Source organism: Heterodontus francisci, chromosome 17 (assembly GCF_036365525.1).
Source record: "Heterodontus francisci isolate sHetFra1 chromosome 17, sHetFra1.hap1, whole genome shotgun sequence".
NCBI lineage: Eukaryota > Metazoa > Chordata > Chondrichthyes > Heterodontiformes > Heterodontidae > Heterodontus > Heterodontus francisci.
Window position 1 is genome coordinate 42,667,928 of NC_090387.1, and position 1,137,589 is coordinate 43,805,516.

At 43.2% G+C, this 1,137,589-nt stretch overlaps 2 protein-coding genes and 1 long non-coding RNA gene across 18 annotated transcripts; 1 reads left to right on the top strand and 2 right to left on the bottom strand.

The window, feature by feature from the left end:
* The first annotated feature begins 16,249 nt into the window (after nucleotides 1-16,249).
* Nucleotides 16,250-124,034, top strand: LOC137379189 (uncharacterized). Of its 2 annotated transcripts, XR_010976755.1 has the most exons (6): nucleotides 16,250-16,335; nucleotides 61,339-61,426; nucleotides 96,838-96,886; nucleotides 119,373-119,617; nucleotides 123,020-123,076; nucleotides 123,951-124,034. It is a non-coding gene; the product is annotated as an uncharacterized lncRNA (long non-coding RNA). The 2 variants fall into 2 exon arrangements; XR_010976756.1 differs by lacking the exon at nucleotides 96,838-96,886 and having other exon boundaries at nucleotides 119,526-119,617.
* A 9,714-nt stretch (nucleotides 124,035-133,748) lies between these two features.
* Nucleotides 133,749-732,905, bottom strand: znf536 (zinc finger protein 536). Of its 15 annotated transcripts, none has more exons than XM_068049335.1 (11): nucleotides 732,807-732,905; nucleotides 722,345-722,461; nucleotides 526,345-526,459; nucleotides 470,025-470,116; nucleotides 462,301-464,475; nucleotides 307,464-307,616; nucleotides 252,937-254,598; nucleotides 246,212-246,316; nucleotides 242,369-242,445; nucleotides 233,555-233,634; nucleotides 230,261-233,266 (listed from the first exon to the last, which is right to left on the bottom strand). In XM_068049335.1, exons 5-11 carry the CDS (start codon nucleotides 464,471-464,473, stop codon nucleotides 233,254-233,256), a joined length of 4,263 nt encoding a protein of 1,420 aa, XP_067905436.1. In that variant the 5' UTR covers nucleotides 464,474-464,475; nucleotides 470,025-470,116; nucleotides 526,345-526,459; nucleotides 722,345-722,461; nucleotides 732,807-732,905; the 3' UTR covers nucleotides 230,261-233,253. The 15 variants fall into 15 exon arrangements, 14 of the variants coding, with proteins under 14 accessions (XP_067905441.1, XP_067905436.1, XP_067905434.1 ...); XM_068049333.1 differs by lacking the exon at nucleotides 732,807-732,905 and adding an exon at nucleotides 732,112-732,417; XM_068049336.1 differs by lacking the exon at nucleotides 732,807-732,905 and adding an exon at nucleotides 730,253-730,455.
* A 296,189-nt stretch (nucleotides 732,906-1,029,094) lies between these two features.
* Nucleotides 1,029,095-1,092,687, bottom strand: uri1 (URI1 prefoldin like chaperone). The gene is made up of 11 exons (XM_068049347.1): nucleotides 1,092,312-1,092,687; nucleotides 1,076,991-1,077,025; nucleotides 1,070,286-1,070,364; nucleotides 1,068,873-1,069,008; nucleotides 1,049,092-1,049,174; nucleotides 1,046,835-1,046,895; nucleotides 1,045,683-1,045,863; nucleotides 1,034,818-1,035,094; nucleotides 1,032,377-1,032,519; nucleotides 1,032,020-1,032,263; nucleotides 1,029,095-1,029,796 (listed from the first exon to the last, which is right to left on the bottom strand). The coding sequence occupies exons 1-11, from the start codon at nucleotides 1,092,396-1,092,398 to the stop codon at nucleotides 1,029,602-1,029,604; spliced, it is 1,521 nt and encodes a 506-aa protein (XP_067905448.1). The 5' UTR covers nucleotides 1,092,399-1,092,687; the 3' UTR covers nucleotides 1,029,095-1,029,601.
* Nucleotides 1,092,688-1,137,589: the final 44,902 nt, after the last annotated feature.

Sequence of the window (1,137,589 nt, forward strand, 5' to 3'; positions counted from 1 at the left end):
ACTCTCATACTCTATTTTCCCCGTTTAATCAACCTCTTTGTCCTCCTTTGCTGAATTCTAAACTGCTCCCAATCCTCAGACTTGCTGCTTTTTCTGGCAATTTTATATGCCTCCTCTTTGGATCTAATATTATCCCTAATTTATTTTGCAAGCCACGGTTGAGCCACCTTTCCGGTTTTATTTTGTAGAAAACGTGGGGGAAAAGACCATTTTGCCAAGAAATGCAGAAGAAAAGAGTGGGAAGCCTGGCAAACCATGTAAAGGAAAGAATGATGAAAGTAGTACAACTGTGGGACGAGTTGGAGAAGATGCAGTGAGTGAGGACACAAATAGCAATCATAGGAACGTAGGAACATAGGAGCAGGAGTAGCCATTCAGCCCATCGAGCCTGCTCTGCCATTCAATACGATCATGGTTGATCATACACTTCAATGTCTTTTTCCCACACTATCCTCATAGCCCCTTATGTCATTTGTATTTAGAAATCTGTCAATCTCTGCTTTAAACATACTCAATGACTGAGGTTCCACAGTCCTCTGGGGTAGAGAATTCTAAAGGTTCACAACCCTCTGAGTAAAGAAATTTCTCCTCATCTCTGTCCTAAGTGGCTTCCCCTTATTTTTAAATTGTGTCCCCTGGTTCTAGACTCCCCAACCAGGGGAAACATCTTAGCTGCATCTACCCTGTCTATCCCTTTCAGTATTTTGTAGGTTTCAATGAGATCACTTCTCATTCTTCGAAACTCTAGAGAATACAGGCCCAGTTTCCCCAATCCCTCTTCATAGGACAGTCCTGCTATCACGGGAACAAGTCTGGTGAACCCTCTATGGCATTAATATCCTTCCTAAGGTAAAGGGACCAAAGCTGCACACAGTACATCAGGTGCGGTCTAACCAAGGTTCTATACAATTGAAGCAAGACTTCACTACTCCTGTACTCAAATCCTCTTGTGATAAAGGCTAACATACCATTAGCCTTTTTAATTGCTTGCTGCACCTGCATGTTAGCTTTCAGTGACTTATTGACAAAGACACCCAGGTCCTTTTGTACATCTACACTTTCTAATCTCTCACCATTTAAGAAATACTCTGCACATCTATTCCTCCTACCAAAGTGGATAACCTCACATCTTTCCACATTATATTCCAGCTGCCACGTTCTTGCTCACTCACTAAGTCTTTCCAAATCCCCTTGAAGCCACTTTGCATCTTCCTCACAATACTCATTCCCACCTAGTTATGTGTCATCCGTAAACTTGGAAATACTACATATGGTCCCCACCTCCAAATCATTGATATGTATCGTGAACAGCTGGGGTCCAAGCACTGATCCCTTCAGTACCCTACTAGTCACAGCCTGCCAACGCGAGAATGACCCGTTTACTCCTACTCTCTGTTTTTTGCCTGTTAACCAATCCTTCATCTATACCAGTATATTACCTCCTATCCCATGTGCTTTAATTTAGCTAACCAACCTCCTGCGCGGGACTTTATCAAAGGCCTTTTGAAAATCCAAGTATACCACGTCCACCGACTCTCCTTTATCAATTCTGTTTGTAACATCCTCAAAAGACTCCAACAGGCTTATTCAAACATGATTTCCCATTCATAAATCCATGTTGACTATGCCTAAATCAGATCATTATTATCCAAGTGTCCATTTATCATATCCTTTAGAATAGATTCTAGTATTTTCCCAATGACTAATGTAAGGTTAACAGGTCTGTAATTCCCTGTTTTCTCTCTCCCTCCCTTCTTAAATAGTGGGGTGACATTTGCAACCTTCCAATCTGCAGGAACCACTCCAGAATCTATAGAATTTTGGAAGATGATCACCAATGTATCCACTATCTCCATAGATACCTCTTGCAACACACTGGGATGCAGAATATCAGGTCCTGGGGACTTATCAACCTTCAGCCCCATTAATTTCTCCAATACAACCTTCTTAGTAATACTAATTTCCTTCAATTCCTCATTCCCCTTAAACCCTTGGATCTCTAATTCTGGGAGATTTCTTGTATCGTCCTCATTGAAGACAGACACAAAGTAATCATTTAGCTTCTCTGCAATTTCTCTATTCCCCATTATAAATTCTCCTGACTCTGCCTGTAATGGACCCACATTTGTCTTAGCCAAACGTTTCCTTTTTACATACCTGTAGAAGCTTTTACATTCCATTTTTATATTTTTTTCTAGCTTACATTCATATTCTATTCACCCTTTCTTTATCAGTTTCTTCATCCTCCTTTGTTGTATTCTAAAATCCTCCCAATCCTCAGGTTTACTAATATTTCTGGCAACTTTATAGGCCTTTTCTTTTAATTTTATACAATCCTTAACTTCCTTTGTTATCCGCGGTTGACTGCCTTTACTATTGGGGTTTTTGTGCCTTGAAGGAATGTATAGTTTCTGTAAACTATGTAATATTTCTTTAAAGACTATCCATTGCCAATGTATTGTCATACCTTTTAATGTATTTTCCCAATCCACCTCAGCCAATTTGCCCCTCATACCTTCATAATTTCCTTTGTTCAAATTTAACAACCTGGCTTCAGATTGAACTACCTCACTTTCAAACATAATGTAAAATTCTATCATATTATGGTCACTCATCCATAAAGTTTCTTTTACAACAGGATTATTAATTAACCCTTTCTCATTACATAATATTAGATATAAAATAGCCTGTTCTCTAGTCGGTTCCTCAACCTACTACTCTAGAAAACCATCCTTAACAGACTTCAGAAACTCATCCTCCACAGCATTGGTGCTCATTAGGTTTACCCAGTCTATATGCAGATTGAAGTCACCCATGATTACTGTATTCCCCATGTTACATGTTTCTCTAATCTCCGGATTAATGCCATGCCCCACACTACCACTACTATTTGGTGGCCTATAAACAACTCCTACCAATGTTTGCTGCCCCTTTCTGTTTCCTAGCTCCACCCAAACAGATTTCACATTTTGTTCTTCCGATCTGAGATCCTCCTTTACTAATGTACTGATCCCATCCCTTATTATCAGCGCAACACCACCTCCTTTTCCTTTTTGCCTGTCCTTCCTAAATGCTAAATATCCTTGAATATTCAGTTCCCAGTCTTGGTCACCCTGTAGCCACGTTTCCGTTATGGCAATTAGATCATACCCATTTATCTCTACTTGGGCCTTTAATTCATCTACCTTGTTGCGAATGCTTCGTGCATTCAGGTAGCGTGCCCTTAACCTTGTCTTCTTGACATTCTGCATTCTAGTTGATGCTTGCATTTGTTTTGCCTGCCTTCTAATTTCACTTGCTACTTTTCTACCTCCTTTTACCAGCTTTATTTCCTTCCAATTTGAGCTACCCCTCAGGTTTCCATCCCCTGACAAGCTAGTTTAAACTCTCCCCAACAGCACTAGCAAATCTCCCTGCAAGGATATTAGTTGCAGTCCTGTTAAGGTGTAGCCCATTCTTCTTGTACAGGTCCCACCTGCCCCAGAACTGGTCCCAACGCCTCAGAAATCTGATGACCTCCCTCCGACACCAATGCTCCAACCACATGTTCAAATCGATCAATCCTCCTATTCCTATTCTCACTAGCACGTGGACTGGGAGCAATCCTGAGATTATTGCTTTGGAGGTCCTGCTTTTTAATATTCTTCCTAACTCCCTAAAATCTGTTTTCAGGACCTCATCTCTCTTCCTACATATGTCATTGGTACCAATGTGGACCATGACCTCTGGCTGTTCACCCTCCCCCAGAAGGATGTCCTGCAACCGCTCCATGACATCCTTGACCCTGACACCAGGGAGGCAACACACCATCCTGGGATCATGTTTACTGCTGCAGAAACACCTGTCTGATCCCCTGACCACTGAATTCCCTATAACTATTGCTCAACCACTCTTCTTCCTCCCCTCCTGTGCAGCTGAGCCACCCGTGGTGCTACAGACTTTGCTCTGGCTACACTCCCCCAAGGAACCATCGCTCTCACCAGTATCCAAAATGGAAAACCGATTAGCAAGCAAGATAGACTCGGGGGACTCCTGCATTGCCTGCCTGGTTCTCTTTGACTGCCTGACAGTCACCCATTCCCTCTCTGCCTATATGCTCCTAATCTGTGGTGTGACCACCTCCCTAAATGTGCTATCCATGTAGTCCTCTGCCTTAGGATGCACAACAGTGACTCCAGCCTCCGTTCGAGTTCCGAAACACGGAGCTCATGCTTCTGCAGCCGGTGACACTTCCTGCAGGTGTGTTCGTCTAGGACACGTGGTGCGTCCATGACTTCCCACATACTGCAGGACGTACATTCCACTTGACCAAGCTGACCTGCCATAACGTAACTTTTTAGTACAATGTGAAGTAAAATAACTTACCAGTTACTCACTAGTCAACTTCTTCCCCTGGACCAAAGAGAGAGGCAGCTACTAGAGGCTGATAAAAGGTAGAAGAAAGAAAGGACCCTCTCCCTCACGCACCAAACTTCCACTTTACATTCTAGGCACTCAAATTTATTTTCTTCTTAATTTATCATTCCCCTCCTTACCAAACTCCCTCAATTACCAAACTCCCTTCTTCACACTCTGTGCCCTCTAGCAGCACTCAGTGCAGACCAATCATGGATATCTGTTTTCTGTCAATGGAAGCAACCATGAGAAAGTTCCAGTGATTGCTGGGGGTGTTGAAGTGAGCATTATTGTAGATTCAGGCAGTGACAGTAATGTCATCAGCAGAGCACTGTGGGAGGAACTGAAGACAAGAGAATCAAGTGCACATTTTGAAAATGTGTCAAAAAGCTTTATCCTTACACACCTAAAACCCCAGTTCAATCTGTTGGATGCTTCACAACGAGTGTAAGAGCTGGAGATCAGAGTGTGGAGGCAAAATTCATAGTGATTAAGGAGGATGGTGAGCCTCTTCTGATTAGAGAAACTGTTCAAGCCTTGGGGGTGCTACACATTGGATTGAAAGTGAATTCTGTGAAATTCTATGTGGAGCTTTGAGAGGAGTTTGGATCAGTGTTTCAAGGAATTGAGAAGTTGCACAACTGCCAAGTGAGATTAACAATTGACGAGAACATAAAGCCTGTAGCTCAAGGAACTGGTTGATCGAGACATCGTGGAGCCAGTTGAAGGGTCAGGACCATGAGCCCTGTTGTGGTAGTGCCTAAACCAAATGGTGACATCAGACTCTGTGTTTATATGCGACAAGTAAATGAAGCGGTGGTGAGAGAACATCACTGTGAGAGAAAGTCCCACTGTGGATGAAATCTTTTAAGAGTTGTCAACAAGCAAGGTATTCTCTAAATTAGACTTAAAATGGGGATACCGCCAGCTGGAGCTTCATCCTGATTCAAGGAACTTGACAATTTTTATCACTCATTATGGACTTTACCGATACAAGAGATGGCTATTTGGCATCAATGCGGCACCAGAGATTTACCAACACGAAATTCATAAGGTGATGGAACGGATTCCAGGAACAACCAATATCTCAGATGCCATCATTATTCATGGTACCAATAGAGAGGAACATGATGAGAAGCTGAGATTATTATTGGCTAGATTGCAGTCAGCAGGCCTTACGGTAAATGCAGACAAGTGCTTGTGACAGAGCTAAAGTTCATGGGCCATAAACTCATGAGCAGTGGAATCAATCCTGCCAAAGATAAGATAGAAGCAATAGCAGAGGCATGTGAACCACAAAACGCTCCCAAACTTCGCTACCCTGGCTGATCTATTGAGGATGTTAACCAGGAAGAACGAATGGTTCAGATTTGATGAAGAACAGAAAGCAGCATTCAAAGCTTTGAAAGACAGTTTGACAAGTGCTCGAATGCTGGGATACTATGATCCAAATGTACCAACGAAAGTCATTGCAGATGCTAGTCCAGTAGGATTAGTGCTGAGGGCCCAAGAATCATTGCTTATGCGAGCAGATCTCTGAAAGATGTGGAGAGGAGATATTCTCAGATGGAGAAAGAGGCTCAGGATTGGTGTGGGCATGTGAAAGATTCCGTGCATACTTGTTTGGCATCGAGTTTGAACTAATGATGGATCACAAGCCATTACAGATGATTTTTTTCTACCAGATCCAAACCATGTGCCAGAATCAAAAGATGGGTTTCGAGACTCCAGCAACACAAGTGCAAGGTGGAAAGATGAACATTGCTGATTCACTGTCACAACTACTGAGGGAGGATCAAACACACAGATCTTCACTAGAGAAGGAAGCTGAATTGTTTGTGAATTTTTGGCAGTTCATGCTACATGGAGAGCAATCACAACTAGACAGACTGAAAGAGAATCAGACAAAGATCCAGAATTGAATTATATCAGACAGAGAATCCAAGCTGGAAATTGGGAGAATTGCCCTTTCAGAACATACATTATTGTACAAGATGAACTGTGCACAATTGGGAAGTGTATTCTCAGAGGTAGCAGACTTATAGTGCCACAGAAGCTTAGGCCTAGACTAGTGATACTGGCTTTTGAGAGCCATTTGGGAGTGGTTGGTACTAAGCAAAACTTACAAACCAAAGTATGGTGGCCAGGGATGGTGAAAGATGTGGAACAGTTTGTCAAAACATGTCATGGATGGCAACTTGTCAGTAGACCCAACCCACCAGAACCAATACGCAGTACACTGTTACCAGCTGGACCATGGAGGATGTAGCAGTTGATTTCTTAGGTCCATTTCCATCAAGAGAGTCCATACTAGTGGTGATTGATTATTACAGCCGTTATTATGAGTATGTGGTAATGAAGTCTACAATGGCAGAGAAAACATTGTTTGCATTGACTGAAATATTTGCAAGGCATGGCCTACCAGTTATTTTGTATTCACACAATGGACCACAATTCATTTCACAGACCTTTGCCAATTACATACAAGTCACAGGTATTCACCATCACAGAGTAACACCTAAATGACTACAGCCAAATGGGGAAATGGAAAGACAAAATCAATCCTTAGAGAAATGGATGAGGATTGCTCAGGCTGAGGGTAAATACTGGAAGGAGATGTTGTTGTCATATGTGGCCATATATAGAGCAACCACACACACTACGATGGGAAAGAGCCCATCTGAGTTGTTATTTGGATGCAAAATACCAGCGTTGAGGAACATTGGAGTTGATTAGGAGGTTTGAGATCATGATCACCAGGATGTTGCCTGGTATGGAGGGCGCTAGCTATGAAGAGAGGTTGAGTAGATTAGGATTATTTTCATTATAAAGATGGAGGTTGAGGGGGGACCTGATTGAGGTGTACAAAACCATGAGAGGTATAGACAGGGTGGATAGCAAGAAGCTTTTTCCCAGAGTGGGGGATTCAATTACTAGGGGTCACGAGTTCAAAGTGAGAGGGGAAAAGTTTAGGGGGGATATGCATGGAAAGTTCTTTACGCAGAGGGTGGTGGGTGCCTGGAACGCGTTACCAGCGGAGGTGGTAGACGCGGGCACGATAGCGTCTTTTAAGATGTATCTAGACAGATACATGAATGGGCAGGAAGCAAAGAGATACAGACTCTTAGAAAATAGGCGACATGTTTAGATAGAGGATCTGGATCAGCGCAGGCTTGGAGGGCCGAAGGGCCTGTTCCTGTGCTGTAATTTTCTTTGTTCTTTGTTCTTTGATTCTGAGAAAAAGGGCACTGCAAAGTTTTATGCAGACCACAGAAGGAGAGCTAGACAGTCTGTTGTGATCACAGGTGATGAAGTATTGCTGAGATGGTGAGAGTCTGAGTAAGATGGTTACACCATATTATCCCAAGCCGTACATGGTTATTGCCAGGAAGGGAAACAGTGTGACTGTACAGTTGCCAGAAGGAGTACTCTATGACAGAAATTCTTCATGTGTTAAAAAGTATGATGGTGATAAAGACACAACAGCAGATGAACCAGTTGAAGGAGCTGAGGCAAAGCTAACATCTGGCAATTCAGATGTCCAAGCCAGTGATGCTGTTGGCGGGCAGACTGCTTGCTATCCAGAGGGAGAAACATCAGTTCCAGAGGGGCCGACGACATTTCCTAATCCTGAGGTGGTGACCAGAGTTCCTGAGACAACAGGAAAACCAAGGCATGAGAGGAGACTTCCAAAATGATATGAAGATTATGTGTTGTGATTATGTTCAAAAATCATGGACATGTTTTGGTTTGATAAGTGAGGAATGTCATGACTTTATGTGTAGGCTTGAGTATTAGAGAATATATGGTACTTGGAAGGTAAACTGAAAGTAACTTTGTGCTTTGGGGAAACACCTACCTGGGGTTTGTTGTCAGGTTTGATAAGCTTATGCTGCTGTATTAAGAACAGTGAACAGAACTCTACTGAAGTCTTTAATAAAACACTTGTTAAATCTTTGTTAAAGTTAAAGCTGTGATTTCAAGTGTGATTCATTTCAGCCTGAGATGTGACAGTGGCCAACTCCATTACCACACTTGTGGACCCAACCACGATGTCAGGTCTGATGACTGATGTCTCAGATTCCATCGCAACACAGACAGAAGCCACCCAAGATCCGAGGGCTTCATTGCAAGATTGAAGCCCAGCTTGCTGCCACAAATGCTCAGACAGCTACCATCATGGCTGCAGTTACCAATGTTCAAACGGGCTCGCAGGGTCTCACACCAGTCCAGAGATCTGTCCTCCAGCATATTGCTAAGATGGTTGAGGCACCACTCCAGGGGAGTGGCAATGGGACCATGGAGCACAAACCTGCTCTTCTCTCTCAGAATGACAGCATTCATCATTCCACCACTGTCACTCCACCAGTGCCCGTGCTGTTGCTTTTCAGCCAGGCAGCCAGACTGTTGCTGCCCATGTCGAGATGGTGCAGTCCAAAGTCAGGCCTACAGGATCAGAGCTGTATGATGTTGTCCTGAAAGGCCATCTGTTGTCTTCCCCACTGAAAGTCAGCAGCTTAAGCCAGTCCTGTTGCAGCCATTTGGGTAGTGCTGCACAGGAGCACGTAACCAGGAAAAGGCACATGGAAGACAGGCACTAAGGGAATGCACAAGGGTGATTATTTGACTTTTTGATTGATAAAGTTGATTTGGATTGATTGATTTGTGGTCACTTTTATTTCAGCATTGTGACCAAGAGGACACTGTGAGGGTCCATAACAGAGGGAAGGGAAGGTGTGAGCCTGTTGGTGAATGAGGAATTGGGGCTGTGTTCACTGGTGCCACAGTCGGATGAGCTGATCACGGACAGCCCGACTAGAAAACGGCTGAGTTGGTTGCACCCTCCCTTCCTCCTGCTCCTCTTTAGCTGCTCTCCGTTCACCTATTAGTTGGGGCTGTGCCCTCATAATAAGATTGTGCAGGATGCAGGAGACCACATTGAATTGTGACACATGCTCTCACGAGGTCTCCTTCAGAGCAGTCCAGGCAGCTGCAGCATTGCTCGAACATCTCAATGGTCGACTCGATGACTTTTCATGTGGCAGCATGGTTCTTGGAATACGCATGCTGCCCATGTGAATAAGGGTTGTGCGCCATAAGCTAGCTGGTCAGTGGATAGCCCTCATTGCCCAGTAGCCACACTCTGGTTTCTTATAGTGGCTCAAATGCTATTGGTATAGCGGACTGGCACAGAATAAAGCCATCATGACTGCTGTCAGGATATTGGTCATTGACCTGCATGATGCTCTGAGTATGGCTGCACATCAGCTGGCCATTGAGAGAGTGGAACCCTTTGCTGTTGATGTAAACTCTGAATTTCTATGTGACACCTGCAAAGTGACGTGTGCAGTCAATGGGACCCTATAACATAGGGGAGCCTGTTATCCTGGCGAAACCATGTGCTTGCTCTGCCTGCTTCTCTATGGAAAGAGAGAATGAAATGTATTCCCCTTAAAGGCCGGCTACCTGACCCAAACCTGACGGGACCTGACGACATGTGTTGGATTCGGGTCGGGTCGGGTCGGGTCACAATTCCGGGTCCGGCATTCGGGCTCGGGTCGGGTCAGGCCAGGTCGGACACGCTCTATCACAATCTCAGGTAAGTAGCTCCAATGTTAATGTAATTTTTGGACTAGAAAGTTGGTTTTGTTACAGTTATTTTAAGCTTGTGCAGATCAGCGACAAAGTGAAAAATGGAAGGGAGGTTAACTGATGGTCGGGTCGGGTTGGGCGTGGGAAAAAATGAAAGGACTCGGGCCGGGTCAGGCGTGGTTCTGTTGGGCTCGGGTCGGGTTTCATTTACAGACCTGAGCCGACCTTTAATTCCCCTCTGTTTGCATACAGTGCATCAGTCACCTCCCTTATATGACAGTGGATGCCAAACTGAAAGACGTTGGAGATATCACCTGCTCCAGCTTGCAAGGAGCCCAATGAGCAAAAAGAAGTTCAGACACTGGCAAATGCCACCCTTGCCCTGTTCTGAGGCTGTAGGCCTGCAATTTGTGGGAGATATCTGTGAGTACATCCTTAGTGAAGTGAGATGTTGCACACACTATTCATCACTGAGATTGAGGAAGGAGAAATGCTCCCTGAAGACCTTGGATGGATATGTCCTCCTACTGTGAGCCGATCCCCTCCTCCTCTTTTCCCACCTTTGAGCAGCTTGTCCTCCTCACTGTCAACTCTGTTCATTCTCTCTGTCAAGCTGCAGACCAAGGGGGATGAAAACTACAACACCCATGACTGGGAGCAAGTGATGTGAGCAGAACCCTTGAAGTGAGAACTAAGACCTTCACCATGTGCCACACCATTCCCTGTAGACTTCCCCAACTTTAAGTAGCAGTACAAACTCAAAGCATTTCTACTAGCTCAACAACAGCAATAGAAATCATTCAGCATGGGTTGGCATGGGTGGGGCCTTGGTTGGTAGGGCAGATGTGAAAAGGGGCCCATCTCCTGAATGGAATTTTGCTGAAAAGTAGCCACAGCTTCATTTAAATATCATAATACATTTAAATGAATTTTGGCACTATTTTCCGTCTGCAAAAGCTGAGAGCTCACTTCTATTTAGAATAGGTCTAGAATAAATGTTCCATGAGTAACAGTGCTCTTGAATGGTCCAAGTCTTTTTAACCATTATTTTTTGTTTTGCAGTACATTTTTAGTACAGGCTACTGTTATTAATCTTTCCATTGCTGAGGATGATGGTGCAAGGAACATAATTTCCTCTGTTAAATAAAAACAGGAGAAATGCTAAATATTTCATCAGAATTTATCACCTATAACAAAATTGCAGGAATGCATGGTTTTGGAACATATGATTCTTAGAATGTTAACTGTAATAAAAAGCTAGCAGTCATTCCAATGCAGCTGTAACAGCAATCCTTTAATGCTTTTGAAGTTGCTAACCAGCCACTTAAATAGTATAAATGCCCCAACGTTTATTAATCTAGCTGTGCCATGCGCAAGTTCTGTTGTAAATGGCTCAATACAAATCAAGAAGATCCTAGTTTACTAAAAAGGCCCTATATATGTGCTCACTCCATAGTTGCATTTCTAACTTTCCTTATTAAAGATTATTCAAAATACACTAATTTATTATTATTGTGTTATGGTACTTGTGGGCTATCCAAATCCTTGATATAACAAAGAGGAATATAGCTGAGATTATCTTCCAGTTTCTTTTATCTAGATCTGACTAAACAAGCTCAGCACCATACTCTGCTGCTTATTCATACATTAGTCTGCCCAGTTTTTGCTCTGAGTAACACTAACACTCCTGCCTATCTTTACACTATCATTTGAGAGAACACTCTTTGATGTTTATGTGACAGGAGCCATCACCAGCTCCAACTGCCTCCTCGAGAAGAGCTTCAATTAATTTGAAATATGAGGAGAGATCAGATGGTTCAACACAATGATCATAAAGCAATGGTATGAATTTCTCATTTAAAATAAAGACAAAATAAAATAAACTACCATCGGAGATGAGAGATTCCTTTAAATATTTGAATTAAACCTTTAGATTATTTTACAACAAAATAAACTAACACAGCATGCTAGTAATAGTCTAAGAAGAATAGTCACAGTTTAATTCCACTTTATGAACTATTACACAGTACATATAAAAATTCTGCCCTGCTCAGGCTTCAGGTTAATATTGCAGTCGAGCCTGGGTGATGTAATTGGATACTGATTTGCATATTTAAAGAAGGACCGCATTGGCTTCAAATTGGCATCCTTGTCACCTTGTTAGCCAGATTGTGGCGGGAAGACAGTGGGTAAAACATCCCTGCCCCCCATCCCCCCCCCACTCAATTCTATCTGCCCCCTCTGCCCCGTTTCTGCCGGAGGTGGTTAAAATTCTTCCTTTAACTCTGTAAAACTGATAGAAAGGAAACAAATAAAACTGTGATTCCAACCCTTCCTCCTCACCACCTCTTCCCCTATACTCATGGATAAATCTCTGACCAGACGTATTGTCCTGGAGTTGGAGGTTCAGATTTATGCTTGTGGAAATATCCCACAAACAAACACACAGGGGGTAATTTTTACTTTGGGAGCTGGGAGAAAACTAATGGTTTCAGCTCAGCCGCCTGTTGCAGACCCTAACTGAAGTTCAGTGCAAAGGATAATTGGTCGGGGTGTATAACGCACGGCTGATCCGCAACCATCAGTTTTCCGCTCTATTTGGCTGTTTGCAGGATAGGCTTAAAATACATTTTCTTTGCTTTGCTGCCTTTTGTCATCCCTCCCTGTAATGGAGTTGACTCCAACCCACTATGACACACAAAACATCTCATCCTGGGATGTATTCTTCTATTTCAGAAGATTTTACTTTATCACTGAATTTACAAACTGCCCTTGCTCTTGACAGGCAGTGAGTACTCAGTCAGAAAGTTACCATTTGAGGACAAATAATCTCTGAGCTAAATGGTAGTCTGGAGGACTTCAGTTGGTCCAGGAATATTCTGCAAGCAGTATTATCTTGGATATGATTGGCAGCCATGCTGCTGGATTCTTCTACAACCCCTCCCCCCTGCCCCCTGCCCCCAACCCCCAATTGTTTTGACGGTACTTCCTTTATCATGTATGGGTCTATTGCTGATACTGTATTTTTCTCTGCTCACCACTGGCTATTGGAGTGGAGACACATTTATCTGCACTGTATGGGTGACTGGCTGTGTCTCTATGATGCAGGCTTGTCTCTGTTATAGCTTCTTAAAAACTCAATAAAATGTTATTTACAATCACAAAAAAAGAAATTGAACCTTGTAATTGCAGTTTTCAGAGACATTAGATTTAGAATTTTTATTGCATCTATTTTCGCTTTCACACTTACCTTACCTACAGCTGAAGTGCATGACAGCAATTCTACTAACTATATCAGTTGGTCTGGGCTGCTAATTAAAGCGACTTTACAACATTTGACTACTATTGATTCAGACTAGTTCAAACGTTTATAAAAGGTCTCACTATGAAAACATATGAACTACATATAAGCTTACATAAAAGAAAATCATTTATAATGCAGAGATATAAGTTGCTATTGATTTTTCAGCACACCATCTGATTAAGTTGTTTTTGTTATGTAAATGTCATAGTTATAGGCCTTTTCTCTATTGCTGCTAAAACGCTCGTTACGGCATCAAATCCGTTATGAAGTGGACATTTTCTGTGTCAGATATGACAAAACCGGATATTAGACAAGGTCAACTCTTGAATCTTGATTATGCGTTTTCAATCCCTCGAGCCATGAGAAATTGATTCAAACACCTTGTTTAACTTGTTTTCTTACCCATTTGTGACATGTAACAACATCTCACATCGAAGAACATGTCATTTTAATAAATTGCCAGTTAGGAAGTAGAAATTAAATAATTTAATAAATGAACTTAAAAAATGAGGAGTAAATAATGCCACCAGTGGTTTCTGTGGTTCTACTGATTATTCTGTCACACGAAGTGTAGTAGATCCCCAAGTGTGTTGTCATTAATCAACAGAACCAATCGGCTAACTAATTTAGGCAATATTCTTTACCACAGGACATGAATGTCAACAGAGACACATTAAAATAGCATTAGATCAATACCAGACATCAGGTATCTGCTGTCTTCCGTATTGTGGGGTCTACCATTAGTGCATCACATAATCCTATAAGGTTCGTTAACTTTTTACCAATTGGACCATATTATGTACTGTATAATGATAGATTTTTCATAAGATTTATTTATTTTTTTTAAAGTGCTTGTACCAAAAATAAAGTGGGCCATGAGTATAGCAGCCCTTTTTGCAAAACAATATCTTACAAAATAGTTTATTGAAGGTATTTGTCACAGTCAAACTAATGTATTCAAGATTTCTGTGGAATCTTTATCAAATGTTTTGGTTCATTACAAAGCACCGCAATACAATTTACTAACTACATGTGAAGCTGTTGTACGTGTGCTAAGAGAATGCTTTTCAAATACAGTATTTTAATTGTTTTTCTGCTCTGCTCTGCTCTGCTCAAAGAAATTCACTGACGAAACAAGATAAGCACAAGTGCTGTTCCCTCTGGAGCCTCTTGTGGTGTTTTGCACTGCAGAAGAAAAGTTGGTGCAGCTGCAGACTGGGAATACACTCTAAGGTCAGACTACCTATTGTTCTTACTAACTCACAAAAACTGGTAAAGTACTTCTTCTTAAAGACATGCCTCAGCGAATCCCTTAACTAATATAATGCAGCTTTCTCCAGGACCAAGGGAAACGTTTAATAGAAGATGATTGTAATAGCAGAATTTGTAATAACAAAGCTCAACTGTAGCACTAAATAGACTGCTGCCCTTGGTTCCAGCCATCAAGATGATGGACTTTTCTGAATATCTCACTTCTAAATTTCAGATTCAATTTACTGGTTTTATATTGTTTATAACGTTAGCTTCAGAAATGTACCTCATATGTATTAGAAACTCCAAATAAATATATTTTATTTTAACTCTAAAGCTACTTCTTTTGATGAAAACACATGAACTAGATATATTAACCATAAAATAAAAAGGATAGATTGCTACCCATGTAAGTGGTTAGGTTTGGAAATGCTTACAGTGGTGCATAGTCTGGAAATGCATATAGCTGGATCTAAGTTCCGAGAATGAACTGGAAGTGGTTGCTAATGAGATTCAGGCCTGGGATGTGGGGGTATCTCCATGAGGAAAATAACTTTTAGTCATTTGGTAGCACAGAACTTAAGAATTGCTGAAAATAGAGACATGTTGTCAAAGCTTTTCATCTTGCACTCATCAGGACAATACGCAAGAGTAACATTGTTGTTTTCCCTTACATTGGTTATTCTTGCGTATTGTTCTGATGAGTGCAAGATGAAAAGCTTTGACAACATGTCTCTATTTTCTGCATATCTTTAGTATCACAACCCTTAAGATGTAATTGGTGTTAGATTTGGAATAAGAGTAAACACACATAGCTTGAGTATAATGAATATCTGTAATATGACTAGAAAAATTAAACTTGAACTGAATATCTGAAGTATGGCTGCTTTATGACTCCTGTATTAAAATAACTTTGCAGAAAGAATGAGATTTGAATCAAACCTGCTCTAATTGAACAATTTTAGGCCAACTTATCACTACTCATCTTTTGCACAGTTTGGGTAACTGCATTTGAATTGGTCAGTTCCTTTTAAAATTCATGCTGTTCATACACACAGGCATAAAGTGGCCTCTGTACCTGCACAATGCCCCTAAAGGAGGCACTGGGTGAATGGCTATCAGCTATTAATGGAACCACACTAACAAAGGTAGCTGTTTTTTGTTTGCTTTTATATTGATTTGTGGGAAGCCAGATTCTAACAGTCTGTCGAAGGGATATTATCTCTTATACATTGGTATGCATTAGCTTTTCCTAGCTTGACTTTCTTAGTAGTTGTGTTCGCAAATAAACCCATTCAATGGTTGTATCGGGAACCCCTCCACCAGATCCCCTCAAGTATAGAAATGTGCATGAGCCTATTTTGCCTACTAAACAACAGGGACTATACTCCAAAAGTAATTCATTGATTGCAAAATGTCTGAGACATCCTGAAGACATGGAAGAGGCTACATAAATACAATTTTTCTTTCTTTCTTACAGTACAGCAGGGAAATCATGAATATTGAGATCACATCATCAAATTTTTGGATATTTTAGACCAAATGGGAAGCTGAAGCATGAAGGCAATCAGTTTCACTATTGTGCATTCTGTGAAACATGAATCATCTGATACGAAACACAAATTTAAACTGCCCAAAGAGGAGCATAATTGTTGCTGACAGACTGAATATTTTGAATCTGTTCGAGAAGTTCTTCCCTTCCAGGTTAAGCTGCTACAAGATACAACTGCTCACTAACTGTATCATCGCTCAACAGCAAACTAATAAAACAAGGAGCCTGGAGACAGAGCTTGGTGAGTCGCAAACAGAGTGGAAGCTGAAAAATTGGTGATAGTAGGAAGTTGGTGGAGAGAAGGAAGCAGTTTCTCATGCCTGACCCAAAAGGAGTGGAGCTGCAAAACCTATGGATTCTAATGTAACTATCTAGTTAAGTAGGTTCTTTGTATTTAGTCAGTGGTTCTTGTTAAACTTGAGTAAATAATTTAATCTTTGGTTACCTTGCTTTGAGACGTGAATAGAAAAATAGAAGTGTAGTTTAGACTTGGTTAATAGCAATTGTATCAATAATCACCTTATTTTAAGTTTCTAATTTTTTAAAATTTCCTCATGGGGTGTGGGCGCTGCTGGCTAGGCTAGCATTTATTGCCCATCCCTAATTGCCCTTGAGAAGGTGATGGTGAGCTTCCTTCTTTAACCGTTGCAGTCCCTCTGGTGTAGGTACCCCACAGTGCTGTTAGAAAGGGAATTCCAGGATTTTGACCCAGTGACAGTGAAGGAACGGCGATATAGTTCCAAGTCAGGATGGTGTTTGGCTTGGAGGGGAACTTGCAGGTGGGGGTGTTCTCATGCATTTACTGCCCTTGTCCTTCTAGATGGTAGAGATCGCAGGTTTGTAAGGTGCTGTCTAAGGAGCCTTGGGGCATTGCTGCAGTGCATCTTGTAGATGGTACACACTGCTGCCACGGTGTGTTGGTGGTGAAGGGAGTGAATGTTGAAGGTGGTAGACGGGGTGCCAATCAAGTGGGCTGCTTTGTCGTGGATGGTGTCGAGCTTCTTGAGTATTGTTGGAGCTGCACCCATCCAGGCAAGTGGAGAGTATTCCATCACATTCCTGACTTGTGCCTTCTAGATGGTGGACAGGCTTTGGGAAGTCAGGAGGTGAGTTACTCACCGCAGATGTCCCAGCCTCTGGCCTGCTCTTGTAGCCACTGTATTTATTCGGCTGCTTCAGTTCAGTTTCTGGCCAATGGTAACTCCCAGGATGTTGATAGTGGTGAATTCAGTGATGGTAATGCCATTGAACATTAAAGGGAAATGGTTAGGTTCTCTCTGGTTTGAGATGGTCACTGCCTGGCACTTGTGTGGCGCGAATGTTACTTGCCACTTATCATCCCAGCCCTTGATGTTATCCAGGTCTTGCTGCATCTGGACACAGGCTGCTTCATTATCAGAGGAGTTGTGAATGGTGCTGAACATTGTGCAATCATCAGCGAACATTCCCACTTCTGACCTCAGGATGGAGGGAAGGTCATTGATGAAGCAGCTGAAGATGGTTGGGCCTAGGACACTACCTGAGGAATTCCTGAAGTGATGTCCTGGGACTGAGATGATTGACCTCCAACAACCACAACCATAATGAAGAGATAGCTGAGACCTGTAGCCTTTAATTCTCAAGCCATGTGGAACTTCAGGATGCTTCACGTGTCTTGGAGGCCCATAATTGCAGCAAGTGCCTCCAGCTGCTTGATTTTACATTGAAGGTTTCTGAGCATGAAGGGAAGCTGGATTCACTGCAGGGTATATATGGGCAGCTGAATGTTTTCTGGATCACAAGTACCAGGAAGTGGTCACCCCACAGAAAGATAGAGTTCAGAATAGCAAATGAGTGGCCACTTGGAAGGGTGGGAGAAGCAGAAAAAGTCCTTCAGGAGTGTGGCACTCTCAAACTGATATTCAGCATTGAATACCAGACAGGGTGATGACACCTCGAAGGAGTGCAGTCCTGAACATGGCACCATGAGGCAAATGACTGCACAGGGATACAGCAAAGTGTAGGAATGTAGTAGTAATTGGGAATTCAATCATCAGGGGGACAGACAGACTGACAGAATGTTCTGCTATCATCGACATGAGAACCATAAGGTATGTTGCTTTTTTGGTGTCACAGTAAGGAACATCATGAAGGGGGTGCAGAACCTCCTGTGGGGGGGAAGGAGAAGAGCCAGAAGTTGTGCTCCATGTTGTAATTCAGCGTCAGGTGGTGAAGGATATAACTAGAGCCTAGGCTTTATACACTTACAAGCTTTATTCAGAGACAGCCATTACGTATCGTGCACCTCCAATCCAACAATCACAGTTTCAGCCTGCTGATATATCTTTGAGCACAGCTGAGTCTCCAGCTAATGTCCACCATCTAAATACAAATTAACACCCAATTAATATACAATTAATAGTCCATGTCAGAAACAATGTCATAATGAGGAAGAGGGTTGAGGTCCCATAGTCAGAGTTTAAGGAGCTAGGGAGGAAGTTAAAAAGCAGGACCTCAAAGATAGTAATCTCTGTATTACTCCCAAGTATAAGTGAAAGTGGAAAAGTACTTTAATGCATGGATAGAAACATGTGCAGGAGGGAGGCTTCAGATTCCAGGGATATCGAGACCAGTTCTGTGGCATGGTATTCCCAAAAGATAGTGAAGGAAAAAAAGGAGAGGTAGCAGTTTTGATTAAAGGAAATATTAGAGTGCTAGAAAGAGGTAATGTTCTTGAGGGCTCAAAGAATGAATATATTCGGTTGGAGTAAAGAAACAATCGATGCGCTACTTGTGTATTTTATAGGCCACCAAATAGTGGGTAGGAAATAGAAGAGCAGATTTGCAGCCAAATTACTGAGAGATGGAAGAACTGCAGATTACTGATAATGGGAGACTTTAACTACCCTAATATTGAATGAGCCAGTGATTGTACTAAAGACAGAGAAGGGAAGGAATTTCTGAAGTGTTTCCAGGAAAATGTTCTTGATCAGTATGTTTCCTGCACAATGAGGAAGGAGGCATTGCTGGATCCAGTTTTAGGGAATGAAATGGATCAAGTCGAGAATGTCACAGTCAGGGAGTATTGTAAGGTTTAGATTAATTATGAAGAAGGACAAGTAGCAATCTAGAATAAAAATACTTAACTGGAGGAAAGATAATTTCAGCAAATTGAGGAAGGAGCTGATCTGGGTAAATTGGAGTCAAAGACTGGCAGGAAGGAATGTAACAGAGAAATGGGAGACCTTTAAAGAGGGAATGGTTTGGATGCTGTCTTGTTGCATTCCCACGAGGGCGAAAGGACGGGCAACCAAACCAGGAGCTCCCTGGATGACAGGCAAACCCACACCTAAAAAGACTGAGGAACATTAAAAGTTAAAATTGCAAGCCCCTGACTGGAAAGATATTTGCATGGTAACAGACAGTGTTGGAACAAGGGACAAAGGACCATGCCCTGACTCATTCACCCAACAATGGACTTTTGATTACAGACGGAAGGTGGGGGAAACTAGCATTCCAGGTTGACTGCCAAGATAGCAGAATCCACAAACACAGAAGAAGTGGTCAGACCAGTTTTAGTCACATGACTAGCTGGCTGTTGAGATTTGAACTTCCAACAAGGGATTTGAACTCAGAAAGCTCCTGGCTCCTGGTTTGAGAAGGCGTCTCTTTTGTCTGCTCTCATCCAGTTTCTCACCAGCTTTGGAATCCATTGAAAACATGTGAACCTCAAAGAGAGAAAAGTCTCCTACGTGAACAAAGTTTAAGAAGAACACTGAGTCCCAACGAACAGCAAGACTACCTACAATTAAGTGAGCTCGAAGCACAGTAAACAAGAAACTCTTCTGATAATGCCTCAAACCCCTCTCTAGTATATTTTCCTCTCCTCTTTTCTGCCCCTATTTGCATGTTTATATCACGTCTGCACGCTAGCGTGGGTGCATCGTATATCTGTAGGATTTAACTGTATTAGAGTTTAAGTTTTAGTAAATTACACTTTTTCTTCTTTAAACCTGAGAAAACCTGGTGTGTTGGTTTCTTTGCCTTATAATTGGAAAGCTGTGAACAAGGATTCACAAAAGGGGGAGCTCAAAACACAGTGTGTTCAAAAATAAAACCCTGTTACAATAAGACCAGGTAAAGACAGCAAAAGGCCCCTAGACACATTTCTCACCTGGTCATAACAGTTAGCGAGTAGGATCAAGCAGAAAAAGGGGGCATATAACAGATGTCAGCTTGAGCATCAGGCTGAATATGAAAAGTACAAAGAACAAGTGAAAAAGAAAATAAGAGGGTCAAAGAGATGGTTTAAGAATAGATTAGCAGTTAATATAAAAGCGAATCCAAAGGTAATATTCCCACTGAGCTGTGGACATGCATGGCTGCACACTTTGTCCCATATTAAATACTGCACAACAGCCACCCAAAAATAAGGTACTGTGGACTGAAAAAAACGTCCATGCACAATAACAAAATTTTCCTGGGAACATTGTCCAAAGGTCTTCTGTAGGCATATTAAAGGTAAAATGGTTGTCAGAGGAGCAGGGACCAATTAGGGACCAAAATGGAGATCTATTGGTAGAGGTGGAGGTACTAAATGAATACTTTGCATCAGTGTTTGCCAAGGAAGCGGACTATAGATTAGTACAGCACAGAGGAGGCCATATGACTCATCAAGTCTGCAAGGCTCTTTCAAAGAGCAACCCAGTTAGTCCCATTCCCCTACTCTTTCCCCATATCCCTACAACTTACAACTTCAAGTATTTATCCCATTCCCTTTTGAAAGTTACGATTAGCTTTGTTTCCACCACCCAATCAGGCAGTGCATTTCAAATCCCAACCAATCAAAAGGTTTTCCTCATACCACCTCTGGTTCTTTTGCCAGTCATCTTAAGTCTGCATCCTCTGGTTATCAATCCTTCAGCTATTGGAAACAATTTCTCTTTATTTACTCTGTCTAAATCCTTCATGATTTTAAACACCTCTAACAGATCACCTCTTAGCTTTTTCTGCTTTAAGGAGAATACCCCAGCTTCTCCAGTCTGTCCACATAACTGTTATCCATCATCCCCAGAACCATTCTGGTATCACTCTTCTGTATCCTCTCCAAAGCCTCCATGTCCTTCCTAAAGTGTGGCACCCAGAAGTGAACACAATACACCAGGTGAGGCTGAACTAATGTTTCATATAGGTGTAACATAACTTCCTGGCTATTGTATTCTATTTATAAAGCCCAGGATCCCATATGCTTTACTAACTGCTTTGTTAACCTGCCCTGTCACCTTCAAAGATTTGTGCATAAACACCCCCAGGTTTCTCTCTTCTTGCATCCCCTTTAAAAATGTACCATTTAGCATGTATTGTCTCTCCTCAATGTCTCCTCAATCACCTCTCACTTTTCTCTGTTGAATTTCATCTGTTATGGATCTGTCCATTCCATAACTTACCTCTTCTTTAAGTCTATTACTACCTTCGTCACTGTTTACTCCAGTTCAAAGTTTGGTGTCATCTGCAAATTTCAAAATTGTGCCCTTTAACCCAAATCCAAGTCATTAATATATACCAAAAACAGAAGTTGTCTTTGTACTGAAACTTGGGGAACACTGCTGTATATGTCTATCCGGTCCAAAAAACAACCATTTGCCACAACTCTCTGCTTTCTATCCCTTCGTCAATATTGTATTCATGCTGCTACTGCTCCTTTTATCCCATGGGCTTCAATTTTGCTAACACGCCTATTAAATGGTATTTCATCATATGCCTTTTGAAAGTCCATATACACAACATCACCTACATTGCCCTCAATCTCCCTCTCTGTTACCTCATCAACTCAGCCAAATCAATCAAACATGATTTACCCTTAACAAATCCATGCTGGCTCTCCTTTATTAGTCCATACTCGCCCAAGTGGCTGTTAATTTTCTCCTGGATTATTGTTTCTGAAAGGTTCCCCACCACCAACGTTAAACTGACTGGGTTTAAAGCCTTTCACATTTCTAATATCTGCTAGTTCTGAAGAAGGGTCACTGACCTGAAACGTTAACTCTGCATCTCTCTCCACAGATGCTGCCAGATCTGCTGAGTATTTCCAGCATTTCTTGTTTTTATTAAACTGACTGGGCTTCAATTGCCAGGTTTATCCTTCTTCCCTTTTTTGAACAAATGGTGTATATTTTCAACTATTCAATTTTTTTTATTTCCATCAACTTCTCCATAAATTGTGTGAAGCACACTGATAAAATGGCACAAAATTGAAGTTTGTGAGAAATAGTCAGTCATAATGAAGTGAATATTTAAATATTAAGTAACAAGACTGCTTAAATATTAAGTAATATAATTTCTTGACTTTCAGCTTGAAAACTGCATTTTTAATGGATTGTTCTATTTCCCACTCAGGGGTTATACAAATAGGTGTCTTTCCTGTGGCCTTTAAATAGCGATTTTTGAAAAATTAATAAATACTATATTTATTCAACATATATTAAAATTGTAGCAATCTCTCTTAAGGCATCTTAAATTTTTCGTCATGTATGGTAAATAAAGAATGAAAAAGCATTTAAGGATCAATAGAAATTAATTGATTATGAGTCCGATATTTGATATCTGGCAGGTAATCAATGTCACATGCTTTTTTCTTCACTGCTCACGTGGATTATCGGGGTGGGGCGGGGGGAGTGCAATTTTATGGTGCAATTACATTGCTATTAAGGAACTCACATATCAGACGTCAGTCTCTAGAAATTAAGTTCAAAGTTCAGCAATTCAACTCAGAATCACCTGATGCTTCTCACTCTTAAACATTGACCCATAATTTGCTGCAGTCGGGCATCTAACGGCATCTGCTGTTAGTTAGATTTGTCTTTTCTTGTTTCTGTTTTTTAATTTTTTTTAACATAGCAAATTGCTGAATGTGTGAGCTGTTAATGTCACAGTGAAGGAAACAGGGCGACTGGGACCTGAGTGCACAGGGCAAGCAAATTGAAGGATTGGGATGCGACCAGTGCAAGATTTGAGCAGGGAGTATAAAGTGTAAAATAGAATGGTGAACTCAATATCAAATCAGGTATAGAAAGAGAAATAAAGAGAGGGTAAGAACAACTGGATTAAGAGAGAGAAAAAAGACAGAAAGAAAAGGTTAAATAAAAGTTTTAATTTTAAGTTTTACATTTGCAAAATCTCCAATAACAATTAAAATCTGATAAATGGGACTTCATACTTTTAATATGTTAATTTTCAGTGCCAGAGGTTAACTAGCAGTAATTAACATTTATCAGATCGTTAAAAAGGGTACTTAGACCTGAAATAACTTGACAACTTTATGTGGTGAGTTTAGTTCATTTCTACCATGCAAATACAGAACCTTTATGGCACTCAAGGCATTTCAGTTGTGAGGCCAACAGCAAGCTGCCATTTTGTGATGCTAAGTATCTCGGACAGCAACCTTTGGATGTTTAACTGGATATCTGCCCTCACCTGCAGTTGCTGCAGCATTGGTGCATAAATAATAGCCTCACCATTAGCCTCACCATTATTTTAACAGCAAATTATAGGTCATTGATTTCTATTACTTTTTAAAGTTATTGCGGGTTTGTTTTATATCACAATATAGCAGATATTTAGACATTCAAACAGCATTATTGAGACCTACAGCTGTTTTTTTGGCAATCTATGAGGATGTTTTCTACTTTCAGAAATCAGTGTTAATCTGTCTTCTTTTTACTTTAACAACAACAAGCAGAAGTGGTGGTTACTTCAGTTTTCAGTTGAGGAAAGTGAATCAAACTTACATTGTACGATCTGTCTGTACCAAAATATCTTATACACTTGCAATTTCTAATATATTAGCAATAAATCATGAAGTAACAATCTTTCAGTTGAGCAGATCTCTTATTAGTGCTTCCAAATGTGTTATATCTGCCCATGATTTTAATCCATGAGCAGCTCCGGGCGAGGTATCTGTTGTCTCTGTTCTGGATCTTCACTCTCATCCCTCTGCTTCCATTCTCTCAGAGGTATCAGGTAAAATTTAACTTCAACAAAGGTGAAAGATGGTGGTGGGGGTGGAGGACAGTGGGCGAGGCACCAGTCACCTATCATACACGCTGCCTGATTTTTCTTTTCTTTAAAGTCAAGGAAAGGAAAATTGAGTGGTGTAAAATAGGTGGACAAACCAATACTGCCAGTTTTACGTGTGTGCATGGTGCATTTTCTATTCAGTACAGTCCTAAAATGATAAACAGTATCCTATATACATTAAAAGGCCCTATTGCCAGACTCAGGTAGGTGCTATGTCCATCTCGCAGTAGTCCCTGGGGAGGATTTCAGCAGCTATAGCAATGCTGGGAGTGGTGGCATTATTGCCTCATTCCACCAGGTGGGGGGCCTCAAAATCTTCCTCATCATATCTATGAGGTTAGCAAATTATACGATTCTCATATCTTCTTCCGATATCAATGGTTTTTCTTTAACATCTGTCCACTCCCTGTAAAAATTTAAGAGGTAACTTTGAACCATGATGCTCCTAAATTTTTCAGTGTAAAGTTATGCAAGCATAATATTTTCATTAATCAAGGAAACTCATGTGAGCTGGCCTTTTGCACAAGGGTGGAGATATGTAGAGGTTTTAGCAGACGTATCTCAGAAGCGATGCAAACAATCAGGGTGTATGCCCTTCTCAAACCAGTACTCAGCATTGTAGACTGCTGGGAGCGACAACACCTTGGAGGAGTGCAGTTCAGATTATGGCACCAATGACTAAGGGACTGCATAGGGGGCAAACAGTAAAAATACAGTCATTATAGGAGATTTCGTAATCGGGGGACAGAGAGGCATTTCTGTAACTGTCATCGTGAGCCCCGTGTGGTGTGTTGCCTCCCTGGTGCCAGGGTAAAGGACATCACGGAGAGGATGCAGAATATTTTGCAAGGGGACTGGAGTGAGCCAGAAGTTGTGGTACATGTCAGTACCAACAACATACAGTGGGCAGGTCTTGAGATCCTAGGGTCAGATTTTCAGTAGCTGGAGATGAAGTTAAAAGGTAGTAATCCTTACCCTCACTGCTGTGTGCTAGCGAGAGTAGAAATAGGAAAATAGGCAGGATTAGTGCGTGGCTTGAGGCATGGTACAGGGGGAAGAGCTTCAGATTCTTGGGACACTAGGACCAGTTCTGGGGCCGAAAGCATCAATTCAAAAGGGACAGGTTACACCTCAACAGGACTGGGACCAATGTCCTCAGAGGGTTGTTCATTCGTGAGGATGGGGAGGGTTAAACTAAATTGTCAGGGCACCAGCATATAGAAGTAGAAGAGAGGAATAAGGTGCATAAAGTGAGTGTGTTGGATATTACTAGAAAAGGGAGTTGCACCAAATTAGATAGCAGCAGACTGAGAAGGACTATGAGGAATACAAAGACAGGTTTGCGAAGCATGTATGTAAACTCACAAAGTGTGGTGAATAAGATTGGTGAGCTACAAGCACAAATAGCCATGTAGGAATATGATGTAGTGGCAATAACGAAAACGTAGCTTAAAAATGGTGAGGAGTCGGTACTTACTATTCAAGGATATAAAGTGTTCAGAAAAGATAGAGAAGGAGAAAAGGGAGCTGAGGTGGCAGTACTGATTAGGGGAAACATTGTAGTGTTGGAAAGAGAGGATGTCCTTGAGGGGGCAAGGACAGAATCCATTTGGTTAGAGTTAAGAAACAGAAAGGGTATGATCAAGCTGCTGGGAAAACTCTATAGACCTTGAAATGTTGAGACAGAGATAGAGGAGCAAATCTGGAGGGAAATCACAGAGATGCGCAAGAACTATAGAGTGGTGATATTGGGGGACTTTAATTACCCAAACATTAATTGGGATAGTGTTAGTGCCATGCAGGCACCCACCTGCCAAGAATGAGACACATTTTAGGTGGCACAGTGGCGCAGTGGTTAGCACTGTAGCCTCACAGCTCCAGTGAGCTGGGTTCGATTCTGGGTACTGCCTGTGCGGAGTTTGCAAGTTCTCCCTGTGACTGCGTTTCTGGGTTTCTGCCGGGTGCTCCAGTTTCCTCCCACAGCCAAAGACTTGCAGGTTGATAGGTAAATTGGCCATTATAAATTGCCCCTAGTATAAGTAGGGGAATTGTGGGGATGTGGTAGGAAGATGGGATTAGTATAAATGGGTGGTTCATGGTCAGCACAGACTCAGTGGGCTGAAGGGCCTGTTTCAGTGCTGTATCTCTAAATAAAATAAATAAATTAATGTTGCCACATGAACATTGATTTTTAAACTGTTACTGGAGTAAAGAAAGAACTTGTTTTTAAAAAAACACCAGATCCTTGACTGGAAAGACATTTGCATTGTAACAGACTGTACTTGGAAAGGACAAAGGGGCCACTCCCTGTTCCAATTTAATCCACAATGGACTTTTAATTACCAGACGTTGAAGGTGGAGAAGCTAGCATTCCAGGTTAACTGCTAAGATGGCCGAATACACAAACAGATGTGGTCGGACCAGTTTAGTCACATGACTAACTGGCTGTTGGAGTTTTTTTTTAATTTGAATTTGCCAGAGTTTTAAAACTCAGAAAGCTGTTTGCTCCTGAACTGAAGAGACCTCTCTCCTGTCTGCTCTCATCTCGTTTTCACCAACTTCAGAATCCATTGAAGACATATGAACCCCAAGAGTGAAAAGTCTCCTACGGTGAACAAGGTTTAAGATGAACACTGGGCCCCAACGAAAATCAAGATCTACCTACAAGCAAGGACTACAGCAAGCTTGAAGCACAGTAACAAAGATCTCTCTTCAGAGATTGCCTCAAACCTGACTATTTTTTCTTCTGCTCTTTTCTGTCTCTATTTGCATGTGCGTATCGCATATGCATGCTCGCGTGGGGCACGGTGTATATCCATAGTCGTTAACCGAATTAGAGTTTAAGTTTAAATAAATTTCACTTTTGTTCTTTAAACCAAAGAAAGTCTGTTTGTGCTCATTTCTTTGCCTTATAATTGGAAAGCGGTGAACAGGGATTCACCAAGGGGAAGCTCAAAACACAGTGTGTTTAAAAAATGAAAACCTGTTACAATAAGACCAGGTGAAAGCTAAAAGTGACCCCAAGACACCTTTCTCACCTGGTCATAACTGTTAGAGTAAAGAGTAAGGAGGGGGAGGAATTTATGAAATGCGTTCAGGAGAACATCTTTGACCAGTATGTTCTCGGTCCAACTATGAAGGAAGTTTGCTGGATCTGGTGTTGGGGAATGGGGTGGGCCAAGTAGACCAAGTGTCTATGGGGCAACACTTGGGTAAGAGTGATCATCGTTTAGGCTAGTAATGGAGAACAGCAAGGATCAATCCGGAGTAGAACTTCTAAATTGGGAGAGGCCTAACTTCAATGGGATGAGAAGAGATTTAGCCAGGGTAAAGTGGAACCAAAGACTGGCAGGAAAAACTGTAACAGAAAAATGGGTGATCTTTAATGAGGCAATGCTGCAGGTACAGACTAGGTGCATTCCAACAAGGGCGAAAGGTAAGGGAACCAAAACCAGGGCTCCTTGGATGAGAGAGAGATCGAGAATATGATGAAACAAAAAAAGGTGTATAATGCATGTCAGGTGAACTCTTCAAGCGAGAACCAGGTCAAATACAATAAGATGAGAGAGGAGGTGAAGAGGAAAATAAGACTGACAAAGAGAGAACATGAGAATAGAATGACAGTCAACATAAAAGGGAACCCAAAAATCTTTTACTGACGTGTAAATAGCAAGTGGGTCCTATTAGGGACAACGAGGCTAGAATATTTCATGGGTACTTGTATCAGTGTTTACTAAGGAAAAGGATGCTAAAAAAAATATGGTAGAAGTGGAGATGGTAGAGGTAATGGATGGGTGAAAATTGAGTGGCAGGATCTACTGGAAAGGCTGGCTATGCTTAGAATGGATAGGTCACCTGGTCTGGATGGCTTGCATCTCAGGTTACTAAAAGAAGTTGGGGTTGAAATAAAGGAAGGGCTTGCCATAATCTTCCAAACTTCCCTAGATACGGGACAGATGCCAGAGGATTGCAGAGTGGCTTATTAAAGAAAGGGTGTAAGGACATTCCGAGTGACTACAGGCCAGTCAGTTTAATATCAGTGGTGGGTAAAGTTTTAGAGACAATAATCAGGGAAAAAAAGTAAACAGGCACTGGGAGACTTTTCAGTTAATTATGGAGAGTGTTATATGAGTGTGCTTTGTTGAAAGATAATTATCTTTAATCCACTGACTGGAGATCTGAGTTTGTATTTATTTTTAAAAAGACATTTGTAAAAAGGCATTTAAAACAGAATGATCAGCTTAAGATGATCACATAGTGTGCTATACTTTATCCTACATTGCAAAGGACTGTCAGGAGGGAGACAAAATGTCTGTGCATTTCCCAGCAAGGACCAAGACCCTGGAAGTTTAAAGGAACTATCAGTTCTTTTCAGCAAACAGAGAAATACTCACTGCGATGTTTGAATCATTGAGTGACTGTCATGTGACAATCCCTTCCCCATCTGTGTTTTTTTTTAAGCTGTTTTGTTTCTCAGCAACAGAGGAGAAGCAACTGGACACTGACACGTGCAGACCTAAGTGGGGGTCCCTCTCTCTTTATTCTAGCTTGAAAGCTTTAAAATCCTGCTTGTTGACTGACCACCTTTGCATACCCTGGCTATAATCAGAAACCCCATTGGAGGAAATCATCTGCATCGCTATCTCCAAGAGACCCACCAAACCAATCATCTTCCTCTTCAAACTAAAAGCCTCAGGACCACCAAATTCAGCTAAAAGCCAGCTGAATCACCAGGCTGTATACCTTTTTTTATGGACTCTAACTCAACCAATCTATCCTTCCCCACTCTGTAACCTATATATGTGTGTACAAAACCTCTAGTGTATGTGTGAGAGTGAAAGTTGGCACATTGTTTCTTATTTTATTAGTTCAGTTTAGGTACAATAAAGTTAACCTCTTTCTTTGTTAACTCAAGAAATCCTGTCCACTTACTTACTTGCTATGATCATAACAAGAACCAATCAAGCACCTACTGAATTGGCCAGTACATCTTCTTTAAGAAAGAATTAAACCTGTTGTGGTGTAACAAGGAGAGGGAAAAGAGGGAAGCTCTTCGATCCCTCCTCACTTGACTGTAACAAGAGCCAGCAAGGATTTGTAAAGGGCAGATTGTGCTTGGCTAATTAATTAAATTTTTTTGATGAAGTAACAGAGAAGGTTGTTGAAGGGAATTCAATCAATGTTGTTTATATGGATTTTAAGAATTACCACATAAAAGGCTGGATAACAAAATTGAGGCTCATGGAATGGGAGGGTCAGTGTCAGCTTGGATTTAAAAAAATTGGTTAGGGACATTAAACAGCAAATAGGTTAATTTTCTGTCTGGAAGATGGTAGACAGTGGTGTTCCTGAGAGTCAGTGATAGGACCACTGCTTTTATATAAAAATTACCTGAATATTGGAATACAAATTTCAAAATTTGCTGATGATACCAAACTTGGAGGAGTGACAAACAGTGAGGATGATACAAAGTGACTGCAACAGGAGATAGATAGGCTAGCAGGTGGGTAGATGAGTGGCAAATTGAATTTAATACAGAGAAGCGTGAGGTGAAGCATTTTGGCAGGAGGAGTAGGGAGAGGCAATAAAGACTTAATGGCACAGTTCTAAAGAGTGTGCAGGTACAGAAGGATCTGGGGGTGCATGTGCATTGATCTTTGAAGGTGGCAGGACATAGAGAGAATGGTTAAGAAAGCAGATGGAGTCTTGGGCTTCATAAATAGAGGTATTGAATACAAAAGCAGGGGAGTTATGCTGAACATTTATAAAGCTCTGGTTAGGCCACAACTAGAGTATTGCCATAGTTCTGGTCACCACACTTTAGGAAGCAATTAAGGGTCCTTGAGAGGGTGCAGAGGAGATTTACCAAGAATGGTTCCAGGGATGAGAAATTTTAGCTACAAGGTTAGGTTGGAGATTCTGGGGTTGTTCTCTTTGCAGCAAAGGAGATTGAGGGAAGATTTAATAGAGGTGTACAGGATTATGACAGGTTTAGATAAAGTAAACAAGGAAAAACTGTTCCCATTAGCTGATGATACGAGGACTAGAGGACACAGATTGAAGGTTTTGGGCAAGAGATGCAGGGGGAATGTGAGGAAGAATTTTTTTTTATGCAGCAAGTGCTAATGACCTGGAATTCACTGTACACGAGGGTGCTGGAAGTGGAGATGATCAATGATTTCAAAAGGAAATTGAATGGCCACTTGAAAGAAATAAACTTGCAAGGCAACGGGGATTGAGCGGGGAAATGGGACTGACTGATTGCTCTACAGAAAGCCGATATAGTCTTGAAGGACCGAGTGTCCTTCTTCTGTGCTGTGAATGACTCTGTGACTAGCATTATTTAAAGGGATCATTATGTAACTTTCAGGTGAGGTGCTTTTGACTTTCTTTTGCTGCTACAGAGTTAGTGGAAGTAGCATGTACTTTGTTGTTGGATGAGCTCACATAACTTGTTGGAGTCTGAAGACAGTGGTGCTGGACCTTTGCAAGAAGTTTAGAGGATTTTGAGGCCTCTGAGCAGAAAACTTGCTCTCTCTCATGGTAGCTATGGTTGCAGACCTTCTTGGATTGCAGTACAACAGGGAAATGGAGCACAGGCAGCAGAGAAGAGATGCTTCACACAGAGGGAAGAGAAGGAGGGCTCTGAATAGGTCATACCCACCTAAGGTCTTCAGACAGCACTTCTCCTACCTCCACCTCAGCCAGGAGCAGCATCTGTTGTGGCTACATTTCACCAAGTAGGTGGTCATTGAACTGTGTCACCTTCTCCAACCAGACCTGCAGCCACAGTGCAGGACGAGCACAGCACTGCCATTGGCCATCATGTCCACCATCACCCTCAATTTCTACACCTTAGGATCCTCCAGGGAGGAGCTGCTGACATTGACAACATATCTCAGTTCACCATGAATCGCTACATCTGGGAGGTTACTGAGGCTCTGTACTCGTGGAAAGAGGAATTCATAGTCTTCTCTCTAAGCAGAGAGAAGCAGGAGGAGAGAATACATGGTTTTACTAGGGTAGCGGGATTCACAATAGTGCTGAGAGCCATAGACTACACCCACATGGCTCTGTGGGCATCATATCTTAACAGGAAGAGGTACAGGAACGATTAATGTTCTGTTGGCATTTGACCATGCACAAAGCATCATGTTGGTGAACACCCGCTATCCTGGCAGCAGTCACTAAGCTTTTAACCTGCAGCAGTCAACCATTCCTGCCATCTTCAAGCCACTGCATTGAATCAAAAGGTGGTTTCTTGGCAATGAGGGTTACCCGCTGTACACATGACTAATGACTCACCTCTGCCACCTACGCACATGTGGACAATGCTCCTTCAGTGAGAGGCATGCTGCAACCAGGAATGTGTTGGAGCTGACCTTTGGCATCCTCAAACAAGAGTTCCACTGCCTTGATTGCTTGGGGGGGAAGCCCTACAGTACTCACCAATGTGTGTCTCACGATTCATGGTGTCTGCTGCATTCTCCACAGCCTGGCAATCAAGAGGGTGCAGGACTTGCCACCAGGGCTTCGGCAACTACCTCAGGATGAGGAGAAAGATAAAAAGGAAGAGAGGAGGTGCTGAGGATATCAACACTCCAGACAGGCTGTCCATGATTATCTCATCAGACTTTGGTTCCCATGAAAATATCCCTACATCACCACTACTCCACACTGCCCCACCTTACCATCCCTCTGCTGCAGACCTTCACAGCGTCCTCTTAGCCAAAATCCTGAATTAAAAGAGACCATAAACCAATCATTCCACAACAACTTTATCAAACAACACTTCCAATAATATATACGATACTCAACAATTTACCCTTGTGCTTTCCTTTGGTGTCTGTCTTAGAGTGTAGAGTTATACAGCACAGAAACAGGCCTTTCGGCCCATCGTGTCTGTGCCGGCCATCTTGCAGGTGCCTTTTGTCTGGCCTTGTGCTCCTACACAATGCTGCCCCGGTGACTGCAGCATGGCTGGTGGAAGGCTGCTGACTTTCACTGGGGGAGACTGTAGATGGCCTTACAGGCTGCCCTCTTTTAGCTCTGGGCCTTGAGGGCTTGCCTTGGTACTACCTCGGCATGGGCAGCAGTAGTCTGGGCTGTAAGGCTTACAGACAACAGCAAGGGCACTGGCAAAGTGGCAATGGTGGGAGCACAAATGCTGTCATGCTGAAAGAGCACAGCAGGTTGTGTCCCAGGAAGCCACTGCCACTCCCCTGGGGCAGCGCCTCAGCAGTCCGACTAATCTGTTAGAGAACAGATTGCTGGACTGCTGTGAGAGCCTGTGAACCACTTTGAGCCCTGGTATCCTCAGCCGTGATGGCAGCAGTCTGAGCCTACATGGCACCAAGCTGAATTTGCATGGCAACAAGCAAAAATCTGTGACCTCAGTCTGACCTTCCACTGCAGCACTCAAATGTTGGGTGGCTTCTGTCTTCGCTGCAATGGAAGCTGAGTCCTCGCCCATCAGACGCTGAAACACAGCTGGACACTTCCATGCTCCTTGACAGTTACAGGGGCTCTCTGGCGGAGCTGCCAATGCATTTCTGTGTGCATGCCCATCAGTCTTTTCCTGTACACCATCCATCAAAGTCCTCATCTGAGTTCCCTGCAGTAGAACTAGTCTGTGACCTCACCCTCCAGAGAGCTGGCATAAGTGCTGTCCTTTCCCCCGGCCTGGCCGGGGTTCAGCCCATGCTGATCCTGCCGATGATACCCTCTAAAGTTCATGCAGTGCCAGTATCTGAGCAGGTGGCTGTGAGTGCCAAATCAAGTGATGGTGCTTCTTCCTCAGAAGTGTGCTCATGTGTTGTCAGGCTGCACTGGCTGGCCAGGCAGCAGGTCTTGGATATCCTAAAGCATAAATGCAGAAGGGGAGAGTTGGGGTGAGGGAAGGGCGGGTAGGTGGAATGCAAGAGGTGCATGGTCACACCATCTACAGCATGTACATCATAGCAGATTGGGGGATGAGAGTGAAGTGGGATTTGAGAAAGTGCATAAGGCAGGAGCGCAGCCTCATCCTAGATAGTTTTTGCGATGGCATCAATGATTCCACCCTAATACTTCACAGAATCATCTCCTCCATTGCTGCTCCTTCCAGTTCTGTGCCACCTGGTCTGGCAAGAAAGGGAAGAGTGCCAGTGAGGGTGCTGCAATGTACCTGGGTGATGTGCCTGTCATAGCTGAAAGTTTGTGGAAGCTGCAAGATGTGGGCATGTGGCTTGAGGTTGTAAGCATGTGAGGGCGAGGTGGAAATTATGAATGTTAAGCATGAGTTCTAATTGCTTGAGATCATTGCTGGGTGAGTGATACAGGTTTGGTGCATTGAGCAGTGTGTGAGGTTGGTGGTGTAGTGGGTTGGTGTTGGCATTTGAAGATGCATTCACTGACCTTGACAACTTTTGTGAGGTCATTGAACTTTTTCTGGCACTGTAGCCAGGTCCTCGGGGTCAGATTCCTTGCATTGGCCTCCATGGCTACCTGCTCCCATTCCCTTTGAATTGTATGTCTGGAGAGTCTCCTGGCTACTTGTGGAAAGGTGAGCTCCCTCCTCCTTTCCACTTCAATCACTAAGGTCTCTATTACTGCATCAGAGAACCTGGGAGTCCTTTTTCTTTTCTGCTGCTCCATTTCAAAGCTTTTTTCCTGCTCATAAAGTCACTTGCAACAACTGCTGCAGACAGAATGTACCTCACCTTTAAGAAATAAAACCAGAAAGTACTGGAAATACTCAGCAGGGCTGGTCGCATCTGTGGAGAGAGAAACAGAGTTAACAGCTCAGGTCTGTGACCTTTCCTCCCCTTTAAGAAATGCAGGCCAGCTTTAACTTGTGCTGGCCTTGCATGAACCTGGGTCTCCTGTTGAGTGTCCGGTGCATTTAGTGCTGGGCTACACAGTCCAAACATAGAGTTCAGCAGGCAGCATGAAGTTTGTGTCCTGCTTGCATCACTTCCATTGGGCATGGGATAATCGCACATCACAATCCCTCTGCCTGCTAACAGGCTTTATCCATGGACTTGATGCCAAACACATCCAACCAAGACATAGCAGTAATTAATAAAGCCAATAGGATGTTCAGTTACGTAGTCAAAACAATCGAATATAAATCAGAGGAGGTAGTGATTAAATCTTATAATGCGCTTGTCAGACTGCACTTTGAATGCTGCCAGTTCTGACTGCCCAGAAACAAAAGAGATCTTCAAGCCTTAGCAGCCATGCAGACAAGAGCTATGAGTCTGGTGCACAGTGTCAGCAGTCTGAGATATTTATAAAGACTGGAACCATTTGAGCTTTTCAGCCCTGAAAGGAGATGGGAGAGAAACTGAAGTGAGAGATGGAAGCTGGGGAGGGTGGTGCCTGAAGCAGAGGCTTGACTTGGTTGGCAAATGTTAGGTGAGGAAAGCAGCAGAGACAGCTGAACAATTGACCTCTGTCTTGGTGATAGGAATTCATGGGCACCTTAGACATGTTGTTAGAGATGAGGGTATGGGGAAAAGAGTCTAAGGAAATAATTGGTAGTGGAGAAAAGACGTCAGAGCTTCAGGTTGATGTTAGAGTAGCAAGAAGTTTTGGCAGAGGATAGTGAAGCCTAGTAGAGCTTGATGTGAGCGAGTCAAATCTGATAATGGTCTAAGCTAGTTGTGCACCAGATAGGCTCAGGTCTGTACTCCTTGGACTTGATAGAGCAAAGGTGAGAAATACTAGGGGAAATAACCAAGATGGGAGATTATGAAGCTTTACCTGAAGAGCATTAAAGTGACTTATTGAGCAACTAGGCAACCGCAAACTAGCCAAATTCTAGGCGGTTGGGATTTTAAAAATTGAAATTCGAAGCAATTTTTAACCCACAGAGTTGAGAATATTTGAAATGCACCTGATTAAAGCAGCTTAATACCACGTAATCTTTGAGAAAGAGCTGGGCAAATATCTGGTTAGGATCAAGACTGAGGCTATAAGGAATAAGTATAGATAAGCAGATCGAATGCTGTATGGAACATTATTGTTTCTGAACTGCTGGGACCTTAGAAATGTTAAGTTCAAATAGATATTCTGAAGCTGTTTTTGATTTACCTTTGGGAGGACAGAGATAACATTGTAGAACCTTTCCTCAGGAGATGAAATAGCTTGGGGAGAGTCTATGACAGTTAATTGTTCAAAATGTCATTCTTTGAGTTTTAACAAACAGAGATCCTACGTACCCATGTACACTTATTGTCTTCGACTGGACAAAAACATAGATGTTTTCTACCTTAAAATCCAACTTGGTTGCTGTTACTGAATAACATAGCTTTTCTGGCCAGAATGACACTGCTAAGGCAATAGTCACAGAACATTTAAAGGAACTTAAACAGCATAATTAACTAAGAGAGGGGGAATGAATTGTTAACTTGCAGCCTCATCCTGGACTCGCCTTACCATGGACTGGTGTTAGATTATTGTAAGGATTTTCGTTCACGCTTTCAGACAAATTGCAATCACCATGGCTTCAAACAATGCCCCCTTTGTACAGCGAGATTTTTTTTATATCATCTTTAATGAAAAATTGAGGCAAGGGTTGAGTCATAAGGTTGTAAACCCATTATTGCTGAGAGAAATTCCATGTAGCTGGTATCAAATAAATACTAATTGATATTCTAGATTAAACTGTTGAGTTTATACAATCAGAACAAATTTTGAATTATATTCACTTTTGCTATAGATTATGGAAGTGCATATAATTTTTCAGAACAATTAGTTTTTATATACTTTTTAAAAGAAATTGATAGTGCTTCAAAACATTATTAAGGTCAGTTTTTAATAGATGATTTCTTTGAATATTTCTACATGGCTTTTCAGTCAATGCCCTCTAATCCTATTATAATTAAAGCATGAGTTTATTGAGGCATGGATTTATTCTTCCAGCAGCTCCATAAAACAAAGTTGTCAAACAGAAAAAAATACTCTTGGAAAGATAGACTTTGTGATGTTTTAATAATTGCTCCATTACACTTAAGATGCTTCTAGTGTACGATGTACCATGGTGGGGCATGTTATACTGCCAATAGCAGTTGGATTATGTACGTGTTTGCTTTTCTTCTTCCTCAATTCTGTAGATCGAGAAAAATGTTTAATGTTAATGTTCTATATACTCTGATATACAGTAACTTTTACTTTAAAAAGATATGTTTCATCGCATTGAAATCTCAGAGTCCAGTGCACAATTTCTCATATTGTTAGTAATCAAACGCAACCATCAGAATAGTTCCATTGTTACCATTCCGGTCAGAAACAATGACAGGGCCATTATTCAAACTTTCAGTAAACAAGGGGTAATCCATCTCAGCCTATCAGTGGATTTGTTCGGATGTTTATACAGCCAGGATTTGCATGCTGCACTAAACAAGAATAAATGTGAGTGGCAGAGGTGCAAGGTTCTGCTCCACAACAAGCTTACACTTTTACAACAGGCAAATTTGAAGTGTTTACATGGTTGCAGTGAACAGCCAGACAAACCTGAATCAAATCAAACTGCCCGTCAACAGACATAGGTCATTCAGCCCTCAATACTGAAGGTTATTTGCAGCTTTTGGAACAATTCTAGTCTTTCTTCTTATATAATGTAAAGTGATTTGCAGAACATTTTTAACAATTAATGTACAAAATAGAACAGCTAGCAGGTATAGAAGCATGGAGGCTTGGGTACTGGAAAACTGAGTGGGAGCAGAGGGTTTTGACTTGGAATGGCAGCAGTGAAGAAAACCTGCAGGAACAGTCCCACCCTGCAGAGATGCAGCTGCAACCATCAGTCCTTGATAGAAGCATTGACAGTGGCCATGAAGCAAACAATAGGCCAGAGTGCTCCAGTGTCACAACTAGAAGAGGAAACAGGACAGCAAGAGTCAGCCGAAGGGAATCAAAAAGTTGATGGGGGGATATGCAAATAATCTGTGTACAATTGTATTCCTCAGAGACATACATTATTGGTAAAGATCTCTTCATGTATTAAATGAGCATGATATGTAAACAGATGCAAAATTTGACAAGGCCCAAAAATGGGCACAGGGATCGAAGTTTACGATTAATCCTTGCCTGTTCCTTCTGGTCCAGGCAGCACACAAACTTCCTGCTGCCTGTTCTTTACCATGATTGCAGCAAGCAGCTAGTGCTAGCCACGCTGCTCAGTGACTGCACGCATGAGCAGAGGGTGCAAAGTTGCGAGAGACTAGCACCACTTGGAGCTAGCCTGCACGAGTTAAAGTCAGTATCCAGCTCTTAAAGGGAAGGTTCATTTTAGCTGGAACAGGTATTTGAAGTGTCTGGGGAAGAATATCCAAGGGGGAAGAACAGGGCAACAGGGAGGAGAGCATGCTCCAAGGTTCGCCGACACCATGTGGGGACCTTGGTATAGGAGGTGGACAGGAGAGAGTCACAGAGTCATATATGGCACAGTAGGAGGTCATTCAGCCCATTGAGCTCAAGCCGGCGCTCCATGGAGCTATCCAGTCAGTCCCTCTCCCCAGTTCGATCACCGTAGCTCTGCAAATTTATTTCCTTCAAGTGACCATCCAATTTCCTTTTGAAATCATTGATTGTCTCTGCTTCCAGCACCTTCATGGGCCGTGAGTTCCAGGTCATTACCATCCACTGCACCTAAAAAAGTTCTTCCTCACATTCCCCCTGCACCTCTTGCCTAGAACCTTCAATCTGTGTCCCCTAGTGCTTGTATCATGAGTTAATGGGAACAGTTTTTCCTTGTTTAACTTATCTAAGCCTGTCAATCTTGTACACCTCTAGTAAATCTCCCCTCAATCTCCTTTGTTCTAAGGAGAACAACCCTAGCTTCTCCAACTTAACCTTGTAACTAAAATCCCCCATCCCTGGAACCATTCTGGCAAATCTCCTCTGCACACTCTCAAGGACCTTCACAGCCTCGCACATATCTATATTAAACTCCATCTGCCACCTTTCTGCCCATTCTGCTAGCCTATCTATGTCCTGTTGCAGGTAATTCATATCATCCTCACTGTTTGCCACACCTCCGAGTTTGGCGTCATCGGCAAATTTTGAGATTATATTCTATATTCCAAAATCCAATTCATTTATATATAGCAAAAAAAAGCACTGGTCCCAGCACATAGGTGCTCTATCCACAGGGGACTAGGAGGTCCTCCAGACAGACACCGCAAATGCACTGGGAGCAGATAGCCATCACAGTCAGTGTGCCCAAAGGACTTGGATGCAGTGCTGCAAGAGTGGTCAAGGTCGGTGAACACAGCTTCAAATGCCATATCCTTCCAAGTGAACCATAAACCCACACACAGTTCCAATCACCACCTCCCCTTCACTCACTTATCAACAATCTCTATCAACAATGACTCACACCTCACAATCATAGGTTCACCTCACGCTCACAGTTAGTTATGTTGTAAGCCTCACACCCACATCTCACAGCTTACACACTGCCAGCTATTCAACCATGACAAGCACATCACCCAAACCAATTGCACTGCACTCACTGAATCATATCTCTCTCTCCCTTGCAGGATAAGGTGATGCACAATTGCAGGCAGCAGCACATAACTGGTGGGGGACAGGCACAGATGCATGTCCTCACCCTGACAGAGGAGACAATGCTCGCCATCATTGAAGTGGCCATGACTGAGTCCGTAGCCAATGGCAGGGTCAGAAGGATTGAAGACAATGGTATGTTCATACCTAATCCTCCTTCTCACATCCCACTTTCCCCTCGTCCCACAGTCTCTTCTGATTTACAAGCTGCAGATGGTGTAAATATGTACCTTTTGCTTTCCCCTCCTCCCCTCACCACACCCTTACACTTGTGCCTTTCTCCTTTCAAGAACTGTCACCTTCCCAAGCACTGATGCAGGAAGAGGAAGAGGAGGTCTCATACTCACAGCCACCAGCTCAGATACTGACACCGTAGGTACTCTAGAGGGGAGCTTAGAGGTGGGATCTGCACATGTTGAGTCACCAGGCATGAGGGTAGCACAGGTGTCAGCTCAGCAGAGGCTGAGATCGCACAAGAGTTCTGTTGGAGAGGACTCAGATGAGGACTTTGATGATGTGGTGTACAGGAAAAGGCTGATGGGTATGCACACTGAACTGCTTGGTATATTGGCAGGCCTGCAAGAAAGCCAGTGATCACTGTAAAGCAGCATGGTGGAGTCTGGCACCAACCTTGCACAGGCCTTTGCCAGAGCCTGGGGCTCGTCCTTTCCAATGCGGAAGTGGTGACCAACTCCATTAACCCTCTTGTGGACAAAACCATGATGCAGAATTTGATGGCCGATATCTCAGCTTCCATTGCAGCCCAAGCAGAACCAAGAAGTGTCTGTGTGTTGCAGTGTCAGCTCGGACTGAGGTCATGCAAGCTTAGCTTGTTGCCATGCAAAGGCAACTTGCTGCCACATATGCTCTGAGTGCTGCCATCATGGCTACGGGTACTAGTATTCTAAGGTCCTCTCACACCAGTCAGCAATCCTCCAACACATTGCTAGGATTATGAAGGCGCAACCCCAGGTGAGTGACAGGCGTTCTGTGCAGTATGAATCTTCTACCATCTGTCAGGATGATAGCATTCCTCCTCCCACTACTGCAACGCCACCAGTGCCCTTGCTGTTGTCTGTCAGCAAGCCAGCAGAGACTTGCAGCCACCCATGTCAAAGTGGCGTGGTCCTTAAGCTGGGCATTCTAGGGCCAGAGCTACTCAAGGGTAGCCTGAAAGGTCATCTACAGTTCCCCCAGTGAAAGTTAAAAGCCTTTCACCAGCCATGCTGCAGCCCCGGGGTAGCACTGCATAGGAGCATTACGGCAGACAAAGACAGGACACTGCTGCAGGAGTTCGTCAGGGTAATGTCCTAGGCCCAACCATCTTCAGCTGCTTCATCAATGACCTTCCCTCCATCATCAGATCAGAAGTGGGGATGTTCGCTGATGATTGGACAATGTTCAGTACCATTCGTAACTGCTCAGATACTGAAGCAGTTTGTGTCCATATGCAGCAAGACTTGGACAACACTGATAAGTGGCAAGTAACATTTGCACCACACAAGTGCCAGGCAATGACCATCTCAAACAAGAGAGAATCTAACCATCTCCCCTTGAATTTAACTGCAATACCATCGCTAAATCCTACACTATCAACATCCTGGAGGTTAACATTGACCAAAAACTGAACTGGAGCAGCCACAGAAGTACTGTGGCTACGAGAGCAGGTCAGAGACTGGGAATTCTGCAGCAAGTAACCCACCTCCTGACTCCTCAAAGCCTGTCCACCTTCTAAGAGGCACAAGTCCAATTGTGATGGAATACTCTCCAGTTTCCTGGATGAGTGCGATTCCAACAATACTTAGGAAGTTCAACACCATCCAGGACAAAGCAGCCCACTTGATCGGTATACCATCCACCACCTTAAACATTCACTCCCTCCACCATCACCACACAGTGGCAGCAGTGTGTACCATCTACAATTGCACTGTAACAACTCACCAAGGCTCCTTTGTCAACACCTTCCAAATCCTTGACCTCTTCCAACTACAGGGACAAGGGTAGCAGACGCATGGGCACATGACCATCTGCAAGTTCCCCTTCAAGCCACACACCGTCCTGACTTGGAACTATATCACTGTTCCTTTACTATTGCTGGATCAAAATCATAGAATTCCCTCCCTAACAGTTAGTGAGTGTGGAATTGGGGCTGCCTTCATAGCAGTCGGATGAGCCAATCATGGACAGCCCAGCCAGAAAGAGGTTCTGTTGTGTCACAAACATGTGATATGCTGAATGATGATTTTTTATTCCATCAGCTGGAAACCTGAATTAAAGTTTTTTTTAAAAGGAGAAAGGAGCACAAACAAATGTGAACTGCTAGCAGCTAAAATGGCCACCAAAATTTACATCAAAATTCCTTGCATTCCACTGCATTGACAGGGAGTCAAATACTCTAGCCAGTCCCCTCCAGAACAATGACTTGAGAAGTTTGGAGTGCCTCACCTGGCCCATCTCCATTAACAATACATTAAAGGCAATCTTGTTACATTAAACTGGAAATGGATCACTCAAAGGTAATCACTTTAACAATGGAACCCTGATGGAGAGAAGGGAAGTCCTAAACATGAACTAATTAAGTTGCAAGAGGAAATACTCATTGAGCCATCATGTGGCAGGCCCACCATCTGTGTGTTTTAAACTGGCTTTTATCTCTGCAGCAGACAGGCAACTGACACTGATCAGAAGAGACACAAGTGGGAGTCCCTCTCCCCAGTCCACCTGGCAAGTTTCGAACCCTGGCTGCTGGCCGTAACCACCTAAGGGTCACTGCAACAGACAGAGATCCCATGAAGGAACTCAACCACATCGCTGTTTTCCAGGAGGACTACTGAATCTGCCGGCCACATTTAAAAGCCGGAAGCCTCAGAACCACCGAGTTCAGCTGGAAGACAATCGAGTCACCAAACTCCACAGGCTGTTTACCCCTTTTTATTGCTCCTGACTCTAATCCGACCAATCTATCCTTCCCCACTCTGTAATCTATTTGTGTGCGTGTGTGACCCTTGAGTGTGTGTGTGTGTGTGTGAGAGAGAAAGTTGGAGCATAGTTTATTATTTTACTTAGATCGGTTTAGGTGCAATAAAGCTAACATCTTTCTTTGTTAAACTCAAGAAACCTGTCCATTTGGTTCTTTTATGTTCATAGCATGTAAATAGTAAAACACTCACTGAATTGGCAAGTACATTCACTTTTAAAAAGAAATAAACCCTGTTGCGGTCAGACAAGGAGAGGGAAAAGAGGGGAGCCCTTCGACCCCTCCTCACCTGATCGTAACAGTTGGTTTTCCCTTCCTCTTCCTCCTTCTCCTATTCCTTAGCTGCTCGCTGTTTACCTGGTGGCAAGGGCTGTTTCCTCATGAAGGCGAAGTTCCGAAGATTACTGCAGGCCACTACGAATCGTGACGCATGGACCAGAATTTTACATGGAGGCAGATGCCCTGCCCACCAGCTTAAAAGTTGGGAAGAGCCCGCCTTCCCTGGGCCTGGATTTTGCATGGCCCAGGTCCTTAATTGACCTAGGGCGGGACTTCCACCCTTCTGAGGCAGAGAGTCGTGCCTCCAGAAACTGCCAGCCAATCAGTGGGCTCTTCAGTCCCAGCAGCACCACTGGTAGCAGTGGGCACTGCTGGGACTGCACGCAGCATGAAGAGCAGCACGGATGCTAGCCCTGAAAAAGGTGAGTGGGGTTTTGGGCCTTGCCAGGAACAATCAGCTGGGCCCCAGCGAGGGGGGTGGGGTCAATCAGGAGGGCAGGGGAAGGTACTCTAGCGGGGGCAGCTTGTCCTGCTGAGGGGGGCCTTTGTGGTGCACAGGGTGCCCGATCAGGGTGCTCAGCCCATAAGGAGGCCGCCTAATTTTACTGGGTGGTCTCCTCAGCTGTCGGTGCTCGGCCGCCATTGGTATAATATCAGTGGCAGGAGGCCCTTAAGTGGCAATTAAGTGGCCACTAAAGGGCTCAATTGGCCTGGGACAGGCAGGCCATTTGCCACTTCCCCCATTGCTGGTAAAATGCAGTGGGGGTGGGTAGGTGACAGGAACAGCACTGCCTGCCTCCCACTCGATTATACACACCACCCACGCCTCCAGCCGGCTGCTGGGAAATTCTGGCCATGCTCTACAGTGTACTGCAGGGCTCCTCTAGAGCAGCCCAGGCAGTGGAAGTGTTGCTTAAGCACCCCAATGGTCTGCTCAATGACATGCTTACAGAGCACGTGCTAAGAACCTAGCCAAAATAATATGTGGTATGACCCACACCAGAATTGTCCACAGGGTCTGGATGCCATTTTTGTTTTACCCGAAATGGCCCCAGTGGCGCCAAAAATATGGGCCCTTCACAATCGAGTTTTGTGGCTAGTGAGTTCATTCTCAAGTTTGGTTCTGTGCACAAAGGTACAGCAGTCAAATGGGGGTGAGAAAACGGGAACGTTTTCACTCTTAGTATTGAAACAAAAAAGTGGTGACACGAAAGAAGACAAGATTTATTTCATCATTTCCAGCCTTTACTTCTAGTGCTGGCAGTAGCACTTTAAAAGGATCAACTGAAGAAGCTCAGTGACAGGTAGAAGTTCTGGAATCTCTGAACTGCTGTTGATCGCTGTTTCGAAGCAATGTCACAGAACATCGTACCTTTTCTCTGGACCACAGCACAACTAATTGCAGTTGGTTTGTATTTTTCTTTTGTATTTCAATTTGTATTTTTCTTTATAGTTTAGTTATCATCAAATAACTAGCAAACAATGAATTCTTCTGCAGATAATCCATTTTATGTTCAACACTATCCAGAGCCAATCAAAGCAATATTGCCAGATGAGGTCATTAAAGATTTGGTAAAACAAAACTATGCTGTTAAATTGTATATCAGACAGCCTGACACCAAATACAATTCAACATCACTCCCAGTATTGGTCAACCCACTTTCCAACACGAGCTTCATTAGGTGTCTGCCCAAATGGCACAGTGGCACAGTGGTTAGCACCGCAGCCTCACAGCTCCAGCGACCCATGTTCAGTTCTGGGTACTGCCTGTGCGGAGTTTGCAAGTTCTCCCTGTGACTGTGTGGGTTTCCACTGGGTGCTCCGGTTTCCTCCCACAGCCAAAGACTTGCAGGTTGATAGGTAAATTGGCCATTGTAAATTGCCCCTAGTGTAGTGTAGGTAGGTGGTAGGAGAATGATGGGGATGTGGTAGGGAATATGGGGTTAATGTAGGATTAGTATAATTGGGTGGTTGTTGGTCGGCACAGACTCGGTGAGCCGAAGGGCCTGTTTCAGTGCTGTATCTCTAAATAAAAATTTTTTTTAAATACAATTAAAAAATGTTGCACGGGCTGCTGCCTGATTCAGTGCCATTTCACCAATGGTCGGTTCACCCACTGCTGTTGTAAACATACTGGGAAAAAAACAGGATGGGACGATTTAATGAAAAACCTGAAACCTGTAAAGTATAATTTTGTCTATTCCTCAAAAGTGCTTCCCTGGTTCAATAAGATTTACATAAATCCAAAATGACAATGTCCAGGCTCTGTGAAGGAGCCCAATCTATACATCCGAGGTATTTTATTTTTAGCGGTCTGTGCAATATCTCCTTGTTCTCCCCACTATCCCCTTGGACACCAATCAAGATATAAATTTAGCACGAGAAGGGTTTTGGGTTTGAACTATCTGAATGTTGATGGAATTTATGTCTGAATTAATCTAAAAATGTAACCTTAGTTAGTCCATCATACTTCCTCAGATGTGATGATGTCATTCAGAAAGCTTCTACCACCCCACAGAAGTCAAAATGGCAGTACAGTTAATATAGGAAGAACAATTCAATTTTGGTTTGAACTGTGGTCTGATCCAGATTAAAGAGTCTATCACATATATCATGCAGGCCCCCACCTGCCAAGACTGAAGCACACATTATTTTGCCACATGAACATTAAAACTTAAAATTGTGGCTGGGAAGAAAAGAGGGTCTATCAGAAGGAATTGCCATGCCCCTGAGTGGAAAGACAATTTGCATGCTGGCAGACAGTGTTAGAACAAAAGACCCAGTCCCTGCTTCTCCAATACACAAAAGACCTGGTCTGGCCAGTTTAGTCACATGACTAAAACACATGGCTGTTTGAATTTGAACTTGCTCAGAGAAAGAAACTCAGAAAGCTGTTTGCTCCTGGACTGAGAACACCTCTCTCCTGCCTGCTCGCATCTCTTTCTCACGGAACAGAAGACCCATTGATGACATGTGAACTCAAAGAGAGAAAAGTCTCCTAAGTGAACAAGGTTTAAGAAGAATACTGGGCCCCAACGAAAAGTAAGAGCTGTCTACAATCAAAGACTCTATGGTGAGCTGGAAACACAGAAACAGTAATAAGAAACCCCCTTCAGAGACTGCCTCAAGCCTCTCACCTGCATGCTAGCGTGGGCACCTCGTATATCCATAGGCTTTAACTGAATTAGAGTTTAAGTAAGTTTAATAAATTTCACTTTTCTTCATTAAACCTGAGAAAACCTGGTTGTGCTAATTTCTTTGCCTTATAATTGGAAAGTGGTGAACAAGGATTCACCAAGGGGAACTCAAAATACAGTGTGTTTAAAAATTAAACCCTGTTACAGTAAGACCAGGTGAAGACAGTAAAAGACCCCTAAACACCTTTCACACCTGGTCGTAACACGTAATTTGAGGGTTCCAGTGTGCTCTGCCAGAAATGTCTTCTCTGAAAACTCTGTTCATTGCTGATATCAGCATTAGGACGAGCTTGTGTTGGAATGTGACCTTTTGCAATGACTTTGTTGGTAAGATGATAGGCAAGAATGGCTTTGGTCACTATGTGTAGTGAAATTGTAATTATGTTCTTATTGAATACATTTACAATGTTGCTGCAAACAGCAATCAGAGCAATTCTTTCCCCCCATTTCAAAATTTAAAATTACATCAGTAATACAGGTGACATTAAAATTACAAGACACTTTAGCGAAACAAACCTCTTCTTCAAAAAAGTCAGTAATTATTTCAAAATATTGCACATGCCATGTCCTAGAATGTTTAATTAGACCCATTTTGTGATGTGTACTTTCATTATGGTAGTTTAGATGTCCAAATGTTAGCCTGAAAAATATTTACCTTTTTTTATACTTCATTCAGCATATTGTGGTTTTGCTATGGTAGCAGTCTGCTTTAATTAATTTCTTCAGAAGCTTGTTCTGTTAATTATGCAATGAAATCATTATTTTGTTTAAGTGCGCCAAATATACGCTTAAGGGACAGGTTCTCATTCTTACCTTTCCAGCTGCTCATTTGTAAATAGTTTAAGTTAATAACTCCACATACCTGAAACTAGGTAGCTGAGTGGGCTAGGCCATTGACACTGTTCCAAAAGCAATACTTGTAGCAGAGTGAGACGATCAGTGTTAGTCTTTCCCTTCCCATGAAGTAGAACACTCTGCTAACCCAGGGTAACCATTCAAGTGTTGAGCTTGGAAAACCGACTAATCCCAAACCCAGTAATAGCAGAACGAAACATACTTCCCCTTGTTATATATTTTTTTTCAAATTCCATAAAGCTTTCTGTCTTTTGTCACAAGTTGGAAGCTTTATTAGGTTTTCTACATTGGTTTAGAATAGGGGAGTATTTCTACTTCATAAAATGTGTGAAAACAACAACATACAACAGCAATATTAAAAATGTTGCCATTTTGCTTTTATAGTGTCCTGTAAGAAAATCTGTATGGAGAAGGAAACCTGTAGTTTCTTATTCAATATGCAGATGTAAAAAAAAACATCTTAAAGTTTCTATTTCTGAACAGGAGACAGTGATGACCTTTGACCATCTATTGGTCTCTGATCATTTCACCACACATTGCTTGTGTTTTCAGCATGCAATTATATTTTGACACTTTCAATTGTTTTGGAAAAATGCCAGCATCTTTCTGATCACTGTGTATAACAATGTGATAGGGCACTGTTCAGTGAATTCTGGTGAAAAATTCAGCAAATTTGAATCATGGAATAAATAAGACAATGTAAAAAAAATGTACCCACTCTATAAAATTATATCAAAACCTTTCATATTTCCAAGAATTTGTTAGATTTTCTGTGATGGTAGATGGTTGGCAGGAGAGCAGGCTGCTATAATTGAGCTAGGAGACAGCTGGGAAAGAGCATTGCAATAGGGCTGTGTTTTGCAATGCTAATGGCCTGGGATTTGTCTGCAGCAATATAGTACAGAAATGCTTTTACAGGTTGTACTTTCTCCAAGCCAACTTTTACTTTCTTTACATGAGCAGCTGAAGTAACTCTGAAGTACTGTGACCAAAGTACAGAGGGCAGCCAGTGCAGGACATCTTGCACCACTAACGAAGGCATACATGGGCACGAATGAGATTCACACTGTGACGGAACATGAGATGAAGCCATTCGAACCTTCCATCTCCTGTTCATATCACTAAGTAACGCCAGAGGAAAAGAATACCTTTTAAATGCTTATACTGACCACAGTCTGGTGTAAAGCCAGTTATGGAGACATGAATCCTGTGGTGTGTTTTAATATCGGTTTTATGTTACTTTGGCAAGAATGACACCAGATTGAACCCAGATTCAATTTTATAACATAAATAAGGTAGACTCAGGTCCTTCTTGCCATTTGCACTGCAATCTGTGCAGCCTTTATCTTTAACATTAATTGAGCACACATTGGTCTGAGAGTAACTCATTTGAACTGCTGGTTGACACACCATCTGCAACAGTGAAATAAAATGCCAGAAATCCAGCATTAAACATTTTGAATAAAGGACCTTAAGAGATTATTTAAATAAAAACAAGTCACAACTACATCATCTTATGCCCTGCAGTGAAAAGAGTTTAAAATGAGATGTTTTCAAATAATTCAGATCCAGTTACCACTAATGGATTATAAGATTTATGCAGCAGGATTAAACCTGTGGTATATTTTAGGAAAATAGCTGTGTATTTTTCTGGTTCTGATGTCAGAATGTGCACCAGAATAAACTTGTAATTTTTGTCTACTGATGTCATTCATCCATCTTTTTAATTATAAGTACTGTCACTGTCTGCTCACCTGTGTAGTCTGCTCAGCCTGTATATTCTGCTTATTATGACAAACTATTCATACACTGCATATCAGTAAAACCATCACATTTCATCAAAATAAGCCAGCCAAAGGCTGCAAATGCACTGTGCTACACCCACAACCACCCAGGATTATTCAATATGTAATTATGTTCTTGTTATTAATTGCTATTGCCCTCACATACCAAACAGTCTATTTTTTCCAAAAAAATTTCATTTCATTTGTTAATTTTTCAGCAATATCGATGAATTTTTGGATTCTTCCAAAAATGAGCAATGACCTTTTGAATATACACTAAAGATCATTTACATATATAGTTTACAACACTTTAACACATCAGATGCTTGGAAATCTTGGCTGGTGTGATAAAAGACCTGGAAATATACCAGGCTACTCACATTTTAAATGATTAAAAACAAACTAATCAATCCTTAAGGAGTAAACACAAAAGGATTTTGCCAGTTTTTCTCTCTACTAAAATTTATTTCTAAAATTTTACCAAAGTACCAGATTAAAGGGTGATTTAATGGGGCTGTAAGTGGACCATCTTTTACTAAAGGTAAGGCTAAATATAATTCAGGAAATCAAGGCTTATAAACTGTAGCAGGGTCATGATTTAGAAGTGGATAGATTCTTAACTAAGCAGAGAAGCCTGTGTGTTCTGGGTCCCAGTGGAGTACAATCGATTAATCCCTCCTTATGACAAACATTAAGTGCAGCCAGTTGCGTTTACTCATGTTTTTTGCATCGTATTTTTCCGTGGGAGCTGTGAAGAGTGTGGCTGCTTCAGATACTTCTCCTCACCATGTCCTATCCTATCTGCAGGATATTGACAAGTCTGACAAGGCTTTGATTATCCAGTCAGCAGGAGTCTGAGGCTTGTCACTTACCGGGTGTGAGAAACTGGATTTTGGCTGATGAAACAATTGAAAGGAGATGGGGCTGAACATGGGGACTGGGGGGGTCATCAGGGACCTGACAATAAAGGATCTTCCCAAAGGACAGGCTGGGACACTACAAGCCTGGCCCAGTCTCCACTACCTACCTGATTAGAGACAAGCAGCAGGGAAATAGATTTGGCAGCGCAAAGCACAGACACTTACCTCAGTTTGATTGGTTAATGCAGTCTGAACATGTTTGTGCCATTTCTGATCTCTGGATATGGGACGCTTACTGCTCTTAATGAACATGCTTGTCAGGTAGGGTGAGGAGGAGCTTTAGTGGCACTTGGGAAAGTACTGCTTGAAGATGAATGATTGGTTAAGCTTCATGTGCATCTTTTTCAAGAGAGTCTGATGAGAAATGATGATAAAATTGATGTTAGTCCACAGAATAATGTTTCCCCAACCCTTCCCCAACCACATTTGTCCCTCCTTTATGCTTTTCTCCGTCTTCAGGGCCTGGAAAATAATGATGACATTGTGCAGAAAAATTGCTGCATTCTCCCATATTAGCCACGACTTCCCACTGTTCCATCTATCAGGCGACTGCTCAAGTTAACAGCAGAATAAACACTTGGTTAAGTGTTAATCTAGTTCACTTTAAAACTCGAAGATTAATCTGAACTTACTTAACCCGCAAAAAATATTTGAAACTGTTTAGGTGGTAGTTATTCAAAGACCAATTTTATTTAAAAGTATCAGCAGAAATTAAAACCAAGTAGGTTCATGAGATCTGAGCTACTGTTTATGGTCTGATGCTGGAATGAATGCTGAAATTCACATTTGATCAAAAGCAATCAATATCAAACTGCGATTGGTTAACAGTGTTGCAAAACCCCACTATATTCATTGAGAATGACAAATTGGAATCTTTCATTCTGTTTGAATTTTTTTTAAACAAAATCTAATTACAGGAATGAACTCTGAAGCATGTACTTATTCAAGGTTTTTACCACATCAGGAACTGCTTTACTTTTAGTCTTCATATTATGTTGAAACAATTATTGTCAAACTAGAGCTTCACTATATGCATGTCTTTTACATTTAGTTGCCATGTTTTAAGCACCACAACTGGAAGCACTTTGAAAAATTACTTTATTCTGGCTTAGAGGAAAGGGATGAATTTCTTACAATTTTTTTTGCTGATCAGCTGAGACCTTACACATGAGGACATGACTGAGGTGGTTGGAAGCTGTGCAATTCTCCTCCCTGCACCCTACCCTCAATAGTGGACGGCTGCTGGGGTTTTTGTCGACATGGGACATGCTGGCACCAGAGATTTGTCCCGAGTGGTACTTACAATTGCTGCCCCATGTTAATTAGGTTGCTTCCCACTGACTCTGCAAACTCCTGTGTGATCAGCGTAACTGCTGGGAATGTGCCCTGATGAATTTCAGGGCCTTACTGATACAAATGTATATATGTAAGTCTTAACAAAAAGGAAGCATGAACCATCAAAATTGTTAGAAGACTTGCCTCCTTCAAGTGAGCATCATGCAAATATCAAGTAACCAAAGAGAAATAGTTCAGTTTCTGGATTGAGATTAAGTGTGGCATAAAAATGTAACTTGGCTTTGAGACTCCAGATCACGACCAACAAAATGTATCAGAGCAGATGTAAAATTAGAGATGTTCGTCCAATGTGCCTTTATAGATTGTGTGACAGTTCCTCATGGCTATACTGAGCTGGCTTTAAATCATTGTAGAAATGTAATAATGACAGATTGTTATCATGGTTCATGCTTTGATAAATCACTTGGGAAAAATATCAGTTTGTTTTTTGTTTACAGAACTACAGATAAGCAGACATGCAATATGATTTTAGGGAGCAAAGCCTGTATAACAAAGGGATTAAAGTCTGGCTACCCGACCCGAACCCGACTAGACCCGACTCCATGCGTCGGGTTCGGGTCAGATCAAAATTTGTAATTTCGTCCAGCATTCGGGCTCAGTTCGGGTTGGACCGCACGGTGCTGCTTCCGGAAGTCACAGGATCAGGCTAACCCATGATTCCCCACAACTCCAGCTGCAGAATAGCCTGCTGCCGGAACGGATAAGGAGATTCGGGTCAGGTCGGGCACGAAAATAATTAAAGGACTCAGGCTCGGGTCGGGCCTGGGTCAGATTTTAATTTTATACCCAAGCCAGGCTTTAAAAGGGATCAGCTTATACATAAATAAGTTAGGCCTTTTGATTTTATTTTCAAATTATCCTGTTGGTTTTCAAAATAGTCAAACTCTATCCTTGGACAGTGCCAGTGTACACTCATACAGCTATTGAAAAACCTTGTTGGAATAAGGTTAGACAATTATACACATACTTGACATTTTGCACTTCAGAAAAGGAGCTGTCAGAGAAGACCATACAGCATCCATAGAACTTCACCTTTGTTTGCAGTAGTTTCAGCAGAGAAAATAAAAAAGTCTCTAATTGACTGTTAATTAATTCCCTCGGTGTTCTTATCAGCGCATCTTGGCAACAGGTGTTCTATTTTAGAGTTTTGCATTATTTAAGAAGTGAAACAATGCCATAATGAATGCTTTATTTCACAATGTCATGTCTATTAATAAAGATAGTTAAATATAAGGAGCAACTCCTTCACACCTGCCCTCACAAAATACTCAGTGGATTTTCAACTGTTTCTGACTGGTTTTGTGTCATGGTGCTCCCGAGTGATTCTTTCAGACAGAAATCCCATAAATCATTGCATTCAAAAATACACAGCTCTTTCAGGACAAGGTCAGACAGAAGAGATATGTTCCAGTTTCAAAGGAAAACAAAATTCAAGAACTTCCACCCATGAAGGCTTCTTGACAAGTGCATTTCAAGCCGTCCTGAAGCCTTGTCAGTGACCTCAGGATTGTGCTCTGATTGACAGCTAGCAGGTGGCAGATGAATGAAGTTGTCACAATGGCTGCTGATCAGCTCTGAGTGCATGTACAACGGCAGAGACAGGGCAGCTGCCCAAGGTGATCTCTTGTTTTACAAGCAAAGCATTCAGGGCACCCACTGATACTTATGTAACTGGTTTATTAATGGAGTAACAGCTTTGTCAGATGTGTTTAGAATCCTGTTGAAATAAAAACAGCGTCATTCTTTTTGAGTATTTGCGGCTCATTACAAGTGGACTGCAATCTATAAAGTATTCCTAAAAATCTTTTTGTTTCATCCTTCCTTCAACCATGCTTTTTATTTAAATTAGTAAATGCCCTGATTTTTCAGCATAAAAGATTACGCTGTGCAGAGAAATACAGCACATGTAAAAATGATTCAGCGTTCCTAATCAGCAGATTCTCACTTCAGTTGTAAATGACTAAAATAAAATAATTGATCATGAGAAATGGGTCTCCGAATTTTTCCCTAAAGGGATGGAATGTAAAGAGTGAAGGACCTGTAAAGAATTATAGTACATTAACAGTCAAGTGTCCAGTAAATTATCAACAGTGCTTCATTTAAATAATTGTTTAACTGTCATTCTGAACAAAATAGCAAAATAATTTACAAGAAGTGATCAATAAGGTTATATCAGATGCTGTTCTTGATTTCAGCAACACTACATGCTGTGCATTATGGTTAAGGAAATATTATGTAAGAATAAGAGGTGATCTCTGATCAATTAATTTCCCAATAACTAAATATTGATCATGTTCAATTATTTCATAAATCTAATTGTTGCACTGCTCTTTCATTTTTATATACTAACAAACTATTTTGATTAACTCTTTAAACCAGATGCGAAATACATTATTTTTCTTGACATTCTTTTTCATTGACGAAGCATCAAAATCCAATTGTAATAGCATAAATTGCAAAATGTACAAAGCATTTACATTGCTTTTCATAAAAGAACCTCAAATACCATCCTAATACCAGCTGTTCTCGTTATCGTAACATGTTCGTGTCATTGATCGTGGCTAATCTTTTGCAATACAAGAATATCGGGCATTGCTGAGTGCACGATGCCTGATTTTTTTTCTTTCACAATAAAATTTGTAGTGTTATTGAAATTAATAGGTAGGTGGGAGATCGAGCTATTAGCAAAACTTGCAGTGCAGATATTTGTACAGATAATGCTAATACCATCACAACCTCTTGAATGTCTCAGTGCCTTGTGACTACCCCTTAGTGGGCTTTGATTGCACGTGTAATGGAACGAGCTTCCGATTTCCTAATGCAATCAATGGAAGTGGAAGTCACCAATGAGAGCTCGTATGCATGAACAAACGTTGCAATCTGCTGTCTGTCTGTGAAATGTCCAAAAGGACATTATGTTTTATATGTTTATAATGACATCGCACAATGTTCTCCACACCCAAAAATAGTGCACCTGGTTTAAGCAGTGTAACGAATTACATGTAGAGACAAATAGTTTTATGTCTGAACGCAGTTATTGATAATGAAATGTTATTATTTGGAAATGTCCAATTTATTGCCAAATGGTTGTGAAGATAATTCTATTTACAAAAGTCCAGAAAACCTCAGGGTGAATTTGTTGGCTAATGTGTATTGTTCATGCGGCCGATACACTAACTGTATGTCAGGGTAGTTGACGATGAACAGTCACACGATAACATGAACAGTAACTTCCAGACTATAAAAGGTAAATGCTGCAAGACCCAACGCGATTGCCAGAACTTTGCATTCAGCCAACACGCATGAGAAATTGTGGTTTTGCGGCCCAGGAGCTGACTGTATACAAGGTCCAGGACCCGGGAGAATTCACCCAATAGTTTCAGCTGCATTTCAGGTCACTTTAAGCAATAATTCTTACAATCCTTACGAACTGCTAGCATTGGAATCCAAGATTAATTAAGTGTAAAATACTATGTATTTAGATAGCAGTCAGTGGTCAATATTTTTGCAGCCACATGTATCATAGCAAATTTGCACAGATTTATTTTCTTTAGACATATTTCTGAACGTATAAGCTTCACCTTCATTTAAAAAAATGCATTTATAGTTCTCGTCTATTTACCAGCCTCATTAGGAAGGAGATCTCGATTTTCTTGACTTTCCAAATGAATTGCCAGATTCAAAGAGAGAAAATGGAACATAAATTTAACACTAATGAAAATGTCAATTAGAAGTGCAGTCCATCACTGGTACAGCTGAGATCTTCAAATCTGCTTTAATCCCTAGCACCTTTATCATGTTACCTAACCAGTAATATTTGGATGTTACCACTCAAACGTCAATGCTGTATTGATCCTTAGTGATGTGATGTTGATTGAACCATTAGCTCCTCTAGTCAGCTTGCTCTCCTATTGTAGACAAAACTTCCCTGTTCTGAGTTTAATTGTGAGGATGGGACTATTAAAAACACATAGCAATTTGAAAAATAGCATTGTAGAATGAACATATTGTAAGTCATTTTGGGAATTCTCAGGAAAATATTAAAAATATATATTTTGGCAAAAAGATCAGTTTTCATCTAAAGTATGGGGAAAAGAGTATGTCTTTTGTGCCTAACATTGACTCTATACCAGACATATTAAACTGCTAAAGATTGTGTGATATGTTGCCTTTCAATGTCTTACATATTATGAACAATAGCTAAAATGTGCTGGCTTTGTGTAAGGAACACACAATGTTATTGGTATTCACTTTGTGAAGGGCGCCTACTGTGATCTTCGGTCACAACATGATAAATATCAACCAATATATTGCTTTGTGGCTACCAGATGTTGGCTGCTATCTTGATGCTTTAAAATGCATTACAATGGGGAAAAGGTCACACTTTCTGGTGTCAGCTGTACAAAGTGTGTATACAAAATAATACAGGGCCTGATTTTATATCATTCGCACTGGGACTAAACTACATTCTCAGACATATAGTGGTGCATTTTACAGCAGAGCAACTATTTTTGCAGTATTGTAAATATTTCTTGTACCAGTTCTAGAAAAAAAATATGCTTAGACAACTTAAAGGGGTGGCATACCAATAAATTCTGGGCAGTTCACCATAATCAGCACAAGTAGAGGTATTTTATGCACATTTAGCTTTCGTAACTGTCGGTGACTGTGCTAATAAAGCGATGAATCCCCCACAAAGAAAAAGACGGTAACCTCTGCCTAAAAAGGAGCACGAGTCCTTGAAGCAGCCCACACAATTTTTCCATTAAACCATTCATTATTTCAGAGTGATATAATGAGGTTGGGCCCATAGATTAGCAATGCAGTAGGCTGCCACTCCTTTCCTTTGGAACTGGAAACTTCCTGTTGTTATTTCATCTAAATATTCAAATGGTTTCGTGAAAAGTGTGATACTAAAGTTTAAAATATAAAAAAATGAAATTCAGCCATTTCATTGCCAAAATCAGTTCCAAATCATGGAAACGGTGATCTTAGCACTTAACATTTTAAAACCTATTGGCGCTCACTCAAATTAATTTCTGTAACTTGGCAACTGTATATTTGAAGTCCCTAATGGCGCCCATCACTAGGCCTCAGCCAGGCTGCTACATATATTACCTCTGGAGTCTTCTGATGGTTTACTGTTAAAGATCCAAGATATTAGTATTTTTACTCATTCTTACATGTGTGCATAACAACCCAGAATCCTCTAGCTTAATTACTTAATTGCTTTATCCTGATTTAAATTGTGGGTTAAGTCTAGGTTTCTTTAAGTGATTTGGTGAAATCAGCTAATTTGTTTGTGGGCAGCTGAAGCTGAATTCTTAATTCTCATCTGACTTAAAGTTGTGTGTTTTTATGTTGCTTTCTGTAATTCTGCCATGGAATATTTTGGAAAATAGATCCTTGTGACAATATGCAATTCACAAATGGTATTAGCCTGGTTCGAACCAGCATTAGGCCAGTTATCATCAGCTGATGTTCCTCAAAGAATTCAGCTTCAGAGTTCCAACAACTCAACAACTATCCAAAAACTGTCTCAACTGGGCTAGTATTGTAATTTTCTGTCAATCTTTATGCTAAGATGGACTGAAAATAAAGGTACTGAATTGGGAGAAGGCCGATTTTAAGATGATAAAACAGGATCTAGCCAAAGTGGACTGGGAGCAGCTACTTGTAGGAAAGCCGACATCAGATCAGTGGGAGTCATTCAAAGAGGAAATAGTGAGAGTTCAGAGCCAACGGTATTTTACGCTGGGCGGACGGGAGCCAGACTCCGATGTAAATGTTGGTGCCGATCCCACTCCCGCCCAGCCTGGGGATCCGTTCCATATTTTACGGATCCCCAGGCTTTAATTGGTCTGAGGCGGGACTTCCAGCCACTTGAGGGAGGAGGTCCCGCCTCAGTGGGCAGCGCTTAGTCTCAGCAGTGCCACCGGGAGCGGTGGCCACTGCTGGGACTGCAGCCCAGCTGACCGAGGAGGAGACCAAGGAGCTGGGACTGAAGGTAAGTTTGGGTTGCCTCACGGGGAATCCGTCGTGCCCTGGTGAGGCTAGGGTGGTCATTTGGGGAGGGGAGGGCATCTTGGATCCCGGGGTTGGGTTGGGATGCAGTGGCAGCCCTCAATCGGGCACCCTGTGGCCGATTGCCAGCTCCCCCCCCCCCCCCGGGGTACGGAAAGGCCTGTAGCTATAGCTGGGCGGCCTTTCACGTCCCCGGTACACCCGCTTGCCATGGGGAAAATACCCATGGAGGCGGGTGAGGGCCCTTAAGTGGCCACATAAGGGTCTTGATTAGCCTCGGGTGGGCCGCTTCTCACCCCCCGCCACCCCGCCAGACCTCCGTAAACTTGGTCGGAGGCGGAATAGGGGCGGTGAGGCCTCCCGAAGCCTGCTGCTCAATTTTACGCCGCCCCCACGCCACCATTCAACACGCTGGGGCGGCGTAAAATTCCAGCCAACATGTACCCATTAAGGTGAAGGGTCGGACTAACAGGTCCAGGGAACCATGGATTTCAAGGGATATAGAGGATTGGATCAGTAAAAAAAAGGAGGCTTATGGCAGATTCAGAGTGCTGAAAACAGTGGAGGCCCTAGAGGAGTATAGAAAGTGTAGGGAGGTACTTCAAAAAGTAATTAGGAGAGCGAAGAGGGGACATGAAAAAACACTGGTGGGCAAGATAAAGGAAAATCCCCAGGCATTTTATAAGTATATTAAGGGTGAGAGGATAACCAGGGAAAGAGTAGGGCCCAGTAGGGACCAAAGTGGCAATCTGTGTGTGGAGTCGGAGGACATAGATGAGGTTTTAAATGATTACTTTTCATCTGTGTTCACTATGGGGAAGGACAATGTAGGTGTAGAGATCAGGGAGGGGGTTTGTGATATACTTGAACATATTAGCATTGAAAGGGAGGTAGTATTAGCTGTTTTAGCAGGCTTAAAAGTGGATAATTCCCCAGGCCCAGATGAGATGTATCCCAGGCTGTTATGTGAGGTAAGGGAGGAGATTGCAGGGGCTCTGATACAAATTTTCAAATCCTCTCTGGCCACAGGAGAGGTACCAGAGGATTGGAGGACAGCGAATTTGGTACCATTATTTAAGAAGGGTAGCAGGGATAAACCAGGTAATTACAGGCTGGTGAGTCTAACATCAGTGGTTGGGAAACTATTGGAAACAATTCTGAGGGACAGGATTAATCTCCACTTGGAGAGGCAAGGATTAATCAGGGATAGTCAGCATGGCTTTGTCAAGGGGAGATCGTGTATGACTAACTTGATTGAATTTTTTGAGGCGGTGATGAAATGTGTAGATGAGGGTAAAGCATTTGATGTAGTCTATATGGACTTCAGTAAGGCTTTTGATAAGGTCCTGCATGGGAGATTAGTTAAGAAGGTAAGAACCCATGGGATCCAAGGCAATTTGGCAAATTGGATCCAAAATTGGCTTAGTGACAGGAGGCAGAGGGTGATGGTCGAGGGTTGTTTTTGCGAGTGGAAGCCTGTGACCAATGGTGTACCACAGGGATCGGTGATGGGACCCTTGCTGTTCGTAGTGCACACTAATGATTTAGATGTGAATATAGGAGGTATGATCAGTAAGTTCGCAGTTGAGACGAAAATTGGTGGTGTCATAAATAGTGAGGAGGAAAGCCTTAGATTACAGGACGATGTAGATGGCCTGATAAGATGGACGGAGCAGTGGCAAATGGAATTTTAATCCTGGAAGTGTGAGGTGATGCATTTTGGGAGGACCAACAAGGCAAAGGAATATACAATGGATGGTGGGACCCTAGGAAGTACAGAGGGTCAGACGGACCTTGGTGTACTTGTCCATAGATCACTGAAGGCAGCAGCACAGGTAGATAAGGTGGTTAAGAAAGCATATGGGATATTTGCCTTTATTAGCCAAGGCATAGAATATAAGAGCAGGGATTATGATGGAGCTGTATAACATGGTAGTTAGGCCACAACTGGAGTACTGTGTACAGTTCTGGTCACCACACTATAGGAAGGATGTGATTGCACTGGAGAGGGTGCAGAGGAGATTCTCCAGGATGCTGCCTGGGCTGGCGCATTTCAGCTATGAAGAGAGACTGAAAAGGCGACGGTTGTTTTCCTTAGATCAGAGAAGGCTGAGGGGGGACCTTATTGAGGTATACAAAATTATGAGGGGTATTGATAGGTTAGATAGGAAGAAACTTTTTCCCTTAGCGGAGGGGTCAATAAACAGGGGACATAGATTTAAGGTAAGGTGCAGGAGGTTTAGAGTGGATTTGAGGAAACATTTTTTCACTCAGAGGGTGTTTGGAATCTGGAACACACTGCCTGAAGAGGTGGTAGAGGCAGAAACCCTCACAACATTTAAGAAGTATTTAGATGAGCACTTGAAACGCCACAGCATACAAGGCTACGGACCAGGTGCTGAAAAATGGGATTAGAATAGATAGGTGCTTGATGGCCAGCACAGACTCGATGGGCCGAAGGGCCTGTTTCTGTGCTGTATAACTCTATGACTCTATAATATCATATAAGTAAAACAACATATGAAATATATCTTAAAACATAATAAACTACTTTTAACAAACTACAGAAATAATTGCACTCATCAATCTGATTTTGTTGCTCACCTGGTCTACATTTAGCTGTGTGAAGGTGTACTCTGTTACAATCAAGTCAGTCAAGTGAGGAAGGGTCAAAGGGCTTCCCTCTTTTCCCTCTCCTTGTTTGACCACAACCGGTTTAATTCTTTCTTAAAGTGGATGTACTGGCCAATTCAGTGAGTGTTTGATTCCTTACTTGCTATGATCATAACAAGAACCAACTGGACAGTTTTCTTGAGTTTAACAAATCAAGAGGTTAACTTTATTGTACCTAAACCAACTAATAAAAATAATAAACTATGTGCCAACTTTCACTCACACACACACTCTCGAGGTTTACACAAACACAAATAGATTACAGAGTGGGGAAAGGTAGATTGATTGAGTTAGAGTCCATAGAAAAAAGGGGCATGCAGTCTGTGGAGTTTGGTGATTCGGCTGGCTTCTAGCTGAATTCAGTGGTCCTGAGGCTCTTAGTTTGAAGAGGTAGGTGACTGGTTTGGTAGGTCTCTTGGAGACAGCGAACATACGAACATACAAATTAGGAACAGAAGTAGGCCATTCGGCTCCTTGATCCTGCTCCGCCATTCAATAAGATCATGGCTGATCTGTTTGTGTTTCGATTTTCACACTCCCATCTACCTCGATAACCCTTGATTCCCTTACCTAACAAGAATCTGTCGATCTCCGCTTTAAAAATATTCACTGACCCCGCCTCCACCACCTTCTGAGGCAGAATTCCAAAGTCGCACAACCCTCGGAGAGAAAAAAATGCTCCTCATCTCTGTTCTAAAAGGGCGACCCCTAATTTTAAAACAGTGCCCCCTAGTTCTGGACTTACTCACAAGAGGAAACATCCTCTCCACTTCCACCTTGTCTAGACTGTTCAGGATCTTATAAACTTCAATTAAGTCTTTCCTCACTCTTCTAAACTCCAGTGAAAACAAGCCCAGTCTGTCCAACCTTTCGTCATATGACAACCCGTTCATTCCAGGTATCAATCTAGTAAACCTCTGAACCGCCTCCAATGCATTTACATCCTTTCCTAAATAAAGAGACCAAAACTGCACACTGTATTCGAGATGTGATCTCACCAATGCCCTGTATAACTGAAGCATAACATCCTCACTTTTATTTTCAATTCCTCTCATAATAAAGGATAGCATTCCATTAGCCTTCTTTATTACCTGCTGTACCTGCATACTAACTTTTTGTGACTCTTGCACTAGAACACCCAGATCCCTCTGCACTTTAGAATTTTGCAGTCATTCTCCATTTAAGTAATATCCTGTTTTTTATTCTTCATGCTGAAGTGAACAACTTCACATTTTCCCATATTATACTCCATCTGCCAGATTTTTGCCCACTCACTCAACTCATTTATATTGGTCTGCAAGCTCCTTATGTCCTCTTCACAACATACTTTCCTACCTATCTTTGTGTCATCTGCAAATTTAGCTACCATGCCATTGTTCCCGTCATCTAAGTGATTGATATAAATTGTAAAAAGTTGAGGCCCCAGCACAGACCCCTTTCAGGACTCCACTCGTCATATCCTGCCAATAAGAAAAGGACCCATTTATGCAGACTCTCTGTTTTCTCCCAGATAGCCAATCTTCTATCCATGCTAATATGTTACCCACTACACTATGAGCTCCTACTTTGCACAATAACCTTTTATTTGGCACCTTGGCAAATGTCTTCTGGAAATCCAAGTACAGTATGTCAATGGGTTCCTCCAACTGGGATTCTGATTGTAGCCAGAGTATGCAAAGATGGTCAGTAAACGGGCAGAATTCAAAGCTTGTAAGCTGAAATGGGGGGAGAGAGAGAGAGAGAGGGGGACCCCCCCCCAACTTAGGTCCGCACATGTCAGAGTCCAGAAGTTTGTCCTCTGCTGCAGAGAAAACACCAGCTTAAAACCACGTATAATATATATAGCTTAACCCTCAGATGGGGAGGGGCTTGTCACATGACAGTCACTCAGTGATTCGAACATTCAAACAGTTAGCAATATTTCTTTCTTGCTAAAAAGAACAGGTAGTTCCCTTAAACTTCCTGGGTCTTGGGTCTTGGTTCTTGCTGGGGCATGTGCAACCATTTCATCTCCACCTCACAAGTCTTGCAAGGTAGGATACAGGGTTGCAAATTAGGTGGCCATCCTAAGCTGTTGGCAAAATCATCTTTTTTATCTATCTTTTTAAATTAAAAAAAATACAAATTCAGATCTCCAGTCAGCGGATTAAAGAAAATGATCATTCAACAAAGCAAGTTGGCGTCTGGGACACAGAACTTCAGGTGGTTAATACATTCAGAAGATCGCAGACTCAGTGTAGTTAAGCAAGTTATAGGGCGTAACGTGCAAAAATGTTTCAGTTGCACTAAACATTAATGCTACTCTACAGAGAAAACCATGAGTGGAAAGGTAACAATGTATGAAGGGGTTATTAAGGCAGTTCTGACAAAAGTATCAGCCCATCCATCCAAGGACTTATCAGCCGTGATACATGGCAATAAGTCAGATAAGTTAGCGATAGCAGTGAGGAGCTTAAGAAAATTATTGCTGATAATCAGCCTTATAAACCACCATAGTACTGCTAAATATTATGATTTTTTTTTTTAGCACAAATGAGCTTTGTTATATTCCTACATTTCTGTCAAAATCAGATGGGTGAAGGTGTCAGCAGTGCTTTTACCATCTTAATGAGAAGACAAGCAGAACAATGAATGTGATTTTAGAGGCACGGACCCACAGGTGAGTATGAAACAAAGAGAAAAAATTTAATCCTTTTTCAAATAACAATATCTATTGTTCTACTGTATATTTTTTAAGAACTGCTAATGCAGTATTTTGCACTGAAAGTTTCTGGTGTCGACAGGCTACAAGGCTATACATTTTGCATTTCTAGTATGTATAGGGCTGATATCCATAGAAATGGGGCACTTTTCTTTAGACTTGCTTTTTGATGACAACATTAAAATCAGTAAGGGGCACTGGATAGGTCACCAGTCATTTTGGCATTGCACTAACATTGTAACCATAACTTCGATCTTAGATAAAGCATCCAGAGCTGCATCGAGTTACATTTCCTTTAAACACACATTCACCTTGAATTTCTCATTAGATTTGTGGTTGCTGCACTGAATAACTTTGTACCACGATCCTCCTTTTGTCTTTTAACTCATTCCTTCGATTTAAAAAGAAACACTGGCCACCTATTTATGACCTTGATTAAAATTCAAGTTTGAAAAGGTGTGGGATTGCTGTATCATCTATATCTTTCATAACTTGAAATTATACTATAATGCAAGAATCCATTACATAAAAACCACTAGAGAAACAATGGTATTCTATGCACAATAATTAGACTTTATATGTAGAAGTATTGTACAGATGAATCTAACAGTTAAGTAATTAATTGTTGAATTTGCTCCTAAAAGGACGCAAATGCAGCGCAAAACCAGTTTCCAGCTCTCAAACGATACAAATTGCTTCACAGTTAGGTTGTGCTGTCCAATTAGTGTCTTCATGTAAATTATAGATCCATACATACTAATTGGCTGTAAATCATGCACTTTTTTTTGGCCACATAATTTCCTTTGTGAAAAGTGGTGAAAATAGTGGAATCAGGAGAAACAACTGTGAAAGGTAATGATTTTTTGATATAAACATGGTCCTGTTTTAGACAAGGTCCTAAGATGCATGTTTTAAAAAATTGGTGTCATCTGTTTCAGTTCTTCCAACTCAACCGCAACAACAGCTTATATGTATACAGAACCTTTAATGCAATTAAATGTTCTAAGGAACTTCACAGGAACCTTATAAAACAAAGTATGACCCCGAGCCACAAAAGGAGATATTAGGTCAGACGACCATAAGCTTGGTCAAAGAGATACATTTCAAGGAGTGCCTTAAAGAAGGAAAATGAGGTGGAGAGGTGTAGGGAGGGTATTCCAGAGCTTGGAACTCTGTAAAGATAAAGGAAACTTTGGAACAGGTGTCTTAGGGAAATAATTCATTGAGATGGATTTTCATATGACTGCTTCTACCGGGCAGGATGGAAGTGGTCCAAGGCCCAAACAAAAAAAAGGAGGTTATGATGGAGCTGTATAAAACGCTAGTTAGGCCACAGCTGGAGTACTGTGTACAGTTCTGGTCGCCACACTATAGGAAGGATGTGATTGCACTGGAGAGGGTGCAGAGGAGATTCACCAGGATGTTGCCTGGGCTGGAGCATTTCAGCTATGAAGAGAGACTGGATAGGCTTGGGTTGTTTTCCTTCGAGCAGAGATGGCTGAGGGGGGACCTTATTGAGGTATACAAAATTATGAGGGGCATTGATAGGTTAGATAGGAATAAACTTTTTCCCTTAGCAGAGGGGTCAATAACCAGGGGGCATAGTTTTAAGGTAAAGGGAAGGAGGTTTAGAGTGGATTTGAGGAAACATTTTTTCACCCAGAGGGTGGTTGGAATTTGGAACACACTGCCTGAAGAGATGGTAGAGGCAGGAACCCTCACAACATTTAAGAAGTATTTAGATGAGCACTTAAAACGTTTTAGCATACAAGGCTACGGGCCAAGTGCTGGAAAATGGGATTAGAATAGTTAGGTGCTTGATGGCCGGCACAGGCACGATGGGCTGAAGGGCCTGTTTCTGTGCTGTATAACTCTATGACTCTATTACCAGACTTTTGGTGAACGATGCATTTGGAGTAGCTCGGCAATCAGGGAGGGCTGATAAAACCAGCATCTCTACCATGAAGCCCAGCAAGTTCAGGTAAATTGGGGTGTGGAAGGCAATCTTCAGGTTAGATATTCAATGGATTATTCCAATACTCTTCTAGATGGCCTCCATTGTTAATTGTATATCAATTGTGTTTAATTATATACAGGTGAAGGGCATTAATTGGAGTTTCACTTGAACACATATAAAAAGACACTTACTGAAACTGTGGTGTGGTTGAGCTTGTAATGTTTCGCTCTGTAAATAAATGTCAGGTTGAGTAAAAAATGTCTCTAGTACTATACTTAACCAACTGGTTTTCTGGAGTATAGCATCTATCTTCCATAAACTTCAGTTCATTCAACCCTCTGCTGCTCGTACCCTATCCCATACAAAGTCCAGCTCGCCTATTGTCCTTGCTGACTTGCATTGGCTCCCTGGCCCCTAATCCCTCCAATTTAAGATATCATCTTTACATTCTTTCATGGTTTCGACCTGCCTATGACTCTACCTGCACCCAGCCCTACAACCCTTCCCGAATACTCCTCTGTTTTGCCAATTACACCTTTGTGTGAAACTCCTTCCAATTAGTCAACATTGGCAATGAGAATTCCCTCCCTAAGCCTCTTTGACTCCATTTCCCTCTCCGCTTTTAAAACTCTGCTTAAAATCCATCTCTTTGATGAAGCTTTTGCTAACTCCTCCTAATATCTCCTTCTTTGGCTCGGCATCCATTTATTTCTGATTACATCTCTGGGAATCATCTTGGGACATTTTTCAACATTTAAGGCGCTTTATAAATTCAAGTTATTGTTGTTTTGGTTGTCAAATATGCTGGACCAGTTCAAGGACGCATCTGCAATCAGCACTTTGCCCATATGCTAGTCATTGCCTATAGAGTCAACCAATTGCAGTAATGGAGCCTTTCAAACAATGCCACATGTAGGGTTGAGGAATTCATACAGTACAGTGATCCAGCAGCAAAAAAGAGAAATGTCAGAAAATTAATGCTAGAATAGTGGCAAAGTGGTGAAGTGTAGCCCTCGTGGGATGGATATTAGCTTGGAGGCGGGAAGGAATGGTGGGGGGTGGTGGTGTTGGTGGGAAGGGAAGGGAAGGGGAGCCTGTTTTTGAGGTCAGGAAACACAGACTGACAGGCTGGCTGCTTGTCGGGGGTGAAAGCCTGCAACACAAGGCTGCAGCCAAGCTGGGCTGAGAGCAGGTAGGTTTAGTTGGGGCTGGAAGAGATTGTGGGGGGGTGGACCTGGTGGCAGATGGTGTTCTGGGGGTGAGGGACAGTTGGTGATTGGGGGAGCAGATGGTAGTCATGACAATCTGATCGTGAGGGGGGCAGGCACATATCGGGGGGCATTTAATGGGCTCCTGCTCCTCCTGGCCCAAAAGCAGTGCTGTAAAAGCATTTACCTTATAGATTCAGCTCTTCTCACCTCCTTTCACCTGTCAGTTTTCTCAGGTACATGGAAACCTAGCTGAGTGGGGTTAAAAATAGAATCACTGCTAAAATGAACCCTCATTAAAATATTTAAATGACTAACCTGCCTCCTGCGAGCAGAATGGTCACCCACCCCTCGTCCTCTTCAGTTAAAACTGGAACTGAGCATGATCAAGGCTGTTGGGTTCCTCTTTCAAGTTTTTAGCTTGTTAATCTCCCACCCAAACCAAACCCACCCATTTTTGGGAGCTAAAATTTCCCCAGTGGTCTTCTTAGCATGAATTTGGTAGAATCTAATTAGAAAGGTGCTCAACTATTTTTCAGAATTTATTCTGGGCTAATGGCAGATATGTATCACTCCAGGCAAAATGCTGGGTATTACATGGGGAAGTCATATCGTGGTAGGAGGAACTGCTGAGTGGGATACCCCAGGGATTGGTATTAGGACTATTTATCTCAATGACTGGGATCAAAAACTGAAAACAAATTACTTACATTTATTGAAAATACCAAATTAGAAGGATCAGTCTATTCTGAGGAAATAGCTCAAGAATATAATATGAGTTGGACAATGAGTTGATGGGATAATACCAGATGAAATATAATATGGATGGTTCTCAAGTACAGTACATCAGAATGGACAAGTCAGCTTCTCCATGAACCGTATTGAAGTAGCTAAGGGTAAAGTTGAAAGAGACCTAGGAGTCTTAATACATCCAAGCAATGTAGAACAGCAATTAACAAAACAAATGGCATATTTAACCACATAGCCAACACAGTAGAGTGCCAGTCAGAAAAAGTCATTCTTAAATTATATAGTGTTCCGGTCACCTCGAGTGCTGGGTCTGGTTCTGGTCAGCAAGACATAAGGAACAGGTCAAACATTGAAGGCAATTCAGAAAAAAGCCATAAATCTGATCCTTGGTGCCAGAGGTACAAGAAAAGACAGGAAAAATCTTAGATTTTCAGCCAGAAAAGGCACTGACTGTAATGATCTTACTGATGCTTATAAGATAGTAAATGATATGGAAGAGGTAAATGCATAAAATTACTTCAAACTAAACTGTGAGATTAGAGTAAAGAAATACATGGTTAAATCATTAAAAGGCAAATTTAGGAACCGGTTCTTTTTCACACAAAGAGTAATCAATACCAATAGATGGGATAAACTTCTGGATACAGTAGTAGAAAGGAAAACCCTGGAATCATTTAAGAACTTATTGGATGCTGCATTGGGGATGAGGGAGGGGCACTGCAGGGCCTTTCTGGATGCATGAATTAAGATGGGCATTCTTACCTTGTGAGGAAGGAAATTTCAGTACAGCATAAACTTCAGCAAAAAGTCAATTTCCTGAATGAAAATTGTTTTACGGCAGTTCAAACTATAATTGTGCAAAAGCAAAACAGCTATCTTAATAGTTTATCAACACTTATTAAAGTATATTGAACAATATGACCAATGTATTAGCCATAAGTAGAAGGACTATTGGATCCAAGTGAACTTATTGTCTGAGGTGTGGCTGTTAATGTATGGTAAAAGCTTGCATTTCTGGGATGAGCTGAATTGACGGACTCGATAGTTACATCAATATCAAACTACCAACAGTCATGGTAAGTGTTCCTTTATGTCATGCTTTAACCAGCTCACTGTCCCCTTTTCCAGCATAAAGCATTCTGGAGTGTTCATTATGATTATAATATCAGATCTTTCAGGTGGGAATATCAAGCGTTCCAATAAATCACTAAAAGAAAAAAATATGTAGGCATCAGTTAAGTGCATAAAAAAACTCACATTCCCTTTCTTCCATTTGTATGTAAATATCTAATAGCAATCATCATTTTCTCTTAAGTGTGTAAGTTTATGGTACACACTCAGTTGTCTCATGTAAAAGCAACTTAATTGCTCCTTGTTAGAGTATAGCCAATGGAAATGGCATGTTTTAAGCTCTTTAAGCAATACAAAACTGGCACATCACTGTAAATATAAAACAGCATGTTATTGAATTAATTATTTTTGTCCTACAGAGTGTTTTGTATCAGCTTTCACATGAAAACTCCTGATACATATATAAAACTATTGTGGAGAATTATTTATACACCTAACAGGAGTGCACTATACCATGTAATTTTCAGACAACCTCCAGTAGAGATTGGTAATCACAACACTGCAAAATACTAAAGAGTGGAAAATATAAGAAATTAGTTGTAAAAATGTTGTCAGTGATTTATTCCTGCAATTTAAAAAAAAATCTCTGGCAGTGAAAAATAAGAAATCAAACTTAAGCCAACAATAAAAAGATGCTACCTGAAATGCAGGCAACAACATGAGTTGAAATTTTGATCTAGGTGGTGAGGTTTACTGCTGGATTTCTGAGCAGTTTGTATGTTATGGTACCAGCATCATTGGGTTTCAATTTTCTTGACTCCCATTGAAGTGGCCGTAGGGGGCGATGACTGAAGGAGACGTGGTATGAAAATGGGCAGTAGGGAGAAAAATTAGTAAACGGAATCTGAATTTTCCTTTCGATAGATGTCCAGCTGGATGCTAACCTTGGGCAGGGTTTTGCATTTTGGCTTGCGGCCCCAACATTGATGGTCGAATGGGGGTCCCAACCCCGCACTGTGTGGGGACAGTCACCCAGCAGTGATTTTTCCTGAATGTTTTTTTTATTCTTTCAAGGGATGTGGGCGTCGATGGCTCGGCCAGCAATTATTACCCATCCCTAAGTGCCCTTGAGAAGGAGGTGGTGAGCTTTTTCTTGAACCGCTGCAGTCCATGTGGGGTAGGTACACCCACAGTGCTGTTAGGAAGGGAGTTCCAGGATTTTGACCCACTGTCAGTGAAGGCGCGGCGATATAGTTCTAAGTCAGAATGGTGTTTGGCTTGGAGGGGAACTTGCAGGTGGTGGCATTCCCATGCATTTGTTGCCCTTGTCCTTCTAGGTGGTAGAGGCCACAGTTTGGAAGGTGCTGTTGAAGGAGCCTTGGTGAGTTGCTGCAGTGCATCTTGTAGCTGGTACACACTGCTGCCACTGTGCGTCAGTGATGGAGGGGGTGAATGTTGAAGGTGATAGACGGTGTGCCAATCAAGCAGACTTCTTTGTCTTGGATGGTGTCGAGCTTCTTGAGTGTTGTTGGCCCTGCACTCATCCAGACAAGTGGAGAGGATTCCATCACACACCTGACTTGTGCCTTGTAGATGGTGGAGAGGTTTTGGGGAGTCAAGAGGTGAGTTACTCACCACAGAATTCCCAGCCTCTGACCTGCTCTTGTAGCCATAGTACTTATATGGTTGGTCCAGTTCAGTTTTAGGTCAATGGCAGCCCCAGGATGTTGATCGTGGGGGATTCAGCAATGGTAATGCCATTGAATTTCAAGGGGAGATGGTTAGATTCTCTCTTGTTGGAGATGGTCATTGCCTGGAATTTGTATGGTGTGAATGTAACTTGCCACTTATCAGGCCAAGTGTGAATGTTGTCCAGGTCTTGCTGCATATGTACACAGTCTGCTTCAGTATCTGAGGAGTTGTGGATGGTGCTGAACATTGTGCAATCATGAGCGAACTTTCTGCAATCATGAGCGAACATTCACACTTCTGAACTTATGAAGGAGGGAAGGTCATTGATGAAGCAGCTGAGATGGTTGGGCCTAGGACACTACCCCGAGGAACTCCTGCAGTAGTGTTCTTGGACTGAGATGATTGACCTCCAACAACAACAATCATCTTCCTTTGTGCTTGGTATGACTCCAACCAGTGGAGTGTTTTCCCCCTGATTCGCATTGACTCCAGTTTTGCTAGGGCTCCTTGATACCCCACTTGGTCAAATGCTGCCTTGATGTCAAGGGCTGTCACTCTCACCTCACCTCTGAAATTCAGCTCTTTCGTCCATGTTTGGACCAAAGGTTTAATGAAGTCAGGAGCTGACTGGCCCTGGAGTAGCCCTAACTGAGTGTTAGTGAGCAGGTTATTTCTGAGTAAATGCCACTTGATAGCACTGTTGACGACATCTTCTATCACTTTGCTGATGATCGAGAGTAGATTGATTGGGCGATAATTGGCCATGTTGGACTTGTCCTGCTTTTTGTGTACAGGACATACCTGAGCAATTTTCCACATTTTCGCGTAGATGCCAATGTTGTAGCCGTACTGGAACAGCTTGGCTAGGGGCACGGCCAGTTGTGGAGCATACGTCTTCAGTACTATTGCCGGAATTTTGTCAGGGCCCATGGCCTTTGCAGTATCCAGTGCCTTCAGCCGTTTCTTGATATCACGCGGAGTGAATCGAATTGGCTGAAGACTGTCATCTGTGATGCTGGGGAACTCAGGAGGAGGCCAAGATGGATCATCCACTCAGTACTTCTGACTGAAGCTAGATGCAAATGCTTCAGCCTTGTCTTTTGCACTGATGCGCCTGACTCCCCCATCATTGAGGATGGGCATATTTGTGAAGCCTCCTCCTCCTGTTATTTGTTTAATTGCCCACCACCGTTCACAACTGGATGTGGCAAGACTGCAGAGCTTAGATCTGCTCTGTTGGTTGTGGGATTGCTTAGCTCTGTCTATCGCATGTTGCTTCCGCTGCTTGGCATGCATGTAGTCCTGTACTGCAGCTTCACCAGGCTGACACCTCATTTTTTGGTATGCCTGGTTCTGCACCTGGCATGCCCTCCACTACTCTTCATTGAACCAGGGTTGATCCCCCGCTTGATGATAATGGTAGAGTGAGGGATATGCCGGGCCATGAGGTTATAGATTGTGGTTGAGCACAATTCTGCTACTGATGATGGCCCACAGTGCTTCATGGATGTCCAGTTTTAAGTTGCTAGATCTGTTCAAAATCTATCCCTTTTAGCACGGTGGTAATGCCACACAACATGATGAATTGACCAATTAGTGGCCAGAGGGCGGGCTCACAATCCAATTAAGGATGGCAGGTGGGCTCTCGAAGCTAGAGGGCCAATTGGAGGCCTGTATTGCAGCTTCACCAGGCTGACACCTCATGTTTTGGTATGCCTGGTTCTGCACCTCAAAACATGCCTGGAGCACTGGCCTCCCCAGTCTGCTGCCAGGAAGCTGCCTGAAGGAAGCTCATAAGATGATAACATCATAAGAAATAGGAGCAGGAGTAGGCCATTCAGCCCCTCGGGCCTGCTTCACCATTCAAGAAGATCATGGCTGCTCTTATTGTAACCTTAACTCCACTTTGCTGCCAGCCCCCCCATAACCTTTGACTCCCTTGTAGATCAAAAATCTTTCCAACTCAGCCTTGAATATATTCAATGACCCAGCCTCCACTGCTGTTTGGGGAAGAGAATTCCAAAGATTAGCGATTCTCTGAGAGAAGAAATTCCTCCTCATCTCCGTCTTAAATGGGAGACATCTTATTTTGAAACTGTGCCCCTTTGCTCTACATTTCCTCATGAGAGGAAACATCCTCTCAGCATCTACCCTGTCAAGTCCCCTCAGAATATGTTTCAATATGATCACTTCTCATTTTTCTAAACTCCAATGGGTATGGGCCAAATCTGTTCAACCATTCCTCATAATACAACTCCTTTATCCTAGGCATCAGCCTAGTGAACCCTCTCTGAACTGCTTCCAATGCAAGTATATCCCTCCTTAAGTACAGAGACCAAAACAGTACACAGTACTCTAGGTGCGATCTCACCAATGCCCTTTACAGTTGCAGCAAGACGTCCCCATCTTTATACTCCATCCCCTTTCCAGTACGAACATACGATTTAAGAGCAGAGGTAGGCCGCTCCGCCCCTCCAGCCTGCTCCACCATTCAATAAGATCATGGCTGATCTGTGTGTCTCGAATTCCACAGTCCCATCTACCCCTGATAGTCTTTGATTCCCTTGTCTAACAAGAATCTATCTACCCCCACCTTAAAATTATTCAATGAAGCTACCTCCGCCACCTTCTGAGGCAGAGTTCCAAAGACGCACAACCCTCAGAGAGAAAAACTATTTTCCTCATTCTGCCCTAAAAGGGTGACCCCTAATTTTAAAACTGCCCCCTACTTCTGGACTCCCCTACAAGAGGAAACATTCTTTCCACAACCACCTTGGCAAGACCATTCACGATCTTATATACTTCGATCAAGTCTCCCCTCACTCTTCTAAACTCCGGTGAAAACAAACCTAGTCTGTCCAACCTTCCCTCATAAGACAATCTGCTCTTTCCAGGTGTCAATCTAGTAAACCTCCTCTGACCCACCTCCAAAGAATTCACATCCTTCCTTATATAAGGAGACCAAATCCTTTTGAGATGTGGTCCTACCAATGCCCTGTATAACTGAAGCATAACATCCTTACTTTGATTTTCAATTCCTCTCGTAATAAAGGGTAGCATTCCATTAGCCTTCTTTATTACCTGTTGTACCTGCATACTAACCTTTTATGACTCATGCACTGGGACACCTAGATCCCTCTGCACCTTAGAGTTCTGCAGTCATTCTACATTTAAGTAAAACTCTGCTTTTTTATTCTTCCTGCCAAAGTGAACAACTTCACGTTTTCCCACATGATACTCCATCTGTCAGATTTTTGCCCACTCACTGAATTTATCTATATCAGTCTGCAAGCTCCTTATATCCTCTTCACAACATACTTTCCTACCTATCTTTGTGCCATCTGCAAATTTAGCTACAATGCCATCACTCCCCTCATCTAAGTGATTGATATAAATTGTAAAAAGTTGAGGCCCCAGCACAACCCTTGTGGGACTCCACTTGTCACATCCTGCCAATCAGAAAAGGACCCAATTATGCATATTCTCTGTTTTCTGCCAGCCAGCCAATCTTTTATCCATGCTAATATGTTACCCACTACACCATGAGCTCCTCTTTGTGCAATAACCTTTTATGTGGCACCTTGTCAAATGCCTTCTGGAAATCCAAGTACAGTACATCAACAGGCTCTGCTTTATCCACAGCACATGTTACTCCTTCAAAGAACTCCAATAAATTGGCTAAACACGATCTCCCTTTCACAAAGCCATGTGGACTATTCCCGATTACCTTAAGTTTTTCTAAGTGCCCAGCTATAGCCTCCTTAATGATCGATTCTAACACCTTCCCCACAACAGACGTCAAGCTAACTGGCCTATAGTTACCTGTTTTCTGCCTCCCCCCTTCTTGAATAGAGGAGGTTATATTTGCTATTTTCCAGTCTGATGGAACTTTTCCAGAATCTAGTGAACTTTGAAAAGTTAACACCAACGCATCTACTACCTCATTAGCCATCTCTTTTAAGACCCTAGGATGAAGCCCATCAGGATCCGAGGACTTGTCAGCCCGCAGCTCCATCAGTTTGGTCAGTACCGCTTCCCTGGTGATTGTAATTTCACCTAGTTCCTCTCTTCCTTCCACCTCCTGATTTACAGCTATTACTGGAATGTTTTTGTATCCTCTATAGTGAAGACAGAAGCAAAATATTTGTTCATCTGGCATTTCCTTATTATCTACAATTAACTCCCCATTCTCACTCTCTAGGGGACCAGCTTTACTTACGCTTTTCCTTTTTAAATATCTATAGAAATTCTTGCTATCCATTTTTACATTTCTAGCCAGCTTCCTCTCATATTCTAATTTCTTTCCCCGATTAACCTTTTAGTCATTCTGACCAATCATCTGACTTGCAACTCATCTTTGTGCAATTATATGCCTTTTCCTTAAGCTTGATGCTTTCTTTAACTTCTTTCTTTAACCACGGATGGTGGGTCCTCCCCTTAGAATTTTTCCTTATAGTAGGAATAAATATATCCTGAGTATTCTGAAATATCCCCTTGAATGCCTGCCACTGCTTTTCTATTGATCTATCCCATTGCCTAGTAACCCAGCTATCTGTTATGACCTGGTGAGAAAGGGGTCTAGGGTTCCCTCTCAGTCTTCACCTGTACCGTAACAGGGTTTAATTTTAAGCACGCTATTTTTTGAGCTCCCCTCAGTGAATCCTTGTTCACTAACTTCCAATTATAAGGCAAAGAAACTAGCCAAACAAGTTTTCTTAGGTTTAAAGAAAAAACATGGAATTTTATTAAACTTAAACTCTAATTCGGTTAACGCCTACGGATACGCGACATGCCCATGCTAGCATGCATATGCGATACACGCATGCAGATAGAGACAGAAAAGAGCAGAAGAAATAAAGTGGAAAAGTTTGAGGCAATATCTGAAGATGGCTTTGATTACTGTTCTTCGAACTTGCTGTAAAGTCCTTAATTGTAGGTAGGTCTTGATTTTCGTTGAGGCCCAGTATTCTTCTTAAACCTTGTTTGATGTAGGAGACTTTTCTCTCTTGAAGTTCATGTGTCCTCAGTGGGTCCAGAGGCTTGTGAGAAAGAGATGGGAGCAGACAGGAGAGGTCTTCTCACTCCAGGAGTAAACAATCTTTTTCAGTTCCAATTCTTTGTGCAATTCAGAAAAACCTAGGTTGCCAAGCAGGTTAGTCGAGTGACTAGCTGGCCTGACCATGTCTGTTTGTGGATTCTCTTGTCTTAGCTGACGTTGGAATGTCTCTTCTTTCACACAATACCTGGTGCTGAAAGTCGATTGTGGGTTAAATTGGAGCAGGGAATAGTCCCTTTGTCCTTGCAGGCACTATCTGTTAGTATGCAAATATTTTTTCCAGCCATGGTTGATCTGTTTAATAAGTCATTTTCTCGCTCCAGCAACAGTTTTAAAATCAATGTTAATATGACAAAATTAATATGCCTCATTCTTGGCAGGTGGGCAGTCTGAATGATATATCTCAGCTTTCATGCCCACATACTTGTTTAAGTTTAAAATACTAATCTTATACTCGCTCTTCTCTCTTTCAGACTGGATGTAAAGTTCAATCATATTGTGGTCACTGCTACCTAGAAGTGCCTTTACTCTGAGGTCATTAACTTATCCTGTCACATTACACAATACCAAGTCTAATATAACCTGCTGTCTGGTTGGTTCCAGAACATGCTGTTCTAAGAAACTCTCTCGAAAGCATTCTATGAACTCCTCATCTAGGCTGTTATTGCCAATCTGATTTTTTCAGTTTATATGTAGATTAAAATCACCTATAACTACTGCCATCCCTTTAACACAAGCACCCAATATTTCTTCTTGTATACTTCTTCCTACATTATGGTTACTGTTAGGGGGCCTGTAGACCACTCCCACTAGTGACTTCTTTCCCCTACTATTCCTCATCTCCACCTACAGATTCTACATCTTGATCTCCTGAACTAAGGTCATCTCTAACTATTGCACCAATGCCATCCTTAAGGGTGCTACCCCTCCACCTTTACTAGTTTCCTATTCTTCTTGAACATCATATACCCCTCAATATTCAGGACCTAATCTTTGTCATCCTGCAGCCACGTCTCCATAATGGTTATCGGATCATATTTATTTACTTCAATGTGCGCTATCAGTTCGTCTGCTTTGTTATGAATGCTATGTGCATTCAGATACAGAACCTTTAGTTTTGTATTTTTGTTATTTTTGTAACATCTAGTCTCGACTGTTGGTGTATTCTTAGGTTTTTGCTCTCTGGCCCTTCCTGCCATTCTCTGACCTTCATTCCCCATATTATTATTCTGCTCTCCTGTCTTGACTATACCACTTGGTTTGCTATATCTACCCAGGCTTGATCCCTCACTAGCCTCCCCCCCCCCCCCCCCCCCCCCGCCCCCCGCTTGTTTAGTTTAAAGACCTCTCTAGAGTCATAGGGTTATACAGCACAGAAACAGGCCTTTCGGCCCATCGTGTCTGTGCTGGCCATCAAGCACCTAACTATTCTAATCCCATTTTCCAGCACTTGGCCCGTAGCCTTGAATGCTATTGTGCTTCAAGTGCTCATCTAAATACTTCTTAAATGTTTTCAAGGTTCCTGCCTCTACCCCACCCCTTCAGGCAGTGTGTTCCAGATTCCAGCCACCCTCTGGGTGAAAATATTTTCCCTCAAATCCCCTCTAAACCTCCTTCCCCTTACCTTAAATCTATGCCCCCTGGTTATTGACCCCTCCGCTAAGGGAAAAAGTTTATTCCTATCTAATCTATCAATGCCCCTCATAATTTTGTATACCTCAATCAGGTCCCCCCTCAGCCTTCTCTACTCTAAGGAAAACAACCTTAGCCTTTCCCGTCTCCGTTCATAGCTGAAATGCTCCAGCCCAGGCAACATCCTGGTGAATCTCCTCTGCACCCTCTCCAGTGCAATCACATCCTTCCTATAGTGTGGTGCCCAGAACTGTACATAGTACTCCAGCTGTGGTCTAACTAGCATTTTATACAGCTCCATCATAACCTCCCTGATCTTATTTTCTATGCCTCGGCTAATAAAGGCAAGTATCCCATATGCCTTCCTAACCACCTTAACTACCAGTGCTGCTGCCTTCAGATTTCTATGGACAAGTACACCAAGGTCCCTCTGACCCTCTGTACTTCCTAGGGTCCTACCATCCATTGTATGTTGCCTTGCCTTGTTGGTCCTCCCAAAATGCATCACCTCACACTTCTCAGGATTAAATTCCATTTGCCACTGCTCTGCCCATCTTACCAGCCCATCTATATCATCCTCTACTTCCCTAGCTATATGGTTTGCTAGAACACTGGTTCTAGCATGGTTCAGGTGCAGACCATCCCAATGGCACAGCTCCCACTTTCCCCAGTACTGATGGCAGTGCTCCATGAACTGGAACCCACTTCTCCCACACGTTAAGCCACATATTCATTTCAATAATCTTATGTGCCATCTGCCAAATGGCATGAGGCAAAGGTAATAATCCAGAGATTATTACCCTTGAGTTTCTGCTCTTCAATTTGGTGCCTAGCTCCTCATACTGTCTAAGCAGAACCTTTTTCCTAGTCCTACCTATGTCATTGGTACCTACATGAATCACAACAACTGGATCCTCCGCCTCCCACTCCAAGTTCCAAATGCTCTTGGCCGCACAGAACAGTGTCAATCCCCCTCACTATACTATCCCCTACGACCACTACATTCCTTTTTGCTGCCCCAGTGTAAATGGCTTCCTGCACCACAGTGCCATGGTCAGCCTGCTCATCCACCTTGCAGATCTCGCGTTCATCCACACAGGTTGAGAGCACCTTAAATCTGTTTGACAATTGCAAAGTCTGAGGCTCCTCCACTATTGTCTGCTCGGTCCCTTTACCTGCCTCACTCACGGTCACATTCTCCTGTCCCTCACTGCTGACCAAACAGATGACCCTGTCTGAAGAGGCGTGGCCGTCTTCTGGAAGAGAATGGCCAGGTATTTCTCCCCCTCCTTTATGTTGAGTAGTGTTTGCAGTTGGGCTTCCAGATCAATAATTCTGATCTGGAATTCCTCTAGCTGCTTACATTTTCTGCAGACGTGTTTGCCCTGGATCGCCTTGGCATCCAAAATCTTCCACATACCACAGCTGCAATGTAACATCTGTCCTGCCATTGTTACTTATGTTATTAGTGAATTCACTTTAATTACTTTCTTAGTTAACTCTCTCACTGTTTCTCAATCTACTAAGCTTGACTAGTATTACCAAATAAAAACCTTACAATTTCTAAAATTACCTGCGTTTTGAAAGATAAATGATAAAACATTCGCCAACCAATCACCTATGTTAGAGTCAAAGGAAGAGGACTCACCAGCTGCTGGAGGCTAAAATAACGATAGGAAAAAAGGCCCCTCTTTCCCCTTCTGCACCGTATTCCCATGTGCACCAAATTCCACCACTCTGGCAAGGTGTCACTTAGGCAAATGTCTCTACTCACTGCATCCCCTCAATAAAGGCCAACATTCTATTTGCCTTCCTAAATACTTCATGCATCTGCATGCTAACCTTTTGAGATTCATGTACAAGGACTCCCAGACCCCTCTGTTCCCCACATCATGGGAGTCCGCAGGCTGACTGGAAAATTCCGGTTGTCCTCGGCTCTTTACTATTGTCCTAACTTTCATGTGAACTGACAAAAATATTGCCCTAAAAGCTGAAGTATGTTGAGCAGACATCGAAATATTCAGAATATTATGGCCAAGCAGAAAGACAGCTCCGAGAAAAATTCAAATAAGGATATTTAATGTAAAGCATCATAAACCACATTAAAAATGTATTAATCTAGAAAAGAATATGTCTCAGGCCAGTTCTTTGTGCCCACCTGTGTATCTGTACCTCTATGTGAAAATTGGGTTGCTAACCAAATTATCAAATTCATCAAATAGTCCGACAGCATAGCAGATAGTTTTTGGTACAGATAATTAATATAGTAGCATGCACTGCAATAATATCCCAAACACTATTTTATTAATGAAGCTTAAGTCCATCCTGAGCAGTGGGAGCAGGGTGGAGGAGACTTTAAAATGGAGACTTCAGCCTTACCACTCTGTTCCCACTGGCCACCATTATAACTGCTCACTACATTTAGGTCGTTGAGGCCCCTGTCGGAAGCAGACAGGAGCCTCATAAATTTATGCAAATAAATTGTGGGTTATTGTCTTCCATCCCTGCCACAAACTCCATTCCCTCGCCACTGATTCCATCCCTCTCCCTAGCAACAGAGGTTGAACCAGACAGTTTACAACCTCAGTGTCATATTTCACCCCGAGATGAGTTTTCAACCATATATCTATGCCATCACTAAGACCACCTATTTCCACCTTTATAATATCACCATTTCCACTCCTGCCTCAGCTCTCCTGCTGCTAAAACCCTCATCCATGCCTTTGTTACCTCCAGACTTGACTATTCTAATGTCCTCCTGGCTGGCTTCCTATGTTCTACCCTCTGTACACTTGAAATGATCCAAGCCTTGCACCAAATCCCATTAAACCATCACCTCTGTACTCGCTGACCTACACTGGCTCCTGGTTAAACAATGCCTCGATTTTAAAATTCTCATTCTTGTTTTCAAATCACTCCATGGCCTCGCTCCTCCCTATCTCTGTAATTTCCTGCAGCCCCACAACCCTCCGAGATATCTGTGGTCCTCTAATTCCGGCGACTTGAGCATCTCCAATTTTAATCGCTCCACCATTGGCCCTAAGCTCTGGAATTCCCTTCCAACCTCTCTACTTCACTTTCCGTCTTTAAGACACTCTTTAAAGCCTACATCTTTGACCAAGCTTTTGGTCATCTGACCTTATATCTCCTTATGTGGCTCGGTGTCAAATTTAGTTTTATAATGCCTCCGTGAAGCACCTTGGGATATTTTATTACATTAAAAGTATTTATTTTTATTTATTTAGAGATACAGCACTGAAACAGGCCCTTCGGCCGACCAACAACCACCCATTTATACTAACCCTACAGTAATCCCATATTCCCTACCACCTACCTACTCTAGGGGCAATTTACAATGGCCAATTTACCTATCAACCTGTAAGTCTTTGGCTGTGGGAGGAAACCGGAGCACCCGGCGGAAACCCACACGGTCACAGGGTGAACTTGCAAACTCCGCACAGGCAGTACCCAGAATCGAACCTCGGTCCCTGGAGCTGTGAGGCTGCGGTGCTAACCACTGCGCCGCCCTATTATATAAATACAAGTTGTTGTTTTTAAAATTACTACATTTTAACCTATGCCTGAGTGTGGAAGATGCCACACAGGAGTTGGGTTAACACTAATAAAACTCATTGGGTACCAAAGTGGGCTTAGTAGTGCCCATTGTTTGGTGCTGTTTGGGGAACAAAGTGGCATCTGATGCATGTGCACATATTTCTGGCATGAATCATGCCAGATGCTGTATTGGTGAAGGTGTTAACATGTGTGCAGCTAACATCTGCTGGAAGTACACAGATTCAGCAGATCATGACATCAAACAGCATATAGAGTCATCGAGAGATGCAGCACTGAAACAGGCCCTTCGGCCCATCGAGTCTGTGCCGACCAACAACCACCCTTTTATACTAATCCTACATTAATCCCATATTCCCTACCACATCCCCCCATTCTCCTACCTACCTACACTAGGGGCAAATTACCTAGCAACCTGCAAGTCTTTGACTGTGGGAGAAAACCAGAGCACCCAGCAGAAACCCACGTGGTCACAGGAAGAACTTGCAAACTCTGCATAGGCAGTACCCAGAACTGAACCCGGGTCGCTGGAGCTGTGAGGCTGCGGTGCTAGCCACTGCGCCGCCCTTAATATTATGCTGGTTGGATGCTAGTGCTGACATTTTGGAGCTCAATACTCCAGCTGATGCTCTCTCTTAACCTCGCTCGGCTGAACACGCATTAAGCAACAGGAAATACCAGCGCTATTTAAAGGAATCACCAGCTACTTATGAGTCAGTTGCTGATAGAGTTCTTCTGACTGTTGCTTTGGGTATACTTGTGTTTGGCGCTTTCCATAGTTGTTTCAAGTTGTAAAGGTCTGCAGGGAGTGGTGTGGCAAGTGCTGAAAGACTTTTTCCAGACTTCAAACCAATTGCTCCCAGACATGGATGTATTAGTAGCCTTTCCCTTGGAATAGGGCATAACTGGGAGAATGAGCAGAGGCCACACAGTGCAAGACAAGCTGCGAGAATAGGTAGGAGGAGGAGCAAGAGAAAAAAAAGGAGGAAGTTGAGGAACAGGAAGGGAGGCAGCAACCTAGACAGCCCCTTTCTGCCCAGACTGCATGTGAAGAACTACTCCGAGTGACATACAAGTAACCACAACCTGCAATTTCCAGATTACCAACAGTACCACATTCCTTACCTTCCCTGTCACTGAACAGCATATCATTGTCTTGGCATAAAAATAAAACCCACCACAAATAAACATTCCAAACCAAATTTATAAAAGAAATCATGCCATTTTGGATACAAGCATGTATGTCCTCACCTGTCCTGGTGCTCCTATGCATACTATCCTAGTGTCTTGAGTATGGATGGTAGGAGATTACGGAAATTCAAGGGGGAAGGCTCCAGATTGCCTTGGAAAACAACCTCAGGCAGTCCTGGGCCTAGAAGGCCCAGCTTCTAACTGCACCTTCTCAAAATGGGTGGCAGCAGTCTGGACTGACTGGCTGGCAGGCAACAGCAGGGTCACTGGCAGACTGGCAGTCATGGGAGGACAAATGCTATCATCCTGAGAGAGCACAGCAGGTTCGTGGTCCATGGAGCCATGGCCATTCCCCTGAGGCAGGGCCTCAGTAATCCTAGCAAGAGGGCAGATGTTGGACTGCTGTGACACCCTGCAAGCCTTGATGCACTGCGATCTGCAACCATGATAGCAGCAGTCAGAGGTTGCACAATGACAAGCTGACTCTGCATGATGTCAGTCTCAGCTTCCACTGCAGAATTCAGACTTCTGGTTGAAGCTGCTTGTGTTGCACTAGAAGTTGAGACATTGGCCATCAAATGCTCCATCATAGTTGTTTCTCATGGAGTTGGCGCCACTTCCATGCTGGAAAGGATGGACTCCAAGCGCAAAGCCATGTGACAAGTTGGTTCCAGGCTCCTCCATGCCCCTTGACAGTGACCATAGGCTTTCTGGAAGGCCTGCCAATGCACCAAGCATTTCATTGCGCGTAATGCTCAGACATCTTCTGTAGCCTGCCCCATCGAAGTCCTCATCTGAGTCCTCCGCAGCAGAACTCATGTGCAATCCAGCCCTCTGGCAAGCTGGCACCTGCTTTATCTTTGCTTCCCTGGCCTAGCTGCAGGCCATGTCTCCCCATGTGCACATCCCACCTCTATGCTATCCTCTAAATTAAGTACTGTGACAGTATCTGAGCTGGTGGTTGCAAATGTGAAATCGAGTCAGGGTGTGCCTTCATCATTTGCTCCACTGCCTTTTCAGCATCTGTCTGGAGTGCATCCTGCGAATACAGGACATCTTTCCGCTTTTCCACCAAGACCTCAAGTGCAGCATTCACAAACCTTAGAACCCATTCTCTCTCATGTGTCATTCTATACTATTTCCCAGATCAGATTCACTTCTTGCACGGCTGCCAGCCCCTGCTCGAGCCACAATGCACCTATCTTTAAGAGGTCCAGGCCAGCTTTAAAAAGTGCTGGGAATTCATGATTTTGGGTCCCCTGTTGATGTGTCTAACCACAAAGCAATGCAGTTAGTGCTGGATACACGCAACAATCATTCTAATGAGCCGGTCGTGTGAAGTTGGTATGCTGCCTGCATTTCAGTCAATGGGCACGGGTTAATCACGCATTGTGATCTCTGTGGCCATTTTCGGCGGCTATTGAATTTAGTCCCCATTCACTGAGCAGTGAGTGCATTCTGTCATGTTATCTGTCAGGGCTCAATTTGAACCAAGGTTCCTGAAGTAAAAGCTCAGCATACTAAACCAACTGCATTAACCAGTCCTCAATAGTTAAGGGATGAAATCTATCTTTAGCGGTAATGCAAATCAGGTGGTTGTGAATTTGCAGACCATTTACATCCCATATAATTTCCTCTTCCATTGAAGTCGTGTGAGAAAATAAATCAAGCAGTGTGTGAAACAGGCTGCCAATTCGTCATCGCCCATTTGACAGGACTGTCAAAGTTGCGTTTCAGCCCTTTAGATTGTTAATAAATTTAAATGAATCCACACATCTTCTCTACTCCCATTTGAACAAGAATTGTGATATGAATGTGTGTGTATATGAGCATGAATTACTCTGTGGTATTGGTAGAATCTGATGGAAGAACCAGTTGAATTATTATTTCTTTCTGCGGTTAGGTACAGAATGCAAAACAAAACTCAGTGTTTTATTGAAAATCAGAGTGACCTCAGGTGCATAACTCACAAGGCCAACTCACTTCATGGTTTCTTTTCCTGTAAATCACCAAGTCTATTGTGTATCTTATAGCCCACAGTGACTGGTTTTACTTGTGCATTCTTTAAAGATTGGAACAAATGTGGGGATTCATCATTAGGGTAGGCTATTGAATACGAGAGGCTGGGAAGTTGGTAAGGAGATTGGCAGGCCAGTCTGCACAACATGCAACAGCAAAACTGAAAATGCCAGAAAACTTTTCATGTTTTATTACAAAAAGCTTAAATAATGGTAAATGCTGAAATAAGGAAGGGCTATTTAAAAAGTTGTCATTATTGGGTATCTTCATCCAAATATAATGCATGACGTTGCCCAATTTCAGGCCGAAAATCCTTCTGGGCTAAAAATTCAATATGGCCGAATTTCGGGAACAGGGATCATGATGCGTGCATGCCCAAAGCCCATCAAGGTGATGCAGGAAGCGTGCAAATGTAAACAGGCTCTCACAGCAGTCCAGCAATCTGTGCTCCAGCAGATTGCTAGGATTTCTGAGGTGCCATCCCAGGGCAGGGGCAGTGGCACTGGCTCCATGGTGCATGAACCTGCTGTCCTCTCTCAGGTTGACAGCATTCATGCTCCTACCTGCAAGGTGTTATGACTAGGTGAGAAATGTGTCTAGGGGTCTTTTGCTGCATTCACTTGGTCTTATTGTAACAGGGTTTTATGTTGAACACAATGTGTTTTGAACTCCCCATTTGTGAATCCTTGTTCACAACTTTCCAATTATAAGGCAAAGAAATGAGCACAAACAGGCTTTCTTTGATTTAAAGAAGAAAGATGAACTTTATTAAACCTTAAACTTAAACTCTAATATGGTTAACACCTATGGATGTATGGCGCGCCCACGCTAGCATGCACACGCGATACTTACATGCAAATAGGGACAGAAAAGAGCAGAAGAAAAGATAAGTAGAACAGTTTGAGGCAATATCTTGTAACTGTTTTTCGAGCTCCCTGTTGTCCTTGATTGAAGATATGGTCGTGCTTTTCGTTGGGGCCCAGTATTCTGCTTAAACCTTGTTCACGTAGGAGATTTTTCTCTCTTTGAGTTTACATGTCTTCAATGGTTTCCGAAGCTGGTGAAAGCGAGATGAGGGCGGACAGGAGAGGAGATGTTCTCAGTCCATGAGCACACAGCTTTTCTGAGTTCAAGATCCTTTAAATGCCCTGCCTTATTACAATGGAAGCACACAGGGCTCCAGGTCTCACTGTTGCTCACAGCGCATTCCTTTTTGGCTGAAGGAGGGTCCCCTGTGTCTCCTGCTTTCCATTCTCTTCTAGGACTGCCTGGGCGGATATCACCTTCCCACCCTTTGATCTTTTCAGATTAGTGGGGGTGATCAGGAAAGGTTCTCCCCTTGGAAACCGACTTAAAAATTAAAGCAAACTCATCAGCCAGAACGGCCGCTTTCCAGGCTCCCTGAATCTGCTGCTCCTCTACATGGGTTTTTATTGAGAATGGGAGAGAGTTTTTAAATTCCTCTAACAGAATTACTTCTCTGAGAGTCTCATAGCTGAGCTATATTTTTAAAGCCCTCAGCCACTGGTCAAAAGCCAGCTGCTTACTTCTTTCAAACTCCAGATAAGTTTTATTGGCTTGTTTTTTGAGGGTTCTAAACTTTTGGTGATAGGCTTCGGGTACGAATTCATATGCCCTGAGGCGAGCATTTTCATCAGTTCATAATTGAATGAACTCTCATCTGGCAACAAGGAATAAACCGCATGGGCTTTTCTGGTTAGTTTGCTTTGCAGTAAAAGAGACCAGGTCTCAGCTGGCCATTTTAGCTGCCTTGCCAGTTTCTCAAAAGACACGAAAAAAATCTTCCACATCTTCCTCATTGAATTTTGGAATTAATTGAACGAGTTTTAGCAATCTTGTACCCAGCCCTGAATTTGCTCCTCCATATTGGCCATGCTTTCACTAGGGTTACTCTGTCGCCCCCTAGTTAACTCAAGGCACTTCAGCTCTCTCTCTTCGGATTCTTTCTGGAATATTCTATCTCTCTCTCTCTCCTCTCTCTTTCCTACTCCAGTCTTTCTTTTGCTTCACATTCCTTTTGGAAGGTTCTCTCTTTCTCCCTCTCCTGCCTCTGTCTCTCTTTTACTTGTCTCTCTCTTTTTTCCTTTCCTCAAATTCAAGTTTCCTTTGTTCCAATTGTATCGTTGCTAACAATACCCTGTCAAATTCTGTTTCTAACACTGCTTCTGCTTCTTCTGAATCAAGGGAAAAATGGTTGGCCACTAGCCTTAGGAGTTCAGACTTCCTAACCTTGTCACGTACAGTGATCCCACACTGCTCAGACATTTTTCTCAACTCCACCATAGACAGTGCATTTAACTTATCCCAAGTTACTTCACCCTGGCTTGGAGAACTACGCACTTCAGTTGCAGACATGTCCGTATTCAATCACACACAGCCACAAGAAAACCTGTATTGATTTGCTCTTTTTGATTGGGAACAATTTGGCTCCCACTTCCAATTTCACTTGTTCGTCTGTGGGTAACAATCTGGACATTAGCACCAAATTTTTGTAATGACCAGGTGAGAAATGTGTCCAGGGGTAGTTCGCTGTCTTCATCTAGTCTTATTATAACAGGGTTTAATTTTAAACACATTGTGTTTTGAACTCCCCATTTGTGAAGACTTGGTGGCAGGGGCTGCAGCCTCATAATGGCCAGTTGTGTAGAATGGAGCAGACCACCACGAATTTGGAAGCATGCTCATATGAGTATTAGAGGGCTTCCCCTGAGCAGTCAGTAGAACCATTGTTTCAGAACACTGCTTGTTTTCTCATGATGTTACCGGTCGCAGCCTGGCTTTCATTAGACAAACACTGTCCGTGTATGGCTGACGGAGAGGAGCTGTGTGCCAGATGTACAGCAGGTAGCCCTTGTCACCAAACAGCCACCTTCTGGCACACCATGGTGGCTTGAAGATGGCGGGAATGGCTGACTGGTGCAGGATAAAAGCAATGTGGCCAGGATAGCAGGCATTCACCAACATGTTGCTCTGTGCATGCTCGCACACCAACTTGCACATTAAGGGAGTGGAACCCCTTGTGGTTCGTGTAGCTCTCCCCGTTGAGATGTGGCACTCGCAGAACCATGTGGGTGCAGTCAGTGCTTCTCCGCACCATTGGGAATCCCACTACCCTGGCAAAGCCACATACCCTCTCCTGCTGCTTCCCTCTGCTTAGAGAGAGGTCTATGTAGTCCCCTCCCCTTGTGTACAGGGCCTCGGTAGCCTCCCTGTTACAATGATGCATTGATGAACTGTGAAATGTTTAAATTGGTGCCTGCTCCTGCTGAAAGGATTCACTGGTGTAGAAATTGAAGGCCACTGTGACCTTGACGGCCCCTGGCAGTGCCTCCTGTGAGGTTGCAGGTCGGGTTGGAGGGGGTGCACAGTTCAGCGACCACCTTCATGGTGAAGCATAGCTGCTGCAGATACTGCTGCTGGCTGAAGTACAGGTAGGAGAAGTGTTGCCTTCAGGGCTATCCACCATCTCTCTCTGTGCATAGCTTCTCCTTTCTGCTGCCTGTGCCCCATCTTCATGCCATGCTGCAGTCCAAGAGAGACTGTGGCCCCCATGATTAAGAACATGTTTTCTTTCCAGGACCTTCAGACTCCACTCAACTCCTTGCAGAAGTCCAACACCACTTCTTGACTCCAACAATTTGCGTGAGCTCCTCCAAAAACATTGTACTCATTACCTCCACTAACTCTGCAGCAACAAAAGAAAGTCAAAACACCTCACCTGAAAATCCTCTGCTGATGCCTTTAAATAGCACTAGTGGCAGGTGGACCCTTTGTGCAGCTGAATACATGTTCAGATGGGTGAGTTTAAGAAAGGCTGGGTGCCAAGTCAGTGCCAGAAGTGGCCGAAAGCAAATCTGCTGCTAATTTTAGCCTCTCCAAGCTCACTGAGCCCAATTTTATGGCCTTTGTTTCTAAATAAACATTTGATACAATTTACAATTGTTTGGTTGCATTGATGTTGGCATAGAAAATGGTGTCACTTGTGAAGTTTCTGTAAAAGCTCATTAATTATTTTTTTAGTTCATTAAGCTGTCAAGTAGCCATTCACAAGTGATGATAAAAGAGTATGCGTGGTTGGTAGTGTTGGCCCCATGGGGGAGTATGTGTGTGGTGGGGGGGGGATAAAAGTTACTATTAAAAGTGAGTACAGTTTAGCCTAAAATATATCAAAGTCAAACGTTTTTCTTCTGAGGTGATGTCACCTCAGTCAAGTAAAGGTAGGGTGGAAAATGAAAGGACTTTCAGAAGAATCTGATGCGGTAATTTAAACTTTCAGTGATGGTGAAAATGTGCAATATCAGATCAGCCACCCATTGGAAAGGAAAATGTGACTGGCTGCTTAATGGACAACCACCCATTTTACACTATAAGCAGAAATTACAATTACCGCACAGATCCACGGAATGGAATGTAGATGACATTTTGAAATAAGTCAGAGGTTTAATAATATCAGCAAGTCATTTATTCCAGAGGAAGAATTTTTGTAATTTTTTTTTTGAGAATGGAGAAGCAACAGTGAAGAGTCAAGGTCCAGAGCAGGACAACACCAAGAGTGGAACAAAGGTTAAAGATAAAGCAGGAGGTAGGGACCATGTAAAGCCAAGCTTGTGTTTTAAAATCTAATGCCCAAGGGAGGAATGGAAGACTGATGTCATGGAAAAGATGACTTAACGTCAGAAATTGTGCACCGTGTTTTAATTTTGACGGAATGAGGAGGAAAAATATGATTCATGGTACACTGGCTACAGTAACACTGATAAAATAGACAGAGATAGGAAAGGCTGCAGTAGAGAGAAAGAGAGACCTCACCTACCACACAGCAAACTTTTACTTGAACTTTGCCTAGGAGTGTGTGAGAAGTGTTAGAACAGTATCCCCAGATATTGGAACAGCATACAGAAGTATTAACAGACTGTGGGTGGAATTGTCCCAGTCCTGCAGGGCAGTCCTCCAAGCAGGACCGGGAAGAATTTCTGAGATGGAAGCATCATGCCAGTAACCTGATTCCTTCCCATCTCAGAGCGATCTTCCTGGAGGTGGGTCAGCACCTGCAGAGGCTATCTGGCCGGCAGTGGCAGGTAGCCAAACTGCATAATTAAATGCCCATTTGTGGGCCAATTGGGCCAAGCCCAGAGGGTGCCTGGCAGCAGCTTTCCAGCAGCTGATCTGTTTGCGGGGCCCATGAGGCCTCATGTTCTAACCCTACCTGAGCCTCAGCCTTCAGTGAGCCTCAGCCATCAGCCATCAGCTGTCAGCTGCTGCTGCTGGCCAACCTGTGGAGGGGTTTCCCTCAAGATGGAGCCGCCCTTGCATTCTCCCTCCAACAATGACAGAGCCCATCCTTCCAAGGCTGCAGGCCCTCTGATTGGGCCTGCAGCCTCAGGGACCCAACTGCCATCCTTAATTGGCTGTCTCCAGGAAGATCTCACAGGTGGGCGCCCTAACAGGCGGAGTGGGGTCAGGGCCCAGAAATGGTCCCAATTCATGATCATAGCCTAAGGGCAGATGATTCCGCCCTATGAGTGCTAAAATTGTTGAGGGAAAAAATGCTTTGAACTCACACATTTAAATAAAATTCTTATTTTTCCACCTCTTTATTACTTACAGTGATAACTTCTAACCGATTAATCATTGACTGTAGACAGGGCTGGTATCTACACATTCTCTGTTCCTCCCTGTTGCAGCCATGCCATGTATAAAGCATGTGCAGGTCACTTCCAATACTCTGAATTATGTTTCTTTATATAAGAAAGAATAGGTAACACCTGAATGTGGGCTGTCCTGTGCTGTTCTGTTAGTATCACAGCCAAGACAGACTGTAGACTGGGGACATCTGAAATAGATACATTCAGATGTAATTAGTGATTAAATGTTGTAGCTGCTGAATGTTTAGAAAAGTAAACAAGAGACCGCAAGGTCATGAATTCCCTTGTTATTCCTTTTAGTTGGCTGAGTCAGAAATTGTAGAATTCTCTAGCTAAAAGTGATTATATACAGGCTATTGGCCTGTAACCAGTAGTCTGTAGCCGGAGATAGTTAAAGTCTCCCCATTAGAGAAGGCAATGGTGCAGGCAACACTCAAAATGTTCAAGATATGATTAATTCAGTCAGATTTTGAATCAGCTTTATGACTATGGGAAAAGAAAAGAAGCTGTTGGAATGCAACTTTTAAAATTAAATAGTGCCTTTTAATTGGGTTATATAGTTGGTATTAAAATTTAAAATTAGAGTGGCAGTCGACAAAATAAAATAAATAATTATGATCAGAAAAAAGATTAATTTTACTAAAAGATGAATCCTGGGTCTTGTTACTAATGTTACATGTGACTTTCTACAATATCATATGATTTTACTTTTGCTAGTTTTTATATTTACCATTGTTAAAGTGTAGAAGACATGCCAAACTGTGGAGGTTTTTAACAGATATAAGTGAAGGAGCCTGGGTTTGGAGTCTCAGTTCAGTTTGGCTTGACCCAAATTGCCCTTAACTCACTGAGCCTGAGCTCAGATCCAAATGACTAAAATTGCTGTCAGAGTCAATCATACAAGTAAATAGTGGCTGAATTCCAAGTTTTTTTGTCATTTCAGATCTTGTTGAACTGGGAAATCTGGTATTTTACGTTAAATCCAAATCCAAGCATGACCTAACGGAACCAACCATGTTAAGATGGTTTTTTCACCCTGGCTCAGCATTGTGATCAGTTTAAGATCATAATAACATCAGAAATAGAAACAGGAGTAGGCCATTCAGCCCCAGGAGCCTGCCCCGCCATTCAATAAGAACATGGCTGATCTGATTGTGACCTTAACTTCACTTTCCACCTTGACTCTCTTATAGATCAAAAATCTGTCTAACTCAGCCTTGAATATATTCAATGACCCAGCCCCCACTGCTCTCTGGGGAAAAGAATTCAAAAGATTAACAACCTTTTGAGAGAAGAAATTCCTCCTCACTTCCATCTTAAATGGGAGACCCCCTTATACTGAAACTGTGCCCCCTGGTTCTCGATTCCCCCATGAGGGGAAATATCCTCTCAGCATCTACCCTGTCAAACCCCCTTAGAATCTTTTGCGTTTCAATAAGATTACCTCACTATCTTCTAAATTCCAATGAGTATAGGCCCAGCCTACTCAACCTTTCCTCATAAGACAACCCCTTCAGCCCAGGAATCAACCTAGTGAACTTTCTCTGAATTGCTTCCAATACAGTATGTCCCTCATTAAATAATGTTACGACCCAGGTGAGAAAGGTGTCTAGGGGTCTTTTACTGTCTTCACCTGGTCTTATTGTAACAGGGTTAGATTTTTAAACACACTGTTTTGAGCTCCCCCTTGGTGAATCCTTGTTCACCACTTTCCAATTATAAGGCAAAGAAATGAGCATAAACAGGCTTTATTAAGTTTAAAGAAGTAAAGTGAAATTTATTATACCTTAAACTTAAACTATAATACAGTTAACACCTACGGATATATGATGTGCCCATGCTAGCATGCACACATGATATACACATGCAAATAGGGACAGAAAAGAACAGAAGGAAAATAAAATGCAGAGGTTTGAGGCAATATCAGAAGAGTTTCTTGTTTACTGTGCTTCGAGCTTGCTGTAGTCCTTTTGTAAGTAGTCTTGCTTTTCATTGGGGCCCAGTATTCTTCTTAAACCTTGTTCACTGTAGGAGACTTTTCTCTCTTGGGGTTCATATGTCTTCAATGGTTCCTGAAGCTGGTGAGAGCGAGATGAGAGTAGACAGGAGAGAGGTGTTCTCAGTCCAGGAGAAAACCGTCTTCTGATTTCAAATTCCTTGTTGGGAGTTCAAATTCAAAAAACTCCAACAGTCAGCTAGCCATGTGGCCAAACTGATCCAACCACGTCTGTTTATGTATTTGGCCATCTTAGCAGTTAACCTTTCCACCTTCAACGCCTGGTAATCAAAAGTCCATTGTGGATTAAATTGGAGCAAGGAATAGCCGCTTTGTTCTTTGACGTACTGTCTGTTGATATGCTAATGTCTCTCTCCAGCCAAAGTCTCCAATTGTTTTTTTAAAGCTAGTTCTTTCTTCACCAACAACTGTTTAAAATCAATGTTCATGTGGCGAAATTAATTTTCCTCATTCTTGGCAGGTGGGGGGCTTGCCTGACAATAAGGCAAGCAAAACTGTGTGTCGTACACTAGATGCGGTCTCACCAATGCCCTGTACAGTTGTAGCAAGACCTTTATACTCCATCCCCCTTGCAATGGAGGCCAACATTCCATTTGTTTTCCTGATTACTAGCTGTGCCTGCATACTAATTTATTGTGAGTCATGTACAAGGATACCCAGATCCCTCTGTATCGCAGCATTCTGCAGTCTCTCACCAGGTAAATAATATTCTCCTATTCTATTCTTCCTGCCAAAGTGGACAACCTCACATTTTCCCACATTATACGCCATCTGCCAAATTTTTGCCCACTCACTTAACCTATCTATATCTCTTTCCAGCTCTTTGTGTCCTCCTCACAACTTACTTTCCTTCCTATCTTTGTATCGTCCACAAAATTTGGCTGCAGTACATTTGGTCCCTTCATCCAAGTCATTAATATAGATCGTAAATAGCTGAGGCCCCAGCACTGATCCCTGTGGCACTCCACTAGTTACAGTCTGCCAATCTGAAAATGCCCCATTTGTCCCAATTTTCTGTTTCCTGTTAGCTAGCCAATCCTCTATCCATGCCAATATATTACCCCCAACACCATGAGCTCTTATCTTGTGTATTAACCTTTTATGTGTCACCGTATGAAATGCCTTTTGGAAATCTAAATACACTACATCTACTAGTTCCCCTTTATCCATTCTGCTTGTTACATCCACAAAGAGCTCTAATAAACTTGCCAAACACAGTTTCCCTTTCGTAAACCATGTTGACTCTGCCTGATTACATTATGATTTTCTAAATGTCCTGTGACTCCTTCCTTAATAATGGATTGTAGCATTTTTCCAATGATAGAAATTCGGCCAACTGGCCTATAGTTTCCTGCTTTCTGTCTTCCCCACCCCCCCTACCCCCGCAACCCCCCCGCACCCCCCCCCCCCCCACCCCCCACTGTTCTTGAATAGAGGTGTTCCATTTATGGTTTTCCAGTCCCCTGGGCTCTTTCCAGAATCTAAGGAATTTTGGAAAATTGCAATCAATGCATCCACTATCTCTATAGCCATTTCTTTTAAGACCCTAGGATGCAGGCCACCAGGTGATAGTGATTATTTTAAGTTCCTCCATCCCTTTTGCTTATTGATTTTCTACTATTCTTGGGATGCTTTTTGTGTCTTCTACTGTGAAGACAAATACAAAATACTTGTTCAAAGTCTCTGCCATTTCCTTGTTTCCCATTATTAATTCCCCAATTTCATCCTCTAAGGGATACTTACTTTAGCTACTGTCTTCCTTTTTATATATTTGTATAAATATTTACTGTCTGTTTTTATATTTCTTGCTAGTTTACTCTCATACTCTAATTTCTCCTTTTTTTTTAGTCATCCCACTAATCTTTGTAGAATTGTACATCTTTTCTTTCAATTTGATACCATCCTTAACTTCCTTAGTTCGCCACAGATGGTGCATCCATCTCATAGAATCTTTCTTTCTTAATGGAATATATCTTTGTTGAGGGTTATGAAATATCTCCTTAAATGTCTGCCACTGTTTCTGTGCTGCCTTACCTGTTAACTTATTTTCACATCCCACTTTCGCCAACTCAGTCTTCATACCCTTAATTGCCTTTACTTAAGTTTAAGACACTAGTTTCAGAGCCAAACTTCTCACCCTCAAACTGAATATGTAATTCTATCATGTTATTGATTACTCTTGTCTTGAGGATCCTTTACTAAGAGATAATTTATTAATCCTGTCTCATTATTCATTACCAGGTCTAAACTAGCCTGCTTCTGGGTTGGTTCCAGAACATATTTTTCTAAGAAACTGCCCCAATACACTCTATGAACTCATCCTCCAGGCTACCTTTGCTAATTTGATGAGTTCAATCGATATGAAGATTAAAATCGCCCACGAGTATTGTTGCACGTTTCCTACAAGCCCCCATTATTTCTTGATTTATACTCTGTCCTACACTGTAGCTACTGTTTGGGGGTCTATAAACTACCCCCACCAGTGACTTCTTTCCTTTGCTATTTCTTATCTCCACCTAAACTGATTCTACATCTTTATCTTCCGAGCCAAGATTATTTCTCACTACTGTACTGATCTCATCTTTTATTAACAGAGCTACCCCAGCTCTTTTTCCTTTATTCCTATCCTTCCAAAATGACAAATACCCTTGAATATTTAGGGCTGGATTTTGTACCCAGCCCAACGTCTGGTGCTGTGGCAGTGGTGGGGGGGACTAGAAAATCGGAATGGCAGTGACAGCCACGGAACCTGATGCTGGGATGGCCCGGCCCGATCTTCCTGGAGGCGGGGAAGCTCCAGCGTAGCCTCTCCACCACTCTGCAACAGGACCCAAGTTAGCATATATAAATTACATATTTGCATGAATTAAAATTAGGGCGGCACAGTGGCGCAGTGGTTAGCACCGCAGCCTCACAGCTCCAGCGACCCGGGTTCAAATCTGGGTACTGCCTGTGTGGAGTTTGCAAGTTCTCCCTGTGTCTGCGTGGGTTTTCTCCGGGTGCTCCGGTTTCCTCCCACAGCCAAAAGACTTGCAGGTTGATAGGTGAATTGGCCATTATAAATTGCCACTAGTATAGGTAGGTGGTAGGGGAATATAGGGACAGGTGAGGATGTGGTAGGAATATGGGATTAGTGCAGGATTAGTATAAATGGGTGGTTAATGGTCGGCACAGACTCGGTGGGCCGAAGGGCCTGTTTCATTGCTGTATCTCTAAATCTAAATCTAAATCTAAAATGCAAACCACAGTGATCTTACCTTCCGTTCCCAATCTTCGGCGCGACATGCGGAACTCAGATATCTTCACTTTCCTGTCCAGGGAAATCTGGCACTACCGAGGTGGGGAAGGAAGGAACTCTGCACTCTGATGGCTGGGGGGAGGAAAGGGGTGAACCCTGCACTCTGATTGAGGGGGGGGAGCGGTGGGGTGGGGGAAGGGGTGAACTCTGCGTTATGGTGTACTGTTTACATAGCTGGCAGCCTTTTAAAAATGGCACCAGCACCTGCTCCTTCAACAGGTAATGCCATGAACGACGATGCCGAGGCCACCCTTGCCATGTGATTGGGATGGGTGCCTGCCATCAATATGCAAAGTGGCCATCTGCTACGTAATCGCAGTGGCGTGGTGGCGCAGCGGTGCGGGTCCCATGAGGGACGACCACCATGTTCTGCGTCCGCCACTGCTCCCAGCAGCAGGACTATAAAATCCAGCCCTTAGTCGCCAGCGTTGGTAACCTTGCAACCATGTCTTTGTAATAGACATCTATCATACCCATTTATTTCTATTTGTGCAATCAATTCATCCATCTTGTTACAAATGTTGCATGCATTCAGATAAAGAGCCTTTAATTCTGTCTTTTTACTATTTTTCCCTACTCTGACCTTATTTGCTGGTGCACTCTAATGTTTGTACGATCTGTCCCTTTCTGCCACACTCTGGTTATCATTAACTGTATCGTTACCCTGCACTATTGCCATACCCTTTCTTGTTAACTTTCTAAATTTCCAGTCATCTGAACCCTCCCCCCCTCACTATTTAGTTTAAAGCACTCTCTACAACCCTAGTTATATGATCTGCCAGGACACTGGTCCCAGCGTGGTTCAGGTGAAGGCTATCCCAATGATACAGCTCCCTCTTTCCCCAGAACAGGTGTCAGTGTCCCATGAACCAAAACCCATTTCTCCCACACCAATCTTTCAGTCACACATTCAACTCTCTGATCTTATTTACTCTATGCCAATTTGATCATGGCTCAGGTAGTAATCCAGAGATTAGTACCTTTGTGGTTCCGCTTTTTAATTTAGCCCCTAGCTGCTCATACTGCCTCAGCAAAACTGCTTTCTTAGTCCTACCTATGTTGTTGGTATCCACATGAACCACAACAACTGGATCCTCCCACTCCAAGTTCTTCTCCAGCCCTGAGGTGATGTCCTTTACCCTGGCACCAGACAGACAACACAGCCTTTGGAACTCATGCTTTCGGCCGCAGAAAACAGTATCTATTCCCCTAACTATACTGTCCCATACTACTACTATTTTTTTTACTTCCTCCACTTGAATGGTCCCCTGCACCATGGTGCTGTGGTCAGTTTGCTCATCCTCCCTGCAGTCTCTGCTCTTGTCCACACAAGCTGCAAGAACCTCAAACCTGTTGGACAAGTGTAAGGGCTGAGGCTCCTCCATTGCTACCTTCTGGATCTCCATACCTGCCTCACTCGTAGTCATGCCCTCCACCCCGAGAATGGACCTAAGGAATGTGACTGCCTCCTGGAACAAAGTGTCCAGGTAACTTTCCCACTCTCTAATGCATTGTAGTTCCACCTTTATTATCTTGAGTTTGACTGTTTCATAGGTGACGCTTAGCATGCGCCAGTTTGGGTAAATGTAAAATGAACTAGAATAGCTATTTATTGAGCTTCAATAAAAAAGACTAGGAGTAAATCCTAGCCAATATAGCTTATTTAGACCTCTAATCAGAAAGTACACATGGAACCATTAAAGTGTTGTTATGTGGAACCATTTGGTTTGGCTTTATGTAAACTTTAACAATTGCCATTAAAGATATGCTTGCAGACATTGGATATTGACAATTGTGGAAACATTGGGCTGGTATTTGCTGAAAAGAAATGTGGTGTGTAAATGATGCACGCTGTTATTAATGTGCTAATCGGCCAGCAAACTGTGGTGCAGAAGAGATACTCCATGAATCGCAAATTGCCAAAAGTTGCTGTCTAATTTGCCCAGTTCCACTGTCAGCTTCATAAAAATGGTATCTCATGCTTAATCTCCCCATGAGTTTCAAGACATTGCTGCACTTGCACATTAATTGTCTGTTAAATTCACCACAAAAGTACTCTTTTATCAATGTGATAATTATTAATGACTGCCAATTAACCTTTCTCTAGAGTTTCATTCCTTCAGGTAGTGAATAGTTATTGGAGATTTTTAAAATATCAAATTTTATTTATTTTTTGTCTACTTACATTTCTTCTCTCTCTTTGTTCTCTCTCCTAATCCAATCTTTCTTTTCCTCTATTTCACTTTCTGTACCTGGTCTGACATTGAATTAACCCATTCTAAGTCACCCACCTTCTCAGTCCATCCACTGTTTAATTCTGAATCATTAAATCTCATTGGCTAAGCAGACACCCTATTGCTCTCGTCATTTACCAAGGTCCCAGATGCCCTGTTTCACATGCTAGATTATTATCAGCTCACGCTTCCAGCTACTTAGGCAAAACATTTCTGAGCTTAAGGATGCAGGAAAAGGTATAACTAACTGCTCTGCTCCAACAAATTGCTGCCCATAATCTACAAAGAACAAAGAACAAAGAACAGTACAGCACAGGAACAGGCCATTTGGCCCTCCAAGCCTGCGACGATCTTGATGCCTGCCTAAACTAACACCTTCTGCACTTCCGGGGCCCATATCCCTCTATTCCCTTCCTATTCATATATTTGTCAAGATGTCTCTTAAACGTCGCTATCGTATCTGCTTCCACCACCTTCACCGGCAGCAAGTTCCAGGCACTCACCATCCTCTGTGTAAAGAACTTGCCTTGCACATCCCCTCTAAACTTTGCCCCTCACACCTTAAACCTATGTCCCCTAGTAACTGACTCGTCCACCCTGGGAAAAAGCTTCTGACTATCCACTCTGTCCATGCCGCTCATAACTTTGTAAGCTTCTATCATGTCGCCCCTCCACCTCCGTCGTTCCAGTGAAAACAATCCGAGTTTTTCCAACCTCTCCTCATAGCTAATGCCCTCCAGACCAGGCAACATCCTGGTAAACCTCCTCTGTACCCTCTCCAAAGCCTCCACGTCCTTCTGGTCGTGTGTCGACCAGAATTGCACACAATATTCTAAGTGTGGCCTAACTAAAGTTCTGTACAGCTGCAGCATGACTTGCCAATTTTTATACTTTAAGCCCCAACCGATGAAGGCAAGCATGCCGTATGCCTTCTTGACTACCTTATCCACCTGCGTTGCCACTTTCAGTGACCTGTGGACCTGTACGCCCAGATCTCTCTGCCTGTCAATACTTCTAAGGGTTCTGCCATTTACTGTATACCTCCCACCTGCATTAGACCTTCCAAAATGCATTACCTCACATTTGTCCGGATTAAACTCCATCTGCCATTTCTCCGCCCAAGTCTCCAACCGATCTATATCCTGCTGTATCCTCTGACAATCCTCATCACTATCTGCAACTCCACCAACCTTTGTGTCGTCCGCAAACTTACTAATCAGACCAGCTACATTTTCCTCCAAATCATTTATATATACTACAAACAGCAAAGGTCCCAGCACTGATCCCTGCGGAACACCACTAGTCACAGCTGTAGCTGTGATGAGGGGACTGCTGAAAACCAATATTGGAGGATCACCTTCTTCATGAAAGAGTAATTTGCATTTGAAATTGTGAGCTATGCTATATAAATACAGGTTCTTTAAATTGGGTCATAGAGTCATTTATGGCAGGAAGGAGGTTATTCGGTCCATCGAGTTCATGCTGGCTCTCCGCAGAGCAATCCAGTCAGTTCCACTCCCCTGCTCGATCCCCACAAGTTTATTTCCTTCAAGTGCCATCTAATTTCCCTTTGAAATCATTGATTGTCTTCACTTCCACCACCCTTGGGCAGCAAATGTAATTCATGGCAAAATATGTCTGCATATTACTGAAAATGTAATGTCAGCTTTATGTGGTTGGACACATATCACAAACAAAAATGTTGAAAATATGCTTTCTTTTAAGCATTGAAATAAAGGGATGACCACAGAAACACTCAATACTCAAAATTCACAATAATATTAGGTACTATTTAAAAAAAAAAATACAATTGGAAAATTGCTGCTTTAAAGGGAATTGAATAGCAGAAGCTACAGTCTGGCACTTTTGCATTTAATTTTTACTCTATCAATAAATATTGTACTATTTTTATTCATTTCCTTTGTTATCTGGTGACTATTATTTAATGCTCGTATGACAATAAATGGAACAGACTGACAGCCCCTACTTCTTTCCTTTCCGCTAGGATGTCTTCAGATCGACAATAACTTTCAAGAACAGATGGACGTGAAGAGGTACAGGCTGAATAAAAGCTGGAATGCTAACATGAGCTGAAGGATACGTTAGCCTTGATTTTCTGCTCGGGTGAAATCCTTTGCGGAAATATGGCAGGGTGCAATTCCCTCACTTGACCAGAGACAGGTTAACCCCAACACTGTTGCCAGAGTCAGTCTGATTTAAATAATGATGCCAAGAACCCAAATTTATGAATGCTCGTCATTGGAAGTTTGTCATTTGAGGACAGCTTTGAAGAACGAGCGAATTAGAGGTATTCAAAAGCTTAAAACGTAAAGAGAAGCAAAAATGATTTTGGAGTCAAAAGTGATATTTATTTACCCAATGGCCATTGTGTTCAGTTCTGGGCACCCCACGCTTTAGGAAGGATGTTAAGGCTTTGGAGAGAGTACTGAAAAATTTACTGGAATAGTTCCAGGGATGAGGAATGATAGTTACGTGGATAGACTAGAGAAGCCAGGGTTGTTCTCCTTAGAGCAGAGGAGGCGAAAAGAGGTGTTTAAAATCATAAAGGATTTAGATAGAGTAAATAAAAAGAAACTGTTTCCGATGGCTGCAGGGCCAATAACCAGTGGACACAGATTTAAGGTGACTGGCAAAAGAACCAGAGGTAACATGAGGAAAATTGTTTTTACACAATGAATGGTTAGGATTTGGAATGTGGTGGATAAAGATTCAATGGTAGCCTTCAATTGGGAATTGGATAAATACCTGAAGGAGAAAAAATTGCAGGGATATTGGGAAAAAGCAGGGGAGTGGGACAAACTGGATTGCTCTTCAAAAGAGCTGGCACAGACTAGATGGTCTAAATAGCCTCCTTCTGTGCTGTATTATTCCATGATTCTATGAATGCCAATCTCTGATTCAAGTTCACTGATGAACAACAACAACTTGCATTTATATATTAAAGGTAATGTTGTAATGCATCCCAAGATGCTTCACAAGAACGTTATCAAACAAAATTTGACACCAAGCCACATAAGGTGATATTGAGCAATATTGGGACAGTCAAAGAGGTAGGTTTTTAGGAGTGTCTTAAAGGAGAAAAGAGAAGTAGAGAGGCAGAGAGGTGAGGGAGGGAACTCCAGAGTTTAGGGCCTAGGTAGCTGAAAGCAAGGCTGCCAATGGTGGAGCACTTAAAATAGGGGACGGGCAACAGCCAGAATTGGGGGAGTGGAGAGATCCCAGAGAGTTGTGGACTGGAGGAGGTCGCAGGGATAGGGAGGAATGAGGCCATGGAAGAATTTCAAAACAAGGATCAAAATTTTAAAATTGAAGCATTGCCAAACCGGAAATCAATGTAGGTCAGCGAGCACAGGACTGATGGGTGAATAGGGACTTGCTGTGAGTTAGAATACAGGCAGCAGAGACTTGCATGAGCTCGTGTATGGAAAGTGGAAAATCGGAGGTTGGCTGGGAGAGCCTTGGAAATAGTCAAGATTAGAGGTAACAAGGGCATGGATGAGGGTTTCAGCAGCAGATGAAATGAGGCAGGGGTGAAGTAAGGAGATGCCTTGAAGGTGGAAGTAGGGGTTCTTGGTGACGGCACGGATATGTGGTCAGAGGCTCATCTTGGGGTTGAATATGACAGGTTGTGAACTGTCTGGTTCGGCCTCAGACAGTTGCCAGGGGCAGGGAGGAAGTCAGTGGCCAGGAAACAGAGTTTGTTATCGGGGACTGAAGACAATGGCCATGCCCCTCTGCGGGGCCAGCTGGAGGAATGGGGTGTAAAATTGAGTGGGAGGCGGGGGCGGGGTTTGCGGGGTGCTGTTCCCATTGTCTTCCCGTTCCTGTGGCAATTTTTCAAGCGGTGGGGGAGGTGACAGACGGCCCATCCGTCCCAGGCCAATTAAGGCCTTTATGTAGCTAATTACATGCCACATAAGGGCTTTCTCCTGCTACCACTGGTATTTTACCAGCAACAGCCGGGAACTTCAGCACTTGAGGAGGCCGCCTGGTAATACCAGGTGGCATCCTTATGGGCCCGGAGGGGGGCCATCCTGATTGGGTACCCTGTGCCCCACAGAGGGCACCCCCAGCAACATAAGCTGTCCTTGCTGGAGCGCTACCTCCTGCCCTCTCAACTGATCCCCCCCACCTTGCCTCGCCGAGGTTCAGTGGATTGTCCCCAGCGAGGCCCCACACACTTACCTGAATTCCGGGGCCTCCTCCATTGCTGCTCCTCTCTCTGGGCACAGTCCCAGCGGTGGCCTCTGCTCCCGCGCTGCTGGGACTGAAGAGCTGTCGGCCCACTGATTGGTAGGCTCTTGTAGGTGGGGCCTCCTGCCTCAGAGGGGCGGAAGTCCTGCCCAAGGCCAATTAAGGGCCTGGGCCACATAAAATCACAGTGTGGCTTCCAGGCCTGGCGGAGGCCGGTTTGCCGTTGACATTTTGGCTGGTGGGTGGGGCCTCCACCCCAATGTAAAATCCTGGCCAATGGCTTTGGTCTTTCCAATATTTAGTTGGAAAACATTTCTGCTCATCCAGTACTGAATGTTGGACAAGCAATCTGATAATTTAGCAAGATTGGAGGGGTTAAGAGAGGTGATAGTGAGACAGAGCTCAGTCTCACCACCATACATGTGGAACCTGACTTTGTGTTTTTGAGTGATGTCGCCAAGAGGTAGCACGCAGATGAGAACTAGGAGGGTGCCAAGAATAGATTGTGAGACTTTAGAGGTATTGGTAAGGGAGTGAGAAGAGATTCTCTGGCTACGACTGGACATATAAGAATGGAATAAGGCGAGTTCAGTCCTACCCAGCTAGATGTCAGAGGAAAGGTATTGGAGGAGGATGGTGTTGTCTACCATGTCAAAAGCTGCAGACAGGTCAAGAAGGATGAGGAGGGTGAGTTTACCATGGTTACACAGTCATATGAGATGGCCTTTGTGACTTTCATAAGGGTCACTTCAGAACTGTGGCAGGGGCAGAAGCCTGTTTGGCAGCATTCAAACATGGAATTCTGAAAAAGATGGGTACAGATTTGAAAGGTTGTCCCGATAACACATTCAAGGACTTTGGAGAAGAAAGGGAAGTTGGAGATGGGGTAGTTCAGAAGAAGGGAGACATTGTTTGACACACAGCAATGTAAGTCTATAAGGAGAGCAGCACAGCGACAGTAGCAAGAGTTGGCTTGAGCATTCAGTGCAACCTTGATAACGTAATACAGTGACTGAAGAAGTTAAATGATCTTATCAGGGCAGACAAATTGAGAGATGGCAACCACACCTCTCAAAACTTCACTGCGGACATTTACCATAATTTCTCCCTCACATTGTTTCAATTGCTTCCCGCCAATGCCCAGGAAGCTGTGTGATGACCTTAAAAGCCCATGCCTTCATCTGGAAGTGTTCTTTCACTCACAACCTCACATATATTCACCCTAATATAAAATCAGAAAATGCTGGAAATACTCGGCAGGTCAGGCAGCATTTTTGGAGAGAGAAACTGAGTTAAAGGTTTATGTCGATGACCATTCATCAGAAGTGATCTGAAACATTAACTGTTTCTTTCTACGGATGCGGCCAAACCTGATGAGTATTTACAGCATTTTCTGTTTTTATTTCAGACTTCCAGCATTTGCAATATTTTGCTTTTGTGATATATTGACCCTAAATTGTTTGCTGCATGCAGATGTTATCACTGCAATTATGATCTTCAGAATAGCAGTAAGGATTTACTGGATCTCACTGGTACCATTAGGTCTGACTTCCGGCAGATTAGGGGCCCTGTGGAGACAGTACCCAGTACTAGTGCCATAGCAGGAATTGCTCGCTACATGTGATACTGTTCTCTCTCAGGGTGGCATAATTTGGGTCCTCCTGCTAGCCTCTTACAATGCCTGCTCATGGAGCCAAAACCTCAGGGTAGGCAACGTATGCAGATGCACAAGAGTTGCAGCCTGCAAAAGGCTCATCTTAGACTTAGGTCCCATGAAACAATGGCCATCTTTGCCCCAAGAGGACCCTGAACCAGTCCAGCAGTCAGCTACCTGCTACTGAGGTGGTACCTAGAGATTTGAAGGTTTGGACATCACACTATAGTACCAATGGAAAGCACAGTGATAAGAAGTAGACATGCAAGCATATGATAATGGGTTGTGAATTAAATTCTGGTGACATCAAAACTTTTGACTGCGAAATTGGGACCCATAGTGCCACTGGTGCTGGTGCTACTGAAGACCCGAACTGAGAAAATGGCACACACTGTACTTCTGGTGCAGTCTGCATGGTGCCCCATGCTGGGAAGGGCACGAATGCAACTTGCCGTGTCTGCGCTGGAAGCTTTTGCTTTTGGAAGATCGTGATGTCATATAGCTGTTCCAGCTGATTTGATGCTTGGATTCTGAAAACTTGGATTGAGCAGGTCCAGTGAATGCCTGTGCTAATCACTCACAGCTGCACAAGGAACCCCACTCCACCCCCCAACCCCACACTTGTATTATTTACAGGGCCAGCCATCCAACTTGCAGATGGGGTGCTTTTGATTTACTTCTGCTGTTGCAAAGTTTGCAACAGTGGCATGGTTTTGGAGCTGCTGTGGTGAGTTAATGGATTTGGAAGTGTTGCTGACTCCATTTTGTAAGAGCAGAGGAGTTTTGTGTCTTCCACACAAAGGCTGCAACAGTTATGGCGGCTTTTTTTTTATTCGTTCATGGGATGAAGGCGTCGCTGGCTCGGCCAGCATTTGTTGCCCATCCCTAATAGCCCTTGGGAAGGTGGTGGTAAGCTGCCTTCTTGAACTGCTGCAGTCCATGTGGTGTACATGCACAAACAATGCTGTTATAAAGGGGATTCCAGGATTTCGACCCAGCGACAGTGAAGGAACCGCGAAATAGTTCCAACTCAGGATGATGTGTGGCTTAGAGGGGAACTTTCAGGTGCTGATGTTCCCATGCAACTGCTGCCATTGTCCTTCTAGGTGGTTTGGAAGATGCTTTCGAAGGAGCCTTGGTGAGTTGCTGCATCTTGTATATGGTACAACCGCTGCTACGGTGGTGAAGGGAGTGAATGTTGAAGATGGTGGATGGGATTCCAATCAAGTGGGCTGCTTTGTCCTGGAGTTGCAATACTTCTGGGTTTGCAACACGACCAGAAAATGGAGCAGAGGCTACAGAGAGGAGAAGCTCTGTGCAGAGGGAGGAGGAGCAGGAGGAGGAGGGTTCTCCATGGAGGGGCACACCACCACGGATTTTCAGACAGCACTTCTCCTACCTCCACCTCAGCCAGGAGCAGTGCCTGGAGGGCCTGAGGTTCACCAAGGACGTGGTTACAGAACTGTGTCTCCTCTTTAACAGGATCTGCAGCCTCAGAACCGGGCAAGGACTGTGCTGCCAAGGTCACCATTGCTTTAAACATCTACAAAACCTGATCTTTCCAAAGGGGAGCAGGTGACATTGTGAACATATCCCGGTATGCCATGCATCACTGCATCAAAGAGATGACGGAGGCCCTGTATACAAGAGAGGCGAGTTCATGGTTAAAGTGCATTGGAATTATAGAATTTTTTAAAATAAAGGTATCATGGCAGCTAGCAAGAAGATGAATGTTCACTTGTATGATTGTGTGTTGCTCGTCAGATTGAGAACATAGTATTCTTTCCTGTTGATGTTCATCTGGGCATTTATGAGGGAAGCACAAATGATCGCATGGGTGTCTTCAATGACTTCTTGGACCTTGGGGAATCCGTAACAATAAAATTTCTGTGGTTTGTCATGCTGGCACCAGTTGACCATGTGGAATCTAGTGCAACTCCTAGTTCTGGAGGACAATGCATCTCTGGTTTGCTTGATCTATCTGTAAACAATTGTTCGGCTTATGTTATAGATTTCCCCAGTAGAAACCTGGAATACCCCTTGTATGGAAGTTAAGGATGGTGGTGATCTCAACATTGTTACGACCAGGTGAGAAAGGGGTCTAGTGGTTCCCTCTCATTTGGGAAAGTTTTAACAATTCTGTACCCAGCCTTGAATTACGCTCCTCCATATTGGCCATGCTTTCACTGGGGTTACTCTGTCATCCCCTAGTTAACTCAAGTTGCATCAGCGCTCTCTCTCTTTGCATTCCTTCTGGAAGGCTCTTTCTCTTTCTGTCTCTGTCTCTCTCTCTTTCTTCACGTTCCTTCTGGAAGGTTCTTTCTCTCTCTCCTGTCTTTCTTTTTCTTTCTCCTGTCTCTCTCTTTCTCTCTCATGTCTCTCTTTTTCTCTTTCCTCAAATTCAAATTTCCTCTGTTCCAATTGTATCCTTGTTAACAATAACCTCTTGGAGTCTACTACTAACCCTGTTTCTGCTTCTTCAGATTCAAGAGAAAAATGGTTGGTCACTAGTCTTTGGAGTTCAGACTTCCTATCCTTGCCACATACAGTGATCCCACACTGCTCAGCCATTTTCCTCAACTCCTCCATAGTCAGTGCTTTTAACTTATCCCAAGTTACGTCACCCTGGCTTGGGGCATTACTGACTTCAGCCACGGACATGTTAGTATTCTAGCACACACAACCACAAGAAAACCTGTATTGAAATCTTTTCTCTTTTTGATTAGGATCAATTTGGCTTCCCACTTTCAATTTCTTGTTTGTCTGTGGGTCAAACTCCGGATGCTAGCGCCCAAATTTCTGTTACGACTAGGTGAGAAAGGGGCTAGGGGTTCCCTCTCAACCTTTGCCTGGTTTAACCTTAACAGGGTTTAATTTTTAAAAACACTGTGCTTTTAGCTCCCCCTCAGTGAATCCTTGTGCACTGCTTTCCAATTGTAAGGCAAATAAATCAATCAGACAAGTTTTCTTAGATTTAAACAAGAAAGGTGGAAGTTTATTAATCTTAAACTCTAATTCGGTTAACAACTACAACTACGCGACGCGACCACACTAACATGCATATGCGATAAACACAGATAGAGAAAGTAAAAAGATTAAAGGGGAAAAGTTTGAGGCAATAGCTGGGTTCTATTTATGGTCCTTTGAGTTTGATGTGGAGTCTTTGGTTGCCGGTAAGTCTTGCCATTTAGTTGGGGCCCAGTGCACGCTTTAAAACTTGTTTTGATGTAGGAGTCTTTTCTCTCTTGAGGATTAAGTGACTTCAGTGGATCCGGAGATTAGTGAAAGAGAGAGAGCCAGACAGGAGAGAGGCTCTTGTTCCAGGTTCAGTTGCAATCTGCAGTTTGACCCGAGCTGTCCTCTGAGCAGTTCAAAACCAGACCTGGGCCAGCAGGTTAGTCATGTGACTTGCTTTTTTAACAAACTCCTGCTTTTGTGGATTCCAAAGCTTTCGGTGGGGGTGGTGTAGTGCTGTCTCTTATACTGATAAGAATTGGATCACCATTGCCCAGACAAATCTCTGTTAATTGAATCAGTGAGCAGTTCCCATTGTCTCTCCAAGCACTGCCTCTTTGTATGCAAATGCTTTCCAGCCGCTGCTGAACTCTTTAAACAAGTCATCTCTCCACTCCAGCAACAGTTTAAAATTAATCTGATGAAGGGTCACTGACCTGAAACGTTAACTCTGCTTCTCTGTACAGATGCTGCCAGACCTGCTGAGTATTTCCAGAAATTCTTGTTTTTATTTCAGATTTCCACCATCTGCAGTATTTTGCTTTTATTTTAGTTTAAAATTAATGCTCATGTGACAAAATTAATATGCCTCATTCTTGGCAGTTGGGGGTCTTCATGACATCATCCACTATTACCATGGTGGATACAGTGGAGTACAGGTCTGCTCGAGCATCTGAGTTAATGTTGCAACAACTTGCTTTGCCAAATGAATGCCAGTAAAAATAATAATATTTTAATAGCATCAATAACTGAATAAGCTTATCCCTTTAAATTTGCATCTGCTTTTGGGATAGTGCATAGCATCCTTGACCCCAGTTTTATGCCAAATTAATTAAGCTGAACTAATAATGATGAAAAACCGGGTGATATGATGTAATCGCATCTTTACCAGCTCATTACAAGCATTCACCCCAAAGAATGGCCAGGCTCTTCCACTATCCATGGAAGAAAATCCAATGGGTAAAACACAGTCATGGACATGATGTAACAGATCCCCATCCCACCCCATTTCCTTTTTAAAACATTATGAAGTGCTTTCTTCTCTATAACTTGTAAAAGCCTGTAGTCTGTCTATAGAGTCCTTGTTCTATCAGAAATATATTAATGGAATCTCTCATATGCAAATAGTTCCTTTTCAATCTGTTCATACTGAGCCTCAGTATCTGTTAGTTCTCTGCTTGACTGTCCAATCCATGTAAGTGCTGTGCAAAGGCCTATTTCTGAAACATTTATTCGCATGATGAATTTTTCCAGCAATTGCAGTATTTCAGCATTAGGTGAGTTGTAACTAGCTGTTTCACTTAGTCAACCACTTGGTCATGAATATGCAAACTGGACCATTCTGCATCCTTAAATGTCAGATTTCTCAGTGGCTGACATAAATCAATTCTGGTGACACTTAAGTATTTTGGCCTCCTCCGAACTGCCCTGATCTTATTTGGATTTCAGACCATGGGCTATAAGAACATGTGCTTAGAAGTTTAGTTTAGTTTTATTGAGATTTTAAGTTTCACTTTATGATCATAGCTCCAAGGATTCTCTAATGGTCACTCTTGGCTTCATCAATTGTGTCAACGTAACCAAACACCAGCATGTTATTGAAGATGGTCTGCGTCCCTGGCAGTTGTTTCTATATTTCTTGATGCTGGCTGTGCTGAAATTTGTCTGTTTTTGGTACAGTGGAGTCCACCCACAACCATCTGTAGTTGCCAAGTAGAACTCTGAAGAACAAACATGTTGTTCTATCTGAAATGAACACAAATTCTATGAGTTATTTTGATCATCTTTGCAGCATTTCAGGTGATTCAAGGAAGTCTCATACATTGCTAGAATGTAGTGCATCATATCCAAAGACTCTTGCTCAGATCTCCTAAATACTATGCTGTCATTACATTGGAGGGTGAACTGCAAACTAACAGGAATTTAAGTAGTCTGCTGTTCCTACCTTTAGTGGTATCAATCTGTCTGAAGTAGTAATTACCATTAACAACATTTACCTGCTCGGCTCTGGCATGAATACTGGCTTAATGATTACTGGTTCTTTCTCACTGTTCATGTCTGCTATGGCATGAACCTTGACCTTCCTATGTTTCTTGGCATATGGTGTGAGGCAGAATGATTACAGATGGGATGTTTTTAACACTGCCAGTCTGGTGAAGTTGGGCAGGCAGGCATTTAAAATCGCTGCAGGATACTAAACCACTCCATTCCTGCCACTTTCCCATCAGCTGCCATTTTAACAGCATGGTTTATTATGTCAACTGGGACGTCTGCCTGTGGCAAGTAGAGGGCTTATGAATTCATGCAAATTAGAACCCCAATCTCATTGTGCTGTTTGGATTGCCAGTACAATTCCCAGCTTCTATCTCAAGTTTTTTTTTGCCTTACTTAACCTCAGTACATGCTTATCTTGGAGCTGTTATATTGACACTTTTTTTTGCATGGAAGGCTCAGGTGGAGCAGCAGCCTCAGTAACCAGCACAAACAGCAGCTGCGCCCATGAGAAAACAGCATATAAATGAGGGTTTTCCTTAGCAGACCTCTGCAGCCCTGCTCCTGCTGACCCTGATTTGGGTCCAATCAATTGCACATGAGTCTCAGACCAATGCTCCTTGATATCAATCTGTTAGGTATATAAGGCCATGTCATTAATATGTATGTAGTTTACAAAACCACATAAAAATGGCTTCTTCTAACTACGTGAGGTGAGCATGCTTAAAATATGAGCCGTGGTTGTCTGGAAACCACAGAAGAAGGTAACAACTTGCTCCTGATTGGAAGATTTGAAATTTTGGCCTGGATTTTGCAGTTGAATTGACAGCGAAGTTGTCAGTATTCAGTATCATTATGCTGTGAAACTGGCAGCAACATCCAGCGTCCACAGTGCACAATTAAACGGGGAAATCCAAAAGTTGCTGTCAGTGATTCCCCTCTCCTCCATAGGGTGCACAATTGAAATCCGCACAGATAGCAATCTTATAAATCATATGAATGACATGAACTTCCACTTTTATGCTCTTAATCTCGCTGTTAAAAAAAACTCTTGAAAAAGTTACAACTTGTTGAGTGAGGTATAACTGGGATTTTAATCGCATAGAAGACATGATTACAACCCTGTTACCCCTGAAAAACTAATATCTATCTTCTATCTTTGGCCTCCTTGTCTCAAGAGACAATGGGTAAGCGCCTAGAGGTGGTGAGTGGTTTGTGAAGCAGTGCCTGGAGTGGCTATAAAGGCCAATTCTAGAGTGACAGACTCTTTCACAGTCGCTGCAGATAAATTTGATTGTCGGGGCTGTTACACAGTTGGCTCTCTCCTTGCGCTTCTGTCTTTTTTCCTGCCAACTGCTAAGTCTCTTCGACTCGCCACCCTTTAACCCCGCCTTTATGGCTGTCTGCCAGCTCTGGCGATCACTGGCAACTGACCCCCATGACTTGTGGTCAATGTCACAGGACTTCATGTCGCGTTTGCAGATGTCTTTAAAGTGGAGGCATGGACGGCTGCTGGGTCTGATACCAGTGACGAGCTCACTGTACAGTGCGTCCTTTGCGATCCTGCCATCTTCCGTGCTGCTCACATGGCCAAGCCATCTCAGGCGCCGCTGGCTCAGTAGGTTGTATATGCTGGGGATGTTGGCCACCTCGAGGACTTCTGCATTGGAGATACGGTCCTGCCAGCTGATGCCAAGGATTCTCTGGAGGCTGCGAAGATGGAACGAATTGAGACGTCGTTCTTGGCTGACATACGTTGTCCAGGCCTCGCTGCTGTAGAGCAAAGTACTGAGGACACAGACTTGAAACACTCGAAGTTTTGTGTTCTGTGTCAGTGCGCCATTGTCCCACACCCTCTTGGCCAATCTGGACATAGCAGTGGACGCCTTTCCCATGCGCTTGTTGATTTCTGCATTGAGAGACAGTTTACTGGTGATAGTTGAGCCTCGGTAGGTGAACACTTGAACCACTTCCAGAGTGTGGTCGCATTTCTGACGTCCTGTCCCATGATGTTCATTTTCTTGGGCTGATGGTTAGGCCAAATTCATTGCAGGCAGCCGCAATCCTGTCGATGAGTCTCTGCAGACACTCTTCAGTGTGGGATGTTAATGCAGCATCGTCAGCAAAGAGGAGTTCCCTGATGAGGACTTTCCGTACTTTGGTCTTCGCTCTAAGACGGGCAAGGTTGAACAACCTGCCATCTGATCTTGTGTAGAGGAAAATTCCTTCTTCTGAAGACTTGAACGCATGTGAGAGCAGCAGGGAGAAGAAGATCCCAAACAGTGTAGGTGCGAGAACACAGCCCTATATATATTTGTAGAATATCAAATTTCTCCCGTGTGATAAAAAAATTCCATAGATGGATCAATTTTTTAAAAGTTTGTTTATGATATTTCAGCTTCGACCTTAATCCTATGTTTATGTCCCAGTCTTTATTTCACTGTAAAAAAGGATTATCAGTATTTTCTACTGCCAGGTTTGCTCTCTGTGAGAATTCTTCAATGTGATTGGCTGCTTCGCCTGTTTCATGACATCACTGTTGCTGGATGCCAGAGATCCCCCGTAGCTGACGCTAGACTGAAATTAAAATCGTAAAAGGTGAAATCAGAGATTTGTTGGCTGTTTTCTTTGACGTCCGCGGCGAGTGCCGTCTATTCACCACCGCTCACAAAATCCAGGCCTATATTTTCTATAATCATCAAGAATAGCAGCCATCTTTAGACTCCAGGGAAGAAATTGCACCAGTCTTCTTAAAAAATTTGCAGAACCGTCACTTACGTATAATTGTATCACTCAAAATTCCACTGCAGCATGATTGTGAACCTACAGATTTTTCAGCAAAAATTGCGTTGATAATGATTAATATTATTTGGTAAACATTCCATAGTGCAAATTGTATTTGCAGAGAAGATAATTGCTTCAAACTACCAACTGGTAATAAATAGAATATTTTTCACTTGCCTGATAAAAGTTTATTTCAGGGAGCTCTTTTCCACAATTAGCAGTTGTTCTTCGCCACTTAGGGAATTAGAGCATCATGTCAAAGGCATAAAAGGCAGATTACATTATCAAAATGAGAGAACCTCTTCAGGCACCATCGATAGTCAGTTAATGCTCTCACTTTCTACTTTCCATCAGAAAAGCTTCAAATGTAATGAAAACGCCATCTGTGACAACTGGAACCAAAGGAGAACTAGGGCAGTAACAAAGCATGAAGCAACAAACTAGAAAATCTAAGTAGTCAATAAAGACAAGTCTCACAATAATGTCTCCTAAAATAAAGATCTGGAGTGAGCAGCAGCTTCAAGCACAGCCTAGAATAAAAAGGGAAAAGAACAAAGGTAAACCTGGGAACATGCACACCTCTAACCATTAAATGCAATACAATTGTGGGTCCAAGATAATATCGCCCATTCCCCCTATACAGCAGATCTTTTCCCAACTGGAGCATTGTCAAAATGGAGCTTAATGGATCAGAGAAATAAGTAATTCTTGTAATTTGTGAAGTCAAGTTGAAAATGAACCTTTTAATGGTCTCATTTTTTCATCAGCCACTCTAATGTTAATTACTAGCTGGTAGAAAGCAGTATGCAGGACCAAAGCAATTGAAGCCAAACAAAGTACAAGACTTTAAAAGCAATTTACATAACATTGCATTGTAATGTCCAAATTACATATAAAATTACATGCAAGTTACAACATGGAAACAGCACATTTGGCCTAACCAGTCCATGTTGGTGGTTATCCATGAGCGACAGTCCTAAACTCATTGTCTTACTTTGTTCCCATATCCCATGGACCAAAGACAAGGATTCATGGGGTTGATCTTAATCAGGATGCCTTATTTTACATGTTTGTACCTATTGTATAGTGGGTTTTAATCCAGCAAGGGCCAAGATCATTTTGAGATCCAAAGTCTATTACTATGAAGAAACACAACTAATTCAAAGTTATTTCATTAAAGTATCTATTTTCCTGTAAGAAAAGCAAATAGTTATCTAGATAACCTAAAATTATCATACAAAGATAGGACATACAAAATTGATGTGCGTGAAAAGATCAGTTGATCCATCACGCCTGCCCCAGACTCATGATGGCCAAAGTATCCTGACTAAACAATTCCTCCCTCCCCCATGGCTGACTCCCTGATCCAACCATGCCACAGCGATGTAGCCTCCTGGGAATATCAAACGCATGCAGTTTATTCACTAGGCACTGCACTGGCTTGAAACACAGAATGTGCACTATCAAAGGTTCACTGAAAAGAAATCGGGAAATGATGATAGGTGTATATTATTCAATCTGAAAGAAACTGGAAGCAAGAAAGGTACCAGAGATGTTTTGCGCTGTCCAAGATGTCTAACTGACTCTGCAGTTCTGGAAAATAGAGCCTAAGAGCTCAGAATCAGGTTTCACAACTGCACAGAGGACGAAATCAAAGTGTCTATAGTATCTGTATGAGTGTGAGAGTGGGTGTAGTTGTGTATATTTCAGATGTTGAGTAAAAAACATTTATCTTTCTTTTAAAACTTAAGAGAAAACCTGTCATTTGTCTGTCCTTGACAATTAAAGCACTCAGTGGTTAAAACACTTTTTTTAAAAACACCCTGGGCTGGATTTTACCAGCCTCCCGAAGTCGGGGGTCATGGCAGGGGGGGCCCGTAAAATACCTCCGGGAGAGGCCTGCCATGGCCTCGCCGCTGGGAAGACCCCACTCCATATTACTGGCAGCGGCGAGGCCTCATGGCGGCCCCCCGCCGCTCGGTGACAGGAACTTAATTTAAATATTTACATAAATTCTAATTAATGCATAATTACTTACCTTGTCGTGATGGCCGTCCCGCACTGACATTCCGGACAGTTGCCGGAAATCCTGCGCCTTCGGATCTCCATTCAGAGATCCAAGGTGGCACATTGGTGGGGAGGGGGGAGGAGTGAAGTTTTCAGGGCGCGGGTGGGGAGCAGGGAAAACTCTCGCTATTGGTTGAAGGGATAGTGGGAAGGGGTTGAAGGTCAAAGTTAATAAAGTTCGGGGGGGGGGAAGTTCTGGATCATAAGAAAAGTTTTTTGACGGGAGAGGGCAATTAATAAACTGATTCGTCATTGGGGGGGGGAGTGGGAGAGGGGATTGAAATTTGGAATAAAATTTTAATGTTAATTTTTTTTTAATTGCCCCTTTAAAAATTTAAATGCCTTGGAAGGGCCTGAAGCCCTTTAATAATGCCGCGGGGTCTGCGCGGTGGCGCGGGATGTCATTGCCGGGGACGGAGCACCTGCCCCCTCGACATCATCGGGAGCAGGCATTCCACCCCCTCTATGTAAATGAACCCCCTCGATAAATAGCGCGGCAGCTCGCGTGTGCGCTGCACTGTTTTTGAAGCTCACCCCCGAGATCGGTCTTTAGTCAGTTGAGAGGTGGAAAAGGGGGAGCTATCCCTATGATCTCTTATCTGTCCCTAACAATGTTTTCTACAGACAATGTTCAATCTACCCAATCATGCAACCTTAATTAATCTCCTGAGGATAAATAATTTTTCTTCACCTCTCAGTGACCACTAAAAGATAATTGAATCCAACTCTATAGGGCAGAATCTTAGCCATGTGCTTGTAGGTGGTGAGATTATTGTGGTGCAGGCTTTACTCTAGCCAGAATTATACCTGGGCAACCTGCAAATCCTCCCAGATCGGTCCGAATTAGAATAGTTAGATTTTCAATGAGCTCTCACTGTGGAATACAACTCCAATTGGAAGCTCACACAGTTAGGAGCAGAGTATTCTTTGATGCCACTATATCAGGGGTTCTCAAACAGTGGTATGCGTACCCCTTGGGGTGTGCAAGATATCTCTGGGGGATACATGGGAGAAATTGTCAATAGTAGATCCTCTCATGCGCACCCAATGCTCAAATTCTCTCGCGCACACTCCCTTGTTTGTTTTTCTCTCAGTCACTGGCATTGATGGCAGCGTGGGCAGTTAAATAAAAAAGCCTTCGGGGTTTGCTGGCAGCATAGTTTAAAATTAAAAGAAAGACTTGCAATTAAGAATGTTACCAAGGTCACTACTGACCAGACATTACGGGCTGAATTGAAGTGGGTATGCAAAATGGCAGCTCTCCCACCTGTGTCATTAGCAGCCGCGCTGCTGTGATTACACAGCGGACAGCCATTTAGCATAACTACAGCGGTCATCCCCCCCAATCACATGGCAGGGGCGGCATTGGCGATGCCATTCGTGGCGTCACCTGATGTTGGAGCAGCTGCTGGCACCATCTTTCAAAGGCTGCCAGCCCTGCATTTACTCTCTGCATTCATTCATCCTCCGGTTCCTGAGGCTAATAGTCTGTGCTTTTCAAGATGTTACTTTATCTACAAGCAGCACCCTGGGCGTCGTTATAACAATAGCAGATGTACAATCAAGGGTAGCCCATGCTTTAGTAATGCCTCCCTGCTGATTCTCCTCCAGGCTGCAAGGGAAAGGTCCCTTTCCCCAGCGATGGCAAGAAGTCCTCCTGCCTGACTAAGCAAGCCTGGATGGAGACCGCAGAGGAGGTTAGTCACCCTGGGGTCGCCATCATAACTGGCTGAAGTGCAGCAAGAGGGTCAATGACCTCCTGCAATCAACCACAGTAAGTTGCGCGATTCAGGATAACTTATTGTGATCTGCGTGCTCACAAGCATAATGTCGCACGCTTTCCCGAGCCATTCCAACGATAGGAAGGTCCTAGCAGAATGATGGCAGATGACTGACTGCATAAGTGAGACCAGCCTCCCTCATTTCTAACTCATCCCAAGTGAGACCCATGACAAGTGCTGATGAGGGGCCCATGTTAGTATTTCCATGATGTAGATACATTTGGAAATTGACAATAGCTGCATCCTTGTTATTTCTGGAGAAGAGGGCGTACAACAGCAAGGAAGCAGCCAGCACAAAGTGGTGGGATGCCCAACCTGCGGCCTTTGTCTCAGGCTGAAGAGGAGGTGCTTAAGTTAGCCAGGAGCCAAGGAGCACGTTGAGCTCGTGGTCCCAGCTGAAGAGAGTGATTATTGACAAACACAGAATAAATCAAAATTAAATTTTATTGAGAAATGCAATGCTGTCATCACTGGGACATGTGTACCATAATAGCTAAATGTCTGTTCTTTACATTGTATCTTGCAGGGCGCTACTCGCAAATGGTTCCAGACAATGATCAAACGACAACAACCCGGCAACCTCTGAGGACGAGAAACACTTAGAGGAAGCACCATCCAATGACTCTCCTGCACCTTTCACCAGTGCAGATACTCTCACCTTGGTGGGTAACTGATCTGCATTAGAATCAGGGTCACAAGCTGGTGAGAGCACAACAAATGCATGTGAGCAGTTGGCTGAGGCTGAGACAGCTGATGCTTCTGACAGTCAGAGAACTGTCGGGGTCCAGGCCCATGCTGAGCCCCAGACTGATATGAGCTCTGGAGTCGACAGCACAGGGCATGCTAGAGTTGCAGAGAGAGGTAAAGCAACATCTGGCGGAGGTGCCAGAGGCCATGCACCATGACTGCTGCCATGTCACAGGCATTTGAATGCACTGCTTCATCCATCGAGAGGTTTGGCAACCTTCGTGGAGAGCCATATTCTACAAATATGCCATGACCTGCAAATCCTCGCTTTGGCAATAACTTCAAATCAGCAGTGGCAGGGTGAGAGAAGCACTCGGAACCTGGAGAGCTTTCCTGTTCCTAATTCATTTCTGGACAGCAGGGAGCTTCCAACAAGCCTTGAGAGGGAGGAGGAGGGGATGCGCTCCACATCTGGTGTCTCCTCTCAGGGTGATTCGAGTGTGGACACGAGCTCCTCAGCCCCTCCACCAGTAAGTTCAGCTTCAGCAGCCGTGACACCTGAGGACAGTCCTGCACCAGTGCAGGAAGCCTTCAGGCAGCCGAGGCCTTCCAGGTGTCAAGCACCTAAAGGACGACCGCCAAAGTCATCATAGGCCAAGGGACATCCTGATCAGCTGCCTGTCTCCAGTTCAGCGTCTTGTGCAGGGGTGAACCGCGAAGGACCAGCCATAAACATATTAAAAAGACATTTTGACACATATGGATATTCATGGGTGAGACAGATATGCCGTGTTTAGTTTAATTAAATGTTCTTTAGTGCCAATCATCAGCCTTCATTGTTTGAAAACCACATTCCACCATGGCGTGATTGTAACTCCTGCAATCCCATCATAAGCCTTACAACATTGCCAATGTGACCACTGACATCATTAACATGCCAATATGCATCATGTTTAATTGCATGAATGATGTCACATAGACACTGGCTGAATTTCTTGTTGCAATTCATGCTGGAGAGACAGATAGTACAGAGGCAGAGGACTTGAGATTACATGCATGATGGTGAGTTTTTGTCGCAAGCATATCTATTGAAATCCATGAATTGTGTAAACGCAACATTATAAGTCTCTGCTGGAAATACTCAGTAGGTCTGGCAGCATCTGTGGAGAGAGAAGCAGAGTTAACGTTTCAAGTCGGTGACCTTTCATTAGAACAGTTCTGATGAAAGGTCACCAACCTGAAACGTTAACTCTGCTTCTCTCTCCACAGATGCTGCTACTCCTGCTGAGTCTTTCCTGCACTTTCTATTTTTGGTTTAGATCTCCAGCATCCATAGTATTTTGCTTTTATTAAAGGTCTCTGCCGTGCTTCCCTTGTGCGCTGCTTGCCATGTCTGGCCACCATCACTGTGCTCTGATCTTCTATGTATGCTTGGCCTTGTGCGCCCTGTGTGTCCTCTTTGTTGGAGGATGTCTCATGCTCTCGTATTTCTTCATCTTGCAAGGCCTCCCCATTCTGTACTGTTATGTTGTGTAGAATCCAGCAGACCACAACAATGTATGCAACCCTCTCTAGGACATAATGAAGGACTCCACCAGATCTATTAAGACAGCGGAAGTGCATCTTCAGCATACCATTGGCCTGCCCGATGGTCACTTGGGTGGAGCTGTGACAGGCATTGTAACACTCTTCCGCATCAGTGCTGGGGTTCCTTACTGGCCTAAGTATCCCCAAGAATCCACCCTTGAAGGCAAGCGGGGGGATTTAAAAGCTGTAGGACCTGGGATTTGTGAAGTATGCATGAGTGATGCCAGCTTCTCGGAAAATGAGCACACACTTGTAGGAAGTGCTTTCTGTGGTCGCATACCAGTTGGACATGAATTGAATGAAACCCCTTCCTGTTTATAAAGGCAGCTGGTTGGTCCATGGGAGCCTTGATTGCCACATGCGTGCAGTCAATCACACCTTGGACCTGTCGGAATCCTGCAATGGCTATCTCGGCCTGGTTCTCAGAGTCTGTACATAGTCGCCAAGCCTGTTGAACAGAGCATTGGCCCAGCTCCTTGATGCAGCAGTGCACTGCGGATTGAGAGACCCCACACATGTCACTGGTGGATCCCTGGAATGATCCAGAGACATAAAAGTCTTGGGCCATTGGCAAAGACCACCAAAACACATTGGTTGCAGATCATCATTTAGCAGTGCGCAGAGGTCTGTGATGGACTCTTTGGACAGCTGCAGTCTTCTCTGGAACTTTCGCTCAGACATCTGCAGGTATGTCAGCCAAATCCTATAGACTTGCTGGCAATCTGGGTTCTTCTTTGCCTTGGTGTTTGCTGCTGCTATGTCAGGGAGCTTCCACTAGAGCCGTTGCTGCCTCTTGTGCCTGCCTTCAGTGGAGATGCCTCGGCACCGCAAGGGGATCTGGGAAAACAGAGTTCATCATACCCATATTTATCCTCCTTGGACCTTTGGCATCCTTCAAAAAGTAAAGTACACCTGTCTGGGCAAAGATTTGTGTTAATTCTGGTTCTGCAGGATTCCTGCATTAGCTCTATGGTATGGATTGATGCTGGTCTCGCAACTTTTCAAAGAATGCGAGTCATCATGACCATTACCAACACCATTTAAGTACCCTGTACTGGACCCCGACAAAAAACACCTATATGGTTGCTGAGATCCCCCTTTCCCTCCCAACATTATACACTTGCTAAGTTCCCCCCTCCAACATTATACACTTGGAGAGCTCTCCCCTCCCCTCACACTCACATGAATCTGCAGATTGAGCTTAGCGACAATGCCCGAATTAAAAACCACTTCCCCTAGATAACAACAATTAACTTTAACTTACCTAACCTCTTGAGGCGCCTTGGTGGTGCCAGCTTTTCAAAGACATGAAGATACGTGAGTGCCGCATATCATGCACAAGATTGTGAACGCCTGGTAGGATCACGGCGAATTACATACTAATGTATGTCAAACAGTATGGAACAGATTTAAATAATGATGCCATCACCTCTGACAAAAGTGGGAAACAGCATTACAGCATCCAGTTCCATGGTGGACAACTCCGCGTAGATTCTCCAGCATGCTCCCCCACCCCCGCCAAAAAAAACTGCCCTTTTACAGGACCATAAAATCCAGCCCTACAGGTGGTGATGGAGGCAGATTGCAAACATGCTATTCCGTGGGTTAATAGGTCCAGCTTGAAAAAAAAATCTTTGCATGTTTTTGCCCAAGAATTCTCCTCCTTTGTACTGCCCTTTCCCCTATCTTTCAAAGTGCTATTTATGACTTTTATACTAGATTTTTGGGATGAATTCAAATCATTTCATGCCCTGAGAACAGTCATTTTATTGATAAAATCTTGATTTATTTTCACCAACTTCACAGGCTGACTGATCCAGATTCTTTGTAAAATTGACAATTAAGAATGCACTGATCCCTATTTAAATCTGAAATGCACAACGTGACTAAGAAACACAGCATCATTAAAATGTGAAATGTTTTAATTTACATTTTTAATACGTAGAGGAAACAAAATATTCAAAGTAACTGCGTAAGCAATCCTATTTTTAGATATGGTAGATGTTAAGTACAATAGGTTGCATTAAAAATAATGCATCTGGAGGAAGAGTAAAGTTCATTAAAAAAAATGGACATGTTATAGTTTGTAAATACAGTGATTACAAGACTAAATGACACCCAGTGCTGAAAATTGCATTTACTAAAACTGGCATGTGGTAAGTTAGCTTCTGGGAAAAATAACCCTCCATATTCTTGAACTTTGTAGTATCTGAAACTGTTTCTGAAGAATGTCAAATAGGAAGGAATGATCAAAATTAGAGTGAGGCCTTAATTATTAATACGAAGTTTAGTTGAAACTAGCAAGAGAGGTCTGCTGTCTACCCAGTGAAATGCAAACAGCTGGGTCCACTACTCTTTCGCACATTTTTCTGTAATATCCATGCCACAGACGTGTCCTGGACATCTCAACTGATGATGGATTCAAGCTTGGGTTCCAACCTGTTATGGTTAAGTGAGGAGTGGTTGAAGGGCTTTCCGCTTTTCCCTCTCCTTGTCAGACCACAACAGTTTTAATTCTTTCTTAAAGTGGATGTACTGGCCAATTCAGTAGGTGCTTGATTAATTACTTGCTATGATCATAACAAGAACCAATCGGACAGGTTTTCTTGTGTTAACAAAGAAAGAGGTTAACTTTATTGTACCTAAATCAAGCTAATAAAATAATAAACAGTGTGCCAACTTTCACTCTCGCACACACACTAGAGGTTTGCACATACTCACTATATGTTTACACACACACTAATAGGTTACAGAATGGGAAAAGGTAGATTGGTTGGGTTAGAGTCCACAAAAAAAGGTATACAATCTGTGGAGATTGGTGATTTGGCTGGCTTCTAGCTGAATTCAGCGGTCCTGAGGCTTTTAGTTTGAAGAGCTAAATGACTGGTATAGTGATTCTCTTGGAGGTAGTGATGTAGATGATTTCCTCCAATGGGGTTTTTGATTATAGCCGGAGAATACAAAGGTGATCAGTCAACAAGCAGGATTTGAAATCTTCCAAGCTGGAATGGAGAGAGAAAGAGAGAGGGACCAGCCGCCACCCCCCCCCCCCCCCCCCCCACCTTAGGGACTGCTCATGTCAGTTGCTCCTCCTCTGCTGCAGAGAAAATACCAGTTTAAAACCATAGATGGGGTGGGGCTTGTCACATGGCAGTCACTTAGTCATTCAAACATAGCTGTTAGCAGTATTTCTCTACTTGCTGAGAGAACAGGTAGTTCCTTTGAACTTCCTGGGTCTTGGTGCTTGCTGGGATATTAGCAGACATTTCGTCTCTCTTCTCACTGTTCTTTGCAATATAGGATACAGTGTTATAAATTAGGTGATTATCTTAAGCTGACTTTGCTGGCAGCTTGATATTTTTAAAAATGTCTTTCAAAAAATACAAATTTTCCAATCAATGGATTAAGGAAAATACATTGGCGTAACACAACCACTGTTTCCTTTAAAATTTTGTTGCTGTGCATGGCCATTTTTTTCAATGTGCGGACTCTAAACTTTTGTGCAGCCAGGCATGCACAGTATTTAAATAAAACAAGACCTGCGCAATACCTTCCAGACTGCTGCACAGCTACGCGCACATGCAGCTTCGCAGGAACATTGTTTCCAACAAAAGCAATTAGTTGAGTTTTGGGTCCAAATGCGAGCAGAGTTCCCTGAATTGTCAGATAGGGCTGTCAACGTTTTGATACCGTTTGTTACAACTTACCAGTGTGAAAGCAGATTTTCACTGGAATGAAAGTATCGTCAGCACCTTTCTACAGAAAGCAACTTAAGATTCAAACTATCACCTATCACTCCAAACAGTATGTGCATATGCTTGAACTAATTGCCCCATCTGTCACATTAATGGCCAGTAATACGAGTAAGGCATTATTTAAGTTGTGCTTGTGTGTTACAATTTGTACATTTTGTCCAATGTTTGACGATTAAAGGTGTTAAAATCTTAAGTCTGTATGCTGGCAGGTGTACGCGGGCTCTGGAGGGGATACAAAATAAGTAAAATTTGGCAACCTCTGTGCTTGATAAAGGGCTGCAGCAACTGATTAAGTGGTTACGGCCAATTTAAGATACGTGTTTGATTTTGGAAAGAGAACATTTGTGGACTACAAAAAGTGTCTGGCAGAGAAAAAAAAAATAGTGTGAGAGATGTATAACAAGAGCAACAAAAATGTAGAGGCAAGAAATAAGGGGGTAGACTTTTTTTTCTGTGCCAGACACTTTTTGTAGTCCACAAATGTTCCCTTTCCAAAATCAAATACTTATCTTAAATTGGCCGTAACCACTTAATCAGTTGCTGCAGCCCTTTATCAAGCACAGAGGTTGCCAAATATTACTTATTTTGTATCCCCTCCAGAGCCCGCGTATACCTGCCAGCATACAGACTTAAGATTTTAACACCTTTAATCATCAAACATTATACAAAATGTACAAATTGTAGTACACAAGTACAACTTAACTAATGCCTTACTGCTTGGCAGTAGTCTGAGACAGCAGATCGCCTGCACATCTTCTAACCTCTCAATTTTCATTCTATTAAGGCCAACAGGTAATTTGTTTCCCAAAGGCTCTGAGTGAGTGACGGAGGGCCAGATCTGACCCACTCCCTCAGCTTCCACTCACAGTTCATGGATGGTGATGTGGATGTACTTTTGCATAAGGTATGAGGAGTGTTGTACTGTTTGTCTCTCCAGGGTATCGTCCCAGAGAGGAGCAGGGCAGCATGACTGTGCAGAAGATGACAGATAATAAGAAGATGTGCCTACCCTTTAGTACTAAATACCAGGTAGGTAACCCAGGTATACATGCCGCAAAATGCTTGTAAACCTATTATAATCTCCTGGTGGAATCAAAGACCTAAGATGGTTATTCCTCAGCTTCGTATTTGGACAAAAGGTCTACACACAAAAGGTTAACCTGCCCTTTTTTCTTTACAGTTGCTGATGGACTTGCTGATTTTTTTTTTTACAGCATTTTGTGTTTTGATTTCAAATTTCAAGATTTTTTTTCTTTTTATCTGAACTCTATATTTGTCTAGCTCATTTTTGAAGGAGTCAGTCAATGCAGCATTAATCACATTCCCTGGAAGTCAATTCCATGTTTAGTGTGGAAAGAAATTCTTCTAATCTCCAGTTTCACTTCAGCTCATTAATTTTGGATTTATGTCTTCTAGTTTTGTTTTCAGAATCTAAGTTCAATACTGTGTTTGTTTCTTGGGCATAAGGTGCCATCAAAGGAGCATTATAACTTTCTTTCAAAACATGCAAACAAATCTAGTTATGAGGGGTGGTAGAGAGGGTTATGGTAGGCTGTGTGATTAAAGATCATCAGTAGCTTAAACCCATGCATATCATAAACTTATGACAATTTTGGGACCTTTGGGCTACTCACTGAAGTGAATCACAACCCACAACGTGAATTCGTGAAGCATTCCATATTTTTAAGCAGGGGGTGGAAGGTTATCTGGGGTAGGTGGAAATGTGGAGTAATCAGTTCAGCCATCAACTTATTGAATGGCGGAGTAGGCTCAAAGGGCCGAGCGGTCTACTCTTGCTCCTAATTCGTATGTTCATATAACCCACAACCAACATACTAAAGACAGATTATCTGGTCATTTATCTATTACTATTTGTCAGACCTTACTGAGCACAAATTGGCTGCCATCTTTCCTTCCATTAGTACACTGACTACATTTGTGACTAGTACACTTGTGCGTTGCTTTTAGAGATTCTGGGGTTATGGATGGTGCCATATAAATCTTTCTGTCAACCCAGAGAAACATCTGAAATGTAGCCCACAAGAAAATCAAAACTAAACCTTACTCAGAAATATTCTTAGATCCATTCCAACTATTTGAACACAGCCGGTTCACCTGCAGCAATGGCTTATCTTCCTTTCCCTACATTGTCACCTCCAGATTTCCCCAAAGATCTGTCCATGGGTCCCCTACTCTTCTTTGTCTACATGCTGCATCGGTGACGGCACTGAAACCACAGAGTCCGCTTTCACATATATGCTGATGACACCCAGTCCTAGCTCCCCACCATTCTCCTGAACTCAACTATCTTTCCACTATTAGACTCCTTGTCCAATACCCAGTCTACGTTGAGTCACAACTTCTTCCATCCCAGCTGATTGTAGAAAAAGGGAAAAAGTCTATGGCTGGAATATTACATTGGGCGGGAGGCCCCACTCACCAGCTGAAAAGTCAGTGGCGAGCATGCCTCCACTGGGCCTGGGGAGCCAGGCTGGGAGTTTTAGCTCCCTAGGCCCTTAATTGGTCTTGGGCAGGCCTTCCACCTCCTGAGGCAAGAAGTCCCACCTAATGGAGCTGCCAGCCAATCAGCGGGCTGGCAGCTCTCAGTCCCAGCAACGCCACTGGGAGTGGTGACCACTGCTGAGACTACACCCAGCTTCAGCAGGAAGGACAGCTCACGAAAGATGGTAAGTTTCGGGGGCCTAGCCGGGTAGGCCCCGGCAAGGCAAGACTGGTGGGTTAGGTGGGGGGAGGTGTTATGTGTTGGGGGCGGTTGGGGTTTCGGGAGCAACCCTCCATGGGGCACAAGGTGCCTGATTAGCCCCCCCTCCCAGGCCTGCAAGATGGCCACCAGGTTTCACCAGGCTGGTTTCTTGGGACCTTTGCCATCCGGCCACAGTGGGTAAAATACCAGTGGCAGCAGGAGGAGGTCCTTAAGTGGCAGTTCATTGGCCACTTAAGGGCCTTGATTGGCATGAGATGTCGGGCTGTTTCTCACTGCCGCCACCCCGTGTACAATTGCAGCAGAGGTGGGAAGGTGCAGGAATGGCCCCCTACCCACCACCTCCCACTCAATTTTTTGGCCCCACCCCCTCATGCCATAAGCCCGCTCGTTGGGGGTTGGGGGGGGGGGAGGTGGGTGGTGCTGTAAATTTCAGTCTATTGTCCTTCCCCTCACACCATGAACATACAAGAGGCTGGGTTTAAAGAGCCTGACGCCAATCTCGGCGGCGAGCTCAGAAAATGGCGGCCCACACTTGAGGGCCACATGCCAAATAGCTACCACAATCTCAAGCACAGTGGCTCATTTAAATAGCTGAGGCACCCCCCACCCCCCAAATCTCGTGGAGGGGGGGTTGCTGTTCGTTCCCGGCAATGGCGTCAGCTGCCTGTGTGCAGGAGCTGGTGCCATTTTTAAAGGGCAGCCAGTCCTACCACCTAATTTAAATTTTTAAACACATACCCACAAAATTAAATAAATAAATTTCTATGACGCTTTCCCACCCTCTCCCATAACGATTACATTAACTATTTGCCCTTCCCCCTCATCATCTGACCTTACCCCCCCCCCCAAACGGCATACAGTTTGATGTTCAACCCTTCTCACTATTCTCACTATCCCTTACACCCATGATGTGCATTTGACCCCCTTTACCCTTCCCCCCCACCCCGCACTGAAAATCTTACCTCCTCCCCCATCCCTACCTGTGTCGTGCCGCCTTTCCCCAGACGGGGATTTCAAGGCGCGGGAGTGTCGGAGATCGCTGCCTGCCCTCAAGATTGGAGATAAGTCTATGTTAATTCATTCATTTGAATATTTTAATTGAGGTCCCGTCACCCAGCGGCGGGGCAGCCGCCACAGAGCCTCCCTGCCGCCGGGAGGTTCAGGCCGGGCCCTCCTGGCATCGAGGCCCGTGGCAGGCCTCATCCGGACCCATCTTTAGGCCCCACCCCGTCACGGAACCCAACACCAGGGGGACAACAAGATCCAGCCCACAAGAACACAACGCAAGAAGTAGGAGCAGGAGTAGACCACCTGGCTCATTGAGCCTGCTCTGCCATTCAAAATGATCTTGGCTGATCGTAGGATTCAACTCGACTTTCCTGCCAACTCACCTTGATTCCCTGGGAGACCAAAAATTTGTCAATCCAAGCCTTAAATGTATTCAACGATGGAGCATCCACAACCCTGTGGCGTAGAGAATTCCAAAGATTTACAACCCTTTGAGTGTAATAATTTCTCCTCATCTCAGTCCTAAATGATCAGCCCCTTATCCTGAGATTGTGCCCCGGTGTTTTAGATTCCCTAATCAGCGAACATAATCTCTCAGTGTCTACCCCTTTAGAATCTCATATGTTTCAATGAGATCACCTCTCATTCTTCTAAACTCCAGAGAATACAGGTCTAATTTACTTTGTCTCTCATCATAGGACAATGCCCTCATTGCAGGGAGCAATCTAGTGAACCTTCGCTGCACCGCCTCCAAGGCAAGTATATCCTTTTTTAAATGTGAAAACCAAAACTGCACACAGTTTTCCATTTCCTTGTCACTGACTCCACTTCCCAGGGTAACAGTCAGAACCTCCATGCATTATTTTACCCTGAACTGAGTCTTAAATTTTTGCATCTCTTCCATTACCAACATTTCCATCTCCAAAAAATGACTTGCTTCTGATTCTGCCTCTGTCTCTCCAACACTGAAATGGCTATACATGCCTTTGTCACCTTCAGATGGGATTATTCCAATGCTTTCCTTTTTGGCCTCCCATCTTCCACCTTCCATATACTCTAGCTTATCCAAAACTGTGCCACACGTATCGTGTCACATGCTAAACCCTGTGGGTCATCAGTCCCATCCTCATGAACTTACAGAAGCACTCTGTCCTCCAAATCAATCATTTAAAAACCTCTTCTATGAGTCTCTTTTAACCTCATTCCATCCTATTTCTGGATTCTTTGCCAGCCCTATATCCGCTCCTGAAAGCTCCATTCCTCTGATTCTGGTGTTCTGTGGAACATAATCTCTGTTTGCCTCACCTTTGTTGGTAGAGTTCTCATCTACCTTTATCTTACACTCTGCAACTCCCTCCCTAAACCTCTCCACCTTTAGAAAGCTTCTCAAAACTCATCTCTTGAAAAATTTTGGTCACTCCTCCTAATTTCTCTCTTCCTGGCTTGGATCCATTTTTTTTTACCTATTTGTGAAATGCCTTGGACATGTTAAAGATATTCGCAGTATTTTGCTTTTATTATATAACTGAAAGTTGTTGTGATTTTTAGATGTCAAGGAAGAATTGTTTTATTTATATATTTTTGTCTTTCGGTTGAGATGTTAAATTGAGGTCCTGTTTGCTTTCTCAGGTGGACAGAAAAGATCCCATGGCAATATTCAAAGAAGAGCAGAATGATTCTCGTTATGGCCTGGCCAATATTTATTCCTTAAACCAATACCAATAAATTGGATTAAAAGGTTATTTATTGCTGCTGTTTGTGAGATCTATCTGTGTGCAAATTAACTGCCAATTTCCTTATGTTACAACAGTGACTCCATTTCAAAAGTACTGCATTGGGCTGAAATTTCGTTGGGCTGAGGAGACAGGACCTGAGGCAAGTGTGTGGGCGATTCTGTGCTGCAGGCCAGCGTGCCAGTCTGCTGACATGATCCCGCCTCCAGCATATTTTTGTGCAGGTTGCTTTGCAGGGGTGGATGGGAGGGTGTGACAGCTACCTGCCTGCCACAGGTGGGTAGCCAATTAGGCCAATTAAAGTGCATATTGAGGGCACTCATCAGAAGCTGTCTGGAAATTTTCAGACGGCAGATGGACCCCCTGCTGGGGGCAAACTCTGGCAGATGGATGGATACAGCCGCCTAGCAACAGAGCAGGAGGGGCAGTGATGACTCATTTAATTTCCACTCCGGCTGCCCCCCTTCACCAAACCCCCCCTCCACACAGCTGCGATTGCCAGAGGGTCACAGCTGCGCTGCAGGCCATCTGGTGGAGGGGCTCCCCCTCCAGACTGATGGCCTGGCAGATGTGGCCACTTTTCATTTTTAAACTTTCTAAACTCATCAGAGGGCACCATGATCTTGAGGGTGCCCTCTTGTTCTCCCATCTACATTGGCAGTACCCACCTCTCCCGATGGGGCTGCCTGCCGCCCAGAGCCTTGGGTGCTCCAATTGGTTCTCCCAGCTCTGGAGCCTGCCTGACGTCCTTAATTGGACAGGGCTCCTGGAGGTGGCCCGTTAATTGGCCGCCTCCTCGGAATTCTCCCTGCTGCCGGCATTTCTGGGTTCCTGCCTGCATTTCATCTCGAAGGTGGGATTAGGACCCAGGAATGAAAATCTAGCCCATTGGTTCTGAAGTGCTTTGGGAAGTCCTCAGATGTTTAAAGGTGCTATATAAATAAAGGTTGTATTTGTCTATCTATATTATGTGGCATAATTGTTGTAGACAACTGAAACGAGAACAGATGTCTCACAGAACTGATCATGGCTGCTACTGAGTCCTTGGTATCTAATGTCAAACCATGACTTATTGAACGTTTCAATGCCCTTTGCTCAACAGCTGCTGATTATTTCTAGAGCTACACACAGTAACACTGTCTGAGAAAGTTCCTCAGGCAGAGGAACAGTGTGGAAAATCTCATTGTTGGTATTGTGCAGATACTTTTGATACAGAATGTGGAGGCATAGCTGCAGCACCATGTTTGTTGCTGCCACAGACATGGAGATCTTAACTGCTGAAAATTCTTGTGTTGCTGATCTTGCAGAAGGCTGACTTGAGATAACAGCTGCCTGTTTCATCTATAGTTCCTGTGCACTCTGCCCCCACAACCCCCGACCCCCGAGACGGCCTGTTCATTCTTTCAAAATGATCATAGCCCTTGGGCTTGAAGTAATACGGTGAAAAGGAAAATGGGGAAGAGGAGACTTCTAACAGTAATCCTGAGTAAACGACTAGAATCTTTCACACATACGCTGTTGCCACCATACTTAAGACATTTGCCGGAGACTATGAAAAGCCGCACTACTGAAGATGATCATTACGGAATGGGCTTCATGAAGATGCTTCAAGGCTGCACAAGAAACAAACCTTTAGGACCTTAGATTCCTGAAACTAGGGGCTGGATTTAGCGAAGGTGGCAGGGGTCCCACAATCGGGGTCGAAAATGGGGGCGGGAGTGACCCCATTTACATAAGAATATAAGAAATAGGAGCAACAGTAGGCCATTTGGTCCCTCGAGCCTTAAGTAGCCTTAACTCCACTTTTCTGCTGCCCCTATTAATCCCTTGCAGATCAAAAATTTGTCTAGCTCAGCCTTGAATATATTCAATGACCCAGTCTCCACTGCTCTCTGGGGTGGAGAATTCCAAAGATTAACAACCCTCCTCATCTCCATCTTAAATTATTTATTTTGAAACTGTGCTCCCTAGTTCTAGATTGCCTCACAAGGGGAAACATCCTCTCAGCATCTACCCTGTCAAGCCCCCTCAGAATCCTCTATGTTTCAATAAGATCACCTCTCATTCTTCTAAACTCCAATGGGTATAGGCCCAACCTGCTCAACCTTTCCGCAGAAGGCAACCATTTCATCCCAGGAATCAACCAAGTGAACTTTCTCTGAACAGCCTCCAATTCAAGTTTATCCCTCCTTAAATAAGGAGAGCAAAACTGTACGCAGTACTCTAGGTGTCGTCTCGCCAACGTCCTGTACAATTGTAACAAAACTGCGGCAGGACTTGGGGCTACATTATGCCGGCAGCAGCTAAATCAGTGGCTGACACTAGGGCTGCTGTCCCTATTAAGGATGGCAGCCTGCCCCCAAGAGCTGCTGGCCTAATCAGAGGGCCAGCAGCTCAGCAGCCTCAGCAGTGTCATCACTATTGGTGGCCACTGCTGGGGCTTCACCTACAGGATGAAGGTGCATCGATGGCCATGCACCCTCGAAGTCAGGTAAGTGGGTTCTGCGCATGCTAGGGCCCATCAGGCAGGTCCTAGTGAGGTTGGGGTGCAGGCGGGAGCGAGGGCAGGTGGCACCATTGTCGCGGGAGCAGCCATTGACGCTGGGGGGCCCCTCCATGGGCCAACGAGTGCCCAAAAAAGAGGCTCCCCCACTCACTCTGGAGCCCGCTGGGAGACTGCAACTTGGTGGTCTCTGCACATGGTGGTAGGCCCCCCTCAGCCATGGGTAAACTGCCAGCAGAGGCAGGAAGAGGCCCTTAATTGGCCACTTACATGGCTCAATTGGGCTCCAGGCTGGCTGTCTGTCTGCCAGATTTCCCACTGCTGACAAACTGGCATGGCGGTGGGAAGACTTAGGGCATGCCACCAACACCTTCCCATGTCATTTTACAAGCCTTTTCGCATCCCAGCCCATCCCCATAGGGCTGGTAAAATTCAGCCTTAGGAATTCACATTAGCCCATTGCAATGCCAATATTGTAGCCATTCCCAGAAACATATATGCAGCATGTCTGTATGAAACCCCCTACTATTATGAGTATGTCAGGAGGGATTGTAACCTTGTGAGAAAGAATTGTTACTGCTATCTCTACCGATTTATTTATCATGCGACTCCTGTGGGAGTTTATAAATCTTTGCGAAGCCTGAGGGACACCAAGCTTTTTTGTCCAGCTGCTCCTACCTTTGTTTGATAACATTAAGTATTTGATATATGTAGCAGGAAGGAAAAACAACTTTGGTCTTTGATTTTGTACCATAATATATGTCTCCTCTAGAGCACTCCTTGGGTTTAGAGAGCTCAATGCTCAATCGGTGCCCAACCTCCAAATAACCGACTCAAATACTTAATTCTTTTAAAAACAAAGACACTCTGGGAATAGAAAGTGAGTCTGAGAATTAATAATGGATAATAAGGAGATGTCAGATGAATTGACCGGATATTTTGCAACAGCCTTCACCTATTGAGGATACAAATAACATCCCAGTATTAGCTTTAAGTCAGGAAGTGGAAGGGAGGGAGGAACTCAAGAAAATTACAATCACCAGGGAAGTGGTACTGAACAAATTGTTGGAGCTGTGGGCTGACAAGACCCCCGGTCCCGATGGACTTCATCCTAGGGTGTTAAAAGAAGTAACTAGTGAGATAGTTGATGCATTAGTTTTAATTTTCCAAAATTCCCTAGATTCGGGGAAGGTTCTGTTAGATTAAAAAAATAGCAAATGTAACTCCTTTATTGAAAAAGGGAGGGAGACAGAAAACAGGAAACTACAGGCCGGTTAACATCTGTCTTAGGGAAAATGTTAGAAGCTATTATTAAAGAGGTTATAGCAAGGCATTTAGAAAAATTCAAGATAATCAGGCAGAGCCAACAAGGTTTTGTGAAAGGGAAATCATGTTTAACCAATTTATTGAAGTTCTTTGAGGGAGTTACATGTGCTGTGGATGAAGGGGAACCAGTGGATGTATTTCCAGAAGGCATTTGATAAGGTACCAATCAAAGGTTATTGCAGAAAATAAAAGCTCATGGTGTAGGGGGTATCATATTGGCATGGATAGAAGATTGGCTAGCTAACAGGAAACAGAGAGTAGGCATAAATGGGTCATTTTCTGGTTGGCAAGATGTAGTGAGTGGTGTGCCACAGGGATCTGTGCTGGGGCCTCAACTTTTTACAATTTATATAAATGACTTAGATGAAGGGACCGAAAGTATGGTTGCTAAATTTGCTGATGACACAAAGATAGATAGGAAAGTAACGTGAAGAAGACATAAGGGGGCTTCAAAGGGATATAGATAGTGTTATGATCAGTTGCGAAAGGTATTTAGAGGTCTGTTACTATCTTCACCTGGTCTTATTGTAACAGGGTTTAATATTAAACACTCTGTGTTTTGAGCTCCCCCTTTGTGAATCCTTGTTCGCAACTTTCCAATTATAAGACAATAAAATGAGCACAAACAGGCTTTCTGTGGTTAAAAGAAGAAAAGATGAAATTTATTAACCTTAAACTTAAACTCTAATATGGTTAACGCCTACGGATATACGACGCACCCACGCTAGCATGCACACGTGATACACACATGCAAATAGGGACAGAAAAGAGCAGAAGAAAAGATAAGTAGAACAGTTGGAGGCAATATCTTGTTACTGTTTATTGAGCTCGCTTGATTGTCCTTGATTGAAGATATGGTCTTGCGTTTCATTGGGGCCCAGTATTGTTTGTAAACCTTGTTCACGTATGAGATTTTTTCTCTCATTGAGTTTACATATCTTCACAAGATTCAGTTCCGTGGGAAAGATGTGGAGGCAGGCAGAGAGGGTTCTGCTTCTGTTCCAGGAGCACAGCCTTCTTCACTCCATGAGCACCAGCTTTTTCTGTTCCAATTCCTTTGTTGGGAGTTCAAATTCAAATTTAAAAAAAATCTCCCAGGTTTCCCAGCAGGTTAGTCATGTGACTAGCTCCTTATATGGAACAGTTTCTCCTGCGAGGTTTGCGGATTGTACTTTAGCAGTCCTTGGAATGCTAGCTCCTCCCACCTTCAACGTCTGGTAATCAAAAGTTAATTGATGGTTGAATGAGTCAGGGCATAGCCCTTTGTCCCTCGTTCCAACATTGTTGGTTGCCATGGAAATGTTTTTCCGGTCAGGGGCTTGCAATTTTAAGTTTTAATGTTCATGTGGCAAAATCCTGGCAATCTTGGCAGGTGGGGGGGTTTGCCTGACAATTGGTTAAGTGAGTGGGCAAAGACCTGGCAAATGGAGTATAATGTGGAAAAGTGTGAACTCGTCCACTTTGGCAGGAAGAGTTTTTAAAAAAAGCATATTATCTAAATGGTGAGAGATTGCAGAGCTCTAAGATGTAGAGGGATCTGGGTGTCCTAGTGCATGAATCACAAAACGTTAGTATGCAGGTACAGCACGTAATTAGGAAAGCTAATAGAATGTTATCGTTCATGGTGAGGGGAATTGAATACAAAAGTAAGAAGGTTATGCTTCAGCTATAAAGGGCTTTGGTGAGACCACATCTGGAGTACTGTGTACAATACTGGTCTCCTTATTTAAGGAAGGATGTAAATTGGAGGCAGTACAGAGAAGGTTTACGACAAATACCTGGAATGGGTGGGCTGCCTTACGAGGAAAGGTTGGACAGGCTAGGCTTGTATCCGCTGGAATTTAGAAGTGTAAGAGGCGACTTGATTGAAACATATAAGATCCTGAGGGGTCTTGACAGGGTGCACATGGAAAGGATGTTTCTCCTTGTGGGAGAATCTAGAACTAGGGGTCACTGTTTAAAAATAAGGGGTCGCCCATTTAAGATAGAGATGAGAAGTTTTTTCTCTCAGTGGGTCGTGAGTCTTTGGAATTCTCTTCCTCAAAAGGCAGTAGAAGCAGAGACTTTGAATATTTTTAAGGCAGAGGTAGATAGATTCTTGATAAGCAAGGGGGTGAAAGGTTATCGAGGGTAGGTAGAAATGTGGAGTAATCAGTTCAGCCATGAACTTATTGAATGGCGGGGCAGGCTTGAGGGGTCGAGTGACCTACTCCTGTCACAGCTATCAATATGGAGGCTGACACAATCTGTCTGTGATTGTTGTGCCTACCAGTTGTACGAGAATCAAACCCGTGGACATAAGTAATTCTTTGACCTCTAAAGGCATTATGATCAAATTAAAACTCTTTGCTATCACTGCCTTGTAAATGAAGAGGGGGGAATGGGAGGGCTTACTGTCACAATCCCCTGGGAACATCGATTGTGTTATTATTGTGTTATTATTAATTCATGTCCCTAAGACTAAAGCAAAAATCAACTTGAAACTGCGCAAGCGAAAGCTAAGGAGACTTTAGACCATTAGTAGGATTATCCCTAGCCCTGTGATCTGGTAACTAATAGGTTTGCAGAGTAAATCCTGACCCTCACGACCCATGCTAACTGGTGATGAACCTGCAAAGCTTTCGTAGGCTGTGTCCCATCCGAGCAATATCACCAAAGTTTCCTGAATACTGTTGAGTTCCTAGCCCTGTGATTGCAGTGATGTTGGTCTTTTGTGCCCTGCTCATATTTTAAACCAATTTTCTGACTCTTCAGTAACTCTACGGCACCTAAAGCATCAGTGGTCATTTCTACTTCTCTTTGGTGACTTCTATTTGAGGCAGTCATGAACTTTAGGATGCTTTCTCCTTGACTGCTACAATACTAGTTTGTGGTACAGGAACTGCAGCTGTTTCCTTTAGAAGTATTTTTTTACTGTAATACAGGGAGTACATTTTGAATTGAGAATGCAAATCATATGCACCATACATTACTTAGGCAGGTCCATCAATAAGAACAAATTGACTATATGGCATGTGCCAAGTTAAAACATAAAAAGAGCTATTTTCAATGCTACTTTAAATTCAAAACCTTAAATTTTTGGCAAATTTCTTGCTCCAATTTCATTGTGGGAAAAACTTGTTTCCTGTTGGAGGTTTATGAATTCAAAACTTGTACAAAGGTCTGATACATTTCTACCTGACTTGTTAGGGAAATAAAAGGACTGACAATATGGAGCAACATCACTGGCTATAGCTGCTGCCTGAGGAGATCTTAATTTCTGATGAAGTAAGTTAGCCCCTGTAACTTTGAGGCATTGGTCTTGCCAAGAGCGATGGGCATCTGTGAACTGCAGAAAAGATCGGATAACCAAATACTAAAGGATCTTCTGATTATTTTGTTTTCCATGTTTTTAAAACTTGCCCCTAATTATTTTTTATTGCAAGCAGTTTTCATTATTAATATTGCTTAGTGTTTTACTCTAACAATTGATACAGATATCCATTTCATAAAACAAGTGCTGTTGATCAGAATGTTGAATTTCCATTAGCTTATTTTATTCACAATGCAGAATAATATTTTGTTTATGCTGTAAGCAGATGTGTCAAGCACAATTCTCAATGAGGGAAAGATTCAAAATCTGTCCGGATTTAATCAAAAAGCACAAAGTAAAATGAAGAAATTCGGAATAAATAAAGGTAATGTTACTTTCAACGTAAATAATGTAAGACTGTAACAATTTGTAGGAAAAACCTTAAAACAAAGAGGCAAAGAATTGTGATTCTCACTCTGCGTTATTTCTTCATCCTGAAGCATGTCATCCCTTTCTATTACAATTCCTCTTTGGGTATAACACACATTATATTCACACCACATGAGTGAGTAATGAGTTTAATGAGGTAATGAGTAGGCTTCACTGAATATCTTGAACTGAGGATCACTAATTTCAGCTAATGGTAGTGCCACTGTGCTTGCCTATTCTGCATAGTGGGTTTTGGCAGCTAATCATTTGGGCAGGGTTTGGGTAAACCTAACCGTGCTATTGACGACTTCCTGGAGCTCCCACGTTTCCTGACAGCAAGGAATCAAGGAGGACAATTCAGGGTGGGAAATGCATGAAAAAGTTGCTCATTTTCCCTCCCTCATTTTGGCTCCTCCTACAAACAACTCCCCCCCCCCCCCCCACCTCCCATTGACTATCCAGGAAGAAGAGCATGGCCATGTTGATGCTGGCCTACAACCTCGCTGCTGGGAGAGGCCAAGAAAAGTCCATGTTAACTCATTCTCTGACTTTGTCTCTTTCCTTGCAGGGATGTACCTCTGAATGTTGCCTTTCTTCGAAACTCTAACTGAGTTTGGGAACTCTCCATGTGAGGAATCTTGGAAGGAAGTCTTATATTATTCCACCACTGAGATTGCTAAATAATACCCTTGGAGACTTAAATTCCTTATATTTACATGTGAATTTCCTGGATTTACACAAATAATGCACTGACATAGATTGACCCAAAATATTAGCGCACTGCTGATTATTAACAGATTTACGATTTCTGGAGTTTGGTAGTACAGAACTTGAGTATTTCTGAAAATAGAGACATGTTGTCGAAGCTTTTCGTCTTGCACTCATCAGGATAATCCGCAAGAATAAGGAATGGAGAATGCACCAGTTTACGGTGATTGACAGTTAACAACCAAGCTTTGTTTGAAAGTTAAACCAGGCAGCTTGACTATGATTGGTCAATGCATTGCCCTGAGGAATGAACTAATGAATGACTGTCACTTATTTTGTTTAGCTGTAACAGACGCAATGTTTGTACATGTTCTTTCTGTCTGCAAAGAACAGGGCCCTGTGTATCAATATATGTAGCTTCCATTACATGCAAATGCGCTACACTGCAAGCCCTACTGGCGATCTTAAATTGGTTGTCATCGTAATTCTTAGCACTAAGGATTATATAGCAAATGTGCATTCTCCTTGGCAACACCTCTAGCAATCAGAGTTCACTTGCCAACCAATCAGCACTTTCTTCTCATACAATATAAAGTCGTTGTTTTCCCTTCCATTGGTATTCTTGTGGATTGTCCTGAAGACTGCAAGATGAAACGCTTCGACGATATTTCTCTATTTTCAGCAATACTCAAGTTCTGGAGTTAGATGGCGATTTTCTTTGTGTTTTCTTTAAATTCTTCTTACTAAGACCTGCACTATACTGAACCATAGTGCTGTCAGTCTCAGTGTAGGCGAGATGTTTTGGGCTCTTGTGCTACTTGACCTGTTCAGAAGGGCTAAGCAGCTTGAGTGGCCTTCCCAATGGGCATACCCCTGCTCTGCATAATAATGGAGAGAAGAGTAAAGATAGAGGAAAAAGCCTATCAGAATGAGGAGCCATGGCAGTAGAATGCAGCCTATTTTCTTTTAGCCCTATTGGATGTGTTGCATTTGCACTTATTTTCACGTCCTGTGTAGGCAAATGAAATCCACAGTCTGGGCAAAGCATTCCCATCTGCATGATTGGCGCAGAAACTGGCATAAATTTCAGTACAATTTCTGTATAAATACAAATCAGGAAATTAGGGGCCATCATTCAATGAATGTCCATGTACTGCAAAATTTGCATCAAATATATATATATAAAAAAGTAAAGCATACTGAATTTAAATTGCTCTGAAGGGAAATACAAATAACATCGGCTTTCAGAGTTATAAGGATTTAGATATTCTGTAAAAGCTCCCTGAGTCAGGACCCTAAGCAGGGTGAATCCTGCAGAATTACTAAGGCAAGTATTATACTTCGGCATTATACAAGATGTTAAGTTTTTAGAAGCACTTCTACAAAATAAGGCGGCAAAATCTGCTCTTTCAGAGGTAGAGGTTTTATTGCGTAAAACACTGGATAAAACTGTACTGCTTCAAAGACATCTTGCTTCTAACAGCGGAAAGAAAACAGTCATCGCTGAAAAACAACTTTTATACTTCTATACCAGAATAAAGTTCTGTCAACTGATGTATAATAAATAATGACCAAGAATAAACTTTAAATACAAAGTCATCTACTTGTTACAAGCAAGGCAACAAAATCCTCTACTCTATTGATCTCAGATCTCCTCCAAGATAGGAACTCCTTCATTTAGGAATGTAGACAATATCATGACCAGTTTCACACACTACAGAAGTACAGAGAAATGTTGACATGTTTAGATTTGTGAAGCATGATGTTATTCAGAATCTGACAATGTATCACTGCTGCTGTCACTTGTTTGTATTACAAGTTACAAATGTTCTGGAAAGGTCTATGTCAGAGGGAAAAAAAAAGAGGGACAGTAGCACCTGACTAAATGGAATCAACGCACACGTCACAGAAAGGGAAATGTTTCCAGTGTCACAAACAGAATTATTGCCTGTCATCTGAAATGCTGAAAGACACAGAAGAATACTGAAAGATTTCAAAAGTGCAAGAATGGAATGTGTTTGCTAAGATACTGTAGGCGGCACACACTCACACATACACACGCACACACACACAAAAGCAAGCGACTGACACAGTCACCAAACACAGTAGTGCAGTTAATATCCTAAAGCTTACTACAGTCGTTCAGAAATGTTTAATAACATCTCGATCCCTTACTAGGATCTTTAGAAACAGTTGCATTAAGTTTATCATCTGGGTTTAAGTAAGGCAGTGAGAACTATACTAGAAAACAATAAAACCAGCTTGCTATATGCCAGATAGGTCCTAGTTAGCGACCTCAATTAAACTGTGGCTTCAGTTGGATGACTTCCTAGTAGCCAGCATATGCAAACCTTACTTCTCTCTTAGCCTGAGATTTTATCCTTATCTCAGGTTAGTACTAAGCTTTTTTTCTTATTTACACAAATCATAGATTGCAGTTTCTGATTACTGTAAACTGCTTTAGGCAGAACAGAAGTTTTAAGGCCCTGGGATTTACTTTCTGCTCCCAGCCTACATGGAAAGATATTGACTTTTTAAGTCTGACTTTTTTTTCAGAAGACACTAATACTCATCTACCATTGGAAGAAGAAGCACCAGTTTTGCTTTTGATGAAGGAAGTAAGATTCCAAAGGCTATAAGCTTACTTGATTTTAATTTTCGGGCTGACTTTGTGTTGCTAAATGCCTTCATACATGTTTTTCTAGAATGTTATAATCACACCGTTCATCACAAGCTTCTACTTCCTCAAAAGCTTCCTATATCATGATGAAGTTAAACTCTGGAGATTCCGAATTGTACAAAAGCTAAAATTCATAAAAATACACCACAAGTTCCATTGTTTCTGTTTTACAAAAAAAACAAAGGAAAAAGACTGAACACTTTAACAGTATTTCTTAATACATACAGATCAGGAAATTATGGATGATTGGGCTTCTTCATCGTCTCTACTATTTAATAACATTTCAGGAGAAACTCCTGTTTTCTGTTTTTCACATTTACAAAAATTAGCAAATTGTTGCTGCTGGGGATTCTGTTCAAGTAAAAATCATGACGAACCTTTGCTACAAACATCCCACTTCCCACTAGTGCCCTCTACTGTCAGACTTAACAGCTTTCAGTGCTCAATAACACTCACCCCAACCCCCACCCTCCAACTTGTCTATAATTTGATTATTGATAACCTACTTCTCCACAGAAGAAAATTCTTTTAAGTAAAGAAAAAAATGCTTTCTTCCCTCCACACTGCAAACTGATAACAAAAAAAAAGACTAATACGTTTGCATTGTGTCTCATTCTCTTCCATTGATGCATTTGGCTATGAATTGGAAAAAAATGTGAAAATGTAACATCCCAACCCACTTTACTGTAGGTCACTACTGACCCTAGTTCATGGGCCGTCTAAGATTTCTTCTATAGTGCAGTTGCGACACCGCTTGAATTGATTTTTCCTGCAATGACAGCTCCAGTCAGACTGGCACCATGGCAGTCTACCAACACATCTCATTACTATGCTAAGCGAATGACAGCAGCTGGTGTCATGTTATAAAGGTGTTTTCAACACTGAAAACACAGCCCCAGATCTTCAAGGCAATGCTAAATCATTCAGATGGTATCATTTTTCTGTTAAGAGCATTATTTTTGGACAAAGACCACTTTAAACTTTTAAATGTCCTGCTTTTAAGTAACTGATGACCTCTTCCCACCTTTTAGAACCACTTTATCCTCCCACCTGTGATGTTTTGAAGTACTTGTTGCTAGGTAACAGTTTGGCAGCCATTTGGAAGGACTGGAAACTCCTGTTTTTATGTTCTCTACTGTCGATCACAATACTGGGGTGTTATTTTTATATAGTCCATAAGTTCTTTCCTTGGAATGCCATAAACATTTGCTCATTCTGAATGCATATCAAAAAAACTCTGTAAAAATGGATATTGCAAGTATTTATATTGTTCCACTGCATTACTCTTGGTCCTGACTGGTTTCCTCTGGCAGTTCACACGAGCTCCCAGGTTTCACAACACTTGCTTCCTCTGAAATCCCAGGAGCTTCCGTTTCAACTCGTGAGCGCTTGAACCTGCGATCTGGGTACTGGCTGTTGTCAAAAGGCATGCGATGCACACACATAACATGAGTCTTCAGGTTCCCCTTCTGAGAGGCACTGTATGGGCAGTATCTGCATTGGAAAGGCCTCTGACCTGTAGTGCAGGGAAAGACAAGAGTCTAGTTATAGTTCTTAATTCCTTTGATGGAAAGAAACATGTAAAGTACAGCATAATGTGGGGAGGCACTCCAAACCTACAAAGGTTTACAATATGTGCTTTTTAAATAAAAGTGAGCATCTTATTTTAAACCAACCTTTTTTAAAATTTTGCATCCAGATGAAAATAACTGTATGGGAGCAAACTTCACTGCTGTCAGATTTTGAGGAAACTGAGAAGGGCTATTCACTGCCAATAATACTCTAAAATACATCTCTTTTTATTTTTTTCTCACTCTGATATTCCAGTATACAAATATAGTAATTGCAATCGTAAGGGCAAAATGAAACATTGTAAGGCTGTACTGAAAAGAATGAAAATTTTTGCTATTATTGTAAATAAACTTTGGCTTCATACAGGTGCAGTCTGTCTTATTTCACATTTCTGTACTGCACTTGCAAATATTACACAAATACTGCATTTAACTTACATTATTTATCTTACAGCCTCTTGCTGCAAGACTAGTGCTCACATATATTATTTGTCAGGTCTGGGTTAGTACCCACTAAGCTATCAAAATAGATAGAGGTCTTACATATTATTTTGAGAACTAACCCTATGCTGTTCTGTAACATAACTTTCAATGTGAGAGTTAAATGTGCTGGCAATACCCTATTTTCATGGTCTATACAGCCTGAATTTAATCTTTTGTCTTCTTCATAAACAGCATTCCATAGAATCAATGGATTTGTAGTTAATAGAATCAATGTTAAAATGATGAAGGGAGGCCAAAGGGTGAGTGATGGCAATCAAAAGTTACATTTGCGCAACATTCATTTTTGCTACTCTGATCGCTGTCAAGTAAACTATTTTCTTTACAGTACGTAAATATAAATGGGACATTGACAGTGGCGCAGACTTTTTTATTGAAAATATATTGTGCAGATAATTTTGCACATATAGTTCAAACAATACAGAATCATATTTATTGAACAATGGCCATATTAACAATATAAGATAGACTGCCCAATATTTGAAAAATGCCTACATTTCTATCTGAACACTCCAGACATATGTTGGGAACAAGCAGCACCATTCCACCCATATATTTGTCATTGATGGCAGTCACTGCCTGCAGCCTATTCTACGTCGATCACATTTTTTAATTATATAAAAATTCTAAAATCTCCTTTTTAACTAAATAAAGAAAAAATAAATACAAGTTAGGATTTTGGCGTTGCTTTCCTTTAAGTCAGTGTTGTAGATCTGAGTGAAAGGCCCGCTTTGAAATACAAAGTTGTCTCTCCGTTGCATTATTCTATAAGAGGTTGTGCAAAATGAAAGGTGTCAGACTTTGCTGGGTTTTTTGTGGCCTGATACTGAAGCTGTAGCTGAGAAATGACAGATGTCTGCAACCAGCTGCAATGAAGCATGGTAAAGTTTCAGTCTAATCCACTTACTCCACTGCAGTCATGTGAACCAAAACAAATGGGCAGCTCCTTACATTATACAAAACACTGCAGTCTACTGATACTCTCTAATGTAACGTAGCTGATTCTCCATCTTTTCAAAATTCGAAAGAAAACCTTCAGCAAATCTTTTTCTCATATAGGTCATGTATTGACAAAGCAGTTTTTTTCCTCCTAATCTTTTGAGCACGATTCCCCAAAAATTCTTCTCACATCCAGATGGAAAACTGGAACAACAACAACAACAAAAACAAGAAGAATGTTGATGCCATCTCGATTTTAGACTCTGCAGAATAGGATTCACTAGATCTCTGAGCTCAGAATTGCTTTGAAATTCTGCGGTCCTGTGGTCTAAGGAAATGCTCAATCATAAATGTCACTGAGAACTGAGTGGCCTTTTGTAATATAACCCCATAAAGCAGCGGTCACAGTGCTTTGTTATTACAATGCCTTCTTTTTCTCGTCTGTTTCCTGCACAGTTTTTTAAAAAGTAGTGGTTTGGTTAAGTAAATTGTTTGGATTATTTTTGAATGTATTTGCCATGCCTGCAGTATCCCCAGTGTTTTTTAATGTGTCATGTTCTGGAGGAGTTCAAGTTTCCCTCTTTTTACCCAAAATGCTCCACGCGGAGACAAACAGAGCAGTGAAAGTGAATGAGCAAAGTATCACTTCCTGAGCAGCAAGCCCCCTCCACCCTGCGGCGTGTAGAGCAACAACCTTTTGAACCTTCCCTCCTCCAATCCTTGTAAGGGAAGAGTGAGGACATGAAGTCATATGGTTCTTTGTGCCAAGAGTTCAAACAGCTGTGAAACACAGTGTTTCGGTACACATTCATAAAAAAAAAACTACACACTGGATTTGGCCTGTGGCACAACTGAGTAGAATTTTGTTCCTTCAGGCTAAAACAACAAGAGCAGAGAGAAAGAAATCTTAAGCTTTTCCCTAAAACTTACCGCAACAACCTTTGTGAAACCACATGACTGCCCTCACACAATTTCCCCTGTGTCTCTCAGGCTACTTTTGGCAGGAAGTCAGAATTACTGTTATATAAATTCCATCTGATGCCAGCACGACCATCTGTGAGTAAAGACTGCTTTACCTATGGTGGACTGCAAAGCCGCTCTCTCCCAGAGATGAGTAAAAAAAAAATTTGATTAATTTGCAGAATGCTTGTGATTTGCTCATATATTATTATAACTGCTCATCAGCACATGACAAATTCCCAGCACTCTGCAAAGGAACCCATTCAGCTTCAGCAGATTTTCACTAGCACCTGACAGACTGCAGACCCACTAATGACTTTCAGCTGCTTACAAACAGTAATTCTATCTTCAGGATAGCATGGAAAAACTATCGAGAAAAAAAAGCAGCAGGGTTTACTGCATTTTATATACTCAACTATACAACAAACTGATTTAACTAGTTAAGCACTGGGGCATTTGACACACCTACATAAACGTTTCTTCCTTTACAACAATGGGTGGAGGGGTGGTTGGAGGGAACTGGCAACCTCTCCTTGTGCTCAGCCTGTGAAAGAAATATAACAATACAGCTAATACTGTCAGCAGACATCTTGGTCACTGAACAATGCGTTTTTTGCATGATATTGTCATAAAATATTAATTTCAGGACAACACCCTCTTGTGTTGGAGGCACCTCTGAAGATGAAAGTGTTAACATGCAATGCATCATTTCCTTAAAAGCAATGGCCTGTATTTAAAGGCGCAACACAGTCATTGTGTGAATTCTTGAAATTGAAATGAAAAATAATTCTTCTCCCTGAATATTAAACTGCCCTTTCAATAAAACAATAAGGCTCAAAATGTGAAACTGTCTTGCTTTAGCCATGCATAGCACGGGTATAGACTATTACCAATCTCCTTTAAAAACTGTTATCACACAAATTAAACATTAAGTGGCAGATCTAATTTAAGCTTTTTCAAACTGATGAAAAGAATTTTTACTTGATTGTTTGTAGCTGTTTAACTTTATCTTCTTCTGTGCAACATATAGACCTCGACACATGGCAGTGAATAGACCTTTTGTAATTGAACTGATTGATTGTGAGAACTTAGCACACTGTGTTTTCACTCAATATTATATGCTGTTCTGAAGAAAAAAAGCTGTAATCATTTTTTAAACTGGATCTTCATTATATTCCATATTTTATTTATACCTGCAACCACTAAATCATGCGCGTCCATCCAGTCACTGAAGATTCTGCTATAAGAAATCAACAGCAGCTTTGTGGGCCCTGTGGATTCAATACATACAGCTCAGCTATCTCAAAGCTGAAGGGCTTATTTGTCTGCTTTAATTGAAATCACTCCATTCTCGAAAGTCAGTGGAGGACTTTGGGGTGGGGGGGGGGGGGATGGAGGCTGGGAGAGGCCACTCCAAATAAGTTCCATTAATCAAAAAGCAGAGTCTAATGTAACTAATATTTTACAATTAGAGAAGACAAGATGGAGCTAAAAGCCATCTATCTCTCTTACACCACATGATCATCGATTCATAATCAGAAGATTGAGAGTCACAAAAAGATGCATTTACAAAAGGGGGGCTGGTCTGTGCACAAGATAATGAACAAGATGAGAAACAGCGGCTCTGAAGGCTGAGTAAAGATGACACAGTGCTTCAATGGTGACAGATGACACGGAGATGAGTACTGATACCTGACAGACAGCGAGTGATGACTGCAGTCCTTTCCCACCATTATGATCCTCAATTATCTCAGTAGGGCAAAAAACAGAGGCTCAGCCGTCATCTCACTCACAAGCTGGAAGAATATGCAATTGTGCCAGGCTGCTTGTAAAGAATACTTTTCCCCAATTTTATCAGTGCTATATTGGGTCTGTAGTTTTAATGTCAGTATTCATGATCGGTACGAAGTAAAGTGGGTGCAGTACTATGTATTCATGCTCTAGCACACAGCTCGACCTGAGATAGGACTGTGCTTTTTTCTTACAGCACCATCTGCAGGTATAAAGTCTGTTATGCTCTGCTCCTTCAGATTACACTTGCCATTCAATATTGCATAGGAAACCATCCTCTCAAGGAATTTAATCTGCTGACTACATTTTAAAGCAGAAAAGTAAAGAATCTGCTCAGCACTTTTAGAAGTGCATGAATAAGACTTACTTTCTTGCTTGTCCCTCTCTCTCGATTGCACCTCCCACCCACACAAAAAACAGTTTATTTAAAAAAATGAGATGGCAGCACTTGACCTCCCATCATCCTCCTTGAAGACAGAACAGCATTCTCAAGCTCTTGTCCTCAATAAGATACGAATGTTTGAGAAAACATGGACAATAATAAGCAGCAGAAGCTTACCAATAACTTGTTTGGCATGTAAAAATGGCATTTCTGTGGTGCTTCACATGGCAAATTGGTTAATACACTGGTTAGGATTTTAAAGCACCTCACCCACAGAGAATGGTGCATGGGAGAGGTTATTTTTTGAAAATTTTAGCTCCTGGCTCTAACTTGTCATTTTCCTGGCTGCCATAATTTTTATGACAGCAAATCATGCTGTCAGCAACAATAACTTGCATTTATACAGTAACTTTAAAGTATGAAAGTGTCCCAAAATGCTTCAAAGGTGGATTATCAAATGAAATTTGACACCAAGCCACATAAGATGATATTAGAATTGGTGACCAAAAGCTTGGTCAAAAGGTAGGCTTTAAGGAGCATCTTAAAGGAGGAAAGAGAGGTGGAGAGGTTTAGGGAGGGAATTCCAGAACTTAGGGCCTTGACAGCTGAAGGCACGGACACCAATGGTGAAGAAAATCAGCAAGTACAAGAGGTCAGAATTGGAGGAACGCTGATACCTCGTAGGGTTGTAGGCCTGGAGGAGGTTACAGAGATAAGGAGGGACAAGGCCATGGAGGGATTTAAAAGCTAGCATGCAAATTTTAAAATTGAGGCGTTGCCGAACTGGAAGTCAATGCAGGTCAGCAAGCACAGGGGTGATCGTTGAATGACACTTGGTGCCAGTTAAAATAAGGGCAGCAGAGTTTTGGGTGAGCTCAAGTTTATGTAGGGTGGAACATTGGAGGCCGACCAAGAGAGTCAGGTCTAGGAGTAACAAAGGCATGGAAGAGGCTCCTGTTAAAGGCAGGCAGTGATCTACTTAACATTCAGAAATCATTGCCTGATGATATCCTTTGCACTGCGATGAAATATTAACTTCACATCAGGGGGTTCCTGTGCTCTCTGCAGCCTAGCAGCAGAACAATGGAGTGAGGAGCGGATTAGCCAGAAAAGGCCACTTCATGGTAACTTCTAAAAAAGTGCTTCTTTTAGTCGTGTGTGTGGGCAGGAAGAACCAGAGTGCCCCACCCCAGCACCTGCCAGGAGTGCTTACACCTCTCCTGTCCTGACCTTCCCAGCAATCACACTGGAACCCTCCACCCAATCCCTGATCACCTTCATGCCCATTGACTGCTGGGGATCATTCCCACAGTTCCCTGATTGTGACCTGCTTCCAAATTCCTGCCCACACCCACTGACCAGGCACCGGATGAGACTCCAGGAACTTTTATTTAATTGAGGCCCTGCAATTACATTTGGCAGGACATCCACGTCTCCAACTCTCCGGGTGTACTACCCGCTACTGGGCTCCCCTGCACCCTTCCCGTACTCCCCATCCTCCCCCGCTGTCAAACTCGTGACCACTATTTTGTAAGATCAGAAACGCCATATTATGTAATGCAAAATGTATTCTACAGGCAAGGTAAAATTGTGTTGCTTTAAGGCCAAAATGTCATTCTTAAGAAAACAGACCGTCAGGTTATCCAGAGTTTAATTCTTGCTTATTCTGGGGACTTTGCAAATTGAAATGCGATTGTCAATTTTGGGCTCCAACTGAGAAACATGCAGCATTTTCAGATAGTTTTCCATCTGCAACAAATGTGAGCTCTGTGTATGCAGACATCACTTTTAATATATTGTTCGTCATTTTATTAAAGCATAATGCAAGTGCATTGTTTTATATTTCATTTTAGGGGATGTCATTACAAGCAGAACAGGGAGACGGCAGCATCGTGGTAATGTTGCGCAACATGTAATCCAGAGACCCAGGCTAATACCTTGAGCAACAGGTTCAAATCCCACCATGGCAGCTGGTGGAACTTCAATTCAATTCATTAATAAAATTTTGAGTGGATGCTGGTCTCAGAAATGGTGCCGTGAAACTATTGTCAATTTTTGTAAAAACCCATCTGGTTTTCTAATGTTCTTCAGGGAAGGAAATATGCCGTCCTTATCTGGTCCGGCCTACATGTGACTCCAGATCCACAGTAATGGGGTTGACCCTTAACTGAAATGGCCTAGCAAGCCATTCAGTTGTCAACGGCAATTGGGGATAGGCAACAAACGCTGGCCTTCCCAATCATGTCCACATCCCATGACAGAATAAAAAAAACTGCTAGGAATTCACCCACACTAGATCCTTCCAAAGTCTGCACAACATGAATCTCAAAATATTGCAAAGGTATTAACTTCTTAATACCAAAGTCTTTCTCTAGAATATTGCGATCCACATTTACCCAGTAATTTTATGAGGACTTTTCTGTGAGTCTTTTTAACACTATTAGTATCAGGCACTATGCTTTCTGATGGGAGTTGACACTAATGGAGTTAAAAAGACATTATTTTATGTCAGAGTACAAATGTAATGTGATGGAGCATGCCCTCAGATTCATCCATGGATGTTGAATGCACTATACAGTGCATTAATATACAAAAATACATAATAAAATATTTGCAACACACTTCCGGATAATTTTTGCCCTGACTTAAGATCAGACACAGTCGTCATTGTGTTTCACTGTGTAAAGGCTGACTTCTTTTACGAATGGTCTTTAGGGCCACCTTGTGGGAGTGAAAGAAATGCCAGCTACAGCACTGATGAAAACTACTGCTGAATAATTGAGTGAGGAGACAAGTTCACCCAGGGGTCACCATCTGTAGGGTTAATACTGTTTACACAGTTGGAATAAGGTTCATCACATGCCTGGTACCGAATGTATATAATTTTCAGCTTAAACATTCAAAGTTCGTCAAGTGTGCCCCATTCAGTAGCTTCATGACAGTAAAGAACTGCAGTTTAGTGAGGCCTTTATTAATCTACTTAAAATAGTCCATCCAATTAATTAGGATTAAAAGGACAAAAAGCAAAGCAGGTGTTAAGACATGAAGGCTGTCAGTCCATTGCCAGGGAACAACACAAGTAATAGAAGATAAGACTTGAACAAAGGGCACACATAACAAAAAACACAGTAGAATCAAGGATAACTTATAATCAGGAAAAAGCACAGAGGTGAATAAAGAAAGTTAAAATAAATGAAAATGAAAATTCTCAGAGCTATAAAGTGGAAAAATACTTAAGAAAGAAGAGTTATGTAAATGGTAAGGTGAGTATCACTGACTTTCCAACATCTTACTCCGAAGGACTCTGCAATTGTTTTCCAACTTCTAATAGTTCCATGACCAGTGGTTATTAGGAGGTTTAGTGGGGGAAGGTGTTGCACTTATTCAGCTAGTTGTTTAATCATTTGCATAGAAAAGGGGGTTAGCACAAAAATATTCTTGCAAAAGTAACCTTTTACACTATTCCATCTGATTCTTCCTCAACTAACTCAATACCTATATTGTCCACCATCATTCAGTCTAGATCACTTACATCTATTTCATTCAGTATCGTACATTGACAATGCTCTGCAGCATCCCACCCCACTTCTCCACACAACACTGGCTCAATGTGTTTTCCCAGTGAGTTTCTGAGTCATGTAGAGCATGGTAATCCCAGGGTCCATCACTGTGCTGTTATGTATCATAGAATAGAATTATAGAATGACTACAGCATGGAAGGAGGCCATTCAGCTCATGAAATCCATACCACCTCTCTGCAAGACCTATTTAGCTAGCCCCACTACCCCACCCTTTCCCCGTAGCCCTACATTTTTTTCCCCTTCAGCTGCTTATCCAGTTTCTTTTGAAAGCTATGACTGATCATAGCCATGGTGCAATATTTGGCTTTGGGACCACTGGGCTTAGAGGGTATAACTGGCCAGAAGTTTCAGCGTGTGATTACCGCCTAATGACTTCTGCTGGACCTATGCAGTTGTGAATGTCAATTGAGGGCAGAAAGTAACTTGGCTGTAATACCACCTGCTGGCACTCACCTTCAAACCTCACAGGTCAATAGTGGCCACTTGAACTGAGGTTCCAGAGGACAACTTACAGCTGTGGAACTATATCCCACAGAAGAGAAGAGAAAATTGCCAAGGAACAAAATGAAAACTCGATGGGAGCCAATCACAGTATTGTTCATGTGTCCAGATGATAAAAACAGATAACAGGGTGCAGAACTATTAAAAAATCATGATTAAATTTGCTCTCAACCTTATATTCAGCTTTTTGTGACATGTGGTTTACACCCACTTATGCTCCAATCAATGACATTCTTTGCTCCACGGATGAAAGTTTCTGTAAATTATACACAGAATAACAGATAACTGGAAGGAAGCTACAACTGATTGATTTTATATGATGTGTATCATTTGCTTCAATGCGTGTTTTTGCTGTTGAACGGAAAGGACTGTTTCGAGAGAGTACTTTTTGTTCAAAGTACTCTTCCTTTTTACAGAAGGACATTACAATATTATGATAAATATGTTTGACTTTTAGAAAATATATCATCAGTGCCATTCAGTAGAGATGCCCTCCCTGCAAGGGACTTCTCTATTGTCAACAGTAGGGGCATGACTTCATACTATCCTGAAGCCACTTTGGATTGGCCCAATCCCATGGTACCACATGGCAGACTGGGAATGTGGATTTTCCAGCTTGTTGTTCCTTTCCTGGGGTCAGGTGACCCTGAGGCAGTCCTCACGCTCTCTGTAATTGATGACACCAAGGAAGGGAGATCCTGAAGTAGAATTCCATAGTCACAACGAAATTGACTTTTTAAATAAACAAAATTTTGTTCTGTGTAAAGAAGGAGAACTGCCCCTGGAATATCACTTCCATTCAGTGCTTTCCTCCTACAAGCTGTAAACTGGTGCTTAGTAATAGTTCAGACAAGAGTGAGCCCATCAGTTTGATAATGGCACCATGATATAAGGAAGTGCAAAACATAGCATCAGGGTGTTACCATATTATGAAATGTAGGGCTAGGCACCACTATGGCATATGAAGAGTAAAAATTATAATGACAATAAAACGTGTTTATAACTGCTACACACGCAGATCATTTCATAGCTGGCTGTATTCTACTGATAACAGAATTGCGAGAATACATTGTGCAACACTGCCAGACATCTTTTATTTTATTTTACTATTTTTGTTGTTCTATTTGTGAGCTTTTCCTATTTTGCAATTTGTCTCTCAAATTTGTATCTTCCATTACAGCTTCAATATGGACCTGGCACTATCCATCACATGACGAATAGGAAAAGTTTTACAGGGAAAAAATGGGTGACCTAAGCAAGGAAGAGAACATTTTACTCAATAATAATCTGGTATGTTACCTGTATAATTATTATAATGTATTATAAATACAATGCACATGGAGATTGGAGTATGTTATAGGTGAGTAACACATTAAAGGAGTTTGTATCCTCACATAAGACTATCCCATTCACAGAGGAGCTATGCGTAAATTTTGATTTATTTTGTTTATACCTCCCATCTGAATTTGGCACTTATATGGCTATCTGACAGCTGGGAAGGGTACAGAACCTGACTTTAGGCCACTGTTAAACTGATAGAACAAAAAGAGAGGTAGGATCACTCAACTACTTTTTCTTTCATCCTCCATCTGAGGAGGTTCCTTGGCTCCTCTCAAAGATGACTTGGAACTAGTAACTAGAACCAGGGCTCACTGTGCTGGAAACACTAGAGAAATCTCATGCAATATCACTGCACAAGACACTGACTTGCTGTACCATTGCAGTCATATGTAATGGTTCAATCTTATCTTAAGAAATGCAACAGAGGCAAATGAGCAAGCATACAACCTCTGTGGTCACAATAAGTTTCAGGAAGCAGGATACTCCATTAGGTACCAGTCCTATCTTCTTAAAGTTAATTTATGACTTAATAAAGTAAAGATCAGACACAGCTGCCAGGGAAGTACTTTGGCAAATTGAGCCCATTTTACTGTTTTTATTTTTAAACAAAAAAAAATCCGGAAACAGGCAATTGCGACCTCCATCTTTGGTTTGCCAATAAATGAAGAAAGGAGGAAGGAGTGTTTGTGTGTGTGTGTGTTTGTGTGTGTGTGGCGGGGAGGGGGGTGGCGGGGGCAATCTGATTAGGTGAAGCTCCAGTAATGTTAAAATGAGCACTGGAAGGTTTGAGTAATAAAGTTTTATTCAAAGGCAAATTAGACTGTGATTTCTGATTGTGTACCCTCACTGCTTGGAGGGAGAACGGGTCTTCCCGCGTACCAGTTACAAATATGTCCTTGCACTCAGGTTAGAATTCAACCAAGGACTTTTTAAGGTAATATCTAGAGCTAAGTGACCTAGTGGGTCTGCAGGTTTATATGAATAATTAAAATTTGCTGCAGGGAATTATAGATTTTATGATGAACTAATTACGAACAATAACCATTGGTTGTATTAATAGACTGTGATGTTCCATGTTTGTAATGCAAATTACATACTTTTTTGTAATGCATATTATGTTGTAACCTTGCAGAGGATGAGTTCAGATAATTCAATCTCAGATAATTCTACCAAAAAGGTAGGATTTGTACATGATTAAATAACAAATTCCAACAGCTATTACTATGCATCTCTGTATGCCATTTGAATAATTAAGAGAGTTACATTCAAATGAAAAAGACTGAGAATACAAGGTTGTTACATTAACTAATATAAATGCAAAATACTGCAGATGCTGGAAATCTGAAATAAAAACAAAAAATGCTGGAAATACTCAGCAGGTCAGGCAGTATCTGTGGAGAGAGAAACAGAAATGTTTCAGGTCGATGCCGTTGAATTCTGATGAAAGGTCATTGACCTGCAACGTTAACTTCTGTTTCTCTCTCCACAGATGCTGCCTGACCGGCTGCCAGCATTTTCTGCTTTTATTATGTTACAATAACTAAGAAGCTTGAGTTGCATACAATTTTTCAGTGTAAGAAAAAGAACCAGCAAGTAATGTTGTCACACTAGAAGCTGAGCACTAAACACATAGCAGCAAATACAAAGTTAGCAACAGTACCGTCTTCAAACTATCACTGTTAGTTTTGTATACTATGGGCATACCAATGTGGTACTTACACCACAGCCTTCAAGTGTAATCATGGGATAGTCTGTTGCAAGAACTCATTGAACACCATGGCTGCATTTTAATAGTGTTGTCTGTGAAACACAGTTCATTTGCAACTTTTAAAGTTTAAATGGAATGCTTCTCAATTAGAGGTTGTTACCAGTGCTTAAGCCAGGGCCTCCTATTTTCACCAAGCGCTTTTTTTCCACACGGGAACTTCTTATGGACTAACAGCAGAGAAGATTTAGATTCTCATCATAGAAATCGGTATATTTTCCAGTGTTTTTAATCAGCTCTGAACTCAACTTTTACTAAATTCATTTGTCCTAAAGACACCATCAAAACTAACTGTGCAAATACAAGATTACTTAAATCTTAACATAACACTGTCAAAAATCAACAGGAATGGTAAGACGCCTTCAGTGCCCTAGGCAACTGGCAGCTGGGTAAGTTTTCCATCATAATTAATGACATCCTATTGCAAATGTTATTTACAAAATGACCTTACAATGCAAATTTTAAAAACAGCCATCAGCCAAGAACCCCTGTGCAGTGATTTGTAGATGTCAATCAAAACATTCATTCCAAGGAAAGCTCATTTTTATAATGGCAATGATATAAGGGATAGTGTGGAAATGAGTGTCTGGAATTCCAATAGCAATTGTTTTAGATAAGCATAAACAGCACATTAATTTTGCAAACCCCTGAATAGTTCATCACATTGTGACTATTCACCACAAAACAATATTATACTAAACACTGCAGTTGGAGGATCAGAGGAGTTGGCAACTAATTTTTTTTAAAACATACTTATATATTTCCACCTCAGTAAACTTCTGCTTGCTGTCAACAGGCATTTGTAAAAGAAGACAGTGTAATAACACTGCTTCACCAGTGAATTGGACACTTTCCTGCAGAATTCATCATATGTAACTCACATAGCCCACATTTCTAGTAAAGAACAAGCTGGTGCCATAAAAATTATGATAGCTACTAGCTACATCTAATTTCACCACTGTCACTGACTCAGTGCCCTTCATATCTAGCAAGAGAAAGGTGGCTTTTTATCTTATGACTGCCCTCTGGTCACTGAAGGATTTACCATCATTTTAACAGCTATGATCTTCTCGCTACTCCTTCTTATACCAATTTATATTGTAACACAATTCCACCATAAATTTAAGCGAGTTTCTGTTAACTCATTCCCTGTTGACCACTTTCTGTGTTTTCTTCTTGGAAAGGTTCACATTGTCACTGCTATGATCCAGACGCATCTTTTGCAAACAAGCTCAAAGTTGATGACTTAAAACACAGTCAGAGACAACTGGTGCAGAAGTTTTGAGTGTCTGATAATTTCCGAAGCAAGTAATTCCTTAAAACCTTGGTATGTGTAAAAGTTGAGTATTAAATGAGGACAGTTGGTTTACATTAACAAGTAAAGCCCCAGAACAGGAAATAACACTCTCCTTTGCAGTCATACATTAAATTGCCACAAACAACTTTTAATATATGCACTGTGTGGGGAACAAATGGATGGGTTTTTCTGGACTGAAATTTCTTGTTTAGCACCACAGTATCGTAGGTTAGAGCAGACTGTCATGCTGGCTAGATATAAGAAATGACAAAGGATGAAGTTCACAGTTGTCATGCGATATCTTTATTTTGACACTTGCCTTCAGCCAAATACCCTGTACCTCATATAAACATGAAATAATTCTGTAAATCAACAACTATCAGAGTTTCACTCCCACTGAACCAGCGATTTCATTGTGAAAGTGTATTGCTCACTATTCAGTTGGTTGTCAGACGCTGGTCCAGAATTTGCTGGAGCAGGACCTCTCACAGCGTGCCCCACATGTAGATTATTTTCCTCACCTTTCAACTTGAAATTTTTCTGTGTTCAAATTGGTGGAAGTGCAAGGGCAATAGGGCATTAGTGAATAATGGCACTAACAGTCCATCTCCTTAACCAAGGAGATTTCGGGAAAGAGAAAGAAACAGAGAAATGACAAAGAAGGAAATAGGATGAATTGGAGTCTAACTGGGTACAGAAAGAGAAATAAAGAGAGGGAACGCAAGATTGGATTTAGAGAGAGAGAAACAGAGAAAAAGGAAAAGTAAGAAAGAAGATAACATTTTAAATTTTAATACCTCGAAGAACCTGCAAGATTGAGACTCCACAGTTTGAATTGTTTCCTTTTCTGTGTTGAAAGGTTTGAGTGGTATTGCAGTAACATAAATATCATAATTAGAAGGGTTCTTACATTGTTATGCAATAGCCCTAACTTTCCGCAGTGAATTGAATTGATTTTAACAACAAGGATCCAGCAGTTTTGTGAAACTCATAGGGAGATTGATAGCGAACTCCCATTTTCGTGAGGCTAACAACAGAACACTGCAAATCGTCCAGCTATATGTTTCTCCCGGTGTATTTCTTCCACACCATAAATTGCTGCATTGTTTATGCACTTATAACAGCAAGTGCATTAAACTTGCTATTATTTTGCAAGCAAATTCTGGGCAGAAGATGCAACAAATAAACAATTCCTGTAACTGGAAACTATTTTGTAAATCATGCCAATTATTTGTTTCAACTGGGCTGTGCTCTTAAGATCTGTCAATTTGATTATTTGTGTGACCTCATCAGTATATTTTAGTGGCTTTAAGGTCTGAAAAAACAGGGTGGTAGGAAGAGACAGATTTTTTCTGTCTGTCTATCAACTGGCTGACTAAATATTGATCATCTTGTGAATCTTATGGCACTGAATATAAATCACAAGTCCATTAAGTTACTAAGACATTCAATTATGATGCCCAGGTCACATTCACATTAAAGTCAGCAACTAACTGATGTGCATCTCCTGATAATGCATTTGGCACTGTAAAATTTACATCAAAGGTTTTTTGCAATGTATGTGGAGGTATAGAATAAAATCCATAGAATATACCTAAAATCTGTTCATTTATTTATATGCTGTTAAGAGTAATTTGTTCAACTAATGGTTCCAGATGCCTCATACACTGATTTTAGCTGTCTCCTTCAAAATTGGCTGGAGTATATTGAATTGCAACACCAACTTGCATTTATGTAGTATCTTTAATGTAGTAAAACTTCCCAAGGCACTTCACAGGATCGTCATCAAACAAATTTTGACACTAAGCCACCTAAGAAGATATTGGGGTAGATGACCAATAGCTTGGTCAGAGCTAGATTTAAGTGTATTAAAGGAAGCCAGAGAGGTAGAGAGGTGGGGAGGTTTAGGGAGGGAATACCAGAGCTTTGGGCCTTGGCAGCTGCCAATGGCGGAGTGATTAAAATGGTGGATGCTCAAAAGGCTAGAATTGGACGAGCACAGATACTTCGGAGGGTTGTGGGGATGGAGGAGGTTACAGAGATAGGAAGGAATGAGGTTACGGAGGGATTTGGAAACAAGGATGAGAATTTCAAAATCAAGGTTTTCTTAACTAGGTTTGCTTAACCAGGAGTCAATGTCGGTCAGCAAGGGTGAAAGGGACTTGGTGTGAGTTAGGACACAGGCAGCAGAGTTTGGAAGACCTCGGGTTTACGGAGGGTAGAACACGGAAGGCCTGTCAGAGAGAATCTTACATGAAGTTTAGCCTAGTGGGCTAGGGAAGTGAGGAAAGTGGCACAGGCAGCTGATCACATGGTCTCAATCTTAGTGACAAAGAACACTTGTTGTTAGAGGTAAGAGTGGGGGGAGGGATTAAAGAAAATGGTGTGCACTAGAGAAAAGAAGACAGGGTTATCTTTGTTTTTCAGGATGATCCTGGAATAGTGAGCAATTTTAGCAGACGACAGCAGGACCCAATTGTGCTTTATGTGGCGGTGAATAGCTAAACCAGTTGTCCACTATATCCATTCAAATCTGCATCCCATGGACTTAAGGGAGTGGAGTTGAGGGCCATACCGGGAGATAGCCAGGATGAGAGAGAGAGATGGTTTTAATGGGAGCTAGTGCATCAAAGGTGGAGGTGAGGCTTTTCTTGAGCATATCAGTAGCTGCAGAAATGTTGTGGTGAATGGAGGGCCAAAGGCTAAACAGTTGGGACATTGAACATGCAATATTAAGTGAATTGAGGGATAGTTTTTTCGGGGGGCAGAACAGAAGGAAGTAGGGTTGGGAGGGGGAAGGGGGATGTGGGTGAAGAATGATACAAAAAATTGACCATGACATTGCTTTATCTGCGATTGACATGATGAGACTAGAAAGGCCACATGCGATGGCAAGGTCAAGGGGATGGGTGTGAATATGGGTAGCAGATTTTATATGGAGGGAGAGATTGGGAGGAAAGGAGGACAATGAACCCAGAAGAGTGAGAGCATGATGAATTGGTATGGAAACTGAAATCACTGAGGATGAGAAATCACTTGGTGCAGAGGCTCCAGCAGGAAGGCAGTGGAGATTTTTCGGTGAGTAATTCTTTATGGTATTTTGGTGGGCAGTAGAAAATGAGGATTTTAAATGGGAGGCGAGGGGACAGAACAAAATGAACTGCCCAAAGGAGGAGAAAGTGCCTGGAGTAAGAGGGCAGACAAAGCCCTGATTTGGTAATAAGAGCCACACTGTCACTTCAACGGTGTGGGCAAGGCAGTGTCTGGCTGGAAGGCTTCATCTATGGAGAAGGTGCCATTGCTCCTCAGCCCTGTTTCCGTCAAGGCCATGACGTTGATGCAATTGTCCAAAATAAGCTTATGAATGGCAAGGAGCTTATTCACAAGTGATTGGACATTTTGGAGGGAGATGCAGAGTGGGCCGGTGATAGTTGATCCACTGACAGAGTTCACAGAGCCAGAACTAGGAGGGATGAGTTGGCCAGGAGGAAATTGTTCAAATTAGCCCCAGTAAGCACACTGGCAGGAAAGTCAGTGAGAGGGTAGGATGGGGCAGTTGGAGTTGCTGCTCGTAAAGAGGCAGCAACGAGTGCCTGATGGGCCCTTTGGAGGATGCCAACAGAGGCACAGAGGAATGCTGTAGGCTTATCTAAGAGGGAGTCAAGCCTGGGATGGCAGCAGGCAAGCAAGATGGTGGAGGAGTGCTGAAAGGTTGGGGTAGGAATTTGGGAGGGCAGAGTGCCTGAGAGGGGAGAAATAAATGGAGGCATGATGAAAGGACAGAGAGTTTTATGTTATTGCGGTAGCATAAAGTGTATATAACAAAAATACTGTACTCTGTGTTACTCTGGCACAGTGGAAGCTCACCAGAAGTACCCAGATGTTATAATTCCATTTGCCTATCTACAGCAGCAGTGAGCATTGCACAAGTATTTTTGCATGCTTCTACAACAACTATCATTTGTAATGTTTCTCAACTTAAAAGTAAATAATATTTGCATTTATATAGTGTCTTGTCACATTGAAACATCGGCAAGTGTTTCACAAGAACTTGTATTTATGTAGTGCCTTTAAGTTAATAAAACATCCAAAGGCACTTCACAGGAGCATATAAAACAAAATTTGACATTGAAACATAGGAGAAATTAGGACAGATGTAGGTTTTGAGGAAAGCTTAAAGAAAGAAAGCAATGTAGAGATGCGGAGAGGTTTATGGAAGGAATTCCAGGGCTTTGGGCCCAAGCAGCTGAAGGCAGGAACACCAGCGATTAAAATAGTGGATGCTCAAGGGGCCAGATTTAGAAGAGCACAGATATCTTGGAGGGTTTTGGTACTGGAAGAGATTACAGAGATAGGGAGGGGTGAAGCCATGCAAGGACTTGAAAACAAAGATAGAAATTTTAAAATTGAGGTGTTGCATAACCAAAAGCCAATTTAGGTTAGTGAGCATAGGCGTGATGAGTGAACAGAACCTGGTGCGAGTTAGGACACAGGCAGCAGAGTTCTGGATGACCTTATGTTTATGGAGGGTAAATATGAAAGGCTGGCCAGCAGTGCATCAGAATAGCCAAGTCCAGCCAAAAGCATGGCTGAGGGTTTCAGCAGCAGATAAGCTGAGGCAGAGCAAAGTAGGGTGATGGAGGTGGAAATAGGCGGTCTTCATGATGGTGTAGATATGTGGTCGGAAGCTCATCTCGGGTCAAATATGACACCAAGGTTGTGAACAGTCTGGTTCAGCCTGAGACTTGGTCTTCAGTTGGAGGAAATTTCCATTCACCCAGTACTGGACGTTGGACAAGCAGTCTGACAATTTAGAGACAGTGGAGGGGTCAAGAGAGATGGTGGTGGTGAGGTAGAGCTGGATGTCGTCTGTGCACATGTGGGGCTGAGTTTTATCAGCACGCTGCACTCTGCGGTGGCGCGCTGTGAAGTCGGCAGACTTCCGACAGGGAAGCACCGCCGCAGAACCCCCGCAATATTACATGCGGGGACTCATTTAAATATAGAGGGCGGAACAGCTGCCCCCGATGATGTAGAGGAGGCAGCCACTGCGTTCCTGGCAACAGCGTCTGGTGCCACCATGTAGGCGCCAACACCATTTCTAAAGGGCTTCAAGCCCTTAGAAGAAATTTACATGTTTAAAGGTACCTCTTTGTTTCTGGAATGTAGTAATAATCCGTGCACACCTGCAATCCCCTCTCCCACCATCCCCCCCTCAATGAATCAACATTTAATTTTATGCCCCATCTCCCCACTGATAATTTGACTCCTCCCCCCTCCCCACCAGTGTCTCGCCTCGGAACTTCGTAAGGAGTTCCGAAGGTGCGCGGGTTGCGTCCAACGGCTGTAAAATCGGCGTGGGATGGCCACCATGATCAGGTACATTCATTTCAATATTTATTCAGCTCATTTTAATATTGAAATGAAGGCCCCACTGCTTGGTGGCAGGTGGGATGGGGGTGTCTTCTTCTCTTGTCCAAATGTGCAGACTTCCGGACTCAACATTGATTTTAATAACTACAGATCATAATGACTGATCCCATTTTTGGACAGCATATGCTGGTGATGGTTCTGCTGCTGCTATTTACAGCTCCTTTGGACCCATCTTTTGTTTCTTTAGTTGCCCTGGTAACATCCTCTTTTGCCTTCTACCATCATCCCTTCTTCCATTTACTCTCTCCTGCATCCAATCCTAAAACAGGACTTCCCTTTTGTTCTTTTCTCCCCACCATCCCCCTTTCCCTGACTCTGTACTTTCTTACAAGCTGTTAAACATCTACCTTCTCCCAGTAATGCCGAAAGATCATTGACCTGAAAGGTTAACTCTCTCTCTCCACAGAGGTTGCTTGACCTGATGAGTATTTCCAGCATTTTCTATTTTTATTCCAGGAGTGGTCATTGGTTAATAATCATCAGCAGAACCCCTGGGCAATTCTCCCCACCCTTTGGTAGCCTAGGGATGCAGAGGCCAATTGTTACCCCCCTCTGCCAATATAACAGAGCTCAGGCTATGTCTTCCCTGTCCTCACATGACACTGGGGGTAAATGGGATACTTTGTTATTTTATTGGACAGTGGAACAGTACAGTAATCCTGAGTTGCTGATAATAGGGAGCACTAAAGAATTTGGTTTGTACATTTCCATCTCATTGTCCTTGTAGTGTAGTGTAGTGGTAACTCTCCAGAATAAAATGTAACCCATGATGTTTAGTTGTACAAATACCAGATCTTACAGGTGTTATAAATGGCTAGAATTTGAATAGAAACTGGTACTTTTTACACTCTCCCATGAGAGATGTCCCTGAGAAATGTCACTAATCTTATCAGGATACAGCAATGAGAGATTTCTTTCATTTTAGCTAACACAAATAACTTAATTTAATGCATGGTAAGTGGAAAGTATTATGTTTGTAATTGATTTAGGCAAAACTGTTTTTCAGGAAAGTTTTGAAAACACAAATGTCGAGCTTATCCATTTCCCACGTAGTTATTGTAACTGACAGTAAAACAAATGTGCACTTATCTAGTCCTCAATGTATAACACATATCTCAATAAAATGAAGCAGCATTTATCTTTGAGTACTGTGTGTTCCTCTTGAAATACTCATAACATTGGACTATTTCAGGTAAAGTCTCTGCCAATTTTATGACATGTTGCTGTAAAAGACTGATGGTCTAATCACAATATTGTTTGGTGACAGCCTGGAAATTGCTGTGGATGTTCAAATTGATGGTTAAAAGTCCATCCCTGGAGTATTTTCAGGTGTAGGCTCATTTACCTATTTTATATTCTCAATTTGACTGACGGTGGGCTTGTGCTGACAAATTAGCATAAAATAGAGGTTACGTGCCCCTGCATCACCTGATTTGATGAAACGGTGACATTGCAAATACAGGAATTGTTGCAACAGGGAGTGGTCCACATGGGATACAGGAACTTCCTCCTCTAAAATGACTGGTACAACAAGCCTGGCAGGAGATTGCATATGGAATCAATACTGTTGCACCACCCAGATGACCTGGATCCAAAAACACAAGGAAATGGAAGAACCAAAAATAAAGCTGCCAAGATAAAGGTACAGAGCCATTTTCTATGGTGAGTAGCCACCCTAATTATGCATATGACAAAGTGTTACATGATATCCTATAACTTATTTGCTGCTGCTTCATCCAAATCATTCAATACAACATTATCCTGTGTAGTAATACCAGGAGATAAACATGAATCCTTATTGAATCATTAACATTCACAGCCATGCTACAACATGCCGGAAATACAAGCTGAAACTTATAATTGAATCTATCGTCACATGGAAAGCTTAAAGGGCTTTACACAGGAAATCCTCTGACATACCTAGCAGTATGATAAATGTACTGCATCGCAGGATGAGCTGCAGGTTGAACATTTGTCTGTCATTGTACATGTTTTGAACCACTGTATATGCTTCCTAAATTTGCAGTGTTACAAGGCTGCAACACATAATCAAAGAGAATGCATCTGAATTGGAGGATGGCTTAGAAACTACAAATTCTTGACTTCCATTGACAGGCTATCATGGACACAATTTGTCACAAGTGTGAAAGGTGAAGAGAGGGCCTCCACCAACTTTAGTGCCAGTACCATCCTTATCTTATTATATCTTTTCCCCTTATTCATTGAATAACTCACTCACTAAAATAAGGCATAAATTCAATCACAAAAACATCATACACAGTTATACCAAAACTAAAGGCCACAAATACCAAAGCTTGGTGCCACTAATAGAAGATAGTCACCAATAAATCTAACAAAGAATTCAGGAGAAACTTTTTTGTCCACAGATTGGTAAGAATGTGGAACTTGCTATCACAAGGAGTAGTTAAGGCAAGTAGCAGCAATGCATTTAAAAGGAAGCTAGATAAGCACATGAAGGCGAAAGAAATAGCAGGATATGTTGATTGGGTTAGATGAAGAGCGGTGGGAGGAGGCACTTATGCAGCATAAATGCTGGCTTAGACTAGTTGGGCAGAATGGCCTGTTTCTGTGCTGTACATTCTAGGTAATATTTGTAATACAAGCACGATCTGAAGCTGTTTCTTTGATCCCGCTTTATGATATATGTTCCTTTTCTTTTATTTAGACACAGAAGAAAAGCCTCCGAGCACCACCGATGTCCCCAAGAAAGCCAACACCTTACAACACTGTGTGTCATTCTCACCAACATTTGCAAGTATTAGCACAGCTGTACATACACTGGAGAATATAAATATTGAGCCTGAGGAGGTAGCATCAAGTGAGAGAAAATGCACTGGTGAGGAGGAGCAAGATGGAAATGAAGAAGGAAGTTAGCAATGTTCTCACACAGAGGTTTAGAAGAACATGCAATGACTTACAAGTTGCTACATATGAACATACGAATTAGGAGCAGGAGTAGGCCACTCAGCCCTTTCAGTCTGCACTGTCATTCAATCAGTTCATGGCGGAACAGATTACTCCACATTTCCACCTACCCCCGATAACCCTTCCACCCCCTTGCTTATCAAGAATCTATCTGCCTCTGCCTTAAAAATATGCTTCCACTGTCTTTTGAGGAAAAGAATTCCAAAGATTCACGACCTTCTGAGAGAAAAAATTTCTCCTCATCTCTGTTTTAAATGGGTGACCCCTTATTTTTAAACAGTGACCCCTTGTTCTAGATTCTCCCACAAGGGGAAACATCCATTCCACATCTACCCCGTCAAGACCTCTCAGGATCTTATATGTTTCAATCTAGTCACCTCTTACTCTTTTATATTCCAGCGGATACAAGCCTAGCCTGTCCAACCTTTCCTCATAAGGCAGCCCGCCCATTCCAGATATCAGTCTAGTAAACCTTCTTTATACTGTCTCCAATGCATTTACATCCTTCCTTAAATAAGGAGACCAGTACTGTACACAGTACTCCAGATGTGGTCTCACCAATGCCCTGTATCGCTGAAGCATAACCTCCCTACTTTTGTAATCAATGCCCCTTGTGATAAATGATAACATTCTATCAGCTTTCCTAATTACGTGCTGTACCTGCAGACTAACCTTTTGCAATTCATGCACTAGGACACCCAGATCCCTCTGCATCTCAGAGCTCTGCAATCTCTCACCATTTAGATAATATGCTTCTTTTTTATTCTTCCTGCCAAAGTGGACAATTTCACATTTTCCCACATTATACTCCATTTGCCAGGTCTTTGCCCACTCACTTAACCTATTTATATCCCTTTGTAGCCCCCTTATGTTGTCTTCACAAGTTACTTTCCTACCTATCTTTGTGTCATCAGCAAATTTAGCAACCACACTGTCGGTCCCTTCATCAAAGTCATTTATATAAATTGTAAAAGGTTGAGGCCCCAGCACAGATCCCTGTGGCAAACCACTTGTTACATCTTGACAATCAGAAAATTACCCATTTATACCTACTCTGTTTCCTGTTAGCTAGCCAGTCTTCCATCCATGCCAATATGTTACCCCCTACACCATGAGCTTTTATTTTTTGCAATAACCTTTGATGTGGCACCTTATCTGATGCCTTCTGGAAATCTAAAGTACAATACTGGTTCCCCTTTATCCACAGCACATGTAACTCCCTCAAAGAACTCCAATAAATTGGTTAAACATGATTTCCCTTTCATAAAACCTTGTTGACTCTCCCTGATTACCTTGAATTTTTCTAAGTGCCCTTCTACAACCTCTTTAATAATAGCTTCTAACATTTTCCCTATGACAGATGTTAAGCTAACTGCCCTGTAGATTCCTGCTTTCTGTCTCCCTCCCTTTTTGAATAAAGGAGTTACATTTGCTATTTTCCAATCTAACAGAACCTTCCCCGAATCTAGGGAATTTTGGAAAATTAAAACTAATGCATCAACTATCTCACTTGCCACTTCTTTTAACACCCTAGGATGAAGTCCATCAGGGCCAAGGGACTTGTCAGCCCACAGCTCCAACAATTTGTTCAGTACCACTTTCCTGGTGATTGTAATTTTCTTGAGTTCCTCCCTCCCTTCCATTTCCTGACTTACAGCTAATACTGGGATGTTACTTGTATCCTCAATAGTGAAGACTGATGCAAAATATCTGTTCAATCCATCTGCCATCTCCTTATTATCCGTTATTAATTCCCCAGTCTCACTTTCTACAGGACCAATGCGCACTTTGTTAACTCTTTTCTTTTTAAAATATCTATAGAAACTCTGACTATCTGTCTTTATATTTCTAGCTAGCTTTCTCTTATACTCTAATAATGTGAGACACAGACCATAATATCATTTAAAAGTGAATCAGTTAAGTATTTGAAAAGAAAGAAAGAAAGAAAGAAAGAAAGAAAGAAAGAAGAAATGAAAGAAGTAAAAGGATATGGGGAAAGGCCAGGAAATAGGGCTAGACTAGTGAGCTCCAGTTGAAAAATTGCAGGTCTGAGAGGCTGAATGGTAATAGGTATGATCCTACGTTAAGTGATGCCAAACGAGGATGAGCAGGAACCTGCTGTTAGAGGACAACTCAGATACCTCTGCAGCTGCAGGGAGTATGGATTCAGAACTAGCAGGGTCTTTCTACAAAAGAAGATTGCTATCCAAGTATCATCATCTGCAGTCTAAGTCTCTCTAAAATATCCTGCAAGGGTTTGGTTAAGAATTTGCAGGAGTCCACATCTATCTACTTATTGAGAAATAATTTTTGACATTGCAATCTACCATGGAGCTTGTACAATTGCAGGAACATCAGCATTGGAGCCCCCTACGTTGCCTGTATATAGGCCTTATTAATCTACAAGAAATTCTCTTGTTCAACTACAATGTGCTGGGGGTGTCAAGGGAAAGACCTTAATGCAAGCCATCAGAGACCTTATTGCTGCATTTAGATGTGCTTAGACAGTGAACATGCTGAGGAATTTCTAATAGTGACTGCAGTAGGCACAGACGATGCTGCTGTGTCTCAGGGTCATCCAGCATCCCGATAAGAAGTTTTAGGTCAGGGCTTAGACATTACACATACCAAGGGGGAGCACTGCAGGAAAATACTGTAGCATCACTGGCAAATGGCACCAAGTAGATTAATAAACTGGATGCCCTGAATTTGAACTTCATTTATGGAATTTGTTGCTGACTATGGGAAATAAGCTAGCAGCATAGCAAACAACAGCTGTTGATAGTGCTTGATGCCACTTTGTGGGTTAAAGGTGCATAGCAGAGTTCCTTAAAGGGATAACTCAGGTGCTTAGCTGAACCATTCTTGGATGCATGTCTGGTATACAAAATTTGGTGCATCTATGGATAGCAACTAGATCATACTGCAGTTGTCACATGTGCTAACCTGAAGGAGCTAAAACAATAAAAGTTTTAAGGCCATGCACACTCTCAACAGTCACTGAAGGTATTCTTTCTATTCTCGAGTTTGGCTGTGGGCCTCCTTGAAACAAATGCATTGCCACAGAAACTGAACTTTTAGAGGCAGTAAGTATCAGACTTTGCCAAGTAGCTTTGCCTGGGCCTGTAGATATTTTGAGTTGCAGGTGCACCCAGTCAATCTTTTTTACCACCAGACAATACTGACATGTTCATTCTGCTCTGTTAAACCAAGTGACAGATGAGAACTGAAAGCAGCCTCCACAGCTATGAAATACGTATTTTGGTACTGCTGCTGTTAGATTTCAAGTGTGTATGATTATTGCACTGCATGTGAGGTTGGTGAAGATTGAAATATTACAGTTACCCTCTTTGAATAGCGATAATGAGAAGATTTGAATGGTCGCATGCACAGGTGGGAAACTCATTGCTTGCTGAGAAGCCCTGCAGCAATTTAGAGACTGGTGGGAAGTTAAAGCATGCATTAACTCACTAAGTTGTTCCTCCCAACCGTACAAATGATGCTGGCGTAAGCCGTTACACCAAAGTACTACGAACAGGTGGAAAGGGGTGTGGGTGGTACTGCTGCTCCTGGCATGCCCTCCTGCACTCTTCATTGAACCAGGGTTGGTCTCCTGGCTTGATGGTAATGGCAGAGTGGGGAATATGCTGGGCCATAAGGTTACAGATTGTGGTTGAGTACAATTCTGCTGCTGCTGATGGTTCACAGCGCCTCACGGATGCTCAGTTTTGCATTGCTAGATCTGTTCGAAATCTATCCCATTTAGCACGGGGATAGTGCCACACAACACGATGGACGGTATCCTTAATGTGAAGGCGGGACTTCGTCTCCACAACGACTGTACGGTGGTCACTCCTACCAATACAGTCATGGACAGAAGCATCTACGGCAGGCAGATTGGTGAGGATGAGGTCAAGTATGTTTTTCCCTCGTGTTGGTTCCCCCACCACCTGCCGCAGACCCAGTTTAGCAGTTATGTCCTTTAGGACTCGGCCAGCTCGGTTAGTAGTGGTGCTACTGAGCCACTCTTGGTGATGGACATTGAAGTCCCCCACCCAGAGTACATTTTGTGCCCTTGCCACCCTCAGTGCTTCCTCCAAGTGGTGTTCAACATGGAGGAGTACTGAGTCATCAGCTGAGGGAGGGCGGTAGGTGGTAATCAGTAGGAGGTTACCTTGCCCATCTTTGACCTGATGCCATGAGACTTCATGGGGTCCGGAGTCGATGTTGAGGACTCCCAGGGCAACTCCCTCCCTACTGTATACCACTGTGCCACCACCTCTGCTGGGTCTGTCCTGCCGGTGGGACAGGACATACCCGGGGATGGTGATGGCAGTGTCTGGGACATTGGCAGTAAGGTATGATTCCGTGAGTATGACTATGTCAGGCTGTTGCTTGGCTAGTCTGTGGGACAGCTCTCCCAACTTTGGCACAAGCTCCCAGATGTTAGTAAGGAGGACTTTGCAGGGTCGACAGGGCTGAGTTTGCCGTTGTCGTTTCTGGTGCCTAGGTCGATGCCGGGTGGTCCGTCCGGTTTCATTCCTTTTTATTGATTCGTAGCGGTTGGGTACAACTGAGTGGCTTGCTAGGCCATTTCAGAGGGCATGTAAGAGTTAACCACATTGCTGTGGGTCTGGAGTCACATGTAGGCCAGACCAGGTAAGGACAGCAGATTTCCTTCCCTAAAGGACATTAGTGAATCAGATGGGTTTTTACAACAATCGACAATGGTTTCATGGCCATCATTAGACTAGATATAATTCCAGATTTTTATTAATTAAATTCAAATTCTTTATTCTTTATTTATTTGACTGAATCTCTTGCATAGCCTTTGGCTGGACTGCTTTCTGAAGGCATTGGGTTGATCTCCCCTCTCTCTCCAGAGGGCTACCTTTTTAAGGTAAAAATCCATCACATTAGTTTATGTTAGGAAACAAATGGCCCTCTCCCTTGGTGTGACCACACAATGGACCAGGATATAGCCATGATGTCTGAATGTGGACCATTCTGGTAACATGGTGCTACTGCACATCCCATTCATTTTGATTTGGGCTGTGAATCAGTCTGTCCACAGAATCCTTTGTAAGTTCATTCATGTCGATAAGAGTCATTAATATGCAATAGTGCTCTTTTCAATTTCAAAGGGGTTCTCCCCAGAACTATTTCAGACGAGGTTTATGAGTTCCATCTTTTGTAAACAGGTTTGTTGATTTCCAGTAGGGGTCATGTGACTGCCACTCCATTTTGACTGTGGCACAAGTGTCCATGTAATTGTGGTTTTGTTTAACAGTTGACTTTTTAATTCATAATTCTTCCATTTTATTGTTTATTTCAACATGGCTCCTTCCGCACATGACAAAAGGCAATTTCCAGTTTGGTGGTTGACTAAGTTAGTCTTTAAATTTTTTGTTCTGGGAAGCTGACTCACTAGTATGAATGACTATGCTTCAAATGCTCAAATACTCTCTTTATACGAAACATATCAGCTGGTTATCTGTGACATTGTGATATGTTACATATGGGGATGTGCTGGACTGAAATCTGTGACAATACATGGGGGAAGAATTGTTCTGGCAGTGACATTGTGAACATGCTTTTTATGAATGTATTTAAGATATCATTATATGTAATGGCCTCACTGTATGACATCACTGTATTTTTGTCAGTCATTATTGAGTGATTTCTTACAGAGGTACATTGGATTAATATTAATTCTGATCTACACAAGGTCCATTGCTTTACACAGTAAAAATATTGGAATCATTGAAGAAGCAATTGGATGTCATGATGGGGGAATTGTAGGGTCTTTCCAAATGGATAAGCTAAGATGAGTAAAATAGCCTCTCTCAAATGTATCTAACATGTGTTCTTGTGTATTACAGAATTTAAATAAAATGTCCTCAGCTGAAATATGTAGAGTCATAGAGAGATACAGCACTGAAACAGGCCCTTCGGCCCACTGAGTCTGTGCCAACCAACAACCACCCACTTATACTAATCCTACATTAATCCCATATTCCCTACCACATTCCCACCAAAACTTGGGGCAATTTACAATGGCCAATTTACCTATCAACCTGCAAGTCTTTGGCTGTGGGAGGAAACCGGAACACCCAGCAGAAACCCACACGGTCACAGGAAGAACTTGCAAACTCCGCACAGGCAGTACCCAGAACCGAACCCGGGTTACTGGAGCTGTGAGGCTGCGGTGCGAACCACTGCACCACTATGCCACCCTCAGCTGATCATTTTGTTTGTTTGTGTCATCTTCTTCTCAGAAGGTTGACTGTCAGGGATCTCCACCTCTGTCTGTCCTGTGCTGTCCTTACACATTCCATGTAGGTCAACTGCATCCAGTCCATTATAACCATCATCCATTTTATAGTATCTTTATACCTTTGTACCTTTATAATCACAGACGTTCCAATTAATTTAGACTCCAACATCACATTGTACCCTTCTTCAAGTGCCTATCCAATTTCCTTTTGAAATCATTGATTGTCTCCGCTTCCACCACCCTCGTGGACAGTGAGTTTGAGGTCACTCCCACTCGCAGCATAAAAAAGTTCTTCCTCACATTCTCCCTGCATCTTTTGCTCAAAACCTTCAAACTGTGTCTCCTAGTCCTTGTACCATCAGTTAATGGGAGGTTTTTCCTTGTCTAACTTATCTAAACCTGTCATAATCGTGTACACCTCTGACAAATCTCCCCTCAATTGTCTTTGCTCCAGGGAGAACAATGCCAGCTTTTCCAATTTAACCATTGTAACTAAAAAACCCCATCCCTGGAACCATTCTGGCAAATATCCTCTGCACTCTCTCAAGGACTCTCACATCCTTCCTAAAGTGTGGTGACCAGACCTGGATGCAATATTCTACTTGGGGCCTAACCAGAGCTATATAAAGGTCCAGCATTACTTCCCTGCTTTTGTACTCAATGCATCTAATTATAAAGCCCAAGATCCCATATCCTTTGCTAATCACTCTCTCAATAAGTCCTGCTATCTTCAGAGATCGATGCACATGTGCCCCCAGGTCTCTCTGTTCCTGCACACTCTTTAGAACTGTGCCGTTAAGTCTATATTGTCTCACCCTATCCCTTCTGCCAAAATGTATCACCTCACACTTGTCAGCATTAAATTCCATTTGCCACTTGTCTGCCCATTCTGCTAGTCTATCTATGTGCTGTTGCAGGTGGTTTGTATCACTCTAGCTTGCACCTCCTCCAAGTTTGAAATCATCAGCAAATTTTGAGATTCTACTCTGTATTCCAAGGTCCATGTCATTTAAATATAGCAAAAAAAGGCAGTGGTCCTAGCACTGGCCCTTGGGGATGACCACTGTCTACCATCCTCCAGTCTGAAAAACAACCATTTACCACGACTCGCTGTTTTCTGTCCTTGAGCCAATTTTTTTATCCACTTGGACACTGACTCTCCTATTCCATGAACCTCAATTTTGTTAACCAGCCTTTTATTTGATACCTCATCAAACGCCTTCTTAAAAGTCATATAGACAACATCCAACGCATTCTCTTCATCAACTTTCTCTGTTACTTCATCAAAAAATTCAATTAGATTAGTCAAGCATGATCTGTCTTTTACAAATCTATGCTGGCTATCCTTAATTAACTCAACCTCTCCAAGTGTCCCGCCACTGATGTTAAACTAACTGGCTCGTAGTTGCTAGGATTGTGCTTCCACACAGGGTGTCACATTTGTCACTCTCCAATCCTCTCACACCTCCTCTGTATCTGGGGAAGTTTGAAAGATTATGGCAAGCCCTTCTGCTATTTCCACCCACACATCCTTTTGCAACCTGGATTGCAAGCCATCCAGACCAGATGACTTATCTACCCTATGCATAGCCAGCCTTCCCAGTACCTCCTCACTCTCAATTTTTACGCTATCCATTGCATCTACTCTCTCCGATTCTACCAATATTTTGTCAGATTCCTCTTCCTTAGTGAAAACTGATACAAAGTACTTATTAATATACTAGCCTTGCCCTATGCCTCTTTAACCCTCTTTGTCCCTAATAGGCCCCACTCCACCTCTTACTACTTGCTTACTATTTAGGTGCTGGTAGGAAATTTTTGGGTTCCCTTTTATGTTGACTGTTGTACTATTCTCATATTCTCGCTTTGCCAGTCTTATTTTCCTCTTCACCTCCCCTCTCAGCTTATTGTATTTGGCCTGTTTCTTACTTGAAGAATTCAGCTGACATGCATCATACACCCTCTTTTTTTGTTTCATCATAATCTCTATCTCCCTCGTCATCCAAGGAGCCCTATTTTTGGTTCCCCTACCTTCTGCCCTTGTTGGAATAACCTAACCTGTACCTGAAGCATCTCTTCCTTAAAGATAACCCATGGTTCCATTACAGTTTTGCCTGTCAGTCTTTAGTTCCATTTTAACTTAGCTAGATCTCTTCTCATCGCATTGAAATTAGTCCTCTTCCAAACTAGCTGTTCTACACTAAATCAAGACTAGAATCACCAGGGTCCAGTACACTGTTGCTCTTGAATTGCAGGGCTGAATTTTGTTCTGTCCTTGGAGGCAGGCACAGAAGCAGGGGGCAAACAAAATGGCACAGGGCACCATTCCCAACATTGCCCGGGCCCCCCTTCATTTTGTTGGGGCTGGGAAAGGCTGACGATGACATTCCTGCCTCAGGCCAATTGAGGCCCTTAAATGGTCAATGGCGGCACAGTGGCGCAGTGGTTCGCACCGCAGCCTCACAGCTCCAGCGACCCGGGTTCAATTCTTGGTACTGCCTGTGTGGAGTTTGCAAGTTCTCCCTGTGTCTGCGTGGGTTTTCTCCGGGTGCTCCGGTTTCCTCCCACAAGCCAAAAGACTTGCAGGTTGGTAGGTAAATTGGCCATTATAAATTGCCCCTAGTATAGGTAGGTGGTAGGGAAATATAGGGACAGGTGGGGATGTGGTAGGAATATGGGCTTAGTGTAGGATTAGTATAAATGGGTGGTTGATGGTCGGCACAGATTCGGTGGGCCGAAGGGCCTGTTTCAGTGCTGTATCTCTAAATTCCTTGCCTTTCTGCCTTGCGAGTCTAAACCTTATGATACAATGATCACTCTTACCCAAGTGTTCTCCACAGACACTTGGTCTACTTGACCCACCTCATTCCCCAGTACCAGATCCAGCAGTGTCTCCTTTCTAGTTGGGCGGAGAACATACTAATCAAGGAAGTTCTCCTGAACACAATCCAGAAATTCCTCCCCTCCTTTCCCTTTACTCTAAAATTATCCCAATTGACATTTGGGTAGTTAAAGTCCCCCAATAGCACCACTCTATAGTTCATGCACATCTCTGTGATTTCCCTGCAGATTTGCTCCTCTATCTCTCACACTATTAGGAGGCCTGTAGAATACCTTAGTAACTTGATCATACCCTTTTTGCTTCTCAACTCTAACCAAATGGATTATGTCCTTGCCCCCTCAAGAACATTCTCTCTTTGCAACACCACAATGTCTTCCCTAATCAGTACTGCCATCGCACCTCCCTTTTCTCCCACTCTATCTTTTCTGAATGTTGTATGATTGCCTGAAGAGTCATGTCCCTTTAAAATCTCAATATGCAAATGAGCTAAGACCAGGATGTAGTCATGTGACTTGAAGCCAGAGTCACTCTGCAACTGTAACACCAATAGGAAGGTTCTGTAAATACTTTGCTCTGTACTGTGCATACTAGTTTAGCTGCAATAAACCTGTTTGAGATCTTCAGCATAACTGGACTCCACACATCTTATTTATGTTGCATCAGACAACATAAAGAACTCACTACACTGAACACTTTATATCCTTGCATATGATGCACCCAGGCCTCACCATTTGTAAGCCACGTTTCCATTATTGCCACTACTTAATATTCCCATGCTGCTCTTTGTGCTTGTACCTCACTAACCATATTCACTAGACTTTGTGTGTTTACAAACATGCATCGTAATCCTGTCTTTGCATTCCTCATAGCCCTTCTCGGTTTGTTCCCATCTAATATGGAACTACTTCCTTCTCTAATATTGTTCAACACTCCCACATTATGCACATTATTCCCCTTTTCTACTTATATATGCTGTTGTCCATTCCCCTGCCATTTAGTTTAAACCCTCTCCAACCACACTAGTGAGCCTCCCCACGAAGACATTGGTCCCAGTCCTGTAGAGGTGCAACCCATCCCTTTTGAATAGGTGCCTCCTGCCCCAGAATTCATCCCAATGCCCCAAGAATCTGAAGCACTCCCTCCTGCACCATGCTTCCAGCCACTCATTGATCCTGCCTATCTTCCTATTTCTACTCTTGCTAGTGTGTGGCACTGGGAGTAATCCAGAGATTATTACCTTTGAGGTCCTACTCTTTAACTTCCTCCGTAGCACCTGAAAATCTGACCGTAGGATCTAAATACCTGCCCTTGCTATATTGTTGGTACCAACGTGTACCACAATTTCTGACTCACTTCCTACCTCCTGCAGAATGTCCTGCACCCTTTCTGTGATGTCCTTTACCCTGGCATCAGGGAGGCAACACACCATGTGGGACTCATGATGACAGTTACAAAAATGCCTGTCTGTCCCCCGACTATGGAATCACGTATAACAACTCCATGTTCTTGGCTGCTTTCCTTCAGGGTGTCGTCACACCCAACAGTTTCCAATGCTGAGTACCTGTTTGAAAGTGGCACACACCCGGAAGACTCCTGCAACTCCTGTCTCTTCCTAGTCTTCTGGATGGCCACCCACCTAGTGGGCTGACCACGTCCTCGAAAGTATGATCCAGGAATCTATCCTGCTCCCTGATGTTCTGCATTGATTCCAGCTGCCCCTCAAACTCAGAAATCCTGAGCTTGGACTGAAGCAGATGGAGCTGCTTCCTACACGTGTGGTCGCCCAAGACACGTGATGTGTCCTGGAGTTCACATCTGTGCTATATTTTCTATATCTTTGAATGCAATTTTTATGGTATCAGAATCTGCTACATTTTTAAACATGTTGGGCCATAATTCACTGTGGCAGGTCATCTAACAGGGTAAATTGCCGTCAAAAATATTTGCATAAAATCCAGTGTTAATTTCAATGTAATTTTGGCTTAAACTGGATTGAAGAAATTACAGCCCAACTATCAAAGAACAGTTGTAATCAAATGATCTATGATTTGAAGTTGATTGAGGGAGTTTGAGGGACATAGATTCATTTACCAAAACAACAATGAACAGCTCGCTTTACAAAACTGCTTTTACCCACTCCAGGAGACAGTTCAGACTGGGCTGTGTTATTACAACCTTTTCCACAATGCATTCAACCTAATTAGTTTCATTTAGAAAATACTCTTTTGAATTAGTCCAACAATCAGAATCAGAATGCAACAGTCTCAACATTGCTTGAAGACATCATTGGGTCAACCACATTTACAAATAGTTACTGAGTATCCAAGAAGATGAAATAATTTCTATAAAAGGAAGTTAATGTGGCTATTGGTAATACTTACAAAAAATAAATGAACGTAAGCTCTACAGATGGAGGAATGTAACCTGGTAAATTAGTGTGACACCGAGCTGTGTTTGTTGGCTCTAAAAATCACCATGAACTCCATATTTGTACAAGTGAAGCATCACTTGAAAAGTGTTTTTGATAATGTTGGAGGCTGATTAGGACTTTTGGTCATGAGGTATTTTCATTTTTCTGTAACAGCAATTTGTTTTTCAACTTCTAATTAATGTCACTTTTAAATGCATATTTATCATTTTATAAAACTATGGCACATGCAAAGCAGAGCCAAAATTGAGAAGAAATTACAATTTGGTTGATCTTTGATTGTTATTGCTTTTCATTACATTAACTGGACCAGCAAGGTAAATACTACAGCTACAAGAGCAAGTCAGAGGCTGGGAATTCTGCGGCAATTAACTCACCTCCTGAAAGGTTGGACAGGCTAGGCTTGTATTCGCTGGAGTTTAGAAGAGTGAGAGGCACTTGATTGAAACATATAAGATCCTGAGGGGTCTTGACAGGGTGGATGTGGAAAGGATGTTTTCCCTTGTGGGAGAATCTAGAACTAGGGGTCACTATTTAAAAATAAGGGGTCGCCCATTTAAGACAGAGATTAGAAGAAATTTTTTCTCTCTGAGGGTTGTGAGTCTTTGGAACTCTCTTCCTCAAAAGGCGGTGGAAGCAGAGTCTTTGAATATTTTTAAGGCAGAGGTAGATAGATTCTTGATAAGCAAGGGGGTGAAAGGGTAGGCAGGAATGTGGAGTTGAGGTTACAATCAGATTAGCCATGATCTTATTTAATGGCGAAGCAGGCTTGAGGGGCCGAGTGGCCTACTCCTGCTCTTAATTCGTATGTTCGTATGACTCCCCAAAGCCTGTCCACTATCTACAAGACACAAGTGAGCAATGTGATGGAATATTCTCCACTTGCCTGGATGAGTGCAGCTCCAACAGCACTCAAGAAGTTCAACACCATCCAAGACAAAGCAGCCTGCTTGATCAACACCCTATCACCACCTTAAACATCCACTCTGTCCTTCACTGGCGCACAATGACAGCAATGTGTACCATCTACAAGATGCTGCAAGATGCAACTCACCAAGTCTCCTTCAACAACACCTTCCAAACCTGCGACCTCTACCACCCAGAAGAACAAGGGCAGCAGATGCATGGGAACACCGTCACCTGCAAGTTCCCCTCCAAGACACACACTATCCTGACTTGGAACTATATCGCCATTCCTTCACTATCGCTGGGCCAAAATCCTGGAATTCCTTCCCTAACTGCACTATGGGTGTACCTACGTGACATGGACTGCAGTGGTTCAAGAATGCAGCTCACCATTGCCTTCTCAAGGGCAATTAAGGATGGAAAATAAATTGTGACCTTGCCAGCGATGCTCACATCCCAAGAAAGAATAAAAAAAATTATGATCTATTCTGGTGTGAAATTGCATTATGCTGTTTTCATTGTATTATTAAACTGTTAATAACTTGGAATGCACTTCGTTAAAAAATCAGCTGCTGACTTGTTAATTTCTTTTTGAATTTTAATCTGCACAGGTTTAAAGTTTTAAAGTTTTATTTCTGAAATTTGTAAGTGTTATTAAATATATGCCTATTTTTTCAGTTACTAAATTGTGAACACGTTCTGTATAATGGTGTGGAATATTACTAACAGGAACAGAATATTCAGGTTATTGCTTACAGAATGAAACTTTGCAATATTCAATATTAAAATATAGGCATTTTCTCCTGTCACTCACCCTTTCCTGAACAGGGTTTTGGAATTGTATAACTCAATATTCAAATTACGCTGCACTATTTGACCACTAGATGTCTTACTAATACATAAAGGAAAAACATTTTTCGAACAAACGCGCTGTTAATAGAATATTTTTCAGTATGTTTTCTTTTAAAGTTTAACAAAGGTCCTTTCCTAAAGCAAACCTAGTGGAAACTGTATAACCATAGTAGCCAATATTTACAATTGTTAGAATGAGAGACATTTGGTGCTGTGCATAATGCTTAATGCTTGTAGTCTGAAACCTGGCAGGTGATACTGCTCCCAATGCCTGCGCCCAGATATGAGTTGTATTTTATTATTTCTTGGTCTGGATGTCATAAGAAGCAAACAGTCCTTGAAAATGCTCAACTGTGACTCTTTACCTTGCTAACTCATACGCTTGTTTGAACGGCTTAAGGATCATAATAAAAATGTTAAAGCTCAAAGGACAAAAATGACCAGCTTATAATCTTGCCAAACAGTAACATCAAGCTAAATCATGTAGGTGTGGCAATGTTAATGCTCCAGATAACCTAGTTATTTTAAAGAAAGTATTCATGGAGGAATGGTTTCCTAAGTTTCACAAAGCGGAGAAATTATTCTCTGCGGATTTGAAAAACAAAAACATTCAGTCAAGCTAATTTTGAGCATCCTGTGATGGATTTGACAAGCTGCCACTATGAAAAGAAAGTGACATGCTTCTGTCTAGGGTTTCTTGGCCTTTTACCCGTGTGATATTTACAGAATGGAATTTCAAGTATTTTTATTGAAAGAAATTTGAAATGCTAATTCCTCTTTCATTTTGTTGAGAAAATCTGAACGTTTCCAGAAAAGTTGTGACTTTGTAAACTTTTACTGTGGGAAGTGATTTAATGCACTTAGCATGATACCTCATCGTTCTGGTTATGTGTGTAACTTAGCAGCTGAAATCATATGTGATAGTTATTTTTTATACCATCTGCAGTAGAACAGCTATTTTAAAATATTTTAAGAGAAAAATATAATAATTAATAGTAATATATTAGTGAGATTTATATGTGGTTATAAGTAGTTTCTTCCTGTTGAGATAAAATGGTATTCAGTATATTAGAATTCCCTAGGTTTCTTTTAAAACATACCATATATTGCATTAATTCACAAGGCTCAAAACAGATCAGAAAGAGACCTTGTTTGAAAATTGGTGTCATTAGTCTCAAGAGCCAGTGTACACTCTTACATATATCACAACATTATGCATGAGAATTCTTAAATAAGCAAGATAGCGAAGGAAGGGAGAATCACCAACTGTAATTAAACCAAAAAGAAACTTTCTAAAATGCAATGTTTATGAATGAGACTGGAATTTTGTTCATGAATCAAAGCAAAGTTGGGTTTTCCTATTTAATCTATGTTCACCCAGAACAAACTCCAGTTTAAAGAAATTTCATTGAAGTGAACATACATTATTAAATCCTTGATTTATCCCATCACTGTGCAGTGCATACATACTTACAAGTGGTGTATTCATAATTTATGCTACATGCAGGGATAGAACTGTTGAGACGTCTTAAACAGTTTCTCACTTGGGCTTCAAATAGAATTTAAAAAGGTTTACATATGGTTACTTATATTTACCCCCATTCTTTCCACTTCTGTCTCTCCCACCAGCACAACCCAAGAGAGGACGATGAACTGTAGACATCTCCATGATTGCCTGAAAGGAGCTGCATTTTCCAAGAGTGGGCTCTGCACTGTTTTTTCCTCCTGTCCCTGAGTTGGAAGGGGCAATCTGAACGTAACCCATTTGTTGGAAAACTGAGATGATTTGGTGGGATGCTGGTTTTACCCCCTCTCCAATACTACTCTCCATTGAATGCTGGGCAAAGTGTAAAACCACAAGTTAGATTAAAATAACCCGCCAAATGTTTTGCTGCTACACCATCTTTCATTGAGTGAGCTCCCCATGTCCCAGCAAGACGGCACCCAGTAACAGCAGGCAGATCTGAGCAACTCAATGTTGGATTCACAGCCCTCTGCAGTCCCATTGTGCTGCTGCTAAAAGTGCTATTCTTTCCAATGTTTGAATGGTCAAGTTATCCAAACTGATCTTTTATTTTATAATGAATACATCCTATTCAATTTTTGTATCACACTTGTGATAATCACCTGGTCCTAGCCCTTTGTACTGAAGGGATTCTCCCATCATTCTTGTTGTGTTGCTAATGAGTAGTAAACCTCTGCCAGACACTGCTCAATGTCTCCTTTAAAAGCCTTCACTCATTATTTTTCCAGTCCTTTCCCACAGCCTGTATACCCTGTCATGACAGCTTAAATATAACACAGTATTAACATTAGGAAATGGCATTCGATTTCTATTTGATCTCATAATACGTGCTGCTGAAATGATAATTGCTGCAAGCTGTAAAAAAAAATACAAAAATACATTTCAATCACCATAAGGTATCATCTCAGCTGATGAATTCAGAACCAAAAGATACATTTAAAATAGCCCCATCTGCTAGCAACAACAGTTCGCAATTCTTTTCAGCTGACATAATCCAGATTGATTCGTTCAGCAGATAAAATTCAGGCCACTTCTGCCCTTTATAGAAGGAACATAATACCAGCCTTTATTCAGTAACAATGTAACATAATGGGATCGGAATGTGCAAAATGACTGGTTCTTAAATTACTGTGACACACAAGGGCCCAAGACAAGCTGCGGTTTAATGTAAAAAATCATTAGACATAAATTACTAAAGCGCTGTAGCATTAACAAGGTCAAGCCAAGGCTGTTTATGATGTTTTTCAGATGAAAATTATTTGCCCATATCTCCAGCTCCATGCTTTCTTACAGAAAATGCAGGGCTTCAAATAAACAAGATATTGTTACTTACAATGGCTGACAGTATAGTATAAGCTCTGTCTAAGAGCTAAACGACTGGGTCATGTTATGTATGGAGATCAGTCAGCAGAACATGTTTTTTAGTAATGTTTTTATCTAGATGGAGTATCCTGATTTAATAGCCCCCCTGATATAGGCTCTGACATGACATTTCACTTATAAGATGCTTTAGTGATGCACATTTCATGTTGGGCTTCACAGAAAAAATGACAACCACTGTTGTCCAGTGACAACGCCACATGACAGTAAAGTGTCACAGACAGGGAGTGCAGATGTATTATCGTTCTCCTATTTAGACAGAAATGACATCCTCCTACATCTCAAGAGACAATGTCACATACTAGCTAACCTTATTGTGCCAGCTGTACAGTCAACAATATTGACATCATCAACCATTTTCTTGTAAATCTGTAGCCTATGCATTTAGGCGTAGAGAAAACCACCAGATATTCATTTCAAATGCCAAAATTTGTTGAGAATACACATGACTTTTGAAAAAAGCTTGAAATGTAGATAGAAATTGGACCTCTGAGTGGATTTCTCAGGTTTATGGAGCAAAATGTCATTATGCTCATTTTAAGCCATCTAACTATTGAAAAGTTTGATCAATACTGATGCAAAAACACTAATTTAATTGTTTGATTCCTCTATTAATATATTTGTATTTGTGAAATCTACAATAATGTGATATCCAAAAAGAGTTGTCCCATTTCACTTTATATTTGAAATACACTTAGACAGAACATCGAATAGTTATTGTAGAAAACCATTAATTACTGGCCGGCCTCACAACCTTCTTGCAGTGCTTAAATTCAATTTTACTGTAATTGTATAAAATGTTTTAAAAATGCAAATTTTTCAATGGTAATGCTATTTGTCCCTCTGGAGTTTCTGTGTGGTACTTTAACACTGGTCATGATAAACATCCCCCTAGTGATTAACAACCTTGAATTTACTCATTGTTTGACACAGTTTTTATTTCCTATTGAGGCTGATCTGGTTGGTCATATTACGGCACCAATGAAACAGACGTCTTCATAGAAATGTCACGTTAGTTTTATCAGGGAACTCACATTCGTCAAGGCACAACTGGTGTCACTGTGAAATGGCAGTTTTCCTTCACTGGGCTTTTCTAGTCTCATGTATGATTTTGGTAAGATCAGTATTTTGAGACATCAGGGGGCAGAAAGCATCTCCTAATCACTGTACTGCTACATCACAATCTATTGATTTTTTTCTTTGTTAGTAAAGACTAATTACAATATCTTGCAGCAATTACATCAGAGATAAAGCAGCCCAGAATCCTTTTATTATCTGCATGCACGTGCAATATAATAGTGATAACCTACATTTTTGAGCACTTAATTACCGCAGTCCCTATTAGATACATTGTTGGTTCTCAGGGATCATTGCTTCCCATGCTCAGATAAAGTTATTGCTTATGAATTCCTCGAGAAGAACTGTAAATTGATTCAGTTTCCAGGTTGGCCTTGAAGGACACAATAAAAAAGCTTGTTAAATGGCTGAGAAGTCTACAACACATTAATGGATGAAATGGCGCCTGCTCTGCAAAAATGAATTTAATAAAAAGTATGTCATCTTGCCTTCTTAAGGGACTCTGAATAGAGCCCTTGTATCTAATTACCCATACTGCTGTGTGTATCATTTCCAGAGTATGAAAAGGAATAATTTTGGGTGACACACACTGAATACCTTCACTTACATGAATACATTTTACTTTTGATGAATAAGATTCTGTACCTTGTGGGCTCCAGACCTCTCAAATCAGCTTTTATTTTTCTTTTACTGATAAATGGAATATCAAGTTCTTTTAGCATCTGTAAAGAGGAGACAGCCCAGTACATTTCCTACATGTACACAATTCTCATCTACAACCAAACATAGGCCATTTTAAAAGGTCTATTACAACTATTAAATAATAGCTAATAATTTTTCATTGTGAAAAAACTTATGTCAGCTTCAGTTTTAGATGTCATAAAAGCTCACACTCCATGGGGAGAAAAAAACATTGGCTACTTGTGTAGTAATATCACAAATGTATTCAAGTTGCTGTGCATAGTTAGCCTATATGCTTTAGTAGGCACATTAGTTGGTATGACACACGTGATTCCATATAGTGCAAAACTCAGCTCACCAGTCAAATCCCAAATGCCTGAGGATGGTTTTGTTAACAGTTCCAATCATAGCACATTTCACTGGTTGAGTTGAAGGCAGAATGTTCCAGGGCCATGCACCACCAGTGGGACCTGGCATCTAGTGCTGTAAAATTTTTTTTATTAATTTGTTCATGGAATGTCAGTGTCGCTGGCAAGGCCAGCATTTATTGCCCACACCTAATTGCACTTGAGAAGGTGGTGGTGAGCTGGACCCTCGGCAAGTTGCACTGCATCTTGTAGATGGTACACACTGTTGTCACTGTGTACCGGTGGTGGAGGGAATGAATGTTTAAGGTGGAGGATGGGGTGTCAATCAAGCGGGCTGCTTTGTCCTGGATGGTAGCGAGCTTCTTGAATGTTGTTGGAGCTACACTCATCCGGGCAAGTGAAGAGTATTCCATCAAACTCCTGACTTCTGCCTTATAGATGGTGGACAGGCTTTGGGGAGTCAGGGGGTGGGTTACTCACCACAGAATTCCCAGCCTCTGACCTGCTCTTGTAGCCATAATATTTATATGGTTGGTCCAGTTAAGTTTCTGGTCAATGGTAACCTCCAAGATATTGATGGTGGGGGATGCGAACATGGAAATGCCATTGGATGTCAAGGGAGATGGTTAGATTCTCTCTTGTTGGAGATGGTTGTTGCCTGGCACTTTGTGGCGCAAATGTTACTTGCCACTTATCAGCCCAAGCCTGAATGTTGTCTAGTTCTTTCAGCATGAGTTCCTGGACTCTGAGGAGTTGCGAATGGTACAGAACACTGTACAATCATCAGTGAACATCTAACTTCTGATCTTACAATGGAGAGAAAGTCATTGATGAAGCAGCTGAAGATGGTTGGGCCTAGGACACTACTCAGGAATTTCTGCGTGATGTCCTGGGGTTGAGATGATTGGCCTCCAACAATCACAACCATCTTCCTTTGTCCAACCAGTTGAGAGTTTTCCCCCTGATTTCCATTGACTTCAGTTTTGCCAGGGCTCCTTGATGCCATACTCAGTCAAATGCTGCCTTGATGTCAAGGGCAGAGACTCTCACGTCACCTCTGGAAATCAGCTCTTTTGTCCATGTTTGGACCAAGGCTGTAATGAGGTTTGGAGCTGAGTGGCCCTGATGGAACCCAAGCTGAGCAATAGTGAGCAGGTTATTGCTGAGTAAGTGCCACTTAATAGAACAGTTGATGACACCTTTCATCACTTTGCTGATGATCAGGAGTCGTAATTGGCCAGATTGGATTTGTCATGCTTTTTGTGGTCAGGACATACCTGGGCAATTTTCTACATTGTCGGGTAGATTCCCCTGTTGTAGCTCTACTGGAACAGCTTGGCTAGAGGCACAACTAGGTCTGGAGCACAAGTCTTTAGTACTATTGTCGGAATGTTGTCAAGGTCCATAGCCTTTGCAGTATTCAGTGCCTTCAGCTGCTTCTTGATCTCACGTGGAGTGAATTGAATTGGCTGAAGACTGGCATCTGTGATGCTGGGGACTTCAGGAGGAGGCCAAGATGGATCATCAACTCAGCATTTCTGGTCGAAGATGGTTGCAAATACTTCAACCTTGTCTTTTACACTGACGTGCTGGGCTCTCCCATCATTAAGGAGGGGGATGTTTGTGAAGCTTCCTCTTCCAGTTAATTTGTTCAATTGTTCATTGCCATTATGACTGGATGTGGCAGGACTGTAGAGCTTTGATCTGATCCATTGGTTGTGGGATTGCTTAGCTCTGTCTATAACATACTATTTTCATTGTTTAGCATGCATGTAGTCCTGTGTTGCTGCTTCACCAGGTTGGCACCTCATTTTTAGTTATGCCTGGTGCTGCTCCTGGCATGCTTTCTTACATTCCTCACTGAACCATTGATCCCCTGGCTTGAGGGATATGCCGGGCCATGAGGTTACAGATTGTGGTTGAATACAATTCTGCTGCTGTTGACGGCCCATAACACCTCATGGATTACCAGTGTATGTCCCATGATTTTCCATCCATCAATAATAATGTGTGGAAAATCACAGGCAATACAGTTATGATTTTCCAATAAACTGCCACTGCTTGTATATCCTCCACTAGTGGTGCAAGGCCTCAGAAAATTCCACTCTCTATCCTGACCGAGAATAAGAAATATCTCTAGTAACAACTGCAGGATTGTAATTTATTTTTCTGTTTTTATCTGGTGTTTGTAATTTACTTCATTTTATGTTTCCACTGACAGCTACTTATAGTATTCTACTACTAACTGCAGTTTAAGTAGCTCGATAATATTTCAGCATAAATACCAGAGATCAGAGAAGGCAAACAGATTTAATAGGAAGAAACCGCTGACACAAATAGAATCACACATCTTCCAGTGGACATTCTCACATCTAGCCCCATGCTGCAGTTTCTCTTTTCAGTCCCTGCATGGCCCAGAATGTGACGTTGTTTATTTTTGAGACTATTGCACGTACAATAACTATGATTCACTATGTTCTGATGTTTCTGGCCAAACCTTTTTAACTTGAGAATCCATTATGAAAAATTAATTTTGTAACTAATCTCTAACCTTCTTCACTTGCACATGCACCAGATGGTGTTACGTTGTGCTTTGGAAGGTAATAAATATCGAATAACTGACTGAGAACGAATGATAACTGGGATCCTTCCAAACACATGAAAGATCCATAACTCATGGGTCTGCAGGGGCAAGCAAATTATGAAGGTTCCTGACAATGTACGAAAGAACCCTTATAATACCACACTTTCAGTAGGTTTCTCTGCATATGACATTCCCTGACAATGGAAAGTGAAGTCGGGTCACGTTTATCATGGATAACTGACCCTATACCACCAGTTTTCTGCCCAATGGTGAAAGTCAAAATCTACCCAATGTCTCTGAGCATAACTGAAACTGTAGGAGATTTGGGCACCTTCTCCTGACCTAATGCACCTGAGTTCTAATAACAGAATTCAAATAACAGCCTTAAGACAAAGCAGTTGCAACAGAAAATACCCAATGAGCCTATCAGGCTTGCTCATTCTAGTGCACTAATACTGCAGGCAACTTCCATGTCTTATTATCCTTTGATTTACTCACACCTTAAACCACAACCTTGTCTATCATCATCTTGCAGGTTGAAGTGTAAAACATTCTGTTCCTTTCTAGCAGATAACCTAAGAGTAAAAATCTTTTCCACTACCATAACTGTATTCAGTCAGAGAAGAGGTGAAAACTTTAACAGATACAAACAGGATTAAAACTGACAATGAGCAAGATAGTTCATATTTTTGAATGATTATTTCTTCCAAAGATTCACAAGGGATGACATGAGTAACACACCTTCCTCAGACCCAGCTAAACAAAATAAAATCCATGACTTTGAATTAAGTGAGATGGAGGTCCTCTCCAGGATAAAATGAGCTTAAAACAAATAATTCTTTGGAAATAGATGGTATTTATCTCAGAGTGCTAAAAGAAGCGAAGGAGAAGAATAATGAGGCTGTGGCAACCATTATTGAGGGTGTCACTGGAACCTGTAGCAGTATCAGTAGATTGGAAAAAGGCCAATGTGATGCCCACGTTCAAAAAGAGGATAAACCAGACAAAAGAACAAAGAGAACAAAGAACAGTACAGCACAGGAACAGGCATTTGGCCCTCTAAGCCTGCGCTGATCTTGATGCCTGCCTAAACTAAAACCTTCTGCACTTCCGGGGACCGTATCCCTCTATTCCCATCCCATTCGTGTATTTGTCAAGATGCCTCTTAAACGTTGCTATCATACCTGCTTCCACCACCTCCCCCGGCAGCAAGTTCCAGGCACACACTACCCTCTGTGTAAAGAACTTGCCTTGCACATCCCCTCTAAACTTTGCCCCTCTCACCTTAAACCTATGTCCCCTAGTAACTGACTCTTCCACCCTGGGAAAAAGCTTCTGACTATCCACTCTGTCCATGCCGCTCATAACTTTGTAAACCTCTATCATGTCGTCCCTCCACCTCCCTCGTTCCAGTGAAAACAATCCGAGTTTATCCAACCTCTCCTCATAGCTAATGCCCTCCAGACCAGGCAACATCCTGGTAAACCTCTTCTGTACCCTCTCCAAAGCCTCCACGTCCTTCTGGTAGTATGGCGACCAGAATTGCACCCAATATTGTGTGGCCTAACTAAAGTTCTGTACAGCTGCAGCATGACTTGCCTATTTTTATACTCTATGCCCCGACCGATGAAGGCAAGCATGCCGTATGCCTTCTTGACTACCTTATCCACCTGTGTTGCCACTTTCAGTGACCTGTGGACCTGTACGCCCAGATCTCTTTGCCTGTCAATACTCCTAAGGGTTCTGCCATTTACTGTATACTTCCCACCTGCATTAGACCTTCCAAAATGCATTATCTCACATTTGTCCGGATTAAACTCCATCTGCCATTTCTCCGCCCAAGTCTCCAACCGATCTATATCCTGCTGTATCCTCTGACAATCCTCATCACTATCCGCAACTCCACCAACCTTTGTGTCGTCCACAAACTTACTACTCAGACCAGCTACATTTTCCTCCAAACCATTCATATATACTACAAACAGCAAAGGTCCCAGCACTGATCCCTGCGGAACACCACTAGTCACATCCCTCCATTCAGAAAAGCACCCTCCCACTGCTAACCTCTGTCTTCTATGACCGAGCCAGTTCTGTATCCATCTTGCCAGCTCACCTCTGATCCCGTGTGACTTCACCTTTTGTACCAGTCTGCCATGAGGGACCTTGTCAAAGGCTTTACTGAAGTCCATATAGATAACATCCACTGCCCTTCCTTCATCAATCATCTTCGGCACTTCCTCAAAAAACTCAATCAAATTAGTGAGACACGAACTCCTCTTCACAAAACCATGCTGCCTCTCGCTAATAAGTTCGTTTGTTTCCAAATGGCAGTAAATCCAGTCCCGAAGAATCCTCTCTAATAATTTCTCTACCACTGACGTAAGGCTCACCGGCCTATAATTTCCTGGATTATCCTTGCTACCCTTCTTAAACAAAGGAACAACACTGGCTATTCTCTAGTCATCTGGGACCTCACCTGTAGCCAATGAGGATGCAAAGATTTCTGTCAAGGCTCCAGCAATTTCTTCCCTTGCCTCCCTCAGTATTCTGGGGTAGATCCCATCAGGCCCTGGGGACTTATCTACGTTAATGCTTTGCAAGACACCCAACATCTCCTCCTTTTTGATAATGAGATGACTGAGACTATCTACACTCCCTTCCCTAGGCTCATCATCCACCAAGTCCTTCTCTTTGGTGAATACTGATGCAAAGTACTCATTTAATACCTCACCCATTTCTCCTGGCTCCACACATAGAAAATGAAACTACAGATCCAGTATTCTGACTTGCATACCATTAAAATAAGAAGTTTGATTATCAAGAATATCTGTATAAAAGTAGTGTGGTAAACAGTAGCCAACATGGATTCAGAAGGGGAAGGTCATGTTTGAGTAGCCTCCTTGACCACTTTGAGGGTGTAAAGTGCTAAGTGGACTTAGTGGACTTATTCGTTCGGTGGATGTGGGCATTGCTGGCTAGGCCAGCATTTATTGCCCATCCCTAACTGCCTTTGAGAAGGTGGTGGTGGACTGTAAAGTGCCCTACAGCATGGAGTACCTGGAGTTCCAAAAAGCATTTGACAAAGTCCCACATTAAAGGCTGTTAAGTTCAAAGCTATGGGAATTCATGATGAACCCTGGCAATGGATAAGAAATTTCTTATAGTCAGAAAGTAATGTGCGCTCGTTTAAAGGAGTTATGTTGAAGTTGGGATAGCACTGATTGGTGCGTCCCTGGGTTTGGTGTTGGGGACCATTAAAGTTTTCATTTACATAAATGACTTAGACTCAAACTCAATAGTCAAATTGGCTAATAATAATAATAAAACAGTCGAATCGGAGGAAGAAGCTCAGAAGGGGCGGCACAGTGACGCAGTGGTTAGCACCGCAGCCTCACAGCTCCAGGGACCCGGGTTCGATTCTGGGTACTGCCTGTGCGGAGTTTGCAAGTTCTCCCTGTGTCTGCGTGGGTTTCCTCCGGGTGCTCCGGTTTCCTCCCACACGCCAAAGACTTGCAGGTTGATAGGTTAATTGGCCATTACAAATTGCCCCTAGTATAGGTAGGTGGTAGGGAAATATATAGGGACAGGTGGGGATGTGGTAGGAATATGGGATTAGTGTAGGATTAGTATAAATGGGTGGTTAATGGTCGGCACAGACTCGGTGGGCCGAAGGGCCTGTTTCAGTGCTGTATCTCTAAATCTAAAAAAAAATCTAAAAAAAAAAGTTCCAGAATGAGATGGAGAAACTAAGTTTGTGAGATCAATGGCAGATCAAATTTAATGCAGATAAGTGTAAAGTACCGCATATAGGATGGAAAAATAACTAACATATTCAGATGAGACATATATACGTTGTTGTATATGACTTGGGGAGAGAGATGCATGCAGAATTAAGTGGGGGGTTGAAAGAGGGTAGGTTGCTGTGTATGATGGTGGATTGAGACCACAAGAATAGAGAGGCCAGAAAGATGGTAAGGTCAACAGGGTGGTCATGAATTTGCGTAGGAGAGTTTGGGGAGGAGAGATTCAAATAGAACAGGAGGGTGGCGAATTCGGACATGATGACAAAGGGAGCTGAGATTGAGATGAATTGACAGAAGAGGATGTCAGTCACTTGGTGCGGAAGATGAGGGATGAATGGACAGAAGGTACTTTGAGGAGTATGCAAACCTTACCACCACATCATGGTGCAGTCCCTAGGGAAGACTACCTGAACAGGCAGACTTTTTAATGCCTGAAAAATATCACCTCTGACAATGAGGCACACCACTGAAGTGTCAGTGTAAATAGTATGCTCACATTCTGGAGTGGGGCTTGACCCCCACAACCTCCTGAATCAGAGGCAAGATTAATACTAGCTGAGTCAAACTGAGATTAAAATATCATTTAAAAGCCCGTTCAAAAAACTCTACAATCTCATCCCATGGAGTGGCAGATTTTCTGACAACAGTTCAAAGTGAAGTACAGATCTTGAAACTTTTAAGTTCTAATTTTAACTTCACCTGGAATGAGTCGGGTCAGAATCATTTGCTGAAGTTTTTGCTTTTTGTGGTGGGCTCTGGGCAGAGCAGAAAGCCTTAGTTTAGACTATTTACAGAATGGTGAAAGAGAAATACTCAGGATTAACCACCTTTATCTCCCATTCACTGTTTAGAAGTTTTATCATAATGTTTAGTCATTTGTGCACTTTCCATATATACTGTAAAATGGGATGTTCATGCCAATGTTAACATTTTCACTTTGGTGCAGGTAAAATCTATGGAAAAAACCTTTAGAAAATATTGATAGGCACTGAAATCATATAAACAGTTCCCTGTTGTAAGAACATACATGGAAGTAACACCCAGGGGCTAGATTTTACATTGGGCGGACAGAAGCTGGCCACTGACGTAAAAGTCGGTGGCGAACCTGCTTCCACTTAGCCTGGTGATCCGTCCCGCATTTTACAGGTCCCCAGGCTTTAATTGTTCCGAGGCGGGACTTCCACCCACTTGAGGAAGGAAGTCCTGCCTCATTGAGCTGCCAACCAATCCGGGCTGGCAGCTCTTAGTCCCAGCAGAGCCAACGGGAGCGGTGGCCATTTCTGGGACGGCAGCTCAGCTGAGGACATGGAGCCAGGAGTGCAGCTAGGTTTGGGTTGCCTCGTCGAGGGTAATCGGTTGGGCCCTGGCGAGACAAGGATGGTCATTGGGGGGAAGGATTGGGTCCTTGGGGTGGTTGGGGAAGTGGGGCCTGCCCTCATTCGGGCACCCTATACCCGATTGTCAGGGCCTAACCCCGGGGCACTGAGAGGCCACCAGCTTTTCCCGGGCGGCCTTTCCCTGCCCCAGGATGCCTGCTTGCCATGCATAAAATCTGCGTGGAGGCGGACAAAGGACCTTAAGTGGCCGTTAATTGGCAACTTAAAGGCCTTGATTGGCTTGGGGTGGGCAGCCCGTTTTTCGCCCCCCGCCCTACGTAAAGTGGGGCGGAGGCGGGAGCAGGTTGCGTAGGCCTCCCGGAGCCTCCCGCTCCATTTTACGCCACCACCTCCGCCACCACCTGTCTCGTTGGGTTGGCGTAAAATTTCAGCCCATGTCTCTTTCAGGATTGTATAGAGGTAGATAGATTCTTGATAGGCAAGGGGGTGGAAGATTATCGGGGGTAGATGGAAATGTGGAGTAATCAGTTCAGCCATGAACTTATTGAACGGCGGAGCAGGCTTGAAGGGCCGAGTGGCCTACTCTTGCTCCTAATTCATATGTTTGTATGTTCATCGCTTGAAAAGCTTGATAAGAAGAGTTTCCTTTGTGCAATCAGTTCTGGAACTAAAATATTGGCCACTGTGAAACCTTCTATTGCAGTAGATCTAGGATGAAAATTTTATCTCTGTAGCGCTGTGCCGTGGCCTAGCACTGATTTGCTGCGACATGCTGTGCAGTCAGCTGCTTCAGATGTGGCCCATACAGCACGCCCTCTTGAGAAGGTGCCAAAAGCCTGTGAAGGAGTGCTATACTGACATCACATAGCCCAACTGGTTGATGCAACACCAGGATACCTCATTTGGACCACGCAGGACCAGGTCATGAATTTGTGAATCATTCTGCAGACAACAGCTGCTGAGTTACAAGATGGGCTCTGCACCAGTGTTGCTTAAAGGACCAGGCACCCAAATTGCAGGTAAGGTCATTTATAAGAATTTCTGCTATCGAAAAGTGCTTGGAAGGACCAAGGATTGTTTTGGGAGGTGTTTTTGTGAGTTATTTGATTTAGCAAAGAGTGTTGCTGCATCCTCACCAGGAGGGCTGAAGATTAGGTGAGCTGCCCACACAGAGGCTTCAACAGGTATGGGGGCAGCAGTTACAATGCCTCTGGGTCTGCAGCATGACAGGAAGATGGGAACAGAGGTTGTGGAGAGGGCAAGTTCTGCACGATGTCTTCTGTCAACTTGGAGCCTGACTCCTCCATGCTCCTTAACAGTGGAAGGAGGCTGTCTGGCATGCTAGCCAATGCACTCAGCATCTCTGAGTGCATTCCCATCAGTGTTCTGTCTATCGCCCCATCGAGGTCCTCATCTGAGGCTTCTCAGCAGTACATTTCTGCGATCTCTCCCTCCAGTGAGCTGGAAAATGAACCATCCTCCTGGCTGTAGGCCACTCATGCCCAGATGGCTTACCACGTGCTGATCCCAACTCTATACCTGCCTCCAAGATACTTGCTGTGCCAGTATCTGACCTGGTGGCTGCAAGTGTCAGATCAAGTGACAGGGCCTCTTCACTACTGTTGTGCTGTTTCTCTCTCTCCTCCTCCTTGGGCTGCTGTGGCTGGGCAGGCAGTAATTAATGAATTAGAACATTACAGCGCAGTACAGGCCCTTCGGTCCTCGATGTTGCGCCGACCTGTGTCCAAAAGCAGGAAATCAAAAAGGGGAGGTTGGTGTAAAGGAAAGGGTTTGTGGTGGGAAGCAAGTCCATGGTCACACCATCAGCAGCTTGCTCTTCATGCCAAATAACAGGGTGAGAGTGAGCTGGGAGTTGAGAAGGGACAGGAACATGCCATCATCCTGAATGTTCTCCATGACGCCGAATGCCACGGGCTCTGTCACAGCCGGCCACATAATGTGGAGCACCATCTCCTCTGTGGAACTCAGGAGATACCAGCCTCCTTGTTCCACGCAGGTTCTGCTCTGCTCTCTTCTATTGTATGCAACCTTGTCCTGCAAGAGGGAGGACAGGATGTTAGTGATTGTGTAGCACTGTGCTTGGATAATGTGCCTGAATATAGCTGAATAGCTGGAGGTATGTGGAGGCAATGAGAGGTAAGTGTGAGGCTGGCAGTATGGGTAGGTGTGAGGTTGAGCTGGAGTATCTTGATGTTAGGCATGAGGCCTGAGTGCCAGGAACTGTTGCTGGGTGAGTGATGGTGCATCGATCAGCATGAGAGGTTTTTGGTATGGTGGGTAAGCGATGTCATGTGAAGATGAATTCACTGACCTTGACCACCCACATGAGGCCATTAGTCTTCTTGTGGACTTCTTAGACTGCGGTCACGTCCTCGGGTCCAGACCCTGGGAGTTGACCTCTCTGCCCACCTGCTCCCACTCCCTTGAGTGTGGTCCTTCAGGACCTCCTGCTACACCCACCCACCACTGGCAGAAATACAGCATCTCTTCTTCTGCCCACCTCCACCTCTAATGCCTCCAGTTCTGCATCGTCATCCTGGAACCCTCTTGCAGCCTTGGTGTTCCATTTTCAATGTTTTAAAATCCACAACATTATTCAGTGCAGATTCCCTTTAAGAGGGACAGGTTGCCTTTAAGAACAGAGTGATGACTGCACCACATGCTCTTAAGCTCAATGCTGTTTAGCCCTCTGCTGAGCGGTGGTAACCAGCAGTGAAGAAGATGCTCGTTACCACACTACAAACATGAGATGTATGTTGGTGCCAGATAAATATATATGTGTGAGTGTTTTTGGAACATCAACAGAATGGAGGCTGTATTTTGTTGATGTTGGCTGTGGCACTGTGTGGGTCAGTCAGAAGTAACAACGTTGAACGTGATTATCTTTTGCACATTGCCTTAGCCCTACCAGAGTCTATTTTCCAAAGATGTTTGGTAAAGTGGAGATTTTGTTGGAATGAATGAAATTAAAGGCTATTGAAGACATTTTATTCAGTTTATAGAAATTATTTTTGTTTTATATGTTTTCTTCTGGGGCAGGGTGGAAGGAAGATTTATTTTATTGAGATGTCCTGAATTTGTGAAAGGCACTATAACATTGATGATGCTTTGGGAATACTTTATTGGCTTAAAGCACTTTGGAATGTCCTGAGGTCATGAAAGGCACTATATAAATGCAAGACTTTTATATAAATGCATGTTTTTTTTAAACACTGTCCTGTGTGTTTAAATAAGTTGAAGGGACAAACACAGACTCTTTCAGGGAGAAGAACCAAGAATAATCATATAGGGATCATATTTTGCTAATAAATAACCCTTTAAAGATCTAATTTGAAGACCATTTAAGTCTGTATTCTTCCTGTGATGTATGTGGCTGACCCATTCATTGTTCACACCCTGACACCCCCGCCCTGCCACGTCCACCCCACCCCTCTTTCTCCCACACACCAATTTCCTCTTGGACAAAGCTGAGCCACATACGGAGCCCAGTTTATTTGTATTTTTAAAGGGAAAGTCGACATTAATTTTTTAATCAGGACTCATTTTTAGGATTTGTTTAGTTGGTAGCAGGTCTATTATACTCGAATCATTACTATAATTGTTACCTTCCAATCTTTTTTGGGTTAACATGGTAGCTGAGGTAACAATGATGATCAGTGCTCAGAAGAAGGAGATAACAAATCAAGTGTGACCATGGCCCATAATTCTACCCCTCTCCTTTTGTTTGGAAAGACTGGTATTCAGGTTGGTGCTTGAAATGGGGTTGTGATTTCCCACAGAATCAGGTCAACTGTTTTGTGGCTTGAGAGTCACACAGTGGCACAGTGGTTAGCACCGCAGCCTCACAGCTCCAGTGACCCGGATTCAATTCCGGGTACTGCCTGTGTGGAGTTTGACAGTTCTCCCTGTGTCTGCGTGGGTTTCCTCCGGGTGCTCCGGTTTCCTCCCACATGCCAAAAGACTTGCAGGTTGATAGGTAAATTAGCTGTTATAAATTGCCCCTAGTATAGGTAGGTGGTAGGGAAATATAGGGACAGGTGGGGATGTGGTAGGAATATGGAATTAGTGTAGGAGTAGTATAAATGGGTGGTTGATGGTCGGCACAGACTCGGTGGGCCGAAGGGCCTGTTTCAGTGCTGTATCTCTAAACTAAACAAGTCTTCCATAACATTGCTGCAATACCCCTGTTTAATGTTGAGCCATCTCAAATAAGTCAGGACATTTGAGAGGTATGAATTGGTCATAATGGTAGAGGTTGCAGTTTGACTGCAGTGGAAGAATGCAACAGGAGGCAGTGTTCAGTGAAAGAATGAAAGGATACAGAGGAGAATCCATTTTTCCTTTGCGGAACAACCTAGTATGCATACAAGGAAGAAACAGATTTATTTGGAGTTCCTATGTTGACAGCAATTAGTGTTAATTTTTCAGATTTTGACTGTCTTTACTCCTGTATGGGTTACAAAGGGTGAGTAATCCTTCGGCCTGGTGTGGTTTCCTTGTGTTTGGTGTCAAGATCAAGTGTTTGTTTTTTCTCATTATTAGTAATCAAAGCAGAGAGTATCTGAGAAAATTGCATCTCCAACAGGAGAATGGTCTGTGAAAGAAAGGAAGGAGAGAGGGACAGAGAGAATAAATTGCATTAATCAAGATCTTACGATGTTTCAAAGTGCCTCACATTCAATGAATTACTTTTTGATGTGCAGTCCAGTTGATGATGAAGTTTGATTGTGGAACTAAAACAGGGAATTCTTTTGGGCCTCCTTATCTCGAGAGACAATGGATACGCGCCTGGAGGTGGTCAGTGGTTTGTGAAGCAGCGCCTGGAGTGGCTATAAAGGCCAATTCTGGAGTAACAGGCTCTTCCACAGGTGCTGCAGAGAAATTTGTTTGTTGGGGCTGTTGCACAGTTGGCTCTCCCCTTGCGCCTCTGTCTTTTTTCCTGCCAACTACTAAGTCTCTTCGACTCGCCACAATTTAGCCCTGTCTTTATGGCTGCCCGCCAGCTCTGGCGAACGCTGGCAACTGACTCCCACGACTTGTGATCAATGTCACACGATTTCATGTCGCGTTTGCAGACGTCTTTATAACGGAGACATGGACGGCCGGTGGGTCTGATACCAGTGGCGAGCTCGCTGTACAATGTGTCTTTGGGGATCCTGCCATCTTCCATGCGGCTCACATGGCCAAGCCATCTCAAGCGCCGCTGACTCAGTAGTGTGTATAAGCTGGGGATGTTGGCCGCTTCAAGGACTTCTGTGTTGGAGATATAGTCCTGCCACCTGATGCCAAGTATTCTCCGAAGGCAGCGAAGATGGAATGAATTGAGACGTCGCTCTTGGCTGGCATACGTTGTCCAGGCCTCGCTGCCGTAGAGCAAGGTACTGAGGACACAGGCCTGATACACTCGGACTTTTGTGTTCCGTGTCAGTGCGCCATTTTCCCACACTCTCTTGGCCAGTCTGAACATAGCAGTGGAAGCCTTACCCATGCGCTTGTTGATTTCTGCATCTAGAGACAGGTTACTGGTGATAGTTGAGCCTAGGTAGGTGAACTCTTGAACCACTTCCAGAGCGTGGTCGCCAATATTGATGGATGGAGCATTTCTGACATCCTGCCCCATGATGTTCGTTTTCTTGAGGCTGATGGTTAGGCCAAATTCATTGCAGGCAGACGCAAACCTGTCGATGAGACTCTGCAGGCATTCTTCAGTGTGAGATGTTAAAGCAGCATCGTCAGCAAAGAGGAGTTCTCTGATGAGGACTTTCCGTACTTTGGACTTCGCTCTTAGACGGGCAAGGTTGAACAACCTGCCCCCTGATCTTGTGTGGAGGAAAATTCCTTCTTCAGAGGATTTGAACGCATGTGAAAGCAGCAGGGAGAAGAAAATCCCAAAAAGTGTGGGTGCGAGAACACAGCCCTGTTTCACACCACTCAGGATAGGAAAGGGCTCTGATGAGGAGCCACCATGTTGAATTGTGCCTTTCATATTGTCATGGAATGAGGTGATGATACTTAGTAGCTTTGGTGGACATCCGATCTTTTCTAGTAGTCTGAAGAGACCACGTCTGCTGACGAGGTCAAAGGCTTTGGTGAGATCAATGAAAGCAATGTAGAGGGGCATCTGCTGTTCACGGCATTTCTCCTGTATCTGACGAAGGGAGAACAGCATGTCAATAGTCGATCTCTCTGCACGAAAGCCACACTGTGCCTCAGGGTAGACGCGCTCGGCCAGCTTCTGGAGCCTGTTCAGAGCGACTCGAGCAAAGACTTTCCCCACTATGCTGAGCAGGGAGATTCCACGGTAGTTGTTGCAGTCACCGCGGTCACCTTTGTTTTTATAGAGGGTGATGATGTTGGCATCGCGCATGTCCTGGGGTACTGCTCCCTCGTCCCAGCACAGGCATAGCAGTTCATGTAGTGCTGAGAGTATAGCAGGCTTGGCACTCTTGATTATTTCAGGGGTAATGCTGTCCTTCCCAGGGGCTTTTCCGCTGGCTAGGGAATCAATGGCATCACTGAGTTCCGATTTGGTTGGCTGTATGTCCAGCTCATCCATGACTGGTAGAGGCTGGGCTGCATTGAGGGCAGTCTCAGTGACAGCATTCTCCCTGGAGTACAGTTCTAGGTAGTGCTCAACCCAGCGGTCCATCTGTTTGCGTTGGTCAGTGATTATGTCCCCCGATTTAGATTTGAGGGGGGTGATCTTCTTGATGGTTGGCCCAAGAGCTCTCTTCATGCCATCATACATTCCTCTGATGTTTCCGGTGTCTGAGGCCAGCTGAATATGACTGCATAGGTGTTGCCAGTAGTCGTTTGCGCAACGCCTAGCTGTTCTTTGTGCAGTACTTCTGGCTGCTTTAAGTGCTGCGGATGTTAAATCGCTGGGGGCTTTCTTGTAGTTCAAAAGTGCAATGTGCTTAGCGGCTATGACAGGTTCCAGCTCTTCATTATGAGATTGAAACCAGTCTGCATTTCTCTTCGCACTTTTGCCGTAGGTGGTCAAAGCTGACTCATAGATGGCGTCTCTGATGTGGGCCCACTTGGTCTCAGCATCCCCTGTGGGAGTGTTTTGAAGGGCTGTTACAAGTGAATTTAGAAATTTTTGTAACAGCTGTGGGTGAGAAATTCTGCTCGTGTTGATGCGCGGGTGGCCCTTCTGCTTGGAATGATGCAACTTCTTTGGTCTGAGTCTAACCTTGCTGCACACCAGGGAGTGGTCGGTGTCGCAGTCCGCACTGTGGAAGCTGCGTGTGATTTGAACACTGTTTAAGGCGGCTCGCCTTGTGACAATGAGGTCTAGCTGGTGCCAACGACGTGATCTTGGGTGCCTCCATGAAACCTGGTGACAGGGTTTAGTGTGAAAGAACGAGTTGGTGATGCAGAGGTTATGATAGGTACACAACTCAAGCAGTCTCTGCCCGTTCTCATTCATCCTTCCAACGCCATAGCGCCCAAGGCAGGAGGGCCATGAGTCATGGTCGGCCCCAACCCTGGCATTAAAGTCCCCCAGCAGGAATAGGTGTTCGGTGTTGGGGATGCTGCTAATGATGTTATGGAGTTGTTCATAGAACTGGTCTTTAGCACATTGATTAGTATATTAAAAGCACCTACTGCCTCTTTCAGGTAAGTGCCTCTGGGCACTAAGTAGTCACCAGCTTCCAATTTGGCAAGTGATGCACATTCAGAGTAGATCGAGCATGAGATATCACGGCCTGAAATTCATCGCTCCCAGTGGCCATCTTTTGCCTAAAAAATGGATCCGACAAGGTCCAGTTTCTCCCCCTCATGATTCTGAACATTGTTAAGGCTTCCAAATCACAGTTATTTCCCAAAAAGCTAAGTGTTTGTAACCTTCAGACTGTAGCCCAAATCAAATATATTAATAAAAAATGATTATTCAAAGTATATGTCTCTTTGGAGGGCAAAGATAAATAAGAAACCAGTCTGTATCATAAATCAATGTCAGAAGAAGGTAAGTCAGACCTCTGATTTGCTAATCAGATGAATTAATGAAGAACAAAGTTGTGCATCAATACATAAATATTATTCTCAGAGTATAGAGAATCACCTTTGCAAATATTTGCAGCATGATATGGTGAATTTGTCTTGCCTTGTTTAATATTCACTGTCATAAATGCATAATAACTGACCATGATTTTAAGTAATAAAAAGACATCTATGTTCTATAAATACCAAGAAATGCAGTAATTTAAGGATAAAGGTACTCCTGTTTATGGATTAAAGGTGCTGTGGTACTGCTTGAGGGAATACATATTAGATAGCGCAGACAGCAGCATCTTTAATCTTCATCATGCAAAAACAAAAGTAATTCATATAGCAATTTGTGACTTGCTTTTGTGATTACTTGTGTTACTCGCTCACATACCAGAGGATATTCAGCATCTAACCGACTGCTTTGTTCAGATGGCCTAGACCTTTATCCTTAAAATCAACTTAAAAAAGACAGAAGTTATGGCCTGGCCCAAACCTAGTCATCCATTCACAGGCCCTGAGTGAATCATTACCTCAGTAGAGTTCTTTTGCACAATGGCACAATTGGCGATGATGTCATTGCTAAGGTCAGGGCAGGCAATTAACCATTTCCACCTACACTGTTTATGGCATATCACAGGCACCCTATCCTGCCACTTGATGTCAAAAATTGATTTCCTCAAAGCATTGGAATTGAGACCATGGTCCCAAAAGATCCAATTATGTTAGTTTGGACACATCATTCAAAGGCCTGAATACAGAATTCCCAAAGCTGTCATCTACAATGAATTGTAGTCTAGATATTACAACAATTTAATGACACGTTGAGGACCACCTTGAAATCTGCCAGTATTAATGCCAATACCTGGGAAGATACAGTCACCAATGGACCACGTTGGCAGCACATCTGCCAGGTCACTAAATAAACTTGAGGTTGCGTATCCACAGCCCTAGGATCTATCTGCAGGCTGACTCAATGACAGAACAGGTGAGAATCCGTCAGTCCCTGACCACCGAGCTGCCTCAGAACACACAGGGAGCTCTCCTGTTTCACTGAAATGAGTCCCAATGCTGAATTTGGCTCGGGCCTCAAACCGGCAGGAACCAAAATGCCAAACAATCCCTTTGCTGACTTGCTGCCCATTTTGGGTATGGGTAATTTTTGTCCCACTGACTCCTTTCTCTCACAGACACTCTCTGCTATAGATAGCACTGACTGCATCCCGGGTGGGTGTCCCAAATCCTGCCACACGAAGCACCATAACAAAGTTATTGAGATTGGATTTCAAATTTGGCATCACATTGGTCTGGTTTATAATTCCTCCCCTCACGTATTATTTAGTTCCCCAACTGAATTATTGGCATCAGAGACAGCCTTGAATCTGCCATTTCCAGAGCCAAATCAAGGTGTGTTCTGCTTTTCCCCACTTTTATTGCTACCTAAGTTGGTAATGGATTGCATCACAGGATAAGCTCATCAAGCATGCCTTGAAATCTACTTCCCAAACTCAATAAAACCATCTGTGATGTTACAGAGTTGAATTGTTTTCCTAAAGGGAAAGGGGAAGAATGGTACCATCCTAGATCGCAGTTATTTACAAAGCAGCACTGGGAGTTGCTTGAAAACAGGTCACTGCCTTCTTGGGAGACCTGAAATGTGGAAATAAAATTAGAGAAACTACATAACAACAATCCATCTACTTCAGAAAAGACAACAAATAAAGGAATCCAAATCTGAAAATTCCCCAAAATTTGGCAAATGTTGTTTTGATTGCAATGCTCCTTTATGGGTGGCACAGTGGCGCAGTGGTTAGCACCGCAGCCTCACAGCTCCAGGGACCCGGGTTTGATTCTGGGTACTGCCTGTGCGGAGTTTGCAAGTTCTCCCTGTGTTTGCGTGGGTTTTCGCCGGGTGCTCCGGTTTCCTCCCACATCCAAAGACTTGCAGGTGATAGGTAAATTGGCCGTTGTAAATTGCCCCTAGTGTAGGGAGGTGATAGGGAATATGGGATTACTGTAGGGCTAGCATAAATGGGCAGTTGTTGGTCAGCACAGACTCGGTGGGCTGAAGGGCCTGTTTCAGTACTGTATCTCTAAATAAATAAATAAAAGTGCCTCCCAGCCTCTCCTGTTCTCTGTTTATAAACTTGCAATTGAAAGGAGGAGATTTAATGTGAGGATTGTAAGGAATCATTTTAAGAAAAGGAATGAATGTGTCTCTTTATGGTGCAGCTCACTACATTTGACTCAGAACTCAGAATTATTGCCCTTTTTGTAAAATATGTAAGTTATGTCACTCCACATGACCAGTCCATTCCTGGGCTATGTGCATAAATTACAATAGAAGGGTTTATCTTCCCCATTTCCAGCCTCACCAAACTTATTTTATTTTGGGTCCTTTGCCCAGACCTCACACACATATTTATCTTTTTGCTTGTCCTTATTTCTGTTTGTTCTCTCACAGTGGAGTCCCCCTTTCTCCTTTTGCACCTTTCAATTTGTTAGCAATTTTCTCCTGACACCTATTCACTTGTGGATAATTTCTCCCTTGTTTGCTTACCATCTCCCTAACTTTGCCTTATGTTATCACAGTGATCTACTCCCTTAATATGCAAAGAGCTGAATAATGTAGGGGGCATGATTCAAGATTTGGAAATCCAACCCTCCTACCCCATAATGCTCAGTTCCATGTTTCAATTCGGCAGCAAATAAGGCTGCAGGACCTTGAGATGAAATAGAGAGATAGAAAAAGGAAAAATGTTCCAATTCACTCTTGGAACATGAAAAATTTCACATGATAGCAACAATAGCAGAAAGGAACCAAAACGATTGGGCAGGTTTATATGTAATAATGCTTGTTTCATATTTAAGCATTGGTGAATAAAACAGTACAAATGCATTTAATTTAACTACATACATTATTACTCTTTTTAGTCATGCACAACTAGATCATTTTTCATATTTACTCCTCATACATCATAGTATCATATGGTTACAGCACAGAAGGAGACCATTCAGCACATCGTGTCTGTGCTGGCTCTCTGCAAGAGCAACTCACCTAGTCCTACTCCCCTGCCTTTTCCCCACAGTCCTGCAATTTTTTTTTCTCTTCTGATAGCTGTCCAATTCTCTTTTGAAAGTCACAAATGAATCTGCCTCCACCACACTCACAGGTAGTGCATTCCAGATCCTAACCACTCGCTGAGTGAAAGGTTTTTCTTCATGTTGTCGTTGCTTTTTTTGCCATTCACCTTAAATCAGTGTCCTCTGGTCTCGATCCTTTTGCCAATGGGAACAGTTTCTCTCTATCTATTCTGTTCAGACCCCTCATGATTTTGAACACCTCTATCAAACCTCCACTTAATCTTCTCTTCTGCAAGGAGAACAGTCCCAGCTTCCCCAATCTATCCACGTGACCGAGTTCCTCATTCTTGGAACCATTCTCGTGAATCTTTTCTGCACCCTTTCTAATGCCTTCACATCCTTCCTAAAGTGTGGTGCCCAGAACTGGACACAATATTCTTTTTGAGGCTGAACCAATGTCTTTACAGTTTTATCATAACTTCCTTGCTTTTGTGCTCTATGCCCCTACTTGTAAAGCCCAGGATCCTGTCTGCTTTATTAACCACTTTCTCAACCTGCCCTGCCACCTTCAATGATTTCTGCACATATACCCCCAGGTCCCTCTGCTCCTGCACCCCCTTTGAATTGTATCCTTTAATTTATACTTCCTCTCCTTATTCTTCCTACCAAAATGAATTACTTCACACTTCTCTGCATTAAATTTCATCTGCACATGTCCATCCATTCCATCAGCCTGTCTTTGTACTCTTGAAGCTTATCGCTATCCTCCTCACAGATCGCAGTACTTCCAAGTTCTGTTCTGTGTCATCTGCAAATTTTGAAATTGTGCCCTGTACAACCAGGTCTAGGTCATTAACATACATCAGGAAAAGCAGGAGTCCTAATACTGATCCCTAGGGAACCCCATTGTATACCTTCCTTCAGCCATTAAAAACAACCACTACTCTCGGTTTCCTGTCATTCAGCCAATTTTGTATCAATGCTGCTACTATCGCTTTTATTCCATGGATTGGTCTCAAATCCTTGTAAGCTCTAAAATATGGATCTGTCATGCAAGGAACTTGAAGTCAGCACTCCTTTATGCCAAGTGCTTTGGAGATTATGTTGAAATTATGAAAATAAAGACTCTTTGTATGACTGGTGATCTGTAAATATTCAAGGTTGCATGGTAGTCTTTTATCTGGTTATTGAATCTTGAAGTTAACTTCAAAAACATATCAATATTCAGCATCACATTTAAATGAAAAGGAATATCTTGCAAAGTAGTATTGTTTAAAACTATGAACACAATTAAGTGCTTCTAGCAAGCACAAAATCCATCTCATCTAACGGTTTAGGTTATAATTTTTGTCAGCAGTAGAAAAAATTAGGAGAGATGCCAAAGCGTGATAGAGGGGAGAGGCAGCTGAGACTGAGCAGGGAAAATGTCGAGAATTAGAATATTACAGCGCAGTACAGGCCCTTCGGCCCTCGATGTTGCGCCGATCATCTGACCTACACTATTCCATTTACATCCATATGTCTATCCAATGACCACTTAAATGCCCTTAAAGTTGGCGAGTCTACTACTGTTGCAGGCAGGGCGTTCCACGCCCCTACTACTCTCTGCGTAAAGAAACTACCTCTGACATCTGTCCTATATCTTTCACCCCTCAACTTAAAACTATGTCCCCTCGTGTTTGCCATCCTCATCCGAGGAAAAAGACTCTCACTATCCACCCTATCTAACCCTCTGATTATCTTGTATGTCTCTATTAAGTCACCTCTCCTCCTCCTTCTCTCTAACGAAAACAACCCCAAGTCCCTCAGCCTTTCCTCGTAAGACCTTCCTTCCATACCAGGCAACATCCTAGTAAATCTCCTCTGCACCCTTTCCAAAGCTTCGACATCCTTCCTATAATGCGGTGACCAGAACTGCACGCAATACTCCAGGTGCGGCCTCACCAGAGTTTTGTACAGCTGCATCATGACCCCGTGGCTCTGAAACTCGATCCCCCTACTAATAAAGGCTAACACACCATATGCCTTCTTAACAGCCCTATTAACCTGGGTCGCAACTTTCAGGGATTTATGTACCTGGATACCAAGATCTCTCTGCTCATCTACACTACCAAGAATCTTCCCATTAGCCCAGTACTCTGCATTGCTGTTACTCCTTCCAAAGTGAATCACCTCACACTTCTCCGCATTAAACTCCATTTGCCATCTCTCAGCCCAGCTCTGCAGCCTATCTATGTCCCTCTGTACCCTACAACACCCTTCGACACTATCCACAACTCCACCGACCTTCGTGTCATCCGCAAATTTACTAACCCACCCTTCTACACCCTCATCCAGGTCGTTTATAAAAATGACAAACAGCAGTGGCCCCAAAACAGAACCTTGCGGTACACCACTAGTAACTAAACTCCAGGATGAACATTTGCCATCAACCACCACCCTCTGTCTTCTTTCAGCTAGCCAATTTCTGATCCAAAGCTCTAAATCACCTTCAACCCCATACTTCCGTATTTTCTGCAATAGCCTACCGTGGGGAACCTTATCAAACGCCTTACTGAAATCCATATACACCACATCCACGGCTTTACCCTCATCCACCTGTTTGGTCACCTTCTCGAAAAACTCAATAAGGTTTGTGAGGCACGACCTACCTTTCACAAAACCGTGCTGACTATCGCAAATGAACTTATTCTTTTCAAGATGATTATAAATCCTGTCTCTTATAACCTTTTCCAACATTTTACCCACAACCGAAGTAAGGCTCACAGGTCTATAATTACCAGGGCTGTCTCTACTCCCCTTCTTGAACAAGGGGACAACATTTGCTATCCTCCAGTCCTCCGGCACTACTCCTGTCGACAATGACGACTTAAAGATCAACAACAACGGCTCTGCAATCTCCTCCCTGGCTTCCCAGAGAATCCTAGGATAAATCCCATCTGGCCCAGGGGACTTATCTATTTTCACTCTTTCCAAAATTGCTAACACCTCCTCCTTGTGAATCTCAATCCCATCTAGCCTAGTAGGCTGTATCTCAGTAATCTCCTCGGCAACATTTTCTTTCTCTACTGTAAATACTGACGAAAAATATTCATTTAACGCTTCCCCTATCTCCTCTGATTCCGCACACAACTTCCCACTACTATCCTTGATTGGCCCTGTTCTAACTCTTATCATTCGTTTATTCCTGATATACCTATAGAAAGCCTTAGGGTTTTCTTTGATCCTATCCGCCAATGACTTCTCGTGTCCTCTCCTTGCTCTTCTTAGCCCTCCCTTTAGATCCTTCCTGGCTAGCTTGTAACTCTCAAGCGCCCTAACTGAGCCTTCACGTCTCATCCTAACATAAGCCGCCCTCTTCCTCTTGACAAGCGCTTCAACTTCTTGAGTAAACCACGGCTCCCTCGCTCGACAACTTCCTCCCTGCCTGACAGGTACATACTTATCAAGGACACGCATTAGCTGCTCCTTGAATAAGCTCCACATTTCGTTTGTGCCCATCCCCTGCAGTTTCCTTCCCCATCCTACACATCCTAAATCTTGCCTAATCGCGTCATAATTTCCTTTCCCCCAGCTATAATTCTTGCCCTGCGGTATATACCTGTCCCTGCCCATCGCTAAGGTAAACCTAACCGAATTGTGATCACTATCGCCAAAGTGCTCACCTACATCTAAATCGAACACCTGGCCGGGTTCATTACCCAGTACCAAATCCAATGTGGCATCGCCCCTGGTTGGCCTGTCCACATACTGTGTCAGAAAACCCTCCTGCACACACTGGACAAAAACAGACCCATCTAAAGTACTCGAACTATAGTATTTCCAGTCAATATTTGGAAAGTTAAAGTCCCCCATAACCACTACCCTGTTACTCTCGCTCCTGTCGAGAATCATCTTCGCTATCCTTTCCTCTACATCTCTGGAACTATTCGGAGGTCTATAGAAAACTCCCAACAGGGTGACCTCTCCTCTCCTGTTTCTAACCTCGGCCCATCCTACCTCAGTCGACGAGTCCTCAAACGTCCTTTCTGCCGCTGTAATACTTTCCTTGATTAACAATGCCACACCCCCCCCCTCTTTTACCCTCTTCTCTGTTCTTTCTGAAACATCTAAATCCCGGAACCTGCAACATCCATTCCTGCCCCTGCTCTACCCATGTCTCCGAAATGGCCACAACAACAGGATCCCAGGTACCAACCCATGCTGCAAGAGATGTCACAACATTACAGAGGAGAAAATGGAGTGAAGCACCTGGGAGTGAGTGCAGAGAATGGGGGCGAGAAAAGATTGTGATACTTCATTAACCCTGTACAGGTGTATGCACAGTTCTGCCTTTACTCCGACATCCCCTGCTGATCCCATCACAGTGCTACCTGTCAGTTTCCAGACTCCTCTCTTTGTACAAAGTTTTAGCAAGAAAGAACCAGCAAAACATTATTTAAGTTGAAGTATTTCCTTACCATGGAAATTATCTGAAACTATTATACATCCAGACCAGGAAAAATAACTCAGAACGGAATCATATGCAGCCTTAATTAGAATATAAGCCTAGAAGTTATTGTTACGATATCAACAGACAAATGCTTAACATATGAGATACCTCTGTCCACTCTGTTAGCAAAAGTACTGACCTCTTAAAAATAAATCACTTAATGTTTGCATTAAAATATTAGACAAAGAAATATTATGTAAATGCAATAGGTGTTTACTAGTATCACCAACAGTAATTCTAGATTGTGCAGTTCTCTTTCACATTTCACTTGAGCAAGGAATTCAACGTTTCGGGAGCAATTTTCACATCAGTCCATTAGGTGGTGCTCTTACTGTTTGTGGCCAGTTCCACAGAGCAATAAAAAAAATCTTAATTTGCTGAAAGGTTATTGTGATATGTATTAAAATGGTGCCTGTTTAGACTTGGTAATGAAGCAAGGTGCTTTTGTACATCTAAGCCATCCTTTTAAATGAATCCTATCCTAGTTTAACAGAGAGATCTAAAAACAATTTCTGGTCAGTCAAACTCTATTGATTCAAAACATTTCACTGTAAGAAAATGACCACAATTTTTTTTTAAATCTGTGTTTTCTTTCTGGATTTCCAACCTAAGAGAAATGATCCATTTCCAGCATGTGATCCATGTCTTAGCTTGCTGTTCACAATGACTGATCTTAAAGCATATCATTTTACATATTACACACAGCTAATTCTGTAAAAATATTACTGAGGCACAGCTGTTGGTATCCTGCTCTTAACAGCCATATGATTTAATTAGAGCATGGCATATCAGATGGTCTAAATGCTTGATGCATTAGACTAGTTTTACTAACTTGCATGATTGTTCTGTTCTTTTATATTACTGCTCTGTGTTTGCAGCTAAACAAGTTGAAAAAAGTAACATGTCAAGGAGGAATTAACTCGTATTTCAAACAAAATAATAAAGTATAACTTCAGAAAGATCTCAGGTTCCACCCATGAGCTCTTTTCCGAGTTAACTGATCTTAACTGAAACAGCAGAAAGGGTGCTGCAATTGCTTCAGCATCCCAGGTAGGATGGCAAGCACAGCAGTGAGGGGCTCTGTTCTTGACTGCTAACCTATGACCTCTGCTGGAAAATGTACATGTATGGTGGTTGGGTGAGGACAGAAAGACCAGGCTATGCTGGAACCTCTGGTGGAACAGCCTGCTGACACTCACTATCTGGGCTCACATGTGAAAAATGGGTACTTGCACAAGGTAGCAGAGTCATGACCTGCCCCTTAAAATGTTGAGGTGTGTCAGAGGAAAAAATATATCAGTGGAAAATTGGAATGGAGAAATGTAAAATAAACAATGCAGCCTACATAGAGCTGATGTTTTAATGTTATAAATTTTTTGTGCTGCAATCGGTTTCATTTAAAAAAAAAATTCTCACACTAATGCATCTAGCTCTGAAACCTTAAAGACTAATGAAATAGTTTTATTAACACAATTTTCATTGTGGTGCAGCAATGCGACAGCAGGAGCACACAGTGCTGGTGTAGCGGTGGGATACAGGCTCAATCCCCAGAATACCACAGATTCGGCATTCTCAATTGACGGTTTATGAGAGCAGTAAGCACTTGTCAGGTAGTTCACTGCAGGGATAGAAGTCAACAGATGCCCCCACCGCCACCCTCGCCTGTTCTCACACACCTCCTTGAGGCTGGCGTGAGCAGTGACAGTGGGACACTGGGAGCAAATCATCTACCTCTGCTCTGCTGCAACTGGATCCTGGACCAGGAAGACTTGGGAGAAGGCTCAGGGAGGAAAATAAAAGAGAATTTAACTTTAATGACATTAATCATAAATTCTCACAGTAACCATGCAGTTTGCAAATTGTGGAAATTGTCACCACATGTCAGTTTGCTTTGATAATATTGTGAGGTTACTAGGACCGTTTGCCTTTTTAGATGGTAATTCAGGGCAATCGGTAAAGCAGAAATCAATGTCTGATTCTGCAACACAGTTCAATGCTAATGCTAATTTGTGAATTTTTAGAAATGGGAAGGAGATATATATTTATCAAGGGTACATTCTGTTGCCCTGGTTACAAGCTTAAGTAGTCACGAACAACACAGAGCAACTGTTTCCAAATCTCATAATTACAAAAAAAGTTATAAGACAGAAAAAATGATAATTAAACTCAGCTTTTTTTCAGTCATCACTGGCTTTCACTAACAAAACCATCAAATTATTTCCATGTAACAAATGTGTTCATTTACTCTAACAAATGATTTCTGGTATGTTTCTTCTGACCACTGGTGTCACTATGCTGTTTTTGCCGCTACCTCTGGAGAAGTTAGGTACAATTTCCAGTATGACTGCCATTTTCTGAGTTTTATTATTGAGTGAAAAGGAACTGACACTAAACACCCTTGTACAGGGACAAAAAGAAAAACCAGATCCTGCTTTGAACTAATGGCATCATTATCATTTCAACACAGAATTCGATTGCTTTTGCTTTCAACTTGAGGGTTCAAAGTAATATGCAATCTCAGGAAATTTATCAAGATTTAACAGTGTTTTTGTATAAAAACAAAATCAATTGTACACCTCAAAGGTTTAGAGGTACAGGAGCATAGTAGTTATACTACTGGACTACTAATCCAGAGGTCTGGACTAATGATCCAGATACATGAGTTCAAATCCCATTATTGTAGTTGTGGAATTTTATTTCAATTAATTAAATAAAATCTGGAATAAAAAACTGTTATCAGTAATGGTGACCATGAAACTACCAGATTGTTGTAAAAAGCCATCTGGTTCACTAATGTCCTTCCTTTCCATTCCTTTAGGGAAATAATTCTGCCATCCTTACCCAGTCTGGTCTATACGTGAATTCAGAACCACAGCAATATGATTGCTCTTAATTGCCCTCTGAAATAGTTCAGCAAACCTCCCAGTTGTATTCAGGAAGGTGGATCAGCACTACCTTCTCAAGGCAATTAGGGATGAGCAATAAATGCTGGCCTTGCCAGCAAAACTCACATCCTGTGAATGTTAAAAAAGGCACAAATGCTGCCCTATATAACACAGAACACGCAATCTTGTGTAAATTAAAGCAAAATACTGCAGATGCTGGAAGTCTGAAATAAAAACAGAAAGTGCTGGAAATACTCAGCAGGTCTTGCAGTATTTGTGGAGAGAGAAACAGAGTTAACATTTCAAGTCTGTCACAGACCTGAAACGTTACCACAATCTTGTGTTCTGGTTAAAGTCCTCTGCTGAAAAATAAGTTTTAACTCTCAAACTGGACTCTTACTAGTTAGAAATTAAATGAGACACTGGGGTAATTGTGTTGGATGCTCTATTTTTCATTTTCAATCTTTGTAATTCAAGTGTGAAAACAAAGTGAGCTGGTAGACTGTAAACAGTGCAGATCACATATAATCAAAGTTCAAGCAGGTGGAGCACACTCCTATGCCTAAATACACTGATACAGCTCCTTACATAGGCTCATTGTTAGTTTAAGCCCGATCTTGTATTACCTTAAATCCTATATAAATACTCTCATTATAATTTTAATAAATGGGATATTGGCATGATCAGATTTTGCTGACAGGGTGTATTTGAAGTGACAACGTTTGGAAAATAATGTTACATGTAGAGTGTATGGATTTCTTTCATAATATGTTTTTATTTTTAGAAATAAAATGGTTGATGAATTAGTGTCAGCAAATAATGAGGGAGAAGGCATCTGCAGAGTTTGAATTTAGTGCAGCATGATTTGTTTTTTTTCAGGATACCATGCCTGGTGTGAAAGCAGATTCATCAATGCTAAAACTTCACTACACCTTTCATGTTTATTGTTATGATTAGCTTACACTTACTTTGATATAATGATGGGATTTGCATGTGGCAAAAATCAGGAGAAATTTTTGATATGCCAGAATTTACTGGTGACAAAGGAATAAGCACAAAATGCGCAAAGTGCTGTGCTGTTATTGTAATTTTTAGCACAGCTGTCAACAAACACAACATGGAGCTTTGGCAATGTGTTATCTAATTGTGATTTGTTTTAAGTAACGACAAACATCTTCCGAAAATCTGTCAAGTTTCAAAAAGTTGCTGACTTTTTTCATGGTGAGTGTAATTAATAGAAGCATAATAAAAAAATACTTGTGTTGAGGCTATTTGTCTTTTTTGCTCACTATGTAAAAAAGATGCAAAAATAAAAATTACAACGCATTGTATAAGCTTTTCTTTTAAAAGGAAGTGTTGGGAATCAGGTTATCCTATCAGCTGAAATGCTCATGCTGGCAATGTCTCCCATAGGTACAGTATAGAATCAGACCCTAAGAAAGAGAAATCAATTGTCTGATAACAACTGCAATACTTATTTCCTTAGACCAAACTGATTTTTCACACAAATATAATTTACGAAGAATCAAAAATGGCCCAATCACATCCATTGATCCTGAACTGATCCATAACAGTAATTGCTATTTTGGTACTTTTACACTAAAGCAGTACAGCTAATTGTAGATGCCTTACAGCTGTACTCTGTAGTGCAACAAGCCCAAGCTCCAAGAAGCAATGACATGACAGACTCATGACAATGTGGGTCTGTGATTTGTCATCAGGATAAGGAAGTGGGTATTAGTTATGTAAATACAGGGAACCAGACCTGCATGTTTGCTGTCTATGGGTCACTGTGTAAAAGCAGGTCTAAGACACCAGCTGTTCAGCCTGAGCATAAATGCAAAAGAATGGCACATGGAAGCTGCTCTCCTAAAACAAAATATAAAGAGTACACTTTAATCATCTGATCTTCAGCACAGAAACCTGGTAATACAACTTCTTGTTTTGTTAAATTAGTAAAACTTTACTTGGAGGCTGAGCTTGAAAGGAATAGCATTAACAGATGTGCTATGGAAGTACAGTATTCTCATATTTTGCAAGCAACCTATTAACAAATTTGGAATCTTTTGTCATATAAGTGGGCTCATTAGTGACTGATTAATAAAACAGACTACCAGGTTAAAGTGTGTAAGTTCACTGGTGCACTGCACCTATACAATGAGGGATCATAAACAATGCTTTTATACTGGAGAACTGCTTCCTGAAGCATTTGTCTGGCACCAATTCTTGGTCCTCTGATGCACAACCAATCCTGTTTAAATTGTAGGCAGTTTCTACAGCAGTTAGGTTAACTTTGAACTAATTTGTTTGGTGCCTGTGCTACCCCAATATATCTTAAAATAAAGCACATGTTAAGAATCTGAAATAAAAACTGAGGCCCCAATTTTAACCCAATCTGCCAGGCGGGAACAGGGCAAGTAAGCTGCTAAAATCAACATCGGCAATTTTCCAATTCAAAGGCACAATTCCTCAATTGAGAGAGCTTTGGAAAATTATGACTAATGCATCTGCAACTAGCTCACATATTTCTTTTAATGGCCTGGGCTATTGATCATGGAGATTTGCCTTTCTTAGATTCCATTGTGTTCTCATTACCATTTTTTAAAAACTTATATTAAATCCACTAAACTTCCTCCCTTGACTTATTTTTTTGGTTCTCTTGTACTGCTGGTATTTTGTCCTTTTCTTTCACTTTGAAAATGGATATAAAGTACTTATTTAACAAGTCTGCCAGTTCCTCATTGCCCGTTATAGTCTATCTTTATCCATCTTTAATGGGACCACATTCCTCTTTACCATTTAACACTTTAATAAAACCTTTTGCTGTTAACTTTAATATCCCATACAAACTTTTTTTTCATATTTTCTTTTCACTTCTTATTGCTTGCTCCCCCAGACCACTGGATTTCCACTTTGCCTTGCATTTGTGCAAGCCTTTACTTCTGGCTGGCTACTGTCTCTTTTCCTAATTTCTGGGCCATAATTTCTTAACTATACAAGTGGTGCTTTTGCCTTTTAGGGATATATACTGGTTTTGTATGGCACAAAATACTTTGAATACTTGCAACTGTTTTGGCTGAACTATTAATGGAAAAACCTACAGTTTATTGTGGTTAATTCATTTCTTATCCTGATGGCATTAATCTTACTTAAATTAAAAACCTTGATTTGTGACTCTGCCTTCTCCCTCTAAAAGCTATTAAATGTAATAATGTAATCATAGTATAGTCACTATTTGCAAGATGCTCCCTTACCAAGAAGTACAATCTTGGATACTTCAAAGGAGCAGTGCAGGAGGCTGCATATCACCAGGTAGGCGATGCTGACTGATGCAGCCTGTTAATGCTTGCTGGACCAAGAAGTCATGCCTTGCTGGTGGCTGTCAAAGTCATTACCGCCCTAAACTTTACTGACATAAGCTCCTTCCAGGCTGCTGCAGAGGACATCACCGACATCTCTCAATCTGCAGTGCCCAACTACATCAAACAGGTCATGAACACCCTTCTTGCCAGAGTAAACCTTTGCGATGGTTACCAACAGCCAGAATGAGAGAGCTGTAGGTTTGAAGCAGCGTTTGAATTCCCTTGTGTCTGCATTCATGTAACTATCAGGGTACCAGAGAATGAGCCAGCAGCACATATGAGCAGGGATTCCACTCCATCAATGTTCAACTGGTGCATGATCATTGCTGAAGATTAATTCAAGTCTGTAATAGTTTTGCTGGCAGCTGCCATACTGCCTTAATTCTGCAACACTCATTTGATTCCCCCCCAACTTTTTTCACCCATCCAGGAACATCAGCTGTTAGAAGACAAAGAATACTCAGATGGCAATTGCGATCTCCCTGCAATGCTACCACATTTGAACACTGCAGGTATAAGGAGAGCCATGGAACTACCAGAACATCATAGAGCATACCATTGGCATTTTGAAGCAAAGATCAGGCACCTTGAATGCTCCCTACAGTAGGGTCTGGACAAATGGGCCGCATCATTGTAGTTTGCTGCCTTCTACACAGCCCGGCACTGCAAAGAGGATTGACGTTGGAAGAGGCACAAAAACATGCAGAGCATCTTTAGAAGAGGAAGAATAGATCAAAATAACAGACAACCACATGAAAAATTGGATGCACAATTTATTGCAGCTAGAGAGCCAATAGTGCAGTTGACAGAGCACCATTTCTGGTGATTTCCTTAATCCCCTTACCTGAACAGTCAGAAAAAGCCCCTCAGCATTAGCAATTCTTGTACTCTTTCACTACTCACTTGATACTGCATTAAAGAAGATTGAAACCATTCATCTAACTTCCCAGTCACTGGTGTTCTGACAACATACACTAAGAAGCTGTACTGAAAAGAAACTATAAACCAAAGGTCTAAATGTGATAAAGATGTTGATTTTAATTCCAAACATAAAATTGCAATGATCCAAATGATCAATCCACAGGGCATTTCTTAAAAGGTTTACTAACTCTACAACTCCCACAGGATGTTTTCTCCCAATGGTTTCAGCAGCACTGGTGGAAGGTTGCTGCTGTTCATGTGTGGACTCCTGAGATATTCAAGATGGAACTCCCAGATCTGGAAAGAAATCGGCTGCAGATTGTTGCTGGGGTGGTCTGGTCCAGCTGCCTTTGCAACAATGTGGTTGGTATTAAATGAGGGGACGGTGATGGAGCAGGCATACTGACATCTTGAGAGAGGACAACATGTGCTGCTTATGCTGCAGCACTGTCACTCCCATGGGGCTGGGCTCAGCACTTCCACTCATTTGTGGGAGATCCGATTGCAGAAGACAAGAGCTGTCTTTGATGCCCTTATCCATTTTCTCCATCAATCTATCCAAAGTGGACATCAGCCTCTCCAAGACGGGGCACAAGTTTGAGCCCAGACCCTACATCGGCAGCCATCTGCCCTTCTGACAAAGTTGCACACTTGCTTAGGTAGATTACAGAGCGCTGATGTTGTGAGATGACACCACAGGGGTGGCACAACTCCTTGGTAGACCTTCTAATATCTCATACAACTGCTTGTGTGAAGCAAATAGTTTTCTTATTTCTGGGTCCCATGATGTGCATATCTCTGGCCTTCTCAGCAGAGATGAGAGAGGGCCTTTGCTGGTGAGCTGCCTCCTGGGCTATTCCTGCTGTTGTTCATTAGCGGTAGGTGGTGTAGCATGTGCAGACCAGTCTACAACACTCTCTAATAGAGCTAGGGACTCAATCTCTGAGTTGGTGCTTAGGGCTGAATGAGTGCCTGACTGTGCCTCCTCAGAAAGGCACACCTCCTCTGAGGTGTCTTCCTCAGGGAGTTCTGGCTGTTCACAAGGACCGAGAGGAAACAGAAATGGGACACGAGTTAGGATAGCACTGAGATGCTGGACAAATAGTATGTGGCATCGCAATGCAGTTTGAAGCTTCGTGCTTGTGCATTTTTTAGAGGTCACGATGGGTGCGAATAGTAGTCAGAGACCCTATTCACAGATGCACCAGACCTTGAAATATCCTATCCTGACAGCTTTTGCTGAGCTACTGATCTTGAGCTCTTGCTGCTCCAACTCCGATAGCAGCATGATGTTTGGTGTTCCTTCCTTAGTCTTAATTTATGTCCCTGTTGTTATGCAGTGTCTTGTCCTGCAGAGAGAGAACAAGTTTCTTTTATTCATTCATGGGATGTGGGCATTGCTGGCCAGGCCAGCAGTTATTGCCCATCCATAATTGCCCTTGAGAAGGTGGAGAGAGCTTCCTTCTCGAACCGCTGCAGTCCTTGGGGTGTAGGTACACCAACAGTGCTGTTAGGAAGGGAGTTCCAGGGTTTTGGCCCAGCAACGGTGAAGGAACGGTGATATAGTTTAAAGTCAGGATGGTGAGGTGGCTTGGAGGGTAACTTGCAGGTGATGGTGTTCCAATGCATCTGCTGCCCTTGTCCTTCTAGGTGGTAGAGGTCACGGGTTTGGGGAAGGTGCTGTCTAAGGAGCCTTGGTGCGTTGCTGCAGTGCATCTTGTAGATGGTACACACTGCTGCTACTGTACGTAGATGGTGGAGGGAGTGAATGTTTGTGGATGGGGTGTCAATCAAATGAGCTGCTTTGTCCTGGATGGTGTCGAGCTTCTTGAGTGTTGTTGGAGCTGCACCCATCCAGGCAAGTGGAGAGTATTCCATCACACTCCTGACTTGTGCTATGTAGATGGTGGACAGGCTTTGGGGAGACAGGAGGTGAGTTACTCGCCACAGAATTCCCAGCCTCTGGCCTGCTCTTGTACTTTATGTGGCTCGTCCAGTTCAGTTTCTGGTCAATGATGACCCCCAGGATGTTGATAGTGGGGGATTCAGCGATGGTAATGCCATTGAACGTCAAGGGAAGATGGTTAGATTCTCTCTTGTTGGCGATGGTCATTGCCTGGCACTTGTGTGGCACAAATTTAACTTGCCAGTTATCAGCCCAAGCCTGGATGTTGTCCAGGTCTTGCTGCATCTGGACCCGGGCTGCTTCAGTGTCTGAAGAGCCACGAATGGTGCTGAACATTGTGTAATTATCAGCGAACATCCCCACTTCTGAACCTAAGACAGAGGGAAGGTCATTGATGAAGCAGCTGAAGATGATTGAGCCTAGGACACTGCCCTGAGGAACTCCTGCAGTGAAGTCCTGGGACTGAGATGATTCTCCAACAACCACAACCATCTTCCTTTGTGCTAAGTATAACTCAAACCAGTGGAGATATTTCCCCTGATTCCCATTGACTCCAGATTTGCTAGGGCTCCTTGATGCCATACACGGTCAAATGCTGCCTTGATGTCAAGGGCAGTCACTTGTACAAAGAAGAGGGCAGATGTCTGGGTTTCTGCTTGATGTGCAGATACTGAGGGTGAAAAGAAGCAAGAGGCAATTAGGATGAGGAGGTGTTGATTTGAAAGCAGGTGTGTGGAGTGAGTAGTCCAGAAGGAACCGTAAGAGAAGTTGGTGATTGTGCAAAGGCTAGCAAGCTTGAAAGAGAATGGTGCTAATGTGTTTGTGAATGTGTTGGCAATGAGAATGAGAAATAGTATTAGGTGTCCTTATGCTTGGTAGTGTCAGATGTGATGGAGGGAAGAGGCTGGTTGGGTGTGGCGGGGGAAAGGGAAGGCACTGTTTCTGTGTGTCATTGAGAAATATGGAGAAATGAAGAGTTGTACTCACTCCTGCTACTCTTGTTAGATCACTGATGCACTTCCTGCACTGCATCTGGGTGTGATGCTCCTGGAGCTGACAACCTCAGCAATCTCTCTCCATGCCTGGTAGACTTGATATTTGAGTTTCTCCAGGCACAAGCTTGGAAGAGAACTTTGCTTCTTGTCCTGACTTGTTACAGCAGAACCTCCAGGGGGGCCTCAGAGAGCCTGGGAGCTTGCCTGACACTCTTGTTCTCTCTCTGTTTCTTGCTGCACCTCTCCAACTGCAAAAACTTGCATAAAGCATTGCAACCCTGCTGTAAGAAGTACATTCCTGCTTTAAATTAACTCAATGGACATTGTGCTGCGCAAGTGGGTGGGTTTCTCGGTCTGTCAATGAACCTGGTATGAGATTACAATGACGCCCAGGAGTTAAAATACCTCAGGTTTGTTTTTAGCTGCAGTGGATAAGTTTTGACACCAAAACTGGCCTGGAGTTACAATGGGGCCCAAAATTGCTGGAAATACAGAGAGAGAATCCGTCAGCATTGGAAAAGGGAAAAGATGACCACTGTCTTAAGAGTAGAGTTTCCGTCAAAACTGAAATTGAATAATAAGTGTAGGACTGGATCCCATATCAAAAAAACAGTTGTATATGTTTTTAAATAGGTGAAAAATTGATAAATGTTATAGAAATATTTCACTGAGATAGTGATAAGGCATGAGAAATGCCATCACACTAAAATGTAGCTCCAAATGGAGGGGAATGATCTGGATAGTGAATACGTGAAATAAGCAAGTAAATGAGGAGACCACTGAAGTCTGAAGTTGCTAAAGTCGATGCTCAGGCTGCTGAATGTCCAGGAAACTAAAAATTAGAGCTATGCCATTCAGGGGTGATTTTAGGAAGTATCTCTTCACACAAAGGGGCGGCACAGTGGCGCAGTGGTTAGCACCGCAGCCTCACAGCTCCAGCGACCCGGGTTCAATTCTGGGTACTGCCTGTGTGGAGTTTGCAAGTTCTCCCTGTGTCTGTGTGGGTTTTCTCCAGGTGCTCCGGTTTCCTCCCACAAGCCAAAAGACTTGCAGGTTGGTAGGTAAATTGGCCATTATAAATTGGCCCTAGTATAGGTAGGTGGTAGGTAAATATAGGGACAGGTGGGGATGTGGTAGGAATATGGGATTAGTGTAGGATTAATATAAATGGGTCGTTGGTGGTCGGCACAGACTCGGTGGGCCGAAGGGCCTGTTTCAGTGCTGTATAACTAAACTAAACAAAGGACGGGGGAAAGAGGGAACTGTCTCCCCAAAAAGCTGTTGAGGCTAGGTCAATTAAACATTTCAAAACTGAGATTAATACATTTTTGTTGGACAAGGGTTATGAAACAAGGCAGGTAAATGGAGTTAAGATACTAATCAGCCATGATCGAATTGAATGGCAGAGCAGGCTCAAGGGGCTGAATGGCCTATTCCTTTTCCTATGTTTCTATGAGGAAGATGTAACGCTGGGGATGATACCATGAATTCATATACCCAGTGGGGAACCATAAGGGTGATTTTCAACATTGCTTGGGTTGCAGACTGGCAAAGAGGATTACACAGCCTTTATAGTACCCTCTACTTTTTGTTCAATTGACTAAAATGGAAATAAAATTGGTTAGGTTTTATAAAGGGCAGGCCACTGCCCAAACAGCAAAGTTGAAAATCGCCTTTCAAGTTTGCAGGAAGTGTAGTTAAGGAATCAATGCTGTCGCCCTATTGCTGATACTTCCTTCTTGTGAGCATGGTTTTGTCACTGGGAGAGCAGGATCATTAATTCACCCCTACAGCTCCTGAAGTTTACAATGAGCCTGGTTGGAGCCAATGAATGAAAAGTAAAAATTAAAAATCCTGAATGATTTCCAGCATTTGCAATTTTTTGTTTTCCATCTTTAGAAAATATTGGAAATGCACAGCAAATCAACCAGAATTTGAAAGAATGACAAGCTAATTTTTCTAATTTCTCTCTGAACCCATCTGGTCATGAGCCCCATTTCCTGCTCTCTTGACTTCATTCCCAGTAGATTGCAAATGACCCAACTTCACTTCCTGGCCTCCATGCTAGCTGAAATTGTAAATGGTTCTCTCTCTTCAGGTACTGTTGCTCTCCTTTCAAAACTGCTTGTATCACCCCTTCCTTAAAAAAGCCACCTCCACCTCTCTGTCACTGCAAACTACAGTCCCATCTCTAAACGTTCTTGCATCTTCAAAGTTCTTGAACATGATATCACCTCCAAAACCCATGCCCATCTTTCCCAAAGATTCTTGTTTGAATCAAGTTTCTGCCCCACCACAACATGGAAAGCTAATCAAAGACATAAATTACATCGTCTGTTTTGTGATCATGGTGCACAGCCCCTCTTCAGCCTCCTCAACCTCTCTGCAGCCTTTGACATCATTGACCACACAATCATCTTCAAATGCCTCTCTTCCACTCTCCAGCTCAGTGGGAATCGCCTCACTTGATTCCACTCTTAATTATACAACTCATAATCAGAGTATCTCTTCCAGTGACTTCATTTGAAGCCATCAAGCCGTGGCCACCTACTTCTGCTTCCACATTACCTGTCATTGCCCTTGGCTGAATTTACCCACTGCTGAAACCCTGCCTTTGTCACTTCCCAACTCAATTATTCCCCTGCTCTCCTGAATGGTCTCCCATCCTCCATAAACTCCAACTCATACAAACCTCTGCTCATATTCTGGACCAAACTAAGTCCTTGTCATCCATCATCACTGTGCTGATGACATACATTGATTTATGGTCCTCCAATAACTCATTTAAAATTCTCACCCTCATGTTCTTATCATCCCTTCTTATCTCTGCAAGATATTCCAGCCCTACAGCCCTCTGCATTCCTCCAACTCTGGCCTCTTGTGCATCCTGAAATCCTTTCATTACATCATTTTCACCACACCTTCAGCTGTCTAAGTCCTAAGCTTTGGAATTCCCTCCCGACACCTCTCCACCTCCCTCTCTCCTTTAAGACCCTCCTAAAACCCACTTATTCGATTAAACTTTTAATCATCTCTCCTAATATCCTCTCTGTTTCAGGGTTGATTTTTAGGCATGTTTTTCTACATGAAAGGCACTTTATAAATGGAAGTTGTTGTTGTTGCCCTTCCTGCAAAATTAAACAGCTTCTTCAATATCTACGGTGTTACAACCAGGTGAGAAATGTGTCTAGGGGTCTGTTACTGTCTTCACCTAGTCTTATTGTAACAGGATATTATTTTAAACATACTGTGTTTTGAGTTTCCCCTTTGTGAATCCTTGTTCACAGCTTTCCAATTATAAGGCAAAGAAATGAGCATAAACAGGCTTGCTTCAGTTTAAAGGACACAAGTGCAATTTTATTAAACCTTAAACTCTAATACGGGTAACGCCTACAGATATATGATGCGCCTATGCTAGCATGCACATGTGATACACACATGCAAATAGAGACAGAAAAGAGAAGAAATTATAAGGTGAAAGGTTTGAGGCAGTCTCTAACGGTTTTTTTTTTACTGTGCTTCGAGCTCACTTGTTTGTAGGTAGTCTTGCTATTTGTGGGGCCCAATGTTCTTCTTAAACTTTGTTTACGTAGGAAACTTTTCTCTCTTTGAGGTTCACATATTTTCACAAGATTCAGTTCTGTGGGAAAGAGATGGAGGCAGGCTGGACTGGAGAGGAGGTTCCGTTTCAACTGGGAGCACACGGCTTTCTGAGGTCAAATTCTCTGTTGTAAGTTCAAATACAAAAACTCCAACAGTCATGTGACCAAACTGGTCTGACCACTTCTTCTGTGTATTGGGGAAGCAACGACTGGGTCCCCATTGTTCCAACACTGTCTGTTATGATGCAAATGTCTTTCCAGTCAGGGGCTTGCAATTTTAAGTTTTAATGTTCATGTGGCGACATCATGTGTGCCTCAGTCTTGACAGGTGGGGGCTTGCCTGACACCTCTACACCCAGGGGAATGAAATGCGATTTGAAGAAAAATGTCGCATTTCATTACAGGGTTTGAGAGAAATATAAGATACAGAAATAAAGATCAGGTATTTCTCTCATTCACTTCCATTCATTCACCAATCCCAAAGCCTATTAAAAATGATCTTTTCTGGGTGCCAGGGCTGTTTTAATTTCCCCTTTTTTCAGGAGAGTTGGAGTGGGCGGGTCTATCCTGAATTCTCTGAATCATGCAAAGACATCTGACTTCAGGGAATGGGTGATTCCCTTTTCCTTTGACTGTGGGGAAGGAGTCTTTGTTACCCTCCTCTTTGTTCTCTGGGACACTCCTACCTGTAGGTATTTGTGCAGACTTGGCTGCACCCTCCTGTGGCACTTTGACTAGGCGAGGCATCACCCTCATGGTTCCTGTGCCCCCTAGAGGTCTCTCTTTGTCTCTGCAGGTTCCTGTAAATGCTGGTAGCCACTCTGGTGGGGTGCTTCTAGAGTCTGCATTTACATAGGAGGATGTGGGGTCTAGCTTTTTACATTTTCCGGGGTAGGTTGACCAGACAGTAAGGGTTTTCATCCAAGATTCTTCCCGAACTTCCTTTAACCTGCCTTCTTGGTCACTTTTGTCCCTTCTCTATCTAAACTTTTGCCAGCCGTCTGCCTGCCTGTCCCCTTTTGTTCTTGGCGGGGGTACCTTACAGTTCACCAGCCCTCTGCTGGAGGGTTCTCCTAACACCGGTACAGGACTTAAGGGTGCAGGTTTCACTGTAGATGGGGGTTTCCCCTCAACCTGGCACATGTGGCAATTCCTGCAGTACTCCACTGTGGAGTATTTGGCCAGTCAAACTGCTGTCTTATGCGCACTTTTGTCTTTCGTATACCGGCATGTATTGCCACTGTAGTCTTATGGGCCTGTCTTAATATTTCTCCCTGGTACCTCTGTGGCACCACTAACTGGTGAACCATTGTCCACTCCTTGCCCTCAGGTCTGTGAGGAGAACTCCTTTTCCTCATCAGTACCTCATTCTTTAAATAGTAGCAGTCAGGGACCCCCTCTGCTTCACTTTCAGACTGGGCAGCCTGTGCTAACTTTCTCAATATTGGGTCGGTTCGCTAAGCCTCAGCTAGGTAAGATTTATTTAATTTATTCCCTGGGTCTCCTAACTTTCCAAAGAAAGTCTTAGACAAGCAGACCTCATTATCATTTGTCTGCAGTGTCAAAGAACAAAGAACAAAGAAAATTACAGCACAGGAACAGGCCCTTCGGCCCTCCAAGCCTGCGCCGATCCAGATCCTCTACCTAAACATGTCGCCTATTTTCTAAGGGTCTGTATCTCTTTGCTTCCTGCCCATTCATGTATCTGTCTAGATACATCTTAAAAGACGCTATTGTGTTCGCATCTACCACCTCCGCTGGCAACGTGTTCCAGGCACCCACCACCCTCTGCGTAAAGAACTTTCCACGCATATCCCCCCTAAACTTTTCCCCTCTCACTTTGAACTCGTGACCCCTAGTAATTGAATCCCCCACTCTGGGAAAAAGCTTCTTGCTATCCACCCTGTCTATACCTCTCATGATTTTGTACACCTCAATCAGGTCCCCCCTCAACCTCCGCCTTTCTAATGAAAATAATCCTAATCTACTCAACCTCTCTTCATAGCTAGCGCCCTCCATACCAGGCAACATCCTGGTGAACCTCCTCTGCACCCTCTCCAAAGCATCCACATCCTTTTGGTAATGTGGCGACCAGAACCGCACGCAGTATTCCAAATGTGGCCGAACCAAAGTCCTATACAACTGTAACATGTCAATGCAGTCTTCTCTGGGGGAGCTAGTTTGACCCTTGCCTGACCCACTACACATTTAGGGACTCCGCAGGGGACCGTCTCCTGTCACTGCCCGGTCTCTCTGACCTCCTGCGGTCTTTCTTTCACTACTGGGGGGGCTACCACCTTCACCCCTGGCAGATCATCACCTAGGAGCAGGTCAACCCTGTCCACAGGCAACTAGGGACAATCCCTACAGTCACTGGTCCCGAAACTAGGTCACACTCCAGGTGCACCCGATGTACAGGTACAGGCATACACTGCTCTCCAATACCATTCACCACCATTTTGGTGTTCACTGCACTCTCTGGGGAAAAGGTCAGGACTCTACCCAGTAAAAGGGATCTGGTGGCCCCTGCGTCCGTGAGAATCACTATGGGCTTGCTTGCCCCACTCGAGGGGTATGGGGTTACTTTCCTTTCAGACACAAAACAATGATAACCTTCAGAAATCCTATTAAATTTTCATGTACTTGCAGCTGTAAGCTTCCTGGGTCTCACTCTTACTGCAGTTAAAGCCACAGCTTGTTCTGCTGTGCTTTCCATCAGGTTCCAATCTGTACTGAGCGGGTGTGTCCTGATTAACCCTATCGGTTCTCCTTTTAGTTTCCGGCAGTCAGCTTTTAAATGCCGTGTCTTATTACAATGGAAGCACACAGGTCTCCGGATCTCACTCTTGCTCACAGCAGCTTCCTTTTTGGCTGGAGGAGGGTCCCCTGTGCCTCTTGCTTTCCTTTCTCTTCCAGAACTGCTTGGGCTTCTATCACCTTCCCACCCTTTGTACTTTTCAGATTTGTGAGTGTGATTATGAAAGGTTCTCCTCTCGGAAACCGACTTATAAATTAAAGCAAACTCATCAGCCAGAACGGCTGCTTACTGGGCTCCCTGAACCCGCTGCTCCTCTACATGGGTCTTTATTGAGAATGGGAGAAAGTTTTTAAATTCCTCTAACAGGATTACTTCTCTGAGAGTGTGATAGCTGAGCTGTATTTTTAAAGCTCTCAGCCACTGGTCAAAAGCTAGCTGCTTACTTCTTTCAAACTCCAGATATGCTTGATTGGCTTGCTTTTTGAGGGTTCTAAACTTTTGGCAATAGGCTTCTGGTACTAATTCATATGCCCAGAGGATAGCATTTTTGGTCAGTTCATAATTTGATGAACTCTCATCTGGCAACAAGGAATAAACCTCATGGGCTTTTCCAGTTAGTTTGCTTTGCAATAAGAGAGATCAGATCTCAGCTGGCCATTTTAGCTGCCTTGCCAGTTTCTCGAAAAACACAAAAAATGCTTCCACATCTTCCTCATTTAATTTTGGAATTAATTGAACGAGTTTTAGCAATTTTGAACCCAGCCCTGAATTCTGCTTCTCCATATTGGCTATGCTTTCACTAGGGTTACTCTGTCGTCCCCTAGTTAACTCAAGCCGCTTCAACTCTCTTTTTTTGCATTTCTTCCAGAATATTCTTTCTCTCTCGCTCTCGTTCCTTCTCCTGTCATCCTTTTTCTTCACGTTCCTTTTGGAAGGCTCTCTCTTTCTCCCTCTCCTGCCTCTCTCCCTCTTTTTCTTGTCTCTCCCTTTCGTTTTCTCTTTCCCAGTCTTCTAATTCAAGTTTCCTTTATTCCAATTGTATCTTTCCTAGCAGTACCCTCTCTGGGCCTTCTTCTAACACAACCTCTGCTTCTTCAGATTCAAGAAAAAAATGGTTGGCCACTCGCCTTAGGAGTTCAGACTTCCTAGCCTTGCCACGTACAGTGATCCCATACTGCTCAGTCATTTTTCTCAACTCCTCCATAGATGGTGCTTTTAACTTATCCCAAGTTACTTCACCCTGGATAGGAGAGCAACTCGCTTCAGTTGCAGACATGTTAGTATTCAATCACACACAACCACAAGAAAACCTGTACTGAAATTTTGCTTTTTTTGATTGGGAACAATTTGTCTTCCCACTTCCAATTTCACTCATTTGTCTGTAGGTAAAATTCCAGATGCTAGCACCCAAATTTCTGTTATGACCAGGTGAGAAAGGTCTCTAGGGGTCTGTTACTGTCTTCACCTGGTCTTATTGTAATAGGGTATTATTTTAAACACACTGTGTTTTGAGCTCACCCTTTGTGAATCCTTGTTCACAGCTTTCCAATTATAAGCCAAAGAAATGAGCATAAACAGGCTTTCTTCAGTTTAAAGGAGAAAAGTGAAATTTTATTAAACCTTCAACTTAAACTCTAATATGGTTAACACCTATAGATACATGACGCTCGCTTGCATACGCAATATACACATGCAAATAGGGACAGAAAAGAGAAGAAATTATAAGGTGAAAGGTTTGAGGCAGTCTCTAACGGGGTTTATTTTTTACTGTGCTTCGAGCTCACTTGTTTGTAGGTAGTTTTTCTGTTTGTCAGGGCACAATGTTCTTCTTAAACCTTGTTCACATAGGAGACATTTCTCTCTTTGAGGTTCACATATTTTCACAAGATTCAGTTCCATGGGAAAGAGATGGAGGCAGGCAGGACTGTAGAGGAGGTTCTGTTCCAACTGGAAGCACATGGCTCTCTGAGTTTAAATCCTCTGTTGGAAGTTCAAATTCAAAAACTTCAACAGTCATGTGACCAAAACTGGTCTGACCACTTTTTCTGTGTATTGGGGAAGCAACAATTGGGTTCCCAATGACTGAGTCCCCATTGTTCCAACACTGTCTGTTACTATGCAAATATCTTTCCAGTCAGGGGCTTGCAATTTTAAGTTTTAATGTTCATGTGGCGACATCATGTGTGCCTCAGTCTTGGCAGGTGGGGGCTTGCCTGACAATGGGGTAAGCAGTACAACTGCTTTTACTGGATATAACTTTACTAACTGTACTTACCTTTCCCTTTCTATTCAATTCACAATACTCAAAATGTATCCATGTATATAAAGAACTGATCTGTATTTTGTCTCTGCCTACATTTTCTGAACTACTGAATGACTGTGGATCAGCCTTAGGTCAGTTGGTAGCACTCATGCATCTAAATTATCTAGGTTCTGGGTTCAAGTCCCACTTTAGGGCTTGAGCATAAAAAATCATGACTGACACTCCAGTGGAGTGCTGTACCATTGGTGGTGCTGTTACTTGAATGTGATGTTCAACTGATGCTGAATCTGCCTGCTTGGGTGGTTGTAAAAGATCCTATGGCACCATTTTGAAAAAGAGCAGGATAGTTATCCCCAGTGTCCGCCAATATTTACCCCTCAATCAACATCACAAAAACAGATTATCTGGTCATTATCACATTGCTGTTTGTGGGAGTATGCTGTGTGCAAATTGGCTGCCGTGTTTCCTACATTATAACAGTGACTATACTTCAATGTATTTCATTGGCTGGAAAGCTTTTTGAAATATCTGGTGGTCGTGAAAAACATTACATAAATGCAAGTTTTTCTTTCTAGTTTGGGATTTTCAAAACAATGTCTATTCCCACAAAAGCACCACATTGGGCCAAATAGCCTCCCACAATGCTGAAATTTATTTATTTAGAGATACAGCGCTGAAACAGGCCCTTCGGCCCACCAAGTCTGTGCTGACCATCAACCACCCGTTTATACGAATCCTACATTAATCCCATTACCCTCTCACATCCCCACCTTCCCTCAATTCCCCTACCACCAACCTATACTAGGGGCAATTTATAATGGCCAATTTACCTATCAACCTGCAAGTCTTTGGAAGTGGGAGGAAACCGGAGCACCCGGCGAAAACCCACATGGTCACAGGGAGAACTTGCAAACTCCACGCAGGCAATACCCAGAATTGAACCCGGGTCACTGAAGCTGTGAGGCTGTAGTGCTAACCACTGCGCCACTGTGCCGCCCTAATGAAAATCTGAAAATTATAATTAAATTATAGTTAAATTATATCAAGCAGAAGCAGTTGTAGTTTTCTTCTTGATTCACACAGAACTAGTCCAGTAACTTTATGTGACCTTGTTATAAACTACAGGTCTCTCTAGAACTAATCAATGTTCTTTGTCTCCAACTGATTCAATAGATGAAATGAGTACAATATATGTATCTTTGTGCTTTTGGATGATTCCCATCCACCTAAATAAATAGCACCATAAAGGATCATCTTTTTGAAGAATGTATTATATTTTATTAATAATAACTAGTATTTATATGGTGTCTTTAATATTGTAAAATGTCGTAAGTGCTTCACAGGAGCATTATCAAACAAAATTTAACATCGAACCATTTAAGGAGATATTAGGGCTGATGGCCAAAAGGTTGGTCCAAGAGGTAGGTTTTAAGGAGCAGCTTTAGGACAAAAGAGAGGTAGAGAAGCAGAGAGGTTTGGGAAAGGAATTCCAGAGTTTAGGAAATCAGCTGCTGAAGGCGCATCTACCAAAGTGGAGCAATTAACATTGGGGATGTGAAAGAGGCCAGTATTGGAGGAGCGCAGATATCTCGAAATGTTGTAAGGCTAGAGCAGATTACAGAGATAAGGTGGGGAAAGACTGTGGAGGGATTTAAAATCGATGCATTGCTTAACTGGAAGCTAATGTAAGTCAGTGAGCACAGGGGTGATGGGGAAACGGGACTGAGTGTGATTTAGTTTACTGGCAGCAGATTTTGGAAGAGCTCATGTATGGATGGTAGAAAATGGGGGGTTGGCCAGGAGAGAATTGGAATGGTCAAGTCTAGAGGTCACAATGGCATAGATAAGTGTTTCATCAGCAGATGACCTGAGGCAGGGACAGAGTCAGATGATATTATGGAGGTGGACAGTGATGATGCAGATTTGTGGTCGGAAGCTCATCTCAGGGTCAAATACGACATCAAGGTTGTGAACTGTCTGGTTCAGTCTCAGACAGTTACCAGGCTGAGGGATGGAGTTGATGGCTAAAAAACAGAATTTGTGGTGGGGACTGAGGTCAATGGCTTCGCTCTTTGCAATATTTAGTTAGAGAAAATTTCTACTCATCTCGCATTGGATGTCAGACAAGCAGTCTGAGATAGTGAAGGGGTCAAAAGAGTTGGACGGGTGGTAATGTTGCCAAGGGGCAGCATGTAGATGAGAAACAGAAGGGGGTCAAGTATAGCTCCCTGGTGGAAACCAGAGGTAATGGTATGGGAGTAGGAAGAGAAGCTATTGCAAGTGATTCTCTGGCTGCCACTGGATAGATAATAGATACAGTGTGATGTATCATCAGTGAATAAGCAAAGCAAGATTTTTTTGACAAAGCTTCAGAAGTAATTTCAGTCAACAATATCAAGCTATTGATTTTCTTTTCACTGCTGATATATTGTGGCTAACAGAAGTAGGCATAACAAGATCATGCTGTATCTTTATCAAGACCAAAAATGTGTGGTTTAGGGAATAACCTTTTTATAACATGCCTTTAAAATGAATTATTCATGTGGGTTTGAATTTGGCCTAACCATCAGCCTCAAGAAAACGAACATCATGGGGCAGGACGTCAGAAATGCTCCATCCATCAATATTGGCGACCACGCTCTGGAAGTGGTTCAAGAGTTCACCTACCCAGGCTCAACTATCACCAGTAACCTGTCTCTAGATGCAGAAATCAACAAGCGCATGGGTAAAGCTTCCACTGCTATGTCCAGACTGGCCAAGAGAGTGTGGGAAAATGGCGCACTGACACGGAACACAAAAGTCCGAGTGTATCAGGCCTGTGTCCTCAGTACCTTGCTCTACGGCAGCGAGGCCTGGACAACATATGCCAGCCAAGAGCGACGTCTCAATTCATTCCATCTTCGCTGCCTTCGGAGAATACTTGGCATCAGGTGGCAGGACTATATCTCCAACACAGAAGTCCTTGAAGCGGCCAACACCCCCAGCTTATACACACTACTGAGTCAGCGGCGCTTGAGATGGCTTGGCTATGTGAGCCGCATGGAAGATGGCAGGATCCCCAAAGACACATTGTACAGCGAGCTCGCCACTGGTATCAGACCCACCGGCCGTCCATGTCTCCGCTATAAAGACGTCTGCAAACGCGACATGAAATCGTGTGACATTGATCACAAGTCGTGGGAGTCAGTTGCCAGCATTCGCCAGAGCTGGCGGGCAGCCATAAAGACAGGGCTAAATTGTGGCGAGTCGAAGAGACTTAGTAGTTGGCAGGAAAAAAGACAGAGGCGCAAGGGGAGAGCCAACTGTGCAACAGCCCCGACAAACAAATTTCTCTGCAGCACCTGTGGAAGAGCCTGTCACTCCAGAATTGGCCTTTATAGCCACTCCAGGCGCTGCTTCACAAACCACTGACCACCTCCAGGCGCGTATCCATTGTCTCTCGAGATAAGGAGGCCCAAAAGAAAGAAAAAAGAAAGAAAATTCATGTGGGTACAAAATTTTAAAATGACGAATTTCTCAGTGGCTGTGATGAATTTTCTTCAGGAAAAGTTGGAAATTCTTTATGTAAATGGAAGTACATTGTCCTTCATATGCAAACATAGCACTCTGTTTACTTTGTAAGTCACCATAAACTTAGGGTTAGGGAGCTTTTCTTATGGTGATTGCCAAGGTGATGTTAAACTCTGATCTTAACCAAGTCTGATGTCACGAATGTTCACTCCTTAGTCCTTCCATTCTGTCTGACCTAGTTTCCTGTGTTTAATATATAATAATTTTATTAACAAAATGAGTCCCCTATTGTATATTGTCAATATATGATGATTAAAATGGTGTTGGTTTAGAACCTGTCCAAGCCATTGTGAAATGATGCTGCAAGTATCACTAGAGGAGAAGTTAAACTTACAAGCATCCATTTCATACATGCAAAATGGGGAGACGGTGGCACTGTGGTAATATCACTGGACTAGTAATCTAGAGGTACAGACTAGGGACATGGGTTTGAATCCCACCATGACAGATGGTGAAATTTGAATCGAATTAATAAATCTGGAAGATAAAAAAAAGTTACTCTAATGGTCACCGTGAAACCATTGTCGATTGTTGTAAAAACCTATCTGGTTCACTAATGTCCTTTAGGGAAGGAAATCTGCAGTCCTTGCCTGGTCTGGCCTTCATGTAACTCCAGACCCACGCAATGTCGCTGACTCTTAAATGCCCTCTGAAATGGCCTAGCAAGCCACTCAGTTGTATTAAACTGCTACAAAGTCAATAAGGAATGAAACTGAACAGGCCACCCGGCATCGACCTAGGTGCCGGAAACGACAATGGCAAACCCAGCCCTGTCAACCCTGCCAAGTCCTCCTTACTAACATTTGGGGGCTTGTGCCAAAATTGGGAGAGCTGTCCCACAGACTAGTCAAGCAACAGCCTGTCATAGTCATACTCACAGAATCAAACCTTGCAGACAATGTCCCAGACATCACCATCACCATCCCTGGGTATGTCCTGTCCCACCAGCAGGACAGACCCATCAGAGGTGGCGGTACAGTGGTATATAGTTGGGAGGGAGTTGCCCTGGGAGTCCTCAACATTGACTCCAGACCCCATGAAGTCTCATGACATCAGGTCAAACATGGGCAAGGAAACCTCCTGCTGATTACCACCTACTGCCACCAACCACCCCACCACCACCCCTTGGCTAATTAATCAGTGCTTCTCCATGTTGAACACTAATTGGAAGAAGCACTGAGGGTAGCAAGGGCACAAAATGTACACTGGGTGGGGGACTTCAATGTCCATCACCAAGAGAGGCTCGGTAACACTACTGCTGGCCGAGTCCTAAAGGACATAACTGCTAGACAGGGTCTGCGACAGGTGGTGAGGGAAAAAACCTACTGGATCTCATCATCACCAATCTACCTGTCACAGATGCAACTATCCATGACAGTATTGGCAGGAATGACCACTGCACAGTCCTTGCAGAGACGAAATCCCATCTTCACACTGCGGGTACCCACCATAGTGTTGTGTGGGAGATGAAGTCCGTTGAGGATACCCACCATCGTGTTGTGTGACACTACAAATGGGTTAAATGGGATAGATTTCAAACAGATCTACAAACTCAAAAGTGGGCATCCATGAGACACTGTGGGCCCTCTGCAACAGCAGAATTGTATTCAACCACAATCTGTAACCTCATGGCCCGGCATATCCCCCACTCTATCATTACCATCAAGCTGGGGGACCAACACTGATTCAATGAAAAGTGCAGGAGGGCATGCCTGGAGCAGCAACAGGCATACCTAAAAATGAGGTGTCAGCCTGGTGAAGCGACAACACAGGACCACTTGCATACCAAACGGCGGAAGCAATAGGCAGGGCTAAGAGATTCCACAACCAACGGATCAGATCTAAGCTCTGCAGTCCTGCCACATCCAGTCGTGAATGGTGTGGACAATTAAACAACTGACAGGAGGAGGAGGCTCCACAAACATCCCCATCCTCACTGATGGGGAAGCCCAGCATATCAGTGCAAAAGACAAGGCTAAAGCATTTGCATCCATCTTCAGCCAGAACTGTTAAGTGGATGATCTATCTCAGCCTCCTCCTGAGGAGCCCAGCATCACAGATGCTAGTCTCCTGCCAATCCGATTCACTCAACATGATATCAAAAGGCAGTGGATACTGCAGAGGCTGTGGGCCCTGACAACATACCGGCAATAGTACTGAAGACTTGTGCTCCAGAACTTGCCACACCCCTAGCCAAGCTGTTCCAGTGCAGCCATGTGGAAAATTGCCCAGGTATGTCCTGTGCACAAGAAGTAGGACAAATCCGACCCAGCTAATTACTGCCCCATCAGTCTACTCCTGATCATCAGCAAAGTGATGGAAGGGGTCATCAACAGTGCTATTAATCAGCACTTGTTGAGCAATACCATGCTCACTGAGGCTCAGTTTGGGTTCCGCCAGGGCCACTCAGCTCCTGACCTCATTACAGCCTTGGTCCAAGCATGGACAAAAGAGCTGAACACCTGAGGTGAGGTGAGAGTGACTGCCCTTGACATCAAGGCAGCATTTGACCGAGTATGACATCAAGGAGCCCGAGCAAAACGGGAATCAATGGGAATCAGGGGAAAATTCTCTGCTGGTTGGAGTTATACCTAGCACAAAGGAAGATTGTTGTGGTTGTTGGAAGTCAATCATCTCAGTCCCAGTACATCACTACAGGAGTTTCTCAGAGTAGTGTCCTAGGCCCAACTATCTTCAGCTGCTTCATCAATGACCTTCCTTCAATCATAAGGTCGGAGGTGGGGATGTTGGCTGATGATTACACAATGTTCAGCACCATTCGTGACTCCTCAGTTACTGAAGCAAGCCCTGTCCAGATGCAGCAAGACCTGGACAACATCTACACTTGGGCTGATAAGTGGCAAGAAACATTCGCGCCACACAATTGCCAGGCAACGACAATCTCAAAGAAGAGAGAATCTAACCATCTCTCTTGACGTTCAATGGCATTACAATTGAATCCCCCACTGTCAACGTCCTAGGGGTCACCATTGACCAGAAATTGAACTGGACCAGCCACATAAATACAAGAGCAGGTCACAGGCTGGGAATTCTGCAGCAAGTAACTCACATCCTGACTCCCCAATGCCTATCCACCATCTACAAGGCACAAGTCAGGAGTGTGATGGAATACTCTCCACTTGCCTGGATAGGTGCAGCTCCAACAACACTCAAGAAACTCGACAACATCCAGGACAAAGCAGCTTGATTGGCACCCCATCCACCACCTTCAACATTCACTCTCTCCACCACCAATGCACAGTGGTAGCAGCATCTACCATCTACAAGATGCACTGCAGCAACTCACCAAGACTCCATCGACAGCACCTTCCAAACCCATGACCTCTACCACCTAGAAGGACAAGGGCAGCAGATGCATGGGAACACCACCACCTATAGTTTCCCTCCAAGCCACACACCATCCTGATTTGGAACTATAATTCTGTTCCTTCACTGTTGCTGGGTCAAAATCCTGGAACTCCCTTCCTAACAGTTGGTATACCTACACTCCAAGGACTGCAGTGGTTCAAGAAGGCAGCTCACCACCACCTTCTTAAAGGCAATTAGGGATGAGCAATAAATGCTAGCCTAGTCAGCGATACCCACATCCCCTGAACGAATAAAAAAAAGGCTCCTTAAATAAGTAAATTAGGGTCCTTCTGCGTGTCGGAGCTCGAATGTGAAATTCAGGTACAGATGGGTGAAGCCCATGGTGTGCATGCTCCACCAGGTCTTGAGAGGCCCATGAGCAGTTCTTGAAGGGATCACTGGATACCGCTCAAAAAAAAACCTTCCTGTTTGGCATTAGGCACCTGTAGCTCACCGGTGGCATTTAAATGAGGTCCATCACCAAATTTGGCTCTGGCCTCAGGCCAGCATGAACTGGTACATAGAGTGTTATTACACTCTCTTGTTGTCTCTTTTGGACATACATCAAATTTCTCCACCCACTGATTCCTCATCAACTGGTAAGCAAAGTTATGTCCTTTATTTGCTGAGAAGAAACCAAGTGACATAGATCATAGTGAGATCCAGTTGTTCTTCTGATGCACGTCCCACATCTTGGTGAGGACTGCCGGCCTGGCCAAGTGGTCTAATTTTACATCTTTATTTCGTGCCTAAACAGTGCAAGTCAGCCCAAGCCACACAAACAGATGAGGACTTTTATTCCAAGATCATCCATCCACACCCCATAACACAACTGACAATAATCCGACATTTTCAACAATTCATGTGCAAACAATATCAAAATATAAATACTATCAGCAAGCACTAAATTGTCAGAATTGTACTGAAGCAAACTACTAAACTGAAGTGTGGTGTGCTTTTACGACTGTTAGAAAATTATTGTGTGGCAGGCAGCTCCTATATGCAGTACATAAATGTCTGCTTTAAATAAAAGTAGAATAAATCATCTTTCATTGTGTAACATTATTTTGACACAATGTGCTGCTCGAGCTGAGACTGACTTCACAATAGAAAACAGAGCTGTGATTAAAGTTTTTTTTAGCACAAAATGATATTTCTCAGCATGTGCACACATTAGACACTAATTTATATAGTATCTAATGTCACTGCACAGGAACTAACCTCCAAACAACTTGTTTTGGAATGACCTCATAGAGGTTTAATAAGCTGTTTTGATTCTCCAATTTAATCAACTATTCTATTTACAATGAGCTTTAGAGTACATGTGTGTTTTAGCAGTAATAAATTTAAACTATTAGAATTAACTGTAGAACCAGTTGGTTAAACACTACATCTGATGTCAGTCCTTTCATTATGACTGGTACATTTCATTTTGAATTAAATTGTGTTAAAAACAGCAAAATTATTTTGAAATTAGCCAGGACTAAACAGCCAGGTGAGTTAATTGAATGTATGGGGGGAAAAGAACATGTAATAGAATTTTCTGAATAAATACAATCTATTGCATTACAGTTCAACTCTAGTAATCTAGTTCAACAAGTAATTGTTGAAATAGTCACTTAAAAGTCTGATTGTAATTTATATCAATCATAGCTTTATTTGGCTGAATTGGCAGCACAGAGACAATGCGTTTACTGGATACCAATGTCTGTTGACTAGTTTATAGGAAGTTTTGCATTATTACTCACATTAAAATGATCTTACAAACTCTTGTAAAGATCATTACCCAATGATTAATATAGTTAATGCGGAAAAATAAAAATCGCACAATCAGATTAAATCACTACATGCAGGTGATTCACTAATGGTTCCAGTAATAACCAGATGCCAGTTTGACCTTGTACCCCTAATTTTAATGTTTTTGCAGCAAGCTAACAAGGGACAGGGGAGAGTTGAGTTTTCTCCACCTGTTCACACCACTGAGTTGGAGAAGGCGAAGCTTTGCACAGACATACTGAAACATATGAATGGAACTGTATGAAATGGCTCTGGACAGACCGCGGAATAAGATCTCTAATTGTTTAAAAGAGCTACTATTGGGCATTTTTCAGTTATTAAAACATGAATGGCACCACAGTTACTCTTTGCCTCAGGAACTTATTTTTGGCATTATTAATAGTGCAAGAACTGTACATCTGATGTTGAATTAGTGCCTAAGTAGATATCGCATCAACACCACGGGAGGAATTTAATATGCCCCATGGGAGTGGGTTGTGAGGCTAGGGGTGGGGGCCGTAAAATCAGGAGAGTGGGTTGAGTGGGGGGGGGGCCAGGGTGGAGTGCCCATCGCCTTCTTGGCGCCATGCAATCCCATCAGTGGCAGGGAAGGTAGAGGATGACCTTCCCGCCCAGAGGCCAATTGAGGCCCTTAAGTGGTCAATTTGCCCAGTAAAAGCTGGCAGCCTCCCTGTGAACTCGTCGTGGAGGGAAGAGGCCCTACTGATTGCCACACTGTGGTCCATGGAAGGGGCCCCCCACAGTGGCACTGGCCGCACCCTCATAAAGCTCCATGCTGCCCTCAACAATCACTCCACCCCACCACTCCCAACCTTTCACTGGGGCTTGCCTGTGTAGCCTCAGCGAGCCCTACAAACCTACCTTCATTCCAGGGCCTCCTCCATGTGGCTGTTCCGGGCCGCCTACAATTCCAGCAGTGGCCACCGCTCCTGGTGGCACTGCTGGGACTGAAGAACTGCCGGCTCTCTGATTGGCTGGCAGCTCTTCCGGGCGGGATTTCTGCCCTACAAGGAATGGATGCCCCGATGCCAGGCAATTAACTGCCTGATGGCCAATCACATCAGGGCTTCTGAAAATGGCCATGGTGGGGTTGCCCCAGGCTTTCCTGTCGGTGGATGTGGCCACCACCGCGGCCATTAAATTCAGCCCCACAAGTGCAACTACTGAAATGCAGAAACCTGAATAGTGTGTTTCATTTATTAAATAAATAGATAAAGGACCTTTTCAGTGTTATTAATTAAGGAAGAAATGCTAGTCAGGATAACTGTCTGCTCTTCTTTGAATAATACTATGGGGATCTTTTACATTCACACAAACCACCTGGAACGAGTAGACAGGACCTTGGTTTAACATCTCTAACAGCACCTCTGATAGTGCAGTATTCTTTCACTATTACACTGATGTGCCAGCCTAGATTACATGTTCTAAGTCCTGAAGTGAGGCTTGAACACAAACTTCTGACTTCGAGTTGTATGTGCTACCAATTGAGCCAAGCAGTCATTTGATTTAAAAGGGATAAATTCAATGAAGGCTGAGCTATTGCATCTGAAATATATGGGCTCAATGCATATCGATGGTAAATATAAAATTGTGATGCAACAAACATTTTGGATCATAATTCAGCTAAACAGTATAAACAATTCCTGTCCTCATTCAGCAAGCTCTCCTGTTTGCTGTACTTTCCAGAGGTGTAATAAACATGGATCAACAATTTTGTAGTTGCTTTGCCCATTTTTTAAATGCAATTTTTTTTTTGAAAGACAAAAGTTTGAACTTGTATTTCTTTGCATTTATCAGCTCAAAGCTAATAAATGATGAGCACTGAAGCAACAAAAGTAGATCAATTCAAAATGCATTAATTGTATTAAGCAGGGACAATGATGCTGAACAGTGCATTTTTGGAACACTCCAGTTTAATATTTCATTTACTACACAATCTACAAGTGAGTAACTTAAGTAACAAACACAGAGATATTCTTCCATCCATCTTGCTCACTCATCTCTTTTACATTTGTTTACCTTCCTGTTGCTTGTTTGCTCTACATCTTTCTTTTTTGGTCTTTTCATTAGTGGCAGCTTTCCTAACTGATAGATGAAACAGTTCCACACTTGTAACCTAATTTTCATTCACTGTTGCCCTTGTCTAAGAAGTCATACAAAATGTGACCTTTGAATCACCATTGGACCCATAAAGCACAATAACTGCCATTGTCCTGTCAAAAATTGAAGATGTTTTACATCATTACAAAATTTAATGTTCCAACTTTTCAAACGTAGTACTTTTCAAAGGCCACATTCCAATTGAAGCTCATTAAATTCAGGCTCGAGTTTCCTGTGGTGGGGATGAGAAAGAGTTTCTCATGCTTTGGAAGTAATATGAATCACTCTTTTAAAACAGATATGGTTACATACTAGTTTTGAAAGGTACAGTAACTGCCGAGCTCTTACAAGCTGCAACACTGAGGTTTTTGTCCTTACAAATCTAATAATTGCCTCTTGAACCATTGCACTTTAGTCACACTGCATTCTATTTACTTATGAATAAATCAACTTTTTAAATAAAATTGTTGCTTGAAAGTTCAAAGGTTAGCTTAAATGATAATTGCTGGCTTACAGCTTCTCAATATCAGAATTGAGAACATTATGAGGTTTGGCTACAGTCTTTGTTCCTGATAACAGAAAATTATTAATAATCTTGAGCTTTTAAAAACAGCACTGTTCTCGAAGTATGTAAGTTGAAAGACAATGAAACTTAACATTTGATAATTGAAATAAAGGCCCAATGGATGCAAATATACCATAAATGTGCTTAAGAGATGAATTGTTAAAAACTAAATTGATTGTATTGCTGACAGAGCTAACATGGGTTAAGGTTATATTTTCCATATCATTCAGTGGATAAAAAGTACTGCTATGCTTTTAATAATTGCTTTTGTGGATAAACATGAATGGCCAGCCTGAGTCTCTGTAATGGGCTCTTTTTCACATTCGTTTTGATGTTAAAGCAAGAGAAGTGAAGCTCTCAGAAACTGGTATAAGCTCATATGTAACGCTGTAGCTGTGAGAAGAGGTCAGAAAATTTATCTGATAGAATGTGGAGTGTCAGGTTATTAGCACAAAACCACTAATTACCCATCATTCATTGTCAAACATTTTTAATACATTATTCAGTTTTAACCTACATATCATACTAATCTTCAACAATTTTATAAAAGAAACTTGTTCGGGTTTTATTACCCTATAAACACATGTAACACATATTGAGGGAGAAATTCAACTTATCTTCACCCATTTTTCGGGTATAAAATGGTCTCTCGGACTGCACATTTTGGGTGGCAATGTCACATACCCGAACTGACACATAAGCAAGAGAGTTGCAATATTGGAAGCAGGCACCTTATAAGTGTCCAGGATGCCCACCTGAAACAGATGTTAGGCACCTGACATTTGCAAATTGGAGTCTTAACTCTGAATGTAGGACCCCAATGCAAAACTGAAATACAAATAGGTGGAGTTTGCGCCGTATAAACTCTGCCTAGTGGCACCAGATCTTCAGCAGTCTAACCAAGACTGCTGATGAAATGGGCACAAAACTTTTTAAAAGTTACATTTCTGGGGAGCCAGTAGGAGCAGGAGTGCTTACAGAACCTTCCTGCTAGCTGGCTCAGCATGGAGCTGATCTGAATTCGTCAGTCCTTGAGCAGCAGGCGAACTGGATCAGGACATCCAATTGGTGCCCGCAGCTCACCTGTTTCATTCAAATGTGGCCCGATGCAGAATTTGGTTTGGGCTTTTCGCAGCTCATTTCACACCGGAGAGCGCGCAAGTTGAATTTCTCCCCTGTTGTTCTTTAAAGCCATATTCTCTCTATAAGTGAACACAAGAGGGGTGGGGGAAAACAGCTGCTAATACTTATTATTCTGCACATATTAACAAATAGTAATTCTATTTTAAAATACTCCTTTACAAACTAAAAGTAATTATTTTTTTTAAAGTTACCAGGCACTGACTACAGCTTGCTAAAGTTCTAGGCAAGATGCTTTCCAGTTTAATCAGCTGTCCCAGACTGGTACTGGTCTGATATACACTCAGTCAAGGAAATGGGTGGCAGCATATCTTAGATCCATCCAAAGGGATTTACAATCTGCTAATCACACAGTTTGACACACACATAATGTAGGAAGTACAGTGATTAAAAACTGGGAATAAATTACAAAAATATACTGTACCAAAAAATGGCAAGAATTTAACAGAAATCATGAGAAAAATATGGCTTTAATTTCCATACACTTTATAGATTAGGTTTATAAGGTAGGAAGCTCCGATTTTATATTACGGAGGCTTTCCACTTACTAATTGCAGGTTATTGTGAATAGAAGTTAGCTCAAACATATATACAGTAACTGATTTCAAGATTTAAAATTGCAAGAAACAGATGCTGGTCCAGTTTTAATAGCAGCTACCAAAATTAATAATGAGAGGTGTCACTTGAACTGGCTACTTAATCAATGAGTTGTGCCATACAGACCAGAGGAAAGTCAGAGTACATGTCTGTGCAAAGTACAGGCACGTCCTTCATCAAATCACAACAGTAAGCAGGTGTCTGGCTTGTGAAGCTGCAGGCTGGTATATTCCATGTCTCTGGCAAAGAGTTTAGAGGCCCTGGTTGTGTTTTTTGAAGGAAATTGCTTTTGCCCAATATTTAGTACGTTAGCACACACATAGAAACTTAACTAGTGGAAAAAATTACAACTTCTCAGCTTTTTAGTGGCAGGTATTCTGCTATAATTATAAGGCATTACCAGCAACTGTGTTCTGTCCTTTTAAATTCACAAAAAATGTTATGTCTATTCTTGTACATAAAGAGATCACAGCAAAGTTGCATCAGTTGTACACCTGTTCGTAGAGAACATCCTGCATTCTAAGCACCATGTTACTATTGCATTCAATTTGAATATTGATGTTTGCACTACACTACATACAGCAGTAGACAGCCTTTAATACCACAAAGCTGAATGTGTGATGTGTTGTATAAGCTTGTGATACTTCACATTTTCTCTTGATATGACTTATTCAGGTGTAGGGCCAACCCCAGGACTTGACAGCTTACACATTTACAGTTTGATAAATACTTTTTTAAATTTATCAAAGGGAAGGTTTAAGATTCTAGCTTTGTGACTCACTTGGACTGCAAACATTACAAAAATATAAGTATAGTTTAACAAAGGCCCGGAATTTGCAGGGTTTTTGATGGCGTAGTGTCAGCGAATGCTGTCATTACGCCTCAGAATCTGATTGCAACTTCAGGATTTAGCGCAAGGGCAGCTGAACGCAGAAATCCTGAAGTTGCGTCTGCCATTCAGGGTTACACCACAGGCTGCACTGTGGACCCTCCAGCTCCGGCCCCCAGAGCCGGCAATCAGTGAAATTGATTTGGTGAGAAGTTCCTCTTTTCCACTAAAATATTGTTATTAGAAACCCCATTAAAAGTTAAGCCTTGCTCAAGGAGGTGCAACTGGGTTTTTTAAATGCCAATCTAAGTAACAACTACTTCTGAACAACTGATCAGACCCTGAAAAATAGTGGAGTATTGTTAAAAGTTTTGTTTAATGTTTTTAATTACTAGAATTTTTAAACTAATTTTTTTTAATAGTTTCTTCATAATGTTTCAGCTTCTACCTTAACCCTGTATGCCCCAATCTTTATTTAGCTCTCCATAAAATGTTTAAAAAGGATTGATTATCAGTGCATTTCATTTCCGAGTTGACTGTGAAAATTCTTTAATTTGATTGGCTACTTGATGACATCACTGCAACTCCACACTGGGAATCCCCATTAAACTACGCTACAAACAATGCAATGTCGAGACAGAGGTAAAGATCTCTCACCATAGAGTTCTTTAAGGTCAACTGTGAGTGCCGTCACTGTGCTGCTTTGTCATTAACTGCAAATTACGGGCCATTATCATTTTACTGATAACAGGCATTGTCCAAACTTCACTTTTGTACTTGCCATATACTTAAAAGAGTGTAATGTTGATATTTACTTTTATTACTCAATTTTCATCGTCCTACTGAGTCACAGAGCTCTTTGGAGTGATGTGCTTGTCCGTAGTTTCTAAATTCAAAGACTGTCAATGCAGGAGCTGAGACCTGTCCAGGGGCCCAGGAAATTGTTCAGCAGAGGGCCCTTTAACCTCAAACAAGCAGAAAATTTGCATTAGTTGAGAAGTGTACTAGTGTAGTGTTTTCCCAGCATCCCAGTGGGACAGTACGTTCTTGTAACAGTGCAATTTTTAAATTACCAGACAAATATCTCAGATCAGAGGTCAAAAATATCCTCAAATAAAGTGGAGAGGAATGATAAAGCACTGACAACACTCACCATCATATAATTGCAGACTAAATTACAATTGAAACACCTACATTTACAACAAAATGATATTGCATCCCATACTTGTATAATTGCAATACTCACCATTTAATGTCAAATGTGGAATTTAGAGAGAGCTGAAAGGATAGTTTAAGCAGACTGCAATTCAGTTCCATGTTTGATACCTAAACAATAAACACACTCTGTAGCAATTGTAGCTGAAAACAAACTGATTATTGGCGAGAATCTCCAAGCCACTTTCTGAGCTAGTTCAGTTGTGCAAAATTCCGATGGATTTTGTCTGCATTTGAATCTAAATAAATTCCTCAATAACAAAGAAACTCTCCAGCTGCTGCCTGCTCCATCATTTTATGCTAAGACTTCAGAATCAGAAATCTGCAAATTTCACGTGTTCTCAAGCCAAACCCCAAATTAATACAAATGTTCAATATCTATTTGTAATACCCAGCACATGATGCACATCCTTTAATACTTTGTTTCATTGAACCAGCTTACAAATACTTGTTTGAGTCACCAGCTTCTTTAAAGCAAAAATAACATTATGAAGTACTGTTAAAACTGGTTCCAGTTCTGCATTTGAGGCCTATTTTAAGCGTGCAAAGACAAGTACAGATAAGGGAAGTCATACAGCTATCTTATTCATAGAAACATATGATTTTCCTATTACAGCATCCAATTCTCTCTTGTGTAATTCCAGAATGTTTGATTCCGCTAGATTACTTGGAAAACCAATCCTGTATTAATCAGTGTGTGAAGAAGTGCTTCCTGACATCAATCCTAAACTTGCCTTTACTGGTTGATACCAATGGCTTTTTCTAATATTTGTCATCCTATCATAACACTCTTCTTTAATTGGCACCCAACCCTTTAAATCTGATTTAGGCAAAGCTTTCCTTTCCCATGTTAGACTCATCTGAATTTGCACTTTGGTCTGTGAATAGTTAGGCAAGCAAGTTTAAATTAAGAACTGAGCCCCATTTGCATTTAACTTTTGGAGTGTGATTTGCACCAGAATTTAACTGTCTTAGACCCAAAGTAGAAAATTGGCCCTGGTAGGAATTGAGTCTACTATCATTCTCAGATCTCCTTTCAGCTTCTGTCCTAGTTGGTTTACAGTACAATATCCCCATTTACCACCCCACCCAACCTGGCATTGTTCCATCCATTTGCAAATTTTATCTAGTTCATTTGCTGCTTTGTTAGACTCAAGTGTCCCCATTAACCACCCCCTCCCCCCACCTTATTTAGCACCAACTGCAAATTTAACTCACTTACTTTAGCTTTCTGCATGGGGTCATCTTGACAGATTAAACATTGAGAGGCCCAGCATTGACCTTGGGGTACTCCACGCAGTACATCTCCCAAGCACAAAACACTTTCCTAACTAGTGACTGCTGTTTCCTCTCTTTCATCCAATTACTTATCCACCTCTAAATTTTACCTTGGCTTTCCTGTTCCTAAGACTTTCATACAGGACTTTATTGAAGGCTAAAGTACCTTCCCTTACAGAACATCCAACATTCACTTGTCATTTTCCTCAAAAAAAGTTAAGGAAACATCGCCAAATTTTGAAACTATTCATACAGGTAGTGCTCAACTTAATTCCTAAAGATTACATCTATTATTTTGCCAGTTGCTAATAACAAAACTAATGGGTTTGTAGTGACTCGGTATGAAGTAAGTGAAACTCAAAGGTTGGTTTTGTAATGGTACAGTATCATTGGTAAGCTGTTTCTCTGACACAAATGCTCCCAGAATGACAATGCATATGTAAGTTGTGCTAATGTGCTGACAAAATCTTTATTGCAGATGTCATGGGAGAAAAATGTTCTTAGGAAGGTCTCCTGTATTCTCTGTAAATTAGTGTGAGGTTCTGCTTTTAGATCTGTTACAATTTAGGATACCTGCATTATAACTATTGCTTCACTTGAATGCCACAATGTTTCCATGTACAATGCTGTAATATTTACACAGTTTGTGTATTGTCCTGCCATCCCATTGTGTTCATCTCCAGGTCAGTGTAGTCAAAGTGAATTAGACAATTTCAAATTTATGGATTCATAAATTGATGTGTACTGAGCTTGGTTTATGAATTCAGTCTCAGTATAACTGAGATATCAGTGTTCACTATGCCAAAAATGGTACAAGCTGTAAGTTGTCTCCAAGTCCAGGTAATATTCACAAACTTTTATCTAAATGCCTTGTTGGGTTACTGAACTGTATCAGCTCGAGTATCTATTATTCTGTTTACAACATACTGTGATGCTAGTTGCTCTGTGTTCATCAGAATTGTTCAACTAGTATTTGGAGTGATTATACTTCACTACTAAATTGCAGCAAGCTCCTTTAGAATGTTGTTAGTCACATAAAATAGTAACACCTACTCCAACTGCCATTCTAAAGTAGTCCCTTTTAAATTTTGCATTGTTGTAGTGGCACAATAAAACTTATTTTAGATCTTTCTGTCAAAACATAATTTTAACCCACCCAGTGGGAAACTGATGAGATCGGATAAAAATAAAATACTGCAGATGCTGGAAATCTGAAATAAAAACAAGAAATGCTGGAAATACTCAGCAGGTCTGGCAGCGTCTGTGCAGAGAGAAGCAGAGTTAACGTTTCAGGTCAGAGACCCTTCTTCAGAGCTGACAAATATTAGAAATGTAAAAGGTTTTAAGCAAGTACAGTGGGGGTGGGGCAAGAGATAACAAAGGTGAAGGTGTTGTTAGGACAGGGTCACAGAGGATAACTGACCAGAAGGTCATGGAACAAAGACGAACGGTATATTAACGGTGTGCTGAAAGACAAAGCGTTAGGAAAGAGAGGGTGTGAATGACTGTAAAGCACAGAGCACTCCAAGCACTAACATAAAAAAACACATTAAAAAAACCAAAACAGTGAGTAAGCACAGTGGAAACAAACTAAACAAAGTGAAAAACCTAAAATAAAATAACCAAATAAAAAAGGAAAATGAAAAAAAGAAAAAATAATTAAGCATAAAAAGGGGGGACCCGTCATGCTCTGAAATTATTGAACTCAATGTTCAGTCTGGCAGGCTGTAGTGTGCCTAATCGGTAAATGAGGTACTGTTCCTCGAGCTTGCATTGATGTTCGTTGAAACACTGCAGAAATCCCAGGACAGAGATGTAAGCATGAGAGCAGGGGGGTGTGTTGAAATGTCAAGCAACCAGAAGCTCGGGGTCATGCTTACAGACTGAGCGGAGGTGTTCCGCAAAGCGGTCACCCAATCTGCGTTTGGTCTCCCCAATGTAGAGGAGACCACACTGTGAGCAGCAAATACAGTATACTACATTGAAAGAAGGATGGGAATAGAGGGATACGGACCCCGGATGTGCAGAAGGTTTTAGTTTAGGCAGGCATCAAGATCGGAGGAGGCTTGGAGGGCCGAATGGCTTGTTCCTGTGCTGTACTGTTCTTTGTTCTTTGAAGTACAAGTAAATTGCTGCTTCCCCTGAAAGGAGTGTTTGGGGTCTTGGATAGTTAGGATAGAGGAGGTAAATGGGCAGGTATTACACCTCCTGCGATTGCAGGGTAAGGTGCCGTGGGAAGAGGGTGAGGCGGTGGGGGTAATGGAGGAGTGGACGAGGGTGTCGCGGAGGGAACAATCCCTTCGGAATGTTGACAGGGGAAGATTGGATCCCTGCCTTCTTCACACCAAATCCAATTTTACTGTCTGTTGAAGTCAATGGAAAGTAAAATTGAACAAGATGTAAAATTAAGCAAGATGTAAAATGGGCGGGCAATCTGATTCCAGCAGATTGCCGCCAGGCAGGTTAAGTTAAAATCACCTTCAATGAGTGTATGTATATGTGCTAAAATGAGAGAGATTTTGCATTGCTTGGAATATGGGACAGTCCACTTTCTGAAAAGCAGATAGTCATATCTTAGTCCAGTAGGCATTTTCCTGTTCATGACAAAGCAGCAGAATCATTGGCTGCTCTGAAGGAATCCATGGCTTGTTTGTTTGTTCTCCAAGCCAGATCTGATGGATCAACCTCATTTTGGGGGAAAGGGAACTACAACAATGGTCTCAAGCACAGATATGGTTTCAAATACAACTCACATAATGCACTTTAGTAAAATGTTTGTAATTACATAGATGCCTTTATTACAAAGAACCAAAATCATATTATATTAGCAGTTGGGATATAAATGAGTGAATTATGATGTGAGATGCTAAATGCTGTTTGATGGATTTAATAATAGAAATACAAGTTTCGCCATGTGCTTATTTTTTGTTATCCATGTGTTTAGTCTTACTGAACATCCCTTTGTTCAAAAGAACTAGTCCTGTGTTGTATTGCTCAAAGAACCAGCAGTCAAAATGTTACATTTTACTCTATGATTTGCATCTGCATCTAGTTTTGAAGTTAGCTATTGACAACAAAATACTTTTGAGTTTCAAAGTGAATTCAGTTATCAATCCATATTGTCTGCCTGCCCAAATGCAGTATTGATGCCTTTATTACCAGCTTTCACATAATGCTGCTCTTGAGTCAGTAACAGCACAAGAAAATCTAGATTGTATCTGTATTACATAAAAAACTGCAAATGCTCCAAATCTGAAATAGAAACAAAAACTGCTAGGAATTCACAGCAAGTTTGTCAATGAAAGTTCTAAAGAAGAATTTACACCCAAAATGTTAATCTGTCTTTTCTCTTTCCAGGTGCTGATGGACTTGACTTTATTTTTTTGCACGTTTCTTGGTTAAGCATCTGAATCAAAACTTTTTGGATAACCAGTAGGCCGGAATTTTGCGTGACCCGGTGGGGCCACAATCCAGGATGTGGAAGCGTGTGCCGACAACGCTCTTGCTCCGCGCTCATTTGCCGCCGCGATCGAGCGCTAGGTAACCAATTAGCGTCTCACCGGCAGACTTTCAAATGGAAAAGGCGTGTGCTGGCAGGACGGTCAGTGTCAGAGGGGGCGGGACAAGAGCTGGAAGAAGGTGCTGACAGCCATTTTCAAGGGCTGTCAACACCTTTGGTGGCTCTGAGAACGCTGCTTGCTTCTCAGAGGATGGTGGGAGGAGCAAGATTGGCATCGCTGACACATACAGCAGGCTGAGGGGGAACAGGAGCAGTCCTCTGACTGAAAGGGGTGACCCACTGGAATTTGTCAGAAAGCAACCTGAGACCTTGGAGGACCAGAACCCACTTGCAGCAATGGCAGAGAGAACCAACTGGGTGGCCCCAAGCTTCTCAGAAGACTCCCTGTAGGTCTTCCTCCAGGCGGCTGAGGAAAGGCAGGATGTCCTCTTCCCACCAGACAGAAGGAAGAGGCCTCCCCATATTACGATGAAGGCCTGGATGGAGGTTGCGGAGGAGGTCAGCAGCCGCGGGGTTGTGAGGAGGACATGGCTCCAATGCCGCAAGCAGGTCAACGACCTTCTCCACTCTGCCAGGGTAAGGGGCATGTCTCAGTCCTCGTTGCTTTGTACTCAGATAGGTGGGTATCCAGGTGTTAATGCTGCAAAGTGGAAGCCATCCATCTGGAATGAATGGCTGCAGCCCTGTCATGGGCATATCTGACCCGCACAAGGAACCAGAAGTGTTCCAATCTTACACCTGAATAGCAATGGTCCCAAAGGCAGCATGCAGCAAGAGGGATGAGCAGGTGCTCCTTCAAGTCAAGTAAATGAAATGATTGTCATGTGTCTCCACAGGAGAAGAGGGCCCAGAATGCCAGAGAGAGGGCACAGACCAGTGACAGGGTGCCATCCTTGTCACTCTCACTAAGTGGAGGAGGAGGTATTGCTACTTGCTATAGACGGCGGAGGCTGGTCAGTTGCTGATGGTGAGGCCAGAGCACCTGGCTAGGAGGATGAGTTTCCCAGAGTACGGGCACGGGTGATGTGGCGTGGTGGGGTGGGGTGGGGTGGGATGGGGTGGGATGGGGTGGCTCAAGCAATGAAGGTTGCTCGTGAGTTCAAACTCACCGACATGTGGCCACACTGCAGTCTATGACATGTCCTTCAGTCCGGAGTGTAACTCACACCTGATTATTCCGTTTTCTGCTGCAGGTGAATCTCAGCTGCTGCCAGGTGACCTATCCGGGGCACATCCATCCACCCTCTGAGGAGGAGGAGTGGACCTCAGAGGGTGCAGCGTCACATCCTTTCCCCGTACCAAGCACCAGCTCAGATACAGTCACCTCGGTTGGGCTGGTTGCGTCGTCAGATTTGTGATCACAACCTGGTGCTAGCACCGCACAAGTGCTGGACCAGCTGCCAGAGGCAGTATTATCTGATGCCTCTGACACTTAGAGGACTGTAGGAGGCCAGGCCAGTGCTGAGCCCCGTGCTGATGACGAGCCTCTGACGGCATCCATTTGGCGGGAGATGCTGCAAGTGCAGCGTGAGGTGCGTGAAGATCTGACGGAGCTACAAGAGATAATGCATGCTCTGGCTCGGACTTTGGAGGATTCCATCCAGGCCATGAGTTCTGCACAGCCCTGGTCGTCTGACCGAGTGGCTTCCTCCATTGACAGATTGACGACTGCAGTGGAGAGTCGGCTCCAAGAGGCCTCCAAGATATGCACAGACCTGCAAACCCTCGCAGAGTCAGTCAGCTCAATGCAGCAGTGGCAATGTGAGAGAGGGACGAGGCACCTGGGGTCTCCTCCAGGTGCTCACCCCTCTCAGGTAAGCAAGGAGGCCCAAATGAACCTCATTGAGGGCACAGGAACAACACCAGTATGCGTCTGGGGGCTCCTCTCAGGGCGCTCCTGCTACGTACAGCGGCTCCTTGTCCCCTCTGCCAGTGACACTAGCACCTCAGAATCCCAGGATGACAGAGGTTGGTCCTGAGACTGCGCAGTGTCACCTCAACATGCCGGGGCCCTCACGGCCTCGGGTAGCGAGAGGACGCTTGCCAAGGTCATCCCAAACCACGGGGCATCCTGATCAGCCACCTCCCTCTGCCATAGCTGGTGGAGAGGAGTTGTCGACACGCGTGAGCACTCAAACATTTTGAAATCACAGTAACTGCACTTCGAGTTCACTGGTGCGATTTGGAATCATATTCATTTATGTGCAACTTTCCACAAACTTTACTAAATTTCTCATTTGGCTTATTTATGCCTCAAGTGACTGATGATTTATGAGGCGAACATTTTCTTCTGTATGAGTTGGAGACTTGGGCGAGGTGCACCATTGTGCCATGGTGTGTTAGAGGGAAAGGTGGACCGCAACAGCTGCGCTTAGCACTTGCAGGTGAGTGCTTTTGGGGTTCCAGCAGATGTGAATGCCGAAAGTTAGATTGACATGTCAGTCCCTGGCAGACTGCATGGGTCATGAACCTCAGTACAGGAGAAACGTCTGAGTATTAGAGCCTCCTGAGCCTCCCTTGCATCCAACTCCTGCAAACCTCTAGCTGCTTCCCCCGGATGTTCAGGTGGCTGCATCCCTTGTCTGAGGACACCTCATGATGAACAATTTCCTCGGCATCCAGGGCCTTCCCCCTCTGCAGCGCCAGGTTATGTAAGGCGCAGCAGACAACAATAAGGTGAGATACCCTTGCTGGCGAATACTGAACGGCACTACCTGAGCGATCCTGGCACCTAAATCTCATCTTCAGAAGACTTATAGTCTGTTCAATGGTGACTCTGGTGGTCGCATGGCTCGCATTGTACCATTCCTCTGCTTCATTCCGTGGGTTCATCGCAGGTATCATCAGCCATGTCTTCAGCGGGTAACCCCTATTGCCAAGTATCCATCCTTGCAGGGACTCAGGGGGGCTGAAAAGCGTTGGCGCCTGGGAGTTCCAGAGAATGAATGCGGTGTTCTGATGAAGGGTCACTGACCTGAAACGTTAACTCTGCTTCTCTCTCCACAGATGCTGCCAGACCTGCTGAGTATTTCCAGCATTTCTTGTTTTTATTTCAGATTTCCAGCATCTGCAGTATTTTGCTTTTATTTTAATAAATGCGTCGCGACTGCTTCCTGGATAATGAGCAGACATCTGCAATATACTCTTACGGTGAAAACAGACAAGTTGCACATTCATCAAATGAAACCCCTTTTGATTAATGAAGGCCCCTGACAGACATGCAGGAGCTCTGATGGCCACATGGTACAGTCAATCGTGCCTTGGACCACGGGGAACTCAGTGATAGTACTGAAGCCTCTGGCTCTCTCGGCCTGACCGGCGGAATCAGTCTTGAACTTGATGAACTGGTTGGCATGCCTGAATATGCCATCAGTTGCCACCCTTATGCAGTGCTACGCTGATGACTGTGAGATTCCGCACATGTCTCCTGTGGAAGCCTGGAATAAGCCTGCTGCATCGAGGTTCAAACTGTGGCTTTTAGAGCCACCGGCTTTGGATGGCCACCCATGCAGTTGGAGATGACATCCGCTGCCATCATCTCACACAGAGATGTGACAGTCTCACAGGACAGGTGCAGTCTTCTATGGCACTGGCACTCTGACATCTGCAGAAATATCAGCGACTGCCAGTACACCCTGCCTACTGGGTAGACTCGTCTCCTCACAGGTGTTTGCTCCCGGCGCACTCTGTGGCCTTCTGCCCCTCCCCCATAACCAGGCTGCAGTTGGCCAACAGGTCTCTGATTTCCCTGGCTACTTGTCCCCCTGTCCCTCCTTGTGCAGTTCTCCTCCTCGCTAGAGGACCCTCCTCCAGAGTGGACAATGCCTATGGCAGCAGTGTCCCAAAGATGTATTGGGGACAGCTATTTGCTGCCTGCTGCAAGGACAGGCACTCGCAACCCCCTTCCCCTACCCAGAATAAATCACTGATGCTGTGGCCTGACAAGAAGTTTTACTGACTCAGATGAGCCCTGGTGAGCCAGCAATATCAGCCCAGACCTTGGAATTAACTGATAAATACAACATACAGAACAGAAAATTCAAGTACCTCCAACTCCTTCACTGACACAGCGGTTGCCACTCTTTTAAAGATGCCGAGTCTGTGACCTTCCCCCCCAGTTTGACCTGTGCACAGAACGTAAAATTGAACGGGCAACATAAAATGGCTGTCAATTACCTTTTTAATCACATTAATTGGCCCTTAATTGCCTTAAATCGGATGGCGAGCGGCATCCCCATCTCGCCTGCTGTCCGAGCGTAAAATAGTGATTCGGCGTGATGACGTCAGGGATCTGCTCCAACGTCATCATCTGCCATCTTTTGCTTTGGCCACCTCCGAGGATGCCCAATTTGGCAAGGTTAAATTCCGGCTGCAGGCTCATGGTAAAGTTGTAATTCTGATAACATCTAACAGATGTGCACCAGCCAAGGCGATGCATTTGTTCTTATCATTGGAACTTGAATAATTTTTAGTGAAATAACGTTTGGCCTTGTTGATGAAGACCACTTCAGATAGAAGCAAAACACACCATATCCTACCTGCTTACTCACATAGAGACAATATATGGCATTTTAGCTAGCAATAGACGGATATACATCTATAATATATCTCACAGTAATAACGGGCCAGTATTATAGTTCTGCAAGAGAAATGTTCCTCATGTTGACTACAAAAGAGAATATGGTGCAGTATTTTGGAAGTTACAAATAAATCTCGGTTACTGGCAATGATAAACCACAACAAATTGCTTTGTCTCTTTTGGATCCTTTGGTAATTTAAACCAATTTCATTACACCAATGTTACAGAACATGTATATCTGCGGCTTCCCTCAGCCATCATGTGTTTTAAATTATACTAATTGCCCAAAAGAGCCTGTTAAACAACAAATCTGAATGTTCTATTTATTACTATGAGGCAGGAGTTTTTTTTCTACTGTTGCATCCTTGCCAATACTTGCCATATCCTCACAATCCCAGAACAAAAATACAGGGATTTGAGCACTTTGAGAGACTTCAGTGTAAAACACTTGATCTTAAAAGGGGCAGCACCATCTAAATTACCTTCTCAACTCCAAATGAACAATGACAAGTGATTCAGAAAGTAATACAGAAATAATTTGAATCAATTTGAATAATAGTAAGGATTGCAGTGATGCAGTAAAATTAAGTTAACAAAGAAGAGTCTTTAATTCATGACCATCTAGTCAATTGTCTGCTTGTGCAATGTCGTATTTCATTGAACTGGATCACTGTGTATCCTTAAAGCAAGTTATGGTTTACTCAATAACCGACACACAGCTCTATGATTATCCAGGGCTTTCCTCAGTAAATTAGACCCAGTTGCCTGCCAGACTTTCTCCATTCTTGTGAGAGAGTTCCACCTTCCAGGATGTCCGTACCTTTATTTTTCCATTCAGTTTTCTGTGTGCACGTAAATGGAACAGATGTAAACCACTGAAAGCCCAGCTTTTGTCACTTTGTAAGGAAATGCAAGTTATTTCCATTTGAAATTCTTGCAAAAAACATGCAAACATTCACAGTATTCCTTAATTCTTGGATATTCTGCTCTTGCCAGTGGTTCATTGGGCTCTCAAAACATATCTTCTAAGACTGTATCATAGTATTACATTATATTACAATGCATTACAATCTATATTTAGAAAATATAATTTAGGTATGACAGTTTATGATTTTAAAGTGATTGTATTTACATCTACTGTACTTCCCTGAACTATACTATCATCGTTGAATCTCCAAGCTGAAGCCCATGCATACTTTTTAATCAGCACTGAGAAACTTTAAAGTTCCTGTTTTCCTTCAGCATGAGAACCATTGCATGTACTGGTGTTGCAACTTAAAATAAATTTTTTCAAACGTTTGCATGAGTTAGGTGCTAAATCTGGTATTTTTGACAAAGCAGGAAGTTTGCAGAGACACTGTACTATAAAAATTGACAGCACTGATACCAACTATCATCCTTACACTGTTTGATCACAAGTGCTATCACTAATGTGCATCAAGTGGAGGGAGGGGGGTGGGAGTGATGGTGGGGTGGTGAATGAAGCGGTCTATGGCCCAAATCTCACACCAATGAAGATATTGATGTGTTATAGTAATTGTCTCAACAGAAGCATAGCTCTGCACGATGGATAGATTTTACCCACACTGCTCTGAAGCCCTAGACTGAGTGCTGAATTACAGCGGCGGACAAAAAAATGATAGCCTGCACAGAGCCACGATCTCCTGCGTGGCAGCTCATTTAAGTAGCCAGGGCGGCCCACCACAATCACATGGAGGGGGCAGGCTGTCCGACGCTGGCAATGGCAGGCACTGGTGCCTTTTTTAAAGGGTAGCCAGCCCTGCTGAAAAATTAAAATTTTCAAAGATACACCCTCCCAAAATGTATCAAATAAAATCCTAATGCCCCTTTCCCCCAAAATTACATTAGATATTTGCCCTTTCCCCCAAAAAACACCTAACCTTTCAAATCTGACCTTCTCCACCCCACCCCCGCAAACTGCACAAAGTTTAAAGTCCACTCCTTCCTGCCATCCCCTACACTCATTACGTTTATTTGACCCCACCCCCGCACTTAAAATTTTAATTCCCCCCACCCCCCACCAGTGTCACACCAGCTTTCCCCAGATGGGGAAGTGAAGGTCCGGGACTGCCAGCCACCACACTGAAGATCGTGGCAGACCCGGAAAATTGGAGGTGAGTGTATTTAAATTTATTCATTTTATTAATTTACATATTGAAATTCAGGTCCCATTGCCCAGTGGCGGGGGACTGCCATGGAGCCTCTTCGCCGCTGGGAGGATCGGGCCAGGACCTCCCACCTTCGAGCTCCATGGCGGGCCACTGCTGGAACAATCTTCAGACCACCCCCCCACCCCCCTCCACCCACCCTGCGATGAAGCCCAGCATCGGCAGCCCAGTAAAATTCAGCCTTGATCCTGTACTGCAACACGCAAATATATTTTCTGATAACCAACTTCCCTAAGCATTCATCACTAGCGGTAGAAGTCTAGTTAACTCATCTACTATGAGGAAAGAATGAATAACAGCAAAAGCTACATTACAGAAAGATATTTGAAGACACTGCGGCCAAAACAGAGAACATGGGACTCAAACAAACTAAGGCAAGCTGCAGCGGCCATCTTTTTCAAACATATAGAATTTATTGGGGTGATTTAAGCAGGTAAGTTAATATTGTTCTCCATTTCAATCTTAATTAAATATATTCAGTTGAGCATTTGTAATAAACCTAGTTTTTTGGAAGTATGCAATGCAGGCGTTTAATGACAAAGCACCGAATTTCATTACATGTGTCATTTTATGATCTACTTTGCTTGCATATATTAAATACATTTTAGTTTTAATATGAATTTTGTGATGTCTGAACTGGATCTTGGCAAAGCGTATTAGTCATTAGGTTTAGTGTTCAGTTCTTAATAAGGTCAATTCTCACTTAAAATCTAGTCAAGATTAAAATGATCAAATCAGGATTAATTGATCACATCAGGATTAACTGGGTGATTAAATGTTAAATATTAAAACTTCCTTTTTTACGGAGGAAAAATATAGATAAATAGCAATTTATAAATCAACATGATAGGTATTTCTTTAACATTAATAAAGTAAATTCAAGGTTTACTGATTTGTACAAAACATTTTCACAAAGGTGGAATGAACTATTTAGAAACTGTAAAGCTTAGAAGTAGACTTCAACTAATGTTATAGAAGGGAAATTCAAGTTAGGGAGTTTAAGGGGCACTGTATTATGAAATGTGCATTTCCTTGGTTTCTGTGTAGTTTAAAACAGAGTTTTTCAGTGCACCCTATTGCCTGAGCATTTTTGGCAAATCATTTTAATGCTGCAGCTCTTACCTGTATGTGACCTCATATGGGTCCTAAGGTGGCTGGGCTGGTTAAAGACTTTACCACATTCCTTGCATGGAAACTCAGTGTGTTTGCCTTGTGTCTTCCCCAAACCTAGGCATGCATATATTGTGAAAAAATTTAGTTAGCAGCCATAGCAGAAGAAAGAGTCATCAGTGAAAGTAAACAAGACCAGACAGAAAACCCAACGCAGTTACTGGTGTTTACATTCTCAACATCAAAGCCTCAAACAGTTATTTAATTTATGAAGCAGCTTGTTTGGACCTTGAGCATCAGAGGTGCATTCCGAAACACTATAGCTATGTCAGTCACTTTCCAGTGCAATAGCCAAATATTATATTTTAGTCTCCATGACACAACTGGAATTGACTTCAAGCAATGCTTCCTCTGAATTTTAAACACTACCTCATTATCAGCAGCAAATATATAAGAAATGAAAACATAACCCATAATAAGTTTGTGTCCCGACTGCTATTCTTTGGTTCTGCACACATTTGACCTATTCCATCAATAGCCTCACTGTAACAAACCAGTGTAGTTAAGGAGAATCAGAATCAAATAACATGATTATATTAATGAATTTCATGTATGAGGCCATTTATATCATCACTTTGTTACGCCAATTTTTTTGTTGAATGCTAATTTTCTTTGGTCCACTGGCTGGACATCTGAATTTATATTTTTTTTTAAAAGACATTTTTAAAACATAAGCTGCCAGAAAAGTCATCCTTTCAAGCTTAAGATGATCACCTAGTTTGCAACACTGTATCCTTCGTTGCAAAGGACTGTGAGGAGGGAAATAAAATGTCTGCATTTCCTATCAAGAACCAAGACCCAGAAAGTTTAAATGAATGGCCTGTTCTCTCAGAAAACATGGAAATAGTGCTAACTGCTATGTTAGAATGACTTGAGTGACTGTCATGTGACAAGCCCCTCCTCATCTGTGGTTTTAAGCTGGTGTTTTCTCTGCAGCAGAGGAGAAGCAACTGCTTGTTGACTGACCACCTTTGCATACCTCTGTCTACAACCAGAAACCCCGTTGGAGGAAATCATACGCATCGCCGTCTCCAAGAGACTCACTGAACCAGTCATCTACCTCTTTAAACTAAAAGTCTCAGGACCACTGAATTCATCTCGAAGCCAGCCGAATCACCAAACTCCACAGACTGTATACCTTTTTTATGGACTCTAACTCAACCAATCTACCTTTCCCCATACTGTAACCTACTTGAGTGTGTGTAAACCTCTAGAGTGTGTACGTGAATGAAAGTTCGTTGTTTGTTATTTTTATTAGTTCAGTTTAAGTTCAATAAAGTTAACCTCTTTCTTTGTTAACTCAAGAAAACCTGTCTGATTAGTTCTTGTTATGATCATAGCAAGTAACTAATCAAATACCTACTGAACTTTCCAGTCCATCCACTTTAAGAAAGAATTAAACCTGTTGTGGTCAAACAAGGAGAGGGAAAAGAGGGAAAGCTTCAACCTCTCCTCACTTGACAGTAACAAACTAGTCTACCAATCAAGGATTAAGGTGCTATAGGCACTATCCATAATGAAATAATTAATGGAAAGCCAAAAGTAGAAATGAAGACTTGCCTGCTGGATTCCTTTAGCCCCATTACAGGATGTTAGAATTAAAGATCTGAATGTGACATATTTACAACTACCTTCACAATAACAGAATTGATACAATTAATGTATGTTTTATAGATGTAATGTAAATTCTGATTTGGAAAGAATAATATCAAATAGGAGTAAGGATTGTATTGCACTACCTGTAGCCTCTGTATTTAAAATGTACACACATTTTTGAATAACAAAATGGCTGAAGCAAGAAAGGACACTGCATGTTCTAAACCTTTGCTGTCATTGCAATATTAATCAAAATAGACTAGTGATCATGTGTTCGTGATAATAAAGACTAGCTGTCAATATGAGCTCACTGCCACTTTTCGCCTGCAATTCATAGATGTTTCATAAATAAAATGCAAACTACCTTTAATTCATATTATGATATACTCCAAAAAATGGTTACATTTACTGCATCACTATCTTAGCATTCAAGGTACTCCTGTTAAATTTAACACACTGTCTTAGAATGGTATTAGATTGGCAATGGTATAGTGTGATGTAAAAACAATAGAACCAGATTATATTGATAGTTGCAATTCAAACTGTAAATTGTAAGAAGATCAGCAATGAAGGTCTACTGCACATTCATACTTGTATTCTTGCTTGGAGCTTCACTCCCCTGATGACTAACTAATAGCATTATGAGTACTGGTGGGAACAGTGCTTTCCTCATAACATTAAAAAAAGTAAAAAAATACATTTGAAAGTGCACCAGATCATGCAGCAAACTTCCTGCAGTTATTTAAAACATGGCTATCCATCAGCTTCGAGCTTTACACTCCGATATGAATCCATGCTGTGTGAGACGATGCAACGAGGGAGGGGAAGGGGGAGAAAGATGCATCTCCCTTGTTTTTTTCTGGTATGGATTATGTTTCCATCTCTCCTCAAATTAAATCCCAGATTCACCTCTGACGTACCCCCCTCTCATTTGTTAAATGCAGTTTCACCTCAGGGAGAACCACAGGGACAATAGAAAAATAGGAATATTGGAACAGATGTAGGCCATTCCACCCCTTGAGCTTTTCTGCCATTCAATTGGATTATGGCTTATCTGTACCTCAACTCCATTTACTTGCCTTTATTCCATAATCCCGGGATACCCCTACCTAACACAAATCCATCAAGATTATGAGCAGAAATATTCTCACAACTCTTGCTTCAATGTGCTTGGAAGTCCAATTGCTCGCCTGACTCCTGAGCTATAATTTCAATAATTGTCTAACTATACAAGAAATGTTTGTCTATATGTACATTAAAGCTAATATAAAAGCATTATAGATTATTGAAGATGTCTGGAAAATTTGGGACTTTCAACTACACGTTTTCCCAACCGACATATTCAACTGCACTAATTTAATTGCTTTAGTACAAGGACCAAAACCAAATTCACTTTTTATTACTGGACACTCTGGCTATCATTAGTTCCTTGGAAGCCATGTAAAGTACATATTACTGTAAGATGAGCAATAGATTATGAAGAGCTTTACTTACATTAATGCAGGAGCCACAAGAAAGGTTTACAATACAAGAAACTAGGGTACAACAGATTAAAGACTGAATGTAAAATGCAAGTTATCGGTAAGTTTTTAAAGGCTCTGCTTCCAATGTGTTATCTTGTTTGTGGGAGCATAGGCCAGAGAGTCATGTGCAGCGATGGGAGCATCCAACTCTATTGTTCCAAATTTTCTCGTCATTAAAATGAATGACCAGAAAATTGTGAACCCTGCAAATCAGGCACACTGACTTGTACCAATCCTGTAAATTGAGCTCTTGACTCTGCACTGGAATCAGTCTATTACAATTAGCTCAATTTTATCAAAAATGTAAGATTTTTTTTAGGAGTAGGAAAACAGGATTGGTTCACAATGCCTGTCTCTTTTTGATTGATCTCAGCCTGCCTTTTCACCATTTTCCTCAATTTCTTCTCTCTCAGAAAAACATATAAGTTGCCTTCAAGCCCAATCACATCCTCTGGTAAATTCCACAAATTACTCCATTACTCTATGGAAAGAAACTCTGTTTGACTTCCCTTCTTACTCTTAAATTTTGTCTTGTAATGACTGTTACTATCAATCTGATGAAAGGTCATCGACCTGAAACATTAACTCTGTTTCTCTCTCCATAGATGCTGCCTGACCTACTGAGTATTTCCAGCATTTTCAGTTTTTATTTCAGACTTCCAGTGTCAGCAGTATTTTGCTTTATGTGGATTCCTTATCAGCATGGAAATCATAAACAATCTATTTTACACCTGAGGTTATTGGATACCAGGAAACCTACAAGGGTTCAGTCAGTATCATAATATTAAAAAAATTGTAACACTTTGTTATATGGCACTATCATCTTATGTACTTTCATCTCAATTCCTTAATCATTCATGTTATTTGCCTTATTATAAATTATTGTGCATTTACCCCAAATCCCCACACTAACAATTTTACGCAGTTCGTGGGCATGTCTTTAAAATATATACCAAATAAAATGATATATGTATTTATAAATTATATCAAGCTGCAGATAAAAGGCTGTAACACAATCACAGAACTCAGACGATTCAAAATGTTTGAGTGTCACACTGTACATTATGTCCATCACCCCTTCTTGGGTATGTTTCTTACATGCAGTTAATGCATATGTACAAATTACATAGTGAGATGCACCTTCTCTTTTCATCTGTCCCTTTTCCACATGCTTCTATCTTCATGCATCTTCTTTCAGCTACTTCCAGTGCATGACTATTTTTAGAGTTTCCACTTGTCTGTTTTTAAGTTAGCCAGTCCAGTATTTGTTCAAGCCAAATTTGAATTTCTCAGATGTAAAGCAGAGTTCAAAAGACTTTTTTTTAAAAGTAACAGGCCTTTTTCTCTATTTATGTCAGTGTCTCATGATATGGAAACATTAATTATTAAGGTTAGTATGCTTTCCAATCAGCATCAAAATGAATGTCAGAACTCAAGCCATGGCCCCACTCCATCTGGTTTTGAGCTTGGCAAAAGTTGGCAACATTAGCCATCTTGGCCGTTGGCAAACAATAAGTACACTTCTAGAATGAGACAGAGAGGGTTTTTCTTTTCTCTTCTCCAGCCCCAAATGCTCTATTATCATGAGGTATATACTCATACAATAATCTGATAACAAAAAAAATCATCATTCATATGATTTGATGGATTAATGTGACAGCAAAGCAGGTCATTCCAACTTATGACTGCTTCATTGGGAGGTAAGTGCTTTAACTACAGTACTTTCAGTGACACCGTAGTAATACTTTCAATTGTAGCTGACAACTACCTTAGATGAAATCTATACTTTATGACTTTATAAAAAATAAAAGCAAGTTTTGGGAATGAGTTGACATCAGTACAAATTTAAATAGCACTAAAAAAACATGCTGGGCACACTATACTGATCCTATCTTGGTTCTTGCAGAGTAACTCTTGTGAGCAATAAATGTTTTGTATATGGAACTGACTTTACAGACTTAGGATTGGCTTGACTGCTGAAAGACAAGAACAAGAATTAAGTTCATCAATCGTTCTGCCTATTTTGAGTTTAGCAAGGCAGTGCATATCAAGCTCATTACTACTATTCAATTAGATCTTCCAAGAGAAAGAAAGAAACCATTTTTGCCATTTGCTTATGGAACAATTGGCTGTTTGGAGAGCACCACTTCCTTTCCTTGTAGTCAACTGCATAAGATTATCACCACTTCATTAATCAGTTAAGATAATCTCAACTGAACTCTACTGTCCAAAATTTAGGATGCACTTTGGTCATTGGCTAATTATTGAAATATAATTAAATCTGTACACAAAATTAGAGTCAAAGTATGCATGTATATGACAGAAGTATGATAAGGAATGAAAGAAATAAGAAAGGCTTGCATTCATAGTGTGCCTAATCACATCTCTCAAAGTGTTTCACATGCAATGAATTACGTTGAAATGCAGTGAGTGTTTTTATGTAATCAAGATCCAAACATTTCAAATTTCTTCAACAGTACCTTGCAAACCCGTGACCTTTATTACCTAGAAGGACAAGGGCAGCAAGTGTAAGTTCCCCTCTAAGTCACACACCAGCCTGACTTGGAAATATATTGTCATTCCTTCATTGTCACTGTGCCAAAATCCTGGAACTCCCTACCTAACACCACTGTGGGAGTACCTTCACCACACAGACTGCTGCAGTTCAGTAGATGGTTCACCAGCACCTTCTCAAGGGCAATTAGGGATGGGCAATAAATGCTGACATTGCCAGCAATGCTCACATCCCATGAATGAATTAAACATTAAATGACTTTACCACTGCAAAGTGAACACTTTCTGCCTGAAAATTATGAGTTGTACAGTAGGTAAGGAACACCCAAGAAATGGATACCTGTCTAAAAAGTACTTTGATCTCAAGTGTATACATGAATCATTTGAAAAAAAAATCCGTAACATTTACTCTCTGAACATTTTTTCCATTTGTTGCAAGTTCTTTTCTAGGCCAGTAGACTTTGTACATTATGCAAATAGAATTGCATTCAGGAGATAAAAGATATATAAGTGGATTGTATGGTTAGGTTGCTGATAATGCTGGATTAGTGCTGCTATATGTATTGCATTTACCAGTGCTGGATCTATTCTGGCAAAACAGGCATCACAGCTAAAGACCAACTGAAAGGCTATAGAGTCCTTAACTAAACTACTACACAATTCCCTAGTTGTTCAGTAGAATGTAATGCTGATGCTTAACCAGTATTAGTAGCTATCTGTCAAATGAAGTGTGTCCCAAGTCTACTTCACTTCCATGGATAACTCTCCTAATAATCAAGCCTCCACCCCATTCTTTTGAAACTAATAACACCTCATAAGCTACTAAATTTCTACTGTGAACATCTATAATTATTGATCTGAAAGAGAATGGCTTCAATTTGATATGAAAACTTGAGAAAACAGAGGAGTCGACAGATCAGCAATATATAGAGTACCACAATATTGTGAATTTTATGCTCAAATTCCTTGAAGCCATGTCTCAAACGGGTTTTGCTGGGCAATGTGTTCATTGTATTTTAAAAGTTGGATTTATTTGACACCCACCTGATATGTCTGATCTCTTAGTGCTGCTGCTGCTGCTGATTGAACTATTTCCAATACCATTGAAAGCTGCCATGTTGTCTGTGCTGTAAGCTCTCAGAACTGAGAGCATGTTCATCTGCTGGTCCAGAAGCTGATGGTCGTGGACGTACTCCTGTTTGACCAGCCCTGGTGGAATATCGTGAGATGGCAGAAGATTTAAATTGTGCCAAGGTCCACCTTGAGGTTTACCCATGGAGCTCAGAAGACTCTGTGATCCTTGTGAAAGAGCTGCACTATGAATCGGATCTTCTTCATCAGAACTTTCTTCATCAGAGGTTAACGGTTGGCTCATGTCCACTAATGCATCTTGATCATCTACATCTTGACCATTTACAGACCCTGTGTCATCGCTGCATAGTTGATTACCTACTTCACCAGAAGGGCTCATGCTTGCAGCTCCTGGTGAAACAAGATTCAGCATATTTGCAGGTGGACATTTCTGTTCAGATTCATGAGCTGTACTCAAAATAGGTGTTCCTGGACCACCGACATTTGAATATTTGTTGAATTGTTTGTAAAAGTCTGTCACTAGAGAGCTCAGACTAGAGTCCATGGGATTAACAAAAGATTTCTTGGGATCTCCCAAAGAATCACTAGATTGATCTTGCTGTGATATCTTATCAGCAGAGGAATCAGCCTTCTCAAGTGATTTTGCAGCTATCAGATCTTTCTTAGTAACAACAGGAGAAACTGTTAAACAGGTTTTTTTTGCAATAGACGAAGGCTCTCCTTGAAGATCATTTCCATTTCCAGCAATTCCTAAAAGATTTTCTTTTCGTTTTGATTTTCCAAGGTGATTTGCTTGAAGGTGAAGAACCATTAATTCCATTGATGAAGTTGTGAAGGAACAGAATAAACACCCATGCCAAGTAATGTTATCCTGAATGGTAATGGTTGCACCAGGGATTGAGGCAGAATCATGTGACGGAGGTCTCACAGACAAATCCAGAGGTTCATATTGAGATTTTTCTGCTGCTGATCCAGATTTGGCAACTGATTTTTCTTCAGATGGCTGACCTTCAGCTCTTCCTTCACAATCTTCAGAGCCTGCATTCTTTGTGTGTTTCTCAGGTGTTGGTTTTGAGTTAGACTGTTTTACACTTGTGGTTTCATTATAGACTCTTTCCATCATTTCTTTTTCTTTCTCCAAAGATCTCAGTCCAAAAGTGTCAATAAAAGCTTGCAAAGACCCTTGAAAATTGACTCCATTTCCAGCCAGGCTCTGGAAAGCTCTGCTCAGATCAGAAAGACTTGGAGTTTCTTCACTACATACTTCAGAAGAACTTTTAAGATTTTCAGATTGCTGCTGTGATGTGACACCAGGTCCAAGTCCATGGCGTTCTGCAGAAGAAAGCACTCCCACAGGCCACTGCTGAGGAACCAAGCCACTCCTGAGCTCAGTTCCTGGCATGCCTTTCGTTACTCCTCTCAGTATTTCTGGCCTAATAAACATCTGACTTTTGTTTGCTGGCTCTTCAGAATGCTCTTGTTGTGTGTGAGACTGTCCCAAAAGAGGACTTGTTCCATTCTGCCGCTCCCGATGGTGGCGTTCTAAATGATACTTCAGGGATGCTGATTGGGTTCCAGCATAGTCGCAGTGAGGACACTTATACGGCTTTTCCCCTAAATAATTGAAAGAAAGTAATAAGCTTTTGTTTTTACACACAAATGTTCCACTCCAGTCTTTACTAAGAACAAGAAACTATTTTCTTTAGTATAGTGAAGAAAGAGAAAACATGGTTAAAAAAATAAATGAGTTTGAACATAAATCATTTCAAAGACTAAAACTTTACAGCATTCTATATAATATTGAAATGAATGATTTAAGACTTACAATGTAGTAAATCATGGATATAATTAGCAAATGGCATGCTGCACAGTAATTTATCATTATTTGTGAAGCACCATTCAAGAATTAATTTAACAATTTTCAGAAAATAGCACTGGTTCAAAAAATACTTCTGTGGTTCAAAGTGCATTCAATGCATAGTGTAAATAAAACATTTTTAAACATGCAGAACAGTTTGTGCACATTTGTATCCATTTTCAATTCAGATTTGCATTTGCACTGGTTTGAAAAATGTTTAAAAGAAAAATAAAAGGAGCATTATACTGTGATCATGGGATTCTTAGAATAATCACCTCAAATTATCTGGTTTATGCATATATTTCCATATTTCTCTGTTTTGAAGGTATATGGATTTCATTCATACATTATGATAATGCTCATGTTATTGGATTTTTCAGCAGATCATTTTCCTCCACTTCCTTTTCCAATTACATTATTCTTTAAAATAGAATATTGTGGACTAAAAGGATATGGAATATAATCATTGCATTCCATCCATTACACCCTAATCAACCTCTGCCAATGAGTTTCTGTTGTGGTTAAAATCTCTTATAAATCAAAAACAAAGCAAAATGGATTGAATAGTCTCTAATTAAAACTCATCCTTTCATGTTCTCTAATCTGAAGCAATGGGAGTATAAGAACGCTGCCCTAGACTGAATGAATGCAATAAGTAAAGTCTGAACTCCAAACTCTTCCCCAGCCAATGAAACTGCAGTACATCTCAGTTGTTTACAGTAATAAAACCAGAAAATGTTGGAAACACTCAGCAGGTCAGGCACCATCGGTGGACAGAAACAGAATTAATGTTTCAAGTCAATGACCTTTTATCAAACGTTAACCTGAATAGTTAATTCTGTTTCTCTTTCTCCACTGATGCTGCCTGACATGCTGAGTATTTCTAGCATTTTCTGTTTTTATTTCAGATTTCCAGCAACTGCAGTATTTTGCTTTTGTGTCATTTGTTTACAGCAATGTATTTTTTTTAACATCGACTGCATGGTTTCATCTAAAAAAATGCTCCATGTAAAACACATAAAGATGGTCAGAATTTTTCCAATGGCTCATAAAGTTGCTACCCTATTCTTAATGGTTTTACTTTGCCATTCAATGTTAACAGATAAAGCCATTTGATATTTTGTCTAGAAATTCAATGGTACCACGTCCAAGCATCCAATGGTGCGTGGGCCGTGTACACACATTATCTGTGTTATGCCAATGTGCTTTGTTGAATGATAACTTTCTTTAATCCACTGACTGGAGATGTGAATTTATTTTTTTTAAAGACATTTTTTAAAGACCAGCTAAAAGGATGATTTTGCTAGCAGCTTATGTTGGCTACCTAATTTGCAACACTGTATCCTACACTGCAATGCTTATGAGGAGAGAGACAAAATGTCTGCTAATTCTCTAGCAAGAACCAAGACCCAGGAAGTTTAAAGTAACTGCTTATTCTTTTTTGCAAGAGAGAAATATTGCTAACTGCTATGTTTTGAATGATTGAGTGACTGTCATGTGACAAGCCCACCCCATCTGTGGTCTTAAGCTGGTGTTTTCTCTGTAGTAGAGGAGAAGCAACTGGACTCTGACATGAGCAGACCTTAAAGGTGGGGCGGGGGGGGGGGGGGGGGTGGGGTGGGGGGCGGTGGTCTCTCTCTCCATTCCAGCTTGAACGCTTTCAAATCCTGCTTGTTGACTGGCCATCTTTGCATACTCCGGCTACAATCAGAAATCATCCACAACGCTATCTCCAAAAGACTCACTGAACCAGTCATCTACCTCTTCAAACTAAAAGCTTCAGGACCACTGAATTCAGCTAGAAGCCAGCCGACTCACCCAAGTCCACAGACTGTATACCTTTTTATGGACTCTAATTCAACCAAACGACCTTTCCCCACTCTGTAATGTATTTGTGTGTGTGTAAATCTCTAGTGTGTGTGTGTGAGAGTGAAAGTTGGCGCGTTGTTTGTTAGGAAAAAAGGAACATAGGAAGATAGGAACAGGAGTAGGCCATTCAGCCCCCCTCGAGCCTGTCCCGCCATTCAATGAGATCATGGCAGATCTGCGGCCTAACTCCATATACCTGCCTTTGGCCCATATCCCTTAATATCTTTGCTTAACAAAAATCTATCTATCTCAGATTTAAAATTAACAACTGTTCTAGCTTCAACTGCTGTTTGTAGGAGAGAGTTCCAAACCTCTACCACCCTTTGCGTTAAGAAGTGCTTCCTAACATCTCTCCTGAATGGTCTGGTCCTAATTTTTAGACTATGCGTCCTAGTTTCAGAATCTCCAACCAGTGGAAATAGTTTATCTTTATCTAGCCTATTAATTTATTAGTTCGGTTTAGGTACAATAAAGTTAACCTCTTTCTTTGTTAACTCAAGAAAACCTGTCCGATTAGTCCTTTTTTTTTAAGAGATACAGCACTGAAACAGGCCCTTCGGCCCACTGAGTCTGTGCCGACCATTAACCACCCATTTATATTAATCCTACACTAATCCCATATTCCTACCACATCCTCACCTGTCCCTATATTCCCCTACCACCTACCTATACTAGGGGCAATTTATAATGGCCAACTTACCTATCAACCTGCAAGTCTTTTGGCTGTGGGAGGAAACCGGAGCACCCGGAGGAAACCCACGCAGACACAGGGAGAACTTGCAAACTCCACACAGGCAGTACCCAGAATTGTTATGATCATAGCAAGTAAATAATCAAACACCTACTGAATTGGCCAGTACATCCACTTTAAGAAAGAATTAAACCTGTTGTGGTCAAACAAGGAGATGGAAAAGAGGGAAGCCCGTCGACCTCACTTGACCGTAACACCTGCCAGAAGTGAGTTGGCCACCATATTGGTAAAAGTAGAAAAAGAGATGTCCAGGGCCCGCATTGGAAACAGAAGTTAGGGCCTTTGCATATGCTTATAGGGGGATTAAAGCCTGTTTTAAGGCACCCTTTGCAAAATTAGGCTGCCTTAACACAACTGGCATGGGAAATGTGATGTGCATTTGGCCTAACCAGCAGACCTTAAAGAGACCACTGGAGGCTCCCACTAAAAAGGTAAAAAAAAGCTTACTTGGAGCCAATGGCCAATTACCAGTTCAACAACAACTTATATTTATGATGTGGAAAATGAAGGGTTAATAGGGTTACTAAGGTTCACACAGCTGAAATTGTTTTTCTTTTCCTGAATCTTTTCCATCATGAGGCCTTGGTCTGTTTATCTGTTGTAAGAGATAGAATTAGGGAGGGCGAAATTGCAAAGAAAACTAGTATTAAAAAGTGTTGAAAAGAAGTGCATAAGCCATAGTAAGATAACAAAATATGGATTTATGAGTAACCAGCTATATTAGTTTCATATAAAGTTATTGTATAAATATCTCTGCTGTAACCATGACTTTTTTGAGAGACTTTGGCATGCTGAAGGCTGCCCCTACATGCTGGAAATAAAGATCTTTCCGAGTTCAACGCACTCCTGACTCTGAAGTGGCTTTCATTCCACAACAACTTGCCATAGTCGGCAGGATCCACTGACGGTCCCGACTAAAGGAGATCCCTGCGGACAGCAGACACCAGAGGGTGAGTACATTTTATTTAATACCACCCAACGTTTTATTAGATCTGACTGACTGCTGAGAATTCCTGGGGACCTCAGGGATCATGAACATTTGAAAAGGGTCAGAGCGACTGAATGAGAAAAAAGGGTAAGGAGGTAATGTTGTATCTAGTATCGCTGACAGCCAACGGACTGGCTGGAGGTGGGAGGCTTAGCAGGTACACCTCTCAGGTGAAGAGCCTCGTGAATTGTGTTTAGGCACCCCGACCGACTGACTGGTCATGGTGGGAATGCTTAGAAGGTGCCCCAAAGAGCTTTGTGCACGGGGTCGCGGATGCGGGAAAAGAGACAGGTTACAATAGATAGGTTACAAGTGTTCAAAGGGCGAGAGCCGGAGTAGGAAAGTGAGAGATATCAGGTTGAGGAAAGAGGGACAACTTAAACAAGAAAATTTTAGTGAACTTTAAAGTGAGCAAAAGCAAGTTACTGTGTCTTTTGTTCGAGTCTGTATGAACTTTGGAAGCTTCTATGAATTAACGTCCTTATCTGTGTAGCTTGTGTTCTGCAGAGCTAACAGTCATTAACCCTTTGTAGTCTGGCTTTAATGTTGAAAGTATAAGTCTGTTACTTGTTCTATTTTTGCATGTTTATATTACCGTGGGAACCTGGAGTCATGTTTTGGTTGTGAACTGGTTGAACCTATATGTTCCTTGGGCTTGGGACTGGGAATTTAATGCAGATTTTTGGTACTTTGAATTCACAACCCATTACAGGAATTTCGAAGTAGTTTAGAATTAAAAAGCGTGAATATGATCAATGAGTGTGCACCCAGAAATGGGGATATAAAAACTGAATTACATTTTAAATTAAAGATGCTGATATAATGTTTTATTCTTTTTTTATTCTTATTTTAAAAGTTGGCTTTGCAACTGTGAAAAAGCAATGAACAATTTTGTAAGAGATAAGCTTCAGCCTTGAAGGCTTGAAGATGCCTGGCAGAAATCCAATTTGAAGTTTTAAAACACTTTGCTTTAAAGTCTACTATTGCCTTTTTGCAGTTTAAATTCAAGACATGCCTTACTGACTTTTTAAGTAACAAACATCAGGAATTGGAAATTGGTTTAAGGAAGAGAAAAGATAAATAAAGGAGATATGGGAAAGATTCTGTCTATTTAAAGTTTGTTTAAGAGGCTGGTGTTAAGTCTTTTGTTGTAAGAATGTTCAATAACTTTTTCTTTAGTTTTTTTGGTTTTATTACAGTAATTTGAAAAGGCGCCTGAAGAAAGAACATGAAAAATGATGTAATTTACTTTGCTATTCTGTTGTGTGTGTAGTTAATAAGCATTGGTCTGAATTAAGCTTAAATTATTAAGGTTACCTGACCTGGAGTTACTTTTAAGAAACAAAGATGTCATCAAAGAAAAAGAGCAAGCAAACAAAATATGGTAATGTCTGGAATCAAATGGAAATGTTTGATTTCTGTTTGAAAGTTATTATAAATATTGGACTGCAGAGTTTCTCCAGGGCTCATGAATGTAATAGAATGATAATTAATGGGAATTGGAAGTTAGATCTGACTGATGCAAGAGCTAATAAAGGAACTTTGGGGACAAACAATGGTGAAATTAGAATTCAAACCATTAAATTAATACGGTGTAGAATTTCCAAGAAGTCCATAACTTTCCAGTGAAAGTCAGGAAAGTGTAGAAAAGAGTGGTAATTTGATAGCTTTCTCTTGGAGATATATGTATCCTTGCCTATGAATATTTTTTTAAAACGAGAACCGCATTTGATAGTCTGGCCACTGTCTGAGACATCAGGAGCATGCAGGGGGAGATAAGAAAAGATCTCAGACAGACACCACATCCCTGCTTTTTTTGATCTTGTGATAAGATCACCTGAGAGTCGAAAATGTGTGGCATGGTATTGGGATACCCGTGTAAGAGTGCAGATGTAATTTGTTACATGTGAAGCAACTAACATGCAAAATGCATGGTGAAATGCACTGAAGAACAGGTCTCAGACATGCATAGCAACTTGACCAACAGCATGGCATGAAATGGTTAATGTGGCCAGTAGAGTGAGATAACATTTTAAATTATCAAGGCATTTGACACATACTGCATAAGGAAAATGACTTTACAATAATCAGGATAAATTAAACACATTGGTAATGGTCAGAGAGAGTAAAATTAAAGTTCAGAGAGACAGCTGAGGGGCTAGGAAGATACTTAGCAAAATTTATCCACAAGATCTTCACAGAAACACTTAGTAAAAATGATGCAGAATAATGACAGTAGAATGCAGGCAATACAACGGCTAAGCAAACCACAATGGTGGGACGCTGTATATAATGTAGGACAACACTCATGGCTCTGGACCCTATCCATGTTTATGATATTAACACAGGCCATAGTAACAGTAGTAGAACTCTGCATGCTCTCCTATTTTAGGCGCCTTGTACGACAAGTCCATTACAAGAAACTGAGCTTGTGGCTTTTCTCGAAAATAGTAAAATAGTTAATGAGGGGTCGACAAGGATATCTTCCCCTCAACCAGAGGAACTATAAGATCATTAGGTTACTAAAACATTACTAACCAGAATACTAATTGTTAAAATCTAGCTATTATAAACTAACATTTAGCTTTATTAGAATCCTTCTTTGTAGTATCGTAAAGTGGAAAAATTGTATAGTAATACAGGAACATACAGGAGTAGGCCATTCAGTCCATCGAGCCTGCCCCGCCATTCAATACAATCATGACTGATCATCCACTTTAATGCCTTTTTCCCACACTATCCTCATATCCCCTTATCCCTAATAGATCATTTCACTAGGTGGGTAGAAGCGTTTCTGACGCGGAACTGCACAGCAGACATGGTTGCTGGGATACTGGCAGAAGAAGTGATACCACAGTGGGGAGCTCCCCTGCAGATAGATTCTGACCAAGGAACAAATTTTACAGGCAAGGTTATGAAAACCGCATGTATACTGCTGGGGGTAAAACAAAGATTTCACATACCCCACCACCCCCAAAGCTCTGGAATGGTAGAGCATATGAATCGGACTTTAAAAATTGCTATCTCAAAAGCAATTGCGATTACAGGTTGATGTAATCCCAGCAGTGCTGATGAGGCTACAAGCAACTCCTAACTGAGCATTAAGATTAACCCCTTATGAATTAATGACTGGAAGGGCTACGAGACTCCCTGAGGGAATTGTAAGAGGGAGTGGTGAAACAGGACCACTAAAAGATAGTATTACATGCTATGTGAGGGAACTGTGTAAGCAACTCCGAGGTATGAAAGCAGAAGTGAAACAGCAACAAGAGGTCACTGATACGGATCGACTGGAACCCAAGCATAAGTTGCCCAAACTCCCTGAGGTAGGAGACAGAGAAATGGTACAGGGTAGTGCCATCTGAACCAGGACTGGCACCCCGCTGGATGGGACCCTACTTTGTCCTGATGACCAGCGACATTTGTGTATGTTTGAACATGCTGGGAGGAAGCAGGTGAAAACATTGGACTCAGGTTATTCAACTCACATTCTGTTTCTGCCAACAGGAGAGCCAGCAGCAGATCTCTTGATTATTTCATTTCAGGTAAACCACTAGAGCAATGGCAGTCTTGTGGACATCAACGATGGTGATCACTCTCTTGGCAACTCAGCAGCATGGGAGGCGCCCTCCATGCACATCAACAAGAATACCTGTCTGCATCCTGGGCAGTACATACAACTGCCTCAGGGAGGTGAACGGGAATAGATAAAGAAACCTAATGTGTGGATCTCAGACAAGATCACCGCAAGTACCCACACGACCCAAGTAGTATGTCTACCAGATTCAGACCTGACAAGGAACAGCCCAGCAGTCACCGTGCAGCAACCTGGCATGACAGTCCGTCTACCAAACCCAGGGTGTGAAAAGGTTACAATATTTTACAATCAGGCAAAGGGTGATGTGTTAGGATGATCTTTTTCTACCGCAGGCATGTGAAGAACCAAAGGGTTGTTGCATACCTTTAGGCCAGTCTGATATAACATTTAGCGATAGTTCAGATGGGTTGGTAGATATAACTGGGATGACAGCAACTCAGGACTCGTAGAATATTGGTTTGGGTGCAGACTGAATTATGCTCCAAACATAATTTTTTTTTCACTGGAGTCGAGGTGCGATCAGGATGGACCAATTTGCCTCCATTCATATGGGAGCCAGGACTCGAAGGACAATATTGTCAAGAATTGTGTATTGATGTTATTAACCGGCTAGGATATACTAATGTAAGATGCTTTAATCTAAGGCTGCATTTGCTGACAACACTGCCACTAGGTGGCACTGCAGTGGCACATGTGCAAAGGCAGCATATGCCACGTAAACGTCACAGTCTGCGACTTCAGGCAGCTGCCAGGACTAAAGATGGTGCTGCTCAAATAATCACAGGAAGGCAACCTGACCTTAACACATGGCAGCACATAACGGGGGGAGGGAGAGCGAGCAAGCGAGCGTAGCGGGCCGGAGGGAGGTGAGTGGGCCGGGGACGGTGGGGTGGGGTGGGGGGGGGGGGGGAGCGGAGCAGGCTGGGGACAGGCGGGGGGTGGGGGGGTGGGGGAGCAGGCCGGGGATGGTGGGGGGGAGTGGACCGGCCAAAAGAACAGACTGGCCGGAGAGAGCAGCGAGGGTAGGGAGGTGGGGGAGCGGAGCGGCCGGAGAGAGCAGCGAGGGTGAGGTGGTGGGGGAACGGAGTGGCCGGAGAGAGCAGCGAGGGTGGGGAGGTGAGGGAGCGGAGCGGCCAGAGAGAGCAGCGAGGGTGGGGCGGTGGGGGAGCGGAGCAGGCGGAGAGAGCAGCGAAGGTGGGGTGGTGGAGGAGCGGAGTGGCCGGAGAGAGCAGCGAGGGTGGGGAGGTGGGGGAGCAGAGCGGCCGGAGAGAGCAGCGAGGGTGGGGTGGTGGGGGAGCGGAGGGGCCGGAGAGAGCAGCGAGGGTGGGGAGGTGGGGGAGCGGAGCGGCCGGAGAGAGCAGTGAGGGTGGGGTGGTGGGGGAGCGGTGCGGCCGGAGAGAGCAGCGAGGGTGGGGAGGTGGGGGAGTGGAGCGGCTGGAGAGAGCAGTGAGGGTGGGGTGTTGGGGGAATGGAGTGGCTGGAGAGATCAGTGAGGGTGGGGAGGTGGGGGAGCGGAGCGGCCGGAGAGAGCAGTGTGTGGGGTGGTGGGGGAGCGGAGCGGCTGGAGAGAGCAGCGAGGTGGGGGGGGGGAGGGAGCAGAGCAGAGGGAGAGATCAGCGACGACGGCAGCGGAGAGGCCGAAAGAGCAGAGGGGGAGGAGCGGAGCTTGACACATGCATGAATTTCCGTTGGCATTTCATTGCTGTATGCGTAAAGTGCATACGCAGAGGCCGACCAGGCGCGTTTCCCAAAACTGCACACCTCATGCGATGACGCCATCGGCGCGTGCGCTAACCAGTCCTGGCAAGTCGGAACGCAGCACACACGCAGAGAGCACGCGCCCATCTGTGCATGGGCGCACCTCGGCGCTGCCTGATGACATCAGTGGCCAGCTGTGTTGTTAGGAATCACTTTGTTAATCTAACGACATGTGGTTCTAGGAAGCCGACACAGTGTCCCCCAGTGTGTTGCCTCCGAGGACGGCATGATAAGGAACACAAAGATTTTAGTGCATGATGTTACCATGATTACATTAGAAGTGACTATAATTTAAGTCGTGTAATTCCCACATTAAAGGCCAACTGCAGTAACCACTCTGAGTCAATGGTCTGGGCAGAGCACAAATTGAAGTAGCTGATCAGTGATTATAAGAATTGAATAGCCCCTGGAACAAAGAACCCACTGAGGAGGAAGAAGTGGAGCATATTTGGCGCCTGTTCGGCAGTACTAACTTGGTCCTAAATTCAAGGGGTATGTCAAATATCAATGATTATGCCCTATGGGTGGCGCGAGAAAGTGCTAAAAGCTTGCAATTTATGGTCTGAGGGACAGAATATGCACTCATAGCCGTAGATCTGCAAGGAACAGGGTTAGTGAAAGGGTTAGCTTTGCTGGAATAAGCCATAATGAATTAGACTGGTTCACAGTCTAAGGGACAGGCCTGCAATGTACTGGCTTGAGACTTAATTGGCAACATAGAATTGGATATCGAGGATATTCAATTCGGCACTGTGCCCAGACACACACACACACAGGAAGGTTAGTGGCCTAAGTTTGATTAATTTGGAACCAGGTAGAGAAGAACTACTAATGACCAGACCGACTAGTGGTGGTAGGGAAGACAAGTTCAAGTTTCTGCTGATAATGCCACAAGGCACTAAGAACAGTACATATCCAAAGGCAAAATGGAACAGAATCTCTAGGAGTGGTCTAGGGTGAAACGGTGTATAAAGTGGAATCATATGCTTATGTAGCGAGTGGGACTAATGGCATTTTGACCACGGACAAGTGTTGTACTGAGTCACAACATTATATAGCGTGCACATGTAACACTCTAAGATCTATAGATGGCAATTCTGTGGTAGTGGTTACGGTTGAATCCATGAAGGGAGGGTTCAAGGCGGTTCAGGCGTCCCCAACCCAGGTGTTTCCTGACTGACGAGAAGAGTTACCTCTATGGAGGATAGGTATGTGCAAATAATCACCTGTTCTGTCCCCAAGTTGCAGACTCATTTACCTTGGGAGGCTATCACCTGGCAGGAAGGACCCTGACACATATGGTCTTCAGCCCTTGGTGGGATGATAAGCTGAGTGTAGATGATGCACCAGGGAAGACGGCTTGAAAAGCAGTCAAAAGGGCTTTGGCCACAGTCATTGGTCACATCGATTGAAGTTGGCAGGCCATCACACAGGGAAGAGTACAGGTGGACTTAGCCAAGGGAAATGCAAAGGTACTGGGGGACTCAGCCAGCGCCAGTGCCACAGCCAGAAATGTGGCAGCCATCCTCTTGCCACCCCCAGAAAAGCGAAATGAGAACGACATTTACACTCTCTAGTTTGACCAGTAGCATTCCAAACCAAGCCAGACATCATTGGGGTATCCAGTGAAATTGTAAGAGGACTCCAAATTGTTAGGGTTTGATGCCTTCAGAAGTCCAGTAGGGTCCCTGGGCAACTCTGCCGGTGGAGAATTTGGGGAAATGGTTTAGGTTGTGCCCACATGGATCAGATATAATCAGGTCAGGGGCCAACAGGAGAGAATGATGTGGAAAATGAAGGGTTAATAGGGTTACTAAGGTTCACACAGTTGAAGCTGTTTTTCTTTTACTGAACCTTTTCCATCATGAGGCCTTGGTCTGTTTATCTGTTGTAAGAGGTAGAATTAGGGAGGGCAAAATTGCAAAGAAAACTAGTATTAAAAAGTGTTGAAAAGAAGTGTATAAACAATAGCAAGATAACCAAATATGGACATGAGTACCCAACTGTACTAGTTTCACATAAAATTATTGAATAAATATCTCTGCTGTAACCATGACTTGTTTGAGAGACTTTGGCATGTCCCCTGCATGCTGAAAATAAAGATCTTTCTGAGTTCAGCTCACTCTTGACTCTGAAGTGGCTTTTGTTCCACAACACACAGATAGCGCATTTAACGTAATACAACATCCTTACGGCATGTCACAGCAGCATTATAAAGCAAAATTAGACACCAAGTCACATAAAGTAATATTAGGGTGGATGGCCAAAAACTTGGGCAAAGAGGTAGGTTTTAAGGAGCGTCTTAAAAAAGAAAGAGAGGTAGAGAAGCGGAGAGGTTTAGGGAGGGAATTCTAAAGCTTAGGGCCTAGACAGCTGAAGGTATGGCCACCGGTGGTAGAGTAATTAAAATCAGGGGTGCTCCAGAGGGTAGAATTAGATGAGCTCAGGTATTTCAGAGGGTTGTGGGGCTAGAGGAGATTACAGAGTTAGGGAGAGGAGAGGCCATGAAGGGATTTGAAAATAAGAATGAGAATTTTGAAATCGAGGCTTTGCTTAACCGAGAGCCAATACAGGTCAGCGAGCACAAGGGTGGTGGGTGAACAGGACTCCTGTGAGTTAGGACACGGGCAGCAGAGTTTTGGATGACTTCAAGTTTGCAGAGGCCAGCCAGGAAGAGCCTGGAATAGTCAAGCCTAGGGCTAGCAAATGCATGGATGCTCAGCAGATGAACTGAGGCAGTTCCCACTTGGCCCCCTTACCAATTGCTTCCCCCACCCACCCCCCTCACCCTTCCAATTGCCATATTCTCTCCTGAATGCTTCCCCACCTCTCTCAGGACCGAATAGGAAATTGAAATCCTCTTCACTGGTGAACTGTCTGGGAATGTTGAGCAAGTGTCTGCAGCTTGCCGGTCTCATATAAATGAAGCCCGAGGCCCAATATTCCAGTGTGTGTCAGGTCTACCTGTTCCAGCATCTAAATTGGTTGCAATATATTTACATATGGAATCACTGCCCAGGTTTGACTTTGCCAGTTGTCTGACTGGTGTGGTGGGTGCTGAACTATCCAGACTAGAAAGGTCACAAGTTTGTTGTCATGTCTGTGCTCAGTTCACCAATTTCAACTGGGGTAGCAGTAGAAAAGCCACGATTGGTCTCAGTATCACGATGCTTGGCCAGAAAAAAAATAAGCTAGAATTGTTTTCCAATGACTCCTGCTGGAAAGTGTATGCATGCAGGCACTGGATGAGGATAGGAACAGGGCCCGATTGTTGAATATCCATCAACACTCACTGATGTGCTCACACAACAACAACTTCTATTTATGCAGCACCTTTAACATAATAAAACATCACAAGATGCTGCACAGGAGCAATATAAAACAAAATATGACTCTGAGCCACATAAGGTGATATTATGTCACATGTCTAAAAGCTTGGTTAAAGAGGTAGGTTTTAAGTTGCGTCTTAAAGGAGGAAAGTGAGGTAGAGAGGCAGAGAGATATAGGGAGGGTATTCCAAATGTTATGGCCTAGGCAACTGAAAGCATGGCTATCAGTTGTGAAGCAATTAAAATTGGGGATGCTCAAGAGGCCAGAATTAGAGAACAGATATCATGGAGGGTTGTGGGGCTGGAGGAGGTTACAGAGATAGGGAGGGGCAAGACCATGGAGGGATTTGAAAACAAGGAGAAAATTTTTAAAACCAAGATGTTGCTTGATTGGGAGCCAATGTAAGTCAACGAGCGCAGGGGTGATAAGTGAATGAGACTTTGTGCGAATTAAGACACAGGCAACAGAGCTTTGGATGACCTCAAGTTTACGGAGGGTAGAATGTGGGAGACCAGCCAGCAGTGCATTGGAAAAGTCAAGTCTAGAGATAATGAAGACATGAATGAAGGTTTCAGCAGCAGGTGAGCTGAGGCAGGGGTGAAGTCGGGCAATGTTATGGAGGTGGAAATAGGCAGTCTTAGTGATGGTGCCAATATGTGGTCAGAAGTTCATCTCAAGGTCAAATATGAAACCAAGGCTGCGAACAGACTGGTTTAATCTCATACTATTGCCAAGGAGAGGGATGGAGTGGTAGCTAGGAAATGGAGTTTGGGGCAGAGACTGAAAACAATGGCTTTAATTTTCTCAATATTTGATTGGAGGAAATTTCTGCTCATCCAATACTGGATGGCAGATAAGCTGTTTTATAATTTAGCAGCAATGGAGGTGTCGAGAGAGGTGGTGGTGAAGTTGAGCTGGGTGTTATCAGCATACACGTGAAATTAACACTGTGCTTTTGGATGATATCACCAAGGGGCAGCATATAGATGAGAAATAGGAGGGGGTTATAAATAGATCTGTGGAGGACACCAGGGATGACAGTACGGGAGCAGGAAGAGAAGCCACTGCAATTGTAGCCACTCTGGCTACAATTAGATAGCTAAGAACGGAACCAGATAAGAGCAGTCCCACCCAGCTGGACAACAGTGGAGAGGCATTGGACGGGAATGGTGTGGTCAACCATGTCAAAGACTGCAGACAGGATAAGGAGGAAAAGTTTACCTTTGTCACAGTCACATCAGATGTCATTTGTGACTTTGATGAGAGCTGTTTTGGTACTGTGGTAGGAGCGGAAATCTGATTGAAGGGATTCAAACATGGAGTTCCAGGAAAGATGGGCAGGGATTTGGGAGGTAACAACACATTCAAGAACTTTGGAGAGGAAAGGGAGGTTGGAGATGGGACATGATGATTGGTTACTTGGGTGAGGTAGTGGAGGTAGCTGGTGCTCATTGAATATTACCTCATAAAAAAAAAATTCTGGTGATATGGGAGTAAGGGAAGATGAAATGATATTTGTTGGTAATAGACATAGCTGAAGTCATGCTCTCATCAGAGCAGAACTCCAGCCATTCATTTCATGGCAACTGGGAATAGGTTTAAAATACATGCTTCTACAAATAGCCTTCATTTTGTCCTGAAAATCCAAGTACCAAAAAGGGTACCGAGTGCATTTTTAAAAATTCTTTCATGGGATGTGAGCATCACTGGCAAGGCCAGCATTGTTAGCCATCCCTAATTGCCCTTGACAACTGAGTGGCTTGCTAGGTCATTTCAGAGGGCAGTTAAGAGTTAACAACATTGCTGTGGGTCTGGAGTCACATGTAGGCCACAGACCGGGTAAGGACAACAGATTTCCTTCACTAAAGGACATTAGTGAACCAGATGGATTTTATGACAAACGATGATAGTTTCATGCCACCATTACTGAGAGTAGCTTTCAATTCCAGATTTTTATTAATTAATTGAATTTAAATTTCACCTGCTGCCATTGTGGGATTAGTCTGGGCCTCTGGATTACTAGTTCAGTGACATTATCACTACGCCACCATCTCCCTTGCTGGAATGGCAAATATAACTGTGGTAGGATAGGGCCAATGCCTAATTAACATTGAGTGTAAAATGAAAGCTACACACAAAGCAAAACTGTGGCCAATATTTTGTCCAGTTTATGAAATCAAATGGCTGTGCTGCATGCAATGTCTACAAGCCAAGATTTTTCTTATTATAAAAAGCATTATAATTATCCCCAAATCAATTTGTGAGCTATGCTACTTTTCTAGTAATGAGGCTTTACATTAATACTGTTACATCCAGATATTTGAATGATGCACTGAATCATCCTTGGTTGCCATCACCCAAAATACAAGTTCATCAGGTTCAAGTCTAATAAAATGTTCTGCATCTGTGCAGGGCAACTGCGCTAAATACAATAACTGACATTCACAGCATACCAGATACAGGCTCATATCTTCCATAAGTCCAGGGTCACACAACATAGCTATATGACCTTGTGCTGGTTATAATTTTTTCTTAAATGCCTGTTTTATTAGTAATGAATGAAGCATACACAAGAATGCTTTATTCATGATGAACAAAGAGGGCATTGAATAACTTATTCAATGGGCGGCTCTCAATTTTTCATTATGCAACCTTGGATTAATATCTGCATAGATGCGTGAGGTGTCTGCTGGTTATTCATCTTCCAACACCTAACAGTAAAAACAGTCTATTTTTTGAAAAATTCTATATCTTTAAGTACCTGCAAAATTAATGCTGCAAAATTAAGATACGAATTATTAAAGGTTGGATAATAAATATAAAATTTAAACATTTTTACAGTAACAAAAACTTCTTTTGCTTTCAAAATCTTAAATTTGTCTTTTGGAATAAAGATGAATATACTAACCCCTGAAATAGTTAAGGCCTGTTTAACCATTTCATTATATTTATACCACATACGCTGTTGAACTCTGATGATTAAACCTGCATTATTCAAAATGGCACTTGGTGCAGTGAGAAATGTTCTGAAAAGGTCAAAGGTCACCCAACTGGACTAAATGACTTCATTTCAATATCGCAATGAAGCGTGGACTTACATTACAGGAAAAATTGAGAAGTGTTATAGTTTCTCCTCGTTATTTAAAGTGTTATCCTTGATATATATGATGCTGTTTCAAGACATCAGGTAAATGATTTCTATCTGATCAAAATTTCTAAATTAGTCTCAGTGCTTTATAAAATGTTTTTCAACACAGATTGCCCATTACCAGAGTTACTCACTTGTGATAAATAGATTGATTTTATAGGCAACAGAGTAACCTTTATCTTCAAGCTATGATGTGCGCTTTTTGGTTTAAAGAAATTTAATAAACTACAAACTCCTTTGTTATAATTTTATATTAATGTGTACATATTACCTATCATCTGATAATTAAGCACTAATACTTTAAAATGTTGAGTTTTTTTCACTTAGAAAGGCTGAAATAAATTTTCTTCACAGGAAAGCTACAGTGCATTAATATAAATTGTCCACATGATTCCCCTAAGCCTATATGCTGTAAATATGAAGACTATTGCACAGCTGCTTATTGCTAAACAGTGCCTTGTCTAGAAGCGGACAATCTGTGTTTCTAATTGCTGTCATTGAAGCCTAGATTCATTTTGTGACTTTCCCATTAAAATGTGAGCATTAATTTGTATAATGAAATATCACCTACTGCGGTATTCATTAGCCATGCCCTACTGTATACTTCACATTGTTAGCTAGCCAGAAACTGTAGCTAATTTCACTAATGGACATCTTCCTACTAAATCTTTGGTAGAAAATTAATATGGTAACATTATCCCTTTAACTTTTTGGGAATTTAAATTCAGTTAATTCTTTTTGCCAGTTTTGCTATAAGCTATTAATCTGGAGATAAATTCTGCCGTGACACTATTTAGGGAGCTCTGGATGTAGATTGGATGGGCTAGTAACACAAGCGCAAGAACACCTGCCTCCTGACCAGATGGTCACAAGTTTAGGTCCCACGTGCCGACTATTATTTGAGCTCAAGTTTTGCTAGTCCTTGGCCAGGCTGCTGAATTGAATCCCTCAACATAGTGGGATACCATCTCATGGGCAGGAATAACTGGTATAATTGGCCTTCCCTGCTGTAAGTGTACTGCCTATCTGCCAATCCCAGAGGGGCATTACTGAAAACTGTTCAGTACTTTGTGGCATGAACTCAACCAAAACTGTCCATAGGGCAGTACTCATAGAAGCTCAATGGAAGAGCAGGATTTAAAAATGGGGCTTTAGAAAATTATAAATCAATGTATTTAAGTCTTACTGAGGGAAAACATGATTAATTGGGTATTAATTGCCAAGGGAAAAATTCAATTGAGCTGGGCATAGTTAATAAGCTAACATTAATTTTGCTGGCTTCCTTTTTGCCCTCTCATATCTTGTACCAATTTTCTGTAATTTGTATGTTTGTTCATATCTGTCTCTCTATTCCATGAAAATATTGATTTGTGACACATCCTGAGTAACACCAGTCATTTAGTCCTGTGGCCCTTGCTGGTTGCTGTATTATAAACATACTCGCAAGTTCCAAACAGACAGCTCCATTTATTGTGCTAATTTAGAACAATTCTTCAAGGCAAGCTATTCCCTCTGTGTTTAATAATGAAGTTCCGAGCTTCTCAAACTTACAAAAGCCCAAAAGATGAACCTATTTCTCTGTTGATCTTGTACACAGCATTGTCTAACGAGAAGGGATTACTGTAGATAAACGTGGTAATGCATTATTTCTCCAAAGCACATGAGGCAATTATCTGATATTTTATCAGAAGATGTAATGCTGTTTCAAAACTAGTTATCTAGCAGTCATCAACTATAAAATGTCAAGAGAACTAATGTTATGTTATTAACCATAATAGGAAGTTCTCAGATTATAGTTAAATGTAATATCCACATTAAAGGATACTGCTGGAGTCCCATCCTAATAATAAACATTTGAGAATTCATCTGGATGGAATTGTTAAGTTCAGATCTCCTACGAGTATAATAAAGTAGATCAACACTGTGGGAGGGGCACTCCTTGGGTATTCCATAGCTTTCATGTTTAATAGATTTCTAATGTTACAGAATAATCCATAGAGGAAGGGCAATTCCACAAATCCCAGGAGACTGACATTTCATCCCATCGGAAGTGAATCTGATGTCCTGTGCTGACATCTGATTGGAAATGATCAGTTCACAGCAAAACGCAGCTTGCACAGCACTATAAAGAAAATTTTACAGCACAAAAGGAGGTAATTTGGTCTATTTTTCTGTGCTGGCCAATAAAGAACTATCCAGCCTGATCCCACTTTCCAGCCCTTGCTCTGTAGACCTGTAGGTTACGGCACTTCAAGTGAGTGCACCTCCAAATATTTTTTTAATATATTTATAATAATTTATAATAATACATAATTTTATACACCTCAATTAAATCTCCCCTCAGCCTCCTCTGTTGCAAAGAAAATAACCCAGTATATCTAATCTTTCCTAACAGCTAAAATTCTCCATTCCTGGCAACATCCCCATAAATCTCTTTTGTACCCTCTTTAGTGCAATTACATCCTTCCTGTAATGTGGTGACCAAAACTGTACACAGTACTCCAGCTGAAGTCTAACTAGTGTTTTATACAGTTCAAGCATAACCTCCCTGCTCTTATACCAGTCCTCAGCTTTTTTTTCCAAAAATATACTTTATTCATAAAAATCTGTAAAAAATACATTACAAAACAGTTCAAAACAGCACTGTTGACAATACAAAGAGTGCAAAGGAGATCAGTTTCCTTCAATACAGGAGTGAGTTGCCTCACAACCCTTCTATTTCATTTTACATGCCATGTATATTTTGCAGCAAACCCATATTTTCTGGATACAGCCTGAGGGGTTTTCCATGGATTCAGCCCCTCAGTTCACTTTGGTGGGGGGACCTTACACAGTGGTCTTTCCCCATTGAGCCTTTGCCGCGGCTGCCCCAAGCTTTAGTGCGTCCCTCAGCACGTAGTCCTGGACCTTGGAATGTGCCAGTCTGCAACACTCGGTCGTGGACAACACTTTGCGCTGGAAGACCAGCAAGTTTCGGGCAGACCAAAGAGTGTCTTTCATCGAATTGATAGTCCTCCAGCAGCAGTTGATGTTTATCTTGGTGTGCATCCCTGGGAACAGCCCATAGAGCGCAGACTCCTGTGTTACAGAGCTGCTTGGGATGAATCTCGACAAAAATCACTGCATCTCTTTCCACACCTACTTTGCAAAGACACATTCCAGAAGGAGGTGGGCAACAGTCTCTTCCCCACCACAGCCACCTCAAGGGCATTGAGCGGAGGGGGTGAGACTCCAGGTGTGCAGGAAGGATCTGACGGGGAGGGCCCTTCTCACCACCAGCCAAGCTACGTCTTGGTGCTTGTTTGAAAGTTCTGGTGATGAGGCATTCTGCCAAATGACTTTGGCAGTCTGCTCGGGGAACCATCCGACAGGATCCACCATCACCTTTACCCGTAGGGCCTTGAGGACATTCCGTGCAGACCAATGGATTGGTGGTCAAAGGTGTATTTCTGCAGAAACTTTTCCATGAAGGATAGGTGGTACGGCTAGGTCCAACTGGATGGAGCGTTCCGCGGCAATGTGACCAGGCCCATCCTTCGCAACACCGGGGACAGATAGAACCTCAGCACGTAGTGACACTTGGTGTTTGCGTACTGGGGGTCTACACACAACTTGATGCAGCCGCACAGGAAGGTGGTCATCAGGATGAGGGCGACGTTGGGTACATTTTTCCCGCCTTTATCCAGAGGTTTGAACATCGCGTTCCTCTGGACCCGGTCCATTTTGGATCCTCAGATGAAGTGGAAAATGGCTCGGGTGACCACCATGGCGCAGGAGTGGGTTATGGGCCAGACCTGCCCCACGTACAGCAACAACGTGAGCGCCTTGCACCTGATGACCAGGTTCTTACCCACAATGGAGAGAGATCGCTGCTCCCACATGCTCAGCTTATGGTGTATCTTGGCGACTCGCTCCTTCCAGGTTTTAGTGCACGCCCCGGCCCTTTCGAACCATATCCCCAGCACCTTCAGGTAGTCTGACCTGACGGTGAAGGGGACAAAGGATCGGTCAGCTCAGTTCCCAAAGAACATGGCCTCGCTCTTGCCGTGGTTAACTTTGGCTCCCGAGGTCAGTTCGAACTGGTCGCAGATGCTCATCAGTCTGCGAACGGACAGTGGATCCAAACAGAAGATGGCGACATCGTCCATGTACAGGGAGGTTTTAACCTGAGTGCTTCCACTGCCTGGGATTGTCACCCCTCTTATGCTCGCATCCTTCCTAATAGACTCAGCAAAGGGTTCAATACAGCAAACAAACAAGACGGGAGAGAGGGCAGCCCTGTCTGACTCCAGATTGGATCGGGAAACTTTCTGATTCACACCCATTGATTGAGACTGTGCTACTGATGTTTGTGTAGAGCAGTTTGATCCAATTGCAGATTCCCTCCCCAAACCCCATTTTGGAAAGCACGTCCATCATGTAGGTGTGCAATATCCTGTCAAAAGCCTTCTCCTGGTGCAGGCTGATGAGGCAGGTGTCCACCCTCCTGTCCCGTACATAGGTGATCGTATCCCTGAGTAGCGCGAGACTATCAGAGATCTTCCTGCCAGGTACAGTACAGGTCTGATCAGGGTGAATCACCAACTCCAGAGCAGACTTGACTCGACTGGCGATGACTTTGGCAGGAATCTTGTACTCAACATTAAGCAGCGAGATGGGCTGCCAATTTCTGATTTCTGCCCTCTCCCCCTTCCGCTTGTAGATGAGGGTGATGATGCCTTTCCTCATGGATTCTGACATGCTGCCGGCCAGAAGCATACTCTTGTATACTTCCAGCAGGTCTGGGCCGACCCAGTCCCACAGGGCCGAATACAGCTCAACCGATAAGCCGTTTGTGGACTTCACGTCGTACAGCCCAGCATAAAAGGATTTGCTGATCCTTAGTACGTCGGACTGCAAAGACGTTACCGAGCCATCCTCTTCCTTCAGGCTGCTGATAACAGAGCTCTCTGTGTGTACCTTTTGGAAGAAGTAACGCGAACACGTCTCATCCTGCTCAATGGAGCGGACTCTGGACCGGAAGATGATCTTGGAGGCCTCCGTGACAAAGAGCGAGGCCTGCTGGCTCATCACCTCTTGGAGATCCTCCTTGACCTTGACCCCCATCGACTGCAGCAGGAGCAGATTTTGCATTCTTTTCTGGAGTCGGGACATTTCCCTCTGTCTCTCTCTTGCCCTCTGAACACCTTTGAAGATAAAGAACCTCTTTATGTTCTCCTTGATCGCCTCCCACCAGTGAACTGGTGACTCAAAGAGGGGTTTCACGGTCCTACAACCTTTGTAATCCCTTTGGAGTACCTCAATGTTCTCTGGGGCTAGCAGTGTAGCATTGAGCTTCCATGTCCCCCTGCCAACCCGCTGGTCATCCTGTAAGTGACAGTCGGCCAGTAAGAGGCAATGGTTGGAGAAGAACAACGGCTTGATGTCGGTAGATCTGACTGTGACAGCACGGGACACAAACAGGAAGTCAATCCTGGAATGGGCAGACCCGTCCGATCTTGACCAGGTGTATCTACGCTGCGCTCCGTCTGCAGGTTTGCTGAAGACGTCGTGCAGTTTGGCATCTTTTACTGTTTCCATTAGGAATCTGGACGTAGCGTCCAGTTTGCTGTCGTCAGTGTTGGATCGTCCAGCTGCATCGATGATGCAATTGAAGTCACCGCCGAGAATGACTGGCCTGGACGTCGCCAGCAGCAGTGGGAGCTGCTAGATGATGGTCAGCCGCTCGCTGCATTGAACCGGAGCGGACACGTTAATCAACCAGAGCGGAGCATTGCTGTACATTCCATCTGCTGCAAGGAGGCGATCGCCCACCACCTCTTTAACTTCGGAGATGGTGAAGTTACCTCCCCGCAGCAGAATACCCAGGCTGGAGGAACGGGAATCATTAACCCCTGACCAGATCGATGGCCCGTGGGACCACCATCACAACCATTTCCTGTAGGTGCTGAGGTGTGGTATTCCACACTCCTGCAGAAACAGTAGGTCGGCTTTGACCTTGGCGAGGTAGTCCAAGGTTGAAACACATCGCGTAGTGGAGTTAATGCTAGGCACATTAATTGAAGCAATCTTTATACCCATTTTTAAGTTAGTTGTTGCTTCCCACACCATTTGTCCTTGCCAGCCCCAGTCCTTCGGGATGTTCCTGCATACCCATGGTGTACACCAACTGTTTCACGTTCATTGGGCTCCGAAACCCCTCCTGGTTTCTCATGCAGGGTTTGTTCTACAAGGGTGACATCACGGATGTCTTGTAGGCTGCAAGGATTGGGCTGTCCTCTTCTGTTGGTATCTTTCCCCTCTGTTCCTCCTCGAAAACATCACTGCTCCCGGAGCTGGAGTGTGCCAGACACTTCTTTGTTCTCAGTGTCCCGGTGCTGGGATGCGCTAGGCATGTCGCTAGGTTCGGCGCTTTGGGTTTGGGGCACGCTGGGCCCATCACAGCTTCCAGTGCCCGGGGGGCTGGGGGGCTTTATCTTCTAGCTCCTTTGAGTTCTGCCGCTTCTTTTGCAGGTGCCGTTGTTCCGGCCCTGCCTCGTCCAGCGAGGAGGAGCTGCTGTAGTCTATCTCTGACGGTAGTCTCCTCTTGCCACTGGTTTGGGTGGTGGCCTGTTCCATTTTTCGAGGTTTTTCCTTTGTGGTTTTCCTTTGTACCACTTGCCACTGGCCTGTTTGTCCATTTGCTGCCTCCTCCTCCAATGATTCTGTCTGTGGAGGAGGGGTTTCCAGGCACAGGGTAGGTGTTGGGTCACTGGTTTCAGCTGCCTCCCCTTTCTTCTCCTTCTGAGGTAGACTTTCCTCGTTGCAGAGAGGGTTGCTTGTCTCCTTCTCAGCACCAGACGCATTCGTCGTTCCTTCTCCTGGCCTTTCCTTGGACCTTGCTGCCTGAGCATAACTGAGGCAGCGTTTGGGGCAGGTTTTGTTGAGGTGGCCTGCCTTACCACACAGGTTTCAGCACTTACTCTGCTTACAGTCCTTGGTCTGATGGCCTTCCTTCTTGCAGTTCTTGCTGACGACTGTGCTGCAGTTAGCTGCCACGTGACCAGATTTTCCACATTTGCGACAAACTCTGGGCTTCCCTGCATAGACCAAGAAGCATCAACCTCCCCCGATGGTGAAGCTGGAGGGAGGATGGATGATGGCTGCGTTGGCATTGACCTTCAAGGTCACCTTGACCTGCCGCTTGCTGATCCAAATCCCAAATGGGTCCTTGACATCAGTGCTGCTGCCGGCCACCTCGACGTACCTGGCGAGGAAGGTGAGTACATCCACCACAGGTACATGGGGGTTGTAGAGGTGAATTGTCACCACCCGATCACGTTGTGACGGCAGCGTGAAGAGTGGCTCCATTGTGAGGATCAACAGCGGCGCCTGGTTTCCCTTCTCCTTGAACACCTTCAGGAACTTGATGCATCCTGCCACATTCTTGAATGTCACGTCGAAATATCCACTGCTGGGGTAGTCCTGCGGGCAGAAGATGTCCGTATCGTGGAATCTACAGCAATCAATGAGGATTTTCTTGTTGAAGAGGGTACGGTCAACGGGTGCATCTCCTTCCTTGTGCTTCACCACCACCCGAACGGTGTTACGCACTCCCTGGCCTGAAGCTCTAGAATTGGTTACAGCCATTTTACTCAAAACCTGCCTGGGACAGGATCAAAGACCACTGATCATGGTCTCTCCCCTGCCACTTAAGTATACCAGGCCTCAGCTAATACAGGAAAATATCCTGTATGCTTTCTTAACCACCTTATTTACCTGTCCTGTTACCTTTAGGGATCTGTGGACATGCACTCCAAATCCCTCTGTTCCTCTACACATCTCAGCATCCTACTATTTATTGTGAATTCCTTTGCCTTGTTTGCTTTCTCTAACTGCATTATCTCACACTCTTCTCCAGATTGAATTCCCTTTGCCACTCTTCTGCCCACCTGACCAGTCCATTGATATCTTCCTGCAGTCTACAGCTTTCTTCCTCACTATCAATCACATACCCCCTACATTCAAGTTTAAATCATCAATATATGCCACGAAAAGCAAGGGACCCACTACTGAGCTCATGGAACCCCACTTGAAGCAGACTTCCAGTCATGAAAACAACCATTGACTATTACTCTGCTTCCTGCCACTGAGCCAATTTTGGATCCAACTTGCTACTTTACCTTCGATCCCAGCACTTTTACTTCTCTGATCAGTCTGCCACATGTGGCTTTGTCAAAAGCCTCGCTAAAATCCATGTGGAGTACATCAAATTTGCTACTGTCATTGACCCTCCTTGTAGCCTCCTCAAAAAATTAAATTAGGCTAACAGGACATTCCCTTAACAAATCCATGCTGACTGTTCTTGATTAATACGTGGCTTTCTAGATGACAATTTATACTGTCCCTCCGAATTTTTCCCAATAATTTGCCCACCACCAAGGTTGGGCCATAATTACTTGTTCTATCCCTTCCTCCCTTTTTAAACAACAGTACAATGTCAGCAGTCCTCCAGCACCAAGCCTGTAGCTAGACAGAATTGGAATTTGATGGTCAGACCCTCCACTATTTCCTCCCTTGCTTCTCTTAGCTGTCTGGGAGACATTTCATTCGGGCTTGGTGATGTATCCACTTTCAAAGATGTTAAACCTCTTAATATTTCCTCTCTTACTAAGTTTATCCCATCCAATATTTCACACTCCTACTTAACTACAATTTCTGCATTGTCCTCCTCTTTTGCAAAGGCAGATACAAAGGGTGGACCTTCAATTCTGGGGTCGGGATCCCAACGTTATGTTAATTTCCAGGTCCCGACCCGTACCACATCAGTAACGTGCACGCATTGCGATTTCAATTGAAAAATCACTTAATGGGCCCTTCCTTGTAAGGAACTGGTTGTAAAAAAGTGCAAGGCCATTGTGACTGTTAGAGTCACAGGAAGGTCATGGCAACAGTTCCTGCGAACCCTCAGATGACCCTCAACGAGGTCACACAAGTCAGCAACATCTGACTGGACAAGCGTGGCCTTCTGTGGCACAGATGCTCCAACATGTCCAGGTAGCTTCTCATTTGGTGGTAGACCCTATGCTGAGGGTAAGACCTTTGTTGCCTTCCTGCCCTCGTTCCTCGTCCCTGTTGCCCAGTGGTCTGCCTCTGCTCCTGCAGATACTACTCCTCAGCACTAGTCGATCGAATTTCAGAGTAGCTTCATACCAATTGGAATGTGGAGTCTTCCTGAACCTGTCTCTCATGAACCCGTGAAGCCTGTATTCCGAAGGACCCCTCCGCCCCCAAAGCCACGCCCCAAAATGCCCTTGTCCAGAATGAAGACATATGACAGATAATTCTCCTGATGCTGTACAACTGGCTGCTTGTGAATGAGGGCCTTCTCTGCGCCTTTCCACTTTAATGGTGCCTTTTGCTGCTATCCAGCAGTTCTGACTCACTCCCCGTTGTGTTACCGCTTCCTCCTCCCTGTCGTGGTTGAGACCCTGCGTGGACCTGAGCCTCAATAAGAAAATTCCAAACTGCCTTTAATGAGCTGACAACAAGCTCATTAATAATCTTAACTAACCATTTATATATTTTGGGCATGTTGCCTCATCCTGCTGTCTTTGGAGTGTTTTGAACTTTCAGCTTTTCAGTTTTGTATTGGCAAACCGGCATGCTGACCTGAGGGAAGGGTTTAAGTGTCTGTCTACCTCCATTCTTGCCCTGTATTTAAATTGAAATCCTGACCAAGGTATTCATTAAGAACCATGCCTACACTACCGCCTCCATACATAAGTTACCTTTTTGGTCTCTAAAAGGCCCTACTTCTTCCTTAAATTTACTCTTGTTCGTTAAGTATTTATAAACCATTTTTTCCTTGATTTCTCTTGCCAATATTTGTTCATGCCCTCTCTTTGCTTTCTGACTTCCCTTTTTTAATTTTACTCATGCACTTTCTATACTCCTCCAGGCTTTCTGCAGTATTGAGTTGTTGGTATCAAACATAAGGTTCCGTTTTTGGCCTTATTCAACCCTGTTATGTTCCTTGACCTCCGGGGGGGGGGGGGGGGGGGGTCTAGATTTGGGGGTCCCATCCTTTTTCTTTGTGGGAACATATTTGTTCTGAACCCTGTCTATTTCCCCCGAATGCCTCCTTCTGCTCTGATGATGATTTACCTTCCAGTCGCTGTTTCCAGTCCACTTTTGCCAAATCACATCTCAGCTTAGTAAAATTAGCCTTTCCCCAATTTAAAACTTTTACTCTTGGTCTCTCATTGTCCTTTTCCAAAACTACACTAAACCTAAATGAATTAAGCATTCACTCCTTCCACCACTCATGCACAGTGGCAGCAGTGTGTACCATTTACAAGATGCATGGCATCAATTCGCCAAGGCTCCTTCATCAGCACCATTCAAACCCATGACCTCTACCACCTAGAAGGATAAGGGCAGCATGGGAGCACCACCATCTGCAAGTTCCCCTCCAAGTCACTCACCATCCTGACATGGAACTAGATCGTCGTTCCTTCTCAGTCACTGGGTCAAAATCCTGGAACTCCCTCCCGAACAGCACTGTGGGTATACCTACACCATATGGACTAAAGTGGTTCAAGAAGTTGACTCATTACTCCCTTCTCAAGGGCAATTAGAGATGGGCAATAAATACAGGCTTTGCCAGCAACGCTCACAACCCAAGAATGAATAAATAAAAATAAATTATCACGACCACCAAAGTGCTCTCCCCCGATACCCTTTTTGCCTGCCCAACTTCATTCCCTTAAACTAAGTCCAGAACTGCCCCATCTCTTGATGTTGGTTTGTAAAACAGTCATCAAAATGGTAATTAAAGGTGCTCATGAAAGTGCCAAAATGGAGGCAATGACAAAGATAGATATTAATGCCCAGAAATTCAAAGGATCTTCACAGGTTTGATCAATGGACGGAGAAATTTAATTCAGGGAAATGTGAAGTTAGTAGATTTTGGCAGGAAAGTTGATGCGGAATGTGCTGAAGCGGAATGTACTTGAGGTATCAAAGCAAGAGACAGATCTTGAGGTTTTAGTGGACATGTCACGAAAGTCATTAGCGCAATGTTCCCTGGCTGGTTAAGAAAAACGCAAACAGAACATTGGGATGCAGAGCAAGGGATATAATGTATAAATCCAGACAGGTCATTCTAAAACTTTATTTAGCCTTAGTGAGACCATATCCCGAATAGTGCATGCATTTTTGGTCTCTCTATTTCAAAAATAATATTCAGTTATTGGAGGGCTTTACAGTGAAAGGCTACATGGTAATGGGAATGATGTATGAGGGAAGATTGACGAAAATTATGGAAGACTTGAACAAATTGAATCCAATTAAGTATTTATGTTGTGTACAGAATTTAAATACAAGGCATTATATTCACAAATTAAGGACAATAAAAGTAACTAGAAAATAAAGGAGTGACTCTTCTCTTTCCATAAAAAAATGCTAATTATGTGGAACAGATTACCAGCATAGGTAATGGAACAAGAAACTTCAACTGGATTTTAGGAAGGATCCAGTTGATGTAAATGTCAGTTTCCTGGTTTCACAGAGCAACACTTCCACTAAAGGATAATCTCGTGTTAAACATTCATGTTGCTGGATGCTCCAAGTAATGGAGCAAAGTACTTTACACCGACAAGCCGGAATTTTATCCCAGCAACACCGCCTCGGCCCTCTGTCGGACCCTCAGTTGAATTCCCTGGTGGGCAGCCAATTAACTGCCCACCATCAGGGAGGCCGTCCATTTAAGGGACAAGCTCCCGTCTCCAGAGCTGCCAGCCAATCAGAGGGCTGGCAGCTTAGCAGTACCAGTAGTACCACTGGGAGTGGTGGCTACTGCCGGTACTGCAGGAGACCTGCAGTAGCAAAGATTAAGGAAACCTCGGGAAGCATGTAAGTGGAATCATGGGCCATGGATTGCCTCCAAAGGAAGGTGCCCCCTGGGCCCGCTAGGAGGCTACCCAGTCTCACCTGGCAGTGTTTCCACGTGGCAGTGGGCCCCTCTGACGTTAGTGAAATGGGAGCGGATCCATTTGCCTCTGGACGGGAAGGTTGTCCTCAGCCTTTCCACCCCGAACTAAATTCCATGGCATCAGGAAGGTAACAGGCACCCCCATGACATTTTGTGTGCCCTCACCACCTCCATTCAAGGGCATACTGGAGAGCACTGAATGGGCATACACACTTGGAGATAAAATGCTGGCTCCATTGGTTGGGTTGCCAGACAGCTTCCTGTCACTGTCCAGGAGCATGGAAGAATATGCCTTCAACTTGGCCCTCTCTGCAGCCTCTGCTCCATCTCCCAGTAATGTTACAGATCCAGAGGCACTGCCACTGCTGCTCCCATACCTGTTGCAGCCTTTGTGTGCACAGGCCACCTACTCCTCTGCAATTGCTGTGAGGATGCAGCAACACTTTCCAGCAAAAACACCTTGCAAAACACTCCCAAGTACTTTCAGACATTTTCCACTTGAAGCCGTTCCATAAATTTTACTTACCTGCAATCAAGGTACCTGGCCCTTTAAATAATAGTACTGCAGGCCCATTTTGCAGCCTCACATTCTTATTTTTATTTCAAGAGTGGACAACACAGACATTGCCAAGACCTGTGATGCCTAATTTTGGTGTCCTAGTGCCAGATCAGCCAGTTATACTGTGTGACATCAGGATAGTGTCATTTTCATGTGTTTGGGAGCACACAGGATCGCAGCTGCTTGTGCCCATATCAATGATGGATGCTGCACGAGCCATGCACATAGGGGCCCATAGTGCTGCCTGCCCTGAAGAATGGAGGTAAGTCTGCATAGTGCCAGTTTCCATTGAATTTCTTGTCCTGGTCTGACCATGTCTGTTTGTGTATTCGGCCATCTTAGCAGTTAACCTGGAATGCTAGCTTCTCCACCTTCAATGTCTGGTAATCAAGAGTCCATTGTGGATTAAATTGGAGCAGGGAGTGGCCCTTTTGTCCTTTTCAAGTACTGTTTGTTACTATGCAAATGTCTTTCCAGTCAAGGGTCTGGTGGTTTTTTTTTAAAACAAGTTCTTTCTTTACAGAATCACAGAATCACAGAATAATACAGTGCAGAAGAAGCCCTTCGGCCCATCGAGTCTGCACCGATGCATTAAAATACCTGACCTGTCTACCTAATCCCATTTGCCAGCACTTGGCCCATAGCCTTGAATGTTATGACATGCCAAGTGCTCAGCCAGGTACTTTTTAAAGGATGTGAGGCAACCTGCATCTACCACCCTCCCAGGCAGGGCATTCCAGACCGTCACCACCCTCTGGGTAAAAAAGTTCTTCCTCAAGTCCTCCTTAAACCTCCCGCCTCTCACCTTAAACTTGTGACCCCTCGTTACTGACCCTTCAACTAAGGGGAACAGATGCTCCCTATCCACCCTGTCCATGCCCCTCATAATCTTGTAAACCTCAATCAGGTCACCTCTCAGTCTTCTCTGCTCCAGTGAAAACAACCCAAGCCTATCCAAACTCTCTTCATAGCTTAAATGTTCCATCCCAGGCAACATCCTGGTGAATCGCCTCTGCACCCCCTCCAATGCAATCACATCGTTCCTATAATGTGGCGACCAGAATTGCACACAGTACTCCAGCTGTAGCCTTACCAAAGTTCTGTACAACTCCAACATGACCTCCCTGCTTTTGTAATCTATGCCTCGATTGATAAAGGCAAGTGTCCCATAAGCCTTTTTCACCACCCTATTAGCCTGCCCTTCTGCCTTCAGAGATCTATGGACAAACACGCCAAGGTCCCTTTGTTCCTCGGAACTTCCCAGTGTCAGGCCATTCATTGAATACTTCCGTGTCACATTACTCCTTCCAAAGTGTATCACCTCACACTTTTCAGCGTTAAATTCCATCTGCCACTTTTCTGCCCATTTGACCATCCCGTCTATATCTTCCTGTAACCTAAGACACTCCACCTCACTGTTAACCACTCGGCCAATCTTTGTGTCATCCGCGAACTTACTGATCCTGTCCCCCACATAGTCATCTATGTCGTTGATATAAATGACAAACAATAGGGGACCCAGCACAGATCCCTGTGGTGTGCCACTGGACACTGGCTTCCAGTCACTAAAACAGCCGTCTGTCATCACTCTCTGTCTCTTACAGCTAAGCCAATTTTGAATCCACCTTATCAAGTTACCTTGTATCCCATGTGCATTTGCTTTCTTGATAAGTCTCCCATGTGGGACCTTGTCAAAGGCTTTGCTGAAATCCATGTAAACGACATCAACTGCACTCCCCTCATCTACACACTTGGTCACATGCTCAAAAAATTCAATCAAATTTGTTAGGCATGACCTCCCTCTGATAAAGCCATGCTGACTATTCCTAATCAAATTTTGCCTCTCCAAGTGGAGATAGATTCTCTCCTTCAGAATTTTCTCCAATAGTTTCCCTACCACTGAGGTGAGACTCAATGTTCTGTAGTTCCCTGGTTTACCTCTGCAACCTTTCTGAAATAGTGGGACCACATTAGCTGTTCTCCAGTCCTCTGGCACCTCCCCTGTGGCCAGAGAGGAATTAAAAATTAGGGTCAGAGCCCCTGCAATCTCCACCCTCGCCTCTCACAGCATCCTGGGACACAAATCGTCCGGACCTGGAGATTTGTCCACTTTTAAGCCTTCCAAAACCTCCAATACCTTGTCACTCCCTATGACAATTTGCTCAAGAACCTCATAGTCTCTCTCTCTAAGTTCCATATCTACATCCTCATTCTCTTGGGTGAAGACAGATATGAAGTATTCATTCAACGCCCTACCAATGTCCTCTGGCTCCACCCACAAATTTCCCTCTTGGTCCCTAATGGGTCCTACTCTTTCCCTGGTTATCCTCTTCCCATTGATATACTTATAGAATATCTTGGGATTTTCCTTACTTTTACCAGCCAGAGCTTTCTCATATCCCCTCTTTGCTCTCCTAATTGCTTTCTTAAGCTCCATCCTACACTTTCTGTATTCCACTAATGCTTCCATTGATTTGCTCTCCTTGTATTTGCTAAAAGCCTCTCTTTTCCTTCTCATCATACCCTGAATGTTTCTGGTCATCCATGGTTCTCTGGGCTTGTTGCTCCTACCTATTACTCTAGAGGGAATATGTTGGGCTTGTACCCTCCCCATTTCCTTTTTGAATGCCCCCCACTGCTCTTCTGTAGATTTCCCGACAAGTAACTCTTTCCAGTCTACCTTGGCCAGATCCTGCCTTATTTTACTAAAGTTCGCTCTCCCCCCAATCCAAAACCTTTTTTTGCAACTTGTCTATTTCTTTCTCCATAACAAGCTTAAATTGTACTATGTTATGGTCGCTATCACCAAAATACGCCCCCACCAATACATCAACCACCTGTCCGGCTTCATTCCCCAGAATTAGGTCCAGCATTGCACCCTCCCTTGTTGGATCTTCTACATATTGAGCTAAAAAGTTCTCCTGTATACATTTTAAGAACTCCACTCCATCTAAGCCCTTAACATGATGACTATCCCAATTAATGTTAGGAAAGTTGACATCACCTAATATAATTACCCTATTATTTTTACACACCTCTGCAAATTGCGCACATATTTGCTCCTCAATTTCCCGCTGACTATCTGGGGGTTTATAATAAACACCAATGTGGCTGTCCCTTTTTTATTCCTAAACTCTACCCATAAAGCTTCATTTGATGCCCCCTCCAAGAAATCATCTCTCCTTACTGCAGCAACTGATATTGCAATGCCCCCTCCTCTTTTACTCCCTCCTCTGTCTCGCCTGAAGATTCTATATCCCGGGATATTGAGCTGCCAATCCTGCCCCTCCCTCAACTGTTACTCCAGTAACAGTTTAAAGATTAACGTTTATGTGGTGAAATTATGTGTCTCATTCTTGGCAGGTGGAGGCCTGCATGACAATCTCATTGTGGATTCTTCAATCTGGTTCAAGAGCCTTGCTGTTTCTTGCCCTGCTCACAGACACCACAAATGCCCTGTAGAGGGCACCATGCTGGATCAGATGCCAGATTAGAGCAAATCTTCGCTCTAAAGCCTGCAAAAACTTCGTGATCAGCTGCCAGCAAGGTGAATGGCGAGCATCATTCCTTCACCATTGACTGCAAAATATGGGTCAATGTTTTAGGTGGGATTCTCAATTAAGTTCTGGTAAAATACAATGACAAAAATCAAGCATCTGTTGTCTTGTAATCAAACATCAGAGTGAGGGCTGGAGTAAGGGCTTGTTGCTTCTCAGTGAAAGGGAGGGAACAGTAAAGAAAGAGTCAGCTGAGCTGTGCTGTGTACCCATGTCTTGTTAGTAACCACCGATATAGCAGCATTAACATAGGCTTGAGAACAAATCACCTTTGCATCCTTTCAAAACAAAATGGTGCTTGCTATGTAAAAGAGGACAAGATGCACATTTAAAACAAAGGGGAACAGAAAACATAAATGACTGCTTATAAAATGTATAACAAAATAAAAATGCATCGACCCTGTTTGAAATAATTCATTAATTTGTTACTCATTTTTAATCCTGCAACCTATTTATGATAATCTCCTAAATCAATCCAAGTTCAGCATCCTCTGGGAACAGTTCAAGATGAGCGTTAAATGACCAAAAATGCACTGATTGATCATTGCAAAAGGGTGATTGCAGCAGTAAGGTCACCTCTAATAAACTGTTCTTCCTCTTAATATCAATTGTTACTCAATTTTGTAATATTTTCAATATTGACTAAGATAGAGCAATGTCAAATTGTTACAAATACATTACATTTCCTTACAGAACAAGTAGAGCAAACTGGTTTGCTTAGAAATGGATCTAGTTATTATTGTTTATACATTATTGAGATACACTCAAACTGTTTAATATTAGGTACTAAAGTATAATTGAACATGAGAACATAAAAATAAGAGCAAGAATAGGCTATACAGTCCACTGATCTGACTCCTTCATTCAATAAGATCATGGCTGATCTTCTACAGCAACTACACTTTTCTGCACTATCCCCATATCCCTTGATTCCCTTAGTGCCCAAAAATCTATCTATCTCAGTTGTAAATATACTCAACATCCAAGCATTCACTGCCTTTTGGGCTAGAGAATTCCAAAGATTCACAACCCTCTAAGTGAAGACATTTCTCATTTCTAAATGGTTGACCCCTTATCCTTAGACCATGACCCCTAGTTCGAGACTCTCCAGCTAGGAGAAAAAGCCTCTCAGCATCTACCCTGTCAAGCTCTCTAAGAATTTGATACGTTTCAATGTTATCACCTCTCACTCTTCTAAACTCCAGAGAATATAGGCCCATTCTATGAAATCTCTTCTCATAGGACTGCCCTCTCATTCCAGGAATCAATTTAGTGAACCTTCACTGCATCCCCTCTAAGGCAGGTATATCCTTTCTTAGGTAAGGAAACCAAAACTGTAAATAGTACTCCGGGTGTGGACTCATCAAAGCCATATATAATTGAACAAGATTTCCTTACCCTTACACTACATCCCTTGAAATTAGCACTACAGTGGACCATTTCCTGGATCTGAGTTTGAATTCAGGCCTGACTGATGGAATTAAATGTTTTTTAATGGTTGTGAAACTAGTTTGACATGAATTTGAGCAGTCCTTATCCTATTTCTTGTGGGGGTGAATCCAAATAGAAAATGGTCCAACATTTTTCCATTACACTGACAATTTCACTTTGACAGGCCATAAGGGTGGCTAGGATTGGGAAAACAGAAATACCACATTAATACAGAGGGAATGCGCTTCATAAATTGCTATTAAGCAGTGTTTACATCATTTTGAATTTTAATAATTTACTGATTTGCACAATTGGTTTAATTCACATGATTCACAGAAACAGAAAGTAGAAAATTCATTTCCTGTTTCCCTTCTATCTCCAAGAATTTCAGTCACAAAAACAAATTCAATAAATCATTCGTCAAGTGATCAGATTAACGTACGCACTTCAAAAGTAAACTGCATGATAGTTATCATACCCTGATTGTATTAATATCAAAATGGACATATTAACCATTTAAAATTAAATCTTGCATTTATATAGCACTTTTCATGGCCTCAGGATATCCCAACGTGCTCTACAGCCAATAAAGTACTTTTTGAAGTGGAGTCACTGCTGTAATGTATGAAATGTGACAGCAAATATGTGCACACGTTGCTCCCACAAACAGCAATATGATAATGACCAGATAATTTATTTTAGTGATGCTGATTGAGGGATAAATGTTGGATAGGATCCCAGGAATAATTCCCCTGCTTTTCTGGAATAGTGCCATGGGATCTTTTACGTTCACCTGATTAGGCATGGTCTTGGTTTAACTTCTCATCTGAAAGATGGCACTTCTGACCGTGTAGCACTCCCTCAACACCACACTGGAGTGTCAGCCCTGATTCTTATACTCAAGTCTGTGGAGTTGGACTTCAACCCACAACCTCCTGACTCAAAGGTAAAGAACTTGAGAAAAAATGTTGAAATTTGCTTTCTTCAGGTTTTAATAAGCTTCACTGCCTTGTCATATTTTTCACATCTAGTCTGAAAGATGAGTACAGTAAGTACAAGCAAATTTGATATTACTAACAGTATAACTCCAGATAAAAAAACTAAATGTCTGTTTTATTCTTGCCCTTGACTCTTTTCCTCCCAGTTCTTGCTGGAATAACACTCTCAACAGACACCAGTAACCCTCAAGTACCTCAGCTAAGTGTCCATTATTTATGTATTATAGCCTCACAGGGAGTGTTAGCAGGTTCTTCATAGCTGAACCCAATCCTGTCCTCAAATAAAAACAGAAAATGCTAGAAATACTCAGCACATTTGGCAGCATCTGTGCATAAAGCTGGTCAGTTCTGAGGAAAGATCTAAAATGGTAACTCTGTTTCTCTCTGGCGGGGGTGTGGCGTAAAATTGAGCAGGAGGCTCCGGGAGGCCTTCCAGACCCACTCCCGCCTCTGCCCCACTTTACGTAGGGCCTGGGGTGGGGGGGGGGGGGTGTGGGGGGAGGAAACAGGGTGCCCGCCCTAGGCCAATCAAGGCCCTTAAGTGGCGACTTAAGGGCCTTCGCCCACCTCCACGGGGATTTTACCCATGGCAAGCGGGCATTCAGGAGACGTGAAAGGCAGCCCAATGAAACTTGGTAGCCTCTCAGCGCACTGTGGGGGGGGGGGGGGACAATCGGGCACAGGGTACCCCATTGAGGGCCGTCCTCGCTTCCCTAACCACCCTCAGGACCCAAGACGCACCCCCTTCCCTCCAAACAACAACGCTTGCCTCATTGGGGCATGACCGATTACCCCCGGCGAGGCAACCCAAACTTACCTGCAGTCCTGGCTCCATGTCCTCGGCTGGGTTGCAGTCCCAGCAGTGGCCACCGCTCCCAGTGGCGCTGCTGGGACTAAGAGCTGCTGGCCCAATGATTGGCTGGTAGCTCAATGAGGTGGGACTTCCTCCCTCAAGCAGGTGGAAGTCACTCCTTGGAATAACTAAAGCGTGGGAACCCATAAAATGCGGGAAGGATCCCTGGGCTAGGCGGAAGCGGGTTCGCCACCGACTTTTACGTCGGTGGCCAGCTCCCGTCCACCCGACGTAAAATCCCGCCCGTTAACTCTGTTTCTCTCTCCACAGATGCTGCTCAACCTGCTGATTATTTCCAGCACTTTCTGTTTTTATTTCAGATATACAGCATTCGCAGTATTTTGCTTTCATTTATCCATCTCAATCATAGTTCAGTGCTCATCCTCAGCTCAGCACTGATCTACACTGGTAGAATTGGTGGAGATGACTCACAGTTGTCATCAGAGACTGGTGAACGGTCTGGCAAATTACAAAAGGAAGAAAATATAGGTAAACTGCTGAAAAATAAAGACAAATTACTTGAAAATAATTTAGGGAGAGATCTCTGTAAATCTTTTGGTTTCAAAACTTTCTTTTGGTTCATGGGGATAGGGCAGGTGGGCCTTTTGTATATTTTATGGTAATTCTTTATCTTATATTATTTTATAATATCATCAGCTTTGTTTATGCTGCAGCACAGTGCCATAATCCAGGCTCAGTATTCAAATCCACTGGGTAGATTGAGTGGAGCTGCCCTGTTTGTAATGCCAGGCTGTTAAACAATTACATATATGTTTGTTAAAATGTGTTTGATCCTGTGCAAAATACTTTTACCATATCCGTACATTTTTTTAATTTAATATTGTTTTGTTTTGGTAGGGATTTTATACAGGCAGTGAAAAGTGATGGAGATCACTAGGAGCACTATATGCCAGATGGTGCGGTGCAGGGAGCTGGTTGCCAATAGTAGGATGGAACATGTTAGCCAGTATGGGGAAATTTGTTTCTGAATCTAAGTTTATACTGACATGCATAGCACACATCTTAGTCGGCATTAATTTGAAACTTAAACTAAGATGTGTCTCAGTTTATGCGGCCATTAAGTCCACAGAATGAAAATGATTGCAAATTAAGCACAGATGAATTTTATTTAACTGCAGGGTGAACCCAATCACTAACAGATAAATGCAGTAAAAGATTGCAGTTTTAATATAACATTAACATGGATCAATGCTGTATGGACATAGTTCAGCAACAGCAGGAGAAGACCTGCTGTCCAGACAGATTATGATGGATTTCAGTCCCACAGGGTGCCTGTCCCTCCATCTAGCTTTTCCCTCCTAAGAACGAGTTTCAACTGTTCACCTAAGCTGGACGGCTCAGCTTATCATGGAGCAGTATCACTTGTGGTCATCGGCAAACCCACACTCACAGACCTCTCAAGTGCCTTCATTGCACAGAACCTCTTCATTTACAGGTTAAAAAAAGCCCTATCTGCACAGCAATGCTGTTTTCTATTCCCCAAATTTCCAGTCCAGGATTACATTCATTATTATTGTGGAATTATTGGGCTGCATTTTATTATGGTGATGGCTTCCTGGCAGTGAAACGGAAAGCAGGAGGAGACACTGCCTCAGCCCTCCATCAGGTCCCTGAAGCCATTTAACGACAGGTAGGCAATTAATTGCCAGCTGTCGAGGACGCTGTCCCTTTAAGGGACAAACTCCTGCCTCCAGAGCTACCGGCCAATCAGAAGGCTGGCAGGTCTGCAGTACCAGCAGCGCCAATGGGAGCAGTGGCGACTGCCGATACTGCATGCGCCTGACAGTATGAAGATGGGGAGGGTGGGGGGGTGCAGTTTTATGCCCTCCCCTGTGGTGGGTTTGGAGGCAGGGAGAGCATACAATTGGGTGAGATGGTGGTGTGGGGGAGGACCCCGCCACCTTCCCACCTCCGCCAAAATTAAGTGCTGGGTGGGAAAGCTTGTGACTGGCCTTCTCACTCTGCCACAAATTGAGGCCGTTAGCTGGGCAATTAATGTCCAATTAAGGGCCTCATCCTGCCGTCATACTTAGCCATGCGACGGGCAGCCCTGTCACTGCACAGGAAGCATGGCAGGAAAAACCGTGTCGAGTGCTTGCCAGCTCTGGGGGGGTGGAGGGGACCATTGTTAAAAGGCATTTAGTGCCAGAATGAGGGACCCGGCTTCGGGAAAGAGGATGGCTCGCTGAGAGCCATACCCCCTGTCCTTGCTGCCGACCCGCTTACACCCCCTCCCCCACGTTCTCCCCACCCCTGGAGCCCCCTCCTGTCCTGACCTACCTGTGGCCTGGATCCAGCACCACGCCTTGGGTGGGTGCTCCACTGGCAGTAGCCACCACCTCCACAGCTGTGCTGTTCAGTGAAAGAGCTGCCAGCCTCTGATTGGCTGGCAGCTCTCAAGGACAGGACTTCAGTCGCTGAGGTCCTTGATCCTGTGGAAGGCCTGACGCTGTCCAGTTAAGTGCCTAATTGGCACTTGGTTCATCAGCTCTCTCACAGAACAGGTAACGTAGGGTTCTCGACGTCGCTTTTTCCAGACGTTGAGACCCCTGTCACCTGGATAAAATCCTGGCTGATGTCTGGAGACCCAGAAAAAGTGCGTGGGACCGGGTTCACCGGGGCCAATCAGTCAGGCTCTAGCGATGAGGTGGGGGGGTTGGTTGGTGAGGGTCAGGGGGTGTCTTCCTGCGTGGTGGAGGGGCGATTGCTGTGCCCACTTCCAAGGGCAGAACAAAATTCTGCCCAAATCTCTGCTGTTCCTTTCTTGCCAAGAATTCTAGGTGAACTCCGCCATGATAATCACTCTTCCTCAACCAGCAAGACTAAGGCTGATGCCTACTCACAAGAGTCAAAGCAGCAATAGAAGAAAAACACACCAGGTACCAAGTGGCAAAAAGGCAAAGATAAAGACAGATGGGAAAAAAATAAGTTAAAATGGAGATTCTATGAAAATTTAAGAAAGTTAGAGTGATATCAAGGACAGATTTAAGACTGAAATGTGAAATGCCCAATAGCTGGATGAGTTCATCCAGTGAATCAATATGCCATACAGATCAGAAAGGCCCAGGTGGGATACTTGGTCTATGCTGGGTTATGTGATCTCAGCCAGGTTGCAGTGGGAGTACTTCAGCACTCAAAGTAAGGGTGGGTTACATTGGTCAGTATTCCTGCTTCTGACTGCTGTTCAGTGAGCCCTGTTGGGAGGTTAGATGTCAGGTGAGGTTAGCATCAGGATTAGCTATCCTGCTCCATGGGCAAATAACCTGCTGACAACACCTGTCAAGGCTCATGGATTAATAATAACATTTCTATTGATATGTGGTAGTGATTTATTATTTCAAAACAACTGAAGATGCTTCACGTATTTATTTTTCGAGTGCAGGGGTTTCTGTTTTGTATGCAAACACAGTAGTCATTCTGTGGCAGCACCATGCCACAGATAGCGAGACATGAATGATCTATTAATCTTATTTTGGTGGTTTGGGCTGATGAAGGAGTGTTGCTCAGGTGATTCCCTGAACTTGTTCAAATAATGCCATGCGGTCTTTAGCATCCAACTAAACAACCAGATCGGACGTCAGTTTGATATCGTATTTCAATGGCAGCCTCTCCAGTAATGTGGCATTCGCTCAGCACTGTTGTGGAATGTTTAGCACAGATGCTGTAACGATTCTGTGATTTTGTGATGTGCCAATCCAGCTGTGGGACTTGAACCCTCAAACTTCTGCTCCAGAGGTAACAGTGCTGGCATCTGAGCCAAGCTGACAAAATGGCCACTCAGTCAAGATTTAGCAGGTGATCAGCATCCATGGAATCCTACCTCAACAATGAGTCAGTACGTTCGAGGAAGAGAACAGGAGAGAGAAAATGGGTGGAAAATAATATCGCAAGAAATAAAATGAGCACAAATAAAGGGGAGAAAGAAGTAGATATAACAAACAAGGAAATCAAATACACAAAAGAAAGTCACATCAAAATAATAAAATAGAAATAAAAGGGAGTAAAAATAAATACTAGGATGCTACAGTTGAAAAAAGATTAAAATGGAAATAATGAAATGGTTGAAAGCTGTAGTGCTATAGTATAGAGGGGTGCAGCTCATGGACCTCACTAACATAATGCTGTGGCACTCTGGAACATGAAGACACTGAGTTAGATTCAATGATAGGTCTTATCCAGGGTCTTCTATAGCTGGAGATAGCACTACAATTTTAACTGTACTGGTTGAGCTTTATTTTGGGAATTGTTCCTGATATATTTCTCTGCGTCTTCAGTTTGTTGGCTCAGGGATTGAATGTTGGGAAGAAGATTATGTGTGATGGTGAGAGGATATGAGGTGGGGTCAGCGGTGCAGGGTGGGGAAAATATTTGGGTAAGAAAGAAATTAATGTGAATTACATATATCATATCTTCCACATCCCCAAGTGCTTTGCAGCCAATTAATTAGGTTGGAAGCGCAGTCAGTGTTATTTTGTAAACAAATGTGGCTGCCAGTGAGGGCACAGTAAGGTCCCACACCCAGCAAATGACCAGTTATTCTCTTATGATGGTGTGGTGAAAGATAAAAACAGAACGAAAAGGAATTGTTAATGAGACACAAAGCACGCCACCCTAAAGAAAAAGGGAGGCTATAAAATTAATATGTTAATTATTCTGCTAATAGAGCTAATGTATGAGAGCCCACTTAAGATCAAGTATGATAAAACTACATTTTAAAAAATTTAACGGTCCACCACATAAAATTAGTTATGCATAATATTAATTACATCTTATGCTCTCTTCTCAAGGTTGCTTAATGATTACACATGAAATCTTTAACCCTCTTCATAAAGTACTCCTTCACTACAACTTGCTGACTTGCATTATAAATGTACTAAAATGCTACTTTTCTAAAGCACATCCAGCAGCAGACAATGAGCACCACATGAAATATTTTCTCCCTGCAATTAATATTAACATATTTCCTCAGTTCATTTTTTTTCCTTTTGGCAAATTGAAATAATCTCAGGGCTGCTCCACTTTACTCAACACATTGTGACACTGAACTAAAACCAGGGAAATTAAATAGATAGAAAGATAGAGAGCGAGAGAGCCCCTCCCTCACATAAGAGCACACACATGCCCCATACTTTCTGTTTGCATCTCTTCTGTGAGTTGGTTAGTACTGTGAATTTGTGGAAACTTAAGAGGACTTAGAAGTTCCAACCCCTTCATCAGCTACTTACATTCATTTGTGTCACTGACAGCTCATTAGTTTAGTTGTTCCATGTCTCCAAACATTGTTTTTACTCTTGTAAATATTGTTAAGTAAATTGTTCAAGCCCATAATTAGCCTTTGGTGACATTATAGATGAACACTTCAGTTTTTTTTTTATTCGCTCATGAGATGTGGGCATCGCTGGCAAAGCCAGCATTTATTACCTATCCCGAATTGCCCTCAAGAAAGTGTGGTGAGCTGCCTTCTTGAACTGCTGCAGTCCTTGGGTTGTAGGTACACCCATAGTGTTGTTAGGGAGGGATTTGACCCAGCGACAGTGAAGGAATGGCAATATAGTTCCAAGCCAGTATGGTGTGTGGCTTGGAAGGGAACTTGCAGGTGGTGGTGTTCACATGTGCCTGCTGCCATTGTTCTTCTAGGTGGTAGAGGTCACCTGTTTGGAAGGTGCTGTCGAACGAGCCTTGGTGAGTTGCTGCAGTGCATCTTGTAGCTGGTACACACTGCTGCCACTGTGCATCGGTGGTGAAGGGAGTGAATGTTGAAGGTTGTGGATGGGGTGCCAATCATTGGGCTGCTTTGTCCTGGATGGTTTCAAGCTTCTTGAGTATTGTTGGAGCTGCACCCAACCAGGCAAGTGGAGAGTATTCCATCACACTCCTGACTTGTGCCTTGTAGATGGTGGACAGGCACTTGGGACTCAGGAGGTGAGTTACTCGTCACAGAATTCCTAGCCTCTGACATACTCTTCTAGTCACTGTATTTATGTGGCTGGTACAGTTCAGTTTCTAGTCAATGGTAACCCCCAGGATGTTGATAATGGGGGATTCAGTGATGGTAATGCCATTGAACATTACGCGGAGATGGTTAGGTTCTCTCTTGTTTGTGATGGTCATTGCCTGGCATTTGTGTGGCACAAATGTTACTTGCCACTTATCAGCCCAAGCCTGGATGTTGACCAGATCTTGTTGCATTTCTACACAGACTGCTTCAGTATCTGAGGAGTCGCAAATGGTGCTGAACATTATGCAATCATCAGCAAACATCCCTACTTCTGACCTAATGATTGAAGGAAGGTCATTGATGAAACCAGCGGAGAGTTTCCCCCCTGAATCCCATTGACTCCAGTTTTGCCACGGTTCCTTGATGCCATACTCAGTCAAATGCTTTGATATCAAGGGCAGTCACTCTCACCTCACCTCTGGAGTTCAGCTCTTTTGTCCATGTTTGAACCAAGGCTGTAATGAGGTCAGGAGCTGAGTGGCCCCAGCAGAACCGAAACTGAACATCAGTAGGCAGGTTATTGCTGAGTAAGTGTCGCTTGATAGCACTGTCCATGACCCGTCCATCACTTTGCTAATGATCGAGAGTAGACTGATAGGGTGGTAATGGCTGGGTTGGATTTGTCCTGCTTTTTGTTTACAGGACATACCTGGGCAATTTTCCACATTGCCAGGTAGATGCCAGTGTTGTAGCCGTACTGGAACAACTTGACAGGGGGAGAAGCTAGTTCTGGAGCACAGGTCGTAAGTACTATTGCCGGAATGTTGTCGGGGCCCATAGCCTTTGCAGTATCCAGTGCCTTCAGTCATTTCTTGATATCACGCGGAGTGAATTGGACTGGCTGAAGACTGGCATCTCTGATGCTGGGGATCTCAGGAGGGGGCTAAGATGGATCATCCACTCGGCACTTCTGGCTGAAGGTGGATGCAAATGCTTCAGCCTTGTTTTTGCACTGATGTGCTGGGCTTCACCATCGTTGAGGATGGGGATATTTGTGGAGCCTCCTCCTCCTGTTAGTTGTTTAATTGTCCACCACCATTCACGACTGGATGTGGCAGGACTGCAGACCATGGATCTGATCCGTTGGTTGTGGGATCACTTATCTCTGTCAATCGCTTGTTGCTTCTGCTGTTTGGCATGCAAGTAGTCCTGGGTTGTAGCTTTATCAGGTTGACACCTCATTTTTAGCTCTGCTCCAGGCATGCCCTCCTGCACTCTTCATTGAACCAGGGTTGGTCCCCCGGCTTGATGGTAATGGTAGAGTGGGGGATATGCCGGTCCATGAGGTTACAGATTGTGATTGAGTACAATTCTGCTGCTGCTTATGGCCCACAGCACCTCATGGATGCCCAGTTTTGAGTTTCTAGATCTGTTCGAAATCTTTCCCATTTAGCATGGTGGTAGTGCCACACAACACGATGGTGGGTATCCTCAACGGACTTCATCTCCACAAGGGCTGTGTGGTGGTCACTCCTACCAATACTGTCATGGACAGATGCACCTGTGACAGGTAGATTGGTGAGGACAAGATCAAGTAGGTTTTTTCCACTTGTTGGTACCCTTTCACCTGCCGCAGACCCAGTCTATCAGCTATGTCCTTTAGGACTCAGCCAGCTCGGTTAGTAGTGGTGCTACCGAGCCACTGTTGGTGATGGACATTGAAGTCCCCCACCCAGAGTACATTTTGTGCCCTTGCTACCTTCAGTGCTTCTTCCAATTGGTGTTCAACATGGAGAAGCACTGATTCATCGGCCAAGGGGGTGGGGAGGGGGGGGGGGGTGATGGCAGTAGGTGGTAATCAGCAAGATGTTTCCGTTCCCATGTTTGACCTGATGCCATGACACTTCATGAGGTCCAGAGTCAATGTTGAGGACTTCCAGGGCAACTCCTTCCCGACTGTAAACCATTGTGCCAGCACCTCTGGTTGGTCTGTGCCCTGCTGATGGGACAGGACATACCCGGGGATGGTGATGGCAGTGTCTAGGACATTGTCTGTAAGGTATGATTCCATGAGTATGACTATGTCAGGCTATTGCTTGACTAGCTTGTGGGACAGCTCCCCCAATTTTGGCACAAGTCCCCAGATGTCAGTAAGAAGGACTTTGCAGGGTGAACAGGGCTGGGTTTGCCCTTATCATTTCCAGTGCTAGGTCGATGCCGTGTGGTCCTTCCAGTTTCATTCCTTTTCTTATACTTAGTAGCGGCTTAATACAACTGAGTGGCTTGCTAGGCCATTTCAGAGGGCATTTAAGAGTCAACCACATTGTTGTGGGTCCAGAGTCACATGTCGACCAGACCAGGCAAGGTCCAGGTATGGACGGCAGGATTCCTTCCCGAAAGGGCATTCGTGAACCAGATGGGTTTTTACAACAATCGACAATGGTTTCATGGTCACCATTAGACTATCTTTTAATTCCAGATTTATTAATTGAATTCAAACTTGACCATCTGCCATCATAGGATTCAAGCCCACGTCCCCAGTGCATTAGCCTAGGCATCTGAATTACGAGTCTAGTGACATTACCACTACGCCACCACCTCCCCATTGTAAAAAAAATGGGTTAATATCTGGCTTAAAATAGTGAATGAGGTTTGTCACAGTTTAAGCATTTGTCAGCAAGTATTGTCAACAGTAGTTTCAAAGATATAACTTTGTCAGATTCCTATCACTTTTTTTTACATAATATACATTTCACCCATAAAGCACTACACAAGATTTTATTTATTTAGTAACATTTGAGGCACAAACAAAATTCTAAGTTAACTATAAGGTAAATGGCTCCAGGGTACACATTATACGATAGTAGGCAACACTTACATGGATTTACTGGAGTTTAATTGAAACTACGGTTTTCTTCTTCATGTCATATGCAACGCGTTATGTCTTAAAACTGGCATGCCTAGCAGCTCCTAGATTTATTAGAAAGCATCGGGTCCTATTTAGAGACACAGGGTTGAAATCCCAGCTTTCACTGCCATTTGAACTAAGCTTATTCTCTTTGGGCAAATGTCACTTTTTCTTGGCTTGCACACTAGCGTAAACACCTCATAAAGGCTGATTTTGCTATTTTATCTGGCAGTAAATGTGCCAACATGGAGTGGAGTTGTTGGCACCGTTAAGGAGTCTGCAGTTCTGGTTCCTCTGTCAATGGAGAAAGGAGGAAGGAATTGTTGGGGTAAAATTAATTTAACAATGTCAAGACCTAAATTCCCATTGGTGGGTATACAGCTTTAGCACTTGTTGAAGTAATCTAGGGTGTCCCAACATTTTTACAACTAGAACACTGAGGCCATTATTTAAATATTTAAATTTGCCATCTGCAATATTCAAAGTGTTTAATGCCTGAAAAAATTAATACCAGCAGCAGCAGAACACTAATAGAAGGACATCTGGCCCTGTAATAAAAATCAGTCTCTCAGTTATCAGCTGCTCAGTTATCATTATTTGACACGGCTGGGATCCTGCTTGTGAAGAAAACTCCAGCCATTTTCAAGGAAGGATTTTCAAAAATAAATAAAAATGAAGTTGGCTGAGGACAGCTTCGAGTTCTTAATGCCACTGCTCATCCCATAAAAATCTGCAGTAGGTAGTGATTACTGCTGACCCGCTCCCCATAATAAAAACATAGTTACAGTCAGCCATTGCTGTCCCTGCAGATGCATAACATTAAATGACATACCAGTGGTAAGCCAAGTTTGTCCCTCTAAAAATGAGGTGTTAATCAAAATGCCCACCCGAACCTAGGTCACCATATTGATTGTAACTACCCTATTAAGACATTGAATAGTCTTTTTATGACGCACACACATGTCGTATACAGGGCTGAATTTTAACATGGAAGAGCATGTGGGTTTGGGAGTGGGTGGGTGGTTAAAACCGGCAAAATTGGCAGCACATCATGAAGCCAGCTTCTGCATTTAACTGCAGTGCGCTAGGATGTATGCGCGCAACCTCCTCAGGAGAGGTGGGTTGCCAATTTCAATATGCTGATCAGTCAATTACAGCAAATTTAACATGGCTTTTGCAATTTAACCAGAGGTCCATGGGTTTTTTTGGGCTCCCTGGAACTCACCAGTGAAAGGAAGGCAAGAACACAGCAACAATTAAGGCAGCTGAAGACATGATTGGGAAATATATTAATAAGTACTGTAACTTTATAGCTGCTTTCTTGCCTGCTTGTGTGAAAGGCTTTGTTAAAGTGCTGAGAGAACTTTGGAGGGTACTTTGACAACTTTGGAAGTTTGTGCACCTGATTCCCACTTTGGAGCTCTGATCTCTCAGATCAGCATAGATGCCACTTGAAGTGTGTTATTTTGGACCTCAGATGAGCATTAAGATGACCAGCAGGAGCAGGAGTGGTAACAGCACCAATAGGAGCAGGGACAGCACCAGCCTGCTCCTCATAGACCTGCAACTCCACAGGTGAGAGGTGAAGCTCACAGGATGCCATACCCAGCACATAGGGTATAAGAGCAGATAATGAGCTTCCTCAACATGATGCAACAGCAGCATGTCAAGAGGCTCAGGGTCATGTGTCAGGTTGTGGCAGATATTTGGCTGTTGGAAGGAGACCTGATGACCAGCAGACCAGGTGGCTACACTTTCCCAGTGGCAGTCAAAGTCACCATTGCCTCAACTACTTTGCCCCTGAGTCTTTCCAGGGCTCTACTGAAGACATCTGCAGGATCTTGCAGTCATCAGCCCACAAATGCATAAGACAAGTGACGATGGTTTATTTGCCAGGACCAGCAATTATGGCAACTTTGCCACTGATGATGCCAGTCAGGATGAGGGGGCACTCAGGTTTGCAGTTCTGACTGACTTCCCACAAGTGCAGGGCACCATTGACTGCATGCATGTGGCAATTAAGGCACCCCAGATCACCCAGGAGCATTCATTAACCACAAGGGCTTCCACTCTATCAATGTACAGCGTGTTTGAAACCACAAAAGTATGTTTATGCAGATGTGCATGAGCTTTGCGGGCAGCTGCCAGGATGGTTTTATCCTATGGCAGTCCACCCTCTCTGATCTCGTCACACCTGGAAACAGACTTAATGGCTGGCTGCTTGGAGACAAGGGATAGCCATTTAAAACGTGGCTAACTGACACCCATGAGGAACCTAAACAAAAAGGGCCAGGAGAGATACAATGAAAGTCATATAACAGCCAGCTTGTCTTTGAGCAAGCCATTGGCATGCTGAAGATGCACTTCAGGTGTTTGGACAGATCTGGACAAGTACCAGCAGGGTTTCTAGATTGTTTGTGCTCTACACAGCAACGAGGTTTGGTCCTTTTTTTTAATTCATTCACGGGATGTGGGTATCACTGGCAAGGCCAGCATTTATTGTCCATCCCCAGTTGCTGTTGAGAAGGTTGTGGTGAACCGCCTTCTTCAACTGCTGCATTTCGTGTGGTATAGGTATACCCACAGTGCTGTTAGGTAGGGAGGAACAAGGCACAGAGCACAGAGTCTCTTCAGATGATTCCAAGGAAGAGGAAGAACACGATGCAGCCAATGCACCAGAAGCGGCATACATTGCTGTCTGGGTTGCCCGGGAAGCCCTCATTATTGCAAGGTTCAGTTAGGCTCTACCAGTCTGACAGCCACATGTTGCTTGGTATCAGTTCATGTCTTACCATTCATCACAACAGCCAGCAATCAAAAACAGGTAAGATTGGAAAGTGGTGGAAAGGAACAGAAACAGAAACTTTCCAATCTAACATTGTGTAAAGATCCATGTACATACCCAGGTGAAATTACAACTCTTTACTCTTTTTTTCTGGCACTTCTATGTGGTGTAATCCATGTGGCTTCAGCAGAAGTAGAGGCAGGCTGCTCATATCGCTGCTCCACCTGGTGAGATGCTCTGGGTCGGTGTGCTCTGGGTTTTGGAGCCTGTGAGGACTCGAGAAAAGGTTGCTCCACCTGCACCTGTGCAGGGGCAGATTTGGCCATCAGGACAGGAGACAGGATGTAGAATGCTGATTGAGTTTTGGTGGGGGGATGGTGAGGTGGGGCGGTGTAATGGATGAGAAGTGGAAGTGCTTTGAGCCAAGTCCACCGCTTCAATGTCCCGTTTCATCATTCCTCTCATGGCCCAGCTGTACTTGCCTGCTAGCAGTGAGCTGGAGAACACTGCTGCAGATCAGTGAAGTTATGAACGGCCGAGGCTAGGGTTTCATGCATCCTATTTCAGATGGCATTCATAGCGTGCAAGGCATTGGTGAGGACCTGCATACACTCATGTGATTGCAGCAGTTGATGCTTCATGCTCACTCTTTCCATGGATGAAGAAAACATCACAAAGGCCTGCAACATCATGACGTTCATGCTTGAGATGGATTCCTCCAATCTCTCTGCAAGCATGCACCATACAGCTGGAACATCTGTCAGTATATCACTCTTTGCTGCTGCTCCAGACTGTCCTGCTTGTCGATAGCCTCCAAGATACAGCATCTGTATCCAGCTGAGCAGACCTTCGAGCATCCTGCAGTTGCTGATACGTACTCTCCGCTGCTGTCCTGGTATCCACCATCTGCTCTTATTCACTTGTGATGTGCGAGTCACCAAGTGAAAAACTAAATATCTGCCTTACCAGTCCTACCAAAGTGTGAGTATCTGAGCTAGTGCATGGTCTGGATGAGGAATTGTTCTCATTCTCCTGGACCACATCCTGCAAGATGCTTGAAGGCTTTGTTGGAGATGAAAGACATGAATTAGAACTGTTGAGGTAAGAATGTTTGAAATGATCATTATGCACATGGTCATATTTCACTTGCTGCTCACATCAAGTCAACATGAGTGAGTGTTATTTGCCACGTGGTTGTGTGTAGCTGGGAAACTCCCATCTTCCAGCTCCAATGACCAGGTATGCCAAGACTCTGCTGATATCCAGCACCTCCTCCTCTGCGTGCCATTTGATAGATGGCTGAAGGGCCACCTCCAGTTCTCTGTCTCTCCCTCATGTTCTGTGCTCTGTTCTCCTGCAAGGAGGGAAAGAAGAGACCTATGAGTGAAAGTAATGGCATATGTTGAATGGATAAATGGAGAGCATTTATTGAGGTGATTATGAGGTACAGGCATGACATTGCATAAAGATGAGGATGAGTATCAGTGATGGATGGACAGATGGGGTTGTGAGGAAGTGCATTGACAGAGCGGGATAGGTGTACCTGAAAGTCAATTTGTTGTGAGGAGTGATGTGCTGGTGTAGGCCTCAGAAGGCAGAGTGAGGGGTTTGAGGTGCTATGCACATCAGGATGTAGTTGAATGTGCCACTGCACTCACCTTTCCTGCCCTGCTTAGCTCATTAGACTGTTTTTGACATTGAACACATGAGCAAGGCACCACACTCCTGCTACTGAGCTCATGGGCAACCTCCAGTCATGCCTTCTTTGTTTGACCAGCAGGCTTCTTCCTCTATCAGTAGGGAACAGTGTCTCCCTGTGGGTCCCTATAGTCCCACTAACACATCCAGGATGGCACTAAAGCAAGGCACAGCCTTTGAAGTGTGCACTCCATTCTGTCAATTCGTGTGTTCTGCTCCCAACTGCAAAATCCAGCAAAAGTCATGTTTGGAGTGTCCCTTTAAATACAAGAGACAAAATGACTCAGACGGGGCATCATCATGTCCTCTTAAGCGGATTAGTCCAGAAACCCGGAATTAACATGTTAATGAAGTGGCTAGGTTAAAAAGCCACTGACTGACACATTGCCCTTAGTTCAGCCCTTTCCCACACGTTACCAGAATCACCCTCCAACCTGTTCCCAAAATGTTGGGAACTTAAAATCCAGCCCTTTCTATCTGCAAAATAACTTACATAGAATTGCATAGAAGTTACAACACAGAAACAGACCATTCAGCCTATGCAGATGGGTTTATGCTCCACATGAGCATTCTGTCAAGTTACTTCATCTCACCCTGTCAATATATCCTTCTATTATTTTCTTCTTCATCTATTTATCTAGCTTCGTCTTTTAAAAAAAATGTGATCATGGAATGTGGGCGTCGCTGGCAAGGCCAGGGTTTATCGCCCACCCCAATTGCTCTTGAGAAGGTGGTGATGAACTGCCATCTTGAACTGCAGCAGTCCGTGTGGTGTAGGTACACCCACAGTGCTGTTAGGGAGGGAGTTCCAGGATTTTTACCCAGCGACAGTGAAGGAACAGCGATATGGTTACAAGTTAGGATGGTGTGTGACTTGGAAGGGAACTTGCAGGTGGTGGTGTTCCCATGTGCCTGTTGCCCTTCTTCTTCTAGATGGTAGAGGTCAAGTATTTAACTACAAGAGGACCCAGAGTCACACCAGGTAGTGCATTAACTCACTGATCCATCTGAGGAGTGCAACGAAAAAAAGTGAAGGTTAAGTATTCTTATTTGAATGGATAACATCTGCTTTGGTTCAGATTACTTTAAAAAGGCTTTTGCAAAATCTCACACATTGAGCTGGATTTTACAGACCCCCCGATGTCGGGGGTTGTGGCGGGGGGGTGCAGAAAATGCCTCTGGCAGAGGCCCACCATGGGCTTCGACGCTGGGAAGGCCTGGCTCGATATTGGCGGCGGTGGTGACACCTCGTGGCGGTCCCCCGCCACTCGGCAACAGGAGCATAATTTACATGTTTTAAAAAATGCAAATAAATGAATTAATCACTTACCCACTCCCACCGTCCATCCTGCTCCGATATTGGTGCTGGTGACCGGCACACCCGCGCCTTCGAATCTCCATCCGGTTGGAAGGGAGGAGCAGGTAAATATTTCAGTGAGGGGGCGGGGGAAGTAGGGTCAAACCGATGTGGTTGGTGTAGGAGATAGTGAGAAGGGTGAAGCTAAAATTTTATTAACGTTGTGGGGGTGAAGGGCAGGTACACAAGGTAAATATTTTGTTAGGGGGAGAGGGCAAGCAGTGAATTATATGGTTATTGTGGGGGTGGGAGATGGGCTAGAAACATTTATTTAATTTTTTAAAATCCATTTTAAATGACTACCTCTATAAATATTTAAACTAAATGGAAGACCTCAAAGCCCTTTAAAAATGGTGTTGGCTCCTGCGCAGTGGCACCTGACGCCATTGATGGGGACGGACCGCCCGCTCCCTTCACATCTTCGCGGGTGGGGGAGGGGTGCAGTCCACCCCAGCAATTTAAATGAGCCGCTGGCTCCGTGACGTGCAGTCCACACGGGTGGACCGCCATTTTTGATATCGGGGGCGAGCTTATAAAATCCAGCCTGTTGCATTTTCTTCCTTCCATGGCATTTTATTCTTTGGTGTTAATGAATTGGCCTAATTGGTCTTAGGAAGGCCCTGAGGCCTATTTTTCTGTTGCTGGATAAGCTTTTCTGCAGTTTGGCAGGTGCTCGTAAATCCTCAGCTTGTCCACAGTAAAACTCTCCCAACACCTCCACCTCTTTCCCTCTCCATCAGCCTGCCCTTCCTCTTTCCTGCTTGACTCTCATGCTGCCACCAAGACTCCTTTCCAACTGCAAGTAAACTGACACTTACAGAACTGTAGTGCAGCTTTACCAGTGAAGAGCAGAGAGGAGGCATGGAAGCAATATGGAAATGTGAATGACAAGCCCGAAAAATGATAGACAAACCAGGGCTAGCAAATAGAGGCAGCAAGGCTGGCCTGACAGTGGAGAAGTGCAGAGAGGCAGGAGATGAGCAGGGAAGAGAATGGGTTGGTCCAGGTGGAAATGAGAATAGGCAGGCCTTAGCCCAATGGTGGAGAGTGTGGAGGGGCTGCACCCACTACGAGGCCTGGAAGTGGGGGCAGGAGTCCAGGGAAGACAATAATCCAAAATGAAAAACATGTAGCTGAAGTATAAAAATTTGAGGGTTTATAATTTCTATATGTAAATTGTAGGAACACAGGGGAAAGTGATGAGCAGATTGAGGAAGCTTATAATTAGAGGTCATCCAAAACTCTGCTGCCCATGTCTTAACTCGCACCCTCCCATTCCCCTATCACCCCTGTGCTCACTGACCTACACTGGCTCCTGGTCAAGCAATGTCTCATCCTTGTTTTCAAATCCTTCCATGGCCTTGCCCCTCCCTATCTCTGTAATCTCCTCTAGTCCCACAACCCTCTAATTCTGGCCTCTTGTGCATCCCTGATTTTAACCGCTCCACCATTGGTGGCTGCACCTTCAGTTGCCTATGCCCCAAGCTTTGGAATATCCTCCCTACACCTCTCCACATCACTTTCCTCTTTAAAATACTGCTTAAAACTTACCTCTTTGACCAAGCTTTTGGTCATCTGACCTAATATCTGCTTTTGTGGCTTGATGTCATATTTTGTTTTATAATGCTCCTGTAAAGCGCCTTGGGATGTTTTATTACATTAAAGGTGCTATATAAATATAAGTTGTTACTGTAAATTATTGTTAAATATATGATAGATTATATAGAAGTCTTGTTTCTTTACAGAACAAATTTATGTCTGACACAACTTGTATATGGAAAGTAGAAGAATGTTCTTTGGCAACAAGTGTCACAGCTAACTTAGATGACCAGGTTCACAGACTGAAATGTTGGCCGGAATTTTACGCCCTCCCCCCAAAGAGCGGGAAGGTGGCAGTGGCGGGGGCATAAAATGGAATGGGAGGCTGAGGGGGCCCTTACCAACCCGCTCCTGCTGCCGCCATCACTTTATGCAGGGTGGCAGTGGTGCAAAACGGCCTGCCCACCCCAGGGCAATCAAGGCCCTTAAGTGGCCACCACGGGATTTTACCCTTGGCAAGCAGGTGGCCCAGACCCAAGAAAAGCTGCCTGACAAAAGCAGATGGCTCTCTGACAGCCTGGGGGTGGGGGGCCCTCATGATCGGGCACCCTGTGCCCAACGGAGGGCCGCGCCCGCTGTCCCAACCACCCCCAACACACAACACGCCCCCTGTCCCGCCAGTTGACCACACTTGCCTCGCCGGGGCCTGACCAATCACCCCCGGCGAGGCAACAAGAACTTGCCTTGGTTCTGGGGCTCCCCGATGTCTTCTTCTTGAAGCTGGGCTGCAGTCCCAGCAGTCACCACCATTCCCGGTGGCACTGCTGGGGCTAAGAGCTGCTGGCCCGCTGATTGGCCAGCTGCTCCACTAAGCGGGACTTCCTGCCTCAAGCAGGTGGAAGTCCCGCCTCAGAACAATTAATAGCCGGGCGGAAGTGGGCTCGCCACTAGCTTTCCAGTCGGTGGATGGCTCCCATCCGCCGAGCGAAAAATCCAACCTGTTAACTCTATTTCTGTCTCCACAGATGCTGCCAAACCTGCTGAGTATGTCCAGCACTTTCTGCTTTCATTTGATGACCATGTGTTCCATTTGCCTAATTTATGTCGATATAGACACAAAATAATTGCATTTGTTACATATTCACTGCAAAATATACTGGAATTTAATCTCTGATGGATTGCTAGGACTCCATACTGCTCCAGATATCATATATATTGAATTTTTGTCCCCATAACCCAAAGCTGTATAATGCCATTAGCTGGACTGTCACGGTTAAGAATTGGCAAACCTAATGTTAGTGGCCAACCTCATGTGGAACAGTGAACTGGCCTCACAAGTGTAACATGATAATCTTTTACTGACACTAACTTGACGATGTGGTTGTTAACAATGATGATCTATATGTTAGATGTGGGGGATACAATGGGTACCTGGTAAACATTTAAATGCAGACCACATCAATATCCATCATAGTCAATGTTTATATCGGTACAAGAAACAAACATCATATATGTCAATTAGGAGTTATCTATATGGGGAATATCAAAAATGCACACGCACCTGTATGTATTCGAAGGTGGACTTTCAGATGATGGGATGTTCTGAATGATTTCCCACAGCAAGGGCAATCCCTCGTGGCCGATCCAGGGACTCGATCTCTCAGTAAAGAAGGCTGTTGAATTCCTGCAGGCCTTCCCACTTCCTCTCCTACATCTACAATGCATACAAATTATCACCATCATTACAACAGACGTTAGAGGTTTCTCCACTGATTTTGCTAACGCAACATAAAGTCAGTCTTGTCAATAGTGCATCTTTCTGTTTCACATTGGAAGCTGACAGAATGCTGACAACTCACATGTTTGCTTAGTTTTTCACCAAATTCTTTAGTTTCTCCTATCATCATCTTTTAGCAGCAGATGGCATATTTCATTTAAATGAATAACAGAAAAAATGAAACAGCTGCATCAGCAGCATGCCTGATTCAGTGTATTATTAAGGCTTTATACAGAACTGCACTGGGAAGCTGTGCAGGATACTGCTTTAGGCAAAAGCTGGAAGTAAAACAACAGTTGCTAAATGATCATCAATTTGGAAGCAATATTAAATAGTCTCCCTTCACACAAATATTTTTCGGTTTTCATGTGTTGTGCCTACTTAAATTTTTAATGTTTGGGTTGTGTGTTTTAGCTTCCATTTGATCCTCCCAAACCAAAAACAAACACTGTTCAAATGTAGTAGAAGCTGCCCAATGCCTACATTTTGAGTCATTGCAAACACTTAAAAATGATCTGATATGGAAGTGATATCACAGAGAAAATTATCCACAATAGGGAGGTGCAATAAAGTGATTCAGAATCATGGGAACTCTCCAAAGAAGCCAAGGGAAAAAAACATAAGTAAAGCTTATTCAGACCACCAAAGTTTGCTGCTCCAGTACTATTACTTAACTTATCCAGCTACACTTTGAATGAGCTAATGACTTTGACTCATACTTTACATGGAAGATCATTCTAAATGAATTAATTGAATTAAGAATTTTTTGTTCTCATGTTTTAATTTCCCATTCATTCATTTCCAGTTACAGTGCAACTAGCCTGACTTACCTTGAAGTAATATTCCAGGTTCATCTTAGCTAGACTTGTTAATTTATATACTTCTTGTGATTTAAGTTTAGGATATTCTAATGAGCCATTCTTACCGGGTTCTTGGTAAACAGACTTCATGTCCCCTACAATTTAGAAGTTGCAGCTTCTCAGATTCTGCCCCTGCAGAGATCTTGTACCTTTAGAACTTACAACAACCCCAGATTGCTGGTGCCTCCTCATTACTGCTTCATTTGATGTTGTTTTGAAAGGTAAAAGTATCAACACACCATCAACAAGGTCATATCAGGCTCCGAATTGAGCTACTAGTTTTTTTTCCAATGATAAAAACAATTACGAGACAACACAAATCTTACACAATTGCTGCACTAAACTGCCATACTTTTTGAAGCTCTAGTCTTCCCCTCAGGTGACTTTTTGCCTCCAGTCCAAGCTTTCAGTACAGTTCTTAAGAGCTCTCAGTCTCTTGCCGCTTTTCTGTATGGGTCAGGCTTTTCTCTTCAGTTCTCCTGCCAGGGCTTTAAATGTCCTATTTTGCTTTGAGTTGCCTGAAGTTCACAGTGAATTCAATATGACCATAAAATGTTGATCTTACTCTGTCACGATTGCTTGACTGTCACTTTGACAATCTTAGTTCCAAATTGAATGATGCACAGAACAGCACTGTTCACAGCACTGGACTGAGGTCTTAATGGTTCAATTAGTCCATCCAATTAGCCTGAATGCCATGAAGAAACAATACCTTTTGATAACCAGATGAATAGATTCCAGTCACTCATCGTAAAGGTCAATCTGCCATAACTTCTAATTTATACAGAAAGTATTATGTAATATATACATATATTGGTACTACTACTTCTATATGATCCCTTTCTATGCTTCTCTGCATTAATTTTGTTTCTTCAATGTTGTACCCATGTTGATCTTTTTACCAATATGTGATCTTTACATTTATTTGTATTAAATTTCATTTATTTGTCCAACCAACTGGATAATAATATTCCTCCTGTGTATTACCAGAAACATCCTGTCTTTATTACCACTTGCAAAGTTAACAGTGAGAGAATACACAATAAACGGGAGGATAATGAGAGGGGTAGAAGAAGTGAGAGACTTTGGAGTGTATGTCGCAGGTCCCTGAAGGTGGCAGGACAGGTAGATAGAGTGGTGAAGAAGGCATATGGAATACTTTCCTTTATTGGCTGAGGTATACAATACAAAAGCAGGGATGTAATGTTGGAACTGTATAAAATGCTGGTTAGGCCACAGCTAGAGTATTGTGTACAATTTTGGTCACCACATTACAGGAAGGACATAATTGCTCTGGAGACAGTACAGAGGAGATTTACAAGAATGTTGCCAGGGCTTGAAAGTTGCAGCTTAGAGGAAAGATTAGATTGGCTAGGGTTGTTTTCCTTAGAACAGAGGAGGCTGAGGGGTGACTTAATTGAGGTGTACAAAATTATGAGGGGCCTAAATAGAATAGACAGGAAGGACCCGTTTCCCCTAACAGAGAGATTAATTACCAGGGGGCACAGATTTAAGTTGATTTGTAGAAGGATTAGAGGGGACATGAGGAAAAATTTGTTCACCCAGAGGGTAGTGGGTGTCTGGAATTCACTGCCAGGAATGGTGGTGGAGGCAGAAACCCTCAATTCTTTTGGAAGGTACCTGGACCTGCACCTGAAGTGCTGTAACCTGCAAGGCTATGGAAAAGGTGATGGTAGGTGGGATTAGTTTGGGCGGCTAGTTTTTCCAACCGGCACGGACACAACGGGCTGAATGGCCTCCTTCTATGCCGTAATTTTTCTATGGTCCTATGTGGAAACAGCAACGGTTCAAACACCGACCCCTGCAGGACTCATATCTCCCACAATCTTATATTACACCTCTCATGAGTACTATTTCTTTCCTACTTTTTATCCAATTTCTTAACCAGTCCATTCTACCCTGGATTACCAATGGTTTTTACTTAATTGGAAGTCCATATCTGGGGCCCCTTATCAAAGCCTTTCTGAAAGTCCTAATAAGATATATTATAGGGAGTTCTACAACATGCCTAATTTGTAGCTTCCTTAAAGAAGTTGGGGAGTTTAATCAAACAAGATTTTCTAAATCCATGCTTGCTGTTTCTTATTAACCCATCTAGATACTCCTCCAATCTACTCCTTAGATTGGTGTCCATTATTTTTTTTCAGCTCGAGCTATTATACTAGTAATCCTATAGTTCTCTGGATCAATTTGTCCTTTTTCACATCAATGCTGCATTTGTTTGCTTCCAATCCTGCAGACCCTCACCAATACTTAAAGAATCCTTTATGACTGTAGCCAGTGATTTACAAACCTCCAGTGAAAGGCAAGGACCTTGGAAACATTTGAAATGAACCATTACACACAAGGCTATCATTACAGTATAGGACCACAGAAAACAGGAGTAGGGCAGTCAGCCCCTCAAGCCTGTTCTGCCATTCTATTAGATCAGGGCTGATCTGTACTTGAACTTCATTTACCAGTCTTTATTCTACATCAATTGATTCCCTTACCCAACGAAAGAGATTTACACTATCCTTTGTGTCAAAGCACAATCAGTGATTTAAGTACCACTGTAGACATTCTGATTTCCATTCAGCTACCCCAGTGCACATGTTATGTTATATGAGTAGAACTTACTTGAGGTTCCCAGGATAAAATCTAGTTTATTGATAATTATAGAGCATTACCTATTCTATAATTGCTCCTAGAGAAAAGGGCAAAAATTGATTCAGACTGTCCCCTTAGAAATGACAATCACACAAAATTTCCCTAATTTACATGTCTTGGCTTTGGGAGAACTGGGTTTGATTCTGAATTCATCTGTTTATTGTGGCATAATTATTCATCCCACTCATTAACAATTAGCATTTTGTCAGTAACCCCATTCTGAAAATTGCACTGTTTTTGAGTTTTTATAACAATGGACTTTTTGTACAAGTCTGTATCTTTTAATAATTTATTCAGTGATTATTCTAAAAATGCTTCAATTTGATTAGTTTAAAACTTTTGTACATTAAAAGATCTGTAAAATCACTATAGGACAATGTAGCAACCATTTCTCAAAGACAGTTAAGCATCTCTGTCCAGAACTTCAAAAGTAAGAAGCAGGAGTATTGACTAAAGCAGCAGAGGGAGCTGTTCTGAAGCCAGGAATAGGCAGCAGCAGCATAATCCCCTTTCACCTTTGCTTATCAATAGCCAACCATCAGGCCGATTTGGGCACACGTCAATGAAGCAGCCCTTTTCAAACATGCTCTCTGTTAGAAGCATCCTTTACCTGCGTTGTGACAATTCAATATGTTCCAACAATTGTACAACTGCATTCGATTCTCTTTAAATAGCAGAGGTATGGAGCACCCTTTTAATGGGAAAGAGAAATGACTATGCCGAAAAATCCCTGTGGGGAAACAAAGAAGATTTGGAGAAAAGCAGAACAAAACCTGTGAAATTATTTTGCTAGCTTTAAGAAAGTGTTCTTAAAAGACAATCACAAGTGGCCTCGGTCATAGAATGAAGGGCTCAGGTTTCTATCTGAGTTTCTCCAGATAGTCAGTCTTAGTCAGAGCTCAGTGAAGAAATTAGGAGAAGTGAGAGACTCCCTCCAAAGGCGACATGGTGTGAGGTAAGGTTTTCACAACAGAGAAGGAATTGAACAGAGATAAAGTGTTCCCTCTAGAACAGTTCAATGAAGCGGAAGTGCTCCCTATAGTGAAGGATTTAAGGAGGTAAAATGCTCACTCTAGAGACAGTATTGAGTAGAGCTGAGGCACTGCTCATAGAGAAGTAAAGTGCCCCTTCTGGACAAGTAGTTGAGTGGAGATAAAAGGTTTCCTCTAGAGAAGAATAGAAAGTTGACTTGTGTTGCTCATGTGAATCTTGTGGTAGCCATTAACAAAGCAATATTGTGGCCTGCCCATTTGGGTATAGGTGGCTGCAAGTTTCAGGGAACATTGGAAGAATAACACAGAAAATAATTAACAGAAGGACTCTACAGTTCATAGCTTCCAGTACACAATGCAACCTCTAAAATAACGCACTGTGCAGTAATACTAATACTCACAGTATTGATTATACTTGGTAAATTGATTATACTTGAATTCTGAATTGTGTATTAATTGCACTACATAAAGCCATCTTTGGAAAAACACAAGTTCTGCATGTCTATTTTACAGTTATTTAACTGCTGGATCTGAAAACACTGCTGGTATTTAAAGTAAAGGTGTAAAGGGGAATGGAGTCCCACATGTTTTCCTAGCAACGGAACATAAGAAATAAGACCTGGAGTTGGCCATTTGACTCTTTGAGCCTGCTCCGCCATTCAGTAAGATCATAGCTGATCTTCCACCTCAACTCCACTTTCTCACACTTTCCCCATATCCCTTAATTCCCTTAGTATCCAAAAATCTATCCATCTCTGACTTAAATATACTGAACGACTGAACATCCACAGTCCTCTGTGGTAGAAAATTTCAAAGATTCACAACCCTTTTAAGTAGAGAATTTATCCTCATCTTGGTCTTAGCCAACTCCTTATTCTGTGATGGTGATCCCTAGTTCTAGACTCCCCAGCCAGGAGAAATATTCTCCCAGCATCTGCCCTATCAAGCTCCTTAAGCATTTTATATGTTTCAATGATATCACCTCTCATTTTTCTAAACTGTAGGGAATATAGGCCTACTCTACTCAAACTCATCTCATAGGAAAATCCACTTATCCCAGGTCTAGTGAACATTCATTGCACCTCCTCTTAGGTAAGGAGACCAAAACTGTACACAGTACTCCAGGTGTGGTCTCACCAAGGCCATATATAATTGTACTTTCTTATGCTTATACTCCAATCCCTTTGTAATAAAGGCTAATGCACCATTTGCCTTCCTAATTGCTTGCTTTACCTGCATGTTAACCTTTAGTGATTCGTGTACAAGGCCACCCAGGTCCCTCTGAATACCAACATTTTCCAGTCTTACACCTTTTCAAAAATATCTGCTTTTCTATTTTTCCTACCAGAGTGGATAATGTCACACATCTCCACATTATATTCCATCTGCTATGTTCTATGCCCACTCACTTAACCTGTCTAAATCCCTTTTCAGCCTTTGTGTTCTCCTTATAGCTTACTTTCCCATCTAACTCTACATCATCAGCAAACTTGGACACATTACACTTGGTCCCTTCATCAAAGCCATTAATATTGATTCTAAATAGCTGAGGCCCCAGAACTGATCCTTGCATACCTGACTAGTTATAGCCTGCCAACCCGAAAATGTCTTGTTTATTCCTTTTTTCTGTTCTTTAATCAATCCTCAATCTATGCTAACAAGTTGCTCTCAATTCCATTAGCCCTAATTTTGTGTAATAGCCTCTTGTGTGGCATCTTATTGAATGCTTTTTGATAATCTAAAAACAGTACTTCCACTGATTCTCTCTTATCTACCCTGCAAGTTACATCCTGACAAAACTAACAGATCTGTCAAACACAATTTCTCTTTCATGTTTCATGATGAGCATTTGAAACGTCATAGCATACAAGGCTACGGGCTAAGTGCTGGAAAATGAGATTAGAATAGTTAGGTGCTTGATGGCCAGCACAGACACGATGGGCCGAAGGGCCTGTTTCTGTGCTGTATAACTCTATGACTATGACTTTATGACTGTGCCCAAACATATTATGATTTTTTAAGTGCTCTGATACCACATCCTTAATAATAGATTCTAGCATTTTGCCTACTACTGATGTCAGGCCAACTGGCCTATAGTTCCTTGTTTTCTCTCTCCCTCCTTTCTTGAATAGCAGGGTTATATTTGCTGCCTTTGAATTCATGAGCATCATTCCAGAATCTAGGGAATTCTGGAAAATTAAAACCAATGCATCCACTATCTCTGTAGCCACCTCTTTTAAAACCTTAGGATTGAGGCCATCAGGTCCAGGGGATTTGTCAACTATTACTCTCACTATTTTTTCCAATGCTATTTCTCTATTAATATATATTTTTTTAAGTTCCTCCTTCTCACATGACACATGGTTCCCCACTATTTCCATTTTTGTTTGTGTATCTTTTACCGTGAAGACAGATACAAAGCATTCGCGTAATGCCTCTGACATTGTCCTATTCCGCATTATAATTTCTCCTGCCTCTTTCTCAAAGGTGCCCACCTTTACTTTCACTAATCTCGACCTTTTCACATACCTATAGAAGCTTTTGCAAACAGTTTTCATGTACCTCATATTCTCTTTTCGCTTTCTTTATCATCCTTTGGTGAATTCTAAAATCCTCCCAATCCTCAGGCTTACTACTCTTTTGGTAATATTGTAAGTTGCTTCCTTTAATCTAATACTATGTCTAACTTCTCTTATTAGCCACAGTTGGACCACTTTTCCTGTGGTAAACAGTGAAAGGGGAAATAAGTAACATAGAAAGAACAGCAGTCAGTAATAGGAAAGGGACAGAAATATCACTCGAGGAAGATGTCATATAGCTCATCACCCACCATTGATTGACTGAATGTTTATGTTTTATTTTCCACTTTTAGGACTGCTTTACACGTGTCAAATATACCACAATAAGGTGGCATCAATACTTAGCAGTAATAGACTATTACTAACAGGACACAGGAAGAAGATAAATCAAAATAATCTGCATGTTTCACTCCGTTTACCTCATGCCATTAGTAGCTATGCATTGCTTAATTCCTCCTCTCTCGCATATTGAGAAAACATGAACATGATTCCATTTTTGCAGAATATGATGGCCCAGATTTTTCTAAAAGTTTGAGTCAAAACAATGACGCAAGTATGTCATACTGCTGATTTTTAGCGTAAAACATTAAACAAATTTGCTTACAGTATTTTTCACTACGCTCAAATTTCCTTGATCTTTTACGCCAATACTGTAAAACCTCCACTGCAGCTCTTTGATGCTCATTAACATAGCTCGACCCCCATGCAAAGGCACAGCTCATGCAAATTTCCTGCATTTATTCCAGTTCTGAGCAGGCTGTAAAATTTACAGCTAAAATTTTTAGGAGCTAAGAACCCAAAGCCATATTTCCAGTGTTTTATGTTGATTTTCTTCTGTTTTTTTAAAAATTTCTCCTCAATGCGACCTCTATCTTTGAATGCATCTTTAAAAAAGCTTCCATAATTGCATTTTCTTAAACCTAATTTGTCTAATGTGCACAAATAATACTTTCATTTCTTCAAACTTTAATTTTTGTTTTAAAAAGGGACTTTAGAATAAGGAGTAAATTTTACACTTTCCTGGAGCCCCAATTGTTTACGTTGATTCCCACTTGTTTTACATCAGTTTTTACCTTCTGTCAGACGCAAATGAAATTCTGAGGACATGTTGGTGTAATGAGATCGGCGCACATCTCAAAGTTACTTGTCGTTTCAGAAAATTGCAGGCTGAAATTTCCAGTTTAAATACCACTCTCATTTTGAGTGTTTATACTTAAAACATTCGTTCAAGAGCAATTGCAAAACATGATGCAGTGAGACAGGAGGTTTAAAATCCCAACAACGAATAGACGAAACATATTAGCTTGCTTAACCCTGTCTTCCTACCCCTCCTGCCCATGTCTAGTTACACTATAAGTGTATGAGGCATATACTACCAAGGGCCTGTGGGGCTACTGCCTCAGCTGAAGAATTACAAATTATGTTCCTCAGATGTTTGAAATGGTCCGAATGTTCAATGGTTAATATATCATAAACAATATATAAAACAAAGAAAAACAAATCTAAGAAAGACTAGTCTTTATGCAATCTTTTCTCACATTGCTATTTTTGAACATGACTTGAACCATTTTGGTGTCTTGTAATATTTTTCAGTGCACATTACACGTAATCAATCGACAGTCACAGCAATAACAGTACTCCTTTGTTTTATTTCTGGAAGAATAAAAGGTGCCATCTAAAACAGCCAGCAGTTTCTTCTCATCTATTAGCTGGCAAAAATAAATTTCCCTGATGAACAGTGAGATGGGTCACGTCTTTATCTCCTGCCAGCTGGCAGATCCAGGCTTTTAATATGGCTGTTCCAATTATTGTAAATGTCATTTTGTACCTTATAACTACAAATATTGACAGTTTATTGCACAATGCATGTTTGTCAGATGAAGGTCACATCATACACAATGCACTATCTTTTCTTAAAGTACATCTGACTGAAAGCAAAAAGACACAATGTTTAAATGCATTGTGTGGCATTTTATCGTCAATTTTAATCCTTTTTTTAAAAAAACAGAATGCATCTTTTCACATTTAAGCTACTGGATGGATCAATTTTTAACTCGTGATCCTTGCTTTCACAATCACGCTATTATTGTCAGCAGAATATGTAACACAGAGCAGAAGAAAATTAAAATGCACCCAGGTGGTAGTCACAATTGATACTTTTTATGTAAAGGCTGAAATGGATAATATCAAGAGAAATTATATGATGAAAAAGAATTCACCAAATATCACCTGTTATTTTAAATGTATTCTGAGTTTTTTTTTCTGTCACAACAGTAAATTCACTGGAGTGATAGGAAAAGAAAAAGAAAACGCAGTGTCACAGAATTCTTTCCAAACAAGTACGCTGCTTAAAAGAATCATCTTCTTAATCAAAGCTGATCTTATGAAAGCTTCACCTTTCTGCAGTATAAATTGGTACGTAAGGTAAATTGATCTTAAGTAGCACTTTTGTTCAGTCTCACAACCTATAAAGACGTGTGGTAAATTTTCAAAAGCCATGTTGCTTTATTTGATTGATAATGGTCAGTTAGCAGTCTGGGTACTCCTTGATTTAATAATATTCCAGTTACTGTAAATTTTGTGCACATTGCTGCAGTCTCCTCCCTCAATTGTGTCTTCATTTATTCAGCTCTGGAATTGAATCATTGTGATTTTTACATTTTTGCCAATTATCAAAAGATTAACATGGAAAGGCAGATCATTTTCACTTTTTGTTATTTGTTCGGGGGATGTGGGCATCGCTGGCTAGGCCAGCATTTATTGCCCAACCATAACTGCCTTTGAGAAGGTGGTGGTGAGCTGCCTCCTTGAACCACTGCAGTCCTTGGGGTGTAGGTATACGCACAGGGCTGTTAGGAAGAGAGTTCCAGGATTTTGACCCAGCAACAGAGAAATAACGGCAATATAGTTCCAAGTCAGGATTGTGTGTGGCTTGGAGGGGAACTTGCAGGTGGTGCTGTTCCCATGCAACTGCTGCTTTTGTCCTTCTAGGTGGTAGAGGATGCGGGTTTGGGAGTTGCTGTCGAAGGAGCCATGATGAGTTGCTGCAGTGCATCTTGTAGATGGTACGCACAGCTGCCTCTGTGCAACAGTGATGCAGGGAGTGAATGTTTAAGGTTGTGGATGGGGTGCCAATCAAGTGGGTTGCTTTAGTCTGGATGGTGTCGAGCTTCTTGAGTATTTTTGGAGCTGTATCCATCCAGCAAGTGGGCATCACACACCTTGTGCCTTGTAGATGGTGGATAGGATTTGGGGAGTCAGGAGGTGAGTTACTCGCTGCAGAATTCCCAGTCTCTGGCCTGCTCTTATAGCCACAGCATTTGTGTGACTGGTCCAGTTCAGTTTATGATCAATGGCGACCCCGAGGTGGGGGATTCAGTGATGGTAATGCCATTGAACAGCAAGGGGAGATGGTTAGATTCTCTCTTGTTTGAGATTGTCATTGCCTGGCACTTGTGTGGTGCAAATGTCACTTGCCACTTATCAGCCCAAGCCTAGATGTTGTCCAGGTCTTGCTGCATCTGGACACGAGCTGCTTCAGTATCTGAGCAGTCACGAATAGTGCTGAACATTGTGCAGTCATCAGCGAACATCCCCACTTCTGCCCTTATGATGGAGGGAAGGTCATTGATGAAACAGCTGAAGATGGGTAGGTCTAGGACATTACCCTGAGGAACTCCTGCAGTGATGTCCTGGAGCTGAGATGATTGACCTCAACAACTACAACCATCTTCCTTTGTGCTAGGTATCACTCCAACCAACGGAGAGTTTTCCTCTGATTCCCATTGACTCCAGTTTTGCTGAGGCTCCTTGATGCCATACTCGGTCAAATGCTGCCTTGATGTCTCGGGCAATCACTCTCACCTCACCTCTGGATTTCAGCTCTTTTGTCCATGTTTGGACAAATGAGGTCAGGAGCTGAGTGGCCCTGGCAGAACCCAAACTGAGCATCAGTGAGCAGGGTATTGCTCAACAAGTGCTGCTTGATAACATTATCACTGATTCCTTCCATCACTTTGCTGATGATCAAGAGTAGACTGATAGGACGGTAATTGGCCGGGTTGGATTTGTCCTGCTTTTTGTGTACAGGACACACCTGGGCAATTTTCCACATTGCCGGTTAGATGCCAGATGACTGGCCTTTTCACAGTAAGCCCTTTCTTCCATGTTGATATAAATTCAATATCTTTTCTACAACGAGAAAAAAGTTTCAGACATGCAACATTTGGCTTAGCTATACTCTCCACATCCTACACCACAATCCATTGTGTAACAGCGCAATACTCTCCTCATCCTACACAATCTATACTGTAACAAAGCTATTCTCTGCCCTCCAATTTCCGACCCTAACCCTTCAGTACTCCTTGAGCTTCCTGCTCTCTTGCTGCCCGAGTCCTTAAGCTCTTGAGTCCCTATTGGATAGGCTTACAGCTTCCTTTGCTTGGCATCCTCGAACAGGCTCATTGTGACACTCGGCACTGGCTCACTGTGAGCAGCAACCCCAATTGCCCCATCTCACTCTCGTCAACCTTCCCACCTAGTGCGCCTGGTGTTGTCCATCTGCTATTATTACTCCTTTCCTCAAAAAAAACCACCCATGACCCCAGTATCCTTGCAAACTACCATCCCATTTCCAACCTCCCTTTCCTCTCCAAAGTCCTTGAACCTGTTGTCGCCTCCCAAATCCGTTCCCATCTTTCCCGGAACTCCATGTTTGAACCCCTCCAATCAGGTTTCCACCAGTGCCACAGTACCAAAGCAGCTCCTATCATAGTCACAAATAACATCCTACGTGACTGTGACAAAAGGTAAGCTTTCCATCCTTGTTCTTCTTGACCTGTCTTCAGCCGTTGACAAGGTTGACCACACCATTCTCTTTCAATGGCTCTCCAATGTCATCCAGCTGGATGGGACTGCTCTCACCTAGTTCCATTCTGATCCATGCAATCATAACCAGAGAATCACTTGCAATGGCTTCTCTTCCTGCTCCTGCATTGTTACCTCTGGTGTCCTCCAAGGATCTATCTTTGGTCCCCTCCTATTTCTTCCCTATGTGCTACCCCTTGGCTACATTATCTGAAAGCACAGCATTAGTTTTCACATGTACTCTGAAGACACCCAGCTCTACCTCACCACCACCTCTCTCTCGACTGCTCCACTGTTGCTAAATTATCAGACTGCTTATCCGACATCAAGTGCTAGATGAGCAGACATTTCCTCCAATTAAATATTGGGAAGACCACATTCTGCACAATCCATACTGTAACAATGCCATACTCTCCTCATTCTGTCCCACAATCCATAGGGTAAAAATGCTATACCCTCCTGAACCTACACAATTCATAGTGTAACAATGCTATACTCTCCTAACCCTATACCACAATCCATAGTATAACGTTTCTATATTCTCCGCATTTACATTACAATCCATAGTGTAACAATGCTATACTCTCCTTATCCTGCACCACAATTCACAGTATAACATTTCTCTACTCTCTGCACTTACATTACAATCCGTAGTGTAACAATGCTATACTCTCCTTATCCTGCACCACAATTCACAGTATAACATTTCTCTACTCTCTGCACTTACATTACAATCCATAGTGTAACAATGCTATACTCTCCTTATTTACACTGCAATCAACAGTGTAACAATTTCTCTTCTCTCTTACTGCACCACAGTTGAAGGCATCACAGTGCTGCAATCACAGTGCTGCATCCTCATGGCCCCTGATGCAGAATTTCCTGACTTTTTTTTCCAGCTAAAAGGGAATCCTTTGTAGAATTAAAAATAAAACAGAGGGGAACAGATCATCATGCTGTTGTAAGAATCGTTAATATTGGGCTGGATTTTAAGGAGCCCTCAATATCAGGATCTGTGGCAGGGTGCGGGGAGGAGGCCTGAAGGTGGCCCTGGATGAGGCACGGCCTGATCTTCCTGGCGGCGGCGAGGCGGGGCCATAATTTGAATAGTTAAATATATTTACGCCTCCTCTTGATGGCCCACTGCAATCTTCAGCCCAGCAGCCGACACTGCCGCACCTTCGGATCCCCGTCCGGGGAAACAAAGCGCAACTGGTGGGGGGGTGGAGGAGGTAGGTTTATCAGTGCGGGGGTGGGGCGGGGGGAAATGGGATCAAAGTGACGTCATGGGTGTAGGGGATGGTGGGAAGGGTTGTAGTCTGAAGTTTGTGCAGTTTAGGGGAGGAAGGTCACATGGTAAAGGTAAGTGTTTTGGGGGACAGAATGGGCAAATAATTAATTTTATTGTTATTGGTGGGTGGAGAGGGGCAAAAGAAATGTCTTTATTTAATTTAATTCAATCTATCTTTAAATATTCAAATAAGTCGGTAGGGCTGACAGCCGTTGAAAAATGGTGTCAGCGCCTACGCACAGGCAGCTGACGCCATTGCCAGGGACGGACAGCCTGCCCCTTCCACGTGATCGGGGGGGGGTGGGGGTTGGTGGTGGGGGAGGTGGCATGCCCCGGCTATTTAAATGAGCTGCCGCGATCTCAAGAACGGTGGCTCTTCAGCCAGTGGCCCGCAGGGGCGAGCCACCATTTTTGAAGTTTGTCGCCGAGATTGGCAGCCAGCTTATAAAATCCAGCCCATTATCTTTAATCAAAATTTGTGATTGAGATATGCGAGACTATCCAAGCCAGGAGCATCGATAGTTTAAATGAAATACAGGAAGCTATGCTATATGCTGATGTACAGAAAACTCTCTGAACCTGATCAGCATGCATTGTGAAGGCTAAAAGGGTTTTTGAGCTGTTTTCATTAAAGATAAACACTTTTCTCCATTCCTGCAGTACTGGCAGTGACTACTGCTCCCAGTGGTGCTGCTGGTACTGCACAGCTGCCAGCCTTCCGATTGGCTGGGAACTCTTGGAGGCGGGAGCTCATACCTTTAGGGGCGATGTCTTTGCCTGCTCGCCATTAAATAGCACCAAGGGTCTGACGGAGGGCTGAGGTAGGGTCTCCCCCTACCTTCCGGCCTGCCGTCAGGACCTCCATGTTCAGAGCAAAATTCAGCCCATAGTGTCTGAAAACATGAACATAAGAGGCTGATCATGTTTTAAAAAGCTGATTTAGGTGGTGCACAGAGTGTTTTGAAAAGCTGTGAGAGAGTGATAAACTGATGCAGATGGATAACATCAGAGTTTGTCTTCTTTTGGAGTGCAGATAAACTCCACAAGAAGCTTGTTTTATTATATATGCTTTGTCAGAAATCAATAATTTAAGAGACTCTGATTGTTTAATTGTCCTGTGGTTTTAAAATGTAAGTGAGGCCAGGAAACCAAGTTGCTATTCTGTTTACTGATAAAGATCCTAAAGGTATCTGTAACATCCGTGAGAGATGAAGATCTTACTGAAGGAAATGTAACCATACGCTCATCGTCAAGGCAGTTTCTGATGTCATAGTTTGAACTAAGAATTAGATGCCTCATTGGACAATTGTAGCTTAAGGTGGATTTTGATAGGACAGTGTGAAGTTGTCAACAGATCATCCCACCCACCTTGGAAAGAAAGGTATAAAAATCATTGTAAATGATTACGTCGAGTAGCTTGGTCAGCTACTGAAGAGAACAATAGGCAAGGGGGTGACCGCTGACTGGGTGAGCATGTATGTATGCTTCCTTGTCTTCTATGTCTTAGGCAGTTCCTCAGGAATGAGGATGATCTTCTTCCACTGCAGGATTGTGGGTCCTTAGGTGACTGAATAGTCTAATTCTGAATCCGCACACTCTGCCACATGTGGGACAGGTGGTATTTGGTGAGGCGAGTGAATGGGATGATCGAATTTCCAAACGCACCTTCTGTTGTTTGCACTTGGTCGCTGCCTGGGCATGTTAATATTGTTTGAACTAGCTGGCACTTTCGCGGATGCTTCTTCTCCATTTTGGCTGGTCTCGGGCAAGAGGTTCCCACAGATCAGTGAAGATGTCACATTTTTTCAAGGAGGCTTTAAGGACATCCTTATGGACATCTTGTGTCAGGCATGCGGACGATCTGATCCTTGATGCGAGTGCCTTCAACCCACACTCCACAGCATGCTACCCGTCACGACCTCAGCGCAACCCCAGCCCGACATGAGATCGAAAAGGCCATCCGACAGCTAAAAAAAAATAAGGTCGCTGGTGTAGATGGAATTCCTGCCAAAATTCTAAAGAGAGGCACTCTTGACAAAAATACATGGTCTCATCTCCCTCATCTGGAAGGAGGAGAGCATGCCAGGGATCTCCAAGACGCCGTTATTGTGACCATCTTCAAAAAAGGTAACAAGACTGACTGCGGTAACTACAGAGGGGTATCCCTGCTGTCCACCATAGGGAAGGTCATCACAAGAGTCCTTCTCAACTGCCTCCTGCCCGTGGCTGAAGAGCTCCTACCAGAATCACAATGTGGATTCTGTCCATCAAGAGGCACAGTGGACATGATCTTCATAGCAAGACAACTCCAAGACAAATGTAGGGAGCAGCAGTAACCTTTATATATGGCCATCTTTGACTTCACAAAGGCCTTCGACTCTATCAACCGGGAGGGATTACGGAACATCCTCCTCAAATTTGGCTGCTTGGAGAAATTCATCACCATCCTCCGCCTGCTGCATGATGACATGCAAGCTGTAATCCTTGTAACGTATTTGTGACGAACAGGTGTGTTGTTAACGGGTGTATTGCTAACGGGTGTTTTATATTGTTAATTAGTATTCCTACCGAACCTGGTAGTCGTTAGTGTTCGTGTTCGAACCTTAGAGTAACCAATCATGGGTAAAAGATTATGTCTTACGACTTACACTGTCCTGCTCTCCCTTCCTCCAAGCAATATGCTTGTACCCCAGCTAAAAGTCCAGTGAATGTATCTGTACTTTTCAAAGTATGTCTTAAGATTTAACGACATAAGGATTCATCTCCAAAGGTCAGAATATTCTTCATTATTTGGACTTTAACAATGCTACATTAGCATTGTCCATCCATCATTCACAGCAAATGTTGGTTACATTTTACTATTGAAGAGAGGACTCAGTTTATTTGCCTTCTGAATTTCTAACCCACATCAGCAAATTACTCAATTACAAATTTTAATCAACTTAAGTTTCCTTTTACTGCTATAAAACACATAGAATCATAGAGTTACAACACAGAAGAAGGCCATTCACCCCGTTGTGTCCATGCCAACTCTCTGCAAGAGCAACTCAGTTAGTTCCATTCGCCAGCCTTTTCCCCATAGCCCTGCAAATTTTTCCTGTTCAGATAATTATCCAATTCTCTTTTGAAAATTATAATTGAATCTACCCCACCACACTCTCAGGCAGTGCATTCCAGATTCCACTTGCTGCATAAAGAAGCTTTTCCTCATGTCACTTTTAGTTCTTTTGCCAAACAGCTTAAATCGGTGTCCTCTGGGTCTCGGCCCTTCCGCCAATGATAAGCTTTTCCCTACCTACTCTGTCCAGACCCCTCATGATTTTGAACACTATTAAATCTCTGCTCAAATTTCTCTTCTCTAAGGAGAACAGCCCCAGCTTCTCCAATCTATCCACGTAACTGAAGTACCTCATCCCTGGAACCATTGTCGTAAATCTTTTCTGCACCCTTTCTAATGCCTTAACATCCTTCCTAAAGTATGGTGCCCAGATTTGGACACAATACTCCAAGTGAGGCCGAATCAGTGTTTTATAAAGGTTCACCAATACTTTCATGCTTTTGTACTCTATGCCTCTCTTTATAAAGCCCAGGATCCTCTATGCCTTAGTAACTACTTTTTCAACCTGCCTTGCCACAGTCAACAATTTGTGCACATATACCCCCAGGTCCCTGTGCTCCTGAACCCCCTTTAAAATTGTATCCTTTATTTTATATTGCTTCTCTCCATTCTTCCTACCAAAATGTGTCACTTCCCACTTCTCTACATTCAATTTCATCTGCATGACTCCGCCTATTCCACCAGCCTGTCTACATTCTCTTGAAGTCTATCACTATCTTCCTCACATTTACAATTCCCAAGTTTTGTTTCATCCACAAATTTTGAAATTGTATCCTGCACACACAAGTCAAGATCATTAATATAGATCAAGAAAAGCAGTGGTTCTAATTCTGATCCCTAGGGAACCCCACTATATAATCTTCCTCCTGTCCAAAAACAACCAATCACCACTAGTCTACGTTTCCTATCACTCAGTCAACTTCGTATTCATGCTGCCACTGTCCCTTTTATTCCATGGGCTTTGACTTTGCTGACAAGCCTGTTATGTGGCACTTTATCAAATGCCTTTTGGAAGTCCCTGTACACCATTAAGGGAGATGGTGGTATATTGGTAATGTCACTGAACTAGTAATCCAGAGGCCTAGACTACTTCCCTGGGGACACAGGTTCAAAGCCCACCATGGCAGCTGGTGGAATTTAAATTCAATTATTTAATAAAAATCTGGAATTGAAAGCTAGTCTCAGTAATGGCGCCATGAAACTATCATCAATTGTTGTAAAACCCCATCTAGTTTACTGATGTCCTTTTGGGAAGGAAATCTGCTGTCCTGGTCTGGCCTACCTGTGACTCCAGACCCTCAGCAATGTGGTTGACTCTTAACTGCCCTCTGAAATGGCTTAGCAAGCCATTTAGTTGTCAAGGGCAATTTGGGATGGGCAATAAATGCTGGCCTTGCATGCGATGCCCACATCTCATGAAAGAATAAAAAAGCACTGCATTCTCCTCATCAACCCTCTGTGTTAGCTCATCAATTAACTCAATCAAGTCAATTAAACATGATTTGACTTTAACAAATCTATGCTGGCTTTCCTTAATTAATCCATATTTGTACAAGTGACTGTTAATTTTGTCCCATATTAGCGCATCTGAAAGTTTGCCCAGCACTGAAGTTAAATTTACTAGTTGCTGGGCTTATCCTCACACCCATTTTTGAACAAGGATGTAACATAAGTAATTCTCTAGTCATCTGGCACGAAATCCTGTTTCTAAGGAGGTTTGGAAGATTATGACCAGTGCCTCCACAATTTCCGAACTTACTTCCCTGAGTATCCTCGGATGTATCTGATCTGGTCCTGGTGACTTATCAACTTTAAGTATGGCCAGCCTTTCTAATACCAACTTTTTAAAATTAATTTTTAGTCCATTCAGTGTCTCAACCACTTCTTCTTTCACCATGACTTTGGCAGCATCTTCTTCCTTGGTAAAAACAGATGCAAAGTACTCATTTAGTACCTCAGCCATGCCCTCTGCCTCCATGCGTAAATCCCATATTTGGTCCATAATCGGTCCCACTCCTCCTTTTCCTACCAATTTACTATTTATATACCTATAGAAGACTTTTGGATTCCATTTTATGTTAGCTGCCAGTCTCTTCTCATGCTTTCCTTTTTGCTTCTCTTATTTCTTTTTCCACTTCTCCTCTGAACTTTCAATATGCAGCCTGGTTTTCACTTATATTATCCACTTGACATCTGTCACATGCACTCTTTCTGTTTCATTTTATTCTCCATCTCTTTCATCATCCAGGGAGTTCTAGCTTTGATTGTCCTACCTTTCTGCCTTGTGGTAATGTACCTTGACTGAACCAGAACCATCTCCTCTTTAAAGGCATCACATTGTTCCGTTAGAGTTTTGCTGGCCAATCTTTGATTCCAATTTAGCTGGGCCAGAGCCATTCTTATGCCAGTGAAATTGACCCTCCCCCAATTAATTATTTTTACTCTGGACTGTTCCTTGCCCTTTTCTATATCTAACCTAAACCTTATGATACTATGATCACTGTCGCCATATTGTTCTCCCACTGTCACTTGATCCACTTGATCCAGCTCATTCCCCAGAACCAGATTCAGCAATGTCTCTTTCCTTATTGGACTGGAAACATACTATCTAGAAAATTCTCCTGAACACACTTCTGAAACCTTTCCTCCTGTCTGCCCTTTGCACTATTACTATCCCAGTCTATATTAGGATAATTAAAGTCCCTCACTATAACTACTTTTTTTTTGCACCTCCCTGTAATTTCCTTGTAGATTTGTTCCCCTATATCGTTCCCATTAGTTAGTTACCCTGAGGCACAGTGTGGCTTTCGTGCAGAGAGATCGACTATTGACATGCTGTTCTCCCTTCGTCAGATACAGGAGAAATGCCGTGAACAACAGATGCCCCTCTACATTGCTTTCATTGATCTCACCAAAGCCTTTGACCTCGTCAGCAGACGTGGTCTCTTCAGACTACTAGAAAAGATCGGATGTCCACCAAAGCTACTAAGTATCATCACCTCATTCCATGACAATATGAAAGGCACAATTCAACATGGTGGCTCCTCATCAGAGCCCTTTCCTATCCTGAGTGGTGTGAAACAGGGCTGTGTTCTCGCACCCACACTTTTTGGGATTTTCTTCTCCCTGCTGCTTTCACATGCGTTCAAATCCTCTGAAGAAGGAATTTTCCTCCACACAAGATCAGGGGGCAGGTTGTTCAACCTTGCCCGTCTAAGAGCGAAGTCCAAAGTACGGAAAGTCCTCATCAGAGAACTCCTCTTTGCTGACGATGCTGCTTTAACATCTCGCACTGAAGAATGCCTGCAGAGTCTCATCGACAGGTTTGCGTCTGCCTGCAATGAATTTGGCCTAACCATCAGCCTCAAGAAAACGAACATCATGGGGCAGGATGTCAGAAATGCTCCATCCATCAATATTGGCGACCACGCTCTGGAAGTGGTTCAAGAGTTCACCTACCTAGGCTCAACTATCACCAGTAACCTGTCTCTAGATGCAGAAATCAACAAGCGCATGGGTAAGGCTTCCACTGCTATGTTCAGACTGGCCAAGAGAGTGTGGGAAAATGGCGCACTGACACGGAACACAAAAGTCCGAGTGTATCAGGCCTGTGTCCTCAGTACCTTGCTCTACGGCAGCGAGGCCTGGACAACGTATGCCAGCCAAGAGCGACGTCTCAATTCATTCCATCTTCGCTGCCTTCGGAGAATACTTGGCATCAGGTGGCAGGACTATATCTCCAACACAGAAGTCCTTGAAGCGGCCAACATCCCCAGCTTATACACACTACTGAGTCAGCGGCGCTTGAGATGGCTTGGCCATGTGAGCCGCATGGAAGATGGCAGGATCCCCAAAGACACATTGTACAGCGAGCTCGCCACTGGTATCAGACCCACCGGCCGTCCATGTCTCCGTTATAAAGACGTCTGCAAACGCGACATGAAATCGTGTGACATTGATCACAAGTCGTGGGAGTCAGTTGCCAGCATTCGCCAGAGCTGGCGGGCAGCCATAAAGACAGGGCTAAATTGTGGCGAGTCGAAGAGACTTAGTAGTTGGCAGGAAAAAAGACAGAGGCGCAAGGGGAGAGCCAACTGTGCAACAGCCCCAACAAACAAATTTCTCTGCAGCACCTGTGGCCTTTATAGCCACTCCAGGCGCTGCTTCACAAACCACTGACCACCTCCAGGCGCGTATCCATTGTCTCTCGAGATAAGGAGGCCCAAAAGAAGTTAGTTGGTGGCCTATAGAATACACCCAGTAGTGTAATGGTACCTCTATTGTTTCTTAGCTCTGTTACAAAAGTGCTTCTATTTTTTGTTAAGTATACGTTTTTGAGGACTTATATTTAAATTGTGAAAATTGATTCATTGGAAGGCAGAAAATTTCATAGAAGCTGGATTTTGCTTTGTTGTTGACAATTCATTGAAAGGACATTGAGGTTTTTTTTTAAAACAGCCTTGCTTGAAGTCATGTGCTTTAAGCAATAAACAACAGAAACCTTGGTGACCTGGGGAAGATGTTTACAGAGGAGTCAGGAGGTTCGACTCTTGAGATATTGTTTTTGGTTTCACTTTGGACAGTGTATTGGGGTGTGAACTGTTTTGAAGACAATTGGAGAATACTAGCCAAGAGAGCAGCCACCATCACCCTCTTCTATCTCTTTGAGAATTTTCTGAGAATCAAGGATAAGAAATAGAGAAACTGATGCTGCATTTCTCCTGAAAGGCCTGCCAGAAACTCCTGATGCTGTATTTCTCCTGGAAAGCCTGCCAAGCTGATCCTCAAGGTTGCCTGAAAGGAGCTGCTCTAGAAAGATCCCAGTGACAGCCATCTACACGTATTTGGGACACCAGACCAAAAGGGACAACTGACATATTCCATATCTTTTCTTTTTTCTTCAAGAATTAACAAGTATTTGGCCAAAGTATTTTTTTTCTGTCTTTTTCTTTTGTAACAGACCTCTGCTAGGAGAATTTCTGCATTTTTTTCTTCGTGTGTATTTGTGTGTGGGGAATTTAAAAAGGGAACTTTTATATTTCAATCTGTGTGTAAATGCTTTGCTTTGTTACTGGTTAAGTCTTATTTTATAATAAACTGATAATTTTGTTGTTTATTAAAGAAATCTGGTTGGTGTATTTTATTTGGGGATAACAAGTAGATTGTGATTGACTACATCGGTAATTGGGTAAACATTTAAAAAAATATATATTGTGACCTGTGGAGAAGTGGAGCTAGAAAAGACAGTGCACTCCTCCCACCTCGGTTGTAACACTAACCAAATAGATTCTGTCCTTAACCCCTCGAGAACATCTTCTCTCTCCACTGTAAAGTTTTCCTCAGTCAATACTACCATCCCTCCTTCTTGCTTTCCTTCCCTATCTTTCCCTATCCAGGAATATTTAGTACCCAGTCCTGGTCGGTGAACACATGGAGTGTGGTAACTAAAGTTGGTGAGCTGCAGGTACAGATAGCCTAGTGGGAATATAATATCGTGGCGATAAGTAGTATATCCTACCAATTCCATCACTGGACTCATCCACTGCTCAACTCACTTTACCCCATCACCCATCTACCAACAATTTCTATCAGTGCCCAACTATTTAATTTATACGTTTTACCTCACCCTTACAGACATAGCACTGTTAACAAGCCTTGCATCCACATTTCATGCATACTGGCAGCTATTCAACCATGACAGCCACATCACAGAAACCATTTGCAGGACACTTAATGACTCACTTTCCTTTTTGCAGGAAAGAATTGGAGGAAGACATGCCCACCTGCATGTCTTAACCCCCATGGAGGAGACAGTGGCCATGATAGAAAGACATAGCTGAGACGATGGCCACTGATGTGACTGAAGGGCCCAATGATGAGGTATCTGCATACTTAATCCTCCTTCTCTCAACCCTCATCCCACAATCTCTTCAGAATCACAAGCTGCAGATGTAGGAGCACAAACCTTTTACTTTCTCCTTTTTTAAAAATTCATTCATGGGATGTGGGCATCGCTGGCTAGGCCAGCATTTATTGCCCATCCCTAATTACCCTTGACCCTTTTTCATTCCAAGAACTGGAACAGCACATCTGTGGAACCCATCCTGTTGCAGCATCCGATGACTGATCTTATAGCTTCCATTGCAGCAAAAGAAAGCTCCCATGAAATGTCTAAGTGTTGCAGACGAAGCTCAGATTGCTGCCTTGCAAGCTCAGCCAAAGGAAGAAGAGGAAGATGACAATAAATATGAAGATACACTGTCACGCAATCTTACAATCTCAGCCACCAACTCAGTGATAGACACTGCCCTTATATTAGTGGGTAGGATAGAGGAGGGACCTGTAAGTGATGAGACACCTGGCACAAGCGCACAGAAGGCACGGCAGGAGGAAAGGATAGCGCAGGTGTCAGAGAGCAAGGTCGTACACTAAATCTACTGCAGAGGAGTGAGATGAGGACCTTGCTGGCCCAGGCTACAGAAGATATACTTATACTTCTTTCAATTTAGTATACTGCATTCGCTGCTCACAATACAGTCTCCTCTACATTGGGGGAGACCAAATGATTTGTGGAACAGCTTTGTTCAGTCCACAAGCGTGATCCCAAGCTTCTGGTCTCCTGTCATTTTAATTCTCCACCCCATTCCGTTTCTGACCTTTCTGTCCTTGGCCTCCTATATTGTTCTAATGAAGCTCAACGTAAGCTCAAGAAACAGCACCTCATCTTTTGACGGGCACTTTACAGACTTCCAACTCAACACTGAATTCAACAATTGGGCAGCACAGTGGTGCAGCAGTTAGCACCACAGCTCACGGCTCCAACGACCCAGGTTCAGTTCTGGGTACTGCCTGTGCGGCATTTGCAAGTTCTCCCTGTGACCGCATGGGTTTCTGCCAGGTACTCTGGTTTCCTCCCACAGCCAAAGACTTGCAGGTTGATAGGTAAATTGCCCCTAGTGTAGGTAGGTGGGGATGTGGTAGGAAATATGGGATTAATGTAGGATTAGTATAAATGGGTAGTTGTTGATCAGCACAGACTCGGTGGGCCAAAGGGCCTGTTTCAGTGCTGTATCTCTAAATAAATAAATTTTAGATCATAAGTTCCCCCCCTTTTTTATTTTTTGGGTTTTTTTTTTCCATTTTGGATGCAGCTATTGGTAATGATTCTTTTTTTATCCCATTTATAGCTCCTTTAGGCACAACTTTTGTTTCTTTACTTGTCCCATTATCACATTTTGCCTTGCACTATCATCCCTTTTGTCATTTAATCTCTCCCATCCTATTACAGACCTTCCCTTTTGTTCTTTCCCTTTCCCCGCCTTGCTTAAAAATTGTTACATCTCTAAGTACTCCCAGTTCTGACAAAGGGTCAACAAACTGAAACGTTAACTGTGTTTCCCTTTTCACAGATGCTGTCAGACCTGCTGAGTATTTCCAGCATTTTCTGATTTTATTATAGAAGGCAGCTGATGGGCGTACATAGCCAAATGCTTGGTGCACTCGAAAGCTTGTCAGAAAGCCTGCACTCAATGTCAAGGAGCACAGAGGAGTCCAGCTCCAATTTGGCACAGGGCATTGTGCAGAGATTCAAGCCCATCTTTTCCAACATAGAATGGATTGGCCATCTCCATCAGCATACTCGTGGAACCCACCATGCTGCAGCATCTGATGACCGATGTTACAGCTTCCATTGCAGCAAAAGAAAGCTCCCATGAAATGTCTAAGTGTTGCAGTGAGAGCTTAGATTGCTGCCTTGCAAGCTCAGACCACTGACATTATGGGTCTGGATACCACTGTTCAAAGGAGTTTCCAGGATCACTGCAGTCCATCAATCTGATCTCCAACAAATCAGTAAGATTGCTGAGGTGCCACCCCGGGAAGAGTGGCACTGGCTCCATGGAATACAAAACTGCTGTACTCTCTCAGGATGACAGACTACCTGCTCCCACCCTTACCACTCCCCCAGTGACCATGCTGTTGCCTGTCGACCAGCTAGCCCAGATTGCTGTTGCCCATGCGAAGATGGTGCAGTCTGAAGTCACACCATCTAGGCCCTGAACTGCTCGAGGCTGCCCTTCAACAGCATCTGCAGTCTCTTCAATTGAAGGTCAGCAGCCTTCCACCACCCATGCTGCAACCACTGCGGAAGCACCTTTTTAGGGACACTAGGACAGGTAAAGTACATTGAAGACAGGCACTAAAAGAATACGCAAGGGTGATTAATTTAACTTTATTGGCATTATGTAATGGAATGTGCATTTTCTGCTATCTTTTATTTCTGTCTGAAAGTATGTAATGGTCAGTGATAGAGGAAAGGTAAGGAGTGTGGGACTGTTGGTGAATGGGGAGGTGTGGTTGAGGTTACTGGTATTGCTCATTAATTATTTCATCGTGTAAACCCAGGCAGAAAAGGGCTGTCTATGTTATAGTCTCCCTTCCTGTTCTTCCATTTCCTGTTGCACTTCCTCCTCCTCTCTTTGTGTTCCTACTTCTCACCTGATAAGTGATGGCAAGGGCTGTTTCCTCATAATGGCCAGGTTGTGCGGGATGCAGCACACCACCACAACAGTTGATGCCCACTCAGCTGAACACTGTAATGGCTCCTCCAACATGGTCCAAGCAATGGAAGGATTGCTTAAGGAGGATAATGATGGTGTGCTCTTTAATGTTCCATGTGGCAGCATGGCTCTCATTGTAGGCCAGCTGTGCACATATATGTGGGTTCCGCACTAGAGTCCTGAGCCATGTCATGAGTAAAGAACCCTTGTCGCCCAGTAGCCAGCCTTTGACTTGATGTGGTGGGTCAAATACAGGTGGCACAGAGGACTGCTGTAGAATGAAGGAATTGTGACTACTGCCAGGAAAACAGGCATTCATCTGCATGATGCAGTGCCTGTGGTCGCACACCAGCTGCACACTGAGGGACCAAAACTCCTTTCAGTTCAGGAAAATTACAGTATTTACATGTGGCACACCTAAAACAATGTGCGTGCAGTCAATAGCACCCTGCACCATGGAGGAAGCCTGCAATCTCTGCGAACCCTCGTGCTTTCTCCTCCTGCTTATCTATGGCAAGAGGAATTGAGATTAAACTATTTCACTGTGTATAGAGAGGCTCCTTGATGTCCTTTATGCAGCAGTGGACCAGAAACTGTGTGATGTTGCTTATATCTGCAGCAGCAGCCTGGAAGGAGACAAGACGCATATAAGTTAAGAGTCACGGTCACCTAAACAGCCACAGGCAATAATGCCCTTGCCCTGCTTTAAAGTTGCAGTTGTGGCTGCAGCAATTGGCAGATTTCAGTCACAACCTCTTTTGTGAAGCAAAGACACCTCATGCCCCACCATCCTTGCAAACTAGCGACCCATCTCCAACCTCCTTTTCCTCTCCAAAGATCTTGAATGAATTGTGCCTCCAAAATTCGTTCCTATCTTTCCCAGAACTCCATGTTTCAATCCCTCCAATCAGGTTTCTGCCCTACCCCAGTACAGAAACAGCTCTTATCTAAGTCACAAATGACATCCTATGTGACTGCGACAAAGATAAACTTTCCCGCCTCATCCTTCTCGACCTGTCTTCAGCCTTTGACGTGGTTGATCACACTGTCCTCCTCCAACACCTCTCCACTGTCATCCAGCTGGGTGGAACTGCTCTCACCTGATTCCATTCCGATCTATCTAATCAGAGCCAGTGTATTACATGCAATGGCTTCTCTTCCTGCTCCTCCACCATTACCTCTGCTGTCCCCCAATGATCTATCTTTAGCCCGTCCTATTTCTCATCTACATGCTACCCTTTGGTAACGCCATCCAAAGACACAGTGTTAGCTTTCGAATGTATGTTGAAAACTGTGAGCTGTATCTCAGCACCACCTCTGTCAACTATCCACTGTTGTGAACAGTACTGGATGGACAGAAATTCCCTCCAATTAAATATTGGGAAGACTGAAGCCACTGTTTTTGGTCTCCACTCCAAACTCTGTTCTTGGCTACTGACTCCATCTCTCTGCCTGGCAAGTCTGAAATTAAGCCAGTCTATTTGCAACCTTGGTGTCACATTGACCCCCCCAGATGAGCTTCCGACCACATATTCGTGCCATAACTAAGACCACCTATTTCCACCTCCGTAACATTACCTGACTTTCACCCCTGTCTCAGCTCATCTGTTGCTGAAACCCTCATTCATGCCTTCATTACCTCTAGACTTGACTACTCCAATGCACTTGTGGCTGATCTCCCACATTTTACCCTTATTAAACTTGAAGACATCTAAAATTCTGCTGCCCATGTCTTAACTCGCACAAAATCCCAATGACCTAACACCCCTGTGCTCACTGACCTACATTGGCTTCCGGTCCAGCAACATCTTAGGAACATAGGAAGATAGGAACAGGAGTAGGCCATTCAGCCCCTCGAGCCTGTCCCGCCATTCAATGAGATCATGGCTGATCCGTGGCCTAACTCCATATACCTGCCTTTGGCCCATATCCCCTAATATCTTTGCTTAACAAAAATCTATCTATCTCAGATTTAAAATGAACAACTGTTCTAGCTTCAACTGCTGTTTGTGGGAGAGAGTTCCAAACCTCTACCACCCTTTGCATGGAGAAGTGCTTCCTAACATCTCTCCTGAACGGTCTGGTCCTAATTTTTAGACTATGCCCCCCAGTTTTAGAATCACCAACCAGTGGAAATAGTTTATCTTTATCTAGCCTTTCTTTTCCTGTTAATATCTTGAAGACTTCAGTCAGATCACCCCTTAACCTTCTAAATTCTAGCGAAAATGGGCCTAATTTGTGTAATCTCTCCTCGTAACTTAATCTTGACTTTAAAATTCTCATCCCTGTATTCAAATCCTTCCATGGCCTCGCCCCTCCCTATCTCTGTAATCTCCTCCAGCTCCACAACCCTCCTAGGTATCTGTGCTCCACCAATTCCGGCCATTTGAGCACCCCGATTTTAATTGCTCCACCATTGGTGACTGCGCTTTCAGTTGCCTCGGCCCTAAGCTCTGGAATACCCTCCCTACACCTCTCTGCCTTGCTTTTCTCCTTGAAGACACTCCTTAAAATCTACCAAGGTTTTGGTCATCTGACTTTATATCCCCTGATGTGGCTTGGTGTCATACTTTGTTTTAGAATTCTCCTGTGAAGTGCCTTCGGACATTTTATTACGTTAAAGGTGCTATATAAGTTGTTGTTGTTATTCAAACTTTAGGCACGTATAGGACAGCTTCAGAAACATGTACAATTGTACCAGCAGCCAGAAGAAATAACCAGCAACTAAATTGTAAGTAGTTCATGACCCCTTTAAGGAGTGCTGTTGGGCAGGGGGAGCCTCCATTCTGTTCAATGTTGTGTTCAGCTATATCTGTTTGAGACAGTGTGTTGGCTGGAGTATGCAGTTTGAAAATGGTGGCACAATCTGCCTGCTAACCTCCAGGTGTACGTTCGCAAACCCCTTTACCAATATGGTGTCCTGCACACCTCCATCAGAAGTGTGGGTACGCATCTCGGACCCCATTTTTGAGCATGAGGTGGTCGTATAATGCCTAAAAAATGGGTACCACACAGCCCAATTTAGCTCGCTATGAGTCTTAACAGAGATATTCAAATTGTTTTTCCAAAAGTTTGGAAAATGTAGCCCTATTAGTAGCATGTGGTACTACAGTAATGATGAGTGGATAAGTAGATTCATTGAATAGAAGTTCAAGGATCAAGGTTAAATGTGGATTGCTGCTCGCAGTTATGACCACTGTACAGGTGAAAAGACATCGGAAAGATTTACAGAAGTGCAAAATTTACTATTGATTGATTCACAGGATTCTCCAGGAGGAGCAATGCACAAACAAGTGAAGAATGTATTTTTGTGAAGGAATCTGGCCATAATGAGGGGTTATAAGGTTAAAAGGGTGATTTTCCTATGAATTAGGGATTAAAATATTAAAAGCAGGGCTCATTTTCCTAACAGGTTAAAAAAGTTCCTGGACATGCCTCTGTGTTGAAAGGCTTGCCTCATCTTAGACCATAGAGGCAGCTTCTGATAAAGAGGATTCACTCCCTAATGTCACAAACCTCACCACACAGGAAAACATCGATAACATAGGCCGGAACTTTACACTCCTTGCAGGAGAAGGCTGGAGGCCGGACAGCATAAAATTGAGTGGGAGGCGGGGGGTGCCATTACCATCGCCTTCCCACCCCCACTGCAATTTTATGAGCGTTGGTGGCAGTGACAAACAGCCCACCCAACCCAGACCAATTAAGGCCCTTTAGTGACCAATTAATAGCCACTTAGGACCTCCTCCCAAGGCTGCTGGCCTATTAGCAGTGGCAGGCAGATGGCTCAGGACCTCAGAAGACCATCCAGTAAAATCAGGTCCTCCTGATCGGACCTCCTGTACCCCACCAGGAGGGCACCCCAAATGCCTAAGCTGCCCCAGTGCAGCACATTCCCCCCTCCCCCTCAACCGACACCCCGCAGGGGCCCGGCGAGGCCCCACGCACTTACCTTAATTCTGGGGCCTCCTCCATTGCTGCTCCTCTCACTGAGTCCAGTCCCAGCAGTGGCCACCACTCTCGGTGGTGCTGCTGGGACTGAAGAGCTGCTGGCCTGCTGATTGGCTGGCAGCTCTTGGAGGTGGGACCTCCTGCCTCAAAGAGGTGCAAGTCCCACCAGAGGCCAATTAAGGGCCTGGGCCATATAAGATCAATGGTGTCTTCCAGTCCTGGCAGAGGTGGGCTTGCCCCCGATGTTTTGGCCAGTGGGCAGGGCCTCAAGCACGATGTAAGATTCTGACCATAGTTTTACAAACGGTCATGAAAGCTACCACAGTGTAATAGCTAATAAGATAGTTTTATGCAGACAGCCTTAAACCACAGTCAACTGAACTTTTGACAAAACTGACCAAACTCAAAAAACTGAATTATAACCTTGAAACACAGTTAGATAACTAATGAAAATTGACCATCGCGAGAGACTCGTACTTGCTGTTAGTCTCTCCTTTCTTAGGAATCAAATAAGGTGGATCTTTAACCAGAAATTAACAGTTATACAGCCTTGTCTCTAGTGAAATGCCCTACAGCAATACTCACTTAAATGTGAACAAACCCCCATTTGGCAGCACAGAGGACATTGAGTTGAACTGTCTATGATGGCTGCCACTTGCTAATATGTAACAGCTGATTAAAGTTTTCTTTTTTCTCCATGTATATTTCAAATTAGACACATCCACTTACTGTGTAAGATGTGTAATCCACTGTCTAAAATGTTATGTGATTTAAGTTATTTCAGCAAATTGCCAAATAACAATAAATTGTAACCATATTAGATATATTACCTGATCAACAACTGTGGATTTTGCTCAATAAACTTGGAGTGATTATGTCACAATCATTATCACTTTATTTGTTGTAAGAGGTGCATCTCTAATCAACATATGTAAAAATAGTAAGACCAAATGAAGGATAAAACTGCACCCACAAGCTCCAAACAAAGACCTAGGAATTAGATTGCCCTACATAGAATCTAAGGATCTAATATGACGGGCAACATATGTGCGTGCTCATTCCACACTGGAAATGAAGTGCCTTCCTTGGGAATTGTAGATCCTGTTTGCAATTGGTTCTGTAAATGATATTAGTTAAGGCTGTTCAGTAGGCTTCCAGAGCACAAGCCTGAAACTGGTTTTAGGCTCATTGCCTGGCAAGTCGCAGCACTAGCGCCTATTTTGTGGCCCTTCCTTAAATTTACTGCAAATGACCGCAGTGTGCTTTGGTCATCAGCCAAATCAAAGGTCCTTAAAAGGGATCACTGGAGGCTACCAACCGATAGGAAAGTTTAAAGCTTTTTACTTACCTTATTGCAGAGCTGGGAGGCGCAGGAGTAGTCACTTTCTAATCTTACAAAAACTATTTTAGATGTTTTTGATGTCTTTATATTTAGTCATGGAGCTATACCATTCCATTCTACCTGAATTATTCACTCTTGCAACACAGTCAACTTGGTTTTGATAATTTTGTTCTTCATTTAAACGAACAGTATTTTCAAAATGGTGGCAATAAAATTCCCCAGAGGTTTCTGTGCTACCATTCATGCCCGCGATCAAAGGGACTGAACACCTCCCAGGACATATCACCAACATGCCAGTGCCATTCATTTGTGTGGGAATGAACAGTTTATAACTGGGAGGCTATGCTTAACTAAGAATCCACAGCACAGTGGCGCAGTGGTTAGCACTGCAGCCTCACAGCTCCAGCAACCCGGGTTCAATTCTGGGTACTGCCTGTGCGGAGTTTGCAAGTTCTCCCTGTGACTGCGTGGGTTTTCGCCAGGCGCTCCGGTTTCCTCCCAGCGCCAAAGACTTGCAGGTTGATAGGTAAATTGGCCATTGTAAATTGCCCCTAGTATAGGTAGGTGGTAGGGAAATTGAGGGAAGGGGGGGATGTGGTAGGAATATGGGATTAATGTAGGATTAGTATAATTGGGTGGTTGATGGTCGGCACAGACTTGGTGGGCCAAAGGGCCTGTTTCAGTGCTGTATCTCTAAATAAATAAATAAATTATTGGAGATAAAAGCCTTCCTTGGGAATTGTAAATACTGTTTGCAATTGGTTCTGCAAATGTGCTGGTATGACTATGGAGACTATGCGAGTATGTTAAAATGGACATGTGAGTTAGACATGTGTCACTATCTGTGTGCCCAGTCAAATTGCACAAACTGAGTGTCTTGTGTAAAATAAAAAGATTTCACTGTCAACAGATCACCCCCCTCGTCTGCTAAGACCTGAAGTAGGAATTTAAACACATTTTAATTTGATTGAAGATTTCTAGAGTAAGAGAAAGAGATCCAGTGGATTTCAGGATTCATTTGAATTGATCGCTTTTCTACAGATTTAATAAATATTGAGACCTAAATTCCTTAGTGTCCCAAACCAGGTTTTATTCCAGCAGAATGCAGTTGCTTTGGTCATAAGCCTTTATTAAGGCTTTTTTTTTTTAACTTGAACATTGCTGCTCCTGAAGTAGTTTGTCAGCTTTTCTGAGTTAACAGGTTGGCATGAGTGAACAAATAACAAGAAAATTAAATTTATCAAGCACATTTTGCTCTTTAAAAAACCATGTTGAATGTTCTTAATTAGCCCATGCCTCTCTAAGTGTCCACTTTCATCCTGTATTATGAAAATCTATCTGCAATTAAAGTAAGACTAATTGGTCTGTAATTTCCTGATTATCCCTTTTCCTTTTTTGAACAGGAAATTACATTTCCTTTGGCACAATTCTCATTTCCAAAGATTTTTGGAAAATTATAGTTCGTGCCTGCACTGTCTCCCTCCTAACCTCCTTCAGAAATCTGGTATGTATGCTATCTGGGTCTGATGACTCTTCCACTTTTAGTCTCATTAACATTTTTAATACCATTTCCTTGTGAATAATTATCTGTAATGCTGGTTCTTTCACATCCTCCTCAGATTTTCCTAAGGCCCTACTTTCACCTTCACCTGTAAAAATATGAGGCAAATACTTTATTCAATATCTCCACCATTCCCTCATATTCAAATACAAGATGGTCTTCTTCATCTTGTAGTGGTCATACTGTTTCTTTTACTACTCTTCCACATCTTCCATGCTTATAAAATCCCTTGCCTTGTTTCTTTGTATTTACTGTCAGTCTTGTTCATACTCCTTCTTAACCTTCATATTCACCCTTTTTTTGCTTCCCTCTTTTTTCATGTTCCTCATAGATTTTTGTTTCTGTATTACCCCAATGCGATTTCCACTAGATATTTGTAAAATGGAGGACTAAACAGTAGCATCCTCATTTAATTGTCTTAGGGATATATACTGGCACTTTTGCATATTTAGAGGCCAAAAATGCATGTCCTAGCAGCACACCCCTGATGTAACATTTCCACAGACAGCTGTCCAAAGTCACATATCTTCCCACCACACCATGGCTGGTGCCTAAAATGTGCGGGCACCAGTCAGTTACATGTATAAGACAACACCTTCAGAATTTCAATGTTCTCTAATTCTCTCTCTTTCGCTTATTTTAACTTAACATTACTACCAGTTCCAGTACGTATATTCATAAAACAAGGTGGGGATGGTGGGAAATCTTACATTTCTGGTAAATTATGAGATTTTGAGGTGAAGAAACCTTGGATTTCAAACCTCTTTCAAAACAACAATGGTCCTTTCAGATTTTGCGGTGAACTTTGTGGTCCCAATTTATTGGCAGGACGGCTAAACTTTGCACGCTTGGTGCATAAGTAGCATGTAGAGCCAACTATGTATCATTTCACAAGGTCATGCTCATTGAAATCATTTCCAGATGCCCTCTACACAGCTTAGATGATGCGCAGGGAGAGAATTGTTCCTAACGGGCTGCTTCTTACAATTAAAGTTGAGCTGCATCATTACAAATTTAAATATTTCCTGATCGTACTTTAGCATGGCAGCAAGGCGGGAGAGAAGCAGGACTGCCATCTTGAGTTTGCAACTCTGGAGGTCTTATTCCTAGAGGTTTGGAAAATGAGGCTTTGAAACTGAGGAACACCCTCCAAACAGCAGCACAGTTCATACAGTCTAGAAAGGATGGAGTGGGTGGTGCAGTCTCCCATATCCAAAGTGATAGGTGCAACTTTAAAATAGATTTTCTGCACGCATGATGATTGCCGAGTTGACAATATCCACACTTGGCTTAATTTTTGCATATAGCCTTACAATTAACACCATTAAGAGTTCACTCCCTATTTGGTGCTACTTCCCGGAGTCACCAGACAAAGCACCCTTTCAGTTGGTTGGCACATACATGCCCACGTTGTTGCAGGGCATACTTTGTTGGTGCCACAAAAACATGATTTTAATATCTTGCATATATTTGCAAGCTACAACCATCAAGCACACTGCCAAAGAGAAATACATGCCTGCTGAAGTTCATGGACTCACATATGTAAATTTTGTATCTGTTTAGAGGAAAAGATGAAACACAAAAGGCAAGATTGTGTGACTGTGGAAGACAGAACTCCAAACCCTCATCATTTCACTAACTGGGAGGGGACTCTGTTTTAAATTCTGAGTCCAGAAGCCATAGGGGAAATGGGACTATGGAGGACTAAGCCCTTCCTAAACCTCAGGGCAAGTATCATTCTTTGTTTATTGCTCTTTCTCCTTCTTGCCCATCCATTCATTCTCTGAGACACACCAGCATGGCCTGCTCCATAGCAACATTGTACACAATTTTGGGCTGAATTTTCCTCCAGTTACCAGGTTAGTAGTAAAACACAACTTTTGCCTGCCCAATAGTTTTTCTGGCAAGGGCCCTAATTATATATGTGAAGTGGATTAGAAGTTGTCATATCACTCCTCAGAGAACTACTGCTGCAGTGTCTATAATGCGGAAACTAATTAAAGTGGGAACTATCTTTTTGAGAGCAGGCATATGTCTGAAGGAAGAGCAAACTCAGGATGTCAGGCAGATGAAGGACTCCCAGATTCTCCAATGTATTATTGACTGTTTTACTGACTGACTGGAAGAGACAACTCGGGGCTAACTGCAGGGAGTCCAAATAAGAGTGCATTTCGGGCCAGGTAGAAGGAAATTGCTGAAGCAATCAGTGCATCCTCCACCACTCCAAGAATTGTCTTGTGGTACATGATGAGATTCAATGACCTCACAAGGGTTACCAAGTTAAGTCAAGGCATTGTTCCCAATGCATATTCTGTGATAGAGGATTCACTCATCTCTTTTAATTCAAATGCTCTTTCTGAGTCAACACCTGGATGTCAGAGAAACTCACATGGAAATCTCCAAAAACAGTCAAGGTGGGTGAAAACCACTCTATCTACTCACATTAGCAGCCACAAGGGCTTCTGCTAGTTTTAAAGGAGAATTGATTTAAAGGGACAATGCACCTCATAGGATGCATGTGCTCATCAATGGAGGAAAAGTAACTTTTATGCCATTCATATCCTTTTAAAATGCTTTTTTCTCTCCAGAAAGGAAAAGGTTACATATAATCAGCACAAGTAAAAATTCACAGAGTTGGGGGAGCGCTGGGGGAGGGGGGCTAGGGGCTGCCAGGAGGGGTGGAAATACTATGATTAAAAAACCCTGAGCATGCACAAAGAGAATGCTCTGCAGATAGTAGGCAGGCAGACAGGATAGACTGTTTGAAACAGTGAGGCTGGAAACAAGGTGGCAAGTGAAGGTTGAGAAAAGCTGAGCAAGAATCATCATGAAAAGGGTCAGCTTAATGTGCTTTCTGGAAGTTTTACAATCATGTTACAGTCAGAACTACTTCTTCAAGGGGAAACAATACTGTGCATAGCTAAACAAGCTTTTCTGGTTTTGACATTATAGTGGGTGACTTGGAGGAAGAGAACTCTATTTCTTCTCCAAGTTCCCTCATGATCCTGGAATGTATCCTATCAGTTCCCCATTTGTTCTCCTTTAATTTAACTAACTGCTCCAATACTTAATTATTATAAAATCGCTCATTTCACTTTTAACTAATTCAAGATTTACTTCTTCCCCAATATCTGTCTCCTATGTACACACTGAAGCCAAGTATTTGTTCAATATCTCTGCCATATGGTAGTGCTTCCTTAGCTAAGATCAGCTAATTCAACACAGTTCAGCAATCAAACCTGGGTCCTCTGGTCTGTATGTTTTATATTGCACCAGGTGACACTCTTCTAGCCGAGATGTTCCAGTACAACTATAACACTGACATTTGCTTGACACTGTGGTAGATTTCCAGGCTTGCCCTATTCACAAAAAACAGTACATGTCTAACCAAGTCAATTTCTACCAATTTCTGCACTCTCAGTCAATTAACATTAAAGTTATGGAAGGAATCAGCAGCAGCCACAGCAACACTCAAGAAGCTAAATAACATCCAGGACAGAGCTGCCTGCCCTTGAAACTGGACTCAAAAGCCAATATTTTCATCACCGATGCACTGTGGCTGCACTATGTATGATCGACAGAATACCACACAGAAAGTCACCACAATTATGGGCAGCACAGTGGTGCAGTGGTTAGCACCGCAACCTCACAGCTCCAGCGACCCAGGTTCAATTCTGGGTACAGCCTGTGTGGAGTTTGCAAGTTCTCCCTGTGTCTGCATGGGTTTTCGCCGGGTACTCCAGTTTCCTCCCACCACCAAAAGACATGCAGGTTGATAGGTAAATTGGCCATTATAAATTGCCCCTAGTATAGGTAGGTGGTAGGGGAATATCGGGACAGGTGGGGATGTGGTAGGAATATGGGATTAGTGTAGGATTAGTATAAATGGGAGGTTGATGGTCGGCACAGGCTCGGTGGGCCGAAGAGCCTGTTTCAGTGCTGTATCTCTAAATAAATAAAAATAAATAAATAAATTGCTTCAACAGGGCTGTCTTCCCTGCAAACCCTACCAAGGAGAAAACACCATACTGTTGGAGCACCACCACCAAGTTTCCTTCCAAGTCACATGCCATCCTGTCTTGGACATATATTGCTGTGCATTTGCTGTTGTTTGGTCAATATCTTGGAAGTTCCTACCTTACACCATTGTGGGAGTACCCCTATCACAAAGACTGCACTGGTTCAAGGTGAAAGCCCAGGACAACTAGAGGTCAGCCTTGCCAACATTGCCCACAACCCGAGACCAAATATAAAGGATCCTTGTCAGATACCTATTTGTATTTTGCAGGTGAGACACCTAGACTTCAAACAAAACATGAAGGCAGCTAGTGGGAGGGTCCACAAGGAGTACATCAGAGATGGGAGACTGAAAGGAAAGACTCAGAATCAGGAAGAAATATAGTGGCTAAAATGGGAGAGGTAGTGAAGCTCTGGGGAAAGTGACACTGAAGAGCATGGGAGAGCACAAGTGAGAGGTAATCTGGCCCAGTGGAAGAAAACACGAGAAAGAGGAACCATGGACACTAAGTCAACGAAGAGATTAAATTATGAAAAATAAGTTCAGAAAGGACAATTATATATATATTAAAAACTCTTACCTGTCGATGAATCAGTTGGATGCTGAAAAGAAATAGAAAAAAATCTACAAACTGTAAAAAAAAAATTCAGAAAATGAGAGCTAAGATTTACTTTGGTTCTTCAACGCAGTAGAAATATGCTGTATAAAAAAAAGTCAGCTTAAGAGAGGACAGAACAGATCATACTCAGAAGTTTCAAATGTAAAAATTCTGAGATATTGGCTTAGTGTCACAAGAGCATGTGTGGTTAATAAAAAAATGATTAAGTTCAAGCTTCTGCTGATAAAATTATGAGAGTTGCACAGCTGAATGATTACGCATGAATGCAGGTTGTTTGGTTATCTCACTGTGGTTGGATTTGGAGTACCAGATCCATATCTATCTGCTCTGACTCCTCTGGCTGTAGATATGTGGAAATTGTGATGTTTACTCCCTCACCCATGGTTGCAGACAGCTTTACAAGGGATATTTTTCCTTTGCCTCAACTTCAGGTCATTCCACCTGGTGCAGTTCGCCTTTGCCTCCTTGTGTGCTTTAATTGTGCATTCAGATGGTGTGCTGTGTCTACCCTTGTAATAAGAGGTTAGACTTGTTTTTGTGCAGTACCAAACAATTTGTCTTTATGTAGCACTTCTGTCACAATAAACTCCAGCTCTTCCTCATTAAAATGAATCTTTGACCCTTCACTGGTAGTATTGCTGCTGCTCTCCTCCGTTGTGACTCTGTGTTGTATTTTAAGAGATTCAGTGCCAACTCCACCCCTCTACAGTGACACTTATTTCATTAGCAATGTGCCCCAATCCAGGTAATGGAATGTAAAAATGTGTCACAGAATGTGTCCAAAGTGCACTGATGCAAAAATGTGCACTTTGCAATCCCATATGTAGCAAGATAAAAAAATATATTTTTTTAAAAAGCAGAGTACAGCCCTGATGATGAATGGATCCAGCACAGTCTCGTACATCTGGTGTAAGGCTGCAAGCGATCTGGGCAGTGGGTTCCAGTCACCCAGTGCAACAAATACACATCTCTCCAAATTTCCGTTCTCAGAACTTGAGTACTCTGGTCCAATAAACAAATATTACAGTGGCCACGCTAATCACAGTCAATACAGCAGGCTCATAGAATTACACTGCAAAATTTTACTGCTGATTTGTGGTTAGTCAAAACAGGAATTTTACTTTTAAGGTTTCTTTAAATATAAGGAGGAGGAGGGAATATGTTGAACAATGAAATAATGACAATTAAAATTGTATACATATTAAAATAAATTAAATTGCATATGGTGTCAGTGCAGAGCATCAGGGAGGCTGTTTTTCCTGGATCGTACGTTCCAGGAGGTGGCCAGCCCACAGGCAGTGAGAGTTCAGGACAGTAGATGGGTGGCCATCCAGAAGAGTAAAAAAAGGCAGGAAGTGCAGGAATCCCAGCATTGGAGACTGCTGGGAGTGAAGACACCTTGAAGGGGTGCAGTCCAGACCATAGCAACAATGGGCAAGGGACAGCAGCAGTGGGGTGGGGCGGGGAGGTGGGAGAACAGTAAAGTGTCGAAATGCAGAACAGTAAAGTGTCGTTACAGGACATTCCATAGTCGGGCATTTCTGCAACTGTCACTGTGAGTCCTGCATGGTGCATTGCCGCTCTGGTGCCAGGGTAAAGGACATCACTGAGAGGGTGCAAAATATTCTGTGCCGGGGGAAGGGAGTGAGCCAGAAGGTGTGGTACTCATTGGTACCAACCACATAGAGACAGTAGGTATTGTGGTCCTACGGTCAGATTATCAGGAGCTAGGGAGAAAGTTAAAGAGTGGGGCGTCAAATGTAGTAATCGCTGGATTACTCCCAGTGCCGCGTGCTAGAAATAGAAAGATAGGCAGGATCAATGTATGGCTTGAGGCATGGTGCAGGGGATAGCTTCAGATTCTTGGGCCATTGGGACCAGTTCTGGGGTAGGAGGCGCCTATTCAAAAGGGCCAGGAGCATCTCAGTACGAATGGGACCAATGTCCTCACATGGAGGTTCACTCATGTGGTTGGGGAGAGTGTCAACTAAATGGGCAGAGGGATAGGCACCAATATATATAAGTAAAAAAGAAGAATAAGGTGCATAAAGGAATGAGAGTGCTCGATAGTACTAGAGAAGGAAGTAGTACTATATAAAATAGCAGCAGACTAAGAAGGACTCTGAGCAATACAAAGAGAAATTTAGAATGCATGTATGTAAATACACAAAGTGTGGTGAATAAGGTTGGTGAGCTACCAGTGCAAATAGCCATGTGGGAATATGATGAAGTGGCAATAACGGAAACGTGGCTTAAAAATGGTGAGGACTGAGCGCTGAATATTCACAGATACAAAGTGTTCATAAAAGATAGGGAAGGAGGTGAGATGGCAGTACTCATTAGGGAAGATATTGTAATGTTGGAAAGAGAGGATGTCCTTGAGGGGGCAAGGACAGAATCCATTTGGTTAGAGTTGTAAAGCAAAAAGGTTATGATCACACTACTGGGGGTATTCTATAGGCCTCTAAATAGTGAGAGAGAGAGGGGGAGAGAGAGAGAGAGAGAAAAGCAAATCTACAGGGAAATCACAGAGATATGCAACAACAATAGAGTGATGATACTGGGGGACTTTAATTACTCAAATATTGGTTGGGATAATGTTAGAGTAAAGAGGAAAAGAGGGGGAGGTATTCCTGAAATGTGTACAAGAGAACTTCTTTGACCAGTATGCTCTCAGTCCAACTAGGGAGGAGGCATTTCTGGATCTTGTGCTGGGGAATGAGGTGGACTTAGTGGACCAAGTGTCTGTCGGAGGACACTTGGGTAAAAGTGATAATCATATCAAAGTTTAGATTAGTCATGGAGAAGAGCAAGGATCAACCTAAAATAGAACTTATAAATGGGAAGAGGGCTAGCTTCAATGGGATGAGAGGGGATCTAGCCAGGGTAAAATGGAACCAAAGTTTGACAGGAAAATCTGTAATGGAACAACGGGTGATCTTTATGGAAGAAATATTGCAGGTATAGATTAGGTACATTTCAACAAGAGGGAAAGGGAGGGGAACCAAAGCCCACAGCTCCTTGGATGTTGAGGGAGATAGAGAATATGATGAAACAAAAAACAAGATAGTGTATGATGCATCTCAGGTGAATTCTTCAAGCAAGAACCAGGTCAAATACAATAAATTGAGAGGGGAAGTGAAGAGGATATAAGACTAGCAAAGAGAAAATATGAGAATGGAATGACAGATAACATAAAAGGGAACCCAAAAATCTTTTACAGGCATGTAAATAGTAAGTGGGTATTAAGAGGTGGGTTAGGGCCTAACAGGGATAAAGAAGGTGATCTATGCTAGAGACGCAGGGTGAGGCTAGAATACTTAATGAGTATTTTGTATTGGTGATTAGTAAGGAAGAGGATGCTGACAAAATATTGATAGAAGCGGAGATGGTAGAGGTAATGGATGAGCTGAAAATTGATCGGCAGGATGTACTGGAAAGGCTGTGTATGCTTAAAGTGGATAAGTCACCTGGTCCGGATGGCTTGCATTCCAGGTTGTTAAGGGAAGTGGATGTGGAGATAGCAGAAGTGCTTGCCATAATCTTCCAATCTTCCCTAGATACGGGAATGTGCCAGAGGATTGAACAAGTGGGAAATGTGACACCCTTGTTCGGGAAAGGGTGTAAGGACAGACCAAATAACTCCAGCCCGGTTAGTTTAAAACCAATGGTTTGTAAGGCTTTAAAAACAATAATCAGAGAAAATATTAAGAGGCACCTGGAAAGGTTTCAGTTAATTAAGAAACACCAGCACGGATTTGAAAAAGGCAGATTGTGGTTGACTAATCTAATGAATTTTTTGATGAATTAATATTGTGGTCATGTTATAATGCAGAGCAGTGGAAGAGGAGTAATGTAGAACACCATGTGACTTCTGGTGTGAGGGCAGTCTGAAGACAGTATCTGTACAGTGAAGAACTGTGTGTACATGCAGAACCATCCTTGAATCAAGAATCCACATTACTGTGTTACTGATCCCATCTTGAGTAGTCAATGCCTTGTGTGTAGTAGTCATTAACACAGAAGTTAAGAAAACACAATATGGCAGCAGCTTGTGGGAATGTCAACATTTCAACTTTTTAAGTCCATACCTTCGAAGAAGTGCATGCCACAGCCAATGCCAACTCTACTGGAACTTTAAGGGCCTGAAGATTGGTTCCATTGCTTCACGCAAAAGCAAGAGTGTGGTCAGTTGGGTAAGCTTGTGTGCAGTTGGGCTGCGAGGACAGGCAGTTACAGACTCCAGTTAGACTAGATATCCAGAGATTCTGAGGGTCAGATTTCTCACGTCAGAAGCAACTAGGAAAGATCTGAATGTACAGGACAAAATACCGAGTAAACGGATCCCCGATTGAGAGGTGTGTGTCAAGTGGATTTGCACCATAGCAATAGTGTGCCACCGGGCGAGCACAGAAACAGGCCAGCTATGATATTACTAGTACTGTGATCTGGGGGATTGAGGAAAGGGTGAGATTTAAAGACACAGAGCGGAGGAATAAAACACCATTGCTGTTTTGGGTTGTCGACATTTTTAGCACGAAAACCACCCTTTCTGGGTGGGGCCAAGTCAAAACCACACAAATCAGGTGACATCGCCGCACCCTCCAAGCCTGGTCACAAGTGAAACTGCAGGCAGTTACTGCTGCAGTGTTTCTGTTTTACTGAACAGCAAGAGATTACTTTTAACTTCACACAGAGTAATGGCAGTGAGTCATTACAAGAATGATAGTGAAGTTATCTACCATCAACTGGAAAGCAGCTGACCTGCTGTCAGAATTTCAGCTCTCCAGGCAAAGACTCGAGCTGTGTTTTATTGACTTAGTAGACATGGAATCAAAGAAAAAGACAGTGAAAATACGCATTGCTCTTGGCAATGAAGGCTTGCATCGCCTTCTGGTCTCATCGAAGAGCAGAATAATCCCGCAAAAACCTGGTTCATATTAGAGGATCAAATTCATGTCGAGCTGAATTTTCAGGTCCATCGGCTCAAATTCATGTCTTTTCGGCAGCAGCCAACTGAATCTATTGACCAGTTTGTCAGTCGATATCGAGCTAAGGGTCGAGAGTGTGACTTCACAGAGGCTGAACTGACAGACCGTATCATCGAGGTAGTGATTGCATCCACAACAATAGTGACATATCAGAGGGATCTTTTAGAGAAGCCCAAAGGGTATACCGTAGATGTCTTGCTCAAAGATAGCTGAAAATTTGAGTCTTCCTTTGCGGGCCAACAGAGTTTTCAATCTCTATGTGCTGCAAATACCATTGGTAAAATGAGTAAGGATTCCAGGTCCAGGAAACCGTGTAAAAGGTGCAGGCTCTTACATATGCCTAAGGGTTGCCCAGCATTTAACGACATCTGCAAGGCATGTGGTTTCAGGGGTCACTGGAAACAGTGTTGGAAAGGCATGCCAGATGCTCCAGGTAAAAATCCTGACAAAAAGTCAGGCAGACCGTAAGAAGGCTTCACACCCTGGCAAACTTAGCAGTCATACCCTACATCGTAACCGATACATCCACAAGATTGTGGATGAAGTCAACCCCAGTGATGATGGTGAGAGTCCCACTCTGAGTAGGCGAGAAGAACAGTTGTTTCACATTGTCAATGTCACCGAACGCATTGATTTGATTACTGCACTGGAGACGTTTGCGTCTATTCGTGTTCAATGTACGGAAAAGGAGGGCACAAGTGCTCTGGGTGAAAGTGAATGTGGGTGCCAGTGCTAATATTTTATCTCTACGCATTCTAAAGGATACGTATTCAGGTGAATAGTGAGCCATGGTGACGCCGACGAACACCTAACAGACGGCTCGCAATGGTTCCTCAATTCCATGTTTAGATTAATTGCAAATAAAACCAATCAGAATGGAAATCCCAACTTTTTTTAAATCATCCAAATGGCTAGACCTGCTGTTACAGGACTGCAGGCAGGCAGGGATTTGACCATTGGGCATCGCCATAGGAGTGAACCAAGCATAGAGGACAAACTAATTCACTCTGTCGAGGATCTTATGTTGGTCTTTCCTGACTGTTTTGACAGAATTGGTGGCTTTAAGGGGGATGCTACTGCACCTTCTGCATGGTGCCACACCCACCCATCGACCCATCCCGAAAATGTAGCATCCATATCCAAGCCAAACTCAAGACCAAGCTTGATAAAATGGAGATGGATGGTATCGTACGGTATGTCCAGGACCACACTGACTGGTGTAGCTCCCTCACTTGCATGGTAAAAAGGGACAGCACCTTGTGGGTGTGTCTGGACATCCACAGGCTGAATCGGGCTCTCAAAAGACGTCGGCATAAGATTCCCACCCTTGAAGAGTTGAACCTCAAATTTGCGGGTGCACAATTCTTTTCAAAGCTCGTTGGTGCACTTAACTAAAAAATTGCAAGAGCTCACCAGCTTCTCCACACCTTTTGATAGGTACTGCTTCCAGCGGTTCCCTTTCAACTTGTCCTTCAGCCGAGATGTGTTTCAGCAGCACATGGACCACAGCACGAGTCGGGTGCCAAGGGGACAGGACCAGAACAGAGCATAAATGCAACCTGCATGCTCTGACGTGTACAGCACAGAAGGTCTCGTCTTTACAGCCGCAAATGTGAGACACATGTTCAACAAATCAATTTCTTCAGGTCTATATACCCTGACCAAGGCATTCGACCGGACCCAGGCAAGTTGGATGACGTTCGTGCAATGCCTGTCCTGTAGGACAAGGAAGGCTTCCAGAGATGCCTGAGGCTCTTCAACTTGCTGCCACCATTCATTCTGGATTTCACTCAGAAAGTGGCACCATTGAGAAATCTGTTGAAAAGGGACACTCCTTTCCTTTGGCAGTAAGAGCACCAGTGTGTCTTCGACCAGTTGAAGACCTCACTGACAGAAAACACCTTGATTCTTCAGTTCTATGACCCAGCAGAGATTACCACGCTGGAGATTCATTCTTCACCGAAGGGTCGAGTGCCTGTTTGTCCAAAAAGGGGAGGCCAATTGCTTTTGTGTCCAAGGCTTTGCCGCCAGCCCAGACTAATTACTCAAATATTGAGAGAGAAACCTTAGGTCTAGTTTTTGGTATTACACATTGCTACACATACCTCTTCAGTAAGTGCTTTGTGGTGGAAACCTACTACAAGCCTCTGAAAATGATTTGGAGGAAGCCTTTGATGAATGTATCACTGCACCTTCAGCACTTGCTGATGAAAATGCAAGGGTATGATTCTGACATGAAGTATAAACAGGGCAAGTTGATGACTACCTCAGACACGCTGAGCCGGTTACCTCACCCAGCAAAGGCCAAAAATGTTTCAGTCAATTGGTAGGCTGACCTCGTCGACGTGGATCTCGACGATGTATGGTGTATCATTCTGGTTCACTTCAGGCAGGGAAAATATGACCAACTACAAGCGGAGAGGGCAGAGGATCCCGTGTTCCATGAGCTATGGAAGATAGTGGAAGATTGGCTGGTCTCCATACAAGACGTGGCTGAATCCATCAGGCCATTCTGGAATTTCAGGGATAAGCCTGGAATCTCACACAACGCCATTTTTAAGGGCAGGCAAGTGCTGATCCCTGCGTCGCTACAGCTGACATACCCCAACAGCTCCACCAATCGCATATGGGTATTGACCATACCAGGCAGTTGGGCCAGGGTGCCAGTCTATTAGCCAGATATCAATGACAATATTGCAGCCATTGTTCAAACATGTCAGGCATGTCAGGCTCACCAAGTCAACATCATAAATCTTCCATTCCTCACAAAATTCCTGCATTCCCATGGGTGAAGATTACCACTGATCTATTCCTCATTGTCACTGATTATTTTTTGAAGTATCCGATTATCTGACGATTAAATGACACATCGAATTCTACAGTAGCAAGTACCCTCAGTCTATTCGGGGAACCTGAGGAGGTGATTTCTGATAATGGGCCTCAGCACACTGGGAAATCAATTTTGTGGCATGTGTCAGAAATGGGTTGTTATGCACACATCTTCACCTCATTGTCCATGTTCCAATGGTCTTGTGGAATGTATGATTCGCACAGTCAAATCACTTATTTCTAAATGCCAGCAGATGCGTCAAGACTTGCACAAAACTATGCTCCACCTATGTGCAACTTCATTGAGTTCTACAATTCCATCCCCTGACGAGCTTATGTTCAGGCACCAGATGTGTATTGATCCTCCTAGTTTCCATCGTTCCATCGATCCTGAAGTTAGAGACGCTGTTTTGGAGCAATGGAGGAAGATAAAAGAGGTACACGATAGTCATGCTGGAAATGAGCTTTCCAATTTAGTGTACGATAACAGGTCACAATACAGAATCCTGTAACCAGTACATGGAGTACTGCACAAGTCTCCAGGGTTTGACCAGAACCACATTCGTAGGAGGTTAATACTTCTACTGGTGCTACATTGTGTAAGAATAGAAGTCAGATCAGAACAGTCCATGATCCAAGATCCATGGAAGACTTTATTGCAAACCGGACAAGATTGAAGACAAAGTCTCATAGGAATACAGGAAATAGGAACAGGAGTAGACCATTAGGCCCTTCGAGCTCACTCCACCATTCAACTAGATCAAGGCTCATCTTCTACCTCAATATCATTTTCTTGCACTATTTCCTTATCCCTTGATATCTTTAAAACATAGAAATCTATCGATCTCGGTCTTGAACATACTCAATGACTGAGCCTCCACAGCCCTCTGGGGTGGAGAATTCCAAAGATTCACCACCCTCTGAGTGAAGAAATTCCTCCTCATCTCAGTCCTAAATGGCCTACCTCTTAGTCTGAGCTGTATCCCCTGGTTCTAGAACCCCCAGCCAGGGGAAACATCCTTCCTGCATCAACCCTGTCGAGCCCTGTTAGAATTTTGCATGCTTCAATGCGATCACCTCTCATTCTTCTGAACTCTAGAGAGTATAGGCCCAGTCTCCTCAATCTCTTCTCATAGGACAATCCCACCATCCCAGAAATCAGTCTGGTGAACCTTCGTTGCACTCCCTCTATGGTGAGTAGATCCTTCCTTAGGTAAGGAGACCAAAACTGTATACAATACCCAGATGCAGTCTCATCAAGGCTCTATATAATTGCAGCAAGACCTCTTTACTCCTGTACTCAAATCCTCTTGCAATAAGAGCCAACATACCATTTGCCTTCCAAATTGCTTGTTGCACCTGCATGTTAGCTTTCAGTGATTTATGAACAAGGACACCAGGTCCCTTTGGACATAAACACTTCCCAATCTCTCACCATTTAAGAAATACTCTGCATTTCTATTTTTCCTGCCAAAGTGGATAACTTCACATTTTTCCACCTTATATTCCATTTGCCACGTTCTTGTCCACTCACTTAGCCTGTCTAAATCCCCTTGATGCCTCTTTGCATCCTCCTCACAACTCTCAATTCCGCCTAATTTTGTGTCATCAGCAAACTTGGAAATAATACATTTGGTCCCACATCCAAATCATTGATAGAGATTGTGAATAGCTGGGGCCCAAGCACTGATCCTTGCAGTACCCCACTAGTCACAGCCTGCCAACCTGACAATTACCTGTTTATTCCTACTCTCTGTTTTCTGCCCGTTAACTAATTCTCAATCCATACCAGTGTATTAGCCCCAATCCCATGTGCTCTAATTTTGCTTACTAACCTCTTGTTTGGGACCATATCAAAAGCCTTCTGAAAATCCAAATACACCACATCCACTAGTTCCCCCTTAACTATTCTGCTAGTTACATCCTCAAAGAACTCCAACAGATTTGTCAAACATGATTTCCCTTTCATAAATAAAAGCAAAATACTGCGGATGCTGGAAATCTGAAACAAAAACAAGAAATGCTGGAATCACTCAGCAGGTCTGGCAGCATCTGTGGAAAGAGAAGCAGAGTTAACGTTTCGGGTCAGTGACCCTTCTTCAGAACTGACAAATATTAGAAAAGTCACAGATTATAAACAAGTGAGGTGGGGGTGGGGCAAGAGATAACAAAGGAGAAGGTGTAGATTGGACAAGGCCATATAGCTGACCAAAAGGTCACGGAGCAAAGGCAAACAATATGTTAATGGTGTGTTGAAAGACAAAGCATTAGTACAGATTAGGTGTGAATACACTGAATATTGAACAGCAGCAAGTGTAAACCTGAAGAAAAACAACCTGAAAAAAACAGTGGGTAAGCAAACTGAACAAACTAAGATGAAATGAAATAAATACAAAAAAAGATTGTAAAAAATGTAAAAAGGAATGTAAAAAAAGGAAGAAAAAATAACTAAAAATGAAAGTAAAATGGGGGGCTGTCATGCTCTGAAATTATTGAACTCAATGTTCAGTCCGGCAGGCTGTAGTGTGCCTAATCGGTAGATGAGATGCTGTTCCTCGAGCTTGCGTTGATGTTCACTGGAACACTGTAGCAATCCCAGGACAGAGATGTGAGCATGAGAGCAGGGGGGAGTGTTGAAATGGCAAGCAACCGGAAGCTCAGGGTCCTGCTTGCAGACTGAGTCAATAATTTCAGAGCATGACAGCCCCCCATTTTACTTTCATTTCTAGTTATTTTTTCTTCCTTTTTTTACATTCCTTTTTACATTTTTTACAATCTTTTTTTGCATTTATTTCATTTCATCTTAGTTTGTTCAGTTTGCTTACCCACTGTTTTTTTCAGGTTGTTTTTCTTCAGGTTTACACTTGCTGCTGTTCAATATTCAGTGTATTCACACCTAATCTGTACTAATGCTTTGTCTTTCAACACACCATTAACATATTGTTTGTCTTTGCTCCGTGACCTTTTGGTCAGCTATATGGCCTTGTCCAATCTACACCTTCTCCTTTGTTATCTCTTGCCCCACCCCCACCTCACTTGTTTATAATCTGTGACTTTTCTAATATTTGTCAGTTCCGAAGAAGGGTCACTGACCCGAAACGTTAACTCTGCTTCTCTTTCCACAGATGCTGCCAGACCTGCTGAGTGATTCCAGCATTTCTTGTTTTTGTTCCCTTTCATAAACCTGTGTTGACTCTGCCCAATCCTACCATTATTTTCTAAGTGTCCAGTTATCACATCCTTTATAATAGATTCTAGCATTTTCCCGACTACTGAAGCCAGGCTAACAGATCTGTGGTTCCCCTTTTCTTTCTCCCTCCTTTTTTAAATAGTGGGGTTACATTTGCTACCTTCCAATCTGCAGGAACCACTCCAGAATCTACAGAACTTTGGAAGCTGATCACCAATGCATCCACTGTCCCGGGCAGAGTCTACGCATTTTACTCCCATAGAGAAGACTCCGTGCAGATCTGTTCTGGATTTCAAGAACAGTTATCCGGTTTCTAGATCAGGACGTTTGATCAAATCACCTTTATATTATCATGACTGATGAGTATACATGTCTCTGTTACTGTTTAGTACCATGTATGTTTATCTCCAATTACTGTTGTTGAATTGTATGTAGTTAACGTTTACCTATTTGAGGGGGATGTATTTTTATTTGGAAATAAAAGGAGGATGTTGTGGTATGCCTTTAAGAGGCATGGTCATGTTATAATGCACAACAGTGTAAGAGCTGTGATGTAGCATACCACATGACTTCTGGTGTGAGGGCAGTCTGAAGAAAGTATCTGTGCAGTGAAGAACCATCCTTGAATAAAGAATCCAAGTTATTGTGTTATTGATCCCATCTTGAGTGGTCAGTGCCTTGTGTGTAGTAGTCACTAACACAGAGGTTACGAAAACACAAGTAACAGAGAAGGTTGATGAAGGGAATGCGGTAGGTGTTGTCCAATTGGATTTTAAGAAATCTTTTGACAAAGTGACACATAAAAGGCTGGTTAACAAAAATGCGACTCATGGACTAGGAGGGTCACTGTCAGCTTGGCTAAAAAAATGGCTTAAGGACAGAAAACAGAGAGTCATGGTAAATGGTTGTTTTTTATTCTGGAGGATGGTAAACACTGGTGCACCCCAAGGGTCAGTGCTAGGACCACTGCTTTTTAGATATATATAAATGACTTGTATATTGGAATACAGAATAAAATTTCAAAATTTGCAGATGACAACAAACTTGGAGGTGTGGCAAATGGTGAGGATGATATGGACGACCTGCAACAAGAGGTCTGGTAAAATGAGCCGACAACTGGCAGATGGAATTTAATACAGAGAAGTGTGAGGTGATGCATTTTGGCAGAAGGGATAGGGAGAGGCAATAAAGACTTAATGGCACAGTTCTAAAAAATGTGCAGGGACAGAGGGACCTGAGGGGTCGTGTGCATAGATCTTTGAAGGTGGCATATTGAGAGAGTGGTTAGTAAAGCATATGGGAACTTGGGCTTCATAAATCAAAGCATTGAGTACAAAAGCAGGGAGGTTATACTGAACTTTTATAAAGCTCTGGTTAGGCCACAACTAGAGTATTTCATCCAGTTCTGGTCATCATATTTTATGAAGGATTTGAAGGTCTTTTGAGAGGGTGCAGAGGAGGGAGATTTACCAGAATGATTCCAGGAATGAGGGAATTTAGCTACGAGGTTAGGTTGGAGAAGCTAGGGTTGTTCTCCTTGGAACAAAGTAAGTTGAGGGGATAGAGGTGTACAAGATTATGACAGGTTTAGATAAGGGAGACAAAGAAAAGTTGTTCCCATTAGCTGATGGTACAAGGACCAGGGGACACAGATTGAAGGTTTTGGGCAATAGATGCAGGAAGGATATGAGGAAGAACTTTTTTTCATGCAGTGAGAAGTAATGACCTGGAACCTGTTGCCTACGAGGGTGATGAAAGTGGAGATAATCAATAAATTCAAAAGGAAATTGGATTGGCACTTGAGGAAAATAAACTTGCAGGGCTACGCAGATAGTGTAGAAGAGTGGGACTGATCAGCTTGCTCTACAAAGAGCAGACATGGACTTGATAGGCCAAATGGCCCCCTTCTGTGCTTTAATGACTCGATGGGCAGAATCTTATGCACTTCAAGAAATAATTGAGGGTTGGAACCATTCCTGGGTCACATTCCTGCACTGGCTGTCAGGGCACCCGCCTGGGAGATCTTCCGGGAGGCAGCCAATTAATAGGGTACCTCCAGGTCTGTCGTCCAATTAAGAAGGCACCAGAGGTGGGCGCTGCCATTTACAGAGGGGGAGCATCAGGGGGGAATAGAATGGCCTGCGGCTGCAGTGACTGGAGTGGGGGGCGGGGGGTGGAAGTGTGTGTAGGAGGTCTCGCAGGCCCACAAGCCAGCTGCCTCTAGACACCTGCTGGGCTTGGCCCTCAGTGGAGAAGCCCACCTGCTGCGGGGAAGACCCCAGCGCATCCCCAATCAGCCCAAATGGGCAGTTCATTTTGCAGTTTGGCTACACATTGCTGCCGGTAGACTCTGCTGATGATCCGCCTCTGTGAAGATTGGCGAGAGGCAGGAACATCAGCCCGCTGACGCAATGCTTATATTTCTAAAATTCCTCCTGGTCCCACCTTCAAGTCCCCCCAGGACTGCGAAGATTCCACCCTATGACTCTAATCATATGCCGGATACTGAATTTGCATTTTAATAACATAGCAATTCAAAACAGGTCCAAACTGTATCTAGATACATGAAAATTATGTCATAAAATCACAAACCAACACCATGTACTCACACAGAATAAATAACTGCACTGCTCACTATGTGTAATGATATTGAAAATGCACTCAAAAAGAATAGGGTAAATTTTCAACTTTCTGCCCATTGCAGAAACCGCCCAATTTATATTTCCATTGAAATCAAATAACGGGCATCAGAATTGCAAGATCCATTTTATTATGTTGTTATGTAGTTACACAGCAGCCAATTTGTGCACAACTGGTTCGGCATCACACCCAGGCAACAAGTTGAAACTGTACCCCAATATGCTTACAATTTCACTACAGGTAGCAACCACAAAAAATTTTTCTCCTTAGTCAACTGATGTCTTCAGATCTCCTGGCATAGACCTGTTATATCATATGTACCTAATGGACACATTTGCAGTCTTACCATTTTCATCTTGAATAATTAACATAGAATGACAATGTGGCTGATTAACAATATTATTATATTCCCCTCAGTGACAGAGGAAAATACTGTCTTTCTTTAAAACACAGAAATTGCATGTGGCTCCGTTACGTCAAAACAATGATTATAAAATACAGCAATTTGAAATGGAATTATATTCGTTCACCAATTTGGTATTTTACATTGCTTTAGGTAATTAAACAGACTATGCAATAGTATTAATGTCACAATGAAGTGCCATCAATGGTTATCATTATACACATGGCTTTTCTTCACTGAAGACAAAGAAAAAGCCTGAATTGATGTAGCACCTTATCCTCAGGGTATCTCACTTCACATCCAATGAATTACCATTTTAAATATAGCCACTGTTGTTATGTAGTTACACAGCAGCCAATTTGTGCACAACTGGTTCGGCACCACATCCAAAAGGCAGCATCTCCAACAATGCCGCACTCTGTCAGTACTATGGTGAAGTGTCAGCCTCCATTGTGTGCTCAAGTCCTGAAGTGTAGCGTGAAACTAAAAACTTCTCACGAGAGGCAAAAATGAGACCAGGTGAACCAAGTTGACATCCAGGGCAAGATTTCCCTCTTTACTTCCGTCCACTTACAAATGGTTTTGGAACAGAGACCAATGGAAGTTGTGGCAGAAGCCCATTCTACCGGCTCCCTGATGTCTGCGGCACTCCTGAGATTTTACATCAGAAATTATATTAGATGCTCACAAGATCGTTATGGATGAAGGCAGCCATTCATTAAGCCCGTCTTAATACATTAATTCAGAACAACCCATACACTCCCCCATTGCTGTATCAAATTGTTTCTTAAATTATTCCAGGGTTTTCATCTCCACCACTCTGCCTGGAAGTCCATTCCAAGTGTTGATTAACTTCTGATCTCAGTCTTAAAGTTCTCTTTTACAGATTAATTTAAAGTAGTATTCTGGATTAACATTTTTCATACCAATCACTATCTTATATTATTGCTATAACAGAGTTGTCCAACATACAGCCCGTGGGTCAGAATCCAGCCCGCTGAAGCAGCGAACCAGGGAGCGAGAGACACACACAGAGATGGAGGGCAACACAGAGAAGGAACAGGGAGAGGGTGACAGAGAGAGAGAGGGGAGAAAGAGAAGGGAGAGACAGCGAGAGCATGGGGAGAGACAGTGAGAGCATGGGGACACAGAGAGAGCGAGTCACATAGGCTGGAATTTTTCTTTGGGCGAGAGGCCCCACCCACCAGCCAAAACGTCAGTGAGTGAGCCATCCTCCACCGGGCCTGGGGAGCCAGGCCGGGACTTTTCGCTCCTCAGGCCCTTAATTAGTCTTGGGCGGGACTTCCATCTCACTGAGGCAGGAAGTCCCGCCGAATGGAGCTGCCGGTCAATCAGCGGGCCAGCAGCTCTTAGTCCCAGCAGTGCCATCAGGTGTGGTGGCCACTGCTGGGATTACACCCTGCCATCGCAAGCAAGATGAAGGACGGCCCCGGAAGGCAGGTAAGTGTCTCGGTTAGGGGGAGGTGGGTGGGGGGGGAGGGGGTTGTACGTTGGGGATGGTTGGGGCTTCGGGGGTGGCCCTCCATGGGGCACAGGGTGCCCAATCAAGAGGGCTGCTCCCCACCCCATCCCACAAGAAGGCCACCTGGTTTTACCAGGCGGGGTTCTTGAGGCTTTTGCTGTCTGGCTGCCAAGGGTAAAATACTCGCAGGGGCAGCAGGAGGCCCTGAAGTGCCACTTAAGGGTCTTGATTGGCTTGGGGCGAGTGGACCGTTTCATGCCACCACTGCCCCGCATCAAATTTCAGCAGGGGCTGGAGGGAGTTGGAAATGCCCCTGCTGCCTCCTACTCAATTTTACGCCACCCAACCTGCCCCGCAACCAGCCCGCTCATAAAATTGGGCCGTAATATCCCAACCAGAGAGAGTGAGGGGGAGAGAGACACAGAGAGGGGCAGAGAGAGAGACAAAGAAATGAAGGGGGGAGAGAGACAGACAGAGAAAGCACAGGAAGAGAGAGACACAGAGAGAGGGAGGAGAGAGACCCACTAAGGGGGGAGAGACACAGAGATGGGGGTAAAGAAAGAGATAGGGAGAGAGAGATGGGGAAGTCAGTGGATGTGGTTTATTTGGACTTTCAGAAGGCTTTCGACAAAGTCCTACATAAGAGATAAGTATGTACAATTAAAGCGCATGGGATTGGGGGTTGTGTATTGCGATGGATAGAAAATTGGTTGGCAGACAGGAAACAAAGAATAGGAATAAACGGGTCTTTTTTGGAATGGCAGGCAGTGACTAGTGGGGTACCGCAGGGATCGGTGCTAGGACCCCAGCTATTCACAATATATGTTAATAATTTAGATGAGGGAACTAAATGTAATATCTCCAAATTTGCAGATGACACAAAACTGAGTGGGAGGGTGAGTTGTGAGGAGGATGCAGAGAGGCTTCAGGGTGATTTGGACAAGTTAAGTGAGTGGGCAAATGCATGGCAGATGCAGTATAATGTGGATAATTGTGAGGTTATCCACTTTGGTAGCAAAAATAGGAAGGCAGATTATTATCTGAACAGCGATAAACTGAGAAAGGGGAATATCCAACGAGACCTCGGTGTTCTCGTACACCAGTCACTGAAGGTGCAGGTGCAAAAGGTGGTAAAAAAGGCAAATGGTATGTTGACCTTCATAGCAAGAGGATTCGAGTACAGGAGCAGGGATGTCTTGCTGCAATTATACAGGGCCTTGGTGAGGCCACACCTGGAATATTGTGTGCAGTTTTAGTCTCCTTATCTGAGGAAGGATGTTCTTGCTATAGAGGGAGTGCAGCTAAGGTTTACCAGACTGATTCCTGGGATGGCAGGACTGACGTATGAGGAGAGATTGAGTCGGTTAGGATTATATTTGCTGGCGTTCAGAAGAGTGAGGGGGGATCGCATAGAAACCGATAAAATTCTAACAGGACTTGACAGGGTAGATGCAGGAAGGATGTTCCCAATGGTGGGGAGTCCAAAACCAGAGGTCATAGTCTAAGGATACAGAGTAAACCTTTCAGGACTGAGATGAGAAGTTACTTCACCCAGAGAGTGGTGAGCCTGTGGAATTCACTACCACAGAAAGCAGTTGAGGCCAAAACATTGTATATTTTCAAGAAAGAGTTAGATACAGCTCTTGGGGCGAAAGAGATCAAAGGATATGGGGGGAAAGCGGGAACAGGTTACTGAGTTGGATGATCAGCCATGATCATAATGAATGGTGGAGCATGCTCGAAGAGCCGAATGACCTACTCCTGCTCCTATTTTCTATGTTTCTATGTTTCTATAGACACAGATAGGGCAGAGAGAGAGGGGAGAGAAAGAGATCAAGATCACTCCTGACAGATGGACATCTATTCGGAATACTCCACATCGTTGCATCAAGTGTACGGGCAGAGATTGATTACTAATGCAAGCAAACCCAATGCCAGGTATGTCACTAAGTCAGTGTTCAACATAGTGATGAAAAAGTAAGTCAATAAATTATTTTTCTCATTTACAGCTTCTTTACAACAATGCACATTAGTTTTTGTTTTGATTCATAGTAAGTTAAATTTTTTATGTCTTTATCTTTCACAAATTTTCTCACTGGCCCCTATGTAGGACAAAAATTGTAACGTGGCCCCCCACCATAAAAATGTTGGAGACGCCTGCTCTATAAGGTCCCCTCTTGGGCACCTTCTTTCCAGGCTGAAAAGCTCAAGTTTCTCCAATCTTTCCTCTAGCTCAAACAATGACACTAGGGTTCACACTTCTGGCTCTGCTCTGCAATGCCTCCCTGGCTTCTCAGTGGCCAGAGCATTGTGCAGTTTGATCACTACCTCCTCTGACTTGTACTGTAATGTTTTGGCTTTATAGTTCAGCATTCTATTTGTGATGCTAATTGCTGCTCTCCATTGGCTGACAATATTGAACATTGAGTCTACTAAGACTCCTGGGTGTTTCAATTTCATCTTTAGCTATTTCAACACCATTCATGAAGTCTGTCAGTTGCAATTTACAAATTTTGTTTAGCCGATGCTGTAGTTTCTGAACTGTCTGCTTCAATTCCACTGACATTGGTAGTTTGATATAACTGCAAATTTGAAAATGGCTGCCTATAGTTATACAGGCATATACAAATATACATGAACAATGTGAAAACCTCATTCATCATATCCCTGCTGACACTTCAGTGCAGTGCTGAGGGAGTGCCATATTACCAGAGATTCTATTTTTCAAGCAAGGCATTATTGACTTGAAGTCTGGAAAGATACTAAAGCAAAATACTGTGGATGCTGGAAATCTGAAGCAGAACAGAAAATGCTGGAAATACTCAGCAGGTCAGGCCGCATCTGTGGACAGAGAAACAGAGTTAACGTTTCAGCATTGACCACAGATGCTGCCTGACCTAAGTATTTCCAGCATTTTCTGTTTTGTTCCAGAAGTATACTGTTTAATTGTATATTTTTGTTATTTTAATATCCTTAAAACTTTAATTTGTGGCATCTAACATTGGTCAGAAGTCGGAAAATGGGTACAAAATTAAAAAGGATAGGTTGCAATTGATTAGAGTATGCAGTAAGATTATATATGAAACATATTTTGAAAGAAGTTCTCTTTAGCCAGCTTCACTGGCAAGAGCTGGTTCCCTGCCTGCCCAGGAGCAAGCTCCCAAAGGAGTGTAGTAGCAACATTAGCAGTCTGTCATGAATAATATAATGACAGAAGTTAAAGAAGAAGCTGCAGGTGTCCTGGCTCTGGTACTTGTGTTCATTGGAACTTTCCTTGTTTCTTTAGATTTTTACACAATTTGAATTGTTACAGATAGTGTGAAAGACAAGAAACTGGGACTGAACTTCAGAAGGCCTGGGTTTCCCCACTGAAGAGCAATTCATTGCAGTGAACATACCATCTTTCTGCAAAAAGTGCAGAAGGTTTATTTTAGGCCATTTCCTCAGGCCAATGCACTAATTCTGTGGTGGGCCTGACTCTAATTTTATCAGACAGACATCCCAGTTGCACCAATACTGGCATGTGTCTCCACTCACTTTATATAAATGCCATGGCCCTAGGAATTCTGACAGGGTTAGGGGCATCTGGGGTCAACGAGTGGAAGTCCCTGATAATATAATGTTGCGGGGGGGGGGGGGGTGGGGGGGCAGTTGTTGTCATTTTAGTGACACTGCTAGGGTGGTCTAGAGGCATTGGATCAGCAGGGGTGGTTGTTGGGGGTATCACCATATAGGGGAGGGAGCCTTCGGTACATGCTAGAAGGAAGTGATAATGGTAGATGGCAGCAGTGGGAGGGTGCTCTTGGAATATAGGAGTACCAGATTGGTGGTGACTGTGTGTGAGGTGATTAGGAAGAGAATGGCTAGGAGGAGGTTGGAGGTTGCAGGTCACTGCTTGGATGAATAGAGTAGCCATGTTTGTGGTTGTGACCTGAGAACTGGCTGTAAGTTCTTTAAAGGGGACAGTCTTGTTCATAAAGTGGATGTGGGAGGAAGTGAAGGAGAACGAATGTCATAAACCTTCATTAACTCCCCTCCCTCCCAAGAAGTTTCAGGACAGGATTTCCCGAGCATAGCACTGGGAAATCTTTGTTAGTTGAAAGTGTGTACTGTGCTTACATTGTAATTGCCAGCTTCAATTGGTAATTACAGTATAAGCCATGCTTTAAATAACAGAGACTTCCCCAGCTCAGTGCTGGGAAAATCCACAAGGGAATCTTACCCTGCAGGTAGAAAAGCCACAATCTCAGCCATGAGCATGACCAGATTTTGCATGAAATACTTGCACTGTAGTAATAAAATTTTTAGTGCAAAAGCCACATTCCTGTCGGGCCAGAAGGAAAGGATCAGGCTGTGGAGTTGGCTCGGATGGGGCATGTGGTGTGGAAGCACAGAGTGGGGAGGGAGGAAAGACCACCTCAGGGGCCAGAGATGGGGGAAAGGATGGTTCAGGCCCCAAAGAAGACATTAAGTGCAGGATCATTAATGCTCCCACGAGACCATACCCCATTCTTTGGCACCAGAATATCAGGATGCAGTAAAGTTTCCATCCCTTCTGGTGAACTCCTGCTGTAGTTATTTCAAGCATCCGCTGGATTGGCCATAGATTATCAGGGGTCTACTTATGGGTTTAAACTTTTGCAATTATTTGAAATTTATGAATTCCTATGGTCATGTTAATAAAAATTCTGTGTTAACCTGTTACGTTGTAATTACACTTTCCAGTAGTAGTCCTGACTTCAAGGCTTCTACAGAAAACAGCTGCTACCAGACATCAGTGCACTAGAAGGCCTTCACTTTGCAATACAGTATGACTTGGAGAATAAGCAGAGACCACATAGAGCAGAACAAGCTGCTAGAAGAGGGAGGGAGGAAAGAAGGGGGGGGGGGAACTAAAAAGGACAACCTAGACAGCCCCTTTCTGCCGGAGCTGCATGTGAAGAACTCCTTCTAACAGTGAGTTATCAGTAACTCTAACCTCAATTTCCCATTCACCAGTAGTGCCACATTCCTTACCTTCCCTCTGTCACATTGTCGTGGTCACAGTGCAAAGAAAAAGGCTCCACAAAATAAACATTCCAACCTAAATCTATGCAGGATATCATGCCATACTGCATACAAACTAATCACCCTTGTACATTCCCCATAGTGTCTGTCTTCCATGTGTCTTTGCCTAGTGCTTCTGCACAATGCTGCCCTAGTGTCAGTCGAGGAGACTGCAGATGGCCTTAGTGGATGACCTCGAGCAGCTCTGGGCCTACAAGGCTCAATTTCACACTACACCATCTGGACATGGGCGGCAGCAGTCTGACCTGGCTGGCTGACATACAACAGCAAGGGCACTGGCAGAGTAGCAGAGCTAGGAGCACGAATGCGGTCATCTGAGAGAGAGGACAGCAGGTTCGTATTCCATGGGGCCATGTCACTTTCCCAGGGTGGTGCCTCAGCCATCCAATAATCTGTAGAGTACAAATTGCTGGCCTCCTGTGACACCCTGCAAGCCTCTTTCATCGCCACAGAATCACTTGCAATGGCTTCTCTTCCTGCTCCCGCACCATTACCTCTGGTGTCCCCCAAGGATCTATCCTTGCCCCCCTTCTATTTTTCAACTACATAATCAGAAAACACAGCATTAGTTTCCATATGTATGCAGACGAGACCCAGCTCTACTGCTCCACCAACTCTCTTGACCGCTCTGCTATCTTTAAATTATCATGCTGCTTGTCCAACATCCCATGCTGGATGAGCAGAAATTTCCTCCAACTAAATACTGGGAAGATCGAAGCCATTGGTCTTTGTCTCCATTCCCCAACCACTGACTCTATCCCTCTCCCTAGCCAACTGTCTGAGGCTGAACCAGACTTTTCACAATCTTGGTGTCATACCTGACCCAGAGATGAGTTTCCAACTACAAATCCACACCATCACTAAACCACCTATTTCCACCTCCAAAACATCACTCGACTCCACCCCTGCCTCAGCTCATCTGCTGCTGAAACCTTCATCCATGCTTTTATTATCTCTAGACTCGATTATTCCAATGCACTCCTGGCTGGCCTCCCACGGTCTACCCTATACAAGCCTTAGGTCATCCAAAACCCTGCTGCCAATATCCCAACTCACACTAAATTCTGTTTACCCAGCACCTGTGTTCGCTGACCTACATTAGCTCCGGGTTATGCATCACTTCAATTTTAAAATTTCTCATCCTTGTTTTCAAATCACTCAATAGCATTGCTCCTCCCTATCTCTGTAATCTCTCCAGCCCTACAACTCGTGAGAAATCTGCGCTCCTCCAATTCTGGCCTCTTGATCCTCCCTGATTTTAATAGCTCCACTATTAGCATCAGTGCCTTCAGCTGCCAAGGCCTTAAGCTCTGGAATCCCCTTCCTAAACCTTGCCATCTCTCTTCCTCTCTCAGCTCCTTTAAGGCATTCCTTAAAAAAACTGATTTGACCAAGCTTTTTGTCATTTGCCCCATTATCTCCTCATGTAGCTCAGTGTCAAATTTTGTTTAATAACAGTCCTGTGAAGTGCCTTGGAACCTTATACTAAGTTAAAAGTATTATATAAAATACAAGTTGTTGTTGTTGTTGTAACACTGGTATCTGCAACCATGATGGCAGCAGTCCCAGCTTGCATGACAGCAAGCTGATCATGCATGACTTCAGTTTGAGCTTCCATGGCAGCACTCAGCCTTCTGGTAGAAGCTGCATATGCTGAAATGGAAGCCGAGACATTGGCCATCCGACGCAGCATCATGGTTGGGCCCATGAATGCGCTGATGGAGTTGGCTACAACTTCCAAGCTGCAAAGGATGGGCTCTAAGCTCTGCACAAAGCCCTGTGTTTGCAGCAGTGCTAAGTGTGTGAGAGTGAGGTGAAGCATGAGTGTTAGGTATGTCCTGATTTATAGAGATTGTTGATTGGCAAGTGATGGGGGTCTGAATGGGGGTATGGTGAATTGAGGCTTGTGGTGCATTTGAAGGTGCATTTACTGACCTTGACCACTCTTGTGAGGTCACTGAACTTCTTGTAGCACCGTATTCAGGTCTGTGAGGCTTGACTCTTGGCATTGCCCTCCACAGCTATCTATTCCCATTGCCTTTTGATCATGTGTCCGGAGAGCCCCAGTTCACTGCAGATATCGGACATCTCTCCTACTTTCCATCTCCTCCAAGGCTTCCAACGCAATGTCTGAAAGACTTGGAACCGGCTCTCTCCCATGTTGTGCCATTGTTTACTATTTCCTGCATGACTACAGGCACCAGCTCCAGCCACAATGTACCTTCCCTTTAAACAGTGCAGGCTAGCTTTAAGTGGTGCTGGGAAGTTATGATTTTGGGCCCCCTGCTGATGCATGCGGCCAATGAACAGTGCAGTTATTGCCGGTTGCATGCAGCAATCATTCTAATGAGAAGTTGGCGTGCTACCTGCATTTCAATCAACAAGCGCACGTTAATCATGCATAGCGGTCCCCACAACCATTTTCGGGGCTATCCAATATAGTTCCCATTGTCTATTGGTTAAGACATTTAAAGAAGGCATCATCCGCTTTCTCAGGTGAACATTTGTTCAGCTTCTCAGTTACATTTGACACCTCTGGAACATATACCTCCTGTAAAGCCTCCTTTGTACAAAGAATGCAGTACATAACTTGCATTTATATATTTCCAATTGGAATTTCAGATTTAACTCCTTTTAGCCATTCAGAAGGCATGCTGGAACCTGTCATAGCCGCTAAGCGCATTGCACTGTTGAACTACAAGAAAGCCCCCAGCGAGTTAACATCCGTAGCACTTAAAGCAGTCAGAAGCGCTGCACAAACAACAGCCAGACGCTGTGCAAATGACTACTGGCAACACCTCTGCAGTCGTATTCAGCTGGCCTCTAACACCGGAAACATCAGAGGAATGTATGATGGCATGAAGAGAGCTTTTGGGCCAGCCATCAAGAAGATCGCCCCCCTCAAGGACCGCTGGGTGGAGCACTACCTAGAACTGTACTCCAGGGAAAATGTTGTCACTGAGACCGCCAGTCTCTGCCAGTCATGGATGAGCTGGATGAACAGCCAACAAAATCAGAACTCAGTGATGCCATTGATTCTCTAGCCAGTGGAAAAGCCCCTGGAAAGGACGGCATTACCCCTGAAATAATCAAGAGTGCCAAGCCTGCTATACTTTCAGCACTCCATGAACTACTTTGCCTGTGCTGGGATGAGGGAGCAGTACCACAGGACATACGCAATGCCAATATCATCACCCTCTATAAGAACAAGGGTGACCGCGGTGACTGCAAAAACTACTGTGGAATCTCCCTGCTCAGCATAGTGGGGAAGGTCTTCGCTCGAGTCGTTTTAAATAGGCTCCAGAAGCTGGCTGAGTGTGTCTACCCTGAGGCACAGTGTGGCTTTCGAGCAGAGAGATCCACCACTGACATGCTGTTCTCCCTTTGCCAGCTACGAGAAATGCCGTGAACAACAGATGCCCATCTACGTTGCTCACATTGATCTCACCAAAGCCTTTGACCTCGTCAGCAGACGTGGTCTTTTCAGACAACTAGCAAAGATCGGATGTCCACCAAAGCTACTAAATATCATCACCTCATTCCATGACAACATGAAAGGCACAATTCAACATAGCGGCGCCTCATCAGACCCCTTTCCTATCCTGAGTGGTGTGAAACAGGGCTGTGTTCTCGCATCTACACTGTTTGGGATCTTCTTCTCCCTGCTGCTCTCCCTGCGTTCAAGTCTTCAGAAGAAGGAATTTTCCTCCACACAAGATCAGGGGGCAGGTTGTTCAACCTTGCCCGTCTAAGAGTGAAGACCAAAGTACGGAAGGTCCTCATCAGCGAACTCCTCTTTGCTGATAATGCTGCATTAATATCCCACACTGAAAAGTGTCTTCAGAGACTCATCGACAGGATTGCGGCTGCCTGCAACGAATTTGGCCTAACCATCAGCCTCAAGAAAACGAACATCATGGGACAGGATGTCAGAAATGCTCCATCCATCAATATCGGCAGCCATGCTCTGGAAGTGGTTCAAGAGTTCACCTACCTAGGCTCAACTATCACCAGTAACCTGTCTCTCGATGCAGAAATCAACAAGTGCATGGGAAAGGCGTCCGCTGCTATGTCCAGACTGGCCAAGAGAGTGTGGGAAAATGGCGCACTGACACGGAACACAAAAGTCCAAGTGTATCAAGCCTGTGTCCTCAGTACCTTCCTCTACAGCAGCGAGGCCTGGACAACATATGTCAGCCAAAAGCGACGTCTCAATTCATTCCATCTTTGCTGCTTCCAGAGAATCCTTGGCATCAGGCGGCAGGACCGTATCTCCAACGCAGAAGTCCTCAAGGCGGCCAACATCCCCAACATATACACCCTACTGAGCCAGCGGCGCTTGAGATGGCTTGGCCATGTGAGCTGCATGGAAGATGGCAGGATCCCCAAGGACACATTGTACAGCGAGCTCGTCACTGGTATCAGACCCAGCAGCTGTCCATGTCTCCGCTTTAAAGACATCTGCAAATGTGACATGAAGTCCTGTGACATTGATCACAAGTCGTGGGAGTCAGTTGCCAGTGATCGCCAGAGCTGGCGGGCAGCCATAAAGGTGGGGCTAAAGAGTGGCGAGTCGAAGAGACTTAGCAGTTGGCAGGAAAAAAAGACAGAAGCGCAAGGGGAGAGCCAACTGTGTAACAGCCCCAACAACCAATTTTATCTGTAGCACCTGTGGAAGAGTCTGTCACTCTAGAATTGGCCTTTATAGCCAACTTCACAAACCACTGACCACCTCCAGGCGCTTACCCATTGTCTCTCGAGACAAGGAGGCCAAAGAAGAAGAAGAAAGAAGGCATGCTGTACTTTAAACGTAGTATTCCTCCATTCAAAAAGTTACAATTAAGCACCTCTACGCACATATTTTCAAGTAGGTCACAGATATCTCCACCATCACAGTCAACGAGATGGACATAAATTCTGAGCATACGTTGAATTGTGAGATGGACATCTACAGCTGTATTCATGTCATCATGAGAAAGGGCCGTCATTGTCACAGGTTTTTGGCCTAGTGACTGAGACAAAGGTTGGCAAATCTCATCCCAGCCAAATTAGATACATTCAGTATCTCGATGATTTCAACCAACTCAACCTTCTGGTTGGGAACCAGTGCTCCAAGTGCTAGCCAAACAAAATCCTCCTTCAAACATCACTAGCTGTGATCCCAACAGATGAAAGTATTCTTTAAAACCAATGAATAGGCACTGATTTTTGTTGGGTTCATAAGTGGTACTTTTAACAAATGATATCTATGCAGTATTTAGTTTACTTCAGATACTTTATATAGCTCAAATTATATGTATCAATTTAATTAAAGAAATGAATGAGATACTATTAAAATACCTTTGAAAATTAATGTTTCTTACAGGAACCAAATGAAGGGTGTTTTTTTACAGATGGAATCAAGCTGACCTAGATTTCCATTGTTAGTTATAAACCTAAGTGAAGCAGTAACTTTCTGCTGGACAAACTAAGTAGATTTGCACTTCAGAAAAACAAAAACTTGAATTTCAAAGAAAAAAAGAACATAACTCAAATTTCACTGAAGTCAAACAAGCCATCTGGGAAACAAGATAAACATCAATCGACTTACTTGTCTGAGATATCACTGCAGTGCCACTTATAGATCTATAGTCTCACAAAAAGCTCCCTTTCACTAGAAAAAGCAACATCATAAGTTGTTTTTGTTTAAAGTCTGAAGCAGACAATTTTAGTTAACGCTAAAATTGGTGACAACGCCAATGGCTTTTACTTCTGGCTAAAGCATGTGCTCCTCACAATGCTTCTTGAAAATGTATCTATATACTATGTGCAGGAAGGAAACAATGAAACCTTCAATCAGCCACACCCTTTTTGTATTAATTGCTAAAGAGTAGCAGCTCTTTTCCAGTGGCGCCTTGCAATAATGCGTTGCTGTTAAATCATTTTGTGATTTTAATGCTGTGATTTAAAAAGCATTCCATTATTCTGATGTTTGCACATGATTTGCCAACCACTGGTAACATGTTCAAGCTTTTGTACACAGAGAATATGGGAAAAAACAAAAAAATGTTAAAAATGATGACATCATTCCAAATGAGTAAGCTCTTAGAAATGCACCCTGAGGGGTTTTATTTCCTTACTCCAGAGCAACATAACACCATCCGGCTGATGTGCTGTTCTCTTGCTTTTGGAATGAAGCCATCTTTGTGAATGCCTGGTTCATGCAAGTTAATCAATTTGAGGTTTAGTTACACTGCTGAGGCTTGCATTCTGTAAATTGGTAGAAAGTAATTCTAACTTGTAAAACGTATTAACCAAATAGCTATTACCTTTAAATACTAGCACATTATGTTACCTTACTACCTGATAAAAAAAAATACTTAAAATCTCAAACATGTTCTTCAGCAGTTGATTTATTATGTGGAACTCTAATGTAGCCCATGTACAGATGCTGGTAGCTGCACTTTTCAAATGATTTACACAAGGGATCTTTAGCCCTCAGTGGTATCACAGCAACCAATGCATCCCAAAGAAAATATTTGATTTTTTTTTTAAAAAACAGAGCATTACACACTACACTGTGGCAGGATTTTTTCTGACCCATTATGGCAAAACAGTTTAATGTCCAATATTTGGAAAATGAAATGCATGTAAAGTATATTACATATAAGGCTTCAGAGTAAACAGGAGCACCAGATGTTCTTTGATGTTAATAATGGCATTTATTATTAATATTAATTAGACTGCATTCAGAAATACATTTGGGCCACTTCCAAGTCAATTAACCAAAACGGCATTCGGGAGATAGTCTGAGCGACATTTTAAGGCAGGTGTTCTGCAGTCCCTAAAAAGACAATATTGTAGATTTAGAAATCGCTGTCATTGCTATTGGTATAGTTTGGTTAGTTAAGTGCAATGACTGAACCCAGAAAGGTAAACATTTATTCATATTTTATGCGTAAGACGATTAAATCCTCTTTGTTTTATATTTTCAGCAGAGGCAGTACCATACTTAGGCACATTAACAAGCTGTACAATTATTTATCAACAACATGCTTTGGATGGTATATTTATGCTACAATGCACTTTTCACTGCTGAAAATTAATGAACATGCCTCTCACACAACACACAAGCACCTGAGCTGCCAGAAAGATAATCCAAATTCATTTTTAATACTATACGCTTGGGTGACATCATTTTAGTTCTGATTTTAAACAACCTGGTTTTAAGCCATTGATCACAGAAACTGATATTGACAAAATTACAAAAAGATCCTTTTCACAGGTGTTTTCAATATGCTCCTTCTGCAAAAATATATATATTTTGAAACTAAATTTATATCTGCAAAAGTCATTCTAGATATAGTTTCCATAAAAACAAAATCAATCATTCTTTTGTTTGGGAAGCTTAACATTTTCGGAATGCATTCTGATTATCCCATAGTCAAATGATGCATAAAAGGACTCTTCTGATAACAATTTATCGATTTCTCTTGCCAGTTATTCTATTATTTTCAGAGGTGCAGGGAAGAAGCTAAGTAACTGACTATTAAATATAACAAGCATACTGAAATAATAGTCTGATTTCAAGTAAATTTACAGCCAGTGTGTTTCTACACAAGGACAAAAGGGTTGTTTTGTTGCATAAAAATCATTACAGACGATATAAGTAACTTGAATGTAGAAAAAAAAGTAATCTACTGTGACTTGTGCTGCAGCTGGTTAGCACAGTATCAACCAGAGGCAGGAAATCTTTGCAGGGTGGGAATAAAAAATGAATCGCTCAAACAATTGCTTGCAACAAGATGCAAAGGATCATCACTACAGGTTTAAGAGCAGGTAGCCCTGCTCAACATTTCCATCCCTGGAGCAGATAAATACTTTGCTGGTTACTGCAAAATGCTCTACTTGGATCAAATTTGAACTATAGGATTCAACTTTCCGAAATGTATATTGCTCCGACCGAAATGGGAGGAGTGCAGTATTTATTCTAGTTCCACTTCTCCACCGGTCACAACATATATTTAAATTTTTTCACACTTATCAATACGGTCAATCATAGACGGCATTGAGAATTAATTTAGAGGGCTTTTTTTCAAAGACAGGAGACAAGATGAGTTGACACAGTGGTCTTCTCAGGGCTGGGTTGTGGTCTTCTCTCCTTCCTTGGGAATTCTCTTCTCTCCTTGGAAGTCCTCTCCCTTTTTATACAGTTCAACCCCAACTCAAAATAATTCAAAAGTGAAACTGGCAACAGGAGGTCAATCTTTTGACCTCCATCAATCTTGACCTGTCACTTCTTTGTAAACAACTTCTCCAGGTGTCCAAAGTACTTTGTTGTTTATTGAGCTGGAAGGCTTGTTGTTGTTGCTGAAAGTCAGGTGGGTTCCCGGAAAGGCTTGCTTTCCTCACAAGACCTCTCAATGCCCCTTTTAAAAACATTTCCAGGTACTGTTTTTCAAAGTCAAATGGCCTTTACATGACCTCCTTTGAAAACCCCAAAGTTTAACATTTCTTCAATCTTTCAAAAATTAATCCTCAAAAAATATATTTAACAAAACACAGAGGCACTTAGGTAACACCTCCATCCTTGGAGGAATGCATCACCATTTTTAAATGCACTTCATTACAAAGTGTGGAAAAATTGAAGATGAAAAATTTTTAAACACACTTTCACACTCATACTCATTCACTCTTTTCTTGTAGCTAATACAGTTCTGCTTTGTACCATATTTGCACTTAGATAACTCAAAGCAAAGTTAGCTTCTAGATAAAGCATCTGCAATCATAAAATTTTGTCCTGCAACATGGCTAATCTTTAAATGATAGGGCTGTAATAGTAAACTCCATTGGAATAGACTGGCATTCTGATTTTTGAACTTTTCCACGAAGGCTAGGGGGTTATGATCAGTATATACCAGTGTCTTTCTGTAGTCATGGCAGACATAGACTTCAGAACTGGTAATAAGCTCAGGGTTTCTTTTTCCACTGTTGAATATCTCTTTTGGTGTTGATTTATCTTCTTGGAAAAGTATCCCACTGGCCTTTCTATACCTGATTCATCGCCTTGTAACAAGACTGCACCGACACCCAGGTCACTAGCATCAATTGCTACCTTGAAGGGCTTAGTGAAATTTGGACCAGCCAACACTGGTTCATTAATTGAAATGGCTTTCAGCCTCTCAAAAGATGCTTGGCACTCCTCTGACCACCCAACCTTGGTTTTCTTTTTCTGTAGTAAATCTATTAGTGGAGCAGCTATAATAGTGAAATTCGATACAAACTTTTGGTAGAAATGGCACATCCCCAAAAACCTTATGATTTCTCACTTAGTCTTAGGGGTAGGGAACTCCAGCAATGCTTCTACTTTTGCTGTGCTTGGCAACACTAGTCCATGCCCTACTATATGCCCTAGGTAGGTCACTCTCACTTTCACAAATTCACTTTTGACAAGGTTAATTACAAAATCAGCCAATTGTAATTTTCTAAACAGAGCTTCTAGTTGTTCCAAATGGTCCTTCCAAGTGTCACTGTATACCAGCACATCATCAAGGTAAACTACACAGTTAGGAACACAAGCTACCACTTGGTTCATCAGTCTCTGAAAGGTTGCTGGGGCATTTTTTAGCCCAAATGGCAGCAGGTGGCATTGGAAAAGACTGTCTGGTGTGACAAAATTTCTTTAGCTCAGGGTGTTAAAGGACCTTGCCAGTATCCCTTTGAGAAATCTATTTTTGTAAGAAACATGGCACTGCCCACTCTGTCAATACAGTCTTCCAAGCGAGGTATTGGGTCGGAGTCTGTCTTTGTTACTGCATTAACTTTTCTGTAGTCTATACAGAGTCTAGTTGAATCATAAGGTTTCGGCAGTAATAGTACTTGGGAACTCCAGCTGCTTCCATTGGGTTCAATTGGGGAACCATTTGGTATGGTGTTGGTAGACTGAGTTGGACCTTCACTGAAAACAAAAGCGGGACACCAATATATACTCACTATTATGGATATGGCTACTCAGTTCCCAGAGGCCATTCCCTTGAGAATAATTTCTGCTAAGATAGTGGTAGAGAAGTTAACCCAGTTCTTAACTAGATCTGGATTACTGATTGAGATTCAGTCAGATCAAGGTTCCAATTTTATATCTAAAATTTTTCAGCAAGTTATGGGTAATTTGGGTAGAAACTGGTATGGAAATTAGAGGTGCTGGCTTTATGGCAGGTTGCGGTTTTCCCACAATCTGGCACACTTTACAAAACTGCACCACGTCCTTGGAAAGACCTGGCCAGTAAAAATGTTGAATAAATTGTGATTTGGTCTTCTGTATCCCCACGCATCCCACTATAGGAATTTCACCGCTATCCTTAATAGTTCCCAGTGGTTTTCCGGCATATATTGGATTTATGCTTTTACCTGGGCCTGTTTCTCTGGGCTTAAGCGATTAAGGATGCTGTTTTATAGGAAAGGATTCCCCTCCATCCACATCATGTATGGCTAAGGTTGTACATCCCGGCTTATCCCTACAGACTCTTTTAAATGCTGTGAGTAGTCTTGTTAGGTCTTCTCATTCTGCATCTAAATATGAAGGAATAGTGTCCAATCTCCCTAACAATTCAGTATTCGCTAACCGGATAGCAGGAGGCTCAATTTGAAAATTGTTTAGGCCTCCTTCTGTCTCATCCTTACTATCACTTTCATCCTTCACGCATCTCTACTACCTAACATACATGTGCTTGATTATCCTCCTCCCAGCGAAAATATTGTTTTAATATATTGATATGACACAGCCGATTCTTTTTCCGGCGACCTGGGGTGTCAATCAAATAATTTACCATACCAATTCTCTTGACCACTTTATATGGACTACTGAACCGTGCTTTCAACAGTTCACCCTGTAAAGGCAGTAATAATGATACCTCTTCCCCGGGTTGAAATATTTGGGTCTTAGCATGCTTGTCTGCCCATTTCTTCATAGTTGTTTAGGATGCTTTAAGATGTTCTTGAGCCCCTTTGCAAGCTCTCATGAGCCGTTCCCAGAACACGGATACATAATCTAGCACAGAAGATTCATCCCGCTGTTCGAAAAACCTTTCTTTAATTAGTTTTAGAGGACCTCTTATCTCATGTCCATGAACTAATTCAGGAGGACGAAAACTGGTAGATTCATTCGTTGAATCCCTAGGGGCAAACAAAAGAAATTCTATCCCTTCATCCCAATCATGGGGATATTCATAACAGTACGCCCTGATCATCATTTTGAGGGTCTGATGGTACCTTTCTAAAGCTCCTTGTGGCTGTGGGTGGTATGCTGAAGACTTTAACTGTATTCTACATAAATTACCCATAACTTCCTGAAAAATTTTAGACATAAGATTGGAACCTTGATCTGACTGACTCTCAAGCAGTAATCCATATCTAGTGAAGAACTGGGTTAACTTTTCTACCACTATCGTAGCAGAAATTGTTCTCAAGAGAATGGCCTCTGGGAACCGAGTCGCCATATCCATGATAGTGAGCATATATTGGTGTCCCACTTTTGTTTTCAGTGAAGGTTCTACACAGTCTGCCAACAACCTACTAAATGGTTCCCCAAAGACAATTAGAGGCGCCGGTTTTATGGCAGGTTGCGGTTTTCCCGCAATCTGGCACCTTTTACAAAACTGCACCATGAAAGACCTGGCCAGTAAAAATGTTGACTAAAATGTGATTTGGTCTTCCAGACCCCCACGTGTCCCGCTATAGGAATTTCATGCACTATCCTTAATAGTTTCCGGCGATACTTTGGCAGTACCACTACCTGATGAACTACTGTCCATTCTTCATCTGTAGGTCTGTGAAGAGGTCTCCACTTCCTCATCAGAATCCCATTTTTAATATAATAGCCTTCTGGAACTCCTTTTGCCTCAGCTTCTGTTACAGCTGATTGCGCCACTTTATTTAACTCTGGATCAGCTTGCTGAGCCGTGATCAGAGAGGACTTATTAAATATTTCCTTCGGATTATGTAAATCCCCAAAGAAAGTTTCAGATATTCGACTATCTGATGGTGCCAATTTTACCTCCGACAAAGGAACTTGTTTAGCTATTGCTCCGGTTACTACACATGAAGGAAACATTCCTGGAACCTTTTCCTGTAACTGTTCAGTCTCCTTAACTTCACTTGGTTTTTCCGTGACTACTGGAGAAGCTACTACCTTCGCTCCGGCCACATCATTCCCCAGGAGTAGGTCAACTCAGTCTACTATGGACAACTCCCATAGCTACTGTTGCAGACATTAGGTCACACTCTAGGTGCACCCGCAACAAAGGTATGGGTATATACTCCCCACCAATGCAATTCACTAAAACATTAGCATTCAGTGTGCTCTCTGGTGGAAATGTATTTATTTATTTAGAGATACAGCACTGAAACAGGCCCTTCGGCCCACCGAGTCTGTGCTGACCAACAACCACCCATTTATACTAATTCTACATTAATCCCATATTCTCTACCACATCCCCACCATTCTCCTACCACCTACCTACACTAGGGGCAATTTACAATGGCCAATTTACCTATCAACCTGCAAGTCTTTGGAGGTGGGAGGAAACCGGAGCACCCGGCGGAAACCCACGCAGACACAGGGAGAACTTGCAAACTCCGCACAGGTAGTACCCAGCACTGAACCCGGGTTGCTGGAGCTGTGAGGCTGCGGTGCTAACCACTGGGCCACTGTGCCACCCAAATGTTATGCCTTTCCCCAGGAAAATAGTTTAGGTGGCTTCTGTATCCCTACGTATAACTATAGGTTTAAAAACAAGAAATGCTGGAACAAGAGAAGCAGAGTTAACGTTTCGGTTCAGTGACCCTTCTTCGGAACTGGCAAATATTAGAAATGTCAAAGGTTATAAGCAAGTAAAGCGGGGGTGGGGCAAGAGGTAACAAAGTAGAAGGTGTAGATTGGACAAGGCCACAGAATAGCTGACCAGAAGGTCATGGAGCAAAGGCAAACAATATGTTCATGGTGTGTTGAAAGACAAAGCATTAGTACAGATAGGGTGTTAACAGACTGAAAATGTGTCTGCTCTGATGATGCGACCTTCCATGACAGCGCTTCTGATACGTCTTCCTTTTTCCTCAACCGAGGATTCCCCCCCACTGTTGTTGACAGAGCCCTCAACTGTGTCCGGCCCATTTCCCGCACCTCTACCCTCACCCCTTCCCCTCCCTCCCAGAACCGCGACAGGGTTCCCCTTGTCCTCACTTTCCACCCCATCAGCCTCCATATCCAAAGGATCATCCTCCGCCATTTCCGCCACCTCCAGCATGATGCTACTACCAAATGCATCTTCCCTTCCCTTCCCCTGTCAGCATTCCGAAAGGATCATTCCCTCCGCGACACCCTGGTCCACTCCTCCATTACCCCCACCACCTCGTCCCCTTCCCATGGCACCTTCCCCTGCAATCGCAGGAGGTGTAATGCCTACCCATTTACCTCCTCTCGCCTCACTATCCCAGGCCCCAAACACTCCTTTCAGGTGAAGCAACGATTTACTTGCACTTCTTTCAATGTAGTATACTGTATTCACTGCTCACAATGTGGTCTCCTCTACATTGGGGAGACCAAACGCAGATTGGGTGACCGCTTTGTGGAGCACCTCCGCTCAGTCCACAAGCAGGACCCTGAGCTTCCGGTTGCTTGCCATTTCAGCACTGCCCCCTGCTCTCATGCTCACATCTCTATCATGGGCTTGCTGCAGTGTTCCAGTGAACATCAATGCAAGCTCGAGGAACAGCATCTCATTTACCGATTAGGCACACTACAGCCTGCTGGACTGAACATTGAGTTCAATAATTTCAGAGCATGACGGGCCCCCCATTTTACTTTCATTTTTAGTTATTTTTTCTTTTTCTTTTTTTCTTTGTTTATGTTTATTTTATTTCATTTTAGTTTGTTCAGTTTGCTTACCCACTGCTTTTTTCATGTCTGTACTTGCTGCTGTTCAATTTTCAGTCCGTTAACACCCTATCTGTACTAATGCTTTGTCTTCCAACACACCATGAACATATTGTTTGCCTTTGCTCCATGACCTTCTGGTCAGCTATTCTGTGGCCTTGTCTAATCTACATCTTCTCCTTTGTTATCTCTTGCCCCACCCCCGCTTTACTTGCTTATAACCTTTGACATTTCTAATATTTGCCAGTTCCGAAGAAGGGTCACTGACCCGAAACGTTAACTCTGCTTCTCTCTCCACAGATGCTGCCAGACCTGCTGAGTATTTCCAGCATTTCTTGTTTTTATTTCAGATTTCTAGCATCCGCAGTATTTTGCTTTTATTATAACTATAGGTTTACCTGCCTCACTTGAGGGATAAGGAGTTACTTTTCCTTTCGACAAGAATTCACTATAACTCTCAGGTATCTTATTCACAACCCCTGTACTCACATTGGTTTTTGTATTTGGCCTTACGGCTGCAGTGAGAGCTATAGCCTGATCTGTCATACTCTCGATCAGGGCTGCTTTCTCTGCATCGGCTTTGTGTACCCCAATAGGTCCCATGGGTTTAGCCTCGCAACTTCCAGCATTCTGCATGCAGATGTCCCACCTTGTGACAGTGGTAACATTTAGACTTGCAGACCTCACTTCCACTCTCAGCCTCTTGAGAGGGTAGATGTTGAGAAGATGTTTCCACTACTGGGGGAATCTCGAGCTAAGGGACATAGTTATAGAATAAGGGGACACTCATTTAAAACGGAGATGTGAAGGAACTTCTTCTCTCAGAGGGTAGTGAATGTCTGGAATTCTCTACCCCAGAAAGTTCTGGAGGCTAGATCACTGAAAGTATTTAAAGAAGTGATAGATAGATTTTTGAAATATCGGGGAGTTGAGTGCAATGAGGAGCTGGCACGAAAGAGGAGTTGAGGTCTGGGCAGATCAGCCATGATCTTATTGAATGGCAGGGCAGGCTTGAGGGGCCGAATGGCTTACTCCTGCTCCTATTTCTTATGTTCTTATGTTTATGTTCTTCCTTTCTGGCCTGAGGAGATCCTGGGGCATTCCCATCTGTCCCTTCTTGTCCCTGGCTACTTGCCTTCCTTTCACCCTCCCACCTTCTATCCTTCTCGGCTTTGTGGCGGTGATGGACAAAGGGTTTGGGCTTATAAACAAGCTCATAACCATCAGCAATTTCCACTGCCTGTCTAGCTGTTGAAATCTTCTGGTTCTCTATATGGGTTCTTACTAACAGAAGGAGTGAATTTTAAAATTCCTCCAGGAGAATTAATTCCCTAAGGTTCTCAAACATGCCCTCTACCTTTAGTGCCTGTATCCAACGATCAAAATTAATTTGCTTTACCCTCTCAAATTCTATATAAAAGTTTGCCAAGACAGTCTCTAGAGATTCCAAAATTTCTGCTTGTACGCTTCAGGGAATAACTCACACGCAGCGAGAACAGCCTTTTTTGCCATCTCAATCTGCAGAAGCCGCTTCAGAAAGCATAGCATAAACTTCATGAGCTCTGCCCATCAGCCTGCTTTGCATAAGCAGTGCCCGGCCCTCCTTTGGCCACTTCATCTGTTTGGCTATCTTTTCAAAAAAACTTAAAATGCCTCTACATCCCTTTCCTCAAACGTAGGGAGGGCTTGTACAAAATTAAACAGCTCTCCACTGGGTCCTTGGCTGGAGTCAGATCTTTCCTCACGAGAACTTTCCTTGGAGTCAAGGCCACTCTTTTGTCTTATTTCCATCTTTTTAAATTCAAATTCCTTTTCTTCTCTTTCTCTTTCCCTTTCCTCAAGTTCAAGTTTCTTCATTGTCAATGCACTTTCAAGTTCAAAGTTTTTCAATTCTTTTTCCTTCTTTTTCTGTTCAAGCTCAAGCTGCTTCATCTGTAACTGAATTTTAGCTAATTCAACTGCACTACTCTCTGGTTTGTTTACTTCTTCCAATTCCAAAGGTTGTGCTATTACTTCAATTACATCTGCTTTCTTAGCTCCTGGTTTTAACTCTATTCCCAATTTTGCTGCCAATGTTATTAACTTAACCTTGGTTAAGTTCTTCAAATCAATCAGCGATACATCCTCCGTCCCCAGAAAAGTCACAGCAACTGTTAAAGACATTCCAGTGGTGTAGACTTTATCCATTACACAAGAAACCTGTTTTTATAATTTTCTCTTTTTCAATTATTATTACCCCAGTTTTGGGTTTATCCCACAGAGACCCAACTTATACATTACGACAGAGGCGGGAGGAGCGTACTGTTTATTCTATTTCCACTTCTCCACGGGTTACAACATATACTTAAATTTTTCCCACTTAATGTTATGGTCAACCATAGCCTCTATTTTTATCCCAGAATAAAATACACCAACCAGTTTCTTCAATAAACAACAACATTATCAGTTTATTGTAAAACAAGTCTTAACCAGTAATGTTTCTTTTGGGCCTCCTTATCTCGAGAGACAATGGATACGCGCCTGGAGGTGGTCAGTGGTTTGTGAAGCAGCGCCTGGAGTGGCTATAAAGGCCAATTCTGGAGTGACAGGCTCTTCCACAGGTGCTGCAGAGAAATTTGTTTGTTGGGGCTGTTGCACAGTTGGCTCTCCCCTTGCGCCTCTGTCTTTTTTCCTGCCAACTACTAAGTCTCTTCGACTCGCCACAATTTAGCCCTGTCTTTATGGCTGCCCGCCAGCTCTGGCGAATGCTGGCAACTGACTCCCACGACTTGTGATCAATGTCACACGATTTCATGTCGCGTTTGCAGACGTCTTTATAACGGAGACATGGACGGCCGGTGGGTCTGATACCAGTGGCGAGCTCGCTGTACAATGTGTCTTTGGGGATCCTGCCATCTTCCATGCGGCTCACATGGCCAAGCCATCTCAAGCGCCGCTGACTCAGTAGTGTGTATAAGCTGGGGATGTTGGCCGCTTCAAGGACTTCTGTGTTGGAGATATAGTCCTGCCACCTGATGCCAAGTATTCTCCGAAGGCAGCGAAGATGGAATGAATTGAGACGTCGCTCTTGGCTGGCATACGTTGTCCAGGCCTCGCTGCCGTAGAGCAAGGTACTGAGGACACAGGCCTGATACACTCGGACTTTTGTGTTCCGTGTCAGTGCGCCATTTTCCCACACTCTCTTGGCCAGTCTGAACATAGCAGTGGAAGCCTTACCCATGCGCTTGTTGATTTCTGCATCTAGAGACAGGTTACTGGTGATAGTTGAGCCTAGGTAGGTGAACTCTTGAACCACTTCCAGAGCGTGGTCGCCCATATTGATGGATGGAGCATTTCTGACATCCTGCCCCATGATGTTCGTTTTCTTGAGGCTGATGGTTAGGCCAAATTCATTGCAGGCAGACGCAAACCTGTCGATGAGACTCTGCAGGCATTCTTCAGTGTGAGATGTTAAAGCAGCATCGTCAGCAAAGAGGAGTTCTCTGATGAGGACTTTCCGTACTTTGGACTTCGCTCTTAGACGGGCAAGGTTGAACAACCTGCCCCCTGATCTTGTGTGGAGGAAAATTCCTTCTTCAGAGGATTTGAACGCATGTGAAAGCAGCAGGGAGAAGAAAATCCCAAAAAGTGTGGGTGCGAGAACACAGCCCTGTTTCACACCACTCAGGATAGGAAAGGGCTCTGATGAGGAGCCACCATGTTGAATTGTAATGAAGTAAAGCATAAACACACAGATTGAAATATTAAAGTTCCCTTTTTACTTTAGTCCCTCACACACACACCCACATACGTTAGCTGTAAAAATAAAGGGATTTGTGTTTTTAGAGCTCTATTACAGACCAGAAATCACTTGGGCTGAATTCTTGAGGAAACAGCAGATGAGAGATATGTTGTGTTCCAAAACTGGCATATAGTCTGGCCTCCAAGGACACATAGACGGGTCACTGGGATCTTTTAGAACAGTTCTTTTCAGGTGGCATTGAGAATTAATTTAGCAGGCTTTTCTTCAAAGACAGGAGATGAGATGAGTTGACACAGTGGATTTCTCAGGATCTTTTAGATAGGGGCTAGAAAGCTGAGCTGGGTTGTGGTCTTCTCTCCTTCCTTGGGAATTCTCTTCTCTCCTTGGAAGTTGTCTTCCTTTTTATACAGTTCAACCCCAACTCAAAACAATTCAAAAGCGAAATTGACAACGTTTTGACCTCCATCAATTTTGACCTGTCACTTCTTCGTAAACAACTTCTCCAGGTATCCAAAGTTCTCTGTTGTTTATTGAGCTGGAAGTCAGGTGGTTTCCTGGAAATGCTTGTTGTTGTTGCTAGAAGTTAGGTAGTTTCCCAGAAACGCTTGTTTTCCTCACAAACCTCTCAGTGCCCCTTTTAAAAAACATTTTCAAGGTCTGTTTTTCAAAGTCTCGTGGCCTTTACATGACCCCCTTTGAAAACCCTAAAGTTTAACATTTCTTCAATCTTTTGAAAGTAAATCCTCAAAAAATATATTTAACAAAACACAGAGGCACTTTCGTAACAATATGAACAAAATGAACACAAAAGTGTGTGTTTCCAACAAAAAAATGCATTAGTGCATATAATTTCTGGCCTTTACATGTCTATCTTTCACTCCATCCTGTTGTACTCCTTCAGTTGAGCACTTCCCATACGTTGGCAGTCAACGCTGTGCTAGCTCAGCCTGCTACAAACTACAACAGCGGGTGTTTGACAACAAAGTCCACCGCAAGCCAACAAAGGTCCTAGTGTACAGAACAATTGTTGTCACCATACTCCTGTACTGCAGAGAGTCATGGATTGTGTTATCAGCAACACTTAAGAGCGCGAGAGAAATTGCATCAGCAATGCCTCCTCCACATCCTCTGGATTCAATGGGAGGACCATCGAACAAACACGAGTGTCCTTCTTGAAGCCAGCTCCACAAGCATTCAGGCAAAATTCCTGCAAAACCAACTTCGATGGACTGGGCACTATGTCCGGATGGTCAAAAACCATCTCCCCCGCCAGGTCCAGTTTTCTCAACTCTCAAATGGCCAGCATTCCAGGGGAGGACAAAGTAACTGCTTCAAATACACTCTGAAGCACGCTTTGAAGCACGGAAGCATTGACATTGATGACTGGGAGGATCTTGCTACCAATCGTTCAAAATGGCAACAACTTGTCCATCAAGCTGCATCATGCTTTGAGTCCAAGCACGTTAATAAAGAGGCAGAGCAGCAGCAGAGAAGGAAAAAAAAGGAAGCAGATCCTGCACTCCCGATTCCACTACCTCATGGGACGTCGTACCCCATGTGCAGGTCGAGTATTCGGCCTGTTCAATCACCTGAAGACCCATGGCAGAATCTAGCGACCTTGAGTCAATGTCATTGTCGAATTGAAGGACAGCTGCCACTGATGACTACTTTAGTCAATTTTTTTTTATTCGTTCATGTGATGTGGGCGTCGCTGACAAGGCCAGCATTTATTGCCCATTCCTAATTGCCCTCGAGAAGGTGGTGGTGAGCTGCCTTCTTGAACCGCTGCAGTCCTTGGGGTGTAGGTACACCCACAGTGCTATTAGGAAGGGAGTTCCAGGATTTTGACCAGCGACAGTGAAGGAACGGAGATATAGTTCCAAGACAGGATGGTGTGCGGCTTGGAGGGGAACTTGCAGGTGGTGGTGTTCCCATACATCTGCTACCCTTGTCCTTCTAGGTGTTAGAGGTCGCGGGTTTGGATGGTGCTGTCTAAGCAGCCTTGGTGCTTGGCTGCAGTGCATCTTGTAGATGGTATGCACTGCTGCCACTGTGCATCGGTAGTGGAGGGAGTGAATGTTTATGGATGGGGTGCCAACCAAGTAGGATGCTTTGTCCTGAATGGTGTCGAGCTTCTCGAGTGTTGTTGGAGCTGCACCCATCCAGGCAAGTGGAGAGTATTCCATCACACTCCTGACTTGTGCCTTGTAGATGGTGGACAGACTTTGGGGAGTCAGGAGGTGAGTTACTCGCTGCAGGTGCCTAGCCTCTGACCTGCTCTTGTGGCCACGGTATTTTTATGGCTACTGCAGTTCAGTTTCTCGTCAATGGTAACCCCCAGGATGTTGATAGTGGGAGATTCAGTGATTGTAATGCTATTGAATGTCAACAGGAGATGGTTAAATTCTCTCTTGATTGAGCTGGTCATTGCCTGGCACTTGTGTGGTGCAAATGTTACTTGCCACTTATCAGCCCAAGCCTGGATATTGTCCAGGTCTTGCTGCATTTCTACACGGACTGCTTCAGTATCTGTGGAGTCGCGAATGGTGTTGAACATCGTGCAATTATTAGCGAATATCCCCACTTCTGACCTTATGATTGAAGGAAGGTCATTGATGAAGCAGCTGATGATGGTTGGGCCTAGGACACTACTCTGAGAAACTCCTGCAGTGATGTCCTGGAACTGAGATGATTGAACTCCAACAACCACAACCATCTTCCTTTGTGCTAGGTATGACTCCAGCCAGCGGAGGGTTTCCCCTCTGATTCCCATTGACTCCAGTTTTGCTAGGGCTCCTTGATGCCAAACTCGGTCAAATGCTGCCTCGAATGTCAAAGGCAGTCACTCTCACCTCACCTCTTGAGTTCAGCTCTTTTGTCCATGTTTGAACCAAGGCTGTAATGAGGTCAGGAGCACAGTAGCTCTGGCAGAACCCAAACTGAGCGTCAGTGAGCAGGTTATTGCTAAGCAAGTGCTGCTTGATAGCATTGTCGTCGACACCTTCCATCACTTTACTGATGATTGAGAATAGGCTGATGGAGCAGTAATTGGCCAGGTTGGATTTGTCCTGCTTTTTGTGTACAGAACATACCTGGGCAATTTTCCACATTGCTGGGTAGATGCCAGTGTTGTAGCTGTACTGGAACAACTTGGCTAGGGTCGTGGCTAGCTCTGGAGCACAGGTCTTCAGTACTATTTCGGAATGTTGGTAGGACCCAGAGCCTTTGCAGTATCCAGTGACTTCAGTTGTTTCCTGATATCACATGGAGTTAATCGAATTGGCTGAAGACTGGCATCTGTGATGCTGGGGACTTCAGGAAGAGGCAGAGATGGATCATCCACTCGGCACTTCTGGCTGAAGATTGTTGCAAATGCTTCAGCCTTCTCTTTTGCACTGATGTGCTGGGCTCCCCCATCATTGAGGATGGGGATATTTGTGGAGACACCTCCTCCTGTCAATTGTTTAATTGTCCACCACCATTCACGAATGGACGTGGCAGGACTGCAGAGTTCAGGTCTGATCTGTTGGTTGTGGGATCGCTTAGCTCTGTCTATTGCATGCTGCTTACACTGTTTGGCATGCATGTTAACCTGAGTTGTAGTCTCACCAGGTTGACACTTCATTTTGATGTATGCCTGGTGCTGCTCCTGGCATGTCCACCTGCACTCTTCATTGAACCAGGGTTGATCCCCAGCTTGATGGTCATGGTAGAGTGGGGGATATGCCAGGCCATGAGGTTACAGATTGTAGTTGAATACAATTCTGCTGCTGCTGATGACCCACAGCGCCTCATGGATGCCCAGTTTTGCATTGCTAGATCTGTTCAAAATCTATCCCATTTAGCACGGTGGTCGTGTCACACAACACGATGGAGGGCATTCTCAATGTGAAGACGGGTCTCAGTATCCAGAAGGACTCCTACCAATACTGTCATGGACAGATGCATCTGCAGCAGGCAGATTGCTGAGGACGAGGTCAAGTATGTTTTTCCCTCTTGTTGGTTCCCTCAACCTGCCGCAGACGCAGTCTAGCAGCTATGTCCTTTAGGACGCGGCCTCCTCAGTCAGTAGTGGTGCGGACGAGCCACTCTTGGTGATGGACACTGAAGTCCTTCACCTACAGTACATTCTGCGCCCTTGCCACCCTCAGTGCTTCATCCAAGTGGTGTTCAACATGGAGTAGTACTGATTCATCAGTTGGGGGGGGGCGGTAATCAGCAAGAGGTTTCCTTGCCCATGTTTAACCTGATGCCAGTTTGCAACTGATCATGTAAGATACTGCAGTGTAGTAGTTGATAAGATGGTCTTATGAGGACAGCCCTAAACCCAATCAACTGAAATTTTGACCAAACTGACCAAACCCAAGAAACTGAATTATAATTTTGATAAACAGTTCGGTGACTAAGGAAATTGACCGCAGTGAAAGGCTCCCACCTTGCTGTTGGCCTAGCCTTTCTTAGAAATAAAACAAGGTGCATCTTATCCAGAAATTAACAGTTTTACAGCCTTATTTCAGACATAGAAGGGGATGAACCTACTTTCGAGAGGTAACAGTCCCAAAAGTAAAAGAAACTAGTTATGCAGCTTAGAAACTGTATAAATATTGGAACCAAATAGTGTATTTTTAGATTCATTGGATTCACTCCAGCATTTCTCATGGTAAAGGAACTGCTACTATGGTGAGGCGATGATTGTTCTGCCCTTAATTGGGATTGAGGTATCTCACTAAACTCTGTAGCTTTCTACTCGGATTTAAGGTCAATGCTGCTTTAAATATTGATGGATATCTCATATTTTACTCTTAACAATATTTAGACTTAAAACGTGGATTCTCTACTAGAAATAAGATTATACTTTTTTTCTTTTCCTAGAACTATTAATGTTGTGATTGGCTTCCCATCAATGTGAGTTGCATGTTCGGTTCTTTCATAAACCTTTATATAATTTAGAAAATATATCGTCTCATATAGTCTTCTGTTTCGCAAACTTGAGAACCCATCTCCATACACTCTTCGGTCGGGAGGTAAATTATTGAGGAGAGATCCCTGGACCTTTATCACATCCAGGTTGTTATAATCTGGCTAAAACGTGTTAAAAAAGACTATCTGGAGAATGGTAATATTCTCAGCTGGTTCCTTTCCTTTGAGGAGAGTTAGAACAGTTCTTCAGACCCATTCAGGTGTCTGTGAGATCTGTCTTTCTCAAACCTAAATGAGAGTGATCATCTGGGGAGTACGCCTGATCCGGGATGGTCCCACAAAGGGGCTATGATGATAATTCACTTCATTCCATCCCAATATCTGGGTCCCCTAATTTTTGGATCACCCCTCATATACATGGTTGAGGCAAACCATCAGTAAGAAATGCACTTCCCATTAGCAGCTCACTAATTGTAGGGCAGGAAAGTGGGAACAGCTGTAAGTACTTAACAGCTTGCAGCAACTTACAGGAGAGATACATTTTTTGCAGCTAAAGCATGGAAGATGTCTGGAAGTAAGAAGAGTTGCAACAGGTCTCCAGGGTTTTCAAATGCAGCTGCAAAGATGCGAAAGCAGCATCAGAATAGAAAGGAGATCTTTTTCCCTTCAAGATTGTTGGTGGATTCCAAGTCAAATTGGTCAACAGGCATGGCAAAATGTGGCACAACATGTGACTGCAATAAGCATTATCTCCAGCAGCTGACTGTAGTGTAGAAATAAATTTAATGATCTTACCTGAAGTACCAAGAGAAGACTCCTTTCTGCACAACCTTGCAGGTCTCTAACTTTCCCTCAATACTATTAAATCTTCCTGTCACCACTTGGCATGGCTGCATTTGGTGGGTAGATGATTGATAAAATATAAAAGCAAGCTAAGACCTCCACAATCTGCTGCTGGTCATTACACACTAGCTGCACATTAATATTGGAGTAGAAACCTTTGCCATTTGTGAAGATGGTCATTTGTTTGCAGAAGCCCAGAGTGACATGAAGGCAGTAAATGACGCTCTGGACTTGAGGAAACCTGAAATTCGTATGAACTCCAAAGCACTATCCTGCTGCTTTTCGATGTCCAAAGGAAAAATGATGAATGTGGCTGCTGTAGCAAACAAGGCATCAGTTATATATTTAATACATGCATGGACTACTGACTGCCTGATTTTGCTAATACTTCCTCTGGCAGCTGAAGAAGCCGGAGACAAAGAAGTTCAGGGCTGCAGTGGTTTTGGCTGCACCAGGCAATGCTTTGCTAGCTGCAGCAATTGGCTGCAGGTCTTCTTGCAGGACATGGGCACTAATTTGCCACTGCTTCCCTGATAATGAAAGCCATTTTATACACCTCACCTTCGAGAACTATAGATACATTGTTCTGGGCCTATTAGCTGTATTGGAAGGATAAGGATTCCTCCAAACATGGCTCTTTCTATCAGTTCTGTCTCCAGCCACAGCTATGTTTACTGCTTCCTCCTGCTCCTGACAGATTCCTAGAAATTATTCATCAAGAAACAACTGCAATGCCAAAGATTCATTGACAGTTCAGAACCTTCAATAGTGCCTACAAGCACTTTCAAGTCATTTAAGTCAGAAGTCCACAAGCTACTGCAAGAAGAATGTCTCGGAAGCTCTATACAGCCTTACCCAGAACAGCTGAGGATCTCTTTAATTGGTGTTTGAAATGACCACCTCAGGACTTGTACCACCAATGGTTGGTGGATGGGAACAGGAAGTGGCATTAATTAGGCAGTAAGGTTGTAAAATGGTATCAGCATTGTAATCTCACTTGACCCTGATTTGAATATATTAGTGATGGTCTTGTCTGCTTTAGATGGGACCTATAGCCACCAGGAATTCTGCCCTCCAGAAATTCAGGCCAGTTTTAAAACCAGCAACAACTGCGTGGGAGAAACAGACACTTTATTTTCCACCTACTATTGATCCATGTTTGAATGCAAACAGGCTATTAAGGAGACCAAAAATTATGCCTAATGCATCGGATTCCCAGTGCCATCTTGACTGTTGAGATTCAGCATTATTAATTTGTGGACTGATTGACAGATGGAAACTCTCAGCAAGGCATGCCATCACGTAGGGATGGAAACCACTGACATCATCAACTGCCTCCAGTCAACTAATCACTGAGTGGCACAAATGAAGGTTGTTGTGAAAATTACAATGCAGACCATTCTAATCCTCCTAGCTGGAGAGGCAGCCTACATTTGCATGTCTGTTGTAGAAGAACTAAAGGGAGAAAGTTAGATACGAAGTTGACATTAATCCCTCTCTCTCATCTGCTTAACATTAGAAGTTGTTTGGTAAATTTAGATAACTTGCACCAAAAAACCTGATAAAATTGTTCAAGATGTTATCTGGAACTGTGATCTGGATTTGTATACAGGGGGCACAATATCAAAAATTACAGATGACAAAAATACGGTGCATAATTAACTTGATTAACTGTGAAGTTAGTTTCAAGAGGACATGGACAAATTAAGTTGATTGGATAGATAGATGTCAGATGATATTTAATGCAGAGAAATATGAGACAAAGCTTTTTTGAGAAAGAATAAGGAGAAGAAATGTCAACTAAATGGTTATATTCTAAAATTAATAGAGCAGAGAAAACTAGGGGTTCAGATACACAAATCTTCAGAAGTGGGAGAATGAGTTTGATACTGGATCCTTGGTTTTATAGTTTAAAAGCAACGAAGTAATGCTAAACCTATACAAATGATTTGTTAGGCCACAGTTCGAATACTGTGTCCAGTTTTGGGCACTTCCTTTTGGAAAGGATGTCAAGGTCACAGGGTGCAGAAGAAATTCTCTAAAATAATTCCAGAGATGAAATAATTCAGTTGTGAGGACAGACTAGAGAAACTAGAGTTCAATTTCAGCAGAGCAGAGAAGTTAAAGAGGAGTGAAAACAGAAAGTGCTGGAAATACTCAGCAAGTCTGGCAGCATCTGCGGAGAGAGAAATAATGTTTCAAGTCTGTGATCTTTCATCAGAACTGAGTCAAGATAGGAAGAAATAAGTTCAGTGGGGCAGCAGCAGGCTGAAATGATGGGTATACCAGGACAGTCCTGTTTGTGGATATTGGGAAGGAGGTAGAAGCGGGTTGTCCGGCGTTGCGGGACTGTGAGGTAGAAAGCTGTGGAGGGAAGATCTCTGGAGGAGATGAGGTCAGTGACAGTCCTGGAGACAGTGGCTTGATGTTCGATGGTGGGATTCTGGTCCAGGGAAGGTAGGAAGACGTTTCTGAGAGTTGGCACTCAGCCTCTGCAAGGTAGAGGTTGGTACACCAGACAACAACAGCACCACCCCTGATCACAATGTCGGGATTAGACGTGAGAGAACAGAATGCAGCAAGTTCAGAGGGAGGCATGTTGGAGTGAGTGAGGGGAGCAGAGAAGTTAAGGTGGCTGATGTCATGCCAACAGTTCTCAAGAACAGCTCAAAAGCGAGTAAGAGGCCAGAGGGAGGGGTCCAGGTGGAGGGAGAATACTAGAGGTGAGTGAATGGATCCGCTGGTCAGTGGGAGGACACCTAGCCAAAGAGGTGAGTCTGGAGGTGAAGGTGACGAAAGAAGAGCTCAACGTCATGCCGAGCATGAAATTCATTGAGGTGGGGGCATAAGGGAATAAAATTGAGTCCTTTGATAAGTACAAATCATTCAGCGTCACAGAGGGGAAGGTCAGAGGGTATTGTGAATACACAGTAAGGGGAGAGATTTATTGTGTGTTGTTTTTGTATTTGCAGCATTGTTAGGGTGTTATGGAGAAAGTCTTAGACTCCAAATAAAGTCAACTAACAACTCTATTGTTTACATTTACTATATACACTCTCCACAAGCCTCCTAAGCTAGTATCCTCTGTGCTGCTATGTTCTTCTCCTCAAGCCCACACCACGTGACTGTTACATCATCACAATTACAGTGGGAAGGGTCACTCTCACTGTCTTCAGTATTAACCCTTTACCTCCGTTTAATACACCTCCTCCCCCACCACACCGCACCGCCCCACCCACCCCCCCCCAAGTCTTTATCCAACATTTTCTCAAACATATATACAATTATGACTTATCTACTACCCTCTCTCCCTCCAAGTCTCTGACTTCAGATTTAGTCTGATGAGAGGTTTGACAACACTCCCTGGTTGTAGTCTGTCTGGGATTGTAAGTAATCTTTTTTGTAAGTATGGACTGCTGACTTGGTTGAACTTTACTGCGGAGTGTCGCATTCTGTTCAGTTTGGGTTTGTTCATATTCCTCTGGGTCTTCCAAATGAATTATTGGCTGTTGCTTTTGGGCAATAGGAATGATATTCCTCCAATTTCTTCATATGCTCCCTTCAGTCGTGTATATCACATACGATCACTGATAGTCTTCATGTTTATGGATTACTGTACCTTCCCTTTCCAGGTCGCGTATCCATACACTTCGACCATTGTCTAATTTGGGTAAGCTTCTTGCTCAAAATTTATTATAATTCCGGGTTTGTTTTCTTCTGTAGGAGTTTTCTCTATCTTGTCCTTTCTCAGTCTTGAGCCTTCAATCCAGGAATCAATTTCTGAGGCAACAATGGAAGTTGTGTTCTTAACTTCCTGCCCATCAGTAATTCAGCTGGTGATAATCTACACATTAACAGTGTTGAACGATAAACTAGGAGTGAGATTGGAAGATCTTCATTTTTCTTTCTTAAAGACTTAATGGTTCTCACACTTCTGTCCGCCTCACAGTTGGACTGTGGATATCTCAGTGAGCTTGTGAGATGCTGAAAGCCCATCTTCACCACAAACTGAGTAAAATATTCATTCGCGAACTGTGGTCCTTTGATAATATTTCGTCCAGAATCTCATGTGTCGCAAATATGTCTTGAAGAATCCTGATAACTATGTCAGTGGTCGTAGAATATAATCTTCAGACTTCTATCCACCTTGAAAAGTAATTGATGATGATTATATATGTCATCCCACTAAACATGAATAAATCCAAAGCTAGCTTTTGTCAAGGTCTAATTGGAAGTTGAGTAGTTAACAGAGGTTTGTGCTGTTCTGGCTTCTGTATCTGGCAGGTTTGACAGTTCTGGATCATGGTCTCGATGTCCTTAGATATTCCAGGCCACCATACTGAAGATTGTGCCCTCACTCTGCACCTGTTTATACCCAAATGGTCTTGGTGTAGATGATCTAAGATATCAGATCTCATTGAATTAGGAATAACAATTCTGCCATTGTAAACTAATAAGTCGATTATGGTAAAAGTATTTCCTATACTCATGGAACGTTCTGATTTTTCACCCTCCTGGACTTCCTTGTAGCCACCCTTGTGTACAATAGTACCTAATGTGAATGCATTCTTCATTGGCATTTTTGGCTTGGCATATTTCTCGCAACTTGTGTGCTTACCAGCAATTTTGTGCTGTATGTCGTAAATATAATTCATGTCTCCTGTGCGGGATGGTCTACCTTGATAGTGCATCGACTGACAATTGCAACTTCCCTTGAACGTATACTATCACATATGTATACCTTATCAATCTTAGACAAAATCTTTGTAATGTGGAGGCATTTTTGCAATTTTCTTTTCATCTAACAAGGATACCAAAGGTTTATGGCCTGTCTCGATGACGACACGTAATCAAATAATGTAGTCTGAAAATTTTTCACATACCCACGTGACAGTGAGAGCTTTTTTTTCTATAACCACATAGTAGGCTGAATTTTGTGCTCTCGCCTAAATGGCAGCCGGCACGCACGGGCCGCATGCCGCAGTTCATTTAAATATGCAGGGCGGCCGTCCCCCCATCACGTGACGGGGGCGGCCATGGCGATGTCGTGAACGGCGTCAGCTGTCTCTGCGCAGGCACTGGTGCTATTTTTAAAAGGGCTGCCAGCCCTGCTCAGAGACTGCAGAGTTGAACCCCGTTTTCCCCCCTACAACTACACCGAAAATATGTTTGCTCCATTCCTCCCCAGCACACCGACATTGCAGAGTTGACCCCTTTCCTCCCGCCACACTGAAAATGCAGAGTTGACCCTGTTTCCCCCCGACCCCACTACACTAAAATTCCTGAGTTCCCCCTTCCCCACCTCAGTAGCGCAAGCTTTCCCTGGACAGGAAAGTGAAGGCGCGTGAGTGCCGCCTATCTCACGGAAGATCCTGAAGATCGCAAGGAATTGTATTTAAATGTATTCATAAAGCTTAGTTAAATATTTAAAGTTGGGTCCCATCGCCAAGTGGCAGGGGGCCGCCATGGAGCTTCGCTGCCACCGGGAAGATCAGGCCAGGCAATCCTGGCATCGGGCTCCAAGGAGGGCCGCTGCTACTCCGATCTTCTGGTGCCCCCCATGCCATGGAATCCGATGTCGGGAGCAGGACAAAATTCAGCCCAGTGTGTCTGTTTCTGACAAAGCTCTTGATGCATAGAATATTGGTCTATGGGAACCATCAGGTTGCTCCCGAGAAAGAACTGTGCCCAACTCAGCTGAGAAGGCATCTGCTGCTATCGTCGTAGGTAGTGTAGCATTGTAGTGTGCCAAGACATCCGGAGAAATAAGCATCTCTTTAAATTTTCTGGAATGCTTGTTCTTGGTCGGAATTCCAACACCACGCTTGCTGTTTTCTGAAGAGTTGTTTCAGTGGATCAGTTATCTGTGCTAAGTGAGGTAGAAACTTTGCTAATTGATTTACCATTACCAGGAATCTTTGGAGCTTTTGAACGGTAGTAGGAGAAGGAATTTCTGTAATGGCCCTTGTCTTCTGTGGAGCTGCCATTATACCTTCACTGCTCACTATCTGTCCCAAGAAACAAATTGAATTCTTGGATAATTTGCACTTCTCATTTAAAGTTAGTCCTGCTCCTTGACGTCTCTGTCAAACTCTTTGGTCATGTTCCTCTACTGACTGTCTATGTATTAGGATGTCATTAATGTGACAAATAACTTCTTTGAGCCCTGCTAAGATGTTGGACATATACCATTGAAAGATCTCTGGTGCGGATGTTATTCCAAATGAAACAAAACCGCCCAAAAAGGTTGTATAAATGTGGTCAATAATCTTGAGGTCTCATCTAGGGTTACTTGCCAAAGCACACAATTGGCATCAAAAGTTTCATAAACATGGTGCCCTGAGAGAGTTGCTCTAAACTGTCATGAACTGTGGACATAGGGTAAATCTCACGCACTACTGCTTTGTTGAGTGGCGTTAAATCCATACAAATACACAGAGTTCCATTTTGCTTTGGGACAGGAACCATGGCTGAACACCACTCCATTGGTTGTGTTACTGGAGAGATAACACCTATTCTTGTCATCTCTTCCAATTGTTCTTGGACTTTGTTTAATAAGGTTCGAGGTATTCTTTTTGGTGTGACGACACACACTGGCCTGGCCCCTTCCTTCAATGTGATCCTGCACTCCATCTTGAGTCCTCCAAGCTCTGTGAAAAGACTTGAAAGTGATTGTTTTCCTTTGTTTGCTTGACTCTGTCTATCTTCTTAATCAACTGCAGTTCTAAACATGCATTCCTACTCAGTCAGGAAAATTCTTGATTATGCAAGACCAGTTGTCTCTCTCTATGCTGAAGTGTTGCTTGGAGTTTGCCTTTTACTCTCAGTTGTGACCCGCCTGGACCATGCAACTACATAGCCACCGGCTGTAGGCAATGTCTCATTACCCATGGCTCTTGATCAGACAATACTGTGATGCTAGCCCATGTCAACTTTAAAATTCATGAGGTGTCCATTCACGTAGATGTCCACCATCCAGAAACCTTAAACTGGGTTACTAATTTCTCCCAAGAAATCTCCTGGCTCTTTCTCATCTGGACATTGATGTACTTGATGCACTGCTCTTTGCGTGAAGTTCTTCTGCTTTGTACTCTTAAGCGAAGAAATTTTGCTCTGGCACATTTTGCCATAATATCCTTTTATTTTTACAATTAAAACACTCGGCTTTACTTGCTCTACACTGCTCCCGTCTGTGGGTCTTCCTGGCTCCACAACCTTAGCATGGTTTCCCTGTATCATGCACCTTCTCAATTGTATGTGTTTTCTTTTCCACGAAGAGTTTCTCTGACTTTGGCCTCACAAACTACTGGCATTGGACTACTTCTCATCCATGGCTTGTCTTCAACTCATAGAATGGCCCTATTCTGTTTGTGAACTTCAGCTTGTCTTACACTGGAAAAGGCCATTCAGATTGTAAGGTCTTCCTTGGATTGCATATGGTCAGATAAGGACTCATCAGCTATGCTGACGACTATCTGTTCTGTCTTTATTTCACCATATTTGCATCCTTCTGCCAACCTACACAGATGATTAATATAGGAATCAATGGATTCACCACTCCTCTGTCCCCAAGATTTTATTGCTGCGAAGATTGAAATATTTATCAAAAACTTGAAGTACCTCTTCAAATTTATCGGAAGCCTCATTGATCCCTTGTTGTGCAATTATGTCATCTGCAATCGCACCTACTGAATATAAAATGGTGGTCACTTTTTCCACTTCTGATCTGGTAAGGAGTCGAGAAGCAATCCTAAACCTTAGGAACCTTTTCCTCCAAAAGGACCAATTTTGTACCTGATTCGGTCCTTCTTGATCATGGTGGACGCTTTCAGGCATTAAAAATTTTGAAGCCATATTGCTTTCTTTAATAGATTTTTTAGGGTGTTCCCTTTTCTTTAAGAAATTCTGTTTTTTTTCAGGGCTTGCTTGCTTTAATGGAAGTGCCCTGCTGTTTTTGGGATTTCCCACTCTTTGCCCTTGTGTTCAGCCCACGTGAAGGATTGGGCTTTTCCCCTTTTTTTCACTTCCTGAGCACAATGCCTTCAGAAAATTAGTTCAAACCTTTCAAAGTGCTTTTAACCCAATCCAAGACCATCAGTATCATGACTCACCTGATCATTGGATTCTACTTGCACACCACCAACCTTCTGTAGCACAGCCTGTATTTCTGTATTCTGACTCACCGCAGTTCCGGAGCTTTTCACAGACTCTTACTGTACTGGGCCAGTATTTATCTTTAAATTTCTCTGTTGTTCACCACAGTTTTACCACTGCCACCATATTGTGTGTTGTTGTATTTGTAGCATTGCTAGGACACTCTGGATAAAGTCAACCAACAACTCTTTATTATTTACATTTACTACATACACTCTCTGCAAGTTTCCTAAGCTAACAAAAACAAGAAATGCTGGATTCACTCAGCAGGTCTGGCAGCATCTGTGGAAAGAGAAGCAGAGTTAACGTTTCGGGTCAGTGACCCTTCTTCGGAACTGACAAATATTAGAAAAGTCACAGATTATAAACAAGTGAGGTGGGGGTTGGGCAAGAGATAACAAAGGAGAAGGTGCAGATTGGACCAGGCCACATAGCTGACCAAAAGGTCACGGAGCAAAGGCAAACAATATGTTAATGGTGTGTTGAAAGATAAAGCATTAGTACAGATTAGGTGTGAATATACTGAATATTGAACATCAGCAAGTGCAAACCTGAAGAAAAACAACCTGAAAAAAACAGTGGGTAAGCAAACTGAACAAACTAAGATGAAATGAAATAAATGCAAAAAAAGATTGTAAAAAATGTAAAAAGGAATGCAAAAAAAAGGGAAGAAAAAATAACTAAAAATGACTAAAAATGAAAGTAAAGTGGGGGGCTGTCATGCTCTGAAATTATTGAACTCAATGTTCAGTCCGGCAGGCTGTAGTGTGCCTAATCGGTAGATGAGATGCTGTTCCTCGAGCTTGCGTTGATGTTCACTGGAACACTGCAGCAATCCCAGGACAGAGATGTGAGCATGAGAGCAGGGGGGAGTGTTGAAATGGCAAGCAACCGGAAGCTCAGGGTCCTGCTTGCGGACTGAGCGGAGATGTTCCGCAAAGCGGTCACCCAGTCTGCGCTTGGTCTCCCCAATGTAGAGGAGACCACACTGTGAGCAGCGAATACAGTATACTACATTGAAAGAAGTACAAGTAAATCGCTGCTTCACCTGAAAGGAGAGTTTGGGGCCTGGGATAGTGAGGAGAGAGGAGGTAAATGGGCAGGTATTACACCTCCTGCGATTGCAAGGGAAGGTGCCCTGGGACGGGGACGAGGTGGTGGGGGTAATGGAGGAGTGGACCAGGGTGTCGCGGAGGGAACGATCCCTTCGGAATGCTGACAGGGGAAGGGAGGGGAAGATGCGACTGGTAGTGGCATCACGCTGGAGGTGGCGAAAATGGCGGAGGATGATCCTTTGGATATGGAGGCTGGTGGGATGAAAAGTGAGGACAAGGGGAACCCTGTCACGGTTCTGGGAGGGAGGGGAAGGGGTGAGGGTAGAGGTGCGGGGAATGGGTCGGACACGGTTGAGGGCCCTGTCAACCACAGTGGGGGGAAATCCTCGGTTGAGGAAAAAGGAGGTCATATCAGAAGCACCGTCATGGAAGGTAGCATCATCAGAGCAGATGCGTCGGAGACGGAGAAACTGGGAGAATGGAATGGAGTCCTTACAGGAGGTAGGGTGTGAAGAAGTGTAGTCGAGGTAGCTGTGGGAGTCAGTGGGCTTATAATGGATATTGGTAGACAACCTATCCCCAGAGATGGAGACAGAGAAGTCGAGGAAGGGAAGGGAAGTGTCAGAGATGGACCATGTAAAGGTGAGAGAAGGGTGGAAATTGGAAGCAAAGTTGATAAAGTTTTCTAGTTCGGGGCAGGAGCAGGAAACGGCACCGATACAGTCATCAATGTACCGGAAAAAGAGTTGGGGGAGGGGGCCTGAGTAGGACTGGAACAAAGAATGCTCGACATATCCCACAAAAAGACAGGCATAACTAGGACCCATGCGGGTACCCATAGCGACACCTTTTACTTGAAGGAAGTGCGTGGAGTTGAAGGAGAAGTTGTTCAATGTGAGAACAAGTTCAGCCAGGCGGAGGAGGGTGGTGGTGGATGGGGACTGGTTGGGCCTCTGTTCCAGGAAGAAGCGGAGAGCCCTCAAACCATCCTGGTGGGGGATGGAGGTGTAGAGCGATTGGACGTCCATAGTGAAGAGGAGGCGGTTGGGACCAGGAAACTGGAAATTGTCAAAATGACGTAGGGCGTCAGAAGAGTCACGGATGTAGGTGGGAAGAGACTGGACCAGCGGAGAAAAGATAGAGTCTAGATAGGAAGAAATAAGTTCAGTTGGGCAGGAGCAGGCTGACACAATGGGTCTGCCGGGACAGTCCCGTTTGTGGATTTTGGGAAGGAGGTAGAAGCGGGCTGTCCGGGGTTGCGGGACTATGAGGTTGGAAGCTGTAGAGGGAAGATCTCCAGAGGAGATGAGGTCAGTGACAGTCCTTTGGACGGTGGCTTGATGTTCGGTGGTTGGGTCATGGTCCAGAGGGAGGTAGGAAGAGGTGTCTGTGAGTTGGCGTTGAGCTTCTGCAAGGTAGAGGTCGGTACGCCATACAACAACAGCACCACCCTTGTCTGCAGGTTTGATGACCATGTCGGGGTTAGACCTGAGAGAACGGAGTGCCTCAAGTTCAGAGGGGGACAGGTTAGAGTGAGTGAGGGGGGCAGAGAAATTGAGACAACCAATGTCTCGCCGACAGTTTTCAATGAAGAGATCAAGAGCAGGTAAGAGGCCAGGGTGAGGGGTCCAGGTAGAGGGAGAATGCTGGAGGCGGGTGAATGGGTCTGCTGGTCAGGGGGAGGACTCCTGGTTGAAGAAGTGAGCCCGGAGGCGGAGGCGACGGAAGAAGAGCTCAACGTCATGCCGAGCGCGAAATTCATTGAGGTGGGGGCGTAAGGGGATAAAACTGAGAGCTTTGCTGAGTACAGAACGCTCAGCATCAGAGAGGGGGAGGTCAGAGGGTATAGTGAATACACGGCAAGGGGTCAGATCAGAAGGGGTGGGGTCAGAGGGAAGTGAAGCGGAAGGAAGATCTGGAGGGGCATTAGTCCCCATCAGCTGCTGGAGCTTGCGTTCCTTAACACCTGAAAGGAAGAAAAAAAGTTTTTTGTTAATGCGTCGGATGAGACGTAAGATGAGATGAAACTGCGGAGTAGAACAGATTTGAGATAAGGTGAGACGGTGCTGCTGGAGAGAGAGGTCCAGTGTGTGCATATGGTGGCGCATAGCACTAAGTGTGGATCTCAGGATGCGGCGAGAGTAGCAATCTGCACCTTCTCCTTTGTTATCTCTTGCCCAACCCCCACCTCACTTGTTTATAATCTGTGACTTTTCTAATATTTGTCAGTTCCGAAGAAGGGTCACTGACCCGAAACGTTAACTCTGCTTCTCTTTCCACAGATGCTGCCAGATCTGCTGAGTGAATCCAGCATTTCTTGTTTTTGTTTCAGATTTCCAGCATCCGCAGTATTTTGCTTTTATTCCTAAGCTAACATCCTCTGTGCTGCTATCTCTTCCTCAAGCCCATACCATGTGACTGTTACATCATCACTCTTACAGTGGGAGGGGTACTCACATTATCTTCAGTATTAACTCTTTACATCCATGTACTACAAGTTTTTTGGAAATGCATCGGATAAGACAAAGGATGAAATGAAACTGCAGAGCAGGAGAGCTTTGAGATAGGGTAAGTCGATGTTTCTGGAGAGAGAGAGGTCGAGTGTGTACATGGTACATGTGCTGGCACATGGCACTGAGTGTGGAACAGCAGTCCGAGGAATGTTGTATATCTTGGAGATACCTGGGTGGATTTGAAACATGAAGGACTGGACTTCAGTTGGAATACACATGGAATAAGTGGGAACCGGAGATAGTCGTTGAGGAAGGAGATGTGGCTGTGAAAATGGGTTTTGACGTACATCTTATCGAACGCCATGAGGGAAATGGAAAACAATGAAGGTGAACAAGGGAAAGAGGAGATCTGATTGAGTTGTTTAAAATCAAAGAGAATTTTGGCAAAGATAAATAGAGAAAAAAAAAACTATTTCCACTGGTGGTTGAGATGATTAAAGATCACAAGCAAAAGGAGACATTAGAATTTTTTCACACACACACACACACACAGTTATTAGAATCTTAAATACACTGCCAGAAACAGTGGTGGAAGCAGAATTCATAAGGGCTTTTCAAAGGAAGAAGTAGTTGAAATACAACAACTTTAAATGGCAAAGGGTACAGAAATGGAACTAAATGGATAGTTGTTTTAGTGCGATGGGCCAAATGGAGTAATGTGCTGTAAAATCCTATGATGTGATCTTTTAAACTTGTGGAAAAACAAGAGAATAGGTTCTGAACTGTCACTATCTACTGATCCATTATTTAATTGAAGTACAACTGTAAAATAAATGACATTATGCAAATTAAGCCATGACCATGTAACTTTCCATTATAATTTATAAAATCTCATTGTAGATCAACAGATCAGTGCTTAAATTACAGCTTTAGTAGGTAATATTTATTGGTTCAATAACAGCATCTACCTAGCATAGACCCAAACTATAAGTTGAACAGAAGCCAACTGCCTCTGATTCTGTTAATTAATCTGCCATTTACAGTGAAGGAACAGCTGTACAGGTCTCCGGGATGACATGCCAAAGGGACAGGAATGTTGAGCTTGTGATACAAAGACCTCTCCAAAAGAAAACAATGAATGTGAAGCTAACTGTACTGATGCACCATGAAAAAAAATACATAGATATGACCTATTTAGGGAAGGTCCTCTAAATCTAGCATGAAATCTGGAATGAAATCTAAAAAAATCCATTGATGGTTCACTAAAGAGCCAATTCTGCATTTTGAAAGCCAATCTGGGAAAATGTAGAACAGTGTGCAGTCAATGAATAGTGATTGTACAAAATAGACCAAACTTTGAAACGTGGTACTGCCCTTCCCTTTCAAGTCTTCTGTTATCTCCTCCCTCTTCAAAAGATCCACCCTTGATGCCTGTCCTTGCAAAACACTATCCCATTTCCAACTTTCCTTTCCTGTCACAGCACCAAAACGTCCCTTAGAAATGTCACAAATTCCATCCTTTGTGACTGACTGAAGTAAACTAAGCCTCTTCGGCCTTCTTGACCTGACTGCAGCCTTTGACCACACCATCCTCCTCCACCTGGTTCCATTTTTATCTGCTCAGTCATAGCCACAGCATCACCTGCAATGGTTTCTTCCCCACTCCAACTTCTGGAATTACTCATCTACATTCTGTCCCTTGGTGACATTATCCAAAAATACAATGTCAGATTTCACATGTATGCTGCCGACACCAAGTGATACCTTGATACCACTTCTCTTGACTCCTCCATTGCATCTGATTTGTCACATTGCTCGTCAGGCATCCAGTATTGGATGAGCAGAAATTACTTTCAATTAAGTATTGGGAAGACCCAAGTCATTGTTTTTGGTCCCCACCACAAACAAAGTTTCAGAGCAATTGATTCCAGCCTGCTTCTTGGCCACTGTTGCAGGCTAAACCAGACTGTTCATAACTTTGGCATCTTATCTGATGCCAAGCTAAACATCCAATCCCATATCCCCCCAATTACCAAGATCATCTACTCCCACCACCATAATAACCCCAGTCTCCATTCCTGCTTCAGTCCATCTGCTGCTGAAACCCTCATTTATGCTTTTGTTACAAAGAACAAAGAATAGTACAGCACAGGAACAGGCCATTCGGCCCTCCAAGCCTGCACCGATCTTGATGCCTGCCTAAACTAAAACCTTCTGCACTTCCGCGGACCGTATGTCTCTATTCCCATCCTATTCATGTATTTGTCAAGATGCCTCTCAAATGTCGCTATCGTGCCTGCTTCCACCACCGCCCCCGGCAGCACGTTGCGGGCACTCAACACCCTCTGTGTAAAGAACTTGCCTCGCACATCCCATCTAAACTTTGCCTCTCTCACCATAAACCTACGTCCCCAAGTAACTGACTCTTCCATCCTGGGAAAAAGCTTCTGACTATCCACTCTGTCCATGCCGCTCATAACTTTGTAAACCTCTAGCATGTCGACCCTCCATCTCTGTCGTTCCAGTGAAAACAATCCGAGTTTATTCAACCTCTCCTCATAGCTAATGCCCTCCAGATCAGGCAACATCCTGGCAAACCTCTTCTGTACCTTCTCCAAAGCCTCCACGTCCTTCTGGTAGTGTGGCGACCAGAATTGCACGCAATATTCTAAGTGTGGCCTAACTAAAGTTCTGTACAGCTGCAGCATGACTTGCCAATTTTTATACTCTATGCCCCGACCGATGAAGGCAAGCATGCCGTATGCCTTTTTGACTACCTTATCCACCTGCGTTGCCACTTTCAGTGACCTGTGGACCTGTACGCCCAGATCTCTCTGCCTGTCAATACTCCTAAGGGTTCTGCCATTTATTGTATACTTCCCACCTGCATTAGACCTTCCAAAAATGCATTACCTCACATTTGTCCGGATTAAACTCCATCTGCCATTTCTCCACCCAAGTCTCCAACCGATCTATATCCTGCTGTATCCTCCGACAATCCTCATCACTATCCGCAACTCGACCAACCTTTGTGTCTTCCGCAAACTTACTAATCAGACCAGCTACATTTTCCTCCAAATCATTTATATATACTACAAAGAGCAAAGGTCCCAGCACTGATCCCTGCGGAACACCACTAGTCAATCCCTCCATTCAGAAAAGCACCCTTCCACTGCTACCCACTGTCTTCTATGACTGAGCCAGTTCTGTATCCATCTTGCCAGCTCACCTCTGATCCCGTGTGACTTCACCTTTTGTACTAGTCTGCCATGAGGGACCTTGTCAAAGGCTTTACTGAAGTCCATATAGATAACATCCACTGCCCTTCCTTCATCAATCATCTTTGTCACTTCCTCAAAAAACTCAAATCAAATTAGTGAGACACTACCTCCCCTTCGCAAAACCATGCTGCCTCTCGCTAATAGGTTCGTTTGTTTCCAAATGGGAGCAAATCCTGTCCCGAAGAATCCTCTCTAATAATTTCCCTACCACTAACTTAAGGCTCACGGGCCTATAATTTCCTGGATTATCCTTGCTACCCTTCTTAAACAAAGGAACAACATTGGCTATTCTCCAGTCCTCTGGGACCTCACCTGTAGCCAATGAGGATGCAAAGATTTCTGTCAAGGCGCCAGCAATTTCTTCCCTTGCCTCCCTCAGTATTCTGGGGTAGATCCCATCAGGCCCTGGGGACTTATCTACCTTAATGCTTTGCAAGACACCCAACACCTCCTTTTTGATAATGAGATGACTGAGACTATCTACACTCCCTTCCCTAGGCTCATCATCGACCAAGTCCTTCTCTTTGGTGACTACTGATGCAAAGTACTCATTTAGTACCTCGCCCATTTCCTCTCGCTCCACACATAGATTCCCTTCTCTGTCCTTGAGTGGGCCAACCCTTTCCCTAGTTACCCTCTTGCTCTTTATATACGTATAAAAAGCCTTGGGATTTTCTCCAGACACAACCATTCCAATGCTTTCCTGATTGGCTGCCCACCTCCTGTCCTCCATAAACTTGAGCTCATCCAAAACTATGCTGCCCATGTGACTCACACCAAAGACCTGTTCACCCATCACCCTATGCTCAATGATGTACATTGGCTTCCGGTCCAGCAATGCCTCAATTTGAAAATTCTCATTCTTATATTCAAATTCCTGCATGGCCTTGTTCCTCCCCATTTTTATAACCTCCTCCAGCCCCATGTCCCTGGGAATTCTGCCTTCCTCCCAATCTTATCTCTTGTGTGTGGATGATTTCTTTCACCCCTTCATCTGCAGCCATGCCTTCAGCTGTCCAAAGCACTCTCTCCTCAAGATAAGCCTTAAAACCTACCTGTTTGACCAAGCTTCTTTGACCAAATACCTGTCCTATTATGTCGTTATGTAACATGTCAAATTTTGTCTGATATCACTCCTGTGAAGTGTCAAGGGATGTTTTATTGCATTAAAGGCACTATATAAAATGTAAGTTGTTGTTGTTAAAGGGACACTGTCTTTATCAGCAGTGATGGAAAAGAGTCATGAATCATTTTCTTCCTGATGAGGTCAGGTTCAAGTGGTGTCAAGATGTTTATGTAGTGTAAAAATACAGATTGTCATAAATTGAATACTCAGTGAAATGATGCAAAGAATCAAAATAGTTTTTCCAGTGAATTCAGAATAAAAACAATCCTGATTGAGGTGATTTGGTCACATTAATAGTAATTTTTATTTATGTGTATGTTTAATCCATATTATATGCTACAGATTCTTGTCAAAAATTTGACTCAACGTGATAGGTCTGTTTAAAGTCTTCAAACACTAAATCAAAATAACTTCTAAAAGCCAGTTAGTTGACATTATACACTAAAGTCTGGCTGCTTTTGAAACATCACAAGCAATCTCTGGGTCCACCACTAATAACTCATAGTTTAAAACTTTCCTTCCAATATCCTTTAGGCTTTTAATGGCTGCTTTATAAGCCAGTGAAGCTACGGCTGCGTATAATTATTCTCATTATTTATAGCAGAATTCTTCCCATGATTACTAGAGTAACATTTAAAATTACGAGCTATATACTGTAATCATGACTAGCATAAAATCTAAGATTTAGAAGCAGAAAATAATTTTTTAAAGCATTTCCTTAAGTGATAAAAATTATGGAAACAGAATTCAGAGAAAAACTAGGAGGGGTGGTACAGTGGTTAGCACCACAGCCTCACAGCTCCATTGACCTGGTTTCAGTTCTGGGTACTGCCTGTGTGGAGTTTGCAAGTTCTCCCTGTGACCGCGTGGGTTTCTGCTGGGTGCTCCGGTTTCCTGCCAAAGACTTGCAGGTTGATAGGTAAATTGGCCATTGTAAACTACCCCGAGGGTAGGTGGTAGGAGAATGCTGGGGATGAGGTAGGGAATATGAGATGAATGTAGGATTAGTATAAATGGGTGGTTGTTGGTTGGCACAGACTCGGTGGGCCGAAGGGCCTGTTTCAGTACTGTATCTCTCTATAAAAAACAAAGTTTCCTTCTTTTTGAGAGAGGTAGATTCTTGAACTATTGGGGATATCAAGGGTTATAAGGAATAGGCAAGAAAGTGGAGTTGAGGCCAAAATCAGATCAGCCACGATCTTATCGAATGACAAAGCAAACTCAAGGGGCCATATGGCCTACTCCTGCTCCTATTTCTTGTGTTGTTATGTTCACATGCTTTAATTTTGTACACAAAGACAGCCATTGACCAGTGACTGCAAAATTCTGGGGTCTTCCATCCTGCTATAACATTTCCAAGCATCTTCAGAAAGCATTTACTGCAGATCATTGCTAACGATTTAAGTTATATTTTAATACACAATGTGTATGTTAATAGGACACCCTTCTATAGTGTCCACATGCAATCTGTCCTTTTATGTACATATATGCTTTCCAATTATAGTATTCGGGTGCGCTAGAGACAGTTAGTCACAATTATGGAATGAAAACTTGAGGCTCAAAAATATTTCTGTAATGTTTACTGCAGTAAATAAATAAGCATTCCACGCAAATCTGATAAGAACTGATTTTGTTTTAATTATAGAAGCCATAAACATAGGATACTTATTAGCTGTACGACTTTAATGGACCATTTCTTCGTAACTAGGCTGTCAGACACTAATATTATTAGCATATATAGAGTAATTTTGAAAAGAATCTCAAGTATAATTCAACAATCTTATACTTAGTGAAATAATTCCTAAATTTATAACAAAATATAAACACAAATCATGAAACATGCCTTACATCTGCAGAAATGTCATTTTTAGTCCAGCATGGTGGGACAGTGGTTTGCTGGTCATTATCACGCCCATATACTGTGCATACTGATACCTACATTAAATTAAGCTTATATCAGGGATGGACAAATACCCATGAAATAGTGAAACTGTGAATTTGGGATAATTTATGCTATATATATGTACAAGTATTGATATGGGATCCTTCCCAGAACCTCGTAAATTATGAATATCTGGTACCATTTAGGTTTTATGTATATTAAGCAGAGGCAGAAAAGAATGCTCTTTTGAAACAGGAGCACATCTTGTTTGCGTTCAGCACAGTAGCATAGTGGTTATCTTACTGGACGAGTAGAGGCCTGGACTATTGATTTGGAGGCATGAGTTCAAATCCTACCACGGCAACTGGGGAATTTAAATTCAATTAATTAAGTTGAAATGTGGAATAGAAAACTAACTATTACCATGAAACTACCACATTATAAAGACCTATCAGGTTCACTAGGTCCTTTAGTGAAGGAAATCTTCCATCCTTACCTGGTCTGGCCTAAATGTACCCCAGATCCACATCAATGTGGCTAACTCTCAACTGCCCTCTGAAATCATGCTATATGGCATTACCAGCATACTAAATTAGATAGATTCAAACAGATCTAGCAGCTCAAATCTGGGCATGCATGAGGCAACTTCACTCATCAGCAGCAGAATTGTATTCTACCACAGTCTGTAATGTTATGCTTTTGTATATCCCTTACTCCACCATCACCGTCAAGCCAGGGGACTAACACTGACTCAGTGAGAAGTGTAGGACAGTGTGCCAGGAGCAGCACCAAGCATACCTAAACATGAGGTGCCAACCTGGTGAAGCTACAACAGAGGACTACATGCATGCTAAATAGCAGAAGCAGCATTTTATAGATAAGAGTTAAGTGATCCCACAGCTAATGGATCAAGCAGTACTTAGCTTACTCACTCATAACCTGCTCACTGATGCACAGTTTGGGTTCTGCCAGGATCACTCAGCTCCAGACTTCATTACAGCCTTGGTCCAAAAGTGGACCAAGGAGCTGAACTCCAGAGGTGAGGTGAGGTGAGGTGAGGGTGACTGCCCTTGACAAGGCAGCATCAAGAACCCCAGTAAACCTGAAGTCAATGGGAATCAAGAGAAAAACCCTCCACTGTTTGGAGGACTGTACCTAGCATGAAGGAAGCTGGTTGAAGTTGATGGAGGCCAATCATCTCATTCCCAGGACATCGCTGCAGGAATTCGTCAGGACAATGTCCTAGGCCCAAACATTTTCAGCTGCTTCATCAATGACCTTCCCTCCATAAAGTCAGCAGTGGGGACTTTTGCTGATGATTGAAGATTGTTCAGTACCATTCAGTCCACCCCAGATAATGAAGCAGTCTGTGCCCGGGCGCAGAAATTCCCAGATAACATTCAGGCTTGGGCTGATAATTGGCAAGTTGCATTCATACCACACCAGATAATGACCATTTCCAACAAGACAATCTAAGCACCTCCCCTTGACATTCAATGGGATTACCCTTGCTGAATCTACCATCAAAATCTTGGGGGTTACTATTAACCAGAAACTTAACTGAACAAATTACATAAATATGGTGGCTACAAGAGCAGGTCACAGCTTAAGAAGTCTGCAGTCAGTAAATTACCTCCCGACTGCCCAAAACCTTTCCACCATCTACAAGGCACAAGTCAGGAGTGTGATGTAATACTCTCCACTTCCTTCGATGGCTGCAGCTCCAACAATACTGAAGAAGCTCAACACCATCCAGGACAAAGCAGCCCCCTGAGTGGCACCCTATTCACCACCTTAAACATTCACTTCCTCCATCACTGGCACACAGTGTGTACCATCTACAAGATGCACTGCATCAACATACTATGGCTTCTTTGACAGCACCTCCCAAACCTGGGGCCTGTACCACTGAGAAGGACAAGGGCAGCAAGCACACAGGACCACCACCTGCAAGTTCCCCTCCAAGTCATTCACCAACTTGACTTGGATCACCATTCCTTCATCGTCACTGGGTCAAAATCCTGGATCTCCCTCCCTAGCAGCACTGTGGGAATGCAGTAGTTCAAGAAAGAGACTCACCACTACCTTTTGAAAGGCAATGAGGGCAATAAATGCTGACCTTGCCAGCGATGCCCACATCCCATGAAAGAATAAAAATATCAAGTAACCAATAATGTGCTTCAAATCTGAATAATTATGATCACTGTTTCTAGCAAATCATTTCACACAAATAATAGAAGACCAGAGTCTTCAGGATGTCTTATTGACTACATTCAGAATCTTTTTGCAAATGCAGCACCCATTGCATACATACAATGAACAGGCAAGGAAATGCTTATCAGAAGGGAGAACTAATGTTGGCAGGACTTTTCGAATTAGATTAAAATAAATTGATTGTACAGGGAAAATGACATAGAGGAATAGGCACAAACTAACTGAGAACCTTCTCTTCTTTCTTTGGCCTCCTTATCTCGAGAGACAATGGGTAAGCGCCTGGAGGTGGTCAGTGGTGTGTGGAGCAGCGCCTGCAGTGGCTATAAAGGCCAATTTTAGAGTGACAGGCTCTTCCACAGGTGCTGCAGAAAAATTTGTTTGTCGGGGCTGTTACACAGTTGGCTCTCCCCTTATGCTTCTGTCTTTTTTTCCTGCCAACTGCTAAGTCTCTTCGACTTGCCACACTTTAGCCCCGCCTTTATGGCTGCCCGCCAGCTCTGGCGAATGCTGGCAACTGACTCCCACGACTTGTGATCAATGTCACAGGACTTCATGTCACGTTTGCAGACGTCTTTAAAGCGGAGACATGGACGGCCGGTGGGTCTGATACCAGTGGCGAGCTCGCTGTACAATGTGTCTTTGGGGATCCTGCCATCTTCCATGTGGCTCACATGGCCAAGCCATCTCAAGCGCCGCTGACTCAGTAGTGTGTATAAGCTGGGGATGTTGGCCGTCTCGAGGACTTCTGTGTTGGAGATACGGTCCTGCCACCTGATGCCAAATATTCTCCGGAGGCAGCGAAGATGGAATGAATTGAGACGTCGCTCTTGGCTGACATACGTTGAGAACCTTCTACCACCATATAAACTGTAAGTTCTAATATTCACCAAAATATCAAACTAAATATGAATAGGACTGAGATTGTTTGGTTTTTGACTGTCCAATTTCGTTTTTAAGTAGGCTATTCAGATCTTGCTAAAACAAATTTTAAGAATTTAATTCTAATTTTTCCTCATATTTGGATCATCTGAGGTGGAGGCATTATTTATTTAGTCTTTCAACAAGTTTTCATGAGCAATCATAACTCAAGACATGCTCCTCTCTTTGTCCACCCCTATTCTACTCACTCTCCTACCTTAGGCTTGTCAAAAGTTGGCAACCCCAACTACAATCAAATCCTCATTAATTAATTTTTCATTCAGTGTCACAAGTTGAAAACCAAGAGAAGAATTTTCTGTAACATTACTGTCAATTGTAAAAGCAAGAAATAAACCTTTACATCAACCATGGCACAGCTGACCACTGGGCATTGTTGACGTGTGGAACAAAATAGCATTGCAGCAAGAGTAATTAGTATTGATAGCTATGTTGCTCCTTTCCAATTTACAGGTTTAAATAAAAGATTTCAGTGAGAGATACTCTGAATGGATAACTAATGCCAGTGCTTCATAACTCATGACGGGCTACACCATACCCATTTGTTTATCTAGTCATTTGCTAAATACTAAATATTACAGTTCTTTAGGAAATTGGGGTTTAACAGCTCAGGATGCTGATAATTCAGCAATTATTTTAACTGTGCAATAATGATGCCCAATTACATGGCATGTGGACAGTTTTTGCTCCCCTCCCTCTCTCCACATTATCAGAACAGCTGGATTTCTAATAACTAGGGAGGAAACATGAAGAGATTAGTAGATAAAAATCAACCAGTGGTGCTTTGCTTCTGCTTTTATGTGATGCAAATTTCCTGGATAAGAGCCTGAACTACTATACACTTGTAGTATCTTTTAAGATTCTTGTCCAGATCAAAGAACCACAACTTTGAAGACCCATGGAATACATCAATTTTGAACTATACTTCAAGAAGATTGCATTTGAAAATATCAAAAAGTCAGGCAGCTGATTCATTCGTAATTCTCCAAACTTCATTTAAATTCGTCATATATAGTTAAATTAAATGTATTTTAAGGTGAAACTTAATCGCCAAAAGCTATTTTGAAGGACTTTTTTGTTATCTTGCTGGTAAATAGTAAGAAGCAGCATTTTTGTGCTTGTCAGGGGGGACAGAAGACTGATGAAGCAACCTGTAGATATGAAAACTAAAAGATATAATGTTGGACAAGAACACTCAGAACCTTGTAAGACTTGCAAATAATGTAACATACAGGAAACTAAAACTTTCCTTAAAGTACTATAGACAATGCCTTTTATTGGGTCAGTTAGATTCCTTGAATTATACTGGCTGGATGGGGGTTTTCAGTTCCTTGCCTGATGATGGGACCTTGACTGTTTTGAGAGCTGCTGTGGTTAAAAACCATCTAATTTATCCAACAAAATGCATTATACAACAGTTTCAAATATTTTCCTGGAAATATTAATATTTGTATCTATGTAAGTGACTCAACATTAACATCAGAATCTCTATAATGAGACACGGAGTGATGTAACTGACGTGTGGAGACAGCTTTGCTGTAGGCTTGGTAACACCTAGCATAAAGATACTGCTTGAATCATAGAATTGTTACAGCACAAAAGGAGGCCATTTGGCCCATCATGTCTGCACCAGCTCTCAGAGTGAGCAATTCACTTAGTGTCATTCCCCCACCTTCTTCCCATAACCCTGCACATTCTTCCTTTTTAGATAAATATCTAATTCCCTCTTGAATGCCTTGATTGAATCTACCTCCACCACATTCTCTAGCAATGCATTCCAGATCCTAATCACTCGCTGCATGAAAAGGTTTTTCCTCGTGTCGCCATTGCTTCTTTTGCCAATTACTTTAAATCTCTGCCCTCTCATTCTTGATCCTTTCATGAATGGAAACAGTTTCTCCCTATCTGCTCTGTCCAGACCCGTCATGATTTTGAATACCCCTATCAAATCTCCCCTCAGCCTTCTCTTCCCCAAAGAAAAGAGTCCCAACTTCTCCAATCTATCTTCATAAATGAAGTTTCTCATTCCTGGAACCACTCTCTCCAATGCCTTCACATCGTTCCTCAAATGCAGCACCCAGAACCGGACACAATACTCTAGTTGATGCTGAACCAGTGTTTTATACAAGTTTAATATAACCTCCATACTCTTGTAGTCCATGCCCCTATTTATAAAGCCCAGGATACTGTATGCTTTATTAACCACTCTCTCAACCAATCCTGCCACCCTCAATGACTTATGAACATAAAACCCAGGTCCCTCTGCTCCTGCAACCCCTTTAGAATTGTACCCTTTATTTTATATTGTCTCTCCATGCTCTTCCTGCCAAAATGAATCGCCTTACACTTCTCCGCATTGAACTTCATCTGTCACCCATCTGTCTGCCCATTCCACCAACCTGTCCATGTCCCTTTGAAGTTCCACACTATCTTCCTCATTTCACAATGCTTCCAAGTTTCGTATCAACTGCACATTTTGAAATTGTGCCCTGTACACTATGGTCTATGTCAGGAATATATATCAAGAAGACCAAGGGTCCCAACACTGACCCCTGGGAAATTCCACTACAAGCCTACGTCCAGTCCAAAAAACATCCATTTTCGTATCCATGTTGCTACTGTCCCTTTTATTTCACGGGCTATAAATTTTGCTTGCAAGTTTGTTGTGCGGTACAGTATCAAATACCTTTTGGACGTCCATATACATCACATCCACAGCATTACCCTCATCAATCCCAGGAATGAATAAAAAACACGCTCTGTTACCTCTTCAAAAAACTCCAACAAATTAGTTAAACATGATTTTCCCTTAATTAACCTGCATTTGTCCAAGTAACTATTAATTTTGTCCCGACTAGAATTTTGCCACCACTGAAGTTAAACTGACTGGCCTGTAGTTGCAGGACTTATTGTTACACCATTTTTTGAACAAGGGTGCAACATTTGTAATTTTCCAGTCTTCTGGCATCACCCGAGTTTAAGGAAGACTGGAAAATTATGGCCAGTACATCCGCAATTTCCACTCTCACTTCCCTCAGTATCTTTCAGGTATGGTTTCATAGAAACATAGAAAATAGGAGCAGGAGTAGGCCATTTGGCCCTTCGAGCCTGCTCTGCCATTCATTATGATCATGGCTGATTATCCAACTCAGTAACCTATTCCTGCTTTCGTCCCATATCCTTTGATCCCTTTAAACCCAAGAGCTAACTCCTTGAAAACATACAATGTTTTAGCCTCAACTGCTTTCTGTAGTAGCGAATTCCACAGGTTCACCACTCTCTGGGTGAAGAAATTTCTCCTCATCTCAGTCCTGAATGGTTTACCCCGTATCCTTAGACTATGACCCCTGGTTCTGGACTCCCCCACCATCGGGAACATCCTTCCTGCATCTACCCTGTCAAGTCCTGTTAGAATTTTATAGGTTTCTATGAGATCCCCCTTCACTCTTCTGAACTCCAGCAAATATAATCCTAACCAACTCACTCTCTCCTCATACGTCAGTCCTGCCATCCCAGGAATCAGACTGGTAAACCTTCACTGCACTCCCTCTATAGCAAGAACATCCTTCCTCAGATAAGGAGACTAAAACTGCACACAATATTCCAGGTATGGCCTCACCAAGGCCCTGTATAATTGCAGCAAGACATCCCTACTCCTGTACTCGAATCCTCTCGCTATGAAGGTCAACATACCATTTGCCTTGTTTACCGCCTGTTGCACCTGCATGCTTACCTGCAACGACTGGTGTACGAGAACACCCGGGTCTCGCTGCATATTCCCCTCTCTCAGTTTATAGCCGTTCAGATAATAATCTGCCTTCCTGTTTTTGCTACCAAAGTGGATAACCTCACATTTATCCACATTATACTGCATCTGCCATGCATTTGCCCACTCACTCAACTTGTCCAAATTACCCTGAAGCCTCTCTGCATCCTCCTCACAACTCACCCTCCCGCCCAGTTTTGTGTCATCTGCAAACTTGGAGATATTACATTTAGTTCCCTCATCTAAATCATTAATATATATTGTGAATAGCTGGGGTCTTAGCACTGATCCCTGTGGTACCCTACTAGTCACTGCCTGCCATTCGGAAAAAGTCCCATTTATCCCTACTCTTTGTTTCCTGTCTGCCAACCAATTTTCTATCCATCGCAATACACTACCCCCAATTCCATGCGCTTTAATTTTACACGCTAATCTCTTATGTGGGACTTCGTCGAAAGCCTTCTGAAAGTCCAAATAAACCACATCCACTGGCTCCCCCTCATCAACTCTACTGGTTACATCCTCAAAGAATTCTAGTAGATTTGTCAAGCCTGATTTCCCTTTCCTAAATCCATGCTGATTCTGTCCGATTCTACTACTGTTCCCCAAGTGCTCTGCTATAAAATCTTTGATAATGGACTCCAGAATTTTCCCCACTACCGATGTCAGACTGACTGGTCTATAATTCCCTGCTTTCTCTCTCCCTCCCTTTTTAAATAGTGGAGTTACATTAGCTACCCTCCAATCTGTAGGAACTGTTCCAGAGTCTATAGAATCTTGGAAGATGACCACCAATGCATCCACTATTTCTAGAGCCACTTCCTTAAGTACTATGGGATGCATACCATCAGGCCCTAGGGATTTATGGCGTTCAATCCCATCAATTTCCCCAACACCATTTCTCTACTAACAATGATTTCCTTCAGTTCTTCTCTCTCATCAAATCCTTTGTTCCCCAACATTTCTGGTATGATATTTGTGTCCTCCTTTGTGAAGACAGAACCAAAGTATGCATTTAGTTGGTCAGCCATTTCTTTGTTCCCCATAATAAATTCCCCTGTTTCTGACTGGAAGGGACCTACATTTGTCTTCACTAATCGTTTTCTCTTCACATACCTATAGAAACTTTTACAGTCAGTTTTTATGTTCCCCGCAAGCTTGCTCTCGTACTCTATTTTCCCTTTCTTAATCAATCCCTTGGTTCTCCTTTGCTGAATTCTAAACTGCTCCCAATCCTCAGGTCTGTTGTTTTTTCTGGCGAATTTATATGTCTCTTCCTTGGATCTAATGCTATCTCTAATTTCCCTTGTAAGCCATGGTTTGGCTACCTTTCCCGTTTTACTTTTGCACCAGACAGGAATAAACAATTGTTGCAGTTGATCCATACACTCTTTGAATGTTTGCCATTGCCTTTCCACCGTCGTCCCTTTAAGTAACGTTTCCAATCCATCAGAGCCAACTCGTGCCTCATACCTTCGTAGTTTCCTTTACTAGGATTCAGGACCCTAGTCTCAGAATCAACTACGTCATACTCCATCTTGATGAAGACTTCTTTAATATTATGGTCGCTCATCCCCAAGGGGTCTTGCAAAACTAGATTGTCAATTATTCCTCTCTCATTACACAATACCCAGTCTAGGGTGGCCTGTTGGTTCCTCAACGTATTGGTCCAGAAAACCATCCCGTATACACTCCAAGAATTCCTCCTCTACGGTATTGTGACTAATTTGATTTGCCCAATTTATATGGAGATTAAAGTCACCCATAATTACAGATGTTCCTTTATCGCATGCATCTCTAATTTCCTGTTTAATGCCATTCCCAACATCACCACTGCAGTTTAGGGGTCTATATACAACCCCCACTAACATTTTTTGCCCTTTAGTGTTTCTCAGGTCTACCCATACAGATTCCACTTTGTCAGAGTTAATATCTTTCCTCACTATTGCGTTAATTTCCTCTTTAACCAGCAATGCAACTCCACCGCCTTTTGCTTTTTGTCTGTCCTTCCTAAATACTGAATATCCCTGGATGTTCATTTCCCATTCCTGGTCACCTTGCAGCCATGTCTCCATAATCCCGACTATATCAGACCCATTTACATCTATTTGCGTGATTAATTCATCCACTTTATTGTGAATGCTCCGCGCGTCAAGGCACAAAGCCTTAAAGCTTGTCTTTTTAACATTACTTGGCCCTTTCCCACTATTTTTCACTGTGGCCCTGTTTGATTTTGGCCCTTGATTTCTCTGCCTATCAATTTTCTTATTCCCCTTCCTGTCTTTTGTCCTTGTCCTTGATCCCCCCTCCTCTGACTCCTTGCAGAAGTTCCCATCCCCCAGCCATTTTAGTTTAAACCTTCCCCAACCACTCTAGCAAATACTAGGACATCAGTCCCAGTTTTGCCCAGGTGTAACCTGTCCAGTTTGTACTGGTCCCACCTCCCCCAGAACCGGTATCAATGTGCCAGGAATCTAAAACCCTCCCCCTCACACCATCTCGTCAGCCACTTATTCATCCGCTATATCCTGCTATTTCTACTCTGACCAGCACGTGGCACTGGTAGTAATCCTGAGATAACTACCTTTGAGGTCCTGCTTTTCAACTTACTTCCTCACACCCTATATTCTGCTTTTAGGACCATATCCTTTTTTTTAACCTACGTCTTTTGTATCAATGTGGACCACGACCATTGGCTGTTCACCCTCCCCCTTCAGAATGTCCTGTAACCGCTCTGAGACATCCTTGACCCTAGCACCAGGGAGGCAACATACCATCCTGCTTTCCTACAAAACTGACAGTACTCTACAGACGTAATCTATATTGGCAAAATCCAATATGAACACATCATTTTATGTCAAAAATTAGTTTGTGTTGCTGCTAGTTGGTCTAAAATCTAAACCCCTTTTGATTTTCTTGCTAGCATTGTTAGGAAAAGATCAATACAATTGTTACCTTATGCTTAGAAATAAAAATGTAGAGGAAAACACCATATCCTACTTCCTTCTCAACAAATTGTGTGCTATATAGTAATTATAAAGCTCAAATACACAATCTGCTCTCCTGTATTATATCACAAGGGAAAATGACTAAAATGCAATAGCAGGTTTGCTACTGCTAAGACTATGAGACTAAGATGAACCTGGTACTGACTGTTATTATAATTTAGCCCAGTGTGTACACACCCGTAAGAAATTAATCCCAGTTCAGTGGATTGCCACTGATGAAATGCATTTAATTGGCATCATGCTTTCAGTAACCCTCTCAATTAAGGTTTTACTGTATTAAAATAAAAGCCATCCTTTTTCAAAAAAAAAAATAAGAGTTTCTTAATGAAACCATAGGGTTGCTATCATCTTACATGCAATTTTTGGGACAAAGCTGCTATATTCATACATCTGCCGATGTCACTCTTTTGAATTCTGCTGGTTTATAATACAACTGTCAAAAGAAAAACAACTGAAAAGTGAAAAGAATGTGAAACTAAGTCAACAACCTTGGATTTAAGTTCCAATGTCAACTGACCTTCAAACAATAGGTGGGTTTAAACAGAACTCAACCAATATACAGAAGAGAGTAATTTACTAAAGAATAGTAGGGTAGGGAGAAGGGGGAAAGCATTTCTTTTTTACCAACACTTCCAAGGTAAAATTAGCAGAGGCTGTGAAGAACGCTGTAACCTGACAGCCAACCTGCTAATTTAAGGCAGAAGGATGGGAAGTCAGTGCAACAATGGGCATCATACAAATGAGAAACAGGTGAATAAAACTTTTCACTCCAGGACTTGAGCACAAAAATCAAGGCTGATGCTCCTGTGCTGTACTGAGAGAGTGCTGCACTGTCAAATGAGATGTTAAAAAGAGGCATCTGCCTGCTCAGGTGGATGTAAAAGATCCCATGGCACTATTTTGAAGAAAAGCAGGGGAATTAGCCCTAGTGCCCTGGCCAATATTTACCCCTCAATCAACATCACAAAAACAGACCTGATCATTACCACATTGCTGTTTGTGGGAGTTTGCTGTGTGCAAATTGACTGCCGTGTTTCCTGCAACAGTGACTACACTTCAAAAGTACTTCATTAGCTGTAAAGTGCTTTGAGACATCTGGTGGTCATGAAAAGCACTATATAAATGCAAGTCTTTCTCTCTTTTCAACAGCATTATCTTAGTCCCTTCATATACCTTTATTATATTAGATGCTGGCACTGAATGTCCATGCCAATTTATCCAAAGTATGGATGATAAAGTTAATATCCTGTCACAAAAGGACAATGGCAAAACCAAACACTTAAATAGTTCAATAACATAGACCCAAATGCCACTCCATATAATGAAGACTGATCTCCTTGGCTGGATCAAAAACTAGTCTTAGAGCTTCATGTCCAGCTGGGATTACCAAAATGTTACATGGCAAAGACTGTGTGACCTTTAACTTATACATGTGGTCAATCAGATTCTCTGCTGAAGTACTGTATAACCCTTCCCACCTTCAGTTTAAAAACATGTAAAAGTCAACTATCCAAGAGGCTTTCTTGCACATCACCAAATAAAGCTTATACAAGCTGACAACTAATAAAAGAAATACCATTTAGTGATGTCCAAATATTTTATCAGTCAGCCTTGAGAATCTTTGGAAATTTGAATCACTTACACAGTCTGCAAAGAGCATAACAATGACAGTCAATGTCAGGCAAGCTGCTTTTCTACAAAAGCAAAATACTGCAGATGCTGGAATTCTGAAATAAAAACAGAAAATGCGATAAATACTCCACAGGTCAGGCAGCATCTGTGGAGAGAAAAACAGTTAACCTTCAGGTCTGTGACCTGTCATGATGAATTCTTGACTTAAGTGAATTACTTGGCTTTACAAATAACTTCATCATATTTAAGGGTGCAATGAAGAGTGCAGGAGGGCATGCCAGGAGCAGCACCAGGCATACCTCAAAATGAGGTGTCAACCTGGTGAAGCTACAACCCAGGACTACTTGCACGCCAAACTGCGTAAGCAGCATGCGATAGACAGAGCTAAGCGATCCCATAACCAACGGATCAGATCTAAGCTCTGCAGTCCTGACACATCCAGCCATGGATGGTGGTGGACAATTAAACAACTAACTGGAGGAGGTGGCTCCACAAATATCCCCATCCTCAATGATGGGGGAGCCCAGCACATCAGTGCGAAAGATAAGGCTGAAGCATTTGCAACAATCTTCAGCCAGAAGTGCCAAGTGGATGATCCATCTCAGCCTCCTCCTGAAGTCCCCAGCATCACAGATGCCAGACTTCTGCCAATTCGATTCATTCCACGTGATATCAAGAAACGACTGAAGGCACTGGATACTGCAAAAGCTATGGGCCCTGACAATATTCCGGCAATAGTACTGAAGACATGTGCTCCAGAACTTGCCGCGCCCCTAGTCATGTTGTTCCAGTACAGCTACAACACTGGCATATACCCTGCAATGTGGAAAATTGCCCAGGTATGTCCTGTACACAAAAAGCAGGACAAATCCAACCCGGCCAACTACCGCCCCATTAGCCTACTCTCAATCATCAGTAAAGTGATGGAAGGTGTCATCAACAGTGCCATCAAGCGGCACTTGCTTAGCAACAACCTGCTCAGTGACGCTCAGTTTGGGTTCCGCCAGGGCTACTCAGCTCCTGACCTCATTACAGCCTTGGTTCAAACATGGACAAAAGAGCTGAACTCAAGAGGTGAGGTGAGAGTAAATGCCCTTGACATCAAGGCAGCATTTGACCGAGTATGGCATCAAGGAGCCCTAGCAAAACTGAGGTCAATGGGAATCAAGGGGAAAACCCTCCGCTGGCTGGAGTCATACCTAGCACAAAGGAAGATGGTTGTGGTTGTTGGAGGTCAATCATCTGAGCTCCAGGACATCACTGCAGGAGTTCCTCAGGGTAGTGTCCCAGGCCCAACCATCTTCAGCTGCTTCATCAATGACCTTCCTTCAATCATAAGGTCAGAAGTGGGGATGTTTGCTGATGATTGCACAATGTTCAGCACCATTCGTGACTCCTCAGATACTGAAGCAGTCCGTGTAGAAATGCAGCAAGACCTGGACAATATCCAGGCTTGGGCTGATAAGTGGCAAGTAACATTCGCGCCACACAAGTGCCAGGCAATGACCATCTCCAACAAGAGAGAATCAAACCATCTCCCCTTGACATTCAACGGCATTACCATCACTGAATCCCCCACTATCAACATCCTAGGGGCTGCCATTAACCAGAAACTGAACTGGAGTAGCCATATAAATACCGTGGCTACAAGAGCAGGTCAGAGGCTAGGAATCCTGCGGCGAGTAACTCACCTCCTGACTCCCCAAAGCCTGTCCACCATCTACAAGGCACAAGTCAGGAGTGTGATGCAATACTCTCCACTTGCCTGGATGGGTGCAGCTCCAACAACACTCAGGAAGCTCGACACCATCCAGCACAAAGCAGCCCGCCTGATTGGCACCCCATCTACAAACATTCACTCCCTCCACCACCGACGCACAGTGGCAGCAGTGTGTACCATCTACAAGATGCACTGCAGCAATGCACCAAGGTTCCTTAGACAGCACCTTCCGAACCCGTGACCTCTACCAACTAGAAGGACAAGGGCAGCACATACATGGGAACACCACCACCTGCAAGTTCCCCTCCAGGTCACACACCATCCTGACTTGGAACTATATCGCCGTTCCTTCACTGTCGCTGGGTCAAAATCCTGGAACTCCCTTCCTAACAGCACTGTGGGTGTACCTACCTCACATGGACTGCACAGTTCAAGAAGGCAGCTCACCACCACCTTCTCAAGGGCAATTAGGGATGGGCAATAAATGCTGACCTGGCCAGCGACGCCCACATCCCATGAATGAATTAAAAAAAAAGTACAAGATAAGGGGCAGCACCCAAAACGCTTAAATTGGGCAGCACCCAAAAATGAACATGGGGCTTGGGATGCTTGATCACCTCACTCCCATTCAATATGATGCAGGCAGCACACCACCTTCATTCCGCCTGCTCATTACCATGTTTGTAGCATGCAGTTAGCAGTAACGCACTGTTGAATGGCTCCAGGCTTCAGCAAGCAAGACAAAATCAAGAGAGGTTAGCTTCAGTTAAAGCTCGTTGACACTACTTAAAGTCAGTCTACACCTCTAAAGGGGAGGTGCATTGTGGCTAGAGCAGATGGTTGAAGTCCTTCAACAAGTCACTCTGATGTGGAACAAGACTGAATAATGGCACAACATGGGAAAGAGCATACTCCAATGTTCTTGAGTGCTGCACTAGAGGCCTTGGTGAAGGAGGTGCCGAGGACCAGAGAAGTGCTATAGCAATCCACAGGAGGCCTTCCAGACAAACACACAGTAGGCAGCATGGCAACTACACCACTAGTGTTGCAGTCAATGCCAGGAGACAAGCCGAGGACCTGGATGCAGTGCCGCAAAAACTTCAAGAACCTCACAAACGTGGTCAAGTTCAGCGAATTCCTCTTCAAATGATACATGTCACCAACTACACCACTAGCCTCAAACACTCCTCAAGTCACCCCTACGCCACCCCCCCAAAAAAAATCACTCACCTACCAACAATTAGGTCTCTTACCAAACATTCATAGCTGTACCTCATCCTAAGACATAGCACTGCTGCAAGCCTCCCGCCCACATCTCACAGCTTGCACGCACTAGCAGCTGTTCAACCATGACAGGCACATCACCCAAATACATTGCACCACACTCATAGACACACTCCCTCTATGGCAAGTATATCTTTCCTCACGCAAGACCAAAACTGCACACTGTACTCCAGGTGTAATCTCACCAAGGCTCTATATAATTGCAGTAAGACATATTTACTCCTATACTCAAATCTTCTTGTAATAAAGGCCAACATACCATTTGCCTTCTTAACTGCATGCAATACCTCTATGCTAGCTTTCAGTGACTCATGAACAAAGACACCCAAGTCCCTTTGAAGTTCAACACTTCCCAACCTCACACCATTTAAGAAATACTCTGTATTTCTGTTGTTCCTACAAAAGTGGATAACCTCACATTTCTCCACCTTGTATTCCATCTGCCAAATTTTTACCCACTTGCTTAGCTTCTCCAAATCCCCTTGAAGCCTTCATGCATCCTCCTCACAACTCACACTTCCATTTAGTTTTGTCATATCTGCAAACTTGGAAATATTACATTTAATCCCCGCATCCAAATCATTGATATAGAGTGTGAATAGCTGCGGCCCAAGCACTGATCTGCAGTACCCCACTAGTCACAGTCTGCCAAGCTGAAAATGACTCATTTATTCCTACTCTCTATTTTCTGTCCATTAACAAGTTCTCAATCCATGACAGTATATTCCCCCAAATCCCATGTGCTCTAACTTTGTTTACTAACATCTTATGTGGGACCTTATCAAAAGCTTTCTGAAAATCTAAATATACCACATCCATCGATTCCCCCTTATCTATTCTGCTGGTTATATCCTCAAAAAATTCCAACAGGTTTTTTAAATATGATTTAAAAAAAAGAAATGCTGGAAACACTCAGCAGCATCTGTGGAGAGAGAAGCAGAGTTAACGTTTCAGGTCAGTGACCCTTCTTCAGAACAATGTTTCTTCAAATCCCCTCTAAACCTTCTTTAGCCACAGATGCTGCCAGACCTGCTGAGTGTTTCCAGCATTTCTTGTTTTTATTTCAGATTTCCAGCATCCGCAGTATTTTGTTTTTAATTTAGTGTTAAATATGATTCCCTTTCATAAATCCTCTGCCCAATCCTACCATTATTTTTGAACTGTCCTGTTATCCTTTATTATAGATTCTAGCATTTTCCCTGCGACTGATGTTAGGCTAACAGGTCTGTAGTTTGTTTTCTCTCTCCCTCCTTTCTTAAATAATAGGGTTATGATTGCCACCGTCCAATCAGCAGGAACCATTCCAGAGTCCATAGAATTTTGAAAGATAACCACAAGTAGCTGCTCCCAGTCCACTTTGGCTAGATCCTGTTTTATCATATTGAAATCAGCCTTCCCCCAATTCAGTACCTTTATTTCCGGTCCATCTTTGTCCGTTTCCATAACTACCTTAAATCTTACAGAGTTATGGTCACTATCCCCGAAATGCTCCCCCACTGACACTTCTACCACTTGTCCAGCTTCATTCCCTAAGATGAGGTCCAGTACTGCCCCTTTTCTTGTAGGACTTTCTACATGCTGGCTCAAAAAGCTCTCCTGGAGGCACTTTAAGAATTCCACCCCCTTTAAGCCTTTTGCATTAAGACTATCCCAGTTAATTTTGGGGAAGTTGAAATCCCCTACTATTATTTTTACACTCTTTAAGATTTGCCTACATATCTGCTCCTTTATCTCTCCCTGACTGTTTAGCGGCCTGTAGTACGCTCCCAGCAAAGTGATTGCCCCCTTTTTGTTTTTAAGTTCTACCCATTTGGCCTCATTTGAGGAACCTTCTAAGATATGATCCCTCCTTACTGCAGTAATTGACTCCTTGATCAATAGTGCAATGCCACTTCCTCTTTTACACCTCTCTGCCCCCACACCATCATGCCTGAAGATTCTATACCCTGGAATATTGAGCTGCCAGTCCTACCCTTCCCTCAACCATGTCTCTGTGATAGCAATAATATCGTATTCCCAGGTGTTAATCAATGCCCTCAATTCATCGACCTTACTTGTAAGACTTCTTGTGTTAAAGTAAATGCAATCCAGCCTTGCATTATTCGCTTGTGCCTTAACAAGGCTTGTCCCTTCTTCGGATCGGGTCACTCACCCGAAACGTTAACTCTGCTTCTCTTTCCACAGATGCTGCCAGACCTGGTGAGTGGTTCCAGCATTTCTTGTTTTTATTACAGAAGGAGGCTGATGGGTAGACACAATAAAATGATTGGTGCATTGGCAGGCCTGCCAGAAAGCCAGTGTACAATGTCAAGGAGCATGGAGGAGACCGGCACCAAACTTGCACAGGGCCTTGTACGGAGCTTGGAGACCATCATTTCCAGCATGGAAGTGGTGTCCATTACCATTAGCACACTTGTGAACTCAACCATGATGCAAAATCTGATGGTTGATGTCTCAGCTTCCATAGAAGCACAAGCAGAACCACTCGATGTCTGGTGGGGCAGTAGAGGCTCAGACTTCAGTCATACAAGCTGAGCTTTCAGCTACACAAGCTTAGACTGCTACCATCATGCCAGTACTTAAAGGGGCATGCAGGGTTTCACAGCATTCCAGCAATCTGTCCTGCAATGGATTATTAGGAATAGCTATGAGGAAAAATTGGATAGACTGGGCTTGTTTTCTTTGAACAGAGGATGCTGAGGGGAGTATGATCGGGTGAGGAGGGGGTCACAAGGCTCCCCTCCTGTCCTTCCTTTTATTTGACCACAACAGGGTTTATTTCCAGGATGTGTTTACCACTTCAGCGAGCGTTTTACCTTTTACTTTTGTTGTGATAATAAAAGAACCAACCGGACAGGTTTTCTTGAGTTTAAACAAGAAAGAGGTGAGTTTTTTATACTTAAAAATCTAAAACCAATCTAAATAAAAATAATAAAATTACGCTACGCTTTCATGCATACACACACACGAGAATCACACACACACACAAATAGATTACAGAATGATGAGGAATAGATTTGTGTTGGATTAGAGTCCAGAACAAATAAAAATAATACACAGTCTGTGGTGTCTGGTAGCTTTAGTGGTCTTCCGCTTGAATTCATGGTCCCGAAGTTTGGCGTTGGGTAGCTGGTCTTGGAGACAGTTGAGTAGAGGGCTTCTTTCTCGGTGCCTTTGTCTTGGATCTAGCAGCTGGCAGCTGGGCTCCACATGCCCCAAACCAAGTCTTCTGGCAAGAGAGAGACAGCTCTTCTGGCTCCTTCCTGGATTGAGTCTCTGGCTTGTTTCCTTATCCAAGGGAATCTTACAGCTTTCACAGAGATGGACAGATGGTCACATCACTGTCTCAGTTTATTTTCTGGTACCTTCTAATGAGATTCCAGTTTCAAAATTTCAATCTCTCAAGCCTCATGGTGTCAATATTCACACCTGGAGGGGTTTGCTCTTTCAATGTTAATGTCCCAGATGGCTTTGAATGTCTTGCTAATGAAAGCAATCTCAGGTAGTTCAATCAATAGGGCAAGCCATTGTTTTGGGTACAGCGTAATCAGACATGTGTCTCCGCTTTGATGCCTTGGAATGTGCAAGATTTTCAAATGCAAATGGTGGTGGTCATTTATAGCTATGGCAAAGTCTTTGTAAACGTTGTCTGTAATATTCCAGCTTTCCTTTTTTTTTCCAAGTTTAATGTAAGTTTCCAACCTATTAATTAAAAATCCTCATTTGGCATAGCAGGTTTTCTTGACAGGAGATTTAATTGAGGTGTATAAAATTATGAGGGACTGAGATAGAGGGATAGGAAGTACCTACCTCTCTTAGCAGAGAGATCAATAACCAGGGGGAATTGTACCAAAGTAATTGGTACAAGGATTAAGGAGGCATTGAGGAGGCCTTCCAGACAAACACTCAGTTGAGGAGAATTTTTTCATCCAGAGGGTGGTGGGTGTCTGGAAATCACTGCCTGAAAAGGTGGTAGAGGCAGAAAATCTCATCGCTTCTAAAAAGTACTTGGATATGCATGTGAAGTGCTGTAACTTTCAATGCTGTGGACTAAGACCTTGAAAGTGGTAGTAGCCTGGACTGCTCTTTTTCAGCCAACACAGGCACGATGGCCCGAATGGCTATCTTCAGTATCGTAAACTTCTATGATTGTATGATTACGAGGTGTTACCTTGGGGGAGTGGCAACGGTTCTGTGGAGCATGAACCTGCTGTCCTCTCTCAGGACGACAGCATTATTCCTCCCACCACAGTCACACTGGCAGTGCCCTTGCAGTTGACTCCCATTCAGCTAGCACAGACAGTTGCCACCCATGGCAAGGTGATGCAGTCTGCAGTGCGCGTTCTAGGCCCAGAGCTAGTCGAGGTCCTCATACAAGGCCATCTGCAATCCACCCTACTGAAAGTCAGCAGCTTTCCACCAGCCATGCTGCAGCCACTGGGGTAGCTGCTGAATAGGAGCACTAGGTGCTAAGTGACACTAATAAACTAATGGACACTAAGTGAATTCATAATTTACATTTGTATGTGATAGGCCATTTTTGATTTATAAATTTGGTTTAGAATGTTTATTTTCTGTTGGAATTTATTTTTGTTTTGTGGCCAAGAGGATGCTGTGATGATCAGTAACAGGGAAGGTAAGGTGTGGGACTGTTAATGAATGGGGATTTGGAGTTGTGATTACTGGTAACACACTCAGATGAGTTCCTCATGGACAGCCCAGGCAGAAAGGAGCTGTCTAGATTGCCTCTTCCTCCTTCTTAGCTGCTCACTGTATTGGTGATGACAAGGGCTGTCCCCTTATGACGGCAGGATTTCGCAACATACAGCAGACCACCTCAAATTTTGACACCTGCTCTGTGAGTACAGTAGGGCTCGTTCACAGCAGTCCAGGTAGTGAAAGCATTGTTTCAGCAAGCCAATGGTCTGCTCTATTACATTGCGTGTGGCAACATGGCTTTCATTACGCAAGCTGTCAACATGTGGGTTGTGCACCAGAGCCATGAGCCGTGTTGTCAGCAGACAACTCTTGTCACTCACTAGCCTCTCTTTGGGTTTGCCATGGTGTCTCAAATGCAGATGGCACAGTGGATTGCCATACAATGAAGGCATCATGACTACTGCCAATTTGCCAGGTATATTGACCTGGATGATTCACTGCATGTTGTCACACACCAGGAAAGGGAGTGGAATCCCTCTCGGTTGTGGTACATATCAGAGTTGACATGCGGCACCTGGAAGGTGATGTGTGTGCATTCAATGGCACCCTGAATCATGGGGAAGCCTATAATCCTTGCGATGCCACATGCTCACTCCGCCTGCTTCTGTCTAGCACGAGAGAATGAGTTGTAGTCAGTTCTCTTTGAATAGAGAGCCTCAGTAACCTCCCTTACAGAATGGACAACAAACTGTGAGATGTTGCAAAGATCTTCAGCTCCAGAGAAAAAGTATTGGAGAAACTTAAGGGACTAAAATCCAACAAATCCCACGGACCTGATGGTTTACATCCTAGAGTTCTAAAAGAGATAGCTGCAGGTGTAGTGGATGCGTCAGCTAGGATTTTCCAAAATTCCTTAGATTCGGGAATGGTCCCATCAGATTGGAAGTTGGCAAATGTTACACTGCTTTTCAAGAAAGGAGGGAGAGAGAAAACAGGGAACTACAGGCCAGTTAGCCTAACATCAGTCATTGGGAAAATGGTGGAATCTATTATTAAGGAAGTCTTAACAATGCACTTAGAAAAGCACAGTATGATTAGAACAAGTCAAAATGGTTTTACTAAAGGGAAATCCTGTTTGACAAATTTATGAGAGTTTTTTGAGAATGTAACTAGTCGGGTTGATAAAAGAATTGAGGGTTTCTGCCTCCACCACCAATCCTGGCAGTGAATTCCAGACATCCACCACCCTCTGGGTAAAAAAGTTTTTCCTCGTGTCCCCTCTAATCTTTCTACCAATCACTTTACATCTGCCCCCTGGTAATTGACCTCTCTGCTAGGGGAAACAGGTCCTTTCTGTCTACTCTATCTAGGTCCCTCATAATTTTGTACGCCTCAATTAAGTCACTCCTCAGCCTCCTCTGTTATAAGGAAATCAACCCGAGCCTATCCAATCTTTCCTCATAGATGCAACTTTCAAGCCCTGGCAACATTCTTGTAAATCTCCTCTGCACTCTCTCCAGAGCAACTATGTCCTTCCTGTAATGTGGTGACCAGAACTGTATGCAATACTCCAACTGTGGCCGAACCAGCATTTTATACAGTTCCAGCATTACATACCTGCTTTTGTATTCTATATCTCGGCCAATAAAGGAAAGCATTCCATATGCCTTCTTCACCATTTTATCTAACTGTCCTGCCACCTTTAGGGACCTGTAGACATGCACGCCAAGGTCTCTCACTTCTTCTACCCCTCTCAATATTCTTCGGTTTATTGTGTATTCCCTCACTTTATTTGCCCACCCCAAGTGCACTACTTCACACTTCTCCGGATTGAATTCCATTTGCCACATTTCCACCCACTCAACCAAACCATTGATATCATTCTGGAGTCTACGGCTATCCTCTTCACTATCAACTGCACGACCAATTTTTGTGTCATCAGCAAATTTCCCAATCATGTCTCCCACATTTAAGACCAAATCATTAATATATACCAAAAACAGCAAGGGACCCAACACTTTTACAAACATTTTTAGAAACATTTAATTTGCCCCTCTCCCACCCCCGCCAATAACCATGCAATACATTACTTGCCCTCTCCCCCCAAAACAGTTCCCCTGCCCACCTGACCTTCCCCTCCCCCACAAAGTTCATAAACTGTGCAATGTAACCCTTCCCACCAATCAGATGCATTTGACCCCTCTCCCCCTCCTCCCGCACTGGAAATTTACCTGCTGTCCCCTCCCCAACAGTCTTCCACCTCAGATCCCCGTCTGGGGATCCGAAGGCACGGGAGTGCTGGCCACCCGCACCAATATCACTCCAGGATGGATGGCAGGAGCGTGACAGTCATTAATTTGGGTATTTACATTCATTTACATATTGAAATTTAGTTCCCGTCACCGAGCAGTGGGGGAGGCTCCACGAGGCCTCGCCACCACTGGCAATATGGGGCCGGGCCTCCCTGGTGTTGAGATCCGTGGCGGGCCTCTCCCGGAGGGATTTTCCGTACCCCCCCACCCCCCCGCCCCCACCACGACCCTTGACATCAGGGGCTCTGTAAAATTCAGCCCACTGTGTGCAGTTTTGGTCTCCACATTTAAAAAAGGATATACTTCCATTGGAGGCAGTTCAGCGAAGGTTCACTAGATTGGTCCCTGGGATGAGGGGGTTGTCCAATGATGAGAGACCAAGTAAAATGGGCCTGTATTTTCTGGAGTTTAGAAGAATGAAAGGTGATCTCATTGAAACATATAAGATTCTAAAGGGGCTGGATAGGGTAGACACAGAGATAATTTCCATTGGTTGGGGAATCTGAAACACGGGGGCGCGGTCTCAGGATAAGGGGTCAATTATTCAGGACTGAGATGAGGAGAAATGACTACACTCAAAGGGTTGTGATACTTTGGAATTCTCTACCCCAGAGGGCTGTGGATGCTCCATCGTTGAATACATTTAAGGCTGGGATAGACAGATTTTTGGTCTCTTGGAATCAAGGGGAATGGGGAGCGGGCGAGAAAGTGGAGTTGAATCCTAAGATCAGCCATAATCGTTTCGAATGGTGGAGCAGGCTCGATGGGCCATATGGTCTACTCATGCCCCTATTTCTTGTGTGTTCAACCTTCAGGATTTTTTTTATTCATTGGATGCAGCCATTGCCGGTAAAAGCTGCATTTATGGCCCATCCCCTGAGGTGGTGGGATTAGGCTACCTTCTTAGATACAACTGAATGCCTTGCTACACCATTTCAGAGGGCAATTAGGTGCCAAACATATTGCTGAGGGTCTGGAGTCACAATGTAGGTCAGACTGGGTAAGGAGCCAGAAGTTTAAACATTCATTGCCATGGTCACTTTCATAGCCACTGGCAATGCCGTCCTCGCCCTGTTCTGAGGTTGCAGTTGTGGTTGCAGCAGGTGGCAAATTTCAGTGGGATGTCCTTACTGAAGTTCAAACGTCTCACACATTGTTCCTTGCTGAGGTTCACGGAAGAGAGATGCTCCCTGAACACTCTAGATAGATATGGCCTCCTTCTAAGAGCCTTTCTCACCCTCTTCCTCCTCCCTTTTCTAGCAGATTGCACTGTTCTGCATTCCCCCTGCTCATTCTCTAAGCCATGCTATACTACAAGGGAAAGGTCTACTACTGCAAATATGTCTGTAAGCAATTGGTTTATGCAGAAACCTTGCAAAGGGGACAAAGTCCTTCAGCAGCTGTCTCCTCTCTGTAGACATTGTAACTTTAAAGAACTCTAGAAAGTACAAAACACTTAATCAATCATTGCAATATCCAGTAGAAATCAATACTTGTACATAGTTGATGATTCTTTTACATAGTGATGGTGTTGGGGGATTCCTTCCAACTGCTCAATGCATGTTCAGCTGTGTGCGTTTAAGAGAGGGTGTTAACTGGAGCTCCAAAATGGCAGCACTGGCGTTAAATCAAATTTACACTGATTAACATCATGATCTGCCTACTCTGCAACTTTCCAACAGACACTTATTGTGCACACATTAATGCCTTCACCAATATGGCATCCAGCACGGCTTGCGCTAGAAGTATGTGTGTGCTGGTAAAGCCATTGTGGACCTTTAAGGGCAGCCGCAGCTCCCAAAAAAAAAGGCGTGTGGATCCAAATTTTGCACCACAGGATTTTTCTCACCGTCTTTATACTCTCCCTGTTTAATCTGCAGATATCTGGTAATGTAGCATAGTGGTTATGTTTCTGGACTAGTAATTCTTGCCTAATGTACCAGTAGCTATGAATTTAAATCCCACCATAGCAGCTGGGACTTCAAATTCAATTTATTAAATAAAATTTGTAATTGAAGAAAGCTAGTATCAGTAATTGTGACCATAAAAGGGCTGGATTGTTGTAAAAATCCTATTTGGTTCATTAATGCCTTTTAGGGAAGGGAATCTGTTGTCCTTACCCAGTCTGGCCTACCAAGTGACTCCAATTGCACAAAAATGAGTTTGACTCTTAACTGCCCTCTGAAATGGTATAGCAAGCCTTTCAGTTGTATCTAAGAAGGTAGCCCAACACCAGCTTCTCAAGGGCTGGACAATAAATGCTGTTTATACCAGCAAATGCCACCTCCAATGAATGAAACAAAATTCCTAAAGTTGTTGAAACTGAAAAAACCAGCAGGGGGAGAACTTGAGTTAATCCATAGCTTATTCTATAGATACACTTAAATGCTGAATCTGGTCCAGCATTTTCTGGTTTACAAAATCTCACAAATAAATATTAATGCTGCATTGAAAAAAAATGTTTCCGATTCACATACCACTCTATGTGCATTAACTGTTTACTGCATTTATTACTTGCACAAATATATTATTGATGTTTATATGTTAAGCAGAATCACATTTCTTGAGTTTGATGACAGGATATTTATTACAAATCACAAGGTGGAGACTATTTCCATTAAAGCTGTTTTGCAAAGCTTTTGGCACAAGAATGTTGACCACTTTCAGTAGCTGCCATGAACTTTTCACAAAGCTAGTGATTTGTTACATTATGTAATAATGTTCTGAATCCCTGCCAGGTTATTAGATAGACTTTCACCCACATCAACTTCACTGTAAGCATTTTCCCCAAATGCTTAGTTGTGTTCAACTCTTAGTACTGCAAAATAGCATCAGCTTCTGTAAATCTTTTGAAAACATGAGCAGCCTCAGTGTACAGAGCAGCAGTGATGAGAAGCCACATATGGCGTTCAGCTAAAACTGCTGAACCCTGTAGAGCTGTAATATAAAGTGCATCAATGCTGTTTTGTTGCCAGCTCTCTATTATTATATACATTTTGCTATTTATACTTTACATCTGTTCCCTTTGTTTTACCCAAATTACGAATATTTCTCAGGGTTGTCTCACTGCAGAAGAAAGGAAACACATAAATTATAAAAATTAGATTAGTAAAATTAAATTTACTTGCAGATCTCATGAGGGCATAAGGTTTGAACTTAAACTGAAATATGAGGGAAATAGCTTTTTCATATTCATCTTTGTGATTCCAATCTGCATCCTATTTTGCATTTTTTCATGCAGACAATTACATACTTGTGCTTTGTTAGATATTGATTCACTACTCATTCCAATAACCTAAAGAAGTACTTCAGGGAAACAGGTCAGACTGATGGCAGGGACTCAACCCAGAAACCATGTTTCTTTAAAATCTTTCAATTACATCTTATTTGTGGTCTACTATAAAATGGCACTAACTTCATCTTTAGTTTGGCTAGTAACCACCTCCCTTCTTCCCACCCCCTGTCACTATATGCAATCCTAGAGTTTAGCATGAAGTTTAGATGCGGCAGCTCTGAGCAGCTGGGCTCAGCTACAAGGGAATGATAATGACCTCAGAAATCTGCTGTTAGTTTGACAACAATAGGGCACTCAGTAGAGTGGAAAATTGTGTTCGCTGGCTAGCTCTGCTCAGTTACTAATTGACATTGCCAAATATTTTAAGAACAATTGGAATGCAGAATCAAATAAAAAGATCTTAATCCTCATAGTTTTCAATTTTATTTTTGTCTGATTTTGCTCTGTCCAGTATGAGATGACTATCACAAACTTGAATCAAATTTTTCAGGTCATATCTGCCCTATGTCAATGCACTGATGCCCTGTGCAAAGTTTTTTTATGTGTCCTGTCAATGGGGGTCCACATGAGTAAGGTGCAGAAGCACAGAGTTAGGGTGTAACGAACCCAACCGACTGCTCTGATGTCTATAAAAATTGTGAAGCAGCTGACCAAATACTCTCTACAAATGTCAATACTGTATAGAAACCAAACAAAAGGCAAGCTGAAATTAAACTAATGATTACATTTAATCTCTGCTCAATTTGTAAGCTTTGCGTTCACCAATGCACAGGCATTCGATGTGTTGAGCACAGTTGTGTGGTGTAACTGGGCATGCCAGAAATGGACCTAAGGTCATTGCCTTTAACAATCTTGCATATGGAAATGACCTCAATTATGCGACACAGCATAGTTAGGAGGAAAATTGAATCCTTTGGAATATATTTTAGTTAATCATTACAATCTTCATCGAGATTATAATGACTGCAGTTTTAAAAATTATCCCAGCTCATATAAGGCAGTTTAGACTCGGAAACGCTCTCCACATTTTGACCAGTGTGAGTTACATCTTTTTCCTAAGTGCAATGATGCAGACTTAAAGGTGGTACACCACTGATAGAATATTGATCGATAAGCATTTTTTGCTGTCCTCCTCATCTGTGAATTTTGAACTTTCTCTTTGCTCCCCAACGAGTACAGTTCTAAACTAAAGATCTCTGATGGAATGTTAGCATGAAAGCATTCTCTGTGAAATATTCACTATTATCACAACTTGTATTTCAGAGAAATTGTCACTGGAGGTATTGTCATGGGACTAGCAACCCAGGGTATTGCTCAGGGGACATGGCGAGTCCCACCATGGCAGAAGGTGGAATGTGAATTCAATTTTAAAAATCTGGAATGAAAAGCTAGTCTAATGATGGCCATGAAACCATTGTCGATTGTTGTAAAAACTCATCTGGTTCACTAATGCTCTTTAGGGAAGGAAATATACTTTCCTTACCTGGTCTAGCCTACATGTGATTCCAGACCCACAGCAATGTGGTTGACTCTTAAATGCCCTCTGAAATGGCCCAGTAAGCCACTCAGTTGAATCTAACCACTACAAAGTCGATAAGGAATGAAACCAGATGGACCAACCGGCATCGACCTAGGCACCAGAAATGACAACGGTAAACCCAGCCCTGTCGACTCTACAAAGTCCTCCCTACTAATATATGGGGGTTTGTGCCAAAGTTGGGAGAACTTTCCAACAGTCTAGTCAAGCAACAGCCTGACATAGTCATACTCACGGAATCATACCTTACAATATCCCAGATACCACCATCACCATCCCTGGGTATGTCCTGTCTCACCAGCAGGACAGACCCAGCAGAGGTGGCGGCACAGTGGTATACAGTCGGTAGAAAGTTGCCCTGGGAGTCCTCAACATTGACTCCAGACCCCATGAAGTCTCATGGCATCGCATCAAACATGGGCACGGAAACTTCCTGCTGATTACCACCTACTGCCCCCCACCACCCCTCAGCTGATGAATCAGTACTCCTCCATGTTGAACACCATTTGAAGGAAACACTGAGGGTGGCAAGGGCGCAGAATATACACTTGGTGGGGGATTTCAATATCCATCACCAAGAGTGGCTCGGTAGCACCACTACTGACCGAGCTGGCCGAGTCCTAAAGGACATAGCTGCTAGACTGAGTCTGCGGCAAGTGGTGAGAGAACCAACAAGAGGGAAAAACATACTTGACCTCGTCCTCACAATCTGCCTGCCGCAGATGCATCTGTCAATGACAGTATTGGTAGGAGTGACCAGCGCACAGTCCTTGTGGAGACAAAGTCCCACTTTCACGCTGAGGATACCGTCCATCATGTTGTGTGGCACTACCACCGTGCTAAATGGGATAAATTTTGAACAGATCCAGCAATGCAAAACTGGGCATCCATGAGGCGCTGTGGCCATCAGTAGCAACAGAATTGTATTCAACAACAATCTGTAACCTCATGGCCCAGCATATCCCACACTACACCATTACCATCAAGCCGAGGGATCAATCCTGGTTCAATGAAGAGTGCAGGAGGGCATGCCAGGAGCAGCACCAGGCATACCTCAAAATCAGGTGCCTACCTGGTGAGACTACAACCCAGGACAACATGCATGCCAAACAGCAGAAGCAGCATGCAATAGATAGAGCTAAGCATTCCCACAACCAATGGATCAGATCTGAGCTCTGCAATCCTGCCACATCCAGTTGTGAATGGTGGTGGACAATTAAACAACTAACTGGAAGGGGTGGCTCCACAAATATCCCCATCCTCAATGATGGGGGAGCCCAGCGCATCAGTGCAAAAGAAAAGGCTGAAGCATTTGCAACAATCTTCAGCTAGAACTGCCGAGTTGATGATCCATCTCGGCCTCCTCCTGAAGTCCCCAGCATCACAGATGCCAGTTTTCAACCAATTCGATTCATTCCACATGCTATCAGGAAATGACTGAAGGCACTGAATACTGCAAAGGCTATGGGCCCTGACAACATTCCGGCAATACTACTAAAGACCTGTGCTCCAGAACTAGCCACGCCCATAGCCAAGCAATTCCAGTACAGCTACAACACTGGCATTTACCCGGCAATTTGGAAAATTGTGCTATGTCCTGTACACAAAAAGCAGAACAAATCCAACCCGGCCAATTACCCATCCCATCAGTCTACTCTCGATCATCAGTAAAGTGATGGAAGGTGTCGTCGTCAGTGCTATCAAGCGCAACTATTCATCAATCACCTGCTCACTGATGCTCAGTTTGGATTCTGCCAAATCCACTCAGGTCCTGACCTCATTACAGCCTTGGTTCAAACATGGACAAAGAGCTGAACTCCAGAGGTGAGGTGAGAGTGATTGCCCTTGACATCAAGGCGGCATTTGACTCAGTATGGCATCAAGGAACCATAACAAAACTGGAGTCAATGGGAATTGGGGGAAAACTCTCTGTTGGTTGGAGTCATACCTAGAGCAAAGAAAGATGGTTGTGGTTGCTGGAGGTCAATCGTCTCAGCTCCAGGACATCACTGCAGGAGTTCCTCAGGATGGTGTCCTAGGCCCAACCATCTTCAGCTGCTTCATCAATGACCTTCCTTCAATCATAAGGTCAGAAATGGGGATGTGCGCCAATTACTGCACAATGTTCAGCACCTTTCGTGGCTCCACAGATACTGAAGCAGTCCGTGTAGAAATGCAGCAAGACCTGAACAATATCCGAGCTTGGGCTGATAAGTGGCAAGTAACATTCACGCCACACAACTGCCATGCAATGACCATCTCCAACAAGAGAGAATCTAACCATCTCCCCTTGACATTCAATGGCATTACCATCGCTGAATCCCCCACTAACAACATCCTGGGGGTGACCATTGACCAGAAACTGAACTGGAGTAGCCATATAAATACCATGCCTACAAGAGGAGGTCAGAGGCTAGGAATCCTGCGGTGAGTAACTCACCTCCTGACTCCCCAAAGCCTGTCCATCATCTACAAGGCACAAGTCAGGAGTGTGATGGAATACACTACGCTTGCCTGGATGAGTGCAGTTCCAACAACACTCAAGAAGCTCGACACCATCCAGGACAAAGCAGCCCGCTTGATTGGCACCCCATCCACCAACATTCACTCCCTCCACCACAGACGCACAGTGGCAGCAGTGTGAACCATCTACAAGATGCACTGCAGCAACGCGCCAAGGCTCCTTAGACAACACCTTCCAAACCCACGACCTCTATCACCTGGAAGGACAAGGGCAGCAGATGCAGGGGAACACCACCACCTGGAACTTCCCCTCCAAGCCACACACCATCCTGACTTGGAACTATATCGCTGTTCCTTCACTGTCGCTGGGTCAAAATCCTGAACTCTCTTCCTAACAGCACTGTGGGTGTAACTACACCACAAGGACTGCAGCGGTTCAAGAAGGCAGCTCAGCACCACCTTCTCAAGGGCAATTAGGGATGGGCAATAAATGCTGGCCTAGCCAGCGAAGCCCACATCCCATGAATGAATTAAATAAAATTATTGTCATAATTTAAGGACCTGATTTTAACTCACTCATAACCCATTCACTTGCACAGAGTAATAACCGGACCCTAAGTGTGTATGATGGCGATATTGGAGTCATTCTATCAAAGCCAGTGGTGTCTATTCTCCATCTAGAAAACCTGATCAATTGTATCGGAAGCAATCCCATTCTCAAAACATTTAAACACAAGTGAATGTTTATAAATACCTAACTAGATAAAAGGAAGGTAAATAGAGAGTATATACGGTTATTTTGGCAAACAATGAGGTAGGCTGTGTCAATGAAACAGATCCATCAATATTGGAAAAGCAATTGTTCCCCTTTCAATCCCCTTTATCTCTCTGTTCAGCATCTGTCTGCAGTACATACAGTTTTAGTCTCTTTATCTAAGGAGGGATATACTTGCATTACAGGCAGTTCAGAGAAGGTTCACTAGGTTGATTACTGGGATGAAGGGGTTGATTATGAGGAAAGATTGAGCCTATATTCATGGAGTTTAGAAGAATGAGAGGTGATCTTATTGAAACATATATGATTCTGAGGGAGCTTGATAGGGTAGATGCTGAGAGGATGTTTCCTCTCATGGGGAAATCTAGAACTAGGAGTCACAGTTTCAAACTCAGCGGTCTCCCACTTAAGGCAGGGATGAAGAGGAATTTCTTCCCCCAGAGGGTTGTTAATCTTTGGAATTCTCTTCCCCAGAGAGTAGTGGAGGCTGGGTCATTGAATATATTCAAGGTTGAGCTAGGCTGATTTTTGATCTACAAGGGAATAAAGGGTTCATGGGGGGGCAGGCAGGAAAGTGGAGTTAAGACCACCATCAGATCAGCCATGATCTTAGTAAATGGCAGAGCAGACTCAAGGGGCAATATGGCCTACTCCTACTCCTTATGTTCTTATGTAACCCTATCCTTCCCCATTCACACAATCTCTCCTATCAGTACTTCTCACTCCATTTTTTTTCCTGTCAGTATCTCTTACTTCATTCACCCTCTCTCCCCTCTCAGTATTTCTCACCCTCTTCATTTTATGCCTGTCTTTCAATAATTCTCACTCCATTTACCATCTCTCTACTCCTCCTCTCAGTATTACCTTTGTTCTAACTGCCTCCACTCTCTGTAAATTCCTCTCTATTCATCCTCTTATTGGACCAGATTTTTAAAGCCCACTGTGGGTGGGAGCAGGTGCACGCGCAATTTGCAGATCGTGTTCTTGGAGGTCGGCACCAGGTGCCACTGCCTCCGGAACGAAAAAACATTTTTAAAGGAACGCTAGCAGGGAGGGATCAGCAACTTTGCATGCTTCTAATTAAGTGCCTGTTGAGCTCATTGAGGAACTCATTAGCAGGCTTGTCAGCAACAGTTTGGGATTTTTAAAGGAAGGGCACAGAGAGAACGCCATGTCTGGAACACGACAGAGTTGAGAAGATGTGAACAATGTGGACGGCCATGAGGGATATGGGAAGGGCTGATTAGAAAAATAGGAAACATAGAAACATAGAAAAATAGGAGCAGGAGTAGGCCATTCAGCCCTTCGAGCCTGCTCCGCCATTCAATACAATCATGGCTGATCATCCAAACTCAGTAACCTGTTCCCGCTTTCTCCGCACATCTCTTGATCCCATTAGCCCAAAGAACTATATCTAACTCTTTCTTGAATATGATGAAATAAAATAAACCTCAGCTACTCCAAAGGTGCCACAGAGTAGCCATTACTGGAGCTGTAAGACTTGCTTTTCTCAGTGGTGAGTGGTAGGAATCTGGAGAGGGACATGAGCCCACAGGTATCATTGGGGCAGCTGGGGTTGTCAGGGGAAAGCCTGGCAAAGGCATAAAGCCGAGCTGAGGGAGCTCAGTTGGGAACAGGCTATTCTGACATTGGACAGAGCATCCAGGAAGAGCTTCAGCAGATGCATACTCCTGGACAGCAGGAGGCCAGAGGAGCACAGCAGGGCCTGCGAGGGAAAGAAGGCACCATCCAAGACATCAGATCTACCGCCCAAGAGTCAGCTACCTGCATATGACAGAGCGCAAGTGTCATAGGAGGCTGCATCCATCCAGGCAGATGGTCTTGGACCTATGTGCTCTGATCCATAATGACCTGAAGCCTCTCAGCCTCCATGGCAGTCCCTTACCTGCGACTGTTAAGGCCTCTGTCTCCCTGAATTTCAATGCAACCAGGTCATTCCAGCAATCATCTCGCAGTCAGCAGCTCATCACATCATCAGGCAAGTCACGGATGCCATATTCAGAAGGTTGGGGGACTATACCCACTTTGACACAGATGAGCCTGTACAGACACAAAGGCATTGGGTTTCGCCACCATCACTGGATTCCCCCAGGTGCAGGGCATTATTGATTGCACCCTTGTGGCCATCAAGACACCCAGCAACAGACCAGTGAGATCTAGCAACAGGAAGGGCTTCCGATCCTCAACGTCCAACTGGTCTGTGACCACAAGAAGAGCTTTCTCCACGTGTGTGCTCGCTTTCCTGGCAGCTGCCATAACTCCTTCATCCTCTGCCAGTCCAGGATGCCTTGGATCTTCACTCAATCCCCCAAAGTGCGTGGATGGATACGAGGGGACAAGAGAAATAGATGGCTTTTGAACCCCGCCCCCACTCCTGTCCCGTCGACAGGAGCACCAGACAAGCAGGTCAACCATTGAGCAGGCTATCGGGCTTCTGAAGAAGCAATTCCAGTGCCTGGACCAATCGGGTGGCACCCTCCAATACCCTCCTGCAATGGTCTCTGTCATTGTGGTGGTCTGCTGTGCCCTCTATAACATGGCCATCCAGAGAGGTGTGGATCTTGAGTACAGTGAGGCCCTGGAAGGAGAGAGCTCATCGGGGAAGGAGCAGGAGGTAAGAGAGGAGGAGGAATTGGAGGCAGAGGGGGATAACACTGAACAGAGAGGTGAACCTGCTGCATGGCAAGGTGGCCTCCTCCTGCCAATCTCCAGGAAGAGGACCTCCCTCCTCTCCCTCACGGTCTCCAGCATTAGATCCAGGTCGGTATCGATGAAGTGAGTGTCTGCCCTGCCCCGAGTGCCAGGGTCCGGCTCTCCTGTGACATCTCACTTCCCCCTGGTGAAGTGCAAGGTTTTGGTACAAAACACAGATCTCTCTCTCAGGCCAACCAGCAGCTTTAGTGATGGCTGCTGTGGGATGTCTACTTGAGCCTACACTTCATCTGACCCAACTCCATTCCCAGCCCCGTTGGCTGTTACTGGACAGGAAACCCGTATCCATACCAATTAAGGGCTAATACTTTTGAAAATCTGAACCTGAAGCAGTTTCCTCCAGAAGTGGGTTTCTGACCCAAAACCAGACTCGGCTCCTGCTTCCCACCTCCATGACGAAAATTCAGCCATTGTCTCTTGTATTTACTTATTGCCTCACTCTCAGTATTTTTTTTATTTCATTCACTATTTCTGTTCTCAGTATCACCTACCCTATTATTGATTTGCCTATACTATCTGGCAGTTCATTCACCCTCTCACTACCTGATTTGAACTACCTTTCACTTCATTCACTCTCTCTATGCTCTAACTTCCAGTATCTTCCATTCCATTTGCCCTCTCTCGAGCTCTTGTCTCGGTATATTCTACTCCTATTCCCTCTTTCATTGCCCTGTTGCTCTCAGAGCTCTCACTCCATTCCCCAGCTTACTAATTTACACTATATTGCATTCCATTCACACTCTCCTTGCCTCTACTATCAGTTTCTTTCACCATTAATCCCTTTTAGTGCCTGTGCTCCCTCTATCTTTCACTGCCATTCCCTTTGCAGCTGTTGTTCCAGTTTTCTAGCACTAGAATAAGTTGATTGCTATTTAGTGTTCACATATGACATGAGCAGTGGATGCCCTCTTGAACAATGGCCTAACCAATGGGTATGATGGTCATTTACCCGTGGTGCAGTATTATGGTTCTGTATAGTTTGAGAGAGGATTTTGAAGGTATTTATTGCAGGATACGAAGGTGTTTGTCCCAATTGTTGATTTATATCAGTACCTAGAGAGTTCTGGTGGATCTCAACTTTAGCTTGAGATCAAATTTATGGCAATGTACTTAGATGGGCAAAGCACATGCTAGTCTTTCTCACCTTTCTACAATGACATGAAGGTTGACTCAGGGTAAACTCGGAAACAAGACAAAGTGTCTAAATATCCCTATCTCATCGTTCAGAGAACCTAGGCATTGAAGGATCATCTTGTACAGGATCTTTGAGTTGGATTTGTAGTGGAATTTGTTTAGAGATAAGCAATTGTATAGGTGAAAGGCTCAGCCTACACATGGCCTGTCACTCAACATCTCAACACCCTGCAGGGGAGTCACCTTCATGGCAGGCACATGTCTTTGCCAGAGCTCCTTAATTGAAGACCTAGATTAGGCAACAAGTAAAACTGGTATTCAGAACTGGATTTGGAGGTTCTGGTCGCTGGCATGTTGAAAACTGCTGTTGAGGGGTGTTCTCACCATGCTGAAGACAGAAATCTGTCAAATAGCTATTCGGTAAATTCTAAATCTTAGTAATACAGCTAGTGTAAGGAGTGTGTGAATATGTGCAAATATATGGTGGGATCAGTGCTTACTCTGATTGGGTTGCAGAGAAGAATCGGTTACTACTGTAGCTCCACATCTTCAACAGGTGGAACCACTAAGGTATACGTGTGCCCATGCTGTGGTCTGAAGGATGGTGGCAGTGCACTCATACATTTGATGGTAAGTTCTGCTGCTCATCATGTTACTCAGGCCGAGTTCTTAATACCAGCAGTCCTACACCTGTGTTTCTGAGTTGTCAAATGGTCAACTGGTAGCTATCCTCTTTGTGGCGAGGAGTATTAAAGTATTTTTTAGAATCGTTAGCAGGATTTCCCAACCTCCCACAGCTGATTTTTCTGTGGAATTGGCACAGGTACAAGTGGAAACCGGGTTGGAGATGCATTCCAGTCATTTTCACTTGCCTTGATTTCCCACAGGTGGTGGTGTACAATACACCTGTCCAAATATAGGCAGCCATATTGTATGCAGATGAGGGAAATACTTATTCTACTGTATTGCCATCATTTTCATCATTGCATTGTGGCACTACCAGACAGTGAGGTTGGGGGGGGGGGGGGGGTGGGGGGGGGGAGTGGGTGGTGCGGTGGGTGGAGGGGCAGGAGGGAAGGTATTTAAGCATTTTTGAAAGATATTTTAAATTTCTTTTGCTGGCTCAGAGACTGCTGGCACCACTACACAGTAGCAGGACTCCAAGGCCTGTTGCTGTTAAACTCTGTTTCCACTTTGGCTACACTCCTTGGTGTAGATTGGTAAATCTACCAACAATATGTTAATGGACCTGAGGCTGGAAGATCAATGAGGTCAGAGGCACAGCACTGCAGTGGATGTATGTACCGCCACATTGGAAATATGTCCCAAATTTGCAAAAGGGAAAGTTCCAGGCATCTATTGCTGAAAGACGGGAATCGATTAGTTCCCTCTATGAAAGACTCAACAATCCAACATCTGATGAAGGTGGTTTCAAGGTATTCTACAGCACTGTTAATAACTAAGTGGCCAGACTGATTCATGATGGGATCTAGCGTCAACAATTGGGGCCATCATGTTATAGTCAAATTTCTGATTTGTGCTTTCATCTACTTGGACTCCAAACTAGGAGCATAGCCTCACAGAATTTTTCTTTTAACTCAGTAGAGAGCCCACATTTGGAACGCTCCAATTTTGAATATTCCCCCTTCAAAAAGTCATTCATACATTAGAGAGAGCTCAATTAAAAGCAACTAGAATTAATCTGGGGCTTAAAATGGAACTTTAAACTTAGCTAACAGAATTGTTTTCATTGTAGAAATAGAATGAGCTAAAGTATGATTCCGATGTTTATAATGTTGAAAGACAAATTATACAAATATAAGGAAGTTATGCAACTTAAACTGCGACTGCAGTACTGCAGAAATCAAGTACAAAATTGGCTAGCCCTAAATGAAGCAAGAGATTAGTAGGTTTTTTTCCCTTGAGAGAAATAGATTATGTGACGTAGACTCCTATCAAAGCCAATTAAAGTTGTGTCAATTAGTTCCTTTAAAAGGATGTTGAATGAATACCTGGTTGAAAGCAGGACTGAAGATTAAAAGAAACAGTACAGACATGAATAGTTAAATGCCATATGGTCCTATGAGGACCTTGGAAACTTGTTCTGTGGAATACAATTAGTTCATCTGAATAAAGTATATTGTATTCTTAGATTGATATCCTGGAGTTTTTATTTGATTGCATTGAAAACTCAAAAGAAAAATTCTAGAGTTTTATCATCACAGAAATTTTACCTGACGCTATTCACGGAATTCATAGTTGATAAATTGTTTAATAAGTTTTGCTCTGATAAAGTTCTAAAGGGTTGATTTTCTGATTCTTTGCCAGAAGTGAGATATCTTGCATGGCATGAACGCACATTAGAAAATTATGGTCCCTCACTATGGTTGTGGATATGGAAAATCTAGCTTATATTGTTTTTCCAAGCATGACAATACGTGTAACTGGGTCCCAGGTTTACCCAGTCATTATTTTTTAAGTTTTGAGGTTTTTCTGGGTGAAGGGGGTACAAATGAAAGTACATTTGGAAGTTTATACTGTCTTCTATATGCACCAGGTGATGCTACATCAAAACACTGTAGCATCAATTTTAGTGCTGAGATTGGCCAGTACAGTGCTGTAAGCCCTATTTATAATTTAGTCACTCACTTGTTCAGAATGTTGCTTTCAATGATATTCTCCATCTCTCTACAATCATTATAGTTTGTGTTGGTGTGACTAGCTTTCATTACAATTTCAAAATCTGTTTGAAGTCCATTTAAAGCTTAAATTAATATGAATGAATTTTAAACTGCTTGTGAAGATCAACAAACAATGGAGTACTGGATTAAATCTCACTAATCTAAAAGAACGTGTATGAGGTGTATGTATATTAAGGATTTGCGATATTGGCACACCCTCAACTTGTTCATCACTGCCTTAAACTCACTGCCCCATCTATCTCTTATTCTTTATACGATAGTTGTTTAGCCTCTTTAAATAATATTTATCTTCAACAATTTTTCTTTTAAATAGAGATTGTAACATGGCCCAACTCTGTGATATCTGTGTTCTTTTGCAGCAGAAAGTCATTAGGATATAAATTAAAAACCATAATTATAGTTTCAAGCTGCGTAAGGAGAATAGAGACTGAATATGGGCTGGATTTTACAGACCCCCCCGACATCAGGGTTTGTGGCAGAGGGGGTGCCGGAAAGTGCTTCCAGGAGAGGACCACCATGCACCCCGACGCCTGGACGGCCTGGCCTGATCTTGCCAGCAGCGGCGTGGCCTTGTGGCGGTCACCCTGCCCCTCCACCGCTCAGCAACGGGACCCCCATTTGCATAGTTCAATAAATGTAAATGAATGCATTAATTATACTTGCGTTCCCGCCGTCTGTCCTGCTATGATCTTGGTGCCACTGGCCGGCACTCCCAATCCTTCCTATCCCCGTCCAGGGAAACCAGGTGGAACCCTTGTGAGGAGTGGGGAGGAGGTAAGTGTCTCAGCGTGGAAGGGGGAGGTAGTAGGGTCAAAAAACATCATTGGTGTAGGGATGGTGGGAAGGGATTTAGGTTAATGTTTCTGCACTTTGTAGGGTGGAGGGGGTGAAAGTAAGGTGGACAAGGTAAGTGTTTTGGGGCGGGGGGGCAAGAGGGCAAGTTATTCATTTAATTGTTATTGGGGGGGCATGGGCAAAATAAATATTTAATTTTTTTTATTAACTTACACTTTAAATCTTTAAATTTAACGGTAGGGCTCAAAGCCCTTTGAAAATGTTGTCAGCGCCTGCGCACAGGCAGCTGATACCATTGCCAGGGACCGAAAGCCCAACCCTCTATGTCATTGTGGGGGCAGCCCGCCCCGGCTATTTAAATGAGCTGCTGCTCTGAGGATTGCGGCGGCTCTGTGACGTGCAGCCTGCGCAGGTGGGCGCCATTGTTTTCACCTGTCACTGATTTCAGCGACGGGAATGTAAAATTCAGCCCTGAATATATGAGGTATAATCAGAGAATGGTTACAGAACAGAAGGAGGCCATTTGACTCTTTTTGTCCGTGCCAATCTTCCACAAGAACTCATTTAGTCCTACTCCCAAGCACTTTTACGTAGCCCTGCAATTTCTTTTTTCTTCAGATAATTATCCAACTCCTTTTAGAAAGCCATGATTGAATCTGCCTCCAGAACGTTCTCAGGCAGTGCACTCCAGATCCTAACCACTCGCTGCATAAAACATTTCTCCTCATGTTGCCTTTGGTTCTTTTGCCATTCGCCTTAAATCGGTGTCCTCTCTGATCCTTCTGCCAATGGGAACAGTTTCTCTCTATTTACTGTGTCCAGACCCCTCATGATTTTGAACACCTCACCCAAGGCCAAAGGGAAGTGAGGTTTTGAAAGCAGGAAAGGAAGTGACACGAAAAAGATGCTGCAACAGAGAATTTCAGAGATCGGAGGCATAGAGACTGAAGGAGCCACTACTTGGGGTGGTGTCAGAGGTACACAAGGATGTGAAGCTTGAGGAGTTTACTCAGGTAAGCTGAGGGCATGGAAATATTTGAAGGAGAGGGTGAGGTTCTTAAAGTCTATTTGCTATGGCATAGTGGAGCTTGATGAGGTAATGGGTAATGGGGATGCAGACTTTGGTGGGAGTGAAGACACATGCTGTGGAGTTTCAGATGTGTTGTAGTTTGTGAAGGGTAGAAGGAGAGAATCAAGCATTAGAGAAGTCAAGCCTTGATGTATTAAAGAAAGAATGTACATTTCTGCAGCATCATTCGCATTTTCAGAACATCCCAGCTTCTGACTTTTGAAGTGTAGTTATTGTTTTCTGGGTAAATGCGCTAACCAATTTGCACGCAACAAGATCCCACAAGCACCAATAAAATGAATGACAAATTAATCTGTTTTTGATGGTGTTGTTTGAGGCATAGGTGTTGGCCAGGACCCCAGGGAAATTCCCTGCCCTTCTTCAGATAGTGCAATGGGATCTTTTACATCCAGCTGAGCAGGTAGACAGAGCCCCATATAAAGATCTCAAACAACATTGGGTACCTCCTACAATGCAGTACTCCTGCATTATTGCACCAGTCAGCCTAGATTATGTATTCAATGCTGAACTAGGGTTAAAGCCTAAATCTTTCTGACTCAAAGACAAGAATGCTTGCATTGAGCCAAGGCTGATACTTTAGTGTCGGCGTGGGTAAGGGTTTCGGCAGCAGAATTAGGGACATGGTAATAGGGCACATAATACGATCAGGCAGAGTCAACATAGATTTATGAACGGGAAATCATGTTTGACAAATTTGTTTAGAGTTTTTTGAGGATGTAACTAGCATGGTAGGTAAGGGGGAACCAGTGTATTTGTTTATTTAGTTGTGCGTTTTCTGTGTTTTTTTCACCATGTAGTGCATCTGGATTTTCAGAAAGTATTTAATAAGGTGCCACGCAAGAGGTTATTACACGAAATTAGGGTTCATGGAATTGGGGGTGCTATACTAGCATAGATTGAGAATTGGTTAACGGACAGAAAACAGAGAGTAGGAATAAACGGGTCATTTTTGGGTTGGCAGGCTGTAACAAGTGGGGTATCTCAAGCATCAGAGCTTGGGCCTCAAATATTTACAATCTATATCAATGACTTAGATGAGAGGATCGATTGTAATGTACCCAAGTTAGCAGATGATGCAAGGTTAGGTGGGAAAATAAGCTGTGTGCAGGACTCAAAAAGACTGCAAAGGGATGTCAACAGGTTGAGTTAGTAGACAAGAAATTGGCAGATGGAAATTAATGTGAGAAGTGCGGTTATCCACTTTGATAGGAAAAATAGAAAGGCAGAATATTTTTTGAATGGTGAGCGACTGAGAAATGTTAGTATTCGGAGGGACCCAAGTGTCTTTGTACACAAATCACAGCAAGCAATTAGGAAGGCAAATTGTACCATAGCCTCTATTACAAAGGAATTGGACTATAAGAGTAAAGAAGTTTTACTGCAATTATACAGGACTTGGTGAGACCACACCTGGAGTACTGTGTACTGTTTTGGTCTCCTGACCTAAGGAAGGATCTACTGCCTTAGAGGAAGTGCAACAAATGTTCACTAGATGATTCCTGGGATGAGGGGATTGACCTATGAGGAGAGATTGAATAGACTCGGCTATATTCCCTGGCGTTTAGAAGAATGAGAAGTGATCTCATTGAAACACAAAGGGGTACCAAATCATCTCGAGCTGTGTCGCAAAATGGGCAGTATCAGATCAGCCGCCCATTATACGCAGCGGCTGGTATTTAATTCCATTGACTGCAAGGGAACTGAAAGATGAGGTGCTGTATTTAATGCGTGGCCAATCCGTGCATTTTGCATCACTGCCCAAGATAAATTTCTGCCCCTTAAAATTCTTACGGGACTTGACAGGGAAGATGTTGGAAGGATGTTTCCCCTGGCTGATGAGTCTGGAACTGGGATCACAGTCTCAGAATAAGGGGTTGGCCATTTAGAACTGAGATGGGATGCATTTTCTTCAAAGGATTGTGAAACTTTGGAATTCTCTAGACCAGAGACCTGTGGATGCTCAGTCATTGAATATATTCAAGACTAAGATCGATAGAATATTGGGCACTAAGGTAGTTAAAGGCTATGGGGATAGTACTGGAAGGTGCTGTTGAGGTGGATGATCAGCCATGATCTTACTGAATGATGCAGCAGACTCAAAGGGCTGAATGGCCTGTTCCTGCTATTTTTTATGTACTTTTATAGAAGGGAAGAGATAAGAGATGAAAGGATGCAGTTTTGGTAATGGGTCAGATATATTGGCTGAAATTGAGGTTGGGAGTCAAGCAGTAAACTAAGGTTCTGCACTTCTGGCCTTTGCCTGAAGTTTTAGCTGAGGTTGATGCAGTTGAAGCTATTGTAGTTCACATTTATGTGCAGCAGACTGCAACATAGTTATCACTGTGAAATGTTAAAATATTTTAAAGTTATATAAAAGAAAATAGGCTGTCATTTTCTGTACATTACAATGCTACATCTGTTCCCATAGAGTTCAATAGTGTTGACTTTTAGGGATGGCAGTATGGAATTTATTTTTCCTCAAGATTGGCAAAAGAACAAAGTTGCCCTTACATAAATGTATTTTTACTTTGTGTGTAATGTTGAACAACAGAGATATCGAAGTCAGCCTAAACGAAAAATCCATTTTCTATATTTTTATTAATAATAGTTCAAAACTATAAGATCTACCTTTACATGGCTTGAAGGGTATAATTGATATGTACTAAGGATAACATATTAATAAATTATGATAATTGTGACTACTTTACATATGCAAAGCAGGTTAATTAGAAACTGTCCTTTTGCCTGTAACTCTGAAAGCACAATCCTATCTTTATCAAACTTGGAACATATAATTATTATTGGGATCTGGCTAATATACTGATGATGCATGCTAATTAGACATGATTTGCATATTAAATTCATTAATTAGAAAATAGACTTTCTCCTGCAACTCAAAAACTGCAAATACTATCTTTATGCTATTTAAGATAATGTTTTAATTAGTTATACTAATTAAATTGAATTTACATATGTAAATTGTGTTAATTAAGAAGTTATTTTCCTCAATATCTCAAAAACTGCAGATTGTGTCTCTATAAAATTTTAGACATAAGGTTGTAGAAATATTTAACATAATGAAATTACACTATATCGAAATGTCAGACCTTACAACTCATCATCACCTACCAATATTTACTGATGCCACTTGTTCAGCTTTGAGTTTCCTGCTTCTGAAAAATGTTACTTTTTGTAAAAGGTTTGCCTGATTTCATAACAAAATCAGTGTGGGAAAGATTTTTAAGTGTAGAAAGTTGATATGGAGGTGCAACAACCATGAAATACCCCACTCAATATCAGCTCTCTGTCTCTTGATTACAGCTGAGATAAGCAGTTAGGCAATTGGAGACCATGGGGTAAATTTGGATAGTCCCCAAAAATGGATGCAGGAATCGCAATACCCAATTAACCCACGCCTGTCACTTCTGATAAACTTTGTGCTGCCTGCTCATTTAAACAGTTGTATTAGCATTTTAATGATCTGTTGAGTGGCAGCACGCTTCAGCAGGGGACCAAAGTCCGTGCGAGGCGAGCACCACTTTAACAGTAAGTGTATTCTTGCTGCAGCACATGCTGGAAGTGGCTGGGGAAGAGTATCTGACCTGCAAGAAGAGTGACTAATGGAGCAACAGGGAGAGGGACAAATGGTATGGGAAGCAATAACTAACTTTTAAAAAATGGGTGTAAGAATTGCTTCCATTGATGTGCGTAGCATTAAATCCACTACGCGATGTGTTTCAACCTTGGATTACCTCGCCAAGGTCAAAGCCGACCTACTGTTTCTGCAGGAGTGTGAAATACCATACCTCAGCACCTACAGGCAATGGTCGCGACGGTGGTCCCACGGGCCATCGATCTGGTCAGGGGGTAATGATTGCCGTTCCTCCGGCCTGGGTATTCTGCTGCGGGGAGGTAACTTCACCATCTCCGAAGTCAAGGAGGTGGTGGGCGGTTGCCTCCTCGTAGCAGACGTGATGTACAACAACGCTCCGCTCCGGTTGATCAACGTGTACGCCCCGGTACAACGCAGCGAGCGGCTGACCCACTTCCAGCAGCTCCCACTGCTGCTGGCGATGTCCAGGCCGGTCATCCGAGGCGGTTACTTCAGCTGCATCAACGATGCGGCTGGACGATCCGGCAGAGACGACAGCAAACTGGATGTTACATCCAGATTCTTAATAGAAACAGTTAAAGATGCCAAACTGCACGACGTCTTCAGCAAACCTGCAGACGCAGCGCAGCGCAGATACACATGGTCAAGATCGGACGGATCTGCCCGTTCCAGGATTGACTTCCTGTTTGTGTCCCGTGCGGTCACGGTCGGATCCACTGACGTCAAGCCGGTGTTCTTTTCCGACCACTGCCTCTTTCTGGCCGACTGTCACTGACAGGACGACCAGCGGGGTGGCAGAGGGACGTGGAAGCTCAATGCTACACTGCTAACCCCAGAGAACGTTGAGGAACTCAAAAGGGATTACAAAGGTTGGAGGACCGTGAAACCCCTCTTTGAGTCTCCAGTTCACTGGTGGGAAGCGATCAAGGAGAACATCAAGAGGTTCTTCATCCACAAAGGTGTTCAGAGGGCGAGAGAGAGACAGAGGGAAATGTCCCGACTCCAGAAAATTATGCAAAATCTGCTCTGGCTGCAGTCGATCAGGGTCGAGGTCAAGGAGGACCTCCAAGAGGTGAAGAGCCAGCAGGCCTCACTCTTTGCCACGGAGGCCTCCAAGATCATCTTCCGGTCCAGAGTCCGCTCCATCGAGCAGGATGAGACGTGCTCGCATTACTTCTTCCAAAAGGTACACAGAGAGAGCTCTGTTATCAGCAGCCTGAAGGAAGAGGATGGCCTGGTAAAGTCTTCGCAGTCCAACATACTAAGGATCAGCAAATCCTTTTATGCTGGGCTGTATGACACGAAGCCCACAGACAGCAGAGCCTCCCAGTCCTTCCTGTCATCGATCACAGAGGTCTCAGAGGACAGCACGAGGGAGAGACTGGACAAGCCACTAACTGGACGAGCTGACAAAGGCCGTCGAGTCCTTCGAGACGAGTAAAACTCCCGGAAGCGACGGCTTACCGGTTGAGTTGTACTCGGCCCTGTGGGACTGGGTCGGCCCGGACCTGCTGGAAGTATACGAGAGTATGTTCCTGGCCGGCAGCATGTCAGAATCCATGAGGAAAGGCATCATCACCCTCATCTACAAGCGGAAGGGGGAGAGGGCAGAAATCAGAAATTGGCGGCCCATCTCACTGCTTAATGTTGACTACAAGATTCTGTCCAAAGTCATAACCAGTCGAGTCAAGTCTGCTCTGGAGTTGGTGATTCACCCTGATCAGACCTGCACTGTACCCGGCAGGAAGATGTCTGATAGTCTCGCGCTACTCAGGGATACGATCGCCTATGTACGGGACAGGAGGGTGGACACCTGCCTCATTAGCCTGGACCAGGAGAAGGCTTTTGACAGGATATTGCACACCTACATGATGGACGTGCTTTCCAAAATGGGGTTTGGGGAGGGAATCTGCAATTGGATCAAACTGCCCTCCGCAAACATCAGTAGCGCAGTCTCAATCAATGGGTGGGAATCGGAAAGCTTCCCGATCCAATCTGGAGTCCGACAGGGCTGTCCTCTCTCCCGGTCTTTTTTATTTGCTGTATTGAACCCTTTGCTGAGTCTATTAGGAAGGATGTGAGCATAAGAGGGGTGACAATCCCAGGCAGTGGAGGCACTCAGGTTAAAACCTCCCTGTACATGGATGACGTCGCCGTCTTCTGCTCGGATCCGCTGTCCGTGCGCAGACTGATGAGCATCTGCGACCAGTTCAAACTGGCCTCGGGAGCCAAAGTTAACCACGGCAAGAGCGAGGCCATGTTCTTTGGGAACTGGGCAGACCGATCCTTTGTCCCCTACACCGTCAGGTCAGCCTACCTGAAGGTGCTGGGGATATGGTTCGGAAGGGTCGGGGCGTGCACCAAAACCTGGGAGGAGCGAGTAGCCAAGGTACAACAAAGGTTGAACATGTGGGGGCAGCGATCTCTCTCCATTGTGGGTAAGAACCTGGTCATCAGGTGCGAGGCGCTCAAGTTGTTGCTGTACGTGGTGCAGGTCTGGCCCATACCCCACTCCTGCGCTGTGGCAGTCACCCGAGCCATTTTCCGCTTCATCTGGGGATCTAAAATGGACTGGGTCCGGAGGGACATGATGTTCAAACCTCTGGATAAGGGCAGGAAAAATGTACCCAACGTCGCCCTCATCCTGATGACCACCTTCGTGTGCGGCTGCATCAAGTTGTGTGTAGATCCCCAGTACGCAAACACCAAGTGTCACTACGTGCTGAGGTTCTATCTGTCCCCGGTGTTGCGAAGGATGGGCCTGGTCACATTGCCGCGGAACGCTCCATGCAGTTGGACCGTTCCGTACCACCTATCCTTCATGGAGCAGTTTCTGCGGGAAAACACCTTTGACCACCAATCCATCAGGCAGTGGTCTGCACGGAATGTCCTCAAGGCCCTACGGGAAAAGGAGACAGGGGATCCTGTCGGATGGTTCCCTGAGCAGACCGCCAAAGTCATTTGGCGGAATGTCTCATCACCAGAACTTTCAAACAAGCACCAAGATGTAGCTTGGCTGGTGGTGAGAAGGGCCCTCCCCGTCAGATCCTTCCTGCACGCCCGAAGTCTCGCCCTCTCTGCGCAATGCCCCCGCGGTGGCTGTGGTGGGGAAGAGACAGTTGCCCACCTCCTCCTGGAATGTGTCTTTGCAAAGTAGGTGTGGAAAGAGATGCAGTGGTTTTTGTCGAGGTTCATCCCAAGCAGCTCGGTAACACAGGAGTCTGTGCTCTACGGGCTGTTCCCAGGGACGCACACTGAGACAAACATCAACTGCTGCTGAGGGACTATCAATTCGGTGAAAGACGCCCTTTGGTCTGCCCGAAACATGCTGGTCTTCCAGCGCAAAGAGTTGTCCACGACCGAATGTTGCAGACTGGCACATTCCAAGGTCCAGGACTACGTGCTGAGGGACGCACTGAAGCTTGGGGCAGCCGCAGCAAAGGTTCAATGGGGAAAGACCACAGTGTAAGGTCCCCCCACCAAGCTGAACGGAGGGGCTGGATCCATGGGAAACCCCTCGAACTGTATCGGGAAAATTTTCTTTTGCGGTAAAATGTAAAAATGTAATTGGCATGACAAATGGGAAATGGAAGGGTTGTGAGGCAGCTAATTATTGTAATGAAGCAAACGGACCTCCTTTGCACTGTTTGTATTTTTTGACTTGGTGCTGTTTGAAACTGGTAATGTAATTTTTACAGATTTTTATGAATAAAGTATATTTTGGAAATAAAAAATAACAGGGAGAGGGTGTGCTCCAAGGTTCTCTGACCCTGCAATGGAGGCCTTAGTGCAGAGGAAGAGAAATGTTCCCTATCCACAGGGGGCCAGGAGGCTCTTCAGACAGCCATTGGGACCAGATAATCATCGTCAATGTCAGCAGTCTAGACTTGAGGACCTGGATGCAGTTCTGCAAAATGTTTGACGATCTCATGGGTCAGCAAATTCATCTTCAAATGCACTAGTAGCCTCAGACACTGCCCAATTCACCACATCCCCATCTCTCACCTACTGACAATCTTTATCGATCACAATTCATACCATAGTTCACCTCACCCTCACACACCTAGCACTGCTGCAAGCCTCATACCCATATCACACAGCTTGCTCAATGTGGCAGCTATTCAATCATGATAGACACATCACCCAAACTCATTGCCCCACATTCACTGACACACTATCCCCTCTCTCTTGCAGGATAAAGTGGCCCATAATCGGAGGCAGCAGGAGCTAACCGGCACATGTCCTTATCCTCATGGAGGAAACAACACTCAACATTATTGCAGCGGCCATAACTGAAGCCATGGCCAGCAGCAGGACTGAAACCATTGAAGATGAAAGTATGCCCATATCTAATCCTCCTTCTCAAGTCCCATTTGTCCCTCGTTGCACAATCTCTTCTGATATACAAGCTGCAGATGGTCTAAGCATGCACCCTTTGCTTTCCCCTCCTTCCCTCACCACAACCCGACCCTGGTGTGTTTCTCCTTTCAGATACCTAAGAACTGTCACCTGGTCAAGTAGTGGTGGAAGAGAAAGATGTGGAAGAGCAGGAAGAGACTGATGATGAAGAAACATTGTCACTAGCTCTCACACTCTCAGCCACCAGCTCAGATATTGACACTGCATGTGCTCTGGAGGATAGCTTAGAAGTGGGATCGGCATGTGACGAGACACCAGACATGAGGGCCTGCAGCCAGGACAGAAGACTAAGGTAGTGCAGGTGCCAACTCGCCGGAGGGTGAGATCACACATGAGTTCTGCTGTAAAGGACTCAGATGAGGACCTCATTGGAGCCACCTACAGAAGAAGGTGTGCACACAGAAATGCTTGTGGCATTGGCAGGCCTGCCAGAGAGCCTGCAATCAATGTCAAGGAGCATGGAGGAGTTTGGCATCAATTTGGCGCAGAGCTTGGACTCCATCCTTTCCAGCATGGAAGTGGTGGCCAACTCCATGAGAACACTTGCAGATCCAACCATGAGGCAGTGTCTGATGCTGGATGCTGATGTCTCAGATTCCACTGCAGCACAAGCAGAAACCACCCAACGTCTGCGTGCTTCAGTGGAAACTCAGACTGAAGTCATGCAAGCTCAGCTTACTGCCACAAAAGCTCAGATGGCGGCCAAATTAGCTGCAGGTACCAATGCGCAAAGGGGCTTGTAAGGTGTCACAGCAATCCGGCAAACTGTCCTCCAACAAATTGTTAGGATTACCGAGGCACTGGCCAGTGGGAATGGCAGTGGTGCACTGGAGCATAAACCTGCTGCCCTCTCCAGGATGACAGCACTTGTCCTCCCACTACTGCCACTCTGCCTGTGCCCTTGCCTGTCAGCCAGCCAACCCAGACTGCTGCTGCCCATGGTGGTGTGATGCAGTCACAACCGGGCTTTCTAAGTCCGCAGCTGGTCAAGGTCGTTCTGCAAGGCCATCTGCAGTCTTGCCCACTGAAAGCCAGCAGCTTTCCACCAGCCATGCTGCAACCACCGGAGTAGCATAGGAGCTACCACTGCAAAGGAGCATGAGGACAGGAAAAGGCACATGGAAGACAGGCACTAAGGGAATGCACAAGAGAGATCAGCTGACTTTCATATGGCATATTGTATGGCTTGATTTATAAATTTGTTTTGGATTGTTTGTTTTGTGGTGGCTTTACTTTTACCGTTGTGGTCAAGAGGATACTGTAATGATCAGTGACAGAGGGAACGTAAGATGTGGGACTGTTGGTGAATTGGGAATTGAGGTTGCATTCACTGGTACAGCAGTCGATGAATCGATCATGGACAGACCAGTCACAAAGGGACTGTTTGTCATAGACCTGATGACAAGGAGTGTGCCCTCATGACAGCAAGGTTGTGCAGCATGCAGCAGACCCTGATGAATCTTGACACGCCCTCTGTCAAGTACTGCAGTGGTACAGGCAGCGGCAGCATTGTTTCAGCACCATTATAGTCTGCTCGATCACATTTCATGTGGCAGCCTGGCTTTTTGTGATATGCATATTGCCCACATGTACGTGGGTTGCACACTAGAGTCATCAGCCATGTGGTCAGCGGATAGCCCTTTTTCCCCAGTAGCCGCTCTCTCGTTTGTCGTGGTAGCTCAAAAACTGATGGCAAAGTGGACTGGCACAGAATGAAGGCATCATGACTGCTGCCAGGATACCAGGCATTGACTTGCATGATGCACTCAGTACGATCACACACCAGCAGCATGTTGAAGGAACTGGTTGCGGTACAGCTCAGAATTGACATGTGGTGCCCAGAAACCAATGCGTATCTATCATAGGCACCCTGCACCATGGGGAAGCATGCAATCCTCGTGAAGCTGCACGTTTGTTCCACCTGCTTCTCTCTGGCAAGAGAGAATGAAACGTATTTGGCTCTCTTTACATGCAGAATGTCAGTAATCTCCCTTATGTAACAGTGGATGACAAACTGTGAGATGTTACAAATATCACCTGCTCTTGCCGGGGCAGAGCCAGAAGCATAAAAGTTCATAGCCACAGTCACCTTCACAGTCACCGGCAATGGCATCCTCACCCTACTCTGAGACTGTAGTTGCAGCTGCAACAGGCGGCAGATTTCAGTGAGCACTTCTTTAGTGAAGCGGAGACATCTGACACACTGGACTGGATTTTATGCTCCTTTAGAAGGTGAGTTTTTTGATGGGGGGACCAGAGAATTGGCACGGAGTCGTCTGCAATGGAACCCGACGTTGTACTGCCAGTTTGCGATTTGCTCAGAGGTGGCAAAGTTCTGTGGCGGTACCTCTGCTGTAGCGCAATGGGATCCTAATTTAAATCTGTTACATACTGTTTTGTATGAATTTGTATCTAATTCACTGCGATTCTGCCAGGCGTTCGCAAACTTATGCACGATGTGCAGCACTCACATGCCTTCACTTTCCCATCTTTGAAAAGCTGGCACCACCTGCAAAGGTTAAGTAAGTTATCTACTGTTATCTCGTGGAATCTTTTTTCACGTTGGACATTGCTGCTGAGCTCAATCTGCAGATGTGAGGAAAGGTTGGAACTCTGCAAGTGAATATTGTTGAGGGGGAAGGAATGACCTCTGCAAGTGGATACTATTGTGGGGGGGGGGGGAGGGTGGAACACTGCAATTCAACTTCAGGAGATGCTGTTAACAGCGCTGCCAATGCCACCCCCGCCACGTGATTCGGGGGTCGGCCTCTGTCATTATGCAAAATGGCCACCGACTACGTAATCGAGGCAGCGCAGCCGCTAACCTCACAGGTGGGTGCCGCCATTTTGCACATCTGCTGCCGAGAGCGGCGGCAGGATAATAAAATCCACCGCACTGTTCCTTGCTGAGGTTGAGATAGGAGAATTGCTCCCTGTTGACCCTGGACTAATATGGCCTCCTGCTGAAAACCCTCTCCTCCTCCTCCCTTTCCAGCAGTTTGCCCTCCTTTGTGATGCCTCTGCTTATTCTCCAAGCCATGCTGTATGGCAAGGGGGATGCAAACTACTGCATCTATGTCTGGGTACAAGTGGTCTGTCTAGGATCCCTGAAGTCAGGACCAAATCCTTCAGCACCTGCCACGCCACTCTCTGGAGACTTCAGCAACTTTGAACAAGAGTAACATTTCTACAAACTCAGCATCAGTCAGTAGAAATAAATCAGCAACAAACCTGAAAGTAGTCCATGATCACTTTAAATCGGGCTGACAAGGAGGTGTCCTTCCTGCTGCTAAATGCATGTTCAGCTGTGCAAGGTTAAGAGAGTTGGAGGGTTGAGGTCCAAAATGGCAGAAATGGCATCAAATCAGCATTACATGCTGACTGACATAATGATCTGCCTACTCTGCATACTTTCAGTGCAATCTCCTTGTGCCCGTGTTCATGCCCTACCCAGTATGTCTTCTGGTGTGAATCGCACCAGAAGTGTATGCGAGCACTGCAGCTGCCATTTTGGAACCAAAATAACACCTGTAGCATCAAAAATATGAGCTTAACACTATCAAGTTTTTTAGCAGAAAAACCAAGCTTAAAATAAAAGTAATGAGATAGAAACATACGTGTCAATATCAACCCTAACCCCACACCCACCCCCGCCCCCACAGTGGATCTTGGGCTTTTAAAGTCACCCAAGTTATCTATTCTTAAGGCACCAGGAACCAACTGATCATAATTTTACATTGCTCAACTGAGCAAGTGACAAGTACACCCGTTAAAATCAGTGAAGTCCTTTTTCGCTTGTGTATCTTGGGTCCCAATGTTGTCATCGGGACCAGACTGAAATTTTAACTCAGCACTTGAGTAGGAAGCAGCAAGAATAGAACACCAGGTCATGCCAAAGGTGGAGGATCAAATGGGGAAGCGACCATTTTTTTTTCTACTTTCTTTCTTGGACCAAGAGGAGCAGGAAACCCTGGGCCTCCCCTGCCCCAAACTCATTTACCCGCCACCCCCCCCCCCACCCCCCCCCCCCCCCGATTACGGGACCCTTGCGGGTCAGCTTCTGCAGCTGATCCCTAGATTTGCCTGGTCTTGGACAGAGCAGCCATTGGCCCCTTCCAGTATTGCACCATATCTTGATGAATGGGTGGGAAATTGGGCTGGTGTGATTTAAATGAGGCCTGGGAATTAAAATACACTGGGTTTCATTTCTAGAGCAGCAGGTGAGCTTCTACCTCACACTGTTACTCATCCATCGAAAACAGGCACAGAGTTAAACACAGGATCTGAGAGATGCAAGGAGGGAGGCTGACAAAGTGGGGAGAAGCAGATTGGTGCTCTGGAGAAATGAGAGGTAATCTGCCAAATGATAGAAATCTACTTCATTCCCATACTGGAAGGCTCAAACCAGAATAAGGAAAATAATTCTTACTGAGAAATAAACCACAGCTCTCAGATCACCTGTGTAGTTTGAACTGTCAATCACTTTCCTTAAAAAGATATATTATTGCTATTAATCACTTTTAAATTTTTTACTAAGTGCTCAGTTTATAATAAAGCAAAACAATGGTACTCAGCGGTTTTCTGGACCATTGTCCAAATGTTACATAGCTAGTACTATGGTGCAACTCAGGTTTCTGTGTTTGTTAGGACTGACTTGTTTCAAAGCGATATGTTTGCCATGGCCCTCAGGGCAAGCTACGTCAGAAATCAGTTGCTATGTTTCTTGAATTGCAATGTAAAATTAAATCTTGAACTGACTATTTGTATTACTTTAAAAATGTATTAAACTGTTTAACAATAGTTCAAGTCATAAAAGTTAAAAGAAACTATGAAGTGGCGATTACGTCTTGCCTCCGTATAGACTTCACTTGAACGTTAAGAAAATCGAAGTCCTGTACTTGTAAAGTTATGAGAGATTAGCAGGAAATTATGGAAGTGGTCTGAATGGATTATCAGGCCTTGAGGCTTTAGTATGGTGCAATAAATTCTATATGCATTTTAGTTACACCAAATTGATCAGCATTATGAAATGGATGCAATTCAGAATATCAGAAGACCTAAGATGGCGTAGTGGTAGTGTCAATGGACTAGTAATCCAGAGGCCCAGGCTAATGCTCTGGGGACATCCGTTCAAATCCCACCACAGCAGATGGTGAAATTTGAATTCAATTAATAAATCTGGAATTGAAATCTAGTCTAATGGTGGCCATGAAACCATTGTCGATTGTTGTAAAAACCCATCTGGTTCACTAATGTCCTTTAGGGAACCTCACCTGGTCTGGCCTGCATGTGATACCAGACCCACAGCAATGTAGTTGACTTTTAAATTTCTTCTGAAATGGCCTAACAAGCCATTCAGTTGAAGGGCAATTAGGGATGGGCAATAATTGCTGGCCTAGCCAGCGCCGCCCATATCCCATGAACGAATAAAAAAAAACGGTTTCAATAAAATTACATTATCATCACTTTACCCTTACAAAAAATACATATTTTTCTGTAATGGGCAAAATATCATGGGAAGCATACCCACTCTTTCCCTCCACAAGTGTGCCTATTTTAAATATAATTCCTTCAATGTTAGCAAGCTATTCAACTATGAAGGGTATCATTACATAGAATTGTATTGCATAGAAATTATAACAGGGAAACAAGCTTTCGGCCCCACCAGTTTTGTGCAACAGTGCTAATCCCATGTGCCTACACTTTTCCCACATCCCTTTATCCCTCTTTCCTTCAACGACCCAGTCATGAGCCCAATTATATTCATGCTCAACATTCACCACATACACATTGCAGGAATGGGCAAGCAGCAGTGCAAATCATGACTGTTCCTCCTTCTAACCATTGCACTTCACCACCTACCCGGCCAGCTCTTAGCTCAAAGGCTCCAACTATCATCCAGTTGAGATTGACAAATGGGTATCAACCCTGTGACCTTTATCATCAATATGGTATTATCTAGATTGAGCGATAAGCATTTTTGAGTTAAAGAGTAACTAAAACACATAATCTGTACAATGATCATTTAATTAATAGTGCACTTACAATTTTGATGTCTGTGAGATTCCAGATTTTTTATTTCCCTGCTACCCATATGAAGTGTGCTACTGTTCCATTTCTCACAGGTTACAGTTACAAAATCTCTGGGCTGGATTCTGTGCAGCCAGCGGAGGTTCCGCACTGGGCCGAAAAGTGAGGGGAACCCCGCCTCTGCTGTTTTGAGGACCCCAGCTGCATATTACACTGCTTAGGCAGTTAACTGCCCAGGAATGGGGATCCCACTTCCAAGAGCTTCTGGCCAGTAAGAAGGCTAGCAGCTCAGCAGTCCCAGCAGTACCCCCGGGAGCAGTGGCCACTGCTGGGACTGCAGTAGGCCCGGTGCCAGAAGCAGCCATGGAGCCTTGGACTGCAAGTAAGTGGGGGCGGGCTCACTGGGGCCAGTCAAGCAGGCGCTGATGAGGGCTGGGGTGTCGACGCAGGGATCACCTTCGCTGTTGGGAGGCCTTCCATGGGCCACAAATTTCCTAAGCAGGAGGCCCCCTCCCCCAGCCTGCAGTAAGGTCATCTGCTTTTATTGGTAGCCTTCCCACATGGCAGAGGTTAAATGCCAGCGGCAGTGGGATGAGGCCTTTAAGTGGCCAATAATTGGCCACTCAGGGGCCTGAATTGGCCTCTGGGCAGATAAGCTGAGCTCGGCCTTCCACACTCCTGACTTAATCAGGGTGGGGGCAGAGCTGTGAAGGCAATGGGCACTCTGTCCCCCACCTTCCCTCCCAATCCTACAGTCCCCCTCCACCTTCCAGCTCACTCCCAAGGGGGAAATTAAATTCCGCTCTATGTTTATCAACCAAAACGTTGTAGCACAAATGTTCTCTTGTTTATTGGCGTTATTTCACATGCACATTGATCCATACATCTTTTCCACCTACATAACAAATGGTTGGCTCCTGCACTACTTCTGTCTGTTGCATTCACAAATCTTAGTCATGACTATTTCATTACAACTTCTACCCCATTTCTGTTCAATCAAAGTCATGTACTTTAACAGGTACTTGGCTCTGAATCCACAACACAAAGCATCACGTTAGGTAACAATTGCTTTTCTTGTGTTTGTATTTCTTCATCTTATTAGACATGATCCTTAATATCAATGTCATAAAAATGTTTTAAAGTGACTTCAGTTTTCTTAAACTGCAAGAGCTAAGCAGCAGAACACAGTAGTTATAAAACATGTAAGGTGCATGGTCCAATTTTGAAAAGGTAAAACAGTAAAAGGTGACGTTAACAGAGTTGAAGAATTGATATATTTACTTGGTGGATTCACTGGAAAGTTCACTTAATAACAACAAAAACCTTCAGCCTCTAATTTGGTAATGCACATAATGTAGATGAAGTCACCTGCTGTGGTGTGTCAGTTTAGAGTGAGCACTCCCTCTTCCATTCATTTCTATACAGGCTTCTCTTTGGATTTAATCTATTTGCTACATACATTCTCATTACATTTTGCTGATAATGCTTTGAAAATGTATTTGTGAAGTATTTCAAATTTTTCTTAACTTAGTGCACTGCTAATCTACCACAAAATTAGATAGTTGAAATAGTGACCATTTTTGTTCGTAACGACTCAAGCACATTCACCTCACTACCTTTAATCCTTTAAAGCTGCAGTGTTGCTTACGGTCCATTTAAACTTTTTGTTGGAAGAGTCTAGAACAAGGAAGTCAGCTTCCAATAACAATGCAACCCTTTTTGATTTCTCTCTTACAGTGTTAGAAGGGAATGGAATGACATCAACGCTTTTTGCTGATCTCATGATCTCAACTCATCACATCACATTAAAATTGTTTATGAATGCTATTTTTCTTATGTGAAAACAAGACAGTAGAAAAGTCAGCTTTCTGTGTTAATTCTAAAGGTTTTGTTAAATACTTAAACAAAAAGAATCCCAACTTAAACCACTTTACTTTTGTTAGAAGATACAGCATTAATGAATGAGAGTTTAAAACAAAAGTGAAATTAGGCAAATGCTTTAGTAGACAGCACTTTGCTCAGTGACATTTTACATTATGAGCATTTTGTTAACAGAATGCTCAAAAAGGCAACAAATGACATAAAAGATTTTCATTCTGAACCACAAGCCAACATTAATCCTACCAACTATGTTTGATAGAAGACACTCTATGTTATTTAGTACTGTCTATTCATTTTCTGTGCTATACTTTTACTTAGCGCTTCAAAAATGACTTACAAGTAATAAGTTGCAAATTGGATCACTACTCAGGAACTAGCCAGCATATTTCATGGGTATTTAAACAATAGCATTAAGTACTGTCGGCATCTCTGGAATGTGCAGTCTGGATCTTACCATTTTAACAATTTCTTTGTCAAGATTTCTATTTCAACTGGTAATATATTAATCCACCCAGGAAAATTCTATATAGGGATCATGTGCCAGTTTAAGGAAGAACTAAACAAAAGTGATGAATTCAGCTTATGTATTTTGTTACCCTTCCATTACCTCCTCTTTGTTCATGCAATGTTTTCTTTATTTTGTGATCAGAGCAATCTATAATGTCCTAATTAGCTCTCCTGGGTTGGAATGACATTTTTTTCTGGCTAGAAATTCTCAGTAAAATATTGTTAATGAGAGCTGCTGCCTATATATACCACCACCAATACCGCCATCAATGGAATTATTCTTATCAATGGCACAATAGTTATCACCTGGAACAGAATGCTGACATAGTGACAAACGAAAATATCTGTAGTTACATATTTTACCCCAAATTCTAAACAGAAATGTGATTTTTGTCACTCTTCCAGAGACATAAACAGAAGAGCAACAGACAGGATTACCATAAGAGGGAGCAAGAAGGGAGAATTGGCAGGACTTGTTACACCACAGAGAACAACACCTCCTACTAGTCAGTCATGGAGTGACACAGTGAGAATTCCACAAAGCAGACTATCCCAGACCATTCACTGCATCCTGCCCCTGTGCCCTCCAACAATGAAAATGGAGAAAATGTGGAAAAGCAAAAATTTGAATAGGAATAATAGGGGTAAAGTTGGCCTTTGACCAGAGTGCAGAATGTGCGATAGTGAATCAGTAGCTCATCTTACACCTCTCTTAACTTTAGTTTCCACTGAAGTTAACAAAAAGACAATTGTAGAAGGCCTATTTGCTATTACCCCTTTTGCACTTTCACTGAAGACCACCTTCACCCCCACTGGCTTTGATTTCATTATGGCTGTCCTAATTTTTAGCTTACCCAGAACATTGTGGTACGAGACATAACAAAAACTAAAATGTTCCCACATCTTAGATTCCACCACAATTACAAGCCTCTTCATTCATGATTACATGTGGCTTATTTAAGAAAGAGAAAGCAACATAAATATTACATTCAGTTAACTTAAAAGCTGCAGTACATTCACCATGCTCACCCCAACAGGTCCGTCTGTCAGTCTCAATGTATTCCTCTCTGTTTCTAGCAGCATATACACACAAAAACTTCTGATTTGGTTTGAACCCTGATTTAGTTCATTATTTTGAGTTAAAGAAAACATATCTGCCAATTGAATTCCCATATTTTTAAACATTAATCTGAATAGATATTGATATAAAGAAAATATGCCTAAAATCTATATTATGAATTATAAATGTTGCCTGTTGTAAATATACAAGAATCCAATATCTCTGAAATCAAATAGGAATCTGACCATTTATTATACGCAAGAGAAACACATACACATCTCATAATATTCTTCAAGAAATTCAGCTCCCCAACCTTGCAAGATAATTGGCAATCAGTGTATTTATTTTAAATTACAACAGAAAGGACATGGACTAAGAAGTAAAAGGAATAATCAAGGTAGACAATTCACTTGCATGCTGGGCCCAGGCAAGTGAAGAAGTGTTAAAATCAATTTAAAATGTTGGTGTCCACTGACAATGTGTCAGCGGTTGAGAAATTTTGATAATCATAATAACATTGTCAGTGAGACTTAAGTTAGACTTTCTGAACAAACCTTTACTCACAACTGTCTAGTAGTTAAAAAACAATTCCTGACTTGATAATTCTGAGGAATTTAAAAGGTAGAATGAAAACAGTAATGGGGAAAAGCATACTTATGTTACCTGAAGAAGAAGGAGAAGATGGGTTTGGACTATCTTCCTGTGTACTTCCTGTCACGGAGAAGCCACCTGCAGTTGTGTTATCCTCAGTTATGTTGGATGATCCAGGTGTAGTTGATCTGCTAACTGACTGGGAATCTTGGTCACTTCCAGATCCACGTCGTTCATCTAAAACAGCCTGGACACCTTCATCTCCAGGTTTCCTACCCTTCTTATGCACTCTGGAATGGACAACAACTTGATGATAGGTTCGAAATACTCTGCCACAGTCTGGGCATTCAGTTGGCTTTTCTTTCATAGTTCCATGGTTCTGTCCTAATCCAGAAATTTTATATTCCAGACCTTGATTCATCCCTTGTACCATGAATTCCCTGCTTCCCATTAAATCATCTTTCCCAGAAATGTCATTTGGGTTACTTCTTTTAGTGCTTTGAATCAGGTCACCATCTACTTTCTGCTTTGATTTATCTCCAACCACAGAGACAAATTCTCCTTTTTCCTTGTCAAAGTTGACACCTGCATTAGCCAGATTTTCTTCCTGACCGAGATGCAGATGCTTTTTTGGCAGAACAGCCTGCTCCATAGCCATTCCTCTTGTCACCAGCTGCCAGGCCTGGTAGCTGTTTACTGGATCAAACTCTGCCACACGGGCTACTGCCTGCAAACGTTCCATGCAGCTAGCCTTTAAAGGAGGTGCCAGGGTCAGACATCCCAGTAAGGAACGTTTTTCTCCTTCCACTACACCATGGGTTTTGCTACTCATGGGTACTAATAGCTTCCCAAGCATTTCTTTTTCCTTCCTAGCAATTTCTGCTTTATTATAATGGAGTTGGCTTTGTTCATTTAAGCTCAATTTATCAGGCGATAAAAAACCACTCTGTAAACAAGATACATATGCTGAATAGACATTAGAGTGGGAATCTTGCACCATATTATTTAGAGTCACAGGCACCTCTGGGTTACTCTGAGATGTGTGCTTTACAGCTAATTTGTTAAGATGCACCTTCATGTGGTTTTTGAGAAACCACGGCTCCTTGAATCGTCGTCCGCAAATCTGACAGCTATGTTCAAAAGAATCCTTGTGCTTTCGCATGTGACCTTTCAGGAACCAGGCCTGGCTGAAGATCTGACCACAGACCTCACAGCGAAATTCATTGCTGGGTTGCTCTCCATTTCCATTTGACCCTTGACCCGGCACTGACTCAGCAGTTATGTGTGCTTTCTCCACATGACTGATCAGGTCTTCCTCCTGAGAGGCAGCAAATTCACAAAGGGTGCACTTGTAAGGTTTGTGGAGTATTCGAATATGACGGTCTAGTTCCTCACGTTTCTTAAACTTCCCTTTGCAAAAGGTGCATCTGAATCCCACAATAGCAGCTGCAGGTTCTTCTTGTGCACCTGTCGTCTTGGGACTGCAGATTGTATTAGAAACATCAGAACTACTCTGACTGGCTGGTAAAGGCAAGCTGCTGGAGCTAATGACAGCCTGATGCTGTTTCCCATCAGCTCTTGACTGGCCTAGGCCACTTTTCATCTGTTTATCCCTCAGGATAGCCCTTTCTTCCAGCTCATGTAGAAGCCTATTTTCTTCTCTGACCCTTCCACGACCTTTCCCAAGATTCCCAAGTTTGTGAGTGCGGAGATGAATCTTCAAGTTACCTTTCTGAGCTGCCCTGTGATCACAGTAAGGACATTTGAATGGTTTTTCTCCAGTGTGAGTGCGCATATGGAGTGACAAAATGCTGTTAAACCGAAAGCGCTTACCACAAATGGGGCATGGGTACTTTCTGGATTTTTTTGCATCATCTTCTGTGCCATTCATCTGTGAAATTATGCCAAGGTTCTGTCCATTTAAGAAGTGCTGTAAGTCAACTCTCCCATTCAGACCCAAGTTGGTGTCAATATCTGTATTCAGCTGATTTGCCAGCAGGGTCATTTGGCTGTTGATTGGCTGGTTAGCTGCAGTCATGTGACACTTTTCCTCCAGCGCAATTGCTGCTTTTTCCTCAGGGTTTTGTCTGGTCTGGAGTTCTGGAAAGGCATGTCCCAATTGTGTTGTCAGCTGATGCAGCTTCTGGGTTATTGGATACTGGCCATTTAATACTGGTTTGCTGAGCTGGACATCAGCTTCAGGCACTGCTGAAGATACACCAAGGCACAAACTTGCTTCCTCCATTCCTAATATCGAAAACAAAAGATTTTTGTTAAATATGTAGAGCATTTTAACATAAGTTACTTGACAAAATTGCATTTTTATTTCAATATACAGTAACAATAAAACCAGATCTAACATTTTACTGGCTTCACAGCTTCATTTCTGGATTCTAATAATCTATAAGAATGAACTGGTTTTATACTAATTTCACAAAACATGGATAAAACAGCCTGGTCTTAATTTCAAACCATCAAACAAAAAATATTCAGTTATGTCTACGCTTCTGTAAACTCAAGTTTAACATTTGATTTCCTCCTTATTATTCTCTTGATTATTAGCATTTGCAATTCTGAATAAACGATGAGCCACACTGAATTATTCCCTATGCCTGCATCTACTTTACTCACTTTTGCACCCGTTTATCCTGTTTAGCTAAAATGGTCTGAGACTTTTACCCTGTAATATATCTGCACCTTAAGGTTAAGGCTATTTTTTCAGAGACACGCAGCACGATCTTATGCAAAATATTGAAATGATAAATGGCTGAATTGTTATTCAGAATGACTACATTTCTACGTTGAAGCCAGGCTTCTGACTGAAAATTAAAGGCAGTTTTGTTTTGGTTAACTGAGGCAATACCTTTTAAAGCTGATTATTTTTGCTGCTTCATTATTGGCTGCTGTAACACATGATTATAATCATAAAAAAGCCATGGGTATTTGCAACTAAGCTTCAAAAAGATATCTTAAATTTAAGAAGCTCAAGTTCTAGACTAAGATCACAAATGTTTAATAATGCACAAACATTTTACTTTATATGTTAACACATAGCTTTCCAGATAAAATCATTTGGAACTCCCGCACCTCTTCTTTTAATGGAGTGTTATAACACATCTCAGTATATATGTAAGGACACAAATCCCACACAAGTTAAAAGACTACTGTGCATCTTAGACTTCTTCGGCCATTTTCTGCTATTTAAATACTGTCAAGCTGAAATATTTGCTCTAGCACCACTTTGGCAGTAATATCAAAATTCCACAGAACTGTTGGATGTGACCAAGTCCTTACACATCCCTGCTCTGAACAGTTTGGTTCACTTTGAAAAAAACCTTAGAACATATTAAAGACTACAAATGTTATTATTGCACTAGACAACCGATATTATGATAAACCTCCGTTCAGGGTCATTAAGCAGCTGAAAATATTTGAGCAAAAATAGACCAAGGATTTAAGCTTGCATATTAGCCCAGAGGGTTGGGACACTGAACAAGGACATTTTATTTTCTGTCTGCTAAAATCAACATTGTGGATGTTTTGATGTTTAAAAAAACATTGAACCACAAATATGCAGCATCTCTGTGAAGTTTATTCTGTCACACAATATATAGCATTAAACAAGGTTCAAAGTGTTATGATTTAATTGATTATGGTCTATGCATTAGAGAATGCTAAAGCTATACTAGGGACTCCTAGGTTGAAATCATAAAACTAGAGACTGAGGTGCTAAGTTTAATACAACTATGCATTGTACATTAATCCAGCCACAGCTTCTGCATCAGATCAAATCCCACATAGCTAGCATACTATTCTGAGGATCTAATTTTGTTCCTACAAAAAATGCTGCATAAATTTAATATTAAAAATCTGCTCCCTTCCACACCTAAAGCCCCATTCCTCCATGCAGTTGGGAAGATGGACATATGGGCTGCAAACACTAGCACAGCTCTGTCATATTGCCAGCATAATGCAAGGGTACTAAGATGTGATGAACAGTGTCAGTTTTCTCACTTAGTGGCCTGGCTAAGATCTGATAAAACTTGCCACATATGCTGGTTAGTGGGTTTGAGTGTCAGCAACAATTGGAGCATGAACTTATGAGAGCAGCAGTGAGCAGCCAGCTATTAGTTGACCATCCAATTCATATTTCACTAATCACACAGTCAAATTCAGTCCTTTGAAGTAAATTTTTGAAAAGTTATTTTTAATAGTTTTATTTGGAATTTTCCACACCATGTGACAAAATTTAGTAATGTAAATTGATGACTAACTTTCACCATTTCAGACGTATCCTCATATTGGTTTTAAGAAGCAATGAGTAAAGTTCAGAAACACAAGGTTACATGCACATATGTTTAAAATAGTGTTACATTAAAATGAGAAGCATTTCTCAGCAAACATTTGCAAGGAGACTCTGAATGACTCACTGCAATTTAAACTGTGCACCATAAAATTTGTACAGATCCTGGCAATAAAGATTGATTATATGAATTTTTTTCATTATAATGTTATCTGTTATAAATTTGTAATTAGAGATTACAGTAATATATTACAGCAAAATCACACAACATGACAGTTAACCCCTCGAGAAATGAAGCACTTTTAAAGGTTTTTTCCCCCTTTGGTTTTATGAAATCTGATTTGTTTTACCAATTTTCTCCTGTTTTGTCCCCTTTCCCGAAGCACCAATTTTTTTGCTGTTTCTATAGAGGCTGATAACCTTCTGTACCTTGTCCTAGTTAGCATTATTAATTTGGCAACAGGTTATTCAACCAGGGTGGGGGTGGGGGGGGAGGTGGTGATGTTCTAACTGAGACTGATCCTCCCCTAATCAACATTCACATATTCATACCTCTTAACAGGGGTCACTGGATATTCATCAAGAAAGGGAATACTGGCATATATTCCCCCCTCCCCTTACCAAGGGACAGACACTCATGCCAATTTTAGCACCCCTACTGCCCTCCTAGGAGACCAGCTAACTCACCGTTGACCAGGGGTTGGAATCTGGGACTTTCATAGTTTGGAAATCTCAGCTACACATTGGACAAAGACTTCTAGCATTGCTGGTAAAGCTACCTTCGATCGAAATTAATGTTTTAAAATAATACTCTTCCGAATTGGAATACTGAATTTAAAAATGGAGCAATGGAAGATTCACAGAAATTTGAATACTGAATTGACACACTATGGGCTGAGTTTTTCCAAGACGATGCGGTGCATGCACAAGACCATTTTTTAAGGGCTTGAAGCCCTTACCGGTAATTTTACTTTTTAAAGTGACATGCAGGGAACAGTAACATTTATAAATGTAATAAAATATCGAAGCCCCTCTTCCACCCCCCCAACCCCCACCCCACCAATGACTATTTATTTATGGCCCTCTCCACCCAAAAAAAATCTATTCTTCCCAACCCGAACTTTACCCCTGAACTTTGTTACCTCTGCCCTTCAACCCCTTCCCACCATCCCCTCAGCCAATAGTCAGAGTTTTCCCCGCTCTCCCCGCACCCCCCCAACATGCCTTGAGGATTTCACTTCTGCCCCCTCCCCACCAGTGTTATGCCTTGGATGTCTAAACGGAGATCCGAAGGCGCCGGACTTCCGACAACCGGCTGGAATATCAGCTAGGGATGGCCGTCGCAATGAGGTAGGTAATTATTCATTTATTAGCATTGATTTTAATATTTATATGCCGTTTTTATTGCCAAGGGGCAAGGGGACTGCCCCGAAGCCTCGCCGCCACCGGTAAAATGGGGCGGGGCCTTCCTGACGTCGAGGCCCATAGCGGGCCTCTCCCGGAGGTATTTTCCGCCATGACCCCTGACGCTGGGGAGCTGTTAAAATTCAGCCCTATATTTCTGCACATTAGGCTCTATTTAGAGAGTGATTAATTATTGATGTAGAACACCAGATTCCACTCAGAACATCTGAGTTTGAGTCCCAGGTCTGTTCCTTATTCTAATCAAGGTAACTTCTATAGAATGGCTTTACAGATTCTAAGCCAAACACTGGATGGAGATCCTGGTATTGTATCTCTGCTGAAGTAATCAAACCTTGCCTTGTAATAAGACCCTCCTGTTGGTTTAAACAGAGTTGCATTAGACTGCAGACTGTCCCACCTTCTTGACTAAAGGAAGACATTGTGAGGTTTATAGGCAACTAAATTGAACAAAAGTAATGATAGAAATTATATTTTGAGTTTTATGAAAAGTTGAAACTTCACTTACTTCTGTTCTGACAAGTGGATAGCAAAAAATGTAAATTTAATTAAGTCTATAGAACTGTGCGATATGTAGTTCTGTATTTAAAGGCACCTTACTACTTTATTTTACAGCATAAAATTTGTAAACTGGTAATTTTTCAGGGCCTATGCTGTAATTGTAATGACTAGTTTTTTGAAAATTTTCCAAATTACATATAAAAGCACTTATATGCATCAAACCCAGGCTCTTAAGCAGTCATTGAAAAAGTAAAGACAAATGTTAAAAATGCTATTTGTCTTCACTTTTTCCCAAATTTTCTCCTATTCTTCCTCTTTATTTTCTAAAGTTAATGACATGTTGGTCATGGCAGTTCTCTGGCACCATTTTTCTAATTCCCATTCTATGGGCTGAATTTTATTCTCCTGCTGCCGTAAGGGCTGTGTGCCTCCGTGCCGCCGTGAACTAGCGTGAGGTGACGCATCTGCATACGCTGGGCAGTCCGCCTCCCCAATCACGTGGCGGGGGCGGACACTGCAATGGTGTCAGCTGCCTCTGCGCAGGCGCTGGCGCCATCTTTAAAGGGCTGCCAGATCTGCGCAGTTGAGGCCCTTATCCGCACCCAGCTCCGTCAAAAACACTGTTAATTGATTTTTGGCCCGTACCCCAGCCCCCCCACCAATGCAAAGAAAATAAATAGCTGCCCTGTTCCCCCCCAAAAAAACACGTGTTTAATATGTGACCTTCCCCCCCACAACTCTGCAAAGTGCAGAGGTCACCCCTTCACCCCTCCCCTGCACTACACATGCAGATTTGACCCGTCTACTCCCCACCACTGCATAAAAATCCTAAGCTCCCCCCTTCCCCACTTTGGTGGCTCCAGCTTTCCCTGGACAGGAAAGTAAAAGCTCGTGAGTGCCGGCTGCTGCAAGCAAGATCGCGGACAGCCGGCAAGATCACAGTGAAAGGTACATTAATTTATTCATGGACTTTATTGAAATATTTAAAGTTGGGTCCCGTCACCGAGCGGCGGGGGAGCCGCCACGGAGCTTTGCCGCTGCCGGAAAGATCAGGCCCGACAATCCTGGCTTCAGGCTCTGTGGTGGGCCGCTGCCTCAGCAATCTTCCGTCCCCACCCAGCCACGGAGCCCAACATCGGGAGCTCAACAAAATTCAGCCCTTCATGGCAATGTGGTAGGAAGCTACTCACCATCGCAGCCACACCCTATTATATTCTCTTCCATCACCCATATTTTGTTATTTTCTTGTGGAGGTACTGAGTAGCACTCAGACAAGAGAATCAAGGCTGACTTTCCCTTTTCCCAATCTGAAGACCCTGAAACCATGTGTTAGTGGGCCCACCATTGTCCTGACTGATTGGTGCTGAAAACAGATTGAACCTTGCACTTTCTCACTCTGTTTAGCCAGTACCACACCATTAGGCCACAGGGAGCATTTTAAATTCCATTTTTAAAAAAACCTTCTGTAAATATTTAAATATTATTCATTAATTATTAGTTAACTAATACCACTAAACACAGCAGGTTATAAATATGGCATAAAATAAAAGCAGCTAATTAGAAAACTCACACTATGATAACTGTTGTGAAATCCATTAACATTCATATTTGAAATGAGATGGCCCATTTAGTTCAATTAAAATCCCAAAATTTGTAAAAATTCTGTGAAAAAAACAGTGCAATTTTAGCATTAGACAAGCATGTCTGGAAATGAAAGAACATCTGCAAATTCCAAATACATCTTTCTATATAGGTTTAATTAAACTCCTGTCTTCTTTTTAACTGTCCATAGAAGTATCAGCTTTTGTAGTGATTTGCCGATACTGTCAAATCCACTTATATCCAATTCAGAACTGGTCAAAATCCATTTATATGTAAGTTTTAAATGTCCTGATTTCCTCTTGTTCATTTCAATCACATTCAAGTTGCTTTAATACAAGTCTATGCATAATAAAATTAATGTATGATCATAGAATAGCCTCCATTTAAATGCAAGTTAGATAATATCAATGAAATGTAAAGGTTTTGTTAAGAATACAGCAGCAAATAGTAGTATGCTTATTCTGACTGCTGATCTGAATGTGAAAAGCCATCTCTTATTATACAACAAACCTCTGTTTCTAAAATGATTTTATAGAACAGGCGCAGGCCCCAAACCAATTGTTTATCCTCAGATGTTTAGGCCTTCTCACACATTATCATCACAGGGCAACATAAGAAGATATGCTTTAAAAAGAAAAGCGTCAATCACTTCATGAAAGTTGATGTATGGAAGATACGCTTGAGGAAGCCAGAACAACAGACATAGCCCATCCAATCAGAAATTAATTCTAAATGATGAAAGAGCTCATATGCCCATGATACAAAGAGTAAAATCTTCAATATTAAAATATACCACTATTAACACTGAAAAATAGATTACATGCTAGGCTTTCAAACTAACATGTCTGACTGATCTGAAGATATGCAATACACTATTAAAATAGAAAAATGGGACTCAGTAGTTCAACAAATGCAAGAAATGGATCAAACTTTGGTAACATGGGGCTGGATTTTACCAGTTCCCCCTCCCCCACGCCAGGGGTCAGGGCTGGGGTGGGGGCCTGGAAAATATCTCCGGGAGAGGCCCACTACAGGCCTCAATGCCAGGAAGGCCTCGCCCCATATTACCGGCAGAGGCAATATGTCATGGTGCCCCCACCCCCCACCCCGGCCACTTGGCGACAGGGACCTAATTAAAATATGTTAATTAATTCAAATTAGATGAATAAACATTTACCTGTTCACGGTGGCCATCCTACTCCGATATTCCGGCCGGCTGCCGGAACTCCCATGCCTTTGGATCTCCATTCGGAGATCCGAAGCAGAACACTAGTGGGGAGTGGGGAGGAGTGAAGTTTTCAGGGCAGGGGTGGAGCGGGGAAAACTCTTACTATTGGTTGAGGGGACGGTGGGAAGGGGTAGAAGGTCAAAGATATTAAAGTTCAGGGAGGAAAGTTCAGGATTGGCAAAAAGCTTTCTTGGGAGGGAGAAGGAAATAAATAAACCGTTTGGTCATTGTGGGGTGAGGGGCAGGGGCTTCAATCTTTAATTGAATGTTTAAATTTAACTACAACTTGCAGTTCACTTTAAAAATTTAAATGACTTGTAAGGGCTTGAAGCCCTTTAAAAACGGCGCAGCGCCTGCACGGTGGCGCTGGACGCCGTTGCTGGCGATGGAGCACCCGCCTTTCTACATCATGGGGGTGGACAGTGCTCCCCCTCCATGTAAATGAGCCGCTGTGCCAAATATGGCAGCGGCTCCACAGCTCACATCTCGCGTGTGTGCCGCGCCGTTTTGGAAGTTCGCCACCGAGATCGGCGGCGAGCTTTAAAAATTCAACCCATGGAGTGACAGAGACAACACAGCAAAAAATAAATATTTCTGAGCAACAACCAAATTCAGCTTTTGACACGGAACTGTGTACTACTGAAAACAGCCAAGTACTCCACCAAACTTCATGCCAGAGCCCTCACAACTATCACAGCACATAACAGACAGTTGTGAATCTCCAAACAAAAGGTTTAAGTTAGTGACAGATGGCAACATAGACAACTTTCATCATGCCAACCAAAGCAAAAGCACCCAAAAGAAAACCAAAATGGCTCCTTGCTGATCACCTTCATCCGACAAGACAAAAAAACTACCAATTTATACAGCAGCTCCAGGTGAGCATAATTCTCACAAAACATTTTCTTCTCAGTGAAATGAGCATGATGTGACAAAATCTGAGCCTACAACACTACATTCCATCTCACAAAGCACTGGCAGACACCTCTGATCCCACATTATTAATACACAGTAGGCACAGACCTTCACTTTTCAAAGCGGCTTCATTAAATCAAAACAAAACATTAAAACAAATGGGGATGGAAGGTACAAACACTATTGAAAATGCTACAGACAAAAGGATAGCTAAACTGCGTGAAAGATGACAGTTCAGACATTGTACTTCAAAAGAAAACTTACTACCATATTGTGGCTAAATACCCTATGATACTCTGGTATGTGAGGTGTTAGAACTTCACAACCCAAATAGAGGATGAGAGGTTTAAATACTGAAGAAGATAGACAAGAATTCCTGCTGTACACAACAGAATTACAGATGAAAACATGGAATAGCGCAAATTCAAAGTCTACACATATTGGCCAGGATCTTATCTGGGCAACAGGGGGCTCGGCTGCCAGCTAAAGTGCAGCGACAGTCTCACATCGACTTCTCTGGGGAAGGCCCGCCAAATCAAGTGCCAATTAGGCACTTAAGTGGACAGGAGCAGGCCTTCCCCGGGATCAAGGACCCCAGCAACGGAAGTCCCGCCTGCTGAGCTGTCGGCCAATCGGAAGCCGGCGGCGCTTTAACTGAGGAAGCAGGGCTGCTGCCAGTAATGGACTCACTTGACGCACTGGACCCAGGCCCCAGATACATCAGGGCGGCAGGGGTTTCGCGGCGTGGGGTCGTGGGTGAGGGGAGTCCAGAAAGAGCAGGCGGTGGTTCTCAGTGGGCTTCCCTTCCCGATGCTGGGCCATTTGTTCAGGCACTAGGTGCTTTTTAAAGAGGGACCCCCCCCCCCCCCACCGCCACCAACCAGAGCCAGCAAGTAACCTACACGGGTTTGCTTGGCATGCTCCCTGTGGGACAACAGGCCCTGGGTTAATTTCGGTGTCGGCAGGATGCGGTGCTTATTTGGGCATTAATTGTCCATTTAAGGGCCTCAGTTAGCAGTGGGGTGAGAAGGCTATTCACAGGCCTTCCTGCCCTGGACTCAATTTGGGTGGAGCCAGGAAAATGGCTGGGTCCTCCCGCTAACATCCTGCCCGATTATATGCTCTCCCCGCCTCCAGTGTCACCGCAGGGAGAGCATAAAATTCCCCCTCTAATGAATTACAAGCATCTGCAGCTGAAATTAAATCTAGAGCCCCAGTAACTGCATACAGATATTACATGGTCATGGGAACAAAAACACACCAAGACACAACACTCCTTTTCATCTCAGTATAAATGTAGAGTCCTAAACCTGGATAACATTGGTATAAACACAATCATTGGGCTCTGCAAAATCAGTAACTCAATAAATAATAATGGTAACAATAATGAGAACAAACACTGAAGTACAAGCCAACAAAAAAAGATAACAAAACATACAGTTTGCAAGCACTCCATACAAAAACTAAATGAGTGTGCAATCCTTACTACCAGCATTACACAAATTACTGGACTCAAATCCCTGCAGATCATAAATTGAGGAAACAAATGAAACAATTAATTCAAGCTGAAAATATAAAGAATGGGGTTGGTATTCTGGAAGGGAAAGATCCAATGGGCCTTCTTCAATCAAACCTACCTTGTGAACTTTTGAATAAAGTCTTCTTATCTTCTGGATTTCTACTCCTCAAAACACATCATCAAAAGCAACTATTAAAAATTAACAGCAAAATACTGCAGATGATGTAAATCTGAAATAAAATGCTGGAAATACTCAGCAGGTCTTGCAGCATCTGTGGAGAGAGAAGCAGAGTTAATGTTTGAGGTCAGTGACCCTTCATCAGAACTGGCAAATATTAGAAATGTAAATGGTTTTAAGCAAGTAAAGTGGGGGTAGGGCAAGAGATAACAAAAGAGGTGTTGATAGGACAAGGTCACAGAGAATAACTGACCAGAAGCTTATGGAACAAAGGCAAACGGTATGTTAATGGTGTGGTGAAAGACAAAGCGTTCGTACAGAGAGGGTGTCAATTGATAGAAAAATGATCAGCCCTGGCTCCAAGCACAAACATGAAAAAAAAACAGTGGGTAGGCACAGTAGAAACAAACTAAACAAACTAAAATAAAATAAACAAATAAAAAAGAAAAAATAACTAAAAATAAAAAGGGGGGCTCGTCACGCTCTGAAATTATTGAATTCAAGCTTCAGTCCGGCAGGCTGTAGTGTGCCTAATCGGTAAACGAGGTGCTGTTCCTTGAGCTTGCTTTGATGTTCGCTGGAACATTGCAGCAACCACAGGACAGAGATGTGAGCATGAGAGCAGGGGGTTGTGTTGAAATGGCCAGCAACCGGAAGCTCAGGGTCATGCTTACGGACTGAGCAGAGGTGTTCCACAAAGCGGTCACCCAATCTGCGTTTGGTCTCTCCAATGTAGAGGAGACCACATTGTGAGCAGTGAATACAGTATACTACATTGAAAGAAATACAAGTAAATCGCTGCTTCACCTGAAAGGAGTGTTTGGGGGCCTTGGATAGTGAGGAGAGAGGAGGTAAATGGGCAGGTATTACACCTCCTGCGATTGCAGGGGTAAGTGCCATGGGAAGGGGATGAGGCAGTGGGGGTAATGGAGGAATGACGAGGTTGTCATGGAGGGAACAATTCCTTCAGAATGCTGACAGGGGGAGGGAGGGGAAGATGCGTTTGGTAGTGGCATCATGCTGGATGTGGCGGAAATGGTGGAGAATGATCCTTTGGATGTGGAGACTGGTGGGGTGGAAAGTGAGGATAAGGGGAACTCTGTCGTGGTTCTGGGAGGGAGGGAAACTTTATCAACTTTGCTTCTAATTTCCACCTTTTTCTCACCTTTACATGGTCCATCTCCGACACTTCCCTTCCTTCTCTGTCTCCATCTCTGGGGATAGGCTGTCTACTAATAATCATTATAAGCCCACTGACTCCCACAGCTACCTCGACTACACTTCTTCACACCCTGGCTCCTGTAAGGACTCCGTTCCATTCTCCCAGTTTCTCGGTCTCTGACGCACCTGCTCTGATGATGCAACCTTCCACGACAGCACTTCTGATATGTCTTCCTTTGTCATCAACCAAGGAGTCCCTCACGCTGTGGTTGACAGGGCCCTCAACCGTGTCTGGCCCATTTCCCGCACCTCTACCCTCACCCCCTTCCCCTCCCTCCCAGAACCGCGACAGGGTTCCCCTTATCCTAACTTTCCACCCCACCAGCCTCCACATCCAAAGGATCATCCTCCGCCATTTCCGCCACCTCCAGCATGATGCCACTACCAAACGTATCTTCCCCTCCCTTCCCCTCTCAGCATTCTGAAGGGATCGTTCCCTCCATGACACCCTGGTCACACCTCCATTACCCCCACCACCTCGTCCCCTTCCCACGGCTCTTTCCCCTGCAATCACAGGAGGTGTAATACCTGCCCATTTACCTCCTCTCTCCTCACTATCCAAGGCCCCAAACACTCCTTTCAGGTGAAGCAGCCCCCACTGCACTCATGCTCACATCTCTGTCCTGGGATTGCTGCAGTGTTCCAGCGAACATCAACGCAAGCTCGAGGAACAGCACCTCATTTACCGATTAGGCACTCTACAGCCTGCCGGATTGAACACCGAGTTCAATAATTTCAGACCGTGACGGGCCCCCCTTTTTATTTTTAGTTATTTTTTCTTTTTTATTTGTTTATTTTATTTTGGTTTGTTTACTGTGGTTCTACTGTGCCCACTCACTGTTTTTTTCATGTCTGTGCTTGGGGCCAGAGCTGTTCATTTTACTGTCAATTGACACCCTCTCTGTACTAACACTTTGTCTTTCACCACACCATTAACATACTGTTTGCCTTCGTTTCATGATCTTATTCTCTGTGACCCTATCCTATCAACACCTTCTCTTTTGTTATCGCTTGCCCCACCCCTGCTTTATTTTCTTAAAACCTTTTACATTTCTAATATTTGTCAGTTCTGATGAAGGGTCACTGACTTGAAACGTTAACTCTGCTTCTCTCTCCACAGATGCTGCCAGACCTGCTGAATATGTCCAGCATTTCTTGTTTTTATTAAAATTTAACGGCTGTTTTTACATTCCAGTGGCAGTTGTGAGGGCTAGGGCCGAGGGAGATGTCATACCATCCAGCCCTTTGCAGCGAGACATCCAAGAGTTTCTAACAACTGAGCCTCACCTGAATAGACCCCGCCAGTCTCCTGCTAGCTGGCTGGACACGGGAATTATATTTCAGGCAGCAGAAGACTAGGGCCTAGGACCCAAAGAAATAGTCCCCAGAAATCAGATAAGTTGTTGGGAGGTGGTGCAAGATGGCATCACAGTTGGGGAGTAGGGGAGGCCCAAGTTTTCCTTGTTCACATCTGTTCCTCCTGACCCACAAAGGAAACAAAAAAGATTAAATTAACTTATTTTCTGGGCCTCTTCTGGCCTCCCCACCTCTTGTCGCCAGGTTGGCCTGATGAGGAAACCAAATTAATTTCCCCACACAAGCCTGCAGTTAAAATTGCAGTCTGGCATCAATGACATCATCAGAGCCCAATGTGCATATTTAAAGTAGAACCTCACTGACTTCCAGCAGGTGACCCTCTTGGCTGCTCAAAAGAGTAGGCTAAGATTATAAACTGCAGGAGCGGTACAATTCTGTTACACATGCCATTTTAACTGCCCGTCCACCAGTTTCTGCAAGATGGACAGGGATAAAATTGGTCCTTTACCTATTTATATAATAAAGCAGCAGAACAAAAAAAAACTATTGTCACAAAAAGTTCTTGTTCCTTACTTCTTGTTTCAGTTTTGAACATCCAACAATAAACAGCCACCCATAAAATGGTGTCATCTTGATCCTCAATCTATGGGGTTGCTCTATACATGTAACAACAACAAATACTAACTGCGCTTCTCAAGATGTTAAGGGAAACAGATAGGATTGTAAGAAACTGGTTGGATTTTACCAAGCCCACAACATCTGGCTGTGTGTGGCGGGGCTGCCGGAAGATGGTTGTGGCAGAGGCCCACCACGGAGCTCGATGCTGGGAGGGCCCAGCCTGATCCTCCTGGCAGCAGCGACGCTCCGTGGTGGCCCTCTGCCACCGGGCGACGGGAACTGAATTACAATACTTTAATGAATGGGACGAATAGATTTAAATAAACTTACCTTTAATCTTCCAGGCCCACCGCGATCCTCAGTGTAGCGGCCGGCACTCCCATGCCTTTAATTCCCCGTCTGGGGAAAGCCGGCGTGACATTGGTGGGGAGGGGGCAGGAGTTAAAATACTCAATGCAGGGGGGAGGATGGGGTCCAATAAACGTAATGGGTGTAGGGGATGGTGGGATTGGGCAAACTTTAAACTTTGTGCAGTCTGGTTGCAGGGGGCAAGGGAAGGTCAGATTTAAAAGGTGTGTTTTGGGGGGGAAGGGCAAATAGTTAATGTAATTGTTATTGGGGGCGTGGGAAAGGGGTGTTAGAAATTTATTTGATAAATTTTGGGGGGATGGGTGCATCTTTAAAAATTTAAATATGCCGGCAGGGCTGGTTGCCCTTTATAAAGGGTGCCAGCGCCTATGTACAGGCACCTGACACCATTGCCGGTGCTGGACAGCCTGACCCCTCCATGTGATTTGGGGAAGCGGGCTTCCCCAGCTATTTAAATGAGCTGCCATGTGGGAGATTGCGTGGCTCTTTGGTCTGTGCCCCACGCATGCGGGCTGTCATTTTGTGAGCTCGCTGCCAATCTCAGCAGTGGGCTCTTAAAGTCCAGTCCACTATCTCTGCTTGTTGGGGAGTGTCAGTCTAGGGGACATAGTCAAAAAATTAGAGCAAGACCTTGCAGAAGTGAAATTAGGAAACATTTCTTCACACAAAGAATGGTAGAAATGTGGAACTCACTTCTGAAAATGGCAATTGATGCTTGATCAATTTATAATTTTAAAACTGAGATTGATAGCTTTTCATGAACCAAAGGTATCAAGGGATATGGGGCAAAGGCGGGTACATGGAGTTAGGTTGCAGATCAGCCATGATCTCATTGCATGGCAGAACCGGTTTGAGGGGCTAAATGGCCTACTCCTGTTTCTAGGTTCCTAGGCATTGAAAGTGGGAATAAGCTAACAGAAGAATTTTTAAACAAGTAAAAATTACAACTGTTTTGTTTTTCTGTTGCATACGTGTGTATTTTTAAAAGGTCAGCTTTACCCAACCTTATTGAATGTTTTGAAGAAGTAACAGAAACAGGCAAGGGCAATGTAGTGGATGTGATACACATGGACTTTCAAAAGGCCTTTGATAAAATGCCACATAAGACACTTGTAACAATGGCCGGAATTTTATGGTGGGCGGATGGGAGCTGGCCTCGGATGTAAAAGTCGGTGGCAAACCCGCTTCCGCCTCGCCTGGGGGTCTGTTCCGTATTTTACGCGTCCCCAGCTTTAATTGTTCTGAGGCGGGATTTCCACCTGCTTCAGGGAGGATGTCCCACCTCATTGAACTGCTGGTCAATCAGCGAGCCAGCAGCTCTTAGTCCCGGCAGCGCCACTGGGAGTGGTGGCCATTGCTGGGACTGCAGCCCAGCGAAGATAAAAGAAGACGTAGAACCGGGAGGAAAGATAAGTTTTGGTTACCTCGCCGGGGGTAATTGGTCAAGCCCCTGCGAGGTGGTCAGTTGGAGGGAAGGGAGGCGTGTTGGGTGCTGGGGGTGGTTGGGGTAGCAGGGGTGGCCCTCCATCAGGGGCCCCCACCCCCGGGAACGATCAGCAGCCGGCTGGTTTTCCCAGGCAGTTTTTCTCAGCTCTAGGACGCCCGCTTGCCAGGGCTTTGATTGGCCTGGGGCTGGCGGACCGTTTTTTGCACCCACCGACCCGCGCCCAACAAAAAGGGCACGCGGAGGCGGCAGTGGGTCGGGAAAGCCTCCCGGAGCTTCCCGCTCCATTTGTTCGCAAACCCCCCACCACCATCCCGCTTGTCGGGGTGGCGTAAAATTTCGACCAATGGTTCATGCATGTGAAGTAGGGCGTGAAGTGGTAGAATAGATCAAAAGGTGGCTTCAAAACAGAGAGGAGCAGTTAAGGGATATTTCTTAAACTGGCAGAAGCAGGAATTGGTGCCAGGTCCAATGTTGTTTACCGTATACATAAATGATTTGGACTCAGAAATTGGAAGTATGGTGTCAAAAATTTGCAGGTGATACCAGATTTGGAGGTATAGCTAAAAATGTGGAAGACAGCATCAAAATGAAGGAAGACATTAACAGATTTGGAGAGTAGGTTGATAAATGACATTTAAAATGTAATACAGCAAAGTGTCAGGTGGTTCATTTTGGCACGAGGAATAAGAAGGTTGCTTATTCCTTGGAAGGTAAGAAATTAAATAGGGTAGAGGAACAAAGGGATCTGGGAATACAGATATATAAATTCCGAAAAGTAGCAACAAGTTACAGAAGTCATAAACAGTGCAAACAAAGTACTGGGTTTATTTCTAGAGGAATGGAATACAAAAGCAAGGAGGTAATGTTAAATTTATATGGAATCTTGCTTTAGCCACACTTGGAGTACTGTACATAGTTCTGGTCTCCATATTCCAAAAATGATATTGAAGCATGGAAAAAGCATGGAAAATACTTGCAGGAAGTTACCAGAACTGAGAGGATGCAACTAACAGGAGAGATTGAGCAAGCTGGCCTCTTTTTTACTATACAGGAGACCTGATAGAGATTGTTAAAATTCTGACGGGGTTCGATGGGATAGACATGGAGAAACTGTTTGCTCTTGTGGTTGAGTTCAGGAGGCATAAATATAAGATAGCCAAACACAGATTAAATCAAGAATTTCGAATGAATTTCTTTACACAGAGAGTGCTGAGAAGGTGGAACTTGGTACCACATGGAGTGATTGAAGCAGATTGCACTGACACGTTTAAGGGAAGGCTTGATACATACATGAAAGAGAAGGGAACAGAACCAAATAGGGGAAGGATGGGAACAGGTAATTCGAGTGGGAGGAGGCTCAATTGGAATATAAATATCAGCATAGACTAGTTGGGCCAAACGGTCTGTTTCTCTGCTATAGATTCGATGCAATAAACATATCAGGGAGCAGTGACATACAGAAAATATATCACTCATTTTACAAACAACATAACTTGCTCACACCTACACTGCCTGTGAATGATGATTTATTTTTCATAAACTATTTGGCCCTGGCATATATGTTGATAGCATACTGTAACATTTAGATGTGGTTACATTATATCAAATGGATGTCAGGTTGGTTCATAACCTAAGTAAAAGAAAGAATTTGCATTAACATATCGCCTTTCACAATCTCAGGAAGTCCTAAAGTGCATTACAGTCAATTAATTACTTTTGATGTGTAGTCACTATTGTAATGTGGAAAACATGGCAGCCAACTTGCGCACAGCAAGCTCCCACAATCAGCAATGTGATAATGACCAAATTATCTGTTTTAGTGATTTAGTAGAGGATAAATATTGATCAGGACAGCAGGGAGAACTCCCCTGCTCTTTTTTTGAACGTGTCATAGGATCTTTTACAGCCAAGAGGGTAACCAGGGAAAGGGTTGGCCCACTCAAGGACAGAGAAGGGAATCTATGTGTGGAGCCAGAGGAAATGGGCGAGGTACTAAATGAGTACTTTGCATCAGTATTCACCAAAGAGAAGGACTTGGTGGATGATGAGCCTAGGGAAGGGAGTGTAGATAGTCTCAGTCATCTCATTATCAAAAAGAAGGAGGTGTTGGGTGTCTTGCAAAACATTGAGGTAGATAAGTCCCCAGGGCCTGATGGGATCTACCCCAGAATACTGAGGCAGGCAAGGGAAGAAATTGCTGGGGCCTTGACAGAAATCTTTGCATCCTCATTGGCTACAGGTGAGGTCCCAGAGGACTGGAGAATAGCCAATGTTGTTCCTTTGTCTAAGAAGGGTAGCAAGGATAATCCAGGAAATTATAGGCCGGTGAGCCTTACGTCAGTAGTAGGGAAATTATTAGAGAGGATTCTTCGGGACAGGATTTACTCCCATTTGGAAACAAACAAACTTATTAGCGAGAGGCAGCATGGGTTTGTGAAGGGGAGGTCGTGTCTCACTAATTTGATTGAGTTTTTTGAGGAAGTGACGAAGATGATTGATGAAGGAAGGGCAGTGGATGTTATCTATATGGACTTCAGTAAAGCCTTTGACAAGGTCCCTCATGGCAGACTGGTACAAAAGGTGAAGTCACACGGGATCAGAGGTGAGCTGGCAAGATGGATACAGAACTGGCTCGGTCATAGAAGACAGAGGTTAGCAGTGGAAGGGTGCTTTTCTGAATGGAGGGATGTGACTAGTGGTGTTCCGCAGGGATCAGTGCTGGGACCTTTGCTGTTTGTAGTATATATAAATGATTTGGAGGAAAATGTAGCTGGTCTGATTAGTAAGTTTGCGGAAGACACAAAGGTTGGTGGAGTGCGGATAGTGATGAGAATTGTCGAAGGATACAGCAGGATATAGATCGTTTGGAGACTTGGGCGGAGAAATGGCAGATGGAGTTTAATCCGGACAAATGTGAGGTAATGCATTTTGGAAGGTCTAATGCAGGTGGGAAGTATACAGTAAATGGCAGAACCCTTAGGAGTATTTACAGGCAGAGCGATCTGGGCGTACAGGTCCACAGGTCACTGAAAGTGGCAACGCAGGTGGATAAGGAAGTCACGAAGGCATACAGCATGCTTGCCTTCATCGGTCGGGGCATAGAGTATAAAAATTGGCAAGTCATGCTGCAGCTGTGCAGAACTTAGGGGCGGCACAGTGGCACAGTGGTTAGCACCGCAGCCTCACAACTCCAGGGACCCGGGTTCGATTCTGGGTACTGCCTGTGCGGAGTTTGCAAGTTCTCCCTGTGTCTGCGTGGGTTTCCTCCGGGTGCTCCGGTTTCCTCCCACATGCCAAAGACTTGCAGGTTGATAGGTTAATTGGCCATTATAAATTGCCCCTAGTATAGGTAGGTGGTAGGGAAATATATAGGGACAGGTGGGGATGTGGTAGGAATATGGGCTTAGTGTAGGATTAGTATAAATGGGTGGTTGATGGTCAGCACAGACTCGGTGGGCCGAAGGGCCTGTTTCAGTGCTGTATCTCTAAACTAAAACTAAAAACTTTAGTTAGGCCACACTTAGAATATGGCGTGCAATACTGGTCGCCATACTACCAGAAGGATGTGGAGGCTTTGGCGAGGGTACAGAAGAGGTTTACCAGGATGTTGCCTGGTCTGGAGGGCATTAGCTATGAGGAGAGGTTGGATAAACTTGGATTGTTTTCACCCGAACGACGGATGTGGAGGGGCGACATGATAGAGGTTTACAAAGTTATGAGCGGCATGGACAGAGTGGATAGTCAGAAGCTTTTTCCCAGGGTGGAAGAGTCAGTTACTAGGGGACATAGGTTTAAGGTGAGAGGGGCAAAGTTTAGAGGGGATGTGCAAGGCAAGTTCTTTACACAGAGGGTGGTGAGTGCCTGGAACTTGCTGCCGGGGGAGGTGGTGGAAGCAGGTACGATAATGACGTTTAAGAGGCATCTTGACAAATACATGAATAGGATGGGAATAAAGGGATACGGTCCCCGGAAGTGCAGAAGGTTTTAGTTTAGGCAGGCATCAAGATTGGCGCAGGCTTGGAGGGCCGAATGGCCTGTTCCTGTGCTGTTCTTTGTTCTTTGCTCACTTGGGGCCCTGGTTTGACATTACATCAAAAAAACAGAATCTCTGATTAAGGCGTGCAGAGGAAACCTGACCCCGGTCCGAACGCCGGAGCCGGAGGCCCGACATGACCCCTCCCGAACCCAACACGTGTTGTCGGATCCCGTTAGGGTCGGGTCGGGTGGCAGGCCTTTACATCAGTACATGGGTAAAGGCCTGCTATCCGACCTAACTCCAATGGGTCCCGGTGACATGTGTCGGGTTCGGGCCGGGTCGGGTCGGACTTCTAGGTCCAGCATTCGGGCTCGGTCGGGTTTCTTTTGCACACCTGTAATCTCTGACACTCTAGCATTCTCTCAGTGCTACACTGAAGTGTCAGCCTAGGTTTTCTGCTCAAGTCACTGACGTGAGATTTGAATCTATAACCTTCTGATTCAGAGGTGATAGTACGACCTGTGAGCCCTGACTGACACTATTTGTATCTGTATGCAAACGTTTTTCACTGCATATGTACGGATTACAGTTTTTAAATATTTTTACAAACTGCCACTTGAAGCAAAATTTTAAATCACTACATTTACTAAATTAAACAGGTTTTAATGTTTACATTTTGTTTTAAACAAGGTCTAGCATCTAATTCTATGCACTGACTTGTGGTACACTCTGATAGGATTCCACTTATCAGATGGTAATCCAGTTGACTCCTTTCAATAGGTTCAGTACACTATTGAGAATTTAAGGATGATCAAACTTATTTTATCATTTCAGATGGAAATGGCATCTTGTAATTGAAAAGGAGAAACATGTTAAAGTGACCAGAGCTTGCATTTAGATTCAAAAAAGGAAATAAAAGATATTTGGATTTATACAACACCTTATCACATCCCAAACCACTTCACACAGTGATTTACCTTTTAGATTGCAGTGACTGTTGCTCTGTGGGCAAACATGGCAGCTATCTACACCAGGAATATCTCACAAATAGTAATGAAATGAAAGACTGTGTCAAGAAAACTCCACATGCCAAATGAGAAATATTAATTAATTGGTTGGAAATTTACATTAGACTTTTAATGGAAAAAATCCTGCAATAACTTTTTTAAAAACTGGCAGCCAAGATGACCACCGCAATTTGCATCTGAAACACCTTTGCACATTCAAAGGCCCAACTGCAGGCAGAAGTCTGAAGAGCCCTGGACCCAGAACAATGGCCTGCTCTAAGTAATTGAATTACCTAGGATTGCTTCATTAGCATGACAGTCAACATAAGAACATAAGAAATAGGAGCAGGAGTAGGCCATTAAGCCCCTCAAGCCTGCCCTGCCATTCAATAGGATCATGGCTGATCTGTCCCAGGCCTCGACTCCTCTTTCGGGCCTGCTCCGCCTAACCCTCGACTCCCCGAGATTTCAAAAATCTATCTACCTCCTCCTTAAATGCATTTAGTGACGTAGCCTCCACAACTCTCTGAGGCAGAGAATTCCAGAGATTCACCACCCTCTGAGAGAAGAAATTCCTTTACGTTACAGTTTTAAATGTGCGCCCCCTATTCTGTAACTATGTCCCCTAGTTTGAGATTCCCCCACTAGTGGAAACATCTTCTCAACATCTACCCTGTCAAGCCCCCTTAAAATCTTAGATGTTTCTATAAGATCACCTCTCATTCTCCTAAATTCCAATGAATGAAGGCTTAACCTGTTCAGCCGTTCTTGATAAGACAACCCCTTCATCCCAGGAATCAGCCTAGTGAACCTTTTCTGAACTGCCTCCAATGCTAGTATATCCTTCTTTAAATACGGGGACCAAAACTGTACGCAGTACTCCAGGTGTGGCCTCACCAACACCCTGTACAGTTGTAACAAGACTTCCCTATTTTTAAACTCTAACCGCCTCGCAATAAAGGCCAAAATTCCATTTGCCTTCCTAATTACTTGCTGCACCTGCATGCTAACTTTTTGTATTTCATGCCCAAGAACACCTAGATTCCTCTGTACTGCAGTATTTTGTAGTCTTTCTCCATCTAAATAATAATCTACCTTTTTATTCTTCCTACCAAAGTGGATTACCTCACACTTTCCCACATTGAACACCATCTGCCAAGTTTTTGCCCACTCACTGAACCTATCTATATCCCTTTGCAGATTCTTTGTGTCCTCATCACAACATGCCTTCTCACCTATTTTTGTATCATCAGCAAATTTGGATACACTACACTCTGTCCCTTCCACTAAGTCATTAATATAGATAGTAAATAGTTGAGGCCCTAGGACCTAGCCTTGTGGCACCCTACTAGTTACGGCTTTCCAACCTGAAAAAGACCCATTGATCCCGACTCTCTGCCTTCTGTGTGTTAGCCAGTCCTCAACCCATGCCAACACATCACCCCCAATACCCTGAGCTCTTATTTTGTGCAATAACCTTTTATGTGGCACCTTAACAAACGCCTTCTCAAAATCCAAATACACTACATCTACCAGTTCCCCTTTATCCACTGTACTTGTTATATCCTCAAAGAACTCCAACAAATTTGCCAAACATGATTTCCCTTTCATAAAACCATGTTGACTCTGTTTGATTGTATTATGTCTTTCTAAATGTCCTGCTATTTCTTCCTTAATAATGGACTCAAGCATTTTCCCACTGACTGATGATTAAGCTAACTGGTCTATAGTTTCCTGCTTTCTGTCTCCCTCCTTTCTTGAATAGGGGTGTCACTGTAACGGTTTTCCAATCCGCTGGTACCCGACCAGAATCCAGTGAGTTTTGGTATATTATGAACAATGCCTCCACTACCTCTGCAGCCACTTCTTTGAAAACCCTTGGATGCAGGCCATCAGGTCCTGGCGACTTGTCCCATCAGTTTGTCCAGCACCTTTTCCCTCGTGATAGAGATTGTTACAAGTTCCTCCCTCCCATTTACACCTTGTTCATCTATTATTGTTAGGATGTTTATAGCGTCCTCCACCGTGAAGACCGATGCAAAATATTGGTTTAAATTATCTGCCATTTCCCTGTTACCTGTTATTAATTCCCCAGTCTCATCCGCTAACGGTCCCACACTTACTTTAGCTACTCTCTTCCTTAGAATATACCCGTAGAAGCTCTTACTGATTGTTTTTATATTTCTTGCCAATTTACTCTCAATCAATTTTCTCCCTCTTTATTAGTTTTTTAGTCATCCGCTGCTGGTTTCTAAAAAATTCCCAATCCTCTGCTCTACCACTCATTTTCGCCACATTGTACACCTTTGTTTTTGATTTGATACTCTCCTTAACTTCCTTTGTTATCCACGGGTGGTTCATCATTCTCTTCGAGTCCTTCCTTCTGACTGGAATAAATGTTTGCTGAGTGTTATGAATTATCTGCTTAAACGTCTGCCACTGCTCATCTACTGACTTTCCCTTTAGTCTATTTTCCCAGCTCGCTTTAGACAACTCTTTCTTCATACCTCTGTAATTGCCCTTGTTTAAGTTGAAGACACTGGTTTGAGACCCGAGTTGCTCACCCTCAAACTGAATTTGAAATTCTACCATGTTATGATCGCTTCCCCCTAAAGGATCCTTAACTACGAGATCTCTTATTAATTCTACCTCATTACACAATACCAAATCTGAAATAGCCTGTTCCCTGGTAGGTTCTGCAACGTATTGCTCGAAGTAACAATCCCTGAGGCACTCTACAAATTCGTCTTCCATGCTACCCTTGCCAATTTGATTTGTCCAGTTGGGCTGAATTTTATTGGGGCGCCGCGCTTTGTGGCGGTGCCCTTTGAACTCGGCAGCACGCCTGCATTCACCAGCCACCGCCGAGCTATTGCGGGGACTCATTTCCATAGAGGCCACATGCTGCACCCCCCCCACCCCATATTACGTTGGGAGAGGCGGAACATTCGGTGCAGCGTGAGTTTTTGACAGTTGTGCAACAGGTGCTGGGGCCCTATTTTAAGCACCCCAGCACCTGCTTCCTGACAGCTGTCAAAGAATACTTACCTGACTACTGAAGAGTGGGGCTGCTGTCAATCTGGCAGCAAAGCAGAAACTGCTGCAGAAATCCAGCAGGTCAGGCAACGTCTGTGGAGAGAGAAGCAGAGTTAACTTGTCCAAGTTTGCAGATCTGAAAGTTAACTCTGCTTCCCTCTCCACAGATGCTGCCTGACCTGCTGAATGACCCCAGCACTTTCCGCTTTGCTGCCACATACTTACCCTGCTGTGTCCCTGTGTGCTGTGAAGTTGCGATCCTCTTCTCCCACTCAAGTGTAACATTCCTTCTTGTAGGTGTGCTGCACTTGGGTGAATAATCGTAAATTTGCACATTCCAGGACGTGAGACTTAAATAGACCATAAAAGGTATTACAGGGGTTTACAGAGAACACACTGACACAAATGAGAATGCACAGGTGTCACAGCAATGTAAATACGTCTTTTACTAAATGTTCCTCACCAAAATGTGTGTCCTTTTTTCCGTGTGAATGATGTGTGCCAACATGTAGCTCCAATGTCACATCCCTTTGCACCATTGGCCTTTCAGAAGAGCCAACGTATGCAATAACACCATTGCCACCCCACCATTACTCATGAGCGTCTCCACGGATGCAGTGACATGGACATTGGCTCAGTCAGCTGCTGCCTCTAATGGTTTACACAGGGAGGTGGCAGATGTGCACAGCAGGCGAGCGAGGATGATGTGTGGCTTGCAGAGCTCATGTCAGTTTCTATGGAGCAGACAGCCTTTGTCTGATAAGCCACTTCCCTAAAGCTACATCCCGAACTCACTGCTAGTCCTGTGTGCAGAGCCTGGGTGCCATCTGCCCTCCCATGCATCTTTCATGTTGTAGGTCCTCAGCATCCTCATAGTCTGAGGAGGAATCCTGTTGATGTCTCTCCTCATCATGCCAGGTCTGGCCCCTATTGGGTGCATAATTATGCAGAGCAGCAAAGAAAGGAGGTGGCCTTTTTGACCCACAATACAGGGCATCACTCTATCCATCTACGCATTGGAGGCACTCTTTCAGCATGCCGATCTCCTGCTCAATGGTGGCTCAGGTAGCTCAGTGGCTGGCGTTGTATCTGTCCTCTGCAGCAGTGGTGGGGCCTCTCACTGGTGAGAGGAGCCATGTCTGCAAAGGATAGCCCTTATCTCCAAGAAGCCACCCCTTCATCTGAGCCAGTTCTGTGAACAGCGGTGGCAGCCGGGACTGGCGCAAGACCCAGGTGTCATGGCAGCTGCCTGAGAAGTAGCCACACATTCGCTGCAAGCATCTGCGGTGTTCACATACCAGCTTCACCTAGATTGAGAGGGCTCCTTTAATGGTGACATCTGCAGGTGGTAGCCTGGATGGAGGCCTGATGGCCACATGATTGCAGTCTATGAACATTACAACCTATGGTTCTCCGGCAATGGTGCCAGAACCAATGGCCCTCTGGGCCGGCTGGGACAGTCCATCCTGAAGTGGACATCCTCACTGGCCCTCCTGTGCAGCGGTGCACTGCTGACTGTGTGACCCCACGAAGGTCTCTGGCGGGCCCCTAAAAAGGTGCAGAGGCGTCAGGCTTGAGAACCATTGCCACTATGAGGAACAAAGGCATGGGATATCCACCAAAGCCCATGGGCTGCAGGTCATCCTTGAGCAGGGCACAGAGATGTGTCACCACCCTCTCCACATGCGTAATCGCCTCTGACACTGGTGCTCTGACATCCGATGGCATGTCATGTGGGGCCTGTAGATGCACGGCAAACGTAATGGCGAGCTCCCCTTGGGGGCTGCTGCTCACAACTGCGGATTCTACGTGGATCACACCTGCCTGTTGATTTTGCCTCTGGCTTTTACGGATTCTCACGTGCAGAGGATCACACAATGTAGGATAAGCCATACCTATTTCCATGTGATAAATAAAGTTGAACCCTGCATGTATTCAAAGGTTCCTAACAGTGCAGGGATTGGTGTTGACAGGTACATCCTGGATCAACTATGTGACGTGCCATGGCATTGTCCATCTTAGCCAACACTCAGAGTGGCACAGCATGACCACATCAAGATCCTACCAGCTGAATTGATTGCCCCCACCATTCATATAACCTTAATGCTCCTGCCCTTTCTGGCACCCTCCCTATACACAGGGTGCCTCGTGTGCCATTGCCCCCTCACAAACACAGAGCGTACACTGTTAATGGAGGGATGGTACATGGTACCTCCCTTCATGCCAGCACAGCTTTCCCTCCAATAATCCCAGACCCCCTCCCTTTAAGAATGCAGAGTTAGACCCCTGAATATCCCCCTTCCCTCCTCCCTTCCTGAATGCAGAGTGAGACCCCTGTGTATCCCCATGTGACTGTCCGTCCATCTCTGAAAAAACAGAAGTTTTGTTACACTCACAGAAGACAAGCAATAACTCAATGTGTGCAGCAGCAGAAAGCTGCGTGCTTCCCTTTCTCACTCTCTTTCTCTCTCCCCAGAAAACAACAAGTTTGAAAACTGTCTGTGACTGTGAACTCTCCAAGCCTACAGACTGCTACAGCCAGTGACCAGGGGAAGAGAGCCAATTACAATGCTGCCTTCAAGAAAACCCTGAGCAAAGCCGGCCAACCACAAAGTGCACTTTGACCAGTGAGGACTTCAAGAATACAGCTTCAACCAAGGACAACTGAATCATCCACTTCACAGATGGTGTATTTAAGTTCCATTTATTCTGGACTTTAGTACAATCACCAAATCTATCTTTCCTTCTCTAATCTATTTGTGTGCGTGTGAGTCTCGTGTGAATGTGTGTGTGAATGTGTAGCATATTTTTAATTATTTTAAATCAGGGTTACAGTGTTAAGTAAAATAAACTTACCTCTTTCTTGTTTAAACTCAAGAAAACCTGTCTGATTGGTTCTTTCACGATCACAGTAAAGAAAAAAGGTAAAAAACTCATGGAGGTGGTAAGCATAACTACTGTTTAAAAAAGGAATAAACGCTGTTGCGGTCAAACAAGAGGAAGGGCAAGAAGGGAACCTGAAACCCCCTCCTCACCTGGCCGTAACAGTTGGTCAATCTACTTTTTGTTGGTATTTGTTGAGGAGGAATGTTGGACTACATACAAGGCTGTCTACAAGTAGTGTACTAAGATCTGTCCACCCAAACAGGCAAATGGTGCCTCGGTAGAACATTTCATCTGATGGATGGCACCTCCTAAATTGTAGTATTCCCTCAGTACTGCACTTGAATATATGCACTCAAGATCTGGTATAGGGCTTGAACCCTCACACCTCTAATTCATGAATGAAAGGGCCATGAACTAAGTCAATTGTAAAACTAGAGTGTGCAATAATTAAAAGCTGCTGCTTTTTGCTCACAGCTCTTTCAGCTTATGCATAACTAATATGGAACTGTAACCTATATAATCCCTATAAAATTAGCAGAGGGTGTTATAGAAGTGTTTAAAAAGAAGAGTTTACAAGTTTAACTGTTAAAATACTTTTCTCTCCACAAACCATTTCATACCTAAACCTTTTGATTCAAAAATGGTGAAAGGCTTCAATCAACACTAATGTTGTAGAACTGTGATCACAAACTGAGTTGTCGATGGGTGATTTACATTTTTAATGGCAGTCAGACAATATTTTAGGGAGCTAGATACATGCCTGCTGTTATTAACATTCAACAAGGAAATGCTTGTTGTTCATTGCCAAAATACCACAACAGAGAACACAAATGTGGAAAAAATGAGCTGCACCTCCTTTCAAACTTCATTAGTTACACTTCTGGTATTGTACACTGCACCTTTACTGATTACAGTACATTTCTGCCACTTGCAAGAGACATAGTGCTAGCTTTATATCATTAAAAAATAGTCTTTTAAGAAATCCACAAATTAAATCTCTCTATTTACTGCATGCTCATCGATAAATATGGTAATCAAAGAGAGGGGAAAAACAATACAAACCAAACTATAATTTTTTCACAAATGGCAAAAATAGTGATTGACAGCACAGGCCACGCATGCATAATGCATCTTATCCACTTTTGCAGATTGCCTTGTTACCAGTAATGGGAATAGTATGTCATAAACCATTTCTGAAGCTGAAGTAAGAATTCTGTCAGACAATAAAATAGTAGACTAACCTTGACACCAAATATTTCAGTGCAATTTTTAACATATTTGGATTTTTTTTTTTACCAGCAAAGGATAAATATTCTCCAGTATTCAGTTAAAATGCAATTAATCTATTACATAACACCATTTTAAAAACTGAAATTTGCATACTATAAATCACGGTGTCACAACCTACAAATCACAACCATGCACTTTATATGAGACAACATCTTATTTCATCAAGGGTCCTTTTTGCCAACAGGCATGCATGCCAGCAATACCATTTCACAGTCTCAATAATCAGCTTATTTATTATATTGCTGCATTTCAGCCCACACCATAATTATGTCAAAACGTATCCTTTACCGGGCAATATGTTGATGTAATCAACTCAGGTACAGGTGAATCTACCATTTAGCAACAGTTATTTAAAATGTAGGTGCCTTTAACATTTGTGTTATTACTGTCCAGTACTAATACCACGTAAGTAACAGTCATACTTTAATGTAACAAGGTTCTCTAATTCACCTTATAAAGGAAATTCCACGACTAGTCCAAACTCAATCTGCTACAAAAATTGTGATTAATGTCAACACTTCAGTTTTATTTCTTGCCTATTTACGTGTATTTTTGTATATTTCTGTTTCATCAGTGGATGTTATCAGAATCACTGGGAGAACTAAAATGGAAGGATTACTGAGCCCTGCCTTGTGAAGGATATGAACTAACTTTAGATATTGTGATAGTTATGATACTACAATACATGTTGATTTTTATTGTAAGTTCCTACAACCACACACACAAAATTGAGTCTGGAAGAAATCTTACTATGAGTGTGTGTGTATGTGTGTGTGTATGTGTGTGTGTCTGTGTGTGTGTCTGTGTGTAGAGGAATTGGGTCATAAACAAATACACACATTGGCTAGCTTGAGACTCCCATAAACAATGGATACATTTCTGGTGATTTTAATTATATGGGGAGAGGAGTCCAATTCCAATGAAGTCAAATTGTGTTTGATTAGCCATTGTTTGCTGAAATTGTTTACATTTATGGATTCCTTTGTCTCTGGGCTGTCACTGCAGGAAATAATTTCAAGTGAGGTGGGGCTTCTGATTAATTATGAAGTATACCTTTTATCTTCTATTGCAATAGCTTGGAAATCAGAGAACAAAGAATCATATAAGTAGGCTAGTACCCCATCAGTTTTCCCAGTTTACTGTGTCACTGTGGAGGATGGATACTAAAAAGAGCTCCATGCGGCTCATTTCACAAGTAAAGCTCGTCATCATGAATTTATGCTCAACATTTACTTCAGTAAACTGCTAAAGTAACAGAGTTTTTATTATTTTGGAACATAAGTTGTAAAGTTGGACTGGTTAGGAGGTAAAAGACAGAGGACAGGATTATCAGGCCCTGCCAGGGGCAGGAACTGAGGCAGATGAGGCCCGGAAAAGCTGGTGCCAGTCGGTTGCCGGCTTCCTGATGCCGTTCACAGCCCCGGTGATTTTAGAGGAGGTGGGTACAGGGCCAGCAGGGCTACCCGCCCCTATTCAGGGGGTAGCCAATTAGCCTTGTTAACTCTAGTTCCCCGCACCGGCAGGGTACAGTTTAGGTGCTTGGAGGAGGGCACCCGGCGGCAGGCCATGGGACAGCGCTTCAGCAGGCCAAGAGGCCTTCCCTGCCTGCCTTGGTGTGAGCGCAGCCACATGCCACCCAATGAAGGGCTCACCACCACCACCACCACCACCACCCCCACCCCACCCTGCACAACTGTGGTGGGCTGGCTGCAAGAACCATCTTTTATTTCAAGTTTTATAAAAATTAGAGAGAGAGTGTCTCCATGTTGAAACCCTCTCTCTGTTACTTACCTGCTATCACAGCCTGCTGCTCCTCTCATGCTAGAATGCCTTTGATTGGCCCTCCAGCTTTGAGAGCCTGCCTGCCACCCTCAATTGAACCAGAAACCTGTTTCCATGCCACTTAAGAGGGCGCCTCTATGAAAATACCAATGAGTGACAGTTGCCGCCCCGGGGGTGGATTCACAACCTGGAAACAGTCCTGGATTCTTTTTCCCACCCCCTCCCCCCAAAGGGAAAATCTAGCAATGGATATGTCCTCAAAATGGAAATGAAGGGACTTTGTGGTGTCCCACAAGGATCTATGCTGGGGCTTCAACTATTCATTATATTTCTTAATGGCTTAGATACACAATAGAGAGCCATATATCCAAGTTTGCTGATGTCACAAAGATAGGTGGCATTAGTAAGTAATGTGGATGGGAGCATGAAATTACAAAAAAACATTGATAGATTAAGTAAGTGGGCAAAACTGTGACAGATGGATTTCAATGCATCTGAGTGTGGAATCACCCATTTTGGACCAAAAAAAGGATACATACATGTAAAAGATGAAAAGCTAGGAACAATTAAGATCCAAAGAGATTTAAGGGGTCCATGAACACAGATCACTAAAACATATTACACAGGTACAAAAACCAATCAAAGTAGAATGTCAGTCTTTATGGCTGGAATTTTAGGTTGGATGGATGGGAGCCGGACTCTGACGTGAAAGTCGGTGGCGAACCCGCTTCCGCCTAGCCTGGGGATCCGTCCCGTATTTTACAGATCCCCAGGCTTTAATTGTCCTGAGATGGGATTTCCACCCGCTTGAGGGAGGAGGCCCCGCCTCAGGGAACTGCCGGCCAATCAGTGGGCCGGCAGCTCTTAGTCCCAGCAGCGCCACCGGGAATGGTGGCCACTTCTGGGACTGCAGCCCAGCCATCGTCATGGATCCAGGAGGACTTAAGGGTCTTAGATTTTTTTGATTAGAGATACAGCACTGAAACAGGCCCTTCGGCCCACCGAGTCTGTGCCGACCATCAACCACCCATTTATACTAATCCTACACTAATCCCATATTCCTACCAAACATCCCCACCTGTCCCTATATTTCCCTACCACCTACCTATACGAGTGACAATTTATAATGGCCAATTTACCTACCAACCTGCAAGTCTTTTGGCTTGTGGGAGGAAACCGGAGCACCCGGAGAAAACCCACGCAGACACAGGGAGAACTTGCAAACTCCACACAGGCAGTACCCAGAATCGAACCCGGGTCCCTGCAGCTGTGAGGCTGCAGTGCTAACCACTGCGCCACTGTGCCGCCTCGGGCAGGCAGGCTGCTTCCCACCTCCTGCCCCCCTTCCTGACCGCCTTAAACTTGTCCGGAGGCGGAATCGGGGCGGGTAGGCCTCCCAGAGCCTGCCGCTCAATTTTACGCCGCCCCCACGCCACCATCCGACCCACTGGGGCAGCATAAAATTCCGGCCTATATCTACAGGGATAGAACATAAAGGGGAGGAAGTTTTGTTACAGATATACAAAGTCCTGGTCAGACCATATCTGGAGTACTGCATACAGTTCTGGGCACCACACCTTAGAAAGGATATATTGGCCTCGAAGTAGTGCACGGCAGATTCACCAGAATGTTACCAGGGCTACAGGGGTTACATAAACTAGGCTTCTATTACCTGGAATATCGGAAGTTAAGGGGTGATTTTGTTAATGTTATAAGGATTTTGAAAGGAATTTGTAAGAAAGATAAAGAGTAACAATTCCCTTGATGTGAGAATGGGAGCCAGGCCATTCAGGAGAGAAGTTAGGAAATATTTCATCACACAAAGGGTGGTAGAATTGTGGAACTTTCACCTACCGAAAGCAGTAGATGCTTGCATAACTAATAACATTAAATCTGAGATCCATGGGGGGAATTTTATGCTGGCAGTGGGGATCTTGACGTCACAGTGGCGCTGCTGCTGCAGCTGCACCGACCAGAGGCTGAGGAGCATCGCTGGAGCCAAGCCTCAGGTAGGTCAGGGCGGGAGGGGTCTTGCTGGGTGGGGGTCGTGGGGGAGGGGGAAAGGGGGGGGTCGGCAGCAAGGGCAGTGGGGTGGCCTTTGAATGAGGGACCCCATCACCGGATCTGGGAAGCAGCCCGCATGGGTTTTTTCTACTGTGCTTCCCATGCACGACAGGGCAGCCCGCCACACAGGTGATTCTGGCTGTGGCAGGAAGAGGCCCTTAATTGGGTCCTCAATTGTTGGCAAGGCGGGAAGGCCGTTCAAAGGCCTTCCCATCCTGGACTAAACTTCAGTGGAGGTGGGATGGTGGCGGCAACCTCCCCCGCACCACCCCCCCCCCACCCATCCGGCCCAAGTCACCACCCCACCCGATTTTATGCTCTTCCCACTTCCAAACCCACCATGGGGGAGAGCATAAAATTCCACCCATAGTCTTTTGCCAGTCAAGGGTATTGAAGGATATAGAGCCAAAGGGGGTAAACTAAGTTAGAATATCAATCTCATTGAATGGTAGTGCAGGCTCAAGGGGCTGAATGGCCTACTCATGTTCCTATGTTCCTAAGTTCAATACTGAGCCAGAACTTGCTGTCAAAATAACAGTGATGATAATGGCACTCTCCATTATTTATGTGTAAATTGTACAGGAACTTCAGCGGGAAAGCAGAAGTGTAGTTAAATGCAAATATTCAAAAGTTGCTTTCTGGAATTGTGCCGCTCCACCATTAGCTTCACAAAAATGGCATTTTGCTGTCTGCCTCACCATTGATCTACTTGAATGTCATAAAGTTGTTGAATTTCTGCAGTAGATATGAACTAAACATGCTGCAGAAATCTAGGGCTAGTAATTAGTAGCCTAAGTATACTTTTATTCACATAATCGTTTATTACTAACAATCAACCTCTCTGGCACTGAGAATTAACTATTACAAGTGTGGAGCCTTGTCCCTTCAGGTTTTGAATTTTTCAGAAAAATTTTTAAAATAAAATTCCTCCTTTTCATTACTGTCTCATTTTTCTCTCACTCCTAATCCAACCCTTCTTTCCCCCTCTATTTCTCTTTCTATACCTGACTTGACAATAAATTCACCCTCTCTAATTCACCCTCCTTCTCTGTCTTTCTGCTGTTTATTGTCCTATCATTAAATCTCATTGGTTAAGTGAATACACAGTTGCTTTTCCTGTTCACTCAGGACCCAGAGGCCCTGTTTCGCTCAGTGCATTGTTACCAGCTTACATTTTCAACAATTTTGCGGGCAAAACTGTTTTGAGCTGAATGGTGCAGGGGCAAGTCTAATTCACAGCTGACTCTGTTAAATGCCCTGCTACAGCAAAATCAGGTCCGATTATGTTTGTTCTGTTTATCTGCTGATCCATTCATTCTTTTGTAATTTTGCTTCTCAATAAAGATAAATGAGCAGCTTTTAACCAGAGCTATGGTCTGGTAATATAATATTTTCCATGTGTTCAGAGAGAAGCATATACTGGGAGGACCACATCATTTTCAATGCAACCGTAACTATTGAAGGATACATCATTCAATCTGCAACAGCACTATCCTAAATATTTCATGTATAAGGTTATTTTAATTCATAGGAAGTGTGGCTCGCCTATGGAAACTGAGAATAAAAATAAAGAGCATTGGGAAGTAATTATAGCACTTACTTCAAATCAATATTTAAACACTGAAATTGGTATTGGTGCAAAGAATTGGAATTTATGTTGCTAAATGCTGTAGCAATTCTGAACTTTACTCACTAGGAGACTTACAAAGCCTACGTAGAAACATTTGTCCTCGAAGTGGTATATTGAGAAGAAGTGTGCCTCTAGCAATTTAGAAAATATGTAGGTGTCTGCAATTCTTGAAATGATTTCTAATTTTACAAGCCAAGAGAACCATGACTTGACAAATGTTCTCTTTAATTACTTTTATCAAGTTACTTTATTGTTAATCTCATTTTCATAAAAAGTTTTCTTCTCTGGCAACAGTGTTAACACTGTACACAATAACTTAAAGTTACCCTTGTATGCTCTAATATACAAACATACGAATTAGGAGCAAGAGTAAGCCACTCAGCCCCTCGAGCCTGCTCCGCCATTCAATAAGATCATGGTTGATCTGATTGTAATCCCAACATCACATTCCTGCCTGCCCGCAATAACCTTTTACCCTTGCTTATCAAGAATCTATCCACCTCTGCCTTAAAAATATTCAAAGACTCTGCTTCCACTGCCTTTTGAGAAAGAGAATTCCAAAGACTCACGACCCACTGAGAGAAAAAATTTCTCATCATCTGTCTTAAATGGGCATCCCCTTATTTTTAAACAGTGACTTCTAGTTCTAGATTCTCCTACAAGATGAAACATCCTTTCCACATCCACCCTGTCAAGACCTTGTTGGATCCTATATGTTTCAATCAAGTCGCCTCTTATTCTTCTAAATTCCAGCAGATACAAGCCTAGCCTGTCCAACCTTTCCTCATAAGACAATCTGCCCATCCCAGGTATTAGTCTTGTAAATCCTCTCTGAACTGCTTCCAATGCATTTACATCCTTCCTTAAATAAGGAGACCAATACTGTGCACAGTACTCCAGATGTGGTCTCACCAATGCCCTGTATAGCTGAAGCATAACCTCCCTACTTTTGTATTCAATTCCCCTCGCAATAAATGATAACATTCTATTAGCTTTCCTAATTACTTGCTGTACCTGCATACTAACCTTTTGTGATTCATGCAATAGGACACCCCGATTCCTCTGCATCTCAGAGCTCTATGTTCCCTCACCATTTAGATAATATGCTTTTTTATTTTTCCTGCCAAAATGGACAATTTCACATTTTCCCACATTACACTCCAGATCTTTGTCCATTCACTTATCTTTATCCCTTTGTAGCCTCCTTATGTCCTCTTCGCAATATACTTTCCTACCTATCTTTGTGTCATCAGCAAATTTAGCAACCATACCTTTGGTCCCTTCATCCAAGTCATTTATATAAATTGTAAAAAGTTGATGCCCCAGCACTGATCCCTATGGCACACCACTTGTTACATTTTACTAACCAGAAAATGACCCATTTATGCCTACTCTCTGTTTCCTGTTAGCTAGCCAATCTTATATCCATGCTAATTTGTTACCCCCATGCCATGAGCTTTTATTTTCTGCAATAACCTTTGATGTGGCAGCTTATCAAATGCCTTCTGGAAATCTAAGTACAGTACATCCACCGTTTCCCCTTTATTCACAGCATATGTTACTTCTTCAAAGAACTCCAATAAATTGGTTAAACATGATTTCCCTTTCACAAATCCATGTTGACTTTGCCTGATTACCTTGAATATTTCTAAATGCCCTGCTAGAACGTCTTTAATAATAGCTTCTAACATTTTCCCTAAGACAGATGTTAAGCTAACTGGCCTGGAGTTTCCTGCTTGCTGTCTCCCTTCCTTTTTGAATAAAGGAGTTACATTCACTATTTTCCAATCTAATGGAACCTTCCCTGAAACTAGTGAATTTTGGAAAATCAAAACCAATGTATCAACTATCTCACCAGCCACTTCTTTTTAAGACCCTGGGATGAAGCCCATCAGGACCTGGGGACTTCTCTGCCTGCAGCTCCAACAATTTGTTCAGTACCATTTCCCTGGTGATTGTAATTTTCTTGAGCTCCTTCCTCCCTTCCATTTCCTGATTTACAGCTATTTCTGGGATGCTACTTGTATCCTTTATGGTGAAAACTGATGCAAAATATTTGTTCAATTCATTTGCCATCTCCTTATTTTCCCCTTATTAATTTCCAAGACTCACTTTCTTTAGGACCAACACTCACTTTGTTAACTGTTTTCTTCTTTAAATATCTATAAAAACTCTTACTATCTGTCTTTATATTTCTTGCTTTCTCTCATGCTCTAATTTTTCCCTACTTATTAATCTTTTAGTTGTTCTTTGCTGTTTCTTATATTATGACCTGCCACCCATCTTTGCACAATTATATGCTTTTTCTTTAAGCTTGATACTTTCTTTAACATTTTTAGTTAATCACGGATGGTGGGTCCCACCCTTGGAATTTTTCTTTCTCGTTGGAATGTATCGATTCTGTGTATTCTGAAATATCCCCTTAAATATCTGCCACTGCATCTCTATTGATCTATCCCTTAACTTATTTTGCCAGTTCAGTTTTGCTAGCTCTGCTTTCATGTCCTCATAATTGCCCTTATTTAATTTTCAAGTACTAGTCATAGACCCACTCTTCTCTCCCTCAAACTGGATGTAAAATTCAAGCATATTATAATCACTGCTGCCTAGGTTTGCCTTCACTATGAGGTTATTAATTAATCCTATCCTGTTGCACAATACCAGGTCTAGTATAGCCTGCTCTCTGGTTGGCTTCAGAAAGTGCTGTTCTAAGAAACTTTCCCGAAAACATTCTGTGAACTCCTCATCTCAGCTTCCTTTGCCCATCTGATTTTTCCAGTCTATACGTAGGTTAAAATCTCCCATGAATATGCTATACCTTTCTAACAAGCACCCATTATTGCTTCCTTTATACCCTGTCCTACTGTGTGGCTACTGTTAGGAGGCCTGTACACCACTCCCACAAGTGACTTTTTACCTTTATCATTTCTCATCTCGACCCAAACCATTTCTACATCCTGGTTCCTGAACTTAGTTCATCCCTCTCTATTGTGGTAATACCATCATTAATTAACAGAGCCACTCCTCAACCTTTTCCAAGTTTCCTGTCCTTCCTAAATGTCATGTACCCTTCAATATTCAGATCCCAATCAATGCCATCCTGCAGCCATGTCTCTGTAATGGCTATTAGATCATACCTATTTATTTCTATTGGTGCTATCAGTTCATCTGTTTTGTTTCAAATGCTACGTGCATTCTGATACAGAGCCTTTAGATTTATCCTTTTATTATTTTTGTAACCTCTAGCCTTGTCTGCTGATTTACGCTTAGCTTTGTACTCACTGTCCCTTCCTGGCACAGTCTGTTTATTTTTTCCCATATTAATGCCTTTCTCTCTTGCCTTGTCGCTACTCTTTGATTTACCACATTTTCTCAAATTTGATCTCTTGCCCTCACTATTTAGTTTAAAACCCTCTCTACTTCCCTCGTTATGCGACTCAACGGTACAGGACCCATTTTCCCCAGTACTGGTGCCAGTGCCCCACGAGCTGGAACCCACTTCTACCACACCAGTCTCTGAGCCAAGTATTCATTTCTCTAATCTTATTTGCCCTACTCCAATTTGCACATGGCTCAGGTAATAATTTGTTTCTATCATTGGAAGATTCCCAGCAAAGCACTGCCTCTCATTCATTCGTAACAGGTGACCCAGCTGCCAGTTTTGACAGATGAGAAGTTTCTGTGAACGCCAGTAGATATAGGATGAAAGGATAATTGAAAAATGAGAAAAGACAAACGTCAATCAACATATATTCACACTTGGCTTTGTCCTGGAATTGCAGAAATAGACAGGTAATGAGCATACAACTAAATTGCAGAAATTACAAACCGTCTGTGAGACTAAGGATAAATTATCCACTAAACCAAAAAAGGCAAACCATTTAGTCTTATTAGCCCAAATGAGCTTTAGATCTATAAATGTGCAGCGAATTTTAATAATAATCATGATAACCATATTCTACATCTTTCACAGAAGACAGCACCCTCTTTTAGGTCCACTGACGGTGTTTAACAATATGTTATTGATAGAATTTGAGGACACTGTCATCAAGCAGCTCAGCTTTCAGCTCATCCCTGAAGATCAGGATAAGGAGAAAGGTAGGTTTTCATCCCGTAATTCTTACACAGTTGAGTACCTCTGCAGAACAAACTCATACAGATGCCAGGATGATTTGGATAAGAGGCATACAGGTTCAGAGAGTGTAACAGGCTCACAAGGCTAAGAGGAGATCTCACACATTTAGGGAAAAAATCTATAATGAGGTACTAATGTGTATAAATAGTCTGTTGTCAACTGGTTTCATAATCTGTGCCTGTGCTTTGGAGTGAATTAACAAGATGATGCATTTACTACAGTATTTGCAATAGCAAATGAATTTGAAGACTGCATGGTGGATGCACCTTACTTGGTCAAAATCACATAGAGAGATTTGATGTCCCTATCTTGGACATCATGATTGTATTACAATGTTTCAGATCTTCAAAGGTTAAATTCCATGAACCTGACTTCCATGTGACCTAAAACAAGTCATTCAAGAGGAAAGTAAGAAATAATTGCTGTTTTCTCTTTCTCCGCTGTATTGCTATAACGATTGTGCATAACAGATTGAACAAAGTGCTGTTGTGACAGGTGGTAGAACTCAGCTAGTAAGCACAGAGACAGGGTTCAATTTAGTTTGGTGAATCCTTTAATTGTAGTGTGGCTAATTAGAGAAGATTCTTTACACTCAAAAGTGTTTACACTCACTAGTATGAATACATGAATGATTAAATTTGGCTTTAAAGGCTTGGAACTATAGCAACAACAAAAAAATCTTTTGCTGATATAACAATATATTTTCCAGTCTCACATAGTACTATGCATGTTCATAAGATTCCACAAGTCTTTTGGTGAAACAAATGTGGAGCTAATTAGATGAGAAAACCACACCTATCCTCATGTTTATATTTTGGACTTTACAACTATCATAAAAGGACAGCAGTAAAATAAAATAATGTACCAATCTCATGTCTTGCTACATATCCATTCTGTATTTTAACTGCACTCCAGCACTAGTATATTACAGCCACTGACTTGGCTAACCTCCTGTATTATACTTAATCATTTATTTCACATTATACTTTCTTACTTTGGGCAAGAAATATATTCACATGACAAGCCTCAAACATTAAAAACAACATCGTTGTAATGTTTTAGTTTCACTGTTTACATATAATGATAAATGGCTTTGAAAGAATGTTGTTATAGTGACTTGATAAGTACAGCACCAGACGTTAGGGCTCTGAATAGGAGAGTCAAAGTTGAAGTTCCAGTCTCCGTTAACATTCCAACTAAACCTTTCCCAGGAGGGAGCAGTTTGTTAGTTATCAGTGAGAAGCAGAGCAAAATGCTGGTTGGGAATATCTTTGTCACACTGCTGAAGTACAGCTCCAAAGATTAGCATTGATAGTGTCCACAGACAACTTCATAAGGCTGTTCCATCCTACTTCCATAACAGAGAATACAAGCTAACATAAAGGATGAAACAATAGGAGGAAATTGAGAAGGGGAAATGATAAGAAAGATTTTTACAACTAATTTGAAAATTATTATCGGTAAATAATAGGTTGCCTTCCTTGTATATTCTTCTCAGCTTTTAAAATTCTATAACCTTTTCTTAATTTTGTTCATTTTCTCTATCCTCTTTTCTACAGCCAAAACAATGGATAAAGTAGATCACAAGCTTTTTGATGACAATATCATTGCTATTCCATATCTGGCAATAATCAGGGTTGGGCAGGTTTCAATAACCCAAGCCCACTGACAGAGGTAGAGTGCTTGGTCATTAGCAGATGTTCATTCAGCACCCCATCGAAGTTGCAGTACAACTTGGCCTCATAGCAGTATTTTTTGTGTAATGTTCCTAAACAGTTTGTTCTTTGATAAGTAGTTCCAATAGGGCAGTAGGAGGCGATTTGGTCCATCATGCTTTTCTGTTGTTAATTCTCCGACTGGTTGCATATAATGGCATTTCCCTGCTCTTTGCTCGCTCCCATTGTAAATTTTTAAGCAGTAGTTTAGGCAATGGTAGCGCGAAGTTTTGAACCGAAAATATTGATACTTTAGTGCAGCTCTGGGAAGTGCTGCATTGTTAGAACGGCTGTCTTTTGGATGAGGTATTAGCCCAAGCCCCTGTCTCCCCATTCAGGTGGTCATAGAAGATTTGACATTTTGAAAGAAATGTAGGGAGTTTTCCTAGTTTTAATTGATGGTTGAAAATTAGCTGGATTTCAGGTTCTTAGCACGGGCTTTGACAGAAGCAGCGGGCTGGATTTTGTGTAGGGGGCAGGGCTCTCGATGCTGGGCCTAGAAGGCGGGGAGAACCCGCCTCTGCATTTTCGTGGCCCCTCTAGAGCGATCCTCTGGTGTTTTTAAATGTTAGCTTCAGGAGGTGGGATCAGGGATCCCACGTCCATGAGCTGCCCGCCATTCAGAGGGCCGGCAGCTCAGCAGTATCGGCAGCGCCACTTGGAGCGGTGGCCACTGCCGATACTGCAGAGGCCTCGGACCCAAGCTCAGCGCTGGAGTCCCAGACAAGAGGTAGGTGAGGCGGGGTCACCAGGGCCAGTCTGGAAGGCCCCAGCAAGGTGGGGCTGAGAGATAGTCTTGCGGTCCGGGTGAGGGGTGTCACAGGGGGTGGATTGGTTCCCAGTGAGGGTCCTTCTTGGGCCACAAATTGCCCACAGAGAAGGGACCCACCCCCTCTCCCCCAAGCCTCGTTTTACGGCATCCTCCACGCATGGCGGTGACCCCCCCACTACTGGTAAGATCCCAGTGGTGGTGGGAAGAGGCCCCTAATTGGCCATTATTAAGCCAATTCGCCTCTGGGCGGGAAAGCTGTTGTCGGCCTATCCGACCCCCAGGAAGATTGCTGGACGATGGGCCTGGCCCTCCCCTCGTCGTGATACTCCATGCCCTTCCGCCTCCGATCCTGCCTCAGGGCAGAGGGGGGCGTTCAAATTCAGCCCATAAAGTCCAAAAATACCCCTATTTAATTTGCCATGACCAGGCCAAAGCATTTTTTACGTTCTATTGAACTGCTATGAATGGGACAAGGACATTCAAATTTCGCAAAGAATTATTTAGGAAGTGTTACAGATCTTGTTTAATTATTTTTAATATTATTTATTTTAACTAAATATTGCAGATGTAGCACAAGTGGCAAGAATAAATTCAACAATCTTCTTCTCCCAGTGGGGAAATTGTACTCAAAGGCATTGAAAGTTGAGAATCGGTGCTGCAGTGTCATAGCCATAGCTCCAGCACACTTTCTGGGCTTGATTTTGTGTAAGAGGTGAGGCTCCTGATGCCGGGCCAAAAAGGTGGGGAGAACCCCGCCTCTGCATTGTCGTGGCCCCCGCTCCGGTGTTTGTATATGTAAGTTTCAGGAGGCGGGATCCCCATCTCTTTAAAGAACTCTGATTATTAATATGACATATATTTATCAAATTATTTTATATATAATTAAACATTAGCTATTTAGTGTTGAACAGATTTCTTTTTAATATGTAAAGCAACAGGTTTAGCACAGAATAAGTTTATGAATCTATACATCAAAAGTACTAACAATAAAAGTAATTTAATGTGTTAAATAGTCTCTTTGAAACTCATAAAATGCACCTAGCCAATACAGGTAATTAATTATTCATAAACAAGGTCTGGCTACCAGTAAAAGTCATCATAGGATGGGGGGGGAATTTGCCACTGAGAATAGGGGCCTGTTTAATGCTGAGGACTGTCTACGCCGTATGGCTTTTATTCTATAGTGGAAAACAACAAAGGCAGATCTGGACTGATGAATAACATTCTGATGACAAATGAGAATTCTTCACCTCAATGCTGTATTTAAAGATTTTGGCAAGTTTACCAGTTTGTACCAAAGCCTATGGCAGTCTAACAAGGCAGATTTATGACCCTAGGACAACACCAAAAAGATATGAGATTTTCTACCGTCTCTACAAGCTACTGCCAACCCTGAACTTGTACATAGATCATCATTAAAGTCTGGCATATCTTTTCCTCAACATCTGATTTAGTTAACAATGTACTGCTATTTGCATGCCGATTTTCAGGCCTTACTTACAGCTGCTCCTCAGGCTCTGTCACTGTAATATGATAGCAAAAGAGTCAGTAAATGTAATCTTTGTCAAGACCAGGTGTGCTCTTGACTTTTTCGGTTTCATTCCAAGCAATTTTTCTCTCACTAGCTTCATAAGGTTCCATTATAGTCACATCTGGAGCTAACATTCCTTTTAATTATTGGTTAAATTTGCTCTGAATCAACCAAAAATTGTCATTAAAGAAGGGTGCACTGCAATTTTCTGTCTTTATCAAACCTAAATGTCAACAGGGTATACAGTCGCATAATTCAAGCCCCAGTCACACCATTTTGCTGATTTCAATAAATCATCTATAGTTCTAAACTAAGGGCTCTGTATATAACAGACAGCTGTTGGGATTGCAATTACTCCATTGTGTTATGCCAATTTAAATTGTGACGCATGTTGATTTTGAAACATAACAGACAAGAGAAAAGGGAAAGTGAAATAGGGAGAGGGAACTGGAGACAGCTATGAATTAAATAAAACAAACACCTCAAAAAAAATCTGGAAGAAACAGCGATGGAACAGAAGGCCAGAATAAGTAATGACAGATAATTTTCAAACAGACAAAGCAAAGAATTGTATATTTTCAGTGATGTGAACATTACAAAATTTTGATTAACATACCATTGTGATGAGAGCTGTTTTAAGGACCTCATTGTTCCACTGAATCAGAAGCTCAGCTGCCTTTGTTTAAGTCACTTGTGCTAAAGGCAGTACAGGTTTTCATTCCATAAACATCATCCTAGTACATGTTGATATTTAAGAACAAAGAGATAGCAGATTGTCATCTGTATGTCAGTCTCAAATTGCAGAATTTTTGAACAGTTCAGGTTGATATTTAGGGATAGTTTAACAGCCACATTCAGGCATTGCTTGCTTTCTGATATAATGGATAGATGCAGATAATAGGCATATGCAGAACTATAATGATATTATCCTGACAACAACGTTATGAAATTTAGATTGGTCAGTTAATGGAAGCCTTTACTGAGATCAATAAATATTCTAACAGCTTCTTGTAGGAAAATGGGATTTTTTAACTCAGTAGACCATGACTTTTGAGTAATAAGAGTACACAAACCTGTATAAAAGGCCATAATTACTGCAAAATACTATGTAGAAATCATACAATAAATATTATGAATAGGATATTTTGTTTTGGCTCAAATCCTTATCTTCATCTTTGAAAAATTATTGTCCATTTTGATATACCAATCAGAATGCAACCAATTTTTTTTTAGTGTTGTGGGATTAAAACATTCGGAATTCCTTTGACAACAACTTTCCAAACCCATTTGTGCTCATTGAGATACAAATCCTTTCTCGACTCTCCCCGACTCAGCAACCCCTATTGCCTAAATGATCAGCAGTGGTGTTGCCCACAGTGTGTTACCATTCCATCACCGTTCAACTCCATTGTCTTTAAGGCACAGGGTGGAGATACTTGCCAGCCTGCTAGGCATTGCAACACATATAAGTAATACCATGTGAGAATCACAAGACAAACATGTCAATTCGCATGCATTTAGTACTTAAGGGAAATGAGAGAGTTCTCATACTCAAGGCAAAACTTCAAAAAGGAATGAATACTCAACAAAGCCAGCCTGCTGAGCACCCATCAAGCTTTCGTATGGCTTTGAATACACGTGACAATCCCTAACTAACATGCTTACGACAACACAGATTTTTCAATAAAGTTTGTGATTGGATTATTGTTTTGAAGTAATCAAACAACTTCTTTAATTTAAATTTGATTTAAAAAGTCTGAATCTAATGCAAACTGGAGAAATTTTTTTCCAGAAACCATAAGAAATGATTTTTAAGCTAATATAAATGTCAAAAACAAAAATAAAGTGGTAAAGCAAAAGTAGGGCTATATCGAGTCATGCACTGAGTTCTCAAATGATAAGCATTTAACTCTTTCCTGCCATATATCCTGTTCAGTATGCCATGTTTATATCTGTTTAACACTGCGGTATTTTGTTCCATCAACACAAAAAAGAAATAACGTAAAATGAAATCAAATATTAGAAATGACAGCCTATGTAAGTGCTGTGAGTAACTTCTGGTCGCGGAGGGAGGGAAATGCAGGCAAGTTGTCAGGCACTATCTGTCAGAGTGAATTAGAAACAATCAACAGAGACTGAAAGGGAAGGTGACTGTTATTAAGGAGCAGGGCTGTGAGCAAGCTACCCAGATGTGGTCATGCATATAAAGGACAGGAAACAGCAGTTTAATTCAGGAAGCACTGGTGAACAGGGCAGCACAAAGGATAAAAGTCTTTTGTCACTAATAAGCTGGAAGTTACTTTGATAACAGCAGGGTTAGTCATGAATAAAGCAGATCTTTCACTAGTATGAAGCATTCATATCACAGGAATATAGTCAAAAAGGAATTCTCTACAGAAAAATGAGCTTGTATCTTGACATTCAATATTGATTCTCGATGTGCTTATAATATAAAGCGTAAAATGATGCATTCATAACCTACATAAAGTCTTACATTATTCAAACATTTTTGAAGACCTGCAAACTCTGTTTAAATGAAGTAAAAAATTATAAATTTTACAGGATCTGTTTCAAAAATCTACAGGAATATCCTGAGCAACTTGGAGGAGTGGATGTTGGAGAACCAATACACTGCAGGCTGGTCCAGGATTTACATGTGTACCTATACAACAACAACGAGTTGCATTTATATAGCACCTTTACTGTAGTAAAATGTCCCAGTGTTCTTCATAGGAACGTTACTGGACAAAATTTAACACCGAGGGTGGAATCTTGTCCACTTCATCACTGCTGGCAGAACGGGTCCATTTTCGGGTTGGGAACCTGACTAATTGATTTGTGCACCTTGTGGATGCCCTTTCCTAGAGCAATCTAATTAGCATCCTGTCTCCAGGTTTCCCAACCAATCTGGGAGGATGAGTGGGATGATGCGTCCCTTCTGTCAAAGGAAGCATTTATATTTAAAAGCACCACAACATGGGTTAGAATGACTCACTAGCACGTGGATTTTCGAGGCTGCACCAACCACAGGAATGGAGAGAAGACCTGGGAAGGCTGCCCCTCCCCCACTTCCCCCCCCCCCACATTGGTGTCTCACTCTTATCTGGAGGTCCTGCTGTGGGATCATGAGTTGCAGTGAGGTGGGATCTCCCAAGGACAGGAGGAAGAGGACAGACTCTCCAACCAAGCAGGCATGGATAAAAGTAGCTGAGGAAGTCAGCAGCAGAAATATAGTCCCTCCAACCTGAAGAGAGTGTACCAAGAGGATCCAGGACCTCAGAAGGGCATGACAGGTGAGTGACATAGCACTTTCAGGTGCCAAACCCTCACTCTGACTTTCCCAGCGTTCCCTGCACAGCACTCCTCAGGTCAACACACTTTGCAGCTTCACTTATTCCTCTTTCTGCAGGCACCTCACATCCCCATCTGTATTGTCAACATTCACACTCACCATTGGCCTATTGACCTCTGGCACCCATGCCTCATATTCACCCTCCACAAATGGTGTCCTTCCCTCCACTGCACAGAAGCCATTACAAACACTCACACCTCTCTGCTTTTGTTCCTTGCAGGATACATGTTCATATGGCTGAGGAAGCAGTTATAGTTCAATGCCGAGGTTAACAACTGATTCAATTACTTCAGCTGATGCAGCATGAGTGGTTGTAATGCCACCAGGAATGGATCTCTCAGGGCAAGAGTTCAATGTGTGGGCAGTGGTCTGACTTGGATGGCCACAGTCACAATTTGAGCTGATCCTCATGCTCCACTTGTGGAGCAAGTGGCCACATCTTCCCTGGCCCACCCTGAAGTGGCTGAAGGTTGTCCAGATTTTCCGTGGGAGGTTTAAGCCTGGGACAGTTACCAGATGGTGGTTGGTGATGTTTGTAGTCAGGAGAAGAGAGCACGCAACCTGGCAAGAGGCAGAGACCCAAGGTGTGGGGGAGGGCCGATTGGGTGGCAGGGGGGAGGAAGGAGGGTGGGACCCTTCAGTGATAAGCAGCTTGTGGCCATTGATAATGCATGGCCACCTGCTTCACTGGGAAGGATGTCTTGGAAGTCTTATTCCAGGAGGCTGCAGATGTTACCAGTGACCTGCCATGAGACCCTGAACCTTCTGAGGCACTGGTGCTCAGTCATGTCCAGAGAGCTGATTCTCTGCCTGTAGACCCTATGTTGGGGGTCTTGCCTCCTTTCATCTGAATTTCGATGTCCATCCCCTCTTCTCTGAGGTTGAGAAGACGGCAGCTGGTGCTGGAGCAGTTGGCGTTGGTGTGGCTTCTACTCTTGCTCTTCAGCAGCAATGGAAGACAGAGCTGTATAAGCTGCTCCCATGCTGTGGTGAAGGCTGACAACAGGGAAGTCCAACTGAAGGTGAGTGAAGTAATAGACAGGTAAAGTGCCTTCCAAAAAGTTGGCACTCACCTGTCAAACAGTGAAAGCACTCACTGAGAGAAGAAATGCTTTGAACACTCAATGGTCGTGGCCGGAGCTCTTCGGTTTTACTGATCAAAGCCTTCACATCTTATCAGTTTCACTGAAGAAGTTCTTCCTGCTGTGCACTTGCCTCACTAACCCTGGAAAAGTCCAGACACAGCATGGAACACACCGTGGGGAAAGTCGAAGAGGGAGGAATGAAATCAGGATCCTGACCCGGCATCAATTTCAGGGACTTTACCACCCCGCACACGCCGGATCCCGCCTCCATTTGGCTGGGAAAATAATATCCTGATTCTCTTAAGGAGATATTAGAACAGGTGACCGAAAGCTTGGTCAAACGGTTAAGTTTTAAGGAGCATCTTAACGGAGGAGAGAAAGATGAAGAGTTTTAGAATTTAGAAGCTAGGCAGCTGAAAGCATGACTGCTAATGGTGGGGCAATAGAAATCAGTGATGCACAAGAAGTCAGAATTGGACATTCTCAGAGGGTTGTAGGACTGGAGGAGGTTACAGAGTTACGGATGGTTGAGGTCATGGAGAGATTTTAGCACAAGTACAAACATTTTAAATTTGAGGTGCGGCTGGACCAGGAGTCAATGTAGGTCAACGAGCACAGGGCAGATGGATGAACAGGACTTGGTGCTAATCAGGATATGGGAAGCATAATTTTGGATGAGCTCAAGTTTATGGAGGGTGGTGGATGGGGAGGCCAGCCAGAGGAGTATTGTCTAGTCTGGAGGTAACAAAGCCTCTGACTCTCCTGAAAGGAAGAAGTCAGACAGAGACCAGGAGACTCCAGGGATCGGTGGGAGCACGGTTGGAGGGGTGAGGTGGTGCAAGCCAGATCCCATTCACATCCATCTTACCAGAAAGCTACAGGGCAGGAGGAACAAGGATTATCCAATCTCTATTGTACAGTGAGGGGAGATAGCCAGGAATGCGGAGAAAAGTTCATTTTAAATAAGAAGGGGCATCTATATACCTAAAAAGAAATACTTAGGAGACACAGTATATTAGCATGGTTAATGGTTAAATGCCCTATTATATAAAAACGCATGTTGTAACTTTAGAAAAATAATCTTCATCTAGATAAAGCTCACAAATGTAATTTAAAATGATTACTCATTTTTATGAAACCAGCATTCACAATATTTCATGTGCCAAGCATCCTTTCATTCAATACAAGTTGTCACAGATCTACTACACCCAAACCTATAAACTGAAACGGTTCACTATAGGGCACCACACTAGTGTCTTTATTGGTATCTGAGAACCACACTGAGTGGGAGAATTTGGAGCATTCTCTTTCTGATTACCAGAAAGGAATTGGGGTTATTGGTTACTCTTGCTCTCACAGTTAGTCCTGCTAGACAGATATCAGCCTTCTTCATGCCATCCTATTGTATCACTTGCCATCCAACATGCTCCACTCAAACTGCTAGCATTTTCCCACTGTCTTCTTCCAAAAGCTCTGCAGTCTGTCTCTAAATTCCCTGCAGTTGCTATGTTAGCATCCAGTGCTTCACAAATTGACAAAAGTTTTACCATTGAACTGTAAGTAATATAAAATCAAAGTATTATATAAAAATAAGAACAGAATGTATTATTTTAACATGGGGATTGGATTATGTCAATGCACTCTATCTAATTACTCCCATGCTTTCTAACCCTCCTTTCACCTGAAGTTTACACTTTGTCTTGATCCCCTATGATGTGCTATGCCATGGCAGATCAACGAGAAATCTTAAAGAGTAATTGTTGTACTGGCAATGTTTTGTTTCAATTTTTTCCCCTCCTTTCCTGAAAGTAGTAACTCATGCTGGGACACGTTGTCCCGGGCAGCGACAGGTCTCTATTGCCTCAACCCAGTCCTCTCTTCACCTGATAGCCTCACATGCATACTTTACAGCAGTGGTTAGTAGATAGCAAAAAGCAACAGGGACCCTGGATGATTTTTCTTTGCCTAAGGTCATTGAAGCCAGTTCTGCTCTGGCTAAAGTCATCTAACATGGCAAAGGCCACTTGTAATTATCCTGATTGATGTAGCTCAGTATACCATCTCACAGAGGAGCCTTTGGAGTAGTATTGTACCTAGTATTTAATCAAAATACACAAGTAACAGGAGTTGCTTCTCCTCTGGGGCATAAGGACAATCCAGAGGATTAGAGGCCAGTTAACCTAACAACCCTTATAGGTAAAGTATTGTAAGGCACTCTGAAAGAGAGGATAAGGAAACACCTACATAGATATGGTGCAGTAAGAAAGGGTCAGCATGGATGTGAGAGAGGGAGATTATGCCAAACAATTTCCTGGAGTTCTTATATAAGCGAAAGTGGGAAACTGACAGGATCAGGATGGCGGCCGTTTTACATTCGGCCCAATTTTACTCTCGGTGACTTTGACATGATCCCATCAATATGCTGCCGGGGGGGTTAAGTTAAAATGACCCCAATGAGGCTGCATGAAGCACTAGTACAGCCAAACCTGAAGGGCTGTGTATATATCGAGCTACTAGACTATTGCAAAAAAGGGAAACCAAACAAATACTCATTTAAAGCTTCTCAGTTATGAGAAGAGGTCAAAGGGTTCAGGATTGGAGAAGAGAAAGTTGGGAAAGATACTGTTCAAGTACTCAAGATTCTTAAATGAACTTATAAACTGAGCTCTAATAAAATGCTTGCTACAAACTGACTAATAGACTTTGTCTTAGAAGAGGAAAGTGCACTGACAGTTTTGAGGTAATGAGACCACAGAACTACCTTGACTACTTCAATCAGAATGGAGTAAGACAGCAGAGGTGGGTAGCATGGAAACATTTATGGGAGAATTGAATATTGGAAATAGTGGGCATGTGAGAGGTACTGGTGTTCAGGACTAGGCAGATGGACTGCAGAGCCTTGTCTTTCCTATGTTTCTCCCTCATTAGGATTTGCAGAATGGGGCGGCACAGTGGCGCAGTGGTTAGCACCGCAGCCTCACAGCTCCAGCGACCCGGGTTCGATTCTGGGTACTGCCTGTGCGGAGTTTGCAAGTTCTCCCTGTGTCTGCGTGGGTTTCCTCCAGGTGCTCTGGTTTCCTCCCACCTCCAAAAGACTTGCAGGTTGATAGGTAAATTGGCCACTGTAAATTGCCCCTAGTGTAGGTAGGTGGTAGGAGAATGGTGGGGATGTGGTAGAAAATATAGGGTTAGTGTAGGGTTAGTATAAATGGGTGGTTGTTGGTCGGCACAGACTCGGTGGGCCGAAGGGCCTGTTTCAGTGCTGTATCTCTAAAAAAAAAATTTTAAAAATAAATAAAAATACTAAGAATTTAGATACGGGATAAATTCCATTAAGAGGGAACGTATATAGTGGGAATAATTAGTAATGGGTTGAAGGGTTTTGGAGAACGGGCAGGAAAGTGAAGTTGAGGCCGAGATTAGATCAGCCATGATTGTATTGAATGGCGGGGCAGGCCAAAGGGGCTGAATTGCTTACTCCTGCTCCTAGTTGTTCTGTTCTTACATGGCAATAAAAGCTGAATGCACTGGAGAAACACCACAATTACAAACAGAGTTTGTACAGTAGTGTTGGAAACTTAAATGTTAAATGTAGACTTTTCCGCATTACAACAGTGACTACACTTCAAAAATACTTCATTGGCTATACACTGCTTTGAGACTTCCAGTAGTCGTGAAAAGTGCTATATAAATGCAAGTCTTTTTTTTATCAATGTTACAAAGAAGTTTTAAAATACTGTCCTGCTGAAAGTCTAAACAAACAAATAAAGCTGTCCTAAAGGATAGTAAGGATGCGGTGTTCAATTATTCAGACTGTCTTTTTGCTTTTATTTGCTACAATCTTGATGAAGCCATTTCAACTTGTTCACAAAAAAACCATAATAAGTCCATACTTTAATCATAATTCACTGTTTCTAATAAACATGGTACATTTTTTTCATAGCAGCTAGAACAGCTGTGGAAAGGATGTTTCCCCTTGTGGGAGGATCTAGAACGAGGGGTCACTATTTAAAAATAAGGGGTCACCCATTTAAGACAGAGATGAGGAGAAATTTTTTCTCTCAGAGGGTCGTGAGTCTTTGGAATTCTCTTCTTCAAAAGGCGGTGGAAGCAGAGTCTTTGAATATTTTTAAGGCAGAAGTAAATAGATTCTTGATAAGCAAGGGGGTGGAAGGTTATCGGGGGTAGGTGGAAATGTGGAGTAATTAGTTCAGCCATGAACTTATTGAATGGCGGAGCAGGCTCTTTTTTTTTATTCATTCATGGGATTTGGGTGTCGCTGGCTAGGCCAGCATTTATTGCCCATCCCTAATTGCCCTTGAACCGCTGCAGTCTGCTGCAGTCGAAGGGACGAGTGGCCTACTCCTGCTCGTAATTCGTATGTTCATAACATTGCAAAAGGAAACTTATTTTTTAACCAGGCTGCTTTTATCCGAACGTCACCTTTGCAAGGTTACTAATTGATTCCAAAATTGGAATTTGTGTTTGGGTGGTTCTTAAATAACATAGTTTTACCTAAAATAACCTGTAGTACACAGAACACTACTATATTACTAAAGAAAACATTTGCCTTAGGTATACTTAAAGGAACCAAGTAACATTAAATCTACAGAAACAGATTTACATATGGAGAAAGGCAAAAGGCCTTCATAGATCATAGAAATGACAGCACTGTTATATTGATGCTAACTCTCTTTTTTTATTCATTCATGGGATGTGGGCGTCGCTGGCCAGGCCAGCATTTATTGCCCATCCCTAATTGCCCTTGAGTAGGTGGCGGTGAGCTGCCTTCTTTAACTGTTGCAGTCCATGTGAGGTAGGTACACCCACAGTGCTAGCGGTTAGGTACAACTGAGTGGCTTGCTAGGCCATTTCAGAGGGCATGTAAGAGTTAACCACATTGCTGTGGGTCTGGAGTCACATGTAGGCCAGACCAGGTAAGGACAGCAGATTTCCTTCCCTAAAGGACATTAGTGAACCAGATGGGTTTTTACAACAATCAGCAATGGTTTCATGGCCATCATTAGACTAGCTTTTTTAATTCCAGATTTATTATTTGAATTCAAATTCCACCTTCTGCTGTGGTGGGATTTGAACCCATGTCCCCAGAACAATACCCTGGGTCTCTGGGTTACTAGTTCAGTGACAATACCACTACGCCACCGCCACCGTCTTCAACAGCAGTTATCTAAACCTTGAAATTATGCTATACAAATGCAATGTACAAATGCTTAAAACGTTTTTATTCACTTTCTTTGTCCACAATTCAGTAGAGATTAAATATTTTAACTTATTTAAAAGAAACAAACTGGAATTCAATTAAGTAGCAGCTTGGGAACTTAAAATGAACACGTTAAACATTCATAAACTAATCTATGTGCAGTGTAATTTGAAGGCCTACATTTTAGGTTGCATGGGAGGACCGCCCATCATAGACTGTATGATAATGCAGTGATGCTATTCACATCAACATATCACTGTGTGATGCGTTATCAAGTGAACAATCTGTAAATCGGATCAGCTTGCACTTTACTGCAGCTGGGTCCACAATACACCAGTGTGAAACACTGGGATCGCGGTGGTTTTGCTTGTATCAGTGCCACACAGTTCATGGCAGTTGCAATGCACCTTTGGGACCAGATTTCAGCAGATGTCAGCACAGCACTGGTCCCAAAGCATAGTATATGTGAGGTGTTATTAGTTAATTGTCATTCATCTCACGACGCAAATCTTAGGCATTAAAAGTCTGCACTACCAAACTAAAGACACTTTAATATTCAGTGTGTGCTGTTGATTGCAGGCATGAAGTACTGTAGTTAGTGATGCACTGTAATAGAAGTGGGGGGGAAGCTCTGAAAACATGATGGTATTAGCAATGTACCTTTTCTTGAGTCTCGCTAGCAACTACCATTTGAATGTAAAAACGGGGAGCAGATTCTCTCCCTTTTACCAATGAAATTGCAAGTCCTTTGCTTCCAGCGAAGCTTGACTGTAGTGCTGGCAACAGCAAAAGCAAACTGGAGAATAGTACATGAACATTACGGGTTTCCATTTGTGCATTGCTCTTCCGGGATCCATCCAGGCAATGTATTAGTGACCTAAGATGACAGGTCAGCTTCTTCTCCTCATCTTTAAAGGACAGGCCATTAACACATTCTGTGGCTTTTGTTGTGTGACATTGGGTCAGTTACGGGTGAATAATGGGTCATGCTTGCAGACAGGAGGTTGCAAGGTCACCTTTAGATCACTGGAGTGCACTGTAGTGACATAAAAATATCTATAAAGGAAACTGCAGGACTTTAGAAGTTTAGTGCCACAGAAATAACTAGAATCTACTTTGCTCTTAAATAAAACTAATTCTTATCAGATTTATTCTTCAGCCTGCAACTTTATTCCCTATTTGGTTGCAGTTTACAAATGTGTGAACCTTTCAAGTCACTGATGGTAATTTGATCAGGTTATAAATGGCATTTTTATTTGGAATACTCCTGGCCCTTGGAGAGCCAGACTCCCTGTGGATTCCACATATAATCTAATAATATACACTACTTCAATTGGCCAGTTATATTCTTTTCAGAAAAAAGAAAAACAAAGACTCCTGACAGTTTCAGCTTGAAAGAACATTGTGATAAAGGAACAAACTTTGTTGTTTATTCCCATTCTCTTGTATTGTTTGTTGCATTGTACCATGGAATCTTCTTAATTACAATAGAATGGGATGAACAAATGTTGTTTGGAACCAGTGGCACATGTAACAGAAATGACTTAGGCAACTTTGTATCGACTAGTGCTGTATTTATACTGGAGCCTGGAGCTGGTGGTGTAATCTGAGCTCAGAACTCATAGATGCAATGTTTGATGTTTGCACTGTTTCCATACATTGAAGTGTCTTTATAGACAGTTTTTAAATGTATAGCGTAAGCATCTGTAAAAGTGCATTGCCATAAACATCAGTATTCTTTATCTGATTACATCAGCAAAATTGTACACCATGATAACAGAGCTTAGAAAGTTATGGCCAGTGGGAGGATTGACTCAGCAGTGAGCCTACCTCCAGTTTGTACTGATGTGCATTTGAATCAAAACCAGCATGAGACTCAACCCTGAGGTGGGTCTGTTTAAAACTGGCATTGATTGGTACATATCTGCCTGATTTACATTGTCAAGCAGATGTTAGATTTCATTCCATACCAGTTTTGGGGCAACCTCCATCACCAGCATGAACAGCGCAGAATGTCCAGACCAAGTTGTTCTGTGCACATGCATTTGTACAAGAACTTGACAATCAATAATAGTAATAGATGTTGTCTGTCCAGACGGTTTGATTGGTCAATTTAAGAGGCACGTTTGTTGGTGGGTTTATGTGGTGGGCAGTGTGGAAGCACGGGAGGTGCACAGAGAACTGGAACACATGATGCACGTGCAGCTGCCAACGATTGGTGGTGATGGGGCGGTTGTTCTTGGAGAACAAAAACAGCAGAAGGTAAGGGGAGCTCAACAACAAAGTTACCCTGGCTGGAAAGATTGTTTCTGTCAGGGATGGGATGGGATTGAAGGGAGGGATGGGGATGGCAAGAGTTGGATGGGGATGACATGGAATGGATGGAAGGAACGGAATGGGGATGACATGAGAGGGATGGCATGGGAGGGGTGACATGGGAGGGATGCATGAGATGATGGAATTGGTCAAGTGTGACAAAATAGCGGGGACAATTATTTGATACATTATTTGAAATGTTATTCAAAACATTTAAGAAGTATTTAGGTGAGCACTTGAAACACCATAGCATGCAAGGCTACGGGCCAAGTGCTGGAAAATGGGATTAGAATAGATAGGTGCACAATGGGCTGAAGGGCCTGTTTCTGTGCTGCATAACTCTATGAATCTATGACTCTAAAAGCTATTCTTTGTGCTAAAAAATGAAGATTCACTAGATTTGAATGGAAAAGTTTTAGAAGAGCTGTCAGGTGAATTAAAAGAATACATCAGAATTGATTCTATAGACAAAGAAGATGACAACAGTTTATACCCTCCAGAGTTTCTACACAGTCTAACTCCAATGGGCATGTTACTGCACAAACTCAGACTCAAGGAAGAAGCATTTATAATGTTGCTACGAAACTTGAATCCTAAACAAGGACTTTGTCATAGAACAAGATTGGTAGTTAGGAAGTTGTTTTCTTCAATAATCGATGCTGAAATTATAACAGGCAGATTTCAAGTAAGTGTTTATTCATTGAATAATATTGAGTCAATCAGATGGAAAGCTGCCTTTCCAGCTCAGGAGAAAACAGCTCCTAATTAGACTTTCATATTCCATGACTATAAACAAGGCACAAGGCCAGACTCTTGACAAAATTTGTATTTATATTCCTAGGCTTGTTTTTATTTAGGACAGCTTCATGTAGCTTTTTCCAGAGTGAAAAGTTTTGATTCTGTCAAAGTCTTTGGTGAAAGAATAACTAGTAATCCTGTATTTAAAGAAGTAATGTACAAAATAAATATACTGGGCTGGATTGTGTGCAGGAGGTGGGGCTCCTAACACCGGGCTGAAAAGGCAGGGAAAACCCTGCCTCTGCATTTTTTCAGACACCTGGAGCGATCCTCCAGTAATTTGGAGTCAAAGTTTAAGGAAACGGGATCCTCGTCCCTTTAATGACTTTATCGGGATGGGGATCCCGCCCCCAAGAGCTGCCGGCCAATCATAGGGCCGGCAGCTCAACAGTATCGGCAGTGCCACCAGGAGCAGTGGCCACTGCCGGTACCGCAGAGGCCACACCAGGCCCAGTGCTGGAACCCCGGAAAAGATGTTGGTGAGGCAGGATCACCAGGCCAGTCTGCCCACGAAGGAGGGACCGCCCCAAAGTGCGAAGGGAGTGCGCCTCATTTTACAAGTCTTCCTCCCGGTGCAGCGGAGACCCCCTCCCAGTGCAGTGGAGCCCCCCCCCGCCGCTGGTAAGATCCCAGCGGTGGCAGGAATAGGCCCTTATTTGGCCTCTGGGCGGGAAGGTCATCATTGGCTTATCCTGCCCCCGGGAGAATCGGAACCGGGATTTGCGGCGTCGGGTTCTGTGGTGGGCGATTTTGCCCTGATTCTCCAGACCCTCCCTCCACGAAACCCACCGTCAGAGTGAGAACAAAATCCAGCCCACTAATTTGTTCACAAATGTTTTGCCGGTCTCTGCTCGTTGCTTTACTAAAAGTAATTAAACTATATATTTGGTGAAAATATGAGCCTGATTTTAAATGAGTTAAAATCTCATTATGTTTTTCTTAAATCAAGTGATCAGATGATAGAGCAGACTCAGTCTTGAAAGGGTTAAAAATATATCCATATGAAGCAGAGTACAATATGCATGTGTGTATTTGCAATGCAACAACAAATTCTATTCAACGTAAAACAGAACTCCAGTGCAACAGATGGCCACCAGCAAATGCTGATCACCGAGTTCAAATTGCCAAAAAACATTTGGGTTGCTTAAATTGTCAGTGAGGGCTTTGGTTAACAGATTTCTGCAAAAGAAGCAAAAGCAGTAGCACAGGCAGCATGGCTTACAGTTTCAGCTTTGGTTCTCTGCTGTTGGAAAACTCGTCAGCAGCAATTGTTTGTCAGCCAAAATCAGAAAGAAATTCAATCCTCACAAAAATGTCACCAGGTTGACACAATGGTGAAGGAAAGAAATTTCCCAGAAATGGTAGCTGAAATATTTTTTTAGCTTATTTGCTTACATTTTCACAATGCTTTATACTACAAACCTAAAATATTTTGATAATCACAAAGTGATTTTTTTTTTCAAGTTTCACTGATACTCATTTGCAGTGATCAAACTCCTAACTTGAGGTGGATAACTGTCACATTAGAAGCCAGAAAGTTTTTTTTTTAAAGGAGTTTTCAGAATAACATCACAGCCAAAATGATTGTTGTTAATTACTGGGATGAGTAATTGCGATTTAAAAAAAAAATCATCGCAGCTGTGTTCCAGAATTTAGCCTCAGGACTTTTTCTTTTATCAAAGATGTATGTGTAAGTTGGCAATGGCAAATATGAATATTTGCCCAGGATGTTTCTGTTATCCAAGTTCTGCATTAAATTTTGTAATCTGATTATCCATAAGAAGTACTTACCCACAGATAGCTTTAACTTTTCCCAAAATATATGACAAAAACTTGGTATTGTGAATGCAATATCACATAACTCTCTTTAGACACATTAAATCTGAAGGGAAACAAACTCATTTTCTACATGTTCAGCCACATGCATCACCCACCCAACCGTTAACATTACAACTGCATGAAGGAAAATGTATTTACCTCAGGTTTGGGACATGTAATGAAGACTTGACATTTGATTAGTGAGACATGGGGATTTTAATCACCATTGTCATATGCATGGGATTTGAAATTTTGCATTATTGTTCTTCGATGATCCTAGAGCTGATAATGCTCTCAGTCAAATATCTGTCACACCACGCTGGACTCTTAACCTTCAGATTTATAAACAATCGTACTGACAATAAGAATTTCAAGAAGAAATGAACAAAAACATGTTTTAGATTAAGTTACAAATGTGCAATAGCATGTTTTTCAAAAAATATGTGGACCCTTAATTTGCACAACCAATTTGTCCATTTGGGTCATTTGCCCTCTCATTGGGACTCTCTTCTCCAGGCGAGTACTGAACAGAATACTTGAATGAACCTCAATGGAAGCTAGAGGAACAGCACCTCATTTTTCAATCAGGCACTTTGCAGCCTTCCGGACTCAACATTGGGTTCAACAATTTCAGATCATAACAATTGCTCCATTTTTTTTCAGATAACAAATACTGATAATAGTGCTGCTGTTGTCACTTACACCTCCTCTAGACCTATCTTTTCTTTCTTTACTTGTCCCACTACCACTTCATTTTGCTTTGCACATCATCCCTTTTATCATTTAATCTCTCCTGCCATCTGCCCTATCACAGACCTGCCTTTTTGCTTTTTTCCTCCCCTTTCCCTGCATCTGCATTTGCTTAAAACCTACTACATTTCCAACTTCTGCCAGTTCTGATACAAAAGGTGAAGTCACATGGGATCAGAGGGGAGCTGGCAAGATGAATACAGAACTGGCTCGGTCATAGACGACAGAGGGTAGCAGTGGAAGGGTGCTTTTCTGAATGGAGGGATGTGACTAGTGGTGTTCCGCAGGGATCAGTGCTGGGATCTTTGCTCTTTGTAGTATATATAAATGATTTGGAGGAAAATGTAGCTGGTCTGATTAGTAAGTTTGCGGACGACACAAAGGTTGGTGGAGTTGCGGACAGTGATGAGGATTGTCAGAGGATACAGCAGGATATAGATCGGTTGGAGACTTGGGCGGAGAAATGGCAGATGGAGTTTAATTTGGACAAATGTGAGGTAATGCATTTTGGAAGGTCTAATGCAGGTGGGAAGTATACAGTAAATGGCAGAACCCTTAGGAGTATTGACAGGCAGAGAGATCTGGGCGTACAGGTCCACAGGTCACTGAAAGTGGCAACGCAGGTGGATAAGGTAGTCGAGAAGGCATACGGCATGCTTGCCTTCATCGGTCAGGGCATAGAGTATAAAAATAGGCAAGTCATGCTGCAGCTGTACAGAACTTTAGTTAGGTCACACTTAGAATATTGCGTGCAATTCTGGTCGCCACACTACCAGAAGGACGTGGAGGCTTTGGAGAGGGTACAGACGAGGTTTACCAGGATGTTGCCTGGTCTGGAGGGCATTAGCTATGAGGAGAGGTTGGATAAACTCGGATTGTTTTCACTGGAACGACGGAGGTGGAGGGGCGACATGATAGAGGTTTACAAAGTTATAAGCGGCATGGACAGAGTGGATAGTCAGAAGCTTTTTCCCAGGGTGGAAGAGTCAGTTACTAGGGGACGTAGGTTTAAGGTGAGAGGGGCAAAGTTTAGAGGGGATGTGCGAGGCAAGTTCTTTACACAGAGGGTGGTGAGTGCCTGGAACTTGTTGCCGGGGGAGGTGGTGGAAGCAAGTACCATAGAGACGTTTAAGAGGCATCTTGACAAATACATGAATAGGATGGGAATAGAGGGATACGGTCCCCGGAAGTGCAGAAGGTTTTAGTTTAGGCAGGCATCAAGATCGGCGCAGGCATGGAGGGCCGAATGGCCTGTTCCTGTGTTGTTCTTTGTTCTTTGAAAGGTCAATGGCCTGGAAAGTTAATTTTGTTTCCCTCTCCACAGATGCTGCCTGAGCTGCTGAGTATTTCCAGCATTTTCTGTTTTCATTTCAGATTCCAGAATCCGCTGTATTTTGTTCCTGTCTGAACAGGGTACTGTTGGCTGGAGGTGAGAGTCACCCATCAGGACGGGCACTGAGCCCTGTTTCTATTTTTCCTATATATAAAACACTATTATATTGTAACAGAATACAATTAACATATTACAAACTCAACCACATAGTCTCTAAGTTGCCGAATTTCTTTTTCAACATTTCAACCATCCAGGACAAAGCAGCCCACTTGATTGGCACCCCATCCACCACCTTCAACATTCACTCCCTCCACCACCGACGCACAGTGGCAACAGTGTGTACCATCTACAAGATGCACTGTAGCAATGCACCAAGGCTCCTTAGACAGCACCTTCCAAACCCGCGCCCTCTACCACCTAGAAGGACAAGGGCAGTAGATGTATGGGAACACCACCACCTGCAAGTTCCCTTCCAAGCCACACATCATCCTGACTTGGAACTATATTGCCATTCCTTCACTGTCACTGAGTCAAAATCCTGGAGCTCCCTTTCTAACAGCACTGTGGGTGTACCTACCCCACACGGACTGCAGTGGTTCAAGAAAGCGGCTCATCACCGCCTTCTCAAGGGCAATTAGGGATGGGCAATAAATGCTGTCCTAGTCAGCAATGCCCACATCCCATGAACGAATTAAAAGAAAACTTTCAACACTGAACATGGATAAAAGTATTTTTCGCAAATTGTTTTTTCTGAATATATTAGGGAAAAATAAATTGAAGTACAAAGTCACAGAACCTATGCTTTCTCTTCAGAGGAATGAGTGGATGGGTTGTGGTACTTTTGAAATGGTTAAAATGTTACTATATTTTGGAGACTGCAAGTGCTGCTGTGCTACTCAAAAGGTGAAAGTAGAATTTTATTACTGAAGTACATAATGTCTTCAGATGGCTAAGTCTCCGTTTGATGTGAAAGTTTGTCGACAGTGACTCTGAAGAAACTTCTCATCGCTGCTGCGATGAATGTGGACAGATCTTTTCTTTTGTGTAAACTACAATAAAAAACAGATGCTTGCTGATTTAGGGTGCGCAGGTGGTGACAGAAACTCCATCGGTGCAGGGTGCATGCTGTTAGACAACGAACAGCTGTTTCCCTGCTCTGCTATCAGGTCCAAGTACAAGTCACGTTCTAGTACAACTCCCTGCCACAGGATGGAAAAATATCAAATAAAGGAATTAAACAGCATTGTTTTCAAATCGCAGTATCTCTCTTTCATTTTTAAAATCAATTTCCCAAAATTTAAAACAGCTCACCCTACAGAATTGAGCTAGCAATTAACAGATGTACCGCCTTTAAATTCTATAGGACTTTTGCAAGAAAAATTAAATTTTAAGATGCAATGTATTTATTCTGCAACACATTTTAATATACTTGTGTAAAAGGACAAAAGAAGTGGAGCTCAAGTTTAAGAACTAATGAATACATTGCGAGCTGAATTTTGTCCTGGCAATGGGGGTCCCAGTGATGGACAGGAAGGCAGAGACAGAACTTGCAGTACCGAAGAGAGGAGAAGACCCCAGGAGAAGTGGGGTTGGGGTTACTAGGGTCATCAGGCAGGCTCCAGTGATAGGGTGGGGGAGGGTTGTTGGTGAGGGTGGGGTGGGTCCTCCTGGGGAGGGCAGCTAACACCACTCCAGTGTCCCTGGATTTCCCCCACAGGACAGAACCCCTTGACCCCACTAGGAGGCCACCAGGCTTTACCTAATGGCGTCTCTCTTCAACACTGCCTTCCGCAAAACTGAGGCGGAACGAGGCCTTTAAGTGGCCATTATTTTTATTTTTTATTTATTTTATTTAGAGATACAGCACTGAAACAGGCCCTTCGGCCCACCACGTCTGTGCCGACCAACAACCACCCATTTATACTAACCCTGCAGTAATCCCATATTCCCTACCACTTACCTACACTCGGGGCAATTTATAATGGCCAATTTACCTATCAACCTGCAAGTCTTTGGCTGTGGGAGGAAACCGGAGCACCTGGTGAAAACCCACGCGGTCACAGGGAGAACTTGCAAACTTCGCACAGGCAGTCCCCAGAATTGAACCTGGGTCGCTGGAGCTGTGAGGCTGCGGTGCTAACCACTGCGCCACTGTGCCGCCATTGACCATTTAAGGGCCTCAATTGGCCTGAGGCAGGAAGGTCATCGTCAGCCTTTCCCAGCCCCAACAAAATGAAGGGGGGCCCGGGCAATGTTGGGAATGGTGCCCTGTGCCATTTTGTTTGCCCCCTGCTTCTGTGCCTGCCTCCAAGGACAGAACAAAATTCAGCCCTGCAATTCAAGAGCAACAGTGTACTGGACCCTGGTGATTCTAGTCTTGATTTAGTGAACAAATTGGCTTCTTCTGGGAGCAAACTATCCTTTTTGGTCAGATTGTTTGGAGATAGGAGAAAAATATGGAAGGAGGGAATCCTTTCTTGCTTAGCTCTAGAGCTTCTCTTGTGTGCATCAACAAGATTTATGGAACAATCTTCAGGCTGAACTATCGCACACTTCAGTCTGAGGATAAGAGAATGAGCTAGGGCTGGGGTGTGGGGGGGTTGCGGGGGTGATGCAAATAGGAAGGAGAGAATTGAAATCAAAGAAAAAAAATTCCCAGGTTATGAAATCCTGTCAGAATCTTGCTGTCTGGTATTAACATCTATTGACATGTACCTGCCATTACAAAATATTATTTGTAATCTGAAGACTGGGCATCACATCTCCAACACCAAGGGGTTCAGTTTTAATCAGTGCTGAGCTGCATTAACTTGGCACAACTCATTCAGTTTTAATGGAATATATCAACTTCTTTCTGCAGTGTGAAGCTCTTGCTTCCCCTCAACCCACTTCTGTTTGAACAGGGACAAGTAGCCAAGACTGATCCAATCTTGACCCACTTGGGTATGAGATGACAGTTTGAATGCATCACAGAATTTGTTAAGCTGAAGAAAAGGTCTGAAAATATTGGTGACATACCTTTTGCTACAGTACAGAATTTGTTATTTTTCTATTTAATTGATTTATAATGTGAAGCACAACATTTAATTGTCAAACTATTTTTCAATTTTTACAAATCTGTGATTACCATTACAATTCAATCCATTGTAACTAAAAGTGTAAAATGGAAATTTGGGACTTTTCTGCCAACAATGTCAGAGTTTTCTGCAAAATTTCAACTGCAATGTTGTGCTTTACTGAAATTTTTTTTTGCAATTTGTGGTTAAGGGGTATGATCTTTGCAGAATTCTATAAAATGCTACTCTTTGTAAGGAACTACCTAAGATACTGTGAGAAATCTGACAGATGTCCTGTCTCAATATCCCAATAACGTTACAACTTTGTATTGGTTATAATGAGTGCTCCACTCATGTCACTATCATTCAGAGATCATGACGCCAAAGGGAAAATTGAGTATCAGTGAAGAACTGCAAGTAAATATATTGAAAACAAATAGCATGGCACCTGCCATACAACTTTCATCCCCAACCCCCACCACCCCTCCCAACCCACCCAAAGGAAAACAGATACACTTGAAATGTCACCCTTTTGCTTAGAAAGTAACTTCTTGTTCTTTAGTTCATTTTCCAGGACATATGCATATCCCCTTCCCCAGACACTGTCTTAGGCTGAACAAATCTGCTGCACTTTCAGCATTCTATTTGACCATGAGCTGAGATTCCAGTTCCATATCATCTCCATCACAAATAATACCCATTTGCACCAGTATATCGCCCAGCTCCGCCCCAGCCACAGCCTAATAGCTGTCAGAATTCTTATCCATGCCTTTGTCACCTCCAGAGTGAACTATTCCAATTACCCCTGGCTGGTCTCCTATCCTTCACCCTCCATAAACTATAGTTCATCCAAAACTTTGCTGCCTGTACCCTATCCTGTACCAATTCCCAGTCATCCATCATCCCTGTGTCTGCTGATCTACACTAGTTCATGCTTCACCCAGATGTATCAAATTTAGCATTCTCATTATTGTGTTCAAACCCTTCATGGTCTCCCACCCTAGCTTTATAACCTGCTACAACCATCCAAGAACTCTGTGTTCCTCCAACTCTGGCCTCTTGTGTACCCCTCAGCCCCTATTCCCTTTGCCCGCCATTGCCAGCACTGCCTTCAGTGGTCTAGCACCTAAGCTCTGGAATTCCCTCCATAAACGTCATTGCCTACACACTTCTGTCTCCTCCGTTAAGCCACTCCTTAAAATGAGGCTGTTTGACCAAGCTTTTAGTCACCCCTCCTAATATCTCTATCTTTGGCCAATTCTTGTCTGACTGTACCTCTGTGAAGCACTTAGGACATTTTCTTCATTAAAGGCATTATCTAAATGCAAGTTTTTCATATTGTTGTTGTTATCCTTTATTAATTTAGATGGCTTGGTAGATAAATAAAAAAAATGTAATAATTTTCTTATGGTGTTGATGTCAGATTGAAACTTTGTTGGACAGTTTGCCAGTTACATAAAATTGTATGTAAACACTTCCAAAATTTGTAAGAAATGTTTCTGATAATTTCTGATAGAGAAAGAAAAGAACTGCAACTTGAAGTCAAAAGATAATATACAGCACATTGTACACTGCAAAATTGCACAGAAATCTATTATGGGGCATTAAGTTTTTATAATAATGGGGGCATTTGAATAGAAAATACCTCACTTACCTTTACTCTCAAGTGGCAGCTATATTCACACAGCCTAACTCAACATTGGTTAACAGTTAGCATCTGCATGAAATAAATTCTCTCTCTTATCCTGTGGCTCACTAAATAAAACAGATCAGATTTCATTGCCACACTATCCTCATTATGGCACCAGGCTTTGTATAGTTGGGACATACACACACACACATATATATAGTATATATTATATATATATTATATATATAGAGAGAGTGAGATAGAGAGAGAGAGAGAGAGTACAGAAGTCTTACCTTAGCAAATGAACTGCATACTTGTTTTAGGACTATCTGGCTGGTTGGAAAACACCAGTGAGTTTAATAGCTGAGCTTTGTACTGAAAGATTGTTAAGAGGGGTGTTCCACTTCCCTATCATAAAAAGAAAAATACATAAAGATATGATGTAAAGTGAACTGCAACAAATTCTCCAAATCACAGCTATATTCAGAGGTCAAGGAAATTCAGCTGAAAAGGTTAAAGATGAAATAAAATCTAGCAAGTGAGAATGAAAATCTATCCTAAAGCAAGGCCACTGGTGACGTGTTCTAGACAAGAAGCTAAATACTGCATAGCACTGGGATCTTTCATTTTCATCAAATCAATAAAAGCTTATATTTATCAGGATTCCAGGCAGCTGCCGTTTCTGACAACCTCCACTTTATTTCCCACTTCTCATGTTAAATCAGACCAAAGACTATAAAAGAAGCAACCTTCTATGCTACTTACACCTGAAGAGACAATTCCATTAAAAGCTTTTTTAATGTTGTAGAAGCAGGGTCTGATATTATATTAACAGGAGCTTCTAAACCTCTTTGTTCTTCTACCCATGCTGCAGCCCAATGCCACCCAAAAACTAGCAAGGGGATTTGCAGACAAAAGTGAAAGTACTTTTTTGTTCAGTCATACCCTAGTAAAAAGGGAAAGCTTGCTGCTAAAACAGTGGCCATTCTAATCATCTGTACAACAATATTTGCTATCAGGCATTCTAAATAGATTATCAGCAGTCCATCTGTGTCATTATTGATTTATAAGGCTTTAAGCAGCTTTCGAATGGAAGCTTTCCCACTAAGGGGCTTCTTGTACAAATCAGAGCCACACTCAGAAACAGCAGTCTTTACTGAAGCTGAGAAAAGATTGTACTTGAAACACGAGTATGCAGACCACAAATTTAGATGCCATTTATTCCTATTCTTTTCCCAATGATAATCAAAGTGGATACATAAGTCATCCACATTCAGGTTATTTACATAAATATGTTACTAGTGTATAAAACAGGCATCATTAACATATGAATACCATATGCAAATGATAAAGGCAGAGCAGATGTTAGTGCATGTAATTGACCTATATGTGAATTGCTTCTGAACCTCATACTGTATTAGTACTCTACACAGTAACTAGATATAGCCTAAAAAGTGCATCTCTGAAACACTACACTAGAAATGAACCTGACAGGGTCCCAGAGATGTTAAAACAAGGTCACTGTCACCACTGTATTTCGCTGTCATCTGCATTCTGTTTCTTATAGATGACATCATCATGTGGCTGTGTAAATCGATAACTTAATAGCATTTGGAAAATGCTGCAGTCTGAAGCAGGTTATAAAGAATGCCCCCGTTTTATTCCTTTTGTTGCTAAAATGTCATATGTCTTAAACTCAGGTTCTTGCATGAATGCACAGTGAAAAACAGATGCCATTTTTTTCCTCTCAGGCTTTATTTTTCACTTCTTCTCAGAATAACATTAAATTGTAGTAAATAGCCTTTTGTCAAGAGGCCAGGGACCACCCTGTATATGATAATGCATTAGTGACTAGCTTTCCAGCTCCTGAACAGAAACATTCACAGACTTAAGGGGTAGATACGAAGCAGTATTGTGTACAGCCGGTGAACAACTGCAGCACATACTAATAGAAGCACACATAATAAATGATTGTGTTGGGGTCTAACAGGGGTCTAATAGGCAGTCCGTTCTCTGAAAGGGTCAGCTTTATATCTATGATACAAAACAAAATTACAATATGTGCTGCCATTGTATCTTTCGCATTAATAAAAAATCCTTGCATTTCAGCTTATTTTCTCATGTCAGGATGTCCAAATTCCCTGATAAATCACGTTAAGTTTTATGACATTCTATTCAAAGCATAGTTTACCACAGTATTCACGGGCTTTAAGACCTTTTACTTTAAATGAATAGAGGAGCTGGCCAATCTATAGGCATCATTTTAAACCCCACCCCACCCCCTGCTTCCCTTTCTTCTTAGTAATTCCAGCATCTTCCTCACCTGCATTCTAAAATTAACAAGATCGATTGCAACCATGGATTAGAATTCGAGGTAGAAATCTATTAAAGTATTAATGCTCCTGGTTTGGTAAGCTTCATATATTTCAAATACAATCCATTCTCTTTTACCCGTGAACAATAAATCAACAAACACACTCAAAAAATTAAAATATGAAGTATATCTGGTTTTAGCAAATTTCCCATGTTTCTAAAATGATGTTTGTTTCTATGGTTTTGTAATTCATTCAATCTGTATTGATTAATGCAGTATTGTACTGTAATATCCTTCAGGAATGCAACTAACATCTTCAGTAACTTCATCTGGTGTCTGTTTTCAACAGTAAAAGCCACAAAGCTGCCTAGTAGCTACAACGTTAGCTCCTTGGGTTCACAACCAAGAGACCCCAGCTCAAATCCTAGTCTCAACTGACATTTTTGTAGAGGGTGACATAGATGCACTTAGCACAGAATTTTTAAGGGAAGAGAGGTCAAATTGGCTTCCAGTCTTTTCTGTATGGTTCAAATGTGGCTCTTGGATCTTGTCCGTGGAGAACTGACACCTATCTGTAGAAAGATCCATTTCGCCAATCTGCCCTTGCCAGTGTTGAAGGTAACAGGAGGAGTGGGAGAAAGCAGGGGAAAAGTATAAACTAAAATGCACAAAATAAAACCAGGACAGTTTGTCAATTAGTCAGATTAGAAAAGAACAACTACATTTCAAACATAATGAGTCAATATTTATCATATGCCAATTTGTTTTTATGGCATTTCTATAAAAAGTGCAGAAAGGGTGGCGCATTGAGATTATATGCCTCTCCTCATGGGCACAAAGCATGCGCCAAATTGATTTTGCCTGCCTTTCTTTTAGAACAGCCGAGCTGCCAGCAATATATGCAGAAGCAAGGGCAGATAGGATGGTACAGGAAACCAGCTCAATGGAGGGAGATTTTGCATTCTAGCCCTGCTACAGAGGACACAGTGAAGACTTTGAGGGTTCATCTTACAAAGGAAGACTGATGGTTATACTCCAGGACCTTCTAAGTACACTTGTGAAGGAATCTGGCCATAATGAGGGGTTATAAGGTTAAAAGAGTTATTTTTCAATGAATGAGGGATTAAATTTTTTTTTTAAAGGTTCATCTTCCTAAAAGGTTAAAAAAGCTAATCTCTATAATACTAAATCGACATACCGCCATGTGAAAAAGCTTGCCTCATCTTAGAACCATAGAGGCAGCTTCTGATCAAGAGGATTTGCTCCCTGATGTCTCAAACCTCACCACATGGTAAAATATTGATAACATAGTTTTGCAAGCTGTCACAAAAGCTACCACTGTGTACTGGTTGATAAGATAGTTTTATGCTGATACCCAAAACACAGGCAACTGATTTTTTGACAAAGCTAAGAAAACCCAAAAACTGAATTATAATTTTGAAACACAGTTAAATAACAAATGAAAATTGACCATCACAAAGTTTGCAGTTTGGCTTTCTTAGGAATCAAAGAGGACGGACCTTACCTAGAAATTAACAATTATACAGACTCATTTGGGAACTCAAGGGCAACAAACTTATCTGCAGTTGAGGTAACACCCTCATATGTAAGAAATTAGTTGTGCAACTTGAAAAACAGTATAAATATTGGAAGCACACATTGGATTTTTAGATTTGTTAAACACACTCCAATGTCTCTCATGGTAAAGGTACGACTATTGGAGTAAGGCGATGATAATTCTCTCCTTAACTGGGACAGAGGTCTTGCTAACTCTGTAGTCTTCCACTTGGGGATGTAGGGTAGATGTTACTTCAAATAATTGATGGCTATCCTGCTTAAACATATTATTGTAACAACTAGAAACAAAATTGTACTTTCTTTTCCGAGAACTACTAACGTTGAAATTGACTGTCTGAACAACTATGAATTGCATATTCAGTTCTTCAATCAACTTTTATATAAATTAGAATTTATATTGTCTCAAATAGTCTTCTGTATCACTAACACATGAACCCATCTCCGTAAACTCTTTGGCGGTGAGATACATTACTGAGGAGAGATTTGCAGACCCTTATAATATTTGGGTTATTATAATCTGGCTGAAACTTGTTAAAAAGGCTATCTGGAGGATGGTAATATTCTCAGCTGGTTCCTTTCCTTTAGGCAGAGTTGTATCAGTCCTTCAGACCCATTCAAGTGTCTTTGGTATCTGTCTTCGTCAACCTTAAGTTGAGGGTGATCATCTGAGAAGTACACCTGATCTGGGATAGCCCCAAAAAGGGGCTAGGATTATAATCCATACACACTAGCCTGTCTGCCAGTGAGCTTTGCTTTGCACACATTGGACTGGATTTTATTTTCCCACCACTGGGAGTGGAGGCGGGTGAAAAAAACGGCGGCCCACACATGCAGGCCGCGCGCCGACATGCTGCTGCGATCTAGCACGTGACGACTCATTATAATATGCAGGGCTGCAGCCTCTCCACCCAATCACCTGATAGGGGCGGCCTTGGCTGGTGCCATTTTTAAAGGGCTGCCAGGCCTGCATTGACAGATAACAGTTGACTCTGTTCCCCACCCCCCAACTATGCTAAAAATAAATGTTTGGCCTGTTCCCCCCCCTCCAAAGACACTGAAATTGCAGAGTTGATCTTCTCCCCACAACTGCACAAAGTGCAGAGGTCATCCCTTTCCTCACCCCCCTACACTAAAAATGCAGTGTTGACCCCGTTACCCCACCCCCACCAATACAGTCAAAATGCTCTGATCCCTCCCTTCCCCACCTCAGTGGTGCCAGCTTTCCCTGGATGTGTGTGATTGCTGCCCGTTGCATGAAAGATCTGGAACCGAAGTTAAGATCTCGGCAAATTGGATTTAAATATATGCATAGAGTTTATTTAAATATTTAAAGTCGGATCCCATTGCTGAGCGACCGGGGTGGTGCGGGGGGTGGGGGGGTGGGTGCGGGGGGTGCCGCCATGGAGCCTCCCCACCACCTTGAAGATTGGGCCCAGAAATTGCGGTGTCAGGCTCTGTGACCTTCCGCCTCCCCCCCACAAACATGGAGCGTGACATCGCGAGCCATACAAATTTCAGCCTATTGGCAGACAAGACAGAGACATCTAGTTTAAAGTTGCGTGAGGACTTTGCGCATGGCAGTATGGTTATGCAGTTAACCACGGAGCAAGTGGTCAGCCCTATGAACACTGCAGTGTAGCCCAGAGTGATTGAATCTCTGGTGGCACCTCTGACAGCTTCAATGAGAGCTCAGACCTCAGCCATTTTGTCTCTGGATTCTTATATCTTCTCTGGCTTTCAAAGGATAACATAGATAGTTACATCACTCCTGCACTCTGTTCTCACAAAGTAGTGGGAGTGCTGAGGCTCAGCCCCATGAGAGTGGTAATTGTGCCCTGTTAGGGGCAACCTCTCAGCAAGTGCCTTTGTCGGTTCCAGGCATCCAGCTAGACCAGACTGTCTTGGCCACCACCAAAATGCAGCAGTCTGCACTAGGCTCTCTATGACTAGAGCTCCTTGCGGTCATCCTCACGGCCATCGCAACTGCCCACAGTTCAAGTTCAGCAGCTTTCCATCTCCCAAATTATAGTCACTGGGAACCACCTCAGAGAACCACCAAAATAGTGAAACAAGCATAGGAGTCAGGAGCTACAGGTCAGTATTGGGGTAATTTTTAGCTCTCAATTGTTAAATCTTTGGAATCAAGCATGGAAAGGGTAGGTCATGTCTGACAAACCTGATTGAATTTTTGAAGAGGTGCCTAAAGTAGTGGACAGGGGAATCTCTATTTATTTGGAGTTCCAGAAGGCATTTGATAAAGTTTCTCTTAAGAGACTGTTGGCTAAAGTTGAATCTCATGGAATTGAAGGCAACGTTTTGACCTGGTTAGGAAATTGGCTGAGCGGCAGGAGACATAGCATCGGGATAATGAGCAGAATGTAACTCGCAGTGTCTCGCAGGGATCTGTGTTGGGGCTGAAAACATTCACCGTATTTATTATCGACTTAGATGATGGGATAGAAAGCCATATATCCAAGTTTGCCGATGACACAAAGATAGGCAGCATTGTAAACAGTGTAAATGGAAGCATAAAATTATAAAGTGATATTGATAGAATAAGTGAATGGGCAAAACTGTGGCAAATAGATTACAATGTACCCAAATCTGAGGTCATCCATTTTGCACCTAAAAAGGATAGAAGAGGCCACTTCCTAAATTGTGAAAAACTCCGAATAGTGGAGATCTAAAGAGTCTTGGCAATTCATGGACATAGATCATTAAAATGTCATGACCAGATATAGAAAACAAATAAAATAGCTGATGGAATGCTGGCGCAGTGGTTAGCACCGCAGCCTCACAGCTCCAGCGACCCGGGTTCAATTCTGGGTACTGCCTGTGTGGAGTTTGCAAGTTCTCCCTGTGTCTGCGTGGGTTTTCTCTGGGTGCTCCGGTTTCCTCCCACAAGCCAAAAGACTTGCAGGTTGGTAGGTAAATTGGCCATTATAAATTGCCCCTAGTATAGGTAGGTGGTAGGGAAATATCGGGACAGGTGGGGATGTGGTAGGAATGTGGGATTAGTGTAGGATTAGTATAAATGGGTGGTTGATGGTCGGCACAGACTCGGTGGGCCGAAGGGCCTGTTTCAGTGCTGTATAACTAAACTAAACTAAAAACTTTACATCTAGAGGACCAGAATACAAGGGTATAGAAAGTCATGCTTCAGCTATACAAAGCCCTGGATAGAGCACACCCGTGAGCAGTTCTGGGCACCATACTTTACGAAGGATATATTTGCCTTGGGGAGAGTGCATGGTAGATATACCGGAATGATACGTGGACTACAAGGGTTAAGCTACGAGGAGAGATTACATAAACTAAGGTTGTATTCCATGGAATTTGGAAGGTTAAGGGCTGATTTGATCCAAGTTTTCAAGACATTAAGGCGAACAAATAGGGTGGATAGAGATAAACTATTTCTACTGGTTTGGGAGTCTAGGAATAGGGGGAATAGTCTAAAAATTACAGCCAATTCTATCAGAACTGAAATTAGGGCTGGAATTTTACATTGGGTGGAAGACCCCGCCCACCGGCCAAAACATTGGCGGCGAGCCCGCCTCCACCAAGCCTGGGGAGCCACGCCAGGATTTTATGCTCCCCAGGCCCTTAATTGGCCTTGGATGGGACTTCCACCTCTCTGAGGCAGGACGTCCCGCCTCCAAGAGCTGCCAGCCAATCAGTGGGCCAGCAGCTCTCAGTCCCAGCAGTGCCACTGGGAGCAGTGGCCACTGCTAGGACTGCACCCAGCCAACAGTTTTGGGGCCTCGCCACGGACAATCGGCTGGGGCGGGGGATTTATTTCTGTGGGGTGTGCCCTCCATGGGGGCACAGGTTCCCCGATCAGGAAGGCCCCCCCAGCCCACAAGGAGGCCATGGGAGGAGGCACTTAAGTGGCAGTTCATTGGCCACTTAAGAGCCTCGATTGGCCTGGAGCAACAGGCCGTTTCTCACCGCCACTGCCCCTGGTAAAATTGCAGTGGGGGCGGGAAGGCACCTCCCACTGAATTTTATGATGCCCCCCACCAGCCCGCTCCTGTTGTGGGCTGTCGAATTCGGGTATAGGATACATTTCTACACACAAAGGGTGGTAGAATTTTGGAATTCTTTTCCACAAACAGCAATTGATGCTGGATCAATGGTAAATTCTAGATGTGAAATTGACAGTTTTTTAATGGAAAGTTGTTAAGGATATGAGGCAAAGGCAGGTATTTGGAGTTCGGCCACAGATCAGCCATGATCTCAGTGAATGGTGGAACAGGCTCAAGGGGCTAAATGGCCTATTCCTGTTCTTACATGCTGTGAAGACTTTTGCAGGAAGTGTAACACCTGCCTTTTTACCTCCTCTCTTCTCACTATCCAAGGCCCCAAACACTCCTTTCAAGTGAAGTAGCAATTTACTTGTACTTCTTTCAATTTAGTATGCTGTATTCGCTGCTCACAACGCGATCGCCTCTACATTAGGGAGACCAAATTGCAGATTGAGTCAGTCCACAAGCATGACCCCGATATTCTGGTCGCTTGCCATTTTAATTCACCACCCTGCTCTCATGCCCACATTTCTGTACTCGGCCTGCTGCAGTGTTCCAGTGAAGCTCAACATAAGCTCGAGGACCAGCACCTCATCTTCTGATTAGGCACTCGAAGGCCCTCTGTACGCAACATTGAATTCAACAACTTCAGACCATGACTTCCTTTTTGATTGCTTTTTTTTTTTACCATGTACCAGTCTTAAAATTGTTTTTCATGTTTTTGCTTTCAGACAGAGCTGTTCATTATTCTGCCATTAACAGTCTGGACAAATGCTTTGTCTTTTACTTTAGCTATTACTACTCCCCTTGCCTCTTATTTCATGACATCTTTGTCATTTAATCTCTCTTGCCCTCCGCCCTATCACAGACCTTCCCTTTTGTTCTTCTTCCCCCCCCCCCCCCCCCCCGCTTTCACTTGCTCAAAGACTGTTACATTTCTAACTTTTGCCAATTCTGATGAAAGGTCACAGACCTGAAACGTTAACTCTGTTTCTCTCTCCACAGATGCTACCAGACCTGCTGTGTATTTCCAGAACTTTCTGTTTTTATTTCAGATTTCCAGCGTCCGCAGTATTTTGCTTTTATTATTATTGAAGTCTTTTGGTGTATTTTACTTTTTTGCCAATTCCAATTTCGCCCTCTTACTGTTATGTTGTGGTATAGAATTATTTCCTATATATTTGTGAACTACAAGCTTGCTTTTATCCACTCTGTGGACATCTAGTGAGGTCTAAAGTAACCTAATGTATTTGCTGTGTGGACATTAAATAAAGCTAATGTAATGAGATGACATGTCTGATTTATACAAGGTCCATCGCTCCAGTACAGTGGCTAGGAGAGTTTTTCAGCGGCCGATACTCAAAATTTAATTCCTGCTCTTTGTGATTAGTGCCGTGGGATCTTTAGCAGGCCTGGCATTGGGTTACCATCCTAGGTGAAGGATGCCTCAGTTCTGAAATCACAAGCAAAGCTTATTCCATTATCGTGACATAATTCCGTTGCTCTTAGATGTCACTTCCTTCCTTGAGCCCCCACTTATGTGTCACAAGATTAGTACATACTTCAAGTGGAATCTGATACATAACTACTTAAAATGCTCTTACATGAAATTAAATATTTCAACTGTTAAGCAAAGTAGTAGACCCTCGGTCTTTGCTTTTGGGCTATCTGTAACCCTTTGCGTTATACCTTAGCACTGTAAAGGGCAACAGCAATAAACACATAAACAGCATTAAATGATTAGAAAATAACCATCTTTTTGTTCATGATTAAAGATAATCATTTAACTCAGAAGCACTGTAGGATCAAAAAGCTTTAACTGGTCTTTATTGTGAATGAAGTATAAGCTGCATCTCACTGATTGTGTAATATTTTGCTTCTATTAAGCATGGGGATTCTATGTAACTATATAATTAGTTCATTTATTATGCTGTAACCTTATGCCTGCTTCCCTATATATCCAGACTAACATTTTTAGCCAATAGTATGGTACAGTCACCATCAAAGCTTTGGTCAACCCACTAGAAATCATGTTTGAACTATGGCCAAATACCCCTGACCAATTTGCCCTCTCTGCCCTTGAGAAATCTGTGATAAGATGCATCTAACAGCCGATTTAAGCTTGTCAGGAACCACTACCATTGACCCTGGTGGACTTTCCAGGTCTGGGGAAGATTCCTCAATTTGTGGATATACTAGCCATTATGGACACACCTAAGGCCATAGAACTCATGTGGAAGAGTACAGAAGAAGTGTTAGTTTGGCAAGCGTGACTTTTCTACATGCCTTCCCTCACCACAACAAGAAAGAAGTTAAAAGCACCTCGTATTGTTCCCTTTGAAAGGGGGCTGCTGGATATTAATTTTTTTTTTAAACTTCTTTGAGTATTTCAGCCTCAATTCCAACCTGGGCCCCTAGATGGGATCCATTCTGACCCCAGTCAACCAGTACCCCCAGTCTGATTGGGCATACCTCCACCAACCACATGCTGGATTCAACTGAGGGCCCAGGATGCGGGAACTCCTGAAGTAGGAACTCCAAGCCCTGCCCCATTACAACAACGATCTTGTTTGGGGTGGACTGTCCTGAAAAGTTCAGCGAAACGCTAGCATATCTGGGTCTCAACCTAGTCTTGTCCTCTGGCAAAATCCTGTCAAATTTAAGATGGGAGTGTACTGGAAGAGGTCTGTTGAACTGTAAAAGTAGTTATTTCCAAAATGGTTGGATATCCACAGTATGAGTAACAACAAAAAATACTGGAATTACTTAGTTGGTGCATCATCACGATGAAATATTGAACTATCTTTTTTTTATCCAACATTTAATTTCCGCATCTGAAAGGTTTTTTTCATTTTATCTCCACTGTACAAGATGATAATATTACGAGTTCAACAATATCGATATTTACACAGAGGAAAATAACAGTAATGGATGTGAGCACTGAGCTGAGATTTATGTGATAATTCTTTACTGGAAGTACAAAAGTGGAATATATATTAATACCTTATATACCTATATTAAATACAACATAAATTATTCTGAACTTCATGCTGAAGAAATGCTTCCTTCCTCAGACTCCATCACAAAACCTCTGGTGTTACCAATCCTTTGTGTTCGCATTTATAAATTTGAATTTTTTTCGTATGTATGCACATTCCTGATATCTGCTTCAGGCTTTCATCATCTTGTGTCAATTCAACGTCCCAAACTGGTTCCTTTGAGCATGCTACCTACCAAACCATTTTATGAAAAATGCTCTATAGTCTACTGCTAATAATTCAAAGTCACTTTTTGTGCTAAAAATGCAACTTTGCAATAAGTTGAAATAGGCCATGTAAATAGCACAGCAAGGTGGAAATTTAGTGCAAACATGTGAATTATCAGGTAATTTTATTTAAGCAACTTTGGATTAAGAGTAGATTATATAACTAACCTTCCACCAGGGTGATTCATGTATTCCTCCATCCTGAGTAAAGACACATAAAACCAATTCAGTTTGATCTGAATCCAAATAGATTCTTAAATTACTCTGCTTTTTCTTCAAAATTCTTGGATCAAAGATTATACTTTTTATATAGTGAGCCAAAATCCCAGTACACATTATTGTTACAAAAAGGTTTTCTTCAATGGGATAAACAAAAATGAATTTGTTTTTAGCACTGACAAAAACAAAGTTGTGCTTGTGAATTGTGAAATGGACACACAATTACGACTTAAGGCGGCTGTAGCTTACAGTGAAACAAACAGAGGCCAGAATGTGCTCAGGAACAGCACCTCATCTTTCAACTGGGCATCTTACAGCCTTCCTACTCAACATTAAGCTTAATCATTTCAGACCATAATCTCTGCCCCCATTGTGTTTCCTTTTTCTTTGCAGATTTTTGTTTTACACCCATTCTTCTCTTGTTTTTGCTTTCGGGTGGCAATTGTTCATTATTCTGTCATTCACCCCTCTTCTAGAAACATCTTTTGTTTCTTTACTTGTCCCATCCCCACTTCATTTGGCCCTTCACCACCAACCCTTTTGTCATTTAATCTCTCCTGCCTTCCACCCAATTACAGAAGATCTTCCCTTGTGTTCTTTTTCACACAGCTCCCTTTCACTGGCTTAAAACCTGTCACTTTTCTAACTTTTCCCAGTTGTGATGAAAGGGCATTGATCTGAAACGTTAACTCTGTTTCTCTATTCACAGATGCTGCCTGACCTGCTGAGTATTTCCAGCATTTTCTGTTTTTATTCCAGGATATAATCACCATGGAAACTTCATAACTACCAAGAAAACATTTCCTCTTTTACTGAGGACAATGCAAGCATTAGGCCCAATCTGCCATAAACCCACTTATGGAAGGTGGATCCAAGTCCAGTTATCTTGAATGCCAAGAAATATAACATTTTAAAGCTCTACTGACACCTCATCCATTACAGCTGAACATCAGGTTTCCCAAGTAATTTTCAGATAAAAGGGCCACAGATTGAGATCATGCCAGTTATGGTAAATCAATTCTCTCCAAAAGTGACTCCCTTTTGAGTTTGCAATATCAGTGGAAGGGCACCTCATTTACACGGGGTAGGTGCCACTTTAGGGATATATTTGAGGCCTTCCTGTTTCATGCATCTGGAAGCTCAGACAACCTGCGGAGATTGGGAGCAGGCTGGGGGGCGGTGGGGTGGTGGGGTGGAGTTGTAGTATTGGAGGTGAGACAATTCAATACTGCAATGGGGGGTTAGGCTGTAATATTTTTCCAGATGAATGAACTAAAATGATTCCTCAGCCCTGATTATCTTGTGTATCTTAACAGATTTAGCTGTAGAAGATGAAAAAATAGCCATAATTAAGAACTGCATCAGTTTGTAGAATACCAAGCTGTTAAGCAAGAAGAAAGCTATTTTATGTAGTTGGACTCGCCAAGTTGCAGAGGGCTTTGGGCTGAGGAGGAAAAGTTAAAAAGTGCTCATAAGTCTACTTATCCAAGGAACCATGCTTTAATCAGGCACAGTTTCATACAAAGTCCTATCATGTTTGAGTTAAATCCAAACTGGAAAATTGAATTACTGCATTATGCAGCAGAAAATCAGGAAGACCAGTTCCCAATCCCATGGAAACATGCTGTGACACATTAGCCAGTTGAAATAAGAAGAATCTAGAATAGATAGACTGCTAATGTTTACAACATGATATGCAGCAAGACCTGGGCAACATCCAAACTCAAGCTAGTAAGTGGCAAGTAACATTTATGCCACATAAGTGCCAAGCAATGACCATTCCCAACAGAGAGTCTAACCACCTGCCCTTGACACTCAGTGGCATTACCATTACTGAGACCCTCATCAACATCCTGGGGATCACCCTTGACCAGACACTCAACTGATCCAGCCAGATGAATACAGTGGCTACTAAAGCTGTTCAGGCACTGAGTATTTTGCAGGAAGTGACTCACCTGGTTCACCAAAGGCTCTGTAGAACCTGCAAAGTACAGGTTAGGAGTATGATAGAATATGCTCCACTTGCCTGGATGTGTGAAGCTGCAAGAACATTTAAGAAGCACAACACTAGCCTGGACAGAGTAGAGCATTTGATCAGTACTTCAATCACTAGCCTAAACTCCAATCTCTCCATCACCAGTGTACCGTAGCTGCAGTGTGTCACAGGACGTACTGCAGCAACTCACCAAGGCTTCTTCAGCAGCACCTCCCACACCTATGGCCTCTGCCACCTTGAAAGACAAGGGCAACAGGTGCATGGGAACAATATCACCTCCAATCTCCCCTCCAGGACATATACCATATGTTTTGGGCATACAACACCATTCATCATCACTGGATCAAAGTGCTGAAACCCCCTGCATAGTACAAGGGTGGAAGATCCACGACCATTGAAAGGACAGCTGGGGTCAGTAATAAATATCAGTTTTGCAGTGATGCCCACAACATGATACTGAATTTTACGAAAGAATTTTGGCTTCTCATGCAACATTGCTGGCTAATATTCATCTCATTTTCTAAATAAAGCAAGGTTTTGTTTCTGCCATTCCCAGTATAAAGATAAATTTTAAAAAAACAGGTTGATAACTGTTCCAGAGGCTGATACTCTCTCCTGTTTCTGTGAACCAAAGATTTAAAGCTAAAGCAGATTACATGCAAACTCATCTGGCTCTCATGCTTATGTGGGCTTTGATAACATGAGATAGCAGAGATATTCACAAACCTTTGTCTGAAGAGGTTTCCCCATACCTGCCTGCCAATGTTTTGGGGTCCCATTCAGTATTTACTGATGCAAATCAGTGCATCCTGGGCCCCTCCCTCCCAGTGCCATTTTTACCCAAACCCAGTTGCTAAGGTATTGGACCAGCTAATGGTCACAGTTCCACACAACCGCAACGTTTTCTGACTCTTTTAGTTCCTGGTTCTTTGTCATTGAAAGCTATTTTAACTAAACAAACTGCAAATTGATGATCAGAAAGTGATTAGTGAAGTTAGAAACTTCTGTCACGTTATAGCAACTACCACACTCCAAAATGTTATTCTGAGATTAATGAAAGTGATGTTGACAGAAAAAATGGCTCTCAGCCATAGCTTCCAATGCAATGATGAGGCCTCATGAGATGATGAACCTCTGATTTTAGCTCTCAAGAGGTTAAACTGGATGGTTTAATTGTGGTTCGATGATAAATGCCAAATATTTAGCTGTTTGCAAAGGCATTCAGATCAAATAACAGGATTTCATAATACAACATCTATCGAGAGCAATGAGAGCATCCAAAGAAACAGCCCTGCATGAAAGCAAAGTCACTGTTGCATTGTGGAAGCAATTTTTTTTTTCTCCTTTTGGAGTTGCATATCTCACCAGGAGGGTCTGGGGAAACACCATCTTTCTTATCAGGCTGGTCAATTCCCACCTAATGACACTGAACTAAAAAGTGTAAAGTAGGCAATTTTGATCTATGATTCCTTCCCAGAATATATTCCTTCAAGAGCTCAACTTTTAATTAAATAACACAACTTCCGAAAACCTGACTATTCTGTTCATAAGTGCCTTTAACCAAGAGCATTGGGAGCACTGGACCAGGTAAGGATTTTAACCTACCAATTCATGGGACTTGCACAGGTTCCCTACTCCAGAGGGATGTGGATGCTCAGTTGTTCAGTATATTCAGACAGAGATTGATAGATTTTGGGGCATTAAGGGAAACAAGGGCTAGGGGGTAGAGTGGGAAAGTGGAGATGTGGTAGAAGTTGAGCCATGATTTTATTGAATAGTGGAATGTGAGGTCTTTGGGACTGGAGTGAGGTTTAGCCGAGTTTAGTATAAAGTATGAGAGACAGAGACTGCAGGCTGTTGAACATAAAGGCTTCTTCTTTATTCTGTTTTACTTGCACTTTTCCTTTGCTAGCATGTGTGTTCTACAGCAGCCTTGAGATCGCACAATGCACAATGAAATTGCAATTTCAAAACACTACAATACATCTCTTCCGAAGAAGGGTCACTGACCCGAAACGTTAACTCTGCTTCTCTTTTCACAGATGCTGCCAGACCTGCTGAGTGGTTCCAGCATTTCTTGTTTTTATTTCAGATTTCCAGCATCTGCAGTATTTTGCTTTTACAATACATCTCTTCCCTGCTTAGTAATTTGAGATGCAGCATGTTTCAATGCTTTGTTTCCAAAACTGTAAACAATAAATTTAAACATAATAGTTCACTTCATAACATAGTAACTTAAGTATGACGGGTATTTCCTTTCATGAGTATGGTATCATCTGACATCAGATGTAGTCTCATTTGACTCGTTCTTCATCTGGGGTGTCGATGTCTGAATTGGAGTCAATGCCTTTGAGTGGCGTTTCAGTGCATTGAAGAATGGTATGTTTCTTGTGATGATTTGTGAATTGTGCTTAGCAATGATCCTTCATCCTTTTGTGTTGGTCACAACAAATGGTTGGATGTCATAAGGGATTGTTTGCTTTCCAATATGACCATCATGTTTCACAGGTACTTTATCACCTGGCTTAAGCGACATAGCTCTAAATTTCATGTTTCGCTCTGCATTTACCTTCAGTCAATCCTTCTGTTCTCAATCGCATTCGCATACATATTGATCATTAGCTCCGCAGGGTAGCTCATGAAGACATGTGCAGAGATGAGTGTAGCTGGAGGTTTTCCAGTAGTTGAGTGAGGTGTTGCTCTGTAATTACAAAGAAAGTGATTTGGTTCTTGCTTCCATGACTTGTTCTCAGCTGTAGCTGTACATATCACTTCTTTCAAGGTTTGCATAAATCTCTCGACTTCATCATTAGCTCTTGGCCAACAGGGTGTGATTTTCCTATGAGTGAACCCTAGGTAGTTCACGAATTTCGCGAATTCTGGAATGCACTGCCTGAGAGTGTGGTGAAGGCAGGTTCAATTGAAGCATTCAAAAGGGAATTAGACTGTTTTATGAAAAGGAAGAATATGCAGGGTTATGGGGAGAAGGCGGGGGAATGGAACTGCGTGAATTGCTCTTTCGGAGAGCCGGTGCAGACACGATGGGCCGAATGGCCTCCTCCTGCACTGTAACAATTCTGTGATTCTGTGAATTTGCTGAACTCATTGATGTTGAATGGGGGTCCATTGTCACTTCTTACCATTTCAGGGATTCCGAATAAGGCAAAGATCTGGTCAGACTGCTTTCATTGACGTTAACATAACTAATTCCACGATTGGGAATCTGCTGTAGTTCTCAGTGACAACAAACAAGTGTTCACCTGTGGACAAATCTACTAAGTCAGTGCTAACTTCAATCCATGGTCCTGGAGGTACTTCAGACATCTTGAGAGGATCATGAAGATTTGGCATTGTGATTGCTTATATGGTAAACACTGATTGATTTTGGGCTCTACCATATAGTCAATTCCTGGGAACTATACCTTTTCCCTAAGGAATTGTTTGGTTTTGACAATTCCCTGGTGCCCTTCATGTGCTGTATCAGCAACACATTCCCTCAATGAGTGTGGAATGACAATACAGTTGTTGCGTAGTACAAGGTCAGATCTGGTTGTAACAGTGAGTTCATTTCGAACATTATGAAGGCCTTGTAGCATGTCAGTGATTTCATCTGTAGACGCTTTCTCAATCACATCCTTCCAGTTTTGTGATTCCATATCCTTCATACATGATTGCAAAGCCTCATCTTGTTTTGTTGCTGCTTTGATGTTGGCTGGTGTTAGTGACATTGGCACCACATTTAGATTTATGTAGTTAAGATGTTGTTCAGCAACCTTTTCCTCACGACTAGTAGGACTGACTGTCGGCAATGAATATTGTGAAAGATAATCTGCTGGGTTGAATTTGCCTGGCTGATGTTCAACCTGGAACTCGTACTCTTGTAATTTGAGTATCCAATTTTCTATTCGAGTGGTTTGCTATGTGGATTGTTGGGCAAGCTCACTAGTGGTCTATGATCGGTTATTATGTTAAAGTCGCTTCCATATAAGTAGAGATGTTAGTGTAAGATACCCTATGTGATTGAGAGCACTTCTCTCTCTGTTTGCAAATAATGTTAGTGATCATTAGTGATCTGCTTGCCATTGCAATGATTGAAGGGTTACCTGTCTTGTCTTTCTGTATGAGAACTGCACCTAAGCCAAATGAGCTGGGTGGTTTTCTCAGGATTGAAAGAGGCATTTGTGCTACTTGATGATAATCATTGTTTGATCTGGTGTACCACCTGTTTGTGTGATTTAGTCCATCCCCACCTGGTGGTCTCTTCTGTTAGATAAGTGGGGGGGGCAGATAGTGTAGCAAAGTCAGGAATGAGGTGACTGCAGTGTGTGACGAGTCCTAGCAGACACTGGACCTCTTGCACATTTGTAGGATCTATAGCGTTTGCAATGGCTTCAATGTTTCGTGGATCAAGTGATACTCTTTCACCACTGAACACATGACCAAAGAATTCAATTCTGCTTTCATTAAACAAGCACTTGTCTTTGTTCAAGGTGAGGTTACATTCTCCAAGACCTTGTAGGCATGCATGTAGGCATGTCTTGAGTTCCTTTCCAGTGTGGTCATCGATGAGAATGTCATCACTGATGTTCAGCTGCCTTCCAGTCCTTGAAGTGCAGGTTGAATCAAGGGCTGATATATCTCAGCTGCTTAGCTGATTCCAATGTTCAGCATCTTGTATCAAAAAAGTCCAATGTGAGTAAAGAATACAATAAAATATCTTGATTCTCCTGCAAGCTCGATTTGATGGTAGCCTGCATTGAGGTCAAGTTTAGTGAAGTGTTTAGCACCATTCACTTTCTCTCTGATATCATCAATTGTTGGTGTCAAGTGTCTTTCTCGTTGTATGGCTTGGTTTGGCGATCGCATATTAACACAGATTCTAATCTGGTTCTTGCTCTTGGGTTTCTAGATGACTTGTATAGGTGAAACCCAAGGGGTAGGCTCATAATGTCAAGATCAAATAAGTGTTGAAGTTCCTTCTCTGTCTGTTTCCTGACACAAAATGGTATTCGTCGCCATTGATGCGCAACTGGGGCACATTAGGGTCAACATGCAGCTTGCATGTAACACCTTCAGCTTGCTGATACCAGTGAAACGATCAGCATACTGTTCTAGAATGTTTTTGATATGCATAGGAATTGCATATGTGACCTCAATCATATGCAGATCTGTTGCTGTGTGGAAACTGATGTGTGTCACATTGTCCAGATGCGACAGAATAGGGCTTTCATTCTCGTGTCTTTGAATGGGACAAGTGTTTTGAAAGTTCCAAGGATTTTCAGCAGTTTGTCACTGTTGTAAGGGAAAATTTGCATATTTCCTGGTTTGTAGAGAATGGGGTAATCCTGAAGTTGGTTGAATGTTTTATCTCCCATGACACTGACAGATGCTCCTGTGTCTATGACAGAATCTACGTCCAAGAAGCCAATGGTAACTGTCACACGTGTCTGTTTGCTGTGTCTGAGAGCACAAAAGTATGTTGGGATCATCCATCTCTACTTTGGTTAGATTATCTCACTCTTTTGCTGTGGTACGCATATGTGGCACCCTTCTGTTGGTATTGGTCTTAGTAGTTGATTGTGCTGATAAGCGACAAACAGGAGCAAAGTGGTTGTGTTTTCCACAGGCTTTGCACTTTTACCAGTAGCAAGACACTTTGTCCTGTACTGGTAAGCACTGCCACAATGGAAACATTGTATGGATAAGTTGCAACTCTGTTTGTGAGAAGGCTGCTGTTGCTTTTCAGGTGGTTTCCTGCAATGAGAGTGATGAATAATGTGCACAGGAGTGGAACTTGGAGTGTGGGAGTTACTGTTAGCAGCCTCAACTTCAGTAGCTCTGGACTCTGAGAGCAATAGTGATCTTGCTAATTCCAGCAGCTCTGACAGCTTTCTGTCTTTCTTGAGTGCTTTTTGGCATAGTTGACTGGAGAGACATCCTTCAATTATTTGTGTTTTTATTTCCTGTTCGACATGTTCAAAATCACTGAAGTCACATTTGGTTGCTAGTTGCCTCAATCGATTGGAATATTGGTCAATTATTTTGTTTACTTCCTGCTTAGTGCATCAGAAGATAATGGTTTTGTATATGGTGTTTCTCTTGGGTGTGAATTAGGTCATCAGTGCATTTTTTACTGAGTTGTAGTCATTTTGCTCAGGCTTAAGCGTCCCAAAGATATCTTCTAATTCTTTACCTCTACAGTGTAGAAGTAAGGCCTTTTCTCTTGTATCATCTGTCATTGCGAAACCTGCCATCGTATCTTGAAAACATCACAGCCACTTTTGCTAAAGGGGGGGGATACAGATGATGGCTCTGAATGCACATCAAAAGGTGGTAGGTTGGGCATAGACAATGCCATATTGATCAGCAATGCAGAGATAAAGGATCCAGGATTGCGCTCCTTTCAGAGGAAACTTCCCTGCAATGATCTGAGATTTAATTTTTGATTGGATGGTTATTTTGGAGAGATCAGTGTGCGTGTATACACTGTACAAGCTTCCTGTTTGTCACTCTAACAGTCTCTAACTTAAAACGCTGTCTGTAAAATTAGACAAGAACCTTCCAAAATTTTCATACCTGAAAGTAATGTTTCCAGTTTTTTAATCATTCCATCCTCATCACCATTGTGAAGTCCTTAAGACTGGAGTGAGGTTTAGCTGAGTTCAGTATAAAGTATGAGAAACAGAGACTGCAGGCTTTTGAACATAAAGTCTTCTTCTTTATTCTGTTTTACTTTCAGATTCCTTTTGCTAGCATGTGTGCTCTACAGCAGCCTCTAGATTACACAGTGCACAATGCAATTGCAATTTCAAAACACTACTGTGGAGCAGGCTTGAGAGATTGAATGGCCTACTCCTGCTCCTAGTTGTTATGTTTCAAAAAGATGCATAGGATACTATTTGGAAAAAAAATCTGTCTGCAGTATCAATATTTTTTTTCTACCAATGTTATTTTACTGCTGAAAACGTAGTTAATGTTATTTTAAAACATCAGTCATCCCTGAGTTTTCCTCCAATAAAGAAAGGTAGAATATAAGAGATAGTAACAAGTAATACAAAGTGCTTACTCCAGTACCTACAACTTGTTGACTGGCCAGAATTCCAGGAGGATTCTCTGACAGTTCAAGACTCAAGGTGGCCAATTATGCTAGTTGTGCTGGTCCCATGGTATTTGAATATTACCATCAATCTTCTCTAAAAGTACAAGAATGTTTAATGTTGTAAAAGCTCCAAGGTGTTTGTCATGATTTGTGCTCTCACATTCAAAGATGCAGTAAGCATAAACATGTGGGTAAACTGGATCATCTGTTTGTTAGTTTATTGTTACCATCTATTATACCTGTGTTAACATCTATATAGACAATGCCATATTCATAGCTGAAGTGCAATGGGTGCCTCACAACCTACTTCTGCTTTGAAGCATTGCCAGATTTTTGGCTTTCCTTCCCCTTGATCTCAGTAATCTGAGGAGTGTGGTTGTAGGGAATCTAAATTAGCAAATGGAATGTTATGGATGTTTAGTAACTTTGGGGTGAAGAAAGTTAATACCTATGCTAATTCCACACTGCCAGCAAATTGGTTCCATGCTAGTAAAAAATATGATATTGAGAAATAAATAAACAGCTCCATTTGGGGAGATGGTGATGTAGTGGAAATGTCACTAGGAGCCCCAAGCTAGTACTCTGGGGACATGTGTTCAAATCCCACTGCAGCTGGTGGAATTTGTATTCAATTAATTAATAAAAATCCAGAATTGAAAGTTAGTTTCAGAAATGGTGTCATGAAGCTATCATCAATTGTCATAAAAACACATCTAGTTCACTAATGTCATTTAAGAAAGCAAATCTGCTGTCCTTACCTGGTCTGGCTTACATTTGACTCCAGACCCACAGCAATGTGGTTGACTCTTAACTGCCCTCCGAAATGGCAAGCCATTCAGTTGTCAAGGGCAATTAGGAATGGGCAACAAATGATGGCCTTGCCGGTGACACCCAAATCCCATGAAAGAATAAAAAAGAAAATCCAAATTCCAGATAGTATCCCAAAAAGTAACTCCTATAAAAAGCATAATTTTCGTTCTTTTAAGTAAAAGTGCAACCTGTATGTGAATTAATAAAACATTATGCACACGTAAAGGGGACCTGAGTGAATAGAAGGAAAAATGACACCAGTAGCAAAGTAAAGCCCAGGAATAAAGCAGCATGTGGCAGAAATAACATGGTCCTGAGAAAAGAAGGCAGGGCTTCTTCATAAAAAGCAACTTTGAGGTTAAAGAACATGTGTGGGTGAGTCCCACACACGGTCGTTGTCTCAAAAGAAAACTCAGAAAGATTGAAAACAGAATTTGTCATTAGGGATTGCAGCTGCTGCCTTGGGATCCTAATATGATTATGTAACCTTCCTTCTGTATATTCTGGGTGCTGAATTTAGCCCTAAGAGGTGTAAAATGCTTGCAGATTAGGAAATAGAGAAAATGATTTTAAAGCATTTTTACAATATTTTAAAGGCCACTTATTGGGGCATTGACAAAGCACTATTCCAAGCGATCCTTGAGGAAAATAAAAAACAAGATAAGTTCACTTTTTCATAAAAGATAAATGTCCTTAATGTCAAGAAAACGTTTTTTTTAAGCAACATATTTAAATATCAAGGGAATGGTACCAGATTTACTGGCACTGTGTGCGACAGTTCCTCCTCTATGATCCTGCTAAAGTGACAGTTTGCATTAAATGACATTTTGTTAAATTAAGTTCTGATCATTCAAAAAGCCTTCCTTTTTTCATTTCCATTGCTATTCCATTATCACTATGGTATTATTCTCAAATATATCTGTTTCATCAATTAACTCATACAGTATTGAATAAAAAGTCAACTTTGCACCCCACAAAACATATAATGCTTAACAGTTCAAAGGTTGTGGCTGTCATCTTTTGATTAAGAAAAGGAAATGATTTCACTAAACAGCAATTCACTCTTGTGTTGTTTTGTTTTAACTGACTTTGTAGTTTCCAGTGAACTAGACATATTTATTGAAGCACATAACTTACTTCATGGTTACTAACATCATGCTAATCTTAACAAAATATCTTCTTTCCTGCCAATAGTCTAAATGTCATAAACTATAAAATATCCTTAGCATCATCTATATTGTAAACATCTCCGTTGCAAGTCTTTAAATGCAAACACTGAGATGCATTAGACTGTTCTTAAATCATTTGTAAAAAGACTCATAAAGAATTAAACAAAAAATGTAGAAGCTTCCATCTGTTACATAATTTTCCATTGTAGTCCTGTGCATGCCAGTTTACTGAACCATGGATTGCTAAAGAGACTACTGGGTCACGGATTGAAAAACAAAGACCAAGCTTTTAATGACTGAATTTTTCTCAAGCACCTCTGACATAAAAATAACTGCACAAATACAAAACTGATGTGAACAGTTAGAACAAGAAAGAAAAAAAATGCATATCTTCTCAAAAGACAGAAGAGGGCAAGCAGCCACAAATTAAAGGAACAGAGATGACATGAACTGGCATTTCTTGCTTAAGTTGCACAATTACCCATAATATAGTAAATATCCTCTACAGTTTTATGTAACTTCTAAAAATTATTCAATAGAACTTTACTCTCTTACAGAGAATGGCTGTTACATCATATTCACCAAGGCCTGGAGTAGCCTCCATGGCTTAAAAGATTATGAAATTTTAGACGTGAGTTATGCACATTACAGCAATACTCCCAAATGTCTTCTATCTCTTATGTTTGAACGAATCTTCAGCCCACAAAACTGGCCACACGCCATGATTCTCCAATGTGCGTATCCTCCAATTGTGTGTGTCCGGGGGTCTCTCAATATTGTGACCAGATTTTCAGGTGCGGCAGGAAACACAGCCATTTTTCTGCTCTTTGAAATGTGAAACATGGCTTAAAGAAGGGCAGGTATTGTGGAAACACAACATTCCTGTTTACAGGCTTTTCAGAGGGGATATAGAGGGATAAAAAAGGAGGGAGTGCAATACAGGTTAAGGAAACAATCACAGCTGCGAGGAGGGATGATAAGGAGCATCAAATGAAGCCATAAAGGTTGAACTGAGGAACACAAAAGGGGCAATCACCCTGCTGGGAGTATTCTATAGACCCCCAAACAGTCAGAGGAGATAGAAGAGCAAATATGTAAGCAATTTGCTGAGAAGTACAGAAACAAAAGGGCAATCGTAGTAGGGGATTTCAACAACCTAATATAACTGGGATAAATACAGTGTAAAAGGTATAGAGGGTGCAGAATTCTTAAAATGCGTTCAGGAAAAAACTTTTTAGCTAGTACGTAGCAAGCCCAGTGAGAGAAGGGGCAGTTCTGGACTTTGTTCTAGGAAATGAATCTGGGCAGATGAAAGGGACATCAGTGGGAGAGCTTTTTATTGGTGATTAGTGATCATAATTCAGTTAGATTTAGCATAGTTACGGAAAAGGACAAATATAGAGCAAGTGTAAACATTTTAATTTGGAAAAGCCAATTTTAGTAAGCTGAGATGTGCTTGGCAAAAGTGGACTGGAAACAGCTACCTGAAGGTAAATCAGTGTCAAAGCAATTGAAGGCATTCAAGAGAAGCCAAAGAGGATTCAGAACAAATATGTTCCCACAAAGAAAAAGGGTGGGACTCACAAATCTAGATCTCCCTGGAGTAGGATAAGGAAAGAAAGAGAGCTTATGTCAGATGCCAAAAACTCAATACTGCAGAAAGCCTGGAGGAGTATAGAAAGTGCAAGCATGAAATTAAAAAGGAAATTAGGAAAGCAAAGAGCAGGCATGAAAAAATATTGGAAAGTAAAATCAAGGAAGACCCAAGGATGTTTTAGAAATACATAAAGAGCAAAAGGATAACCAAGGAAAGAGTAGGGGCAATAAGAGCTCAAAAAGGTAACTTTCATGTGGAGGTGGAAGACATGGGCATTGTTCGTAATGAATACTCCAAGTCTATTATCACAAAAGAAAGGGACAAAGCAAACATTGTAGTCAAGGAGGAGGAGTATGAAATATTGGATGAGATAAACATAGTGAGGGAGGAAATATTAAGGTGTTTAGCATCCTTGAAAGTGGATAAATCATCAGGCCCAGATGAAGTGCATCCCAGGCTTCTAAGGGAAGCAAGGGAAAAAATAGTGGAAGTTCTGCCTATCATTTTCCAATTCCCTCTGGCTAGAGGCATGGTGCTGAAGGACTGGAGGACTGCTAACATTGTACCATTGTTTAAAAAGGGAGGAAGGGATAGACCGGGTAATTACAGGCTGGTCAACATAACCTCAGCAGTGGGCAAATTACTGGAAAAAGTTCTGAGAGACAGTATAAATCATCATTTAGAGTGGCACAGATTAATCAAAGACAGTCAGCATGGATTTGTTTAGGGAAGTCATGTCTAAATAACTTGATTGAAATTTTTGAGGAGGTAACAAGGAGGGTTGATGAAGGTAACATGTTTGATGTAGTCTACATGGATCTTAGCAAGGCTTTTGACAAGGTCCCACATGGAAGACTGGTTGGAAAATTAAAAGTTCATGGGATCCAAGGGAAAGGGGCAAGTTGGATCCAAAATTGGCTCAGTGGCAGGAAGCAAAGGGTTATGGTCCACAGGTGTTTTTGTGACTGGAAGGCTGTTTCCTGTGGGGCTTTATAGGGCTCAATACTGGGTCCCTTGCTGTTTCTTGGTATATAGCAATGATTTAGACTTAAATGTAGGGGGCATAATCAAGAAGATTGAAGATGATTCAAAAATTGTCCACATGGTTGATAGTGAGGAAGAAAGCTGTAGACTGCAGGAAGATATCAATGGACTGGTCAGGTGGACAGAAAAGTGGCAAATGGAATTCAATCTGGAGAAGAGTGTGAGGTAATGCATTTGAGGGGGACAAATAAGGCAAGGGAATATACAATAAATGGTAGGAATCTGAGAAATGCAGAGGAACAGAGGGATCATGGAGTGTATGTCCACAGATCGCTGAAGGTTAACAGGACAGGTAGATAAGGTAATCAAGAAGACTGATGGAATTCTTTCCTTTATTGGCCGAGGCCTACAGTATAAGAGCATCGAGGTCAAACTAGAACTGTATAAAACAGCTGCTAGAGCGCAGCTACAGTCACAGTATTAGAGGAAGAATGTGATTGCACTAGAGAGGATACAGTGCAAATTTACAAGGATGTTGTCAAGAATGGAGATTTTCAGCTGAGTAAGGTTGGGGTTATTTTTGATACTTATTTGTACTTATGTATCATGGACACTAAACAGCAATAGCACATAATTCAAAAAAGAAAATATAGGAATCACTTTATCTGACAGAAAAATATAGAAAAGGAAGGAGATCAATCCTATCTTGAGGATAACACTTAAGCGAATGGGAAACATTACACCTAACTTTGAGTAAACTACCTCTCTTTTTGATTTTATATCCTAATTTCTTCCAAAACAGTACTTTCTCAGGAGAAAGAAGAACATTTGGAACAGAGGAGGCGTGCGGGGAGATTTCACTGAGGTGTATAAAATTATGAGGGGCCCAGATAGAGTGGATAGGAAAGATCTATTTCCATTAGCAGAGAGGTGAATAAAACAGGGGGCATAGATTTAAAGTAATTGGTAGAAGGACTTGAGGGGAGTGGAGGAGAGATATTTTCACTCAGAGGGTGGTGGGGGTCTGGAAGGGTGGTAGAGGCAGAAACCCTCATCACAATTAAAAAGCACTTGGCTATGCATTTGAGGTGCTGTAATGTACAGGGCTAAGGACCAAGAGCTGGAAGGTGGGATCAGACTGGATTGCTCTTTTTCTGCCGGCACGGACATGATGAGCCAAATGGCTTCCTTCTGTGCCGTGAATCTTTCTATGTTTCTGAAGTGTACATCCTGAAAACATTGCAGTATGGTCATGTATCAGCATATTATCACTTCTGACTGTCTAATTAGATTGGCAGTCCCAATGTTGATCTTAAAGTACATCCAGCCAGCAGTTGCAAAGCAATAATTTGCCTAATATCACAAGATAATAATGAGGATGAAGAAAGTCCAGCAAAACCTACAGTTTCCTCATCACAGTATCCAGCTATTTCTCAAATGATGCAAGTATTTGTCTCTGCCTGGAGTCCATTCCAAATGTTAATCACGCTCTGCAACAGGAACCTCTTCTTGCCACCAATTCTAAATTTGCCTTTCACCAGGTTGACCTGTGGTCCCTTCTTCTAAATCCTCACAGCTTAACTTGCAGTCGTAATATAATGAGTGATTTGCAAACTATTAGGGTACTGGTGTCAGAGAGGCTATTACATTGGGAATTGTCTTTTCTGTATAGTTCATTTGTTATATACTCTAATGGGATTCCCATCGGCCTTATCTTCTTTTAAAACAGAAGAGCCCACGTTTCTCTGGCTTTTTCTCACAGCTCAGTCTTCTAACGGTAAGGATCAACCTCACAGTTCTTTTCTGCAAAATCTCCAGTATTTACATTGTCCCTTTGTGTGTCAGTAGCCAAAACTGGGCACAATATTGTAGATGGGATCTGATCCAAGGTGACATGATAGAGGAAGGATGGTACCAGCAGAAGAATCCACTTCCTGGCTTCTTTTCTTAACTATGAATAATAAATTTGGTAATAATCTTTAACAATATTCATTAAAATATAATTAAACAGTGAAGCTAAAATAATTAACTTTTTTTGTAATTACATCACAAGGACACTAAACAGCAACAGTACATAATTCAAAAAAATGAGGTGTGCTGAAATATAGGTATAATAGGCTTAATTAGGTAGAATTTAGATATAATTAATACATTATACCTTTTAGAATTAAAGATTGAATAAATGGTCAGTTTTCAAGACTCACTGAAATTCCCTTTAAGGGCAGAGTTAAAAATCCATGAACATACCTGTTACAATAGAATGTGAACCAGAAACACCTTTTAAGTTAAATGAGACTGGCTATACATGGTCAGTACTGATAACTATAATCATAATTAGTTGATAATGTTAATGATATAGACAGACTGACTTAAGGAGATGGTACAAGGTACCATCAAAGAACCATCACAGATGACCAATCACAAAGTGGAATGTTACCTACAAAAAACAGATGCCACGTAAACCCAATTTAATCCAAAAAGGCAAAAACAGTTACTGCACAAATTTAATTAAAAATCTTTTAAGTATATAACACATTTATAAAGTTAAGTCTTCGTATTACTCTAAAACACTACAAACATTTTGACCAGATAAAAGCTCACAATTTCATGAGTAGGGAATTCTCAGCAGATAATTAATTGGGAATGTAGCTAATGATATTACCATACATGGATAACGAAAGCGGGAAAAACAGCAACAGAAAGGGATCACCTACATTCCAAAAGATGAGTTAATAGATTAGAAACAGTATAAACGAGAGAATTCTGAATAAAAAAATCAGGGGTATTGAAATTGCTCATCAATACTTCTCAAGCTATGGTAAGAACGGCTGACTGCACGACAAGAGAATTCTGCTCTTAACTGAGACTGTTTTGTTTCGTTAAACAGGAGGCTTACTCGGGGAATTTAAGGTAACAGTTTACTTTGAATTTTGATGGATATTCTAAGATATTTTGCTGTACCATTGTCAAGGTTGACCTTTTGATTCTATTTTAGAAATAAGATTATGTTTTATATTTTTTAGTAATCTTTAATATTGCAGTATACCTATCCACTTAAAAGTGTATTGTATGTTAAATTCTTTAATAAATATATAAAAGTTAATAAATCGTCTCATGTAGCATTCTGTATACAACTACAAGAACCCCCTCTCTGTGTCTCTTTAAATGGAGAGATACATATTGAAGAGAGTTTCCCAGACCCTTATAATATCTGGGATATTAATGACTTAGCCATAACTATTTTAAAAATAGTATCTGAAAGACGGTAATATTCTCTGTTAGTTTTCTTTCTTTAAGAGAAAACTAGTTCAATTCTTTGGACCCAAGTAAGTGTCTATAAGAATTGGTCTGGTTTGAACTTGATTAAAGGAGATTCACAGGGATGTACTCCTGATTTGGTTTAGTCCCTATAAGTGATTAAAGTCAGAAATCACCTCAGTGTTTGTTAACAGAATCCTGTACTTATTTATTTGTCTTTAATGTTTATTTTAGATTTGTAAGTACGGAAGGAGTGTTTTACTGCAAGCGGTACTAAGACCCCGATTTAAGTATCTAGAGATGGCAAACTCTTGATCACGGTTTGTGGACTCCCTCATTCTGCTTTTATGGTTTGGAAATTTCTTTTAAAGTTCACTTTTAATCCTAGCTGCGATTAGGTCCTGACACATCCTAACTCCTAGTTCAAGTTCCGTTTAGACATAATGGCTTAAGGGAGTGGCTTAATTTTCCCGTTGGGTGATCCATCAACTTGTTTCAGTAGATTACAGAATCCCATTCCGCTGCCTCAGGCGGATGAGGTAGTTGTCTTTGAGGTAGATAATTTTGATGCTGATGGTTCAGTTAGAGCTCATGGTACTATTGTGGCTGACCCCCAGTTGGAAGGTATATATCCGGTGGGATAACAGGATCATAGAAAGTTTAAGGCACAGAAAGAGGTTACTTGGCCCATCGTGTCTATGCCAGCCGAAAAATGATCCACCTATTCTAATCCCACCTTCCAGCATTTGATCCATGGCCCTGCAGCTTACAGCACTTGAGGTGCTTATTCAGACTCCTTTTGAATGAGTTGAGGGTCTCTGCCTCTACTACCCTTTCAGGCAGTGAGTCCCAGACGATCACCACCTTCTGGGTGAAAATTGTTTTCCTTATCTCCCCTCTAATTTTTCTACCAATTACTTTAAATCTATGCCCTCTCGTCACTGACCTCTCTGCTAAGGTGAATAAACACCACCTCCACTCTATCCAGGCCTCTCAAAATTTTGTACATTTCAATCAGATCTCCACTCAGCCTTCTCTGTTCCAAGGAGAACAACCCCAGCCTCTCCAATCTTTCCTCATAGCTACATTTTTCCAGTCCTGGCATTCTCATCAATCTGCTCTGTACCCTCTCTAGTGCAATTCCATCTTTTCTGTAATGAGGTGACCAGAACTGCACACAGTACTCAAGTTGTGGCGTAACCAATGAGTTATACAGTTCCAGCATAACTTCCCTGCTCTTGTATTCTATACCTCAGCTAATAAAGGAAAGAATTCCATATGCCTTCTTAACCATCTTATCGACTTCTCTTGCTACCTTCAGGGATCTATGGAAATACACTCCAAGGTCCCTTACTTCCTCTACACTTCTCAATATTTTTCCCATTAATCGTGCATTCCTTTGCCTTGTCTGAACTGCCCAAATGCATCACCTCAATCAGACTGATACCCCAGACCCACAATATTCCTTAATGATAAAGTGCACGTCTGCACAATTGGGTAGCCAAATGACTGGTGCACGACAGGGTGGGGGCATCCATGGTAGAATAGTAGGTCCTGAGTCTCCCTACGTGTGTGCTGGCCATGGGTTTCGGATCAGATGGCTTCCTCACAATGTGGTTCATGATCAGAATTTGCGTGAGGATTATAGACAGCTACTGATACATCACCTTCAAATGAAACAGGTTTTTGCTAATAACCGTTCTGCAGGCTTTCCTCTGCTTGTGGGACAGCCTGTTCGGTCTCAAATTACGCCCCTAGTAAATGTGAATCTTAACTCTATATATGCCTTGTGTGGAAAGCCCAGTCTCAGCAACTAAGATAAAACAAGGTGGATTTTAAACAACCTTGATAGACTTGACACTTGCTGTCAAGACTGGAGTGCTGCACATTTATGGCAGCTCCTCTCCATGATGCTAAACTCTGATCTAGTCCCCCCAATCAACACTGGATTTAAGTTTATGCCCACCTCCTGACCGCGACTCAGGATGAGCATATTAAGGGCTCAATCAAAGAAATCCTCAAAATACAGTCAAGTCGAATGGTTTGGTAGCCGCCTATTGATTAGGTAAGGACCTTACACATAGAAACTGGGAAATTGTTCATGGTTGTCTGGCTAACCAGTATCAGAATTCTGCACTTCGACTAGCCTGTGAAGGTGCATTATCTGCTTATCCGGATGACCAGCAGAGGTGGGATAACGTTGAATGCATTATCCGCTCGAACCATATCTTGCTGGATCTGCCCCATACTAAGCCCATGGTCCAAATGGATCCTAAGGTTAAAAATAATAGACAATGTCTCTGCTTCACACAGACAGGGACAGGATAGGACCCGGGCTCCTTCTCGTTTTAGTTGCACTTCGACTCATTCCTTTGGGACCCTGGCCGGGCGCTCTGGTCCGTCTGCACCGCCATCTCGCCAGGAGCGCGAGTGGTATACCTCCCCGGAATGGTGGAAATGATCTGGCACCACATCTCATAGAGATAGCAGGGTCAGCTGGGATCCCTATGGGGATGAATTTTACACTGGCCATGCCTATCACAGGATAATGGGAGGATCCAGGGCTGACAGAGGCAGAGATCAGAAAGACTCCCGACAGGATCGGCATCCATCTTAAACTGTAAGCCTTCTGATAGACCACCTAAGGGATCAGGAAAGCGAGACTTCTAAGAGGGAGGGACGGACATCAGTTAAAGTCATCAGAAACCAAGACAGGGCTGATGGTCAGGACTCAGAGGAATATGACTCTCCACAATGAAGGGCTGGCACCCAGCCAGGGTCTCTTGAATTCCCTTATGCGCTAGCAACGCTGCCCACTGTTGAACAGGTACAGTCACTCTTTGATACTGGAGCTGATTACTCCGTCATGGATCCTGTAATTATAAAAACTCAGTGGTCAGATTTGGGGAGCCCAATTTATCATTTATCAGTCGGGGGATTCACACAGTGTAAGATATAGTGGATTATATATGTGCTTATTTCATAAAAATGAAATTTCTGTTACTATCTACAGCATTACAGCCACCCTAGAGGTGGGATTGGTACCTGATTTAGTTTGCCCTCTTATTACAGGACAGCCTGATCTTAAACACTTCCTTAAGATCATGTCCAGGCCTGTGGAGGTGTCCATGGACCAGGATGACTGACCAACATATATTCAGGCACAGCTAGACCGCACCTGCCTGGGGGGTGGGGTGGGGATAAGGTTCTCTTGGAACAGCTTCTAAACAAGTACTACCCTTATCTACAGCATCATCCAAATCAATGTGGCAAGGTGGATATAGAACCTCACGCTCTTGATGCAGGCTGGCACAAGCCCAGGAAACAGTGGCCTATTCAGGATCATAAAGGGAAATTAGATCTACTCGACACTATTAGGGATTTAGAGGAACAAGGTGTCCTAATAAAAATGTCCTCTAGAACTAATTCACCATTGTTTGGTGACCTTAAGCCTGATGGCAGATGGCGATTAGTGGTCGATTACACATCCCTTAATAAAGTCTCAGTGCTGAACACTGCTCAGCAGCAGAATTCCACTGCCCTTCTTTCTGGCATAAAAAGAGAAAATTTTAAATCTTGTATTGATTTGGCTAACGGTTTTTGGTCTCACCCGCTTAAACAATCTGACTGGCAAAAGACTGCGATGACTGTCCCTGATGGCTTCCAATACTGTTGGACTAGATTGCCCCAGGGATTTCAAAACAGTCCCATTCTCTTTTCTGCTCATGTTATCAATCTTTTAAAAGACCTGGATGACATTTATGTTTCACATAAGGACCTCCAAGAACACTTTCAGGCTGTTGATACAGTTTTATCCCAGCTCACTGCTGCAGGATACCTGATCAACATTAAAAAGAGTCAGTTCATTCGAGAGGAATTAGATTTCATAGGGCTCTGTATAACTGGAAACGGGAGCAGATTAACTCACTCCTATAAAGAGAAACTAGACACAATTCAATATCCCAAACCTTGAAAAATCTGCAGGCAAGTTTAGGACTCCTGAACTTTTCTAGATCTTTTACACCAACCTTTCCTGAGCTCTCAGCACCTCTGTATGCTAGAGTAGGCGAGACAGTAAAAGGCCCATTCATTTTTTCCCCGGATGATGGATCAAATTATAGCATCTGTGCCGCAAAGTACAGAAGGCTATAGATCTGGAGCAAAGGGACTTGCAGGTCCCACTTAATCTTCATGTTAAAACATCTCCTAAAGTAGCAGTTGCAGTTTTTTACAATGAAAATCACATTGTGCCGGTTCAGTTTCATTCTTATAATTTTTACAATGTTTAAAGACGGTACGACAAAAAAGAGTCATGACAATGATAGTTCAGTGTCTCATTAAAGCACGACCCCCTCAAGGGATACACCCCATTACAATTTATACTGAAATACCAGACTTGAGATAAGTTTTGCGAATGGCCTTTGATGAGGGAAGAGCCACTCAAATCCAATACGACAAATGGGTCTCCTTTTTGAATGATCCTACCCTCATTTTTAAATTTCTATCCTCAGACATGGACTTAGAACACCTCCCTGTTATGGAAGATGATGATACCGAGGAGGGGGTTAAACAAGTACCTCTGAAACCACTTACAGATCATCACCAGGTTATTTACTGTGATGGGTCATCAATGATGATTAGAGGAATTGTTATCCATATCCCTTGGCCAACGGACAGCACAGTATGCCGAAGATGCAGCATTACAGTATGCTTTAGAAAAGATAGACCCAGTTAAGCCACATTGATTTGTACAGGTAGTGACTATTGTAAATGGGCTTACAACCAAGACCTTGTGTGCTGGGAGCAGACAGGCTTTACCAATCACAAAGGTAAACCCATAAAACACAAATCATTGTGGGAAGATATTCTCCATTTACGAAAGGAGAAACTTAATTGTCAGGTAATTCATGTACCCGGGCATACCACTGGTTCAGTACACTCAAAGGGCAACAGTCTTGCAGATGTGCAGGCAAAACATTCAGTCTACATGACACGCCCACAAGAGGGGCCTGCCACAGTTAATGTAATCACTAGGGTAGAACGGGCAGCTAACCAGGATGAGGAACTAATTCAGCTATTAGACCAGATGAAAGAGAATCCAAAAGAATATCCATCAAAGTACTTCTATTCGGAGACCCCAACTGATATTGTACTGGTTAAGTTGCCCAATTGTGTCTGGGAAGTACCCCCGAGTCGCAAATGAGAACAGCTTGTAAAAGAAGCACACAAGGGTATAGATCAGGCACATAGTGGTGCCCAAACAACATTAAGCAAATTGACTCCTTTATATTGGTGGCCAGGCATGCTTAAAGCCTGTAAAACATACATGGCAAATTGTGAGCCATATAATCTGACCAACAAATCATCACTTATTAAACCGCCACTGTTGGCTCCTGTGAAGCCTAATAAATCAATGCAGAAATTTTTTGTTGATTTCATTGGACCACTTCCCCCATCAATGGGGTATAAACATGTTCTCATTTGTGTTGATCGCTGCACTTCTTTTCGCTGGCTGGTCCCCACAAAAACTGTTTCGGAAACCGCACTTGTCAATGCTATTACTAACATGATTACTGTCGTTGGTGCACCCAAAATCCTATACTCTGATTAAGGCAGAGCTTTTGTTTCCAAGGTTTTCAAAGACTATTGTGTGCAAAGGGGGACTGGGTTAGAGCACAGCACACCACATCATCCGCAGTCAGCTGGACTGGCGGAAGATAAAAACCAGGAAGTAAAAAAGCTATTGGCCAAACTGTTGAGAATCAGAGAGAATAAGTAAGCCACCATCATTCCAGAGGTGCAGCTATCACTAAATAATGTGCCCACATGCGCATCAGGGACAGTGTTCCCTAGAACACCATATTATTTAATGTATGGTTTTGAAATGCATACGGTTCTTTTATTGCCTCTACGCTTTCTGACTCCTTGACCCAACAGCAACAATTAGATTTGAAACAAGAAATAACAGATCAAATTCATAAAATTGATCAGAGGACCAGAGAGAAGAATAGACAAAAACAGGTAACTAACAAAGCTTGGCAACCTATAACCGGGGAGTGGGTTCGGGAGAAAAAGTTTGAACAGAAACCTGGTTTGAGACCTAAGTGGAAGAAACCTGTTCAAATACATCCTGTTATTAATGAAAGAACTGTCAAAATATTTGCTAACCAGCCAAATGGCAAGCAATCTCTAAAAATTATCTCAGTAGACAACCTGAAGAGATGCCCTGAAGGGTACAGGAAATGGAGGAACAGCAAAAGCTGCAGCCGTAGACTGTCCTTCAGGACCCAGCCTGGAGGACAGCATCGGAAACGCGCTAAACAAACTACAACCAACTGCGTCAATAACGGTTCCTCCCCTATGCAGGACTTCACAGCACCTCAAAGATTGGTTTCACTGGAAACCATCTCCGACGCAACGAGCAATAGTCAAGCCACAACAACAGAAGACAGAGAAAGTGCGGGAAAGGAACAAAACATCAAAGTCTCTCAGTGATGGGACTTGATCTCGAGTAAAGAAAGGATTGAGGTACTGTTGTTTTACTTCAGCCTTGATTATTCTTCTGTTTGTCTCTTTCGTTACTATTTTATGGACTATTATTAAATATCGTGCTTATACTCAGATTCAAATGACAGAAGATTTGTTTCCAGATCTTCCTATCAACCATAGCAGTAAAAATCCTACTGTGGCTTCCAAGCTCATTGCTCGAAGACATCATTCACAAATTCCATAACAGATCCATGATGTCTAAGATTACGCTTCCTTTTGGTATTATTTCTATACCTCAACCACTTGTGTTATCACATGGCTCAATATACCAGCCTACACAAGGTAAATTCGATACCACAATTTTGGCTAAGAGTCTTGAAATTCAGTCAATTCAAAAAGAAAATGAATTGGTTAATCGACTTAATGTTACCATGCGTAACCTTAGGGATGAAAATCCGACTTTTCAGATGTCAGCTGGTGACCTAGGTGAAAAAACACGCAATGAGCAATGCTTTGAACAGGTGGGACATTGCTACTTTATTGAATGGTGTAAACAGAAAACTTATCCTCACACTGATGGGGTTGCACAACATCCTACATCAAATTTCGCACCCAATGACTTTCGTCTCAACCCGATATTTTCAATTGCAAAACCATATCCCCCTAAGGGCATGATGTGGGATCATTATATGTCACCTCAAGAATCAGGTGTATTTGGCTCCACTTTTCCAATTCGTCAGTATGTTCCTAAAATGAGTTCATCAGTTCATTTCTGGCACCATAATACACCTATGGTTTTATTCCCTGTGGATGGTGGCTTTCCTTATAATTCGACAATTTTTTGCTCCTCAGAATTCTACTCTGAATCTTTTAAGAATTCATGGACTTATGACTGGATGGCTGAAATTGAACGAATGCTCGCTGATGATTGCAGAAAGAAGCACCCCAGCTCGTCAGACAAGAAGTATCGCCTAGCATCATCTTGCCTGCCTCGAGATTGGCATCTGAAAGGTACTGGTAAATTCTTTATTAAAGGTCTTCTGGATGCAAGCAGTGCATGTGACATGTCAGAAATGTCTTACCACTTGAACACCTCACACTATGCGATTTCCTGCAGAGATCAAACATTTTACTGCATTTGACCCGAGTGACATATGGAGGGGAGGTAATGCATGTGCTGGTCCCATTCATTATAACATTGGAAGAGTGCGATGGCACAAAGGAAAACATGGTGGAAAGGCTCTTCTTTGTAACGCCAAGTTAGCTTCTGATGGAACATACACCTGCTATAAAGATAATCAAGTTCCGAATGGCACTTCCATCCGGGACACATCAGAATTTCCTGATATTAAAGCCTATTCACTTTATTCCTGATGTAAAGACGTTGGCTGGAACGTGACCAAAAATAGACTAAAGCACATTTTAGTTTATGCCAATAGGATTTTATCGATTCAAGATCGAGTGGCAGCTACGGAGCCTTACTTCTCTACGAACAAGTCCTCTGCAGAGGCATTTGACAACACCTCTCTTCCAATATATCAATCTGATGTTTATAGAATGGTAGTACTTTTAAATCAATCTTTTGCAGATTTCATCAAATTAGCTGATCTTTCCTGACATCGTATGAAGCGTTCTACGCTAATGAACACTCGTCGCTCCAAAGATCTTCTCTACTGTTAGCAGAATCAGTTCTTATGTTAGATCAATGGAACTGAGATCAAGACTACAGCCTCAAAAAGATTGGGGACTTTATTAAATTACAGAAATCACTTGTTACTGGTCTGCAAACTGTTCACAAATAACTTCTCTCCATAGATGAGGGTACTAGAATTAATAACCGTATGACATCTATTCATATGTCCCTATTGAAACTTCAGTCCAATCAAGTCCCTTGGTCATGCGAGAGGGATTCCTTTTTAGATGTCCTTGGTCTTAGTGTAGAGCGTGAAAAAGCCCTGGCTAGACTTACCTCTCATGCCATACTACATAATATTACTTCCCTTCCCACAGACAGAACTATACTAGGGGATACTGTTTGGTTAGCTGAATCTATTAAATGGAGACGAGATATCCTTATTACGGTCCCTTTTAATAAAGCAAACGGAGATTTATTATAAGCAATGGAAATTCCTTAATTTGGGCCTCATTAAGTCTTCAGGATCGTTTCAGGCCTTAGTGACAGTGCAGCATCCATATGATAGGACAGCTTGTCTGCGTTCGCAGTTTAATTCCACTCTTAACTCTTCCTCAATGATGTATGATTTTATTCAGGTGAACGAATGCACTGATCAGGGATTCCTTATCTGTCACACTTGGCAAAAATGTAACCCTTGTGGCACTGGTTCAGGTAAGGCAACTTGCCCTGTTACCACTATTTCTGTTCAACCGGATTATTGGTGACATTTCTTGTTGGGAATTGGCTCCAATGTGGTTGTTACAGCCTCTGGGTGTTCTGACTGTGGTCTGGATATTGGCATCTGGATGATAACACCCTCTGAGGATGTTAATTGCTGTGGTCACACTTTCCAACATAGTAAATCCTCCAGATCTGGAAATTCCTATGCTCATGTTATTTATATGCCTGTTAAACTTAGTAAGCTTAGTATTGTTCTTAGCCAGTTACAGGGCATAGAATTGATTCTTACTTTTACCAATTATTCAGTTGAGAAAACTATTAAAAGGGCATAACACTTTCTGTCGCAGGTTAAATTGACTAATATTTGACAAGCTCCAGATTGGCTACAGGTCAAGGAGTTGTTGAGGCAATGCAGGGGTTAACTTCTGCTGCTAAATATGCCATTGAATGGCTTACTGATGTTGTTACAGGATATATATTCCCATACCTAGTTCTATTGCTCACTGTAATTGGGGTTGTTATGTTCATTCTAGTTCTTAAGTGATTTGTTTTCCAAATTGTGTTCAGTGATATTGTCTTTGCAGGGTTTTTTCCTTTATTCTCTTTTGTTGCTATAAGTTTTCCTAGCTCTGCAAATAGAATCTCAGACCAGCGCTGAATGCCTTATTGTCCATCTCATCGAAGACGTGTCTCCCTCGCTTCATCAGACTTCTCTATTTCATCACATGGTTTCATCGATTGAAGATTGATGTTCACCAAGTCAAGATACAGTCATTTCATTAAACATTTCGCAACCTCAGATCATCGACTTTTCGCATAGTATTATTCTGAACTTTGTGATAAAATTAAAAGATTCATTTTTGGAAAATCTAGATGATCCATGTAAGAACACAAACTATGATTATTGTAGATGCAGTCTTTTATATTATTGCATTGTTTTTAAAAAATAAGTAGTAACATTCTATTGCATGTTTAAATTTTAGACATTACTTGGTTAAAACTACCTATCTTCGCTGTTCGTCTTTATACTGGTCAAGGGGGGGGGGGGGGTGATGAAATATAGGTATAATAGGCTTAATTAGGTGGAATTTAGATATAATTAATACATTATACCTTTTAGAATTGAAGATTGAATAAATGGTCAGTTTTCAAGACTCACTGAAATTCCCTTTAAGGGCAGAGTTAAAAATCCATGAACATCCCTGTTACAATAGAATGTGTACCAGAAACGCCTTTTAAGTTAAATGAGACAGGCTATACATGGTCCGTACTGATAACTATAATCATAATTAGTTGATAATGTTAATGATATAGACAGACTGACTTAAGGAGATGGTACAAGGTACCATCAAAGAACCATCACGGATGATCAAACACCAAGTGAAATGTTACCTACAAAAAACAGATGCCACGTAAACCCAATTTAATCCAAAAAGGCAAAAACAGTTACTGGACAAATTTATAAAGTTAGGTCTTAAAACACTACAAACATTTTGACCAGATAAAAGCTCACAACTTCATGAGGAGAGAATTCTCAGCAGATAATTAATTGGGAATAAGTAGCTAATGATATTACCATAATTGGGAATAAGTAGCTAATGATATTACCATATATGGATAATGAAAGCAGGAAAAACACACACTGAAGGTAACACCTACATTCCAAAAGATGAGTTCATAGATTAGAAACAGTATAAACGAGAGAATTTTGAATAAAAAAATCAGGGGTATTGAAATTCCTCATCAATACTTCTCAACCTATGGTAAGAACGGCTGACTGCACGACAAGAGAATTCTGCTCTTAACTGAGACTGTTTTGCTTTGTTAAACAGGAGGCTTAATCGGGGAATTTAAGGTAACAGTTTACTTTGAATTTTGATGGATATTCTAAGATATTTTGCTGTAACATTGTCAAGGTTGAACTTTTGGATTCTATTTTGGAAATAAGATTATGTTTTATATCGCTTAGTAATCTTTGATATTGTAGTATATTGATCCACTTAAAAGTGTATTGCATGTTAAATTCTTCAATAAATATGTAAAAATTAATAAATCGTCTCATGTAGCATTCTGTATACAACTACAAGAACCCCCTTTCTGTGTCTCTTTAACTGGAGAGATACGTATTGAAGAGAGTTTCCCAGACCCTTATAATATCTGGGATATTTATGACTTAGCCATAATTATTTTTTAAATAGGCAATCCGAAAGATGGTAATATTCTCTGTTAGTTGTCTCTCTTTGAGGGAAAACTAGTTCAATTCTTTGGACCCAAATAAGTGTCTATAAGAGTTTGTCTGATTTGAACTTGATTAAAGAAGATTCATAGGGGTGTACTCCTGATTTGGTTTAGTCCCTATAAGGGGTTAAAGTCATAAATCACTTCAGAGGAACCACTTGATATGAAATGGAACAGCTTTAGATTGTGTGAGGGCTTGACAAAGGTGAGAAGTATATGTTAAATAAGTTAACAGGCAACATTTTATGGGATGCAATCTTGGACCATTTACTACAACAACAGAAGTTACATTTATACAGCACCTTTAATATAGAAAAAGTCCCACAGGTACTCCATACATGAGGCTGTTTGATAGTCTTACTTGCAAAATTCTTTAACATGTGCCATTTACTTGTTCATCTGATTAGAGGTGCTACAGGTAGTCTACATAGCCAGGTCACCACCTTCTGCCTGAAATGGTACACTTCTGTCCTCTCGGAAAGATGCCCTGAAGTGATTAAGAGTGCAGCCGTCCTCATACCCACCTCCTGCTGCTGCATTTCCATTTTTCCAGCTATCAGACTGTACATTGGGTGCCTTACTACTGCTTCACTTGCTAACAGAATCTATATCATGCCTTCATATTCAGTCTCATTTCATTTCATTCTTGCCTGGCACTCCTCCCCCTCTATTACAAGGGGATTGTAATACAAGAAGGAAGTCTTGCTACAATTGTACAGGGCATTGGTGAGACCATGCCTGGAGTACAGCTTGCAGTTTTGGTCTTCATATCAAAGGAAGGGTATACTTGTATTGGAGGCAGTACAGCGAAGGTTCACTTGATTGGTTCCTGGGATGAGAGGGTTGTTATGAGTGGCTGTGTAAATTGGGCCTATACTCTCTGGAGTTTAGAAGAATGAGAGATGATCCCATTGAAATATACAAGATCCTGAAGAGTCTTAACAAGGTAGATACTGAGAGGTTGTACTTATGTCTGGGGAATCTACAACATGGGGACACAATTTCAGAATATGGGGACGATTACTTAGGACTGAGATAAGGAGAAATTTCTTCACTCAGTGGGTTGTGAATCTTTGGAATTCTTTACCACAGAAGGTTGTGGATGCTCCATCGTTGAATACATTTAAGGCTGAGATAGATGTTTGGTCTCTCAGCAAATCAAGGGATATGGAGAGCAGATGGGAAAGTGCAGTTGAGGCAGAAGATCAGCCATGATCCTACTGAATGGCACAGCAAGATTGAGGAGCTATATGGTCTGCTCCTGCTCCTAACTTCTATGTTCTTAAATATTATTGCAGCCTTTCTAAAACTTCAAAATGAATTTAACATGAAAGTTAAAGGCTGAAATTTTTAAATGTTGAAGCACTATCTGCCCCCCATATATAGACATTTACCTTCAAGTCTGCACATCACCTTAGGTTTGATGCCCTGCACAGATTTTCGTATAACCCATTATGCTGACTGTGCACAACACTGAAGCAGCATAGGCAGCTAAGAATAAACATCACAGTGAAATAGCTTTAATAAATTTGGGGCAGTCAGCTCACTGTGCTGCCAGCTATCTTTGCACTAGCAAACATGCAGAAAAGCCTAAATTTAACCTGGGGTGGAAAATCAGATGTTTAATTGGCAATCTTATTCAGAGAGGTCTTTTTTTTATTTGTTCCTGAGTTGTGGGCATCACTGGCTGGGCCAGCATTTATTGTCTATCCGTAATTGCCCTTGAGAAGGTGGTGGTGAGCTGCCTCCTTGAACCGCTGCAGTCCATGTGGGGTTGGTACATCCACAGTGCTGTTAGGAAGAGAGTTCCAGGATTTTGACACAGCGACAGTAAAGGAACGGTGATGTAGTTCCAAGTCAGGATGGTGTGTGGCTTGGAGGGGAACTTGCAGGTGGTGCTGTTCCCATGCATCTGCTGCCCTGGTCCTTCTAGGTGGCAGAGGTTGTGAGTTTGTAAGGTGCTGTCGAAGGAGGCTTGGTGCATTGCTGCAGTGCATCTTGTAGATGGTACACACTGCTGCCACAGTGCGTCGGTGGTGGAGGGAGTGAATGTTTGTAGATGGGGTGCCAATCAAGCGAGCTACTTTGTCCTGGATGGTGTCGAGCTTCTTGAGTGTTGTTGGAGCTGCACCCATCCAGGCAAGTGGAAGTTATTCTATCACACTCCTGACTTGTCCCTTGTAGATGGTAGACAGTCTTTGGGGAGTCAGGAGGTGAGTTACTCACCGCAGGGCTCCTGGCCTCTGACCTGCTCTTGTAGCCACAGTATTTATATGGCTACTCCAGTTCAGTTTCTGGTCAATGGCAACTCCAGGATGTTGATAGTGGAGGATTCAGTGATGGTAATGCCATTGAATGTCAAGGGGAGATGGTTAGATTCTCTCTTGTTGGAGATGGTCATTGTCTGGCACTTGTGTGGCATATATGTTACTTGCCATTTTTCAGCCCAAGCCTGGATATTGTCCAGGTCTTGCTTCATTTCCACATGACTGCTTCAGTATCTGAGGAGTTGCGAATGGTGCTGAAAATCATAAGGGTGGTTGTTGCCAAAAGTGGAAAAATATTGCCCTATTCTGCCAGTAGATGCCCTCCTGAAGGTGTAGGTAAGGCATATGTTTGGGTAAATCGAAAAGAGCATTATTTCGCAACTATTCAATGTCATGCCTGAAATGGAAATACTTATTGATAACATTGATGACAACAGTGGAAAGGATTTAACAATTGTCCAATACTAATGTTCTTCAACCTAATCACCACATAAGTGTTAATCTGTTAATTGCGTATAAATTGTTTGATTATATGCAGGTGGAAGGTGTTAATTGGGGTCTTACTTGAGCACTGATAAGCAGACACTTACTGAGACTGGTGGAGGGTTTGAGTGAGGAGCTACATGTTTGTCATCCTTTTAATCTGCACAATAAATGTGAAACTGAGTAAAGATAGGCTCCAGCATTATCCTTCCATAACAAGCTTTCTGGAGTTTAACAATAAGAGCATCCAAAAATTATATAAATGTAACAAGAGTTGCAATATATTTGCTGTTTCCATACAGAATCCAAACCATCAGGTTCATCATGGGCGACAGTTACAAATGTACTGGTGAAAGTACAACATTGCTGTACATTTATGTCAAGGGTAGAAATCAGTTCTGTGGCTGCCCAACCTGGTCCCTTCCATGATACCATGACAAATGATCATCTAGAGAATGTCAGTGTGGATTGAAGATGAATTTCTCAAGTCCATGGATTAAAAACATCTGCTCAGAGAAAACAATCTTTCCTATTCTGGGAAATAATGTAAGCATTAATGAACCTGAAGTGACAAGAGTAAATTTTTAAAAAATTCTTCCATAACACCCTTTCCGACAATAAGTGTACTGCAATGTCACTAAAGTCTTGGATCGTGAAGTGTAGAATTTTGGCCAAAGCACTGAAATTGAGCTGTCTCCTTCAGAATTGTTCTTGGCTGCTGTCAAACTATGTGAATAGCTGTTAGAGAAACGAGAGATTTTCGGATCGACTAACCATTCATCTTGTACTTAAGCATGAAAGCAGTCACTGCCTCAGCCGGTCTTAACTTAATCAACTCTTTGAGTCACTGGCGCTTCTTTTTCTTTAACCTCTGAGGAAGCATTGGCAGAATTCACCAAGTGCAGAGTCATGATCTAATGACAACATTAGTTGTCATTAGACATCAGAGACGCCATCTATGAGTCAGCCATGACCACCTATGGCAAACGTGTGAAGCGGAATGCAGACTGGTTTCAATCTCATTTTGAAGAGCTGGAACCTGTCATAACCGCTAAGTGCATTGCACTGCTGAACTACAAAAAAGCCCCCAGTGATTTATCATCCGTAGCACTTAAAACAGCCAGAAGCGCCGCACAAAGAACAGCCAGGTGCTGCGCAAATGACTACTGGCAACACCTATGCAGTCATATTCAGCTGGCCTCAGACACCGGAAACATCAGAGGAATGTATGATGGCATTAAGAGAGCTTTTGGGCCAACCATCAAGAAGATCGCCCCCCTCAAATCTAAATCAGGGGACACAATCACTGACCAACGCAAGCAAATGGACCGCTGGGTTGAGCACTACAACAAAGAACAAACAACAGTACAGCACAGGAACAGGCCATTCGGCCCTCCAAGCCTGCGCCGATCTTGATGCCTGCCTAAACTAAAACCTTCTGCACTTCCGGGGTCCGTATCCCTCTATTCCCATCCTATTCATGTATTTGTCAAGATGCCTCTTAAACGTCTCTATGGTACCTGCTTCCACCACCTCCCCCGACAACAAATTCCAGGCACTCACCACCCTCTGTGTAAAGAACTTGCCTCGCACATCCCCTCTAAATTTTGCCCCTCTCACCTTAAACCTATGTCTCCTAGTAACTGACTCTTCCACCCTGGGAAAAAGCTTCTGACTATCCACTCTGTCCATGCCGCTCATAACTTTGTAAACCTCTAGCATGTCGCCCCTCCAGCTCCGTCGTTCCAGTGAAAACAATCCAAGTTTATCCAACCTCTCCCCATTGCTAATGCCCTCCAGACCAGGCAACATCCTGGTAAACCTCTTCTGTACCCTCTCCAAAGCCTTCACTTCCTTCTGGTAGTGTGGCGACCAGAATTGCACGCAATATTCTAAGTGTGGCCTAACTAAAGTTCTGTACAGCTGCAGCATGACTTGTCTATTTTTATACTCTATGCCCCGACCAATGAAGGCAAGCATGCCGTATGCCTTCTTGACTACCGTATCCACCTGCGTTGCCACTTTCAGTGACCTGTGGACCTGTACGCCCAGTCTCTCTGCCTGTCAATACTCCTAAGGGTTCTGCCATTTACTGTATACTTCCCACCTGCATTAGACCTTCCAAAATGCATTACCTCACATTGGTCCAGATTAAACTCCATCTGCCATTTCTCCGCCCAAGTCTCCAACCGATCTATATCCTGCTGTATCCTCTGACAATCCTCATCACTGTCCGCAACTCCACCAACCTTTGTGTCGTCCGCAAACTTACCAATCAGACCAGCTACATTTTCCTCCAAATCATTTATATATACTACAAACAGCAAAGGTCCCAGCACTGATCCCTGCGGAACACCACTAGTCACATCCCTCCATTCAGAAAAACACCCTTCCACTGCTACCCACTGTCTTCTATGACCGAGCCAGTTCTGTATCCATCTTGCCAGCTCACCTCTGATCCCCTGTGACTTCACCTTTTGTATCAGTCTGCCATGAGGGACCTTGTCAAAGGCTTTACTGAAGTCCATATAGATAACATCCACTGCCCTTCCTTCATCAATCATCTTCGTCACTTCCTCAAAAAACTCAATCAAATTAGTGAGACACGACCTCTCCTTCACAAAACCATGCTGCCTCTCGCTAATAAGTCCATTTGTTTCCAAATGGGAGTAAATCCTGTCCCGAAGAATCCTCTCTCATAATTTCCCTACCACTGACGTAAGGCTCACAGGCCTATAATTTCCTGGATTATCCTTGCTACCCTTCATAAAATAAAGGAACAACATTGGCTATTCTCCAGTCCTCTGGGACCTCACCTGTAGCCAATGAGGATGCAAAGATTTCTGTCAAGGCCCCAGCAATTTCTTCCCTTGCCTCCCTCAGTATTCTGGGGTAGATCCCATCAGGCCCTGGGGACATTTACCTTAATGCTTTGCAAGACACCCAACACCTCCTCCTTTTTGATAATGAGATGACTGAGACTATCTACACTCCCATCCCTAGGCTCATCATCCACCAAGTCCTTCTCCTTGGTGAATACTGATGCAAAGTACTCATTCAGTACCTCGCCCATTTCCTCTGGCTCCACACATAGATTCCCTTCTCTGTCCTTGAAAGGCCAACCCTTTCCCTGGTTCCCCTCTTGCTCTTTATATACGTATAAAAAGCCTTGGGATTTTCCTTAATCCTGTTTGCCAATGACTTCTCATAACCCCTTTTAGCCCTCCTGACTCCTTGCTTAAGTTCCTTCCTACTGTCTTTATATTCCTCAAGGGATTCGTCTGTTCCGAGCCTTCCAGCCCTTACGAATGCTTCCTTTTTCTTTTTGACGAGGCTCACAATATCCCGCGTTATCCAAGGTTCCCGAAACTTGCTCAACTTATCCTTCTTCCTTACAGGAACATGCTGGTCCTGGATTCTAATCAACTGATGTTTGAAAGACTCCCACATGTCAGATGTTGATTTACCCTCAAACAGCCGCCCCCAATCTAAATTCTTCAGTTCCTGCCTAATATTTTTATAATTAGCCTTCCCCCAATTTAGCACCTTCACCCGAGGACTACTCTTATCCTTATCCACAAGTACCTTAAAATTTATGGAATTATGGTCACTGTTCCCGAAATGCTCCCCTACTGAAACTTCGACCACCTGGCCGGGCTCATTCCCCAATACCAGGTCCAGTACGGCCCCATCCCTAGTTGGACTATCTACGTATTGTTTCAAGAAGCCCTCCTGGATGCTTCATACAAATTCTGCCCCATCCAAGCCCCTAGCACTAAGTGAGTCCCAGTCAATATTGGGGAAGTTAAAATCACCCACCACTACAACCCTGTTACCTTTACATCTTTCCAAAATTTGTCTACATATCTGCTCCTCTACCTCCCGCTGGCTGTTGGTAAACCCCCAACATCGTGACTGCACCCTTCCTATTCCTGAGCTCCACCCATATTGCCTCGCTGCATGACCCCTCCGAGGTGTCCTCCCGCAGTACAGCTGTGATATTCTCCTTAATCAGTAATGCAACTCCCCCACCCCTTTTACATCCCCCTCTATCCCGCCTGAAGCTTCTAAATCCTGGAACATTTAGCTGCCAATCCTATCCCTCCCTCAACCAAGTCTCTGTAATAGCAACAACATCATCGTTCCAAGTACTAATCCAAGCTTTAAGTTCATCTGCCTTACCTGTTATACTTCTTGCATTGAAACAAATGCACTTCAGACCACCAGTCCAGCTGTGCTCCACAACATCTCCCTGCCTGCTCTTCCTCTTAGTCTTACTGGCCTTATTTACTAGTTCCCCCTCATTTATTTCACTTGCTGTCCTACTGCTCTGGTTCCCACCCCCCCTGCCACACTAGTGTAAACCCTCCCGAGTGACGCTAGCAAACCTCGCAGCCAGGATATTTGTGCCCCTCCAGTTTAGATGCAACCTGTTCTTCTTGTACAGGTCCCATCTGTCCCTGAAGAGATCCCAATGGTCCAGATATCTGAAACCCTCCCTTCTACACCAGCTGTTCAGTCACGTGTTTAGCTGCACTATCTTCCTATTTCTGGCCACACTGGCACGTGACACAGAGAGTAAATCCAATATTACAACACTAGAACTGTACTCCAGGGAGAATGTTGTCGCCCTCAATGCAGCCCAGTCTCTGCCAGTCATGGATGAGCCGGACGTCCAGCCAACAAAATCGGAACTCAGTGATGCCATTGATTCTCTAGCCAGCGGAAAAGTCCCTGGGAAGGACGGCATTACCCCTGAAATAATCAAGAGTGCCAAGCATGCCATACTCTCAGCACTCTACGAACTGCTTTGCCTGTGCTGGGACGAGGGAGCAGTACCACAGGACATGCCCGATGCCAATATCATCACCCTCTATAAAAACAAAGGTGCCGTGGTGACTGCAACAACTACTGTGGAATCTCCCTGCTCAGCATAGTGGGGAAAGTCTTTGCTCAAATCGCTTTAAACAGGCTCCAGAAGCTGGCCGAGCGTGTCTGCTCTGAGGCACAGTGTGGCTTTCGAGCAGAGAGATCCACCATTGACATGCTGTTCTTCCTTCGTCAGCTACAGGAGAAATGCCGCGAACAACAGATGCCCCTCTACGTTGCTTTCATTGATCTCACCAAAGCCTTTGACCTCGTCAGCAGACGTGGTCTCTTCAGACTACTAGAAAAGATCGGATGTCCACCAAAGCTACTAAGTATCATCACCTCATTCCATGACAATATGAAAGGCATAATTCAGCATAGCGGCACCTCATCACACCCCTTTCCTATCCTAAGTGGCGTGAAACAGGGCTGTGTTCTTGCACCGACACTGTTTGGGATTTTCTTCTCCCTGCTGCTCTCACATGCGTTCAAGTCTTCAGAAGAAGGAACTTTCCTCCACACAAGATCAGGTGGCAGGTTGTTCAACCTTGCCCGTCTAAGAGCGAAGACCAAAGTACGGAAAGTCCTCATCAGGGAACTCCTCTTTGCTGACGATGCTGCATTAACATCTCACACTGAAGAGTATCTGCAGAGTCTCATCGACAGGTTTGCGGCTGCCTGCAACGAATTTGGCCTAACCATCAGCCTCAAGAAAACGAACATCATAGGACAGGACGTCAGAAATGCCCCATCCATCAATATCGGTGACCACGCTCTGGAAGTGGTTCAAGAGTTCACCTACCTAGGCTCAACTGTCACTAGTAACCTGTCTCTCGATGCAGAATTAAACAAGCGCATGGGAAAGGCTTCCACTGCTATGTCCAGACTGGCCAAGAGAGTGTGGGAAAATGGCGCGCTGACACGGAACGCAAAAGTCCGAGTGTATCAAGCCTGTGTCCTCAGTACCTTGCTCCATGGCAGCAAGGCCTGGACAACGTATGTCAGCCAAGAGCGACGTCTCAATTCATTCCATCTTTGCTGCCTCCGGAGAATCCTTGGCATCAGGTGGCAGGACCATATCTCCAACACAGTAGTCCTCGAGGCGGCCAACATCCCCAGCTAAAACACAATACTGAGTCAGCGGCGCTTGAGATGGCTTGGCCATGTGAGCCGCATGGAAGATGGCAGGATCCCCAAGGACACATTGTACAGCGAGCCCGCCACTGGTATCAGACCTACCGGCCGTCCATGTCTCCGCTTTAAGGACGTCTGCAAACGTGACATGAAGTCCTCTAACATTGATCACAAGTCGTGGGAGTCAGTTGCCAGCGATCGCCAGAGCTGGCAGGCAGCCATAAAGGCGGGGCTAAAGTGTGGCGAGTCGAAGAGACTTAGCAGTTGGCAGGAAAAAAGACAGAAGCGCAAAGGGAGAGCCAACTGTGTAACAGCCCCGACAATCAATTTTTTTCTGCAGCACCTGTGGAAGAGTCTGTTACTCTAGTATTGGTCTTTATAGCCACTCCAAGCGCTGCTCCACAAACCACTGACCACCTCCAGGCGCTTGCCCATTGTCTCCCGAGACTAGGAGGCCAAAGAAAGTTTTTATTTATTTTTTATTAATTCACAGGATGCGAGTATCACTGGCAAGGTCAGCATTTATTGCTCATTCCTAATTGCCCTGAAGTGAGTGGCCTGCTAGGGTATTTCAGAGGCCAATTAAGAGTCAACCACATTGTTGTGGGTCACATATAGACCAGGGCGGGTAAGGATGGCATATTTCCTTCTTAAAGAAGTTTAGAAAACCCGATGAGTTTTTACAACAATTTGGTAGTTACATGGTCACCATTATTAGTTTTAACTTTCTATTCCAGATTTATTTTATTTACTCAATTTAAATTTCCCAGCTGCCACGATGTGAACTCATATCTGCAGATCATTAGTCCAGGCCTCTGGATTACTAGTCCAATGACATAGCCATTATGCTACCATTAGGAGAGACCTTCCTGTAATTGAGTCAGAACTTGAAAATTAACTGAATAAATAATTCTCAAATGTACAGGCTGAAAATGGATATAGAATTACTAACAGAAAATGTTCTCCCGTACCGATGGGACAGTGTAAATGTGACTGGAGTAATGGCACAAAAAGGATGTGAGGGTGCTCTATGGAGAATGCAAGATGGGAGAATTACATTCCTTGAAATTTCACCCATTAACTTGCTGAACTTATTCTTAATACTTTGATGATGATGAATGAAGCAGAATTAACAAAGTGAAAGATTTGCTTAATTTATCATAGTAATTAATATGTTTTCTTCTGCCAATGAGCAACAGAACATTTCAAAATATGTCACAACATATTGAAATTGCATAAAAAATGTCATTAAATATCCCAAGCTCTCTTGAATGAAATTATATTAAATGCATGCCTTAATGTTATAAATGTAACATAGCTCATTGCTAAAGGTTAATGTTTGGAAAGGGTATTTTCGCAAAACTTTTTACTGTAAATAGGATTATGCAATCTCTTCAAATAAGCCTCTCAAAGTACAATAAAAGGATAAAAGATCGATCGTTCAAGCATTCATCCTGAAGCAGTCCTATTCACATTGCTTTAATGCCATGAGGTGTGTCAGTCAGAGATGTAACAATAACCTGTAAAGTTGATGTAATTACTGTATGCCAGTGCTATGCAGTAATAGTCTTGATTTCAATTTCAGCAATGGTTTGATCTTCACTTTTTACATCAAAGAATCATACAAATATATAGAACAGAAGGAGGCCATTTGGCCCATTGTGCCTGTGCCGACTCTTTGAAAGAGCTATCCAATTAGTCCCATTCCCCTGCCCTTTCTTAATAGCCCTTGCAAATTTTTCTGCTTCAAGTATTTATCCAATTCTCTTTTCAAAGTTATCAGGCAGTGCATTCCCGATCATAATAAATAGCAGTGTAAAAACTTTCTTCTTGTCTCGCTGTTGTTTCTTTTGGCAAATACTTTAAATCTGTGTCTCCTGACTACCAATATTTCTGCCACAGGAAACAGTTTCCCCTTATTTAGTCTATAACATACACTTGTCAATCCCATACAAATCGGACTTTGAAAGTCAACTCCATAATATTTTTACTAAATTGTCCTTTTTTATTTCCTTATTTTGCCTGTCTTTTTAAAAATTTTCCCCTTCTCTTAGGTCCCCAATTGAGAGAGTGGGCAAACAGATTGCACCCAAGCTTCTGCAAACACTAGTCTTGAGCCAGCTGTTAAGAGGTTCCAGAGTGTGAAATGGGTGCAGGTGACACAGACACTAATCTTCTCCCTCTGTCCCAATGGAGAAGTGTTTAGTCTCCCTTCAGCTATTCCCCTACTCGCACAGCTGAGACCAGAAACTCAGCATGGGCAAAAACTCAAATCAAATCACATCAGCAAACTGTGCCACTGTGCTGCTTCATGTACACTATGCAAACATATCAGACATTGCTCGTTGGAAAGGCATGACAAATGGACAACAGTGGAGACCCAAGAACAAATCCCACATTATCTGCAAGCATGAGGTCAGTTTCCATACATATACTGAAAACATACAACTCAATTCCATGACCATCTCTGTATTGTCTAACATCGGGCTGTGGATTAGCCAGAACTTTCTCCAACTGAATTCTGGAAAACAAAGCTGTCTTATTCAGCTCCTAACAAAATCTCCACACCCATGCCCTTGACTCAATCCTGCAATCCAGTTCTACACTCACACTGAACTAGATGGTGTTCAACCTTAGTCTTTGGGTTCGACTCTAAGCAGTGTTGCCCCATATCCTATTCGTCACTGACACCATTTACTTGCACCTCAGCAACATTGCCTCCCACTTTTTTTTCATAATGGCACTCTACAACACCTCGATTGCCAGATTTCCTAGCTCCGTCCTGCATAAACTTTCATCGTTTCAAAACTCCACATTCCATGACCTGTTCGGTTTGTTTATTAATCCCATACTTATTAACCTTTACTGACTCACTGTCCCCAAATACATCAAAATGAAAATCCTTGTCCTTGCTCCAGATTCATCCATAACCTTTCCCTTGCCATTTGCACAACCTCCTCCAGCCCGACATCCTACTTCATTTTCTATGATCCTGTGACTTTGGCCTCCTATGCACTGCAGCCCTTTCAGTAGCACAAAGCTCTGCACGGCCATGTCTTATCCCTCTATTCCATGCTATCCTCCGTGACAACAGATAACACAGAGTCTGCATAGCTCTTGGAACTGAGACCTAGGCCACTCACTAACAAGAGAGGACAGGCAGAGGCATGTGGAAGGTAACTGCTGTAACCTCTACCTGCAGCAAAGTAAGCGAGGACCAGTTCAAAGCATGATTTTCATCCAAGCACAGAATTGCAATGTGTCAGTATAATTCACTCTCACTGTGTAAAAGTTCTAGTTCGAGCATGACATTTTAGTACAATTATTATGTATTTATCAGGATTCAATTATAACTGAAATGCTCTGCCAGAATCCATTTTACAATTATAGTAGATTGGAGCCATATTTCCCTCTGTGTATTACTGGGAAAGGAGCCGTAAGTTAGCAGGTGAGCAAGACTGGCAGGTCAGGAAAACTGACATTTCCCCTGTTTTTACTGCTACTTGGAGTCTAGCTTCCATGTTAAAATATGTTAATAAACAAATGAGAAAAATGTGCAGAATTACTTGTAGGGGGTGGGAGGGAGAGAGGACTGGAAAGAGGTATAGTACAAATAAAAAACTGATTTCTAAACTCCAAGTTAGATCCAAGCTGATGCCATTAAAGAAAAGCAATATTTTTAAAGTATCTACAAACAACTTACTGAAGTAAATAGCCCAGTTGAGCTTTCAGTTCAACAGTATAGGAACTGTTGGTCCTGGGAAGTATCCGATAGTGCAGTCTTTGCTAAAGGATAGCCCAAGAGCAGAAGACATAAAAAGTACACAACTCACAGAATAATGTACCACAGAGAGGTCGACTGTAGATTCAGCAACCTGGACCTCATGAAGGAGCTGAGCAAGAAAGGTTCAGGATTAGCAGATGTACTTTATATGAAGTATGCCTGAAGTGATAGCCTATCATCCACATCGCACTAGCACTGGCACTGTAAGTCACCTTGCTCTCAAGTATTAGACCACATGCCTGTGTAGAGGAAATTACAGTGGTCAGTCACTAAGCCATTATTTCCATTAAGGAAGTAAGACAAAACCTACTTCAATATTCCAGTGGTGACTAGCAGCAACTAGAATTTTATCAACTTGGTTGCTTCTCTTAGATGAATGACATCATTAGTGTGAAGAATCTGGTGACTTGGAGGTAACAAATCACCTCACTGACAGCCTCAATGCCCATCACAGGGAATTTTGCAAAGAAGCTACATCAAACAAGATCTAGTAGAAAAGTATAGCCACTCATAAGGAAGTTCAGAGCAGCACAGAAACCACCACCCAAGCGTCAATGTAAATGCCTCTGAATAGTATGACCATACACCTGAATAACTTGGCAAACGCCAACAGGTACATGCTCTTTACTGAAGAATTAGTGAAGTGGAAGTACGCAGATACAGACTGGTCCTAATTTGGAGTGAAGAAGACATCTTCCAGCCATTCTCCACTGAGGAGGTCGAGCGGGTATTGATTTCATGAATGCAGGAAAAGTTTGCGACTTTGACAAGATTACACTAAAAATGTTAGGACAGGAAGATATTGGCTGGAATTTTACGTTGGCTGGGAGGCCTCGCCCCACCAGCCGAAAAGTCATTGGCGAGTCCGCCTTTGCCGGGCCTAGAGAGCCAGACTGGGATTTCCTGCTCCACAGGCCCTTATTTGGTCTTGGACAGGACTTCCACCTTCTTGAGGCAGGAAGTCCTGCTGAATGGAGCTGCTGGCCAATCAATGGCAGATCTTAGTCCCAGCAGTGCCACCCAGCCATCGGAGGCAACAGGAAGGACAGCCCCGGAATTCAGGTAGGTTTTTAGTGCCTCACTGGGGACAATCGGCTGAGCTCATGAGGCAAGGGAGGTCGGTTGCAGGGCGGGGAATGGGGGTGGGGGTGGGCAGTGTTGTGCATTGGAGACAGTTGGGGCTTTGGGGGCAGCCCTCCGTGGGGCACAGGGTGCCTGATCAGGAGGGCCCCCCCCCCCCCCCCCGCCACCCCAGCCCGCAAGAAGGCCGCCTGGTTTACACAGCGCCAGAAAGAAGCCCTTAAGTGGCAGTTAATAGGCCACTTAAGAGCCTTAATTGGCCTGGGGTGGGTGGGCCATTTCTCGCCACTGCTGCCCCGTGTAACGTTGCAGCACGAGTGGGAGGGGGTCGGGAACGCTCCACCGCCTCCCACTCAATTTTACAACACCAGCCCCCTCATTGGGGGGCTGTAAAATTTTGCCTATTATTAAACTTTCAGAATGGCTGTGCAACTGCGAAGAACTTCAATTTAGATAAGTCTGAGGTGGTACATTTAGGTAGGAAGAATAAGGCCACATACTCCTTGAAAAATAAATATCTAAATGGAGTAAAGGAAGAGAGAGATCTGAGAGGTACAGATACATAAATCACTAAAGGTAGCGATGCAGGTTAATGAGGCCATGAATGAATCAAACAAAGCACTGGGGCTCATTTCTAGAGGGATGGAATTGAAAAGCAAAGAAGTTATGTTAAACCTATATAGAATCCAGTTTAGATCGCACTCAAGAGTTCTGGTCTCCATGCTGTAAATAGAATATAGAGGCAGTGGAGAAGGTGCAAGGGCTCTTTTCTCTATAAAAGAGAAGATTGAGGGGTGACTTGATAGAGGTCTTCAAGAATATGAAAGGGTAGACATAGAGAAGATGTTTCCACTTGCAGGTGAGATCAGAACTAAGGACCATAAATATAAGATTGTCACTAATAAATCCAATAAGGAATTAAAGAGAAACCTTTTTACCCAGAGAGTGGTTAGAATGTGGAACTCCATACCACAAAGAATAGCTGAGGTGAATAACATAGATGCATTTAAGGGAAAGCTAAATAAGCACATGAGGAAGAAATAAATATCAGGATATGCTGATGGAGAAGGATGGGAGGAGGCTTGTTTGGAGCATAAACACCAGCATGGACCTGTTGGGCCAAATGGCCTGCTTATGTACTGTAAATACCATGCATCTATCAATATTAATATTTACTCGGAGCTGCTAAGTGAGTCGAGGGGGTCTGGGGCTGGGGGTGGATTTTCAGACAGGATTTCTGGAAGTGAGGCTTTCCCGCACATCCTGCAGAAGTTGCAATGTTTGTAACTTTGTTGTGTTTTCAAATTTTTCTCCAGGTTTGCCAGTGGATAGCCAGCCAGATTGACAGATTGGCTGCCTGTCAGGAGGAAAACAGCTGGGGAGCAGTACTCTGTTAACTCTGACATCGCGAGCTGGGCAGGGTTGGTCAGGCAACCGTGGGGGCAGGCATTGTGAGGGGGTTGGACATTGTTGGGGGTGGAATCACTGGAGCCAGACATTATGGGAGGTGCTTGTACATTATGGGCGGGGTTCGAGGTCACGGGTGGGTGGGGCAGACATCTCAAGGGGAGAGTCGGTCATTACAGAGGCTTGCACATTTTAGGGGGTCGGAGAACAAAGGGGTCGGACATTATGGGGATGGGGGAGTCTGACACTGGGTGGGAGTCAGACATTGTGGGGGCAGATTTTCTGGGGGTGGGAGTGTCAGTCATCGTGGGTATGAGGGTGAGTCAGACATCACGGGGATGGGGGTGAGTCGGACATTGCAAGATGATGGGAGTCAGCTGATCACAGGGGTCCAATTGCATGGAGGTAGCTGGTTGGATCTGGGGGAAACACTCCTGGCCCACTAATAGTGCGATATCAAGCAGTGTTTCTTTTATTTCATTCATGGGATGTGGGCATCTCTGGCTAGGCCAGTATATAGGAACATAGGGCCATTCAGCCCCTCAAGCCTGTCCCGCCAGTCAATGAGATCATGGCTGATCCGCAGCCTAACTCCATATATCTGCCTTTGGCCCATATCCCTTAATATCTTTGCTTAACAAAAATCTATCTATCTATCTCAGATTTAACATTAACAACTGTTCTAGCTTCAACTGCTGTTTGTGGGAGAGAGTTCCAAACCTCTACCACCCTTTGCGTGAAGAAGTGCTTCCTAACATCTCTCCTGAACGGTCTGGTCCTAATCTTTAGTTTATGCCCCCTAGTTTTAGAATCTCCAACCAGTGGAAATAGTTTATCTTTATCTAGCCTGTCTTTTCCTGTTAATATCTTGAAGACTTCAATCAGATCACCTCTTAACCTTCTAAATTCTAACGAAAACAGGCCTAATTTGTGTAATCTCTCCTCCTAACTTAACCCCTGTAGTCCAGGTATTATTCTTGTAAACCTACGTTGCACTCCCTCCAAGGCTAAATAACCAGGGGGCTCTAAATTTGGCAGTACCATCCTTTATCTTTGTGGGTCATGCCTACACTGTGCCTGTAGTATCTCGCATTTGAATGCCTCCCACTGGTTTGCCACTGATTTTCCTTCACGTAGCCGCATCCAGTCCACTTTCGCCAGGTCACCTCTCAGTTTCATAAAATTTGCCTTCCCCCAATTTAGTACGTTTACGCCTGTTTTATCTTTGTTCTTTTCCATGATTATGCTAAAACTAACTGCATTATGGTTACTATCTCCAAAATGGTCACGCATTGTTACTTCATCCACTTGCCCAGCTTCATTACCAAAGACTAAATTTAGAATTGCACCTCCTCTCATTGAGCTTGTTACGTGCTGGCTAAAAAAGTTCTCTTGAATGCAGTTCAAGAATTTTGCCCCTTCTGTGCCCTTCACACTGTTTGTAACCCAGTTGATATTGGGGTAATTGAAATTGCCAACTATAATTGCCCTATAGCTTTTGCACTCAGAAATTTGCCTACATATTTCCTCTTCTATCTCCCACTCACTATTTGGGGGTCAATCGTACACTCTTAGTAGTGTGGCTGCCCCTTTTATTTCTGAGCTCAACTCATATGGCCTCGTTTGATGATTCATTTAGCATATCATCCCTCCTCAAAATTGTTATTGATTCCTTAACTAATAATGCTACACCCCCTCCTTTTTTATCTCCATCTCTATCCCACCTGAAAACTCTATATCCAGGGATGTTGAACTGCCATTCTTGCCCCGCTTTAAGCCAAGTTTCCATTGCAATGATATCGTGTTGCCATGTGTCTGTGCCCTCAGCTCATCGGCTTTATTTACTATACTCCTTGCATTTAAATAAATACCCTTTAACATTACCAAATTCCTGTACTGCACACTTTTTAACCTTTGCTTCTTCTGTCTTCAGAGCTACTCGCTAATTTTCTGCCTCCCATTCCCTGCCCTGAAACTGTCCTATCTAAGACTGCACTCAGGCTCCCATCCCCCTGCCAAACTAGTTTAAACCATCCCCAACAGCACTAGCAAACCTACCTGCAAGGATATCCATGCCAAGGCACCCAGCCACCCCAGGGCAGGTTCCAACCAGCCTGACGCAAACTCCAAACCCCCTCACCATCACCTCCACCACCCCCCACTCCGAGCCCCTCACCTCCATTATTTGCTGCACAAGGGTCCGACATGACGCCCATCCGCCCCCCGGGCGCTTGCTGGTGGCATTTTAAAGATCTATGCACCTGAACCCCCAAGTCTCTTTGGACATCCACTGTACTTAACCTCTTCCCATTTAGAAGGTACCCTGCTCTATCCTTTTTTGGTCCAAAATGGATAACCTCACACTTGCCCGCATTGAAATCCATCTGCCACATTTTTGCCCACTCACCTCGTTTGTCAATATCTCTTTGCAATTTTATGCTATCATCTAGACTGTCTACAATGCCGTCTAACTTTGTATCATCAGCAAATTTGGATCTATGACTTACTATACCATCATCCAAGTCGTTAATGAATAATGTGAATAATTGAGGCCCCAACACAGATCCCTGCGAGACACCCTAGTCACATCCTGCCAATCAGAGTACTTACCCATTATCCCCATTCTCTGTCGCCTACCACTAAACCAACTTTCTAACCATGTCAATAATTTGCCCTCAACTCCATGGGCTTCTACCTTAGTTAACAGTCTGTTATGTGGGACTTTATCAAATGCCTTCTGGAAGTCCATATAAATAACATCCATAGACACTCCCCTGTCCACTACCTTAGTCACCTCTACAAAAAATTCAATGAGATTTGTCAGGCATGACCTTCCCGTCATGAATCCATGCTGGCTGTCCCTGATTAACTGAAATTTTTCTAGGTGTTCAGTCACCCTATCCTTGATTATAGACTCCAGCAACTTGCCCACCACAGATGTCAGGCTAACTGGACTGTAATTTTCTTGGTTCCTCCTTTCACCCTTCTTAAAAAGTGGAATGACATGTGCGACTTTCCAATCGAGAGGGACTACTCCTGAATCTAGGGAACTCTGAAAGACTATAGTTAGGGCATCTACAATGTGCTCCCCCATTTCCTTTAACACCCTCGGATGGAAACCGTCAGATCCTGGGGATTTCTCACTCTTTAGTTCCATTAATTTCCTTGTTACTGATGATTTACTTACGTTAATTGTATTAAGTCCCTCTCCCCTATCGGCTATTAATTTTTTCGGGACTTCCGGCAAGTTATCCTCCTTTTTAACTGTAAATACTGAGGCAAAGTAATTGTTCAACATGTCTGCCATTTCCCCATTATCAATGACAATATCTCCATTTTCAGCTTTTAGTGGGCCTACATTGCTGTTAACCACCCGCTTTCCCTTTATGTAACTATAAAATTTCATCTTCGTGATTTTGATGTCCCTTGCAAGTTTCCTTTAACTTTTAGGAGCTCTTATAAGCTGCTTTGTGACCCTTTGTTGGTCTTTGTATCGATCCCATTCAGCCGGAGCTGAGTTGCGTTTTGCATTTTTGTAAGCTATTTCTTTTTGTTTTATGCTATCCCTAATCTCTTTAGTTGTCTATGGCTGTTTTTTCTGTGAAGTGGAGCTTTTTCCTCTCAGGGGTATATACTCGCTCTGTATTTCGTTAAACGTTTCTTTAAATATTCTCCACTGTTCTTCAGTCGTTTGACCCATTAACAGATCTACCCAGTTTACCGTGGACAGTCTCTATCTCATCCCGGTAAAGTCAGCCTTACCCAAGTCTAAAATTCTAGTAGCTGATCCGTGCTTTTCACTTTCAAACGCTACCTTGAATTCGATCATGCTGTGATCACTATTTGATAAATGTTCACGCACAGTTAGGCTACTAATTAAATTTGGCTCATTACTCATAACTCAAACTAATATTGCCTGTCCCCTTGTTACATCTAGGACATATTGCTGTAGGAAACTATCCCGGACACATTCCAGAAATTCACTACCTTTCTGACAGGTGCTAGTCTGCCTCTCCCAATCTATGTGTAAGTTAAAATCCCCCATTAATACTACTCTGCCTTTGTTACACATTGCCTAATTTGTGCATTTATACAATCTAACACCTCAGAACTGCTACCAGGGGGTCTATACACAACACCCATTACAGTTTTAGATCCTTTTCTGTTCCTCAATTCCACCCATAAGGTCTCCACTGGATGCTTTCCCCTCATTATATCCTCCCTCACCAATGAGGTGATATTATTTCTAATCAGTAAGACTACTCCATCCCCTCTGCCATTTTCCCTGTCCCTCCTGTAAACTTTATAACCAGGTATATTTAGTTCCCAGTCCCGACCATCCTGCAGCCACGCCTCCGCAATGGCCACCACATCATAATTTTCCATTTGAATTTGCGCCTGCAGTTCATCTAGTTTATTTCTTACACTCCGTGCATTAGTATATAGAACTCTTATTTGGGCTAGACCCCCTAACCTGTCCCTCGCACTGATGCTTTATTCGCCTGTTTAGTATTTCTCTGTTCTGGTTTAACCAGTATACTTCTTGCAGTTTGGTAACAATCAGCCTCACCACTAACCTGCACTCCTACCTTCTTCTTTAACTTCCTGTTTTTCTATGCAACTGAACCCTCCTCCCCACTATTTAGTTTAAAGCCCTATCTACAGCCCTAGTTATACGATTCGCCAGGACTCTGGTCCCAGCATGATTCAGGTAGAGCCCATCCCATCGGAACAGCTCCCTCCTTCCCCAGTACTGGGGCCAATGTCCCACGAATTCGAACCCATTTCTCCCACATCAATCGTTGAGCCACGCATTTACCTCTTTAATCTTATTGAAACTTTGCCAATTTGCTTGTGGCTCAGGTCACAATCTGGAGATTATTACCTTTATGGTTCTGCTTTTTAATTTAGCCCCTAGCTGCTCATATTCCCTCAGCAGAACCTCTAACCTCGTTCTACCTATATTGTTGGTACCTACGTGGACCACGACAACTGGATCTTTCCCCTCCCACTCCAAGTTCTTCTGCAGCTCAGATGAGATATCCCGAACTCTGGCACCAGGTAGGCAATAGAGCCTTCAGGACTCTCAATCCTGGCCTCAGAGAACAGTGTCTATGCCCCTAACTATACTATCCCTGATTACGACTACATTTCTTTTTTCTCCCCCCACTTGAAAGGCTCCCTGTACCACGGTGCTGTGGTCAGTTTGTTCATCCTGCCTCCAGTCCCTGCTCTCGTCCACACAGGGAGCAAGAACCTCGAACCTGTTGAACAAGGACAATGGCTGAGGCTCTTGCAACACTACCTCCTGGATCCCTTTACCTGCCTCACTCATAGTCACACCCTCTTGTCCCTGACCACTGGCCGAATTCAAGGTCATTAATCTAAGGGGTGTGGCTGCCTCCTGAAGTACAGCGTCCAGGTAAATCTCCCCCTCCCTGATGTATCGCAGTGTCTGAAGCTCAGACTCCAGCTCATCAAGTCTGAGCCGGAGCTCCTCGAGCAGCCAACACTTGCTACAGATGTGGTCACAAGGAACCACAATGGGGTCCACCAGCTCCCACATCATGCAGGTACAACACATCGCCTGACCCTGCATCTCTATTTTATTTAATTCGATTTTAATTTGTTTTTTAAATTTCCGACTGGTCTTTAGTTTTTAATCTGCAAAATATTTCTCTTATTCACCTTTAATCTGAAATCAACTTCGAATAGGTAATTCAAATTCGAGGTTACTTACCAACCAATGAACTTACGGTTTTGCTGTAATGTCACTTTTTTATTTTTTCACTCTGTTTTTAGTCCCTTAAATTACCCAAAAATTAAATTTACACTTGGTACCTTGGATCCCCCCCAAAAAACACTACCTACTGTATTAAAAAAGAACTGTCGACCTTTCTCTTTACTTTAGTTACAAAACCAGCTATTTAGAGTTATTCCCTAACAGCAGTTACTCACCAACCAATCACCTTGCAGCTATCCTGTGATGTCACTGTTGATTTTTTTTTCAAAAACTCTGGCGCGCCTGGACTGCTCCCGGAAGGTAAGCCGGCTCGCTGAGTGAATACTCGTTCTCTCTCCCGGTCTCTTTATACTCCGGCTCATCTCTCGGTGTTTCCCGCTCGCTGATTGAACTCTCTCTCTCTCTCTCCCGGTCTCTTTGTGCCCCGGCTCCGCTCTCGCTGTTCTCCGCTCACTGAGTGAATACTTGCTCTCTCTCCCGGTCTCTTTATACTCCGGCTCCGCTCTCGGTGTTTTCCGCTCGCTGATTGAACTCTCTCTCTCTCTCTCCCGGTCTCTTTGTGCCCCGGCTCCGCTCTCGCTGTTCCCTGCTCGCTGAGTGAACTCTCACTCTCTCTCCTGGTCTCTTTGTGCCCTGGCTCCACTCTCACTGTGTCCCGCTCGCTGAGTGAACTCTCTCTCTCTCTCCCGGTCTCTTTATACTCCAGCTCCACTCTCGCTGTGTCCCGCTCGCTGAGTGAACTCTCTCTCTCTCTCCCGGTCTCTTTATACTCCAGCTCCACTCTCGCTGTGTCCCGCTCGCTGAGTGAACTCTCTCGCTCTCTCTCGGTCTCTTTATACTCCAGCTCCACTCTCGCTGTGTCCCGCTCGCTGAGTGAACTCTCGCTCTCTCTCCCACTCTCTTCGTGCCCCGGCTCCGCTCTCGCTGTGTCCCGCTCGCTGAGTGAACTCTCGCTCTCTCTCCCGGTCTCTTTGTGCCCTGGCTCCGCTTTCGCTGTTCCCTGCTCGCTGAATGAACTCTCTCTCTCTCTCCCACTCTCTTTGTGCCCCGGCTCCGCTCTCGCTGTGTCCCGCTCGCTGAGTGAACTCTCGCTCTCCCTCCCGGTCTCTTTGTGCCCCGGCTCCACTCTCGCTGTGTCCTGCTCGCTGAGTGAACTCTCTCTCTCTCTCTCTCCCGGTCTCTTTATACTCCAGCTCCACTCTCGCCGTGTCCCGCTCGCTGAGTGAACTCTCTCGCTCTCTCCCGGTCTCTTTATACTCTGGCTCCGCTCTCGCTGTGTTCCGCTCGCTGAGTGAACTCTCGCTCTCTCTCCCACTCTCTTTGTGCCCCGGCTCCGCTCTCACTGTGTCCTGCTCGCTGAGTGAACTCTCGCTCTCTCTCCCGGTCTCTTTGTGCCCTGGCTCCGCTCTCGCTGTTCCCTGCTCGCTGAATGAACTCTCACTCTCTCTCCCACTCTCTTTGTGCCCCGGCTCCGCTCTCGCTGTGTCCCGCTCGCTGAGTGAACTCTCGCTCTCCCTCCCGGTCTCTTTGTGCCCCGGCTCCACTCTCGCTGTGTCCCGCTCGCTGAGTGAACTCTTGCTCTCGCTCCCACTCTCTTTGTGCCCCGGCTCCGCTCTCACTGTGTCCCGCTCGCTGAGTGAACTCTCGCTCTCTCTCCCGGTCTCTTTGTGCCCCGGCTCCGCTCTCGCTGTTGCCCGCTCGCTGAGTCTTGCCCATATATTGCCCATCCCTAATTGCCCTTGAGAAGGTGGTGGTGAGCTGCCTTCTTGAACTGCTGCAGTCCATGCAGTGGATCTACAGTGCTGTTAGGAAGAGAGTTCCAGGATTTTGACCCAGCGACAGTGAAGAATTGGCGAGATAGTTCCAAGTCAGGATGATGTGTGGCTTGGAGGGGAACTTGCAGGTGGTGGTGTTCCCATGCATCTGCTGCCCTGGTCCTTCTAGGTGGTAGAAGTCATGGGTTTAGAAAGTGCTATCTAAGGAGGCTTGGTGCGTTGCTGCAGTGCATCTTGTAGATGGTACACACTGCTGCCACTGTGCGTCGGTGGTGGAGGGAGTGAATATTGGTGGATGGGAATGCCAATCAAGTGAGCTGCTTTGTCCTGGATGGTGTCGAGCTTCTTGAGTGTTGTTGGAGCTGCACCTTCCAGGCTATTGGAGAGTATTCCATCACACTCCTGACTTGTTCCTTTAGATGGTGGACAGGCTTTGGGGAGTCAGGAGGGGAGTTACTCACCACAGGATTCCTAGCCTCTGACCTGCTCTTGTAGCTGCAGTATTTATATGACTACTCCAGTTCAGTTCCTGGTTAATTGTAACCCCCAAGATGGTGGTAGTGAGGGATTCAGCGATCATAATGCCATTGAATGTCAAGGGGAGATGGTTAGATTCTCTCTTGTTGGAGATGGTCATTGCCTGGCACTTGTGTGGTGCAAATGTTACTTGCCACTTATCAGCCCAATTCTGGATATTGCCCAGGTCTTGCTGCATTTCTGCAAAGACTGCTTCAGTATCCGAGGAGTCGCAAATGGTGCTGAACATTGTGCAATCGTCAGCGAATATCCCCACTTCTGACTTTATGATTGAAGGAAGATCGCTGATGAAGCAGCTGAAGATGCTTGGGCCTAGGACACTATCCTGAGGAACTCCTGCAGTGATGTCCTGGAGCTCAGATGATTGACCTCCAACAACCACAACCATCTTCCTTTACGCTAGGTACGACTCCAACCAGCGGAGGGTTTTCCCCCTGATTCCCATTGACTCCAGTTTTGCTAGGGCACCTTGATGCTATACTCGGTCTAATGCTGCCTTGATGTCAAGAGCAGTCACTATCACCTCACCTCTGGAGTTCAGCTCTTTTGTCTATGTTTGAACCCATGCTGTAATGAGGTCAGGAGCTGAGTGGCCCCGGTGGAACCCAAACTGAGCGTCAATGAGCAGGTTATTGCTAAGGAAGTGTCGCTTGATAGCACTGTCGACGACACCTTCCATCAGCTTACTGATGATTGAGAGTAAACTGATAGGGTGGTAATTGGCTGGGTTGGACTTGTCCCCCTTTTTGTGTACAGGACTTACCTGGTCAATATTCCACATTGCCGGGTAAATGCCAGTGTTATAGATGTACATATTGTTATACTATCTGTAAAGTGTTAAGAACTAATTAGCTAGGAACTAGTTGTTATGTGTATGTGCTCCAGTAGGGGCCACATTCACGGCTGCACTGGGGAATCATGTTATATGTAACACAAGAACCAGTTCATCCAGTTTCTACAGCACAAGCATGGTGCTGAAATAAACTAGACTGACTCCAGCCATTTCCAAGTTAAAGGGTGATTCTTTCCAACATCTGGGAACCAGAAACAACATAAAGATGAAACATGGTGGCAATGAGTGTCTGTGAGTAAATCTAGAACATTTTTAAAAGCTTCAGATTGAGAAAAGTGACCCAAATTAGTGCCAGAGAGAGAGAAAATCATCGGATATACCAATATGAATTTCAAGGCCTCAGACAGGAACAACCCAAATCAGAGGGACACACAAAGGAAAAGATGTTAACTGTATGTTCAATGTCACAGAAACAGATGGTCCAGCTATCCTGGGGTTGAGCAGTTGTGAAGAGCTGCAGATTATCTCAGTAAACCATGAGGTGAAGGAGGCGACACTGAGGGTTGAAGATAGTACACCCGTTGAAAAGCACCCTCCGATAAGAAGCAAAGAAGATCTGGTACAAATTGATGAGACGGTTGGATGCTTTGAAGCTTTTGAGTATCACATCACTAATGACCCAACGATGAAATCAATGATTCATCCCACACGTAAAGTACCAGTAGAACTAAAAGGAAAGCTTGAAAGAGAGCTCCAAGAAATGGAAGAAAAGAAGGTGATTGCCAGAGTTACAGAGCCTATAGATTGGGTAAATTCCATTGTGGTGAGTGAGAACCCAAATGGACGGCTAAGAATTTGCCTAGATCCCAAAGATCTTAACCAAGTAATAAAGAGGTCATGACAACCATCTACATGAAACCAGGGAGAGAACCAGGAAAGCTGGGATTAAGCTAAACGCAGACAAATGCATTGTGAAAGTGACAGAATGTCAGTTCTTCAGAATGGGTATACACCTGTTAGAGTTAAGCTGAGCCCTGAAAGAATCTCAGCCATCTTCGGGATGGAAGCCCCAAGAGATAAGAGAGAGTTGAGAAGTTTCCTCGGTTTGATACAATACACGAGCTCCTTTATTCCACACATGTTGGAACACACTGAAAACCTGTGGGAGCTGATGAAAGAAGATGTAGAGTACCAGTGGTCAGAGTCACATGACAGGAGTTTCAACAAACTCAAAAAGGTAGTATGCAAGGAGACAAGTCTGTCGTACTACAAAAGAAAGAAACCTGTACCCTACAAGTAGATGCTTCCACAAAAGGACTGGGTGCAGCCCTGGTACAAGAAAGCCAATAGCATTTGCGTTCAAAGCTCTGACATCAGCTGAGACAAGATATGCCAACATAGAGAGAGAGCTTTTGGTAGTCGTGTATGGATGTGAGAAGTTCCACACATATCTCTACGGGAGGAAGTTCACAGTGGAGAGTGATCATCGTCCACTGGAGCAGATCTGCAAGAAAAATCTATGTAAAGCACAAGTAAGACTGCAGAGGTTACTCTTGAGGCTTCAGAGTTATGATTTCACTCTGAAATATAAGCCAGGAAGAGAAATGATGCTGCAGACACCCTATCTCGGTTGTCACCACAGGGGAAACATGAGATAGAAGATCTAGGCATAAAGATCCATCACCTAGTGAACGTAACACCACCGAAACGGAGTCAAATTTGAGATGAGACCACCAAAGACAAGGTGTTACAGATGCTATATCAGAAAGTGATCCAGGGATGGCCTGATAGGATACAGCACACACAGCCAGCAATACAGCAGTACTGGTCTATCAGAGATGACAGCTCACAAGAAGATAGTGTTCTGCTGGCCGGATCCAGAAACATCATACCTAAAACAATGCAGGAAGAACTTCTCCAAAAGATACATGAAGGCTATATGGGAATGGAGAAGTGTAAGCTCAGAGCCAAATCAGCTGTGTACTGGATAGGCATATACAAAGATATTGAAAATATGGTGTCTACATGCAATGTATGGTAGAAGTATAGAAACTCACAACAGAAAGAGGAGATGAAAGCTACTGAAGTACCACCCAGACCATGGCACCCTGTAGGAGTTGATTTATTCTCACATAATCAAGAATGGTATCCCACAGTCGCAGACTACTACTCAAAATTCCCTTTTATCCGGAAGATGAAAGACTTGAGAGCTACAACAATAATCTCAGCAGTACGAGTTCTGTTCGCTGAGTAAGGGATTCCTGAAAGGTTAATATGTGACAATGACACCCAATTCATATCCAGAGAATTTACGGAATTCGCTGACCAGTATGGGTTCAACACCATCACCTCATCACCACATTACCCACGGGGACAGGGATTTATAGAAAGACACGTCCAGACAGTCAAAAGAACACTTGTGAAATGCCAAGAGACGAAGGAAGACCCAAACCTGGCCTTATTGTCACTCCAATCCATACCTCTCAAGGCTGACATGAAATCACCTGCAGAGCTGTTAAATGGAAGAAAATATAAGACAACTCTGCCAAGTAAAATATATCCTTCAAGTGACCAGGAGGAAGTGAGATTACCTGTTCTTCAGAGAGCAACACTTCAACAAATATGCTAAATCCCTACCCGAACTGTTGAAAGGACAAACTGTGCACGTACAGGATCCAATCATGAAAACCTGGACCAGCAAAAGTTGTTAGTGAAGCTGAGACTCCAAGGTCATATATCATTGAGACCGAAACCGGTAACCAAATGAAAAGGAATAGAATCCATATTCGACCTACACCTGAGCCGGAACAACAGAAAAGACCATCAATAACACCGGAAACATCACTATCCAGTGAGACAACATTAACATCACCAGGAAGTGACACGACATTGCCTGTACAGTGTGCCAACTCACCACTGAGAGCAACAAATGGCAAATCTACAAGATGGAGGCACAACATCTTACCACTCAAGCGATACCGTGAATAATATTTTTTTTTAAAACACAAGCTTTGAAAGACTCTAAAAAGGGGTTCATATTATTTCCACTAATCGGATGATAATTTTAAAAAATTTATATTGACACATATTGATATGGGGCATTATGTTTTAAAGAAAGAGGGATGTTATATATGTACATATTATTATACTATCTGTAAAGTGTTAGCAACTAGTTCCTAGATAATTAGTTCCTAAGTGTATATGTTCCAGTAGGGGACCACATTCACGGCTGCACTGGGGAGTCATGTTATATGTAACACAAGAACCAGTTCAACCAGTTTCTACAGCACAAGCATGGTGTTAAAATAAATCAGACTGACTCCAGCCTTTTCCAAGTTAAAGTGTGATTCTTTCCAATATCTGGGAACCATAAACAACATAAAGACAAAACAGCCAGTGTTGTTTATCTCATGAAACTGGTCATTGTTGTCTCCTTTTACCTGTCGGCATTTCTGAGATCCGGGAATACAGGCCTCCATGAGTTAAAAATTAAATGAGTTAAAATGGAGGCATCAGCCTCCCTAAAAGGTTTCAGTGACTGACCCGCTTCCTGAGAGTGGATTGGTTCCCTGCCCCTCAACCTGTCTCCATTTAAAGTGGAAGTTGGCGGGTTGGGCTCAGCTTTGAGAAATTAAAGGTTTTTACTTTCCCACTTCCCCTACCCATCCATTCTCGGCGGTTAAAAATCCCCCATTTGTGCTTAAGGACAACAGCTATCAATCACTCTTCACTTCCTACCCAAATGCATCCTTCATCTGCATATCAAGAGTGTGTGATTTGTAACCAGGTAATTCATTAATTTCCCTGTGTTAATAATGCATTTTTAAATTTCAGAATTGCCTTCAACATCCTATATTGGGCCAGGATAGTATTCTTGCCTCAGCTTAATGTTCTTCTTCAAGTCATGGTACCTTTTCCAGACCTTTTCCCAAGTCTTCACAATCATGGAGTTTGAGTTCACCAGACTGTGACAGATTTACCAGGCTGTTTCCACAATACATTTATGCACCCACTCTATCCAAACAGCTCATCCTGTTTGTTTTTCAAAAATGTCAATAAGATTTCCAAAACCTGGTCAGAGAAACAGACTTCCAGAACAGATCACAGACCTGAAACATGAACTCGGTTTTTCTCTCCACAGATGTTGCTTGACCTGCTGAATATTTCCAGCATTTTCTGTTTTTCCTCCAGAACACTTTGTGGAATTACTTTGATTCAATATTGCACACACCGACCCTGAATTAACAATTAGTTCATCCTTTATATCACTGATGCTGGATTTGTTATTTGGCAAGTGTGAAAACAGCATTATTACAATTGCATCATAATTGGCCAGTTTTCAGTCATTTCTGTTAATAAATTTGTGCTACATGAAATCACTCAGACAAAGATTACTCTCACCCCATTTTGTTGAGTGGTTAGTAAAATCTATGCAAAAAAGGCCATTTAACACTTTTTCCAAACAAAGAGGAAAATATTGGCCTTCTTTTAAGATTTCTAGTCTGAAATTATGTATTGTTATTATCCACTAAAATCAATATGTGGAGAACCTTTATACTTTAAGATCACGTTTCTCAAAAGCACTGGTTATATTGACAAAAAATGTTATTCACTCTTCCACAAATGGTCTAAAATACAAATGAATCTCCTGACATCCTGCAGTGTAGAAGCTTTCATAAAGATGGGTTGAGGACATCACAATAATAAGATCTGTCAGGTAACTAAATGTGATGGATAACTGTAACAGACATATAATAACACAAGATTTTCAAAGTCAGTAACTTACGTGCATAATGGACCAGCACAACATATAGTTCTTCATTAAACAGAGGTAGATAGTACTGAAAAAAATTTCTATCATTTGAATACATATTATACATCTGAAGTCTTCAAAGGTTGTATTGTTTCTCACATATATGTTTGCCATTTCTTACAATTCTGCAACAACAATTTTTCTATTAAGTTTATGGTGAACATTATGAATTTAGATGCAAAGAATTTTGAGTATTATTCATTGAGAAAATCCCATGTAACAATGCAACTTAGCTTTGTGGGGAAAAAAACTCACCCCATGCAAATAGAAGTTCCTGTGGTAACTTTCAATCCCCAGCAATTGACACATGAAATTCTTTTGATTTCTTAAAAGAAGCATAGCTCAGTGGCTCTGTGGTTAATGTTCACCTCATGCTATGTGGTTACAGATTTGAGTCCCTGCAGGGGCTTAGTGCTGCCTAGAATCTTATGTGTGATTAGTGCACGTTATTATTAAATCTGCTAGTTTGATCACTACGAATTACATAATAATGTTTTTGTGCCTTGTCACAGAAATATCACAATACAATCCTTTTAACGTGAAATGAAATCCAAAACATGTCAACCATTAAAAAAATAGATACATCAAACTCTGTAAATCCACAGTTTAACATTATTTTTAATGTAATACAACTGGATCTGCTTCCCAAATCTTTTTCACTCATTTCCCATTTAATCCCATCCTATGGGACATTCCCTGTATCATGAACCTCATTAAAACATCCAAAACTCTTGGCTCTTGAGAAAAGTGTTATAATGACAGCATAGTGGATCATCTTGATGTTTGGCCTTCTAATCATTTTTGATACTAACAGATTTTCTTTCTTTGCAGCCTATTCCTCGTGTTAGAACAGTTTGTCTAATACAACTTATTGAAAATGAACAGAACCAGTTGAGGGCCAACCCCTTTTCCCTATAAACTGTTACAATTTTATGCAATTATCCTAAGTTAAACATGACACCATTTTCAGAAAGAATTTGACATCTGCCCGCAAAAGAATTAACTATCATTCTCCCAAAAGTGTGCATTAAATAAAAGGGAGTTGATTTCTATAAACCAGCTTACTGTGGCTGAAGGCTGATGATATGTCTGTTTTCTTCTATGCCATTATCTGAGTACTTGAACTCGGGATAACAATGACTTCATACAGAATGAGAAGTGCGAGGCTTTAATTGTATGTATTTAGTCACGCAAACAGAAGCAATGGCCTGAGAATGGCTAGTTAGCCAATGACATCATCTAGCTTCCCTGGGCTTTAGAAATGGCTCAGTGGAGCTATTGCAAATTTGCACTGATATTAGTTTGAGTTCGGTTGTAAATCCCAGATTTAGGTCAAACGGCAGAGCTAGGACTGGTCTCCAAACATTCCTTCCATCCGCGCTGCTGCTACCAGCAGCCAAATACATACAGAGAAAAGGAGAAAAGAAAAGGAAAACATCAGGAGACAGGGTGGTTTATGCAGAAATCCTCTCTGTCAATCAATTCACTATGTCTGCATGAAACTGATGATCGCATCATCATGTTAGTTTGCCTGACTTGCTTAGCACAAAGAAGGTGGGAAAATTTTCTCAAGCAGGGATGTTAGCACTTGAAAAATCAATCACCATCTGTGCTCATTTTCTGAAGAGAAGAAAAACAACCTCTGTTTAAAAATACACCAGAATAAATATCTCTTAATGTTTGGAAATAAACTACAAGGTCATGGAGTACATGGCAATTACAAAAGAACAAACAGCGGCTGCTTTTAGTGACTTCATTATTTAATATCACATCCTAAATGTATGTCTCTCCACTACAGTCATATTCCCACAAATAGATTTTGAAGCCACCTACAGAGTACCAGCATGTGCAAGGGTTACAAAAAAAGTTGTGGGAGAGTAACACCACATAAGTCAGTAAAACATGTGACAGTAAGGCCCTCTGTACTGTACAGTACTTAAACATTTCTGCTGCAGTTCTGCTTCTTTTCAGTAGCACAGCTGTGTGAAAACTGCCAGCAATAAAGTGTGCTGAGGCAGCAGAACCATTAAATACTCAACAAACAATTATCTGAGCCCCTTCCCAATAACTGGCCACTTGCACAGCGTGACTACTTAACCAAACAAGTTTTGAGGTCTCAGAAGGACAGCAAAAAAAATTTTGACAGTGATTCAAGTTCATTCGTTTAAAATTATGTTTCCCTTTTTTCATAAAATTTTACCCAAACAGGGCACGTGTATTCAAATGCTGTAAAAATGTAAGGCGGCACACTTTAGCTAAAAGATATATGCGGGAATATAGCCCTAAAAACAACCATTTTGTTAGTTGTTCATTAACATCTACTACATTTTTGGGTGATTATTATAATAAAAAAATTAGATTTTTTTGTTAGGGACTGAAAAATAAAGTTTAAACCATGGTACAATAGTTTTATCTTTGAATATGTCTCAGAAACAGCACCAGGCATACTTAAAAATGAGGTGCCAACCTGGTGAAGTTGCATGCTAAAGAGCAGAAGCAGCATACAATAGACAGAGCTAAGCGATCCCACAACCAACGGATCAGATCAAAGCTGTGAAGTCCTGCCACATCCAGTCGTGAATGGTGGCCGACAATTAAACAACTAACCGGAGAAGGAGGCTCGACAAATACCCCCATCCTCAATGATGGGGGTGTCCAGTTCATCAGTGCAAAAGACAAGGCTGAAGCATTTGCATCTATCTTCAGCCAGAAGTGCCGAGTGGATGATCCATCTCGGCCTCCACCTAAGGTCCCCACCATTACAGATGCCAATCTTCAGCCAATTCGATTCACTCCACATGATATCAAGAAATGGATGAAAATGCTGGATTTAGCAAAGTCTATGGGCCCTGACAACATGCCGGCAATAGTACCGAAGACTTGTGCTCCAGAACTAGGCGCACCCCTAATCAAGCTGTTCCAGTACAGCTACAACACTGGAAAATTGTTCAGGGATCTCCTGTACACAAAAAGCAGGGCAAATCAAATCCAGCCAATTACCACCCCATCAGTTTACTCTTGATCATCAGCAAAGTGTTGGAAGGCGACATCGATAGCGTGATTAAGTGTTCATCGATGCTCAGTTTGGGTTCCACCAGGGTCACTCAGCTCCTGACCTCATTACAGCCTTGGTCCAAGCATCGACAAAAGAGCTGAACGCAAGGGCTGGGAATTTATGATGGTGATAGGGTTCTCAATATCTGGAAAAAGCAATGCGAGAACCCCGCGTCGCATCTTCTGTGGAAGGTCTGCCGAATCTTGTGCCCATTAGCCACTGAAGTGGACAGCGGCGGGTCTTCCATGGGATCAAGGACCTCAGCGACGGATGTCCGCCCTCTGAGAGCTGCCGGCCACTCAGAGGCCAGCAGCTCTTCCACTGAGCAGTTCCACCACAAAGGCAATGGTTGCTGCTGGTGGACCAATGACCCAAAGTCAAGGAGCATCGCTGAACCCAGGCCACAGGTAGGTCAGGGTGGGAGGGGTCTCGCGATGTCAGGGTCGTGGGGGAAGGGGTATGAGGGGTCATTAGCAAGGGCAGAGGAGTGGCTCTCAGTAGGCTCCCCCCTTCCCAATACCGAGTTCCTCATTCAAGCACAAAGTGCCTTTTAATGAGGGACCCACCCCCCCACCTGACCCAGGAAGCAACCTGCACTGTTTTTCGTTCCGTGCTTCCCATGTGCCAAAAGGGCGGCCTGCCACACGGTTAATTGCGTTGGCGGTGGGATGAAGCCCTTAATTCGTCATTAATTGCTCACATAAGGGCCTCACTTGGTTGCCGGGTGGGAAGGCCTTTCACAGGCCTTCCAACCCCGGGGATAATTTTGACAGAGGCGTGAAGATGACAGGGAACACCCCCGCACCTGCCACCATCACACCCGATTTCTTGCTCTTCCCGCCTCCAAACCCGGCGCAGGAGAGAGCATAAAATTCACCTCCAGGGATGACGTGAGAGTGACTGCTCTTGAGATCAAGGCAGCAGTTAACTGAGTATGGCATCAAGGAGCCCTAGCAAAATTGAAGTCAATGGGAATTGGGGGAAAACTCTCCGCTGGTTGGAGTCATACCAAGCGCAAAGGAAGATGGTTGTGTGGTTGTTGGAAGTCAATCATCTCAGTTCCAAAACACCACTTCTGGAGCTCCTCAGGGTAGTTTCCTAGGCCCAACCATCTTCAGCTGCTTCATCAGTGACCTTCCCTCCATCATAAGATCAAAAGTGGGTATGTTCACTGATGATTGCACAATGTTCAGTATAATTCATGACTCTCAGATACTGAAGCAGTCCATGTTCACATGCAGCAAGACCTGGACAACAGTCAGGCTTGGACTGATAAGTGGAAACTAGCATTTGCGCCACACAAGTGCCAAGCAATGACTATCTCCAGCAAGAGAGAATCTAACGATTTCCCCTTGACTTTCAATGGCATTACCATCACTGAATCTCCCACCATCAACATCTGGGGGTAACCGTTGACAAGAAACTTAACTGGACCAGCCACATAAATACTATGGCTACAAGAGCAGGTCAGAAGCTGGGAATTCTGAGGTGAGTAACTCACCACCTAACTTCCCAGTGCCTGTTCACCATCTACAAGGCACAAGTCAGGAGTGTGGTGGAATGCTCCCCACTTGCCTGGATGGGTGCAGCTCCAACAACATTCAAGAAGCTTGACATCATCCAGGACAAAGCAGCTCACCCACCACCTTAGACATTCACTCCCTCCACAGTGGCAGCAGTGTGTACCATATAAAAAATGCACTGTAGCAACTCGCTAAGCCTCCTTCAACAGCACCTTCCAAACTCGTGACATCTACCACCTAGAAGAACAAGGGCAGCAGATGCATGGGAACACTACCGTCTGCAAGTTCCCCTCCAAGTCACACATCGTCCTGACTTGCAACTATATCACCGTTCCTTCACTGTTGCTGGGTCAAAAAGCTGGAACTCCCTTCCTAACAGCGCTGTAGGTGTACCTATTGCAGATGGACAATAACGGTTTAAGAAGGCAGATTACCACCACCTTCTCAAGGGCAATTACAAATGGGCAACAAATGCTGGCCTTGCCATGACACTCACATTCAATGAAAGAATAAAAAAAAGTCTGAGAACTTTATGCTTCCTGACAGAGCACCCTCAACTTAACAATAGAAACCTTTCATCAAAGTCGAAGGACAGTTTGTATTTGGAAAATAAAACTTTGTACATCAATCACTTAAAATCACCCACCATGGTGTAGCTTAAAAGGTAGAACAAACAAAATCAATCAACCTGTAACACTTATAAACAAAGATAAAATGTACCTGTAGCTGATAACTGGACAGTTGTACAAAAAGATGACTATTTTATAAAGCCAGCAAGTGCCACTGCGTCATTTCTCTTTAAGCATACCAAAAAATGCACTTCCCTGTTACATTGTGTGTTAATCCCCTTAGATGTAAAACAATACTTCTCACAATTAGATATAGATGTATTAACTGAACCACTGTAAACTATGAACCCACATTTAACAAAAGTGAGCAACACTGGAAAATAATAGCTGAACTCAAAAGGTGAGGCCATCCTTCATAGGTGAGATGGAGGCCTATCGGGGTGGGACATTTGCTTCGCCTCTCTCAATCCACCCTACCCCTGACCCATTTCCCTGGTTCCCAGTCGATTCCTGCCACCAAGGGAGAGCCCACCAATGTACGTGGGACAATCTTGGCAGGAACCCTGCTGCAGCACCAAAAGAGACATTAAAAGGGCAGTACCGTTCCAAAGATCAGAGTGCATGTCCACCAAAGTCCTTGACTCAGACTGGAAACTTCAGTAAGTAAGAGTTGGGGTCCAGAATAGAGTGCAAGGAGGCTCAGACAAGACTTTGTCCCTACACAGGAGGACTTTAGGACTGGTACTACTGCCTCCCAGCTTAGCAATAGGGCAAGCAGGCAGGCAGGAAAGAATCACTAGGGGTCAGATTTTTAAAGTCCACTGCGTGCGGGGGCAGGTGTGAGCGTGATTTCAAGATCGCATTTTTGGAGGTCAGCACCAGGTCCTGCCATCTCCTGAACATGATGCCATTTTTAATGGGACACGAGGAAGGAGGGAATGGCAACCCCGCACGCCTCCAACTAATCGCCTACTGAGCTCATTGAGGAGCTCATTACTGGTTTGTCAGCAGCAGTTTTCAATTTTCAAAGGAAGGGAAGGGGGGAATGCCATGTCTGGAACATGGCAGGGTGTTCAAGACGTGAACACTGCAGGGGGCCATGAGGATTGCAGGAAGGGCTGATCAAAATAATGCAAAGGCACAAAATAAAGCTCAGCTACTTCAAAAATGCCACAGAGTAGCCATTGCTGGAACTGGAAGACTTGCTATTCTCAGTGGTGAGTGGTGGGAATCTGGAGAGGAATATGAGGCTGCTGGCATCACTTGGGCAGCTGGGGTTGGCAAGGAAAGGCCCAGCGAATGAGAAAACTCCAGCTGAGGGAGTTCGGATGGGAACTGGCTACTCTGGCATTGGCCAGAGCAGCCAGGATGAGCTGCAGCAGATGCAACCTCCTGGACAGCAGGAGGCAAGAGGAGCACAGTGGGGGACTGCAAGGGGAAGAAGGCACTACCCAAGACATCGGGTGCACAGCCGAAGAGTCAGCTACCTGCAAATGACAGAGCGCCAATGTCATAGGAGGCTACGCCTATCCAGGCAGATAGTCTCGGACCTATGTGCTCTGATCTTCAATGATCTGAGGCCTCACGACCCCCACGATAGTCCCTTAGCTGCAGCCATCAAGGTCACTGTTGCCCTGAATTTCTATGCAACCAGGCAGTTTAACGGATCAGCTGCGGACCTACGTGGCATCTGACAGTTGGCAGCTTCTCACGCCATCAGGAAGGTCATGGATGCCATATTCAGGAGGATGGGGAACTGCACCCATTTCGACACAGATTAACCTGTGTAGGCACAGAGGGCATTGTGTTTTGCCTCCATCACTGGATTCCCCCCAGTGCAGGACATTAAGGATTGTGCCCATGTGGCCACCAAGGCACCCACTGACTGGCCAGTGAGATCCATCAACAGTAAGGGCTTCCACTCCCTCAACGTGCAACTGATCTGCGACCACAACAAGAGCTTCCTCCATGTGTGCACTCACTTTCCTGGCAGTTGCCATGACTGCTTCAACCTCCAGTAGTCCAGGCTGCCAGTGACCTTCGCTTCATCCCCCAAAGTGTGTGGATGGATTGTAGGGTGCAAGGGAAATCCCTTAAAGAAATAGCTAGTGACCCCTCTACAGGTGCCCCAGACAGACACACAGAGGCAATTCAACCAATGTCACCTGCTTAACATACCAACCATTGAGCAGGCCATCCAGTTTCTGAAGATGTGATTCCAGTGCCTGGACTGGCCAGGTGGCATCCTCCAATACTGCCTTTCAAGGGTCCCTGTCAATATGGTGGTCTGCTGCATTCTCCATAACATGACTCTCCAGAGAACAGTGGACCTTGAGGACAATGAAGCCCTGGAAGAGGACAGCTCAGGGGAGGAGCAGGAGGTCAGAGAGGAGCAGGAAGAGGGGGTGGAGGGGATAACACTGAACAGACAGGTGCCCCTGCTGTACGACGAGGTGGCCTTCTGCCACCCTCCAGGAAGAGGACCACCCTCCTCTCCCTCATGGTCTCCAGCATTAGATTGGCCTCGATGAAGCGAAGGTCTGCCCTGCCCCTGGTGCCAGGCCTCTAGCTTCCCTGTGACATCTGACTTCCCTCTAGTGAAGTACAAGGTTTTGGCAAAAAACGCAGAACTCTCGCTCAGGTCAACCAGCAGCCTCAGTGATGGCGGCCGTGGGTATCTACATGAGCCCCACACTTCATCTGATCCACCTCCATTCCCAACCCCACTGGCTCTAAGTAGACAGGAATTCCGTCTCCATACTAATTAAGGTTTTACCCATTTTTAAATCTAAATCTGAAACAGAATCTGTTTCCCACCGGAGGTGGGTTTCTGACCCAAAACCAGACTGGGCTCCTGTTTCCCGCTTCTATAACAAAACTCCAGCCCTAGGTTCCGGAATAAAGTAAACAGTTCTATCAGTGTTTGCTTTTTATTCAAAAGCAAAATACTGCGGAAGCTGAAAATCTGAAATTAAAACAGAAAAAGCTGCAAATATTCAGTAGGTCAAGCAGCAACTGCGGAGAGAGAAACAAAGTCAGCAGCCAGGATCTTCAACTGTTGGAGGGGTCGGAAGGGGCGCGGGCACGATTTGAAAATCGCATTCCCAGAGGGTGGCACTGCATTCCGTCACCTCCTGAAAATGACACAATTTTCAAAGGGAGGGAGAAAGGGGAGGAAATGGGGAACCTGCTCGCCTCCAATTAACGACCCATTAAGCTCCTTGAGGAACTTGTCAATGGACCGGAGAGGGCAAGAAGGCAATTTTCGAAGCAGAAATCGCCAAACCCAAACCATAGAACCATAGAAAAATTACGGCACAGAAGGGGGCCATTCAGCCTGTCGTGCCACTGAAAAAAAAACAGCCGCCCAATCTAATCCCACCTTCCAGCACCTGGTCCATAGCCTTGCCAGTTACAGCACTTCAGGTGCATGTCCAGGTACCTTTTAAAAGAATAAAAGCAAAATACTGCAGATGCTGGAAATCTGAAATAAAAACAAGAAATGCTGGAAATGCTCAGCAGGTCTGGCAGCATCTGTGGAGAGAGAAGCAGAGTTAACTTTTCAGTCAGTGACCCTTCATCAGAACCTTTTAAAGGAATTGAGGGTTTCTGCCTCCACCTCCATTCCTGGCAGTGAATTCCAGACACCCACCATCCTTTGGGTGAAAAATGTTTTCCTCATGTCCCTTCTAATCCTTCTACTAATCACCTTAAATCTGTGCCCCCTGGTAATTGACCATTCTGCTAGGAGAAACAGATCCTTCCTGTCTACTCTATCTAGGGCCCTCAATGTTGTGCACCTCTATTAAGTCACCCCTCAGTCTCCTCTGTTGTAAGGAAAACAACCGTAGCCTATCCAATCTTTCTTCATAGCGGCAACTTTCGAGCCCTGGTAACATTCTTGTAAATATCCTCTGTACTCTCTCCAGAGCAATTATGTCTTTTCTATAATGTGGTGACCAGAACTGCACGCAATACTCCAACTGTGGCCTAACCAGGTTTATATAGTTCCAGCATTACATCCCTGCTTTTGTATTATATACCTCAGCCAATAAATGAACACATTCCATATGCCTTCTTCACCACTCTATCTACCTGTCCAGCCACCCTCAGGGACCTGTGGACATGCACTCCAAGATCTCTCACTTCTTCTACCCCTCTCAATATCCTCCTGTTTATTGTGTATTCCCTTGCTTTATTTGCCCTCCCCAAGTGCATTACCTCACACTTTTCTGGATTGAATTTCATTTGCCACTTTTCCGTCCACTCAACCAAACCATTGATGTCATTCTGGAGTGTACAGCTATCCTCGTCACTATCAACTCCATGGCCAATTTCTGTGTCATCAGCAAATTTCCCAATCATGCCTCCCACATTTAAGTCCAAATCATTAATATATACCACAAACAGCAAGGGACCCAACACTAAACCCTGTGGAACACCACTGGCAACAGCTTTCCATTCACAAAAAGATCCCTTTGTTTCCTGGCCCTGAGCAAATTATGGATCCAACCTGCCACATTCCCCTGTATCCCATGTGTTTTCATTCTACTGACCAATCTGCCATGTGACACTTTGTCAAAATGCCTTACTAAAGTCCATGTAGACAACATCCACTGCACCACCCTCATCAATCCTTGTTACTTCCTCAAAAAACTCAATTAAGTTAGTAAGACATGACCTTCCCCTAATAAATCCATGCTGACTATCCCTGATTAATCCATGTCTTTCTAAGTGACAGTTTATCCTGTCCCTCAGAACATATTCTAACAATTTACCCACCACCGAGGTCAGACCGACCAGCCTACAATTATTTGGCCTGTCCCTCGCACCCTTTTTAAACAATGGTACAATGTTTGCAGACCTCCAATCGTCTGGTACCTCTCCTGTATCTAGTGAGGATTTGAAGATCATCCTCAGCGCATCCACTATTTCCTCCCTGGCTTCCTTTAACAATCCATCCGGCCCTGGCGATTTATCCATTTTCAAGGATGTCAGACCCTCTAGTACTTCTTCTCTCATTATGCATATCATATCTAATATTTCACACTCCTCCTCTTTAACTACAATGTCAACATCAACCCTCTCCTTTATGAAGATAGAGACAAAAAATTCATTCAGAACCCTGCCCACATCTTTTGCATCTGCGCATACGTTCCCTTGTACATCTCTGATAGGCCCTACCCTTTCCTTAGTTATCCCCTTGCTCTTAATGTACTGATAAAACATCTTTGGGCTTTCCTTGATTTTACCTTGCAATATATTTTCATGTCCTCTCTTTGCTTTTCTAATTTCCTTTTTTACTTCACCCCTGCACTTTCTATACTCCTCTAGGCTTTCTAAAGTATTAAGATTTTTGTGATCGCCATAAGCTTTCTTTTTCTGCTTTAACTTACCCTGTAAGCTTCTAGATAACCAGGGGGCTCCAGATTTGGCAGTTCCACCCTTTATCTTTGTGTGGACATGCCTACACTGTGCCTGTATCTCGCTTTTGAATGCTTCCCACTGGTTTCCCACTAATTTTCCTTCAAGTAGCTGTATCCAGTCCACTTTCACCAGGTCACCTCTCAGTTTTTTAAAATTTGCCTTCCCCCATTTAGAACTTTTACTCCTGTCTTATCTGTGTCCTTTTCCATGATTATGCTAAAACTTACTGTATTATGGTCACTATCTCCAAAATGATCACCCACTGTTACTTCCTCCACTTGCCAACTTCATTACTGAAAACTAAATCTAGAATTGCATCTCGTCTCATTGGGTTTGTTACATGCTGGCTAAAAAAGTTCTCTTGAATGCAGTTCAAGAATTTTGTCCCCTCTGTGCCCTTCACACTGTTTGTATCCCAGTTGATATTGGGGTAGTTGAAATCCCCAACTATTATTGCCCTGTAGTTTTTGTACTCAGAAATTTGCCTACATATTTGTTCTTCTCACTATTTGGGAGTCTATAGTACACTCCTAGTAGTATGGCTGCCCCTTTTTTATTTCTGAGCTCCACCCATATGGCATCATTTGATGATTCATTTAGCATATCATCCCCCCTCAAAGCGGTTATTGATTCCTTGACTAATAATGCCACACACCCTCCTCTTTTATCTCCCTCTCTATCCCGCCTGAAAACTCTATATCCAAGGATGTTGAGTTACCATTCTTGCTCCTCCTTAAGCCAAGTTCCTGTTATAGCAACGATATCATGTTGCCATGTGTCTATCTGTGCCCTCAGCTCATCGGCTTTATTTACTATACTCCTTGCATTTAAATAAATACCCTTTAACTGCCAAATTCCTGTGCTGAACATTTTTAAAACCTTTGCTTCTTCTGTCTTTCAGAGTCACTTGCTAATTTTTTGCCTCCTGTTCCCTGCCCTGAAATAGTCCTATCTAAGACTGTGCTCAAGTTCCCATCCCCCTGCCAAGCTAGTTTAAACCATCCCCAACAGCACTAGCAAACCTTCCTGCAAGGATATTTGTCCCAGTCCTGTTCAGGTGCAGACCTTCCCCAGAACTGCTCCCAGTGCCCCAGAAATCTTAAGCCCTCCCTCGTGCACCATCTCGGCAGCCACGCATTCATCTGGTGTATTCTCCTATTTCTATACTCACTAGCACATGGTCTTGGGAGCAATCTGGAGATTACTACCTTTGAGGTCCTGCTTGCTAATCTCATTCCTAACGCCCTAAACTCAGCCTGCAGGACCTCATCCCTCTTTCTTGCTATACCGTTGGTACCAATGTAGACCACGACCTCTTGCTGTGCACCCTCGCCCTCCAGAATGCCCTGTAGCTGCTTGGTGATATCCATGACCCTTGCACCAGGAAGGCAACATACCATCCTAGAATCACGTCTGCAACCACAGAAATGCCCATCTGTCCCCCTAACTATAGAACAATCTGATGCATGTTAGTGCACAGCTGTTGGGCTCGTAGCAGGAAGAAGGTAAATTTTTTTTTTGAAGCTGAAAAATTTCAGGAGCTGGGGGACTTGTGCCAGATTGTGCGCTTTAACTTCCAATTGTTCCATTTGGCCACTTTGTGCTCAGTGAGGCTGCTGGCCCTCCGAAGAGCTGACTGCTCTCTTCTGTCAGGTAGCGACAAGCCCCATCATGACTGCCATCTGCTTTTACTGCTCACGTTCTGCAGGCAGCTCCCCCCTCCTGGTTATGCTCAGCGCCACTAATTGGGCACCTCGCTCACTGCCGGCCCAATTAGGGTATTTACATTTCAAGATAGTGTCGCGCAAGCGATGCAGTTGCAGTGCGGGGTCTGGACCCAGAAATTATCAGGGCGTCAGGTTCCTGACCCCAATTTGCAAATCCAGCCCAACGTTTCAGGTCGATGGCTTGAAAGGATTTTTTATTCCCTTGAATAAAATTTATTTTAAATTATGAAAAATTTTCACCTGTCTCTGAAATGACTCGCCTATGTTTTGTGATATCAGATGGAAAAGGTGTGTCTGCTCTATTGGATATCAATGATGTTGCTCATGGAAAGAATCTCCTGCTGAAGTTAATTAGTGAAAATGACTGTACTTTCCTCTTTTTCTTTCCTTATCCTTTCTCTCCTTAAAGTAGTGACAGGCTGGAATTCAGTGCTAGAGTCCTTAGCAACCCTCTAGTACCTCAAGTGAACATTGTGAGCCTCTGTCAGTAGCAGGGTTGGTTTAGGCATTTGCAATGCTGAACATCACACCAAGAAAGGCCCCCCTAGCCTCCTTACCTCATTCCTCCCAACATGATCAGTTGATGAGATGTGAGTGGCTCAAAAAATAATTAAGAAAAGAAAGGCCCTCAAGAATAAGAAACCCCCTAATATTTGCCAAAAGATGTCTGAAATCAACTCCTTTGTCATCTGAGCACCGACAGCTGTACTTCCTCACTGATTTCTGTTTTTGTTTTTTCACATTCCAGCTCTCCTTCACCCTCCCAATTGCTGTCATGTGACCTATATTACAAGTACCTGTATTATGTCATATTGGAGTGGTACGCATGTTGATCACTTTTTCCCAGAATGCAGAGTGACAAGTTTCAGAGATAGAGGAGGATAAATTCAACTCAAGACTATCCATGTTGCGCCTGAAAAACAGGTGGCCAGTAGTTGAAAATTGGATGGGGCCTTGGATCATTGGTGCCCAAGACATGCCTGATGCCATATACATGGAAACTCAAATGCATTGCTATAAAACAGATGAATTTCTCCTTTTTTAGCCTGTTGCTCTCAAATTATGTGTCATTCTCATACTTTTAAGACAATTATAATTTTAGTGTTACACTGTCATGTTGACTGACACCCTGCTGCAAACAGTTGTCAGTTTTCAGAACACTGTGGTTGTCTAATCACAGATAAACACATGATCAAAAAAACAAGCACAATACAGTGCCTCAAGCAGAGCTTTTAAGCATCTAATGACCTGCAGTAAATAGGATGTGCAGTTAAGGGCAAATCTATTTACCAAACAAAGTAATAACCCATGAGATTGGACATTAAGGAGTTTTCCCACATTATAACAGTGACTACACTTCTGATGTACTTTGGGACATTCTGAAGTCAAATTATAAGTGAAAACTTCATTCTTTCCTTCTAATTAAGACAAGATTTCTAAACAGTTATTTCTGAAATAAAATTGTTCCAGAAAATTTCAAGAAAAATTCTGAAGGTAACAATGATTGAAATAATTGTTTTAATGATGGCTTTACTCTTTACGTCAGTAAAGTAATGTGATGAAGATTTAAAAAAAACAACTGTAGCACTAGTTTGACAGTCTAAGGGGCTAAATCCTCCAACACCACCAATAAGTGAAAACATTCTAATACCCACTTACCCGCCCAAACCCTCCCCACCCACCATCCCACACGTTGGCCACAAAAGGGAGATAATATTGGCACAAAAAGGGCTGGATTTTATGCCCCCCTCCCCCAAGACGGGATCAGAAGTGGGGGGGCTCAGAGAATTGCAACGGGTTGCAGGAGGTTGGGGGGGCCGGGGACAGTGGGGCGGAGGGCCCATCACCTCTCTATCACCCAATGATCTTCCTGCAGGTGGGATAGGTCGACGATGGCCTTCCCGCCTAAAGGCAAATTGAGGCCCTTAAGTGGCCCATTAATGGCCAATTAGGGCCGTCTTCCAACTGCCGCATGGCGAGGATGTCTTGTAAAATGAGGCGCCCTCCCTGCGGGCTTGAGGGTGGGGCATCCCTCCTGTGTGGGCAATTTGTGGCCCACAGAGGACCCCCACCGGGAACCAAGTCATCCCCCAGGACCCCCACCCCCTGGACCGCAAGACCAACCCCCAGCCCCACCCTCGCTAGGGCCTTCTGGACTGGCCCTGGTGACCCTGCCTCACCTACCTCTTGTCCGGGGTTCCACCACTGGGCCTGGGTCCAAGGCCTCTGCAGTACCAGCAATGGCCACTACTCCTGGCAGCGCTGCCGATACTGCTGAGCTGCCGGCCCTCTGATTGGTTGGCAGCTCTTGGAGGTGGGATCCACATCCCTTTAAAGTCTTTAAAGAAATGGGGATCCCGCCTCCTAAAACTTTGTCACAAAAGACTGGAGGATCGCTCCACGGGGGAACAAAAGGCAGAGGCCAGGTTCCGCCCGCCTTTTCGGCCTGCCACCGGATACCCCACCTCCAGCACAAAATCCAGCCCATAGTTGTCACGAGGAATAAATTCAAAACACAACACTAGAATTGAAAAAAGACTATTTGTATTCTTGCAGCTGATTCCAGAGTAACTTCTTTATGATGGATAATATCTAGTAAATCATACTAGATTTTTCTTATCTTAGCATGTTCAACAATTTTTCTATAGCTGGATTTGTGAAGTGTTTACTATGTTTGCTTAAATAGTAAGAGTGACTGCATATCAAAACAAGCTCTTGAGCCTGCCATCTCCCAAATCCGTGTCCATTTCTCCTGCAACTCACCATTTAAGTCTCTCCAATCAGATTTCCACAGTATGAAAATGGTCAAAATCAGAGTCACAAATGACAATCTCTTACATTATCCAAAGTGCATTATCCCTTCTTGTACTCCTCGACTTCCTTTAACCTGTTCAACCACACCTCTCCTACTTTGTCTAGCATGGCGGGACTGCCCTCATTTGGTTCCTCTTCCTGTCCCCATAGCATGAGCTCCAGAGTGCCCTATGGAGCCATCTGTGGCCTCCTTCTCTTCCTCCTCTGCATGCTGCCCCTTGGAAACATCATCTAAAGACCTAGGAATGGATTTTCGTTACGGAGTCGGGAACCTGATGCCAGGAATGTTTCCAGATCCCGTCCCTATGCCATGTCAGCATTGCTGATATGGCGCTATATTCAAATGCCACTTAATTGGCCTGGGTGCGAGTCCAGCACCCAATTGGAGATGTTGGAAACCTTCTGAAAATGCGAAATGCTGGGGGTAATCTTAAAAGGCAAGCGGCAGCCATGACTGGGCTTGCCATTGCCTTCATTGATGTAGCCCCAGGGAAATCAGAGGCCCTCTGTGGGCATGGTCATGTGTCCCCAGGCAGCATCCCTTTTCTCTGACGCTTCCCTGGAGGCAGTAATTGATGCAGTGTCAGAGAAGAGGCAGCTTTGTTCCCAGTCTCAGGAAGGAGACATCTGCCTAGTGAGACCAAGAGGGCGTGCATGGAGGTGGCCACGGAGGTCAGCAGCCAGGGAGACACATGAAGGACCTGGGTTCTGTGCAGGAAAAGATTTAGTGACCTCTTGTGATCTGGTAAGGTGAGTGCCCACGGCACCTGGTTCACTGGGAACAAACTCTCTCAGCACCAGAAAGCATATGAACTGACCTCACAGAATGTCCATAGTTCTCCCTCACATTGTCCGAATAAGTGAATGGTCGCAGCACTGAGAAGCAGCCACCCTGGCTTATGGGGAGACATTCAGATGGGGAAATCCAGAAGGGGAGCATCAGCCCACTGGAAGCGATGAGGCAGAGCAGCCTGCTGATGAATCATTCTCTTGTCATCCTGCAGACGAGACCCCATAATATGCAGGAGATGGCCAGAACGGGAGGTGGAGTGGCCCAGCTTCACACTTTGACCGCGGTGGAGAAGGCAGTGCTGGAGATCACCAGGGTGCCATCTAGGCATTCAGTGGGAGATGGCGAGATGGGAGGCCATGAGCAACAGAGTCATTGGATTTCTTGAGGTGAAGAACATGGAGGAGACTCCTGCTCAATGGGAGCTATGGATCTTAGACTGCTGTCATCTAAGGGCATGGTTGTGTTGGGACACGTTGAGTAGGAACATTTCTCATCACCATTTTCTTGTGTCTCCATATGGCTCAATGGCACCAAAGTGTACCAGCCACATCAGCGCCGACATCCTCGGCGAGAGGGAGGTCCACAGAACCTGCACCCTCCACCAGCGCAGGGACACTCACCTCAGTTGGGCCACAGATTAGCATAGAAAGGGTGAATCTCACAGCACATGCAAACAGGAGGAGGCAGAGGGTGAGACAGTATCACCTGTGGGCAGCCCCCTCGGAGGATGGAGGACAGACACAGTGATGCTTTGCTGGGCGGAAATGCTGGACCTCAGGTGTCACAGACAAGGAGACTCTTCCTCCAGAACCAGAGGCAGATAAATTCCTGTTTGTCGGAGTTCCCTGAGGCCTTGAGGAGCCATGGGCAGGCAGTGGAGGAGTCCATACAGTACTTGTGCTCCGTCATGACCCATGGATTCAATCACATAAGCTCCTCCATTGAGAGATTGGATAACCTCTCGAAGAACTATGTGCAGCACCACTCTGAGTGGGTGCAGGAGCAGGGTGCTGATATGCACAGAAAGATTGAGACTCTCTGTAGCATCGACCGTTCGATATTGCTAATAGCGTAAAGGTGCTCGGAGTGGATGCCAGTTGTGTCCCAGTCAGTGGTCACTTCCAGTATCCATAGGTGCCAGGAAAGAGTTGAGACTGTCCTGGTGGCAGACGAAGGGCCCAGCCCATAGGGGGCACCAGCATCACCGTTTGGCCCCTTGCCCCCTATGACTCAGGAGCCATCTTTGTCCCGAGGCCATGTGACAAAAGCAGCTCTTACGCTGAAGCAGACGTGGCAGCCTTTGGAGGGGTGCCCATGGGCACCTCCAATACATTGGTGGCAGAGAGTAGGGAGCAGGCTGCCTCCACCTCATCATCAGCCACAGGGGGAGCACCCTGTAGTAGAGTTAGGGAGAGGAAGACGCCTTGGCATTGAATTCACTTATTGGATCACCTGGGTGCATCTGTCTGTTATGTCATTTGCATCTCAATATAACTTCTTTATTTGACCACTCTGACAGGTGTATTGTTGTTGTCTCTCCTCAAAAGGAGGACATCGCATTGTGGGGCAGGTAGGGAGGAGGAGAGTAATGTGGGGTCCTGGGAATGTTATATGCCCATGCCTTGTGATGTTGGACAATGTTGGATGGAGGAACCCTCCATCTGCATGTTCTTGGCTGCCAATGCGACCTTGCAGTTAATAGCTCTCTATGCTGGAGGGTGAGTTTTGGGGTCATCAGCTGCAAGGGCTTGGGGGCAATCAGGTGAAATGCTGCTGAATCAGCGTGGTCCTTACTGCCATGCCAGCGTGCAGTTTACCCTGAGGTCTGGGACAGCATTGACAGGTGTCCTCCACAGCCTGGGTGCCAACCATCTCTGGAGCTAACCCTTCTTCCTCCTCCCAGTCCTCCTCCAAGGTGGTCTGGCTTTCCAGCTCCTCCTCTTCATCCATCTCCAGGCCTCTTTCCAGTGTCATGTTGTGTAGGGCATAGCAGATGAACATGATATGGGACACTCTGGCTGGGTCGTACAGGAGGGCACCGTCTGACTGGTAGAGGCAATGGAAGCGTCTCTTGAAGAAGCCAATGGTCTATTCAATGCTGGACCGTTAGGAGATGGCTCTGGTTGTAGTGCCTCTCTCCATCCTTGTCTGGGTTTTGGACAGGCATCAGGAGCCACATTTCAGGGGATAACCCTTAACTCCCAGCAGCCACCCACAGAGTATGGATGCAGCCTGAAGAGCTGTGTCCCTGGGACTGTCTCAAGATGAAAGAGTCATGATGGCTGCCCAGGAACTGGGTGCAGACCTGCAAGATTCACTTCCTGTGGTCACGGAGCAGCTGGGCATTCAATGAGTGGTAGCCCTTTCTGTTCAGGAATCTGACCGGCTGGTCTGTCGGTCCCTTGATGGCTACATGGGTGCAATCGATGACCCCATGGGCTTGAGGGAATTCATCTATAGCGGCAAAGCCCAAATGCCTCTGTGCCTGCATAGGTCCCTCTGTGTCAAAGTGGGTGTAGTCCCTCATCCTCCAGCACATGGCAGCCATGTCCTGTCTGATGGTGTGATGAGCTGCTGACTGCAAGATGCCACCTAGGTCTGCAGCAGATCCCTGGAACGAGCCAGTGGCAGAGAAATTCTTGATGGCTGCACGTAAGGGAGTGCCATGAGGCCTCAGGTCATTGTGGATCAGAAGACAAACGTCCGAGACCATCTGCCTGGATATGCATTGCCTCCTGCAGCATTGATGATCTGTCATTTGCAGGTCGCTGACTCTTGGGCAGCAGACCCAATGTCTTGGGTAGTGCCTTTTTCCCTCGCAGCCCCCCGCTGTGCTCCTCTGGCCTCCTGCTGTCCAGGAGGTTGCATCTGCTGAAACTCATCCTGGCTGCTCTGTCTAATGTCAGAGTAGCCTGTTCCCATCTAAACTCCCTCAACTGGGCTTTGTGCCTTCGCTAGGCCTTCCCCTGCAAACCCCAGGTTCCCAAGGGATGCCAGTGGCCTCATGTTCCTCTCCGGATTCCTACCACTCATCACTGAGAAAAGCAAATGTTACAGCTCCAGCAATGGCTACTCTGTAGCACTTTTGAAGCAACTGTGCTTTATTTTGTGCCTCTGCTGTATTTTAATCAGCCCTTCCAATAGCCCTCATGACCCCCTTTGGTGTTTACGTCTTCTAAACCCTGCTGTGTTCCAAACATGGAGTTTTCCCCATTTCCTTTCTTCAAAAATTGAAAACTGCTCCTGATAAGCCTGTTAATGAGCTCCTCAATGAGCTCAACGGGCACTTAATTGAGGCATGTGAGGTTGCCATTCCCTTCCTCCCAGCCTCTCTTTAAAATTGGCATTGTGTTCCGGAGGCAGCAGGGCCCAATGCCGACTCTGAGAACACGATTTTTAAATTGCGCCCACATCTGTTCCCACACTCAGAGGGCTTTAAAAATCCAGCCCCTGGAGTCAGATTCTACATGATGACATCCAGCTGTACTTCTCCACCATCTCTCTTAACTCCTCCATGGTCCCTGTGTTGTAGATCTAGTCTTGAAAGAGCCCCAATTTCCTCCAGCAAAACATTTAAAAGCCTGACATCATCTTCAGTCCCTGCCTTGAAATCTCTTATCTAATAACAAATACCACCCTGATCTCTGGCCACTGTTTCAGGCTGAACCAGATGGTTTATAACCTTGCTATCTTTTCAACTCCAAGATAAAATTACAAGCACATATCATAAAGAGTACCTATTTGCAACTGTAACACCTTCGCTCCTACCTCAGTCCACATGTTACATAAACGTTCATCCATGCCTTTGTCACCTCCAAATTTGATTTCTTCAATGTCCTCCAGGTCAGCTACCTTCTTTTAACCTCCATAAACTTCAGCTCATCCACTCATCACAAATCTACTGCCCATATCCTATCCTGCAGTAAGTCCCACTCACCATCACCACTGTCCTTACTGACCTACATTGGCTCCAAATCCCCCAATGCCTCAAAATGAACATCTTCATCCTCATGTTTAAACCCTTCATCACCTTTTCATTCCCTATCTTTTAACCTCCTCCAGCCATACAGCTCTCCCCCCATGCTCTCTGAACCTCTGACTCTGGCGTTCTGTGCATCCTTCCCTTTCCATCGGACCCTTGACAGCTTTGGACTTCCCTACCTGAAACCCTCGATATCTCCACCTCTCTCTCCTCTTTTAAAACCCTCCTTAAAACCCACCACTTTGACCAAGCTTTCTTCCACCTCTATGAACACTTCCTTCTTTGGCTCAGTATTCATTTTTTGATTACACCTCTGTGAAATGCTTTGGGATTTTATATTACATTAAAGATACTTTATAAGGGCAAGTTGTTATATGAGAAGCATTTGGACATTACTAAGAGATGTGGTAAGATGCTATATAAATACAAGTTCTAATTTCCTAATGACAGAAGATATCCAAACAATTGTGACAGAATCTAAATTTATACTGAAGTAAATCTGATTTCACCTGCACAACAAATTGTTCGCAGTAAAAATGATATGAGTCTGATAGCTAGGTATACTTACAAACAAGTACTAACCAATTATATATCAAACATTTTGTAACATATTCTTTATTTTAAGAAGTATATTCATCTGCATATATTTACCATGGTTAATAACCACCATAGAGTTAATTTCATAACAATCAACATTGTGATTTTCTCAATGACCTTGAAAATATTTTCTCACAATTTTAATTTGCATTCTATTCCAAGATTTTCAGTTCCACTTTGATTATTTTTTCTAAGTTGTAATGCTTTTTTTTAATGTTATTAACTAAAACGTGTAATCAGTTTTTGCAATTATTTCTTTATTAAAATGCTTTGAATTCCTAACCAAAAATTGTTGTAGGTCATCACTAGTAGATACCATTGTCCTGACAATCTAGCCTTAATCCTGAATTCAGCGAAGTGTTTTTTACTATTCAGCTGTCATTTCTGTTCTCTATTTTATTCAGGCCTTTAATTGAAAAGACTAAATTAAGGACAAGGGTAATCCAAGGATCAAAATGGTCACTTTCTGATTCAGCAGTTGCTAATAGTTGGGTTTCATGGCAAAAATGCGTCCTTGTTTGGCTAATGAGCTGGCAAAGAATAAAAGGGATGGTATCTCAATTGTTGACAATTTTTACAGTGATTTGCCACCATGTGGAAAATGGCAGTGGAGGTACTAAAAGCTACTTTCAGCAGTACAAACACCAGCTCAGAAATTCTAACATTAGCAGATGGAAATATTTCTCTGATTAAACTGGCAAAAGACAAAATGTCGTCTACATGAACAGATTAAGAATAGTAAACAAGCACAACGTGACTGAACATTCCAGACGCTGTAACAGTTACACCAAGGAAAAATGAACACCCAAGCTGTTGGAATCTTCCTTTACATTTTGAAATAGAATTGAAAAGCTGCCATGGAGGGGAAACAAGACACTGGAGACATATGTTTATTATCAGTATTAATAATAACAGTTGCATTTAAATAGTGCTTTTCCACATGGGAACATTTCAAAATACTCCACACAATATTGTATTACTTTGAAAATACAGTGACCGTTGTTGTAAAGGCCAACACAGCAGCCATTCTTCACCCGCAACATCCCATAATCAGTAACGGGATGAATAACCAATTCATTCAGTTAATTTTACTCAAAGAGCCAGAAAAATATTACAAGTAAATATCTATTTGTACTTTCCAAGTAAAATATATAGTAGTGTATTTGCCTTCATTACATTCTATTGATAAATAGAAAATGCAAACTACTGGAACGCAATTATTGGGTCCTCAAAATCAATAGCCATTCTGACTGAATCCACTGTAAGCCTACCAGAAACAGCTGCAAACTCACGCAGGACTCAGATACACCAAGCTGTGGCCTTAAGTCAAGGGTTCCATGATGGATTAGTGAGGGTGGAGCCTCTGCTATTAACGTTGGCCAAGCAGTGCCTGGAAGCAGAGATCCTAGAAGTCCGGAGTTTCTGCATCTGGTCTCTCAGTTGGAACATTCGCTAGCATCGATGGATGTGTAATTGGTGTCACCATGCGTACCCCGGCAGAAGTGGGGCCCACCTAATATTCTAGGCTGGACTAAAACCTTGAACTCTCAAAACATGAGAAGGCATTTTTTTTTCATGTTTAAAAGCTGTCCCTTTAGAAATTGGACCATGGGGGGTATCTTATATTTGTTTCTGGGGAGAACGGAACGCTCACTCTGGCTGGTCACTTGCACCATTGCATACCACCTCTCCTGTTTGTGGAGCGGGGAGCATGCCAGATCCATTTTGCCCAGCCCTGATTCTGTGGCCCCATAGAGGCAGTTACCCTGGAAAGTGGTCCCGTAGATTTTTTTTTTTAGGACATTTGTGTCCAATATGTCTGCAACTGCCACCATAATTGTGTTTACTATTGGAATGTATTGATGCCAGATGTATGCTAGCATTGCTGGCCCTGAAGCTTCATGGGATTTTGAGAGTATGTATGTGTACGGATCAGTACGCCCAATTCACAGCGTGCATGATTTTCTTATCATTAAAATGGATAGAATTGGGTGACAGGTTGTCAACTGTAATGATCCATCCCAATCTCTGGATTTTCCTATTCTTCCCCAATTCTGTATGAACCCTGCAGCTAATTGTTTTTTGTTCAGTACAGCCTATGCCAATCTTGTCGATAACTGGTGAATTTCCATTGGATTGTGGTTAAGAAAGGAAGCCCGGATGAATTAATTCCTCAAGTGTAACCCTGGGCTGGTGAAGCCAACTAGAGTGTTCCAGCATAGAACAGGAGGCAAGCCTGGGATGTTACTGATTTGTCTCACTCAGGCCCACACCATGTGCTGTACATGCCTGCTGGGAGCTTGGATTTTTTTATTTCTTATAATATTAGTGATAAGAACATTGTGTCAGTAATTTATGATTATTAATTAATTAAATCCAGCTCTATCGTGGAAAGCAATTAGACATCTCTTAAGATCTTCTAAATTGTTGAGTGGCACCATCAATCAGACAATAGCTCTGATTTTTATCTCAGGGGCCAACTATGGTGTGGCAGAGGTGTTGGCATAGCTTAAGTGAGGCTCCTACCCGGTCCTGGCCAAAATTAGTACTTTATTGGCGGGTGTAAGAGATATTCTGGGACATGGTGATGAGGGGCGGGAAGGGGTTTGTTCCTCAGGCTCCTCAGAGCTCACAAAGATACCATCAAAAACTTAAAAAAAACTATCCTTCCTGATCCTCTTCTGGACCCAATTCTCCCTGACAACAGCTTTCTCTGCTGGGTCCAGCACTCAGCGACAGTCACACAGCCCAGGGTATGATTGCACTGGGGTGCTAACTATATCATTGGACCCTGCTTTTTTCCTATTCATTAAGCTTTCACCTGCCTGCGTTGAGGACCTTATGCTTCTTCCAAAACCTGAGATTAAAAATCGCGGCCGGTGAAACCACGGCACCGGAGAGTTGAATGCTCTCCCGCTAATTTAGTCTCCACCCTGTAACACCCTCCTACTACTCCCCCAGTCATATATAAAAATGCCAATACAGTTGCCTAGTGCCACATTACCTTCCTCCTTGCACTGAACACCCAAGATGCATCCATTGTGCCACTGGCGCCCATCATTAATATTTAAGTTAAGGAATCTGCCCTGATCCCGAATACACTGGCAAGGTTAGTAGCAGACATGCCCAGTGAGCAGATCTCAGCACTTAATGGCAGAATCGCTGGCCCGAGGAATTGCTGAACCTTCTTCTTTTAAAGATGCTCTGTGATACTTGCTAGGGAAGTAATGTTGTAAGAAGATGAGTCTCCTTAATGCCTTTTTTCTCTCCACGAGATAGAACACGTTTCCCACAATAAGCTCCACTTGAGCTGAGATGAGGGTGGGAGAATAGATTTCAAATTTTGGTTCCCAGTGTGGGAGTTGAATGCACCGTTGGCAGAACTGGACAGCACTTGCATGTAATTGAACAAGGATGTGGTCATACGAAAGAAGACACTGCTGCAAAATGCGGATTGAGATATCTAAAGCATTTGAACATAAAAGGATTTTAGTTTCGGTAGTTGATCTAAGCAAGACAGTGATACAGAGCATTAGGGAACTGGTAGCTTGCACATCCATAATTCTTCGCATGAAGAGTTTTTGGTCTTGGCAGTAGTGACATAAAGAGGAGCTGAGCAGAGGACAAGCAACACATCACAGAAAGTATAGGAAAGTTGGACAGATAAGAGATTTCAAGGCAGGGACTGAAGATGATGATGTCAGGCTTTTAAATGTTTTGCTGGAGGAAATTGTGGCTCTTTTAAGACTAGATCTACAACACAGGGACTGTGGAGGAGTTAAGAGAGATGGTGGAGAAGTGGAGCTGGATGTTCCAACATTACTTGTTTTTATTTCAGATTTTCAGCATCCACAGTATTTTGCTTTTAAGTTACTTTGAGGCTTTGCAATGCACATTCTAGCAGCTGGTTCAACAACATTAAAAGAATCCTGGGAGCATATGGTCTGCACACTTTCTCCACCCAGAAAACTAAATGAGAATTTAAAACAGGGAAACATATTGATCTGAAGTGAATTCCTCTCGGATAAAAAAATGTTTATGGCTTGAACCTGACCTAATTTCTGACTCATCATATGGATAAAGCTTCTTTTTGTACAAATGAATAAATCATTCAAGTGGGACTAATTTCCTTAAAGCTAGAATGCTGGAGAACAGATCAGAAAGAAAAATACATGTCACGCGAGGAAGAGTATTTTTCTGGAAATTATCCTCCCATCACAGATACGTTAGCATGATGTCATGTCATATCTGTAACATAACCACAGACTGATAATTTTCCCACTGGATCCAAGTATTTCACACACTTCTATTTATGTAACACCACACATACAGTTTTAAAGTATTTGCCAGCCCAGTTTTCAATTTTAATCAGCCAGGTTTAATGTAACAGATATCAATCAAGATGCAGTTTGTTTTAAAACTTTAATTAACAACTGGTGGACACACCATTTGTTCACACATCTTAAAGAAGGATTATTCAGGGCAGTGTTTGAACGTTTGTCACACATTCTAACAGCTCAGTAAGGAATTTTTGTCAGCTTACTCCATTCTTTAGCGTGCAGACCACATAATAGTTCAAGGCGTCAATTTATAATAAAGTGCTGCACACTATACAATCAATTGGGTAATGCAAAGCAAGCCTCGTGACAAAACAGATTTCTAGCACTAGCCCCGTGACATTCTGCTCTAAGCCACTTGTAACTACTACAAGAGACTCAACAGACAGTGGAAGGAATACTAAACACATCAGAAGATGATTGTTTGGCCTTCTTTGTTTATGATTTTAACTCAAACAATAATGGAAGAATTTTTGTTGTAAATACATCATGATTTATTAAAGATTGACATTCAAATGTATTTTTCAAAACCTCCCTCTCCCCACTCTTAAAGTTATTAAAATCCTACAGCCCTCTTATTAACGACCCGCTCCCTCCCTTTTATTGAAACTCCATTCTTCTTCCTCTTATTAAAATCTTACTTCCACTGTTCTTATTAAAGATCCACTCCCCCTCTTATTAAAGCCCCATTCTTCCTACTCTTATTAAAGTAACACTCCCCTTACTTTTATTCAAAGTCCACTCCTCATACTGTTATTAAACACTGCTCCACCTGCTCTTTTTGAAGTTCTATTCCTTCGCCCAGCTGGCTCCATCTACCCCTTGTTACTTACTACATAGAAACGTCATTGGTGTGGGGTGAGAGAAATGGAAAAATAGTTGCAGAGGCAAAATAGTTAAAGAAATATTAGCACGACCAGCAGTTGGAGAAAATTGGGCTGCAATACCAAATGCAAGAAGCAAAAAAGATGAGAAAAGAAAAAGCAAAATGTAAAAGGAGAAAGAAAAGAACTATGAAAGACAAAAAAGTGGGGGGAAAAATTGAAGTGAAAGGAGATAGAAACAGAAGTGAAGAAGGAAAGTAAAAATCAGAAGTAAAGAAAGGGAGATAAATTATTGTTGAGTTATTACCAGAAGGATCCTTAACTAGAGTGGCATGAAAGATTGAGAGTTTTTGATTGTGTCCAGTCGAAAAATGTTTGAGAATCATTGAATCAGATATTTTTAATCAAAAGTATTGTCTAGGATAACAATTGGCTTAACCAAACAATGAACAAAGGCCGACGGGTGGGGCATGCAGCTGGGCCTCAAAAGTCTCCACTATAATTTTGTCAGTGGTTGCGACAATGCATGAGCACGTGGTCCCTCCTGCTTTCAGCTTAAACAGGATGGCATGAGGAGCAAGAACCTTCCTCCTGTCTGGGACTGTAAATCTTTTTGCCTGACTGAGTTGGAGTTCGATTCTCCAACAAAATGGCCAAGGCTTGTAATCAAAGTCTACATGGCCTACATAGGTAATCTTGGCACATTTTTCCGGTCACTTTTCAGAGATCAGAGGAAGAGAAACAAAAAGAAAGAAATAGATATTGCACAATATCTTTCGACAAAACTGTTAAGTCTGTTAGTGCTTCATTTCCACCTCTGGAAAGTCTGTTACTTTCCAGTGGAGAGTAGATTTAGGGTTCTTTATATCTTTTCCATAAAAGCTGATACAATGGGCATTAATGGACTTAGACCCTGCCGATGTTCACCCTCCATCCTCAGAGGAGGGAGGTCCTCTTCCCAGAGGGTGGCAGGAGGAGGCCACCACATCATGCAGCAGGGGCAACTCTCTGTTCATCTCCCTCTTCCTCCTCCTTTCTCATTATTTGCGTCTGTTCTTCCCCGGATGAGCTCTCTCCTTCCAGGGCTTCACTGTCCTCAGGCCCACACCTCTCTGGAGGGCCATGTTATGGAGAGCGCAGCAGACCACCACAATGACAGAGACCCTTGCAGGAGGGTATTGAAGGGCACCACCAGACCGGTCTAGGCACCGGAATTGCACTTTCAGAAGTCCGATAGCCTGCTCAATGGTTATCCAACTGAGCAGGTAGCATTGATTGTATTGCCTCTATGCCTCTGTCTGGGGCTCCCATAGAGGGGTCAGAAGCCATCTCTTCAAGGGATTTTCCCTAGGGATCCATCTACACATTTTGGGAGTTAGAGCGAAGATGTGAGGCAGCCTAGACTGGAAGATGATGAAGGAGTCATGGCAGCTGCCAGGAACGTGAGCGCACAGATGGAGGAAGCTCTTGTTGTGATCACAGACAAGTTGGATGTTGAGGAAGTGGAAGTCTTTCCTGCTGATGGATCTGACTGGCCAGTCACTGCATGCCTTGATGGTTACATGGGTGCAATCAATGATGCCCTACACCTGGGGGAATCCAATGATGGGGACAAAACTGAATGCCCTCCCTGCCTGCGAGGCCATGGCTGTCGTGAAATTAATATACTGTCCAGCTCTGGCAAAGAGTGCATCAGTGACCTGTGAGATGCAGTGGTGTGCAGCCTCTTGCTAGATGTCACTATGGTCTGCAGCTGATCCTTGGAAGGAGCTAGAAGTGAAGAAGTTAAAGGCCACAGTGATTTTGACAACTGCTGACAGGCTATAGCGACCAGTGCTGCAAGGTGCGCGGTCTTCGGTGATGTGGACACAGATATCTGTGAACATCTGCCTGGACAGATGCAGTCTCCTGGAGCACTGGGTCTTGGTTATCTCCAGGTAGCTCCATCTTCAGGAGTAAATCCTGCGTTGAGGGTATGGCCTCTGTTGCTTTCCTGCCCTTGTTCCTCTCCCATGGCCTCCTGATGTCTGGGGTTTGGCCCTTCCTATGGAGAGTGTTTCCCCTCATTGTCACAGGCCAAAATCTGACATTCATACTCCCATTTCCAGCTGCAGTATTCTTTTTGGACAGGTGGCCGCCCAGTTGTCCTTACCTCCTGCAGGTGGGGCAGTCTTTGGCGGGGCCCTCACGGGCTCCAAACCCAGAGGACGTCCACTACAGGCATCTTGTGTCAGAGCAGGGGACTGAGCAGTCAGTCTCCAGCTCTGCTGAAGCCACAGCTGTAGCAGCATGTGGATGAAATAGAAAGTGTACAAGAAAAAGTTCTGAGCTGCGCAAAGGGAATCACTTGGATGCTTATGACATTGTTTTTGTTCCATTGATGCTCTTTTCCTGAATGAAAGGATGAGTTTATGTCAACTCCTCAGTGCCATGTCCTCTACTTTAGATCCCCCATTGACACTGGTCAGTTACATTCTGGAGACTGGAATGATCAGCCTTGATGATGATGATGTGATGGTTGCCTGGGTGACTGTAAGGAGCAGCTTTTTTTGGGGTGGGTTGCATGATTTTCACAGGAATATTGATGGGAAGCTTGTAATGCTGCAAGCACACTTTTCAAGTGAAGTGTACCTGCATGTGTCCATTGCAGGCTTCTCTGGAAGCCAGGTCTGCGGCTACAGACATTAACAGAACATCAAGATGCATCTTCCCCTCCTCGTCCTCCTGTGAGGATGTCAGGCACTCTCCACCTTCCTCTTGCACCAGCTCCTGTCCTCACTGCATTGCTATGTTGTGCCATGTTGGTTGCAGATCACCACCAATCCTGGGGAACCTTGCTGGGGCATATTGAAGGGCCTCTCCAGATCTGTCAAGGCCCCTGAACCTCATCTTAAGCAAGCCAACGGCTTGCTCTATTGTTGCCCAGGTGATGACTTGGCTCCTGTTGTACCTCTCTTGTGCTCTGTGGTAGGGATCCTCACGAGGGTCAGTAGACAGGTCTTAAGTAGGTATCCCTTGTCTCCAAGGAGCCAGTTGCAGAGACTGTTTGGTAGAGAGAATGCCTATGGAAATTGACACTGCAAAAAGGATGAAAGAATCATGGTAGTTCCCTGGATGCCTGGTGCACTCTTGCAAAATGTTCTTGCGGTGGTCACAAACCAGCTGCACATTAAAGGAGTTGAGGCCTTTCCAATTAACAAAGATGCCTGGCTGGTCTGATGGTGCATTGATAGCCACATGAATGCACTCTGTGAGCCCCTCGTCGCCTGGACCCGTGGAAATCTTGCAAGTGAAGGACAGCCGACAGCCCTTTGACTGGTCTCATCTGGGTCAAAGTGAATATAGTATGCGGCCTTGGCAAACAAGGCATCAATGACCTGCAAGTGAGACAATTGTGGGCTGTAGATTGTGAAATCCTGCAGATGTCACTAAAAAGTCCCTGAAAGGAGCTCAACGTAAAGAAATTGAGGGCAGTGGTCACCTACACACCCATAGGCAATGGTTGGCAACCAAAAGGCTGCAGATACCTGCAACTAACTACCCACCATGAGAGACTCAGCCTTCTGAAGCACTGTTATTCAGACATATTGAGGAAGTTGACCTTTGGCTTATAAACCCTGTGCTGGGGGTATCGCCTCCTATGAGGTGCAGCCCTGTGTCCATCCCCTCTGTTCTGTGCAGCTACATGTGGCTGTTGAGAAGGCAGTTGCTCCTGCTGCTGGAGTTGCTGCTCCTGTTGCTGTAGCTGCTGGGCTGGATCAAGCTGCTGCTGCTCCTCAGTGGTCCAAGCTACTGCAACATAGGTAGATCCCACGGTGCAGTGAAGTCACACAAGTAAGAAATTGAGATTGAGCTCAGTGGACTCCAAGGAACTTGAAAGTTACTGAATTCAGGCTGAAAGAACTGCTCCTGTCAGCCCTAGCCTTTCACTATGGCTAACAGCAAGCTTGCCGGTTTCAGCCTTTATACTGTTGCGAGCAAGTCAGTTTCAGTCAACAATGACTTCCTGCTGTGCACTTGCATTCTCCAACCTGGCAAAATATTGAAACAGCGTGGAACCCTTGCACTGGCAGAGAAAGTCAGAATGCAGGGTTAAAGAGGCTCTTAATTACCTTTTTAATTGTCTTAATTGATATCCCAGCAGATCCAAGGGCGTTCCCCACTGACATCAGAACCCACCCTGGGGAAAGCCAGAAGAGAGCGAAATGATGTTGAGATCCTGACCTGTACCTGTTGTAATGTTGTACCTTGGATGCTAGGGTTCATGTAATATCGGGTAAGGAATAGCCTGCACCGCCCACTGCACTGCACAGCATAGCAAACATGCACATTGTGTGCTTGCAGCCCGTGCATTGACTGGGTTGAATTTAGTGAACCTGCTACGGGTCCCGGTGGCAGACCCAGAAGTGTGTGCCATTCCTGCTAGTTACATGGGCGGCTGGCCCACCACGATCACATGGCAGGTGGCCACTTTGCATAATGGAGGTGTGGAGTCCGGCCAATCACACAGTGGGGGCGGGATGGGAGACACCGAATGCGGTGTCAGATGAATCTGGAGCAGGTGTTGGCATCATATTAAAGGCCTGCCAGCCCTGCTTGCATTGCTGCCTTGCACTCATTTGCTGCTTGCTTGTCAAAACTGAGACCCATTGCAGTGACTCTGGACCTCCCCCCACCCCACCCCACCCCCCGCCACCCCCGGAGACGGACCCTGCAGGATCCAAAGACAAGACACAGGGTGGCTCCATGGTTTAGTGATGCCTCCATCGAGATTCTCCTCCAGGCTTCAAGGGAAAGGAGGAAGGTCCTTTTCTCCAGCGACAGCAAGAAGAGGTCCTCCTGCCTGACCCAGCAAGCCTGGATGGAGATCGCTGAGGAGGTCAGCAGCCATCGGATCACCCCCTCAGACATGGGTACAGTGCTGCAAGAGGGTCCACGACCTCCTTCATTCTGCCAAGGTGACTGCTCCATATCTCTCTCCTTTTTAGGGATAGCAAGCGGCTATGTAGGAGGATGCAGGACATGGGGATGGAAGCACTACAACTGCGCTGGCAGAGAGGGTTAGGCATCACCTCATCTTGACACGGGCCATACTCTTTCACAGTTCTCTCCCATTGCCTCCACTGAGAGTGGACGGGAGCATAAGTTATATATAGGATACCTCAGTAGGGGACGAGGGGCTGACACAAGCAGAACTGTCATGATGGTCTCTGTAAAGTGTGTCAATCTCCATCTTTCCACTTGCAGGACAAGAGGACCCTTAACAGGAGGGAGACATCCAGGACTGGCGGAGGCATTCCAGATCTTCAGCCTCTCTTCACAGCAGAAGAAGAGACATTAGAATTAGTGCGGATCCAGGGCGGCCATTCCATATCAGATGGAGAGACTGGAATCTCTGGAGAAGAGAGTGAGGATTGGCTCCCTTCAACATACAGTTGACTTCTGAAGACCCACGCATGTTTGTGTTTTCTCATGCAGGTCGCATTAACAGGAGACTCAACCAGAAGAGGAACAGCCATCAACCTCTGAGAAGGAGGAGCACTCAAAGGATGCACTGTCCCATGACTCTCCTGCACCTTCGACCAGTGCAGGTACTTTCCTCTTGGTGGGTTTCTGCTCGACTGTAGAATCAGGGTCACAAGGCTGATGAAAGCACCGCATGCGAACAGCTGGCTGAGACTGAGACAGCTGAGGCGTCTGACAATCGGAGGACTGTGTAGTCCAGGCCCTTGCTGAGCCCCAGGCTGATGACGAGCCTCTGGTGTCAACAGCACAGGGCATGCTGGAGTTGCAGAGAGGGGTAAGGCAACATTTGGCAGAACTGCCAGAGGCAATACGCAGCCATGAGTGAATGATGGAGGCCCAATTTACTCAGCCTCTCGTCACAGGACAACCCTCTCATCCCAGGAACCAATCTAGTGAACCTTTGCTCTACCGCCTCCAATGCAAGTATATCCTTCCTTAAGTAGGGAGACCAAAATTGCGTACAATACTCCAGGTATGGTCTCACCAAAACCCTGTACAATTGTAGCAAGATTTCCTTATTCTTGTACTCCAATCCCCTTACAATAAAGGCCAAGATGCCATTTGCCTTTCCAATTGCTTGCTGTACTTGCTTGATAACTTTCAGTGTTCCTTATTCAAGTATACCCAAGTCTCTCTGAATGTCAACATTTGGAAGTTTCACGCCTTTTAAAAAATATTCTGCTTTTCTATTCTTCCTCGCAAAGTGAATAACCACACACTTCCCCCATGTTATACTCCATCTGCCACCATGTTGCCCACTCACTTAACCTGTCTATATCTCTTTACAGCCTCTTTGTGTCCTCTTCACAGCTTACATTCTCACCTAGCTTTGTATTGTCAACAAACTAAGATAGCTTACTGCTTCTTTAAATTGTGCACTGCTGAGGAGATCTGTTTCCTTCAGTTAAGTCCTTGTTCATATCTTTGAGCAACTGATTCTTTGTGCACTGTTTTGGTCCTGTTGGAAACCTGTTGGAAATTTGCTTGTAGCTGCCTAATGCATCTTTTTTTCATTGACCATTTGTACAGCTGTAGTTGTTAGAGAGTTCTTTGCTGTCCATGTGTGGGTATTCCTATGAGCATACCTTCCTATTTGCATGTTCTAGAGCAGGAGTGTTATATGATTGCCTTAAAGGAGGAGTGAAAGACAATTTGGATTTTACCTTAAATGTTGTATGCAGACACATCTTTATCTTGATTTGTATGCATACAGGGCCAGGATGGCTAATCTCAACCTGTCTGAAACCTACCCACGCAAATTTTAATTCCCGAAACAACCATCAATGAACTTTGTACACTACTGCAGCCAGACTTTTAAACCAGTTCCAGCACTGGAACAGCTCTGTTAGTGATTATCAAGTTTACAGTGAGGGGTAATAAACAAACTTAACAAAGATAATCTTTTAACATGCTATCATATTCGTGCTGTTACACAAAATGCACACTTACATTGGCAACCTTCCATAGGTCAAAACATTCCTCACTTACCTATTCCTAGTTTCCAATCATGTGTGACATAGCATTATTGTGCTGTGTCACCTACAGTCCTGTTGCTCTTGATGGGCAGCACTCTCCTCCAAATAAGGCCACCTTTTGCTGCTGGACCTCCTACAGGAAGATCTCCATTTTTCCAGATGCACAATAACAATTCCAGCTTTAAGGGTAGGAGACAGCCCTTTAAGAGCTGTTGGTGCCAGAAATCCCATGCTTGCAATGTCTATGTGCTCCCAAGATATCATAACCTGTGTACTATGATTGCATAAAAACTTTGAAAATTAGCTGACCTTAAAGTTCAATTCTGCCCAAGGGTGCAGAGCACCTGTACAGCACCGGTACTGGCAGAGCTGTGCATGGACTGCACAGTTGGTCCTCAGCTACCTTTGCCTGCTGAGTGACGAGTTGCCAGAGATAGTGAAAGGGTCATTTGCACTCCTATTATGGTGATCCTCACCCACTGGGAGAACACATCAGAAATTCAGTACAATTTTCTGACCATTCCAATGTACCAAACTGATTCTTCATGGAAATGGGAATGAAAAAATATATCAGATATAGGACAGCATAGGCATGGAACTCCAAGGCATTGTGCTACAGTACGATGAAAGAGTGTAGGAACATGCAGCCATATCTTAGATTCCCCCAAAAGTGACATGCCAACCTCTACTATGTTGATAGGGATACCAAACAGTTCCTCATTAGATGAGCAAGCAGTATTGGTGAAACTTGGAAGCAGATCAGCTGACAGCAATGCATGTTATAGAAATTAAAATGATGAGTAAAAAATAAATACGAGAAAAAAAGACAAACAGAGATGATTTTTAATGTTAACCAGCCTGCGTTATAGATATCAGCTACAAAAGCTAACTTTGCAGTGTGAATTCTGTCAATGAATGATGAGAAATTGCGAAAAAAAAGCATTGGCTTAGCTCCCTTGAATGCTCAGTTGGTAAAGGTAGTGTGTAACTGTGCCATACAGACCAGAAGCTTCCAAGTTTGCTTGCCAGTCTGTGCTGAATTAGTTGATCTCAGCAAGAGTGGCAGCAGGAGCACTGCAATTGGGCTCATTACTCTCTCTTATTGGATTCAGTTACCTTTCTGAGATACTTAAACTCATGCTTTCTTTTTGCCAATTTTCTTTGCCTTTTCTCCTTTCCTGAAGGCATTGACTCTTGATTAGGTAATGTTATATGGGGCACCATCCGGTACCTAATAGGCACCATCCAGTACCTAACCTAAGTGGCTCATCTCCACGTGTGAGCTTAGTGAGTATTGGCAAGCTATTTGACTACAAGGGGATCACAGCCAATCTCCATCTTGCCCTCACCTGATATTGACACAAATGCCCTCCAGCACAGGTCAGCTAATAGCTGTCAGAAGTGGGAGCCATGGATGATTTTCTTACTTCTAATCAAGGTGCATTGTTTCCTATTGTAGACCTCCTACTGACACCCTACTCAAGACCAGGTAATGAAGACTGGAATTCAATTCTGGAACCTTCTGGCTCATACAGCACAGTTACATGCTACCTTCACCAGTTGAGCAATTGAGGGAATTAAGCCAATGCTTTTCATCAAAATCTGTGGCAGAATTCACACCGCAAAGTTGGGCTGTGCAGCAGACCACCAGAGTCTGACAAGAGCAACAATCTTACAATTTAAATTCACTTCAATAAGAGAGACTAAGATGGAGAAAAGGCCATTCAACTCATCCAGCTCAGACCTGCATAGAGCCTTGCTTTGTACCCCACTACTCCAGGTTTAAAAATCTCTTGTTCAAGACTTTTGTTTTCTCGGGAAATTCATGCCCTGTACAGAAAACTCATGCTCGTGTGAGTTGCGGAGTATAATCAAAAAACTGAGGAAAATGTGTTGAGAGACAGTATCAGTGTGTTTTCCAGGGCATAAGTAAAAGTCATATGATGGGTGACATGACATGCTCTTAAAGCAATAGGCAACTTGAAATCATCCCCCCATGATTTATACTGGCTTCAGAATATCCCATGCAATGAAGAGAATTGATAAAGAAAATGTACTTCCTTTTGTTTAAACAGCCATTTTGAAGGATCTGTGGGAATGTTTCACAGCCTTTAATTGTGAAAATTCAGATAACAGAGTTGCTATGCTAACAATATGGAGATACATTTTTAGTTTTATTTGGAATCAGAGGGAAAATGGAATGAAAGGTTGACCTGAAAGTTGTTTCTTACAACATGCAATGAAATGGAAACATCCGTAGATTATTTTAAATTTAGATAACTGTTAAATGCAACCTGGTGTCCCTTTTTAGAAATAATAAAATCATCCAGTCCACCATTTCCAAATGTCATAAGAAACTATTAGAACATATTTGTGAAATTTGAATAGGTTGTTGGAGCACATTTAGCTAAAGCTGTTACAGAGATATAGTACTGTAGTATTATTAGATCCCATTAATCATCACTCTGCTAAAGGCACTGACAACAACGATGAAAAGGAATTTTGCAGTATATAAATGATGTGTTCTCTTTCATGCCTATTTTATGATACAAAGGAATTTTAGGTATGATGGTAAGAACAATACCAAATACCTCAGTTTTAATTCATATTTATAAAACCAAGGACTTAAAAGATTCTGAAAATGTAAAATATTACACAATTTTTACTGCTATAGTAGTTAACTATTATACAATTACAGAGGTGTTTTAATGTTTGCAGCCAAAAGCAGAAGGCTCAGCTGACATCTAAAAATGCAAGGAAACCCTTGAGTTGGCATTCTATAACCAGAGTTAAGGCCAGAACTTTTTATTTTTGTTATTTATTCAATATAGTTCAACTTTGTCCTCTATTTGTTATGTCTTCCTTGTATGGACACCATCTGCCATCAGAGGGTGAAACTGTTCTGATTACTGGCATCTCCATGAACACTGTTCCCTGATCAACCTACCAAGATGTACATCTTAGAGTACAGAATGAGACCTCAATCAATCAGAAAGCCAGGCCTAGACAGACAAAACTTGTTCTCAGGGAAATATTTAGTACAAATGTCAATGTTTGTTAGTGTAACAAATTCATACTGTGATGGTATTATATACTCATCCAACTAAAGGAGTCCTATAATACACCCTATCTCTATTGCTTTTCTAGTTGAGCACCCAAAGCTCGAACAGGCAACTTTGTATTATGTGTTTATCCTAGATTTATATCAAATTTGCTTATTTGAATAATACCAATTTAGTTTTTAAAAAAAACTGTTGTTGGAACTTCCTTGAGGATTCTACCAGTGGACTGCACCCCTGCCAAAGCACTGACACATCCATCATCAAAGTCACAAATGACATCCTCTGTGACTGTGACAATGGTGTGCTATCTATCCTCATTTTTCTTCACCTGTCTGCAATCTTTCACTTGATTGATCAAACTATCCTCCTCCAACGCTACTCCTCTGGTGTCCAGCTGAGTGGAACTACCCATGCCTAATTCCACTCTTACCTATCCAGCCATAGTTACAGAATTTCCTGCAACAGCTTCTCTTCACGCCCTCCACACTGTTACTTTTGGCATCCCCCAAGTATCTATCCTTGGTCCGCTCCTATTTCTCATTTGTGTGCTACCCCTCTGCAATCTCATTGGAACCCATGCATCAGATTCGACAATTATGCTGCAAGACCCAGCTCTACCTCTCCACCACCTCTCTAGATCCCTCCATTGTCACTGTGCTGTCAGCCTGCTTGTCCGATGCCCAGTCCTGGATGAGCCAACTTTCCTCCGATTAAACATTGAGAAAATCAAAGCCATTGTCTTCAGCCCTCGCCAAAAATTCCTTTCTCTTGCAAAAGTTTCCTGGCCACTGTCTCAGGTTGATCCACACTGTTGACAAGTTCGGTGTTCTATTTGACGCTGAACTTCTGGCCCCATATCCTCTTCACCTCAAAGACTGCATACTTCACCTCCATAATATTGCTCATCTCTGTCCCTAGCTCAGCCCATCTGCTGCTGAGACACACATCCATGCTTTTGTGGTAACTATTGTGGTCAACTATTGCAATGCTCTCCTAATCAGATTCCCATCATCCACCCTTCATAAACTTGAAATCATCCAAAACCTTGCTGCCCGTGTCCTAACTTGCGCCACCTATCAGTCCTGTGTTTGCTAACTTACATTGGCTCCCAATCCAACAACACCTTGATATTAAAATTCTAATTTTTGAGTTCAAAACACTCCATAGCCTCACTCCTCCCTATTTCTGTCACCATCTCCTGCCCTACAACCCTCTGAGAACTCTGTGTTGCCTCAAATCTGGCATATTGTGCATCTTCCTCTTTCTTTGCCGCACCATTGGAGGTTGTGCCTTCAAGCATCTATGCCATAGGCATAACTATCTCTGCCTCTCCATCATTCCCTCCACCTTGAGACGCTCCTTAAAACCTACATTTTTGACCAAGCTTTTAGTCACCATTCCCAATACCTCCTTCTTTGGCTTGGTGACAACTTTTGTCTGATTATGCTCCTTGAAAAGCCTTGGGACATTTTCCTACACTACAGGTGCTACATAAATGCAAGTTGTTGTTATTAAGTAATTTTGTTTGCTCCTTTACTATCACAAAGATTGAAACCTTTTTAGTGTTCTAAAAAGTGAAGCCATATGGTACATAAGCAATGGCCATTTAATAATTGACAAGTAATACTCTTTTGGGTTTCAACTTTATGTGAATTATCAACAGATCAAGCTTTGAAATTACCAATCAAAATAAGAGAGAAACACAAATACTTCCCATTTTAGAGATTACAATGATGGCAATGGGACTCACACACCGGCCCGCTCACCCCTCATTTTAAGTAAATCACCAACACTGTGAGGGCAGCGCAGTGGTTAGCACCGCAGCCTCACAGCTCCAGCGACCTGGGTTCAATTCTGGGTACTGCCTGTGTGGAGTTTGCAAATTCTCCCTGTGTCTGCGTGGGTTTCCTCCGGGTGCTCCGGTTTCCTCCCACAGCCAAAAGACTTGCAGGTTGGTAGGTAAATTGGCCATTATAAATTGCCCCTAGTATAAGTAGCTGGTAGGGAAATATAGGGACAGGTGGGGATGTGGTAGGAATATGGGATTAGTGTAGGATTAGTATAAATGGGTGATTGATGGTCGACACAGACTCGGTGGGCCGAAGGGCCTGTTTCAGTGCTATATCTCTAAACTAAACTAAACATATCAGATTAGTTAATTAAGCATAATTTCTAATTTACCTTAAAAAGAATTTGAAAGCTGTGTCGGTTTTGATTGACTATTTAATGTTTAACTAAATAAATGTTAAATCCATTTTCAGTACAACCCAAGAGCTAAAAGTTTATACCCTTTGTTGTTTTATGTAATATACATGCACAAGTTCACAACTTGAACATTGCAACTTTCTGCCAATTTAAAAAAAGCATTAGGTTCTCATAATTCATTCAGAAATTTTAAATACATTTATCATGGGGTGAAAAAATCACTGGAAAAATTTAAATCATGGTTGAACTGGCTTTAAAACACTGTAATACAAGCAGCAATGGTGTCTTGCGTCCCTCTCACTGCCATGCATCGTGTCCCATAGAGTATGTCACTTCACTACTTCTGATCTCACAACACTAATTCAAATAAAATGCAGCAAGCTAATCATGAAAAAGATAACATTCACTACATGAGGCATAGCCAGAATCTCTTAAAGTTATTCAAAATAAGTCCATCTGCATGTCCTTAGTGCTATGCATTTCATTTAAACACTTTTCTGCTCTTGCTTACCCAAACAATGGACTTTGCAAATAACAGAACACCAAGGAGTCGTTAGGGCTGTCTCTTCATTACCTTGAAAAAAACAATCATTAGACACCAGAGTACATACGTAATTAGAAAATCACTTCCTTTGCAATCCAGGCTAAGTACTTTACATACTGTAATTACAGGGACAAAATCAATTTTTAATCATTTCACTGATTGGGCTCATCAGCTCTGTGGGAAAATTGTATCCTGCTTGTTGTGCAAAAGCAACATCTGGGAAAAACAATTACCCTTTGTTTTCTACTACAACCCTTTAAAGCTTCTTATTTATAAAAATCTGAGGGCAAAAGACTGAAACTGATTCTTCTAGAGGACATTATGTCCTTGATTATTTGTGGAACCACTCAATGCATTTTTGTGACGCTATTTCTTTTTTGTACTGTTTTATCATTACTTTTTGGAATTAATTATAGTGCATTATGCCCACCAGTGATGTTTTGTCATAAGACAAAAATAAGTTTGATTGCTTGCATTCAGTTGTCTGTTCATTCCAAAGCTAAAGTACTTAATTCATTGCGACCCACACAGACTGTAAGAGCTCATCTTGCTAATAATGGATAATCTATTGTGCTGTTTGGGACCTTTGAGAAAAATTAATGATTTATGCAATGTAAAGAAATACCAAGAAACTAGTCAGTCTACTGAATGCAATCAGGAGGAGATGAAGTTGGCAAGGCTTAACTAAACATTCTGTCCCTTTATTTGAAATCTTACCTCATTTACATTGCAGTAATAATTAGTGTTGCAAAAGCTGACTTCACTGTGAATTGATTATGAAGCGAAGTATCACTGCATAAGGTAGTATCTACAGATGAATGCACACTTATCATTCTCTTTAAATAGTCTAGCATACTTGTACTAACATAAAGCACAAATAAATAAATAAGAGCTATTTGCTATTGTAGCCCCTTTGTCTTCACCATGAGACACTAATTCTAATAGAATTTGTTTGTGAAGTGTTAAGGGTTAACATTCTTTATCGTGCCTCTTTTGACCATTTTAAAGAGAAATACCACTGATAAACTATCAATGAGACAAATTTCTAATTACAAAGCTGCAGTGCCTTTGTAGATTTAAGTATTTAACTACAGCTTTGTTAGAACAATGATCTGCCAGACTTCATCAGGTCAAACAGCACAGCACAAGACAGGAAGGAGAAAAAGTCAGAAAGGGTTCCACCATTTACTTCAATACTTATCCTGAGCATATAGCACAGGAGGGTAAACAGTACAACAACAATAACAATCTGTATTTATACAGCAACTTTAACAAAGCAAAATGTCCCAAGGCACTTCACAGAAGTGTAATCAGATAAAAATTGATACCAAGCTTGAGATTTTAGGGTGGGTTACTAAAAGCATGGTCAAAGAGCTAAGTGTGTCTTAAGGAGAAGAGAGAGGTGTACTAGCAGGGAGGTTAAGGGGGAGACCTCCAGAGCTGAGGACTTAGACGGTTGACGGCACAGCCACCAATGGTGATTGCTCAAGATGCCGGAGTTGGAAAAATGCAGTGTTCTCAGAGGTTATAGGTCTGGAGGAAGTTACAGTGAGAGGTAGAGCCATAGATGGACTGGAACATGAGAATGAGAATTTAAAGTTTTGAGACATTGGCATACTGAAAGCCAATGTAGGTCAGGGAGCCCAGGGTGATGGGAGAGCGTCACTTTGTGTGAGTTAGGGTTGGAAAGGTTACAGAGATAGGAATGGATGAGGCCATGAAGATATTTGAAAAAGTTATTTACAGTTCTTAGCTTTAAATTCCTATTGATTGTTCATTTGTATTCTGCAGCTTACAAATGCCAGTACCTCAGAATTTGACCGAATCAAGGGCCAGAATAAAAACAGCTCAAAAAAGATGAGGTTAATCTGGAAGTAGTGATTATATGATTGGGTTTTAAAGTCCAGGAGCTTACAGGAGGTCAGAGAGACTGAGAAAAGAAAGGAGCTCCACATTTTAGAGGGAATCAATGAGTTACAAGTGGCTGTATGACAAGTGTTGATTCCAATACTACAGATTCAGGGGGAGTAAAAGTGTGTCATGCATTAAGCCTAGAGTTTAACAGAAGCAAGAGAAGAAAGTTCAAAGGAGTACCGGCTATAGTATCATAGATAAAAATAGAAAAAGGATAGGGGCTAGAGGTGGGAGAGATCATCTATCACTTAGCCAATTTTTTTGAACATTGTCTGGGTTTGCAGGAAAAATGTTAGAAGAAAAATTATATAATGTATGATCATAATATAAATTTTGCTATTTGATGTTTAGTTTTTGTCTTGAAATGGTTCATGTTCATATTTATATATATATTATGATAATGTATTTGCCCTAGACACCATTAATAATGCTAAGCAATGGCTTTATGCAAGCAATCAAGCAATAACCTAATTGCTACTTTTAATGTTACTGTTTAAAACTTACAAAAATATTGCATGTGTTAAGTGACAAGCCAGTATAAAATGAACCAGCACCATTGCTTTATAATTTGCAGTCAAACTATGTTTAGATAGCACTGAATAACCAAAGAGAAAAAGGGGCTGAAAGTCCATGATGCTTCTGGCCTACTCCCACCATAATTCCAATAGGAGTGTTACAGAAATTAGGAACCACCCAGAAATGTTAGGCCCTGGTCTTTTATTTTGGGGTTTCTGTAGAGCTACTGAGGGTTGGAGTCTCTTTCCACCCCTTATAAAACCAGCACACTAGAGGAGGCAGGGTTGGGGACGAGACTTCCAGCACCAGGGGTTCCCGTACCCTGGTCTCACAGTGACTCAGCAAATCATTGGTGATAGTACAGTTGCCAGATGGCACACATGGGCTCCACCTGACGTCCAGCTAAGTATTGTGGCTGAGGTCCTTCAAGAAAAATAGGTACTTTTTAAAACATTATTTAAATGCAGCTCCTTTGTAAGGGGGCCATTGGGACACTTCATGGTTCTTTCCAAGTGGGACCAAACAACTTGCCACTTCCCAGAAACCAGCAAGTAGTGATGCAAGTTGCAGCCTGTGCGGTCAGATGGGTGCCCTAAGTATCCCCCAGGTGCAGCTGCCCACCAATGGGTTCCTGCAATGGGGGAACATACTGAGAATTCAGCTGCAGGGGTCAGCATGTTCAGCATCACTTCTCCTAACAGCTAATTCATAAAGCCTGCACCATATTCAAATAACTCTTTGTGTGAACAAATTCTGCTAACCTCCTCCCACAACCCTCTCATTTTCTTTATAAATTTGTGCCCCAAGTTAATAACTTACCAGCTAGTCAAAGAAAGCTTTCATTATTTGCCCCTTCAATCATTCATAATTTTGAATGTTCGATTAGGTTTTCAGTTAGCATTCTCAGCTGCAGTGAATAAAGCTTCATTTTTCCAAGTCCCTTGTTATTTACCGAGTATCACTATGGTTCCAATAAACTTTCTGTAATGATAACCAAAACAGCATACAGTATTCTGTGGTCTAATTACTGTATTGTGCAGATTCATCATTCCTTCTTTGTTTTTGTACTTGATACTGGATATATAAAGACCATCTGCTGTTGTTAGGGTCAGTTCCATCTTCAATCCTCCTTTGGAAAATCAGCGTATCTGCATCCTTAGATCTCTCTATTCCAAGGCAGTGAGACTTTTCTCACTTGAGGTAAATTGCCATTCTCTCCTCTTCTTTAAAATTCACAACTTTGCATTTTTCTACATTGCCACACATCTATGCACTCCCTAACCTGTTTTGCCCTCTTTTGCATGCTTCTTCAGTTTGCCATGACTCCTAATTTGGCATTGCCAACATTTTTTGATTTTATTCCTTTTATTCTCATGTTAAAATCAGTTATAGTTATTTAAGGAAGTGCAGTCCTAATACTGGGGCTCATCACTTGTCAGTCCAGGAAACATGCATTTATTCCTGCACAGTGCTTTTTAACCTTCATCTGTCCATATATCCATGCTGACATTTTAGCTGTACCACAATGGGTCTTAATCTTTACAACTAATCTGTCTCACATTACTAAAGCTTTTAGAAGATCCAAATATATCACATCTACAGCATTTCCTTTGTCCATATATTTGGTAATTTCATCAAAGAATTCCTTGATTAAATTAGTCAAACATGACCTGCCCTTTACAAATCTGTGCAATATGACTGATGAGCTTGTACCCTTCTAATGTTCTCAAATGCTATCAATAATTACGGTCTTCAGCAATTTTATTATTACCAGTGAAAGACTAAGTGGTCCATAATCACCTGAATTATCCTTTTCAACCATTTTCAAAACTTTTGTAATGCTCCAGTCCTTTGATACAATTCTTGTTTCTAAAGAATTTTGGACAATTATGGTTAATGTCCATTATTTCATCACTAATCTCCTCCAGTAGTCTGGAAAGTAAACCATCTGGGCCTGGTGACTTATCAATTTTAACTGCCTTAATCCAGTTACGGATTTTTGCTGTTAAAATTATATTTATTAGTTTTTCCACCATAATTTCCTTTGCTACTCCTTAGGTGCTTCCTTCAGCCATCTCTATAATTAGAGAGGGGGGAGCTGGGAAGGGGGTGCGAGGGGGGAACTGGGAAGGGGGATCGGGGGGGGGGAGGGGGTGCAGGTAAGGGGGTGCACCCTCTACCCAGCTCCCCCCTCGCACCATCTTCCCCTCACATCATCTTCCCCTGCACCCCCTCCCCTACCCCCCTGCAGCCCCCTTCCCAGCTCCCCCTCGCACCCCCTTCCCTCCACCCCTTCCCACCACACCCCTCCCCCTCGCACCTCCTCCCCCCCCGCACCCTCTACCACCTCCCACCGGCATCCACCTATCCCTGAGCAGAGGCCCTAACAGCCCCACTGCTTTGTGGGCGTCTCGGTAGAGACCAAGGCTAAGGGAGTAAACCCGAACAGAAAACTCGGAGCGGAACCCCGAAAGTGGTCATGTGTCACCTTTGGCATGTTTCCGGCTGTTCCTGCAGCCATACCGGTGCCAAACGTCGTGCTCTGCACTCCTTTGGACCCCACCAGGAAGGCCGAGAGGGGGGTTTTGATGCTTGGGCAACTCACAACCTCCATACATCCGCCCAGGCATGCGCCATGGAGAGGTCACTCCATAGTCGTTTCACAGCGACCAAAACAACACGGAAGGCAGCAGTTATGGGTTATAAGTCCAGCTCAATTGGCGTAGAGATTGGGCGCCACGGGTTGCATTTGTCAGTGGGAGAGGTCATCGTGTCTCACTGGACAGCTCCCGCCCACCTCAAACCGGGCAGCCCCCAGTCAGTAAGGTTCTGCCCGCCAGAGTTCACCTGCTTAAATGGGTGTTTGGAGCTCAGGGTCATTACCCGAAAAGTGGACTGCAACACCGCACCAAACAGCACGACAAAAAAAAGAAAGAAGGTACCAGCCCTTCGTTTTGCAAGCTGGAACGTCAGAACTGTATGTCCTGGCCTGTCGGAAGACCTTACACAAATCAACGATTCTTGGAAGACCGCCATCATTAACAACGAGCTCAGTAGACTCAATGTGGACATTGCAGCACTTCAGGAGACACGCCTCCCTGCGAGCGGATCTCTAACAGAGCAAGACTACACCTTCTTCTGGCAGTGTAGGGATCCTAAAGAACCAAGACAGCATGGAGTGGGCTTCGCCATCAGAAATTCTTTGCTCAGCATGATAGAGCCACCTTCAAATGGCTTGGAACGCATACTGTCCATCCGTCTGCTCACTGCCTCTGGTCCAGTACACCTACTCAGCATCTATGCTCCAACACTCTGCTCCCCACATGAAGCTAAAGACCAGTTCTATGAGGAACTCCATAATATCATCAGTAGCATCCCCTATACCGTACATCTGTTCCTGCTGGGGGACTTTAATGCCAGGCTTGGGGCTGGCCATGACTCATGGCCCTCCTGCCTTGGGCGCTATGGCATTGGAAGGATGAATGAGAATGGACAGAGACTGCTTGAGTTGTATACCTATCATAACCCCTGCATCACCAACTCGTTCTTTCATACTAAACCCTGTCACCAGTTTTCTTGGAGGCACCCAAGATCGCGTCGTTGGCACCTGCTGGACCTCATCATCACAAGGCGAGCCTCTTTAAACAGCATTCAAATCGCACGCAGCTTCCACAGTGCGGACTGCGACACTGACCACTCCCTGGTGTGCAGCAAGGTTAGACTCAAACCAAAGAAGCTGCGTCATCCAAGCAGAAGGGCCGCCCACGCATCAACACTAGCAGAATTTCTTATCCACAGCTGTTACATAAGTTTCTAAATTCACTTGAAAAAGCCCTTCAAAACACTCCAACAGGGGATGCACAGATCAAGTGGGCCCACATCAGAGATGCCATCTATGACTCAGCTATGACCACCTATGGCAAACGTGTGAAGCAGAATGAAGACAAGTTTCAATCTCACTTTGAAGAGCTGGAACCTGTCATAGCCGCTAAGCGCATTGCACTGTTGAACTACAAGAAAGCCCCCAGCGAGTTAACATCCGTAGCACTTAAAACAGCCAGAAGCGCTGCACAAATAACAGCCAGGCGCTGCGCAAATGACTACTGGCAACACCTATGCAGTCATATTCAGCTGGCCTCCGACACCGGAAATGTATGATGGCATTAAGAGCGCTTTTGGGCCAACCATCAAGAAGATCGCCACCCTCAAATCTAAATCAGGGGACACAATCACTGACCAACGCAAGCAAATGGACCGCTGGGTGGATCACAACCTAGAACTGTACTCCAGGGAAAATGTTGTCACTGAGACTGCCTTCAATGCAGCCCAGTCTCTGCCACTCATGGATGAGCTGGACGTACAGTCAACAAAATCGGAACTCAGTGATGCCATTGATTCTCTAGCCAGCGGAAAAGTCCCTGAGAAGGACGGCATTACTCCTGAAATAATCAAGAGTGCCAAGCCTGCTATACTTTAGCACTTTACGAACTGCTTTGCCTGCGCTGGGACGAGGGAGCAGTACCACAGGACATGCACGATGCCAATATCATCGCCCTCTATAAGAACAAGGATGACCGTGATGACTGCAACAACTACCGTGGAATCTCCCTGCTCAGCATAGTGGGGAAAGTCTTCGCTCAAGTCGCTTTAAACAGGCTCCAGAGTTGGCTGAGCGTGTCTACCCTGAGGCACAGTGTGGCTTTCGAGCAGAGAGATCCACCATTGACATGCTGTTCTCCTTTCGCCAGCTACAGGAGAAATTTCCGCGAACAACAAATGCCCCTCTACGTTGCTTTCATTGATCTCACCAAAGCCTTTGACCTCGTCAGCAGACGTGGTCTCTTCAGACAACTAGAAAAGATCGGATGTCCACCAAAGCTACTAAGTATCATCACCACAAATAAAAACAAGAAAGGCTGGAAACACTCAGCAGGTCTGGCAACATCTGTGGAGAGAGAAGCAGAGTTAACGTTTCAGGTCAGTGACCCTTCTTCAGAACTCTCTCTCCACAGATGCTGCCAGATCTGCTGAGTATTTCCAGCATTTCTTGTTTTTATTTCAAATTTCCAGCATCCGCAGTATTTTGCTTTTATTTAAGTATCATCACCTCATTCCATGACAATATGAAAGGCACAATTCAGCATAGCGGCGCCTCATCAGACCCATTTCCTATCCTGAGTGGCATGAAACAGGGCTGTGTTCTCGCACCTACACTGTTTGGGATCTTCTTCTCTCTGCTGCTCTCACACGCGTTCACGTCTTCAGAAGAAGGAATTTTCCTCCACACAAGATCAGGTGGTAGGTTGTTCAAACTTGCCCGTCTAAGAGCGAAGACCAAAGTACAGAAAGTCCTCATCAGGGAACTCCTCTTTGCTGATGATGCTGCATTAACATCCCACACTGAAGAGTGTCTGCAGAGACTCATCAAAAGGATTGCGGCTGCCTGCAACGGATTTGGCCTAACCATCAGCCTCAAGAAAACGGACATCATGGGACAGGACGTCAGAAATGCTCCATCCATCAATATTGGCAACCACGCTCTGGAAGTGGATCAAGTGTTCACCTACCTAGGCTCAACTATCACCAGTAACCTGTCTCTCGATGCAGGAATCAACAAGCGCATGGGAAAGGCTTCCACTACTATGTCCAGACTGGCCAAGAGAGTGTGGGAAAATGGCGCACTGACACGGAACACAAAAGTCCGAGTGTATCGAGCCTGCTCTACCTTGCTCTACGGCAGCGAGGCCTGGACGTATGTCAGCCAAGAGCGATGTCTCAATTCATTCCATTCTCGTTGCCTCCGGAGAATCCTTGGCATCAGGTGGCAGGACCGTATCTCCAACACAGAAGTCCTCGAGGCGGTCAACATCCCCAGCATATACACCCTACTGAGCCAGCGGCGCTTGAGATGGCTTGGCCATGTGAGCCGCATGGAAGATGGCAGGATCCCCAAGGACGCATTGTACAGTGAGCTCATCACTGGTATCAGACCCACTGGCCATCCATGTCTCCGCTTTAAAGATGTCTGCAAACGTGACATGAAGTTCTGTGACATTGATCACAAGTCATGGGAGTCAGTTGCCAGTGATCGCCAGAGCTGGCAGGCAGCCATAAAGGCAGGGCTAAAGTGTGACGAGTCAAAGAGACTTAGCAGTTAGCAGGAAAAAAGACAGAAGCGCAAGGGGAGAGCCAACTGTGTAACAGCCCCGACAATCAACTTTATCTGCAGCACCTGTGGAAGAGTCTGTCACTCTAGAATTGGCCTTTATGGCCACTCCAGGCACTGCTTCACAAACCACTGACCACCTCCAGGCGCTTACCCATTGTCTCTCGAGACAAGGAGGCCAAAGAAGAAGATAATTAGAGAGCCAAAATATTTGTTAAGCATCTTTGTAGTACAAGTTTTTTATGCTAATATCTTTATACTCACTTTTATGTAATTTTCTTCCCTTCTTAGATCTCCATCGGGGGCAAATTTCAGAGTTCCCGAAAGTGGGTGCAGGGTACACAATGGACAACGCCCATTCATTTCAATGCAGCAGCTCACCAACTTCATGCTGCCAGCTCATTTCAATGATTTCAGCACCCAGCCAGTGGTAACTGTGCTGTTTACTGGCTGGACACATCAGCAGATGGCCAATAAAGCACCACTTTAGGCTACTGTGCACCACTTCTAGCTATCTTTGAAAGGGAAGGTGCATTGTGGCTGGAGCTGGCAGGAGGTAAATCTGACCTGAGAAACAGTGAAGGATGGCAGAGCATGAGAGAGAGCAGAATTCATGGTGTTCCAACAGTCCACTTATGGCCTTCGTGGACAAAGTGGAAAGCAGGAGAGATGTCCATGGTGGGGAGAAGGCCAGAAGACCCTCTAGACACACAGTCAAAAGGCAGTGGTAGCAGATAGCTGTTGAGGTCAATGCTAGGAGTCAAGGCCTAAGGACTTGGATGCTCAGTTGCAAGAAGATCATTGACATCAGACAAATGGTCAAGTTCAGTTAATGGATCCTCAAATGCCATATCCTACCAACTGCACCATGAGCCTCAGACAGTCCACAATTCACCACACCCCCATCACTTACGTACAACAATCTCTATCAATCAGGGCTCATGCCTGACACTCATAGCTTCACCTCACCCTCACACACTTGGCACTGCTGCAAGCCTCACACCCACATCTCACACCTTGCAGACACTGCCACTTATTCAACCATGACAGCTACATCAGCCAAATAGATTATACAAAACTCACTGATACACTTTCCTCTCTCTTGCAGGACAAGATGGGACAGAATCGGAGGCAGCAGGAGCTAACTAGGTGGGTTAGGCATGTTTGCATTTCCTAATCCCATAGAGGAGACAGTGTAGGCTATTATTGGGATGGCTATGGCCAGCGGCAGTTTTGAAACCATCAAAGATGATGGTATACTCATACCTAATCGTCCTTCTCTCATCCCACATCCCTCTCATCCCACACTCACTTCTGATTTACAAGTAGCATATGGTGAAAGCATGCACCTCCTACTTTCCCCCATTCTGCGCACAACACTCTCTCCTAGTGCCATTCCCCTTTCAGATATCTGCATTTCCTAGATTTCCTACATTATAACAGTGACTACACTTCAAAAATACCTCACTGGCTGTAAAGTACTTTGAGATATCCGGTGGCGTGAAAAACGCTGTAAGTGCAACCTGGCCAGGAAGTTGAGGGACAGCAAGAGGACAGTGATGACGAAGACACAAAGTCCCCCAATTTCACACTCACAGCCACCAGCTCAGATATTGACACTGCGCACAATTTAAAGGGTAGCAGAGGCAGTATCGCCATGTGGTCAGATACTGGGCATGAGTGGTCTGCAGCCAGGGCAGGAGGCATGGACTGCGTAGGTGCCAACTCACCAAGAGGGCGAGATCTCACATTAATTCTGCAGCACAGGACTCAGATGAGCACTTCAATGGAGCAGCGTACAGAAGAATGCTGATGGGTATGTACAATGAAATGCTTAGTGCCTTGAGAAACCTGCGGTCAAGGAACATGAAGGACTCCAGCACCAACTTGGCACATAGCATTGCATAGAGCTTCGAGCCCATCCTTTCCAGCATGGAAGTGGTGGCCAGCTCTGTTAGCACACTTGTGGACTCAACCATCAGCTTCTGATGGCCGATGTTGCAATTTCCATTGCAGCACCAGCAGAAGCCACCCAATGTCTGAGTCTTGCAGTGGAAGATCAGACTGCTACCATCCTGGATGTGGATTAGAGTTGCAAAGGAACTTGTAAGGTCTCACAGCAGCCTTGCAAACTGTCCTCCAACAGGTTACAACGATTGCTGAGGCTCTAACCAGGGGAGTGGCTGTGGCTCCATGGAGCACAAACCTGATATCCTCGCTCAGGATGTCAGGATTCATCCTCCCACTCTTCAAGTGCCCTTGCTGTTGCCTGTCAGCAAGCCAGTCCAAACAGCTGATGCCCCAAGCGAGATGGTGCCGTCCACAGTTGGGCCATCTCGGCCCAGAGCTGCTCGAAGTCTTTCTTCAAGATGAACTGCAGTTTCCTCCACTGAAAGTCAGCAGCCTTCCACCAACCATGCTGCAGCCACTGGAGAAGCACTGTGTAGGAGCACTAGAACAGGCAAAGGCAAATGGAAGGCAGGCACTAAGGGAATGCACAAGGGTGATTAGTTGATTTTCAAACACAATATAGCATGATTTCATTTACAAATTTGGTTTGGAATGTTTATTTCATATTGAATTTTGATTTTGCATGGTGGCCAGCCAGATGCTGTGACGGGCAATGCCAAACTGAAGGTCGGGTGTGAGAGTATTGGTGAATAGGGCATTGGTTTACTGGTATCTCACTTGGATGAAATCTTCATGGACAGTCTGACCAGAAAGGGGCTGTCTAGGTTGCCCTCTTCCTTCCACTTCCTCCTCCTGCTTGAGCTCCTCCTCCTTCACATGCTCTGCTCCTCAGCTGCTCACAGTATGGCTGGTGGCAAGGGCCAACCCTTCATGATGGCGAGGTTGTGCACCATGCAGCAGGTCACCACAAATTTTGACACCTGCAGCACTCCTGCAGAATAAAGGCATCATGACTGCTGCCAGGATACTGGGCATTGATCGGTATGATATGCCAACTGTATGGAGGGAATGGAATCCTTTCAGTGCCAGTCTAGGGCAAGGTTGAGCTGCAAAGCGATGTGCATGCTGTCACTCTGCACCATGGGGTAGGCTGCAATCTTAGAAAGACTGTGCGCTCACTCCACCTGCTTCTCTCGAGCAAGAGAGAATGAATAACATGATTCAGTGACCTCCCATACGCAATGGCGAACTGCGAGATACTGCAAATAACTCCAGCTCCAGCCTGAAAGGAACCAGGCACATACAAGTCCATTATCAGTTACCTTCAGAGCCACTGGCAATGGGATCCTTGCCCTACTCTGAGGTTGGAGTTGTGGCTGTAGTAGGTAGCAGATGTCAGTGAACATGTTCTTACTGAAGCACAGACATCTCACAAGTTGGCCAGGATTTTATGGGCCCCCCCACAAAGGCGGGATCGGAGGCGAGGGGATGGGTTATGGAGAATCACGACCGGTGGCAAGGGCATGGTGGGCCGTCACCCAGTGATCTTCCCTGAGGCAGGATAGACTGACAGCCTTCCCACCCAGAGGCAAATTGATGCCCTTAAGTGGCCTATTAAAGGCTAATTAAAGGCCTCTTCCCGCCACTACTGGAATCATACGTGCAGCAGAAAGGAGGACGCCTTGTAAAATGAGGCGCCCTCCCTGTGGGATGGTGGGCGGGCGGGGGGGCCCATGGAGGACCCCCGCTGGGAACAACATTACCCAAGGACCCCCTTCCCCCTGAATGAAGAACCACAACTACCCACCCCACCACCCCCCCCACACACCCCTCGCCGGGCACCTTCGGACTGGCCCTATTGACCTTGCCTCACCTACCTCTTCTCCGAGGTTCCAGCACTGGGCCTGGGTCTGAGTCCTCTGCAGTACCAGCAGTGACCACCGCACCCAGTGGCACTGCCAATACTGCTGAGCTGCCGGCCCTCTGATTGGCCGGCAGCTCTTGGAGGCGGGATTCCTGTCTCTTTATAGGGACAGGGATCCCGTCTCCTATTTGACTGAAAAAGACTGGAGGATCACTCCCGGGGGGAGAGGCGGGGGGTGGGTAGGACACAGGCAGAGTTCACCCCGTGCTTTTGGCCTGGCGCAGGGAGCCCCGTCTCCAGCACAAAATCCAGCCTGTTATTCCTCGCTGAGGTCGAGGTAGGGGAATTGCTCCTTGAACACCCGGGAGCCTTCTGCCCTTCTCCCTCCCACCTCCTTCCAGCAACCTATATTCTCTTTGTGGCCTCCGTTCATTCTCCCTGTTATGCCGTTTTCCAAGGAAATATACATTGTATTTCTTTTTTGAACTTTTGAAATATTATGCTATCGATTTACTATTAGTAAACCACTTGAGCTGCTGATTGAGCAGGGCTACAAAGATATAATGGGCGTGAAACTGGTCTTAGGTGATGGCGCAACGTTGGTGATGTACAGAAACACTGCTTTCCTTAACACTGTTAAGGAAACTCACCTGATTTTCTGTCCATTTAAAATAATGCACAGAATATCAGGCAGATTGCCTTACCAGCAAGTGATCCACCATGCCAGATTTTCGATATTTGCTGGGTGGCTGGGTGATCCAATACACTCAGCCACAGGAACAAGAAGATCTGTCCCAATTTACCAAAAATCCCAAGTCTAAAAGCAACAGTCTGAGCATCCATACCAACTAAATATTCTGAAAGGAAGAAACTAACAAGTAGTTTTTTGAACTATTTTGGTTTTACTCACGTAAATTAGGTTTATTTGTTCTGTTATTCTATAAAAAGAGCTGGGGCTGGATTTTCATGGTGGGTTCACCATTGGAAGAGCATCAGAGTGGAACATAAGCCTGAGAATGCCATGACCCCAACCCATTTTCCTAGTTAAACATGCGGAGTGAGCACCTGGCGGGGATACCTGGCACCAGGAGTGAGTAAAAAGTTTGTGGTGCTGCAGCAAAACACCCAGTGCAACAACAAAGAGAAGCATCAATTAAAGGGGAGGGAGAGGGAGTCAATTTGCAGACAAGTTTAATGTTAGGCCTCAGGTTGAGCCTAGGCCTAACAATGAGCAGGTTTTGGGACAGAGCAGAGGGAAAGGTGCCCACTATTGGACCCTCTCCCTCCAAAAGGGACAGCAGTGGACCTTTCGCCCTGTTTCTAAGACAACCGTCACCACTCTCTTGGTGATTCCTGGAGTTGGCAATGCCAATGATGGATAGGTGCGAAATCAGACGCATTTCTCGGCCCAGTTTTCCTGCCATCATTATCGGGTGGTATGGTAGAGGAAAATCCAGTGTAGTGTTTGAGTGAAATTATAAGAAATGTATTTAAGATTTCCCACTGAAATGCTGCCGTTTAAAGTCTAAATTATTTGCAGTTAAGAAATAACCTTTTCATACAAGAACTCATAAACTATGTATTAACATAATTCAGTACTGTGGTCATATTACTTCACTGCAAAGATCCAATACACTAGCCATTTTCATTTTTCTACACGTGTGTAATTGAGACTGATAACACCCTTAATATCTCAGCAATTGCAATGAAATTTGGTGAACTGAAAGTCCATTGTGAAGCTTTACTGTGTGCCTCCTTTGTGCAATTAAAAATAAATTTACTTTATCTTCCATCTTTCTTTATATTCTAGTTCAGTTTCTTTTGTTATGTACTGTTTACTCTGTTCCAATTCTTCACATTTTCCTCTTTAATTATCTGTCATGTTTACTCTACAAATTGATTTTCTTTGCTTCTTTCATTCTAGTTCTGTTGTGTTCTGTTTTTAAACTGTCTTCTTTTTTTCCTCATTTTTATCTTTCATTTAGTTTATTAGTATTCTTTAACATACTCATTATTGTTTCTCTTATGAGTTTTATTTTTCTTTCCCTCTCTCCTTTTCCTTTTCTGTCCCCCTAGGTCTGGTAATTTTGTCCTCTGAAATTTAGCTGTATCTCTGTGATCGGGTCACCATCATAACTGTTATTGGAATATACACCAAAAGCTCTTGTTACAACTATATCCTTACAATATACAGTATGCTACATTTCCATTTAAAACACAGTGAAATAAGATACAATGGGGTGATATTCTGACTTGTGGCCATTACGTCAATTTAGACAGTTATGCAACAGTAAGCGCAGGACGGAATGTGCAAATTCTGATCCATGGCAACTTAAATCACCACTGGCAGTAAGTTAAAAGGTCCAATCAGATTTTAGTTGGAATGATCCAAATTTACTGCCTCAGTGAGCAGGAATGGAGTGACTGAAACGTACTAATGAATGTGACATCATGCAGTGATGGGAGAAGAAACAAAATGGAGAGCAAAGTGCAAAAGTGACCATATTTTTTAGAGGCTGAACTACTTATTTTGGTGACTCCACTGGCTTCAAAAGGGTGAAACCAGGTCTGATCTATGTTATCACATATACAGCATGCTATTCCTCTGTGACCTGCTTTCGAACAATTTCCACAGTATCTAAATGCAAGTTGTTGTTGAACATAATCGGCAAAATACTGAAAATTCCACAGAATTGCCATAAGATTAATAATACTAAAATGGATGGGAAAGGTGGAATAAAATAAAATCAGTACCATCAAGAAACCACCAAAAGCCAAAAAGCCATTTAGGCCCCAAAAATGACCCTCTACTCCATGAGACAGTATTATGTCATCAAACCCTGATCAAGTTGGTAAATGCAAAATATCAGGGGTGATTTTAATTTTACCTGCTCAGACAGAAACTGGGTGGGTGGGCAGTTAAAAATCACCCATGGGACTCACTTACTGAGGTGTCATACAGATCCTGCAGGCAATGATTTTAATCTGCTCTTAGGTGAGAGAGACGTCTTTAAATATGCAGATCAGGCTCCAATTATGTTATTGGGGTCCAACTACTATTTTAACTGTGGTCCTGAAAGAGGCTGTGGCTTTCCTACCAGGTTCACCTACTGGGAAGAAGGGTCACGGCCAGAAGAGGCCCAAAATAGTATTTGGATTTTCTTTTTTATTGGCTTTTCTTGTGCAGTCAAAGGGAGCAGAGCTGCTCCTCTGGGCCTCAAGAAAAGTTTAGGTCTCCCCTGCCCTGGGTTTCTCTGTGTTTATGTTTCTAAATGATCCATTTGCATCTCATAACATCCCTTCAGAATAATGCATTACTATGATAAGATGCCAAAAGGATTTGTTGCAAACATTATACAAGGCACTGTGTAGGACAAACCCATAGGTATTAGTGCATGATCCCTTCACAATGCAAACTCCTTTTGTTTTGCACATTCTTATGCTTGTTGATAAAAATAAGTTCAATTTAACACCTTTAATCTGCTGTCTTTATATTAAGTCCTGGACCAAGTTAAACTTATAACACTGTGAGAGCACACTGCATAATGATTTGGAAATTGCATCCACTTCAATTGGTCTTCTTAGTTCACCAAGATAAAACGATTTACTGCCATGTTAAACCTCCACTGGAATTTGGAAACCAATGTTAATACTCCTGAAAGTAGCCTTACAGCTTACATTGTAATTTTCCAGATGGCAGTAAGCCGCCACATAAATTACTAACAGTTGAAATTCCATTCCCTATATTACAGTTTAAACAACATAGTACAATTGTGCTTTAGTTCAAATCTTGCAATTTGACAACAGAAATCTGTAATCTGGGGCTGTCTACCAAGACTTCCAACACCAGCAAAAAACACATCTCATGTTTCAGATGATGTTAATGAACCACACAAGCTTTGCTTCTTAGTTTACCTCTTCTCAACCCTTTAATGCACGACTGCCTTATGCCACATTCCAACCTACATGCTGCATATTTAGCATAGATTCAGAACATTACTTTATTTTAATTATGGTGTAAATTGACAGCCACCAGAATTAATATAGAACAATGCAGCTAATCTGCAGAGATCAGAAATCTGAGCTGAGGTGATAGTTTTAGAAAAGAGCACATCCTATTGACATAAGGAAATATCATCTACAGTGCTTATTTTGTAGAATATGTAATATGTATAGCAATCTATAAAATGCATTAACATCTTCATAAATTCAAATCCAATCAGGCCAATTACCACTCCATCAGTATACTCTCAATCATCAGCAACGTGATGGAAGGTGTCGTCGACAGTGCTATCAAGTGACACTTACTTACTGATAACCTGCTCACTGATGCTCTGTTTGAGTTCTGCCAGGCCCACTCAGTTCCAGACCTCATTGTAGCCTTGGTCCAAACATGGGCAAAAAAATCTGAATTCCAGAGGTGAGGTTAGAGTGACTGCCCTTGACATCAAGGCAGCATTTGAACGAGTGTGGTAGAAAGGAGCCCTATCAAAATTGAAGTCAATGGGAATCAGGGGGAAACTCTCCATTGGCTGGAGTCGTTCTTAGCTCAAAGATGGTTGTGGTTGTTGGAGGTCAATCATCTCAGCCCCAGGCCATCACTACAGGAGCTCCTCAGGGCAATGTCCTCAGTCCAACCATCATCAGCTACTTCATCAATGACCTTCCCTCCATAAGGGCAGAAGTGGTGATGTTCACTGATGATTGCACATTGTTCAGTTCCATTCACAGCTGTTCAGATAAGGAAGCAGACAATGCCAGCATGCAGCAAGACCTGGACAACATTCAGGCTTGGACTGATAAGTGACAAGTCACATTCGCACCACACAAGTGCCAGGCAATGACCATCTCCAACAAGAGAGAATCTAACAATCTCCCCTTGACATTTAATGGCATTACCATCAGTGAAGCCCCCACCATCAACATCTGGGGGGTTACTACTGACCAGAAACTTAAATAGACCAGCTTTATAAATACTGTGGCTACAAGAGCAGGTCAGAGGCTGGGAATTCTGCAGCGAATAACTCACCTCCTAACTGCCTAAAGCCTGTCCACCATCAACAAGGCACAAGTCACGAATGTGATGGATTACACTCCACTTGCCTGGATAAGTGCAACTCCAGTAACACTCAAGTGGTTTGACACCGGCCAGGACAAAGCAGCAGCTTGATTGGCACTGCAAACGCCATCTTCAACGTTCACTCCCTCTACTACTGGTGCACAGTAGCAGCATCATAACACCTTACAAGCTGGTAACTTCTGCCATCTAGAAGAATAAGGGCAACAGGTGCATGGGAACACCATCTGCAAGTTCCCCTCCAAGTCACACACCATCCTGACTTGGAACTATATTGTTCCTTCATTGTCGCTGGGTCCAAATCCTGGAACTCCCTCCCTAACAGCAACGTGGGTGTACTTACACCACATGGATTGCAGTGGTTCAAGAGGAGGCTCAAGGGCAATTAGGGATGGGCAGTAAATGTTGACCTTGTCAGCACTGCTACATCCCATTAACGAATTAGAAAAATTAAAAGGACTGTCAAATAAAGCCAGCGGCAGCTGACATTGAAAGCATAAATGATCAAATGAGAGATGGTACGACAAAACAAAAAATTTCCAAGTTTAAAAGTCAAACTTAAAACTTAAAATCAATCACACAAGCAGGACAAGAGGTCAGAATATAGGAGTGAGCATTATTATTTAAATATCACATTGTTGAAGGAGCAGAGTGATTTATCAGCTGTTGCACTATACCGTTTCTCCAGAACTGTGATATTTCAAGTGGAACTCTAGCTCCCTTCAGCTCCTGCTACTGACTTAAACATACCATTACTGTATTTAAATGGAAATTTTCCTGACTGGTTTAAAACATAAAATGTTATACAAAGTATACTTTTGTTTGTCGCTATCAGTATCCCACAAATCAAACTGAGCGCAACGCAGTACTGGTTTGAGTGAATTGCTGGACTGAACTGAATTTGGTCTTTACTAGTTTGTTTACTCCACCAAAATTTACCTTTGTAAAGTGTATAATGAAGTAAGCTTTCAGTTCTTTAATTATACAAGCAAGCTGTCTGAAATTGTAATAGATATAGTAAAACAGAGATAACTGGCAGAGAGAATTCTGAATCTGAGCATGGACAAAATAAAGTACATTTAAAAAAATGAATACACTTACACTGACAACCTGCTACAGCATAGACAAACAATTTGCTGACATTTTCAAAATTATAAGAGAGAATGGTGAGTGTTATATAGCAAATAGTATGAAATCTCTGTCAGATACAAATATTTGAACAAACTTGGGCTGGGTGATGCAATTGTTTGGAACATTATTCCTTTGTATCTGAGAGCTATAATGAGGCAAAGAGAAATTTGTTTGGAAAGTCTCAACACTGTTCCTATAAGCCTGCTCATAATTTGGAAATAATTGCCTCAAATTTAGCAGCCTTAATTTAGGAAGTCACAATAATCTCTGATGGAAAGATTCACCCTGATGTAATAGATGATGGTGGTTGGGCTGAGGTTGGTTTACGCTACATTGTCAAGGCAGAAGCAAAAGAAGTTTTCTTGCTTCACAACCATGTTACACCTTTCCTGGGAAGATTTGGTGCTTACAGTAAATCCTAAAAATGGAAAAGGCCCTCTATTCCCAGCACCTACCTCCCCTACCCTGATGAACCCAAGATTTACAAAAACAATACATTGAAAGAAGCAAGAGATTCAGAGGTGCCTGTTCCAAGTATCTCTCCAGCTACTGAAAAGGCACTTGCTATAAAGATGTGAAAATTGACCCAATGTCTTGCTTTGGCATGGAAAATATCTGTCTCCAGTAGGTTAAAATCACATACAATCCTTCCGCTTCTCCATTTCTAACTAATAGACCTGGGCCTGTTGCCTTACTCACCATAGATAAAGCACCTCATCTGGGCAAGATTGGGATTGGATCGATAGTTGAGTAAAATTTGAAGGAAATAAATAGGGGAGAGAATGAAGAGAGAATAGGGAGAGAAAATCTGGAAAAAAGAAATGCAACAAGCAGACTTTTATATTTTATTTAAATGTGTTTGAGTGTCAAGCTGAAGAAATACCTTGCTTTTGGGAACAAAGCTATATCATTTGGTGTCACAATCTTACGGAACTTTTAAAAATAAATCTAATGTTTTATTTTCACAAGGATCACACTGCCCTCCGTGACATCATTAGTTTAGTGACAATAAATATATGTCATAATCCTATTGATTGTAATTAGCCTAACTTGTTTGGCACATCAAACATAGAGGCTTTATTCCCAAAAGCAAACTATTTCTTCAGCTAGTTTCCTTTAAATTTGTATGCAGAATCACTAAAGCAAGCGGCGTTTTTAAATAATGATCTGCAACAGCAGCAGGCTTCAGCAGTCAGATGATGTAAATAGATAACTTACCTACCTGTCACATGACCTCCCATCACTCTAACAGATCTAAATATATTGCCACAATCTTTATGAATAATGAGTGCACCTGTTTACAGTGTCACCTCTGTTTTCTCACTGTCTCCTTGAGCTACATTTTACTTCTGATGCAAATTTTTTGACAGCCAGAATCAATTTGGAAATCAAAATACATGGAGCATGATTGTTCTTTTGCAGGTTTTTATTTTTCTCTATCAGGACAATTAAACGTGACTAAAATAATTAAAGAATTGGTCCAGGAATTGTTTCCTTACTTTGGACAAAATGCAGGTTACATGCTCTTCAAATCAACGTTTCGAAATCATTTCATTCATGCGTCAAATGCACATTCACATCACACGTCTCCATCCTTGGCTATGAAACACCAACATTCTCAGAAGTATTTTTTGCCTTGTTTTCCACCAAATTTCTCCCTCTTGTTTGAAGGTGCTGGCTCATGTTGGGATATACTTCCAAAGGCGATTGCAGCCCTGCAGCTCCTGAACTAGGGGATATTGTTCATGTATAGCCTAAACAGTCAGTAATAGCAGGTTATTCTACCATGCAACAACACAACTAATTCGGATCTTATCCTTATCCATCATGCACATGCAGTGGGCGTCACTGAATACCATGGCTGACTTTTTTTCCCCCTATCTAGCCCAGTGACATTGAGGCCAATTTTAACACACGAACTGCTACTCCAGTTGAATTAGCTAATTCAACACAGACCAGGAATTGAATCAGAGACTTTCCTGCTCTATATCATTCAAATCTATGCTGCGTATTATACTTGCCAATAAGCTGTCGGAGAGCTTATTTCACTTTGTCTGGTTCTAAATAAGTTTGTATATACTCTATAAATTCAGCACGTGAGAGTAACATTAATGTTTTACCTCTGTGCCTTGGAACAATATCTGTCCATATCTCAAATATTCATTATATACCCATTTCTTAATTCCCCTTTGGAAGGTACTGATTCATGCAGTTCCACAAGGGCTCGCACCCTCCAGTACCTCACCCATGTGAGAAATCTTCATGGGGTAAATTCACAAATTCCACAGTGCGAACAGGGACCATGGTCAAATCGGACACAGGTCAGAGACATGGCTACAACATTGAAGGGGCAATTCTCCAATTAACACTCCCTTTGAGTGTGACTTCTCACATAGAGTGCAGGATTGGTGAATATGCCCTTATAAACCCAAATAGTGAATGCTGGCAGGTTATTTTACCATGGAGGTATATAATTCCTTGGATTCAAAATTTTGCTTCATAAGATTTATTTCAAAACATCTTACAGGATTGAACAGCATTCTATTTAAGATAGGAGGTATTTTAGTAAAGCCATTAACTCAGCAACTGCTCATCATGGCCAGTAAAGCTGACAAGCTTCATTCTTTTCAGTTCAAACTCCACTTGAATAAAGAACATTGCCAGAAACTCTTTCGTCGTCTATTTTGGCCACTCACTGGTGTAAAACAAAATCCCTGCATTCCACTCCTAGCATTTACCACAGCATTGTTCAAAGAAAGTTTGGGGCCATGTTTATTGCATTTTTCTTCAATGCTTGGAAGTTAACAACTGGTACTACAATGATATGTGTTATAAAATGTGTTATTGCAAGTGTGTGAGGGAAAGGCTTGTGATTTTACAGTTAAAAATCTATTCCGTTACTCTGAGGGAGTTGTATTTAAAAAGAAAACCAATGTGCAACTGCACCGTGTAATCTCTTGCAGCCCAAACATGAACTAACGTTGCACTATTCCTTTCTTCAAAAAGGAGTGCTATGAAACAATAACATTAACAAGGAAACATGATATGTCACCTTTGTGGTAGATACGATGAGTCAAATGGTCTTCTGTGCTGTAACCATTCTATGATTCGATACAAATCAATGTATTAGTTGGCCCTCTTGCTGTGTAATATCATAATTTCTATAGGTTGGCTGTGACCAGGTTGTGGAAGGTTAATGATGCTGACATGCCTGAAACATTCAGAACAACTTGTTTTTTTTCTTTAAAGAGTTTGAGGGGGCATTTTATACAAAGACGGAGACATGCAAAAAAACAGATGTTCTGCGGCCATGGATTACATCTGAAATACAGCTTTCATAACCTGTAATCTCCTACGGCTATTAAAGAACCAGAACAAAACACAATAGAAAGCAATCAGCAAATGTGAAAAAAGTGCTCAGGGAACAGAAGAACAATAATGGAACAAGCAGATCAGTTAGATTGTGAGAGGTGCTTCCCTCTGCTTGGTGTCAGTATGTAACTTCCTTACATATACCCAGCTGATTACAAGTGAGAGCAGCTCACTGCACAAATCTGCACAGATGCAGGTCTCAGTGCAGGCCACCCTTCATGCTTGCTAGGGAATTCCAATCACCACTGCTATTTCTACAGTGTGCCAAAAGAAACAGACACAAAAAGCTTTCCTTGCCTTAAGTCACTTTCTAAATTGGCTCCCAGGAGCTTTCCTTTACCTTGTTCTGTAAAACAGTCGATTATGTATGTTTTTTTTCTCATTATTTAACATACACACTCTAACCTGAGCAATATTCATGCCCCAGAGTATTTTCTTAGCTTTTTATCCCAAATGATTTGAGTGCCAATGTGCTGAGTGTCATTATGTTAACTGCCAGCAGTGCCAATGTGTTGAGTACCAACAGTGCCAATCTTATGAATGACAGCAGTGCCAATGATAAGAGTGACTTGAATTCACCAAACACGCATGTGTAGGGCCCTACCAAATTCCAGGTCATGATTTCACGTATTTAAATCATAAGTTTCACGGTGTCGCAACAAACCATGAAAATAATCTATTTAAAACAAAGACAAGGGAGGTTTATATATGCATTGCATGTAATATGAACAGTGTTAGGCATTACACCTTGGAGCACAGATTTGAAAGATTTTACCATGTAAGTTGCATTGTCACTAATGAAAGCAGAAACATTGTTGAAATCTGTATCGTATTTTGAAACGGTTCTGATTATCGCTTGGGAAACTGTGGTGTAATTAACAGCTTCTAAGTGGACACAGTCTGCGAGCACTGTTGTTAGTTTTCCTGACTGTACATCTTCAGCCTTACCAGACATAAAATCAAACAAAACGTGCAAAAATAAAAAAATAAAAATAGTTGTCTTACTCATCGGTGGACTCATCACAAGTAATTGCAAAAGACTTACATGCATTAATCTGAGACTTCATCTCCTCACAATGTGTAACAAAAACCTTCAGTAGGTAGTCCTGTCATAATTTATTTGCACATGGTTAGCAACTGTCATTTTGCACATTACATTGAATGACTACCCACAGCTTTGGATGATCAAGTCTTTCCAATGGTATGTTGGCGCTTACAAAAGCATCCTCAGGTTCCATTGTAACCAACTGACAATTTTCTGAGCTCTCTGTTGACTTCTTAAAAAGAGATGAAATCTTTGCTTGTTTCTTTTCACGTTCCTTTCCAGCAGTGCAGTGTCGGATGCTCTCTTTCTGCTGCGATGGCTTTCGGACTCTAAAGTGCTGCTGAACCGTTGCCCACCGTGTGTGATGCAATGAAACATTGCAGCTTGTACAAAACAGTATTCTGCAATTGGCATGCAGAATTTGGCTTCCAAATTCTTTCACTTGATGTGCTGCAGTAATGGTTGTGGCTGTTTTTGATTTGCTCATTCTGGCATTCTCACTTGTCTGCTAATCCTTCAGAATGCTTCTCTCAAAACTTCACTGGAAGCCCTCCTCATCTACCAATCAGTGAGCTGAGCCTTGTGTCAATGAATAAAATGCGTGAAGTTCTCAAAATGGCCGATTTTCCAGAGAACAAGTTATTTCATGGTCCGTGACACATTTTTTACAACTGTTAATCTGGTTGGGCCCTAGACATGTGGTAATTTATATCATCTCTCAATGAGAATGAATTGAAACTTCAGCAAAGGTGTCTCACTTGTGACAAGAATTTGTAAAAACTATAAAAGTGACCACTGACCCTTTCATCATTAGGGGAATTAGTAGAGGGAATAAAAACATCAGTACTTTAAAATACTGTAGATTAATGTTATTCTCATTTGCCCCTTATATTTCCCATAAGAGCTCTTCATTCTCACATAACCCTCTAGCTGGTCTATTTCACAGCTGCGATCAAATGCATCACAGGGATCACAGAAGACAGACTTGTAGCAGGTTGAGTCTGTTAAGTTTAATTTTGCCTTCCGACCCCTATAGTGCGCCAACTACCATATGGCACTCCATTTAGCGGAGTGACTACAAATCAGTAGAATTCGTTGTTGTGGCTGTACAAGCAACATAACTATAGAAGTCCACACTGAGAAAGGCATGACCTTACCCCAAAATAATAAGTCAAACAGGAAAGTTGCCATGTTGACATCAGTCAAAGCAGTTCCTTTAAGAACAACTCGCTCCTTCCACAACTGTAAATATTACCAAGGTATCTACAACCAATGGGAAAGTGTCTCTCTACCTGGTTTTCACATAAAACTAGCAACAAAAAAAACTATGACATATCTTGTTATTTGACATGGTTGACCACAACCATCCTTCTCCAATGTCTCTCCATGGCCATCCTGCTGGGTGGGAGTGCACTTGCCTGGTTCCATTATTATCTATTTAATTGTAGCTAGATGATCACCTACAATGGCTTCACATCCCACTCCCATACTATTACCTCCAGTGTTCCACAAGGATCTTTCCTTGGTCCAAAACTATTTCTCATCTGTATGCTGCCCCTCAGCTACATCATCCAAAAGCATAACATTAGCTTCCACAAGTACGCTCACGATGCCCATCTCTACCTCACCACTACCTCTCTCAACTTCTCCACTGGCTCTAAATTATCAGACTGTTTGTCTGATATCCAGTATTGCCTGAGCAAAGATTTCCTCCAATTAAATATTGGGAATTCAGAAACCATTGTCTTCGGTCCCCATTATAAACTCTGCCCCCTAGCCATCGACTCCATTCCTCTCCCTGGCTACTGTCTGTGGCTGAACCTTGGTGCCATATTTGACCCGGAGATGAGTTTCCAACCACATATCCATGCCATCATGAAAACCATCTATTTCCACCTCCTTAACATCACCCAACTCTGGCCCTGCCTGAGCTTATCTGCTGCTGAAATCCTCATCTATGTCTTTGTTACCTCAGACTTGACTATTCCAATGAGCCCCTGCCCAGCCTCCAGTGTTCTACCCACTGTAAACTTGAGCTCATCAAAAAACTCTGCTGCCCATGTTCTTACTCACACCAAGTCCTATTCACCTATTCCCCCTATACTCGCTGATCTATAATGGCTCCCAGTTAAGCGACGTCCCGATTTTAAAATTCTCACCTTTGTTTTCAACTTCCTCCATGGCCTCGCTCTTCCCTATCTCTGTAATATCCTTGAGCCCTACAACCCTCCGAGATATCAGTGTTGCTGTAATTCTGGCCTCTTGAGCATCCCTGATTATGATTGCTCTACCATTGGTGGCTGTGCCTTCAGTTGCCAAGGCCCTAAGCCCTGGAATTCCCTCCCTAAACCTCTCCACTTCTTTTCCTAACTTTCCTCCTTTAAGACACTCCTTAAATCCTACCTCTTTGACAAAGCTTTTGGTCATCTATCTTTACATTCCATGTGGCTCATTGTCACATTTTGCTTTATTACATTCCTGTGAAGTACCTGAGATATTTTATTACATTAAAGGTGCTATATAAATATAAGCCATTGTTGTTATTGTTTGAACTTAACATTCTGAGTGCTGACCATTAGAAGTACCTTGACCTTTAAGCAGTACTTGGATTTAAACTTGGGATCATCTGTTTCAGTGGCCTATGTTCCACTGCTTGTGAAATTGAGTCACCTTGTTGATCTATTGTTATAGTGATATTGTAATACTGTATTAAAATCAGGGGTATTATTTTGATGAAAGGGTGAAAACAGGTGCTAAATGGGTGCTGTACTAATAAGAGACACACCAGTTTGCAAGTCTGGCTTCAGCACATAATTTTGGTCCTAATTGCTGATTAGCCTAATTTGAATTTGCCTGCAGGTGTTAAAACAGACACCTGCAGGTTTAGTACACAAGCGCTGATTGGAAGCAATTTTCAGAGAGCAGTACATGTGGGCTTCTTTCACCCACTTCCACTGAAGCTGTGCGTCACAAATTCCGGATGCATAGCGCCTTTTTTTTGGGCGCAACAGGTAATCTTGGAAGTCCAAAATAGCATCCGCGGTGGCGTGCATGCTTCTGATGCGAGTCATACCGGATGCCATTTTGGTGAGGGCATTAGCATACGTGTATACAGAGTATGCAGATCATGATGTCAATCAGCATGCAACTGCTGTGCAACAGTGCTGCCATTTTGGAGACCAACGCTCTAATTAATGTCCTCGCTTAATCATGCATAGCGAATTTGCATCAGTAGCAGGAAGGGCCCCACCACCAACAATATTTAAAGGGATCTTCAATTACTTTCAGATTAGTTGCTGATTGATTTCTACTGGCTGTTGCTGCGATTGTAGAAGGGTTTGGTACTTTCCAGAGTTCTTCGGAATTGCTAAAGTCTATAGGAGTGGTGTGGCAGGTGCTGAAGATCTTTTTACTGACCTCAAGTCTTCTGTACAAATCGGTTACTCCCAACCATGGGTGCACATGTAGGCACTCCCCGTGGAATACAGCATGACTGGGAGAATGAGCAGAGGCAGCACAGAGTGGGGCAAGCTGATGGAAAAGAGAAGAGGAGGGGGAGAAGGGCTCTCAGCAGGATGCCATATTTGCCCAGGGTGTTCAGAGAGCAATTCACCTATCTGAACCTCAATGAGAAATAACGTGTCAGACATTTGCACTTCAATGAGGACTCACCGAAACTTACTACCTACTACAGCCACAATTGAAACTTCAGAGAAGAACATTGCCAGTGGCTTTGAAGTTGGCCATGGTCCTGAACTTTTATTCGTCAGGTTCTTTCCAGGCTGGAGCTGGAGATATTTGCAACATCTTGCATTTGCCATCCACTGTTGCATAATGGGAGGTTACTGGCGTTCCACATTCAACAAGAATAAATTTCATTCTCTCTTACCATGCAATCGCTCAACAGCATGCTTAGTGCTGGCTCCATGATACAATCATGTTAATTAGATGGCATTACAAGGTGGGTATGCCTGCATCGGAAGCAGCAGGTATGGGTAAATCCTGCATAGCAATCCCCGTGCCTATTTTCATGGACTACTGAATTTTGCCTCCATGGAATGCACTGGTCACAGTGGATGGCTTAGGGGCTGAGGGAAAGAGTGTGCAGGTTTCTTGAGCAGTTGTAGTGCTTTATTAAGCTCGAGGCTCGAAGTATTTAATATTTTGTCAGTGTTTTAGCACTTGGTACAAGTTAGTATGTAATAAGAAAACCTTATATCAGACTAAAGGTAATTATTTATAAATAAATATAAATAGTTCCTAAAAACTAGGAGACTATAACCAATACTTTATTCAATTAATAATTTACATTTGATAAATTAATTTAAAGAAAACTAAAAATAAAGCAAGTGAATTAATTACATAAAACTTACATTTATAAAACAAGGTTAGATAAAGATAGCCATGTAGGAGGTGTGCCATGTATCCATGTGGGAGTTTGGGGAGGGCAGCATGATGTACAGCAACCGCATCTGCAGTAATTCTCAGCAACTTGGGGAACTTTGGCTTAGGGTTTTTGAGCTGCAGTCTGAGGTTCAGACATTGCGATGGGTGAGGAAGGGATAGAGTTATCTGGACCTAGGAGGCAGCCACACCCCTGAGGTTAGGTAGTGGTTTTGATTTAGTTAGTGGTCATGGACAGAAGGCTATAACTGTGAGTCAGGCAGTTATGGGAACCTCAGAAGCAGTGGTGCATGAGCCTCAGCCTTTGCCCTTGCCCAACAGATATGGGTACTTGTTACCAGTGTGATGAGAATTAAGCCTGTAGGAAGGATGGAAAATAGACCACAGCACTGTGGTCCAGGAAACTATTCAAGTAGGGAATACAAAAATGAATGTGGTAGTGGTAGGGGATAGTCAGGGGGATAGATACTGTTCTCTGCAACGTGTGACCGGGAGGCCCAAAGGCTGTGGTTCCTGCTTGATGCCAGGGTTCAGAACATCTCCTCATGGCTGAAGAAGAATTTAGAGAGGAAGGGGAGGATCTGTTCTTATGGTCCACGTAGGAACCAACGACATAGGTAGAACGAGGAAGGAAGTTCTGCTGTGAAAGTTTGAGGAGCTAAGGTGCAAATTAAAAAGCAGAACCTCAAAGCCAGGAGTGTATTGCAATAGTCAAGTCAATGCATGGATGAGGGTTTTGGCAGCAGTTGAGCTAAGGCAGGGGTAGTATTATGTGATGTTATGTCAGTGGAAATAGGTGACCTTAGTGATGGTTTGAATATCTGGTTGGAATTTCCCAACCAGCCTGTGCTTGTAAAACTCAAAACACTGTGTTCAACATTAGATGTGTTTCCGCGATTGGACAACATTTGCTAAATAATCCACAGTGTGCTAAGAATAATGCTGACAACCAATTTAAGATTGTCAGTAGGGCTTGCATTTGTGCGTACTGGAAGCTAGATATAGTAATACAAAGGGCCTGTTCTTTGCAGACAGAAAGAATATGTACAAACATTGCATCTGTTTCAGCTCAACAAAATAAGTGACAGCCGTTCGCTGGTTCATTCCTCAGGGCATTGCCTTGACCAATCAGAATCAAGTTGCCTGATTTAACTTTTAAACAAATCTTGGCAGTTAACTGTCAGTCACCGTAAACTGATGCATTCGCCATGGTAATGCCTCTACCAATCAGAGTTCACTTGCCAACCAATCAGCACTCTCTTCTCATGTAGTATAAGTTGTTATTTTCCCTTACATTGGTTATTCTTGCGATTGTCCTGATGAGTGCAAGATGAAAAGCTTCAACAACATGTCTCTGTTTTCAGCAATACTCAAGTTCTGTACTACTAAATGACTATTAATATCATTAAAGAAAAAGTACTGGAGAAATTAATGGTAATAAAAGTCAACAAATTCCCTGGACCTGGTGGCCTGTATCCAAGGGTTTTAGAAGATGTTGCTGCAGAAATAATGGATGCAATGGTTTTGATCTTCCAGAATTCCCTAGATTGTAAAATGGTCCTTATAGATTGGAAGGTAGCAAATGTAACCGTACTGTTCAACACACAAAGAGAGAAAAACAGGGAACTATAGGCCAGTTAGCCTGACATCAATAGTAAAGAAAATGCTAGATTCTATTATTTAGGATGTAGTAACAGGGCTCATGGAAAATCGCAATATCATAGACAGACCAGTGGATGTAGTATATTTTGATTTTCAGAAGGCACTCGATAAGGTGTCATACCATAGATCCTTAAGCAAGTTTAGGGCTTGTGGGATGGGGGGTAATTTATTAGTTTGCATAGAGAATTGGTTAATGGACAGAAATCAAAGAGTAGAATTAAAAGGGTTATTTTCAGGATGGCAGGGTGTAACTAGTCGGGTACCGCAAGGAATCAGTGCTGGGGCCTCAGCTATTCATAATTTATATCAATGACAGAAATGAGGGTACCGAGTGTAACATATTCACATTTGTGATAATACAAACTTAGGTGGGAAAGCAAGCCTTCCCTCCATTATAAGGGCTGAAGTGGGGATATTCGCTGATGATTACACAGTGTTCAGTACTCAGATACTGAAGCAGTCTGTGCCCACATGCAGCAAGACCTGGACAACATTCAGGCTTGGGCTGGTAAGTGGCAATTAACATGCGCACCACACAAGTGCCAGGCAGCGACCATTTCCAACAAGAGAGAATCTAACCATTTCCCCTTGACATTCAACAGCATTACTATCAATGAATCCCCATCATCAACATCCTTGGGGTTTCTATGACCAGAAACTTAACTGGACCAGCCATATAAATACTGTGGCTACAAATGCAGGTCAGAGACTTGGAATACTGCAGTGACTAATTCAGCTCCCGACTCCCCAAAGCCTGTCCACCATCTGCGAGGCACAAGTCAGGAGCGTGATAGAGTACTCTCCACTTGCCTGAATGAGTGCAGCTCCAACACTTAAGAAGCTCGACACCATCCAGGACAAAGCAGCACGCTTGATTGTCACCCCATTCACCACCTTCAACATTCTCTCCCTTTACTACCGATGCACAGTGGCAGCAGTGTGTACCATATACAAAATGTACCGCAGCAACTCCCCCAAGATTCCTTCGACTGCACCTTCCAAACCCGTGACCTCTGCCACCATGAAGAACAAGGGCAGCAAATGCTTGGCAACACAACGACTTACAAGTTCCCCTCTAAGTCACACACCATCCTGATTGGAAATATATCGCCGTTCCTTCACTGTCACAGGATCAAAATGCTGGAACCCTTTCCCTAACAGCACTGTGGGTATACCTACCTCACATGGACTGCAGCAGTTCAAGAAGGCAGCTCACCACCACCTCAAGGGCAATTAGGGATGGGCAACAAATGCTGGCCTAGCCAGCGATACTCACATTTTATGAACAAATAAAAAAAAGTTGAGATTACAAAGAAGCTGCAAAGGGATATAGACAGGTTAAATGAATGGGCAAGAAGATAGCAGATGGAGTAGAATATGGGGAAGTATGAATTTATCCATTTTGATAGGAACATTTTTTTAAAAGGCGAGAGACGAGTAAATGTTGGGACTCTGAGGGATTTGGATGTCCCTGTACATGAATCACAGAAAGTCAACATACAGGCACAGCAATCAATTGCGAAGGAAAATAGTATGGTAGCCTATATTGCAATGCTGTTGTAATATAAGTTTAAGGAGGTCTTGCTGCAATTATATATGGATTTGCCACACTTCTATGACCTTCTCCTTCTCTGCTGGAAAGTAGACTCTGTTCCATAGGAGATGTATGATGCCAAAATCATCGCACTATACAAAAACAAAAGTGACAGAGGAGACTGCAAGAACTACAGGGGCATTTCACTCCTTAGCATCGCTAAGTATGACCCTTTGCTACTTAAAAGACTCCATTTACTTGCAGACTGAGTGTATCCGGAAGCACAGTGCAGTTTCCGTGCCGGCAGATCTACTGTGGATATGAGAAGTGTAGGGAACAGAGTATAACCCTTTACCTTACTTTTCTGGATCCCACTAAGACATTTGACGCTGTCAGAAGAGGAGGGCTCTACAAGACTTTGGGGAAAATTGGCTGTCCACTGAAGCTCCTCAGCCTCATCCACTCCTTCCATGACAACATGCACTGCACTCTACAGTTTGATGGATCCACTTCCAACAGTTTTGGAGTGAAGAATGGAGTGAAACAGGGTTGTGTCCTAGCCCCCACTCTATTTGGCATCTTCTGCTCCATGCTCCTGACCTTCACCTTCCATGCAGATATGGAAGGAGTCTGAGATGGCAAGCTCTACAAGCTACCAAGGCTGAAAGTGAAGACAAAAACACATCACATCCTGATCAGAGAACTTCTCTATGCTGATGATTCTGCACTAGTCACTCACATAGAAACTCAGCTACAAAGACTCATGAACTGTCTCTCCCATGTCTGTAACTTGTTCTACTTGACTATAAGAGTCAAGAAAACCATGGTCATGGGACAAGGTGTTACATCTCCGCCCCGATCACACTAAATAACACCCCACTGGAAGTGGTTAGCAAATTCTGCTACCTTGGGTCTACGGTGACAGACAATCTGTCCCTTGATGCAAAGCTCGAAACATGAATAGGGAAAGCAGCTACCACCTTTGGCCAACTTGTGAAATGCACATGGGATAGCACCTAGCTGACCCTTGGGACCAAGCTGATGTGTTCTCAGCACTTTGCTGTATGGCCATGAACCATGGGGGACCTACAGCTACCAGGAAAAGAAGCTCAGTAATTTCCATCTTTGTTGTCTGTTGTGCATTATGGGTATATCCTAGCAGGATAAAATCACAAATGTGGCAGTCCTCTCAAAGGCAGGGCTCCCAACTAATGTTGGCACTAATCAAACAGAGGCAGCTTTGGTAGATTGGACACGTCCACAGGATGGAAGACGGTTGCATACCCAAGGACCTCCTGTACGGTGAGGTAGCCGGGGTCAGACTACCAGTGGGCGCCCAAAGCTGCACTTCAAAGATGCTTGCAAGCACGACATGAAGACCCTAAATGTCGATTATTGAACTTGGGAGTCACTAGCTGGTGAAAGAGGGAAATAGCGACAGTCCTGTGGATTGGTGTGCACTACGATGGTGACCAGTTGCTACAGTAGCTTGGCAACAGGCACCAACAACAAAAACAGCAACTCATAGTATCACTTGGCAGCTGCACGTGCAACACTTGTGACAGAACCTGCCTCTCAAGGATTGGCCTGCACAGCCATCAGCAAAGGTGCACCAAGAGAAGACACCCCACCAAATAGATTATTTGCTGCATGTCCATCATATTTCATAGATGGAAGGAAGCCAACCTGGTGAGACCACACCTGGAGTACTATGTACAATTTTGGCCTTATTACCTAAGGAAAGATATACTTGCCTTTGAGGAGTTGTAACAAAAATTCACTAGATTGATTTCTGGATGAGAGGGTTGTCCTATGAAAAGATATTGAGTAGAATGGGCCTATGTTCTCTGGAGTTTCGAAGAACGAGAAGTGATCTTATTGAAACATATAAAATTCTGAGAAGGCTTGACAAGGTAGATGTTGAAAGTGTGTGCCTCCCACCCCCAGAGGGTGGCACAGTGGTTAGCACTGCAGCCTCACAGCTTCAGCGACCCAGGTTCGGTTCTGGCTACTGCCTGTGTGGAGTTTGCAAGTTCTCCCTGTGACCGCATGGGTTTCTGCCAGGTGCTCTGGTTTCCTCGCACAGCCAAAGACTTGCAGTTTGATAGGTAAATTGGCCATTGTAAATTTCCCCTAGTGTAGGTAGGTGGTAGGAGAATGATGGGGATGTAGTAGGGAATATGGGATTAATGTCGGATTACTATAAGTGGGTGGTTGTTGGTCAGCACAGACTCAGTTGGCCAACGGGCCTGTTTCAGTGCTGTATGACTCTATGAGAGTTTAGAACTAAGGGGCACAGTCTCAGGATAAGGGGTAGGCCATTTAGTACTGAGATAAGGAGAATTTTTTTCACGCAGAGGGTTGTGAATCTTTGGAGTTCTCTGTCCCAGAGGGTAGTAGATGCTCAGTTGTTAAATATATTCAAGATTGAGATTGATATTCTTGGACATTAATAGAATCAAGGAATATGTGGATAGGGTTAAAGTTAAAGTTCAGCCATGATCTTATTGAATGGCACAGCAGGCTCGAGGGTTCATGTGGCCTACTCCAGCTCTTATTTCTTATGTCCTTATGTTCTCAGGTGTGACATTGGTTGTCCTGGTGGAGGAAGTCCAGAGGAGGAGGAATGTCCTATATCCACAGTGGGGGGAAGGCCACCTCACCCTTCTGTCCCTCTCTCCTGCAGAAACTGGCCTGACCTCATATCCTCTTCCCTTTCTTCCTGCAGACCAAGAGACCCGTAGCAAGATGCCCAGGACCAAGTACCCCAAGGTGTCCATTAAGATGATGCCCTCAAAGAATTTCTGGAATCTTTTTTTTTTATTCGTTGCTGGGATGTGGGCATCACTGGCTAGGCCAGCATTTATTGTCCATCCCTAATTGCCATTGAGAAGGTGGTGGTGAGCTGCCTTCTTAAACCGCTGCAGTCCATGTGGAGTAGGTACACCCGCAGTACTGGTAGGAAGGGAGTAATAAATATTGATAGCATGTTGGTGAAATCTTCACAAAGTATCCCAGAAAGTCTCCTGATGTGTTTCAAATGTCCTCCAAATCTCCAGCAAGTAAACAGTAAACAACTACCTTTAAGTAGTGCTCAAAATCCTCAGAAACTTATTTACTCCCAATCAGCTGGTTGCTGTTAAGAGAGAGTGTTAGGTCAAATGTTATCCAGCAAAACAGTCTTAACAATGTGGATGTGGAAAGGATATTTCCTCTTATGGGTGAGTCCAGAACTAGGGGGCACTGTTTTAAAGTTAGGCGTCGCCCTTTTAGGACAGAGATGAGGAGAATTTTTTTCTCTCAGAAGGTTATGTAACTTTGGAACTCTCTGCCTCAGAAGGTGGTGGAGGTGGGGTCATTGGACATTTTTAAGATGGAGGTAGATAGATTCTTGTTAGGCAAAGGAATCCAAGGTTATCGGGGGTAGATGGGAGTGTGGAATTCGAGAGACAAACAGATCAGCCATGATCTTAGTGAATGGTGAAGCAGGCTGGAGGAGCTGAATGGCCTACGTCTGCTCCTAATTCGTATGTTCGTATGTTTGTAAAATGCTATGCAGCTTCCTTAATGAGTACTAACAGGCAATTTATGTAGCAATCAACCCCTTAACAATCCTCCCTGCAGCCATTTCTAGCACAAGCATCAAGGTCTTTACCAAGATGGTGTCTTGCACTAAAAGCAGTCTAAAACAGCATTTCAACTCCAGACCCCAGCTTGGCCATCTTGGATGCCTGTTATTACTCGTCGGAGCTGTTGAAAATTGCACCCTTGCTTTTTTCAACAATTCAAATAGTTTCATTTTATATTACTAATGCTTCAGAAATCACCTCTTGCTGAAATGTGGGATATTTGTTTTTATTTACTAATCCCTGAGGATGAATCAGCATTTTAACTTATTGTCATTTTTAGCTGCAAAATTAAAAATGTAGCTGAGCTCAGGTTAACACTGACAGTACAATGAAAAACTTGTATTCATGAAGTTTGACACTGAGAGGTTGTTTCCTCTGGCTGAGGAATCTAAAACATGGGGGCACAGCCTCTGGGTAAGGGGCCAATCATTTAGGACAGAAATGAGGAGAAATTTCTCCATTCAAAGGGTTGTGAATTTTTGGAATACATTTAAGGCTGAGATAGACACATTTTTGGTCTCTCAGGGAATCAAGGGTTATGGGGAGCAGGCAGGAAAGTGGTGTTGAGGCCGAAGATCAGCCATGATCACATTGAGAGGTGGAGCAGGCTCGAGGGCTGTATGGTCTGCTCCTGCTCCTATTTCTTATGTTCTTTTGCAGCTCAGGGTTATGCTGTGGGTAATGCACTGGTAATGGATTTGCCAAACTGTAAGTGAACATCTCTATCTAGGTAGATTGTTCGGTCCTTTATTGTAGATGTTACGACCAGGTAGGAAAGAGGTCTAGGGTTCCCTTTCAGCTTTCACCTGATCTTACTGTAACAGGGTTTAATTTTAAACACACCATGTTTTTAGCTCCCCCTTGGTGAATCCTTATTCAACGCTTTCCAATCATAAGGCAAAGAAAGCAGCACAAACAGGCTTTTTTAGCTTTAAAGAAGAAAAGTTGAAATTTATTAAACTTAAACTCTAATTCGGTTAACATCTATGGATACACAACACGTCCCATACTAGCATGCATACGTGATACACAGGCTGAGAGAGAAAAGAGTAGAAGAAAAATAAACTGGAAAAGTTTGAGGCAATATCTGAAGACGTTTTGCTACGGTTCTTCGAGCTCACTGTAGAGTCCTTGTTTGTAGGTAGATCTTGCTTTTCATTGGGGCCCAGTATTCTTCTTAAACCTTGCTCGCTGTAGGAGACTTTTCCCTCTTGGGGTTCATGTGTTCACAGTGGATTCAGAGGCTTGTGAGAAAGAGGTGGGAGTTGACAGGAGAGAGATCTTCTCAGGCCAGGAGCAAACAGACACTCTGCCTTCAAACTCTCTGTGGCCAGTTCACAAGAAAGCCCTGGAACAGCGAGGTAGTCATGTGACCAGCTGGTCTAACCAATCCTGGCCCTTGTGGATTGTATCCTCCTTAGCAGGCCCTGGAATGCTTTTCCTCACCTTTGATGCCTGTTAGTATGTAAATTCTTTTTTCCAGCCATGGCTGATCTGTTTAACAAGTCATTTCCTCGCTCTAACAACAGTTAAAAAATCAATGTTCATGACAAAATTGATGTGCCTCATTCTTGGCAGGTGGGGGCCAAGCATGACAGTAGACTACTAATGCAATAGTGCTGTTTGGTCTACACATGTTTGTTGTGTAACCAATACAGCAATAATGAGAAATTCCCAGTACTAAATATCACAACTGGAAGACCAGCACTGAGTAACCAAGGTGACAGTTAAGATTTGAAACTTATTGGCCATCCAGAAAAGCTTTTACCTTACCCAGCCCAGTTCACAGCCAGAAAGCAGGGTTGGCATTGTGAAATTTAATCTAGACATTACTTTAACCTATAACATGTCAAAAACAATAATTTTTGGTGTGAAAAAGGTACAGGAGATACAGATTTTTGCATCAAGACGCTTGTGCTAGCAATCATCCTTTCTAATTCATATTCCATCTTTGTTCATTAATCATTTTTAAAATTAGTGATCCATTTCTTCCACTCTGCCATCTGTACTCAGTGTTGTAACAAACATGACACCTTCCTGCATAATAAAATCTGACAACTATGAAGTTGCATTTCTAAATAGCTTCCCATACACAGTATATATGCATTTCCATAGCAGATGTTGTTACCAGAATTTTAAAAAAGGAAGTTATTTCAGCCAAGTTCTTTACTTACATATCTGTATGACGGAGGTATTCATCAAAGTGGCTTCTTCTTTCACACTGTGGTAAACACACAATTCGCTGTAAATATATCCCAGTTATTATTGGCAGCTTTGCCCACAACTTCCTCACAGCAAGGATGGAAGCATTAAGTTAACCCTATTTCTCATCGCCACTCTTTTTTCATTTCTGCTTATATAACTACATTCTGACAGATTCAATTTAAAGTTATCAGCAGAAGTGAATTACAGAATACTGATGGGGATATAGGCCAGGCCTCTCTGGACTGATTAGCATCATTTAAGAAAGCATTCAGTTGCTGGATTGATCATCTCAAGAGACTCCAAGATGGGTGGCCTTTTAGCTTTAGGAGTCACCATTAAACAGACTGATTTGAGTTCAATGTGCATGAAAAAGAGCTTAATAAGGACTCATGATTGTCGATAGTTAAGTCTCAGTTCTTTCTTCCTGTCTTAAAATAATCTTCTAGCATTACTGTTCAAATAAACTATTCAAATTTAGCAAAAGTTGAAAAGTGCACCTTTATAACTGTGCAATTTCTGAGAGCTGGGATTTACATAAAGCATTTAAAGATCATAAACTAAATGTATTTAGTGTCACATTTAATTGATTTATGAAGCAATCACCTATGGAATTATAGAATTGTAAGAAAAACTGTTCTTTAAATCCACGTAGGACAAGTCAGTTAGGTATTAAAAGAAAAACGGTTTAAGTTGGTCAGCTGCTTGCCACATGGTAGCAATGAGTATAACAGAGCAGATTGAAGTCACAATTATTTCAGCTTTACTCACCTCCTGATCTTAGTTTTATCAGCAAAACATTCCCTGATTGGTGAACATCATGCAATGGAAGGAATAACGAAGAAACATAAAGACTGACAGCTACCAAGCACAATATTGTGAAAGGGAAGTGAGCAGATCTCAACCTTGACACTGAACTTTTACTATCTTTTAACATTAAACATTCACCCTGCCTTCCAAAAGATAAATGTGCCTTTTTGATGACAGCTAATGTTGTTTGAGGATTAAAATAGTACTCGCACAGTCCTTAACATTAAAGTCTTCCGCATTTACAAAATTACAAACAGATGCAACTCAAGTACCTGCAAATAATCTGCCAAGAACAATTTCAAAAGGGAGATTTCAAAATATGTGGAAGTCATTAGGTCGTGTATTATTTTTGCAGTGAATAGGCGCCATGAGTGTCTGAAGAAGCAGATGGATACAACCTTTTTCTTTAAACCATGAATGACAAATTAGTTTAACAGGAATATTGTTTTTTATACTCAGTGGGCCAAAATTATCGGGGCACTGCTCTGCTGCAGGTAGTACAGGAGAGATACCTGCAGAAGAGCATGTGGACGTCACCCCAAAGCAGGCCAGGCAGTCGGCACCTTTACAGGCTACCTTGACCAAATGTAATGTCACTCTGGCGCTCTATAGTGGATGGGGAGGCCAAAGAGTAAATTGCTCCTCAGTGAAACAGAGCCCTCAATTCTACAGTAATCACCTTCTGCGATTGTCAGCTATGACACAGTTGGTAGCACTCTTGCCTATGAGTCTGAAGGTTGTGAGTTTATGTCCCCCTCCAGAGACTTAAAAACATAATTCTAGGTTGGCACTTTTGTTTAGCACTGATGGAGGCTCTGTTTGCCCTCTCGGGTAGACATTAAAGTTCTCACGGCAATTTTTGAAGAGCTTTCCCGTGTCCTAGCCAACATTCAATCAACATCTAAAACAGATGATCTTGTCCTTTGTTCCATTGCTGTTTGCAGGAGCTTATAGTGAACAAATTGGCTGTTGTGTTTCTTACATTACAACAGTGACTGAACTCCAAAAGTACTTAATTGACTGTAATTCTTTGGAACGTCCTGAGGAGGTGAAAGGTGCTATATCAATACAAGCTCTTTATTTTCTTCTTTAGGAAAGCCCAAAACAAAACTCATGGCTACTCTCACCCCTGCGAGGCCTCTGCTGGGCCTGAAGAGGATGTATTAGCTAGCATTCCCAGGGTGACTCCAAATAGTTCCCAGAGATGCCCTCAAAGTCTTGGCTAGACATAGGGGAGAGATGAAAGTTGTGCCCAAATCATCCCATTGGAATTTGGATTGGAGCATTCCAAGCCAATCTGAATTCTGCCCCAAATTCATGCCCACTCCTAAACCATCTATCCAAGTTGCATCCTCTCCCACTCCAAGAGCTTCCAATGTTTTCAAATTCACAATGCTTCTGAAGCTATATTTTTAACAATTTATGTCACTCATCTATTTTAGAAAGTAAATTATTATAAGTGCAAACGAAAATTTTCCATTCACAGTTGTTTAGAGCTCTTGCTGAAGTGTTGGTGCATATGTCACTCAGAACTCAAATACTGATCATGAAGCTTTCGGAAGTTACAGATAATTAACATGACTTCAGTCGCTATGAATGAAAGAAGTAGAAGCTACATAACAGGTTGCTGGGGGTACAGAGAATTCCCCATTACTGATCAATTACTTATACCTTGTTAATCCATTCATTGACTTGTTCAAGTATATATCTATTTCATTTAAACAAACTTCTCTCACATTATTAATACCTGTTTTTTTAAACCAACACATTTTACTGAAATACAACTATCTACCGAAGAGCAGGCAAAAGACATAATATTTAATATAAGGTGATTGTCATCAAGCAACGATACTTAATAAGTACAAAAACTAATAAGTAACAATTCTATTGCTTACCAATAACAATTTTTAAGAAGGTATTTTTGCAAAAGGTTTCTTGTTTCATCTAACCTCATTTCCTGGATTACATAAAGTTCAGTGTCAAACACCAGAACAGTTAAACTGACACGGACTCTCATGCAATTCTCATGCCCTACTGGACATATATTTATTTTTAAAGGCTGGCAAGCAAAATGATCGATGCATTGAAGGTACACTGCCATTAAACTGTTACTTAAAAATTCAACACTATTTGGCTTCAATCTGGTGAAAGGAAGATTAGAGGCCAAGGTCGGGGGGAAGATTGGGGTCCTAAGCAGAGGGAAGATCGGAGGCCGGCTGTTGATTGGGGTCTTTACTGGAGGAGCGATTGGAGGCTGGGATTGTCTGAAGATCGGGCGTCTGCAGTAGAGAGGAGATCAGAAGCCAGAGGGAGATTGGACGAATCGGGGGTGTGGGGTGGTGATCAGAAGGGTGGTCGCAAGGGTCAGGTGGAGGTAACCCATCACAGGGGGTGAGTGAAGCTGGTAAACTGGATCCAGCAGGTAAGTGGAATCACAGAATCGTTACAGTGCAGAAGGTGGCCATTTGGCCCATCGTGTCCACACTGGCTCTCCGAAAGAGTAATTTCCTCAGTTCCATTTCCCTGCGTTCTTCCCATAACCCTGCACAATCCTTGTCTCCCTTTAGCTGCTGAGTTTCCCAAGGCCCGGGAAATCCAGCCGGCCGGGGTTAAGTTTAAAATGGTGATTAATTCTAAGATGTGCAGCCTCATTATAATATTTAAATGACCAACACACCTCTTGCGAGCTGATCAGATTCCCACCCTGTGAAAACTGCAAGTGGATGGATTGGAGGTAGGTTGGGTAGGGATTCAGATTTTTAATATTTTTACATCCCATCCAATTGAAACGCATTGCTTTTTGGAGGCTAAAATTCCATCAATTTTTCCTGTCCAATGGAACCAACTTAATGAAAGAGAAATATTTAAATTTTGAAATTACTACGATTGAATCCCTCTCGCCATTGCCTGAGCATTGAGGTAGAAATAGAACTGTGTGTCTGGCAAGGCTGTGGGAGAGCTCGTTGTATTTTGAAGTTATTGCATTTCAAGAGCTCTGGGTTGGAGGAGGAGATGGTAGAAGAGTCCATACTCCTCAGACTGAGAAAGTGAAACCATGCTTTGAGGCTGAAGCAGGGAAGGGAATAGAGTTTAACAGAAGCACAAGAACTAGGAGCAGGAGTAGACTATACGGCCCGAAAAGTCTGCTTCGCCATTCAATATGATCATGGCTGATCTTAAGCTTCAACTCCACTTTTCCACCCACTCTCCATATCCCTTGATTTCCTGAAAGACCAAAAGTCTGTCTATTCCAGCCTTAAATATATCAAAGATGGAGCATCCACTACCTCCTGAGGTAAACAATTCCAAAGATTCATAACCCTTTGGGTGAAGTAATTTCTCCTCATCTCAGACCTAAATGTTCAACCCCTATTCTGAGACTGCCTTCATGTTTTAGATTCTCCAACCAGCAGAAACAATCATTCAGCATCTACTCTATTAAGCCCCTTCAGAATCTTATATGTTTCAATGAGATCACCTCTCATTCTTCTAAACTCCAGAGAACATAATCCCAATTTACTCAGCCTCTCATCATAGGGCAACCCTTTCATCCCAGGGACCAATCCAATGAACCTTCGCTGTACTGCCTCCAATGCAAGTATATCCTTCTTTAAATATGGAGACCAAAACTGTGCACAGTATTCCAGATGTGGTCTCACCAAATCCCTGTACAATTATAGCAAGACTTCTTTATTCTTGTACTCAAATCCCCTTGCAAATGGCCAACATGCCATTTGCCTTCCTAATTGCTTGCTGTATTTGCACACAAACTTTCAGCGTTCCTTGAACAAGCACACCCAAGGCTCTCTGAACATCAACCTTTACAAGTTTCACACTTTTCAAAAAATATTTTTCTTTTCTATTCTTACTACCAAACATTCAGGGAGGAATTCAAGGGATTAAGGGGAAGTGGAGATGGAACATTTACAGCAGGTGAGTGATGGAAGGAACAGATGTAGGACCAGAGCATAAGTTGGAGAGGATTGCACAAAATATACAGTGAAGGGCTATGAAGGCCCAGGTATCTCTATTTCAGCGTGCTCTAGAGTTGCAGGTAAACCCTCTGCCACTTTATTCATCAGAACATATAATCCACTCATCTCAGATTTCTGAAGTTTAAAGCAACTGTTATTAGCATGAGCCAAAGTGGGGAGTGTCATGGCAGCTGTGTCTGCAAATGTTTTTTTTAATGTAATGTGATTGGAGAGAAACTTTGGGGGAGGGGGAGAATGGTTTTGTGCAGGGAGAATTAACACATGGGCCCGTGTCCAGGAGCCCTAGCCAATAATGGAGCCTTGGTAACACTCACTATATTGCAACAAAACTGCATGCAACTGCTGGGTCAGATTCACTGAAGGATAATATGCTGTGATATGATTTGCTTTATTATTAATACAGTGTGTAAACATTCAATGAGCCTATTTCTCTGTACATTTGACTACACATTTGTGTTTTAATGGATCAGGGAGGCTTGTGTGTGTGGGAACCGGAGTGGCCCTGAATGTTCTTGGTACCCAGGTTCCCCAGACATCTTAATCCAAATCTGGCTTTGTGCACTATAATAGGTAAATAATGAAAGTCAAAAATAACCAATGAGGAAGACAAAAAGGCACTTAGCCAATGAGGAACAAAACTGAAAGATGCTCAGGTACAATATTTGTTAACATTCAGTCAAATAATAAAGTAAGGCAAATTCTACTTCACATAAAGCAGTGTAAACAATGAAGCTCTTTCCATTACAATCTGTAGCTGCAAGTGTTAACAACAATGACCACTTGCATTTATATAGAACCTTTACTGTAATAGAACATCCCAAAGCACGTCACAGGAGCATTATCAAACAATATTTGACACTGAAAAGTTTAAAACTAAGAAGTTAAAGTTTTTATTACGAGTGGAATAATTCTGTATTCCGTTGTTGCTTATTGTTCATTTTATATGAACTACACATTAGATAAAGCTGTACAATGAGTAAACAAGGGCAGTAAACAGTTTCGCTCATTAATGGCTGCATGTGATCAGCTTGTGGATTACGAGTGTAGTGAATAAAAATGTTATGTTGCCTGAAGGGTCAAGGTTTCTGCTCATATTTTTAAAAACATGAAAGTTCTAGAGCTGAAAACTTAATTATGGAATGACAAAAGGCTATTCAGCACTTGCAGCCACACCTTCCATCAGACTTTCTACTATTTGTACTGTGACATACTCTTCAACTACAACATCAAAAACAACCTGTATTTATATAGCGTCTTTAACGTAGTAAAATGCCCCATGGTGCTTCAAGGCACGTCATGAAATAAAATTTGAGACCTTGCTCTTGCTGATTTACTTACTCTTCTGAGGTTCATGGAGCACTGGCACCAGTACTGGGGAAAGTGGGAGCTGTACCGATGGGACGGTCTTCACCCGAACCATGCTGGGACCAGTGTTCTGGTGAGTCGTATAACTAAGGCAGTAGAGAGAGCTTGAAACTAAATAGTAGGGGTGAGGGATCAAGTGAGAGAAGATGTGATAATTTAAATAGCGAGCAGAAGGCGAGAGAGCTAGGTAGTAATAAGGGTAATGATAGTCAGAGTGTGGCAGGCAGGGACAGAGCATACAAACTTAAGAGTGTGCCAGCAGATAAAGGCTAGAGGGTGTGAAAATAATAAAAAGATATTTAAAGGCACTCTATCTGACTGCACACAGCATTTGCAACAAGGTAGATGAATTGACAGCATAATAGAAGTAAACAGGAATGATCTAATTGCCATTACGGAAACATGGCTGCAGGGTGAGCAAGGCTGGGAACTGAATGTTCAAGGGTATATGACATTTAGGAAGGACAGACAAAATGGAAAAGAAGGTAGGGTAGTGCTGTTAATAAAGGATATGATTGGTACACTAGTGAGACAGGATCTTAGATCAAAAGATCAAGATGCATATCATCAGTTTGGATAGAGCTAAGAAACAGCAAGGGGAAGCAAACATTGGTGGGAGTTGTTTATAGGCCACCAAACAGTAGTGGTAATGTAGGGCACGTATAAATCAGGAAATTAGAGGTACATGTAACAAGGGTAATACAGTAATCATGGGGGAACTTCAATCTACATATAGACTGGGTAAACTTAATCACCATTAATGCTATGGAGGATGAATTCCTGGAACGTATACGAGATGGTTTTCTAGAATAGTATGTTGAGGAACCAACTCGAGAACAGGCTATTTTAGATCTAGTATTGTGCAATGTGAAAGCCTTTAGGGAAAAGTGACCATAATAAAATAGAATTTTACTTCAAATTTTAAAGGGTTGTAGTTCAATCCAAAACTAGGGTCTTAAATCTAAACGAAGGAAACTACAAAGGTATGAGGGGCAAGTTAGCTGTGGAAGATTGGCAAACTACATTAGGAGGTATAATGGTAGAAAGGCAATGGCTAGCATTTAAAGAATTGTTGGTTTATAACAAATTTACATTCCTTTGACAAAAACCCAGCTGGAAAAGTGATGCAACCGTGGCTAACAAGAGAAGTTAAAGATTGTATTAAATCAAAAGAAGAGGCTTAAAAAGTTGCCAAACAAATAGTAAGCCAGAGGAATGTGAGCATTTTAGGATTCAGCAGAGGAGGAGCAAGAAACTGATAAAGAAAGTGAAAATAGAATATGTAAGTAAACTAGCAAGAAACATAAAAAGGGACTGTAAAAGCTTCAATAGGTATGTAAAAAGGAAAAGATTAGCAAGGACACATGTGGGCCCATTACAGGCAAAGATAGGGGAATTTATAATGGGGAATAAGGAAATGACAGAAAAACTAAACAAATACTTTGGGGGGAATTTTATCCTGGCGCCGGAGGTCTCGACATCTGGAGAAACCGATGCCGAGATCGTCGCTTCACCTCTGCTACAGAAGACATGCCAAATTTAATGCCAAACAGGCACTTAACTGGACAGCAATGGGCCTTCCAAGGGATCAACGACACTGGCACCGGAAGTCCCGCCCTTGTAGAGCTGCCGCCCAATCAGAGGCAGGCAGCTGCAGCGTCACCATGGAAGCGGTGGCTGCTGCTGCAAGGGCACCTGCGGAAGCCCAGGAGCATTTCTGGAACCAGGCCTCAGGTCGGTAAGGGCAGCAGGAGTCTCACAGGATGGGGGTCGCGGGGGAGGGGAGGTCAGCAGCAAGGGCATGGGGGTGATCCTCAGCAGGCCACCCTTCCCGATGCCAGGTCCCTCGTTCAAGCACTGTGCCTTGTAACGAGGGACCCCCTCCAGAAGCCAGGAAGCAACTCGCACTATTATCCGTGCTGCCCACCGCACAGGTAATTGTGGGAAGAGGCCTTTAATTGGGTATTAATTGCCCAGTTAAGGGCCTCCATAGGCAACAGGGCAGGAAGGCCATTCACAGGTCTTCCACAACCCCCCCCCCCCGGACTAAATCTTGGCAGAGGTGGAATAGTGGTTCACCCCGCCTCCAAACCCGCCACAGGGGACAGCATAAAATTCCCCCCTTTGAGCTGGATTTTTCAGCGGCAAGCTTCATGGAGTTCCTGCAACATTTAGCGCAGCGGTTTATTTAAATGGCTGGGGCGGACCGTCCCCCCTGATGATGTCCACGGCAACGGCACCACTGTGCAGGCACCAGCACTACATATAAAGGGCTTAGAGCCCTTCCACTTCATTTAAATTTTTAAAGTAACAGGCTGTATAGATTTAAATTGAAATTTTTAATAAAGGTTTCAGGACCCTCTCCCAACACTCAATGAGTAAACAATTTATTAGGTGCCCTCTCCCCCCCTAAAATAATCTGACGTTACAATCCCGACCTTTCCTCCCCCCAAAGTTTCAGCCCAAAAGGGGGAATTTTATGCTGTCCCCTGTGACCTTTACCCCTTCCCATCACCTCCTAGACCAAACAGATAGGTTTTACCCCACTCCCCCACACCCCACCCTGAAAACTTAACTCCTTCCCCCTCCCCACCAGTGTTCCTTCCGCCTTGGATCTCCGTTCCGGCAACCGGCTGGAATATCGCAATGGGACAGCTGGCGTGACGAGGTATTTATTTATTCATTTAAATTAATGAACATATGTTAATGATGTCCCCGGTGCCAAGGGGCGTGGGGCCGCCATGAGGCCCCGCCACCGCCGGTAATATGGGGCGGGGCCTAACCGGCACCGAGGCCCATAATGGGCACCCCCCGCCACGACCCCCAACGTCCGGGGCCCAGTAAAATTCAGCCCTTCATGTCTGTCTTCATGGAGAAAGATACAAAAAGCCTTCCAGAAATACTACAGAACCAAGGGACTAGTCATACTGAGGAACTGAAAGAAATTAGTATGAGTAAAAAAGTAGTACTGGACAAATTAATGGGACTGAAAGTTGATAAATCCCTTGACCTGATGATCTACATCTCAGAGTGTCGAAAGAGGTGGCTGTAGAGATAGTGGATGCATTGGTGATCATCTTCCAAAATTCGATAGATTCTGGAGCCGTTCCCAAGATTGAAAGGTAGCAAATGTAACCCCACTATTTAAGAAAGGAGGGAGAGAGAAAATGGGGAACTACAGACCTGTTAGCCTTGTCGTGTATTCTTTGTGTTATCTTAAGCAACTCCATGAGGTACGTGCATTCCAGTGCCTTGAAGAACTCTAAAAGGTATATTAACAGCTAAACTAATATATACAATACAGAGCAAACTATATACAGAATCTTTGCCTAGGGTGTTACAGTTGTAGAGTGACTATGGCATCTAGTCACACGACTACATCCTTGTATTTAGTTCATTAACATAATGAGTTCTTAAAGGGACATCACTCTTAAGGTGATCATACAACAAGCCTGACATCAGTAGTAGGGAAAATGCTAGAATCTATGAAAAGGATGTGATCACTGGGTACTTAGAAAATAATAGTAGGATTGGGCAGAGTCAACATGGAATTATGAAATGGAAATCATGCTTGACAAATTTGTCTGAGTTTTTTGAGGATGTAACTAGCAGAATAGATAAGGGGGAACCAGTGGATGTGGTGTATTTGGATTTTCAGAAGGCTTTTGATAAGGTCTCACACAAGGGGTTAGTAAACAAATTGGAGCACATTAGATAAGAGGATAATATACAGGCACAGATTGAGAATTGGTTAACGGAGGAAAACAGAGAGTAGGAATAAACGGATTATTCTCAGGTTGGCAGGCTGTTACTAGTGGGGTACCGCAAAGATCAGTGCTTGGGCCCCAGATAGTCACTGATTTCAATGATTTGGATGTGGGAACCCTCAGGAAGGATGTACTTGCCATAGAGGGAGTGCAACAAAGGTTCACCAGACTGATCCCTGGGATGGTGGGACTGTCCTATGAGGAGAGATTGAGGAGGCTCGGCCTGTATTCTCTCGAGTTTAGAAGAATGAGAGGTGATCTCATTGAAGCATACAAAATACAGGGCTCAATAGGGTTGGTGCAGGAAGGATGTTTCCCCTGACTTGGGCGGGGGGTGGGGTCTAGAACCAGGGGACACAGTCTCAGAATAAGATGCAGGCCATTTAGGACTGAGATGAGGAGGAATTTCTTCACTCAGAGGCAGGTGAATCTTTGGAATTCTCTACCTCAGAGGGTTGTGGAAGCTCGGTCATTGAATATGTTCAAGCCTGAGATTGATAGATTTCTAGATAGTAGAGTTATCAAGAGATATAGGATGCAGGTAAATGGCTTTGAGGTAGAAGATCAGCCATGATCTAGTTGAATGGCGCAGAAAGCTCAAGGGGCCGAATAGCCTACTCCTGCTCCTATTTCCTGTGTTCCCATGTTCTTCTGAATAGCAATGGATAAAACTTCCATTGAAGATAAAACTCTGAAATGTTTCCCTACCTAATAAAGGTATTCAAACAACCAAGATAGTAATCTAACTTTATAATTATAAAATTCAACCTGGGCTTACTGTATTCACAGAACTCATTCCCTATCAGGGCTGGAGCCATATTGTTCTGATGAAACGTTGGGCTACATTTTCCTAGTTCTGCAGATGCAGGGTAGGAGGCAGGACCAGGAGCGAAATCAGCAAAGAGCGTGTCAGATTGGATAAACAACAGGGTGAGTGCAGCAGAAACTACTCACCCGGCAACAGCAGATAGCCAATTAGATCCATTATTGCACAAACTGGGAGAGAGGTGCACTGCTCCTGCTGATGCTGGAGACTGGAATTGAACTGGAGGCAGACTCCCAGCGTCCTCCTGGCAGCAGGCCAAGGAGGCCATCAACACCTCCTCTCCATCAACCCAGCACAGACCTGCTGGAATACGATGGGCACAGTCACAGCTGCAGGCCATCCTGTGGAGTAGTTCTCCTTCTACACTGATGTTCTGACAGCACTAGCCATGAGGGATTTTTAACATTTTGCAATGCGACAGAGAGCACCTCCATTTTGAGGAGCCCTGTGGTTCCCTGCATGACTCAGCAGCGCCACCTCTCCTAGTGGGCCTGCCAGCCAGACATTGCTGCAGGCCCTATCATTGGGCCTCCCACTTCATTGATCCACCAGCCGTCCTTAATTGGATGGGTCTCTCCCTTAAGAAGATCACCAGTGATGTCCCGCCATGGCCCTTTCCGGTTTCCTGACCTGGAATTGAGACCGACGTCAGGATCATGACCCAGCCGAGAGAATCCAGCCCATCAACTGGGCTTCTTTCTCCACAGATGCTGCCTGACCTTTGAAGTAATTCCAGCATTTTCTGCTTTTATTTCAGATTTCCAGCATCTTCTGTATTTTGCTTTGGTTCTCGGAGGCTGGATTATATCCTGCCCTTGAAGACAAGGTGGGAGGAGGAGGTGGCACACAAAATAGTGTGGAGAGGCTTCGGGCAGCATGCCCAATGTTGTTCTGCCCCCATGCCATTTTGTGGCCACCGTGACATGCAGAAAGTTTGCTGGGAGGCCAATTAAGCCACGGCCACTTAAGGGCTGCCTCCCACCTCCACTGACATTTAGCCAGCGTCGGAAGGGTCGCCACCGCATGGAGGGAAGCAGGCTAAGTGAGCACATGGCTTCCAGATGATTGTAAGCTTTTCCATGGTGCAACGTGTATTGACTGCATGCTTATCGCTTTGTGGGCACCGCATATCAACTCTGAGATGTACCACAACCAAAAGGGACTCTACTCCCTCAATGCCCAGCTGGTGTGTGACTATACACATCCTATCATGCAGGTCAATGCCCGGTATCCTGGCAGCAGTCATTCTGCCTTCATTCTGCAGCAATCCACTGTGCCAGCTGCCTTTGAGTGAACACAGGAAACCAAAGGGTGGCTATTGGGCAACAAAGGCTATTCACTGACCACATGGCTCATGACTCTAGTGTGCAACCCACAAACATGTGCATAGCATGCATACAATAAAAACCATGCTACCACACAAAATATGATAGAGCAGAACACTGTTGCCTTAATTACTCAGGAGGAGCCCTGCAGTACACAGCAGAGAGGATGTCAAGATTCATTGTGGTCTGCTGCATGTTGCACAACATCGCCATCACAAGGGGACAGCCCTTGCCACCAGTTATACAGTGATCACCTGAGGAGCAGAAACATGAGGAAGAGGAGGAAAAGAGAGGAGGCAACCTAGACAGCCCCTTTCTGTCCATGCTCTTCGAGTGTGATACGAGAAACTGCAACCCCAATTTCCCATTCTGTAATATTCCCACACCTTACCTCTTTCACTGACCTCCACAGCGTCCGCTTGGCCAGAATACAAAGATAAAAGTTATTGCAAAATGAGCATTCCAAACTAAATTTATAAATGAAATAATTCCGTATTCTGAGCAAAAGTTAGCTAATCATCCTTGTGCATTCCCTTAGTGCCTGCCCTCCATGTGCCTTTCACTGGCCTCATGCTCCTACACAGTGCTAACCCAGCAGCCGCAGCATGGTTGGTGGAAGGCCGCTGACTTTCAGTGGGGGAGACTGCAGATGGCCTTGCAGGTTGACCTCGAGCAGCTCTGGGCCTCAAAGGCCCAGCTTCAGACTGCACCATCTTGGCATGGGTGGCAGCAGTCTGAGTTGGCTGGTTGACAGGCAATAGCAAGGGCACAGTGAAGTGGCAGTGCTGGGGCAATGAATGCTGTCGTCCTGAGAGAGGACAGCAAATACGCTTTCCATGAAGCCACTGCCACTCCTCTGAGGTGCACCTCAGCAATCCTAGTAATCTGTTGGAGAACAGATTGCTGGACTACTGTGATACCCTGCAAGTCCCTTTGCACGCTGTTATCCACAGCCATGATGTGAGCAATCTGGGCTTGCATGGCAGCTGGCCTTGCATGATGATAGTCTGAGCTTTCACTGCAGCACTCAGATATTGCATGCAATGAAGCTGCAACACCAACAATCAGGATCTGCATCATGGTTGGGTCCACAAGTGTGTGAATGGAGTTGGCCACCATTTCCACATTTGAAAGGATGGTCTCTGTGCAAAGCCCTCTGCCAAGTTCGGATGGAATTCTCCGTGCTCTTTGACATTGAACACAGACTTTTTGCACCAAGTATTTTATTGTGCATATCCATCAGTCTTGTTCTGTAGCTTTCCCCATTGAAGTCTTTGGCTGAACCCTCTGCAGCAGAACTCATGTGTGACCTCGCCCTCTGGCAAGCTGGCACCTGCGCTACTCTTGCCCCTTGCCCTGGCTCCAGGCCACTCTGCCTCATTACCTGCCGATCCCACCTTTATGCTATTCTCTAAACTACGCTTAGTGTCAGTTTCTGAGCTGGTGGTTGCAAGTGTGAAATCGAGTGATGGTGCGTCTTCATCGTCACTGTCTTCCTGCCGTTCCTCACTGTCTGGCCAGGTTGTACTTCCTGGATATCTGAAAGGAGAAAGGCACAAGGGTAAGGTTGTGATGGGAGGAGTGGCAGGACATGGGGGAAGCATGCTTACATCATCTGCAGCTTGTAAATCAGAAGAGAGTGCGGGATAAGAATGAGGTGGGATGTTAGAAGAAAGATTAGATATGAGGATATCTTTGATGGTTTCAGCCCCACCCCAGCCACTGTCCATAACTGCAGCAATGACCATCCCATAAATGACCAGCACCATCTCTTCCATGAGGTTAGGAAATGCAGGCATGCCTGGCTCCTCTATTAGCTCCTGCTGCCTCCAGTTACGTGCTGACTGCATTGCAATCAACGGGCACAAATTAATCATATATCATGGTTCCCGTCCCCGTTTTCAGGGGTATCAACTTTAGCCCGCAGTATCTCGTAATTAGACATCAGTCTCTTTGTTTTAGTGTCATAACTGTCCTTCTGTTGAACGATTTGCCATGTTAAGTCCCTGCTCAAACTTGGAGTTGCATTATGACGTATATTATAGAGACTGCATGTGCATTCTAGAATCATTCTGTTCATTTATGTTGAACTGAGTCCTTCTATCCAACGTGTGGCCCAATCAGTATAATGCCAAGCCGAGAGAAAATGTTTGAGCTGAGTAATTGGCTTCTCCGTGCTCTGGAATCCCTGGATGAGCTTCTGCCAGTCAAATATAAGCCATGTTCCTATTCCCCAACACCCTTCCCAACCACAACCCCAAAGAACAAATCAAATTATGGATCTGAGAGGAGAACTGAAATGGAGACCCTTTGCAGAGAGAAGGTACACAGCTAAAATAAAGGTATCTCCTATCAGGTAGAAGTACCTTTTTTTCACCTGTCAAATTAAATTAACTGCGAGTTTAAAAGGATTTAAAGTCCCTTTTCCCAAATCTAAATTGAATCTGACAAAATAATCAATGTAAAGAAGGTCAAAATAAAGAAGGTCAAGTACGGACAGGATCAATTTGGGATGCAATGCCCTCGTAGGTAAATCATTCATCAGCACACACTGGCCCAGTTGCTCATGAGAAACAGGCACAAGTACTGGAAAGTTGTTGACACCTCTGTATGAGTCATAGCCTTTAGGAGATGACAGAGGAATTAGGACATGGATGGGAATGAGGGAGGGAATGAGTGGTAAGGAAGGGAGGGAGGGAGGGAAAAGATAGATAAATTACGACGTGCTCCACACTAGCAACAGTTACATCTGTTGGAGGTAATCTTCCATTGCCTTTTTTGCACTGGCACTGCCACATTAAAAATCTCAGCATGGCAGTGATGCCAAAGGTACATTTGTGCCTAATTTGGCCACAATTTACAAGGAAAACACTTTAAACCCAACATTAGGGATATTTGTGGATTAGATTTCACATTGTAAGTAAGTAGGGCTGTGAATATAAATAAATAGAGGAAAACTGACTCAAAAGGAAGATCATTTAAAAAACAGCAGAGAGTTTCTTTGGAACAGTAGAAAATAAAGACTGAATGTTGTGCCTGGAAGTTAAAAGTTAGGAGCAGTTTTTACATTTAGTCCTGCATTTAGATCCAATTGTAGGGCAACACATCTGAACATTGTTCTAAAATAGTAAGATCTAGTGACTCTGTCAGCTTAATCTGATTACAAAACTGAACAAGCACCAACATGGCTGCTATAATTTCCTTAAAGGAAATATTTAACTCGGAAATTTCCAAACTTGTCATCAGCTGATCTGTCACTGAAACATAGTTATGCTGTAATTTATTTTAATGGGTTTTTTAATCATTATGTTATAGTGACAATTGTATATAATTGTACAATAATACAATATACAAGAATACAATTAACCTTAAATTATTGTTGGGAAATGTAACCGCCATTGTCACAGTAAATAACTTATATTATTAAACTTGTTTCTTGCTGGGCTAGCAATCACCATGAAGAAGAGGTAGGTACCTTGTAACATTGATAGGGGCCAGGGTGATCTCCTGGATTTGTTTTGATCACCTAAAGGAGTCGCAGATGAGTTTTCCAGATTTCTTTCTTCAAAATGGGGAAAAATGGCGTGGGATTTTCTAATCTGGTATGTCACCTTTCCCAGGAGATTATACGGCTCCAGCTGGGTGGGGAATACATGTTCTGTGATACACTCAGCATCACAACTGTATGGGACAGATGGGTTGGATGATGGACCAATGTTTTTTTCCTGTCCGGTTATTTTTCATATGTTCGTCTTATCATCTCAATCTATTTTCTAATAAAGTACAATCACCATATCAGGAGAACATCAATAGCTTTTATCATAGGTTTTATTTATTATAACAATGAATGCCACCTTTTTAAACATGAGAGGTGTAATGTGTTAGCACAAAGATGACCAAATTGTCATCTGTGGTATGTGGGCCCATGAACCGTATCAATAAATGATCACAACCAGGCAACTCAGATCTATTTGCAATTACATTTATTATTTGCTTGTTTGTCCAGTTTGAATGTTGCAGGCCTAGTGGTTTGGAATGGGCAGTTTCCTAATTGTTAGGTAATTCCTAAATCGGAACACCACAGTCTGTTTGTATCAGCGATTAAGATACATGTAAACATGATTTTAAACATCATAATACAGACTCCATGGTGAGCACTATGTGGTCCATGAAGGCAAAAAGCTCAGACAACCCTGCATGCTTTAATGTCTGGGACTTGCCTCAAAAGTTTTCTCTCTCTGCCACCTCCCAATCTTGTGGAAAAGAAATGGGCTTGGGCAGTTCCTGGGCAGTTCCAATCCAGTTCCTAATGCCCATGAGTTGCTCCCTCGTATGGCACAAAGGGACAGCTGTTGGAAACAAAAAGAATCACATTGATGCCACAGAGAGTGCCTGCTCAGAAGTTGTGGCCAAAGTACATTATTGGCACAGAGCAGAGTGAATTGTTCTACTGCTGGCTCCTAATTTTTATTCCTTCCTTAACCTTGATTCAAAATGTTTGGGTTCAGGTCAAACCTACCGTTATCATAGTTGGATTGAATGCGCCACATCTACTTCACCTCTGTTGCAGGGTGTTGTGCCTGTCAGATTGTGCAATATCATTCGTGCTTAATTTAAATCAGTTATCAGCTCTCTGTTACTTGGGTAAACTGATTTTCATCTTTACTTCTTGTTGTTTATCTAATTCTTTGAAATGAGTTCTAAATTCAACTTGCCCACTGATTTGTCCAAATAATTCCAAAAAAAACATTTCAACTTAAAACAATCAAATTTTTGGATGGAATGCAGATGTCCAAAAGAAACAAATCCACACAGGAAACAAGAGGAACCCATTGGGTAGATAAAGAGAAACTATTTCTGCTGGTTGGGGAATCTAGGACGAGGAGATATAGTCTAAAACCTAGAGCCAGATCTTTCAGGAGTGAAATTAGGAAACGCTTCTACATGCAAAGAGTGGCAGAACTTTGGAACTCTCTTCCACAAATGGCAGATATTGCTAAGTCAATTGTTAATTTTAAATCTGAGCTTGATAGATTTTTGTTAACCAAAGGAAATAAGGGATATGAGGCAAAGGCAGGTTTACGGAGTTAGGTCACTGATCAGCCATGATCTCATTGAATGGCGGAACTGTCTTGGATGGTCTACTCCTATTGCTCTGTTCCTCGTTTATCCATATTTTCATCCGAGATTTGAAAAACAAAACTGAAGTCAATGCCAATGTTTGAAATTGTTTAAAGCATATCCCCAATGGCTTGGTCGGTAACGACCCTAACTAATATAGTACAGAGACACACATGTGATTAGGGGAGATGGTGGCGCAGTGGTAATGTCACTGAATTAGTAATATAGAGGACAAGGTTAATGCCTTGGGACATGGGTTCAAATCCCACCGCAGCTGGTGGAGTTTAAAATTCAATTAATTAATCAAAAAATCTGGAATTCAATGCTAGTCTTAGCAACAGTGCCATGAAACTATCATCAAGTGTCATAAAAAATCCCATCTAGTTCACTAACGTCCTGGAAGGAAATCAGCTGTCCTTACCTGATCTGGCCTACATGTAACTCTAGACCCACAGCAATGTGGTTGACACTGAACTAACCTCTGAAATGGCTAAGCAAGCCACTCAGTTGTCAAGGGAAATTGGGGATGGGCAACAAATGCTGGCCTTCCCAGTGATGCCCACATCCCATGAAAGGACAAGAAGACCCCAGGTTTGATCCTCAGTTCTAACTGGGTCAACAGTTGGTGTTAGGGTGCTACAAATGAACTCATTTCTGCTGCATTAATGAGGGGAAAAAGTCTATCAAAGTTCCTATTCCTGATAGCTATCCACAGACTCCTGCTGAAAAATCCATAGAGGGGAATTTTAATATGGCAGGTTGAAAGACTCAAAATTAACCCAAACTGACGACTTCTGCTTTTAACCCAGCGTGTTCATAACGCACGGGAAAACCCCGCAGAACAAGCGGATCTGAGATTTAAATATGTCAAATGGCAATTACATGCCATTTAACCATGGATTCTGTCTTTCACTCTGTGCACATGGATTTCCCAGGCTTCCTGGAACTCACCAGGTAAAACAAGGTGAGAGGACAACTGGGATTGACGGGGCTGTACAATTGACAGGCAAGAAAGGCTTTAAATACTGAGATATGGCAACTGCTTCCTTATCTAAGTGAAAGGCTTTTGCTCACAGGACTTGTTCTGAGAGTGTGCTTTCACTGCTTTGGAGGTAATTTCTAAGACTTTGCAGGTCATTTCTACTACCTTGGAGTTTTTTGCCTTTGATCTGCACTTCCCAGCTGTCAATCTTCCGATTAGCATGGGAATGGCTATGCAGCTTTACCTTGGATCTCTGATGAGGAACAGGAGGAGCTGAGAGGGCTGGAACCAGACCTGCGAGGAAGCAGCTAGACTCGGGAGAGAATAAATAGAGGCCTGCACTTACCTTAGGGAGCTGAGAGGGCTGGAACCGGATCTGCGAGGAAGCAGCTGGACCCGGGAGAGAATAAATACAGTGCCAGGCTCGAGGCCTGCACTTACCTTAGGGAGCTGAAAGGGCTGGAAGTGGAGGGAGCACCTCTTCAGGAGTCAGCGCACACTGGCTGAGTTTGAAAAAAAATTCAAACAGTGACATCATAGGAAAGCTGGAAGGTGATTGGCTGGTGAGTAACTGCTCTTACAGGGTCTTTGTTAATAGCTAGGTTAGTGCACTGCTGTTAGGGTGTGTGTGTAATTAGCTACAAATTTGAAAAAAAACTTAAAATTAAAAATTTTGTAACTACAATATAATTAATTAAGGCACATATGCCAAAGGGAAAAGCTGGTGAGTCCACTGTTCTGTTCTTATTTTAAAGCATTAAGGTTTATTACTACTATTGGTAACATTTTAGTATTGATAGGGTATGTGAGTAGTTTTGGTAAGTGTGACATCACAGGGAAGCAGGTAGGTGATTGGCTGGGTGAGACATCGGCGCTACAAACAGCGCAAAAGGGGAGAGAGAGCGGCTAGGCACAGGGAGCTAGTCGGTGAGTACCTGGTGGGTATTTTCTTACTTTCTTATTTTCTTTCCTCTGCTGACTTTTATTTTTTTCTGTAACATTTAAGTCTATCTGCTAAGTAGATGCTAAAATACCAGTAGTCAGTAGATGGTTACTCCTTTGTTCATTCTATTTATAACCACTTTATTGTGTTTATTTAACTTCCAATTATAGTGCAGTAAATAAATCATTCGAGACATGGCAGAGCTGCTCACGTGTGTCGAATGCACATTCTGTACCATGTGGGGTATCTAGGACCCTACCCATGTCCTGGACAACTACATGTGCAGAAAGTGCCACCAAATGCAAAAACCTCAGTGCCAAATCTTGGAACTTGAGGAGCAGCTAGTGTCACTGAGGTGCATTCACAAGGATGAGAGATATGTGGCTATCACGTTTCAGGAGGTGGTCACCCCACAGCTTAAGAGAACACAGGCAGAGAGGGACTGAGTGGCTACCATATGGACAAGAAGGACAAGGAAAATAGTCGTTTGGTAGTACAGAACTTGAGTATTGCTGAAAATAGAGTCATTCTGTCAAAACCTTTCATCTTGCAATCATCAGGACAATTTGCAAGAATACAATGTAAGGGAAGCAACAACTTTATACTGTATGAGAAGAGAGTGCTGATTGGTTGGCAAGTGGACTCTGATTGGTAGAGGCTTTGCCATGGAGAATGCACCAGTTTACAGTGACTGACATTTAACTGCCAAGCTTTGTTTGCAATTTAAACCAGGCAGCTTGACTCTGATTGGTTGAGGCATTGCCCTGAGAAATGAACCAGCAAATGGCTGTCACTTATTTTGTTTAGCTGAAACAGGTGCAATGTGTGTACATGTTCTTTCTGTCTGCAGAGAACAGGGCCCTGTGTATTAATGTATGTAGCTTCCAGTACGCACAAATGTGGCACACTGCAAACTCGAATGACAATCTTAAATTGGTTGTCAGCGTAATTCTTAGCACACTGAGGATTATTTAACAAATGTTGTCCAATCGTGAGATCACATCTAATGCTGGACACTGTGTTTTGAGTTTTACAAGCACAGGCTGGTTGGGTATGGCCTGTACCTTGCTCGTTGTGAACAGCAGAAGGGACATGTTGTTTGATACGATCCGCCCGCCAGTCTTTGGGATGTACGGCCTATATACCTAGCATCACACTGGCATTGAAATTCATATATCACATTACTCATTAGAGTGATAGGCAGAATGTCCTTTTGGTTTTACGGCAGCATCCTGTTAATGGCGAACACCACTCATGTTGCTACTGCACAGTAGCAGCATGAAACAGCTAGCTTCACCTGTTGCTCAAATTTTTGGGATACATTATCCTCCAGCGTAATCTGAGGTAGAATGGGCACTTTTCAGGGCTGAAAATGACGGCCTTAGGCCCGTTTACACAATATACAGCGAGAAATGATCTGATCAGAGTAGCCATTGTCATGCAGGATGCCTTGATGCCGAAATAGGGTGAATCAAAGGCATCCTGCATCCTAACAGCACTGTGGGTGTACCTCACCCACATGGACTGCAGCGGTTCAAGAAGGCAGCTCATCACCACCTTCTCAAGGGCAGTTAGGGATGGGAAATAAATGCTGGCCTAGCCAGCGATGCCCACATCCCAGGAACGAACAAAAAAAAACACCTGCTGCTCGAAAGGACAGAGGGGACAAGCACAGAGTGCCAGCTCACAGCAAGCCATAGCCCCAACACAGGGCATACAGGCAGAGGATTAGCTTTCTGAACACGACCGAGCACCAGTGCCTCAGGAGGCTTACACTTTCCAATCAGGTGGTTGTCACCACAGCTCTGAATTTTTTCACCTCCAGTTGCTTTCAGGGATCTGCTGGTGACATTTGTCAAATCTCACAATTTGCAACCCACATGTGCATCTCACAGGTGACCAATGCCATGTTTGCCAGGGTTGGCACTTATGTGCACTTCTGTACTGATGAAGCCAGTCAGAATGAGATGGCCCTTGGATTTGCTGCTGTGGCTGGATTCCCACAGGTACAGGGAGTCATACAGGGAACACATGTGGCAATCAAGCAGCCTCAGATCACACAGCAGTATTCTTTAACCAAAAGAGATTTCACTCCATCAATGGTCAGCTGGTCGCAACCACTGAAAGATCTTCTTGCATGTCTGTGCAAGATACGCAGGAAATGGTCATGATGCCTTCATTCTACACCAGTCAAGTCTCCCACAGATATTCTTACCTACAAGCAGAGTCAGCAGATGGCTCCTTGGAGACAAGGACTATCCTATAATGAGTTGGCTGATGATACCTGTGAGGAGCCCTATCACTGACGCCCAGGAAAGGTACAACCAAAGCCACATGAGCACAAGAGTGGCCATTAAGCAAGTCATCAGGATACTGAAGATGTAACTCAGGTGCCTGGACAGATCCAAGGTCACGCTTCAGTATGCACCAACAAGGGTTTCCAGAATGATTATGGTGTGCTGCACGTTGCACAACATTGCACATCAGAGAGGGCTGGAGTTGCAGGAGGAGGAAGGTGATAACCACTCTGTCTCGTTGGACGAGCAAGAGGAAGAGGCGAGGCAACAGGAGGAGCCTGATGTGGTGTGGGCTCCTGCTGCTACACACTTAGCTGCAAGGAATACCCAGGGAGTACTGATTCAGACATGCTGCAGTTAATCTGAGAGAGTGTAGCAATCTGGCACATCAATTTCTGAAACCAGTGTGCTCCCTCTGCACAACCCACAACAGAAATTCTGCCCCATGTATTTGGATGTTGGTTGAGAAGAAGAATGGGCACAGCTCTGATGCCCATTTAGAATACATGAAGAATACCACCTGTGTGCGATAATGGAGCATTGCCGGTATTTGTGAAACTAGACCCTAATAAAATACAATGGCAACAGGGGTGAGAAAATTGGGTGCAAATGTTTGAAACAAAATAGACAAAAAAGCATTTGCAAGATGGTAATGGTTGCCACCAAGGATTTATAGCATGGGACTGCATTTGAAAGATATTACTTTGGATATAATAAAAGGATTAAAATTGCAGAACATGTTCCTTGCTACCTTTCAGAGAAAATGTATCACATGGTGTGTTACAAAGCCATAACAGGCCAAGAAGTGCTGCATTGTTCTTTGCTGCGTTAGCTAATCGTCTGTGGCAGTGCCAATAAGGGTGCTACAATTGCTCTCAATGTGGATGAGTTATGAAGGGGCCAAATCAGGATTACTATTCCTCATTTCTATCTATTGACCTCTTCTGGATGTTCATGTTGGTAAACATGGAGTGGAGACAGCAACAAACTCAGCTGTCATGGTACCCACTGTCAAATATCCTACTGACATTCACATTTCAGACTTCTGCATGAGGATTGGCTACGAATGCGAGGTGCCAGAAACTGTCTCTAAGAATGAACCCCATGACCTGACATCACTTGAGAAGAGGAGGAAAAAAGGAAAAACTCGAGGTCAAAATATAAAGAGTCAAAAGATTCCAACTGCAGACCTGCCACAACTTTTAAGTAGCACAGTCAGATCCACTTCAGTGAACAGAAATCAAAAATGCAAAATTTGTCAGTGTTTGCACACACTGTATTCATTGCTGCTAATGGAATAATTTTAGTTGCAAATTCTTTATTTTCCAGATTATGCATTTTGCCATGTTTACAGCCCAAATCACACAGTCACCTTCTGTGTAACATGCTGCATGACTTCTGTTATTTGTACATTTTGCCAAATTACAGCACCTTAAAAGAAATTAACTGTATGAAACACTGTGTTTTGGAAAATTTTCCATTCCAATTAAAAGTAGGCAAGTAAATGTGCAACAGAAAATTATTAACATATCACTGTGAATTCCTGATAAGCTAATAAAATGTCGTGACAAACAGGTTCTTCACTCAACAGGAATTGACTGTATATCATTTGGAATGTAAGATTTTGCATAATGTTACTTTGCAAATAGATATTCTTATCAGACCATCTGTTTAAGATAGACTGTGTTTCTGCTGTGGAATAATATTTCTCAATATGAATTCATGGAATGCAGGCTTTTGACAATTTCTTTCAACCACTCATAGCATTCTTTCCTGCCTCATTCTAGTTGGCAGAAGAAGGTATTATCAGTTGAGTGGTACACAACATGTACCCTCCTGTTAAAAGATGACAGATGGGTAACGATAACTTCAAACAGAGCATCTGGAGCACTGAGAAGGAGACAGTGAGCACTTGACCTTTCAGTCTTTACCCAAGGAGCAGTGATACTGGTATATATACTTTGTAAAGACAGGGATAAAAGATATATATATTTCTCGACAACCAAAGTGTTATTCCATTTAAATGTATGCCATTTTAGATTATCAAATTTTTTGCTACAATGGTGCACCTTTAACAAAAGCCTTTTCGATATCTGTAAAGCTGAGGTTGTAGTAGAGCTGGATTCCTGTCATCCAATGCAAAGAAGTGGACAATCTGGGACTTCATAGATGATTGGAATCTCATATGTGGATGCAATCAGGAAGAATCAGTATGGTAACTGGATTTAATCCAAACACAATAAAATTAACAAGATGGCTTTGGCTTTGGTGCTATGGGAACAAGTAGGCTGCCAGGGCACTCCATGGGTCAGCCACCCAAAAGTTAAGATCAAATTCTCCAAAAGTGCTTAAAATTAACCAATGTAAACATTGAAAAATATCTGAAAAGCATTCCCTCAGCTACTTCAATTTTGTACCATTAATATCTGAATTTCCTCCTTCAGACTTTAAGTATTGTTTATTTTCCTCCAATACAAGTGAAGGAAAATTGTGCACATCTAAATTCACAAAGTCCATGTAACCACTTGCTTTCACACCTTACTAGGGGCAATGTTGAACTGGCTGCTATTCGGGTGGTGTATCAGTTTTCTTGAAGCTGCCATTTAGTATTGGTTAATTTTCTAGGTTAGCATGTATGATATTGTAGCATGTATTGAACAAGGGTGACCGCGGTGACTGCAACAACTACTGTAGAATCTCCCTGCTCAGCATAGTGGGGAAAGTCTTCGCTCGAGTCGCTTTAAACAGGCTCCAGAAGCTGGCTGAGCGCATCTATCCTGAGGCACAGTGTGGCTTTCGAGCAGAGAGATCCACCATTGACATGCTGTTCTCCCTTTGCCAGCGACAGGAGAAATGCCGTGAAGAACAGATGCCCCTCTACGTTGCTTTCATTGATCTCACCAAAGCCTTTGACCTCGTCAGCAGACGTGGTCTCTTCAAACTACTAGAAAAGATCGGATGTCCACCAAAGCAACTAAGTATCATCACCTCATTCCATGACAATATGAAAGGCACAATTCAGCATAGCGGCGCCTCATCAGACCCCTTTCCTATCCTGAGTGGCGTGAAACAGTGCTGTGTTCTCGCACCTACACTGTTTGGGATCTTCTTCTCCCTGCTGCTCTCACATGCGTTCGAGTCTTCTGAAGAAGGAATTTTCCTCCACACAAGATCAGGTGGCAGGTTGTTCAACCTTGCCCGTCTAAGAGCGAAGACCAAAGTATGGAAAGTCCTCATCAGGGAACTCCTCTTTGCTGACAACATCTCACACTGAAGAGTGTTCGCAGAGACTCATCGGCAGGTTTGCGGATGCCTGCAATGAATTTGGCCTAACCATCAGCCTCAAGAAAACGAACATCATGGGACAGGATGTCTGAAATGCTCCATCCATCAATATCGGCGACCACTGTCTGGAAGTGGTTCAAGAGTTCACCTACCTAGGCTCAACTGTCACCAGTAACCTGTCTCTCGATGCAGAAATCAACAAGCGCATGGGAAAGGCTTCCACTGCTATGTCCAGACTGGCCAAGAGAGTGTGGGAAAATGGCGCACTGACACGGAACACAAATGTCCGAGTGTATCAGGCCTGTGTCCTCAGTACCTTGCTCTATGGCAGCGAGGCCTGGACAATGTATGTCAGCCAAGAGCGTCGTCTCAATTCATTCCATCTTCGCTGCCTCCGGAGAATCCTTGACATCAGGTGGCAGGACCATATCTCCAACACAGAAGTCTTCAAGGCGGCCAACATCCCCAGCATATACACCCTACTGAGCCAGCGGCGTTTGAGATGGCTTGGCCAAGTGAGCCGCATGGAAGATGGCAAGATCCCCAAGCAAACATTGTACAGCAAGCTCGTCACTGGTATCAGACCCACTGGCCGTCCATGTCTCCGCTTTAAAGACGTCTGCAAACGCGACATGAAGTCCTGTGACATTGATCACAAGTCTTGGGAGTCAGTTGCCAGCGATCGCCAGAGCTGGCGGGCAGCCATAAAGGCGGGGCTAAAGTGTGGCAAGTCAAAGAGACTTAGCAGTTGGCAGAAAAAAAACCAGAAGCGCAAGGGGAGAGCCAACTGTGTAACAGTTTTATCTGTAGCACCTGTGGAAGCGTCTGTCACTCTAGAATTGGCCTTTATAGCCACTCCAGGCGCTGCTTCACAAACCACTGACCACCTCCAGGCGCTTACCCATTGTCTCTCGAGACAAGGAGGTCAAAGAAGACTGTACAAGTGACTTAATAATGTTTCAACTGCAAAAGAAGCAAGACGACCCTAGTGTCTACCGCCTGAGTTAATTAAGATCCAGCAATCTTAAATTACATGTTGATTTCTTCCGTTAAACGATAAATTATGCAATTATGATATTGTTGCATATGATATTCTTAAAATAATCAACACAGACCAACTGACATGTTCCTTGACTCCAGAGCATGTAGTCAGAATTGACATCAAACTATCACTTCTTGTACCAGTTTTTACTTCATCTCTAAGCCACGTATGATAGTTCAGATAATGAGTCCCAGTTCACAAGTAATATATGTTCCTTTAGGGCATAAGGAGGTCAATCAGCATTTCCTTAGATATTGTTTAATGGCGACTGATCGAAAATTAAATATGTTTGTATCAGTTGCCTGTGGCTAGCTACAATTCTGCTTAGTAGCCTTAGGGGACTACGTTCCACAATTATAATTGCAAAATCTGATTACAATAAGCCAGACTCCGAGTTCTGTTTAGTGTGATTGTTATCTTTGTGACTTCCTTTGCATGAACCCTTTTAACTAACTATTACAGTATAACAAATCATTACATTATGTAAAAACAAAATTACTTATGTTTTTAGTTTTGTTCTTTTGAAAACAAATGTTTTCCTTTCAAATGTATTGCTTCCTGTTTGAACTGATATGAGATGACCAATATGCTCATTATATATGTTCAAGCCATTTAGCTTTGCTAGAGATAAAATTTAGAACACATTGTACAAAAATGTGCAACACTCAAAGAATAAAAAAAGGATACTGCAGCTTTGAGTTAAAGAGATGTGGGCCTAGATTTTCCAGTCGCGTCCCACTGGGTTGTCCTGGTGGAACTGAGACAGACAAGGCAAGAAATGTACTCGGGAACATGCTTGGCCCATACGTAGGCTGGTGCATGCAAATTAAATGAGAGCTGAACTGCTTGCAGCATGTTTCCCTCCATTCGTCTTGCTTGTACACTGGACAACTAGGGCCACCTGATGGGTTCTTGGCATCCATCAGTTCAAATGTCAACAGGAGAGTCCTCAAAAGTTTTCCAAAGATGGGCCTGTGCAATTGCTCTCAGACCATTACCATGCACCGGCCCAGAGGCAGTGTCATAAATTTTGCCCACAATCTGAATTTTTTAGGCAGCTTAGAGGTTGCTTTTTCCTCCCTCTGCTGCAGGCATTCAAAACCTGCCACAGTAGGTTTCTAGCCTCAGATTAGCACAATTCCCTGGGAGCAGCTCCCTGGGCCCCCAGCATGCTGTTCATACCTGGACCAAAAGTTTGACTGAGGTCAAGAGGTCACTGCTATGGCAGGTGGAAATCCTGCCTTGCCAAAGATGCCCCACACCCCCATTCCCCCATCAACAGCTAGCCTGGGCCATGATTTCTAAGGAGGTACACTATAGCAAATTCTGTTTAATTCAGCAACTTCACCAATTGAAAATTAGCACTTCTAATAAAGAAAATGTTGCACGCATGGAAGAAATAGTAATACAAGAGTATTCTCTGTACATGTTTATGGATAAGGTTGTTTATGGAAGTTTGAATGCTGAATGTGTTCTTTGATATTGCCTCCCCTCCTCACTTTGCATTTTTTGAGGCAAAACCATGAGATATGGTGAAATAGTGTCTTATGACACTATTCCTACTCCGAAATTCAGCTTATTGATGTTTAACAGACCCCAAACATATACGTCATTGGGAGATTATTCAGCTATGGTGAAGATGCAAAATGAGTATTGGAGCGACCTTCTGTTATACAGCCAGCTTGATTTTCCAATGGGAAGGAAAATTAGGCCGGATGTATAACGGGCACTTGATCTGCCAGCACTCTTTGCACTCTGCCAAAGTTGGACTTCATCACCATTGCTCCCACTTCCCCTCAAAGATAGAACACGAGATCCTAGCAACACTGGAAAAGAGAAGACAGAATAGATAAATTCTTTGTAATGACTCTAAAATAAATGGTAGCACATCACAAATTCTGGCCTGAAATACTGCCAGACATAATTTTTAAATTCCTTAATCTAGAGGAAAATAAACTGCACCTATAGGATGTTACAATGCCCTACATAATAGATAACAACAAAAAATGTCTGTTCGAAAAGAAACTTGGCTGAAAAGGATAAGTAAATAGTTGACCTCTACCCTTAAGAAATAGAAGTATTATTATAATCTACAGGATACTGACTTAAAACAGAAGCAAATTGAAAGAACAAAACATTCTTGTTACCAAGTAGTAAGAAAGTATCTTGATTGTAATTCCTGGCTAACAAGATTGAACAAACAAAATGTTTTATAAAGGATAAAATTCAAATTTTGCAAAGAAACTAAGGGTGACCTAAGGGGTATCAAGCCTAGGTACAATATTTAAATGGAGTGCATTACAAGGCTATAATCGCATTGAGGGCTTCAGGTGGCACTATGAACTATCACAGCAAAGCTTATGTGGCTTATGAGTGTGACTTGAACCCCAAGATTAGGTTCAGCTTTGAAATCAATCAGACCTCGATAGTATTTATTTATTTTACAAAAAACATCTCCCCCATCTCCACCCCCCACCCCCCACCCCCACCCCTGTCCCTTGCTGAAGGCAATGTGTCCTTGCTGGAGCTTGGTTCATGGGTGTTTAGCACCATCCAGTTCCTCACCCAAGAGCTCATTTTCCTGTATGAGCCCAGACAGCGTGTTTCAGCTGAATATTTAACCATCAGGTCATCACAGCTGAACCCATCCTTGTTCTCAGCCGATGACCACATGTGCAGACTTTTCATCGGGGGTCACTGGATGGTCATAGGCAATTTGTCCTTTCCCAACCCAACAGTGAAGTAAAGAAGCTGTACACATGTTCCCTGTTGACAGTTTAAGAGTGATGTATTTCTCACATTGATGCACAAAAACACTTCTCCCTCATTGGTAAGTAGAATGAAAATGGTTGACACACGCTGAGGTCATCTGTATTTTTTATTCTTCTTTGTTCTTCTTCTTCTTTGGCCTCCTTGTCTCAGGAGACAATGGGTAAGCGCCTGGAGGTGGTCAGTGGTTTGTGAAGCAGTGCCTGGAGTGGCTATAAAGGCCAATTCGAGAGTGACAGACTCTTCCACAGGTGCTACAGATAAGATTGGTTGCGGGGCTCTTGCACAGTTGGCTCTCCCCTTGCGCTTCTGTCTTTTTTCCCGCCAACTGCTAAGTCTCTTTGACTCGCCACACCTTAGCCCCGCCTTTATGGCTGCCCGTCAGCTCTGGCGATCGCTGGCAACTGACTCCCACGACGTGTGATCAATGTCACAGGACTTCATGTCGCATTTGCAGACGTCTTTAAAGCGGAGACATGGACGGCCAGTGGGTCTGATACCAGTGACGAGCTCGCTGTACAATGTGTCCTTGGGGATCCTGCCATCTTCCATGCGGCTCACATGGACAAGCCATCTCAAGCGCCGCTGGCTCAGTAGGGTGTATATGCTGGGGATGTTGGCCGCCTCAAGGACTTCTGTGTTGGAGACACGGTCCTGCCACCTGATGCCAAGGATTCTCTGGAGGCAGCGAAGATGGAATGAATTGAGACAATGCTCTTGGCTGACATACGTTGTCCAGGCCTCGCTGCCGTAGAGCAAGGTACTGAGGACACAGGCTTGATACACTCGGACTTTTGTGTTCCATGTCAGTGCGCCATTTTCCCACACTCTCTTGGTCAGTCTGGACATAGCAGTGGAAGCCTTTCCCATGCGCTTGTTGATTTCTGCATCGAGAGACAGGTTACTGGTGATAGTTGAGCCTAGGTAGGTGAACTCTTGAACCACTTCCAGAGCGTGGTCGCCGATATTGATGGATGGAGCATTTCTGATGTCCTGTCCCATGATGTTCGTTTTCTTGAGGCTGATGGTTAGGCCAAATGCGTTGCAGGCAGCCACAATCCTGTCGATGAGTCTATGCAGACACTCTTCAGTGTGAAATGTTAATGCAGCATCATCAGCAAAGAGGAGTTCCCTGATGAGGACTTTCCGTACTTTGATCTTTGCTCTTAGACGGGCAAGGTTGAACAACCTGCCATCTGATCTTGTGTGGAGGAAAATTCCTTGTTCTATTTTTTATTCTACACACTATTTAAGATGGAATGTTTTAATCATTTAGTTTTATGAGTTAATAGATGTGTCTATAATGTCAAATGTGTCGATTTTATAAAAGTTGGGCAGAATTTAGTGACCCCCATCGCAGGTCCTGGCGGCAAAACCTGAAGTGGGTGCCATCGCCACTTATCACGTGTGCGGTCGGCCCACCACGATCATGTGGCAGGTGGCCAATTATCATAATGGAGCTGCAGGGCCCAGTCAGCCATGTGCCAGGGATAGGCGACAAAGCACCAATGGTGTCGCCAGTAGAGACAATGCTGGTGCAGGTGCCATCCTGAAAGAGCTGGCAGCCCTGCTTAAACTTCTGCTTCACTACTGACCCCCTGCCTGGAGTCCGTGTGCTGCTGAACTGCTGTGCTGCTGACCCCCTGCCTGGAGTCCCTCTGCTGCTGAACTGCTGTGCTGCTGACCCCCTGCCTGGAGTCCGTGTGCTGCTGAACTGCTGTGCTGCTGACCCCCTGCCTGGAGTCCCTCTGCTGCTGAACTGCTGTGCTGCTGACCCCCTGCCTGGAGTCCCTGTGCTGCTGAACTGCTGTGCTGCTGGCCCCCTTGCCTGGAGTCCCTCTGCTGCTGAACTGCTGTGCTGCTGACCCCCTTGCCTGGAGTCCCTCTGCTGCTGAACTGCTGTGCTGCTGACCCCCTGCCTGGAGTCCCTCTGCTGCTGAACTGCTGTGCTGCTAACCGAGGACTCAGAAGTCCAGAAGCTGTCCGGAAGCCAAGAGGGACCATGTCAGGCAGAAGACACCGAGTGGCCCCACAGTTCAGCAATGCCTCCCTGGAGATTCTTCTCCAGGCTGCATGTGAAAGGTGGGAGGTCCTCTTCCCAAGCAATGGCAAGAAGAGGTTCTCCTGCCTGACCAAGCGAGCCTGGATGGAGATAGCTGAGGTGGTTAGCAGCCATGGGGTCACCCCCTCAGACATGGCTGCAGTGTCACAAAAGGGTCAACGACTTCCTTCGTTCTGCCAAGGTGACTGCTCCATAACTCTATCCTATTTAGGGATAGCAAGTGGCTACACAGGAGGATGCGGGACATGGGGAAGGAGGCACTACAACTACGCTTGCAGAGTGGGGTAGGGATCACCTCATCCTGACAGATGCATGGCTGCATCTCGGCTATACGCCACCTACTTTCACAGCTCACTCCCATTTAACTCCCTTGAGAGTGGATGGGAGCATGAACTATATGTGATACCCTACTAGAGGGCGAGGGGTTGGCACTAACAGAACTGTCATGTTGATCTCTCTACAAAGTTAGATTATCTCCATCTTTCTACTATCAGGGCAAGAGGGGCCCACAACAGGAGGGAGGCAGCCCGAACTGGCGGAGGAAGCCCAGATCTTCGGCTTCTCTCCATGGCAGAGGAAGAAGCATTAGAATTGGCAGGGACCCAAGGCGGCTGGTCCATATTCGATGGAGCAACTGGAGTTTCCGCACAAGAGAGGATTCCATCGATACGCAGTTCACTTCTGGAGACCCACAACATGTATGGTTGGCATGATAGGATCTACACAGCCTAACCTACGCATGTTTGTGTTCTCTCATGCTTGTCAGTGCCCACAGGAGACTCAGCCAGCAGGGGGCCAGATGTCCATCTATGAGGAAGATGAGCACTCAGAGGATGCACCATTCCATGGCTCTCCTGCACCCTCCAACAGCGCACATACTTTCACTTCGGTGGGTATCCACTTGGCTGTAGAATCTGGATCACAAGCTGGTGAGAGCACTGCACACATGCCCAAGCAACTGGCTGAGGTTGAGACAGCTGAAGCCTCTGTCGGAGGACTGTGGGTGGCCAGGCCCATGCTGAGCCCCAGGATGATGATGAGCCTCTGGCATCTACAGCACAGGGCATGCTGGAGTTGCAGAGAGAGGTAGCCACATCTGGCAGAGATGCCAAAAGCAATGCACAGCCATGTGCAGATGATGCAGGAGTCCATCCATGCCATGAGTGCTGCCATGTCTCAGGCATGTGGCTTACTCTATCAAGAGGTCAGTGACCCTCATGGAGAGTCAGATCTGACAAATGCACACAGACCTGCACACCATCTTGGTCATGAGCTCAACGCAGCAGTGGCAAGGCGAGAGAAGGACAGGCCATGAAATCTTTTCCAGCTCCTCATCCTTCTCTGGTGATCAGGGAGATTCAAGTGAGCCTTGAAAGGGAGGAGGAGAGGCTGACCTCCACAGCTGGGGGCTCCCTTCAGGGCACACCGAGTGTGGGCAACAGCTCCTCAGCCCCTCCACCAGTGAGCACAGCTCCAGCAGCTGCGATGCCTGAGGAGAGTCTAGCAGAAAACTATGCAGCCTCAGGCAGCCAGATGACGGCCATCAAAGTCATCACAGGCCAAGGGGCAGTGTGGTCAGCAGCCTGCCTCCAGCCCAACTTCTAGCGATGGGTTCACACTTCATAGATGCACTCGCTGATGTGTAAAGAAAAGCACCTAGACATATTTGGGGGTTCATGGCTGTTTGATATCAGAGATGTGATGCTTCATAAAAGGTCTTTTGTTCAAGCCATTAATGTTCATTGTGTAAAAGTGATTATTCTATCCTGCTTTAATTGTGAACTGTTGAATTCCCCCTTCTCCCTTAGTGGATGCCAATGTAAGCACAGCCCTCATTTGAATATGATTTTCCATGGGTATTAGTATGTGTTTCAGCTGGGCACTAGGCACGGAACACAAATGGTAAGGAGGTAACAGACTACATGCATTGAGGCGAGTCATTATTGGATTTTCTGTGAGTGGACATCAGGGTGGCTGGAAGCGGGTATTTATGAGATTGTCTCTTGCCTCCTTGGCACGTCACTCAATCTGTCTGGCCTCCAGCGCAAGGGCTTCAACATCCTGTGCTGCTTGCTCATCTCCCTCCTCCGCATTCTCCTCGTCAGTGGAGGCATTGGCATGATCTCATTGTCATGCAAGCCTCGCCCCTCTGCAGTGCTAGATTGTGCAGAGCACAACAGACCACAATACTACACAAGACCCTCACTGGGGCATAATGCAGGGTTCCACCAGCTCGATCTAGGCAAAGGAATCTCATCTTCAGCAAATCAATGGCCTGCTCGATGGTCACTCGGGTGAGTCCATGTCAAGTGTTGTACCTGTCCTCTGCTGCAGCGCAAGGGTTCCTCACAGGTGTCAGTAGCCATGTTTTCAATGCATAGCCTTTGTCCCCGAGAATCCATCCCTGAAGGCACGTGGGGGGCCTGAAAAGCTGTGGCATCCGGGACTGTTGAAGTATGTAGGCATCCAGGCTGCTACCCAGGAGGTGGGCACCAACCTGCAGGAAATGCTTTCGGTGGTCACAGACCAGTTGTATGTTGAGGGAATGGAAGCCTGTCCTGTTGATGAAGGCGGCTGGATGCTCTGTAGGAGCTTTGATGGCCACATGTGTGTAATTTAGCACACACTGCACCTGGGGAAATCCAGTGATGGCCCCAAAACCAATGGCCCTCTCGGCCTGAATGTCAGGGTTGGTCATGTAATGCACATAGTCACCAGCCCTCTTGGACAGGGTATTGGTCACCTCTTTAATGCAATAGTGGGCTGCTGCCTGTGAGACCCCACACGTGTCCCCGGTGGATCCATGGAATGATCCAGACGTGTAAAAGTTTAGTGCCACCGTGATCGTCAGAATCACTGGCATAGGGTGACCCCCAAATAGGCCACAACTCGTCCTGCAGCAGGGCGTATAAGTCAGTGACAGCCTCCCTGGAGAGGCGTAGTCTTCAGTGACAATGCCGCTCGGACATTTGGAGGTAGCTGATTTGGGTCTGGTGCACTCTCTGGCATAGGTGGGCCCTTCTTGGCATGGCCAGCTGCTGCTGCTCTCGTCATGGAGCTTCATGGGCAGGCACAGCTGCCTCCTGGTCCTCCCTCCGTCAGAGGCACCACATCACACCACGGGGGTCCAAAAATACAGGGTGTATGTGATCCAAGCCAGGTGCCCAGTGGGCCTACAGAGCACTGTCGGTGCAGAGATGATCCTGCCCTGTGAACTGAGTTTTTACAACTTCTCCCAGCACACTTCCTGATGGACCTCAGTGCCCATCCTTGTTGATGGCTAACCCTTACATCCAGCATTTTTGGGCAACCATAAATCTCACCCAATAAACCATGCAAAACCAAGGACCCCCTTGCAGAGACCCAAGGTCGCGACTCCCCTTGCAGAGCCCCCGAGACCGCAACCCTCCTTGCAGGGACCCTGAGATCATGACCCACTTGTAGAGCTCCCAAGATCATGAACCACCCCCCCCCCTTGCAAAGACCCAGAAAATGCAACTCCACTTGCAGAGCCCCCAAGATCCTAACCCCCTTACAGAGCCCCTGAAACCCTGACCCCACCTTGCAGAGATACCGAGATCGCAATCCCCTTTTGCAGAGTCGCTGAGACCCTAACACCCCCCTTGCAGAGACCCTGAGATTGCAACCCCCTTGCAGAGCCCCTAAGATCGAAGCCCCCCTTGCAGAGCCTCCCCTCCCCAGACCCAAAAACCCCCTCTCTTTACAGAAACTCCGAGAACGCGACACCCCTTTGCATAGCTTCCGGGATTGCGACCCCCCACCCTTGCAGAGCCCCCCAGACCCCAACCCCCTTTGCAGAGCGCACAGCTCTGCAATCCAACAATGGCCTCCAAACACCCCCTCCTCCCCAGTGCAGCCCTGTTCAAGGCTGCATACCTGTCACGGCACTGAAGCCTCACCTCGGTGCCACCAGCTTTTAACGATCGTGAACCCGAAGGCAAGTGATTGCCACCCACCATCCACAAAATCATAAGCCCACTGTTAAATCGATGTGAATTAGATGCAAATGCATTCCAATTAACTGCTCAGCAATTTAAAATAGATTCCCGTTGCGTCAGGGTGGCGATGCCACCTTGGTGCTTTCCCACTGCTGACTAAATCCAGAACCGATGTCACGACTCCGGATTTCCGGATGGTGCTTCCAACGCAATTCTCCATCCCCCCCAGGCCACCATCACCGCTTCAAACGGCTGCACAAAATTCTGCCTGTTAAATGCAAGATTGAAAGAAAATGGCCCAGTATTATACAAAAATCATAAAATACATATAATGGAAATTAAAGATTGAGCGCTATCACTACAATTAGTTGATTTGAAGTGCATGACATAGTCATCCATAGTTGAGGGATTCAGATGATTTTTAAACTAGAAGAGTTCAGTTCAAACATTTTAAGTATCTGAAGCTCAAGATTGTGTTATTATATCCATTGTTGCTTTGTCTATACCATAGCCTATCCTGTTTATTACACGAGTTTGTTTTATCACAGCATAAATTGCTAAATTTTCTTCATCTAGTTTTCTGTGCTCCTTGTCATGTTTTCAGCTTCAATTGTGGCATGAAACAACATAGCAAGAAGATGAAACAGTTTTTCTTTTGTAGTGTGTTATTGAAATAATCACTATTTTCTACATTTTTAGCCAGATGGAAAACTATGTAGGTAAATGCTTGAATCTAGCGTACTGGAAGTAGAACAGTCATTAACTCTGACAAAGTACCTATACTGTTAGGAGGATGAATGCCTTTGTGGATAGTTTATTAATCCTCCTGTCATTTTCATCGTGCTATGACGAGCGATCTTATTTTCTTCTCTGTAGCCTTGCAGAAAAATGTTAAAATGTAAAAACTGCAGAACTGGCATAGTGAACATTGTTTGGATATTAATTTGTATAATACATGCTGATGCCTGTGTTTTACTGTAAAGTTGCAAATATAAATCTCTCATTAAAACTTCAATTTCAGCATTGACTATCTGCATCATACATTCATTAATAATAGTGTCACCCTCATACCTTGAAAGGCCAAAGTGTGAAGCCTAAAGTTCCCATTTTAGATGTGATTTAACCTTGTTTCATTTCCTTTTCCTCCAAGGGTTAACATAGATATATAATTTGTAGTTCTGTTTCAATGCAAACTTTTCAATAGTGCAGCTGTGTATTGAACTCCTTTAACAGTATTCCAGTTGGGTTTGGTGGGTAAATGCACAGCATGTGTGCCACTGAGACACACAGTCAAAGAAGGTCCCAGGTTCACATTGTGATCTGTGCTGAATTAACCGATCTCAGTCAGAATCACCATTGGAGAGCTGCAAACAACTTCAGGGTCCAAGGCCTAAGGAGGACAAATACCAGTTGCTCCTATCCCTGCCAAAGTGTATTTTTATGCACATATGCAAGGACAGGTTTGGGCTAGCTAGTGAGAACTCTCCATAGTCAAATAGTCTTGGCTTGCACATGAAAAATGACTACCAGCTGACATGCCACCAACTATGGACTGAGTCATCAACAACTTCTGGAGAGAAGGAAACTTGATGAGGAAAACTAAACTGACACAATTACTTAATTGAGAGAGGTCATGCTAAACAGCACCGTTAATGCAAATAGAAGCAATTCATTAAACTTAAGCTGTAATTGTGGAACTAAAAGATATGAATGTAAAATTATCATCAAGGCTGTAAAATACTTTGGGATATCTGGTGGTCATGAAAGGCACTATATAAAAGCAAGTCTATTTTTATAAGAAGAATTTTTTGTCTCTCAGTCAATTGTGGATTCAAGTTTGTTATGAAGTTTGGAACTTTCGTTGGCTTAAAAAACAGCTTTAAATCAAAAATTTGGAATCTAACTATTGATTAAACTTTTATGTGTCAAACACAGAAGCGGATTCTGTCTCCAGGTAAAGTTGGAAACAAGTAGCCCTCTGTGCAACAATAAATGTTTCAGGTGCCCTCCATGCCCGGCTGGTGCACTAACAGTCAGATTGCTACGCATAAATCAGAATTGATCCAAATAATCCATAAACCATTGCATTGCCAGTCATGCTAGTATGTTTGAAATGCAGTATGTGGAGTTTTGCTTGCAGTTATTCACTTTCCTCACATGATTAAATATGTTAGGCCAGATGCAATAACATAAATTGTACATAGTTTCTTAATTGGAATGAGAGACTCACAAGCTGAATGATCTTTTCTTTGTTTCTACTTTCTTGTGTTTTTAACTTTAAAAGTGTTTTTCAACCCATTAGCTGCTATAAAAAATGATTGACGACAATGTCCATGCATTAGCAGGGAATATAGATTGTCACAGAGTCATACAGCACTGAAACAGGCCCTTCAGCCCATCGAGTCTGTGCCGACCATCAACCACCCATTTATACTAATCCTACATTAATCCCATATTCCCTACCACATCCCCGCTATTCTCTTACCTACGCTAGGGGCAATTTACAATGGCCAATTTACCTATCAACCTGCAAGTCTTTGGCTGTGGGAGGAAACTGGAGCACCCGACGGAAACCCACGCAGTCACAGGGAAAACTTACAAACTCTGCACAGGCAGTACCCAGAACCAAACCTGGGTTGCTGGAGCTGTGAGGCTGCGGTGCTAACCACTGCGCCACTGTGCCACCCCAAAGCATTGTGCAAACGTCTGACTGGACTGCTACAAATGGCACATTTTTTTGATTTGATTTAACCACCGAGACATACATTAGCATTTCTGAACCAGACTGATAACAACATTAAAACAATTTGTTGAAAATACAAAAAACTATAGACGTCATTCACATGGTTTTGTACATTTCTGTAATTTTACTGTATATAAGTCATTAGCATATTCTGAAAAGTGCAGTGCTCAAAGTGTTAAGGATAAGTTAGTAATATTTGTCTCAGAGTTTAAAATTGTTTAAACAATTCCACGCATTCATGCATGTGAATAACATCTTTAACATTTTATTGTGTTTATTCATTTTAGAAAGCCTTCTAAGTTCCAAAGCAACAGAATCAGAAAACAATTTTCGGCAGTAAATGAGTGATTAAAAACAGATTTGGAGCTGCATGACAAATGGGTGGCTAACAGGACTGTTATCATAGTTGCAAAAGCAGTTGAATATATTTAACTCCTCTGAGTATCTCTTCAGACCTCTAGACGCTATGGGCAAAAAGAATCTTCAGATTAGTTTTCTTTTCTTCTCAACTCCTATTAATACCTTTAAGATGCTTAACTGGAAACAATTGTAAAGGCTGCGTGATGTTCTGCAACCAGAAATTCCATATCATAAACTCTCTTCCGCAAAATAAAAAACTAGCAAGGCCAACCCTAACTTTGTAATTTATAAGTAAGTAAACACTACGTTACACTATTCCTTTTGCAAAAGACACATTTCAATTATGTTTTTCAATGAAAAACAGGTTTTAAGGTAACAGTCTTCAATGATTTTGCCTTAGTGAAATCTAATAGTTGGAGGGTGATTAAATAGACGATAACATAAGCTGAAATGTTTATCGATCTTTACCCAATGTCTACTTTGCAATTAGAACTCAGTAAAACATTACAACTGGCTCCAGTTTACTCATAGAACTCTACTTCCACCTCAGATTTTGCTAAATATTTTTAATGGGGCGCACTTGAACTTTGTAAACTGGACACAGTTGCTTAAATTTCTGTGAATTTGCAGGAATCAAATCACTGAACCTGGAAAATATCTACATTGTATCCTCTTGATGAAGCTGCAGGACAGTCTAACAAAGTGATTCTGTCACAACAGGAGTCACACTCATTGGACTGTCAGCTTCTCCCTTCTCCCATTTCCATTCAAAGGTGGAACACTTGCAGTGAGATGCTCCATTTTCTGGCAGGAGAACCACAGGAAACAATCAGTATTGTAGCATGTGGATTGTTGTGACAGGCAGGCAATCCTAGGTGAGAAGCCAACAATTTAACCATTCAGCTACCCATCTGCTTTCTTTTCATTTTTAAGAGCCCTGGATTGAACCTACAAGAGTATTTTACTGCTGGACTCCACTTTCTTACCCACATATAAAACATATTGTCGTCTACAATTATTATTATTCATTTTTACCAGTTTTCTATGTCTGATTTTGAATTTATACAAGTTATAATGTATTTAAGAAGAATGTTGTGTCCTTATACTCAATTGTTTTGCTATTTTCTCTCATTCAGTGATGCCTGCTACTTTTTTCATTGAAAACATTAAAATTACATAGCTCAGTCACACAGCATTTCAGTGTATTTACAGTGTGGCCTTGAGAAAGGACAAGACTTTTATTCCCCCCACGCTCTCACCCCCCCAACCATGATTTCTCCATAGAGTGAGTTTTCTCCCTCAAGCAAACTCTTTGGAAGTAACAGTGAGCAGAGGTCAAACACCTCCCCACACAGTGGAAGCAAAAGTTTGAGCATAATGTCCAAGATGGTCACATGCGCCGCAGACAGATCACAGATGTAACATCATGGCCAGAGGTCAGGGAACAGGCCATCTCTCTGATGTATTGTTAGTGGCATGGAGGAGGAATATTACAGCAGAAGGAAATAAAAACATATTTCATGAGACTTTGGTTGTACTGAATACTCAATAGGGCTGAATGAATGAGTTTTATCAAAGGAGGTGATTCGTATTTGAAGCAATACCCCAATCACACATGGGAAATGTTTACATTTAAAACAAAAGGCTGGGCGGCACAGTAGGTTAAAGCACAATTCCTTGAGCATTGGGGTTTGAATTTGAGAAATCAGTCCAGACTAATAGGATGAAAGTCTCCTCTTTCCAATGTAGGAAATCTATGCAAAATGAGTTGAGCAGACTTAACTGGCTCCTAATGGGCATATGATGACAGCACAAAAGTGCCACAATTCAGTACAATTTGGCACTAAACTGTCAAGTCCATTCAGAGAGGCCATAAGGTTGGTGTTGGAACTGGATATGCAAACGGGAGCAATATATGATGCTCTCTTGAGTTTCACACAATTTTTTTATTTATATGGCCAGTTTGAGTGCAATACGTCCAATTATGCAGCCTCAGTTACAGTAGCCGGATTACTCTGGGCACATAATTGGACATTCCAACTTACTGTGAATTTTAGGCTTCTGCTGTGCATGTATAGACACACATGTGCATTGAGTCATACATTATATACATGTCTGTACATGCATTGTTATGTTCCAGGTTACAGAGGAAACCAAAGTGTGGTGTGTATGCACCAAGTATAATCTAGCCACGCATACATAAATTCATTTCACAGAACAAGGGATTGCTTTTAAAATTCTCATCTTTGTTTTCAAAATCCTCGTGGTCACACCCCTCCCTATCTCCTCCAGCTCACAACCCTTCAAGATCTCCATACTCCTTTAAGACTTTCCTCTTGTGCATCTCCAGTTTCCTTCACTCGACCATTGACAGCCATGCCTTCAGCTTCCTAGGACCTAAGCTCTGCAATTCCCTCCATAAAACTCTCCACCTCTTTCTCCTCTTTTAAGACACCACTTAAAAGCCACCTCTTTGCCCAATCTCGCATCTTAATATCTCCTTATGTAGCTCGGTGTCAAATTTTGCTTGATAATCATTCCTGTGAAGCACCTCAGGATATTTAATACATTAAGGTCTCTATATAAATCCAAGTCGTTGTTGTTGTCAGGCTGATAATAGTTTAGTTTAGTTCAGAGATACAGCACTGAAACAGGCCCTTCGGCCCACCGAGTCTGTGCCGACCATCAACCACCCATTTATACTAATCCTACACTAATTCCATATTCCTACCACATCCCCACCTGTCCCTATATTTCCCTACCACCTACCTATACTAGGGGCAATTGCTAATGGCCAATTTACCTATCAACCTGCAAGTCTTTGGCATGTGGGAGGAAACCGGAGCACCCGGAGGAAACCCACGCAGACACAGGGAGAACTTGCAAACTCCACACAGGCAGTACCCAGAATTGAACCCGGGTCGCTGGAGCTGTGAGGCTGCGGTGCTAACCATTGCGCCACTGTGCCACCCAATGTCCATCATGACATTGTGATTTACATTACATTCTACAGCTTTGAGTCAGCTCTCTTAGAAAAGTGCTGTTACTCTACCCTGTTACTATTTACTTGGGTGGGACATGATAATGACTGAGCAGGCAAACAATGTTCCTCTAACATCTGTTTTCTGTGCATGGCCAGCTTGTTGCAATGCGCAGTCCCTTTAAGATTGACGAGTGGCCGTGCATGCATGCTAAAGGGAGCCTTACTTGTACATGGTCTGTTTGTTCCCTGCATTGCAAATTCCTGACTGCTGTGTGACTACGCACCTGTGCAGCTTAGAGGGAAGAATGCAGGAAAAGTAGAGTGCAATTCAGCTGCTCCATACTGCAATTTATTTTTTTGATGCTGCCATTGGGAGCCCAAAGCAAGAAAGTATTCCAATTCTCAAAAATAGCATTGTTTAGATTGAGAAGCACACAAATTGACTGAAAAATCTGAATATTTGAAGAAAAGCAAAAACATGAAAAAAAACTGCAAGGTTGACATTGTTGCCCATTACTCACAGATGGTGACTGAAACCTTTATTGTCTCAGTGCAGAAAGTCATTGAAGTGGACAATTAGGTACTGCATTATATAGCTATGTTTACACAAATTTTAATTTAGTTTTGTCCTGATAATCTACGTTTCATTTGGTACATGTATAGCAATTATGTCAGTGATAATCTTTCAGTGACCATCATTACATGCTGGTTACTTTGAGTAGCTGTTCACTGTTGTCCACCAAGATACTTACCACTAATTGAAAAAAAAAAACAAAATCTAACTAATCCACAAACTTCACATTTTATATGATGTAAATACAAGGGAGAAAGGAATAGCAGGTTATGCTGATAGGGTTAGAGAAGTTGGCGGGGTGGGGGGTGGGGGTACGAGGGTAGCTCAGGTGGAGCATAAACGCTGAGATATACCAGTTGGTCTGAATAGTCTGTTTCTCTGCTGTACATTCTATGTAATTCTACACAACATGCAACATGGGTGGAACTTTGACTCTAATTTCACCCCAGGCTTTAGACAACTGTTATAAGCAAGAAAATCTTTGCAAGTGCATTAGGATGTTGTCATACAGTGATCAGACAAATTCTTACCCCCATCATCTACCACTGATACAGCCCCCAGCAACAAATCTACTAATTCCCACCCTTTGGAAGATTACACCTATGGTTATTACTGGAAGTTACATGGATATAATTGCTAATGAAATCCTATCAGTGAAGCTAATCCAAAATACTACAGACTACAACACTTCAGTGCTGTATTGAGGGAGAGCTGCTTGTTAGAGATGCTATCTTTAGGGTGAGATTTAAGGCAAAGGGCCCATCTGCCTGTTCAGGTGGGCATTAAGAATCACATGGCACGATTAGAACAAGAGCAGAGTAGTCTCAGAGTCTTGAACAACAGTCCACCCCCAAAAATAAGTCATCATGTCACTCATTCATTTGCAGTTTGTGAGACCTTACTATGTACAAATTAGCTATTGTGTTTTCCTTCATAAATACAAAGACTACACTTCAAAAGCAATCCTTTGGTTGTCAAGTGCTTTGCCACATCTTGAGTTCATGATAAGACACTACATAAATGCAAGTTTTTTCTTCATTGAAATAACAGAAAGAGCACATAATCCTATGCTTCTAGTTTCAAAATATCTCTTGTGATAACAGATCTTAAAGTAGTGAATGCTACAGAATGTGTACAACTTCTAACAGTGTCACCTTTAGAGTATAAACACTATTGCTAGAAGGTGCCAAAAATTCAGAAAGATAACCTACCTAAGATTTACAAAAACTAAACAGTTTCTTCATCAACAACTGCAAGTGGTCTGCAAGTTGAGACTTCTTCAGCATAATTTCCATAACAAGTACATCAGTATCACACCTTCTGACAAATACAAAGTATCATATCTCCTGACATGTACACCACATCATACCTCCTGACAGGTATGCCATTATCACATTGCCAGACAAGTATACTAGTATCATACTCCTGACAGGTATACTGGACTCCTGATAATATGCTGGTATTACATTTCCTGACAAGTACAACAGCATCATATCATCTGATAGAAAACAAAGAAAAAAAACAAAGAAAATTACAGCACAGGAACAGGCCCTTCGGCCCTCCAAGCCTGCGCCGATCCAGATCCTCTATCTAAACCTGTCTCCTATTTTCTAAGGGTCTGTATCTCTTTGCTTCCTGCCCATTCATGTATCTGTCTAGATCCATCTTAAAAGACGCTATCGTGCCCGCGTCTACCACCTCCACTGGCAACGCGTTCCAGGCACCCACCACCCTCTGCGTAGAGAACTTTCCACGCATATCCCCCCTAAACCTTTCCCCTCTCACTTTGAACTCGTGACCCATAGTAATTGAATCCCCCACTCTGGGAAAAAGCTTCTTGCTATCCACCCTGTCTTTCCCTCTCATGATTTTGTACACCTCAGTCAGGTCCCCCCTCAACCTCCATCTTTCTAATGAAAATAATCCTAATCTACTCAACCTCTCTTCATAGCTTGCGCCCTCCATACCAGGCAACATCCTGGTGAACCTCCTCTGCACCCTCTCCAAAGCATCTACATCCTTTTGGTAATGTGGCGACCAGAACTGCACGCAGTATTCCAAATGTGGCTGAACCAAAGTCTTAATACAACTGTAACATGACCTGCCAACTCTTGTACCCAATACCCCGTCCGATGAAGGAAAGCATGCCGTATGCCTTCTTGACCACTCTATTGACCTGCGTTGCCACCTTCAGGGAACAATGGACCTGAACACCCAAATCTCTCTGTACATCAATTTTCCCCAGGACTTTTCCATTTATTGTATAGTTCACTCTTGAATTGGATCTTCCAAAATGCATCACCTCGCATTTGCCCGGATTGAACGCCATCTGCCATTTCTCTGCCCAACTCTCCAGTCTGTCTATATTCTGCTGTATTCTCTGACAGTCCCCTTCACTATCTGCTACTCCACCAATCTTAGTGTCGTCTGCAAACTTGCTAATCAGACCACCTGTACTTTCCTCCAAATCATTTATGTATATCACAAACAACAGTGGTCCCAGCACGGATCCCTGTGGAACACCACTGGTCACACGTCTCCATTTTGAGAAACTCCCTTCCACTGCTACTCTCTGTCTCCTGTTGCCCAGCCAGTTCTTTATCCATCTAGCTAGTACACCCTGGACCCCATGCGACTTCACTTTCTCCATCAACCTACCATGGGGTACCTTATCAAACGCCTTACTGAAGTCCATGTATATGACATCTACAGCCCTTCCCTCATCAATCAACTTTGTCACTTCCTCAAAGAATTCTATTAAGTTGGTAAGACATGACCTTCCCTGCACAAAACCATGTTGCCTATCACTGATAAGCCCATTTTCTTCCAAATGGGAATAGATTCTACCCCTCAGTATCTTCTCCAGCAGCTTCCCTACCACTGACGTCAGGCTCACCGGTCTATAATTACCTGGATTATCCCTACTACCCTTCTTAAACAAGGGGACTACATTAGCAACTCTCCAGTCCTCCGGGACCTCACCCGTGTTTAAGGATGCTGCAAAGATATCTGTTAAGGCCCCAGCTATTTCCTCTCTCGCTTCCCTCAGTAACCTGGGATAGATCCCATTGACCTGGGGACTTGTCCACCTTAATGCCTTTTAGAATACCCAACACTTCCTCCCTCCATATGCCGACTTGACCTAGAGTAATCAAACATCTATCCCTAACCTCAACATCTGTCATGTCCCTCTCCTCGGTGAATACCGATGCAAAGTACTCGTTTAGAAACTCACCCATTTTCTCTGACTCCACGCATAATTTTCCTCCTTTGTCCTTGAGTGGGCCAATCCTTTCTCTAGTTACCCTCTTGCTCCTTATATATGAATAAAAGGCTTTGGGATTTTCCTTAACCCTGTTTGCTAAAGATATTTCATGACCCCTTTTAACCCTCTTAATTCCTCGTTTCAGATTGGTCCTACATTCCCGATATTCTTCCAAAGCTTCGTCTTCCTTCAGCCGCCTAGACCTTATGTATGCTTCCTTTTTCCTCTTAGCTAGTTTCACAATTTCACCTGTCATCCATGGTTCCCTAATCTTGCCATTTCTATCCCTCATTTTCACAGGAACATGTCTCTCCTGCACGCTATCAACCTCTCTTTAAAAGCCTCCCACATATCAAACGTGGATTTATCTTCAAACAGCTGTTCCCAATCTACATTCCCCAGCTCCTGCCGAATTTTGGTATAGTTGGCCTTCCCCCAATTTAGCACTCTTCCTTTAGGACCACTTCCGTCTTTGTCCATGAGTATTCTAAAACTTACGGAATTGTGATCACTATTCCCAAAGTAGTCCCCTACTGAAACTTTAACCACCTGGCCGGGCTCATTCCCCAACACCAGGTCCAGTATGGCCCCTTCCCGAGTTGGACTATTTACATACTGCTCTAGAAAACCCTCCTGGATGCTCCTTACAAATTCTGCTCCATCCAGACCTCTAACACTAAGTGAATCCCAGTCAATGTTGGGAAAATTAAAATCTCCTATCACCACCACCACCCTGTTGCTCCTACATCTTTCCATAATCTGTTTACATATTTGTACCTCTATCTCACACTCGCTGTTGGGAGGCCTGTAGTACAGCCCCAACATTGTTACCGCACCCTTCCTATTTCTGAGTTCTGCCCATATTGCCTCACTGCTCGAGTCCTTCATAATGCCCTCCTTCAGCACAGCTGTGATATCCTCTTTGACCAGTAATGCAACTCCTCCACCCCTTTTACCTCCCTCTCCATCCCGCCTGAAGCACATCGATATCCTGGGATATTTGGTTGCCAATCATGCCCTTCCCTCAACCAAGTCTCAGTAATAGCAATAACATCATACTCCCAGGTACTAATCCAAGCCCTAAGTTCATCTGCCTTACCTACTACACTTCTTGCATTAAAACAAATGCACCTCAGACCACCAGTCCCTTTGCGTTCATCATCTGCTCCCTGCCTACTCTTCCCCTTCGTCACGCTGACTTCATTATCTAGTTCCTTACAGGCTTTAGTTACTACCTCCTTACTGTCCACTGACCTCCTCATTTGGTTCCCATCCCCCTGCTTATCAAATTGCATGACAGGTAATAGCAATATTACAGTGCCTGACAAATATACCAGTATCACATCTCTCGACAAGCGTGCTACCATGAAACCTTCCAAAAAGTATAGCGGTATGAGATTTCCTGACACATATACCAGTATCAGATCTCCGGACCAGTATACCAGTATCATCTCCCAAAGGAAATAAATCATCTGAAGAATCTAAATGATTGCCAGAGAATGTTGTTACAGCTTAATTTGGAATATGTTTCTGTTCTTACACAACAATGTAAAATGGAGCAAGCACAACAAACTGTTGGTTTCACTTTGCGAGGCATTTGGTACAAACATTTTGTTTTTGCTAATGGAAGTAGTTTGAAAAACAGATGAAAAATCAATGGTTTTGCTATTTAAAAAGTTGGGCTACCTTTGATGGCTGAATTGACAATTCCAATAACAGGCTTCAGACACTTATGGACACAATGTACAGGGGTGTGACTAATAACCCAGTAAAGTTACGTGAACGCAACATGGGTCAGGGGTGTGCAAATTCTTTATCATCAACTCAGCATGAGTTAACCATGAATTCAGAAACCATTCTCTATTCACATAAATCTTCTCTTTCAGGACCAATAATTGATTATTTGATGAAACAAAAGATTTAAAAAGTAATTTCAATAAATTGTGATAGCACTTCTATTGCAGTTCACAATACTAACTAGCAAAAAGAGCAAGCATTCATTTACAATTAGTTCAGCAGACTTATTAAACAGCCCTAAAGTCAAACAGGAGCAATTTTATCTATTTTATGTATTACTCTTTATTGTTTTTTAAATTATTCATAACCATATTTCATATTTAAAAATTATTGTGTTTTAGCAGTAAATAAAAATAAAAGCACATCACCAGTATATAATATGCACCTCAGAACACAAATACTTTAGTTATGTAGAATTACTGACCTTTGATTAATTTCAGTGTTCATTCTCCCAATCATGTGAGATTGTTAAAATCTCCCTTTTGTTATTGTGAAGGTCTTTTTTATTATTACTTTAATTTATTCACATATTTATTCAATCCAATTACCCAAGAAGACCAGTCTAACATGGTCTCATGATCTCAAGATAATTAAAAACAACAAATGCACAGGAGGCTATTTAAAAAGAGAATGTATAACCAAATTTAAATCTGTAACTCCTAATTTTCTCCCATATTCAAGTTTGATACAGTATAACTGTTGCATACGAAAAAAAATGTAATTGTTCACTCTCAATTACTATGACTATCATTCCTAACCATTCTCTTCAGATGTTCTACCTTTTGTAGGCCACTTGACAAAATACAGCCATTCCCAGGCAGAAAGCAAGAGGATCTGGAGTGCTGATTTGTCCTCCAACACAATTGATGCTACTTTTTGGATCACCCAGAAATTGATAACATTCATTTGTCCTACCCAAGATGGAGAGTTTTGCTAACATGTAGCTCTTCAACTGGCACCCGAACTTTGAACTGTCACCTGTGGCTCAGTTGGTAGCACTCTTACGTCTAAATCGCAAAGATCTCAGTTCAGAGCTTAAGTTCAAAAATCAGTGCTGACACTCCAATATATTGCTAAGGGAGTGCTGCGCTCTTGGAGATGCTGTTGTTCAGATGGGGTGTTAAACTGGAGTCCCATCTACCTGTAACGGGTGAGGGAATTATTTTTTTTAAAAAGAGTTACAATTTCAAAGAAGAGCAGGGGAGTTATCTCTGGTGTCCCGGCCAATGTTTATCCCTCAATCAACATAAAACAAAACAAATTATCTGGTCGTCATCACATTGCTGTTTGTGGTTGTTTGCTGAGTTTCCTACATTACTGTACTTAATTGGCTGTAAATTGCTTTGAGATGTCTGGTTGTGAAAAATGCTATATAAATGCACATCTTTTTTTTTCCTTTTGACTGATGCCACTCACTCCGCTAAGGTAAGTGAGATCCACGACATGAAGTCCAGATACTTAAACCTGCAACAGTCTGGATTGGAGTCCTCAAACAGGTTAACTGCTGGCCTGCTATAATCTGTATTGATATTTGGAGATGCATACATTAATGTATTTCTCATATCAACATACCTTTATTGTATGTAAACACATACAAACACTGCACATAAGCTTTACTGACTTAGATCTTACACTGCTTCGCTGACATAGAGTAAAACATTTGCAGTAACATCTGTAAGAGATGTAAACACTTTAATCCACCATGCACACTTGCTTTCTGTACAATTAAGGAACTGGGAGATGTATTTTCCTTTTACAACAACAACAAAAACAACTTATATTTATATAGCTCTTTTAACGTTATAAAATGTCCCAAGGCGCTTCACAGTCAAAGGCCTGCAACCCGACCCGAACCCGACGGCATGTGTTGGGTTCGAGTCGGGTCGGGCCCCTCTTCCAGGTCCGGCTTTCAGGCTCGGGTCAGGTCGGGCTGGGACGAAAATGGAGGGACTCGGGCAGGGTCGGGCTCGGTTCTGCAGTGGATCAGTCGGGTTCGGGTCGGGTTCTTTTTCCCAACCTGAGCAGGCCTTTACTTCACAGGAGCATTATAAAACAAAGTATGACATCGAGCCACAAAAAGAGATATTCGGTCAAAAGACCAAAAGCTTGGTCCAAGAGGCAGTTTTTAAGGAGTATCTTAAAAGAGGAAAGCAAGGTGGAGAGACAGAGGGTATTAGAGTCATAGAGAGATATAGCACTGAAACAGGCCCTTTGGCCCACCAAGTCTGTGCTGACCATCAACCACACATTTATACTAATCCTACATTAATCCCATATTCCCTACCACATCCCCACAATTCTCCTACCACCTACCTACACTAGGATCAATTTACAATGGCCAATTTACCTATCAACCTGCAAGTCTTTGGCTGTGGGAGGAAACCAGAGCACCCGGCAGAAACCCACGCGGGCACGGGGAAAACTTGCAAACTCCACACAGGCAACACCCAGAGCCGAACCTGGGTCGCTGGAGCTGTGAGGCTGTGGTGCTAACCACTGTGCCACTGTGCCGCCCCAGAGCTTGTGGCCTAAGCAACTGAAGGTCACCAATGGTGGAGCAATTAAAATCAGGAATGCTCAAGAAGCCAGAATTAGAAGAGCATAGATATCTTGGAGGGTTTTGGCACTGGAGGAGATTACAGAGACAGGGAGGGGCGAGGCTATGGACGGATTTGATAACAAGGTTAAGAATTTAAAATCAAGGTGTTGCATGACTGGGAGCCAATATAGGTCAGCAAGCACAGGTGAACAGACATGCTGCAAGTTAAGACACGGGCAGCAGACTTTTGGATGACCTCCAGTTTACAAAGAGTAGAATGTGGCAGACCAGCAAGGAGCGCTTTGGAATAGTCAAGTCTAGTGGTAACAGAGGCATGAATTAGGGTTTGAGAAGATGGCTAAAACAGGGTCTTGTGCACAGTTCTAAAGTTCAAGAATGATATCTTGATCACAAAATTCAGCTGGACCCAAAAATGGACACGGGGATCACGATGCATGATTAGTCCAATATAGGCAGCACACAAATTTCATGCTATCTACTCATTTAAATTACTGTAGCATGCAGCCAGTGCTAGGCATGCTGTTGAGTGGATGCACATCTGAGCAGGGGATGCAAAATTGCAAGAAGCTAGTATGAGTGCAAGCTAGCCCTTAAAGGGGACGAGCATTTTGGCTGGAGCGGGTGCTGAAAGTCACTGTAGGAGCGAGTTTGACCTGGGAAAGACATAGGAATGGCACAACATTTTTTTTATTCATTCATGGGATGTGGGCATAGCTGGCTAGGCCAGCATTTATTGCCCATCCCTAATTCTCCTTGAGAAGGTGGTGGTGAGCTGCCTTCTTGAACCGCTCCAGTTCATGTGGTGTAGGTACACCCACAGTGCTGTTACGAAGGGAGTTCCAGGATTTTGACCCAGCGACAGTGAAGGAACGGCGATATAGTTCCAAGTCAGGATGGAGTGTGACTTGGAGGGGAACTTGCAGGTGGTGGTGTTCCCATGCATTTGCTGCCCTTGTCCTTCTAGTTGATTGAAGTCGTGGGTTTGGAAGGTGCTGTCTAACGGGGCTTGGTGTGTTGCTGCAGTGCATCTTGTAGATGGTACACATTGCTGCCACCGTGCATCAGTGGTGGAGGGAGTGAATGTTTGTAAATGGTGTACCAATCAAGCGGGCTGCTTTGTCCTGGATGGTGTCGAGCTTCTTGAGTGTTGTTGGAGCTGCACCCATCCAGGCAAGTGGAGAGTATTCCATCACACTCCTGTCTTGTGTCTTGTAGATGGTGGACAGGCTTTGGGGAGTCAGGAAGTGAGTTACTTGCCACAAGATTCCTAGCCTCTGACCTGCTCTTCTAGGCATAGTATTTATATGGCAACTCCTGTTCAGTTTCTGGTCAATGGTAACCCCTAGGATGTTGATCATGGGGGATTCAGCGATGGTAATGCCATTGAATGTCAAAGGGAGATAGTTAGATTCTCTCTTGTTGGAGATGGTCATTGCCTAGCAATTGTGTGGCGCGAATGTTACTTGCCACTTATCAGCCCAAGCCTGGATATTGTCCAGGTCTTGCTGCATTTCTACACGGACTGCTTCAGTATCTGAGGAGTCGTGAATGGTGCTGAACATTGTGCAATCATCAGCAAACATCCCCACTTCTGACCTTATGATTTAAGGAAGGTCATTGATGAAGCAGCTGATGATGGTTTGGCCTAGGACACTACCCTGAGAAACTCCTTCAGTGATGTCCTGTAGCTGAGATGATTGACCTCCAACAACCGCAACCATCTTCCTTTAAGTTAGGTATGATTCCAACCAGCGGAGGGTTTTCCCCCTGATTCCCATTGACTTCTGTTTTGCTCGGGCTCCTTGATGCCATACTCGGTCAAATGCTGTCTCAATGACAAGGGCAGTGACTCTCACCTCACCTCTTGTGTTCAGCTCTTTTGGCAAAGTATGGGCACAAAAATTTTTCAAAGCTGCACTGCAGACCTTGGTCGAGGAGGTGGAGAGGAGCAGAGATGTCATCTATCCACAGGGGGCAAACAGCTTCTCCAGACAAACTCTCAGAAGGCAGCAGAATGTAGAACATAGCCTCGAGACAGGATCTGCACATGGTGATACAATGAGCATGAGTGGGCTGCAGCCAGGGCAGAGGCAAGAGTAGGAGGGTGCTGCATGGGACTCAGAAGAGGACTTCAATGAGGCAGCGTACATAAGAATGCTGATGGATACACACACTGAAATGCCTGGTGCATTAGCAGGTCTGGCAAAAAGCCTGCGGTCACTGTCAAGGAGCATAGAGGAGTCCAGCTTCAACTTGGCACAGAACTTAGAGCCCATCCACACCAGCGTGTAAGTGGTGGCCAACTCCATGAGAACACTTACAGACCCTTCCCTGAAGCAGCATCTGATGGCCAACGCCTCAGATTCCACTGCAGCACAAGCAGAAGCAACCCAACATTTGAGTGCTGCAGTGGAGGCTCAGGCTGAAATCATGCAAGCTCAGACTACTGCATTCATAGCTGCAGATACCAGCATTCAAAGAGGCTTGCAGGGTATCACAGCAATTAAGCAATCTGTCATCCAACACATTGCTATGATTGTTGAGGCATCACCACGTGGAAGTGGCAGTGGCACCGTGGAGTATGGCCCTGCTGTCCTCTTTCAGGATAACAGCATTTGCCCTCCCACCACTGTCATTCTGCCAGACAGGCAAAGACATATGGAAGACAGGCACTAAGGGAATGCACAAGAGTGATCAGTTGACATTTTCATGCAATTCAGCAGTGTTTGATTTATAAATTTGGTTTGGATTTTTTTTGTGGTGGCTTTTATTTCAGCATTGTGGTCAAGACAATGCTGTGATGGACAGTGACAGAGAGAAAGTCAAGAGAGGGACTGTTGTTGAATAGGAAATTGAGGTTGCATCCACTGGTACTACAGTCAGATGAGTCGATCACAGAAAGCTCAGCCAGAAAGGGGCTGTGTTGGTTGCCTCCTCCCTCTCTTCTCTGCTTCCTTCTCCTCCTTAGCTGGTTGCCATCCAGCTGGCAGCAAGGGGTGCTCCATCATAATGGCAAAGTCATACAACGTGCAGCAGCCCACAACAAATGTTGACACATGCACTACCGAGCACTGCAGGGCTCCTCCAGAGCTGTCCAGGTATCAGAAGCATTGCTTAAACACCCCAATGGATTATTTAATTACATTTTGTGTGGCAGCATGGTTTTGTTATGTGTATGCTGCCCACCTGTGGGTGGGTTGCACACCAGAGTCATGACCATGTCATCAGTGGATATCTCGTTGCCAGTAGCCACCCCCTGGTGATGGCTCAAATGCAGATGGTACAGCAGACTGCTGCAGAATGAAGGCATCATGAATGCTTCCCGAATACTGAGCATTGACTTGCATGATATGCTGCATTTGGTTGCACACCAGCTGGATATTTAGGGAGTGGAATACTTTCCACATTCATTTTAGAGGCAAAACAGCAACCGTAGCACTGAAGAAACAGGCACTAAGCATCCAAATTTTGTGGCCATTGAACTTTAAAGCTTTATGTCCCATACATTTAAGTATAAACATCTACACCATTTTGTTGTGAAGTTTTAAAGGAAAATGCTGTCAAAAGTTTTAGACTGAGCAACTTTTGCAATGTATTGAAATATTTGCTAAACCCAAATCTGCATCACTTAAAGTAATATTCTTTTCTAGTGCATGTGTCAAAATTGACATGCGGCACTAACAAGACTCAATATTCAGCAAGGCATCAGTTCTCTCACACTAGTGTAGTTTGATGAAACTTGGCAAACTAACCCAATTTCAAACTCATTTCTAGTATACTAAAATGGAATAGCAAAGTGGCCTGGCAATATATAAGTCTAAACATTCATTTCACGAATATACTCACGAGTTTAAGTCCTGCAAGAAGCTGATGCTACATTCTGCCAGCTGTGCTTACACTGTATGTTTTATGGTAAATTGGAACTCTCAAACTACTCAAGACTGAAAATTCAGCATATTTGGCAGTGGTGTCATTTGTGTTTAAATCCAGGGTCATTGACCTCTGAATAATGACCAGAGTTATGCTGCCTCTTCAACAATGTAATTGCTTTTCTTGAAATTGCAGATGACAATCAGACTTCAAATGAGGGTCACACATGAGGATTAGCATACGTGAGAGGAAGAGGACCTTGTCTCCCTCTTCTTAACCCAATTTGAGATTTCATAAAGCATTCAGCCCAAAATGCATATTTGACATATATGTTATTTTTTATTTGTCACTCAAGGCATCAGAACAATGGAGTATTGGGGGTGGTAGTAAGGATTACAAAAGTGAGGCTGAAGCTCAGTCTCACATCAGATAGAAGGAGTAAGGGACATGCCATTGAATATCACATCACACCCACGCCCACCCACTCCCCCCTCCCCATTTTTGCCAGCATCTCCAGTACAAGAAATACTGTTAACATGCACAAATATTACATATGACCACACCTATCCACTGTAGAGTTTACAGTAAGTGAATAAATGCTAAATTTGGCATCAGCCATCTCACCGTGGTTGAATTGTACGTCTTGCTAGCCAATCATAAAGCAGTTCTGACAGTGATCATGCCAAGGTTCAAATCCCAGATCTTCCTACAACTTGATGGTGATGTATCATAGCAAGTAACCTGCAATGGAAGAAAAATGGCAGAAAATAGGGAGAAAAATAAATCAAAATAAATGCTTTTGCCGATTCAATAGTCCAGTCAACTGACCAGGAACAATATTGTGCAAAGCTGAACCAGCAATACTTTCACCATGAAGATGCTTGCATTTGTATTAGTTATTTCATTCAGAAATGTTTCAGTTACCACAATATCGCATGAAATTGTGGGATAACTTTCTGAGTACATGCTGTTGGCAAAATGTCTCACATGCCGCCAGTATACATTGAAATTTGCACTTTGCTGCTTCTGCTATACTCTCTAAGTTAAAAGTTTGTAGCTTCAAGCAACACTCCAAGACTCGTGCACATAATCAACTGACACTTCAATGCAGTACTGAGCAAGTGCAGTATTGTCGGAGGTGCCACCTTTTGGATGAGATGTCAAACTGAGGCCCATCTGCCTGTGCAGCTGAATGTACAAGATCCATTTGAAATACATGAAGAAGAGCAAGAAAGTCTCCTGGGTGTCCTGGCAAATGTTCATCCCTCATTCAAAAACAGATGAACTGATCACTCATCTAATTTGTGGTTTGTGGGATCTTGCTGTGCACAAATTGATTACCACAGTCATCTACAAAGCAACAGTGAATGCACTTCAGAAATAATTCATTGGACATGAAGTGCTTTTGGATATCCTGTGGATATAATAAGGTCTATATAAATGCAAGTTCCTTCTTTATATCTAAAATGGTGTTATTTTGTAGGCCACACTGTATCTTTTCATGTATTACAAAAAAATACCTAATTCATACTTTACAAGAATACAAAGTTGAAATTCTGCAAAATGTATAACATTTAAGTGGCCAAATTAATCAACAAGTACCCAAATCTGCGATAATGTTTTGCAGCACAAGGGATGCAATTTTAGTTCTGCTTACTGCTTTCTGCCAAATTAACCTATCTTTCTCCAGTCACTATATTTCCTTAGTGTATTTTTTCCTCTCTATTACAAGCCATTGTCTTTCATGCATTAATGGTACTTCATCTCCATTCCACCCCACTTCCTGGTCACTATCTCGGCTGAAACAGACCATCACAACCTCAACATCTTATTTGACCTTGAGCTGCTCTTCCGAGCTCATATCATCACCATCACAAAAACCTCTGGGAACACCTGGTGACCTTCACAAATCCAGCAATTTACTTTGGGGTTGCCACTAACTACACAAGACCCATGTGTCAGGAGTTGGTGGCACTAACACAGCAAATTATTAATGCAAAAGTCACAATGACTTTGATATGTTTTTGTTCAAACTATTGCCTAGCAGTTTGGGTAAGAATTCTGTAACAAGAGTCTAATTCTACAACAGAGCCATTATTTTCATTTATTTCCATGGTTCAAGGGGAATAAAGTTCAAGTGTTGCTTCATTTCCACCATACCAGAGTGTCAAACAGATCGCACACAAAAGCCACGTATGGGTCTTTATCAAGACTGATTAGTCATTTAAAGGATTAGAAAAGAATCTATAACTTCTCCTATACCATGGCCTATGTATAAGCACCCTGCTTCTGTTTAAAACAGGCAGGAAACATTTTAGAAACCTGTGGACTGGTCGACATCAAGTAGAGATCAAGTGGCAGATAGAGAACCCACTGAGGAGAAAATTCTCAGGAATAATGGAGGACTGAGTCCAACAAGAAGGCTAACAAAGGATAGAATTGAGTATGTTCTACTTGAATGAACAGTATGAGTATAAAAAGGGACAGCAATCAAATGAAATTATTTGAGAAGCTGAATAACCACAGATGATGAAAGGAGTTTTGTTCCTAGAGAAAATTAGAATCAGGACTTAGGTTATCTCCTTTTTACTGTTGTCCAGCATTTTACCTCCTTTCATCACTTACCAACCCCCCATGCTATGCTCAGTCAGATGGTAGGATTGGCAGTCAAGACTGAGAACTTTTGTATGTTTTCTCCTAATTCTGTCCACTATCAGCTATCATATAAGGCAAGCTTGTAGAGTTGGAAAATTCTCTGTGTTAATGCTTCCTCCCTCCCAATCTGCATAATCCACCCAAGAATCTATAAGATGCATTCCATCTAGGAAAACAGAGTTCAATTGACAACCAAGCCTGGATTTCCAGGTGAAGGCCTGAATGAGAATATATCAATATTAGTATTATTGCTAAGACCAAGTTTTGGATAAACCAACAACAAGTTCTAAATGCAGATGGAGCAGCAGAAGGTTAAACATGGTCCAGAATTTTACCACCCCTTGGTGACAGGCTGGGAAGGCCGACAAAATGGTGCGGGAAGGCATCGTGGGGGGGGGGGTTTGCCCAATGTCTACCCACCACCATGCCATTTTGCCAGTAGTGGGAAATCTAGCAGTCATGCCATCCACTGGAAGCCCAATTGAGCCACTTCAGTGGCCAAATAGGGACCTCTTCTCACCTCTGTGGGCATTTTGCCAGTGGTGGGGAGGCTGCCACTGTGTGGAGAGACTGTCCAATGCAATTTAGCAGCCTCCCAGTGGGCTCATGAGGGGGCCTCCTTTTTGGGTACTCATGGCCCATGGCGGGGCCCCCAGTAGCAACAGCATTGCCCGCTCTCAGTGATTCCCTCCCCCTCGATCGCCAGGGCCTGCCAGCTTGGCCCCGGCATCGCCAGATCCGACTTAGCATTGCTTGAGAGCACACAACAGTGGCGCTGTTGGTGGACTAAGGCCCTTAATAAGGATGGCAGCCTCAACAGTGGCCACTTAATTTGCCACTGCTGGGAATATGCCTCCTGGGGTGATGCTGCTGGCCGAAGCAGGCTTGCCTCTGGCTTTTAGCCCCAGTGGCAGGACTTCAGATGTAGTGGGAAAATGCAGCCCTTACATAGGGAAAGTGAGTGCATCACCTATCTGCACAGGAAGTTGTTGCACACTATGTTTGTTGCTGAATTGGGGGTGATCGGATACATCACAATTGGTAAAGTTCTATGCTTTGCAGATCTCTACCGTTAGTGGAATAAATATAACATTTAGCAACTTCTGACAGAGTATCTATTTTACAATGTCTGGGTTCTAATTTCATATATTTTCCTAAAAATGTGAAAAAACAGTGGAATTTTACTCTGGGCCAATTGTCTTTCACATAGTCTTTCTTTGTGATTTTTGTCAGAACACCCTCCATTTCAAATACCAAAATACCCTCAGGTCTGATATAGAACAGGTAGATTCAGATTGAAATTCTAATTTATTTTGCCCAACAACGTGCATCAACCTGATTGTCAGAAGAGCACATCATACTCGAGCAGCATAACATTTTCTGCATCCTACCTGGCCATGCCATGGTCAATCAGTGCCACATTATGGACAGTTTTGTGCTGTGGGACAATGCCCACTAGGAATGCATGGTGATTTCTCAAACGCATTTTACATAGGTATCTTACAAGACAGGAAATGCTTTCATCCTATTAGCTTGGATTGGATTTGAATCCAAGTCCAAGAGACCAATGGTTATTATATAATCCCACTCCCACCCCCCCCCCCCCCCCCATCAGATTACTATCAGGTAGTGGCATGGTAGTCATGGTAACAGTCAGCATGAAGATATTCAATTCTTGCAGAATGTCAGCCATGTACCAAGTCTTTGGTCATCTGCCCTAATATCACCTTATATGGCTCAATGTCTAATTTTGCTCTTTAAAGCTCCTGTGAAGCATCTTGGATGTTTTACTACGTTAAAGGCGCTATATAATCTACTGTTCATGTTGTTGTAGTGTAAGCATGCTTTGTTTGTATTACTTTCACCGCAGACTGCTCAGTGGCAATCACTAGTTGTGAATTGCTATGAGTACTGTTGGCACTCATTGTTGCCAAGCACAGAATTGATGGGATTCATGCAATTGCCTTGGCCTCATAATAAGTTATTCCAGTCATGCCATAAACACTGTATTGCTCAGAGCAAAAATTAATCAGATACTAGTAGTATTGAATGTCTGGATTGCATAAAGTAAACCATGAAATATTATGGGAAACATATCTTAAAGATTACTTTTGTCATGAAATGTAAAGTTAAGGCAGCATGCTTAATTTGTTGGGAAATTCATCACCATATTGAAGGAACATAATATGGAGTACCATTCTGAAAGCTCATACAAGGAAGCATATGTGAGTTGCCAGGGAATTTTCCAAAGGACATAATAGCTAGAAATTACATTCTTGTTATAAATTGCTGAACTGTACGTGAGAGAATGAATAGATGACCGTAGAAATCTTTACAACCTTTACCAATGCAATTTTTGTCAGTAAAATGATGTGCATCGTGAGTTGGAAACACTACTGCCATGTTTTTTCTCTCCTGTCAATACTGTACCTGATAGGCAAACTAGCAATCAATTCACCATGTAGGAAAAGCTTGAGTGTGAATGCAATCAAGAAGCCAAGTGGTCACAATAGACCAGTATGCTATATGCACATGCAATAAGTGTAGCTTTTTTATTGCAAAACAAATCAATCAATATCTCTAATAATAATTGTAAGGCTGTCACAAATTTTGAATTTTATGCTTTCTTTTAATAACCAAGGTTCTTCATGACATTGCATCTGAGAAACTGTTAACCAGGGGACTTTGATCCATCATTTCACATCTTGAAGTCAGATATAGATTTTGATTGCGAATGGCCAGCTTCAAATAGGTTCATGTGTACTTTATGTGATAATTGATATTCCCAATCAGATTGCATAACCATTAATTCACTTTGCTGAATATACTGGTTGCACGAAACAATTCATTGTTTAACGTAACACAAATGTTATTTTGTTGGTGTTACTAGTTTAAAATGGCTGGCTGAAACACGTACAAAGCATAAGTGAAATCCTCCAAATCATTCCTAATATCATCACGTTGTATATATGAGTGCAAAATATTGCCTGCTATTCCACTTCAAAGGGCATCAGTGGACAAACCAGTCTTGCTGCAGTTCCGTGCTGAAATTTGGAAAGTTGGACAGATGAGAAGATTCAGTGATTTACGTGATTCATGTAAAACTCCCTACCAAAAGGATACAGCTCAAAGCATTAAATCTGATTCTGAAAGTGACGTGAACTATTTACTCATGCCATTTCAGTACCTAGAGCTTTTGTCTCTTTAATTGCTAGAGTCAGCTGGAAAAGGATGATGAATACACCTGATGATCTAATGATTGTGCAGAATGTGATGTAAATATTGTTTTTTTTTTGCTCTCTTGTGTTAGCTTCATTTTCTGTGTTCCTGAATTTTACTCATTATTAAATCTATCTTACCAATTGTTTTGAGCCTGTAGAAGTTCTGGTTTGCAGTTAATATTTCACCAATCCAAAGTGAGTTAGCTAACGTATGTTTAATCCAGGAGTAGATTATTGCAAGTGTGATAACGATGGTCACTCGGTCAGTGCAAGTGGGCAAGAACAGATAACAAAAAAGCCGCAGCTTCTAAAGTTACGGGGACCAACTCTGCTCACGGGACCTGTAATCAAGTTGTTGAACAGAGCATGGTACAAAAGTAGTTGAAACTGTAACAGGATGAATGGAATATTTTGCAATGTCTTGTACTGAAAAAGGGGTGTAACAAAATGCAATTTTCCTAATCAATGATATAGGGGAAAAACACAAGGGTTGAAACAAGAATTTTACATTTCCTGCACGCGTAATTATTTCAGACACTGTTCATCAGTAGCTGCAATGATGGCATACTTTCGAAATGTTCTTGTGATAGCTGTCAATAACTTTGATGTTATCCTTCATTCATTCTATTCAATGTGACTTGTCTATAACCACCATCAATAGCACTTGATCATCAGATAATCGACTGGTCAACTCTTCTCTCACCTCCAACACACACACACACGTGAAGTAAAACCCTTTCCATCCAGCATTTCATCCTGAAATATCTAAGATTTGAGGAAGCACAGTTAAATCCTTCATTGACCCAGGCACCCTGCTTACAGTTTGCCCTACGGGGAAAATTCGAACTTATTTTTAATAAAGTCAAACCTCTGTAAAAGAATTTCAAAGTTTGTCATATTTAATGGCCGGTTGGTCTTTCCATAATGTGTTAGAGATATAAAACTTAATACACAATACCAAAAATATAAATTTTAAATGACCCATGCATGAAGCAGCTATTTGAAATGTACATTAACAATATTAGTGTTTTTTTCACTTACTTTAATCATTACATTCAAAATATCTATTAACTCCGAAAAGGATGGCTTGCTTAAAAGTTATTCTAAAATGAATTTCAAGCCATTCACTCAATATAAAAATTTACATAATCTTTTACACGGATTTTAATATTGAAATTTTGAATTAAGAGAACGCATCACCGCGCCAAACAATATTTGATATTAAAACTGTAATTATGCATTGTGCAATAAGCACAGAGGCACCCAGTTAGATGGTTGGGTATGTTGTGATCATGATTGAAATCGGTTTGTTTTAATCAACGTTAGTAACAAAATCTGTCGAGATAAATGATTTTTATTATTATACGATGTGGCTCAAGAACGCAACATGGGATGACCGAACACAAACACACGACACAGTAATTTGCCAAGAATACCGTAACTTTGCACCACAGCGCTCGTCCTTCACTTCCTTCTTTCTAGTTTCTTATCGGATTTAATGAGTTAGGCTGGGCGATTGGATGATCCCGAAAGTCATAAGTAAAATAAATCTACATTTCTTTCAGCCACAGATGTGCCACCTTTCCAAAGGTAACCTTCTTGACCAGTGGATCATGCCTTTAGGAGCTTCCAGGATAAAGATTGAGCGAGGGAGGGAGAGAGAGCGAAAGAGAGAGATTGTTCCAGCGATCAAGCTCCCCGCTCTGGTCAAGAGATGCTAATTCACAGGGTTTGGGTCTGTCTGGCGGTGCAATGCTATCATTATCAGGCAAATCAGCCAGGCGTTTAATGGTGGAATCAGGAGACATTTGCACTCCCGGGATCACCATGACATCATATGTGAAACAGCCAAGCATTAGCGCTTGTCAACTGGAGAGGTCTTAACCACTCGACTGATGTCTTGGAAATGGATGTGCACTTCGCTCCCCCAGTCCGGAGCAGCCACCAGACGCTGGCTAACTTTTCGAGAGGACATAAAAATAAGACGCAGGGACACCGCCAATTCACCTCACTCACCCTCTATAAACAAGCAGAAACTCCTCGGTAATATCGTCTCTTTGGTTACAAAAAGTAACCTTCAGCTCTGATCAAAGCTCTATAGGAACTATGCCATCGTTATATTAAAGGCAGGTTAGAAACAGAAGATATGGAGAAAGTGGTGCGTTAGGTAAAGGGGAATTAAAAATTTATCTTTGCATAATTGAAGGCGTGGGGCGTTAAACTGCTGCGCGGTCAAAAAAGCTGCAGTGTGTAGTCTATTGTGACACGGTGGCTGTAAGCACTGAAGGCTGAACTGGCAAAGTGTTAGCAAATGAGTGTTTCCACCCCCCGCCCCCCCCCCGAACTGACAGCGCTTCTGTTTAAGGCTTCTCTCCCTCTCTCTGTCTGTCTCTGAAATTCCAGCACATTGCCTCACCTGTAAGCAGGCGGGAAGTTATGAAAGTCGACAGAAAACCTAAAATCCCTCAGGCTAGAAAAATCCCGCTATTGTACTTTAATAACCCATGACACCAGCCTGGGAATGTAAAAGGCTTTTGCACAAACACTTCTCGGCTCTTGGAACACATGCCGCTGAGGTTGCACAGCAGGTCGCTCGGTTATTTTTTTTTTGTAATGGTAGGAGAGGGGGGAAAGTTTTGTACATAAGATGCTTTACCTTAACAATCATTGCACGGCCCCCTCCGTATGACTTCGCCTTTAGGCACGACAAGTTTCGTAAGATGTAATGTAAGAGGCTAAAGAGATGAATGTTAATACGATGATGTACAGTATGCTTCAACACAATACTGCACCGGGGAGGGGGAGATTTACAATACGACGTCAGTGTTACGTTTCAAGCCATGTCTCTTGAAATTAATTAAAACCGTTTGCAGTCGACCCCACAGCGGCGATCAGCCCAGAGAAATGGAGCCCCATTCCCTTGTGCCTCGGAGCAGTTTCTATGTGTGTATATATTTATATATTGTGCTTTGAAAGGGGAGCGACTGAGACTTTGCGAAGGGCCCCCGGGCAGGGGTGGGGGGTCGTCACAGGGCGCGATCGCTGTTGAAATTCCGTGCACTCTATCATGCGCATTTGTACAGAAGTAGCAACCACCGAGCTGACAAATCACGTATACACCCGCCACTATCCCACACACAACAGTCAAAGCCTCACCAAGAACCGTTAAACAATACGGCGAGCGCCGTTACATCCTCCCACCGATTTACAACTCCCAGCCTCGGCAACTACTTAGAGAAAAAAAGATCCATGCTTTTTGCACTTGTTTGAAGATATATATAGAGAGAGAGAGAGAGAGAGATTGTCAATACTAATGTAGAGAGCGGCTTGGCACTCCTTAATGATCACAGTGATGTGGGGAATAAATGCACTGTATTCCGATTATTCTTCCCGTGTTTCTGTTTCTCCTGTTAGGTGCACGGCTGCAACAGATGGGGAGATTGAAACCTGGACGTTAACCTATTTTTCATCGTCCTCTTGCATTTCCGAAAAGTACTTGCCATTAAATGACTTTGTATCAGGAGACTTCGGTCATGGCAATCCCACTCATTTGACTTTTAAAAATGAGATGTAATACTACCAGAACTATTTTGACCTAGGGATTAACATAAATGCATACGTAAAATGATATATTACACCGCACACATTCACACGTTAGACAGGATTGCTGTGTGAAAACGATCGCTGGAAGTATGAACAGGTGTTTTCCCGCACGACCTGTGCTCTCCCCTCAATAATGCATGTGGTGGTTCTCTTGTAAAACGCTTCCGATCTCATTAGGACATTTCAAACATCTAGAAGTGCCCTAACGTCTGCTCAGAGGCTGGTGCGTTGCTTCTAGTCAAAAGTGAGGGTCGATCGGAGTACAAAATGGCAGGTCGCGCAGGCAGTTGCCTGTCTCAAGTTTTGACACATGGCCCACACTTGGGGCAATCTTGATCTGATTTGGGAAGAGTCTAAACTCAGGTGCACGGAGGCACAGATCCCTGTGTAACAACAGCAGGAAGCAGGGTTGGGGGGGTGGGGGGGGAGAGGGGGGAGGCGAAGGGATTTCATGCGAGCGACTCAACAAAGTTAAGTGGATAAAAAAAAATTGGCCAAAAGTTTGGCTAAGTGCCATTTTGCACTGTGAATAACTCTGGAATGTTCACTATTTCAATCGGCTGTTCGTTTCCGAACTGGATTAATTCATTCCCACTGAGCTATTAAGACAACAACATTTTTTTTGTTTAAAATTAAAACGGATCATTTCCATACGCAAGTTCTACAGCGCCATTCAATGGCTTCTCGGCTGCTTTTATTATTTTCTGCTTTTTCCCCTGACAGCCCTGCATGCAAACGTCACTGGCATGGATATTTAATTATACTGTATTTTTTAATCACGGTGGAAAAGTAGGCCCCGTTGCGCTGCATACAAAGAAACAAAAAATAGTACAAACTGACTTTAAATCCCCGCAAATCGCGCACAGTGTCCCCCCAAATCTCAACAGGATCCGGCGCATCCTTCTTCCTTACCTTAATTTTAAAAGCAAAGCGTTGAAGAAACTCCTTCACGTAAATGAAGCGTTGTAAAAGATTGTGTTCAATGAATAATGAAGCATGTCCACATGATTGACTTGATCATTTTCTTGCAGTGAGGGGGAAATAGTGGCAGAACGTGTCACGTTTGTCCTTTAAAGATTGCTCTGCCAACTCTATCACGCACATTCCGAGAAAGAGTCTTTTATTTAATCTGCCTCTTTCGGGATAAACGCGCTCATTGATACTGATCACAGAACATCACAAGACATTCCCATCTTTTAGCTTTGACTCCCCCTATCTGGTAGGTGAAATGCATTGTACCATTAAAAAGCACTCCATTGTCGTCTTGGCATAATTCACAGCAACTAGATAGGTCTTGCGGCATTTAGCTTTGATGAGCCAAAGCTCAGCCCTTGATATAATAACCTACAAAGAATGTTCTATGGTCTACCATGTTTCCCCAACGTAGCGACTGCAAACATTAACACGGAGCAAGGCTGTTGTTGACCTTGAGCTCCTGTAAACACACTTATTTAAATCTAGGTCCTATCATTCTTCCTATACCCACTCTGATTGTCAGACTTGTTATTCAGACATAACACATCTTGCTTTTGACTACCTCTATACCAGCGGCAGCTGTACCATTTTCGCTGGATAGAAATCGATCCTTTTACAAACTAGTGTCTTACCTTTTTTTTAAAGAAAATAACACTATGAAAGTATTTTCTCGTCAAGATTCTGAGGTTAAATCCTCATGGACAGTGGGTCAGAAGCATCAGTCACAGCTCCGGCGCTTAGAGAAGTAATCAGCAATAAAATGACGTTGATCTCCACTGTAACCTTGTCGCGTATTTAATGTAAATAAGCCAGTTCTTTTCCCAATCGGTTGCGTATAAACATAAGTGTCTTCAGCAGAGCTTTGTAGCGCTCGAAACTAACATTCTACACACATCGTATGCTATAGCAACATTTAAAAAGCAAAAAATATTTCAAATGAACATCCAAATATAATTTTCTTAATTAATCACGTAGCTACCAAGAAAATTAGCATACGGTAATTAAACTTCGAGGGGGAAAAACGTCATGGTGGGCTGTGTGCAGTAACGATTCTGGTTCATTTGAAAAGGTCCATCTCGATTTTTCTACCAGTAAACTTCTTGGATAAACTTAAGACTCAGTTAATTGCTGGTTTACCTTCTTTCAGTGTCTTATAGGTGAATGATATGAAAGAAGTGATACAAACGGCAGATTTCCCGCAGTCTGGACGGGTTTATGTTTCTATAGCACTGAATGTAATAGCAAAAGGCTGAATAATGCAATTATGGATTCAGTGTCCCTTAGTTGACAAAAAAAAGCTGGTGCCTCAATAGAGGCTTTGTTGTGGGATTATATAATGATTGTGCTGTAATTATGGGAAAACGCTTAGTAATTTTTTTTTAAAGTATCAAAATACTCGAATGGGCATCTTGTTGTAAAGCGTGTGCTTGAATGTGACATTGGTAACATGCTAAGAACAAACACGCATGATTTTGAAGGCTTGACAATGAATAAAGGCTCGTCTGATGCGCATGATTAAAGTCAACAGACAGATCATTCAAGATGTCGAATTGCACCGTGTCATTCGAGCGTTCCTGCAGGTAAACCTGTTTCCATCTTTGAATGACTCATACAAATTAAAATCTGGAAGCAAATAGCACTGTGTGTGCGTTTTACGTCCCATAAGTATATACTTTCATAAATACCGCTGACATAAACAAAATTAAGAGGGAACTTTAAAAAAAAAGCTGAACCAACACGAATTATATTTGTCAAACTTCTTCATATTTGATGAGGCATAAAACTAAGAAACGCTGAACTGGGAGTTCTGCACTCTGAACATAAATGTCCACCCCAGTAAGAAGTTCACCTTTTTTGTTTGCAAGTTGGCTGTATTAAAGTGAGCATTGTTTGCCGATTTGTTGATTTATAGTGTGAAACAAAACCCTGATCGCTATTGAGTCAAACACAGACTTTCAGGGTCAGGGACAACCTGTAAACGTCAGTGTACATCACACAAAAAGTTGATTTCCAAGTTATGCGAGGGAATAAAAACGGTCCAAAGCAGGGGAAAACAAAGTCTATATTCACACATAACACGTGGACACTGTTACAATCTCGTTCTTCCCACGTACTCCAAGTTCACATGGACACATTCTGCAGAGGTGTCAGCTTCAAGAATATGACTGTCCTTTAAAAATGCTCGGGCACTACAACAATCAGCACAGACATCACATCAATAATAACACTACTTCAATTAGAATGATAACAATAAGTGTAGGAGGACCAATGGGACATTCTTTATTTCAATTCTTCATGGCTCAACCGATTATTTTCTGTTTCCTTTTGAACTTGTTATTGTAAGTCAAGTTGCACCATAGCGATTCTTTATCAGTGACAGCATCGACAAAGAAAGTAGGATGGGAAAACAGGTCGAAAGGAAGTTGCCATATGGACATCAGCAAAGGCATTTTGGAACAATACTGGGAATATATACAGCTCATTATCAGGAATAATAAATAGCGATCTAACCTTTTTAAAGAAATTACTTCTCAAAATTAACTGGCACACGTGTGGTCAACTGTGACCAAATCGAGCCTCGTACCTCTTAAACCAGTAAAATAAAAAAAAGCCAAACTCCATTTTTAATTCAGTAGTGATAATTGATTACACAGAGAAGAATTTAAATTGGTAATTTAAAATAATGTAGGTCTGGGAAACGCTGGAACCATAAATCACACTTGCCATATTTTACAAATAAAGTATGAGAAAGGTGCAAAGTGTGACGGAAGGAGTTAGTGAGGAAAAAGTTTCACGCGCGTTTCCACGCCAGAAGATGCGGATCGAATGGAAATACATTAATGCTAAATTCGAAGTTTTTTTTTAATGAAAAACCGTTTAGCCCACGTTAAGTGGCATTAAAAAGGCAGACTCTGGTGCTTTTTAAAAATAAAATAAAAAGTAGAGCCAAATTAAACTTTGGTCAAAAGGGTTACATCGCAATTCTATAAAATTTCCAATCCTACCAGCTCGAGTTTCGCCCTAATTTCTCAAGGAGATACAATTACATAAGCGTTAATCTGGACTTCTACCATGATATGTGCTCACCAAAAGAACTTTGGAATTTGTAAATAGATGTGTTTCAGCTTCCAAGATTTCTTAAAAATTTAACCTTTTTACATATACTGCATTTAATACCAGGTGCAAAAATGTGTTTTCCCAGTCCAACCAAATGCTACATGGTCAACAGATGTTCGTTTAATAACCACTGCAATCATGCAGAAATACTGGTCAGCTGCGCACCAGCAATAGTTAAGATCACTATCTCTCACTTCAGAGACCGGAACTCTCAGTCCCTCTCGGAATGTGAAGCCCTCTATACGTCCACGAACTGAACTTTAAATAACTTAGGGATTGAGTAAAGTACAAACATATATATTAATGTGTTTGCACCAATAATGTTACAGACTTTATCTTACCAAATATTCACAATCACAGTTTATTATCGTTTGGCAATATCTTTAAATATTTTGATGCAATGTACCCAACCAAGTTGACACAATTGTAAAACAGGAATATGGAAACAATGGCATTGCGTCTCCTGCAAGACTACCCGTTAGAAGCGATTTAATGCTTCCAGTGGAGCATTAACCCACAACTGGCTGAAGATGCACGGCTTAATGTACGTGGACGTAGTTGTGAAGGAGGGAACAAGCATCAATTCGTCTTGCGTTTTAAATTACAATTTTTGTGAATTTTTTGGTCAGTGAGTGCAGGGGATATAAATGCTGGCGAATGGAACGCTTTCCATTTTGGGCGCCAATCAAATACTCCAGGTCAGGTACAGAATAGTTAAGTGCAGAGCAAGGCTACATTTACACTGCATGTACCAATTGAGCCAAATACATCTGAGTATAAAGTGGTCCGTCAGATACGAGTTATACTGCACTCAGCTTTGTTGCATTTTTTTAAAAACGCGCAGACACATTTATTGATGAGGTGTATTTACTTTATATGCAAGTAGGTTAGACGTCAGTTTTAGTTCGTGGAAGAAGCAATGATTCTTTTGGATCAAATGGACTGGATGCTCCAAGAGTTCAGGACTTAATTAGCTTTCAATATCCTTGGCATCATCTGAGATTGTGTTCTACAACCAAACTCTGGCAGGCTGGAGTTATACCACTTTATGTGCACTTGAAACTGTTGTTAAATCGAATGAAAGAAATTTTAATCCTCCTGCTTTAATGCACTGGAGAGTTGATTGCCATGCTGATTCCTGAATTGTACTATTACTTTTGTGTTATCATGAAGCAGAAATGCATCATTACAAAAGGAGCAGTTTTTGTTCCAAAATTGTGCACCAGGTATCCTATGAGATTGCCAATTTAACATCACATTAGGGGTAACTTTGAGTTATTGTGGTTTACATCCAAGAAATTGATTAGAACAGCCCAAACACATTTGTATACAGACAGTGGAGATTTTCATCCCATTAGCCTTGGAGGTGAAAAGTCAATGTCTAAACCACTGCTGCTACCAGTCTCTACATCAACCAATCTGAATGAAACATTGCTGACAAAGGCCTCGATTGTAGCAGCAAAGAGGATGATTATCCCTTTATCTCATCGGTATTCTAAGGAGCCAGCAAACAATAAAAGTTACAGCAATAGGGAATTTGTTTAATTAAGACAGAGTTTGAGTGAGCATTTCATAGTGCAACATATGTGTGTTGTATGCAGGTTGTGTGCTTAAGTGCATGTGCAGGGGATTTTGGAGAATGTGATTGACAACCTTTATTAGAATAGTGCAAACTGTTTAATTAGTTGCTATCTATTCACACTATTCCATAAATGGTGTCAAGCAATAGTGTAACTGCAATATTAGATAGGTAGCATTATGGATGAGTTGTATGATAGGTTTTAGATTGATTATGCGTGGTTTTCATATCACACCATAATCAGTCCTAGAACTCTTGTTTAAAGCAACTAATCTGCAATAAGTCATTTAACTGAAGTATTATGAAGCCACTTCGAGGAAGTAATACTAAATCCCACACTGAAGCCAAGCATTCCATTTCTGAAGTGTAAATAGAGAGTCATATTGAGATCTGGCTCCCAATCATACTGGGAACTGGAAAAATATACCCCAGCAACTCAAACCCAAATTGCAGATCCCTAACCATAGTGCAAACATGGTCTTTAGACATATAGATTCTAAGCTTTATTTTTCTATTGTTGTCCTGGCATTCTAACATCCTGCTGTCATGACATCAGAACATCATAGAACAGAAGAAAGAAGTTTCAAAACATCGTAGGCCATAAATCTAGCTTCTGAGGAAAGAAGTGAAAACAGGCTAGGAAGAGCCCATTGTAAATTGAGTCTCCAAATTTTTAGCAACCTCAAGAGAAATGTGGCTTTCAGTTTGTTGTACACAGTGTAAAAAAAACCTAATACAGTTTTACATTCACATCAGTTACAGTATGTGCCCAATCTGCTGCTGTCTTTATTAGATTGACACTGGTACCATTTTCAATAAATGTTATCAACTGCATATCTCAAGGTCCCAAATATGCTCATTTGAGCAGACAGCTGCCAATGTAAATATATAGCTAACATGCAGGTGCAGCAAACAATTAAACAATTAAGAAGGCTAATGGTATGTTAGCCTTTATCGCGTGAGGATTTGAATATGGGAGTAGTGAAGTCTTGCTTCAATTGTATAGAACCTCGGTTAGACAGCACCTGGAGTAAGTTTTGGTTCCCTTACCTTCGGAAGGATATTATTGCCATAGAGGGAGTGCAACGAAGGTTCACCAGACTTGTTCCTGGGATGGTGGGACTGTCCTATGAAGAGAGATTGGGGAAACTGGGCCTGTATTCTCTAGAGTTTCGAAGAATGAGAGATGATCTCATTAAAACCTACAAAACAGTGAAAGGGATAGACAGGGTAGATGCAGCTGTTTCCCCTGGTTGGGAAGTCCAGAACCAGGGGACACAATTTCAAAATAAGGGGAAAGCTACTTAGGACAGAGATGAGGAGAAATTTCTTTACTCAGTTGGTTGTAAATCTTTGCAATTCTCTACCCCAGACGGCTGTGTAAGATCAATCATTGAGTATGTTTAAAGCAGAGATTGACAGATTTCTAAATATAAATGACATAAGGGGATATGAAGATAGTGTGGGAAAAAGGTATTGAAGTGGAAGATCAGCCATGATCATATTGAATGGCGGGGCAGGCTCGATGGGCTAAATGGCCTACTCCTGCTCCTATGTTCCTATACATTCAGATATACATGGTGTGCAACTGGCACAAAGTGCATTTTTTTAAACTTTAAAATGAATGTGTAGAAAGTTTCCAAGAGATCTCCAGGATTAATATTAGTAAAGAGTCATCACAGGATTCGACTATTTACTAATTTTATTCTGATCATTGTGCATGAAGCTCTGTTCAGATATACATGCAGAGTCCTTCTTTGCCAGAGCAGACAGTGATGCAAGCAGAACAATATAACTTTGCACTGCCCACTCACACAGCTCTCAAAGCAGGTCAAACTGATACCTGCAGCATGAGTCTCTGATTATACCAGACCTTTTTATAGATTGAATCCCTGCTGCAGATCATCACATTGCACAGTGATCCCCTATTGTAATACATCAGAGACACTTATACAAATAAATAGATTAACTAAATAAGCTATCTTCATTAAAATAAATGGGCTGAAAGACCAATGTTGGAATCCTACAGAAAAAAAACATTGCATTTCTGTATTGCCTGTTATTTCTAAAGGAATGTGAGAACATCAGCAGAAAATAACAACACAAATATTTTAATTTTGTACTTACGTGGTTGGCATTTCCTCCTTTCAAAATTGTGTGTTCATCCTCACCCATGACTTCCAACATTACTGGTTCATGCAAGACACTATGATGACTACTATGACCCAGTAGTGATTACCTTTCTGCTGCCCAGTCAGCTTAGTAAGGGATTAATTTGGTGCTGATTAGATCAGGAGGGTAGCTTGAAGTAAAGTATTGGGCAGCACTTATACTCCCACTTTTAATGTTGGATGCACATTTATACTAAAGTGGCAGAAGAACTTTAGAGACAGGTGTTGATCAAAAATGAAATGATATGAGTGCCTCTCAGAGAGATTTATACACATCAAATGAACTTAACATGGAATAGTGTGCAACCATGTTCAAAAAACATGGTCAGGCAGACCAATGGATTTCTCTTTGGTACTTTACAAATTTACTCTAGTGTTTTTTTTTAAATAAAGATCATTCTTAATATTAAAGCATGGCCACTGGGGGAATGTACCACTGCAAATGCAATTGCAGTAAGGGCATAAACAGCAAGGGCATATTATTGTATAATACAGGTCTTTCCAGATGTGCTTCTCACTCTGCAGAATGGTAGCTTAGTATAATAATCATCCAAATTAACAGATGCAAATAAATCTAAAGGCCAAAGTCATATAAAAGTCAAATGTTGATGCATGCAAATATGCACAATGAAATAGATTAAGTTTCATTAGAAAACAATAAGAAAAATCTAGCCTTTAATTTCTCATGCAGTTAAGTAGGTTACATGAGTAACCATCAGACAATAAGGGGAAAGCTAAAGTGTAATACAAACTGTCCAAAACTAATAACATTAAGAACATAAAAGAAATAAGAATAGGCCATTTGGCCCTTTGAGCCTGCTCCACCATTCAATATGATGATGGCTGTTATTCTAACTCAACTCCACCATCATGCACTATCACTATATTCCTTGATTCCTTCAGTATCCAAAAATTTATTGATCTGTGTCTTGAATATACTCAACAACGAGCACCATAGCCTTCTATGGGTAGAGAATTTCAAAGATTCACAACTGTTTGCGTGAAAAAATTTCTCCTCATCTCAGTCCTAAATAACCAACTTCTTTTTCTGGGACTATGATCCCTAGTTTTAGATTCTCCAACCAGGGGAAACATCCTCCGATCCATAACATCCATAAACTGCTGAGGGAACAAAAACTTTAAAACACTATTTTACAGAATGTTACCCTTCTGGATGCAACAATCAACTATTAAACCCTGTAAAGAATATTACCACTGCACAGTTTCCAACTGTCACTTTTGGTCTCTTAACAACACAGGGCCTTTGCAGTACATTTCTGAGGATGTTACCAATTCTAATTTTATTTCAGAGTTTAATTTGGCATATAAAATCACATTATAAGGCTGTAATTCAATCAAGTGGTTTTACTGATATTCAAAAACACATGGACTATAGTCATTGCAGTTTACAACAACCAAAATGCCTCTGAATGAATGAATTGTGAATTCATAACTCCTTGGGTTATCATCTCCAGCATCTGTATATTTATTATCTGATTGCATTTTTACCAGTCACCAAAGGTTGTATCCAACTGGTATAACAAATATCACTATTATAGTAAGAATCTTTTTATTGAACAATCTTACATTCATTTTCAGTTATTTCTCATCACTCAAAGTAAGATCTTGCTGCAACAGTCTGCAGGTCTGCAGCTACCTTAGACACTACTATTCATTTACTGAAGTTGATAATATCATGCTGTTGAGCATGGATGGCATTGAAATGTAAAAAAAAAAGTTAAACAATGCATATGTTTTGTCCCCTTATTGCATCCAAATGATTGGAGATTAAATTTGTAGTAAGTAATTTATGATATTATACACAAGAACTTGGGTCCAGCTCAGCTTTGGTTTCACTTTCCTGTAAAACATATGTGTGGTACACATTTACATTAAAGGGCTGGCTTTAAGTAAGTTAGCATTCTATAACTGATACCAACATAATATACAATAGGTCACCATCTGCCTTGGAAATCCATATGTGTTCACTTGCCACCATTCAGAATAAGTGCAGTTTAAAGCAGTTTATTGAAATTTTCATCAGGACGTATTACAAAAACAGCCTGCTATTACATATAGTGCATATATACAAGAAAGTGTCAATTAACATATAAACACAAATGTATATCGAAATTTCCAGCAGGAGATTTACAGTGAAATCTTACCAAAACTTAATATATAAAAACTAATGATCAGATTCAGTAATATTAAAACTATATATTTAAAAAGGTAACAAAGCATTTAATTAAGCAATTCAGAATGGGCAACTTATTAAAACTGTATAGTACATACAGCGTAACACCGCCCCCACCGCCCAATACAGTTTATCCAATAAAGGCCTATGTGAAGATTCAATTAATTGCATTGGCGTGGGTAAAATACCCCACTCTATATAACTAGAAAACGGGAATCTCTTTTATCAGTCTGTGTTTTTACCACAGTAAGTAATGACTGGGACTGTAGATTCCAATATTGTGTCACTGCCTTGGTATTTTGCCCGAGGACATGAGAATGCAGATATTCGGGTCCAAAATTATAAAAACAATATGAATTAAAATTAATCTTTAAAATTTCTATCTATTTGCAAATTTAGAATTTGGTTATAACAATATACAGTAATGAAAAGAAAAATCAACCATAAATTAAAATTTTACATTTGTGGTTGTAAAGTTTTACAATTTGTTTTGTTACTGATTCATTGCCTGATCCCTGGCAACAGCATCATACATAAAATAAGGCAAAAAGAGAAATCACTTCAAAGATAATGCATTATTCAGTGATTAACATTGTCTAATGTCTCCCAGTGTGAACGTTTGTAAAATTATTTTAGCAAATTTTAATGAATATTATTTAAATTTAATACATCATCGAACTGAGTTCCCAAGTATTTACCAGGTTTTTATTTTCAACTGACTTCTATCTGTCCTCACATTAAATTTGGTTTAATTGACATTTTGATTTTTGGAGTGGTGCAAACAGTACTGACTGCAAATTTTACACTTCTAGATAAATGATTTGTATGCAGTCATAAGACACAGAAGGCAAATACACGAACTTTATTTGAAACCAGTTGACAGAAGCTGGTGAATGATCATTATTATCTATGTGTATTATCTGTAACATAATATTACTGCTAGTAAATCAACATAATAAAAAAATAACTAATTTAATCTCTGTCTCGATTCCAACATTCAGTTTTTCTAGCTAAGTTTAATCATCTTTTCCAGTTTGATAATTATCACTGAAACTAATTTACAAACTAATAAGATTGAGTGACTATAATCTGTTACACAGAAAGGTAAGGTTGACTATGGCAATTTGTTATACAGATTAAGAACACAGTACCCCAAAGAAAATCTGCAATGTTAACATTGAAGAATACTGCTGTAACGTGGTGTGCTTCCAGTGTAAAACACTATTTCAGTGTTTGCAACATGTTTTGGTAAGCAAGCCTACCTGTTGCATGAAATGTTGATTTTAAATTCGCTCGTCACAGTTTTGTGGAGTCCAACGTTTTGGGTTAGTTAATAGATAACAACGAGTTGACAGCAACATTGGGCTTTGTCACTGAGCTCCTCCGCTGACTCAGTTCACACTGATATCTTATTCGGTCCTAAATGCTTATCAGCAGCCATCAGTCATTTTGAAATTCAGTCCTGGCCAAGTGCTGCAGTGGGATACTTATAAAGCAGTAATTCATTCAAGGCGGTCCTGATCTATAATAAATCGTAATAACAAAAGAAGAGCCGTTTATGCAGTCATCAGAACCCCTGAGATCTAATTACAATTTTCAACTTTATTTTCTGTAGTAGTTTACTGTGTTATATCCCATGTGGTGCATATTGAGACCCGTATGCCTCTACATGCTCCAAAGCCTGTTCTGATGCCATCCAGTCCAATAAATAGCTGACAATATTGAGTTTAAAATATAATTAGTCACATCAAAGAATATCTCCACTTCCTTGATAAAGTGAGAAAATAGTGGATGTATTTAAAATATTTTTAAAATCATATTATTCACATTGATAGATGAATAGTTATGTCAATGGAATGAATATTCTCGCGTGATAACAGCTCTTTTAAGAATTCAAACGATTACCACCACATGTCTGAAATAGTGTAAAAAGTCGACCATATAAAGTTGTCTTAAATATTCCTTCATGTAACTAGTTTTTGGCACCACATTAATTTTATTACATGTAAAAGGATTACATTATTTATGCAATGAATACTACCAATAGTCATAAACTGATCCAGCTGCGATTTTTTTCCATTCCCTGAAGTTAATCGCGTGAGTCATATAAAATAGATTGGTTAAAGCTAACGCACGTTTGGCATATTAGATCCAATACAACTCTGAACAACTAAGCCCGATCATTTCACGTATTATGAAATATAGGATTCTGATAACAGTTTTCTAAACGAAAGGACTGTTGCGCCAAAACTGCCAACGCCAGCGCCTGAATGGAAATAAAATACGAAGACAAATGAGTGAATGTGTTTTCAACGTTATAATCCATCAGTTCAACTAGATTTATCTGCACAGAGCCAAGTCCGGTTAGAACGAGCAGGATACCTTCTAACTACATGAGCGAGTTCTCCTAATAATGAGTGAACCACAGGGAAGTGCAAGAACCTGGAACCTAACTGTCAATAGGTCGCCAGTTGCATTTCCAAATAATGAAGTCAACGTTCAGCAAACTTGTTTTCTGCAAAAGTGTACGGAACTGGGCATCCCAATGAGCAAATCTCCAGGAACCGTTTGGAACAGACGTACTACAATAGGGAATGATGTATAGGATTTATTCAATCAACGCGCGCGAAGTTCACATGTTTCAGCTTACTACATATCAATACATTCGTACGGAAGACACTTCATTTTAAGAAACTATTTTGTTTTTAATTTGAATACATGCGTTACATTTTCTTGTTTTTAGTTTTCTCTCCTCGGTGCATTGATTTATTTTTGGAGTGAAGTTCCAGGCACCTGCCCACCATTATCACCGCACCAAGTGTGAGTCCCTACTGTCAACGGTCAATACATCACAGGAGGGAACTCTGCAGGTCTCCTGGTACATCCACACCCTGTGTACTTTCTAGCATCGGTCATTGGATAATAATCAGAAGGCGAGACACCAACTGATATGTTTTCTCTGTCCAGTTTAGAGTCATTGAGGCCAGCTGTCCCCGCCCCCACGACCCAGCACATCCCTCCACTCCCCGCACCCCCCCCCCCCCCACCCCCCCACTCCCACAACACTATTCAGTTGTAAAAATGTGACTCCTTTAAGAAGGAAGTTTCCATGAGCAAATCACTTTTACTTGGATGTAATACAGGCCTCTTCCACCTAAAACTGGTCCATCACATTCACTCTATAAAATATGTGAGTTCCAAAGAATCTCTCAAGCTCCCAAAATGTTAGCGTATTTTCAAAAGTTTCCCATATTGCATAGATAATTGCCGAACACCTTGTAATTATGAATCTGTAATATATGCAGGTTGTATTTTATTTCCCCATAACCAACAGCCCTTGTAATCTTGCAATGTCCTTGAGGTCATACTCACTATTAAGAAAATATTCGTATTTGTCTTTCTTGAATGCACAGTGGATGACCTCACTCTCACTCCCTTCCCCATTGAAATCCATCTGCAATAGTTTTGCTCAGTTGGTCCTAATTTACACAAATAACCGAGTGTCCTAATTTATTGTCATCAGTAAACTTGGATGTACAACTCTCTGGTGCTTCATCCAAGTCATTAATATATAGGACGAAAAACTGAGGCCCCAGTACAGATTCCTGGAGAACACCACTTGTCACATGCTGCCACATTCATTTTATCCCTACTTTCTGTCTGCTATCTCCCAACTAATTACCTATCCCACAAGGGCACATCCAGTTCTTGGTGCTTTCATTTTTGCTAATAATCTCTTGTGCAGAGCCTTATCAAATGTCTTCTGGAATTTCATATAGGCAATATTCATGGACACTTTCCAATCCATCATACTATTGACATAAAAAAAATTCAACTCGATTAGTCAGACATGGCCGAATCTTCACAAATCCATGCTGATTCTCGTTGATCTATTCATACACATTTTCAAGTGCTCGGCATTCTTTCTCTGATGATAGACTCCACAACTGATGGTAAACCGATGATTTTGTACTTATTTGGTTTCTCCTTCCCTTCCTTCTTAAATAATGGAGTCACATTTTAATATTTTCTAATCCAAAAAACAATTCTTAAATGTAGAAAGCTTTGGAAAGTTAATATTCAACTATTTTGTTTAATACTCTAGGGTGGAACCATCAGGCCCTGGAGATTTTTCGACTTTAAATCCCATTATTTTTCCATTGCTATTTTATTCCTTATATTAAATCCACTAATTTCCTCCCCTTGACTTATTTTTATGTTCCCTTATACTGCTGGTGTTTTGTTCGCTTCCTCCACTGTGAAAAAGAATATGAAGTATTCATTTAACAAGTCTGTCTTTTCGTTATTGGCCATGAATAATCTCACCTTCGCCTGTCTTTAATGGAACCACATTCTCCTTTACCATTCTCTTAATATATTTATAAAATCTATTACTGCTAGTTGCAATATTTTTCATAATCCTTTTTAGCACCTTTTACGACTGTATCTTATGTCATTTGTTGATCATGGTTTCCTACCTGCACAAGTGAAACTTTTGTCTTTTGGAGATATGTACTGGCTTTGTATTGTACCAAAATACTTAACAGCCTTTGTGCCTGGTATTTCAAGGATGGTTGGAGTGAGAAATGGCAAATTACTTCAGAATAGCATAAGGTGCTCCACTGATGTTGGTTAGGGCTGTTTGCTGGATGCTAGAGACAGTGTTCAGAAAAGCTCTAGCTTAATGTTATACCTGCTCAGAGTGTTTCATTGCAACAACAGGAGCAAAAAGTACAGTTGTTTCATTTTTAGTGTATACATCCTTTATCTTAATAAGTACAAAATTAAGCAATATATAAATTGTCATGTGAATGCATTTACTCCACTTCTATCAAAACAAGGTCAGTGGGCACTAAAACCCATTATTCATTACTTTGAAGATGACATGGCTAGGGTGTATGAAAATTGTATTTTCTTTCTTTGAATTTTTATAAAATATTTGTTCTGATGAAGAGGAAAAATACATTAATGTTATTAACTAATATGGCATGAATCCCTGTAATGTAAAGATGACTCTTCCTTTGATTTTTTTCCTCTTTACCTCAGAGGGATGATTTCTGCTCAGTGATTTCCCACAGTAGTGCAGCTGAGGTTAGGAACATGCCACATCAAGGCATTATATTTTGGTAGGTCAACATAGGCACCAACACCGCTGCTAGAAAACAGATTCATTTAGAAGTTTAAATGTATAATGCAGAAGAATCACCGTGATAGTTATTTCATCATTAACAATATCTACTGCTATGCTGCACAGTTAGTTCCTTTAAGCCTTATTTAAAAAGTAGTATGAAAAAGCACAGAGACTCATAACTTCTAAACTTTCAGATGTTTCGACACCATGTTAGCTAGTCTACTGTGTGAATATAATAAGGACCTTTGGACTGCCAAGTGATCCACAAGTCCTTGGGACAAAGAAGACAAATAGTCCTGTGCTTCATTTTTGGGAAATCTATATTCTATGTATAAGTGCGCAAAATTTTCCATAAGAATTGACAATAATGGATAGCAACATCAAGAGTTCAGATGCAGAGAAGATTTGCTGCCTTGCCAGGCAAACATTCCACTACCACTTTGTGGAGATGGAAATGTGTTTATAAAAAATAAATAACCCTATGTGTCAATATTGTCCCTGATTACTACATTAAAATGAGCAACATTTTCAGTTACTTATATATATATCATCTATGGAATTCAAATATTAATCAAAAGCACTATTTCACTGCTGTAGGTGTGTCGCTAAGTGAAATGATGTCATTGCTTGCTGTTAAAGCCCAACTGGAAAACTATTTTTTTCCCCTTACCTATCAGAAAACATAAAATGGTCACGTTGTATGGCATGTCTATGTGATCCTTTTGTGTAATGCCATAACTCAACTCTCTAACTGTTTGTGACACATGTAGTAAAGTCTTTTTAAGCAACATATAATTTTCAGAAAATATTATTTTATATTTAGAGTTTAGAGGATTAGCAGGGTTTTGTGGTTGTACAAAGTTGTTTAAGGAATTTCTTCTTTCTTTTGGGCCTCCTTATCTCGAAAGACAATGGATACGTGCCTGGAGGTGGTCAGTGGTTTGTGGAACAGCGCCTGGAGTGGCTATAAAGGCCAATTCTAGAGTGACAGGCTCTTCCACAGGTGCTGCAGAGAAATTTGTTTGTTGGGGCTGTTGCACAGTTGGCTCTCCCCTTGCGCCTCTGTCTTTTTTCCTGCCAACTACGAAGTCTCTTCGACTCGCCACATTTTAGCCCTGTCTTTATGGCTGCCCGCCAGCTCTGGCGAACGCTGGCAACTGACTCCCACGACTTGTGATCAATGTCACAGTATTTCATGTCGCGTTTGCAGACGTCTTTAAAGCGGAGACATGGACGGCTGGTGGGTCTGATACCAGTGGCGAGCTCGCTGTACAATGTGTCCTTGGGGATCCTGCCATCTTCCATGCGGCTCACATGGCCAAGCCATCTCAAGCGCCGCTGACTCAGTAGTGTGTACAAGCTGGGGATGTTGGCCGCCTCGAGGACTTCTGTGTTGGAGATACGGTCCTGCTACCTGATGCCAAGTATTCTCCGGACGCAGCGAAGATGGAATGAATTGAGACGTCGCTCTTGGCTGGCATACGTTGTCCAGGCCTCGCTGCCATAGAGCAAGGTACTGAGGACACAGGCCTGATACACTTGGACTTTTGTGTTCCGTGTCAGTGCGCCATTTTCCCACACTCTCTTGGCCAGTCTGGACATAGCAGTGAAAGCCTTTCCCATGCCCTTGTTGATTTCTGCATCTAGAGACAGGTTACTGGTGATAGTTGAGCCTAGGTAGGTGAACTCTTGATCCACTTCCAGAGCGTGGTCGCCAATATTGATGGATGGAGCATTTCTGACATCCTGCCCCATGATGTTCGTTTTCTTGAGGCTGATGGTTAGGCCAAATTCATTGCAGGCAGCCGCAAACCTGTCGATGAGACTCTGCAGGCACTCTTCAGTGTGAGATGTTAAAGCAGTATCGTCAGCAAAGAGGAGTTCCCTGATGAGGACTTTCCGTACTTTGGACTTCGCTCTTAGACGGGCAAGGTTGAACAACCTGCCCCCTGATCTTGTGTGGAGGAAAATTCCTTCTTCAGAGGACTTGAACACATGTGAAAGCAGCAGGGAGAAGAAAATCCCAAAAAGTGTGGGTGCGAGAACACAGCCCTGTTTCACGCTACTCAGGATAGGAAAGGGCTCTGATGAGGAGCCACCATGTTGAATTGTGCCTTTCATATTGTCATGGAATGAGGTGATGATACTTAGTAGCTTTGGTGGGCATCCGATCTTTTCTAGTAGTCTGAAGAGAGCACGTCTGCTGACGAGGTCAAAGGCTTTGGTGAGATCAATGAAAGCAATGTAGAGGGGCATCTGTTGTTCACGGCAGTTCTCCTGTATCTGACGAAGGCAGAACAGCATATCAACGGTCGATCTCTCTGCACGAAAGCCACACTGTGCCTCAGGGTAGACGCGCTCGGCCAGCTTCTGGAGCCTGTTCAGAGTGACTCGAGCAAAGACTTTCCCCACTATGCTGAGCAGGGAGATTCCACGGTAGTTGTTGCAGTCACCGCGGTCACCTTTGTTTTTATAGAGGGTGATGATAGTGGCATCGCGCATGTCCTGGGGTACTGCTCCCTCGTCCCAGCACAGGCATAGCAGTTCATGTAGTGCTGAGAGTATGGCAGGCTTGGCACTCTTGATTATTTCAGGGGTAATGCTGGGTCACTATTTGGATGGCAAACAATAATCGCATAAGTTAAAATTTTGTTCAAGGATTACAATAATTTTAGTAAAGTTGTAGGAAAAATTTCCAATGCAAACAATACAAAAAGCTATGTTTGCACTAGGGAGCAAAAGTTGTATTTTCACTCCTAGCACCAGCTGTAATTATTAATTGCATGTAAACTAACTGGCCTCACAAACTCAGAACATTTGCTGTGTGATACCAGTTATTTTGAAACTTTGCAGTGGGAAAACATTTGAATGTAGGTCAGACAACCTCTCCCCCGTTTACATTTATTCTAGAAAAGCTTAATAATGCATTGTCATCATTCTCTTCAGAGCCTGTCTGAATCTTTCCTTCCACTTGCTGCATGGTGAGTCTTCCTTTGAGTGCAAAATTGTTTAGCATGAAGCACACCACAATTAGTTTGAATGGATTTGCAGGGTTGTACAATAGGACGTCACAGAAGCAGAGGAAGATTTCCTTCAGTATGCCTATGATATTCTCTGATGTAGCCTTGTGGAGGCATGTGCCTCATTATATTATCTATTAGCTATGGTTCGTAGGTTTTGGACTGGTGTTATGAACTATGATTCAAGAGGCTATTCCTAGTCACCTAGGATCCATCTGTCCAGTCTAGATACTCCACGAAATAATGGTGGCATTGTCAACTGCTGTAGGATACATGCATCTTAGCAATTTCTGGTGCATACCAAAAAAATCTACTTGCATGGTGCGGCACAGATGGTCACATACAACTAGTAACTTTATTGAATGGCTATGGCCTCTGACAACATCCCAGCTATAGTACCAAAGCCTTGTGCTCCAGAACTAGTTGCGCCACTAGCCAAGCTGTTCTAGTACAGCTACAACACTGGAATCTATTCGACAATGTGGAAAATTGGCCAGGTATGTCCAAAAAGCAGGACAAATCCAATCTGGAAAATTACCGCCCCATCAGTCTACTGTCAATCGTCAACAAAGTGATGGAAGGATTTGTCGATAGTGCTATCAAGCAGCATTTACTCAGCAATAACCTAAAAAAAAAAAAAAAAAAATAACCTGTTCACCGATGTTCAATTTGGGTTCTGCCAGGGCCACTCGGCTCCAGACCTCATTACAGCCTTTGTGCAAAGATGGCCAAAAGAGCTAAACTCTAGAGTTGAGGTGAGAGTGACTGTCCTTGGCATCAAGGAAGCATTTGACCGAGTGTGGTATCAAGGACCCCCAGCAAAATTGAAGTCAAGGGGAACACTTTCCACTGGTTGGAGTCATACCTGGCACAAAGGAGGATGGTTGTGGTTGTTGGACGCCAATCATCACAGTCCCAGGACATTGCCCCGGCAACAACTCCTCCACACTTACATGGGGTCCGGGGCACCAACAATGCTGATTCCAGGCCTCTTGTAGTACCAGCAGTGGCCACCACTCCTGGCGGCGCTGCCAATACTACTGAGCTGCCAGTCCTCTGACTGACTGGGAGCTCTTAGAGGCGGGATCTTTGTCCTTAAAGGGACAGGGACCACGGCACTGGGCAGTTAATCGCCTGAGCGCCGTTAAATAGAGCCGGGGATGAGGGGGGTAGTCTCCAAATGGCCGAGGTAGGGTTCCCCTCACTTTTTAGGCCCTGTGTCCGAACCGCTGCAGTCTTCATTAAATTCAGCCCAATATCACTGTTTCTTTACTGTCACTGGGGCAAAATCCTGGAACTCCATTCCTCACCACTACCACCTTTTCAAGGGCACTTAGGGATGGACAACAAATGCTGGCCTTGCCAGTGACGCTCACATTCCTGGTGTGAGTAATGGGTGAGAATAATTGTTTCGAATGGGTGAGAGATGATCAAGATGGTTACACCTTTTTCACCTCTCAACTGACCTCTCAACTTAAAATAAAGGTGCTTTTTAACCTGAGTGTCTTAAATTGTTAAGAACAGACAAATGACAGATTTTTTCATAAGTTTAAAAGATAAGTGTTTGTTATACATTTGCATTTGTTGTTTGCACTTTAATGATTTCTCAGGGGATGTGTCCAGAAAGGTAATTTGCATTTTAATGACTTCTCCAAGACTTGTCCAGACATGAAAATTAGCTCAGAGTTCTTGTAGTTCTATGTGTATTGGCAGGAAAGGAGAGTCACCTGACCTCTTACTCCATTATATTTACAAGAGAAATGTCCATTTTGGGTTTACTTCATAATTTCATTTAATAGTTCATAAGTTCGGATTGCATGGGCTTGACATAGGAGTGAAGTAAGACAGATGTAGAAATGCTGCAGAGATGGAAGTAAACAGTATTAGCCATGGTTAGAATTTGGTTTCATCTTATAGTTCATAAGTTCAGATTGGATGGGCATGTCACCTCCCTGCAAAAAGGGAAAAATGAAATTCCTTGGTATTTCCTTTTTTTTATATAGGAAGAAAAGTAAAACACACAATAGTAAACATTCACATGCATTCATTCACATGCATTCCTCAGTCACTGTCACGAGGCCTTCCACAGCTTGCTGGTGACTTGTCGTCTATTTAAATTTTGGACAGAGTTTCCGCAAAGACATTATTTTTCTTGCATGATTTTTGAGTTAAACAGCTGTAGGAGTAAACTCCAGCTGAACAGCCTGGCGTTGTTGACTTTGAATTTCTTTAGGGAAGTTAGTGGATTATGGTCAGTGTATATTAATATTTCCCTGTGTCCATTATTGACATAAACCTCAAAATGTTGAAGTGCTAACAGAAGTCCCAAAGCCTACTTTTCTATGGTGGAATATGTCCACTGATGTTTATTTAATTTTTTTGGAAAAATAGCTAATTGGCCTCTCGATACCTGAGTCATCTTCTTGGAGCAAGATGGCTCCTACTCCCACATCGCTCGCATCAATAGCCACCATGAATGATTTGTTAAGGTTTGGGGCTGCTAACACTGGTTCATTTGTTAGAACGGCCTTCACTTTCTCGAAAGCCATCTGGCACAATTCTGACCACACTACCTTAACATTTTTCTTGAATAAATCGGGTGCTGAAATTAAGGACAAATTTTCTATAAAACCTGCACATCCCCAGGAATCGCATTGTCTTGCTCTTGGTCTTGGGAATGGGGAATTCTATCAGGGCTTGTACTTTTGCTGCCCTTGGCAACACCTGACCTTGACCTACAACGTGTCCCTAGTAGGTCACTTTGGCCTTAGTGAACTTGCTTTTGGGTAAATTTGCCACTAGGTTGGTGCTTTGTAGACCTTCAAATAACGCCCTTAAATGATTTAGGTGGTTTTCCCAAGTGTTGCTATAGACCAGCAGGTCACCAAGGTATAAGATACAGTTGTTTAAGCCAGCCACCACTTGATTCATCAGTCTTTGAAAGGTTGCTGGAGCGTCCTTTAAACCGAATGGCAGGACTTTACATTGAAATAGGCCATCTGGTGTTACAAAAGGCAAGATTTCCTTCGCTTGGTTGGTCATGGGGGCTTGTCAGTACCCTTTTAATAAATCAATTTTACTGATGTAAATAGATATGCCCACCCGGTCAATACAATCTTCAATGTGAGGAATCGGGTACAAATCGGTTCGAGTCACTGCATTAACTTTTTGATAGTCAATGCAGAGTCTCTTTGAACCATCTGGCTTAGGAAGCAATACAATAGGAGAACTCCAGCTGCTTTGACAAGTCTCAATGATGTCATTGTCTAACATGTATGAAATCTTCTCTCGGACTTGGGCCAATTTATCAGGGCGCAGTCGGTATGGGTTCTGTTTAATACATGGAGTCTCCCCTACATCCATATCTTGAATGGCCAATGAAGTATGACCCGGTTTGTCCCTACACACTTCCCAAAATTCTCTTAGCAGTGATGCTATGCCTTTCCTCTGTCATTTAAATAATCAAGTACTGTATCTAGCCTCTCTAGGACTTCTGTGTTAACTAATTTCACAGTAGGGGGTTCAATCTGAGCATTTTCCAGCTTCCCTTCATCCCCTAGCTCCTCCTCGCTATTGTTTCCATCTTCAACTGTCTTCACTACCTCGCAGACATTCACCAGTTTGTCTGATTCCTGATTATAATATTTCTTTAACTTCTTTATGTGGCACAACCATTGTTTCTTTCTCCGGTTGGGGGTGTTGATCAGGTAATTGACCTCACTGATCTTTTTCCCTATGCGCTATGAGCCACTAAACCTAGCTTTCAAGGGTTTGCCCAGAAACAGCAAGAGCACCAGGACCTGATCCCCTGGTTTGAATGTCTAAGCCGCAGCATATCTGTCTGCCTGCCTTTTCATGATCTGCTGGGAGGCTTTAAGGTGTTCTTTGCCACAACACATGCTGTAAAGAGTCACTCACAGAAGGTTGACACATAATTCAACAATGAGGTTTCCTCTCATTTATCTAGAAATGATTCTTTGATCAGCTTAAGGGGGCCTCTTACCTCATGCCCATAGACCAGTTCGAACGAACTGAAGCCCCTCAGTTCATTGGTTGAGTCCCTAGTGGCAAACAGCAGAAAAGTTAACCTATTTTCCCATTCATGGGGGTACTCTCAGCAGTAGGCTCTGATCATGGCTTTCAGGATTTGGTGAAACTGTTCCAAAGCGCCTTGTGATTGTGGGTGGTTTGCTGATGATTTTAACTGTTCAATGCTGAGGTTATGCATAACCTCTTGGAAAACCTTGGAGATAAAATTTGGATCCAATTGGATCTCTTTAGACAGTCTGTAGCAGGTGAAAAATGGGTCAAACCCTCTACCAGGGCTTTTGCTGCGATTTTTCTTAGGAGTATGGCCTCTGGGATTCAGGCGGCCAGGTGCATGATAGTTAAGAGGTATTGAAAATCCATCCTAGTTCTAAGTAAGGGTCCCACACAATCTACTAGAACCCTGCTAAAGGGTTCTTCAAAAGCAGGTATAGGTATTAGTGGGGTGGGCTTGATTGCAGGTTGTGGTTTCCCAACAACCTGGCAGGCATGGCAGCTTCTACAGAATTCAACCACATCTTGGTGGAGAGAAGGCCAATAAACGTACTGGCTTATCTGGGTCTGGGTCTTTCAGATACCCATGTGTCCTGCCATTGGGATTTCATGGGCAATCCTCAAACTTTCCATACGATAGTTGGGAGGAACTAAAATTTGGTGGACCACTGTCTACTCCTCCTCTGCAGGTCACCAAGGAAGTCTCTACTTGCTCATCACTACCCCATTTTTTAAGTAATAACATTCGGGAATCCCTTCTGCCTGTGCCTCAGAACAGGTGGGATATGCTATTCTGCTTAAATCAGGGTCTGCCTGCTGAGCCTCAATCAAGGAAGGCCTGCTGAACACCTCCTTCTCCTTTACTAAATGCTCAAAAAATGTTTCAGACAGCCAGATCGCTGGGTCATCTGTCTGAATTACTGCCTCAGTTCTCTCTAGTGAAGCTCGCTTTGCCATGGACCTGGTCACTACACAGTCAGGGAATATTCCAGGGACTTCTTCCTGTAACTGTTTCATCTCCTCATTTGGTTTGTCTAAGACTACAGGGAGGCTATCACTCTACCTCCAGCTAAATCATTGCCCAACAGCAAATCTACTGCAGCCGCAGGCAGACTAGGACAAACCCTACCATAACTGGTCCAGAGACTAGGTCGCACTGTAAATGGATCCGATATAGGGGTACAGGCATGTACCTGCCTTCAATGCCATTTACCAGAATGCCTTCACCGAGTTCTCTGGTGGGAAGAGCATTCCTTTACCCAGCATTAAGGATTAGATGGTCCCTGTATCCCTGAGCAGGACAATTGACTTGCTTGCCTTATTAGAGGGGTACATGGACACCTTTTCCTTGAAGGAAAAGTTCTGGTTACCCTCGGGCATTTTGTCTGTTTCTGTTGCATCCATGGCGGTATTCCTAGAGGGGTCACGCATCGTGATTAATGCCATGGATTTGTCCGCGATGTACCCTTTCCTAGACTGGCCTTGTGAACCGGAACAAAACCCACTGGCTTCCCGTTCAATTTCCAGCAGTCAGCTTTCACATGCCTTGCTTTACTACAGTGGGAACACGCAAGTCTTTGGGAGTCATTCCTACCGTCTGCATCATCCTTTCTGGCCTGTGGAGGGCACCCGTGTTCTTACTTCTATTCTCCCTTTCACTACCACCCCATCGCCTGTCGTTCTCCCACTTTCTGTCCAGCTGGACCTTTGGGAATTATTACGGAAAGGTTTTCCCTGATTAAAGGGCTTGTGCATGAGTTCATAGTCGTCTGCCATTGCAGCAAGCGTCCCTCACCTTTTAAACCCTTTGTTCCTCAATATGGGTTTTGATATTAATTGGGATACTATTTTTAAATTCCTCTAATAGAATCACTTCTTGTAAGTTCTCATACGAGGGTTCTAGCTTCAAAGATCTCATCCAGCGACCAAAAGCCATGTGTTTAACTTACTCAAATTCAATGAAAGTTTGGGCAGACCTTGTCCGAGTATTCCTGAATTTTTGTTTATATCCCTCAGGGACTAACTCATAGGTGTTTAAAATAGCAGATTTGACTTGCTCATAATCTAAAGAGTTTTCCTCTGGTCGCATGGAGTAAGCTTTACAGGCTCTTCCCACTAATTCACCTTGCAAAAGGAGGGTCCAAGATTCTGTTGGCCACTTTAACCTGTCAGCAATTTTCTCAAAAGAGATAAAGTATGATTCAACCTCGTCCTCTTTAAATTATGGCACTAATCATGAATGTCTCAGCAAATCTAAGCTATGCTCTGAATTAGGGTCAGTACTTAAACGGCTGGTGGTACCCTCACATTGCAATTTCTGTCTTTCCTTATCTAACTCAAACTGCCTTGCCTCTCTCTGTCTTTACAGCTCTCTCTTCTGGTGTTCTTTTTCCCTTTGCATCTCTCTCCGGTCGCTCCTTTTCTCTTTGAAACTGTAATTCCAACTTTCTCATGGTAAGTTGTTTTTCCATTTGAATTCTAGCTAATGCAATGTTGTCAGATTCGGGTTCCATGCCTGTTTCTTCTGTTTCTGAGTCAATGTTAAAATGATTAGCTGGAGTTTTAAGGCTCTCAGGCTTCCTTGCTTTCGGCCTTAACGTTACTCCCACCTGGTTAGCTACAGCTTTTAGTTCCTCAACATTTAATGAACTTAAAGCATCCCAAGATAACTCTTCCTGTTCTACAAATGCTTTGGAATTGAACGCAGCTATGTCTTAAGTTTATCACAGTAAAAATATAAGAAAAACTGCTGATGTTTTGTTTACAATTTTGGCGATCAATTTACCTCCTGTCCAAATCACTTGTTTAATCTAATGTTTCAAATCCTGGATGAGCCCCCAATCTGGTACAGACAGGTGAGAGATGTTCGAGATGGTTCCCCCTTTTTCACCTCTTGACTGACCAAAAACATCATGTTTTAAAAAAAGGTGTTTTTTAATGACTGAGTGCTTTAAATTGTCAAGAGCAGACAAATGACGGGTTTCTCATAAATTTAAAAGAAAGATAAATGTTTATTGTACAACAAACAAAATATGTGCAAAAACACCCGCTCTCACACTCATGCAGGTACCCACACACTCAAGAAAAGATAGAGATTATGGGCTGGATTTTAAGGAGTCCTCGATGTCGGGATCTGTGGCAGAGGGGGCCTGAACATGGCCCTGTATGAGGCCTGCAATGGACTTCGACGCCGGCAAGGCCTGGTCCGATACTCCCGGCGGTGGTGAGGCATCGTGGCGGCCTCCCTGCTGCTGGGCAATGAGACCTGAATTAACATATGCAAATGAATTAAATTAATAAATTAACATATGAAAATGGATTAAATTAATAAATTAACATGCACTTACCTGGGATCTTACGGGCCTGCCGCGACCTTCAGAGCGGTGGCCGGCACTCCCAAGCCTTTGGATCCCCATCTGGGGAAATGAGGCACAACACTGGTGAGGAGTGGGGAAGAGTTAAGCTTATCAGTGCGGGATGGGGTGGGGAACAGGGTCAAATTAATATCATGGGTGTAGGGGATGGTGGGAAGGGTTGTAGTTTAAACTTTGTGAAATTTGGGGGGGCAAGGTCAAATAGTAAAGGTAAATGTTTTGGGAGGGAGGGGCAAATCATTAATTTAATTGTTATTGGGAGGTTGGGAGAGGGGAAAAATAAATGTATTTATTTAATTTTATGCCACGTATCTTTATATATTTAAAAAAGTCGGACAAGCTGACAGCGCTTTAAAAATGGTGCTAGCGCCTGCGCACAGGCAGCTGACGCCATTGCCAGGGATGGAAAGCCCACCCCTCCATATGATTGGGGAGGCAGCCTGCCCAGCTATTTAAATGAGCCACCGTGCTTGAGATCGCAGTGGTTCATTGGCATGCGGTTTGCGCAGACGGGCCACCATTTCTGAAGCTCGCCGCCGAGGTTAGCAGCCAGCTTATAAAATCCAGGCCTATAAAGCTAACATGCGTTAAGTCTGATGATTTAAAAGAGTCCTCTGTTAAACTTGCTTTTCCCTGGGGTGAGGACTTGAAACAGTGCAGGCCTTTATTCTTTTCTCTTGTTCACTGAAGAAAGACTTGGAAGGTTAAGGAAGATGGAAGTGCTGCTGCAGACTGCTGTTGTTATATTCCAGCCAAAGGTAAAATCCTGGTATGATTTCTCAGGTCAGGTATTCAAGGCCAAACTCCAGTTGCTGCCTACATGTATTTCAAAGCTGGTAACCTTAAGCAGGGTCCCTTCTCTTCAATGGCATAGATGGATCTCCTATGTCTGCCCAGAATATACCTTTATTAAAGTTCCTTATCAGAAACCTAGTTTCTGTCATGTGACCATAGTTTCTTTTCCAATTGTCCTCACAAATGGTTTCTGATGGTGAGGCCATTGTTAGATAATGGACTCCGGGTGTCATTCATCCTCATCTCACCTTGATAAAGTAGGGCTTTTCACACCCATTCTTTGGATTTTGAGTTTGGAGTCAAAAAATCTGCAACATCATTGTTAACCCAATCAGTTGGAGAGAAGCTGCCATTTCCACTGAAAGGGTTATTTGCATTTTAATGATTTCTCAGGGGATGTGTCCAGAAAGGTCATTTGTATTTTAATGACTGCTCCAAGATTTGTCCAGATATGAAAATTAGCTCAGAGTTCTTATAGTCCTATGTGTATTGGCAGGAAAGGAAAGGGTCACTTAACCTCTTACTCCATTTTGTTTGCAAGAAAAGTGTCCATTTCGGGTTTATTTCATAATTTCATTTAATAACTCATAAATTCGGATTGCATGGGCTCGACAACAGCAATAGGAGTGAGGTAGGGCAGAGGTGGAAAATGCAAAATAAGCAAATGATGGAAGTAAACTGTCTTAGCGATGGCTAGAATTTGGGTTTTGTAACTCAATTCTGGGTTGAACAGAACCCCAAAGTTCCACAAGGCCTCAGTAAGGGGTAAGGGATGTAATTAGTGACATAGAGGTAGAGTTTATGATTTGGGCAAAAACAATGGCTTTGCTCTTGCCAGTGTTTAGTTGGAGGCAAACTACAACTTAACGCACACCATCCTGACTTGGAAATATATTGCTGTTCCTTCACTGTCACTGGATCAAAATCCTGGAACTCCCTCCCTAATAGCACTGTAAGTATACACACATCAGATGGACTATAGCAGTTCAAGAAGGCAGCTCACCACTACCTTCTCAAGGGCAATTAGGGATAGGAAATAAATTCTGGCATTGTCAGCGATGCCCACATCCCGTGAAACGAATAATAAAAAAATTGTCAGTCAAGAATTCTGGGGTAATTTTAAATTTTAATCAGCTGGCAAAAATGGCTGATTGTAAATCGGCACCCATTTTATACCTTGCCTGATTTTCTTTTCCATTGCGATTAAAATTGCACATAATGTAAAATGGGCTGCCGTTCACCATCACCCTGTAATTAAAGTTAATATTACCCCAGAATGTTTGACTGAATCAAGAAATAAGGAATGGGAAAGGAAAATAAGCAAGTTTTTTACAGCCATAATGAAAGCTCCCCAGCATCATGGCTGCTGCTGGTGGTGAGGGCATAGATGTAAACATTATTACCACAGGCATAGAACTAAGTGTACCTGATAACCGACTAAGACTACCATTTTCAATGTTCACAGACTGCAAGGACAACAGCTGCACTTTCCTAACTACATTATGATAAGTTAGACAAGGAAAAACTGTTCCCATTAACTGATGGTACAAGGGGTGGGGGACACAGATTGAAGGCTTTGGACAAGGGATGCAGGGGGATTGTGAGGAAGCGCTTCTTTACACAGTGAGTGGTAATGTCCTGGAACTGGCTGCCCACAAGGGTAGTGGAAGCAGAGACAATCAATGACTTCAAAAGGAAATAGGATGGACATTTGAAGAAAATAGACTTGCAGGGATCCAGCAGGGGATTGCTCCACGGAAAGCCAGCATGGACTCAATGGGCCGAATGGATTCCTTCTCTGTCGTAAATGACTTTATGACCTACTGCCAGCTGGATGCTATTTACTGGACATCATGTAGCTAGCTGATTGTCAGTGTTTGGTCCAGAAACAGCATGATGAGAAGCAGAAACAAATGAGTTGAATATAAAGTAGCGTAATTACAAAAATTAAAAGCATTTGAAATAAAACAATACCTGATACCAAGCAGCAGGCTGGTGTACTAACATACAGCGCCATGATGGAATAGGACCTCCATTATTCTCTGAGCACTGAAGAAAATAGAAACCGACAGAAATAGGGAAACATCTGCAATTGAAAATGAAAGCCCTGAAATTCCATGGGAAAAACTGTTTAGAGGTGAAAGCTGCACTTTTTGACATGTTTTCAAATTATCTAGGGCCAGCAACACAGAATCACTTATTCTGGGTACTTTGGCCAAGTCCATCCCCATCCCCCACTTGAAGCAATCATTTTGTTGGCACTGTAAGTTTTGAAGGTGCCTATCAGCTATATGTAGATACGTCTGATCCCAGAATGTGGGATAGGGTCAGAAACACTTCCATGGGGTGTGCTGTCCAAAATCTACCTCCAAGAGATCTACCCTGGAATTTCTGGGCTCCGTACTTGCCAGATGAATGAAAGCATTCCATGTTTCTTTTCAGAAAAAAAGTGCTCTACTCTGTTAAGATGGGGGTGACGAAAACATTTATGGTGTGGATACTTATGTTTAAACTCTATTTATGTTTGTGACAATTTCTGCATTCCCTGGTTAGATTATTTCCATATATCCACTTTCTTTTTTTTCTTTTGGGCCTCCTTATCTCGAGAGACAATGGATACGCGCCTGGAGGTGGTCAGTGGTTTGTGAAGCAGCGCCTGGAGTGGCTATAAAGGCCAATTCTGGAGTGACAGGCTCTTCCACAGGTGCTGCAGAGAAATTTGTTTGTTGGGGCTGTTGCACAGTTGGCTCTCCCCTTGCGCCTCTGTCTTTTTTCCTGCCAACTACTAAGTCTCTTCGACTCGCCACAATTTAGCCCTGTCTTTATGGCTGCCCGCCAGCTCTGGCGAATGCTGGCAACTGACTCCCACGACTTGTGATCAATGTCACACGATTTCATGTCGCGTTTGCAGACGTCTTTATAACGGAGACATGGACGGCCGGTGGGTCTGATACCAGTGGCGAGCTCGCTGTACAATGTGTCTTTGGGGATCCTGCCATCTTCCATGCGGCTCACATGGCCAAGCCATCTCAAGCGCCGCTGACTCAGTAGTGTGTATAAGCTGGGGGCTGTTGGCCGCTTCAAGGACTTCTGTGTTGGAGATATAGTCCTGCCACCTGATGCCAAGTATTCTCCGAAGGCAGCGAAGATGGAATGAATTGAGACGTCGCTCTTGGCTGGCATACGTTGTCCAGGCCTCGCTGCCGTAGAGCAAGGTACTGAGGACACAGGCCTGATACACTCGGACTTTTGTGTTCCGTGTCAGTGCGCCATTTTCCCACACTCTCTTGGCCAGTCTGGACATAGCAGTGGAAGCCTTACCCATGCGCTTGTTGATTTCTGCATCTAGAGACAGGTTACTGGTGATAGTTGAGCCTAGGTAGGTGAACTCTTGAACCACTTCCAGAGCGTGGTCGCCAATATTGATGGATGGAGCATTTCTGACATCCTGCCCCATGATGTTCGTTTTCTTGAGGCTGATGGTTAGGCCAAATTCATTGCAGGCAGACGCAAACCTGTCGATGAGACTCTGCAGGCATTCTTCAGTGTGAGATGTTAAAGCAGCATCGTCAGCAAAGAGGAGTTCTCTGATGAGGACTTTCCGTACTTTGGACTTCGCTCTTAGACAGGCAAGGTTGAACAACCTGCCCCCTGATCTTGTGTGGAGGAAACTATAACTGTATCCACTATAATGTACATATACCAACAAATCACCTGTGTATGGTTGCTTAGTGTGAGATTTATAAAATGACTGCTTTCAGCAAAGTATGGGTAAAATGAGAGAATGTAATTTGACATTTATGGGATGTCCACACTATATCAAAACTTTCAATATATGGACCCATGACATTGCACCCAGTAAATTGGAGAATGTGCTTACCATATTACCTTTCTCTGATGTCTTCACATTGCAGTTTCTCTCTGTCTCTCCTCATCTGCTTCTGTCTTTCTCTTTGCCCCCCTCTGTTGCTTCCCTCCCTTTACTCTCCTTCCCTGTCATCTTCTGCTTCTGTCTTTCTTTTCAAGTGTAAGGTGATTTGGTTTGGTATGGTATTATAGGGAAAAAAGCCACCAATAGCTGTCAGCTGCATTTGGGGGAAATTGTGGCCCTTAACAGCTTCCTTCCCATCTTCTTCCCCAATCACTTGTGCCTCCCTCTATCTGATAGGCATATGTAATCAGTATTGGCCATTTCTATCAACAAAACACATGTGGAGATAATTAGTTGACTTCGAAATTCAACTGGTGTGTTTTACATTAAAATAACAGCAAATGAAGTAAAACACATGGAGCTAAAAATGGTTATGGCCCATTTTCAGGCTCACCCGTGTAATATGTTCAGCTTGCACTAGCAGAGAAAATGGACACCAAGCATGGCCAGTTCAAGGAAGTGTTTATTTACTCCATTACATCATCATGTCATTAGCATAATATACAAATACATCACATTGCTTCCCCTTTCAAAAGAAAAGTTTTTTTTGTTGTGTCTCTTCAATGAACTAAATTTACAAATTAAGTTTGATAACTGGTTTACAAAGTCTTTCTGATTTCCTTACAGGTTTTGGTGTAGAGTCAGGTTTGGACTGTTTGATTTTGGTTCCGTACTTAAAGAAAATACTGTTACGACCAGGTGAGAAAGGGGTCTAGGAGTTCCCTCTCAGCCTTTGCCTGCTTTAACCGTAACAGGGTTTAATTTTTAAAAACACCATGTTTTTAGCTCCCCCTCAGTGAATCCTTGTTCACTGCTCTCCAATTGTAAGGCAAAGAAATCAATCGGACAGGTTTGCTTAGATTTAAACAAGAAAGGTGGAAGCTTATTCATCTTAAACTGTAATTCGGTTAACGACTACGAATACATGACACGATCACTCTAGCATGCATATGCGATAAACACGCACGCAGATAGGGATAGAAAAAGTAGAAAGAATAAAGAGGAAAAGTTTGAGGCAATATCTGGGAATTGTTTATGGTCCTTTGAGTTTGATGTAGAGTCTTTGGTTACCGCTAAGTCTTGCTATTTTGTTGGGGTCCAGTGCATGCTTTAAAACTTGTTTTGATGTCGGAATTTTCTCTCTCTTGAAGTTTAAATGACTTCAGTGGATCCCGAAATTAGTGAGAGCGAGAGAGAGAAGGAGAGGTTCTCTTCTTCCAAGTTCAGTTTCAATCTCCAATCTGACCCAAGCTGCCCTGTGAGCAGTTCAAAACCAGACATGGGCCAGCAAGTTAGTCATGTGACTCACTTTTTTAATAAACTCCTGCTTTTGTGCATACCAAATCTCTCGTTGGGGGCGGGTGTAGTGCTGTCTCTTACACCGACAAGAGGTGGCTCATCATTGCCCAGACCAATCTCTGTTAATTGAATCAGTGAGCAGTTCCCATTGTCTTTTCCTAGGCGACTGTCTCTTAGAATGCAAATATTTTTTCCAGCCACTGCTGATCTCTTTAAATAAGTTATCTCTTCACTTCAGCAACAATTTAAAATTAATGTTCATATGACAAAATTAATATGCCTCATTCTTGGCAGGTGGGGGTCTTCATGACAATACGAACATACGAATTAGGAGCAGGAGTGGGCAACTTGGCCCCTCGAGCTTCTTCCGCCGTTCAATAAGATCATGGTTGATTTGATTGTAATCCAAACTCCACATTCCTGCCTACCCCCGATAACCTTTCACCCCTTGCTTATCAAGAATCTATCTATCTCTGCCTTTAAAAAATATAAACACACTGTTTCCACTGCCTTTTGAGGAAGAGAGCTCCAAAGACCCATGACCCTGACAGAAAAAATTGCTCCTCATCTCTATCTTAAATAGGCGACCTCTTATTTTTAAATAATGACCCCTAGTTCTAGATTGTCCCACAAGGGGAAATATCCATTCCACATTCCACAATACGCCTCAGGATCTTATATGTTTTAATCAAGTCACCTCTTATTCTTTTAAACTCCAGCGGATATAAGCCTAGCCTGTCCAACTTTTCCTTATAAGACAACCTGCCCATCCCAGGTATTAGTCTAATAAACCTTCTCTGAACTCTCCCAATGCATTTGCATCCTTCCTTAAATAAGGACAACAATACTGTACACAGTACTCCAGATGTGGTCTCACCAATGCCCTGTATAACTGAAGCATAACCTCAATAGTTTTGTATTCAATTCCCCTCACAATAAACAATAACATTCTATTAGCTTTCCTAATTACGTGCTGAACTTGCATGCTAATCTTTTGCGATTCATGCACTAGGACACCCGGATCCCTCTGCATCTCTGAGCTGTGCAATCTCTCACTATTTAAATGATATGCTTCTTATTTTATTCTTGCTGCTAAAATGGACAATTTCACATTTTCCCACATTATACTCCATTTGCCATATCTTTGCCCACTCACTTAATCTATCTATATCCCTTCATAGCCCCTTTATGTCCTCTTCACAAGTTACTTTCCTACCTATCTTTGTGTCATCAGCAAATTTACCAACCATACCTTCGGTCCCTTCATCCCAGTCATTTATATAAATTGTAAAAAGTTGAGGCCCCAGTACTGATCCCTGCGGCACACCACTCATTACGCCAACTAGAAAATGACCCATTTATGCCTATTCTCTGTTTCCTGTTAGCTAGTCAATCTTCTATCCATGCCAATATGTTACCCCCTGCACCATGAGCTTTTATTTTTTGCAATAACCTTTGATGTGGCACCTTATCAAATATCTTCTGGAAATCTAAGTACAGTACACTTTATCCACAGCACATGTTACTTCTTCAAAGAACTCCAATAAATTGGATAAACATGATTTCCCTTTCACAAATCCATGTTGACTCTGCCTGATTACCTTGAATTTTTCTAAGTGCCCTGATATACATCTTTAATAATAGCTTCTAACATTTTTCCCAAGACAGATGTTAAGCTAACCGGCCTGTCGTTTCCTGCTTTCTGTTTCCCTTCCTTTTTGAATAAAGGAGTTACATTGGCTATTTTCCAATCTATTGGAACCTTCCCTGAATCTGGAGAATTTTGGAAAATTAAAACCATGCATCAACTATCTCACTAGCCACTTCTTTTAGGACCCTTGGATGAAGTCCATCAGGAATCAGGGACTTGTCAGCTCGCAGCTCCAACTATTTGCGCAGCACCACCTCCCTGGTGATTGTAATTTTCTTGAGTTCCTCCATCCCTTCTATTTCCTGATATACATCTATTTCTGGGATGTTACTTGTATCATCTATAGTGAAGACCAATGCAAAATACCAGTTCAGTTCATCTGCCATCTCCTTATTTTCCTTTATTCATTCCCCAGATTCGCTTTCTATAGGACCACCGCGCACTTTGTTAACTCTTTTCTTTTTAAAAATATCTATAGAAATTCTTAATATCTGTTTTTATATTTCTAGCAAGCTTTCTCTCGTACTCTAATTTTTCGCTCCTTATCAATCTTTTAGTTATTCTTTGTGTTTTTTTATATTCTGTCCAATCTTCTGACCTGCCACCCATCTTGTGCAATTATGTGCTTTTTCCTTAAGTTTGATACTATCTTTAACTTTTTTAGTAGCCACAGATAGTGGGTCCTCCCTTTGGATTTTTTCTTTCTCGTTGGAAATTATCTATTCTGTATATTCTGAATTATCCCCTTAAATGTCTGCCACTGCATCTCTATTGACCTATCCTTTAGCCTAATTTTCTAGTTCACTTTAGCTAGCTCTGCTTTCATGCCCTCATAATTGTCCTTATAATACTAGTCTTGGACCCATTCTTCTCTAGCTCAAACTGAATGTAAAATTTAATCATATTATGGTCGCTGCTACCTCAGGGTGCCTTCACTATGAGGCCATCAATTAATCCTATCTCATTGCAAGATACCAGGTCTAGTACAGCCTGCTCTCTGATTGGCTCCAGAATGTGCTGTTCTCAGAAACTATCCCGAAAACATTCTATGTACTCATCTAGACTACCTTTGTCCATCTGATTTTTCAAGTCTCTATGTAGATTAAAATCCCCCATGATTATTGCCATACCTTTCTGACAAGCTCCCATTATTTCTTCCTTTATGCTCTCTCCTACCATGTGGTTACTGTTAGGGGGGGGCCTGTACACCACTCCCACAAGTGACTTCTTGCATTTATCATTTATCATCTCTACCCAAACCGCTTCGACATTGACTTCAATCATCCCTCTCTGATGTGCTAATACCATCATTAATTAACAGAGACACCTCTCCACCTTTTCTTGACTTCCTATTCTTCCTAAATGTCATGTACCCTTCAATATTCAGGTCCCAATCCATGTCATCCTGCAGCCATGTCTCTGTAATGGCTATCAGATCATATTTATTTATTTCTATTTGTGTTATCAGTTCATCTGTTTCGAATGCTACGTGCATTCAGATACAGAGCCTTTAGTCATTTTTGTAATGTCTAGTCTTGACTCCTGATTTACTCTTAGATTTGTACTCTCTGTCTCTTCCTGTCACGGTCTGTTTATTATTTCCCATACAAATACCTGTCTCTCTTGCCTTGTCTCCACTTTTTGATTTACCATATCTTTCCAAATTTGATCCCTTGCCCCCACTATTTAGTTTAAAACACTTTCTACTTCACTAGTTATGCAGCTCATTAGAATACCAGTCCAAGCACAGATCAGGTGTAGACTGTCCCAACTTCCCTAGTACTGGTGCTAGTGCCTCATGAACTGGAACCCACTTCTACCATACCAGTATTTGAGCCACGCATTCATTTTTCTAATCTTATTTGCCTTATGCCAATTTGGCTGTGGCTCAGGTAATAATCCAGAGATTATTACCTTTGAGGTTCTGCTTCTTAATTTGGTGCCTAGCTCCTCATACTGACTATGCAGAACCTCCTTCCTCATCCTGCCTATGTTGTTGGTACCTACATGGACCATGATGACTGGATCCTCCCCCTCCCACTGCACGTTCCTCTCAGGCCCTGTGCAGATGTCCCGAACTCTGGCACCGGGCGGACAACACAGCCTTCTGGACTCTCACTCTTTGTGCAGAGAACAGTGTCAATCCCCCTCACTATACTGTCCCCTACTACCACTACATTCCTTTTTGCTCCCCCCACTTGAATGGCTTCCCGTACCACGGTGCCATGGTAAGTTAGCTCATCCACCCTGCAGCCTCCACTCTCATCCAAACAAGCTGAAAGAACTTCAAACCCCCTTGTTGGACAATCGCAAAGGCTGAGGGTCCTGCACTCCTACCCTCTGGGTCCGCTTACCTGCCTCAGCTGCAGCCATTCTCTCCTGTCCCTGACCACTAACCAAATCAGAAGACCTTACCCTAAGGGATGTGACTGCCTTCTGATACAAAGTGTCCAGATAACTTTCCCCCTCCCTGATGTGTCACAGTGTCTGCAGCTCGGACTCCAGCTCATCAACTCTGAGCTGAAGCTTCTCGAGGCGCCGACACTTATTACAGATGTGGTTGCCGTGGATCACATTGGTGTCCAGGAGCTCCCACATACTGCAGTTGCAACAGATCGTGTTTCTTTCTCAGAAATTAATACTTCAGACACTGAAGTCTGAACTGGTTCAAACTCTAGCATGAGCTCCTGATCAAATGGATCATGCTTATGTTTTGGTTCATCCCTTGCTGGAATAGTGTGATTGACATGGACAATTCTTATTCTTCCATAAATTTCAACCAAGTATCTTTTGGTTCCACACACTTCTACTACATTTCCCATATCCTATCTGTGTGACTTGTGAGGGCGATGCAAAACACAAACATGCTCATTTTGCCTAAAACAGCATTCTCTCTTGTTTGTGTTATACTGACGTTTTGACTGAACTGTTTATGTTCAATTTCAGCAGTCAAATTTGGTCAGACCAGACTCAACTCTGTCCTTAACCTTCTCTTCATCAAAAGCTCAGCAAGTGTATACCCTGTAGTAGAGTGTATGGTTGTTCTCTACTTCAGCAGGAAATTAGCCAACTGCTACTTCATACTGAAATTTGAATACCCATGCAACACTTGTTTCTTGAGTGCCTCTTTAACTATCCAAACAGATCTTTCAGCTGCTCCATTTGATGCCGGATGTTAAGGAGGAGTGAGGGTATGTTTGATTCTGTTTTGCTTCATGAAATTCTGGAACAGAGCAGAACAAAATTGGGGGCTATTGTCTGAGACAAGCTGCTCTGGTAAACCATGACAGGCAAAAATAGGCCATAAGTCATCTATTGTTCATTCAACATTGGAGTTTTGACCAATGAGCTTGACTTTGATCCATTGTGGGAGGCTTATTGATGAGGACTAAGAAATTGTCAATTTCCTTTTCACAAAAGTCTAGACAAACTCTTTGAAATGGTTGAGTCAGCCATGACAATTGAAAAGGAGTTTTCGATGGCTTGTTTCTACAGTTTTGACAGGTAGTACATTTGCTAACCAATGATTATAGATCACTTCTGGACCAGGCCCAAAAAGAAAAACTTTTTGCTATGGATTTCATACTGATTATTCCTGTGCATTCAGTATGGAGCTCTGCCAGAATCTCACCTCTCAAAGAACTAGGTACCACCACTCTATGACCCCACTGAACACAGCCCTGTTCACATGTCAACTCATTGCGTTGATTTTGGAACGATTTCAGTTCCTCGTCTGTACACTGGTCAAATTCTGTCCATCCATTCAATGGGCTGGATTTTACTACTGGCGGACACGACATCCGCCCAGCCTGGGGATCCGACCTGCATTTTATGGGTCCCCGGGCTTTAATAGCCCCGAGACGGGACTTCCACCCGCTTGAGGGAGGAGGTCCTGCCTCAGTGAGCTGCCGGCCAATCAATGGGCCAGCAGTCTTAGTCCCAGCAGCATCACCGGTGGCCAGTGCTGGGACTGCAGCCCAACCGATGCCATGGAGCCAGGACCTCAGGTAAGTTGGGCTTGCCTCGCCGGTTGAAGGGGGTGGGGTTGGTCGTGGTGGCGGGGCAAAAGTTCTCGTTTGATGGGGAGGTGGTGTCTTGGGTCACGGGGATGGATTGAGAGGCGGGGGCAGCCCTCAATTGGTCATCCTGTGCCCGACTGCCATGGCACCCCCCGGCACACGGAAAGGCCGACAGCTATCGCTTGCCACAGATAAAATACCCGTGGAGGTGGGCAAAGCCCTTAAGTGGCCATTAAGGGGCCACTTAAGGGCCTCGATTGGCATGGGACGGGCAGGCAGGCCGTTTCCCTCCTCCACCCACCGCCGCCGACCATAAAGTTGGCCGGAGGCGGGAGCGGGCGTGAAGGCCTCCCAGAGTCTCCCACTCAATTTTACGCCATCCCCTATCCGCCCCCACGCCACCATCCAACCCGCTGGGGCGGCGTAAAATTCAACCCAATGTCTGTTCCTAGACTCTTTTCAACAGAGTCTTTTTGAGTTTGAGCTGCAATTTCAGTTGCAGTGATTGAAAAGTCATTCTCTACTGCTCCTATTGTGAAGATTGCACTTTCACAGCCTACTTTTGAGTCCTCATGTGGCAAATGTGACCATGCATCAGCGATAGCATTCTCTTTTGAACTGCAATATTTGTTGTTGTAGTCTTACTGTGAAAGAAGTACAGACCATCACTGCATCCTTGGCGCTGCCATCATTGGTATTGCAGACTTTGGTCCCAGAAGAGCTATTAGGGTTTATGATCTGTTACCAGTGTTACTACTCAACCAAAATTGGTGAAACCTTTTGATTCTGAATATGATTCCAAGTGCTTCCGTTTCTATCTGCGCATTGTTGCATTCACTCTTGGTCTGTGTATGCGACGCAAATGCTATGGGCTTCTCTTGACCATCATCTATGACATGGTTGATCACTGCTCCAACCCCACAGTTTGAAGCATCACATGCTTGCTTCAGGTCACAATTTGTGGTGTAATGAACAAGTAGTGCATTACTGGTCAAGCTTCTCTTAAATGCATCATAAGCATCTTGTTGTGGTTTAGACCATTCCAATTTCACATCTTTCTTCAACAACTCATGTAGTGGGGCTAACACCATTGCAAGCTCAGGGAGAAATTGCTAGTAGTATTGGACCATGCCTAGAAAAGATCTAAACTCAGACACATCTTTTGGCTTTGGCGCATTCACTATAGTTTCTATCTTTTCTTTCACTGGCTTTCGTTGTTTTTCATTGATTTTCAGGCAAAGGTAAACTACCTCAGATTGCACGAAAGTACACTTGCTCTTTTTCAACTTCACATTGTGATCATTGATCCTTTTTAACACTTCATCCAACACTTGAAGATGCTTTTCCTCTGTTGCAGTCATGATCAACACATCATCCTGATTACACAAACAATGTAGCACTCCTTGCAAAATCTTATCCATTGCAACTTGGAAGATCTTTGGAGAAGACTTCACAGCATAGGGAAGCTTCATGCAGGAGTATAACCCAATATTTGTATTGATCATCAGATACTGCTGACTCTCTCGATCCAGATTGAGCTGTGCCTAAGCATGGGACAAATCCAACTTCACGAATACCTTGGATCCTGTTAACTCCGAATACAAATCTTGAGAGGTCAGTAGTGGATACTGCTCATTATCCACTGCCTGGTTGATTGTGATTTTGTAGTCTGTGCATGGTCTTACAGTTTTGCCTGACTTGGTGTACTCCTACAATTGGGGTTGCCCATTCACTGTGATCAATTTTTGCTAGCACACTATTTCTCTATAGCTTCTTTAGTTCTTCTTCATCGTAGGTTGTGAGAGCATAAGGAACAGGCCAAGCCTTGCAATATACTGGTGGAAAACATGCTTCCGGTCTAACTTCAGCTTACAAAGCCTGTCTTTGCCTATTAACATTTGTTTGTTGGCATCTCTCACTACAGCAATGGGTAACCTGAGGGACCTGCCCTTATATTGGACATTGCACTCCATTTGTCCACACATTTCTAACACCTCATCAGAATAGGTTTTCAACTGAACTGTGCTCTCAGTGAGAGCTACGTCACTGAATTTGCTCTCGTACATATCTCTCCTCATAATGGAGCAATCTGCACTTTGTCGATTCGCATGTTGATGTGCTGTTGACTTACAAAAGGACAAAAGTCTGTCATTTGAGCGATTGCTAGTGGCATAAATGTTGAATAGCCCTTACTCCTCTTCACTTCAGCACTCTGGATTCATTTCACGATTGTGAACTCCATCCTTGTGATGTCCCTGTTTTCCATTACCACTGGAAGGTGTTCTCTTTCCTGCTTTGGCCTTTGCTTGGCAAGCACTTGCAATATGGCCCTTCCTTTGGCAATTAATGCACTTGGCATTTCTGCACTGACAAGTCTGTGCCATGTGGTTGCCCTTACAGCAATAACAAGACACTAAACCGCTATCACCATCACTCTTCTAACTATTTCTCACCACTTTAGGCTTGGCAAAAGCATTCTGACAGTGGACAGGTCTAGTCACTGGCATAGAACGAAATTCCCAAGCATTCTTTGATGCCACCTCCATAGAAATAGCAATCTTACACACTCGCTCAAATGTAAGATTTTGTGTGTTTAGTAACTTTGATTGGATTCTTCCTTCCACCAATCTACACACAAATCTGTCCCATAATGCATGGTCTAAGAATATGCCAAAGTTGCAACATAGTGATAAATTCTTCAGTGCCACTATGTACTCACCAACTGTTTCACTACTTTTCTGATTTCTAGTTCCAAATTTGTAGCTTTCCGCTATCTCTAGTGGCTTAGGGTTGAAATGTTCCTCCAACTTGGTGACAACTGTTTTAAATGGCACATCTTCAGCCTTGCTGGGAGAAAGAAGATTTGTTAGTGTGCCATACACTTCCGAGCAAATTTCCATGAACAAAATTACTTTCTTGCGCTCAAGAATTGCCTTATTCTGAGTCTTGGCTTCTTTACTTTCACCTTCAAGTTCTAAAATGTTATTAGCGCTGAAAAACATGTCCATTCTTTCAATATATGAACTGAATGGTCTTGAGCCCTCTCACATGCTCTTAGCCTTCCGATGTATCCCATGGGCTCAGCCATATTGTCCCATTTTCAAATTCACAGTAACCCAGTAAACACTTTAATGTGGCTATCCGTAACAGTGATACCTAAAACCAGTCTAGCTGGTGGTTGAAAATCTTCTCATACTCAAATGAGCACATTATCCGAGCACATTAGGTCCCTGCAGCATCCCATTCAACTGAGGAGACAGTTTGAAGCTCAGGCTTCACACAATCCAGTCAAAATCTCAGCCATCCAAGCAGGTAGATCACTGGGAGCTGGCTGATCTTGTTCACTGCAGTCCTTGCTGCTGTTTGCTGCCTATATTTACAGACTTTCATCTCATCCTCATCGCCATTTTCTGTAATATATTTGGGTGGCACTGGCAGAGAAAGTGGACACCAAGCATGACTAGTTCAAGGAAGTGTTTATTTGTGTCATTACATCATCACATCATTGCCATAGTATGCAAATACATACAACCCTCAATTGTCAAGTATCCAGAGACAGATTGATCCATGTAGGTTGGTTCATGATCTTCTGATAATCAGCTTCTGATTATATTGCTCCATAAATATCACAATTATAATAATTTGGGCAAATGTCGTTACATAGAGAGCAAAATGAAGATTACAGAATGCTCTACTTTGGAAAGCATCTACCTTGGAAATATTTCAAAGTTATAATCCTTCTTCTGGGACTTATGTGGCAGTCTTAAACCACTTAGGCTTTAGTTGCATGGTTTCTGATGTTATCGGAACTCCTCAATCCGATTGCTGCCTTCTTGTTACTCAAAGGAATCTATTGGCCTCTAGCCAAGGGCTGATTGATTTTTCATTTTATCCCGTGTCCTGATATAAGAAAATGAGCATTCAGAACAATGCTGTAACAGTTTGGAGAGTATATTTGTGTGCTTATGATTTTACACACCCATAACACAGATAACTCTTCATGACTACCCTTTGTATTCTACACATACCTATGGTCACATTGAGAATGCTGTAGATGGCTACATTCTATAACATATTCAACATGCTAAACTCAGTTTTACATTTGGTATCTCATTTTACACAAAAGAATTATTAAGGCAGCTATTTCATGTTTATTCTATTGCAGCTGTTGACAATGATGTTTACTACAAAATCACAACAGATTTGATCAGTGCACCAGCATCATTGCAAGTCCTCGACCAACTGCTCTGTAAACAGCCAGGGTGTTTTGGAGGATTTTCTTTATTTGCAAGTATGGGATTATTGAGACACAGGGCCTTTAAATGTTATGAGTTTTAATTTAAATTATGGTCCCTGGTATTGTCAATACACGGTCTTGTTTATTCTTTTCCAACAACATAATTGTCAAGGTGTAAGTACTGTTATCACTCAGAAGCTGCTGATCTGCACTTCTGATGGGTAAATGACCTTTTGTAATGTCACATTTTACAGGGTTTTCTTTCACATTTTGACAATATGTCATAAAATGAACTTTGTTTTTGCTTTATTAATGTTTTCCAGTGCAAATATGTTCAACACATTTTTGCTAAATAAGACATGGGATGTCAATGCTGAAGAATGCAGAGTTTACCAAATTTTCATCTAATTACATTGCAAAGCAGCTCTAGGTCAAACATGACATGGGTCCTGAATGTTAGAGTCCAATTGTACTGCCCTAAAAAATATCTCAGCAGTGCACTCTGTTGCAGTATGGTGGGATTTTATCCCCTCATGTCTGCACTTTGGGAGCTATGGTTAGTGCATTGGTGAGAAATAGACAGTCAATTTTTTCATGAGACTGCAAGAATCCTTCATCCAAAACTTGGAAAGCTATCATTTATGGAAGGACGTCCACCGATTTGAACTCAATTCTGAACCTTCAGAAGGAAAAGGCAATAATCGTGGTTAATAACATAATTTAGCAGCCCCATTTAGCACCAATTGTACACATATTTATAAGAAATTTGGCACATGGGACATGCATTCCATTAAAAATTATTTGGAAACCTACTCTTGTGGAAAATTTCATCATAAAGTGTCCATATTTTTGGAGTTATGTTTGATACCTGTAGGTGATGCTATGCTGTCACACCTTCCCTGTCACATAACACCCAGTGTTTTACTTAAATTCAATACAAATAAGTGTTCTGACAGCTCACTGGTTTCTTATGATTTTGTTAGCAATAAGAGATGTTACGGTCAAGTGAGGAGTGGTCAAAGGGCTTCCCTCTTTTCCCTCTCCTTGTTTGACCACAACGGATTTAATTCTTTCTTAAAGTGGATGTAATGGCCAATGTAAGACCCCCTCTCTGGTCTAAAGGTTCTTGTTTTTACTCTTGATAGCAATGGCACACAAAAACTTGGATACTGTTTCACTAAATGTGATACACCTTTATTAAATCTCTAAGCAATAGAACATTTTTTTAAATTCATTCATGGGATGTGGGTGTCACTGGCCAGGCCAGCATTTATTCCCCATCCCTAATTGCCCTTGAGAAGGTGGTGGTGAGCTGCCTTCTTGAACCGCTGCAGTCCATGTGAGGTAGGTACAACCACAGTGCTGTTACGAAGGGAGTTCCAGGATTTTGACCCAGCGACAGTGAAGGAACAGCAATATAGTTCCAAGTCAGGATGGTGTGTGACTTGGAGGGGAACTTGCAGGTGGTGGTGTTCCCATGCATTTGATGCCCATGTCTTTCTAGTTGGTAGAGGTTGTGGGTTTGGAAGGTGCTGTCTAAGGAGGCTTGGTGCATTGCTGCAGTGCATCTTGTAGATGGTACACACTGCTGCCACTGTGTGTCGGTGGTGGAGCGAGTGAATGTTTGTAGATGGGGTGCCAATCAAGCGGGCTGCTTTGTCCTGGATGGTGTCGAGCTTCTTGAGTGTTGTTGGAGCTGCACCCATCTAGGCAAGTGGAGAGTATTCCATCACACTCCTGACTTGTGCCTTGTGGACAGGCTTTGGGAAGTCAGGAGGTGAGTTACTCACCACAGGATTCCTAGCTTCTGATCTGCTCTTGTAGCCACGGTATTTATATGGCTACTCCAGTTCAGTTTCTGGTCAATGGTAGCCCCTAGAATGTTGATAGTGGGGGATTCAGCGATGGTAATGCCATTGAATGTCAAGGGGAGATGGTTAGATTCTGTCTTGTTGGAGATGGTCATTGCCTGGCACTTGTGTGGCCCGAATGTTACTTGCCACTTATCAGCCCAAGCCTGGATATTGTCCAAGTCATGCTGCATTTCTACACGGACTGCTTCAGTATCTGAGGAGTTGCGAATGGTGCTGAACATTGTGCAATCATCAGCGAACATCCCCACTTCTGACCTTATGATTGAAGGAAGGTCATTGATGAAGCAGCTGAAGATGGTTGGGCCGAGGACATACTCACAATGATACTGGTTGCTTAGGAATCCCACGAGATAGGGTCCATATCAGGTGGTCAGTCCTTCGACAGATCTCCAGGCGTGACTTCGGAATGGCTGACCAGGCTACTCTACCGACTGCAGTAACAATTTGAGGGCTGTGGCTTTATACACCTTCCTAACCCTGGCCCTTGGCATATCACAGAATCACAGAATTGTTACAGTGCAGAAGGAGGCTATTCGGCCCATTGTGTCCACACTGGCTCTCTGAAGGAGCAATTCCCTCAGCTTCATTCCCCTGCCTTCTGCCCGTAACCCTGCACATTCTTCCTTTTTGTATAACTGTCTAATTCCCTTTCGAATGCTTCAGTTGTACCTGCCTCCACCACGTTCTCAGGCAATGCATTCCAGACCTTAACCACTCTCTGCATGAAAAAGTTTTTCCTCATGTGTTCTTACCAAATACTTTAAATCTATGCCCTCTTGTTCTCGATCCTTTCACGAGTGGGAACAGTTTCTCTCGATCTACTCTGTCCAGCCCACTCATGATTTTGAATACCTCTATCAAATCTCTTCTCCAAGGAAAACAGTCCTAACTTCTCCAATCTATCTTCATAACTGAAATTCCTCATCCCTGGAATCATTCTCATGAATCTTTTCTGTACTCTCTACAATGCCCTCACGTCTTTCCTAAAGTGCGGTGCCCAGAACTGGACGCATACTCCAGCTGAGGCTGACCTAGTGTCTTATACAAGTTTAACATAACTTCCTTACTCTTGTACTCGATGCCCCTATTGATAAAGCCCAGGATACTGTATGCTTTTTAACTCTTCTCTCAACTTGTCCTGCCACCTTCAATGACTTATGCACATAGACACCTAGGTCCCGCTGCTCCTGCATCCCCTTTAGAATTGTATCCTTTATTCTATATTGTCTCACCATGTTCTTCCTACCAAAATGAATCACTTCACATTTCTCTGCATTGAACTTCACCTGCCACCTGTCTGTCCATTCCACAAACTTGCCTATGTCCTTTTGAAGTTCGACACTATCCTCCTCACATTTCACAATGCTTCCAAGTTTCATATCATCTGCAAACTTTGAAATTGTAACCTTTACACCAAGGTCTTGGTCATTAACATATATCAGGAAAGGCAAGCGTCCCAACACTGACCCCTGGGGAACTCCACTACAAACCTTCCTCCAGCCTGAAAAACATCCTTAACCACTATTGTTTGTTTCCTGTCACTCATCCAATTTTGTGTCCATGTTGCTACCGTCCCTTTTATTCCATGAGCTATAAGTTTGCTCACAAGTCTGTTGTGTGGCACTATATCAAACGCCTTTTCAAAGTCCATGCACACCACATCAACAGCATTGCCCTCATCAACCCTCTCTGTTACCTCCTCAAAAAACTCCAGCGGGTTAGTTAAACATGATTTTCCTGATAGGGCAAGACCTTAAATCGGATCATCCGATTGGGTTATTAATCCCACCCTGGCCATCCAGGACCACCCCAATGTGGTCATATCCTGCCCTCAGCGGGAGGGGGGGGGCAGTGTTGTTTCTGGGTGCATGCCAATAATGGGTGTGATTATTGTATCTTGCAGCAGGAAGAAGGCCATTCACACATTCCCGAGTGGCCATTGTCCAGTTCAGTTTCTATAGATGAAGTGTCTGTAGCAATCCACCACCTCAGGTACATGCCCAGCATTAATGTCTTTGGTCAGAATTCTCCCTTCATAGCTCCATCTTCTTACCATCATGAGATAAACTCTGCCCACAGGACTCCACCATAGCCAGCTTACATTCATTAATATGAAAGAAATAAAAGCACAGTTTACATTATTAAGAGTGATTAATACAATTAAGGTAAATAACGCGTTGGCTTACACCAATTCAGTAGGTGTTTGATTACTTACTTGCTATAATCATAACAAGAACCAATCGGACAGGTTTTCTTGAGTTAACAAAGAAAGAGGTTAACTTTATTGTACCTAAACCGAACTAATGAAAATAATAAATTATGCGCCAACTTTCACTCACAGATACACACTAGAGGTTTAGACACACACCAATAGGTCAAGAGTGGGGAAAGGTAAATTGGTTGATTTCGAGTCCATAGGAAAAAGGGGTATACAGTCTGTGATTCAGCTGGCTTCTAGCTGAATTCGGTGGTCCTGAGGCTTTTAGTTTGAAGAGGTAGATGACTTGTTCCATGGGTATCTTGGAGATAGCAATGCAGATGATTTCCTCCAATGGGGTTTCTGACTGTAGCTGGAGTATGCAAAAGTGGTCAGTCAACAAACAGGATTTGAAGTTTTCAAGCTGAAATGGAGAGAGAGACCCCCACTTGGGTCTGTACGTGCCAGAGTCCTGAAGTTTCTCCTCAGCTGCAGAGAAACACAAGCTTAAAACCACACATGGGGAAGGGCTTGTCACATGACAGTCACTCAGTGATTTAAACATAGCAGTTAGCAGTATTTCTCGCATACTAAAAGGAACAGGTAGTTCCCTTAAACTTCCTAGGTCTTGGTTCTTGCTGGGGAATGAGCAGACATTTTGTCTCCCTCCTCACAAGCCTTGCAATGTAAGATCCAGTGTTGCAAATTAGCTGGCCACCCTCAGCTGCCAACAAAGTCATTTCTTAATTTTTAAAAAATGTCTTCAAAATATAAATTCAGATCTCCAGTCAGTGGATTAAAGAAAATTATCATTCAGCAAAGCAAGTTGGCATGACAGGGAGTTGCAACTTGCCTAGGGAGGGAAAAAAATCAAACACATTTCTTCTTTTGTTTGCCATTGAGTGACCCTATGGTAAAAATTGAGAGTGTGTGGCTGGTTGGTGAGGACTTGCCTATGAGATCACTCAGTCAAATAACTCACCAACACTTAGGACAGAACTTTTAACATCAGCAGGGGCATAAAATAGATAGCAGTGAAGGGGCTGCCCATTTTCCACCCTGCCTGATTTTCCTACCCATTGCAGTTGGGTGGAGTGTATAGCGTGCAACCAATCCACCACAACCTGTTTTACAACCCACTGAAGCGAAAAGTTCCATCATGTCTGTGTTTAGACAGGATGAATGGTCACTTGGGTATAGTGATGGTGATCAGCATCAATCAAAAACGTCAAGGTGGGAAGGAGAAACTAGGATCAAAAGAGGTGTAGGTTAATTTATACCATATTGAAATTGTACAACTGTAGATAAACAATAATAGTGCTGAAGGCCTATTTTACCTCAGAAATGTAATTAATCACTTTTTTAAAATTAGCCCTATTTTAAAACTGAAAATCTCTCCCTATCCATTTCAATGATCTGTGGTTAGTGATATCTTAGTTCTGCTGCCTGCTAAATCACTCACCAAAGGTTATCATCATCTGACATCAATTAAGCTGTAATAACCTGCCCTCCATCATAAGATCAGAAGTGGGGATGTTCGCTGATGATTGCACGGTGTTCAGTACCATTCGAGACTCCTCAGATACTGAAGCCCTCTGTGCCCGCATGCAGCACAACCTGGACAACATTCAGGATTGGGCTGATAAGTGGCAAGTAACATTCGCAACACACAAATGCCAGGCAATGACCATCTCCACCAAGAGAGAATCTAACCATCTCCCCTTGATGTTCAATGGCATTACCATTGCTGAATCCCCTACCATCAACATCCTGAGGTTACCATTGACCAGAAACTTAACTGGACCAGCCATATTAATACTGTGGCTACAAGAGCAAGCTAGAGGCTAGGAATTGAGTGACAAATAACTCACTTCCTGACTCCACAAAGCCTGTCAACCATCTACAAAGCTCAAGTCAGGAGTGTCATGGAATACTCTCCACTTGCCTGGATGAGTGCAGCTCCAACAATGCTCAAAAAGTTCGACACCATCCAGGAAAAAGCAGCCCGCTTGATCGGCACCCCATCGACCACCTTAAACATTCACTCCCTCCACCACTGGCACACAGTGGCAGCAGTGTGTACCATCTACAAGATGCACTGCAGGAACTTGCCAAGCCTCCTTCAGCAGCACCTTCCAAACTTGCAACCTCTACCACCTAGAAGGATAAGGGCAGCAGATGCATGGGAACACCACCACCTGCAAGTCCTCCTCCAAGCCACACACCATCCTGACTTGGGTCTCTCTCACCGTTTCTTCACTGTCGCTGGCTCAAATACCTGGAACTCTCTTTCATAACAGCACTGTGGGTGTACCTACACCACATGTACTGCAGCAGTTCAAGGAGGCAACCCATCACCACCTTCTCAAGTGCAATTAGGGATGGGCAACAAATGCTAGCCTTGCCAGCGACGTTCACATCTCATGAAAGAATAATAAAAAAGCAATAATAGAGAAAACGTTTTCTCCTACATAATGGTTTTTGCACACTAAAATAAAAGCAAAACACTGTGGATGCTGGAAATCTGAAATAAAAACAAGAAATGCTGGAAATACTCAGCAGGTCTGGCAGTATCTGTGGAGAGAGAAGCAGAGTTAATGTTTCAGGTCTGTGACCTTTCATCAGAATTCATTTTTTATTTATTATGGTTTTTGCACAATCAGGTTTTACATTCCAGTTAAAGTACATTAAGAATCTTAGTATATGACACACCTTTATGCTGGTTGGGGAAAGTTTCAAGTAACATAAGATCTCATTGCACAAGTGCAATGGTGTGCAAAAACCATTATGTAGGAGAAAATGTTTTCTCTATTATTGCTTTTTTATTATTCTTTCATGAGATGTGAGCGTCGCTGGCAAGGCTAGCATTTGTTGCCCATCCCTACTTGCACTTGAGAAGGTGGTGATGGGTTGCCTCCTTGAACTGCTGCAGTACATGTGGTGTAGGTACACCAACAGGATTCTCACCAACAAAAGAAACACCGTAGAGTATCAGAGGCATAAACTATTATCAGCACAAACTTATGAGCAGAATTCAATAATTCTGAGAATGAGTTACTAATTAAAGATCATAGTGGAATTTAATTTGTTTTTTTATGTTTTCACACACTGATGTGATATAATGTTATAACTCATAGATTGCCCTTTGCAGAAACACTCAATGAAACATCAGCAACTTGCCTTTGATGGAAATCGCTCACTACTTTTCCATAATATGAATTGGGGAAAAAACTGTCCAAAAATAACACTAAACAAACCACAGAGTACTAAATTACAGTGAAGTGGTTGATGTGAATTTGTCCCACTTGTGAGGCTAACTCAGAAATGATCATTATCTATGATTTTGTCCCCTATCGAATTGACAAGAAAGAGCTGATTTCCTAATCAGGTGTTGCTGGCAGCAAGTGGCACTTGCAGGGGGTATTAGTCGAGTAATTGTGGGCCCACCACCCCACATTTTCCATACAGTCAAATTAACAGACCAGAGCAACCTGCATCTTTCGCATCTTACTGAGCACCCAACTGGGGAACCAGTCCTTTAGTGCACCCCCACCATCCCTCCCCCTTCCCAGCCTCTGAGCTCCTCCATTCATAAACTACAACTTGTCCAAAACTCTGCTTCCTGGTATATTCGCTTTTCTCCACCTCTACAAGCGACCCAAAGGCGAGCAAAACCATGGCAACAACACCAAATTACTATTTTTGGAGAAGTGCAAGCAAAAAATGTTGACTGCTAGGGCCTCAATTTAACATCTCATCAGAAAGGCAGCAGCTTTGACAGTGCAGCACTCTCTCAGTACTGCACTGGAGTGTCAGCTTTGATTTTTCTGCTCAAGTCTTAGAGTAGGACTTAAACCCAAAACCTTCTAAATCACAGGTGAGACTGTTAACAACTACACCATGGCTGACTCACAGCAAAGAGGAAGAGAAGGTCCATGAGCAGAACATGGCTAAATATAAATGCAAAAATGAAAGTATATTTCTAGGTCAAGTCAGTTAAATAGCACCACAGCACTCTGGAAGCATATTACATAAGATGCAGGGAACACACCAATTGGGATGATTTGGGGCATAACAGTTTATATGTTTCTGTGTTCATTTAAGTGCATTTTGGCTGCTGCATCAGGACAAAGTTTCCCTTCCTCAATTGCTTGTCATCTGCCTCTTCTTCTGCTCTGTCACCCTCTCTTCCTCTTCTTCAATCACCTAGTTACTTGGACCCTCTTTATCATTCAGTCCATGGGGTCTTCTATTACCTAACTACTATGCATTGCCCTTCAGAATGTCAACTGCTTTATAAATAAGGCTCTCATGATCCATTATCTCATCCAAAGAGTCAGTCGCTATCTTGGGTCTTACCAAATCATAAAGGGCAGAAATTTATGGTGCGACGGAGGACGTAAAGGCGGGCCCACACTTTGCGGAGCTGCCGTGATATTAAATATGGCGGCTCATTTAAATGGCTGGGGCAGACTGCACCCCGCACCCCCACCAATGACCTGGAGAGGGTGGGCAGTTCGTCCCCGGCAATGGCGTCAGTCGCCTTTGCGCAGGTGCTGATGCCAGCTTTAAAGGTCTTCAAGCCCTAACATTCAATTTAAATATTTAAAGCAGAAATCATTGTAAAAAATTAATTACATTGATCCTGACCCTCTCCCGATGGGAAATAATTGGCTGGATTGGATTTATCCTGCCTTTTGTGGACAGGACATACCTGGACAAATTTCCACATTGTTGGGTAGATACCAGTGTTGTAGTTGTACTGAAACAGCTTGGCTAAGGGCGCGACTAGTTCTGGAGAAAAAGATTTCAGTACTACAGATAGGATGTTGTCAGGGCCCTTAGCCTTTGCTGTATCCAGTGCTTTCAGTTATTTCTTGATAACACATGGAGTGAATCAAATTGGCTGAAGTCTAGCATCTGAGATGGTGGGAACCTCAGGAGGAGGCCGAGATGGATCGTCCACTCGGCACTTCTGGCTGAAGATGGTTGCGAATGTTTCAGCCTTGTCTTTTGCACTGACGTGCTGGGCTCCTCCATCATTGAGGATGGGGATACTTGTGAAGCCTCGGTCGTGGACAACTCTTTGCACTGGAAGACCAGCAAGTTTCGGGCAGACCAAAGAGCGTCTTTCACTGAATTGATGGTCCTCCAACAGCAGTTGATGATTATCTCGATGTGCGTCCCTGAGAACAGCCAGTAGAGCACAGAGTCTTCTGTTATGGATCTGCTTGGGATAAACCGCAACAAACACTACTGCATCTATTTCCAAACCTGCTTTGCAAAGGAACATTCCAGAAGGAGGTGGACAACGGTCTCTTCCCCACCACAGCCATCTCAAGGGCAGCGTGCGAAGGTAGTGACACTCCAGGCATGTAGGCAGGACCTTCTCACCACAGCCAAGCTACATCTTGGTGCGTATTTGAAAGTTCTGGCGATTAGACATTCTGCCAAATGACTTTGACAGTCTCTTCAGGGAACCGTCCGACAGGATCCACCATCTCCTTTTCCCGCAGGGCCTTGAGGACATTCCGTGCAGACCACTGCCTGACGGACTTGTGGTCAAAGGTGTTTTTCTGCACAAACATTTCCACGAAGGGTGGGTGGTATGGCACATTTCAACTGAATGGAACGTTCCACGGCAATGTGACCAGACCCATCTTTCGCAACACCCGGGACAGATAGAACTTTAGCACATAGTGACACTTGGTGTGTGCGTAGTGGTGTTCTACTCACAGTTTGATGCAGCTGCACACAAAGGTGGCCATCAGGATGAGGGTGATCTTGGGTCTGTTTTTTCCCCCTTTATCCAGAGGTTTGAACATCATGTCCCTGCGGATACGGTCCATTTTCGATCTCCAGATAAAACGGATCTCCCTGTCATGCTACAGACCAAGAGGCATTACAACGTCAACCTCCATACCTGTTTCAGCCTTTGTGTGCAGCGGTTATCTAATCTCCTGTCCTCCTGTGAGGATACAGCAACGCTCCCTGCCAAATCCAGGAACTTACCACAATACCTCCAAAAATACTCCAGAGTACTTTCAGACTTTGCAATAGCAGAAGTTCTTCTAAATTAACTTACCTATCCCTGTAAATAATGCTAGTGCTGGGTCCCTCTTGAAGTGGAATGTTTGATCTTTGGTGAGTAATATGCAAATTCATTGAATGGACTTGCATCATCCAAGATTGGGAAATGGTCATCCCATCAGTTGGTAGTGCTGTGTAACACCATGATAGGACTAGTTCAGTCATTTCTGCTGCTAGAATTAATGTGTTGTGCAGGCCATGCCAAAAGCAGCTGGTGGCTCAGCGTGCACTCCCAGGAGGGGAATCAGCTTCCATAATGCTGTCTCCAGGGATGCTGCCGATATGAATTTCACGCCCTTAACTTTTTGGCAATAAATTTCTGAGCTAATTTCAGGAAGGGTTCTTCTGAATCAACAAGCTAAGAGCACTTCCAGCTTTCTGGAGGGGTAAGCATTGAAAGAAAGAAATGCTTGCATTTATATAGTGCCTTTCATGACCTCAGGACATCCCAAAGTGCTTTACAGCCAATATAGTACTTTTGAAGAGTAGTCTCTGTGGTAATGTGGGAAATGTGGCAGTTAATTTGCACACAGCAAACTCTGACATACAACAATGTGGTAATGACCAGGTAATCTGTTTTTGTGATGTTGATTGAGGAATAAATATTGGCCACAACACCAGGGTAACTACCCTGCTCATTTTTGAAATGGTGCCATGGGAACTTTCAAATGCACCTGAGAGAGCAGACAGGGCCTCAGTTTAACATTGCATCCAAAAGACTACACTACAGCACCCCCTCAGTACTTCACTGGAGTGTCAGCTTTGATCTTTATGCTCAGGTCCTGGAGTGAATGCTGAACCCACAACCTTCTAGTTCAGAGGTAAGAGTACAAGCAATTGAACCACAGCTGTTTGGTATACGTCAACCTGTCAAATAAAGAAGACAGAAAGAAAGATTTATAGAGCACCTTGCACAACTTCAGGATATTCCAAAATGCTTTACAGCCCATGAGTGTTGTCACTGTTGTAATGTAGGAATCGTGGCAGCCATTTTGTCCACAAACAAAATAATCAGTTTAAGTGATGTTGGTTGACAGATAAATATTGGCCAGGACACCAGGGAGAACTCACGAGCTCTTCTTCAAAATAATGCCCTGGGATCTTTTACGTTCATCTGAGAGAGCATTTAGGGCCTCGGTTTCTGGTCTCATCCAAAAGTTTAAACCTCTGTCAGTGCAGCACTCCCTTGGTACTGGACTGGATTGTTAGCTTAGATTTTGTGCTTAGCTCTCTGGAGTGGAACTTAACCCACAATCTTCTGATTTCAGTGTCTTTTGGAATGAAATTCCTTCAGGTAATAAGCTTTACAAATCTGTTACAAGCCATTCAGTATCTGTGAGAAAATCTTCCGCTGGTGTTAATGACCACAAATGGAGAAAGATGCCAGAGTACATACCAAGTTTCAAACAGGCTTAAGTATAATATCTTGTTAACTATGTCTTGAAAGAAAATAAGGCTATTTTTGGTTAACACAGACATGTGATAATCCTGGCACAGAATTGTGAAGGTCAGAGAGAAAATACCCTTAAAATAATTGCAATCTCCCACATGAAAAGGAATGGAGGAAGACTGTCAGAAGTATCTGAGCAATGTGAAAAGACAGCCAGGGAGAAGAACTCCAGTCATAAGACAGTGGGACATACTGCACCTTAAATTTGTCTCAGTGGAACATGAGATCACTGAGTATGATGAGAGAAAGAGAAAGGGGTTGGCTCAAGTAATCTTATAGGCTCTGTTTATATGACAAAGGTATCTTTGCATTTTCTAACTGTTGCAAAGTATTACATCATAGGGCTGGAGTTTCCCAACACTATGGAGATGGGGTTGGAGGTTGGGGATGGGAAATTAGGGAGGAGTCTTGTCAGATAGTTGAGGTGCCCTCCTGCTTGCCAACCTGCCTCAGCAGTGCCCACCTCTCCCAGTGGGGTTGCCCACCTGACATCGCTGCGGGCCTATGATTGGGCCTGCAGCCTTGGGAACCCACCTGCTGTCCTTAATAGGATGGCAAGTGCAAAGGCAGACAATTAGGAAGCCACCTTGTGGAAGGTTGCACCTGTGGGCGTGCTAACAACATAGGCAGGCTTGTTGTCCCCATATAGGCCTGATGCCGACTCCCAACACCCGCTGGAAAATCCCGCTATAAATTCCACAAATTATGAAATAGAGTCATGGTTTGAAATACTCATCTGGGTAAAATATATCTCAGTGTTCCTTTATAAATTTCATGTAGTATATACTCTACTGCAAACTGTAGTGTTTGATTGATCTGGGATTGATTGTCCACTGATCTGTGTTCACAGTGCTTGATTGCTTAAGCCTATGGATGGAGCTTAAGAATTGAAACTGAAACCAAAAGACACAAGACTAGAAGGTTCTACAGAAAAAGACAGACTGTTCTGAGAAGATGCTGTGCTGAGATCTTGTAAGAATTGGGATGCTTTAAAGTGCTGTATATAAACTAGTTTGTCATTTATTATAAGTGTGATATCTGCATTGCTCTGAGATAAATCAGATATACATAATATAAACAGCAACCCAAGCCTAAACATCACACAAATGTCCAAAAAATGATAATTATATGATGCTAATTGTCATTTTTACTCTACACAGCTGATGCTGGAACATTTTCTAAAATCATCCAGCGAGTGGGTCTCTTCCTTCAAGTAAAGTAGGTACTGGGGAATGTTGTTCAACAAAAGCATCCTGGCTGCTTCCTGGATAATAGCCACTGACATGTATAATGTTTCTGTGGTCATGTACCACCTGAACATGTAGCTAAGGATAAACCCTCTCTATTCATGTAGGCCATGGGTTGATTGAAGAGCTCAAATGGCCACACAGATGTCATCTACAATGCCCCGCACTCAAGGGAACTCTGAAAACCAGTGAATGCTCATAGAGTCATAGAGTTATACAGCATAAAAACAGACCCTTCGGCCCATCGCGTCTATGCTGGCAATCAAGCACCTTTCTATTCTAATCCCATTTTCCAGCACTTGGCCCATAGCTTTGTATGCTATGGCGTTTCAATTGGCTACTACCACCCTTTCAGGCAGTGTGTTCCAGATTCCAACCACCCTCTGGGTGAAAATTTGTTTTCCCTCAAATCCTCTCTAAGCCTCCTGCCCCTTATGTTAAATCTATGCCCCCTGGTTATTGACACCTCTGCTAAGGGAAAAAGTTTCTTCCTATCTACCCTATCTATGCCCGTCATAATTTTGTATACCTCAATCAGGTCCCACCTCAGCCTTCTCTGCTCTAAGGAAAACAACCCTAGTCTATCCAGTCTCTCTTCATTGTTGAAATGCTCCAGTCCAGGCAACATCCTGGTGAATCTCCTCTGCACCCTCTCCAGTGCAATCACATCCTTGCTATAGTGTGGTGACCAGAACTGTACACAGTACTCCAGCTGTGGCCTAACTAGCGTTTCATATAGCTCCATCATAACCTCCCTGCTCTTATGCTGTGTGTTCTCTTGAGCTGATGTCTCCTTTCGAGAAAGATCGTGTTCTGTGCTTGTCAGTTGCTTGATACAGATATACACTGCAAATTGCAAGGTGTAACAGATGCCTCCTACAGTGGTTATAAAGCCAAGGTGAAAGATTCATGGCATGTTAACATTCCCTGAGCCATCCTGATCCAGATGTTGTCTGCATGTTATCCTACTGCAGATGCTCTTGTGGGCAGGGCTCCCATATGCCCAGAAATGTCTATCTGACACTGGTTTTATTTCTGGTCCCATGATCATTTACACAAGGGAAGCTGGCTCCCCAGCCTCTGTTGGAGAGTCATGCCAATATAGCCATGGGTACATGCTATCTCAGGCCGCTGCAGCAGAAGAAATGAGTGGCCGGTGAATTGCCTGTTTAAAAACTATTATTATTTGCTTAAAAATGTCTTCAATCTTGAATTGTGTTGCCCTCTCTGTCAATCCCTGAACACTGGGACCTAATATGCTGCCCCAGTGTCTATCATTCCAGGAATGCAAATAGTGCGACACTTTGGGGAGTCCATGTTGCCTTCATTTAAATGTAGTTAATGCAGGCAGTTGGAGTTATCCCTGACAGGGCTGACCTTGGAAAATAATGAAGAGGCGACTATGAGGGTCCCCCAGTAATGCTTGCCTCTGGCTACCCAGGTTTACCAAAAAAATTGGTAGGGCAGAGGCAGAAAGGAAAGGCCAAGTTGTCAAAGATTAAAAGGATAAGGGTAGAGAACTTTAATTTAATGATGCAACTTTGGTCTTACGACTTTGCCTTCAGTATTACCGTTTACTGTTAACGGTATCTTTCAGTAAATCTAAACCCATGTGAACTTTACACTTGCTGCTTGTGTTTACATACCACACCATACAGCCTGGTGCCAGAGTGGATCGTTTTCATATGTTATAACTTTCAAATCATACATAGCACTTCCTGTACACATTATTTATGTACTTTCATCTTGGAGGCTAGGCAAAATACAGATTTTTTTTTTCAATTCAAAGATAAACACTGCTTACACACAGTCTTTAATGTTATTATTCTGAAATAAAACCTAAATTAATGCAGCTAGAGAGCCATTGAGCTGCACTTATGAAAACATGTGCTCAAAGTCCATTTTCTCATCCATCTTCAGAATGTAGTTATATGTGAGTGCATTTAACCCTTTGAGAACTGTAGTAGTGTTTCAATGTCAAACTTTATCGAAGAAGAAAATCATATGTTGGCTGACTTAAAGAGGATTAAAACAGCCAGATGCTGAATCAAGATGTTTAAGTGACATCATAATTAACATAGATGAGGGTGGTTTCTGAAAACATTTAAAGCCATCAGTTCTGATAAAATTTTATGAAACCTTGTCCAGACAAGCTATTTTTACTTGCGCCAGATCGCTAAATTTGAGACCGCAGGTAAAGGGCCATTATGCATGCACACCTGGGCCAATAGCATGGGCATAGGCTGAGGCAAATTTTGTAAATCTAAGTTCCACACTTTCATTTACCTGGGCTCCCTGCACATAGAAAACATGTATGAGGAGCCAGGCCTACAATCGACCAATTGCAAAATCTGACCAGCTGACAGCTTGTAAATGGATTAGCTCATGTTTGTACTCTGTCAAAGGCAACAGTCACTGTCAGAAAGTAAGGCTGTTGGCTGTAGAAAGCAACATGAGCAAAACTGACCCAATCATAGAATGCAGGTTGACTGTTTCTCAGTTGGAAGCCCATCTTCCAGCAAAGGCAGTAGCTCAAGCTGGTCAAAGTGATCTCCCAGGACCAGGATTTTCATTCACCCTTCACTGTTACACAGCAGATTTATTGAAGCAATATATCACATGGCTGACATGGATAAAAAATAGTTTTATTGATATTGAAAGCAGCGGCCCATCGATATATGATGGCTGACTATTCAGCCCCCTTCACCTGAGCACATATCAAGGTTTTCGTGTGACCTGCTCAAAGTGGAAGTGCTTAAACCCAACCAACTTTCTGGGTTCAGGTAACTAGCATGAGATCAGAAAGCGGAAGGAGTATCTTCCACCCATGCTTAGACACTCACCTAAGAGGGACGGGAAATCCTGGGACTCCCTCTCTAACAGCACTGTGGGTGTACCTACACCACATGGACTGCAGCGGTTCAAGAAGGCAGCTCACCATCACCTTCTCAAGGGCAATTAGAGATGAGCAATAAATGCTGGTCTTGCCATTGCCGTCCACATTCCATGAACTAATAAAAAATATATAGTTGCACTGCTATAAGCATTAAAGGCCACATCTTAAAGGGAAAAGCTATTCTTCCATCTCCGCCTAGAAAACTTTGATTTGCAACATTAGAAGACAGCAAGTGATATTAGGAGAGGAAGCACAGTTCCCCAAATTAATGATGAGTTTACAGAGATAATACGACAGAGGGTGCTAATAAGGAAGGAAATCCTTTACCAAATGCTCTTCCTGGGTCCACAAGAATTGCTCCCCCTCCTTTACTCTCCTCCCCGCGTCAGCTTTGGGTAGGTAGCTGGTCTTTTCCACTGACTTTGAACCCTTTTCAGGCCAAAGTCAAATTTCATCAACCCCAGCCTCTCCACCACCTCAAGAGATCAGTTAATATAGCATAGACAAAGGAATGAAGCAGGAATCTTCCAGTTCATGTGGCTCAGTTACATACTACCTTTACCATATTAGCCAGCAGGGCAGCTGACATGTGCCTTGCTGAGGAAAAAGCATGACAGTATTTTTTTAAATTGAAGGTAATTGGTGAATTATTATTCATCACATGAGCAAACATTTTACCCTAATGTTGGTAGGACCCATTCAATTTAACAGGAATTAACTCTACTAGGGTCAAGACTCATGAATTTTTAAAATATTGGTACTATAATTATTTGGCTGATCATTATTAGTATATAATTAATTATTGCTCCTGGTAATTGCTCAGAGATTTTCATGACAGTGGAACATACTTATTGATAGTTGTATCTTGGACTGTAGCTGTATGTTAGCTCAAAGCAAAGAGAATAAGAGGAGGTGATTGTCAGATAATATAGATGGCTTTCAAGAGGATTGACATTGATATGCCAACTGACCTTATTCAAGATGGGTTCAAAAACTTGACAAAAGCTGTTAAGGCTCAGTACATATGAAAGCCTGAAGACACATGTCACCCTGGCGAATAATGTCACAGAGGAGGGAAATATTTAATTTCCAAAACAAGTAGGTTTCATGTTTCATTGTTTTGTTTCTAGATAGATAAGGCATGTTCACTCAAACAATCTTCACTGTAATATTATAACAAAACAGAATAAAGAACTCTATATGTTGCACAGTAAGTGGAATTTTTTACTGCAGTTGTAGATTCTAACTTGATGGCTTACTTCTGGTGGTTATTTTCTGACTAGAACCTTGTTTTTGTCTGCCAAGATCTCATTAAACATCAACTGCCACACACACAACACAAATATTACAGCACAGCAATGATTGCAGCTTTTTAACCCCCTTACTTAATATAAAACATCAAATCAACCACACTAATCTGATGCTCCCCATCACCATAGCAACATACAATTGACAGATTTACAGCACTGTAACCATTATCACAGTATTCTATATTTCTTAAAATGTTTCTATACTTCTGAATGCATTTTGTTTTACTTATCTACAAAGCATGGTATTAAATGATGGGATGCAATGATTTATTAAAAAAACTAGGAGTTTGGCCCATTTAACTCACAAGGCAGACATCTTGGACCTTGCATCAAAGATGCTTGCTTTTGGTAAACCATCAAGTCACTAAGTTATCACGCAAACTTCCATAGAAGGTAGTTGATTTGTTACCAATTGGCACCTTTAAAAATAAGGCAGATTGTCATTTGTTAAGAAGAAGGATAACATAAATTTTGGCACAGAAAACCTGCACTTCCCAAAGCATCAGCACAATGGCAGTGTGGGACTTATATCCACGGGGGCATTCTGACTACATAACCAATCATTCAAAGTGATGAGTCTGAGAGGATGAGATCAAATGTGGTGAAGGGCCTTCTTCATAGAAACCTATCTTGTGATAAGTTTGGTAGAATTACAAGTAATATGAAAATCTTATACTGCATCATCTGCTTACTGTTGTCTTGTTCAATTTTTTTCTGTATTTTAATGGGCACCAATTAATTTTAATGTGCACTTTTTTAAAATAAGTATCATTATAACTGTAAATATGAGCTGTGACTCAAAACCTTTAAACAGGCTGTACAAGGAATATGGAATCTTAAGTAGAATGAGAAACTAGAGATTGATCTGAAAAAAACTTCAAGGAATATTGTGCTATCAAAAGAATCAAATATAGCATGTGTGAGAACAATTGGCAAAATCTGCAATAGAGGCCATTTGTATCTAACCTGAATCACATATCAGGTCCAAGCTGATAAAGCAGCCTGTGTAGTTATAGTAAATATGACAGAAGACAGACAGCTCTATTGTGAATTTACAATAAATATAATTCTGCAGTGAATCAAGATGTGCTTACAAAAACCAACTATTGATTCGATTCAAAGTTATATTTATTGTAGAACTGTTAACAGTTTGTCATTATTTTCACCATAATGAAACCTGCTTCAGTGTATCGGTAACATGAGACATGCACGATGCCTGCATTTGTTAATATATTTTCATATGTTCAAGTAAGAAAAGAAGTGATATTGGAACTTTAAACCATAATGACACAATATAATTTCTTCCCACTGTGTTTTCCTGTACATTGTCCATTAATTTTCCTCCGGTATTCCATTTTCCAATTTTATAATGGCCTCCAATTGGTATTATGATTTTTTGATTTCTACTTGATAAGTACTGCAAATATGTGCTTAATAAAAGAATTAAATTACAAAATTTGCTTTTACTATTCTTTTTAATATATATTGATATTTAATCCTTCCCTACCAAGTTTGTCTATATATTATTTTAATAAATTAAGAATGATAATGTGTGGATATGGGAAGCAAAATTAATTTACAATGTAATACTTCTAAAATTTCATCACTGGATGTCAACAGAAATCTACTGTCTTTCTAAATATAATAGTGAGAATATTAATTATTTTTACAGGTAATAAAATTGTATGTAATTAAATTTTGACAGCAGCTATCCTATACAGAAATGCAATATTCTGAGTGTGACACCTTTATTTTACACTTGACTGAATTACTTTGAATTAACATTTGGTGACCAAATATTATTGATATTTTTCATTTGTCATAACAAAATGCAGTAATAAATGTGTGATTAAGCATAGAGCTCCAATTCTGCCTAAACAAATTTCATTTCAGAAAGGATTCGAGGTTGTTTGCTGTGAAAACAACAAAAATAAACATCTTGATCTTTTGGGCAGCGTACAATTAATTATCATATAGAAATTCTATACAATCTTACAAATACACTAAAGACATATAAATTTGATACAGGATTTATCAAAAAATCTTTCTGAAGTTAAATGTTCCACTTTATCCTTTTTACATCTGAGCTGATTCACTATGTCTTGTAACAATGGTGTTCCAAATGGTTCAATATTTCTGTTGATAAATCCATTCCATTATGTGTTATTGAACAGTACAGACTAGAAGAGTCCCATGTTTGACCTTGCTTTGTGCTGAATTACCTATTTCAGTTAGGCACAGTTGAGACGCAACAATTGGCTTCTGAGGCCCTGAGTTAGAGAGGGAAAAAAGTAAATCAGAATTCCCATACTGAGTCATTATCCAATGACCTCTAATGGAATGCATCAGATGAGGATAGTATTGGATTTGACTTCAATGCCCACCCTTCACCTGCACTCCCCTCTCTCCCCACCCCCAAAACATTCTAGGTTCATACATGAAGAATGGTTTCTCAGAAATGGAATGAAAAGGCTGCCAGTGTTCATAGGATTGTGCTCCAGCATGACCCACTGCCTTCAGGAGAGAAGGAAAAACATTACAAAAATATAAAGACACATATATCGCATATAAACTTGAACTTCAACATCTGAGGGAAAACCTAGCAAACCATAGGGCTGGATTTTGAAGCGCAGACATGCTGGGAGCAGGGTAGGGTGGAGGATCTCTGGCTCGATCCCTGTAGCCCTGCAAGTCTATTTCTCTCAGGTGGCCATCCAACTTCCTCCAACTTGAAGTCATTGAATGCCTCTGCTACCACCACCCTCGGGGGCAGCAAGGGCAGCGAGTTCCAGGTAATTACCACTCGCTGCATAAAAAAGTGCTTCCCCATATTCCCCCTGCATCTTTTGCCCAAAACTTTCAATCTGTGTCCCCTAGTCCTTGTACCATTTGTTGTTGGGAACAGTTTTTCTTTGTCTAACTTATCTAAGCTTGTCATAATCTTGTACACTTCTATTAAATCTCCTCTCAATCTCCTTCGTTCTAAGGAGAACAAACTCAGCTTTTCCAACCCAACTCTGTAACTAAAATCCCCCATCCCTGGAACCATTCTGGTAAATCTCCTCTGCACCCTCTCAATGACCCTCACATCCATCCTAAAGTGTGGTGACCAGAACTGGATGCAATACTCCAGTTGGGGCCTAACCAGACCTTTATAAAAGTTCAGCATTACTTCCCTGCTTTTGTACTCAGTGCCTCTATTTATGAAGCCCAAGATCTTATAAGCTTTACTAACCATTCTCTCAATATGTCCTGCCACCTTCAAAGATCGATGAACATGCACTCCGAGGTCCCTCTGTTCCTGCACACTCTTTAGAACTGTGCCATTAAGTATATCACAGAATCACAGATTGTTGCAGCACAGAAGGAGGCCATTCAGCCCATCATATCTGCACCAGCTCTTAGAGTGAGCAATTTACTTAGTGCCATTCCCCCACCTTCTTCCCATAAGCCTGCACATTCTTCCTTTTCAGATAACTATCTAAATCCCTCTTGAATGCCTTGATTAAACCTACCTCCACCACACTCTCTAGCAGTGCATTCCAGATCCTCACCACCCTCATGTTGCCATTGCTTCTTTTGCCAATTACTTTAATCTATGCCCTCTTGTTCTTGATCCTTTCATGAGTGGGCAGTTTTACCCTATCTACTCTGTCCCAACCCGTCATGATTTTGAATACCTCTATCAAATCTCCCCTCAGCCTTCTCTTCTCCAAGGAAAACAGTCCCAACTTCGCCAATCTAACTTCATAAATGAAGTTCCTCATCCCTGGAACCATTCTGATGAATCTTTTCTGTACTCTCTCCAATGCCTTCACATCTTTCCTCAGACGCAGTGCCCAGAACTGGATACAGAATTCCAGCCGAGGCTGAATTAGTGTTTTATACAAGTTTAATACAACCTCTTGTACTCTATGCCCCTATTAATAAAGCCCAGGATATTGTATGCTTTATTAACCACTCTCTCAAGCTGTTCTGCCACCTTCAATGACTTATGCACATATAACCCAGGTCCCTCTGCTCCTGCACCCCTTTTAGAGTTGTACCCTTTATTTTATATTGTTCTTCCTACCAAAATGAATCACCTTACACTTCTCCGCATTGAACTTCATCTGCCACCTGTCTGCCCATTCCATCAACCTGTCCAGTTCCAAACTATCTTCCTCACAGTTCACAATGCTTCCAAGTTTCGTATCTTCTGCAAATTTTGAAATTGTGCCCTGTACACCAAGGTCTATGTCATTAATATATATCAGGAAGAGCAAGGGCCCCAACAATGACCCCTGGGGAGTTCCACTACAAACTTTCTTCCAGTCTGAAAAACATCCATTTTCATATCCATGTAGCTACTGCTCCTTTTATTCTATGAGCTACAAACTTTGCTTGCAAGTCTGTTGTGCGGTGTTGTATCAAATGCCTTTTGGAATTCCATATACATTACATCCACAGCAACAGCATTACCCTCATCAACGCTCTCTGTTACTGCTTCAAAAAAAAACTACAGCAAATTAGTTAAACACTATTTTCCCTTAACAAATCTATGCTGGCTTTCCTTACTTAACAGGCATTTGTCCAAGTGACTATTAATTTTGTCCTGCCTAGAAGTTTCCCCACCACCGAAGTTAAACTGACTGGCCTGTAGTTGCTGGGCTTATCTTTACACCCTTTTGTGAACAAGGGTATAACATTTGCAATTTTCCAGTCCTCCGGCACCACCCAAGTCGAAGGAAGACTGGAAAATTATGGCCAATGCCTCCCCAATTTCCATTCTCACTTCCCTCAGTATCCTTCAGGTATGGTTTCCTACAAAACTGGAACAATACTCGACAGGCCTAATCTATATTAGCAAAATCCAATATGAACACATCATTTTATGCCGAAAATTGGTTTGTATTGCTGCTAGTTGGTCTAAAAGGTGCCAAACTGCCAAAGAGTTGTCCCATTTGGATATTCTTGCTAGCATTGTTGGGAAAAGATCAGTTCAAACGTTACATTATACTCAGGAATAAAAATGTAGGGAAAAACAACATATGCTACTTGCCCCTCAACAAATTATGTGCTATATAGTAATTATAAAACTCAAATGTACAATCTGCTCTCCTGTACTATATCATAAGGAAAAATGACTAAACTGCAATAACAAGTTTACTACTGCTAAGACTATGAGACTACGATGAACCTGGGACTGAATATTATAATTTAGCCTAATGAGTACACACCCATAAAAAATGTATCCTGTTTCAGTGGATTGCCATTGATGACATGCATTTAATTGACATCATGCTTTCAGTAACCCCTTAATGAAAGTTTTACTATTTTAAAATACAAGCCATCCTCTTTTTTTAAAAAAAAGAGTTTCATAATGAAACCATGAGGTTGCTATCATCCAACATGCAATTTTTGGGGCAAAACTACTAGATTAATACATCTGCCTATGTCACTCTTTTGAATTCTGCTGGTTTATAATGCAACTGTCAAAAGAAACACAACTATACATTGAAAAGAATGTTAAACTCGAAGTTAACCTTTAATTTGAATTCCAATGTCAACTGACATTCAAACAATGGCTGGATTTAACTAGAACTCAACCAACAATCCAGCACAATTGGTGCAGTGGTGCAGTGGTTAGCACTGCAGCCTTCACAACTCCAGTGACCTGGGTTTGGTTCTGGGTACTGCCTATGCAGAGTTTGCAAGTTCTCCCTGTGACTGTGTGGGTTTTTGCTGGGTGCTCCAGTTTCCTCCCACAGCCAAAGACTTGCAGGTTGATTAGGGGGAATGAGGAATTGAAGGAAATTAGTGTTAGTAAGAAGTTTTTTGGAGAAATTAATGGGGCTGAAGGTCAATAAGTCCTCAGGACCAGATATTCTACATCCCAGAGTGTTGAAAGAGGTTGGTATGAAGATAATGAATGCATTAGTGATCATCTTCCAAAATTCTACAGATTTTGGAGCAGTTCCTGCAGACTGGAAGGTTGCAAATGTCACCCCACTATTTAAGAAGGGAGGGAGAGAGAAAACAGGGAATTACAGACCTGTTAGCCTTACATCAGTCGTTGGAAAAATGCTAGAATCTATTCTAAAGAATGTGATAAGTGGACACTTGGATAATAATGATCTGATTGGGCATAGACAATATGGATCTATGATGGGAAATAGTATTTGGCGAACCTGTTGGAGTTTTTTGAGGATGTCACTAACAGAATTGATAAAGGGGAGTCAGTGGGTGTGGTACACTTGGATTTTCAGAAGGCCTTTGATAAAGTCCCCCACAGGAGGTTGGTTAGCAAAATAAAAGCACATGGAATAGGAGGTAATATACTGGCATGGATTAAGGATTGGTTAACAGTCAGAAAACAGAGTAGGAATAAATGGGTCATTCTTGTGTTGGCAGGCTATGACTAGTGGGGTACTGCAGGGATCAGTGCTTGGGCCCCAGTTGTTCACAATATATATCAATTATTTGGATGTGGGGACCAAATGTAGTATTTCCAAGTTTGCGGATGACACCAAACTAGGTGGAATGTGTGTTGTGAGGAAGATGCAAAGTAGCTTCAAGGGGATTTGGAAAGACCTAGTGAGTGGGCAAGAATGTGGCAGATGGAATATAATATGGAAAAATGTGAGGTTATCCAGTTTGGCAGGAGGAATAGATGTGCAGATGGTAAGAGATTAGAATGTATAGATGTACAAAGGAACCTGGGTGTCCTTGTCAATAAGTCACTGAAAGCTAACATGCAGGTTAGCCCATCAGCCTACTCTCAATCATCAGTAAAGTGATGGAAGGTGTCATCAACAGTGGCATCAAGCATCACTTGCTTAGCAATAAGCTGCTCAGTGACGCTCAGTTTGGGTTCCGCCAGGGCCACTCAGCTCCTGACCTCATTACAGCCTTGGTTCAAACATGGACAAAAGAGCTGAACTCCAGAGGTGAGGTGATAGTGACTGCCCTTGACATCAAGGCAGCATTTGACCGTGTACGGCACCAAGGAGCCCTAGCAAAACTAAGGTCAATGGGAATCAGGGGGGAAACCCTCCACTGGTTGGAGTCATACCTAGTGCAAAGGACGATTGTTGTGGTTGTTGGAGGTCAATCACCTGAGCTCCAGAACATCACTGCAGGAGTTCCTCAGGGTAGTGTCCGAGGCCCAACCATCTTCAGCTGCTTCATCAATAACCTTCCTTCAGAAGTAGGGATGTTCATTGATGATTGCACAATGTTCAGCACCATTCATGACTCCTCAGATACTGAAGCAGTCTGTGTAGAAATGCAGCAAGACTTGGATAATATCCAGGCTTGGGCTGATAAGCGGCAAGTAACATTCGAGCCACACAAGTGCCAGGCAATGACCATCTCCAACAAGACAGAATCTAACCATCTCCCCTTGACATTCAATGGCATTACCATTGCTGAATCCCCCACTATCAACATCCTAGAGGCTACCATTGACCAGAAACTGAACTGGAGTAGCCATATAAATACCGTGGCTACAAGAGCAGGTCAGAGGCTAGGAATCCTGTGGCAAGTAACTTACCTTCTGACTCCCCAAAGCCTGTCCACCATCTACAAGGCACAAGTCAGGAGTGTGATGGAATACTCTCCACTTGCCTGGATGGGTGCAGCTCCAACAACACTCAAGACGCTCGACACCATCCAGGACAAAGAAGCCCGCTTGATTGGCACCCCATCTACAAACATTCACTCCCTCCGCACCGACGCACAGTGGCAGCAATGTGTACCATCTACAAGATGCACTGCAGCAATGCACCAAGGCTCCTTAGACAGTACCTTCCAAACCCAGGACCTCTACAAACTAGAAGGACAAGGGCAGCAAATGCATGGGAACACCGCCACCTGCAAGTTCCCCTCCAAGTCACATGCCATCCTGACTTGGAACTATATCGCCGTTCCTTCACTGTCGCTGGGTCAAAATCCAGGAACTCCCTTCCTAACAGCACTGTGGGTGTACCTACCTCACATGGACTGCAGCGGTTCAAGAAGGCAGCTCACCACCACCTTCTCAAGGGCAATTAGGGATGGGCAACAAATGCTGGCCTAGCCAGCGATGCCCACAACCCATGAATGAATTAAAAAAAGGTGCAGCAAGCAATTAAGAAGTCTAATGGTATGTTAGCCTTTATCGCAAGAGGATTTGAATACAGGAGTAATGAAGTCTTGCTTCAATTGTATAGAACCTTGGTTAGACCTCACCTGGATTACTGTGTGCAGTTTTGGTTCCCTTACCTTAGGAAGGATATTATTGCCACAGAGGGAATGCAACGAAGACTCACCAGACTTGGTCCCGGAATGGCGGGACTGTCCTATGAAGAGTGATGGGGGAAACTGGGCCTGTATTCTCTAGAGTTTCGAAGAATGAGAGGTAATCTCATTGAAACCTACAAAATACTTAAAGGGATAGGCAAGGTAGATACAGGTAAGATGTTTCCCCTGGTTGGGGAGTCTTGAACCAGGGGACACAATTTCAAAATAAAGGGGAAGCCACTTAGGCCAGAGATGAGGAGAAATTTCTTTACTCAGAGGTTTGTGACTCTTTGGAATTCTCTACCCCAGACGGCTGTGGAAGCTCAATCATTGAGTATGTGTAAAGCAGAGATTGACAGATATCTAAATACAAATGACATAAGGGGATATGAGGATAGTGTGGGAAAAAGGCATTGAAGTGGATGATCAGCCATGATTGTATTGAATGGCGGAGCAGGCTCGATGGGCTGAATGGCCTACTCCTGCTCCTATGTTCCTGTGTCCTATGTTCCTACCACTAGAGCACAAAAATCAGGGCTGTCACTGAAGAAGGTTCACTGACCTAAAACGTTAACTCTGCTTCTCTCTCCACAGATGCTGCCAGACCTGCTGAGTGTTTCCAGCATTTCTTGTTTTATATTCAAGGCTGCCACTCCTGTGCAGTACTTAGAGAGTGCCACACTGTCAAAGGTACCATCCTTCAGATGAGATGTTAAAAAGAGGCATCTGCCGGCTCAGGTGGATGTAAAAATTCCATGGCACTATTTTGAATTGCCTCTCCCTATTCCTTCTGCCTAAATACATCACCTCATACTTGTCAGTATTAAATTCCATCTGCCATCTCTTTGCCCATTCTGTTAGCTTATCTATATCCTGTTGCACATAATTCTTATCATCCTCACTGTTTGCTGCACCTCCACGTTTGGTGTCATCAGCGGATTTTGAGATTCTACATGTATTCCAAGATCCAAGTCATTTATATATAGCGACAAAAGCAATGGTCCTAGCACTGACTCTTGGGAAACACTGTCTGCCATCCTCCAGTCTGAAAAGCAGCCATTTATTATGACTATATATGATACAATTTCAACTCCAGTATTTAAAGGGAAACTCCCACATGCAAGTTGAATGCATTTGAAGTTGTAATGGGAAGCCAAAGACCTCTTGCTATTGAACTGAGATGGTCAAAGTCTGTGCTCCACTTCTGTGATGCCTCCCTGGATGTGCTGTTAGGGGCTTTATAGGCCCAGAGGGAAATACTCTTCCCTAGTGTGGGAGGAAGAAGCTGGGAACTAAGACAAAGACGGCATAGTTGGACATTGCTGAGGAGGCCACCAGCAGGAGCTTGGAGCCCACGCACCTGGGTCCAATGCAAGAAGTAATTCAAGGACCTAACCAATGCTACAAAGGTGATCGCAATGGCACATTGCCCTACATCCTGATGTATGCAACACCCTAAATCCCTTCTCCAGCTTATTCCAGCACATCACTCCTCACACCAACTTACTTTGCAGGTGCATCTATCCCTCTCTGTCTATACACTTACTTACATCCCTTTCTATCCATCCACCACTGACACTCACACTCATTCTTATGCAATGTCATGCCGATCCCACTGAATCATCCTCAACAAATGCTCTCCATTCATCAGGTACATAGCGGTACTCTTACTCATAGGTCTCTTCTTTCCCTCCACCAGAAGAGAGCAGAGAATACGAGAGAGAGACAGAGAACCGGAGGTGGCCCTCCTGTTTCAATTAACATCTGCAGAGGACGAGGCGCTGGAGATCAGCAGAGTCTCGGCATGCCTGTTCATTTGAGATGGGAGATGAGGCCTTGCTAGCTACCTGGTGACGAAATTAAATATCAGACAGTCACATGGTATATAACAATAGTGATGTTGATTTGATGTCGACTGGCACTGAAATATGTTTGTGTACACAATGATAACTTCAAGCACACTTCCTTTCATAGTGCTCATTCATGTTTTGCATCTCCCACAGGGCCTTCACATGTCCAACAAGTGGTGGTTCGTCACCTATGACAATGATGATTCCTCAGAGGAGTTTAATCCCTCTTAGGCTACACTGTCACAGGATTCATGCAGACTATGCACCAGCTCAGGCACTCACACTTCAGAGGGAGAAGTTACAGACACACTTGGGTTTTCACAAGGTGACTCACAAGTAAGAGCAGATGGTGCAGTCAGGGACAGCAATGGAGAGTCTGTGTCAGAGGGCACAGGACTGTCCAAGCTCTGCTCAGCTGAAGGTAGATGGTGTACTCAGGGGCCATCGATGAAGAGGATACTTCTGGAGCAGCAACAATGTGCGATGTACCGACCGGCGTTCAAAGCACACTCTCCACGATTGCAGAGGGATTGGAAGAGTCTCTCACATGTTTGAGTGGCATGATGTTGCAGGCCTTTGTGATGATGTCTTCTTCCCTGCATAGAGTGACCAACTGCATACAGCATCAAACATGGCAATCAAACTAGTGCATGCAGGCCTTGAACAAGGGCTTGCACACTATGAGCTGAACCTAATGAGTGGGCACGGAAAACGGCCACATTCCCATGCATCTTGTGCAGCCACACCACTACAACTACGTGGTGGGCAGCCACTTTTAAAAATGGAGGTGCCAGTCGCCCCCAATCACATAGTTTGGGTGGGAGATGAGACTCCGATCACAGCGTCAGCTGACAGTGAATCAAGTGCTGCCAGCATTTTTAAAAACCTGCCAGCCGTGCATTCACTCCTGCCTTGCAGTTTAAAGAAGTTCAGTTTACTGACAGGTATAAAAAGTCACAGCACAGTTTCCTTCAACACTCAACAGGATGGCAGAGGATAGACCAAGGGTGACCTCACGCTTCAGTGCTGCCTCCCAGCAGATTCTCCTCCCGTCTGCAAGGGAAAGGCAGGAAATTCTCTTCCCCAGCGATGGCAAAAAAGAGGTCCTCCCACATGGCCAAGCACACCTGGGTGGAGATCACAGAGGAGGCCAGTAGCTGTGGGGTAACCAGATTCAACTGGGTCCAGTGCTGGAAAAGGGTCAATGACCTCCTACATTCAGCCAAGGTGAGTGCTGCGTTCCAAGGGTATGGATGTCACTACAAGGTGTAGTAATACTGAGGGTGCCACTGCCAGCGCGATGACAGAAAGGTTATAAGTTCATCATGACAGATGTATGCCTGCATCTGGAACACATGCCACCCTCGTTCCTAGCTCAGCCCCATTAAATACCATGACAGCATGTGCCATCATGAGATATATCAGATCCTCCACCTGGTAATGAAGGACCCATAGTGGCAGAACAGTCATGGTGAAACTATGCCAATTTATAATTTCTCCATCCTTCTTCTTGCAGGAGAAGAGAGCCCATAACAGGAGGGAGGCAGCCAGGACTGGTGGAGGGGTCCCTGACACACATTCTCTCAGCCACGCCGAGGAAGAGACAGAACTAGAGGGAAGCCAAGGTGGATGTGTTATATCTGACGGGGAGGCTGGAGTCTCTGCGCTGAAGGATGATTATTGCCATTCATCGAAAAATTCATGAATGATGGAGAGTCACTTCAGGCGTGTTTGGCATAATGGGTTATGTGCAGCCTAATCCATACATGTTTTTGTTCTCTCATAGAGGCCAGCATTCACAGGTGACTGCAGCCCCAGAGGGACACCCGTCAACCTCTGAGGAGGAGGACCATTCAGAGGCACTGCCCTATGACTTTCCTGCGCCTTCCACCAGTGCAGACACTTTCACCTCGGAGGGTACCCACGTCTTTAGAATCAGGATTACAAGCTGGTGAGAGCACCATACACGAGCCCAAGCTGCTGGCTGAAGCTGAGACAGCGGAGGCCTCTGACAGTCGGAGGACTGTGGGTGGCCAGACCCATGTTGAGCCCCAGGCTGATGATGAGCCTTTGTTGTTGCCAGCACAGGGCATGCTGAAGTTGCAGAGAGAGGTAAGGCAACATCTGGCGGAGATGCCGAGGAGTCCATTCATGCCATGACTGCTGCCATGTCCCAGGCATACAAGTGCAGGGCTTCCTCCCTCAAGAGGTAGGTGACCCTCATGGAGAGCCAGATCCCACAGATGCGCCAGGGCCTGCACACTATCACCTTAGCCATGAGCTCAAAGCAGCAGTGGCAAGGCGAGAGAAGGAGCAGGAACCTGGAGACTTCTCCCACAGCTCTCTGGTGAGCTGGGAGGTTCCAGTGAGCCTTAAAAGAGAGGAGGAGAGGCTGTGCTCCATATCTGGGGGCTCCCCTCAGGGTGCTCTGAGTGTGGAAAACAGCTCCTCAGCCCCTCCGCCAATGAACTCAGCTCCAGCAGTCGCGATGCCTGAGGAGAATCCAACACCAGTGTAGGAAATCCTTAGGCAGCAGGGGCCCTTCAAGCCTCAGGCATCCAGAGGACGGCCCCGCCGAAGTTATCTCAGGCTAAGGGGACATCCTGATCAGCAGCCTGCCTCCAGCACAACTGCTAGCACAGGGGTCTCACTGCATAGGACCTCTCCCAAGCGTATTGAGAAAAGTGCCTAGCCATACATGGGTATTCAGGTGTGATGTAAATATGTGATTTGAAATTTAATTAAATGCTCTTTTGCGCCAATCATTAGCCATCATTGTGTGAAAACCATGTTCCAACATGCCTTAATTGTGAGCTTCTGACTTCCACCTTACCCCTTAGTGCAGTGCCAATGTGACACGGCCCTCATTATCATGGCAATGTGACTTCAGATCTCATTAACGTATGTTCTCCCATGGGCACTAGCGTGCATTGCAGCTGGTTGGCATTCAGGGAACACAGATGGAAAGGAGGCGGAATACTACATGCATGAAGGTGAGTCTTTATTGGATTCTCAGTGAGTGGACATCAGGATGGCTGAAAGTGGGTCATTATGAGGTTGTCTCTTGCCTCCTTTGCACGTGGCTCAACATGTCTGGCCTCCATCACCATGCAGTCATCAGCCATTGCTGGTTGTGCCTGTCTCTCCTCTGCATCCTCCTCATCAGAGAATGATTGTTGCTCAGGCAGGAGGCCAGGGCAATGTCAGGAATGGCAGTCTTTGCCATTTGGTGAGCATCAACCACCACCCCCCCCCCCCCACCCCCGACCATTCCTGTCTCCAAGGGCAAGACAAAATCCTGCCCCATTAGTTTTTCAGCAAATTCTGATCCATTAGCTTTACTCTCACTAGATGCTTTTCAATAGCTTGCCTTGGAATAGATTCCAATAGCTTTACTGTTATAGATATCATACTATCAGACCCATAATTTCCCAGATAATACTTCTATCCTTTTTTAAGAAATTGTAACCACATTAATTATTTTCTAAGCTTCTGGTATCCCACTTGGATTCAATGAGGTTCACAAAATTTCCAGTGCAGGACCCCATAGTTCTAGCCTGGTTTCTTCTGTACATTTTCAAAATTTCATTGCAGATATATTGTCCTTATTGGTGCATACTATAATGTCCCTAGTTAACTGTTATCTCTAGGCTATCTGTAATATCCCAACAATGTACTGGTTTAGATCAGTAGCCTCTTAATGTTTATGTATGATATACATCTCGTTTATACCCTCTTCAGAATATCTCTGGCATTGTTGTTTAACATTTTTATTACATATGTAATATATTATAATGTATCCTTCCAAGTTCTTTGCCTTAAAATCAGATCTCCTGAAATGTAGTGTACTCTTATTTACTTTGGCCCTGTCAGAATGTTGAATCAAATAACATGATGGTAATTGATAATCAAATGCTTCCCGGCTTTCATGTTTTAGGCTCCTTACTAGCTTTTAGATCAAGCATAATCTCTTTATTACACCTCAAGCATGAACTTACATTCTTTTCATTTTAATATAGGGTCGTTAAAGACCTCCAGCTTCATGCTAATTCTATTTCAGTAAAATTACCCATAATTTCCACCACCATTGCTCAATTCAGTTCTTATTTGTGAATGCTACATTTCATCTATCCCATCAAAGGTACTTTATCCTCACAATCCTTAACCCAACCACAAAAACAGATTATCTGGCCGTTTATCTCATTGCTGTACACAAATTGACTACCACGTTTTGTACATTACAACAGTGACTATACTTCATTGGCTGTAAAGCACTTGGAAACATCCTAAGGTCATGAAAGGTGTTATACAAATGCAAGTCATTCTTTTTACTCCTGTCTTCCTTTTCTCCTGCTGTTACCCAAGCTTGAAAACCCCCTTAAATAAGCCCGTGGATACCCTCTGTGATAAATCGGGCTCAACACTATCAAGCTCTTCCTGAGATCTTCATGGCCTCTGTAGCTCAGTTACTCACTGCATCAACGTACTGGGAGAGTGAATGGGCTGGATTTTGATCAAAGCAGCAAACGAGCTGTTCCAGCAGTTCTTTACACTTGCATTTGCCCACAGACTTTCTATTGGATTTTACACTGGAATGTACTGAAATTTACCGTAGTCAGTGCAACACTTGCAATGGCTTCACTTCCTGCCTGCTGTACTGTTACCTCTGGTGTCCCCAAGGATCTATCTGTGGCCCCCTTTCAATTTCAAATCTGCTTGCTGCCCCTTGGTGAAATCATTTGAAAATACAGCATTAGTTTTTACATATACACGGACAACACCCAGCTCTACCTCACCACCATCTCTCTCTGTTGCTCTCTCTCTCTCTCCATGGTGGGTTTGGAGGTGGGGAGAGCATAAAATCAGGTGAGATGGATACCATCATTTAGTCTGGCGCAGGAAGGGCCTTCCCGCCCTGCTGCTAATTGAGGCCCTTAACTGGGCAATTAACCCCCAATTAAGGGCCACTTCCCGCTGCAGCCACAATTAGCCGTGCGGCAGGCAGCCCTGTCACCGCACAGGAAGCACGGCATGAAAAACTGTGCAGGCTGCTTCCCAGCACCGGTGTGGGGGGGGGTGGCTGTGGTGAGTCCCGTTAAAAGCCACTTAGTGCCTGAACGAGGGACCTGGCATCAGGTGGGGGGGGGGGGCTGCTAAGGGCTACCCCCCGGCCCTAGCTGCTGACCCCCCTCCTCTGTAACCCCCACCTCACAACACCCTTCCCACCCTGACCTACTTGAGGCCTGGTTCCAGCAACGCTCCTCAGCCTCCAATAGCTGCACCTACAGCAGCAATCACCACCTCTGCCGCGGTGCTGCAGCTGCCGGCCTATTATTGGCCAACAGCTCTGCAAGGGCAGGACTTCCAAAGATGGGGTTCTTGATCCTGTGGAAGGCCCGCCGCTGTCCATTTAAGTGCCTGATTGGCACTAAATGTGGCGAGTCTTCTGGAGAAGAGGCGACATGGGGATTCAGCGTCAGTTTTTCTGGACGTCGAGACCCCCGTCGCCAGCATAAATTCCCCCCTTAATTTTTTTAATTTATTTCATAAATCATAGAATAGTACAACACAGAAGGAGCCATTTGGCCCATTGAGTCTGTGCTCTTTCGAAGAGCAATCCAATTAGTCGCACTCCTCACTCTTTCCCCATATCCCTGTAATTTGTTCCTTCAAGTATTAGTCCAATTCCCTTCTGAAAGCTACTGTTGAATCCGTTACCCTAGCAGGAAGTGCATTTCAAATCCTAACCACTTGTTGTGTAAAAAGGTTTTTCCTCATGTTGCCTCTGGTTCTTTTCCCAAACAGATTTGTGCCCTCTGGTTCCCGACCCTTCAACCATTGGAAACTGTTTCTCTTTATTTACTCTATTTAAACACTTCATGATTTTAAACACCTCTGTCACATCTTCTCTTAGCCTTCTCTGCTTTAAGGAGAACAATCCCAGCTTCTCCAGCCTAACCACATAACTGTAATCCCTCATCCCAAGTACCATTCTAGTAAATCGCTTCTGTACCCTCTCCAAAGCCTTCACATCCTTCCTAGAGTGTGATACCCAGAATTGGACACAGTACTCCAGCTGGGGTTGAAATAGTGCTTTATATAGGTTTTGCATAACTTCCTGGTTTTTGTACTCTGTGTCTCTCTTTATAAAGTCCATGATCTCATATGCTTTATTAATTACTTTGTTAATCTGTCCTGCCACCTTCAAAGATTTGTGCACAAACACCCACAGGTCTCTTGATTCTTACTAAAATAAAAGCAAAATACTGCGGATGCTGGAAATCTGAAATAAAAACAAGAAATGCTGGAACCACTCAGCAGGTCTGGCAGCATCTGTGAAAAGCTTCCCCACCACCAATGTTAAACTGACTGACCCCCTAATTGCCAGTTTATCCTTCTCCTATTTTTTTCAACAAGGGTGTAACATTTGCAATCTCCAGTGCTATGGCACCTCTATTGTATCTAAGGAGGATTGTGGCCAACACCTCCGTAATTTCAACCATTACTTTCCTCAACAGTTCCGAAGAAGGGTCACTGACCCGAAACGTTAACTCTGCTTCTCTTTTCACAGATGCTGCCAGACCTGCTGAGTGGTTCCAGCATTTCTTGTTTTTATTACTCTCGATTCTTACAATTCTTTTAAAATTGTAATATTTAGTTTGCATTGTCTCTCCTCATTCTTCCTACCAAAATGTATCACCTCGCACTTTTCTGCACTGAATTTTATCTGCCATGTGTCCGTCCATTCCACCAGCCTATCCATGCCCTCTTGATGTCTATTACTATTTTCCTTACTGTTTACTACACTTTAAAGTTTCGTGTCCTCTGCAAATATCAAAATTCTGCCTGGTACCTCCAAGACTGAGTCATTAATTTATATCAAAAACAACAGTGGCCCTAGTACTGATCTTGGGGGACTCCAATCCAAAAAACAGCTATTCACCACATCTCCCTGTTTTCTATTCCTTAGCCAAATTTGTATCCATACTGTTACAGCCCTTTTCATCCCATGGGCTTCCATTTTGCTAACAGGCCTAATATGTGATACTTTATTAAACACCTTTTGAAAGTCCATATACACAACTTCAACTGCACTGCCCTCATCTACCCTCTATGTTATCTCATCAAAAAACTCAATCAAGTTAGTCAAACACAATTTATCCTTAACAAATCCATGCTGGCTCTCCTTTATTAGTCCATGCTTGTTTCAGTGGCTGTTAGTTTTCTCCTGGATTATTGTTTCTAAAAACTTCCCCACCACCAATGTTAAACTGACTGACCCCCTAATTGCCAATTTATCCTTCTCCTATTTTTTTCAACAAGGGTGTAACATTTGCAATCCTCCAGTGCTATGGCATCTCTATTGTATCTAAGGAGGATTGTGGCCAACACCTCTGTAATTTCAACCATTACTTTCCTCAACAATCTAGGATGCATCCCATCGGGACTGGGCGACTTATCCACTTTAAGTACTGTCAGCCTCTCCAGTACCTCCTCTTTATCTATTTTTATCTCTTCCAGTATCCTGGAAACCTCCTTTTTAACCGTAGCTTTGGCAAGTCCTCTTCCTTGGCAAACACTGATGCAAAGCACTCATTCAGTACCTGAGCCATGCCTTCTGCCTCCAACAATCGATCTCCATTTTGGTCCCTAATCAGCCCCATCACACCCTTTTCCTGTTAACATGCTATAGAAGACCTTTTATGTTTGTTGCCAATCTATTCTAGTCCTGTCTCTTTTCCCCTCTTACTTCCTCTTTCACACCTCTTTTTTCTTCTATTCAGCCTGATTCTCCCTTGTAAGCTGATATCTGTCATACGTCTCCTTTTTCTGCTCCATCCTACTCACTAATTCCTTTGTTATCCAACAAGCTTTGGCTTAGTTGCACTCCTTTTCCTGCTTGTGGGAATGTACCTACACCGTACCTAAACCATCTCCTCTTTAATTTCTACCTGGGCCACATTCCTCCTTAATTCGCTGAAATTAGCTTTCCTCCAGTACAGTATTTTAATTCTAGATTGCACCTTGACCTTCTCCATAACTAATCTAAACATTACGATGCTATGATTACTATCCCTGAGCAATGTTACCTTTTCAGTGCACAATGCCTACATGGTACCTTCCAGGCTGTCGCACAGCTTAGCTGGAACATTGGTCTTGAGGTGCTCCCAGATTGTGTCATTTTCGATTTGACAGCATGTAACTAATGTGAGTTCGCATCCTAAGACTATCCCTCATTGGGTAACTAAGCTGTTTTTTGTGCAGGGAAATTTGTAAACTAAAGCATAGACAACAAGCATTAACTGATGTAGAAGCTGATGAGATAACTGGATAAGCCACATGAATACTGTGGCTACAAGAATAAGTAAGAAACTGGGCATTCTGTGGCAAATGACTCACCTCCTGACTCCACAAAGCCTTTCCACCATCTACAAGGCACAATTCAGGGGTGTGATGGAATCTTGTCCACTTGCCTGGATGAGTGCAGCTCCAATGACACTCAAGAAACTCGATACCATCCAGGAAAAAGCAGCCAGCTTAATTGGCACCCCTTCCCAACAGCTTAATCATTTACTCCCTCCACAACAGGCACACTCTGGCTGCAGCGTGTACCATTTACAAGATGCACTGCAACAACTTGCTTCTTCAACAGCACCTTCCAAATCCATGACCACTGCTGTCTAGAAGGACAAGGACCACAGGCGCATTGGAATGCCACCACCTGCAAGGTCCTCTCTTGGTCACATGCCTGAATTAGAAATATATCACTGTTTCTTTATTGTCGCTGGGCCAAAATCCTAGAACTTTCTCCCTACCAGCACTGTGGGTGTACCTTCACCATACAAACTGCAGCAATTCAAGAAGGTGGCTCACCACCACCTTCCCAAGGGCAATCAGGGATAAGCAATAAATGCTAGCTTTGCCAAGGACACACACATTCCATGAACAAACGAAAAAAAGCATCACTTGAGAAAATAATAAAAACAAGACTCCACTGTCATTAATTGCACTGCACCTGACCCAGCAGTAGTCCTACAATTGGGAGTATAATTGAAAAATATTGAATTTTACATTGTTTTTGTTGTTCACCTTACTGAACCGAAATGCTCTATTTCCACAGATGAGTTTAATAGCTCAATGTAAGAAGCCAAAGAGTTACGACTCCACACAAAATGTCTTCATGTGACAAGATATATAAGTGCATGAAGCAGACACACAGCTAAAGTTCAAAAATTCCACAGATTGTTAATATGATCTGTTGGCAATCAGTAAGGGAAATAGACTACAAGAGTGCCTATGGGCGAAGAATTATTCTTGTCATTATGTGTAGAAATATCCTAAACATTAATTTTGAATATATTTATATTTATGTGTTCAGCTGAGGAAGTATATTCCTTTTCATACTTAACAAGGTCTAGTTATCTATTAATGGAGACCACTTGTATGCTGATAATATTTGAAAAGAACCTAGCTACTTTGAAAAGAGAGGCTATGGAGGTGGTTTTAAGCTGGAAAAGTGGGCTGAATTTCATGGGCCCCCTAGGGACAGCAATGGAAGTGGGGGGCCTATAAAGTTACATGGAAAGGCAGGGGCCTGTCACCTTCCCAAGGCCGCCAGAAAAAACCTTGTGGCCTCCTAGCAGGATCAGTGGCAGGGTGGGGGGGGCATCTGTCCTTTGCAAACAATCTAGGACTCCCGATGGCAATCAGCCTGACTGACCCCAGCGACCCTGACCCCACTTATCTGTCCTCGGGTCTCTGACGTCCTCAGTACTGCAGGGCCTCCTGCAGTACCAGCAGTCGCCACTACTCCCAGTGGCACTGCCGGTACTGCAGAGCTGCTAGCCTTCCGATTTGCCAGCAGCTCTTAGAGGCAGTAGTTCATCCCTTAAAGGGATGGCGGTCCTGATGGTGAGCAGTTAATTGCCTGCCTGACATGCAATTGTAACGGGGATCTGACGGATGGTCAAGGAAGGGTCTGCCCCCACCATCTGGCCTGCAGCCAGGATCTCTGTCATGAGAATTCTCTACCCCAAAGTGTTGTGAATGCTCCATCCTTGAATACATTTAAGGCAGGGATAGACAGATTTTTGGACTCTTAGGGAATCAATGGATATGGCAAGTGGGCGGGAAAGTGGAGTTGAATCCTAAGATCAGCCATGATTGTTTTGAATGGCAGAGCAGGTTCGATGGGCCATATGGTCTACTCCTGCTCCTATTTCTTGTGTTCTTGTGTCCTTGAGAATAAAATTCAGCCCAGTGAGTGGATTGGAAGTGGGTGGCTGGTTAAAAGAGCTGAAATTGAGCCTGCATCAGAAAGCTGGCAGCAGCCCATCGACTTCCATCTTTAATTTCAGCAGGTTTGGCTGCACGCAGCAAACACTCATGGGAGAGGTGGGTTGCTAACTATAATATATAAAGTGCTCATTAAAAACTGATTTAGCTGTGGATTTGAACTTTAACAGTGGATACACGAGTTTCCCAGGCTTCAAGGAACTCGCCAGTGAAAGCAAGGCATGAGATCAGTGGGAATTTAGAGGGCTCAACAAATGACAGACAGAAAATCCTTTAAGTACTGAGACCTCACACCTGCTTCCTTGCTGAAGTGAAAGGCTTTTGCTCAAAGGACTTATTTTGAGAGTGTGCTTTCACTGCTTTGGAGATGATTTCTCATGCTTTGGCATCATTTCTACTATTTTTGAGTTTTGTGCTCCTGATCTACACTTTGCAGTTGTCAAATATCAATTCAGCATGAGTGCCGTGAATGCATCTTCAACTTGGTCCTCAGATGAGGAAAAAGATGAGCAGCAGCAACAGCACCGGCAGTAGAAGTAGCAGGCTTTTTCTCAAGCACCTGCCACTCCACAGTAGAGAGGGGATGAGCTCAGAGGTGCAGATCACAGGAGGTGATACCCCCAACACAGAGTTTACAGGCAGGAGATCAGCTTCCTCAACATGTCCAAGCACGAGTGCCTCAGGAGGCTCAAGATATTGTGTCAGGTGGTCACAGCCTCCTGGAAGATGACCTGCTGCCAAATGGACCAGGTGGGCACACGATGCTGGTGGCTGTCAAAGTCACCACTGCCCTTAGTTTCTTCACCTCTGGCTCCTTCCAGGGATCTGCAGGAGATATTTGCAGAATCTTGCAATCTGCGGCCCACAAATGCATCTCTTGCCATGTTTGCCAAAGCCCAGACTTATCAGCACTTTGCAACCAATGAGGCCAGTTAGAATGAGAGGGAACTTGGCTTTAATGCTCTGGCTGTCTTCCCGAAGGTCCAGGGAGTCATCAACTGCACAAATGTGGCAATCAAGGTACCCCCTAGACTACCCTGGAGTTTTTGTCAACTGCAAGGGCTTCCACTCCATCTATGTGCAGCTCATGGAAAAAGGTCATCATGTGTGTGCAAGATTCCCAGGGAGCTGCCATAATTCTTTCATCCCGTGCCAGTCAAGACTCCCTGAGCTCTTCAGACCTCAAAGTAGAGTTCCTGGCTCGCTCCTTGGAGACAAGGGCTACTCACTGAAGACATGGCTGATGACACCTGATAAGAGTCCAGACAACAAGGCCTAGGAGAAATACAATCAAAGCCGCATGATAGTTATCGAGCAAGCAATTGGGATGCTGAAGGTATGTTTTAGGTACCTGGACAGATCTGGGGGTAGCCTTCAGTATGCACCAACCCAGGTATCCAGATGATAGTGATGTGCTGTGCCTTGCACAACATAGTGCAGTAGTGAAGCTTGGAGCTGCAGGAGGAAGAAGGTGCTGAGTGCAGTGCTTCTGCAGAGGAGAAGCAACATGAGGAGCAGGAGGAAGAGGAGGGACTTGATATGGCACCAGCAGTGGCACACATTGCTGCCCAGGTTGACCAATTCTGGCACGCTTGAGTTAGACTGAACCAATGCACCAATCTAGCAGCCAAATCCTGAACCCACTTTGCCCCCATCCGCCAGCACAAAGCAAACCTACAATCAACAAAGGATCCCTATTACAGACACCCATTGCTCATCTTTAACTTGTCATACTGTTCATCACAAGTGAGGGGGCCACTTACAGGCAAACAGCAAAAATGGGCAAAGCAGGAAAAAGGAACAAGAAATAATTTTAATCATTCAGAAAAGTTAAACAGAAACTCTACAATTTAACATTGTGTTAAACACCGATGTGCATACCCTTGTGCAACTTCAAATCTTCATTCTTACTTTTTTTACTACTCATATAGAAATATAGAAACTTAGAAAATAGGAGCAGGAGTAGGCCATTCGGTCCTTCAAGCCTGCTCCACCATTCATTACGATCATGGCTGATCATCCAACTCAGTAACCTGTTCTCACTTTCCCCCCATATCCTTTGATCCCATTCGCCCCGAGAGTTATATCTAACTCCTTCTTGAAAACACACAATGTTTTGGCCTCAACTGCTTTCTGTGGTAACAAATTCCACAGGTTCACCACTCTCTGGGTGAAGAAATTTCTCATCTCAATCCTGAAAGGTTTACCCCATACCCTTAGACTATGACCCCTGGTTCTGGACTCCCTCACCATTGGGAACATCCTTCCTACATATACCCTGTCAAGTCCTGTTAGAATTTTATAGGTTTCTATGAGATCCCCCCTCACTCTTCTGAACTCCAGCGAATATAATCCTAACTGACTCAATCTCTCCTCATATGTCAGTCCCGCCATCCCAGGAATCACTCGACTAAACCTTCGCTGCACTTTCTCGATAGCAAGAACATGCTTCCTCAGATAAGGAGACCAAAATTGCACTCAATATTCCAGGTGTGGCCTTACCAAGGCCCTGTATAATTGCAGCAAGACATCCCTGCTCCTGTACTCGAATCCTCTTGCTATGAAGGCCAACATACCATTTGCCTTTTTTACTGCCTGTTGCACCTGCATGCTTACCTTCAGCAACTGGTGTACGAGAACACCCAGGTCTCGTTGCATATTCCCCTCTCTCAGTTTATAGCCGTTCAGATAATAATCTGCCTTCCTGTTTTTGCTACCAAAGTGGATAACCTCACATTTATTCACATTATACGGCATCTGCCATGCATTTGCCCACTCACTCAACTTGTCCAAAGCCTCTCTGCATCCTCCTCACAACTCACACTCCCACCCAGTGTTGTGTCATCTGCAAATCTGGAGATATTATATTTAGTTCCCTCATCTAAATCATTAATATACAGTGTGAATAGCTGGGGTCCTAGCACTGATCCCTGTGGTACCCCACTAGTCACTGTCTGCCATTTGGAAAAAGACCCGTTTATTCCTACCCTTTGTTTCCTGTCTGCCAACCAATTTTCTATCCATCGCAATAAACATACATATAACATAATATACATACAATGCACATGCAAACACATGCAATTTAATTTTACACTGTAATCTCTTATGTGGGACTTTGTCGAAAGCCTTCTGAAAGTCCAAATAAACCACATCCACTGTCTTCCCCTCATCAACTCTACTAGTTACATCCTCGAAGAATTCTAGTAGATTTGTCAAGCATGATTTGCCTTTCGTAAATCCATGCTGACTCTTTCCGATTCTACCACTGTTCTCCAAGTGCTCTGCTGTAAAATCTTTGTTAATGGACTCTAGAATTTTCCGTACTACCGACATCAGGCTGACAAGTCTATAATTCCCTGTTTTCTCTCTACATCCCTTTTTAAATAATGGGGTTACATTAGCTACCCTCTAATCTGTAAGAACTGTTCCAGAGTCGATAGAATCTTGGAAGATGACAACCAATGCATCCATTGTTTCTAGGGCCACTTCCATAAGTACTCTGGGATGTAGATTATCAGGCCCTGGCAATTTATCGGCCTTCAATCCCATCAATTTCCCCAACACCATTTTTCTACCAATACTGATTTCCTTCAGTTCCTCCCTCTCACTAAACCCTGTGTTCCCCAAATTTTTGGTATGATATTTGTGTCCTCCTTTGTGAAGACAGAACAAAAGTATGCATTTAATTGGTCAGCCATTTCTTTGTTCCCCATAATAAGTTCCCCATTTCTGATTGTAAGGCACCTACATTTGACTTCACCAATCTTTTTCTCTTCACATACCTATAGAAACTTTTACAGTTAGTTTTTATGCTCCCCGCAAGCTTACTCTCATACTCTATTTTCGCCTTCTTAATCAATCCCTTGGTTATCCTTTGCTGAATTCTAAACTGCTCCCAATCCTCAGATCAGTTGTTTTTTCTGGTGAATTTGTATGCCTCTTCCTTTGATCTAATGCTTTCTCTAATTTCTCTTGTAAGCCATGGTTTGGCTATGTTTCCCGTTTTACTTTTGCACCAGACAGGAATAAACAATTGTTGCAGTTCATCCATGTGCTCATTGAGTGTTTGCCATTGCCTATCCACCATCATCCCTTTAAGTAACATTTCCCAATCCATCATAGCCAACTCGTGCCTCAGATCTTCGTAGTTTCCTTTATTAAGATTCAGGATCCTAGTCTCAGAATCAACTATGTCACTCTCCATCTTGATGAAGAATTCTATCATATTATGGTCGCTCATCCCCAAGGGGTCTTGCACAACTAGATTGTCAATTATTCCTCTCTCATTACACAATATCCAGTCTAGTATTGTAATTTGTGGCTTCAGCAGAAGTACAGGCAGGCTGCACATATCCTGTACTGACTGCTGAGATGATCTTAGCTGATGTCCTCTGGGTTTTGGAGCTTGTGAAGGCCATACTGTGCAGGGGCATACTTGGCCATTGGTACCTGAGGTAGCATGTGGAGCACTGACTTGGACCAGGGAGGGTGGGGGCAAAGGTTGAGAAATGGAAACACTTTGCTCAGAGTCATCACTTCCATGTCCAGTTTCTCCATTGTCTTTCTCACAACCCACCCACACTTCCCTGCGATCAATGAGCTGGACCGCAGTTTGCTGCAGGTCAGTGAGGTGCTGAAGGGCCAAGACTAGCTTTTCATCAGTCTTGTTTATGATGGCATTCAGAGTGTGCAAGCTATTGGTGAGGGCCAGAGTGCACTCATTTGATTGCTGCATCTGATACTCCTTGTAGATCGTCACTCTTTCCATGGATGTCAACATCATCGTGAAGGCCTGCAACATCATGGCACTCATGGTTGAGGCAGACTCATCCAATCTCTCTCCAATTGTGTGCAGAGCATCCAGGTGAGCAGAGCTTGGAGTGTGCTGCACCTTATGACGGGGACTCTCCACTGAAGTCCCTGTCTCCAAGACCTGTGCCTGCTCACTCGTGATGGGTGAGACACCATGTGAAAACACAACTACCTGCCTTAATGGCCTTACTGAGGTGTGCGTATCTCAGCCGGTGGACAGTGTGCATGAGTCCTGTGCTGGTGGATTATCAAAGTGAGTAACCTCCTCTGATGATCCTTTGTCCTCCTCCTGCACCACTTCCTGAGGGATGCTTGATGGGTCTGCAGAAGAGGAAAGACATGATTTAAAACTGTCAAGGTAAGAAGGCATTAAGTCATCATTGTGCACATAATCATATTTGACTGGCTGCTGACATCAAGTCAACTTTTTTTTTATTCGTTCTTTGTTCATGGGATGTGGGCATCGCTAGCAAGGCCAGCATTTATTGCCCATCCCTAATTGCCTTTGAGAAGGTGGTGGTGAGCTGCCTTCTTGAACTGCTGTAGTCCTTGGGGTACTGTAAGGAAGGGAGTTCCAGGAACTTGACCCAGCGACAGTGAAGGAATGGCGATATTATTCCAAGTCAGGATGGTGTGTGACTTGGAGGGGAACTTGCAGGTGGTGGTGTTCCCATCCATCTGCTGCCCTTGTCCTTCTAGGTGGCAGAGGTTAAGGGTTTGGAAGGCGCTGTCGAAGGAGACTTGGTGAGTTACTGCAGTGCATCGTATAGATGATACACACTGTTGCCACTGTGCGTCAGTGGTGAACGAAGTGAATGTTGAAGGTGGTAGATGGGGTGCCAATCAAGCGGGTTGCTTTGTCCTGGATGTTGTCAAGCTTCTTGAGTGTCGTTGGAGCTGCACCCATCCAGGCAAGTGGAGAGTATTCTATCAAACCTCTGACATGTGCCTTGTAGATGGTGGGCAGACATTGTGGAGATAGGAGGTGAGTTATGTGCTACAGAATTCCCAGTCTCTCACCTGCTCTTGAGCCACAGCATTTATGTGGCTGGTCCAGGTCAGTTTCTGAACATTTGTAACCCCCAGGATGTGGATAGTGGGGGATTCAGCGATGGTTATGCTGTTGAATGTCAAGGGGAGATAGTTATATTCTCTCTTGTTGGAGATGGTCATTGCCTGGCACATATGTGGCGCGAATGTAACTTGCCACTTATCAATCCAAACCACGATGTTGTCCAGGTCATGCTGCATTTGGACATGGGCTGCTTCAGTATCTGAGGAGTTGCAAATGATGCCGAACACTGTGCAATCATCAGCGAACATCCCCACATCTGACCTTATGATGGAGGGAAGGTCATTGATGAAGCAGCTGAAGATGGTTGGGCCTAGGACACTACCTTGAGGAACTCCTGCAGTGATGTCCTGGGACTGAGATGATTGACCTCCAACAATCACAACCATCTTCCTCTGTGCTAAGTATGACTCCAACCAGCGGAGAGTTTTCCCCCTGATTCCTATTGACTCCAGTTTTGCTAGGGCTCCGTGATGCCATACTTGGTCAAATGCTGCCTTGATGTCAAGGGCGGTCACTCTCACCTCACCTCAGGTGTTCAGCTCTTTTGTCCATGCTTGGACCAAGGCTGTAATGAGGTCAGGAGCTGAGTGGCCCTGGCGGAACCCGAACTGAGTCTCAGTGAGCAGGTTATTGCTGAGTAAGTGCCGCTTGATAGCACTGTCGAAGCAACCTTCCATCACTTTGCTGATGATTGAGAGTTGACTGATAGGGCGATAATTGGCTGGGTTGTATTTGTTCTGTTTTTTGTGCACGGGACATACCTAGGCAATTTTCCACATTGCTGGGCAGATACCAGTATTGTAGCTTTATTGGAACAGCTTGGCTAGGGGCTCAGGCAGTTCTGGAGCACAAGTCTTCAGTACTATTGCCGGAATGTTGTCAGGGCCCATAGCCTTTGCAGTATCCAGTGCCTTCGGCTGTTTCTTGATATCACATGGAGTGAATCGAATAGGCTGAAGAGTGGCATCTGTGATGCTGGGCACCTCAGCAGGAGGCCAAGATGGATCATCCACTCGGCACTCCTGGCTGAAGATGGTTGCAAATGCTTCAGCCTTGGCTTTTGCACTGATGTGCTGGGCTTCTCCATCGTTGAGGATGGGGATATTTATGAACCCTCTTCCTCCTGTCAGTTGTTTAATTGTTCACCACCATTCACGACTGGATGTGCCAGTACTGCAGTGCTTAGATCTGATCCGTTGGTTGTGGGATTGCTTAGTCCTGTCTATTTCACGCTGCTTCTGCTGTTTGGCAGGCAAGTAGTCCTGTGCTGTAGCTTCACCAGGTTGACACCTCATTTTTAGGTATGCCTGCTGCTGCTCCTGGCATGCCCTCCTGCACCCTTCATTAAACCAAGGTTGGTCTCCTGGCTTGATGGTAATGGTAGAGTGGGGGATATGCCAGGCCATGAGATTACAGATTGTGGTTGAATACAATTCAGATGCTGCTCATGGCCCACAGCGCCTCATGGATCCCCAGTTTTGAGTTGCTAGATCTGTTCAAAATCTTTCCAATTTAGCATGGTGGTAGTGCAACACAACACGATGCAGGGTATCCTCAATGTGAAGACAGGACTTTGTCTTCACAAGGATTGTGCGGTGGTCGCTCCTACCAATACTGTCATGGACAGATGCATCTGCGACAGGTAGATTGGTGAGGACGAGGTCAAGTAGGTTTTTGCCTCTTGTTGGTTCCCTCACCACCTGCCACAGATCCAGTCTAGCAGCTATGTCCTTTAGGACTCAGCCAGCTCAGTCAGTAGTGGTGCTACCAAGCCACTCTTGGTGATGGACAGTGAAGTCCCCCACCCAGGGTATATTCTGTGCCCTTGCTACCCTTAGTGCTTCTTCCAATTGGTGTTCAACCGAGGGGATGGGGGTAGGTGGTAATCAGCAGGAGGTTTCCTTGCCCATGTTTGACCTGATGACATAAGACTTCATGGGTTTCAGAGTCAATGTTGAGGACTCCCAGGGCAACTTCCTCCTGACTGTATACCACTGTGCCGCCACCTCTGGTACATCTGTCCTGACGGTGGGACAGGGCATACCTAGGGATGGTGATGGTGGTGTCAGGGACATTGACTGTAAGGTATGATTCCATAAGTATGACTATGTCAGGCTGTTGCTTGACTAGTCTGTGGTACAGTTCTCCAGGTTTTGGCACAAGCCCCCAGATGTTCGTAAGGAGGACTTTGCAGGGTTGGCAGGGCTGGTTTTGCCATTGTCTCGGTCGATGCCAGGTGGTCTGTCCAGTTTAATTCCTTTTCATAGACTTTGTAGCGGTTTGATACAATTGAGTGGCTTGCTAGGCACATGAGTGAGTGAGTGTTGAACGAGATCAAGCTGTGTGATATTTCATTCAATCACTAGGTAGCTGGGAGACCCTCACCTCTTCATCTCCGCTGGCCAGAAATGCTGAGACTCGGCTTATCTCCAGCACTTCCTCCTCTGTAGCTGTCAGTATGGAGATGGCTGAAGAGCCACCACTGGTTCTCCGTCACTTCCTGGTGTTCTGGGCTGTCTTCTGCAAGAAGAAAAAGAAGAGACCTATGTGTGAGAGTAATGGAGTGTGATGGAAGGACAACATTTGTGGCAATTCACTCTGAGGGACAGGTTTAACATTGCAGTAAGATGAGGGTCAGTGTCAGTATTGGATGGGCAGATGGGGATGTGAGGAGGTAAATTGACAAAGTGGGATGGATGCCTCTGCAAGGTAAGCTGATATGAGGAGTGATGTGCAGGAGTAGGCTTGGGAAGGCAAAGTGAGGGAGCTTGGGGGTAGATGTACACAGGACATATTAGAAGGTGCCAGCCCTGATCAGATCATTAAACCACTTCTGGCACTGAATCCAGGAGCGTGTCACCAAAGTCCTGCTCCTCACCTCCTCAGCAATTTCCAACCACGCCTTTATGTTCTCTGAGACAGGCTTCTTTCTTCAGCAGGGAACAAAATTTTGTTGTGGACCCTTACAGCCTGCAGCATCAGCTGTAGGGCAGCATCAGCGAAGAAGGGTACTCCCTTACAATGTTGTGAGTCCATTGCTATAGTTTCCTCATCTGTTGAAACACCTAAACAATCCTATAAGTTTCATCCTAGCAGGATCCTTGTAAAGATTTCAGCTGAAATTGACTCATGATGGTCATCATCATGCCTGCTCGTGCTAACTGGCCAGGAATCCTGGAAGGCAAATGTAAATGCAAGGGCTGCGTTAAAAGGCCACTGACAAATGCACTGCCAGGCTCCGGGGCTCCCCGTCTCCCCCGCAGCCAGTGCATCGCAAAGTTAAAGTCTAGCTCTTTAATTCTACTAATTTTCCACTGCTTGAGAATTTGGCTTGAATATGAGATGCAGCAGTGCTCAAATTGCCCACTCTGAAAGTTCATTACTTACAGTGATCCCATAATTAACATTGTAGACTGCTAAATAGGGCATGAGAACAGAAAGGTTTGCATCCTGTGTTAACCCCCTTAAGGATATAAATGTGTATGAGAATTGATTGCAAAATTAGAGATGGGCAGGTATTGTGTCATGGTTTAAGATTCAATGATTTAATTTAATATTATTCTCATGTCCAAATGTAAGCATTCACCTTCTCAATAGGCATCTAAAATTGCCAGACTGCCATACTTCATTGTGATAATATGGCAGGATGTACAAGATTAGTTTTTTGTCTTTTTAAAAAAAACGAACACAAAGTAATAATTTTCCACAAATCCAATATTCTCTAAAATTATATTATAAAGTATCTATTATATATTTAAGCATTCCCATTTCCCATTTCTGCCCTTTTCAGAAGCTAAATTATGTGCATTAGTACATAAATGAGCTAATGCCTGCCTGTATTTAGAAGACTACATGCCATGAATATATTCCCTGCGTCAAGTAGTAATTGGTAATTACAATGGTCATTTAGGCAATCACTGTCTCTGGTAGATTCATGTCATTCTTAAAAATAACTAGCTCTTAACCTTTGACAGAATTCTTCAGAAACTGTTCATCATCGCCCACACTTTGATTAATTCACATACATACAAACCTGTATCAATAAAGCAGGCAGTTTCAAATTTGTTAACCACAGCAATTTACCACACTCATCAAAACAATTTAATATCAGGTATGGTTGTTGTACAAATCTCATTAGTTTTATTTTATAAAATGATTGAGCACATTGTATAAATAATTTGCAAAACACCCAACAAAGGTCATTTTTATATAAAGTTTGCAAGTTTGATCCTGTTACTTTGATGTATGCAGGCTGTAATGAATAGCATGGTTTGAGGCAACTATCTGTGAGAGGCGACAGACAAACATGACATCTCTTCAAATTATCTGCTTGTGTTAATGAAATTTTGATGACATACCTCAAGCCATAGCTCAGTAAAACAACCATATAGGTAAAAAGTAGAAGGCACAAGCAATGGAAAAGGTTCCTTCAGACATTAACCCCAGATAAATCTCATCTCATTTATAAACCTAATAACAATAGCAAAAGCACATAATAACTATTCATCTTAGAAGTAAAAGGCTTTGATTAATCTATATTTGATTTGTGCATTTTAACACACAAATGGACCCTAAAATATGAAAGTAGTTTTCATAATTCCCCATTTTTGCATAATTAGTTGTCTACTGGCATTATGGCTGGAATTTTACACCCCCCCCCCCCCCCACAAAGAGCGGGTTGGTGGCGGGGGGGTGTGTAAAATGGAATGGGAGTCTCAGGGTGCCCTTTTCGACCTGCTCCCATCTCCACCGCTATTTTACGTGGGGCAGCAGCGCCGAAAACCAGCCCGCCCGTCCCAGGCCAATCAAGGATCTTAAGTGGCCAGCTAATGGCCACTTAAGGGCCTCTGCCCGCCGCCACGGGGATTTTACACTTGGCCGGTCAGGCGGCCCAGGCCTAAGAAAAGCTGCCTGACAAAAGCAGGTGGCTTTCTGATGGCCTGGGGAGGGCCCTCATGATCAGGCACCCTGTGCCCAACGGAGTGCCACCTCTGTTGCCTCAACCACCCCCAAAACACAACACACCCCCCCCCCTTCCCACCAATTGACTACACATGCCTCGATGGGGTCCAACCAATCACCCCAGGCGAGGCCCCAAAAACCTACCTTTTCCCGGGGCCGTCCTTCCTTCTCGAAGCTGGATTGTAGTCCCTGTAGTGGCCACCGCTCCCAGTGGTGCTGCTGGAACAGAGAGCTGCCAGCCCACTGATTGGCCAGCAGCTCAGACCAATTAAAGGCCTGGGGACTGTAAAGTGCAGTCTGGATCCCCAGGCCAGGTGGAGGTGGGTTCACCACCAACTTTTTAGTCGGTGGACGGCTCCTACCCAACGAGGGTAAAACTAAGCCCAATATCTCCAAGTGTGACAACAGCAGCAGATTAATTTGCAATTTTAAATGGTCTTAAACTCGCAATCAATAGCACCATCAGAGAGTAAAACAATTTTTCCTACCTATATGACCCTTCTCTGACTGGTGTTTATATTCTCCTATGCTTACAAATAAGATATATGAATTGCTGAATGCAACACAATTATACATACCAAAATGGAAATGGTTTTGACACTCATTTCAATCTTTGGTGTTTACACTTGGGCACAAAGGTAAACTTTCATATCAGCTCCTTGACTCACTGACAAATTGGGTAGACTTTGGTAGGCAGCCATATATATATTGAATACGCAATTTTCATTTGGAAGATTTTTAAATTGTGACTGCCAGTCACATTCGAACCAGAGTAAAAGGCTATGTGTGTGACCCACTAATGAGTACCCAAACATCCAATGCATAACCCTGTTGATATGTAATTTAAGAAGTGATTAAAATGTAGACAAATCATTCATAAGTTTTGGTGAGTTCAGTTGAGAATTACCAATAGAATAATCTGTAGAGAACAATAGCACGTGAAGATTTTTTCATCACTTATGTGTTATGAGTGCTATATTTAGTCCAACACTCTCACCCCGTAGACCTTAATGGTGGCACAGCCTCTAACAAAGTATTTCCCAGCTTGATTCTTCCACCTGACTAGTAAGTCATCAGCTCTAACTGGTTCCTCAGTGTCTGGGGTTGGCAGGCTGGATAGCTAACTGGCTGTAATTCATAGTTGCTATGCAGGGTCAATTAGCTGAGTACATACTTAAGCAATTTCCTATTGCTTTGTTCAGTCAAGATTTCACTGGACCATACTTTTAAGGGCAAAAGCTTTTCTCTATCATTCTTGCAGATCTACTGCCCCCAGAAGTTTGATTTGATTCTCCTGTGCCCTTTCTCCCTCTTGTCATGCACTGTAGCAAGGAATGATTTTCATTTAATATCAACTGCAAATCATTTTACTTTCTGAAGAACTCTATACCCACCTCTGTATTGTATGTTTTTTTAAAATTTAGAGTATTGAAGGTGATTTATAAACGAACATTCCTGGTCAATGTGATGCCTGCACACTTTACAAGCTTGTAACCAACTTAGATCATATTATCTCCAGCTCCCAATCACATACGCACCATCTCCTAGAATAGTGCTTTAATTGATCTTAAATCTGAGGAGTGAGATCAGATGGTTCAGCACAATGAATATAAAACAGTGGTATCTATTCCTAGTTTAAGAAAGAAAATGAAATAAACTATCATCAATGAGTGATGTCTGTAAACCTTGGTTTAACAATTCTTTTGCAATATAACACATGCAAGATTTTTTTGAAATAACAGCTTTTAAAAATAATAACTGCCAGTTCAATTCCAATTTATTAATATTTAACAGTAATATGCAATCACTATAAAATATAAAATATTCTTTGCTGTTGACAATTCAAAATTGCAAAATACAGTTTATTTCCCAAAATTTTTTTTGAAGTTATTGGGCAAGGAATCGAGTAGCATAGCGCTGCTTCTAGCGGTATTTCAAAGGGGACTGCCAATTTCTATATACACGATGTGTCGCCTGCCACTTTCTTTCTGGTCTTGGTGACATTACTGAATCGGAATGATACACACAGGTGCATCCCCTGCATGCTCCCAATGACCTTGAATGGATGCTATCACAACATAAGTCAAGCAAACAGGCTGGTGCAATGACAGGATCCCAAATTTGGTTAACACATGTGCAGGCATCGAATTCATTATTCACTCCTGAAACAAGAAGCATTATGAAGCAAGATGGGCCCTGTTCTGGGGTTATATAAAGGGTCACTCAACAATTTGCAGGTGAGATGTCTTTAACTCACTCTTACTAAGGCAAAGTTTGTGGAAGTACTGTGGTGTGTTGCTAGAGCTATTTTTAGATATTTGCTGTTCATGGTAAGGGAGGAAAGATCAGTGCCTTACACAGGTATGGGAGCAGTTGTTGCAGTTCAACTTGGTCTGTAACATTACCAGGGCAGGGAGGGAAGGAGGCAGAGAGGGGAAGTTCTGCGAGGAGGAAGAAGGAGGAGGGCTTTCCATAGAAGGACCTACCCAAAAGGTCAAAGGAAGCACCAATCCTACTTAGCCATGAGCCGGGACCAGTGTATGAGGTGGCTACAATTCACAAAGGAGATCATCACAGAGTAGTACCACCTTCATCACCCCACCCTGGAGCCTCAAAGCAGGGTGAGGACAGCCATCCCAGTGGCTGTGAAAATCATTGTCACCCTAAAGTTCTACTCCAGTGGATTCCACCAAGTGGGAACAAATGGTGTCAGTACCATCTCACAGCTTGCCATTCATAGATGCATCAGGGAGGTCACAAAGGCTCTGTACAGGAGGAGAGGGGACTTCTTCCTCTTCTGCCTGAGAAGGGAACAGCAAGATGAAAGTACTTGCAAGGACAGCAGACTTCCAATGATGCAGGACACCATTGACTCCACACACGTGGTTCTGCGGCACCCCATGTCAATGAGGAGCAATACAGCAACGGCAAGGCCTACCGCTCTCCAATCATTGGTATGTGACCACACCAAGAAGTTCATCCCAGTGAAGTGTCATTGGCAGCATCCGCAATACATTTATCCTGCACTAGTCCACACTACCTACCATCTTCGTGACTTAAACATGCACTGGAGGATGGCTTTTCGGTGACAAGGGAAACCTCCTCTACAGGTGACTGATGACTCCTTCAGCCATTCCACCATGAAAGGTTAGAAGGTCTTCAATGAGTAGCGTGGAGCCACTCACAACACAATGGAGCAAGCCATCGGCCTCCTCAAGCAATGATTTCACTACCTAGATTGCTCAGGGAGATCTCTACAGTTCACGCCGGAGAGCATATGCATGTTTGTGGTGATCTACATCGTCCTTCACAACCTAACCATTCTGAGAGCCCAATCACTTCCTCCTGGGAATGTGGAAGGAGGAGGAGGAGGTGGAGGAAGAGGTGGAGTAAGAGGAGGAGGAGGCAGGGCAGAGACCATATCCAACAGGTGCAACTGGACGAAGTGCAAGGGACCATATAGAATCATAGAATCATAGAAACTTTAAGGCATAGAAAGAGGCCACTTGGCCCATCGTGTCTGTGCCGGCTGAAAAACGGTCCACCTATTCTAATCCCACCTTCCAGCATTTGGTCCGTAGCCCTGCAGATTACAGCACTTGAGGCGCTTATCCAGACTCCTTTTGAATGAGTTGAGGGTTTCTGCCTCAACTATCCTTTCAGGCAGTGAGTTCCAGACCCCCTCTGGGTGAAAAAGTTTTTACTCATCTCCCCTCTAATTTTTCTACCAATCACTTTAAACCTATGCCCCCTCGTCATTGATCTCTCTGCTAAGGTGAATAGACCCTTCACCTCCACTCTATCCAGGCCCCTCAAAATTTTGTACATTTCAATCAGATCTCCCCTCAGCCTTCTCTGTTCCCAGGAGAACAACCCCAGCCTCTCCAATCTTTCCTCAAAGCTGCATTTTTCCAGTCCTGGCAACATCCTCATAAATCTCCTCTGTACCCTCTCTGGTGTAAGTACATCCTTTCTGTAATGAGGTGACCAGAACTGCACACAGTGCTCAAGTTGTGGCGTAACCAATGAGTTATAAAGTTCCAGCATAACCTCCTTGCTCTTATAGTCTATACCTCGGTTAATAAAGGAAAGGATTCCGTATGCCTTATTGACCTGTCCTGCTACCTTCAGGGATCTGTGGACACTCCGAGGCCCTTCACTTCCTCTACACTTCTCAGTATTTTCCCATTAATCTTGTATTCCTTTGCCTGTTTGACCTCCCCAAATGCATCACCTCACACTTCTCCAGGTTGAATTCCATTAGCCACTTTTCTGCCCATCTGACCAGACCATAAATATCTTCCTGTAGGCTACAGCTATCCTCCTCGCTATCTACCACATGGCCAATCTTTGTTGGTGGGGGGAAGCAGGACTTCCACGATCACACCATCTGTAGTTTCCATTTCATGGCACCTCTCAGGATGAGGGTGAAGAGTGAGTGGAGAAGTCATAATGCAGCAACTTACCATCATTCTTTATGGCCTTGGCTGCCTTGGCTGCCAATGGTCTGTGGTTTCTCCCTCAATTATTCATTGCACCATCTCCTCAAGGGCACTAAGGGGGCTGCAGGAATCCAGGTCCTCTGCTGGTCCTCTGACTGTCCCTCCTGTTGTGGGCTGCCTTCTCTGGCAAGAAAGTGGGCATAATTACAGCAATTGTGTGTCACTGTGCTCTGATGATGTCCCTGCCGTAGCTGAATAACTGCAGGTTTGCGGAGGCGTGGAGAGGTGTCTGTGTGGCTGGCATGATTGGAAGGTGTGTGAGGATGAGGTGTAGTATAAGGATGTTAGGGGTGAGTCTTGAGTGCCAGGGTGTGCTGCTGGGTGAGTGATGGGGTTGTGGTGCATTGAGCAGTGAGAGATGTAGGTGGTGTGATGGGTCTGAGATGTGATGTGCAGATGCATTCACTCACCTTGATCATCTGAGTGAGGTCATTAAACATTTTTCTACACTGCTGCCATATTCTTGGGGCAAAATTCTGGTCAATAACCGCCCTTGCCATCTGCTCCCATTCCCTTCTGAGGCACTGCAGAAACATGGCATCCCTCCTCACCTCCACTTGTGTCATCAGTAGCCCAAAGGTGGCGTCATTGAAGTGGAGAGCCCTCTCCCTGGTGCGTTGGGACATCTGCCTTCTGTCTGAGTCTTCCAAAGTGATTATCCAGCAGCCTTCACCTCATGAGTGCAGCTTCCCTTTTTTAGGCACTGTGCCTTTAAAAAGGGTTAGCCTTTCTGGAACATGCGGTTTGTTTGCAATACTGGTCAGCCCCCTTCAGTGAACAGAGGCACCAAAGGAAGCCATTCGGCCCATCGTTTCTATGCTGACCAAAGAAGAGGTATCCAGCCTAATCCCACTTTCCAGCTGTTGGTCTGTAGCCTTGGATATGCACCTGGAGTGCTGTAACCTACAAGTATTTTTTTAATGCGATGAGGGTTTTTGCCTCCACTACCCTTTCAGACAGTGAGTTCCAGACTCCCACCACCCTCTGGGGGAAAAAATTTCTCTTCAATTCTCCTCTAATCCTTCTACCAATTATTTTAAATCTATGCCCCCGATTAGTGACCCCTCTGCTAGGGAAATAGGTCCTTACTATCCTCACTGTCTAGGCCCCTCATAATTTTATGCACCTCAATTAAATTGCAAAACCACAGCCTATCCAATCTTTCCCCATAGCTAAAGTTCTCCATTCCTGGCAATATCATTGAGAATCTCCTCTGTACCCTCTCCAGTGTGATCACATCCTTCTTGTACAGTGGTGACCAGACTGTATGCAGAACTCTAGCTATGGCATAACTAGTGTTTTATATAGTTCTAGCATAACATCAGTCCTCTTGTACTCTATGCCTCAACTAATAAAGGAAAGCATACCTTCTTAACCATCTTATCCATCTGTCCTGCTACCTTCAGGGATATGTGGACATATACTCCAAGGTCTCCCTGTTCCTCTACACTTTTCAGTACCTACCATTTATTGTATATTCTGTTGCCTTGATTGCTCTCCCTGAATGCATTATCTCAGACTTATCAGGACTGAATACCATTTGGCATGTTTTGGCCCACTTGACTAATACATTTATATTCTTATATGATTGCCATTAAGAGTGATGTCCCTGTAGGATCTTAGTATGCTAATGAGCTAAGTACCAGGACACACTCATGTGACTCAGAGCCAGAGTCACTCTGCAACTATAACACCCAGAGTAAGGTTCTGTAAATAGTTAGCTCTGTACCGTATAATAGTTTAGTTGTAATAAACCTGTTTTGAGATCTTCAGCATAACTGGACTCCACGCATCTCATTTATGTTGTATCAGACCATATAAAAGAACTCATTACAAGGTGGCAACTGTGGTGAGAAAAAAAAGTCGAACATTGAAGACCACTGGTAAAACAGCTCTGCAAACGACCATTTCTACAGCCACTGGAGGGAGAGTTCACAAAAAATACTGGCTCAAATAGTAGAAAAAAAGAACTTACATCAAGCTGTAGAAGACAGAGTACAGAATGACAAGCAGCAAGTAAATCGGGTGAGTCAAAAGAAAAAGCTCTGACGTGCTTAAAAAAAATTGATTTTTCTTCTTTCAAAGCCTCCGTGGGGGATAGTAAAACATGGAGAATACCCGTTCCTTTCCCAGGCTGATCGGAGTTGGCGCCAAAACAGGAGGCATCTGTTGACAAAAACTTGGGAAAACCCCAATCTCTGCAGAGCTTTCTTCCATGCAGGCAAAGTTTTTAAAAATCCATTAAACTACTCAAGCATGAATAAGTGCTCCCATTCACAAAGCCGCAATAAAAAACTCATAAAACCACTTGAGCATGAAGAACATAAACAAACTCTAGCAGCTAGTGAACAACTGTGTAAACAGATCATCTCAAGTCTGTAAAAAATACTCTGAAAAATTAATTGAACTTTTCCTATTGAGCAGCTGTGTAAACAAATAGGCTTAGTGCTGGAAACAAGATAAACACACAGCACTAGCAAACACTTGCTCCTGTCAATCAAAGCAGCTAGTCTAAATAACAGTGAGTTTCTTAAAGGGAAGACAGTACAGAGTCACAGAACCAAGTCTTAAAGCATGTTTTAAGCAAAAAAACAGTAAATTTCACAGCACGAACTGAAAGGCCATGGATATTCTATATGAGTTCCAGCTGTTCAAACAAAGAATGCAGTTAGGCTTCACAGACCAAGTAATTGTAGAAGCAGAAAAACAGGCTGCAAAAATACTAATTGTAGCTGGAAATGAGGGATTACACAGAATCAATACTTATGGACTGTCTGAAGAAGACTAGAAAGATTCCGCAAAGATATGGAAAGTGCTGGAAGATCAACTCCGATTAAGCGTGAATTTTAGAATTCACCGCCTGGAATTGATGTCCTATAGGCAACAGCCACAGGAATCAATAAACCAGTCCATCAGTAGATGCCGCAGTAAGGGTAACGAATGCGACTTCTCAGAAACTGAGTTGTCAGACCGAATAATGGAGCTGGTGATGTATCAACATCCATTAAATTCAGAAAGACCTCTTGGGGAAAAAGAAAGGTCACAGCACTGCTGGAAGATGGCAGGAAATACGGAGCTGTCCCTTTAAGTGCTTAGTATGTTAATAAGCTCAGTACCAGGACGCAGTCATGTGATTCAGAGCCGTGTCATTCTGCAACTGTTAAGCTCTGCACTGTATAATAGTTTAGCTGTAATAAACCTGTTTTGAGATCTTCAGCATAAGTGGATTCCATGCATCTCATTTATGTTGCATCAGACAACATAAAAGAGCTCATTACAGAAATCTTCTTGAAGTCTACGTCTTCCTTCTTCACTATCAACCACACAACCAATTTTTGCATCATCTGCAAACTTCTTAATCATGTTCCCTATGTTTAAGTCTAAATCGTTGAACTGTACCATGAAAAGGAAGGGAACAAGTACTGAGCTCTACAGAACTCCACTGGAAAAGGCCTTCCAGTCACAAAAACACCCATTACCTTTCTTTTCCAGCCACTGAGCCAATTTTGTATCAAACTTGCCACTTTCACTTGGGTCCCATGAGCTATTAATTTTCTGACCAGTCTTCCATATGAGACCTTGTCCAAGGCCTTGCTAAAATCCATGTAGACTACATCAAAAGCATTATTGTCATCAACCTTCTGTGTTACATTCTCAAATAATTCAATCAAGTTAGTCAGACATGACCTTCCCTGAACAAATCCATGCTGACTGTCCTCACTTAATCCATGCCTCTCTAAATGATGAGAGTGGGCAGACTCGAGGCAAGTTCGAGTCCTGTTCTGGAGATATTGCATTTTAACCTCTGGCATGACCTCAACCCACTCAATTTTGGAAATTAAGATTCAGCTCAATATTTTTCATGCTCAGATTTTTTTATTTCTCTTTTTATTATGTAGAACAGAAGCTGATAATTTTTATCCCTTCAGCTCACAGATTTGAGATGCGATAGATGAACAAGGAAAAAATCAAAATAAATTAACTCAATGCTATTCAATTCTGACACTGCTGCAGTGATGCTTCAACGTTTTCCCATCTATTCAGCTCACTAACAGCAGGTTTGACGGAGTAAAACATTGAAATTCTAGTTTTAATCTAATATGTGAACTGGGAATGTGGGGTGGGGTGAGTGGGGCCGACAGGAAGACCTGGTGACATGGTTAGTATGAGACCCAGGCAGTTTAACTCCTGGGCCTCATTTCTATTTTACTGATGGGCTGTCATCCAATCACATTGTGTATCGGGCAAGCCACCCACATGACACATATAATTTCCAGCGCAACTCTCAAGGCCTATTTAAAGCAGAGTTTCCCCTCTTGTAGTGAGATTGCATTTCCCCCCTTTGGTTTCTGTTTGTGGAACTTGAGCAGAAATTTGGGAAAATGTAATGAGTTGAAGGGCTGCCCCCTGTTTTTTTGATGTCACCCTGGAGGTATCAATGGAGACAGTCAGGGCAAGGAGAGAGGTATTGTTCCCCAGCAACTGGAGGATTATCTCCAAGAGCACCACAAAGCCGGCCTGCTCAAAGGTATCAGACAAGGTCAGTGCCAACATCATCACCCGTTGGACCTGGCTTCAGTATATGAAAAGGTTCAATGACCTCACAAGAGCAGCAAGGGTGAGTACAGCTCTTCACCTCTCCATCTCTCTCAACAGTCCCTGACAACACACCTTTCCCACCAGTGTAAACCAGGCAAATGGGCACCTAAGATCACCTAGGTTACTTTCCTGCCAGAATGCTGCTAGGAACTCACCGTTTCAAATTTTAGCCTGCCTTACTGAGAAGCCGATAAAGACACCCACCGAAAACCAGCAGTGTCCTCTTTATATAAGCATATCATACCCACATGATGACAATGGGACCTGATTGCAATTTTAGCTGGGGTTTGTTTGAGTGAGGAAGCTACCGTAGCTTTCTCACTAGTGAAGACAATGGGAAGAGCAGGGCAAGACAAGGCCTAAACAAATGTGTTGTTTGAACTGTCCTTGCTGAGCCGGGAGGAAAGCTCCTGCTGCCAACTCTCTTCACCCCGCCTTCTCCTGTCTCCCATCCCCCAACCCAACCTCACCGATTCCTGAACTCAAGATCCCTTGAGATGGTCCCCAAAGTTGATACCACCACGTACTGGTTGTCAGCAGGCAACCTCCACACCCAGAGATGTGGCAGGATTTCAATGAGGCCCGAGAGTTAAAATAGCTCAGGCCTCAGCTCAATAATAGTGGGTAAGTTTCCAACTCATCTTATTTCCCATCAGTTCTAGACCTGCCCAAAGGTAAAATCGAAGCCACAGACGTCCATCAGAGGTCACAGGGTAGCGATCAGGAAACTTGACCAGTTTTCCCCTCTGTAATCCAGCATAGATAGCTTTCAGCTATCATGGCCCTCAACTCTGAAGTTCTCATTCTAAGTTACACACGAACATACGAATTACGAGCAGAAGTAGGCCACTTGGCCCTTCGAGCCTGCTCCGCCATTCAATAGGTTCATGCCTGAACTGATTACTCCACATTTCCACCTACCTCCGATAACCTTACACCCCATTGCTTATCAAGAATCTATCTACCTTGCCTTAAAAATATTCACTCTACTTCCACCGCCTTTTTAGGAAGAGAATTCCAAAGACACACGACTCTCTGAGAGAAAAAAATTCTCATCATCTCTGTCTTAAATGGGCAACCCCTTATTTTTAAACAGTGACCCCCTAGTTCTAGATTCTCCCACAAGAGGAAACATCCTTTCCACATCCACCCTGTCAAGACCCCTCAGGATCTTATATGTTTCAATCAAGTCATCTCTTACTCTTCTAAATTCCAGCGGATATAAGCCTAGCCTGTCCAATCTTTCCTCGTAAGACAGTCTGCCCATTCCAGGTATTAGACTAATAAACCTTCTCTGTACTGCCTCCAATGCATTTACATCTTTCCTTAAATAAGGAGACCAGTTCTGTACACAGTACTCCAGATGTGGTCTCACCAATGTCCTGTATAGCTGAAGCATAACCTCCTACCCTCCCCCTGTGATAAACGATAACATTCTATTAGCTTTCCTAATTACATGCTGTACCTACATACTAACCTTTTGTGATTCATGCACTAGGACACCCAGATCCCTCTGCATCTCAGAGCTCTGCAATCTCTCACCATTTAGATAATATGCTTCTTTTTTATTCTTCCTGACAAAGTGGACAATTTCACACTTTCCCACATTATACTCCATTTGCCAGGTCTTTGCCCATTCACTTAACCTATTTATATCCCTTTGTAGCCCCCTTATGTCCTCTTCACAAGTTACTTTCCTACCTATCTTTGTGTCATCAGCAAATTTAACAACCATACCTTCGGTCCCTTCATCTAAGACATTTATATAAATTGTAAAAAGTTGAGACCCCAGCAAAGATCCCTGCGGCACACCAGTCATTACATCTTGCCAACCAGAAAATGATCCATTTATGCCTACTCTCTGTTTCCTGTTAGCTAGCCAATCTTTTATCCATGCCAATATGTTACCCTGACACCATGAGCTTTTATTTTCTGCAATAACCTTTGATGTGGAACCTTATCAAATGCCTTCTGGAAATCTAAGTACAATAATCCACCGGTTCCCCTTTATGCACAGCACTTGTAACTCCCTCAAAGAACTCCAATAAATTGGTTAAACATGATTTCCCTTTCGCAAATCCATGTTGACTCTGCCTGATTACCTTGAGATTTCCTAAATGCCCTGCTATAACATCTGTAATAATAGCTTCCAACATTTTCTGAAAGACAGATGTTAAGCGAACTGGCCTGGAGTTTCCTGCTTTCTATCTCCCTCCCTTATTGAATAAAGGAGTTACATTTGCTATTTTCCAATCTAACAGAAACTTCCTCGAATCTGGGGAATTTTGGAAAATTAAAATTAATGCATCAACTATCTTACTAGCCACTTCAATTAACACCCTAGGATGAAGTCCATCAAGACCCAGGGACTTGAGAGCCCGCAGCTCCAACAATTTGTTCAGTACCACTTCCCTGGTGATTGTAATTTTCTTGAGTTCCTCCGTCCCATCCATTTCCTGACTTACAGCTAATACTGGGAAGTTATTTGTATCCTCAATAGTGAAGACCGATGCAAAATATCTGTTCAATCATCTGCCATCTCCTTATTATCCATTATTAATTCCCCAGGCTCACTTTCAATAGGACCAGCGCTCACTTTGTTAACTCTTTTCTTTTTTAACAATCTATCGAAACTCTTACTATCTTATTTATATTTCTAGCTAGCTTTCTCTTGTACTCTAATTTTACGTTCCTTATCAATCTTTTAGTCATTCTTTGCTGTTTTTTTATATTCTGTCCAATCTTCTGACCTGCCTCCCATCTTTGCGCAATTATAGGCTTTTTCTTTAAGTTTGATACTATCTTTAACTGTTTTAGTTAACCATGGATGGTGGGTCCCACCCTTGGAATTTTTCTTTCTTGTTGAAATGTATCTATTCTGTGTATTCTGAAATGTCCCCTTAAATGTCTGCCACTGCATCTCTATTGGCCTATCCCTCAACCTAATTTGCCATTTCACGTTATCTAGCTCTGCTTTCATGCCCTCATAATTGCCCTTATTTCAGTTTAAAATACTAGTCTTGGACCGACTCTTCTCTCCCTCAAACTGAATGTAAAATTCTGTCATATTATGATCACTGCTAGCTAGGGGCGCCTTCACTATGAGGTCATTAATTAATCCTATCTCGTTGCACAATACCAGGTCTAGTATAGTCTGCTCTCTGGTTGGATCCAGAACGTATTGTTCCAAGAAATTATCCCAAAAACATTCTATGTACTCCTCACCTCTGCCCATCTGATTTTTCCAGTCTATATGTAGGTTAAAATCCCCCATAATTATTGCTGTACTGTTCTGACAAGCTGCCATTATTTCTTCCTTTATACCCCATCCTATCATGCAGTTAATGTTAGGTGGCCTGTACACCACTCCCACAAGTGACTGCTTGCCTTTATGATTTCTCATCGCTACCCAAACAGCTTCTACATCCTGGTCTCCTGAACTTCGGTCATCCCTCTCCATTGCGCTATCATCATTAATTAACAGAACTACCCCTCCAGCTTTTCCTACCTTCCTTTCCTTCCTAATTGCCATATACCATTCAATATTCAGGTTCCAATCTATGGCTGTCAGATCATACTTATTTATTTCTATTTGCGCTCTGAGTTCTTCTGTTTTGTTTCAACTGTTACGTGCATTCAGATACAGAGCCTTTAGTTTAGTCCTTTTATTATTTTTGTAACCTCTAGCCTTATCTGTTGATTTACTCTTAGATTTGTACTCTCTGTCCCTTCTTGTCACAGTCTGTTTATCATTTCCCATATTAATACCTTTCTTTCTTGCCTTGTCTCTACTCCTTGATTTACCATAACTTCCCAAATTTGATCCCTTGCCCCCACTATTCAATTTAAAATCCTCTCTACTTCCTGCGTTATGCGGCTCACTACAACAACAGCCCCAGCATGGTTCAGGTGTAGACTATCCCAACAGTATAGCCACCACTTTCCCCAGTACTCATGCCAGTGCCCAACAAACCGGAACCCACGTCTACCACACCAGTCTTTGAGCTACGCATTAATTTCTCTAATCTTATTTGCCTTATGCCAATTTGCACGTGGCTCAGGTAAACTTTGGTTCTTTGGGCCTCCTTATCTCGAGAGACAATGGATACGTGCCTGGAGGTGGTCAGTGGTTTGTGAAGCAGCGCCTGGAGTGGCTATAAAGGCCAATTCTAGAGTGACAGGCTCTTCCACAGGTGCTGCAGAGAAATTTGTTTGTTGGGGCTGTTGCACAGTTGGCTCTCCCCTTGTGCCTCTGTCTTTTTTCCTGCCAACTACGAAGTCTCTTCGACTCGCCACATTTTAGCCCTGTCTTTATGGCTGCCCGCCAGCTCTGGCGAACGCTGGCAACTGACTCCCACGACTTGTGATCAATGTCACAGGATTTCATGTCGCGCTTGCAGACGTCTTTAAAGTGGAGGCATGGACGGCCGGTGGGTCTGATACCAGTGGCGAGCTCGCTGTACAATGTGTCTTTGGGGATCCTGCCATCTTCCATGCGGCTCACATGGCCAAGCCATCTCAAGTGCCGCTGACACAGTAGTGTGTACAAGCTGGGGATGTTGGCCGCCTCGAGGACTTCTGTGTTGGAGATACGGTCCTGCCACCTGATGCCAAGTATTCTTCGGAGGCAGCGAAGATGGAATGAATTGAGACGTCGCTCTTGGCTGACATATGTTGTCCAGGCCTCGCTGCCATAGAGCAAGGTACTGAGGACACAGGCCTGATACACTCGGACTTTTGTGTTCCGTGTCAGTGCGCCATTTTCCCACACTCTCTTGGTCAGTCTGGATAATCCAGAGATTATTACCTTTGAGGTTCTGCTTCTTAATTTGGTGCCTAGTTTCTCATACTGACTATGCAGAACCTCTTTCCTTGTCCTGCCTATGTTGTTGGTACTTACATGGATCACGATGACTAGATCCTCCCCCTCCCACTGTAAGTTCCTCTCCAGCCCTGAGCAGATGCCCCGAACCCTGGCACCAGGCAGGCAACACAGCCATCTGGGCTCTCGTTCTTTGCTGCAAAGAACAGTGTCAATCCCCCTAACTATACTGTCCCCTAATACCACTACATTCCTTTTTTTCCCTCCACTTGAAAGGCTTCCTGTACCATGGTGCCATGGTCAGGTTGCCCATCCACCCTGCAGCCCCCACTCTCATCCAAACAAGTTGAAAGAACCTCAAACCTGTTGGACAATCGCAAAGGCTGAGGACCCTGCACTCCTGTCCTCTGGGTCCCCTTACCTGCCTCAGCTGGAGCCACACTCTCCTGTTCCTGACCACTGACCAAATCAGAACAAAGAACAAAGAACAAAGAAAATTACAGCACAGGAACAGGCCCTTCGGCCCTCCAAGCCTGCGCCGATCCAGTTCCTCTATCTAAACATGTCGCCTATTTTCTAAGCGTCTATATCTCTTTGCTTCCTGCCCATTCATGTATCTGTCTAGATACATCTTAAAAGACGCTATCGTGCCCGCGTCTACCACCTCCGCTGGCAACGCGTTCCAGGCACCCACCACCCTCTGCGTAAAGAACTTTCCACGCATATCCCCCCTAAACTTTTTCCCCCTCACTTTGAACTCGTGACCCCTAGTAATTGAATCCCCCACTCTGGGAAAAAGCTTCTTGCTATCCACCCTGTCTATACCTCTCATGATTTTGTACACACCCTATTCTAAGGGTGTGACTGCCTCCTGGTACAAAGTGTCCAGGTAACTTTCCCCCTCCCTGATATGTCGCAGTGTCTGCAGCTCGGACTCCAGTTCAATGACTCTGAGCCGAAGATCTTCGAATTGCAAACATTTACTGCAGACATGCTTGCCGTGGATCACACTGGCATCCAGGAGCTCCCACATGCTGCAGCCATGACACATCACCTGTCCTGCCAACCTTAATATGTTTTAATGAACTACTTAATTATCTTATTCAATTATTTGTTTCATTTTCCATTTTTTTATATATTTTATTAAGCTTACCACTAGTTCCTTTACTATTTTAAATGTTAGGATGAGAATGGACCTTAATCACTGACCAGATACTCACCAAACAGCTAGCTTCTTCCCAAACCAATCACCTACCTGCTTGCCTGTGATGTCACGGCTTACCAGTTACTCACCAAACAGCTCCTTCCACTGCACCGAAGCAAGAACCAAATACTTGGCGGTTAAAAGAGAACAAAAAAAAGGAAAAAATTAAAAAATGGCGTACCTCTGACCCCTTCACCGAACTCACCACTCACCAAACTCGAATCTCCACACTCAGCTTTTAATCTGCACTCCGTGAATCTAATAGATGTTACCAATGATGATAAAGCTTTGCCAATACTAATAAACCTTACTATTATTCGTGAACCTTACAAATACTGATAAACCCTAATAATACTTAATACAGCTTATGTATTAAGTTGTCCTAATTTGAACTAATGCACTCACTACTGGTCTCTCTCTCACTCTGTTTTTTTAATTATGAGATTTGGTTTAGTTTTTAGCTTATATATTAAATCGCTCAAGTGTTATGCTATGTTTGATTTAAATTAAATTAAATTAAAAGCTTACCTGTATACTCACCCCAGCGGCTCTCTGTTTTCCTGCTCTCACTGTCGATTGTGACGTCACTCTGATGACACTTTTCTATTTTTGCTGCTCCTCTCTCACTCTGTCTGTCTCCGGTCTCTGACTCTCGGCTTTTGGCGTTTCACTTTGGTATGTATCTCTTCACCTTCAAAAGCCTCCTAAAATTTATCTTCTCTGACCAAGTCTTTGGTCATCTCCACTAATTCTTGATCTTAATTCATGCGCCGCCATCTATATTTGTTAAGGTCCTTGGGACAGTTTATTATGTTAAAGGCATTATATAAGTGCAAGATGTTGTAAACAAAAAGCATATGGATTCAAAATGTCAGATTGTCATAAATATATTTTATTATTATTTACCAAACGGGGTGCGAGGTGGCGCTGTGATTGCATGACAATATGAAAGGCACAATTCAACATGGTGGCACCTCATCAGACCCCCTTCCTATCCTGAGTGGCGTGAAACAGGGCTGTGTTCTCGCACCCACACCTTTTGGGATTTTCTTCTCCCTGCTGCTTTCACATGCGTTCAAGTCTTCTGAAGAAGGAATTTTCCTCCACACAAGATCAGGGGGCAGGTTGTTCAACCTTGCCCATCTAAGAGCAAAGTCCAAAGTACGGAAAGTCCTCATCAGGGAACTCCTCTTTGCTGACGATGCTGCTTTAACATCTCACACTGAAGAGTGCCTGCAGAGTCTCATCGACAGGTTTGCGCTGCCTGCAATGAATTTGGCCTAACCATCAGCCTCAAGAAAACGAACATCATGGGGCAGGACGTCAGAAATGCTCCATTCATCAATATTGGCGACCACGCTCTGGAAGTGGTTCAAGAGTTCACCTACCTAGGCTCAACTATCACCAGTAACTTGTCTCTAGATGCAGAAATCAACAAGAGCATGGGAAAGGCTTTCACTGCTATGTCCAGACTGGCCAAGAGAGTGTGGGAAAATGGCGCACTGACATGGAACACAAAAGTCCGAGTGTATCAAGCCTGTGTCCTCAGTACCTTGCTCTATGGCAGCGAGGCCTGGACAACGTATGTCAGCCAAGAGCGACGTCTCAATTCATTCCATCTTCGCTGCCTCCGGAGAATACTTGGCATCAGGTGGCAGGACCGTATCTCCAACACAGAAGTCCTCAAGGCGGCCAACATCCCCAGCGTGTACACACTACTGAGTCAGCAGCGCTTGAGATGGCTTGGCCATGTGAGCCGCATGGAAGATGGCAGGATCCCCAAAGACACATTGTACAGCGAGCTCGCCACTGGTATCAGACCCACCGTCCGTCCATGTCTCCGCTTTAAAGACGTCTGCAAACACGACATGAAGTCCTGTGACATTGATCACAAGTCGTGGGAGTCAGTTGCCAGCGTTCGCCAGAGCTGGCAGGCAGCCATAAAGGCGGGGCTAAAGTGTGGCGAGTCGAAGAGACTTAGCAGTTGGCAGGAAAAAAGACAGAGGCGCAAGGGGAGAGCCAACTGTGCAACAGCCCCGACAAACAAATTTTTCTGCAGCACCTGTGGAAGAGCCTGTCACTCTAGAATTGGCCTTTATAGCCACTCCAGGCGCTGCTCCACACACCACTGACCACCTGCAGGCGCTTACCCATTGTCTCTGGAGATAAGGAGGCCAAAGAAGAATTTACCAAAGAGCTTTTTTTTTGTTTTGAGTCAGACCATTATACTGTCTTTTTTATGCAGTGTATTCTATTAAGGTCACACAGCAGAGATTTATGGGCCTGGCCTGCAAGGAACCTTTAGCATCATTCCCCCATTATTAATTAAAAGACATGTTACTTGAAAAACACAATATGGCACTGTCTTAGTGAACTGACAAGGAAAACATGGTTACAATCAGCAATCATTTTTTAAAATGCTTTTAATGAACAACAAATTTCACATGACCTTTCATTGACCATTACAAATATTTCTACTGAATCCATAACAACATTTTTTTGATTACCACCTGCTTATAAGAACCACTTTGTTTGGTCTGAATTCGTGTTTTCTGCATCTTTGCACTGCTTGGCTCACAGCTGCAGCACCACAGTTCCCATCAATAATAATGGCTGCTGAAACAGTCAACAGCTTGAGAGACTGCCTTTCTTCATTGCTACAGATTGAACATTTATTTGTTTGTCGTATTACATGACCCTATAGTCCTTTATATTAAAGCAAAACACTAAAATTCTCTTAAATTTATTTCCCTGATCTTCGGAGAACCATACCATAATGAATGAACCAATGCTGCAGCTGATATTTGAATAGTGGCAGAATGATGTATTGTTTTCCAGTATCAATATGCAATGTGACTATTCAATACAATGATTTACTTTTATATATGACAGGAATACCCTGAGGGATACATTACATAATAATGAATAGCAGATTGTCCAATGCATAGAGAAATATATAATATATATATAAAAAAATGATCAAATGTGAAGATTGGCCAAAATCCATTTAAACCATTTGCGTAGCGATTTGTGAAAGTCAGTTATACCTACGTTGTATCTGTGGTATTGTGACCTCCATTACAAGGAGCTTCTTCCTGCATGATGTGATCTGTGCCATAAATCTACACATAGATCAATTATCCATAGTATATTAAAACTTCTTATACAGACAACTCCTGTTATATATTTTTCAAATGCGTGAAATAAAATGCTGCTGTAATATAAGAGCTTGCTTTTTTATGTTAGTTTTCTATGTAAATGGACAGTAATGTGTGATTAAGTAAATATTTTAATGCTGAGTTTGTCTTGCTATACATTAAAAAGAACCATGCCATTAACTTTAACAGCATCATTCAATTACTTTGCTTATTTATGTTACAGATTAAGAAATTTGGTTTAAAAAGACAGATAATGCAGTTTCAATGACAGATTGCCCAATTGCAGCTTCATATTAGTGTTTCATTTTATTGTTCATACTAAATTGATTTCTTTGCATTAGTTTTGCTTCTTCCCCTGTAACCAAGACACAAATGGACATTGTTGCAGTATGATACATTTTTCAAAATTGATTGCATTTGTTGGTGTTACCAATGTATAAGAAAAATACTGGAAAACTTTGTCATGTTGAATCTAAATCTCCCATTATACAAGCCTACATAATTTGCATTTCATAATTATCAAATATTCAAAAATTAGCTCACATTATATGTTAGCATGGGGACAAGGCACCTGCTAATTTACAATGTAGTGAAACTCTCATATGCAAATGATTAGGGCTTGGATTTTTTTCATTTAATTTGAATTTGCATATAACATATATGAAATTTATTTCGAGTCTAAACATGTAAAACATAATCTGGTGTAATGTTTCATTTAAAGCCATATCTCTTACCTAATTCTTTTAGACAGTTATGCTGCAGGTATTTCATTAGAGTTGTGATGCGTTTCATATCACCACAGCACAAAACATGCTGTATAACACTGCTAAAATGAAATCACAGCAACATTTGGAATAGCAGTTGGTATAGTCTTGCACCATTGGTGATGTACTCTGGCTGCAGTTTAAGTGCAGTTAAAGCAGAACTTTTTGTTTAACGCTCACCTTTTACAGCTTTAAGAGGAGTTCATGGTGGTCAACTGAACTGCCTTTCTAATGCTGTTCTTATCCCATCCACCACATTAAACATTCACACTCACCACCATTGGCGCATTGTGGCTGCCATGTGTACCGTTCACTAGATGCACTGAAGCAAAACACTTCTTCGACGGCCCTTTCAAAGACTGCAAGTTCCACCACCTAGAAGGACAAGGGCAAGAGGCACATGGGAACACCACCACCTGCAAGTTCCGCTCCAAACCACACACCATCCTGACATGGAATTAAATCGCCGTTCCTTCACTGCTACTGGGTCAAAATCCTGGAACTCCCTCACCAATAGCACTATGGATGTACCTACACCATAAGGACTGCAGAAGTTCAAGAAGGCAGCTCACAACCACCTTCTCAAGGGCAACTAGGGATGGGCATTATATAAAAGCAAAATACTGCGGATGCTGGAAATCTGAAACAAAAACAAGAAATGCTGGATTCACTCAGCAGGTCTGGCAGCATCTGTGGAAAGAGAAGCAGAGTTAACGTTTCGGGTCAGTGACCCTTCTTCGGAACTCTATGGGCATTATATGTTGGTCTTGCCGGTGATTTTCACATCCCATGAATGAATATTTAAAAATCAGCTCTTTTCCATTATCAGTCCTTCTACCAGCATTTGCAGAACAGTAGGGAGAAATCCTCAGATACAATTGAATATCTACTCATGGAGCCTTATCTTTCTCCACACAAAAGAAAGGTACAAGAAGGTGGTAGAACCATATTTGCCATTTATATTGCTGTTGGAGAGGCATTAAATACCATAATACAATATAACCGTAGCATTAATGTTCAATAATAAAATCTCCATGCATTTACAATTAGATATCCAACAATCAGAAAGGATTATGACCTGGAAATTCACAAAACACTGTTTCACCAGCTTAAGTGTGGGAACACTGTAAGATTTGGAGCAAGTGCATAACTTCCCTTATTAAATAGTTCAATGCAGTTAAATGACAAAGCAGGCTCATGGAAAAGGAGCTGAACTGTCTGGAGCTGAAGGAGTACTGAGGATACTGAGTTTGAACGATCAGCCATGATCGTATTGAATGGTGGTGCAGGCTCGAAGGGCCGAATGGCCTACTCCTGCTCCTATTTTCTATGTTTCTATGAGTAAGGAGAGCTTCTAATTTTCAGCAGCTGATGTGAAAGTACTGCTGGCACAAGTTAGAGAAAGGAGGAATGCTATTGTTGGGAGTTCGAGGCAAGAGATTATCACATGGGCCATGTGAAAGGAGGGGTGCAACTTATGGTGGGTCTTTACCAGCACAGCGCAATTATCATCCTTAGGGTTCCCCAACCAATCAGGGAGGGCAGACAGGATGGCACGCCTAAAGAAACAATGAAGGACCTCTATTTCCAGGGACCCCGGCAGGACACACAATGGCAGCAGTGATTGCAGCATTTAGGACACCATCGAAAGCAGCAAAGACCCGCAGAATGGATGGGAGACATGGAAAGGCTCCCCCCACTCTCCCAGGTTCTCAGATTGATTCCTGGAGCTGATGATTGATGCAGTGAGGGCATGGAGAGGAGTCCTCTACCCTGAGGACTGTAGGAGGAGGGCAGACAGCCTCACCAAGCAGGCATGGCTGCAAGTCGCAGAGGCTGCCAACAACCAAAGTGTGGTCCTTAGGACCAGTACCAGAAAAGGTTTAATGACCTCATGAGGTCTGGCAAGGTGAGTGTCCTGCAGCTCTCAGATGGTAGCCATCACTCCTTTGACTGACATGCCTTGCTGTCACACACATTCCTTTTTCTTCAATCTCCTCCTCAAATCTCTATCTCAACAGACAACACTCATAGTCACCCTCATCCTATTGCCCCCTCACATCCATTGCTCACAGTCACCCTCCTCAAATATTTACCCTCTATCCTCAGCAATCAGTTCACTTCTCACACTCTTAACTCTCTGCCTTTTCTCATTACAGCAGAAGAGAGTCCACAACTCTAAGAAGAGGCAGAGAACTGGGGGTGGAGCTGCAGCAATGGCCACCCTGACCTTGATGGATGAGCTGGCAGCTGTACAGGCTATTGGCTGATGGAGAGATTGGTGTGGCCCAGATACCTGGTGACAGCATTAGATCTCACACTGCCACTTCTTTTGACAGGATATCACACACCTACATGATGGACGTGCTCTCCAAAACGGGGTTTGGGGAGGGAATCTGCAATTGGATCAAACTGCTCTACACAAACATCAGTAGCGCAGTCTCAATCAATGGGTGTGAATCAGAAAGTTTCCCAATCCAATCTGGAGTCAGACAGGGCTGTCCTCTCTCCCCTGTCTTGTTTGTTTGCTGTATTGAACCCTTTGCTGAGTCTATTAGGAAGGATGCGAGCATAAGAGGGGTGACAATCCCAGGCAGTGGAGGCACTCAGGTTAAAACCTCTCTGTACACGGATGACGTCGCTGTCGTCTGCTCGGATCCGCGGTCCATTCGCAGACTGATAAGCATCTGCGACCTGTTTGAACTGGCCTCGGGAGCCAAAGTTAACCATGGCAAGAGCGAGGCCATGTTCTTTGGAAACTGGGCTGATCGGTCCTTTGTCCCCTTCACCGTCAGGTCAGATTACCTGAAGGTGTTGGGGATATGGTTCGGAGGGGCTGGGACATGCACCAAAACATGGAAGGATCGAGTAGCCAGGATACACCATAAGTTGAACAAATGGGAGCAGCGATCTCTTTCCATTGTGGGTAAGAACCTCGTCATCAGGTTCGAGGCGCTCATGTTGCTGCTGTACGTGGCGCAGGTCTGGCCCATACCCCACTCTTGCACCGTTGCGGTCACCCGAGCCATTTTCCGCTTCATATGGGGATCCAAAATGGACCGGGTCCGGAGGGACACGACGTTCAAACCCCTTGATAAGGGAGGGAAAAATGTACCCAACGCCACCCTCATCCTGATGACCACCTTCGTGTGCGGCTGCATCAAGCTGTGCGTAGATCCCCAGTACGCAAACTCCAAGTGTCACTACGTGCTGAGGCCCTATCTGTCCCCAGTGTTGCGAAGGATGGGTCTGGTCACATTGCCGCGGAATGTGCCATCCAGTTGGTCCGTGCCGTACCACCTATTCTTCGTGGAAAAGTTTCTACGGAAAAACACCTTTGACCACCAATCCATCAGGCAGTGGTCTGCACAGAATGTCCTCAAGGCCCTACGGGAAAAGGAGATGGTGGATCTGGTCGGATGGTTCCCTGAGCAGATTGCCAAAGTCATTTGGCAGAATGCCTCATCACCAGAACAAGCACCAAGATGTAGCTTGGCTGGTGCTGAGGATAACCCTCCCTGTCAGATCCTTCCTGCACGTTCGGAGTCTCACCCCCTCCGCTCAATGCCCTCGAGGTGGCTGTGGTGGGGAAGAGACGGTTGCCCACCTCCTTCTGGAATGTTTCTTCGCAAAACAGGTGTGGAAAAAGATGCAGTGGTTTTTGTCGAGGTTCATCCCAAGCAGCTCTGTAACACAGGAGTCTGGGCTCTACGGGCTGTTCCCAGGGACGCACACTGAGATAAACATCAACTGCTGCTGGAGGACTATCAATTCGGTGAAAGATGCTCTTTGGTCTTCCAGCGCAAAGTGTTGTCCACGACCGAATGTTGCGGACTGGCACATCCCAAGGTCCATGACCATGTGCTGAGGGACGCACTAAAGCTTGGGGCAGCCGAGGCAAAGGCTCAATGGGGAAAGACCGCCTTGTAAGTTCCCCCCACCAAGGTGAACTGAGGGGCTGGATCCATGGGAAACCCCTCGAACTGTATCCAGAAAATATTTGTTTGCTGTAAATTGTACATGGCATATAAAATGAAATGGAAGGGTTGTGAGGCAACTCACTCCTGTATTGAAGGAAACTGATCTCCTTTGCACTCCTTGTAATGTTTGACTTGGTGCTTTTTGGAACTGTTTTGTAATGTATATTTTACAGATTTTTATGAATAAAGTATATTTTGCAAATTTTTTTAAAAACAGCCACTTGTGACAGATTGGCATATTCCAAGGTCCAGGAATACGTGCTGAGGGACGCACTAAAGCTTGGGGCAGCTGCTGCAAAGGCTCAATGGGGAAAGACCACTGTGTTATGTCCTCCCACCATAGTGAACTGAGGGGCTGGACCCATGGGAAACGCTTTGGGATGGATACACCAAATATGGGTTTGCTGTTCAATGTACATGGCATGCAAAATGGAACAGAAGGGTTGTGAGGCAACTCACTCCTGTATTGAAGAAAACTGATTTCCTTTGCACTTTTTGGAATGTCAACTGGGTGCTGTTTTGAACTGTTTTGTAATGTATTTTTTACAGATTTTTAAGAACAAAGTATATTTTTGGGGAAAACAAACTGCAGCTTGGCACTTAACAGTCACTCGTGTTGAATTGATGCTACCAATGAATTAAATGTCATGGTCTGCACTATGCTAATTTGGAACCCAATTTCACTTACGTTCAGCACTAACCTACGTCTTTCAGCTCCCACAGGTGCGTTGATGGTACCGACAGAGGAGATGAAAGATGAACCCAAGGATTCCCTACAGGAGGACCAGAACTTTTTTTTTTAATTCTTTCATGGGATGTGGGTGTCACTGGCAAGGCCAGCACTGGTTGCCCATCCCTATTTGCCCTTGACAACTGAGTGGCTTGCTAGGCCATTTCAGAGTCCTATGTCAGCTAGACCAGGTACTGGCAGCAGATTTCCTTCCCTGATAGACATTAGTGAACCAGATAGGCTTTTACGACAATCAATGATAGTTTCATGGCACTATTACTGAGATTAGCTTTCAATGCCAGATTTTTATTAATTAATTGATTGAATGTAAATTCCAACTGCCCAGGTAGGATTTAAACCCATGTCCCCAGGGTATTAGACCAGGCCTCTGGATTACTAGTTCAATGACATTACTGCTACGCCACCAGCTCCCTCACCATCAGAGGAAGCACCATCATATGACTCCTGAGCACCCTCCACCACCCATACACCTCAGTGGGTCCAGCATCTCAGATAGATAGGGTGGCACCTGGTGAGAAGCACATCACATGTGAGCAGGAGCAGGTGCTGGAGACAAGAACAGCAGTTGGGAGTCCCAGTCGAAGGGCGCAGGACACTCAGTCTCTGCTCAGCTGGACAGGTGCTGAGCCTTGGGGTCATACTAGTGGACTGTGGAAATCCTGCGAGGGAAGTAAAGCTGAAACAGCTCAGGTTTGAATGGCCTCATCCATCTCAAAGGTAATATCGTTGGAACCTTTGCAAACAAGGCATCGGCGTTTGGCTGATGCAGTTGTGGGCTACATATGTCACCAGCAGATCCCTGGAAGGACCCAGATGCAAAGAGGTCCGTGGTCACCTTGACAGCCACGGACAATGGGTGGGGACCTGCTCCTCTTGGGCCAAGGTCTGCTTCCTAAGGCTGCAGATGTCTGAGACTACCTGCCCTGAGAGCCTGATCCTGCTGAAGCACTGTTGTTTAGAGAGGTCAAGGAAGCTAACCCTTGGCCTATAGACCCTGTGCTGAGGGCATCGTCTCCTTCAAGCTGCTGCTCTGTATCCATCCCCTCTGTTGACTTCAACTCCACTTTCTTGCCCTTTCTCCATATACGTTGATTCCCTGAGTGTCCTATAACCTATAGCTCTCAGCCTTGAATAAAGTCAGCAACTGAGTATCCATAGACCTCTGGGGTAGAGAATTCCAGAGATTCACAGCCCTCTGAGTGAAAAAATTTCTGTTCATCTCAGTCCGAAATAGCCAGCTCCATATCCTGAGACCTACCTAGTATTTCTAGACTCTCCAACCAAAGGAAACAACATCTCACCATCTACCCTGTCAGACCCTCGCAAAATCTATATTTTTCAATGAGAACACCTCTCTTTCTTCTAAACTCCATTCAACGCAATCTCTTCTCATAGGACAAATCACCCATGCCAGGAATCAAACTGGTGAATCTTCATTTTACCATGTCTAAGACAAGTATAACCTTTCATAGGTACAGAGACCAAAACAGTACAAAGTACTCCAGGGTACAGTCTCACCATTGCCCTGTATCAATTGCAAAAAGACTTCCCCATTCTTGAAACTGGATTTTCGTTATGGAGGCAGGAAATAGGAACTGGGTCTGGTTTTCGCTCTGAAACCTGCCTCCTGTGGGAAGCTGATGCAGATTGCAATTTTGAAATAGGTAAACCCTTAACTGGTAGAGAGGTGGGTTTCCTATCCTCTTAGAGCCAGTTGGATTGAAAGTAGCAGTGGGTCAGATCAAGTGTAGGGCTCATGTAGACTTCCACAACAGCCATTGTTGAGACTGCCGGTTGTCCTGAGGGAGAGATTCGCCTTCCACAGCACCAGAGGGAAGCGAAATGTCACAGGGGAGCTGAAGGCCTGGCACTAGGGACAGGGCAGACCCTCGCTTCATTGGATCTAATGCTGGAGGCCGTGAGGGAGAAGAGGGAAGTCCTCTTCCCAGCAGGTAGCAGGAGGAGGCCACCTCATCATGCAGCAAGGGCACCTCTCTGTTCAGTGTCATCCCCTCTTCCCCCTCTTCCTGCTCCTCTCTTACCTCCTGCTCCTCTCCCGATGAGCTCTCTCCTTCCAGGGCCTCACTGTCCTTAAGGTCCACACCTCACTGGAGGGCCATGTCATGCAGAGCACAGCAGACCACCACAATGACCAAGAACCTTGCAGGAGGGCACTGGGGGGTGCCACTCGACCAATCCAGGCACCGGAACCACAACTTCAGAAACCCGATAGCCAACTCAATAGCTGGCCTGCTGAACAGGTGGTATTGGTTGTTTCACCTTTGTGTCTCTACCTGAGTCTCCTGTAGTGGGGTCAGTAACCATCTCTTCAAGAGATTTCCCTTGTCCCCTTCAATCCATCCATGCACTTTGGCAGACGGAATGAAGATCCAAGACAGCCTGGACTAGTGGAGGGTGAAGGAGTCATGGCAACCGCCAGGAAAGTGAGAGCATACATGGAGGAAGCTCTTGTTATAGTCACAGACCAGATGGACTTTGAGGGAGTGGAAGCCCTTCCTGCTAATGGATCTGACTAGCCGGTCGCTGGGTACCTTGATGGCCACATGGGTGTAAGTGATGATGCCCTGCATCCAGCAATGGAGGCTGAACCCAATGCCATCTGTGTCTGTACAGGCCCATCTGTGTCAAAGTAGATGTAGTCCCTGCCCTCCTGAAAATGGCATCCGTGACTTGCCTGATTGCCTGATGAGCTGCCGACTGCAAGATGCCACTTAGATCCACAGCTGATCCCTAGATCGACCTGGTTGCATAGAGGTTTAGGGCAACGGAGACCTTGACAGCTGTAGCTAGGGACTGCCACGAGAGCTGTGAGGCCTCAGGTCATTGTGGATTACAGCACACGGGATCGAGACCATCTGCCTGGATAGGCACAGGCTCCTACGGCACTGTTGCTTTGTCATTTGCAGGTAGCTGACTCTTGGGCTGTGCACCTGATGTCTTGAGTAGCACATTCCTCCCCTTGTAGCCCCCCATTATGCTCCACTGGCCTCCTGCTATCCAGGAGATTGCATCTGCTGAAGCTCTTTCTGGCTGCTCTGTCCAATATTAGAGTAGTCTGTTCCCATCTGAACCCCCTCAGCAGGGCCTTCCCCTGCCAACCCCAGTTGCCCAAGTGATGCCCAGCGCCCTCACGTTCCTCTCCGGTTTCCTGCCACTCATCACTGAGAAAAGCAAGTCCTACAGCTCCAGCAAGGGCCACTCTGGAGCACTTTTGAAGCAGTTGAGCTTTTATTTGGGCCTCTGCAGTCTTTTAAATGCACTTCACATTGCCCTCCCCTGTGTTCATGTTTTGAACACACTGCTGTGTCCCCTCCATGCTCCCAGCCTTTAAAAATTAAAACCTGCCACTGACAAGCCTGTTAATCAACTCAGCGAGCACTTAATTGGACAAGCCCGATCTGTTCCCTCGCTACTGGCATCATTTTAAAAGTGACATTGCGTTTTGGAGGCAGCAGGTCCCAGTGCCGACCTCCGGGAACGTGGTCTTCAAATGGCGTTCAGCTCTGTATTCGCACTTAGCGGGCTTTAAAATTCTGACCCTTGTACTCCAACCCCTTTGCAATAAAGGTCAACATACCATTTGCTTTCCCAGTTACTTGCATGTTGATTTTTTGTGTTTCTTGTACAAGGACACCCAAATCCCTCTCAACACAAACATTTAATAGTTTCTCACCGTTTAAAAAAATATTCAGTTTTTCTATTCCTGATGCCCCACAATATCTGCACCTCAGACTCCAGCTCAATGACTCCCAGCTGAAGTTCTTGAGCTGCAGCCACTTCCTGGGATCTCAGTGCTCTCCACAAACTTCCACATGCTGCAGTTGCACCTGCCATCTGCACTGCCATCCATATATAACCTTGTTTTACTTATTTAATCAATTAGTCTATGTATTTAATCAACCTAACTTATAGTTTTTTGTCTTTTAAATAATTCCTTGATCTAGTTTAACTTCTAAGCAGATTAAATTAAATATTTATCTGGAACACAAACCACTGCACCAAATTCCCAATTTTTACAATCTGTTTATGCTGCACTCTGTTCTGCAACCACTCTGTGCATCAGCAGATAATGTTTACTTTTGTACACCTTTTTGAACTACAGCCAAGTTATAACTGCTGGCTCAGCTTCCTTCAGCTTGCAGTCAATGGAATGAAATATCCGATACTGTATATAACAGTCAGCCCGTTTTGCTCTACATCCTGAGACAAATTGCTACCACCATTGGTGGCCGCTCTTTCAGTTACCTAGGCCCTAAGCTCTGGAATACCATCCCTATACCTATCCGCCTCTCTAACTTGCTTTCCCCCTCTAAGGCACTCCTTAAAGCCTAGTTTTTTGACCAAGCTTTTGGTCATCTGACCTAATATCTCCTTGTGTGACTTAGTGTCATGTTTTGTTTTATAATGCTCCTGTGAAGCACCTTGGGATGTTTTATTATGTTTTGTTGTTGTAAGAAATTTCAATGAGCAATGTCCCTTTAACCAAGTACTTCCACCTTTCTAAATGGGTCCTGGCAAACGGTGCCTTGTAAACAGTGGCAAACATTCTCAAAATTGGCTGGAAATCAGAGTCCCGGATTCAGAACAGATGGCATCATCCAGTCCTAACTCTGTCATTACATTTAGCTGACACCAAAAGGGTGGCCACTTCTTCAACCCACCTGGAAATGGAACACGACATCTACTGGGGCATCTTTCCAGTGAAGCCTATGGTGTCGGTTGGCCCCAAAAGAAATTCCTGACCTTGCAAAGGTGCAAGTTCCAATTCACACCAAAACCAGGAATTTAAGGGTTTACTTTTTCTATCAGCATAATTTCTGTGTCATCTTTTGTTCCAGTATTGGAAATGTTTTGCAGAAACCTAGAATAATAGAAGACAAGTTTATTACAAAACAGTAGCACATGGAAGGGTGACAATCATATTCATAAGAGACAAATTATTTATTGAAATCATCTTAAGCTCATGATTTGTTATTGCTTTGGTACATATTCCAGGAGGTAATATAATATTTAGAATATACATAATATATAGTTTCCTGTCTTTTTCAAGTTAATTTTATTCTTTTTGATTTTAATTTTTTTGCAGTAGGGTGTCATGCCAATCAGTCAGCTGCTGCTTGTGTAGCATATGTTAAGCCAGTAGAAGTGTTGTACCTCAGTTAGGCAGCACGTGATATCAGGATTTATCTTACTGGCTGATACAGAGGAATATCATGACTTATATCTTATCTTATAAAGAGCCTTATTCTTGTGAATAATAAGAATTATTGGTGTGAAGTATTAATATTAATTCTCATTCATTATCAACAGAAATAAATTAATTAGTGTGAAGTACTTATGTATATTTCACTGGACGGGACAAACATATAAGCGACTAAGTTACAAGTAAATTGCATAGGCCATGTGTGTAATTCCAATATGAACAGATGTGTCACACATAGTCATAACAGATTTAACTTGTCCTAAGAGTATGTAAAATAAACTGGGCAATCCAGTCCAGTGGCCCCCTAAAATCTAACCAGACTGCACATATGACAGGCTCATTTTGTACTAGATAGTGGCAATCTGTCCCTGTCCTTAATTAAATAAAAACACAGGCCCCAAAAATCCAAGTGTGAACAGTCCAGCATAAGTGGCAAGATGCCGCCCTGGGACCTGTGCTGCTGACCTCGCGAAAGCTGGCAGGGTCAGGTGACTGTGGTGGGTGCTCATGCCACTAACAATACATCTAGGAAGCCACACAGCAAACAAGCTGGAAAGTCCAGCTGAAGAGTGACCAGCCAGAGGATGCAGTGGTTCCGCACCCACCACTCCCCCCCCCAGCGCCCCCACCCAGGACATGACCCCTAGGACACGCTTCCCCCACCCTGGAAACATTCTGATGTTGCCCGAGAGACTGCATGTAAAATAATATAAAATAAAAAAATTTGTGGTCCACTTTGGGGATCCTAGGCAAGATCCTGATTTGGACCCCTAAGGTGGGGGGTCTCAAATCCATCAGTTGATGGTCTAGTACACCAGAGAGGTCTCACATTCGGAGTCCGTAAACTTTCTAGTACCACTGGCCTTGTAAGAAGCTTCACCCCTTACAAGTATTAATCCCAAAACCTGAGACTTGGCATATTCAGGTGGGCGCCAATTGAAATTACAGTGGAAATATGGAAGAAGGCCATAGGACATTTGGGGTTCAACATTGTGACAGTTGGTGGCAGCTCATAAAAGACATGAGGTGAAATTTTAACTGGCAGTGGGTTTTGGGCATTTGACCCCATTCTCAAGCTCACGGGGAGGGCACCCCATTTTTCAAAGCATCCTCCCCACACAGCAAAGGCCCTCCCCCACCACTGCTGGTAAGATCCCATCGGTGGCGGGAAGAAGCCCTTAAGTGGCTGTTAATAGGCCACATAAGGCCCTCAATTGGCCTCTGGGCAGGAAGACCATCATCGGCCTATCCCGCCCACAGGAAGCTCACTGGGCCACGGGAAGGTGACAGGCCCTGCACCCCGCTGCCCTTCACCACCACCCCCCCACCCACAGCCAGCCATCCATCACGATACTCCGTGGCCCCTGCCTCTGATCCCGCCTTGGTGTGGCCCGTAACTCCAGGCCTATATGTGCGAAATGCGATATGAATGAATTATTCAAAGGTTTTCGCCTCCAATATGGTAGCTCTCAAACTGTTCTTGATCACACTGATGAAACTTTCAACACCATCATTTGATTGTGGGTTGTGTTGCAATGTCAGATGGTGGTGAATTCCGTAGCTTGCTGGGAACTCTGTGAACTGACTGGAAACAAACTGCAGTCTGTTGTCCATAGTGATAGTATCTGGCAAACCCCGCATTGTAAACAACTTGTCTAGAAATATCAATGACCGAAGTGGTGGTTAAGGAATTTGTTCTAATGATTTCTGGCCACTTGCTATGTAGATCATGAACAACGAGCAAAAAACGTTGATTGCTCGGAGCTGCGTGCACTTCTCCGAGAATATCTACTTGGAGCTGTTGCCAATTGTAGAAGTGCGGGAGACAGGTTAGCAGATTTTTCACTGAATGTACATACTACACAGTTTCTGATGAACTCTTCGATGCGGTGATCTATTGTCGGTTAGCAGACTGCTTCACAGGAACATTGTTTCATCTTAACACCCGGAAGTCCTTCATGGGCAAGATGCAACACCTGTTACTGTAGCACTTTTGGGATAACCACTCAAATTCTGCATGTGTTACAGTTGTCATCAAACAATGCAAGTTCATTGCGTACTCTGTGTATGGGACCAGTTTTTCCTCTATTTCGCAAGGCCAGTCAGTTGTTCGGTACTGGCTTACTTTCTGCAGTACGCTGTCTGCCACCAACTCTGCCTTCAATGCCTCTTGCATCACAAGATTTGCAGTCACATGTGACGTCACAAGTCTCTTCACTATCAATAACGCTGCTTGCACTAGTAGTGTAGCTAAGCATGTCAGCTACTCGGTTGCTTGAACCTGCGAGATACAGCAAGATCAGACAATCGGTAGATGCAAAGGGGTCGATGACCAGATGCTGATGTGGCTAACAATTTAGTCAGCACTTGGTGATAAGTGCGGAGGGTGAACTTCCTACCATAGAGATACATGTGCCAATGTTCTCAAGTGTAGATGCAGGCTAGTGCTTCCCGCTCTCCAGTGGAGTCTGCATTCAGTTTCCGATAACGGGCGTGACGCGTATGTGATTGTTCATTTGCTTCCTGCAACATACCCGTAAGAGTACAGCTCCTATCACATTTCCTGATAAGTCTGTTGTGACATATGTTTCTGCATGTGGATTGAAATACACGAGGACTGGCGGAGTTGCTATCTTCGCCTTTACCATGTCAAAAGCTATTTGTTATGTGACTGTCCATTCCCATGGTGTATCTTTGCGCAGTAGCTTTTGAAGAGGCTCCACAATCTCAACATATTGGGGCACAAATTTGTGATAAAAGTTGGTGCCTGTTGTATCATTGCCTTTAAGAGTGATATCCCTTAAGATCTTAGTATGCGAATGAACTAAGTACCAGGACATAGTCATGTGACTGGAAGCCAGAGTCTCTCTGCAACTGTAACACCCAGAGTAAGGTTCTGTAAACAGTTAGCTCTGTACTGTATAATAGTTTAGCTGTAATAAACCATTTGGGATCTTCAACCAGTTGGACTCCACGCATCTCATTTATGTTGCATCAGACAACATTAAAAGAACTCATTACAGTGCCGAGGAATAATGCCATCTCTTTCGCATTAGACGGGATCAGAAGCACATGAATGGCTTTGACGTTGTCGCATGTAGGCTTTACTCCAACCGCTGTCACTTTGTATCCAAGAAAGTCAATCCAGGATGCCGAGAATGTGCATTTGTCCTCGTTGAGTGTCAAATTGTGTTGTGCAAGTCAAGCGAGTACCATGGCTAATCACTAATCATATTCTGCTTTGCCCCTTCCATGGACGACGACATCATCAAGAAGATTGAGCATCCCCTCGACGTCTGACAATACTGAGGAGATAGTTTTCTGGAACACGCTAGCTGCTGAACTTAGTCCATAGGGCATTCTGCTGTACTGAAACACGCCATCGTGTGTAACAGATGGCTGTAAGTACTCAACTTCGCTTTGCAATTGGTATCTGAAGATAGCTCCATTACATGTTGTGCTTTGTGAAGACTGTGGAGTCATGAAATTATGCTGACAGTTCTTGGATCATAGAGAGCAGATACATGTCCGGAATAATAGCTTTATTGACCAACTTAAGGTCAACACATAATCTAAGTTTTCCATTTTTGTGTCGCACAATGACTAGATCGAATATCCATGGGGATGAGTTGATTCGCTCAACGATACCATCTGCTTCCTGTCAATTCAGATCCTGTGACACTTTGGCATGGATTGCAAATGGCATCCTTCTCAAATTTTGCAAAATAGGCGGAATCGACAGTTGACGCGAGGAGCATGACAGTATCCCTTAATTTCCCGAAATCCGGTGAACATGGAAGAATATTGTTGTGCATAGTCTGTATCATCAATTACATTAGTGTGCTCCGGTGGCATCTGCAAGTTTGAAGCCAAGTTTATTGAACAGGTCTATCCCCATAAGGCTCCTGCCTTTGGCCACATAGATTGTGAACTGTCGAGGTTGACATTTCTGTAGCACACTGGAATTGTGATCATTTTGAAGACTGGGATAATTAAGTCTTCATAAGCTTGAAGAGAGTTTGTCGCAGGAGTGAGAGAGAGTTGCTAAAAAAAAAACGACGGTCGAGGTCTTCACTCAATATGGATACTTTCGCACCCACATGAATGAGGATTGACACTGAGATGCCTGCGATCACGAATATGCAATCCTTGAAATGACCCCCGTATATGGGACCAGGCACTTTACTGCCCATGTTAGTACACACATAATATATTTCACTCTCAGGAGTAGGTTCCTCCACGTGTTGACAAGCTGTGGCTATGACCCTGAGCCTGACGGTGTATTTTTGTGGAACATCTTCAAATCTAACATGGCGGATTTGATTTGGACAGCCAAGGTCGTGGCCTTTTCCAAAGTCAAACCATCATCCTCCATGAGTAGACATTCCCTAATTCATGGGATTGAGGTTTTTCAATTAGTTGGTGTGTAACAAATGAGTTCATTAGTTAGTGTGCCAAATTTGCATGTAGAAGCCAACTGACACAACGCTGCCACATATTGGGTTGCATTTTGTTCTCCCCCAGGGGTCAGATTCCATGGTGGGGTAAATCCTGAAGATGGCTCCAGATGAGGCCTGCCACAGACCTCAGCGCGCGAGGGCCCGGCCCGATCCTCCCGGCAGCGGCGGAGGCTCCGTGATGGTACCCCCGCTGCTGGGCACCTGGACCTCACTTAAAATATTCAGATCAATAAAATGAATACATTTAATGAGACTTACCTGCGATCTTGAGGGCCCGCTGCGATCTTTGGCACGGCAGCCAGCACCCCCGCACCTTCAAATCCCCGTCTGGGGAAATGCGTGCCACAGTGGTGGGGAGGCGGGAGGAGGTAATATTTTCAGTGTGATGTGCCGGGGAGGGGGGGCGGTCAAATAAACATAATGGGTGGGAATGGTGTGAAGTGTTGACCTTTAAACTTTGTGCAGTGTGGGGGGAGAGGTCAGATGTAAAAGGTAAGTGTTTTGGGAGGGAAGGGCAAATAATTAATGTAATTGTTATTGCGGGGGTGGGAAAAGGGCATTATATATTTATTTATTTAATTGTGGTTTGATACTTCTTTAAAAATCTAAATGTGCAGGCAGGGCTGGCTGCCCTTTAAAAATGGTGCCAGCACCTGCGCACAGGCAGCTGATGCCATTGCCAACGACGGACAGCCCGCCCTCTCCATGTGATTGGGGGGCGCGGGCCACCCCGGACATTTAAATGAGCTGCCAAGCAGGAGATTGCGGCGGCTCTTTGGCACGCAGCCGACACATTTTTTGAGCTCACCTCCAAGATCAGCGGCAAGCTCTTAAAATCCAGCCCGCTATTTTATGGGCTCACAACTTCCCTGTCATCTCTGGCAGAGAATTGTTCAATCATCATACTTTTCTTCAGGCCAAAATATTTCTCGAGAGCACTTACCATCTTATCAAACATAAACTCATCATCCGTTAGCTGCTCGAATATACACATGCCCTCTGCTCCAAGGCAATGCACGAGTATTGCCTACTTGCGGGTCACTGCTACATCCGTACCATCCATACCTGTGGCGAGCAAGTAGGTTTCAAACCCAGAATTCCATCTGTTCCACAGAATGGGAGGATCACCTGGCAATGACAGGAAAGGCGCCGGGGCTGGTAAATTGAAATTACTCGCCATCTTCACTGGCAGATGTTATATTTCGTACCCCAAGCATGAAGAAACTAGACTCATGATTCCTGTGTGTGTAGGCTTTATTCAGATGCCTGCCCGGAACTGCCTGAGTTTCACTTTTGAAACCATATCCCCTCAGGGTTGACTGACAGCACAGTGAGCAGTCTGACAAACACAGCACAGAGCAATCAATCACTGAGCAATCAAGCATAACAGATATCCTATTCCCAAGCCACAGGAACTATCTCCCCCACTACCACATATAATTCCACCTGCTCTCAGTACTTTTAAATTCAGCTGTTGCTTCTTGTTTAAAATAGCAGGTTCTATTGCTTATTGAAAAAAAAGTGTCACCTTCAAGGATTTACGCCAACAACAACTTGCATTTATCCAGTGCCTTTAAAGTAGAAAAACATCACAAATATTTCACAGCAGCATAAAAAAAAAACCCAAGCTGAGAAAAAGAAGCTATGATGATGTGTGACCAAAAGCATGGTCAAAGGAGTGAGTTTAAAGGAGCATCTCTCTTCAAAAAATCAACCCTTCACCACTTGCAAACTACCATCCAATCGCCACCCTCCCTTTCCTCTCCAACATCCTTGTGCGTGTTGTCACCTCCCAAATCTGTTTCCATCTTTCCCGGAACTCAACGTTTGAATCCCACCAATCAGCTTTCCACCCCAGCCACATTATTGAAACAGCTCTTATCAAAGTCACAAAAGACATCCTATGTGACTGTGACAAAGATAAACTTTCCCTCCTCGTCCTCTAGACCTGTCTGCAGCCTTTGACACAGTTGATCACACCATCCTCCTCTAACGCCTCTCCACTGTCATCCAGCTGGATGAGACTGCTCTGACCTGGTTCCATTCATATCTACCTAATCGGAGCCAGAGAATCATTTGCAATAGTTTTTATGCCTGGTCACATACCGTTACTTCCAATGTCCCCCCAAGGATCTATCCATGGCCCCCTGCGATTTCGTATCTACAGGCTGTCCCACAGTGGCACCATCTGAAAGCACAGCATTAGTTTTCACATGTGCACCGCTGACACTCAGCTCTACTGATGTACAGAAATTTCTTCAAATTAAATATTGGGAAGACTGAGGCCATTGTTTTTGGTTCCCACTCCAAACTCTGTTCTCTAGCTATTGACTCCATCCCTATCCCTGGCAACAGTCTGAGATTAAACCAGTCTTTTCACAACCTTGGTGTCACATTTGACCCTGAGATGAGTTTCCACCTCATATTCACGTCAGCGCCAAGATTGCCTATTTCCACCTCAGTAACAACACCCTAATTCACCCCATCTGCACTACTCTGCTGCTGAAACCCTCATTCATGCCTTCATTACCTCCAGACTTGACTATTCCAACACACTCCTGGCTGGCCTCCCACATCCTACACTCTGTAAACTTGAGGACATCTAAAATTCTGCAGCTCATATCTTAACTTGCAACAAATTCCGTTCACCTATCACACCTGTGCTCGCTGATTTACATTGGCTCCCAGTCAAGCAACGTCTTGATTTTGAAATTCTCATCCCTGCTTTCAAATTCCTCCATGGCCTCACCCCTCCCTGTCTCTGTAATCTCTTCCAGTCCCACAAATCTCAAAGATATCTGCGCTCCTCTAATTCTGGTCTCTTGTGCATCCCTGATTTAAATCCCTCCACCATTGATGGCACCAAGCTCTGGAATACCCTCCCTACACCTATCCATCTCTTCACCACACTTTCCTCTAAGACACTTCTTAAAACCTACCTCTTTTACCAAGCTTTTAGTCATCTGACCTAATATCTCCTTATATGGCTCGGTGCCATATTTTGTCTCATAATGCTCCTGTAAAATGCCTTGGGATGTTTTATTACGTTAAAGGTGCTATATAAATGTAAGCTGATGTTGTTGTTGAAAGGGAAAAGGGTTTAGGGACTGGGACTTAGGCAGCTGAAGTGGAGTGACATTTCTTGGGGGTCCAGGTCAAGAGCTAGCCCTAAACTCCTATGTGTATTTCGTTTACCAAGTTCCAAGTGCTAATACACCTGGTTCTTTTTCTGTTCTCTGAGGAAATCAGGCCAGTAAGCAAACAATTCCTGGCATGTAACTTGCTTCCCCCAGGGACCCACCATCTCTGAGAACATGGAAGGCTGAGATGCACAAAATACAGAGGAATGGAGAGTTTTCAGTTAAGTTGTAGAGTTGCGGGCAGTTAGAAATAGGGCAAGGCAACTGTTACGTCTCCTTGTTGTCTTCTGGTTCCCATAAGTTAGAAATAATCACACTTTAGACAGGAGTTCTTTGTTTATTCCATTCAGCTCCCATGCTGCCTGGTAAGGGCAGCATATAGCAGTGTAGTGTTGCACATGATAGAACTGCAGTACAGCAATGAATGTGGCCCCCGGAACAAACTTGCCCATAACAATTAGTTCCTAGCTAATTAGTCCTTTGCTCTGTACTAATAATATAACTATATATAGCATCCCTCTCTCTTTAAAAACTTAATGCCTCTATATCAATATAACTATTCCAGTCATTAACTTTTTTCTAAACTAACTAAGATTAACAATCGACTTTTGGAAATAAACTGAAACCCTTTTAGAGTCTTTCATAGCTTGTTACCTTTTCTAAGAATATTGTTCATGGTATTGCTTAGATGGAAAGATGTTGTGCCTCCATCTTGTAGATTTGCAATTCGTTGCTATCAGTGGTGAGTTGGTGACGTTGTGTGTATTGCCCCTGATATTGCAGGAGTAGTCCTTGCTGTTGCTAATGTTGTGTTACTTGCTGGTGACGCTGTTGATGTTGTCTCCCTGGATAATGATGTTTCTGGTGTTGTTGATCTTTTATGTTTTTCCAGCTCAGGTGTAGGTCGAATATGGACCCTGTTCCTTCTCTTTGGTATATGACCTTGGAGGCTCAGCTTCACCAACAACTTTTGCTGGGCTCCAGGTTTTCATGACTGGATCCTGTACATGTACAGTTTGTCCTTTCAACAGCTCGGGTAGGGATTTAACGTGCCTGTTGAAGTGTTGCTGTCCTCTTACTTGTGCTTCAGTGAGTTATTGTCTCACTTCCTCCTGGTCACTTGGAGCATGTATTTTGTTTGGCAGAGTAGTCTTATACTTTCTTCCCTTCAACAGCTCTGCAGGTGATTTCATGTCAGCCTTGAGAGGTGTGAATCAGAGTGACAATAAGGCCAGATTTGGGTCTTCCTTCGTCTCATGGCATTTCACAAAGGTTCTTTTGACCGTCTGGACCTGTCTTTCTATAAACCTGTGTCCCCATGGTGATGAGGTGAAGGTGTTGAACCCATACTGGTCAGCGAATTCCTTAAATTCTCTGGATGTAAATTGGATGCCATTGTCACATATTAATCTTTCAGGAATCGCTTGCTCAGTGAACAGAACTCATACTGTTGAGATGATTGTTATGACTCTCAAGTCTTTCACCTTCTGGATAAAAAGGAACTTTGAATAGTAGTCTATGACTATGAGATTCCACTCTTGGTTGTGTGCGAATAAATCAGCTCCTACAGTATGCCTTGGTCTGGTTTGTACTTCAGCAGCTATCATCTCTTTTGCCATGCGTTTCTGTACTTCTGGCAGACATTACATGTAGATGCCATATTTTCATTGTCTTTGTTCTATGCCTCTACAGTACACAGCTGATCTGATTCCATTCCCATATGGCCTTCATGTATCTTTTGGAGAAGTTCTTCCTGTTTTGGGTTTGACTATTCTGGATCTGGCTAGCAGAACACCATCTTCTAGTGAGATGTCATCTCTGACAGACCAGTACTGCCGTATTGCTGGCTGTGTTTGTTGTATCCTATCAGGCCATCCCTGGATCACTTGCTGAGATACCATCTGTAACTCCTCATCTTTGTTTGTCTCATCTCTAATTTGACTAAGTTTCACTGGTGTTACATTCACTAGGTGATGAATCTTTATATCTAGATCTTCTGTCTCGTGTTTCTCCTGTGGTGACAACCGAGATAAGGTATCTGTCAGCATCGTTTTTTCCTGGCTTGTATTTCAGATTGAAATCGTAACTCTGTAGCCTGAAGAAAAACCTTTGCAACCTTGCTGGTGCTTTACATAGATTTTTCTTGTATATTTGCCAGTGGATGCCATTGTCACATATTAATCTTTCAGGAATCGCTTGCTCAGTGAACAGAACTCATACTGCTGAGATGATTGTTATGACTCTCAAGTCTTTCACCTTCCGGATAAAAGGGAACTTTGAGTAGTAGTCTATGACTATGAGATTCCACTCTTGGTTGTGTGGACGATGATCACTCTCCATTATGAACTTTCTCCCATAGAGATATGCATGGAACTTCTCATATCCACGCACGATTGCCAAAAGTTCTCTTTCTATGTTGGTATATCTGGTCTCAGCTGAGGGTAGAGCTTTAGATGCAATGCTATTGGCTTTCCCTGTTGTACCAGGGCTGCTCCCAGTCCTTTTGTGGAAGCATCTACTTGCAGAGTGACAGGTTTCTTTCTGTCGTAGTACGACAAACTTGTCTCCTTGCATACTACCTTTCTGAGTTTGTTGAAACTCTTGTCATGTGACTCTGACCACTGATACTCTACATCTTCTTTCATAGAAACATAGAAAATAGGAACAGGAGTAGACCATTCAGCCCTTCGAGCCTGCTTCGCCATTCATTATGATCATGGCTGATCATCCAACTCAGTAACTTGTTCCCGCTTTCGCCCCATACCCTTTGATCCCTTTAGACCCAAGAGCTATATCTAACTCCTTCTTGAAAACATACAATGTTTTGGCCTCAACTGCTTTCTGTGGTAATGAATTCCACAGGCTTACCACTCTCTGGGTGAAGAATTTTCTTCTCATCTCAGTCCTGAAAGGTTTATCCCGTATCCTTAGACTATGACCCCTAGTTCTGGACTCCCCCACCATCGGGAACATCCTTCCTGCACCTACCCTGTCAAGTCCTGTTAGAATTTTATAGGTTTCTATGAGATCCCTCCTCGCTCCAGCGAATATAATCCCAACCGGCTCAATCTCTCCTCATACGTCAGTCTGGTAAACCTTTGCTGCACTCCCTCTATAGCAAGAACATCCTTCCTCAGATAAGGAGACCAAAACAGCACACAATATTCCAGGTGTGGCCTCACCAAGACCCTGTATAATTGCAGCAAGACATCCCTGTTTCTGTACTCGAATCCTCTCGCTATGAAGGCCAACATACCATTAGCCTTTTTTACTGCCTGTAGCACCTGCATGCTTACCTTCAGCGACTGGTGTACGAGAACACCCAGGTTTCATTGCATATTCCCCTCTCTCAGTTTATAGCCGTTCAGATAATAATCTGCCTTCCTGTTTTTGCTACCAAAGTGGATAACCTCACATTTATTCGCATTATTCTGCATCTGCCATGCATTAGCCCACTCACTCAACTTGTCCAAATCACCCTGAAGCCTCTCTGCATCCTCCTCACAACTCACCCTCCCACCCAGTTTTGTGCCAGCTGCAAATTTGGAGATATTACATTTAGTTCCCTCATCTAAATCATTAATATATTTTGTGAATAGCTGGGGTCCTAGCACCGAACCCTGCGGTACCCCACTAGTCACTGCCTGCCATTCGGAAAAAGACCCATTTATCCCTACCCTTTGTTTCCTGTCTGCCAACAAATTTTCTATCCATCGCAATACACTACCCCAATCCCATGCGCTTTAATTTTACACGCTAATCTCTTATGTGGGACTTTGTCGAAAGCCTTCTGAAAGTCCATATAAATCACATCCACTGGCTCATCAACTCTACTAGTTACATCCTCGAAGAATTCTAGTAGATTTGTCAAGCATGATTTCCCTTTCGTAAATCCATGCTGACTCTGCCCAATTCTACCACTGTTCTCCAAGTGCTAATGGTATACGGGGGAACTGAGATTTTACATTAGCTACCCTCCAATCTGTAGGAACTGTTCCAGAGTCTATAAAATCTTGGAAGATGACAACCAATGCATCCACTGTTTCTAGGGCCACTTCCTTAAGTACTCTGGGATGCATACCATCAGGCCCTGGGGATTTATCAGCCTTCAATCCCGTCAATTTCCCCAACACCATTTCTCTGCTAATACTGATTTCCTTCAGTTCCTCTCTCTCACTAAGCCATGTGTTCCCCAACATTTCTGGTATGATATTTGTGAAGACAGAACCAAAGTATGCATTTAGTTGGTCAGCCATTTCTTTGTTCCCCATAATAAATTCCCTGTTTCTGACTGTAAGGGACCTACATTTGTCTTCACCAATCTTTTTCTCTTCACATACCTATAGAAACGTTTACAGTCAGTTTCTATGTTCCCCGCAAGCTTGCTCTCGTGCTCTATTTTCGCCTTCTTAATAAATCCCTTTGTCCTCCTTTGCTGAATTCTAAACTGCTTCCAATCCTCAGGTCTGTTGTCTTTTCTGGTCACCTTGCATCCGTGTCTCCGTAATCCCGACTATATAATTCCCGTTTACATCTATTTGCGCGATTAATGCTCCGCGCATTAAGGCACAAAGCCTTAAGGCTTGTCTTTTTAACATTACATGTCCCCTTCCCACTATTTTTCACTATGGCCCTGTTTGATTCTGGCCCTTGATTTCTCTGCCTATCACTTTTCTTATTCCCCTTACTGTCTTTTGTTCTTGTCTTTGATCCCCCCTCCTCTGACTCCTTGCAAAGGTTCCCATCCCCCTGCCATTTTAGTTTAAACCCTCCCCAACCACTCTAGCAAATACTCCACCAGGACATCAGTCCCGGTCCTTCCCAGGTATAACCCGTCCAGTTTGTATTGGTCCCACCTCGCCCAGAATCAGTCCCAATGTCCCAGGAATCTAAAACCCTCCCCCTCACGCCATCTCTTCAGCCACGTATTCATCTGATATATTCTGCTATTTCTACTCTGACTAGCATGTGGCACTGGTAGCACATAGGCACTGGCACCAGCTCCCGCAGGTTTGCTGTGTGTTCCGATATGTGCAGAATAAAGAAGTTCATGTATTGTATTAAACTAAGGAAACTTCTCAACTCTCTCATCTCTTGGGGCTTCCATCCCAGAGATGACTGAGATTCTTTCAGGACTCGGCTTGACTCCCTTTCCTCTGGTATGAAGACCACCAGCATGTCTTCAACCAGTTGAAGACCTCGCTGACAGAGAATGCTTCGATTCATCAGTTCTGTGACCCAGCGGAGGGTACCACTCTTGAAGTGGATGCCTTGCAGAAGGGTTTGGTTGCTTGCTTATTACAAAAGGGGAAGCCAGTTGTTTTTGCGCCCAAGGCTTTGTCGTCAGCCCAAGCTAACTGCTCAAATATCGCGAGGGAAACCCTGGTTTTCAGTTTTGGCATTACATATTTCTACACATACCTCTTCAGTAAACTCCTTGTGGCGGAAACCGACCACAAGCCTCTGGAGATGATTTGACGGAAGCTGTAGTTGAGCGCACCACCACGCCTTCAGCGACTGCTGGTGAAGATACAGGGGTATGATTGTGAGGTGAAGGATAAAGTTGATGACCACCTCCAACACACTGAGCTGATTGCCTAACCCGGCGAAGGCCAAAGATGTTTCAGTCGATTGGCAGGTTGACCTCGTCAACGTGAACGAGAGGATGCAAGGTATATCGACCTGGTCCACTTCGGCCAGTGAAAGTGTGACCAGCTACGAGCAGAGACGGCAACAGATCCCACATTCCAAAAGCTCTGGAAGACCATAGTGGAAGGTTGGCCGGACACCATTCAGGACATGGCTGAATCCATCAGGTCGTTCTGGACCTTCAGAGAAAAGCTGGGAATAATGCACGGTGTTACTTTCAAGGACAGACAAGTTGTTATCTCTGCATTGCTATGGGCTGACATACTCCAACAGCTTCATCAATCGCATATGGGCATTGACCATACTCGGCAGCTGGCCAGGAAACTGTCTACTGGCCGAGTTTTAACGATGAAATTGCATCCATTGTTCAGACATGCCAGGCATGTCAGTCTCACCAGCCAAGTCAACGTCAAGAATCTCTCATCCCGCATGAGATTTCTGCAGTCCCATTGGCTAAGATTGCCATGGATTTGTTCCACTGTAATAGCGCCGACCATATTGTTGTCACGGATTATTTCTCCAAATTTCCAATCATCTGCTGGCTACATGACATGTCGAGCTCACTGGTAGCTAGGGGAAAACAAGGAGGTGTTTTCCAATAATGGGCCTCAGTACACTGGAATATCATTTTGTAACATATGCCTGAAATGGGGTGTGGCACATACCACATCTTCACCCCATTATCCACGTTCCAATGGTCTTACAGAGCGTATGATTCGCACAGTCAAATCACTGATTATCAAATGCCAGTAGACAAGTCATTATTTGTATATTGCTAAGGTCCATCTATGTGCAACTCCATTGAGTTCTACGATTCCATCCCCAGCCAAGCTTATGTTCAGGTGCGGGATCCGTACTGATCTTCCTAGTTTCCATCATTCCATCCACACTGAAATTAGGGACGCTCTGTTGGAGCAACCGGGAAAGATGAAAGAGACACACGGCAGTCTTGCTGGGAGTGAGCTTTCAAAATTAAGGTTGGACAACAGGTCGAGATACAGAATCCTGTAACCAGTGCATGGAGTACTGCACAAGTCTCCAGGGTTTGAACAGAACCATGTTCATTACAAGGTTACTACTCCTACTGGTGCTACATTGTGTAGGAATAGAGGTCAGATCAGAACAGTCCATGATCCCAGATCCATGGAAGACTTTATCGCAAACGGGATCAGATCGAAGGCAACACCCCAGGCAGAGTCTACACATTCCACTTCCATAAAGCTGAGTCCACGTACATTTGCTCTGGATTTCAAGAACTGTTATCCTTTTCCTAAAGCAGGCCGTTTGATTAATCCACCCTTACATTACAGTGACTCATGTACTCGCATGTTTCTATTACTGTTTTGTACCATGTATATAGTTAATATTACTATTGTTGAATTGCATATAGTTAACCTTTACCTATTTGAGGCGGATATGTTTCTGTTTAGGAAAATGGGGATGTTGTGTGTGTACACCTTTAAGAGGTGTGGCTATGTTATCAGGTCAGCAGTGGAAGAGCTGTGATGTAACTCACCTTGTGACTTCTGGGTTAGGAGCAGTCTTAAATAAGTACCTGTACAGTGAAGACCTGTCTGTACATGCAGAGCCATCCTTGAACAAAGAGACCACATTACTGCATTAATGATCCCGTCTTGAGTAGTCATTGCTTTGTGTATAGTAGCAGCTAACACAGAGGTTAAGACAACATGCAACATCTGTCACTTTCACAATGCATTTGTCTGTGTTTCACTTGATCCCAACTTTCCTGGTTCTCCCCATGGCTTCATGCAGATGGTTGTCATGATTTTTTTCATCTATGTCATATCTCTGGATATCATCAGCTATGCCCACTGCTCCTTTACATCCTCAGTATGTTTCATCTATGTTCTGTTGGAACACATCCTGGCTCACTTTAAGGCCAAAAGGTAGACACAGGAATTTGTTCCGTCCAAAGGGTATGTTGCTAACAGCAAATATTCCTTGTCAAGATTCACATTCCAGTAGACATTACTGGCATCAAGCTTGCTGAAAACTTTTGCCCCAGCCAGTGCTGTCGTAATCTCTTCCAGTGTTGGGCAGTGATTCCTCTTCATTGCGTGATTAAGATATTTGGGATCCAGATAAATTCTTAGCCGTCCATTTAGTTTCTCTCTCACCACAATAGAATTTACCCAATCTGTAGGCTCTGTGACTCTGGTGATCACCTTCTTTTCTTCAATTTCTTGGAGCTCTCTTTCAAGTTTCCCTTTTAGCTCTATTAGTACTTTACATGGGGGATGAATCATTGGTTTCATCGCTGGGTCATTAGTGATGTGATACTCAAAATCTTTGAAGCATCCAACCACTCATCAAAACACTCTGGGTACATTTGTACTAGATCTTCTTTGTTTCTGATTGGAGGGTGCTTTTCAAAGGGTGTAATATCTTCAATCCTCAGTGTCGCCTCCTTCACCTCATGGTTTACTGTGATAATCTGCAGTTCTTTGCAAATGTTCAAGTGCAGGATAGCAGGACCATCTGTTTCAGTGATCCAGAACATACAGTTGACATCTTTTCCTTTGTGTGTCGCTCTGATTTGGGTTGTTCCAAGCTGGTAAATCTCAGTTCTCCCGTATACTATTAGCATGATGTTGTTCAGTTTCAGAGCACCTTTCCTTGGATAACTATTTTCTTCCAAATTTTCAGGAAAGATGTTCTGGTATAGTCTGAGCGGGATGATGTTACTCTGTACTCCAGTATCAATCTTCACCTTCAGCTTTATTGTGGAGGGTTTATTTCTCACCATCTTCCTGATCTGAATGTTAGTGTGAATTTCTTTTCTCTGGGAATTATCACATGCAGACATTTTGTGCAATTGTATGGTTCCTATGTCTATCATATTCTCAAACCCATCGTCATCTTCCAGGATATGGATGTTTTGGTTTCTTTGACTACTCATTCGCCCTCTGGTGACTCGTCTACCACCTTCTTGCCTTATTCTGCACATCTTTCCCCGGTGATTAGTCTTTCCGCAAGCTCTGCAGATTGATCCATATGCAGGACATTTCCTTCTGTCTGTCAATTCATGTGGTCGTCCACAGTTCCTGCACGTCTTCCTCTCTGTTGGTGTACATTCTTTTGTTGTTTCACTGCATCAACCCTGCTGCCTTTCTCTTGGCTTTGAAATTCATATCGGCATATCCAATGATTTGATTTTGGCTGGAGATGGGTGCTGAATCTTTCAAAAATTTTGTCTGGGTTTCTGTTGTCCCCTTCACTCAGGTCCCAGCTGTTAAATAAATGTAATCCTTTATCTCCAACCCACAGAAGGATATAGCTGATCCTCTCCTCTTCAATAGTGTCTTTTCTGAAATGACTGAATGTCAATCTGCACTTTTGTTTCAACTTCTCAAATGCCTCTACGCCATCATCAGCTTCCCAATTCATCATGGGCTGTAGCAGTGCATTCATTCCTGGTCCGGCTGGCATTTCATTTTTCGTTTTTGCACAAGTCACTCAGTTTTTCTTTCTCTCTGGCACTAATTGGGTCAATTTTCCCTATCTAAATCTTTTTAAATGTTCTAGGTTTACTCACAGACACCCGCTGACACCATATTACGTCTTCTTGTTGTTAGAAATAACCACACTTTAGACTTGGAATGGCTGGAACTCTTCGTGTTTACTGCAGCTCACTATGCTGCCTGGTAGGGAATGCTTTTCTGTTACATATGACATGACTCTCCAGTGCAGCTGTGAATGTGGCCCCACTGGAACACTTACACATAACAACTAGTTCCCAGCTAATTAGCTCCTAGCACTCTACAGATAGTATAACAATATATAACAAGGCCTTCCCACCAGACAGAGTATACAGGGGATACGCTTCCTCTGCACATCCGCACACCAGTGTCTCAGGAGGCTCAGAGTGTCACATCAGGTAGTAGCAGACATTTGCCACCTGCTGGAATATGACCTGCTGCTAACTGGGCCTGGTGGCCATGCTTTATCAGTGGCTGTCAAAGTCACCATCATCCACAACTTCTTTGCTTCTGGATACCTCCAGGGCTCTGCTGTCGACATTTGCAGGATCTTGCAGTCGGCGGCGGCACACAAACGCATAAGACAGGCAACTGATGGATTGTTTGCCAGGGCTGTCAATTATGCCAGTTTTGTCTGTGATGATGCCAGTCAGAATGAGCAGGTGCTCAGGTTTGCAGCTCTGACTGTTTTCCCATGAGCAGGGAGTCGTTAACTGCACGTATGTGGCAATTGTGGCACCCTCAGATCACCCAGGAGCATTTATTAACCACAAAGGCTTCCACAACATCAACATGCAAATGGTGTGAAACCACAAAAAATATGTTTATGCAAACGTGCACAAGATTTCTGGGCAGCTGCCAGGGTGCTTTCATCTTGTGAAAGTCCACTTTCCCTGATCTGCTCGCACCTAGAACCAGACTTAATGGCTGGCTTCTTGGAGGCAAGGGATACTCACTTAAAACATGGCTGATGATACTCTTGAGGAACACAGTCACTGAGGAACAGGAGGGATACAATAAAAGCAGTATGACAACCAGATGTGTCTTTGAGCAAGCCATCAGCATGCTGAAGATGCGCTTCAGGTGCCTGAACAGATCTGGAAGTGCTCTTCAGTACATACCAGCCAAGGTCTCCAGAAAGGTTGAGGTCACAGCAGCAAGGTTTGGACCTGCAGGAGGAATGAAGTGCAGAGCCTCTTCAGATGATTCCAAGGAGGAGGGTAAGGAGGTGAAATGTGATGCTGCCAATGCACCAGCAGTAGTGCTCATTGCTGCCTGGGATACCCTCATTATTATAAGGTTCACTTACATTCCACTAGTCCTTCCCATGCACAAGCCATTTTCTGCCCTCGCTGTCACTAATGTCACTGAAAAAATCAGCCCTGCAAAACAACCAAGTAACCTTTTCACAGCCCTCCCCCCATTGCTTGGTGTCTATTCAAGTCTTCCCATTCATCACAGGTGAAAGGGCCACTTGCCAGGCAACAATCAAAAATGAACAACACAGGAAAGTGATGGAAAGAAATAATATTTATGTGGCTCAAAACTAAAACAGAAGGAGTTCCAGCCATTCCTATGGCTTCAGCAGGGGTCGAGTAAGGCTGCTCAAATTCCCACTCTGACTGCTAAGATGCTCATGCCTGGTGTCCTCTGGGTTTTGGAGTCTGCGATGGCCCCAACAAACATTGCTCCACCTGCACCTGTGCAGGGACAGACTTGGCCATTGGGACAGAAGGCAGCATGTGGGGTAAGTGGGCAACGGGTGAGGAGTGGAATCGCTTTGAGCCAAGTCCCCACTTCCACGTCCCCTTTCACCATGATCCCTCTCCTGGCCCACCTGCAATTCCTTGATAGATCTGAGCTGGAGAACACTTTGCTGCAGATCAATAGAGCTATGAATGGCCAAGGATAGGGTTTCATGCATCCTATTTCAGGTGGCATTCATAGCGTGCAAGGCATTGGTGAGGACCTGCATACACTCATGTGATTGTAGCATTTGATGCTTCATGCTCACTCTTCCCATGGATGAAGAAAACATCACAAAGGCCTGAGACATCATGACATTCATGCTCGAGATGGATTCTAAAAATCTCTTTGCAAGCATGCACCGTGCAGCTGGGCTGCCTACTAATGCATTGAACAGTCTTTGCTGCAGCTCCAGAAGTATCCCGATCATTGACAGCCCCCAAGGTGCAGATCTGTGTCCAGCTGAGCAGAGCTTGGAGCATCCTGCAGTCTCTCCACTGCTATCCCAGTCTCCACCATATGCTCTTACTCACTTGTGGGGCTCCGCGGCGGCGCCCTTTAAACTTGGCGGGGTGCCCGCATTCAGCGGCGGCTGCTGAGCCTCCTCAATATTTTGCGCGGGGTCTCATTAGCATCACTGCGACAAGCCGCCTCCCCCCCCCCGCCCCCCGATATTATATAGGGAGAGGCGGGACATCTGGCGCACTGAGGAACCTTTGACAGCTGTGTAGCAGGTGTTGGGGCCCTATTTTAAGCGCCCCAGCACCTGCTTCCTGACAGCCGTCCAAGTGATATTTACCTCACTGTTGAAGAGTGGGGCTGCTGTCAATCTGGCAGCAAAGCAGAAATTGCTGCAGAAGCTCAGCAGGTCAGGCAGCCTCTGTGGAGATAGAAGCAGAGTTAACTTTCAGGTCTGTGAGGACCAAGGGGGGAAAGAAGACACCTATGAGTGAAAGTAATGGCATGTGTTATTTATTGAGGGTGACTATGAGGTAGAGGTATCACATTGCATAAAGATGAGGATGAGTGTCAGTGGTGGATAAACAGATGGGGATGTACGGAGGTGCATAGACAGAGGGATGGGTAATTGGTGTGTGGAGTGATGTGCTGGAGTAGGTTTAAGAAGGCAGGGTGAGGGGGTTGGGGAGATATGCACATCAGGATGTAGCTGAATAGACACTGCACTCACGTTTCCTGCCCTGCTCAGATCATTAAACCGCTTCTGACATTGAAGCCATGAGCATGGCACCAAACCCCTGCTGCTGACCTCAAAGGCAACCTCCAGTCACGATTCTTTGTTTCATCAGCAGGCTTCTTCCTCACATCAGTAGGGAAGAGTATCTCCTTGCAAGCCCTCACATCCAGGACTGCACCAAAACAAGACACAGCCTTTGAACATCTGCTCTCCATTCTGCCAATTCCTTCTCTTCTGCTCCCAACTCCAAGATCCACTATATTGCATATTTGGAGTGTCCCTTTAAATACTGGAGTTGAAATTGCCTTGTGTGTGTTGTCACCATGCACGCTCACGCTAATTGGTTGGGAAACACGGAAATGATATGGTAATTCAGTGGCTGGGTTAAAAAGTCACTAACAGATGTGCTGCACTGAATACCAGATTTCCCGTGCACTATCAAACCATCGTTTGAATCTTCCCCCAAAATAGCAAATGTAACTCTTTTATTCAGGGTTTTGGTCCTGCTGAGGAAATTTTTTTTTGGAGAGTTAGTAGTGGGCAGGTCTATCCTAAACTCTCAGTGTTTTGCTGAGTCATGCAAAGACTTTTGCCTTCAGGGTGTTTCCCTTTTTCTCTGACTGTGGGGAAGGATTCTTTGCTAATCTCCTCTTTGTCCCCTGGGACATTCCTACCTGCAGGTATTTGTGCAGACTTGACTGCACTCTCCTGGGGCACTTCGACTAGGTGAGGCATCATCCTTATGGTTTCTGTGCCCCCTAGAGGTCTCTCTTTGTCTCTACATGTTCCTGTAAATGCTGTTAGCAACTCTGTTGGAGTGCTTCTAGAGTCTGCATTTACATTGGAGGATTTGGGGTCTAACTTTTCACATTTTTCGGTGTTGGTTGACCGCACAGTAGGGGTTTTCATCCAGGATTCCTCCCGGACTTCCTTTAACCTGCCCGCTTGGTCACTTTTTCCCCTCTCTTTCTAAACTTTTGCCAGCCGTGTGCTAGCCTGTCCCCTTTTGTTCTCGACGGGGGAGCTTACAGTTCACCAGCCCTCTGCTGGAGGGTCCTCCTGGTACAAGACTTTGGGGTGCAGGTTTCACTGTAGGTTGGGGTTTACCCTCAACCTGGCACATGTGCCCCGAGGATAGCATTTTTGGTCGGTTTATAATTTGATGAACTCTCATCTGCCAACAAGGAATAAACCTCACGAACTTTTCCAGTTAGTTTGCTTTATATTAAAAGGGACCAGGTCTCAGCTGGCCATTTTAGCTGCCTTGCCAGTTTTTCAAAAGACATAAAAAAATTCTTCCTCAGTGAATTTTGGAATTAATTGAGTGAATTTTAGCAATTTTGTACCCAGCCCTGAATTCTGCTCCTGCATATTAGCCATGCTTTCACAGGGGTCACTCTGTCATCCCCTAGTTCACTCAAGCTGCTTCGGCTCTCTCTCTTCAGATTCTTTCTGGAATATTCTTTTTCTTTCTCTCTCTCTCTCTCTCTCCTGCCTTTCATTCTCTTCACGTTCCATTTGGAAGGCTCTCTCTTTCTCCCTCTCCTGCCTCTCTCTCTCTCTCCTTCTCTTTCCTGTCTTCTAATTCAAGTTTCCTTTGTTCCAATTGTATCTTTGCTAGCAGTAACCTGTGTGGGTCTACTTCTAACACTGCTTCTGCATCTTCCGATTCAAGAGAAAAAAGATCAAGATTAATACTGAAGCGAGTAGCTCTCCAAACCAGGGTGAAGTATCTTGGGATAAGTTAAAAGCACTGTCTATGGAGGAGTTGAGAAAAATGGCTGAGCAGTGTGGGATTACTGTACGTGGCAAGGCTAGGAAGTCTGAACTCCTCAGGCTCATGGCCAACCCGCAACGTCTGGTAATCAAAAGTCCATTGTGGATTGAACATGTCAGGGCACGGTCTTTTGGCCCTTTTAAGGACTGTCTGTAAATATGCAAATGTCTTTCCAGTCAAGGATCTGGTGTTTTTTTTTAAAGCAAATTCTTTCCTTACTCCAGTAATAGTCTAAAAATCAATGTTCATGTGGCGAAATTAATGGTATTTGTGGATTAAATTGGAGCAGGAAGTGGCCCCTTTGTCCGTTCCAAGTGCAGTCTGTTACTATGCAAATATCTTTCCAATCAGGGGCTCGGCAACCCATTGTAATAGGCCTTCTTTTCTTCCCTGCAATTTTAAGTTTTAATGTTCATGTGGTGAAATAAGGTGTGCATCATTCTTGGCAGGTAGAGGCCTGCAGGACCATATAAATGATTTGGATGAAGGGACCAAAGGTATGGATGCTAAATTTGCTGATGACACAAAGATAGGTAGGAAAGTAACTTGTGAAGAGGACATAAGAAGGCTACAAAGGGATATAGATAGATTAAGTGAGTGGACAAAGATTTGGCAAATGGAGTATAATGTGGGAAAATGTGAAATTGTCCATTTTGGTAGGAAGATTAAAAAAGAAGCATATTATCTAAATGGTGAGAGATTGCAGAGCTCTAAGATGCAGAGGGATTTAGGTGTCCTTGTGCATGAACTGCAAAAGGTTAGTATGCAGGTACAGCAAGTAATTAGGAAAGATAATAGATTGTTATTGTTTATTGTGAGGGGAATTGAATACAAATATAGGGAGGTTATGTTTCAGTTATATAGGCATTGATGATACCACATCTGGAGTACTGTGTAGAGTATTGGTCTCCTTATTTACGGAAGGATGCAATTGCATTGGAACCAATTCAGAGAAGGCTTACTCGACTAATACCTGGAATAGGCAGGTTGTCTTATGAGGAAAGGTTGGACAGACTAGACTTGTATCCGCTGGAGTTTAGAAGCACAAGAGGCGACTTGATTGAAACATATAAGATCCTGAGGGGTGTTGACAGGGTAGTTGTGTTTCCTCTTGTGGAAGAATCTAGAACTAGGGGTCACTATTTAAAAATAAGGGGGGTCGCCTATTTAAGACAGAGATGAGAAGAAATTTTTTCTCACAGTTGGTTGAGAGTCTTTGGAACTCTCTTCCTCAAAAGGCAGTGGAAGCAGAGTCTTTGAATATTTTAAGGCAGAGGTAGATAAGATTCTTGATAAGCAAGGGGGTATAAGGTTATAGGGGGTAGGCGGGAATGTGGAGTAATTGGTTCAGCCATGAACTTATTAAATTTCAGACCAGGCTCAAGGGGCCGAGTGGCCTATTCCTGCTCCTAATTCGTATGTTCGTATGACAGCTGCATCCAGGAATTAAGTGCCTTTCCACTCACCTGCTGGATCCAGAGTACCTGCTGCACCCATCCCCCATGATCAAACACACCACCGGCCATTCCGATCGCTTCCCCCAACCGCCACCTGATTCTTCTGATCCCCCTAAACTCTTCAATCTCCCCCCTCCCGAGGCCTCCGATCTCCACCCCACTGACCCTGTCAATCTTCCTGGGACCCTTTCTGATCACACCCTGGCATCGACCCTTCTGCTCTCTCATCCCCTCAACACTTGGGTATCCTCCACCCTGACCCTATCAACCTCCCTGAGTTCTCTGATCTCTCCCTCTCTCCACTCCAGCCCCCTGTTGCAGGCTGGTAACTAAGGCCTACCCGCCCGATAGCCAGTAAGCCTCTCAATCTGGCTGACTGTGGCTGGGAAACTAAGACAAAATGTTTAATCAGGTCCTGCTGTTAAATTTGGCAGGACCTGATAGAAACCCATTCTTCCACGTTTCCTAACCTCAAGGCAGTGCTCACCGACAACCCCCACCACCATACTACCCTGCCTCTGAGCTCATATCAGGGCCATAAGTGTCAATAATATTCAAAACAGCTAAGTGTTGCCATTCCCACAATATTCCTCTTTGGTAACCTGGGCTTATCCAAGAGATACATAGACAAAGCGAATGAAGAGGAATGCAAGTCAGAAACCCTGATACATATCTTTATACAAATGTTGTGATGACGGCCTGGATTTTATTTGGCCGCTAGGTGGTAGGGAATATGGGATTACTGTAGGGTTAGTATAAATGGGTGGTTCTTGGTCGGCACAGACTCGGTGGGCCGAAGGGCCTGTTTCAGTGCTGTATCTCTAAATAAAAAAAAATACACGTAGATAGGTCCCTGAGATTTTTTAGAACAGTTCTGTTCAGGCTGCGTGAAAAAGTAATTTAGCAGGCTTTCTTCAAAAACAGGAGACAAGATGAATTGACACAAGGGTCTTTTATAGAATTGCTGGAAAGCGAGCTGGGTTGTGGTCTTCTTTCCTTTTTTGGGAATTCTCCAGCAGACTTGACTATTTCAGCCACTTACTCCAGAAAGTAAAACACACACTGACCCAATGACCAAAAAGCTTGTGAGTTTTTTTTTCCCCTCCCAGATGCGCTCTGCTGTTGCTGGGCTTATCCAATCAAGGGGCACTTATCACTTCTCTGCCCTGTTACCAGGGTTTCTGTTCTATCTTTAACCTGAATCATGTGACAATCAGTAACATTGTTGCCAAACTGGCTCCCTCAGTGTCCCCTTGATGACTCTCTAGAAAAAAAACAGGTCCAACATTTATTCAGTTTGACTATGGATTCCTTCAAAAAATATTAGAATAAAAAACAGAAGCACCTTCATAACAACATCACCATTGAAAGTTCCATCACTGATCATTTTAGGTGTTTTGTATATTGCCTATTATTCCTATGAAGCATTTACCATAATATTTCTGTGCTATATGAAAAAAGTTAAGATTATACTTTACATTGTGGCTTGGACTTTATCACTTGCTATCACCCTTTTATTCAAAGTTTATATTGAATGTACCTACACATCAGTACTACAATCTGAATTCTTATTGAGTTGGTGTGCAGTCTATGTGACTAAAACTTGCAAAACAGGCATAGGATTCAAAGGTTTATGTATGGATATTCAGTATGTCATTCGAGACAAATCTAGCTGGTTTGATAAGTAAATGCTTATCTCTAAGTATTCAGTGGACTCTTGTTAAACACATACTCAATCATAGCTAAGTTGTAACCTACTGTTGAAAATTCCAAAATATCATTCCCAATTCAGTCCTATTCTATTCATAAGATCATAAGAACTAGGAGCAGGAGTAGGCCGTCCGGCCCCTCGAGCCTGCTCCGCCATTCAATAAGATCATGGCTGATCTTTTCGTGGACTCAGATCCACCTACCCGCGCTCTCACCGTAACCCTTAATCCCTTTATTGTTCAAAAAGATATCTACCTTAGCTTTAAAAACGTTTACTGAAGAAGCGTCAACTACTTCACTGGGCAAGGAATTCCATAGATTAACAACCCTCTGGGTGAAGAAGTTCGTTTTTAATTCAGTCCTAAATCTGCTCCCTCTAATCTTGAGGCTATGCCCTCTTGTCCTAGCTTCACCTGCCAGTGGAAACATCCTCTCTAATTGGATAATAAAAACAGAAATCGCTGGAAATACTCAGCAGATCTGGCAGCATCTGTCGAGAGAGAAAAACAGTGAATCTTTCAGGTCGATGACCTTTTAGCAGAACCTTTCATCGATCTGAAATGTTGGGCTGAATTTTATTAGCGCGCCACACTTCACTTCAGTGCCGTGGGGGCTCATTTAAATGGAGGGGGCAGAGCAGCCGCCCCCAATGTCGTAGAGGGGGCGGCCACTCCGTCCCCGGCAATGGCGTTTGGCACCACTGCCCAGGCGCTGAAGGCATTTTTGAAGGTCTTCAAGACCTTAACAAAAATTTGGATGTTTAAAGAGAAAGTACTTCGTTAGTTTTTTTTAAAATAAAAATCAAAACGCCCCGAATAATTGTTTTATATGCCAACATGACAGATATTAATTTTATTCCCACCCTGAACGTCGCCCTCAACCTCGTCACTTTTGCCCTTCAACCCACTCCCCCCACACCCTGATTATTTGACTTCCCACCAGTGTCTCGCCTTGGAACAGCATACGGAGCTCCAAAGGTGCTTGAGTTGTGGCTGGCGGCGATAAAATTACCATGGGACGACTGCCGGGACCAGGTAAGTTCATTTCAATATTTATTCTGCTAATTTTAATATTGAAATGAAGGCCTCACCGCTTGGCAGCAGGGGGCTGCACTGAGGCCTCACCATTGCCATGATATGTGGCAGGGCCTTCTCAGCGCGTGGGTCGTGGTGGACCGTTCCCGCATGAATTTTACGGGCCTCCCCGCCATGATCCACGATGACGAGGGGCTGGTAGAGTCCAGCCTGGTAACTCTGTTTTTTCTCCACAGATGCTGCCAGATCTGCTGAGTATTTCCAGTATTTTCTGCTTTTATTTCAGATTTCTAGTATCCACAGTATTTTGCTTTTCTATTTGTTATGAATGCTGGACTTTGTAACATGATTATGTTTTTAAAATTGTGATTTTTAAAAGTTTAAGATAGAGTCTGGAAGGTCAGGTGACCTCACATTCTTTGGCCTCCTTATCTCGAGAGACAATGGATAAGCGCCTGGAGGTGGTCAGTGAGGTGACCTCACATCCACTCTGCTAAAGGACAAGAAAGATTTTTAAAATTCATTCATGGGATGTGGGCATTTCTGGCTAGGCCAGCATTTACTGCTCATTCCGAATTACCCTTGAAAAGGTGCTGGTGAGCTGCCTTCTTGAACTGCTGCAGTCCACAGTGCTGTTAGGAAGGGAGTTCCAGGATTTTGACCCAGCAACAGTGAAGGAATAGCGATATAGTTCCAAGTCAGGATGGTGTGTGACTTGGAGGGAAACTTGCAGGTGGTGGTGTTCCCATGCATCTGCTGCCCTTGTCGTTCTGGTTGGTAGAGGTCGCAGGTTTGGAAGGTGCTGTCTAAGGAGACTTGGTGCGTAACTGCAATGCATCTTATAGATGGTACACACTGCTGCCACTGTACCTCGGTGGTGGAGGGAGTGAATGTTTGTGGATGGTGTGCCAATCAAGCAGGCTGCTTTGTACTGGATGGTGTCGAGCTTCTTGAGTTTTGTTGGAGCTGCACCCATCCAGGCAAGTGGAGAGTATTCAATCACACTCCTGACTTGTGTCTTGGAGATGGTGGACAGGTTTTGGGGAGTCAGGAGGTGATCAAAGACTTTTTTGAAAAAAAGAGACTTCAGGGGGAACACCTGAAGAACAATAGTTTTCACCCTCCCAGACTTTCGGGTCGTTAACAAGGAGGTCAGTGATCTAAAGATGCAAATGTACCAAGCAGTTGCTAACACCTGAGAACAATGGAAGGCACAGGTGGCTCCGTGATACAGATTTCTGGGCTTTGTATATTGCAGCAGGACAATAAGCTATTGACTTTTGAGTCTAGATAAATCTAACAGATTTTCTGAAGGTATACAGGCTGTAAGGAAGACAACCAGCAGTTGCACTGCTTTCGGAAGCTTGAGACAGCGAAAGGCTGTGAAGACTTGAACCTGGTTTGAAAGTTAATGTTTGCGGATAGGTAAAAGGACAGCAGGATTACCAGGAATCGCCTTATACATGGACGTCCAGGTTGGAAGTGCTGGGAGAAGTGAGCGAAGAGGACACTGATTTTTGAAAACGTCTGGGAGATTCAACCCATTGCTACTGGGAGGAGTTCGGGACTTTTAACCATTAAGGATTTTGCCATCCATAAGGACTGTGTCACATATAAGTGTGGTGTGAGGTTTTCAAGTATTTTAATAAAGAAAGAAATACCTTTCTTTGTAATCTGGGGTATCAGCTACTTACAAAGTGCTGTTTAGTAAATGGGGATTTCCTTTAGTTTAGTTGTTATAATAAAAGTTTTTAAATGTGAAATCTTGTCATGTAATTCTTTAAATTGGTCTGGGGGATTCATATCTGCTATTTTTAATGTTAAAGGTCTCACTGAGGTCCTAACATATTGTATAGGAATCTTGACTCACCAAAGCATATTTCTTGGCAGATTCCTGATGTATTTATCAGAAATCAATAGCATGCAAGTATTACAAATATTGACTGCAGTCGAGCGATGTAGTAGTAAACTATTGACCTAAGGAATATTAAAGTTATTGAAAGTTTATTATAGGAGCTGAGGTTATAGGTTACTGTATAACTTCTAAACTAGAGTCAGTATTTGTTTGATTAGATCTTGGAACAAAATTGCCTGGAATTTCTGGTGGACCGCGGGTGGGATTTCTCTCTTAGAATATTGGCAGAATCCCCAAAGAAATGGCGAATGGGGTTCCACCAATCTAAGATCACAGACCTGAAACATTAACTCGGCTTCTCTCTCCATAAATACTGCCTGGCCTGATGAGTATTTCCAGCACTTTCTGTTTTTATTTCAGATTTCCAGCTTCTGCAGTATTTTGGTTTTATTTCGGGGTTCCACTAATTTCCTGACTAGGATATAGCAAATTTCCCTATTTCCTCTCTTTATGCTTCGCTAACCTTTCTACTAGAATTAATAAATGGAGCCAGCAAGTATCTTCTAATTTCCTTTTTTATTAAATTGGCATCATAGTGTGCACAGATTCCAGATTCTATATAAGGAATGAATTGACACATTTGCAATGTGGGAATGCAATGTTCCAATGTGGCCATGCAATTGTTGAATATGCCAAACATGGTGCCTGGATTTCACAGAAGTGATCCGGTTTAAATTTTAATGCTGTGGTTAGATTATCAATTGTTATAATATTGCACCTTCTCTTGACTCCTGATAAATATTTGAAGGGTAGACATATTTCCATCTGGCTAATATATATGTGTTTTCACAGCAAGTGACAGAATTAATTCTATTTTTAATGGCTAAATCAAAATTTTGTTTGCATGGATGGCAACACACAATGAGCTGAATTTCACTAGCCCTCCAGCGTCGGGGATCGTGGCGGGGGCCCAGAAAATTCTTCCAGGAGAAACCCGCCACAACTCCCGCCGCCAAGAAGGCCCCGCCATATTTTACCAGCGGTGGCAAGGCCTTCGTACGGGGCCCATAAATATATTGTTTGATCATTGGCGGGGATGGGGGGTGGTGGTTGTAAGAAGGGCTTTGAAGTTCAATTTACTGTTTTTGTTTAAATTTAATGTGCTGGTCTCTTTAAAATTTCACATCAGCTGTCAGGGCTTGAAGCCCTTTAAAAATGGTGCCAGTGCCTGCGCCGTAGCACTGGACACCATTGCTGGGGACAGAGCAGCTGCCCCCTCTACGTCATTGAGGGGTGGCCGTCCCACCCCCTCCATTTAAATGAACCCCCGCGCGAAATATTGCAGGGGCACAGCGACGGCGGATCTGCGCAACCGGACGCCAAGATCAGAGCGCACCGCCACAATTTGCGGCGCACACATAAAATTCAGCCCAATAAATCGGGTCATTGCATCAAGAGTGTAATCTGGGTGAGAGTCACAATTGCATTCTAATAATCAGTTTGATGAATGACAAAATTGAAAATGCTGATGATATTTCCACAGAATATTGACGTAAATGATTGCTCATGTTGGCTCTCCAAACTATCTGGTTTATTATATAGTGAAATAACCAATTCATCCTACACCTCAGCGACTGTTTTAAATGGAAATATTTATAAAGGATTTGCTTTTATTTTATGAAAGACTGAAAAGGGCAACCAAAAACTGAGATTATAGAATTTGGTATTGGACTGTAGGAAGGATGGCAAGGCCATGGATGCAGAAGAGATTTACTCAGATGATACCAGGGATTAGAAACTTTAGTTATGAGGCGGGAACAGTGAAATTGGATTCTTTTAATTCAAATAAAGAAGGTTATGACAAAATCTGACATAGTTGATTAAAATTTTGAGTGGTTTTGATAAGATAGGATAAATTGGGCTGAACGTACCTGCTGGTGGCGGCCGTCCCACGCCGATTTTACGACCGCTGATCGCACCATGAATGCCTTCAGAACTCCATGCAGAGCTCCGAGGCAAGAACCTGGTGGGGAGGTGGGGAGGAATAAAATTTTCAGGGCGGGAGGGGTGGAGGAGCGGGGAAAATCATCATTTCTGGCTGTGGGAATGTTGGGACGGGATTGAAGGTCAAGGGGAACAAATTTCGGGGGAGAAAGTTTGGGATATCAATAAAAGTTTATTATGGGGGGAGAGGGCAATTTATATATAAATTACCCATCATGGTGGCAAGCTCTAATCTTGGCAGTCCGGTCGAGCGGATCCACCATTGCTGAGCCCCTGCGATGGGAGACAGGATTTAGAGTAGAAATAAAATTTTATTTATATTTCCTGGAGACCGGGCTTGAAGCCCTTTAAAAATGGCACCGGCGCCTGCGCTGTGGCGCCAGATGCTGTTCCGGGGACGCAGTGGCCACCTCCTCTACGCCATCGGGGGCGGCCACTCTGCGCCTCTATTTAAGTTAGCCCCCATGCGTAACATTGCGGGGGCTGTGCGGCAGCACCTTCATGTCGGAAGGCCGCTGCTCTCACAACGCGCCACCGCACAGCACAGCCACTGATAAAATTCAGCCCATTGTCTCCATTAGTCAGTAACTAGAAGGCAAAAATCTAAGATAATCACCTAAAAGAACAAAGGGAGAGGTTAGAAGAAATGTTTTGATGTAGAGGTTTGATAGGACATAGAATGCTCTACCAGAATCAGTAGTAGAAACAGAATTCATAAAATGGCTAAATATTTTAAAATGAAAAATTTGAAGAGTACTGGGAATGGGACTAAACGGATAGTTCTTTAAACAGTTGGTGAAGGTGTGATGGGTTGAATGACTTTTTCCATGTTATAATCTTGTTAAAAATTTATTCTTGGGATGTGGGCATCACTAGCAAGGCCAGCATTTATTTTCCATCCCTTGTTGTCCTTGAGCAGGTGTTAGTAAGCCATTTTCTTGAGCCATTACCGTCCATGTCGAAAAATGGTATGATTCAAACAGAACATCACTGTCGGAATTTAACTGGTTAAAATAAAATGTAATTCCTGTAAAGAGCATGTCCATTATCAACTTAATCTGTACAATATTGTGTACTGTATACTAAACTAAATTTCACACTATCTATAATGTATTTTAGAATTTGTAGGCATAAAATGGCAACACGTCAACCATTAGAATATTGGCTTTTAAAATGACGAGGATACTTACAAGTCCATGGGCTGAATTTTACCGGCCTCTCGACACCGCAGGTCACGGCGTTGGGGGCTGGTAAAATGCTGTGGGGAGAGACCCATCTCGACCTGCGGCATCAAGAAGGGCCCGCCGCAGATTACCAGCAGTGGCGGGACCAAAGTGCGCCCCCCGCCCTCCCGCCCCGGCACGGCAGCAGTACCACAATTAGCATATGGTAAAGAGTACTTAACCTTTGCTGATTATGCAGCCTGCCGCCTCTCCACTGACACTTCCAGATTTTTCGCTGAATGGGCAGCCATCACGTGCTGTCCTATTCACGATCTGAAAAGCCGACGGCAGAAGTTGTCGCCAGCGAAGTTAAGTTGTGTTATGCAAGGGTCTCACTCTGCATTACGGAAGGGAGGAGGGAGGGAGGATACACAGGGGTCACACTCTGCATTCTGAAAGGGAAAGGGTCTGGGATTACTGGAGGGAAAGCTGTGCTTGCATGAAGGGAGGTACCATACCATCCCTCCGTTAACAGTGCACACTCTGTGTTTGTGAGGAACCAATGGCACACTAGGCACCCTGTGCGTGGGAAGGTTGCCAGAAAAGGCAGGAGCATTAAGGTTGTATGGATGGTGGGGGCAATTGATTCAGCTGGTAGGATCTTGATGTGGTCATGTTGTGCCACTCTGAGTGTTGACCAAGATGGGCAATACCATGGCATGCCACATAGTTGATCAGGTAAGCAGCTGATGTACCCGTCAACACCAATCCCTGCCCTGTTAGGAACCTTTGAATACATGCAGGGTTCAACTTTATTTATCACATGGAAATAGAAATGGCTCATCCTACATTGTGTGATCCTCTGCACGTGAGGATCCGTATGTGCCAGAGGCAATATCAACAGGCAGGTGCGATCCACGTAGAGGTCCTCAGTCATGAGCTGCAGCCCCCAAGGGGAGCCTGCCATTATGGTTGCCATGCATCTACACGCCCCACATGACATGCCATCAGATATCAGAGCATCAGTGTTAGAGGAGATTGTGCATATGGAGAGGGTGGTGACACATCTCTGTGCTGTGCTCAAGGATGACCTGCAGCCCACGGGCCCCAGTGGACATCCCATGCCTTTGTTCTTCATAGTGCCAGCAGTTCTCAAGCCTGATGCCTCTGCAGCCTTTTAGGGGCCCATCACAGATCTTATTGGGGTCACACAGTCAGCAGTGCACGACTGTATCAGGGAGGTCACCAGTGCCCTGCACCGGAGGGCCAGTGAGGATGTCCTCTTCAGGACAGACTCTCACAGCCAGGCCCAGAGGGCCATTGGTTCTGACACCATTGCTGGAGAACCATAGGTTGTAATGTTCATAGACTGCACTCATGTGGCCATCAGGCCTCCCGCCAGGCTACCACTTGCAGATGTCACCATTAAAGGAGCCCTCTCAATCTAAGTGAAGCTGGTCTGTGAACACCGCAGATGCTTGCAGTGAATGTGTGACTCTCAGGCAGCTGTCATGATACCTGGGTCTTGCGCCAGTCCTGGCTGCCACCGCTGTACACTGAACTGGCTCAGATGGAGGGGTGGCTTCTTGGAGATAAGGGCAGTCCTTTGCGGACATGGCTCCCGACACCAGTGAGAGACTCCACCACTGCTGCAGAGGAGAGATACAATGCCAGCCACTGAGCTACATGAGCCACCATTGAACAGGAGATCTGCATGCTAAAAGAGCGCTTCCAATACTTGTATGGATAGGGTGATGCCCTATACTATGAGCCGAAAAGACCAGCTCCTTTCTTTGTCGCTTTGCATACCTCGGAACCAATAGGGGCCAGGCCTGGCATGATGAGGAGAGATGGCAACAAGATTCCTCGAACTATGAGGACGCTGAGGGCCTACAACATGAAAGATGCATGGGAGGGCAGATGGCACCCAGGCTCTGCAGGCAGGGCTAGCAGTGAGGTAGGGATGTACGGAAGTGGATTATCAGACAAAGGCTGTCTTCTCCATAGGAACCGACATAGAAACATCGAACCATAGAAAAATAGGAGCAATAGTTGGCCATTCGGCCCTTCGAGCCTGCTCTGCCATTCAATACGATCATGGCTGATCATCCAAACTCAGTAACCTGTTCACTCTTTCTGCCCATATCCCTTGATCCCATTAGCCCTAAGAACTGTATCTAACTCTTTCTTGAATATATTTAATGATTTGGCCTCAACTGCTTTCTGTGGTAGAGAATTCCACACATTCACCACTCTCTAGGTGAAGAAATCCCTCCTCATCTCAGTCCTAAATGGCTTACCCCTTATGCTTAGACTGTGACCCCCAGTCCTGGACTCCCCCGCCATCGGAACATCCTTCCCACATCCAGTCTGTCCAGTCCTGTTAGAATTTTGTAGGTTTCTATGAGATCCCCTCTCATTCTTCCAAACTCTAGCGAATACAAGCCTAATCAACCCAGTCTCTCTTCATATGTCAGTCCTGCCATCCCAGGAATCAGTCTGGTGAACCTTCGCTGCACTCCCTCCATAGCAAGAACATCCTTCCTCAGATAAGGAGACCAAAACTGCACACAATATTCCAGATGTGGTCTCACCAAGGCCCTGTATAATTGCAACAAGACACCCTTGCTCCTGTACTCGAATCCTCTCGCTATGAAGGCCAACATACCAATAGCCTTCTTAACTGCCTGCTGCACCTGCATGCTTACTTTCAGCGACTGGACCATTAAAGTTCCCCTCCAAGCCACACACCATCCTGACTTGGAACTATATCGCCGTTCCTTCACTGTCACTGGGTCAAAATCCTGGAACACCTTTCCTAACAGCACTGTGGGTATACCTACCCCACGTAGATTGCAGCGGTTCAAGAAGGCAGCTCACCGTCACCTTCTCAAGACCAATTAGGGATGGGCAATAAATGCTGGCCAAATTCCCTCATCTATATCATTAATATATATTGCGAATAGCTGGGGTCCTAGCACTGATCCCTGCGGTACCCCACTAGTCACTGCCTGCCACTCGGAAAAAGACCCGTTTATCCCTACTCTTTGTTTCCTGTCTGCCAACTAGTTCTCTATCCATGTCAGTACCTTAGCCCCAATCCCATGTGCTTTAATTTTGCACGCTAATGTCTTATGTGGGACCTTATCGAAAGCCTTCTGAAAGTCCAAATGCACTGCATCCACTGGTTTTCCCTTATCTATTCTACTAGTTACATCCTCAAAAAATTCCAATAGATTTGTCAAGCATTATTTCCCTTTCGTAAATCCATGTTGACTTTGTCCGATCCTGTCACTGTTTTCCAAGTGCTCTGCTATTACATCTTTTATAATGGACTGTAGCATTTTCCCCACTACTGATGTCAGGCTAACCGGTCTATAATTTCCTGTTTTCATTCTACCTCCTTTTTTAAATAGTGGGGTTATATTAGCTACCCTCCAATCTGTTGGAACTGTTCCAGAGTCTATCGAATTTTGAAAAATGATCAGCGAGCATCTACTATTTCTAGAGCCACCTCCTTAAGTACTTTGGGATGTAGATTATCAGGCCCTGGGGATTTATCAGCCTTCAATCCCATCAACTTCCCTAACACCATTCCCTACTAATACTGATTTCATACAGTTCTTCCTTCTCTCTAGACCCTATGTTCCCCAACATTTCTGGGAGGTAATTTGTGTCCTCCTTTGTGAAGACAGTATGTATTTAATTGGTCTGCCATTTCTTTGTTCCCCATTATAAATTCCCCCGATTCTGACTGTAAGGGACCCACATTTGTCTTCACTAATCTTTTTCTCTTCATATATCTGTAGAAGATTTTACAGTCAGTTTTTATGTTCTCTGCAAGCTTACTCTCATACTCTATTTTCCCATTCTTAATCAATCCTTTTTCCTCCTTTGCTGAATTCTAAACTGCTCCCAAAACTCAATTTGCTGCTTGTTCTGGCCATTTTATATTTCTGCTCCATATACCTAAAACTATCCCTAATTTCTTTTGTAAGCCATGGTTGAGCCACCCTTCCTGTTTTATTTTTGCCCCAGACAGGAATGAACAATTGTTGTAATTCATCCATGTGCTCTTTAAATTCTAGCCATTGCCTATCCACTGTCAACCCTTTAAGTAACGTTCCCCAATCTATCATAGCCAACACGCACCTCATACTTTCATAGTTTCCTTTATTTAGACTCAGGACCCTAGTCTCAGAATCAACTCTCTCACTCTCCATCTTAATGAAGAATTCTATCATGACATGAGCTCTGTAAGCCACACATCACCCTCACTCACCTGCTGTGCACCAGTCCACATCTGTAGGATCACTGTGTAAACCATTTCAGGCAGCAGCTGACTGAACCAATGTCCATGTCACTGAATATTGCATACGTTGGCTCTTCTGAAAGGCCAATGGTGCAAAGGGATGTGATATTGGTGCTACGTGCTGGCACACATCATTCACACAGAGAAAAGGACACACATGTTGGTGAGGAACATTAGTGAAAGACGTATTTATATTGCTGTGACACCTGTGCATTCCCATTTGTGTCAGTGTGTTCTCTGTAATACTTTTTATGGTCTATTTAAGTCTCACATCCTGGAATGTGCAAAATTAAGATTATTCACCCAGGTGCGGCACGCCTACAAGAAGGATTGTTACACTTGAGTGGGAGAAGAGGATCGCAACTTTATAGGACACTGGGACAAAGCAGGTTACCCTGGGGTAACTCAGCAGGTCAGGCAGTATATGTGGAGAGAGAAGCAGCGTTAACTTTCAGGTCTGTGAACTGGACAAGTTAACTCCGCTTCTCTCTCCACAGATGCTGGCTGACCTGGTGGATTTCTGCAGCACTTTCTGCTTTGCTGCCAGATTGACAGCAGCCCCACTCTTCAGCAGTCAGGTAAGTATTCTTTGACAGCTGTCAGGAAGCAGGTGCTGGGGTGCTTAAAATAGAGCCCCATCCCCTGCTGCACTGTCAAAAGCTCTCTCACTGCACCGAACATCCCACCTCTCCCCACGTAATATGGGGAGGGAGGCTCGGCGCCATGATTCTAATGAACCCCCGCGTGTAATACCGCGCAGCGCGGCACCCGAATAAAATTCAGCCCTATGTGTGGAAAGACTCCGTGTGAAGTAAATTTACAAAATTTCAAATGAAATCAATTCACAGGCTCTTCTACATTGAATAAAGCGACAGCTTACCATATTGTGTTTGGTGTGGAAAGAGCGCCGACATGTATTTTCCATTGTTTCCCACCCAATAAAGTGTGCAAGAGCAGCCCAGGCTGACTCACCCGCTGAAGATCCCTCTCTATCGGAAAGTACCTAACTTCGGCTCCACTGTCAAGACCTCACCCGTTATCAATTTGCTTCTCCAACTTGCAAGGGCACCGTGCCAGGCTAGAGATGCAAAATATCTAACAAATGGTATGTGCAAAAATGTTTCCTTTACACCTCAAATGCCAAAAATTTTAATGCAGACTTGGAAAGATTTACCAAACCACACTGTATTTCCTCAGTGTACCATTTTGATCAAATAAAATATTGTAATCTTAACTCAACAAAAGTTCCAGAAAATATTGCCATAATCTTCAGGAGGTTAATGCTGAGAAAACAAAACCTATAGCTGGGTATTTGGATGGTAAGGGATCTGTACCATAACCACGAGTCAACATTACGAGTTATACAATTTTCTGACCCCTTTTCACATGCAACAGAATTTACTCATTAAGATTTGCTGTGCTAGATATCTTATAAAGTATATAAACATTCTATGTATAGAACTGTGCGAGAGGTCAGAATATATTTGAAGGGCGCCTACAGAAAGTGCACAGCAATGATGTTTAATTGCTATATTGGCCAGATTGAAGCTTCCACACAGAGACTAAATACTATAAAACAAGCATTTCAGTTCATTATCAAAGGTGCTGAGACTAGGGAAAATAAAAGCCAACTGTAGCTATGCAAATAGTTGATCCCTTGCTTTTTTACAGAATGATTCGCAATAAAAATGCTAATGCATCCATAGGGGAATTTCATAACATGGACACAACATAAAAATTATTTATTTAATGAAACACATCATATGATCTATCTTTTGTTCTACTGGATTATTCTAAAAATACATAAATATTTTTATGGAAAACATTTTAAAAGTACCAAATGTATTTTGATCATAAATTAGATTTTCATTATCGCTTTAGTTGGATTTCAGAAATTGTGAAATGTACGCATTTCCTTACAAATGCTAAAAGTTACACAATGCAAATGTATGTGGGCTGCAGAAGAAATATCCTGCAGCTGTTTTAATTAGTGATTAAAATGATGTTAATCAGCTGTTTAGCTTTTCCCAGCCTGAAATATTTATGCAGTGATTAGAATTTATGCTATTCAGCTTTATGCAACAAGAGGCTCCTCCCAAACAGAATGTCCTTGAAGGTGTAAGTTGAATTTGTGTGTCCTTACGATTCATTCATTACAAGACTCAAGGGTCACTGCCAACAGGAAGTACATTTTGTGTTTTTAATGTGGTTTTCGACCAGCATCAATCATTCTGTGCAATTAAGCAATTCTAGCACATTTCTACTGCGACAAACTCCAGGATACAAAATACACTGACAGCTGTCTTAAATAGGCTGACACAAATTAGGTAGTGAGGGCACAGGCCTAAATGTTGTCATTGTAAGGATATCTGCCATTTATTCTAGACACATCTGCCTGATTTATTAAACCCTTTGAAGCCTAGACTAATCTGCATGATGCCAACAAGCATAACCTAGGTGAGTGTTTTTTTTAAACTATATAATTCCTTCAGAATACTCATGCAGGTAAATATACTTTTACCATGGGGATATATTATTTTACAGCACTCTTTGTTATATCAAGGTTCCTTAAGAGCCAAATAATTTTAAATGATTAAGTAAATAACAGGGAAAAAACTGAATGACTAAGGCCAACGTTTACATGCAGAGATCATATCCATTTATTTAAAAATAAATGTAACATGATAGTATCTGAAGTAGAATGACTCAACCCACAGAAGACAAGTTCAAATCTTTGCCTCAACTGGCATTGTAATCCACTTAACCTCACGGGGTAATTCTCACTTATTGTCAGCAAAGTCATTAGACAGAACACTATTTAACAGGAAAGGAATCCACCTTGGTGGAGGAGGAAAAGCAAAAATTTTGTACCACCAGCCTTGACTCACTGAGGTGCATCTCCTGTTGACTTATCCTCAAGTGCATGAATGACGCTGATCATTTTCAAGTCTGTGGCTCAGACTGTTCTGCCCTTTCTACTGACCCAAGAAATATGGTAGTAGCAGGCAGCATAGATAGCCTCAAAGAATATATGGCTTCTTTTAATTTGATACTAAAGCTTGCCACATAAATGTAAAGTCATGACTTTAAAGACGTTTAGTGAAAGTTAGACAAGACAATTTAGCAACCTTGTTTATCCAGTAAGATGTGCTAACAAAAGATATGCTGGCATTATTGATTTATGACTGTATTTGTTTAATAATTAATCAGCAAATGAACAGGTTACTATTATAATATTTCGAAATCAAATGTACATATCAAATGTAAGAGACAAAATAGATGTTGTGCATTGCTGAACTTTAAAGTTATTTTAATATTGAATGTAATTCAGTATTTTTTAGATTTCACCTGCATAGATATAAATATATATTTTTAAAAAATAAATCAAGCAAACTGAAATGAATTTACTTTTCTATTCTAAATTTGCAATGGAAATCAAGCTTGTTCTGCATGGAAAGGCCATTTGCTATCAGTGATATTGACAATACTTTTTAAATTTCATCTAGTTTTGTTTAATTCTGTGTAAGATGTTTAAACACATAAGGAATGGCAATGAACCAATATAGAGCTCCAGTACTTTCCAAGGCTGCTGAACATATGAATTTATCACAAAAATGATTGAAATTCGTTGGCAGTGCTGTGTCTTTTCCATTAAGACTTGTTATCAGACAATGACAATAAACTAAATTCTGTCCAAGGCTGTCTATACACTGCCTTTTGACAAAGAATGTAGATTATGTCAAGGAGGTTTCGGGAATGATGTTTGTATTTGCCAAAAGGCCACATCTGTATTGGAAATAAACCCAGAGTAATATCAAAACTTGACTTTTACTTTGCTTTATTTTAACCATTAACAGTTGTTTCTTCTTATAATACCAGTGTATTATTTGTGAATAATTTAAGATAAAAGCTTTGATCCTTGGAAAGTGAAAAATTGTCTGAGGTATGGAATAGCCATTTCTTATGAGCATGGCTCTATTACTTGTCGGCTACAGTGACAGGATATAACGGAAATGTGCCATGTCCTGATAACGACGTGATTGCTTTGCACACAGATAATGTCATTTTACGCCTCATGGACTGAACTTTACTTCCCATTAAAAATTTATTTGGTTTAGTTGTTTACTGGAAGTATAGCCTGGTATCCCTGGAATAAACTGTTCAAGTCCTTTGACAGGGCAATTTATTTACTCTCATGGTCTACTACAAATGAACAAAATCACATCAAATCAAAAAATGTAAGGATGTTAGCTAATACTCCAGGCCAAATCTAGATCAATTCAGATGCCATAGGATAAAGGTCATATTTAAACATTATACTCTTGTTACATTTGTTCCAAATTTTCAACGGAACGAAAGCAATGGGTCAATTGCAAATAGTGCTGATTGATTTATTCCAATGGTAGGTCTATGTGGAAACTCCCACTGTTTGACCTCAGTAAAGTCTAGAGTTGTAAAGATGTAAATTTGCATCAGCTTAGTATAAATGACTAATGAAAATCCCTTGTTAATTTTAACTAAAAATCTAACCACCGCACATGTATTGGGCAGGTAATGTAATACACACCAGTGCAGGAACTGAGCCTAGGCTGCCCTCATCATAAACTGAGGAAGGAGGGTGGGAGGTTGGAGGGGAAATAACTTTCATTTCAGGTCATGTTGACCTAAGCTGACTGCAGTCTGTTTGCAACTGAAAGTCTAAACAGAGCTTGAGAATATTTTGTATCTTCTTGTCATCTGTGTGTTTGTGAAACAGTGGAATGAGCCGCCCAGTAGTTGTAGCAGAAGGGTGCTCTGTTCTTAGAAAGGGGTTGTTAACTGAAATGGACTGACACTTGAACATACCAGTTTTCCTTGTCCAAGTTTTCTCAGTTCTCAACTGGGTTACAAGGGAAAGAACAGTATAGCGGAGTTAGAGGAGAAATTATCCAGAGCAAAAAAGTACACTTCTGCTCACAGATCATGGTGACAGTAGTAATCATGTCCCAGACATGTCCTGTCATTTCAGCTGGACGAGGAAGAATGGTACTGTAGGGGAGAAAGTGGACATTCAAAGATAAGGATTTATGTGTTATTCAAAAGGGCATAACTCATCACTTCAAATGAGGTCAATTCCATAATCAAATGGTGATCAGTTTATATTTTTGCTGTTGATTATACAATTCGGCTTTAGTCTTTTGTCTTTCACTTTTTATAAATTAACAATGTTACATTATGTGAGTACATCAGAAGACATCAGTCATAGCAGTGTGATGTCAGAAGGGAAACAGTATATCCTTTTATTGCTCTCTAAGGTCAGTCACTTAAAACTATTGCCCTCTGGACACAGGTTATCAGGCAATAGAGAAAACTATTTTTAAGCATGTTTCTACTTTTCAGGTAGTCAAATCAAGATTCTAGCCTTAGGGTATAATAATACCAAATGATGCTAATTAGAAAGGGGATTTTGTAATGTACTAGTGGTTATAGATTGATATGTGTGGGGATTTGTGACCACAGGAGGAATGAGTGCAAGCAAAGTCCTCCAGCAATGTGATTGATGTCTAAATTTTCCCTTCTTTAAAGAGAATACTGAATGTTTCTTTTTAGCATTTATATTGTGGAACCCACAGCCATTTGCAGAGCAACCAAGATAAAATTATAATGTGCTAAATTAGGGACATAGAATAATTTGTAATGCAGTGGAAACAAAATTTGAGATTACACATCTAATTGTATGATCAAAGTAACAATATCTAAGTTAGAAACATATTAATAAATACAGAAATTTCCCTTCCCCAGGTTCTTCTTTCCACCTCTCCCTCTCTCTCTAAACCCCATTCCCCCTCCCCCACCAGCTTCTCATCTCATGTGTATCTTCACTTTTTTGAGTGAGTCTGTCCAACCAACAAATATGTCACAAACACAACCAATACTAACTCATGATCAATGCATCAGGAGGAGTGCTTGAGCAATGTGGGAAAGGACATCACCATGTTTCCTTTCTCAAAGAACACCATGTTACGAGCAGGTGAGGAGGGGTCGCAGGCCTCCGCACTTTTCCCTCTCCTTGTTTGACCACAGTAGATTTATTTCTTTTTGAGGTGGATATACTTGCCAAATTAGTGAGTGTTTAACTGTTTACGTGCTGTGATTATAAAAAGAGCCAATCAGACAGGTTTCTTGAGGTGAACAAAGAACTTTATTGTACTTAAACTGATCTAAGTAAAAATAATAAAATACGCTCCACCTTCACACACACATAAATAGGTTACAGAGTGGGGAGGATAGATCGGTTGAATTCGAATCAGAGAAATAAAAAAGGTATACAGTCTGTGGAGGTTGGTGACTCAGTTGGCTTCAGTCTGAATTTGGTGGTCCTGTGACTTTCCTTTGGTGGTCTTGAGGCTTCCGGTTTGAAGATGTAGAAGCTAAATCCAGAGACGGCAATGCAGCTGAATTTGTTCAAGAGAGTATCTCTGACTGTTCTTTCCAGAAAGTTCTCTACTCTCAGTAGCTCCTCCATCAGACTTAAGGCATTAAGCACAGTGAGCATCGATCGATTAACATACTAACACAATCAAACACAGCTTAATTAAACCACTGAACACTACAGTCTGCAGCAGAGGATATTCCTCAGTGCTCATGGTCAGCAGACAGAGTTCAAAGCTTGCAAGGTTTGAGTGGCTTGTCTCCACCAGTTTAACATTCAGGTTTCTAGCCAGTGGATTAAAAAAATCATGATTCAGCCTACGCATTTTCATGACAACCAACTGTCAATACCTACTTTTCAGTGGGTTTTTTCAGATATGTGGATTCAGACATGCGTATCCCAAACTGGAAAACAACACTCTGACAATGTTACTGCCATTTCTTGGGACCCTCAGTGACAACCCACCCATCCACCATTCCCAGCAGGACTAATTTTTCACGCTGTTCAGCTGCCACACTTGCAATACTTTGCGATTGATGATGGCAAAGCACATGTAACCTTGTGGCAGGGGAGAGTGTGAAGAAAAGGTATGACAACAATGTGCAGTACTTCTGATCTGACCACAAAATAAAGCCCGATGCCCACAGCACTGGACACAAATATCAAAAACAAAGTAGAAAAGGAGGAAACTTATGATAGATGATTGATGGAATGCATTGTTAGGGCATTTCAGACTGAGATTAAGTCTGTGACTGAAAACAACACAAGCAAGCATAAGTAGACTGTTCCATGGCAATAATGTACCCAAAATATACTATAGGCAAATAAACTCAAGATTTAAGGAAATATCAAGGTCGACAAGTCTGATTTACTTAGGAGCTTAAATAGAACATATTCCAAGTTCATTCCTGGTAAAATATTTGTGATCAGATGTATATTATAATATAAAAGTAAAATTTAAATTGTTCCACAGTAATCAGAAAGTTAGCACTTTAAAAAGTCAAACTCTCATATTCATTTTCATTTCACTGACAAATTTAGTCCAGTAGTACAATGTTACTTATTTTTATGTTTAAGAGTAATACCAATTTCCTCCACAGGTTCTGTGCTTACATTGTGAGGGAAGATAAAGCTTATATTTTTAAAATAAGAAAATAGTTTTAAGAGGCAGAGCTCCCTGTTAACTTTTAGTCTTTCAGCACATGTTTATGTAAAAACATATGTGTTAAATTATCAAACAAAGGAGGGGAATACTAAAAGCTCTTAGAAACATCCATAAAATATATTCTTTTGACCAAATAATATCCAAAATTTCACTGAAGACTGATAGTATTATATTTCCATCGTGCACATTACAAAAATAGCATTATTATTTTAAAACACATTTAAAATAAGACTTTGATATCTATGAAACTCCAGAAAGGATATTTTATAATTGCATTCTTTGTTAATTTATAGCCTTTGGTAGCACTTTTTGCAAAGATGAAGTGAGAGTCCACTAAATATGGGAGGAAGGGATTCAAACAGCTGTTGTTTTGCTGAACATTTATTTAACAGTACAATAATCTTTTGCCTGTTAACTTGTGATATGATGAGCAAGACAAAAACTGTATCCCATTTATATCAATAATTCCTTAATGCTGATGAGCTTTGGATTTAACAGACATGTAGCCAGGACAGGCCAATGCAGAGAGTAATTACCATTGACAGATTTTATTGGATTTTTGGAGAAACAAAATTCTGACTGTGTATGTTTTTTTTGTCTTTTGCATACAGCTACCATTCCCTACTACAAAATAGAATGATTCATTTTAGTTTTGACATGTATTTTATATGTATGTAAAAATATGTGTGACACATTTTACATAAATACACACATTTTAATTCTGCTGAAGAAATGCATTTTGTATTCTTTCATATAAAATGTCATTCTGTTCTGAATTCCGTCTACACATAATTCATTTTCTAATGGAAATATTTATTTTGTAAATCAAATATGTACTATGCACAGAATGCAAAGCACAAACTACATTATGTTAATGAAATGGAAGAGATATGAAATGCATATTTCATGGACAAAACAAAAACCTGAGCACACATGCTTTTCTTGATAGCATCTTTAAACAAAATCTCATTTGGTGGGTAACATATTGCAGAGGCAGGCAGTACCTTATTAAAATAGTTTCCTTTAAGATTGCTGCATAGTATATAGAGGACAGTAAATAACCACTGAGCAGGAGGAAACAGTAATGAAACACTGTATTATCTGAAGCTTGGCACTTATGTCAGCAGAAATTAGTAGTGTTTGGTTATTGGAAAAGGGTTTACAAAAAACAGGCAAAAGACTGTCAATGATCGCATACTTTTATGGACAAAGCAGGCAGCTGACTATGGAAAAGATGATATGGATAATAGTTATAGACAGGAAATTGTGCTGACCTTAGAATAACTACAAAGACAATGATTTTATATTATATCTCAGTAACATTTAATGAATACTCTGGAGGCGGTGTTTGCCTGATCACCATGCTAATGAAACTGTATGTCGGTGTCTTTTACCCCACCATCTGACACATAGACAGCTCATGAATAGGTCTTAGATGACATCTGCGTGTATATAGGCCAGTGCTACTTGCCAATCGATCAGCTTCGCTAATTGATCAGCTTCACCTGAGCCTTTAATTTTCACATCAAGCTTAAAGTGAATCAAGAACCAACTGAGATGCTGTAGGAAGATCTATTATTTCATCTGAAATACAATTTAGTTAGCTAGCTTAGTTTTCTTAGGATTACTATAAAACTTGTGAGAGGCCAGCTCTATTTCCAACATTTGTGTATTGTTATGAAATGCCTCCATTTTTTTGTTAAATATTTTTTGAGGATTAATATTTAAATTGTGGAAATGGATTCATTTTTTAGAAGGTTGAAGATTTCATAGATGCTGGATTTTGTTTTTGTTGAAAAGACTCCATGGACATGTTTTTTACAAGGGTCACTGAGAGGTCTTGTTTGAAAACAACCTTTTACTGGAAGTCACATACCATCAGCTCAATAAATAACAGAAACCTTGGTGACCTAGGGAAGATGTTTACAGAGAAGTGATATGTCAAGATTTATGAGGGCCAGAAGGTCCTGACTGGCTGTTTGTGGTTTTGCTTCTGAAATTTTGTTTTGGTCCAGTTGGGGTGTGGGCTGTCTTTGAAAGCAGTTAGAGATAAGCCTACCAGAGAGCAGCCACCACCAGCTCATCCTTTTCCATCTCTTTGAGAAACCCTGAGAGTCAAGCGTAAAAAATAGAGAAACTGAAGTAGCATTTCTCCTGAGATGCTCCTGGAAGGCCTGCAGGTTAATCCTTAATGCTGACTGAAAAGAACTGCTCCAGAAAAGATCCCAATAACCCATCACCGTATACCTGGATGCCATATCAAAAGGGACAACTGACATCCTTCCATATCTTCTCTTTTTTCTTCAAGAATTAGCAAGTATTTGGCCAAACAATTCTCTTTTTTGTAACAGAGCTCTGCAGAGAGAATTTCTGTATTTTTTTCAGTGTGTGAGTTTGTCTGTGGGGTATTTTAAAAGGGAACTTTCATATTTCAATCTGCGTGTTAATGCTTTGCTTCTTTACTGGATAAGTCTTGTTTTATAATAAACTGATAATTTTGTTGTTCATTAAAGAAAACTGGTTGATGTATTTCATTCTGGGATAAAGAATAAAGTATATGATTGATCATATTGGTAACTGGGGACTGGATTTTACAAGCCCCCCGACATTGGGAGTCATGGGGGGGTGGGGGGTGGATGCAGAAAATGTCTCCGGAAGAAGCCTGCCATGGGCTTCGATGCCGGGAAGGCCCGACCCGGCCCGATATTGCCGGCAGTGGCGAGTGCCTAGTGGCAGCTCCCCCACCATTCAGCAATGGGAGGCCAGTCTAAATATGTAAATTTATTTAAAATAAATGAAATAAATACTTACCCGCTCCAGCCGTCTGTCCCGCTCCGATATTGTAGCCGGTGGTCGGCACTCCCATGCCTTTGGGTTTCCATTTGGAGATCGATGTGGGACACTGGTGGGAGGGCGAGCAGGTAAGTATTTCAGTGCGGGAGGGGGGAGTGGGGTCAAACTAATATAATTGGTGGAGGGGATGGTGGAAAGGGTTAAAGATAAAAGTTTGTGAACTTTGGTGGGGGGATGGGGGAGCGTCAGGTACACAAGATAAGTATTGTGGGGGGGAGAGGGCACGGAATGAAGTGTATGGTTATTGGATGGTGGGAGAGGGGCTGCAAACATTTATTTAATGTTTTAAATTTAATTTACAATGCCTTTATCTTTAAATATGTAAACAAAATGGAAGGGCTTGAAGACCTTTAAAAATTGCATCAGGGCCTGCTCAATGGTACCTGACGCAGTTGTCCGGGATGGACTGCCTGCCCCCTCCACGTCATCTGGCGGGGCAGTCTGCCCTAGCCATGTAAATGAGCCACCGCATTTAATATTGCAATGGCTCTGTCGAGTAAAGCCTGCCTGCGCGATCCACCATTTTTTACGGCAGCTGATTACGATGGCGGAAACAAAAAATTCAGCCCTGGGTAAACATTTAAAAATATATGTTGTGACCTGTGGAGAAGTGGGATTAGAAAAGAAAGTGCACACCTCCTGCCTCGGTTGTAACATATAATTGGGGGCTCATCCGGGATAACCCAAAGGCGACAACTTGTAATTGTAAGTGGGGTAATAGTAATTAAAAAGAGGAAAAGGAAAAACCAGGTTTCTTGTGCATCGGAGTAAAGTTTACATTAGCGTAATGGATTTGTCCATTGCTACGACCTTTCTGGAAAAGGAGGATTTATTCCTGAGTGATTTGAGAAACTTAACATAGGTTAAGCTAATAACATTGGCAGAAAAATTAGGATTGGAGTTAAAACCGGGGGCTAAAAAAATAGATATAATTGAAGCAATAGCACAGAATTTGAAATTGGAAGAGAAAAAGGCAAACCAGATGGTAGTTCAATTGAATTGGTTAAAATTCAGTTGCAGATGAAGCAGCTTCAACTTGAAAGGGAAAAGGAGGAAAGAGAGGGAAAGGGCAAAAGAGAAAGCATTTCAAATGGAAAGAGAATTAACAATGAAAAAACTTGAACTAGAATTTCAAAGAGAAAGTGAAAGAGAAGGAAGGGAAGTTGAATTTTAAAAGATGGAACTAAGACAAAGGGGTGGATTTGACTTCATTGAATGTTCTGACTCCAGCCCAGGACTCAGTGGAGAACTGGTTAAATATGTACAAGTCCTCCTGATGTTTGAGGAAAGGGACAGAGAGGCATTTTACATTTCTTTTGAAAGGATAGTTAAACAGATGAAATGGCCAAAGGAAAGCTAGACACTGCTTATGCAAAGCAAGTTGATGGGCAGAGCTCATGGAGTTTATGCAATTCTTTCTGAAGAGGCTTCTACAGATTATGAGATAGCAAAAAAAGCTATTCTCGCTGCTTATGAGTTGGTCCCTGAAGCGTACAGGCAGAAAATTTCAGAACCTCTGGGGACAGCCTGGGCAGAGAGATATAGCATTTGAGATGGTAAAGCAAATTAATTTTCATCGTTGGATGTAGGCACGAAAGGTAGAGACCACGTATGAGAACCTTAGGGAATTAATTCTCCTGGAAGAATTTAAAAATTCACTCCCTCTGGTAGTAAGAACCCATGTAGAGAAACAGAAGGTTTCAACAGCCATTCAGGCAGCTGAGGTCGCTGATGATTATGATCTTGTTTACCCTTTGTCCATCACCCCCACAAACCCAAGAAGGATAGAGGTGGGAGGGTGAAAGGATTGCAAGATGGCGGGGCAAGAAGCGATAGCTGGGAATGCCCCAGGATCTCCTCCTCAGGCCAGAAAGGAAGATGCTGAGGGTGGAAGTGAGGTCCGAAAACCTAAGTGTTACCATTGCCACAAGTGGGACACCTTCGTGCAGAATGCTGGAAGTTGTGGGGTAAACCCATGGGACCTATTGTGGTGCACAAGGCCAATGCAGAGAAAGGGGCCCTCACCGAGAGTATGACAGATCAGGCTGTAGCTCTGACTGCAGCTGTTAGGCCAAGTCCAAAAATCGCTGTGAGTGCGGGGGTCGTAAACAAGATACCTGAGAGTTATAGGGAATTCTTGTCAAAAGGAAAAGTAACTCCTTCTCCCTCAAGCAAGGCAGGTAAACCAATAGTTATACTTAGGGATACAGGAGCCACCTAAACTCCTTTGCTGGGGAAATGCATAACTTTTCCACCAGAGAGCGCATTGAATGCCAAGATTTTAGTGAATGGTATTAGCAGGGAGTAAATACCCGTATCTTTGTATCGGGTGCACCTGGAGTGTGATCTAATGTCTGAAACAGTAACTGTAGGAGTTGTCCATAGTTTGCCTGTTGACAGATTTGACCTACTCCTGGGGAATGATTTGGCTGGAGCGACGGAAGTAGCTTCTCCAGTAGTCACGGAAAGACTAAGTGAAGTCAAAGAGACAGAACAGCTGCAGGAAAAGGTTCCAGGAACTTTTGTTTCATGTGTAGTGACCCGATCGATGGCTAAACAAGTTCAATTATCAGAGGTAAAATTGGCACCACAATCAGATAGCCAAATATCTGAAACGTTCTTTGGGGATTTGGATAATCTGAAGGAAATGTTCAATAAATATTCTCTGATCAAGGCTCAGCAAGCCGAACCAGAGTTAAATAAAGTGGAACAATTGGCTCTAACTGAAGCTGAGGCAAATGGAGTTCCATAAGGCTACTATATTAAAAATGGGATTCTGATGAGGAAGTAGAGACCTCCTCACAGATCTGCGGATGAAGAATGAATGGCTGTTCACCAGATAATAGTAATGCTCAGGTATCGCTGGGAAATATTAAGGATAGCCCATGAAATTCCTATGGTGGGACATGTTGGGATCTGGAAGAGTCAATCACATGGTAGGTCAACATTTTTACTGGCCAGGTCTTTCCAAGGACATGGTACAGTTTTGTAAAACATGCCATATGTGCCAGATTGTGGAAAAACCACAACCTGCCATGAAACCGGCACCGCTAATTCCCATACCCATTTTTGGGGAACCATTTAGTAGGGTGTTGGTAGACTGTTTAGGACCGTTACCGAAAACAAACGTGGAATACCAATATATGCTCACTATCATGGATATGGCTATTCGGTTCCCAGAGGCCATTCCCTTGAGAACAATTTCTGCTAAGGTAATGGTAGAGAAGTTAACCTAGTTCTTCACTCGATATGGATTACCGATTGAGATTCAGTCGGATCAAGGTTCCAATTTTATGTCGAACATTATGGGTCTTCAGCATACCACCCACGGACACAAAGGCCTTTAGAAAGGTACCATCAGACCCTCAAAACAATAATCAGGCCATACTGTCATGAATATCCTCATGATTAGGATAAAAGGCTAGAATTTCTTTGGTCTGCTACAAGCGATTCACCTAATGAGTCTACTGGTTTTAGTCCTTCTGAATTAGTTTATGGACATGAGGTAAGTGCTCCTCTAAAATTAATCAAAGAAAAGTTTTTTAGAATGGAGGGACGAACCTTCTGTGTTTGATTATGTATCCGTGTTCCAGGAGCGGCTCACGGGAGCCTGCAAAGTGGCTCAGGAGCACTTGAAAGCTTTGCAAACAACCATGAAGAAACGGGTAGCCGAGCATGCCAAGACCTGAACATTTCAACCAGGGATGATGTGTTAGTAGTACTGCTTTTACAGGGTGAACCACTGAAAGTAGGTTCAGTGGTCCACACAAAGTGGTCCAAAGAATTGGTAAGGTAAATTACTTGATTGACACCCTAGATCGCCGGAAAAAGAATCGGCTTTGTCATATCAATGTGTTGAAACAATATCATCGCCGAGAGGAGGCTCAGGCATGTCAGGTAGTAGGGACATTGAAGAATGAAAGGCATAGTGAGGATGAGGCAGAAGGAGGCCTAGACAATTCATAATTGAAACTCCTATTATCCGGTTAGCTAATACTGAATTGTTAGGGAGATTGGACACTGTGCCTTCATATTTAGATGCAGAACAATGAGAAGACCTAACAAGGCTATTCACAGCATTTAAAGGGGTCTGTAGGGACAAACCACATTAGCCACACATAATGTGGATGTAGGGGAATCCTTTCCTATAAAACAGCATCCTTATCACCTAATTACAGAGAAACAGGCCCATGTAAAAGCAGAAACCCAATACATATTGGAAAACTACCTAATTAAACCCAGTCAAAGCAGCTGGAATACCCCAGTAATGTTAGCGCCTAAACCTTATGGTTCAACTAGATTCTACATAGACTACAGAAAGGTTAATGCAATAACAAAGGCAGACTTCTACCCAATTCCTTGTTTGGAAAACAGTATTGACAGAGTGGGAAGTGCCATGTTTCTTACAAAGTAGATTTGTTAAAAGGATACTGGCAGGTTCCTTTAACACCCTGAGCTAAAGAAATATCAGCCTTTTTCACATCAGACGGTCTTTTCCAACACCGAGTGATGCCATTCGGGCTAAAAAATGCCCCAGCCACTTTTCAGAGGCTAATGAACTAAGTGGTAGTCAGTGTTCCTAAATGTGTGGTTTACCTTGATGACCTGCTTGTATACAGTGACACTTGGAAGGACCACATGGAACAACTAGAAGTTCTGTTTAGAAAATAACAATCGGCTGATTTGGTGCTAAACCTTGCCAAAAGTGAATTTGCAAAAGCGCAGGTAACCTACCTGGGGCATATAGTAGGGCAAAGACAACTGTTGCTAAGAACAGCAAAAGTACAAGCATTGGTGGAGTTCCTTACCCCTAAGACTGAACGAGAAATCATGAGGTTTTTGGGGATGTGGGGTTTCTACCACAAGTTTGTATTAGATTTTAATACTGTAGCTGCTCCACTGACAGATTTGCTTCGAAGCAGAAATCCAATGTAGTGTGGTTAAGGGAGTGCCAAGCATTTTTTGAGAGGCTGAAAGCCATTTTGATTAATGAACCAGTGTTGGCTGCTCCAAATTTCACTAAGTACTTCAAGGCAGCTTTTGATTCCAGTGACCTGGGGTCCTGTTCCAAGACAATGAGTCAGGCATAGAAAGGCCAGTGGGTTACTTTTCCAAAAAGCTAAATTGACACCAAAAAATATATTCAACAGTGGAAAAAGAAGCCCAGGTTTATTACTAGCTCTTAAGCAATTTGAAGTCTATGTCCGCCACGACTATAGAGAGAAACTGGTATATACTGATTATAATCACCTAGCCTTTGTGGAAAAATTCAAAAACTAGAATGTCAGACTATTCCAATGGAGTATACATTTGCAACCTTATCGCTAAACGATTATCCACATTGCGGGCAACATAAAGTAATTGCGGATGCTTTGTCTAAGATCTAACTTTGCTTTGAGTTATCTGAGTGCAAATAGGGTAGAAAGCGGAATTGTATTAGCTACAGGTAAAGAGTGAATGAGAATGAGTGAGTAAATGTGTTTTTACCATCTGTGTTTCCATACTTTGTAATCAAATGCATTTAAAAATGGCATTTCATTCCTCCAAGGTTAGAGGTGTTATGAAAGTGCTTCCGTTTTTTGTTAAATATTTTTTGAGGATTAATATTTAAATTGTGGAAATGGATTCACTTTTTGGAAGGTTGAAGATTTCATAGATGCTGGACCTTGTTTTTATTGAAAAGACTGCATGGACATGTTTTTTACAAGGGTCGCTGAGAAGTCATGTTTGAAAACAACCTTTAACTGGAAGTCACATACCTTAAGCTCAATAAACAACAGAAACCTTGGTGAACTGGGGAAGATATTTATAGATGATGTGACACGTCAAGATTTATGAGGGCCAGGAGGTTCTGACTGGCTGTTTGTGGTTTCTTTTCTGAGACATTATTCTGGTTCAGTTGGGGTGTGGACTGTGTTTGAAAGCAGTTGGAGATAAGTCTACCAGAGAGCAGCCTCCTTTTCCATCCCTTTGAGAAGCACTGAGAATCAAGCATAAGAAATAGAGAAACTGAAGCAGCATTTCTGTTGAGATACTCCTGGAAGGCCTGCTGGATTAATCCTCGACACTACCTGAATAGAACTGCTCCATAAAAGATCCTAGTGACCTATCACCGTATACCCGGACACCAGACCATTTAATGGAATATAGGTATAATAGGCTTAATTAGGTAGAATTTAGAAATAGTTAAAATATTATACCTTTTAGAATTAAAGATTGAATAAATAGTCAGGTTTTCAAGACTCGCTGATATTCCCCTTTAAGAATGTAGAGTTAAAAAATTTCAAGGTCCCTGTTATGAACCAGAAACAAGTTGGGAATCCATTTGTGTCCCTGTTGTCAGGGACTTGGAAATAAACACAAGCATTGAAATATCCTGTGTGACATCAGTAAGAGGTAACAATAAACTGAATTGGTTTGTAAGGTTGTTGATGCAGACAGGTTGGCTTTGGAGGTTGCTTTGGGGTGCCATGGAAAGGGCAATTATAGATAATAAAACATAAATGGAATGAACTTACAGGAACAAGAGGTCAAGTAAACACAATTGTAAACATTTTGACCAGATAAATGCTCACAACTTCAAGAGCAAGAGAATTCCAGTAAAATATTGGGCTGAATTTTATTGCCGCCCTTTGAAGTCGGCAGCAGGCTCGCATTCGCGGGCCGCTGCTGAGCCCCCGCAATATTAATCTCGGGAGCTCATTAGAATCATGGGGCTGAGCCGCCATCCCCATATTTCATGGGGAGAGGCTGGACATTCTGCGTAGTGAGGGAGTTTCTGACAGTTATGCGACAGGTACCAGGGACCTATTTTAAGCGCCCCAGCACCTGCTTCCTGATAGCTGTCAAAGAATACTTACCTGACTGCTGAAGTGTGGGGCTGCTGTCAATCTGACAGCAAAGCTGAAAGCCCTGCAGACATCCGGCAGGTCAGGTAGCATCAAGCCAAAGACTTGCAGGTTGATAGGTAAGTTGGTCATTGTAAATTGCCCCTAGTGTAGGTAGGTGGTAGGAGAATGGTGGGGATGTGGTAGGGAATATGGGATTAATGTAGGATTAGTATAAATGGGTGGTTGTTGGTCGGCACAGACTCGGTGGGCCGAAGGACCTGTTTCAGTGCTGTATCTCTAAAATAAAAAAAAATTTAAAAAAATAATAAATAAAAAAATAAAATTAAAAACATTTTTTAAAAAATTAAAAATTAAAAAAATACAAAAAATAAAAAAATAAAAAAAAAAATAAAAAAAAAATAAAAAAAATAAAAAAATCTGTGCAGAGAGAAGCAGAGTTAACTTGACCAAGTTCACAGACCTGAAAGTTAATTCAGCTTCTCTCTCCACAAATGCTGCCTGACCTGCTGATTTCCCCCAGCACTTTCTGCTTTGTTGCCACATACTTAGCCCTGCTGTGTCCCAGTGTCCTGTTAAGTTGCGATCTTCTCCCACTCAAGTGTAACATTCGTTCTTATAGGTGTGCCACATCAGGATGGATAATCTTAATTTTGCACATTCCAGGAAGTGAGACTAAAATAGACCATAAAAGGTATTACAGAGGTTTACAGAGAACACACTGACACAAATGGGAATGCACGGGTGTCACAGCAATGTAAATACGTCTTTCACTAAATGTTCGTCATCAACCTGTGTGTCCGTTTCTCTGTGAGAATGAACTGTGCCAGCATGTAGCGCCAATGTCACATCCCTTTGCACCATTGGCCCTTCAGGAGAGTCTCCACAGACTCAGTGACATGGATATTGGCTCAGTCAGCTGCTGCCTCTGAAGGTTTATACAGGGAAGGTGTAGATGTGGACTGGTGCACAGCAGGTGAGCAAGAGTGACGTGTGGCTTGCAGAGCTCATGTCAGTTCCTATGGAGCAGACAGCCATTGTCTGATACGCCACTTCCATACATCCCATCTCACTGCTAGCCCTGCATGCACAGCCTGGGTGCCATCTGCCCTCCCATGCATCTTTCATATTGTAGGTTCTCAGCATCCTCATAGTCCGAGGAGGAATCCTGTTGAAGTCCCTCCTCATCATGCCAGACCTGGCGCCTATTGGGTGCATAGTTGTGCAGAACAGCAAAGAAAGGAGCTGGCCTTTAAGGCCTGTAGTACAGGGCATCACCCTATCCATACAGGCATTGGAGGCGCTCTTGCAGCATGCTGATCTCCTGCTCAAAGGTGGCTCATGTAGCTCAGTGGCTGGCATTGTATCTCTGCTCTGCAGAAGTGGTGGTGTCTCTCACTGGTGTCGGGAGCCATGTCTGCAAAGGATAGCCTTTATCTCCAAGAAGCCACCCCTTCATCTGAGCCAGTTCAGTGAACAGCAGTGGCAGCCAGGACTGGCGTAAGACCCAGGTGTCATGGCAGCTGCCTGAGAAGTTGTCACACATTCGCTGCAAGCATCTGCGGTGTTCACATATCAGCTTCACCTAGATTGAGAGGGCTCCTTTAATGGTGACGTCTGCAGGTGGTAGCTTGGCAGTAGGCCTAATGGCCACATGAGTTCAGTCTATGAACATTAAAATCCATGGTTCTCCAGCAGTGGTGCCAGAACCAACAGCCCTCTGGGCCTGGCTGTGAGAGTCTGTCCTGAAGCGAACATACTCACTGGCCCTCCGGTGCAGTACATTGGTGACCTCCCTGATGCAGCAGTGCACTGCTGACTGTGTGACCCCACAAAGGTCTCTGGTGGCCCCTAAAAGGCTGCTGAGGCACCAGGCTTGAGAACCGCTGCCACTACGAGGAACAAAGGCATGGGATGTCCGCTGGAGCCCATGGGCTGCAGCTCATCCTTGAGCAGGGCACAGAGATGTGTCACCACCCTCTCTATATGTGCAATCTCCTCTGACACTGGTTCTCTGACATCCGAGGGCATGTCATGTGGGGCCTGTAGATGCACAGCAAACGTAGTGGCGTGCTCCCCTTGGGGGCTGCTGCTCACGATTGGGGGCCTCAACGTGGATGACTCCTGGCTGTTTGTTAAAGAAACATGGCTGGTGTATTTTATTCTGGAATAAAGAGTAGAGTATATGATTGACTGTATCGGTAACTGGGTAAACATTTAAAAATATGTGTTGTGACCTGTGGAGAGGTGGGACTAGAAAACACAGTGGACTCCTCCCACCTCGGTCGTAACAGTATAATAAAACCCCAGCAAACACATTCAATTTAAAATATTTAAACTATATAAGAGTTCTTGGTAGCCAGTACCCTCAGGCAATTGAGCTCTTTTACTGGCAAGAATGAGAACAGAGGTTTGAGTTCCTACGCTGCCTATCATACAGAGTTGCTTGTTTTAGTCTGGTGAGTACTGTCAGTTTTCAGGCAGGCTGAGAGATGGAGTGCCTCCTGTACTAAGGTGAACCAATGCTTACATTGCCTGACCTAAATGTGTGTCTCCTGCTGATTGGTCTCAAAGTGGCACAAATGCTGATCATGGGAACATCGGTGGCTTAGATTTTCCAGTTTTCCCCACCTCAGGGAGGAATGTGTAATGTTAAAGATCCCCAATGACAGAAGACAAATTTTTTTAAAGTCACACGATAAAAAGCACCACACACCTACCAAGTTGGTTCTGACTGCTATAACTAAATTACTGTCATTGAGAAATAAGTTAATGTCATTCCATGCAACTTATCCTACCCACTGTACTAAATCCTCTTAGAACTTCAAGTAAAGTTAAGATTGAGACCACTATACCAAATAGAGCTTTGTCATAAATCTTACACTTAAAAATCTCCAAAATTCAGGCTATTCTTACAGCTGCTTCAGCCTCCGTGAACCCCTCAGCCCTCCTGGCCACACTTAACTGTGGCTGCAAAGTTCCAACACTCTAACAGCTTCTTTCCTAGACCTCAGTCCCCACTAGATACATCTTCATGAGACTCACCGTAAGCTCCTCTGATCTTCTCTGACTCAGCTCCTCATCACCCAATAACCTTGTTTTGGCCAATGTCATTGCCGACATAATAAATTGCTCCCTCTCCTCAGTTTTGTTCCCCCCCCACCCCCACCCACCTTCAAATATGTCGTAATCACTGTGCTCCTAAAATGGCTGTCCTCCATCCTTTGTCCTTCTCCAACTAGTACCTACCTCCTCTTCCATCGTAACGTTCTGGAAAATGTCATTACTGTCCAACTTTTCCTCATCAATCCATCTATTGTAGGCATATCTGTTCATAATACCAAAGGTAGGAGCGAAAACCACACTGTCTCATCACCAGAGAGAAGAATTCCTCCATCTTGTAGCATGACACTAATACCATGCTAAGGGAACAGATTAAGAATAGATCGAGCATCCAAAACTGGGCATCCTTGAGGCATGGTGGGCCATCAGCAGCAGCAGCAGAACTGTACATCACAAAATGTGCAACCGTATGGTCTAACAGAGCCCTCACTCTTCAATCACTATCAAGTTCAATGCAGAATGTAGAAGAGCATGCCAGGACCAACCACAGGCAAATCTTGGAATGAGATATCAACCTAGTGAAGCTACTACACAGAGCTACCTGCATACTAAACACCAAAAAGCAGCAGGCTATTGACAGATGTAAGGGGTCCTACAACCAATGGATCAGAGCAAAGTTCTCTCACCCTATCACATCCAGTCGAAGATGATGGTGAAAATCATACAACTAACAGGAGGAGGATATGCCCTAAACATCCTTATCCTCAACCAAGGTATGACCTAACACATAAGTGCAAGTGACAAGGCTGAAGCTTTTGCAAGTGTCTTCTGCCAAAAGTGCCAAGTGAATAATTTTACTTGGCATCCTCCTGCTGTCCTCACCATCATAGATACCAATTGCCAGCCAATTCAGTTTCCTCCACATGTCATCAAAAATTGTCTGAGTGCATTGAACACAGCAAAGACATTTGGGCACTGACAACATCCTGCATTAGGTGCTGAAGACCTGTGCTCTGGAGCTAACCACTTCTCTCACAAAGCTGTTCCATACAACCATGGCACCGGCATTTGCCTGACAATCAGGAAGATTGCCCGGGTATGTTCTATCCACAAAAATCAAGATAAATTTAGCCCAGGAAATGACTTATCCATCAGCCTCCTCATAATCCTAAGTAGTGCGATGGAAAGAATAATCCATGCTGCCATCAAGAAACACTTACTAATGCTTAGTTTGGTTCCACCAGAGCCACTCAGTTTCACACCTCATCACAGTCATGATCCAGACATGAAACTAAGAATGAAAATCAGAGAAGAGGTAGGAGTAGCTACCCTCATCAAAAATACAGCTTTCAACTGAATATGGCACCAAGGAGCCCCAGCAAAATGTGGCTTTGCCAACATCACCCATATCCTGCAAACATGTTTTCTTTTAAACTCTGTGCTCAGCAGCTTTTCAAATCCCGTCATTCTGTTTTCTGTCTTACTCACAACACTGAGACTACCCTAGTCAGACTTACTAATTTAATTCAGCATTACTGCAACTGCAATATATGTGATTTTTTTTTTTGTTCATTCATTCACAGGAAGTGGGCATTGCTGGCAAGGCCAGTATTGTTGCCCATCCCTAATTGCCTTGAAGAGATGGTATTGAGCCACCTTCTTGAACTGCTGCAGTCTATGTGGTGAAGCTATTCCCAGTGCTGTTAGGTAAGGATTTCCAGGATTTTGACTGAGTGACGACACAGGAACAGCGACATATTTCCAAGTCAGGAAGATGTGTGACTTGGAGAGGAACTTGGAGGTGGTGGTGTTCCTATACACCTGTCGCCCAGTCTTTCTAGGTGGTAGAGGTCACAGGATTGAGAAGTGCTGTTGAAAACGCCTTGGCAAGTTACTGCGGTGCGTCTTGTAGATGGTACACACTGCAGCCACAGTGTGCCAGTGATGGAGGGAGTGAATGCTTAAGGTGGTGGCTGGGATGCCAATAAAGCGGGCTGCTTTGTTTTCGATGGTGTCGAGCTTCTTGAGTGTTGTTGGATCCACACTCATCCTGGAAAGTGGACTGTATTACACCACACTGTTGACTTGTGCCTTGTTGGTGATGGAGAGTCTTTTGGGACTGAGGAGGTGAGTTACTCACTGCAGAATACCCAGTCCCTGACCTGCTTTTTAAGCTACAGTGTTTATGTGGTTGGTCCAGTTCAGTTTCTAGCCGATGGTGATCCTCCCAGGATGTTGATGGTGAGGGATTTGGTGATGGTGATCCTATTGAATGTGAAGGGGATGTGGTTAGACTCTCTCTTGCTGGGGATAATTATGTCTGGCGCTTGTGTGCTACGAATGTTACTTGCCATTTTTCAGCCCAGCCTGAATGTTGTCCCGGTCCTGCTGCATGCGGACATGGACTGCTTCATTACCTGAGGGATTGACTTCAATTTTGCCAGAGTTCCTTGGTGTCACATTTGGTCAAATGCTGCCTTGATGTCCAGGACAGTCATTCTGACCTCACCTCTGGAATTCAGCTCTTTTCTCCATGTTTGGGCCAAGGCTGGATAAAATCTAGAACCTAGTCATCCTTGCAGAAACCAAACTGAGCATCATTGAGCGGGTTACTGGTAATGCCACTTAGTGAGTGAGATTTTTGATTGAGTGAGAGGGTGGGATTGGGGGTGGACGGGCACTTAAAGCCACCCCTCACATTAGTGCTCCAGTTTGCTGATGCGGAACAAGCATGCTCCAAGTTTAAAAGGCTTCACCGAGAACTGAAAGAGCCAACGCACCCGGCATCACTAAACGGCCAGGTAAGCCACCTAACAGGTTTGTTGTCAGCTTGTTAAAGACCAGTCTTGAATTTTCGTTCAGAGGAATGGGATCTACACAGGATCTGAACCATGACAGGGAGGAGGAGGCACAAACAAAGTGGGAAGCTGCTCAGAACGGAAGGTCGATAGCAATAGCCTCCATCAAAGAGGGAAGGCTTAGCAAAGGCCTACAATCAAAGGCAAGCAGTTGCCCAGAGTCCAGAGAATTATCTGTCACCTATTCTTATATTGACAAGGGCATTTTGGAGGGTGGGGGCAGATGTCGGGAGGCAGGGTGGGAGTTGATGGGTCCCTCTGTTTAAAGGCCTCATGGGTTCATGGGGAGGGGGGTGCTCAGGAAGACTGCACATTCTAGTAGAAAGGAAGGAAGGACAGAAAAGGACATGGGATGAAGCAACTCTGAGATAGGGTCAACGAGCAATGATGAGGAGCATCTACAGGAGCAGAGGCAGTCCCATGGGCAACAGGGGCGCAGGGGTCAGGAATGAGGGGCAGGAAAGCATTGAAGGTGAGACCCTCAATAGAGAAGCTACCTGAACATGTCAGATTGTCAGTGCCACTGAAGGCTGCACCTGTCCAGACAGACGGTGGCGGATATGTATGGCCTCCTTGACGGTCATCAAGGGTTTGCAACAGCCATTGCCATGATGAAATGAAGATACACAAGTTTTGCATAGTGCAACAACATGCCCAGTGCTTTACTGAAGTACAGTGTGATATTATTTACATCAGAAATACCCAAGTGATCCAAAAGTGACATTATTACCGACGCGGTGGCCTGCGTTCACAGCCACTCCTACAAGGTGCTCCCCTGTGGCTGAGGATGAGATGTAGGCAGACTGCTCGCTAATTTCTGTCTGGGCCTGAGATGCCTGTGGCGGTTGGCCTCTGCATAGAGGTGACGGGATGCTGTGGGGGGGGGGGCACCTCCAAAGGCTGCTGCACCACAGTGGCGGCCTCTGTCACTGGGCATGACTCTACAGATGCTTCGTCCATGGAGATCATGTGGGCAGATAATGATGAAGGTGCCCTGTGAGCGCTGGCCCTTCATCATTTGTCACCACCTCAGCCCTTTCAGGGCACCCTTGATCGCTGGGGCACAGCTGGCATCCACTCCATGCTTCATTGTGTCATTTGCGCCACTGACCGTTCAATGCTACAAACTGCAGCATGCATTCCTAGTGATGCCACATATGGCTCTCCATGAGGTTGGCCACTCTCTCAATGGAGGAGCTCATGTGCTCTTAGCACTGAGACATTATAGAGCACACGAGGTGAATCCTTCATTCTCATCCCATGACTCCGCAGTGCCTCAGGTAACGCCAACATTTTGGTAAACATCCTACGCTGCCTCTCCTGGTAGAGCTGCCTGTTTTGTGACTCCCATGGCTCTCCACCCTGCTGAGCCTGTTCTACATCCTCCAAGAGAGACTGGTCACATCCGACTCTCCCTCCCACTATCTCCTCCAGCTCTGATGTGATATGCGCTTCAACTTGTGCCTTCAATAACATCCTCTAATAACATGCGAGGACCCACCAAGGTACGAGTATCTGCACTGGTGGAGGGCGCACAGTAAAGATGTGATGGTGCAAGTTCTGAAGTGTCTTCCTCCTCTGATTCCACAGGATCTTGTTAGTGCTGTGTGGCCTCCTGCTCCTCTGCATCTGGCACTTTGGGAGACATAAGAGTAGATCGGGACAGTCAACATATGCTTATGCTGCTAAAAGCAGTCAACTGACAGCTCATGCTTTGACTGCTCGTTGCACGGAGAGTATTGAAATGCACCTGGGGATGTTGAGATGCAGTCACCCTGTTTTCAGCAGACCCCCATTTCTCCATCCCCAGCGTCCCTATGGCTTGACACACTGGCCAAATCAAGAGTCAACTCCTCAAAGTGCATCAACGACACTAGCTGTGGCAGCCCGTAATGCCGTCTCGTTCTCCCTAGCATTCAACTCCTGTTTGGCCTGCAAGGTGAAATAACGATGCAGTTAGGACAATGCCTGTCTCCCTCACCACTTACAGCTTTTCATTTGTGTACGCTACTGCAGCCTGCATGCTAGCCTCCTGACCAACACTAGGGTTCTGATCTATCTTACGGGTCATCAGGGTTACTGAGCACACATCTCTCCCATGCTCAGAAAATCTCTAGGCGCCCTCTCTTTTGCACTCTGGTGACCAGGAGACATGCTATCTAGGTGTTTCCAGACTTAACAAGGTCTTTGAAATGCTTCCAGCACTGCACTCAGTCACTGCCTCCAGCAACACCTCCACTGAGGCGTCCAAAAGACTGAGGCGGGTGGGGAGGCGGGGTAGGGGGGTCTGCACCTGCAGGGGAGCCCTCCCTTCTTATTGCCCTCGGCTCAGCTCCTTCCTCCATCCTTTGGGAGAATGGCAACCTCAGCAATGGCTGCCACCCGCCCTTTAAGCCAGGACCACCGCTGCCTATGTCCTGTCTCCTTCTGGCATCCACCACCGCTAATTGGATGGCGAACGTGACTCCAGGCTAATTAGCTTATTTCCATACCAAAATTGCAACATTTGGGCGTTGCTGACACGGTGCAGGTTCAGGACCCAGAAGTGACTGTGACATCTGGGTCCTGACCCAAGAATGGAAATCCCACCCAATAGCACTGTAGAAGGCATCTTTCATTGCTTTGCTGATGATTGGAGCAGTAATTGGCCAAATTGGATTTGACCTGCTCTTTGTGAGCAGGACATACCTGGACAATTTTCCACTTTGTCAGGTAAATGCCAGTGTTGTAGCTGTACTGGAACGGCTTGGCTAGGGGTGCAGCTTGTTCTGGAGCACAAGTCATCAACACTACAGCCGTTATTGTATTGTAGCCCATAGCCTTTTGTATCCAGTGCTCTCAGCGGTTCCTTGATATCACATGGAGTGTATTAAATTGGCTGAAGACTGACATCTGTGATTCTGAGGACCTCAGAAGGAGGCCGAAATGCATCATTCACTCAGCACTTCTGGCTGAAGATGCTTGCGGATACATTAGGCTTATCTTTTGCACTCATGTGCTGGGCTCGCCATCATTGAGGATGGGAATATTCATGGAGTTTCCTCCTCCCATTAGTTGTTTAATTGTCCACTACCATTCACGACTGGATGTGACAGGACTGCAGACTTTTGATCTGATTCGTTGGTTGTGGGATTACTTGGCTCTGTCTGTAGCATGCTGCCTCCACTATTTAGTGTGCATGTAGTCCTGTGTTATAGCTTCACCAGGTAGGCACCTCATTTTCAGCTATGTATGATTCTGCTCCTGGCAGGCTCATCTATACTCATCATTGAATCAGGGTTGGTCTCCTGACTTGATGGCAATGTAGAATGAGGGATATGCCAGACCATGAGTTTACAGATTGTGGTAGAATACAATTCTGCTCCTGCTGATACCTCACAGCACCTCATAGATGCCCAGTTTTGCGCCATTAGATGTGTTCTGAATCTATCCCATTTAGCACAGTGGCAGTGTTATACAACACAATGGAGAGTGTCCTCAGTGTGAAGATGGGATTTCATCTCCACAAGGGCTGTGCAGTGGTCACTCCTACCACTACTGTCATGGGAGCTTTACCTGCACAGGTAGATTGATGATCATGAGGCCAAATAGGTTTTTCCCTCATGATGGTTCTCTCACTACCTGCCGCAGTTCCAGTGTGGCAGCTATGTCCTTCAGGATTCGGCCAGCTAGGTCAATGGTAGTGCTACCAAGCCACTCTTCATGATAGACATTGAAGTTCCCCATCCGGAGTACATTCTGTGCATTTGCTATCTTTAGTGTTTCCTCCAAGTGGTGTTCAACATGGAGGAACACTGATTCATCAGCAGAGGGAGGGCAGTAGGTGGTAACCAACAAGATGGTTCCTTGTTTATTTTTGACCTGATGCCAGTAAAGTTCATTTAGTGCAGAATCAAGGTCGAGGACTCACAGGGCCACTACCTCCCAACTGTATACCACTGTGTCGCCTGGTGGGTTTGTTTGTTGGGAAGACAGAAAATATCCAGGGATGATAATGGAAGGATTTGGCACATTGGCTGATGGATATGTTATATATTATCCATCTTCAACCTCCTTGCAGCAATTGAAAATCTTGACCGAGCCACCCTCCTCCATAGTCTACTTTTGTAGTACTGCCCGCACATGTTTCCATGTCTCATTGTAGCCAGTATTTTGCATCTTGACAACATCATTTACAAACATGGAGTTAGCTTTCATATGCATATCAACAATATCCATTATTTCCTTTCCACCACTACCCTTGATTCCACAGTTGTCTCTGTACTGACTGATTATCTGCTGACATCAATGTTCTGCAGGTCTACATTGGAAAAATCAAATTCATCCTTTTTGTACCACAAGTGTCTTAGCCCCTGATCTCATCACCTTCCTGGATGCCCGCTCACATTAAGCCTGATAGTGTACAACTTCAGAATCCTGCTTGACATTGTGAAGTGATTTATGACTTGAACCCCTTATAGAGACTAAACCAAATCAGGAGTACATCCCTATGAATCTCCTTTAATCAAGTTCAAGCCAGACAAATTCTCACACACTTTTTTTGGTCCAAGGAATTGTACTAGCTTTCCCTCAAAGAAAGAAAATCATCAGAGAATATAATCATCTTTCGGATAGCCTATTTTGATAATTATGGCTACGTCATAAATATCCCAGATATTATAAAGGTCTGGGAACTATCTTCACTTAAAGAGACACAGGGAGAGGGTTCTTTGTAGTTGTATACAGAATGCTACATGAGTCAATTTATTAACTTTTATAGATTTATTAAAGAATTTAACATGCAATACACTTCTAAGTGGATAAGTATATCACAATATCAAATATTGCTAAAAGATGTAACACATAATCTTATTTCTAACATAGAATCCAAAAGTTTAACCTTGCTAATGTTACAGAAAAAATCTTAGCATATCCAGAATATCCATCAATATTTAAAGTAAACGTTTTACCTTAAATTCCTTTTAGTTGAGAAGCATTGTTTGAGGATTCAATGCTTCTAATCATTGCTTCAAAAACTCTCATGTTTATACTGTTTCTGAAGTGTCATCTGACTTTTAGCATTTAAATATGACCTTCCTGTTTGTGTTTTCCTTGCTTTTAAAATCCATATCTTTAATTACCATTTCCACTTAATGTTTTACTGAAATTCCTTTGCTGTTGAAGTTGTGAACATTTATCTAGTCAATATGTTTATAATTGTGTTTACTTAACCTTTCTTGTTCCTGTGAGTACATTCCATTTATTGTTATTGCCCATTCCATGGCACCCCAAAGCAACCTCAGGAGCCAACCTATCTGCACAAACAAATTAAGTTTATTGCTACCTCATACTGACAGGATATTTCAATGTGTGTATTTATCTTCCAAGCCCCTGACAACAGAGACACAAATGGATTTCCCAACTTGTTTCTGGTTCATAACAGGGACCTTGAAATGTTCTACCTTGACCTTCTTAAAGGGAATGTCAGTGAGTTCTAAAAACTGGCCACCTAACAAATCTTTAATTCTAAAAGGTATAATATTTTAACTATTTCTAAATTCTATTTAATTCAGCCTATTATACCTACATTCCATCACAGTTGAGCTGAACCTCAGACTCTACTCCAACACCAAGACCTGGTGCAGTAGGGTAATATTTATGTTACTGAACTGGTAGGAGACCTAGAGAAATAATCCGGTGAATGTAAATTCAAATCTCATCTAAACAGTTTGAGAATTTGAATTCAGTTCAAAAAATCTAGAAACAAAAAGCTGGTCTAGTGACCATGAAGTTGTTGGATTGTTGTAAAAACCCAATTATTTAATTAATGTCCTTTAGGGAACGAATCCTACTGTCTTACCAGTTTTTGCCTTTATGCGAGTAGTCCCACGTGAACTGCCTTCTGAAATGGCCAAGCAAGCCACTAAAATTCTAACAAAAACCACTACAAAGAATAACATCTTCACCACATGGACTGTAGTAGTTCAAATATAAGACCCGCCACCATGTCATCAGCAACTAGTGATGGACAACAACTGACAACCTTAGAGGTAATGCCCACCCTGCTCATTGACTTCCTGAGTTTCACGCTATATAAACTCAATTAATCGAGGACTCTGCAATCCACATCCTGTGCCCAACAAAATCCTATTCACTTATCACACATCCTTCCCAACCTCCACTGGTTCCCCATCTATCAGTGCATCTATTTCAAAATCCTCACTCTTGTCTTCAAATCCCTCTATGGTCTTGTTCCACCCTACCTCTCCAAATCTAGATTAGAGATTAGAGATACAGCACTGAAACAGGCCCTTCGGCCCACCGAGTCTGTGCCGACCATCAACCACCCATTTATACTAATCCTACACTAATCCCATATTCCTACCAAACATCCCCACCTGCCCCTGTATTTCCCTACCACCTACCTATACTAGTGACAATTTATAATGGCCAATTTACCTACCAACCTGCAAGTCTTTTGGCTTGTGGGAGGAAACCGGAGCACCCGGAGAAAACCCACGCAGACACAGGGAGAACTTGCAAACTCCACACAGGCAGTACCCAGAATCGAACCCGGGTCCCTGGAGCTGTGAGGCTGCGGTGCTAACCACTGCGCCACTGTGCCGCCCAACTTGAATCCTCCACTCTTTGAACACTCATCTACTGAGGTTTCTCTGCTCCCTCTGCCTTGCTATTACTAATAGAACATTTAGCGATCTCACAACCAATCTCTGGAAATCTCTCCCTAAATCCTTTTACCTTGTAACATCTCTCACCATCTCTAAAAACCTATCTCTTGCTCTACTTTCAGTCACCTTAGCTAATGCGCCAGCTGTTCCTGCTCAGACCCAACATCAAACTAAGATGTACTTTAGAACATTAGGCTACATTGAAGTCACTATATAAATATAGGTTGGTGTAAATGTGACATGGGGGTGTTACACTGTAAGGTATTTACTGTAATTAATAAAGAACTTGTTTGGCAAAAAGCTTCTATGTGCAATAACTGTCTACAAAAGGAAATAAGCAAGAGTATTAAGAAAAATAAAATAAAAACATACATCAAAATTGTTCAGTAATTGATTAACTTTGCTCATTCAGCAAAAAAAATTAAAAAGTAGCATTAATTCTCTTCTGCCTCTTCCAGTAGATTGTGTGATGAGGAGGTAAGTGAATAGTGCACAAGTATGCACCATTGTCTAGACAGGACAGGCTTGAATATCTGTTGGTCTTTGCTTGCCCATTTTTGTATGCATGCTCATACATGTGGTATCCTTGACCAATGGTACTAATTTTTGAAAAGGCTAACAGCTTGTCTAATTTATTATTTTCCTTGGGGAAGTAATAATTTTTCTCTTTTGTTCTCACATTGAAGGATGTCAATGCTGGAGAATGGAAACCTTCCCCCATCTTGGCACAAAGATCAAAAACCTAGAAGTTAGGTTGATGATGGGAAAGATTGAATAAAATTCCTTTCACTGGTCAACTTTAGCCATAGTTGACCCATGTAAATATTTCCATCCCTAGAAGTTTCATAGAGTCATATAGCAGTGAAACAGGCCCTTCAGCCCACTGAGTCTGTGCCAACCATCAACCACCCATTTATACTAATCCTACATTAATCCCATATTCCCTACCACATCCCCACCATCCTTCAATTCTCCTACCACCTACCTACCCTAGGGGCAATTTATAATGGGCCATTTTGCCTATCAACCTGCAGGTCTTTGGCTGTGGGAGGAAACCAGAGCACCTGGTGGAAACCCACATGGTCACAGGGAGAACTTGCAAACTCCACAAAGGCAGTACCCAGAACCAAACCTGGGTTGCTGGAGCTGTGAGGCTCTGGTGCTAACCACTGCGCCACCCCAGCATTATTAGTCATGGTATTGTCAATCTGTGCTGATTTGGGACCAGTTTCCTGGCCCCAACCGCCTCCTCTTCATCATGGACGTCCAATCTCTCTTCACCGCCATCCCCCACCAGGACGGTTTGAGGGCTCTACGCTTCTTCCTTGAACAGAGGCCCAACCAGTCCCCATCCACCACCACCCTCCTCCGCCTGGCTGAACTTGTTCTCACATTGAACAACTTCTCCTTCAACTCCACTCACTTCCTTCAAGTAAAAGGTGTTGTTATGGGTACCCGCATAGTTCCTAGTTATGCTTGTCTTTTTGTGGGATGAACATTCTTTGTTCCAGTCCTAGTCAGGCCCTTCCCCCAACTCTTTTTCCAGTACATAGATGACTGTATCCATGCCGTTTCCTGCTCCCACCCAGAACTGGAAAACTTTATCAACTTTGCTTCTAATTTCCACCCTTCTCTCACCTTTACATGGTCCATCTCCGACACTTCCCTTCCCTTCCTTGACTTCTCTGGGGATAGGCTGTCTATTAATATTCATTATAAGCCCACCGACTCCCACAGCTACCTTGACTACAATTCTTCACACCCTGCTTTCTGTAAGGCCTCCATTCCATTCTCCCAGTTTCTCCGTCTCCGATGCATCTGCTCTGATGATGCTACCTTCCATGACAGTGCTTCTGATATGTCTTCTTTTTCCTCAACCGAGGATTCCCCCCACTGTGGTCGACAGGGCCCTCAACCATGTCCGGCCCATTTCCCACACCTCTACCCTCACCCCTTCCGTTCTCTCCCAGAACCACAACAGGGTTCCCTTTGTCCTCATTTTCCACCCCACCAGCCTCCACATCCAAAGGATTATCCTCCACCATTTCTGCCACGCCCAGCGTGATGCCACTACCAAATGCATCTTCCCCTCCCCTCCCCTGTCAGCATTCCGAAGGGATCATTCCCTCTGCGGCACCCTCATCCACTCCTCCATTACCCCCACCATCTCGTCCCCTTCCCATGGTACCTTCCCTTGCAATCGCAGGAGGTGTAATACCTGCCCATTTACCTCCGCTTTCCTCACTATCCAAGGCCCCAAACACTCCTTTCAGGTGTAGCAGCAATTTACTTGTACTTCTTTCAATTTAATATACTGTATTCACCACTCACAATGTGGTCTCCTGTACACTGGGGAGACCAAACGCAGACTGGGTGGCCGCTTTGCGGAACACCTCCGCTCAGTCTGAAAGCATGAGCCCGTGCTGGCCATTTCAACACTCCCCCCTGCTCTCATGCCCACATCTCTGTCCTGGGATTGCTGCAATGTTCCAGTGAACGTCAACGCAAGCTCGAGGAACAGCATCTCATTTACCGATTAGGCACGCTACAGCCTGCCGGACTGAACATTGAGTTCAATCATTTCAGAGCATGATGAGCCTCCCTTTTTCTTTTTCTTTTTAGTTATTTTTTCTTTTCTTTTACGTGTTTATTTTATTTTAGTTTGTTTAGTTTGTTTCTACTATGCCTACCCACTGTTTTTTTCATATTTGTGCTTTTGGCCTGGCTGTTCAGTTTTCTGTTCAACAACACCCTCTCTGTAATAACGCTTTGTCTTTCAGCAAACCATTAACATATCATTTGCCTTTGCTCCATAACCTTCTGGTCAGTTATTCTCTGTGACCTTGTCCTATCAACACCTTCTCTTTTGTTATCTCTTGCCCGACCCCCACTTTACTTGCTTAAAATTTTTTACATTTCTAATATTTGCCAGTTCCGATGAAGGGTCACAGACCTGAAACGTTAACTCTGCTTCTCTCTCCACAGATGCTGCCAGACCTGCTGAGTATTTCCAGCATTTATTGTTTTTATTTCAGACTTCTAGCATCTGCAGTATTTTGCTTTTATAAACATTGTCATTAGACTGGTTGTATTTGAACCCAGGTCCCAGAGGTTAAAAGAAGACAGGATGTGAACTCACTGTTCTCCCAATGTCATTGTATTTTAATTTTATAAAAATGTATTTGCATGGTTTCCCCAGTGACTCAGCTAAGTGATACAGCCCAGGAGATTCAAGATTTAATCTCCAGTTTGTGTAAGATCTCATCCTACATTTAACCTAAATGTCCCTTGGTTAAGGAGGGAAAAATCTGCCATGATTCCAGCTTCTAATTATTAAACCCTATTGGAAGAATGCATGTACGGATCTCAGCTCATAATTCCCTTCACAGTCAAATAGCTGCTCATGTTTCAAAGTACATGAATAATGGTCACTTGGTGCCCATGGAACAAGGAGAGGAGGGAAGGGGAGAAAATTTGCAGAAAATTTGAAAAATGTATGTAATTCCCTGTAAACACATGCTACATTGCTATATAAAACTCAACTTGTATGTTATGAAATGAATAATCTCTTTACCCTATGCTGCTAAACAATTTGAATATGCAAATAGTTAAAAAATAGAAAATGTGCATTAGATATTTAGAACAGATATGATACAACGCAATTTATTTGAATGATTATGTGGTATCCCTGAATGACAAATACAAATTTGGTAGATTTAAAAAAATGAAGAAAAACTGATTTCTAGATAGGAATTATATGGAACATTCATTGCGTAGAAACAAATAAGGTAATTGTAATATTGGCTGAGTGATAAAAACAAAATAATTCTTACATTTAAGATAAAAATACACAAAGTGGAGCTGAATAGTTTTCAGGTGCTATAATGCTCACTGCTAAAGGTCTGTTAAAGAACTTGCATTCCATTAAGTTTGTTACTGAGCAAGATTCCCATATTTGTCACCAAGTGATCTCTTCATTTGATAGTCTTCAAATTTATTTCATATTTTCAATGAATGGCATGAATGGCCTACATTGTGCCAGGATGAGGGACATCTCAAATCTTCTTCAAAGGATATTTTTGGAGAGGGAGGGGAGAATCCAATCAGTGTGGTCCATCTTGGGAACAAGATCATAAGGAAGAGTAGGCAAGAGGTCCTGTTTGGAGAGTACCAGGAACTAGGAGCTAAATTAAAGAACAGGACCTCAAGGGTTATAATATCTGGATTATTACCCGAGCAACGTGCAAATTGGCATAGGGATAAGCTGATTGGGGAGGTGAAGATGTAGCTGAAGAAGTGGTGTGTGGAAAAGAAGGGTTCCATTTCATTGGACACTGGAAGGAACTGCACCATTGGGAACGGATCCACCTGAACTGGGCTGGGACCAGTATTCTAGCAGAAAGGTTAAACAAGGCAGTCAAAATGATTTTAAACCAGTAAATGCGGGGGGGCGGGGGAGGGGGGCAGGGTGCGGGGGATTGGTATGTAGAGCTCAGGTAGAAACAAACAAAAGGGGAGACAGTAGAGTAATAGCAGAAATTGTGCTCTAGGCACTACAGGTAGAGGGAAAAATAAAAGATGTGAAATAATTAAACCAAGAGAGAGAAATAAGAAATATGTAAATAAAATATTAGAGTAAGAGGACAGGTTAGGTGTGTGATCTAAATAAGCACTATTTATACAAACACATGGGGTATAAGGAACAAATTAAATGAATTGCAGGTGCAATTTCAACTTGGAGGGTATGTCATGGTAGCCATTATGGAGACATGGCTTCAAGATGGTCAGGACTGGGAACTAAATACACCAGGTTATAAGGTCTTTTGGAAAGATATGGAAAATGGTAGAGGGGGAGGAGTAGCCTTAGTGATTAAGAATGAAATCACTTCAATGGTAAGGGAGGGTATAATGAGAGGTAAGCAGGCAGTGGAGACTTTATGTGTAGAATTAAGAAATAGAAATGGATTTAAGACTGTAGTGGGAGTTGTGTATAGGCCTCTTGATAACAGCTGTGAAGGGATAGACTATATAAATGCAGAGATTAGACATGTAGTGATTTTAATGGGTGCTTTTAGCTCTCATAAAGATTGCGATAAGCAGACCAGCTCATATCAGAAAAATAGTGAATTTCCTGAGTGTTTTCAGGATAGTTTTCTACAACAATATGTTATAGAACCAACAAGGAGGCATGCCATATTAGTTTTAGTAATGAGTAATGAGACAGATGTAGTTAACAGCCTAACGGTGCGTAAACATTTATCTAATAGCAATCACAATATGATCAAGTTCAATGTAATGTTTGAAAGGGAAAAACGTGTAACAGCTAATAAGGTTCCAGATTTATGTAAGGCTGACTTCAATGCAATGAGCTAGAGACCGTCCATAATAAACTGGACAAATCTGTTAATGGGTAAAACAACAGACGATCGTTGGGAGGTGTACAAAAAAGAATTAAATGTGATATAGAACCAGTTTATACCTCTAAGAGGCAAAAGCTCTACTTGCTAAAAAAAAACAGCTATGGATGAGTTAAGAGGTACGAAACAACATAAAAATAAGAGAAAAATTATGCAAAAATGCAAACAATAGCACAGATCCTGGTGAATGGGAGAGATAAAATAAAGCTAAAAATGACAAAGCAGATAGTACAAAACAAAACAGATGGTAAGAGCTTCAAAAAGGGAATATTGCAAGAGATATCTAAATCATCACAAAAATTGCTCACAATTATATTAGGGAAAAAAAGAGTAGTCAGGAGCAATGTGGACACATTGAAGACTGATAACAGTGATATTGTCAATGAAAATAAGGAAATGGCGGACATGGTGAATAATTACTTTGTATCAATATTTTCAGTAGAGGAAGAGGAATTGAGGCTGGACATCCCATGAAAAGGGATGGGGAGTTGTTGTATGTTTGTTTGGTACACTGCCACCTTAGTTAGTCTAACTTAGAGAGATTCTTTCGTCAGAAATAATTAGAACACTAACCTTTATTACATTATAACTATGTACAGCTTCACGCCAATCTGTGTGACCCTCTAAAGCCACGCTGCATCTCTCTTCAAGTCTCTCTCACATGTGATTTCTTACATCATCATGGTAGGAGGTATTCTTTACACTTTCTCAACATTAATCCTTTCAAACCCTGATACTACATCTCCTCCCAAGTCTTTATCCAAGTATATGTATTTACATACATTCACTTATAATTATTTTTACATATTACCCCATCTCCCCGCAAGTGGCTGGCATCATAAATTCAATCTATCAGGAGGCTTCACAACTCTTCCATATCTTGTTTTTGTTACATGTGGAAGATTCATGGACTTTCTCTGAACTCTCGTTTCTTGACTGGAACAGCCTTCATTGAGGTTTGTAGTGTTATGTGTTCTTTGTGTTATCTTAAGCAACACAATGAGATACGTGTATTCCAGTTCATTGACGATCTTTAGAGGGTTTATTAACAGTTAAACTAGTATATACAATACAGAGCAAACTGTATGCAGAACCTTTAGGGGGTTACAGTTGCAGAGTGACTATGGCTTCTAGTCACATGACTACATCCTGGTACTTAGTTCATTAGCATACTGAGTTCTTAAAGGGACATCACTCCTAAGGCGATCATACAACATGTAGTATCTAGTGCTTTCTGAATTTTAGGTACAACACCAGATTAGTCCAAATATATGACTGAGTGACGTCTTTGATGAATAGGAATAAGATTCCTTCTGTTTCTTCTTATAGTACCTTCAGAAGTTCATACTAAATAAGATCGCTGTTGATTCGCATCTCTCTGGTTAATTAGTCCTTCTTTGCTTTGGTCTCGTACCCATACCTTTTGCCCTTCTGTCAAGTTTGGGAGGTTCCTGGTACGGTATCTCCTATTATAATTGTAGGCTTGTTGTCTTCTGTAGACTTTTCTCTGTCTTGAACTCTCTGATAATCCTGGATTTGTAGCCCTGGAAGTAACTTTTTGGATAGGATTGGAAGTTGTGTTCTAAGCTTCCTTTCCATTAACAGTTCCAATGGTGCTAATCCACATAACAATGGAGTAATTCTGTAGTTCAGGAGTGCTGCTTGAAAGTCTTGATTTTTCTTTAACAGTGCTTTGATAGTTCTGACTCCTTGTTCAGCTTCTCCGTTAGATTGTGGATAGCTTGAGAGCTTGTTAGATGTACAAATCCACAGTTTTCTGCAAAGTGCGTGAAATAGTCTTTTGCAAATTGTGGTCCATTATCGGACACTATCTGATCAGATATACCATGTGTTGCAAAGATTTCTTGTAACACCTGAATGACTGTTTCGTTTGTCATTGTGTACATACATGTAACCTCGATCCACCTTGAAAAATAGTCAACTATAATCTGATAGGATTTTCCATTAAATATGAACAGATCCATCGCCAGATGTTGCCGCGGTCTGATTGGGAATTGGGTCGAGATAAGAGGTTCCCTCTGATCCTGTTTGTGCACTGCGCATACCTGGCATTTTGAAATAATTTCTTCTATATCTTTCGATATTCCCACCACCACACAGACACCTGAGCCCATGCTCTACATTTAGTTATCCCCATATGACCTTGGTGTATTTTCCTGGAATGACTCTGGAATCACCAGTCTCTCGTCATATACCAGCAAATCATTCACTATGGTAAAGTGTTCGAAGATGATTTTTAGCCTTATACCACTGTTGCAGCCGGCCCTGCTTGCAATATTGGTGGATATAGATGCATTCTTCATCTTGCATCGGCGCATGACGAATTTGTTGGAGCTTATTTGAACTTGCTAGCCATTGTGATGCAGAGACCTGAGAATGTGACTTTATTTCATTAATAAAGTTAACATCTTGTTGAGTATGATGGTCTACACAGCTTTGGACAATGCATCTGCTGTCGTTTGTTGCTTATCCTGTACGTATACCATTTCGTACATGAACATCATTAGCCTCAACTGGAATCCCTGGATCCGCAGAGGCATCCTAGTGAGTTCCTTTTCATCTAGTAAGGAAACTAGGGGTTTGTGGTCTGTCTCTATGACAACCTTTAAGCTGATAATATAAGCTGAAAACTCCTCACAAGCCCAGGTGACTGTGAGAGCTTCTTTCTCTATTAGGGCGTATCTCGTCTCAGTATCAGACAATGCTCATAACGCATAGTAAACACATTTGTGACTTCCATCTGGCTGGTCTTGATAAAGGCCAGCCCCTATCCCTGTAGATGAGGCATCTGCTGCAATTGTGATTGGAAGTGAAGGGTTATATTGTGCTAAGACATCCGGCGAAATCAGCATCTCCTTGATCCTTTGAAATGCTTGTTCCTGATGTGCATCCCAACACCATGCTTGAGCTTTCCTTAATAGTTGTCACAAACGTTTAGTAACTTGTATTAGATTAAGTAGGAATTTTGCCAACTGATTGACTATGCCAAGGAACTGTTGTAGCTCATGGATAGAAGTAGGAAGTGGGAATTTGCTAATGGCTCTCGTCTTTCACAGGTCTGTCATTATCTGGCTACTGCTGACAATGTATCCTAATAAAACAGATGGATGTTTTCGAAAACTTGCACTTTTCATCAAGTATTAGGCCTTTGTCCTGCAGATGATTCAAAACTGCTCTAACTCTCAGGTTATGTTCTTCAATGAACTCACCATGAATAGGCATTTATTGCCCATCCCTAATTGCCTTTGAACTGAGTGGTTTGTTAGTCAGTGGACATTTAAGAGTCAACCACATTACTGTGGGTCTAGAGTCACATGAAGACCTGACCAAGTAAGGACCACAGATTTCCTTCCCTAGAAACATAGAAAATAGGAGCAGGAGTAGGCCATTTGGCCCTTCAAGCCTGCTCTGCCATTCATTATGATCATGGCTGATCATCCAACTCAGTAACCTGTTCCCGCTTTCCCCCCATATCCTTTGATCCTTTTCGCCCTAGGAGCTATATCTAACTCCTTCTTGAGAACAAACAATGTTTTGGCCTCAACTGCTTTCTGTGGTAGCAAATTCCACAGGCTCACCACTCTCTGGGTGAAGTAAGTTCTCCTCATCTCAGTCCTGAAAGGTTTACCCCATATCCTTAGACTATGACCCCTGGTTCTGGACTCCCCCGCCATCTGGAACATCCTTCCTGCATCTACCCTGTCAAGTCCTGTTGGAATTTTATAGGTTTCTATGAGATCCCTCCTCACTCTTCTGAACTCCAGCAAATATAATCCTAACCAACTCAATCTCCTCATATGTCAGTCCCGCCATCCCAGGAATCAGTCTGGTACACCTTCCCTCCACTCCCTCTATAGCAAGAACATGCTTCCTCAGATAAGGAGTCCAAAACTGCACACAATATTCCAGGTGTGGCCTCACCAAGGCCCTGTATAATTGCAGCAAGACATCCTTGCTCCTATACATGAATCCTCTCACTATGAAGGCCAACATACCATTTGCCTTTTTTACCGCCTGTTGCACCTGCATGCTTACCTTCAGTGACTGGTGTACAGGAATACCCAGGTCTCGTTGCATATTCCCCTCTCTCAGTTTATAGCCGTTCAGATAATAACCTGCCTTCCTGTTTTTGCTGCCAAAGTGGATAATCTCACATTCATTCACATTATACTGCATCTGCCATGCATTTGCCCACTCAACTTGTCCAAATCACCCTGAAGCTTCTCTGCATCCTCCTCACAACTCACCCTCCCACCTAGTTTTGTGTCATCTGCAAATTTGGAGATATTACACTTAGTTCCCTCATCTAAATCATTAATATATAAAGGACATTAGTGAACCAGATGGGTTTGAACAACAATTGACAATGGTTTCATGGCCACCATTAGATCAGCTTTTTAATTCCAGATTTATTAAGTAAATTCAAATTTCACCATCTGCCATGGTGGGATTCAAACCCATGCCCCAGAGCATTAGCCTGGGTTTCTGGATGACTAGTCCAGTGACATTACCACTAGGTCACCGCCTCCCCTCGCATATGGCATATTACACCTTCAAGGCCCTGTAGAATATTCGACATAGTTCTTTGGAATATTTCTGGTGCTGATGTCATGATGTCATATATAATGGTAGATGGTTAAAGCAAAATTTTCCAAAAAGAGTAATAAAGGTTGTCAATAACCCTTAACTTCTTATCCAATGAAACTTGCTGAAAGCCATTATTCGCATCAAGCTTCGTGAAGATGGTACTTTTGGATAACTTTGCTAAGCTTTCGTCCACTGAGGACATCGGATGAACTTCTTGTGCCACAGCCATAATAAATTGAGTTACGACTACACAAATGCAAAGATCAGCATTTGAACTGGAACCATTCCTGATCACCACTCTATAGATTTAGTAAAAGGAAAAAAGAATCCCATCTTGCTCATGTTTTCTAGTTGGTGTTGAACTTGTTTCCTTAGTGGGTGTGGTATCTTCCTGGGTGTGTAAAGACATACTGGTTTACCATCTTTTCACAAAGTAATACAACATTCGGTCTTCAGTCTTACTAGACCAGTAAATAATTTCAGGAATTCCTTTTGGAAGTGACTCCTGGATTCTTGTTTCCTAACTTCTTCCAATTTCTTTATAAGATGCAGGTCAATACACCGTCTTCTACTTAAGAGAGAGAATTCCTGATTCCGTGGAACATACAAAGTGGGTTTTTACCAGTCCCCTGAGGCGTGCTCGGAGGCTGGGGGGCACGGAGAATCGCGACAGGTTGCAGGGAGGTGGGGTGCAGTGGCAGGGCGGAGGACCGGTTGCTTCCCCGTTGCCCAGTGATTTTCCCGGGTGCAGGATAGGCCTATGATGGTCTGGTCTTTCCGCCCAGAGGCAAATTGAGGCCCTTAAGTGGCCCTATTAAGGTCCTCTTCCCACTGCCGCTGGGATCTTACCAGTGGCAGGGGGGGCCTCCGCCATGCAGGGAGGACGCCTTGTAAAATGAGGCGCTCTACTTGCAGCCTTGGAGGGGGTGGGGGTCCCACCTCCCTGGAAAATTTGTGGCCCATGGAGGACCACAACCAGGAACAACTTTACCCCCTGGGGCCCCTCTCCCCCAGTCTGAATGGCGACCCCTCACCCCTCCTCGCCGGGTCCTTCACCCCGCCTCACCTACCTATTGTCCGGGATTCTACCGCTGGGCCTGGGTCCAAGGCCTCTGCAGTACCGGCAGTGGCCACCATTCCCAGTGGCGCTGCCGATACTGTTGAGCTCCTGGGCCTGTGATTGGCTGGCAGCTCCTGGAAGCAAAATCCCTGTCCATCTTAAAGTCTTTAAAGAGACTGGGATCCCGCCTCCTAAAACTTTGACACAAAAAGACTGGAGGATTGCTCCGTGGGAGAAAAGGTCAGAGGTGGGGCTTGCCCCACCTTTTCAGCTCAGCACCTGGAGCCCCGCCTCCAGCACAAGATCCAGCCCACAGTGTTTCTAATATTTGCTTTCCCTTGTACTGGAGTATTGCCTGTACCTTTCCCTTTATTTTGAGTTCACCCCCTCCTGGGCCATGTAACTGAGTTTCTGTTGGTTGCAGGTAATTCATTGATAATCACGGTTCTTTGTCTGATAAGACCGTTACATTTGCTCCAGTGTCCAGTTTAAAATTAATGATATGTCCATTGACCGATGCAGATCAAAATGCCTGATTAGGATCATTGATCTCGGCAAGAAAGTGTTGTAATTGCTCTCCTGATGGAGGTTGTTTAACTTCGTTAACCGCTCCTACTTGAATCTTTTTCTTTCAAACTTGTGGGAGTAGAGATTTTACTTTGGCACATTTTACCAAAAGGGCCTATTTTCTTACAGTGGAAGCATTCTGCTTTGTTTTCAGGACACTGTTCGCACCTGTGGTATTTTTGGTGCCACATTGTTGGCAGGGTTTAATGGCGGTTTTCGCTTCTCCCACCCCCACACCCCACCCCCCGCACCCCCCCCGCCCCAGTGTACCTTGTTTTCTGGTGCTTCTTTTACAGCCCTCTGGTTATGGAACTGTACAGTTGCGAGAGGTTTTCTGAACCAAGGTCTTTCTTCATCTTTCAGGATTGCTCTGTTGTTCTTCAGGACCTCTGCTTATCTCACCAGCTAAATAGCTTTATCCAGGGTGAGGTCTTCTTTAGACTGTAATAAATCTGATTGGGATTCATGAGCAATACCTAGTACGATATGGTCTCTTAATTCTGATTTAAGGTCTCCATATTCACATCCTTTAGTTAGTTTGTATCGACTGTTCCACCTGGTTTCTGGACCTTTCTGTTAAATCTTGCCCTTTCTAGAATCTTATTGCTCCAGAGGTTGAAATAAGTATCAAAAGCTTTTAAAACTTCTTCAAATTTGGCTGATGTCTCATTAATTCCTTGTCTTTCAACAACATCATCTGCTATTGCCCCAGCGGAATACAGCAATGTGTTAACTTGTTCTGCTTCAGACTGGCTGTCTAATTTAGAAGCAACTTTGTTTCTCAGAAATCTTTTTTTGCCAGAGTGACCAATTTAGGGTTTGATTTGGTCCTTCCATTTGTTCGAACCTCTCTGGTATTGTGAATTTAAGATCCATAGCTTCTATTTGTTTTACTTTCACTTTCAAATTTTTGCCACCAGTATCGGAAGTTTCCCATACTTTTCAGCTCTGTGCTGATTCTCCGCTATGGTCACCGTTTCTCCCCTTGAATCTCGCCGCTAGACTTGGGATTGATTTCCTCCTTGTATTAAACTCAGTTTTATAGCATTACTGCTATTCTTTTTAAACTCTCTTCTCTTAGGGAATTGAGTATTTACAACCTCGTAGTTTGTTTTTTCTTCGCTCGCTACAGATGCCACGTGTAATGGCACCGACCTCTGATCAGCCCTTGGTAAAGACTTTCCCGATGTGCCTGCCTAGTGATGAGAGAGACATAATTTGACTTTCTTTCAGGGTTGCTCACCAGTTCCTTGATCGTTGCTTGGTTCTCCGCCTTGAAGCCTGTGATCGCTGGACTGGATTTCTACCAACTGAATCCCTGCCTGTCTTTGTCTGCAGCTCTGGAGCTTTCCCACAACCTCTTCTCAAGTTCTGCAGTTATGGCATTTTTTTCAGGTCATACCTTTTCAAATAATTGCTACAAATTCTTCTTCTGGGTGCTGCATGATAAGAACCACCGTTGCTCTCGATCTCACCACTGATCACCATATTGTATGTTTGTTTGATACGTTGTCACCTTAGTTAGTCTAGCTTAGAGAGGTTCTTTAGTCCGGAATAATTAGAATATTAAACTTTATTACATTATAACTATGAACTGCTTCACACCAGTCTGGTTGACCCTCTGAAGCCACGCTGCATTTCTCTTCAAGTCTCTCTCACATGTGGGCCGGGAATTTGTGCAGGAGGTGGGGCTCCTGGCTGAAAAGGCGAGGGTAACCACACCTCTGCATTTTTTCTGATGCCTGGAGCAATCCTCCAGTCTTTTGGGGTCAACGTTTAAGGAGGCAGGATCCTGTCCCTTTAAACAATGAAGAGGAACGGGGATCCTGCCTCAAAGAGCTGCTGACCAATCACAGGGCCGACAGCTCAACAGTAACGGCAGCGTCACCAGGAGTGGTAGCCACTGCAAGTACTGCAGAGACCTTGGACCCAGGCCCAGTTGTGGAACCCCAGACAAGAGGTAGGTGAGGTGGGGTCGCTGGGGCCAGTCCAGAAGACCCCAGCGAGGGGGAGTGGGGGAGTGGTCGTTCAGTCCGGAGGAGGGGGGTCCCGGGGGGTACATTTGTTTCCGTTGAGGGTCTTCCATGGGCCACAAATTGCCCACAAAGGAGGGACCTCCCCCCAAGCCCGCAGGGAGGGCACCTTGTTTTCGTAGGAGTCTTCCCCGCATGGCGGAGGCCCCCTGCCGCCACAGTAAGTTCCCAGCAGTGGCGGGAAGAGGCCCTTATTTGGCCTCATGGTGGGAAGGCCGTCATCAGCCTATTCCGCCCCCGGGAAAATCGCAACAGGGATTCTTGGCATCGTGTTCACTGGCGCGTGATTCTGTCCTGATTCTCCAGCCTCATCCCCCGCCCCACCCCCGGCCATGAAGGAACGACTGTAATTATGGATGACTTTAATCTGCATATAGATTGGGCAAATGATCTCATTACAGCCTTGGTTCAAACATGGACAAAAGAGCTAAACTCAAGAGGTGAGGTGAGAGTGACTGCCCTTGACATCAAGGCAGCATTTGACCGTATGGCATGAAGGAGCCCTAGCAAAACAGAGGTCAATGGGAATCAGGGGGAAAACCCTCCGCTGGCTGGAGTCATACCTAGCGCAAAGGAAGACGTTTGTGGTTGTTGGAGGTCAATCATCTGAGCTCCAGGACATCACTGCAGGAGTTCCTCAGGGTAGTGTCCTAGGCCCAACCATCTTCAGCTGCTTCATCAATGACCTTCCTTCAATTATTAGGTCAGAAGTGAGGATGTTCGTTGATGATTGCACAATGTTCAGCACCATTCGTGACTCCTCAAATACTGAAACAATCCATGTAGAAATGCAGCAAGACCTGGAAAATATCCAGGCTTGGGCTGATAAGTGGCAAGTAATATTCACGCCACACAAGTGCCAGGCAATGACCATCTCCAACAAGACAGAATCTAACCATCTCCCCTTGACATTCAGTGGCATTACCATTGCTGAATCCCCCACTATCAACATCCTAGGGGCTACCATTGACCAGAAATTGAACTGGAATAGCCATATAAATACCGTGGCTACAAGTGCAGGTCAGAGGCTAGGAATCCTGAGGCGAATAACTCACCTCCTGACTCCCCAAAGCCTGTCCACCATCTGCAAGGCACAAGTCAGGAGTGTGATTGAATACTCTCCACTTGCCTGGATGGGTGCAGCTCCAACAACATTCAAGAAGCTTGACACCATCCAGGACAAAGCAGCCCACTTGATTGGCACCCCATCTGCAAACATTCACTCCCTGCACCACCAACACACAGTGGCAGCAATGTGTACCATCTATAAGATGCACTGCAGCAATGCACCAAGGCTCCTTAGACAGCACCTTCCAAACCCATGACCTCAACCAACTAGAAGGAGAAGGGCAGCAAATGCATGGGAACACCACCACCTGCAAGTACCCGTCCAAGTCACACACCATCCTGACTTGGAACTGTATCGCCGTTCCTTCACTGTCGCTGGGTCAAAATCCTGGAAATCCCTTCCTAACAGCACTGTGGGGGTACCTACCCCACATGGACTGTAGCGGTTCAAGAAGGCAGCTCACCACCACCTTCTCAAGGGCAATTAGGGATGGGCAATAAATGCTGGCCTGGTCAGTGACGCCCAAAATCCCATGAATGAATAAAAAAAAATCTAATTAGTCACACAACCGTAGAGGAGGAATTCTTGGAATGTATACGTGATGGTATTCTGGGCCAATATGTTGAGGAACCAACTAGAGAACAGGCCATCCTAGACTGGGTATTGTGTAATGAGAGAGGAATAATTGACAATCTAGTGGTGCGAGACCTCTTGGGGACGAGCGATCATAATGTGATAGAATTCTTCATCAAGATGGAGAGTGACGTAGTTGATTCTGAGACTAGGGTCCTGAATCTTAGTAAAGGAAACTATGAAGGTATGAGGCACGAGTTGGCTATGACGGATTGGGAAACGTTACTTAAAAGGATGACGGTGGATAGGCAATGGCAAACATTTAAAGAGCGCAAGGATGAACTGCAACAATTGCTTATCCCTGTCTGGCGCAAAAATAAAACCATGGCTTTCAAGGGAAATTAGAGATACCATTAGAGCCATGGAAGAGGCATATAAATTTCCCAGGAAAAACAACAGACCTGAGGATTGGGAGCAGTTTAGAATTCAGCAAAGGACGACCAAGGGATGGATTAAGAAGGGGAAAATAGAGTACGCGAGCAAGCTTGCGGGGAACATAAAAACTGACTGTAAACATTTCTATAGGTCTGTGAAGAGAAAAAGATTGGTGAAGACAAATGTCTTACAGTTAGAAACAGGGGAATTTATTATGGGGAACAAAGAAATGGCTGACCAACTAAATGCATACTTTGGTTCTGTCTTCACAAAGGAGGAAACAAATATCATACCAGAAATGTTGGGGAACATAGGGCTTAGTGAGAGAGAGGAACTGAAGGAAATCAGTATTAGCAGAGAAATGGTGTTTGGGAAATTGATGGGATTGAAGGCTGATAAATCCCCAGGGCCTGATGGTATGCATCCCAGAGTACTTAAGGAAATGGCCCTAGAAATAGTGGATGCATTGGAGGTCATCTTCCAAGATTCTATAGATTCTGGAACAGTTCCTACAGATTGGAAGGTAGCTAATGTAACCCCACCATTTAAAAAGGGAAGTAGAGAAAAAGCAGGGAATTATAGACCAGTCAGCCTGACATCGGTAGTGGGGAAAATTCTAGAGTCCATTATCAAAGATTTTATAGCAGAGCACTTAGAGAACAGTGGTACAATCGGACAGAGTCAGCATGGATTTACGAAAGGGAAATCATGCTTGACAAATCTACTAGAATTCTTCGAGGATGTAACTGGTAGAGTTGATGAGGCGGAGCCAGTGGATGTGGTTTATTTGGACTTTCAGAAGGCTTTCGACAAAGTCCCACATAAGAGATTAGCATGTAAAATTAAAGTGCATGGGATTGGCAAAGAGTAGGGATAAATGGGTCTTTTTCCGAATGGCAGGCAGTGACTGGTGGGGTACCGCAGGAATCGGTGCTATTTTCAATATACATTAATGAATTAGATGAGGGAACTGAATGTAACATGTGCAAATTTGCAGATGACACAAAATTGGGTGGGAGGGTGAGTTGTGAGGAGGATGCAGAGAGACTTCAGGGTGATTTGGACAAGTTGAGTGAGTGGGCTAATGCTTGGCAGATGCAGTATAATGTGGATAAATGTGAGGTTATCCACTTTGGCAGCAATAACAGGAAGGCAGATTATTATCTGAATGGCTATAAACTGAGAGAGGGGAATATGCAGCGAGACCTGGGCGTCCTTGTACACCAGTCGCTGAAGGTAAGCATGCAGGTGCAACAGGCGGTAAAAAAGGCAAATGGTATGTTGGCCTTCATAGTGAGAGGATTCAAGTGCAGAAGCAGGGATGTCTTACTGCAATTATACAGGGCCTTGGTGAGGCCACACCTGGAATATTGTGTGCAGTTTTGGATTCCTTATCTGAGGAAGCATGTTCTTGCTATAGAGGGAGTGCAGCGAAGGTTTACCAGACTGATTCCTGGGATGGCGGGACTGATGTATGAGAAGAGAGATTGAGTCTGTTAGAATTATATTCGCTGGAGTTCAGAAGAGTGAGGAGAGATCTCATAGAAACCTATAAAATTCCAACAGGACTTGACAGGGTAGATGCAGGAAGGATGTTCCCGATGGTGGGGGAGTCCAGAACCAGGGGTCATAGTCTAAGGATACGGGGTAAACCTTTTGGGACTGAGATGAGGAGAAATTTCTTCACCCAGAGAGTGGTGAGCCTGTGGAAATCGCTACCACAGAAAACAGTTGAGGCCAAAACATTGTATGTTTTCAAGAAGGAGTTAGATATAGCTCTTGGGTCTAAAGGAATCAAAGAATATGGGGGAAAAGCGGGAACAGGCTACTGAGGTGGATGCTCAGCCATGATCATAATGAATGGCGGAGCAGGCTCGAAGGGCCGAATGGCCTACTCCTGCTCCTATTTTCTATCTTTCTATGAAACCCTCTATCAGGATGAGCACAAAATCTGGCCCGTGATCTTTTACATCATCAGGGTAGGAGGTATTCTTTAAACTTTCTCAACATTATACCTTTTAGACCTTTATACTACAGGAATCACCAAAATTAAAGTAAGCAAAATAACAGTAATGAAGAAAATAATGGCATTAAAGAATTCCCAACCCCAGGACCAGAAGATCTGTGAACCATTCCGCTACATTAGAAAATTGTGCCTGTTTCTCCGCTTTTTAAGACAGGTGAGAAAGGGAAACCAGGGAATTATAGACCAATCTGTAGTGTTTTGTTCATTTATTATTTATCTGATGTGTAGTGTATTGTTCATTTGAGGTCACTGTATGTGCTTGGTATAACATGAGCAATGTGCCACCAGAGGAAGTCAATAATAAAAGTTTAGTTTACAGCAGCAATACAGAAAGTAGTACCATGTGTTTCTTACAGAGATTTACAATAGCAGATCTACAATGTGAGATCTTACAATGGCTACATGGACGCAATCTGCATTTACCTTGTAGCCAGGTATAATTTGCTGTGTTTTCAGTCGTAAACTCCAGGTAATGCAGATTGTCAAATACGAACAGTGTTGTGTTTTGTGCACAGCAGGCCTTGTATCTTTGTGCAGCTAATGCAGGACAGCCATTTTGTCTCATAAATCAATGCAAGGGTAGTTTTGTCTGCTTAAACCTTCGAGAAGAATTTATTGCAGGATTGTAGCACCCCATGAAATGTACATTTGTTTCTTCCACCTGCTGTTATTTCTTTTGATGGCTCGAGTGTGATTTTGCCTGCGGAATGCTATCCTGCATCCTTGATCATGCATCTTGCACTGACAATCAAGATGGTGACGGCTATGCCCAGTCACATTTTGATGTGCACTCCAAGCCCTCATTTGTGTTCCTACATTGGCAGAAGCGGCTACGATGATTGAGGAGGTGATGGTGGGCTTTGGAATCACTGATGATAAAAAAGGCCTTACCTCTTCTCTATGGAGGTGAAGAATTGGAAAATATTTTTGAGACGCTTACACCTACACAAGATGACTACGACTCGGCAAAAATGCAGTAACAACTTATTTCACACCCAAGAAGAATGCAATATACAAAGCAATTATTTTCCGATGAACCAAGAAAGAAGCAGAAGAGACAATTGATCGATATTGCACACAATTGAGACAACTGGCAAACACAAGTGATTTTGGTGATGTCAGACATGGCAAACGGGAAATCAAAACACAAATAATTGAAGTTTGCCTCTCTCGTCAAATACACAGAAAAGCACTTGAGAAAGATAGATCAACTCCAGAGCTGCTGGAGTTAGCAAGATTACCATCGCTTTCAGAGTCCAGAGCTGCTGAAGTTAAGGCTGTGAACAGCACCGACCACACTTCAAGCTCAACTCCTGTGAACAGTGTTCACTGCTCATGTACCAGGCAATCACCTGCAAAGTAACAATAGCAGTCTCGCAAACAGGACCATGACTTGTCCAAGTAATGCTTCCACTGTGGCAATACTTATCCCCACCAGACAGTATGCCTGCTGCCGGCAAGCAGTGTAAAGCTTGTGGGAAACTCAACCATTTTGGTCATGTTTGCCGCTCATCAGAAAAATCAACTGTTAAGACCAATATTACCAAAAGGGTGCCATATGTGACTACCACACCAAAGGGTGAGAGAATGTAGCCCATGTAGAGATAGATGATCCTGAATATACTTTTGTGCTCTTCTGCAGACACAGCAATCAGCCATGTGTGACAGTGACCGTTGGCTGCTAAAGTAGATTTTCTTATAGATACAGGGGCATCTGTCAACGCATGGGAGATAATACGTTCAACAAACTTCAGGACAGGGATAGACACTGACATGTTATACCACAGACATTTGACAAAATTATTGACTCAGTCATGGACAAGGGGCAATTAAATGTATATGAAGTGTATAGTCAATATAATGCCATCAAAACACAGTCCAATTTAAAACACATTTCTCCCTATAAATAAAGTATCTAAGCATACAACATCAATGGAGAGCAGCACAACTGTATTAGCTAGCTAACAAGCAAAATTGTATGCAATGTCAATGTGAATTGTTTTTGTTGACAGAATAGAGCTAGCTACACCATATCATCGAGTGGTAGAAGGACTATATCGGATGACCTCTGTGGATTCACACTGTTTCAGGAGTGCAAATTCAGCCAATAAACCATGAAACTTCAGGAGTGGATTATTATTGTGGTTACTGAGGTGTGGCAGTAGAAAAATCAGTAAAAGAAAGATGGACCAAGATTGCCCGTAGAAAAATATTCACAAACAGAGAGAGAAGCGCTCTCAATCAAATGGAGAATCCTACACTTTTATCTCTACTTGTATGTAAGTGAGTTTGAAGTGACAACCAATCATAGGCCACTAGTGAGCCTGTTCAACAATCTGCATAGCAAGCCACCTGCTTGAATAGAGCATTGGATACTCAAACTACAAGAGTACGGGTTCCGTACTGTCAGCACTCCATGAACTGCTTTGCTTGTGCTGGGATGAGGGAGCAGTACCACAGGACATGCGTGAGGTCAATATCATCATCCTCTAAAAGAACAAGGGTGACCATGGTGACCGCAACAACTACCGTGGAATCTCCCTGCTCAGCAAAGTGGGGAAAGTCTTCGCTCAAGTCATTTTAAACAGACTCCAAAAGCTGGCTGAGCATGTCTACCCTGAGGCACAGTGCAGCTTTTGAGCAGAGAGATCCACCATTGACATGCTGTTCTCCCTTCGCCAGCTCCAGGAGAAATGCCACGAACAACAGATGCCCCTCCACGTTGCTTTCATAGATCTCACCAAAGCCTTTGACCTCGTCAGCAGACGTGGTCTCTTCAGACTACTAGCAAAGATCGGATGTCCACCAAAGTACTAAGTATCATCACCTCATTCCATGCCAATATGAAAGGCACAATTCAGCATAGTGGCGCCTCATCAGACCCCTTTCCTATCCTGAGTGGTATGAAACAGGGCTGTGTTCTCACACCCACACTGTTTGGGATTTTCTTCTCCCTGCTGCTCTCACATGCGTTCAAGTCTTCAGAAGAAGGAATTTTCCTCCACACAAGATCAGACGGCAGGTTGTTCAACCTTGCCCGTCTTAGAGCAAAGACCAAAGTATGGAAAGTCCTCATCAGGGAACTCCTCTTTGCTGACGATGCTGCTTTAACATCACACACTGAAGAGTGTCTGCAGAGTCTCATCAACAGGTTTGTAGCTGCCTGCAATGAATTTGGCCTAACCATCAGCCTCAAGAAAATGAACATCATGGGACAGGATGTCAGAAATGCTCCATCCATCAATATCGGCGACCACACTCTGGAAGTGGTTCAAGAGTTCACCTACCTAGGCTCAACTATCACCAGTAACCTGTCTCTCGATGCAGAAATCAACAAGCAATGGAAAAGGCGTCCGCTGCTATGTCCAGACTGGCCAAGAGAGTGTGAGAAAATGGTGCACTGACACGGAACACAAAAGTCCGAGTGTTTCAAGCCTGTGTCCTCAGTATCTTGCTCTACGGCAGCGAGGCCTGGACAACATAAGTCAGCCAAGTGCAACGACTCAACTCATTCCATCTTCGCTGCCTCCGGAGAAGCCTTGGCATCAGGTGGCAGGACCATATCTCCAACACAGAAGTCCCCAAGGCGGCCAGCATCCCCAGCATATACACCCTACTGAGCCAGCGGTGCTTGAAATGGCTTGGCCATGTGAGCCGCATGGCAGATGGCAGGATCCCCCAAGGACTCATTGTACAGCGAGCTCGTCACTGGTATCAGATCCACCAGCCAGCAATGTCTCCGCTTTAAAGACATCTGCAAATGCAACATGAAGTCCTGTGACATTGACCACAAGATGTGGGAGTCAGTTGCCAGTGATCGCCAGAGCTGGGGGACAGCCATAAAGGCGGGGCTAAAGAGTGGCGAGTTGAAGAGACTTAGCAGTTGGCAGGAAAAAAGACAGAAACGCAAGGAGAGAGCCAACTGTGTAACAGCCCGACAACCAATTTTATCTGCAGCACCTGTGGAAGAATCTGTTACTCTAGAATTGGCCTTTATAGCCACTCCAGGCACTGCTCCACAATCCATTGACCACCTCTAGGTGCTTACCCATTGTCTCTCGAGACAAGGAGGCCAAAGAAGAAGAAAGAAGACAGATACTGCTGAGAGCAAGTTGTGGATACAGGAGTTGTATCATTTTCTTCACAATTACAGAGCAACTCCTTACTCGACCATTGGACAGCCTCTAGCTACGCTCATCTTTGTACACCCTCTGCACACACATCTTCCTGAGCTACTCCGCAAAGCTAATGATCAACACGTAGGCAAGCGTGATCAAGGACAGAAAGATCGTATGCAAGTAAACACAGAGCAAAACATGAAATTCAGAACTAAACTGCTAAAGCCAGGAGACAAAGTGCTTGTAAAACGTGATGGTTATGTTGGAAAGCAAACAACCCCCTGTGACATCCAGACATTTGTTGTGACCAACACAAGAGGATCATTGATCACTGCTAAGTGTGATTCACAAAATATCACATGAAATGTGTCATTTTTCAAAGTGTTGCAAACGACATCTGCAAGCATTGTGTCTGATCCAGACATCAACACGTCAAGTGAAGCACGAGTTAAATGAGACAACACCTGATGTCACACGAAATAAGTAGCATGAAGTTCTGCTCGATTGGGTGCTGCGCCACAGAGTGCTTAACTCGGGAATTTGGTAAAGGTGGGAATTCGGTGCAATGAGAGAGGAGGTGCTGTCCTGGTTTTTACAGAACAAGGAGTGATCCAAGAGCGGGAGCTAGAGACAGTGAGACCTGAGAGCTGAAACCGAGAAGTATTAATTAGGTGAGCAGGTAGGTGATTGGTTGGTGAGTTTTAAGGGTTCTCTTTTCCTTTCTAAACTGGTGTTGGGTGATTGTCAGAAAGGTCACAGCATTGATGCACTGCTGGAAGATGGCAGGAAATGCAAAGCCATTGTAGCTGGACAACAGCACCTGCAAACACTAGGTGCACCCAACAGTATCAGCACCATAACCAGGTCAAAAAGAGCAAGCAAGCTGTGTGGTAAGTGCGGTCTGCCCCACTCACAGCGAAGCTGTCCTGCATTTCGTGACCTATGCAAGGTTTGCAGTGCATAAGGACACTGGGCCCGTATACTGTGCCCCTTTGTCAGAAATGATTTTTTCAGGTGCACCAAATAGACTGAATGTTGCACTTAATGTGTCTGTAATGACTGTGCTTGAAGTGGCTTTTACATGTCTGACAATTGGACATTTGGAGAAATAGTCAATGACTAAGATCAAGTCTTCTTGATTAACGGAAAATAGGTCATTGGCGATTTTGGACCAAGAGACTGACAGAACCTCGTGAGCGTCTAGGGGTTCTTTGTGTTGTTGTGGCTCTGGCATGCCTCACTCATCTTCACTAACCTTTCAATGTCATTAATGATCCCTGGCCAATAAACAGTGTCTCGTGCCAGTTGTCTTGTTCGCTCTATGCCCATATGGGCTTGGTGAAGTTGTGACAAGATGTCCCCTAGGAGAGCTTTGGGCACAATCACTTGTTTTCCCTTGAAGGTGATGCCTCTTCAGAAGGTTATACCATAACCACATCTGAAAGTATTGTCAAACCACCGAAACAATATATGGACTCCTAAGCCTCTATATCTGCAAACTTTACAATCTCTATCCATGTGTAAATAATTTTGATGTTATCTAATTTTATATGTTTCTTACATTTAGCAGACAAGACTTAACTTTGGAAAGAAGGGAGGTGTTGTGTGATTGCCTTTAAGAGTGATATCCCTTTAAAATCATAGTATGCTAATGAGCTGAGTACCAGGATGCAGTCATGTGACTACATGCCAGTCAGGCTCTGAAACTGTAACACCAAAAGGCAAGACCTGTAAATAGTTAACTCTGTGCTGTATATAAGTTTGATGTTTAGTAAACCTGTTTGAGATCTTCAATCAACTGAACTTCACACATCTCATTTATGTTGCATCAAACAACAAAAAAAGCTTCTCAATACAACTGGGGCAGCAGTTAAAACTGATATTGGGGAGATATAAATATTGAAATAAATTTGTAGCTTAACTAGTTAAACTACTTAATATAACTACAAATTATCAGTTATATTTCTAAACCTGAAACCTAATTAGTTAAATAAAACACAATAGAGATGGCAGGGCAGATGATGTGTTGCAGTTGTAGCATGACAACCACAGCTACAGTAAGTGTCTGCAGTTCAAGGAACTTCAGCTCAGAGTTGATGAGCTGGAGTCTGAGATTCAGATGCTGCAATGCATCAAGGAGGGGGAAAGTTACCTGCACACTTTGTTCCAGGAGGCAGTCACACCCCTTAGGCTAGGTACTTCTGATTTGGAATGGTATTATGATAATTGTGGGTGATTTTAATCTTCATATAGATTTCTTTTGGGCCTCCTTATCTCGAGAGACAATGGATACGCGCCTGGAGGTGGTCAGTGGTTTGTGAAGCAGCGCCTGGAGTGGCTATAAAGGCCAATTCTGGAGTGACAGGCTCTTCCACAGGTGCTGCAGAGAAATTTGTTTGTTGGGGCAGTTGCACAGTTGGCTCTCCCCTTGCGCCTCTGTCTTTTTTCCTGCCAACTACTAAGTCTCTTCGACTCGCCACAATTTAGCCCTGTCTTTATGGCTGCCCGCCAGCTCTGGCGAATGCTGGCAACTGACTCCCACGACTTGTGATCAATGTCACACGATTTCATGTCGCGTTTGCAGACGTCTTTATAACGGAGACATGGACGGCCGGTGGGTCTGATACCAGTGGCGAGCTCGCTGTACAATGTGTCTTTGGGGATCCTGCCATCTTCCATGCGGCTCACATGGCCAAGCCATCTCAAGCGCCGCTGACTCAGTAGTGTGTATAAGCTGGGGGTGTTGGCCGCTTCAAGGACTTCTGTGTTGGAGATATAGTCCTGCCACCTGATGCCAAGTATTCTCCGAAGGCAGCGAAGATGGAATGAATTGAGACGTCGCTCTTGGCTGGCATACGTTGTCCAGGCCTCGCTGCCGTAGAGCAAGGTACTGAGGACACAGGCTTGATACACTCGGACTTTTGTGTTCCGTGTCAGTGCGCCATTTTCCCACACTCTCTTGGCCAGTCTGGACATAGCAGTGGAAGCCTTACCCATGCGCTTGTTGATTTCTGCATCTAGAGGCAGGTTACTGGTGATAGTTGAGCCTAGGTAGGTGAACTCTTGAACCACTTCCAGAGCGTGGTCGCCAATATTGATGGATGGAGCATTTCTGACATCCTGCCCCATGATGTTCGTTTTCTTGAGGCTGATGGTTAGGCCAAATTCATTGCAGGCAGACGCAAACCTGTCGATGAGACTCTGCAGGCATTCTTCAGTGTGAGATGTTAAAGCAGCATCGTCAGCAAAGAGGAGTTCTCTGATGAGGACTTTCCGTACTTTGGACTTCGCTCTTAGACGGGCAAGGTTGAACAACCTGCCCCCTGATCTTGTGTGGAGGAAAATTCCTTCTTCAGAGGATTTGAACGCATGTGAAAGCAGCAGGGAGAAGAAAATCCCAAAAAGTGTGGGTGCGAGAACACAGCCCTGTTTCACACCACTCAGGATAGGAAAGGGCTCTGATGAGGAGCCACCATGTTGAATTGTGCCTTTCATATTGTCATGGAATGAGGTGATGATACTTAGTAGCTTTGGTGGACATCCGATCTTTTCTAGTAGTCTGAAGAGACCACGTCTGCTGACGAGGTCAAAGGCTTTGGTGAGATCAATGAAAGCAATGTAGAGGGGCATCTGTTGTTCACGGCATTTCTCCTGTATCTGACGAAGGGAGAAGAGCATGTCAATAGTCGATCTCTCTGCACGAAAGCCACACTGTGCCTCAGGGTAGACGCGCTCGGCCAGCTTCTGGAGCCTGTTCAGAGCGACTCGAGCAAAGACTTTCCCCACTATGCTGAGCAGGGAGATTCCACGGTAGTTGTTGCAGTCACCGCGGTCACCTTTGTTTTTATAGAGGGTGATGATGTTGGCATCGCGCATGTCCTGGGGTACTGCTCCCTCGTCCCAGCACAGGCATAGCAGTTCATGTAGTGCTGAGAGTATAGCAGGCTTGGCACTCTTGATTATTTCAGGGGTAATGCTGTCCTTCCCAGGGGCTTTTCCGCTGGCTAGGGAATCAATGGCATCACTGAGTTCCGATTTGGTTGGCTGTATGTCCAGCTCATCCATGACTGGTAGAGGCTGGGCTGCATTGAGGGCAGTCTCAGTGACAGCATTCTCCCTGGAGTACAGTTCTAGGTAGTGCTCAACCCAGCGGTCCATCTGTTTGCGTTGGTCAGTGATTATGTCCCCCGATTTAGATTTGAGGGGGGTGATCTTCTTGATGGTTGGCCCAAGAGCTCTCTTCATGCCATCATACATTCCTCTGATGTTTCCGGTGTCTGAGGCCAGCTGAATATGACTGCATAGGTGTTGCCAGTAGTCGTTTGCGCAACGCCTAGCTGTTCTTTGTGCAGTACTTCTGGCTGCTTTAAGTGCTGCGGATGTTAAATCGCTGGGGGCTTTCTTGTAGTTCAAAAGTGCAATGCGCTTAGCGGCTATGACAGGTTCCAGCTCTTCATTATGAGATTGAAACCAGTCTGCATTTCTCTTCGCACTTTTGCCGTAGGTGGTCAAAGCTGACTCATAGATGGCGTCTCTGATGTGGGCCCACTTGGTCTCAGCATCCCCTGTGGGAGTGTTTTGAAGGGCTGTTACAAGTGAATTTAGAAATTTTTGTAACAGCTGTGGGTGAGAAATTCTGCTCGTGTTGATGCGCGGGTGGCCCTTCTGCTTGGAATGATGCAACTTCTTTGGTCTGAGTCTAACCTTGCTGCACACCAGGGAGTGGTCGGTGTCGCAGTCCGCACTGTGGAAGCTGCGTGTGATTTGAACACTGTTTAAGGCGGCTCGCCTTGTGACAATGAGGTCTAGCTGGTGCCAACGACGTGATCTTGGGTGCCTCCATGAAACCTGGTGACAGGGTTTAGTGTGAAAGAACGAGTTGGTGATGCAGAGGTTATGATAGGTACACAACTCAAGCAGTCTCTGCCCGTTCTCATTCATCCTTCCAACGCCATAGCGCCCAAGGCAGGAGGGCCATGAGTCATGGTCGGCCCCAACCCTGGCATTAAAGTCCCCCAGCAGGAATAGGTGTTCGGTGTTGGGGATGCTGCTAATGATGTTATGGAGTTGTTCATAGAACTGGTCTTTAGCTTCAGGTGCGGAGCAGAGTGTTGGAGCATAGATGCTGAGTAGGTGTACTGGACCAGAGGTGGTGAGCAGTCGGATGGACAGTATGCGTTCCGAGCCATTTGAGGGAGGCTCTATCATGCTGAGCAAGGAGTTTCTGATGGCGAAGCCCACTCCATGCTGTCTTGGTTCTTCAGGATCCCTGCCCTGCCAGAAGAAGGTGTAGTCTTGCTCTGCTAGAGAGCCACTCGCGGGGAGGCGAGTCTCCTGAAGTGCTGCAATGTCCACATTGAATCTACTGAGCTCGTTGTTAATGATGGCGGTCTTCCGAGAATCGTTGATTTGTGTAAGGTCTTCCGACAGGCCAGGACACATAGTTCTGACGTTCCAGCTTGCAAAGCGAAGGGCTGGTACCTTCTTTCCTTTTTTCATGTTGTTTGGTGCGGTGTATCAGTCCACCTTTCGGGCAATGACCCTGAGCTCCAAGCACCCATTGAAGCAGGCAGACTGTGGCGGGACAGAACCTTATTGACCGGGGGCTGCCCGGTTTGAGGCGGGCAGTAGCTGTCCAGTGAGGTGCAATGACCTCTCCCACCGACAAAGGCAACCCGTGGCGCCCAGTTTCTACGCCAATTTATCTGGACTTATAACCCGTAACTGCTGCCTTCCGTGGCAATTGGCAAAGGTAGCCTGGAGGATGAGTTCATAGAGTGTATTAGGGACAGTTTCTTCTTTTTTTATCTGTTTATGGGGATGTGGGCATCACTGGCCAGGCCAGCATTTATTGCCCATCCCTAACTGCCCATGAGAAGGTGGTGGTGAGATGCCTTCTTGAACTGCTGCGGTCCGTGTGAGGTAGGTACACCCACAGTGCTGCTAGGAAGGGAGTTCTTAGAACAATACATTCTGGAACCAATCCGGGAGCAGGCTATTTTAGACCTGGTAATGTATAATGAGACAGGATTAATAAGTGACCTCATAGTAAAGGATCCTCTAGGCAAGAGTAATCATAGCATGATACAATTTCATATTCAGTTTGAGTGTGAGAAGTTTGGGTCTGAAACTAGAGTCCTAAACTTTTATAAAGGCAATTACAAGGGTATGAAAACAGAGTTGACTAAAGTGGACTGGGAATATAAGTTAAAAGGTAAGACGGTAGGGAAGCAGCAGCAGACATTTAAGGAGATATTTCATAACTTTCAACAAAGATATATTCCATTGAGAAAGAAAGACTCTATGACAAGGATGCACCATCTGTGGCTAACTAAGGAAGTTAAGGATGGTATCAAATTGAAAGAAAAGATGTATAATTCTGTGAAAATTAGTGGTAGGCCAGAAGATTGGGATAAATTTAGAAATAAAATTAGAAACCAGCAGAGGAAATTAACACAGGGCTTAGTGCTGGGCCTCAACTATTTACCAACTATATTAATGACTTGGATGAAGAGATTGGGTATATTGTAGCCAAATTTGCAGACGATACAAAGATAGTCAGGAAAGCAAGTTGTGACCAAGCCACAAAGTGTCTGCAAAGAGATATAGATAGATTAAGTGAGTGGGCAAAAAATGTTGCGGATGGAGTATAATGTGGGAAAATGTGAGGTTATCCACTTTGGCAGGAAGAATAGAAAAGCAGAATATTATTTACATGGAGAGAGACTGCAGAATTCTCTGGTACAGAGGGATCTGGGTGTCCTTGTACATGAATAACAAAAAAGTTAGCATGCAGGTGCAGCAAGTAATTAGGAAAGCAAATGGAATTTTGGTGTTTACTGCAAAGGGGATGGAGTATAAAAGTAGACAAGTCTTGCTACAACTGTACAGGGCATTGGTGAGATTGCCCCTAAAGTGCTACGTACAGTTTTGATCCCCTTACTTAAGGAGGAAGCAGTTCAGAGAAAGCTCACCAGGCTGATTCCTGGGATGAAGGGGTTGTCTTATGAGGAAAGGTTGAGCAGGTTGGGCCTGTACTCATTGGAGTTTAGAAGAATAAGTGGTAATCCTATTAAAACATATAAAATTCTGAGGGGGCTTGACATGTTAGATGCTGAGAGGATGTCTCTCCGCGTGGGGAATCTAGAACTAGGGAGCACTGTTTAAAAATAAGGGGTCTCCCTTGTAAGATGGAGATGAGGAGGAATTTCCTCTGTCAGAGAATAGTTAATCTTTTGAATTCTCTTCCCCACAGAGATGTGGAAGCTGGGCCATTGAATATATTCAAGGCTGAGTTGGATAGATTTTTGATATACAAGGGAGTCAATGTGTTAATTTGCTCTGCTGGTTTCTAATTTTATTTCTAAATGTATCCCAATCTTCTGACCTACCACTAATCTTTGTAGAATTGTACATCTTTTCTTCAATTTGATACTATCCTTGTCTTAGAGTCTTTCTTTCTTAATGGAATATATCTTTGTTGAGAGTTATGAAATATCTCTTTAACTGTCTGCTGTCGCTTCTCTACTGTCTTACCTTTAAATTTATATTCCCAGTCCAGGCAGGAAAGTGGAGTTAAAGCCACAATCAGATCAGCCATGATCGTATAAAATGGCAGAGTAGGCTTGAGGGGCCAAATGGCCTACTCCTGCTCCTATTTCTTATGTTCTTTTGTCCTAATATCCTACTCATGAGCAGAACATCCGCCATACATAAGCAATTATGTTACAAACTGAATTAATGTCCAAACAGAATAATGTAAGCAAGCCATTGAAACTCTCATTTACCAAGAAGTGGAGGGATGTAGTGTATTGTTCATTTATTGTTCATTTTATATGTAGTGTATTGTTCGTTTGAAGCCACTGCACATGCCTGGTGTAGCTTGTTCAGTGTGCCATTGGAGAAGTCCATAATAAAGGTTTTGTTTACAGCAGCAATCCAGAAGGTAGTGCTGTGTGTTTCTTCCAGGTCTACAATGTGAGATCTTACACAGTCAGCTTAACATCTATTGTCAGGAAATTCCTAGAGTGTATAGTTAAGGATAGAGTGACAGAACAGCTTGAAATTTTCAGCTGATAAGAGGGCGCCAACACGGACTTGTAAAGATTATATCATGGCTGACAAATCTGATAGAATTTTTTGAAGTGGTGGCTAAAGTAGTGGACAGTGGAATGTCTATGGATGTTATTTATATGGACTTCCAGAAGGCATTTGATAAGAGACTGTTAGCTAAAGTTGAAGCTCATGGAATTGAAAGTATGGTTAGGAAATTGTCTGAGTGACAGGAGACAGAGCGTACTCTAATTGGCAATATGTGACTAGCAGTGTCCCACAAAGGATTCTGTTTTGGGGCTTCAGCTATTCACCAAATTTTTTAACAACTTAGATTATGGGATAGAAAGCCACATATCCAAATTTCGATGACACAAAAATGGATGTGTAGATAGAAGTATAAAATTACAAAGAGATATTAATTGATTAAACTGTGGCAAATGGATTTCAATATGGGCAAATATGAGGTCATCTACTTTGGACCTAAAAAGGAGAGAATGGAGTACTTTCAAAATGGTGAAAAGCTAGAAACAGTGGAGGTCCAAAGAGACCTGAGAGTCCTGGTATATAAATCATTAAAATGTCATGGACAGGTACTAAAAAATAATCAAAAAAGGCTAATAGAATGCTAGCCTTTATATCCAGAGGACTAGAATACAAGGGGATAGAAGTTATGCTACTGCTATACAAAGCCCTGGTTGGAACACTCCTGGAGTACTGTGAGCAGTTCTGGGCACCAAACCTTGGCAAGGTGATGGAAAACCTTGGAGGGAGTGCAGTTTAGATTTACTAGAATGATACCTGGACTCCATGGGTTAAATTAAGAGGAAGAATTATACAAACTAGGATTGTATTCCCTCGAATTTAGATGGTTAAGAGATGATTTGGTCAAAGTTTTCAAGATATTAAGGGGAACAGATGGGATAAATTGTGAGAAACAATTTCTGCTGGTTGGTGAGTCTAGGACTGGGGGACATAATCTAAAAATTAGAGCTAGACCTTTCAGGAGTGAAATTAGGAAACACTTCTTCACCGTATTAAAAATAACAAAGCAAATTTATTCTATGTTAAAGAAGGTCGATCTGTTATTGTGAAGACAGATTAAGCTGACAATAAAAGTATCATTCATTTAACTCCTGCATCAACTCTGTAAAGCCCTTCACAGTATGTATATGCAATTCCATGAAAGGTCGCCCATAACATGTTATAACCCAAAAAACCACGTCACTTTTACTGTTTTACTATTATTTATTTATAAAAATCATAGAATCATAGAATCTTACAGCACACTATGAGAGCATTTGGCCCATCGTGCCTGTGCTGGCTTTTTGGAAGAGCTATCCAATTACTCAAAAAGGGAATGTTTTGGGCATAGGAAAGCTTACATTACTATGTGTGTGGTTATTTGTATTTCAGTATATTTGTCACAACACTGGGCATAAATTCATCAACCTCATAGTCTATAGCACCTGTTCTTGTTACACACAAACATATTTTCTGTAAATATATTTATTTAATTTTCTTCCTTATTTTAATGCTTGGCTGGCTCAGTGGACCAATTGACCTTTTCCTGCCCTTTCTCCTATGTGCATGTGTATCCCATTTAGGTTTTTCTATGCCCAAAACATTCCCTTCTTAAAAATAAATAATAGTAAAACTGTAAAATTGACATTATTTCTTGGGTTATAGCATGTTAGGGGCTACATTTTGTGGAATTTGCAGTTACAAACTGTAAAGGGCCTTACAGAGTTAGCACTAGAAATTGGGCATTGACAAGGTCTGGGTGCTTTTTGTGGTGCCAAGTTTTGGGATGGATAAGAAAAGTGAGTCAAGATGTGATGGAATATAGGTATAATATGCATAATTAGGTAGCATTTAGATATAGTTAATATATTATACCTTTTAGAATTAAAAATTGAATAAATGGTCAGTTTTCAGAACTCACTGAAATTCCCCTTTAAGAAGGTAGAGTTAAATATTTCAAAGTTTCTGTTAGAATAGAATTTCTGTTGCCAGGGAATTGGAAGATAAACACACACATTGAAATATCCTGTGTGATATCAGTAAGAGGTAGCAATAAACTTAATTAATTTATGGGGTTGTTGATGCAGACAAATCGGCACCAGAGTTTGCTTTGGGCTACCATGGAAAGGGCAATTAACAATAAATGGAATGTATTCACAGGAATGAGAAAGGTCAAGTAAACACCAATTATAAACATTTTGACCAGATAAATGCTCACAACTTCAAATTCCACTAAAACATTAGGTGAAAATGGTAATTAAAGATATGGGCCGGAATTTTACCTTAGGCGGACGGGAATTCGCCACCGACGTAAAAATAGGTCGAGAACCCACTTCCGCCTAGCCCAGGAATCTGTCCCGCATTTTATGGGTCCCAGGCTTTAATTGTCCCAAGGTGGGACTCCCGGCCGCTTGAGAGAGGAAGTCCCGCCTCATTCAGCTGCCGGCCAATCATTGGGCCGGCAGCTCTTGGTCCCAGCAGCTCCACTGGGAGCGGTGGCCACTGCTGGGACTGCAGCCCAGCCGACCGAGAAGGATGCCACGGAGCCAGGATCCAAGGTAGGTTTTGGATGTCTCACCAGTCATGTCCCAGTGAGGCAAGGGTGGACGTTTGGGGGGAGGGGGGGGTGTCTTGGGTCCCGGGGGTGGGTTGGGAGGCGGGGCGGCCCTCAATTGGGCACCTGTGCCCGATTGTCAGGGCAACCCCGGGGTGTGGAAAGGCTGGCAGCTCTCACTGGGCGGCCTTTCACATCCCCAGCACGCCCGCTTGGCACCAGTAAAATACACGTGGAGGTGGGCAAAGGCCCTTAAGTGGCCATTAAGTGGCCAATTAAGGGCTTTGATTGGCCTCGGGCGGGCGGACCATTTCTCCACCTCCCCCAACCCTCAACCTCCATAAAGTAGGCCAGAGGCGAGACCAGATTGGGAAGGCCTCCCGCTCCATTTCATGCCACCCCTATGCCACCATCCGGCTCGCTGGAGTGGCGTAAAATTCCGGCCATGGATTTTAAAAGGTACACAGGAAGATCACATCTAAATGCAGGAGTCAGATGACACATCAGAAATAGTATAAAATTAGAGGTTTTGAAAGCAAACAACACTTCTCATCCCATGCCTTACTCAGGGGATTTAAGGTAAAAGTTTACTTTAAATTTTTGATGGATATTCTGGATATTCTAAGATAATTTTGATGTAACATTAGCAAGGTTAAACTTTTGGATTCTATGTTAGAAATAAGAATATGTGTTACATCTCTCAGTAATATTTGATATTGTGATATACTTATCCACTTAGGAAGTTCATTGCATGTTAAATTCTTTAATAAATATATAAAAGCTAATAAATCGTCTCATATAGTATTCTGTATACAACTACAAGAACCCCCTCTCTGTGTCTCTTTAAGTGGAGAGCTACGTATTGAAGAGAGTTTCCTTATAATATCTGAGATATTTATGACTTAACCATAATATTAAAAATAGGCTATCCGAAAGATGGTAATATTCTCTGTTGGTTTCCTTTCTTTGAGGGAAAGCTAGTACAATTCTTTGGACTCAAATAAGTGTCTGAGAATTTGTCTGGTTTGAACTTGATAAAAGGAGATTCATATGGATGTACTCCTGATTTGGTTTAGTCCCTATAAGGGGTTAAAGTCATAATCACTTCAAAGAGGCTTGCTGATCAATGAATGAAAGCAGAATTTGGATGTTGCACACCTTTTTGGGATGCTATTATAAGCAATGGGAAGTCAGAACCCAATGTTCCCTTCAGCTGGTGAGTGGAGGGAGAAGAGGGTCAATGGCTACATGAGGCACAGGAGTATGATGGGCCTGTAGAACCTGTAGAAAGTGGGCTGCATTTCAAGGCATTTGTGCTGCATGTGCATCATTAGCAAATGTTGCAGATTTACTTTATCTATGGTAGTTGTGGGGTTGTTGTGCTCCATCACATCAGTGGGTTCCACCCCTTGCCACTAAAAGCAAACACTGGGAGAGTCTGCATATGACAGCAAATAGACACTCAGCACTGTACAAAAACATGGTAAATCATGTCAGGAGAGTCTCCTAGGCCTTTCCTATTCAAAAGCATACATAGTCCCTGTGCAACACCTCCAACAGATACAACTGATACAACTCATCATGTCAGAAAATATATGCACCCAGTCATTCCAGCAGATAAAGCATTAGAACACCAATATTTGTCAGTTACGCCATGCATATGCACAATGTACTTAATACATTCCAAAGGGGTATTTATCCCTTGTAATGTTCATAAGAGAGCATTAATAGCATGTGCTGTCATCATTGCAGTCTTAGCAAGTTTATTTTGTAGTTAATTAGTGGGATTTGCTGCCTTGGATGTATATTGCAAATGAATAATAGGTATACTTATGAAGAAATTAGCAAGCTACTGTAGCAAGATTAAGTTCATACAACTTAGTTTCTATTCTTCTAATATCTTTCAAAAAGTTTAATTCAAACTATGAGATCCTGAATTGTTTGAATTATCAAGTAATTAAGCAGAGCTGTTCCAGTCACACTACTGCCACCACATGGTCGCCTTTTGTACAGCAAATGGAACCAAAATTAATTGTCGATGTTTGTGATAGACTTATGTACTTCTGAGGTAGGTATGCATGTCAAGAAATCTAACAGTCCACCATTGATCAATCATAGAAGAATACCACCTGTTGTAGGAAAATAAATTATTGTTCATATTTTCATGCCAGGCCCCTTGTCGGTGAGGGTGCTAAACTGGGAGAATTTTTCCATGACATCCTCTGGCACTGAGAGACAAATAAATAATTTAATTTACAGGATTTACTGAACAAGAGTGAGAAATAATCTCAATCTTACATTCCAGTGATTGTTTTGCAGCCTGTTCCCTGGGACTGAAGGGAACCCATCTAGAGCAACAGCCAATGTTCCTCACCATTACAGTCATTGAAACTTTAGGTTTTTTTTTATTCATTCATGGGATGTGGGCATTGCTGGCTAGGCCAGCATTTATTGCCCATCCATAATTGCCCTTGAGAAGGTGGTAGTGAGTTGCCTTCTTGAACCACTGCAGTCCATTTGAGGTAGGTATACCCACAGTGCTGTTAGGAAGGGGGTTCCAGGATTTTGACCCAGCGGCAGTGAATGAACGGTGATATAGTTCCAAGTTAGGATGGTGTATGATTGGAGGGAACTTGCAGGTGGTGGTGTTCCCATGTATTTGCTGCTCTTGTCCTTCTAGTTGGTAGAGGTCATGGGTTTGGAAGGTGCTGTCTAAGGAGTCTTGGTGCATTGCTGCAGTGCATCTTGTAGATGGTACACACTGCTGCCACTGTGCGTCGGTGGTAGAGGGAGTGAATATTTGTTGATGGGGTGCCAATCAAGCGGGCTGCTTTGTCCTGGATGGTGTTGAGCTTCTTGAGTGTTGTTGGAGCTGCACCCATCCAGGCAAGTGGAGAGTATTCCATCACACTCCTGACTTGTGCCTTGCAGATGGTGGACAGGCTTTGGGGAGTCAGGAGATGAGTTACTCGCTGCAGGATTCCTAGCCTCTGACCTGCTCTTGTAGCCATGGTATTTATATGGCTACTCCAGTTCAGTTTCTGGTTAATGGTAGCCCCTAGGATGTTGATAGTGGGGGATTCAGCGATGGTAATTCTATTGAATGTCAAAGCGAGATGGTTAGATTCTCTCTTGTTGGAGATGGTCATTGCCTGGCACTTGTGTGGTGCGAATGTTACTTGCCACTTATCAGCCCAAACCTGGATATTGTCCAGGTCTTGTTGCATTTCTACATGGACTGCTTCAGTATCTGAGGAGTCGCAAATATTGCTGAACATTGTGCAATCATCAGCAAACATCCTCACTTCTGACCTTATGATTGAAGGAAGGTCATTGATGAAGCAGCTGAAGATGGTTGGGCCTAGGACACTACCCTGAGGAACTCCTGCAGTGATGTCCTGGAGCTCAGATGATTGACCTCCAACAACCACAACCATCTTTCTTTGCGTTAGGTATGACTCCAGCCAACGGAGAGTTTTCCCCCTGATTCTCATTGACCTCAGTTTTGCTAGGGCTCCTTGATGCCATTCTCGATCAAATGCTGCCTTGATGTCAAGGGCATTCACTCTCACCTCACCTTTAGTATTCCAAAAAACTTTGTAAGTGTTTTTTAGAAGATAAGGTTTATCTGTTTCAAACTTTGATTTAATTCAATGTACTTTATATAAACATGTTACCTTGTTCTTGCTCATGTGTCTCCTTTGCAGTATTTGGATGCATAATCTAGAGCATGGTATTCCAGCATCCAAATAGTGCCAACACAATTTTACATTAACTGTGAGCATGTCTGATCAGGACAACTGTCTCACAAAACTGTTGAATATTTGCCTCAAATCTTTAAAAATACTATATAATCTATGAATTGAAATATACATATACTTCACTCTAATGGATTAGATGTCCAAAAACTTTAAACACATTGAGCGCATTTGCTTTTCATGTCTTGAGGAGGAAATGGCCAAATCATTTGTATGACCCAAAAGTGCCATTTTGTGCCCAACACCCTCCAGATTTCTGTCAAGCCAATATAAAAGTATGGCAGAATGGATTTTGATACGCTCATCAATATTTGTTCCTGCTTTGTATCACTGAACAACATAAACAAAATAGCATCTCAGTCAATATGAGGCCAATGTATTAGCATTCACATCAGCACACATCAAAAATTCTTTACAATAATCCAATTAATATTTAACTGTGCAGAATGTGCTATTTATATATATATATATAGATATATATATATATATAAAAACACTGAACAGACCAAGCTCTAATGTATTAAGAAATGTATACAGGGATGAAGACTAACACCATACTATTGTCAGAAGATTGAAGGCCACAGATCTGAAACGTTAACTCTGCTTCTCTCTCCACAGATGCTGCCAGACCTGCTGAGTATTTCCAGCACTTCCTGTTTTTATTTCAGATTTCCACCATCTGCAGTATTTTGCTTGTATTACCATAATATTGTCTTTGGGTAACGTATGAAGGTCAGTTTGTGATTGTTTGGCACAACAGCAGTGAGTTAAGCCACCAAGAGAGGCATTTAATCCCATACTTTTACACTTATGGAGACCTGCAGGGATCTGCATTTTTTTAACAGTTCTGCATTGAAGAGGATTCAATCATTGTGAATTGAGGACCAGCCAGCAAGCTAGTGGTGAAAGAATTTCAAAGAGGTTATAGAATTTTATATAATATGTTTAACTCATGGGTGTAAAGGCTTGTGTGGGTGGATCAATTATCCGAGGACTCTTTAGGCATAACATTTACTCTATGTCATTTTCAGGTATAATAAAGCTTGCTGCTTTTTTCAAGCTAGTTTGGTCTTTGAAAGCTTAGGTCAAAAATGGTATTTATTCTAACATATTAGCCCAGGCATTCAATTCAAGCTGCAAAGGCTGAATTTTTCCCCACTCAAAACCAGATCGATTAAGCTCACTTTTGCTAGCTATGATTCCCAGATACAGTTTGATCATCACAAATTCAGAATATATTATAATACATGACCTATTATAAAGATGAGTAATCTCATTCTGCCTCATGCAACTGATAGTGAATGAAAGATGTAAAATACTTTGCTTGAATGAAATCAAAGCTCTGTTAAAGAAAAACCTTTTTAATGTAACACATGGGATATTAAATATACATTAAAATCAGGAATTATCTTATCTTTCTGAAACTGTAATGTAAAAAATAGACTAAAACCCATATTAAACTTAGTCACTCAGAAGATATAGCAGCTATATAATAGCAGCATTGTGTGTCCTGATAGGCTGAAGTACGTTATGCATGACTAACCCATCTCTCTGTATTTTATTCATTCTATTCACTTTATACCTTTGATATTTTAAATAGTTTTCTCTACTCAGTAAAGATAAGTAAATGTGATATCAAGCTATTTCAAAAGTTTTAAAGGTCTACCGAGAAAATGCAGTGAAAAGGCTTTTTTATAGTTCTTTACTTGAAAAGAAATATCATAAAAGAAAATCAAAGGTTATTTGTCTTTCTTTTACTTAAGGTGTAGAAAAGTCTGCAAATTCTAGTCACAGGAAGTCATATTGCTGTTGTATCTTTATATTATTTCTCCGGCAATACTTTTTTTCAAAAAACAAGGATCCCACCAATGTCCTGGTGATGCTAATACAAATGTTTAACAATTTGAAGTTTAAAAAAAAATAAGCTCACAGCCTTGATATTTTGATTCACATCTATAGGATTATAGCCTTGAATTTCTTAATCGTAGTTCTGGGATTCTTGTTCTAACACCATTTACTCTGGTGACAGTCGTTTGATATAACAAGTAGCCATACAGGTCTAGTTTTACAAATATAGGAAACATCCATTTTTTCCCTTTCTGAAGGAGTTATCTACACTGGTGACTCACTCTAGAAAGAAGAGGGGGGAGGGGGTGGAAGAGGAGGAAGGAGGAGGGGAATCTGAGTGAGACATTGCCAGAGTGAAGTTGTGGGAATTCGGTGCAAGAGGGAAAGAGGGGCTCCTTTTCCTATTTTTTTTAGCTTCCAGCAGCTGGTGAGTCTTCTTCCTTTGACTCAAAGGTTGGTGAGTGCAATTTTCCATTACTTCAGCTTTGTGAATTATTGACTGATTGACTAATTAAAAAAATAAGGTTGTACTGAGATGACAAGGCCAGTGGTGCGCTGCAACTGCAGCATGTGGGAATCTGTGGAATGCACTGCAATCCCGGACAACCATGTCTGTAGTAAGTGTCTGCAGCTTGCATACCTTCAGCTCAGAATTGCTAAGCTGGAGACTGAGTTTCAGACATTGCGGAGCATCAGGGAGGGGGAGAGATACCTGGACACTTTGTTCCAGGGAGCAGTCGCACCCCTTACAGTAGGGAAAACATTAGAGATGGCCAATGGGCAGGGACAGGAGGGTGTGACTGCGAGTGAGGCAGGCCGGGGGAATCAGCATGTAGTGATGGAGGAGCCTCAGCCCCTGACCTTGTCCAGCATGTACAAGGTCCTTGCTACCTGTGTGGATAAAGAGAAGGACTGCAAGGTGGATGAGTGGACTGACCATGTCACCATGGTGAAAGATGCCATTCCAGTGGAGGGAGTGAAGAGGAATGTGGTAGTGATAGGAGACAGTATAGTCAGGAGGATAGATACTGTTCTCTGCAGCTGCGACCGGGAGGTCCGATGGCTGTGTTGCCTGCTTAGTGTCAGGGTTAAAGACAATTCCTCGCAGCTGGAGAAGAACCTGGAGCGGGAGGATCCAGTTGTCATGGTCCATGTGGGAACCAATGACATAGATAGAACCAGAAATGATGTTCTGCTTAGAGAATTTGAGGAGTTAGGGTCCAAACTAAAACACAGAACATCAAAGGGAATCATCTCTGGATTGTTACCTGAGCCACACGCAAAATGGCACAGGGTCAAGCAGATTAGAGAACTAAATGCATGGCTCAAAGAGTAGTGTGGGAAGAAGGGGTTTCGATTCTTGGGGAACTAGCATAAGTACTCAGGGAAGAGGGAGCTATTCCGTTGGGATGGGCTTCACTTGAACGGGACTGGGACCAATGTCTTGGCCAATCGCATAACTAGTGTTGTGGATAGGGCTTTAAACTAACGGAGGATGGGGGAGGGTTTAGGTAAAGGGAAATTTAGAAATCGAAAGAGGTCAGGGCATTGGAGCAGGATAGTGATGTGGGTAAATGCCAACAGAATGGGACAGGAGGGGACAGAGAGTTTAACAAAAATTGTACATCAGCAAATAAGGTCATTGCAGGGAATAGAGGTTAAAAAAATGAAATTAAAGTTCCTTTATCCGAATGCACAAAGCATCTGTAATAAGACAGATGACCTAGTGGCATGAATAGAGGTAAATCATATAGATCTAATTGCCATTACTGAGACATGGTTACAAGGAGATCAAGGTTGGGAAATGAATATTCCAGGGTACACAATATTTCAGAGAGTCAGACAGAATGGCAAAGGAGGAGGGGTATCCCTGATAGTAAAGGATGACATAAGGACATTAATAAGAATGGATCATGAAGAAGGAATCATGAAGTAGAATCAGTTTGGGTGGAAATTAGGAATAGCAGGCATCAGAAAACACTGATGGGAGTAGTTTACAGACCCCCTAACAGTAGTTATATTATTGGACAAAAAATTAAACAGGAAATTATTGAAGGTTGTAACAAAAGTAATGTATTAATTGTGGGCGACGTAAATCTGCATATAGACTGGGACAATGAAATTGGCAACAGTGGTCTAGAAGATGAATTTGTAAAATGTTCTTGTGACAGTTTATTGGAGCAATGCGTTGCTGAACCGACTAGAGATAAAGCTACCTTAGATCTCGTATTGTGTAATGAAACAGGGTTAATTAGCAATGTCATAGTGAAAGATCCTCTGGGAAATAATGATCATAATACCATTGAATTTCATGTTAGGTTTGATAGATCAATCACAAACAAGAATCTTAAAATAAACAAAGCCAATTATGAAGGTAAGAGGAGAGAACTGGCTAAGGTTAATTGGATAAATAGAGTAAAAGGTATGGTGGTAAATGAACAGTGGGAAATATTTAAAGAAACAATTCAAAGGGTTCAACAAAAGTACATTTTGTTCAAAAACAAAAACTCATCAAGAAAGACCCATCCGTGGCTTACTCAGGAAGTTAAGGAGAGTATTAGATTAAAAGAAGAAGCTTACAATGTTGCAAAAAATAGTAGCAAGTCTGAGGATTGGGAGTGTTTTAGAAACCAGCAAAGGGCCACCAAAAAGTTAATAAAAGGGAAACAATAGGGCGGCACAGTGGCGCAATGGTTAGCACCGCAGCCTCACAGCTCCAGCGACCCGGGTTCAATTCTGGGTACTGCCTGTGTGGAGTTTGCAAGTTCTCCCTGTGACTGCGTGGGTTTTCGCCGGGTGCTCCGGTTTCCTCCCACAGCCAAAGACTTGCAGCTGATAGGTAAATTGGCCATTATAAATTGCCCCTAGTATAGGTAGGTGGTAGGGGAATTGAGGGAAGTTGGGGGTGTGGCAGGAATATGGGATTAATGTAGGATTAGTATAAATGGGTGGTTGATGGTCGGCACAGACTCGGTGGGCCGAAGGCCTGTTTCAGTGCTGTATCTCTAAATAAAAAAATAAAATAAAAATAAAAAATAGAATATGAGAGTAAACTAGCCAGCAATATAAAAAGAGATTGTAAGAGCTTTTATAAGTACATAAAAAGGAAAGTAGACATTGGTCCCTTAGAGGCAGGAGAAATCATCATGAGGCATGAGGCAGAGGCATTGAACAAATATTTTGTGTCTACCTTCAAAGTAGAAGACTCAAGTTCCATGCCAGAAATAGGCAGTAACCTAGGGGCTAGAAAATGTGAGGAAATTAACGAAATTGATATCAGCCAAGAAAAAGTATTGGAGAAACTTGAGGGACTAAAATCTGACAAGTTCCCGGGACCAGATCGCTTACATCCTAGGGTTCTAAAAGAAGTAGCTGCAGAGATAGTAGATGAGCTCGCTATGATTTTCCAGAATTCCTTAGATTCAGGAATGGTCCCATCAGATTGGAAGTTGGCAAATGTTACACTGCTTTTCAAGAAAGGAGGTAGAGAGAAAACAGGGAACAACAGGTCAGTTAGCCTAACATTGGTCATTGAGAAGATGCTGGAAACTATTATTAAAGAAGTCTTAACAATGCACTTGGAAAAGCATAGTATGATTAGAACAAGTCAGCATGGTTTTACTAAATGGAAATCCTGTTTGACAAATTTATTAGACTTTTTGAGGATGTAACTGGTAGGATAGATGAAGGGAACCAGTAGATGTCGTATACCTGGATATCCAAAAGGCATTTGATAAGGTGCCACATAAAAGATTAATAGGCAAGATGAGGGCTCATGGTGTTGGGGATGGATATTGGGGATATTAGCATGGATAGAGGATTGGTTAACAGACAGGAAGCAAAAAGTGGGCATAAATGGGACATTTTCACGTTGGCAGGCAGTGAACAGTGGGGTGCTGCAAGGATCAGTGCTGGGGCCTCAGCTATTTGCACTCTATATTATTGACTTGGATGAAAAGACAGAGAGTAATGTATATAACTTTGCTGATGATGCAAAGCTTGGTGGAAAGGTAAGCTGCGGGGAGGACATAGAGAGGCTGTAAAGAGATATTGACAGCTTAAGTGAGTGGGCAACAAGATGACAGATAGAGTATAATGTAGGGAAGTAAGAAGATTTACTAAATTTGTACAAGGCTTTGGTGAGACCGCACCTGGAATACTGGGCTGAATTTTATTCGGGCACTGTGCTGCGTAGCGGTGCCCTTTCAACTCAGCAGGGTGCCTGCATTTAGCGCCCACTGCAGAGCGATATTACGTGCAGGGGCTCATTAAAATCATGGCGCTGAGCCGCCCTCCCCATATTAGGTGGGGAGAGGCAGGACATTCGACGCAGCGACAGAGTTTTTGACAGTTGCGCTGCAGGTGCCGGGGCCCTATTTTAAGCGCCCCAGCACCTGCTTCCTGACAGCTGTCAAAGAATACTTACCTGACTACTGAAGAGTGGGGTTGCTGTCAATTTGGCAGCAAAGCAGAAAGTGCTGCAAAACTCCAACAGGTCAGGCAGCATCTGTGGAGGGAGAAGCAGAGTTAACTTGTCCAAGTTCACAGACCTGAAACTTAAGGGGTGGGATGGGGGGCGCACCGAGGTCTCGCCATCGCCGGTAATATGCGTCGGGCCCTTCTCGACGTCCCGGGCTGAGGCGTGCCTCTCCCCTCAGCATTTTACCGGCCCTCACGCCGCGACCCGTGGCATCGAGGGGCTGGTAAAATTCAGCCCACTGTGTGCAGTTTTGGTCTCCACATTTAAGAAAGGATAGACTTGCACTGGAGATGGTCCAGCGAAGATTTACTAAATTGGTCCCTGGAATGAGGGGGTTGTCTTATGATGAAAGGCTGAATAAATTGGGCCTACATTCTCTGGAGTTTAGAAGAATGAGAGGCAATCTAATTGGGACATACAAGATCCTGAAAGGGCTTGATAGGGTAGAAGCTGAGAGATCGTTTCCGCTGGTTGGGGAATGTAGAAAACGGAGGCACAGCCCAGGATACGGGGTCAATCATTCAGGACTGAGATGAGGAGAAATTACTACACTCAAAGGGTTGTGAATCTTTGGAATTGTCTACCCAAAGGGTTGTGGATGCTCCATCTATCTGGGATAGATAGAGTTTTGGTCTCGCAGGGAATTAATGGATATGGGAAACGGGCAGGAAAGTTGAGTTGAAGCCCAAGATCAGCCATGATCATATTGAATGGTGGAGCAGGCTCGATGGGCCTTCTGGTCTACTTCTGTTCCTATTTCTTGTGTTCTTGTGAATACTGTTAAAAGATTGATTTAATTTAAAATGTGAATGTTTAAAAGCAAATGTGAAAATAGGCAATACAAAGGAATGACTTTGCTAGTCACTGTATGTAAATTGCAGTTTTAATTTTGGTATTTTTAGCTTCTACCTTCAATTTCATTGATTTTTGTTCTGGTATAAAGCTGAAGAATCCTACTTGATGTAGCAAAGACATTGTAAGAGCTTCATTGCACTTTCAATGTTTCCCATTTACACAATCACATTCTCACGTTTATAAATCAGAATTAACTATAAGGACAAAGTTTAACTAGAGGAGCAAGCAAATAATATATGTTGTAATAATATTTTACATATGACTAAAATGATATGAACAGACAGAGCATTCTGCCATTAAAAACAATGAAGTGAGAAACTCATAAATTTATTTACAAGTTAATGAATAACTAGGTAACTAATTGTCAAAAATATTTTGCACTGATCTGCTTATCATGTGATGTTTTTGTTTGGAGACTGTGGGCTGAATTTTATTCAGGCACCGCCATCTGCGGCGGTGCCCTTTGACCTCAGCATGGAGCCCGCATTTACGCGTGGGGGCTCATTAACATCACTGCGCCGAGCCTCCCCCCCACCGATATTACGGGGGCAGAGGCGGGTCATTCGGCAGTGAGGAACCCTTTGACAGTTGTGCAGCAGGTGCAGGGGCCCTACGTAAAGCGACCCAGCACCTGCTTCCTGATAGCTGTCAAAGAATACTTACCTAACTGCTGAAGAGTGGGGCTGCTGTCAATCTGGCAGCAAAGCAGAAAGTGCTGCAGAAATCCAGCAGGTCAGATAGCATCTGTGGAGAGAGAAGCAGAGTTAACTTGTCCAAGTTCACGGACCTGAAAGTGAACTCTGCTTCTCTCTCCACAGATGCTGCCTGACCTGTTGAGTTACCTCAGCACTTTCCACTTTGCTGCCACATACTGACCCTGCTGTGTCCCAAGTCCTGTGAAGTTGTGATCCTCTTCTCCCACTCAAGTGTAACATTCTTTCTTGTAGGTGTTCTGCACCTGGGTGACAAATCTTAAATTTGCACATTCCAGGACATGAGACTTAAATAGGCCATAAAAGGTATTACAGAGGTTTACAGAGGACACACTGACACAAATGAGAATGCACAGGTGTCACTGCAATGTAAATACGTCTTTCACTAAATGTTCTTCATCAACATGTGTGTCATTTTCTCTGTGTGAATGATGTGTGCCAGCATGTAGTGCCAATGTCACATCCCTTTGCACCATTGGCCCTTCAGAAGAGCCAACGTATGCAATAACAGCATTGCCATGCCACCATTACACATGGGCGTCTCCACAGATGCAGTGACATGGACATTGGCTCAGTCAGCTGCTGCCTCTAATGGTGTACAAAGGGATGCTGCAGATGTGGACTGGTGCACAGCAGGTGAGCGAGGGTGATATGTGGTTTGCAGAGCTCATGTCGGTTCCTATGGAGCAGACAGTCTCTGTCTGATAAGCCACTTCCGTACATCCCTACCTCACTGCTAGCCCTGCGTGCAGAGCCTATGTGCCATCTGCCCTGCCGTGCATCTTTCATATTGTAGGTCCTCAGCATCCTCATAGTCCAAGGAGGAATCCTGCTGACGTCTCTCCTCATCATGCCAGACCTATTGGGTGCGTAGTTGTGCTGAGCAGCAAAGAAAGCAGCTGGCCTTTTTGGCCCGTAGTGCAGGGCATCACCCTATCCATACAGGCATTGGAGGTGCCCTTTCAGCATGCCGATCACCCGCTCAAGCCTGGCTCATGTAGCTCAGTGGCTGGCGTTGTATCTCTCCTCTGCAGCAGTGGTGGAGTCTCTCGCTGGTGTCGGGAGCCATGTCTGCAAAGGATATCCCTTATCTCCAAGAAGCCAACCCTCCATCTGAGCCAGTTCTGTGAACAGCGGTGGCAGCCAGGAATAGCTCAAGTCCCAGGTGTCATGGCAGCTGCCTGAGAAGCAGTCACACATTCGCTGCAAGCATCTGCGGTGTTCACATACCAGCTTCACTTAGATCGAGAGGGCTCCTTTCATGGTGACGTCTGCAGGTGGTAGCCTGACAGGAGGCCTGATGGCCACATGAGTGCAGTCTATGAACATTACAACCTATGGTTCTCCAGCAATGGTGCCAGAACCAATGACCCTCTGGGCCAGGCTGTGAGAGTCTGTCCTGAAGTGGACATCCTCACTGGCCTTCCGGTGCAGGGCATTGGTGACCTCCTTGATGCACTGCTGACTGTGTGACCCCACAAAGGTCTCTGGTGGGCCCCTAAGAGGCTGCAGAGGCATCAGGCTTGAGAGCCGCTACCACTACGAGGAACAAAGACATGGGATGTCCACCAGAACCCATGGGCTGCAGGTCATCCTTCACCAGGGCACAGAGATGTGTCACCACCCTCTCCACATGCACAATCTCCTCTGACGCTGGTGCTCTGACATCCCATCGCATGTCATATGGGGCCTGTAGATGCATGGCAAATGTCGTGGCGAGCTCCCCTTGGGAGCTGCAGCTCATGACCGGGGGCATCTACGTAGATCACAACTGCCTGTTGATATTGCCTCTGGCGCATACAAATCCTCACATGCAGAGGATCACACAATGTAGGATGAGCCATACCTATTTCCATGTGATAAAGTTGAACCCTGCATGTATTCAAAGGCTCCTAACAGGGCATGGATTGGTGTCAGATCAACTATGTGGCATGCCAGGGCATTGCCCATCTTGGCCAACACTCAGAGTGGCACAACATGACCACATCAAGATCCTACCAGCTGAATCGATTGCCCCCACCATCTATATAACCTTAATGCTCCTGTCCTTTCTGGCACCCTCCCCACACACAGGGTGCCTAGTGGGCCATTGCCCACTCACAAACACTGTTTGTGTACACTGTTAATGGAGGGATGGTACATGGTACCTCCCTTCATGCCAGCACAGCTTTCCCTCTAATAATCCCAGACCCCTTCCCTTTCAGAATGCAGAGTGTGACCCCTGTGTATCCCCCCCTTCCTCCTCCCTTTAAGAATGCAGAGTTGGACTCCTGTGTATCCCCCCTCCCTCCTTCCTTCCAGCCGGCTTTTCAGATTGTGAACGGGACTGCACGTGACGGCCGCCCGTTCAACGAAAAATCCAGCAGTGTCAGTGGAGAGGCTGTGGGTTGCATAATCAGCATAGGTAAGTAAGTATTACCATATGCTAATTGTGGTGCCGCCGCCGTGCGGCCGGGGGGGGGGTGCCCACCGAGGTCCCGCCACCGCCGGTAATATGTGGTGGGCCCATCTCAACGTCGCGGGTTAAGGCAGGCCTCTCCCCGTAGCATTTTACCGGCCCCCGCGCCACAACCCGCAGCATCGAGGGGCCAGTAAAATTCAGCCCTGTGTGTTGGTCAAGTGCTATAGAATGCCCACCCAGCACAACTATAAGAACCAGGTACAAATTAAAGGTTGGTCCCCTCTATTCCACCACCGGAGAAAGAACTGCTTTGTGTGCTCTATATAGTAAAATCGTAAACACATTGGGGTTGATCTTCAACTTGCCACCCAGGCATAAAACTAGTATTGTTGGTCAGCACCAATCATAGAAACCATCCAATTTTAATTTCCATTTAAATTAATTGGGCAGTTTCTGCAATAGGCAATTGATCAGCAATTATGTCGATTATGTTGAAACTCTACCTCATCCTTTTGGATCTATTTATAATGTTGCTATATATAATTATCAGACCAATTCTTTCCCCAGTGTGCTTTAATCACAATTTCCCATTTCTCACATTAGCCATCGTCTAGCTTTTTTGACTGTGGTAACTGGCCTTGGTAGCCTAATGGTTATATTACTTTGGAGGTTGTGAGTTCAAGTCCTACCATGGCACTTTGGAAAACTGAATTCATTAAAGCCTGGTGATTTGTCGGCTGGCATTCTATAAAATAGCCATGAAAGCTGCTTGAGTGTTGTAAAAGCCCAACTGGTACACTAATGTTCTTTTGGTGACTGTAACCTGCCACCTCTATTCAGTCTGGCCTACATGTAACTGCAGTGTCAAACTGCATAGTAGACGCTTAATGACCTCACTCATATCCGGAGAACAGTTATAAAAAAAGTATTAATTTATGCCAAATCGGTTTTGTACTGCACTATCAAACCCAGCAGCAACTGGGCAGCGGCCAGCAAAGCATATTTCATTTATCACCCTTACAGCTGCCAGAGACATCCCATCGACTGGACTGGTTTTGATACCAGGTCCCACAGATAAATGGTGAAGGAAACATCTGAGTGACTACTATCAGTTGACTGTTCTCCATTTGTTTCATAGTGATTAGATCTAGACAGCAGCATAGATAGAGGCTTGGGAGGACCATTAAGAGTGGATCGTCAATAAAAGTAAATTGTTTGCAGTAGCACTTTATATATTTTCTCCAGAGCCAAAATCTTTTCCCTGTACCCTGATGAGGCCACAGCAACATCTATGATGGGACTTGTTTTAGATTTTAAAATGAAAACAAAACAAAGGATTCTGATCACCTGATATACAGTGGGATGATATCAGGCTGGAAAGTGAACAGTACAGAAACTAATATATGATTGCTTTCAAATTTAATTTAGCAAGCTTCCACTTTCATATTTCAATAACTAAATTTGATTACTTTTTGTTTGCTACAGCTACTTTTTTGAAACAAATCTTGATTTCTGAAGCAAATATCGTGCAATTTCAAATGTTATGTCTGTGCTTAATGGTTGTGGTGATGGGAGAGAAAGGAATGGGTAAGTTAGTTTGTTAGACTACAATGTTTTAGAGTTTGGGTGATGGGAATTTAGATTCTAGTTTCAAATTCATTGCTTTTTTTTGGTGTCAGGCTAAAAAATCCTAATCAATGCCTCAAAGACATTTAATTAGCTTCATTGCTTCCCTGTGGATAATTAACTTCTGCTCAATATCACCTACAGACTGGAAACTCAGCTAACTGGGAAATTAGCATGTGTTCTACTATTCTGTGGTGCCATGCATTTATGTTCAAGCAGCTGTATAAAGTAGTATTAGAACCCAGCAAAAGACAGTGGGATGAATTTTATTAGGGCGCCATTGTTTGCAGCGGCACTCTTTGAACTCAGCGCCGCACTCACATTTAGTGGCTGTCGCAGAGCCCGTGCGATATTATGCGCGGGGGCTCAATAGCATTACTGCACCGAGCCTCTCCCCCACACCCCCGATATTACAGGGGGAGAGGCGGGACATTCGGCGCAGTGAGGAACCCTTTGACAGTTGTGCAGCAGGTGCTGGGACCCTATTTTAAGCACCCTAGCATCTGCTTCCTGACAGCTGTCACCTAGTATAGGTAGGTGGTAGGGGAATATAGGGACAGGTAAGGATGTGGTAGGAATATGGAATTAGTGTAGGATTAATATAAATGGGTGGTTGATGGTCGGCACAGGGCCAAAGGGCCTGTTTCAGTGCTGTATCTCTAACTAACTGATGAAGAGTGGGGCTACTGTCAATCTGGCAGCAAAGCAGAAAGTGCTGCAGAAATCCAGCAGGTCAGGTAGCATCTGTGTAGAGAGAAGCAGAGTTAACTTGTCCAAGTTCACAGACCTGAAAGTGAACTCTGCTTCTCTCTCCACGGATGCTGCCTGACCTGCTGAGTTACCCCAGCACTTTCCACTTTGCTGCCACATACTTACCCTGCTGTGTCCCCATGTCCTGTGACGTTTTAATTCTCTTCTTCCACTCAAGTGTAACATTCTTTCTTATAGGCGTGCTGCACCTGGGTGACAAATCTTAAATTTGCACATTCCAGAACGTGAGACTTATATACACCATAAAAGGTGTTACAGAGGTTTACAGAGAACACACTGACACAAATGGGAATGCACAGGTGTCACTGCAATGTAAATACGTCTTTCACTAAATGTTCCTCACCAACATGTGTGTCCTTTTCTCTGTGCGAATGATGTTTGCCAGCATGTAGCACCATTGTCACATCCCTTTGCACCATTGGCCCTTCAGAAGAGCCAATGTCTGCAATAACATCATTGCCATGCCACCATTAAACATGAGCGTCTCCACGGATGCAGTGACTTGGACATTGGCTCAGTCAGCTGCTGCCTCTAATGGTGTACACAAGGATGCTGCAGATGTGGACTGGTGCACAGCAGGCAAGGATGATGCGTGGCTTACAAAGCTCATGTCGGTTCCTATGCAGCAGACAGTCTTTGCCTGATAAGCCACTTCTGTACATCCCTACCTCACTGCTAGCCCTGCGTGCAGAGTCTGGGTGCCATCTTCCCTCCCATGCATCTTTTATATTGTAGGTCCTCAGCGTCCTCAAAGACCGAGGAGGAACCCTGTTGACGTCTCTCCTCATCATGCCAGGCCTATTGGGTGCGTAGTTGTGCTGAGCAGCAAAGAAAGGAGCTGGCCTTTTTGGCCCGTAGTGCAGGGCATCACCCTATCCATACAGGCATTGGAGGCGCTCTTTCGGCATGCCGATCTCCATGCTCAATGGTGGCTGATGTAGTTCAGTGGCTGGCGTTATATCTCTCCTCTGCAGCAGTGGTGGAGTCTCTCACCGGTGTTGAGAGCCATGTCTGCAAAGGATAGCCTTTATCTCCAGGAAGCCACCCCTTCATCTGAGCCAGTTCAGTGAACAGCAGTGGCAGCCGGGACTGACGCAAGACCCAGGTGTCATGGCAACTGCCTGAGAAGTTGTCACACATTCGCTGCAAGCATCTGCGGTGTTCACATACCAGCTTCAACTAGATTGAGAGGGCTCCTTTAATGGTGATGTCTGCAGGTGGTAGCCTGGCAGTAGGCCTGATGGCCACATGAGTGCAGTCTATGAACATTACATCCTATGGTTTTCCAGCAATGGTGCCAGAACCAATGGCCCTCAGGCCTGGCTGTGAGAGTCTGTCCTGAAGCAGACATTCTCACTGGCCCTCCGGTGCCGGGCATTGGTGACCTCCGTGATGCAGCGGTGCACTGCTGACTGTGTGACCCCACAAAGGTCTCTGATGGGCCCCTAAGAGGCTGCAGAGGCGTCACGCTTGAGAACCAGTGCCACTTTGAGGAACAAAGGCATGGATGTCCACCGGAGCCCATAGGCTGCAGGTCATCCTTGAGCAGGGCACAGAGACGGGTCACCACCCTCTCTGTATGTGCAATCTCTTCTGACACTGGTGCTCTGACATCCCATTGCATGTCATGTGGGGCCTGTCGATGCATGGCAACCATAATGGTGAGCTCCCCTTGGGGGCTGCAGCTCATGATCAGGGGCCTCTACATGGAACACACCTGCCTGTTGGTATTGCCTCTGGTGCATACGGATCCTCACATGCAGAGGATCACACAATGTAGGATGAGCCACACCTATTTCCATGTGATAAATAAAGTTGAACCCTACATGTATTTGAAGGTTCTTAACAGGGCATGGATTGGTGTTGACGGGTACATCAGCTGCTTCCTGGATCAACAATGTGGTGTGCCATGGCATTGCCCATCTTGGCCAACACTCAGAGTGGCACACCATGGCCACATCAAGATCCTACCAGCTGAATTGATTACCCCCATCATCCATAAAACCTTAATGCTCCTGCCCTTTTTGGCACCCTCCCCACACACAGGGTGCCTAGTGTGTCATTGTCCCCTCACAAACACAGAGCGTACACTGTTTTTTTATTCGTTCATGGGATGTGGGCGTCACTGGCCCGGCCAGCATTTATTGCCCATCCCTAATTGCCCTTGAGAAGGTGTTGGTGAGCTGCCTTCTTGAACCGCTGCAGTCCATTTGGGGTAGCTACACCTACAGTGCTGTTAGGAAGGGAGTTCCAGGATTTTGACCCAGCGACAGTGAAGGAACGGCGATATAGTTCCAAGTCAGGATGGTGTGTGACTTGGAGGGGAACTTGCAGGTGGTGGTGTTCCCATGCATTTGCTGCCCTTCTCCTTCCAGTTGGTTGAGGTCGCGGGTTTGGAAGGTGCTATCTAAGGAGCCTTGGTGCATTGCTGCAGTGCATCTTGTAGATGGTACACACTGCTGCCACTATGCATCAGTGTTGCAGGGAGTGAATGTTTGTAGATGGAGTGCCAATCAAGTGGGCTGCTTTGTCCTGAATGGAGTCAAGCTTCTTGAGTGTTGTTGGAACTGCACCCATCCAGGCAAGTGGAGAGTATTCAATCACACTCCTGACTTGTGCCTTGTAGATGGTGGACAGGCTTTGGGGAGTCAGGAGGTGAGTTACTTGCCTCAGGATTCCTAGCCTCTGACCTGCTCTTGTAGCCATGGTATTTATATGGCTACTCCAGTTCAGTTTCTGGTCAATGGTAGCTCCTAGGATGTTGATAGTGGAGGATTCAGCGATGGTAATGCCATTGAATGTCAAAGGATGATGGTTAGATTCTGTCTTGTTGGAGATGGTCATTGCCTGGCACTTGTGTGACGCGAATGTTACTTGCCACTTATCAGCCCAAGCCTGGATATTGTCCAGGTCTTGCTGCACTTCTACACGGACTGCTTCAATATCTGAGGAGTCACGAATGGTGCTGAACATTGTGCAATCATCAGCGAACATCCTCACTTCTGACCTCATGATTGAAGGAAGGTCATTGATGAAGCTAATGAAGATGGTTGGGCCTAGGACACTACCCTGAGGAACTCCTGCAGTGATGTCCTGGAGCTCAGATGATTGACCTCCAACAACCACAACCATCTTTCTTTGCGCTAGGTATGACTCCAGCCAGTGGAGGGTTTTCCCCCTGATTCCCATTGACCTCTGTTTTGCTAGGGCTCCTTGATGCCATACTCGGTCAAATGCTGCCTTGATGTCAAGGGCAGTCACTCTCACCTCACCTCTTGAGTTCAGCTCTTTTGTCCATGTTTGAACCAAGGCTGTAATGAGATCATTTGCCCAATCTATATGCAGATTAAAGTCATCCATAATTACAGTCGTTCCTTCATGGCCGGGTGTGGGGCGGGGGACAAGGCTGGAGAATCAGGACAGAATCACGCGCCAGTGAACACGATGCCAGGAATCCCTGTTGCGATTTTCCCGGGGGCGGATAGGCTGATGACGGCCTTCCCACCATGAGGCCAAATAAGGGCCTCTTCCCGCCACTGCTGGGAACTTACCAGTGGCGGGAGGGGGCCTCCACCATGCAGGGAAGGCTCCTACGAAAACAAGGTGCCCTCCCTGCGGGCTTGGGGGGAGGTCCCTCCTTTGTGGGCAATTTGTGGCCCATGGAAGACCCTCAACAGGAACATGTACCCCCCGGGACCCCCCCCTCCTACGGACTGAACGACCACTCCCCCACTCCCCCTCGCTGGGGTCTTCCGGACTGGCCCCAGCGACCCCACCTCACCTACCTCTTGTCTGGGGTTCCACTGGGCCTGGGTCCAAGGTCTCTGCAGTACTTGCAGTGGCTATCACTCCTGGTGACGCTGCTGTTACTGTTGAGCTGTCGGCCCTGTGATTGGTCAGCAGCTCTTTGAGGCAGGATGCAGCAAGTTCTGGAGCACATGTCTTCAGTACTATTGCCGGAATATTGTCAGGACCCATAGCCTTTGCAGTATCCAGTGCCTTCAGTCGTTTCTTGATATCACGCGGTGTGAATCCAATTGGCTGAAGTCTGGCATCTGTAATGCCGGGGACTTCAGGAGGGGGCTGAGATAAATCATCAACTTGGCACTTCTGGCTGAAGATTGTTGCAAATGCTTCAGCCTTATCTTTCGCACTGATGTGCTGGGCTCCCCCATCATTGAGGATGGGGATATTTGTGGAGCCACCACCTCCAGTTAGTTGTTCAATTGTCCACCACCATTCACGGCTGGATGTGGCAGGACTGCAGAGCTAAGATCTGATCCGTTGGTTATGGGATCGCTTAGCTCTGTCTATCGCATGCTGCTTACGCAGTTTGGCATGCAAGTAGTCCTGGGTTGTAGCTTCACCAGGTTGACACCTCATTTTGAGGTATGCCTGGTGCTGCTCCTGGCATGCCCTCCTGCGCTCGTCATTGAACCAGGATTGGTCTCTTGGCTTGATGGTAATGGTAGAGTGGGGAATATGCCGGGCCATGAGGTTACAGCTTGTGGTTGAGTATAATTCTGCTGCTGCTGATGGCCCACAGTACCTCATGGATGCCCAGTTTTGCATTGCTAGATCTGTTCGAAATCTATCCCATTTAGCACGGTGATAGTGCCACACATGGAGGGTATCCTCAATGTGAAGGTGGGACTTTGGCTCCACAAGGACTGTGCGGTGGTCACTCCTACCAATACTGTCATGGACAGATGCATCAGCGACAGGCAGATTGGCGAGGACGAGGTCAAGTATGTTTTCCCCTCTTGTTGGTTCCCTCACCACCTGCCGCATAACCAGTCTAGCAGATATGTCTTTTTGGACTCGGCCAGCTCGATCAGTAGTGGTTCTACTGAGCCACTTTTGGTGATGGACATTGAAGTCCCCCACCCAGAGTACATTTTGTGCTCTCGCCACCCTCAGTGCTTCCTCCAAGTGCTGTTCAACATGGAGGAGTACTGACTCATCAGCTGAGGGAGGGCGGTAGGTGGTAATCAGCAGGAAGTTTCCTTGTCCATGTTAACGGAGGGATGGTACATGGTACCTCCCTACATGCCAGCACAGCTTTCCCTCCAGTAATCCCAGACCCCCTCCCTTTCAGAATGCAGAGTGCGACCCCTGTGTATCCCCCCCTCCCCCTCCCTTTAAGAATGCAGAGTTAGACCCTGCATATCCACCCCCTCCCTCTTCCCTTTCAGAATGCAGAGTGAGGACCCGCTAGCTTTTCAGATCGTGAACGGGACGGCACATGACGGCTGCCCGTTCAACGAAAAATCCAGCAGTGTCGGTGAAGAGGCGGCAGGCTGCATAATCAGCATCGGTGAGTAATCATTACCATATGTTGATTGTGGTGCCGCTGCCATGTGGCGGGGGGGCCACACTGAGGTTCCGCCACCGTCAGTAAAAAGTGGCAGGCCCATCTCGGCATCGCGGGTCAAGGCAGGCCTCTCCCCGTAGCATTTTACCGGCCCCCGGGCCACGATCCTCGGCGTTGACGAGCCAATAAAATTCAGCCCAGGGTATTTGTCAGATTAGCAGACTGTATATTTTACAATAAAATCACTGGTCCAGTGCAATGATCTTATAAAAAGAAAGAAAAGCCTTCCTTGTGATTGGAAATTACACAGAAAAATCTGGAAGTGATGAATGGCATTACCAGTACAAACTATTTTAAATATTCAAACTCACTGTGATGAAAGCTTGGAAAAGGAGGACCCCCACCCTCTTCTCAGAATATTTCAACTGAGACTGTGGAATTAGTTTGTGAGTGAGTTCTAGAGCACACTGAAGGTGTTTGCACAGTGTTCCTAACCACCTTGTGTTTCGCTGTAATTTATGACATCGTTCATGGTGTTCCGGTTTTTTCAATACTGATCTGTTATTCTCTATATACATCTTAGATTGAAGATTTTTACCATTAGAATGTATTTTCTGCTTGCTGGCCCTTCTGGTGGGAAATACAAACAGCTTCAGGTTGAAGAGTGGTAATTGGATAAATGCAACTTTAAGAGTTCTTTTGGGCCTCCTTATCTCGAGAGACAATGGATACGCGCCTGGAGGTGGTCAGTGGTTTGTGAAGCAGCGCCTGGAGTGGTTATAAAGGCCAATTCTGGAGTGACAGGCTCTTCCACAGGTGCTGCAGAGAAATTTGTTTGTCGGGGCTGTTGCACAGTTGGCTCTCCCCTTGCGTCTCTGTCTTTTTTCCTGCCAACTACTAAGTCTCTTCGACTCGCCACAATTTAGCCCTGTCTTTATGGCTGCCCACCAGCTCTGGCGAATGCTGGCAACTGACTCCCACGACTTGTGATCAATGTCACACGATTTCATGTCGCGTTTGCAGACGTCTTTATAGCGGAGACATGGACGGCCGGTGGGTCTGATACCAGTGGCGAGCTCGCTGTACAATGTGTCTTTGGGGATCCTGCCATCTTCCATGCGGCTCACATGGCCAAGCCATCTCAAGCGCCGCTGACTCAGTAGTGTGTATAAGCTGGGGGTGTTGGCCGCTTCAAGGACTTCTGTGTTGGAGATATAGTCCTGGCACCTGATGCCAAGTATTCTCCGAAGGCAGCGAAGATGGAATGAATTGAGACGTCGCTCTTGGCTGGCATACGTTGTCCAGGCCTCGCTGCCGTAGAGCAAGGTACTGAGGTAAGATAAACTAAAAAAACTATTTGTGGTTCTGGTACAAACCGTATGTAAAACAAATGCAAAAAATGACCCCAGGATGTCCCAATCACAGACAGCAATGTACATGAAATGTCATCTCTGTTAGATTTTAGAATATCATCATACTAACATCTAACCCAATAAACTACATTCAAAGGCATGGACTAAAGGTCTGAAATAAATATTATCGAAACGCCTTGATTACAGTGATCAGGAGAGCATAACATCAGAGTGGTGGAATCTGAACCAAAGGACCTGAATCCCAATCTCTATTAACATTTATATTGAGGACCTGTGAAGGTGAGTTTGTCAGTCTCATCTGGATCATCTGCAGGAAGGAAAGAAAATTGTTTCGAGGGACATTTGCACATTTCAAAGGGTTATCTGTGAGTTCATCAAGAAGATACAAGGTGGTTTAGAAAAATCGATAGATTGGCCATCCCACGTTCTGGGCTGGAATTCTACTCCCGCCACCCATGCAGGCCACACGTCGCAAGCCGCCCTGATCCTAAGAGTAGCAGCTTATTTAAATAGCCAGGGCGGTGCGCCCCCCACCCCCACCTCAATCATTTGGAGGGGGTGGGCTGGCCATCCCCAGCAATGGCATCAGCTACCTGTGCGCAGGCACTGACACCATTTTTAAAGGGCTTTGAGCCCTACCATTATATTCAAAGAAACACCCCACAATAACCATAAAATTAATTATGCCCTCTCCCTCCCCCAAAACACAGTCCACCTGACCTTCCCCGCCAAAGTGCACAAACTTTAACTTAAAGCCCTTCCCACCATCCACTACACCAATGATATTTCTTTGACCCCATTTCCCCGCCCCCCCCCCACCCCCCACTGAGAAACTTACCTCCTCCCCCCTCCCAACCAGTGTTCTGCCTCATTTCCCCAGGCGGGGATCTGAAGGCGTGGGAGTGCTGGCCAGCGGCAATATGATCACACCGGGAGGCGGCGTGAGCGTAAGTGTAATTAATTCATTGCTTTTAATTTATTTCAATGGAGGTCCTGTTGCTGTGCAGGCAGGAGGTGGGAGGGCCGCCACGAGGCCTCGTTACCATCGGCAACATTGGGCCAGGCCCTCCCGGCGTCGCAGTGCGTGGCAGCCCTCTCCAGGAAGCATTTTCCAGCCGCCCCTGCCACGACCCCTGACGTCGGGGGGTGGGGGGGGGGGGGGGGTCTGTAAAATTCAGCCAAAAATATATGGTTTACTTTGAAGGGAAAGGTTAAAGCATTAATTTTGCATCAGCTCTGACATATAATCTTCTGTAGCAGAAAAGAAGACAACACTCTTGATTTGTACAAAATTGGTACTATTAGCGCTGTAGTTGTAATTGTGAAAAAATACACAAGTAAAGCATACCTAATCCAGAAATAGAATTCCTATTGTCAAAGTCATTAAGAACTCTTTATCCAAATACAAAATGTTTCTTAATTATTCATGTGTTCATGATCAGCACAACAAATAACTGCCATTTATTCATACTCATCATTTTTGCACACTAATAACTATTTTGCAAAGTTATTTTGGACAATACAATAGTGTTTTATTTGAGATTGGGTTAAAGCATGATTGATTAAAAGACTTGAGGCACATTTTACAAATCTGATTCTTGGTATATGCAGTGGCACAGTTCAATGCATTGTGCCACACAGTGGAAATGTATAGGTTTGCAAGCATAATCTCTAAACAGTGAGTTTCTAATCTCAGAGGTACAGGGTGGAAGACAAACATTTGCACATAGAGAAAATCAGTTTGTGGAAAATCTTGGGTGACTCTTGTATATTTCCTAGCAACCAGTTAGGGAGCAAGAGAAACCTAGGAGCACATTAACTTCCCACTTCGCAAAGGAGAAGTGCTGAATTTTAAATGCTGCGGCATTTTTGCTGTTAATTAGACTATTTCTACAATTCGTCTGTAGAAATTCTGATCTTATATTACACTTCTTCATGAACTGCTGAATCCCTTTATTAGGATTCAGCGATATAAAGAAGAAAGAAAGACAGACTTCCATTTATGTAGCACCTTTCACAATCACTGGACATCCCAAAGTGCTTTGCAACCAATGAGGTACTTTTGAAGTGCAGTCACTGTTATAGTATAGAAAACATGGCAGCCAATTTGGGCACAGCAAGCCCCCACAAACAGCAGTGTGTTAATGACCAGATCATCTGTTTCTGTAATGTTGATTGAGGGATAAATATTGGCCAGGACACCAGGGACAATTCCTCTGCTCTTCTTCAAGATAGGACCACAGGATCTTTTACATCCACCTGAAAAGGCAGACAGGGCCTCAGTTTAACAATTGCATCTGAAGGACAACACAGAACCCCTCTGTACTGGTCTTCATTTTTATGCTCAAGCTCTAGAATGGGACCTAAACCCACAACCTTCTACCTCACAGGGCAGAGTGCTACCAAGTGAGCCTCAACTGACATTATAGAGCTGCTAGACTCTCAATCTGTTGTTGGGTTAAGTACAGAAAATTATCAGCTTTTGAATAAACATTATTTCTTACCATTTTAACAGAACATATATGATTCAGATATTTTATAGCAAAATGACTGCTGTTGGATTATGGAAACTGGACAAGCAAAACAGCCAAGAGCTCCAAAAGTTGTTCCTTAGGTGAATCTACATGGTACTTTACACACTACAGTATAATTAGATTTAATTGTATCGTATACTAAGCAAAGGTCACATTGTTTTTAAAAATAATATTCTACATATTCACTTACTAAATCTGCAAGTCTCTCTCTGAAAAGGTCAGTTGGAGAACTGCAGCTGGCCCAACTCTATGCTTCAGCAAGGTTCAGGATGGCTTGCCTACAAACAACAAATGAGAGATGGGTGTATATGGCCTACAAAGCTAAATGAGTTTTACAATGTGGAGCTCAGTGAAGTGAATGTAGTTTGTACTGTCACACAGTTATCCTTGTTCATCATGGTACACTTAATTATCTGCAATTAATCTGGGGTCATTAGAGTAAATTAATCTGGATCAGTATATCATCAACAACTAGCACCTTGAAGAAGAATCAAAACAGCATCAACTTGGTTCTCTTCAGCAAGGATCCATTTTAAAAGGCCAGTCTTAATGTAGCTTAACAGTCCTGCACAAATGTATTTACTGACTTCATAAGCATTTAAACACAGAGTCAAGCATGCACAAATATGTAGACGGCAGCAATAATTTCAGCCATTAACAGTTATGGCAGTATTCTTGCAAAAGGTTTAATTTAGTTGTTGATTTTTTAAAACTTTCTAGAATGTTGGTGTGCAATTTTTCAGACCAGAACCACATCAAGGAGTCATATAATAAAAGCAAAATACTGCAGATGCTGGAAATCCGAAATAAAATCAAAAAGTGCTGGAAATACTCAGCAGGTCTGGCAGCATCTGTGGAGAGAGAAGCAAAGTTAACGTTTCAGGTCAGTGACCTTTCATCAGAACTGGCAAAGGGTAGAAATGTAATAGGTTTTAAGCAAATAAAGTGGGGGTGGGGCAAAAGAGAACAAATGGGAAGGTGCTGATAGGTCAGAGGTTCACAGAGAATAAGTGACAAGGAGGTCATGGGGCAAAGGCAAAGACAAAGAGTGTGTTCATGGTGTGGTGAAATATAAAGTATTAGGGTGTTAAATGACAGAATAATGAAAGCCCTAGCCAAAAGCAGAAACATGAAAAAAAGTGGGCAGGCACATGGTAAAAAAGCATAATGATGAAGCAAACTAAACTAAAATGAAATAAAAATCAAAAATAGAAAGTAAAACTAAAAAAAAGTAAAACTAAAAAAAGTGACTCTTCTGATGCCCCACGTCATTTTGACAATTTCCAGTTTCCTGGCCCTAACTGCCTCCTCTTCACTATGGACTATCTTCACCTCCATCCCCGACCAGGACAGTTTGAGGGCTCTCTGCTTCTTCCTTGAACAGAGGCCCAACCAGTACTCATCCACCACCACCCTCCTCCACCTGGCTGAACTTGTTCTCACATTGAACAACTTCTCCTTCAACTCCACTCACTTCCTTCAAGTAAAAGGTGTTGCTATGGGTACCCGTATGGGTCCTAGTTATGCCTATCTTTTTGTGGGATATGTTGAACATTCCTTGTTCCAGTCCTACTCAGGCCCCCTCCCCTAACTCTTTATCCGGTACATTGATGACTGTATCGGTGCTGTTTCCTGCTCCCGTCCCGAACTGGAAAACTTTATCAACTTTGCTTCCAATTTCCACCCATCTCTCACCTTTACATGGTCCATCTCCGACACACCCCTTCCCTTCCTCGACTTCTCTGTCTCCATCTCTGGGGATAGGTTGTCTACTAATATCCATTATAAGCCCACCGACTCCCACAGCTACCTCGACTACACTTCTTCACACCCTGCCTCCTGTAAGGACTCCATTCCATTCTCCCAGTTTCTCCGTCTCCGACGCATCTGCTCTGACAATGCAACCTTCCACAACAGCGCTTCTGATATGTCTTCATTTTTCCTTAACCGAGGATTCCCCCCCACACCGCCACTGTGGTTGACAGGGCCCTCAACCGTGTCTGGCCCATTTCCCGCAACTCTGTTCTCACCCCTTCCCCTCCCTCCCAGAACCATGACAGGGTTCCCCTTGTCCTCACTTTCCACCCCATCAGCCTCCACATCCAAAGGATCATCCTCCGACATTTCTGCCACGCCCAGCGTGATGCCACTACCAAATGCATCTTCCCCTCCCCTCCTCTGTTAGCATTCCGAAGGGATCGTTCCCTCCGCGACACTCTGGTCTACTCCTCCATTACCCCCAACACCTTGTCCCCGACCCATGGCACCTTCCCCTGCAATTGCAGGAGGTGTAATACCTGCCCTTATACCTCCTCTCTCCTCACTATCCAAGGCTTCAGACACTCCTTTCAGTGAAGCAGCGATTTACTTGTACTTCTTTCAATGTAGTATACTGTATTCGCTGCTCACAATGTGGTCTCCTCTACATTGGGGAGACCAAACACAGATTAGGTGACCGCTTTGCAGAACACCTCCGCTCAGTCCAAAAACATGGCCCCGAGTTTCCTGTCGCTTGCCAGTTCAACACACTCCCCTGCTCTCATGCCCACATCTCTGTCCTGGGATTGCTGTAGTGTTCCAGTGAACATCAAAGCAAGCTCGAGGAACAGCATCTCATTTATCGATTAGGCTAGAGCCTACCGGAATGAACATTGAGTTCAATAATTTCAGAGCATGATGGGCCTCCCCTTTTCTTTTGTTTTACTTTTTTTTTAGTTTTACTTTGTTTTTAGTTTTACTTAGTATTTTTTTTTATTTCATTTTAGTTTAGTTTGTTTCATCATTACACTTTTTTACCGTGTGCCTGCCCACTTTTTTTCATATTTTTGCTTTTGGCTCGGGCTTTCATTATTCTATCATTTCATTTCTGTCTCTGCACTAATGCTTTATATTTCACCACACCATGAACACACTCTTTGTCTTTGCCTTTGCCCCATGACCTCCTTGTCACTTATTCTCTGTGACCCTCTGTCCTATCAACACCTTCCCATTTGTTCTCTTTTGCCCCACCCCCCACTTTATTTGCTTAAAACCTATTACATTTCTAACCTTTGTCAGTTCTGATGAAAGGTCACTGACCTGAAACATTAACTTTTCTTCTCTCTCCACAGATGCTGCCAGACCTGCTGAGCATTTCTCGCACTTTTTGGTTTTATTTCAAGGAGTCATATAATGCTTTGAAAACGCTAAATTAAAAATTAGGGAATTGAGTAGATAATGAGCAAGCAAAATCATGGATGCTTTCTTCGGGATTCTATTGCCTTCAACTGGCTATTAGAATGAACTCTGTCATGCTGTGCACCTAATTTCACCCTCTGTCAATAATGTGAAAATATTGCAAAAATGCATATTCGTTGGCTTTTCAGTTCAGATTGGAGGTGTGAAGCAAAAACATTGATTAGTGGTGTCAAAATACACTTTTATCCCAACCTTAGCCTTTTGATGCTTGAGTGCACATTATGTTGTTGTCACTAACCTCAAACGTGCAGTAGCAGCAGGGCAACAAACCTCAGAATAAAATTGTTAAATTTTACAGAAGTACAATCAAGAAGAGCATGAATGAGGCAAGAAAGGTTGCCTAGGAAACGACTTAGACTAGAAAATTATTACAGTAGTGTTCACATATTATGCCTAGACTGGAAATGGACATTGAATTGTGTAACTGACTGGTATCTGTCGATGTTGCAGTTACCCACTGCTGCCACCTACCAGTAAATGGCACAATCTGCAGCATTTTTAAAAAATTCACAGCAAATTAATAATTTTAAACAGAAATATGTGTAAAAGGTTGCTGAATTGATTTTAACATATAAGTAGATTTTAATATGGGAAATAAGTCTTGCAATGTGTTCCATTTACTGAATGCAAGAATGCCACCAACTACATAAGTAAGTAAAATATCAACCTTAGCTCATCTCTGAGATGTGATGTTGACTTAGAAAACATTGCATAGTGTGACATTTCTTATACATATCTGAGATTTTTTATTACTAGTTTCCATCCTTTTTTTTCTCTCAGGTAAATATCATGGCTGACAGATATAGACAAGCCTCCAAGATTGAATTGTGATTTGACGCAAAGTAATATTGTGCGACATGGTGGCGGGCCTTGGGGAGTCTAGTGCCAGTCTCCTGGAAGGGTTGCAAACATTGAGAGAGAAAGGTCAGAAAGGCCTTTGGTGACTGGCTGGGAGGCAGGAAGGCTGGCAAAATGGAGCAAGAAGGCATTGGTGGGGGTGGGGGGGGTGGAGGGGGGGTGGTGCCCAACATCTTCCCACAGCCATGCCATTTTGCAGCAATGGGAAAGGTGGCAGATCACTTAAGTGGCCAATTAAGGCCCACTTCCCGCCTCCAGTGAAACCTGGAGGTCTCCCAGCAGACTCTGGGGAGGGGATTCCGGGGGCCTTCCTTTAGTGGCACTCCATGGCCCACAGAGGGGCCCCCTGGTGGCAATGGCCACCCCCATGGCAACAGCGCCGCCTGCCCTCAACGACCCCTCCCTCGAGCTCCAGGGCCTGCCTGCCTAGGCCCAAACCCACTTACCCCTCTTCGAGGGCACCTTGGCCATTGAGGCACCCTCTCCTCGCAGCTGCAGCTGCCAGCCCTCTGATTGGGCCAGCAAACCTTGGGGGAGGACCACAGTCCTTAATTGGGATGGCAACCCAGCAGAGGTCACTTACTTGGCCACCATCCACGATATGCCTCCCTGAGTCCCACCACCAGCCTAAGTGGGGTCGCCTCCCGCTTTTGGCCCCGGTTGCCGGACTTCAGCTGTCCCCATAAAATTCCAGCCAAGGATTCTTAATTTCTGTTTATAGGCTGGAATTCTTGGGATTAGAGTGTCAGATGGACATAAAAGATCCTGTCGTGCTATTTCAGAGAAGTGCAGGGGAGTCATCCCTGATGTCCTGGCCAATATTTATCCCTCAATCAACATCACAAAAACAGATTATCTGGTCATTATCACATTGCTGTCTGTGGGAGCTTGCTATGTGCATATTGGCTGCCACATTTCCTACCTAGCAACAGTGACTACATTTCAAAAAGTACTTGATTGGCTGTGAAGGACTTTGAGATGTCCAGTGGTTGTGTAGGATGCTACATAAATGCAAGTCTGTCTTTCTTTTTACTGCCTGTTACACAGAGAGTGGATAAATCAGTCAGCAGTGAGATACTCCTTCCCTTTTGCATTAAGTCCAGACTCCTTTCTACAGGGCTAATGGCTTTGGTCAGGTTCCTATACAAGAGCACGCCTGCCTGAATGCAAGTAGGAGGTATCAAGTTAATATTGGTAGTTTAATATTGTTAAAAATCCCTTGTCTAATATGTACTTAACTGAATGGCTTGCTAGGCCTTTTCAGAGAGCAGTTGAGAGTCAGCCACATTTTTTTTTCCAAAATAAACTTTATTCATAAAAATTTGTAAAAAATACATTACAAAACGGTTCCAAACAACACCAAGTCAAACAATACAAAGAGTGCAGAGGAGATCAGTTTCCTTCAATACAGGAGTGAGTTGCCTCACAACCCTTCCATTTCATTTTACATGCCATGTACATTTTACAGCAAACAAATATTTTCTGGAAACAGTTTGAGGGGTTTTCTATGGATCCAGCTCCTCAGTTCACCTTGGTGGGGGCACCTTACACAGTGGTCTTTCCCCATTGGGCCTTTGCCGCGGCTGCCCCAAGCTTTAGTGCGTCCCTCAGCACGTAGACCTGGAGCTTGGAATGTGCCAGTCTGCAACACTCGGTCGTGGACAACTCTTTGCGCTGGAAGACCAGCAAGTTTCGGACAGACCAAAGGGTGTCTTTCACCGAATTGAGAGTCCTCCAGCAGCAGTTGATGTTTATCTCGGTGTGCGTCCCTGGGAACAGCCTGTTGAGCACAGACTCCTGTGTTACAGAGCTGCTTGGGATGAACCTTGACAAAAACCACTGCATCTCTTTCCACACCTGTTTTGCAAAGACACATTCCAGAAGGAGGTGGGCAACCGTCTCTTCCCCACCACAGCCACGTCGAGGGCATTGTGTGAAGGGTGTGAGACTCCAAGCGTGCAGGAACGATCTGACGGGGAGGGCTCTTCTCACCACCAGCTAAGCTACGTCTTGGTGCTTGTTTGAGAGTTCTGGTGATGAGGCATTCTGCCAAATGACTTTGGCTGTCTGCTCGGGGAACCATCCGACAGGACTCACATCTTCCTGTAGAGCCTTGAGGACATTCCGTGCAGACCACTGCCTGATGGATTGGTGGTCAAAGGTGTTTTTCCGCAGAAACTTTTCCACGTAGGATAGGTGGTACGGCACGCTCCAACTGGATGGAGCGTTCCGCGGCAATGTAACCAGGCCCATCCTTTGCAACACCGGGGACAGATAGAACCTCAGCTCATAGTGACACTTGGTGATTGCGTACTGGGGTCTATAAATAGCTTGATGCAGCCGCACACGAAGGTTGAGGAATGAGGGCGACGTTGGGTACATTTTTCCCACCCTTATCCAGAGATTTGAACGTCGTGTCCCTCCGGACCCGGTCCATTTTGGATCCCCATATGAAGCAGAAAATGGCTCGGGTGACCGCCACGGCGCAGGAGTGGGGTATGGACCAGACCTGCGCCATGTACAGCAACAACGTGAGGGCCTCGCATCTGATGACCAGGTTCTTACCCACAATGGAGAGAGATCGCTGCTCCCACATGCTCAGCTTATGGTGTACCCTGGCTACTCGCTCCTTCCAGGTTTTGGTGCACACCCCAGCCCTTCTGAACCATATCCCCAACACCTTCAGGTATTCTGACCTGACGGTGAAGGGGGCAAAGGATCGGTCAGCCCAGTTCCCAAAGAACATGGCCTTGTTCTTGCCGTGGTTAACTTTGGCTCCCGAGGCCAGTTCGAACTGGTCGCAGATGCTCATCAGTCTGCGAACGGATAGCGGATCTGAGCAGAAGACGGCGACGTCATCCATGTACAGGGAGGTTTTAACCTGAGTGCCTCTGCTGCCTGGGATTGTCACCCCTCTTATGCTCGTATCCTTCCTAATAGACTCAGCAAAGGATTCAATACAGCAAACAAACAAGACAGGGGAGAGAGGACAGCCCTGTCGGACTCCAGATTGGATGGGAAACTTTCTGATTCCCACCCATTAATTGAGACTGCGCTACTGATGTTTGTGTCGAGCAGTTTGATCCAATTGCAGATTTCCTCCCCAAACCCCATTTTGGAAAGCACATCCATCATGTAGGTGTGCAATATCCTGTCAAAAGCCTTCTCCTGGTCCAGGCTGATGAGGCAGGTGTCCACCCTCCTGTCCCGTACATAGGCAATCGTATCCCTGAGTAGCGCGAGACTATCAGAGATCTTCCTGCTGGGTACAGTGCAGGTCTGGTCAGGGTGAATCACCAACTCCAGAGCAGACTTGACTCGAGTGGCTATGACTTTGGACAGAATCTCGTAGTCAACATTAAGCAGTGAGATAGGCCACCAATTACTGATTTCTGCCTTCTCCCCCTTCTGCTTGTAGATGAGGGTGATGATGCCTTTCCTCATGGATTCTGACATGCTGCCGGCCAGAAGCATACTCTCGTATACTTCCAGCAGGTCTGGGCTGACCCAGTCCCACAGGGCTGAATACAACTCAACTGGTAAACCATCGCTTCTGGGAGGTTTACTTGTCTGCCTTTGTCAGCCCGTCCAGAGTTAACAGCTTATCCAGTCTCTCCCTCATGCTGTCAACTAAGACCTCTGTGATAGATGACAGGAAGGCTCTGCTGTATGTGGGCTTCATGTCAACAGTCAACCACATTGCTGTGGATCTGGAGTTTTATTTAGCTCAGACTGCATAACGACAGCAGATCTTCTTCCCTAAAGGACTTTAAAAGACATGGGTTTTTTAGTCAATCTGGTAGTTACATAGCCACCATTCCTGATGCTAGCTTTTTATTCCAAATATATTTCTTAATTAAAATTAACTTCCCAGCTGTAATGGTGGGATTTGAACTCATATTAGTAGACCATCAGTCTAGATGTTTGGATTACCAGTCTATTAACATAACTATTATGCAAGGGCCATTATGTTGGTATTCCATATAAGGTAAAAAGTAGGATGGATCAAAAGTATTTCATTGTCCAAATTTCATAATTCTATTTAGATTGGTTATGTAATTGGGCAGATAAATTGCAAATTAAATTTAACATTGAGAAATGTTGGTCTAAGAAAAGGTCACTGAACTTCAAAAATAATTATTTGTGTATGAAAAGTAAATTTTTGAATAAAATACCAGGAGATACTTGAATGTAACAAGGTATTATATCAATGAAAGTATTATTTATCCGATGTAAAGAACATAAGAAATTAAAGCAGCAGTAGGCCATATGGCCCCTCAAGCCTGCTCCAGCATTTAATAAAACCATGGCTGATCTTCGACCTTAATTCCACTTTCCTGCCCTGTCTGCATATTCCTTGATTTCCTTAGTGACCAAAAATCTGTTGATCTCCATCTTTAACATACTGACCAACTGAGCACCCACAACCGTCTGGGGTAGAAAATTCCAAAGATTCAAAGAAGAAACTTCTTCTCATCTCAGTCCAATATGGCCAACCTCTTATCCTGAGACAATGACCACAAGTTCTAGATGCTCCAGTCAGAGGAAACAGGCTCTGATCATCTACACTGTCAAAGTCTCTAAGAATTTTACATGTTTCAATCAGATCACCTCTCATTCTTCTAAACTTCAGAAAATATAGGCCCATTCTTACATAGAATATACAGCATAGAAACAGGCCATTTAGCTCAACCAGCCTGTGCCAGTGTTTATGCTCCACTTGAATCTCATTTCATCCTTCTCATCCAACTCTTATCAGCATAACCCTCAATTCCCTTCTCCCTCATATGGTTATCTAGCTTCCCCTTAAAGAGCCACTTGAGAACAGCAGAACAGTGCTATACTATCCTATTCATTTCAACTACTCCCTCTGAATCACAGAATCACAGAATAATACAGTGCAGAAGAGGCCCTTCGGCCCATCGAATCGGCACTGATGCATTAAAGATACCTGACCTGTCGACCTAATCCCATTTGTCAGCACTTGGCCCATAGCCTTGAATGTTATGACGTGCCAAGTGCTCATCCAGGTACTTTTTAAAGGATGTGAGGCAACCCGCCTCTACCACCCCCCCAGGCAGTGCATTCCAGACCATCACCGCCCTCTGGGTAAAAAAGTTCTTCCTCAAATCCCCCTTAAACCTCCTTCCCCTCACCTTAAACTTGTGTCCCCTCGTAACTGACCCTTCGACTAAGGGGAACAGCTGCTCCCTATCCACCCTGTCCATGTCCCTCATAATCTTGTACACCTCAATCAGGTCACCCCTCAGTCTTCTCTGCTCCAGCGAAAACAACCCAAGCCTATCCAACCTCTCTTCATAGCTTAAATGTTCCATCCCAGGCACCATCCTGGTGAATCGCCTCTGCACTCCCTCCAGTGCAATCACATCCTTCCTATAATGTGGCGACCAGAATTGCACACAGTACTCCAGCTGTGGCCTTACCAAAGTTCTATACAACTCCAACATGACCTCCCTGCTTTTGTAATCTATGCCTCGATTGATAAAGGCAAGTGTCTCATATGCCTTTTTCACCACCCGATTAACCTGCCCTTCTGTCTTCAGAGATCTATGGACAAACACGCCAAGGTCCCTTTGTTCCTCAGAACTTCCCAGTGTCAGGCCATTCATTGAATACTTTCGTGTCACATTACTCCTTCCAAAGTGTATCACCTCACACTTTTCAGCATTAAATTCCATCGGCCACTTTTCTGCCCATTTGACCATCCCATCTATATCTTCCTGTAACCTAAGACACTCAACCTCACTGTTAACCACTCGGCCAATCTTTGTGCCATCCGCGAACTTACTGATCCTACCCCCCACATAGTTATCTATGTCATTTATTAAAATGACAAACAATAGGGGACCCAGCACAGATCCCTGTGGTATGCCACTGGACACTGGCTTCTAGTCACTAAAACAACCGTCTGTCATCGCTCCCTGTCTCCTACAGCTAAGCCAATTTTGAATCCCCCTTATCAAGTTACCCTATATCCCATGTGCATTTGCTTTCTTGATAAGTCTCCCATGTGGGACCTTGTCAAAGGCTTTGCTGAAATCCATGTAAACTACATCAACTACACTACCCTCATCTACACACCTGGTCACAACCTCAAAAAATTCAATCAAATTTGTTAAGCATGACCTCCCTCTGACAAAGTCATGCTGACTATTCCTAATCAAATTTTGCCTCTCCAAGTGGAGATAGATTCTGTCTTTCAGAATTTTCTCCAATAGTTTCCCTACCACTGACATGAGACTCACTGGTCTGTAATTCCCTGGCTTATCTCTACAACCTTTCTTAAATAGTGGGAGCACATTAGCTGTTCTCCAGTCCTCTGGCACCTCCCCCGTGGCCAGAGAGGAATTATAAATTAGGGTCAGAGCCCCTGCAATCTCCACCCTCGCTTCCCACAGCATCCTGGGACACAAATCGTCAGGACCTGGTCGAAAGTTTCACATTCTAACTGCTCTCTGGCTGAAGAGGATTCTTCTGAAATCTCCGTGATTTCTTGTTGACTATCTTATTGTCATGGCCTCTGCTTTTGCTCATCCCTCATAGGTGGAAACATCCTCTCTGTATCCATTCTATCAAAACATTTCATTGTTTTAAAGACCTCTATCAGGTCACCAATCAGTCTTTTTTCAAGACAAAAGAGATCCAGTCTGTTCATCCTTTCTACTCATAGGACTACCCTCTCATCCCAGGAATCAACCTAGTGAACATTTGTTGCACCCCGTGTAAGGCACGTTTATACTTCCTTAGGCATGTGTCACACCAATGTGCTTTGTTGAATGATAATTTTCTTTAATGCACTGACTAGAAATCTGAATTTTTTTTTAATTTAAAAAAGAACAGATGAAAAAGGATGACTTTGGTGGCAGCTTAGGATGGCCACCTAATTTGCAACACCATATCCTACATTGCAAGGCTTGTGAGGAGGGAGACGATATGTCTGCTCATTTCCCAGCAAGATTTTAGTTTAGTTTAGAGATACAGCACTGAAACAGGCCCTTCGGCTCACCGATTCTGTGCCGACCATCAACCACCCATTTATACTAATCCTACACTAATCCCATATTCCTACCACATCCTCACCTGTCCCTATATTCCCCTACCACCTACCTATACTAGTGGCAATTTATAATGGCCAATTTACCTACCAACCTGCAAGTCTTTTGGCTTGTGGGAGGAAACCGGAGCACCCGGAGAAAACCCACGCAGACACAGGGAGAACTTGCAAACTCCACACAGGCAGTACCCAGAATTGAACCCGGGTCGCTGGAGCTGTAAGGCTGCGGTGCTAACCACTGCGCCACTGTGCCGCAAGAACCAAGACCCAGGAAGTTTAAGGGAACTACCTGTTCGTTCAGCAAGAAAAATATTGCTAACAGCTATGTTTAAGTCACTGAATGACTGTCATGTGGAATCCTTTCCTTTTTTAGCCGACATATAGCATATAAGAGCAGCAAAATTATACCGGAATTGTATAACTCATTGGTTAGGCCGCAACTTGAGTACTGTGTGCAGTTCTGGTCACCTCATTTCGGAAAAGTGGTAATTGCAATAAAGACGGTATAGGATGTTGCCAGGACTGGAAAAATGAAGCTATGAGGAGAGACTGGATAGGCTGGGCTTGTTCTCCTTGGAACAGAGAAGGCTGAGGGGAGATCTGATTGAAACGTACAAAATTTTGAGGGGCCTGGATAGAGTAGAGGTGAAGGTCCTATTCACCTTAGCAGAGAGATGAGTGACGAGGGGCATAGATTTAAAGTGATTGGTAGAAAAATTAGAATGGAGATGAGGAAAACATTTTTCACCCAGAGGATAGTGGGGGTCTGAAACTCACTGCCTGAAAGCGTAGTTGAGGCAGAAACCCTCAACTCATTCAAAAGAAGGGTGGATTGATTTTCAGTCAGCACAGACATGATGGGCCAAGTGGCCTCTTTCTGTGCCTTAATCTTTCTATGATTCTAAGCCCCTCCCCATCTGTGGTTTTAAGCTGGTGTTTACTCTGCAGCAGAAGAGAAGCTTCTGGACTCTGACACATGCAGACCCAAGTGAGGGTCTCTTTCTCGCTCTCTCCATTTCAGCTTGAAAGCTTCAAATCCTGCTTGTTGACTGACCACTTCTGCATACTCCAGCTACAATCAGAAACCCCGTTAGAGGAAATCATCCACATTGCTGTCTCCAAGAGACCCACCGAACCAGCCATGTACCTCTTTAGGACCACTGAATTCAGCTGGATGTCAGCCGAAACACCCAACGCCACAGACTGTACACCTCTTTTTTATCTGGACTCTATCAACCAATCTACTTTTCTCCATTCTGTAATCTATTTATGTGTGTGTAAACCTCTAGTGTGTGTGTGAGTGAGTGAAAGTTGGCACATAGTTTTTTTTTTCATGAGTTCAGTTTAGTAACAATAAAGTTAACCTCTTTCTTTGTTAAACTCAAGGAAACCTGTCCAATTGGTTCTTGTTTTGATCATTTCAAGTAAGTAATCAAACACCCACTGAATTGGCCAGTACATCTACTTTAAGAAAGAATTAAACCTGTTGTGGTCAAACAAGGAGAGGGAAAAGAAAGGGCTCTTTGACCCCTCCTCACTTGACCGTAACAGAATTCTGGGGGCTTACGTCTGATATCAAACCCAAAGACAAATGGGAAATTTGAAGTGGGAAACCAAATTGATCCCTAGCAATAATTTAAAAACTTCAATACAGGTTTTCTTGAGCTTTTCAGTGCTAGAGTACCAAAATGTCCACATTCAAGGCCAGTACCTTCCTAGAACATAATGAAGTAACTTGGACCAGCTTAAAAGCCCTATCAGTTGAAGAGTTGAAAAATGTAGTTGGGCAGTTAGAGATTACTATCCATCCAAAATTGAGGAAGCCTGAAACCCTAAAACATGTGGTCAATCATTTTAAAATTGACACTGAAGAACTGAAGATAGGTATAAAATCTGAAACAGACAAAGTAACATTAGCTAAGGTACAACTAGAACAGAGGAGACTAGAATTAGAATTCCAGAAGGAGAAAGAGCAGAGAGAATTTCAGGAAAGGGAGAAAGAAAGAGCTTTCCAGGGAGAGAAAGAGGAGAGAGAATTCTAGGAAAGGGAAAAAGAAAGGGAGGAAAGCAGAAAAAAAGAGCTTTACAAAGAGAGTTATGGCGGCTCAAACTGAATAGGGAAAGAAACAAAGTACCCAGTGAAGCACCGCTAGTGAGGGAGTTACCCCTAGCTTAGGACCGGGCGTTGAGCTCTTAAAGTTCTACCATTGATACCAAAGTTCAATGAGGGGGATGTGGAAGCATTTTTCATTGCTTTTGAAAAGCTTGCAAAACAGTTGAAGTGGTTAGTCGACAGCTAGATACTGTTAATACAAAGCAAACTAACTGAAAAGTCCCATGAGGTTTATTCACTGTTGCCTGATGAAAGTTCATCAGATTATGAGATGACTAAAAATGCTATCCTGGGTGTGTTTGATCTAGTATCGGAGGCGTACCGCCAAAAATTCCAAACCCTCTGAAAGAAGACTAAACAAACTTACCTTGAGTTTGAAAGAGTTAAGCAGCTTGCTTTTGACCAGTGGATACAGGCACTTAAGATGGAGTTCACCTATGAAAACCTCAGAGAAGTGATCCTCCTCAAGGAATTCAAAAACTCGCTTCCTCTTTCCATAAGGAACCATGTAGAGGAACGAAAGGTTCCAAGAGCCAGGCAGGCAGCAATCCTGGCTGATGATTATACACTTATTCACAAGCCCTTGCCCAAGGGAAACCCTTCCCTATTCACCTCCAAAACTCTGAAAAGGATAGAAGGTGGGAGAGTGATAGGAGGATGAACAGCCATGGGTGAGAAGGGAGAGCTGGAAACACAGGGGGGCCTTCCTCAGTCCAAAAAGGAAGGTGTTGAGAATGGGAGTGACAGCTGGAAGCCTGGATGTTTCCATTGTAACAAGGCAGGTCACCTTCAAGCTGACTGCTGGATGTTACGGGGAAAACCCATAGATTTAGTCAGGGTACACCAGACCAGTGCAGGAAAAGGGACTCTGATGGAAAGCACAGCCAACCAGGCTGTGCCTTTAACTGCAGTCGTAAAACCCAGTAAACCTACCGCTGAGAGTGCAGGAAAATTGAACAAAATCCCTGAGAGTTACCAGGATTTTGTGTCCAGAGGAAAAGTGACCCCATACCCCTCGAGTGGGATGAGTAAGCCCAAGGCCATACTTAGGAATACAGGGGCCACCCAGTCCCTTCTGCTGGGAAAAGGCATGACCTTTCCCCCAGAGAATGCATTGAATGCTAGAGTGCTAGTCAACGATATCGGAGGAATGTATATGCCCATACCTTTATACCGGGTGCACCTGGAGTGCGACCTTGTTTCAGGACCGGTAACTGTGGGGATTGCCCCTGTGGACAGGGTTGACCTGCTCCTGGGCAATGAGCTGGCGGGGCCGAAGGTGGTAGCTTCCCCCGTGGTTTTAGATAGACCATAAGAGGTCAGGGAAACAGAGCAGTTACAGGAAAAGGTCCCTGGCATATTCCTGACTGTGTGGTGACCTGATCCATGGCCAAACAAGCTCTGTTAGAGGAGGCTGAATTGGCACTGCAGACAGATGACCCTACTGGCTGGTTATCTGAAACCTTCGTTGGGAAGTTAGAGGAGCCAAAGGAAGTGTTCAGCAGGTCTTCCTTGTTCGAGGCTCAGCAAGCCGACCCAGGGTTAAAAAAGTTAGCGCAATCTGCCCAAACTGAAACTGAAGCAGGGGGAGTTCCAAAGTCTACTATTTAAAAGATGAGGTGTTGATGAGGAAGTGGAGACCTCCTCACAGACCTGCAGATGAAAAGTGGACAGTGGTTCACCAGGTAGTGGTGCTGCCAAGGTACCTTCGGGAAATATTGAGAATAGCCCCTGAGATTCCAATGGCTGGACATGTCAGTATCAGAAAAACCCAAGCATCAAATGCATTTTCACTGGCCACAACTCCACAAGGATGTGGTGGAGTTCTGTAAGACTTGCCACACATGCCATGTTGTGGGGAAGCCTCAACCTCCAATAAAACCTGCACCTGTAATTCCCATACCGGCTTTTAGGGAATCGTTCAGCAGAGTGCTGGTAGATTGTAATTGTATGGGACTGCCGAAAACAGGGAGCTACCAGTATGTTCTCACCATTATGGATGTGGCTATCCAATTTCCAGATACTATCCCTCTAAGAGATAGCTCTGCCAAGGTAGTGGTGGAGAGGCTAACCCAATTCTTCACCCAATATGGGCTGCCTGCTGAGATCCAGTCGGATCAGGGCACAAATTTTATGTCTGGTATTTTTCAGAAGGTCATGAGTAATCTGGGCATAACTCACCTAAAGTCCTCAGTCTACCATCCACAGTCACAAGGGGCTTTGGAGTGGTGCCACCAGACCTAAAGACAATGATCAGAGCATACTGCTATGTGTACCCCCATGACTGGAACAAAGGGCTGAGATTTCTTCTGTTTGCTACCAGGATCTCACCCAATGATTCTACTGGCTTTAGTCCCTTTGAATTAGTTTATGGACACAAGGTGAGAGGTCCTCTTAAACTAATCAAGGAGAGGTTTTTGGTACCCACGGACGAATCTTCCCTGTTAGACTATATCTCCATGTTCCGAGAATGGCTCACGCTCATAAGAGCCTGTGCGGTAGCTCAGGAACATCTAAAAAACCTCCTAGATAGCTGTGAAAAAGCAAGCAGACAAACATGCCAAGGCCAGAACATTTCAGCCTGGAAGCCATGTGTTAGTGCTATTACCAACACAAGGAAAAGCATTAAAAGCCCAGTTCAGTGGCCTGTACAGAGTAGTAAACAGAATTAGCGAGGTGAATTATATAATTGACACCCCAGATACATAGGAACAGACAAATTAGGAGCAGAAGTTGGCCACTTGGCCCTTCGAGCTTGCTCCACCATTCAATAAGATCATGGCTGATCTGATTGTAACTTCGACTCAACATTCCCGCCTACCCCCGATAACCTTTCACTCCCTTGCTTATCAAGTATCCTAACTGAGGAGGAATTGTGGGCCAGGCTGGATGAGCTGGAACAAAAAGAAGAGACGCAGGACAAAATAGATAGGTGGTTTCAAGCTGCAAAGAAAAAAACCCAGCTCCGGGTTAAAGTACAAAATGACTATGATGCACTTCAGGGCAGCTTTAAACTTTGCCTAACAAAGTATCTTATGACATATGGTGCCATTTGGCCCACTTGCATTTATGCCAGCTCAGCTAATCCACACAAATGAAGTCACCATTTTACTAGGTGACAATTGGTTTGCAAAGTGCTCTGCAAAGCAAGCTATTGGCCTGGTGCAGCACAGGAAAAACCATGTACAAAAGCACTGGATAATCGTCACAAAGGTATGAACAACTTTGAATCCAGGGTTGAGTTCACTGATATAGAGAAATGGGTTTGTGATGTGGAAAAGGAAGGTATTGTACAAATACATTGGGAAATTCAGTATATGCTGGAGCACAAGCTGATTGCGCCGAGTCAGAGCAGTTGAGGTGCCTCGGTTGTGCTCGTGCCCAATCCCGGAGATAAAAAAAATAAACCAGAGTATGGCTATGATAGTGAGACTGATAAGTGTGTGTGCACAGTTTCTTTTGTGGCCTCATAATGAAATGTTCCTTTCATCACATTTCATTTCACGAGGTGGGGAGGTGTTATGCCAGTGTGCTTTGTTGAATGATAATGTTTTTTTAATCCACTGACTGGAGATCAGAATTTATTTATTTTTTGAAGAAATTTTTAAAAGAACACATGAAAAAGGATGACTTTGCTGGCAGCTTAGGTTGGCCACCTAATTTACAACACTGCATCCTATATTGCAAGGCTTGTGAGGAGGGAAATGTAATGTCTGCTCATTTCCCAGCAAGAACCCAGGAAGTTTAACGGAACTATCTGTTCTTTTTGCAAGAAGAAATACTGCTCACCACTATGTTTGAATCACTGTGTGACTGTCATGTGACAAGCCCCTCCCCATCTGTGGTTTTAAGCTGGTGTTTTCTCTGCAGCAGAAGAGAAGTTTCTGGACTCTGACATGAGCAGACCCAAGTGAGGGTCTCTTTCTCTCTCTCTCTCTCTCCATTTCAGCTTGAAAGCTTCAAATCCTGCCTGTTGACTGACCACCTTTGCATATTCCAGCTACAATCAGAAACCCTGTTGGAGTATATCATCCACATCACTGGCTCCAAGAGACCCACCAAAGCAGTCTTCTACTTCTTCACACTAAAAGCTTCGGACCACTGAATTCAGCTAGAAGCCAGCCGAATCACCAAATGCCACAGACTGTGTATCCCTTTTTTCTCTGGACTCTATCTCAACCAATCTACCTTTCTCCACTCTGTAACGTGTGTGTGTGTGTGTGTGTTGTGTGTGTGTGTGTGTGTGTGTGTGTGTAAGTTGCCGTGTAATTTATTACTTTCATTAGTTCGGTTTAGGTACAATAAGGGTAACCTCTTTCTTTGTTAAAGTCAAGAAAACCTGTCCAATTGGTTCTTATTATGATCATTCTCTTTGGCCTCCTTGGCTCGAGAGACAACGGATAAGCTGGAGGTGGTCAGTGGTTTGTGAAGCAGTGCCTGGAGTGGCTATAAAGGCCAATTCTAGAGTAACAGATTCTTCCACAGGCACTGCAGATACAATTGGTTGTTGGGGCTGTTACGCAGTTGGCTCTCTCCTTGCGCTTCTGTCTTTTTTCCTGCCAACTGCTAAGTCTCTTCGACTTGCCACTTTTTAGCCCCGCCTTTATGGCTGTCCGCCAGCTCTGGCGATTACTGGCAACTGACTCCCACGACATGTGATCAACGTCACAGGACTTCATGTCGCATTTGCAGTCGTCTTTAAAATGGAGACATGGATGGCCAGTGGATCTGATACCAGTGACGAGCTCGCTGTACAATGTGTCCTTGGGGATCCTGCCATCTTCCATGCGGCTCATGTGGCCAAGCCATCTCAAGCGCCGCTTGCTCAGTAGGGTGTATATGCTGGGGATGTTGGCTGCCACGAGAACTTTTGTGTTGGAGATACGGTCCTGCCACCTGATGCCAAGGATTCTCCGGAGGCAGCAAAGCTGGAATGAATTGAGACGTCGCTCTTGGCTGACATACGTTGTCCAGACCTCGCTGCCGTAGAGCAAGGTACTGAGGACACAGGCATGATACACTCGGACTTTTGTGTTCCGTATCAGTGCGCCATTTTCCCACACTCTCTTGGTCAGTCTGGATGTAGCAGCGGACACCTTTCCCATGCACTTGTTGATTTCTGTATCGAGAGACAGTTGGGCCTAGGTAGGTGAACTCTTGAACGACTTCCAGAGCTTGGTCGCCGATATTGATGGATGGATGTAGCATTTCTGACGTCCTGTCCCATGATGTTCGTTTTCTTGAGGCTGATAGTTAGGCCAAATTCATTGCAGGCAGCCGCAATCCTGTCGATGAGTCTTTGCAGACACTCTTCTGTGTGGGATGTCAGCAAAGAGGAGTTCCCTGATGAGGGCCTTCCATACTTTGGTCTTCGCTCTTAGATGGGCAAAGTTGAACAACCTGCCATCTAATTTTGCATGGAGGAAAATTCCTTCTTCTGAAGACTTGAACACATGTGAGAGCAGCAGGGAGAAGAAGATCCCAAACAGTGTAGGTGCGAGAACACAGCCCTGTTTCACGCCACTCAGGATAGGAAAGGGATCTGCTGAGGCACCGCTATGCTGAATTGTGCCTTTCATATTGTCATGGAATGAGGTGATGATACTTAGTAGCTTTGGTGGACATCCGATCTTTGCTAGTAGTCTGAAGAGACCACGTCTGCTGACGAGGTCAAAGGCTTTGGTGAGATCTATGAAAGCAACGTAGAGGGGCACCTGCTGTTCACGGCATTTCTCCTGTAGCTGGCGAAGGGAGAATAGCATGTCAATGGTGGATCTCTCTGCTCGAAAGCCACACTGTGCCTCAGGGTAGACATGCTCAGCCAGCTTCTGGGACCTGTTTAAAACGACTAGAGCAAAGACTTTCCCCAAGCAGAAGGTCCGCCCGCGCATCAATACTAACAGAATTTCTTATCCGCAGCTGTTACATAAGTTTCTAAATTCACTTGAAAAAGCCCTTCAAAACACTCCTACAGGGGATCCAGAGACCAAGTGGGCTCACATCAGAGACGCCATCTATGACTCAGCAATGACCACCTATGGAAAATGTGAGAAGCAGAATGCAGATTGGTTTCAATCTCACTTTGAAGAGCTGGAACCTGTCATAGCCGCTAAGCGCATTGCACTGTTGAACTACAAGAAAGCCCCCAGCGAGTTAACATCCTTAGCACTTAAAGCAGCCAGAAGCGCTGCACAAAGAACAGCCAGGTGCTGCGCAAATGACTACTGGCAACACCTATGCAGTCATTTTCAGCTGGCCTCTGACACCAGAAACATCAGAGCAATGTATGATGGCATTAAGAGAGCTTTTGGGCCAACCATCAAGAAGATTGCCCCCCCTCAAGTCTAAATCAGGGGACATGATCACTGACCAATGCAAGCAAATGGACTGCTGGGTAGAGCACTACCTAGAACTGTACTCCAGGGAAAATGTTGTCACTGAGACAGCCCTCAATGCAGCCCAGTCTCTGCCAGTCGTGGATGAGCTGGACGAACAGCCAACAAAATCGGAACTCACTGATGCCATTGATTCTCTAGCCAGTGGAAAAGCCCCTGGGAAGGACAGCATTACCCCTGAAATATTCAAGAGTGCCAAGCCTGCTATACTCTCAGCACTCCATGAAGGGCGGCACAGTGGCGCAGTGGTTAGCACCACAGCCTCACAGCTCCAGCGACCCGGGTTCAATTCTGGGTACTGCCTGTTTGGAGTTTGCAAGTTCTCCCTGTGTCTGCGTGGGTTTTCTCTGGGTGCTCCGGTTTCCTCCCACATGCCAAAGACTTGCAGGTTGATAGGTAAATTGGCCATTATAAATTGCCCCTAGTATAGGTAGGTGGTAGGGAAATTTAGGGACAGGTAGGGATGTGGTAGGAATATGGAATTAGGGTAGGATTAGGATAAATGGGTGGTTGATGGTCGGCACAGAATCGGTGAGCCGAAGGGCCTGTTTCAGTGCTGTATCTCTAAACTAAACTAAACTAAACTGCTTTGCCTGTGCTGGGATGAGGGAGCAGTACCACAGGATATGCGCGATGCCAATATCATCACCCTCTATAAGAACAAGGGTGACCGTGGTGACTGCAACAACTACCGTGGAATCTCCCTGCTCAGCATAGTGGGGAAAGTCTTCGTTATGATCATAGAAAGTAAGTAATCAAACACCTACTGAATTGGCCAGTACATCCACTTTAAGAAAGAATTAATCCTGTTGTGGTCAAACAGGGAGAGGGAAAAGAGGGAAGCCCTTCGACCCCGCCTCACTTGATCTTAACACATGGAAACCAAAACTGTATGCCAGGTGTGGTCCCACCAAAGCCCTACATAATTGCAGCAAGATTTCCTTACTCTTACACTGCAATCCCCTTGCAACAAAGGCTAACATACCATTTGTCTTCCTAATTGCTTGCTATACCTGCATGCTAATCTTCTATGAGTCATGCACAAGGACACCCAAATCCATCTACATACCAACCAGTATCACCTTTTAAAAATATATTCTGCTTTTCTTTTTCCCTCCACTAGTGGATAATTTCACATTTTCCTACATTATACACCATCTGCCACCTTCTTGATCATTCACTGAACAACATGTCTACATTCCTTTGCGGCCTTTTTACAGCCTCCTCACAGCTTACTTTCCCACCTAGGTTTGTATCGCCGGAAACTTGGATCATTACATTCGACCCACTCATCTAAGTCATTGATATGGATTGCAAATGGCTGAGGTCCAAGTACTGATCCTTGCATTACCCACCTAGTTACACCCTGCCAATCTGAAAATGACCCATTTAGTCCTACTCTCTGTTTTTAGTCCATTCACCAATCCTCAATCTATGGTAATACATGACTCCTAATCCCAGGAGCCCTAATCTTGTGCAACAACCTCTTGTGTGGCATCTTATCAAAGCCTTTTGAAAATCCAAATGCACTACATCCACTGTTTCCTCCTTATCTACCCTGCTAGTTAAAAACTTAAACAGCTTTGTCAAACACTATTTCCCTTTTATAAAACCGTGTTGACTCTGCCTAATATATTATGACTTTCAAAGTGCCCTGTTCCAAGGCACCTAATAATAGATTCCAGCATTTTCCCCATACTGTTGTCAGGCCAACTGGCCTGTTGTTCCCTCTTTTCTCTCTCCCTTCTTTCCTGAATAGCAGGTTTACATTTGTTACCTTCCAATCCACTAGGACCGTTTCCGAATTCCCTAGATTCTAGAAGACCAAAACCAATGTAACCAGCTACCTATTTTAAAACCCTAAGCTGTAGACCACGTAATCCGAGGATTTGTCGGCTTTTAGTTCCATTAATTTCTCCAGTACTTTTTCTTGACTAATAATTATTTTAAGTTCCTCACTTTCATTACAGCCTTGGTTCTCCACTTCCTCTGGTATGTTATTTATGCATCTACTATGAAGACAGATACAAAATATTTGATTACCGACTCTGCCATTTCCTTATTCTTCATTATAATTTCTCCTGTCTCTACCCCTAAGGGACCCACCTTTAATTTTACCAAATCTTTTCCCATACTTGTCCAAGCTCTTACAATCTGCTTTTATATTTATTGCTAGTTCACTCTCAGGTTCTATTTTCTATTTTCTCCCTCTTTGTAAATTTCTTGGTCATCTTTTGCTGATTTTTAGAACCCTCTCAATTTTCAGGCTTACTACTCCTTTTGGAAATGTTTAAGAGAGACTTACAACATGTACTATCCTTAACTTCTCTAGCTAGCCATGGTTGGACCACTTTTCCTGTGGAGTTTTTAATCCTCAAAGGAAGGTATTGCATGTTGGTTGAAAAAGTGTGTATCGTCGGTATGTAATAAATTTAATTGAATTAACAGAAGGAAACTTCAAAAGGGATCTGAGAGTGACAATGTGCAGATGAGAACCAGAACTAACCAGCGCATAGAGCACAAAGGGGGAATGTAACTTCCTCTGCCAAGTGAAAACTAGGTGAAATAGGAGTTGAAATGAAGCAGGAGAACTTCCAGCTCCATTCTCACCCTGCAACTATTTCAGGCAAGAGCTTTGAGCCATTTAAGTACTTTGGGCTCTAAAGCCCATACCTGGGACACTGAAAGCATTTTAAGATCTGAGGGGGGTTGCCCACTGCAGCTGAAGGTGTCCTGCTCACTGAAAGATGCCTGTGAAATGCAGGAGGGAAGAGGTCCTGTAAGATAATCTTAAACTTTCCTTTGTGTGGCCAGGAGGAGCTGGAATGCCCCTCTCTGTCTCAGAAGGAAAAATTGAGCCTCTGCGGACCTGGGCTTACCCCTTCCCATTAATGAGACTGCCGAAACTCACCCCACACACGCCAACCCCACCAGAACTTACCCAAGTGGCAGCGGGTGGCCTTCTGGTTACCCAATCTTCAGGCTGTGTAACACATTACTGGAAATAGTGAGTGAAGCAGAGACCATGTCAACATTTAAAAATAGGTTAGATAAATGGTTGAAAGACAGCTACTTAGAGATGTTTGAATAAGACAGACATGTGGGTTTACAACTACTGCTTATGCTTGACAATGAAATGTTGACATGTGAGGAGGAGGAACCACTTTGTTACCAGGAGCTATTCTGGGACATTGTTCCACAAGAAAATCATGATGGACACGGAGCATACGGCCAAAGAAGGCAACTAGCCAAGGATAAAGAATATGTAATATAAAATAAAAACAAGAAATGCTGGAAATACTCAGCGGGTCTGGCAACATCTGTGGAGAGAGAAGCAGAGTTAGCATTTCAGGTAAGTGACCCTTCATCAAAACTGACAAATGTGAGAAATTTAAAAGGTTACATTTCTAACAGTTGCCAGTTCTGATGAAGGGTCACTGATCTGAAACGTTAACTCTGCTTCTCTCTCCACAGATGCTGCCAGACCTGCTGGGTATTTCCAGAATTTCTTGTTTTTATTTCAGATTTTCAGCATCTACAGTATTTTGCTTTTATTATAAAGAATATGTAGTTTTGGTTAACTTAAAAACATCCTTTCCTAGGATAGCGTAGATAGAAAGTTGAAAGGTTTCACCAATTCTTCATATTTTTCACTCTAAACCCATTAAATTGCTTTACAAGTTTAAATACTGAGCCATCCAGCCAGGTAGCAGCACAAAAAAGTACTGCCTTTGCTTTCAGCTTATCAGAGCTCTACAATCTTAACCTTTCCCTACAGCTTCTTCAACACAGAGCTTCTCTTCAATGATGCAAATAGGAATATAGACTAAGCAATATATGCTGTTATATCCAATATACCTGGTCTTAATGCAAGAGAGTCATCCCATATTTTTGTTTAATTTCTTTCCGGATGAGGATTTCCTCCTCAGTTTAAGGACACCACACCAGATTTATATCCCGTCACCAGCAGTTATCGTGGAACATCATTCAACAAGAAAACATGTTGACAATATTGTTGAAGCATTTATGGAAGCTTCAACCTTGATATGATTTTTCACTAACTGCTTGTTAACTTGCAGGTTAAATAATTATTTGGTTTGTTACTTTCATGTACAAAGAAATATTGTTATTTAAAATGTATGCCCAAATCTATGGTACAATCTTATTGCACTGTTTGTCTATTACTAATTCTCAGTAGATTGTGATCTTCTGCGAGGTCATTTAAAACAGATCAGTGCTGATTTAAATTCCAGCTTATTTTCGCAGTACAATACAGGTTCAATTTTTTAAATTCATTCATGGGATGTGGGCATCATTGACAAGGCTAGCATTTATTACTCATCCCTATTTACCTTCAAGAAAGTGGTGGTGAGCTGCCTTTTTGTACCACTGCAGTCCATGCGGTGAAGGTATTCCCTGTGCTGTTAGGCAGGGAGTTCCAGGATTTTGACCCAGCAACTATGAAGGAATGGCAATATATTTCCATGGCAGGTGGTGCAAGCCATGCACCTGTTGTCCTTGCCTTTCTTGGCAGTAGAGGTCATGAGTTTGAGGGGGAGGGGGCGTTGTTGTCAAAGAAGACTTGAGGAATTGCTGCAGCGCATTTTGTAGATGACACACACTACAGCTACAGTGTGCTGGTGCTACAAGGAGTGAATATTTAAGGTGGTGGATGGCATGCCACTCAAACAGGTTGCTTTGGCCTGGATGCTGTCCAGCATCTTGAGTGTTGTTGAAGCTGCACTGATCTAGACAAGTGGAGAGTATTCCATCACACTCGTGACTTGTGTCTTGTACAAGTTGGAAAGGCTTTGAGGAGTCAGAAGTGAGTTACTCACTGCAGAACACCCAGCCTCTGACCTGCTCTTGTGGCCACAGTATTCATTTGATTGGTGCATTATGCATAATAATATCCCTTATATAGGTTAACATTTTGAGTGGGTCCCTTCAGCTGTGATGAAGTTTCCCATCCAAAATTATAACCGTCTTTCTCTTTGAGACGCCTAACCGACCTGCTACATATTTCTAGCACTTTCTGTTTTTCCATCTGATTTCCAAAACTACTTTTCTTCTCATTTTGATGGATTTTTGTCTTCCCTGTTTGGACAATAATCTAACAGAACATGGTACCTACTTTTTACAAAACTCAATTTTAATTCCATTGGTAGGGCCTTATAAAGCATTCTGCTTTAAGTAGATTACCACTCTGGCAGTGAAGAATGAAATCTATATCATAGGCCCCAATATTGAGTGGACAAGTTTGGTAAGCATGATTGGGGTTGGCAGGTGCGGGAAGGGTGCAGTGGCGGAGTTTCGGTTGGGCATGCTGTGTGCAACTTTTTTTTTAAAAAACAGGATGTCCACTTGGAAGTCAGCTTGATTGACAGATTTGGCTTCCAGTCAGACAGGGAGTGCTCTGGAACAGGCCACAGCTGCAGATTAGGAGCCTGAAGCTGCTTGTGGAAGCGTAGAGAAGTCTGGTCCCAGAATTGGTGGGTGGAGTGCAATCGCTGGAGTGAGGTCTTTGGATTAAGGGGGAGGATTCTGATAAGTGGGGGGGGGTCGATGCACTGAAGGAGGTAAGCTTTCAGGGGCCAGGGGAAGCACTCAGGCCCACAGGCAGTGCTATAAGGCTACTTACCTGTTCCCCAAAGCTGTCCACACCTCCTTATAGTTACCAGGGTAAACTTATGAAGTAGGTTATACGTGAGCCTCCCAGCCTCATTATAATTGTTAGATGGCCAACCTGTCACCTGAAAGTGGGTTGGCTGCCTGCCCCACCTTTGTTAAACCTGGAATGGGCAGGTTGGAGTCTAGTTTGAGAATTTTAAAATGTTAACATCTCACATATTTTTGATAGTTTAAATTATCCCTGTAGTATTTCATGTTGCATGAACTTCCATTTTGTAATTTTTGTACCCTGTTTATAGCAACATTTGGCACAAGAAAGTATTGGTATAGATCCCATGGCAGGTTAATCAGTGTGTTATATCAATGTCATTAGCTGCTTCCTTTTGGCTTGCAATTTGTCTGACTTGCTAGACAGCTACTAACTCTTTTAGTCCTGTGGGAGACTAAGCTAATGAAAAAAATTATCTTCAGGTTTTTTTTTGGAGGTCATCTCAGTGGTTAAAATAACTGAACTGGTGCTTTGGTTTGGAACACTGCCATTTTACTACAGATTTAATAGTCAAACTTTCACACAGTTATGTGCTATTAGAAAAATAATTACCTTGTTCCTAATCCAATATCTTACAATACACAGCAGGGGAAAGAGGAATATTAACACACCCTGCTTGGCAGGAGTGATTTGAAGGGGCTTTTAAAATGCAGCATTCAGCCTCACTGTCCCGTTCCCAATGGAATCCTGCTGGCCACCATTTAAACTGCTCCCTGCCGTTCAGTGGCTGTGAAGTCTGCTGAAAGGTGGTGGGAGCCACATAAATCCATGCAAATTGTGGTCCCATTACATCAATATTCTAACCCAGACCTGAGTGGGGAATCTGCCACAGCTTTCTAGCCTGCTGAAGATAGGTTGGTAACTGTCATGAGGATGATGGGCACTTTAAGGTAAGTGAAAATCTTTTCTTTGTGTGGCTGAGAGAAGCATTAGTACACATGGCAAGTTACAGCCTCCCCTATTCCGAATTCCTCCCCCCCCCCCCCAAAATTCCCTTCCCAAGCTTCCACTCTCACCCAATGGTTAGCTGTTGCTTCCCATGCACTTCGGGCATGCAGAAGAGTCCCAGGTCTCAAACTTAATCCTGCAAACACATTTTGCATTCACATACCTGCCCGATATCCACTGGGATTAAAATTGACCGCAAATCAAGCATATTTGGACCAAGAAGCCTGCCTTCATCCTCATCTTAGTCAACATCACAGCCTAGTCCTGTAAATGACCTGAAAAGATGAGCCTTACACTCTCATAAAATGACCAATAATCATACCCAAATTATTTCCCTTTTTCTCTCAAATAAATTCCAATTGTACATTACTACTTTATACTATTACATAATCTACTTTTGCTTTTAAGTTTGCCATGTGTTTTGAATATATTTGTGAGCCCTATATGTCAAAATATATTCACTAGCTATTTAACAGCCAAGCAGATTATTATATATCCACGAGAGTGTTCTCACCAATAAACTTAGTTATTTCCTTAAGGCAGGGATTCACAGGCTGTACTGCAGAGTAGCTGATCAGTTAAGTAGCTGACCAGTCAGATCTGGTTGCTGCAGTTTCAGCTCCAAAAGGTATAAATACAGAGGTCTGGGTGCAGCCTGAAAATCGTGTTCAGATTGCAAGCTGAGTGTGGAGATTTGAATATGGTGAGTGGCAAGTTTGGTGAAGGGGGGAGGGGGTGCTCCATTTTTCTACCTTTTTTCCTACTTTTCTAACCCTCCAGTAGTTGCTTCTTGCTTCGTTGCAGTGGAAGGAGCTGTTTGGTGAGTACCTGGTAAGCTATTCTGCTTATAATAAACAGTCTGTAAAGTTAAGGTATGGCAGGGCAACTCAGCCGAGTGGAATGTACAGCCTGTGGCATGTGGGAAGTCATGGACGCACCATGTGTCCTAGACAAACAGGAAGTGTCACTGGCTGCAGAAGCTTGAGCTTGAGAAGGTTTCGGAACTCGAGCGGTGGCTGGACTCACTGTTGTGCATCCGTGAGGCGGAGGACTATGTGGATAGCACGTTTAGGGAGGTGGTCACACCACAGATTAGGAGCATGCAGGCAGACAGGGAATGGGTAACTACCAGGCAGTCTGAGAACCAGGCAGGTAGTGCAGGAGTCCCCTGATATGATCTCACTCACTAATCGGTTTTCCATTTTGGATACTGGTGAGGGTGATGGTTCCTCAGGAGTGCAATCAGAGTCAAGTCTGTGGCACCACAGTTGGTTCAGCTGCACAGGAGGGGAGGAAGAAGAGTGTAAGAGCAGTAGTGATAAGGGATTCGTTAGTTAGGAAAACATACAAGCATTTCTGCGGCAGTAAATGTGACTCCAGAATGGTGTGTTGCCTCCCTGGTGCCAGGGTCAAGGATGTCACGGAGCGGCTGCAGGACATTCTTCGGGGGGAGGGTGAACAGCCAGAGGTCGTGATCCACATTGGTACCAATGACACAGGTAAGAAGGGAGATAAGGTCCTCAAAGCAGATTTTAGGGAGCTAGGAAGATTAAAAAGCAGGACTTCAAAAGTACTATTCTCAGGATTACTCCCCGTCCCATGTGCAAGTGAGCATAGGAATAGGAGAATTGAGTGATTGACCATGTGGCTGGAGAGCTGGTGTAGGAGGGAGGGTATCAGATTTCTGAGACATTGGGACCGGTTCTGGGCAGGTGGGACCTGTACAAGATGGACGGTTGCATCTTAGCAGGACTGGGACGAATACCCTCACAGGGTGATTTGCTACTGCTGTTGGGGAGGGTTTAAACTAAATTGTCAGGGGATGGGAACCTGAGAGGGAGCTCAGATTGGAGGGAAGCAAAACTGGTAACTTGTTAGGGGTGTGGGAATCAGGATCAAGTATCAGAGAGGAATACCAAGGTGCACAAAATACTGGAGGAAATAAATAGCACAAGAGTAGGAAATAGTAAATTATTAGGTGGGGTCAGAGTAAGGGAGAAAATAATAAAGTCTGAATCGGGGTTAATGTGCATGTATGTGAATGCACGGAGTGTTGTTAATAAGACTGATGAGGTACAGGTGCAAATTTCCATGTGGAAATATGATGTTGTGGCTATAACAGAGACCTGGCTCAAAGAAGGGCAGGACTGGGTGTTAAATATTCCTGGATACAAGATGTTCAGGAAAGATAGGAAAGGGAAAAAAGGGAGAGGGGTGATGGTATTGATTAAGGAGAGCATTGCAGTGCTGGAAAAAAAGGATGTCCCAGAGGGGCCGAGGACAGACGCTATGGCACTCCCCGTGACACTTCGATTAGGTGAGGCATCAACCTCATGGGTTCTCTGCCCCCTAGAGGTCTTTCTTTGTCTCTGCAAGTTCCTGTAAATGCCGTTAGCAACTCTGGTGGGGTGCTTCTTGTGTCTGCATTTACGTAGGAGGATGTGGGGTCTAACCTTTCACATTTTTTGGGGTTGGCTGACCGGACAGCAGGGCTTTTCATCCAAGATTCCTCCCGGACTTCCTTTAACCTGCCCACTTAGTCACTTTTTCCCCTTCCCTGTCTAACCTTTTGCCAGCCTTGTGCCTGCCTGCCTGTCCCTTTTTGTTCTTGGCGGGCATCCCTTACAGTTTACCAATCCTCTGCTGGAGGGTCCCCCTAAAACCGGTACAGGACTTAGGGGCACAGATTTCACTGTAGGTTGGAGTTTCCCCTCAACCTGGCACATGTGGCAACTCCTGCTGTCCTCCACCACATCTTTGTGGAGTTTTAGTCAGTCAAGCTGCTATGCAGGCTTTGGTCTTTGGTATATTGGCATGTACAGCCACTGTAGTCTCGTGGGCCCTTATTAATATTTCTCTCCGGTATCTCTGCAGCACCACTAATTGGTGAACTACTGCCCACTCCTTGCTCTCAGGTCTGTGAGGAGAACTCCATGTCCTCATCAGTACCTTATTCTTTAAGTTGTAGCAATCAGGGACTCCGTCTGCTTCATTTTCAGATTGGGAAGCCTGTGCTAACTCTTGCAATACTGGGTCGGCTCGCTGAGCCTCAGCTGGGGAAAATCCACTTAATTAATTTCCTGAGTCTCCTAACTTTCCAAAAAAAGTCTCGGACAGACAGACCTCATGGTCATCTGCCAGCAGTGCCAATGCAGTCTCCTCTAGGGGAGCCAGTTTGATCATGGCCTGATTCATTACACATTCAGGGAAACTGTAGGGATCTGTCTCCTGCCACTGCCCTGTCTCTCCGACCTCCTGTAGTCTTTCTTTCACTACTGGGGGGGCTACCACCTTCACCCCCTCCAGATCATTACCTAGGAGCAGATCAACCTCATCCACAGGCAAACTACGGACAATCCCTACGGTTACCTATCCTGAAATTAGGTCACACTCCAGGTGCACCTGTCATACAGGTACAGGCATACCTTGCCCTCCAATACCATTCACCACCATTCTGGTGCTCACTGCATTCTCTGGGGGAAAGGTCAGGCATTTTCCCAGTAAAAGGGATCTAGTGGCCTCTGTGTCCCTGAGAATCACTATGGGCTTGCTTACCCCAGTCGAGGGGTACAGGGTTACTTTCCCTTCAAACACAAAACCCTGATAACCTTCAGAAATCCTATTAAATATTCCTGCACTTGCAGCTGTAAGCTTCCTGGGTTGCACTCTTACTGCAGTTAAAGCCACAGCTTGTTCTGCTGTGCTTTCCATCAGGGTCCCATCTTCACTGAGCAGATGTGCCCTGATTAACCCCACAGGTTTCCCTTTAATTTCCAGCAGTCAGCTTTTAAACGCCCTGCTTTATTACAATGGAAACACACAGGTCTCTAGGTCTCATTCTTGCTCGCAGCACCTTCCTTATTGGCTAGAGGAGGGCCCCCTAAGTGTCCTGCTTTCCTTTCTCTGCCAGGACTGTTTGGGCTCCTATCACCTTCCCACCCTTTGTCCCTTTTAGATTTGTGGGGGTGACTAGGAAAGGATCTCCCCTGGGAAACTGACTTATAAATTAAAGCAAACTCATCGGCCAGAACGGCCACTTGTCGGGCTTCCTGAACCCGCTGCTCCTCTACATGGGTCTTTATTGAGAATGGGAGAGAGTTTTTAAATTCCTCTAACAGAATTACTTCTCTGAGAGTCTCATAGCTCAGCTGTACTTTAAGAGCCCTCAGCCACTGATCAAAAGCCAGCTGCTTACTTCTTTCAACCTCCAGATAAGTTTGATTAGCTTGCTTCTTGAAGGTTCTAAACCTTTGGCGATAGGATTCGGGTACTAATTCATATGCCCCGAGGATAGCACTTTTTGTCAGTTCATAATTTGATGAACTCTCATCTGGCAACAGGGAATAAACCTCATGGGCTTTTCAAGTTAGCTTGCTTTGCAGTAAAAGAGGCCAGGTCTCAGCTGGCCGTTTTAGCTGCCTTGTCAGTTTCTCAAAGGACACAAAAAATTCTTCTACACCCTCCTCATTAAATATTAGAATTAGTTGAGCTAGTTTTAACAATTTTGTACCCAGCCCTGAATTGCGCTCCTCCATATTGGCCATGCTTTCACTGAGGTTACTCTGTCCCACCCTAGTTAATTCAAGCCACTTCAGCTCTCTTTCTTCACATTCCTTCCAGAATATTCTTTGTCACTCCCTCTCCTGCCATTCATTTTCTTCACTTTCCTTCTGGAAGACTCTTTCTTTCTCCCTCTCCTGCCTCTCTCTCTCTTTTTCCTGTCTCTCCCTTTCTCTTTCTCTTTCCCTGTCTTCTAAATCAAGTTTCCTTTGTTCCAATCGTATCTTTGCTAGCAGTACCCTGTATGGGTCTACTTCTAACACTGCTTCTGCTTCTTTAGATTCAAGGGAAAAAATGGTTGACCGCTAGCCTTCGGAGTTCAGACTTCCTTGCCTTGCCACATACAATGATCCCACACTGCTCAACCATTTTCCTCAACTCCTCCTCAGACAGTGCTTTTAACTTATCCCAAGTTACTTCACCCGGGCTTGGAGAGCTACTAGTTTCAGTTGCAGACATGTTAGTATTCAATCACACACAACCACAAGAAAATCTGTATTGAAATCTTGCTCTTTTTTTGCTTGGGAACAATTTGGCTTCCCACTTCCAATTTCTTTCATTTGTCTGTGGGTCAATTCCAGATGCTAGCACCCAAATTTCTGTTACAACCAGGTGAGAAAGAGGTCTAGGGTTCCCTTTCAGCCTTCACCTGGTCTTACTGTAACAGGGTTTAATTTTTAAACACACCATGTTTTAGCGCTCCCTTGGTGAATCCTTGTTCACTGCTTTCCAATTATAAAGCAAAGCAACCAGCACAAACAGGCTTTCTTAGGTTTAAAGAAGAAAAGTTGAAATTTATTAAACTTAAACTCTAATTCGGTTAACGCCTACAGATTCATGAGTCCCACACTAGCATGCATACGTGATACACACATGCAAATAGAGACAGAAAAGAGCAGAAGAAAAATAAACTGGAAAGGTTTGAGGCAATATCTGAAGCGTTTTTATGGTTCTTCGAGCTCACTGTATTTGTCCTTGATTGTAGGTAGATCTTGCTTTTCGTTGGGGCCCAGTATCCTTCTTATTGTTCACTGTAGGAGACTTTTCTCTCTTGGGGTTCATGTGTCTTCAGTAGATTCAGAGGCTTGTGAGAAAGAGATGGGAGCAGACAGGAGCGAGATCTTCTCAGGCCAGGAGCAAACAGACACTCTGAGTTCAAACTCTCTGTGATCAGTTCAAAAGAAAACCTTGAAACAGCCAGGTAGTCATATGACCAGCTGGTCTAACCAGTCCTGGCCCTTCTGGATTGTATCCTCCTTAGCAGGCCCTGGAATGCGCTTCCTCACCTTCAATGTCTGTTAGTATGTAAATGTTTTTTTCCAGCCACAACTGATCTTTTTATCAAGTAATTTCCTCGCTCCAACAACAGTTAAAAATCAATGTTCATGACAAAATTGATGTGCCTCATTCTTGGCAGGTGGGGGCCTAGCATGACAGCATTTTGAGTGGCAACACTGGAGGAGACTTAGTATGTAAACTGTCAAGTAAATGCTTAAAACCTATAAGCAGATATAAAAATCTGAAAGAGACTGAGAATTCTACTTTGGGTTTCTTCACACTCTTACCCTCTTTCTCGATTCTTATTTCTATCTCGCCCTACACACTATGCATGGCTAATTGCAGCTGCTTTCACCAGCCATACCTTCCTTTGCTCTCTTTACATTAAAAGCAAACCCTTGTCCCTCTCTTTCAATTCAGGTGCTACACATCTATCACTTCAGGAAGAGGGGTCCACTCAATTTGACCCTAGTAAGCACCAACTCAGAGACTGGCACCACATGTACTTGAAAGGCCTTCCCATTGCAAATCACTGGTCATAAGCGTGCAGGAGCTAGGGCAGGGTAATAGGGCACCATATGTGGGAAAAATCATTTATTAACTCTTCTGCAAGGACTGAGATGCTGACCGAGACTGCAAGCTACCAAAGACTAATGAGCATATAACACAAAATGCTAGGTGCACTGGGCAGCTTGCAAGTGAACTTTCACACAATGGTGAAGGGCAGTGTCCAGCTTCATCTTGCGTCATGGAGCTCATTCTATTCAAGATGAATCCGAGTGGTCAGCTGGAAGAATATTATTTAAAAGGAGGGAGACTATAGAATGCTTAAGTACAGAGGGATTTGGGTGTCCTTGTACATGAATTACAAAAAGTTAGCATGTAGGTGCAGCAAGTAATTAGGGAGGCAAATGGAATGTTGGCCATTATTGCAAGGGAGATGGAGTATAAAAGTAGGGAAGTCTTGCTACAACTGTACAGGGCATTGCTGAGACTGCACCAGACTACTGTGCAAAGTTTGGTCTCCTAACTTAAGGAGGGATATACTTGCATTGGAAGCAGTTCAGAGAAGGTTCACTAGGCGGATTCCTAGGATGAATGAGCTGTCTTATGAGGAAAGGTTGAGCAGGTTAGGCCTATACTCTTTGAAAGTTTAGAAGAATGAGAGGTGATCTTATTGAAATGTATAAGGTTCTGAGGGGGCTTGACAGGGTAGATGCTGACAGGATGTTTCCCCTCGTGGGGGAATCTAGAACTAGGGGCACAGTTTCAAAATAAGGGGTCTCTCATTTAAGACAGAGATGAGGAGGAATTTCTTCTCTCAGAGGGTCGTTAATCTTTGTAATTCTTTTCGAGAGCAGTGGAGACTGAGTCATTGGATATATTTAAGGCTGGGCTAGACAGATTTTTGATCTCCAAGGGAGTCGAGGTAGAAAGTGGAGTTAAAGTCACAATCAGATCACCCATGATCTTTCTGAAAGGCAGAGCAGGCCCGAGGGGCCAGACAGCCTATTCCTGCTCCTATTTCTTATGATGAACATGGTAGTGGTACCTACCATAATGAAGCCTCTGCTGAAAGCTTCATGGCAGCAAATACTGCCATTATTGTTGCTCAGACAGCTGCCATTTTGACTGTGGAGGCTAATATAAAGAGGGGCTTCCAAATTGCCACATCACTCTTGCACTATGCTCTCTCACAGAGTTATGAGAGTACTAGATAGTCTCAGGAAAGTGGCCTTGACTCCCTTAGGGAGCCACCTCCTGTCCCCTCTCAAGGCACTAGCTGGTATCATTCACCCTATGGTAGGTCAGCATCTGGTACTTTTACATTAGATAATCTAGATGAAGGGAAAACAATTAGAAGCAGCCAAAAGGGACTTTGTGCTTGACAAACCAGATGAAGTTCGAAGAAGGTATACAGATATAGTGGATAGGGAAAATACAGTAGATGCAGTATACATGAACTTTCAACAAGGCATTCATATAATGCCTTTAATGTTGAAAATGGTAGGTTTCAACACTCTTAAAAGGACAGGAGGGGCAGAGGCATTTAGTGACGGATGTCCAGAGTGCAAGGCCTAGTTGATTGAAGACATAGCCAATGGGGCAAATGTGGCTGGGGTTGAGTGTGGGAGAATGCACAAGAGACCAGTGTGAGAGGAACAGAATGGGGATTGAGCAAAGATAACAGCTTCAGTCTGGTCAATATCTAACTGAAGGAAATTACATCACATGCAGGACTAGAAGTCAGAAAATAAGTCAACACAGATGCAGTGGCGTGCTGGAGAATGGTGGTGTGGAGATTGAGCCAGGTATCTGTGTTGGAGGAGTCCACTGTCTTTTCTAGTCCCACTTCTCCGCAGTCACAACATATATTTTAAAAATGTTTCCCCAGTTACCAATTTGGTCAATCATATACTCTACACTTTATCCCAGAATAAAACACACCAACCAGGTTTCTTTAATAAACAACAAAATTATCAGTTTATTATGAAACAAGACTTATCCAGGAACAAAGCAAAGCATTAACATATAGATTGAAATATGAGTGTTCCCTTTTTAAATTCCCACACACCATACACAAACTCACTGAAGAAAATACAGAAATTCTCTCTATAGAGGTCTGTTACAAAAAAAAAAGACAAAATAAAGAATACTTTGGCCAAATAATTGCTAATTCTTGAAGGAAAAAAAGAGAAGATATGGAAGGAAGTCAGTTGTCCCTTTTCATCTGGCTTCCGGGTATACGGGAGATGGGTCACTGGGTCATGGCAGGAAATCTCGCACCCGTGATATGCTCCTCCTGCGCTATGTGGGAAATCAGGGATGCTTCCAGTGTCCCTGAAGACCATGTGTGCAGGAAGTGTATCCATCTGCAGCTACTGGCTATCAGCATTACGGAGCTGGAGATGCGGGTGGATTCACTGTGGAGCATCCGCGATGCTGAGATCATCGTGGATAGCACCTTTAGCGAGGTGGTCACACCGCAGGCAAATGCTGCAAAGGCAGAAAGGGAATGGGTGACCACCAGGCAGAGTAGAGGAAGGCAGGTAGCGCAGGAGTCCCCTGTGGCCATCCCCCTCTCTAACAAATATACTGCTTTGGATATTGTTGGTGGAGATGGCTCAGAGGAAAGCAGCAAGAGCCAAGTTCATGGCACCAGGGGTGGCCCTGCTGCACAGGAGGGGAGGAGGAAAAGTGGCAGGGCTATAGTGATAGGGGATTCAATCATAAGGGGAACAGACAGGCATTTCTGCGGCCGCAAAAGAGACTCCAGGATGGCATGTTGCCTCCCTGGTGCTAGGGTCAAGGATGTCTCTGAGCAGCTGCAGGGCATTCTGAGGGGGGATGGCAAGCAGCCAGTTGTCGTGATACATATTGGTGCTAACGACATAGGTAAAAAAGGGCAGAGGTCCTACAAGCTGAATATAAATTAAAAAGTAGGACCTCAAAGGTAGTAATCTCCGGATCACTACCAGTGCCACATGCTAGCGAGAGCAGAAATAGCAGGATATATCAGATGAATACGTGGCTGGAGAAGTGGTGTAAGGGGGAGGGATGCAGATTCCTAGGACATTGGGACTGGTTCTGGGGAAGGTGGAACCAGGACAACCTGGGTGGGTTGCATCTGGGCAGGACTGGGACCAATTTCCTCGGGGGGGGGGAGGGGTGGTTTGCTAGTGCTGTCGGGGAGGGTTTAAACTAGAATGGCAGGGGGATGGGAATCTGAGCAGGGAGACAGAGGAGAGGGAAACAAGGATAGAAATGAAAGACAGAAAGGTAAGAAGCAAAAGTGGAAGGCAGAGAAAACAAGGGTGAGAAACAAATGGGGCCATAGTGCAAAATAAAGCTAAGATGACTAACAATGTTAAAAAGACAAGTCTTTAATTGTTCTGCCATTTCTTTGTTCCCCATTATAATTTCTCCTGTTTCTGACTGTCTCTAGTGTCTTCACTAATCATCTTCTCTTCACATATCAATCGAAGCTTTTACAGTCAGTTTTACAGCAAGTTTACTCTCATACTCTATTATCCCCTGCTGGAGATGTGGGTGGATTCACTGTGGAGCATCCACAATAAGGTAGATGAATTAACTGCACAAATAGATATAAACGGTTATGATATAGTTGTGATTACGGAGACATGGCTGCAGGGTGACCAAGGATGGGAACTGAACATCCAGGGTATTCAATATTTAGGAAGGACAAGCAAAAAAGGAAAGGAGGTGGGGTAGCGTTGTTAGTAAAGGAGGAAATCAATGCAATAGGGAGGAAGGATATTGGCTCAGAAAATCATGATGTGAAATCTGTATGGCTGGAGCTAAGAAACACCAAGGGGCAGAAAACCTTGGTGGGGGTTGTCTATAGATCCCCAAACAATAGTGGAGATGTAAGGGATGGCATTAAACAGGAAATTAGAGACGCATGCAATAAGGGTGACTTTAATCTACGTATAGATTGGTCAAACCAAATTTGCAATAATACTGTGGAAGAGGATTTCCTGGAGAGTGTATGTGACATTTTTTTAGGCCAATACATTGAGGAACTAATTAAAGAACAGGCTATCCTAGACCGGGTATTGTGCAATGAGAAAGGATTAATTAACAATCTTGTTGTGTGAGGTCCCTTGGGGAGGAGCAACCATAACATGATTGAATTCATCATTAAGATGGAGAGTGAAGTAGTTGAATCTGAAACTTGGGTCCTGAATCTAAATATAGGAAACTATGAAGGTATGAGGCGCGAGTTGGCTATGGTAGATTCGAGAACTTTACTAAAAGGTTTGATGGTGAATAAGCAATAGATAATATTTAAAGAACATGTGCATGAATTACAACAATTATTCATTCCTGTCTGGCGCAAAAATAAAACCGAAAAGGTGGCTCAACTGTGGCTTGCAAAAGAAATTAGGGATAGTATTAGATCCAAAGAGGAGACATATAAAATTGCCAGGAAAAGCAGCAAGTCTGAGGATGGGGAGCAGTTTAGAATTCAGCAAAGGAGGACAAAGAGGTTGATTAAGCAGCGGATAATAGAGTATGAGAGTAAACTTGCTGTAAAACTGACTGTAAAAGCTTCGATTGATATGTGAAGAGAAGAAGATTAGTGAAGACACTAGAGACAGTCAGAAACAGGAGAAATTAAAATGGGGAACAAAGAAATGGCAGAACAATTAAACATAAACTTTAGTTTTGTTTTCACAAAGGAGGACACAAATAACCTCAGAGAAATGTTAGAGAACCAAGGGTCAAATGAGAGGGAGGAACTGAAGGAAATCAGTATTAGTAAAAAAAAAGTGCCAGGGAAATTAATAGGGTTAAAGGCTGACAAATCCCCAGGGCCTGATAATCTACATCCCAGAGTACTAAAGGAAGTGGCCCTGGAAATAGTAGATACATTGGTGGTCATCTTCCAAAATTCTATAGACTCTGGAGCAGTTCCTACAGATTGTAGGGTGGCAAATGTAACCCCACTATTTAAAAAAGGAGGGAGAGCAAAAACAGGGAATTAGAGACCAGTTAGCCTTACATCAGTAGGTGGGAAAATGCTAGAGTTTATTACAAAGGATGTGATAGCAGAACACCTGGAAAGCATAAACAGGATTGGACAAAGTCAGCATGGGTTGACGAAAGGCAAATCATGCTTAACAAATCTAATGGAGTTTTTGAGGATGTAACTAGTAGAATAGATAAGGGAGAACCAGTGGATGTGGTGTATTTGGATTTTCAGAAGGCTTTTGATAAGGCCCCACATAAGAGGTTAGTGTGCAAAATTAAAGCACATGGGATTGGGGGTAATATACTGGCATGGATTGAGAATTGGTTGACAGACAAGAGAGTAGGAGTGAGCGGTCTTTTTCCGAGAGGCAGACAGTGACTAGTGGGGTACCACAGGGATCAGTGCTTGGGCCCCAGCTATTCACAATATATATTAATGACTTGGGTGAGGGAACTAAATGTAACATTTCCAAGTTTGCAGACGACACAAAGCTGGGGGAGAGGGGAATGTGAGCTGTGAGGAGGATGCCAATAGGCTCCAATGTGATTTGGACAAGTTGGGTGAGTGGGTAAATGCATGGCAGATGCAGTATAATGTGGATAAATGTGAGGTTATCCACTTTGGTTGTAAAAACAGAAAGGCAGATTATTATCTGAATGGTGATAGATTAGGAAAGGGGGAGGTGCAACGAGACCTGGGTGTCCTTGTACACCAGTCGCTGAAAACAAGCAATCAAGTGCAGCAAGCAGTTAGGAAGGCGAATGGTATGTCGGCCTTCATTGCAAGACGATTTGAGTACAGGAGCAAGGATGTCTTGCTGCAATTATACAGGGCCTTGGTGAGACCACATCTGGGATATTGTGTGCAGTTTTGGTCTCATTATCTGAGGAAGGATGTTCTTGCCATGGAGGGAGTGCAAAGAAGATTTACTCGGCTGATTCCTGGGATGGCAGGATTGATATATGAGGAGAGATTGGGTCAACTAGGCCTATATTCACTAGAGTTTAGAAGAATGAGAGGGAATCTCATAGAAACCTATAAAGTTCTAACAGGCTAGACAAGCTAGATGCAGGGAGGATGTTCCCGATGGCTGGGGAGTCCAGAACCAGGGGTCACAGTCTCAGGATATAGGGCATGCCATTTAGAACCGAGATGAGGAGAAATTTCTTCACTCAGAGGGTGGTGAACCTGTGGAATTCTCTACCGCAGAAAGCAGTGGAGGCCAGGTAATTAAACATATTCAAGAAGGAGATAGATATATTTTTTAATGCCAAAGGAATCAAGGGATATGGGGAGAAAATGGGAACAGGGTACTGAATTAGACAATCATCCATGATTTATTTTGAATGGTGGAGCAGGCCCGAAGGGCTGAATGGCCTACACTTGCTCCTATTTTCTATGTTTCTATGAATCTTTTCAAAAGCCGTTCTTTTCAGGCAGCGTTGAGAATTAATCTGGCAGGTTTTTCCAGTTTCTCAGGAGAGATGCAGCACCAGGGATTTTAGCTCTCCCACACTGTGGGCTGAATTTTACTGGCCCCTCGACGCGCGGGTCGTGGCCGAGGGCCGATAAAATGCTGCCTGCCTCGACCGGCGACGCCAAAAAGGGCCCGTCACATATTACCTGCGGCGGTGGGACCTCAGTGCCATCCCCCTGGCGCATGGCAGCGGCACCACAATTAGCATATGGTAATGATTACACACCTTTGCTGATTATGCAGCCCACCGCCTCTCCACTGAAACTTCCCTATTTTTCAATGAACGGGCAGCCGTCACGTGCTGTCCCGTTCACGATTTGAAAAGCCGGCGGGTCCTCAGAGGCAGAAGTTATTGTCAGCGAAGGTAAGTTGTGTTATTCAGGGGTCTCACTCTGTATTACGGAAGTGGGGAGGGAGGGGGGATACACAGGGGTCTAACTCTGCACACTGCAAGTGAAGAGGGAGGGGGGATATGCAGGGGTCTAACTCTGCATACTGGAAGGCAGGAGGGAGGGGGGGATATTCAGGGGTCTAACTCTGCATTCTTAAAAGGGAGGAGGGAGGGGGGGATATTCAGGGGTCTCACTGGATTACCGAAGGGAGCCACTGCGATTCCGCCCTCCATCATGGTTGGCAGCTCTGTGCCATCAACTGCCTCTGTCATTGAAGGAGCAATGGCACTCGAGTCACCCAGTATGTGGGGAGAGTGCCACAGACGGTAGGCATGTGAAGCTTATATGTCCTGTGGGTCAATCTATGCAGCATGTTCAATCTTTATGTGGTCATGCGGTGCCACTCTTAGTGGGAGCTAAGTTGGGCAATGTTATGCCATACCATGCAGCTGATGCATGAAAGCACCTGATGTAGCACTCAACATCAATCTTTTCCCTGTCAGGAACCTTCGAAGCATTGAAGGAACTGAGTTGAATTGCAACTTGAAGATGGGGATGGTTCACCCTATATTCATTGATGCACTTCTTGAGAGGATCCATATCCGCTGCAGGCAAAACCAACAGGCAGATGCAGCACACATACAGGCCCCCGGATGTGAGCAGCAGCAGGCCTCAAGAAGCACTCGCCACTACAGATCGCTGCACATCTACAGGTCCCGCATGACATACCTACCGATGTCAGAGCGCCAGCCTCAGAGGTGACTGCGGATTTCGAGAGAGGCGGTGACACATCTCTGTGCCCTGCTGAATGATGACCTGCAGCCCAGGGGCTTCGGGGGATAGCCTATGCCTGTGGCCCTCAAAGTGACAGCAGCTCTCAATTGTTATTCCTCTGCATCATTTCAGGGGCCCACCAGAGACATTTGTGGGGGCACACAGTCAGCAGTGCACTGCTGCATCAGGGAGGTCACCGATGCTCTGTTCCACAGGGCTGGTAACTATATCCGCTTCACGGCGGACCTTGGAAGCCAAGCCGAGAGGGCCACCAGTTTCGGCTCCTTTGTGGGATTCCCACAGGTGCAAGGGGTCATAGACTGCACCCATGTGGCCATCAAGGCTCCCGCCGGGCGACCAGCTCAATATGTAAACCATAAGGGTTTCCACTCAATCAATGTGCAGCTCATGAAGCGATTCATGCAAATCTGTGCCAGCTTTCCAGGCAGCTGCTATTACACCTTCATCCTGCGCTAGTCGCAGTTGCCATTGCTGTTCACTGAAATGGCTCGGATGGAGGGCTGGCTTCTTGCAGACAAGAGCTACTTCTTTCAGACGTGGCTGCTGACACCAGTGAGACACCCCAGCACTGCTGCAGAAGCACGATACAATGCCAGCCACGGAGCTACAACAGCCACCACTGAGCAGGCGATTGGCATGCTTAAAATGCAATTCCACTACCTGGATAGATCAGGTGGTACCCTGCAGTACAGGCCGGACAGGGTAGCTTGCATTGTTGCTGTTTGCTGTGCTCTGCACAACTACACAGTCAATAGCGGGGAGGCCTTGCAGGATGAGGAGAGACATGGGCAGGACTCATCCTTGGACAATGATGACGCTGAGGTCTTACAGCAGGGAAGGCACATGGGAGGACAGAGAACATCCAGGGACCGCATGCAGGGCGTGCAGCGAGCTAAGGATGCACGGCAGCGCCTCATTGCTCAAATGTTCTCCACACCATAGGAACCACTGTGGACTCTGCACGCCACACAGCACCCTCATTCGCCTGTTGTACAGCAGTCTGCATCTGCAACATCTTTGCATCCACCATTACTGGCAGCAGAATACTGAACCATTGTTCATAGTACTGCATCTGTGGAGACACACGAATGATACTGGCATGACAATGATGTTATTCCATACATTGGCAATTTTGGAGGCCAATGATGTAATGGGAGGAGCTGTGATCGGTACATGCTGGGACACTTCATTCACACAGTAAAAGCACTGCAAAGTTAGTGAAGACGAATTTGTTTCCGGCCTTTCTAGGGTGTTTTGCCACACTTGCAGACCTTGCAGGATGCTTGTTGGAAATGCTTGCAGATTCTCCCATGCGGTGCCACTTCTGCACTAGCAGCCTGGTTGTAGGAAGGCTGCTGCTATGAGCCCTTTGGCTGTGGATGACTTTGGAGGCCGTACCCTGTACGCATAAAGCCTAGAGGGCCCCGGCTGGCTGGGAGAGTGATCGTTCATCCCCTTCCAGCACTATAGCCTTTGATGCCGGATAGTACTCACCTTCTCTACTACCTCCAGCCAGACTGCCTTGTTCAGGCGGGAGAGCCTCTTCTTACCATCGCTGATGAAAAGAACCTCCTGCTTTGCCCACACAGTCTACAAGACAGTGAGCAGGAAGGCTTCACTACACTGTGGGGCCACCCTAGAGTACCCCTCTGCCATCCTCGGCTTTTGGTGTGGTCCTTTAAATATAAAGGTGACTCCACCGTCTAACCGCTCTAACGTCTGACTGCAGGACTGGTGGGGAGTAATCTGTGCTACTGTCATGGTTTTTCAACAATTACACATCGACACATGTTCACGAATACTTTGCTTCTGCAGTAGCTGATCACATTTATTGATGTAATATTTGTAGTTGGCACTGCAGCTAGAATATGAACATATTTCCCTGTGTTTTTTTTTAACCAAGATTGTATAATTGCAGTTCCATGTACTTTCACGTAACAGTTATCAGAGAAATTAATACAGATTCCAAATGCATATTAGTCTACGGCTTTTCATAGTCAGATGATTAGATGCTCATAGTAGGTAATTATTCTTCAGTTATGGTTTTATTTCTGTTGTGTATTCACCTTTTATGGTATATTTCAGTCTCACATCATGGAATGTGCAAAATTAATATTATTTTGTTAGAAAGTTAACTTTCAGGTCTGTAAACTTGGTCAAGTTAACTCTGCTTCCCTTTCCACAGATGCTGCCTGGCCTGCTGAGTTTCCACAGTACTTTCTGCTTTGCTGTCACATACTTACCCTGCTGTGTCCCAGTGTCCTATGAAGTTGCGATCCTCTTCTTCCACTAAAGCGTAACATTTCTTTTTGTAGGCGTGCCACGCCTGGGTCAATAATCTTAATTTTGCACATTCCATGATGTGAGACTGAAATATACCATAAAAGGCAAATACACAACAGAAATAAAACCATTTTAAGCTCCAGCACCTGCTACACAACTGTCAAAAACTTTCTCCCTGCGCCGAATGTCCCGCCTCTCCCCAGGTAATATGGGGAGGGCGGTGCGCGGCCTCTATGGAAATGAGCCCCCATGATTAACATCACGGGGGCTGGGCAGTGACTGCTGAATGTGGGCGCCACGCTGAGTTTAAAGGGCACTGCCGTCTGAATAAAATTCAGTCCTGGATCTTTACAGGGTTCCTTCAAACATATAGAGAAAGAGGTGAGCTGGACGGTTTCCTTTTCTTTAGCAGGCAAAAACCCCAACTATCTTCAAAAACACCCCAACCAACTTGAAAACAATATCCAAACCCCAAAGTCAACCTCCTGACCTCCATTAACCTTGACATGTGGCTTCTCTGTAAACATCTTCACCGGGTCACCAAGGTTTCTGTTGTTTACTGAGCTCAAAGCACATGATTTCCAGCACAGGTTGTTTTCAAACAAAATCTCAGTGTCCTTTCAGTGAACTGTCAACAAAAAATACCAAGTCCAGCAATTATAAAATCTTCAGCCTTCCAATGACTCCATCTGCACAATTTAAATATGAGTCCTCAAAATAATACTTAACAAAAAATAGATGCACTTTCCTAACAGCTCCATCCTTGGAGGGGTGAAATGCATTTTATCACAAAGAGTGAAAAAAAAGATGAAAAATGTTAAAACACATTTACACACTCATACTCATTCACTCTTTACCTGTAGCTAATGCAGTTCTGCTTTGTACCATCTTTGCACTCAGATAACTCAAAGCAAAATTAAATCCTAGACAAAGTATCCACAATTACATTATGTTGCCCCGCAATGTGGATAATCTTTAAGTTACAAGGTTGTAATAGTGAACTCGATCAGAATAGTCTGGCATTCTGGTTTTTGAATTTTTCCACAAAGGCTAGGGGGTTATGATCAGTATATACCAGTGTCTCTCTGTAGTCGTGGTGGACATAGACCTCAGAGCTAGTAATAAGCCCAGGGTTTCTTTTTCCACTGAACTTTTTTTTTGGTGTCAATTTAGCTTTTTGGAAAAGTATCCCACTGACCTTTCTATGCTGGACTCATTGTCTTCTAACAGGACTGCACCGACCCCCAGGTCACTAGCATCAATTTCTACCTTGGAGGGCTTAGTGAAATTTGAAGCAGCCAACACTGATTCATTAATCAAAATGGCTTTCAGCCTCTCAAAAGATGCTTGGCACTTCCCTGACCACATTACCTTAGTTTTCTTTTTTTGTAGCATATCAGTCAGTGGAGCCGCTAAAGTATTAAAATTCGGTACAAACTTGCATTTGAAACCACACCTCCCCAAAAACCTTATGATTTCTCACTTAGTCTTGGGGTAGGGAACTCCACCAATGCTTGTAGTTTGGCTGTTCTTGCAACACTTACCTTGCCCTACTATATGCCCGAGGTAGGCCACTCTCACTTTTGCAAATTCACTTTTGGCAAGGTTTATCACTAAATCAGCCGATTGTAATTTTCTGAAAAGAGCTTCTAGTTGTTTCAAGTGGTCCTTCCAAGTGTCACTGCATCACATCACTGCACATCATCAAGGTAAACCACAGAGTTAGGAACACTGGCTACCACTTTGTTCATTAGTCTCTGAAAAGTGGCTGGGGCATTTTATAGCCAGAATGGCATCACTCAGCATTGAAAAAGCCTGTCTGGTGTGACAAAGGCCGATATTTCTTTCACTTGGGGTATTAAATGAACCTGCCAGTATCTCTTTAACAAATCTATTTTTGTAAGAAACATGGCACTGCCCATTCTGTCAATACAGTCTTCCAAGTGAAGAATTGGGTAGGAGTCTGCCTTTTTTACTGCATTAACCTTTCTGTAGCCCATGCAGAATCTAGTTGAGCCGTAAGGTTCAGACACTGACACCACAGGGGAATTCCAGCTGCTTTGCCTGGGTTCTATTAAGCGGTTTTCCAACATGGATTGGTTTTCTGCTTTTACCTGGGCCTGTTTCTCTGGACTTAGGCGACAAGGATGCTGTTTTATAGGAAAGGATTCCCTACATCATCATCATGTGTGGCTAAGGTTGTACATCCCGGTTTGACACTCCAGCCTCTGTTAAATGCTGTGATAGCCTTGTTAGGCCTTCTCGTTGTTCTGTGTTTAAATATGAAAGCATTGTGTCCAATCGCCCTAGCAATTCAGTATTAGCTAAGCAGATAGGAGGTTCAATTTGAGAATTGTTTAGGTCTCCTTCTGCCTGATCCTCAATATCCGTTTCATCCTTCACTGTTCCTACTACCTGACATGCCTGAGCTTGCTTATCCTATTCTTGGCAATGATATTGTTTCAACATATTGATTTGACACAGCCAATTGTTTTTACGGCCGTCTGTGGTGTCAATCAAATAATTTATTTTACCAATTCTTTTGACCACTTTATATGGACCACTGAACCGTGCTTTCAGCCGTTCACCCTGTAAAGGCAGTAATACTAATACCTCATCCCCAGGTTGAAATGTTCAGGTCTTGGTGTGCTTGTCTGCCCATTTCTTCAAATTGTTGTTTGAGAAGCTTTAGGGTGTTCCTGAGTCACTTTGCAGGCTCTTGTGAGCCGCTCCTGGAACACAGATACATAATCTAGCACAGAAGATTCCTACTTTTGCTCTAAAAACTTTTCTTTGATTAGTTTTAGAGGACCTCTTATCGTGTGTCCATAAACTAATTCAAAAGGACTAAAACAGGTAGACTCATGAGGTGAATCCCTAGTGGCAAACAAAAGAAATTCTAGCCCATTATCCCAATCATATGGATATTCATGACAGTAAGCCCTGATTATTGTTTTGAGGGTTTGATTGTACCTTTCTAAAGTCCCTTGTGTCTGTGGGTGGTATGCTGAAGTCTTTAACTGTGTTATCTACTAAAACTACTGGAATTTTTTGAGGATGTAACTAGAATAGAAAAGGGAGAACCAGTGGATGTTGTGTGTTTGGACTTTCCGAAGGCTTTCGATAAGGTCCCACAAAAGAGATTAGCATGCAAAATTAAAGCACATGGAATTGGGGGTAAGGTACTGACATGGATAGAGAACTGGTTGGCAGACAGGAAACAAAGAGTAGGAATAAACGGGTCTTTTTCCGAGTGGCAGGCAGTGACTAGTGGGGTACCGCAGGGATCAGTGCTAGCACCCTAGCTATTCACAATATATATTAATGATATAGATGAGGGAATTAAATGTAATATATCCAAGTTTGCAGATGACACAAAGCTGGGTGGGAGTGTGAGCTGTGAGGAGGATGCAGAGGAGCTCCAGTGTGATTTGGACAGGTTGAGTGAGTGGGCAAATACATGGCAGATGCAGTATAATGTGGATAAATGTGAGGTTATCCACTTTGGTGGCAAAAACATAAAGGCAGATTATTATCTGAATGGCGATAGAATGGGAAAGGGGGAGATGCAGCGAGACCTGGGTGTCCTTGTGCACCAGTCGCTGAAAGTAAGCATGCAGGTGCAGCAGGCAGTTAAGAAGGCAAATGGTATGTTGGCCTTCATAGCGAGAGGATTTGAGTACAGGAGCAAGGATGTCTTGCTGCAATTACACAAGGCCTTGGTGAGACCACATTTGGAGTATTGTGTGCAGTTTTGGTCTCCTTATCTGAGGAAGGATGTTCTTGCTATGGAGGGAGTGCAGCGAAGGTTTACCAGACTGATTCCTGGGATGGCAGGACTGACGTATGAAGAGAGATTGGGTCGATTAGGCTTGTATTCGCTAGAGTTTAGAAGAATGAGAGGGGATCTCATAGGAACCTACAAAATTCTAACAGGCCTGGACAAACTAGATGCAGGAAGAATGTTCCCGATGGCGGGTGAGCCCAGGACCAGGGGTCACAGTCTACAGATAAGGGGTAGGCCATTTAGGACTGAGATGAGGAGGGACTTCTTCACCCAGAGAGTGGTGAACCTATGGAATTCTCTACCACAGAAAGCAGTTGAGGCCAAATCATTAAATATATTCAAGAAAGAGTTAGATATAGTTCTTAGGGCTAAAGGGATCAAGGGATATGGGGAGAAAGCGGGAACAGGGTACTGAGTTTGGATGATCAGCCATGATTGTATTGAATGGCGGTGCAGGCTTGAAGGGCCGAATGGCCTACTCCTGCTTCCTTTTTTTATGTTTCTATGTTATACCTAAATTATTCAGAACTTCCTGGAAAATATTAGACATAAAATTGGAACCTTGATCTGACTAAATCTCAATTGGTAATCCATATCTAGTGAAGAACTGGGTTAACTTCTCTACCACTACCTTAGCAGAATACCTTCGTATTACTCAAATGGAGAACGACTGCAGAACTCAGAGGTGCAGAGGGATCTAGGTGTGCCAGCGCATGAGTCACAATAAGTTAGCATGCAGGTACAGCAAGTAATAAAGATGGCTAATGGAATGCTATCCTTTATTACAAGAGGAATTGAAAATAAAAGTAAGGTGCTATGCTTCAGTTATACAGGGCATTGGTGAGACCACATCTCGAATACTGTGTGCAGTTTTGGTCTCATTATTTAAGGAAGTATGTAAATGCGTTGGAGGCAGTTCACTGAACGTTTACGAGGTTGATAACTGGAATGAGCAGGTTGTCTTATGAGGAAAAGGTTGGACAGACTGGGCTTGTTTTTACAGGAGTTTAGAAGAGTAAGGGGAGACTTGATTGAAGTTTATAAGATCTTGAACAGTCTTGACAAGGTGGATGTGGAAATAGTGTTTCTTCTTGTGGGTGAGTCCAGAACTAGGGAGCACTGATTTAAAATTAGGGGTTGCCCTTTTAGGACAGAGATGAGGAGAACTTTTTTCTCTCAGTGGGTTGTGCGACTTTGGAACTCTGCCTCAGAAGGTGGTGAAGGCGGGGTAATTGAATATTTTTAAGGCTGAGGTCGATAGATTCTTGTTAGGCAAGGGAATCAAAGTTTATTGGGGGTAGATTGGAGTGTGGAATTTGAGATACAAATGAGATCAGCCAAGATCTTATTGAATGGTGGAGCATGCTAGAGGGGCCAAATGGCCTACTTCTGCTCCTAATTCGCATGTTCATAGAAATTGTTCAAGGGAATGGCCTCTAGGAACCGAGTAGCCATATCCATGATGGTGATTATATATTGGTGTCCTGCATTTGTTTTTGGTAAAGGTCCTACACAGTCTACCAACACCCTACTAAATAATTCCTCAAAAACTGGTATGGGAATTAAAGATGCCGGTTTTATGGCAGGTCGCGGTTTTCCCACAATCTGGCACGTATAGCACATTTTACAAAATTGAACCATGTCCTTGGAAAGGCCTGGCCAGTAATAATGTTGACCTATACGTGATTGAGTCTTCCAGATCCCCACACTTCCCGCTATAGGGATTTCATGGGCTATCCTTAATATTTCCCGGCGATACCACTATCTGATGAACAATCGTCCATTCTTCATCCACAGGTCTGTGAGGTCTCCACTTCATCAGAATCCCATTTTTAATATAGTAGCCTTCTGGAACTCCCTTTGCCTTAGCTTCAGTTAGAGCTTATTGTGCTACTTTAACTCTAGCTCAGCTTGCTGAGCCTTGATCAAAGACTTACTGAACATTCCCTTTGGATTGTCTAAATCCCCAAAGAAAGTTTCAGATATTCGGCTGTCTGTGGTGCCAATCTCAGCTCCGAAAATGGAACTTGTTTAGCCGTTGCTCGGGTCGCTACATGAAGGAAAAATTCCCGGAACCTTTTCCTGCAACTGTTCTGTCTCTTTAACTTCACTTGGTTTTTCTGTGACTACTGAAGAAGTTACTACCTTTGTTGCAGCCAAATCATTCCCCAGTAGGTCAACTCCGTCTACAGGCAAACTATAGACAACTCCTACAGTTAGCATTCCAGACATTAGGCCACACTCTAGGTGCACTCAATAGAAAGATGCGGGTATATACTCCTGAGCGATACCATTCACTAAAACCTTGGCATTCAGTGCGCTCTCTGGTGGAAAAGTCATGCCTTTCCCCAGCAAAAAAATTTGGGTGGCTCCTGTAGCCTTTTAATATAACTATAGTGTTACGACCAGGTGAGAAAGGTGTCTAGGTGTCTTTTACTGTCTTCACCTGGTCTTATTGTAACAGGGTTTAATTTTAAACACACTGTGTTTTGAGCTCCCCCTTGGTGAATCGTTGTTCACCACTTTCCAATCATAAGGCAAAGAAATGAGCACAAACAGGCCTTCTTAGGTTTAAAGAAGAAAAGTGAAATTTATTAAAACTTAAACTCTAATTCAGTTAACGCCTACGGATACACGCTGCGCCCAACGCTAGCATGCATATGCGATATGCACATGCAAATAGAGAACGAGAAGAAAAATAAAGAGGTTTGAGGCAATATCAAAAGAGTTTATTACTGTGCTTTGAGCTCACTGTAGTCCTTTTGTAGGTAGTCTTGTTTTTCGTTGGGGCCCAGTATTCTTCTTAAACCTTGTTCACTGTAGGAGACTTTTCTCTCTTGAGGTTCATGTGTCTTCAATGGGTCTTCCATTCCATGAGAAAGAGGTGGGAGCAGACAAGAGAGAGATGTTCTCAGTCCAGGAGAAAAGAGTTTTGAGTTTTAAAACGCTGTCACAAGTTCAAATTCAAAAAAACTCCAACTGCCAGTTAGTCATGTGACTAAACTGGTCTGACCAGGTTTTTTGCGTATTGGGGAAGCAGGGATTGGATCCTTTGTTCCAACACTGTCTGCTAGTATGCAAAAATGATCTTTTCAGCGAGGGGCCTGGCAATTCCTTGTGATAGGTCCTCTTTTCTTCCCAGCAGCAATTTTAAGTTTTAATGTTCATGTGGCAAAATAATGTGTGCCTCACTCTTGGCAGGTGGGGGCCTGCATAACAATAGGTTTACCTGCCTCAGTTGAGGGATAAGGAGTTACATTTTCTTTTGACAAGAATTCCCTATAACTCTCAAGTATCTTGTTCACGTCCCCCGCAGTCACAGTGGTTTTTGTATTTGGCCTTACAGCTGCAGTCAGAGCTGCAGTCAGAGCTACAGCCTAATCTGTCGTACTCTCTGTCAAGGCCCCTTTTTCTACATTGGCCTGTGTACCCCAAGAAGTCCCATGGATTTACCGCACAACTTTTGGCATTTTGCACGGTGTCCCACCTCATTTCCATCCTCAGCATCTTCCTTTCTGGCCTGAGGAGGAGATTCCGGGGCGTTCCCAGCTGTCCCTGGCTACTTGCCTTCCTTTCATCCTCCCATCTTCCATCCTTCTCGGGTTTGTGAAGACGACGGAAACAGGGTTTTGGCTTGTAAACAAGCTCATAATCATCGATTTCTGCTGCCTGTCTGGCTGTTGAAGCCTTATGATCTTCTATGTGGGTTCTTACTAATGGAGGGAGTGAATTTTTAAATTCTTCCAGAATTAGTTCCCTAAGGATCTCATACGTGGTCTCTACCTTTAATGCCCGCATCCACTGATCAAAATTAATTTGCTTTACCCTCTCAAATTCTATATAAGTCAGCCCAGACAATCTCCAGAGGTTCCTAAATTTCTGTCAGTAAGCTTCAGGGACTAACTCACACGCAACGAGAATAGCCTTTTTTGCCATCTCAATCTGCAAAAGCCTCCTCAGAAAGCATGGCATAAACTCCAAGAGCTCTGCCCATCAACCTGTTTTGCATAAGCAGTGTCCAGCTTTCCTTCGGCCACTTCATCTGTCTGGTTATCTTTTCAAAAGAAATGAAAAATGTCTTTACGTCCCTTTCCTCATACCTCAGAAGGGCTTGTACAAATTTAAACAGTTCTCCACTGGTTCCTGGGCTGGAGTCAGATCTTTCCTCACCAAAATTTTCAATGGAGTCAAGGCTACTCTTCTGACTTAGTTCAAGCTTTTGAACTTCAAATTCCCTTTCTTCTCTTTCTCTTTGAAATGCTCTTTTTCCCTTTTCTCTGTCAAGATTAAGTTTTATCATTGTCAATTCTCTTTCCTATTCAAGCTTACGTTTTTCCAATTCTATTTCTCTTTCCTATTCAAACTCAAGCTGCTTCATCTGTAAACTGAATTTTAGCTAATTCAATTGCACAACCATCTGGTTCACCTTTTCCTTCTTCCAATTTCAATGGTGTGCTATTACCTGAATTATATCTGCTTTCTTAGCTCCTGGTTGTAACTAACTCCAACTTTTCTGCCAATTCCTCGAGTCTAACCTCAGTTAAGTTTCTCAATCACTCAGGGATACATCCTCCTTCCCCAGAAAGGTTGTAACAACTGACACAGACATTCTGATAGTGTAAACTTTACTCTAATGCACAAGAAACCTGTTTTTTTACTTTTCCTCTTTTCAATTATTCTTCCTCCACTTACAATTACATGTCGTCAGCTTTTGGGTTATCCCGGACAGAGCCCCCAATTATATGCTACGACTGAGATGGGAGGAGTACACTGTCTTTTCTAGCCCCACTTCTCCGCAGGTCACAACATATTTTGAAAAGATTTACCCAGTTACTGATACGGTCAATCATATACTCTACTCTTTATCCCAGAATAAAATACACCAATCAGCTTTCTTTAAACAACAAAATTATCAGTTTATCATCAAAGACGTATCCAGCAACAAAGCAAAGCATTAACAGATTGAAATATGAAAGCATTGAGAATTAATCTGGCAGGTTTTTCCAGCTTCTCAAGAGAGATGCAGCAGCAGGGATTTTAGCTTTCCCACACTGGATCTTTACAGGGTTTCTTCAAGAGATAGAGAAAGAAGTGAGCTGGGTAGTTTCTTTTTCCTTGGCAGGCAAAAACCCCAACTGTCTTCAAAAACAATTCACACCCCAATCAACTTGAAAACAATATCCAAACCCCAAACAGAAAGTCAACCTCCTGACCGCCATAAACCTTTACAAGTGGCTTCTCTGTAAACATCTTCCCCAGGTCACCAAGGTTTCTGTTGTTCACTGAGCTTAAAGCACATGATTGCCAACACAGGTTGTTTTCAAATAACATCAGTGTCCTGTCGGTGAACTGTCAACAAAAAAAAGTCTTGCATTCATAAAATCTTCAGCCTTCCGATAACTCCATCTCCACAATTTAAATGAATCCTCAAAAAATAATTAAATAGAAGCAATTTCGTAACAGTGTGCATGTGGAAACAAACCTGTACCTGCTGATGATATCGGCAAGGGGAAGCATATAGTCAAGGAAGGTTCAGGGTTGGGGGAGGGCCCCAAGGATATATTTGAGTAACTTGAAAGTAAAAGGTACAGGGGTGGGAAGGGAAGCCATTACTGGAGATGCTCTGGCTTTGGCAAAATCCCAAGCTGCCAGAAAATGATGGTATCAGTTCTGCGTGAATGCAATCAGGTCACTGAATAAAAATCTTCCACAAATTTGAATTCCAACATTAGTTGACACAAAACACCACAAAAAAAAATTCCACGTAGAGAAAAAGTTTTTCATCAATTGAGAATGCATACAAGAACAAGGTTACAATATTTTCTCTATTATAGGAAAAAAAACTAACCTACCATTTGGGTGGCCACTCCTTTTGCATTGAGTGGAAATGTTCCAGACATTGTAGAATCATAAGTTAAAGGGGAATTGCTCTGATTTTTCTATGCCTAAATGTACTTTCTAGTAGAATCAATAGTGCGTAGAGTATGCCTCGAATGTATTTTTTTTTTTAATATTGTTACGACCAGGTGAGAAAGGTGTCTAGGGGCCTTTTAGTATCTTCACCTGGTCTTATTGTTAGAGTTTAATTTTAAACACACTGTTTCATAGCTTTCCAATTATAAAGCAATGAGCATAAACAAGCTTTCTTAGGTTTAAAGAAAAGTGAAATTTATTAAACCTTAAACTCAAATACAGTTAACGCCTACAGATATACAATGTGCCTATGCTAACAATGTACACATGATATACACATGCAAATAGGGACAGAAAAAAGAAAAATCAAATGGAGAGGTTTGAGGCAATATCTGAAGAGTTTCTTGTTTGCTGTGCTTTGAGTTCATTGTAGTTCTTTTGTAAGTAGTCTTGCTTTTCGTTGGGGCCCAGTATTGTTTCTAAACCTTGTTTACTATAGGAGACTTTTCTCTCTTGGGCTTCATGTGTCTTCAATGGTTTCCAAAGCTGGTGAGAGCGAGATGAGAGCAGACAGGAGAGAGGTGTTCTCGTCCAGGTGAAAACAGCTTTGAGTTCAAGATCCCTTTTGGAAGCTCAAATTAAAAAGAAAAGCAAGTCAGCCAGTCATGTGACCAAGCTGGTCCGACCACGTCTGTTTGTGTATTCAGCCATCTTAGTAGTTAACCTGGAAATAAGCCTTTCCACCTTCAATGTCTGGTAATCAAAAGTCCATTGTGGATTAAATTGGAGCAGGGAATAGCTCCTTTGCCCTTTTAAGTACTTGTCTGTTGATATGCTAATGTCTCTCTCCAGCCAAAGTCTGCAATTATTTTTTAAAGCAAGTTCTTTCTTCAACAATAGTTTAAAATCAAGACTCATGTGGCAAAACTAATTTTCCTCATCTTTGGCAGGTGGGGGCTCACCTGACAATACATACTGTGTAGAATTTCCACTGGCAACCACTGAAGCCTATTAAAAATGGCAAAAGCTGCTGTTTTCACCATTTCTCTGTCACCTGCCAGAGTTACAGTGGGAGACTGGAGAATTCTTGCAAAAATGCTACTCTATTGTTTCACAAGTTAATTTAAATACTTTATAGTTAATGCTTTATTGTTCTCATCAAATTCCTACAACCAAAAGAAAAAGTGGGCACTGATTTGATTGCACTGGAGGGTGCAGAGGGAATTCACCAGAATGGTGCTTGGGCTGGAGCATTTCAGCTCTGAAGAAAGACTGGATAGGCTAGGGTTGTTTTCCTTAGAGCAGAGAAGGTGGAGAGACCTGATTGAGGTATACAAAATTATGAGGGCATAGATAGGATAGATAGAAAGAAACTTTTTCCCTTAGCAGAGGTGTCAATAACCAGGGGGCATAGATTTAACAGTAAGTGGCAGGAGGTTTAGAAGGGAATTTGAGGAAAAAAATTTTCACCCAGAGGGTGGTTGGAATCTGGAACACACTGGCTGAAGGGATGGTAGAGACAGGAACCCTCACAACATTTAAGTATTTAAATGGCTACGGGCCAAATGCTGGAAAATGGGATAGCTGCTTGATGGCTGGCATGGACACGATGGGCCGAAGAGCCTGTTTCAGTGCTGTATAACTGACTCTATAGAATTGTTTCACAATGGCTTATGCCCATAGGAGCATTTACTAATTGATTAAACACTTCATTGAATTCCCAATTGTTGGAATGAATGCCTAACCGCAGCATTTCAGATGTGAACATTAAACATAAATTCAAAAGAAGATGCACCTAATCCAAAGCATGCATTGTTGAACTACTTTTAAATAATAAAAGTTGTCGGCATTGCAATTTCAATACAACGGAAGAAGCCACACAAAAATATCACAGCAAAGTTGATATAGCATGCATAATACATGGCAGACATACAATTTCCTTGGGATTATTACAGATTTACCAAGAACAATCTGCAGTCAATGGTAACAATCATTTAGTGTTGTATTATTCATTAACATTTTGTTGAAGGACATTATTCCAATCAGTGTATTGCTTAAGGGCATTCTGAAGAATTCAATCTATTAAACCACAGAAAGATGCAGCTTAGGTTAATACCTGATTTGAAATGTGACATCCAACTACCCATTAGACGGTAGGCACTTTGCCATATGGTAAAATAAAACTAGGCTAAAAATTCCATTAAGGTGGTGCAACATTCCACAGCCAGGTAGTTGTGAAAGGAGACATGGAACAGCAGAAATTGGGTCTTGGGAAATGGATGTGAGCAATAAATGGCCTTTAGCTGCATTAAGAACCTACTGCCAACCTAATGTAAATACCTGGGTGCACTCTGTCCAGAGAGTTGGCATCTCACCGACACCCAATACTATTACAAAAATACCCACAAAATGGGAAGAGGTACTTTTTTTTTCCCCCAGAGATGAGCACGTTGCTGTCAAGGCCAACATTTTTTTTATCCATCCCCAATTGTCCTTGGCAAGGTGGTGGTGGCGAGCTGCCTTCTTGAACTGCTGCAGTCCTTCTGGTGTAAGTACACCCACAGTGCTGTTCGGGAGTTCCAAAGTTCCAGGTTTTTTGACTCAGCAACAGTGAAGGAACGACGATATAGTTGCAAGTCAGGATGGTGTGTGGCTTGGAGGGGAATTTGCAGGTGATGTTCCTATGCATCTGCTGCCCTTGTCCTTCTAGACGGTAGAGGTAGTGGGTTTCAAAGAGGAGGCTTGGCAAGTTGCTGCAGTGCATCTTGTATATGGCTCACTGCTGCCTCAATGCTTTGGTGGTGGAGGGAGTGAATGTTCAAGGTGATGGATGGGGTGCCAATCAAGCAGGCTGCTTTGTCCTGGATGGAGTCAAGCTTCGAGTGTTGTTGGAGCTGCACTCAGCCAAGCAAGTGGACAGTATTCCATCACACTCCCAACTTATGCCTTGTAGATGGAGAACAGGCTTTGGGGAGTCAGAAGGTGAGTTCACTGCCTTCAGAATTCCTAGCCTCTGATCTGCTCTTGTAGCCACAGTATTTATATAGCAGGTCCAGTTAGGTTTCTGGTCAATGGTAACCTCAGGATGATGGTGGGGCATTTGGCAATGGTAATGTTGTTGAATGTCAAGGGAAGATGGCTAGATTTACTCTTGCTGGAGATGGTCATTATCTGGCACTAATGAGGTATGAATGTTACTTGCCATTTATGAGCCCAAACCTGAATGTTGTCCAGGTCTTGCTGCATGTCGATACGGACTGCTTCAGTATCTGAGGAGTTGTGAATGATACTGGATACTGCAATCATCAGTGAACATCCCCACTTCTGACCTTATGATGGAGGGAAAATCATCGATGAAACAGCTGTAGATGGTTGGGCCTAGGACACTACCCTAAGGAGCTTTTGCAGCAATGTCCTGGGGCTTAGATGTTTGGCCTCCAACAACCACAACCATCTTCCTTTGTGCAGGATATGGCTCCAACCAGTGGTGAGTTTTCCCTCTGATTATCATTGATTTCAATTTTGCTAGGGCTCCTTGATGTCACATTCAGTCAAATGCCTTTTGATGTCAAGGGCAGTCATTCTCACTCTCATAACAAATCATACCTAACTATTCAATATGGTGTATAGTTCCACTACATCAACAAATTGTTTTTAATGTACAAAGGTATGTTTTGCCATGCAAAAATTTATTAAAATGAGACTAATACACAATTTTACAAATGCTTTAGAACATGGAACATCCGAACATACAAGCTTGTCAATTTCCAGTGAACACTTTTACAAAGACCTTTTAAGAATTATACACAAAATAGGACATTTGCTTGAGAAGACAGTTACAATCATTTTCATCTGTTCAGTATGTCAAAATCAACACAGCTAAGTGTAGATCAGATTTATAAAGAGACATGGCGTAACTTGCTTTATGGGCCAACAAACGGAACCTAAAAATGGCTGGAAAATGTTGCCTTGTGGAAGTTTTATAAAATCAGTTCCACATTCAGATTTCTTTTTCTGAAAACATTCAACTTATTAATATGTGGAAAAAATCAAGTCTTAAAAGATGTTTTAACAGGAAATCGAACAGGACTTTGTATAAACCTGGACTGTGTAAAGATCCTGTTTATCAAGTTTTAACTCAGCCACAAAACATGAAACCGACAGTATTGAATAAAGTTCATTTTCTCTGCTGCATCCTGGCAGCTTTAAATTTTGAAACTCTCTTTGGAAGTTCTTGCTGTGTTTCAAGAAAACTTTCCTCCTCAGACACTTTCTTCTCAGGAATTGTGGGTAGGACAGGATGAGCAATAGTAGGATGCGGCATTAACATAGGTGAGATAGGTTCCTTTTCCACTACAGTGCCTGAAAATGCCTATCAGAAATAAATATTAATTGTAGGAATTGAATTTAGTAAGATGTTCTAATTAAGATTTTACATACAATAATTACAGCTCACAATGACATGCAACTCAAGAGCCAACTATTCAAGTTATTATCGCAGCTTTCATTTTCTGGTTGTAGATCTCTGTAAATGGTGGGAAGGGAAAAGTTTGTACAGGCCTGCAATGAAAAACTATTTAGGTGCACTCTGTGCCTAACCTATCTGCAGCTAGAACTGTATGTTTGAAAATGTTGGAGGTAGCTATTTAAGATTTGTCTTAGTGGTACAAAAAACAAAATTTTGACCCATGCTCATGATGGCAGCCCCATCTCCAATGGCCGCCTAAGCTCACAGCAGTTTGTCGGAGAACCAAAAAATATGACTTTGGCGGGTTTAAGAGCTCCTGCCAACCTAGAAGCAAAGTAGCTTCACTTCTGCTTTCCTAGATGGACCTTTCCCCAACCACTGGATAAGGTACTGACATTAGAACAATAATTATTTGCAACTTTAGAATGCACAGTTGTTTTGAAGTTGAAAGCATCCTGCAATATAATGCGAGTGGGTTTCAACATTGGGACTGGGAGGGAGTATTGATTCAGGTGGTACAGTGCATAAATTTGTTCCTCAGCATGGTAATAACCCTTACAGATCAGGAAAGTCCCAGGCTTGATCCCTGGTCACTGCTGGGTGATTTGAGTCAAAGTAATGGGAGGAGCACCTTAAAATTGGTCTCAAAACCTTGAGCTGGGCAGGGAGGGAAGTTTACACAAGATTGCTATCAAGGAAGGAAAAACAAAAGGATGGACAGATTAAGGCATGAACTGGATCAGGCTGTCATGTCCGCTTCCCCACAATTCAACAGTCTGCTGGTAGTTCACAGCCATAGCTCATACATTAGGAATGGGCCAATGGGCGACATACCAGAGGGCTGCTAGCAGTCAAACTGTACACAAGAGGATAGTACTCAGGTTTAATCTTGCATGTATACATCAATCTCTAAACACATAAATCATAAATCACATAGACTCATGAAATGATACAGCACAGAAAAAGGCCACTCAACACATTGTACCAGCTCTGTGAAAGTGCTACCCAATTAGTCCCAACTCCCCTGCACTTTCCCCACAGCCCTGCAAATTTTCCCTCTGCAAGTATTCAGCAAATTCCCTTTCAAAAGGTTTTATTGAATCTGCTTCCACCACCATTTCAGATAGTGCATTCCAGATCCTAACAGCTCATTGTGCAAGCTTTTTCCCCCCCCCTGGTTCTTTTGCTAATGATCTTAAATCTGTGTCCTCTGGTTACTAAAATTTACCAACTGCTAACAGTTTCTCCTTATTTACTCTATCAAAACCCTTCCTAGCAAACCTCCTCTGCTTCCTCTCCAGGATCTGGGCATCCTTCTTAAAGTGTGGCACCCAGAATTGGATAATACTCTAGCTGGGACCTGTGCCGACCATCAACCACCCATCTATACTAATCCTACATTAATCCCATTTCCCTCTCACATCCCCACCTTCCCTCAACTCTCCTACCACCTATCTACACTAGGGGCAATTTACAATGGCCAATTTATCTATCAACCCACAAGTCTTTGGCATGTGGGAGGAAACCAGAGCACCCGGAGGAAACCCACGCAGGTCACAGGGAGAACTTGCAAACTACGCACAGGTAGTACCCAGAACTGAACCCGCGTCGCTGGAGCTGTTCTATAAAGGTTTCGCATAACTGCCTTGCTTTTGTACTCTATGCACCAATTTATAAAACCAAGGATCCTGCATGCCTTTTTAAATAGATGTTTCAACTTGTCATGGCATCTTCGAAGACTTGCATACATAGACCTTGGTCTCTCTGTTCTTGAACCCTCTTTAAAATTGTATCATTTAGTTTACGTTGCCTTTCCTCATTCTTTCTACCAAAATTAATTAATTCACACTTCTCATATTTCATTGGCACATGTCTGCCCATTTCACCAGTCTATCTATATCTTCCCAATGCCCTCACTACACCTCTGAAATGGTATGACCGGCCATATAAGGGAGACTGTAACATTACCAGATTTTTACTTATGCGTGGCATAATCTCTGCAGTGAACTAGCACTTGGGGTACACCCTTTACAGATACATAAATTGTGGTAATTAAGTTGCAGGCTTTCATAGGTGCTTCAAGAAAGTTGAGCAAATTATGAAAAAAAAACAAGTATCACCTCTTACCTCAAATGAGCTAGGCCAAGGAAGAGGTTTACTAGAAATGTTTTCTTCTTCCAAAATGCTGCATTCACTAGCATCACTGTGTATAGCGTCTTCATGACTCAGAGATCGTAAGGTACACCGCCTGTCTTCAAATTCTGTTGTGCTGCTCTCACTTGTATCACTGCATACACTGTTCTCTCGACTGCGTGACTTCAGAATGGATTTACGAGGAATGTATTCTCCATTTACAACATCAACAAAAAGTCTACAACAAAAATGCAGCACTGAACTTATGATATAAAAATGGCATAACAAATTGAGGAAAAATTAGGCTAAAATGAGAACTTGGCATTTAGGAATTTGGCAAATTAGAAGTACCTGTAAATATCTGCAGGAGTTTTAATATTTGGCAGCTCTGGAGTAGAGTTTCCATTGCCTGTGCTGTTTTTCCTTTTGCGCTTGGCTTCTTCCTTTTTTTCACTGAACTTTAAGGTTGTGTTCTTGCCAGTGTTTATTCTTACCTGAAAATACACCATTTCAAAGGACTAAGAAACCATAGTAAAAGACCTCAAGACAAAATATAAAAATACAATGTCTCTATATGAAAGTATAAAGGAATAATGTTTTTATATTTCCATTTAACTTACAATGCTGAATGTATCGGTGCAAATATTATGGTGATAATTGTAATTTTCTGCAATAAATATTCAATTAAAAAATTACAACAATCTTCAAAGTATTAGATTATTTAAATAACTGCTATTTAGTACATCTTCTCAGACCAAAACCACAAGCAGAGTTTTTAACTGGTTTTACCTTAAGACAAAGAAAGAAAAAGAACAGTGAACAGTCGTGGACTGCATCATACTATTTTCATGGTTTCTACTCTTTCCTCCCTGACCTACGAGTTAAAGTCTCAACAATAAATCACTGGATCGAAACTGGGAATAACAAGCAGCGAGTTTAGTGAATACATATGGAATTTGAATTGACAGCACACCAAGGACTGGCTGAACTGGAACAATTTTTTAAAAAAAACTTATTTTGCTTCAGCTTGTGCTTTTATAAATGATAAAAGCAAAAATACTGATCAGGATCTAGAGTTTGCAATTAACCAAAAAGCCAGCTTTTGCTTCTTCGGTGAAAAAAACTCAAAACTTGGACTAAAAAATAATCTTATATTCAAGAAAGAATTCAACACTTAAAAATATACTAAAATGACAACTGGGGAAAAAGCAGAGTGGGATTAGAGTAGATAGCTCTATTGTAAAGTTAGCACCAGCACAGATCCTATGGGCCTAAAGGCATCCTCTTGTGCTGAAACTGCTAGGATTACATTACTTTGCATGCAACTGAGTAAATACTGGATTTTAAAAAACTAAACATGCACTTCTCTCGCTAGCACTCCCACATATTTTTGAAAGCTTGGACCACACAAAATGTTCTTGAACTCTCTTTAAAACAACTCTCTCATGGTGGCAACACTAGGTTTCATATGAACAGGTGCACAGACATATCCTACCCTGGACCACTAACATAGTCCAGAGTGGGTGGGGCACCCTAAGGGCAGCACTTAGCGTTGACAAAAAAGGCACAAAATTTAAGCTTCTCAGGCCTCTGAAACTGAAGCCTTCTGGCTCTAGTTGGTCTGCCCAAGAACCATTTGGAATCTATGGGATGGGCCATAGCTCCAGTGCCACAGCATAGGAAACCCCCAGGTATCCCGGAGAAATACAACAGTAGTGGAGATCCATTAAATCAGGACTCTGTCCTTTTTCCCTGATCCTTATGCTCTAAGAAATGAAAAGATTGAGGAAAATCAGTCCTGCGGTGTTCACTTCAACCTGTTAATTTTACAACAATTTTTATTTATGCAACTGAATGCACGAGAAACCCATCCAGAAGACTGGTGCCCAATTAGTCTATGTGCCGAATACACTTAATATCTGCTCGATAATGTAAAGCGAATGGAACAGTCAACTTGTTCCTCATCCCCCAGGATGTGTTGCTCTTTGAAGGGGAGCAGGAGCACTCCTTGTTGAATTAACTATCTTCCCTCCCATTCTAGGAAGGTACCAAATGTTCAACTGGTGCCACTTCATTAAAGCACAGCTGGGTTCAGTAACTAACTGTGTGGGGAGTTGCAATTACATATCCCCATCAGTGCTAATGGTTTAAATTCTAATCACTGCATCAGACTCAAGAACATTTATAATAGGGGAATAAATTCCTTAAAACTTCATGTGAAATGTTGCACGGGTAGTATTTCCCACCTCCACCCCCCCGGAAATAAACATTTTTTGATAGAGATCCAAGTTATACTTACATACTTCATAAAAAAATGTAAAGTTGTTACTTCAAAGTTCCCAAAGGTAGCAAAATTTACAATGCAAAAACCAACACAATAGGGAAATAAATTACCCTAGTCTCCAAAAGGGCCTGCGAAACAGATGCATGTTTTTGACACCAATTGTTGTGCTCAACTGAATGAAAATATTGCCCAGGTAAGCGAGTTTTCAGCTTGGTAACATTCTGGTGCTTGATACCATGTTCTCACTTTAGAATAAATTATGGCACACTAGACAAACAAAATACATAAAAGGAGTCCAGGCTATATGCTGTGCTCTAATTTTTAATTTTCAGACTTGCTTGTTTTATTAACATAAAAATATGTAATGAAATTAATATATTTAATGAGGCTTTTAAAAATGTTACAGGGATCAGCTTTGCCTCATTTGGGCTTTTTAAATTGTCTAATCCAGAAATGAACACTAAAGGAGATTAAAAATTTTAAAGGCTAAAAAATTAAATATACTAACTCTTTTTGGCTCCACTGTGTGTATGAAGTGTATGGTTGGTACACTGTCATCATCTCCAGTAACTTCATCATCATCGTGACTATGCTCATGTTCCAAACCATTAATATGGGTAGTAGGTGAACTCAATTCTGCTGTTTCTTCGCCGCCATCATTTTCACGTACAGCTGGCAGATTCTTCCAATCAGGCCTCCCACCTACGTTGGGCTTTATGTTTTTGTCTTTCTCTTCTTCAGAGGAGCTACCTTCTTCACTATTTCCATCAGCTGTGTCAGACATTCTGATTTAAATGATCACAGATTACTACAATAGTAATAACTGGCTTGTTCTATTGAGTTAATTTATGCAAAACTTTTGCCACAATTTAGTGGCAGACAGCATAGTTGACAGTACTCTCGGCTACCATTTTTGAAAACCACCTCAATAATATGCTTCCTAGAGTCATCACACAGAGATGACAGTGAAGAAACGAGTATCTACAAACATTTGTTAATGTACTAATACAGACAAAAATATAAAATCAATTTTGGTTTGCTGGTCTTCAATCCCAAAGGAAACGGGACATTAAAAGATTGTTATATCAAATATATAGAAGTTATTTTTCAACTTTATAGCTCTGCAATCAAATCAGTCATTTGAAGTCAGGGAGTGGTACTTGAAGCACCCTTAGCTTCACAGAAGCTTTGGGGCTCCATGACAGTAGGGATGTTTTCTTCCAAATTATATCAATTTTGAAGAGTTTGCCAATCTACATATTCTTAAAATAATTGTGTTAACATTAAAACAACGTGTCTTGTAAGTTACAAGGTTTTCATACTCTTCACTGAATAATTATTTTTCATTACAAAAAGACTTCATCTCTTCTGCGTTCAAATAACTTTTTTGGACACAAAGGGAATCAAGGGATATGGGGATGAGGCAGTTAAGTGGAATGAGGTACCACATCAACCCTAATCTTATTGAATGGCTTAGCAGGTTCAAGGAGCTGTATAACTACTCCTGTTCCTTTTTCTGATGTTCTTGTATTCCAAACCTTCAGCAGTTTTCATGAAATTATTTTGTGATTGATTTATTGTATTCTCTACTGTAGAGTGCCTTTATTGCCAATTTCATTCCAGAACATGAAAACAGAATTACATTATGATCTTAGGTAAATTTACTATATGACAACAACCATTCTCAACTTTTACAAAATGAGCTTTGCTTCATATAAAAAGAGAATACTTATTTTTTTAAAATGACGGACTATAATATTGTGACATTTTTGACTATTACTTAAAAGGAACTACAATACTTGCATTTAACTGATTAGGCAGTAGGGCAGCAGAACAAAACAGATTCAAACATGCTTAAAGATACATCCAATACATTAAAAGTTGTGAACGAAAACAAATGCCAAAAACTTAAAACTGATCAGTTGCATTCACTGTGCAGTTTGAAAGCCCATACTTTAAATTTAATATAAATAGCTCTGAAGGTTTGATAATAAATCAAGTGTGAAATAAAAACCCTATTCTTCATGCCTTGCAAGTCTCTATCAGCAATAATTTAACATGTCCAGATCAAAAGTTATTTGGGTGAATGGAAATTAGTACTTTTTAGTTATTTTAAGTAAAATTAACAAGATGCTTCCAGTGCAATTAAAAAAAAAACGTGTAAATGTATATATGTGGCAGATGCTGTAACAGATAAATCACAATAAAAAGCTGTCATTCAATCTAGACAGTCAGACAACTTCATAAATCACAACAAAAATTCAAAGGGACTTGTAATGTGAAATCTGACCAATTTGATTAAAGCCTTGAATTTCTCTCCCTATATTTTCTTTTAGGTAATAAGCAGCCAAGTGCTGTTTCAAAGCAAATTTCTTTGTTGCTGATTATGATAACCAGGTGGGGCAGCACCATAAAATTTGATGCAGTCTGAAGCTGCCCTTGATAGGCAGAGGATTACAATTTTTTCTGGCCATTTACATGCTATCACGTCATAATTCCCCTGCTAAATGTTTAACTGTTTTTCAACATCAATTTTATTTCTAGTCTTATCAGGATATAGTCATTTAAACTGTTCATAAGGGTAACGGGATGGTAGACCACAGAGTGGCAGGATGTGGGTTGGCACCTGACAACCTCCATTAACCAAGTTATTGTTCAGTAATATCAGAAATACTAACTAGGAGATAGGCAGTTTCCCACAGAAAGGAAGAAAATGTAATCCTAGATTGTTCTCATGTACCTTCTTGAGGCTGGTTTCAGTGTGCAAAGGGCCTGGCCGAAGATGGTACGTTGCAGACAAAAGACATTTTTAGGTGGAATCTTCCCGACAGTAATTTTATTTTGTAATATGGTATTTTATACCTGCTTTGAGGGCTTTGACTAAGGTATCTTCACAGGTTAAATTTTAGTGTATAAACATAGCAGATGGCACTCAAAATTAAATTACCCATATTATAGCCTTAGCTGCTATAGAAATGAACTGAAGGAAAAGTTGCTTTACTCTTAAAAGGCAAAATAAGCCATGGTGAATTTGTATACATTATATTCAAAGTCCTTACATTTAACTGCTATGTTTCTCAGACAGAGCATTTTGCTCTAACTCGGACAACCAAGGTTTCCATGGTACAAATATGGATAAATAATGCAACTACATGTACTAGATATGACTAGATTTCACAGTGGCTTTTTATGCATCTTTAAAATGATCCATCTGCCTCACTTTTATTGCGATATTAGGACTGCAGAGTTGTGGAAAATGGCTTTGAGAATTCTATAAGTAGGCATGCCAACATGTCGCAAATGGATCTCTATGAACATGGCCTTGATTCCAGTTATACTGCAGTACTTGAAGAAATTAGTCTGAAGTGCCCTGACCTGCCACTTGGTGCCAACAATACATCGTAAACAGCACAAGTGAAAATAATCAAGTGGCTTGATATGATGGCAGTAGCCTCCAATCCATATACAGGTGAGGACAACAGATTGGCATACATCAACTTTTGCTGGCAGACTAAACCCTGGTTTGTGCCAGAGTCCCTGCAATAATCCCAACACCACAGCAACAACTTGTATTTATATAGCATATATATTTAATAAAACTAGAGTGTTGTAAAGCAAAATTTGACACAGCTACGCAAGGTGACATTAGGGAGGGATGGCCAAAAGCTTGGTCAGAGGGGTTGGTTTTAAGGAGCATCTTAAAAGGAGGAAAGATAGGCAGGAAGGTTATTTAAGCTTATGGCTGAGGCAGTTGAAGACACGACCACTAACAGTGGAGCAAATAAAAATATGGGATGCTCAGGATGCCAGAATTAGATGAACGCTCATATCGGAGGTTTGTGAGACTGGAGGTTACACAGATAGGGAGGGGCGAGGCCACAGAGGGATTTGAAATCAAGGATGAGAATATTAAAACTGAGGCATTGTTTGACTGGGAACCAATATAGGTCAGTGAGCACATGAGAATGGAACTTGAGGTGAGTAAGGACACAGGCAGCAGAAGTTTGGATGGCCTCAAGTTTACAGAGGGTAGAATGTGGGAGACCAGCCAGAAGTGGACTGGAAGAGTCAAGTCTAGAGGCAACAAAGGCATGGATGAGTGTTTCAGCAGAAGAGCGGGGCAGAGCGGGGTGATGTTACGGAGGTGGAAATAGGCAGTTTTAACGACGGTGCAGATATGTAGTCAGAAGCTAATCTCAGGCTCAAATATGACACCAAGGTTGCGAAAAGTCTCGTTGAGCCTCAGGCTGTTGCCAGGGACAGGGATGGAGTCTGTAGCTAGGGAACAGAGTTTGTAGCAGTGACTGAAGTTCATGGCTTCTGTCTGCCCAATATTTAACTGGAGGAAATTTTTGCTCATCCAGTACAGAATGTCAGACATGCAGTCTGATAATTTAGCAGCAGTGGAAGAGTCAAGAGAGGTGGTGGTGAGGTAGATCTGAGTGTCGTAAGTTGCACATCAACAATGTGAAAACTAACACTGCATGTTCAATGCACGGGGGGGGCAGGAGGAAACAACACAAATAGATCTTTGGGACAGGTAACGGTGCAGGAGTGGGAAGAGATGCCATTGCGAGTGGTACACTGGCTACGATCAGATAAAAATACAACCAGGTGAGCTGGATGAAGGTGGAGGCACGTTGGAGGAGGATGGTGCAGTGAACCGTGTCAAAGGCTGCAGAAAGGTCAAGAAGGATGAGGAGGGATTGTTTACTTGGTCAATCACAAAGGAGGCAATTTGTACTGTGGCAGGGGCATAAACCTGATGGGAGGGATTCAAACATAAATCCCAGGAAAGTTGGGCACAGATTTGGGACGCAACATTTTCAAGGATATTCGATTGGGACAGTAGTTTGCAAAAGAACCAAATGCGACATGAGGAAAAGCTTTTTTTATGCAGAGAGTGATTACAGTGGCGGCATAGTGGTGCAGTGGTTAGCACCGCAGCCTCATAGCTCCAGTGACCCGAGTTTAGTTCTGGGTACTGCCTGTGCGGAGTTTGCAAGTTCTCCCTGTGACCGCATGGGTTTCCTCCGGGTGCTCCGGTTTCCTCCCACATGCGCGTTGATAGGTAAATTGGCCATTGTAAAAATTGCCCCTAGTGTAGGTAGGAGAATTGAGGGAAGGTGGGGATGTGAGAGGGAAAAATAGGATTAATGTAGAATTAGTATAAATGGGTGGTTGGTGGTCAGCACAGACTCGGTGGGCCAAAGGGCCTGTTTTGGTGCTGTATCTCTATGACTCTGACAATCTGAATGCACTACCCAAGAGTGTGGCTGAGGCAGATTTAATCATGGCTTTCAAAAGAGAATTAAATTTCAGGGCTACAAGGAAAGAGTGAGACTAGCTAAATTGCTCTTGCAGAGAGCCAGCACAGACTCAATGGACCGACTGGCCATAGAACCATAGAAAAATTACGGCACAGAAGGAGGCCATTCAGCTCATCGTGTCTGTGCCAGCCTAAAAAAAAGGAGCTGCCCAATCTAATCCCACCTACCAGAACCCGGTTCACAGCCTTGCAGGTTACAGCACTTCAGGTACCTTTTAAATGAGTTGAGGGTTTCTGCCTCCACCACCATACCTGGCAGTTCCTGGCCACCTGCTGTGCTGTAACTATTCTGATTATAAGTCCTGCAATCCTGCCATATCTAGTCGTGCATAGACAATTAAACAACTGGCAGGAAGAGGAGGCTCCAAAAATATCCCCATCCTCAATGGGGGAGCCCAGCACATCAGTGCAAAACACAGGGCTGAAGCATTTGCATTCATCTTCGGCCAGAAGTGTTGAGTGGATGATCCATCGCGGTCTCCTCCTGAGGTCCTCAGCATCACAGATGCCAGTCTTCAGCCAATCCGATTCACTCCACATGTTATCAAGAAACGGCTGAATGCACTGGATACTGCAAAGGCTATGGGCCCAGACAACATTCCAGCAATAGTACTGAAGACTTATGCTCCAGAACTAGCCGTGCCCCTAGCCAAGCTGTTCCAGTACAGCTATAACACTGGCATCTACCCGGTAATGTGGAAAATTGCCCAAGTATGTCCTGTACACAAAAAGCAGGACAAATCCAACCCGGCGAATTACCGCCCTGTCAGTCTACTCTTGATCATCAAAGTGATGGAAGGGGTCATTGACAGTGCTATCAAGCAGCACTTGCTCAGCAATAACCTGCTCACTGACACTCAGTTTGGGTTCCACCAAGTCCATTCAGCTCCTGACCTCATTGCAGCCTTGGTCCAAACAGAGACAAAAGAGCTGAACTCCAGAAGTGAGGTGAGAGTGCCTGCCCTTGACATCAAGGCAGCATTTGACAGAATATGGCATCATGGAGTCCTAGCAAAACTGGAGTCAATGGGAATCAGGGGAAAACTCTCCACTGGTTGGAGTCATATCTAGCACAAAGACAGTTGGTTGTAGTTGTTGCAGGGCAATCATCTCAGTCTAAGGACATTACTACAGGAGTTCCTCAGGGTAGTGACTGAGGTCCAACCATCTTCAGCTGCTTCAGCAATGACCTTCCCTCCATCATAAGGTCAGAAGTGGAGATGTTTGCTGATGATTGCACAACGTTCAGCACCATTCACGACTACTTAGATACTGAAGCAGTCCGTGTCCAGATGCAGCAGGCCCTTGACAAAATCCAGGCTTGGGCTGATAAATGGCAAGTAACATTTGCGCCACACAAGTGCCGGGAAATGATCACCACAAGAGAGAATCTAATCATCTCTCCTTGATGTTCAATGCTTTAACCATTGCTGAATCCCTCACTATCATCCACCTGGGGGTGACCATCGTCCAGAAACTGAACTGGACCAGCCACATAAATACGGCTGCTACAAGAGGAGGTCAGAGGCTGGGAATTCTGTGGCGAGTAGCTCACCTCCTGACTCCCCAATGCCTGTCCACCATCTACAAAGGCACAAGTCAGGAGTGCAATGGAATGCTCTCCACTTGCTTGGCTGGGTGCAGCTCCAACAACATCCAAGAAGCTCTACATCATCCAGGACAAAGCAGCCCGCTTGACTGGCACCCCATCCACCACCTTCAACATTCATTCCCTCCACCACCAATGCAGTGACAGCAATGTGTACCATCTACAAGATGCACTGGAGCAAAAACACCAAGGCTCCTTCCAAACCCACGACCTCTACCACCTAGAAGGACAAGGGCAGCAGATGCATGGGAACACCACCACCTGCAAGTTCCCCTCCAAGCCACACACCATCCTGACTTGGAACTATCAACGTTATTCTTTCACTGTCAATGGGTCAAAATCCTGGAATTCCCTCCCCACAGCACTGTGGGTATACCTACACCTCAAGGTCTGCAGCGGTTTAAGAAGGCAGCTGACCACCACCTCCTCAAAGGCAATTAGGGATGGGAAATAAATGCTGGTCCAGCCAGCGATGCCCACATCCCGTGAACGGATAAAATAAAAGCCCTATGTGCCACCTTTATAAAGGCTTCAGAGTTCAACATGGAAAACCCTTTGCTTTTTAATTTTATAAAAACCTTTAGTGAAGGGGGCCAAAGAAAAGAGGGTAATTCTCATTTAGTTCTCCCACCAGTGACTCCACCTTTCAAGTTCTGCTGCCAATCTCCTGCTCCAATGTTCCGACCTCTTCTGCCAACCAATGCCTTCCTGTCCTTGACAAATCATTATCATTATGCTTTTCACAGCAAAGGCTCTTAACCCCCTTCCACTGATCGCACTCCTTTCCAAACAAACTTGCATTTATATGTACTCAATATCTCACCTTTTCATCACTTACATACCCCAATGTTACTCCCACACTTCAGAACTCCCTCTCTAGCGCTCCCAGACCCAATGCCCTGTTGTTCCTGCCAGTACCCCAAAACGTAGGGCTTCTCTTCCAACACTGTCTCACCTCACGGTTCCCACTACTACTTCATGTAGCACTTGCAACCTACCTGCATTCTCAAGCATCTTTCCCACCATCTTTCTCTGCAACCTGAGCTTTAAAAACGTTAGACATAAAATTAGCTTTATATTAAAACAAATGATTGACAAAACTTAAAGAAATAAATGCCAAATGCAATTAGACCTGAAAATACCAGTAACACTCCCATAATACTGTGCAATAAAATTACATGGTCATTTATTCACAGTACATCAGTAACCCTGAGAACATATCACAGGGAATAAATATCCTCAGACTACTGGAGAGCAATGAACAAAGAAAAAGAAGAACAAAGAAAATTACAGCACAGGAACAGGCCCTTCGGCCCTCCAAGCCTGCGCCGATCCAGATCCTCTAACTAAACATGTCGCCTATTTTCTAAGGGTCTGTATCTCTTTGCTTCCTGCCCATTCATGTATCTGTCTAGATACATCTTAAAAGACGCTATCGTGCCCGCGTCTACCACCTCCGCTGGCAACGCGTTCCAGGCACCCACCACCCTCTGCGTAAAGAACTTTCCACGCATATCCCCCCTAAACTTTTCCCCTCTCACTTTGAACTCGTGACCCCTAGTATTTGAATCCCCCACTCTGGGGAAAAAGCTTCTTGCTATCCACCCTGTCTATACCTCTCATGATTTTGTACACACCCTATTCTAAGGGTGTGACTGCCTCCTGGTACAAAGTGTCCAGGTAACTTTCCCCCTCCCTGATATGTCGCAGTGTCTGCAGCTCGGACTCCAGTTCAATGACTCTGAGCCGAAGATCTTCGAATTGCAAACATTTACTGCAGACATGCTTGCCGTGGATCACACAGGCATCCAGGAGCTCCCACATGCCACAAAATAATCCTAATCTACTCAACCTCTCTTCATAGCTAGCGCCCTCCATACCAGGCAACATCCTGGTGAACCTCCTCTGCACCCTCTCCAAAGCTTCTCCATCCTTTTGGTAATGTGGCGACCAGAACTGCATGCAGTATTCCAAATGTGGCCGAACCAAAGTCTTATACAACTGTAACATGACCTGCCAACCCTTGTACTCAATACCCCGTCCGATGAAGGAAAGCATGCCGTATACCTTCTTGACCACTCTATTGACCTGCGTTGCCACCTTCAGGGAACAATGGACCTGAACACCCAAATCTCTCTGCACATCAATTTTCCCCAGGACTTCTCCATTTACTGTATAGTTCACTCTTGAATTGGATCTTCCAAAATGCATCACCTCGCATTTGCCTTGATTGAACTCCATCTGCCATTTCTCTGCCCAACTCTCCAATCTATCTATATTCTGCTGTATTCTCTGACAGTCCCCTTCACTATCTGCTACTCCACCAATCTTAGTGTCGTCTGCAAACTTGCTAATCAGACCACCTATACTTTCCTCCAAATCATTTATGTATATCACAAACAACAGTGGTCCCAGCACGGATCCCTGTGGAACACCACTGGTCACACGTCTCCATTTTGAGAAACTCCCTTCCACTACTACTCTGTCTCCTGTTGCCCAGCCAGTTCTTTATCCATCTAGCTAGTACACCCTGGACCCCATGCAACTTCACTTTCTCCATCAGCCTACCATGGGGAACCTTATCAAACGCCTTACTGAAGTCCATGTATATGACATCTACAGCCCTTCCCTCATCAATCAACTTTGTCACTTCCTCAAAGAATTCTATTAAGTTGGTAAGACATGACCTTCCCTGCACAAAACCATGTTGCCTATCACTGATAAGCCCATTTTCTTCAAAATGGGAATAGATCCTATCCCTCAGTATCTTCTCCAGCAGCTTCCCTACCAGGCTCACCAGTCTATAATTACCTGGATTATCCCTGCTACCCTTCTTAAACAAGGGGACAACATTAGCAATTCTCCAGTCCTCCGGGACCTCACCCGTGTTTAAGGATGCTGCAAAGATATCTGTTAAGGCCCCAGCTATTTCCTCTCTCGCTTCCCTCAGTAACCTGGGACAGATCCCATCCGGACCTGGGGACTTGTCCACCTTAATGCCTTTTAGAATACCCAACACTTCCTCTCTCCTTATGCCGACTTGACCTGGAGTAATCAAACATCTGCCCCTAACCTCAACATCCGTCATGTCCCTCTCCTCGGTGAATACCGATGCAAAGTACTCGTTTAGAATCTCACCCATTTTCTCTGACTCCACGCATAACTTTCCTCCTTTGTCCTTGAGTGGGCCAATCCTTTCTCTAGTTACCCTCTTGCTCCTTATATATGAATAAAAGGCTTTGGGATTTTCCTTAACCCTGTTTGCTAAAGATATTTCATGACCCCTTTTAGCCCTCTTAATTCCTCGTTTCAGATTGGTCCTACATTCCCGATATTCTTTCAAAGCTTCGTCTTTCTTCAGCCTCCTAGACCTTATGTATGCTTCCTTTTTCCTCTTAGCTAGTCTCACAATTTCACCTGTCATCCATGGTACCCTAATCTTGCCATTTCTATCCCTCATTTTCACAGGAACATGTCTCTCCTGCACGCTAATCAACCTCTCTTTAAAAGACTCCCACATATCAAATGTGGATTTACCTTCAAACAGCTGCTCCCAATCTACATTCCCCAGCTCCTGCCGAATTTTGGTATAGTTGGCCTTCCCCCAATTTAGCACTCTTCCTTTAGGACCACTCTCGTCTTTGTCCATGAGTATTCTAAAACTTACGGAATTGTGATCACTATTCCCAAAGTAGTCCCCTACTGAAACTTCAACCACCTGGCCGGGCTCATTCCCCAACACCAGGTCCAGTATGGCCCCTTCCCGAGTTGGACTATTTACATACTGCTCTAGAAAACCCTCCTGGATGCTCCTTACAAATTCTGCTCCATCTAGACCTCTAACACTAAGTGAATCCCAGTCAATGTTGGGAAAATTAAAATCTCCTATCACCACCACCCAATGGCATGGACTATCCACTAATAAAAGGACAAGGTTTGGAAGTTAGTGCATATAAGCTCCCTGTTTCATGAAAAGTGGCAACCACATTTATTGCAACATTTTCTTCCCCAATATAACAGCCAATAGATCACAATAGAATGATACAACTTGCCATTCCAGGAGATCAAGTAGCATTGCTGAAGGAATAGGAAACATTTAATGATAATGAAAACAGTGCTAATTACACGAATAACCAAGAAATGACCATGACATTACTGCCTCAGGTCGATGACCTTTCATCAGAACTGGGATTGGATAAAAGGTCATCGACCTGAAACATTAACTCTTTTGCTCTCCACAGATGCTGCCAGACCTGCTGAGTATTTCCACCATTTTCTGTTTTATTTCAGGTTTCCAGCATCCACAGTATTTAGCTTTAGTATGACATTACTGCCCTCGTTTGAAAAAATTAGATTCAAAATGCTTAAAAAAGGCTTTACAACCGACGTGACAGTAAAATTTCAGTCACCATTATTTAAGCTGTGAACAGATTACCTATCAATTTCATCCTGCATCTCTTCCTGTTGTTCCAGCTCATCCAGCCTGGCCCACAATTCCTCCTCCGTTAGGATACTTGACTTGCAGTCACCATTTCCATCACCACCCTCCAAATCTGCCACAAAAATCTTTTTGGGCTGAGGGTTTTTTTTTGGCTTATGAGCTTTTCTGTGTCTCCCTACAAGAAGATTTTAAAATATGCTTATCAAAATTAAAATTTCCAATATCAAGTATTTACTTAAAAAACTAAATGCTTCTTCACTACGATGCACCGAAGTATTTTAGGTACCATAAATGCTTCAATGATTTAAAGCTTGCACATAGACTTCAAAACCACTTTTCTACAAAGAAATAAACATATAAGAAAGTAGGAGATTTTTGCACTTAGTTCAGTTTTTATTAGTTTAAATAGAGGGTTATAACAAATGCTTCAACAGGCAATGAAAATATATTGTTGAGCTATGCGAAAACACAGGGAACTATTCCAAAGGTAATTCAAAATCGTACAAAAGTTTTATGTAGCACGGAAACACATTAAAAATTAAAGGATGCAAGTTGTAATCAGAAAATTTCATCAGATATTGTTGATTAGAAGGTCTTGGTTCCCTTTACACAGAAGTCTCTGGTATTTCCATCATTTTCAATGGTGAATTTACAAAGTGGGAAAGGGTTAATGTCATTATTGAAAGTTTTTGTGGATTATAAAATCTTCAGTATACAGACTGATGCAATGTAGCACTTTGAAAAAAAGTTTACAAAGCTTAAGAGATGTAAAAACTAGGCTTAAAAAAATATTTAACTTTGTGAATCTATGGTGTAAAATATGTGCTTCAGATGCATTTCTCCTGATTGGAACTAACACCAGAGGAGTTGCTGCCCAAATACAATGTTACTGTACCATTAATCTTTGCTTTTTGTGGTGAGGGGTGCAGAGGGTGAAGAGATAGGAAAATCAAATTTGGAGTTGCACCAGTAAACAATCACCATCAGTTCATATTGTCTAAGCACGTGACTGCAACCATTGTCAATTTAATGTAAGTACAAAAATGAGTATAAAATGCTTCCCCCTCACTTCAAAAACATTGAGTCCCAGTTATGTGTCTGAATTTTAATTGATCATAAAGAACAGCAGAAACAGATGTTAAGTACCTTCAGAATTTAAATCTTCATTCTGAATTTCCTCGTGTATTTCTACAATACCTTCCTTTTCCTAATTAGAAAAGAATGCAGTATACAATAAAAGTTTTGTTTGATTTATGGGCTCATTTTACTCAAATATTTTAGGAAAATAAATTATAATTATACAAAAGATTAATTGTTGTCCATTCACATATCCCCCTTCAGTGGTTCTAGCCACGACACGCAAGCTACAACAGCTGGAAAATAAGACAATCTGGACTGTGTAGCTCTCCACAGATGGCATCAATAGCAGAAGGATAAGCAAATCACAAATTCCATTATACAAAAAACGAGGCCCATAGAAATCTAAAGTTCCCATTGTAATGAAGATGAGATACAGCAGTTACCCAATGAAGAAAACATATCTGCACTACAGGTGCAAGAGAATTGTATGCTTTACACAAGAACAACTTAATGTATTTTGTAGGCATCACTTCACAGTTCTATTGAAAATATCTTCAATTGTGCAAAAAAAAACGCACTTTTCCCCTGCCTTGACGGTTACAAACAAGTTACAGTTTAGGATTCAGCAACACTTACTTCTGGGACAGGCATACTTATGAGATTGCCAGTACGTAACAAGTGGCTACATATCATATTTGTGTTCAAACTATTGCTGGAAAGTATAGTTTTCAAAATTTGATCGAGAAAATTGTGCATGACTTGTGAAAAACAAATGTTTAGAGGCTAAGCCCTGAAATGAAGCAACACAAGGAAACAAAATTTAAGTTTTCTGAAATATCAGAACATGAAAGGTTTCAGAGTACACATACTTTGTACAGTTCCTCCCATTTTATGCATGGAGGAAAAGATTGCCATCTTGAAATAGGTGGTGATTTTTGCAGCCTTTAAAATATACACTGATTATATAATGCATCTGCAGAAATTTAATATTTCTAATGATAACATTAGAATGGACAATATGAACGTGCACGCCTTCAAGAGTTTTATCTTATTCAGAATTATAATTCCTCATTCATTTGTGTGCATTTTCCCACCACAGAGGACTTGGCACAATTTTTAAAAAATCAGGAATAAGGTCAGCCCACCCACCTTGTTAATTTTGTCATATAGATCTACTCAGTTCAGCCCTCTGCCTCTAATCTTTATCCCTGTCCTCCTTTTTGCTTCAGGATCTATTCATTTATTTTTAAATACGCACATTATCCAGGTGGTTATCTATTCCATAAAGTCCACCAGTCTTTATATTTTGTTAAGGAATTTCCAAGTCACATGTCAAACACTCACGTCTCATCAATTCTCAATGCTAAATTTTAACACCCACCAAGATCAGAACAAGCATCTCCACTCGAGTCAAAGCCACTGTACAATTAGCCACCAACAGGTATAATTAAACTTCAGATTAAATTTCCTTTTTGAATTTGAAAACCACTAATGGTTTCAAATCATTGCTGTGAGGGGGACAGTAACATAGTGGTAAGGTTACAGGACTCATAATCCTTTTATAAACATTTATAAAACTTTTATGTCAAAAGAAAGAGGCCCAAGTTCAAATCCCACCGCTGCAGCTGGGGGAATTTAAATTAAATCAATAAATTCTAGTCCCTTTAATAATGATCAAGAAACTACTGGATTGACTGGTTCACGAATGACCTTCATGGGAGGAAATCTGCCATCCTTACCCGTTTTGGCCGACACACGACTCCAGACCACAGCAACGTGGTTGACTCTTAACTGCCCTCTGAAATGATGCAGCAAGCCAATAGTTGCATCAAACCATTGCAGACTAAGGACTGTGGGTGTACCATATGGATTGCAGCAGTTCAGAAAGGTGCATCATCACCTTCTGAAGGACAATTCGGAATGGGCACTAAATGCAGGCCTTACCAGCGACACTCACATTCCGAGAACGAATTGTAAAAAAAAATTTAGATGACCAAATATTACCTTGAAAATGCCTTACCAGTTTCGGTTTACTTGCATAAATGTTCCCAGACCAGAATTTTACCTACTAAAGCCAAGTAGCCAATTGTTTCACAATGCTCTATCACTCAGCACAGAGATTAATACATATGAACACGTTGTTTCACCTTGCTGTAAAATTTTCTTCCATGTTTCGGAGCTGGCTGCAACATCATTGTTTATTTATAGCATAATATAAACATGCTGTGCTCTCTTACAATGCAGAACATATCCTTGTGGCCAGGTTCAACAACATATTTGCAGTTAACTGGGCCAAAACAAAAGTTGCAAAAACATCACATACCAGTTTGTCTATATCAGTGAACTCAACCCTGGATTCGAAGTTGCTCATAACTTTGTGAAGATCATCCAGTGCTTTTTGTACATCTGAAAATTAAAAGATGATTGACTTACATTAAATCCACTAAAAAAAAAGTGAATTTAAAAGATATATACAGTGATTTATGAAAATGAGCATTCAAGTAATAGGCTAAGTCTTAAAGGTCAGCATGCAACGAAGTTAGCAGCTCCAAGATTTGTATGTACACCACTTTGCCAACCACACAAAATTGCATAGAATATACAACATAGAAAAAGGCCATTTGACCAAACTGGTTCAAGTGGGTGTTCATGCTCCACACGAGCATCCTCCCACCCCTCTTCATCTATCACCATAATCTTCATTTCTCTTAAGTGTTCGTCTAGCTTCAATTTAAATGCATCTATGCTATTCACTGCTGCTACTCCTTGTGCTAGCAGTTTCCACATTCTAATCACTCTCTGGCTAAAGAGGTTTAATCCTGAATTCCTTATTGGATTTATTAGTGACTATCATATCTATGACTCCTAATGGTAACATCTCTATGAGAGTTTGATAGGGTTGACGTAATCTTAAAAACCTACTACATCAGATCAGCCTTCTCATTTTCGAGAAAAGAGCCCTAGCCTGTTCTATCTTTCCTGATCGATATAACCTCTTATGAAATCCTTATACATTTTTTGCAGTGCCTCTGTATCCTTGTTATAACATGGTACAGTCAAAACATGGTTCTATACAAGTTCAATGTAACTTCATTTCTATCCCTCTAGAAATAAACCCCAGTGCTTTGTTTTTTTCCAATGGCCTTATTAATCTCACTCTTACCAAATTATAAGCTGGAGAACAGCAATCCACTAGTAGTTCATAAATAGTATTTACACAGACTAAGCTTCACTTACAAACACAGACATAATTTACTGCTGGATATTAATGAATAGATTATGTAGAGAGGCCACTATCAGCAATGACCAGCATTTTTAGTAACAGGAATACCTTTAGTTGACTAACTTTTACGAGGAATAAACCTGTTGTATTAGCATTATTATAACAGGGCATTGATGAGTAATCAGAACAGGGGTAGGCCATTTAACCCCTCAAGCCTATTCTATGAGACAATTATATCATGGTTGATCTGTCCTCAACTCAATTTACCCACTGTTAGAAGAGGTTTTATTTTTGTACTAAAATCTTAGAATTCTGTGTGTTTTAAAAAACTGAGAAGGATTTTCAGTGAACATGGACACCTGCAAATAGCTGAAATTTTTTGATGTTGACTTTGTATACAAGAATAGGAAAGCAAGCAGTTTTAAGGAAGCCAGCTAGGGGTTTCTGACCTCTTCAGAGCAACACTTTGAATGACAGGGGAGTGCGTCTGGTCACATGATCAGCTCAGGAAAGTTTACTTTCATTTTGGACCTTTTTACAAACCACCAACTTGGACTTTTGAAATTCGGTTTCTGACCTGCCTGGGGATCAAAATGGAACACCCAGAAAAAGACCACTCTCTGTAAAGGAAACCTGCATCTCTTGGAAAAAAAAAACCCCTGTATTTGAAAGGTGGCAGATTCCTATTGTCTCCTGTCTCTGAAGAATTCCTGCATCCAATGTGATTCCTGTTTCCTCTTGTGTTTTGGGAAATTCTAGAACCTGAAGAAAGCTTCTACTACTATACTGTTGCTGTGAGTCCTAAGCAGACTTTTTTTTTTTAAGAACATTACAGCGCAGTACAGGCCCTTCGGCCCTCGATGTTGCGTCGACCTGTGAAACCATCTGACCTACACCATTCTATTTTCATCCATATGTCTATCCAATGACCACTTAAATGCCCTTAAAGTTGGCGAATCTACTACTGCTGCAGGCAGGGCGTTCCACGCCCTTACTACTCTCTGAGTAAAGAAACTACCTCTAACATCTGTCCTATATCTATCACCCCTCAACTTGAAGCTATGTCCCCTCGTGTTTGCCATCACCATCCGAGGAAAAAGACTTGTTGCTACACCCCTGCTGAAAGACCTATGTAACGCCTGCTGTAGCCAAATTGCCTTGAACACCTACCCATCAGACTGTTCTTCAACCTTGCCTGGAGAGACTTAGAGTGGCATCTAGCTATTTGACTCTGGGACACCTCACTCAACTGAAGAATTTCCTACCAAAATGTGACAAACTGAATTATTTTATTATTCCTTTTATTCATATGAAACAGCTGTAAACCAGAATCCTTTTTCCCCCCAGTTAACCTTTTTTTTTATAAATGTATGCGTGTGCATGAGGGCCAGGGTATTAAGGAGCTTTTCATACATTTAGATTTATTTCATTATTGTTAAGACTTATTCTTTTCCTAATAAATACTTCATGTAGTTGTTCAAAGAAAGCTGGTTGGTGTGCGTTATTCTGGGGGACAGAGTGTTTAATTGGCTATTCTTCAGTAGGTGGGAAAAATTTATTGATATGCTTTGACCCGTGGAGAAGTAGGACTGGATAAGGCAGAAAAGGAAAGCTTATGCTTGACACAGAGAACTCAATACTGCAGAAAGCCGAGAGGAGGATAGGAAGCAGTGGGGTGAAATCAAAAAGGAAATTAGGAAAGCCAAGGAGGGCATGAAAGAATATTGGCAAGCAAAGTTAAGGTGAACCCAAAGATGGTTTATCAATACATTAAGAGCAAGAGGATAACTAAGGAAAGAGTAGGGCCCATAAAAGATTAAAAAGGTAACCTATGTGTAGGGGCGGAAAATGTTGGTATTGTTCTGAATGAATACTTTGCGTCTGTCTTCACGAAAAGGAGGATGATGGAGACATTGTAATTAAAAAGGGTGTGAAGTATTGGATGTGATCAACGTAGGGAGAGAGGACGTATTAATGGGATTAGCATCCTTGAAAGTTGATAAATCACCAGGACCGGATAAAGTGTACTCCAGGCTGTTAAAAGAAGAGAGGAAATAGCAGAAGGTCTGACCATCATTTTCCCATCCTCACTGGATACAGGCGTGGTGCCAGAGGATTGGAGGGCTGCTAACGTTGTACCTCTGTTTAAAAAGGGAGCAGGGGATAGACTGAATAATTACAGGCCAGTCAGTCTAACTTCAGTAGTGGGCAAATTATTGGAATCTATTGAGACACAGGATAAACTGTATCAACTGAAAGGCACAGATTAATCAATGATAATCAGCATGGATTTGTTAAGCGAAGATCTTGTCTGACCAAAGTGATCAAATTTTTTGAAGATGTAACAAGCAAGATAGGTGAGGGTAGTGCAGTTGATGTGGTCTACATGGATGTTAGTAAGGCTTTTGACAAGGTCCCACATGCCAGACTAGTTAAAAAAACTAAAATCCCATGGAATCCAGGGAAATGCAGCAAGGTGGATACAAAATTGGCTCAGTAGCAGGAAACAAAGGGTAATTGTTGAAGGGTATTTTTGCGACTGGAAGGTTGTTTCCAGTGGCGTTCCGCAGGGTTGAGTACTAGGGCCCCTGCTTTTTGTGGCATATATCAACGATACATAAATGTAGGGGGCATGATCAAGAAGTTTTCAGATGACACAAAGATTGGCCGCGTGGTAGATAGCGAAGAGGATGGCTCTAGGCTGCAGGAAGATATTGATGGTCTGGTCAGATGGACAGAAAAGTGACAAATGGAATTCAACCCGGAGAAGTGAGGTGATGAATTTGGGGAGGTCAAACAAGGCAAAGGAATACACGATTAGTAAGAAAATACTGAGAGGTGGAGAGGAAGTGAGGGATCTTGAAGTAAATGTCCACAGATCCCTGAAAGTAGCTGGACAGGTCGATAAAGTAGTTAAGGAGGCATACGGAATCCTTTCCTTTATCAGCCGAGGTATAGAATATAAGAGCAGGGAGGTTATGCTGTAACTGCATATATCATTTGTTCAGCCACAATTTGAATAGTGTGTGTAGTTCTGGTCACCTCATTACAGAAAGGTTGTAATTGCACTAGAGGGTACAGAGGAGATTTACAAGGATGTTGCCGGGTCTGGAAAAATGCAGCTATGAGGAAAGATTGGATAGGCTGGGGTTGCCCTCCTTGCGACAGAGAAAGCTAAGGGGAGGTTTGATTGAAATGTACAAAATTGTGAGGGGTCTGGATAGAGTGGAGGTGAAGGGCCTATTTACCTTAGTAGAGTGGTCAGTGACTAGGGGGCATAGATTTAAAGTGATTGGTAGAAAGATTAGAGTGGACAGGAGGAAAAGTGTTTTCACCCAGAGGGTGGTGGGGGGTCAGGAACTCTCTGCCTGAAAGGGTAGTTGAGGCAGAAACCCTCAACTCATTCAAAAGAAGTCTGAATATGCACCTCAAGTGCCATAATCTGGAGGGCTACAGACTAAATGCTGGAAAGTGGGATTAAGATGGGTATAACGTTTTTTGGCTGGCACAGACACGATGGTCCAAGTGGCCTCTTTCTGTGCTGTAAACTTTGTGATTCTATGAATTAACAGTGCAATTCTCCCACCTTGGTCCTAACACCATCTTTGTTCCAGGTCCTTTGATATCCTTGCCCAACGAAAATCTATCCATTGCAGTCTTGAAAGTTTAAACTGAGCCAGCATCCATCATCTTTAATAATATCTAGATTTCAACTACCCTTGTGAAAAAGCGCTTCCTGATTTCACTCCTACATGGCCTACATTTAATATTTAATTTACGTTGTCTTGCTCTGGATTCCCCAGAGAAAGTAGTTTCTGTATCTATCCAATCGAATCCTTCAAGCATCTTAAGTGTCTCAATTAGATTATTTCTAAACTCGAGAGAATACAAGCCAAGTTTATGCAATTTGTCCTCAATTTAACCATTTAAGCTCTATCATTCTGGTGAATCTGCACTGTACCCTTCCAAGTCCAATATATCTTTCTGACATTGTCTAAAACTGAACACAGTACTGCTCAACTTTGAATTCCAAACCCCTCGTGATAAAGGCCAACATTCTATTAGCCTTTTGATTACTATTGGTAACTGTGCACTTACTTTCATTCAAAAAAAAAAATCACTTTTGGACATCACTAGCAGACCAGCATTTATTGCCCATTCCTAGTTGCCTTTGAGGGGTGTCGGTGATCCTTCTTGAACTACTCTAGACCATGTGGTGAAGGATCACCCAAAGTATTGTTAGATAGGGAGTTCCAAGATTTTGACCCAGCAACAATGAAGGAAGAGCAATATATATCCAACTCAGATGGTGTGAAAGATGCTGTCAAAGAAGCCTTGTTGAGTTACTGCACTGCATCTTGTAGATCGTACACACTGCATCCAGTGCGTAATTGGAGGATGTTTAAGGTGGTGGATGGGATGCCGATCAAGTGAGGACTGCTTTTTTCTGGATGGTGTCAAGATTCTTGAGTGTTGTTGCAGTTGTACCTATCCAGGTGAAGTGGAGAACATTCCATTACTCTCTTGACTTGAGCCTTGTAGGTGGTGAAGAGGCTTTGTGGAGTCAGGAGGTGAGCCATCTGCTGAATACCCAGCCTCTGATCTGCTCGAGCAGCCACGGTATTTATGTAGCTCATCTGTGAGTTTCTGGGGCATTCTGCAAGACTATTGCCATTGAATGTCAAGGGGAGGCGCTCAGACGCTCTCATTGAGATAGTCATTGCCTGGCATTCATGACAGGAATCTTATTTGCAACTTGTCAGTCAAGCCTAGATTTAGTGAATTGGACCATGGACACCGATGATATTATTGCTCATCTATTGCTTAAAGATTTACAGCTTCTCACAACCCATAATCAATAAATCTAGTTTAAGATTTTGTTTAGTTCATATGTCCAATACTCTTCAGTTGGAGTCTGCTTGAGAAGTACAGCACTTATCTAGATTACTTACCATACAAAGCCTGAATTTGACTCTGATACACCACACCACCAATATACTCAATCCCATATCATGTAGGAACAGTCAAACCAAGTAAACTCAATTTTCTATAGATTAATATCAGGAATGCTACATCTGGACTAAACTGATTGTTAAAGTCGTAGGTAATTTAATACACAGAGTCAAGCTGCCAAGCAATCAGCACCCTTTACTCATGCAGGGGAGGAAGTGGCGCAGTGGTATTGTCACTGGACCAGTAATCCAGCCCAGCACCAGGATAATGCTCTGGGGACATGGATTCGAATCTCATCACGGCAGATGGTGAAATTCTAATTCAATTAATAAATCTGGATTTAAAAAGGTAGTCTAATGATGACCATGAAACCATTCTCAATTGTTATAAAAACCCATCTGATTCACTCATGTCCTTACCTGGTCTGGCCGACATGCAACTCCAGACCCACAGCAATGTGGTTGACTCTTAAAATGCCCTCTGAAATGGCCTAGCAAGCTACTCAGTTCAAGGGCAATTAGGGATGGGTAATAATTGCTGGCCTAGCCAGAGACACCCACAGCCCACAAATATAAAAAATGCAGTATAAATTGTTGCTCCCTTTGAAATTTGGCATTCTTGCATCTGTCCTGATGAGTGCAAGGCAAAAAGCTTTGACAGCATGTCTCTTATCAGCAATACTCAAATGATATTACTGGAAGCACATTATTTTACAAAGGCAAATGCAGCATTATTTACAGTGAAATATTTGCATAGAAACCAAATATATTACTGCCAACACTACCTCAAACTGTGCAACTCAAAAAAGAGTAATCCACAGCAACTTTATACCATATGGAATGTTATAAAACTATGCATAAATTGGCGTGATCAGTGAATAAAGTTTAGAAAATAAAAAACAATTAGGTTAAGGAAAAGAGAAATCTAGATGTGGAGGTAATTTCATTTCTCATCACTTCACATTGACAGAGAAACATTTCTCATTGAAGACCATTTAGTCTAAGGTCTCACACTGCACAAAGGAAATTCCTAGCCAAAGTGTTCTGCTTGCTGCTCGATTTGATCAGAAAGGCTAAAGCAAAATTTGTAGATGAGATCCGAGGCAGTGCTCAAATGCAGCTTATTCTTCTAAGCATGTGAATCTTCAGACATGATTGAAAAACCTTCTATGAAGATGTTAAGGGTAAGACTTGAGATGCATGTGTATATTCAAAATAAAATAAAAATTGGAAAAATTTAGAAATCGTCCCCATTGATGAAAACCTGACAAAATGCAATATCACAGAGCTGAGTTTTCTTAAATTCTCAACAGCTGTGTAAACATAACTGTACAAGTGAAGAAATAAGCTGAAGAAAATGTATCTGAAGTCCTCTATATGATGCAGATGAGTAGAGTGTTGCTGTATGATGAAGTGAAGTATATGCTCTTCAAATATTTTGATATTCCTCCACAGACTTCAGAATACTTAGAATTATAGAATGGTTACAGCACGGAAGGAGGTCATTCAGCCTGTCATGTCCATGCCAGCTCTCTGCAAGAGCAACACATGCTAGACTTGCTCTCCCACCCTTCCCCATTGCCCTGCAAATTTCTTCCTTTCAGATAATTATTCAGTATCCTTTTGAAAACCACAAGTCAATTTCCCTCCACGACACTCTCAGGCAGTGCATTCCAGATCATAACCACTTGCTGCACAAAAAAAGGTTTTCCTCAAATCGCCTTTAGTTCTTTTGCCATTCACCTTAAATTGGTGTCCTTTGGTTCTTGACCCTTCTTCCAAAAGGAACAGTTTCTCCCTTTCTACCCTGTCCAGACCCCTAGTGATTTTGAGCACCAAAATGTTACAGTAGGGCACCTTTCTGTTCAGAACTGGATATTATGAAGGCCTTTTTTAATGTGTGTCCCAAATGGGCATGAGTTGGATGCCATGGCCTCGTAACTTACTCTTCTCCAAGGCAAACAGCTCCAGTTAGAACATAGAACAGTACAGCACAGTACAGGCCCTTTGGCCCACGATGTTGTGCCGAACCTTTAACCTACTCTAGGATCAAACTACCTACATACCCTTCATACTACTATCATCCATGTACCTATCCAAGAGTCGCTTAAATGTCCCTAATGTATCTGCTTCTACTACCACCGCTGGCAGTGCATTCCACGCACCCACCACTCTCTGTGTAAAGAACCTACCTCTGACATCTCCCTGAAACCTTCCTTCAATCACCTTAAAATTATGCACCCTGGGAAAAAGCCTCTGGCTATCCACTCTATCTATGCCTCTCATCATCTTGTACCCCTCTATCAAGTCACCTCTCATCCTTCGTCGCTCCAATGAGAAAAGCCCCAGCTCCCTCAACCTTTCTTCGTAAGACATGCCCTCCAGTCCAGGCAGCATCCTGGTAAATCTCCTCTGCACCCTCTCTAAAGCTTCCACATCCTTCCTATAATGAGGCGACCAGAACTGAACACAATATTCCAAGTGTGGTCCAACCAGGGCTTTATAAAGCTGCAGCATAACCTCGCGGCTCTTAAACTCAATCCCCCTGTTAATGAAAGCCAACACACCATACGCTTTCTTAACAACCCTATCAACTTGGGTGGCAACTTTGAGCAATCCATGGACATGGACCCCAAGATCCCTCTGTTCCTCCACACTACCAAGAATCCTGTCTTTAAGCCTGTAATCTGCATTCAAATTCGACCTTCCAAAATGAATCACTTCACACTTTTCCAGGTTGAACTCCATCTGCCACTTCTCAGCCCAGCTCTGCATCCTGTCAATGTCCCGTTGCAACCTACAACAGCTTTCCACACTATCCACAACTCCAGCAACCTTCGTGTCATCGGCAAACTTGCTAACCCAGCCTTCCACTTCCTCATCCAAGTCATTTATAAAAATCACAAAGAGCAGAGGTCCCAGAACAGATCCCTGCGGAACACCTCTGGTCACCGAGCTCCAGGCTGAATACTTTCCATCTACTACCACCCTCTGTCTTCTATGGGCCAGCCAATTCTGTATCCAGACAGCCAACTTTCCCTGTATCCCTTGCCTCCTTACTTTCTGAATGAGCCTACCATGGGGAACCTTATCAAACGCCTTGCTAAAATCCATATACACCACATCCACTGCTCTTCCTTCATCAATGTGTTTTGTCACATCTTCAAAGAATTCAATAAGGCTTGTGAGGCATGACCTGCCCCTCACAAAGCCATGCTGACTGTCTCTAATCAAACTATGCTTTTCCAAATAATCATAAATCCTGTCTCTCAGAATTCTCTCCAATAATTTGCCCACTACCGACGTAAGACTGACTGGTCTATAATTCCCAGGGTTATCCCTATTCCCTTTCTTGAACAAGGGAATAACATGTGCCACCCTCCAATCATCTGGTACTACTCCAGTGGACAGTGAGGACGCAAAGATCATCGCTAAAGGCGCGGCAATCTCTTCCCTCGCTTCCCGTAATATCCTTGGGTATATCCCGTCTGGCCCCGGGGACTTATCTGTCCTCATGTCTTTCAAAATTTCCAGCACATCCTCCCTCTTATCAACCTGTTGAGCATATCAGCCTGTTTCACACTGTCCTCACAAACGACCAGGTCCCTCTCACTAGTGAATACTGAAGCAAAGTATTCATTTAGGACCTCCCCTACCTCCTCCGACTCCAGGCACAAGTTCCCTCCTCTATCCCTGATCGGCCCTACCCTCACTCTGGCCATCTTGTTCCTCACATAAGTGTAGAACGCCTTGGGATTTTCCTTAATCCTACCCGCCAAGACTTTTTCATGTCCCCTTCTAGCTCTCCTAAGTCCATTCTTCAGTTCCTTCCTGGCTACCTTGTAACTCTCTAGAGCCCTGTCTGATCCTTGCTTCCTCAACCTTAAGTAAGCTTCCTTCTTCGTCTTGAATAGCTGTTCCACATCTCGTCATCCAAGGTTCCTTCACCCTACCATCCCTTCCTTGCCTCATCGGGACAAACCTATCCAGCAGTCGCAGCAAGTGCTCCCTAAACAACCTCCATATTTCTGTCGTGCATTTCCCTGAGAACATCTGTTCCCAATTTATGCTCCCCAGTGCCTGCCTAATAGCATTGTAATTCCCCCTCCCCCAATTAAATATTTTCCCATCCCGTCTGCTCCTGTCCCTCTCCATGACTATAGTAAAGGTCAGGGAGTTGTGATCACTATCACCGAAATGCTCTCCCACCGAGAGATCTGCCACCTGGCCTGGTTCGTTGCCAAGCACCAAATCCAACATAGCCTCCCCTCTAGTCGGCCTATCTACATATTGAGTCAGGAAACCTTCCTGGACACACCTGACAAAAACTGCTCCATCCAAACTATTTGCACTAAGGAGGTTCCAATCAATATTAGGTAAATTGAAGTCACCCATGACAACAACCCTGTTACTTCTGCACCTTTCCAAAATCTGCCTCCCAATCTGTTCCTCCGTGTCTCTGTTGCTATTGGGGGGTCTATAGAAAACTCCCAATAAAGTGACTGCTCCTTTCCTGTTTCTGACTTCCACCCATAATAACTCAGTAGACAAACCCTCCTCGACGACCTCCCTTTCTGCAGCTGTGATACTAAGGGCGGCACAGTGGCGCAGTGGTTAGCACCGCAGCCTCACAGCTCCAGGGACCCGGGTTCGATTCCGGGTACTGTCTGTGTGAAGTTTGCAAGTTCTCCTTGTGTCTGCGTGGGTTTTCTCCGGGTGCTCCGGTTTCCTCCCACAAGCCAAAAGACTTGCAGGTTGATAGGTAAATTGGCCATTATAAATTGTCACTAGTATAGGTAGGTGGTAGGGAAATATAGGAACAGGTGGGGATGTTTGGTAGGAATATGGGATTAGTGTAAGATTAGTATAAATGGGTGGTTGATGTTCGGCACAGGCTCGGTGGGCCGAAGGGCCTGTTTCAGTGCTGTATCTCTAATCTAATCAATATCCCTGATTAGCAATGCCACTCCCCCACCTCTTTTACCTCCCTCCCTATTCCTTTTGAAACATCTGAACCCCAGAACATCCAACATCCATTCCTGTCCCTGTGATATCCAAGTCTCCGTAATGGCCACAACATCGTAGCTCCAAGTACTGATCCATGCTCTAAGTTCATCACCCTTATTCCTCACACTTCTTGCATTAAAATAGACACACTTCAACCCATCATACTGGCTGCAACTTTGCCCTGTCAACTGCCTAACCTTCCTCACAGACTCTCTGCACTCTATCTGCCTGTTCAACAGCTACCCCATCCACTGATCCGTAACTCCGGTTCCCATCCCTCTGCCAAACTAGTTTAAAACCTCCCGAAGAGCGCTAGCAAACGTCCCGCCCAGGATATTGGTGCCCCTCCAGTTCAGATGCAACCCGTCCTTCTTGTACAAGTCCCACCTTCCCCAGAAAGTATCCCAATGATCCACATATCTGAAGCCCTCCCTCCTACACCAGCTCTGTAGCCACGTGTTCAGCTGCACTCGCTCTCTGTTTCCAGCCTCATTAGCACGTGGCACCGGTATCAATCCTGAGATTACTAGCCTGCTCGTCCTGCCTTTTAGCTTCCAACCCAACTCCCTATATTGGCTTTTCAGGTCCTCATCCCTTTTCCTAGCTATGTCATTGGTACTGATGTGTACCACAACTTCTGGCTGCTCCCCCTCCCCCTCAAGAATCCCGTAGACTCGATCAGAGACATCCCTGACCCTGGCACCCGGGCGGCAACATACCATCCGGGAGTCTTGTTCGCAACCACAGAATCTCCTGTCTGTTCCTCTAACCATTGAATCTCCTATCACTATCGCTCTCCTATTCTCCCCCCTTCCCTTCTGAGCCACAGAGCCAGGCTCAGTGCCAGAGTCCTGGCCACTGTGGCTTTCCCCTGGTAGGTCGTCCCCCCCCCAACCATATCCAAAACGGTATACTTATTATTGAGGGGAACGGCCACAGGGGATCCCTGCACTGTGCGCCTATTCCCTTTCCCTCCCCTGACGGTCACCCAGCTACCTTTATCCTGTAACTTAGGTGTCACTACTTCCCTATAACTGCTCTCTACCACCCCCTCAGCCGCCTGAATGATCCGAAGTTCATCCAGCTCCAACTCCCTAACGCGGTCTGTGAGGAGCTGGAGTTGGGTGCACTTCTCACAGGTGAAGTCAGCAGGGACACAAGTGGTGACCCTTACCTCCCACATCCTGCAAGAGAAGCATGCAACTGCCCTAGCTTCCATCCCCTCTGCTCTAAATTGACACAGAGATTAAGTAAAAATAAAGGAAAACCTTACCTCACCAAACCCTCCACACAAGAGTCCTTTTTTTTGGTTAGAGGAGGAGGATGGGTGGGAGACACTACAGGTGTAGTGTTTCGGGTTTAGCCACTGCCCGAATATACAAGTTCACTTACCCAGCAGTCCCCGTCTGCCGAATCACGAGGTAAGTACTTTATACTGAAACTTACCTTCCCAGCTGCCCCCCTGGCTCGCACTCTCACTGCTACCGCTGTTCAAAATAAAACAGTTCTCCAATCAATCCTCATAACTGAAGTCCCTCATCTCTGGAACCATTTTCTGCACTCTCTCTAATGCCTTCACTTCCTCCCTGAAGTGTGTCCCCAAAATTGGACACAATACTCCAGTTGAGGCCAAAGCAGTGTTTTATAATGTTTCACCAGAATCATGCTTTGCTATTCTATGCCTCTATTTATAAAGCCCAGGAGCCCATATACCTTTTTACTTTCTCAACCTGCCCTGTCACCTTCAATGATTCGTACACACATACCCCCGGGTTTCTTTGCTCTTGTACTCCCTTTAGAATTATATCCTTTATTTTATATTGTCATTCTCACTCCCAAAATGCATCACTTCACTCTTTTCTGGATTAAATTTCATCTGCCACTTGCCCACCCATTCCACCAGCCTAGGTTATCTTCAAGTCCATCACTATCCTCCTCACAGTTCACAATACTTCCAAGTTTTGTCTCATCTGCAAATTTTAATATTGTGCATTGCACACCAAAGTCTAGACTAATATAGATCAAGAAAAGCAGTGGTCTTAACAGTGATCCCTGGTGAACACCACCTTCCTCCAGTCTAGAAAAAAAAACGTTCACCACGACTGTTTTGTCACTCAGCCAAATTTGTATCCATGCTGCTACTATCCCTTTTATTCCATAGGCTTCAAATTTGTTGACAAGTCTGTTTTGTTGCACTTCATCAAACATCTTTTGGAAGTCCATGTACATCACATCAACCGCATTATCCACATCAACCCTCTGTTACCTCATCAAAAAAAAAAATCAAGTTAAACACAATATGCCCTTAATAAATCTGTGTTGGCTTCCCTTGATCAATCAACATTTGTCCAAGTGACTGTTAATTTTCAAATTATTGTTTCCAAAGGTTTTCCCACCACCGAGGTTAAACTGACTAGCCTGTAGTTGTTGGACTTTTTTGAACAAAGGTGCAACATTTGCGATTCACCAGTCCTCTGGCACCATCGCTGGTATCTAAGGAAGATTATGGCCAGTGTCTCTGCAATTTCCAGTCTTATTTGCCTCATTATCCTTGGATACTGATCATCAGGTCCTGGTGACTTACCAACTTTAAATACAAACAAACCATCAATTTATTGCTCATCCAGTGTCTCAACTACCTCCTCTTTCATTATGACACCGGCAGCATCTTCTTCCTTGGTAAAGACAGGTGCAAAGCAGTCATTTGGTACCTCAGCTATGCCCTCTGCCTCCATAAATAAATCTCCTTTTTGGACCCTAATCGACCCTACTCCTCCTTTTAAACTACCCTTTTACTAATTATATGCCTATAGAAGACTTTTAGATTCAGTTTTATTTTAGCTGCCAGCCTCTTCTCATACTTTCTCCTTGCTTCTCATTTCTTTTTTCATTTCCCCTCTGAACTTTCTATATTCAGCCTGATCCGCGCTTGCATTATCAACCTGAAATCTGTCATACGACCCCTTTCTCTGCTCATCTTATTCTCTCTTTTGTCATCCACGAAGCTCTGGCTTTGTTTAACCTACCTTACCCCTCGTCAGAATGTACCTCGACTTTACCCAAATCATCTCCTCTTTAAAGGCAGCCCATTGTTGCATTACAGTTTTGTCTGCCAATCTTTGATTCCAGTTAACCTCGGCCAGATCTGTTCCTCACCCCATTGAAATTGGCCCTCCCTCAATTATTCACACTCTGGATTGCTCCTTGTCCTTTTCCATTGCTAATCTGAACCGTATGGTACTATGATCACGGTCTCCAAAATGTTCCCCTACCGGCACTTGATCCACTTGACCCACCTCATTCCCTAGAACCATCAAGGCCTCCTTCCTCATTGGACTGGCAACATACTGATCTAGAAAATTCTCCAGAACACACCAGAAACTCTTCCCCACCCTCTCTCTGCCTTTTGCATTATTAGTATCCCAGTCTATATTACGATAATTAAAGTTCATTATAACCACTTTATAGTTTTTGCACCTCTAATTTCTCCCTGGCAGTCTGGTATATGGAGACTGAATGGTCATTTAAACGTTAAATTATTTTACGTAGACCTCTGTGCATTATTCCAACAGCATTGCAACAGATGCCTTACTGCAGCTCAATGCTCATTGAAAGACTTCAGAAAATCTACAGTGTGCCACTAGATCTCCCACAGTGCTGCTCATAACAGATTGGAGGATATATTGTTTTCGAAGGACAGGTGCATTAAACCACAATACATTATTTTGTTGATAATGTGTGCAATTTTGCGTGTTCCTTTAAACCACCGTCTCACTCGCTCAATCAACATAACCAAATTTGACAATAGCACAAAATTCTCTAATCTAGTACTTCAAGCTATCTGAATAAATATTCTGGTCATTTATCCTCTAGCCAGGGATAGAACGATTCTAACCTAAATCACTTCTGTGCTTCGCTCTGTGGCATTCTCACTGTACTTATGTCACTCGGCTCTTCTATCTCTGACTGCATTTTTTCCATCGCAGCAGGCCAGACAAGTGACTGGAAGAACTTGGGGCATATGTGCAAGCAAGCCAGCCAGCAAACTGGTGGGTTGGGAACCACTTGAGATAGGCAGGACATCATTGTTCAGGGATGAGCTGGCATACGAGCTAGGACGCACTAAGCAAGCAATCACGCTGGAAGGAGCGGAGGCAGGTAATCATGGGGGAATGGACTTGAAAATGTTTGGGATTAGGTTAACGAACAGATGAGCCAGATATCCCTCTGTATGGGTTTCTGAGGTAAGAAGCTGGGGCAGGATGAAATGGTGAGCTCAAAAACAGACTGGCAAAAAAGCATTTATTCAAACTAAGTACTTAATTCAGGATTGTTAATAAAATAAGCTAGTAAAACAAAAACTATTATCCTTATAGGTTAAATATCAGATGGTGAAATTCAAGTTTGCAACTCAAACCAACTTTACAAAATGTTGGTGAGATTTAATTGGCTGTTCCTGCCACTTGTCAAGTCAGAATTGATATTTTCTCCTACTTGCAGCGCTACATTGGCAGCTCTGAAACCTAAGGATCGATTTGATTGTTCAATTCTATTCTGGTTGGTACCTACCAAATCTATAATTTAAGCAAGTTGTAATGTCACTCAATTTCACGTGCACGCACACAGATTTAGACACAAAATGAAACCGCTGAATGGCTAGCATCTCTGTCTACAGTCGAATGGGTATAATAAAGGCCATGTTGAAAAATATTAAAAGGGCTTCAAAATCCTATCTCGAACAATTAGTAAAGAAACTCCTAGTGCAATAATAAAAGAAAATTAGGACATTGAAAATATAGCATTATGACTGCATAAACAAAGGAAAATGACAGGGCAAACATTTCATAAAATCATACAGCCTTGAAGTTTGCTCTTGATCATTAAATTTCTGCAACAATTAGGCCTTTTTACACAGCAAAATGGTATGGTTGCCATAGCAAGCCTGAGCCTTGAAACCATATATCTTAGACTTTGGAAAGGTCAGACTTAGACAGTCTAATAACTCAAGAGCGGTTTGACAGATTTCAACCAAGCATGGTCAAATAATAATATAAAACCATGTCTGTGGTTGTTAAACACTGGAGGTCAGGGAAAAGGTTAAGGTTTGGAATATTTTGCTTAATTCAAAAGATAATATGAATTACTATGTCTGGATCGAAAGAACAGCTTGAGATGGGAAGTTGAAGTTAGTGAAAAATACTATGCCTTTAATAAATGTTAAGCTGTCAGCCAAAACACTGACAACATAATAAAATGCCATATTAAAGCAAATCTGAACATGAACAAAAATATAACTGACTAGACATTTGATTAAAAATATAAACGAGAAAACTGCTGAAATTATAGATGCATTACATCATTCTAAGTTATCTCTTTAAAAAAAAACTTTACTTTTTAGCACAAAACCACTTTCCAGAAATTGGTACGCTGAGTTGTTTGAGAAAGCTGTACCTTTCTGAATCTTACACAATTGAATGGTATACACATTTAAGACTATGAAAAAATGGCATTTGTACACAATTGAACATTCCTGTACATAGAAATAGCTATGTCATTCAAAACTTGTTCCACCATTCAATTAGATCATAGTTAATCTGTACCTCAACTCTATTTGCCCACATTTTCTCCATATTCCTCGATACGCTTACCTTAAGTAAATCTATTGATCTCAAACAAGAAAATTTCAATTGGCTAGGCATCCACAGGCTTTTGGGGCATTGAGTTCCTGATCCCATTATTCTTTGCATGAAATATGTTTCCAGATTTCATTCTTAACTGGCCTGGCTTTCATTTTAAGATTATGCCCTTTATTCTGGATTTCCCCTAACGGTTGAAAGTTTCTCTGTGCCGACCCTATCAAATCACTATCATTTTAAATACTTTGATTACATCATACCTTAACCTTCTCAAGAGAATACAAACCAAGTTTATGTCATCTGCCCTCATAATTTAACTTTTTAAACCCAGGTATCATTCTGGTGAATCTGTGCTGTACCTCCAAGGGTAGGAGGCAGCGAACAATATTTAGGGAATAATTGAAGGAGAGAGGAAGTCTGTTCTGCTTTTCTTATTCAATATTTTGTTTTTATTTTTTATGATTCGGTACCCAAAACTGAATGTAGTAATCTGGATATGGTCTGACCAAAGCTCGGTACAACTGAGTCATTTCCTCATTTTTGAATTCCAATTACTTGTGATAAAGACCAACCTTCCAAACCTGCAACCTCTACCAACTAGAAGGACAAGGGCGGAAAATACATGGGAACACCACCATCTGCAAGTTCCCCTCCAAGTCACACACCATCCTGACTTGGAACTATATCGCCGTTCCCTCACTGTCTCTGGGTCAAAATCCTGGAACTCCCTTCCTAACTGTGGGTATACCTACCGCAAATGGACTGCAGCGGTTCAAGAAGGCAGCTCACCACCACCTTCTCAAGGGCAATTAGGGATGGGCAATAAATGCTGGCCTGGCCAGTGATGCCCACATCCCATGAATGAATTAAAAAAAAGAAAAAATTATTATGTTTTGTACCTGTGCACTAGCTTTTAGTGATGTGTACGTAGACATCTAAATCCCTTTGCTCCTAGTCCCTCACAATTATGAAAATATTCTGACTTGTCTTTCTCAAAGAAATTATATAACCTCACATCTCCCCCACCTTGAACTGTTATAGTTTTGTCCACTTAGTCTATGCCCCTTTTAACTTTCTGCTTCCATCTAGACAACTCACAGTACCTAAGTTAGTGTCAGCTCTAAACCTTGATGTACAACACTCTATTCCTTCATCCAAGTCATCAATATATTTGAAGAAAAGTTAAGGCCTTAGCATGGATCCCTTCCTGTCCATCAAAGAATATTCCTTTTATCCCTACTCTTCCCTACCTGTGTCACAATTCTCTGCATTCACTTTTGCTAATCTTATATGCAACCTCATCAAATGCCTTCAGAAGTCCCTAACGTCCAGAAACATTTCCCATCCATCACGGTAGTAACTTCTTCAAAACTTCAAATCAAGATCTATCTTTCACAAATTTATGCTGACTGTGAACAATTCATACTTGTCCAAGGGTTCAGTCACTCTTGTTAATGATAGATTCCAGTAACTTTGCAACAACTGATTTCAAACTGAACTTTACCAGGTTTCTCCCTCCCTTCCAGAATAACGGAGTTATATTTTCATTCTACATACACAATTTAATTAGAATTAAAACAATGTCACTACAAAATAAGTCTGGTCACTTAAATTTGTTTACCACTGAATTAGCTCAAAAATGTATTCACCCCTTGAACCAATGGGTGTAAACCAAAATGTCCAGGTTTGCAAAATCAACTATTTCATTCTTCTACAACTGAACTATGTTCTCCTTAATCAAATTCCCCAGCAAATACAGTGTGGATGTATGTGAAGTGTTTCAATATGTTTTGCATTAAAATGTTTTTTGCTCCACAGCTGTGTTCCTGTTACTTCAAAACAATATACTCTCTGACTAAACATCTAAGCAGATGAAGCAGATTGTTCCTCTCAAATGGAAGAACAAGGAGTTGAGCAAAAGCTCAGCACTGCCACTGGGAGAATGTGGAACTCAAACTATCCTGTGCATGAATGTAGAAATGAATGTACTCTGAGCCTATGCTCAGAAGCACTTGGATTGCCTATCTGGAATCGGGGTATGTGATAGTTGGGATTCCTTCGTTAAAAAAACTCAGGTATTGCAGCATGAAAAACATGATCTGAATTAGTTACTTAATTCTTTTTCTTTATAACTTGTATTTATATAAAGCCTTTTAAAGTCTAGTTACCTGACCTGAACCAGACTACGTGTCGGGTTCAGGTCAGGACGATATTCCGAGTCCAGCATTCGGGCTCAAGTCGGGTTGGGCTGGTCAGTGTTGCTTCCAGGAAGTCATGGGATCAGGCTTACCCGTGATTCCCCACAACTCCATCTGCAGGAATAGCATGCTGCTGGAATGGATGAATGATATTCGTGTCTGGTCGGGCGCGAAAAAAAATTAAAGGACCTGGGCCCAGGTCGGGTTTCAATTTTATACCCAAGCAGGCCTTTAACACCTTTAATGTAACAAAACAAGACACTTTACAGCAACATTATTAAACAAAATTTGACACCGAGCTACACAAGATATTAGGACAGAGCTTGGTCAGATGTAGGTTTTAAGGAGTGTCTGAAGGAGGAAAGACAGGTAGATAGCCAGAGGTTTAGGGAGGAAATTCCAGAGCTTAGGGCTTTGGTACAGCCACCAGCGAGGGAATAATTAAAAATCGGGAATGCTCAAGAAACCACAATTGGCAAAGCGTAGAGATCTCGGGGACAGGTTGTAGGGCTAGAGGAGATTACAGAGATAGGGAGGGTGGGCCATGGAGGGAACCAATACAAGTTAAGAGAGACAGGTCAGTGGGACCTGGTGAGAGATTATGAGCAGCAATTTTGAATGACCTCAAGTTTGTGGAGGGTGGAACTGTGGCAGCCATCCAGGAAAAAGTTGGAATAGTCAATTCTAGAGGTAATAAAGGCATGAATGAGGGTTTCAGCAGCAGATAGGTTGAAGTACAGACAGAGTAGGGCAACCTTACGATGGTGGAAATAGACAATCTTAATGATGGCACCAGTATGTGGTAAGAAGCTCTTGGCTGTAATACCACAGTGAATTATCTTGTTCTGCTTCAGACAGCTTCCAGGGAGAGGAATGAAGTTGCTGGAAAGGGAACTGAGTCTGTGATGGAGATTGAAAACAATAGCTTCTGCCTTCCCAATATTTAACTGAAGGAAATTTCTGCTCACTCAGGACAAGCAGCTGACAGTTGAGGCAGTGGAGCAGTCAAGAGAGTTGGAAATGAGTATCGTCAATATTCAATTTATCTTTTAAATATATTCCAAGCTTTAAATTTTAAAATAACTCACGATTTTTCCTGTGTTCCACCAGGTTAATAGCTTGCTTTGCAGAACACTTTGCAAACCAATTGTCACCTAGTAAAACAGTGACTTCATTTGTATGGATTAGCTGTCCTGGCATAAATGCAAGTGGGCCAAATGGCACCTGTCAAAAACAATCATGAAATAAAAAAGTTTATATCAACAAGTCTATATTGTAATGAGTTAAATGCTCTGTATTTGGTAAATTGTATTTCAACTTAACAAGTAAATCAAAACTGCAATGTAAATTCTTTATTATAATACCCACTTAAAGAGCTCTTTACCCACTGGAGGTTTGTGCTAAAAAAAAAGTTTTGGGGGCATCATCACACTTCAAAGTGTCAAAAGTATTACAAAGAATAGCATCCTGTTTTCTAACTCTGAGCTGAAAATTTACAAGTACCAGCAATGTCATGAAGTCACTTTTCCCTCCTTTCAGATTTGAGCTGCTGAAAACTAAGCAACCAAAATGGTACTTTTATGTCCAAATTAAATTAACTCTAATAATCTAGAGAACACGAGTTCAAATCCCACTACAGCGGTTTGAGAATTTGAAATCTGCTCAAAAAGAAAAGTCTGGAAATTTAAAAACTGGTACTACTATAAGTGACCATGATCATAAAAATCCAACTGGTTCGCTATTGTCCTTCAGGGTAGGAATCCTGCCATCCTTACCTGTTGTGACTTCTATGTAATTAGAATCCCACACCTTATCTCTTAAGTTACCTCTGGACAAGCAAAGCACTAAAGTATTAGCGTAACTAGGATGGGTAATAAATGCCAACATTGCTAGTGATGTCCATAACCCAAGAATTGTTTCATTTAAAAAAATATATTGGGTGTAATCAGGGTGCTAGAAAGCAACAGCTTAAGTGAAATATTTCCATGACAAATCTATCCCAAACACAATTAAGTATTCTGTAGAAAATAAGTCAAAAATATGACAACTAAATACTTTGACAATCACTTGAAATGGCAAATTAAGAACAATTGTTTGCTGATCCAACAAATTAGGTAGGGAAATAGTACTATCCTCTTTGCCAAAAAGGTGACATACTCAACTGTTTCAATCAAGTTAAAACCAAGTAGCTGGGCTTCCCTGATGACTTGCTGTTAAAGCAGTGAATGATTCATCCAAAATAGACCAGGAAGGCTCTACGTTCATTATTTGATCACACACATGCGCGCACACAAACACACGAGCATAACTTGATTCATCGTGAACCATATCACTGGGAAAATCAGTGACAGCTTGCTGTTACCTCTAACTTACAAGATTACCAAGAGTCAAATAGGAGCTCGCAAAGAAACATGCTGATTTTTCAATTGTTACAATTAAAAAAAATCTACATAACTTGTCAGGGAAAAGAAGAAAACTTTTCAGGAAGATTTCATACTCACCATAACATCATAAGACACTTTGTCAGGCAAAGTTTTAAGCCTGCCTTGAAGTGCTTCATAGTCATTTTGTACTTTAACCCTAGATATTGAAAAGTTAACATTTAATTTTTTTAATTACTTACATTAGCAAATGACTTATGCATGTGCAAAGATAAACTTATGCATCCTATTTAGCGCTACTTGCTTTCAAGATGCGCATCATTCTTGACTTTCAATATTACACCAGTTTAGAGATTGCTAAGAGCTTATACTCAACGTGCCTTTGGGTGATCTTTAAAGAAAACATTTTATACCTTTTCGTTGAAGGTACATTGGATAAACTGTAACTGAGATACAATGGTGATAATGCAATATTTAACACTTATTTGAAACAGCTAAAGACAGCATTTATACAATTCCTAAATTCCTACCACAAGTTCTCTAGCAATGCACAAAAAGAATTACTCAAATTTTATAAAGTAGAAGAAATTTCAAATTGATCAAAAATGTGTGCCCACACCTCCTAGAACTGACTGCATTGTCTAGGAACATCATGTAAAAAATTAAGTAGTAAACTATTAAATTATCTGCAGGAGGAGAGAGAATGTAGCCCTTAGTTTCCAATGGATCAGTGGGTAAATGAATTGCATTACAGATCAGATGAGAACTCGGGTTCAATTGCTTTTCTGTACCAAATTGGCCAATCTCAGCTGGGTTGATGAAGCTCTTGGACTACAGGAATGTCGGAGAATAATCAAAAATAAGCCAGGACAAATGCATAGAGATCAGCAGCAGAAATACTGACCAATTTCCTCCCGTCCCTAACCTAGGAATATGAAGGCCAATTATAGGCTCCCCCATCCCTAAGACGGCCTTGGATGGGAGCAGTTAATTCAATCCTTGGGATTTTCCTGGCCAATGATATATCACCCTACATTTAAAGGAAGAATGAACTTGCATTTATATAGTAAAAGCAAAATATTGCGGATGCTGGAAATCTGAAAAACAGAAAACGTTGGAAATATTCAGCTGGTCTGGCAGCATCTGTGGAGAAAGAAATGAGTTAACGCTTCAGGTCTGTGACCTTTCATCAGAACCAGTAAAAGTTTGTAATCTAACAGTCTTTGAGCAAGTGAAAAGGGGGAGGGGGGGGGGGGAACAACAAAAGGGAAGGTGTGTGATAGGGCAGAGGGCAGGACAGATTAAATGACAAAGGTGTCACAAAGTCAAAGGGAGTGCTAATAGTTGTATGAATAGACAAAGCATTAACTCAGAGGGAGTGTTAATGGCAGAATAATGAACAGCTCTGTTCAAAAGCAAAAACATGAAAAACATGTTAAAAACAGATCCATGGTTAAAAAATAAAAATGTGGTCACCTCTACATTGGGGAGAGCAAGCACAGATTGGGTGACTGCTTTGCGGAACACCTCCCCTCAGTCCGCAAGCATGACCCCAGTTTCCGGTTGCTGGCCATTTTAATTCACCATCCTGCTCCCATGCCAACATTTCTGAACTGGGCCTGCTGCAGTGTTCCAGTGAACAACACAAGCTCGAGGAACACCATTTCATCTTCCGAATAGGCACGCGACAGCCTTCTGGACTCAACATCGAGTTCAACAATTTCAGAGCATGACTGCCCTTTGTTTAAATTTTATTTTGTAAACATGGGCCTGTTTTGAACTTGTTTTCCAGGTTTTTACTTTTGGACAGAGCTGTTCATTATTCTGCCATTAACACTCTCTCTGGACGAGTGTTTTGTCTTCTATTAGCACTCCCTTTGCCTTTGTTCTGTGACATCTTTGTCATTTAAATCTCTCCTACCCTCTGCTCTATCATACACCTTCCTTTTCATTGTTCTTCCACCACCCCTTTTCACTTGCACAAAGACTGTTACATTTCTAACTCTCACTGGTTCTGATGAAAGGTCACAGATCTGAAATGTTTACCCGATTTCTCTCTCCACAGATGCTGCCAGACCAGCAGAGTATTTCCAGCACTTTATTTTAATAGCATTTATATAAGTGCTGTTCACATCTTCAGGAAGTCCCCAAGTGTTTCACAAGCAATGGATTACTTTTATAGTACTGGAACTGTAATGCAGCCAACGTGCAGCCAATTCACACACTACAGTGTGATGCTGGTAGAAAGATGTTGGCCAGAACACCAGAAAATGCCTCTGCTCTTTAAATGCAACAATGGGGTGAAATTGATCAATGCCAGTAACAGAAAATGGGCCGACAGTAAATTAGCAACCTGTTGGGCACAGTGTAAAACATTTTGCCAATTTACTATCAGCCCGTTTTGCATTGCTGACCAATTTCTTACAGTTTACAACTTGAGCAGGCAGATGCACCTTGATTTAATGTCGCATCTGAAAAATAGCACTGAAAAGTGCAGCATTCCCTCAGTACCACTCAAGCTTCTGCCTAAATCATTTGTTCAAGACTAGACTGGAGCTTCATTTCATAACCTGCTAACTCAAGGGCAAAAGGCAAGGTAACCAAAAACAAGGCTCCTTGGATGATGAGGGAGACAGAAATGATGAAACAAAAGAAAAGGAGGGTGTGGATACATGTCAGGTGATTTCTTCAAGTAAGAACCAGACCATATACAATAAGTTGAGAGCGGGGGTGAAGGGGAAAATAAGACTGGCAGTCAACGTAAAAAGGAACCCAAAATTCTTCTACCGGCATATAAATAAGTAAGTGGGTAATAAGAGGTGTGTGCAGCCTATTAGGAACAAAGAGGGTAATATATGCTTAGATGTGCAGGGCAAGGCTAATATACTGAATGAGTACTTTGTATCAGTGTTCACTAAGGAAGAGGAATCTGACGAAATAAATCAGCAGAAGCAGAGAGAGTAGAGGCAACGGATAAGGTAAAAATTCAGGTACCACAAAGGCTAGCTATCCTTAGGGTAAATAAGTCACCCGATCTGGATGGCTTACAACCCAGGTTGTGAAAGCAAGTGGAGGTGGAGATAGCAGAAGGGCTTGACATAATCTTCCAATCTTTGCTGGATTCGGGGGAGGTGCCAGAGGATTGGAGAGCGGCAAATGTGATACCATTATTCATGAAAGAGTGCAATTACAGACCTCGCAACTACAGGCTAGTTAGTTTAACAGTGGTGCGTAAGTTTCCAGAAACAATAACTAGGGGAAAGAGAGACTCTTGGAGAGATTCGAGTTAATTAAGGACAGCCAGCATAGATTTGTAAAAGGCAGATCATGCTTGACTAATCTAATTGAGTTTTTTGAAGTAACAGAGAAGGTTGATAAAAGGAATGCAGTGGATGCTATTTATATGGATTTTAAGCATTTGATGAGGTACCACATAAAAGGCTGGTTAACAAAATTGAGCCTCATGGAATAGCAGGGTCAGTGTCCAATTGGATAAAAAATTAGCTTAAGGACAGAAAATCAGAAAAAAGCGAGTTGTCGTAAATGCTTATTTTTCAGACTGGAGGATGTTAGACAGCAGTGCTCCCCAAGGGTCAGTGCTGGGGCCACAGCTTTTTTTTGCTATATATAAATGACTTGGATCTTGGAATACAGAGTAGAATCTCTAAGTTTGCCAATGACACCAAACTTGGAGGTGTGGCAGACAGTGAAAATGATATGAACTGCCTGCAACATGACTAGATAGGCTAGTAGACAAGTGGTGAATGGAACACTGACAAGTGTGAGGCGAAACATTTTGGCAGAAGGAATAGGGAGAGGCAATATATACTTATGGCACAGCTCTACAGAGTGTGCAGGAACAGAGGGATCTGGGTTGCAGGTGTACCTTTGAAGTTGACAGAACATACTAAGAGTGTGATTAGTAAAGCCTATGGGATCTTGAGCTTCATCTTCTTCTTTGGCCTCCTTGTCTCAGGAGACAATGGGTAAGCACCTGGAGGTAGTCAGTGGTTTATGGAGCAGCGCCTGGAGTGGCTATAAAGGCCAATACTAGAGTGACAGACTCTTCCACAGGTGCTGCAGATAAAATTGGTTGTCAGGGCTGTTACACAGTTGGCTCTCCCCTTGCGCTTCTGTCTTTTTTCCTGCCAACTGCTAAGTCTCTTCGACTCGCCACACTTTAGCCCCGCCTTCATGGCTGCCCGCCAGCTCTGGCGATCGCTGGCAACTGACTCCCACGACTTGTGATCAATGTCACAGGACTTCATGTTGCGTTTGCAGACGTCTTTAAAGCGGAGACATGGACGGCCGGTAGGTCTGATACCAGTGGCGAGCTCGCTGTACAATGTGTCCTTGGGGATCCTGCCATCTTCCATGCGGCTCACATGTCCAAGCCAGCTCAAGTGCCGCTGACTCAGTAGGGTGCATAAGATGGGGATGTTGGCCGCCTCGAGGACTTCTGTGTTGGAGATACGGTCCTGCCACCTGATGCCAAGGATTCTCCGGAGGCAGCGAAGATGGAATGAATTGAGACGTCGCTCTTGGCTGACATATGTTGTCCAGGCCTCCCTGCCGTAGAGCAAGGTACTGAGGACACAGGCTTGATACACTCGGACTTTTGTGCTCCGTGTCAGTGTGCCATTTTCCCACACTCTCTTGGCCAGTCTGGACATCAGTGGAAGCTTTTCCCATGCGCTTGTTGATTTCTGCATCGAGAGACAGGTTACTGGTGATAGTTGAGCCTAGGTAGGTGAACTCTTGAACCACTTCCAGAGCTTGGTCGCCGATATTGATGGATGGAGCATTTCTGACGTCCTGTCCCATGATGTTAGTTTTCTTGAGGCTGATGGTTAGGCCAAATTCATTGCAGGCAGCCGCAAACCTGTCGATGAGACTCTGCATACACTCTTCAGTGTGAGATGTTAATGCAGCATCGTCAGCAAAGAGGAGTTCCCTGATGAGGACTTTCCGTACTTTGGACTTCGCTCTTAGATGGGCAAGGTTGAACAACCTGCCACCTGATCTTGCGTGGAGGAAAATTCCTTCTTCTGAAGACTTGAACGCACGTGAGAGCAGCAGTGAGAAGAAAATCCCAAACAGTGTGGGTGCCGAGAGCACAGCCCTGTTACACGCAACGCAGGATAGGAAAGGGGTCTGATGAGGCGCCACTATGCTGAATTGTGCCTTTCATATTGTCATGGAATGAGGTGATGATGCTCAGTAGCTTTGGTGGACATCCGATCTTTTCTAGTAGTCTGAAGAGACCACATCTGCTGACGAGGTCAAAGGCTTTGGTGAGATCAATGAAAGCAACGTAGAGGGGCATCTGTTGTTCACGGCATTTCTCCTGTAGCTGACGAAGGGAGAACAGTATGTCAATGGTTGATCTCTCTGCTCGAAAGCCACACTGTGCCTCAGGGTAGACACGCTCGGCCAGCTTCTGGAGCCTGTTTAAAGCGACTTGAGCGAAGACTTTCCCCACTATGCTGAGCAGGGAGGTTCCACGGTAGTTGTTGCAGTCACCGCGGTCACCTTTGTTTTTATAGAGGGTGATGATAAACATAAACTTAGAGGCAATGAGTACAAAAGCAGGGAAGTTATGCCAAACCTTTATAAAGCTCTGGTCGGGCCCCAGCAGGAGTACTGCGTCCAGCTCCGGTTACCACGCTTCAGAAAGGATGCGAGGATCCTTGAAAGCATGCAGAGGAGATTTACCAGAATGCTTCCAGGGATGAGGGATTTTATTTACAAGGTTAGGTTGGAAAAGCTGGGTTTGTTCTCCTTAGAGCAAAGGAGATTGAGGGGAAATTTCATAGAAATGTACAAGATTATGACAGGTATAGATAAGTTAGACAAGAAAATACCATTCCTATTAAGTGCACAAGGATTAGGGGACACAGTTTGAAGGTTTTGGGCAAGAGATGATGGGGAAATGCAAGGAAGAACTTTTTTTTTTTTTAAAAACACAGCGGAGACAATCAACTGTTTCAGCAGGAAACTGGATGGGCACTTGAAGGAAAAAAGGCTACAGGGATCGAGCCAGGGAGTGGGACAGACTGGATTGCTCCAAGGAGAGCCAGCATAGACTCGATGGGTCAAACGGTCTCCATCTGTACCACAAATAGCTATTTTTCCCCAGTAATCTTGTAACTGTTGTCAGGGCAAAGTGCGAGCTCTGTTCAAGCCGCTATATGTTTGTGCAAGTATCTGCTAGTAACCTAATGTTCTGACTCTAAGTTGTGTAGAAAGGGCTTGCACAAACAGATAGTCTTTACATGCCGAGTAAGAGAGAGAATGGATTCCTCTGTGTGATAACCAATGTAACAAAGATAGACAGAATAGCTGGGGTCTCAAACTTAGAAACACAAAAGCTGCAAACCACAACATCTACCCTCCAGGTCAAGGTAATATTGTTTGGTCTGTAAGTAAATATTTTAGAATTTAACCTGAGTGCATTTATAGCTGGTGTCTGAAGCACAAACAAAGCTACTCATCTCTATGAACATGTTTGAAACTTCAGTTAGGCAATTTACAAAGCACAGGACATTCATGAACTGTTAGACTGGGAATACCAAGTTATGAGTTAGTAATAAAAAGTTATATATTCTCCTATATTGACATCACTTGTTTACTATAAAGTACCAGAGAAAAACAAGCAAAAAATGTGCAACTGTTAATGTGTATAGGTCTATAGAATGTGCATGTTTTTTTCCCACATTTTTCAATTTCTACTGATGGGTTATCATCTATAACAAACAAAATCAAAAAAATTAACAGATCTTAGTACTTAATAGTAAGCATATTCACTGAAATGTTTGGACTTACCAGTGCTGGATTTTTTCCTTGCAGCTTGAGATGACCTGTTATTAAAATAGACAACTGCTCATGAAAAGCAATGTCAAGAATTCCAAGACTGTTCATACTGTAAAAAATACAGCAAACAACTGCAACTTAATTGATCAAAAAATAAGTATCTGAAACAAATCTGCTTTTCCATGGGACTTTCCTGTGTGATGACTACCAAGATGACAACATCTGAAGGCAATACAAATGGACAGACTTTTGTTGTTTTCACAAACTTTCACAATGAACTTTAGCTCTTCTCCCTCAATTGTTGTTATTTAAAAAAAATGATTTTGCTAGCCTCAGTTTGAATATCCAAAAACACTCATTAACAGCATATATTTAGCATGAACAAATTAGTCTCAGATAAATGGCTGCCCATTTTCCTGAGGCACTGAAAATTTTGAATCAAGAATTGATTTTCCCCTTTCACTTCATTTCACAATGGCTTAATTGCTACACGTGAAAGCTATTAACACCACTTTATTTGAGTAAGATTTTAAGCAGTTAGGTCCTTAGATTACTGTAAACAAGGTCAACTTTTAAGTATATAAACATGATTGCATGAAAAACATACAATAATTTGTAATTTAGCTTTCCTCCTCCCCAATAAAAAATCTTACTGCATATTTTATAAATATTATTTATAAATAACCCCGATAAGAAAATTCAGCAATTTAAATGACAGCCTAAACATATTGAAATAATCCAGGAGCTATATCTGGCAATGAATGGATTAGTAACAATATTTTGACAAACAAACCAAAAAAAAGTGTCTTTGAATGAAAAGTCTATTAACTTGTCTCCAATTCTATTGGCAAATAAATTTGATATAAATTGTAGCAGATTTATAAAAGTACAACACAAGTTTATATTAATTTGACATAATTCTTCTGTAGAGTCAGAGTAGAACACACAAACTTCGAGAGATGGAGAAAACAAACTGATCAGGCTATCCATCTTTCAAAAGGGTTCGGAGCTTGAGCTTGATGCCACAGGGTAGGGAAGGATCGAAATGCGCTAGAACAGAACCAAATATCGTCCTTGGTTTTGGCAAAAATTTTAAAACCATTCACCTTCATAAATGTTCCTTCCCACAAAATTTGGATGTACGGTCAAAGTTATTTTTGCACATGCTAATTAGATCCTTGTTCAACTGGTTAAAAAATGTGCTGCTTAATATATGCAGTATCAAGGTGAAGACATAGACCATGTTGTGCCCTTATGAAATACTATCTTGTTCAATTACTGGTCTGTTGTGAATTAACTGACTCAGTTGGAGCAGAAAAGCTATAATTGACCTCAACACCCCTAGAGGGGAAAATGAAAAATTAGCCCTAGTTTTGATCACTATCCATTAATTCCTACTGGCAGTGTGCATATGTAGAATATCAGGTTATGAGGGAACAGGTTAAGCTGCAACGTTTCTGACTCAATAGCCTACATCATGTCAATACTTGTGTATGAAGATTGGCAATAAATATCTTCTGGACAGCAAGAAAAAAATGAAGAAAAAAGATAAATACCATTAATACATACTGCTGTACTGATTTTACTGAGGTTTCACAAAAAGATAAAAGATATAGGGAAAAATTATCTTCCATGTAAAAGTTTTCCCCCATGCACCACTCCTAAAATCTGCTTTAAAGGAACAGGTGCACTGTATCCCTCCTCACTGCCATCCCCAATCCCCAGTCCACTTGGCTAATTTTCTCCTATCTCTCCTGAAAAAGTCAATCGACTCCTTTCTGGCCACTGGTCCATGCGATGTCAAGTCTTAATCTGCATTCACTTGCATGTTGGCCAGCATAGCCAAATGAAGAACCCCTCTGTTTCCCAGTTAGCTACGCTTTGGTCGCCATCTCCAGTCCAAAGCAAATCAAATATATGAAAGAGACAAAAATCCAGTGAAGCAAAGCTTCAAAAATTCAGTCATGACATTACACTTCAAAAAAAAACTTCACTGGCCATGAAGTTGAGGTAATTACACGGTCATGAAATGGACTACATAAATGCATTTTTTTTCTGTTATACTTAAAACTTTTTAAAAAACATGAACATAAGTTGCCACAAGAACTGGAGGAGTGCAGGAGGGAAAGGACAAAGTTTATCAGTACTTCTAATATAATAAACAGGAATTGTTAATTAGAACTCAAAATTCCACCACTTGCATCTAAGGAGCGCCAATGCACAAACTTGAAGGCATTATTTAGCCATACATGGTTACTTGTAAACTCCATTTACAGCAACTTTACATAAGTTCACAATGACAGATAATCAGAACATTTTTTCTGCACAAACGCTAATGAATAAAGTTGCATTTACATTACAAACAATGCTGGTTCTGATGATAACTTCAGGAGTTATACTCCTCAGGGTCCTGATGGTTATATAAATTTATTTCAATTTGTATATTTTGTACATTTGACAAAACAGTCTCTTATTCCAGCTGATTTGATACATTTTTGAAACTTGGACCGTGCAGCTCCAGCGAACGCCTGTGCTCATCACTCACAGCTGACTGTCGACCCTGCACTATTGCTATTTAAAGGAGCAGCCATCTAACTTGCAGGTGAGGTTCTTTAGACTTGCGTCTGCTATTGCAAAGTTTGTGGAAGTACTGTGGAGTGTTTTTGGAGGTGTTGTGATGAATTATTGGATTTGGCCAGGAGTGTTGCTGCATCCTCACAGGTAGGGCAAAAGATGTGGTGACCTGTCCACACAAAGGCTACAACAGGTATGGGGGCTGCAGGTGCAGTACCTTTGGCTCTGCAACACGACAGACAACTGGAGCAGAGACTGCTGAGGGGGGAAGCTCTGTGCAGAGGGGGAAGAGGAGGGCTTCCACAGAGGGCCCCATTCACCACAGGTTTTCAGCGAGCACCTGTCCCATCCTCACCTCAGCCAGCAGCAATGTCTGCAAGTGCTTGTGATTCACCAAGGAGGTTGTCACAGAGCTAAAGATAGTATTAGATCAAAAGGAAGAGGCTTGTAATGTTCCAAAAATAGAACAGCGAGTCTGAGGATTGGGAGGTTTCGAATTTGGCAGAAGGACCAAGAAATTGATGAGGAAAGAAATAAGAATGAGAGTAGACTAGCAAGAGACATTTTAAAAATTGTAACGAGGCAGAGATTAGTGAAAGTAAACATGGATCCATTACAGGCAGAGACAGGTGAAATTATAATGGGGAATAAGAAATGGCAGAAACATTAAACAAATACTTTGTGTTTGTCTTCATCGTAGAAGACACAAAAAAATTCTGGAAATACTGGGGAACCAAGGATTGAGGCAGAATCAGGAACTTAAAGAAATCAATATAATTAAAAAAATAGTCCTGGAGAAATTGATGGGAATCAAGTGGCCAAAAATCCCTAGACCTGACTACCTGTATTCTAGAATTTTAAAAGAGGTAGCTGCAGAGATAGTGGAGGAATTGGTTTGAATCTTCCAGAATTCCTTAGATTCTAGAACAGTTCCCAAGGATTGGAAGGTAGCAACCATAACACTGCTATTTAAGAAACGGAGGAAGGGGAATTATAGGCCAATTAGCCTATATCAGTTGTAGACAAAATACTATAACCTATGAAAGATGAGGTAACAGGGCACTTAGAAAACCATAATATGATTAAGCAGAGTCAACATGGATTAAGAGTTTTTTTGAGGATGTAACTAGTAGGATGGATAAGGGGGAACCTGTGGATGGAGTGCATTTGGATTTTCAAAAAGCATAAGAAGCCACAAAATTAGGGCTCATGGGATTAGGGTTATATAGTAGAACAGATTGAGGATTGGTTATTGGACAGAAACAGTAGGAATAAATGGGACATTTTTGGTGGGAAAATTGCAATGAGCGGAGTATCACAAAGATCAGTACTTGGGCTTCTGCTCGTTACAATCTACATGAAGGGCAAGATGAGGGGATTGAGTGTAACATATTCAAGTTTGCTAACAATAAAAAGTTAAGGGGAAAAAAGCAATGAGGAGGATGCAAAGAGGCTAGACAGGGATATAGACAGGTTGGGCGACTGGGTAAGAATGTGTCAGACGCAATACAATGCAATGAAGTGTGAAATGGTCCACTTAGTAGGAAAAATAAAAAAAGCAGAATATTCTTTGAATGGCGAGAGACTGGGAAATTATTGCATTGAGGGACCCGAGTGTCCTTGAACATGAATCACAAAGTTAACATGCAGGTACAGCAAGCAATTAGGAAGGCAAATTGCACAGTAGCTTTTATTACAAAGGGATTGGAGTATTAGAGTAAAGACTTTTTACCATTATACAGGCATTGGTGAGACCACACCCAGAGAACTGTGTGCAGCTTTGGTCTCCTTACCCAAGGAATGACATGCACAGCCTAAATGTTCACTAGACTGTACCTGGGATCAGGAGATTGTCCCAAGAGGAGATACAGCATAGACTAAGCCTATATTCCCTGAAATTTAGAATGAAAGGTGATCTAAAAGAATCATTAAAAAATTTAAGGGGCTCAACAGGGTCGATGTTGAGAAACTGTTCTTTGGCTTGGGAATCTGCAACACAGGGTCACAGAATCAGCATAAGATGACAGCCATTTAACGCAGAGAAACTTCTTCACTCAAAGGACTGTGAATCTTTGAGCATCCACAGCTCTAGGGTAGAGAACCCCAGTCGTTGAGTACATTCAAGAAAGTCGTCGATAGATTTTTGGGTTCTAAGGGAATTAAGGAATATGGGGATAGTACAGGCAAGTGGAGTTGAGGTAGATCAGCCATAATCTTGGTGATTGGTGGAGCAGGCTCAAAAGGGCCACTTTTGCTCATATTTATGTTCTGTGCCACCTCCTTCAACAGGACCTGCAGTGTCACAGCTGGGCAAGGACAGCATTGCCAATAATCCTCAAAGTCACTGTCACGCCAAACCTCTATGCCACTGATCTTTCCAGGTGAGAGCAGGTGACATTGTGAACATATCTCAGTACGCCATCCATGGCTGCATCTGAAAGGTAGCAGAGGCCCTGTGTGCGAGGAGAGGCAAGTTCATAATTTCCTCTCTAACTAGAGAGGAGGATGAACAGGGGCGCAGTTTTGCCAGGAGAACAGGATTCCCAATGGTGCAGGGAGCCTTTGATTGTATGCACATGGCTCTGCGGGTGCAACATGTCAAGAGGGTGGGGGAGGGGTGGGGAAAGAGGTACAGGAACCACAAGGGATTCCACCTCATTATGTGCAGTGGGTGTGCGCCAATGCCCAAATCATTATGTCAATGAATGCCTGCTATCCTGGTAGCAGTCACAATGTCTTCACCCTGAGGCAGTCTGCCATTACTGCCATCTTCAGGTCATGACAAAGAACCAGAGGCTGGCTGTTTGCTAACATGGACAAAAGAGCTGAACTCAAGAGGTGAGGTGAGAGTGACTGCCCTTGACATCAAGGCAGCATTTGACCGAGTATGGCATCAAGGAGCCCTAGCAAAACTGAGGTCAATGGGAATCAGGGGGAAAACCCTCCGCTGGCTGGAGTCATGCCTAGCGCAAAGAAAGATGGTTGTGGTTGTTGGAGGTCAATCATCTGAGCTCCAGGACATCACTGCAGGAGTTCCTCAGGGTAGTGTCCTAGGCCCAAGCATCTTCAGCTGCTTCATCAATGACCTTCCTTCAATCATAAGGTCAGAAGTGGGGATGTCCGCTGATGATTGCGCAATTTTCAGCACTATTCGCGACTCCTCAGATACTGAAGCAGTCCGTGTAGAAATGCAGCAAGGCTTGGACAATATCCAGGCTTGGGCTGACAAGTGGCAAGTAACATTCGCGCCACACAAGTGCTAGGCAATGACCAACTCCAACAAGAGAGAATCTAACCATCTCCCCTTGACATTCAACGGCATTACCATCACTGAATCCCCCACTATCAACATGCTAGGGGCTACCATTGACCAGAAACTAAACTGGAGTAGCCATATAAATACCATGGCTACAAGAGCAGGTCAGAGGCTAGGAATCCTGAGGCGAGTAACTCACCTCCCGACTCCCCAAAGCCTGTCCACCATCTACAAGGCACAAGTCAGGAGTGTGATGGAATACTCTCCACTTGCCTGGATGGGTGCAGCTCCAACAACACTCAAGAAGCTCGACACCATCCAGGACAAAGCAGCCCGCCTGATTGTCACACCATCTACAAACATTCACTCCCTCCACCACCACAGTGGCAGCAGTGTGTACCATCTACAAGATGCACTGCAGCAATGCACCAAGGCTCCTTAGACAGCACCTTCCAAACCCGCGACCTCTACCAACCAGAAGGACAAGGGCAGCAAATATTTGGGAACACCACCACCTGCAAGTTCCCCTCCAAGTCACACACCATCCTGACTTGGAACTATATCGCCGTTCCTTCACTGTCGCTGGGTCAAATTCCTGGAACTCCCTTCCTAACAGCACCGTGGGTGTACCTACCCCAAATGGACTGCAGCAGTTCAAGAAGGCAGCTCACCACCACCTTCTCAAGGGTAATTAGGGATGGGCAATAAATGCTGGCCTGGCCTGCGTCGCGCACATCCCATGACTGAATTTTTTTTAAAAAGGGATATTTCCTTTATACGTGGCTGTTGACGCCTTGCCGCCATCCTACCACATGAGGACAAGTGCACAATGACAGCCATGCCACCACCACCAGAAACATCGTGGAGCAGACCATCAGCGTTCTTAATCAACGGTTCCACTGCCTGGACCGCTGAGGAGTGTCTGCAAGTTCGTTGCGGTCTGCTGCATCTTCCACAAGCTCGCTATTATGAGGGTGCAACCACTGCCACCAGAGGACTCCTCAGGAGAGGGAGGAGGAACAGAAAGAGGAAGAGGTATCCAGGACACCTTCACTTCAGATGGGTTGTCGGTGTGTGCCTACCTCAGTCTCTGCTTACCTGAGGCATCAACCCTTCACCACCATGGCTCAACGATTTCCCACCTTCCCATCCATCTGCGATGTCACATCACAGCACCAAAATCTTGCAATAAAAGCCACCAAATGAAACCTTTCCGTGACTATCGAACACATCAAATTATACAAAGAAAAATAACCTATTCACCCTTGTGCATTTCCTTAGTGCCCGTCTTGTGGGTGCCTTTATCTGATCTAGTGCTCCTATACAGTGCTAAGCCAGTGTCCACAGCTTAGCTGGTAGAAGGCTGCTGACTTTCACTGGGGGAGACAGCAGATGGCCTTGTAGGTCGCCTTCAAGCAGCTCTGGGCCTTGAGGGTCCAGCTTCAGACTGCACCACCTCCACATGCACTGCAGTTGTCTGGGCTGCCTGGCTGAGAGGCATCAGCAAGGGCACTGGCAGAGTGGCAATGGTAGGAGGAGGATTATCCTGAGGACAGCAGGTTCATGCGCCACGGTGTCACTGCCAGTCCCCCAGGGTGCTGCCTCAGTAATCCAAGAAATCTGGAGAGACTGCTGGACTGGCACAAGACCCTACATGTCCCTTTCAGCACTGAGATCCCCAGCCATTATGGGAGCAGTCTGAGTCTACATGGCAGAAAACATGAATCTCATGACCTCTGCCCCAGCTTCCACTACAACACTGATATAGTGGGTTGCTTCTGCCTGTACTGCATAGCAGCCAAGATAACAGCCACAAGACCCTGCATCATGCTGGGTCCACAAGTGCCATCATGGAGTTGGCTACCATTTCCACATGGGCAAGGATGGACTCCATGCTCTGCACAATGCCCTATGTCACGTTAGAGCCAGACTCCTCCATGTTCCTTGACAGCAAGAGGCTGTTTGGCAGGCCTGCCAATGCACCAACAGTGCTGCCCCAAAATCCTCATGTGAACCCCGTGTAGCAGTACTTTTCTGTGGCCTCGCACTCCGGTGAGCTGGCACACCACTCCTGCCTGGTGACTCACCGCATGCAAATCCCGACTCTGTATTACCGTCTAAAGTTCTGAGCTGGTGGCTGCAACTATCAGATCAAGGGATGGTGCTTCTTCATCAGCGCTGTGGTGTTGCTCCTGCCCTTCCTCCTGAGCCTGCTGTGGGTGGATAGGCTCCAGTTCTTGGGTGTCTGAAAGCAGAAAATCAGAATGATTGAAATGAGGGAAAGTGGAGTGGAAAGCATGAGGTTCAAAGTCACACCATCAGCAGCTTGCACTTCATGCCAGATTGTAGGAAGAGGGTGAGGTGGATGCTGAGAAGGAACATACCGTTAATGTTCTCAGCGACGCTGGATGCGGCAGGCTCTGTTAGTTGGCCCCATGATGCACAGCACCATCTCCACAATGGGGTTCAGGAGACGTAGCTGTGCCCAGCCTCCACCGGTTCCGCTCTGCTTCCTACAATGGTGGAGGTGGTGGGCGGGGAAGAATGTCTGCGAGCGTGTTGCAATGTGTTTGGGTGACGTTCCTGCGATAGCTGAATAGCTAGAAATAGATAGACGCTGAGAGGGGTGAGTGTGGAACTTGCACCATTGAAAGGTTTTAGATGATGAGGAGCAACGCGAGAATGCTAGGACTGAGTCCTGACTTGCTGCTGGGTGAGTGACAGAGGTGTGGTGCACTGAGCAGTGCAAGAATTTAGTCGTCCTTTGAAGATGCATTCACTGGCCTCGACAACCTGCGAGGTCGCTGAACATTTTGCGGCACTGCTGCCATGTACTCAGAGCCAAGCTCAAGAGTCGTCTTCCCTGGCCAGCTGCTCCAATTTCCTTCAAAGGGTGTTCATCGAGGGCCTCTCAGCCCCCTGTGACAATATGGCCTCTCTCCCCACCTGGTGCTCCATTTATTTAGTTTCTACTTGCATCCAATCGCATAACATAGTCAGCAGTAGCTTCTTTCTAATGAGTGCAGCTCCCCTTCAAGAGCTGCAGGCTGCCTTCAAGAGCTGCAGGCTGGCTGGAACACAGGCTGGACCTATCTTAAGGATATTGAGGTACAGGTTAAAACAAATAACGCTAATGTTTTTGTATTTTTCTATTGAAGTCACATTTGAAATGTCATGTGCTATCTTTACCACCTTATCTTCAAAAAAGGAGCTCAGAGAAATTATTTCACAACTTGGGCAATACTCATGAGATTGGCAGAGCTGAACATATTTTCACTAAAGGTTGGGAGGCAGACTAAATCAACATGATGCAACTCATCCCAATGCGGAGTCTTAAAGTTAACAAATTTAAAGTGAGGTTAAAAATCAGGGGAAAATAAATGTCCCTCTTAACATAGTACTGGGAACTTGGAATGATTTCCAGATACAGTGCCTGATGTTGTATTGAAGAAATTGAAAAATAGCTGGAGTATATTTTACTAGCAACAGACTTAGAAATTATATGGCTAGAAATAAGTGAAGGAGATAAACCTTGCGATGATTCACATGCTCAATGCAGACGAGGAGCGAGGAGCTCTGTGGCTGCAGGTCATGAAAAAAAAAATATATGGGAGCAATTAATTTTGCTTAATTACCATCCTGGATCAGGGAGCACTTGTTTTCCTAGTAATATTGACAGCACAATGCATGGACAACCTGGCACTGTGATCTGGTTTTGGATTCAGTGATTACCCTGTTTTTAAAAATGTAGTAGAGACAAAAGCTCCAGGTTGGCATAGCATATTTACCTTAAAATGATTTGATACAGTGGAAACCATTTCTCTTTGTAATACTTAGGACCAGAGGATGGTCCATAGTTCATCAAAATGAAATCCATGAGTTAGAGAAAATAGTTAGAAGCATCATGTTGGTTCTTTGAAAACATTTAAAGGTCATCATGATGGTTCAATCTCAGAGGGAGGGAAACATAGAGTTATTTACCCAAATACAAAAAAAAGAGCATTGACAAATGAAGTGACATTGATACAGGTTAAAGAGCACTTGAGGACACAACAGATCAAACACTTCCAGCTGAACAAGACTGCATAACCAACCACATTCTGTTGTTTAAAACCAAAGGTCGTCAACACATATTGTTAAACTCAAGTGCCTTAACAGATTTCAGGTGGTTTCTAAGAGTAATAAATTTGCAGCACATACTGTCCCTGGATGTGAAAGAAATATGGACTTTACCCACCACAGCCTTTATGGTTATTTTCAGGCAAGAACAGAGGGGCATTAGTCACAAAGTTACCTTTGGCGTAAGCACCCTATTCTTATAGCTGCAGGAAACATTTTGAAGACAATTAGCCAATTTCAGGAACATGGCAAGATAAAACAAATAAATCTTGAAAATAAAGTAACCAAATTTTAATTGGTAAACTTAAAACAGAAATAGCTGGGGCAAATAGTAACATAGCCGCAGCCCATGATTAAATAGGATTTACAGACTTCCAGAATGAAAAGAAATTATACTGCAAATACATGTTAATGACAAATATACAGATTGGTGAACTTCAAAGTATTATACATCATACATTTTGCCTTGAAAACGAGAATAAACACAACTATCTTCTACAGTTTGTTTAGTTATTCACTGCAAATATGTAAAATCTGCATTTTAAGGATAACTGAAAATTCTTAGCATGGAGTTTTAATACTGAAATAAATTGAGACAATTCAACGTTTACAAAATATACTTGGTTTCCACACAACAGCTTCACCACTGGTTATATTTGCTATACAGACATATCTACATATGCAGAGAACTGCCATGTGGGTCTAACATTTGTTTTGGTCAAACCAATGGCCTGGATTTTGCAATAGTAATGATGGCAAAATTGACAGCGCTCGCTATCATTACTCCACTGAAACTGAATTTCTTGAGTCTGCAAGAGCAGAACATGGAATTCCCAAAGTTTTTGTCAGTGATTCTACGCTTCTCATTAGGGTGTGCTGTTGAGGTTCTCCAGACTTCAATCAATGGAAAATCTTATGAACCGATGAGAAATTTTACACTGTTAGTGTTCACTGTAAAACCCTTGAAAAAGCTAAATCTTGTTGAATGAGGTTAAACTGGATTTTTAATGGTGTACTAATTTCATAATTACTGCTAAACATCCTTACTGACCCCGAAAGGCTAATTTTATATTTGTGCAATGCGAAATTTCTCCATAATGAACTTTAAAAAAAAATATTTTGAAAGCATTTGTTTATCTATATCTTAGCTACTTTCTTAATCTAATCATTTGTTTCACTATCTGAAAATTTATCTCAAAAGGATACGGAGTGCTTTTAACTTCCTGGTTTGCAGTGGGTGAATACTTCGACACGTTTGGCTACCTACCTGCTTGTTGACATCACTACCGCTGTATGCCAAGACATCCCCTTGACCTGGCACCAGTTGTGAACTGTCAGTAAAGGGGGAAAAAAACCACACCAGAGTGTGCTAGATCTTTTGAGGTCAGCAATGAGCATCGTAGTTTCGTTGCTGACTACAAAATCCAGGCCAGTAAGGTCGCAGTTCAATGTCACCACAACGACTGCAAGGCCACCCCCACCTCAAGGGCATCACTAATAAATGCATGAATGACCTGCTCACATTAAAAATGCTATATTTGAATAAAATTGGTAGACTAAATCAATTTTAAAAATGTTCTGTAGTGTCCAGGTGTGCAAATGCATCAATGTACAAGCAAATCAAGGAATGCACTCATCTGAATACTGCTCGAGAAATTCCAGAGTAAGTACAATGTAAGCAGTGAATTGAGCTACATCTTGAATTCAAACATCAAATTTAACTGAGATCCAGCATAAACAAAGTATTAGATCCTAATGCAAACATTTAGAAGCACAGAGGAAAGGAAACAACTGTTAATTGCTTAAATATACCAAAAGAAAGAACTGATTATTTTGGTAACTCGTTAGCTTCTGAAGTAGAATATTCTATATTTACTGAAATTGAATTTTGTGCCCCTTTTTGCTTGTTTTCTGTTGATCACATTACACACTTTTACTCGCGTAATAGTTCATCATTGAACTTGATACAATATACTCCATGTTATAATCTGGTCCGAGCAATGAAATATGCAACAGAATGGAATTACCTCATTTATACGGATAGCCACTGCAATTTACTTGCCTCGATTTAGAAAAATGCCAGTTTATGAATATTTGACAATTGCAGATTAATTTGCAACATGTAAGAATATTACTGTCAGTTATTCATCCAAGTACTTCAGTTATGATGTAATTTTCACTTTGCACATCAAATCCCCTCTATTAGTTTGGCTCAATAACTCCTTAAAATCAGTTTTCTCTTCCTCTGCACCCACTTATGTCAGTCATCATTAAACTCACTAAAAACAAAAGTATTAGACAAAATGCATAAAGGCAGTGTCAACCATGAAATGACGCCCTCTTAAAGCATGATCTTACAAATCAACTGCTCATCTTTCTCGACCTTTTGGATCAACTGCCATACAACGATTTCCTACTGTGTAATTTTGAGAAAGCAAATAAACCAACTAATCCTATTTATAAATTATTAGACCAATTTGTCAAATAATTAAAACGAAAAAATGTCCACAGTGGTTCAAAGAGTTTGTCCAGAGCTTAGCCATACAGGTCAGGACATACCTAAGTTTGGGTATAATGAGTTAACTAAGCTTAAATGGTACAGTGGTCAGTATGCTCCCATTGGCTTCAGTGCAAATTATGGGCTCTTTTGAGGTGTAAAATCAACTTGAGTCACAGTTCCTCATTGCTATTCAGCATTCCCTGCTGAATGTGAGCATAGTAAGAAAGTAGTAGGCATGCCAGTCTCCCCCAGCTGAACAGCATACCAACAGTCAGGCTCATACACAACTACCATTTGGAAGAATTATGAGGATAACTGGAACCTGTAGCTCCATACTTAGTATGCATCTATGGGCCAGATTTTGCTGTGAAACTAACAGTGAGGCCAACAAGCTTCCAGAGACCCCACATGCACAGTTAAATAAAAAAAAAATGCAGAATTCTGGAAGTTGCCATCCAAATTGCAACATTCCTCAGTAAACCTCCCGAAAACAGCATCTCACTATCTAGCTCACCTTTCAAATCTATTGAATGGTGAGACAATCTAGTACTTAGCTCAGATATGGACTAATTTCACCCAAAAAAGGTTAGGGCTTGTTCATTTCAGTCTAAGTACAAGTTTAATGGCATGGTCAGTCTAAATTACAGCCAAACAACCTTCGGCATCAAAAATTTACTTTTACAAGTGGAGTCACATTGCTTCAGCTCTTAATTATTGCTAGAATTTTTTTCAAAATTAGAAAATATTTTTCCTGCTTTCCCCTAATCCAATCTATCTTATCCTCTCTTTCACTTTCAGTACCTTACTTAACGTTGAATTAACTATTGCAACTGATGCTTCAGACTTTGCACTTCAATGTGATCATCTGAAGAGATACAGTTGCTTGTCCTATTCACATGGGTCCCACATTCCCTGTACAGGATATTGCACTGTGTGGCTGACAGCAATTTTGCATGTGAAACCCCACTGAAAGTCTATGGGCAAGTGCAAGTTGAACGAACGGCGCGCACAGCAAAATCTGGCACAATATCTTTGGAAGTGATAAAAGCTGAAGAAAATTGGAGGGAACAAAATTAAACGTTACATAAAAATCAGGCATGAACATGACAGTCAGAATCAACCTAAATTTAGCAGATAGTATTAAGCAAGATAAATAGGAGTCCATATGGCTCCTCAAGCCCCCTCCACCATTCAAGATGATGGTTGATCTTCGACCTCCATTTCACTTTCCTGCCCGATCTCCATATCCAATGATTCCCCTAGAGTCCAAATATCTATCTCAGCCTTGAATATGCTCATGGACCGAGTATTAGCAGCCTTCTGGGGTACAGAATGCAAAATATTCACACTAAAATAGGACCACAGGAAGTACAGTGCATCAGAGGGACCTTGGTGTACTTGCCCATAGATCACTGAAGGCAGCAGCAAAGGTAGATAAGGTGGTTAGGAAGGCATATGGGATACTTGCCTTTATTAGCTGAGGCATAGAATATGAGAGCAGGGAGGTTATGATGGAGCTGTATAAAACACTAGTTAGACCACAGCTGGAGTACTGAGTACAGTTCTGGTCACCACACTATAGGAAGGATGTGATTGCACTGGAGAGGGTGCAGAGGAGATTCACCAGGATGTTGCTTGGGCTGGAGCATTTCAACTCTGAAGAGAGACTAGATAGGCTAGGGTTGTTTCCCTTAGAACAGAGAAGGCTGAGAGGGGACCTGATTGAGGTATACTAAATTATGAGGGGCATAGATAGGAAGAAACTTTTTCCGTTAGCGGAGATGTCAATAACCACTGGGCATAGCTTTAAGGTAAGGGGCAGGAGGTTTAGAGGGGATTTGAGGAAAAATGTTTTCACCCACAGGGTGGTTGCAATCTGGAACACACTGCCTGATGGGGTGGTAAAGGCAGGAACCCTCAACATTTAAGAAGTATTTAGATGAGCACTTAAAACGCCACAGCATACAAGGCTACGGGCCAAGTGCTGGAAAATGGGATTAGAATAGATAGGTGATAGATGGCCAGCGCGGACATGGTGGGCTAAAGGGCCTGTTTCTGTGCTGAATAACTATTTTTTAAAAATTCCTCATCTCAGTCTTAAACAATTGACCCCTTATCCGGAAACAATGCTTCTTAGCTCTAGACTCTTCAGTTTGGGGAAAGCAACCTCTCAGCATCTACCCTCACAATTTTAAGTTTCAATGAGATTTACGAGATTAAATTTATGTCCAATATTTAAACATTTACGAATAAAACTTTTCGCGTAGAGGGATACTGGACAACTGTTTCGTTTAGCTATCAAAAGTAGGAAGCAGTTTATTTTTGTTAAGTATTATGTTACTTATCTCGCTGATGGCAAGAGTAAACGAAAGAAAGTTCTAGAAAAATTTAAGCAGCTTGACATCAGAAGTCAAGATTTAAAGGTGCAGCCGAGTGTTTATTCTTTCAGTTTCGATTGTGTTTAATTCGAAACTCTCACTGTAGTTTCTGTAACGCACGCGGTTTCTAATCAAATGCCCACCCAGTTCTTTTTCTCTCTTGAAAAATGTACCCGCGACACTGAGGAGAAATTTCTACCCGAACGGGACCAAAGCCCCTTTAATCAGTACAAATAACAGAACCGGAACTGAGAGCCAAAGTGTAGCAGCAAAGTCCCCGCTGTACTTGGGGGAAGGGGTGGCAGAGTTACACTGGCTTAGTGGTCAGGAAACAGGTTGTAACGGGTTAGTGGGTGGACCCGTTACATTTGAAGTAATGCGGCGCCATCCCTTTAAAAAACCTGGGCTCAAGGGCCCGAGAAAACCATTCCAGCCGAGGTCGCGGCCGCGGCTCCGTCTCCTCATTCTTCAAACTCTCCGCCTGACTTTAACACAACGGCCTTTACCTTTCCGTGCTCTTCCCGGAGCCGTGTCAGAGGCTGGGAGCGAGGCGGTTTGCCGGCGGCACAGGGCCGATGCTGCGAGTCTGCCATTTCCTTCAGAGCGGAGCCGAGCGGCTGTTTGACAAACACTCAGGAACTGGGAGTCCTAAAGAAATGTTTATGTGTGTGATAACTGCAGCCACAGAGCTCCTCACTCCTCGTCCGCATAGAGGAAGCAGGCCTTGTCATCCAGAATGTCGAAGCGGAAAACATTTCACACTCGCATTATTAACCCACAAGCTTCAGCCCAGCTTATTTTTTTCCCCGCAACGAAGCCGCTCCGTCTCATCAGAGCCTCTCAGCCCGCGCCATCTTCCTCAGCGTCGGCACGGAGCGCAGCACGTGATGCAGGGAGGAAGGTCAATGAGAGCACGTGACAGGAGGAGCGCGCGCTGGAGGAGCACGTGACACGGGCAGGTAACAGCACCGCACGTACGTCGAGCTGTTGCACAGTTTCGCTGTTGTTTGGGGAAAGGGAAATAAACTGGATGTGTCTGTGCTGAAAGCAGCACCATTCTAAAGCGCACAGTGTTGGCATCATATAAATATTCCCTTCCCTCTCCGGTATTAATTTAAAACTACTTTAAAGTGCCGTCGTTTCACGTTATTGTCCTTGTGATGACTACCTGTATTCTCCTGTTAACACATGCTGCATAAGTTTCGTGTACTACCAAAGAAGCGCTGCATAAATAAAAGCAAAATACTGCAGGATGCTGGAAATCTGAAATAAAAACAAGAAATGCTGGAAATACTCAGCAGGTCAGGCAGCATCTGTGGAGAGAGAAACAGAGTTAACGTTTCGGGGAAAGGGAAATAAACTGGAACTGCAACCAGTTCCGAAGAAGGGTAACTGACACGAAACGTTAACTGTGCTTCTATCTCCACAGAATCTGCCAGAAGCGCTGCATAAATGCGGGTTGAATGCTTTTCAGTCCTTCCAAGTGGAGTGCTTTTAAGCTGACTGCTACAGAGGATATTGAGGATCAGTATATGGATGCACTAGGAAAAGGATGTTGAGATTTTCCTTATTCTAATCCTTAATATCCATACATCTGCAAAGCAAGAATATGAAACTGGAATTCCCTAGGAAATTAAAACGCACGTTGCAATCACTTGTGCACAGAGGAGGAAATTAACTTCTCTCCTTCCGTATTAAAATTATCCTTTTTCAATAATACTGTCTCACAGCTGTGATATCGCGGTTTGTCATTCACAGACAAACAAATCGCGAAAAGCCGCTATTGGATTCTTGCACTGCAGTAAAATAGATGATGTTAGCTGGGAGGGGATTTAGAGACAGCAAGTTGGCTTCGGAGTTTAACAGGATCCTGGCAATCCCTCGTTGGAAACAGGTTTTTAAAATAACCCATACGTAACGTTATATTCGTTGTAAAGCACTTACAATCTGCCTCCGTTCGTTCCACACCCACTCAGCGACAGTATTTCCGATATTTACTACCAATCATGACCATAAATAATAGGTTGGGTATGTAAATTTATGTTGGTACGGGCTACTTGAAAGTGTTATTTTTAAAGACACTACCTTTTAAAAAAATGTCAAATCTATTTCTAAGAGCTGTCACATCTAATAATGTTATACCCTAATGATGCGATGCTGCGTTTCAACGATTTATGCCATCACGTTGTATGCCTGTCTCTAAAACAAGAGGATGCATGTTCAGTTCATAGCTAATGTTTTTAATTAACAACTTGCATTTATGTAGTGCCTTTAATGTAGCAAAATGTACTAAGGTGCTTAACTAGAGCCATATCAATAAAAACATTTTTGACACTGTGATGGAAATCACACATGCCAAATTGAAAAATATTAATTTCATCGTATGAAACTCTGCTTGAGAACTTTTTACTGGACAGTAGAAATAACTTTAAAATAAAACAAAACTGAACAGCTGAAAATGCCCTCGCACATTTGCATTTGAGAAGCCAAAGGCTGGCTGAGAGACTGAAGTAAATTACCCAGTCTAGCTGGAACAATGAGGGAGCTCCCTGATTCAATTAGCGAGATTGATTTTGGCAATTGTGGTGATCAAAAGACGTCGACACCGTTTGACTTTGAAAGAGCCAACCACCCTCCCCCACCCCCAATACTGAGTAGGTTTGAAGGACTCTGAAGTTCAAACAACACTCCAGGAACTGCTGTTTCAAACAAAGAGATGACAGAGCTGCTGGGTGTAACACTGAGTTTTTTGAATTGTGCCTCAGAGTGAAAAAGAGACTAGAACTGAACTCCAACAGAAAGCATCTCTCTCCCTGTCTCTCTTTCCAGCAAAGTCCCACAGAAACGAGGGTGACAGATACTAAGCCTCGAGACTACAGAACTTTACAGGTGACTACCAAGAAGAAAGATAAATAAAAGCAAAATACTGCGGATGCTGGAAATCTGAAATAAAAACAAGAAATGCTGGAAATACTCAGCAGGTCTGGCAGTATCTGTGGAGAGAGAAGCAGAGTTAACGTTTCAGGTCAGTGACCCTTCTTCAGAAGACAGATAAAACCTCTCTTCGGTCTTCAGGAAACAGAGAAGCAAGCCTGAAATTGTGCAGGTGGCTCCAGCGAGGACTCCAAGACTTTAACTTCAATTAAGGACATTACAACCCAGTATTTGATTTCCATTTATTAGAAAATTTACTTCAACCTCCCAACTCTTTCTTCCCCTCTGTATCGATTTGTGTATGTGTGTGCCACCCATATGCATGTGAGTATGGATGTGTCACATATTTTAGTAATTTTAACCGGTTTAGAGTGATCAGGTTAATAAACTTACATCTTTCTGGTTTAAACCCAAGAAAACCTGTCTCATTGGTTCATTTGTAATCATATATTCGAGGAACAATGAGCAAGGGCTCACTGAGGTGGTAAGCTAAAATCACTGTGTTTAAAAAGTTAAACTCTGTTACAGCCAAACCAGAGAAGGGGCGAGAGGGGAGCCTGAGACTCCTTCCTCAACTGGTCGTAGCAGAAATTTGGGGGCTCCAGTCCGACATTGGACCCACAGAAAAACAAGAATTTGAAAGTGGGAATTCAAATTGATCTCAATCAAAAAGAGAGAAAACTTCAGTACAAGTTTTCTTGTGGTTTGTGTTGCTAGAATACTAACATGTACACATCCAAAGCCAGTACCTCCCCAAGCCAGGGTGAGGTAACTTGGGATAAGTTAAAGGCACTATCTATGGAAGAGTTGAGGAATATGGCTGAGCAAAGTGGGATCACTTTTCATGCCAAAGCTAGGAAATCCAAACTCCTAAGACCAGTGGCCAACCATTTTTCCCTCAAAACTGAAGAGGCAGAGACAGGGTTGGAAATGGACAGACAGGTAAAGTTAGCTAAGATACAGTTGCAACAAAGGAAACTCTAAGTGGAAGACAGAGAGAGAGAAAGAACTTTCCAGAAGGAACAGGTGGAAAGGGAACTACAAAGGCTTGAGTTAGCTAGGGGGGTGACAGAGTAACCCCAGTGAAAGCATGGCCAAATGGAGGCTACAATTAATTCAGGGCCATGTGCTGAGCTTTTAAAATACTGCCAATTGATCCCAAAGTTCAATGAGGGAGACGTGGAAGCATTTTTTGTAATTTTTGAAAAGTTTGCAAGGCAGTTAAAATGGCCGGACACACAGGGGGCCCTCCTCAAGCCAAAGAAGAAAGTCCTAAAAGCAGGAGTGAGACCTGGAGTCCTATGTGCTTCTGTTGTAATAAGGCAGGTCACCTTAGAGCTGACTGCTGGAAACTATGGGGAAAGCCTGCAGGGTTAATAAGGGCACACCGCTCAGTGCAAAAGAAAGGACCCTGATGGAATGCGCAGCAGAGCAGGCTGTGGCTTTAACTGCAGCAGCAGTAAGACCCAGAAAAAACACTGCTGTGGGTGCAGGAAAATTTAATAAGATACCTGAAGGTTATCAGGATTTTGTATCCAATGGGAGAGTAACCCCATACCCCTCAAGTGGGGCAAGCAAGCCCATAGTCATACATAGGGATACAGGGGCCACCCTTTTGCTTTCCCCCAGAGAGTGCAATAAATACCATAATGATGGTGAATGGTATTGGAGGGCAGTGTATGCCTGTACCTTTACATCAGGTGCACTTGGAGTGCAACCTAGTTTTGGGACCGATGACTGTAGGGATTGTCCCTAGTTTGCCTGTGGATGGGGTCGACCTGCTCCTAGGTAATGATCTGGTGGGGGCGAGGGTGGTAGCCTCCCCAGTAATGATAAAGAGACTAAAGAAGGTCAGAGGGATAGGGCAGTGGCAGGTGATGGTCCACTGCATTTCCCCTGAATGAGCAGTGACTCGGGCAATGGACAAACCAGCTCCCTAACAGGAGACTGAATTAGCACTGCAGACAGATGGCCATGTTGTCTGTCTGAGACTTTCTTCAGAAAGTTAGAGGACACAGGGAATGGATTAAATGAATCTTCCCTAGTTGAGGCTCAGCAAGCCAACCCAGTATTAGGGAAGTTAGCATAGGCTGCCCAAATTGAAATTGAAGCAGAGGGAGACCGTCATTGCTACTATGTGAGGAATGAAGTGCTGACCTGAGAACAAAGAGTGGACAGTGGTTCTCCAGTTAGTGGTGTCGCAGAGGTACTGCAGAGAAATATTAAGAATGGCCCATGAGCTTACAATGGCTGTACATGTCAGTATACGAAAAACCAAAGCTCGCATAAGACAGCAGTTTGACTGGCCAACACACCACAAAGATGTGGTGGAGTTCTGTAGGAATTGCCACATGTGCCAGGTTGAGGGGAAACCCCAACTTGCAGTCAAATCTGCACCCGTAATTCCTGCACCGGCGTTTGGGGAACCCACCAGCAGAGGGCTGGTGAACACATATGAACATACATACAAACATATGAATTAGGAGCAGGAGTATTCCACTCGGCCCCTCGAGCCAGCTCCACCATTCAATAAGTTCATGGCTGAACTGATGACTCCACATTCCCGCCTACCTCAATAACCTTTCACCCCCTTGTGAATTGTGAGGGACCCCTGCCGAGAATAAAAGGGGCAGACAGGCATAGGTCTGACAGAGAATTAGAGAGGAAAGGGTCAAAAAGGAGAAAGAGGACAGATTAAAAGAGGTACAGGAGGATTCCCAAATCAAAAGCCCTACTGTCTGATCTGCCGGCCCTGAAATGTTGGAAAAATTAGACCCCACATCCTCCTATGTAAATGCAGACAAAAGAAGCACCCTACCAGGGCTGCTGACCGTATTTGCAGAAACCTGCATTGACAAAGAAAGTCTCCAAGAGGGCCAAGAAACACTGAGGGTGATGCCTTACCTAGTCGAAGTGCCACAGGGGCGTGCAGTGGAATCTGAACAAATACCTGTGAGCAGGAATGTCCCAGAGGATATATGGGAGATTAACAAAGAATCCTTCCCCAAAGTCAGGGAAAAAGGGAAACAAAAATGCCCTGAAGTGAGTAGAAATTGCCTGACTCACCAGAACACTGAAAGTGTGGTCAGAATAGATCCACCCACTGCAGACTCCCGGGATCAGAGCTCAAGCCCAGAGCAAATTAAATCCAACAATCCCCCTGCACACCCAACAAAAACAAATGCACCCTAGACAATTATAGAAATCTGCAGGCACCAAGCTCCCCCAAAAATCACACGTTTATTGGGATTTTTTTTAATTTCCAAAATATACTTTATTCATAAAAATCTGTAAAAAATACATGACAAAACAGTTCCAAACAGCACCAAGTCAAAAAAAATACAAACAGTGCAAAGGAGGTCAGTTTCCTTCAATACAGGAGTGCGTTGCCTCACAACCCTTCCATTTCATTTTTCATGACATATAACTTACAGCAAACAAAAATTTTCCCGATACAGTTCGAGTGGTTTTCCATGGATCCAGGCCCTCCGTTCAGCTTGGTGGGGCACCCTACTCAGTGGTCTTTCCCCATTGAGCCTTTGCTGCGGCTGCCCCAAGCTTTAGTGTGTCCCTCAGCACGTAGACCTGGACCTTGGGATGTGCCAGTCTGCAACATTCGGTCGTGGACAACTCTTTGCGCTGGAAGACCAGCAAGTTTCGGGCAGACCAAAGAGCGTCTTTCACTGAATTGATAGTCCTCCAGCAGCAGTTGATGGTTATCTTGGTGTGCGTCCCTGGGAATAGCCCATAGAGCACAGACTCCTGTGTTACAGAGCTGCTTGGGATGAGCCTCGACAAGAATCACTGCATCTCTTTCCACACTTGTTTTGCAAAGACACATTCCAGAAAGAGGTGGGCAACCGTCTTCCCCACCACAGCCAGCTCGAGGGCATTGTGCAGAGGGGGTGAGACTTCGGGCGTGCAGGAAGGATCGTTTATTGGGATGCCCATTCCCAACTTCTACAAGCTGATACTAAAGAAACTTTCAACCCATTGGGCACCACCTAACCATCTCAGACCCACCTCAAGGGAAAAGGGCAGTTTTAAGCAGCACTACCGCAGAGAAAGGCAAGACGAAACAATTTTTAAGTTTTCTTAATGGATGAGAATGAATGAGAGAAATGCATCTTCCTTTTAACTTGTAATGAAATGCTCCCCAGTATCTCATTTCATTCAGTGTGGTGTGGAGGTGTGACAGAAATCACACATGCCAAATGGAAAAATATTAATTTCATCGTATGAAACTCTTCTTGAGAACTTTTTACTGGACACTACAAATAACCTTCTTAAAAAAGCAAAACTGAACAGCTAAAATGGCCTTGCACATTTGCATTTGAGAAGACAAAAGCTGACTGAGAGACAGAAGTAAATTACCCAGTCTAGCTGGAACAATAGGGGTGCTCCCTGATTCAATTAGCGAGATTGGTTTTGTCAATAGTAATGATCAAAAGACATCGACACGCTTTTACTTTGAAAGAGCGAAACCCACCCCACCCTACCAAAGTATGTCTGAAAGACTCTGAGGTTCAAGCAACCCTCCAGGAACTGCTGTTTCAAACAAGACTGCAATTGTTGACAACGCGATCGGTAGGTGGCGCTGTTTTGGCACATGCGCAAATACAGCATGTGCCACGAAAACGTCACAGCTTGCGACTGTAGCAGCTGCCAGGACTAAAGATGGCGCTGCTCAAAGAATCACAGAGATGAAACCTAACAAACACGTGGCAGAATACAATGGCCGGAGTGAGAGTGTGGAGCGGGCCGGGGAGAGCAGCGCGGGGGCCGGGGAGAGCAGCGCGGGGAGACCAGCGGTAGCGGTGCCGGGGGGGGGGAGGGAGAAAGAGGGAGAGGGAGGGGGGAGTGGGAGAGGGAGGGGGGGAGAAAGAGGGAGAGGGAGGGGGGGGAGAAAGAGGGAGAGGGAGGGGGGGGAGAAAGAGGGAGAGGGAGGGGGGGGAGAAAGAGGGAGAGGGAGGGGGGGGAGAAAGAGAGGGAGGGGGGGGAGAAAGAGGGAGAGGGAGGGGGGGAGAAAGAGGGAGAGGGAGGGGGGGAGAAAGAGGGAGAGGGAGGGGGGGAGAAAGAGGGAGAGGGAGGGGGGGAGAAAGAGGGAGAGGGAGGGGAGAAAGAGGGAGAGGGAGGGGAGAAAGAAGGAGGGATAGGGGGAGGGAGGGGGGGAGAAAGAGGGAGAGGGAGGGGGGGAGAAAGAGGGAGAGGGAGGGGGGAGAAAGAGGGAGAGGGAGGGGGGAGAAAGAGGGAGAGGGAGAGGGAGGGGGGAGAAAGAGGGAGAGGGAGGGGGGGAGAAAGAGGGAGAGGGAGGGGGGGAGAAAGAGGGAGAGGGAGGGGGGGAGAAAGAGGGAGAGGGAGGGGGGGAGAAAGAGGGAGAGGGAGGGGGGGAGAAAGAGGGAGAGGGAGGGGGGGAGAAAGAGGGAGAGGGAGGGGGGGAGAAAGAGGGAGAGGGAGGGGGGGAGAAAGAGGGAGAGGGAGGGGGGGAGAAAGAGGGAGAGGGAGGGGGGGAGAAAGAGGGAGAGGGAGAAAGAGGGAGGGAGGGGGAGAGGGAGAGGGAGGGGGGGAGAAAGAGGGAGGGAGGGGGAGAGGGAGGGGGGGAGAAAGAGGGAGAGGGAGGGGGGGAGAAAGAGGGAGAAGGAGGGGGGAGAGGGAGGGGGAGAAAGAGGGAGAGGGAGGGGGGGAGGGAGAGGGAGGGGGAGAAAGAGGGAGGGGGGGAGAAAGAGGGAGAAGGAGGGGGGGAGAAGGAGGGGGGGAGAAGGAGGGAGAGGGAGAGGGAGGGGGGGGAGAAGGAGGGAGAGGGAGAGGGAGGGGGGGGAGAAGGAGGGAGAGGGAGGGGGGGGAGAAGGAGGGAGAGGGAGAGGGAGGGGGGGGAGAAGGAGGGAGAGAGAGGGGGGGGAGAAGGAGGGAGAGAGAGGGGGGGGAGAAGGAGGGAGAGAGAGGGGGGGGAGAAGGAGGGAGAGGGAGGGGGGGAGAAGGAGGGAGAGGGAGGGGGGGAGAAGGAGGGAGAGGGAGGGGGGAGAGAAGGAGGGAGAGGGAGGGGGGGGAGAAGGAGGGAGAGGGAGGGGGGAGAGAAGGAGGGAGAGGGAGGGGGGAGAGAAGGAGGGAGAGGGAGGGGGGGGAGAAGGAGGGAGAGGGAGGGAGAGGGAGGGGGGGGAGAAGGAGGGAGAGGGAGGGGGGAGAGAAGGAGGGAGAGGGAGGGGGGGGAGAAGGAGGGAGAGGGAGGGGGGGGAGAAGGAGGGAGAGGGAGGGGGGGAGAAGGAGGGAGAGGGAGGGGGGGGAGAAGGAGGGAGAGGGAGGGGGGGGGAGAGGGAGGGGGGGGGAGGGAGAGGGAGGGGGGGAGAAAGAGGGAGAGGGAGGGGGGGAGAAAGAGGGAGAGGGAGGGGGGGAGAAAGAGGGAGAGGGAGGGGGGGGAGAAAGAGGGAGAGGGAGGGGGGGAGAAAGAGGGAGAGGGAGGGGGGGGAGAAAGAGGGAGAGGGAGGGGGGGGAGAAAGAGGGAGAGGGAGGGGGGGGAGAAAGAGGGAGAGGGAGGGGGGGGAGAAAGAGGGAGGGGGGGAGAAAGAGGGAGGGGGGGAGAAAGAGGGAGGGGGGGGAGAAAGAGGGAGGGGGGGGAGAAAGAGGGAGGGGGGGAGAAAGAGGGAGGGGGGGGAGAAAGAGGGAGGGGGGGGAGAAAGAGGGAGGGGGGGAGAAAGAGGGAGGGGGGGAGAAAGAGGGAGGGGGGGAGAAAGGGGGAGGGGGGGAGAGAGGGGGAGGGGGGAGAGAGGGGGAGGGGGGAGAGAGGGGGAGGGGGGAGAGGGGGGAGGGGGGAAGAGAGGGGGAGGGGGGGAGAGAGGGGGAGGGGGGGAGAGAGGGGGAGGGGGGGAGGGGGGAGAGAGGGGAGAGAGGGGAGAGAGGGGGAGGGGGGAGAGAGGGGGAGAGGGGGAGAGGGGGAAGAGAGGGGGAGGGGGGGAAGAGAGGAGAGGGGGGGAGAGAGAGGGAGGGGGGAGAGAGAGGGACAGGGAGGGGGGGAGGGGGGAGAGAGAGGGAGGGGGGGAGGGGGGAGAGAGAGGGAGGGGGAGGGAGAGGGAGAGGGAGGGGGAGGGGGAGAGAGAGGGAGAGGGAGGGGGGAGAGAGAGGGAGGGGGGGAGAGAGAGGGAGGGGGGGAGAGAGAGAGAGGGAGGGGGGGAGAGAGAGGGAGGGGGGGAGAGAGAGGGAGAGGGGGAGAGAGAGGGAGAGGGGGAGAGAGAGGGAGGGGGGGAGAGAGAGGGAGAGGGAGGGGGGGAGAGAGAGGGAGAGGGAGTGGGGGAGAGAGAGGGAGAGGGAGGAGAGAGAGGGAGAGGGAGGGGGGGGAGAGAGAGGGAGAGGGAGGGGGGGAGAGAGATGGAGAGGGAGGGGGGGAGGGAGAGGGAGGGGGGAGAGAGAGTGAGAGTGAGAGGGAGGGGGGGAGAGAGAGGGGGAGAGAGAGGGAGGGGGGGAGAGAGAGAGGGAGAGGGAGGGAGAGGGAGGGAGGGAGAGAGAGGGAGGGAGAGGGAGGGAGAGGGAGGGGGGAGAGGGAGGGAGAGGGAGGGGGGTGAGGGAGGGGGGAGAGAGAGGATGAGGGAGGGGGGAGAGAGAGGGAGGGGGGGAGAGAGGGGGGGGAGAGAGAGGGGGAGAGAGAGGGAGGGGAGAGAGAGAGGGAGGGGGGGAGAGAGAGAGGGAGAGGGAGGGGGGGAGAGAGAGGGAGAGGGAGGGAGAGGGAGGGGGGAGAGAGAGGGTGAGGGAGGGGGGGAGTGAAAGAGGGAGGGGGGAGTGAAAGAGGGAGGGAGGAGAAAGAGGGAGGGGGGAGAAAGAGGGAGGGGGAGAAAGAGGGAGTAAGAGGGAGGGGGAGAAAGGGGGAGAAAGAGGGAGGGGGGAGAAAGAGGGAGAGGGAGGGGGGAGAAAGAGGGAGGGGGGAGAAAGAGGGAAGGGGGGAGAGGGAGGGAGAGGGGGGGAGAAGGAGGGAGAGGGGGGGAGAAAGAGGGAGGGGGGAGAGGGAGGGAGAGGGGGGGGAGAAGGAGGGAGAGGGGGGGAGAAAGAGGGAGGGGGGAGAGGGAGGGAGAGGGAGGGAGAGGGGGGGAGAAAGAGGGAGGGAGAGGGGGGGAGAAAGAGGGAGGGAGAGGGGGGGAGAAAGAGGGAGGGAGAGGGGGGGAGAAAGAGGGGGGGAGAAAGAGGGAGGGAGAGGGGGGGAGAAAGAGGGAGGGAGAGGGGGGGAGAAAGAGGGAGGGGGAGGGGGGAGAAAGAGGGAAGGGGAGGGGGAAAAAGAGGGAGGGGGAGGGGGGAGAAAGAGGGAGAGGGAGGGGGGGAGAAAGAGGGAGAGGGAGGGGGGGAGAAAGAGGGAGGGGGGAGAAAGAGGGAGAGGGAGGGGGGGAGAAAGAGGGAGAGGGAGGGGGGGAGAAAGAGGGAGAGGGGGAGAAAGAGGGAGGGGGAGGGGGGAGAAAGAGGGAGGGGGGAGAGGGAGAGGGAGGGGGGGAGAAAGAGGGAGGGGGGAGAAGGGGGGAGAAGGGGGGAGGGGGGAGAAGGGGGGAGAAAGAGGGAGGGGGGGAGAAAGAGGGAGGGGGGGAGAAAGAGGGAGGGGGAGGGGGGAGAAAGAGGGAGGGGGAGGGGGGAGAAAGAGGGAGGGGGAGGGGGGAGAAACAGGGAGGGGGAGGAGGAGAGGGAGAGGGAGGGGGGAGAAAGAGGGAGGGGGGAGAAAGAGGGAGGGGGGAGAAAGAGGGAGGGGGGAGAAAGAGGGAGGGGGGAGAAAGAGGGAGGGGGAGAGAGAGGGAGGAGGAGAGGGAGGGGGGGAGAAAGAGGGAGGGGGGGAGAAAGAGGGAGGGGGGGAGAAAGAGGGAGGGGGGGAGAAAGGGGGTAAGAGAGGGAGGGGGAGAGGGAGGGGAGAAAGAGGGAGGGGAGAAAGAGGGAGGGGAAGAGGGAGGGGGGAAGGAGAGGGAGGAAGGGGAGAGAGTGGGGGTGGGAGCAGCGGAGCGGAAGAGGAGTGCCTTTTTCTGTGCATGCGCCAGAAACACAACAGCAAAAGACTTACCGGCCAGTCCCTGGACCCGGCGACACCAAGGTCTTCGCACGCTCGCTCCCCGCGGCTCTCTACGGCCTCTCGCTTCCGGCCCTCTCCATTCAGCCGTTCCCTCCAGCTGCGGATGCCCAATCCAGTTGCTTTCTCCCCTTCTCCACAGTACTTCAGGCATTGCAACTGTCTGGTCCCTGCATTTTGCATGCTCCCTCGCCCCACCACTTCCTGCTCTCCCCACCCCTCCCCCTCTTCACCCACCCCTCCCCCTCTTCACCCACCCCTCCCCCTCTTCACCCACCCCTCCCTCCATCCCTCCGCCATAGTTGAATATCTGAAGTGCAGTTGCAAAGTCGGGGAAATAGCATGCAAAACAAAACCTCAACAATTTTGGGTTTAATTATTGAAAAGTTTTATTAAGTTCATTAAGTATCCGAGGAACTGCTGTGCATGGATACATGAGTGTTGTGTCCAGCATTTCCGTTAGACAGACAGGCCGAGTCTCTGCTATGCACAGCTAAAGAGATTGTTCCTGGAGAGCCTTGTGGTTAATGAATGCGTGGCTCTCTATTCCACTACTGTATTGTCCATGTGAAGATGGCAAAGTCACAAGAGTCTGAGCTCAGTCTATTCTTGGTGAATGTTCCCCAAGCGCATCCCAATGTGCATTCCCAATTCATCCATAAATGCAATGTTCCTTTCCACATCGTGATGAGCTCCGCAGCATGATCCAGTTGCCTTCGTTGCTTGAATGCTGACCGTAAGTCTCGAGGATTGTTTTCTCGACGGCATGTTTTACATGAAAAGAAGAAAAGCAAATCAGAGTCAGAGCTTGCCTCCCTCCATCCACTGAAATTACTGTTGCGCACACCTTTTTAAGTTCTGCAGTGAAGACACCAATTGATAACGTCGCCAATGAAGCACTTATTACCCACCTCAGATGCAGGAATCATCACATCTTTGCGTCATCTCCTGCACTGCCTCCTTTGCTGGAATGCCGTCCTTAAGTGTCAAGGATTGTTTTCTCAAGGGCACATTTTACATGAAAGGAAATAATGAAAGAACATCAGTGTCAGAGCTTCCCTCCCTCCAATGAAATTACTGTTGCGCATGCTTTATGCTCTACAGTATAGGCCAATGAATCACTTAGTACCCACCTCAGCTGTAGGAGTCAGGATGATGTAACTGCCCCTATCTCGTGATGGTTCAATGCTGCTCTCAGGGAAAACATGAATGATGTGAGGGTGCTGGAAAAAGAAGCACATTTCTTTTGGACTATGAACATAAAGCAGGCCATTTAGCCCAGCTGTTCCCCGCTAGTGGTTATGCTACTCGTGCGTCTTCCCATCCATTCCCATTTAATCCTGCCTACTACTATCTGCATCATCTTCCATTTCTTTCACTCTTCTCTACCTTTGCCTTAAAGCAACACTGAGGATGGAGAATGGTGTGGCTGCACTCCCACCTCACCAGTTGTGTACGCAGCAAGAGCATTCACATTTGTGCTACCACTGGACACGGCATGCTTGTTTCTTTTAGTGCTTAGTCTCTTCTTGCTGAATGTTCCCCAAGTGCTTGACCCCTTTGGACGCTTTCTCTGCTTGACAGGCAGCAGCTGGCAATTGCGGAGTCTCACAAGGCTCTGCATGGTTGTTTCAAGGTCGGATGGGGAAACATGTGGCTGTGTGTCCACGTGCATTGCTCGGATGGGTGCAGGAACAGGTGACTGTGTAACTGAACAGCAAGGAGAGGGTACCACAGGTGGGGGAAGTGGAGCTTTGAACAGGCAGGCGTATGTATGGTCCATCAGATCATTAGGCCAGGGGGTGAAATGCTCAGGATCCATGGATTGTGGCACGCGACTGATGTCCAGCGCGTGGCCACCTCCATCCGAAGGTGCTTCCGGGCAATTGTTGGGCAATTTAATTGGCTCCATCTCATCAGCCAGTCCTTGTGTTTACATGCGCAAACTGGGCCTGGCAATCCGGACCGCAGCGCATGCGCAGAGGGCCTGAGACCGTGTGCGCATGTGCGCACCACGGCGCATCCTGATGACATAGCGTTGTCATCAATCACTTTGTTCAAACAAAGAGATGGTCACATGGCATACCTTCTGGTGTAACACTGAGCTTTTTGAATTGTGCCTCAGAGAGTGAAAAAGAGACTGGAACTGAACTCCAACAGAAAGCATCTCTTTCTCTCTCCAGCAAAGTCCCAGGGAAACCATGGTGTCGGTTATTAAGCCTCAAGACTACAGAACTTTGCAGGTGACCATCAAGAAAACAGATCAAACCTCTCCGGCCTTCTGGAACCAGAGAAGCAAGCCTGTAATTGTGCACATGGACCGAGTGAGGACTCTATGTCTTTTACTTCAATTAAGGACATTACAACCTAGTATTTGATTTCCATTTATTACAAAATTTACTTCAACCTCCCAACTCTTTCTTTCCCTCTGTATCTATTTGTGTGTGTGCATCTCCCATAAGCATGTGAGTGTGGATGCGTCACATATTTTAGTAATTTTAACGCGTTTAGAGTGATAAGGTTAATAAACTTACATCTTTCTTGTTTAAACCCAAGAAAACCAGTCTATTTGGTTCATTTGCAATTATATTTGAGGAACAGTGAACAAGGGCTCACAGAGGTGGTAAGCTAAAATCATTGTGCTTAAAAAGATAAACTGTGTTACGGCCAAACCAGAGAAGGGCGAGAGGGGAGCCTGAGATCTCTTCCTCACCTGGTTGTAACAACACTCAGCCACAGAAAGAGATATCAGGAGAGTTGACCAAAAACTTGTCCGAGTTAGTATTTAAGCACCATTTTCAACGACCATTTTCAAAGAGAGAGAATTGAAAGAGGCAGAGAGCTTTAAGGAGGGAATTCCAGAGCTTAGGCCAAAAGCAGTTGAAAGTATGACCATCAATGTTGTAGCAAATAAAATCAGAGATGCTCAAGAAGCCAGTTTTGGAGGAGCACAGAGATCTCGAAGGCTTGTGGGGCTGGAGGATATTACAGAGGTAGGAGTGAGGCCATGGAGGGATTTGAAAACAAGGATGAGGATTTTAAGATTGAGGTGTTTTCAGACCAGGAGCCTGTGTAGGGGTGAAGGGTGAACGAGACTTGGAGTGTGTTAAGATACAGGCAGCAGAGTTTTGGATGAGGACATGTTTATGAAGGGTGGAAAATGGGAGGTCAGCTAGGAGAGGATTGGAATAGTCAAGTGTAGAGGCATCAATGACATGAGTGTTTCAGCAGCAGATGAACTGAGGCAGGTGTGGAGTTAGGTGATGTTACAGAAGTGGTAGTAGGCAGTCTTGGTAATGGAGTGGATATGTGGTCAGAAACTCATCTCGGGATGAAACACACCACCAATTTTGGGAACAGTTTTGCTCAGCTTCAGATAGTCATCAGGGATGGAAACAGTGGTGAGGGAATGGAAAAGGCCATATATCTCCATTTTTGTCCCTTCACAGATCTCACCTGGGCTACAAGTTTCTGCAGTTGAGTTACAGCCTGGTCCTAGGCCACCATCAGTGCTACTTTTCTCCAGCAAAGTCCCTTGGAAGTACAGCAGCACAATGAGCTGATACACTCCATACAAATTTTCACTGACCTCAGCACCTCTTCTTTAAATGGAGCTGACATCCATCCATTCTGTGGCACTGTGCATTATCTACTCTTGACTAAAACAAAGGACAATGCTGTTGATTTTCCAATTCTCCATTTCTAAAAAGCCTTTACCAAAGGATCCTAAGCAGCATCTGTGTACAGCTCTACCTTTTGATGAATACTGCACCTGGAACCTATGTGGCTAGGTAGTAAACCTCATCACAGTTCTGTGCCTCTCAGAGTGCATTTTACTATTTTAGAAAATACATTATTCTATGGGCTTTCCTGTGGAAAAATTAATTGCAATAAGTCCCAAAAAGTACTTTCTGTAAATAAAACATCACTTTCTCTACTACTCATTATCTGAATAGTGGACAGAGTCAATGTTTCCTCTCCACTCTAGTCACCATTGCAGTCCAAGTTTGAATCTGATCCAACTTTTGTTATACCAGGCTGCTAATCACAGTGTTTTAAAAAAAAAAGTTACTGTTGAAGTAGCATCATAGTCATTTACACCACACAAGAAGGCCTTTCAGCCTATTAAGTCCATGCTGGTTCTCCACGGAGCTATGCAGTCTCCACTTCCACCACCCTTGTGAGCAATGCGTTCCAGGTCATTACCACCCGCTGCGTAAAAAGGTAGTAGGAATTTTAAATACCTACATAATAATTTACCCCTGGATGTAGTTTCCATGCAATCATTTTTAGGAACATTATTATTTACTCAGGCAAAAAAATGAGTTCTCCATAGGGCCTTACATGTATTGAATTATTGTGATTAAAAGTAAGTGGATATGCTGTGATAATATCAGCCTAGGCAGACCAAAGTATTATCAATCTCTTATTGTAAATTTACTGGGTCATTTACTGAAGGTTGACTTGAGGTTGTTTGCCCATGTTATACTACATGACATGTGAGGGTGAAGAACGGTCTATTAAACCAAAACATACTTACCTGAGAATATTACCAAAATTATATTAGCATAGTACATTGGTCTGCAGAAATAAAAATGTAAACAATTAAAAATAAAAACATTAGTGCTGATGGGCTGAACCACATTTTTGTGTGTTCTGTACTTCCACAGGGATAGTTTTCATAACCTGGAAAATTAGGATATAGTATGCATGTCAATTTCAATTGTAAATAGATAGATAGTATATAATGCGGGAAGTTAAAAGAGGCACTGAAACAAACACCACAATGCTAGCAAACATGATTCAGAAGAACAAACACAATTTTTAAACTAAAACAGAATTTCAGAAAGGATCTTAAACTCTAACCTATTTTAAAAATACCACCTTGCTACAATAGAATATTTCAGTGGAAAACTGACATACTCCTGCTGCCCCATAATACAGAATAAGTTTAATTAATGTATTGTATTTTGCATATTGCATGAATCCCTTATTTTAAATGCATTTCATGGAGGATCCTAAAACTTAAGTTATTCCCCTTTCATTAATCTTCCTTGCATTGGAAAAAATAACGTTTAACACATGGTCAGTCTTCATTTACATTATCTGCATAGAAATTATAACCAAGTAATATCTTTTCCTTTGTAGAGAAGACATATGAAAGTGCACAAAGAAAACAAAAACTTTATGATCAGAGCTTAGATATACTATCTATAACCTACTGCAGGTGTGCATTTCACCCTGTTATATTTTTGATTCTATTTCTTTATCTCTGCATCTTTTTGTTGCCTACAAACATTATCATTTCTGCATGCCAGTCTGGTGCCACGGAAGTATAAGCACTTGCAATTGATGTAAATATATTCCCTGCATGTTCAATGAGTATTGGATGTGTGACAAGTAACACACATTGCAAAATTAATCTCTGCTGTCATTTTAAAATCCATTAATGTACAACTATACCCCCCACCCCCTTCCATTGTCTATAGAAATGTCTGGGGACAAAATTAAAAATATATAACTTTGACATTTATAGCCTTCAGAGGGAATATGAATGTAATCACTGCTTGGGAAGAGGAAAGCAAATTTAACAAAATTCTGTATATGCCATGGCCCAATTTTGTAGTTGATCCTTGGTAGAAATATAGAAAATCTCAAGTCTCCATCTGGTCCTTCTACCTGTTGTTTTTTATTCATTCATGGGATGTGGGCGTCGCTGGCTGTGCCAGCATTTATTGCCTATCTCTAATACCCTTGAGAAGGTGGTGGTGAGCTGCCTTCTTGAACTGCTGCAGTCCATGTGAGGTAGGTACACCCACAGAGCTGTTAGGAAGGGAGTTCCAGGATTTTGACCCAGCAACAGTGAAGGAACGGCGATATAATTCCAAGTCAGGATGGTGTGTGACTTGGACGGAAACTTGCAGGTGGTGATATTCCCATGCACCTGCTGCTCTTGTCCTTTGAGGTGGTAGAGGTCGCGGGTTTGGAAGGTGCTGTCTAAGGAGCCTTGGTGCATTGCTGCAGTGCATCTTGTAGATGGTATACACTGCTGCCACTGTGCGTCGGTGGTGGAGGGACTGAATGTTTGTGGATGGTGTGCCAATCAAGTGCGCTGCTTTGTCCTGGATGGTGTCGAGCTTCTTGAATGTTGTTGGAGCTGCACCCATCCAGGCAAGTGGACAGTATTCCATCACACTCCTGACTTGTGCCTTGTAGATGGTGGACAGGCTTTGGGAGTCAGCAGGTGAGTTACCCGCCGCAGGATTCCAAGCCTCTGACCTGCTCTTGTAGCCAAGGTTACAGATTGTGATTGAGTACAATTCTGCGGCTGCTGATGGCCCACAGCGCCTCATGGATGCCCGGTTTTGCATTGTTAGATCTGTTCAAAATCTGTCCCATTTAGCACAGTGATAGTGCCACACAACATGATGGACGGTATCCTCAATGTGAAGGCAGGACTTCGTCTCCACAAGGACTCTGCAGTGGTCACTCCTACCAATACAGTCGTGGACAGAAGCATCTGCGGCAGGCAGATTGGTGAGGATGAGGTCAAGTATTTTTTTCCCTCGTGTTGGTTCCCCCACCACCTGCCGCAGACCCAGTCTAACAGCTATGTCCTTTAGTACTCGGCCAGCTCGGTCAGTAATGGTGCTACCGAGCCACTCTTGGGGATGGACATTGAAGTCCCCCACCCAGAGTACATTTTGTGCCCTTGCCACCCTCAGTGCTTCCTCCAAGTGGTGTTCAATATGGAGGAGTACTGACTCATCAGCTGAGGGAGGGTGGTAGATGGTAATTAGTAGGAGGTTACCTTGCCCATGTTTGACCTGATGCCATGAGACTTCATGGGGTCCGGAGTCGATGTTGAGGACTCCCAGGGCAACTCCCTCCCTACTGTAGACCAGTCCCGCCACCTCTGCTGGGTCTGTCGTACCGGTGGGACAGGACATACCTAGGGATAGTGATTGCAGTGTCTGGGACTTTGTAAGGTATGATTCCGTGAGTATGACTATGTCAGGCTGTTGCTTGACTAGTCTGTGGGACAGCACTCTCAACTTTGGCACAAGCACCCAGATGTTAGTAATGAGGGCTTTGCAGGGACGACAGGGCTGGGTTTGCCATTGTCGTTTCCGGTGTCTAGGTCGATGTCGGGTGGTCCGTCCAGTTTCATTCCTTTTTATTGACTTTGTAGCGGTTAGGTACAACTGAGCGGCTTGCTAGGCCATTTCAGAGGGCATGTAAGAGTTCACCACATTGCTGTGGGTCTGGAGTCACATGTAGGCCAGACCAGGTAAGGACAGCAGATTTCCTTTCCTAAAGGACATTAGTGAACCAGATGGGTTTTGTCCTTGAATTGTCCAAAATTGTATACACCTTTTAATCTGTCTCACTTGGAGCATTCAGTTTGCTGTACTCCTAAGATGATCTTTAGTCTCGAGGCTTAGTAACTGTCACTGTGGTTTCTGTGGGACTTTGCTGGAGAGAGAGTCAGAGAGAGAGATGCTTTCTGTTGGAGTTCAGTTCTAGTCTCTTTTTCACTCTCTGGGGCACAATTTTAAAAAACTCAGTGTTACACCCAGCAGGTATGTCATCTCTTTGTCTGAAACAGCAGTTGTTTAAACTGGAGTGTTGTTTGAACTTCAGAGTCCTTCAAACCTACTCAGTATTGGGGGTGGGGGAGGGTGGTTGGCTCTTTCAAAGTCAAAGGGTGTCGACGTCTTTTGATCACCACTATTGCCAAAATCAATCTTGCTAATTGAATCAGGGAGCTCCCCCATTGTTCCAGCTAGACTGGGTAATTTACTTCTGTCTCTCAGCCAGCCTTTGGCTTCTCAAATGCAAATGTGCCAGGCCATTTTCAGCTATTCAGTTTTGTTTTGTTTTTAAAGTTATTTCTAGTGTCCAGTAACAAGTTCTCAAACAGAGTTTCATACGATGAAATTAATATTTTTCCATTTAGCATGTGTGATTTCCATCACAGTGTCAAAAATGTTTTTATTGATATGGCTCTTTATAGCCACTCCAGGCGCTGCTCCACAAACCACTGACCACCTCCAGGCGCTTACCCATTGTCTCTCGAGACAAGGAGGCCAAAGAAGAAGATATGGCTCTCGTTAAGCACCTTAGTACATTTTGCTACATTAAAGGCACTATATAAATGCAAGTTGTTAATTAAAAACATTAGTTATGAACTGAACATGCATCCTCTTGTTTTAGAGACAGGCATACAACGTGATGGCATAAATCGTTGAAATGCAGCATCGCATCATTAGGGTATAACATTATTAGATGTGACAGCTGTTAGAAATAGATTTGACATTTTTTTCATGAAGGTAGTGTCTTTAACAATAACACTTTCAAGTAGCCCGTACCAACATAAATTTACATGCCCAACTTATTATTTATGGTCATGATTGGTAGTAAATATCGGAAATACTGTTGCTGAGTGGGTGTGGAACGAACGGAGGCAGATTGTAAGTGCATTACAACGAATATAACGTTACGTATGGGTTATTTTAAAAACCTGTTTCCAACGAGGGATTGTCGGGACCCTGTCAAACTCTGAAGCCAACTTGCTGTCTCTAAATCCCCTCCCAGCTAACATCATCTATTTTACTGCAGTGCAAGAATCCAATAGCGGCTTTTGGCGATTTGTTTGTCTGCGTATGACAAACCGCGATATCACAGCCGTGAGACAGTATTATTGAAAAAGGATAATTTTAATCCGAAGGGAGAGAAGTAAGATTTCCCTCTCTGTGCACGAGTGATCGTAACGTGCGTTTTAATTTCCTTGGGAATTCCAGTTTCATATTCTTGCTTTGCAGATGTATGGATATTAAGGATTAGAATAAGGAAAATCTCAACATCCTTTTCCTAGTGTATCCATATACTGATCCTCAATATCCTCTGTAGCAGTCAGCTTAAAAGCACTCCACTTGGAAGGACTGAAAAGCATTCAACCCGCATTTATGCAGCGCTTCTTTGGTAGTACACGAAACTTATACCGCAGGTGTTAACAGGAGAATACAGGTAGTCATCACATTGACACTAACGTGAAATGACGGCACTTTAAAGTAGTTTTAAATTAATACTGGAAGGGGAAGGGAATATTTATATGATGCCAACACTGTGCGTGTTAGAATGGTGCTGCTTTCAGCACAGACACATCCAGTTTATTGCCCTTTCCCCAAACAACAGCGAAACTGAGCAACAGGATTGGAGGGTTGTTTTTCAGATTGGAGGCCGGTGACCAGTGGTGTGCCGCAGAGATCGGTGCTGGACCCTCTGTTATTCGTCATATATATTAATGACTTGGATGTGAATGTAGGGGGGCATGATTAGTAAGTTTGCAGATGATACCAAAATTAGTGGTATAGTGGACAGTGAAGAAGGTTGTCTAAGGTTACAACAGGATATAGATCAACTGGGAAAGTGGGCAAGGGATTGGCAAATGGAATTTAACCCAGACAAGTGCAAAGTGATGCATTTTGGGAAGTTAAACCAGGCAGGACATATACAGTGAATGGCAGGGCCCTGGGGAGTGTTCTTGAGCAGAGAGACCTTGGCGTGGAAGTACATCATTCCCTGAAAGTGGCAACACAGGTAGACAGGGTGGTGAAGAAGGCGTATGGCATGCTTGCCTTCATCGGCCGAGGCATTGATTACAAGAGTTGGGATGTCATGTTCTTTCTTTGGCCTCCTTATCTCGAGAGACAATGGATAAGTGCCTGGAGTGGCTATAAAAGCCAATTCTAGAGTGACAGGCTCTTCCACAGGTGCTGCAGAAAAATGTGTTTGTCAGGGCTGTTACACAGTTGGCTCTCCCCTTACGCATCTGTCTTTTTTCCTGCCAACTACTAAGTCTCTTTGATTCGCCAAACTTTAGCCCCGCCTTTATGGCTGCCCGCCAGCTCTGGCGGACGCTGGCAACTGACTACCACGACTTGTGATCAATGTCACAGGATTTCATGTCGCGTTTGCAGACGTCTTTAACGCGGAGACATGGACGGCCGATGGGTCTGATACCAGTGGCGAGCTCGCTGAGCAATGTGTCTTTGGGGATCCTGCCATCTTCCATGCGGCTCACATGGCCAAGCCATCTCAAGCGCCCCTGACTCAGTAGCGTGTATAAGCTGGGGATGTTGGCCGCCTCGAGGACTTCTGTGTTGGAGATACGGTCCTGCCACTTGATGCCAAGTATTCTCCGGAGGCAGCGAAGATGGAATTAATTGAGACGTCGCTCTTGACTGACATACGTTGTCCAGGCCTCGCTGCCATAGAGCAAGGTACTGAGGACACAGGCCTGATACACTCGGACTTTTGTGTTCCGTGTCAGTGCGCCATTTTCCCACACTCCCTTGGCCAGTCTGGACATAGCAGTTTCCCATGCGCTTGTTGATTTCTGCATCTAGAGTCGTACATAACATTGGTTAGGCCGCATTTGGAGTACTGTGTGCCGTTCTAGTCGCCGCACTACAGGAAAGATGTGATTCAGCTAGAGAGGGTGCAGAAAAGATTCACAAGGATGTTGCCTGGTTTGTAGGGCTTGAGTTATAAAGAGAGATTGGATAGGCTGGGTCTGTTTTCCCTGGAGCGAAGGAGGCCGAGAGTGGACATGATAGAGGTATATAAAATTATGAGAGGCATAGATAGGATAGATAGCCAGATTCTGTTTCCTATGCTAGGGGTGACTAAAAACTAGAGGGCATAGATTTAAGGTGAGATGGAGGAGGTTTAAAGGGGATAAAAGGGGTAAATTTTTCACACAGAGAATGGTGGGTATCAGGAATAAGCTGCCAGAGGAGGTGGTGGAGGCAGGAACAGTAGCAACATTTAAGAGGCATCTGGACAGGTACTTGAATGAGCAAGGCATAGAGGGATATAGAATTAATGCAGGCAGGTGGGATTAGTATAGATAGGCGTTATGGTTGGCATGGACGCGGTGGGCCGAAGGGCCTGTTTCTATGCTGTCCAACTCTAGAACACTCGACGGACGTGTGGTACTGTTACCTGACGTGCTCTCATTGACCTTCCTCCCTGCATCACGTGCTGCGTTCCGTGCCGACGCTGAGGAAGATGGCGCGGGCTGAGAGGCTCTGATGAGACGGAGCGGCTTCGTTGCGGGGAAAAAAAAATAAGCTGGGCTGAAGCTTGTGGGTTAATAATGCGAGTGTGAAATGTTTTCCGCTTCGACATTCTGGATGACAAGGCCTGCTTCCTCTATGCGGACGAGGAGTGAGGAGCTCTGTGGCTGCAGTTATCACACACATAAACATTTCTTTAGGACTCCCAGTTCCTGAGTGTTTGTCAAACAGCCGCTCGGCTCCGCTCTGAAGGAAATGGCAGACTCGCAGCATCGGCCCTGTGCCGCCGGCAAACCGCCTCGCTCCCAGCCTCTGACACGGCTCCGGGAAGAGCACGGAAAGGTAAAGGCCGTTGTGTTAAAGTCAGGCGGAGAGTTTGAAGAATGAGGAGACGGAGCCGCGGCCGCGACCTCGGCTGGAATGGTTTTCTCGGGCCCTTCAGCCCAGGCTTTGTTTTATAGGGATGGCGCCGCATTACTTCAAATGTAACGGGTCCACCCACTAACCCGCTACAACCTGTTTCCTGACCACTAAGCCAGTGTAACTCTGCCACCCCTTCCCCCAAGTACAGCGGGGACTTTGCTGCTACACTTTGGCTCTCAGTTCCGGCTCTGTTATTTGTACTGTAGAAATTTCTCCTCAGTGTCGCCGGTACAATTTGCAAGGGAGAGAAGGAATGGGAGGGGGGGAGGGGGGTGCATTTGATTAAAAACCGCGTGCGTTACAGAAAAGGTGCAGAGTGTCGAAACGGGAAATGAAAAAAAAAGCAGTCAGTTGTCTCTTTAAACCTTTGCACTTAAATTGTCATTACGTCATTCCAGGTCAGTGAGAAGAGTTCAAACAGTTTTCTGGGAGGTGGTGTGCTCCTGACAGACCTAAGGTCTACAAAAGCCTCTTATATTATCGTGCTCAATTATATGGGTTGTATGTAAGAGGGAGAGAACAAATCTGTATATACATTTGGTGGAGGAGGCAGAATCTGATTGTAGTATAGGTCTGATCACTGGGCAGGAATTTGCAGTCGGGGCAAAGTGACAGTAATCACCGCTGACCTCAAAGAAAGCTGCCGACAATGATCTAGCGATCTCTGTGGCACGGACTTCCCTGACAGTATAACTCTGGCCAAGTCAAGAGGATCTCCAGGCATGCAGCAGCAAAGATGTCATCCAGCAATCACTTTGAAGTATTCTCGCAGACAGCAAACCAGGAAGTTTGAGCAGCGCAGTGGTTAGCACCGCAGCCTCACAGCTCCAGCAACCTGGGTTCAATTCTGGGTACTGCCTGTGTGGAGTTTGCAAGCTCTCCCAGTGACTGCGTGGTTTTTTGCTGGGTGCTCCGGTTTCCTCCCACAGCCAAAGACTTGCAGGTTGATAGGTAAATTGGCTTTTATAAATTGCCCCTAGTATAGGTAGGTGGTAGGGGAATTGAGGGAAGGTGGGGATGTGGTAGGAATATGGGATTAATGTAGGATTAGTATAAATGGGTCGGCACAGACTCAGTGGGCTGAAGGGCCTGTTTCAGTGCTGTATCTCTAAATAAAATAAAATTTTAAAAAAGTAATAACTACTGAATCCCTTCACTTTTAATTTTGAAATTTTACCGATAGTGGAATAAATGATTGGAATATACACATGGGATTTAGGTAGAAACTGAAGTATCATAAGCAAGCTTTAAAAAACTACTTTTAAAAACATGTAGAACATGTCATTTGGCCTATCAAGTCCATGCAGGGCTCTCCTTGGAGCAATGCAGTCAGTCCCAATACCCCACTCAATCCCTGCAGCCTTGCAAGTTTATTTCCTTCAAGTGCCCATCCAATTTCCTTTTTTAAGTCATTGATTATCTCAGTCTCCACTATCCCCTTGGACAGCAAGTTCCTGGTCATTACTACTAGCTGTGTAAAAAGTTTTTCCTTGTCTTACTTATCCAAGCTTGTCATAATCTTATAAACCTCTATCACATCACCCCTCAATCTCCTTTGCTGCAGGGAAAGCAACCGCAACTTTTCCAACCTAACCTTGTAACTAAAATCCCCCATCCCTGGAACCTTCTTTTCCTTAAAGAGAACTATGAAATTCAGCAAATATACACTTATTCTTTCAGGACAGTGAAGCTGTTTAATAGCAATAAAGAACTTGGTATACCATTAAAAACCCAGTTTCACCTCATTCAACACGTTGTAAACTTTTTCAAGGGTTTTTACAGTGAGACTAAGTGTGTATGACGGTTTTCATCAGCTCAGTGATTTCTAATTGTTTGCATTCTGCGGGAAGCCTCTGGAGAAGCATAGAATTACCGTCAGCAACTTCTGGATTTTTACATTTAACCGCGTATATGCGAACTCCAGAAGTTGCTGTCAGTTTCATAGGAGTAATAACCACAAATGCTGACTGTTTCGGCTATTTACTACTGCAGAATCTGGGCCGATGAAATGCCGAACTGAAGCTATCTATTACATTGCCACTTTTTGGTACCCAGTGCCTCATCGGTTCTGTTTTGTAGTTTTGTTTGCATACGAATTAGGAGCAGGAGTAGGCCACTCGGCCCTTTGAGCCAGCTCTGCCATTCAATAAGTTCATGGCTGAATTGATTACTCCACATTTCCACCTACCCCCGATAACCTTTCACCCCCTTGCTTATCAAGAATCTATCTACCTCTGCCTTAACAATATTCAAAGACTCTGCTGCCACCGCCTTTTGAGGAAGAGGATTCCAAAGACTCACAACCCTCTGAGAAAAAAAAAATTCTCTTCATCTGTCTTAAATGGGCGACCCCTTATTTTTAAACAGTGACCCCTAGTTCTAGATTCTCCCACAAGGGTAAACATCCTTTCCACATCCACCCTGTCAAGATCTTATATGTTTCAATCAAGTCGCCTCTTACTCTTCTGAATTCCAGCAGATACAAGCCAGGCCTGTCCAATCTTGCATGAAACATTGATATTGAATAAATGTACATTGACTTAATGTGCTGATGTTTTAAATCAGAATGTCAATGTTATGGAAAATGTTGTCAAGTTTTCCTCTTTGCATATGTTATACAGGAGCTAGAAGGAGAAAGCAGTATAGTGCTGACTAGCCATTCCTTTGTGACCTGTAGTAATAGTAGTGCTCCATTTACACTTGACTGGGTTTCAGGGAGAAGCAGTCCACATTAACATTACTGTATTTGTTCCTAATTTGTCTTAGAAATTATTTCCTAATTACACTTTTACAGAAATGTTTTAATGTTGATACTTAAATTTTAAAAAATGTTGTAAACTATATAACCGTATTGTATGTGTTTGAATTGTTGATGCTGGCTGAACCTGAATAACCATGAGTAAAACCTGCTACCTGAATTATGTGAAAAGTCACTTTAAATAAGTTGTCACAGAAGTGGGTTACATTATTAACTGATTTGGTGCTTTTTTTCTAAAGCAGTGCTGCTCAGTTTATTCATTTTAACATTTTTATTGAACATTTTGATGTCAATTGCCATTCACTTTTGTGTCTACAGCGATAGTAAAGCACTTTGGGCATTTAATACACAATTTATTATTTTGCAGCTCTACACATTCATCAACTTCATATTGTTTGTATTATACAGTGGACAACTGGAAATCAAACAATTGGTGAGTTACTAGGAACATTGCATAGTTTCTGATCTTGTCTGAGGAAAAAAATCCATGAACTTCAGAAGTCCTTTCTCTTGTATAATAATGGATCACAGTTTTATAAATAATTTCATGGGGTTGGGGAAAATATATTAGGAGTCCTATCCTATTTAATATATTAGCATGGATAGAGGGTTGGTGAATGAACAAAAAGCAGAGAGTTGAGATAAATGGCATTTTAAAGTTGGCAGGTTGCAAGTAGTGGGGTGCCGCAGGAATCAGTGCAGGGGCCTCAGCTATTTACAATCTATTAACGATTTAGATGAAGGTACCAAGAGTAATGTATCCAAGTTTGCTGATGATCCAAAGCTAAGTAGGGACAGTAAGCTGTGAGGAGGAGACATAGAATATGCAAAGGGATATAGACAGGTTAAGTGAGTGGGCAGTGAGGTGCCAGTTGGAGTATAATGTGGGGAAATCTGAGGTTATCACTTCGGAAGAATAAAAAGCACAGTATTTTTTTAAATGGTGAGAAACGTTTAAAGGCTGATTTTCAGAGAGATTTGGTTGTCCTTGTGCAAGAAACACAAAGTTAACATACAGGTACAGCAAGCAATTAGAAAAGCAAATGGCATGTCGGCCTTTATTTCAAAGGGTCTAGGGTACAAGAGTAAGGAAATTTTGCTGCAATTGTATAAGACTCTGGTGAGGCCACACCTGGTGTACTGTGCACAGTTTTGGTCTCCTTATCTAAGGAAGGATATACTTGTCTTGTGGGGGGGTGCAGCGAAGATTTACTAGATTGATTTCTGGGATGAGCGGGTAGTCCTGTGGTGTGAGAGTTTGAGTAGATGGGGCCTATACACTGGAGTTTAGAAAAATGAGAGGTCATCTCATTGAAAGCATAAGATTCTCAGGGGCTTGACAGGGTAGATGCTGAGAGGTTGTTTCCCCTGGCTGGAGAATCAAGAACTAGGGGGCAGAGTCTTGGGCTAAGGTCAATCATGTAAGACTGAGATGAGGAGGAATTTCTTCACTCAGTGAATCTTTGGAATTCTCTACCCCAGAGTGAATGCTCAGTCATTGAGTATATTCAAAGCTGATATTTTTGGACTCTAGAGAATTCGAAGCATAAGGGGATCGGGCAGGAAAGTGGAGTTGAGGTAGATGATCAGCCATGATCTTACTGATTGACAGTAGGCATGAGGGGCTGTATGGCCTACCTCTCCCATTTCTGATCTGTTATGCTATCACTTTCATATCTGGCTTATCCACCTTCAGGATTTGATTTTGAAATCCCTGGATTATTATAGGCGTCCAGGATTGCAAACCCTATCTTGGGATAACTCCAGCCCAATGCAAAGTATGTTTCAAAAGGGTTCATTAGGTCTTGGCACTTTATAATTTTATTTTTGAGTTATTTTAATATTCATCCACACATTCTTAAATTTAGAAATTAATGGCTGAAGAACTGACTGCTGCTGATGTGTGCAAGCATGTATGTACAGATTTGTTACTTCACTAAGCAGAATGTGAATTCCATCCAGTATTGCAGTTGGGTTTGTTGGCTGGGCATTGGATCTTACAGATTTTCATCTCAGACTGTTGTCCGAAATATAATACCCTAAAATCTAAGCTCATGTAGTCTTTCATCATGCAGGTTATTACTTAACACATATCCTGTGAGGACATTCTCCATTTTGTAGTGTGGCACTCAGTGCTGAGTGGGACAGATTAAGGAAAAAGCTAGGAACCCAAAACTAGCCAGCCACAAGGTGCTCTGGGTCATCACCAGCAGAATTATATACCACCACAATTTGTAATCTCATGGTGTGGCACATCCTCATTTCTTTATCACCATCAAGTCAGGAAACCAACCCTTATTCAGTGCAGAGTGCAGAAGGGTGTTTCAGGTGCAGCACCAGGTATTATTTCAAATAAGATACATACTTGTGAAGTTACTATTCTGGTATTGGCACATTAAATACCAAAAGCAGTGGATTATGGACGTGGCTAAGCAGTCCAACGAATGAGAACAAAGCTCTGTAGCAGTACCACACCGAGTGGTGATGGACAATCAGGAAACTTAACAGGAGAGGACCATTCTTAAACACCTGCATGCTTGGACATGATGGAGATTAGGCTGAAGTGTTTTAAACCAAAAATGGCAATTGGATGATCTTTTTTGGCCATGGTCAATGGCCCATGGTCCCCACCATTATCAATACTAGTGTTCACTGAATTTGGCTCACTCTGTGTATTGACCACAGCAAAGGTTATGGTCCTTGCTAACATCCCAGGCATAGTGCTGAAGTCCTGTGGGTCAGAGCTTATGCCACTCCTGAACCCAACCCAAGCTGTTTCAGATATGATATTGATATGTATGCACTGTTATGGAAGATTACCCAGATATGGCCTGTCCATACAAAAACAGGATAAATCTAATTCTAAAAGACCTGTTGCCCTCCTCCTAATCATCAGCAAAAGTGATGAAATGAGTTGTCAGTGTGTCATCAAGTAACCTCTACTCAGAAAAAACATGCACATTAGTGCTCTGTTTCTGTTCCACCAAAACCTTTTGGCCCCGCAGCTCATTGCAACCTTGATCCAGACATGGATGCCAGACATAAATGTCAGAAGAGAGGTGAAAGTAGCTGCCCTTAACATCAAGGCACCAATGCGATACCAGGGATCCTTCGCAAAAATTGAATTTGGTGGGATTGGAAGGCATTCAATAGGCATTCAGTGAATGGAGGCATACCTGACACAAAGAAAGATAGTTGTGATTGTCAGAGGCTAGTTACCACAGACCAAAGGACATCGCTGTCAGGGTTCTTCAGGGAATTGGTTTGGCTTTACTATTTTCAGCTGCTTGTCAATAACCTTTCTTCCATCATGAGGTCAGAAGTAGGGCTGTTTGCTAAAGTGTTTTGCTGTTTTCACAATTCCTTTGATAAACCAATTCATGCTGGCCAACAACAGGACCTGAATGACATCCCAGCTTAGGTAACATTTGTGACACATAAGTCCTAGGTAATGACTATCTCAAACATGAGACAGACCAGTTATGTCGTCTTGACCATCAATAAAGAAAACTACTTGCATTTATATAGCACCTTTCATTACCACCGGATGTCCCAAAGCACTTTACAGCCAATGTAGTGCTTTTTGAGGTATATTCCCTGTTGTAATATAAGGAACTTGGCAGCTAATTTGCACACAGCACTGTGATAATGACCAGATAATTAAATTTTGTGATGTTGATTGAGGGATAAATATTGGACAGATCACCAGGGATAACTCCCCTGCTGCTCTTCGAAATAGTGCCACAGGATCTTGCATGTCCACCTGAGAGGGAAGATGGGGCCTCAGTTTAGCGTTTCATTTGAAAGATGTCACCTCTGACAATGCAGCACTATCAGTACTGAACTGGAGTATCAGCCTGCATTGCTGTTGCTCAAGTCCTGAAGTGGGACTCGAACCCACAACCTTCTGACTCAATGGTATGACCATCGCCAAGTCCCCAACCATCAATGTTGTGTAAGCTGCACACAACCAGTTGTATCAATGCCATGGTAATGCAGAGGCAAGTTACACTGATGAGTGACATACCCCTTCCATTACAGGCTGCAGTATGTATAATCTATGGGATGTGTGGGAGCAACTCGCCAAGGTTACTGAAAAAGCTTTCTGACCTCTACCACCAAGAAGCACAAGAGCAGAAATGTTGTGGAAACATTGTCATGCTCAAGTTTCATGTCATCCTGATCTGGACATATAGTCTTTCTTTTTTAAAAGAAAACTTGTCTTTTTTTAAATCTGCACAAAAGCTGTACAGTCTTAAGGTACATTAAATGGGCTTGTTAGGACAATGTCCAGGATTTATTGTAAAGTTACTTCATGGTTTGTAGTAAATGCTTATGTGGCTAAATGTGAAGTTGGGACTGAGTTCAAGGATGTTGTGCACACACTAAATTTGGCAATTACATGGTATGTAAGAGAAACCCAGAGAGATATGAGCTTCATTTTAATATCTCTTCATATGGGGAAGTGTTTAGGGTCTCAATTTTGCAGCCAGGTTTGGGAACTTGCTGTGTGATTGTATTCAAATTCCAAGGCTCTGAAATTATTTACTGTGTTAACTTAGCAGAGATTTTCATTTTGTGCTATATGGCAGTTCTATGCCAAATACTTCGTAATGCACTATTTCCATCAAATTGTCTCTTAAACAAGAGGTGGATATTTGTGTGACTTGTAATTAACTCCTGATATTGATTTGCTGGTTCCAGAAGTACTTCTCAATGTAGTTATCATTTAGACACAATTCACCGTTGTTAATTCCAACAGTGACATGTTATGATATTACAGGTAGTAAAACTTAAATGTTTTAAGTAAATAAAAAGTGCTGGAAATATTCAGGTCTGGCAGCATCTGTGGAGAGAGAAACAGTTAACGTTTCAGGTGTGTAACTTTTCATCAGTTCTGATTCAATATTGACTTATGGGGAGTTGAAAAAGAGATTGATATATCAAAAGAACAATGACAAGCATTTCATGAGTTTCTGGTTATAGAACTTATGGATCTAATAATTATGGGAAAGGAAATATATACTTCAATGTTTTAAATGATAAAGCTGCTGTTGGCTAGAAAATACATTTTCTTCACTTATTTTTCAGGTTGAAATATGAATATGCCTTAATTCAGCAACTATAATTTACAATTTCTTGCACAGAAAAACTATTTTTGTGAATTTGGAAATTTTACAGAAACAAGACGCGAAAGGAAAATGCTGTGTAAATGGATTAAGCAATTAGCAGAAGTATACTGCCCATTCATTGATAATTCTTTCTATGAAAACTAATGGCATGCCTATTGTTCAAACCTGTGGAAAGCTGATGCTCGATATATATCTAAAATTTGAATTCCGTGTGGCTAACTTGCTTTTTAATACAAGAACAAGAACTGCATGTATGTTTGGAACTGTTCTCTATACATGTATATATGCAGCTTATACAGAAGGAATATGGCTATGTGGATGCCAATATTTGGTAGTTAGCCCAAATTGCAGTTCGATTCAAAGTCTAGTGTCTTGAAGTTCTTCTGCAAGAATGGAATATGCATGGAGGTTGTGAACAATCTTGGCAGTTATTCATTGTATTAAAGGGAGTTACTAATTATTGCCAAGTGGGTTACGAATAAGAGAAATCTGGATGCTGAAATTTGATTTTCTGTTAGCATGGCTACCTGCTTAATCACTGTAAACACAGAATTCTGAGAACAATTAAGCTGTCTGTTTTCTTGGTAATGTTGTACATGTTGGATATAATTTAATTAATGAGCCTGTTGTAACAAATTGCAGTGAAACAAAACTAGGCTAATATTTTGGGTTACTTCTGACAAACTGAATTTAAAAATGTATAGTTTTCTCCAGAAATATATTGTCAATTTCCTACAGTATTGTAGTTGCATATCAATGTTTTTGAAATTGGTAATCTGTCCTATCTGGAAAACCCATCATATATTAAAAGTCTTTCGTTGGGTTATGTCATTCCATTGGTATTATGCGTGTAGGTGGTGCTGTAAGGTAATGTTATGGGATAGCCAACTGCTGTATACTTCAGAGTACTCCGAGAACTCCATTGAGAAACCATTGCCACTGTTCCACTAATCTGCCTCCCCATCCCTCCCGTCCCAACTAGTGAGACACCGTCCCACAATATCAAAGCATATTACCATACACCCCTTTGGAACCATTTCCAAACCCCTCCATCCTGGAGGTACTTCTGTTATACACACTCCCCCAAGCAGAAGTTCTGTTCTTTTCCTATTCTCGCCCTTACTAAGGTTGTTTACTATCTCCCCTCTTTGTCCTCCCTAATTAAATGATCTCTAGGCCCTCTCACTCCATTGGACCTGAAGACAGCACATGGTTGTGACTCACTGTAATGACATGGCAGATTGGCTGGTAACTTAAAAAGGTGATGCAGCAGTTCAAGAAGGCAGCTCACTACCACCTGCTCATGCGCAATAAATGCTGGCCTAGCCAGCGACGTCCACGTCCCATGAAAAATTAAAAAAAGAAGTGTTTTCTCCAAGGGTCAGTGCTCGGACCACTGCTTTTTTGATATCTATAAACGACTTGGATATTAGAATACAGAGTAACATTTCAAAATTTGCAGAGGATAGCAAACTTGGAGGTGTGGCAGACAGTGACAATGATGCCAATTGACTGCAATAGGGCAGATAGATGGGCAGACAAGTGGCAGACGGAATTTAGTACGACGAAATGTGAGTTGATGCATTTTGGCAGAAGGGATAGGGAGAGGCAATGTAGACTAAATAGCATAGTTCTAAAATGTGTACAGGGACAGAGGGACCTGTGCGTTCATGTGCATAATCTTTGAAGTGGCAGGACATATTGAAAGAGTAGTTAGCAAAGTGTATGGGATCTTGGGCTTTTATAAATCTCTGGTTAGGCCACAACTAGAGTATTGTTTCCAGTTCCGTTCACCACACTTTAGTAAGGATGTGAAGGCCCTTGAAAGGGTGTAGAGGACATTTACCAGAATGGTTCCAGAGGTGAACTGAGGGAGTTTAGCTGCAAGGTTAGGTTGTAGAAGTTGGGGTTGTTCTCCTTGGAGCAAAGGGGATTGAGGGGATATATGATAGTAGTTTACGAGATTATGACAGGTTTAGATAAGGTAGACAAAGAAAAGCTGCTCCCATTAGCTGATGGTGCAAGGACCAGGGGACACAGATTTAATGTTTTGGGCAAGAGATGTAGGGGGATGTGAGGATGAATGTTTTTTATGCAGCAAGTGGTAAAGACCTGGAACTCGCTGCCTCTAAAGCTGGTGGAAGTGGAGATTAATTTCAAAAGGAAATTGGTTGGGCATTTGAGGGAAATAAACTTGCAGGGCTATGGTGATAAGAGTGGTGGGGTGGGACTGATTGGATTGCTCTATGGAGAGCCAGCATGGACTAGATGGGCCAGATGGGTTACTTCTGTGCCGTTATGACAGAATTTTTTTATTCTCGGGATGTGGCCACTATTGCAAGATCAGCATTTAATACCCATCACCAGTTGCCCTTGAGAAGATGTGTGTCCACTTGAATTGCTGTAGTCCGTGTGGTGAAGGTGCCCCCCCCACACTGATATTGGCTAGGGAATTTCAGAATTTTGATCCAACAATACATGGCCATGTCAGGATGGCGTGTGATTTGGAAGGAAACATGGAGATGATGATGATCTCATGCATGCTGCCTTTTCCCTTCTGGATGGTGGAGGTCGTGGGTTCAACTTCTCTGCTTCATCTATGATGGCTGCTGATTAGCTGACTTCAACTGGGGCCACAGTAAGATTGCTACAATTTGTCTTTGTTGTTTCTGTGTTGGGGAATGGAGAAGAAAAATAGACTGCCAACAGTCACTTTTTAGCCTTTCACCTTATTGCTGGGAAGAGCTACTGAACAGCTGCTGTATTCCAGCATAAATCATCTTCAGGAGAGTCTTGGGGCAGGGTGGGTGGATGGGGAAAGAAAATGTGGTTGCTAATTAATTTCAAAATGCCTGCTGTAGTTAATTGCAAGATGGCTGCCTCTGCATGTTTTCTCCCCTGCAAATTTCATTTTCATAACTTCATATTTAATTTCGTACAGAATCTATTCCTCTAAATTTGAAAGACTTTAAACATCACAAGATGAAGAAAATTGTACTTAAATTGCTTATTCAAACAATGATTATGAATTATTAGACTGTACATTTATCTGCCATTTTTTGGGTCACCCATAGTTGATGGTTTGGTGTGTTGCTATACAGATGCATATTTGTGTCTCCCCCAGCCAAAAACTAAATTCCCAGTCTGCTTTGCTGCTTTGTGGTGTGTTACGACTGACCGCTCCTGTCAAAGCCCCCAATCAAAATATACGATTCTGATTGTGGTGAGAGAAATGCACTGATAATTCAATCCCGTCGCTCCACAGATCGCCTAACATATAATTTAAAACTTCCAAATTAAAGAAAGACCCAGCCGAATTGTGCCATCTATTAACCCCCGAATGAGGCTAACCAAACCAGGTGTCTTTAAATCAACAAATTAACTCTTTAATTAGAAGAACTAAATTCTTAAACACTATGAAGATATAAACAACATTTAAAATAGAAAAAATTAGAGTCCTTGCAAATTTACAGTCGTGTTGCTTGAAGTCCTCACATTCGTCCGATGGAAAAAAAAAGGTTCTTCCACAGTAGAACAGTCCATAGTCTAACTTCAGCAGTAGGTGATGCTTTCCTTCTCCAGCGAATTTCAACAATTAATGACTTGCAAACACTTTCAATAGAATCAAGCTGACTTTAGAGTTTTGAGGGATAAAAGATTGTCAGTGTCTAACTTCCCTTCCTTCAGTTTAAATGACCAGAGATCTCTGTTTTGGCTTGACTTTTATTTTAGAATTTTGAGAGATAATAAACAGACTAAAATCATATTCTTTTAATTTAAATGGTTGAGAGTTCTTTCTTCAGGTGCCAACACCAGCTGTGTCTGTATGTCTCTGTGTATGTGTTCTGTTAGAACAAACTGTCTTCAGCCAAAAAGCCAGTTCAAAATTGAATTGTAATGTCATGGTCCTGTAGTTTTTTTTCCGGAATATGCGGTCTGCCTTTAAGACTTGCAAGGGATCAGTATTGCTTTAAGAACCAGCAAGCCTCGGGAGTTCTAGGAAGGTGCATTTTTGTTGACTTAGAAACGGCCATTAGGAGACTGCGATTCAAAGGGTGCATTTTTGATACCATGGAAACAGCCACTGGGAGTGAATCTCATGCGATACATTTGTTATAATTCAATTTTGAACTGGCTTTTAGTTGAAGACAGTTTGTTCTAACACAGACAGAAGACACAGCTGTGATGACAGCACCTGGAAAAAGAGCTCTCAACCATTTAAACTGAAGGAAGAGGATTTTAGTCTGTTTAATTATTATCTCTCAAAATTCTAAGAAAAAGTCAAGCCAAAACAGAAATCTCTAGTAATTTAAACCGAAGGGAGGGACGTTAGACCGACAATCTTTTATCCCTCAAAAACTCAAGTCAGATTGATTCATTTGAAAGTGTTTGCAAGTCGTTAATTGTTAGAAATTCGCTGGAGAAGGAAGGCAACGTTCTGTGAGGATGTCGGGCAACATTGGACTGTAAATTTGCAAGGACTCTAACTTTTCTATTTTAAAAGTTTATATCTTCATAGTGTTTAAGAATTTAGTTCTTCTAATTAAAGAGCTAATTTGTTGATTTAAAGACACCTGGTTTGATTAGCCTCATTCGGGGGTTAATAGATGGTACAATTTGGTCTTTAATTTGGAAAGTTTAAAATAATATGTTAGCTGATCTGTGGAGTGATGGGATTGAGTTAACAGTGCGTTGGTCCCACCACAATCAGGATTGTATATTTTGATTGGGGGCTTTGAGTGGTGTGGTCGGTCATAACAGTAACAAATGTATCGCTTAATTCTCACTCCCAGTGGCTGAATCTATGGTAACGAGAATGCATGCTTTGAATCGCAGTCTCCAAATGGCCGTTTCTAAGGCATCGAAAATGCACCTTCCTATAACTCCTGAGGCTTGCTGTTTCTTAAAGCAATACTGATCCCTTGCAAGCCTTAAAGGCAAACCACATATTGCCGAAAAAAAACTGCAGGACCATGACACGTGACGCTGAACAAAGGTCAGCTGTTGCCACAGAGATGGAAGGAATATTGTCGCCCTTTATTCACAATCTGAAGGAAACTTTGGTGATAGCTTGGGAGCAGGTCCCTGAGAAGGTGTAGAGAACGGAGAAATAGAGGGCAAAATAACCTCAAAAAACAAATTCTGAAAAAATCATGCCTAATTGTTTGCATCTGTGTTTCTTTTAAGTTTAGGAATCCTACTCTTTGCCCTTCAAAATAATAAATGCTGTAGTAATTTCAAGAAAAAGGTTAACTTGTAAATCTGCTTATTCTGGTAATTACTTCAAAAAAAAAATCACTATTTGTTGACTTTTAAATTATTGTGTCATCTCAGTTATGTCCAAAAAAATCAACGGATAGCCAGTTGACAACATATTGTATTGAAGATGTGACCTAAACTTGAAATTACCTTTATTGCTGCTCCTATATTTTAATGAAATTGGATCTTGTATTCAGGGGAATGGGGAGAATGAAAGAAAAAAATACTTTCATTTAGATAATGTAATTCCTGATTTCAGAATGTCCTGAAGCGTTTTACAGCCAATTAAATGCTTTTGATGTCTAGTCATGGTTGTAATGTGGGAAATGCAGCAACCAATTTGTGCACAGCATGGTCCAGTAAATGACCAGATCATCTGTTTTAGGTGATGGTTAAAGGAAAGTTGTTGGCTAGGACATCCGGAGAACTACTCTGCTCCTCTTCAAATAGTGCCATGGGATCTTTTCTGTCTACATGAGAAATGGAAAAACAAGTTGTGCTTTATGATCCTGTTTTTGTTTTCTTTAGCTTTGAAAGATGTCTTTTCTGGTAACCTACCTTCAAAAAAACTAATTGTCACCTTAATGCCATATACCAATGGTCCTAAGCCAATATCATTTTTATTGCTCTCTTCCTAATATGAAGGAAAGACTTGCATTTATTTAGCATAATCCATGTCCTTGGGACCCTCCCAAGTGCTTCATAGCCAATGAATTACATTTTTTTTTAAAGTGTGGTTGCTGTTTTTGTATGCAAATACAGCATCCAATTTATGCATAACAATATCACTTAAATAGCAATGAGACGAATGAGAAGTTTATCTGTTTTGGTGGTGTTAGCTGAGAGGTGAATGTTGGCCAGGACACAGAAAGAGCCTCCTGTTCTATTGGGGGGGGGGGGGGGGTGGAATTTGCCATGGAAACACATAACTATAAGAACAGGCAGACAAGGTATTGGCATAGTCTCTCACCTTAAAGACAGGACCTCTGACAGTGCAGAACTCCTAATACTGTGCTGAAATGTCAGCCTGCATGTGTGCTCAAATTCTGGGGTAAGACTTGAACCCACAATCTTCTGGCTCATCTGAGGATGCTACCATTGAGCCAAGCTGACTGCACTGTAGAGAGTGATGTAGTATTAATGAAATAAATCACTTTTTAAAAACTTTTGTTAACTTGGGCTCTTCTGTGCAAATAAACAGTAATTAGTAGCAATAATTCAATCTTAAGTTTACCAGTGATCATAAATCAAGAGCAAAGCTCAAATAATTTATCATAACTATTGGTTTTGAGCTATTTCAGAATAGCAAGTTATTTTTATATTAATGTACTATTTGTTATAATGTAACGTGTAAATATGTTAACATTTTTGTATTAGTCTTCACTTCCCCACCATTAATTGGCAATGCCCTGAATTTGAATCAAAACTGTAGAATAGTTTATATAGCATATAATGTTGTAAAACGTTTCAAGGTGTTTCACGAGTGGTATACAAAATTTGACACCGAGCTACGAGATATTAGGACAGGTGACTGACTGCAAAAGTAGGTTTTATGGAGCGTCTAAAGGGAGGAAAGAGAAATAGAGTAGCAGAGATTTAGGGAGAGAATTCAAGAACTTGGCATTGGCATCAGGTAGAGCACAGTTAGATGCAGAATAAAGCTCCTTATGTTCTTTCCTGAACAAAGCGTTTCAATTCCAACCTCTGATGCTATTGCACAAGTGCGTATGTTACATTTTCCCCGTACCTGCCATTCTTTGGCCTGCCAGATGGAAATTGCTAATTAATTTTGAATTAGGGACTGTTCTCCGGGTTCCAGAATGGACAGTGGAGAGCGAAGTATAATTCTTAAATATAAAGGAAAGGGAAAGTAGAGATTACTGCTCAGAAATAATGTAAAATTAAAATATTAAGAGTTGGAGAGGGATTAAAGAAGAACAGCAGAGAGCAGAAGTAAAAGGTTTTTAAAATATTAGGATGACATAGAACCTTTTGAATAATAATTTGTGACTTCATTTCTGTTTGTTGCCTGTTGGGTAACACCACAGTTATATTCTTTGCACCATTAAAAAGGACTGTCCATCCTTAAGTGAATCTTTGAAAATTGATTCTTTTTGGATTATTCTTCTTTGGCCTCGTTGTCTCAAGAGACAATGGGTAAGCGCCTAGAGGTGGTAAGTGGTTTGTGAAGCAGCACCTGGAGTGGCTATAAAGGCCAATTCTAGAGTGCCAGACTCTTCCACAGGCGCTGCAGATAAAATTGGTTGTCGGGGCTGTTACACAGTTGGCTCTCCTTGCACTTCTGTCTTTTTTCCTGCCAACTGCTAAGTCTCTTCAACTTGCCACTCTTTAGCTCCGCCTTTATGGCTGTCCGCCAGCTCTGGCGATCGCTGGCAACTGACTCCCACGACTTGTGGTCAATGTCACAGGACCTCATGTCGTGTTTGCAGACGTCTTTAAAGCGGAGACAGACGGCCGATGCGTTTGATACCAATGACAAGCTCGCTGTACAATGCGTCCTTGGGGATCTTGCCATCTTCCATGCGGTTCACATGGCCAAGCCATTTCAAGCGCCGCTTGCTCAGTAGGGTGTATATGCTGGGGATGTTGGCTGCCTCAAGGATTTCTGCGTTGGAAATACGGTCCTGCCACCTGATTCCAAGGATTCTCTCGAGACAGGGAAGCTGGAATGAGTTGAACCTTTTGGATTAAACCTTGCATATTAATATCTTCCCAGTTTTTCTTGGCAAAAATGTTAATTTTAAGGACCATGGTAAAGATTTTAGTTTAAAATACTGGTAGACCTTGTGATGTTGCCCATTGAGAGTTGGAGGATGCACTGTATTCTGTAGACCTGGTAAACACTTGATCACAATTGTCTTTTGTCATACCGGACATGCTCCCCTCGCGTAACAGTCAGGGAGGGTACAGGCGAGGCTGAAGAATCTAGCTCTGTTTCACCTTCATTCTAAATGAACTGTGCCTCTCCTCTTTGTCTTTACAGGGATGATAAACTCGTGGTTATGGCACTGGACTAGCAACCCAGGGGCTATGTGTTCAAATTCCATAAGGAAAATCAGTTCACCAAATCTGGCCATTTGTGGGCTGGCACCATTAACAACCCAGCTGGTTAACTACTGTCCTTCAGGGAAGGAAATTTGTCATCCCTACATGTCACTCCAGTCCACACTGTGGTTGAGTCTCAGTACTTTCAGGGCAACTAGAGATGGGCAAATACTGTTCACATCCCAAGCACAAAATTTAAAAAACTCTTCCCTACCCCATTGTTTTTCAATATATTTTATCAGTTAGAACATTCCCATGCAAATTAATTAAATACCCATTGTATAAAGACATCAACGTACACAAATATATAAATTATATTTTTATACTTAACGTTTGTTTCCTTTAGCTCATATTCTTTTAATTCCTAAACCGTTATATTAAAATCCAATTTACAATTCCATATTTTTAGTCAAGATGCAAATTGGTACACAATCACAATTAAAATCTGAAAGGGTCATTTGACACATTCAACCCTTTGTCTTCTCTCTTTGCAGCCTCGCAAAATGGGAAGAAGTATCAGTATACCAACTTTACCCCATTCTTTGCATTAGCGGCAACACAAGACAAACTGCGCAAGATTTTCACCTGGACTGTGTCAATTTACTCTTTTTTTTGGAAGAAAGTCAGTGAAAATGAAATAGCTTCACTCAAGTGGCCATTATTCATGTGTGACCTTTGAAAACTTGACTTCATTGATTTGAATTGCAACTGGTTAATTTAATCAGCGCAACTGCCTTGATCAAACAGTCCATTTTACATTTTGAGAAACTTTCCATTGGATTAAGACAGGAAGAGCCATTAGTATTCATTAGGCTAATGGTATCGAACTGAAATTACATGATGTGCCTGATGTGACGTCCCGGCACTTAGCATGAGGCACAGTCAACAAAAGTTAGAAGTCCTGGAGTAGAAATTAGTATGTATTTCATCCATTTTTTGGACACGAAAGGCATGCAATATGTACTAATTTCTGGGCGCAAGGTTCTGTGCCATCCACATAGCCGCTACCAGATTGGTCCTTGTTTTTGTGTCGTTGGCAGCTGCCTAAAATCAGTGTTTAGATTAGATTAGAGATACAGCACTGAAACAGGCCCTTCGGCCCACCGAGTCTGTGCCGAACATCAACCACCCATTTATACTAATCCTACACTAATCCCATATTCCTACCACCTGTCCCTATATTTCCCTACCACCTACCTATACTAGTGACAATTTATAATGGCCAATTTACCTATCAACCTGCAAGTCTTTTGGCTTGTGGGAGGAAACCGGAGCACCCGGAGAAAACCCACGCAGACACAGGGAGAACTTGCAAACTCCACACAGGCAGTACCCGGAATCGAACCCGGGTCCCTGGAGCTGTGAGGCTGCGGTGCTAACCACTGCGCCACTGTTGGATTAGTTTGCATGCGTAGAGATGGGACGTGCCAGTTTCAGGACTTTTACGCAAAATGCATGAAAAGTAAGCATGAGCCATGGAAGTACCGACTAATTTTCCAGTTCTATAATAGTCCTTAAAGGACTTTTATGTTTTACATAATGGCAGGGCCAAAAACTGCGCGAAGTACTCTAAACCGTGGTTAATGATTGGCTTGTACAAATCTATTTTCACTTTATACTCTTATGTATAAAACCCAAAATCCTGTTTAACACATTTAACATTTATGCAGCCCTTTTTCAATTTGCTAGGAATATATCTTTCTATATTTGAAATTTTTCTGGTTTGCTGGTATCTTTTCTACCCAGTTAAATTACGGCTGATCCTTTATCTAATTGAACTTTGCCTTTTTTCCAATCCAGTATTCTAACTTTTGACTCATTTAGCTTTTTCTATTTTTACATGAAACCTAATGTAGTCATTACTTCCCAATTGTTCTCTTACCCACTTGCCTCATTATTTCCATAATGAAATCAAGCAACGTGTCTTAAGAATTGGACTTGAAACACTTCTGAAGTAGTCTTGGATGCATACTAAAAAGCATTTCCAACTTCTGCCTACATTATCATTATCCATTTTACATTACATTGGTTAAATTTAACTATTGTCCTGAATTATTGACCTGTATGTTTTGATATGCAAGAACATGTTGATTGGAGATGTGCAATTTCCATGCATGTGCCACAAGTGATCTTAAGCCCACAAAAGTGCAAACATGGATTTGAAATGAGGAGAAATCCATGTCAATGGGCAGACCAATTGCAGTGCCTGTATTGATATAGCCCACGTACCTTAATAAATCACATGCTACATTCTATTCTTAATCTCCAATAATAGTCTTTCCCCATCCCCATTACATTTACTATGTTTAATTCTCATTAATCTATATTTCACTATGCCATAACATACTATGCTTAATACTCTAACATACTTTCCACTATATCATTATTCTATTCTTAAACCTCATATGTCCATAGTGAAGAATTATCTTTCATATTTTTCCTCCAATTTCCTGTCATAAAATTACTTATGCGGGTCAGTAAAAAACCGTATCCTGCTATTTAATGGTGTATTCTGTACAACTTGTACCGTAATTGCTTAATCCCTAATAAGTGATCAAATCTAGCAGCTGATTACTGCTTGACTGTCTCTTCTGTCTGGGCCTGATTAAAAGCACTAAGGTAAACTTGAACTCCTGTTGACACTAAAACATACCGAACCAATGGAGAAAACTGCTTGCATGGACAGATGCAGTGTGAGGCAAGTGCACATGTGCAAAGATGCCTTCACGTTAGTGTCAGGAGATAGTGAATAAGAAAATGGATACTTTAACCCTGAGCTGTTTCCACATCCTTGCCAATAAGTACCCTATTTCACTGTCTACCCACAATAATGCAGAGGTTATTTTCAACAACAAAACTCTTATTTATATAGAGACTTTAACATAAAATGTCCCAAGGTGCTTCACAGGAGCTTTATAAAATGAAGTATGACAGCCACAAAAGGAGATATTAGGTCAGATAACCAAAGGCTTGGCCAAAGAGATAGGTTTCAAGGACTGTCATAAAGGAGGAAAGTGAGATGGAGAGGTGTAGAGAGGGAATTCCAGAGTTTAGGGGCCTATGCAACCGATGGTGGAACTATTAAAATCAGGGATGCTCAAAAGGCCAGAATTAGAGCACAGATATCTTGGAGGGTTATGGGCTGGAGGAGATGGGAGGGACAAGATCATGGAGGGATTTGAAAACAAGGATGAGAATTTTAAAATCAAGACATTGCTTGACTGGGAACCAATGTAGGGGTGATAGGGGAACAGGACTAGGTGCAAGTTGAGATATAGGAAGCAGAATTTTGGATGAGATCAAGTTTATGGAAAGTAGAATGTGGGAACCAGCTAGGAGTGTGTTGGAATAGTCAAGTCTCAAGATAACAAAGCTGTGCATGAGGGTTTCAGCAGCAGATGAACTGGGATGGATAAAGTTACGGAGGTAAAAATATGTGGTCTTAGTCATGGTAGGAATGTGAAGTCGGAAGCTCATCTGAGTCAAATTTGACACCAGGGTTGCTAACAGACTGGCTTAATGTCACTATTGGTAGGGAGAGGGATGGAGTTTGGAGTAGAGACTGAAAACAATGGCTGCAGTCTTCCCAATATTTAATTGGAGCAAACATTTGCTCATCCAGTACTGGATGTCAGAGAAGTGGTGGTGAGGTAGAGCGGAGTGTCATCAGCGTACATGTGAAAACTAACTGTGCTTCTGGATGATGTTGCTGAGGGGCAGCATGTAGATAGGAAATAGGAGGGGGCCAAGGATAGATTCTTGGAGGACACCATTGGGCAACGGTGCGCGTGAAAGAGAAGCCATTGCAAGTGATTCTCTGGCTATGATTTGATCGATAAGAATCGAACCTGGTGAGAGCAGTCCCATCCAGCTGGACAACAGTGGAGAGGCATTGGAGGAGGATGGTATGGTCAACCACGTCAAAGGCTGCAGACAGGTTCAGAAGTAAAAGGTTATCTTTGTCACAGAGGACGTCATTCATGACTTTGATACCAGCTTTGGTGCTGTGAAGGGGGCGGAAACCTGATTGGAGGGATTCAAACATGGCGTTCCAGGAAAGGGAACAAATTTAGGAGGCACAAATGCTTTCAATGAGTTTGGAGCTGGGACGGCGATGGGGTTTTTTTGTGGAGAGGGGTCACGATGGCAGCTTTAATGGAGAGAGGCATAACACCTGAATAGAGATAACTGTTTACAATGTTGGCTAATATGGGGACCAGGAGGGAAAAGTTGGGTGTCAGCAGTTTAGTGGAAATATGATCAAGGAAACCGGAGGTGGGTCTCTTTGGACAAGATGATCTCAAAGGCCACGTGGGGAGATCGAGAAAGATGAGAGTTCAGGGCTAGGGTCGGGTAGGGGGAGGCATTATAGGAAGTTTGGCCAGGTGGGCTAGTGGAAGGGACGGACACAGCAGAGGCAGCTGATCAGATGTTCTCAATCTTGATGGCAAAGATGTCCATGAGTTCCTCACACTTGTTGGTGAGGGTGGAGGGGACAGGAGAGAGGGGTTTAAGAAGATGGTTTGCAGTAGAGAAAAGAAGCTGGGGTTATCTTTGCATTCCAAGATGATCCTGGAATGGTGAGTAGTTTTAACAGGGCAAGAGTAGGGCCCGATAGTGGTCCAGCCAGATCTGGTGGTGGATGGCTAACCCAGTTTCATATTTCTAATTTTTAAGTAAAGATTGCACAGTGACAGATCAGCCCTTTAAAAATCAATGTATAAATGGTTGCACAGCAAGGAGACTGTTGGAATAATATAGTCTGTGGTCAAGAAGGGAATGGATGAGGCTTCCAGCAGATGTAGAGCTGGGGCAGAGGCAGATGATTGAGGTTAAGAGGTGGGCGTAGGCTCAAATTCTGCTCTGTCAAAAAGTACACAGGAGGTTGCCAACAGCCTGATTTTGCCAGTGTGTGGGGGGTTGGGGGAAAGTGTCTGAAGCCAGTGGGTTCAGGTTTGATGACATTTAGGTGGGGGAAAATTGTTGGACAGGCAGTTTGACATTATTTATATACTGTCTTTAACTTAGAGGTGGAGTGGTTTAGCGTGAATGCTAGAGCCAAGGCCTTGGCAGCTAAAAGCATATCTGCCAGTGGTGAAGTGATTAAAATAGGGGGTGTTTAGGACTGGAGGAGGTGACAGAGGAAGGCCATGAAGGGATGAGACATTGCTGGACTGGGGGGGCCAATGTAGATCAGTGAACACGACTTGGTGATATGGGCAGTAGAGTTTTAGATGAGCTCAAGTTTACGGATGGAAGATAGGCTGGCCTGGTGAGCATTAAAACAATCAAGTCTAGAAGTAATAAAGACCTAGGGGAGGGTTTCAGCAGATGAGCTGATGTGGGGTGGAGTCATGTGATAGAGGTGAAAGTTGGCAGGCTTGGTGTAGATGTGGAGTCAAATTCATTAGGTGGTCAAATACAACAATGTTGTGAATTATCTAGTTCAGCCTCAGACATTTGAACTCTGGCTTGGGAATGGAATGTGGCAGGGACTGAAGACAATGGCTTTGGTCTTTAATATTTTGTTGGAGTAAATTCTTCCAGTCCAGGATGTTGGTCATGCACTGGCAAATTGTTAGTTGAAAGGTGATGAGGTACAGCTGGGTGTCATTAGCATACATGTGGAACTTGTGTTCAGGTGATGTTGCTGAGGGGCAACACAAATGAGAAAAGGAAGGGGCAAAGCCTAGCTCACTGGGGGACTTCAGGCATGTGAAGAGAAGCTATTGAAAGTGATTGTCTGGTTGTGCTTGAATGATGAGTGGAAGCAGGTGAGTGCTCTTCCACCCAGTTGAATAATAGTGTAGTCAGTGTTGAAGCCTGCAGCCAGGATGAGGGATATTTAACCACAGTCAGTCAGACATCCTACTAGTCTTATTTCAGTACATAGAAGGATATTAGAGCTGGGGGTCATGTGTGGAAATGACTGTCCACAAGGAGATGATTTAGAGGCCCATCTTGGTGAGGGTGGGTGGAGAAGCCCTAGTTGGAGATGCATTGGAAGATGGTGTGGCCAACCTGGTCAAAGGCTGCAGGAGAGATATTGCGGCAGGGTGTAGTTGAGATTTTAATTAGGGATAAAATCCAGCATTATTAAAAT

Coding starts and splice junctions, on each gene's coding strand:
- uri1 (XM_068049347.1), bottom strand. CDS start 1,092,398: ATGGCAGACTCGCAGCATCGGCCCTGTGCCGCCGGCAAACCGCCTCGC. Junction 1,070,365..1,076,990: donor AAGGAAAAAATCCAGCACTG/GTAAGTCCAAAC, acceptor TTCAATATCTAG/GGTTAAAGTACAAAATGACT. Junction 1,032,520..1,034,817: donor ACACAGTGGAGCCAAAAAGA/GTTAGTATATTT, acceptor GTGTATTTTCAG/GTAAGAATAAACACTGGCAA.
- znf536 (XM_068049335.1), bottom strand. CDS start 464,473: ATGGAGGAAGCAAGTTTGTGCCTTGGTGTATCTTCAGCAGTGCCTGAA. Junction 307,617..462,300: donor ATCTTCTCCTTCTTCTTCAG/GTAACATAAGTA, acceptor TATGCATTGTAG/ATGTAGGAGAGGAAGTGGGA. Junction 246,317..252,936: donor TAAGAGATCAGACATATCAG/GTGGGTGTCAAA, acceptor ATGCATGCCTAG/GTTTGGGGAAGACACAAGGC.